Source organism: Thermobia domestica, chromosome 15, assembly GCF_964235325.1.
Source record: "Thermobia domestica chromosome 15, izTheDome1.hap1.1, whole genome shotgun sequence".
NCBI classification, from domain to species: domain Eukaryota; kingdom Metazoa; phylum Arthropoda; class Insecta; order Zygentoma; family Lepismatidae; genus Thermobia; species Thermobia domestica.
This window is the reverse complement of record NC_137468.1, coordinates 113,908,263-115,022,750: the sequence shown is the minus strand read 5'-3', so window position 1 is coordinate 115,022,750 and position 1,114,488 is coordinate 113,908,263. Positions and strand designations below refer to the sequence as shown.

The 1,114,488-nt window shown below is 35.0% G+C and overlaps 1 protein-coding gene across 6 annotated transcripts; it reads right to left on the bottom strand.

Moving 5' to 3' along the window:
* Window positions 1-148,730: 148,730 nt before the first annotated feature.
* On the bottom strand, window positions 148,731-828,128 carry LOC145671208 (zinc finger protein rotund-like). Of its 6 annotated transcripts, none has more exons than XM_081740069.1 (7): window positions 827,624-828,128; window positions 395,130-395,312; window positions 353,704-353,778; window positions 311,234-311,282; window positions 277,522-277,781; window positions 186,914-187,009; window positions 148,731-158,201 (listed from the first exon to the last, which is right to left on the bottom strand). In XM_081740069.1, the coding sequence occupies exons 1-7, from the start codon at window positions 827,645-827,647 to the stop codon at window positions 157,020-157,022; spliced, it is 1,869 nt and encodes a 622-aa protein (XP_081596195.1). In that variant the 5' UTR covers window positions 827,648-828,128; the 3' UTR covers window positions 148,731-157,019. The 6 variants fall into 6 exon arrangements, with proteins under 6 accessions (XP_081596195.1, XP_081596196.1, XP_081596199.1 ...); XM_081740070.1 differs by lacking the exon at window positions 827,624-828,128 and adding an exon at window positions 579,434-579,506; XM_081740073.1 differs by lacking the exon at window positions 827,624-828,128 and adding an exon at window positions 506,235-506,361.
* Between the last annotated feature and the right edge of the window lie 286,360 nt (window positions 828,129-1,114,488).

The window sequence follows — 1,114,488 nt, the reverse complement described above, 5'->3', positions numbered from 1 at the left end:
GTTGAGATTGAGAGCACGAACTTAACCTCCCCCTTCTGATTTCTTGATAGCTTCGTAGGAAGTATTCAATTTTGATAAATTATGATCCATATGTTCTAATCAGGATTTCCTACGATCTGCATTATTTGGAGTTAAGATCAGTCACTAATGAGGGAATGCATTTACTACTCCCCTTCATTTAAAAAAAAAAAATCTTCGAAGTTCTTGAAATATTTTGAAATCAGTAAATGGTAGGCCTCCAATAATAAATAAAAAGAAAATAACTGCTGCTTGTTTTTACAATGCATCACATCCCTAATGGTGAAACAAACGCTAAAATTTCATGAAGTACCCAAGAAATGGCTATAGATTTGGTCAGTTCTAAAAAGCGTTAAAAAAATGTCTTAAATGGTTTCGCAATCGTCGCAATTATATCTTGCAAGATTTGTTCGAACGCAATCAATATATTAAAAATTGTCCAGATGTTCCTTCTGAACAAAAATACATAGGAAAGATAATAGTAAACAAACTCGAAATTGATATTTCCACCAATTGACAGGTTTCATGACTCATACATGCTGAAAAAGTTATTTTTGATTTGTGTCTGTCTGTTCGTTAGCCGTCCATTTTCTCGTTCCTCCATTATGTAAACATGCTAGATGCCAAATTTTAAGACATTCATGAGATTCTACAGTGTGTTTCAGACTTGCAGATATTTTTCAAGAAAATGAGGATAATATTAGTAAAGTGAAAATCTAAACATGATTTACTCGGGAATAACTGTTCTATATATATATATATATATATATATATATATATATATATATATATATATATATATATATATATATAAACTCCATGGTTCTGGATAATCATAATAACATTTAAAACAGTTCCGACCAGAACAAAATGAATTATATTAATAACTATAAGTATTTTGTTACAGTTTCAAGGACCTAACATCCTCTTCATCAGACATTTAGAAAAGAGAGATGACAGCAAATCTCATATCTTCCTCAGCCGTTAGTTAGCATATTCATTTATATAATTTTAATTAACAACAATTACCTATTTCCTATTTTAATTACCTATTTTTGAAAAATCAATGTAAATATTATTAGAATGCAAGGGCTCACGAAATTCACAAATGGTTATAATACTATTTTACCATACATACGTGGGTGTTGTACATACAGTACAGTAATACATCTGTCACCCATTTTTATACTACCAAAGAAAAAATTAAAAAAAATAGTATAATTTTACTGTAACTTGCTGACTCAACTTTGTGCCTACATTCACTTGAGTAAAAATCAAATAAACAGTAAATATGTGTAATTAATAACAACCATAGATTGATTCAATCGATCAATAATTGTTACAAATTCTTTACACAAAACAAATAATGGTGTTTATTGTTGATGACAAGGATGTTATACATAGAGGATCTGCCCATATATATCTTCATCCTATTAAATCGATGAAGCCAAAAAACAACCGAGCATCGGCACGTCTGATTGGCTACTCTCGTTTCTGCCATCGTCTGATTGACTACTTTCGTTTCCGCCATGATTGTTGGCTCAAAACATTGCGATCCTATTGGGCGGAGTGAGCAGAGTAGGGGTGGCGAAACTGTGACGTATGGCTTCAAGATTTTGTAGTAAGGGCAGATCCTCTATTTTAAAAGATCCTTGGTTGATGATATGTTTTAAAGAACTTGCACGTAAATTTGTTGTATTTAGTGTATAAAAGGTGTTCGACAAATGATTGAGCATACATATATAAGTTCACATGAATGTATCTAACTGCATTGTAGTCCTGAGATGATTCCTTGGAGGGATATTGGAGGACAAGAAAGCTTTATGGGCTAAATATCTACCAGATTCAATTGTACACACAAATTTATGGTTATAATGCAGTGTAGGATTCATGGAGAAGACAGGCATGCCGCCCTCAAAAGGCTACCATTATTATTTTCTCTTGCGCTATTAATTCGTTATGGATCACTACAAATACGGTATTTTCCCAATCGTTCAAGTCTATGTGACACATGCCGACAGAGGCTAACCAATATCTGATATACGTAATGCAGACGTATTTGAATTGTGGGTATTTCTGTTCTTAATTCCTTGGGACGGTTGAGATAGTTCCAAAGGAGTTAATATAGGATTCATCCTTTACGTGAACATCTTTACGGTTTTTGCATTAAAAGTTTATCTTTTAACTTTGTGTCACAGGAAAAGATGTAGGGGCAGGAAATACGGGATGCGCAATTTCTTTCATCTTAATTTATAATAATGAAACTTTTTCACAAAAAAAATCTTAACCGACTTCACACACGTAACTTACTTATTTAAAATGTTACAAACAACGGAGACTATTAAAGTCAAAGTAATGTACTATGAAAGAATTCTGAAACTTTGCCATACGACCCCTGTGCTGTTCTGCAACCATAATGACATTAAAGGATGTATGGCTGCCTATAAGCATGTTACTTTGTTCTAATTAATCCAGTACCCGTAAAGTATTTGTAGCTACAATGATTACCATCTGTACCTAAAGAAATTTATGGGGCCATTGAGAACTCTTATATTTATATATTCTTTCAAATAAAGAAAGAATCATCATAATTGGTACGCTTGAGTCGAAGTTACGCGTGAACATGATCATAAAATATATATAACGAGTTCAATTCAGAACTGTTTTTTAAATCGGTTAAAAAAGAAAGAATCTTACCGAAAACCGAATCTTACCGAAGTACTCCTTACCGAAAACCTATCAAATCTGAGACCTGGGTTGAGTAATTGATTTGTACTTACCCCATCTATTAGCATTCTCAGCAGTGGGATTATATAGCAGCACATACATAAGTTTACAGCTTCAGTGTTAACAGATGGCGTAAATACAAATCAATCAATCAATATAAATTGCATAGTAGACCTAATGCCACTAAGTTTATAACTTGGTATACTTTGACGTGAGCCTAGGAGGCGATCCACTTCCCATATCTCAACGACCCTTCTGGATCTGCTAATGCTCCAACAGCGAGTTGTTCAACTACTTTTCTAAATAAGCTGTAACACGCTGTTAAATAATCAAATTTGATGCTACAAATCTTAATGTTATCTAAAATGCTTTGTTTATGCATATACAACGAAAAAAAATAGAAAATCCGAAAAAAAAACCACATCATTAAATATATAAAAGAAGCAACATTAATAATATACATTTTATTAAATGAAAATTTAGCGAAGACCATGGTTGGGAACAACTTCCCAAATGACCTTAGTTCTCAGTTTGTACTAAATACATACTATTGGATTGGATTATTCAAGTTTAACGTTCCTTTTCAGTATCGAGGTTATACGATGAGATACTCTTTGAAATGTAATACGAAACACTGTTCGGATTTGTATTCAAGACAAATATCCCCACCAGAAATCCAACCCGGGATCTCATTCAGATGAAATACGTGATTAGCCGCTTAGTCATAAGGAAGAAACATCAAATACATACTACCACTTAATATCAGTTATATAAAGTACTGTAAATATATGCAATTAGTTAACCCCCACCAAATTTTGGCTTAGTAATGCTTAGCCCCTACTTTTTCCAGCATGATCCCGTAACTGTACCTTATATTAAAAGGAAAAACATATTTTGCGTCCCGATAGTTTTAAACTGAGGATATGGAGATAAAGTTGCAACGAAAAAGCTTAAAAACAGCATATAACATATTTTGTTTATTAATAGGAAATATAGTGAAGTTGTAGAAAGGAAAATGCATTGCCTACCTGTGATGGCCTTAGTGAAATAATATCTCACATATCTTTTCAAATGTTTGTATATTGTTACTTTTTCACATTGGAATAAACTTATCTTAGGGAATAGGATAAGTCTTCTGGCCTGTTTTTACAGAAGTTCGGTTTATCAAAACTTTATACATTTAGTCTCTCCGTGGATCTGCTTATCTGAGAGACAAAAATTCTCAAAAGCTACTTAATGAATCACTATCAATTTTAATCAGGATGCAGGGGATCGAAAACTAGGAATCAAATTTGTTGCGACAGTAATAGAAATCATCCATTTCCGGTTTCCATGTTGATTATTACAGAGCAAAAATGGTACTAAATCGCGAGTAGCGATTTCCTGCAATCGATTAAGTATCCCAAGAATACATACATATTCATTCTTAACTCTCTATTAAAACAGGAAGTGATAGAAACTGCTACAACTTCCAGTATTGATTTAAATAGATCGAAAACGAAAAGAGACAGCGAGAAACGTTTTTCGAGGGAGAATGAATTTACATTCTAATAATAGGTACTTCTTTCTTAGTTCTGTATTCAAACCAAAAGTGGCAGAAGTCAACAGCTTCCGGTTTTAACGTTTATCACTGTAGACTAAAACGCTAAAGAGATAGCGAGAAGCGGTTTCCAGCGATCAACTAAGCGTCCATCCCAAAGTGATACTCCAACTCTACTCTAATCTCTCTACAAAATCGTAAGCGGCAGAAATATACTACCACCTCCAATTTAAATATTAATTGGGAAAATGTCACACAGTACAAACCAAACACTGTCACGTGGTGTATACGTGACACTACTAATTATTTTAACATACTAGTCTGAGTTCACTCTCTCAATTGTCAATTTGCAACAGCTCCTCGAGCTTGACGTATAGGCGTCCTTCATTTGGAACATATTGTTATCAAGTATTTTTGGATACCACATGAGTTATTGGAGTCTCTTTGTATTTGCTTTATTTATACTGTGAACATTCTAAAAACAACCACTAGTTTCATCTCGTTAGCACTTTCTATCTAAATGTCATGTCTTTATAATGCCATTAGGAACAATTTTATCTCATAACAACTCTTTATCGTCCTTCTACAATAAGTCACCTAACTAAATATGTAGATTCTTTTGTGAATCACCCTGTATAAATGCGAGTGTGAAATATTAATATACAGTTTATAGTTGTCAATTGTTCTCTTAGCTTTATTTTATACGACACAAAGAAATTCAATGAAGTATCTTGTAGTCAAAGCCAAGGACACAAAAGATATCGTGAAACAGCGATTTCAAATTTCCATTCTATGCAATATATGTAAATGGCAGAATACGATGGTAACCGTCGTTATGCAACATTTTGTAGAGAATCCTTTTACTTTCATCTGTTCTTTCTAGAATCACTGGAGAAGATTGCGCCACATTTTTCGACATCAATCAAAGGCCACCCGCCTCTTGATGGCCTCAACATACAAAAGAATGCCTCGGTGGCCATCTGTCTAGACAGAAGAAAATTCGTACCAAAAGAGGTTTACGAAGAAGCACATTTTTCATCCTCGACATCTAGCCTCCATACAAGGACGCAGAACACGAATAATAATATAATTTTACACTCTGATCGACAGTTTTAAGATATCGTCTTTTTGTGTCCATTGTATTCGTTTCATTGGCTGCATAATATTGATGAATTAATAATGTCTTAAGCGTATTTGCATGATCTGCACTCTAAGATCTATCATTTAAATTACAGCAAATCATTGGCAAACATGATACTATTATATCGTTATTGAATTCGCATAACGATACAGCAGGCATAGCAGTAGAAACTGACATGGTGTCATTTATATACGAGGACGAGTAAATAAGTAAATCAAAATTTTTCACACGTATTATACTGATCAGGGACGTGAAAATTAAAGATGTATTTTGGAGTTTGCATTCTAGTAGGCAGTTGTTTGATCAGTTGTCACTCTAGTATCAAAAGAATTATTAAGCAAAAATGTGTTACAGTCACCTACCTGCGAAGAACAAAGAAGTGCAGTTCGTTTTTTTTGGGGGGGGGGGGCAAAACAAAACCCCCAGTGTGAAATTCACGGGGAAATTGTGTTCGTATATAGGGTAAACTATATGGTGAACTAACTTATGGATAGTCATATGAACCATAGGGATTTCCCATTGCCAGAGGTCACACATGTAATGTCATGGCCATTTAAGAGACAAGTTGTACTGAACGGCGAACCCATCTTCGAATGTTGTCGAACATCTTTTGGGCCCGATGAACAAAATTCTTGGCCGGTGAAAGTTTCAATTCCGATGACAAAGTCAAATCGGTTGTGCGCAAATGGCTATACTCTCAAAGGAAGAACATTCTTATTAACTTAAACATGATATTTTGAAACTTGTGCCACTATGAAAGAAATGGTTGTGTTGAAAAGAATCATTAGTATGAGCCATAATTTTGAATAGAATATCTTGACGAGTTAACAGTTGCACTTTCTTCTACATAAATTGTTGTTCGTTACTTACTTAACTAAATAATTTCATAAAATTCATTTGCAGTAAGATTTGTTAGCTATACCTGATTTACAAATGCACGAATTTTGAAAAAATACAGAAGTAGTAAATATATATTAAATATTATTATAAAAATAGAGTCAAAGCTGCTATTTATGGATTTAAAAAATCAAATAGTGGTAGTGGTTTAAGTAGGTACTGCAGCTCATATGGTCAAATCCAAAACGCACTCTTCGCTGTAACACGAATTTGAATCAAACTTGTGTTATTTTGTAGAACAATACAAGAAAACCGACCCACAGTGGCGTAGAGAGTATGGCGTCTATCTACCAACTGGCGATCCGGTTCGATTCCTGGCAGAAGCGGAAAATACCTTTCTCGTTCTAACCTCTTTCCAATGCTGCTCAACTGCTTATTTAGGCTCTCAAAAATGAGAGTACCTGGGGAAGCCTGGTCTTAAACGATGGTCGAGACATGGTGCTGACAAAATCGTAGTGTGTGTGTGTCGGAATCTCGTAAGTGTTGGAGCCTTACCTCCACGCAGCTTTCAGACCGCTTTTCGCTTGTTCCTTTATTTTTTTATTATAGGCTATACATAGGAAAAAAGAGAAACAAGAAATTTTATTTTCATTTATATTTTCTAGTGTTGCCCAGAAGAGACGTAACAACAATTCTCGTCTCGTTTACGAGATTACGACAAATGTCTCTAGTCTCGTAAGCATGATTAATTCATCCAAGTTTTAGTTCTCAAACACTGTTTTAGTGTTACGTAACTCATAGTATAAAAACCATAAATTGATTAAGTGATTGTGCGAACATAAAGGAGAACATTTAACAAAGTTTAAAAATACTCAAGTCAATACACAATATGCGCCAATAATAAATACGATTAGTGTCGTTATATCACAGTTTCACAGTCTTCGTAGATCTCACGCGACACGTAGAATTCTGGTAAGTTCACGACAACATTGGGACCCCGGTCATGAATTTTGCACATGAATTTACAAAACGAGAAATTTTTCGAGACGAAACGAGAAAAGCTTTGTCAGAAGTCGAGAAATGTCTTGGAAAATCGAGACGAGACGAGAGTTCTACAAAATTCACGATAACAAGACAAAAAACTTATTTCTCGTCTCGTAAGGAACACTAATAATTTAATTCATGAAGTTAGTTAAAATGAGAGAAGTTAGTGTTTCAGAGGATTCTAGTGTTGCGTACTATGATTATAATTCGTACACAGTAAAAAGTGCTTTGTTAATTCAACTCAATTTTAACACGAGTGAGAGGTTCCAGCGTGACTACCACTATACGATGTTTTTCAACACAGACCTCTCGGTGTTGGCTTTTAACATAAAGTGTGTGTTACGTTTTTAACACATAACTGGTGTTGAGCGGTGTTAAATTGGGATCTATGTAAGTATTTTTCGGTGTTGATTCGACACTATGTCAGGGTCGATAGTGTGGGGAAAAGTGTTGAGTGTTACTTTGTGGTGGTGTTACGCCAACACGAATAAATTAACACAGTGTGTAGTGTGTTAATTATTTTGTGTTATTATTACACCATATCAAGCATCAATATAACACAGTCCCTGTGTTATTTCAACACACAATAATTCAAGGTCAAAGCCATACAAGTAACACCGTTTTTTGTTAATTCAACACCTCCTGTGTTAAAATTCAAGGTCAGGCCACCACACTAACACCGTTTTTGGTGTTAGTTTGACTCCACCTCTGTGTTGCTACGACACCTACTTCGGTGTTGAAATAACTCCGCGTGCGGTGTTGATGTAACCCTTTTTCTGTGCTGGAAAAGCTTCTAGTGTGTATGCTTACGCATACGGTAGTTCGCCATCTTTGAATACTAGCTAGTTAACATGACAACCAATTCATCGCGTAAGGAAATAAGGGAACGAAAAAACTTAACGAAAAGAACTGCAAAGATTAATTGTGCGTGAACATCGTTAATTTCGTCAAGTGTTTCCGAACGCGCCCTTTTCTGAAATGCCCTGTTAAAATGTTAACAGGATGAGGAAGGAAACAAATTCTAATTTTAAAATAAGAATAGTAAACAACAGAACACTTCATTTAGAAAATCTTCATAAATGTTTTTGTCGTCCGCCCCATCATTTACTCTGACCTATATCCTTATAATATGATTGCTTCTTAATCATGTTTCTACTTGTTTTCCGCCATTTTTGAAGCAGTCCCCGGTGTTGACTGGTGACCTCTAGTGTAGTGACACAGTAATATGGTGTTGTTTCTCGCTGTTGACATATCTATGCAGAAACATTATATAAAACAATTGAGAACGCATCTCGAGGTTTACATGTTGAAATTTTGTGAACACCGGGATTTGTTTAAGTATTTCTTTCTACTGCGTTTGTCTGTAGCTTAAGTACATAAGCTTTTATAATTGGCTGCCCAACATATTTGGCAATCACGCAGAAAATAACACCGAAGATTCTGCACTTGTGTAATTCAATACGCAGGCTGTGTGTCATTCAACTACCGGCATTTGACGCACAACTTCAAATGGAGAGTGAGTTATGTCTAACCAACTCTTTGTGTTATATTTTAACACAATCGCATTAACACATAGGCATGTCGTTGAAAAACACAATGATTTTTTACAGTGTAGGCTAAGTCAGTTAATACATGAAAGTGAATGATTATAGAAGAATTGGTGGAATGAGAATAAGAAAGGGAACAGATGAACCGGACGCGATTTTTTTCACCACGAACTGACAAGGACTGGAATCGAACTTAGCATTCCTTGCACCAGAAATGACTACTGTACCTCTGAGTCATCGTGCCACTGTGTTTAAGAAAGATCCGGATCCAGAGACTACCATTCTGTACACCATAAATGATACTACAAAAACTATTGGAGATTATTTCCAAAACTCCTTGTTGATTAAAGCACCAAATTTCAGTAGCTGATTCCCTATTCGAAAAGAAAGGGGAAAAGTTTAACAAATATAAAACGAAAAGCGTGCCATAACGTTGAAGCCGATATTTATAAGAAAGTTATAACTTCGAAACAAATGAACGTAAGTAGTATTTCGGAGATGTGGTCTCACTTTTGTGCCCCTGCGTATCCTCTCTATAAATTTGGTTGGTCCATTTCCTTCTCTTTTGCGGGACAAAGGTAGACCACTTACCTCTAGTGTGTGGAGCCCTGGTTCGATCCCCGGTCAAGTTGATTGGCTTGTGGTGGACAACATCGTGTCCATGGGTTTTTTGGGGGTACTTCCGTTTCCTTCCATTTTCTCATCCTACCAACTGTTCCATCATCATTCACTTGCCTTAAGGTTCCATTGTCTTTCATTGGACATGAGAATCTTCAGACACTTTTCTTAAATTTGGGAAGAGTACATTTGGCCCGTCCTTAAATTTTAAATTTTCAAGAAAATAACGTTTATAACTGTTCTCTAGGGCTCGAATATATACATTTTGTAAATTTTGCTAGTCTAATTTGTGCCCTTTCCTGGATAAAAAAAAATGTCAAAACTAAAATTTGAGATTTTGACGTAACATATCATCTTAACACTTGTGAAACTCAGGAACATCACATAGCTTAGTCATTGATGCAATCGGATTGATTGATACCTGCATCTAATTCGCAATGTCACACTTCGAAAGATTATAGTCTAAGCTCACTCGTGGAAATTTATCTTTGATACAATTTGATTGTTTGATCATTGCCTCTACTTAACTTCAAATTTTGGACTTGTAATCGAAATTTAGGGTATGAAATCGATAAGTAATTATTAAAACCGATTAATATGAAATAACATTTTTTTCATGTTTTCAACCTTAGGGTTTGTAGCCATAATTGAACATTCTCTAAGTTCACTGGTGAAAAGCTATCTTTAGTGAAATCAAATTGGTTGATACTTGCCTCTGGTTCAAAATGTAACACTTTGAACATTAACGTCATTTGTGGAAAATTTATCTTTGGTGTAATTGGATTAGTTTCTCTTAAATTTTGGAAATTGTCGAATTTAAAAATTTTGTATGGTAGTCTAAATTTGGTTGCTCCATTTCGTTTAATTATGAGTTTGAAACCTGATAGGTAATTATTGAAACCATTTGATATACAATAACAATTTCACACCTTGAACCTTAGGATTGTAGTTACGACTCATACAGTGTATAAAGGTCATGAAGGTCATTGGTCTAAAAATTTAGGACTAGAAACTTGATAGGTTATTAGACAATTGATCGATATGCAACAGTAACTATTTCACAATTTGTACTTTAATTGCAACTCATAGCCTAGGATCATTGGTAGAAAGATATTCTTAATGCATCCTGATTGGTTGAACATTTTTAAATCTTTGTTTAAAATTTTTCAAACGTTTTTGGAAAGTTTGTTTAATATTTAGTTTGAAAACGTTTTTCGATCACTGTTTGACATTTTTAAAATTTTAGTTTCAAAATGTTTAAACTCTAGTATTGTACTTACAACTCATTGTCTAAGGTCATTGGTGCAAAGTTATTATTAGTGCAATCTGATTACCTGATTACTTTTAAATCGCTTAAAATTTCTCAAAAGTTTTGTTTAAAATTTTTAGTTTAAAATTTTTTGAACCTAATATTGTAGTTATAGCTCGTTATTTATGGTTATTAGTGAAATGTTATCTTGATGCAATCTGATTGACTGATCACGTTCAAATCTTTGATTAAAATTTTTAAAGAGGTTGCAAAACTTTTCCTTAAAATTTTTCACCCACTGGTTTAAAATTTTAGTTTGAAAATTTTTCTTGTAGCCACGATTCATAGTCTAATGTCATTGGTGGAGAAATTTTAGGACTTGAAACCAGATATGTGAACGGTGTAAGGCAAGAACATGGTAACCAACAAATTTTCAATTGCTGAGTCATGCAGCGCCCGATAAAGAACAGAGAATACCGCTTCGTTTAATCTTGTCTGAGTTCACATTGTGCCCTATGATTGTAATCATATACATTTATGGTAAGCCTCTGTGTAACTTTTTGGAGTGCATAACATGGTAACCAACAGTTAGGATAGCGGGCATGAGGAGCTGTGTACCACTTTCCCATCCAAAAAGAAAAGAATTTGCACATTAGATTTTTCTTACAGCCAATGTAATGAAGGTGATTTATTGTTGAGTGACTCAGGAAGTGAGTATTGTCCCGAAGATGACACAACTGGATCATCGTCGGGAAACAATGAGAAAAGTTGCATTATGTTTTCTGTCGCGAGCTTATTCTGTTTTCATGATTTTGCAGAATTTCATCTGGGTATTTTCTATTCGCTTTTGCATAATTAATTATTGTTTTCGGGTAAGGATTACCATTTTGTGCAATTATGTTGAGTGAATCATGATGTATTTTCAATAATAAGCGGTTAATGTGGGATATGAAGTTTTGCATTGTAGTAGTTGCTGTGAGATATTAATTATTGCATTTTACTAATTTCAGTATACCTCACACATATTTTTTTGTTTTGCTGGACCACAAAGAATCCAGTATGTATTTCAAGCAACACTGTGTGTCTTTTAAATATTTACGAGGATCCGTTGCTGGTACAATAAAAATCCAGGAAAACAATATTTCGCACCAGATAGCTTTCATTAGCACAGTATGTATTCGCAAATATTCTTCCGGAATCCGCACTGTGTTGCTGGGAATTCAAGCTAGATTGTGGCTGGTCCAGCATGATTTTGCAACTTGGGCAAACAAGTGAACATGTGGCTCTTGTACTTATGAATCAGAAAGAACTATTGTTGTTACGTTGCCTGTCGTGTTGTTCTTTTATTTATACTTGTATTATTTTCCTTTTGTGAAGTACAAGGGCCTACATCCCATTTGTCGCATCCTAAGTAACTATAGTTTTCGTTTGATGTAGAAAACAAATCTAATTGTAACAAATACTCAGGGTTGGCGGAATGGAACTAGACTACCGTTAGGGTTAGGTTAGGTTAGAAATGGCTCTCCGGGGCGAAAAATGGAAATAGCGCCAATATGAATATTCTAACATCAAATTGGCATAGGAGAACTTAATGATACAGAGGAGGACCAACACGTCATGGGTAAAAGCAGTATACTCCAAAATTCATTTTTGTGTAAACTTCTGTTTGGATATTGTGAAAACAATTCGTTTTTACATTAGATCTTCTTCTTAAGGTTTTTTCACAAAGCTTGTAATATTTGCAGTAGTTGAATTAAGACTCCACTTGCTCGAGTTTTCTTTATGTCGTTAGGTACATTTCTGTAATAGTCATGTTTTGTATTAAGTCAACAAATATTGTTACCTGATATAAAAAAACAATACAATATGTAAACCGTGACGCAAAGTAAATACAAATGCTTCAGAAAATAATATTTGTATCAATTATGGCTTAAATGTTAAAACATGGTAACCCACACAGCAGCATACAAAATTAGAAATTCGCTATTTTGATTTGATACAATTATTTTAATACTTCATATATAGTCTTATGTGAAAAAAAATCAGCTTTCCGATCTTGAAAATGAATTGTACAGCAGATAATCTCTAATTTCATAAAAATAGTAACATTATTGGTTACCATGATATTGCCTTACACCCTTCATGTAATCTATCCTTGATGTAATTTGATTGGCTGAGCATTTTCAAAAGATTTTTTAATTTCTTATATTTTAATTACTATTTCAGAATTTTTTGTTTGAAAAGGGAACGAGACTGACCACCAATATATATATGCGTTCTAGAGAAGATTTACCAAATTTTGGGTTTTAACAATTCCCAAATTTAAGGGGTGGTCCTATGTACGCCTTCCAAAATTTAAGACGGATATGTAAATGGATCCATGTCCTATGAAAGATAATAAACACCTATACTCAACTATATAACTATATAAGGTGATAAAGCCTCATCAAAGAGAATAAAATAGGACAACAACTTCCCGTTTTATATATATATATATATATATATATATATATATATATATATATAGAAAAAGGAACGAGATAGACTAACCCAACTTATAGATTTACATACGCCGATCCTATATCGGTATGAGGAGAGCAATTTCTACATCAAAAATGAGGAAAATTACTGCAATAAGGAAGAATCGTATTGCAAAAATTTTGTCAATTTTCAAAATTTAAGAAGTGGTCCTATGCACTCCTCCCGAAACTTGAAGGATGAGCCAACGTACCTTTTGCCAAAATTTAGAGGCTAGGGACCAAGGTCACAAAATTGAGACTACAACTCCCAAATACTACATGTAGTATCGATTAAACACTAAATAAAAGAAATCACAAATTGTAACTCTAGAATCACTTTACACGCCAAAATGTGTTATTAAAATTACGACGTAACTTCTAATTCTTAATGTTATGGCTTAAATGAATTATATGATAAGATTTCCTTTATTTGAAATTTGACAACTGTTATTACTTCTTCTTCTTCTTCTTTTGTTTATGTTGATAGTGGGGTCTAACCTTTCGACGTTAGATTTAAGCAGGGCTGTCCCTCGATTTGCGGGATCCGGAGCAAATGTAAATTGCTGGCCAACAATATTTGAGAATTCTATACCCAGTATGAATAAATTATTTTGTGTCAATTTTGATTTTTACATATCAATGATACCGATATACAATAAGGCACATCTGCAAAAGAAAGTATCACAAAATTGCGATTCATCATCTGAATATTTTAAATAAAGTGATAAATTTGCTAGTTTTCCTGAAGAGTCTCTTTCTTCATATGGCGAGGGGTCCCTCGAGCGCGGACTGGATATGAGAAATCAATTTCTTAAAGTTTGGTGTATTATTTGTTCTCAAAAGATTAGTACCAATAGTTGTATCTAATGTGTACTAGTATCTAAATTATACTAATTATAACATTCAATGCTGAAAGCATTCTTTATAATATGATAAGTTTTAGGAGTGATATCTACCACGTAATGAGATAGTTCCCATACATTTACCTACTGCTAAAGTTTATTGTATGTAACGTTTCAAGCAGGAAGAAGAAAGGGATACGTTACCTGTATCTCCCACTTCTGTGTGTATTTTTCTTCTTTCTTAAAGATTTCCATTTGTTCGTTCTTAATCCTTTATTTCTTCCTTTCCCCATGGCGTTTCAAAAGCCTCAATCCTTCTATGTTATCTTCAACCCCTCGCTTTACTAATCCCAACCATTAATTTTCCTAGCATCAGTTACGTGATGGAAATAAGATTTCTCCAAGGTTGATAGCCGGCGGGAATAGAAGAGACAGACAAAGCGATCATTGTAATAAAAAGAAGGTCCTCTCCAAACAAAATAGACGAAGAAAACTCTTTTTCTTTTCTTTTAAAAGTTGGAAGAGGCTTCCGAAAAGGAGTGCAAACAAAAGAAGGTTTTCTGTCAATTTATTCCGTATGACCACTGACCCATTCAATATACGGGAAAATTTTAATGCAGGAACACCGTCCTCTAATGATAATGCAGACCTTTACGAAATAGAAAGGGGGAACTGCATGGTTTTGTATATGAAAATACGTATAAAATAAAACTAAGCCCAGGGTAATGTGTCATGTAACTATACTCCCTGTCTTCAGGAGCCTATGAAGTGCTGCAGACAGACAAATGGATTGCAGGTAAATGATGTGTGGTCAGTACGCCAGCTTCCAGCATCGTTACTTCTGGATGTCTAGCACAGATTCATTACCTCTTAATTCAAATATATTTCTAATTACCTCAAGATACTCGTTCACACCAAAAGTTCTCTGTCTCCACAAGAGGTAATGAAAACGGACCATGGCCAACTAAGTCACGCACGTTAATATTTGTGATATTTATAAACAACCTACCTCAATGCATAAAAACTGACGAGAAATTGCTATATGCTGATGACTAGAGATAGGAATTTTAAGTGTTGCATCTTAATTTCTTAAAATTAAAATATCCAAATTAGCTTGCCTTGCAGAAAAACATTTTTAAAAAACCCTCCTAACTTATAACATTTAGGTTATATAATAGCCCTGACTTCGTTATATTAAAATTATGAAAATATTTCAAATGCCAACTGTTCAAATGATAACACAAGAAATCAAATTTATTTGAACTACTGTATTTTTCGGAGATTTTCTGCACTTAACTTATTATTTTTATAATTAATCTTGTTGATAAACGAACTTACATACATCCACTATGGCTCCCTCTCATCCTATATAAAGAACTAACCAGAAAGAACAAGTTTCTACATGTTTGGCCACAAAAAAAGGAAATGATGCCATACGATACAGACCATAGGAAATAATATCATAAGATACAGACGATTATCCTTAATAACATGTACATATTTCTACATGTTATTGTTAAAAGTTATGTTGTGGTTCCACCTTTTTGCACTTTTTTTAAAAAAAAAATACAAGCACCTTTCTGTATCTTTTCTCAACGTCATCATCTTCTCGCACTTTTTATATATTTATTTATTTGGCTGTCTTGCCGCATATTAATCCTATAATAACTAAATAAGGAATACTGATCATGAGCTAGATTACTTACTTTCGCTTCAGTGTACCTCTGTTATGTGAAAGTTACTGTATATTAAACGGGAAGTAAAGGGAAGTGGTAACATCAAACGAACCAATCATGGCTATCACCAATAGTATTGTTAAGCGCTTTTTATATATACATATTTATTTACTTAGTGACCTGAGATGAATTTTCATTGGAGTAAAAAAATACTGAAATGTTAAATCTTATGTTTTCGGTTTTCAGCAGTGGTGATTTTAAGAGATGGCCCGAATGTAACCCATTTCTTTGATTGGGCTCAACCTGGAATACCAGTATTTCCGAAGTTCTACTTTCATCCCATGTTTCATCGACATGTCCCCCTACACACACACCTAGCGGGAAAATTATCTCAAATTATCACCAGTTTTCGGGCTTGTAAATTTAATTGAAATGTTATTAAATTTGTTTCTCTTACAGTTTTCTGGACTCGTAACTTTAAAAATATAGCGTTCTGGAACTTGTTTGACGTAGATTTTTTAAAACAGGAGTGAATTTTAAGCCCTTGTATATGATATATTTACTTTTGGCTTTGTTTGTATAAATTGAAATTTGCACTTTGCACCAAATTTTTGCACCCAAAATTCTTAGCTCTACTGATGACTTTATTTTTATTTATTTATTTTTTTTAGAAAAATGTATCAAATCAATAAATTTCAACAAGATATAAATGCAGTACTAAAGTAGTGCCAAAATAACTTACTAATGTAAATACATATTAACATAAAAAATCACGATTTTTACGAAATGTAAAAAGCCAGTGCAATTTCAATACAGAATAAACGAGTCTTACCTCTTATGAGTGATTTAGGTGTAATAGACGATAGAAAATTTACATCTAAAACCCATATTGATAATATAATAAATGAAACGAACATACTGTAAATCTTGGATTCAACCGAAGTAGGGATGCGCACGAGACAAGATTTGTGTCTGTGTCATCTCGAAAATGTGCTGTAAAAGTGATGTCTCGACTCGAAAAATCTATATTTCTCTATTGGAAGAGCCGTGTCTCGACTCGAATTTTGTCAGAAAAATCCTGTCTCAACTCGTCTCGTGCGCATCCCTAATTCTAAGAATTAGTAGAGAGTTTAGTAAACCAGCCAATCTTCAAACATTGTATCAACCTAAGGGAAGTAGGGATAATTTGGAACGAGAAAAAGAAGTTTTGACTTGCTCATTTTTCATTGCAGGCCGGTAGCCAGCCGAAAAATGTTGAGGGTACCCGGTAGAAGTTAGGGACGGCCGATCCAACCATATTATAGTTCATTTGTAAGCCGACCGTTAAAATTTTAGGGGGTAGCCCCCCTTGACCCCGTGGATACGGGTCTGGTTTATTGCCTATGTGAGATACTTAAAAGAGCATTTGCTTATCATTTCCTTTTTTCTTTTTTCTTTCAAATGATAGTCGATGATGTTTGATTAGTAATTGTGCTCTAATCTTTTCACAAAATACAAAAAAAAAAAAAAAAAAAAAATTGAAAACAAGGGTAAATTACCATTTACCACCTGTCATGGGAAAATTAGGAATGACCACTCTATTCTGTCTTCAAAGCAATGGTCTTTATGTTGGAGTAAAGAGAAATAAAGAGTATTTTCTTTCTTTCCAACAGTGCTTCTTTCATAAAAACGGGGAAAAAAAGTATCACATTTAATGTAGGGTAAACCGTCCGTTATGTAAAAAGTAGCAAAAAACAGAAAACCAAAGATACAGTACATGTTTAAATACTTAATGTTTATTTACAAATAATCTAAAGCACAGAAATGGCACATCAATTTAGATATATAATTTTTAGTTTTATTGCAAAGTAAATCTTATACAGTGTATGCAAAGTAAATCTTGCATTCCTAGTTTAGAAATAGAAATGAAATGAGAAAAAAAAAAATTCCTCCCTAACGCAAATAAAAACTTAGAAAAATAGTTCTGGATAATAAATGAAATATTTTGAATTCTAGTAGGGTAAAATTACAAATACAAGTAGGCTACGCTTTCCTCTATGTTACGAATTAAAAAGTTCGTAAAAGACTGTTTGTTTAAAGCGAAGTAGGTGCTGCTGTAAGCTCAGTCACTCCATGGATTTGTATGGGCTCCATGCACAAACGATTCATTTTTATACAGTCTTCATCTGTCCTTGCAGGAAAGCGAAATTTGTGACCCAGTCTTTCCAGATATTTCATGTTACACGTTCTTTGTTCTTCGTAGGATCTTTAGGACATGACCAATATATCAGCTTTTATCATAAGTGACTGTAAAATAATTGTTTTCATTTGGATTTTCTGGTCCCAAATGAAACAAGAAAATTACATTTACCTCATTAGATTGGAAATCTAAGTAAATACACATTCAAGTAGGTGATACTTTACCTCTATCACTGAAAGTTCTTGACTGACATTGATCGGACAATAGCCGATCCAGTAGACGAACAAGCTTTACAGCAACCGATAATAGGCTAAGAGTAAAATTTGTTTGAAATATATAATCAGTGAAATTCCCTTTTTCGGAATTTTGGTTATTCATAATGTTGCTATTTCCTCTTAACCCACATTCCTGTTTACCCTGGCAACAGTCCTACTTAACTCTTTACTATGTTCATATTTAACTCATTTTAAAAGAACTCAATTCAAAGCAAAAAAAAAAAAAAAAAATCACCTTCTAAATGGAAATCATTTGGCAGATACTGCTTTCATATGTGAGCAGGGTCGGAACAAGGTGGAGCAAGCGCGGCACGTGCCTCGGGCGCCTGGTTGGAGGGGTGTCTAAAGAGCAACAAGTATATAAATTTTGGTAACCGAATTAAGTGTGTACCTCAGGCAACACAAATTCTAATTGCGGACCTGTATGTTATGCTCCTAATTTAATACTAAGTAAATATAATGATGGGAACACCGTACTCTAGTGGTTAGAGCGTTGGTTTCATGTCCACGTGGTCCCGGGTACGATTCCTGGCCTGTACTTTCCAATTTTCGACGTCCACCCAGCGTCATTAGGCAAACTGAGGAGTCATGTGAAAACAACGAGTGACGGCCATTGAGTCTAGAAAGCTCCTGTTACAAGATACAAAAACTAATACCCTAAAAATGAAAAAAGTCCAAATTTCTAAGGCCCCGTACTTAATTTACAAACAAACGTATATGCCTCTTAGAACTGGAAACTTATTCACTAAACACGAATTTCGAAACTATGACCCTTAAGCAAACAACAATGGCATTTTATTCTTCTATAAAATACTTAATAATAAAATAGCCTGCAGCGAACTTTTTCTAGAGCTTTCAAATAAACGTTTCGAGTAGAAAAGCACGCATAGATGACTACAATTTCATTTGTTGAACAAAAGTAAGATCGAATAGGCTAAGTTGTCACCGACATGGAGGATATGTACAACATCCTTGTATCATACCCTAAAATAAATAAATGAAGTTGTAATGTAGATATTTATGATGACTCCTTTACAAGCTTTAAAAGTGAAATAGTAACTATATTATGTCACGAAAGATGAGCACTGTAGGCCTATAGTATTTGTTGTTCTATTCAGGGGTAAAAATGGATCTGAAAAGGTAGGGGGACGTATGACATCACGCAGTCCCCCGTGCCTATCTTTGCTCATTGTATTTTTTAGGAGGTGGGGGGTGCCAAATATATTTTCTGGAAGTGGGTGGACACTGTCCTCCCGCGTTCCCCCTCACTTTTTATTTCAATAAATAAACATACACAAAACAAAAAAAGTGTAAAACGGTAGCCCTATTTTGAAGAACCAGTATGCGTCATTTTGCAGTAAAAAAAAAAAAAAAAAAAAAAAGTTTCTGCTTCTACTTTGGATTGTGAAAACAAGAAGTGTAGATTAATGCAAGGAATAACACATGATCTCTATCAAAGTAAAATAAATAAATAAATAAAATAGGAAAATGTGTTAACCTCTGTATATAATAAAAAGTCCTGACTGAGTGACTGACCGTCTGACCAACGATCAGGCCAAACTTCAACTCTGGACAGTGCGTAAGATTTGTGACATAAGGTACCACTAAGGAATGAATTTGGGTAATTCGACGAGGAAAGGGGAGGGGAATAGGAGTGACAATTATTGTAAAAATGTCCGTATCTCGGAATCTCTGAAGGTTAAAAACATGAAATTTGGAATATGAACTTCTCATTTAAAATAATTAGATGCATGTTTAAGCATTCGTTGGTGTTTGATCTAGAAGAAAAGAAAAGTGATGAAACGGAAAAGGGGTGGGGTCTTATAATAAGATACTCATAAACTTGGAATTTTTTAATAAAATCAGTTTTATGATAACAAACATTTTGAGATTCTCCCCTTAGTCATAGGGTCTAGAAGTGTGGTAGCACAGATTGCTAGGAATCTTTTTTTTTTTTTTTTTTTTAATTTTTTAAAATGAAACTTGAATGCCTAAGTTCATACAAAAAATATTTCTTTTGTGCCTCTAAAGTATACGGTTGAGATGTTATAATGGGAGTTAACTTGTAATGAAGTGTATAATTTATGTGAAAATTTTAATCTTATGGGTATTTGAAATACATTTTACTTTTATTGCGTTGAAATTATAAGTTTTAAATATTGATGGGTTTATAAGAATTAACGTTAAAAAATTGAAATTGTATATAATTCTATTACACCGTACACTTCTATTTTATTTATATTATTAAAACATGTTAAAATTGAAAGTTTTAAATGTTGAACAACTTCAGGTTTACAGGAACTAATGTAAACATATTTTTATATTGTATATAATTTTATTACATTGTAAATTTGAATTATTTATACAATTTTTTAATTGCTTGGTTATTATAAAAAATGTTTTCACGACGTGTGTGATGTATGTAGTATTAATGCATGTATTATGATGTATAAACCATTATAATGTTTTAAAAATGGATGTACAGAGAGAAAGTGTAAGAGGATTAAATCCATATCGTATACCGGGAATACCCATTCTGAAATAAATTAGACATGAAATTCAATATTTAGAATTGTCACATAAAATTATTAGATACGTGTTTCACCGTCTTTTCATACTTGATCTAGAAAAGAAGAAAAGAGGGTGAAAAAAGGGAGCGGGAAATAATAAGAGTCCGTAGCACAGAGTTCCTGTTCCTGAAAGTTAGAGATATAGCTAAAATAGGGTATTTGCGCATCTCATTGAAAATAAAAAGACACGTGTTTAAACTTTTTTTTTATATTTGATCTAGAAGATGTCCACATCTTGAAGTTTCAGGTTAGAGAAGAAAATTTGGTGTTCGACCCTTTAATAACCAAATGTGTGCTTCATCGTTTTCAGATATTTGTCCTAGAATGAAAGATTGGATTGGATTTGAGTTTAGCACCCCGTTCAACAGATAGGCTATATGAGACGTGTACGAACAGCTTAACGTGAGATCCGAACCACATGAGCTCCCACTGGGAATCAAGCCCCAGACTCCCACGCCAAAGGTGAGTACGCTATCCACATAGATAAGAGGGAGCTCTCGAATAGAGGGGGGAAAAAGGGCGGGGTGCTACCGTAAGATGCCCATACGAGACGTTTGATTCTTTTGCTACACTTCGAGCTCATATGAATTCCATATGAAAGATACAGAAGAAAGAACGAAAAATATTGCCCACAATAACACGTGGCGACATTCGCTAGTCACTATATATAAAAAAGAAATCCTGAGTGAGTAAGATACTGGCTGATCAACGCTCAGGACAAGCCTTAGTTAGAAACTTGAAAGTCGCTCAACGCATACATAGGATTTGTGATGTAAGGTACCATTAAGGAAGATTTTTTTAAAAAATCGACGTTGAAGGAGGGAGGGAGGGAGGTATGGCAATTAATGTATTAAAACGTCTTTATCTCCGAATATCTGAAGGTTAGAGGCATGAAATTAGGTATATAAACTTCTCGTTTAAAACAATTTGACACGTGTTTCAGCGTTTTCTGATACTTGACCAAGAGGAAAGAAAATTGTTAAGAAGGAAAAGAAATGAGGATTATAATTCGTATAATAATAATAACAATCCTACATCTCGAAATCTCTTAAGGTTAGAGACAAGAAAATGTGGTATTTGGTCTTATCATTTAAAATAACACGATAAGTGTTTCATCCGTTGGTATTGTTCTCATATTTGATGTAGAAAATGAGAAAACAGGGTAAGAAGAAACAGATCGGAGATTACAGTTGTTATTATTATAATAAGAGCCTCAAGATTAGAGACGTAAACTTTGGAATTTGGACTTCTCATGTAAAATAATATATGTGTCTCAGTGTTTTTCGATATTTGACCTAGGAGGAAAGAAAATACATTACGATCGGTTTGCCATAGTGTAGTTTCTACAACTCGATTTTGGCATTGTTTACAACGGTATTGTTATTGCACATTTATCTTATTTCATAATCGTGAAAATGAACACAAAATCAACTCGTAAACTTAAGATTGCTAGATGACTAATACAACTATCAAATTCATTACATTTATAAATGGAATAAATACAGACGCCGCCGAGTATGTTATCGGATTACTGCGCTATCGGCTGTTAACATCACAGTTAACTTCGTTCAATTGAATTCAAATAAGTACTTGAGGAAATCATTTGTGTTTAGAAGCCCGTCAAATGCGTTTCCAATTTAATATAACGTACAGTATGTGTATGTATAATATGTAGTCAACATTGAATCTACACATAGGTTCAGTGGCGGATCCAAGGGGGGCTATAGGGGCTAAGCCCCCCCTTGACGCTCAGGTATACACTGGATAAAATTGACTTCAATCCTCCTTTACACTGGATAAAGCGGCAAATTATGATTTAGCCCCTCCCTTGATCATATCCTGGATTCGCCACTGCATAGGCCTATAATCAGGACAACTTATAAGGAGGTAGAGTTATTTCGACAAATGTCAGAAGCCAAGACATTTGAAAGGGAGACGTGATAAAATTTTTCTTTTAATATTTCATACTTTTGCTACGGATTAAACAAAATTAGATCTGAATATATGGATCTAGCATTTTTTTAAATACCGCTTGTTAATAAGAATACAGTTTAGTCCATTGATAATAATTTAGTGACTTTAGATTGTTATTTCGCAATTTTCAAGCCCACAGAGACTATTATATAAAATACAATGGTGGGCGATCCCTTCATAGCCTTTTTGAAACAACATGCAGTGTGCACGAATTGACCCAGTGAAGCCTATAACAGAAAAAACTACCAGAAATAATAAAAGCATTATAAAATACACGAAACCAATGAAGTTTGTCTTACGACGGGATAGCAAAGTTTGTCTTATTTTTGCAAGTTTGAATTGATTTTCTTGATTGTTTAGAGGGAAATTTTAAACTATATAAATGTAAAGAGTTGGATTCTACAGTCAAAAGATAACTAACTTTTTGGAAACTGAAATGAACAACGTGAAAACTCTTAAGGTCGCAATAGATAACAATGAAAGAAGAATATGGTCTAAATACAGTGAACCAAAAAAGAGCTTAAAAAATCTAACCTTCGGGTTGAGGCAGTTTTTTCAGAAACGATAATAAGGAAAAGCAAGTTTTCTTCAATGAACCTGATGTGATTGTGACCGAGCACCCGAAACTGAAGAACTTTTTAAAAATAGTTTTTGGTATAATCGTATACAAGAACACAAGATCATATCTCAGATGATTCTCGGTACAAGAAATGAGAACTTTTTGTGAAATTTTTGGAGCCATTCCCATGAATAAAACTTTGAATGGCAATGATGGAATCAGAAATGAATTACAACCTATTTTGATGATCTGAACGACAATCATGTCAAAGAACAGCAAGTGTGTGCAGCTACTTTTACGAATCTCACCAAGTTGACAGAAAATAAAGGGCCTTCATTTCTTCTTCTGAATGAAATTTATAAATTGAAGTTATAATTTGTGTTTTCTGAATTTTGCATTGCGTTCAGGATTCTCATTATCCTGACTGTTATTTCAGGTAAGGAAGGATTAAGTAAATTAATTAGAAACCGTTTGAGATCAAGAAGCTCAACTTTGAGGTAATTTCTCTTATGATGTCACGAACAAATACATTTTAAAATAGTCCCATCGGTTTTAGCGCCCTAAAATTGGTATAAAAAGCGCAACGCAAGCGCACTTTGCAAGCATATCCAAGCATGTGCCCACTTTTACTATTGTCATAAGTGGCAGTTCAAAGAGACCAATTTGAGGTCATTTCTCTCGTAACCCCATAAAAGGAATCTTTCAGAATAGTTCAGTGTCCTCAAATTAGTATTAAAAAAAACAATTAGAAAGATGCAAGTGTTATAAATGCTTTAGAATATATGTATTGGAACGAGTTAGAATTGGCAGAAGAGCTACATCAAATCAACTTTGTAACGCGTGTACTGTTGTTGCAACTGACATTTTGTAACTTTTTCTATTCTTGCGATAGCTCGCATCTATATAGTTGTTAAGTACGTAAAATTGGTTCTTAAGTCGCATAGTATAGTGGAAAAATAGCACATTATATAACATGGTATAGATATTAAGAACTGCGTTAGAAGAGAATATGAAGTTATGTCAATTTATGAAGCTCTCTTGAAATTATGAATCTTATTAGCTCAATGTTCTTTTTCAGCAGCGAGACTATATGAGATCTCTTTCGTCCCGAAGGTGAGAACAGTTATTCATAGGCAATCAAAAGTAGAGGTGCCTGGCACCCCTTAGCTGTTACATTAGGTACGTGTCAGTCTTCACGATAATGAGATTTGATAAATCAGCAATGAAAATACCGTGGCAAACAATGCCAAAATCAAGTTGTGGTAAACTACACGCCGACAGAAAATATGGAGAGAAAGAAAAAGGCGGTGGGGTTACAATTATTGTACTAAGACTGGCTCGCAACCAGATGTTTCTATTGAGAGGGGTCCAAAGTTCGGGGGATCCAATACTATTTATAAGACACAATGTCTATGTTTATGGTAAGAAATAGTCAAAAATGTTTTTTCTCGTGTGAAGTCGACCCAAGAATAGGTTCTGTCTCATTTTTAATCCTAGAGTTCCCTCGGGGGCGAAGCGGTTGCCGTACATAAATTTGGCGTGGGAGACTTGGGTTCGATTCCCGACGGGAACTCACGAGGTTCGGGTCCCACGTTAAACCATATAGATACATGTCTCATATAGCCTCGCTGCTGAAAGGGATGCCAAACTTAAAATCAAACCAAATCAAGTTATTTCTAATCCCACTATCGTATCCTGAAGTGGCACAATCTATCGTTTCCGGTCCTAATATTGATCGGCTATAGGGCAAGAACCAGTGGCGAATCTAGAAGGTAAAAACTGGGGGATCGGCCAGAACCCAGACTATGATAAGTGTATCATGAGTTTACTATAAACCTTCAAAAAATATAAATAATAGCTTCAATTATTTTTGTCACTCAAAACACTGGAAGGTGGGGCTAGGCCACTAGCATCGAGGCAAGAGCCGCAACTGGCAAGAACTGTAAGAAATAGAGAAAACTGTTACCGATAGTAGTAAAAATTTACAATTTCCGATTGGTCTCTAAAGAGCCAAAACAGTTATAAGACACTGAGACACGGCTTTTTGACATAAATTTAGTGACATCAAAATAGGTTCTATCAACTCTACCTTTATTGAAAATGAAAATGATTGAAATATTCACTGCAACTTCTGATTGCATAGAGCAAAAACGATATGAGATAGAAATAAATTGATTTTTGATAAATAATAATAATAATAATGTTCAAAGAATATATATATATCTAATTTTGCCTTTAGTCCCTCATTTGCTTCTAATGCATACGCAGTATGGTATTCAGTATGCCCTTTTGAATTGATAACGTCAGAAATTTTATAGAATGCAATACAATAGAGATGTCTTAATAGGGAACATGTGAATGATTCCGTTACGTCTTTGATAGAAAAAGAAAATAAGACCATAAAAACTAGTTTGCTGCTATATGAAATACCTGTTATAATTTGTTAATGAAGTCGACAATAATAATAATTTTAAAAAATGTGAAGATGAGTAACACACACACACTTATGCAACTAATAAAATAATTTGTTTTCTGTGTTTTTGCCAATAGCATTAAGAAACCAAGCACGCTGCTCATACAAAAACACTTGTCAAGCCATTGTGTGAAAGAAAGAAATAGAAAAAAAAAAACATCAAACCTGCTTGATCGTTTAGTTGTTTATTTTTACTTTATTTTATTTTTTAAAACTTTTATTTGAGTTTTTATTGCAATAAAACGTAATACAATTCATAAGTATGCTGATGTATTGACGCTAAGGGAGAAATTGTACTACTGTACCAATACGCCTCTAACGGCCAATTCATGAACTAAGTAGTCGTCAATTAAATGGATCTCTGGTAAAGTGCTGGCGCCATGTGGAGATACGCTGTACTATTACGGCCTCTGGTTTGTAAATTCATAATGGTTCGTCCGTAAGGAGCGGGAAATGTAGTCGACAAAAGATACCAAAAAAAGATTCTGTACAAAAAATGAATCGGATTCATGCTGACAAATTATACTTTGAACATAAATATTTATTAAGTTAATAAGTTTCAAGTACTTTCAATTAGGACTTTTACTAAGGAAACCAACATTTACCGTCCGTAGGTAAAATACGTCTTACTTTCCTTGTATTAACAATTGCAGTTATATATATATATATAAAAAAAAAAGTATCAAACAGTAAATCTAGGTAAATGTGATGGCTGGTTTCTATTGCCGATTAAAATTTTATGCAAAAACGAAACGAGTGGAAAAGAGATCATTTCGCTTTAGATAAAGACTACATTACTATTGGAAATCAAATTTAATCTCAGTTTTCTTAAAGTTATGGAAAATGACGCTTAATTCATTTTTGTATAACACAGTACATTTATCTTTGTATATGGAAACGTACACTGATGCAAACATATAAAACATCTGTATAACACATTACGTTTTATAATAAATATCAAACCATGTCATTACTTGCTTATTACTGTACAGTCTTATTTTAAAACAAGTGACCACCGACTTCCCTTTGAAAAGCCCTGTACTCTAAGCTAAATTAGAAGTAAATCAAACAAATGTTGGCTTTCTTAGGCCAATTAAGATCTTCATTTGAATTTTCTGTGTACGGTTGCCAGATTAAGGCTTTTAAAGCAAGGTGGGTGGCCAATATTTTTGACAGGATATTTTTATACATGATAAAATTAATGCATATTAACACAATATAATCATAAATATTCACTTATATTGCTCATATTAATCCTCACTATTTAAGTTGGATGAAAGAACAAAATATACGTACAATTCCATGACACATTACATTTGAATTTTCTTTAACACGTATTTTTTTCCTAACTGTTTAATGTAGAAAGAGTGTGGACAAGTTTAATATAAGCAGCTAGTTTAAAAAAATAATAATAAATGCGGTAACATAATTATCTACTATGTTTATGTAATTCAACTACTACTATGTTAAATGTAGTTCCATTAATTAAATTGTTGTTAATTAGATTTTAGTGAAAATCTATCTTAAAATATGAGTGAAGTATTACTAACTGTCTAACACTATATCCTCGAAGCCCCTAACCGAATACAATGAAGTTCGCCATAGCATAGCCGCTCGCAGTGGAAGGGCAAGAATCCCCCCCCCCCCCCGCCAACTGAATTTGTAAAGGGTGTTCAGTCATGTACTAGTTTGCTTATTCACGTACTTAATATATCGCACCCCCAGAATAATAGTGTCGTAACTCCAAAAATTCGATTTTTGAGATTTTCACATTATTAGGCTTATGCTGTGATGTTTCAACAGTGAAAGAGTGTACAAAGTCATACTCCTAATATAGGGGGAAGGGGAGACGAAACTACAGTTTTACATTAATAGAAATGTTCTATAGAACTCAGTGAAATACTGTCGTAAACCTGTTACGACAGTCTTTTTCCCCATCTAGTTCAAGTTTCAGATTACAATTCCAGAATAATACTGTTGTAAAACACTTTCCTTCCGAAAAGAGATCGGCTTTCGTTTTGTGTTCTTTTATTATTATTACATCAAATAGGCCGATAATTGTTAGAACAAAGCTTTAAGGGTGAAACAGCTTCTTACTTTACCCACTAGAAGCAAAACATTCTTTATAACAAACTGCAGGAGTAATCTAGTCTCATAAACTTACTGTAGTCCTTTGGAGTCGTGCTCCTTATGATACAAGAGCAACGAGAATATTATCATTAGCATTCAAGGCAAAACGTACTGCAGATGATGACGAAGATGTATCAATGGATGAAGAGGTAAGAATTCTTCTGCTAAAACACTGAATATTCAACGCAACTTGATATAGGTGTCATACGTGGAGAGAATGATTATAATTTCTATGTAACTAACAACTCTGATTTTGTTAGGGCCAGGGTGCGAATTACCGGGAGGGATGAGGGGGATTTTCCCCCTCAATCACATTTTGTTCCCCCCCAAAGAAGTCAACTGAAGTATCCCCACCGGGGATGCTCGCTTTCCCCCTCAAGCTATGCTTAGTATAACTCCAAATTTCACTGATTTTTGTTATTTCTTGTAAATTTAATCTTCTAGCTGTATTTCGAAATGATCGATGTAAACTGTTCAGTTTTGGTCATTTCTACTTACCACCTAATTACCCACTATTTTCAACGTTGTTTAGTAGAACTATATTATTATGACTACGGTTGTTACTTGCAACTGTACCTTCATACCCTTCAGTTCGTCATCGTTTGTGAATTTGAATGTACTAATTGCGTATAACAAAGCCACATATAGATTTATAAATGTTCTTAGCAGTTGGCCAAGAAGAAGTAAACAAATAGCTTCTTCTACCATACTTGGCGAAGTTCGAATATGTCATATTCATCCTCTATATTTGTATCGATTATCATCTTATTTTAATTTTTGTTATAACATGTTATTTCATTTTCCAGTGTACTCTTTGTTAGCACATGGTCTTCATTCCCTAGTAGGTTGTGTGTATGCAACTCAAAAGTTGCATTTAATTTGTGATAATTAGCATAGTAATCACTGCTTTTACAGTTTACGGAAATGAACTTTTGAAACTGTACTCAAAATCTGAGATATAGGTATTCTCTCATAAGTATATGTTAACGTACACGCTGAGGGATACGCTCCTAGTGAGCAGACATGTTAATGAAGGTGATTTTTAGGTGAATAAGCGAATAATTCAAGATTTTTTTTTTTTTTTTTTTTTTTTTTTTTTGAGCATTTGTTAATATGGCTGGTTCTCCGTGTCATTGTCCGTGTCTGTATAAGCATTTCAACTGGAGCGGTTTTTATTTTTAAAGTTAACCCTTCATTTTTCCATCTTTTCGCTGTACAATTTGCTGTCCACGCAATTAATGTTGTCTGAAAAACTTCAGTGTAATGTTTTACTTTATTTGAATAACGTAGCCCATAGTGAATCAACTCATCTTCAACCTAACACTAATTTTTAAGTGTTGACTTTCTGTGCCCATCACGGAATCGATATTTGGAGAAAAAAAGTCGTGATGAACACAGCTTTAGCGGGAAGTAGAAGCACAAGCTCGAAATTTGAATTGAGAGATTTTAAATATTTGGCCTTCGATTTGACCTTGATGTGAAAAATCGGGACCAGCAACAATCCATTTCTTATTTGATAGGCTAATATCTAGATTTTCTTTTTTTTTAAAAAAAAAGAAAAAAAAGATATGTCCGGTTTAACTGATAATTTTAGTGGTTTTCACAAGACTGAAGTAGGTTTCTTTTTGCAGCCTGTATGTATTAATGCAAAGTGGAAGCTTTCAATATGAGTGGAAAAATTAACATATGCTTGTGATCATGGCTATCGCTCGAGCCGAATTATTAACTAAATAAACCTTAGAGAGCTACGGGGACAAGAGTGAGTACAACATTAAAACACGTTCAGAAAGGTTTAGTGGGGTGTGTGTATGTCAGACAATATATATATATGCATAGTTATTGTCGGTAGATTTATTAAATTAATAAATCTCTTATTTATTACAGATGTCACACAAACACATTATATATATATATATATATATAATGGGGGGTAAGGCATTTATTGTCTCATTTTGAAATTTGAACCTTCAGACTATGTCCTTTGGCCTAATTTTATCCCCCCCAATATAGATTATCTAATTCGCACACTGGTTAGGGCATTCTGACTGTTTTGACGTATGATGGGTTTTGTCCATTTTAAGGTGAAGTAAGTGTACTCTCCTCAGACGATTGCTAGCTTTACGAATGGCTACTCCACCTACAATCTGCATTAACATTTGTGCAAACTTACAAAGAAACTGGAACAATTGAGACAGAAATGAAATGAAATGAAATGAAATCTTTAGTTTAACATCGCATGGTTATGAAAGCAAAGTGCTAATGGAGACGGATGGAATTACAAGCGAATCATGATTAAAGAAATGATGGAATGAGAAAGTGGGAGGAAACGGTAGAACCCCGAGAAAACTTACGAACACGATGTCGTCCACCACGAACTTACGTAGGGATCGAACTGCGACCTTTTGAACCAGAGGTAAGCGCTCTACCACTGAGCGCCGTACACCCTAATTGGGTCAGAGACTCTGCAAGTACTATTCCTGTTCCAATTGTTCCACAGTTCGTTTGTGAGCTTGTACAGCTGTTAATGTACGGTATATTATAGATGAAGGCTTTATTTCTAAAGCTAGCAATCTTCTGAGAGCGTAATTTTACGTCATCTTAAAATTTGTTAATTTTTTGGGTGTTTTGGCCATTTTAGATACAATGAGGATTTGCCATGTATGGGATATGATCTAGAGCCAAAATTTATAACTAGTTTCTGTACTCATTTTCATTTCGTTAGTGAATTATCCTGGTATAGTGTTTCTTTCAATTGCTTTTTTGTTGTTATTACGGAATGTCTTATAATGTGCATCAACCATTATATTTCTCAACTGTTGGGTAGATTGTGTTAAAAGAACATTTAATCTTCGTGGGGACAGTCCTTTTAGATAGAAATCGAAATGTGCGCCTGGAAGAAACACTTTCCAGTCTTACAATGTAGCATCTATAGTGACACTTAGCAGTCGTTCTCCCTTTTTTCAGCTTTCATCAGCATTAACACCTCTGGGCAGTGATTGTGATGATAGTGATGTTGATAAGACCTGGAAACCTATCCCTGAGGACTCTTCAGAGTGTAGCTTACAAGAGGAAAATGAGAAGACAAGAACATACGCACGCTTGGAGCCAGTTCCAAACAATTATGATACAATCAATGTATCTCCAGGTAAAGTATCCAGCAAGCAATCAAGTAATTTCGAAATCAAAAAGGTGACTGATGAAAGTGTGAACAGAAAGGAGAGCAATATAGAAGTTGTTGCAGAACCAGGAACAAGCAAAGAAGACGGTAATTTCAACTCTGAAGCTAGTGTTACTCAAATTGAGAAACAGCGTACGAGAAAGAGGCAGAAAAATGTTAGCGAGTGGAAAGTGAACGTAAGAAAAAGAAAGAGAAATATGGGACTAAGCTACGTAACACAAACTGGGAAAAACGTTGAAGAACGTAAAGTAAAATTGCCTTGTAGTGACAGATGTCGTCTCAGATGTAATAACAAGATTAACGAAAATGTTCGGATCTCAATTCATAGTGCTTTCTGGAAAATCGGTGATATAAACAGACAGAGCGTGAATTTCTAATTAACAGCATGACTGAGGTTTGCCCTCCTTATCAAAAAAAGAAAGAAGGCAGTTCCAGATCATCAAATTTTGCTTACTATTTAAAGACAGACAATAATACCAAGATACGAGTGTGCAAAACAATGTTTATTAATACTTTGGGTATTAATGAAAGATATGTGTATACCGCTCAGAAGAAGAAAGGGAAATTTGATATTCTGGAAGGGGACCTAAGAGGACATATCAATGACATTCGAGAACATATCAATTCCTTTCCGAAAATAGAATTTCATTACTTGAGAAATCAGATGCAAAGGGAATATCTGGAAGGTAACTTATCTATTTCAGAAATGTACAGACTGTATAAAGAGAAATGTATAAGAGAAGGTAAACCTTTCGCCAAAAAGCACGTTTACGAAACAATTTTCAACACAGAATTTAATCTTAGCTTTTACAAACCGAAGAAAGATCAATGTAATATTTGTGAATCTTGGAAAAATATTCCCGAAGAAGAAAGAACAGCAGACCTGGAAGAAGCATATGCTCAACACCAAAGAAACAAAGAACTATCACGGGAGATGAAAGTTAAGGATACTTCTTCTAATGACAGAGCTGCAGTGTATTGTTTTGATCTTCAATCAGTACTACCAACGCCATGTAGGGACGTGTCACATTTCTATTATGCAAGGAAATTATCAGTTTATAACTTCACTATTTATTGCACTAAAGACAAAAGAGGATTTTGTTACGTGTGGAATGAAACTCTTGGAAAAAGAGAGGCAAATGAGATTGGTAGTTGTTTGTACAGCTTCTTAAAGCTAAATAGTGGACAGGACATAATATTTTACAGTGACAATGTATTGGACAAAATAAAAATAGGCATTTGGCATCCATGTTTCTGTTCGCTGTTGATATACTTGATATTCCTTCAATCACTCACAAATTCCTCACTACAGGCCATACACAGAATGAAGGGGATAGCATGCATTCTTGTATAGAAAAACAGAAGAAGAGAGTTCTTAGAAGTGGTCCAATATACGTTCCTAGTCAATGGGTTTCTGTAATCAAGTTAAGTAAGAAGAGTGGAACCCCCTACTTGGTCAAAGAAATGGATATAGAAGACTTTTATGACCTTAAAGACCTATCGTCTCAAATTGGTAACAATTTCTCTGTGAATGAAGATGGTGAGAAAGTACATTGGCAAGACATTAAAATTCTGAGAGTCGAGAAGGCAGCAAAAAATTGTATTATGTACAAAACTGAATATGATGATCAAAAATACAAACTTATTCGAGTTAGACGTGATCGGCGCGACACAACAAAGTCTCAACCTCAATTACGACTTGCTTACAAAGATGGAGATCTTGCTATATCCCACAGCAAGAAGACAGACTTGTTAACATTGTAAAAAAACAACCTACCTAAACAATACCACAGCTTCTATGAGGGGTTGAAATCTACAGAATGAAAACTAAATCAGTGAAATTCTACAACGATTAGAGAATCACTTTGAAGATTGCTTCATTTAATTACAAAGAAAAATGTGTTTCTCTGTACGAATAAAACTGTCGCAACTCACAAGGCAAGTAAAAATCATCGTGAATACGTAATTTGTAATACACAAATACGCATTTATTTTCTCAAGCTATTTTCAACAAAGTATGTACTAATACATGTGTTTAAATAAAGTTATGGTTTTAAATAGAAACAAAAATATTAAGGATTATTTCAATGTAAAAACTGTTTTTTGCCTCTCCTGTAAAATCAACTTTTTTGAGTTACGACACTAATATTCTGGGGGTGCGATATTTATAGACCCTATTAAATACTCAAGTCCCATATTTTACTTGCTGTAGTTAACACGGGTATGTGTGTAAATGACAGTTGTTTTGTATGGTGTATTATGTGCACGTGTGCATCAAAGTGTGTGTGTATTTGCGACTGGGCTTGTGTTGGTCTCCCCATTGGAAAAATCCTGCGGGCGTCCCTGTACCATCATATTCTTTAAACACCTGTGTTCATTATAGGGCATGATACGTGGAAGGACAGAGGGGACATCTAAATTTGGCCTATATATATACACACAGGATGTTAATGAACCATATTAACAAACTCTAAAAGATTATTCTTCATATTAAACTAAGAAAAAAAAAAGAAGTTCACATGAACCTGTGGGGAAAAATGCATAGTTTTAGTGCTAAACCCGCTCAAAACAGGGGCGTCATTTCAAACCTTGCTTAAGGGGAGCAAGAGCACCGCCGAAATAAGATTTTCACGTTTTGTACTAGTATATAGTAGACAATCGGTTAAAGTGTATGTGTTCCTCAAACTCTTGGGGGAGCAATTGTCTCCTCCTGCTCCCCTAAATGACGCCCCTGGCTCAAAAGCGTGGAAAAGATAAATTTCAACGCGCGTTTTTTCGAAGTCAAAAAACCGTGGAGTGGGGGTCCATTTCAGCGTAAAGGAAGTCACACATACGTCATTCAAAAATGCGTATTTCAGCAATTTGCAAGGTATTCCTCACAGGTCATAATTCCCACATATGTTCAAAACAGAATGCTCAGATATGTCCTGATTTAAAGATGGGGTCCAAAGTAAAGAAATCGTAAGACTTTACGCAGTGAACATATCAAGTGTCGGTGAAAAGTCGGAAGTGTTAGGGATCGCCATGTTCACAGTTTATTCTGTTACGATGTGATGCACTTTTTGAAGCTGATACTTGAGAAACCGTTAAAAGAATACGTCGTAGCACGCGTTATTTCCAATGTGGGGAATTGCGGAGCTGGAGGTTCCTAAAACTTCGGACTTCTCGCCGACGCATTCTATGTTCACTGCTGTCAAGTATTTTGTTTTTTTCCTATTTTGGACCCCCTTTAAGTCAGAGCATATCTGATCATTCTGTTGGGAGCATGTCTATGAATTATCACCTGTGGAGAATATCTTGTGCACCCATTGTAAGCTGCTGCGATACACTAACTGGACTGGCACTCCATGGTTTCTTGTCTTCAAAACAACGAGTATTGAATTTTATCTTTTCCACGCTTTTGGGCAGCTCTAGCTCTAAAACTAAGCTCTTTTCTCCACAGGTTCATATGAAATCTTTTTTCTTATTTTGATGTGAGGAATCATGTCTTAACCCGTCAACACCCAATGTCCCCTACAGGTGACACTAACACACAATCATAGTCTTACGTCTTGCAAGGAAAATCAGAAAAATAAACACACTGCTGAACAAGACCACTTATTTAATATAAAAACACATTTATACGTGACGTTTCGATCTTCTAGCCAAGATCCTCATCAGACGTACACTGTTTTTATATTAAATAAGTGCAGTCTTGTTCAGCAGTGTGTTTATTTTTCTGAACAAGACTGCACCACTTTAAAGGCGTCTTCTTGTTCACCAATCATCCACCAGAGGGTCCTAGTGAACCATAGTAGCACCAGCTACTTACCTATGTATATTGCATCATCATACAAAAAGTTTTGAAGTCGAGGTATTGTCAAGGAAGAAGACGCGTAGGTGACACTGGGCGTTGACGGGTTAAAGTTTGTCAGTATAATTCATTAACAATCTATATAAACAAACAAAAAAAAAAAAAACGCTAAATTTCTGTACCTTCCATACATATCAGTAGAGGGACATTGTTTTACATACTCTGTGATATCACAAGATTAACAGTGTTGCAACTCACGTCAGGTTATTCCCAAATCTGTATGTAAAACGAAAAAATGCAATACCACACTTGTTATGCAATGTTGCAACCAAGAACGCTAAGCGATTTTCGTATTCCTTTGCAGCCTTAAAAAACAAACCGCGAAACTCGATATATATATATATATATATATATATATATATATATATATATATATATATAAATCACATAAGTTGCCAATATTATCAACTGAAAGATTAGTGATGGCGCTGGTAACAGCAAGTACACTTATCCGTATGCTATTTTTTTTTTTTTTTATCTATTACCTTCTAACTCATTCAACAAATCTATGGATACAGATTATACTTTTTCTCCTATTTTTTGATGTGCTTTCTTACATTGTACAGTGTGCGAGCATACACTACAAAGTAACTTCATTCGTGCGAAATAAATAAAACATCTATATATTTTATTCTATGAGAAGATGAAAAATGCTACTTAAGATCTTAATTTTTCTTAAGGATTGACAACACTTGATAAGCTATTGTTTTTCTCCTGCACTTACGGGTTTGCCTTATTTATTAGAAAAACTCGGAGCAGCTGGTAATTTCCTGCTTGTTTGGCCGAAATCTTTAAATAAGAAAAAAATAAATTATCGTATCTTTTGTTCTCTTGGACATAATTTCACGACATTTAACACGATATTAGGGCTCTTTGTTTCAGAGAATACGAATGTATCAATAATTTACATGAATTCAATATGGTTCACGGAGAGAGCGCGACGGAGTGGTGACACTTTCTTGAAACATTTGGTGCAACGATAGAAAATGTGGTATCAAAAATGTTTTTAACCCTTTGGCTTTACGTCAATCATATTGTACTGATTTGGGTTTAACGTCCATTTTCAGCTATATAAGATAGGACTTACTCAAGATTGTATCTGAAGCAAGTAGACCGGAATTCAAACCAGTGATCACTTGCACAGAAAGCATGCATTAACCACTCGACCAAGAATAGGCTCACAAGTTTTGGTTTAACGTCAAAACTCCCATTAATGAAAACTAATTTACGTTGAAGAATATTTCATTTAAACTCTCAAAATCTAACGAGATAGTCTGTTAATCATTTTTTTAAGCCACTGAATTGAAGTTGTTGTAACCCAGAGTTGACAACAAAGTGTCACTAATGGCTGTCACATTTCGTAATAACCCTTCCGTTATATTCACCTACATGCATATGATGCATGACGCCGTATGCTTTTTCTTTTCTGTAAGATTATTGTATGAGTAATGATATCCGTTGCAAGAGCTAGTTAATACAGTCACAAGTAGGTATTCAATTAAATTTCCAGGAGATTAATGACTATTGCGTTATGCCTGATTACGTGCTTTGCCTTGACCTAACGTAATTAAGAGAACTCGAAGGTAGAGATAACGTGTGAATATTAATTAGAGGATATTCTTCATCTAATAAAGTAAATTGCAGTGACTTGTTTTAGATATTTTAACATAAAAATACTCTATTAGAAATGGACGATTTTATCTTTATATTCTCCAATATTTTGTAGCCATGTTATTGATTATAAACAATTATTTTACGGGAAATAATAAAATATTTTAATGGAATATAGAGACTAAGCTATACCATTAGATCATCTGTAATATCTGCATGAGTTACACTATTCAGACACGTAACGGAGAAATTTATTTCGACGGGGATTCGAAGCTCTCGGAAGGTCCAAATTCAACATGAGGATAAATTATACGGGTACAGATAATAAAATTTATAAAATCACCCCGAAAATTAGATTAAATTTACAGAAAAGTGTCCGTTTGTTTTTTCGAGTTTTTCCTGCTTCCTTCCACATTCTCGTTACGCCATTTTTTTAAACCAAATTTTCAAGTGGTTGCTTTATAAACGATCTATCTCTAAATCTGTTTGGTACTGTTCACAAGTTTACAGAATTATTTTAACTCTAAATAATTGATTCTATTAACTACCAAAATATTCCTCCTAAAACACCCTTTATGTACCACAAAATCTCTTAAATGGGTAACCTGTTCAATTCCCTGTGTGGACAAACGGCCGAAAAAGTGTAAAACATTTTCCAGGCCAGCCATCCTGGGTGAGAATTTCCTGTGTTTTTGCTAATTCACATCACGCAAATGCCGGGACGGTATCTAACATACGGGTCCCAGCCCGCTTCCTTCCTTCCCCAATCCTGTCTTCCTTCCCTTTCCTCAGGTAGTATGATCGCTAAGGGACGTCATCCCTCATACGTAACGGGCTAATATGGCCATAGATGCTGGAAGCCCAGAAATCTAATTTATAATCATAAGTAGGTAACCTGGTTTAGAATCCAGCAGATACATTATGTCATAAGTAAGTCATTAGCGTAAGTTGTATAAATTTATTTCTTAGGATTCGAAAGTAACAAATATTTAGATAAGTTTCACTGTAGTTATTTCCAACTTGCTCAGAGCACTTCGGATGGGCTAACGAAGAACTCATTTACACCCCTTCTCTTCCATATATATATCGCCTGTTTATTTCAAGAGTGACATAACTCAAAAATCGCCCTATTGACTTATGAGTAGAAAATGAAAGCTAACCTTGATGTCTATCTCTGGTAAAAATTTCACAGATGTGCTTCTAAAACTGGGCGTTAGAGAGCACTTGTGTCATTCTTGCGCTAAGTCGTTTTCACCGCGTTTCAAAACTTTCAAACGCTTCTCCTGAAAAGTTAGGAATTTTGAGTTATATCACTCTTGTGTGTGTGTGTGTGTGTGTGGCTGTGTTATTATTTAGAGAAAAAATATACACAATGATATACAGGTAGTATTTGTAGTGTTTAGTCTTGTTGAGTACGAGTGGATTTTTCTTCCCCTGCGTTGTTCATAATAGGGTAGCATACTTAAAAGTGCGGCTTTTAAGATTTGTTCTTTCTGGAGAAAGGGGGCGGTAAATGATGGCATTGAACGGGGCGGCAAATTGCCTAGGGCCGGCCCTGCCCTTGATATCTAGTAATGATGAATAGAACTTGTCAAGCTTTTGTAAGGTGTCATATTCTAGAAACTTCAGTATAGAACAAGTTTGAGTGAGTAGATAGGACACTACTGTATCTGACCATATACCATGACACAGACGAATTTATAAATGCAATCAACATAATAGACTCTGTTTTCGTTTTGTTTTCATCTTTGTTTAGAAGAGTTAAGAAGGTAAGTAAAAAAAAAAAAAAAAAAAAGTATACATGAACATGTAGAAGTCAGTCCGACAGTAAAACAAGCAGAAAAAGAGGGAGGAATACTTGTTTAAAATTCAGCTCATTTCAGCGGATGTAAAGAGTCAATCTGACTACTCGTCTTACGCCCAAAAACAACTCCGCTTGCAAATGGAGGAAATAAGTGCTCAATTTATTGGCACTGACACGAAACGAAACAGGTTTTTTGTTCATTCCTTTTCTGCCGAAAACGAAGAGAAGCGAACGGGAGACGAAGGGATGGAAGGAAGAAAGAGGAAAAAGCACATAACAACAACTAAAAGCGGATTAACTTTTGTAGAGAAAACTTTTGCGACAGGTGGGTTTCCGCGTTCATCTTGTTTCTATGGATATAACTTGACTTGTTCGACGAAGAAAAAGAGGAAAATAAAGAAAACTATACATATATGAAACACACACACACACACACACACACATATATATATATATATATATATATATATATATATATATATATATATATATATATATATATATATATATATATATATATATATATATATATATATATGCAGACACATTATAATTCTCGTGAGAAAGTATTTTTCTTTCGCGTTGTCTTTTAAGGATGACTGCTGCTGCAATGGTACAAGTTCTCAAGAGCTTAATGTTCTGGTCAAGTATGTTGTAGCAAGCCCACTTCTCTTGAAACAGATGGTATAGTCTTTTTCTTCCTTAGCGAAACAGTGAGAACTTTTGTACGTGGTTCAAAATTTAGATGATGATGGACATAAGGTATCAAATGTAATTTTTTAAAAGGTACTTTATACCTTTTTCACAAAATTACTAACATATTTGATCTGAAATTTACCGTATGAATGCAATTAGCGATTAGGCTGGGTTTTTGATAACTTTGTGTCTATTTTCCTGATAAATAGAAGTGCCATTTTTTAAAGGCTGTGCTTCCAAACCTTTTTGACTGATGGCACACTTTACTGAACCCCAACGACATCGAAATCAAATTACGATAGTTTCATGCATTGTTGCTGCCGATAGTGAAATTAACTGATACAGTATAATTAAAAATTAATATTAAATCATTATTAAAACCTTCATAATGTAAAAACTTAATCAACAAATTAACAAGAACTTTAGGAGTGATAGAAAAAAATGAATCAAAAGATTGCGATCTTGGCCAAGAATTAGTTTTTGGATCAGGAGCCACAAAATTTTTGAGCGGCCCCTAAATCGAGTTTTCGTATTTTCTACGGAATAAGCACATCATGCTGAGTTAAGTGATAGTTCAGGTTTGGCAATACTAGGACGTAGTTCTCCAGATATAAGACGCACAAGAAAATTTTTGATTGAAATATATTGAATCTTTTGATTAAAAAAATAAAAATAAACAACGACTACGGTAAAAATAATCATCACCCTTTATTCCAAACTCAAACTAAGAAAAAAAAATCGTGAACTGTAAACTAAGAAATAGCCTTCTAGTCGGATGCCTTACTCTTTTATTACTACACCTTCATTGTCTAGATCAAGATCTCCGACTACGCTGCCATTTCAAATTTTCAATACAGGATTATTTTCTTAATTTTCAAATTGAAACAAAGATGATGAATTATCTTCACCGTATTCGTTTTTATCCTAATTTGTTAAGTAAGTTTTAATTAAGTTTTTATATTATGAAGACTATAATAATAAGTTAATATTAATTTTTACTTCTGAACAAAGGATGATGAATTATTTTTGCAATAGTTGCGAGTTTTTCATTTTGCCACATAAATCAAATAATTTTTTCTTAAATTTTTCCTTTTCAGTGTATATATATTCAGTGCACATAATTATAAAAAAAGAAAAAACTAGTAAATTAATAATTCGTTATATACTATGGATGACTATGGATGGTGAATTCCCAATAGTTCCTGTCAATTTTATCGATCTCCTTTTCACTACTTACAATATAGCTACAGGATAGACCATTTATCTTGATTCGCCCTTGTAACTTTTAACACCTTCACTGTGTTCGGCGTATTATTACGCCCACGGTATTATTACAGCGTATTTTCCTGAGTGAAACTCTTTCCGTAGTGTGTAATTTTTTGAGAACTTCTGCGCAAAGCTTACAACATCAGTTTAGTGTATCACGAAACACGTATTAATTCGCTCAATACAGGCAAATTAACTACACTGTGTACGGGAGCGTATTATTACGCCCGACACAAAATAAGCTACAACGACCAGGAGCGTATTATTACGCCGCACACACTGAACAGAGGACCCCAATCAGAAAATTACACAGGGAAAGGGTTAAACAATGAACAAAAAACACTGAAATTTTGTACCATGCAAATATTAGTAGAATACGGGGAGATCGTATGGTATACTCTGTGATACCACAAAGCTAACAGTGTTGTTTACCTAACATAAAGTTGTATTTTTTTTTTTTTCAAATAGCACTACGTCAGGTTATTACATATTTCAAATCTACATGTAAAACGAACACATATAATACCACAACTTGCCAGTGTTGCAAACTGAGCGCGCTACAATATCACAAACATTAAAAAAAATCAAATTTTGGAGGGTTATACAACAGTAATAAAGCAAGTAAGACAAGTGGAATAAAGCACATTGAAAGTATCTTAACTATGATCATATAATGCATTTCAAACAAGTAGTAGTCAAGTTACAAGAAATTGAATATTTGACTTTTTTTCAGAGGACCTTATTTCGAGAAAGTGTTTAGATAAATATCACATTCAATTATGTACAAAAAATAAAATGAAAGCTTTGAGTTTTACGTCCCACGGTTATGGCGGTTAGGCTAAAGGAAACGGTGATGATGAGTAATGAATGAAATAGTAATGAATGAATGAATAGAATAAGCACCAAAGGTGAACGCTCTACCACTGAGCCACCGCGGCCCAATTATGTACAGAGTATCACATTCAATTATGTACATGGTTTCCAATAAATATTGACACCATAATGCCGTTTACAGCAATTTGGTATTTGGTATTTGGTATTTGGTAAATAATTTTTTAGCAGCATTGCAAACTTTAACAGCTATTACCATATCTCTAGACCGGTTAGAAGTACTGTTCGGGCCGATCGCCCTTCCTTGAAGATTTTCTTTAAATAGTTTTCTTTTCTTCCAGCAGAAGGCTCCGGGGTTCGCTTTTGTCAACTCTCGGAATTTCCTTCTTTTCGGAAGGCCAAATGTATGTTTAAAAAGGATTGTTGCTTGTGTGTGTGCGCGTTTCTATGATGTGAGCGTGTGGTCCTCAAGTGTGAGAGAGACGCGACAAGTGTTTGTTCTTTGTGAGTGTTTTTACATCTTTCGAGTGAAAAATTATCTATCTAAAATATAAAGAAACTTGCGAACAATTCAAAATTGAGAATAGCAGACAATAGAGCATATCGTTTTACATATTCAACTTGTATTCTTTCTTTAGCTGTATAATTTTGCTTCTATTATTAATTAAAGCTTTAAAATGACAAACTGTCGTTTGGTGAGAAGCTTATACAAGTACCAAATTAATATAAACGGCATTGTGATCTTCACATCTATTGAAAACCATCTGTGCAATTGGATTAGGTACTTATCTAAGCAGTTTGTCTAAACAAAGGCTTTTAAAAAGGCAAACTTTCAATCCCCTGTAACTTTGTTCGTATTCATTCGAAATCCGTCATATTATGATCACATTATTAGACACTAAAATACTCTGATGTACATTGCCCCATCTGTCTGATTTGCGTTTTAACTGCTGTAGAGACCACCAAAATTTGGATGTTTGTTACACAGTAGCAATCTTTATTTTGCAAAACTGAATAATTAATGTAACATTGTAAATTTTCCTTCAACAAGAAAATTTGAAGTATGTATAAAGATAACCAAGAAGTTCTGTTGCTTTTTGTGGAGATCTGTGTTCAATTAGCCCTCACACCGTAAGCTGAACGCAAATGGAGATAAGACGAAAGTCAGATGTTGGTGTGGCTATATCCAACATACTACCTAGTTGTGGCAGTTCAGTTACACAGTGAAATTAAAAACAGAGTGAACATGGAACTTCCACAGGGACTTCCACAGAGTGTTATAAGGGCGTGTATGTTATAAGAGTTCAAACTGGGGTCAAATGCCGCTGCAGCGGGGCGAAAGATATGCCAGCCTTTGGTAAGGGTGTCTTGTCTATGCGGACACTGCAGTGGTGGTTTAGCAACTTGAAGGACGGTGGCGAAACACTCGAAGACGCACCACGTGTCGGAAAACCAACATATGTACAAAATGAAGATTTTCAGGCAGCAATTAAAGCGAACAGTGGCCAGACATCTGAGGAACTGCGACTAAAATTCAGTCTGAGTGGAGAAACCACTCGACAGCACCTCCATCAACTTGAGAAACACCATAAGTTGGGTCGATGGGTCTCACATGATTCGACTCCCGGCCAGAAGGCAACCGGAGCAGACAACAGTTCTTTGCTGTCTCGTCTGAGGAAGAAGCAATTTCTGGACAGGGTGTTGACATGTGATAAGAAGTGGGTTCTGTACGAAGCTCCACAGCGCCGTCATCGTTGCTTAGCATCCCAGAACCTGTTCGAAAACAGCCGAAACCAGCACTGTAGCAGAAGAAGGTACTCCTGTGTGTTTGGTGGACTGCTCACGGCATCGTGCATCGGGAACTGCTACCAGCTGACAGTGCATCAATGCAACTGTGTATTGTCAACAGTTAAGCCGTGTTCAAGAAAAACTCAAAACTCTGAAGCCAGCATTTCTGAATCGCAAGGGAATCCTCCTGTTACAGGACAAAACTAAGATGACGTGGCTAGGATGACGCGGGACACCATTCTAGGCCTTGGATGGGAAACACTATTGCATCTGCCATACTTCACGAATATTGTACCGTTCGATTATCATCTGTTCCATTTCTTGGATAATCACCTTACATGGACGCCAGTTCAAATCCCTAGTAGAGGTGCAAAATGCATTTGATACCTTCTTCGCTTCACGGCCCCCACGTTCTACCACGATGGAATCTATAGTCTTCCAGAACGTTATCAGAGGGTCGTCGATGCTGATAGGGACTTTTTTTAACTTTCAGCTACGTCTTAGGTGACATATCGATGTTCAAAGATGGTGGATGAAAAAGCGACAGAATTTTCCTGGTTACCTTATAGTTTGTTACCTTGGTTACCTTACTTGATGTAACGCTATTTGAAAAAAATACAACTCTATGTTAAGTTGGAAATACTCTTAACTTTGTGGTATCACAGAGTGTGCGAAACTATGTCCCCATGCCAATGTTTGCATGGTACAAAATTTATTCACAATTATGTAAAGAGTATAATGGGAAACTTCAAAGGCAAAATCAAACAAGAGTGAACGGAAAATCAGTTGTAGATGAGACGAGCGTGGAAAACTTTTAGTGGAATTAGTCGAAGCCAAGAAGGACTATGTTATAAAATGCTTCTTCAAGAAGGCCCATTGAAAGTGGACATAGCGACACCCAATGAAAGAACAAGTAAAATTTACCACATCGTGTCAAATAGAAGACATGTGATTGAAGACCACTGTTCTAAACAGGTTCGATAGGTTCGATAGAGGATGTAAGGAATAAACGACATCTGACTGAAACTCAAATTAGGAAGAAGAAAGTTTGTAGAAGAAGAGGAACGTGTAAAAGGATTTTTTTTTTTTATTATTCATGAGCAGCGTTATGTATTCCAACGGGAACTAAAGAACTCTTTTCTCACATTCGAGGAGGTTATGAACATTTCAGAAGCTAAAATATCACAAAAATTCTGAAGGGTACTGCTACGAAGTTAGCAAGTTTACGGCGAAGGATAATGAGAACACAATCTACTAAGAAACGCACCGTCTGATGAAGAAGAGGAATGAAGATCAATAATAGCAATGCGACATCTAAAATACGTAGAGTATGTTAACTTTGTGACACACATGGAAATTACAACTATCTCGTGAATATATGATTAGTGAGACCCGGACTCGGTTCTCACTATGAGCTCATGAAGTTCAAATTCTATGCCAAAACTTCAACAATATGGAAATTCATCACAGAAGGTATAAGAAAATTTAAAATTAAGCTTGTAAAAAAGAGAAAGAAATGAAGACATGATGTTTAACAACGGAAAGCAGAGCCTAAGTAATGGACAGAAGCAGATGGTAATGTTTAAAAGAAAATTTGATGGCACAGCTATATTTGAATTGAAAGAATAAAGAGATAAATGTAAACGGGGAAATTTAGCCCATATTCGTTTTACTAATGACATTTCATTTTGCAAACAACATTAGAGATTGCTTTGAAGAGCAAGAAAATCGGATTGAAAATAAATATAGAAAAGACGAAAGTGGTATTCAACAATTTCGTAAGAAAATCAACGACTGGATGAAATGTATGGAATTACAAGTAAATCTTTACGTCTGTCTGGAACAGAATATATGCATGAATAGCAAAAGATGGCTAAATAATAAATTAATAGGCGTATTAAGTTAGGTTGATGTGTATTCGGAAGGATTTTCATTCAATGTATTCTGTTTGTTTTGACATGTGGTTCGGAGATGAGAATATTAACAAAATCAGAAATTCATCTTATGCAGACTGCATAAAGAGATTTATGCTAGGAATCACCAGCAAAACGGAATGACATGAATTAGGATAAAAGGTGAGTGACGGATATTATCGTGAAAATAAAGGTATTGCAGGAACATTCGGCCGGACACATTGTAGGAAGATCAGTTGTCAAAAGAATCTTTATGCAAAGAAAGCAAGAAGTGGCCTAGGAAACGTTCCTACATATGGGTGGCGTAGTAAAATTATCAAGAAGCACAGTAGAGTAAATTTGAAAGGAATTGATCGACCTACCTTCAGCAGTAAAATGATAATAGTTGTTAAAAATTTATGTGCATGCACCCAGCTGCATATACGATAACTTTCGTATATACGACTGACTGACTGACTTTGAGTTTTACGTCCCGTTCACCAGCGAGGCTATATGAGACGTGGACCTACTGATTAACGTGGTCGTATATACGAGTACATATTCGATTTTACTAGAATATGGCATATCTTTTTCTTGACCTTTCAATCATCCAAATTGCTTCAGTTTAGGATCAGTCGAGAATGAAGGAGAGAATCTAACTTCCTTCTGTCCTCACTTAGGAAATAGGCATTTATTCCGAAGTTGGAGTTCAGCCTGATTTTTGACCAAAAAAAGAAAAGAAAAAAGCGAAATAACAGCTAAGACAATTTTAAAAATCATCAATTTTTAGTACCACTTTAAAAGGCTATAATAGAGTAGTGTAAGGCGCGAAATAGTTTCCTTCGCTTACCAAATAGTTCCATGTTTATAACCGCGAATATAAAGAAAATAAACAGAACTTTCGTTCTCCTTATATATTATCAAGCGCACAAACGAGCAAATTATCCGTTTCTTCTCAGTATTTTTCCAAATTTTGCTAGAAACGGATGACCAACTTTGGAATTTAACCTAGGAAATATGTTGCACAATAGTTTTCATAAATATTATTCCATTTTGATATAGTATGGTGTACATGTTTTATGAGGCTTTCCCCACAATTCGTACTGCTAGAGGTTGGAATCAATTAGTGAGGAAACAAGAAAAAATATTACGCGAAAATTTTTTAATAGTTCTTCGATTTTTATAAAATAGAGTAAAATTGGTAATGGGTAAAAGAATGAAAATCTCCAATAATAACAATAAAAAAAACCGCTTGCTATAATGCACAGCATCACTAGTAATAGTAATAATAACGGATGGTTGATATTTCATTTATACAGAGTAATGTTCTGTTATATTAGTTTCAATGCACAGTTCTGTTTAATAATATTAAAACACAAGCTAATATGCAAAGGAGACTACTACAGTAGGCTATTGTTTAGAAGACAATGAGAGTACTTATTTAGCAACAATGTTCCATTAGCAATTGTTAAAAAGCAATAATTGTTAATGCATAAGTTTTTTTTTTTTTTTTTTTTTTTGGTGTGTGTGTGTGTGTTCATCTTCACGTCGCAGTTTTTGTTGCCTGTTTGCAGAGCCAGTAAGAACAAAGTAGAATTGTGAATTGAGTTTAGCAACTGCACCGAATCCGAATGTCTTAATTACGCTCCACTAGTTATTATTAACGTAAAAGGTAACAGTACTAACAGAACACATTAGCATAAACAATATGACTTACTTGACTTAAATCTTGTTAGCTCATAGAGAAACTATATTGCCATACCAATGAAAATTTATTTACAGCTTTGCGAAGATTTCACACTTGTTCAATTAATATAGTACTTCTTAAATATAACTCATTTAATTCTTTGGTAACAGAATTATAAGTAATAAAAACTGTCTGCACAAAAACATAAATATAACTGCACTGATATTTAATCTGTATAATTACAATGGAAGATGTACTGAGTTGTACGAGTATGTAGGTGAAACATTAACATATCCATCCAAATAAGTATAGGAAAGTCCAAAGTCAAAACGGTGTTTATGTGGTACGTAGCTTACACCTGAGATTCTGTGCACGAGCCATTTACAAAAGTTTTATAGAATTCAACTGTTTTCTCCTATTTTAGAGCAAAATTTATCTTCAAGGAATCAAAGAACATTATAGTATAGAGGGTAACATTGTGTATAAATAATATAATCATTGTAGTCAGGAAATGAGTTGAATATTAAAGTAGTTTATTCATCTTCCATTTGAAAGTATTAAAGATATGTATAGATTCTCACATTAAGAACAATTTTACTCGAAAACGTAGTTGATATTTAGTATTATCGTCCAAACAAACATTGTTATCTAAACAAAAGTTTACTGAAGCAAAGTTTTTTTTTTTTTTTTTCATATGAGATTGTATCCTAATACTATTAAGCAGAACTGTATATTGAAATTACTGCAATAGAACATAAATTACTATAGAAATTAAATATCAACTATCTATATTCCCGTTCCTAGTATTTTTCCTACCCATAAATTATTCAAATATTCGAGTAAAGCAAGCACAAAATTACTTGCATTAACAAGGATTATTTTATTTAGTATTAAATAATTTTAATGATAAATGATTGTAAACATGTCTGGAGACTACCCAAGTATGATAAGTTGCTTGCATTATATCGAACTTTAACTGAAACACAATCAACAGTAATAGTATTCGTGTATAAGAACCATCAAAACATTATGAACAATATAACAAACAAAGACAAGTTCTTATAATATCCAATTAATAGTTTATTGTTAATAATAAAAGAAGGATCTTCTTTAAAAAGCGTTACATTGACAGCGTACTCTTAAACATGCTTATCAAATGGTGACATATTTAATCTATTAACGCAAATTGTTTTATTAAAATTTTGGAAATATTGTAAGTAACGTATCACGGAAATTCAATATATCTTTCAAATATCTCTAAAGTATCCAACCTATTGCTTACTCTTAAAGAATTAAATAATCTTTGGTTTACAAAGCTATTTCTTTCGTACTTTTATTTTATACTAGCAGATTGTCCGTTCTTCGCACGGAGAGAATACATTTCATTTTGGACATACAGGGCAATAGGGGCTGAATTTGGATTTAAACAGCAGAGCATGAGAAGTGTCACTGTTTGTCTCAGGGAACCCAAAAACTATGTAATCGACACTAATATTGGTCATTTTCGATCATTTTTATGTATCTTCCTCTTATCTCTCCCAAGTTGAGGCATTAAATTTGTATTTAAACGGGATTGGAAGTGTCACTTTTTATCTCAGCGCCCCGAAAACTAAGATTCGGCACTAATATAGGTCATTTTCGATTATTTTTATATATTCCCCCTCCTCCTTCCCAAGTTGAGAGGCTGAATTTGGATTTAAACAGCATCGGAAGTGTCACTGTTCATCTCAGTGACTCCGGAAACTATGAATTCGACGATAATATCGGTTATTTTCGATCATTTTTAAATATCTCCCCCTCCCCTAAGTTGCACCATCAAGGTAAAATGATAGAAACCATCCCAGACCTGAACCTCATGTTGAAAATTTGATCGAGATCAGTCGGATGGTTTAAGAGTTATTAAGTTACAAAGATAATCACTTTCATTTTTATTTTTTAAATATATCTCCCCATCCCCTACATTGTACCGTCAAAGGGAAGTGTACCATCAAGTGTACCGTCAAAATCCATCCCAGGCGCGAAACTCATGCATGTTGGAAATTTGATCGAGATCGGACGGATGCTTCAAGAGTTATGAAGTCAAATAGTCACGTTCAATTTTATATATTAAATTTACAAATTGTTTGTGTGTGATTGCATCACGAGAAAACGGCTGAATCGATTGAAAATGATACTTGTCAAGATTATCAGCTCTACTACCTGTTGCCCTCCTCCGTTAAGTTTGCGAATCCAATAATTCTTCCTTGATTAAGTAGTGTACTTGATTTGATCTGTCTGATTCCGGGCTTGATTCCAAGTAGAAGTTGTTTGAATAGAATACTTTTCTAATAATCTTTTTTAGTCTATAAGCCACAATCTTCCAGCAGTTTGGGCGCCCCTCGTTGGCTTTCCATGCCTTAAATTCGGAATCAGTATGTTCAAGAAGTGGTTCCCAATCTTTTTGACGGACGACACACTTAACTGAACGCCCACGACATTGCGTCACATTTGTTCGATTTTTATTCATAATTGAGCGGCTTGGGGAAACATAATGGTATGTCACATTTTCTAACCTTCGCGTAAACTAGGGAAAGGAGGTTCAACATGTCCATGCAATTCAATACAATGACAATTAAAAAAAAAAAAAAAAAACTCCCCCTGCCATCTGCTAGTACTTTTCCGAAATTAAACTACCTACATACGTACCCTTCTGTGGTTCAATCTCAATCCATTCTGCAGTGGCGCTTACCATTATGTTCGCCCGAGCCGCTCAATTATATAAATTACAATAGTAGTATAAGACTAACTTTCCATCAGTGGCGAAACGTGCCGTAAAAAACTGGGTAGCCGTAAAAAGCGTGCCGTAAATATATATGTAGATATTTGTTTCTTCTATTTTTAGTTCTGATATTTCGTACTGTATAAAGGATGCTGACATACACTAATCACTATTCCAAGTAAGATTATCCCTGATAATTCATAAATATAGTACATTAATGTTTGTGTTTTCAATATTCTTTGCAATATATGTTTATAATTAATGAGAGTTGGTGTATAGTACTTTTTCCAAAGTAAAGATTTCTGAATAGTACCACATTTGCTAGAAAAGGGGGCATTACTTCCCCATATCCTCTTTAGGGATAGTCATGTCTAAATACCTTAGATATGGGCTAAAAGTTTAAAAAAACACGATATAAGTAAAACACCTTGCAACACCTAACCTAATACCTAATACCAGTGCCGTAGCACACTTTTGCGCCCCCCCCCCCCCGCAAAGTATAGAGAAGGGGCCCTAGTTGTAAAGCCGGTAGAAGTAAGATTGAAGTTCTACTTCTTTAAATCTTTATTCGTCGCAAGACTTCGGGGCCCTTTATACGTCGGGGCCCCCCGCACTGCGGGGGTTGCGGGGGCAGCTGCTACGCCACTGCCTAATACCAAATACCTTACCTAATACCTTGCAGTCTTATAAATGAGCCTCATATACCTTGTTCTTCATTTCGGCGAAATTATTAATAGCTCTTTATTTGGATTCAGATATCCTACAAAGCTTCCAAACCAAGTTCTTGATTGTAAGTGTCCGTAATTCAGAAAGAGTGTTCGTAATTTGTCATGCTGTTCGTTAAGTAAGTTTTCACTCTTTCCAGGGCACTCATTGAATGTTTCCCAAAAACTGAAGTTGATGGAATGCTCAATTCCATATTTAGCAGCTTTGTTGTTTCCTGGTATACGCTTTGAAGTTCATTACTGAAAATATATTTCAAGTATTCGGGAAGAGAAATGCGTTCGTTACTATCGGAACATAAGTTGATAAGTTCATTCTTAAGTTCATTTGTTCATTCTAATATGAGCAAAAAGTATTACGAAAGGTGGATATCAAGTCATTGAATTTACTGTATGGAAGAATTTGTTGAAGCATACTAAATTTTCTATAATTTATTAGTTCTACAATGACCAGATTTTTGTATTTTTCAAATCTTCCATCTGCACAATTATTGAGCGAAGAATCTAACATAAATAAAATAGAGTTTGTTTGTGTGTTTATCTGTCTTTGTGTCTGTGTGCGGCCTGGGAATCAGACGAGTGGACCGAGTTACCAAAATTTGGTCACGGGTATCTTGATCTAGGGCCCAGACCAAGACGAAGCGTTTTTTTTTTTTAAATTCGAACCAGGTGGGTCTCAGGGGGGAGTTTACCGGGACATGCAAAAGTACTTGTCACTCTCGCGAAAAACATAAAAATGATAGAATTGCCAATACATCTCAACTTTTCGTTAGGGGGTCTTTTTTTTATTATTCTGATGTTGGAGAGACAGGGACAAAATATATATACCAATGTTCTTCAAGAGTACTTTAAAACAATTTAACATCTTATAGAGGGAGCTCGAAAGATGGTTTAAAATAAAAACAAATAAGAAGAAATAGCGGTCTCTTTCTGTCACTTACAAATACAGCTTAAAATAAACAAGATAGGCAGCCCTGTAAAAGTAGGCAGAACTCAAACGTCTTTTCGCTGGTACTACCAGAGGTGACCACTTTGACCTAACCTCACTCAACCTCACGCTCACAAACTCATTCCGACCTCATGCTCACAAACTCATTTCGACCTTACGCTGACCTCACCGGTGTGACCTCACGCTCACATCACCAGTCAGACCTCACGCTCACTCAACCTCACGCTCACATCACAAGTCTGACCTCACACTCACTCAACCTCACGCTCACATCACAAATCTGACCTCACACTCACATCACCAGTCTGACCTCACGCTCACAACATTATTCTAACCCTACGCTCACTCAGCCTCACGCTCACCTCACTAGTCTGACCTCACACTCACTCAACCTCACGCTCATTTCGTGAGGTTGAGGTCGAGTGAGCGTGAGTTCCGAACTCGTGAGCGCCGATTTCGTGAGTTTGGGCACAGCTCTTCCCGCTAGCCAGATTGGCTAGCACACGCACTTTTGGTGCACAGGGTTGTGGGTAGGACTTGCGATATTTCGATGTATATCGATCGATAGTTTGATATGTCGGGATTTTTCGATGTCGATTTTTCGATAGTTTTCAGTATTTGGATAGTTTTCGATGTTTTCTTGTTTTCTTGTTTTCAATATCATGGTATACCGATACTACTTTCTCAACATAACCAAAACTATTCATATAACACGATGAAAAGACTTTCAATATTTCAATGTTCTCTGTTCCACAGGGTTACTACCTAATACAACCAAATATGACAAACACAAACCGATTTATCAGAATCACGCAAGTGGGATTTACAATATGGCAATATTAGTTCGTACGCCTATACGACTTTTACTTCACACGCGAACTACTAAATGCAAGTGAATTATTGAATTCCGTCTCCTGGAATCGATAGCTGAAATAATTATTTCGAAAAGTTCGTTAATGGAGATGATTTATCCATGAGTAGAAGTAGAAACTAGCCATTTTCGGGTTAACATTGATTACTGTAGAGCAAAGACAATAAAATATAGCGAGACATGGTTTCTTGCAATTGATCCAGCGTCCCAAGAAGACCTTTCAATATACTAAAATCGAAAGTGATATCAATTTACTACAACTTTCAGTCTCAGTATTGATGTACATAGATCAAAAACTATTAAAAAAAAAGTTTTTTTTTTTTTTTTTTTTTTTTTTTTTTTTTTTTTTTTTTTTTTAAGAATCGCTTTAGTTTTCTAACAAAAGTTCTCACATTCACTCTTAACCTTCCATTTAAACTGAAAACGGCAGAAATCAACCACGTCCGGTTCTAACGTTGATCACTATAAGATAAAAACTGTAATAGAGATAAGCGTTTATTTTTTTCAATTAATTAAACATCCCAAGAATACATTTAGTTACTACATATATCTTTAGTGATGAGCAAATGCAAGACTAAGACCAAGACCCTAGTGGTCTTGGTCTTTGATCTTGCACCTTCAGTCTTGGTCTTGCACTGGAATCCTTGGTCTTGGTCTTGGTCTTGCACATCCAGTCTTGGTCTTGGTCTTTGTCTTGCTTGCAAGAGTCTTGCAAGTCTTGGTTTTAAGAAATCTATGCTTTTCATAGGTAAATTTTACACTGGATATAAGGTATAATATATTCTACAATGCGTCAATAGTAACGGAAATACAATGTATGTTTCTAAATGTAATACAATTTATCTTCGTGTAAGTATGGTGATGGTGCACAACATAGGCGGTGTCCATTAAAAAAAATGGTGTCCACGCTTTACTACTTCTAAGATAAATCACAACGTTTCGTAATATTCATATATTTTTTTAACAGATCCAACACTCCACTTGTTCCCAAACTGGGGAGGTTACCCCTGAGACGCATGAAAGGAAATTCAAACGGCACAGATTATTGAAATACCATGAATTGCAAAATTATTTTTACACCGTCAGGTTGCTTTTTCCTTTTCTACCACGATTAGCTAATCTTTGTATTGAACAAACTTCTTTGGGTCGAACAGAAAACGAATTAGGTGTTGCAAATAGCAGCAGTAAGGAAAAAAAGAATTTTAGATATTGTTATGAGCAGGAAGAGGAACTCGTTAAGATGTTGGCTGAGGAGTAACTGTATTATGAGGAACGTGCTAGAGCGTATGGCGGAAGGAAAGAGAGGGAGGGAAAGAAGGAGACTAGTTGAAGGAAGGTATTAAAACTGATAATTGCAACGTCAAGACGAACAGACTAGCTAAGGACTACCGTACATCGAAGCTTTTCAGTTGCAGCAAGTGGTCTGCCAATAATGGCAGAATAGCTATGATGATGATGATATGTTTAGCAATGTTGGCCAAAGAGAGAGAGAGAGAGAGAGAGAGAGAAATTAAAATAATTATTATTATAATCAAACTTCGTAAGATTTTAGAATAATTTGAGTGAAAACTGAAAAGGACTCAACTATCTATGTAAACTCAATTTATATAGTGTCTAAATACTTTTGACCTATAGTAGAAGCACAAAATAACGGTGTCAAACTCCATGTTAATTGAAATAACTATACAAAATCACTCTCACTTGCGAATATGGATTATTCATTGTTGTATAATGTTATGTCGCTTAATCCTCGATGTGCCATATACCTAAGGAGGCTAAAAGTTACATTGATAAACGATTATTCAACGTATAAGCATCCGCCATGAAATCAAACTTGCGGTCACATGCACTGAGTTTTTGCCAAAGTCATGAAAATGTTATTTCGAGTTTCATTTTATGAGTACATATTAAAGATTTCCAACGGACGCTTCAGCCTCGGAGCCAAGGCCATACCCATGCTGTTAGCATCTATGGTGTACGGAACCGCCGGTGTTCAATACTACATTTCTCTTTAGTTTTGGAAGAAGAACACCACTAAATGCTTTAAAATGAAATGAAATATCTAGTTTAACATCCCACGGTTATGCACCAATGCTAAGAGATACGGTAATGATGAGAAATGACTGAAATGGTGAAATGAAGAAAGTAGGAGGAAAAGAAAAAAAAATCCATTCATATGGTGTTTGTCCACCAAAAAGGTTCACATTGCGCAAGATGACACCTGTGTAGCTTGAAAACGATAATAACTACAGAAAACGCGAACAACCGATTCAGAAAACGACATACTGTAGCTATATGCTACAGAGGCAGATTCACTCACAGGATTGCATAAACTACTGGGAACACATTCACTCCAGCGGCATTTTTACTGAAGCCAAGAAATTCAAGTGAAATATATAGTGATTTTTCCCCTTTCTTTCCACATTCTATAAAAAAAAATCAAGTAGTTCCGGTACTTTTGCAAGATTCTTGCGCAAGAGTCTTCTTGATCTTGGTCTTGGTCTCGCATGGGGATTCCTGGTCTTGGTCTTGGTCTTGCATGCAAGATTCTTGCAAAAACTGCAAGACTAAGGCTCTTGCTTTCATCACTACTTATCTTTCCACCGAAATCGGAAATGATAGAAGTACATTATAACTTGCGGATTCAATACGTATTGCAAAAATGGTAAGAACTAGCGAGAAGTAGGCTTTGGAATTTGGTTAGGCATCTAAGAATAGTTGTCATCTCTCGTAACCCTTCAATCTAAATGAAATCTTTGAGTTTAACGTCCCACGGTTACGCCGCTTAGGCCAAAGGAGACGGTGATAATGAAATAATGGATGAAATAGGGAAGGAAACGGGATAACACCGAGAAAACCCACACACACAATGTTTGTCCACCACAAAGTCCACTTGGCGGGGGCTGGGATCGAACCTACGCACCAGAGGTGAACGCTCTACCACTGAGCCACCGCGGCCCCCAAAAAAGTCAAAGTTCAATAATAATAATAATAATAATAATAATAATAATAATAATAATAATAATAATAATAATAATAATACGCTCACCTCACCAGTCTGACCTCACGCTCACATAACCAGTCTGACCTCACCCTCACTTCGTGAGGTTGAGGTCGAGTGAGCGTGAGTTCCGAACTCGTGAGCGCTAGCGCGAGTTTTTGGATTTTAACTTCTCACGTGGCTGATTCTTCTATAGATTGATGAAGTTAAATGGATGCAGCAGAGGAATAATGTTCAAGGTTTCGCGAGACGCTTTGCTTTCTGTCTTTCATATGGAAGCATGTAAAAAATAATAAATAAATAAATAATTTAAAAAAGCTCATAATAAATTATAGGAAATTTTAAGTTTAGAATCATTCAATTACCAAATTTTAAGTTAATAATTTAGGCTTAATGGCCTAATATATATACAATTTTAAAGGGTAGACGCTGTCTATCCTGTCTCCCCTCAAGCCTCGCCACTGCTTTCTATTAAGTAGTGACTATGTAGTGCTAACTGTGAGTATTGTAGCTGCTACTGGAGGCATTAACTGGTATAGTCTGTCTCAAAACTAATTTAAACTAATTATTAAATGCTTCATGATTTTTAAATTTTAAAATTTTGTGATATTTCCTAAACGATTGCGCGACACGTTGAGTTGCAACACATCGGTTGTGAACAACTGCTTTAAAGTATTGCCGCTAGTAACTTTTTACTTTGATATCATATACACATATTAGCTTATTTCTTTATTTCTTCTCTCCGTTATATATATATATATATATATATATATATATATATATATATATATATATTGCGGGGAAGAAATAAAGAAACAGTCTTAATGTGTTTGTGAAGCATGTTTCTACATGGCTTAGAACAAAAATTACCCATAATCATGAAATCGAAAACTACTTTAGAATTTAGAACATTATAATCTTATCAGTGGTCGAATCAAAAATAATTACCACTTACCACTAGCATGCTGTATCCACAGACCAGTCTTAGACATAATAGTAAAACTTACTTTAAAATTGATGTAGCTGACATGACTTTTGGGATCTTAATTTACCAGTAATGTGGCATACCACTTCATTACGGCCTAATTCTACGTTGAGTATTGCCTAATTCGCATGAAAATTAATCTACATATATAAAGACATTATTAGAGATGGATTGTATCCACTTGCACAATTTATCATCGCCACGTTTCATTAACAGTTGTTTTTTCGAGTCAAAACGAATGACGTAAATATAAAGTTAGACTAATTGAAATATGTATATTCTATTTCAAGTGACCATGAAGCAATGACACAGAAAAGAGGATCGAGCGCCACCAGTGACAACGCCAGCTTTAATTTCTTGAAGGGGAGACGGAGAGGCAGACATTTTTGGGGAGAGGATGCAGCTAACTTGCCGAAAATAAGTTTTATATAACTTGACCTAACTACAACACAACATTTTTGGGGGACCGTCGGGGCAGTCCAGAAGAGCGGAGGACCCCACCCCCTTACTTCCCTCTACCGTTGTTACTGAGCATCACTACTGTCCGTTACACATTCACATTTGTCAATACCCAATAAGTTGTTTCGGAACTTTAACAATTACAAAGTAATAGTTCATAGTTCATTAAATCATTACCATAGCCCTCTTTTTCCTCCTCCAAATGTCTACCCTATTGTCACAAATATATTAAGCATTTTCGAAATCGATGTTTATATGTTAGAGACAGTTAATGTCTGAAATAAGGCCCTAATATCGTTGCTACTTCAACGTTCAGGTTACAGCCTTTTTCAATGTATACGGTAGTCTTCTATATTGTATACACTGTTGTACCGAGCTGCAGTAGATGAAATATTAGAGTTCTCATGTAGTAGTCATGAAATCCTGAGTTGATTCCCGTGGCCACCAATCTAAGGTTCTCCAGAGTTTTCTTTACTTTTACAAAGCTAATAACTAAATTGAACCTTTAATTGATAAACCTGGTCGAATTTCTTTCAAAATCAGCATGTTTTGCGGTGGATTCTGGCTTTTATGAACAGTTTTACCTTTTATGTTTATAGGCGAGAAAAGGCGCTTCTTTGCCCATCTTCTTTCTAGGTTGAAATGGCTTCCAGACTACATTCTCTCGTAGCTAAATGGTGAGCTAATTTGTTGATTCGTTTGTGGTTTAACGTCCTTTCAGCACAAAGACTATATGATATGTGGTGTTATACTTTAATATGACATATAAACCACATGAGTTTTCATGGGGAATCAAGCCCTGATCGTCCATACCGAAGTCCTGAGGTACATATGCTAATTATTCAGCTACGAGAAAGCTGTTAGGTTAAATGGTGAATATTCTCGCCCATAATGTGAGACACCTCGATTTAATTACCGGTGACGTTATATGTGGTTTGGATCTCACGTTAAACTAAAGATCCATATTTCACATGTCATTAGTATTAAAATCAGACGGAAACTACGAAAAACAGTGGCCTATGACTTGAAGAGTGACTACAGGTCTCAATCATTGGCGAACTCGTTCGTTCAAATTCCTTTGACTCTCCGAGTTTAAAGATACCATTTTCATTCTAAGAAGTGACAAAAAGTCTACTTTGTTTTTCTTAAAATGAGAAACAATATGTAACTTTCTTCCTTGACTAACACTGACGATATAAACATCAGACTAGATCAATGTTTCTCAAAGTGTGGGTCGCAGGTCGTTTTTTGGTGAGTCGCTGAAAGTTTATCCTTTAAAAAAAAATATTTTAATGCAGAAACATTTGTGAAGTACAGAAAATGAAAATTGCGAGCATTCGTTAATGAGGTGACGAATATATGGTTACTTAGAGCCCTGCCCTCTTATACAGTCACTAGAGAAGCTGGGTTAGTATGGAAAGAGAGTGGGTGAGTCAAAATCTGTCACGAGGTAGGGCATTGCGTCAGGAGTAGTGTTAGCTCTGTGTTACTTTTATATGGAAACACTTTAACTCTCTTTGTACATGCGTACGATTTCATATGATGCAGTTATTTAGAAAGGCATTTACATCATACTTGCTCGATCGTCACCGACTGATATTCTCGTATCGATAGGCCCAGTATGTTAATAAATTTACGTTACAATTTAGTTTGAAAGTGAGATATTTACAATAGACATAAAAGAAACCAACTAAATTTTGATTTATTAAAATTTAAGCATCGAGCTCTACTTTGAAACATTCGTGGTCGCTCGGAATGTTCACAACATCCTCAAATACTGTAAATTGCATGTTAATCACTAATAAGGGTTGTTATTGAACGAACTGAAATTAGAGATATGATTTACAAAATTTAATTGCTTTGAAATACACCACCATTACGTAGAATGTCAATGTGTCTTTGAATAAAAGTAGGTGGGTCACAAAATACTTTTTTGTCATTAATGTGAGTCGCAGCAACAACAAGTTTGAGAACCACTGGACTAGATTGTACAATTTTACCAAACAACAACATAATCCTCTACATTGTCATAAATAACAAATGAAATGATACATGCCTTTTTTTAAAATATTAAATATAGCAAAAAGTTATAAGAGCAAGTGACCTGACAAGAATCAAGACAGGAGGAACATATACGTGCGAAATGATCAGCATTAAAAGCAAAAGGAAATGAGAAAACCACAAAAGAAAGAAAAGCAGTAAAAAAGAGGTTTGGCTGCAAAAGAAACAACAAAACCTAATCACGTGAAAGATAATTGACTACCTAATACCTCTAATGGACGTCAATCATATAAGTATTTCATCTTATCCATGCGTTGAAGAATATCCAGATTGTCACGGTTATATGTACGTTAAGTGCGTGACAAACATGGAGGGATGCGTGACGTGAGTAGCAAATGAGCACATGCTGTCTTTTATCTCTCGTTTGCTCTCTCTGCATTGAAAGCCAAAGAACATATTTTATGGTGGACATCCAAAAAGACAATGCACTATGTGTCGTATAATGGTAAACGTTGCTACCTATTAAGTGTCATCGTTATTTTATTAACAGAAGATAGTGTGGTGTGTTTTAAGAAGAAGATGTATGATAATGTTCTTATGCAGCCCATACTTGAAGAACGAAAAATATCACATCATAATATCCTTTCTTTGAGCATGAGGAAAAAGGATCAAAGAAGAAGTGTTCTAAAGCGATAACATGTGTACGTCTTGTATCTTCATAATGTATGCAGCTCCTAAAAACATTATCTCAAATCACACGGCCAGACAAAAGGAAGTGTACTCATCTTTCAGGTTAACATATATGGAAATATTCCTCCAGTATTGAATTTCAATCAACATGTTGATGTGACTCTCATTAAGTTAACCTAGCTTTGCACTTAGTCAAGATACTCAGATAATAAATCTATCCAGGCAATTTACCCAATTGTGTTAAATGTTCCAGCCCTCCTAATTGAATATAAAGATATTAACTCTAGAAATGCTAAGTGTACAAACAAAAGCGGAGTAAGAGATTATAATTTTTTTTAAAAACTGACTTTGGTAAACTGTACCGCGAAATATCTCTAACAAATTGGGAACCTATCACAGATAGTTTGACTGTGGACGGCTCTATGGATTATTTCTATAATATACACTATTCTATTTTTGACCGGTGCATCCCGAGAAAAAGATCTATATTAAATTATCTTACTTGGTTTTCAAGTGACATAATTATATTAATTAAGAGCAAATCATATCACCATAAGAAATGCGAGCAGGGTTCTCGGGACCCACTTTATCACTACAATCTAACATCATCTTTATCTTTAGATAGCTATCTTTAAATAGCTTCTCATTATGTTAGATCAACAGCAGAAAAATTACTAATCCGTAATTGGAAACCACGCACGCCAAAGCAGAGGCGGATACAAGGGGGAGCAATCGGGGCGATTGCCCCCCAGAAGAGGAAATTTTCTTATTTTATATATATAAATAAAATCTATCCCAAAGTTTGGAACCCTTAAAAGTAGCAGTATGACAACCCACTGCCCCCCCCCCCCAGTAGTCGGTCCTGGATCCGCCCCTGCGCCAAAGATAGTTGTGCTAATGGTGTGAATAAATAGTTTTACACCGTCATGGGCAAGAAAACCCTCAAACTATGCTAGGACAGATCCATCAGCACAGCCACAACTATAGCATGCAATAGACCAGATATCGTCTTAGCAGACAAGAACAAAAATCAATCTTCGTGTGATATTCCAATACCATAGGATAACTTGTAAAAGCAGGAAAGGAAGGATTAGAAATATGTGGAACAAGAAACTGTAACGATGATCCCACTCTATTTTGAACCTTCCATAAAGATTGTACCAAGCACTCTAAAAGTAGAATTGGGAAAACCTAAACCTTGAACGCATGCTAAATTACAAAAGCCAGTGCAATTACCAGCAAGCAGGGCAATAAGAAAGCTCCTCATTACTAGGATAAACACAGTAGAGGAGGTCTTGGCTAGCCCGACCACACCACCACAGGGAACCTGATATGCATAGACATAATAATAATAATAATAATAATAATAATAATAATAATAATAATAATAATAATAATAATAATAATAATAATAATAATAATAATAATAATAATAACAATAACAATAATAATAATAATATAGAAAATGTAGCGGCTTCAAATGTAGATACGCTGGAAATATAAATTAGATAAACAAATCCTATCAATTTTCCGGTACACTGGAATGCGCATAGCACAAACAGTATAATTTGTGTCAGAGCTACTCTATTTTTTGTACTCCTTTATAATTAACCAGTTGATCTATTTTCGAGGACATGAAATAAGAAACTTACATATGTATCAGCTTAAATTACTGTAGATTTTTTTTCGACAGAGAGGAATAATTGATATGCAGTTAGAAAAGATACAGTTAGAAAAGAATTATGCGTCCTCTCTCCTACAAGGTCAGATTGGCTTGGCTTTGGCGCTCTTCTTTGCTGCTAAACTAAAGCAAGAGGCAAATGGAATAACAACAAGAACAGGAAGGTGCTGCCAATGTTGGAAACAAGAAAGTGAAATGGTAATAATAAAAAATAATACACCAGCCTTCAGTAAGTAATGAACATCGATTAGTCAGCCTGTCACAGCTTCGACACTGCAATTATATGGCGCAAATTATGCCAATTTCCTGTTCAGTAAGTTAATTAAAAAAAAAAAAAGCAAGGGATGCTGAAGTATTTAGGAAGCCCTTTCACACAACGAAACTAGAAATATATACAGAGAGAGTATCCACTACTTAATGAATGAAAATAACGTGAAAGGCATATAGTGATGCAAGAGATAACAAACGAAATTAAAAAATAAGTTAAATTGTTAACACCCTCGGGGAAGACGCATTTTTTTTTACATCGTAGGATTATTTAATTTCCATTTTTTTAATCTTTCTCCTCTTCCATACTATGACTATTAGTACGCAAAAGCTACATGAAAGATGGTTTTCTGTCACCGGCCTTATATGAAGATGACAAAATTTCAAATTCATGGACGTTCTGAAAAATTATATACAGTACATGAGATACATAAGACTCTAGTTCAAATATAGTTCGAGTCTGGTTCATTTATACGGGCGGATATCTTTAAACGGTTTTGTAACTTTTGAACTAATTGATTTTAAAAAAAACCGCTGAGATTTTGTACAATGTAAATATCTATACATCTATATACGGAAAATTGTTTAACACACTCTACAATGTTATCATACAGAGCTGACCACGAGACTTTGTATTTGAATAAGCCTTTTCCAAAATCAATGCAAATGAATTGTGCTGCCATCTTTGGAGTTTTCTTAAGCTATACGTTTGTGGGCGTTTATACATATGTTTGTGGCCAATCTTTTCGACAATGAGATCTCGGAAACTATAGGCTCTATAAAGATGATGTTTTCACTGATTGATTGCAAATTTTGTGTAGACTGTCCAGTTCTAATTGAATATTTAAAAACATGGCCAATATTTCTTTATTACATTTTTACGGGTGCACTGGAAGTGTTGAAATTTAAAAAAACTAAAGCATCATATCCTACACATTATACATTCCAACACCACATAATTGTATGCACGGGTTGCATACCTCTTGGCAGTTTGTTTCATGGCCAAATTATAATGAAAAACGAAGGATAGCCATTTCTCCACTCTAACAAGAAGTTGAATCTTTGTTATTTGGAGTGTTTTGCCCAATGAATATTGTTTAGAGTGTTTTGCCCACCATATATAACTGACATTATAATTAGTTGTGTGTGTAATGTATTTGCTTATTACATACTGCATGAAAGAAGAAAGAAAACACTGATCATACATGAATTAAAAACTCCAACTGGAAGTAGACTCAAATCTTGCGAACGATGCGAGATATTGAAAAAGTAATCGACAAAATCTACTTTTTATGGTATCTCTTGCCAATTTTATCAAGACGTCTTTCACTTGTGTCTGTAAAGGGACATGTATAGATGTGAGGAATAACATGGAAATTCATGCTCATATGTGAATGATGCGCTGTGTAGAGAGCGCAGGTTCAGCTAGTCATATATTAAAATCCCTAATTTTATTACTTTTAATCGGGATGACAAGCCAATTGAGCATTGTAGCACCTAATAACATTCCACCGTTAAATAGAAGTAAAATATATACAAATATTTAAGGAAGTAAATAAACAAAACCTTAAAATACATGCTCATAAATATCAACTAAGTAAATTTATGATCAGCGCACGTATACATAACATTTTTATATTCTGTTGAGTTCTTCTACTCTGTCTTTATTGTTTGTTCTTTATTCTTCTTCGTGATTTCTTCTTCTTTCCCAGCAAGTAATATTGACACCCTGTTACCTCTCTAAAATACTTTATGACTTAAACAACATGCAAATTACAAACGTTAAATTGTCCTTATTGCTAAAGCAACAAACAAGTGGAAATTATAATCTTTCAATAATGACCACAAGACGAAATCCTAAAAGAAAAAGACAAATAAGTAGACGGAGGAAGGAAAATAAGAAAACAAAATAGAAAAGCAAGAACTAAAGAATAAAAAATATAAATAAAAAATAAAAGCTGTTTAACAATTGTGTCTGCAAATGATCTTGCTGAAGTTCGATCCATGATACCATCTGTAAGAAATTACCCTGCGATACTTTAAGGTTATTATAGTAAATTACGTGTATTGATTGTTTTAATTATTTATTACTGAAAATATCATTATCATTTATTACTTAACATCCCTCAAGTTTGAACAACTTACTATCAGGGGTAAAAGTGAAGGAGAACGCGGGGGGACGACGTCTCCCCACCTCGAAAAAATATGTACGGCGCTCTCCCAGTTCCTTAAAACATACAATGGGAAAAGATAGGCAGGAGGAACAGCGTGACGTCATGCCGCTACCTATCGTTTAACTACCTTTTCAGATCCACTTTTACCCCCTGCTTACTTCATTATATATCACAAATATAATTTTCAATCTCCAACAAGAAAACTGTGTAATACTATATACAGCCCTGTAGCAATTAATTAATTATGAAAAAATGTACGTAATCCCCAATTACAGTACAATATTGTCAACAAAGCTAAACCAACCTTGTGTATACATCAAGTTGAAATGAGAGTTTTCTTATAAAGATGTACGTATCTGTACAGTCACTATTTTTTGTTTCTAATCAAAATAATGGGAAAACAATAGACAATATCAAAACAGGTCCTTTATAATGATGTAGAACCTCGAAAGTAATATGAAACAAAGTAATTCCTACATTTAAGAGAACTTTGTTTCGTTTTCAATGTCATATTACAGATATTTTTTCTCAGTGGTATAAATAGAGCCTAAATGGTTTCCTTATCTGGCGTCATTATACAAACCCACCCACTTAGCATAGTAAATTAAGAGTGGGTAATATGAAGTATTGGGGAGGAAAAAACGGTCTACTACTTCGAATATAGTACTCGTTGAAGGTTGTTCAAAATACTCTAATGAAGTATAAAGCTGAAGGTGCTGGGTAACATAGGGTTTCCTTGCTATGGTTAGTTTGTATATACAACAGATAAATATAATGTACACCCGCGCTGGTCTAATAGCTAACGCACGCGTTTTTTTGTACATTTGGTCATGTGTTCGATTCCCGGTGGGAAACTTGGAATTGAAACGTGTTACAGTCATAGGCATAACTTAGGGGGGCAAGGGGGCAATTGCCCCCTTCCAATTCCTGAAGCTTATTAGGATAGTCATCCAGTGTCATCTGTGAACTGAGCTGCAGCGAATACAACATCGTTTTGCTTAATTTCATGTTTTTGTTTCACTATATTGAGCTCTTTAGGCCACTAACCAGGCCAAGAGAAGGGAGGGGCAAGGAAGTGAAAAGACAACGACTCTGGCCTGACAAAAGGTACCAGGTTAAACCTCAGTCACTCAGTCAGGATGGCCGGTCGGAACAGAGTTCATGCCCATGCTCCACCTTTCCAATACTGTTTGCTAGGCATACACACTGCCCAGGTCTTAAAGTGGCTTCAGTAAATAGCCGCCTCGCCAGGATGTTTATCCACAGTGATTTGCAAGAACACAGTCAATAATGAAAGTAAATAATCCCTGATCCATGTTCCCGATGTGTTTCGATAAATCATATTAATAGTCGTTTCATAGACCGAACCAAAATATTAATTAAAAATTAATGCACAAAGTTTGTAAAGTGACAAGTGTTGCACACGAACTAAATTCCGACAAGTGTCTGATTTGCCGGTATGCAGTGCCGGCACGTTCCGGGTCACTTTAAGCCCTGACACAGCCTCTTTACTACTAGCTGGGTAATTGTCACTCACTTTCGATGCATGTGATCTGAATTGGTTCACACCTCACTGTATTGCTTTTTTCGTTTTTGGATATTACATGTTCCTTTACGATGGTGATAATAAATAGTAAACTGCAGTGTCAAATTCAGAATTTATTTTCTGTTACATCAGAAATGCTTGTAATCTGAATAAAGACAGGACTTATTCTGAGCATGTTCTTTTTTTTCAGGGGGGGGAGGGTCACAGATCCAGTGTAAAATTGTGATTGAACTATAATTAAAAATAATTTGCTCATGTTCAGAAATGTTCATATACCTTCTCCCTTACTGATGCCGGCTGTTTCTTAGACAATGGACAGTTATTAAAAATGTTGTCTTATCTATGCTGATATTATTATAAAATGTTTGACTGTAAATTGTCTTTAACTGCCCGGCTATTTGAGGCGATCGCAAAGCGTGTTTATTGCTTATGCGTATTCTTGGAATACGCTGACCATGTATTTAAATCTAGATGGCTAATCATAAACGCGAAAGCAATAAAATCGCTGAGAAAACATCGGCTCGAGCGTATTTGGTGCGGGTCCGAACAATAGACCGCCTACTGTTTAAAAGATTTCAAAAGGAAGGGAAAAAAGGAAAGACGTGTTGCCAGGCAAAGGGATTGTAGCAAGAAACAGCTGCTTGGAAGATGGTTTGTGCAGAATATTGGAACTCTGCTATTACACACCTGGACCTGGCAAAAAGACCTGGAAACCCTGACTGGCTCACAGTATGATTTACACATCTGGTGAAAGTAAAATTACTGAATAGCCACTTCGGCCGCGTTCGCTACAGGGGGTAACGCTTTCTCGACTAGCCTTGGTCTTAAGTCTGAAAGAAGTTCTAGAATAACAACGGGAATGGAACTCTGATTTAAACCACATCTGGCAATGTCTTGCAATAAATGTTTTGCTACATCCATCTTAATAAAGGTCAGTGAACTTTGAGCGTGCTGAAGAAAGGGGATGCGGTGTACGTTGATGGTAAAAAGAAGTACAGGTCGATCTGTTGTCTGGGATACAGGGTGTGTTTTATAAGGGTAAACAGAGACATACAGAACTCGGCTCTTTGTCGGAAATCTTGTTCTAAATACAAAAGACATTTTATTGCTTTCCCTGTAAGTCACAAAAATAGCAACATTTGGTATCGTTGTGAAGTGGAAAGGGAGAAATGTACGGTTAAAACAACGAATTTGTTACTAATAGCCACCCTGGCACCCAAACCAAAAATAATATACTTGACTTATTCTGAAGCTTGTGTTTGCAGTGAGCAGTTCGTTTGAAGTGTTTTTCTGTATATATAGCCTTCACGTATGTCGGTGTATAGTGGTTTCATTTTTTATATTTTATCTGTGGTACTTGAACATTTTTTACGTTTCACAGGAAGTAGTTGTGACTAATATGCAGTGCTAAAAAAAATCAAAAAACTTTGTTGGAATATTTTAGTAAGAAGCCGAAACTTAACAATATTGGATATTAATGTGTGGTTCCGAAAAGAATGTGCAACAGGAGTTTAATGCAATAAAAGAAGTGATGTTGATGAAGAAACAAAACTGAATTTAATTAGGAATATGGAAGAGAAGATCAGAATGATAAACATGAAGGAAGATCAAAAGGAGAAAGATTTAGAAAGACTATGGGAACAGCTGAAAGAGAATGGTTACAGTGAAAAGGACAAGAAAAAGAGCAGGAAGAGAAGGAAGAAAAGTGAGAAAGAAGAGGACAAGAAGAAATGTTGGCATAGTATTGAAAGTGCAGGGTTGATATCAGAGAAGATAAGAAGAATTATTAGGAAAAAAATGAAATGAAATCTTTAAGTTTTACGTCCCACGGTTATGCCGGGTAGGCTAAAGGAGACGGTGATGATGAATAATGAATGAAATGGTGGAATGAAGAAAGTGGGAGGAAACGGGAGAACCCCGAGAAAACCCACGCACACGGTGTTTGTCCACCACAAAGTTCACTTAGCGAGGGCTGGGATCGAACCCGGGACCCCAAGCACCAGAGGTGAACGCTCTACCACTGAGCCACCGCGTGCGTCATATTTTAAGCAGATTAATATCCCATTAAAGCACGATATCAGAACTTATCTAGAACTTTTCGTTCTGCATCATTGTGTTCCGCCAAATAATTCTAGGGAAAGGCGTTCATGCTATTGACTAAAACAATTTTTAGCACAGAGGCAAAGGTTTAATTTTAGGTCTCACCTGCAAAAACTGACGTAAAGTTAGGCTGGAAATCTGCCTGACTTGTATTTATATCATTCCCACACTGCAACTATACAATGGTGATCCAAAATCACAGAGGGTTCCTCAAAACTACGGTGTTAAATATTTGGTAAAATCATTGGAAGCAAATATGTGGTTGGTTTCAAAAACTGACAATTTAAAGTCGAACACTACCTGCTCAAGTGGAAATTTGTGATGGATTCTAAGGGAACGAAAAGATCCAGAAAACGTTGTAATACAATATGGTGTGACGAAATTAGGAAGCAGTGTGGAGTAACGTGGAAACGAATTGCCGAAAATAGATACGTGTAAAAAAGAATTGGAGAGACCTTCATCCAGCAGTGGATCGACAAAGATTGAGAATTATACATATATATATATATATATATATATATATATATATATATATATATATATATATATATATATATATATATATTTGGTCTAGGAATTAATTCGTGCGGGTGGACAAGAGATGGCGCAACGAACGGAGCGTCCCACAGTTCCGTGTATCCACACATGTGTTGCAAACCCCTGTCATCGCGTATCGTTCGTAGTATAGGGCAGTGGATTAAAGCGTCAACAACACCAGTTTGTAGTTAAGTGAACATGGCGCAATTTGTGCCTGATAAAGTGTTTTTGCGGGGTGTCCTGCTGCATTACTTTAACATGCAGAAAAGTGCGACTGAAAGTCATCGTATTTTGGTGGAAGTGTATGGTGACCATGCTCTAGCTGAGCGAACGTGTCAGAAGTGGTTTGCACGGTTTAGAAGTGGTGATTTCGGCTTGGCAGACCAAGAGCGAGCTGGACAGCCAAAAAAATTTCAAGACGAAGAATTGACAGCATTGCTCGAGCAGGATTCGTGTCAAACGGAGGAACAACTTGCAGCAGCATTAGGCGTTGATCAAACAACAGTCTCCAAACGCTTGAAAGCCATGGGAATGATTCAAAAGATGTCACATTGGGTTCCACATGAATTGAAAGACAGAGACGTTGAAAGACGAAAAACCATTTGCGAATTGCTGCTTCAACGACAGAGCAGAAAGGGGTTTCTGCATCGAATTATTACGGGTGATGAGAAGTGGATCCATTACGAGAACCCTAAACGAAAAAAGGCCTGGGTGAAACCAGGTGAACCAGGTCCATCACAACCAAAACGAGATATTCACTGTGTAAAGGTTATGCTGTGCATATGGTGGGATATGAAAGGTGTGGTGTACTATGAGCTGCTGCAACCGGGTGAAACTATGAATGGAGAACGTTATCGACGACAATTAATGCGTTTGAAGCAAGCTCTGGCCAGAACACGACCAGAATGGGAGAACAGACATGATAAACTTATTGTTCAACATGATAACGCTCGCCCACATGTCGCAAAACCGGTCAAAACCTATTTAGAAAATGTCGGATGGGAAGTTTTACCCCACCCGCCGTATTCACCAGACGTTGCTCCTTCGGACTATTACTTGTTCGATTGCATGAAGAACGATTTGATTGGACAGCGATTTACTTCTTCAAAAGATATCGAAACATGGGTCTCTGACTGGATCGCTTCCAAGGATGAGGACTTCTTTCGCCACGGAATCCGTACATTGCCTGACAGATGGGCGAAAGTGGTGGCTACCGATGGACAATATTTTTCTTAAGGTATTTATGTATTTTGTGTTTGTACTACAGCTTCAATGTGTGCGTACCAACCGCACGAATTAATTCCTAGACCAAATATATATCTATATATATATCTATATCTATATATCTATATATATATATATATATATATATATATATATATATATATATATATATGTGTGTGTGTGTGTGTGTGTGTGTGTGTGTGTGTGCGTGCCCGAATGTTTTACCCCCCCCCCCCCCCAACCATATTGGCCAAGTTACGCTTATGGTTACAGTGGTTCGGATTCCACCTTCAACTGTAAATTCACGTCTCATATGCCACTGTAGATCTTACTTTAAACAATAAATTCCGTCTTATATAGGTTCAGGTCTAGAATGAGATGATAATTTCAAATCAATCCAATCTAAAAAAAGATTTTTTTTTTTTTTTTTTTTTTTTTGTCTATTATATATAAGAATTTCTTACTGTACAATGCAGCTTTTTCAGCGAATAACTTTAAACTGAGTTGAACTTGTGTCTTCCCAGCACCACAGAATGGTAACGATTCACCGTTGAGAGTAATCTAATAATACAATGTTTTTGATAATTTTCAAAGGAAATGAAACCACTAAAACAATAGGAAAAACAATGTGCTGTACAATAAATAAATAAAGATTTCTAAATATCTAAGTTGTGCTGTATGGTTGCGAAACATAGTCGCTTACTCTGAGGCAAAAACAAGACTGAAGGTGTTTGAGAACAAGATCTTGAGGCGAATATTCAGACAAAAGAGGGACGGAAATGGGGAATGGCGGAAACTTCATAACGAGGAACAACATAATTTATATCGTTTACCAAACATTGTTAGGGTCATTATATCTAGGAGACTCAGGTGGGCAGAGCATGTAGCCAGAGTGGACGAAAGTAGGAATACTTTCAAAGTTTTAACTGGAAATCCAATCGGAAAACGATCAATACGAAGACCTAGTCGCAGATAGGAGGACAACATTAAGATGGCTCTAGCAGAAATAGGAGTACAAAGTAGAAACTGGGTCCAGTTGGTAAGGATAGGAGTCAGTGGTGAATTTGTGTGAACTCGACATTGAACGTCCGGGTTCCATAGGCCATAGAGTTAGTTTTTTAAAGTTTTTTTTTAACATATCTAATCACTGGTATGTTAGTAAATAGTTATTAGTTAGTAAATAGTAAATAGTTAGTATTGTGCCCATTTATTGAATTTGTGGATTGAAAACATTTCGTATGCCGAAAATGTAGTCTTTAATCCGTTCAACATTTCTATTTGCTTGATAGCTTATAGATTTAAGCAAAACGTGTAACTTAGAGCAGGGCGCAAAATTTCAAAGTCAGATGCACTCGCCAATCCAAAAATGATGGTCGCCAGTATCTCTCACGTACAAATTGAAGCAAACCATTTCAACTGAGGGTGGGAAAGGAAAGGTGAATTACAACGTTGTGAAGACTTTACTTTCCACGTCCGTTATGAAGACTTCAAATTCCGTGTTTTCTCTCACTCAGTAAAAATTATTTTCGTGCGAAACAGACACTGCATAGCCCTGTGAGTTTAGGCAGAAACCATTCCTACTGAACACTGGTTTCCAGCTCTAAATTTCTAGTCGCCAATGGCGACCGGAAATTTTGTGCCCTAAATTAGAGTATAAAACCTTGTAGTTTTAGTGTTGAAAGTTGGCAACATTGAGTACAATGAGAGTCTAGAAAGGCAGGAAAAAGAGGAGCGTGAGTAATAAAGTTATCTTCTGCCTAAGGTCTCTATTGCATACGTGTTGTGAATGTGATAATTGTCAGTGTACGAGGGTAGAAAACGAGTGATAGTGAAAAACATAAACCAAGACAAAAGAGAGATGCGCGAGGGAAGAAAAAGAAGATATGAAAAGTGATAATAGGCAGACTACTTGTTACAAAAAAAAAAAAAGTAATAATAAAATAAAATTAAAAGAAAAACTTGTTCATATGTTTATAATAGTTTCGGTCTGTAAGAAAAAAAAATACACCGTAAAGTGAGAAAGAACAGTCAAGTAAAATAAAAACAAGAAAAATAAAACGATCATTTGAAACTAGTCTCGGTAGCTTGTTTCTTATAGATTTATATTTTGATTTGAAATACACGCTTAGGTGGCCACACTGAAAGCATTATCGAGCACTAAAAATATTAATCATTAAATTTGTCTCAACAGAAAAATAAAAATAAAATGGAAAATAGTTTTTAAGATTTGTATTCACAAATAGTAATTGGAATTAATTGCTTTCTTTCTACCTCTTTCTCTCTCTCTTTCTCTCTCTCTCTCTCTCTCTGTGTGTGTGTGTGTGTGTGTGTGCGTGTGCGTGTGTATGCTACTTTAAGACAGAACGTTATTGTGAAGTATCGAAATCAAAAAGATGCCTTAAATGACTTTTTTCATATTTAGAAGTTTCGTTTCTTCATGGAAGCACATTTACATAACCCGTATTGCTGCTGCTTCTGCTACCTGAACTAAATCTATTTTATCTTGTCAATGGCTCCATAGTCATTGCTTGCAGTGCAATATAGAAGACGTACGTAGGTGGCCATTCTTCTTCTAAGGAGACAATTTACATATTACTTGTTCAGTATTTTATTCCAATGATACGATCACAAAATAACTATTTAAAAAGCAAAAATAGCAGTTTTAAGCTGTCCTCCATGTAAGTGGAAACCTGTAAGCAGTGGCGTAGTCAGAAACACATCAACGAGGATGTTAATAATTGCATGTCGAAAAATCACACTACAGTACGTAACTAATCTTATTGAAATATTATGTAGTAAAGTTAAAGACAGGGCTGGGAGGTAAGTTTTCTTGAATATTGCTGAAGATACTTTTTTTTTTCTGTTCAATCATTTAAAAAAAAAAGTGTAAGAACAGGAATCATAAATGGAACATGCTGCATGTAACAAACATAATCCATTTCCATTGTTAAGACGGAGGAAAGTCTTCCCAGGTAAGTCTTCCCTGGTTACGAATTCGAAGATTTCGTTTCATACATTGTACAGCAACAATTTAATTGAACATCTGTGATATTAATATTTACACATAAAATAGTACAAAATGGTGGATGAGTTGGGTATCATTAACCATTTAATTTCGAGATATTGACTTTTATTTAATTTATAACAAATAAGTTAGTTACAAAAGGATTCTCTGAAAACTCTAGTATCTGAAATTGGAAGATTACAATATTAGAGCAGCTGTTATTTTCTTCAGAAGTAGCTATTTATTCACTTACCGAAGTTTTAGCACATGATACTTTTATCTTTATTTCAAAGAATTCAAGATTTCTGCCACTTTATCTATAAACAGTTTTCAGCAGGGATGGAATTGAAGGGGAACGCGAGGGAAACTACGTCTTCTTAGTAAGGTGAAATTTTGCTCAAAGGAAGGGGAAAATACCAGTGGACATTAGAAAAAAATGGGAAACTTGAATGGTTATCTTGATTTTGTTTGTTGTTATATGTTCTACTTCAAACGCTATAGTTTTAGTCGGTCACATCGAAAGTTTGCTTACGTACCCATCTCCCTGAGCTTGTGCGCTAGTGACGTAGCCCGATCAGACTGTATATATTAATGATCGTTCCCTCAGTTTTGGAATTCCATTTCCACCACTGGTTTTCAGAATTGATCAGTTGGTGGCAACTGTGATGTGTTCAGCAGCTTAAGATTTTTGCTCGCCCACCGATGAAGATGTACATGGTTCATTGAAACAGTTTGGTAAGAACGCTTTAGTTTTTTTTTTTCTTTTTTCTTTTTAACATACCACGATGCACAGCTTGGTTATTGCACCTTAAATACTATTGAGGAAAGGAATGGTAATATTAAGGATGTTTTTCGACCACTATTTCTCAAGTACACGACCGAACATAACTATTTCCGTACAAAATTATCTATATCATAACCATTATTATCTCTACAAAATTTTGTCTTTACAATTCAAACCTTCTTGGAGAAAACAGCTCAGGAAATAATACATAAGAGATTCGCTCGCTCAGATTAATAGCCATTGTTGAGCTGTTAGATTGTTAACTCAATTGTATTAACAGAAAATGTAGGAAGAAACATAAAAGAAGAACTACATAGATTATCGAGTGAAATGCACATATCGAAAAAATGCCAACATATTTTGCGTCATAACTTTAATTCTGAAGAAGAAGAGAAAGCAAAACTGTGAAGAGTGCAGGATGATAGATTTACTCTATGTAGGGTTGCCAGCTTTCACTCACGAGTTTCGAGTAACGAAAAATAAATGAATAATATTAATAAAATTGTATAATAATAGTGGCGATTAGATACATGTATTACTGTACTTTCCTAATTTTCATAAAATGTATAACATTACGCTTCACTTTTTTGATTATGCAAGAAAAATGAGGGATTGGATTCTCGCGGTTAGGATTTTCTTCGTTCCAGTGCACGATGACCACAGCCTAATAATGCATTTCCTCTTCACGTACTTATAAGCTCTTCAACTACTATGCATTAACTGGAAGTTCCTAGAATTATCATTTTTGACGTGAAGTCAGCACAACTCCGTTCAACCTTGGACATGTGGTAACCCTATTACCATCACGTTCGGTGTAGGGACAATTAAAAAAAAAAAAAAAAAAAAAAGTGAATCTACTGAAGTATCTGTTTCGATTCCTAAGGGAAAGAGGAACACGAGAAGAAGCAAGATAGGTCTACGATAGATTCTTGTATAACTTACCCGAGTTAACAACAATGTAGGCTGCTAATAACTCGTATAGACATTAAGAAAGTGGTCCACAATCTATGAGAAAGTATTGTACAAACTATATCGGAACACTTTCTAAGTACTGAAGAACTTAAAAGCGCACTACAGATTTAGAAGATTGATTTACGAACTGAACAGGTACAAAATATTTTATAACTTACAAAAGCAGAAAAAACAGGAAAGGAAAATTGGAAAAGGATACAAGGGATACAAGAATACAAACATTCACCACCGCTGTTTACTATGCGTATTGAAAAAGGAATGGAAGATTTTTTGCGCCCAGAATGAGAAACGTATCACAGTAAACAAGGAAGGAAGAAATGGTGACTAAGTGATAGAATATTCTCATTTAGTACGAGGGTTACTGATTCGATCCCAGGCCAAATGAGTTTGTAATCAACAACACTGTGTCCGTGAGTTTTCTAAAAGTTTTTTCCCGTTTTCTTCCACACTTTCCTTCCGACAATTACCTCATAATCATTCATGCATTTTTATCATCCATCTTCGTTAGCCTAAAGGGCACGCCTAACGAACGTTAAATCAAGATTTGTTTTCAAGAAAAATGGGGAGTCATGTACCACGATAAGATTTGCCATCATGACATGAAGAGAAGAACAGATGATGACTTAAGGGAACCGAAAATAAGTTGTAATATGAAATAACAATAAAGATTATTGGTTGGATAGAGATTTAGAGTTCCTTTTAGTGTCGAGGTTATATGAGACGTGGATCTACAGCTTAATGTGGAATCCGAACTACATGAACGGTAAACGAACCCGGCAGTGACGCACGCAAGGAAGGCTTCGAGTTTTAAGTCCCCTTGAGCAAGATGACATGCAAAACTAAACATTTATCATATTGAGATATACAGGGTGTGTCAGTCAAGCCCCTTATCTGAGACGCTCATGTGCTAAATGGGATGTGGTGGACTGACAAAGGTGTGACTTTGATGTTCTACAAACTGGGAAATTCAGTAACAATGCAATACAGTACTAATGAACAACGCGGTTTACCTGTTAAATGTTGTAACTACGTAAGTGCACAATGCGCGTTGTACCGACATTTTCGTATGCTCCCCTCGTGCTCCTGTCCCAGGAAGGGAAGTCATTGCTGGTTGGGTGGCTTCACAACTATAAAACGACAGGCCAAACAACACTAAAAAGAAGAGGTAGCCCAAGAAGTGTTAAAACACTCGATAATCTACGTCTTACGATCTACTCGACTGAGTAGATATAATTGAATAAGACCCTTGGAGAAAAGAAATTTAAAAAAAAAACATTAGAACTAGGATAGCATAAGCGAACTAGAGATTCTGGAAGAAAAGGTCATTGACATCGAAAAAGGGATCGACAATAGAACGGAAACATTCATTAAGGGCTTTATATGAATGTTGGGTTCTATACGGATCAGTAGGATAATCACCTTAAAAAATAAGATGCGTTTGATAAGTTGCTGAAAAAGAATGTTTCGACACATTCTGGCTATGATATATACAGTATGTTTCAACACAACACCGACAACGCTTGGGAAGTGATTCCTGATGCCTACATAAGACAAAAAGTACAGACCAACCTGGGTGCACAAGTGCTTCCTTTCGGAGTTATAGGCTGCCGAAAATAGGAAAAATGAGCTTTAAAGGTACCACTTCCCTCGACTGTTTTCGTAATCACTCGCGATTGCGGTCACTTGAGCTAGCACTCACCTCTCTTGACTGGGCTCGTAATCACTCGGGCTTGCACTCAGACGAGCGGGTCAAGATAGGAATTAGGTTGAGAACCACTTGAACAGACTGTTTACAATTTTTATAGACATCCTTAGGAAAGATGAGTCAGGAACAATTATAGCCGAAGTCCCTTAAGTTTGACAACTCAAATGTCTTTACTGTGTTTCAGGTTACATAATTCACAGGCAATCTTCCTAGTTAAATAGATATAAGGTCAGAAACCGCGCAAGGTCAAAAACAGCGTATGCAAATAAAACGTAGACAAACATCATAGATGAACATTTTGCACTAAGTTCGCTTGCGGTCGAGAACAGTTCTTTCAACTGTTCTCGCGATCACTTACCTCAATTGGTCTCGCACTCACTCGGGTTTGCACACACTTCCCTCAACCGGGCTCGAGCTCTTCCCCAAACTGGACTCGCTCTTATACGGGTTCGCACTCAATTCTCTGGAATGAGTTCGCACTCACTCGGGCTTGCGCTCGGACTCGCGTTCACTTGGTCTTGCGCTCACTAATCCTAAGTGGGCTCGCGTTCACTCGGACTCGCGCTCACTTCTCTCAACTAAGCTCGCGTTCACTCGGGCTCGCGCTCACTTCTCTCGACTGGGCTCACGCTCACTTCTCTCAACTGAGCTCAAACTCACTCGGGCTCGCGATCACTTCATTCAATCGCTCTCGAGCTCGCGATCACTTCCCTCAATTGGACTCGCGATCACTTTCCCAAACTGGGCTTGCGATCACACGAGCTCGCACTCAATTCTCTCGAATGGGCTTGCGCTCACTAATCCTAAGTGGGCTCGCGTTCACTCGGACTCGCACTCACTTCTCTCAACTGATCTCACGTTCACTTGAGCTCGCGAAAACTGTTCGATGGACCGAGGAGTTGGATGGTGGAAGGTGTGCACCGAAGCGAGCGAAATTGTATGCAGATATCATATATATAAAATAAGGCCTTCCGTGTTTTACAAGTGTCCCTATCCGATTTCTTCAAATTTGGTAGATCAACAGTAAGCACAAACAGTATAGCGTATTTTATAGTATTTCAGATGCCTTTAACCCTTACAATGTTTTTTCGAATAAACAAAAACACGTGTCGATTTATTTCCTGTTTGCTGTTGATGTGATACATTTGAAGCAAATCGGATAGGGACATTTGAGAAAGATGAAACGCCTTATTTTACATATATAATATCTACACACAATTATCATTTGCTTCGGTCCACTCCTTTCTGCAATATTACGGTAATATTTCCTTTTTTCGGAGGGGACTTTGGCCCCAACACTGTTTTTCCGCACAAATTAAAACACGTTTCGTTTATTGTTTTGCAAATTGTCCCTACACAAAGTTTCGCTGCAATTCTTCATATCCTTTAGGAACTTCTGACATATACTTATTTGCACTTTTAATATTTTGACCCACAGTTTAGAAGGTCTATGGCCCACCCAACCTTTTTTTTAAAAGGAAAATACGAAATATATAGTTCCTCATTTTACGTCTACAATATCTGTACACAGTTTCATTCACTATGGTTAACTTTTTGCCTTTTGCGGTCATCAACTTTCAAAATTTTTAATGGGAGCTTTTGCTCCCTAAAACAGATTTTTCTCAGAAAATAAATTAGTTTATTTTTTTGCGTATTGTCACTACACAAAGTTTTGTTGGAATTCTTCATGTCCTTTAGGCACTTCTGATATATTGTTATTATCACTTTGATATTTCATTATCAAAGATTTGGAGGGGTCCGTGCCCCACTCAATAGTTTCTTCCAGGAAAATATGAAACACTAATCCCTTTACGTCTACAATTTCTGTGCACAATTTCATTCACTTTGGAGCGCTTTATATTGCCTTTCGGTCGTCAAAATTCAAAATTTTGTGTAGGAGCTTTTGCCCCTAAAATAGTTTTCCTCAGGAAATTGCAATTCTGAGAATCCATTCGTTGCAATTCTTCATGTCTTTTACACACATCTGACATACGGTTATTAGCACTTTTGATATTTCGTGATCAAAGGTTTGGAGGGTCCGTATCCATCTAACCATTTTTTCCAGGAAAATACGAAATCCGTATTCCCTCATTTTACGTCTAAATATCTGTGCACAATTTCGTTCACTTCGGTCCACTTGAATTTGCCTTTCGAACATCAACTTCTAAAATTTTGGGTGGGGACTTTTGCCCCATGAAATCGTTTATCCACAGAAAATTAAAAAACACGTATTCGTTTGTTTTATTTGTAGTATCTACCTGCCAATTTTATCAAAATCGGAGTGTTACAATTGGGAAGTGTTACTTGTTAATATAGTTCTGACTAGTAGGAATCAGCAGTAAGATGAAGTCTATAGTAAAGTTTGAAATACTACAAGTCAGCGCGATCCCGACAAGAGTCGGGTTCAGCGCAGAAGCTAGTATGCTTTGCAAGATTAGTCTTACAACTATTGCCTTAATGTTTGCTTTGGAAAAGGATATGCATTGCGGGCCACCCAATCGCTGCTTTTGTCACAGGTGTTTAAACTATCGAGCCTGACGCTCGTGAGCTCGGCACACGCGCTCAACGGGCTCCGGTTGAATAATTGACCACGAGCCTGTGTGAGCCCGAGCCTCATTAAAGAAGTAAGCGCGAATTCGAATGATCGTGAGCCCAGTCGAGAGAAATGAATACGAGACCGGGTGAGCGCGAGCCCAATTGTAAGGAGTGATCACGAGCCTCAGTGAGCACAAGCTCAGTCAAGTGAAGTGAACGCGAGTCCGAGTGAATGAAAGCCTACTTACGATTATTGAACGCCAGCCCACTCGAGAGAATTGAGTGCGAGCTCGTGTGAGCGCGAGCCTCTTTTGAGGAAGTGATCACGAGCTCGAGCCATATTGATGGAAATGGGCGCAAGCCCTAGTGAGTGTGAGCTCAGTTGAGAGAAGTGAACTTTAACTCGAGTGAGAGTGAGCCGCATTGAGGTAAGTCATGGCGAGACCAGTTGAAAGGAGTGAGCTCGAGCGCGAACGAGCTTAATGCAAAATGTTCATCTATGGTCTATAGCAAAATGTCCTTGGGCTGTTTTCGCTCACGCGGTATTTGAATGCGCTGTTTTTGTCCTTGCGCGGTTTTTGTTTATGTGCTGTTTTTGTCCTTGCGCGGTTTTTGTTTATGCGCTGCTTTTGTCTGCGTGGTATTTGCATGCGCTGTTTTTGTCCTTGTGCGGATTTTGTCCATGCGCTGTTTTTGGGTTCTAAAACTTAAGAGACTTCTGCTGTAATTGTTCCTGATTCATCTTTCCTAAGGATGTCTATTAAAATTGTAAACAGTCTGTGGAATTTTTTCTCAACCTACATATCTTGACCCGTTCGTGTGAGTGCAAATGCGAGTGATTACGAGCCCAGTCAAGAGAGGTGAGTGCGAGCTTAAGTGACCGCGAGTGCGAGTGAGCGCGAGCCCAGTTGAAATAAGTGAGCTCGAACGCGAGAGAGCCTAGTGCAAAATGTTCATCTATGGTTTTTGTGCATGGGCTGTTTTCGCTCACGCGGTATTTGAATGCGCTGTTTGTCCACGCGGTATTTGTGTGCGCTGTTTTTGTCCTTGCGCGGTTTTTGTTCATGCGCTGTTTTGTTCACGCGGTATTTGCATGTGCTGTGTTTGTCCTTGCACATTTTGTCCATACGCTGATTTTGTCCAGGCGCGGTATTTGCATGCGCTGTTTTTGTCAATGCGCTGTTTGTCCACGCTGTATTTATACGCGCTGTTTTCGCTCATTGCTGTTATTGTTTGCGCGGTTTTGACCTAGAACCATTTCAGAATCCGAAGGAACTCATATAACAATTTTTATAGAGGGAATTTGGCTATGGCGTGTAATTTGAAGTACTCACCAACTACCTCTAAAAAATGTTACGGAAGTACCGCAAGATTGTAAAGCTTGGATATATGGATAGGACACATATTAGTTTCTAAGTACGGTAGGTTCCATAGCTTTGGAACTACGTACCTTTAAAGTTCATGTTTCATGTTTTGTTCCCAGGTTGGCCTATATTTTTTGTCTTATCTTAGTGTCCGGAATCACCTCCCAAACGTTGTCGGTATTGTATATGAACCGCTTGGATGCCAAGTGATGTAACTCCAATATGTAAAATTTTCAGGAGAGAAGTTCAATATTTCATGAAAAAATCATATTTATTTTATGGTTGCAAACAAAAACATATGAAAATTATTTTCTAACGCTGATTGTAAATAGCATTCTCTTTATGCGATTTACATGAGATTTTGAAGTTCAAAGTTCCCCTCTCAGAAAATTCAATTTTGGACACATCACTTAGCATCCAAGCTATATAAATGTCAAACTAATTCTTCCATGTTGCGCACCAAAACGTGCTTAAGGAAGGAAGGTTTAGGTTGTGAGTAAATTATATATTTTGGGGTACATTTGTCCTTACATTATTATTATTATAGAAGTATTTTGCATCCTGAAGTATAAAGAATAAATTACTTTTTTACGTATATAAACTTCGCCATTATAACTGAGTTTGAGCCATACATAAGTTTGTGATTTATCCGAATAATCAGCGTATTTCAAACAGAAAGTGAGTTTGGGTCGAGTGCATGTATTTTAAAATTTTGAGTTCGAGTGTGAGTTTAGCTCAATCTGAGTTTGGGTTGAGATGGGTTTGGGTTGGGCTAATGGGTTTGGGTTGAGAGCTCAATCTGAGTTTGGGCTCCTTTCAGACATGAACTTTTGCAATTCTGATGATTGGTATGTCATATTTTACACATAACTACGCTGAGTTTTCATTCGGTTTAGAACTATCACTGTTTACAAAAATAAATAAATTTCATTGGATAGAATTCTAACATAAGATTAATCAAGGAGATCCTAATGAATTTTTTTTCGCTCTTCTCATCCAACATATAACTCCCTGTATATAAAAGAGTCTCACTAGTTGTAAATAAAGGATCAGCACAGCTAGTTTATCTCATTTCCACATCAATAAGGTTTCTGTAATTACTGGTTCTACGTACGTTGTTATATCATCACATAACATGCTCATATTTAAGAGCACAGCTTAACACATTTCTTCAAAATTAAGTCAATCATTAACTATATTATATGTAGTTTATCATATAATATAGCATTAAAAATCTATTAATTGATTATAATTTTGGTTAATTTGGTTTGGATCAATTGGATCTTCTGTTATATTTTAAAAAATATATCCTTGAGTTACATGCCTGACAGTTCGGTTAGTAAATCTTGCTGCACAATTTTTATTATTTTTGCTTTTTCTTATGGAATATTGAGATTTGTATGAAAGAAAAAATATACTACGCACACAAAGGGAAAAGTAGTCATCTCTAAGTTTATAACTGGATAACAGCACATGTTGTCTGAATCTGTTTGGAAGCGACTCCACGAAGTTTTCAGGGTGATAAGAACCCATTAGCCTACAAACAGCTTCCATAGCTCCAGCAAAATACCAGAATATCTATTTGTGCTTTCTGCCGGGTCTTCTAAATAGCCCAACAAATTTTCAATGGATTTAAATCCGGGGACATTAAAGACCAGGTCAGAAGCGAAAGGATACCTAAATGATTATTAAACCATAGATAAACGCCTTAAGCCCAATCAGTATGACATTGTCATCTTGAGACATGAGTGTCCACTGAATATTCATCATAAAAATTGAGAAATGTAGACATTAGTCTAAATAAGCATTGAGCGCAGTAACGTTGCGAAAAAACCGTCATACTAGCACAGAACTTCCTTCATCTTGAACCACACACAGCAGGTGAGTGAAATATTTCATTTGCTTTTGGTGCACCAGACACTTTGCGTCATGAGGATACAGAGAAAAAAACGTGACTCGTCGGACAACATTAAACCTTTCCAAAATGAAATTAAGTCTTTCACTTTAATGCCCCACGAATATGGCCTTTAAGCTACGAGATATAATTGGGGCATAGCAAGACACAAATGACTTGATGTGTGGGTAACAATTTCAGCGTGGCGCTAGGGTCAGCTAGACAGAATATTTTCCATTTTCTATCTAACAAGCAGGTGTTCTCATGTGGTCACCCTACCCTCCCGCTCCAGCCTTTCGCTGTTCCTTTTACCCAAACGTCAAAAATTAGAAGGGCGAAATAACGTTTTGCCTCAGGATCGTCTAACAAAATCTAATTTCATTTAAAAAAAAAAAAACTATTTTCAGGACAAATTTTGAACTTCTATTGATATGCCCTTTAATCAAAGTGACACGATCTCAGCCCAACTTGAGGAAGGAGGGATGTTCTAAAATTAATTTTAACTGATAAGCCTTTCTCCCATGATGCAATCATTAAAAAAAATAGGCAACGTCGCTGTCAGTGTGGCGAAAAAGCATAGAAAACGCCCTGCTTCCGCCGTCCTTAAAACAAAAATTTTCGAGAACGTTAGGACACGTCTCTACATATTTTTAATGAAAAGTTTATATATCGTATTTCAGCGTCCTAACTTGTGGGGCTTGGGAGGCACTTTATTTTTCGCATAAATATTGAACCCCCTATATCTCCTTCAGGGCATATTTTAATCAAAGTAACATAATAAAAGCCCATTTCGAGGTAGGTGTAAGTTATAGGCCTTTTCCAAAGTTCATTTCAAACGTTTCGCATGACGTTCTATATAGGATCACTTCCATTTTTATGTGGTGTATTAAAGGAAAAATATTAAAATACTGCAATACTGAAAAATATAGAAATATTGAAAATAAAAAAATATCGAAATATCGATATATCGGTCACAAAAAAAATTCAATATCAATAATATTGATATTTGAAAACATTGATTGATCGATCGAAATATCGAACAGCCCTATTGATATAAGGAATGGTAGTACAAATCCCATCTCAATTGTTATTTTTCTCTCGGGCTAGGTTTGGCTACTAAAAACGCAATGTTCCGCGAGATATGTAACGAATTTTTATCTTCATTATACATATTACAAACTCTTCTTGAGAAATGAGAAAATAAGACTCGGAAAAGAGAAATAGTGCTTCCAAGTTCATTTTGCTTCAGGACTTACGTATATATATATATATATACACGCAGGACTGGATTTTCTGAGGGGAGGTACACCAATAACTATCAGTACATTTGAATCAAATTTAATTTTTTTAATGCCTTTAGGCATCTGTGATATGTATGAGGAACTGACTTAAACTATTGTGTTTAGCAAAACCGCTTTCTTTTAAGCCCGAAACGGAAACATGACATGAAATTTTAGGAAAGTGTTGCTATTTCCACTGCCAGTTTCTCACTTTAGATACCGTAAAACGGGGCTACTTTGACATTTAGGGTTACTTTGACATAGAGTGGGGCTACTTTGACAGATGAGCAATTTGTGCTTCCTGTGAGAATTGTTGCATATACTTTCATAGATAAAGGCTGATATGGTGTCCACAGTTCGAATTGCCGGAGGGGATGAGGGATTTCTCCCATTGTATTTCTACCCCCTCTCAATATCCTTCCTGTCCCCCAATATATAATATAAGGACTTCTAGATCCGCCACTGTTTATTCCCCCAAAAAATCTGTGCCATTTGTATGTGTGACTATTGAAAGTACAAGGGTGGTAGAGAGTGAATTCAATGTGTCCTGTGCAAAAAATGGGTGTGTGGGTTTTGTAATGGTGGATCAAAAAATCCTCAATATGCTTGTTACGACTGTGATGTTGACGACTTAGGTTTTTTCTTCTATTGTTACATGTAAAGATAACATACTGGTAGATATGTAATTATGTTAAAAGTAAAGTAAAAAAAAAATAAAGTAGAGTAAAAAATAAAGTAACAATGTAAGGTAAAGCACCGTGTATGTTCAAAGTAAAAGATGTTAAAAGTAAAGCTTTAGAAAAACTTGTATAGTGGTGTATAATGATGTACCACAAGAAAATAAAGATTTCGTGCTTATCAAGTATACAGCATACCGTACCTTACACATGTCCAAAACAGTGTTTTATACACTTTACATAAATTCCATGTCAAAATAACTCCATACGCTGAGTAACTTCGGACTTATGCAGCAAATACATAAGATGTCAAAGTAGCCCCACCTCCGGGGCTACTTTGACCGGTATTTCTTAATTTCTTCCCGCCAAAACTTACTTGTAGAGACTTAGGTTTAGTAGTGGATGTGATAGCCTAGATACCTATTGTTATGATGAGAATAGTATCATTCCTTGGTTGCAGAAAGTGTCTCGTGTACACATCTAAACTAGTCCAAAACCTGTCAAAGTAGCCCCGTTTTACGGTAGTGTATATTCAGAACGGAGAGGGGTGCACGTGCTCCGATGCACCCCTCTAAATCCGGCTCTGTATATACGTATGTGTGTTAAATGTTTATTTCTAATTTTATCTTGTTCAAGGGAGGGATAAATCCCTTCTTTGCGTGCTCATATACCGCTGACTTGAAAGTCAGACTTTAAAGGAAAAAAATTCTTTGAAAAACTACATAGAAATGGTGTATAATGTTAAATCAAGTCATAGCAAAGAAATAAATGGTGTGAATCATGTTATAAAAGCATTAAAGAGTAAACCTCTTTATTTACAAGATTACGAAACAAGCTTTAAACAAAAGAAACGGAATGCATTATTATTAATATGCAAACAATAAAGGGTGAGTAAATAGTTCCCATTTTCCCAGTTCGTGCTTCGGATGCTCTCTAATTTGTTGCTCGACAAACTGCTGCTATGTGAAGTAATTACATGGTGCATGAAAGTCGCTGCAGAAAGTAAGAAGGACGTGAAAACGACCACTTCTGTGAGTAAAATAACAATACGTTTCTCTTCGAATTGTTGCATCACATACACAAGCGCCAGACATAAATCACATTATCTTCCGCCTCGATATGAACAAAATATTTAAGCGTGAGAGAAATGGGTCATTAACAAAAGAATAGAAAAGTTAGGTCAAGGTTACTTTTGAGACCTAGCGTCCTTTACAGAGTTAAAAGGCAAGAACTGTCATTATTAACGTTTTAAAAATCCTCCATCTTCTACGTCACATGTGAGTGTCAGGGTGTGAATTTATTATTGATAATCACCAAAAATAATTTTTAAAAGTCGAGATAAAAACGTTTTCAACTGAGCGAAAAGTAAGGTGTCAATTCTTACACAACACATCATTCTGTTGCGTTCCAGCGTTCTTAAAATGTCCCAAAACACTAGTTCATATGAAGGTTTGAGAGGCAGAGTAAACCATCTCGCATATATCCGATTTTGAGATAATACTTCCAATAAGGCACATGTATTACGAGGCGAAAATTACAACCAGAAAACAATGATTAACCGTACGTAAGAGAACTTTAATGTTCTGATTAACCTGTTTTTGTAATGGTGATGATGGATCCACTCTGGCTTTCCATCCTACAGACAATTCTCACAAAAATTTGGACATGAGAACAAAGCATTAAAATGAAGTGTGTGTCAATAGTAAGTAGTCAATCCTTTTCCCTTCGAGAAAATGCACATCCGATCAAAAACGTAAACGTGAAAAATAGAGCCAAGTTTCCATATGTTAATCATTTCGTTGGACCTGAAAAACAATAGGGATCAGAAGTGTTACCAAGTTCAATAAATTCGAGAATCGGAATATGAAATTTGCAACTTCAGTGCTGGGAACAACTTCACAGGCAAAATACTCTCAAGACGATACTGCATGGAACTTGTTTGCAACACAAAAGTTTTAAGTTTCATTTCTCTAATTTTAGAATTTCAATAAAACTTGACATTGTTTCAAATTTCCAGAATTAAACGCTTCTATGTAAATATTATCCCGAACATAGAAGTGTTCGTGTAAAAAATGTCTATCGGAGAGAAATAATTACAAGAAAATGGCAATAAAATTGAGTGATGTTTTCACGGGTTTTCCTAAATCGTATAAGAAAAATAACAAATATTTATCTACCTATACATTAATTTTCTGAATTTGTCATGAGAAAAGTTCATTCCTATATCGATTGAAAGGAAATGAAACTAAGCCTTTAGGTCTCAAAGTTACACGTTCCAGACTAATGGAGACAGATGGCAAATGAAAACGAATGATGATGAAATAATTGGTGTATTATTATGTAAAATACTCATCCTATGTATTGTTCATATTGTAAAATATGCACAAGTTTGATCGGCATTAGTGTCCTCCTTACGCTCACGTATAACCTAATGTTTAGCAAATGTCTTTGATACACATTGCCCCCAAAATTGTCACCTTTTTGGTAAGCTTAAAGCAGAACACACTAATTGACCACGTGAAATTGTTTCTTATCCAAATTTGGACATGGAACTATTTATTAAAGTAATAGAATGAAATACATACATCCATATATCAAAATTGCATGAAAATTTAACCAAAATCATACTCGTATCATACCGAAAGCTTATTGGTGGTTGTTTGAAAATAAATACAACGAATCACTGAATCATTGGCGATAATTTCATTGCTACCAGCATGAAAAATTTTAGCGATAGAATAAAAGAAGATACCTCTATAATCATAGGTCCTACGCGTCATGGAAAAGTCAGTCACTTTTTCTAAAGTGTTTCTGATAATTTAACGTCCCTCCATATAATTTTGCACATCTCTCAAAATTTTCTTAAAATTAGCGATGAACCGTCTAATTCATGATAGGTGGCGACCATAGTTGTCCTACTTCGATTCCAGGTGGTACGAAGTATTTTCCTTATTGATCCGGCACTTAATTGGCGAGTTATTTTAATGTAGATGTCTCCAACTCTGAAACATCCGCAAATGGGTATGCTAACTGCTCATCACCCAAACAAAAAATCGTGTGGCCGGCCAGAATCCTGCGTGAGCTGTAACATTATTATTAAAAATCAACTAACTCTATGGCCTATGGAACCCGGAAGTTCAATGCCGCGTTCACAAAAGCTCTCCACTGACTTCTATCCTTAGCCAACTGGCTCCAGTTTCTACTTTGTATTCCTATTTCTGCAAGATCAGTATTAATATTGTCCTCCCATCTGCGCCTAGGTCTTCCTAATGGTCGTTTTCCGATTGGTCTTCCAGTCAAGACTTTGAAAGCGTTTCTACTTTCTTCCATCCTAGCTACATGACCTGCCCACCTAAGCCTCCTAGACTTGTAACATTATTATCATTATTATTAATTATTATTTCTTACGAAAGTAAATCATTTCACTATCAGAGATTGATCTACTTCAAGACTAACGGAAATAATCAGAAAATTCTTCCAGTCAATTAGCCAGAAAAATAAAAGGAAAAGGATGAGTTGATATTATTACGCGTATTTGATTCTCTGGGCTATCAATGAAATTATAATATAAAAGAACCGCCAAGGGTTTGGTGAAATCTACCAATTCATCACTGACCAATTCCTTTACTGTTCCCTTAACAGAAGGAGACAACGAGAGGGAGAAAACGAGCTCAGTCTCCAGAACACCATTAATCATAAAGCCCCTGTTACTCAGGGAAAACTTCCTAAGGGAATTTAGTGGTCCATAGCAATTCCAAAAGACATTGACCGCTTTGTCAGGAAGACATTGTTTCTTTCTAAGTTCATAGAAAAATACAAAATGAATGTTACAAGACAATGCTTTTCACTGTTTTTACTGTTACTGTTATTATTCTCAAGAGTTAAGGAAGAATCCATAAAGAATAAATTATATATATACTTTTTTTCTTTGGTAACTTACCTGAATGTTAATTTAAAAGTAATTAACTAGTTTCTAAATCTATGTGGAAACAAATTACTGTCTCATTTATAAAAATAATTGTTTATAAAAAGTACTTTATAAAAAGCTCTAAAATGTAGAAAACAATAAAAGCTCTAAAATGTAGAAATCAATAAAAGTTCTAAAAAGTATATAATAATAATAATAATAATAATAATAATAATAATAATAATAATAATAATAATAATAATAATAATAATAATAATAATAATAATAATAATAATAAGCACTAAAAAGCTGAAAATAATTCATTACCATTGTCTCTATAAAAATATTAAAGTCTATGCCAAGCCAAATAAATTAATGTTTCGTGAAATTACTATCCAAATTGATTTTATATTAGGCATTAATTTGTTTGCTTGGTACAGACTTAAATTTTTTAATACAGATAATGATAATGCTTCTTTTCAGTTTTTAAGCGTTTATTATTATTTTCTGCTTCTTAGCGTTTTTATTATTTTCTACTTTTTAGCGCTTTTGTTGAAGTTCAAGTTTTTATTTTCTGCTTTTTGCGTGTTCTTCAAGTTGGTTATTTTACTTTTTAGTTTATTTAACTTCTCCAGTTTTACGTTAGTCGCAATAGTATGATTAGACACAAATTAAAAATAGAATACACTTCGTATAAAATGGATCGTCCTACGATACTACATGACCATACATATAAGTATATAAATCGGTTTACGCGTTATGGAATTATATCTGAACATACACACGGTATTAAAACTATCATGGTCTAACTCCAATGACTTTCATCATATCACAATAAAATTTGTATGGAGTGGATAAAAGTATGGAAACCCTGTGAAATCCATAACTGGTATTAGAGTTTTCCTATAGCGTAGGGTGTAGACGGCACTGTCATGTTTGCCCAATTAAACTACGGTATAGTCTCCTTAACAGGTGGCAAGGTTCATTTCTAGTCAATGCAGTGTTCTCTGCGTTTGCCAGGGAATTATGTCAGTTTTGACGGAATTTCAACGAGACCAAATCATTGGAGCTCGGATGGAGTGTGTAAGTGCCTCGGCAAGGAAGATAGCGGAAGTGTTTGATCTATCTCCAGCCACAGTGTCCAAGATTATGTCGGCATACAGTAAGACTGGAAAAACCACATCGAACAAGCAGAAGCGTGAAAGAAAAAGTATTTTGACTATAAAGAGACCGACGAACATTGTCCAGGGTTGTGATGAAACATAAGTCGGCAGTAGCAAAAGTGGCAGCTGAAGTAAATATCGTACTTTAAAACTCTATCAGAACCAAAACAGTAGCAAGGAACTTTATAAGTAAGGTATTTATGGATGATCCGCCAATCCCAAACATCTCATCACGGAAGCAAATGCTGTGTAGAGGAGAAAGTGGTGCCAAAATTATAAAACTTCTGGCCGAATTTACATCTAAAGAACATCATCCTAAGATTACGATTCAGATTGTTTGTTACCAAATACGAAAACGGCGGGGCTTACGTTATGATATGAGCAGCCTTATCGTGATATTCTGCTAGATCCGCCGTTAACCTTCAAGGTCACGTCACTACCAACGATTATGAGACAATTTTGGTCTACAAGGTCCGTCTCACGATGCAATGTGTTCCCTGATGGTGGTGCTGTGTTTCAAGATGACAATGCCCCTGATCACCCAGTTCATATTGTGCAAGACTGGCTTTCTAAGCACCAGTAGGAAACTGCACACCTGCCGTGGCCTCCCCAATCACCTGATTTCAATACTATTTAATACTTGTGGCCAGTGTTGAAGAGAAATTTTCGAATACGCTATTCACCATCATCATCACTAAAGGAATCTGCACAGGTTTGCACGAAGAATAATAAAAAAAAATCCCTGAAAACTAAACAGTACTTGTATTCATCCACCCCAAGAAAATTGCAAATAGTTCTGCATGACAAAGATCATCTTACACCATTGCATGTGTCGTTACATTGAATTTTGAATTCTATGAGAATGTTGAAACTTATTTTTTCCAATTCACTTGACAATTTATTCATTATATCTCCCCGAGTTGCTCAAATATATTATGCAGAGGGCTGTTATAGCTTTTAAATTTAAGGGAAAATAAATGGTGATGGAAGACTGATAGTTTTTTATGCGTCAAAAATACTTAGAGAAATACAAATAAGACTTAACAAATATAAACTGAGAAAATGAACTACATTAGGTGAAAGGTAAAATAGGGAAAGTAACGAGAAAGGAAGTAAACTTGGGATAGATTAAAGCACAATACCTGTTTGATTACTTTGGTTTTGACGCTTTTCTTTTGTTGACGTGGAGATAGGTGGTGGAGTGTTCTGGTTGGCCAGGTGACTTATAAAGGTGAACAACGGTAAAACTAACATAACTTTAGGGTACCTAACTACACTTTTAACTGAAGTGAGAATTGGTTACGGGACATGCCAACGAATTTTGGCTGTTAAATTGGGCATGAATGGTGTCACCGCAAAACTTGTGCCAAGGATCTTGACTGCTGATCAGAAGGCACAGCGTGTGGCACTTTGCACGGAGCTTTGTCAGACTGCACCTGATGATCCAACCTTCTTGTCACGGGCTATCACCGGCGACGAGAGCTGAAAAGCAAGTTGAAAGGCCGTCAGTTCGACACACTTGAGAGGATTCAAGAAGCATCGCTGGCGGTGCTAAACATTCTCAAAGAACAGGACTTCCAGGATATGTTTGTTGAAGTTTGGCAACAATGTCTAGCGTTGTGCGGCTAACGGGCCTTCCAGTGTGGGCATCGTCTTCGATGTCTGTACGGCGGCCCTGAACCGAGCATGACACTCAAACACGGCTCATGTTGTGTTCCCCAAACACTTGTTGAATCATTGCAAAGGTCTCCGTAGCACTTTTCTCACAGAATTTGATACACACGCGCTGTTCTATTCTCGGATTCATCGTAAAATCGCCACACACAGAGTTATCATGAAAAGCACTGTGGAAACTCAACACATCAACCCAACTGCATGAAACTGTGCACTCTCACTCATTAGATATGCTAGTCTTGCTACCTATCGGTGTAAAGCTCTACTACTACTACTTTCCAGATGGCAGCACCAGTCCCGAAAATTCTGGATAGCACCTCGTATTATAGTAAATTATCCGCATCTCCGAATCTTTGAAGGGTAGAATTATGAAATTTGGTATATGGACTTCCTATTTAAAATAATTAGACACATGTTTCACCATTTCTTGATATTTTCCTTAGAAGAGAAGAAAAAAGTGTGGGGTTAAAATTGTTAAAATAAAACGGACATATCTGGAAATTCATTAAGGTTAGAGATATGAATTCTGGTACTTAGTCTTTTCATTTAAAATAATTAAAGACGTGTTTCAGTGGTTACGAGACGAAAAAATGAAAAAAAAAACAAAGATGGTAGTATCAATTATTGTAATGAAATAGTCATATCTCAAAATCTCTTTCAGGCTCTAATTGAAAGCGTGCTTCATGATTTTTTATGTTTCCCTTAAAAGGGAAGAAAAAGGTGGGAAGAAAAAAAGGTGAGGTTGCAGTTATTATAATAAGATGGCTATGTTTCGGAACTTGTTAAGATTAGAGACATTTTAGGAATATTAAACTTGGTATATAAACTCATTATTCAAGACACGTGGATATATCCCATACGGTACTTCGAGAGTCACAGGTTCAATCCCATACGGTTTCCGGGAATTCCGCTTTTAACGAGAGAAGGGATCAATTTCATTTTCTTTTCTCAACATATAAAAATGACTTCGAGTCTGTCAGTCTTATCATCACACGAAAACGAATGAAATATTAGAAATGAATTTTTGAACATTGTTAGCACTTGGGTCGACATGGATTTTTATCATTTCATTTTGATGGAAATACTATTTTAAGGGGGCAACGATTTCTTGCCTTCGGAAGAACAGAAGCAAAGGCTGAAATATGAGGTGTGAGGCTGTACGCCGAGCAAACGTAGGGGTCTGAGGACGAAGTCACCTGCTAGCCGAAGGCTAGTAATTATATAACAACAATATGCCTACATTTTACATGTTATAATTCGTTTCAAAGCTATTTTCCTTCAGTATGTAAATGATGTAGAGATATTCTGTAACAAATCAAAACCACAGCGAAATAATGTTCACATTAGGGATGACCAATTTCGGAATTTTTACTTCCCGGAATCCGGAAAGTAAAATCGGAAAAATTCTGGATTTCGGAAAAGTTCCGGAATTTAGAAAAATTCCGGAATTCAAAAAACACCCAGATTTTGGAAAATTTCAGGAATTTAGAAAAAATCCGAAATTTTTCCGAAATCCGGAAAGTGAAATTTCAGATTCCGGAAAATTTTCGCCATCCCTAGTTCATATCAACCGTTTCTGCTATGTACTCTCACGCATATTCTTAGTGACTACATTAAATCTTGTAACACGCATTACTGTAACAATAAGATTACATAAATGCTTGGTCCAGAAACTTTGTCCTTTCAATTTTTTGTAATTTCGCTGGTGTAAAAGAATTTCATTATCAAAACTTAATTGTGTTTAAATACAAAAACAACCGTTAACTGAAGCATTCCTAAAATGGAATTGTTAATTTATCTTCACCTTCCTCAAGTAGACATGCTCCAGAAGGCACACAAAGCAGAAAAAAGAGGAAGAAATTAGCTTGTTCAATCAGCTGAATGATTACTTAGCAAAATCACATTCGACTATACAAGGCTTTCTTTGTCAATGTAAGGAGTCCTTGAACACTCCAGATACAAGGTCAATAATTTTGAGGAACGCGTGCATTGTCATCATACTGCACTTCCTACAGAAAATATATTGCCATTCCTCAAGTGAGGCGCCTAGTATCAAAATCCGCTACATCCATTTCGCTTAGTTTCGAGTAATCTCGCAAAACGTGCAGTGAAGCTCCATGTACACGCGTACAAAGTCCATATTTGAACTAGTTTTTTAGTATGAAATATTAAGCTTAAAATTCTGTTTCCATGGAATTCCTTTAGATCAAACATATAACAAGCAATATATAACTCAATTTCGGTTTTAAAAAAATGGCGGCTTTTGATACTAGGCGCCTCAAGTAGTATGCAGTTAGTTACTTTTGTATTTTCATCTATCGAATTGGTGTAATATTAGAAGACTTTTATTAGAAAAACATTATTAAATAAACAGTGCCATTCTTTATTCAATTTTGTTGGATAAAATAAAGTAATTTATATGTCTAGTTTGAATCCTATACATTATATGAATTTTCGTACACTGTTTCATACGAAATGAAATGAAATGAAATCTTTCAGTTTTACGTCCCACGATTATACCGGCTAGGCTAAAGGAGACGGTGATAATGAGAAATGAATGAAATGTTGGAATGAAGAAAGTGGGACGAAACGGAAGAACTCCGAGAAAACCCACGCGCATGATGTTTGTCTACCACAAAGTTCACTTGGCGCAAGCTGGGATCGAACCAGGGACCCCACATATCAGAGGTGAACGATCTACCACTGAGCCACCCCTCAGTTTCATATCAGTAGAGTCTATTAATCTGTCTTGAAGAAATTCTCTTTTAAAACATAGATATGTCACATTAAAAACTATAAACATCTTTAAACAGTCAAAATAATAAATGCCTGAGACTAAAAGGTGTGATATATGTTGAGTTTTTTTTTAAAAATATACTCTCAAAAATATATTATTCAAAATGACACAACAGTTCCTTAACACAACTTAGTCTTTAACAACTATAAGTTACGGTTTTACTACCTTTAATGTACTTAGCACACTGGAGTGCTCGTAGTCCGAATTCGATCATTGGTAAATGCACTATAGTCTCATATATCATCAGCAATGAAAAAGAACGTGAAACTACCGAGTAACCAACACTAATACGTGAAATATTTCATACAGAACACTAATAACTCTAAAATTTAAAAGACAGGCTATATATAGTCTACTATGAAATTAATACCTTCTCCAGATTGTTTTACTAAAGCCCTCTCCGCTAGTATGGTGGCTGGTCTAGCGCGTGTGTCTTAGATCCACGTATTCCCAAGTTCGATTCCTAGTAGGAGAGCACAAAAATTTAACTTCACAATCATTCATTTTCATTAATCATTCGTCTCGTTTAGCTTAAAAAGCATAATCGTTGGATGCTAAACTTTAAAAAAAAAAAAAAAAAAGTTTTCATTTCTTTAGTATTAATGTTCTTTCCTATGAGTTAAACAGTACTGTATAAGCAATACTTTTCTTACCGAAATGGATTATTATTAAAGTATAAGCGCAGATTCGGCCCAGTAGATGAGTATGTTGGATCTACAAAGTTATTTCTCCGTACTACACCCCTACATGCATAGACAGTGGTCGAAGTGAGACAGTATGCGGTGGTGTGCCATACCGCCTCTGGTTTTTCAGTGATGAAGGCATATCATCTCTGGTTTTTCAATGATTAACACTTTCCGGATCCGGGGTTTTTGGACTATTTTTTAGACTTTCAGTCAAGCAGCTACTGCATCGTCACTATTTATCCTAGGATCATGGTTCATACCTCATTCTCTTCAGAATAGAGCTGGCTTTCAAATGGTACCACCTGCATGCTCATACCATATACCAGGAGCGAGAAAAATGATGTCAAAAGGAAAACTTCGGAGGGAAATTTTTTTCCTCGCACTTTGGGCCCCTCTGGAGCGGCCCGGTGTGAACGTAGCCATCTAAAAAAAATCTGGTAAATAGTGCTTGGTATACTGAATGTGTGTGCCAGATTTCAAGTTTCTATCCTGAATACCAAGGGCAGGAGAAATTTTATCAGGAATTCCCACCATGCCCCAAATTACCGTAAAACACCATGATCTCAGGTAAAAAAAATCCTGATGCATCTCTAATTACCCTAGGGTCATGTTTCGCCCATCATTCTCTTCAGAATAGAACTGCCTTTCAGGCGGTACCATTCACTTGTCCCCATATGTATTTAAGGCGGGAAAATCCCGTGAAAGGGATTTTTGGTAAAAATTTCCCTTTTTCAACGTTTAGCCCCTCTGTACCCCCCTGTTTTAACGCAGAAATCTGAAGAAAATCTGGTAAATACTATTCGGTGGACTGAATGTTTTTGCACAACTTCAATCTTCTAGGTGCAAAAATAAGCCCGCAAAAAATAATACCGAAAATGTCCAAAATTCCCCTATACAGAAGTATATTTTGATAAAAATTCCCTGACACTTCCCTAATTACCCTAGGGTCATTTGTCGCACATTATTCTCTTCAGAATAGAAGTGCCTTTTAGATGGTATGACTCAGTGTCTCCATCATGTATCTAAGGCGGGAAAATGAGGAAAAACGGGATTTTTGGGTAAAAATATCCCTTTTTTCAACTTTTAGCCCCTCTGGTTCCCCCCCTGTTTTAACGCAGAAATCTGAAAAAAATCTGGTAAATACTACTTGGTGGGCTGAATGTTTGTGCAAAATTTCAATCTTCTACGTGCAAAAATAAGCCCGCCAAAAATACTTTACATAAACCCCCCAAAAAATATTACACGAAAATATATATTTTAGAATTATGACGTCATCACCTCCTATGTCTCGAAGCAGGAAGGTGTGAAACCATACGTACTGTCTTCTACAATGCCTCTGGACTTGAAAAACAAAAAAAGAAAAAAAAAACGGACGAAAAAGCTCAAATAGGAGAGTTATAACGTAATGTACCATGAAACACCCCGTATGGTACAGATTGTACCATGGGATCCCCAAGGGGTTAAAACATACCGTCACTGGAAAGTAGATGATAAACACCTTTAATAAATCCATCTTTATACATAGTAATTGACGAATAGCTTTGCACCTAAAAAGATTTTATTTCTTATGTGGAAATAATTTCTAAGGTAACAACGCCGACATTTTTGTTATCTTTTTCCTATCTTTTCTTTTAAAAAGAAGTTTCTTCAAAAAAATTACCTAGTTTATGTTTTGATGTGCCATAATGAATTGTTTATTTTTTTATGTATGTGTATGTATCCTCTTCCATGTCGTGTTTTGAGCATGGGCGAATTGAAGGGTTGTCTGCTGTGGAGGCAGACCTTCCGGAGGTTTGGAATATCCCACAGTCGAGTGCAGGCCCGTGCTGGGATACTAATGAGGGCGGTGGACAAGTCTACTGAAAGGGCGCCCATACAAACTGGAATATATATATATATATATATATATATATATATATATATATATATATATATATATATATATATAGCGAGAGAGAGAGAGAGAGAGAGAGACTGAAAGAAAGTATGGGTGCCATTTTATATCAAAATCATCAGCTGTTTTAGTATTAACGTAAATAGCTAATTTGTGGAAACCTCTAATCGAAATCCTGTTTACTAGAGAAAATCTTTTTACTTCCTGTAATGACATTTCCGTCAAATAAAAAGAAGCTAAATATGCCAACAACTTAGTATAGTTCTATGGCCTATGGACACAGAAGGTTCAGTGCCGAGTTTACAAAAGCTCTCCATTGATTTCTGTCCTTAGCCAACTGGATCCAGCTTCTACTTTTTATTCCAATCTCTGCGAGAATCATTTTAATATTGTCATCCCATCTGCGCCTCGGTCTTCCTAATGGTTGTTCTCCTATTTAGATTTCCAGTTAGAACTTCGAAAGCGTTTCCACTTTCTTCCATTCTAGCTACATGACCTGCCCATTTGAGCCTCCTAGACTTGATGACCCTAACAATGTTTGGTGAACCGCATAATTTATGTAGTTCCTCATTATGAAGTTTCCGCCATTCCCGTTCCTCTTGGAGTTCGAATATTGATCTAAGAATCTTGTTTTCAAATACTTTCAGTCTGCGATTTTCCCTCAGAGTGAGTGGTCATTTTTCACAACCAAACAGCACAACAGGCATGATTATCGTTTTATATTTTAAGCTACAAATTCATCAACAGAATTCGCGACAACAAAAGATTTTAACTGAATAATAACACGAAATCCCTGCTTTCAGTTGACATCAAATTTCTTAGTGATTATAGTTTTGGTCTGTTAATAATGATCCTAGATATATAAAGGTATCCATCCACTTTGTCGAGAGTAAATATTATTTGGTATTTTAACGCATCCATAAAATACAGTATTACGATCCCGACAAACTTCCATGCATTTAGTTTTTTCTGCATTTACTTCTATCCCCATATCCCTGCAAGCGTTAATTAAGATTTCTGCATTCCTTCCTATTCTTCTCCTATCATCCACTATTAAATTTACATCATCAGCGTACGCCATAACCTGGTAAATACAATTCAGCTCTAGGACCTGATTGCTGTTTTTGATTTTCCTTATAGTGTTCTCCAGAACCAAGTTAAATAATAATGGCGACAACGCAACTCCTTGTTTTGAGGCCATTCTTGACGTGAAAGCTCGTAGACAAAAGTTTTCCTGCCCGGACTTTACTTTGGGATTCATTTAAACATATCTTAATTAATCTACCTTTATCGGTATTCCAAATTCTGTAAGTATGTACAATGTTTCCCTCCTACCATAGTCTATGCCAGGATATTGTATTCCCGTTTATTTTCAACTGGTCGATAGTTGGTCGATTTTACCTAAATCCGCTCTGATAATCTCCAATTATTTCATTTGTGTATGGAGTCAATATTGCTAATAGAATGTTTAAGAGGAGTTATTGGATGTTGACGGAAGAGAAATGTCTCAATAATTATTATAATCAGTTTTGTTGCTTTTCTTCTGAACTGGGACATGATTGATTATTTTCACTCTTGTGGTAATTCCTCCTTGTTCCAGATAAGGAGAATGAGTTTGTGTATCTTGCTCTATAATTTTTCCCCTCCAGCTAAATTTAAATCAGCCAGAACTTCGTGTACATCCGGAGATGTGTGTTTCTTCAATTCTTATATAGCGATTTCTGTTTCTGTCTGGTTAGGGTCTGGAAATACGATTATGCAGTATTCATTTCACTTTCTCCACGAACATTAGGTTTTGGCTATGTGTTAATTAAATCGTCAAAGAAATCTTTCCATCTATTTAAGATGCTATTCTGATCTATGAGAACTGTTCCGTTGGCTCTCTTTAATATATAAGCACGACGCTAATAGCCTTTCTTAAGTTCGTTGATGCATTTATACATGTCCCGAATGTTTTGGTTTTTACTATTATCTTCAAGCTAATTAATTTTAGCTTTTAAAGCTCGCGTTTCTTTGTTCTAAAAGTTTTGGAAAATTTCCGCCAGATGACAATGAAATTTTATGTGGTTATTTCGTTCGGGTTTTGTAGCCAACGCTGTTTCTTGTGTTTTCTCTTCTCTGCTACTTTAGTGCATTACTGGTTGAACCATGGTTTGTTCCTACGTATTTTTGCGTGCCCCAATACTGTATTTCTTTTGCTGAAATTTTAATGATATCTGTAATCTAAACCAAGTACCTGAACACTAGTGCACTCCGAACCTTCTAAAACCGGGAATCTATTCGACAATTCAACCTGGTTCCCCCCTCACCTGACTCTCCTTTTATTTATTTAAATTAGACCGCTCCGTTTTCAGATATTGAATATTTCCTTTATTCAACGAGTCTATCTCTTATTATCGCTGCTACCAGGTTCTAATCAATATCACAATCAGCTCCTCTAAACGATCGAACATCAGTTGTGCTAGACTGTTTTCTTCTGTATATTAAAACATGATCAGTTTGATTATGTGTTTTTCCATCTGATGAAGTCCAAGTATATTTTTGAATGTCGTGATGTGGGAATTTTGTAATCTTCGATAAGGTTTCTGGATGCTGGAAAGTTCACGAGTTTAATCATTGTCACAACCTTCCTTAGGCAGATTTTTATTCCCTATAATCGATTTGAAAATACCCTCTCGTCCTACCTTCGAATTCAAACCGCCTAACAGAATTTCCATACTGCCGTGAAAATCGTAAATTAGAGACTAGTGTCAATGTAGTATTTCATGAATGCATGAATGCATCGTATGTTTGACTATCCGATCTATCTTGATGTATCACATTGTTTCGTTTCATAGCTACATAACTTCATATTATTTTTGTAAGTGATTTTACTCTTTACCTGTTTCTGCCAATAGCAACTCTACGAATTTATAATATAAAACTGAAATAGAGAAGAATACAATTTTAAAAAATATAATCTGATATTTCTCAGGGCATCTTATGTAAAGGGCGCCTGATATCCTTCACAGGTTCTTTATTAACAGACACTATTTGAATTTATTAAACAAACCTGGTACACAGGATAACTAAAACCACTTATCTATAATGTGATGTTTCGTAGGACGCCTTATGTAAAGGACGCATTGTACCTCTTACGGGTTCTTTACCAACAGTAACTGAATATATTTATCGTACAGAACTGTAGTACACAGAACAGTGAATAAAATCGTTCATCTTTGGTGTGGTTTCGCAAGGGCGCCTAATGTAAAGGGTGCACTGTACCTTTCACGGGTTCTTTACCAATAAAAGTGTAAGAATTTATTACTAAAAACTTGCACCTTTATTTATACTGTGATGTTTCGGAGGGCGCACCGGGACACGTCCCGATGTCCTGGTGGGCCAGCACGGGCCTGGTCGAGTGGGAGGACAAGGAATTTTCCTTCAAGAAATTGTTAATATCCTCATTTTGTTATTGAGCATTTTCGTGTATAATTCTCTATAATACAACATAAAGGGACACTTTTTTATTATTCTTTTTTTTTTCAGAAAGTTGTTGCGGAGAATCAAAGTCTCTTCGTATTCCTCCCAGTTACTACAGAGAAGTTCTCCAATAGTTTTCAGTCATTATGTAAATAAAAATACAATCTTGTAGGCAAAATACCCTCACTGCATTTCAACATTTATATAGCCGGTATGTCGAGTCAAAATCGTAATTAAACATACCGCCTCTGCTTTTCTTCCACTTCGAACACTGTGCATAGATTTAGTGAATATAAATTATGATTTATTAATATCCGATGAAAGTCCTTCACAACTGTTCGTGTTTTTAATTAGATCTATTCTGATTTTGAGTCATTGATTAAACCGTTGTTTTTTATCTACTCCCTTTGTAGTTAAGATATAGACACAGCAAAATATACACTCTCAAAATACAAACAATTGGAAATAATTGTCGGTTGCACATGCATTGTGTACTAAAATCTATCAATGATCTAATCAGGTTCATGATTACATGTATAAATAATCAAATCAAACGAGTTTTGATTTATTACAGTAATCTTCTAAGAATCATACATAAGTCAATGATTCCATGATTAAAGGAATTGGGTATTTGAGTTTAGCGTCCCTTTCACCAGGCCGGTAGCCAGCCCAAAAATGTAGGGGGGGGGGGTTGGCTGAAGTTGAGGGGAGCCCGATTCAACCATATTATAGTTCATCGCCATATTGTAGTTCATTTACAAGCCTAGCGTGAAAATTTTAGGGGGGCAGCAAAATTTTGGGGGGGCGCCCCCCTAGATCCCCTTGGATACGGGCCTGCCTTTCAGCAGCAATGCTGTACTAGACGTGGATCTACAGCTTAATATGAAATCCGAACAACGGACCTCTAGCCAGGAATCGAACCCAGGTCTGCCACGTCAAAGGTGCGTACGTTAACTGCCTAGCCACGAGAACTATGAAGAAAAATTCAATTTGTAAAGTTAAAGAATGATTAAAATCACTCGATTAAACACCATAAATCCAACATCTCATAGGCTCTTTAAAAAGAAAAAGAAGAAGAAACTCACTCTATGTTAACAGTAGCAGGGGCGAGACAAGAAAACTATGTATACACAAAATCAATCGTAACTAAAAGGACTGCAGTTCAATGAAGTTGTACAAGAAAATAGCCTCTTGCTACAGTGACGACGAGTATTTTCATTCTTCATCGACAGGATTTTGTGCGACATTATCCACAAGTTAAGTGAACTGCAACGATGGTAACATTACAGCATACTAAGCTTGTCAGATGAGAAGTACACCTGCTGTCGTGATAACAGAGTAAATTATGCAGGCTGCCAGAATACTTGTTTTCAATCTCATAGTTCTTCCTCTCTTTGCGTGTTTCTCTTTCTCTCTTTGTCTTTCCAGTGGGACTCATACCACTAGATCCTTTGCATTATTCCTTTACTTGCTTACGTACTAGTAAATAGACCTACTACTAGCCTGGGGAACGACAAATTGAGGTGTATACAAGCCAGTGAAGCAACATTTAAAAGAAGAAAATCATCTGTGAGACTGGTAATAGGTCTTCAATCAACGACTTCGAGTTGAGATCACCGGTGACCTCATACATCAAGATCCATCAGGGTTGGATGTTGAATATAAATTATTATGTGAGTTTAAATTTATTTTTCAGATTTTTAAAATATATTTCCTTCGAAAAGATAAAAACAACAACGAATTTCTTTTTGTAATTAATTTATAGTTAATGTTTTGCTAATTACTTAACGACTACATTTTTTAAAGTGTTGCGGAATAAACTTGCAATGTGATCAGCCTTTTCCACTAGTGTTTGCTAGCACTCGCGGGTTTGTTGTACGAGGTCACACGTTTAATTTCCGGTGGAAGAGCTTTGACATTTGAAAGCATTACGATAGATTAGATTCCACTTCAAGCTGTAGGTTTGTCTCATATACCCTCAGTGCTGAAAAGAAACGCTACATTTCAACCAATCAACCAATCGAATTGTGTTGCATCCCCACCTTGAAATTTGAGGCTAAAGCAGTTTGAAATTTGTCATCACTACTATCTAATATGAGATAAATACATATTAAGTTGTTCACGAAATTCTTCTTCCCACTTTTAAGAGAATCCTATAGATGCACTTCTTAGTCTGGAATCATTCTAGCGATATTACATTCTAGATATGTGCATATCAGCTGCTGAGACGCTCATATCTATAATGTAATACTGCAATAGGAATTCCAGAATTAAAAAATGCAGATTTCGTAGTAGTTTCGTAATATATACAAAATAATTATCAGAATCACTTGCATTTATTATAAACTATTCGTAGAAAATTAAGATTTTATTGTACATGATTTAACAATCTTATCCAATCTTCATTACTAAAAAAGGTAGGAGGCTTTCGAAATATGGTTATGGAGAAGAATTGAGGGAATAAGCTAGGTCGAACGGAAAATATCTGAGGAAGTGTTAACGAAATAATAAGGGAGAAAAGACTAATTTTAGATATAATTTTAAAAAATGAAGAGAAAAAGTTGAGACATTAGCTGAAAAGGAATTGTATCATGAGGGACGCGCTAGAATGTACGATGGTAGGAAAAAGCGGGAAGGGGCGAAGGAGGACAATTGATGAACGATATTAAAACATTAAATTGCTGCATGAAGATGAGGAGGTTAGCTGAAGATTGTAGTGCATGGAAACTTCTGTTTGCGGCAAGTGACCTGCCAACAATACTAGATTACCTATAATGATGATGATGCCCAATCTTTATCCTTTAACGTGTATTTTCTTTACTTATAATTAATCGTTAAGACCATTTGTATAAATAAGCTGTTGGTTTATTAGCTCTTATTTACATGAGCTTCCTTTTCCTAATACGGGGGATTTTTTTTTTTCGAAATGGAGTAACGAGCTTGAAAACATATGGATTAAATCGAAGCGCTCGCTAAATGTAAACTATGAGATGATGTAATTCATTGATTCTGAAATTTCAGGAAACAGCAGACAGTTTACAAATCGCAATCCACGGCTTTCACAAAGCCATACAAAGAAAGGAAGAGGATGAAGGAGATTTGTCCAGAAACAATAACTCTTATTAAAGAAGCTTGAAAGTTATGTGTGTGTGTGTGTTTTTTTTTTTTTTTTTCTGGCAGTAAACCTGAGAATTTTGAGTAAGGCAGGGTTCTGATCCCAATTTTCCCCATCGGTCTACCGGTTTGTAACAACTTCACTTCGTTCCTATATATGACAGTTAAGTAGACTTCTTTCCTCTAATAGACTTCCAAAAATTGTCAGTTTAATTCAAACATGACCTCATACCCAGAGTTTGCAGTCATATGATTTGTTTTAATAAGTTACTTTCCATTTCGAAAATGTCTGACCTTCTATTGGTTAACCTGTCTTTTAATATTGTTCCTACATAATATTGTACACATGCACCTTTAAAAAAATATCCCAAACAAAAAGTCCTGATTGCACGTCTACTAAGGCGTTTTATTGCAAACTCTCAATTTTAATTTCACTTAAACTTAATCATAGTCAAAAGAGACACGGTAGCTCAGTGGTAGAGCGTTCACATTTGGTGTATGGTGTCCCTGGTTCGTTGCTAGCCAGTGGCGTAACTAAAGGTTTGGGGGCTCCCTGCAGACAGCGTGGAGTGGGGCCCCTTCTCTATGTCCAACTTCACGGGTCCTTGATGGCTTGAGGGTCCTTGATGGCTTGAGGCTCCCCCGATATGCGGGGTTTGCGGGGCCCTTATTTACGCCCCTGTTCCTAGCTTGTGCAAAGTGAATTATGTGGTGGACAAACATCGTGTGCGTGAGTTTTCTCGGGGTTCTCCCATCTTCTCCCACTTTCTTCATACCACTATTTCATTCATTCTCATCATTACTTTCTCCTTTAACTAATACGGCATAACCGTGGGTCATAAAACTGAAAGATTTCATTTCGTTTCAACCTTACTCCATGCTATGACCACAAGTACTGATCTTGGAAAACTTGAGGGGCTCGTAATCACTCACAAAGATTTCTTTCCTCCCGAACCTGCTTCTTGTGTATCTGACAACGAAACTTCTCTTCCTTTTAAAAAGTTCCCACAAATTATGCCATTTAAAGCAATATATCGAATATAACCAATTTTCATATCTCAGGAATAGTTTGAGGTATCAAATTGATGTAAACGGCGTTGTAACCTTTATGTCTATTGAAAACTATGTATGTAATTGGATGCTGATACTTATCTAAATACTTTTTCGAAATAAAGTACTCAGAAAAAAAGACGATTTTTTAAATTCATTGTAACTTTGTTCAGACTGTCATATTATGACCATAGTATTAACACTAAGATACTTCGAGTGTACATTATCTTATTCGTCTCGCTTGTGTTATTACTGTTCTAGAATCCTCCAAAATGTGGTTGTCTTTCGAAGTTTGAAATGCTTTAGCGTCCTTAATTTGCAACACTGTACAATAAGTGTGATATTGTAAGATTTTGTTTTGCATGCAGATTTAAAATGTGTAATAACCTGGCGTGGTACTATTTGAAAAAGTACAACTTTACGTTGTGTATGTGTTGACAACACTGTTAATCCGGTTGTATTGCAGAGTATGCCAAATCATATCTCCCTACCAATATTTACATGCAGCGTTTTGTATCTATTAGTATAAAAGTTACGAGGGCGTTTCAAAGTAAATGGTCCACCCTGTATATATATGCATACACATGCGCGCGTGTACACACACACAAGTAGATAAATTAACCTAATGCTAACATTAGTGTCTCAATGGAATTTGAAAACACGGTACTAGTGGTATAGATATGTATAAAAATAAAGTTATAAATATTTTTATATAAAAAATTTCCTACTCTGCTTTCCATTTGCCATGGCAATGTTGAGCAGGTTATCTAAAGCTGTCTGTTGAAGAAAGCGGGGGCAGAACTACAAGAAGGCTTCCGTGGTCACTTCAAACTTGCTGACCTTCGTTTCTTAAACAAATCAGGCAAATGTGGTACTGTATAAGTTGACAGGCAACGAACACTATAACAGTGCACACGCTGCATAATCGCCTGATATACTCGCATATTTCTGAAAATCCTCTTTTAAGTGAAATAAGTAAACTCGCAAAATTGTGCCCCAATTTTATGTAAAATGTCTTTTTCTCTCAAAGACAATTTAACAAATCCGGTCACTAACGTAAAGCAAGCTTAGTCATAAATAGAATAAGAAATTTAAGGTAGGCTAAATTAGTGGAACTTGAATATTCGTTTCACTTTTTGGTAATATTTATGAATACTTATGGCAATATTTGATACTTTCTGTTTCGGAAATTCAATGCATACATTAAGACTTGAAAGCTCAGCTAGTTAAGAGAATATTAATTAACAGATTCTCTAAAAGAAGTAGAGTTCAGCCCCGAATGTAAGGAAAATCTCGGATATTTTAAATTGTTATTTTGTGTATAAACTACATATAGTACTTAATTCTCTATTACTTAGCGGTCTAATATTTATTTCGCGATATTAGATTATTATTAGTGAATTTATTTGATTTCTAACCAGCCATATGCAGATTATCGAATTTAATTCTTCTTTCTCAGATGACTCTGTTTCATAATAATAAAAAAGTCTAGAATTAATTCATTTTAATTATATTGCTGTTTGCGAAAAAAAAAAAAAAACAAATAAAAACAAAATGTTTATAAGAATACCATCAAAATCAAATGGAGTGGCTTATTTTATTTTCATGCTTTTAAACGAAAAAATAAAGCATAAAAGTAAAAAGTTATTACTGATTATAGCATAAAAGGGGACATTCGATAGCGCTTCTGTCTACACTAACATCTTCTATTTTCTTAGTTTCTTCCTAATTTAAAAAAGATTCCGTAATACTTCGCAGCAAACACAGGAACAAGAATGTAGGAATATCTCGTTGAAATAATCAAATCGTGACGATCAAAGCATTCACACACGAACTTGATTTGTAATGCCGTCCTTACAAAGCCCGTTCTTATGTAGAACTACTCGACCGAATCTATTTCGCCCTGAGCTACTTTTTCTAAGACACCGTAGAAATCGTCCAGCCGAGAACAACAAGGAGCTTCTTTTCTCAATACAATCTTCCTCAGGACAATCACCACGTACGACTTACGTGGTTGTTGCTGTTTGGTCGTGTCGTCGGCAATTTTCCACGCTTCCTCTGTTTGCAATGGTATAGCAAAAGATAGGCTAACGTCGCCAACTATCTGCAGAAAAAGTGAAAGACAGAAAAAATTTTTTTGACAAATAAGAGAAAAATATTAAATTTTTAAAAAATTCAATTTGAGAATAATCGAAGACGAATTTCAAACTTGAGTTTCTTCTTCCCCCTCTTTAGAAAAATATAGCTAAAATCCAAAAATCAGTCTTTACAATACCACTCCACAAGGTACTACAGTCTGTCCGGTCGCATGGTTTCACTTCTTCAATAATATAGTATTTTTGACTTCTTAAACCGATGTCCATAATATCTCAACTCACCAATTATGTCACAGTACTGAATGAACACTGAAGATTCTGTTACCAAGGAAAATCAAATACAATAAATCATGTTCACCAAAAACAGGTTTGCTAAAATTCAACTACATGAGAGTATAGGGCATTAAAAAAATCGTTTGACATTTTCTAAATGCACTACCATGACATAAGTAAATAGACCTGTAATGAGTATGGCGTAAATGGTAGTATGAGCAGTACAATAAGTACAGTAGACAATATTTAATTTGTCATTCTTGAGGTTCAGCACAGGCCTGAAACCAGCCACAGGGTTTAGGGGGCCATGAATATATTAGGAGGGAGCAAGTCATTAAAAATTCTCTTATAAATATCTAAATTATGATTTTTGCATTAATAATAACATTTTGTATTGAGGTCTGGATGGACGACGGAAAGTTTATGGGGCCAGGTCCCCCTAGTCCTCCCTCTGTTTGCTGACCTGGTTCAGCATATTCTGTAATCAGCTCTGTTGTTTGTTTGTTTATTTCAGTTAGATTCGGTCTTTCTTACCTTTGACCGTCAGGTCGTGCTACTGCGCTGTCCATGTATTTAGTGCGCTCAGTATTTATTGTGACTGTCAGTTTTCATGTTAGTACAGTGCAGGGCCGGCTCGTCTATTGAGACAACCTAGGCGGCTGCATAGGGCGGAAACAGTTAGGGGCGGAATGGCATTTTTTTTTTAACGTGCGGTTTATCAACAAAACGTACGAGGCCAGCGTCCTACATATTTAGGAAGAGGAAGTTAATAAAAATTGGTGTCGCTCAAGAGCGATTACTGCTCATCTATATGGAGCTTTGGAACATCTATCTGGCCATAGTACGTTTCCGTGTTCCACTGTCCATTGTGACTAACGAAGATCTGCTTTATCTGAATATCCAGACACCCGATGCTCGCACAAACGTCACTCACCTAAAGTTTCTATATAAGGTAGTCAATGGAAACTTAAGGTCTGAAGCCCTGCTTCAAGCATTAACCCTTCACATTCCTACCCATGTAGCACCAAATACCTACCTCTTCCACCTTTCCCACCCTAGAATGTCGATTGTTCAAAGGTCCTTCTTTCACAGAGCACCAAGTTTATATAATCAGATAACAACTGGCGTGGACACTTTTTAAGCTACTCAGCTTTTGACAGAATAATTACACAAATTCAAAATAATTTTAAAAAAATGAATTAAGAAACTTTATCTTTGTTTTGTCTTAACCATCTTTTGTTTTATATTTACATTGGACATCGACATGGTTTACATTACAATAAAATTTTAATTTCCTGTTGCCCTGTGATTATATTTTTTAAAAAATCATTCCAAATGCCACAGCAATAAAAATGTTTTAAAAAATTGGCTTATAGATTATTCACTAGTACCATAGCGAGAGGCATTGGGAGTTTTATTTTATTAAATGCTTAAACAAATGGTAACAATGTGATGATATGGTAAAAATATCAGGGGTGACAAGGCTTCATTTGGTTTGGGTTTGAGGGAGAAGGAGATTATGGGGGCGCAGAGATGCTTTTCGCCTAGGGTGTAAAATATCTTAGAGCCGCCCCTGGTACAGTGTTTTCTGTTTTCTAGCAGGTTATATATCATGTCTGTACAATATTACAACTGTATACATACAATATATTGTACTGCAAAATGTTCCCGAAGCAAAACAGGAGTTCTTACGTCAGTAGTGTAGCTAGATTTATTTTCAGGGGGGACCAATGAAGGGCCCAAGAAAATTTTGAGGGGACCATCTCCAATGAATGAAAAATTTGTTCACATTCACACACACACACACACACACACACACACTTCTGCTCTTTTACTGTATATTAAACAAAACGGCTCGATATTATTTAATAATAATAATATCAAATTATTAATTGGATGCTATGTATTTGTTCTATGTCGCCATAATCGATGGAAATTAATTACTTAGTGTACGAAGACTTCTTTCGTCCAACACAAGTGCAATGTTACACTGCAGTGCATGCTATTTGTAAGTAATCATCTTTTATTTTAGTATGACTAACAACGAAGCGAATGAAAATGCCGACTGATTTTGCTTTTTTTTCTGGTTCTTTGTCGAAAACAAAGAAGATAAGCAGATAAGGGACAGAGGTTAAAAGGAATGTTCAGGTAGTGAGGTCAATGCATGCATCTTACAGACTTCGATGAATTAGATTTTACTGTACTACAAACAAAAAGGAGCCTGGAGCCTTTTAATCGGAACGCAGGCTATCGCAAGATACGGTATTCTGCAACTGGTAACTTTGTTATCAAGATATGTTTCGGTAGTAGTTTCGCTTGCGGCCACTATCAACTCACCGTTTGTCGACCTATAGCAGTATTACTCTGTGTGGGGGGTACTAGGGCGGCCAAGATTTTGAGCAAGAGGACCTGGCCCCCATGCCCTCCATTGGCTCCGCCACTGTCTTACGTAAAATACTAGTTTTAATCGTTTGATTTTTTAAAATCTAAAGTGATTTATCTTTGGTAAACCGAAGGAGGACTACAGAAGATGATTGACAAAATAGTTGACACTGAAAAACTGTATGGAATGGAAATTAACATCGAAAAGTCGAAAGTCATGAGAATATCCCGTGGAAATACGCCCTTACGGATCAGAGTAGAACAAAGAAAACTTAAAGAGGTCGATAATTTGAAGTATTTTGACGAGAGACGCTTACTGCACCAAAGAGATCAGGTCAAGAATTGCCACAGCTAAAGAAGCATTCAACAAGAAGAGATCACTCTTAACTAGCAGGCTCAATATTGGACTTAAGAAGAAGTTGGTCAAGTGTTATATATGGAGCATTGGACTGTATGGTTCAGAGACTTGGACATTACGGAAGTTAGAGAAGAAATATTTAGAGAGCTTCGAAATGTGGTGTTGGAGAAAGGTGGAGAAGATAAAATGGACAGAGAGAGCAACAAACGAAGATGTTTTAAACGGATACGAGAGAAGAGGACACTTCTAGCCACCATCCTTCATAGAAAGGTCAATTGGATTGGACACATCTTGCGAAGAAATTGTCTTTTTCACACCGCCATAAAAGGAACATAGCTGATCGACGATTTGAAAGATACGAGAAAATATTGGGAGATAAAAGAGGAAGCTAAAGGCAGCATACTTAATAATAATAATATAATAATTCCCGTTCGGTAACCTGGCAAAATCACTAATCCTTTACGACCGTGGTCCCGAACATGCCAGATTAAACAGTGAGCGTGCTGACTGTAGTACCAGAAGCGCGGGTGTGACTGAGAGAGGCTGACGGAATTTAATCCAGGTCGTATAATTGATCATTGGGAGCAGCGGTGATTTCTCCATGGAACGGACAGAAGAGTATGTTCCTTTTTATTTGTGCATTTACATAACATTTACATTACTCTAAAACCTACACTTTTTAGAGAGTTCATTCGCTGCCTTACTAAAGGCAAGCGCCATATCGTTCAGGTTCAACATTCTATTGTATCAACGATGAGTGGTAAGAGGGATGTTCCGAATAAAAAAGAGCAAACACGGAACATAGCGACAGCGAGGCTGTGCGTTTGAGCGACCAGCGTATTGGACAGTGAAATAGCGCTTCATACAATTTAATTTGTTTATGTGATTTTAATTTACTATGGAATAAAATAACTTGTTCGTCCGTTTGCATAACGTTCTATGTAATATTGCCACTTTTTGATTTAAACCGAAAAGCTTTAGGTTTCCGTGATATAAGATAAAACTGTGCAAATAAGACTACAAAAGAACAGGTGAGTGATAGCTGTTTCAGGTCCACAAATTCGGAAATTTAGTGTTGGACAAAAATGTAACAGCCAGTATATGGTTGACCAAGTGCAATTGTGTCCCTATGATTCACTGAATTTTAAGATAATATGAGGTTATGACAGCTAATTTAAGATAATATGACAGACCTACTCCTGACATTACAGAAGTTAAAACGATAACAAAATCTTACAATAAGAATTTTCAAAATAATCACTATAATTTTATGAAACAGTTAACAGGGTATTCACTAAGTGATAAAATTCCGTATTAGCCATGTTTGTATTATTATTGGAAAAGAGTTTGGAATGTCTCATAATTCAATTGTAAAAACGAGCAGATAAAGAGGACGTTGGGTTAGTACCAGATATTTTCTTTAACAAAGCCGGTATCGGAACTTTGAAGACATGAAGAGAGTAGCGAGACAATAAACAGAAACAACTATAAAGTATTGAACTGCTGAATTTGATTACAAAATATGATTAGGAGGTTCATCGTCTGTGCAATGATTCACCTCAACAACCCCGTAAATTATGAATTCGACATTAATATCGATGATTTTTGATTATTGGTTTGTCACCTAGCCACTCCTCCTAGAAGTGTAAGGAAGGTCTTACCCGCACTAGGAGCGAAACTTGGAGAACACTGAATTGTCACAAATTAACTTAGCGATCCCGGAAACTATGGAATATACACTTTTACATGTCAACATTTTACCTCTCCAGGGTGCTAATGGATGCTCAACTTGAACTTAAGCGGGATCTAGAGTATCACTAAGTAACTCCGAAAACTGTGGATCGAAAATTATGATCAATAATATCGATCGTTCTCGACCATTTTTATATGTCTCATCTCCCACTACCACTAGATGTGCTAGAGGGTCTTACCCCTACTGGGGCCTAAACTTGGACTTAAACGACCGAGACTCCCAGTAATTAACGACTCTGGAAACTATTGATTCAATATTAATATTGGTCGGTTTCTATTATTATTACGTTACCATTTCACTCCCTCGGGTGATTATGGGGGTTGAAATTGGACTTAAACGGCATCTGGAATGTTATAATTCATCTCACCGACCCCAAAAACTATGAATTTGATACTAATGACGGTCGTTTTCTATCATTTTTATATGACGCACTCCCACTCGCACCTAGAAGAGCGAGGTTTTACTATGCCAGGGAGGTCTGCAACTGATGAATCCGAAAACGTTGAATTCGACACTAATATGCCTCTCCCATTCCTCTTAGAAGTGCTAGAGTATTCTTAACCTCACTGGGGCTGAACTTAGACTTAAACGGCATCAGCGCTGCCAGCAATTAACTCATCAATGTTGAAAACTATTGATGTAACAGTAATATCGGTCGTTCTCGATTATTTTTCGGACATATATTGGTCGGTTTCTATGTCATTATTGATTCGATATTAATATTGGTCGGTTTCTATTATTATTATGTTACCACTTCACCCCCTCAGGTGATTATAGAAGTTGAAACTGGACTTAAATGGCATCGAGGTCGTGACGATTCATCTCAGCGACCCCGAAAACTATGAATTTGATACTAATGGCGATCGTTTTAGATCATTTTTATGTCACTCCCTCCCACTCCCACCTAAGTGTGCCAGAAGGTCTTATTATGCCAGAGAGATCTAGAACTGTAAGTAATATGTGTACTAATCTTAGTTAAAACTTGGCATCGGTTATGTCACGGTTCATCTCAGCGATTCCGAAAACTAGGCCATCGTTTTCGATCATTTTTATATGTCACTCCCTCCCACTCCCACCAGGGGGTCTTATTATGCCAAAGAGATCTGGAACTGTAAGTAATATGTGTACTAACTTTAGTTAAAACTGCTCTAGGGGTTCCAGAGTTATGCTGGAATACATACACACATACACAAACACACACACACATACACAAACACACACACACACACTGCATTCTTTGTGATATATTTTTTCTGGCAATGCAGCAAACTATCCAATTCAAAACGTCATTCCGCTGACTGGCGTTTCAATTCTGGCTCACATGTCCTGGACCAAACTTCATCAATGATGACAATTCATCAATGGAAATTACTTTGAAGGACTCTAGATGTCACTAGTATGTGTTTCTCCGCTTTATGCATAATTATAATTGTACGTAATGATTTTTAATATAATTCGAGGTAAAGCACGTATAAAACGAACGGTTCGTTGTACTCATTTTTCTCGTGTTATATCCTGATGAGGATATTTATATTCAATCAACTCCCTACATGTAACATTTACACATGAGCTAACTTTCCATTTGCATATTTCCGAATTTCTCGCTTTGTTCCTATTTTCGTAAAAAGAAAAAATAGTTACCACGAGTTTTGGGGTAACCCTCGTATGTACTCCTCAGAGTTACAGTGTCTACTATAGCGGACGAACCGTATCGCGCAAACGACTGGATAAATTTTCATTCTGATTTCGCAAAAATGTTTTTAGCTTCTATTTGTGTTCTAAATTCCACAACTTTCTAACAAGAAACAAAAAATCGTGATCAAAAGTGTTAAATGACACAGAAGCGCGCTTTTACAATCAGAGAAATAGGAAAGGAAACATTAGAACAAATGAGGAGAGAAAAGAGGTTAGGAAACTAAAATAAGCAAGTGTTGGTAGTGTACGTGTAGTCGTGACTCCAAGAACAGTACGTCTGCAACTGTGCAATGTCACAGATTACGGTACACTTCCCTAACAGCACAAGATGTGCTAGGCATGTGCCATTTAGGTATCCCAGCTACTTTTTAGGTACTTTTTTCATTTTTGGATCACACGATCCAATATATTTCAATCAAAAAATTTTCATGTACGCCTTATATCTGGAGAACTACCTATAGTGTAGCCAAGCCCAAACTATCACTTAACTCAGTATGATGTGCTTATTCTGCAGAAAATACGAAAACTCGATTTAGAGGCCGTTCAAAACTTTTGTGGCCCCTGATCCAAGATCCAATATATTTCAATCAAAAATTTTCTTATATGCCTTATACCTGGAGAACTACATGTAATGTAGCCAAACCCAAATTATCACTTAACTCAGTATCATATGCTTGTTCTGTAGAAAATACGAAAATTCGATTTGGGGGCTGTTCAAAAATGTTGTGGCTCCTGATCCAAAACTAATTATTGATCACAATCTTTTGATGCATTTTTGGATCATTCCCAAAATTATTGGCCAAGATCACAATCTTTTGATCCATTTTTTGGATCATTCCTAAAATTCTTGTTTCATGAATAAAACTACATTCACTGAAACTACCTCAACAGTGTGTAGTAAAGGAGCAGTTCACATCGGCAGTATCTCTACTTTTATATGTATATTAATTAATAGTAGATAGTTTCCACTATAGATATATCTGTATTTAATGTCGTAGGATTTAAGTTCTTTAATTCCTTTGCTTACACCTCGTTTGCAGGCATGTTCAATTATTCGAGAGTTGGCTACGCTTACGAGTTGTAAAGTCTGTTTTTTTTTTTTTTTTTTTTAACACAAATTCACGTACAGCATCGAAATTGTTAAATTTATTGCGTTCTCATTTTCATTTTCACATCAAAATCAGAAAAACGCCTTTCCCCTGTTTATTGTAAATAGAGCGCGATGTTATCGCTTAGATGCTTATTGTGTCATTCCGACGTCATTAATATTTACCGGCTACGGAATGTGTAAACGGTTACCATGTAAGAAGCCACTGCCTACTATGCAGATGTTTGGGCGTTACGAAAGAGCGTCGAAAATGACTGGAAGCATTTGAAATGTGGCTTTCGAGAAGAATAGATAAAATCAACAGTACGAAAAGAAAAAAGAAACAGTGAGGAAGTGATACCAAAAGTTGAAGAAATTAAAGAAATACTGTAAGTAATATAGACGTTTAGTTTGTTCAAATTGACGCGGAAAAGTTGGGTAATGTTCTATTTTTTAAAATAATAGACTTAGAATTAGGTGACTTTTCTTCCGTTAGTTTGAAGTGATACAACTTCAATTTCTACTGGTGTGAATTCGCTCATAAGCCGCACCTGGTTGGGTCATTATTTGGGAAGAAATCGCATCATTAGGAATTTTGTGTAAGGTATGATAGATGATAAGAGGGAAGAGAAGAAGAATATGGGCACAATTGATGGGGGATGTTAGAGAGGGCAATCCTTACACAAAACTAAGAAATCAGCAGCTTAGTACACAAGAGTTCATAATATCGTCGCATGAGAACCAGAGGAACGTAACTCCAAAAATGCGGTTTTCGTTTCGTTCATGTTTGGACGTAATTTTGAAAGCCCATCTTGATGTAAATGGAACGTAACGTCATCTGTTCTCCTTGCCAATCATCTGTTGAAATGTAGTTCAATTACCATCTTATTAAAATCACATCTTTCTAAGAAAATAATGTTTTTGTTCTCTCGCCTGTAAAGCTACAAAAATGGAGTTACGTTCACCTGGTTCTCATGCGACAATATGTGACAGCAAATCAGTAGTGACGTTATAATAATAATAATAATAATAATAATAATAATAATAATAATAATAATAATAATAATAATAATAATAATAATAATAATAATAATAATAATAATAATAATACGATGGAACTTCAAATACATTTTATGGTCATGTTCATGTACAATGTTTATGATCAGTGATCACTTTCCAAGATTGCATGGAAAAAACTATTTTTACAGTTTCAGTTGCTAATTTTACTTTTACAGTTAAAGCATAGGTGGGTTAACGAAGACCGAAAGAAAGGAGTTTGATAACATTGAAAAATAACAACCTGAAGCACACGGAAGACCTATTCTTGTTATGGTAAGTCTTGCATGTCCAATCACTTCATGGGAAAATCATGTAAGTGAACCAAAACACTTGATATACAGAGGTTTATCTGTATTAACAAGGAAACGAAGTTAAGAGTTTGAATCAATAAATTAAAAAAAAAAAACTTTAGAAGATCTTGTTAAAACTTTACTCCAGGCTATCGATTTTCATGTATTTTTCTCTACTATGTGCAATTATAAATAAGCGAATATGTACATAATCTAAATTTTTGAAGTGATGAAACAGGTGATAAATTGTAAAATATATGAATGGTTAGTACAAGTTATATGTGTGAAACACCTGCTATTCTGTATGAAATAAGCTTCTTACCATAAAAACTACCTTCGCTAAAATTCTTATCATTTTAATTTCCTTTACTAGCGTATTTTCCACTCTTCTTCATCTAACCCATATATATATATACGATATCTTGTATCTAACTGGAAGAAAACTCACACACACAGATCAGTCGAGCCGGCTAAGTCAACCGGTCAAGGCCTACTCATATCTGCCAGTTGTATAGATCGGAAAGTTCCTTTCCACGGTACGGGTTTCACTAATAATAGGGACAGTTGACCACTTCGTATACTTGGCCTGTACTATCATGTTTAGGTCAAATACCATCAACTTAATTCTACCCATATACCAATAATCTGTAGTATTGCCTCCAAGTTTGTGCTAAATATTATAATCGTATTGGTATATTATTTTAGGTTAAGGAAATAATTTGGACTTATTTTGTTCTTCCGTAATCAGGCCAAACAGGATATTCTACCTAATCTCTCTCTCTCTTATATATATACCTCTGATCTGTTGTCACATTTGTAAAAACTAACATGACTATTTCCACGAAGCTACTTTAACTAGTATTGCACAGAAACATACCTTACCAAATTTCAGGTGTCAAATTTAATAACATTTTGAAATTCCGAAGTCGACTAGAACGACTGGAACTCAAATTTGTAAATATGAAGTGGTATTTTTTGATACAGAAACATTATGCACACAAGAACACAATGAACGTTCGCTTCAAGAGTATTGTTCTGAGTGTCTCCTTTGCCTAAAAGATTCTATTAGTAAATATAGGGGAAAAGTAAGATTAATATATAAGAAACCACTCTCTCATCCCTTTTTAAAGCTGAGGAACGTATTTTTAAAACATATTTAAAATATACGATAATTATGAATCCTGAATATTCTACTAAATGATGGAATTTTCAACTTATGATACAAACCGGATGTGTTCTATTCAGATCGAAAGTACATTTTAAATGGAATATTGTTAGTTTTGCTTCAATTTGGAATTATGTAAAGAATTATTTTAAAAGTTTTTTTCGATATTTCCCACAATATTTGCCTTGCTCTTACAATAATACGGAAAATGTGTCCTTTATGTAAGTATTCTCTATACAATTTCGATGTCATTTGAAGAGCAAATGGGTCACTTTTGAAAAAGTGTTTGGGACGTAAGTTCCTTATTATTATTTTTTAATTCGCATTTCTAATTTGAATGAAAAATTACCACATTAATATTTTTTAAATTACTTGCGATCTGCTGCGAAAGTAGAAAATTTCGCCACTTAATAAAACTTTTACGATTTATTCATCGTAGTTTTTAATATATATATATATATATATATATATATATATATATATATATATATATATATATATATATCAAGGAGACGGTATAGACAATATTTTTAGTTTCTTGAAAATTGTTCCACACTAGTGATTTATTTTAGTGCCTATTATAGTCACAACTACTTCTTGAATAACGAACAAATATATTATTTTTGTGGTGATTTTCCCAGAAGAATATGGTGCCGTATGTAAGTAAAGACTGAAAGAGTCTGCAATATAAATTACGAGTCGTATCTAGTTTTAAGACACATTTGATTAATTTTACTGAACAGAGCATTTTATTGAGCTTTTTGGTCAAAGATGATATTCAGTATAATAACAGTTATTCGTTTATTGAAATTAACCGTGTAAATAACTATTAATGTAGCTAATAACTGTAATGATTAACAAATAAGATCATTATTTGAAAAAAATGCCTCAAAATTGTTACAAGAAAATACTAAGGGGAGGATATTAAACGTATATAGTAACACGAAGTCTGAGAAGATACTACCTAGGTAAAATGTGAAATTTAACCCAAAACACTGTCACAGTCGCAGCATTTTGAAACTGTAGAAACTCATATAAAAAGATACAGAACATATTTTGTCTGTCAAAGTGTGCTCTTGTACAAGAGGAAAGAGACATAAATGTAGGATGGCATTAATTAAATAAAATCGTAAAGAATACGAATGCAAATGACCAGTATTATAACACATTCCTCTTTAGTTAACAAGTACCTGCATTTTCTTAACTATTATTATGAGTTACAGCCAGTCGAGTTACTAAAGAGTATTTTTAAATAAAATCAATGCCAATCATGTTTAACAGAGTTAAGTTATGACAATGCCCGTGTCAATAACTGTGCTTTTCCGAGTAATATAATTAATAGAGCAACCCACATTATGCTTTATTTTTCGTTTAATTATGCTTTATTTTTTCCAAATTATGCTTTATTATGCTTTATTGTTAATTTCAATCGTTGTTTTACATTAATCGTGTATAATGTATAATATTTACTATACATTAAATATTCTAAATATCTTGATCTATTTATTAATATTTTATGCAACCAGTTTCTTTCATATTTAACGAACTTTCTACTTAATGCACTGTAAAGAGATGCTTTACTCGAGTCAGTTTTTTTATCACTTGTGTGCGCCTTAGAGGTGCATATATACAGAAAGGGACAGTACAAGATGCCACCAAAAATTACAGAAAGTGCTCAAGTTCAAGAGGTGCACATAACAATATAGTGTGGAGTTCTTGTGTACCATTCATTGTTGGCGGAAGTTTTCTTCTTCTTCTCCTTTTTTCTTTTCCCCACGTCAAAAGATTAGACCGAAAATTTGACAGAAATAAAAATAAGCTTTTCATTGTTGAATTGTTATGTTCTCAATGATTTTGTATTGTAAATATTCGTTTTAAAAAATATTAATACAGTATGTTAAACTCGTAGTTAAAGAGATTTTTCCAAGAATTGTGCTATATATTTTAAATTATGCTTTATTTTCTAAAATTATGCTTTTAAAATTAGTTTCTTCTGGACCTTTAGGCAACCACAACCATGTTTAAGGTACCAACCATATGTGTAAACTGCTGTTATGCTTTTTATGCTTTTGGGTTGATCTAATAATAAATAAAATAATGTTGACACAGGACGCAACATTATTGTGACTAGTTTCGCAATATTATCCAGTACATACTACAAATTTTCATTAACGAATTATACATTTCATACGTAGACTTAATTGAGATATCAAACTTATAAAAAGAAATCTTAATTTTCTCAAACAACTATTCGGCATCTCCTAAATATTATTTTTCTTTATTATTTTTAGGAAATTAATAGTCGTTTATATTTAAGAATGAAATAAATCACTCGATTATACCACGCTTCTTTACCTGTTACAAATCCGTACTGTTTATTTATTTTTGTATGTTTTTTCTGTCGGTTGTGTTGTATAGCTTGAGAGTATCCTGAAGGACTTTCCTTCTTTCTTTAAAAAGGAAAGAAAGGAAGAAAAGAAAAGAAAATCGACCGGTCGAACTAGTTTTATAACAACTTCCATTCGTTTGTTTCCTGCCCGAGAGCTGAAAAGAAAACCACTAGCATTTATTTGCTGCACTAAGGAATAAAAAGCACTCTGTATTGTTTAACTGTAACAGAACCAAACTAAAAGATTTAGGTGAGGTAAGATTCATTAAAACTGGCTACCTATTTACTACAGCATTGGAACACAACGAGTTCCAGTAGGTGTGTATAGTACAGAAATCACCATTTTGAAACCCACAAACCTGAGATGCATGTGTTATTTTCTGTTTGTATGTCTTCGCACGTAAATTATCCTCACTGTTTAGTTTACGAATAAAGGAAAATTGACAATTATTAACAATTATTTAATAATGACGAGTGTCATGTCCACAGATTTAATTCACATAGATTTTCAGAAGCTCCTATCTCAAATTTTGACTAAGGTACCAATCAGGGCCATCTCATTGATTTACGAAGCTTGGGGCGGAAGTAAATTACGGGACCAATATAGCACCAATTTTGACTTTCTCATATCTTACTTCCTTACATTAGTAGTGGTAAAATGGCTTATACTTAAAACACAATGATGCGCAATCTCTAAATATTTTGAATTTCAAGAATGAATTAGAAACAGTAAATAGTTTGTTACTTTTCCTGAAGTGCCTATCTCTTGCCTCACTTGCCCACTCACAGGGTGGCTCTGGTACACTTCTCTTCGCAAAAACCTAAACTACCTTCTAGATACTAAGTCAGAATAAATGACCCTAGATCCTTACAAATTCCCTTTAGATCTGGCTCATTTTCTCTGTACTTTTGTCACAGACAAGGGTGGAAATTGAACGATAATATTACAATATGCATATGATAATTTCAAAATAGATTTTTTTAAAATAGCTACGATAAAAGAAATAATGGAAATTTAAAATTACAAATTTGATGTTTATATTTTAAACTAGAACGAATAAAAACGCGAATGAAGTAAGGGCAATATCATAATTACAAATAGATTACAACGATTAACTATCTGCTTTATAAGATTTGTTAATTGCTTCACTGTCAACTCGAGAGTCCCCAAAACATGCCCCTTGTCCAGCTACCTTACTTGGAGTGAAAACTAAGGAGTAATTTATGAAAAACTCATCGAAATCAGTATCGTAAGTGAAAAAAAATTGAAAAATTCTGCTGTTTTCTGGTAACATGTGATTCACCCTACCTCCGTCTTTTGCATAGGAAATTGAAAATAAGTTCTGTGTTCCCAAAAGAACTGGGGATCTCAAAAAAAAAAAAAGAATCATGCCATTGTAAAATTAGCTTATATTAGAATATACTCGAGCATAAAATAAACCAAAACTCGGATAAATTTTAATGCACACAGAGCGACTTTCTTTCTTTTCTGAGCTCTTAAAACTATATTTCGTAGAGAGAGCAAATACTCATAATTTATTTCCTATAAAGTTCTTCAGTAAGTAGCTCTCAAACAAACGCACAAAAACGATGCGAAGAATCTTTAAAATTGTTTATCCATAGGCGTCTCTGGCATGTAAAATTTGAGGGGGACGAGTAGAACAATGAATGTATATAGACCCCAACTAAATTTACGATATAATCGTGAGGTAAATGGCATGAGTTAGCAGGTTTCTACTTCCAACAATACAATTAATCGTGATGTATTCTTCCATCATTGCTAGATCACTTGTTACATATTTAGAAGTTTATGTATGCTATGTTCCTTATTAAACGTCATCTTAATGTAGAAATTACATTATCAATCCTTGTATTTCTTTACCTTACATCATACCTTCTACCACGTCACTCAAAATAAATTATCTCCTCCAACAATGTCGTAACATCTTTTCATTATTATAATTCCTTGTTTCACCCCTATTATTCCTTCTGCCTCTTATTGGTTTATCAATCAGCTAACTTTTTCCATTATGCTCAACACACAAATTTAGGAGAACTAAAATACAATATTTATTTCTCTGTACAATTCAATACTCAATCTTTAGATCTCTTTTGTAACTCTTCATTCAGTAACTCACATAGTGTGCATCTCATCATTACAGCCAGAATCATATTTGCCATTTCTCACGTTGCTTTTATTTATTGTTTACATTTCATACCTTTGTTAATAATACTATCTAAATATTGAAAACTTGCTATTATTCCATTTTCATTGCTCAAACTTCATAAAAAAATCAGAGCCTCAAACATCTTACCCAGAAATGTACGCAAGGAGTGACTCCTGAGGTTCCAGACCCCCAGAAATCACGACTTTTCTGCAAATTTAGTCTAATTATAGGGGTAATCTTAGAAATTTTAATATAATTTATCCTCGTATTGAATTTGGATCTCCGAAAAAAGTTTCTGTGTACGTCCCTGATCCCAGCCATCATTGCTTTAATCTTTTTATTTTACATATAATATTTTCATCTGAAATTATTTTCACAGTGTTTTCTTTATTCTGTAAAATTTCTATTCAGATTTCACAATGCCATCACATTCTTTGAAAATTAATTACGTTAGTTCTTCTAGTTCCTGTCAACTTCACCTGTTCCCTAACCAACTATTTTAGTCTCAAATTATTTTCAGTCTTCCTCCTCCTTTTTTTAAAAAAAAAATCATTTCTGACATAATGTTAAATTTCTATTCAGATTCCACAACAGCAGCTATATCATCTGAAAATCAAATATACTAATCGTTCTACTTCCTATCAAATTAACCTGTTCCATCAAGATTTTTGTGAAGCACATTTTCCAACTTCACTATCCTATACCATTTCTTGTATTCCAACTTTTTTCATTCATATGTCTTTTTTTTAATCTGATTTTTCATTTCTTCCTAAGAGTATTTCAGATTTCCCAGTTCAAAAAGTTAAAATCCTTTCTAAATCAACGAAAACTACATACATTTCCATTCCTTTGTTTGAAAAGCTTTCATCCACTTTATTCGATGGAAAACAGTTGGATTTTTGTATTTCCTCAGCTTTCAAATCATTACTGTTCAAGATCCTAATTTCTTCATCCATATAGTACGAGTTGCCTCCAAAAAGTAATTTTCCCACGCGTCCCAAAGCTCGGAAACCGTATGTTGCGCGAAGCGACTGCTTGCACGTGAGAGAGTATGTTTCTAGCAAGGCACATGCGCCAGCGGAACTTCCCTAGTGCTCTCAGTAGCGTTCTTGCAGTGGCTGAAGATGAAAGTTCCTATTCCAGCTTCCACCACGTATGATGTGCGAGCAGTGATAAAGTTTTTGAATGCACAGCGCATAGTACAAATTGAAATCCATCGGTACCTGTATCGTTGCAAAAATGTCAATGCTGACCTCATGCGACTTGCTTTGTGTTCTAGAGTCAGTTACTTCGGCACCCATCTGGCACACAACCTCTTGAACAAAGGCTGTAACAGTGCTGTAACAGTGGTATGCAATAAGGACCTCTGAGTTATGTTATTGTGAAGCGACGATTCTGCATGATGCGCAATGCCCTGTGAATTCAAAAACTTTATCCCGCACTTCACACGCAGTGGTAGCTAGAATAGGATCGTCTTTTTTGAACCACTGCCACGACGCTACTGAGAGCACTAAGGAAGTTCCACTGGCGCATGCGCAATGCTAGGACCTTACTCTCTCACGTGCATGCAGTCGCTTCGCGCAACATACAGTTTTCTAGCTATGGGACGCGTGGGAAAGTTACTTTCTGGATGAGACTCTTATCTTTCACATTCAAAATCGAATTTTTCTATGTGCGGTGTGAAATTAAGATATTGGTGTTAAAGGATTTCAGATTTTACAAAAACAGTGCATTACTTGATTCGAATGAAATTCATACCACAGGATATGTCTGTAGAAGGCAGGCTGATCTTAGTTTGAAGATCCCAGCTTACCGCCCATCGTAAATGCCAGACTGATTGTAGTGTCTGTAAAGGGCATGATGCTAGTAGTATGAAGGTTTTCGGACAAGACGAGTTAGTTAAGTGTGGACCATTTTCAAAACGACTCCAGCCGACATCTACTGTACAGTTAAGTGTATCCGAGCGTAGCCATGTACTGAGGCAGCCAGAGATTGGATAGTTGTTCTTTGAATTGCCATCCACATGTCATGTCGTTAGCGGTCTATCAGTGTGTGCACGATGGGAAGAAGAGGGTTCCCATAGCTAATGTGCCCTCTTCAGTGTTTTCGCAGAGTCGGAAAGAAATATCATTCGAACTACCCTAGCTGATAGGACGCGATAATCAGTGAAATCACAGACACCATGGTTCCCTTAGCACTACATACAATGAGCACACGAACAGCAAACAATCGATTGTTGGATATTAATCTAACATCCTGAGTTAGTTTCGCACGATTGCTTCTGGCACCTGGTCATCGCCAAGAATGTTTCCTGTGGTATCGGAAGAGATTGCAGTCACATGACGAATGGAGGGTGGTGGACTTCCGCAATAAGAGTAGTTTCTATCTTAAGTATAGAAATTGTTCTTTGCGCATATGTAAATTTGCAAGTGAGAAGGAAAATCCATTCGTTCTATTTCTGGTATTTGATAAGAGAAGAAATTCAATTTCAAGTATTTGATAAGACAGGAAATAAGCTACATATTCCACTTGTCTCTGGTCTTCATTCAGAGAACTATGATCCTGGGGGACCGAGGGGGCCCGGGCCCCCCAAAGCTCATATGGGCCCCCTTATTGTATTTAAGAATATACAATATTTGGCATAATTTGAATGCAATTTGTCGTAAAATTCTCATATATGCCTTCTGCATCTGAATAAGCTCCCCCCAAATTTACAGAGAAATCGGTGCCCTTGACTATGATCAGCATGTCGTGTATTTGTGATGTCAATTCTGTCCTCCGATCTTATCTGGACACTTTATGGGAGCTCATTTTCCAGTAGCATATTACACGTCCCCATACCTCAAGCTGAATTCAACGTGCTATCCTCTATACACCTTCTACTCTATTGTTTAAGTCTCCAGGCCTAAGCCTTATCGAGCACATATGAGACATTGTGGACGGCATATGACCACCAGCCAACTTTGAAAAAAGATTATCTCCCAATAAAGACATAACCAACAGCATGTGACCAGCTATGCGTCCAAACAGTTGTGTAGTCGCTTGGGGTAGTTACATCTTCTATTAACCCTTTCGAGACAGGGTGGCCAAAGTGGCACCAACGGTGGTGCCACTTTCTTAATCCTCTCCTGTGTAAACACTAATTAAGATACCGGGATGATTTTTCTATACCAAATATGGTTGGACAATAGTTTATCTTGGTGATATGTTTTCCTCAGTGTCGAATTTCCATCTCAAATTTGAGCCCAAAATCAAAATTCGAGAATTTTCGAATATTCTTTTTCAGTTTTTTCACTATAACTTCATTTGTTTTGGAGAGATCTACTTAGAACTTGTCAGGTATATATCCCATATGGACACCTAAGTTTTTAGACCAATTTGAACAATCCACAATCAGTGTTGCCAACTAGGGAAATTAAAAGTTTCCTATTTTTCGGTCAAAAAATTTCTAAATTTTCGAAATTTATTTTTATAAATCCATACCTATGTGTACAACGCAATTCAACTTACGCCAGTCGAACATCAAAAAAAATCTGAACAAAAACAAATACAGTTTCAAGAGGACAATTAGAGGGCGCACGAAAAATTCGAATTTAGGTTCTAAACCTTGATAGATTTTTTAACATTTCTGTTTACCATAATCTATTTTTTAAATTACAAGATTCTTTTCTTAGATATGGGCGTGATACTTCTAGGATATATTAGTGTGTACCAAAGTTTATTTTAAGATAGTTTGAGTTTCCAGTAGCAGTGTTTCCGACCATAGAAAATTTTAATTCACTATTTTAGGGAAAATATTCGGAAAAATCCTTTATTCTCCTCTTGTTGGCTACATTTCCATCTTGCTGGCTACATCGGGACAAACGTACCAGTATATGAAATCCTAGTCTTTGCCCTATACAACGCGCCATAAAAAGTTTCAATAGTATAATTAGGGGAAGTACAGTTGACCTTTACAGTAGATCTTGTTCTCTAAGTGAAAAGATAATTATGACTTTTTTTTAAGGTAGAATGAGATATTTTTTAATGATATGCTTAGTTTATTAGATATAGTCATGATACTTCTAGGATATATTAGTGGTGTACCGAACTTTATTTTAAGATAGTTTGAGCTTGTCTGGTAACAGTGTTTCCAGCCACAGAAAATTTTAATTCCAGATTTTAGGTGAAAAATTCTGAAAATATCCCAGTTTTCTCTCTACAATTTCCCTCTTATTGGCCACATTCGAACAAATGTACAAGTATCCGAAAGTCTCGAGTTTGACCAACACAACGCACCATAGAAAATTTCAATAGGACAATTAGGAAAGCTGTAGCACCTGAATAACTCTTGATTTTTGCTTCTGAGGCGGAAAAACTGTAAATATTTCGTTTGTACGACGAGAGAGATGTTTTCCTTTTGCCTTTGTATGGCACCCAAAGACTTCCCGTTTTCACTATGCATTGTCGACACACTACAGAATTTTTAAGGTTCACCATGTGGCAACAGCGGTGCCAGCTCCAAAAAAAATCTTAAAATTCGGTTAGGGTATTTTTTGTGAAATTTCACCCCTACATTTCCGTTCATAATTTCCCTCCTTTTGGCAACACTGTAATCAAACTTACGTCATAAAATTGCCACATCCTTCTTCTTAGAAAAATCTTAACAATATCAATCGAGTAAATCGTTTGTGAGTTATAATTCATTAACTGTAAATCTACGAAACGGCCAAAAATGACCCTGTTTTGAACGGGTTAAGGCGAGTACTATAATATGTTTAGACTGTGCCAAGGATGCCATGTTAGGAATGATACCACGCACTGTCTCCGCCTTTGGGTGATATCCGTGAATTCCTATGGTGTTTTCTTAAATGCGGTTGCGCCAGTGTAGTTCTATAATCCTCATACATTTTATTTGATTTTTTAAAGGAAATGAAGTGCTAACTCTGCATTTTTTTTGTAACGTCCTTCTCTTCATTTATTTGCAAATTCCTTGCTTTTCTTTTTTACTCCTATATTCTTAAGAAACGCAATACACGTATTATCTATCTTTTCATTCTTCATTCCGCTATATATTCTTGAACTTGTCCCTTAGATCGCATTTCTTTGCGATTCTCGTTTACTTCATTTTCTTTTCTAATACCCAAAACATACAGCTTATTATTTCTGTCGTGCAACAAAATCTATTCTTTCCATCATCTTAACCTGCATTTCGTTTTTTAAAGACTCATTCCCATCCTTATATATCTATTTCGTCGTAGTAGTTCTTCGTTGCTATGGCTTTTGACCAGGAGATCAAATTTCAACTGTTATTCTTCAAAATAACTCTGTGATTGGGAGGAGGTACAAATACCCTCCTAGACTTCGACTAACTCGCTGATTGGGGGCACCAAAAATAACTCTCTGCACCGGAGCCCGAAGAGATTTATTACAGTAGGGTGTATGTTATGCAATACTTGAAATGGGTCTATACTCAGGTGTGATATACTCCGACTATTCTTCTTTTATTTAATTTTTATACCGGCACATTTCATAGTGAGATTGTACATGTAAAGTTTCTAATTGGATGGTAAACTTGAAAATTCAGATACAAAATATATAGGCTTTCAGCGACAGCGTTCGACATTTCTCGTTTCGAGCACTCGTTATATAGGGGATGTTTCGAAAGCTTTGGGATTGGTAATCTTTTAAAAAATGGAGAAAAAAGGAGGAATACACCGTTCCTCTTAATTCGAGCACCCTTATTTAGGTGAAAGTATTTTTGTAATGGAGAGATGATCAAAATCGCCAGTTGTTGAGTTTTGAAATCATTTTACTTCAAAACCGAAATTAAATTAAAATTTTTAGAACAGATGTTTGATTTCAGGAACCGAAACAGAAAATCGATATATAGAAAATATCATGAAATGTAAACAGCACTAGTTGCTACTGAATCTTCTTTTCCATTATTAGTAAATGAACATAAAGGATAACACTGCCAAACGTATATAGGTCAAAGCCCATTTTTTCTTTACAGGTATTTAACAAGTAGCAAGTAACGCCAACCTTCACGACTGGCGTGAGTAAACAAATGTAACTCACGAGTTTTGTACTACCTAAAATAGCCTATAATATAGGTATAATTTAGTGATCACTTACTTTCTTACACAATGAAATACTGAATAAATATTCTCAGTACTGAATAAGTAGTATCTTTGATTAACATCTTTATCTTCAAAAATATACATTAGAGATAAAAATAATGATTTTTTAGTTCAATGCTCCACAGTTATGCTCTTTAGGTTGAAGGAGACGGATGACTAATGCAAGGAAATGATTGTCAAATTAATTTTTGAGCTCTCCTACCGGGAATCAAACTCGGGACCACCTACACATTAGAGACAAAAGGAGAAGGATTTATGATTTGATTTAATTTCCTAGATTACGTAGCTGTAATGTATTTATAATTTTCTTACATCCATAGGTGATACATGAAACATGAATATTCTTTGCAATAAAATGTAAATTCTTTACTTAAAAAGGAAAAAAATGGTAGACAAGGTTCAAACTCATGCTAAAGTATCATCACAGAGTTCCGAGACGCTAACTACCAAATTACGAAAGCATGACTGCGAAGGTTCACTATTTGTATGTACCTTACTTTCTTGGTGACTCTGCATCACCCAGTGAGATAGATTTTGACTTTTATCAATTAATCTCTCTCTGTAGTTTATTGCTCTTGTAAAACTATGCATGTTATTCTGTGTCAGAATGAAGAAAAGTTTCCTGCAAGCATAGATCTGAAAGAAGTAAGGTTCTAGGCTTAATTTTTTTTTTTTTTTTTTTTTGACTTACACTCTAGAAGTCGGGGAATTTTTGTGAGTAGAAGTGTACTTTTTAATTTTTATTTTGGTAAAAAGAAAGAAATTTAAAGAACACAATGTGTTTATGTGGTCAATTCCAAAGATTAGCTCAACATATTATCTTTCCCAGTTCAATAAAGATAAATTGAACTACTTTTTTTGAATTTACAATTTTCTGAAACTTTCCCCTGCGAAATTCATATTCTTAAACAGGAAGGTACATTTGAGGAAACTATATTAATTTCAGCTATATCAATGTATAAGAACTTAAGAACATGTCTAAGCTTTCAGCATTCGAAAACCTATTTGCAAGTTCAAAGTGAATTTGAGATTGCTTTTTTTTTCTTTTCTGGGTTAATTCTTAAAGAGTAAATGTAATTTATTGGACGACTAATATATCCTGTATCGGCGTGACTGTGACAAAAGAATGAGCGTGAAGGAAAGGGTGCAGACGTGCAAACTGCTGAGTCACGCTACCTCTGAGCTTTTCTTCCGTGACGCAGTCACGATCCAATGTCCCGGCAGTGTCACGGATTAATGTGGTCACTGTGGATTTACTATTAGAAGTGACATCGAAGCATACAAGGGGTGAATCGCCAACTCACTCTTGCTGCATCTTTGTTTCCTTCGGTTTTATCTTATGCTATTAGTTTCTTCCTCATTCTTCTACGATATCATTAAAATAATAATCTCATAACTTCGATATTGAATACAAGGTATTACTGCTATTATTCATGTGATACATCCTCAGGAATCAACTTTAAGCTTTGATATTTTCACCATTTTGATGGAAATTGAAGAATTTTCATATAGGCCTCACCGTTTGTAGTTTTCAGCTACAATATGTACAATAATCGTCAAACTAAATAGCATATTTCCAGTGATCGAATTGAAAATAAATTATCGTCAACGCTATGTTCTAATAAGAAACTTATATATGAACCAACAAGTAAGTGTTAGGATAGGGAAGGAACTGACAGAGGAAAGTGCAATTAGAAGGGGGGTTTGACAAAGATGCTGTCTCTCACCAACATTACTTAATATCTATTTAGAAGAGATAGTGAAAAAGAGCCTACATGATTAAGATGGCATTTCGGTAGGAGGTAGAATGATTAGATGTACAAGATTTGCAACGATATGGTGCTTGTTGCAGAATCCGAAAAGAAAATCAATAGAATGTTAGAAAACTTGAGGAAGGGCTTTGAAGAATATGGGATGAAAATAAATGTTAGAAAGACAAAAGCCATGGTGATTGGAACTATGCAGTCTGTATCAAATATAAAAGTGGGAGGGGAGAAAAAAGAACAACTTAATAGTTTTCGATATTTGGGTAGTATTTTTAGTAATGACATGAAGTATGAACGTGCAATAAAAGCAAGGTTAGGAATGGCGAAAGAAGCCTTTAAGAAGAAGAAAAGTTTGTTCTGTGGGACCTTGAATAAAGAGTTGAGAAAAAGACTTATAAAATGTTTCGTGTAGAGTGTTTTACTGTATGGGGCGGAAACATGGACATTACGTAGATGAAAAACGACTAGAAGCCTTCGAAATGTGGGTGTGGAGAGGAATAGAAAGAATTGATTGGGTCGAGCGGAAGGCGAATGAGGTGTTAGAAATGGTAAGAGAGAAAAGAACACTTTTAGGTATTATTGAGAAGAAGAAGAGAAACTGGTTGGGACATTGCCTGAGAAGAAACTGTATCATGAAGGACGTGCTCGAGGGTATGGTGGCAAAAAGAGAGGGAGAGGGCAAAGGAGGCTACAATTAATGGACGATATAAAAACAGAAAGATCATACGTGAAGATGAAGAGGTTAGCGGAAGACAGTGGAGCATGGAAGCTTCCTGCGGCAAGTGACCTGCCTATAAGGTCAGAATACCTGTGATGATGATGCTATATTCTAATAAATGCAACATAGACCCGTTTTGGTATTTTTTGAGAAGTTGTTAAAAAGTTTCCGCTTTCATTCTCCCTATTTTATCAAAATGAAAATGCACTCTTTTTATTTATTTTTTCTACGTGTAAACTATATCGTATGTGTGATCAAGCGTTATTGCAGAAATGTCTAAAACAGATGCTTAGCATTACTGATGTGTCTAAGATTACATTTCCATAAATAGGAAAATAACAAACAAATTCACTAAAAACTGGGCCGAACTAGCACAATTCAAACGAGCAAGAAAGAAAAAGATCAAAGGGAAAGAGAGGAGTGATAAATGAATGAGTGCACTTGAGCGTTGCTTGAATATACAAAAGTCAGTCAAAAAGTAACACACAATTTATTGTATCAGCTTGGTAATGGTAAGCACTAGAGAAATGAAATGTTGTAGGTACAAGCCAGTACCGTCTTCTCTGGGTGTGCAAGTCGTGTGTTAACGCCCAACGAGAAATGAAGAAAATAGTATTTTAATTTAATTAAACTGATCTCAGACCTGGGTATTTTTTTAAAATTATTTTTAACGAAACAGAAACAACTGTTAAAGTGCAAAAGAACAGGAGTGCTGTGGGATCTCCAAGGTTTGAGGAGGCACCTCTGCGAGTAAGTCGTTGGCAACGCTTTGGCTTCAATTTCACTGCTTTAGAAGACTCATATTGTGCATGCACTTCGTGTTTCTCACCTCGTACTTTTGTGATCCAAAAAGTTGTTTAGATTAAATTGTTAGAAGAAAATTGCTATTTATAGGTTGGCGTAACTAGGACACTATGAGCTAACGGTCATGATTCCTTACTTCCGAAAATTGCGAGAACTTCCAGGCACAGAGTATATTCAAGAAATCGATGGGTGGGCAAAGTATAGTCACTATTTAATACTTGTATGTGGAATGCAAATGCCACTAAAATAGTTATGCGTAAATTGAGGTAAATTTATAATTATTTTCGATCAGTAAAAAAAATGTGGATGAACCCATCTTTCCTCCCAGGGAGAAGGGGTACCATTTCCCCTATGGGTGTGAGGGTTAATATATTTTTCCTTTCTTGCCAACGTCCTAACATCCACGTCAGGAGACGCCACTGGTACAAGCATTGGTCCCTTATCACCTAACCTACACTTAATTTTTATTTCCTGTTCTTGCAAGTAAGCTAACATGGAAGAGCAACGTGATTCCCTACTACGCTAATGTGTACTAATAGAATTCCTTATTAAATTCTGAATGACTCAGCAACATCGAGACCCGACTTAGTGCCATCGAAGGAGGACTGAAGGCACTCTCTTATCTAAGGTCCTGTATGTTCGGAGGACTGAAGGTTCATTCGCGCAGGAAACAGTTTCGAGATGACGAGTTCATTTGCTCGTGTGGAAAAGTAGTGTAATGACCAACCTCAAGTGTTTTACGAACGTGCATTCGTGTCATGGAAACAAATATAAGCATAGCTACAATGCAGTGAAACAAATGTATATATTGAATGGCATTTTCAAAGTACCAATGCTTCCACTTACAAAATTTTATTTCTCTAGTTCATCAATAAGTTACAATGATTATGCATTACTTTGTGACTGAGTCTTTCTTATTTTAAATTTTTACAGCTGGTGCGGTTTCTGATTGCTAGCTGGTGCATATGTTGGTATAAAACTGATGTGTATATAGTAAAAGTACTCGTGAGAGATCGCGTCTCCTTCATTTCACAGAAAATTATGATCTGGTTTCATATAACTATATTGTAATTATTGCGCTTAACAATATAATTAAATAAACTTGAGCCCTTACAATGTTGACTTTTGAATTTCAACACGAACATTTTCATTTCAATATGATTTTTCCTCGAAACAAATTCCAAATATAACTTTTCCTGATAGATAAGGCATACGTGAAAGAAAGGTAATTTATTATTTTCGAAATTAATGCTAATAATTATTATTTACACAGTAAGAATCCCCATAAAAATGAGCATATATAGGAATGATGAAGGAAAGAACAGGAAAAAACACATAATCAATGAGGTAGATCTTCGACACGAATACAAAGCATATAATAACGAGGAAATTCCTTCCAATTTAATGGCTACCGCCCAATGTTACGGTATAACAATCGGCAAGTTGTAAAAATAACAACTTCGACTCACAGCAGGAGGCCATAGTTCATTTTTCTTCTGGTATAAATAAACTTAAAAACAACATAAATTACTATCAAGGATTCCTTGATTTCTTGACCACATTGGTACTATTTCCCCCTTTGTTCTATTAACTGAATTTCAAATTTTTACTTAATAAAAATACAGTCAAGCATTGTATACATATTCTTACCGTTTTGCAGTCGAAGTTAATGACTTGATAGCTACATGAACGCATACGGAACTTTGTCAATCGCTGTTTCTACATTTTCATCTTCCGTTGCATCAGCTTTTGTTTTCTCTCTTTAATATTAATTTCTTAGATGTCTAATCATTCATACCATATATTAGCTTCTTCAGCTTGTAACTATGCCTTAGTCTACCACGCTTGCAAGGTCTTAAATTTGATTTCGATGATAGTACATAATATCAGGCGTTGACTGAGAATCGGTGAGTAAGAATTTATTTATAACAATGGACAGATAATTCCGTACAAAACGCTAGAAGAACGCTACTTAGAAGGTACGGTAGATCAGTGGTAGAGAGCTAAACTCTTGTGCAAGGGGTCCCTGGTTTGACATCTCAGGACAAGTGAGCTTACTATGGTCAACACTGTGTCCGTGTTTTTCAGATTTTCCGTTATTCAATCTTTCACTTTCACGAAACATCCGTTTTCTTTAACCTACAGGGCATAACTGTGGGATGTAGAATTAGAAATTTCGTTTCATTTCAAGAATGTGGCTTAGAAGAGGTTTACTGATTACACATTACTGAACTAATAAGTATCTCGTCGACTAGAGACAGTTTCCCGCAGGACTTTAAAAGGAGAGTGAACTTACGAAACCCGTAGTCAGAGTGTTTCACTATACCATACTCAACAAACAACATAAACTGTAGTTCGTTGTCTAGGTTATATAAAAACATAAATCTATTAGATTACTCACCACCGTATCTCCGAAACTATTAGGCATATAACATTGAAATTTTGCATAAACATTGTTCTTACATCCTAGACCAGATAAGACAGGATTTTGAAAACCCTGAAGAGGGTTTGATTTTTTGCTCAAGTCTCCGACACTATTAGGCGTAAAATCTTCAAATGTTGGATAATCCATGCAACTAGGAAGAGAATAAGATATAATATAACTCCTAAGGGAAGGAAATGGGGATGAGGCTTTACGCAACTCTCTAGTGAAATCGAACTCAAATCAACAAGTGTTTTGAAACCAGAAAGAAAATATTTTTCACATGTTTTCTATAACTTTGTTCTTCCTTTGCAACGAATGGGTATACTACTAGTACTTTTTAAAACAGTTTTCTCGAGTTTTGAGAGCGGTATTTGTGTCTTTCTGGAAGCTCAATATTGCCTGCTGTACTATTCGTCAAGGTCAGCAGTAAATCAGGCTTACCTTTCTACAAGGTCAATCTCTCGCATCCAGATGAGCACGTCATCGCAGTTCGACATTTTCTGACTTTATCATGCAAGATTATATCGCGCTTTAAAGACTTTACAAAGTTCCTTTCCCTTCATCGCCCATCAATGTTGGCTGGAAGGCCATCTGGTCATCATTGCTATGTAATCACTAAGCACAGTGATGACGTAAAAATCTTCGTAACTATTTTCTCCATTGTGGTTACGTCCAAAGAGAATTACTGTCAATGCTGTGTCTGTCAGATATTATTGAAGAGAATAAATGGATGCTAAAAAGACCAGAGGATTTTTAATGGTATAATTAAACTGTAGTGGTAGCTGCTGCTTGTGATATATATATATATATATATATATATATATATATATATATATATATATATATATATATATATATATATATATATATATATATATATATATGTGTGTGTGTGTGTGTGTGTCTTCACTAAAACTACCTTAAAAGCCTTAAACATACTTTATCTCAATGATTTTTTGATAAATATGAAGGTACGTCACTACATTCATCTCAATAAAGCAACCGAGGAATGATTTTTATTCAATATTAACACTAATGCCAGAAAGCCTCACAAATTTCTGTAGATAAATAAACAGCGAAATTGCAGGAAATTTCAAGATCTACGTTACATTGAGCAAAATTAGAAAATCTTCAAGGATAAATGAAACAATAATATAGGCTTGGTAGGAGTTTTTGAAGTTAGATAAGAGGGTCATAGGAAATTCAGAAGCAAAGAATATAGAATGTTTTATTCAGGTAATGAAAAGGGCAGTCATAATAGTGTGGGAATAATCCTCAGATTTCCACAAGGGGTAAGTAGTTTATTCTTGGGGATGTTTTTCCTTAAGAATATTTTCTCGAAAAATTGTTCAGGTAATTTTGGTCATATTTTATAAATAAATATTTCAATATAATATTAATAACAATATTTCAGTTATTTCTCATGAAAAATCCCAAGTAGTAGTTTAGCCTTGGGGTGAGGATTATTAAAGTTTCTTTTTTTTTTCAAAAATGTTTATTATAATTTTATAAATAAATGTTTCAGTAAAAACTGCAGCATGACGATTTAATTGAAGAAATAAGTGCGAGAAAGTTTAGTGTATTAGTCTGTATCCTTTATTCTCTCTCTTCCAGCATATTCATTATATTTCATATACAGTATATTAATTTTTAACTTTATGGTAATGGCACAAACATGTAAAGGAAATGGAACGTGTATAAGTCTAGGTTGTTTAATAGTCACTAAATTTGAACACAAATAATACTTTGAAATTAACAAGTAAAGAATAAAATTGATTAATATTGCACTGGCCTATTTATGCAATACAGGGTGATAATAATAATAATAATAATAATAATAATAATAATAATAATAATAATAATAATAATAATAATAATAATAATAATAATAATAATAATAATAATAATAATATTGAAGCTACATACTTGCCCATCATCTGATCAATGGTTCCCAGCATAGATTTATTTGGATATTAGACTTATGATTCATTGAAAATTTCGTGAATTTACAAATCACTCAGACAAAGTACGAACCAGTTAAAAAAGTGAACTTTGAAGATTTGGGTACACATTTGCTTCATATAACACAATTTGATAAACTGATTACGAAAAAATATTTCATTTATTATTATTACTATTCTAACTGTGCTCTAAAAACAATAATTTCCACGTTTCGTAGATCACCGTACAAAGTTATGAGTAAAGTGAATCACATAAATCAGCTTTGGAAATTATTGTGTCAGTACAACCGTATTCTAATTGGAATATGTATTATTATTATTATTATTATTATTATTATTATTATTATTAGTAGTAGTAGTAGTAGTAGTAGTAGTAGTAGTAGTAGTAGTAGTATTAAAGATCCGATCGCATGACTTGTAAGATTGCTGCTGCTGATCGATTATGACTTCGTACCCTATTTGCGGCAATAAAAGTGACTTTAAAGAACTATTTACTAATCCAAGGGAACGAATAGCAAGTTTAACAACAATCGTAATGAGCTATGCAGTGGCGTAGCAGCTGCCCCCGCAACCCCCGCAGTGCGGGGGGGCCCCGAGGTATAGGGGGCCCCGAAGTCTTGCGATGAATAAAGATTTAAAGAAGTAGAACTTCAACCTTACTTCTGTTGGCTTTACAACTAGGGCCCCTTCTCTATACTTTGCGGGGGGGCCCGCAAAACTGTGCTACGCCACTGGAGCTATGATATATGCCCACACGTGCAATCGTATTATATCTTAATACCAAAGCAAAATAGCGATATAAATCACTTTCATTATGATACTATTCCGGTTTATTTTTTTAATTGCATGATTTTTAAAAATGAAAGGTCATTCATTGTATTTTTGCTAGGCAATACCAAGCTATGAGTAAATTAGGTTAACAGAACTTCAGTATTTATAGTATACAAATCAATAACGAAGAATTTTAATAACAATAATAATAAATGGATCAAAAAGAAAGAAAAGATTTATTGAATATATTGTCAACAGTCGTTTTGTAAAAGATGACCATGACTCTTCAAAATGGAAGTGGATGCCAGAAGGAGTGAAAGACATTCGAAATGGCTAGAGAAGTAGGCTTCAATGGGTTGAGTTGACCACAAAGGATACGGCTGAATGATTACTGGTAGCCTCGGGTAAGCAGGTAAAAGCATGTTCGTCCTTTGGCCAGTTCCGCCTGGTCAATTCTTATAGTTTTGAGAAACACTGACAATTTCACACGCATTAAAAACAATGAAGCTTGTTCAAAGCATTGTGTATGTACGAGGTAGTATAGAACTTTTATTAAAATGCCAGTAACTTCGTTTAACACCATCTAAAAGGATACTTATTTTACTTATTTATTTACTGAAACAGCTAACAAATTGGTACCGGCAAAATAACTTAGCAAAATACAACTAGGTTTTACTAGATCTAGTAATGGCAAAGAATTTCCTGTAACATGTTATTATTAGTATGTACTATTCCATAATGGAGTGACTTGATTCAAATAATTTTATGTCTTGTTATCATTTGAATCATACGACTTATTTTTTTCTGTAGAGTCATTCAAGTCTTATGAGGATACTTTTTGACTCTAGTGATTAGAATTTGAAAAGTAGATTTAATACATTCCTTGAAGACACATCCTTTTCCACACTGTACGTGCTAGGCCATAAGTAATAGTATTGTGCGGTAAAGATTTGATAATCATGAGTAATACGTATTAATAGCCAGATAGTAGTAAAATTTGATAGATACATGCAAGAATCTTCAAGTGGAAGATTATTCAATGTTGCAAGAATTTTCACTGCCAAAGAAATATTTTGGTAACACGGTACAAACTATACAAGCGTGTTATCATTTATCAAATTTTCATGTGTTATAGCTACACTGTTGCCATACCGGTAGATTCGCATTCAAATCGCATTATTTCAAACTATTTCACATTGACAATGCCTGCACAACAGTAAACTATATAAATTTATTTGTAGATTAATAACATGTTTGTCTTGTTATTGGTTTGGGGACTTCGGATTCTGACCATGCATATCTGAGAACAGAACATCTAAAATAGTGACTCGTCTGTAAAATTGCTCAAGAGTAGAAGTGAGGTCAGTGGTACGGATCCTGTGGGTCAAAACGTTACAGCCGTCAGCAGATCGTGACGGTGTATAAAGAGGGCTGAATTTCAAAGCAACATGTAGCGACATGTGATGTCGTGCCTTCAAAGAAGGACGGACGAGTACCGGTATTTTGATGACACCTGGACACAGTGGTAGACTCAGTATCTCAACCACTGACGTGAATTGTGCTCGTGTGGATGAGTGTATTCTTGTGGACAGAAGAATATTGCGTTCAATATTAGCTGAGCTGGGACTACGATATGGTGTTGTACAGAACATTGTGGTTAATGGTCTTAAGTATAAAAGTGTGCGCAAAGTGGGTGTTGTTGGCACTAGTCAAGAACCATAATACAAGCAGAATGGCGATGTCGCTCAATATTCTGCAGCATCACGCAGTGGAGCGGAACAAGTTTCTTCACCGGGTAACGACTGGTGATGAAACAACATTGCATCTGTTTACTCCATTAAGAAAGTAGACATCCATGGAATTGAAGCATGCATCTTCTCCAGGGAGAAGAAATTCAAAGTAATTCCTTCATCCAAGAAAGTTTTACACATTTTATTTTGGAACTATCAGGTGTACTACTGATTGATTATATTTGAAGTAGAAAGAAACCGTGAATGAAGAAGGGTATTGCGGGATACTTCTGAAGTTGCGGGATGCTATCAGATGAAAACGTACTGCGCTCCTCCGCCGTGGTGTGATTCTTCTGGATGACTATGCGTGACCTTATTTAGCACCTTATTCAGGCTACAGGCTACAAGAACCTGACGCAGATTACTGTGCTGTCAGATTATTTATTAAATATGGACAAAATCAGCTGCGTCGTTTTTGTGGTGTGTGTATGTATGCATGTATTATCTGCTTATTTTTATTATTTTCTAATATTTAAAGATTTTACACTTTAACACCACAAAAATACGCAAGGACGAACATGCTAACAGTACAGAATATTTGAAACATCGTAAATAAATTTGCTTATAATTCAAAGCTTTCAACACTTAGTGTCATTTGAACATTTTCTCAATCAATAACATTTTATATTTAATATATTGGATTTGGTGCGAATGAAATGCCCACTTTGTCATCTGGTGGGAAATTTAACCTCAGCAACGCAACACAGGGATAGACTAAGGTCACGCATCTGAAGTCAAACACTCTGTATACGTCCTCAGAAGGTAGTACTTTGTTGAACAGGGTTGTGCGAAAATGCACCATAAAAAATACAAGTTGATTCTGATTGCTTGATTTTTATTTATGAATTCTAACTCGGACATTCAGCACAGTAAGCAACAAAAAATATTAGCATAGCATTGAGCCCAGAAATACCGAATGAATGCACCTTTCACTGTTGCTTTGTCAAATGTCATTTTGGTTACACAACATTACAAACTGAGTCCCACTGGCACTGACCAACATCATGTTCGGCTGATTTCTTCAGGAATACCGTGGAAGTGGATCATTGGAAAAATGTTCCTGCCCTTACACATGAATTGGGCATACACCATACACTGTCGTTTGGTGACTCCGTACAATCGGTAAAGTAAAAAAAAAAAAAAAAAAAAGTTGGACTCATGAGTTGACACTGACCAACACGAATCGCCGCTGGAGGTGTGCAGTTATCTGAGTGTAAGGAGTACGGGAAAGTTTCTTGAATTAGATTATCTCTTTTGATGAAAAATAGATCTGTCACGACAATAAGCAATTATTTAAATAATAAGGTCATTGGTTGGATCTTTATCAAAGTCCAGAGCGGTTTCCGAAACACTTAAAAGATGTTGCTAGTATGGTGATGAATGATGAGATTGATCCACCAGGTTTTTCTCCGTTACAGCAAAACCGTCCCTGCAAATTGTTACAGTACTGAACTCCATGAAATTCATAGCAACTTTACTCGCAACTACTCAGAAATCTTGAGAAGACATGGTGGTGTCGGGTTCTATGACAATGCACGCGCAAAATGTTACCCAGAGGATGTTGCAGTATTTTCATGAGTTGCAATATAAAACTCTTCCACATCCACCGTATTCGCCTGACGACCAATTGATTTTTGTCTGTTTTCAAATGGCATTACCTCAAACTATTTCACATTCAGAAAGCCTGCACAGAATGTGAATAAAATATGTACTTCTTACACGAAAAAATGTTCTAAACTTTCAAGTTCATATTCATATTCATCAATACTCCAAACATAACAGTGTGCCAGGTAGTATTAGGTTAAAGTATTACGTATGAAATATGGATAATAATTATTGAAGATTGATGGAAGTTTATTTTATATTTAACAACGCTGTTTTATTAGCAGATATCATATTGCATTTCTGTAAGTAAATCAGAATGATACTTATCGTAACTGCTTGTATCAAGATTAATCAGTTATTCTTTGGGATTTTGTCATGATGATCAAGGTATGTATCAGTATTTTTAATTCATTATTATACAGGCATTGAGTAGTAACTTGACGTAGTATCATTTAAAAGCAAAAGGTTCCTGTTTTCTTTGCAACTCGAGCAATGTTGCCAAGTTTCCTCAAGATGTTTTTAGCTACATTTTAAAAATTATTTGTAACGCATTTCGAAAGCTGCTATTTCGATAGCACATGCTTCTATGCATCTTTTTCTCAGTCACAGCTACCAGGACAAGACAGAAAATACATTTTCACTTAGAAAGCTTGAGCTCTGGTACTTCCAATCCTGAAATCAGGGAAAGTTGGAATCAGGTATGCTTACGTTTATCATGACCTCCGTTTTAATTTTACGGATATGCAACATATCTTCCGGCTACATGCCCACGGTACATTCGTACTTAACACAATCTCATCATGGATCAATCTGTGTAGGCGTCCCGTTATTTGTTATGCATTTTTGGTATTTCCTATAGCTGTTGACTCGGGCAAGCCTTGACCTTCGTTTATCGCCTCTTACAATGCAGCACTTAAATACCCAGGAATATCAACAAGAGTTTGGACATTTGCTAGATCAATATTCCGATTATAACGTGTTGTACACAGGGTATTTCAAAACAACACCGACAACGTTTGGGAAGTGATTCCTGACACCAAGATAAGACAAAAAGTATAGACCAACCTGGGTGCACAAATGTTTCCTTTCGGAGTTATAGGCTGCCGAAAACATGAAAAAGTGAACTTTAAAAGCCCATAGCTCCCAAACTACGTGACCTACTGCAGTCGGGTCAAGGCTTCACTTAGGAACTAGTATGTGCCCTATCCAAATATCCAAGTTTCAGAATCCTGCGGTACTTCCACAACAGTTTTTATAGAGGTAGTTGGTGAGTACTTCCAATTAAATGCTCGTAGCCAAACTCTCTGTATAAAAATTGTTGCGGGAGTATTTTGGGATTCTGAAACATTTATTTTTGGGTAGGGCACATATTAGTTCCTAAGTGAAGTCTTGACCCGACTACGGTAGGTCTCATGGCTTTGGAGTTATGAACCGTTAAAGTTCATTTTTTCATGTTTTCGACAACCTATAACTCCGAAAGGAAGCATTTGTGCATTCAAGTTAGTCTATACTTTTTGTGTTATCTTAGTGTCAGGAATCACCTCCCAAACGTTGTCGGTGTTGTTTTGAAACATCCTGTATAGACGATTCTGGAAATGAGAATACTGTTGGCTGTGCCTTTGTCACGAACAACGACAGCTCAAAATTTAATCTGCATCACTTGTGTTCAGTATTTATTGCTGAACTAACACTAGTAAGCTTGTCTTCAACAATTTGGTACATCGTATGCTTATCTGCACTAATTCACAAAAGGTTATTGTAAGTCTGCAGAACGTCTTTACTAAACACGCCCTTCTGCAAGATATTTGTTTGAGATGTCATCAGCTACAGCAACAGGACTGTGCCATTGTTATGCTGTGGATGCCGGAACAAGTCGAAATTCGGGGAAACAAGTATGCTGACACAGCACCAAGAATGAACGCCACATTGGCAAACATTGCATTGGAACACTTATCTTCAATGCTCCGATCTCTGTGCCTAATTCTTTCAACGAATGCAGTCTTACTGGCAAACGGATTGGAACCATACTGACAAAAATAAGCTTTAGTCTGAAATCTCTTTTGCGCAATTCGCAAATATTGTTACGTACTAGTCGCCGAAATGAAGTGATCCTCGCTAGTTTGAGTATCGGACACACTCATCTTACATATTCGTATTTAGTGTGTGCCTTTAACCAGTGTGTCTGTGTGCGTGTGTGTGTCCGCTGAGTATTCTACACATTCTTGTGATATGTCTGAAATACTTAAATGTCATAGAACTGCAAAACTGACTAAGATATATAATATATTAGGGAATAAACCTCTTTTAGTGACTGTATTCTTGCTTTTCTACGTGCTATTAAAATAGTTACAGTTCACTGAGGCTATTCTTTCTGTTTTACCTAATTTCTTTTGTTATTGTTATTTTTTAATTATTTTTCTTTATATGTTTTGAATTTTATTATTAAAACTTTTAGCTTTTTCACGACCTCTATTTTAATTATATATATTCTCTTTCTATGTGTTATCTTATTTCTTTATTATTATTATTATTGATCTTTCTAGTTTCTTTCTTGTTATATGATTTATATGTTGTTATTTATGATTTTGAATAATAGATCAACAACAATTTTGATGGAATAAAAAGAAATGAGGAGATCCTATTAAACACTTGCAGGCACATGGGTTTAGAAGTAAATATACTGACAACTAAATACATGGAAATAAGTTGAGATCGTAATTCTGCAAATTAAGGATGTGTCAATCTATCAAATAATACTTTTGACAAAGCGAATACTTTCAAATAACTAGAATCAATATTGACATACCAAAACCACATCCACGAAGAAATTAAATGTCCATTAAAAGCAGGAAATTTGTGCTATTATTCTTTTTTTTTATTTATTTTATTTTTTATTTATTTATTTTTTTGCGGAGGGAGGTGTGTGTCATCGTGAATTCTGTCGAGGAATGTGAAGCTTCAAGTATTTAAACGATAATCATACTCGTGCTTAATGGTTGAGAAACATGGTCGCTTGCTCTCAAGGAAGAACGCACACTGAAAATATTCGAGAATAAAATCCTGAGACAAATATTCGTACTCAAGAAGAACGGGAATAGGCAAACTTCATAACGAGGAACTACATAATTTGCATAATTTATACCGCTTACCAAATATTGTAAGGGTCGTCAAGTCTAGAAGGCTCAGGTGGGTAGGTCATGTAGCTAGAATGGAAGAAAATAGGAACGCTTTCAAAGTTTTAACTGGAAATCCAATCGGAAAACGACCATTAGGAAAACCTAGGCGCAGATGGGGGAACAATATTAAGATGGATCTCACAGAAATAGGAATAAAAGTAGAAACTAGTTTCAGTTGACTGAGGACAGAAGTCAATGGAGAGCTTTTGTGAACACGGCATTGAATCTTCGCGTTCCTTAGGGCATAGGGTTAGTCAGTTATAATTTTAGTTTATAATTTAATTGTAATGTAATAGATTCTGTTTTAATATAATAAATCCTTTATGTTATTGTATTATTTCATCGAGTTTATGTTTAAAGTTTAGAGAAGTCTGGTGTTTGAACAGTGTATTTATCTTTGGAGTTCTCTTTTAAATAGTTTATGTCAACCATTGACCTTTTCATGACGGGGACAAATAGCCTCGACACTGACGTCCTCATTAAACAATCAATCAGTTAATGACCCTGGAAATGGAACTATTTAAATTTATAAAGTGTAAGATATCCTTCGATTGGTATTGTGTAAATTAGTTTTCTACATTTGGTTTACTTCGGTTTCCTTGTAACATTTCTCAGATTATGTTGACCATTGGCCTTTTCATGACGGGGACAAATAGCCTAGACACTGACGTCCTAATTAGACAATCAATCAATGACACTGGCAACGAATCTATTTAAATTTATAAAGTGTGAGATATCCTTCGATTGGTATTGTGTAAATTAGTTTTCTACATTTTGTTTACTTCGTTTTTCTTGTAATATTTCTCAGAATATGCAGCTTACTTAATTTCAGCAAACAAACCTTACCGTAAATTTTAAGTACATGGAGTTGAATCTCCAACTGGCACTAACCTTTTCTAACCTATCCAAATTATAGTTATTATTTCCTACCTCATATGAATCCAATACCCATGCGGAAAGAAGAAATATGTAACTAGTTTCTAGTTTCTAATGACATATACTCAGTACAACTTGTGACAATAATTTTCGGGTAAAAAAATGTTATTCTGTCAAATAAATGACGTGGGTTGTTCAATAGAATACAAAGTAATAGTTTAATCATCCAAATTTATTTCGTCGCCTTCAACACTGGCCCCATTTCATCCGAAAGTCTTACTTACGCCAACGAATAATACAGCAGTCAAAACACTTCTTACAGATACTTTCTGCTATGGTTTTCAGTGCCTTCTGTGAATTTTGTTCATGACTTCAATGGACTCAAAACGTCTTCCACGAAGTAGTAATTTGATTTGGGAGAAAAAGAAAAATCATACTGGGTCATATCTGATGATATGATACTTGGTCGATGACATTAACCCTTTCCTCTCGAATGCGGCGAGAGCCCCGACATTCGAGATTTTCCTTTCCGCTCGTATGTCGGGGCTACCCCGCACTAATTTTGACGATTTAATTACTCACATGTCAACAGAGCCCCACTTGTATGATTTAGTGGACAACTTCTGCCGTCCTTTGGCCGTCTATTCAACTCCTTACTCGGCTGTTCCTGCCACAGTTTTCAAGAAATGAAAAGCGATATACAAATGTAAACAAACACCAAAGATGGCTGGGTTTCTGAGAGACGAAGATATACAAGATGTTTTGGAAGCTTGAGATGCCGATTTCAGTGATAGTGGTAGTGAATATTTAGGTAATGATAGTTTGAGTGAAGAAAGTAGTGGTGATAAATCGTCCGATTCCAATGAAAATGATGACCAAGTGACATGTGATGTGTTGATAAGAGACAATTGGACTCCCTATGGTAATAATGATGCAGATTTTCCAAAAATACCCTTCACAGAAAATTCCGGGTATAAACCACCAGTTGTTGGAAGGACAACTACAGAAATTGAATTTTTTCAATTATTTTTTAGTGACACTTTGCTTGAGGAAATTACAAATGAAACAATCAGGTATGCTATGTCTAAGATACAAATGCCACTACAAAAAATGTCCATTTGGTCCACTTGGTATGATATGACAGTTCCTGAACTGAAGGCATTTTTGGGTGTAATACTAAATATGGCACTAAATCCTAAACCAAACATACAAGATTACTTTTCAGAGGAATGGTTGGACAGATGTTCATTTTATAAGGGCATTTTCAACCGCGATTTTTTTTTTTTTTTTTTTTAAATTTTTGGATGCTTCACTTGTGCGACAGATGCAACAAGGTGTTCGTGCAAGGGGTTCAATGATAAAAAACATTGTCGAACATATTGACAAGTTTAGTGAATTTTTTTTCGAAGACAAAATGTAAGCATTGATGAAAATACAGTGGGGTTCAAAGCAGGGTTGATATGTTTAAAACAAAATGTTTAAAACAAGTGTTTAAAACATGTTTAAAACGAGGGCTGTTGTTTTATTCAGTTTGTTTTAAACGTTTTAAACAAAATGTTTTAAACGTGTTTTTTTTCGATGGTGGTTGAACATGTTTAAAACAACTAAAATATCAGATTGAGTAAGCTAATTTAATTTTCTATCAAACAACCCATCCTCCGCAGGATTTGTGCATGGAGTAAATTACAAGCAGAGTTATATTCTTATTATAACAGCAATTACTGAACGAAATTCTGCACATCAATGTGCGTATAACTAAACCAACAGAAATTCAAATGAAGTATTTCAACATTTCTTAATTTCCAAGAATAACGGAGGTTAAACACACTATACACTATTCTAAGATCCAAATTCACAAATTCAAAACTTGTGGTATTTTTTGATCACTATCGTTTCCATAATAATGAAGAGTTCTCACATCATAAGCTAGAAGAAATGCTCTGACAAATACAATACAACTCATAGAAAAGAGCAGTGACTAGCCTACAAGGAGCAAATGACATATTTTAACTAAACAGTTTTCAAGATACATCTCTATCTGCAACATGGATAGGTAACAATGATTAGTGCCTATGGCATAACAACACAATTAACTTTTAGACGCCCCGCCAGGGTTTTTAACAAAATGGTAGACTCTCACGTTCGGGGCTCTGGTGACCTACCTAATTATCACAAAGTCATGAGTTATACACCATTGGAAAGATTATAGACCACAAATTCCAATGAGGTAACATTCGTGAAATTCCCGCCGTATTCGTAGTTAAAAAAAAAAAAAACAGACATAAAAAAATTAACAATATGAAAATATTGACTTTGCGGGGCCCTGGCAACCCTTGCAGGCCACCCTACGCTGACAAAATGATGAATGCGTAGGCCACATACTTGTGACAATAATGTAAGAAATGGTAGCCATTGCTGCCATTGCGTAATGAATTCGTTTTATGTAGGAAATATTTTCAAAAAAAAAAAAAAAATATATATATATATATATATATATATATATATATATATATATATATATATATATATGCGCAGAAAACATTCATTGAATTAGACATTCTCTCCCCTCCCCCACTAGTACCACGTCCATATGCAAATCATTTTTGCTGCACACATCATGTGTACGAACAAGAATTATGCTTCTAGACCACTTCAGTGAAATATATCTTGTGTTATATGGGACCGTCCCGAAAATAAATGTAAATTAACCAAATTTGACTCCCTCTTCCTCTATAAACAACAAATACACATACAGGTTACTATCATGTAGGGGACTACCTCATTGCTTCACATACCAATTTTTATGGATGTACCACAAAGGGGGAAGGAATACCCGCCAAAACCTGATGAAAAAAAATTTGATGAAAAATTAAAAAACGAACTTCATCCTCCCTTTCACGGCCGTACATACGTACCCCTTATATACATAAAATGCAACTGAATGAAAGCTTCATCCCTCAAAAATACTTTGGTGCCAAATCATCTTTCTAGCTTAATTATAGGCTGAGCTATTGATGTTTGTTTTAAAAATAAATGTAATTTACGTCAAAAAACTTAAACTCCAAAAATTGGCTAACTTTGCCCCCTCCCTTCTCCCCCCATATAAGCAAGAAGTACAAATACACGATATTACCATGTAGTGGCCTACTTGATTGCTTCACGTAACAATTTTTATGAATCTATCCCCCAAGAGGGGGAACGGCCCCCCAAAAAACTGTTGAAAAAAAACAGAAAAAAACACGATATTTTCCCTCCTCCCATATACATAAAATGCACAACACCAAAGCTGCATTTTACAGGAATAAATTGGTACTAAAACCATCTTCCAGCCTTAATTTGAGGTTTAAGACTGAGCCATTGAGGTTTAAAGCCCTGACATAGCAGTTGCGTCAATGGGCGTTTAAAGATTAAGAATGTAGACGACCAGTAGAACGTAACACAAAGAAACTAAACTACACATTCCGTGAACGGAGATCGGGAAAATCCCGATTTCTTTATCCGGAATTGAACATTTGGGCGGATTGAGATTAGGGAAGTTCCCGAAATTTGATCTAGCGGTTGAATATAGATGGCAAGCAATACGTAAGAGTGTAAAAATGTAATATATATGCGTACTTAGATTATTGTTTTAAACAAAATAAACATTTTAAACATGTTTTTTTTTTTGTTTAAAACAAAGCACTTTGTTTTAAACGTTTAAAACGTTTTAAACAAAAAAAACATGTTTTAAACATAAAAAACGTTCTTTTTGATTTTTTTAAAAAAATCATGTTTTTTTTCAACCCTGGTTCAAAGGGAGAATAGTTTTTAAGCGCAACAACCCACTAAAGACAACCAAATGGGGGCTACGAGTATTTGTATTGGCCGACTCAAGTACTGGGTATATCTCAAAATAAATCCTGCTGTGTCAAAACAAATTCGAGGGGAAAGGGTTAAGTTTTTGGTCAGAAATTTTTCGCACACGGATCTGTGGTGCAAAACTCAAGGATTGTTCTTTTAAAAATCTGTCCTTTTCTGGCGAACGATCTCTTTGAAGTGTCTCATAATGTCCAGATAATTTTGTTTGCTTGTAGACTGTTTGACTTGTGGATTTGGAAGGATCGTCCTGCCTGAACGACGATAGTTTAAATACTTGGATGTATTTCTTCTTTTAGGTTTCGCCTAGTATTCTTAGCTCTATCCTGGAGTTCGTTTGCTGGCTTTCATGTCAACTAATGAGCCCAAGTCATCGAGAAAGGAATGCCATTTCTTTGGTGGAGTGTGCCTTTGGTAAAGATAGTCCAGTAAGAGTGGTAGAGTGTCCCGTCGGCGAATAGTGTCCAATCGAGGATAAATTATGCATTTTTTCGGAGGTGGATGTTGGAAATGTACTGTAAAACTGAGTTACAAATTATTGGGCTGATTTTTTATACAAGCATATGCATATATAACTTAGAATTAATCGTTTTAATAAAAAAAATGATCTACAATTGGCTAAATAGTTGTTGTTGTCTGGTATTATCTCATGAAAGACATTGGTTGGAGTATGTCCAAAACGGTAATGATTTGTGTAGACGTTTGGTAGTAAGTGCATAAAAATAATGTAGAGGATTATGGGCGTGGCGGTTACTTACACTGTTAAAGCAAATGGTGGCGAAGAAGCTTATATAAAAATTATAGATAATGTCTAGAAACAAGCTACTGCAAATAACCAATGCCCGTGGAAAAGACTATAAGGATAGAGAGGGAGGTACGGCAGGATGATACTACTTCGCCAGGCTTTTTCACAAATGAATTTCAGTATATTTTTTGATTTCTGAAGTGGGAGTACGAAGGAATATATATAGTAATATAATGTCATCTGACCTTCCTTAGTTTCGCTGATAACATCGTTCTCTTTGCAAACAACGACAGAGATCTGTAAGATATAGTTTGAAGAGCAAGGAAATCAGATAATTTCGCAAGCAAATTAAGAATTGAAGTTGAAAATTCGAAATTATAAGTTAATACCTAACTTTATTTGAAACAGGAGATATTCATGTCAGGTAACATTAAAGAAGAAATTAACAAACAGCTGGAGCGCATACGGAAGGAAAGCTTCATATTGAAAAATCAAGCACCAGTGGATCTAAAGAGTAAAATGAATGTATTCCGTCTGTTTTGACATACGGGTTAGAGACGTGAACACTAACAAAAATTAAATATTCACCATCTCCAGACTTCAAACCGAAAAATGTGTGCTAGGTATCACCTACAAACATAGGAAAAGAATCATAGAGATTAGAAGTGACGGATATTACCATGAAAATAAAGGTACTAAAGTGGTAATGGGCCAGACATCTCCCAAGAAGAAATCATAATCGATGGAGGAAAGTAGTTCTTAAACTGGATACCAGCAGAGAACAAGAAACTAGGAAACATCTTCGTATAAGATGGTGTGAGAAATCAAGAAACATCACACAGTAACATTGAAAAGAATTGCCCAAGATAGTTAGTTGTGGAGAAAAGAATTGGAAGAACTTCATCCAGTAGTGGACTGACACACACAATGGTTGTGTGTGTCAAAAAGTTGTCTCCTGACCTAGATTTGAGTTCTGAATACTACTAGGTGCTACAATAAGACAAATCCAACAGAATGCACAAGCCTAAATATTTTGCCCTTAAATTATCTAGGCGCCAGACTTGTAACCAGTCGCCATGGTGATCTGGTGACCCGGCTTTCTTAGCCTATATATATATATATATATATATATATATATATATATATATATATATATATATATATATATATATACTTTATTCTGCTTTAGATGTCAAATTTGTTTTCCGGACCTCAAGCCTATATTCATCGTCCAGGTGATCTCCACCCCCCCCCCTTCCCCCACAAACGAACCTTCTGGATCTGCTGAAGAAACAGTTAATAAAAACAGAGTGCTGTGTATCGAATACTGATGATTGACTTTTGGATTAATATATATTAGTGCATCAATTACATATGTCGAAGAAATTTACACAATATATAATAATTTAGCCTCCGTCTATATTAGTAACGTTTTAATTAACAGAATATCATATTACTCGTTCTGTCATTTTGGTGCCATCTGTATATTTCAAATTCTGATGAAGTTCTTTTTGGAACGGTTATTTATTTAAAAAAAAAAAAAGAAAAAAAAGAAACTGGGAACAATGGTAATTAAAATGATAAAATAACAAAATCAAAAGACTATTTACAATTTGTCTACCCTAAACAGCATGATGCATGAATGTTATTATCATCAAATTACGAGACTACTGTTTTTTCTTTCTTTCTTTCTTTATCAACCAACTTGTACAGTAATTAAACAGATTATCTCAACATCATGTAACTGGCACGTGGTATATGATCTGTTGGAAATCTTCGAGCTTCCTGAATGGATTTCTGAAAATTGTTATTCGTTTCACGTGAAACTAACGGGTATTCTCTTTGAAACGTTTTGACAGACCACGTACCGAACTTTTACGAATCTTACATTAATGTTGCTTTTTCAAATACTTAAAAAAAAAAGAAAAAAAAGAAGAAAAAAAACAGCAAGTGACTCCGTATATGTCACCACTCTAAGATTACCCGTGAAGTAATTTTCATGCCCTTTTAGATGTTTCCTTCATTTTAACCCGTTTATACATCAAATTATTTTATATGTATAAAAAATGATTTGGTACTTCTTTCTTCGAATGGCAATTCTAAAATTATTTAATCAGTTGATAATGGTTTATTCTTTATAACTATTCCTTTCTTGTTCTACCAAATATCCCAGTTCCTCCCTAAACATTTTCTATTAGAGCAGAGGTTCTTCGTTAACACTTTCCTAAAAATGCTAAAAAACATATCTTCCAAATGTTATATGGCGCCTTCAATCAAACAAGTAGGAGAGAACACATAAATTTATTGATTACCGATATGGGCTTCCTTCACAACTTCATATGAAATTTACTGTTCTTCCTAGAAATACATAAATAAATTCAGAAAGATTCACTGTGATTTTCTTTCTCTACCGTTACCATTGTTCTTGGATGTGTATTATTCATAATTGAGTTACTAATTGTAACTGTTGCTCGTCCTTGTGCTGAATTTAATGTGTAATTAATATAGCAATAATACGTGTAAATCTTACATCACTTTAATATAGCCTTTGAAAATAATTGAACGCTATATTTGAAAGAACTGGCGACAACGGATTCTCTAGGTTACACCTTCTCTCCTGTCTTTCTTTGTTTTGAAAAAGGACCCCATCATAGTTCGAAATATCAAAATGATGGCTAAAGATTATTTATTTTTGTATTGGTTAATTTTATACCGTTCCGACGCACTATAGAAAATATAGTAAAGATTTATTTCTTACAAGAGACTAACAATTAAGATAGATGAGAATTTAAACAGGATGGGACGAAGGTTAAAAAGAAGAAGAAGAAAAACTTAGGCCATCTAAAATCAATCATAAAAGTGCATATTATACACAATCAATAGATATAATGTTATATTCAATATTTTTAATGAATTTCTAATACATTATGACAATAATGAAACAACATGATACTCTGTTCTCAAATAACATATGAATTTTATTTGAAGCAGGATACTGATATATATTTTTTTACAAGAAAATGTTATGCTTAATTTTTTTTTTATTTATTTTTTAAAATTTCTCATCATTCTAAAATTTCAACCTCTTGCCCTTCTCCCTTCTCGTTTGAAGAACATTAAAAACTATAAATACGTACACAAGAGATGACATCTTGAACAAAGTAGCCATTGACAGATTCATTTAAATATATATATATATATACGGTAAGGTGACATGGAAGAGAGAAACATTGGCTTTGATACTGAGCTACATCACTGTTTTAAGTAAATTCAAACCATTAACACGAAATTTTGAAAGAGTAGGCCATTAAAGTCTCAAATAACACATCTTGTATTACTTCTTTTCATTGTATTAAATATATGATAAAGGAAAACAAATGTGTCCATGCGCATCATACACACATTAATGTAATAAAAAACATAATAAAAAATTGTCATGTAATTGCCTAACTAGAATGATTCTGACGTAAGTACAAATTTGAGATATTGAGGATCATAGAATCGTCTTGAGTCTTTTATGAACTACAGGAGAGGGGATATATATATATATATATATGTATATGTACACATACATATACATATATATGTACAGATACATATATATACACAGACTACTTAAAACACAGATTGAAAGTTTACAAAAATATCACAGCTCCTTTACTTGTCTCTTAGCAACATTCACAAACACAAATACTTATCGTATATAACTCCAGAGTGTTTATAATTTTTATGCAGTGCTTCTTTTACCGTAAATGTTCCGTTGACTTTATTTCTTGTATATTATAAACAGAAAAAATATCTGACTTTTCTACCTTATCGATACCTTTCTTTCATTTATTTATTTTTCGCTACTTTTTACAATATCCTAGTAGAGAATTGGTGGTGCCCAACATTTTTAACATTAATTTTGTAAATTTTTACTTATTCTTAGGTGTTTCTTAAAAGAAAACTCCTCAATACGTTGAATCGCACTTTTTTCTTTCTTTCTTTCTTTTTTTTTTTTTTCGTTTTCGCATACACACCCAAACACACAAAATTATACAATCCTTAGCGTAAGATTGATTCACAAATCACTCTTTTACAGCAGTCATAAAGCCACACACATATATATGTACTAACAAGGACTCTCAAAATATTCTGGTTTCTTTTTTCTTAAATAACCTACATTTGTCTCACTTCTTGTACACGAAGCATAAATACTTTCTGTTTATTGCTTCCAATGCTTCTCACAATTACATTCTCCCTTTTTCCTGTAAGTACAAAGAGATTTCTACATAGCTCAATATTTACATTTGGTAACAGACATCTAAAATTTATTTTTACCTACATTTGAAACCCTCAGAAATAGCACACAATTTATTTTAAAATGCTTCATGCCGTACAAACATTCTTAATATCACAGCTTGTAAGTACCAAAATACTTTCAAACCATTTATTTATTTAAAAAAAAAAAAAAAAAAAATTCAATTACATAGCTGAACATCCAAGCAAGTAAACACATGCATAGTCGTCTCAGTCGAAAACCATATTACATTAATTTAATTAAAAGTAAAAAAATGTTCATTTACAGTCGTGTTATATATATATATATATATATATATATATATATATATATATATATATATACGAAACATTAAGGCCTTTCTATCACATTATATATTAACGAAATAAATTAATTGTACATACCAAACTTTACGATTCAAATTTAGAACTTATTTCCAACGAATCAAGTAAACTTCTAATTACTTAAGTGTACCTAATATAACTTCTATGCCTATGGTGAAAACAATATTCAAAGAAAAGCGAAATCACTATGGAAAGTTTGCTGTGCTTCATCTTTATGATGGGGTAAAAGAACTCTCACATATTCAGAAAAGGACAATATTTGAATCTGATTCGCTAGTTGGCATGTAAACTATATTGTCGCTGCGCTTTTGTGTAAGCGTTTACTTGTTATCTTTTATATAATCGCTTGAAGTGATTTATGATCATTATCACCGATTTGTATTGTTAGTTCATTATTTTATTAGTGATTTTAATTATAAATTTTAGGAGCCAATTAACTATGTCCAGTCTGGATAATTTTGGATATTATTACATCTAGCGTTACAAAGACATTGCTGAAGTCTTCCACGTTAGTTCATGTGTACTTAGCTTGTTTATTTTAAGATGATATGATTTTTATTGCAAGTATGGTACAACTTATTCAGGTTACAAATGAGATTCTGCAAGAGTTAAAAACATTAGGAAGATAAATTTTGAACATTTAAAAAAGTAAAATATAGATTGTTTATTTTCGTATTTTACTTTGAACTGAAACTATATTTGATTTCGTGGAATACACAATATCTTCAAAACGAAAACATAAGCGGTGTTAATAAAAATACCAGAGAAACGTATGTTTACACAAGTTCGAAACCATAACTATTACTGTAAATCCTGTAAATCAAAAATCCATTTGACCGTAATTTCATTTTTTTTTTTTTTAAATCAGAAGCTATAGTTTTATCTTGGACGTTTTTTTCTTTGATTCTTTTTTAGACAGTGCTTGCCACTGTAACTAAATATAGCCTATGGATTTTTTTGTTTAAATTTTAATGAATCACTACACAATAACTAATTTTGTTTTAATCGCTTTATAATCCACTATTTTTAACACATTTTAGCTTCAAGCTATCCTGTGCAAGAATGTCATAACAAACTACTATATACTCTGTATAACGCGTTTTGAAAGGAGCTTTCAAAGAACTATTATGATTTTATTTAAACCAAATTAGTATACCTCTTTCACACAACAAACTTCACATGCATAATAACAGTAATACTATTTTCTTTTCTTTTATTAACGAACACCACCAACTCCTGAACATACAAACCAAATTCTATGGTTTTCATTTTTTCAGTACAGTGTCGCGTATCCGTTGCTTGTGGACAAAGATTAACTATTTAAAACTACATCTGATCCCATAGTCAAAAATAACAATCGGGATTTAATCGAGCTGAAATACTGCATCTGAAATATTTGATAATTTGTTTTATAAACCACTTTCCATATTATTTTAAAAAATAATTTACATTTTCTACACAAACAGCTATTAAACTTGTATTGTCATTACCTCGCCTTCTTTTTCAAATCAGAAAGTCAAATTAAAAAAAAAAAAAATGAAAATTTCAACCTTGTAAAAATTTGAAATTTGGATTGTATCTATTACACACACAAAATAGATCTTAAAGTATTTTCTTGGTAAACTAGGGTATTTCCAACTAAGCCGAAAAGTGTGCCTCTTTACTTCATACATATATTTTCTGATAATATTTTGAGATGAAGCCATCAATTTCAACAAAATTTTCTTGGATGTAAAGAAAGTATCATTCTCTGTAAGTTAAAGAGAAATGATCAATATGTTTTTGACAAAAAACATGTATGTAGTGAAATAAATTTTTGTCATTACCAAAACTCAATGTCAGAAGTAAAGCTAAAGAAAATGATTAACAGCACTTAAAGCTATAGGTTAAATATTTACTTTCCAAATCGAGAATTTTGAAAATAATTTACTTAAGTTTTAGCCACGTTACAAATAATTATTTTCGTATTCTCTTATTGCATCACTAAAGAAACTAAATCAAAGCTATATCTTTTTTGTTTTTTTCTCGTATCTGTATACACAGACAATGAATAACATTTAGTTCTCAATTATTATTAGAGGATTTCTGAAAGAATGAGTGTCAATATTCTTCTTCAACGTGACTATTGTTTTATAGAAATGTGTTTATATTTGATGAAACTTTTCCTTAAAAAATAAAAGAAAAATATGTTTTATAAAAACTTCCTTCAAGACCCACTAACACTACTAAACTTAAAGGCAAAATATTTCATATACACTAAAACAGGCTTTGATACATTATCTTTTCTCAATTTCGTCAATTCATTTCTAAATTAAATTAATTTCTAAGAAAATTTATTTTTCTTGTACCTGTTTTCGAAAAAGTATAATTTATGTTTAAACCTTGTGTTCTCATGACATCCAATTTTAAAATCTACTTAATATTGAAGAACACTGATAATGAATTTTCAATTAGCTTCTAATTAATAGAATTCTGTAATTATTTAAATTCTTTTATTTGTACTAAGTACCACAGGTACGGAACACCTATGAAATCATAGATAAATATGCCCACTTGAATAACGGGTTAATTTTTTCTCTTAATTTATAATAAAAGTTTTCATTTTACTCTTTTATATATATATATATATATATATATATATATATATATATATCGGGCTTTCATCTATTTCACGATACGACAAATATGTTTCTAGATTTCCGAAATACTGTATTGTGGAAAATATGACAAATATGTCAGTTTAGAGTAAACATTCTTAAGTAATTTTATCCATAGAGAAATCAACCTTCGAGGGATATCAATCATAAAGAAAAAGCAACAGATAATGAAATAATATTAGTGTGTACTTAAAAGGAAGGGCTTGAAGGAAGTCTGAAACGAATTTTTATTTTTTATATTTTTCTTTATCCTAGCGAAACAATGAAGTATGAAACAATAAATGACTTTTAAATTACGAACTCACCGAACAGTCTATATAATCGAGTAAACAGACTGTAATCAAAATAAATATACATTTACGAACATTCTTATATTTTGTTGAATAAAACAAAACGAATCAATATAAACATATTAGTCTTTAAATAATAAACTTGTCAGATTCTACATACTCATTATGTGAACAATATGGATAATTCTTATTTTAATATTTAAAAGCTCACAGTAAGAGCTGGAGTTACTTTTACGCTACTTTCACTGTTCTCTATCTATTCTTCTTTTATCCATAAGACATTATCTTCTTTTAGAAGAAAAAAAAGAAAAAAAAGAAAATGATAATCCTTTACATGTTTAAGTAACACTGAGGAATATATATATTACAAAAAATAAACAGCTTAAGTATATATTGTGAATATTAACAATATTTTAAAATATTTTATGTGGTGTGAAAATGACGGACGTGAGGTAATAACAACATACAATACATGTTTACCTAACAGTCAAACATGTAGAAACACCGAGCACAAAAAGGCATAAAATGCGATCGGGTAAAAACATGAGCGAACGTACATACACACAATTTGACTTGAGATGCATTTTTTATTATTATTATTATTTCTGTTTACAACAATACGTTTAAGATTAATAATATTGTAATATGTTTGAGCTTCTTTCATTTGAAATACAAATATAACATCTACAGTAATAATTTATATTATAATTCATTGCTATATTCAGTTAAAAGCAGAAATGAAACGCCAATTAAATGGAAGAATAGAGACTAATTACGAAAACATACTTCACAAGTATATTCATGTCACAAAATAAGAAAAGAAGAATAATTTTCTTGCAGCAACTACTAGTATTTATTTTTATGAAAAAAGAACCAATGGTTTCATTTATAATTTACCTTAACCTTGAAGTACAATATGATTTGTTAATAGTACTGAATCCATTAACCATTGAAGGGCAGTTATTGTCATCTACTTACATATATATATATATATATACCTACATACCTGTATATACTAAAAGAACCAGGTCCACAATAGTTACTGCACACGGAATTTTTGAAAGATAAATTGATGAACACAAGTGGTTAAATGGATTTTTAACATGGTTCTTTCATTATTTACGTGACTTATTAAGTGTACAATTCAGATATTTTCTTTCTTTTTCTTTTTTTCATTATCATTTTTCATTTAAATATATTTCTTTTGAGAAGGAAGGCACAATTTGTATATAAATATATTGCTTATATATATATATATATAATTTTTTCAGTACAAGTTATAGCTATTTATATCACTTGCTACAATTCACATTTAGTTTTTAAAAATTCTTATCACGATGCGTTGTTTTTCTCTATGAAATGTAAAACAACGTTAGCATAAAATTTTATCTTTATCGATTGAAACTAGAAAACAATGTTAATGAGCAAAATTCACTCGTTTCTTGTTGTGTGTACTGACTTCATAAAAATGGTGAAAATTATGGCATGTAAACACTTGGAATAAAAGTAAACAAATAATCGTGACCCATGGATTTTTCGGATAGTCTATATAGCTATTTTGAACCATCATAACCATAGATTTTTTAAGTCTTTTTGAAGATAAAGATTGGAATGACAAATGTATATGAGCAAACACATGGGCTCAGAAAGAGTTATTTGAAGGGAGAAGACATTAACACAAACCGATAAGATGTCCGGCAAAAGTGTATCGGACAATTGGAAATATCAGAACAATATTAATAGTTGTTGTACAACTTACACAACTAACACAAATTGAAGTTTAAAAACAACAAAAAAACCAATTATAGAGAGTAACGTGTTGTTCACCACCTCTCTCCCTCATTCGCACTCAACTTCATTCGTATACAACCACTCAATATACACAAACATACATACATACAGAAACACAGATACTGAAACACACTAATAAATCAACACTCAAACTCACTTATATGCACATACACACACGCTCTTTCTCAGATGCACTCACACATATTTATTTATATATATATATTTATATTTATAAAACGTCCCGAGTTTTTTTATTATTACTAAAAATTTTTCGTAACACTTTTTTTTTAAACGACTCACAGTGGACATAATTGAGAGAGAAACTAGCTTTGGTTTTACACAAAATGGGAGGGTAGGGGAGGGGAAAGAAATATCGCGTCACTGTAACGATTAGGACCGTCAGTACTTATTATCAATAACTGTAGCGACCATTTGTTCTGCTCAAAAAAATAATAATTATATATAGTACAAGGAATTATAATAATTATGCTCTTTTCTATTAATAATAATAATAATAACAACGTCATTTGAGCAGTATATTGGCAGTATGAAAGTCCTATATCACCGATCTACAAAATTCACTGTTGTGCATATTCCACTTCATCTATGCTCTTATGCGACTTGAACTCGTGATTTCCAACTTTTGTTTTGGACAAAAATAACGATTAGAAACAGTGTGGTGAGGTAATAAAATATTGCACTTCAGCAACAAGGTTTGAAATAACGTGCGAGTGACGAAAATGAAAAAGAAAACAAAACTCTCCCTTTTTATTTTATCTCATTCTCTCATTTATCTTCTCTCTCTCTCTCTCTCTCTCTCTCTCTCTATCACCGCGATATATTTTAAATAAGAACAAAGAAAGATGATAAAAACCTACTATGTACAAGTCTTTCCGCCACATACGCTTGTGTATTGTATACTACTTTACTTTCTCTTCTTCGTACTTGGCCACTCGATTAAAATATATTTTGTATCCCAAACAGTTCTCCAACTCGCTGCTGAAGCTGATTCAACATATAACACCAATCTTCCAAGAAATCACACATACAGTATTTAGCGAGCATACGACTCTCTCAGACACAGACAACTTAAGACTAGCCACTCCTTTATAATAATGCTGGTCACCACACTTACCCGTCCATCCACCCACTTAATACATTCACACTACAGAGCACGCATACATATTCAACAAACAGACTATTCTTAAAACTTGCTTAAAAGACACGAAATTGTCACTTTTTTTTCACAATGAGAAATCAACATTAACAACATTGGTCCAGTGAGCGTTGGATGGAACACTTCTTTTAAAAAGAAGTATGCAGCAGGTCTGCACGAGTGCACAATTTAAAACATTTGAGTCAATTTCACTGTTTGTACATTGAGATGTTCTTTAAAAAAAAAATGTTTTTTTTTTCTTTCTTTCTTAAGCGGTGGTTAAAACACAGGTACCAAATAATTTCCATCTTCCTTTGAAACTTATTGAATACTTCTGTACTCTTCTGTTCTTCCGAAAAATAATTTTATTAATATTACTATTATTACCGATGTATCACTAAACTTCCATACGCAGGAGAAAATTGCTAAAACAATATAATTATTTCAATGGACTAGGCATCTTTCATGCCTAAAGTTGATCTTTTAAGTTCATTTTTAGCTATAAACGTCTTGAAGAATTGAGAGAAGGGAAACAAGAGAAATTAACAGCCTGTACACTCAATGTCAACGGTTTTCCTAGATATGAAAACGCAACAAACAAAAACAAGATGTGAGATAGTACAGCACCCATTATTCTCTCCTGCAATTTCTTCACATACTTCCTTCTACAAACACATTATTCCCTACGATGGAAATTAATATCCATAATACGGGAATTGTTATTGGCTTTTCTCCTTCAGTCCCAGAAGGTGCTCACTAGCCATGGAAGGTTGATGTGCATAGTTTCTGATTTGGTGCAAGGAGATGAGCTGATTGGGGAAAGTGTTGGAGGAGGTCTTCATGTCCATTCCTGTTACCTGACTCGGAGTCTTTGGAAACGAGATGGGATCGTACGGTATATAAGGTCTAGAGGAACTGGGCATACTAAGTTGGGCTCCTGTTGTAATGGGCAACATCGTTGCAGATTGAATTGGAGTAAATGCTGATGTTGTTTTCGAGGTTACTATGGCTGATTCGTATGATACTTGAGGAGGTGGTAAGTGAGCACTGTGCCTCAGATCTTCGCCGCCGAGCTGTCGATGATCTACAGATTCTCGTCCAAGAAGACGTCCATGAGTATCTCCCAGCGTTGACTGAAGACATGCTTCTGCCATTCTTTCGTGAGCCATTCCGTCCAAATTGGCGTCCGACACTTTCGGCCAATACGGATGGTCATTTGTACTACCCCCGCCACTATTACCGCTTCCTCCCCCTCCTGCATTACTGCCGGCACTATTACCGCCCCCACCGCTACTGGTGTTTGCAGTGCCGCCACCACCGGTGTTTCCGGAACCACCAGCATTGTTACTGTTAACATTGACTCCAGTGGTTCTAATGCCCAAAGCTGTGATGGGAGGCCTTTTATCAGTCCTTTCTGCATGTTTTTGCATATGTTTTGTGAGGTAAGTCTCTTGGGTATACGACTTCCCACAGTACTGGCAAATATGTGTCTTGAGATGTTTGGATTCCTTGTGTTTCGGAATGTGCTCAAGAAGGGAGGGTTCATCCGAAAAGCACTTGTAACAGGAGTTGCACTTGTACGGTTTGTCCGTTTGATGGCAGCGCGAATGACTCTGAAGATTACTCAGTTGAGAAAACGCCTTGTTGCAACCCGGGTGACGACATTTGTACGGCTTGTCGCCTGTGTGCGTGCGAATATGCTGCTGGAGGTGACTGAGTTGCGTGAACTTTCGTTGGCAAATCTCGCATCGATATGGCTTAATCCCCAAATGGATTCTCGTGTGTTGTGACAAGTAGGAGCTGTTCGCAAAGGCCTTGCTGCACTGTGAACACTTGTATGGCTTCGCCTCACGCATGTGGATCTGTGTATGAAGCTGCAGGTCTGCCTTGGATCCAAAGATCTGCAAAGAGCACAGAAGAGACGGGATCAGTTTCCTTGGTTACCAAAATCTCCCCCACAAGAATAAGCGGGAAGAAGAAAAACTAAAAAGTTAATAATTACTAATTATTATTATTATCATTATTAATATTATTATCATGGTATAGCTATGACACTGCACTTGCCAAGCCATAAAAGACAAGGAACAAGCTACAAGCGCAGTTAACTGTTAATAATAAAAAGAAAAAATTACATTCAATGTTACTACTTTTTTTCGTAAAAAAAAGAGATCAAGATTATATGTTAAAGTTTATTTTTCTTGTATAAAAATACTAAATTTATTTCTCAGTAAAACACCATGTGAAGAAAAATATAGGAACTACTTAGAAACAGCAAAAGAAGAAGCAGTTAAACTACACGAAGAATGCCGTTTAGGAAGAAAATACAACGGCTAGGTTCTTTTTAAATCCCCAGTTTCAATGAAAGAAAGAAAGCAAGAAATGAAAAGAAAAAAGAATTTGGAAAACTAGTTCCTTTATTTTTTGCATTCCTCATCTCTACTGGCTCAAGACCTTACCACAAATTAAAAAAGTAATAACAACAGTACTTTTTTTCCCTCTCCTGTTCTACTTAATTTGTTCAATAGGTTCCAGAAAATATACTGATTCAATTTATAATACAGATTTGGAAACCAAGGCAGGCAAACATGCAGCTACTCTACATACACATTCCACAGAATGTGTATTTTTTTCTATATTCTTGTATACTGTGAACTTTTTTCTTTAGCTTGTAGGTAAGTAACTATCCGAATGTTGTATAACACGGATTGCTGTAGATTCGTATGGCTGGTGATCTTTTTGCTCAATCATTCTCATCTCTTCAATACACTACAAGATAATGCTCCAAGTTGGGAAGTGAAATCACTTTATTAGATTTCTCACATCTCATCATCTAAGCCTTTGTACAAAATTACATGTCATGTGTCGTCTAGCCACGTATATCTACTAAAGGTACAAAAGATTATCGCTTATGCTTCTAATTTAAAAAAATAACCTCTCTTGGGCGCTTTCTGCTCTTCGTATGTTTTAAAATCTCGTTTGTATTATATGAAGTTTAGATACTCATATATATCACACGACTTTCGACTCACTTCACGAAGGCCTTTTTACTCGTAGGAACACTCACACACAAGTTGGTTCATACACACAATCACACATACAAATACATAATACATAGTATCTAAACGCGGAGAATTAGCAGTGGAAGTTGATCATTAATGACTATAATGAAATAATAATGATCTGTTCGCAAATCACTTGTCTCTACTAAATCTAATGAACCTATAGGTGATTTCAGTAGCGAGTCAGAATTTAGGCACAGAATTTCAACTTTATTGTACAATCGTGTACGTTGATTGATAAAGAATTTAGAGTCAATCTTGTTGATTTGTCAGAAGAACATTATAAAGCGAACAACACATAGTAACTGCAGCGAATATAATTATAAAATGTATCAAAGTACAATGCTATGATAACTTTTAGTGGCTTTCATCGTTGCTTGGCCACTCCTTAATATATTTTTAACATTATATTAAATAAATAGTAAAGTTGAGAGAAACTTATACGATTTTCTTCAAAAAAATAATAACAACAGAAAAACTTGTTCGTTTTGTTATGTTTCATAAAAAATATTAATTTTCAACTGTAGTCCAAAATTTAATCAGAATAATTACAATATTTCTTTCAAGTACAAAACAATAAGCTTTCTTAACTAATTTGAAGAGTTGTAGAAGTTTCTTGCGATCAATTGTATATACAAAGCAGTTGAAAAACTAGAAGAAGATGATATTCATATTGTACAAGAAGAAGTTTTCTTTTAAATTAAGTTCTTGCTTCTCTTTTGATTTACTTATGTGAATAGTTATGCTTCAACTGAAACTCGAGTTTAGACCACATAGTTTCTAAACTACATGCTCATATTTTAACTCACTCAATTACGCCTGTTATAACATAAAATTAATACTTTAGGCTAATTCTTGAAAACAGTTGCGTTGGTAATGCACTTTAACTTCAAAAATTTATAGAACTCGGGGTTTGTTGAATATTCATTAAAAAGAGAAATAGTTTCTACGGAAGTTTCTTCAAAACTTAGCTGTACAAGACTTTTTCACCACATTTAAAAATGAGTCCGTAGCGTAAAGAATATAAAGACGTAACAATCTCACGATAGAATCTTTTAAGTAAATCTAGCTAAGTAAATAATGCTTATATTTCGATTAACATCTATGATTGTTTTCACAAAAACAAGATTTAGTTGAAAGTCAGTTAAATACGATAATAGACAAGAAACTTCTGTATTTGTCAGGTTTTGATTTGTGTCGAACTTGATTGCATCTGAAGTTGGCAACTCAACTTGACAAATAGTTAGCAAGTACGGTGTTTTCGTCTTTCTCGTTTATTACCTGACGCACCTGATCTGAATCTAAATTTTACTCTTTTGAGAAAGGTAACATACGACAGAAACTGAACTATCGAAATGTGCAAGTTATTTCGTAACAGATATTGAAAAATTTATGCGGTAATATTTTTCATAAGAGGAAAAAATGGTATGTAATTGTTCTTCTATTAGTTTCTTATATGAATTTTCTTTTAATCAAAATGAAATTTCATACTTTTATATCACTTCCACTGCCAAAACGCCACGTTCACTAAAAAAAAGTTTTGGTAGATTGAACATGTGTTATGTCACTAAAACTATTTAGCTACATCAATACAAACAGTACATAGATACTACTCTAGAAATTAGTGTAAGTTCTACTAAAAGAGAGTCTACAAAAGATTAGAATAGCAAGAAAAGCTCAAGCAAAGCAAATTCCTTAAACCAAAACAAATTTAAGGGTAAAAATACGAAGTTACACACAAAATGTTAATCATATTAATTAGCTTCTAAAATCAAAAGGAGCCAGTAAAGCGTTTCGTACACAAATAACACACAAACACTACATTGAACATGTTACAGTAATAGTAAACAAAAAATAAATTTTAAAAATAAATCTAATTAATAAACAGAGTTACACACAGATTAGCCTTGCCAACTATAACCAATCATAGGCACAATTGAAATTGCCTATCATGCTCAACTTAGGACATTTTTAAAGGAAAAAGTTTCAAATATAATATTGTTTTCTTAGGCACATTAATTTAACACTCTTTATAAAATGCTATACATATCTGATTTTAAAAAAAAAGCGTTTTGTCTATTTTTCTTCACGGCAAATAAATCTATTGATCTTGATTAGAACCTAACTATAATACCATATCGTTCGATCGCCAATAAAAGTATATAGCCAATTCAAATATGTATACTATTTCGCCAATATCGCTGTTTCCAGTGGAATAACGTGAATGTGGTTTCTAATAACCTGAGAAAGTGACAAGTTCTACGTTAAGGGAACTATATTCGAATGATCCATTCTGTCCGATTAAAAAAAAAAAAAAAATAAAATAAAATAAAGATCATCTAGGAGATAAGTATGATAACTTCAATTCAAAAGAACCACCACTGAAATGAAAAATGTATTGTGCATTTCTGCAAGTGAAATTTCACTAAAAGTAACAGTAACTTTTTATTAAACGGAATTCAATTATAGTGTATAATAATGAGCAAGAATAAATTATTTCTCAGTATTTGCAATATCTAACATTATATGATACTTTTTTCCCCATTGTTTATATTTTTCAAACTTAGAAGATGGAAATGTGTATTTAGATAATGCACGCATGTGTCGAGTTTTAAATATATTGTAAGGTACCATCATAAAAATAATTTCTTGATCAGTATTAACTTTTAATTATTATTTCTCTCTATTGGCTTCCACTATATAATTTCTTCCATATATGTCCCTTTATGACCAAGTGGAACATATGTGCTTTCTATGGTTCTGGGATCCATGATAAAAGTATGAAGTCCAAAATAAATAAATCTAAGTCGTGGTTAAAATTACAAATGTATATAAAGAATCCAGTCTCATATAACTACGTGGATCGAAAGGGTTGGTAAACTTCAATAAATAAATTCCTTCTAGGGGACACGGTAGCTCAGTGGGAGAGCGCTCACCTCTGATAAGAATGATCTTTGGTTTGATCCCAGGCCAAGTAATCAAAAACATTTTTTCTGTGGGTTTTCTCGGAGTCCTCTCTTTCCCCAACATTCTCATTCTATTAATTCTTACACTAATTATTCACTTTCACTGATCATCTGATTTCTTTAACCTACAGGGCTTAATCCTGGGACGTTAAAGACTTTTTTTAATTCCTTCTATGTATTCTTTATGATTTTCTTATACTGGTTAATAATATATATATTTCATTTCGAAAACATTCTCTTTGAGAGAATTTCTTTCCAATTATATTCAAATGCACAGATTAATGTAATAAATGATTTATTCTTTCTATATTTACAATTTATTAGCACTCTTCTCTAAACTTTCACTATACTGGTGCAGTTAAAGGTATGACTTCGAAACATCAAAGTATATTACAAAATTTAGCATTCTTGTCTAGTTTCAGTGCATAAATTAATATGAAAGCGAATTTATACTGTAATAAAACAAATTATATTAGAAAGACACCATCTGATCTTCAATCACAACTCTTTCTCTCTCTCTCTCTCTCTATATATATATATATATATATATATATATATATATATATATATACACAATACTTCAATATGCGTTAATTATAAAATAGTTCTTAACATAATAAGCAGTCATTATTTAGAGATGATATCTATATGTCATTTCATTAGTCACTTTTCACGCAAAGATCACCAGAACAAAATAAAATGTCATATGATCCTTTAATTGGCGAAATTCTCTGTAACTAATGCCCATTTTTAATTTCTACGTATGATACGTATGTATGCTAAAATATTGAAGATATTATCTCGAAGAATGTTATTATGAATTGCTAAATATGTGATCTCATTTAGCAACGCCTATATCACCTTGCAAGCACATAGCCTTTCGTGGTTGATTGATCGAGGTGGAGTCGCATAATTTATCGATGATATATTCAAAATATATTTATCGAGGGTTGAGAGAAGTGGTCTTCAATCAACAAATTTTTCTTACGCAATACTTCGTTGTGGACAGAAAACAGCTGGTAACATAACGTTGAGCCACAATCATTCTTCTTTAAAGATGAAGAGAAACCACTCTTTCCCAGCACGAAGCCTCAGTTCCAGTTTCCAGCCTGTCAGCCAGATACAGAATATTATCGATAAAGTTAAACATAATAAATCAATGCTTACTATCCCGATCTTTCATATTTTGTTGAAGATATGATGTCAAGATAAATATGTACAAAGCTTTCCGTTTCGTAGCACAGGTGCTAATACCTTTTTCTTTGGTAAAACTAACTGTTGAGAGCTACACATGTATCAAGTTCTCTCATTTACAACAACAATGGAAAAAGAAAGAATATGCAAGTAAAACGTACGGTTCATAATATCGATGTAACCATATATTTTAAAGGTTCCTTATTTCCTTCCTTTTCTAATAGATTTTATAAAATGTCTATGTGACATGTTTCATTGTCTTAAACAATGAGTCTTGTCTTGGAAAGATATATTACGTGAAAGAAGGTCTAAAATGCAAAAATATTCTTCATATTCAAGTGGACTGTTCATAAGAAATCCTTTACAAATTATTCTTACATTTGTTTCACTTTAACCTATAGAAAATCGAGGAAAAAGAATGAGGCACATCTAACTGAAAATAAATATGAGATTGATTAAGGAAGGATTCTGTTTTCTGTAAAACTGATAAAACACTTTTAAATACAAAACGAAACATCTCTTATTTGGTATGAAATCACTGCAAGTTCAAAGCATGAACACTTCCTTTCTACTACTGGAAATCCCGTTGCCCTGCTTTAGGCAATCAACTTTCAAAAGGACAATAGTAATCACAACTGATACACAACTATGAGAGTTTTAAAAGACAATAAATTCTTTCTTAGCAGGACAATTAATGAAACCGGAAATTTATGTATTAGTGTTTTTTTGCAGAACAAGACAAGAAAAGTTATTATCTTCAGGACTTATATATATATATATAATACCACGAATTCATATGTTTACTTATAATAATTTGTGAATATTTAGATTCTTCTTTCATATTTTACTACCAAATAGTACAAAGTGCAATCAAAGACGAAGAGAAGGCTGATCCAAATGTTTAAAAAAAATAAAAAATATTTAGCCTTACAATGTGTAGTCTACTGTCTGTACACTTCTATTTATCTACAGGAACTACTTGATAAATTGCAATTAACATTAGTATGAAAATGTAGGAACAACTTTAAGTGTGTCTGCCAATTTTGGGCCGAAGTACATAACCAACGTTAACTTTTTATTTTCCAGAATAGCTTCTGAGATTTGTACTAAAACTGAGTGGCCTACCAAGTTTGGGTGAGGCAAGTAAAGGCCAAGGTCCTACCCCGACAAATATCTCAAAACTGACTTTAAAATAGACATGCTAGTAGTAACGAGCCTTAGAGGTCCTGTAAGCCTCTGAGGTGGACTGGTCAAATATAGGAGGAAAATGGACTTAAGAGCGGAAGCCAAGTTTAAAGTAGTAAGTGTTTATTGGTTACTCGTCAAATGACATGCCCAAAGGAAAAGTTTAAAAAAGCATATACTAATCTCAGAAGGATATAGAGTCGTGGGTCTGTATGTAATGAGTATTAAATTGTATCTTCAAAATAATGCATTCATTACAATATTTCATATCATATGTACTTAACGTCAGGTACCTCCATCTTAAATATATTACAAACTAATTTTATCGCTATGAATAACTATCACAAATAATAATAATAATAAAAAGGCTTCCGAGTGGTTGGCACACATTGATTCTGTGCGTGTTGTCCTATGCTTGATTTTCAATGGGATAAGTGAAATTAATATCCCGTATTAAACTATAGATCCACATCATATATTAATAAAATGGGGGTTAAGCTTCAAATTTAGTGTACACTTTGCTCCGACTTCTAGACCACATCGAATGTACAGAAACTCATATTAAATTAACTATCATAATGAACACTTTACGTAAGTCTATGTAAACGTAAGAGTGCCTCGGGACCTAGGCGAAATACTTCTCTTATAATACAAGTGAAATTGTGAAATCCGTTTATGGATTAAATATGAATCATAATATTTTTGTCACAAGTACTAATAATTAGATGTATATTCATTTCCAGTATATATTGTTGAAAAGGGAATGATATAAATATAATGGTAAAGAGGTATACAAACAGATTCGTAAAGTACATGCATATACACACACACAAATGTTGAGGAAAAATTGACAACAGATGGTATAAGTTGATCAATAATGATAGCAATGTGCCAGGCATATGCGCCTCAAGTGGTTTAATTTGGTTAATGAAAATCGCCCGCAGGCAGAGCATTTCATCAATTAGTTTGACGGGAGAGACATGAAGGACTGATTGGTCACTTGAGTTTCATAGCACGTAACGGCACTTGGGTGCACTAACAGAACTAACCTACCCTACCAAACCAGTTGTATGAAATGAGTAAAAGACTAACGTGCGAACTCAACAAAATATTTTCAATACAAACTCGCTGGAGTTAAGGTATATTCTGATTGTAACGTAAATACAGAATATAAATACGAAAACAACTACAAACATAACTTAGAAGAAATCTCGAAAATACTGTTATTATTTATGTAAGCAAACAAATTACAATGTTTTAACAAATTGGTTTCATTTCATATACATCATCGGTGAATCTAGATCCTGGAAGGCCGAGGGCCTCCTCTCAAAGTTATATTTGTCCCCCTGGATATCTTTGGTTGGACATATGTGAACGAAACACTTATACCTGAACGGACACCGTCCCTCCCAATATACCGGAAAGTGATACACAAATTGGCGCCGCTAAGAGCATCATCTCCTGTTATTAAAACGAGACTTAATGCAATTTTGAATTTATTTCATGTTTTAAATTCCCAACCAAAAAGTACACGACCGTAGTCAAATTTAAATAATAATAATAATAATAATAATAATAATAATAATAATAATAATAATAATAATAATAATAATAATAATAATAATAATAATAATAATAATAATAATAATAATAATTCAAAAGTGCAACAATATTAAGATTTTATTCATAAATTTATGTCCAAAAGTGACTCTGGCTTAAGAAATGCGAAGGTTCAACGCCACAGGAAGTTAATCTTTCCACCATCTATTCTTTGCAGAGCCAAGTAAATCCGAATTGTTATAACCCACTTCCTTAAGTTTTCTCTTACTTTATATTATTCCATTATTTCCTTAGTCTATCCAACACTCATTCAGAAATCCAACTACATAAGTTGCATTTTTCAGGTGTTTCTATTATTTTGATAGCAATCTATCTATCTATATGTATCTATCTGTATATCTATACAGCCCCGGATCCAGGATATGATCAAGGGAAGGGCTAAACCATAGTTTGCCGCTTTATCCAGTGTGAAGAAAGTAGGATTGAAGCACATTTTATCCAGCGTATAGCCCTATGGTTCCAAGCATATATATACATATATTTGAAACATAAAAGTCTCGAAGCAGAATGAAAGCGAGTGCATCAGAAAATAGTGAAAAACAATCGCACAAATTAAAGAAAAAAAATACGCCAGAAACTTTCGCTAAATATTTCATCATGTAGACAAATTAAACAGAGAATTTATATATCTATAAAAAAAATATTTCACGGAGAAATTAAATGTCGACTAAAAGCAGGGAATTCGTGTTACTATTCGGTTCAAAATCTCTTGTCGTCACGAATTCTGTCGAGGAATTTGAAGCTTAAAATATACAAAACGATAATCATGCCTATTGTTCAGTATGGCTGCGAAACATGGTCACTTACTCTGAGGGAAGAACATAGACTGAAAGTATTTGAGAACAAGATCCTGAGACGAATATTCGGACCCAAGAGGAACGGGAATGGGGAATGGCGGAAACTTCATAACGAGGAACTACATAATTTATATGGTTTACCCAACATTGTTAGGGTCGTCAAGTCTAGGAGGCTTAGGTGGACGGATCATGTAGCTAGAATGGAAGAAAATAGAAACGCTTTCAAAGTCTTGACTGGAAGACCAATCGGAAAACGACCATTAGGAAGACCTAGGCGCAGATGGGAGGACAATATTAAGATGGATCTCGCAGACATTGGAATACAAAGTAGAAACTGGATGCAGTTAGCTAAGGATATAAGTCAGTGGAGAGAGCTCTTGATTCGCGGCATTGAACCTCCGGGTTCCATAGACCATAGAGTTAGTTAGTTAGTTTAGTTAGTTATAAAAAAATATTAATATATTTATATCTTTAACTCCTTTTCCCCGCATTTTCCTTTTTATTTATTATTCCTTCACTCTCCTGCATTCTTACCGACCCACTTGTCCCATTAGTATAATTTTATTCAACTAAAATTACTGCTTTCGGTCTGGTAACAATGTCACGTGATTCTGAATTTCAGCATGATGCCTATCTGGACGCTTCACTTCTAAATATGTTTCTTTTTTTCTCTATTTTCTTTCTACCTAGCTGACGAAGTTTTGAGTGAAAGTGCTTATAGTATACTTTCATTTCTACTGTTCTTCCTTTCTTCTATTTTCTTCCTACTTCTTCCCTTACCTAGCTGATGAAGTTTTAACGAAAGTGCTGCTTATAGTGTACCTTCATTTCTACATCTGTTCCTTTTTTTCTCTCTTTCTATTTTCTTTCTTTTCCTAGCTGTATTATTTGATGCCCATGGTTTTTAACCTATTGCGTCCCTCCATCTTCAGCATCTCTTCAGTTACCTATGTTTTCCTCGGTGCTCTTTCCATCTTGTCAATGTCGTTATTGAGTGTATCTAGCAGAATCTGCTTAACTTTTTCTCAGTTTTTTTTTCACACTGCCTACTCTATCGTCTATTTCACAGAAATTTTCTTCTATCTCTTCTTTCATATTACTGTCCATACTTCTTAGTCGTTTCTTCTCCTTTTTTCTTGATTTACTATAACCAGGTTGGCACCTCCTCTACTAGGAGATTGCGGTCCGAATCAATGTCCGCTTCTGATAGTGCCTTAACGTCCCGTACACTATTCCTGAAACGTTGCTTGACGAGCATATAATCGATTTGGTAGTGTCTTTATCTTTTGGAGTTTCCACGTGTAAAGCTTTGTTTTTCCTCTTGTTAAACTACGTATTTGTCACCATCAAATAGTGCTGCCTACAGAAGTTGATCATCATCTAGTTCTGTGTCTTTCTTCTGCCTAGTTATGATGATCTCACTATCTTATCCTCAGATCCTTCTCTCACCATACTGTTGAAGTCTTCCATTACTATGACATTAAACTAACCTTTCACTCCTGATGCAATACGTCACTAATCCCGTTATATATTACTTCTACTTCAATGCTATTATGGTTAGTTGTTGGCATATACACTTGTATTACAATATCCACTGGTTTTGCACTTAGTTTTACAAACATCAGGCGATCACTACATCATTCCACCGTCTTTACTTTTGGTTCTCTTATTTTTCATTGCTTTCGCGACACCATTCTCGGACTTAACGCCATCCGAGTAGAATACTGTGTAGTTTACCAATGCTATTTCATCTCTTTCTGACCATCGTACTTTACTTAAACCCACTATGTTCACTTTACCCTTATCCATTTTCATATTCAAATTTTTAGGTTTCCCGCATGTCATAAAGTTCTTATGTACCAAGTTCCTATGGTGAAATGTAAGTAATTATTTTCTTCTTTGATGATTCTTCCCATAGTAGTTCCCACCTGGAGATCCGAAGAGAACTATTTTACCCCGGAAGAACTATCATTATATTTAGTGTCCTCCTTCTATTCTTCGTCCCTCGTAGGAAAAAATAATGTGGTAGTATCCCATTTTTCTTTCCACATGTCCATGCCATACCTTGTGGTTCACCCGCTTTTCAGAACAGTTTCCGCTGCTAAGGACAAGAATGTGCCCTGACTTCTATCCACTCATCCGCCCTCCGAGAAGGCCATTGGCACCTTAATATAGACTGGTAATACTAGCGTCTATCAGGAATCTCTTATAAAAGAGCTTAGTTTTATCCCTCAGGAGTAAACCCCTTGATATTGTACTATCTAAAACTTAATCCATGTCCTTCTTACATACATGTTTTTATTTTGGGTCTCATCTTGGAGAAACTAATTTTTTAGACTCAAAAATTTTTACCCCTTGCCTTCCTGAAAAACAAACAATTTCTTTTACATCTGTCTAGGCATTTAACAAGGAAAATACTTTTAATTTTTAAAAAATGAAATGAAATTATTAATTTGATGCCTCATCCTCCTGTCCTTTAGGCTACAGGAAACGATTTACGAAAGTGAATGATTTATGAAAGAATTAGTGGAATTATCACGTGGATGAAATAGGAGAACCCCGAGAAAACCCAAAAACACAATGTTCACCATAAATTCACGCAACCTGGGATTGAAACCAGGTAATTTCTTGTATCCGAGGTAAGCGCTCTGCCACTGAGACACCTTGTCTTTCCCCATTTCCCACTCTTTTCATTCAGGAGCAAGGTTTAAGAATCTAAAATACTGAGGGAGAGAAAAAAGATATATTTTAATGATTATTTTCGTTGTAAAAAAATGAAAGATAAGTATAAAGTGTACACAGATAAACTACCAAATTTATGCAGAAAAATGAGTGATCACACCAGTATGTAAATGCATTAAATTAACAGAAAGAAAAAGAACTGAATACAGAATAATGAAGCTACACATGTGGCAACATTGCTAGAGAATAGGTTTCAAGTTCAAGGTCTTTTTCCTGATGACGAGAAGCAGAAGCAGTCTGTCAAATGGTTGGGGGAGTCGAGTGAAGCAGATGAGACAGCAGTGGAGTGATTCTCTCTCCCTGGCTGGCTGCCGAATTATTTATTCTTGGAGAGACCATGTTCTTCCGACCCAGCTTTCCTTGCTTCACTTTCCCCTCTTTCCATCAATGGACTTAGTTCAAGTCGCCCATTATGATGGACAATGTTGGTAGAATTTGCCAGCCTTGCATTTATATTTTATTATTCGTTACCTTAGGATAGATTTGGCCTTGCATGATGTTTTACAAAATTGTTGGACATCAGGTAAAAGATCTATTGTCTACTTAAGGACACTACATTACCAGCCAGTTTGGGAAAAGAAAGAAATCTCTCTCAGATGAAACAAATTAGAAATATCATATACTTTGCACCATTCCTTTGATATTAATTTGCAAATTTAAGTCTTTATTTTGCTTCCCACGTTTCTCAATGTTAGTAAACAACTTAAAAACAACAAATAATATAAAATGTAGCAGATAGGGTCGATCTTCAAACAAGAAGAATAAAGTTTAAGAAATATAAAACCGGAAATTAAAATAAAGTAGAAATATCCACATGAAGCAGAATTTTCGGATACGTTGAAACACGTGTTCAGTCCCTTCTAATAACAAGTTTATATACTGAATTTCACACATCCATCTTACGCAAGTTTTCACGTTGAACATTTTCTGAATAAAGAATCAAAAATTTTAATATTATAGAGATTGTTCTGCTTCTTCCCTTCCCCTTCCCCGTTCCTTTAGGAGAGATTTTTTTTTTTTTTTTTTTAACGCTGAAACACGTATTCTGTTACGAGGGGCGTCCAATAAGTTATTTACCTAGACAAAAAGGAATGCAGATAGCCTCACTTCGTAATCACTGTTTTTCGATGTAGCCCCGATGGAGGTCGCCATTTGCGGACAGCAAAGAAATAATAGAGAAAAAAATAGTCTTTGTCATGGCCTGAAAACTACTGGGAAACAGCCTGTTGGACCTCGCTGTCTGACGATAGGTGTCAACGTAGGTGTTTCTTCAGGTCTCGAAAGAAGAAATAGTCACTAGTGAGAAACTTGATAACCAAGCGGTGCTCTAACTTCTGCAAATCCATTGTTCGCCACGTCACACAAACATTCGCTACGCGACGTAACACAAACACTCCTCGCGGACACTGCGTTGCTCCGACTAACCTCAAATTACGCACGTGTCAGGCGTCATTATGCTCCGCCCCTCCCTTCCTGTCTAGGCAGATAACTTATTGGACGCCCCTCGTCTTTTGAATATATATATACTACATAGTACATATAAAATCATATTAAATAATCTTATAATTGTTTTTCCTAAGTCTTTCCTGACTAGCTTAAAATCTGGGTGCGCTGTTCATGACATCGAGGTACTTGTCAGGCACTCGAATTTCTGCACTATATGAAATATATTGAAAACAGACATAGGTCCATGTAAGTAGTATTAGTGAGTAGAAATGCGCAAAACCAGTTTTTTTTTTTTTTTTTTAAATAAAACCTGGAAATTGTTTCACGAAAAACCGAAATTTTATTTTTCTACCGAAACCTGCTTCCCTTTTCTCCAAAAGAGTGTGGGACGTTTATTAAATCCAGTGTAATTTTCACTGAAGATAGTATCTGTTTTTGTTCTTGTAATACTAGTTTTCAAATAAGTTAACGAAGAAGTAAAACTTTTTGATAAAAAACCAAACCAGTTTTAAAACAGAAAACTGTTTTCGATTTAAAAAAGAAACAAAACAGTTTTGAAAACCGAAACCGGTTTAATAGAAAACCAAACCGGTTTGATAGAGACCCGAACCGGGTTTCTGGATTCCATTTTTAAACCAGTTTTTTGTGCCTACCACTATTTGTAAGTACTAAATTGCCTGCTTTCCAAAATTTGTCATTTTTGTCATTGTCGAGTGTATTCTTTCCCTTTGTCAAAGAATGTTTCCAAATCAATTACAACGTCACAAGTTTACGCGAAAAATCTAAACTTGACAAGAACGAATTCTGTCTCAAAAACGCTGACTAGTTTATTGATTAGTATTTTTAACGGAGAAGACAATGGTCAGGTGATAGAGCGCTCACCTATGGTGCGAGTGGTCCCTAGTTCGATCTCAGAACATGTAAGTTCGTGGTGAACAACAGCATGTTCGCGGCTTTTCTCAACTTGTCCTGTTTTCTCCTACGTTTTCATTCCATCAATTTTGTCCTAATCATTCACTTTCAATAATTACTCTCCTATTTAGCCCTAAGGATATAATCATGGGGCGTTAAATTAAAGAGTACCTACATTTGTATTTATAGAAAATAGATACAGTTGGCCGTCAAAGTTTAAATATATAGAAAAACATCCCAGGTCTGAACCTCATCTATGTTGAAAATTTAATCGAGATCGGCCCGGTGGTTCAAGAGTTATGGAGTTATAAACAGAATCACTCTCAATTTTATATATTTGAAGATTAGATTACGGAAAAGAATTTTAATATTATTATTTGATTTCGGCAGTACTTTGAAAAGAAGTGAAAAGTTAGAAAATAGCTGATAAGCACCATTAACACAATATCTATCCAATAACTAACTGTGTAACTTAACACTGGTGTTGCCCATGAAACGATAAATTTCTTGTCTCGTCTCGAAAATGAGACGAGCCGGACATTTTGAAATTGAAGACGAGGCGAGAAACATGAAAACTCTGGTATCGTTTTTGAGACGAGAAATTTCTCGAATCTCGGGGGTGGGTAACAGTAGTCCTTCCAAGTCTTAGATCTGAAACACTGGTTTAGTGTTACATAACTTACAGTATAAAAACTATAGACTGATAAAATCATGGTACGAACATAATGAAGAGCATGTATTAACGTTTAAAGAGGCGAAAGTCATTACACAAGACTTCAGTAATAAACATGGTCTAAATGTTATTATATTACACCCTTCGTGGACCTCTCGTGACGAAAAAGGGTTCTGATAACTTTCATATGAAATTAAGAAAATCTCAGAGCGTATACTTTGTATATAAATTTATAAAACAAGACGTGAAATTAAAAGCTTTCCAAGAATCGAGACGGGACGAGTTGTAAATAATTTACGAGATGATATGATAAAACCTTATTTGTCGTCTCGTGGGCAACAGTACTACCAGATTAGGAGTGTCGCCAACTCAATATAAAAGTTATATTGTTTTTAAATAGCAATTCGTCAGACTTTTACATATTTCAAATCATACCAACGTCGGTTGGTACGATCGAGCAGTCTTGTAAGGCATTAAACTGTTGATTGCAAGATCTACTTGCCTGCTCGGGTTCAAATACCGCTCAGGGCATGGATGTTACGTATTGTCCTTTTAAATACAACTAATTCATTACTATCATTTATTTGTTATTATATTCTTTAGCCAAAAGTACAGTCACGAGACATAAGACTCAAAAATAAATTAATTAAATTACTCAATTGCGTAATACCCGTAGCTTTAACGTTGCAGAAAGAAGCCCTCGACTTCCTCTATATTGTCGATCCAGTTAGGATTGCTGGTACGTACTTCCGTAAGATCTAACTTCACATTTTCTACCTGTTTACCAAAAAGTTTGATTCCTAAAAGCTTTTCAATTACAACTCCATTTACATTATGCGTATTTTCTCCACGTGTCCCGCCCATCTCAAAATATCTCTGTCTTAATTGTGGTCTGTATTTCTCTCTGTCGGTTAGCGACAAATTTTTATGACCATACAGTACAATAAGCATAATTAAGGTTCTGCAGATATTTTCGATGTAATTTCCATGATAATGTAGGGAAGAAAAATCATTTTGTAAAGAGTAATAAAATGGACTTCTTGCTACGAATCTAGATATTTTGTTAATTTTTTTATTATGTATTAGACTTAGTAATTTTAATTTATTCACCTCATCCACACTATTATTGTTGATTATAACAAATTACAAGTCAGTTTTAACTACTGATTCATTTTTAAATCCAACCATGGACTATATGATTTATTTAATTAAAATACACAGAACTTTTATCTTCATGATGAAGAAATTAAAAGTAAAATACATAATTCTGAGTGTTATATGGTTGTGAAACTTGGTCGCTGATGCCCCGAGAAGAAAAGAAGCGGGGTTCTTGAAAACAAACTTTTGAGAAAAGTATTTTACGCAAAGAGATTAACAAGCTTGTGAATTTAGAAAGTTATACAACGCTGAACTTCATATAGCTATAAATCACCGAATATCATATGGAAATAAAGCCGAGAGGTCTAAGATGAGAGGGACACATGACTAGAATGAGTAACGCGTAAGGTTAGTTGGTAAACTTCGGGAAGAGTAAACTTTAGGTAGACCACGAAGAAAGTGGGAAGATAATATGAAGTCAGTGGTTAATAATGAATTGACTTAGCACGAATAAAATTGAAGTTTTACGCGTTTTTCTGTAGCGATGAACTTTTTAGATCTTTAATCCATACAGTTAGTTATTTCTATACATTTACAGTTTAAATTAACCGAACTGGGTTTCCAGTATTGAATTTTGGAATTTTATAGTTACGTCTCACAAAAATTGGCTTTGTACCATTGTGGTTCATTTTAATTTGATAGTGCTAGTATATTACATATTCTTTTATCAAGTTTGAACTTAGATGTGAAAATATTGTCCAGTATTTAATTGCATTATAGTACGAGAAGCAATTAATGATTTTCTTTGTAGTGGGGAGCATAGTAGGTCAGTGGAAGAGTGTTCACCTCTGATGCGAAGGGTCCCTGGTCATGTGAGTTCATTGTGGACAACAACGTGTTTCATGGGTTTCCTCAAAGCTGTCCTGTTCCGCCTCCAATTTTCATTCCACTAATTGTTTCACAATCGTTCACTTTTATTAATTATTCTCCTCTTTTAACCTACAGGACATAATGGTAGGACGTAATACTAAAAGATTTTATTTTTCTTGCCATATTGATAGAGCGTTTCCCCTCATAATATCTCCATTTGGAACCCTACACTAGGAAAGCGCAACTATAAACCAGGCTCAACTACAGGCTCTCAACTCAATATCGAATAGTCTTCAACCGAAAGGATTTAATATACGTAATTACTTCACATATTAAATTTTAACACTCACGAGAGTGATAGAACTAATCAAGACATTAAACGAAAAAGAAGAAGAAGTACAAAAGAAATCTTGCTAAAATAATGCTTCCATTTAGTTATAGCTATCAATTTTATGTCATTAATTTGGTTAGTAACTTTTATTATCTTTATCCTCTGCTACTAATCTCTAACAAACGCTTATATTCTCTATATAATTTCTTTATTTTAAAATATCTGAATCGATGGGCAAATTTGATATAACAAAAGAAAACACGTTTTATTTTAATTTACGGAAAAATGGTTGAACAAACAAAGAAATAGAACAATAGTATCAACTTCTGTTGCATATTGCACACAGTGAATGTCAATATATTGGGGTTTACCACACTTTAATTTCTTGAAACTGGATGATGAGACTAAATATCTCAAAATCTGTTATCATTAGTAATAGTCGTATTTGTATTATCATAGTAATACCTTGGAGCTTGTACTTAATCCTTTCAAGAACTTCATACGAGTTCCAGATCGATCTAATTCCACGAAAATTTTATCCCTTTAAAATAATAGAAATTGGATTAATCCTTTCCTAGGTTCTACGAACTAGAATTTTCAAAATGAATTTTAACAGTAAATAATCTTGGAAATTTGAATAAGAATGTAAATTAATAAAATTAAAAATATAAAAACCTGTATGTTTAAAAAATAACACAAAACAGGCGCAAAAGCATGAAATTAGCAGCGAAAATCTCACTATATAGATGCTTTCACTATAGCTTCCGACAATGAACTGAATGACAAAGTGTACGGATGGCCTGAGCGCTGGGGAAACACGCACAAACACACACGAACAACGTGCTGGGCATTCAGACTCCAAGGTGGCATTCGGATTGCAAAGCATATTTTGCCCGAATTTTTCGTTCGTTCCCAGTTATTCGAGTTCTGGAGCGTTCGGATTCTGAAGGTAATATTGTATTATTTTCTGTTAGGACGACAGCGAAAGACAAACCGGCCTGGAAATCGAGGCGAGATAATGTAGTGAAAATGGTCTGTTCTTGCCCTCAAATCTTGCACGATAGTCTGTGCATTTGCCAACTCTATTGGATTCAAAGCTCGGAATGCTTTGTAGACCACGAATGATAAATAAGCAAATTACAGCAGCATTATTTTTGATTAACTTTCACATATTATATCTACCAATATTTCAGGAGTAAGAAGGGCAATTGCCTTTCCTAACTATTTTATAAGAGAAGAACAATACCCATCTCAACTTTCCTTAGCTAGGATATAATACTACATCTATATAAATGTATTATATAGAATGGATTGATGGATGTATTATATAGAATGTAAAATGGCAATTGAAATTTATCAGAATGGATGATGTGAACTATTCTCTTTACTGAGTTTTCCCAAACCCAAAGTCTAGCTAAAATGCATTCTTGCACCCGAAAATGGTAAATTCACCTCATTTCATAAAATTAGTTAGATCTGTTTCTGAAGTTAAATTTACAATAAAACAACAGATTAGAAACTGTTCATTTTAAATAGTTAATTGTTAGAAGCCCTAGCAATGATTTTGAGCACAGATAACGCTTTGTCTGTATAGAATACACCAGAAGTAATTAATTGTAAACCTCAGGTGTTTCCACTTAGAGTCACCTGCGATTATTCCTATCTCAAGTGTGTATTTATATTATTCTTGCGAGAGGGAATGATTATGACACTTTTCTACTACGAAATCATCAGCATGATCAATGTACATAATTCAACCCATTATAGAGTAGCTTTCCTCCTTAGTCAGAATCGATTCAGAAGCAATTTAACACTGTGTGCCCTGGAGCCAAATAATATTAACTTGAAGAAGATGAACCCAATACGTATATACCGAGTGACTTATATTGTTGCCTAGTAACCGGAACATTTAAGATTATCCTTTTTTACGCTGACTATTAACATTAATTCACAAAATAAACAGTAACAGTAACAGAATTATAATTTCACAGCTCTTCAACAAGATGTCATTTCTTAACTTTACCTAAGCTTAGAACCGAGTTAATTTCGAACTTAATTTCATGCTGGTAAATGCAAATGAAAATTTCACCGAGGTACAGATTATTTAAGACTAGAAAATATTTATGTTATATTAACACGCAGGAAACAACAGAACGTGTTAACAGAACAGTAGCTTAACAGAAGTTGTCTTCAACTCTCTTGTTTCATTCGGAGACGTGTGATCGTAGGTTCGATTATTGGTGAAACTCTAAATATTTAATAATGATTCACCAGCATAAAGAAAAGGAAGGAACTACTTAAAGAAATAAAGAATAATTGAAGCCATGACTTCCATAACCACACAAATCCAGCTAAAAAGATCAATAAAACCTGAATATTTGTTGGAAATGTTAACTTGGATATCAGACCTTTTTCATTTTTACACTTTGCTGAATAACAAATGTCACTAAGTATGAAAAAAAAATCTGATTTCCAAGTTCACATTTCCAACAAATATTCAGTTTTTATTGAGTTTCTCAATATCTTTTCAGCTGGACTTGTGTAGTTATGGAAGTCACGACTTCAATTATGGTCATGAATGAAATCCAGGAATAATGGTGTTTAAAATCAATATCTGTGCATATACGTATTAAGTTGAAGCGGACACAGTATACCACGAACTGCAGAGCCACAGTTTATATTTACTTATATCTTTATTTCTTTTTTTTTTCTTTTCTCTTTTTTAAGTCCTTATACTCTGCTGGTACAATTAGCATAAGAGGTGATAATCAACCACAAAATTTATATTGAAATTCCATGAGTCAATGAGAAATTTTCTAGTAATGAAAAGGTGGCAAGTTAGGCAACAATGAAAGCCAACATAGGAGGGTTTTCCAATCACAGAATACGAATATGATATTAACTTTCACATTTTTAAAAATCACTCACTTAAGGATAGGAAAGGAGAATAGAGAGCTTAAAAAATATTGCCAAAATGAAAGCGGGATCACTGATAATATGCCATAATGTTAGAAGAAAAATTGAAATTTCCAATTTAAGGCTCTACAAAATATATTATTTCAGTTATGGAAAACATGAATGATCTAATGATCTAACGTTAATGAATTATTTCTGTTCCTCTGGCATTTTTTATTTTCATTGACTGCAAGTTTTTCTTCTTTATCAGTCTTAAAGTCGATTATTATAAATTAGCTACTCGAACAGGGTGGCCAGAAGGCAGTGATTAAAAAGCCGGACACATTGACTTAGAAATCCGGACTTTATGAATTTATAAACCTTTTCCACTAGTTTGTAAACTCTTACAGCATAAATACTAAAATAAGCATACACTTTCAGAACAACCGTTTCCACGTCAACGTTGAGTTTTGACGTTGCAAAGCGAACAGCATTATGCAAAATGTGAGCGTAACAATTAGCTGCCACTATGTTTGGATTTATTTCTTTTGATTTTTGGTAGACGATGTTTCGGATTCCGTAGTTTACACTAGCATTATCACCCGTGTACGCAGATACATTCTCTAGATTTAAGCCAGAACCAGTTACCCTGTCTATAATGTTGCAATCGCGGCAAAGGTGTCATGCGAATTTTCATAAAAGTCTAGCAGACAATATTGGATTTCTTTTTCAAAATGAAAATATTGCAAAACTAATGGAATACACAAAATGGTTTTCCTATTAACTTTTCTTACTTTACAACTTACAAAAATGCACTGAGAATAATATGCAAACTCTGAAATGTCTGATACTGGAGCCATCGAGCCATCAGAATAATGGAAACTTAAACATTTATAATAAGACAACTGAAAAGCAGGATGAATAGGCGTCCGGCTCGACTACTAAGCCGGACACGGGACAGGACCTCCAAAAGCTGGACTGTCCGGCTAAAAACAGGACATCTGGGCACCCTATACTCGAAAATCTTTAAGTTTTACGTCCCACGGTTATGCCGGTTAGGCTAAAGGAGACAGTGATGATGAGAGATGAGTGAAATGGTGGAATGAAGAAAGTGGGAAGAAACGGGAGAACCCCGAGAAAACCCACGAGTGTTTGTCCACCACAAAGTCCACACGGCACGAGCTGGGATCGAACCAGGGACCCCAAGCACCGGAGGTGAACGCTCTACCACTGAACCACCCCCCCTACCCTATACTCGAACCTGCAAGAGGTGTGAAGTAGCAAGCAGTAGATAATAAATAATGTTTTCGCGAGTACAGTGATCAATTGTCATAAGACTCGAACAAGCAACACTTTTTGAGTGAATTCCAAACAACGTCACAGAGAGCAGCAAATTGCAGTTTCTTAACTTGTTTCCGGTTTGAAGAAGTAATAAATGTCGTAAAACTTCATGTTAATTAAAGAAAATGATTTTTAAAAGTAGGCCCTAGCTATTACGTTTTATGAAAAATGTTATGTAAATACATTTAACGTGTACTTTTGCGACGATTTTTTTTTCGGTGAAGCCACAAGATAAAAGAAACCACAGATTGAAAACCTTTGGAAACGGCTGGTTTAAAAAAGAATTTAGTTCCAAATCAATCCACTTGGCTATAATACAGACAACGAGGCCTACACACTCCCCCGCTCCCTACTCTCAGTCTGGAGAATCAAGTTTCTCCCTTTACATACAAAATGGTCCCCCTCAATTTTCCCACACTACTGCTGAATCTCCAAGGCCAAAGTGGCTAATTACCCTTCCATCCCATCCACCTACAGGAACTGCGAGACATACATGTGTTTCTTCTGTATCTTCATCCCCATTTCTTCCTCCATTCCAAGCTTAGTAAGTTTTACATTAAAAAATGCTCACACGTTGCCCATGCTTTCTGTTTAGTTAAGCAATGATTTGCTCATTGAAGAATGAAAGTTAGCATATAAACTCATATCGCCGGTATTTCTAGTTTTCTAGATCAGGGTTTAATATAGCTTAATTGAAATAGTTCACCATCATCAACTGCTTCACAAGGAACAAGGTGGCTCAGTGGTACAGCATTCAACTCTGGTGCAAGGGTCCCTTGTTCGATTCAAGGCCATATGAGTTTGAGATAGACAACATCGTGTCAGTGGGTTTTCTCGAGGTTGTTCCATTTCTTCCCCATTCTCATTCTACCACTTCTTTTATAATCCTTCACTTTCATTAATCATCTGTTTTCTTTAGGGTTAAAAGTATAATCTTGGAAGCTTAAAGATTTCGCTGCAACAATTGTCTCACGATACTGAGTTATCACCCAAAGCTTTATATGCTCTCTTTGGTACTCACGACCACATACACAAAAGGTTAACGAGATAATCGTACCATAGCAGTTTTATCGTTAGTTCATTCAATTAAATCAACATATTTTTTGTTTATGTCAGCTAGTGCAACATGGTTGCATTTAAGTACGTTTAATCTTCCTTCTTACTTTTCATAGTAACAAGTAAAAAAAAAAAAAAAATAAAAGTATTATCCGTGTGTACGAAACTGAAGATGATTATTTGTTAAACAATCGAAATATAGCGACGTGGCAGTTTTACCATCTAATCTCAATAACAGAAAACTTTAGATATGACAACAATATCCTAAGATAATGAGAAAATTAAAGTCAACGTTAATAATATAAATACACTAAGAATATGTTAATGAATTATGGTGTAGAATGTAACACCAGCTCAGCTGGTGTGTAGCTGGTATTTCTTTGACACAGCTCAGAGAGAAAATCAATCAGAATTACGGGTACTAGAGACCTGAGGCAAGACTTGTGCTATGAAGGTAGAGATTTTAAGATCATGATCTAATCTAACTATGTAATAATAATCTGAAATTTCTGTCAGTATATGACATTATACATTTGATGGATCTTAAATGTATATAATGATATATCACTAAAAAAAAAAAAAAAAAAAAAAAAAAATTGTGATTTTTACACACTATTTTGTGTTTATTAACACAATACAGAAGAAATAATACCTAATTAGTCTTTCTCTATGAGACAGAAACCAAATTTATTAAATTTAGTGATTGTTATAGCAATCTGTTTTTGTATAAGCTGGACATCCCGATAAGATTATAATATTGCAGGCGAATGAGATAAATAAAATTTGATTTGATGCCGTCTTGTCCACTATACAATTTAGTATGATCTCAATCAAGGACACGATAAAGGTGAATGTCACCCCCCACCCCACCTTCCCATCAATTGTTGTTCTCGCGTTCAGAAACCATACTTCTGACTATTCAGTAACAATAAGTTACATACAATGTACACAACTCATACATGCAAAGTCGATTTTTTTTTCATAAAAATGTTACGTCGGAAATTATACATCCTGTTTGTGTGTGAGTCTTTTGATGCATCAACAAAGAACTCGTGACGCACATGATGTTGCATAACTTTTACTGGCGGAAACCTGACCTTACTTAACAAAGTTACTATTAACTCCCTTAGCAGCTTTCCAAGTCACAAACAACATAATACAGCTAATAATTACATCTTTGGTTGTATAACGTGTTTATAGTATAGTGTAATAAAAAAAATATACAACTTTAGTGATTAATCTATTACTTTTCTTTATATATACAGTAGGCCTACTATCTCTACTTATTTAGAATAAAATAAACTAGTTTATTCATTTTTATAAAGAAGGAAGAACACTAAGTTTAAGTGAATACTTTACAGAAAATTGAAGGAGATATTGACTATCTTATGGAAATTGTAAATTCTGTTATTTCGAGGTAAGACAGATCTTCAGATGTAACTCTTGATTCAATGGCGTAATATTCTCAGAGCAAGACGAGAATAAATGGATTAATTCTATCACTGAAGGTAATCCAAGATGAATTTTAGCACAAGAAAAGTTACGAAATCTGCTTAAACTTTCCAAAGTGATAAAGAGCTTACAATTATATCGAATGTATTAAATTAAATGAGAATTATATCAAATGTATTAAATTAAATGGGTATATACATATATCTATGTAATTCAACACTTATTTAAGCCAAATACCTAAGTTGAAGATGTTCCCTACAATAATCACGAACCATCACTGCTATTCTTAATTCAATTATAAGAACTAACGTCAAATGTGTCCATTTAATGTAACATAACATATCTCTAGAATTCTGATAACGATTATCTTACAAATTTTAAATGAAGAGATTTTAACTGGTTTGAAGCTAACCTTTCATGTGCTTTAAGGGAATATTAACCTATTGGGTTAAATCTATGAACAGATTGAAATCACAGAGCTCATGATTTCCGTAAATTGACCAGTATATCTTTTATTGAAAAAAATAGGTGTAAATAAAATGTGGTTATTTATTATGAAGTATAGGCACACTTAGAAAATCTGCTTAGAGAATTGATTTATCTCCGATCAAAACATGAATTTACCCTTGGTCAACCCTAAGAATATATGTAACATGTGAGTGCTGATCTTTCGCTATCGCTATACCTCATACCTGACAGGTTAGAAGTTCACTATTATATCTTAATTCAGTTACTAAGAAAGCATAAATTTTCTCCCATTATTTTGCGTGCTCTCTTTAAAAAGTGAATCAAGTTGATCTATGGGTTAGCAAACGCAAAACAACATTCAAGTTGATATAAAAGCTTTCTACGTGATAAATAGTAATGCATGTTATTTTTACGAAAAAACTTTACGTAAAATTTTCGTATTTTGCCAAGAAGATAGTAACATCACCTCAAAGCTATTATGCTGTAGCATGCCATTGTGGTATATGGGAAGCTGACAAGGACATTACGTCCACGTCATACTCGTCTCCCTTTTCCTTTTCCTATTCCCCCCATAACTATGTATGCATGAGCTCTACGACAGCACAGAGAACACGTATAGTAATGCATGTTTTTTTACGAAAAAACTTTACATAAAATTTTCGTATTTTGCCAAGAAGATAGTAACATCACCTCAAAGCTATTATGCTGTAGCATGCCATTGTGATATATGGGAAGCTGACAAGGACATTACGTCCACGTCATACTCGTCTCCCTTTTCGTTTTCCTATTCCCCCAATAACTATGTATGCATGAGCTCTACGACAGCACAGAGAACACATGTATGAATACGAATTGATATGGACTTTATAAACAAATTGAGAAGTTTCGGATTCTAAAATTTATAGTTTTTAGGTGTATTTAGAGTACAAAGAAAGTTCTGTAAAATGAAACCAGAAAGAAACCTGCCTCAATTGGCCAGCACTACTGGTTTTGTGGCTCCATGTAGACATGTTGGAATAAGCAGAATAGAACGTGCCTCAGTAAAAGAATAATATGTAAATAGGCTAAAAGAGCAGTTTTCAACATTGTTGAGACGCAAAGAACAGTCCAGAAAAGGAAATTTATAATGGAATATCAAATCACATCTTGATCCAGTTACAGTATTTATTTTTGGTTTACTAAGTATTTTTTTTTTTTCGGGACATACTTTGAGGACTGCGAGTCTATAGTAAAGTAGCAATTTGAATAAAATTTTACAATTAATATCAGACAATATCCCAATTAGCATTATAAAAATACAAACAGATACGTTGAGAAAAGCTTACTTGAGCTTGCACCCAAATTTCAACATATGGCTGAAAGTAAAGAATCAGTAATAATCTACCGATAGTTTCGTTATCTGGCAGATCTTTGTAAAGCTTCCTTCCTTTTCTCTCTGCTCACCAATTTAGCACCAATCTCACCGTCTCAATTTTCTTTTTAAAGTTTAATTTAATGTCCCACGACTATGCATCAAGGTTAAATTAGGCGCTGATGATAATCAACAAAATGATGGAAGAAAATGGTAGAAAACGGAAGAACTCCGAGCAAATCCATGCACAAGATGTTTGTTCACTAAAAAAACTCACTTTGCACGAATTGAGATCGAACCAAGGATTCCTTGCACCAGAGGTGAGCGCTTTAACACAGCCACCGAGGGCCCCGAAAGAATTTTGAATATACATATATATTGAGATCATAAACACTTTACTTTAGTGCAGAAACATCTTGACTAATATCTATGTTTCATTCTACATAAATTACTTTTTACAAAACTATTTATGGGACCCGAATTTTATACACCGTATTTACTCGAATATAAGCGCCTCTTGTCTTCCGAAATGTAGGGCTAAACTTCTGAGGGGTGCTTACAATACGTTTTTGAATACAAATCGCACAATACGTTTTTGAAAAAATGAAGAAATACTGTGAGTTCTTTATTTATTTTTATGGCAAATATCATATTGCATGAAAGTTCAGGTATATTTTTCAGAATGAATACAGGTATTACTGTTGACTCTATTTGGAAAGATATTTCTAACATGTCACTGGTTTTGCCGCCAATGTTGAGCTCTTGGGTTGGTAGCTGCATGAATTTGCTGTGTGATCTTACAGGTGTGCTTGTATTCGCAAAACAAAGGAATTCTCAAAACCGACACAAATGTAATAGAGAGAAAGTTATATTCGAGTAAATGTGGATGTTACTATATTAGTTATGGAATTGACCTAGGCCCCGACATAGAACGATTATTAAAATACGAATGTTGTAACTAGTTCAATATACGGTTATCGAAACTGAAAGCTTTACTACTTCATTATACTTTTCTTGGTATTTGTTTTACATATACGCATGTACTTAGCTTATAAGTGGAATCTGTGACTAAATCCTTTTAACTTTATAAAAATTTGCACTTCAAATATGCCGAAATTTGACTTAGAAATACAACAGATATATTCCTAGTATTCTCAAGCGATTTGATAGACCACATTGTAATTTCCAATATTTCTATTAAGTACAGAATTTGTTTCATTATATTTTTTTCTTAGTTGCTAGTTTAAAGATCGACTCAAAACCTACACTGTAGATGCTATTCTTTTTTTCAATGATTTGGAATGATAGTTTATCCGTTTAAAAACAATAATTGCTTATTATAATAAGAAAGCTAATGTAGCTTTAAATAAATTCTTAAGTTCTCATAGCTATATCACAGAGTATTAGAAAAGTAAGGGAGAATAATACTTTTTTTTTAATTTTACAATTTTGATGGTAATTTAGATTTATTTTAAATCTTGTGACATTCAACGAAACTAAAATCTGCAGCAAATAGTGGATTTCCTCCTTATCACACAATATTTTTAGTTTTATTATTATTAAATAGTTAATTGCACTATTACAGCTACGGACATGCAATATTATTAAAAATATTAATGAATTTATTGGTGGATTGAAGAGTTATGAACTTATTTTCTGAACACTTAGATGCATAACTAAGAGATATTCCTCCAAAGGAATTTAATAGCTCTTAATGGAGTATGTTGACTACATTACGAATAAGTCAGTATAACTAATTATATCCTTTTCGTTTCTCTATTAAACAAAATTTTTGTTTATTATGTTTATGGCACATGATGGTCTAGAAAACAATGTTTATTTGTTTGGAGTTTAACGTCTTTTACAGCATCCAGGATTTTAGGAGACGTAGATACTACATTTTAGTGCAGAATTCAAACTACATGTATTACACCGGGGATCAAACTAGATCTATCACACTAATATACAAAGTGATAGCCATCTAGTGACAAGGGGCCTCTAATTTGAGGAACAGAACCTACAGTAATAGATACAAAATTTTGAAATTCTGCAGGATAAAATGAAATTTTCATCAAAACTTAAAATACTATAATGGATGAAAACTGTAACTTGTACTTAATTCGTCATTAGTAAAGTCTTTCAAGGTAAATAATAATAATAATAATAATAATAATAATAATAATAATAATAATAATAATAATAATAATAATAATAATAATAATAATAATAATAATAATAATAATGGAAATGTTTTTCAAAAATATTACATGCTTTCATCTTTAGAATAATTCTATTTCCACTCCATATAACTAATAATGCTCGTTTTATATACTATTATTACTATTATGTTTATTGTCCATACTTCTGAAAAATAAATTATTTTTGTTTAGTTCTCTTGTGAAATTTGTAAATCAAGTTTTCAATAATATACAACAAGTAATAATTTGATATTAGATCATGAGTCTTTACAACATAAACCTATGCAAAACAACTACACTTAAAACACAACATATAAATATCTTGTCTACAACATCAACCTACTTAATTTCTACTAAAACCTAAAGAACTGTTCGCTGACTGAACCACAAAAATCTGACAAATGAAATATTAATGTTTGACAGTTCATTAAAATTATTAGAATTAGAAAATGTTGAAAGTTTAAAGAATTATTTTATTTAAATGAACTATATTTTCAATCAACATTGACCTCATTAAAGTATAACTACGAAAGAAGAAATGAATTTGAAATCTTCATTAAAAACAAATAACTTAATCTTTTTTAATACCTGAACTATAATTAATAACTTGTAAATGACTACCTATAAATATATTTTTGAATAAAAAAGATTAAAAAAATAGGATAACGTGCACACAAAAGATAACATTATCTAAATATAAGTTTAACATATTTTTAAAAGATCTAAGCCTATGAAAAATATAGCGAAAATTTACATAAGTACATTTTGTTGAAAAATAAAATTGAAAGCGTAATGAAATAATATATTAAAAGATAACAAGTCCATTTTACAAAATGAAAACACAGAATAACTTAATAAATACGATGAATGATGAGGAATAAGATGGAGACTTCGACGATGACCAAACAGCCCAATGATGTGAAATTGGTGTTTTCTGTCTTGCAGATGGGGATTCTCACCTCTGATGTGCCTGTGCTGGGTTCGAATCCTTGCCAGGGAAGCGTGTCTCCGGTGTAGTACTTGGCCCAAGTGGCAGACCTCTTCCGACCGCGAACCTGCCATAAAAGGGGTAACGTGTCAGAATACATCCCGGCCAAAAAATTTTAAAAAGGGGGAAATTGAAAAAAGTAATTATTTACAAAGAACGGAATATTATAGACTCCCACACCAATACTTTACAGAGTGACCGAGAACTAAGTGATCCCGAAGTTCAATACAAATTACAGTGATATGAATAATTGGATTGCACACTTTAATCCTTTCTAGATATCGTAATGAAATGTCTTTTAAATGCTACATATAAAAGGTATGTTATCGAATTATAGAAAAGAAACTGGACAGAATGAATTTTAATACTACTTTGTGCTGATTTTTGAAATATTATATACGATATTAGTAACTAAAGATTTTAATTTCTTGGTTATTGTTAACAGCCCAAATGCTTATAATTGTGTATATATTAACATTGTGGGAAATTGCTTCCAATTCTGGTTAAACTTCCACAAACAATACAGTAAATCGAATAAGAAAATTGCACGCTATTGGATCTCAAATTTAATTTGAAAAGTAAAATCAGATAGTTTTATATTGCAAACTTATACGAAATGCATATAAGTGAGAGTTATATTATTTAGCTCGAAGAAAATTAAGAAAAACCGTTCATAGGTAGCTCAAAATTTAAATGGAATAATAGATGATATTTTGAATGGATAAGATAATAATTCTGTCAATAAAAATGAAGTTCGTATCTACAATTAAAAGACATTTCATTCGTGAATGAACTCATACTAAATTGCACAACTGCACAAACCAAATCATTCCCAAAACACTGTAACTTGTATTAAAATATTCAGGTTCGACTTTACTTTCAAACACTCTGTACAGTATAGAAAAAACTAATTAAAGCAAACAATTAAATTTTAAATTAAGCAAAATCTGAATTTGAGCGGGCACTCCGCTACTAAAGTGAATTTAATATGAAGGAGTCTTTAAACTTAAGTTCGTACATTACTAATGAGTAAAACATTGATAAACAATTAAACAAAGCTGGCAAGGATTACAACAAAACCCAAAGACACAGATTATACAAAACAGATCTTAAAATTATAGTACAAAGAATAAACATATGTCTGAATATTGTAGTTTACACACAAGTTAAAGATCTTGTTGCTCATAATTACTTATATTTTTCAACCTTTAACTATATTGCAATATATTATAACTTTAAACTAATTAGATTTTTAAAAGAACTGCCATACACTATAAATGTCTAATGGACAATAAAAATACATTTTAATAATTAGAAATTAATAAAATTGCATGAAAATATCAAAATGAAGCAGTACTTATACATATATAAATGTGAATATAAATTAAATCAAATGCACAAAGATGGAAGGTTCGATTCGTGATAAGGGCACTTCAATTTTTAGGGTTGTATCTACGACTGTAGGTTCTGTTATTTTATATTTATAAAGAAACGAAAGTAAATCAGTTATATAAACCCGTTTATACTTATAAGCAGTACGTTTCTACTTCTAAAAGTAAAAATAAAACATGTTCGTTCACAATCGTAAAATAAAGTTTGACTACGTTGTGTATTACTTGTTTGTATGGAGTTCGATAAGATAACCGAGCAACAATAATAAAGATATTTTTTGATCTTCTTTGACTCTGAATTAAGCATGAATATTTTAATATAATGTCATTGTTCAACAGTTTTTGAATAAGTTACAAAATAGTCTTTTCAATATACAATGAAAAGAACTTGACGATTCATTCAATATATAGATATCATTAGTCAAATTTTGTTCCAGCTTAGAACTCTTTGTAAAAATAATCAATTAAATAATCAAGATACTTTTCTTTAAGAGAATAAAATAACTCCGAATATTATTAAGTATACTCCAACCGAACAAATAAATAAATAAATAAATAAATAAATAAATGCATAGCACAGTAATCTCCTGTTACCTCTGAGCTTTTTGATTGAATCTAACTTCTTGAATATAAGATATCAAGGAATCGTACGTCAAAGGAATATTAATATTGACGTGTGCAAATGAAGATTCGTTTTTTTTTTTTTTTTTTTTCAATAATTATCGTATACGTAGTAACCCAAATTCTAAGTCTCAATCCATCCCTTCACTCCAGTTCCCTAATTTCCAGTTGTTTTTATATATCCTTATCCTTAATCCAGAAGGAAAAGTATATTGGCCACGCTAGATTTATTTCACTCGTCTAATGATCCTACCTAACTCTGCTAGCAAATCAGACAAATTCGGACAGAATACACACATACGACATTATTTTAAACGAAGAAGACCAATTTTCAACTTAGTGAACGATAAGTCAATAAATTTTCTGTGTGAAATGACTGAATACAAAATGTATTACCAAAAATGTTCATATTGATTGAATTGATTTGACGATTTATCTTAAAATTTGTATTTGCGGATAAGCGTTAGCTACTAATTAGTGTAAAAAGTATTTCAAGGTTTTACTATAGACATAGCCTACTTAAAAGTATTTCCAATGTAATGGCAAGCTACTATTGAAAATAATAACATACCTTGTTTTAAAAGAAATGCTCGTTTCGACTAACAAGTTTGTTGATTATTTACAAAAAAGAAAAAAAAATATTCATTAATGTAATAATCTATGAAATAGATATCGATGCAACACAAAGACAATTTGAAATTAATGTAAATAGCCAAAAGTTTTTGGATGATCGGGTTTGTTAGTCACTTGGTCGCGAAGGGGTACACTAGAATATTTTCACAATATCTCAATGATGATTGACCAAAATCAGATTACATTTACGTGTTTCATAACAACACGACTGAGTACTTTATTGAAGACCTACTACATCGTAGCTTCACAACGTAGAAGATAGTAAAGTTAATCTGTATTTCTAGCTTGAAATTAGGTAAAATACGAAAGAAACAAATATCGCTATACTAACTTGAAATGTTTGTAGCAAAATATGTTTCTTAAATATAATGTCTGGTTGCATATAGAGTTTAGTGCTGCAACATTTACCTTACTTCAACGTTAAAATCTACAGCATGGCACAATGACAACTTCAGAAAAACAAAAGTGAAAAATCTATTTTAGGACCAAACGACAATGGACACTCTTTCAAATGGTGACTCATTCTATACTACCCAATGAATTAAGAAATCTCTAAGTTCCTTACGCAGAAACAAAAGCCCTATTGGATCTTACTCATCACCAAACCACAGTTTAGGCTTGTTATTCACGTCGCTATGATCCATCTTAATATTGCATTGATATTGATTAAAATTTTTCAACTAATTTTGTTTGTGAAATAAAACACACACATACAAATACCGTCAGTTGGAAATTTTCAACTTAAGTTCTTTATGAAATAAAATAAGACAACAAATTTAAGTCATAATTTGACCAAGAAAAAATAAACTGTAACATCTTGATTTGACCGAATATGCATAATGAAAAATACAACGGTTTTTAAAGTCTATTGAAATATACAACTGTTTTCAAGTCTACTAAAACTAAAGTCTTTCAGGAAGTTTTGGCTTCCATAAAATTCAATAGAACAAAGAAGAAGACGACGAAGAAGACAAAATCTGTTATTCTATCAAACTACGTATATTAAAAAAAAAGTACAAATATAAGTTAATAAAGAAAGTGTGTAATATATATATATATAATATATATTACACACTTCCTTTATTAACTTATAAATATATTTAAGTACAGTGACAAAATCTTGTTTACAAGCTTCCTTCAACTAGTTATTCATTCAGAAATCCATTTGCTGCCTTTTTCTTTAAATGCATGTTCATTCATGTCACTACTACTCTTTCCCTGTATTCTTTTTTACCCTATATTATTTGTCAATGAATACCGTGTAAAGCATAGATTGCGGAACCAAACAGGAATTGCGGAAGGAAATAAAAAGTAAAAGTAAAAAAATAAGAAAGAAAAGAAAAGAAAATGCAAGAAGCGTGAAACCCTGTATTACCAGTAGAGAGAAAAAAAATGATAGACAAGTTCTTTTTTTCTTTCGCATCCCACATCAGCCACAGTAATTTTTTCTTTACTACACGATGTGTAAATGCACACAATGTTTACTTATAACGAAAAATGTTAAATACAAAACAAACTTGATTAAAAAATGCACTGTGAATAGCATAATGTGAATGCACTGTGAATTCACTTTTTAATACCTTTCTCAAGAACCTGCCTTCTTGACATGATAGGAAGTCAAGAGTACCTTACCTTAATTGGCGTGTGCGAAGGGATATATCTGCGTAATGAGTAATGAAGTGATAAGTACTTAGTTTTTGTATGTGTGTATTTCTAATTCTAACTCCTAATCTATCCCTTCATTTGAAATTCTACCTTTGCTCGACTGGAATGTGACTCTGATTAGCTACGGTAAGTACGATTAGCCCGTTTCGCTCGCTGGTCTTCATTGTTAGTGTGCGCACTTTTAATGCAGAAGGTCCCAGCTCTAATTTCCAGAGGAGAAACTTAATATTGGTACGCTACGCTCTACGATGGTTCCGTCTTATATAGCCTCGCAGTTGAGAAAGGATTCTAAATTCCAACAAACCGACCAACGGGAAGTAAATTATATAATGCTTACCAACAACCAGAGTGCTAAGACGAATAATAATAATAATAATAATAATAATAATAATAATAATAATAATAATAATAATAATAATAATAATAATAATAATAATAATAATACAGAAACTTGTTTTTTTTAATGCTTTACAAAATAATACTTTTTCTCACTACAATGCTCAATGAGAAAGAAAAGGTACAATTCTTGGAAAACTAATATTTCAAATATTAGTCTCATTGGCTGGCTATATATCATCATAAATACAATTTTCAGTAATTTCTGTGTAATAAGTAAAAAAAATAAAAAAATAAAAAAAATAAAATAATAATAATAATAATAATAATAATAATAATAATAATAATAATAATAATAATAATAATAATAATAATAATAATAATAATAATAATAATAATAATAATAATAATAATAATAATAATAGCAAAGTTTCATATGTGGGGATCATGCAAGTTTTAAACTGTGGAAATCGTGATAAGTGATGTTAAATGAAGCTGTTTGGATTAGATTACGTGTACATTTCCGTTTTTATCAAAGGATAATTAATAATCGTTCTAATATCGAAGGGGACGTTTGCAATATCGAATTCAGAAAATATTCTCGCAAAGTTAACAACTTTATGTTGATTTAAGTACATGTTTTGAATTAAGAAACACATTTTTTACTTCTTTACTTTTTGTTCTTTTTAACCTTATCTTGAGAAGAGACGAAAAATTTTTATTTTTAAAATGATTCATTCCTTTTAAGTATCATTAGAATATTAGTACAAGGTATTATTAATAAAATATTATATTGTAAACTGAGATTTAATCCTTCCCTTGTTCCTTCAAGATAATGAGTAAGCTATTGTCAGAGAAATATATGCACGAACTCGAAATCGAGTTAATAGATACTGGAAGTAATACAAGTATTGCTCTTTCCTGTTAGTTGTGCTTACTCTGATATTGTGAACGTTGTACTCGCATCAATTTATCAATAGTATTATTAGATAAAATAGCTGAGAGCATTCATGAAAAATAACATGAGTGAAACGTAATTACTTAATTAACTTACTTACAATGAATTACTAATTAACGTTAACACTGAATTTCGGTACACTAAAAATAAATGTTATTACTTAAAAATATATAAATTATAAATATTTCAACCTTAACTCCCTTGCCCTTGTTATAATAACTAAAAACATATTTTGCTTTTCATTTTTTTTCTCACGTTACAACAAACGGTATGTCGATCTGCTGATGACCATGAGAATTTCCCTTTCGGTTTGTTGACAATGAGTTTCTTTTGCTATTCCGACAGCTACACGTTACTCCCTTCACGCGCGTGCACACACACACATACACGTGTGGATAGATAGATAGACATAATGTAAATGTGTGTACAATCCAAGAGTCCGTGAGGAATGGTTCTTTTTGCAGGATCTTGCGGCCCAAGGATAAAAGATATTTTGCTTCTCACGGGAATAGTAAGATAGATATAACTAAACATGAATATAAAATGTATATTTATAACTACAATACTCAGGATATATATAGTATTTAGGTTGCAGGAACTACATTATCTTATAGAATTGTTTGAAATTTTACATTTCATATAGATGCATTATATGTAAATTTAAATAGCAAATATATATAGAATATGATCAAGGAAGGGGCTAAACCATACTTTGCCGTTTTATCCCGTGTAAAGCAGAATTGAAGTCCATTTTATCCAGTGTATACCTGAGCGTCAAGGGGGGGGCTATAGTTCCACTGTATATATATATATATATATATATATATATATATATATATATATATATATATATATATATATATATATATATATATATTCGTAAATTTCGTGTAACTTCGTAAATTTCACTTTATGTTCGTTTCTTGAGAACTTTTGAGAACTTCTGTACATAAATATTTCATTATGACATCGCAAGTATTCTGCCATCGCTGGCAGATAACTTGCCGAAAATGGAATTTCATAATGCCCGCATTTCTGCTCTGTAGATATAATCCAATACTCCACACTAAACATCTTTTTGCAGCAGCCACACATAATCACTTCATAGCTACCTTATAATGTAAGAAATGTAGCTAAGCTTTTGCAGTTTTTACACAAGGGCTAAGTTCTAAGCCTCTCCAAGCGACTTGAAGCCCTTTTTCCTATTAGCAACAATATTATAGTTTTAAAATTGAATATTGTATATTTGGAATGATGCACAATTAAAATTTGTTTGCTCTGATTTCTGTAACAAACTTTCTGAATCGAGAATCATAAGATAAATTTGTACTTTTCAACATTTAGCATAATCACGTTAGCATAATCAATATATGAAGAGTAACGATTATCTTACTTGTCATAATGGAAGATGAGAATGATTTCTTCTTTATACTTTTCAATAAGTAATATAAATAGCTCAATCAATTAAAATGAAAATCAATCAAATTCTATATGAAATTTTGAAATAGAGTCAATAATTATAAGCAAGAAATCTAAAAAAGTGATCATGAGTTCACCTATCACTTCTAATATTACCTTCCTCTTTCTTCAAAATTTAATAACTAGTGAGTGATTACAGTACAATTAGCAAAACTGTTTACTTAAAACACATTTTGTTAGTTATACAAACAATTCACAATGTTGGAATCCCCCGCTTCCTACCATCCACCATACGAAAAAAAAAAAAAAAAAGTTAAAGTTAAACAAAGCGTAAAAGATATCTGGAAATCTCCTTTCTTCTCTAGGTATTCTATACCAAAAAACACCGTGATTATATGTTTATTATTATTATTTTTAGATCTATCCGTTTATTGAAGTTTAGCGTTTCTTTTCAGCACCAAAGCTATATAAGACATTGACCCTCAGTGAAGGTGGAATCTACATAATCGTAATGCGTTAAAATTTTAATGCTCTCCCTCCATAAAGCGAATTCCGGAGCACGTGTACCACGGCGTACATGCTAGCCACGAGGCCAGCAGGCAGGGATTATTATATTATCTCAATATAGATTATAGAAACGTGTATCAACTTAGGTGAAATATTCAATTCTCACAATATTTTTATAAACTGATTTGTTTCATGTCATTTTTCCGATTTATTAGTAAACTTTTGTTCATAGCATTAACACAGATATACAAAATTTGTTTTCGTGAACTGAACTCACGTTATTATGACTACAATTAGCATTTTACTTGCTGAGAATGGAGAATATGCTGAACAGAAACGCTACATTTGAACCCCCCTCCACCACACATACTTAATTGTACGATTCAATAAAGTCAATATGAATAATCTATTTTCTTCAAGATGATTCATTTTCATTTAAATACCCTGTGTATGTAAAAGTATTATTTAATGATGATGGACAATGTAAAAATATTTAGAATTACAATTTCGAAATTCATCAATGATTTTGCTCTGTTTCCTTGGTGATGGCTTTTAGGCAAAACCTTACTTGCTTATTCAGATTTACTTGCAAGAGGTTATATTGCTTATTTAAAGTGCGTGGGACAATATCTTAGACATGTATTGTATATTGCCTAACCAAATCTCTTAAGTCAATTTTTGTTTTGCACGTCAAGAATTCCATATTCATTAGTTATTGCACTGTCTGTCTTTTTCATAATATCTTGTTTGAGTATTTTTCAGGTCCTAGTCCACTTACCCTACATGGCTGGGTCAATCACCAAAAGTGTCTAGTGTATGTCCTCTGTGGTATCAAAACACATGTAAAATTGAAAATTAAGGTGCTGGAGTAAAGAGATAATGAATTTGGATTACCGGTAGCTATAGGATGAATTTGTATCCTTGTATACAAGAATTGATTAGTTAAATCTTCTTTATATAGATAGTCACTTACACAATAATATTCCTCCAATGTAAACATTCTGATTTCTTATAATGTGAAGAAGGAATGACAGACTTGAATAAAAAAAAAAGTGCCCATTCACCACGAAGAAGTTTAACGACCAATAAATAACAAGTCCAAAAATATGTCCCTTACTGAAATGTAAAATACAAAGAAAGTGCAAAGTTAATTGATATCAAGCAATAAAAACTTCACAAGAACTCTAATAGCTTAATCTGATTCTGGAAGTATAAGCGATAAATAAATAAATAAATAAATAAATAAAAATTAACAATTAAAATAATTAAACAATAACCAACAACAACCGATAAGACAATCAAATCCTTGAAAACATAATTAAATCTCACTTTCTAAGTGTATTATTTGAAGTAGTTGATAGTTATCAATGACTAATACCTAAGCATATTAACGGAAACTCAGTAACGACTGTTTTCACAAGTCACAGTAAGTTTATTATTTTCTTTTTGCCTTTTTCAAAACCTAGTTTTCTCCTTCACAAAGTTCTTGTATGTCATTTCTCTCAACAAGTTGATTTAGATTTTCGTGACATGACAATCTGACATGTCTCCACCCTGGACAAGAACAATTGAAATTCGTTACATACAGCCTTGTGCACGCTTCAATAGATATAGTCATCTTTCATTGACAGGATATAGCCACAACCAAGAATGCGTAGTGCTATAAGCAATAATAAAATATCTACATCTTACAGTGCTGCATTAGTTATTTGTGCTGCCATATTTGGATATTAAGATCAAGAATGTAATATTACAACATAATTGTTTGAAATTAACAGCACTTTTTCTTCAAGTTATTTTTAAAGAGGGAAAACAAATTAAATTCCTAAGAAAGATTAGAGGAATAAAAAGTGACATGTCTGAACATGCGTCAATCCCGTGCCCGCCCTTCTCATTCAAATTGCTTAAGAAATCATTAACTTCTCTGATGATGAAGCTTTTGAAATCCACTAAAGGGGCCGCGGTGCTCAGTTGTAGAGTGTTCACCTCCAGTGCATGGGGTCTTAGTTCGATCTCAGTTCGCGTCAAGTGAGCTTTGTGGTGGACAAACACCATGTGTGTGGGTTTTCTCGGGGTTCTTCCGTTTACTCCCACTTTCTTCATTCCACCATTTCATTCATTTCTCATTATCACCGTCTCCTTTAGCCTAGCCGGCATAACCGTGGGACGTAAAACTTAAAGATTTGAAATCCATCAATCTCACATTGGAGTATTGCAAAATATTCTTTGAACGATCGAAAGGTATATTTCAAAAATTATTACATTAAAATAATATTCGTTACAATGAGTGAGTGGCTCGGGGGAATACAATGTTAACTGACATTTCTAAATTTCGAGTAAACTGGAAAAGAAAAATCAACACTTTCCTGCAATGCAATGCAATGACACATACCATAAAGCTTCCCCTGCCATCTATAGGTACATTTTCCAAATTAAAATACCTAATAACTAAATTATACCGCAAGTAGTGTTTACCACTGTTTTCCCCCGAGCTGGTCAATTTGTTCATTCAAAGTAATTTTAACAGCAGTACTTGATTTAGCTCCGAAATGTCATATTATTGAGTTTGTTAATTTCTTAGTTTAAAGGTGAAATAACGAAAGTGCAAGGTAACGGGAGAACCCAGAGATATCAAAGCACAGTCCAAGTCAGTCCACCTTAAAGTCCACTTGGTGTGAACTGGGATCGAATCAGAGAGCCTATGCACCAGAGGCGAGCGCTCTACCACTAAGCCACCAAAGTGTCATTATTGAATTGTATTACATATCGTTAGAAAGCTTATGTTTTCCAAGCACGATGTAAAGTTTATATTTCTTGTCTTATCTTGGTGTCAAGAATCACCTCTCAAACGTTGTCGATGTTGTTTTGAAACACCCTGTATATATCCTAAATAATTCCCTCTGGCAACAATGTCAGAGTAAAGCTATGAGCTCCAAGTGAACATACAATGAGCATTTTGTACTAAAAAATGTTATCGAATTCGACTAAATAAGAAGAACGGAAAAAGTTTTCAACTTTACTACTTCTTTATGGAATCGTCAATATGTAGTGTAAGTACTAATTTTTATTTGAATGCTCCGTTCAGCTTCTAATTATCGTGTTATATTTTACTCAGAAACTCGATGAACTCTAATTTAGAAATCAGTATTTTATATTTATTACCTGCTATTTCTAAAAAGATTTTTTTGTTGTGGTACTTTGCTCCAATCTCTTTCCTCTAATCGACGTCTCTTGTTACATTTTCTATATTATGGGATAGATGGAATTGGCTTTTTTTTTTAAATTTAGTTAGTTTCACATTCCACGGTTGTGCACCAAGGGTAAGGGAGACGGAGATGATGAGACAGATGATATTGGTGAAATTAAAGAAGTGGGAGGAAACAGAAGAACCCCGATAAAATCTACGTGCACGGTCTTAATTAGTATACGAATTCATAGTACAGAAAATATATTTGTTGTATTTATATTGGGTACCCCACTAAGTTTTATCAAATTTTGATCCTACGAAAACGATCACCGTGATTATATGTTTATTATTATTATTTTTAGATCTATCCGTTTATTGAAGTTTAGCGTTTCTTTTCAGCACCAAAGCTATATAAGACATTGACCCTCAGTGAAGGTCTGCTGACTGGAATATCAGAAATAGTCCCCAATCAGCAAGCAATGATCCCGATTAGTTTGGATTGGATCAGATTTTGTTTCTGAGGCAATAAACTTTCGAAACTCTTAAGCCAAAGAGTTTATATTTGTTCTTGTTATCGGTAGTTTTCATGCTATTATCTCTGAATCAACTATTCTTGTGAAATCAATGTGTCTTCCCTCATTCATATCGTAGAAATGTTAGATAATATTGCATTCAGGCTATACCCTCTATCCTGTTCCGTACGTAGCGAACGTAAACACTGGAGACTTACAAACTGAAACGAAAGACGGTAATATTGTTAACATTTCAGGAATCATTTTAACTAAATTACTTCTTTTCTTTTTTGTGTCTGTATTATTATTATACGCTTTATATGCGTAACATCCAAGCAATAGATGTTAATTATGAGGAAATAACCTGAACAGAAGAAATTACGGGAAATCTCCTCTGCCTATCAGAACAAAACGGAAGAGATTAAGATTTTGAAGGTAAGGAAACTGAGTACGTGATTATCATACATTAATTTTATCCGAAGATAAAGAACCGTGAAGGACAGCTAAACTTTTCAACATATGGTAATGAGAGTTCGAGGTAAATACAACAAAAAGAAGAGATATTTTACAAGTGTTAATACATTCTAATTCTAGTTATAAAAATGATCATGTTCTACGCAATAATGCTACGAAAAAGGCATGTAAAAGGTACTACACGATATTAAGAAAATAGTCTGGTAATATGTTTGCAGTAATTACCATATATATAAAGAGGTTTTATCACACTATAATCTGCAAACAGCAGAGTCCATTTTGTTTATTACAGTACATGCATGTTCTGTAGGTATAAATAAAATTAAAATTCAGGTAGCTGCACCAAGACTATCACAAAAGATCATCATAAGCGGAATGGTAGTAAATGTATTGACACTCTGATATAGGTTATCTAAAAGTCGCGAATTGTTCAATAAATTAGAAGTGTTATGAGACAAATTCTTGACAGTGACTGTTGAATTTACTTTGTTCTCTTTATATCTTGAAATACTTTCAAGAAATTTTATACGACAAACTGCGAGTTTGAGGACATAATCTAAGTTCGTCGTTGTAATATACAGTGCCGTTTTTCCTGAAGTTGTCGGGTTCGATTCCCGACGGGAGCTCATGTGGTTCGGATTCCACGTTAATCAGTAGGTCCACGTCTCATATAGCCTCGCTGCTGAACGGGACGTTAAACTCAAAATCAACTCAATCAACTCTCCTGAAGTTGTATACAATGCGTTTCTAGACACACTTTTATCTCAAAATAAGCTGAAGGTAAGATCATATTTGCATATATGATTGGTTGATTTGGAGTTTACTTTTTTTTTTTAGCACCGGGGATGCATGAGACAGACCTACAGCTTACTATGGGATTCGAACCATATGAACTATCACCGGAACTCGGAACTCGGGTTCCGGAGGCCGAAGAAAATAAGATAAAGAAAGCGAGTCCTGACTTAGTTTTCTTGGGAATTTATCTAATCTGAACGCTACACTTAATACATGTCTTGTTTTCCCTAACAGATACACTGTCTATAAGAGAATGTTGTCCCCCAGGGTTGAGGTAGAGGATTTAATTTAGACAAGCCAGGTAAATAAAATAATAGGAGTCACTATGTATGATGACAATCCAGAACGCGAGAACTGAAATTTGTCTTGTATTTGCATCTTACTTAAAACGCCTGTTTATTTCAAGAGTGACAAAACTCAACATTCCTAACTTCTCAGGAGAAGCGTTTGAAAGTCTTGAAACACATTGAAAAAGACTTGGCGCAAGAATGACACAACTGCTTTCTAACGCCCAGTTTTGGAAGCACATCTGTGATTTAAAAATATATATATATATATAGAGAGAGAGAGAGATATCAAGATCAGCTTTCATTTTCTGCCCGTAAGCCAATAAGGGCGATTTTAGGGGAACGGGGAGACATGTTCCCAAATTCATATTTTTTCAGTTTTTTTAAATATATATATATATATATATATATCTTCAGATGTTAAGATGGTACAGCGGGGGACACTTCTAAATGGTACAGCCATATGGAGATTTACGGCTAAGGTGTACCATTTAGAAGTGTCCCCCGCTGTACATGTTTATTTTCTGCTCAATATCTTGCTCCAGAAAAGGTTTAAACCCCAAGAACCTTGCACCTAACCAATCCTATCTGCTATAAATAAATAAAACAAACATACTAATATGTTTTATCAAACATACTATAGCTATGGTTCCTTTTTACACATTACTTTCAGCACATGGATTTATTAGATGTGTGCTTCATGAATATACAGTAAACGAAACAGAGACTGGACAAAAATCGTGTTACTTGTGATGATTATCTGTCGTTAGAGGACAGGATTGATTCCAATTTGCGTCTTTATTGTCCATGGGTGTAAAAAGAGCATTGTTATTGCATACAGAAAATTCTGACTTATAAACTGTTACATTTCGAATTTATCAAAAGAAAACGGTTTATTACAATGGAGTTTTGTTTCTTAATGGAGAAATAAATGTCAGAGTTCACTGAATTCTGGAATTATAATTTTCAGCATTTAGACTGAAACGTGCATGCAGTGAAGACCTATGTAGTTGTTATTCACCTATGCATGGGTTGCGTGAGTGAACATTGCATAATAAGCAGACCTGGTAACAACCTGTATAAAACGTACTATATATGGACCTAAAAAATACGTATATTTAACACCTAAGTGACAAATATTCGCCCGTAAGGATCTGTTCTCTAGACAACAGAAAGTCATTCTGAAAATTATTGAATACTTCACCCATCTGTCTGTATAATCTTAAAACTACTTTTAAAAAGGCCAATTACAAGTTGAAATAGCATATGAAATATGTCAAAACATAGGAGTTATAATCTAATTGAGCAAACAAGTTCACTTAGAAAATAAATCAAAAATTAAACTATATGAATATGTAAATAGAGTTTAATTGAGTAAGCAAGTTTAGTTCGTAAATAATCTGCAACATTAAGATAAAGGATTATGTATATGACTCCTGGTAAGAACACATATGGTTTAGGTCTCACTTAAGTCCATAATATCCTGGATGCTGAAAGTGGAAGATTTTTTTTAAAAATAGAAGTTTTGTGTAGAATGTATTGTTTATTCGGATATTCAATGATAACAGATAAAAAGCAGTTGCAGGGAGGCTTTATAATGTACTCAGAAAGTCACGTGCCTTTCCAGTTAATGTGATGAAAAGTAATTAAGGAAAAAAAATGACATTTATTCCTGTATAAGAATGAGGAACAACCGAAGAAAAAAATAGTTATTTTAGTAGGTAGTTTCCAACCCTGATAGAAGACTATGAGAGATTTGGCAACATAAAGTAAGTCACAATGCTAGACTCTTCTGTTCACGTCTTCTGGTTTGACTCTTCCTAGTGATCGCCTGCCTCACAGAGCATCCCTTTAAACGCTTGCTCTTACATACAATGAGGTCACACATTTATCGTGACTGAAAAGAATAATGTTTCGGTCGGAAGGCAGGAGCTCAGGAGAAGAGAAAATAGGATGAAACTAAGCTCTGTAGCTGTGCAGACATACTCAACCAAAGCGAAATGGAATGGTTTAGTTCCGCTTCTCGCATATACACAAAAGAATTACTGTAACAAAAACTAGAAGAATTCACAGTAGAATTTCGAATCATTGTTTGTTTGCAACACTTATATTCGAATTATGAGGGACCACTAAGACTACTTTCATAGTGTACTTTACAATTTCGGAATTTTATAACACCTGATGTATGTTTAAGTAACTTTTTTTTTTCCGCAATGAATGTTCTTGAACTATATTTAAAATTGATTTACCACTGAAACATTACTGTGAAAGCAAACACGCAGAGCCGCAAAGAAATATCTAAGTATTACACTTGTAATTCAAAAGTATAAAATAAGTAGATAATAATTAATTGTCAAATCATGTAAGATAAGTCTAAGGCGGACAACAGTAAAGTTAAACCATGGTAGACTAGCGGAACTTCATGCATCCGCCAGTCTACCATGATTTAACTTTAGTTCGTGGGCTTACTCCGGGTTCTTCCGTTTCCTTATGCGTGCGTAGTTTGCATACAAATCCTTGGCATGGGATACCAGGGTTCGATTCTTGTCAGGAACACATGTGAGTTTGAGTGTACGTTAAACAGTTGGTCTACATGTTGGTGCTGGAAATAAATGATCGAATGAATTACCCATTTAATTTAGAAATGATCGAAATTGAATGGATACTTGTTTCAATACATCGTGAAAATATTATCATGTCTATTTTACACGTAAATAAATAAATATACGATAAATGAAGCTAATTAGTTTTTCACTATTACTTAGTTTTTGTGTGGTATGTAACCGAATGATTTTTACAGAATCGATTTTACAAAGTGCTCATTTCTGGTGCGAGAATCCCTGGTTTGATCCCCGCCCACATAAGTTTGTGATGGGCAATATCGTGTCCGTGGGTTTACTCCGGATTCTTCCGTTTCCTCTTACATTCTCATTCCATTAATTATCCTATAATTCACTTTAATTAACTCATTCGTCTCCTTGAGCCTAAAGGGTAGTACCATGGCACGTACAACTAGAAATTCCATTTCATTCACAGAATCGATTGAGAACATTCAATTGAAAAGACAGGCTGAATATTATTGGCAACATAAATTGTTTTGCACTTCTTGAATAACTTGAATTATTTGCACTGAATAAAAATGTAAAGTAATATATGATTATGCAATGGCATTTTTTCTCTGCAATATTTGTACCTAATATCAGAATTTAAAGAATACTCTCAAATTAAAACAGCACTGGAGATCCCAAAGTCATAGGATGATTTTGCAACGAAGGAAGGGATTGCAAAACCAGTTTCACTGCCATTACCGATGTGACCTCTCCGTTGTAGAACTCTAGAGGCGCCACTGAGCAGTTGATGAACTCAGTTTTATGAGCCCAAAACATAACATAGCTGAGGAAGTGCCAATCAAAAGGATACATGTAGCCAAAAATTTCAAACTGAGATTTCGATTGAATATTAGTTTTCGTTTGCATCTCTACAGAACAATATATACAGTTCCAACCAGAAAAATATCTGTCTCTGTATTTTACTATCTGAAAAGCCAGAAAAATATTTAAAAATCATGGTTGTAGAGGTTTTTTCCATATTGCCAGAAACTATTTCAAGAGAACCTTTACCTTTCAGAAACGCGGCTTCCGATTTCATCATTCTAGAAAAGACTGACTACTTAGATTATAAGAACACAAAAACGTTAATTGACCCCTTCTCGAAAACCAGGATGACCCCAAAAGTTACAAGGAACGAAGTATGTAGGCATCAATGCTTTCGGAATAGAGGGAAAGGACCACATAACTTAAGTATGAGGCTTATAGAAAGCTGACTATGTGGCAATGAGATAGGGTAATGGGATGTGGCATTTGGCTACATCAAATGAAAAGCTCCTGAGCTAGATCTTAATATGCTTGATGTGTATTTAAAAATCACATTAAGATGAACTGGATGGACGCGATTGTTCAGAGGTACTGAGCATCAGAATTACTTTAACACATTTTTAGCTTTATTTTTTGTCATAGTATGGAACTGAAGAACACGTGATTGTCTTCAAATTCTTAAATATGTTATTGTAATATTTCTCGCAGGTAACTATTCTTTAGTAATATGTTTGAAACTATTGTTGAATATTACCTTCATTTTGTGAGAAAATATAGAGGAAAACCAGGCTTCTCAGTATCAGAGGAGTATTGTCTGAGAATTGTAGAACAGAATTATCCTAAACAAAACAAGTTTTCAATGGTTTATTTGTCTATTAAAATATATGGTTAAAAAAAAAAAAAATTTGAGTAACCAATGTCTAAAATAAAATTGTATTGTATTCTTATACTGTCTTCCAGTATGTATGGGGCATAAACATGGACATTATGCAACAATGATGAAAAACGACTGGAAGCTTCCGAAATGTAGATGTGGAGAAGAATGAAGAGAATTGGCTGGGTCGAGCAAAAAAATGAGAAAGTGTTAGAAATAGTAGGTGAGAAAAGAACAATTTTAAACATTATTGAGAAGAGAAGATATATTGGCTGAGAAGGAACTGTATCACGAGGGTCGTGCTAGGTGGTATGCTGGCAGAAAAGAAAGGGAGAGGGAAAAGGAGGCTACATTGATGGACGGTATCAAAACAGAAAAATCGTAGTGAAGTAGTGAAGACGATGTTAACTGAAGACTGTGCTGCATGGAAACTTCTCAGTTGCGGAAAGCGACCTACCAATATTGGAAGAATACCTATGATGATGATGAAGTATTGACCCAGTCTATAACTACAAGAATTATGAGTTTTTTTTTTGGGGGGGGGGGCTTTATAATACATATTTCAGTAAAATGCAGAATAATCCCCACACAATAAGAAACGACTTGGGTGGAATATTTGCCGTTCAGATCTTACTATAGATGTCTGATAACATCGAATTCAAGTATATATAGTGATTTTCCATAATTTTTATATTTGGTTACAGGGTTGAATTGATAACGAGAAATCTGAAGTACCGGTAGTAACTACAGTACAATTTCCAGTGTATTTGCTATCTTTTTTTTTTTCTGGGCTCGCAAATTGAGGAAAAATCGAAGTCTTACAGAAACGCTATTGAAGAAAACTATTGAAGAAATTGCAGAAAAGCAATTAAGTGTGTTAAAATAATAATTGACACATTCAAATTGGTTCCAATTTTCTCTCTTCTTGTATTCAGAATTTGAAGACAAAATCAGAAATTTGACCCAGACACTTACAGATTCCAGCAGTGAGAAATTTCACAAAAGTATTTGGCATGATGAAAGAAAAGAAAAAGCTTTACCTTCGGATCTTGTTCATCTTGGTTATGAGGTGACATTTGAGGTGACCGAAATCCATTTTTGTATCCACAGTCAGTCTGCATAAGATTCATTGAACCCTCAACATTCCTCCTCAGCGCGGATTCTGGGTAATCCAGAATGTTGGCGGAGGAGGGATGATGATAATTGAGGGTAGCGCCCTCCAGGGTGAAATGGAAAATTTAAACACAATCACATAAAACACTATTTTGTGTGTAAAAAGTCAAAATCAATGAACAGAGTGAACAACAGTCAGCGATCAAAATTTACGCACAAACTGCAACTAAATAAAGCACTTCAGAAATATTCACACACAATTCGAAACGGAGCTATATTGTACGTAAATATATTACTTTTCGTACATGTATATATTAAATATCTGGGGCAGTGTAAAACACAAACATGTATAAACAACACTTCCAGCAGCAGGAAACACTAGTGAGATTCTTTCAGCTTTTTGCTCACTTCCATCTCCCACGTTGGTACGATAAAAACTGGGGGTCTCTTTCCAAATAATAAAAAAAAAGTTTCAAGGGGACAGGGGAGGGGGAATTCTTGTATTCCTCAAGCTGCCTGCTAAACTTCTCTACTTTACCGCGCGGGAACTTAGCGGCCAGGATGGGACCAATAAAAACGCCCCTGGTCACGTGAGCTTTGAAGAGAGAGGGAGAGGAAGACGGAAAAAACTTACTAAAGAGACGGAGGGGAGAGGGAATATAGTACGGTTGAGGCGTTGGGTTTAAAAAAAAAAGAAAAAAAGATGGCACGGCAGGGGAAAGGAAAGTAAGGTTTTTGAAGAGTGGGAAGTGTGTCTAGCAGTGCTCTTGGCTCCTGTTCTGTAGCCGCGGCATCAAGTCAGGAAGTATTTTGAAAACTATTCGACTGTCGTTTTTCTCCTTTCCTTTTTTTCTTATTGCTGTTACTGTATTCGTTTTTTTTCTTAATACGTACACGAGACAAGCACGTTCTCATGTTTTCTTCCCTATTCCATCAGTGGTCAATACTTTTTTTTTCTTTTTTTGCTACAATAGTTTAACATAAGAAAACACTCCTATGATATCCTATTTTACCAGGTCGAAATATATAGTATAGCGTTATTACGTGTTTCTTTTATATTTATGAAGGAGGCATAGCTGCACTTTTTTCCCTAATAACAGAATGTTTTACTTAAACTTTCTTCCTTCAGAAAGAAAGGAGAATCTAATCTTCTGAAGTATCAACAACAACTGAGAAAATTAATTTTAGAACTAAGCACAGAATAATAGAGAAGATAGAATAATAATGTCAGTAATACGTCTGACTTTTAAGCTACACATTAATGACAATTCTATAGAATTCGACAATCGGCTTTCTCTTTCCTTTTTTAACTGCTGTTACTGTATTCCTTTCTTTCTTTCTTCCTTCTTAATACACACACGAAAAAAGCAAAAATGTTTTTCTTCTCTATTTCATCAGTGATCAGTATTTTTTCTCTCCCTCTCTTTTTGTCTACAATAGTTTAACATACGAAAATATTCTTATGATATCCTGTCTATTTTACCTGGTCGAAATATGACAATATACTTTGCAAATCATTGAAATTTTACAGCTTCATAATTATGTTCTTTGAACTACAGCAAGCGAATGAGAACAACAGCTGCAAGATATAATAATTAATTGATGGTGTAATAGAGTGAGGGGAAATGTATGATTTAGAAAACATATACGCATACATAACTTGTACAAGATCAAATAGGCCCTATATAGAACCAGGGTTTGAACTCCCGAATTTAAAATCCAGATGTAACTGTATTTTGACTATGAAGGGTTATTCTGAAATACTATTTTGTGTGACTGAATCGAGATTTGTGCATTTAATATATATATATATATATATATATATATATATATATATATATATATATATATATATATATATATATATATATATATATATATATATATATATATATATATATATATATATATATATATATATAACCTCACACGTTGGTATACATTCAAGGAAGTTGCATTAAAGTATAACATGTCATAGGATAAGAAGTAATTGTAAAAAGTTTCTATGGCTTTAGCTTGCTTTTATTTATTTATATTTTGCCTTTGTCACATTTCTGTTGGCTTCAATTAATCACTCGCACCCACACATGTAGATTCGTACAAGATTCTATTGTTAACGTTATCCACTAGGGATAGGTTAGAAAAGTGTTCAGCAAATGAACCATATATCACACTCAGGCAACATTAAGTACAGAAGGAAACTTCGATATTAATTTTCATACAAGAGCACCCTCGTGGTTACCTGATTAGTACATACACCTTTGAGAAGGAAGAAGACCCGTGACAGATTCGTGGGAGTTCATGTGGTTTGGGTTCCACATCAAATTGTAAGTACATGTCTCACATAGTCTCGATGCTAGAAAAGAACGCAAAACTTCAAACCAATGAACATATTAGATGCGATGACACAATGAAATAATCTGCATTTTACATTTATTATATTATTTTAATGAAATCAACCAGTAGATTTCAACATAATAAAGCTTCAAAAATAATATTTGGTGTACCACTGCAGCCACTGATGATTTCAGATAACCCGGGGAGAGGAATCTCCCGGAACCACAACTCAGTTCATGTGCAATGTGATGTTCACAGTACTATTTTCCAAACCTCGTATATTGAGTCTCCCGCAGCGGAAACTTTCCGAAATCCCTATTGGTTCTGCTCGGACTGTATTCAACTATGTTAACAGGAAGAAGTTTGAATATTTCGAAAGTGACTATTTACGAAAGTTTAATCGCCAAAATAGACACATTTTAAAAAAAGACATTTATCAAATGTATTAAAAGCCCGGGTCATAGGCCAATTCATATGGGTAAAGATTTGAAAAAATGGAAAGAGAGGAAAGTTGTTGGAAATGAATGGTTTTGAATTTAAAATGGTGAAATTCTTTCAACCCTACCAGCCTAATGGCAACGTGGCTCATGTTAAATGGAGAAGTAACGTTTTCAATTCAGCTGTCTATATTTGAACAGAACGTAAGGACACACAAAAATGGCACGCTGAACGTGTAAGCTGTTGTATGAGGAACCGGGGCGCGATTTTAAAAAAAAAATCCCATTTTACACTGAAAAGAGCCTATTCCCAACAAATTTCCTCTCTTTCATTTTTTTCGTATCTTTACACATAACGGAGTTGGCCCATGGCCCCGGACTTTTGATACACCCGGTGTATAAAAATCCAATACAAAATTTTCAATTCAATTCTATGTTCACGCGTCTTTCAAAATACGCTTTCCGACAGCACAGACTCATATGTTGTTACAGTGGAAACCCAGCGACAAACTTCCGGTTCCTGGTGCTGTTTCCTTCACAAAAGGCCGCCGCACGCACACTTAAACGTATTTAGAACCTTGAAGGCCACTGGACCACGTCTCCTCTCACCTGAAGAACGCCCACATCAGAATTTGTTGCACTTAATGTACTGTGCTAATGTGGGAAAATTGTAAGAAAATTACATCCTATGCACAAGTTACATTCTAGTGTATTTGCGTGTAGCTATACCAACGTGTGAGCTTTTACACATCAATCTTCATTCAATTACCAAGCAACACTTATAACAAAATCTTTCGCAACCAAAATTTCCTTGCGTAGGTAGTATATTTATGCTTTCGTAAGAATTCTCTAATCTGTCAATACTAACAATATAAATCAGTTTTATTTTCGTAAAAAGAAAAAAGGTGAATTGTGTAATTATTATTATTATTATTATTATTATTATTATTATTATTATTATTATTATTATTATTATTATTATTATTATTATTATTATTATTATTATTATTATTAAGTATTCTGCCTTTTGGCAGGTCATGGAATTAATGAAGATTTTTTCCAATTTTAGATTTGGGCCTGAAAATGTTTCTTCCATGTTTCTCGATCTTCAGCTTCCTCTTTTAACTCCCAATATTTTCTTCTATATTTCAAATCATCGATCAGTCGTGTTCTTCTTATTATTATCCCTTGCTTCCCTTTCATCTTTCCTTCTATGGCGGTGTGAAGAAGACAATTTCTTCGCAAGATGTGTCCAATCCAATTGGCCTTCCTACGAAGGATGGTGGCTAGAAGTGTCCTCTTCTCTCTTATCTGCTTTAAGATATCTTTGTTTGTTGCTCTCTCTGTCCATTTTATCTTCTCCATTTTCCTCCACCACCACTTTCGCAGCTCTCCAAATATTTCTTCTCTAACTTCTGTAATTTCCAAGTCTCTGAATCATACAGTCTAATGTAATTGTGTAATGACATTGGTTATATAGAAGCTGCAGCACGATAAATGTGAATAATTAATTCATAAGTAAATAAGATTTACACTATTATAATATGGGACTGAAAGATTGAAATTTGATTCTTGCAATTAGTAGTTTACGCAGGTATTTATTTCGGGGGTCCAAACTCGATATGAATATTTTATTTAAAAATTCCTAAAATGCCCTTAAAAAATTAGGCTAAATTTACACAAAAGTCGAAATTTCGGGGGGGGGGGGGGGTCCGAACCCACCCTATACGTACGTCCCTGCTTGCAATTCTTGCACTTCTGTTTGTGGGAATTTGTACTCATGTCAGTTTAAACCTGTTTTAATCGATCAATTTCACTGCATCTACTGATGAGCTATTAACTATCACAATTCAGCGAAAATCTGTGTACACTGAATGAAAATACTGTAAATAGTGTAATTGAGTTATTGACATGTTTCACTCGACTTTGTATGGTTATTAAATTTAGAGCTAGTAGATAAAATAAATAAAATAAAAATAATTATATTGTTTTACAAATTAATGAGACATAATTAAATGAAACCACAAAAGTCACAACTATTCGCTATTAATATTCACATTTTCAATAATATTTTTTTGGAGTGCTGCGCTTGTCGTGTGAATTCAATCTCGTCAACAAATAAATTTTACAAAAAGGCAATCGAGAGATATATAATCAGATGAGGTGAACATGCACTTGTCGTTGTTACAGGAGAGAAATGGTAGCAATACTTTCATTGATTGCACGCACCATGCGCGGCATCATTTCTCTAAGTTGAGGTCGCGCTTCTCAAGTGTGGAAGGCCAGCCGGGAGACGCATGTTACTAAAATACTGTATTTTACTGTTTCAGTTCAAAGAGATATTGAAAAATAATTACCTGATCCAGCTCTGCCGGAAATTTATTACATTTACAGAAGCTACGTATGGTAGTAGACAAACAACGGAGGCATGATTTTTGTTTGTTTGTTTTTTGAAGTTTAGCGTCTTTTTTCAGCACGACGCTATATGAGACACAACCTCGGTTTAACTTGCGACAATAATTTCTTCTGCTAAGCGCCACGCAAGACGCGGAAGCTTTCCCACCGTCTTGAACAAGTCCTAGACAATCATTTCTAACGTTCAATGCTTTTCCACTGGAAATTGAACCCGAGATAATGTGCATCAAAGGCTCGTGCGCTACCCACCAGATCAGCGCAGAGGGCTAACGGGGGCATGGAGTCTGCACAATTTACAAAGGAGAACGCCAATACAAAGTTGATGGAATCTAAATATACAGCGAATAACTTTCATTTCAGCCTTGGCTCTACATCACGAAATAGAGTCTACTATACATAGGTAACAGAGCTCAGAATGATAAAATCTAATGCTGCAAGTTTACGTATTGAAAGATATTTCTCGACTGATTTTTTGAGGAGGAGCATGGCCTTCAGTTTGGGCCAATTTATTATTACACGTTGAATGCTTGTAAGTTTACTTAACTTCTTAAGAAAAAAATCCTGATTTTAAAAGAAAATGATTAATAGGAGATAACACATATAATCTAACAATAACTTTTAATGTTTTCCTTTTTACCTGCTAATTGATATCAATATATAAAGAAATATGTTATAACGGTAGAATGTGTAAACAATCTACTCAGTTTCCTCCTTATACTATGCAAAAGTATGTGTATATATATGTGTGTGTGTGTGTGTTATGTGGAACATAAAAGTCTTCACTTCCTCCTGCTGTTTAGGGCCATTTCAGGGGGCAAGCGTCCCTCCTTCATTACCATACACCCCAAATAGGCAGCAGCCATACCTTTTCAGAACTACACCGTGGGAAAACAGCCCTTGCCATTAAACAACTCTTTCCAACAACAGTACCTACCTACATATGCTTCATCTCCCCTCAAACCATCACGAATTTTTTTGAAGTACTAAGGACCCCTACTTTAAAAAAATAAAAAAGCTTCCCATCTTTTTTAAAAATGTAAACTAACAATAGCCACAGTACGTCGAAATGCATAGAAACATTTTTCAAGAGTCCAGATGAGACCATGACGAGACACACACGTTTTAAAGATCGGTAGGATAAGCAAGAGGCGAAATTTAAAATCACGAATCTTCACTGCTCATCTTTTTTCAAATATATACATTTTTTTCATTTCCTTTAAATATTTTTTAAATATTATTTTTTATTTATTTTGCATATTGCTTAAAAAGACTCATTTATGTAATGTAAAGACGTAACAGTTTTGTCTTTCCGTAAGATATTACAATATTATCATCATCTTTTCTAAGAAATTATTTTCTCACTCAAACACGACAATTCATACCAGCGATTTTTACAAATGTTAAAATTATCACAAGTAAGTGACGACAATTACTGCAATATTCAGAAAGAAGTCAGGTACGGACAGGATTTGTATACAGGACACGAGCCCGTATGAAAATACAAAATTATATTTCTATCGAGCGCAAATTTGAGAATTATGGGAGTGTTGTGGTTCTCCCTGGCACGATCTTGATAACAATGATTATACGTAAAATTTAATTCGGTCTGATTATATTGTTATACATACAACAATGATGCACTGTAGGTTGAATGGTAAAGGCTCAGCTTTGATGCGAAGGGTTTGTGGTCAGGTCACGTGAGATTGTGGTGGACAATATCATGTCCGTGGATTTTCCCGGTGTTTTCTTGTTTCCTTCCATATTTTCGTTGCATCAATTCCTTTCATAACGATTCACTTTTCTCAATCATCTGTCTTCGTTAGCTTATCTGAAATATTTCATTTTTAGTAACGCACTGCATCCTGAATTCCGTTCCACATTACCTGACAAGCTATAAGTTATACAAATTTGACGCCCTTCCAATACACACTAGCTGATTCAGAATGACGTTTGGAGGGGCAGGATCGCTCCTGGATGGTTAATATAGACTTGGATGAAGGAGTTTCAGATAAAATCAGAATAAAGTAGTGCCATAAAACGAAAGCCTTTGGGAGAACAGTCGTCAACACTGCCCTCTCCTAGATCTGCCAGAGCCAACACAATACTACACTCCAGTTTTAATTTTCCCGATCTCATTACGCTCTCCGATTTTTCTGCTTGGCGACCTCATACCTTAGTGCTCCCCAACAATATGCATGAAATGTGGGTTATATACCCTCATTTCGAGCTAGGATTTTGAAATCGAATTTTACCAATTTTCTTATATAATGATCTTCCTCCCATTGTTGCCATCCTTTAATTGTTAAAAATAAAAACGGAGCAGTTAGACAATTCCAGTATTACAATGTCATTACTGAATAATTATTACTCTCCAACAGGCCATATTGATGCGCATAGTTAGTGTTGAACACTAGACGAGAAACTTGTCATCTCGAAATCGGTATAAAAGTCTAGATGAAAAATAAATTTTTAAATTGGAGACGATTTTTTTTTTATATAGTTTCGTAGACAACACTAGTTCACCCATTATTTTAGGTTGTACGATTCATACTATAAAAATTATTAATTAATAAAGTGATTTATGAACATAATGAAGAGTATCTATCAACGTTTAAAGATACGCAAGTCATTGCAAAATATCCTCCAATAATAAATATGGTGCAAATATTGTTATATCACACTCTTCGTGGGCCTCTCGCGACTCGGAAGGATTCTGATAACCTCTAAATGAAATTAAGCAAAGAATCAGTTCATAAATTTTGTACATGAATTTACAAAACAAGACTACAAAAATTCGAGACGAAAGAAGAAAAGCTTTCCGATGATCGAGACGAGACGAGATTTTCTTATTTCTCGTCTCGTGAGTAACACTATGTATAGTCTATATTCACTTATTTGACAAGCAACAAACGAAAGCAACCCAGTCAAAACAATTGCAAAAGCCGTTCCCATGCTGAACTTATTTAATACAGGGTAACACCGCCTGTAGATAGGTATGCCATATCAATATGAATCCGCTCGCGCATCAGTAGATCTCGTAGTCCAGGAAAGTACGAGAATGCCTATTAGTGCATTTTAACCTCTTTTCTAAATAGTCCTACTACAAATATTCAATTAGATTTAAATTTGGACTCTGCAGACCATACCAGGCGCGGCACGGTATCTGAATGTTCCTCAAATAACGTAATGGCATTGTCATTCGCACGAACACAGCTTGTAAATTGTCACCTTGAGAAATAGGAGTGTTCTCCACTGAATATTCAATAAGAAAATTTACAGCAAATGGCAACACCTGGTCGCTGAGAATGTCCAAATAAATATACTGCTTCGTCTCGCATTCAATTATATCAATGAGTTCAAGTCAAGGTATGAAAAATGAAATGAAATGAAATCTTTGAGTTTTACGTCCCACGGTTATGCCGGTTAGGCTAAAGGAGACGGTGATGATGAGTAATGAATGAAATGGTGGAATGAAGAAAGTGGGAGGAAACGGGAGAACCCCGAGAAAACCCACGCACACGGTGTTTGTCCACCACAAAGTTCACTTGGCGGGGCTGGGATCGAACCCGGGACCCCAAGCACCAGAGGTGAACGCTCTACCACTGAGCAACCGCGGCCCCTCAAGGTATGAAAAACACGTCTACATAATTACTACAATCTTCCAGGTGAACCACACTTTTCACACACTATGGGTGAAACGCATCATTGGACTTTCCGCGTAGGCCATGCCTTGCGTAATTTGAGTACAGAAAAGCTCTACTTGTCGGATCATACTACAAATTTTCAGTTTACTATAGTGTAGTACCCGTGTTCTTGAAGACGTAAAACTATGCGGCGCAACGATAAGTGACTCTTTCGTTCTACTTGACTCCAAATGTTCATTACATATAATTTACTGATCCACACGTGCAATTTTTATCCACTAGACCATCTTTCTAGGCTACGCCGTAATAATTGACGGTACAACACATCGAGAGACTCAGACTAAAGAAACCCTGCGTACGCTGTTTGAAGTTCATGAAGTTCTACTAAATACTTAATACTCTGTTCTTTATTTTGTATACGTGAAAAGGTAACAAACATTATTAGGAAAGTTTTATATGTATATATAATACATCATAACTTTGGAAATATTTCACAGTATTAATAGAACAAAATCGACCAAAGTATCAAATATGAATATTAATAATATGTGTGTAATTGTTTCGGCAATGTAACATAACCTTCATTAGATGTTATCTTAAGTATTATTAACATATATTTGGTGCTTTGGTCAATTTTAGTCTGTTATTGAATGCAGAATAGTAAAATGCAGAAATGACAACGAAATTCATAAACAATATATGAAAACTATCGCAACTTTACACCTAGGTATGTACTATTCTTTATTGAAATCGAAAGATCTCTGATCTAGTAGGTTAACTTGTTTTGTTTTAATTGTGTTTACTCATTCATGATCCGAAAAAGAAGAGGCTCAGCCATTGTCGCAGCAAGGAGCTCGGGCAGAACTAACCGGAGTACCATATACATATATCGGGACCCGTTGCATAGAAGATAAAATTGTGTCTATCATTCTTGAAGTTTAACTGTATATCTTCAAAATAACTCAGTGAATGGGAAGCCCTAGAAATACCCTCCTGCATCAGGGATCCGAAGAAATTTGTTACCGCACTGCGTCTAGGATCAAATTTTGTTATTGTAGCTGTCAGTTTCAATTCATATGCTTTTTAACACATTTGCCTTCTACGAAAAATTTAACTTGTTCAAGGAAAGATCAGACATGATACAAATTTTACTATCAGACATGTGATGACTTCAAACGACGAATCTCGATATTCGAGGCAGAAATACGTCCAGACCGCGAGTAGAGGCAGTCGGGTCTCTCATGTAAAAGTGTGGGAACATACTAGTGTAATCCGACACCAGGTTCAGAAGACGGGGAAATCGGTACAATACGGTGCAACAAGTGGAAAAAGGTCTAGAGGGAGATAGGCATCTTTCTTCTTTGCAGGAGAGGTATGGGTAAAACAGCTGGCAGACTTGAGTAAAAAAGAAAAAAAGAAAATCACAGACGGATGCTTCTTTCCTCCTATTGGTAGCGAACATGTCGCTCCCCTGCATTTTTTGCTGCAGAGAACATCCATCCACATGTAACATAGGTGCAACTCTTTTATATTATTTAATCATTTTGCACCTAACATTCATTCAGTTACTTTTTTGTGTGTTGTTGCTCTCGTCATTCGATTGATTAATAATAACAATAATAAAAAGTATATATATCCCTTCACGTGGCTAACAACAGGACCTGTTGCATGAGCTAGACCACAGAACAACATCAAAGAGATTTATATATATATATATATATATATATATATATATATATATATATATATATATAAAAAGTTACATAAATGATGACATTTAACACTAAAATATCATAGCTCCAACCAAAAACTGTTGAGAGTTCATATAACCAATAAGCTCAAGCTGGTATTTTGAACTAACATCTGAAATAATAATAATAATCTATATCGAATTAGAGCGCTTCCCATTTATAATTTCTTTAGGTTCGGATAGTTTCTATTAGGTTCGTTTGTAGAACTTTTAGAAGATGGCAGAAAAGACAATGACCAACAGCACCATTTTACGTTTAGCTTGGAGTACAGTATATCTCAAACTCATGGGCAGCAAGGCCAATATGGCGACTTTGACAATGTCTGGTTGACACGTAGTGCTTGGTGTACGTTGCTGTAATACAGAATTCTCGATTTTATGCAACATACTAAGACAATTTGGGAGCAACTGAATTTAAGAAATAGCGAACTCCAGTCTAAAATTCCAGAAACATTGGTAATGGAACCCGACGTGCTAACCACACCGTGTGGCCACCATAACTCTGTGTTGCATGATAATACTTGGGAGTTTTGAATATACATTAGCAAAAATGCCACACAGAGAATCACTTGATATTCCTAATCAAGGATATCTTAATACATTGCATGTTCTTATGTAACGTTTAAGTACATAATTCCTTGACTTTATGAAGAGGATACGTCTCACGCAGTCAAAAATGCATTTGATATTATCTGCTACAAATTAATTTAAGTTCATTTATAATAATCTTCAAGTTCTATATTTTAGATTAGCGTCTAAACTCTAATCAAAATTACGGGAGTTCTATTGTAATCTTAACAAGCATACATTAGGATAACGCATTAAAACCTCGGTATACATGACAAATATCGTTAAGAGCTGAATGAATTCTTAGTTTTAAGGTAAATAGTTTTCAAGGGAGAAGCAAATGCGTGTGTAACATATACGTGTATTCTGCTTTACTGATTCGAAAGTCCAGGGAAGGGCGTATAAATATCTCTTCCTGCCCTTCCTCCTTTTGCATAACCACGATACCACATATACATCTCTCGTAGGCATTATTCGCTGAAAGAACTGTGACGTAAGGTTTGGAAACCGTTAGTTTTGCGGCCATCTATTATCATTAGTTTCCTTATATCTTCATTTAAGTGGAAAATATAATCTACCATACTCCTCAACTAAACTAAAAAAAAGAAAAAGTAATCATTGACATAACAGGCGAAGCGCAAAATTATGAAATACAAGCTACATTGTTTTAACGATGAGATTGAACATAGACGTGAGAAATCATGTATAACCACGGCGATAACAGTACATTTATCCAGATTTTTAGAAGTTATTTCCAAATTAGGAAAAAAATAATCCTTCCCGAAAATTTTATTCATTTGTCTAATTGGTAGTAGACTCCACTCTACTAATAGGGGAAAAGTCAATGAACTTATGGTGAGGCAAACTAGCTGCAGGTACATCCTGTCCACTTCAGTCTTGGCTTTACCTGTTTTCAGGCAAACTTATTATGGTTTACACCTCAGAAGAAAGCTAAGGTGTTCAACAACATTGTTGCCAACTCGGTAGATGAACACTATGGTATGTTCAAGTAATTTATATCATACACTAATTGTATCAAATTTAGGAAACTACAATAAGAACATTAAAAAGAAATGCTTTTTGTGGAATCTGATAGTTTAGCACAGTTGAAATTGGTGCATAAGGAATAATACAGGCTTTGATTCTCATCGGAAGAATAAAAGTTTTCGACATTTTCTTAACCATAAAGAACTTGGAAACCAGTATTTTGTCAACTTAGGAAGTCCTGGCCAGAATTCGTTGGATACGGTGTCTTGGATTTTTGGTGTGTAACCTAATGCTGAACATTATTATCTTCATTACTGCACTACTTATAAATTAATAATGAAAAGTACGGTAGTGAATTAAATTACTAATTTCCGATTGGTTAATGCTGTTTTAAGTTCAAAGTTTGTGGCTGCGTGAACAATATTGAGGTGCACTTTTAGTTTTTCGTTGAAGATCATTATAATCCACATTACTTAAAAAAAAGAAAAAGAAAAAGAAAAAAACTGTATAGTTTGATAAACATAAACATCGAAAAGTTAGCCAAATAGTATCTACAAAATGCTATTAAAGAAACCGTGCTTTTCTTACACAGCGCAATTTATGACTTCATAACTGAGACAAATTCAAATTTCTGCACTATAAGAGTATTGAAAGAAACTATTCATTCATTTAATAAAATTTATGAAGTACTAAACGGTCTACTTCTAAAAATGTTCATATTGTTTACTGTTATTGAACTGTTTGTTAAAAAAATAGAAAGAAAAAGAAAGGACTTTCCTTATTGAGGAAAAAATCTCTATTGATTTTAGCAAATAATTATAAGTACAAACTGGATTCACAACATAGGTCAGTAAGTGTCTGTTTTGAAGTTCAAATTACTGTTTAAGAGGGTTGCTTCATGAAATTTTGTTCTAAAGGGATTTTTCCCCGGAAATTTTACTAAATTGAAATCCCAATTTTGATGCTTCATAACTTGGGAAACAAAAATTTACACAGGAAAATATTTCAAATGCGATTGGCTCACAATATTCAAAGGAAAATGAAATTTCAAATTTTACGCTCCACGGCTATGCCCTGTAGACTAAAAGGAGACTGATGAGATTTTCAAATAATTGGTGGAATGAGCGAATTCATTATTCACTTGCTTTAGCATAGTCTCTTTTAGCCTAATGGGCACAATCGTGGGATGTTAAACTGAAAAATTTCATTTTTGCAACGATAGAATGAGAACACTTTGTCATTTCAAAGATAAAACATTTTAAAGAAAAATAATACCCAGTTATATCTTGATAAATATATCTATATCCAATACTGAATATATTAATATTAATAACAGACTTGATGTTTGTCTTTTTAGTTTTTCCAAACGATTAGCATGCATGCTTTCTGTGCACGTGGTGCGTAGGTTCGATTCTATATGTGCTTCATGTGGTTTGTACTTAACCCTAACAAATAAGCTGTATATCATATAGATCATATCTCATACAGTGATATACTAAAAAGAGAGTGCGGACACTGGTTCACTCGCAACGAGCAGCAGGCTCCAAAACAACCTTTCGGAAGGAGAAAGGTATAGTTCATTAGCAGAACAAGGTTTACAAACGGGAATGTTTTATTGATAGTTTCGCTTGGGATTCTAGGAGCAGAAACTTATCTAATTTCCATCTCTACTCTAACTTCAATGTTGCTTTCAAATCTGTACGTTAATTTTTGATCGATGTAGCATTATTGTGGTCAGAAATACGATGTTTTCACACACCGAAATCATTTCTAATTTTTCTATATTTCTCTTCGCCAGAAGCCATAAAGTTTTCAGAGACCTATAACTTTAGGACAATAAGTTTTTATACATCAGTACTGCTGGAAAGTGCTGACAGAATTAAGCCTTCCAATAGGATAAAATATAAAATATTCATATTTCTCAGAAATGCTCTTACTTTCACTCTTCCGAAAATCAATAGCATTTGATAACGTCGCGCTCGTCAATCTTATGAAAAATGATGCATATTTGAAACCATTGATTAGATCAGCCTCAATTTTTTATTTATCACACCTACATGTTTATAAATAAATTTGTGCAGCAGTTTAGTAAATTGTACTCTTTTGAATTTTCCCATATATCTTGGTATTAGCTACTTAACAACAATGTTCCCTAAGGAGAATTACAACTTAAAAGCATTAATTTTACAAGTTTTCTTGAATAGACTCCAATTTATTGTATAAGGCCTTGAGTGTCGGCCCACGAGGATTGCGTGTTACAATCAAAACCTTAGGGATTAGGCTGGCGGGCAATGAGGGCTGCTAGAGCGATTGCCGGCAAGGAGAGCTGACCAGACGAAACGCGTCCAAAATAAAATGAATACCGTAATCACATCAATATTATGCTCAGAAGAATATGCTGTTGACTGAATATCATATATTTAGATAAACTGAACTCTAGAGAAATTCGGAGAAGAATGAATTAATTATGTGTAAGGAAGAAGTATGGAACAAATGTTTAGGACAGAGAACAATAATGGAAAAATTGAAGAAAGAAAACAAGAGAGATGGAAAAAAGTAACTGGTGAGTATTTTAGTTGAAAGGAAATTGTATTTTTAAAGGATGTTATAGAACGTGTGATGAAAGTAAAAAGAAAAAAAGTATTGACTGAAATTTCTGGTTCTACGTGCACGATTATACATCGAGGCTATGGGAGACTGTGATAACGATCATGGATGAAATGTTGGAATGAAGAGAGAAAGTGGGAAGAAATGGGAGAACCCCTTTTGTCCAGCATTAAGCCCACTTGCGCGAGCTGGGATCGAACCAGGGACCCAATGCACCAAAAGTAATCGCTCTACCACTGAGCCACCGGAGAAGCGCAACTATTGGAATTGATATTCGATAGTAAAGAGAACAATCCTTACGAAGTTGGCGGATAATAAGAAAAGCAACCTGTCAATAACAGAAAAAATACTCATGATGATGCTTATTGTTATTGTTAACCGAGTAATTGTTAATTTGTATTCCGCCAATAAATTTGTCTCATAATTGAAGGGTTGAGTGCCAAAGTAGCCTATGTGCCACGTTCATACTTTCGAGGAAATTAAGTTTTTTAACAACTTAACAAGAAATCACCGCCCTCCGAAGACTGAATGAATCATGTTTCCCTTGGGTAAAGAATAGCATCCAGGGACGGTTTCATGGACCTGTGGATCTAACTGAGGGATTTCTATTTTGGAGCTTAGGCGATTTTGGCACTCAACCCTCCAATTGTAAAGCACTGAAGTTCTATAATATCATTAGCATTTAACGGATGAAATATGTCCAGAGATAAGACATATACCAATCGATGGATCTCATTGAACTCAACAAAACGATGTGGATGAGTCTGAATTCTCATGTGTAGTTTTTGAGAAAATTGAGAAAATCTATTTTTTTTCGTAAGCCTAAAAATTGATACCGTACCACAAACACGCTACTTTATTAGAATGAAACAAACTTACATTGATGAGTACTCTCATCAAGCTTTTCATTACGACATGATCAAGACAACAGCACACAGCATGGTTAATGAGATATAGCCAAAAATTATGATTTACTATTAAACTTTATTATTTTTAGTTTAATTATAATATTGTGCAAAGTTGATACATATATCAATCGATATATTATATCAAGACGAACAAATTGAGATGCTTGGAGATAAGTTCTTCTGCGCAGTTTTCGAGAAAATTGAAAAAGAAAAAAAATATGGTACTAAAAGTACGTTGTTCGTTGTCAATAGTAATTGATAATTTTTATTCTATTGAATAAGATAATTTATGTACTATATATGTGGAGAAAATCACTGTTAAGAGCAAAAAATTAGTGTTTTTTTTTGTCTTCTAATGATGACACAATACTCTTAACAGTAACAACATTCCTAACAGTGACACAATTCTAACAGTGACGCACATACTACTACTGGTAATATTTTCAGAAGAAAATACAGGGTGTTACAAAAATGTGTCCCAATATTTTGGGAACAGATTTCTCACATCGAAATAAGAAAAAAAGTTCATCTGGACCTGTGCCCAAAAGTGGTTAGTTTCGGAGTTATAGGGTGCCGGAAACGTGAAACAAGTGAACTTTAATTGCACACCGATTTTCAGAGAGGTAGGTGAAAAGTGATCAAGTACTCCCAAACAATCACTCGAAAAATGATTGTGCAACTATCGGAGGTTCTGAAAGATGGATATTTGGATAGTTCACATACTAGTTCCTCAGTAATGTCTTGACCCGACTACGATCCGTTCTATAGTAGCGGAACTATGGAATGTCGCTTCTCACGAGATCAGGGAAGTCAAGAATTTTCCTGTCTGGTCAGATGAAAAATGAGTAACCGTTTGAGCTATCCAATTGGTGTTCGCATTGCGACGTTCACCCTGTCGTGATGACAATTCGGGTGCTACTTGAAAGAAAGAAGAATTGAAGTCCTGTCTAGAAGGGAAGCTGATGTGTTGACCACATATCGCCAGAATGATACGAGTGTCACAAGATGAATGGTAGACAATATTCCTTGCTCCTCTAAGGTTTGTTGTACTAGGGATTTATTTTAGATTCCTAATTATGTATGGATACTATCGCCAGTAAACGTTTATATGCATTTAATAAATGCACATCTCTCCTTGGCTCATGACACTCCATAGATTCATCTGACATGTCCACCAAATACGAGGACTATCGAAAAAGTAACAAATGTTTTGAAATAAAAGAAAGAAAGAAAAAAGAAATACACTTGAAAGGTACACTCTTAAGATATTTTTCCACATAATCGCTATGCAAATTAAGGTATTTATTATACTGCGGCACAAGTTTTTCAATACCGTCGCCGTAGAAATCTGCCGCCTGCGATATTAATTTCAACCATTGGCTTAAAGCGGCATGGAGTTCGGCGTCAGTATCAAAGCGTTGTGTGCGAGCCATGTCTTCATCTCTGGGAAGAGGTGGTAGTCGCTCGACGCCAAATCCGGACTGTACGATGGGTGATCGAACATCTCCCATCCAAAACCATCTAAGAGCTCTCGGGTACGCTTGGTCATGTGTGGAGGTGTATTGTCATGAAAATCTCGGCCTTCAGTCTTATTCCATGTCCGTACACTTCACACAGTTGACGATGGATTTCAATTGCCTTGTGATTAAGAAAAAAAAAAAACTAATCACAGAACGCACTTCACAAGACGCGGGATTTTCTATTGCAACGCACATTGTAACACGTCACAGAAAGCACGTAAGAGCATCACAGTCTTCACGCTACCATAGCTGAATGCGTATGCGTATGAGTGTGGCAACGTTCTGACACCAAGATGGCGACTCTAGCCCTGCCCACTGCAGTGATAGGCCCAAACGTTTAGTACTTTCTCGACAGCCCTCGTATATAGCATGCTTTTATGTTTAGTAAATAAAGCTAGTCTTTTATCCCGCCAATCGTAGGTGCGGCTTTGATTCACAAGGATGTTTTTATACACGTTAAATACTTTTTTCTGTTTCTTACTAGTTTCAACTAACTTAATCTCCATCCCCTAAAATTTTAATGACTTGGTTAGTGTTACGATCCCCCTCCTTGTAAACACACTTACTTAATATGATTTTGTTAGAATCTCGAAATGAGTAGACCTATTTAAATGTGATTTATGCACAACTGTGAGAGAAAAAAGAAACTAGTCCTCTAGTTTCTTTTGTGTGTGTGTGTGTGTGTGTACGGGGTACGGGGAGTACAAGAGAACACAAATGTTCAGAGCAGAATTTATTGTCTTTATACTCTAAATACTAGTAATTAACCACTAAAGCGGAAAAGATCTTTCTGCGATTTTCAAGATCGGAATAAACCTTTCGATGAAACTGGTTCTACCGCTCAGACAACCAGATTAACTCGTATGATAGCGGGTTAATTTTCAGAAATTTTAATGGTTTGCCAAGATTTTTCGGGGACTGGGCATGAATCAAAATATGTCACTCAGAGTCCCTGAGCATTTTCTTTTCTTCAATAACTTAGGAGACTGGAGGAGTCGACATTGCAAGAATAGATTGAATCTTCTAGTAACGCAATCGTAAAAATAAATAAATAAAACAAATCCAAGAACGGAAAGCACTCTAATCAAGGAATATTGCAGCAACTTAAAAATTTACTATACTCCTCAATCATTACAGAGATGGCAGCGCTGCTTCTCAGCAATACATTGTCAGTTACAGGCGCTCCAGTTTCGGCGATGCACGCAAAAGGAAGGTGCAGTTTTCCCCTAGTGGTCACGCAAAGTACATATCATAGCATTGAAATACTAGATCCTGTGTTCAAATGCAACAGAAGCATATAAGAAAATTGCTTGGGGTTGTAGCACCTAGTGTTAATTCAAGAAGGAAGAAAACTGGTTTCTAAAGTACCTCTTCTCCGTTTGTAAGCTACACGCCATCTCTTGTACTAAACGGCAAGTATACCTTCAAACTGCCCTTCGTCAAAATCAGATCTTCGCACAAGGTACGTAATTACCAACTCCAGCGTAAAATTGTACATACGTTATTTTATATACATCTTAGTCCCACAGGGAAAATGGAAATGATTTAATGTGAAAACAAGTTGCTGGATATGAATTTTAAAAGGGGAAACAAAAACAAAGACAAATTAGAACGAAATACGAATAATTTGCATCATTGACCTGCACATTCATCTATGAATAAGGGAGTAAGAATATGCCATCTATAATAACAGACCGAAACACTTTCTTACAAGATTCAGAATAGTGGAACATTTTCAGTTGTCTGATGGATGGTACGATACCCCGAAGGGCTTAAACATCGATTTTAAGTTGTAGGACGTGTAGTCAGCACATCTCAATTACTTCTGGTTTCCTTTATTGCAAAAGAAAGAAAAAAACTTCTCAACCCTTGGTACGCGTATTACTGGCAGTACGCGAATCGCTGTTGCTGGTACATACGACATTCGATGCTATTAATAACTAATATGCTTTGGTGACACATCAGTATAAAAGGTTGTGAATCCCTGCTTTACAAGAATCCGCTCATTCTTTCATCTAATTAGCTAATCAGCTGCCCTCATGCCTACTCTTCCTTAATGCTTCTTTCCCATTTATATTCAAGCTTTCTATGTCCCATTCGGATTTAAGATCTCAGGTCTTTGCCCTAGTAGAGCATAACTTCGATTATCCGAACTCCAGTCATGTAGTGCAGTCTCTGGCGTGGGAGACTCGGATTCAATACCTCGCGGAAGTGCGTGTGGTTTGAATACCAGATTAAGCTGTAGGTTCACGTCTCATATACCCTAGCTGCTGAAGGGGAGGCTAAACTCCCATTCAATCGTCCAATCCACTCATGCTCATTGCCAAATACCGGATCGATATCAGAAAATAAAAATAATACCTTAAAAAGATGAAAAAATAAAATAAAGAAAAAAGGAACTTTTTGAAATGTAAATTGTACGCATTTGTTCGTAAACATATAATTTCCTTAAAATCTCTATTTACAGTAGAATCCCTCTCTCCGCCCTCGGCTGATCCGCCATTCCGGTTGATCCGGCCGTGAGGAGACTCGTTCGACTCGTCGGTGACTCACAACGCCCACTGTCGTTTACTGGCGTCGTGACATTGTTGTTTACTTGCTCGCTTTAGTGCTCCGTCATCTCTTGTATCGTTTCTTTCGTTTTGCTTGTTTTTTATACTGTACTGTACAGTTTTTAGTGCTTACTGTTCGTTTGTTTTTACTGTAGAGAATACAGTCATTTTTTAGTTCAGAGATTGTTTATTTTACTGTAAATCCGTTTTTTTAAATTTTCTGATAATCCGATTTTTTTTTTTTTTTTTTTTGCGTTCCGACTATGCCCCCAGTCCCAAAGGTGACGGATTAGAGGGGTTCTATTGTATCTCTGAAATTTATGTTTCAAAGAAATTTCTTGTATTTTAAAAATAGTTTGTAGTAAAAAGATCTTATTTTCAACACACGTTTTTGCTAAATAAGGGCAATTTTAGAGAATTTTTAATCCACAACATAACCTTGTTTTGGTGATTTTCGCAATTTTATTCGGATATCTATACATTCGTATTAAGTTTAGAATACATAAATCCGGGCAGTTAGAGTTTCACTGTATTTAGAATCAAAATACCGAAATTAGTCACTTGGTCAATCTCGAACTTTATTGTTACATTTTCTATCATTTTAGTTCCCACTGCTTTCACGTCTTTAGAATCATTTGTATGTTACTTTTCTGTTACTTCGAGGCATGTCTTACAACTTAAATTTCATGCACTTTCATTTTAACTAGAAGTCTGAAATTTTGTACAGGCACGTATACATGGTGACAAATTATTGGGGTTGTAGCTTATCTATTTACGGTAAATTTAATAACAGTAATTATTTAGAAATAATTATCGAGCGCCTGCTGCTTATATAGCTCAGGCCGCCACGGAAGTTTGGTTGGTTGCAAAGTATTGGGCGCTCTGTTAACTTCATATCAGCAAGTTTCAACATTTTATGAGGAAAAGGGTTATTGCCTTCCACAATGCAATCGAAAATACTGAATAAGGAATAGATATAAAAAGGAAAATAGTAACCGTAACAAAAAAAAAAAAAAAATTAAAAAGAATACTTTTATACAGTGCATTAAAAAGAAGAAAATATATTGTGAGAACGGGAAGTCAATAAGCATTATTGCCTTAGTAACGAAAATTTACAAAACGTGTCAAAAAGGAGAAATTGATACTTATGAAGGGTAAATTGAAGACATGCGACTAAATGTATAGAGTTTGAGCGATCCACTTCTCTAATATTTACAAAAATCTTTAGCCCTCAATCTTAGGAAGAGTACCCAATGCTTTCTGTCTTAGTTCTATTTCTTAATTCCCCCCCCCATATATATATATATATATATATATATATATATATATATATATATATATATATATATATATATATATATATATATACAGTGGCGGATCCAACGGGGTTATAGGGGCCCTGGGCTTCAATCCTGCTTTACACTGGATAAAGCGGTAAACTGTGGTTTAGCCCCTCCCTTTATCATATCCTGGATCCGCCACTGTATATATATATATGCTTTTGTTATTAATAAGGCAACAATTATACTGATTACCTTCACTAAAATACTTTCTCCTTTTTAGCCCATTTTGTAAACGTATTGCTTTTAAAAGTTTTTATTTATTTTTAACGGTTGTTATATCCTAAATTTTTCACTGCTTTACCTCAACCATTCTGTAAGACACTTCCATAAAAGACTGTGGAAAGTACAGAAGCAGGAGAAGCAAATGAAAACATTATTCTATACTTATTACAGAGGACACCATGTTTAGTAGTAAAGTGATTATTTCTGGTATTAGCATATTCTTGGTTCAACTTCAAAAACCATGTGAATTTATTATGGTGAATAACATACTGCCAGTGGGATTAATTGGAGTTATCCCTTGCCTCTCACATTCTCATTCCACCAATTATTTTGTAATTATTCGCTTTCATCATCATCCATCTCCTGTCTCCTAAAGGGCAAACCAACTTAAAGGTTTATTATTTTCATTTTCCTATACTAATTACACAGTTCCTATGTTTATTTTTACAGTAATTAGCCGGAAAATTTGGACGAATTTCAGGAAAGAAATGGATCAAAAATAAATCCTTTATTTTAGAAAAAAAAAGAAGAAGAAGAACTTCCCAGAGCTGAACGATTAAACTTTTCTCAGGAACCAATTGAGTCTTTACAGTTTATACTTCAAAACTCATAAGACATTAAGTTCAAGATTTAATTTCATGAAGATGTTTTACATACCATATTTTCTGTAACGAATTATCATTTGTAAGTAATTAGTCACTTGAATTCTCTCTTTATTTATGATCTTCCAAGCCACATGGACTACCTTAAGTTGATTCACCGTAATAATTAAGACTGAAGTGTAAATTATGTATATTATGTGACTACTTCCTGTACTAATCAAAAAGTTCTTCAACTTTTTAATTACTTTCTCCCATCCATACCGTTTAAATCCTTGCAGACGTATTTGTTCGTAAACTGATCTTCTTCTTCTAACTTTTTTTTTGTATGGTCCGCTGATCCTTGCTTCCAACAAAAACTGGTCACCTACAGTACATAATCACTGGTTCTGCACTCACCGCCATGAAAGTTATAGTGTGATAGGTGCGTTGTTGGATGGTGAGGTTCATCAGTTAAAATAAAAGACCATGACTTTTCCGACAAGCATTCAATTAACTGACTTAATGAAGTATCGCCCTAGACTTGAAACCGGGAGAAGTGTAAGGGAGGGAGGGGAAGAAGTGGAAAGCGCTCTCAGTTCCCAGGCAATCAATTCTCTCAATTAATACTGTCGCGTGGAACCTCCTTTGGAGAGACAAGGACGAGCGGAGCTCCCACCATTAGATACATTTCATGCAAGGAAAAGATGAACATAGAAAAAGAAAGGAAAAATGGATTTATCTCCACTGGAAACCTCTTACCTAACTCCAACTCCAAACACCAATAACGTCAATCCATTACATGTTTTGTTCTCGGTCTATGCTTGAGATTTTTCTTTATAAGACAGGTCTTGTATCAAAATGCAATTTACAAATTGCAACAAAAAGTACGTTTGCTTGGGACTTAAGGTTCCTTTGGAGTTCATCACTGCAATTTATAAGCTGTATCTTATAGAATGGCTACCTTGTATAGACCAAAAGACCGTAACTTGATATATAAAAACGCAGACTTATCTTCCTTTCACTATCTATTAGGTCTCTTTACTATTAAATTTATTAAGGTGTCGAAAGTATACCTGTTATTAGAAATCTCAAGGAAGGATAATAGAACAAAGCATTATTTGTCTACCCTTGTGCGCGCCCATGAAACAAAATTATTTATATGAAACAGTGATCACTGGGTCTAAATTTAATTTTTCAACATCATATTTCAATAACCATAAATCTCATCTGCTACAGAAATTACGTTTGTGTATTTCTGGCATTAAATCCGTACAGATTGTAAGCAGAGCTTTATGATAAATAACTAGTATGTTTTCACCGCTCTCTCTCTCTAAAGAACATGTGTGCTAGTAAAATAATGTGTTAATGTGTAAATATGAGTTGTTTCACCCCCAGACTCTCCCAAGATAAAAGATACCCAAGTGTCGACTCTTGTCTTTCAATATATGCATGTATGTTGTTTCAGATTAAAAGATGAACTCTGGCAAGATGCCACATCAAACTCTCACAGCTGGCCAATCTCTATCAACCACCCTCCCTTCCAAGATAATGTAGTGAGACTCAAGTTGCGCGAAGGGATGCTTGGGATCCCTGCTTTGTCTATCAGACCGCTGCACTTGAACAGCTTACCACGGACGGGGTGAACGTGAAAGGGGTGAATTCATCACTTTCAAAATAGAGAAGACGACAAGGGAAATCGACGCTAGTATTCTCCAACTAGGGCCTGAAACAGAATCCCTCAATCACCAGCCATTTAATGTACAGCAACCAGGGGTTAATATTCCACTTAAATAATTTTAATTGTTTTCATTATAAATGTTGATTTAAAGCTCAACAGGCAGAAGTGTGGTCATAGTTTTCAGCAGTCCGTTGACTCTCAATCAATATTTATAATATGATGAAAAGAAAACATAAGTCCACTGGAAAATTTACGCAAAATATTGTTTTCAATTGCAGATTCGAGACACGTATTAAAGTGCACGCATATATGAATGTTCTTACTGTGCTAATACTAACTACAATGAGCTTAAATGGGAAAGATAAACAAAATAACAAATGAAAATATAGAATAGGTCAAATACTGGTGAATAAGTGGTCCAATAGTATGTAGACTTAACATCACAGCTCAAAGGAAAAAGAAGAAAATATAAAAACAAATTCTAATAAAACGATAAATTTAATTTGGATTGTGCTGTGAAAACAAGCAATGCTAAATCGGCATTGCTTGTTTTTACAGCACAATCATACAATAATTTGTTCACACACATTACGGAAGTTCAGAAGGAACAGGTAACCCTACTCTGCAGAATATCTCTGTGACAAAGTGCTAAAACTGTATTCGCTCGAAAGCAAACTTCAGGTAACTTTAATACAACGCTTATTTCTGTATTATTATTATTATTATTATTATTATTATTATTATTATTATTATTATTATTATTATTATTATTATTATTATTAAGTATTCTGCCTGTCAACAGATCTTGAGACTAATAGGATTTTTTCTCTCCTTAGGCTAGGGTCTGTGCAAATATGATGTGTTATTCCATATGTAATGCAATGTTCTACTAAACACCTTAATATCATCTGACAACTAACCTTAAGGGCCTCAATAGATTGATACTTTACAATCCAGATCAATAATAATAATAATAATAATAATAATAATAATAATAATAATAATAATAATAATAATAATAATAATAATAATAATAATAATAATAATAAACTGATTTCGATTGCACCCTGTTGTATGAAAAAAGTAAAGAGATATGTCTTTCTTACAATTGTACTTTCAATTACTATCAAGAAAATCCATGCAATATATATGATCGACGTTGAAAAACATTAGCTTTAGAATTCCAATTTTCTGCAGGAGATGTTATTAATATGTGTTCGATCCTTATTGTCAAGTTACCCGCCATTTATTATTGGAGAATGAGTGCCAAGTTTGGTGAATAAATAGAAGTTTCGTACACATAAAAATTAGAATTTATGAATAGCACTAATAAATTCAAATTAGTTTTGATTTGCTCTCATTGATAGACTGAACATAGTGAATATAAGTTTATTCATATATATAACGGTGCTATTGTCATCATGTCTATTTATTATTTGAAACTGCATTTTCATATACTCATTTTCCTTTTGATAATTTAACGCCTCACGTTTATGCGCTCCGAGACTAAGGGAGGTGGTCAATGAACGAAATGGTAGAATAAAGAATGTGGGAGGAAACCCATGCACATGGTGTTTGTCCACCACAAAGTATACTTATCGAGCAATTAACCACTAGTGAGCCAAAGATGAACACACTACCACTGAGCCACCGCAGTCTTGATATTCTATTGTATTATGTATCAAAACAGCGTAAGTATAATAATCTCACACCCATATCGTTACATTTTATTCAGCTATAAGTTATTATTTAAGATAGTGTAAATCCTGCCCCCTCCCCCCCAAAAAAGTTGCAAGAATAAATTCTATAGAGTATATATTGAGAAGAGTTGGTAAACAGAATTTTTACTGATTAGTATTGTTAAAATTATTCGAATATTCGTGTACAATTTTCGAACAATTATTCGAATAATGAATTTTGTTCGAATATTTGAAAAATCCATTACTGAAATAATGAATTGTTCGAATTTTAATGGCACTACTTCTGATCATGCAAATTTCAGTTCTGATCATGCAAACTCATAAAATCAATTAGTATTCTATTTTTGGATCAAAAGGTCCAATATATTTTAATTAAATTTTTTCTTGTAGGCCTTATATCTTAAGAATCACATATAGTGTAGCCTAACCCAAACTATCACTTAACTCAGTATAATGTGCTTATTCCGTAGAAAAGACGAAAACTCGAATTAAGGACCGTTCAAAAATTTTGTGGTTCGTGATCCAATTGGCCCAAAAGATTCAATATATTTCAACAAAAATTTTCCTGTAGCCCTTATATCTGGAGAACTACATATAATGTAGCCAAACCCAAACTATCAAGTAATTCAGTATGATGTGTTTATTCCGTAGAAAATACGAAAACTCGATTTAGAGGCCGTTCAAAATTTTTGTGGTCCCTGATTCAATTGGCCCAAAAGATCCATTTTTGATCCCAAAATTTGTATTACATATTATTTATTCATCAATGTATGTTCTGTTTGTATTTTGTTTACAATTTGAACTCCAGGACTAGTTAATAAATGGAAATATGTGAGCTTAAAATAATTTTATTTCTTTGCTATTTTCAGTGCACCATCTTCTTTTTCACTTGCAGACAAAAATGCATTCCATTTCCTCCACTTTTATCTTCTTATTTACGAAATTCTTCATATATACATTTTCAATACTCACAATTATATATAAAAGAAGGAAGAAAGAAGCACTCATTCATAAATGACACCACTCATTTGCATAATTACGTAATGTAATATTTCGATAACAAGAGATATCCCAACTTTCAACCAAAAAAAACTCAAAGTATAAAAAAGATCATGCCTTGAGGTGTGTTTCTTCCCCGTCTCTCCGTGCGTCCATGGAAAGTCGACCTTGAGACCAGGAGCTCACCCTCTGGCTATAAGCATTCTCACCCCACTTCTGTTCCGTTCAACCACTTCTTCCCCTATACACAAACGAATGAAAAAAGCCTCCAGGATAAAAATCAGGCTTTCTTCCCCTCTTATACCTCCTCCTCAGCTTTTTTTTTTCACACGCAAAACCTTTGAGCGCAGGTGCTGTACGTTTTTCTACCAAAAAAGCTGTTTCCGAAATAAAAAAGAAAGGAATTTGAATGATAGTAGCGAGAAGCATCAAGCGCTAAATTTATTCCAAGTTTTTCAAAAAAAAAAAAAAAAAAAAAAAAACCGACGAATGAAAGAAAAAAGGAATAGAAGGGACTTTTCCTTTTAAGGGAAAGAAAAGTAGAGGAGCAATAATACCATTCCGCTAAAAAAAGGTTCTCTTTTAAGTTTTATTTTTCTGAAATGTGGGGTCATTCATACTCTGGTCGACTGACATGGCCAAGAATAAATGCAATAGAGGAAACGTATGTGATTGCATGCATCTTGTCAACTATATTCACAAAATGCTGATTTTCTCTTTTTACTCTTCTTTTTCTAATCTTTTCAAGCATTTACTTTTCAGTAAAGAACATCTTCCAATACAGATGACTGCATTGTAGAGGACAGAAGCTCTCACGACGAATGCACAAGTAATTTAACGTACTTTTTTTCCTCTTGTATAGCCCTATATTTAAAAAATAACGAACTTGGCATTTGGTACACTTTTCTCGATGCACTAACGGTTCACGAAAGAGAAGAGTACTATATAATACATTACAGGGGTATAGGAACTGAAGAATGTTTGATTGTGTAGTGCTAGCCAATAGCAAATCAATATGATTGATTAATATCAATGCATATGCAAACAATAGAAGTAACCGTTTTAGAGAATCATTATCACCTCATATGTATTCTGTCATCATTGGGCACTTACTTGGGACAAACTCAAAAGTTCATATACAGGGTGTTTCAAAATAACATTGACAACGTTCCTAAGGTACTCCCGCAACAATTTTTGTACAGGCAGTTTAGTTACGGGCATATAATCTGAAGTACTCACTAACTACCTCTGTAAAAAATGTTGCGGAAGTACTGCAGGATTCTGAAGCATGTAGTTTTGGATAGAGCATATATTAGTTTCTTAGTAAAGTCTTGACCCGACTACGGTAGGCCCCATAGTTTTGGAGCTATGGACCTTTAAAGTTCATTTTTTCACGTTTTCGGCAGCCTATAACTCTGAAAGGAAGCATTTGTGCACCCAGATTGGTCTATACTTTTTGTCTTAACTTCGTGTCAGGAATCATGTCCCAAACGTTGTCGGCGTTGTTTTGAAACACCCTGTATATTACAATACCGCTTTAAAACGATTGCCCACGAGGCAGAAGCTAACGCTGTCTCGTCTCGAACAGGTGACGTGAAAGTGAAGTACCGGTATCGTATCTTGTCATGTAAATTCTGCGTTATCTCGTCTCGCGGGAAACCCTACTGTCAAACTCGTTGCAAGAACTATTGTCTTTAATACCTGCAATAACTGCAATATTCTTCCTTCTTTTTTACATCTCTTTGCATCTTTTATCAATATATTTCAAAATATAATTTCTTCCAAATTTCTTATTATTTTCAATATTCGAACTAATAAAGAAAGAATTAAAGTTTTAATTCATTTCGCATCTTATTCTACACCAGTGCTTTTACTCCATACTTTTCCAATATTTAAACAACTAATGTTATTCACACAAACACATACCCACATTTCTACTTTGTGATAACATTAAAATAACTCTTCTAAAGTCGGTTTGTAATCTCTTAAACCAATTGCTACCATTAGGTTATATTTAACTATTTCATATTTGGTGAATACTTTCAATAATGAACGGTTTTGATTCTCCCGATTTAGGAATTAGATTTCTGGGCTTCCGGTATCTATAGCTATGTTAGCCCGTCAAGTATGAGGGATGACGTCCTCGCCGATCACACTATCCGAAGAAAGGGTAGGAAGAAAGGATTGGGGAAGGAAGAAAGCGGCCTGGGACTTATATGTTAGGTACCATATTGGCATTTGCCTAGTATGAATGAAGAAAACCCAGGAAAATTTCATTCAGGATGGCTAGTCTGAAAAAGCTTTTACACTTTTTCGACCAAGTGTTCCCAACAGGAATCGAACCCGGACTGCTCGCACCAAAGACGAAAGTGTTAGTGATTACACTACGCGGGACCATGTTTTGTTTCTCCAGGCCCATCCCTTGAAATTACTTAAGTCTTTCTCTTTTTCACTATCCGTCCAACTTTTCTTGATATTTTCTCATTAACTTTTCGTTAAGCACACTTTTTTCCCCTTTTAACACTACATTTCGAATGCTTCCGGTCTTTTTTCATAATCTTCCTTGCTTGTTTGTTTATGTTTAGTGTCTTATACAGTTTAAGGATGAATCCAACCTGTATGGATGATGTATCTTTAAGGATGAATCCAAACCACCTAACGTATTCAACACTCTCTCACCGGAAGTTAAACCAGGGAAGATCAAAATCAAAGACGCTAGCCACTACAACTTACAACAGCGAGGAGGGCTCCCAAACCTCTCTCATAACGTTCATGTTATAATACGATAATCCGAATAAACTACATTTAAGAAAAAATAAATTAAAATACTAGAAAAAAGCTTGTAAATGTATATACAACAGTAATTTCATTAGAAAAGGAACAAAGTAGACCCTATGTAATATTTACACAAATTTCATTTACTACTTTTCACCGAAATTATACTGCTGCATTTTTACAATTGGGGGGACCTGGAGAGTGGATTACGAGATATCTCTTAATACCATACCATAGACTGTTTAAAATAACCATCAACATATGCTAATTTATTAACTGAAACACCATACTAACTTACAACGAACCATTTCTATCAACTGTATTGAGTCCACTGCATCTTGGTGTTTTAGAAGAGCAACGATACATTCTAATTTCGAGGAGACTTATAATGGCTCGGTAACAGAGAGGTTCTGTAGTGTGAAGGAACACAGGTTCGATTTCAGGCCAAGTTTACGTATTCTTGTGGTAGAGCATATCTTATCCTTTTTCCGTGAAGTATCGGTTCCTCATTCAAAACTCACTTGTAAATCACATCTCTTTTAGTTTACAGGCCATAATCGTCAAAAGTTAAACAAAAAGGTTTCTTTTCATTTCATTTTAACAAGACAATAAAAGTTTGATTTTTTTCTAAAAAAAATCTGTTCTTAAGGCACACAATTATCTTTCTTATTTTCTGTGCGCTCAATCTTCAGCCCATAAATGCAAATTCGTGTTTTCAATGATTTTTAAAGCAAATTTTTGCATAGCTAAACAACCGCCTCGTCATTTATCTTCTAGTGCTTCAAATTAACATTTGTTCCACGTATTTTTTTTTAAATCTAAAAACTAATTAGAGACGCATTTCTTTCTTTCTTTTTTAATTTTACCGTTCCAGAACTCGAAAACAAAAGGCCTGCACACTACAATAATTCATATGCGTTACTAAATTCATACCATACAAAATTCTACCATCATGCCAAGTTTGATCCAGATTGGGTGAGTTTGGTTGAATTTGTACAATATAGGGTGTCCTTCAGATGGATTTTTAAAAGAAAAAGTCAAACGAAGGACGAAAATTAATATTTGTTTCTCAAGGACCACACAAAACCGCACGTTTGTCCGTAATTAAAGTCTAAGATAAATTAGAAAAACACTCTTAAAAAAGGAAACCAACTAAAAAATCTAACAAGGGAAAAGACTGGTCACTTAATGAAGCAATTTAAACAGAACGCTAAATATTTGAAACGATTTAGATCAATTACGTTACGTAAGAACCTCGAAATAATTAGCAGCGCGCACTTAGCTACTAGATAATTGCCGTAATGTGTAAAAGGTGCTATATTTGGAGAGCTATTTTTTCCCTTAGCCTTTTCCTATCGGTCAAAAGAGTGTTTCTTGAAAGGATATAAATAAAGTTTGAATGCCTACTGCCTTCACAAAAGTACAGAGATACACAAATACCCAGGCATCCTCTATTTCTTCCGGGTGTCGTAAAGTTTCAATTAAATTGTCCAATATTTTTTTTTTTCTACACAGGACCAATAACGTTTCATTCGTTTCACTTTCAACAAACATTCCCTTTCCGTGAAGTACGCCAATTTTTAAGGTTTATAAACCATAGGCAAAATAAAGCATAAACAAGCGTCTTTTTAGAATGAAAAATCAGTCCACTTCCTCTTTTGGTATTGTTTCTCAGGTTGTCAAACCTTTTCTTTATTCTTCTCCTTTCGCCACGACATATGTTTTTATGTTTTGACAACAGAATAGAGAGCGAAAGGAATCCTTTGAGAAGAGAAAAAATGCTTCCGGGTATGTTTCTGAAGGGTTGTAGGAAGGGTACCTATCTACGTAACATGTTTTTTTTTTTTTTTTTTTTTATCTCAGACTATTTCTATGTGTAATAATTCTTTCGGACAAAAGTGTGTAGATCGCCCCAAAAGGGCTTTTCAAAAAATCAGCAAAAACATGGTTTAAATCTATACAAGAATTTTACGAGGTAGATATTGTATCTTCGACGAACTCCTGATTAGTAACGCACCTGACAAAACTATATCATCGTCAGGGTTTCAAACCCATGTTTTCAACCTGGTTCAAAATGTTAAGTTTTATATTCAACTTCTATGTATGCAATACTGTTAAAAATTCGAACTTTATATTATAATACCCGCGAACAATATATTCTTCGATACTTATTTGAATGTTCGAAAAAAAAAAACAATCATTAGAATAATTGTTCAAATACCTCATTCAAATTGAATGATTTTTCAAGTAAGTGAATAGTTTACAAATGAATATTCAAGTAAATAAAATAGTAAATTTTCGAAAATTATTCAAATAACGAAAATTTTAACAAGTTTAAAGATACAATAGTAGGTATGTAAGTGATTTTCTTGATAATTTCCGGAATAATTGAACCGATTTTGATAAAACTTTCACATAATTGTTCAAAATAATTCTGGTAAATGTTTAGGTGTAACATAATAACTTCGCTCATACTTAGTTTTAAAACTTTGTATAGGATGATAAAGTCGTTTAGAGATTGCATTCCTGAAACATGCAGAGCCAATTAACATTTTTCTTAAATCGGTTATATAACTGAAAGAGTGTTACGCTTAAAACAAGATTTCAAAAGATTTACCGACTTTATTTATTACGTTTGCGTACCAAAAAGACAGAAATACTAGGTAATAGGCTAAACTTATGAGAGATCGCGCAATACAGTAATTCGAACGGGATCTGGATGGGGAAAAGAAAGAGGATGGTGAATAGTAACAGAGAACTGACAAAGTTGCAAATAGAGTCGTCTGTTAGATTAATGTGTCGATAGATGTTCGCTGAGCAGTAGCGTAGCTAGAATTATTTTAAGGAAGGGCAGTGAGTGAGTCACTAAATTTTTGATAGGATCATTCAAACAAAATGAAAATACTTTTCAGCATTATATATATGTATGTGTGTGTGTGTGTGTTTCAGAACGGGTGGATTTCATTCGGCCATAACATCAGTAAAAAATATCCAATTTTAACGTAGTTTGTTGCAAGTAATATAGAAAGGATGAATATGTTATGCACCATCGTTGTGTGGTGTCCGGCCTATACAAATAATGTAGTACTCGGAAAACCGCCAAAATGATGTATATTTTTTTATTATTTTGTTTTTAGAACGGGTGGACTTCATTCAATCATAATATCTGTAAAAATGATCCAATTTTAATATTTTATATTTTCTTCGCCATACCAGGTTGTTTCTGTAGTATCACCGATGTGTGCAATCTACGCTACCCATATGCGCGATTTTCCTGACCCCTGTAATAAAATCTTTCATTCAGTTTAGCGTCTGGTTAAGAAAATTAATAGCGACAGAACTCGATTGGCTGACTACACATCCCACAATATGAAACGCCCATTGCAGTTCAATCGAACTCATAAATGATTCGATATCAGTCGCAGAACACTCACTCTGGGTAGATTACAGGCCGTTTAAGTTAGACGCAGGCAACATCACATGCGTGGTTTCTTTCGGGGTCATTCCGTTCATTCCACCTTCATTTTACCAGTTCTTTCATTTGCATTTGCTATTTGTCTTCTTTGTTGTAAAAGGAAAAACGAAATGAGATCTTTAAGTTTTACGTTCCACTGTTATGCCGGCTACGCTAAAGGAGACAGTGATGATGAGAAATGAATAAAATAGTGGAATGAAGAAAGTAGTAGGAAACGGGAGAACTCCGAGAAAACCCACACATACGGTGTTTGTTTACCACAAAGCTCACTTGGCGCGAGCTGGGATCGAACCAAAGATCCCATACACCAGAGGTGAACGCTCTACCACTGATCCATCGCGGCCCTTTGGTCTAAAAGGCATAACCGTAGAAGGTTCTTAGAGAATTAAAATATTTAATTCAGGCCCATATTTATAGAACGATTTAATAGTTGTGATGGTGGTTAGCTAATACGTACACTGAATTCTGTTACAAAGGAAAGAAATTTATAAAATCAATGGTAAAAGACTAATTAATAACTTCCTAAAAGTTCAGTAAGTTGACAAAGCTAATGAATATAACAAAAATAGATACGGTTCGGTACGCTATTTTCTCTAATTTTCTACGTTATTTCCTTTGTGAGTCGAACGATTTCCTTTTATTCGTATCCAGTATCTCTCGGAGAAGATCAGGGTCCAGAGTTCGAATCCCACGGACGAACATCTTAAAGTATTTTCTACATATTTTCTGTTCTACCCAACGAATGTTCTGACGGAACCTGTAATAGGCCGATTTTCCTCTACCTCTCATTCAAAATTTCCGTTTTTCACTAATTCTGAACTCTTCTGTTTTTAATATAATTCCGAACTCTTGAACTTCATTAATAAAATAATAGAAATTTTGTGCTTCCTAATAAGCGTTGAAAGTGTTCATTATGTAGTTAAATTATTAATTCAAACCCTGGAAGATTGTTAAGATTCGGATTAATCAGTTGAGAACTTTTGCATCTACTTTTATTTATTTATTTAGTTTTAATTAATCCATAGTGATTGATGGGATTCTAATGCCAAAATTACCCATTTAGTTAACTAAATACTTAGTATATGCATGCATATCTTATCTTTATATATACATTATACATAATGTGTGTCTGTATGAGCGTCTAACATGTTCATTGTGCAGGTATACTGCATTTATTTATGTTCTGTATTTTTTTAAACTATCATGCTATTTATTCGTGAGACACAAACGCACTGTATATCGAAGATTCTGGATGAATTGAAATATCATATTTCAAAATCTTGTCGCCATCTATATTCCCGTTCGGAAAACTAAACTACTACATTATAGAATACAAATTTATGTTCTTGCTCGCTGCAAAGGCTCACTATTTTACTGGTAAAAAGTTAATACAGTTGAAGTCACTGATTTGATTTGCACTGTTAGTGCCTTTGTGCAGGTCATTTCGAGTTTATTAGTCAGGGCAAGGGGTCTCTTTTCTTAATTTAAAAAAAAATACCAGAATTACTTATAAGTACAGCGGAAAAAAGAGACGAAATGTAGCATGCGGACACTTTCCCTTTCAGTATTGTGCCCTCACCTAAAGTTCTCGAGATTCCAAAATATGTGGCAAAGGCCACTACAGTTTATAGCCCTCTCCCGTGTTTTTACGACCTGCCTACCTTCTCTAGGCTATCGCCTTACAAACATCCCTCCTCCTATATTTGAAAAGACTGACCTCCGTGGCCACAACTAAGTTGTCGTCTACACAAAAACATGGGGAGTAACCTGAAAGAATGTACAAGGAGAAAAAAGCTATGGTGGATTTCCAGCAGAAAACACTATATCAGGACAATAACTTCAAAACTTCACCTTCCTTAGACTGTAAAGCATCCACATTGTTATTTGTCTGTTCATTTTAAAGTCTTAAAATGAAGGAAATGCCCTTCGAACATAAATTCAAAAGTAATTTGAGCAAATGTAGATGTTATAAATATAAGTAATCTTCATATTCTGAAACAATTTTATGTATAATTCACTTTTGAATACCACATTGCTAAAATTTTAATAAATTCAATGCACTTCATATAAGGCTCAATTGTTTTTAGTGCAGGAATACCCCGATTATCAGGATTCTCGATTTATTGCGTTTTTTTATGTGGTAACTAAATTGCAAGTAGTGCGCTCCAAATTCGAACTATTGCGGCCCCAAGGTCACACAGCCCATACATATGCAACCAAAATTACATTTGGTCCGAGTCCTTACTCTCCAGGTAGAGCTTTTGTAGCGATTCGTATCTATTTGACGAGCAGAACTACGAATGAAATTGAAAGTTCGAGAAAATTGAAAATTCCATCCGTTGCTACGAGTTTTATAGGAAAAATTCTACCAGACAACTCTACATTAAAGTTTGTCCAATAGTTTCACATTATGCTTCCATTAGAAACCAAGCTGGTAATCAAACAATAATGTATTACAACGGTATGCAGAAGTTGTCCTGGAAATAAATATAAATTGGTAAGAATTATTATTGAAGATATGAGAATTCAATGCTGCATCTCAGATCACAAACGGAGATCAGATGAATGAGCGGCAAGAAGAGAAGGGTTCACGAAGGGGACATCAGGTAAACAAGATTGGAAATCACTGTTCTAAATGAACCTCTTATATTTTACTTAACATGTTTAACAGGTTCCTTTCTTTCTTTTTTTAAAAATCTTTTTATATATTATATAAAGGTAATCAAGAAAGTTCTAACATCGATGTGTCACTAAAGAGTGCCTGGAAGATCAAAAATAGTTCCCATCATTATCGACAACCTTCTGCCAACGTTCTGGAAGGTCATGGATTCCATCGCGGTAGAACTTGGTGGGCCATGAAGCGAAGAAGGTGCATTTTGCATCTCTACAAGGGATTTGAACTGACGTCCTCTAAGGTGATTGTCCAAGGAATGGAACAGATGATAATCGGACGGTGCAATGTCCAGGGAGTATGGCGTATGCAACAGTGCTTTACACCCAAGATGTAGAATAGTGTCTCGGGTCATCCTAGTCACTTGGGGCTTAGCGTGGTCCTGTAACAGGAGGACATCTCAATTCAGAAGTGCTGATTCCAGAGTTTTGAGTTTTTCTTGAACACGGCTCAACTGTTGACAGTACACAATTGAGTCGATACTCTGACCACCTGGTAGCAGTTCTCGATGCACGATGGAGGAAGCAGTCCACCAAACACACCGTTAATCTTGTGGTACAGTGCTGGTTTCGGCTGTTTTGGAACCGGTTTATGGGATACTAACCAATGATGACGCACCATGGAGCTTCGTACAGGATCTATTTCTCATCACATGTCAACACCCTGTTCAAAAATGGCTCCTTCCACAGGCGAGATAGCAAAGAAACATAGGTGTCTGCTCGTGTTGCCTTCTGGCCCGGAGTGAAATCATATGGGACCCATCGATCCAACTTGTAGTTGATGGAGGACCTGCCGAATTGTTTCTCCACTCACACTGAATTGGGTCCCAGTTCCTTACATGTATGGCCACTGTTCGCTTCAATTGCTGTCTAAAGATCTTAATTTTGAACATATGTTGGTCTTCCGATACGTGGTACGTCTTCGAGTGTTTCGTCACCGTCCTTAAACTTGTTAAACCATCGCTGCACTGTCTGCGTTGTCACGATACCCTCACCAAAAGCCTGGCATATCTTCTGCCCCACTGCAGTGGCGTTTGACCCCAGTTTGAAGTCGTACAGCATACACGCCCTTATGACGTTCTGCGGAGGTCCCATGTTCACTCTGTCCTTACGCAAGTTCACATTGTAACTGAACTGCCACAACCAGGTAGTATGTTGGACATACCCACACCGACAACTAACCTTCTTCTGATCTTCATTCGCATTCAACTCGCGATCTGAGGGCCAATGGAACACAGACCTCCATAAAAAGCGACAGAACTTTCTTAGTTACCTTTATACATAACATTTAGTTAATAGATTTTAAAGATTCTTGGCAATGACCACCCATTTTACACGCATTATTTATACCGATTATTGGGGTATTATCTCGATTATTGGAGTACATGGCAACAATAACAACGATAATGGAAGTACTACTGTACGTACTTCTACGTAGCCGAATGATAACTCGCTTAGCTTTGGTGTGCGTGGTATCGCGTCCGAATCCCAATGAGGTGTAACATTTTTTTTTCAGCGTCGTGAACTGCTTGCATTTTAAAATAGAGAGTCTCAGAGCAGGGAAGTAGACATATATCGCGAAATATAACAAAAAGACGGAAAGTTTGGAAAATGTATTGTCCTTATTATGCAAGCGAAAAAAATAGTGAAAGAGAGAGAAAGAGAGAGAGAGAGAGCAAACCGTAACTGAAAGTTTCAATTTAGTCTCCCTCTCCAACACACCACCTACGAAAGCCCCAGTGGTGGTCTACATCCAACATTTGCACCTAGATATTCATCACTTAGAAGAACAAACCACATCATTCACATGTCATCATGAATTATGTATAAGCCTGTTTCATATGAAGACAGATAACAGTATTCCCGCCCTTACTCCAAAAAAGGCCTCAATAACCTTTCTCAGTTATCAAAACTCTCCCTTTCATTATCAAAATAAGTGCTACTTCAAGAAAGAATACAATCCCACAACACGTTAACAACATATTGCTTAAATGCAGTTATTTTGAAACTATATAGCTCTGAAACCCTAAAGGCAAATGGACGGTCTAAGACACGCTTTAGGTCATTCATACAAGAAAATATAATGGCGTATGTTTCATTTTGCAGCATACATAATTTCATCCATACATGGGAAAGAATATTGAATCAGCTCGTTCAAAAGAGAAGATTTTCTTTCGACAGATGTTTCTTCCGTCCTTAACCATGTTTTGATTGTTTTACCTTGAATAGTCAGTAATCATATCTATAGATTACATTTAACCTTTCCTTATACAAATGAACTTCTAATTAAGGGCAAGAGAATTGCCTAAGTAAATTATAGAATATACTAGGTCAATATTATTATTATTCCACGATGGAAAGACAATTACATTTCACAACAACAAATTTATTATTTAAATTTTGTTCTTATTAAATAATAGCTTTACTGGACATTTGGTAGTGGAGACTTTATTACCAAGGATATAAGGTTTGGACCTACAACTTAAAGTGGAATTCGAAAAAAAGTATGGTCCTACTGGAAATTAAACCCGGTTTATTTCAGATCCACATTCACTAATGGTTTCTCAAATTTTGTTTTGACATGACAGTCCTGCATGCTAGTCTGTTTGTATGCTGAAAATGACTAAGGTGGCCCACGAGAAAGAAGAGACACAATTTTCCAGAGACGAAACAAGAACTTTTTCAATAGAAACAGATAGAATTTCCGGTGGGACATCATTATCACAACACTTTTTCGAGACGAGAGAGCCACAATTCTTATCTTCTAGCTAAGCCTAAAGATAATACACACATGTATATTACAGTATTCATTTACTTACTTACTTTTCCTCATGCACAAAATGTTTTGTACATATTTAATATATATACAAATTACGATACAAATGTTTATTTAATAGCTTCAGTAACTAACTGATTCATACTAGCTTTGCTATATTCAATAACTTACACTAAAATACAAATGTTGAGCAAAGCAACGTTTTGTGACAGTTTCGGATATCTAACATATCCTTCTTCAGACACTATCGAAAATAAATGAAAATACGTACATATATATAGTCATTGTTATGAGAAATTTTAAAATTCTTTAACAGATATATATTCATTGTTAAGAAAAATATTTAATTTATTTTAACATATATAGTCATTGTTAAGAAAAAATTTTAAATTCTTTTAACAGACATATATAACAGAAACACAGAAAATTCTGAACGCTGATTGGCTGATCAATAAAAAATCAGTCAATCGTAATAGAAGCTGATCAAATTGAAACTAAACACCAAGGTCCTGCCTGGTCTAGTGGAAAACTAAGCTACAAATTAAGACTTTCCAGTAACTTGCCCCTATTGGATGTGTTAAGAATGAAGAAAAAGAAGAAAGAAGAGCAAGAGGAAAGTCGAAAGGAGTTGATGGAAAGAAGAGGAGTGGTTTATAAGATAAGGTGTGGTGATTGTTAAGAGCTGTTATATAGGTGAAACGGGGAAAAAACTAAAAGAACGATTAAAACAACACCAAGATGATGTGAGATTGGAAAGAGAAAGAAATGCCATTTTCAAACATGTAAGGGACACGGGGCACAATATTAATTGGTGCAAGATTGAAGTGTTAGCAAAGGAAGTGTTAGCAAAGGACGTTAATAAGAAAGTGGAAGGAGGCCACGTTCATTGAAAAAGAGGAAAGCTGTATTATGAATTGGAATACAGGACTTAAAATTGACGAGCAGTGGGGCAAGTTATTGGAAAGTCTTCATGTAGCTTATTTTTCCACTGGACCAGGGAAGATCTTGGTGTTTAGTTTCAGTTTGATCATCTTCTATGATGACTGGCTGATTCTTTATTGATCAGCCAATCGGCGTTCAGAATTTTCCGTGTTTCTGTTATATATGTCTGTTAAAAGAATTTATTTTTTTCTTAATACTGACTCTCTCTCTCTCTCTCTACATATATATATATATATATATATATATATATATATATATATATATATATATATATATATATATATATATATATATATATATATATATATATATATATGTGTGTGTGTGTGTGTGTGTGTGTGTTAAAAGAAATTAAATATTTTTTCTTAACAATGAATATATATCTGTTAAAGAATTTTAAAATTTGTCATAACAATGACTTATATGTATGCATTTTCATTTATTTTCGATAGTGTCTGAAGAAGGATATGTTAGATATCCGAAACTGTCACAAAACGTTGCTTTGCTCAGCATTTGTATTTTAGTGTAAGTTAGTAGTCTCAGAAACAAGAGAAAGAAAAGGAATGTGAATCGCACATATTTATTAAGCTTAGTATATTTCACTGTCCACCTCATGTAACCCCGAAATCTACAAACACTGTGGCCATTCGCCAGAAGAAGTATTTCAGTTTTACGTCTCACTCTTATGCCGTGTAGGTTAAAGAAGATAGTGATGATGTGAATGGATGAAATGGTAGAATGAAGGAAGTGGGAAAAAACGGGAGAATCCCGGGAAAACACAAGCACACGGTGTTTGTCCACGACAAAGTCTACTTGGCCCGAGCTGGGATTAACCCAGAGACCCCACGCATCAGAGGTGAACGCTCTATCGCTGAGCCACCGCGGTTCCTATTCGTCAAAAGAAGAACGCACAGTATCAAAGGAAAACTCTACCACTGCTTACACCAGGACAGGTTTTAGGGAAGCAATATAAGGATGTTTATATTGATTCTGTCTCTTATTTGGATTATAGAACATAAAAGGGTTACTGAGGTAAGAGCTACCAGCCAGCCATTCGTCTGATCTAAGTCACGTTTGCGTTGACTTCGGTTTATGCGGTTTTGGTTTGGTGACTTTGGTTGTGAAGAACAACGCACATTGTGCTATTAATAGCACATCATCATGTGTACTACATACTGCCTAGCTGCGGGCGTCACGATAAGAATACAGCACTAGTAAGAGGTCAGATTGCCACAATTTTGTATGGATTGGGTATGTGACATATATAGGCGATCATTTTCAGAGAATCTCGTGAAGTTATATCTCACGTAAGCATTACTAAAGGAGTTTTTCTCTTTTAAGGTTAGTGTAAAGGGACGAGTTTTGGCGATAGATGTCACTACAGTCTTCGTATCTTTCCCATGTATTTTTTACCTTTCACGAAAATTTACAATTTCTCTTACAAATTTCAACCTAGAGACTTCAAATTTTTGGAGAAGGAGCTTCATAGCCTATCAAAGGCAACAATCCGTGTCGATTTTTTATTTAGAATTTACTTAATTATTGGAACAGTTCCATTGTTAAAGATTTGGATATCCATTTTAACAATCTAGCCATTTCAACAATGAAGAAAATTCTAAATAAAAAATCGCACGGATTATTGCCTTCGATAGATTATGAAGTTCCTTTTCTAAAAATTTGAAGTCTGTAGATTGAAATTTGTAAGAGAAATCGCGAATTTTCGTGAAAGCTAAAAATACATGGGAGAGATATGAAGACTGTAGTGCCATCTATCGGCAAAACTTGTCCCTTTAAAGCAACCTTAACTGACACATCTGCAGAAATTACATACAACTTCATTTATAATACACCCTGTTTAAAAAAGAATATAAGTATTACGAAGAATTATTTTGTCCAAACTATCGATCGCTGCGCCTCGGCTCGGCAATTGGAGAAACGAATACATAGTCTAGTTTATATTAATAGCCGCTAGATGTCAGTTGTCTTCTGTTTTGCTTGGTAACCGTCATATGTTTAAAATGGCTACTCCGCAGCAGAAATCATTTTGTGCAATTCCGTGATTACAGTGCAAAGACGTTTCAGGTTGAGGTACCAAATTGATTCTCCGAATGGGTGGAACATTCGCAGATGGTATCGACAGTTTGTAGATACAGAATGTGTATGTAAAGGAAAGAGTCCTGGCCGCCCTCGTGTTCCTGAAGAAAATGTTGCACGAATTCAAACTGCTTTCCAACGTAGTCCTTCAAAATCAACTCGTCGTGCCAGTCAGGAGTTACAAGTGCCGACAACAACAATTTGGAGTGTTTTGAGACGTCGGTTGGTTATTACAAGTTACAGCTGTTACAAGCTCTGCGTCCTGATGACAAACGCAAACGTGTGGCATTTTGTAACGAGATTCTGGATGCTGTTGACAATGATAATACTTTTGCACAACGCATCGTGTTCAGTAATGAAGCGACTTTCCGTCTTAATGGTCAGGTAAACAAACAAAATGTTCGAATTTGGGGCCTACAGGATCCACATGCAGTCATTGAACATGTACGAGATTCGCCCCAAGTCAATGTGTTTTGTGCGATATCCCGATCATCTGTTTACGACTCATTCTTCTTTAATAGAAACACGGTTAACAGTCATCAGTATCTCGCTATATTACAACTTCATTTTTCAACAAGACGGAGCATCCCTTCACTGGAGTCGCCAAGTGCGTGAATATCTGAATGAAATTCTACCGAACCGTTGGATTGGTCATCAAGGAGCTGGCGACTTAGCTGGCCTCCACGGTCACCGGATTTGAACCCTGTGACTTCTTCCTGTGGGGTTTCGTTAAAGACAACATTTATGTACCACCACTCCCATAGAACCTGGAAGAGTTGAAGAACCGGATCTGTACTGCCATAACATCAGTGACGCAGGACATGCTTGCCCGAGTATGGGGGAATTTGAGTATCGATGTGATTTTGTTCGTGTTGCTGATAGAGGACATATTGAACATCTGTAATTTGAACTTTGAACTGTAATTTGAACTTGAGAGGTTCGTAAATATGTGTGTAAAAGTTCATATTCGTATGTCTTAAAGTTTAATAAATGTATGCATTCGAAATACGTATATTCTTTTTGAAACATGTATTATACCAGATGGCATTGATGTACAAACGAAAATACATGTATTTAACACTTTTTTTTTTAATGTGAGAATTATTTTCTTTATTTGCAACAACATTCGTTGCTCGCATAATAATTTGATATGCCTTCACCACTTAGGTACCTTACCGTTAAAGCACTTAGATGATTAACACTCCTTTACCTCTTCAGTACCTCTACCCTTGTCCATCACATCTATTAAAGAGCCTATTATCAAAAAGCCAGGCGGACGTTTTATGCGGTAGTATGATATACTTATGGGAATTAGCATATACCTTATTTGCTTTTCCGACTACAGAAAAGAAGTTCCTTCCTTTTCATTGATCCTTTACGAATTTACCAACGTTGACTATTCAAATCCTGCTAACACCATTGGTTTTGTCTCGTTCTCTTCCTCCCTATCATTCAAATATCCACCTGGAGTATACATGTACTAACGGGCATCATTCTCAAGAGGGGATAGGACAAAATACTTAGAGGGACCCTTATTCCCTACCATCCAACAAACTGGATCTTACGTATGCAAATATCGTTCAAGAAAAAGGACAAACCTTCGTAGAAAAGGTGTTAGTTTAGGGGAGCTGCCATGAAGAATATTTTGGCGTCGTCTTCTTAACAGAACGAAGACACTCGTGAGCTGCTGGGGTCTCTCGGAAATCACCATCGTTTCTCCCATGACAGAACTTGCAGAATAGTCTCCGCGTCTAAATTTCCATATGAAAAAAAAAAAAGTGTGGAAAATAGAAAGAGCTTGTCAGACGATGGGCATTGCCAAAATGATGGATTGCTTCGATCATTTTTTAAAACTTCCTTTTTTTCCTTTCTTCCTCTTTTATTCGTGGCGTTGCCCAATGTTTACCCAAGTTCTGATTTTCTAAGAAAGCATCCTTAATACGTTCCATAATCCTGCTAACAAGAATATATATTATTAATGGTTTCCATTTGTCTCTTTCTTTATCTTCTCTTCAGCTAACGACACTTCTATTTAATTTGTGTATATTATTATTATTATTATTATTATTATTATTATTATTATTATTATTATTATTATTATTATTATTATTATTTAATAGTGGCATTTAAAGTCTAAATTGGGCTAGGAGAACTTAACGGCAACGCGCGCGCAATGGTCAAACTGCAATTCCACTTGCTGCCATTTCTTAATATCAGAAATATAAAAATAACTTTTGATGAGTATAAACAAAAGTGTTTCTTTAGGGTTGAGTAGTTACCGCGTGCTGCTTTAGGTGGTCCTAGAATCGATTCCTGTCAAGACATCTGCCTTGCGTAAAAACTTTCGGACTCGGAGTAATAATAATTCGGATTCTACTTTGACAGTAATTTCCTTCGTGCTGAAAACGGACACTGACCTCTTCTCGATCAAATAATAGACCTTGACATTAAGCTGTGAGAGCATATATTTCTTTTGTGATAGTGAATATTCCTGCTTCTTAAAATATTAACGGCACACTGGACTAGAGTTCCTTTATGAACACCTCAAGGTGATGTTTAACCCCGGAATAGACGAGATACAATATGCCAAAAAATGTAGTTGCACAAAACATTTTAGATCTACGATGTGTACATATAAAAATTTTACTGGTAGTTCTGCAATTATTCAATAATTTAAAGACTCGATTATTACACAAAGTGATCATGGCTATGGTAATATTGTAGCTTTAACGTTTTATGCAAATTGAGAAACAGTTAGTTCTTACTTAAATAAAATCTCTGACATTTTGTAACAATTTGAACGCAGTGAAGCATATTAAATTCCAGTTATATATCTGTTGATTTCTTCATGTTATTAAAGAATTTTGAAACAGATGAAAGGAAAATGATCCACAGTACTGTTGTTGGAAGCGGTTAACATTTCGCAAGAAGCACCGACATTATAGCAAGATGTACGCCCAGTATCTGTGCATGGAGCTTGTCGAATGCCACTGACTTACACAACTAACTCTTGGCGGAATTATTGAAATGCTTAGGTGGATTTGAACATGGTTCCATACTTACAAAACAAGCAGCGCCACAATGATGAAAGAATTGATTTTGGTATCCGTGACAAAAATAAATCTGAAATTCATCAATGCCTATTAATACTTTCCACACAATTGAGCATCAGGCAAGGAACAGACTGTTTTCTATCTACTTGTTTTGTGTGATTATATAAATATGTATATGTCTGGGTTGAACATTTTTCTAGTCTTTTGGATTATTTCATTTTCTCTTTTCTATTTTTCAAACATAACAAATTCTGTGCAGCCTTCTGCGGCTAAAATTTGTTGGAGCGTTGAATTTTATTCTTTATAATTTGTTGGCGCTTCAATTTCCAAAAATATTATTACTGCTCATCTGCCATTGTTAGTAATAAATAATCTCTGCAGTATCAATAACTATTTAATTTTATAAAGTTTGTCAAGACGTTTCTTTCTGAAACGTTCCTGTTCATATACATTCCCACCAAAATAAACTGATTGAACTAATGTAACAATAGCTATTGGGTTAAAAGGTTTTGATCCAACACTACCAAGAACGAAGGTGTTACTTCCGTCCCCTACGCGAATATTGGAATGATTTTATAAAACGAACATGAGTGGTTTCTTCCTCTTTCTTTTTCCTGAAAAGGAGTTACGGAGCCGCAAGTTAAATAATCCACATTTATATTAAGCAAGATTGTTGGGTGTTTCGTAGGGTGACCAGATTTTTTTAAATTCAAAAGAGTATATCCAAAAACCAAATTGACAGTAAGTATAAAGACAAGATGAATTACACTATTTTATCCAATGAGCATGCAAATGAGTTAAATACTTCACCATCATTCATACTTCTGCGACGATCTTGCTTTCTTGAGTAAGTTAATGTCATCCTTTATTGCCAGTCTGAACTTTTCACAGGTCATGCTTACATTGAACTTCACTTTCATCACTTGTTCCAGTGTCGACACTGTGAGTTGACTTTTTTCCTCGCTCCAGTAAGTGTTGAAGAGCCTCTCACAATCAACATTAGTGCCCGGTAAAGTAAACAAGAATTGCAAGAGTGGCACAATCACTTTTAAATTTGACCCAGTCCGCACTAAATCTTTGTACAGTATTTTCCATTTGCCCATCATTGTCTCTCTTTTCTCTCCCCATTGTTCTAGGTGTTCTTTAACACATCTGGGTATTGCACAGTAAGTGTCAAAAATATCATTATCACTGAAATCCAACGAACTGTCTACATGTTTTACCTGCTCATAGAAATATGCAAACGACTCCTGAAATTCTTCATAGGTAACTGTCAAGTAGTAAATATTTCATCTTGTTTACTTCTCCGAAAAAACGTTGTGACCACATCTCTAAGTATGTTATCATTTCAAAGTAAAACCCTCTTGACACTGAGTAGGCATATTCCTCTTTTATATTCCCTTCTTTTACAAATTTCGTAAGTAAATTTCTAGCAGAAAACGGAAAAAAGTTTTGTTCAATTCTATCTTTGTATTTCCTCAGAAGTTCAAAATATTCAACGGAAACTTCAGTCGCTGTTATATCCTCCCTTTCAATTTTTGTAATTGTTTCAGTGAACAAGATTAGCTGAGCATGCAGGGAATACAGCCACAACTCACTTGTTTCGTCTCGAAAGAAATTGACTATAGCTATTGGAGCATTTTCATCACTCAAAAAGTACCCCTTAAGTGGTTCATACTGACGTATAATTTTTTCTACACATGGAAGCAGAGACAAGAATCTCGTCTTTGAGTGATACAAAAGACCCTCATAATGACAGCCAATGAACTCACAAAAGTTTTTTTTCAAATTTTCTGTCCTTACAGTAAAAATACTGAAATGGTTGTATACTTTAAAAACCAAATTCTCAACATCGATCGGTATTACTGTCGAACACGCCACAGAAATTCCAGTGTGAAGGATATGAGCCCCACACCCGATAGGCAAAACATTTTTCTTCAACCTGCACTCTAGTTCACTATGCACGTTTCCTGTTGTTTTATTTTTTATGCTTCCAAAATTTACTGGTGCATTATCAGCTACAAAACCGATGACTTTATTTTCCAAACAAAACTGACGTAATGTACCCATTAATACGTTCGACACAGTTTCCGAGGTTTCATTTGACATGCTATGAATTTTTAGAAAACATGTTTTTACATTAATATCAGTATCTATTTCACAGTACCGCACTAAAACAGGCATGAGTTTGGTTGCTTTACGATTGGAAGCATCACAAGCAACAACAACGAAAGGAGCCTTTTTAACACTATTACTTAAAATATTTTTTGACCACACTCCCACCACATTTGTTAACAAAGCCTCCGTTTTCGTCCTCGCACATGCAAATTTTTTATTCACTGTTGATTTCAAAAGTTTGCTAGTGCAGTCCATGCTTCTAAAAGAGTGGTTATGTTTAACATTATGGTATGACCACACAAGTTCTAGTCGAATTAAATCTAGCTCTTCTGAAGATTCTGTGGTGAAAAAAACTATCCAACTTACCTGCTTCGGAAGTTGATGCGCATTCAGTGTGCGAATTAGATTTTATACGTTGTTGTATATCATATTTACCTTTATTTTTTATAGAGACCTCCTTCTTACATACTATGCGCCATGCTTTGTAAACATCGTTACTGCGGGCCCTTTTAATGCAAGGATAGCTTATTTCAAACGCTTGATTATACTGACATTTTCCTCGCGACATTGTTAATAAAATAAATCCTTCCAATCCTCGAACAATATAATTGATTGAGTGTACGTACGCAGGTTAATTAGAATAATAATCACTGCGGGATTCCCACTACCAAAAACTGACTCACTTTGAAGGGAAAACCAAAACCCCGTGCCATGAACTGTACGAATACCAGATATAAATTCCGAAAATATAAATCATTTCAGGTACTCAATCAATTTAATTAACAATTTAATAATTAAAACATTGAGAGTTTGGATAAATCTATCACTTTAATTTTGCCGTTTTTACTAAAGTTTTAGTACTAACTAATAAAAACAGTTTAGTTATATTATAATTTTTTCTTTTGCAAAAAGAAAATCTGGCAACCCTACAATGCAACGAGGACGAGAAACGCAGCACAGCGCAGCGGGTCTGCAAGTACGAAGTACTAAACAGTGCTGTCATGTCAATGTCCAAGTTTTTACAGGAAAAAATGCGATTTTCAATGGGAAAATGCATTAAACGTTAAATGAAATTGAAAATGCCATAAGAGTATAATTCGATATTTTTGGGAAGAAAAAAGAGTATAGAGTATATGAACCTTAAAAAGAGTATGTCTGGTCACCCTATGTTTCGTAAGGACGAAAAAACATAATAGACACAAAAATCAACCAAAAACAGTAATCCATTTGTAACGGTGTACTTCCATATACATGTTTAAGTTTTATACGAAATTATTTCATAGTACTTTTGTTGATTTTGCAAATATTTACTTTAAATTACAGCATATAAAAGCAACATTTCACTTTTCTATTTAGGTTCAATTCCAAGGATTTATAACATATTAATAGATAGATTTCTTATATTGATAACCTTAGGCTGAGATCACATGTATACGGTCCATTTTAAAATTAAATAGCCCAGGTTGCTTCTGGTCGAACTGGATCATATTCACATGGAATTATCCAGCCGCGGATCCAGAATATGATCAAGGGAGAGGTTAAAACATAGTTTGCCGCTTTATATAGTGAAAAGAAAGTAGGATTGAAGCACATTTTATCCAGTGTATACCTGAACGTCAAAGGGGGAGGGCTATAGCCCCTATAGTCCTCCCCTTGGATCCGCGGCTGGATTTACCCGTAATCCAACTATAATCGTTTTCAACTAAATTAGTGTCCAAGTCAGAAAGAAAGAAAGAAAAATGTATTACTTTAGCTAGGAATTGTGCTAATACTGGAGAAAAGCTAAAAAAAAAAAAAAAAAAAAAAAACTATCAGAAGCAATCGTTAGCATTACAGATAGGCTATATTATAGGCTAAAGTATAAGAATGTTGGCAAATGGATGGAGCGATACAGTAAGAAACAAAATATACTGTATAACTGGAGTGCTGTTTTCATTAAATTTTCACAATTTTCGCTCTTTTTTCCATTTATTAAAAATAAAATTATTACATAAATCGTCAAAAATGGTAATCTTGTAAAAGATTAAAGAGAAAAGTGCTATGAGCTAAAACTGTAACCGTTTTCGAGATGTTTCTCATTGTTAACAGTTGCATTCAAAGATAACTTCCTCAATGAGGTACAACTCAAAAACAGACAATAATACCAGGTAGTAAGTATCGTAACTGAAACCACTAGAACGTTATATAACAAAACTGTATTATTAACTGTAGGCAAGATTTTGAAGAATGTAAAGGAAAATAATGGAGAGAATAGAAAACACTGTTAACTAATAATTGTTGGATTAGTATTGGTGGGTGTGACTCAGTATAATTGGTGGCTGTGTTAATAAAGGAATTTGACTAAACATTTCCGGCTGGTGCACCTGCCAAGGAGAACCTCCATGTATGTATTATTGCCAATTTCTTAAAATACCATGACTTCTGAATATTTTAAAGAAGATAATCTAAGAATGTGTTGTGTAATAAAAATTACATTATTTCTTCGCGATGTGGAAGTGTGTTGGAAACGGAATATAATGAAAACTGTATGGAGGAAGAGAAAGAAGAGAGGGTTTGATTACGAAAGTTGAACGCGTTATTATTTAGTAACACCTGAGCTACAAGTGGAAGCTTTCATACACCAAAAGTCATTTTGAAGGAGAAAAACGAGCCTTTAATAGCTATCTTGAGTGCGATTTGCTTGACATCCGGTCCGTACCTGTACGTGCAGCTTTTTCTTCAACTACTACTGTTGCTGACCTTTCCTTGGAAAAACTTCTTTTGAAATCACTTAGTTAGCTGTTTAATTCTCCTTCTATCCAACCCACCTCTTTCTTCTTTGCAACAACAGCGTGCAGACACGTCAAGTGCTGTTGCTCCTGGTTGGTGAAGAAGAAGAAGAGATGGCGATCCCCTGGGATATCTTGATGAATATAACAAGCCTCATTCCATGCACTGCACTGGAAGCAACCAGCCCTATCATCTCTTCTCGTCATCACAACTTATCCCGTTTTCTCTTCTCCGTCTTTTTGTGGTGTTATTATTACTATCATAATCATTATACGTACTCAACAGCCAAGAAGATCGTTGATTGAGTTGGCGCCGTGATGGCTTTTCTTGTGCAGTTGCGGTTTTATACTCTGAGGTGGTTCTATGTAGTAACACTTGATTGTCAATAGCATTGCCTCTAACACTATTGGTTGGGTGTATTACTCTTGGCTACTGGTCTTTCAGCTCTTTCTATTTATTTTTATTGTAAGGAGTCCAAGTAAGGTCCAAGAAGTCGATGCGAAAGGGGAGACTGAAATGCTTCTGGAAATGAACAGGTATTCTGGAAGGAAACAAATTCCAGACTAAGATACGGAATAAAAAAAAGAAGGAAAGAAAAAAGGCAAAAGGGTATAGGGTGTTGATAAAAGGATGGCCAATGGCTACAGTAGGTTCGTGAACTCCCTCTCCTTTTGTGCTCCTCTATTCTCACTTACATGTCTTTTGAATGCAATGAAGAAAGGAAAACAAAAAGAGAGAAATAGAAATGAGTATGGAAGGAAACGAGTAGTAAAGAAAGAAAACAATATTCATTGCAGGATCCAAATCACGTGAAGGTATTTTTCGTTTTGCGTTTTACGTTCTACACGCAGCTCTTCTCCCAAAAGTCGCTTTAAAAAAATCTTGTCCTTGTTTTCATGTTTTATCCCTGCCTTTTTTGTTCTTGGGAAGAAAATGAAAAGCTTCAGGTACATGTAAGCAAAGAGGGGAACAGATAAAAAGAAGTAACATTTTAATTCTTGTGTGCGTCTTTTGCTCTCTTTGTTTTCTTTAATTCCATTTCTTTTCGCCAGTGGTTTTCGAGCTCTCTTCCTCTTCTCTTTTCATGATTTTCCATAGGAGGCTATTGTGTTGATTATCATTGCTGACTAAGTCAGAGAAGACATGTCTTCAGGAGTCTATACCGAAGATAATTGTACTTAAGCGGTAACCCGTGCATTTGTCTGGAGGCTTCAAAGGAAGTTTGTGCTTGTTTATGAACCGCTACCGTTTCTACAAAAGTGGCGTTAGTTTAGGCTTTTCTTCCTTGCTTTACTCCCTCCTTCCTTTCCTCTTAAATATACCATATAACCCAGTGATTGTTGCCGACAATACCTTAATATGGTGAATTGTACAGAACCTATTTTATGGCAGTTCTGATAGTAAAAATTGAGATTTCTGAACTTGTAACAAAACTAATAATCTATTCTACTTTATTGTGAATTTTACAGTTTTAATTGTAGTATACAGACTGCCGAATAGTTAGCGCTTTGGGTTCGAGTTCTGATACGGACACAGAATTTCGATATTGACTCACTGCCAGGGAAGAATTTAGAGAGTTACATTAAGGGTTGGTGAAGTACGGTCTGGACATAATGAGAACTAAAGAACTTATCATTAAACATCTAAAAAAATCCGTTTGGCGAAAAGATCCTTTCGGGTACGAAACTATGAGTATGTAACATTAAAAAATTAAAAAGGGAGTAGCTAGGTTACATCTGATTTACTTTCATTTTAAAAGGTTGACAGATTATGCCTAGATGTTGTGTATACAAATCTATGTCATTCGAATTTTACGTTTAAAAAAACTCAAACAAAGCTAATTTACTTACATCCGGAAAGCGAGAAAAAAATTTTGAAAGAGATTCTAAAAATTATTTTCATATTGCATATATCAGTATGTCATTAATCCTTTAAGTGTCGATGGAGTGAATATACGTCGTCCGTATTATAGTAGTATGGATGGCGTATTTGCAAGGTCGTACGATAATACACCGATAAATTAAAGGAAGGTATGAAATTCAAGAACAACAACAAAATATAATGAACATGGGGTCGAAAGCGGCACAACTTTATCGTGAGATACGTTTATAGGGATTACTGTATCGCGGCGACCGCTTAGCTACATATATACGTCATTGCATTGGTCAAGTGCAAGTTTTAATGTAATCTCTCCCTGACAGCGATATCTTTCCGTGTTCATGTGATATTCGGCATTTTATCAGCATCTTTGCCGGTTTTTACACATCTCTCGCGGTAAAATGGTGCCGCTTTCGATCCATGTTCATTAGACTTTTTTTATGTTTCATGTCTTTTATCATCTTCAAATTTATCGGCATATTATCGTACCACATTGTACACACTTTGAATCTGGTTCTACTTGATCTGAATATGGATGCCGTATACAAATTCCAAGATTTTTTTCACAATTTTGCTATTAGATTTCGTAGTAGTGTTTTTGTAATGAATACAATGAAAAAATACCAATTTTCTATTTTTAAAATTTTTATTTATATTTTAAAACAAATTTTACAAGACAAAAGAAAGGACTATTCAAGAGCGACTTGTTTCTCAAAATTTCACACTTGAGGGGTTAAAGGGGTTAATTGCTCTATAATAAGACAGTATGTTTATTTATTTATTTATTTATTTTGTTCCATGTACAGCCGCAAATCCATTTTCACACTGGAAGAATTAGCAATGAAATTGAAAAGAATTTTGAAAGTCAATCATGACTTGACTTTAAAGGTGTCGTTCCAACTTTCGTCTATGAGACTGAGGGGGAGAAATGAAAACTCGTGGTAAATGCAGACATTCAGCCAGGGGATTCGAACCGAAACCTCTCGCTTGCATAATGATAATGTAGTTTTTATCTAAGTCCATTCTCAAAGGCTCTCTAGAGTAGTTTACTAATAAACGATTTAAGATTATCCTATCTTTGTCCTTAAGGAGTACAAGAAAAATCGGTTGTAATTGATACACATACAGTTAAACGGAATATAAGAAAGAATGTGACAAACATACAATAGACGCATCGCATATTGAACAGGAAATTTTATGTTCGAGTTTGAGAAGAAAGAAAGGGGAACACCACCATTCAAAAGGAAAGGGAACCCAGCTTTCGCCCACAACTGCCAGTTACATACCAATAGTTCCACAAATTCTCACTAGATGGCGGAAATGTGTCCTTTGAGACGAAGATCGAAGCCTCCGTCACGTTCGTACCAAACACGAGACAAGAAGGTGACGAAGATTATTACTAGTGGGAGCAGCCTAGAGACACAGACGAACAACATAACTCTTACAGTCACGCACATAAACACACACGCTCGCGCATGTAAGAGTTAAAGATTGTTTGTGGATTGAAGCCAAAATGAGCGAACACTATTATTCTTGTTTCTCTCTCTCTCTATTGTCTCATTAATTAGTCAATCTGCTTCAGTTTATCAATCTGAGGAAGAAATACACTCCGCAACATCTGAAGAAGATCGACGCTACTGGAAAGAAGTAACATCCTCCCGGTCTTCCATTTACGCATTATGCCTTCCTCAGGGAACTTGCAATATTCTTCTAGAAAATGAGTATAGGTCAGATGCGATAAAATTAACCTATATTTTTCGAGGAGTTTTATGGGTACAAAACTCAGTTCTTTTCATATATTTTTCTTTCTTTTTGAGGCTGTCAAAGTGTATGATTTACACAATTTTGAATTCGATCATATGCAAGTTGTCACATGCTATTCATGTATACCTCTTGGAAAGTTTCAAACACTGACATATTTCAGATTTAGTAACGGAACTTTGCTTTGCAGTGGTTGATTTGTTAAAGGAATTGATACAATGTAGTGATTTTGGATCGAGGCATTTCTCTTCTGTCAACATCCTATAAAATCCTTTCAAATATTCTATTAGCAAGATTGACCCCCTACGCAGATGAAATTATTGGAGATTATCAGTGCGGATTTAGACGAAATCGATCAACTATCGACCAAATATTTACCATTCGCCAAATACTCGAAAAAAAAAAGTGGGAATACAATACCCCGGTACATCATCTATTTATTGATTTTAGAAAGGCGTACGACTCGGTTAGGAGAGAAACATTATACATCGTTCTTACAGAACTTGGAATACCGAGAAAACTAATTAGGTTAATTAAGATATGTTTAAATGAATCCGAAAGTAAAGTCCGGGTAGGAAAATTTTCGTCCACGAGCTTTCACGTCGAAAATGACCTGAAACAAGGAGATGCGTTGTCGCCATTATTATTTAACTTTATTCTGGAATACACTATAAGGAAAATCAAAGATGGCAACTAGGGTCTAGAGTTGAACGGTATTCACCAGGTTATGGCATATGCTGATGATGTAAATTTAATAGGGGATGATAGGAGAACAACAGAAAGAAATGCAGAGATCTTATTAAACGCTTGCAGGGACATGGGTTTAGAAGTAAATGCAGAGAAAACTAAATACATGGAAGTGCGTCGGGACCGTAATACGGCAAATTGTGGATGCGTTAAAATATTAAATAATACTTTTGATAAAGTGGATAATTTCAAATATCTAGGATCAATATTAACAAACGAAAATCATATTCACGAAGAAATTAAATGTCGACTAAAAGCAGGGAATTCGTGTTACTATTCGGTTGAAAATCTCTTGTCGTCGCGAATTCTGTCGAGAAATTTGAAACTTAAAATATACAAAACGATAATCATGCCTGTTGTTCTGTATGGTTGCGAAACATGGTCGCTTACTCTGAGGGAAGAACATAGACTGAAAGTATTTGAGAACAAGATCCTGAGACGAATATTCGGACCCAAGAGGAACGGGAATCTGGAATGGCAGAAATTTCATAACGAGGAACTACATAATTTATACGGTTTACCCAACATTGTTAGCGTCGTCAAGTCTAGGAGGCTTAGGTGGGCGGGTCATGTAGCTAGAATGAAATAAAGTAGAAACGCTTTCAGAGTCTTGACTGGAAGACCAATCGGAAAACGACCATTAGGAAGACCTAGGCGCAGATGGGAGGACAATATTAAGATGGATCTCGCAGAGATTGGAATACAAAGTAGAAACTGGATGCAGTTAGCTAAGAAGTTAGTCAGTGGAGAGCTTTTGTGAACGCGGCATTGAACCTCCGGGTTCCATAGACCATAGAGTTAATTAGTTAATTGCTAATTGCTTCACAAGGGGCACTAGATCCGCACAAGAGATCTAGAGCGGAAGTAAATTGCGAGGCTAATGATGTAGGTAACAATTCCATATTCAGGAAGAATAATTCAGGAATATTTTGCACCAACTTTGACTTTTTCATACCAATGATAGTAATATCAAACATGAGTTCGCTTCGTGACATTAATCGTAAAAACGTTTTATAAATAATGGTTCATCATCAAATATATTGAGTCGCAAGAATGAGTTAGAAATAATAAACTCGTTAGTCCTCCTGAAGGGTCTAAATCTTTTATTGTATAGTATGGAGCCTAGAGTGACCTGTTCCCAGAGGATAGCCCAGAAGCTTCATTATGTTGAATTAACTCAAAAATACTAACCCTATCTGCGATCGAACTCACACATAGAAACCCATCATTCAGGTACTCGGAATAATTAATAATAATGAATCTAAATAAATTTTAAAGAAGTGTTGAAATAGAACAAGAAAATAATTATTCAATATAACTATCTATTGAAAAATTATTCAATTTCAATCAGAACTGATATTCTACTTTTTTGTTTCTTCTCAGAGTTTCGTTCCAGATTATTTGAAGGTACAACTATTCTGTATTTACACTGTTAAATTTGTTAAGTCAGTAATCTGTTTAAATTGCATATCTGAGAAACAATGTTGGTTGCACGTGTTACTCCGTAAATTAGCAAATTTTATGTTATTGTTTCAGTTATAGATGATCAACTTAGGTTTCAATGTGTAGTTTTAATACAAAAATGTTGCTTTAATATTAATGATTGTAAAGTACATAAATAATAGTAGGGTCTAATAATAACTGAGTATAAGTATCTTGAAATGGGCATTTTGTTAAAATGATTTCATATTCCCGGTTCAGCATTCCTTTGCAAATGAAAATTACTGAAGTACTCCACAATAGCTCAATGATTAACTCATTTTCTCCGAGCATGTAGTTCCCGGAATGATTCACAAAAGGTTAAACATTTTAGTTTACGATACAGAAGTGTGGTACATAATATTAAATAACTAAAACAGCAGGTACAATAAGTATCGATACACGTCCTCACATATAATTACGATCACTTTTTGTGTCTTACCCACATAATAAATACAAATAAACAGAAACTTGTTTCAGTATACCAAATACGATAAGAGACATTAGACATACCACTGAAGTAGTTCCTTGTCACCATCAAGCGGCAAACAATGACTAAGCAGAACACACAGAAGAGCAACACATGAAGAGTTGACAAACGCAGAGAGCAGGAGTTTGTTTATTGTATCTGTTTCCAGGATTATATAGAAAGATTCAGTGTGGGATGTACAGATGTAATGAGGAAAGTTAATCACTTATAGACAAGGGCGCTCATCAGGGGGGCAAGGTGGGGCGCTCGCCCCCCCCCCTAAGAGGAAATTGCACTTAGGAATATCGAAAACCCAATAGAATTTTTACATTAGTTACAGCAAAATTTGAAACTACGGTATATCTGAAACGTTACTTATACTTGCCCCCCCTTGGAAACCACAACATGAGCGCCCTTGCGTATAGAATACAACTTCATTAAAACTGAAGAAGATTTAAAATTTAGCACTTGTGCTCATGTTGTTAGGACTTCTGGAGTTCATGGCTTATAAACTTTACGCAAGAGTAACTCCTATTGAGTCAAGGTTAGTTACTATACGCACTACAAAAACATGCAAATATTACTCTATAACACGGGCCGGATTAAGAGAGAAGCTTACAGGGGCTATAGCCCCGGGTCTCCAGGTGGACAGGGGCCTCCATTCTGATCAAAATCTCAACTGGCTATCTAAAAAGAATCTAGAAAATACAATCATCATCATCATAAAATAAAATATGACCAAAAATATGAAACATATTCCCATAACTTTCCTACTGTGCTTTCACAAAATGTATTAGGAGAAGTCATCGGGGGCCTCATATTTTTTTCTAGCCCCAGGTCTCCAGATGGGTTAGTTCAGCACTGCTATAACATTTCGCATTGCTACAGTACTTTCCTCAATCTGTTTTCGCTTCTCCGACCATGGAAGTTAATCTTCTGAGAAAATACTGGTACGATCGAGAATGGTACAATAATTGCATGTTTCTTGAGTTGATTTTCAGTTTAACATCCCATTCAGCAGCGAGGCTATATGAGACGTGGACCTACTGATTAATGTAGAATTCGAACTACATGTGCTACCTCCGAGAATCGAACTCGAGTCTCTCACGCCAAGGGCTAACCCGCTTAGCCACGAAAGAGTTCTTGCATGTTTCTATAAGCCTTGGTTATATGAAGCTCACACATGGAATGAAGACGTGTCAGGATACTGTAACATTAATCGGAAGATTCCGTGCTAGGATTAAGTAGTAGACTCTACTTATTGAGGATTTTGAAGTTTTTTTCTTCCGTACTACCAAGTGAATGTTGAATGTTAGGATGATACCTTAACATATAGTCATTGCCAGAGTTGCTTCAAAAATTTCCTTCCTACTTTCCATTGCTGTAGTTTTCTTTGTAAAGTGACCGGGAGACTGTATCTGAAACTTCCTCAAATATTCATGTAATTAGTGACATAATATGTGTTAATATTTCAAATACATTAAATAATAAAGTGAATCATTTGACACATTTGAAATTACATATAATGCTTTATAGGTAATCAACACTTATTTAAGTTCACTTCGTTGCCTGAGTTTCTAGAAGGCTTGGAAAAATTGATGCTACCTTGTTACACAGAAACCAGGTATCTCAGGCTCAGGCTCTGTTGTCTCAGGCTCTCTGGCGACAAACTCATAACTTTTAGCAAGCTATAATTCTTTAATTGTAATAATATGACAGGATGATTTGTGACGTGCATCAACGTAGATTTCCGAATAACAAATAACAATAATAATAATAATAATAATAATAATAATAATAATAATAATAATAATAATAATAATAATAATAATAATAATAATAATAATTCGAATATCTAACAGAAAACTCAGTGGTCAGGGACCTTGGCTACTCAGGAACGGCACAAAAGAATACTGCACAAATTCGCGAACAACCCTTCCCTTTGTTTTATTTATAACACGTGCAGCCAATTTTCAGACTCCAGCCTTCCTTCACTGCATACTAGGAAGACGGGAAGTCTGTGAAATGAAGACCACTGTAATCTGACCTTAACTTCATGAACGAAGAAATATGGAGATGTTTGAAATGTACGATGAATGTTAAAATCTGGAATCTCAACCATACCTGAATCTGGAATTTCAACCATACATGAATCCTGAATTTTGAAATGCAGGGGCGTAGAGCCCATGGAAGTTATTTAAGCGCTGCTTCCCCTTAACAAAATACATTAAAAATAATACATAAAAATAATGTCATAATTATTTTCGAGTGATGCAGAATATTAAGAATAATTCATTAATAATAAATTCCTATAAGTAAATCGAAAATCACGTTACACGGCTACTCATATGTAGAAGAGAATCAAAGGAAACACGAATGAAAGTTTCAGGAAAAGCCCTGCGAATGGTAAGGAACATGTGGAGCACGTTTTAATCTTCAAGAGCAGTGACAGAATGGGTCATGGATTATCAGGTCATTTCGGTCATGACTTCAGTCCGAACAATTCGAGTCTGAGTCTCATTTATCAAATCCGGTCTAACTCGGTAATCCTGGCAGATCTGGAGACGCAGACAGATCCGGTGTCCGGAAAGCAGCCGAAGTACTACCTCTGCAAAATTTTATAGTGGATCAAAGATGTTCACTACTCGAGCTCGAATATTCATTTGTTTGATTCCCAGAGTGACATTTCTTAATCAAGATATCATATACCTGTATTTGAATACTTCAGATATAATTTAATGTTTATTCGTTTTGCCACACTGAAAAATAATCACTGGTTTTTGAACATAGATTATAAAAAAAAATGAAAGAGGATATTTACAGGTTCTATCCGATTAAACTTTCATGATATCTCATGACAAAAACATGTAGCTTATCTTTTCAAAGATTCTCAAACATTTATATTTTGATAAACTTTTCGAACACACAGACTCGAACGACATGCGAGAAAGAAAATTCTAGATTTAGTAAGGAGACAGACCTAGACAAAGACAGAGAGAGAAAGAGAGAGAGATTCATGTTTGTTAGAATTACATTAAAAGCAGTGGCGTATTTAGGGGGCTATCGCGCTCAAGCCCCCACCGGAAATAAATTTGTTAGTTTAGGAAGGAAAAAGAAACTTCATTAAAATTTATCGGCACCCAAAAGGAAAAATACAAGTGCTTATTTACGTGTTGTTCATAGCCCCCTCGAAACAAAATCCTAAATACGCCACTGATTAGTAGCCTTATCTCCACATATGTATTTCGATGTTTTGTCGTCTATGGATTATAGTGTGTCTGGCGGGTCATGCGTTTGACTGTTTCTGAGTTTTCCGGGTTATGTGTCACGAACTTCCTTCACATAGTTCAGGAAAATAAGCTATTCGTAAAACTTATCATTAGTTCCAGAGCATAACGTTTCTATAACCTGAAGTTTCTGGAGCCACCGCTCTGTTGTATGTGATGAAAGAATCGGTGTGAAAACAGAGCATTTCATTTCTACACGAATATAGCCTACACTGTAGGGAAAAACTATATTTTCGCTTTAAAAAAAAAAAAAAAAAAAAAAAAAAAAACACTTATTCAGTCAATTAATATTAATAGAAATCAAACACCATAAGCTAACTAATCATTCGCTTTTCAAAAAGTAATGTACACCCAACTATCATACCTCAAGACCAAGCCGGGTTTCATAAACAAACAAAAGAGAGAGAAAGCATTGTGCTACTTCAATTACTTTATTTGGATATTCATAATTTAACACTTTGCTTGATTTCGATTTATTACTATCCTTGATGTTTTCCGTCAGCTCATTTCGTATCTTTGTTGGTCGTGACCTGGCAACCCGAGTTACAAGTGACGAAGAAAAAGCTTAAGCGAGGACCGAGGGAAGGGAAATTGGGAAAGAAACCTAAACAAAGACGTACTGTGTCTTGGTCCTGCTTAGTTCGCAGCTGCTTCGAAATTTCAAGCACAGGCCGCTTCACCCTTTGACTCCAAGTTGCACCACAGACATGCCATTCCCTTCCTATCAACCTCTTCCCCAATATTCTCAAGAAAACCTCAACGAAAGTGTTGCCACCTTCCAATTATATTTTTTTATCAATAACATTAGGGAAAAATACACTTTTGAAGGAAATCGTAAATGTAACTAACTACTGATGGTGATTTCTGAATATTCCATTTTATTTTATGCGATTTTTTTTAGGGGAGAGGATAATGGGATGTATAACACAGTAAGGATAAGAAATAAAACATGGGACAGTAACGGGAAATGGAACAGTGTAAATAATTCTTATATAAAAGAAAGTTAGGTTTCTGCAGTCGTATACTCTAGCAATGGTGTATATGAATGCTTATGGATGTAATTAGTTATAATTAACGTATAATGTTTAGAAAGTAAGAGTGGTCGTAGTTCGTCATATACAGCATATTCTATACGACCTTACATTCTACGATATACGTCAAAAGCGACAGATAAACTTTTCCGTTTACGATTCAATTCAAAATCAACAAATAAATATACTAACGTAGTTTTCTTATCTTCCTTTTTCCCTAAATTTTAGTGACGCGTTAAACTGTGCATAGAATGTTTAGTCGAAATATATAATCGCATTACATACACCGCAACTTCGATTATCGCAAATGATACCTAAAACCGTGTCTTTCATCATCTAATAGCCCATTAAAGTGAATTAGTTAAATCCCTGTTTAAGCTCGCATATTTCACTTGAATACTTCTCCACTTATATTTTCTTGAATTTGTGCTCATTTATTTTAGTGGTATAAATCCCAATATAGAAAATGTGTGTAGAGAGATGTGTTAAATTAATTCGATTTGATCTATTTTGTGTATTAACACACAAATGTACTTTTGAAAGGAAAGCACATAGAAATTTGAAATTGTCGTGTTGTAAATTTACTATCGATGAAGAAACAATATTTTATTTGTTTCACTATGTCATTAATTGGGACAACACAGTGGGGACACTTAGAAATGTATTATTTCTGTGAGACTCTCTGAAAAGCGTTTCAATTTATGAGTGTGACATATACAAGTTGATGTATACAAGAATATATTAGTCCTTTTCGAGCTGTTTCATGAAAAAAATAAAATAAAATAAAAGATGTTGGAGGCTAAACAGCAATCCTGTCCGTATCGAATGACTACATCAAAATTTTGAAAATTTCTGTAATTGGAATCCTATATTTTACATTGAATTGCTGTCCCATTCTTGAACACGTGAGGATAGTAGTTATTCTTCGTTTGAATTGTCATTTATATTATGAATAGTAAAGGAATGTGATTTTTCCCCCTTTCCAAACAGTTTACTGGCATAAATACTTGACAGGGGAATTCATGGTTCCAATCGTGTAGCCGATGATTAGCGTACGCGGTTTCGTGTTCGATTCCCAGTGAGAAAACTGAGTTTTCAGTATTAATCCAGTATCAGGAGATAACGGGAAAACTACTTGAGTTAAGTAGCTTTTAAGAACGGTAAAACGTTCTCAAAATTGAATAAAATTTAGTTTTGAAAATAAGTAATTTTGGTTTTGCCATAACCAACTCCGATCTCCTCTACTACGTTTTTGTTTTGGGTGAGAAAGAACGGTAAACGAGGGGGAATTGCACCTAAGTACTTGGGTGGATGGGTACCCCTACATATAGGAAAAATGAAATGAAATTTTTTGAGTTTTACGTCCCACGATTATGCCGGTTAGGCTAAAGGAGACGGTGATGATGAGAGATGAATGAAATGGCGGAATGAAGAAAGTGGGAGGAAACGGGAGAATCCTGAGAAAACCCACGCACATGGTGTTTGTCCACCACAAAGTTCACTTGGTGGGAGCAGGGTTTGAACCCGAGACCCCGAGCACCAGAGGTGAACGCTCTACCACTGAGCCACCGCCCCCCTACATATAGGGTTCCTTATGAGACAAGATAGAATTTTCATGATGAGATATTGTTCTTCCCATAGAAACAGATAGACTTTCCGAGACGTGACTATATTTATGTCACCTTTCTGAGACGAGACAATATCAATTCTTATCTCGCACGCAACCTTAACTCCTATAGGCTGAAGGAAATAATAAGAAAGTCAGTGTGCTCCATCGGGAATCGACCTCAAGATCACATGGATAGAAAGCAGTGTTCTTAACTGTTCTATTCATTCCGAAATAATTTACCCATATGTGCAAAGTAACTATACTTTTGATAAGTTACTGTAAATACAAATTTGGAAGAATGAAAAATAAAATATATTTGACACAATCCAACTTACGAATGAAATTTATTGTAGTTTATACTTTATATTTTATGTACCGTAATAAAAGACATAGGTTTATTCAACGTTACGTTTCATTCTACAACAAAAGTATGATATACATTTTTTGCAGTAAATTGGTTACTCCAAAACTTTAAAAGCTAATGAGAATTTATTGCTGTTGGTAACACTGCTTAACCCTTTCACACTTTTCTGATATACTAAATAAGAACGAAAGAGGGGGAGAAAAATCGAAAGCTGGAGGTGGAATGGGGGAGAAAGCCGACACAGACGAGCTTCCTGCCAAGATCCGAACGAGGCCGAATGAAGGCGGCAGAAAGCGAACTCAGTTTCTGGAGATCACTTGTTTTCAGCATTTTGGTGAGAGATGTTCTACTGATATTTAACATTATAGGGTGAATACTGTATATTAGAAAATGGGTCAAGATTGATAATTGCAATTACTTCGGTAAATTTCAACCCTGTATTTCGTTTTAATACGTAATTACAAATACAGTATTTTATGTTGAAAGTCCATTTTTGACTTGTTAATATTGAAATAATCAACAAATGTTAATTATACTCATATATTAATTGCAAATTTTCTCTTTAATGCTCCTCGAATTAAAGTTGATATTACAATTCTTATTTCTTCTGATTTTTACTTATTATTTTCACACTCTGTTACTAGCTACTGTCGCTTTTCTTTGTTTCTATAATACACAGTTTAACGTAAAGAAAATTATATTCTGACCAAAGCAAGCACTGATATTAATATAATATATTAAGTTTCGGCAATATATAATTGCCTTTCTTAGGAACATTACTTGATAAGGGCAATGATATCTCGCCGAAACTGTCACATAGACATTAATTTAAGTGCTTCCTTTGGTCAAATTTTGTTTAAGCTAAGCTAGAATGAAGATTATTCAGACATTTTAAGCATTGCAAACACTATTTTAAGAGTCAAAGCAAGTTAATTCTGTTATATTCCTTTTGAATATTATTTATAGTTTTAACTAAATGTAAGGCTTGCGTGATTCTAAGGTTCGCCGTTACAGAAAAAGCCCGAAAATAGGTATCATCCACTAAATCTTCCCAATCAGAAATGCGATAAACCTACCTCCACACTATCTACGTTTTCATTTTTCCCTCCTATTTTTCTTTGAGGCCTATTCTTATCATTCACTATTGTTTTCTGCAGCCGAATGGACATTTGACTCTGATGTCTACCAATCCGGTTACAGTGACGTTCCAACGCTATAATCAGGGAATTTGGTTTAAAAAATGGAATATTTCCGTTTACTGTCTCACGATTATGCACTTTATTATCGAAGTAAGACGATAATTAAGGCAAGTGAATGATGATGGAAGAACTGGTGGAATGAGAAGGTGGAAGGAAACGGGAGTATCTCGAGAAAACCCACGGACACGATGTTGTACACCATAAATTTACTTGGCCGGGGATCGAAGAGATCCCATGCACCAGAGGTAAGCGCTTACCACTGAGCCACCGTGCTTCACGGGAATTCGATTCGGGTGACATGCTGTGTGTTCTTGTGAAACAAAAATCTTACCAACATATCACAGTATTCTTCCTCACCATCATAAATATTCTGTCATTATTTGCAGATCACTTGCCGCAAATGAGAAATTTCCATGCGCCCAGTTTTCAGCTAACCTTTTTGTCTCCATGTACGATTTTCCTTTCTTTGGTACTACCCATTAACTGTAGCTTGCTTCGCCTCTCCCTCTCTTTTTCTAATTGCTAATATTACAGAATTCACCTACAAAAGCAAATTTCTCGCCGGAAGTTTGACAACAGCGCGTCGCGAGCTCGTTGGTTAACACCAAACTGTGAACCACTGTAAAATATAGTGCTTATATCTAAAATAGTAAATATACCTACATGTCACTGCAGCATTCATTCATCTGCTGCCCTCCATTCCCCTGCACCCTCTCCTTGAGCGTGGGACACATTAAATTTACACAGATGACTGACATTCATATTCTCTGAGCAAAATCTGCTTATGAGCAAAATTCGTGATCTTGCATCTAAAGACGTTTTTTCCTTCTTCTTCGTCAACTATATTGGATTAATGCAATGGATAATAAATTATATCTTTCTTCCTTTTCTTTTCTTTTCTTCTTTAACCGTGCCGATAATCTAGTGTTGGGAAAATATGTAATAGGAATGAATCTTTATGGTAAAGTCTCCAGCAAACCATAACCTGTCATGAAACTTAAAGTAATTACGATACACACAGTACGTCGTTTTCAAGTGATGGTGGTACTGAAAAAAATTCCTCTCCCCGTTAGCTATATTGAATTCGTGGAACAAATGGCATTTGTATTACATGTTCCAAAACGCCCCAATAAACCAAAGTCATGTTCTTACGTTCAATGGTTGAAATAAATTAGTGATAACAGTATAATTTCTCCTCTTCCGTCTTGGAGTTGAAATTTAGAAAATATTCGATTTAGTAAAAGTTTGCTCAAAGAGAAAATGTGCCATCTTAGCCTCTATATGAGTGACGATACGAAATCCAAAAGTTTCTACATCTAAATATTTCGTATTTACATAGTGGAGGAAGAACAAGAAGGTATAATCTTCGTTGAAAATGGTAGAGAAAGATACTTTATCTTGACACTAAGCAGGAATGTCGATACGTAATATTTAATGCAATTAACTGGTGGATGGTAGTATGAAAAATCGAACTATACCAAAAAGACAGTCACGATAGAGTATTTGTCAATCAAAAACATTTCTAGCACTTTCAGAGAATTCTGTCAAAGTCAAATTTCTACATCTTAATAGCAGTTTTCAAGATATGACTGCTGCCTATTCAACTGAATCGTTCATTGAATACTTTATTAGACAGTAATCGAATCAAGAAGGTTAAATTACATGTGTTTAACTTCATTTGAGGTTCATCAATAAACATATTTCAGTACAGAAATCACTCGAGTCTATATACTACTTGAGTCTATACATTAAAGTTGAACTACTAATCCGCAGAGCGAAAAATGTAACGTGGACATAGATGAACGGTTGGAGTTCTTGCTTTGCCATCAGAATTTCGTTTGAGGTTCGAATCCTGCGCTCACCCATCCTGACTAGAATTCAGTCTTCTGTCTGACAAACGAAATAATATAGTGGTTACTTTGATACGTAAGCTCATGGCGGCTTCATTCCCATAATTGTTTACTGTGTAAAATGGTTCATATTGATAGTACACGGAGGTTAGTTAAATAGTAAGTAGTAACAGTTACAGTATTAATATTTAATATTAATAGTTCGAAAAAACAAAACAAGATCCTTCGCAATATGAAAACCACATCTCTACAAATCATTAATCTCAATTAAAATATCGTACCCAGTTTTAGTGGCACTTAACTTCAATGAGGAAAACTCATCGTCGTTGCTGGTTTTTAGGAAGTACATCACCACGTATAAACAAAATTAATTGTGATTAACTCATTATGATACTTTGTACTCAACAATGTTGACAGTTGAAAGCTCTTATGTTGAAAAACGTTTAGAAAGTAAATTCTCAGAGAGTACTAAGGTATGAAATGATCGATGTTCCACATGAACGCATGTGTCGTATTACAAGAGTCAATTGCATTTAGAAAACTTTATTTGCATTTACATTTGTCTCTCTTGATGTGACAACTTCTTCCACATTTCTCTCACTTGAAAACTGATAAATGTAACCATTACTTGAAGGACAATTATATTTCCTTAGGCAATATTCTAAAGTACACAAAATATACGTGTGGTTTTCCATATTCTTTTGGTTAAACAACCTTTCTAATTAATATCGATATGATCAAAATATTTACACCTTTTTAAAGGGAGAAATAGGAAACAAGGACGAGTGGGAAAGCTTACCACGAACGACAAACTTTGAAGTATCTCTTTCTTTTCTTTTTTAAATAGAATTCGTTGACTCCTTTTTGACGTGGCCTTTTACAGTTCCTCATCAGTGAATTTTGATCATTTCTAACTTCAAATGTCATGCAACATTGATTCAAAATACGCATTATACATGTACCTCAGATCTCATATAAAAGAAGACAATGAACTTTTACAAATTGAAATCTCACTCTTGAATACTTGGTGCTGGCAAAACTACCATACGCTCAAAACGCCTGCAAATCTTTTGTATGATACTGGACCCACAAATAGTCGAAAGACATCGATAATTTTAACACACAGGGCGGAGAAATTATAGAAATTTGTCACTTCCTTGTTGTCTCTCTCACTTATATATGGACCGCTTGGATACCAAATGATCTAACTCCAAATCTGAAATTTTCCAGGAGAGAAATTTGAAGCATGATACCTCATGAACAATTAATGTTTCTGTTACGTTGGCTACCAAAACCATAGCTATTTACTGATAGTTCGTAGTCTTATAATTTACTGCTTACAAAAATCTTTAAAAAGGTACTCATTTATGAAATTAAATGAAGACATTAATTAATCTCCTCCCCATTTTTGGGACTTTAAAGGGTAACTTAAAATGGATTTGTTTTACCCCATTTCTCACAGTAACAGTACTATAGGAGATCAAATTGCCTCTCAAGTTCCTATGTGAACTTTCTATGACAGAAAAAAAGCATTCCCACAGAACACAATTTCCTATCACAATTGTAATAATGTGCGCTTGAATTATCGAGATGATGTGTATATCAATCAAATAACAGAGATGGTTAGACTATATATTTGTGAATGTCATTCACTTTTCCTTATTTTTTTAAAATGAATTTCTACCCTAACTTCTAAATTCACAGGAAAACACGACATGGGAATAAGATGATGATAACAAGAATAACAGGCACACTCAAATAGCAGTCAATTTGTTATTTATGTAAAAATAAGCATTTAATTATAGTTAGGAATAAGGATCCTATTTGCTTTCATGATGAGAGAAGACGATCTAATTAAGATAAACATATCATATACAACCATCTTATTAATTTTTATTATTTCAAATATTTATTTATAGTTATATTAAGAAAATATTAAGCACAGAATTTGGTAAACAACAAGTAAATTTTGTAGTAAGATTGAACGTCACTTTTTGTGACCAGAAAAGAAAATACATGAATATTTGCTCCAGTTGTTCATTACGAATGGAAATGTGAACTAGGAAGAAGATTTTTAATTTAGTTGCATTTGGTACCGTACGTAGTAGGAAAGCATTATGAAGAGCCGACATGTGAAAAGCATGGAGGGGTCGACGCCCCATCAGCTTGTCAACGATAGTTTAATTGAGTGCAGGCCCGCAGGATGAACCAACCAATCACATGACATTCCCAAGGTCTCTTTTATGTGTCGTGAAGATGTGTATGGGAACTCTTCGGAGAGATTATTTATCTCACATGCATTCGGCTTTACTTGCTTCTTCGCCTGCGCTTCATACTATCCATATGGTTTACGTAAACATTCTGCCACCCAAATTGTTAGCAATAGAACCGCAGCTTATATGCTCTTCTACATGTGTGGATACGTTGTATTGAGAATCATGACAGTATTTCTTTACTAGTGGCATAATCACATTCATATATATAATAAATAACATTTCTTCTGTAAAATTCAGCAAACGAACTTCGATATTTTGCGTATATATATAAAGCCAAAAGAACTTAAATAAGGGCATTGTGTACTACTTGCGCTATATTTATTTCCAGCTCAGTGTTTTAAATGGGGAGGCTGTACTCAATTCTTATTCAAATCTATTCATATGCTCCTTGCTTTGTGAAAATTTGAAATTTGTAATGTACAGAGTAAGCTTTTAAACTAGGGGCAACCTTATAACTTCTAAGGTAATGGAGAGAAAACGCTGACATTTCGTACGAACCAAATAACAACAAGGGGGAAATATTTGACATATTCTGCAATATCAACAGATATCTAAACAACAGACAGTACTGTCAACTCAACATATAGTAATTATTTTTCAAATGGTATTACGTTAGATGATTACAAATTTTAAATCTACATCGGAAACTTACACCACATTTATTATTCAGTGTTGCAAACTCAGGACATGACACTATTACATACATCCAAAGATCGGAAGTATGTACCACACTAACAGCATTACTGAGACGGATAGGGCAATTCACATCCAAAGTAGCTTAACGTTGAATACCATGATCACGATATGACGTCTTTTCAATAAATGGGAACGAAGTTACAAAGGGTTGCAATTTAGATTTTCTTTCGAAAGGTTTTATTTCGAAGAAAGTACTTTAGACAACTATTATACCTAAGTATTTTTATGGTTTGCAATGGACAAACAAGTAATTTTGCTGTTTACGAGCTCCATCGTGGCTAAGCGGTTAGCGTACGCGCCTTTGGCGTGGGAGACCCCGGTTCGATTCCCGGCGCGAGCTCACGTGTTTCGAATTTCACGTTAATTAGTAGGCCCTGTCTCATATAGCCTCGCTGCAGAAAGGGACGTTAAACTCAAAATCAACTCAACTCAGCTCATTTTTTTTTCGTTTGTAACACTTTAATATCTCAAATCGTTCTCTAGATATGATAAACATTAGTAAAGTGGCAGCACTGCTTAAAATGGCGTATTAGTGGAAAATATTTAAAGTAATTTTTGTTTTCTTTAGCTTTTATAATATTACAGTAATAATTTCTGATAGTTGTAATTACAACTAGTTCTCGTAATTACATAATTTCAAGTAGTGTTAAACTTCAGCAGTGCTTACCTATTTCCAGAACGATTTGAGATATAGAAGTGAGGCACACTGCAAAATGATTTGTTTGTCTATTGCAAACCATACAAATACTTAGATATGATACCTTTCTAAATATTATTTGAAATAAAGACTTTTAACTTTTCAATCCCTTGTAACTTCGTTCCCATTTATTAGAAGCATGTCACATCATGATCATGGTATTCAACACTGCGCATTGTCCCATCCGTCTCAGTTGTGCTGTTAGTGTGATAGAGGCTTCCAAAATTTGGATGTGTGAGATGCTGTACTTTGCAGCACTGAATAATAAATGTGGTGTTGTAAGTTTCAGTTTAACATGTAGATTTTAAATATGTAATAATCTGACGTAGTGCCACTTGAGAAAAATATCATAAGACTGTCTCAAGTTTTTTAAAAAAACGCCTGAATACTTTTAAGTTTTAATTTTCTATATAGAAGTGAGTTAATCTTCCAGGATAACTGGAACACCTGGAGGAATTTCATATATTCAAATAAATTCAAATATATATTCAAATATATTCAAATAAATTTTAATCAAGAAAAAATACAGTGAAGGTGAAACAGCTTTATCACTCCTAGAAGTGGGGATGGGAAAGGGTGACACGTAAAACTAATTGAAAACGACCAATATTAGTGTACAATCCATAGTTTTCATAGGTCGCTAAGATGAATAGTGACACTTCCGATACCACTAACGTTCAAATTCAGCCTCTATCGGCATGGGGGTGAAAAGGGGTGAAAAATGAAATATCTAAAATGATGGAGATTAGTGTGGAGTCCATAGTTTTTGAGGTTAAGAAAACGGCTAAATCGTTTGAAGTGCTTTTTGAAACTTAGTACTCATCCCAAACTTTTTAATATCATTTCACTGTGATTAAAGAACGTGTTCTAGAGGATAGGATGTTTCAAAATTTATGCCAAAAGGAGAATATCTTATGGATTTTTATCATTACACTTTTACTGAAATACGTATCCTAAGAGGGAAGGGGATTCAAATATTTTCGCCGTATGAAGAACGGGCATTTCATCAGGAAGAAATTAACCATGAATGATCTCACATAAGATCTGACATACTTACCACTATGAAGGAAGTAGTAGGTCTCGAAGAGAAATAAGCAACGAAAGGATGGTTCGCCAAGAAAATTCTGAAATTAATGGACGAAAGAAGAAAGTGAAAAACATCAGCAACAATGGGACTAAGAAGTAGTATGAAAGAATAAGAAATCAGCTTAATCGAAAAGGCAATTTGCCAAGAAGAAATAAATAAGACACTGGTGTGAAGAAATAGAACTGGGTATGAACACGCGGAAAGGAGAAGTAGCTTATGTCATGATTAAGAGGCACCTCAAACTTTGAAGACCAAAGAGCAATATACTAAAAGAAACAAGATTTGAGACCCCAATCCAGAAAAATGGAATATTTTGAAAACCTTTATGGAAAGGACAAGCATCGTAGGTATTGAAAAATACCTACGGAAATAGATCCATGAAGAGGCTGTTTACCCTATTCCGCGTTCGACAGAACATTACAAAACCTAAAATATAAAATAGCCTAAAGTACAGATGGGATACCAATAGAAGTCGTGCAAAGTAAGTTAAAGTCAAAGTGTGTAAATTAATAGAATTTTGTTAAAGAAAGAGAAAAGAAAAGAAAAGAAAAAATGTTCGGATCAAATAAGTGGGTAAATTTGCATTATAAGAAATGGAGAAATTACACTACTTTCTATGGAGGAAATGGCACAAGGAAAATCACCTAAATGAAGCTCGTGACTGAAATATATCGATCAAATAATACAAGATTTATGAACAACAAAAATGAAAAGTTTGGCCATAGGGAAGTATGGAAAGCTGCTTCAAACCAACAGAAATTTCTAACTCCAAAAGAAACATTTCGAGGTGCATTTCACATCTCTTCATATACTATTTTTTAAAAAATTGTGAACTTATTTTATAAAATTAATTACCTTCGAAATATAAAGTGATATCCAGTCATTTGTCAGAATTATCCAGTCATTTTTGTCTTTAGCAGATATAACCCGCCTTATTGTTTTCATATAATGGTTCTGAGCTTTCTTAAAAATGTTAATTCTTTAGTGCGTACGTCACCTCTTTATTGTTTTCAAAAATTATCTTTCTTTGGATTCCTCCAATGCAATCTTACGAGATTTCGCTCTCATAATATCTTTGATCCAAATGAAAGTAATTCTAATACAGTGTATGTAAAGAACCCATTTTTAATTAAGCACTTTCATTTTCACTTTCAAGTATTATATACCTTTATCTCTAGTGAAATTTTCTAAATAGCCATGTCCAGGAAGACGTTTATGTGATTCGTCAAGAAAGGGCAATTACTACTACTTCAAAAGGGCAGTTTTTACTACTTCAAAATAAACCATATTTACTTACAATTTTAACTTGAATGCTTACGTTAAATTACGTGGCTTTCTCATTACTTATATCTGGAACATTTTGTCGGCCTAGCATAATATTTAATAAAGTCTTACCGATTGAAATTCAAGTTTTAATATTGCGACAACAAGAGTCCAAGTTATAATTTTGCTCAACAACATTCAAGAAGGACATAATTTTGGTAGGGAAAGTGTACCCACATTAATCTAGTTTCAAGGATGCAATTGACTCGTCTTGTTTCGAGAAGCAAAATTTACAGTACATCTGTAATGCATACCCTTCCCCTATAGGTATCTAATTTGCTCCTTTCTGAAATGATGGTCAAAAAGGAACGAGTCTATAAAAAGATGCCTGTAACCAAAAGATGAATAGTTAAGATTTTTTTCTGGTTTCCTCTATAGTTGCGGGATCTAAATTTTTTATACACTTATTTATCTTCTTTGGAGTTCTGTACATTGTTTTTAACTTGTTTCCTTATTCCTTTCGTTTAATGGTTTGAAACTTAATTTCTCTTCAAAATTTGGTACGCTTGTGAAAAGAACTCAATGAAGATAAAAACTGGTAGCACTATAACAGCTATTCGCTGGTTTCTTTTACAGTCCAGTGTTTTCTCCTCTCACTTTGCTACCTAAGTTCATTCTTTCGAAATTAGTACCATTTCACCAATTTGTTCTCGCCGCATATTTCACGTAATACCGCAAGGTATACACTTTTTGCTTTTTACATGTATGAAAATACAAGGTAAGTTCCCTAATAATTAAGAGAGTTGCGAAATAATTGGCGGTCACGAATTATTAAGTAAAAGAAAATGAAATAGATACTAAATTCTTTGTTGAAAACTTTACTGTTTAATGATATTTTTCATCTGTACATATTCAACTGCCATACTTCAGTATAAATATTATTTTTAAAATGTGGCTTTAGAATATTAACCCATTATAGTGAAATAATATGGTAGCTGAGCTGAATGATTAATTTTTATCTGTAGATTGTATCTTCCCAAGTTAGTGGTTAAAGATTTTTCTTAAAATACTAAGGATGATACGAATTCGGGATGAGAAATACACATTAAATTTCAAACTTATGAGTGATTGAAGTGAAATATTTATTTATAATCAAAGTAGCTATAACAGCATGTTGAAGGCAAACATGTTATTTTAATTTTCTGTATAGTTGTTAAATTCGTCACACATGCTTTCTATTGCCATGTACTGCTTCATATGGAAATTACTAGTAAGTATAAGTCAGCTATTGTAGTGGATTTATGTATCCTATACAGACTGTTTGACGATGCATTTATTCTCAAACACTATGTGCGTGTCTCATATATATTGCCATGTTATAGCCTCACATCGAATTGACTTTCGATATTGACAATTGCAACTAATATTGCATAAAATGTTGCAATAAAAAACAAGAAAAGAATACAATGCATAATGAGAATGAAAATAGTGAAAAAATGTTGAATTAAGAAATGATTGTCTAAATTAGATCCGCCATGTACATTAAGTTAGATTTATTACTAACATGGTATTACGTTGACAATTCTCTCTCTCTTGCTTTCTTTACCTCTCTCTCTCTGTTTTTTTAATGTAAGACACAATGTGACACATTGTATCTCAATGATGTGCCCAACATAACAGCTAAGTTACACAGATTTTAAAATTACCAGCAATGCATAAACAAATGAGCAAAACAGCAAGCACAGGTACTTGTAGCCTGCAGCAGCGGAAGAGAAATTAAAAGGGATTGAAAGAACGAAAAAATTGAAATGCGACACTTACCTGAGGACACATCTTGCACTGATATTTCCTTCCGGTACCGTTGGCCGAAGGTTGCTGAGATAAAGTCGGCGGAACGCCAGATGACATCTTAGTAGCGTTTATGGGCTGCGGAACGACAAGCATGCTGGCTGAGGACGTCGCGGTTGTCACCGACGGTGGTGACGAGGAACTACTGCTATTGGACCGCGGAGCGCTACCGTAGAGGGAGGGTGGCATACCCTGATGCCCTGTTTCCATCCGACCCTCCTCCATGCTGCCCCCTGCAACAAAAAGAAAGTCTAATTAGATTCGCATAACTAATTTCTTTTTGTAATTTACCCTAGAACATGTGATTATGATGAAAATATATTACTTTTATTCTTCCTAAAAATTGTAGCCAATTTAAAAGTTTGAACTCAAATTCCTTGGTAAGGAACGCATGAAAATATATTACTTTTATTCTCGATGACTGTGCAAGTGAAAAAATCATCATAATGTAAAAAAGAAACATAATTAGTGAGTTTGTTGGACTACCACTGATTCCTTCACTGAAAAGGCGAGTTTGAGTATCTTACATAGTATATCCAAAGATCTAGCTGGCACATTGTTCAACTGGCCAAAACCATAAAATAAGATTATTGAAACAATATATATATATATACAGATACAGGTAGTGGGCACTGAAACTGAAACACCTGGTAAAAGACCGTAATTGATATTTAAAAAGGTGTTGGGTCGCCAGTACAGCAGCAACGCGAGTTGAGAAGAATTGATAGAGGTCCTGCACCGTTTGCTGAGGAATTTTCAGCGATTCCTCTTGAAGCGCAGTGACAAGTTCAGCACGTGGGCGTGGTGAAAAGAAACGTTTCCTCACTCAATATTCTAAACAAACCCCATACAGGCTCAATAACGTTGAACGGCGATGTGGCCGTGGAAGATTTCGAACCTCACTGTCATACTCATCGAACCACTCTGTGACAAGTTTAGCAGTGTGAATGGAGCAGTTATCATTCTGGAACACTGCGCCAGCGTTCGGGAAGATTGTTCGAACCACAGAGTGTAAATGGTCCTCCAGAATGTTCTTATAGTCCTTGGCAGTGACACAATCATCTAGAACAATTCGGAGGCCCAAAGTCTGCCACGATATTGCACCCTCAAACCATCACGGATCCGACTCCAGGTTTGAGCGTGGGTACCAAGCAGTCTAGGTTATATGCATCAGAGGGGCAACAGATGGGATCTGCTAAACTTGTCCTTACGATTTGCTCTCTTTTGAAGCCAGATATGTCCCCAATTATACCACTTTACACATACGATTTGACGTTCACTGACGAATCTCTTCTACTGGAGTGACTACCAAGGACTCGCATACGTGGCTCATTGCCCAAAGGTACGATATAAACTACCAAATACCTCTAGTGAGGCCTGCGAACATTCTATGCTATTTGCGCAAGTGTTTCAGTCTCAATTACCACTACCTCTATATATAAAAATGGATTTATGTGTGTGAGTGTGTGTTCCACCACAACTCGAATGCCTGGAGCAATTTTAACTAAGCTTGATACACATATTACTTGCACTTGCACTTTGGAAAAGAGTACTGTTGGGGTGAGACTCCCTAGCACACCTAAGGGGAGAGTAAGTGGAGACATAAAAATGATCGGCAATGAGCGATAGTAGTGTCAAATCCATAGTGTTCCGTGTTCATGAACTGATTACTGGTAGTATGTTAGCCTTAAGTCCAAGTTCAGTCTCCAGTGATGACATGACCGCTCATGTACCCCTACGGGAAGGGGGAGTGAGATACATATAAGAGTGATCAAAAACGGTCGATATTAGTGCCGAATCTGGAGTTTTTCGGAGTCGCTGAAATGAATAGGGACACTTCCGATGCCTCTTAAATCCAAATTCAGCCCCCATTAGTACTACTGAGGAAAGGAATAATGATATAAAAAACAATTGAAAGTGATCGTCGAATCAAAAAAAAAAAAAAAAAAAAGTGAGCTTATATTCGAATAAATATGGTATTTACTATTGACGTGTCTCTATATTTACCTAAAACTTCATCTAGTTCTTTACCTTAGAAGAAATGTCAACGTGAAATTATATATTTATAGATAGTGAAATCCCACGAAAGTATCACACCACTTCTTGTGAACACGATATTCATATCTATAAAATATCTCAAACTACAATTATAAAGGTTTGTTATTAGCGGAAGTCTTCCTAGTTCGTTTATATAGCTGAAGGGGAGTTGAAAATTAAAATACTGAACTCCAGTATAATAGAATTTAAAATTTTATTTCTATTTCTTCTCCCACAGTATTTAAAAAATAAAGATAACCTTTATATTTTCCTTAAAATAACACACGGATACACACATATAGATGTATGTTTTACTTATATCACACACACGCACACACATACAAGTTCATCATAAATGTCGATATGCTTTATAGATACATCTTATAATTGTCTCCTATGCTGAAAAAAGTACATCTAAATCTTCACAAGATTAATAAACGTTACCGTATTCTAACTAGCATATACTTTACAAAATTCATAGAAAAATTTCAATATTGAATTTAACCAGTAAAGATGTAAAAATACCCTTGGAGGAAATTAACTACGGATTTCATAGTGCTTGGAGAGATATCAATCAGTAGTTTGTTTTTGTGCAACGAGATGAAATCTGGCGATAGTTTATAAATGAGTTAAGAACAAAAGAAACTGATTTTTATAAGTGCTCTCATATACTTGTAGACGAATCATCATAATCATACTTGTATAACATGTGGTCTCTGGTTTCGATCAGCGACGGTGCCACAAATTTTTGGTGTGATATTGCGAGATCAACTTGAACATACAGATTCTGAATGAATGGTAGTCTAGAAAGCAAGAAAGTAACAACGATAATCAAGAACTAGAGAAGGATCCAAAAATGTTGATTAATTAGCAATGGAAAAATTAAATGAAATGTTCAATCCAAACGAGAGTGTACCAGTGAAGTCACTTCCAAGTGAGTGCTCTGTATCAGCACAGTTTTTTGCCCTTCTTCTCTGTAAGCCACACGAAAAGGAGAAGAAACAGGCACGAAGCCTGGATTAAGGTAAAGTAGTGGTGAAATATAAACTAGAATATCGATAGCGTAGGTGATGGTTTCATAGGCATATCACTCGTGGATTTATAACTATGAGTGCAATGCAAACTATATATACTATACAGTAAAGCCCCGATTATCTGCCAAGTGGCGCGAAAATTTTTTTAACCCTGCTGCAGTCGCGCTCAATTACTTTTCATAAGTAGTCGCTGCGGGCTGACACTCCATATGCAAATAAGTACTGTATGTTCTGAAACAACAAAAAATATATTGCATTGTAAAAATCAATATTTCCAACAATACTGCATGTTTCGAAGTGCAACTCTACTCCGATAAGCAGAAGCTGATTGTTGTAAGGTATGAAAAACGGAAATTGGTAAGAGTTATTTGCGTGGTAGTAAATTAGAGTCACTGTTCACTGCAGAGTGAGTCTTTTAAAGTCTTTTTTCGGGTTGTCCGCGATTTTCACTATCCGTGGTGCCCTTGACACCCAATTCCGCGGATAATCGCGGCTTTACTATATAATGAAGTCCCAAAGAAACTTGCAATCTCATTCAATTCCATTCTCTTACATTATCCCCTCCTCTTCTTTGCTATAGTGTATTTACCTGTTGTTTATCTGACAGTAAAAGCGCACTCCTACCCTATATACCAGTCAGTTGGATATAACTGGTGTACAGAGTTGTAAATCATATCCCTGACGGCAATGAAATACTGGTTACTGGAATGATTTATCAAACTCCTAGTATATTTACTCTATCCGTGTATCCGTCAATCTGCCCAGGAAACAAAACAGCTCGAGAACTACTCGATAAATCACGATGAACTTTGGCCAGCATATAGAAGGTCAAAGTTAGGGATCGAGTTCATCGATGGAGATAATATTCAAGCCGGAAGTGGTAGAAATCAATCATTTCCGGTCTTAAAGTTGATCCCTATAGAATAATAAAAAAAAAAACAGTAACATATAGCGACGTGGTCTTTCATGGGCAAGTGGCGAATACATGTGCTTTCTGTGCACGTAGCCCTGGTTTAATTCCTGTTGACAGTACTTGCCTCAGACACAAACCCAAGTAATGGCACGGATCTCATTTTGTGAATCAAAATGACTTTAAAGTAAATCGTGCCTCATTTACTTTAAAGAGGAAGAGGAAGAGGTTAAATTCCAAATATGCAATAAATCAAGAGAGAAAATACGCGCATAAGGTATTGCTAACTACGAATTCTATAGTCACAATCTGGAATCAATTTTTCGAACTTACACTTTACAGTAGGATACTCTACTGCGATCCAAAGTACTTTCCGGCCTGTATCGTGCATTATTAGTTACCGAACTTCAAGACGATTGCCTAGCGCATCATTCCCAATTTTAATGGAGTACACATAACATTTGCACTTTCCTTTACTTACTCACAAGAGGAAGGAAGAAAGTTCAACAGTTGTTTCTTTATATCTGAAATTCAAGGAAATAGAGCTAGAGTTTTCAAAAAGGGAATAAATACAAACTATTAAAAATAACCTTAGTTGAGATTCTTCAATTGCTCACCGACGAAGTTACTACTAACTCCAAAACAGAATATCTCCCTAAAATGAATAATATCTATATCGCAACAACCAAAATTTTTTAACAAAAGTTTCATATTCTTTTACCTTGAATTTTATCTTTATCTATTAATTTCATCATCACAAAAACCGACATATCTACTAGCTACACCACCAACAATAACGGCAAGATCCTACAAAATGAAGAACAGGAAAGAAAATAACCAGTGGTCGAAGTGAGGCGGTATGCGGTGGTATGCCATACTGTCTCTGGTTTTTCAGTGCTGAAGGCATATCGTCTCTGTTTTTTCAGTGATCAAGACATACCGTCAATGGAGAGTAGATGCCAAATACCTTTATTAAATCCATTTTATACACAGTAATTGACGAATAGCTTTGCACGTAAACAATTTTTATTTCTTAAGTAGAAATAATTTCTAAGTTGACAACACCGACATTTTTGTTATCTTTTTCCTACCTTTTGTTTTTAAATGAGATGTCTTCAAAGAAGTTAATCTAGTTTATATTTTGTTGTGCCATATCGAATTGTTTGTATGTGTGTGTGTGTCGTCTTGTCTTAATTCATATAAATGTCGTGTTTCAAGCATGGGCGAATTTAGGGGTTGTCTGCTGTTGGGACAGATCTTTCGGGGATTTGGAATACCCCTCAGTCGAGTGGGGGTCCGGGAGTTTTCCCGCAGGAAATTTTTAATAATAAAAACTCGACTTTTGAGCATTTTCGTATATAATTCTCTATAATACAACATAAGAGGATATTTTCTATTTTTCTTCAGAAAGTTGTTGGCGAGAAATCAGTCTTTCTATATCCCCTCCCCTGTAACTAAAGATAAACTCCCCAGTGGTTTTCAGTCACCGAAAATAAAAATGCAATATTTCAGGCAACATATCCTCACTGTATTCCAACATTAGGTAGCCGGTATGTGGATTCAATATCGTAATAAAACATACCGCCTCTGCTTTTTTTCCACTTTGAACACTGGAAATAACTAAAGAAACTTACCAACCAAGGAAAAAGAAAGTAAGATACTTCATCACCACCAGTAAAGAAACAAACCACCAGAAACGACAAATAGTTCATCTTTAAGATTTCACGGAGACAGATCTTCCAGTCTGTCGACGTGTGAACTTCCGTTCAGCCAACTGCTCATTACTATTGTTTCATATAATACCATAGAAATACATTGGACAAAATAACTGAACTGATAGACGTCCCTCTCTCTCTTCGAGAAGGGTAAACATTATGAGAAGCAAGCGAGCGAGGGCAGAATTAGTGAAGTTACAAAGCAGAAGGGAGCAACACTGTACCAAACAAAGAAAACCCAATACAATCGATATTTGATAACAGCAAAGCCTATAAATTTATTCTTATATGCAAAAGTCTCTGATTCAGTTATCAATGTTCTACAACCGACAAAGTATGACTAGAAAACAAGAACGGGATAGCTAGGTATCTGTTGGCTTTTGTTATATCTCAGATGAATGATAATCTAATTCTAAGACAGTCAGGACCGTAGTCAATGAAAGTTATAAAGAGAGTAGAGCGTTAACATTTAATTTTCTCTGTCCCAATATAGAAATTATCTTGAAATAAGGAGAAAAATAAACTTTAAAATATAATGTACCTAAGTATGTACAGTGTTTTAAGATTAGCAGAAAGAATTCATTGTTTTTACTTGAATGTTAGTAATCTAAAAGAATCTTGAGAACGAAAGCAACACATATAAAAAAGGCACTATTGAAAGATGAAAAACTTATCCGACTGACAAAAAATTAATAATATGATGCCATATATGATAAGAGAAAGGAATTAAAATAAAAACGAAAGGCAGAATTTAAAAAAAAGAAAAGAAAAACTCTGATGTAAAAGTAAGACCTGTCCAACTTGTGTAACCCCTTCACACCTTATGAGATCATGCATAAAAAGTTGTTCCTTATTCTTACTGATTTATATGCTATTCAATATATTGAAGATTCAGTTACTCATAAATAAGTGTGTGAAAATAATAATAATAATAATAATAATAATAATAATAATAATAATAATAATAATAATAATAATAATAATAATAATAATAATAATAATAATCGAAACATCTTTTAATATTACACAATTTCTTCTCGTTGTGGATAAAAATAATTTCCTAATAAAATTATGTTAGGCAAAGGTAAATTTGCATTTTACGTTGCCAACTTAGGTTTATTACCGTCTTTATATATAGATGTAAACATGATATACTCCCGAATCTTCCGTATAAAATTAGCAACATTATAACCGACATCGTTATTCAGCAGACACGTGCCATTATTTTGTAAAAATGAAATGAAATCTTTGAGTTTTACGTCCCACGATTATGCCGGCTAGGCTAAAGGAGACGGTGATGATGAGAAATGAACGAAATGGTGGAATAAAGAAAGTGGGAGAACCCAGAGGAAACCCACGCACACGGTGTTTGTCCACCACAAAGTTCACTTGGCGCAAACTGGTATCGAACCAGGTACCCCATACACCAGAGGTGAGCGATCTACCACTGAGCCCCCGCCATTCTTTTGTGTATGTGTGTTTTAGGAAAAACAAGATAAATTGATCGTACAATGTGTACACAATGCGGAGACAGCTTTTTATTATAAAAATTATGTAATAGGTACGGTAAGTTGTTCAGAAATATCTCACAAGTATAGCGGGGAAACATCCGCCTGTAAAACCGATTGAAGTAGAAACACGTTTAACAGATCAACAAGTACATTAACTTATTCAAGTGAATCGACGCATATTGAAAGATAACTACTATTGAATTTTCACCTATTTAAACCACTTAAAAATGCACTAATAAGTTTAGGAGACATAAGTTTAGGGGTAGTACAGATTCTCACAGTTTAGAACGAAATGCAAAAATCGATGAATAATTGACTACGTTCTCTCGTTTTTTTTTAATTTTTTTTTTTTTTTTTTTTTTTTTAAAGATGGTGTTGGAAAGCTTCTCAGCAGCTAGCAAAAGTATGTCGAAAAGGTGATTAGATTTTTCACTGAAAATTGATGCAGCTCGATGCTTCTAAACTGAACTGCATTTAAGCTTAATTCGGTTTATTCATTGATTTACCTTTGTACGAATCGTAGACTTCTTTTATTATGAAATCCAATCTTGGGGCGATGGCAAAAGTGTTTAATAGCTGGAGACTACATTAACTAACCAAATATTGTGGTTTTCATTTCTTCAACCTTTGAAAGTGATACATTTGAATTTTACCTACCCGATATGAGCTACATATTCAATAAATTGTAGATGTAATTTTTTACGACAAAAATTAGCTTATATTAGTGTTTAAACGATGTCTTGTTCTTTATATACCTCATAACTGGTGAACTCTGGATTAGTAATGCTTACGCTTGATGATTTACTTGTGATATTCAACTGAATTCCAATACTGATCATTTCAATAGCTTTCATTAAAAAAAAATGTAGTACTTAGCAATGATTATGCTTACATTACTTAAGACACAGATACTGGAAGATAGAACGATAACATGGAACTGAATCCTACTGTTAGATAGAACGATAACATGGAACTGAATCCTACTGTTCGTTAAGCATGTGCTTAATAGCAAGGCAAACATGAACCATTTTTAAAGGAAACAATATCAATAACCCACTGTAAGTATTATATTAATTTAAAGGTTCAACAACTTTGATCAAGGGGGTGAAAATTTGCTAAAGAACACCAGTAAATTGTGTAGATGTATACATAAAAGTACAAACAACTAAACAAGACAAATTTCAAGTTCGGTTTAATTCTAAAACATGATAATAAAGTCATAGCATTTGATGCACTTGAAAGTGCACACAATGAAAATGTTTATTTATTCATGTTTTTCAAGTTTACGTAATAAATTGAGTCTGTGAATTTTCTTTTTACTTCGCACTCAATGGATTACACGGCTTATACCAAATTACAAAGCAGTAGTAAATTTTGAAGGTTAATTATGAAGATTAACAATAAGAATTGAATAAACTTGTAAAATAATATTTTCATTTTGATACTTTGGACATTAAAAAAAAATCTTTTGAATTGCTCATACTTGTATGAAACGAAATTCACATGATACTGTTTGCTTTACAAGGGGGCACGGTGGCTCAGTGGTAGAGCGTTCACCTCCGGTGCTTGGGGTCCCTGGTTCGATCCCAACTCGCGCCGTGTGGACTTTGTGGTGGAAAAACACCGTGCTCGTGGGTTTCCTCGAGGTTCTCCCGTTTCCTCCCACTTTCTTCATTCCATCATTTTATTCATTTCTCATAATCATCGTCTCCTTTAGCCTAACCGACATAACCGTGGGACGTTAAACTTAAAGATTTCATTTCATTTCTTTGCTTTACAAGGAGGCGCGGTGGCTCAGTGGAAGAGCGTTCACCTCTGGTGCTTGGGGTCCCTGGTTCGATCCCAGCTCGCGCCGTGTGGACTTTGTGGTGGACAAACACCCTGTTCGTGGGTTTCCTCGGGGTTCTCCCGTTTCCTCCCACTTTCTTCATTCCATCATTTTATTCATTTCTCATAATCACCGTCTCCTTTAGCCTAACCGGCATAACCGTGGGACGTAAAACTCAAAGATTTCATTTCAGGTAACCAGGATAAGGCAAGAATATTGTACAATTTATTTTATGTTGCGACATGATTAATCTGAGTGCTTTATCTGAGCACATTTAATGGTAGGCTCTATATTTTAATGATTGTATGCAGAACAGCGAGTCATCGGTAATACAATGTCTTCTGCATAGGTAAATGCATATCTCCTGAAAACTATTCTCAATAATAACTTCGGTAAGTATCTTATTATTACTGATCTAATTATATCCGATCGATTTTCAAAGTATACTTACTCTGTACAAAACCGAATGTCATGAAAGGCAATAACAAGGATTCCCATTTCATGTTCCATGTCATGATAAAGCTGGAGGGATGATCTGGTGGTATGACTGGACACTTTGTTCCGTGTAGATGAGCACCTTGTTGTAGGCTCCATATAAATGAGTGATGTCTTTCCAATAGATTGGTGACATGATGGATTATTGAAAGCAGACAGCATTCATCTTCACATTTTTGACCACGTTACGTCCCTCCAACTTCCCTCCGTAACTATATCCGACGACAATCATGATTCCCTAGGGGTGGTTAAGCTAGCTATGTTCCTGGCCAGCATCACGGTGATATTTATAATTAAAGAAGTTCAAATTTTGGTATATCATACATAATTATTTTTAATGCGATTACGTTTCAAACGCTCTGACTGCGTTCATAATCAATGAGTTCAACCGATTTGTGAGTTGTATAATTATTGTCAGTGCTGTAGTCCTAAAATTTTCAGAGACTATACGCTGTTTTGTGAATACGTATGATTGTCATAAAACACATAGAAACCATTTCTTTTATGAACAATGTAAAATGCATATATTAATTCAATTAAAATATAAAAGATACATATAAAAGGTACAGTCTAAAAGCATTTCATGCTATTTTCTTGATGACACTTCTTACTTAAATAATCACTGCCCAAGACTCCCACCAACCATTCACGACACAATTCCTACTGGGTGCGCGTGCTCTTCACTCCTCCGTCCCAGGCCATAGCAAGGTTGGCTTTTTTTTTTTAAAAAAAAAAAAAAAAAGTCCATATCCGAGGTTTATCTTTTTCCTGTGCTCGATGGTAAGTTTTAAATGCCGGGTGATCGGCCCGGTACAACCCTCAACTTGGAGAACCAGTGGCTGGCTGCAGTTCCGAAGAACTGGGCGATGGGGGCGTCACAATCTGACGCCAGGTTATCATTGGGGTCATGACCCAATTAAATAAATATAAACGAAACAAAAGTATAAAGTACTATACACTTTGAAGCAGAAGGTACACTCTAACGACTAAGATTAAGCAGAGGGTATACGGCGTGTACCGCCGTGTACCCTCGATTACAGCCCTGATTATTGTGATATCATTGTTACATTTTATAATTTTAATTTTTAATATGAAACAATCAAATATTGTTATAACTTACAGTTTCATTCAAATTTTGTTTGAAAATGCGTCGGTTATACGAAGGTCCACTTACTGATATAAAAATTTATTAAGAGAAACAATGGAAATAAAGTTACGTGATAGAACATTGAATAGAGGAAGGTTTGAATTTGAGTGATATTTTAATGCAGTAATAATAAAAAGTGGAGAATGAAAGTAATAATTAAGAAAACGGTTATATTATAAATTTGAATGAAACGTAAACTATAATTATATTTGATTGTTTCATATTGAAATATAAAATCTAATAATTATAATTATATCGCAATAATTATACAGTTCTCAAATTAGTTGAAATCTGATGATAAAACATTATTAAATTAAAATATATGAAATATGGATGGAATACCAAAATTTAAATTTTTAAAATAGAAGCCAAGCTATTGATTATCCGATTGTGACTAGTAGTAGAGCTAATGTTTTTTTTTTTTTTTTTTCATCTTTCGCACTATAGTTTTCTATCGGGGCTTGCAGAGTTGGAGTATTTTCACAGGGTCCTCCCAGTTTATTCATCTTACCTGCTGAGTAGGAGACACGAATTCAATCCCCTGGGTGAAGTGCATGTAGTTCTGATTCCATGTTAAAATGTGGATTCACATCTATAGCCTCGAGGCTGGAGAAGGAAGTTAAATCTCAAATCTTACACTTTTGTTTTGAATCGCTGATTATAGATTCAATTACATTGAGACCTGATACATCGGCTAAAAATTCACAGGACCGATTTATTGCACAGTATTTGCACGGCAATATCTTACTTTCTTTCTTTCTCCCTCCCTTCCCTTTAAAATACAGAAGACATAAAATGAGCCGTTCGAAATAAATTTTGCTTCGATTACTATAAAAAAAAACTGCTAAGCATTATTTCGGGTCGCCGTTGGGGGCAAGCCCACTATGAAATTCAGTAGTTAAAAATCATTGGCTTACAGTAGGAAATTTTAGTTTGAACATGTAGATGAGGAGGGGAATTCATTGTTGGTTAAAGGAATAGTTGGTATGATCCCGATTGGGACACTCGGCCGAAAAGGTGTAACAGCTTTTCCAGGCCAACTATCCTAAGTAAGATTTTTCCTGGGTTTTCCCCACTTACATCAGGCAAATGACCCCCAGATCTCTATCTTCTTTCTCAATTCCTTTCTTTCCCCCCTTCCAGGATAGTTTGCTCGCCGAGAAACATCATCCCTTAAACGTGATGGGATTTAAGGCCATAGATGCCTGTAATGCCCATATGTATAAACTCGTTGGCATAAAATATATGTGTGAATATCTAAAACTTATGTGCTTGTGTGTGTATGAATCAAAAATAAATGCAATTTTGGATTCACTTCGTTGAATTATACATTTTTAAATCGACCTACACGAACCTTCTATTAATACTTAGTAGAACTTAAACGAGTAAAACAAGATCGTTTCAAATACTATTAATTTCCCTCATTTCCCACATTCACACCTACACAAACGTCTTAATTTTCTTCACCTTCTCTGCTAGTTATACACCGTATAATAGTATTCACACGAAACACATAAATATTTAATGTTACACTTAATTGTATAGTACAAATCACCATTAGCATAATATAACAGTTCATAATAACAAAACAAAGTGCATCCTTACTATCAACTTTCCTTAGTACTAAGGAAGTTAAGAAAAGAAAAAAAAGGTTCCGACAATTCACACGAATAAGGGTTTTAAAGCGAAGATATCTTCATTATGAAAAATTCCCAACATTAAACAAGTAACCTTGCAATGTAACTCAACTAATTTGATGTAATTTCTACCACGCATATATATACGCCTACACTTGACGCCTACACTGGATAATTTGTGACAAACAACCGAGAAGGTCTAGTAGGATAGCATGTTCAGTGTACAAGGGAATCAAGTCCATTTCGGTCATTTTGGACTTATTTCATGTCTAAGATCTCTATCTGAAGCTTATTTCAAAGCTTAAAAGATTCATGTCCAGATACTGTAAATAATTCTTATAACGTGAAAAATAGTGTTAACTTTTCCACGTACTTAAGCGTATCTTACAAATTATGTCTCTTTTTCTCACAACTTCGTCAGTTGGACTTGATTCTCTTTGGTCTCAATGCCCCATATACATTGATTTGTTTACCTATTTGTCCAAATTTTTGAGGGAAAAATAAGATATGAATAGTGGATTACATATGAGTAGTCCTAATTTATTATCTACATAAGTTTAGGGGACGTACACATGTTACGTAACGCTATTTTTGGCCAATTTTTACCCCCTCCCTCTCCTTGTCACACTTCGTAACGCAAGGCCACATCTTCCTCCTTTGTTACGTAACGCTTTTTGAATTTTGTTATTTCACCAATTTTGTTTATTTTGGTGGTTGTTACAATAAGAAGCAATTTTTAATTGTTGTATTTTTTTATTACCAAATGCTTGTATTCTGAATATGTTTGTAGTGCTTTTCTCCAACAAATCAAATTATTGGACCATGGTAGTACCGTTATAACATTTTAACCCCATACGTTTGTTTAACTAACCAGTCTTAATTCTTCGAAACTGCATAATGTCGTTTTCCCAAGGAGATCGCACCCATCTTTTTAAGTCACCGATGATTGGCAAGAAGGAAATACTGCCGGAAGTTGCAGGTGAAACAGGATCTAAAGAATTGACATAGACCTCTTTTTCCGGGATCCAGGATGCTTCGTGTATTTGAAGTTCGTCAGTGTCAACGATGCAAAGAAGTTCTCTTCCTCGTCGACCACATATTCGAAGTGATTGCACACGTGAAGGAGCAGGAACATACCGTTTGTGAACACGCTTTCAAGTATCTTCTTTGGATTTTGGACTTCAGTTTACTCTCTTTCAAATTCTACTTGTTCTAAAGTAGTGTCAGAATGCGAGTAAACTCGAATTCTGAAGAAATATTAAAATCCGAAAGTCAAAATAATTCAGTACGAGATGAATATCCAATGAATTATGTTTTTAATATCCTATTTGTTTCTGCAAATTGTAGATCGTTCCATCGAAGAAAATATTATTTCACGAAAAAGGGTTTCTTGTGTTTCACATGCGAAACCTCTTAGAAGAATAGAGTGGGTAATGATTCAAATCGAAAGTTTTAAACAATATTCTCAGAAATAGCGATACGACTGGGAATGCGAGGACATTTTCAAGAGTTCGTTATGATCACAAAGAACTAACTCCAGAAAAGTGTGTGCCATAAATGCAGTGCTGCGATAGTCACAAAACGGAATTATATTATATTGTAATACATGCAGGGTTCGTCACTAGTCATGCTGGTGTCTAGTAGCGTCTTCGAATCACTTTTGCATGATTCAATTTATATAAGCTATTTGTTCGCAATTTCCCAAAACAATAGAAATATATATTTATTTATTTATAAAAAGAAAGAAACTGAAAAATATCTGTTTAAAAGATTGCATATAAACCTGAGAATAAGAATTATACTTACATCAAAAAACATGTATTACGTAACGAAGAATGTAAATGCTCTCCTCTCCCTTATCATCTTTCGTAACACATGGTCAAACCCCTCCCCCTTTGGCACGTTACGTAATATATGTACAACCCTATATTCTTTCATTCATTTAGCCGGCATAAACGTGGGACGTAAAACTCAAAAATTTCATTTCATTTCATTTCTTTCACTCATTTGTTTATCCATTAAAGTGTTATTCTACAAACCAATAACGGCATCTTTATACAAAATACTATACTGCCAGGTAATACGATATATGGATTGAATTCAAGGGTTACAACTAAAGCAATTGCTTGGTCAAGGTTCTCTTTGTTCATATTCGATGAGAGCTATAATCCACTAACAAGGGAACCTATCCAAGTGTAACTCTTACTTCGAATCGAGACTATGGCCGTTGGATACCTTGTTCCAAAAGAACATAAAACGAAAAGGGATACATCCTCGATCGCAACCATTGCGGAGATATAAGCGTGAAAAGTTAGAAATTGAGCTCCATACTATACATTACAAAGTCAGATTCCGGGTCAGATTTTTCGGAAACGGTCGGGTAAGGAAGCATAGCGAATACATATCAAATTTGTGTGGGAAGCCTAGCACCTTTTGAATGAAAAATCTGTGTCCCTGGGGCAGTCGCAGGGTCCCAGGCGGGGTCCAACTCAAAATTTGCAAATGGAACCGGGGGTCAAGTAGCATATTGTATGAAAGCTATTGTTAAATATAAGAAGGTAGAACAAATCTCAACTCTCTACGACAACCCTGTGCAAACGGGCAACTGGTCAAAATGTCAATACATACTACATCAGAAAATATATGGCCCGCTTCTAAGTCCGTTAAATTGCGACAATAACAAGACAGAAAAACACATTTAAAAGTGCAAGGTATTGAAGTAAAGCAAATTCCCGCTGTCTCACACAGAGTCGCACAACGGACCTTATCCAAGTATAAGTGTGACTTCGAATGACCAATGGACCATAGAATAACCATGACCATTGGATTTCGTGTCCTAGAAGAGAAAGGATACATTGTCAATCGCAACCGTCGTGAGGGTGAGAAGGTCCAAAGGCAAGGGAATATGCTTCGCGCATCGGGATCCCAAATTCACAGATTGCACCGTGAAATTTCTATCGGGGATTTGCTGAACGAGAAACATGATGGTAAAGACGAAAAGGAGTGACCCTGAAACTGTGAGGCAACTTGGAGAGGAGTGGTGTTGGAGAAAACTGGAATAATGGTGCAAAAATAAAATATATCGGTGGCTGCTTTTGAGAGAGAAACCCTGCGGCAATTTGCTTTACTTCAATACCTTGCACTTTTAAACGTGTTTTTTCTGTTTTGTTATTGTCGCAACTTAACGGATTTAGAAGCGTGGTCATGGATTTTCTGATTGACATTTTGGGGGCCGCGGTGGCTCACTTGTAGAGCGTTCACCTCAGGGGCTTGGGGTCCTGGATTCGATCCCAGCCGCCGCCAAGTGACTTCGTGGTGGACAAACACCGTGTGCGTGGGTTTCCTCAGGGTTCTCCCGTTTCCTCCCACTTTCTTCTTTCCACCATTTCATTCATTACTCATCAACAGTCTCCTTTAGCCTAACCGACATAACTGTGAGACGTAAAACTCATAGATTTCATTTCATTTCATTTTTTGTATTGACATTTTGACCAGTGGCCCGTTTGCACAAGGTTATTGTAGAGAGTTGAGATTTGTTCTACTTTCTTTTATTTAACAATAGCTTTCATACAATATGCTACTTGACACCCGGTTCCATTAGCACTTTTGAGTTGGACCCCGCCTGGGACCCTGCGAGTGCCCCGGGGACACAAATTTTCATTCAAAAGGTGCTAGGCTCCCCACACAAATTTGATATGTATTCGCTGAGTTTCCTTACCCGACCGTTTCCGAAAAATCTGACCCGGAATCTGACTTTGTAACGTATAGTATGGAGCTCAATTTCTAAATTTTCACGCTTATATCTTCGCAACAGTTGCGATCGAGGATGTATCCCTTTTAGTGTTATGTTCCTTTGGGACAAGGTATCCAACGGCCATAGTCTCGATTCGAAGTCAGAGTTACACTTGGATAGGTACCCTCGTAAGACTCCCCTTTCCCTAAAAATTGACCTAAAAAGTAAGTTCTGTACTATTCACAATCTATTTTTCCTTAAACTTATATATATATATATATATATATATATATATATATATATATATATATATATATATATATATATATATACTGCAAAGGTACCATTAAAAATTAAAAATATGTTTTGTTTTCTAGGTGTTAGGAAATTTCCAGACACAGTCTTTGGTGCCTTTTCGAGCTGGTACTACCAGACAGTACCTGTAGATTGGGTTGGAGCTGGAGATGATTCCATATAGCGGCATCACTACGCAGATGCACCAGGGAGGAACAGTGTGGAGTTATTAGATTTTTATGGAGTTAAGGTGTGAAACCCGGTAATATTCATCGGAGAACGAAGACGAAGTATGAGGAAGCCTGCCCGTCACAGTGGCAAGTTTACGACTGGTGCAAGAAATTCACAGAAGATGTCTTCGATGACTGATGCTCACCGTCCGGGTCAGGTTTATTGACTTGTGAGAGAGGAGTTCATAACAGTAGCTGATCGGCTTATTCAGGAAAACGGGCGTGTCACTCTGGATGAAATGGCTTCCTTGGTAAATATGAACATCGGCTCATACAACACATAGTACATGACGAACTCCGCTACAGAAGCCGGAGGTAGGTTTCTCGCCAGCTGACGCAAGCAATGACAGAACGTCGAGTTGACACATGTCAGTACCCTCTGGGGCGTTATGAAGAGGAGGGTGAGGAGTTTCTAGCTTACATTGTGACCGGGATAAAAACTGGGTCCACCAATTTCAACCAGAGACGGAACGTGCAAGCAAAGATTGTCGACATTCATCTTCGCCGAAATCAAAGTTTCACAGCCAGCCTCTGCAAAAAAAAAATCATGTTGACTTTATTCTAGGATAAGAATGGTCCTATTCTGGAATACTACATGCCCCCACATACTACAGTGATTTGTGACACCTACACCGAGCTTCTCAAGGACCATTTGAAGCTGGCAATATGAACAAAGCGAAGGGAATTGCTGAGTGCAGGTGCTTTGTTTCAATTTGTAACGGCCGTTCTCATTCTGCTCGTGCAACCATGAAAACATCGGAGACCTATGCTTCAAGTGCCTCCCAGATCTGCCATACTCCCCAGTTTTGGCACAATCAGATTTCCATATCTTTGGCCCATTAAAGGAGCACACTGAAGGGCAGAAATTCAAGTCTGATAAAAACGCCCAATAGACAGTGCACAAGTTGCTACAGCGTCAATCGAAAAATTTTTCTTACGAAGTATCGAAGCATTTCCTATCCGATGGCGTAAGTGCATTGAACTTGGGGACGGGGATTATGAAGAAAAATAATGTACAAGCAAACATTCTCCTACAGTTTGTGAGGAAAAGTTACTTGCGGTTTTGATTTGACTACTTCTCGTATATCTACAGTACTGTTCTTTCCTGCTATTCCTAATACGATCTCATTTGTTTTTCGTTTGAAGTAAAAATAACGTCCGTTAATTTTGTGCAAGCGGTCAAGTTACAAAGGCAGGCAACTTACTGTAGTAATGATGTTGAGAAGCCTTTCAGAAAAACACATTTGAGCAGAACAAGATGAAGAACAAAATGGCTGGATAAGAGATTCGCAACTGGGAATACGTTAAAAAAAAAAAAAAAAACATTAAATTGGCTTGACAGAATACGCTCCACTACAGCTTTGTATTTTCGAGTTAGACAGTTAATGCCGACTTCAGACAAGGTTTTGCCGAGAAACGTAATTCGAGCGTGACATACAGTACCAATCAAAAGTTTTCGAACACACTGGTTCTTGTGCCAAAATAATAGGTCTACAGTACTCATTCAAATCCGGTATGTTGTAAAGCTTTTGAAAGATAGGCGTAGTGTAAATTGTGCTGTCCATACTATCCGAAGCCTTATGGTATATGTTACTAGACTTAAAATATAATTTTGTTGAGTACGACTTTTTGGATTTTGTATAACACCGAGATTATTAAGAACAGGACCATCTTTTAACAAGGGTTTCGAACTAGACAGGACCTCGAATCTGGTGCAGATGGCGGGTGCACAAACCGTAACGTAAGATAAACCTTATAGCTGCTCTCCATCCACTATCTCCAAGAAAGCTGAGTTTTAACACCACACCACCGGCCCTGGTGATTAATTATTTATGTGTTCTGTGTAATTATACAGGGAAATATCACTGAAATCCTGTTGATTCTAATATCTCTTATTAATAATATCCATTAATAATATTCCAAAACAGAAGTGTTTTATTGTTTATTTGACTTAATTGTTAGGCATGTGAATCTTTTCTCTGTCCTCGCACTTCCACATGCTTTTATATTGGCTATATTTTTTAATATGTAATGCAGATATATCTTCTTTACAAATAAATTCGTTTTAGCAATAATGCATAATGATTTATAATCCACAGAATCCATAAAAATGCGTTGAACTAATCCTAGTGAGGCTAGGAGTTTCTGGTTTCCCATTTATTATATGTGCTAGGTCTTTTCCATCAGCAGGGAGGGGGAAAAAGAAAAAAGATGGGAAAAAAAAGAACAAAAATCCTTACTATTATAAATAGGAACCTGTACTACTGAGGGTTTTTTTTTTTTTTTTTTTGCAATAACATTTTAAGTCTAGTTAACATTCTTCCTTAACTACTATCTAGTGCTACTATTTGAAAGTGGGTAAGCACAATTCGCTATGTTGGTAGTTCAAGTGCCACATATGGGTGCTTCAATGTTCTCGCAGAGGAGCACGTAGCGTCTTCTCTACGCATGGATGAAAATGTTGATTGGGCGTTGCAGAAAAGGATTACAGTTAGTAGGTACAGTTACTGATGTTAGCTTTACTTTTTTTTTTTTATCTGGAAAGTAAAAGAAAGGAACACTATCAACAACAGAAGCAAAAAGCTCTTGAAAAATAGAACAAATGAGCTCTTGGATCAATTCAATAGACCAAAAACTGCTTTTCTCCGTTATGATACAAAAAGAGGGATAAAATAAACTGAATGACTATTTGGAAAATAAACACACTGTATGTGAGAGAGAGGACGGCATTTCTGTATTGCTTTCTGAATCATTGTTGGACGCAGCCCTATCATGGAAACCATAGTTAAAACATCTCCGAGGAAGTAAATGGAGTGGAATTTTTTCTCTACACCTTTTGCCATAACAAATAGCCTGTGTGCTTTTCTAATCATGTTAAAATTTTGTTATGAAGCAGCACGAGCAAGAATATATAAACATAAATAAATGTTCAACAACTTCCTAAGGCCTATGTAAACTTCATATCCACTCTGTTAATTATCTGGCGTATATATAATAAACAGCCTGTTTATCAAAATATGATAAGAAAACAAGGCTTCAGTTTTATTATATTTTCTGAGATAATAATGCGTGCAACATGATAGGCTATTCATTAATACAGGATAAGGAGAACTTTTGCTAGTTTTCCTTTGGGTCTCTGATTGTTTGTTCAGCGCTTTTGTATTTTCAGCGCAAGTACTGAATATTGCATGCAATGGAAAACGTGACTTAGTTGACATATAAGTGAGACCATTGCCTCTGCACTGGGAACAAGCAAATAGTTGAACATTTTTCTACTTAAATTGAAAGCAAAGAGAGAAAAGAAGAAAAGGATCCTTTTGTCAATGAAACTAGAATGGCAGAAATCTTGTTGTAGATTATTATTAATATCATGAAGAGTCCTTCATTGATTCTAGCAAATTTTTGTTACAAGTATACACTGCTTTCGCTGTGTGTGCTTTCTTGTGGCCATCTCATCATGTACTTTCTGTCTCAAATTAATATTTAACAGTTTTGTTTCACGTGCTTTTTTTTTTCCTTCTAAATAACAATTAGAAATTGTTTTCTTTTTCGTAATTTGACTAATTCTAAACCCCAACTTTGGTGGCCCATAATTTGGAACCCACCACGCCATAAGCCTCATGCCTCATGTACGCACTAACCTCGGTAAGGTCTACCATCATGACAAATTTGGTCAACACAGGATAGTGTATTTTTGTTCGAAGTAGTAATTTGAGAATAATTGTGAAAAACTTGACTAAATTCAAACCCAAAACTTTGATGATCCTCTGTGACTTGAGGCCTGTACATCATAACATTTCATATACATAGTAAGCTCGTCAAGGTCTACATCATGCCAAATTTGGACAACATCGGATAATGAATTTTCTTGTCTAAATAGCAACTATAGATTATAATTATCATTATCATTTTGCGATGGTCCTGGGATATTAAAAGACTATTACAGACCAAAACTTCAATTTTCATGTTATTATCTAAGGTCTAGAATCGCACTACTCTCCAATCATTGAGAAGTTACTTCCATGAAGTTTAGATTCTCCAGGCTCTAGCAAGCTTGGCAATTTATTTTTCAATTTTGACATAAAAATTATTGTCTTTTAAACAGTCTTCCCTTCCCTCTTTCATACCTTCTACTACACCTTCCATTGGATTTCTGACATTTTCAAATAATGTCACAACCGTTTTATTTCTCTTTTTAACTATCTCCACCAAACTAATTATGTCCTAAATGCTTGTTAACAGTTGGCCATTGGATTTTCATTTCACCCAGCTAGATTTCTTCGTTCTTCTTCATATTACATTTCGAATGCTCCAGTTTCTTTTTTTTAATCATTCTTCCATAGTGTGCACGTTTCAGCTCAGAGCAGGCAAAACTCCATACGAAAAATTTGATGTCTTTTCGATACGTACATTCATAACTCACAAAACAAACTTTTCTTCTCCCTTAGGTCTTCTTTCACAGCTCTTATCCGTGCTTTGTTCTCATTCAAATCTCAAATGTTTACTAATAATGTTATCTAAGTATGTGAAACTAGTAATCTAATCTATATTCTTCTTCCAATTTTGATAGTGGACTGTTCCTTCCTTCTAATCACTATTGCTTTTGTTTTTAACATTTATTTTAATCCCATATTACCTGGAACATTATGTTCTATAAATTTTAATTCTCCATTTGTTTTACAGTTATTTTGAAAAAGATAAACATCAAACTTTATTACGAATGAATCTTTATATATCCACTGGATAAGTTTCACAGTTGAAGATTGGATCAATCTTTCAAACCCAGCAGGAATAGACAAGAAAATTCAGGGTTATAGTGAGTGGATTCTTTCGTTGATTTTTTTTTTTCGATTTTTATTAGCTCCCGGTGTAAACATACGGGAGCATTATAGTCTCACTCCAGGTATATATATTCGGTGGGCAAATGGCTTATCGTCTAAGAAATAAAGATCGCTACATTTGGTAGCCAGGCTCGGACCGAAAACAAAGACTTTGTTCCACAGTTTTGCACGCCGGGAGCTTTTGAGCTTGGTTCATCTCGGTTTGCTTTTTCCTAATTTCTAGTTTTTATTTTGTTGGAACAAAATAGAATTGTTAAGTAGCAGCTCGTATCTTTGTTTCTCATACCAGTGGTATACATACTAGCTGTAAAAACTGAGATGAAATTCTATCTTAATAAGGAATTTAGCTTTAGTAATACATATATATCTGAGGAATTTGCATTGCACCCTTTCCGTCTTTCATACCTGTAATTGTAATAAAAATCGAACTTTATTATACTGTCATATTAAAGATTGCTTCATTAAAAAAGTTTTTAAAAAATACTGTTGATGTCTGAATATTGACAAAAAAAAAAAAAAAAAACTTTTGAATTCAGAATTTTGAAATCACGAACGTTATATTCAATACTTGTAACCTGTTCGATGAGCGTTTCATATGCATACGCTAATATTTTCATTTTAGTACTCACTAAGCTGGTTCTCAGCTAATGACCGCAGTGAAAGGAAATTGTAATTTTCCTACATAACTTCTTTTTTTAGTTAATTATATAAGAGATCGTGTCATAATATCATACCAAACATTTTTTTTTCCTTGCACGGATGCGCATCTAGCAAATAATTATAAGGAAAACAAGAAAGAACTTGGTTGTCAAGTTTCTGCAGACCGAAACGTTGGGAGGGCAACAGAGGGCATACGGAAAATCAGGAGACGGCAAGGAGAGATGATTGCCTTCCCTAACCTTACCTCAATAATTTTTCCATTGTTTCTTTTATTTCCCCACACTTCACTGCTATTCTCACTGCTTTTTTCAGACACATATTATTATGAAAGTTCAAATTGTCGAACTTCTCGTCACGCTTATCGTACGGCCTTGGAATTGCTAAGGCGCCTTGACAGTGTATGCTACATCAACATTTCGTGACGTCACGCAAAAGTTAGAGAGAGAGAGAGAGAGAGAGAGAGAGAGAGAGAGAGGAGACAGACAGACAGGGAAGGAACAAAGTTAAGGAAAAAAAACAGGAGTGAATGGTAGTCTAACGTACGTAACCAAGCTATAATAAGAAACAAATCACTACATTTTACTACATGTCTGTCCACTCCTCATTCATGTTCTTCTAGGGTTATATCATATTTTCAGAGGAAAAGGGAAAGGGCAGAATTATTTTATATACTTTGATTCAAATAACTTCTCACACTTCTGCGTAAAGTCAATGACGCCGTTGTCTATGATTCTAATATAATTAAAAATTTCATGTTAAAATGATACGGAACACAAGTTTAGACTGAATATGTTTATGGCATAAGAAAGACATCAGAAAGAGGTAGGGGCGCCCGAAAAAAATTTTCTAGGGAGGGGCATCTCCATGGTTGCTGTATCACGTCTGGTATATCTGGTATTTAATATACGTGGTTTGCTATATTACGTATACATTTTTGTGAGCCAGGGGGACGACCCCTGCCTTCCCATCGGACGCCCATGGAAAAAAGGTGTTCACCACTTGAGGATATAAAAAAAATCTAAAATACGGTGTATTTGAAGAAATTATTACACAAGTTACAAATCTCTCGCAGGATTTACCAGTTCTTCTAGTTATAAGGGATTATTTCGGATTGCACACGACAAGCTTTTTATGTATAAGTTAAAACAAGGGAGGGAAGGCAAATTAAGCAATTAGTTTACGTTTTAGTAGCTTACAATAGGAAGGAAGGTAGTTTAAAGAGTTTGTTTACCTTTTGGATTGCTTAGAGTGAACTGCATTGTAATTGGTGGGATTGGTTGAGAATAGCCAATCAGATGTAAGGGATCTCAAAAGCTGTCTTTTATCATTGACATTTTTATTATTTTATTCATAGAGTCTTAGGAAGTCTAAAAAGTAGATAGTTGGCGAAACTGTTACACGTTTAAGTTTTTCAAAATATATCTGTGCTTAGTGTGTGATTAGATTTGAATCAAATTAAATACAGAAAACAGAGCTTTTGAAGAAAGGGGATATTACAACTGGATTTTCAATAATTACATAGGAATATACTTTTCATAGAAATATCCCTGTTGTCTCGTTAAGTTATTTGATATGTTTTATGTCAAATCTAACTCAAAATTAAAATAAGTTTTATTTGCACTCACAGTAGAGGAAAAATATGGTTGACGAACAGTATCACTGGCACGTACATATTTCATACCAAGGTTGTTTGGGCTCTAATAATGCTAGAGGCAAACATATTTTACGAGATGGAATCATATCATCTTCCATCATCTCAACGTAAATGAATCGGTCGCTCATAGGACAGATAACAGTTCCTGTCGCTAATAGGACTGTCGCTTCTGGGACTAATTCCGTCAAAGCTTGAATAAACATTGATCGAGTTGAGCTGAGTTGATTCTGAGTTTAACATCCCTTTCAGCAGCGAAGTTAAATGAAACATTGTTCCAAAAAAGGATCCTTTCAGAGCTATATTTTCATACTCTGAGAACACAGGTAGATTTATTTCAGGTGCCCTAATTTGGAAACTAGGAAGGCCTAAATCAAACAGTTCGACAAATAGAAGATATAAAAGTCTATCTAAATATCAATTTTTTAAAGAACAATACCGTACTTTGAACGTATTATAAAAGATAAGGCCGGTAACTCAACTATCTCTTTGGAACTTTGTGTAGATACGCTACGGTTTCTAAATCTGAACTTTTAAATAGAACGTGCACTAGTTCCTGTACAATTTCTTGAGCTACTTGGTTTCTGGTTTTCAAACTAAGATGCTTCAAAAACTGGTTTCCCGAATTTTTGGTGAAGACAGTGTGGAGACAGAATTTTTCGATCACGTTTCTTAGAACTTCTTACTTACGTTTGGTACAAGAAACTACTTCCTGAGATTTGATTCGAAACTTCCCGAAATTGTTTCTCTCCACTATAGACTACAATATATATGAAATTTAGGTATTAACAAGTTGTAACTCATTATGGTAGGAGGTTCTTGCCAAAGAAAACCTTACATTTCTTTCCGAAACATCATTCGATATGAAAATTATCATATAGAGTGTTCATCATTCGATATGAACACTCGCCAACTAATCTATTAGCAAAGTGGTTAATGTCTTCACGTTGTTCCTTATCATTGAAAAACTTTCTTCTTTTTGTTATAATCATAAAGAGTAAATCTGAACGACAACAAACAGAAGATAATAAAGGTCTAACAATTGCCTCAAACTACTGAACTATATTTATTCTTATAAGATAGGAGTGTTTAGAATAAAAGAAAAGTATATTTAGAAAAAATAGAAACCCGGACTAACAACTGCTCTGATCATAGGAACAAAACTCAGGTTCATTCACACATGAGCGCGCGCACGCGTGCGAGCGGTGTTTATATATATATATATATATATATATATATATATATATATATATATATATATATATATATATATATATATATATGTGTGTGTGTGTGTGTGTGTGTGAAGAGTAAGAAGAGAATACTTTGTCAAACGAACTGCCTTGTAGACATTTGCAGCAGTCATTATGACCGAATTTGAAGCTACTGGCTGTACGCACAGCTACATAAATATTACTGGACGACTGTTCAATGCTCTTATTGTACAGCATGCACAACGCAGAGAAAAAGAAAAATGTACTGTTGTAAAACAAAATGACACAATATTGCAAAGAAAGACAAAAACGTATTTTTAAATACATATATATAAAAAGTAACAATCCTTGTTTTCTTTTTACTTGTTTCCAAGAATGCAGTTGTGTCTTCTGTGTAACTCGTCAGAAGGTACCGGTTTCTCTGTAGCGAATTGGATTCCAGCTTTTTCTATCTTGCTCTCCGTCTCACTGTGAGCAAGGTCACGACAATCTCCTCTATACATACTTGTATACAAGTCATTGCGGGGTTTTCCCCAAGCAAAAATTTTCCCATCCATTTACCACGCCTTTCAGAAGCAAGATACTACCCACGCGTGCTCGAACTGTGCTGTGTGCGTGTACTTACGTACAACCATACATACGTCTGTCTAGTGTAATAAGTTCTTGATGATTCGTGCGTATTAATTACACTGCCCAACATGACTTTTACCTCCGGAAAAATAATAGGTGATTCTGGAAGATTTTGGTGCCTACAAAACGAACTATTTTTGCACATCACGTCACAGTTCTGAGATATCGTACATATAATTTATTGAAATGAAGAACGTAAAGTAAGCCCAGTTAACTGTCAAGAATCGAAGAAGAGTGGAAGTTTAAAATACTTTGCCATAAGGACATTGTGCCTCTCAAAGCTCTCTTATCGCTTTTTTTTTCAAATAGGTAACAATTGTAAGCAGTGTTGCCAACAACGTTAACAATAATGTCACTAAACGTACTGAGAAAAGTCACAAGAAACCTTAATCGTAATGGAAATAATGCTAGTTTATTCGTTGTACGACATTTCAAAAGTTGCTAAATCCCTAGTTTAACAATGGTAAACGAAACAAATCTTTTCTGTAAAATATATAATCAAATTGCTAAATTTCGCGACAAAATCCCTAAATTGGCAACACTAACTGTAAGCCCTTTAGGTTAAAAAAAAATCATTTATTTGGCCATTCGCGCCGCACATTACCATGTATTTTCGTTCTTATAGCCCACTGGTGATTTAAAGTGAGAAAACTTATGCCCCATCGTCTTATCGCGTTCTCCTTCCCTTAAAAGAAAAAAAAAATCTCTGTGTAAGGTGTCAAAATTCAAAGTTGTTGACAAGATCTCTTTAACGTGTTGCAGTGTGTTGTTGACAAGATCTCTTCATACGTGTGGAAGTATGTTTGAAGCATATTGTTTTAGAAATCCAGTGTTGTGCTGTGTATGAAGTTAGTTATTGGTACAAAATGAAACGAATTCATTCACGCCGAACGTGTACTAATCATTCGGGTAATTTTTGTTATGTGTGTGGTAGATTTACACCCAAACTACAAAGGAAGAAAATATATAACATTACAAAACTTGCTTATTCCTTGTACTTTGGTTGTCGAATTGGTGACCAGGACAAGTCATGGACTCCCCATTAGTGCTGCGTAACTTGTACAACAAATCTTAGGTTGTGGTTACATGGGAAACTAAAAGTCTTGCCGTTTGTTGTACTGATGGTGTGGAGGATACCAACAAACCACCTTAATGATTGTTACTTCTGCATGGCCAAGATCTTCGGCATGTCTAGAAAAAATACCTCATCCAGTATCCTCCTCCTGATAATCCTTCGGCCATACGACCTGTGCCTCACAATAACGATTTACCAATATCTGTACCCTCTGACACATGGACAGTGGAAGAAGATGACTGGAATGAACCTGGCGTTTCACCGGAGCCAGTGGCTTCTACGTCAAAAGATCCGGACTATATACCAATACATACTGACAGTGATATACACTTAATAGAGCAGGAAGACTTAAACGATTTAGCACGGGACTTAAATTTGTCGAAAGAAGCATCCATCCACACTTCTACGTTCTAGACTACAGCAATGGAAATTACTTGCTCCTGGTATAAAAATTTCTGAGTTTCGACACAGATTTTGCTATGGAGGAGAATGCGTGTTTCTGTAGAGAGGTTACAACTTTGACTAAAAATGGGTGTTTGATACAATCCAAATGAGTGATTTTTTTTTATAGGTTCCTCAAAATTTAGTTTGAAAGCCGTATTACTTTGCCATCAGTTAGTTCCGTTGTTCCATGCTGTTGGATGTTTAAAAGATAAACGCAAGCGTTTGTAAGGAAGGTAAGAGGCATATTTCGTTACAATATAAGGTATCAATAGTGTAGATATAGCTTGACAAAGGGGGACACTTAATATGAAATCACCACCAAAAGTTTGAAAAAATATTTCCAAGGCCTTTTATAAACATCGTATCTCCGAGAATCTAAAAAGTTTTTCAATTCTTCTCTACGTCATCATTACGTATGATTTAATGCATATCAATTTACACTAGTAAGCTGATTTATAAAGACTGTTTTATGATTTTATTAATTTGTTAAAACCTTATAGGCGTGATCATGTAACAATTTTTTATCGAAGCATTTTAATGTATGTATAATACAGTAAGACCACCATTATCTGACATAGTTTTCGGGTTATTTCTCAGCCGCTATACAACGGATCTGTTTTAAGTTTTGAAGGGCATGACTAGATAGCCCTAGAAACTTACTCTGAAAATTTGCTGTAAATCGGGTGAATAGGGGCAAAGAAATATCCCAAAAACTGTGTTGGATAATCGCGTTATAATGTATATAATGCGAATAATAAATCTGTTCATATCTTTTGAACCAGACGTGACAGGGCATTCTTATGGTGATTTTCAAAATCAGCGTGAGCATTTCCTTAAGAATCACCCAGGCTACTTTGATCGCGGAGCTATAAAAAAAAGTTTTTATTTGTTGAGCAGTGTTATTCTTTACTTCTTGTCATACAGGCCTATAGGATTTTTAAAAAAAGTGGAATCGTAAATATTATTGCAAATGATAATTTTTATTACTTTGATTACAAGTTCATCAACACTGTTTAAAATGTTTAACAATTGCTAATCTATCGATTGTATAAAACATTGGACATTCCTTAAATTAAAGAGTTATCCAATTATTACTGCTGATACTAGAAGACGTTGGTAAAGTGGCCAATTCTCTTAGCGATATAATAAACAATACTTAACCCTACAACCACAATGAGCTTTCATCAGGACTGCATCATCACAACGTGTAGTCATACACGACCCGAATTTGGAGTGTAGTTGTATTAGGTTTGGTTAGGTTAAAGGTTAGATTAGGCAAGGTAAGGTTAGGTTAGTTTAGGCAAGGTTAGATTAGGTAATGTAAGGTTAGATGATGTGAGATTAGTGTGGTGAAGTGAAGTGAGGTTATGTTTGGTTTGGTTATGTTAGGTGAGGTGAGGTTACGTTTGTTAGGTTATATCATCTTATACATCTTAGGTGTATCATCTTAGAATATATATTTTATATTTGTGGATATAATTAGTTTTTTTATTTATTATACAATATAGTGTAGACATAGGCGGAGCTATGGGGGCATAAGGGGGCATTGCCCCCCCAACTTCCGCCAAAATACAAGATGTTATTTATGTATAGTTTTGAGGCATTTTTTTTTTTTTATCATGGTAGGATACAAAGTGAACCATTGAAAGTTACATTATATATTCGAGTCCTAGAGAACATTTGTCAAATTCTATTCTTTGGCAATTCCTAAAATTAAAGATGGGCCGACACATCCCTCCCAAAATTTAAGAGAAGTGCATCAATATTCAATGAAAGAGAAGAGATCCCTGTTATCAATCATATAACCATATGTTGTAGTAGAGTCTTATTAAAGAAGATAAATTATGGCAATAACAGATCACGTGATAACCACATGGTAACACGAATATTTTGGCAATTTTTTACCTATAGAAGGGGACAAGTAGAACCACCAAAATTTACAAAGTTATATACTCGAGTCCTAGAGAACATTTACCAAATTTTGTTTTTGGACAATTCCCAAATTTATGGGATGGTCCAACACACCCCTCCCAAAACTTAAGATTTGGGGAGTTAATGTACGTATGTCCTATGAAAGAGAATGGACCCTTGTACTGAACCATACATCCATATAAGGCAATAGAAACCTCATCAAAGAGAATAAATTAGGCCAAAAACCTCTGAAATTTACATTTTTGGCAATTTTTTTATCCATGAAGAGGAACGAGATGAACAAACTAGACTTAAGGTACATACCTCGGTCCTAAACTACCATATCAATTTTTTGAATTTGGCAATTTCCAAAACTTAAGAGGTTACTCCTATGCACCCCTCGCAAAATTATAGGGTGGCGCAAGGTAATACGTCAAAATTAAGAGGGGGTGGTTCTGTGTACCTGTGGACCATATAGCCACTGCCCCAGGGATCCAGAGACACAAGGTCTCCTCAACAGACGCCCATGCTACTGAAATGTACTCCTCAAGAATGTTTTCGAAAAATACTTACATGTGTCGCCCTCCAAGTTGCTGCCCAATTTTCTCGTATTAACATGTAGAATTATGCGTTTGTAAGATCTATAATTTATTCATTTAATAATAATCGTGACGATAACATATTTTACTAGAAGCAGTAACATGTATTTATCGCCATTAATTGCTATTCTCCGGCGTGGGAGACCCGGGTTCGGTTCCCGGCGGGAGTTCATGTGGTTCGGATTCCACGTTGATCAATAGGTCCACGTCTCATATAGCCTCGCTGCTGAATGGGACGTTAAACTCAACTCAAACAAAAAAATTGCTATTCTCTCGTACAAAATATACAGGGTGTCCGAGAAGTCCTTCCTGATTACAGAAATTGATAACTCAGGCTAGAAATAAGATAGAAATATGGAACTGGTGTTGAATTGTTTACAAACTATAAAAGTTTTGGTCACATCAGTACATTTCCACATGAGCACCCTTGGTAGCACGTAGCACATCTAGGCGATATTCAATTTCCATCCACACATTAGCCAACATCACTGGAGGGATCGATGCAACGACTGTGGTTATTCGTTGCTGCAGGGTTTCAAGATCTGGTACACGTGTTCGGTAGACCTTTTGGCATCTGTAATTCACGTGAGGCCCTGCGCACCGATTTCTTAGGACTTCTCAGAAAAGACTGCCGCACAGCCTCCACCGTGTCTGCTGAGGTTCTTGGTCGACCAGACCTCGGAAGGTCAGCAACCGACCCTGTGTTCTTGAACTTCTCATACCAGGCTTTAATGCTCTTGACATCAGGTGGAGTCCTCCCAAATGCTGTCTGGAACTGTCTCTGCTCCGTGGTTGGTGATCGTGTCTCATGGTACCACAGGACACACTGTGCCTTCTCCTGGTTGGTTGGCATGGCTTCTTGGGCTTCTTACTTACGTACTACAAACCTAAAACAAAAAAAACAAAAAAAAAATTGAGACTTGGTAAAACAGAACAAACCTAACACAGACAAAAACTTTTATAGTTTGTAAACAATTCAACACCAGTTTCATATTTCTATCTTATTTCTAGCCTGAGTTATCAATTTCTGTAATCAGGGAAGGACTTCTCGGACACCCAGGAAATATCCAATACTAAAGAAGAAAGCCAACAATGCTACAATCAGACGGCTACTACGCTGTTCTTTAGTACGTGAGGCTATAAATTCTATTTTCAATGCATATTCAATCTTCATTACGCTACACATCCTGACACCAATAGTAACTCAATGGTGCAACACATATCCAACCGGCAAATGGAAATTCGATTATATATTAGTTTCCCGATTAAGTTTCCTCTAGAATCCCCGTGAATATGGGCTTGATGTCTAACAAATTTAGCAGCTGTTCTTAAACTTCCTGATTTCGAGGATCTCTTTGATATGAAATGCATTTTGCCGGATTCCTAATAATCTCTTTGGTAGGAGAAGAGAAAATATTTTCATACGTTCGACCTATTTACTTTTGCTAATATTATATTATATTAATTGCTAATATAATAAAAATAAAGGTGACGAAAATCGACTGGAAGCCTTCGAAACGTGGGTGTGGAGAAGAATGGAAAGAATTAGTTGGGTCGAACGGAAGACGAATGAGAGAGTGTTAGAAATGGTGGGTGAGAAAAGAACACTTTTAGATATTATTAAGAAGAGGAAGGGAAACTGGTTGGGACATTGCCTAAGAAGAGATTGTATCATGAGGGACGCCCTAGAGGGTATGGTGACGGGAAAGAGAGGGAGGGGGCGAAGGAGACTACAAGGAGACAAAGATCATACGCGAAGACGAAGAGGTTAGCGGAGGACCGTGGAGCATGGAAGCTTCTCAGCTGCGGCAAGTGACCTGCCAATAAAGGCAAAATACCTACGCTGATGAATACAAGAAATTGTTAAAACCAGCTTCTTTAATAACAAAAGTGTTATACTTGCACAACATGATCACCACATTCATATTTTTTTAATGAAGATAAATACATTTTATTTTGATTGAGAGACTCCTTGCGAGGGGTCCACGGACCAGTTTAAGAATCGTTGGCGTAGGCCTATTGGAGTATTCCATCGCTAAAAACTCTTGTCATGTTGGTTGCATATCTTACAGTGCATATTTGCTATCAAATTAAAATTGATATTACATTCTATCCACTGTTAGGAGCTAATGTAAGCAAATGCGTGTATAGTGATGCACATGTTCTGGAATTGTCTAGCTATTAGTGTTAAGCTGATAATGTGCAATTATGAGCCAAGAAAGTAGTTTACACTCTACTGAAAGAAATAAAGCAAAGAAGGAAGAAAAGCGAATATATTATGAAGAAAATGTTCTGTTTAGTGCTTGAAACTAAGCAAAGAAGGAAGAAAAGCGAATATATTATGAAGAAAATGTTCTGTTTAGTGCTTGAAACTAAACATACATAAGAAAAACTAACTTCATTCTAAACCTATTGATGTGCATGCGCTTTGTTTTGTTTCCCTAGCGCCAGTGCTCAAATTAACGAGGTTAATTTGGTGAACACATGAAACACAAACAAACTAGGTAGGCAATCACGTAAGGAGCGGCAAAGAGATGCTTATTGTTTGTTTACATCAGATAAGATTTCTTAGACGGTCAGAGTACAAATATCCTACATTAATATCGCAATACACATTTAAAAGATTTTAAGATATTATATGAGAGAAAATAAGTCTACAGGAAACTTACGGTTTATGGGGGACGGAGTTTTTTTTTAAAGTTAAGTTTATTTACTATGAAACAATGAAATTAGTCGTCCTCTTCATTATCCTGGTAAATCCGAAGTGATTGTATTATTTGTGTGTGTGTATGTATTTTTTTAAACAATTTCCCAGTTATAGTATATTAAGGGCAATTTTAACTGGAATTGTCAACAGTCGATAACAACGGTGAGAAAGAAAATGGAAGGAAATAGGCCAGTGGTCTATATTTAAAGCCACTATCGCGGTACTCGTCTGATGAAACTGAAGTAAACCCTGATAAATTTCCAGTTCAGGTTGGCCAGCCTCAGGATTCAAATCTAGGATATCAAGATTATGAATCAGTAATAAATGCTATGCACTAGCCTACGCCCACCGGTAATATTTTGTGGATTACGTTAAATCAGGTTCTACAGATTTCGTGTTAATTGCTTTAGAAATAAATTACACACATTTTTCGGCAACTTAAAACTTTAAGAGATTTGATTTTAGAACTAGTTCTAGAAGCTTGTCAATGCAATTCGCATATAACCTGTAGTACATAGGTTTCGCATCCCTCGCCTACTTATTAGAAACAAACACAAAAGAACATCATTGGACGAAAGTGGTGTAACTGCATTCGCATTCCTATAACTTAAGAAATTTGAGAAGGGATTCTTAAACCAGTCAAGTTCATTTTCTCAACAAACATAAAAGGCTCATTATGCAAAGCTTACAAGCCACGCAGACGTTAACTGAAGATGAAGATCCATTCCATCTATTCCCACTCTTCGGATTGGTTGACTCTTAAACGGTTTAACCAGGTAAATTATACGGGCCGGAAGAAGCGAGAGAACCATACCCATTCCCCAATGAGGTTAGGGCGCAATATGGAACAAGAGAACAGCTAATTTGTGCCTGAACAACAAAATCCCTATAATAGGATGGCAAAAACAAGCCTCTTTGTGTATCTATATCTATATATACATACAGACATTGTGAGAACTTGTACTCTGACCATCCATTGCTCGTCCCTCCCTGCTTTCCACGGAAAACTGTTTACCCAAGCACTTGAAATCATGACTTTAGTTTTAACACTTAATTCCCTTCCAGTAATTGTTTTCATTAGTAGCAGTAACATCAATTAACGGTAACTGTTTTAAATAGATAAACAACAACATCATAATTATTGTTGAGATATTTCGAACGTGACTAAGTGTAAGCGAGATAAAGCAAATGAAACAACGTACTTGGGAAGGGGAGAGGGAAGTAGTGGACAAAGTAAAAACAAACAAAAGAAGTATTATGGTTCTGAGTTTCACAGGTTTAAATAAAGTGTTTGCTGATCGTGGTCTTGAAATCTGGGACATTACCTTTAAAACGTAACGGTCTGTAATGTTTTCCCAATTTTTCTTAAAATATTGACTTACCTTTTTGAAGCGATTGTGAACTTTGCTGTTCGGAGGAGTTCATTTTTGCCTGTAAGGAAGAAGAAAATAAATTTAAAGTTAATATCAAGTACAGATGGAAAAAAGAGTGTCAACAAATAGTATATTTAAACCAGGAATAAATTACTACTTACAAAGATATAAGATATTTCAAATATTTGAACGAGTTCACTCCAATGTACAAATTTCCGGTAGTAAGTTTCACTCTAAACTATTTGATAAAGAAGGTTGTTAAAGTCATTCAGAAATTAAATATACGAAGAACAAATAAGTGGTTACTCTTAATCATGGAAACCAGCTCGATTTCAGAAATCGTCAACATGATTAATTTTCTTTAAGTTTCATTACTTTGAGTCATGGAATACTATGAATTGTTATTTAAAATAAGTTTTCATTCCTATTTATATCAAGTGTGTTGTTTAGATTACTTTTATTTTTAAAAACATCTCTTCATACCTTTCCAAAGGGAGAAGGAGGAGAGAGGTAACCTTTGAACTTATGAGGAGAGCAAAAGCAAGATTCTACCATTCTGATCGTTATGTACAGTATTTATGTAAGGTTGTATGCTTTTAAATATGCGTATGTGTTTATCTATTTGTTTCATGACAACTTTCGTAAAAATATTATTTTGATTAACTTCGCGTCGTTTTCTTTAAGGCTTCCCAATAAGGACTATGATTTGAATTGAAAACGATCAAGAATAAATGGGTAAAAAGGATAGGTCTGAGTTTACACATATATTCCTATATGTAAAAATAACATTCTTTTCAAAGGTAACTTTCGTTTTAAAAAAGCTCTGATTTTGATAAAAACAATGAGGTGTTTCCTTTGAGGCCTATCGATCACCTAGAAGGTGAAATCAAACACAGACAAGGGAGATAAACCATCCCCAAGTCTAGAAACATGTTTTCTGTTAATTTTCGTAAAAGAAAGCCTAGTTTTGATTAAGCATGTTCCACAGTATTTGAGGTTTACAGATAATCCTTTTATTGCTTAAAATTGAAATTATTAATATAAGGATGAACTCACTCCGAATTTAAAAGAATAAGACATGCTTCTCGTATTCCCTGTGCCCGATTACACTATAGGAAGGCTGTTTTATCATCAGCATGGGATTGGTCAATTACACCGTACTAGAAAAGCCCACATATTTCATTTTTTAAACTTTTTTTATTTTGTTACGAATAATTTCGGATAACGTTGTTACAAATGTTTACTCTATACAGGAAAAACATCGTTACTTTCCTACATGCATTGTCAAATCCATATACATAACTTAACGAAAAAGGAAAAAGAAAAACTCCCTATAGTATGCATGTTAAGAGTATTCCAGAATTTTATGTACAGAGATACTAGTCTTTAACAGTTTGAAAATTGAATTGTGTTTATTTATATGAAATATTAGTAAAGTTCGATAAATGCCTGAAACACATGCAACCCATTATACATTTTACTTATTTGGGTGGTATGATTGCTAGGGTGTAATATATTCACTTTATTTTTTCAATCTTAACTATATAGATATCCCAGTTACAGGCAAACCCGCTTTATGAGATTTCTCTATATCATAATTGGGTTGGAAATCCAAGCGCTGACATGGAGCTGGTGCGATGGCAATTATTAAGTTTAACTGAAAGTTAGAGAAAATTAAATTTCATAAGTTACCGATTCACAGAAATTTCAAAAGTAGGTAATACGAACAGTAAGTAATAGATGCGACACTCATCAAACAGTGAAATAATTTAATATTTAACCCAAAAATACTTACAAAATGTGTATTTTCATGATATACAATAATGTTTAGAATAATACACGAAATTCAGCTAACTTTTACAGGTTATTCACAAAAAATGAAATACAATTATCTATACCGTATTGCAATATTCCCACTTGCAGTATGCGGTATTTACTGCATCTGTGCAGAAACTCAAACTTAAATGGTGGACATTTCGCAAACGGTATCGAACATGGCAAACTTCCCTATACAAAGAGTTCTTTGGTTTTTCCCACGACTTTTTAAATAATGTATCATAATACCTTCCCACGTAAAATTTTCGGGTGAATGTAGCGTAGGGTGCCCTATGGTGCTAGCAGAACCCTTGTTCGATCCGTCCTTTTACACTTTCCTATCTCACTTATTTGTGTCATCCTTTTATCTCCAGTGTGATTTAAAAACACTAAACGTTTTATCTTTAACACACGTATATACAGGATGTTTCAAAACAACACTGACAACGTTTGGGAGATGATACCTGACACCCAGATAAAGTTTTAAAAAATATAGTTTAGAAACGCTTCTTTTCAGCGCTATGGCCAGTCAGTCAAAAAATTGTCGGAAAAATGCAAAAAGAGCCATAACTCGAGAATAAAATGTTGGATTGAAGTTGGGTAAGAGGGAGTACCTATTATTTTTAATCGTAGATTCCATTAATTTCATTCCATTAATTAACTGGATTTGGCGCAGGGGTGTCGCAAGGGTGACCCCCAAAGAAACTGAATAATTCTTGAAAATTTTATTTAAAGTTGAAAGAGGTAAATAAACAATAATCTAGTACACTGTTTTAATGAACAAAAATCATTGTATATCGTTCAAGTTAGAACACTGCTAGAATTTGAAAGAAGCAGAGATACACATGTTTGATTTACTTTGTCTTAATATAGAATAAATTCTCGGAAGAAGAAAATTCTGGATACATCCATTGAGTGTATGACTTATCATTTACAAAAGGAGAGAAAAAAAGAAATACATATGATGCATGGGCATTCGCTGTTTTTGTAAGTGTAATTATTAAAAATGTCTTGTACTTTAAAATAATCTATCATTTTAATCTCCCTCTTCTCATTTTTTAAAAAAGAATGTAGAATTAATATTAAAAGAATATAAGAATGTGTTTACATATCTGAAATAATGAACTATTGAATTTCCTTTTATACATTTTTATCTTCATCTTCATCTATTATCTAATTCTTTTTTGTTTCTTCCTCTGTTACTCTAAGGTACTGGAACCACATATGGACACTGTAGCCAATATGGGCACCTTTTAGTATTTCACAGTGGATGTTTGAAATAGAACCTGAGCAATGTAGAAATTTTCATGGTGTTTAATACTCAAGGAGAATTAAATTGACTCTGAACTCGCAACATTGTGACGAGAGAAGAAGTCGGTATTGTGTTGTGTTGAGAGCGCCTGGGAGGTCCCTCTAATATTTGGTAAGTGCAGATATGCTATATCTCACGGGATTTTTGTTAGATGTAGAACCCATTTTTTTAAAAAATTACACAATAGAAATTAATATGGGCACCTGTCACAATAATAAGGAAATATAATAAGCAGTCATACCAATAAGGAATTTAATGTTTAATGAAAATCAATGCTTAGCTTTCATAATGTTAGTAACTAGTTATATTCATAATGTTGTAACTCATAACATGCTTATAACAGTTATTGTGCTTCTGATACTGTTTGTTCACTTTAATGTCAGTGTTTCTCTTATTACAATAATTTCTCACTCATTAACTGAGTCTTATTTTCACTGAAGTAAATTGTGCCCATATTAGATGACACTGTTCCCAATATGGACACTTTGCAAGGGTCTAGTTTCGAATCTTTCCTTCTCAAATGTGTCAATATTTATAATAATTAAATCCTTCATTAGATAGAGGAAGACTCATGGAGTATTATAAGCTAATTTTGAAACTGATAGCTGAATCCGTTTTTTTCACACGGGCCCAAAATGTCTTAAAGCGCCCATATATGGTTCCAGTGCCTTAGTTGAAATTTGGTAGCGCGTTTCCTTCGCAGTGTTCTTCTACTTTTGAGGTCTTAATACGTTTGCGATGTTCTGAATTTATGAAAATGTTAAAAATTCGTAACAAAGCCAGAGGAAGAACAGAAGAGCGAGCACCTGCACCCGGTAATGACGCCTGTTTCCTAGACATGATGTAGGTCAAATAATATAAAAGTACTTCCGGGATAAAGAATTTGTTCCCCCCAAAACATTTCTGCCTCTCCGTTTGTACCCAAGATATTAAACCTGGCGTCGTCACTATTAAGAATGCTTCAGGGAATTTCTGTATAAAATTATTCAGGAAGTAAAATACGTATCACTGAATGTTTTACAGGTTAAGAAATAGTTAAGGTTACTTAGGGACATTTTGACACGTTAACCCTCGCACAGCCAAGCTTAAAATCATGACATAAACAATGAAGTGGGGGACCTAAGTGACCACATTAGAAATTGTAATTAATTTTGTTCCTTCCTTTTTTCTTTACACAACTCCTCTTACAGTTTCTATATGTCTATTTTGACTTGATAACATACTGGTAAGATATACAAGCAACTCCAAACATTGCTTTCATAAGAAAGTATTAGTAACACATTTTTTGTGTTCCTATCTATACTATATGTCTCACTACATACCTTTTTCGCAATTTATCCCTTTTTCATTAAAATTTTATGCACAGTTGTTACACTTCACAATTGTTACAGTCTTTCTGTGCCTCCCACATATCCATCGCTTAACAGGTTTTACATTTAACCTTTGACTTTGTATCATGCTTTCTGTCGCACATGAAACACCTTCCTCGTTTTACTTCCTTCTGTGTTTTTGTTTCAGTTTCATCATCAGACACATTTTAAGAGTGTTCCAATAAAAGGGATTATCAAAGCCTCAGGAAAGGCATTTCTATGTCTCTTTATATATATATATATATATATATATATATATATATATATATATATATAGAATAGCAGGCTATTTCTATATTACTCCATGTTTCTATATTATATGCAAACAATTCATGATTTGCATTTATCGATCTATCTTCCTATCTATTTATACCTATTTATACGTTCTTCCACCCATACATCCATACATACCCTCTCTATATATCTATATCTATTTTAGCTGACCTGTAGTAAAGTCGGTAGAGCGTCCGACTGGTTATCTAGCGACCTGGGTTCCTTTCCCGGTGAGTGAATAGAAGAAACCTCCAGAAATGAGTACTGGGGGCAATTCTGGGGCCAAGTTAGTACTCATAAAGCAGCTGGAAAAAGCAGTACGCTGACCACGTGCCACCCACAAAAAGCCACGTGGCAGGTCTTAACCCTTTAGGGCTGTTGTTCCATGTGGTTTGGTTTATATATCTATCTACCTGTTTGTATATCTCTGTCGTACAGGTATAATCAGTCAACACTGTTTAGTTATTTTTGTGGGCATAAAGACATACTGCTAATTCTAGTGAAAGGTACCTTCTTGGCATTTATTGTGTGAGACTGAAGACAAGAAGGAAAATCTCAGTAATGATGGCCGATCCTGGAATTCGAACCTTGAACTCCCTGATTATACAACAAGCGCATTCATGCACTTCCTACTGATTATATAGAAACGTCTATATTTTTCTCTTAAAAATTTTTGTAATAACTTAAAAAGTAAACTCATAATAAAAGAATAAAAACCTTACCGTGATAAATTTGGAGTGACTAGCAAGCGGTAAACAACATGTGGAAGAGCTAATTCCTTGCAATGTTCCTTTATGAAAACCTTCTGACGGGAACTATGAAGCTGACTTCAATCACGGTATTTCGTAATGTAAATAATTTATTTTATCAGCAACTTAATAATTCTTCATAAAGATCATTAATATTCATGGGATACCTAGGGTCCCCCACTATAACCAAAAATGAAAACAACATTTTAGGCGACATGAAGGTATACAGTGGGGGACCTTACGCTTATAACAAATAAACCAGGAGCTTCGTGGGAATGACTATCATATGAACATATGCACACTTCGAAAATATTAACATAGCTAAAGAAACAATGTCCTAAGAAAATAACACAAAATGATTTCAAAAAATAATAAGCTAGGGGACCTTAGGTACCCCACTTGGCCGTGTGAGGGTTAAGAAACAACTCGACACTACTCTGAAAGTTACGATATTTTTTTCTGCAAGAGCGATAATACTTGACGACAATCCTTCCTCTAGCTAGGAAACTCAAAATCTTCTCCTTGATTGTAGTATTTCCAAGGTGCAAGAACACATAAATGGACTACTGTGGACATAAATAAAGACTTGCGGGAGAAATCGACACTTACTATAGGCCATGTCGACACTGTATAAACAATGAAATCTTTCACATCTTTGGAAACAGTATCCTTTACAACCACAAAACACAATGAAATACTAGATCTAAGGTGGCAAATACAAGAGCAAGACTGAAATAACGTAAGCTTGTTAATCTTATTTTCCAACATATTGGTTTCATAACTTCACTATCCATACTAATCAATAATGGAAAATTACAATTGAACACAAGCATTTTCGGAATCTATATTGTGAAGAATCAACAGAGGCTGATTTCTTCCAACTGAAACTGACATTCTCATACTCTTGTTTGACAATATTCTGCCAGGGTTTCTGCGAACAAAACTGCCACAAATTAAGTTGATTTTTTTTTCAAACTGCAGAAGAAAGATGCATTAAGGATTGATAATTTTGAGTACTGTATGGTGGGAGACATTTCTGTACCAGCGTTAGAGGCTTTATTTAATACATAAAGATCTTGATCATGTGTACTGATCCCATCTAAAACCAAAGGTACTTTACCATTAGGCTTATACCGGACTAAATGACCCAGAAGCTGAGAGAAACTTGGCTCCTCTTGAAAGTTTGAGTATAGCAAGTTAACAACATGGTTTAGTTTAATCAAATTACTAAAACATTATTTTGCCATATAAGAGGTGTTACTTTAATGTATTTTCCAGAAGCTTCCCTTTTTTTAGTTGTTTTAATTCTGTAAATGTGGTTCAACCAAATTTTAACTTTAACATGAGAAAAACACATTGTAAACAAATTTATGGTGTCACTGCTAAACGTTGATATTCGATGCATAGTATCGATGCATACGACTCAAAAACAGTATCTGATATTGAAATACACAAAGGCATTTGTTAAACGGTAATACAGTATATGACAAAAATGAAATGCACATGTCACGAATATTGTATGAATTCAACCATTAGCTCGAAGTTTTCAATTTAAAAGAGCATAATTTCAATGAATTAATTGGGTCCGCTTTGCTACATTTACGGTATATAAAGTAACTCCCTGAAATCACAATCCACAAAAAGACGTGACTGACAAAATGACGCATGTTTAAATGGATAATGTATAATTAGCGCATCGGATTCCAACCTATTATTTTTAGCTTTTAAAGTTGAAATTCGTTAGCTCTTAAAATTATGAGTTCAACCGGGAATCGATCCAAGGACCACGATAATCACTAGAATATGGGAGCAGTGCATTTGTTTTCTTATTTTTCTCACCTGAACTAGATGTAATTTAAATTTGAAATAATATTGACGTGAAACGTGCGACATGTTGTACTGTATGGAATTCTTAAAATTTTCTTATTTCATAATTGAATAGGTTATTGTTAAAAAGGGATACGGTACATTCTATTTGAAATATGCTGCACATATCTCGGGTTTTAACAACGATCAGTTCAGTTGAGAACCATACATACACATTTCTACATTTTTTCGTTTCTTTGTTATCGTTCAAGAAACAGTAATAATACACAATGCTTAACACACTTCTAATAAGTAAATTATAAGAATTGGTGAGAGATAAAGTCAAAGGAAACGCATGTATGTCTATTACCTCGAGTAAACCTGTATTCACTGTGGTAGTAGACGAATCAGAAAATTTTATTTAAAAAAAATCCAAAATTGGTAAGCACATTGTGCATATATATAAAAGTTTTCCTTAGTAGCAGAGACAACTTGTAAACTTCTTGCTGTAAGCTTGAATTGCAAGTCGGTCAAGCTTGCATCCAATTTGATTGGAAAGCGTGCAAGCATGCCGAAAGCTGGATTCCAGTAATGAAGTTACATGGGGGCAGCCTTGCATTCAGTGTTCCATTCAAGCTTGACGCACGCGTTTTACAAGTCAAGTAAAATCAATAGCCAACGAACGACCAGTGATGCTAGACGCTCTACGAAGGGTCTAAAGCAGTGCTATTCAACCTTTTTTCCTCGCGTACCCCCTAGACACAGTTCGCCTTCCAATTATGAATCCCTGAAGCTCTTTAAAAGAAATTAAATCGAAATAAACTTATGAAACTTAATACGCATGTTCTGTTAATTAAAAAGGAGGGCAAATAGAGACCCAACAAAAGGACAATCAGTGTGCCAATCAAAAGACTATTTACAGGGGATAAAGTGCACGTCAGAAATAAATTAACCTGGGAAATTTCAAAACATATGGGAGACACTCAGTTCTACTGAGGGGGATTTTTTCCTCATCCTCTCTGATAATTCGCACACTGAGGATACTGTTAAAATTCAGAAACTAAAAGTAACTTTAGAACTTACTACATGCATTTTCTCCGGAAATATGCTTATTTTAGGATTACGTACCCCCAGAAAAATCTTCGCGCGTACCCCTGGTTGAGTAGCACTGGTCTAAAGCATCCCTTGCAAGTACAACAAAAGATAGATTGTATGAAAACATGCGTTTCAAGTGCAATTGTAGAAAGCCAAAAGCCAAGCACGCGCCAACTGTCCGAAAGCTTTCTTGCTACTAGGGTTGTCTTCATCCGATGGATAGATTAAGTGACTGTCATGTGATTTCTTTTGCGTGTTCTCTATTTATTTCTTTTGCGTGTTATCAGCAGAAAGTAGATGAAGCCAACTACAGTAAAGCCTCTATTATCCGCGAGTGCCACGAAATAAAAAATTAACCCTGCTGCAGTCGCGCTCAATTAGTTTTCATAAATAGTCACTGCGGACTGACTCTCCGCATGCAAATAAGTACTGTATGTTCCAAAATAATAAATTGCATTTTAAAAACCAATATTTCCAACAATAGTGCACTTTTCGGAGTGCAAATCTACTCTGATAAGCTGAAGCTGATTGTTGTAAGATATGAAAAACGGGAATTGAGAAGAATGAATTGCGTGGTAGTAAATTACATTCATTGTTCACTGCGGGGTGAGAGTACGCGAAAGACCACTGCAGGGTTAATTACGAACCTCAAAATCCAAGCCAATAACCGGAAAATACAATAGGCCTTATAGTGCGAAGGTCGAAAACAATTTGACAGGTACACTTTTTTTTTTTTTTTTTTTTTTTTTTACTGTTCTTCATTTTAGTGATTTAGACGTAGAGCAAAGGCATTTTAAAACTTTTGTGTTTTTTCTACAATAAAACAGTTTTTATGCTGATGTTTTTACGTGTTTTCACCTCGTTTTCAGTCTTTTACCGGGTTGTTTATCCGGAAATTTCGCTATCCGCGGTGCCCTTGGCACTCATTTTCGCGGATAATCGTGGCTTTACTGTATAGAAACCAACCGTCTTCCATCACAATTCTCTCCAACTCTGACTCTTAACGAATCATATTTAGTCTAATACGACAGCATTAGTGTTTCTTAAAATACCCAAATACGCAACACCCTTTTAAAGTTCTTTTTGCTTCCATGAAAGCTAATTGCTACTAAACACCATTTATTGAAATGCTTTTGGAAATAACAGGTACTAGGAACAAGGCGTGGTGTATAATCAGCAACGAAAGGGTTACAGAGAAAGGACACAACCAGAGGAGCTTCTAATGGAATCACGTCTTTCGTCGTGATAACGTTTTTCATGGGCACTGACTTTCAAGTGGACAAATCATCTTTCAACTGCGTTTCCATTCAATAGATCTTTGAAGAGTATTGTAACAATAACAATACTCAAATATACTATTCACGCATCCTAAATCAGTTATTTAGCTACGCTCTACAGACTGAGAAGATGTCATACATAAGAAGAAAAGGTAAACTCTAGGGAGGGGTGAAAACCCTGTTCCTTCCACATTAACTTTCAATGAAAAAATATTCACAAAATTCTAAAATACATTGTCGCAAATGTGAATAATGTGATTTTGAAGCTCTCTATATTCGTAACAATGGACAAGCCAATTTTATGAATATATATATTTCTTATACACTATAGTTAATGAATCGGTTTGGTTGCCATGACAATTAGGTGCAGGGTGATGTCAACATATCGCTTTCATTTCTGCAATTTCTATTTTTTGTTAAAAATGAATCTGCTACCTGCCATTCGAGTAGCAACATCTCACTTGTTTTAGAATGTTGAATTACCACCAAAAATTCACTCTCTGTAAACAAGAACGTGAGACTAATGTGGTCAGTTCAATACGGAGTGATACTTACATGTACTTGGGTCCGCAAGAGATCGAGCACAGGACAACGCATATAGAGCGCAGCGGCGCAAATCTATCTTTAACATTGGGGGTACGGGTAAGACCGTCCCTATAATCTTTTTTTTATTTTTAAAGCGATGTTCAAAATATTTATGAAGTTGAAATGAATATTGTGGAGGATTAGGGGAGCAGAGTTGTCTTGCGGGCAGATTTGAGGATTATTGTGGGAGGATATCAATTTTATCTCACTTTCCTTTGTGGCAATCGGACACAAATCATCACATTTCTCCTAAAAAAAAAAGAAAGAAAAAAATCAAATCAGATAATTGGTGGAATTGTCTCCCCAGTTTCAAGATTGGAGGGGACATGTCCCCCCGGGATTTGTGCCAGTGATAGAAAGCGCCCTTTTTTCTTCCTTAGCTACACGCATAGATATTTTGACACACCCAATAACTAAACTGAATAGCACATTTGTTTGGATTATATTAATTTTGAGGCCTATGGTCATCGAATATATTTAAATATGACGCGTATATATACTAGCTCCAATTCTATTTTGATTGTGTGATTTTTAATTTTTTTTTAAATCCATTTTGAGAAATATTTTACATTGTTTAAGATAGTATATTCTAATTCCATTATACTTCTGTATAATTTATTGGTGAAATATACCTGTAACATGAGTAACACAATTTAAAAGAACGATAATATACGGAAAACATTTGTCTCTTTGAACTCTTGACTAAAGATGATTGTATTTTTTCAGCTTCTTTGGGGGACTGCATTTTAAACGTACGACACATGCCTAATTAGGTTTGGTACTAAAGTACACTTGGACATGTTTTTCTAAGCAGAACCCCTCTCTCTGACTGTTTACGCTGAGCAAACTTGCAAAGCGTTAGCGTGTTGAAGCATCTGGTCTTTTCTTGGTGTACATAACGCGGTGCTTGAGAAACATTCCTATGTTTATTTCACTTTCACATGGCCGTGAAAGGTAAGTAACAGCTGCGAATCTACATGTACTTGACATCTCTCTCTCTTTCTCAGTCATCCAAACACACACAAAAGCAATGTTTGTCTTTTAACTTAGAAGAAACACACACTCGCCTGCTCCAACGCAATAACTTCAAATCGAGATATGGATCTTAAAAGAAAAAAAAAAAGTCTCCAAGAAACCTCACATTAATTAGTCCAGGAGGAAGAAAAAATATTTAATAATGCACACAGCATATTACAAGATAAACATTACAAAAGTATACTAGTCAATATTGTTCCTGCGGTGTAAATTTTGGAATATTGAAATTTCATCATTATTGTCTTAAAATGAATATCGACTACAATATTTATGCAGCATAAAATTATGTTGATATATTCTTCTGTCACATTCTTAGTTCTGAATCATGTTTAGTTTTGAATTATTTTATTGCATGGTGTGGGGACATGTTATATATCGCTTAGTTCATTATCCATCTTAGCACTTCTCTTAACATAATTATCTAACAACAACTAAGTTCTGTCGTGATTTTTAGGGTGAAAATTTTAACTTTAATTCTTTGAAACGTGGACTTTAGGCATTCCATCTACTTTCCACTTTATTACGATATTATTTTAATCTAAAGACATAATCATGGAGAAAGTGCTCGAAAAATAGGAATAAGGAATGGGTTGACGGTAATGCTTCTAACTCCTTCATACTGTCTGTCTCCTCGGCGCTACAGGTCGGGGGTGAGCTTTGTTCTCCTGTACAATCAGCCTGCATTTCTTCTTACCTTGGGCCATCTGCTTTTATCCTCTTATTTCGTCTTTTGGAGATCACACCATTTATCCATATTCTCTTTGGTCTTCCTTCTTTCCGTTTGCAGTACAGTTTTCCTTCATCATGTTCCTTAGCACTGCCCATCTCTCATTCTTTTCATGTGGCCTAACCATATAATTCGTTGGCTTTTAATGTATCTTATTACGTTTTGATTCTTGATGATGTCTTCTAATTCATCGTTGTACCTCTTTCTCCTTACGTTTTAGTGTCCCGCTTAGCTATATTCATATAAATGGACCAGAACCTGCATTCGACTTGAATGCTCAGGCCTGGACAATTCCTAATAACGAGCAACTCTAATAATAATAATAATAATAATAATAATAATAATAATAATATTAATAATAATAATAATAATAATAATAATAATAATAATAATAATAATAATAATAATAATAATAATAATAATAATAATAATAATAATAGCAGTAGTAGTAATAATAATCGTTGGTTGTTACACCCAATATGCAGACAACGATCATATTAAAATTTGATTTTACTTCACGAAAGATTTTAGAAAGATTAACTGGAATCAGTCAAAGGCATTCGACTGCGATCTAAAAACACGAAGATCTCTCTGTTGCGGGTTCGACGCGGTGATCCACGATCACTCAGCTCTTCACTGTTCATTAACTATGAATAAAGTGATAGGTTTGGTGGTAAATTACATGTGATTCTGGTGGATAACATCACGTGTATATCACGTATATATAGATATATAGATATAGATATAGATAGATAGATAGCGCGCGCGAGAGAGAGAGAGAGAATTTCATTCTATTTTAACATAATTCTTTCACCAGTATTTACCTGCATTTAGGAAACAATTTTACTTACAATAAAGTTAGTCCGTAAAATGTTATTTTCTTGTGTAACAAGGCTTTACGATATTTTAATGACGCATAGTTTTGAAAATATGTTCCCTTTTTGTTGAAAATGATCTATTGATCAAACACATGACAGGGTCATATTATTAATAATGAAACTTCAGAAATACTATAGAATATTCAAAATTACTTCCTAATATTCATAATAGGACTTAATATGGCAATAGGTAGAATGTATTGATAAAAAGAAAAAAAAAAAGAAATATATGATTGTCCTAGACAGGAATTTTCAACCAATGGAATATAGAAACGTGTCACGGCGGTTATGCTAGTTATAATGCATAATCAATAAATATATATATTCACTAACTATTTGTTGTCTGAAAAGGAATCTGCATAAAAGTAATGCTGTTGCGTGCACAAAGATACAATGAACGAAAACATAGAAAAGAAAATAGCCAGTTTTCCATGTTTCAACTTTACCTTCTTTCAGTTTCCCGTTTCATTCAAGAGGATAATGGAAAATTATTTTTAGACTTTTAAATCAAGTTCTCTATCGGTGCTGGAGCGCTCACTTCTGGCGCGAGAGGGCCCTGGTTCGATCTCAGGTCAAGTGAGTTTGTGGCGGACAACATTGTGTCCGCAGGTTTTCTCGAGATTCTCTCATTTTCTCCTCCATTTTCATTCCACTAGTTCTTTCACAATCATTTACTTTCATTAATCACCCTTCTCCTTTAGCCTAAAGGGCATAATCGGGATATCTTAAACTAGAAATTTCAATTAATTTCATATTAAGATTATATCTTCCTTTGCATTCATGCATAAAAAGGGAAATCTTACCAAAAATGAATTAATCTGGATTCCTTATACTTTTTACTCATATGAAGACATTAACATGAATATTTATTTATTTATATACAATAGCACAATTATTCGTGTTTAGTTACAGAATTCTGCTTATTTAATTGTTAAATATTTTGTATACGAATAGCAATTTACTTTGTTTAAAGGTATATGGTTAAATAATACTAGTTGTATAAATGTCATGATTGTAGGGGGAAAATGCTAGTTTCTTTATAAACATTTTTCTATTTTGTATTTTCATGATGGTTTCTTTGCCCGTTTAAGTTCCACATAAAGATTTTATCAATTATACTAAAGTTTTGAGAGACAGAGGACTTACGAAAAATACGACTTTTGAAGAGTTCTTCTTTACAAAACCCTTTATAATTTTTTCCTACAAATTCAAGAATTCTGCGGGTTTCGTTTAATAGATGGATCGTTTAAAAGTTATCATAATTTGGTACAAACATTTTACGTATTTCTTGAAAATTGTGTTCGTTTATTTTACAACGTAACCTCCCTTGACTTAGTTCAACGATGTTCTAATCGTGGAAACCAGATTTCTATAAAACTTTCCTCTTTTGATACTTTAAGCTTCTTGTCTCAAGAAAATAGTCGTTTCATAACGAATTCTACCTATGTATTTTTTGGGCTTCTAGAAGAGGTGAAAGTTTGATGGAATCAAATCGGATGAATAATGTGAACGTGGCAGCAGACTATACTACAACTCACTGGTTTTGGTCATTCTTAAGACATCCGTGTGGGAGCAAGGATTGCTGTAATGTAAGAACACTTTCTTCTTTTATACGCTTGACCTTATCCAGTGTTGGCCCAAAAGTTTTGCATAGAATTTACTAAAAGGTGCAGGATAGTAAATGAGAAGGATATCTTTTGTTTGTCCATTTGGCAACAGTTGGAAACAACAGAACCAATTATTCACAAAATATTTTTCATATCATTATGTATTTCCGTTACCTTCATACTTTGCTCCACCAAATATTTTAATGATCCTTTGACGTTCTAAATTCGTTATTTTATAAAATAAACATGCCAGCACTGCAACTGCACAATAGCAATTACTATAACTTCAGTTGTGGTTTAGTGGTTCAGACAATAATTCGAAGTTGTTACATTTAAAGATAGTCCATAGTAATAATATATTTGGTTTTGAACGAGTGGTACCATTTATGAGTTAATCAGAGAACTTATCAAATAGCCCTCATATATTATCAATGTGAATTTCAAATGTAAACTCTGTACCATAATCACTCCCGTATTTTTGTTTACAACATTCTGCATACACGGTCATATTAAATTTTCAGTTTCTTAGATTTCTAACATTTAACGTTTAATGAAAAATGAAATCTTTCAGTTTTACGTCCCACATTTATGGCTAATGGAAACGGTGATGATGAGAAATGAATGAAATGGTGGAATGAAGAAAATGGGAGGAAACAAGATAACTCAGTGGCTCCGAGTTCGTTTCTTGGTAGCGTATTTGAATACAAATAAAAATAGTGGGTCGAACCTCACTTTAAATAGATATTGTGTTCTCTGTTTTACAGACTTGGTGCTGAAAATACGTTCCAATTAATCAACAACCAATGACTTTTCCAATAACGTATTTCTTTCTTCATAAATCCTATTCGTATTTTTACTATTGTGAAAAGCAATGTGTTTGTTCAGTATAAATAAAATATTCTACCCAATCGTATTTCACACCTCTGGTGGTTGGGATCCCGGGTTCGATCCCAGCCCCCGTTAAGTGAACTTTGTGGTGGACAAACACCGTGTGGGGGGGTTTCTTCGGGGTTCTCCTGTTTCCTCCCACTTTCTTCATTCCACCATTTCATTCATTTCTCATCATCACCGTCACCTTTAGCCTTGCCAGCATAACCGTGGAACGTAACACTCAAAGATTTCATTTCATTTCATTTCCAAACGTATTTCAATAGACACACAATATACTATATTATTATGTATGTTATTAAAATGACATCGAAAAACATAATAGTTGTGTTTAAACAAAGCAAATATGATGTAAACAAATTAAGTAATCTACGCAATAACAGTTAGTCAATAGTCATTGCAGCGTCACCAATTATTTAAGTGTCAATGATAATCATGATGACTATACAGCAATGACCCAATCTCCAGAAATGCTTATTCACTCCCACTGTACACTCTCTCACATCCCAGAGTAGTGAATAAAGAAAAAATCTTGTTATTAAATTAACAAAAGTAATGATGCAAATTTAACTCACTTATTTGATGTTTGCATATATTATTCCCCAGGAAAGATATCAATCAAAGAATCAAATAAATGCATTTCTTTTCACTTTAAAGCGTTCTTGTAATTGTACGCAGATGCACTATCATTCAAGTTGATGTTCAATTATACCAAAATAAATAATGAAAAGAAATAAAGATACCACGTGGAGATTGGGTTAATTTCTATACTGGAAATGAAAATTGGAATACTCAAAATAAATCATTCAGGGGATAACTGAATCGAACAAGTAAATCAACGCTCCAGATGCAGGTGCTCTACTGCTTGAACTAGCGTCCTTTCCCACCCTCTCCTAAAACTATAAACAAGACTATTAGAATATCTATTAGAAGACTATTAGACTATAGAGTTTTCATCTTTCATATGCTACCTACGCCAGCTTGCAAGTTTATTGAATTTACTCACAAATATTACGTTATATTAAGTAATAATAAATTTTAAAAAAATACTAACTTGATCCCGCCTAAATTAAGCTCATATATATATATATATAAGGGCGGATCCAGGGGGACTAAGGGCTATAGCCCCCCCCCTTGGCGCTCAGGTTTACACTGGATAAAACGGCAAAATATGGTTTAGCCCCTCCCTTGATCATATCCTGGATCTGCCACTATATATATATATATATATATATATATATATATATATATATATATATATTTGATTGCTGGGCTCAAAACTAAGCACTTGCAAATAGTTATTATTTGAATTGAATTTGGAGGAAATTTTCCTTATTTTCATTTTTTGTTTAAATTTTAAGCAACTGGTCTCGTTCGTTTGTACTTTGCTTTCATTTTCAGCAGTAACTTTATACATTATATTTGCAAAAAGTCAGCGGAGATTCCTCCTGCAGAGAAATATATGCTGTATTATCCTAATATATATGAATGATTGTTCGAAACTCTTCATATTTGACATTTATAATTAAAATTATAACTTGATTTCATTGTACAGAATGCAAAGTAATTCTCGATGTTTAGAAAAGTGCAACTGGGATCTAAGTTTTCTACTTATTGTCGTAGTAAATGAATTTCGTAATTAAGACCTATTAGCTGCAATCAAGCATAATTAATTAATTAAGGCATAAAGTTATAATTTATTACTGTCATCATTATTATGCCAATTTCTCCTTCAGTTACTTTACTCCAATCTTCTCTTTATATTTAAAATATTTGTTGTATGTAATTTGTAGTCATCATTCTTTTGACAGAAATCATTTAATAAATGCATGAATATTTACTTCAAAGATTGTTCAGTATAATGATTAAAAATAGACTATCCCTTTTGTCAAATGCATTTCGCGAAACTTGTGATGGTAAACCCCATCTTCTGACTTTTATTTTAAGTAAGAATTTCATTAGCAACGCGTTGCTGTATAAAGTGTCATGTCTTATGTCTTAAAAGACGCTGTTTGGACGAAGGTCACACGAATCAATCTTATCACGCACAGCCATTTAAGTTTCCAAAGAAATGACTGGACAGCTCGCATAAAACCTTTACTCTCATGTATAATCGTGGGGAAATCGTGATGCTTTGGTTTAAAAGTATATCAATTCAAAATAAAAACAAGTTCAAATGTGCATTTTTGTTGTAAATTATCTACATTCTCCTAACAGCGAGGTTGAGTTCTTTTCCACCAAACTAAGATACTTAAAAAATACGTGTGGTTGGAAAAAATATATGCGAATCTTCAACATGAATGCTATTTTATACAATATTTTGTACATAATCATCCAGAATTATTCCATTTTTCCTTTAAAAAAAAATTCACAATATGTGTATTTACAAAACGCTTAAAGAAAATTGCAGTTTTCTTTTTTCGTTTTTAAAACAACAGAAAAAGTTTGAATAGAACACAACAAAATTGTTAGTGTACTTAGATAATATTGTTTCATCACTACGTAATTAAACTGTCTATTCCGCAAATTATTATTAATCTATTGCATAGAAATAAAATATCCAGACAGGTTAAAGAAGATAATTGATAAGTATAAGCAATTTGTAATGAATGAATTGGCGAAATGAGAAAGCTAAAGGAAACGAGAAAACTTCTACAAAACTCACGGACATGAAGTTGTACGCCACAACTTCAGAATCGATGCCGAGACCTTTCGTGCTAGAGGAAAGTATTCTTCTACTAAGTAACCTTACAGAAAGCAGTATTCTCTGCTTTAGACGATATTGCTCTCAAACACCACACTATCAGAAGCAAATTTTTGGTTATTCGAATAGTTATACGAACAATTATTCGTTATGCTTGTAATATACGTATACATATACAATGAAACCTCTACTAAAGGACAACTCTATAAAGCGGACACCTCCCATAACAAACATATTTTGTAATCCCCAAACACTGCAAGAGGAAAAAACATATTGGCAAACCTCTCTAAAGCGGACACTCTCTAGTACGGACACGGACAGTCTCTTCGGTCTAAGGTATTATTTACCTCCGTATTACGGACACTTTCTCTAGAAATAAGTTTAAAAGTATAGTAAAAATTCATTTTTAGTAATTCGTATATGTGTCACCAATGAAGCAATGTGACATTTAGCTTTCTCAAATGTCTGCTCAGCAACCCAGATGAAGCGTCTCTGTTTAACAACACTCTCATGTCCTTTGCTTGCATCCCACTCCCACCCAAGCTATTTTAGACTCAAAAATGATTGACAGTTGCCCGCTGTTTGGTATGACATGTTATGCTACTGTCCCTTTGGAATCTCTAACCAAGCAGAAGACAAGTTTGGTAAATTTTTGCCCACGGGTACGCATATTGTCTCGAACAAGATACTTCTGGACTGCAATTAACCCACAAATTAAAGCGACATACTGAAAACGTAGTAAGTAGTGATAAGTGTAAAGTGCAGAGAACTATAGCATGTTATTTCAATGTTGTGCCTTGAACATAGAGTATTGGATGGCGGAGGATAATGCAGGTATCGTAACATTTTGGTAATATTCGTAAATACACGATTCATGCAAAAATATTTTCTTTTCTAATTACATATCACCTTGATTACTAATTTACGTAAGAAAATATTGAAACCTCTTTAAGGCGGACACCTCTCTATAGCGGACAATTTTTGATTCCCCGCGGCTGTCCGCTTTAGAGAGGATTTATTGTATATACATATACATATACGTATGTAAATGAAAGTGATTTTTGTGTCTTAATAACTTTTGAACCACCTGACCGATCTCGATCAATTTTCAATATAGATGAGGTTCGGGCCTGGGATGGAGGGGAAGATATAAAGAAATGATCGAAGATGACAAATATTAGGTCGAATCCAAATCTTTCGGTGTTGCTGAGATGAACAGTGACACTTTCAATGTCGTTTAAATCCAAATTCGGCTCCGCAACTTGGGGAAGAGAGGGAGAAGATATTTAAAAAAAATGATCGAAAATGACCGATATTAGTGTCGAATCCATACTTTCCAGGGTCGCTGAGACGGACAGTGACACTTCCGATGCCGCAAAATGACCCCCTTGCGAAGAACGGGCATTCTGCAAATCCTAAATAGTTTTGAAGTTTTAACAGCGCTATTATTAAGTACCAGAAAATACAATATGTAAGGAACAGATAAGACGGAAACCGCTCAGTTATATACATTAAAAGAAGAAGAAGAAAATAGCAACTGAAATACTGTGTTGACTAAGGTACTACTGGAATAGGTTTATTAAGGGCTGGATATCTTGAATACGCAACACCCAATACATGAGACATGGGAACGAGTTCATAATGAAACAAGCTATGTTGTTTGATTAATTACCGGCTGTAGCCATATCGCTGCAGGCTATACTAGTTCAAACAACTGTGTATTTTTCCTTCCTTTTCAGAGAATATCCAATATATATATACACTTTTCAACTTGAATATTTTTCATCAATTTGAGAGCACTGGATGCCATAAGCTACATGTACAGAATTAGTTTACAAAACTATATTCTAACTATAATAAATGGCATGGAATCAGACTTATCACTAGTTAATTTAAAGTAAGGTATAATACAGGATTGTTGCTATTATGGAACCTAAATTTGATGCTGAAAAACCCTAAAAATAACCTCACTTTCAAAAAAAAACATAAAGGTCCATTCATAAGATTTCTTGCTGCAAGACTGGATAAAATGCACTACTTAAGACCGGTCAAATAACCTTTTCTTCTTTTCAGAATAATAATACGCGCTGATAGTAACAGTTTTAACTGTTGGTTGGTGCTTGTTTTAAAATGATTTTGTCCCTGTGTGTTTTGTATGATCCACAAAATGCGTATGAACTGATTTGTTAGCATTTGAAAGTAATTTTTGATAATATTCTTAACCCAAAGTGACTAAATTCTCGGATCCCACGTTGAGTGCGTCACACATAGACTTGATGTTAAACGGAAGGAATGAATTCTAAAACACAAACTAATCTAATTTTTCTGTTATATTACTTCTGTTTTTAAGTAGATCAAAGCTGGAAATCCGAAAACATTCAGATTTAATCAGATGATGAAAACACAAAATGATTGTGAAACGTCATCGGTTTAGAAATAAATCGCATTGAATCAGGTTTTACTACTAGTACAAACACAAAGGTTGTTAGATTTCAACACATCAATTTTAGTCATTTTCCTTGGAAATGCATGTGTTCTATCTACAGTTTAGATACCTTCTTACAGAATGAACATAGCTGAATAGTGCGATTGGCGATACTTTTGTTTTAAGATTAACACTGCTGTTTGGAGTTAATGCCCTTCTATAGAACAAAACATAAGACACGGACCTACAATTCAATGTATTATTCTAATTACGTACTCCCAGTGAGTGATCGAAGATTGAACTCCTACATCAAATATGAAATTCCTAACAATTTTTTCCGAATGTTTTTATTAATTCGATATAAACGTGTACTTCATGTTATTACTTAATATATATATATATATATATCAAATTGTTACCTTTTGGGTACTATAATACAAATGACCGAAGATACTAAAATTAAATATTTCGTATATTGCCTAGTACTTGAGTAATCCACAATAGCAAATCTCTTTATGTTAATTATAAATATATTTTCTAAATTACATGGCACAAAACATTCATCCACGATTCAAAGAAACATAGTTTAATATTGGAGTCTCGCTTAAAATTAATACAAGACGACAACATTAGGAACACTTTATATATATATATATATATATATATATATATATATATATATATATATATATATATATATATATATATATATATATATATATATATATACCGGTATAAATGTTACATAAGAATCTCACTTCAATTTTGTATCATATTGTTGAACACAGAAATATGTTAGAAAACTTTTCGTGTATTTCTTGATGAGAAGCTTCTGAATCAATTTACTTTACTCATAAGAGATAGGGATTTTTATAAGTTTACAGAAGATACACGATAAAACATCAATTCACTGCGACTTTTTCCACTATTTCTAAAAATGGAAACCAAATACACATTTTTTCAACTTTTATATACTTTGCTATTTCACTTAATGAGACTACTTCGCTGTAGATCCAATAATCTTGCTTACATTTATAAACGATAACCCGATCAACAAAAACAAAACCAAAGTAGATCGCTCAGTGGTAGAGCGTTCACCTCTGGTGCTTGGGGTCTCGGGTTCGATCCCAGCCCCCGCCAAGAAAACTTTGTGGTGGACAAACACCGTGTGCGTGGGTTTTCTCGGGGTTCTCCCGTTTCCTCCCACTTTCTTCATTCCACCATTTCATTCATTTCTCATAGTCGCCGTCTCCTTTAGCCTAACCGGCATAAGCGTGGGACGTAAAACTCAAATATTTCATTTTTCCATTGTTTCATGCGGGAAGTACGTATAGATGGAGCACTTATATGGAAAGTATTATACAACATGCGTTTTCAGTTACACGTTTGCTGTACATTAAGTCCAAAAATACAGGACTTACACATGTAACATACGCTTTTACGTACGCAACATACATTTTTTCTCAGTGTAGGCAACCAACATTTCTTTGCTACTGTACAGGCTGCATAGAAGATAGGGAGTGTTATAGAGTTTAAACAGAATACGGATAGCCACAGTTCAAGTCACCATTACCTGTGAAGATATTACCGGATTGACTTCATTAACGAAACAAACCGAGATAATATTTCTAGCTACTCATTGTGAAAAACAGAATTATAAAATTCTCTTTCGTTCAAGAGTTATTGCGTGGAATTACGGACAGAGTACACTACAATCTTAGTCCCACTAGCGAGATTCTAATAAATAAATTTCAAATTTAATATATATATATATATATGAAATAGAAAAGTGTATAAATATTTTTGCACTATTTTTATTCGTACGACACATAGTCCATACTGAAACATTTCTGTTACTTTGAAACCTTCATTCTATCATCATGTACGAAATCATTACATGCATGAATGGAACAATTGATTGATTTACAGAAGATTGAATGACACACACGACTGTAAGTGCTAGAGTAAATTAATTATGAAAAGAAGTTATAAGAAAAATAAATTACAATTCTCTCTAAGTGTGTATGTACTGGTTAGGATAATTTAATGATAAACATGTAGCAAATTAAAGCTTCCGACACAAATACAGTATTATTCAATGTGTAATTTGTAAACAAAAATAAAAACAAAAGTAAATTTAGGAAGACAATTGACTTACTGATGCACGTAAGAATAATACATAGCTACTAACTATGGAAGAAATACACGTTTACAAAAGTAAATGGAAAGAGAAAAGAGAAACAAAAGAAAGGCTGTTGATAAGTAAACGAAGACTTAGTTAACACAGAAAACACGCAAAAGAAATTATCTACGGGAGAAGATACCTCTACTGGGTGATATTTCAGTTAATACGATGACAAAAGATTTAACAATTACTGAACAGGACCAAATATTAGCAGCAGTGAACAGACAAGAATTACATAAAGAAAAGAAATCTTAACAAACTAACGAAAAAGAGAGAAAATTACTACTTATATAGTTGGAAGATAATGTACTTGAAATTAACAGTGTTGTTGTATAATGGAGTCAAAAATAGAAGAATGATCCAATGACAATGAAGTCAGTTAAGCAATGTCACGAAGTGTGAAAACAAGTAAATGGAGAAGAAATTTTACACGTAAAAGAAAAATAAATTAAATAAATTAGTCGAAAATGACGAAGATTCTTACGCACAGAATAGAAGCAATTATAGAAAAATACATTTTAATCAAATAACGAAGTTTGAAAACTAAAGTAAATACATTGTTGAACTGAAAGTATAATACACGAGTTAACATATCAGAATTAGAGCTCTAACGAAAATCTTTCCCAGACGAAGAATGCGTTACAATATAATGTTAAAATGAAGAAACGAAAACAAAAGAAAAGAAAAGAAAGATCTGCTAGAGGTAATAATAAACCTTAACCATCTTTTTGTTGGATGTCAAAGTCCAACAAATATATCAACGTCTCTAATATGCAACTGTATAGTAACACATTTAACATCTTTTTAATGAACGTATTATGTTTGTTGAAGTTTAGCGTCCCTTTTCAGCACCAGGGGTGTGTGTGACATGGATCTACATTTTAAGGTGGAATCTCAACCACCGTAACACCTTCAAAGGTTTTTAATGCTTTCTCGCCAGGAATCAAACCTGGAAAGGTTCACGTGCTAACCACCAAACCAGCGGGGAGGGTTTTTGACATTTTTTTCAATAAAATTAAACGAATTTAGATTTTTAAACAATTTTACCTCAATAAGATTTACATAAAACAAATATGCCCTCCTCGCGGATTAGTTGCTAATGTGTGCATCTTTGATGCTTCAGGTCAAGAGTTCAACTCTCGATGGGAAAACATTAAACTCATTACGGTGTTTTGGATTCTACTTTAAATTGTAGGTACACGTCTCATATAGCCTCGGTACTGAAAAAGAATGCTAAACAACAAACGTCAAAAAAACATTTTAAAAATTATTGATAAACTTTCTTTTTAAGCATAATTTTTCATAATTGTAAGATTTGTTACAATTAATAACACGTAGGTTATACTGTAATTGTACAGCCTATGTAGCGATACTTAACTTTGTGTTATATTTTATTTATTTTTAATTTTAAATCCCATGATTCTGCCCTTTAGGACAAAGGAGACGCACGATGAGGAGTTAAGATAGTAATAAAATAAATAGTGAAGGGACAATCTACAATATCAATGACCTGATTGGGATTCGAATCTGCGACAGACGGGTCTTTCGAAAGGAATTGTATTTTGAGAAACGTGGAATAAGGATTTACAGACCCGACCTTCATTTTTTTTTTTTTTAAGTTCTCTCCTATTAGTCTCAGGATATGCTGTCTTAATAATCGTAGCATTAATAGCACTATTGAACAAGAATTTACTTTCTTTTAAAATCTGCAAATTAGTACATGTATTTGCAAGGTTTATTTTTATAGGACACAACATTTGCTACCCTAGCCATCTGCAAACTTAAATAATTACAAAATAATATATTTTAATAGTTAACGCGTCATAATACTTTTATTTGATTACTTTCGTTTTCTATGCAGTACATAGGGAGAAAACATGCCTTGTAATCTGGGAGGGCCCTTCGTTAATCTGGTAACTTCCAGACCAAACAGGAGACCGTTGAATACACCATGCAGTGAACATAGAGAGTTAGCTGGAAGACTCGTATGTATCCGTGCCTGTAGGGAATAGACTTTCTGATCTGCATGAAGGGTGTGGATACTTCCTGGCGTATAACCTGTACGTACAGTAGGACGCTAGATATAAAAGAGATGTTGGAGTTAGTATTGAACCAGCATTCTCACGCGCGAGAAATTCGCGCTCTACCACGAAGTAACGGCGGCCCACAATTAGATGAGTAAAGAAGCGAGTAGTTATAGGCTAACATGGTACATATCAAGAGACAGACAAAGATCAAGCTCGAAAGATAGGTTTGCAAGTTGTAAAACGCCATTATCCTTCACCCCTCCCCAATAAGTGCTCGTATCTTGCAAACTGCATATGTTTTGTTGTCATCACTGCGCTTGACACCCAAGAAAATCCCCCGATACCAAAAATAAAGCGTCTACGTCAAGAGATGGTTACTTCAAACTTTCTGCAAAATCTGATCAATTTTCAACTTTTAACGATTTCTCCGTTTGCGTAATTGTTTCATATGTAAAAACGAGTCGATTGAGGATTTATCGATATGAAGTCAGAGTAACATCTTGCGACCTTCCCTAGTAACTCTAAGAACACAGTTTAAGGGAATTTGGTGCTGCAACAAGCATTAGTCATGTCTATAACATTTGTCCGAGAATTATGTACGGTAAATAGTTACTCGACAACAGACAAACACCTTGGTGACCTGTGTACCAAGGACAATCTCACGGATAGGTGAAGGGTGTGTTCCAAACTGGTAACAGCGAGAAGGAATGAGTGCAGAAGAAACTATCTATAGGCTACTAACGTCAGGATATTTCACCTGATATCAGAGGTGGGTTTCGTCCAGTACCGGTGTTGTCCACATTTCCTCCCTGCTATTCACGTTTTGGCATTCCCTAGCACAATGGCCGAAGGTTGCAGTGTTGCAAGGATACAGACATTCTCAGTATAAATATACTGTTCGTATGTCCATCATCAACACAACTGCATTCTGGTAGCAGCTCGCATAGATTGCCGTGAGAGGTACACCCCTAACTGATGCTGGATGTGGACAATAAATGATTTATCGCAGTTTATGCGGAAATCCTACGGTGTTTCTATAGACTACGTTTTTTTTTTTTTTTTTTTTGCAATTAGTTTTTTTCTTGTCCTTATGACTCTAGTGTCTATTCTTACCTGTAGCTTCTAGTATAGTGTCTACCTCACCTATGACATGAAGGATTCATTGATCAATTCCATGACATAATGATTCCATGATTTTAAAAAAAAATATGTGGGCATTCCTGGGAGTTCTCTCCCGTCTTCTACTTATTTTCATTGCATGAATTCTTCCATGTACGAGCTATATCGTACATAAAATATTTTTTATAGTAAACATATCAGCAATTCAGTTCTATATTTCATTTTTCATTAAAAATATATATAATGCCTCCCTCTCTTTGAACATTTATGAGAGTGATTTACCGACCTGATGAAGCAGCTCACAAAAAGCCTATTGTTGTAAACATGGTACACGATCCGCTAAGTGATATATGGTCAGCGTATTGGCTCCCAACGCCATTATTTATTGTTTTTTATTTCTGACTTTACCATATCTTAATTTGAATAGCTTCCCAATTACCTCATGACACTAAGTCAATACCACACGTTCTGTACTGGTATCAGAAATCGAACTCAGAATCACGTACATCGCAGAAAAATTCAGCTACACGGGAGCAAAATATTACATTCTGTATTTCTGGTTTTATCCCTTTGTTTCTAATTCTTTAATATTAGTTTTTTTTTTTTTTTTTTAATGAAGCAATTGTGGAAAAATCACGGTGGCGACGTGACGACAGTACCACATCAATAGCATCACCGAGAGAACGGCGCGGCACAAGCACGCGGGTGGGCGGCTGCACGGGGACGTAGCATAGCAGACGTCATTCACAATCCAGCATTCCTCATTGCACAGAGTAACGGACAGTTACCATAGTAACCGACGAAAAAGAGGGATTTCGTTTTTTAGTGGTCTTGCACGGCTGTCTGGGCGAGCAGACTCCCATTCAAGCACGATGCAACACTTCCCGGAAAACTTCCTGTTCAGCTCATTCTTTGCCCCCACCTAACATACGCTCTCCAGACCAAGCTTGTCTGATTCTTATTTTTAGCCAGAAAACAATAAAACACCACAGATGTTTCTAGTATTACTTTAAAAAAACAAGAAACGAGAGCGTTTTGGTTTTAAGGTAAAAACGTGACGTACTACAAAAGTTCTTCGTAACTTGATGCGTCTCAATTCACAGCCTTTGGTTTCGCTCCGTAATACCTTTAGCTTCAAGTTCAGTCGTTAATTTCGAGTTTGGTTGAAATTCAAGTACTTGCATAACTTTTCTTTTTTAATTTAGAACAGATGTGTTTAGCAGATTGTCTTGAACCGAGTTAAACTACACTACTACACTCTGTACTGTATGAGGGCGGAAACGTGGACATTACGTAAAGGTGACGAAAATCGACTGGAAGCCTTCGAAATGTGGGTGTGGAGAAGAATGGAAAGAATTAGTTGGGTCGAGCGGAAAACGAATGAGAGAGTGTTAGAAATGGTGGGTGAGAAAAGAACGCTTTTAGATATTATTAGGAAGAGGAAGAGAAACTGGTTGGGACATTGCCTAAGAAGAGATTGTATCATGAGGGACGTCCTAGAGGGTATGGTGGCGGGAAAGAGAGGGAGGGGGCGAAAGAGACTACAATTAATGGATAATATTAAAACAGAAAGACCATACGCGAAGACGAAAACGTTAGCGGAGGACCGTGGAGCATGGAAGCTTCTCAGCTGCAGCAAGTGACCTGCCAATAAAGGCAGAATACCTATGATGATGATGATTACACTACGCAGATCACACTGTCTGCAGGACGTATCAGTAGTGGCGCTAGGCTCGTAATAGTAGGGGGACAAGAGGGGAGACAAGACAAATTTTGGGGAGGCGAGCCAACCACAATTGCTTTGCTTTGAATATTATTATTATTATTATTAGTCACTGCTTGTACATAGAAAAGTGAGGGGCAGAGTGGGCGAGAAAAAATATTGGGGTGGCGGTCGCCCCTCCTCGCCCCCTGCAGCGCCGCCACTGGGACGTAAAGTTAACTTAACTTTCGTCCTCACTGCGAACAGTTGAAAATAATCGTATTACAAAGTATACCAGCGTCCTTCAAACTTTTTCTTTCCGAGTAAGGACTAACCTTTATTACTCAGAATGTTCTACGAATACAATAATGTTCCCTTCGAAAGTAAATTTATCATTTTTTTTATCAGTACATTTCTAAAGTAGTATCATTTGTTTTTTTTAAAAAAAATATGTAATTGTATTAATTGAAGATAATACATATTACTTTCATTTAATAATTGAAGGTTATCATGAATGTTTCATAGAGTAGATAGGGTAATATAATTCACAAAATGGCAGCCCTGAAACAAAGAAAAAGGTAATTTCCGAACTCCGACACTTTCAACTGTTATATATGTGTGTATTATACAATATTACTTGATTTTTTAAAAATGTCATACTTTTCTGTCTTTTTTAGGAATATTGTTTAATCTATGAGAACAACAAGAGCAGACCTTCGGGATTACTTCTCGCCCGCGAGCCACATTTTGAGAAAATTGAGGTTTTCAATTCTACGATCACTGTCAGATTACATGCCAGAAATAATGAACCATTGCAGTTTCATAGAAACATTAAAGCGTAATCTACTTTATCATTCTCAATCAATTACAATCTTATTCTATCAAATCCATTAAAATCATAATTTCATCACGAAAACCAAAATAGTCCTCTTCTGCTTTTTAATTATTTCAATTTTCTTTCCTACTATACTTCCTTCGACACTTCCTTACTGCTTACGTTGCACTTCGACGCCAGTAAATGCATTATTAGCCTATGTCTATTGAAGAATATCTTGAGTATATTTGGACTGATTAATTAAATAAATACTTATTCATAAAATCGCTTTAATAAATTCGTAATACTCCACTCAAAATATCTTACAAGTAGAATAAACTTTTTATTTCTCGCCAAAGTGAATGACTCAAGAAATATGCTTTCCTTCCTTTGAAATAATTCTTTAGCTATTTCTAGATATGCATCAAAGTAGGGGGCACGGTTACTCAGTTGTAGACCGCTTACCTCTAGAATATTAAAATATTGGCGTAACCTTTAGCGAAGTGTTAACTAGAAACAGTGCTTAACATTCGCATTGTAGTTTTTTTTTTTTTTTTTCAGCCTTGACTTTACGTGTAAACGGCACCTTGAATTTAGAAGTTTAATATTATTTCTCGCTACGAAATAAATTTTATGTATATTGCTTATAAAGTATTTATATACTGCTACCGTTTACACATAATCTACTTCTTGATATACAAATTGTATTTTTTATTCAACATTGAATCAAGAAAATTAAAATGGCTACTTAGAGATGAAAGTTAAAAAAAAAAAAGTAATGTATTGTGAATAAAAATGTAGATTTTGAAAGTCATGTGGTCGTCGTCTCTCATCTGCTGGGCTGTGGATGACCTTCAAAACGACCTCTGTCCCCACCCAAATTGCTTCACCTCTTCCTTCCCTCCAACCAGAATAAATTTCACTAAAGAAGCCAAGAAAAAGGTAAGGAAGAGAAAGGAAATAGTGTAAAGAAAAAAGAAAAGAACGCAGAATAGTGACTTTGTGGTTTGACTACCGTGCGGCGCTGCAGCCAAAGTGAATTATCCCGTAACCAGGACCATCACCCGAGGCTAATCTAGAAACATATTTGCTTCAAACATCATCTACTGTAAAGCTGAAGTATCCTGATATTTATAACTTAATTTCGTGTCCTTATATGGTTTGCACTTCATTGCAGTGTATATTCATTCAAAGCAGTGAAAAAAAAGAAAGAAAAAGAAAAAGAAAGAAAAAGAAAAAGAAAAAGAAAAAAGAACTTTCTAAAAGCACTAATCATTCAGACTGAGTATATTAGTTGCCCTAACAAATATACTAAACTTTATCATATTTATATATAAAAGAAGTCATGACTGACTGATCGAAACCAGGTCAAATCGTTAATCTAGAAACTTCAAATTTGGACAGTGCATAGGATTTGTACGTAAGGTACCACTAAGGAAACATTTTTTTTTGGGGGGGGGGAATTTGACGATTAACGGGTGATTGGGGTGTTTTCTCTTCCTGCCTTTTTCTTTCCTTCTGGGGAAAATGTCAAAAAACGGTGAAACACACATTAACTATTTTAAATGGGAAGTTCATATACCAAATTTTGTAACACTACGAGATTCGGAGATATGGACTACCGGGTGCATCAAAAGTCCGGGGCTATAAACGGCTCCGTTATGAATAGAAATACGAGAAAAATAGGAGAAGAGAAAAAAATTGTTGGAAATAGATGCTTTTCAATTTAAAATGGTGGAATTTTTCCATTCGCATTAGCCATCTAGGCTTCAGACGGTTAAAATGTCCTATGTTAAATGAAAAAGCAACATTTCCAGTTCAGCAGTCTGTTTGAACAGAACGTAAGGACACACAAAATGACGCGTGGGACTTGTATTTCTTATGTGAGGGGAACCTAGACTATCTCAAGTGTGTTTCACAACAATGCTTTATTGTTGGTATGGTGTGGGCCCAAGAGAACAGCCTGTAGAACTAGCAACGTTACTCTTTCATTTACCATAGGGCGCTTTACCAGTGTGATGCCTAGATGGCTGGTGCGATTGGAAAAAATCCACCATTTTAGACTGACAACCATCTATTTCAAACAACTTTTTTTTCTTGTTTCATTTTTTCGTATCTCCACTCATAAAGTAGTTGGTAAATAGCCACTGATTTTTGATACACCCGGTATATAAAAGAAGAGGTCCTCAATCACTGATAGACTGACCAACGCAAAGGTCAAACTACTTAACTTCAAATTTTGACACTGCATACGATTTGTGATGTGATGTCTTTTATTGGGGGATTTAAAAAAAAATCGACAGGGAAAGGGGGAAATATTGGTGGCAATTATTATAGTAAAATTTTCATATCTCCGAATCTCTGAAGGGTAGAGGCATTTAATTTGGTATATCGTCTTCCATTTAAAATAATCAGACATGTGTTACATGATCGTTTTTTTATATTTCCCCTAGAAAGGAAGAAAAAAAGTCGGGAGGAAAAAAGAGTAGGGTTACAATTGCTATAATATAATATCTCGAAATCCTTTAAGGTTAGATATATGAACTTTGATACTGAGATTGGTGCGAGATCGTAGGCTTAGCAAATGCGGAAGTCTGGGAGACAAGTCTACAGCTAGCCAAAAGCTAGTTAGTTTACTATAAAATTTACCCATTATATTTCAGTGAACTAATTTTGACGCTTGGACAAATTTTGAGTTGATACGTATAGTTGATATATCCTTTTGTGTATCCTTTTGGGCAACACTAGTTGAGAGTTAACTTGCCTTTGGTTCAAAACAGTATGTATTAAAAACTAGAAACCAAAGAGCTGGAATGAAGCCATATAATAAGAATTAGGTTTAGGCATGTCATACATAAAAAAGAATAATAAATATGTTTCACTACACAGATGTATATATTCCTTTCATATGAGTCAAAGGGTAGTTACGGGAGGTACCGGGTGTGCCTGGGCATACCCTAATAAAACGGTTTGACTCGTATTTTCTTCAGCTGCTATGCATTCTAAAAGTTCGTTACTTCGATTTTTGATACATTTAAAACCCAATAAAAGAAACACGTAAGAACATTATAGTGAGACGGAAAGACGACAGTAATTACCTAAGTGTACACACATATGAAAAGTTCTGGCTACGCCTATGAATCTAACTCAGTGCAGACGTTTAAAAAAATACCAGAAAGCCAAAAATTAAATAATAAGTCACTAGCTCTTTTGGAAAATGATGATTTGAACGTTAAACTCCCAACTAACCGCAAAAATTTGGCAAAGCTAGTATGATTAAGTATTAATTAAAGCTTTGCTGACACGATAGCGCTCAACTTTCAGAATCCAGAGGCAGAAAGGAAGGGAGCAAAATTGGAAAAGCAGCAGTGGGAAAAATGAAAGGATATTTTCGACATAAATGAATAAATTTTAGAACCCTATAAATAACAGACAAGAACTAGAGGAAGGTTTGTAACCCATCCATCTTACTTCCATTGATAGAAAACCACCGGCTTACTTTTACTTTTGGTATGCGAATTATATATAAAAAACGAATTCCAATCAGAACAGATTGAATGGACCGATTTAACTCACATCTGACTATAACTGCTGAAAATGTTTTGATGTAATTTTTTTCAGAAATAATAAGTAAAACATTAAAAGCATCATCCTCTATTTCGACACTTTTGTGTATCAATTATATCTTGTAAAATCAGTAACAATCACATATTCACATGAATCTTTGGAACTTTATTGAGATTATAGACAATGTAATTTGCTGTTCAGAAAGCTTTAGTAGTCATTTCACTGCTCTCCTGTCTGGGCGCGGCACATATCTTCCAGGCAGCATGCTCCAGTATGCGGAGATGAAAAAGAAAGATCAGGAAAGAGGAGTTTTCCAGAGGCTCGTGCTCCCTTCTCCAGCAAGATGAAAGAACTGGAAGAGGGAGGGAGAGAGAAAGGAAACTGGAGAATGGATGGGTGAGGACTCAAGTGTATATGTATTTGTGCCTGTGTGTACTCTTTTCAAAGTGGCATTGATTAAATGCTCACGCCTCTTCCTTTAAGCTAAGTTGTACTACTACCGTATGTATGCATGTTTGGTGTTCAATTCATCCAACCAATTCTCAAAGAAGGACTGACAATAAACACTTAGAAAGAGAGAGAAACGAGGTAGGTAAATATTAGCTATGTATTTACCACGAACTTGTGCTATACAACTTTATTTTATTGCAGAAACATGAACTTCTTTTAATCAGTTCACGCTTTGAAAAGTGGATCAAAGAAAATATTTATGATGCTACTTCTCAAGACTCATAACTATTGCAATGAAATAATTCTTCACTTGATAAACACGAAATCATCTTAAAAGCAGTTGTAGCGTCTATGTCGAATGATTAAAAAAAAAAAAAAAAAAAAAAAAAGTCACATATATTAACATTTATACTAACCGAAAACGGAAAAAGCACGAAATAGGCTAACTGTTCAATTATATTGACTTTATTTAAAATATTTTTTTAAAAAAAGTGTGGCTATAAATAACTTTCTACAAATGGAAAAGAGCTCTATGTTGATTGTTTTTGAATTCAGCACAAATTGACCTCGCAGGCTGCATCTCGAAGTCGATTAAATAAATATATTATAATTCATAAATGTCACAAACCATCAGAAAATAAACTGAACGCAATAAATTTCACTTGATAATAAATAGAATGGTAAATTGTGGTCAGTTAGAGCAAGTATATCCAAGATTGCCACTATCGAGACCAATAGTGTTCAAGATACGGCGGCACACAGAACTGGAGGCAAGGTGTCATTTGATAACAGAAATATAAGTGTAAACTAAATGTAAGTTTAGACGAAAAGATTCCTGAACATTGAAGAGTTGTCACTAAGAACTATAGACATGGTGTGGCACAACTAAGTGGAGAAGTTAATCAGCATCTGGAAAGACCTGTTTTTAACAATCACAGTCCGATGAGAGCTGATTAACCTCAACATAAGCAGCCGAATTGCGTTTTCGAAACCTCTGATCATGGCCGTTTATAAGTAAGCGCGATGAAAATGATGATAACAAACCATGGACCATCAACTGGTAAAAGAATAATATGGGCCTATTAGTCATATTTCTTCTTGTACCCAACAACACTCCCAGAGATTATGTATGCTCTGGATTGCTTACTCAGTACCTTCAAACAGTCCGGCGTCTCTTTATGGTTGAGCAGAGAAATTTCATATTCCTTGGTCGTATTATTACTCTCAAAGGACGAATCACTGTCGATGATTATGTCGACAATTTAGGTGTAGAGGTTGGTTGGTTGATTTGGAGTCTGACGTTCTTTTCAGAACCGAGGCTGTATAAGAAGCGAATCTACAGCTTAACGTGGAATCCGAACCACATTTGCTTCCACCGGCAATCAAATCCAGGTTTCCCACACCAAAGGTGCACAAGCTAGTGATATAACCACAAACAAGGTCATTATTTGAATAGATGCGCTACATTGTACAGAGGTTGTTCTCTAACAATGATACAGTCTTTCAAGGTAAGAATGCACCAATGAGCATAGACGAAGCTGTTAATGTCTGCTTTGAGCAACATCAAAGTGAACATCTCTCCTAGCCCGCTTGACCTTTCGTCTTGAATATTATGGATTATCTATGATCAGTGGATTATCTATAGAACTGAAGGAAACTTGACGTTGATAAATGACAATGGTGACAGGCAAAAAAGAACATTGATAGTCTTGTCTATTGTTTTACAATATATACTACTACTCGCAGATCCACGACTACGCGTATACTGTTAACACTTTTTATCTCATTTTCCTACTTGATCCCCTCCGTTTCCAGTTGTGCTTCTCTTTGCTTTTCTTACATTGTAAAAGCCCGCTCCTATTTTATAAATTGGTCAGTTGGAAATGACTGTTGCATACGGTGACGAAGAATCAAAATGTACAACCACACAATGGACAAACCTATGGAAGGCCAATAAAAGTAGCGACTTCATATGAAAAGTGGGAAAAGCTAATAGTAGAAGAAGACTATCTTAATAAATTACACGTACAGGAAATCAGGTATTTAACAGTATTTTAGCAATATTACGTTAAATATATATGTAGGGCTACATCAAATTACCATGTTTGATCACTTTTTACATTTAAAGCTACACTGGAAAAATATCTCAATGTTCCAACATTTGGACATTTTTTAGAAACGAATTTTGGTCATTGTTTAAAATGTCAAAAGGTGTCCTGAAGTGTTCTATCAGTGAACAAAAAATGTCTAGATCCTTTCTAACAGTGGTAAGAACTGTCATATGGGTGTTAAAACTGTACCTGAACTTCTGATGTATCCAGTGTATACGGACAAGAAACGATTTTTAACCAGTTAGAATACTTTACACATTACCATTTGCACATTTACAAGTCGTTTCTGTCAATTTAGATAGATCAGAATTTCAAGTACATTTTGAGTAATTTTGTGGCAATTCTTATTAACGACTGTTAGGATACAGTCTAAACAGTTTTCTGTTCACTTATAGAACGTGTCAGAATATTTTTCAAATGTTAAACAAACACCAAAAGTCCTCTCTTTAAAAAATCCTAACACTGATTTATATTTTGCTTTATATAACGTACTACATACGTGCTTCATGTGTGATACGTTTATATGTATCCAAATGATTTCTATATTAGCATATAATTAGTTATTTGGACGTACTGTGAAAGAGCAAAACAATTACCCAGATTCTATTCAAGACCAAGTCCAATCATTACTCTCTTTGGGTGATTATTTGTGACGTATTAGACTTAATATTTTAATTTTTTCGAAACCTCAACATATTTACATTTTGCTTCAAACAGTAAAATTGTTACTCAAACATATTCACCTACTTGTATGTTAATATTTTGTTTTGATAATAATTGGTAATTAAACCAAGTCAGTGGCCAAATTATTAATTTACATGAACACTTACGCATTTTACTTATATAGTATATTTTATAATGGTAATTAAAGTGCGTATCGCCTTGTATGAGTTCATTTTAAATTACTTATATACTTTTTGCAGATATAGTTCTTCCGCACGCAATAAGTTGAACTAATTATTTAATTGTACAACTTTAACGCCACTTAATTATAGTCGGAAGAAATCTGTAAAAAGTAAAAAGGTATTTCTCTTGTTTTGGTTGATGTGTGCGATTACGGGATTGAAAGTGGCAGAGTAGAACAGTGAAATATATATTTTTGTAACTCACAGAAGGGATGAACCATTAAGATAACACGTAATATACATAACCGCAGGTTGATTGAAGAGATAGCTATGAGTAAAACGTGTTACCTAATCTTAATTACTTTGTTGTTCACTGTATAATGTATGATGGTTTAAGTATTAAATCACTTGTACTTTCTCACTGACGTTTTTATTTTTGTATTTGCTTTGACTATTCTCTCATCTTGTAGTGGTCTTACATTTTTAAAACGATATTTTTTATTGTTGTTTCTTTCTGCTGTTTGTATGTACATCCTTGAAATTAATTTTAATTACCCTTTGGTTTTCTTGTTTTGTATGCGCATGTGTTTATTTCATTTTCATTACCTTTTGAACTCCATAATAAAAGTAATACTAAGAAATGAAATGAAATGAAATTTCGAATTTCACACTTTTACGTTCCACGTTTATGTCCTTCAGGCTATAGAAGACAGATGATCCATGGATGTGAATGATTATGAAATAATTAGTAGAGTGGTAATGTGAGGAGGAAATAGGGAAAACCTGCGGAAATTCACAGACACGATGTTGTACGTGCACAACAAACTCAACTGTCCCGTGGTAAAAACAGAAATCCCTCGTACTAGAGATGCACGCTCTACCATTGAGCTACTATGGCCATCTATAAAATGAAACTAAGATCTATTCAAAAGAGTAAACTTTCAAATTTTAAAACAAAACTTTTGAATTAGTTTTATATCTCTGTCAAACTCCTATAAAAATTAGATTAAAATGTCTTTAATTGGAATGAAATTTAATCGGTCTTATAAATATCTGTGCAATGAAATAATTATTACTAGTTGTTGTACAGTGTATGTAAAATCCATACATCCAACTTGCAATCTACCGCTTCTCTTCAGCTCCCCGTTTCCAGTCAATGCACCTTTCCTTACTAAAGATGTCGCTGATGTTTATTCTTACAAAATAGACTTTTGATTCTCATATTTTGTTTGCACACACATAATGTTTTATACAAGTAATTTTGTTTTATTATATTTTTAACGTATTTACATTTGCCTTAGACGCTGGCTAAAACTCTTAGATTATACTCCTATGTTAACATAATTCAAACTGAAGTGAAATATCACTCAGAAAAAACGTATTCTACATTGTAACCCGTATTACTTCAAACCTTCATTCAATGTACTCGGTATCGTGTTATGTGTATTGCCATAACATTTTTGTAAAAATTTGGAAGGTTACAGTTGTGAGTCAGAGAGAAAAATCAAATCTGCCCGTAATTACATACATTGCAGACGTAGAGTAAAGTGAGAAAATGTATCAACACCTTCTTGTATGTATAGGTGAAATTTTGAAATGAAATGAATTTTTTTGATAAACAATGGGAAGAAATAACAAATCAACGAGTTAACTCACAGTATACGATATTCTCTACCGTAACTTTTCATACTCAGGAATCGAATCAAGGACCCTTCGTATCAATTCAGTCACATAATCCAAGATAATTCTTTATATCCTGAAAGATTTTCTCTCTAAAAACATAACAAATCACTGAAAAATGACTAGCCATGACATCATTACCAAATTAACAATGCTATGAGCACGCGGAGTACGCCTTATAAAAAATAACATTATTAATTGATTATTTTAATATCAAAAGTATTTTTTCATGTTACGCTTAATTTTAATAATGATGATGTAACAGTGTCTTTGTCAGTGATTAGTTGTAATTTTATTTTAAAATCTTAAAATGTACGATATGTAAATATACGCAATACGAGTATGACAAAACATTATACGTATATTTGTACATGCAAGCAAATTACTTTATGAACGAAGTTTAAAATATTTTCAGTTTACTCGTGAAAACAATATATATGAAATTAAATCTTTGAGTTTTACGTCCCTCGGCTAGGCTAGGCTAAAGGAAACGGTGATGAGCGAATGAATGAAATGGTGGAATGAAGAAAACTGGAGGAAACGGGAGAACACCGAGGAAACCCACGCAATCGCACGCGATGTTTGTCCTCCAGAAAGTTCACTCGGCATTAGCTGGAGTCAAACCAGGGACTCCATGCACCAGGGGTGAACGCTCTACCTCTGACCCACCGCGCCCCCTATATATATATATATATATATATATATATATATATATATATATATATATATATACAAACGTGGATCCAAGAGGGGCTATAGCCCCCCCTTGACGCTCAAGTACACACTGGATAAAATGGGCTTCAATCCTGCTTTACACTGGATAAAGCATAAAGCTGCAAACTATGGTTTAGCCCCCCTTGATCATATCCTGGATCCACCATATATATATATATATATATATATATATATATATAGTATATACTGCTAAACAGGGAATTTTTAGTTAAGTCAAATATCAATATCAACTTTTTCAGCGTAGTCAGTGTGGTCAGTTATAGGAGCCAAAAATAAGAAAACGACCAAAAGAGACATATCATGATTTAATTCATAAGGTTGTAATTTGCTTGCCTGAACAAATGTACACATTGTTTTGCTATTGTCGTATATATATATATATATATATATATATATATATATATATATATATATATATATATATATATATATATATATATATATATATATTCTGTAATTATATGCAACAGAACAAACAACCGTTTTAACTTTGAGATTGAACTTTAAAACAGAAATTGAGACTGAGAAATCAAGAAGGCTGAACTTCATTTCCGTTTACAGTCATTACAAAAGATACCCACGCAAAAATACTTGCTTAACAACATAAACTTTGTTCACCCGGAAAACAAGGAAAAAGGCAGATATAAATCATTATTATCCTCAGCACCTTGACCAAGTGCATGAATTCTCATGCTCTGACACGTCGTAAAGATACAAAACCGTCAGATCCAACTATGTTCAGATTAATGAAGAAAGTCACGCGAGTAAGTTATAATATTTTAGACGCTTACATCTCTGAAAAGTTATCTACGTAATAATTCAGAAGGATGAAATATTTTTAGAGATCAAAGTAACACTTGCAGTACATTGTACGTTACATGCTACAATAGCTTTGTTGACAATGTTTACGTTAACTACACATTATTTAGACATATCTAAAGTAAGCTGTACACACCGAGTAATTTCTCTCATCTTGGAGAAGATGCTACAGCTTATAAGTTCAGAATTTTCCTTGAAGTATTAGTTTTACTTTTACCACGATTATGTTTTGGAATTTTCATTTTTTATGTTTATATTCTTTTTACGTACGATCACCTTAAAATAAATTTTAAAAGGAAAGAAAAGAAGATAAACATTTACTTTTAGCTTTCAGACACCCTATATCTTCGTCCGTAGGGTAAGATCATGCAGCAGAAGTCAACGACTTTCTTTGAACACGTTCTTTCAAGCCTAAGTCTATGAGTCAGAATACAGAATCTTGGTCCAAGTTTGGTCAAGTTTTTTTCTTTCTTTTGAAACGCATGGATATATGTTCTAAATTTTGTCTCATATCGTAATATTTATCTTTGTCAAATTTATAAGTTTATTCCGGGCAAATAATAACTTACACATAGATTCTACCAATTATGATTATTCAGTTTCTACATAAATGGTATTCCTTATCATTTTTCTTCAGTTTATAATTTTAGCTTTTCCTTATATCCTTCGGAACTTCAGAGGAAAGCATCTGGTTGCTCTACTTCTAATCTACATGTTTAATAGTCTCGCACAGTTTCACTAGGTAAATGAGCTAAAACTAATCCGGCTTAGACATAGACATCTACAGCCAGCAACAAACATAAGAAGACATACTGGTAATAAGATTAAATTTAGATGAAAAGGACACGTATACCGTATATTTTAAACTATTATTCGAATTATTTTACAGAAAGGGATAAAATTTAGGGAAATCGTGCCATGTAACTCTTTGGATTAGTCACGTAAGACTCCGTAAGGTTGTAAGCGAGTTGGCTTTACAGTATTTTGTGTGAGAGTTTTTTTTTCCTTTTTTGATTTAACAAATAAAACTGTTTTGAAAGTGCGGTACAACTGAATTCTTATAACTTTAAACTTATTAAGTTTTCGTAATAATACGTATATTGACTACAATATTATTTTCGTAAATATACGTGAAAGGAGCATTCGTGCAGCATTGGAGAGAACTGACGAAACCATTTAGGCTGCTCACAGAAAATTTACAAACAAAATCTAAGAATTCTATTAGCTGATATAAATCGTATCTTCTGACTGTTTGAGTCTTTAATCTATGCATACAACAACTACCGAAATTTGTTTTGAAAATATTCGGAAATAATGAATATACGAATTATTTTATGTCAAAGTAGTTAGCACAACACATGCAATTTAACTTTAACTAATCTATGAAATAACATCGCTCAAATTATAAGACATCCTTCGTTGTGATTTGAGATTTTGACCCTACGATTGAAAATAGTGGAATCGTAAAACAACAAATCGCTGTTGAAGTGCACCAAACGAAAGTTTGCATAATATTTATTAGATTGTGCGAATGAAATATCTGCCCCAGATGGGTGATTTCCAAAGAACAAAAGAAAAAAAAGACAACTACAATATCTAGTTAATCAATATAGCCACCTTATACAACCACACGTTTTTGGCATCACTCACCCAACAACGATTGGGTTTCGTGGCGAAAGAAATCTGGAGTCTGCGATGCAAAGAGGTCTTGAACCGCATGTAGCACTACCCGATCAAGAGAAGTTTTCCATTTCAAGAAATGATCGAGATGCCAAAAGAGCTGACAGTCAGTGGTAGATGCATCATGGGGGATATGGTAGGTGAGGAAGGCAACTCCTGGAGAGACTATAGTCCTTTGCATGACATACAGTCTAGTAGTATCGTGCACTATAAAGCACTACGTTTGTTGATAATTTCTGAATACTTGCGGATAATTTTGCTTGCATTTCATGGAGTTCAGCACTATAACGATCTGCATTGATGGTTTTACCTTGCTTAAGAAAGACATGATAAGTCACTCCCACCATACACCTACATACCAGCAACAACACCTTCTATGGTTGGAGAGGTGGTTTAGGAAATCTTCCTGGACGTTGATCACGACACAAACACTTTCTTGTTCATTTACAATTGTCAAAGCTGATCCATTTTTCAATTCGATGCAGGAAATTTTTCTAGGTATTTCTTACACTCAAAGTAGTGCACAATTTCAGACAACAATTCTCGTTGGCCAGTGTCAACTCATGTGTCATATGTGCCGATTGCATGAAGCTGCCAAACGACAGTGGCATGGTGACTCCTAAATCATCTGCAATCGCACGAACAATTTTTCCGAGGGTCCGTTTCCACAGTAATGTTGGTTGGTGCCCACTGAACTCATTATGCAGTGCTATGTCACAGGAACGAAATTCGACAAACTAAAGGCAAATGGTGTGTTCATTCACCATTCCTAATCCAAATATACTGTTAATGCTGTTTGCTGCTTTCTGTCAGAATTTTCCAGTTTGAATTTTTAAAGAAAATTCACACTCAATTGTATGTTCTCCATGCTGCACTTTCATACGACTCTATTCAGTAACTCAATGCCTCCTGTCTGCCTGAGTACTCCAGACTATTTGCTGGACGTGTACTGTGTTTGAGATGTTAGACGCGTGACTTTAGTCTATTCCTGTGTTGTGTTGCTGAAGAGAGTATCCCAGCAGACGTTAAGGCAGGCATATCATAAGCATCAACCTAATTTACATTGCTTTTATATATAATAAACCCATTGGTCGTTTTAAAGTTGATTTAATACAGTGTATATGATGTGACACTTTTGACTCGTAAAATGGTACACTTGAAGTTAAACTACATCTAGATAAAACAAATAATACAATGATTTTTTAGTATGAAGTAACAAAAAGAATTAATCAATCAAGTAAAACCCTTGTACTGAATAGAATCGTATTCGTCAGTAACGGTGCAGCAAAGGAAAAGTTAGTTGACACATATCTAATTGTTAAGCATCTTCGATTTTTAAATTAATTTTAGGCAGTTGTAAAATAAGGTTGTGTTTTGGTTCAACTTAATGCTTCAGTAACGTTAGTTTCACCGTAAATTTACCTGAAATTACAGCTACTTTGCTGATAAAAACGGTAAAAAAATATATAGGATTTTCTGTAAACACCAGAGAAATTTGATGATGGAAATATTAATTAAACCTTATAATTTTACAGAATCTGTCAGTGGAGTTACTCGTTCGAGACTAAAATATTGTTCAATGAAATTCCAACAAAATACTCGTTGCTATAGTGTTATAACATCATTCTTAAATTATGTTTAGGCGTACAAACAAGAAAATAATTTACATTTAAATACTGATTAGAAATAGCAATCAGTAATTTTAATATCTATTGACGATATTTTAATAACACCCTAATTTCCTAGTGTACTTTAAGAATCACGTCAAGGAAAAGGAATTGCTAATGTAGGTTTACAATATACACTTTAAAGCTGAAGCTGATGTGATTGTTTTTAATTTATAATACACCTATAGGCAATTTCAAAGATGTATTATACAATAAATTGTCCTTTAACATCGGTTTCAGACAGAAACCACGAAATGTTTTAAGATGCAAGACAGACACAAATACTATGAACGTAACTTTTTTTTAAAAAAGTGATGGAACACACAATAAAACTAAAATACATAGAAACACAGAAACACCACACACAAAAGGACACAGCCACACACCACACAGAAGCAAAGTAAGGAGTGAAACAAATAAAGGAAAGGGAAAACAGTGCAAGATAAAGTGCTGAACAAAAAGCAAGTCCTGCAGCCTGTGGAAAAAGCTAGTGAAATAAAAGTATAACAACCACTTTACAAAATAAACATACCTCGTATCCCTGCTTAGTTACCATCGTCTGCCTAGGCCACGGATAGTCAACGTCTTTGGCGTGAGGGCTGCACTGCTACAAACCAGAATAAAGACGAAAGAAAAATGTCAGAACTAGGCACATGAACAAGAAGACACATTCACACACATACAACCACGCACAAAGACAAGAAACAGAAACAGCAACAACCTGAACTAGATTCGTAAGGTTGATAACGACAAGGATCACGTAACTAGAAATATGATGTTTATTACCAATGTTCGAATAATAGAACCGATATGAGATGACTTTTCGATCAAAGTTTTAACAATGAGTCAGACAGAAATTTTCGGAATTAGTTGTCAGAAACCTAAATTTGAATAAAATTATTCCGATGGAATTGGAAAGGTCGAAATAGGATGTCTGGCCGCGAGACTATCACGGGATATCTCGATTACCCAGCAAAAATGTTGACCATTCACCTATGTTCAACCGCCTTGGTGATTTGTTAAGGCTCTTTAGCAGGAACATACTACACTTGCGACATGCCTAATGAACTATCTTTTTGCTTACTTTCTATGCTCCAAATTAACCTTTAACATGTTATTCCATATATTTTTGATTGTTTTTAATTTATACCAATTGGAGTTGTCTTCTTTTTCAAAACTTTGACTAATCCCAACCCAACTTTAGTAGTTCGTATAAAACTCGGGAACTAAATATCTGCATACTAATATCTCATATACATATCATGTTCGTCAAAATCCAACACCATACTAACGAAGTTAGTCAAAATCGGATGAGTTTCATCGACAGTGCACGACACATACTATCTTATGTGATTGGTTAAAAGAAACGAAGAACAACAACAATAATATGAAGGACGAAAATTGACATTTCGACAACTATGATGTCATAAACTGTACCAATAAGTTTTGGGATTATACGAAACAAGTTTCGACACCATCTACTACTTTATTCAATAGTATTTTGTCAAGCATTGATGGCTTACTCTTGGGTGCTTTTGTGTCATTAACTAGAATATTCTTATATTGAATATACCACTAAGTCTATTAAACGCTTCAAAGTACGAGGCGCATCCAGAAAGTAAGTTCCGATGGACTGTAATATGAAAGACGAAAAGTTTTCTAGCGTGGAGAAATCTTATTAATGCGCGTAACTCCACGGATGTTATAAAATAGAGGATCTGCCCATTCGTATCTTCATCATATGAACTCCATGGAGCCGAAAAACAATCGAGCATCGTCTGAGCCGGCACATCTGATTGGCTACTTTCGTTTCCGCCATGATTGTTGGCTCGAAACATTGCGATCTTAGTGGCGCGGAGTGGGCAGAGTAGGTGTGGCGAAGCTGTGACGTATGGCTTCACGATTTTGTTATATGGTCAGATCCTCTATTTTATAACATCCTTGCGTAACTTGCACTCAGCGGCAGACTATGCGCGCAACCATGTTTATCATATCACTGACTTCACACAACTGCGGTCCAACAAGTTATGGATAGTGTTCCTGCTCCACTTCTCCATAGCCGCATTCTGACCACTCGTGCCATCTTGGAACACTTTCGGAACATATTTTTTGGATGTGCCTCGTATTTCATTGTAATATGTTCTGATTACTTTAAAAGACTTTCGATGGAATTTATGTTCATTTGTTTCACATTATAGCATGCGAACAAATTAAAACAGATCAACTTTGTAAATAATTTAAATTATAACGTTAGCTGCATACTACTAGTTCGTGACAGGAATATAGATACCAAGAATAGAAAAAGGTTCAGAAGATTACAAACTTAATGGGTGACAAATAGACAGCCTAAATAACTGGTTCAAGTCGAACATTGACAACAGTCAAAAAATTTAAAGAAATACCGTAGGTAATGATGCTACATGTACGAAAGGAAATGGAATCCAAGGATTATGTCCTTTAGACTAAAGAGATGGACGATGATGATGAAAGAATAGTGGAATTAAGATTGTATGAAGAAACGAATAAACTTAAAAAAGAAAAAAATACTGAACACAAGCACTTGTCAAGTATGATTCACATGGCTGTGCATAAAACCAGTAACCCTTCACACAATAGGTGAGCACTCTACCACATAATCTTCTGCCTTCTTTGTACACTCATGTCCAAAATTACTGTCACATATCTATAAGTATGTTGTTGTGAGAATATAATTTCATAACGAATTCAATCGGCATTTCTTATAATGTTAATATGTGTATAATCGGCAAAGACATGTATGTGGCAAATTTCATGCCAAAAGAACAGTAAATAAGAATAATAAAACGAAAATAAAAACTTCTTGTCGATTTAGCAACATTATATTTTACTAACTCTAATTTTCGTTTTTATAATTCTTTTCCTATGAAATTTACCACAAATATACCTCTCCCGATTATACACATGGCATCAGTGTTAAAAGTACCCTGCAAAATCGTTATCAAATTATATTCTTACAAGAAGACAGTTACAGATATGCGACAATCACTTTGGACATGAGTGTACATGTTCTAGGACAGTGTGGTTTAAATATTAACAATATGTGGTTTATTGACTGCAACGTGTGAGTGATCAATATACTTCAATATACTTCAAATGACATGAAAATTAAATTACTTTCTAAAATGCTGAGACGTTTGCTTAATTACTAAATTGACAATAAATTGATTTCAAGTTTCAAGTAATTTGTAAATCAGAATCTTACAATTTCAGGAGCTATTAATATTTAATTTAGTGGATGTTAAACTGCAGTACACGGTTCTATACATAAAAATTGTAATATGCTATGCTAATCTCCAGTGAGTGGCATCCACTTCCATATGAATTACAATACAGAACATTGGTAATGTAATTGGCTGCAGAGTATTTTTGCACTCAGACAAAAATAATATGAATTTCCTCTTGTTTTTGTCCTTTGTCCTGCATAAGTGTGACTTGCATGTCAAAGCAAACAACTCGTATGTAATGCAGACTTCGTGCATTCACGACATTCCAGCCACAGTCACGACACGAAAACCCAGCAAGGAGACAAGAGAAAATAGATAATACTGTCGAAGGTTAGTCTGTACAATTGATGGCATTACCAACCCGAATACAGCATATACAGACGTAGTGCGACCGACCTCTATTCAAGCAACCAATCAATAGCAATACTTTCACAATAGACATATGAAAATTCGATTAATCCAAATATTAAATATGTAGAGCAGTTATTAACTCCTAACGTTTTGTATAAGAAGAAGTGCTATATGTATAAACAGTCATAATACTTTAAAGAGAACAAAATACAGTGTATCCCACAATATTTACTCTGACTACATGTAGGCTAAATATTACTGACTTATATTTAAAGCCCCCATGATTAGCTGCTTGATAGAACGTTGAGTAACTCTGATTTTTGTGTATGTATATCTATCTATCTATCTATCTATCTATCTATCTATCTATCTATCTATCTATCTATATATATATATATATATATATATAGAGAGAGAGAGAGAGAGAGAGAGAGAGAAGTCCAGATCCGATATGTCACTAGGAGCGCCACAAGAACATAAAAATGTCGCTCTCTGCACAAGAAAAAGAGATGAAGTTTCCGGAAAAGACAATAGGTATTGTGGCTAGCTAAGACAAAGTCTCAAAACAGTGTTCTACTTCCAATAAAGAGCTATGAACATTTCGAATTAAGGTAAACATCTTGGGGACATACGCTGTATATTCTTATGAAAATCACAAATAAAATATTCAGGAATACAATTTCTTTCTTGAAAAACTTCAGAGTAAGAGAACCGATTAAAATTATGTTTGCTGTAACATATAAAATACACATTCTGTTTATGTTATAAATATCAAATCAAATAGTTGTCTTTATTTCGACGTTACTGAGAAAAATACTTATAAGACAGATTTTAATTTTGCTGTAGACTGTATAATTAATTGGTCCTTTTCCTTTGAGAAGTGATTAATATATTTCAAAATAATGAAACACAAGCGAAAACAGAAAATGTCCCGTTCTGGGAGTGGGAAATGAGAATTGATGTCTTTTTTTAGGCTCATTGTTTGGAGATTAATTCGGTCGAAGGGTCAAAATCATATAATCTTCAACTTAAAGAAAAAAAAGAAAGAAAGAAATTTGTTGATAGCTTTTGTAAAAATTTCCTGATGTATTTTTTTTCTAAAACCAAGTTTCTCAAACTTTTCCTAAGCGGGGACCACTTTTATTAGTCAGAATGTTATTTATCCCGTTATTCAGTTTATTTTATTTAAATTTATTTGTCTTTTGGACTATTGTTCAATCTAAGAAGACCAGAAGGAAAGATCTGGAGGACTACTACCTTTAGGTCCCGGGATCACAATTTGAGAAACTCTGTTCTAAAGTATGTGGAGTTGTTCTTTGTCAGCAATTTCCTCCTGACCACAACATTAGCAAGGCAAGATCAAATTATCAGTGAAAACACTGTTGTAAACTTCAGGATCTCTGAACAAGAGTCAGGATTCCAATGGAGTACGTACAGTTTTGGTCAAAACTTTATGACCACTTCGGATTTGAGTGAACCTCTACAGTTCACCTATTTTGGTGCATTAACTTCGAAGCCGTGTATCACCGGTACTCCTTTCCAAAGCATAAAATTTGATGGTAGTTGGTTGAATCGTGGTCTCTAAGATACTGCAAATTATAAGTCTATTCAAATTTCTTAAAATTGACATAAAAAAGGCATTTTGTAGCAGATAGTACATCATGTAGATAAAGAGTTGGAAGATGAGACAATATTTTGGTGCTATTTGAAAAGAGAACATACTTCAAAATATAATTACTTTTGGGTTTTTAAATGTTAAAATATCAGCAAGCTAGAAAGAAATACGAAACAGTTACAACCTTTTATCCTTTAAAATGTATATTCCTGTATTGTCGCCTATGTGTATACCTTTCAAATAAAACCAAAATAATATCTCATCTTCCAGTTCTTTGTTTGCATTATGCAATATCTATTACAAAATGCACATTTTGGTGTCCATTTTACGAGTTAGACTATAATTAGAGATATAATTTGCAGTATCTCAGACCGCGATCTAACTACCATCAAATTTTGTGTTTTGGACAGGAGTACCTGTGATATATGGCTGCGAAGTTAATGTGCACAAGCAGAAAATCCACAGTAGGGATTCACTCAAATCCGAAGTGGTCTTAAACTTTTGGCTGGTACTGTATTGCAGTTGTGTTTTTGATCACTAAAGCTATAATTATCTAAAGTTGCAGCAGTAAAGTTAAAGATGTTATCTTTGGATCTTTCTTGAGATCTGGATTTCTAGGAAATATAGTTCCGAGGTCTTAAACAGATATTACTTAAAACATAGCATGGTTCAAGAACTGTTCCTATTATTTGAAGTTGAAATCGATCATGGACAAGGGAATGTATTCATCCCTAACTTAAAAGAATACTTCACTAGCTCCTACTCTGCACGGCATCATTAGTTTATGTTAATTCATTGGCTTCTTGATTGTAGACGAGACACATATAATATGAATATGAATGTAAATACTGAGTGATATTTTCATAATATTGGAAAGCAAGCAATATGTTTCATATACTTCTATCTGTACAATGTATACCTAATATTGAATAGTTTTATAGATTCTAATATTGGATAAGCAATCTCAGAACTCGACGGAAAATTAGCAATTGACTCATAATATAGTAAATTATAATACCAAAATGTTTGCAAAAGTATTGATATTATAAACATAATGCAAAATATTGGAAGCATATCAGGGCTTTGAACAAAGAAGAAAATGAAAATTTCTACTTAGCTATTGCCTGAAGGCAGGATTCAAGTTATATTAGTTTGTTAACCAAAAAAAAAAAAAAAAATAAAATAAAATGGGTGCATTACTCGAAAAAAAAAAAATAGACCAGTTGCTTCAAAACATGAAGTGAACTATAGAGTCTGATTATTAAATAGAAGTTTCTTTTGAAGTACTATGAAAGAATTGGATAATATCTAAAAGTACTCTGCAATATGCTGGAAGCTAGTTTTGAGAGTAGAGAAAAGGGGGAAAATAAAAAAGAATCCGGACCTTAAGTAGGTCTAATACAAAAATCGATACAAGATCAAAAATACTGACTGACGAGTCATTTCCTTTCTTCTCTTGCCTTTTCGACCCGTCTTCAAAGAGACTGAAGAAAGTAGTGAAGAGCGACGAGAAAGCTATCTTGCTGCTTCAGTTCATGTTGTAGGTACTTGAAAGAACTAGATGAAGTTATCATACAAAAGATGTTACGACCAAACCACTTGCGGAAACAATTCGCTACGCGTTGTTACTGTAGTAAATTAGTGCTAGTGATCCTGGTAACGTTTACCAAATTCTCATTCTCGTGCAGAAAAAAAAGAGAAAAGAAGCTAATTTAGATTAAGCAAAATCCAATCAATCAATCTGGCAATTGATCCAATATTCCCGTCCAATGTCATAACTTGGAACTTTTCCCAGGAGATCAGTCATTAATATTCTCCCCTCCTATTAAAACATGAAGTTGAGCCCCGTAGAAAAATATGAAATTTGATCCCCCTAGAATTTAAAACTTTAATACTTTTATTGCTTCTAGGGGTTCAAGTTCGCATTTCACTGAAGTAGGGGCCATATTACATTTACGCATTATCTTAAGAAAATATAAAGGGCGTTACAAAAAAAATTCACAATATTTTGGGACTAGAGTCCTCACATTTAAATAAGAAAAAAGTTCTTATTGACCTGTAATCGGATGTGCATAGTTTCGTAGTTACGCCGAAAATATGAAAAAAAAAAGAACCTCAAAGATCCATAATTCCACTACTATACCTATAGGACCGATCGTTTTGTCAAGATATCGAGGAGCCAGTACGTGAACTATCCAAATATCTATCTTTCAGAACTTTCGGTACTGCACAATCATTTTTAGAATGGCTGTTAGGGAGCACTTGATTACTCTTCACCTACCTCTCTAAAATTGGTGTCCAAGTACTAGAGCATCCTTAAAACATTGATATTTGGATAGTTCACATACCAGTTCCTCAGTGATGTCTTCATCCGACTACGATAGGTTTCAAAGCAGTGAAGCTATGGACTTTTAAAATTTACTTGTTTCACGTTTTCGGCACCCTATAACTCTGAAAATATCCACTTTTGAGCACAGGTCCATATAAACTTTTTTCTTATTTTGATGTAAGGACTCTGTTCCCAAAATATTGTAATACATTTTTGTACCAACCTGCATTTTGTTAAGATGATGGGGTAACAGCACCACCACCAACTTAAATTATTTTCATTTTTTTGGAAATGATACGGTGGGCTTATTTCATTCTTTACTAGTTAAACTGAGGGGACTGTATTTGACACAATGTAAAGCCTTAAAAAATATATTTGAGTGTTCTAACAGTAGACATTTTACTGAAATGGGCTCAGATTACATTTTCGTTTCCAGTTTCTTTTCTTTTTTTTCTTTCTTTTTCTTGTGGGGGTATGTACCTATTCCATACCCCTATTTATAGAGAGTGTTTCAAAGCAAAATCGACGACGTTTGGGAGCTGATGCCTGACACTAAGATAAGACAAAAGGTATAGACCAACCTGGGCGCACAAATGTTTCCTTTCGGAATTATAAGCTGCCAAAAATATAAAAAAATGAACTTTGAAGGTTCATAGCTCCAATACTACGGGACCTATCGTAGTCGGGTCAAGACTTCCCTTCGGAATTAGTATTTGCCCTATCCAAATATAAAAGTTTCAGAATCCTAACGTACTCAAGAAGCAATTTTTATAGAGGGAGTTTGGCTACGGGCATATAATTTGAAGTACTCTTGAACTACCTCTATACAAATTGTTATGGAAGTACCTTAGGATTCTGAAACTTGGATATTTGGATAGGGCACATACTAGTTCCTGAGTGAAATCTTGACTCGACTACGGTAGGTACCATAGTTTTGGAACTAAAAAGTTCATGTTTTCATGTTTTCGGCAGCCTATAACACTGAAATGACGGATTTCTGCACCCAGGTTCGTCTATACTTTTTGTCTTATCTTGATGTCAAGAATCACCTCCCAAACGTTGTCAGTGTTGTTTTGAAAGCCCTCTATATTTATGTTTACGAATCGTCGTTTCATATGGAATAAGAAAGTGCTGTCTTGAAGTGGGCTTCCCTCGAACGGCGGGAAACTTAAATAGGAGGGCAGTTACGAGCAAAATATGAAAAACCGATGTTGCCCCGCCCCTTCAAATTACGGCACAGTTCTCGTGTGGTCTATTGATTATCACATGCCATGTGCTACGTGTGGCATCGGGTTCGATTTCCAATGGGAGCACAATTTTGGTGTTGATTCACATATCTTGAGTCAATTAAGCAGTTAAGAATGCGGGAAATAATAGCAATGAAAGCAGACGTTCTGACTACATATTACTTAATTAGAGGCTACCTTGCCGGCTATAACCTTTGTCAATCCGTAACGACAGGAAGTTTAATGTGTATGTTTGTGTATGGTGGAAAAAAAGGAAGAACGAAAGACGAAAGGATAGCTACAAATTCAATATACATGTGATATTGTAAGAACAGAAAAATATACATATGTACATTCATTTGATTACATAATTTAGAAACAAAAAAGTTGACAATCAGTTGATGTTGTGCACACCTTTATGATTAGTGAAACTAACCACTTTTGCTATGCAGGAAAAAAATAATAATAATAAAAAAAACAATTGAAAACTTGCACTGCTAAAGTGTACATAATATTACATATTTCCAAGGACTTGCACCTTAAAACTAGTTTTCTTGCCGTTTCTAATTATCTCTTCACATTATAACATAAATGTGTCGTAATTATACGCTTTACATTACATTAAGCATTAAAGTTGCATGAGTAATTCTAATTCTTTCTTGAAGCTGTAATTACAACGATCGATGAATCTTTTGCAACAGCAACAGTGTATGATGAAAACTCTTTCAGCCGGCCGAATAATTCCCCACCTAATCATTTCTTCTTAAACATTATTTTGCTCCTTATCCGAAACAAAATGCAAAATAAGCAGTTATAGAAGAATTGAATGGAAATAATCACAACACAAAAAATAAAGAAAAAAATAAACTACTCTTTTCACCATTTTAGCAAAACCTATTTTACACTTTAAAATGTATCATTATAAAGTATACACATGGTATATAAAGTGAACCCTAAAAAAGCGAAGATTTGAATTGAAGTCTTTATATTCATAATATCACACATTTTGCTTAACTGTTTAAAACGGTTCTTTGATTTTCCCTTCCTTACAAAATGGTTGATCTCAAGAAAAATAAATATGATAATAAGATTTTAAAAAATCGATTCACTGAGCCTTACAGATAAAAACGGAAGTTAATAAACGATTATTTGGATCCATTCTATAATTACAGTTCTTTACATAATCTGCGCTTCTCTAAGTTGCAATCAGCCGACGCCAGTGACGTGGTGCTATAATCTGGTTTACTTGGAGGTGAGATAGTGTGGTGGGGAAAGGCCTGGTAGAAGTTAGGGGCTGGAACGGCCTATGATGTGAAGGTTAATTTTGTATAATCCGTCAACTCTCGGATTCAAGTTGCGGTTGTGGTTCAAAGGTCACGTTAATAGGAGGTACCGCATTTCATAACTCCTGTTGCATAGGAGGCAAAGCATACTCAAAAAACTCAACTGTAAGCTCCAACCGAAGGTAGACTGAGGAATGCAAACGAACATGGGGAGATAAATCCTAAAGGATGTATTAGGATAGAAGTGAAATTAATGGTTGATTCAGTAATGACACGTTGATCCATTAGACCTACTGGTCCAAAGTAAGGTAAGTGAAGAAAGGGAACAAGAAGATCGTATCTTTCAATTAACTGTGAAAGTATATGTTTGGACTGCACTAACAGTTCATAGGTACAGAGTCAGATGTAAACGGCCTAACTTAACAAGCTATTCTGTTTTAGCGATTAGCCATGTTCTTCCTTCAAGAAGACTACTGTATTCTTCACTCGTTTCTTGTTGATTGGTGATTAACTTACAATAAGTTTAACGACTTATTTTCACTCAACCGAGAAACACCCACTTTCCCTCAACGGCTGTGATTCATTAAAACGTATGCATACATGATGTTAAAGGAAACAGAAAATAACATGACACAAGATTGAAGAAAGACAGAAACGTTGCACGCAAATCTTTGTACATGATGAGAGAGAGAGAGAGAGAGAAAACGATTTCTACAAAAATAAGATAATCAAATTTAATTTTGTCACATAACTATTTCATTTTTTAAAGAACATTTCTTACTCTTTCCTAAAAGTTTATTACTTTAAATATAGCGTTTCTGTGGTTCGTTGCCTTGATGTGAAGTCCTTCGTGAATGCATGCTTTATGCATACATCCGTGCATGTACATAATTACATCAAGCACTGCACCTTTCTTACAACGAAGCTTTGTTTCTAGCTGTTGGTCCTTATCTGAGGTAATTATATTTATTTATACCTTACTGTCTCGAGAATTGGTAAAGGGAAGTTTAAACCCTTACAATTTCTCAGTCTAAACCACTGCTACATAAAACTACTATGTATAAATTTTCAACTGCTATATTAAAATTCGTTCTTACACTTTTCTTAAACGAGGATAGACTGTTGAATTCGGAATTTCTGGAGTCCTCGATGTTTATTAATATTCCGAAAAAGTGTTTCGGATGTCTGTTCGTTTGTTGAGTTGAGTTGAATTTCAGTTTAGCGTCCCTTTCAGCAGCGAGGCTATGTGAGACGTGGACCTACTGATTAACGTGAAATCCGAACCACATGAGCTCCCGCCGGGAATCGAACCCGGGTCTCCCGCGCCAAAGGCTGTCTGTTCGTTTGTGTGTGCAGAAATGAATAGATCGAAACTAAATTTTAACTTAGGATTTTTAAAGAAATCTTTGTATTTTCAAAAGTTCTGTCTTTTTTCTATCTTTCTTTAGGGACTACAGTAGCTCAATGGAAGAGAACTTATCTCTGAGAGACGATGGGTCATATATCACTATCAGCTCATAAAGCTGGTAGGAAATAACAGTGTGTTCGCGGATTTTCTCCTGGTTCTCTCGTTTCCTTCTACTTTGCCATAAAACAAATTATTTCATCAGTCGTTTGTGCTTTTAGCATGGAGGGCATAACTGCAAATTTAGCTGAGAATTATATTTCAGCCTCTATTCTTCCCTTACTCATAAATGCTTAAAATATCTTCCATAAAGCATAGTTTAGTGATGGACGAACACTGAAAGTTGAACATCTTCTGGAAAATAATCTTGATAATGTTTATTATTTCCCATTAGTTGGTTACTTGGATTAGAGTTAGCGTTAGCGGCTCTTTCAGCGAGACTACATGAGATATGGACCTGTAGCTTAACGTGGGATCCAAATTATATAGCTCTCACCGGGTCTCTCGCACTAGAGGCGCGCATACTAACCATATAGCTGCGAGGAGTTCCGCTTCTGATTAGTAATGAGAATGACTGAAGAATATATAATTAATTCGAATCGGGGGAAATTTGGGAAGGCTAATTTGTTATGGAAGAAAAATAAAAAATATTAGTCGAACGATAGAATTAAAGCAATGGAATCACATCTTATGTTTTTTAACGATTGTAGTGCTGCTTTTATTTAGTTGGATTCATTTCATGTCCTATGCCGTTCAACATCTAGTAAAAGTGGAAAATGAAACTGAATAAATATTTGAAAAATTACAATTACCTAATTCAGGGCATTTATTAACCAGAATCCAAATTTATTATTATGTTTGTGTCTCCTCCCCATTAAAGTTGACTCTTATATGATTTTTTCTAAAAATCGAGACAAGTTAGTCTTTTTATTGTACTGAAAACAGTTTCGCTCACTCAATTCAACACAATCTTTTACCATTTCCCTAAATTACTTCTTCCGAACGCCAAACCTATAACTAAAACGATTTCTGGCCGCAAAAATTCACTTGATTGGAAGATAATCTTTAAGCAATCAAAAAGAATTAAACGAAAAGATTGTTAGACTTTTTACACACTTCGCTGCATCTCTTGTTTAACAGGTAAGTATGCTATAATCATCGAACATGTCAATAAAAGCTGGAGATTGTTTGAAACGGTGATCTAATTTCTCAGTTAAGCACAAATCTAACTACACACAGATCTTTACATATCAGTACAAATTACAATATAAAGATATTTGTCTAAAAATTGAAGAGTTTGATGTAATAAGGGCATAAACGAGTCTATGCCCTTTTTGTATCAAACGCATTTGTCGCTTTTGCCATGCTTGTTTAGCCTCCTGGTAACATTTCAATTGAATATCGGAATAAAATGCTGCATATTATACTACATTGTTTTATGTAAAAAAAAAAAAAAGAAAGAAAAAAGAAAAAAGAAAAGAAAAAGAAAAAAAGAAAGAAATAAATAAAGAAAAAGAAACTGCTTAAATTTTCAACATTGTTTTTCTCCAACTGCATGTTTCAGATTTACGCCCTTATTGCATTAAACTCCTCAATTACGTGATATATAAGACTAAAATCACTGACTCGCTCAACCGATTTCCAAACCTATTAGGCGCAGAATCTTGAAATTTTATATAAATGTTTCCCTTAGGTCCTAAGCCGTAAATAAGACGCAGTTTTGTGAAATGCGGCCCCTAAGAGGGGATAATGGGGCTTGAAGATTGTTTGCCGTTCACCAGATTTTCGAAACTATTAGGCCTAAAATCTTGAAATATTGTACAAATGCTCCTCATGGACTTCAAGCTGCAAATGAAATGATCTTTCTTGAAATGAGGCCCTTAAAGGAGATAAGGGGCATGAATGATTTTGTGCCGTTCGACAGATTTCCGAGACTATTAAGCGTAGATCTTTGAAATTTTGTATAAGGATTTTTCTCGCACTCTAGTCTGTGGAAAAGAAAACGTTTTCCGAAGTACGGCTCCTAAGGGCAAACAAGGGGGTTTAAATTATTATTATTATGACATTCGTTAGATATCTAAAACCATTAGATATAGCATCCTGAAATTTTTGTATACATATTTTCTTTACACTCTAGATCAGGGCGTAAAATTTCCGGTCGCCAGGTCGCCGTTGGCGACTAAACGGCGACTAGAAATTTAGAGATGGCGACCAGTGTTCATTGGGAATGGTTTCTGCCTAAACTCACACGGCTGCACAGTTTCTGTTGCTCACGAAAATAATTATCACTGAGTGAGAGAAAACACGGAATGTGAAGTCTTGCTTTGTCAAACCAAAGGGCCGGGGGACCTTTCCTAATTTTGTACGTGAGAGATACTGGCGCCCATTATTTTTGGATTGGCGAGTGCGCCTGACTTTGAAATTTTGCGCCCTGCTCTAGATAAGACATTATTTTGCGAAATCCGGGCCCTAAAAGAGGCAGGTAGGCTAGAATTGTTTCCTATTGTTTTCGAGATCTCCGAAATTATTTGGTATAGAATGTAGAAATCCTGTATAAATGTTCTCTGAAATGAAATCTTTAAGTTTTACGTCCCACGGTTATGCCGGTTAGGCTAAAGGAGACGGTGATGATGAGAGATGAGTGAAATGGTGGAATGAAGAAAGTGGGAGGAAACGGGAGAACACCGAGAAAACCCACGAGCACGATGTTTGTCCATCACAAGGTTCACTTGGCGGGGGCTGGTATCGAACCCGGGACCCCAAGCACCAGAGGTGAACGCTCTACCACTGAGCCACCGTGCCCCCTGGAATGAAATGATATCTTTAAGTTTTACGTTTCACGATTACGCCGGCTAGGATATAGGAGACAGTGATGAGAAATGAATGAAATGATGGAATGAAGAAAGTGGAAGAACCCTGACAAAACCCACACATATGATGTTTGTCCACCACAAAGCTCACTTGGAGCTTAAGCGACGTTTTTCGTGCAATGATCTCTCACGATTTTAAATGCGGTTTAACGCAAAAACAGTGCCATGATCATTTAGAAAAGTGTCTCGAGCACTCTGTCCCTCCACGCGCAACCATTTTTAATCGGTTTGAGGAATTTAAACGCGATCAACAAAGTATGATAGATGAGCCTCGCTCTGGGCGCTCTAGCAGTGCAGTTACGGATGAAAATATCGCAGCAGTCAGAAATTTTGTGAAAGAGTATCGATATGACATGAGGAAATTAAGTCAACTTTGAAGATTGATCAACTGCAGACCAGTCCTTAATAAAATGTTATCTCGGACTTTCCAAGCGTTGCAGTCGCTGGGTCTCACATGTGCTTACGCCTGAGCAAGGATATAACCACATGAAGTAGTGCTGCTATATGTTTAAAAGATTTTCGCAGCGGCAAAGAAAATAGGTTTATAATATCGTCACAGATGACAAAACATGGATTTATAACTATGACTCCCAAACAAAACAACCGTTGGCAGTATGATATTTTCAAATGAAACTCCACCGTCGAAAGTTAAACGAGTACGGAGAGCGAGTAAAGTTATTGTGGCATTTTTTTTCTCTCTAAGACCGGCCGTATGGCAACTAGTATACAGTTAGATGATCGACGTACAGTGACAACCTGTGGTACGTTACTTATTGCCTTCCGACTCTCTTTTAAGCTTGGAGATTTGCCCACCGAAGGCCTCCACTGTCTTACTCTCTTCTTCATCACGACAATGCATAGCCACACACACCAGCAAAACCTTTAGGATTTCTACAGCAAAGGGGAGTCCGTAATCTACTATACCCGGTTTATTCTCCAGATTTAGCTACATGTAACTTTCGCAATACTTTCTAACATATCTCCTCAAAAATCAAGAAAAAGCTTCGATATCTGGAATTTCCAATGCACTATTGTAATTGGTAATTTGTACTACGTTTATTTAATTTGTCTTTCTCCTTCAGTAATACTTTCAATACTCCGAGGCGTACTCCGAGGCGAAAAAGTTTTACATTATTATTACGAATTTCTTTTGAAATGTTCAGCATACAGCAATAAATTTTGTATACTATACAGTATATATATATATATATATATATATATATATATATATATATATATATATATATATATATATATATATATATATATATATATATATATATATATATATATATATATTGACATACACAACATGAATGTCTCATGGAAGAAGACAATTTGGCTAATTATCTACACTGGTAAAGACTGGGGTTGTATTTTAGAAAATTCAGTTTGGGAGATAGAAATTTTGAGTAAAAATTATAGGAAACCGAGAAAATCTTCCGATTTCGGATGTAAGAAAGTGGTTTGACAACATAGCTTCTACAAAATAGGCGCTTTCAAAAATATATATATTTCGAAGATGACGGAAATAGACAAAAATCTGCCTAGAGATTTCAATGGGTTTGAGTGAATCAACAATTTTCGGAAGCAAGAAAGCGATCTGATTCGATCTTGATATAGTGCAAAGTTATTTAAGAGCAATTTATTGAGCATTTGAAAGCGTAATTTCATCGAAATCAAACTTGCATTGACAAATATTTGAAACAGAAAAATGTTGTATATAGCTTTCAAATATTTTCCATAAATCTTATACTTCCGGTGCGAAAGGCGAGCATGTTGCTAGTTATTACTAAATAACAACTGAGTTTCACTTCATGCTAGAAACTACGCTAGAGTTCAAACTATGGGAATTCAATATTGAAACCAGAGGTGGTAGACCTATCAATTCCAGTTTCAATTATACAATGGTAACAGCTGAGATGGAATCTACTTTTGGGATCATATACATATAAATGAAAGTGACTATGTTCGTGACTTCATACCTCTTGAACCATACGACCGATCTCGATCAAACTTGCCAAACAGATGAGATTCGGGCCTGGAATGGTATTTATTATTTCACTTTGACGGTACAACTCAGGGTTGGGGAGGGAAACGAGAAGGGGGCGATATTTAAAATTGACCGAAAGTGACCGATATTAGTGTTGAATCCTTAGTATTCGGGATCGCTGAGATGAACAGTGACAAATTCGATGACGTTTAAATGCAAATTGAGTCCCGCTACTTGGGAGGAGAAGTACATAAAAATGATCGATATTAGTGTCGAATCCATACATTTTAGGGGTCGCTGAGATGAACAGTGACACTTCCGATGTAGTTTTAATCCAAATTCAGCCTCAAACTTGGGGCAGGGGAGGGAGAGATACGTAAAAATGATCGAAAATGACCTATATTAGTGTCAAATTCATAGTTTTCGGGTCGCTGAGATGAACAGTGACACTTCCGATGTAGTTTAAATCCAAATTCAGCCTCAAACTTGGGGCAGGGGAGGGAGAGATACGTAAAAATGATCGAAAATGACCTATATTAGTGTCCAATTCATAGTTTTCGGGTCGCTGAGCCGAACAGTGATACTTCCGATGCCGTTTAAATCCAAATTCAGCCATGTATGTACAAAATGAAACGTATTCTCCCCGTACGAAGAACGGGTATTGTATATATATATCGAGTGGTCTAACCACTTATGTCCATGTTAACCGGGGGGGGGGGGGCTACAGGTAAAGAGGCAAACATAATATGACCTTTAATCTATGTGGTCATGTTTTGACGGTAGGGTTTGCGAAAGATATGACGATGTAGTTACGGCACATGATAAGAAAAGTGTCGTAACAGAAAATTAATATTATTTTTTGGCGTTGTGTAGGGGTAACTAGGAGATGTATGTTCAAACCTGAAGGCTTTCACTTTCTTTTGCTTTCTTTTTAGGATATTGAATCCGTTTTTTTTAAAAAAAATTGTTGGTTATTAGTTTTATTAGTTTTTCTCTATTTATTAGTTTTTCATCTATTTATTAGTTTTTTTTCTCTATGGCGATCAATGTTGAATCCGGAAATGATAATTTCTTCCACTTCCACCTTGAACAGAAGGTTAAGGAAGGAGATGGAACATATTCTTAGGACACTGAAACCATATTAAAAATAAATAAATAAATAAAACTACCTATTACCGTTTTTGCTCTGATACCTGTCGAAAGACGAGTAGATGAAAAGGTAGTTTTATAAGATTTTCCATACTTATGAACAGCACAGTTTTGTAACTCGTAAAAGTAAGACATCAAAATACGTAGGTAACTATAATAACGCCAAATGTGGAGGAAATTTCAGCATTAAATTACTCCAACTGACCACTTCGTTTCAACTAATTGCATTTAAATTGACACAAAAAATATGCGTGTGGCAATTCAAGAAGTATATATAACAGAAGCAGCATTCTGTCATTTATGTAAAATGAAATTACACGCTTAAAACCTTTCTCCTAGGAATATGTTGTTTGTAGAAGATTGACCAATCAAAAGGTTCCTAAGGGTTATTTGTTCCGCTATTCTGTGATTATAAACAAACAATTAAGTGATTTAGGCAAACGAATCAGGTTTGTTTATAAATAAACATTATGTTCCACTCACAATATTTGGATAAAATTAATTAACAAGTCAAATGTTTTTTTTTTTTTTTAGATTGGTTAAAACTGTTAAATAAAACTGCGCTTGAAGCAGTAAAGATTATATGTAGTGGATTCCAGGTAGGAAAAAAGTGTATAAATTTATTCTTCTATATGCGTACTGGTAACAAAAAATAAACAACAATTAAACTTGCTCAATTCATTAAGAAGTTAGATTTACTGTTTTAAAAGTAACTACAAATAAAATGGTTAATTTCTGTTTTTATTACATACAAAAAGAAAGTTACATATTGAGATTTAACCCTGTCTACGACTACCTTCAGGTGAATTTGCATTTTCTAAGATTTTATAAGCCCTGTTTGTTCGAGGACAAATTAAACTATAAATTAACTTAATAGGTTGATGTTCTTGCTCCATTACCGAGAGACTCAGGATTGAAATCCTACAGTCCTCCATTCCGATTGACATTCTTTCTAGGATAGGTATATTTCCTGTTTCATCATCCAAATGAGGGATATATACTTGGCTGACTTACTTCCACTATCTTTCAAACTACTGCCTCTTTTAGACTGTGTCTGAAAGTTCGGTAAATAAATCTTTTTCTTCTCTGTAATTTTGGAACATGAATTTTAAACAGACGCAATTCTGGAAATCTCTATTCATTTACTTCACATTAGAAACATTGACAATTCAGACTGTAATGACATTTTTTATGAAAAGGCGGCTAGAAGCTATAAGACTATTTCAAGGTATCATTCTAGTAAACGAATATTTAAACTCAAGTTAATCCAGAAAAATAACTGCTAGGATGGCCGATCGTAGGATTCAAACTCTAAAACACTTTTCACCCCAAAGTAGAAAACTCCATATTTTCATACGCATATATGTTAAGAACTCTATAATTGCAAATGTTTTCTTTAGAAGTGTCTAATAACATTCATTTTCGGGTATTTTCAGTTCGGACAACGCATCTGAGAGTAAATTGGGAAATTTACCTAGAAGAGTGAGAACAAGAGTCACATGTCTTTTATTTTTTTTTTTAATTATAATTTTCAGGGTATCAACAAAACCATGCAAAATTATCTATTCTTTGTCTGAAGTATCAATATTATAATCATTTATGGAGAATGCATCATGGCTTTGATAAAATGCTCTGAATATATAACTTTCAGATGTGGAATTACTAACCACAGCAGTTTTTCTTTCAGCCCACTCTCGCTCAGCAAGCCTCAGTGTTCAAGAGACTAGGTTACAAATCACTAGCGCAGGGGCGGACTGACAACCATAGGGCCCACCCTGCTGAACTGAAATGAGGGCCCACTGTATAAAAATGTAAAAAATGTACTTGGCATTCTTCATATGTATTACATATAAAAGTCCATCTTCGAACCATAAATAGTATCCGATATATTCATACAAAAGCAAAACATTAATTACAAAAAATCTGAAGTAGGAACATTTTAATAGTAACTCATACAGTGTGCAATTGGCGTTATCATTTTTTATTGTAAACACACACAATACCGGAGTTGGTGCTTTCAGTTATTTATATAGTGCTATTGTTTTTTTATGTAATGAATTTAAACCATTTATTTAAACATATGAGTGTCATGTTTCTAGAAAACCCAAAATATATACATGTGCAATAAGTAAAAACTAATCTCAAGTCAACTTTGAAACACTAAATAATTAAAGCACTGACAGAAGTAATGTAAGTTTCTTTCCTCACAAATCAGTTCTAATATCAAATTGGTTGAAATTTTCTACTGAATTGCATACTGTAACCTAATATAATATAATATTAATATGAATGCCAGAAATGTATCCTAATATTAATATCTTCATTATGCCCCAGTTACACTCATAATTTCAAATATCTACCTAATTCTTTGGAGCTAGATACAAGATCATCAATCACTTTGTCGTAATCAAACGTATAAGATCTTTCTATGTATAAAAGAATAAAGTCTTCCAACAAATCTTGTCCAAGCGGTTAACGCAACCGATTTTTGATCACTTTCATAATCGAGAAAATTCTTTCACATGATACTTGCGTACACGATCGAGTTAGAACATACTTATACGCTTTATACAACGATGGATATAATGAACCATAAAGATTTAATTCGTGAAAGAGGTGCAGTGCACAAACTAGACACACTTTACACTGTCTTGCAGGTTTGCGTTTCCATTCATCTTCCTCCTCACTCTCAGTTTCATTATCTTCCTCTTCTTCATTTTCCTCTTTTTCACTACTATGAGCCTGAGCATATTGCTCGCTGCCATGCTCATTTCTTAAAATATCCTGCTTTTTACATATTGGTGTATTATAGTCCCTATAATGGCGAGCAAATTGGAGCAGTTCCTCTTGAATTTGTTCTCTTTCCACTTTGCAATAATGTGGTAGAGTATTGAGAGCTGAATCAGGTAGTTCTTCTAAAGTACTTATCTCATGGAAACGTGTAGGATCCAGCCATGCAATGTCCTTCATGAGACTGTCATTGCACATATAAAGAGAATGTAATTGCTCAATTGCAGTACTGAAAATAACATTGAAAACGTTTATCTGAAACACTTTTGATGGAGAATCTAAAATTCTTGCCTCATCATGGGAAAGCTCGTCTGCTTGAAGAGTTGCTACTGGTATTATCCTTGCAACGAGAGAAGTTTCAACTGCAACATCGTATCCTGCATCCTTCAATTGTCTTTGCAAGTCCTTTGCAAACTCCATAGCTTTAGTTTCAATAGAACAAAACACGTTCCGTTTTTGCTTTAAGTCAGATTGTAACGTACAAATCATTTTGTAGTCATTAGATAATCCAAACAAGATTTTTGCAATTACTGCAAAGTAGGTATACATAGGTGAAAAAGTTGGCTGAAAACAAAAGCCGCAAGAATGTTTTCAAATTTACACCAGTTCTGAACCAAACACTTGGCTTTAAATGTGACTTCTGCTTGAAAATCACTCATACTTGCAATAGTGAGTAGACATTGAAGCAGCGTCATGAACCTCTTCACATCTTGCAAAGGTGTCGAAAAATCATTAAAGATACTCTTTAGAGCTCGATCTTTACTCCACCACCTTGTCAGATTTATTTTTTGTAATCGGCGAAGTAGATGTCTACCACTTGAGTTTTCTTCATTGTACTTAATCCACATTTGCATTCTTTTATATGAATCGCAGATGAAACTAACTGTCATTTGAAGTAACCTAAGAAAGTCTTTTGCGACTTTGCAACATTCTGTTACCAAATTTAGAACATGCGCGAGACAATGCACATCCTGAACATTCGGATTAAGCTGCACCATCAAAAGAACAGCCTACAATATGCGACGTTGACAGTTTCAGCTTACTAAGTTCATCCTCAATCTGTTTGTAAAGACCCAGTCCAGTAGCTTTCTCGACAGGAATTAGTTTCAGAAGTTTCACTCTTACTTCACCATGGAGCACATACCGAACACACAATGCTAACTGCTCAATAACAGTAATGTCCTGGGTACAGTCAACTTCAACACTAAATGCACCTGCCTGCTTTATTTCGTTAACACTATTAGTTGGAAGAACAACATAGGTTACTAACTTCTTGACAAATGTCTTCGACAGAAAAGTTACTAATGAGCCTCTTCCTTGTGAACTTCCTTCACCACACTTGTCTTGGCGCAATCTTCTGGTTTGACTCTTCATAATCGCCTCTGAAACATGGTTCTTTAAAATATCATCATACTTGCATACCAATAAAACCAATTCTAAGAAATTTCCATGATTAACTTTTTGTTGTTGAAATGAGCGGCTGCTTCTTCGCGCTTCCCTCGAAAAGCTAGTCCTTGTCGTCCAAGAAAAACAACTATATCCAATATACGTTTCAAAATGTTTCTCCACAGTTCAACTTGAGCTTTTCTTCTGTCCATGAGACCTTTATCTACAAGTGTATTTATATCTGCACTTCTAGTGGCCATTACATAAGCTGCGGAAGCATTGATATGTACTTTTGAATTTTCATGAACTGTAAGGTTTTTATAGAAATGTTTCTTAATGATTTTTTGGCCTGTTACATGGTTTTCGCTGTCAATTGCAAAAACCATGCAATAGAAACACAATTTTCTTTCCATACAATTGGAAAACCGCATTCTCTTTTCAGTAGTGTTATCTGAAGTAGTACGATAATATGTTTTCATAGGCTTGAATGGAAGAATCACATCAGGACTTTCCGTGGGTTGAATTGGATGTTGCTTAAGGGAATTGAGTTTCTTTAAAACCGAAGGAGTCTGGAAGGTGGTACAAACTTGGACAAATATGTAACTCCCATGCTATCAGTTTCATTCGACTTTCCTTGACGAAACACGTCTTCAGTATCACTATCCAATAGTTCATCTCCAAACTGATCTTCTGCTAATTCTGACTGAAACTGATCAGGTATTGAATCGTTTGGACGAAATTCTTGGTTCACTTTTTCACAATTTCCGACTTCAGCTGATTTCAATGTATCCATAGGCCTACTGATCCCAATTGAATGCACTAGTGCAGATGTTAAGATAAATAGATGTAATCATTGTCACAGTACATAGATATAAATTCACATTCGAAAAATATTACACCAGTGATGGACGTGAATTTAATTAGGAAGTGACAGCTTCATCTGCTGTTAATATATGACACTTTATATATCGACAAGTTACATTACATATTACATATAGAATCTCCACATGTAAAATGTGTTTAGTGTATATATATATATATATATATATATATATATATATATATATATATATATATATATATATATATATATATATATAGAGTGTCCGAAAATGGCGGACAAAAAGGATACCACCGTCTAAGGGACATCAAAACAAGAAAAGTCCTCTTCAACTTTGGTCAAATCCCACTAGTTTCAGAGATATAAGGCGCCGAAGCCGTGGGAAAAAGAATTTTGACCCCCATAACTCCGCCACTATGAGTGATAGAGTGGATGTTCTTTGTCTCTTGTAACAAGTTGAATAAGGTCTATTCAAAATGCTATATTTCATAATTGTGCACTGACACATAACGGAGATAGGAACGGAAGCGACATATAACCACAAAGGCATATGTGAGCAAATGCCGCCACCATCTACTGTGTTTCTTATATTTAAAAAATTAGTAGTTTAACGTGCTCGTTTTTAACAGCTGATGTATCACAAACCCCGCAATGTTTTAGGGCCTGATTGTCTCATAGACGGAACCTTTTCAAGTCGATAAACGTGAAGAAGATTTGTCCATGAAAGTTTAACTTTACGTCTTTTTTATACAAAACACAAGTTTGCGGGAGTTACCCTGCCATATTTTTGATTCTGGTAGGTTTAATTGAGCACATCTTTTTAAAATTGGTGGAGGGGGCCCACCTGCTTGGGGGGCCCACCCTGCATTTGCAGGGTAGCAGGGTGGGCCAGTCCGCCCCTGACTAGCGTTATTTCAGGTTTTTCTTGATGGGGGCACTATTTTCACCTGTTACTAGTAGAGCAGTAGAGAAGAGCAAAAGGGGGCCTATATGAGCTATAACGCATCTTTTAAATCCAAATTTACACAGGATAAAATTGTATCTGTAGCACTTGATTGAACATTAGAGTGGACAGAATGACAATCGTAGTACGTTTGGCCCTCCATTTGATCAAATCTTACATATAAATGCTGTATTTTATACAGAAGTGTTTTTTTTTGGGGGGGGGAAGGTTGAAACGATTTTTCTAAATCGCTACATAGAACTATCTTAGTGGTTCTTCCATGTACGTTTTCGTCTCATTTTTGATATCATTTCAATGACCAATAGGGTGAGACATTTTAGAAAATTAAGTCTTCATATATTCTAGTAAATATACAATCTCAGTTACGAAATAACGATATTCTTGGTAGATAAGTGGTACGGCAATCACATATGGTGCGTGAGACCCCTTGTTCAATGTCAGCTCCTGCCAACTGGGCTTTGTTGTGGTATGTAGGTCCTCGCGTTTCCCCTCACTTTCGTCATTCCACATTATTATCCATCTCATCCTCACCGTCTCCCTTTCCTCTCGGTGTATAATCGTGGCCTCATGGGCGATAAACTCGTGTGCACATATACTACATAATATGAGCGGCTTTGGTGACCAGAATTGTATGTCACATTTTCTATTTTTCGATTAAACTGGGAAAGAAGGTTAACTATTCCCATGCAATTTAATGCAGTGACACATACCAAACAAGCTTCTCCTGCAATATGCAGGTACATTTCTGAAATTAAACTTACATATTCTTCTGTGGTTTGATTACAACTCATTCCAGCTAATAACTCAATTTCACCGTAAGTGGCGCTTACCAATATGGAGGGTTGATTGCCAGATCAGCCAATGTATCACGTTCATACTTTTGAGAAAACTGGACTTAAAATTCAGATTTCCCGTAAGTTTCAACAGTATAACATGAAATCACCGCCCTCTCCCAGCACTGAATGGGCCATTTTTCGCGATAAGTTAGTATCTCCTTGGAACCAGGACATTATATAGTACATACAGAGACAAGAAGCGACCTATAGAAAGTCAACATACACGATATTATGAAGAAATAAAGAAACACACTGCAACAACGTGGAAATAATTGTCCAAAATATGTAATTGTGCGGAAAAGAATTGGAGCAACATTCATCCAGCACCAAATTCGTATTTATATTTGCGTATACATATACAGAAAGAGAGAGACAGAGAGCTTATTTTTGCATTGTAAAACATAATAGTTGTTCAATAGAATTAAACAACAATTAATTAAAATGTATGCAGTTAAGTACTAATGTATTCTATCTCTTTAATTTGATGTTGAAAGATATCAGTGTTCCCCTTTAAGAAACAGCATCCCTTTCAGGTTTACTGGCCACGTACGTTTTGATTTTTACAGCCTCCGTTTGTACGCAGAAGAGGCGAGGAACAAAACTCACTCATTCTCTTTCCGTATCTCTCTCTCTCTCTCTCTCTCTTTCTCTCTCACCCAAGCACACATCCAACTCTCTTCTTTCCAACATCACCTTCCCCTTTCCCCTTTGAAGCCCGACCGTTACCACCAAGGTCACCAGCGACTGGTGGAATAGGGTCGCGAGAGAAACGAGGTCATTCCGATGAAAATGCCATGCCGTAAAGAAAAGTTTACTAACTGCAATGTTCTCCCTGTGTTGGTGTGTGAGTGGATATACCGTAAATATAGAGAGAGGGTTTGTAAGTCGATTCCAGTTTACGGGTTTTCATTCTGCATCACCATCCATTCTTTTCTGAATCACAAAACATTTGCTTCTCAATGAATTCTGCAAAATGCTCTTGTGTCCCAGTAATATTTACATAGAAATACCATATACAAAGAAAAATGTCTTTGTAACTTGAGGTATAAGTTATGATAAATACTATTTTTAAAAACTGATAAAACAACGTGTAACAGAGAAGTCAAATAATAAGAAAATGTACATTTAGCACACTTAAAAGAAGTAACGTTAAGTATCTAGTTATATTTTTTGGTTAAAAAATAGTGTATATTTGCTTCAAATATGGTTAAGATAATCGTAATCGGTACAAACTTAATATATAGCTATAAAGTTTTAGTTTTAGCATGACGTAAATATATATGGCAAACAGTGCAAAGAGAACAGAATCAACTGAGAGTGGGATTCTCTGATTTAGTAACTATCTTATTGAATTATCAGTCAGTAAATCATGATTTACTTACCATCAAGTGCAAAAGAAGTAGAAATTAAATAATTGGTTATGCAATCAACTGGAGACAACAAATTCAATCAATTTTACAGTTACATATTACATGTTACTTGTAAAAACTATAAATACCTCAAAATTTACATACCGATTCTATTATTATTATTATTTTATATATAGAGAGAAAGATTTTGGAGAAAATGTTTTCTGAATGCATTATACCAAGATTTTCAACGTGTTACAAATTAAAGTCTATCTTCACTCGCAGCCAATCGTGCACAAGAAGTTGAACTATGGTTTTAAAAAATTACCGATATAATTTGAAGAAAATAAAATTTATTTAAAATTCACTCAAAGCGATAAGACTGAACACTGAGTCTTGAGACCAGTGGCGATTCCTCCATGAAACAGACGGAACAATATATTCAATCCTTTTTGTCTCTATAAATGAAGGTTTACATGACTTTAAAACCTGCATTTTCTAGGGAAAAAGATTCATTCACTGTCTTATTGAAGCAAGTGCCATGTCGTCTGCTCTACAAGAGTGTAACGCCGTTAAAGTTAACAAACAATTGCTGTCGGCAGTGGTGAGAGAGATGTTCTAAATGAAACCGAGCAGACACAAATATAAAGAAGAAGCCAGTGAAAGATGTGCGTTTGACCTGTTTCTAGTAGTGTATTGGCCATAGAAGAATTTAGCGCATCATGCAGTTCAATTCGTTTATGTAATTTTAATCTGCTGAGGAATGAAAGACTTTGTTTATCGTTTTGTATAACGTTTGTATGTGATATTACATCACTTTCTTGATTAAAAAGAAAATCTACAGGGTTTAGGTTTCCATATTGCTTGTTAAACCTGTGTAAATAAGACAACAAAGAAACAGATGAGTGGTAGCTGTTCCACTTTCACGAAGTCAAAAATTTTACACAGAAATGAACCAACTAGTGAATGATGGCCCAAGTTGAATTGTGTCCTGGTTCATTGAATTTTATGATAATATAAGGTTATTTTAAATGGTAGGCCTATCCCCCACCTTACAGAATTTAAAACTAAAATCTTACACTAGACATTTTCGAAGTACTCACAATAATTTTATAAAACGGTTAATTAGGCGTTTATTAAGTGATAAATTGGCATATTTATCATGTTTATATGGTTACTGAAAAGACATTTTGAATGTCTCAGAATTCAGCGATATAATTAATTTTTAATGTAAATAGTGGGTGTAGTAAATAGTCCAAAACCAATTCCATCCAACTACTGCGTAAAAACATTTGATTACACAAGAACTGGCAGTCAAGTGAATTATCAACATCGATATGACATAGATAAAGAGAATGAAAACGTAAAAATGAACTGAAAAATACAATGTCTGATTAGTGCCAGTAGTTTTCTTTAGCAAACCAGGGATTGAAACGTAGAAGATATGGAGAGTGCAACGAGTCAATGAGCAAAACAACTATATTGAACTGCTAAGTTTGATTGCAAAATATTATTAGAAAGTTACAAAATATTTGTTAAACGAAACCCAATACCGATCGAGACGTGGTCGTCATCTACATAAAATCTCAATATTCCATAAGATAACCTCAAATTCTGACAGCTCATCAGAGGACTCTATAAATACATCATGACTGAAGTACAAAAGAATCCTTCCTTTACTCTGATACTTGCTTTTCTCGGATCTTTCTATTGATGATTTGGTATATCTTATTAATTATCATCTCCAACCCTGTTTACTTGATTGCTGTACTTACTTGATCCCAGATTGAATTATCTCGGAATGCTAAGCACCATTCTCTCAGCTTAGCAGCCTTTTACAAAAGCTAATGATGATTTTCTCCCGTAATATTAGTATACCTAGATATTAGCCATTCATGACCTGTTTCACATTAATAGCACCACATGTCACTACGTGAAGTACATAGGCGCTACATGCTATAGTACAATACATTATGATAGATTATAACAGACTAGAATTGGAAATTGTAAACGGATACAAAAACATTAGTGTTGTCTGATGACAAATCTTCATATTTGTCAAGTAATGATCTTCGATATTTTTTGAACAATATTGTTTGCAGTTGAAGTACTTCATTTATCATCACAAATTTATTTTTCATCTTAACACATGCCAAAATTTTACTAAACTCAAAATTAAAGGGGATTTTGTTTTATTGCTGTTAATAATAATATAGATATTCTCCAGCTTTTAAGTTGGACTTTTAATGTGCCACTGCATTTTAATTTAGACAGGCATCATTACTATAAACAGGGACGTTTGCAGGATTGTTTCCAAGGGCGGACAAAAAATGACACGCAAGTGCAGTCGCGAAAACCATGCACAACTTTATTAACTACACTAAATGCATTATAGCATTATTGTATTTAATATCTTCAATACATATATATAGTGTATATAGTGTATGAGTAAGTAAATATATGTTTTATCATATATTTCGAAAAATTGTACCCTCTTGAAATTCCAGGGGGAAAGCAATTGCCTTCCCGACCCCCATCACCCTAAGGCGGTCATGTCTATAGAAACAACGTGCCACTGAGTCAAAAGATATGTTCAATGTAGTGATTAAAAAATGCAAGACCAAAACAAAGACCCGGGTGGTCTTGGTCTTGCACACCCAGTCTTGGTCTTGGTTTTGGTCTTGCATGCAAGTCTTGCAAGTCTTGCTTTTAAGAAATCTTGTGATTTTCATAGGTAAATTTTACTCTGGATATAACGGACAATAAATTCTACAACGCGCCAATAGTAACAGAAATACAATGTATGTTTCTAAATGTAATATAGTTTACTTTCGTGTAAATATGATGATAGTGTACAACATAGGCGATGACCTTTATTTTTTTTCAATGGGTGACCACGCTTCCCTACATATAAGATAAATCACAACGTCCCGCAATCTTTTTATATTTTTAACAGATCCAATACTCCACTGGTTCCCAAACTGGAGAGGCTACCCCTGAGACGCATGTAAGAAAATCAAGACAACATACATTACTGAAATACCATGAATAGCAAAATTACTTTTAGACTCTAAAAGCAACATTTTTTTTTCTTTTCAACCACGATTAGTTAATCTTTGTATCGAACAAACTTCCAACTAAACGTTGAAATTTTGTTTTACTGATTCTAATATGTACTATATTGGGCATAAACATGGACATTACATAAAAGAGATTTAAAAAATGGCAGGTTTTCGAAACGTGGGCATGGAGGAAAAAAGAGAGAATTAGATGAGTTGAACGGAAAACGAATGAGAAGGTATTAGAAATATTAGCAGTAGGGGAGAAAGAAGAATTTTAGATGTAATTAAGAGGAGGAAGAGGAACTAGTTGAGACACTGGCTGAGGAGGAACTGTATTATGAGCAACATGCTAGTGTTGGTGGAAGGAAAAAGAGAGAGGAGAGGGGACTGCAGTTGAAGGAAGGTATTAAAACAAAATTGCAACTTCAAGACGAAGAGACTAGTTGAGGACCACCGTACATCGAAGCTTCTCAGTTGCAGCAAGTGACATGCTAATAATAGCAGAAAAGTTATAATGATGGTGTGTTTAGCAATGTTGGTCAAAAACAGAAAGAGAGAAAATTAAAATAATAATGAATATAATCAAAGCTCTTAATATTTTAGAATAATTTGAGTGAAAACTGAAAACGACTCAACTGCATCTGTCTTAAAAATACAAAATAACGGTATCAAACTCTTGAGTTATTTGAAATAACTTTACAAAATCACTCTCACTTGAGAATATGGATTATTTATTGTTGTATATGTTATATCACTTAATCCTCGATGTGTCGTATACCCAAGGAGGCTAAAAAATTATATTGATAAACAAGTATTCAACGTATAAGCATCCGCGCATGAAATCAAGATTGTGGTCACAAGCACTAAGTTTTTTTTCAATGTCATGAAAATGTCATTTAGATATTAATTTTATGAGCACACATTAAAAATTTTCAACCGATGCTTGAGCCTCGGAACCAAGGCCTACTGATGTTCAATATTACATTTCTCTTTAGTTTTGGAAGAAGAACATCACTAATACATTTTGAAATGAAATGAAATATCTAGTTTAACGTTCCACGTGTACGCCGACACTAAGATAGACGATGACGATGATAAATGAATGAAATGGTGGAGTAAAAAAAGTAGAATTAAACGAGAAAACCCCGAGAAAACTCACGCACACGACGTTTGTTCACCAAAAAATTTCCTATGTCGCAAACTGGGATCGAACTAGAGACCCCTTACACCAGAGGTGAACGTTCTACCACTTTTTTTTAAAAAAAAGTTAACTGAATCACCGAACGTGCCTCATTAACTTGCTTATCTTACTAATTTCTACTTATTTTTACTCGCTTTTTACTCATTTAACCCGCTTCACCAGTAAACTAGAACGACAGGGACACGAACACAGAAACATCGTGGACAATTAAAATTCCAAAGGCTCTCCCACCGGGAATCGAACCCGGGGACCGCGTACACCAAAGGCGCACGTGCTAGCCACTAGACCAGCGACCACTGAGGCACCGCGACCATATGTTTCAGTTTACTTTTCGCTTATCCGCTTCCTATGGACACAACAATTCTTCGTATGATTTCCAGATGCAATCATTGGCCGTCGTAAATGAATCAAATGATGACCAAAGTAAGTCAGACACTCAAGTTTTTATACCTTGTAACAATGCATAGAATTATGCTCTCGGTCGTCACGTGAACAACCGATTCAGAAAAACGACATACTGTAGCTATATGCTAAGAGGCAGATCGACTCACACGGATTACATAAACTACTGGGAACACATTCACTCCAGCGGCATTTTTATTGGACATTCAAGACATTCAAGGGAAAGATATAATGATTTCCCCTTCCTTTTTACATTCTTTAAAAAAATCAAGTAGTACAGGTACTTATGCAAGAGTCTTGGTCTTGATCTTGCAGGTATGTCTTGGTCTTGCACCCCTTGGTCTTGGTCTTGCATCGGGATTCCTGGTCTTGGTCTTGCATGCAAGATTCTTGCAAAAACTGCAAGACCAAGACTCTTGTGCTCATCACTAGTTCAATGTAGTATACCAACCACTAACTATTCACATTTGGCTCGAATTGCAGTTTTCATTCGCTAATTCAAGATAATCGCTTCTCAGCATGGTTGTTCAATATTATATTAGTAATATTATATTAGTCACTATTTTAAAATTAGTTTTTGTTTTCATTTACAAAATTGTTAACAAACTAACTAACTAACTAACTAACTCTATGGCCTATGGAACCCGGAGGTTCAGTGCCGCGTTCACAAAAGCTCTCCACTGACTTCTATCCTTAGCTAATTGCATCCAGTTTCTACTTTGTATTCCTATCTCTGCGAGATCCATCTTAATATTGTCCTCCCATCTGCGCCTAGGTCTTCCTAATGGTCGTTTTCCTATGGGTCTACCAGTCAAGACTTTGAAAGCGTTTCTACCTTCTTCCATTCTAGCTACATGACCTGCCCACCTAAGCCTCCTAGACTTGACGACCCTAACAATGTTGGGTAAACCGTATCGAGGTAAACCGTTAACAAACTAATGAGAAAAATAACAAAATTCATACGCGTTACTGTGCCGATTTCCAGGTTTCACTGTAGACAGGATTAAGAAAGAAAGAAAGTCTGTTTTACACAGAAAAACATACCACATGTATAACGATAATATGTATATGTTACTATGGACAATGGTCCGTAACATATGATGTAATTTTCTTTAGACCAGAAAGTTTCATCTGAGTAGATCTCCCTATTTGTTATTTAGTTTGGGCCAGACATGACTATCTAGGCTTTTTACAGTTAATTTAGAACATTAAAACAATGTTATTGTGAAAATATTCGTTTATAAACAAGATATTTTGTAAAAAATAAAAAGTAAATGTTAAAGTATTATCGAAAAATACATAAATTCGAATATTTCGTATTCTGTATTATATCATTTTGAACAGTTAATTAGTGAATTACGTTTAAGTAATTCTTTATTACATCAAAACGAACTTAGGGCTAACAAAGTGTGAATTGAATAGGAATGAAAAATAATGTTATATATGGCATATTTCAGTCCTTAAGGTCAAAGGTATTGATCAAATTATTAAAGCAAATCGCTGCATTAAAAGATGTGCTAGAAAAAGATATTATCTTAATGTTGAAAAGCACGAACTTAATATAACTATTTTATATTCTTGTTAATAATTATCAATTGTACTTAATAATTAATATTCTTCTTTTTGCACAAAAAACAAGTAATATTTTATGTGGTAGCTTCGTATCTCTTTGACAGAATTTAAATTGAAGACAACTAAAGGATGGCAAAGAAAGGCATCTGTAATAAGCCTTACCGTTTCTCTCTTGTTTAATATGTATACAGTGTGTGTGAGTGAGTCTCTCTCCCTCTATGTGTGTGTGTGTGTTTAATCTGTCTGTCAAACGAACAGGGATCTACATCTACCGTCTACTGACAGACTAAGGTTAGGGTTTGTATTACGTGTATATAAAGTACATAAAAGTATCTTGGGAGTGGAGAACCTCCAAACGACAGAGCAGCAGGAAATCTATAATCCGCCTATGATGGAAGTAGATGACCTCCAGAGGTCTTGAGCGGTGGGAAGCCATTTCAAGAAAAGACAAAAGCCTCAAGACACAATTGTGTGTATGTGGAGGGACCTTACTTTAAAGATGAGGAAGTTTGTTTCACTAAACCCCCTCTTTAGTCTTTTCTCCCTCTTGTAAAGCCCCAGACATAACAACACATATGAAAATACACACACATTCTTCTCTCTTCTTTCATTTTTCCATTCTTTTCTCTTCCTCGTCCATCGTTTCATTTAGCCTTTTTCTTAACCCTTTCTTCTTGTTCTTTAAATGCCGCTGAAGAAGTGCAGGAAGAAGGGTAGATGAAGAGAATTCTAACGGCAACACAAACGTTCAGTGCTTCAGTCACCCCAGGGGGTCAGTATGCAAATTTTTCGTGTTTTCAAAGAACAGCAATAAGAGAGTTAGGTATGCAAAACTGTTTCAAAAAGAACAGACGAGCGTTAGAATACATAAGAGCTACCGGTATACTTGTGTGTGCTCTTTCTTAGCCAGTAATCCTACAGGCAAACGTTGTTTGTTCCCAGACGATTTGGCGTCTTTGCGGGAAGATTCGTCCCTTCGTGGTCTCCAGTCAGAAACCCCTTTTTCATTGCCCGGCAGTTAGTTTACGGTTCGCGGTCCGTCAGTGATGATAATATGAAAGAAAAAAGGAGAGGGAAAATAATTAGCCTGATCATCGTGTCTTGGCAGTGATAAATTGACCAAGGGTAATTTTCATGGGATACGGGCAGAAGAGAAATATTCCACTCTTTACTGACGACGAAAACGGAAAATGCCATATACGTATATCCATCTTTGTCGCTTCTGCGCTAGCCGTTCGTCATCTGGCCTTTGGCCACTCAAAAAAGAGGGTGGGTAAATTTGTACGGCAGTAAGAAAGAGGATCCCATATTTACCCCATTTCTTGTTCAGTATACTGTCTTTCTCGCCAATCTATAACACTGAATTTAATGCCAATCTATAACAGGACGCCAGGTGACCTTACCTAACTAAGCAACAACAATAACACCAAAATAAGGAATAAAGCAAGTATGAATCGACAGTAGAGGCGAAAATGCAGCAGAAGATGTTCAACGGACCTAACGTAAAAGGATTTAGTAAGCATGGAGATGCGAAGAGGGCTGGTTTTACAGCAACGAAAGGTGTTGAAAAGAAACAACTTTTTTTCCTTTCTTTTACCCTTTATACACCGAAGCACACATTAACCTAACTTAGAAAGCTTCCTTCTTTTTTACTCTTTTCTTCTGAGGATAATTCGTAATCGCACTGGCATCCTCAGGACGTTAGATGAGACGAATTTTAATTAGGTTCTTGGGGACAGCTGTGAGAAAGCAGCTCTACCACTTGATTTATATCCAGCCAATGAAGTTCCGTAGTGAAAGCAATCAACGGAGGAACATTGCTTCTCTTCCCGTAACCGAATACAACAACGCATATTCTAACAACGTCTGCTATAAAAGTTAAAGAATCTGCAGTAATGCGTATCACCAGCATCAGCATACTACCCATATATAAAAATAAGATTTCATTTAACATGGGGTATCAGGCGCCAGATGAAAATTGAATAACATTAAATACGAGACTATTCTTCTTTTGTTTTATACGACTGGCTTGCAATTATAATATTTTATGAAGTGAAAACCACGTAGAAGTGAATTCAATAGAATAATATTTAGATAAGCATAAAATGGAAACCTGCTCCATATTAGGCCTATATATATATATATATAAATATAAAACGAAACCACACAAAATGAAAAATTATTTCTCTGAGGTCTCTTCTATTCTCAAAAGAACAGATTAAACTATAGAAAAAATATTTTTCACTCTCTAATGTCTCCTCCATTTCTTTAAAAAAGCAAATCTTTATAGAACTGCATTTACAACATAGCTAATCAACCGTCTTATCATTTACCTTCTTATGCCTGAAAAATAAAGTGTAATAATAGTTTTCCACATAGTTTTCTTCTAGAAGGAAATGAAAGAATATTTTCTTAAATTTGACTAAGTTCAAGCCTAAATTTGATGACACATGATTCGTGAACAAAAGACTCGCACACCATAATACTCATACGCGCATTAAATTTATCTAGGTCTGTCACCATGCCAAGTTTGATCCAGATCGCGTAAGTTCGGTTGAACTCGTGTTCTTTTAATTGATTTATCTTTATTTAAAAGATCAAATAAAGGACGAAAAATAATGCTGTGTGTTTGACCCCAGACTATCTGTGTTTCTCAGAGCACAAACAGTTACAGTGTTAATAATACAACTTCAGAAAAAATGAAATAAAATGTTTTAGTTTAACGTCCCACAATTATGCCTTTTAGGCTAAGGGAGATGATTATTAAAGCAAATAAATGGTGACAGAATGAGAAAATGGGAGTATCCCTAGAAAACCCACAAATACTATATTCTCCACCACAAACTTATTTGGCCGGGAATCGAACAGAGATCCCACGCACCAGAGGTTAGCGCTCTACTACTGAGCCACTGTGCAACTTATGGTAACTTCAGAAAGCAACCAAGAATAAGATATGAAAGTCCTGATGTAAATTCCAAATGTCCTGGATCTATTAAATCTAAAATGTTGATAACTCGTGGATCCTAAGTTCTATTTTAAAAGAGTACGACATATTTCACCTTATGTGGAGTCGTTTTGACATATAATTAGCATCATATTAAAAGCCTGACTACTGCAGGAAGCATGTTATTCGAACTCTTTAGTATGGCACTAATCACGAGTCAGGATGACTCTGCATAGGCCCCATTAAGTTTATAATTTAAAATATTACGGCGCACTAATATAAGATCTAACCAAAAACAAATATTACTCACAACTAAAGTAATTAAGAACAATTAAAATATTTTTGAATTTTAACTATCCTAAAATACTTGTGAAATTGGACATTTATTTACGTAAGAATATTCACTATAATATTCTCGCAGCATAGTGATTGAATACCACTGTTTTACGGAAAGAATAACAATTTGCTTAAACGCTTAAATATGTCTCGTATCAATTGCTACTGTAAACGTCAAATATATATTAATGCATCACTTCAAATCATTTTTAGGCTCCGAAATACAATGATATCAAATGTTCCTGCAAGTTACCGAACAATAATTTGTGCCCTTTTGTTTGTGCCGTTTATATTCAGTTTCCGCAAGAATTCTTACTCTCCAAGTCCAAAGGATTTCATATTTTTCATATCTTTATATGTCCAATAGTTTTCAAAACAAAAGTGATATTACTAGAACTTCCCCTCCTTCTTCCGAATGGAATTTTCAGAATTAACGCACCTAAAAGACATCCTGGAAACAAACTGCCTTGTATACCATATTTTATACAAGTTTCAGTAGTTCAGAATAAGCCCTAATAGTAGTAAAAATTCCCTTTCTTGAAATTGAGAAATCTTGAAAATCTGCCTCAAGTCATAATACCAAAAGTTACTGCGATCCAGAAAATAGTTTTTCCCGTAACGATACATTTAAAAAGTTTTTTCTAAAATATTTTGGCAAGATTTTTCTCATCTTACCCTCACTACACAGCTGAATTTTCAATTTTTCAATATGATATAAATAACCCCCTAGTGGTCCATCATGAAAAAAAATCCCAATTTATCCTCATTCGTACGCTACATTGAATTTGTACGATTTTGAATAACATATTCATATGATGTCTACCAAAATTCCCATGTACCAAATTACGTGCTATAACGTCCAGTAGTTTGAAAGTTAAGTCTGTCGGATAAAAAGAAGCAACTCTATTCTTAAAACCCTTACGAATTGCTTTTTAAAAAAACTTACTGACTAGGAAGTACTAGAAGTGGTACGCGGGGATCTGCATGTGTTGTATATCATTGGAAAGGTCACACCGAGTACACTTCACATATGAAATATCTCGCTTGAATGGGGTCTGTAGGAGGCGTGGCAAACATTTGAAAATCAGAACAAGGCACGCTCCAAAATAACAGAAAACGTGGACAAAATACGAAGTTATGATGTAATTGTTTTGAGAGTTGTATACATAGGTTTAAAAGGTAGCTGAATACGAATCTGACATCAAATGTTTACAAATCAAAATGGCGGATTCAACATGGCGAACATAAATTACAAAAAAGAACAAGCTATGGATCTGAAATTGAGTAAATAGAGATATTCGCCGTCGCTATGTATGCATCGAATACCAAAAGTGTAAAATTCAAAATGACGGATCCAATATGGCGGACAAAAAGCATAACACCGCTATGGAACTGAAAGCCGGTAGGTAGAGGTGTTCATGGTCGCAGAATACGAATTCAGTGTTAAAAGTGTAAAATGGATATATTTATGCAATATGATGGATAAAATGTGGCGGACGAAAAGTGAAAAAAAAAAATATGTACAGAACGGAAATATGTTATTCTTACACATGTAGTAGAAAAATACCTACAGTACATAATGGGGCAAGTAGGGACAGGTGATGTTTTACAATAAACAGGGAACATGTTTCGCTATACAATTATGCCAAAATTGAGGCACGGAATAAACGACAGGTCTTGTAGCGCACATGAAAGTTTTATGAAACAAACAAATTACAATCATAGAAAATAATTATTTCACTACCAACTCCCTCCCCTGCCTCCGAAGAGATACGTTGGGATCGGCATGTGTTATATATCGTTGGAAAACTAGCACCGAGTCCACTCTGTAACATCTGTAACATCTCACTTCAATGTCGCCTAGTGGGTACGTTGCGATTATTTGCAGATATCATCTGAAGATCCGAACAATGACAGTGAAAAGTGCGTGTTGGAGTTTGAAGCATCGTTATGCTTCCATAACTGTCTTTCCGGTTTCACACTGTGCCGTGTACTTGTAGGACATATGTATGACAAATATCCACGCTCATGAGTAGTGATGGTACCAACATCGAGATTCGTCTCGGTCTCATCTGAGTCTCGTCTCTAATTCGAGAGCAAGATGTGCTTTTCCAAATCGAGACGAGATCAAGACGGAGTCCAGGCTCGTCTCGATACACATACGTCCATTCTTTACTGTTGCACTTTTCGTCTGTCATATTGGATCCGCCATGTTTGCACTTTTAACATTGGATTCGTACTCCGCGACCATGAAAACCTCTACCTACCCGCTTTCAGTGCAATAGAAATGTTTTGCATATTGTCCGTCATATTGGATAGCCATGTTGAATTTTACACTTTTGGTATCCGATTCATACATAGCGACGTCGAGTATCTCTATATACTCAATATCAGATCCACAGCTTGTTCTTTGTAATTTGTGCCCGCTACGTTGGATCCGTCATTTTGATTTGTAAACATTTGATGTCAGATTCGTATCCAGCTACCTTTTAAACCTATGTATACAACGTCTCAAAACAATTACATCATAACCTCCTATTTTGTCCACGTTTTCTGGTATTTTGGAGCGTGTCTTGTTCTGAGCTTCAAATGTTTGCCACGCCCCCTACAGGCCCCATTCAAGCGAGATATTTCACATGTAAAGTGTACTCCGTGTGACCTTTCCAATGATATATAACACATGCAGATCCCCGCGTACCACTTCTAATACTTCCCTAGGGAGTGAAAATATTTAAGTTAAGAATAATTATTAAATTTCATCTCATTCCATAAAGGAGTTCTGAAAGATACGGTGAGCATTCAGTCAATAGTCAGTGATATTTCGCTTTTATGCATTAAATAGATCAAAAGAATTGAATGCCGCTTTAAATTCAGTTTACATGCTGAAAATGTTCAAAGAAGTTACTACTGTTTCTTCTCTCTCTCTTTGCTTAACCTTAAGTACTATTATAAGTGTTGTTAAAATTCGAATTATTTTATATTCGAATAAAAGTTAACATAGGATTCATTTTTGCATAATTTTGAAATAAAGAATATTCGAATAAATATAACAAAATTACTTTAACAGTTAAGAAATATTCAAATAGTCCGCGTCATACGCAGCTTTGACAGCGAAATACGAAGAATTTTATTAGTAATGAAGTATTTTATTTTCCATACACGTAACATAGTTGTAACTATCTGTTACTCAAGTTTACTTCAAGATACATATACACTTTTTCAGTATATATAAGCAATTGTGAAAGTCTTCTTATGCTTTAAATACTCCTGCAGTACATATTCTACTTACGTAGAAAGTAATAAAATCAATAATACTTACTAGATCTCCCCTTAACATATATTACTTTTAATCCAAAGTGCAAGTTCGACAATTTAGAATATGCTAATATTGTAATTAACCGCTTTCTGCATGAATTTTTTTCTTTTAGTATTGAAAATCCTCATGTGGGAGCTTGAAAAATGAATTAAAACTTGAATTTTCGATTTTTCAATTGATTGCTATGAGAAATAAGTACGTGTCATATATGGTACACTATGCAGTAAGGTAAACTTTCCTTTGCAGGGAATGGATCTTGCCATATATATATCACTTCATGCAGTAATAACTATACTATACTATAGGGCTACTATATCTATACTCTCACTTATTTGAGAAAAGTGCGCATAATGTTTCGCCAAAAAATTATTTTCACTGACAAAAATCCATTGCTTCACAAAAACCACATGTCAACGTTTAACCGCCTAATACAACTCACAAAGAACAAGCCAGATGACACCAAAATCTCTTATTCATACACGTCAATATCTTACACAGCAGACGAAACAGTTATTTGGCGTCTTCGTTAAATCATACACAGGCTACAGTGAAAAAAGGGGATGTGCCATATATGGTACAGCATGCGGTAAGGGGTTAAGTACTTAAGATAGAACAGCACTATAATTTTATAATAGAGATTTATAATACTTGTACACAGATACCACCACACTGTAAATTATATTGCTGTTGTATTCTAAAACTTGTTTTATTAAGCATTTGAAATCACCTATGACCCAAGTTTGCTACCTTACTGAATTGACGGTTCGATAGATACCTATTCTTCCTTTACCGACACAAAACATCCGTTCCCTGCAACTACCTACAGATGTCTGGAGACATGCTGCTTGCACTAGAGATTATCAGAACAGAAGTCAGATGAATGTTTGCTAAACTGGATCGCTGGGAACTCATCTTTTTCATAATCTTAATATATATATATATGTATAGGGTGTCTTCAAAGTCCCCTGACAGGGTTATTATCAGAGCTATAACAAAATGTAAAAGCGGAAACCACTCCAAATATGACATTTTCAATCTAAAGTGAAAGAATTATTTTAAATCGGACGAGCCGTTTGGGCTGTACATTCTTTATGTGCCCAATGTTAAATGAAAATGAAACGTTGCCATTTACCTGGAAACACAAGTGAATTAAGTTACTGACTGTTAATGCTAACGTGTCGATGACCAGCCCGCATTTCAAACCTTGCACCCATTCACTATACTCTTACAAAATTTGTCCACCTTTCGTCCTGTCCTTCCCTCAACCAGCTCCAGGTAAATGGCAACATAGGTGCACTAATTTTGATTATTCTTTCCTTGTAATCTCATGTAAACTTCATACGGATCTAAGGATCTAACGTAGTCTTCCGAGCTAGATATGAGACTCTTTAATGGCTGACAGTGTTCATCATTAATTTTGTGTATGATCACACACAACTTCGACGAAGGTGCATCGGTTTTGATAATTCTTTGTTTGTTTGAAACAGGATTCTTTCTTTGTGATCCCATTAAGCTTCATAACGACAAATGATAGTCTTCGAAGCTACAGAGTGTCTGTAAAGTCGCACAACCTGCATTTTGGAGCGTCAAAAGATTTGAATTATAAGTCCGAATGAAATGAAACTCCCCACTCACTGAAAGTCTGTCCTTGTAGACATTTCAGAGATATAAAGGGTATGGGTTTGATGTTCGTCCTCATGAATGTCAGAAACATATGAAAATGAAGAAAAATTGTTTCACGAAACGTGAAATATCAGGAATTAAGCACAGTTGTGGCTTTTATGCGTACAAATGGGAACTTGGGACAAATAAGACAAATGGGTAGGCTGAGTTCTGAAACAACAACGGCACATTGATACCAAGTACAGGCATCCCAAAGTCGTGATAATGGCGTATCATTAAAAAAAAGTTTTCCAGCATTATGGCGTACTATGGCAATCCTGACGGTACCGGGCGGTTTCAACACGTATGGACATATGGATGGCTACCAACTACCCTAAAGACAGACTGTTACAAAGAAACAACAAAATTGCAAATCATTGAGGAAACGTATAAGCTATCTACGCCTGACCACGACTTCTCGAATGGTTTGAAAGTTTCTTGTTTGTTAGGTGATAACTATATCTTTAAAAAAAATAAATAAAATAAAAAAATCAATCGGTTGAGCCGTTTTCCCATTATTCGATCACAAACAAGAACCTTTTCATTTTCATAATTCGTTGATGTCTAATCCATTTTGTTTTATTTTTTGGTCGATCTTCGTCAACACCTTTTTACTTATTGGACTCGTCTATAAACTGTAAAGTATTTTCTGGTAGTATAAAATGCACTAAAACGATATATTTTACCAACGATTCGGAATATACAACACTAAAAACAAATTGTAAGAAAATGTATGCAAGGAATGATCAGGAAAACGTGTTGGACATTTCTTTGTTCACGTTCCTGCGAGAAAATATACATTTTATTTTATAAATTTGCATTAGATTATGTACTAGCGGAACAGTATAGAGGGTTTGTCCGAAAAAGAAAGCAATTAGGTCCCTATATTATATGTATAATAACTATACAAACGTTTAAAATTCTTCAAAGTATTTCCCTTGCGCGTCCACATACTTTTGCCAGCAGCTTTTCCACGCATTGTACACATCATAGAAGACTTTGAAGGGGACTTCGTTTAAAGCCTTTGCTACGGCAGTTTGGATCACTTCAATAGTTCCAAAGCGGGTTCATTTCAAGGCAGTTTTGATCTCGGGAACAAAATGAAGTCACCGGAATTAGGTGAGAACTGTAGGGGAGTTGAACACAGACAGTGATGTGGTAGGAGCGTTATCGTGATGCAAAATCCAAGCAGCAGCAATCTCCTTTCGAATGCGAGCGACTCTCGGCGAGGCTATTATTCAATTTAGCACAAAACTTGATCGCGTAAAGTTGTTTGGTAGTTTTCTTCATTGTTTGTCGTGACCCAAGCACTAAGAGGAAGTTTACGAAAACAGTTATCTTGATGCTCCCAAAGATCGGAGCTAACTCATCTTGGAAGCGTTGTGAAGCTAAGACTCCCTCCATCTAAACCAATCACTCTGAACGCACTGTCACCAAAGGAGTGGCGGGAAAAGACAAATTGCATTACTTTCCATACAAACCCTAAACATGTATTTTTAATTTGTTGCTTATTACTATTAGCACTATTTTTATTTCACAATAGTTCCCTTTGCATTGATAATTTTATTCTACTTGAATTTAACTGAAGTTAAGCAATTTCAAAATTCTGTCCTAGTTCATTGGGTCAGTGCTTCTTGGACTAGCGAGCATAATGAGTAAAAATTAATTCCTTCACTTAAGTTACTTAATTTATAATACAGAAAATACAGTTGTATAATACAGAAAATAAAATATTACATATATCAGTTTTCTTCTTTTTGTGATTTAATACATAACTCGATTATAAGAATACGAAATTTGTTTCGTTACTTACTTCTACGCCATTCCACATGTAGTGCACGTCATGGTGTGGGTTGTTCATATGTTCTGCCATGACACTCATCCAGTGGACTAAACCCTGCGTAGGGTTTCCCGGATTGCCACTGGGAGGCGTACTTGGGCTGGGTTTGGCAGCATGCGCAGCATCCGGCGAGGGGGACCACACGAACGCAGCTTTCTGAAAGTAAAGAATTAAATTACTGCACGTTGTACTTCAATTAAGAATATTATTGAAATGATATACAGTGTATATAGACCCTATATATATATATATATATATATATATATATATATATATATATATATATATATATATATATATATATATATATATATATATATATATATATATATATATATATTGTCTATAACAGTGATTATCAACTTTTTTGAGCCTCGTGTCCCCTTGGGAGAATGCGATTATCCTTAGCGCTCCTAGTCATCTTAATCTAATCCATCCACGCACAAGGCTGAACATTAAATTGGACGCAGAAGTCTAAGAACCAGAAGACTTCAATTCTCAAAGTAAAAAATCAGCCTTTAAGAACATACAAGAAAGGAAATTTGTTTCTATAATTTGTCATACATTACTCATCTTTCCTTTTACACCCATTCCATCAAATGCCCCCTAGATGTCTATCAACCCTTTTGGTCCCAGCGTTCCCTTTGTAAACGACGATACACCCTGAGGGGAGCTAACACTCATGTTGACAACCACTGATTTATAAGATATTAGAAGATCATTACTATCATTACGAGATAGTTACTGTGCATTTGTAGATACTCATCTAATACGTAATAAAGTTATTTCTAAGCCAATAAGGTATAACGAGAAGGTATAAACTTTCTACGGATCAGCTATATGTTTGGTGAGAATGAGAATCTAAAGCAAAATTCCTCCCAAAAATCAAAGGTACTAATAAATGGCAGTGATGTCCATGTTCATCGTCGTGCTTATTGCCAGGTCCGACTAACTCTACATAGATTCTATTCAAAAACCTGAACATTCACTGCCATAAAAAAGTATAAACTTGTCATTAAATCATATCACGCGACGATCCAAAATAATCTAGTTCTTGTTATCTGCATCATTTACGTCCATTTTTATTCCGATTCTTGGCCTGCTTAAAGATTAAAATAAGATTTACGAGAAAATTTCCAATTCTGGACCTTAGCGTATTAGTATTGTTAAAAGATCAAGTAACTCTATATTCGAATAAAGAATAATTATCTGAATAACAAACTGTCATTCATAAGTAATAAGGAAAAAAAAAGAACTCGATCCTTTCAGTGCTACTTAAATAACGAAAATTAAAATACTTTTAAAAGCATTAGTTGAGATCAAGAAGTATCAAGAGCAGTGTTACCAACGAAATGATAAATAAAGTTTTCTTGTCTCGAATCGTAAATTTTTGTGGAACGTTCGTCTCAATTCTCAAAAAATCTTTTCTTGTTTCAGTTCGAAATCTTTCTCGTCTCGTTTAGTAAATTTATGTACAAAATTTATGCTCTGATTTTCTTCTTAAATTCATCACGGGTTAAGGAGTCAACCTCTACCAAGTGCCAACGGTTTCCATGGAGGGCGGATGAGCGAGTGGAGGTCAGGTCATCTTCTTCTCCTTAGGAGGGGAAACTGTCCTAAAAGGCGGATGAACCACAAGGTGGCCAACGGCACGGAGATATGGAAAGGAAATGGGAATACTATCACATTATCTTTTATATGGTCCTTACTGAGGTAAAAAGTTCCGGGTGAGGACTACTTCGGGAAGAATCATCAGAGGAGAAAATAATAATTTTTATTTCGGCATAGGAACCTGGAACGTACGAACTTTACAACGTACAAGTAAACTTGAAAATTTAGAAATGGAAATGGATAAATGTAAAGTGAGCATAGTGGGCTTGAGTGAAGCAAGATGGTCAGGAAAAGATAAAATAGTATCGGGAAATTACACAATATTCTATTCTGGTGGCGTTAAGACTATAATGGTGTCGCGATATCAATGAAGAACGAAGTAGCAAGAAGTGTAGCCACAGTAAAATGCTTTAGTGACCATTTGATGTTTGTAAAACAAAGTGCAAAATCAGTGGATATTGTGATAATACAAGTGACTATATCAACAACCGACCACAATGACACTAAAGTAGAAATAATATATGACGAGATTAGTAACATATTGCATCAGGAGGGAAGAGGTAAATTCAACACCATAGTAATGGGAGACTTCGAAAAAAATGAAATGAAATCTTTGAGTTTTACGTCCCACGGTTATGCCGGTTAGGCTAAAGGAGACGGTGATGATGAGTGATGAATGAAATGGTGGAATGAAGAAAGTGGGAGGAAACGGGAGAACCCCGAGAAAACCCACGCACACGGTGTTTGTCCACCACAAAGCTCACTTGCCGGGGGCTGGGATCGAACCCGGGACCCCAAGCACCAGAGGTGAACGCTCTACCACTGAGCCACCGTGGCCCCTATGGGAGACATCGACAGCGTAATAGGAGGAGCTGCGAGCAAGATGGTGGGACTATTTGGACTAGGTAGAAGAAGGCACGGGGCCAAATGCTTATCGACTTCTGTAGGCAACACGTATGATCGTATCATACTGACGAATACTGACGTATCATACTGACGAAGAAAATAAAAAGCAAGGAGATACGTGGAAAAGTTCAGGAGATAAGGACACTACCAGATCGATTACATTCTTGTAAAGTAAGGTTTCAGGAATAGCGTACGAGACGTGAAGACACTACCGGGAACGGACATTAATTCAGATTCCAATGTCATAATAAAGGAAATGGAAACCTGGTTAAAGTCAATGAAAGAAAATGGAAGGACATATCGAAAATGGGACTTAGAGCGATTAAGAAGTATGAACAGTGAGTTGAAAGAAGAGACTGAAGAAAAATTCTGTGCAGTGGACGTTGGTAGACAATGTAGAAAATAGTTCGGAAAAGTTAAACAGATTCTAGTCGACGCACTCCACAATTATACTGGCAGGATTGAAAGAGGGTCGAGAAAACCACGGATATTTGTAGCGATGCTTAAGAAGATGGAGGAACGCAGAAGGACGAAAACCACGGACATCAAAGAATATACAAAACTGAATAATGAATTGAGAAGAGAGACGGACAAAGCCAAAGAAAAGTACATGGGACAGATATGTGAAAAAATAATGGAGCTTCCAAAGCGTGTCAGATATAATCTGATGTATCAGAAAGCACAAAAATTGGGAGGGAAATGTAACAAAAATATACACACGTTTGGAATCGAAGATCAATAAGGTCTTACAGTCACTGAACATCACAGAATTCTTAGGATTTGGGAGAAATACATAAAAGAGTTCTATGATCAGAAGAACCACCCCAATGGAAATCGAAGCAGAGAAAGAGGTGGATGATGAAGAAAAAAGACCCAATATATTGAAAAGAAATGAAGTAGTACAAGCCATTAAAGACATGTGAAGGAGGAAGGCTACTGGAGATAACGACATACCAGCAGATTTGCTCAAGGGATTAGGAAACAATGCAATTGAAGTACTGACTTCACATATTAACAAGACCTACCAGAGTGGAAAATGGCTAGAGCATTTTCTTGATGTTACAATGATTCGTTACCCAAGAAAAATCAAGCAAAAAGTGCTTCGATCACAAACCCATTAGCTTTATTTCTCGCAATGGAAAAATTATTGCGCATATACAGAACAGGAGAGTAAGATAGAAGAGATTCGCGTCTGGAAAGTAAGATAGAAGAGATGTTGGAGGAAGATAAATTTGGATTCCGGAAGTAAAGAGGCACCAAAGACGATATTGGGCTGATGAGAATTATACTCGAACGAGTTCTTGACATAAAGAAGGAGTTGTGTTTGTGCTTTATCTACTGGCAAAAAACTTTCAACAGGGTCAATTGGATCAAATTTCTGACAATACTTAAAGAAATCGGGGGTCAACTGGAGAAACCGATGACTTATTCGCAACTCGTACATAGGACAGCGAATGAAGTTGTGCTTGAATGAAGGAGAAACTAATAGTGTGGAGATTGGAAGAAGAATCAGACAAGGATGTAGTATGTCGCCTCAATTCATCAATATTTACAGTGAATGTTTAATGAAGGAAGTATTAATGGGAATTGGAGATTTCAAGATTGGAGGACAGATCATTAACAAGATCAGGTATGCAGATGATACAGTTATTATAGTTATAACCAAAGAAGGACTACAGGAGATAATTGACAAAATAGTTGATACTAGAAAACTATATGGAATGAAAATCAACATCGTAAAATCGAAAATCATGAGAATATCCCGTAGAAACGTGCCCTTACAGGTCAAAGTAGAACAAAGAGAACTTGAACAGTCGATAATTTCAAGTATCTCGGAAGTATATTGATAAAAAAAACGCACACAACACCAATGAGATCAGGTCAAAAATTGTCATAGCTAAAGAAGTATTCAACAAGAAAAGATCATTCTTAACTATCAGGCTTAGTATTGGACTAAGAAAGAAGCTGGCCAAGTGAAGTATTAGACTGTATGAAGTATTAGACTGTATGATTCAGAGATATGGAGATTACGAAAGTTAGAGGAAATATTTTTTTAGAGAGCTTCGAAATGTGGTGTTGGAGGACGATGGAGAAGGTAAAATAGAAACGAAGATGTTTTTAAACGGATAGGAGAGAAGAGGACGCTTTGGCCGGCATCTTTCGTAGGAAAGCCAATTGGATCGGACGCATTTTGCGAACTTGTCTTCTTCATATGGCCATAGAAGGAATGACAGAATAAAAGCAAGGAGTAGGAAGTACAAGAACACAACTGAACGATGGTTTGATAGAAGAAAATATTTCAATAAAAGAGGAGGCTGAAGTTCGAGAAACATGAAAAAAATATTTCCATTCCCAAAATAAAAAAAGGGAACTCATTAGGACCAGGACTGCCAAAAGCTAGAATACTTATTATTAATAATAATAATTTATCAGAATCCTTCAGCATTACGTGAGATTCATGAAAGGTGTAATATACCAACATAATATTGGAGTATATTGTGTATCTATAAACGTTGATTAATGCCCTTCATTGTGTTCGTATAATCGCTTTATCAACTCATAGTTTTTCTATTATGAATAATGTAACACTGAAACAGTGTATGAGATCTAAGACTTGAGTGAACTAATGTTGCCCTCGAGACTAGTGAAATTTTTCGTCGCGTTTCATATACGAATTTAAAAAATGTACTTTTCGTCTCGTGGCGCACACTAATCAAGATATAAAAACAGTTCGCCATCCAAAACTCTTGATCTGCACTTATATCTAATACGTTTTTCAACTAGAAAAGAAAGGGAGGGAGGGAAAGAAAGCAATTCATGTTTCCAAATCTTCATTGCATAACCTACTTTATTTTCAAATCAATATGTGAAATTACTATTTGTCGTCAGACGCTTCGTGTGTCGTATTATTATTAAACTATTCAAACAAGATGACGAAAAAGAGGCAAGGAAAGACAGAGAGAGAAAAATGAGAATGAATTCATGAAACATGGTGTAGAATTGCAAACAAAATTGTGAAGTTTTGAAACATATTAAACATAAAAAAAAGACAACAAAATAATGAAACACCTCGAGAAAATCACTCATTATACACAAAAGCCTTTCTCTTTGCAATCTCTCCTTTCTTTTTATGTTCACTTGCTGTTTCTCTTCACAGGGCTACTTTAACACTGCATTCTCATCTGCAACTAACGTAATTATAGTCTTTTAGAGTAGAAATCATGGTCTAGAGGTTAATCATTTCAACGTGCCTTCCTGGCATTAGAGCAGAGCCTGTGGGTTGTACATGTAGTTTCAAAATGTTGAGTTTCCACTTGCTTTGTATTATGTATCCCAATCAACCTCGCTTGCATCAAGTTCCTTCCTTTGTACAAAAGACTGTAATATTAAAGCTGCCACCCTGTGCACGTAACGTTAAGAAATGAGATTCATATAATTTGATGTTTGATAACCTTGGCCAAGTAGCCCGTCATCTTACGTACTCTATTTATATCTATAGTAATCACCAAGCGCAGTTGCTGTAAGATTCTCGAAGTTAAAAAGAAAGAAAAAATGGTAGAAGAAAAAACAGATTGCTAAGAAAAAAAAAAGCAAAATTAGTGATTATGAAATATTAGAAGCAAAGACATACTGATTTCAAACTCTTTTCTTTGTTGTTTTTTAACGGAATATTCAAAATTTCCAAAATAACAGTTTAACTTCGACAATCGCGAGATTATTTTCTCAACATTACAACATTCAACATGACTGAATCGAACAATAATAAAAATAATATGTTTGGTGAATCTTAACTCGTAATACAAAGGGGCTTCTCTAATTTTAATTAACAACAAGACTTGATTTTGATTTCTAGATCACCTATATACAGGGCCGGATCCAGGATTGTTTGAGGGGGGATGTACCAATAACTACCAAAATAACCAATTACACTGAAACTCTTCAAAATTACATGTAATAATATTCTTTACCCCTAACAACACTGATGCATAGACCGGAGGGAAGTATTTTAAAGACAGTAGCAAGCAGGAAACAGTGTTCTTCTCTCCTCCTGACTTCTGTCTTCTTCCCTACTTGACAAATGCTGTATTGTTTTGTTTGGTGAATCCTTTTCTTTCAACCTTCTGAAAATCGACTCAAACTATTGCTTTTGCAAAACTCTGCTTTCTTTCAAGTCCCAAACGGAAACATGATGGCCGAAAGTTTCAGGAAGTGTTGGTATTTTCACTACTAGCCTCTTATTTTAGATAGATAGCTTATATTTATAATGAAGGGGAGTGCACGTGCACCTTTGCATCCCCTTAAATCCGGCCCTGCCTATACTGACTGAAAGTATTATTGTTGCTCAGTTGCATAAATCTAATGTTGCCAGGATACCTCCACTGAATATTTAAAGTCATTTCGTACCTTTCGAAGAGTGCTTCTGAATATTTATTAACATCTAGATGCTATGATCATTCTAATAAAATTAAAACATAGAATTGGCCACTTAATGCACACATATTTATTACTGCATTGTATGTAGACAATATTTACTTAAATTTCATAAATAAAACATCGAACAAAGTGGAGTGATTTAAGGGAAGAAAATTATTACGTACCAATTAACAAACAGACAATATATGACCGTATATATACATAGCATAATATCTAATTTGTTTTATATGTCAACACTTTCGTTTTAATATTAGCTGTTTGAAGGGAAAACTAAAACAACCAACAAAAAGACAGAGAGAGAGAGAGAGAGAGAGACAGAGAGAATAAGACATGATGTCATAATACAGTTTAGTCTTAAGTGAAATTCTGCCACCTCCCCCATTAAAAAAGCTAGGAAGCTGAATTAATGCCCGCTGTAACCTGCCACTGGGATTGTCTGGGCTTGTTAATGAGTCCCACGGAGTTGAAAACGGGGGAGAGTGATGAGCTCGGAGTGTGGGGTAAAATGTTACAGTGGGGGAAGAGGCGAAAGGGTGTGGCTAGAGTGCTGTGGTGGTAGTAGGGAGGAAATCCCGATCCAGAAACTTTCGCCAGCAACAGGTGGTTCATCACGGAGAGAGTCCAGGAAACATAGAGTATTAAACACACATTCAAGTGTTTGGTTTACTCGCATCGTTTTAGCTTCCGAGATTATTTACAAGTTAATATCTTTAGTACTACACTCAGATTAGTTCTTCCATTCGGAAACACCATGACTTAATACTATAGAAAAGGAACTTTGTTTTATTTTTACATCAATTATCTTTTGGAATTCGTACTTTTTCAAAATGTTTATTGTTTTAAAAATATTTTTGATACATACATATTTAATCTTAGAAACACTAACGAAAGAAACAATTTCTAAAAACAGAAATGATGAAAAACTATTAATAGCTTTTGAAATATAGCTAAATACAGAGACGATTAAAAAACACCAATGAAAAGGCAATGAATAAACGTTAGATGTAAAAGAGAGAGAGAGAGAGAGAGAGAGAATTACGCTTATAATTGAAGAAGGAAAAACCGGTTGGAGCTGTTAAGGGATATCTAAATCTTCAAAAATACAATAGGAGATACAGTAGAAGTAGAAAGAGGACGAGGATAAATAAGATTGAAGATTTGGACTATTTTAGAGGATAACTTTTAATCCAGAATAAAGAAATAAACAGAAAATTATATAGCATCGACGCATCTCAGCTGGTGGAATGTGAACTATCAATGATGGAAAAAATGTAACGCTGATGACGTATTCATATTCATAATTAGTGAAGTATGAAACAGGAATATTATGTGCTGACAAGTAAGAATGTATATATTTCATTTAATGTACAATTATCGACAAAAGACAATAGCAACATATTTTTCATGGAAATTATGAATGAAATATGCTATGTACCTTTATCGATGACTAAGCATCTTTGGGGGCAATGTGGAGTGGCAGAAGTTTCATTGGGGGGTTCTCAGTTGTATGCATTGCTGGCTTCTGCAATACAAGGGACTACTAGTTTTATTTGTGAGAAATTTCTTTATGAGATCACTACCTGCTTTTACTTTTTAGTAAAATAACAAAATTGGCTGTACGCACATTTTGTACATTTCAAGAAAGTTATCCAATTAAGCAACCTGCATGGAATGCTACATTGCAATGCAAGTTGAACTACTTCATTGCATTACAGTAAAAGCAAGATATCTTATTAATGGAAATGTTCTTTCATACAAAAAGACATCTTAATATCATTAGTGCACTATAATCAACCTCAAAATGAAAACTTCAGTTACGCTTACCTGTTACAGAACAGATACTAGCTAAATATTTTAAATTGTATATCTTAGAACCTATTATCGGTTGTTTGTTTTCTTGTAACTAGTTGATGCGGATGTTAACTTGAATTATGTATTGCAATTAAGCAACAGGAGGTCCAATCTAAATATATATATAAAATACACAACAATAACGTCGGGAAGTATTTTAATAAGAAAAAAGCAGATAATGAGATTTCTTCTGGGTTATATACTGTTTGTTGCGGTTGTAGAACATCATCTATTACATATACAGAAGTCACAAGCACTTACTTCAACGTTTGCAACAGTCAATACTAGTCGTGCAACTGCTTTGAAAGAATTATTACTTCTGGCAGGTCATGGAGAGATACAGAGGTGGGGGATCTCCAGGAAGATAACTGGCAAGCAAGAGGAGAAGGGAGTGCACTTGTCACATATATCTTTTCCTGTTTGTTAATCCTTTTTATGCTTTGGCAACGAAAAAATAACATGGGTATCTTCTACAAATGTTGCCATCTTACAAATTTAAATTTTCTTTCTTGATTTTTATCTGCTCTATTTTCTACTGGAAACTTACTTAATGAAAAATAATCACTCTTGCGTAAATGTAAACTACTTGAATGTTCTTTTTTTTGTTTATGAAAAGAACTTGAGTTTCAATGAGAAAACCTCTGGACCAATACAAAAATTATCGCTATAACCAAATAGAGAGAATTTGCACAGAATAGTATTAAATAAGCGTTTCGTTTCCAAGAACAAAATAGCTCTTTCAAATTAATTTGTGTTATGAGAATAAATTCTTTGGATAAGTGTATTTCTTGCATCAGGGATAAAATTATTTAACCCTCATAATTTTGTTTGTGAAAGTTAAGATGCAACAATTGTGCAGTTTCTACGTTTTCTATGCTAACTAGAAATTAATAGTGAATGTAGTTTGAAATTTTTGCGTAAACCTTGACAAAATATTTTACTATTTTGGAAATGTTTCTGTACCAAATTCAGCTTCACATTCTATTTATTATTATAAATCCGAACAGACTAAAGATTTGGGTATAGTGTTTGACAGAAATATGAAATTTAGCTATCATATTAATGATACAGTCCAAAGGACGAGAAGAATAATAGGGTTTATTTTCAGACAATGGTCTGAGCTTAAAAGTGCCAGTTTAGATGTATATTTACACAAGATGCTTGCAAGATCAAGACTAGAATTTTCTGTAGTTATTTGGAATAGTATAGGTATAACATTGGCAAACAAAAGTGAGTCAGTCCAAAAATATTTTATTAGGCTATTATCCCATAAAATGAACAGAGATTACTACTCGCGTAGTTATGAATACTGGAAACAATTTTGGAGATTACAGGCACTAAATGATAGGAGAAAACTTATTGAAAGAGATTTTATTCAGAAAATAGTATACAATAGATATCATAGTGAATATTGCTTGCATAATATAGGTGTAAGGGTACTAATGCATAATACAAGAAATACATCAACATTAGTTCCTTTGAATAAAATCTGAAATTTTAAGAAGAATGACTAATTCTTTTAATTTAGTTTATTATTATCAGTGTAGAAGCATGAATTTTAGAGTCTGACAAATATTATTTGTAGTATTTTTGACAACGTATTTATTTTGAGACTAAAAATATTTTGTATTAATTTGACAAGGAATTATTAATCCGATACATTTTATTTAAATCAATACTATTTTATTTTATCATTATGTTTTATTGTTTCAGTAGGTAGGTTACGCTGTATGCAATATGAGTTTATTTTTATTTGATAACGTGCTATTTTTCGCCGTTAGGCTGTTCATGGCACAGAAATGTTATTATTATTATTATTATTATTATTATTATTATTATTATTATTATTATTATTATTATTATTATTATTATTATATACATTATCGGGACTTCGACATTTAAAAAAATATATATAAATCAAAATATTAGCAAGACGTAATTTCCTTATAATTTGTTTTTTTTTTTTTAAAAAAAAAGTGCAAGCACACTAAAACCCCTCTTATAATCTTTCTATGTCTTGCATAAAATACAATAACAATATATTTTGCGATTTTGTCTCAAGTTACGGCTTGAAAAGCTTTATTACCTTGGTGGCAATGTAATGGATGTGCTGGGTAATTACCCACAGTCACGTTACTAATTAATTTAAAGATTTTAGGTATTTTTACGACCAAACAACTCTAACTAATTATTGTTGATATAATATATTACAGTAATTGCACTTCTTTGTCATACAAAACTACATTATTTTGACCAAGAAAGTTACATAATTCGCTTAACCAAACCGCCAAATGATTATTTTTCACAAACCATACTTCTTGCTTATTTCACGCGGACCATATTTAAAACTAAATTTTGATTTCGTATACAACAAAAATTACATTTTCGATTTAGTATGAGGTTAGAAATAACTAAATAATTCTGAAGATGGGAGAGAATTTGAACAGGAAACATTCTACTTTTAACTATAATATGTAGTACAGATTATTTTTTATTAATGACCAACAAAACAGAAATATTTTTCTATTCAAAATGTTTATATCAGTTGATGACATAATTAATCTATTCATAGTAGAATTCATCAAATTTTATGAATTTTATTAAGTTACCTGAAAATGTGTGAAAGATTTCCTATATGTGGGGACAAGAATGTTTATCAATAGATTATTTTAATCATGTGATAGATATGCTCAAATGCATATCTCTAATGGCACATTATGAAGATTCTTATGCTACTACTATTCAAGTATTAATATATGTAATTGACAATTTTTCACGAAATTAATATAATTCCAAATACAAATTAGTTTTTCTCTAAACGAAGTTGGTTAACACAGTTTAAATATATAGACCTACTGCAGAATATCATAAATTACAATTAAATATTCTCACTGTAAACATTCTGATACATTCAGTATATATTAATGATACCATATATTTTTGATCCTCATTCTCCATATGTACTATTTCAATCAATTCTGAAATAATAATAATAATAATAATAATAATAATAATAATAATAATAATAATAATAATAATAATAATAATAATAATAATAATAGGAAACAAAATGAAACAAGAAAATTAAAATGTATGGTTGTAGTTCAAAACACAAATTAGTGTAACCATGTTTAACTTCTATATGATAAATATTTATAAATTTATCCCTAACCTTTGATAAGAGAATTTCTTGTTAAGATAATTTCTAAACATTACACGTTAATTTCCAAAGAAATTTCATTTTATTACATGAATCTGAACGTGTAATATCATAGTTGGGCATATAGTGTTGGGCACATAGTCGTGCAATACGTAACACACGAGGTGAGACGAAACAGAACTTCCTGGACGAGATTCGAGATGACACAGAGCTCGAAATACATTTCTCCAGACATCATTTTCATGATACGTTTTTGAGACGATGCAACCTCAACTTTTGTCGTGCGTATTCCTAGTTAGGAATAACGCTATCAAAATTTTTCAATTTATTATTACATTCATCAAGAATTTAATGTGGAGTCCGCGACGAGGCTAATTGTTCCCATCACTAGATAAACAGAGGACCTATGAAACTCCTTAGTAAAAGGACATAAGGTAAACATTTAAATTAAATATAAATGTAGAACAACAAATGCTGAAACCATAGGCCAAATAAACAAAAGTTAAAGAAAGGAAAAATGCTATTATAAAACTATAAGTGAGGTAAAAAAAAAAGATAGAAAAGCTCGTTGAAATTTGAGTATTCTTAACCTGAACAATTTTCTTCTAATTACACTCCTGTTTGATTTTTTTTTTTTAATATTCGTTTCCTCGAGTAGTTACTAGAACATTATCCAGTATTGAAATAATTACTCGAAATATTGCTAGAATAATAAAATAATGCATATTCGAAGAATATATTGCTCGAAATTATTCGAAAGTCTGTTACACACCAAATCTTGCGGATTTATTCACCTAAAATGAGTAGGCTATATTTGTTAACTAAAGTTTAGCATCCCGTTTCAGCAGTAACGCTACATACGACGTGGTTCTACAGTTTAAGGTGAAATCAATCCACCGTAATGCGTCCAATCGTTTCCAACGGAGAATCGAACCGGGACCCCGTGCACCAAAAAGGCGCATATTGGCCACCAGACCGGCATAGAGTAGCTTTATCTAAAATTTTTGCAAAGATAACTTCTATGGAGAGGGGAATATTTTGGTGTTGATTCTTTACTGTGATGCAGCTATGAGGTACTAAAACTAAGAGATAGTAGACCACAATAGTCAAAATCAGAAATAATGCCATTAGGAGAGGATACCTAATTAGGCAGTCTAGTTCAGTTTAATGTGTGCTATCTCTTGGCTCTTAGCATTTCGTGGATTATGACGCTAAGGATTTTAGTTTCGTTTAAACAGTAGGTAACAGAAACAACCAAAAAGCGACTTCTAGTTCTTAATACATTTAATGCGTTCAATGCTTTCCTTATATGTGCCAGTTTCAAATATCTTTATTTCATATCCGACTCTATATGTAATGTATTTGCTCACTACGAATTTTCTCTCAACACTTCACGTCAGCACCAAGCTATACAGCATGTTTCTCTGTATATATTATCTTAATAAAGTATTCAAAATTCCGCTTCGATGGCAACACTTGTTCAGAGGTCCGCCTGTTCATCACGATACGTAGTAGTTAATATAGTTTGTAGTACACAGAAGTTAGTTCCCTCTACTGAAGAACGAGAAAGAAGAGGAAAAAATTGCCGGCACGGCATTTAGTGTGAAGGTCAGCGGAACTCAAGAACTTTTTATTACAGACTGCATTTTCGATCGTGAGTCCTGGGTTTAACACGCCGAGGTGTTGGAATCATGATCCAGGTCATTCATTTAAACGCTGCATCCGCCTTATAAGGAGAAAATGACTCCACCTACGAAAATAAATCAAACGAATTTGACCCTTTCAAAACCAGTGATGCGGGATATAATAGAGAAAAAAATCTATTAATTAAGGACAGAGTTTGAAGCTTTTAAACTACCTTCATATTCACCCTGTATTTTTAGATTAACAGTTAAAAAAATGTGTTGTGTTTAAACATGTTCAAAAGAATGATTAGTGTGGATATTACGTTTCTTCTCCATTAATAAAATTCATAAACGCTATACAGTGAAAGAAGCCAACGTTCTATCCGCACTGGAATACAGATTCTTGTAAGATCAACGAAGTCAAACTGTGCTAGATCTGGTCAGAGAGATGAGTGACCGTTCGTACTCACAGATGATGTTGCCATTGCGGTGTACATCTGGAATCGTAAAGACAAATGGAGAGCTACTTGAAAAAAAAAAAAAAAGCATTAACAGCGAGGGGAGCTGATGTGCTGACCATATATCATCCCAAAGTCAATGAATGCCACAAGCCGGCTAATAGACCATAGCTACCTAAAGACTGTTGTGTCAGAAGTTGTGGTTTCATATAAAGAAAGGCATTATTTACTCTTCCAGATAAGAATTAATGTTTATCTCAATACTTACTACATTCAGAATAAAAAAAAGAATCATCGTTGACAATTGTAGTTATAGCCACGAACAACTCATCAGCCGAAAATAAAGTCAATACTAATTTTCCGTTCACTCTTCTTCTTATGTAATATACTAATTACAAGGAGACCCGTCAGTCATCATCGTAATAATAATAATAATAATAATAATAATAATAATAATAATAATAATAATAATAATAATAATAATAATAATAATAATAATAATAATAATAATGGGGAATGGCGGAAGCTTCATAACGAGGAACTACATAGTTTATACGGTTTACCCAACATTGTTAGGGTCGTCAAGTCTAGGAGGTTTAGGTGGGCAGGTCATGTAGAAACGCTTTCAAAGTCTTGACTGGTAGACCCATAGGAAAACGACCATTAGGAAGACCTAGGCGCAGATGGGAGGATAATATTAAGATGGATCTCGCAGAGATAGGAATACAAAGTAGAAAGTGGATCCAATTAGCTAAGGATAGAAGTCAGTGGAGAGCTTTTGTGAACGCGGCACTGAACCTCCGGGTTCCATAGGCCATAGAGTTAGTTAGTTAGTTAGTTAATAATAATAATAATAATAATAATAATAATAATAATAATAATAATAATAATAATAATAATAATAATATAGTTTTAAAATATTTTTTCAAGTTTCAAAAAGGTTATTTCTGACTGGATGTAATGGACATAAATAGTTTATGAAAATGTTCGAAACATTGCCCTTTCATCATTAAAATCTAACCGAACCTACAACTCACGAGCCCTGATTAATGAATACAAAATTACACACACATATATAGAGCCAGAAACAAATAAACGAACAGGCATATTAAAGTGACATTTTCAGAAACACGGAAGTAGTTATTTATATATTTTCATTATGAGAGAAAATTAAACAAAAAAAAAAAAAAAAAAAAAAAAAGCAAATTAAATTGTGTGGTGTACGAAAATATCGTTTCAGCTACAAGGATAAAACGTTATAGAAATTTACTTTCTTCATATTATATTGAAATTTTTTTTTAAATACTTCCCTATTTGTTTATTAAGTTTTGAAGCAACGTAGAGAGCTAATGTTAAATTTTCAAATTCTACAATATTGTTAGCGTTTAACGAAAAAATAATCCAAATATGATAAATATACCAATCGAGAGATATTATTGAGTTGTAGAAAGTGATATATATCAGTATAAAAGCTCATGTATTGTTTTGGAGAAAATCGAGTTCATTTTTTTTTTCGTTTATAAATCTAAATATTGATGCTGTAGAAGAACCACACTTTTCTTGTAAATAATAATTTTAAAAAAATAGTAAAATGTGAAATAGAAGCAAAGAACTCTGAAAGAATTACGGACTCGGTGTTTTCCATTACAAGTTTACATAGTTACAGCAAATGACTGTCTTTATGTAAGTTAAACTGGGCAACCGCCCAGGGCCGCGCACATGAAAGGGTCCCGCGCTTCAGAATAATATTCTTTATTTTTTAAGACATTTATGAACAACAGATTATGCTTCATTCGATAAAATTCTGAAGGTTAGAAAATCCGAATAGTCAAACTGATTACAGTTTTATAAGTAGCCCACCTGCAGGACACCAACATACGCTGCATGAATAAAAATATCGCAATTATTCCCTCCATCTAAATGTCTAATGTATTAGTAAGTTCCATTGCCCATTAATGCATCCTGTATTATTTCTATAGATCAGTACCCATTAGGAAAGTGCCTTGCGAGGTCAACAATACACGCTTTTTAACTTCGAGGAATCTTTGAAGTTCAGCTGCCAAGAGAATTTGGTATACAATTAAAGAAGTATTGTTCCAACTGAGTGGGGGAATTACATCAAAATAATCGCAACTTTATGTACCAAGTAAACGTATTAGTTACTCAATTTTCGTAACCTGCTTATTTGATATCTCAATCGCTGGCTGGCGAAAGTAAGACGAAATTGCGACTGCGAGTTCTATGTCGTAGGAAAGGGGTATTTGGATAATATGATGTTATATTGATTACTATTATCATAGTCATTCCTGATTTTCCCATTTATCTCACAGAACTCCCTACTGGCTACATTGTTGGCGTGGGTATCGGATTCCATCTTAAGCTGTACGTCTACTTTCATACAGCCTTAGTGCTGAAAGGAATGTAAAAGTTCAGACCAATTAACTAACGTATTTACCCTTTAAACAAGAGTCACTAAGTATAGTAAAGAATTAAGTACCCAAAAGAAAAATAATTTCGAATAGACTGATCTTGTCAAAAATGAATTGGAGGGTATAGAGCGATTCAAACATCTCATTATGTTCTGAAAACAATTGTACAGGCAGTGACCCATCATTAATAGATGTCTCTTGAACTCTTCACTACTATAACCAATCTTCGCAACTCTATTCCACGTTACCCCAGCGCTTCTTGATTTCATCACACCACTGTGTATAAGAATGTTTCTTAGGTATCCTCTTGTCTTATATCTAGTCAAGAATTGCTCTTGTCCACCTACCATCATTTCTTCTTGCAGTGCACTGCATCTACCACTGCCACTGCAATGCCTTTTTACTTTCATGACGATATCTGCCACTCTCATAATTTTTTTGAGACATGTGATTATTTCCTTATATTTGCAAGTAGTTCCCAATGCATACCTCTCTAGTTTCACTTTGAGTCTGCGACGATGGATGTCTGACATTGTTAGATTGCTATTGTTTGTTTGTTGAAGTTTAGCGTCCTTTCCCACCACCAAGACTATATGAGACGTGGATAGTTTACCTCAGTGTAAGGTAGAATCTTCTTCCATTGGGAATCCAATTCAGGACCGAAGGTACACACGCTAGCCAACAAAGTCACAAAGAGTGTTGGTTTCATCTCGAAAAAGAGACTGAAACGTGAAACAACTATCGGCCACATCTCCCAGATTGAAATTCAAACAGAAGAACAGCGCCGGAAGAGTATTTTAGAGAGGCTATTTCTTAGCCAGTGGTCAGTTTTTAGCTTCATACAATTTAGCATTCAGAAGTCATCTCGAAAGAAATATTCACATGAATTTACAAAACTCGTGGCAAGAAAAGCAGTTATTTACGAAAAGTTGTTAAAAACTAAGTACTATTCCATTGTTCTTGATTGTATACAAGATGTTGCTTATGTTAGGCAATTCTTTGTAAAATTGCCATTTGTGAATAAATATACCGCTGAAATAGAGAATAATGCTATATTTTCTTGACACTTTTATTTTTGATGCAACTATTATGTCATGCAACTGGCGAAGAGCTCCACAGGGATCTATCGCCCTTGTCTCCGCAAAGATTAGACCACCTATGGTTACAGGGCTCGGATTTCCAAGCCCTAATAAATTATTAGGCTTAGTAGAGACTAAGTTCAATACGTTTTATTACGAAAATTAAAGGAACAAATTATACTGAAATGTTTCTATTAATGTGTCAGGAGTCATTTAGCGATTCAAAGTATGTCAATATATAACAGACAAAGTTCTGAATAGTAATTATTTGTTTCAATTGTATTGAAGCATCGAAATATAGGAATTAGTATAAGTTTAGTAGAAAAGGCAAAATTTTATCATAGAAGGAGGTGTAAATTGTAAAATCTAAAACACCAGTACACGTGTATACTTGAGGTAATATGTTATGTTCTGGCTTGTATCCCTCACCTAGTGGCTAACACGTGCGCTTTGATAGACATGGTCCTGAAATCGATACAATGGGATAACATTAAACGTATTACAGTACTTCTAATTTCACCTGAAACTGTACATTCACGTCTCATATAGCTTTAGTGCTAGAGGGAAACGCTAAACTTCAATAATCAAGTATCCACTTTCAATCTGCGGAAGAGATCACCCGCAAAAAACAATGTTATGGTTTCACTGCAATTATAATAGTGTTTGCTTTCATGTGAACAGAATGCATTTTATGGAAAACAGAAAAATTGATAATGGAAGACGAGATGATTTTCATTTCTTTTGTTTTTCTTTTTCACTTACAATTTGAAGGACTATCCCACAGCATTCGATTAGTTGTACTTGAGATCATGCACAACTTGTCAGAATTTGGAACTTGGATCTTCTGTGTGGGATATGTGAATAATAGCTATTCATAAAGATTTACGTTGAATGCTGTACATGTTTAATGGTTAGAACTCTATTTTACTACGTTTAGTCCAGGACACAGGTTCTGAAGGAGGAACAGAATCTTGGACTAGGAAAATGTGACCGGATCTTACAGTTTTTCACTAATGTACGTGGTATCTTCCCTGCAGACAATAAATGTAGGCAACCCAAAATTCATGTGTGTTGTTTGGGTTGCATAATACATAGGGCCATATTTACGTACGGACCAACATGGACAATCACCCGGGGCGGCAAGTTTTGAGAGCCGGAAGATTTTTCGGACCACTATTTTCATATTCCAGTTCTGGAAATTTAAGAAATTTATTATGCGCGCGCATAGATATGACATGATATTAATATTATCGATTTATTTCTCTTTCTCTCGCTCTACATACATTTTTTTACTCAGATCCAGCATCCCATGTTAGAGGAAAAAGATGTGAAATATCCTACTGAACAACCCTACTGGAGATAAAATAAATATGAAATTCCTTCTCCCAACCAGAAATACTGTGAAGTAGGAGAACGGCCGCTAACACTAACCATTGATATTGTAAGGGCGGTATTTTAATGGCTACGGACGGCAAAACTGGTAAATATGGCCCTGATAACACAAGAAATTTGTCACTATCAAAATAAAATAAAATTTTTTACTTAAGAAAATCCCTTTTACCTTACGAGGCTCAGTATGACTTTTATTGCCCGTCATATAAATCATTTGAATCTCGGTCATGTAGATGGTGTCCTATGAATTCCATACCATACGCTACTTCTTTCAACATTGTTTTAAAAAACAAACGCTAGAATTAAACATATTTTTCACATTTACACGCAAACAAACAAGGCGTACATGTCAAAGAATACATCTAACATTAAACTATCTAACGTTAAATGAAGCCAGTCATTTAATGTCACCTAATGATAACGAAGAACAGTGATAGTGCTAGGAAAGAATATTAGTGTGGCAAGGGAACTGATTTAGAAACAACTGAGCTACCAAACTTAGGATCAATACCGGGGTACGGCAAATTCTTGGAGAAAAGTAATATATCTCACAGCACTACCCTGACGAAATTTTTGTGTTTTGTTTACCCCCCCCCTCCTCCCACGAACATGTTATTATGCATTTCCATATCATGCTCAGTTAAAACAGCACCCACCTGTGGTAATCCTACTTATTACTAAACGCCGGAAATGCATTTGTGAAATGCGACGACGGATAATTTCACACATCGTACAACTCACAAACACTCCAACCGACAAGGATGTTTTGAAAGCTGTAGTGTTACGGAATTTTTACAACTAAAAATACTTGGAATTATCTCAGAAGTGTTCACACTGTGAAGAAATGAGCTCATGAAGGTTTATAATGTTATCCTATTTCAAATTGGAATATTTGTTCTATGAACTTATTAATATTATATCAACGCTGCCTTACATAAAATCAATGCTGCATATAAAATTACAATTACATGTTTGTGATTCTTAATATTCTCTTCTGATACTATGCACATCAAAGGCACGAGTAGAGTTACTATATGGCACTCTTTAAAAAGAAGGACTTTTCTAGATGTAACTAAAATATATTACCCTACAAATTTGTTAATGACATAACAAGAAACAGCATCATCATTTCACATTTCGCTTTTGATAGAGAATGGAAAGTGAGTGGAGATGGAGACAATATTCTCCATCGATACAAGTATATTTTTACGTTTTTCGTTATTTATTACCATACTATTGATTATATATATATATATATATATATATATATATATATATATATATATATGTATGTATGTAGGCTATATCAAACTCAAATAATCGGCCCCTTACTCTCCCCTAAACGACACCTCAGTCGAGAAAATATTATTTATATTATACAACTAAAGTTCTACGACGCCGATCACGGAAATGTTACAAATCTTATAAATTACGAATCTTGAAGTAGATAAACTTGTCTGTACCTCCAAAAAATAGGACATTTCCTCATTTTCCTATTAAAAAAAAAAAAACGCCCGGAGCACTTTTAGCCCCAAAAGGAGGACTTTCAGGTGAAAGAAAACATCTGGTAACCCTAGGTCCATTTCATTACACAGGATTACTTACATATCATAATTAGGATAAAGTTGAATAAATCTCTTATGTTTGGGATAAAATAAATCAGATTTAGCCACAGTGCACGTAATCCTACAATTTTTCTTTCCCCTCGTAGAATGAATGTGTATTATGAATGTAGCTATAAGCCAGATTGAAGATGCCAGGTTCTATACCCACGGGCATCAATTGTTCTTCTGCTGCACTCTACATTCATTATTTCTTTTCATGTTGTGACCGTTGAATGTGGCAAAAAGCTATCTAAACAATGATCACTTTGTACAATCTCCTCCTTCCCGTTTTGTCTTTCTTTCTTGTATTTTGCGAAACGATTTTTTCCCTATTGTCAGCCAAAACCAAACACGATAGCAAGCACGACAGTTATTTGAAATGTTCACCATGTGGCGCCACTGTTCTGCTGCCACCTGTGACCTGCTCTTGTGAAAAAACTTGTTCAACAGGGTCTTAATAGATGTCACTTTAATAGCCACAAGGGACAAAAAGAATGAGAGAAGACACAAAACGGGAAAGACAGATAGATGGTTGAATTTTCACAGTACATTTCGTTTATTCAACAAATATCGCATATCTTCAGGGCTAGCAGACATGAGCAAGGTAAGGCAATTGTCTCTATCCCGACAGTAAAACAATTTCCAAGTTTTGAAATACAGGTTGATAGACTTTGTATGTTAAACTAATTACAATTTATGAACTAAAAATAAAACGAAAATACATAACAAACATTTATTTAAATATAGTATTATGTTTTTGGTATAACAGTATAATTTTTTATACCTTCCTCTTCACAAAATGATTAACGTTATTTGCCTTTGCTGATGGACATCCAACATCGATTTCGAGTGAAAGCTCATGCGGTTCGGTTCTCCAGGTTAAGGCATAACATCAGTGCTCAAAAGGAGCGTTGAACTTCAAAGCAATCAACAACTAAATTAGTATTTTTCGAATCCTAAACATTATTTTAAAATGTTTTTGCTTCTTTCTGTTACTCTAGCTCAAGAACAAAAGCTTAGGCTAATGAGACATTTTAAAAAAATACAAACAATATTCCTCTAAAATTTGAATCCGAACTTTTATCTTATCCGAACTTTTATCTTATCCGAACTTTTGTATTAATCCATATCTGTCAAAAGATGAATAGTTTATATGCTGCTCATCATGCCAATTGACTGGTCCAATAACAATATACACAATCGATTATATAAATATACTATTAAGATTTATCCTGTGATTTTATAATAATGCTTCGGTTTCTATTAAATAAAACAGACCTTGATTAACAAAGTTAACAAATAAATTGATCGGTTTCGCTACTAGCAGTCTTTCTATTGATAAACATGTCCAAATTTTTAGTTACGAAATACAAAATGCAAAGTGATATTTTGATTGCTGGAAATAATGACCATATTATACCACGTATGTATTGAAAATATTTTAATACAGGGTAGCCCAAAAGTAGATATAGACGCCTGCATTGATAAAGTATAACATCCTAGCTTATAGCTTTATTTTCATCGGCTGTGCCGAGCTTAAGATATAAGTAAAAAGACATTAAGAACAAATAATAAAGAAATAAGTCTATCTGATGGATAACAATAAGAAATGATATAAAAAGCAATGAGTTGATCAGTACGGGACTGTATACCTACTTTTGGACCACCCTGTACAATCAAAGTTAAGATTATCATAAAGATGCTTACATTTTTAGCTATTTTTGGTTACTTTTTACGTACGCTAAATTTCCTTAGTAAGCAAACAGAACATGACAACTTTATAGATATGAACTATATTATTATTATTATTATAGCATATATATATATTATAGATCTGTTTTTTACAAGTTGCAAAAATTGTTTCTCAAACAAAGAACTTAAAATCTTTTAAAAGTATTCTTATTTTACTTTCGGGCGACGATAGGAGAGAAGAAAGTACGAAGTATAGTGACAATGAAAGAAACTGAATTGAGTACTTTATCGGATATACACGTTTTATAGCTCCCAGGTACCGAAAAAGTAGTTTTTAAACATATGTTCCTCTGTTCGTCCAGACGTACGTACCCTCAGAGGTCATACCACTCAACATATCCATACCAAATGGGAAGGTTTCCAATTTTCTTCCTTCTCTCTCAAAATTAATGCATTTTACTGGAGGATGGAAGTTAAAAATGCGATTTTCTCGTAAACATCTATAACCACTTTGTTTATTTTTGAAATAAAGAGGCTTACAAAACATTTTATGACGTAGTAGTTAAGTCATTAACTACCTGACGACTCTGAGATTAGCAAGAGATTGTATTATTTATCACTGGAAATCAATTTGCTCAACAATCCAAGTAAACAAAGAACTATGTATGTATATAAACAGGAACATTTTAAATATGCAAGAAGAAGTAAAGAAACATTACATTTTAATTGACGGTTACTGCATTTTACTAGTAGTATCTTACATTAGAAGTGCATTTTATGCTCAACCTGAATGTATGCAATAGACAGAAAGATTTTTATGAAGACTTGGTTTTGAAAAGTTCCCTTTATTATTTTTTTCACACAACTATTGGTGTTTGAAGAACGTAATTTCCATTTTATATCTTTCTTAAGCATACATCTTACTGGTTGAAATGAAATTTATTGTTCAATAATTACAAATTTAATGTTTGCTTCATGTATACGATTTACTAATTACACTTGCATGATGTTTTTCGCTATAAACATAATTATTACATTAACGAAGTTGAGATTTATGATGAATTTTCAGTTATTCATTATGTACTATTATGCAATATGTCTTTTGTTTTATCTTTTTAAGTGGAACAGTTTCTTCTAATAACAATAACTACGCTGCTCACGAAAGTATACAATTTGAAGTTGTTTTTATTAAAACAATTAGATTTACCAGAGGATTCGCGACAATATATATACTGTAATATTACCGAGCAAAAATGTGCACAATATTGATTTGATACATTTATTAATGTTCGAGTTAAAAAATAAATAGTTTTACTCATTTCGTCTTTCATTTGATTATATATACGAATGATGAAACGTGGTATGGTGGTAGAGATTTTGACAAGCTTAATATGCATGTAAAATATAGTGTGCAGACCCTTAACTCTCAAATTATGGACTATCAGAGCTGCGATTTGGACTTACTCAAAATTTCGTAATAAATAAATAAATAAATAAAACAAGTCATCTGATCTTGAACAAACTTGGCACAGTGGCAGATCTGGACAAGCTTAGCAAGCATATGAAATATTGCCGTATACAGACCTTTGGTTCTCGAGGTATGGGCCTCGAATTTGGGGGTTGGATTTAGTAAAATTTTCAGAGGAATCTCTAGTTGTTATTCAGAACAAAAATACATTCAATAAACCTGGTATAAGCATTAATTTGAGATATAAAATATAAATGGTGTATGGTTGAATACCTATGCTGTAAATATGTTTTATTGTAAAGATTTCCTTTTAAAAATGTTTCATAGTTTTACTTAAAAGATTTGCTATGATGGACGATTTTCTTCCACAGTAGAGGAACTCACTACAACTGTCCCTGTCTAGTATACACTATCAAGAGAAGATATAATTGGAGATCCTCAATAGACGGCCGAAGATATCAAACAGGCTACGTTATGATTCAGGACAAGTATCTGAATAACTTAAAGAACGCGCAGACCCTTCCCGGGGCTGATATTTTCTTTTTATCATAACCTTGTGCTGGTAAAAGTTGATATTCAACTGAAAAATGTAACCAAAAGAAAAACAAGCAACAAGAAATTGAATACTGAAAAGCTGAAGAACGAGAAATTAAGAAATCTTTAAGTAGAAAATTTTGAAGAAAAGTAGACAAACGGGGATAGGATAAGTGTAGGTAGTAACAAACGGTGGAAGCATATTAAACTTTGCATACAGCAGGCTGCAACAGAAGTAGTAAGTTACGTGAATACAAAACGGTAAGAAACCATGGTTACAGCAATGTTATACAGAAAATGAGGGAAAGGAGTGTACGCAAACACGTTAATACAGAAGAGGCTAGAAAGCTGTACAGGAAGTTAAACGAGTTAGAAAGGGAAACAGACAGAACAAGGGAAGATTTTTACAAAAGACAATGTGAGAACATAGAAGAATTAGAAAGCGTTGGAAAATATACGCAAATTTGCAAGGAGGTGAAATCTATTGAACTTCAGAGGAAACAAGGGTATTACGATGGCAGTAGAAAATAAGGTAAGGTAATCTATGAGAGGAGTGAAATCTTAATATGATTTAAAAAATATATTCAGGATTTATACTACAACAGGAATAAATTCCGCGGCTTAGATGTTGGAGTAGAACATGGAGTACACGAGGATGATAAAGGGTTTAGTTATATCCCAGATTAGGAACGGAAAGCCAATCAGGATAAATAATATACTAATCGAGTTCAGGGAGACAAGAGCACGAAAGAATTGTTTTGACGCTGTAATGAAACTTATGAAACAGGAGAGTGGACAAAATGTTTCTTAAAGACAATCATGATACAATTAGTTAAGAAGTAAAACCCAGAGAGACGCAAAGAGTATGGAACTAATAGTCTCATATTACATGCAGCAAAAAATTATGCTTCCATACTGATCAGAAGGTTGTATGGAAGAGCAAATAAAGAAGATGAGGAGGAACAGTTTGGGTTTAGGAGAAGTAACAGCACAAGAGATATAATTGGCTTATTACAAGTAATCGATGACAGGTTTATAGAAAAAGGAAAAGTTATGTATGTTGTATTTATTGATCTAGAAAAGGCTTTAGACCGCATGAACTCGGATTTGTAGGGAGCTCTAAAGAAGGTTGCGTTGGAATGGAAAAATCCAAGGTCACGAGGAACTAACTTTCATATGGACCAACAACTAAGTGTTAGAATAGGGGAAGAAATGACAGACGAAAATGCATTGGAAGGGGAGTTCGAAAAAGATTTCTCTCCCCGACGTTATTTAATATCTATCTAGAAGTGATAGTGGAAAAGAGTCTACATAATGAAGATTTCAATTGGAATTTCAATTGCAAGTAGAATGATTAGGTGAATACGGTTTGAAGATGATTTGGTGTTCGCTGCAGAATCTGAAAAGAAAATGTTAGAAAACTTGAGGAAGGGCTGTAAAGAATACGAGATGAAAATAAATGTTAGAAAGCAGCCATGGTAGTTGAAACGAAGTGGTCGGTATCAAATATAGAAGGAGAAGTAGGAGAAAATAGAACAGGTGCCTGGCTAGTATCATTAATGATGATATTTAAAAAAGTGCCAAAGTAGATAGGAAGAAGAATAAGAATGGCGAAAGAAGCGTTAAGGAAAAGAAAATTCTGTTTTGTTGGTCTTTGAATGTAAAGTTGAGAAAAAGACTTACAAAATGCATCGTGGGTATTATTGTACAATATGGGTAGAAACATGGACAATACGTAAAAGAGATTAAAAAAAAACTAGAAGCATTTGAAATGTGAGTGGGGAAAAGAATGGAAAGAATTAGATGGGTAGAGTGAAAATCGATTGAGAGGATGATGGAAATAATGGAGACAAAAGAACAGTTTCAGTTATAACTGAAAAAAGGAAGAGAAAATAGTTGGCACATTGGGTAAAAAGGAACTGTATCCTGAGGGACGTGCTAGAGGGTATGGTGGCAGAAACGCGAAGAAGAGGACGAAGGAAGCTACAGTTGATGGACAGTATCAAAACAGAAAATCGTACGTGATGACGAAGAGATTGGCTGAAGACCGTGGAGCATGGGAGCTACTCAGCTGCAGCAAGTGATCTGACAATAATGGCAGAATACGTATGATGATAATGACAATACATGTATGTCTGTAGGCCTACTTATAGTCCATACGAATTATTAAGTTATGTACAGTTAGAAAGCTAACTACTTCTGTGTTAGTATTTTTACTTACAAAGACTATTAATACGGCACAAACATGTTTATATATATACAGGTGGTCCAAAAATGTGGAAACACCTTAATATGTGCTAAATGAGGCAAACTATATATATATATATAAACAACAATGTAGGTGAGGAAATTTTAATAACAAATTTCCGAGCAAATTAGTTACTTGTCATTTTAATAACAAATTTCTGCGGAAATTGAATTTCACCGTTATTTTCATATGGTCCTAACCAGTGTTTCTTCCAGACATGATTTTGGGGGGAACTGCCCCCCGGAGCTCTGAGAATACCCCCCAGAGGAGACCAAAATAATACGTCTATTAAATAATAATGAATAGGATTGATTGTACCAGCAGTGCTCCTCCGCAATACTAACAAGTAAAGGGTCCAAATGGATGAATCGAGTTGCGGGATGAGACATAGTGCGTCTAATAGAGGATGTGAAAATATGTATATGTGTAGTTATAGCGGCTGAGCGCCATAAGAAACGGAGAGGGAGGGGGCCAAAGTTGGTGGGGAAGGCCTATGCTATGCTATAGAAATACTATCAAATAAAGTGTTGAGTCGTAAAGAGTGGGTATAGAGGAGACACACACACACACACACACACACACACACATATATATATATATATATATATATATATATATATACTGTTTCCCCCCTTTTCCAAGGCAAGAGGGATGTTAAAGAACGTAATGCAAAAGCCTCCCTTTCGAAAATGAATGTGGCTACTTAGTTTAAATTGTTGGAAATCAAAACAACTTTTACGCACAAATATATAATACTACAACACTATATATACAAATTACAAGGGCACTCATTTTCTGGTACGCGAAAGAAGAATTATCATTGGAAGTATAGTATATCAATACTGTATGACATTATAAGCTTACCTACTACAATCAATTCTTCCTAGTGATGGAATATGAAACGTTATATTGGAGAAGGATAATAATTTATTTCAACTAGTACTTGAAATATAAATAACGTTAACTTCATTCACTATGGATTAGCAGGCTAAGTGTTCGTGTCTGGTGAACATTGTCTAAATCTGTAAGAAATGACAGTAAATAAACATATGCCCCATACAGACCAAGCCAGTTTAACCCTATGAGTGGAATGGACTGAAAAAAAAAGACTCAAATTCTGTTAACTTTTGGCACATATAAGGTGATGTGGTCAGTACCATGCTTAAAGTAGCTCCAACTACTCATTTGACACGGAATGGGTATATAGGAAGATTGTTTGTAAAAGTACTAATAATCGCTGACACGTACTTGTCATAAAACTGTTGTTAAATTATGTAAACGAGTAACGTAAGGGAGTATAGTTAATATTAAAATACAAAAAATCGGTCATTGTTATTATTGATTCATAATTTTACAGAAAATCATTATTATATTAATATCAATTGTATTCTCTGTGTAACGATTCATTACAATTTAATGATTATTTTATGTCAATAGATTTGCCAGCTTTCCTTTGTAAATTTACTGAAAATTTTGTAAGAATTAAAATCATAAATATACATTACTTTCTTCCCAGTGAGCCAAGGGAACACATGATATTTTATAAGCTTTGTTAACAGAATGTTGGTGTGAAAACTGCCTCTCATGTTTAAACAAATATAGAGAAAAATATAGAAAGATTCATTAGAAAAGTTTGTAAAGAACGCACTACATGTTTGAATGATATACAAGTAAGAAGTCGTATAAAATTGTCATTTTCTTTTTTCTGCATAACTGAACCATACATATTACAGCATAATTTCCGAACTATTTGAATCCGATATTTAAAGGCTGGTCGTATTATGCAGTTATATATGTGAAATTTCTAAAACAAAATTTTTATAATCTGACCATAATTTAGTAGAATGCCATGGATCTCCCAGATTTTCCAAAATTGTGTAATCTTATAACTTCGTCCTTTTTTTCAAAAGTTATCTTTTCTTGTGGAAAAAAAAACCGACATTCTGTGGAGCATTCAAAATGAGATATTTATTATATTGTTTTGGTCTAATTAATGTGCAAGTGACAATAAATAAATAAATAAATAAACATGTAATAAAAACAACTAAGAGAAAATATGCCAGTACAAAAGTTTTTTTTGTTTGTTTACTGTGATTAGAGCTCGATTCTTACCAGATAAGTTCGATAATCTACAGCAGATGATAAAATAAACTCAACGAACTTCAAAATTCAGGCTCCCGTATATACCAGAAATTTTCGCTTTAAGCCATAAAACATTTACGGCTCTTAATTGAAGAAAATACATATAATTTTCAAATTAAGTACATGTTCATAAACGCACCATCTGATAGATTAATTCAAATCTATTAACAATTTGTTAGTTAAAAAAATAAAGAATTTTACTGAATTTCTTTACTTTTCCATCAAAATGAATTTGCTCTTTTTTTTTATTCTTTTTTACATATACAGAAAAATACTCTCTTTGGTCCTCGAGTTCATAATGTGGAAGAGGAGGGAGGAAAACTGAAAAAAAGTATCATCAGTAGTTAACTTTTAATGACAAATAATCAATACTTCGAACTCATAGTCTTTTCTTTCTTTCCTTTGGTCAAATTTACAACTTGGAGATTAACCAAATAGAAACATGTTGTCGAGTGCTAGAGACTCACTCATACTTGAAACAAATTAATCTAACACGCTGACTGAAAATGTTTTAAAGACAATAAGGACTGCAGAGGGGAGAAATAGAAGAACAATTCAATTTAGATACAATGTGTTGGTTCAAATACAAACCAAAGCACGAAGTACCTCCGGATAGCAGACATTAAATATGAAAAATTCCAATAGGACAAGCATATACTTGGATTACATTTCGATACAATACATTAACCGCCGTGCCCTCTTACAGCCGAATGGTTATACAACGTGTGCTATTTGTACGCATAATTCTTGGTCCAACTTCCAGTGGAGGTCAGTGTCGATTAGTTATTGTAAAATATTTGGAACTGAGAAGCTATTTGAACTAAGAATTTGCGAACGACGATATATCGGTGATGAGACCCAATCGGCTGAGCACACATCACTGAACTGAAAGTTGTCTAGTACGCCCTGGATTTTAGTTTATATATTAAAAACACTCAGAAGATACATTTTTGTCTAATATAATGATAAAAGATTGGGCAGATAATAGGCGTATTGTTAAAAGAGCGATGTAGTTCAAGTGTCATAAGACTAAAATTAAACCACGAAAATTGTATAATTACCAACAGAACATTAAAAAAAAAAAAAAAAAAAGAGGGAATACTTCAGGCGCGCTCAAAGTTGAGGTGGTTCACCTAGATTACAAACAACTCTTAGAATTCCGCATCTACAGAACATATTTTACTAGAGTAATATGGTAAAACACATAAAATAATGAATGTATACACTAAAAAATTTAAAAGATGAACATTAAGGTATCCGTAAAGGACGTAATAGTTCGTAATGTATCAAATAGGTAAACCTGCATTACTTTTGCTGTAAATAAGTGTTGATTGGTTGATTATTTCAGAATGTTCCTTTTTGATCTTATCTAGAGCAACCATCTTGTTGGAACCAACATTTAAAGAACAAAATTACCCTATTTTACACATCAAAATAGTATGCGTAGGCAGAATGTCATCAGGGGGAATTCAAGCACCTAATCTCATATTCTTTCACGAAATGTATAATATTATATATATATATATATATATATATATATATATATATATATATATATATATATATATATATATACAGGGTGGCCCAAAAGTAGGTATACAACTCTGCATTGATTAAGTATAATATTATAGCTTATGGGTTTATTTGCTTCGGCTATTCCGAGCTTAAGGTATAAGTAAAAAGGCTTTAAGAATAAATAATAAAAGAACTGATGGAATTCAATAAGAAATGAAATGAAATATAGTGAGCTGAAAAGCAGTACATAACTTGCTCTCCCAGAATTAATATATATAATAGAACACTATATTCAAATGCTCAAGATATTCAAATGTTTAACCCTTTTAGGATTTTTTGTAACTTTTGTTACCATGACGTAGTATCGTCTTTGACTGCTTATTTAGGTTTTATAACAGGCATTTAAGGCGGTTTTTTTTTTATTAGTCAAGTCAAGGATGGACCAAAGAACACCTCAGATGCGTTTTGGAACCGGATGGTCAACTTGATGGCACGAAATGGAGGCGGAGGGGCGTGACTTTTTTTCATTTTTTTCTTAAGGCACATTTCAAAACTTTTTCACGCCTTTAATTTTCATAATATCAGACTGGAACTTTGCGTACGAATTGTATGTTCCTTTTGGTATTTCCCAAATTTTTCTGGGATCCCTACATAAACCGAGCTCGAGGGCGCAAGTGTTCCGAGGGGGTGATTTTTTCATAAAAAATTCCGGTTTTCCCGATTTTTCCGGTTTAGGTACACGATACGGATACGGGCATGCAGGTAGTACGGTTCAAAAGGGCTACTTATATTGAAGAAAATGGCGTTCGAACCATGGCTGTAGGCCAAATAGTAATGACGCAGTAAACTTTTATTATATATATATATATATATATATATATATATATATATATATATATATATATAGAGAGAGAGAGAGAGAGAGAGAGAGAGAGAGAGAGACTAAATTCAGACTTTCAAATTTTTTTCTGCCCTTTATTTTCAAGATACAAGATTGAAATTTTTCACACGTATTATGTACACTATATCGTATTTTTAGAAAAAAAATTCAAATCCCTACATGAACCCAGGCCCGGGCCAGAGGGGAACAAAAATTTCGATTTAAAAAATATCCCGTTTTTTTTCGATTTTCCCGTTTCTGGTGTGTAATATGGACAAGCGAGTGGTACCATTGGAAAGTATGATTTATCCTGAAAAAAAAAAAAAAAAAAAGCGACGTAGGAACCACGATCCTACGATAAATAGCAAGGAAGAAGAAACTGTTTGAGTGGAAGTCTAAAATTTACCTTAAAAAGTGGATATCCTAAAAGAGTCAATTGCTACGCGTATCTTCTTACGAATCAAAAGTTGACACTTTGCCAGGAAAATTCTGTCTTGCTTCGTCTCATGGGGAATCCTAACTTTCTTCTACACTTACGATTCAAATATTCCACAAGGTTTGGTTTCAGCCGCCGAACTCGCTAAATCTCGACAGCATGTGGATACAATGTAAGGTAAAGTATAGTTCCATACAGCAGTGATTACAAGCGTTAAATTTATTTTCTCATCTAAAAGATAATTTGCACAAGGAATGAATGATTACACGGAAGTAGTCTAATATTAAATATAATTACCTTGTGTTTACAAGCACAAAACTACCTTGGGTAAAACTAAATTTAATTTCACACGTTATCAGTCAGGCGTTAAAACGTGTAGTGTAATTGAATATTTACATATAGTGTAAGTATATATATTTTATTTAGCAAAAACACAGGCAGAAAATAAATGCATGAGCTAAATACTTCTAGAAATTACTGTCTAGCATTTGTATGCATTTGTGAGTGTGTTCTGCAGTTTACACTGTTTCATTTAGGTGGAGGCTTAACACATTAGTTCTTATTTATCCTATGCAGGATTCCAATAAAAGGATTAAATGTTCATCATTCTCACTTCTTGGTTAAGGTAACCAAAATTCGATTTCTGACAGAAAACTAACATTAGGATCCACAAACTTTAAAAGGTAGGGCTACGCCTCTTAAGTACAGTGCTGCAAAGGTAGGTTAAATTTCAAACAAACTATTTCTTAGACTGTAACCTGGATAGCATGTACAGTAAAACCAAAGTTTGCTGCTTCTCTTAATTAGGACACCAAACAATAAAGTCATACCAATATCTTATGGCACACACCTACAAGTTATACATTTTTAATATTGTGCATTCTATGCATACGCCACAGCTACTCTACAAGGTTTAGTTTTAATGTTTATTAAACCATTCTATATACAGCCCCATATCCTATTATTTTGTAGTTTGCCATTTGCTATTTTCTATAGAATCAAAGGTGATCAATTTCTAATGGCGTAGCGTTGTTTACTAACTAGAAGAAATTATAATATTATTTTAATGCATTATTCTAAATATTGTACATTATTCTTAAATCATTAGCATTATTTATACGAGTAATGTTATTCTTAAGGCATTATTCTATTTACTGACGAAAAGAGTGGTTTCCACAGTTTTCATGAACATTATGACCCTGCCGATTTCACTGCACATTTAATCAGTTTCCCTCAATCATTCACCCCCGTACCACTACAGACACTTTCCCATTTGATTTTGTATTCCCAAAGTTGCTTATGTTCAATCTAATTGATCCTCTTAGATGCCTATATACGAGTACCCTAGTGATACTAACCGTTAGTAATGGATGGGATTATCAATGCTCGAGGGTTTAATAAACTTTTTTCAGCGGGACGCAGGCAGCGGGAAAGGGAACTTCAACGAGATGTCAAAAATCTCGTATTTCTTCTTACTTCGCAGATTTCTCGCATTAACTCATTTAAGTCAAAATTATATTAGCACAACCATAATTAAAATATTAATACAGCAATAAGGTTTAAGGAATAAGCAACAGTAATCGTGAATTTATAAACAGGAAGCAGGGGGCGCAGTGGCTCAGTGGTGGAGCGCTCACCTCTGGTACGAGGTCCCTGGTTCGATCCCAGCTGTTGACAAGCTAGTTTTATGTTGGATAAACAATATGTGGCATTCACGTGGCATTATCATCATCACCGTCTCCCTTAATATGCTTCATGACTATGCTTCGGTGCATAATCGTGAAATGTTGAACTAAAAAAAAAAAAAAAAAAAAGTGAACAGGAAGCGGCGCCATGCACAAATGAAGCTGCACAGTTGGAGTAATTACTATTTATTAACAGTATTGTTAATAGAAATTTACTGTATAATGAATTAATGAAATATATCTTCTTACCGATAGATTGTTGTTAAATCTCGAATACCATTGATATCCCTTATTGCGATATTGAAAAAGTTGGCAAAGCTGTGTGTATATGCACTTGATCCGAATGCCACTACATACTAAACATCAATTTTTCTTTTGTTTGAAGAAAATCATTGAAAGAAATAGTAATTCTTTTTTAAAAAATTTGAATTATATACATGTGAAACAATGCTGAAATAGAATGTCTTCCCCTCACGTAATTTATGCAAATATAAACAATCAAAATATTGGAATAAAACGATTGGAGATATAATCAAAGCGGTATTTTATTGGGAAAGAGGACAAGTCTTCCTTTCTCCTACAATTTAGAGTAAAATTATGAAATTTTGTTGCATTCAGTGTTCTGTTTTTCTCCTAGTGGAGGAAGATGAATTCTGAGGAAAACGTTGACTTGTACGAATACAAAATCACTTACGTAATACTACTTTCGTTATCATGTGTAGTTGGGTAAAAAAAAAAAAAAATGAATAAAATAGAATAAAATAACCATTTGCAACTACTGTATTAAAACCAAAAAGATAACTCCCAGACAAATCAGATTTACCTTGAACGAATATTCTTGATGTTAAGCTGATTGAACATTATGGTACTTGAATGTGGAGTAGCTGTTATTTGCTGCTGTTACAATTGTACAGTAACATTTGGTTAATGTATAAGAAGAAATTCTTACAATATAGTTTACGAATGTACGAAGCTGTCAACAGATTAACAGATTTTTTAAAAAAATAAGAAACAAAATAGGACCTATAATACATGCATAAAAAATACATATAAGGTGATCATCAGAAGTATTCATTCTCCCCAAATTTATCATTCTCTGTTTCCCCCCACTCCAAATCTGCTTTATAGACTAGATTTTGTTCAATCTGAGAACTTTTTCTGTTTTAGAAGCATCATTATGGTATAATTAAATTTTGATTGTCATTTTCAATAAAAAGCAAAACTGCCCTCCCCAAAATGGGTGCGACCTGCGAATTAACGCCCGCCTGGAGGCTTTCCTGGCGACCATAGGTTCGACAGCTAAAGGTGGGATACCTTTAAAAATGCAGGACATGCTTATTTTGGAAGAAATTTATAATTTCACAGTTAAGCAGCACTTAAAAATGGAAATGTAAAACAAAACAGTGTTTATTGTACACTTGGAAACATAATAGAGCAGTTAGTTTAAGTTGGGCGTCCCTTTTTAGCACAGAGGACGTGGAACTATAGTTTGAATTTCAAGGCTATTCTACAGGAAATCGTACTCAGGATCCTAAAATGAAGCAGTGTTACATAATGAACGCATTACTATAAAACTTGATTATAGTACTTTATAGTGAAAAAGAAATACTATGTCTCTGTCAAAATACTGTCATTAACTCATTAACTTTGATTTGATTGGTGTTTAACGTCCCGTTCAGCAGCGAGGCTATATATGAGACGTAGACTTACAGCATAACGTAGGATCTGAACCATATGAGCTTCAGTTGGGAATCGAACTCGGGTCTTCCGTGCCTAAAACACGTGCACTAACCATATAGCCTCGAATAAACTCAACTCATTCATTATTAGAATAAATAATTATTGAAAGTGATTTACTTATGTTAGTTATTCCAACTGTACTTGCTTCAAGCCCTTATTACATTCAATAAGCCACGTTTACTAAGTAACACTTCCTGTTAATTGTTACACTTCCTAAAATTAAAACAGGTGAGGAAATACTCTTAATGTTTCTAATATTAAACTTGTACTTGTTTCTCTCACCTATCTACTGTGATGACATAACAATGAAAGCTCTACATTGACATTGCGTGCTGGGAGTGAGAATTAGGCATAGTACTGTGCATGTACTAAGGGATTTTCTAAGTGCTTCTGTCAAGGATAGCAGGCAAGTGACATATCTAGATGAATTTCTGTAGACACTGTAGTACTTCCAGCTGAAAAGTTGATAACCGATTAGTTTTAATAAATCCTTGTGCTGAAGTAAATTATAATGATTATATATGTAATAAAGAATCAGAACAAAATGTCTCTTAAGAAAAAACGGGAAAATATGTTGTGCTCTCAAAACAGGGCAATCCCGATTAATTAGGACGTAAGGTACCTAAATACCTAGGTACTATATGTTATACATTCACATGTGACATCAGAGGGTACAGGAGTATGTGTGTGATCTTGTTGATTTAATCAAAGACCACTAACAAGTTACTTGATGCCATAATGTTCTTGTAGTAATGATTACTGAATATCGTACAGTACCGCGGTGGCTCAGTGGTAGAACGTTCACCGCTGGTGCATGGAGTCCCGGGTTCAAACCCTGCTCCCGCCTTTGTAGTAGACAAACACCGTGTGCGTGGGTTTCCTCGGGGTTCTCCCGTTTCCTCCCACTTCCTTCATTCCACCATTTCACTCACTTCTCATAATCACCGTTTCCTTTAGCCTAGCCGGCACATCCGTGGGACGTGAAAATAAAAAAATCCTACATCAAAAATGAGACAGAAGTTATAAACTAAATTCGTGTTGGATTTCACCATTGACAGTTACAATTAACATATTGTTAATACAGGCATTCAGTGGTAGAGTGTTCAGCTCTAGTGCAAGGAGTCCCTGGTTTGTAACTACATCACGTGAGATTGTGGCACAGAACATTGCATTCGTGGAATCTCCCGTTTCCTCTGATAGTCTCATACTGCCAATTCTTACATAGCTTTTTTCTTTCTTCCGTTTATTATTTGTCTCCTTTTGTTTAAAAGGCACACCTGAGGAACATTAAAGCTTCTCTTTCAGTTCAGTATATCATAAAGAGAACTACATCTCACCATCATCTGTTATCAATGATCAAAACAGAATAACTTATTGAGTTCATTAAGTATTTAGCATTTAATTGGATTGTTAATTGAATTGCCTTACAGATACTTCTAATAATTGTTCGTAAAGAGAGCTAAATTTTATGGACTATGAAGAATTTTATAGTTTCTACAGGTTTGTTCAGCAATTAGTTACTATTCAAACATAAACTTCAAAATAATATGAAGTATCAGGATTCTTTAGATGCATGAAACTAAACTTATACCGATCTCTAGATTGAATTTAAAATATCATGAATTTATGTTTTATTTTTAAAGCTGGGACCCAACCACGCTCAAGTCTTGAATATAAATGAATTTATGTCATATTTTCAAAGCTATATAAGATGGGATGGGATCGAACCAAACTCAAGTTTTGAATCTGAGTATTCGCATATCGCTGTTCCAAAATACTGTGACCATATATATCTTACATACATGGGCGCCCGAAAGAGGAGGGGGCAGGGGGAGCCGAATCTCCCTTGGCTCGCGAAAATGTATACGTAATATAGCAAACCATGTATATTAAATACCAGAAATACCAGACGTGATATAGCAACCATGAAGTGCCCCCCTAGAAAATTTTCTTCGGGCGCCCCTGCTTACATGGATCGCTAACTACTAAAAATTTCAATGCATATCCCATAAAAACAAGTGTGTATAGTTCGTAATAACAGATATAGGATTTATATGTGTAATATTAACAACAACAGAGCATGTTAACTTCTGACACTTCAACCCACAAAAAACTCTCGTGTAGCATAACGGTTAGGGCGCGTATTATTAATATGCGTGGCCCGCTCCTATTCCGGTGAGAGAACAGAATTTTTCGATGCTGATCTAGCATAGCAATTGAACTTATGAAACTACCACAAATATCATCGATCAGAATCGAAGTGCTAACCACACATCAAACAACTAAAAGAACCCGGCCAGCAAGAAATAACCAAATAAAATTTAGAAAGAAAGAAAAAAATTACCTCATCCGAGTTCGAATAGAGTAGATTTCTTGGCACAGGGAACACAGGTGGAGCAGCATTAACGGCCGAAAAATGCATCCTAACGTCGGCCGAACTGAGGAAGTTTTTGTAGAGTCCTGGCAGCAGTTTCGGAGCAGGAGGAGGTGGTGGTGGTGTTCCCGTTGCGTCCTCCAGGTTGACAACAATTTCAATAGGAAAGCAGCACACAGAACACCACCGTCAACATAAACAATAACAAACGAACGAACAATAACAACTAGCAACAAGAACAAGAAAACGATGAAGAATCACACACGTCCTCTTCTTGAGAAGCACAAGTCAATTGCACACGCATTAAGAAAGTTACAAAGAACATTTATTGTTAGTAATAAGGTCTCCGTTGTCAACGAGTGCACTGATTTCTTTTTTCTTTTTGTTTAAATAAGCACCTTTATAGTACGAATGACGTAGGTCAGAAAAGTTTTCGGCCTCTCCTATCCGTGGAGAAAACTTCACCGGTTAAGTATTTATCACAATCATATAGACAAAATTAATATATATCAAGCATTCTAAAAACTGACACTTTTCATTGAAGAAAACACAAAAGACACCAAAAAACACACGTTAAACGAAACACATCCATCATTAGGACACAACTTTTTTCTTCAAAAAGCACGTTTTGATCCTGTTCTTCTCTGTCGAAACGCAGCTTCTTCATTCAATGTGTGTTCCTGTTCATGAGAGCCGATAGCTTTGGCTGTCGCTCACAATAGCGTTTCTATGCACCTGCGTCGGTGCACTTTTGCTGTTTTGTTCGATGCCCGAGAAACACCGATCGGTCAATCCGAGCACACACACATACATACAGACCAAAGTCTCTCGAGTCAGACCAGAGCCAAGTGCATACACAAACGACGCCTGCGCAGCTTTACTTGAACCGATGGCAAAAGAAACCTATAAAAAAAAGTTTATAAGGAGAAAAAAAGAGGAGAAAATAAACTGTCGCTTCTACAGTGCGGCGCGAGTTTTCAAGCAACTCGCGGCAATCGTACAGGTTGTGGCATGTTACAACTCTCTGCCTACTGGATTTACGCTGGGATACTTCCAGACGCTAATGACAATGACTGAAGAGGGAACAGAGAAAAATACACGCACTCTGTTCAGCAAGGCTTCCTTTCTGAAAGACGTTCTTTCAAAGGCTGATGTCTCAACAACATAGCACAGGTTCACAATACACCACAACAATCCCCATGAACCTGCAACTCTTTTGCTAACCTGTAGGATTCTGTATGAAAAAAACTGAATAACCATCCTCCCATCCATTCTTCTCGAAGGAACAAAAGGAGAAGGTACCCGAAGCACCGCCCTATCTGGACGGGACACGAACCCCGTTCGCGAAAACACTAAACGTAACGCCTTCTTACTGGTTGAACACCCGCCCCTCCAAATCAAGAAACTTACACAGACTGCCTTTCAAGAGATCACGTGACAGTAGGGGCAGGTGACGGTAGGACGGCGTTAACCAACCCAACCTCCTTTAGAAAGCCTCTACAGTTCATACAGTTCTTGAAACTTGCTGCTTTACAAAACACCATTCCCCTCAGGTGGGAAAAACAGGCAGCTTTATCCACTGTCAGAAGCACTGTGAAGAGTTGTTCGTTCCCTGCGAATGTCTTCAAGGGAGAGACGGCACGCTACGATACGGCTTCTATTCACGGCTGCTCGAGATCATCGCTCAAGCTACCGAGCTACAAGTTTTTGACTTTCAAAATTCAAAGCAACAAAAATATGGTTAAAAGATTTTTCTCATTCACAACACACGACAACGACTAAATGCATTCCAATTTCGTCGTGATCAATAGGGGCCACCCACGCCAGCGGAAGTATTGCTCTTGGCAGTTTCTCAACTACTAACAAGTTATTTACTCGCTTTAAATAGAAGTTGGATTTGTAAAATCATACAGACGCATAGCATACATTCGAACTGAAGCATAATACATAGAGTTATATTTTATGAAAAACGTAAAACAGCCAAAGTAAAACGAAAGGCATACTACACACACACACACACACACACACACACTGTGTGTGCTTTTTCGTTTGTATATATATACATATTTATGTATAGTAAGTTTTCAATTTCTTGAATTATAAACCAGAAGAACTTAAACCGATATCTGTTACAATAAAAGTAACAGTGAAAAAATCAACTAAGTTAGTGCCATACAATTTGGCTTGTTGCCAATGTTTCTCTCCCTTAACATTGCTCTACTAGCTACTTTCATTATTATTCCATACAGCATGGTGGCTCAGTAGTGGTAGAAGTGTATCTGATTCGACCCCAAATCATGTGAGTTTGTGATGGAGAACATCGTGTTCATGGGGTTTCTCCGGGTTCTCCAGCTTTCTCCCACATTCTCATTCCACTAATTCTTTCATGACCATTCGCTTTCATCCCTCTTATTAGCCTAAAGAACATAACCCTGGAACATTAATTTAAAACTCTCAAACATATTCCATACTGTTTCTTTGTTACATGACATAATAAACATAAGCTTTCAATATACAGGGTGGCCCATTTTAATTCTTCCACGGAAATATCTCGAAAACAGTTGAACATAAATGAGTTGAACAAATACTCAAATAGGAAATACATGGGAAAAATCGAATAGTGAAGTCGCGGTGCCCCCAGGGCCTCTCTTCAAGGGGGCCCAGCGCCCAACTTTAAAATTTTAAATGGAAACATGGGGCGAGTGATACCTGGTTCGATAGATCTTTAAAAACTAAAGAGCGACGTGGCAAAAGATTTTTCATATCGGTCACCGTATTCAAAATGACCACCAAGATATGTTACCTGTATCAGCAAAACGTCCAGTAGCACTAATATGAAAACGGTTGAACATGAATGAATCAAACACAAACTCAAATAGGAAAGCCATGGGGCAAATCGAATAATGTCGCGGTGCCCCCAGGGTCGCCTTTAATGGGGCCCAGGCCGAACTTAGAAATTTTAAACGAAAATATGGGTCAAGTGATACCTCGTTCGATAGATCTTCACACACTAAACAGCGTTGAGGCAAAAGGTTCGAAATAAGATTTTTTCGGCTCATCTCGTTAATTTTAATAGAAGTCTCGTTTCGTCCCGATTTTAGAAAAAAAAAATCTCGTCTCGTTTTGTGTATTTCGGGTACAAAATATATGCCTTGATTTTTGTCTTACTTTTATCTAGAAGTTATCAGAATCGTCCCACGTCACGAGACATTCACGAAGAGTATGACCACATTTAAATTATATTTATAATTGGAGTATATCGTGCATTTTTAAAAGTTGATGAATGTTCTTAATTGTGCTTATAAATCACTCTATCAATTTATATTTTTTGTACTATGAATAAAAAATAACACTATAACGGTGTTATTTTTGTGAACTTTTGTGAACTAGTGTTGTCCATGAGACTCAAGAAATTTTTCGTCTCATGGAAACACTACGTAGGATTTACAAGTAGAAAAGATTGGGAATACATGATTTATTTTTTATAGTAAGATGACCACTTTTAAGATCAAACAAAGATCCCTTCTCAATCAAAGTGATCTCTCCGTCACTAACCCACCGGGTCCCAAGCAGGTCATTGGTATAAGTTAATAGTCTTTAGAATTGATGGTGATCGATTGTATTCTATTGTATTTTTTGTTCTGTTCTTAAGAATTGTATCTACGTCACACGATTCTGCTCTTTAAGCTAAAGGAGACAATGAGAAATGAATTGAATGCTGAAAGGACAATACATAATGTCATCGATACTCTGAGAGGGATTTGAATCCACGATAAACCTGACAGGCTTCAATGCATATGTTTACCCAAAACGCCTACACTTCTTTCAATTAATCCGATAAAATAAAATTGGACACGGGTCTATTATCAAAAATGTCATAATTCTCACCTGGTGATTTACCTAGTTTGCAATATTTTAAAATACGATAGCATTTTCCTAAATTTCTCTTAACTTTGAAGGAGTACTTTTAATGCGGAAAAGATTGTGATAATGAACATATTTGATATGTTTACTTAGTAATCTTAATTTGCATCTCGTCGCAAACAAGATGGTTAACTAACTGTCCTTTCTTCTATCACGGAAGTTCCTTTTTAAATGTTTACATATTGCATCCAATATGCATATGCAGTTAAAGATGGTTTTCATCATACAAATATGAAAAATGTTTTACAGTTAGATATCTTTATCCATGCTCTTCAATTCGAAAATACTTCTAATCAATTATTGCAATTAAAGCTACTTCTTAACGCTTTGGTATTTGATAAATCACTTAAGAAAGAATATTCATGCCCATACATGCAACCACATATTATCATTGATTATTTCATTACTAATCTACAAAAACTCGAAAGCTTCTCAAGCTACAAATATTAAGAAAGTATTAATGAAAGGAACAACTTTCTGCAATTAAAGGAAAGACTTATCCCATAGTGTGAAAAGTTATTGATGATTAATGTGAGAGAAACTTTGGATAACAAAATTAGTCTGTAGCTTATGCGTGGATAAATACTTATCATTCTCGCATTTGGTGCAGGTAGCACGACTTCGATTCGTGGAGTACATTGTTCAGATCTCACATAGCCATGAACCATAACGGTCACTGATGGTCAATATCTCATATATATTGATGCTAAAAGGGGAGGGGAGGTCAACAAAAACAAAGACGAATTTCTAAGCCATTAAAGTTGTTTCGGGAGAGACACAGTGGCTTAGTGATAGAGGCCTTAGGGATTAATTAAGACCATTACTATTCGAAAAAATGAAATGAAATTTTGAGTTTTACGTCCCACGGTTATGCCGGTTAGGCTAAAGGAGACGGTGATGGAGAGATGAATGAAATGGTGGAATGAAGAAAGTGGGAGGAAACGGGAGAACCCCGAGAAAACTCACGCACACGGTGTTTGTCCACCACAAAGTTCACTTGGCGGGAGCACCATTACTATTCGAGTAATTGTTCGAACATTTTCTTACATTATTCTAATAATTATTCAAACTTTATTCTACCAACTAACGAAAGAATTATTCTTTTCAGTTCCGATTTCTCTTTCTTTCTTTCTTCTTTTTTTTTTCAGTGGCAAAGCTTAAGTAGTCTTTAGCCAACACCAACTCTTATAAATGATTCAGTAAAAAACAGCATTTTCAGAAGTAAGCCATTTAGTACTACAAAGTGTTATTAAACAAAAGAACTATACAAGTAACCAAGAAAGTTCTGTCGCTTTTTCACCCACCACCTTCGAACATCGTTATGCCACCTAAGACGTACCTGGAAGATTAAAAATAGCCCCCATCAACATCCACGACCTTCTACCAACGTTCTGGAAGGCCATGGATCACATCGCGCAAGAACTTGGTGGGCCGTGAAGCGAAGAAAGTATCAAGTACATTTTGCACCTCCACTGGGGATTTGAACTGACGTCTTTAGGGTGATTGTCCAAGGAATGGAACAGGTAATAATCAGACGGTGCAATGTCCGGGGAATATGGCGGATGTAATAGTGTTTCACATTCAAGGCATAAAATGATTCCTGGTTATCTTAGTCACGTGGGACTTAGAGTTGTCCTGTAACAGGGGGACCGCTTTGCGATTCAGAAGTGCTGTCTCCACAGTTTTGAGTTTCTCTTGAACACGGCTCAACTGCTGACAGTACGCAGTTCATTTATGCTCTGACCACTTGGTAGCAGTTCCCAAGCATTCGCGATGGCGCGAACAGTCCACCAAACACAGGAGGACTTTCTTCTAGTGCAGTGCTGGTTTCGGCTGTCCTGTAACCGGCACATAGGATGCTAACCAATTATGACGGCGCCGTGGAGCTTCGTAAAGAACACAGTTCTCATCACATGTCAACACCCTGTCCGGAAATGTCTTCTTTCTTAGACGAGATAGCAAAGAAATACAGGTGTCTGCTCGTGTTGTTTACTGGCCCGGAGTCAAATCATGTGGGAACCATCGACTCAACTTGTGCTTCCCAAGTTGATGGAGGAACTGCCGAATGGTTTGTCACTCACACTGAATTGTAGTCCCACTTCCTCACATGTCTAGCCACTATTCGCCTTAATTGCTGCTTGATTTAGTACATGTGTTAGTTTTCCGGCACGTGGTGTGTCTTTGAGCGTTTCGTCACCTTTGTTAAACTTGTTAACCCACTGCTGCACTGTCCGCGTAGCCACGACACCCTCATCAAAGACCTGGCATATCTTCCGCCCTGCAGCAGCGGCGTTGACCCCAGTTTGAACTCGTACAGCATACACGCCCTTATGACGCTCTGTGGAGGTCCTATGTTCACTCTGTCCTTGCGCAAGTTTATGGTGTAACTGAGCTGCCACAACCACGTACGATGTTGGATATACCCACACCAACAACTGACCTTCGTCTTATCTCAATTCGCGTTAAACTCACGGTGTGGGGGCCAATTGAACACAGAGCTCCACATAAAGCGACAGGACTTTCTTGGTTACCTTTATAATAACTACTTCAAATACTTTCAAGCTGTGTGGAAATCTGAGAAGAGAGCAATTTCAACGTTATAATCTCAGATCCAGATTCTGGTCTCTACGACTTGGAAGTACTTATTAATTTATTGAATAGTATTTTGTGGATACTATTTGGTTTACTTTCTTGATTTTAATATCTTTGTTGTTTTTAATTTATGTATTTTAAAGAAAGAAAGAAAAAGAGATGGAGAACATAGTGAAGGCATTTAAGCCTCCACTAATTTGTAAAGTCCATGTTGTTAGGCTATTCTCACCAGTAATCAATGGCATATGACAGCCCCCCACTAATTAAAAGATTTTGTTTCAGGCAACCATAAAATATGTAAATAAATTATTTATAATCAAATGATAGTTGAGACTTCAAAACAAATGGAACGAGTTTTAGAAACGAACGAAAATTTCGTTCGTGTGGAACTATAATTTATAAGCCATTTATTGTCTCATTTAAGTCACCTTGCAATCTCCAATGTCTTTCCATATAGCGTATTATACGTACAGTACAATGGATAATCAAAAAAAAATCTTGTGTTATATCACCGTTATTATTGCTCCTAATATTATAGATGAGCCGGAATATAATCTAAATCATTGTGATCGAGTCATTCACAGAAAATACGTGACAGGCGCAAATTTTCAAACAGCACGATACTAAAGTTTTGTTTTCATATAAATTACTTCACCTTATATTGATGACTTAGAAAAGCAAATGGTTTGACTTGAAATCTGCACATGGAGTGTCATTTCAAGTTTTGTTCGGGGAACGATGGATATTCTTCATCGATATAAGTAGAGTTTTTCATTATCATTATATTGCTGAAATATGCTGCGTAAGTAGTGAAAATATGTATCTGTCGAACTCAAAGGACATATTGTTTCTCTATCTCCTCCCTAAGTAACACCCCTCATTTTAAGTCTTCATTTTCTTACTACATTGTGAAGAAAACACGTATGGGGAGTACGTAAAAACGTGAGTTACATGTGTAATATTCCAAAGACGGCGTGATGCAACATTTAAGCAAAAAAGGGGGAAGTAAGTATGTAGCATATGAATAGCGTACGCTCCGTACTGACTTCCGTAGTAAATATAAGGATTCCATATTGAACAATATGCCACTGTCGGGATGACGGATTTTTCTCAGTGTATGAAAAATCTTGATACTTTGTCTTGCTTTGAATCTTGATCTATCTTCATTATTTGACGGCGAGAACATCACTTAGAATTAACTCAAAGAGAAGAAAAATGCATTTCGATTATGGCACCTGACCAAACCAATGTCAACACAAATAATTCACACGCGAAATCTCCATATAATCTCAGTATTTAAAATCAATACTTTTAGAAGAGTCAACAGGCGTTTGGATGAGTCATTCTGCTCCAAATATTATTACTTTGCATAATATAAAGAAATCATAGTTAGGCATCTGTCGTTTATAACGTAACAATAGTTTCCAAGTATCAGTAATGAAGAGATTGTGCAGTTCTCAATTGGATTGCATTGCATTTTACGAAATTGCATTTGTAGGAAATAAAGGTTACCTGCAAGTACAATTAATTTCGAAAAAATCGACTTATTCGTAGATTCCATACAAATTTAATATACGAAGCAGTAGAAAGAAAAAGATGCATATTCTAGAAAGTGAATAATACGTTAGATCATTTTGGAGCACAATGTTAATCACTTTATCTACAGAAGCCTGTTGGGTATATCGTATGTAAAATGTCTATTCTGCGAAGAAGAATCAACTGGACTAAACAGTCCTTCATCAACATTCTACCAGTGGTATATTGATAAACTCTTAATGATATGAGGCAGAAGTACGAGAAGAAAAAGTTACGTGATGCATTTTTTCAATCCTCCAAAGAATTTTTAGCTCAAAATCACAGCACATCTATACGCTTTCCGGTAAGAAGTACAACATGAACGAAAATCGATTGGAGCTAAGTCTGAGCTCTAGGCCAGATGTGACAGAACTTCTTGACCATTAAAATCCTAACTTCCTGGCGTGTATCTAAACATGCGTCACGGCATATTGTCAAATTAAATGACTCAGTTTATCATTGCTTGGTCTAAATATTCGCTGCCACTTGTCAACGTACATTAACGGCAAAGCAATTATATCTTCCAATTGAAAGGATTCTTTAGGTAGTTTATCAACACATATACAATACAATATTCTAAACAACAGTCTTAACCATTTTGTCTATCTTGTCGAAGTCTAATATCGATCCCTCGTGGTTATTCCATATTACGTAATTTTGCTAAATTATGTTATGTAGATTTAGCAACAATTGGGTTCAATCCAGGAAATTAACGAGGCTGCCTGAATTGAAAACTAAGGTAGTATAGGTGACGAACGATGATGGTTTATTGTGTATGTTAATAGTTGAGTGCTGGTTTCTGGATTGCCATCTACAGAATGGCACAGTTCTAGAATTTCAAATTATGTTACGCATAATAATGAAAAGTTTAATACGAAGAACGGCTATGTCCATTCGCCTGTCTGCTCCTCTTTTTTAAATAAGTATCAGAGCAAAAATGATGAGACATCGAGGAGCATGTTTATGGAATCGATTCAGCGCCTTAAAAATTGATTCAGATTCCAATCTTATATCTCAACTATAACAGGAAGTTGTACGAATCCACACCCCTTTTTTTTTATAATATATATTACCTTGAAGCAAACCCCTGTACCTAGGTATTTAAACCAGAAGACGTAAAAAAAAGAAAAAAAGTGATTTCTGGTTTCTTATCACCATGATGAAAAATCGATAATAGATAGTGAGAAGCAGTTGTTTTTATACAGTATAGCAAGAATAGATTCTATATCTGGTTTTGTTTCTCTATTGCAATTTTAAGTGGCAAAATATACTATCAATTCCTGCTCCAATATTGATCTCCACAGACCGAAAATAGTAATAGAAGAAAAGTTTATCTATATCTATGTATCTATCTTTATATATATATATATGGTTCCAAGAATGGATTTCATCTCAGTTCTTATTCCTCTACTGAAACTAAAACTATAAAGATAACCAAGAAAGTTATGTCGCTTTTTGTAGAGGTTTGTGTTCAATTGGCCCCCTTACCGTGAACTGAATGCGAATGGAGATAAGGTCAGTTGTTGATGTGGGTATATCCAACATATTACCTGGTTGTGGCAGTTCAATTACACTGTAAACTTGTGTAAGGACAGAGTGAACATAAGGCCTCCACAGAGCGTCATAAGGATTTGTATGCTGTATGAGTTCAAACTGGCGTTAGACGCCGATGCAGTGGGGCGGAAAATATGCAAGGCCGTCGAGACTACGCGGACAGTGCAGCGGTGGTTTAACAAGTTTAACAAAGGTGACGAAACACTCGAAGACGCACCACGTGCCGGAATACCAACACACGTACAAAAAGAAGATCTTCAGGCAGCAATTGAGGCAAGCAGTGGCCAGACATGTGAGGAACTGGGACTACAATTCAGTATAAGTGAAGAAACTATTCCGCAGCACCTCCATCAACTTGAGAAGCACTACAAGTTGGGTCGATGGGTCCCATATGATTTGACTCCAGGCCAGAAGGCAACGCGAGCAGACACCTGTGGTTCTTTGCTGTCTCGTCTGAGGAAGGAGCCATTTCTGGACAGGAAGTTGACATGTAATGAGAAGTGAGTCCTTTACGAAGCTCCACGGCGCCGTCATAATTGGTTAGCATCCTATATGCTGGTTACAGAACAACCGAAACCAGCACTGCACCAGAAGAAGGTCGTACGGTGTGTTTTGTGGACTGCTCGCGGTATCGTGCATCTGGAACTGCTACCAGGTGGTCATAGCATCAAAACAACTGTGTACTGTCAGCAGTTGAACCATGTTCAAAAAAAAACTCAAAACTGTGGAGCCAGCACTTCTGGAATCTCAAAGGGGTCCTCCTGTTACAGGACAACGCTAAGCCCCACGTGGATAAGATGACTCGGGACACCATTGTACGCCTTGGATGGGAAACACTATTGCATCCGCCATACTTTCCGGACATTGCAAGGTTCGATTATCACCTGTTTCATTCCTTGGAAATCACTTTAGAGGACATGAGTTCAAATCCCTAGTAGAAATGTAAAACGATCTCCCATGGTTTTGAGTCATTATGTAAATAGAAATGCAATCTTCCAGATAACATACCCTCACTGTATTTCAACTTATAGATAGCCGGTATGTCGAGTCAAAATCGTAATAAAACATACCGCCTCTTCTTTTTTTTTTCATTTTGAACTGCCTAAAACCACAGAAGTAGTTACGTAACATAGGGATAGGATATTTGATTTTACAACTTTAAACATTATTGTAATCAAATTTTATACGAATTTCTGTCACTACTTGAAAACTTTGTCTGCCCTTAGAGACAATTTGTGGGTAACAATGTCCATACATAAATTTGTATACCTTATGACCGTCAAAGCTGGTTATTCAGACTGTAAAATTCATCGCCAGCAACATTTCACACAACCCGCTTTGTTTCCTCCTCTTTCCCTCTGTGTGTGTCTTAGAAAAGTAAGTTTCTACTTCCGTGTGCCATTTGCTCTCATACGCATCCAGTCACTCACTCTTTTCATATTTTACATATATACGTACATACACACACACACACACACACACACACACACATATATATATATATATATATATATATATATATATATATATATATATATATATATATATATATATATATATATACGAGCATTATATGCTCTAGCTCACTCTTCTGGTGAATCTCGAAGTTCACCAAGATCGATATTGCACGCTGAAGAAGTCGTCTCTTTCACGTTTCAAACAGTCCACTTATGCACTCCTAGCAACCTTTGAATGAGTTCCTATTCAAGGACCCTCATGATGCCTAATTGTTTCTGGGTAGCCGAGTTCATTTCTTTTGAGAACAAGGAACAGTTTTGCTGCCTCGAAAAGTTCTGAGAACGAATGAGCAGCCTGGGACTAAGAATCCATTTCTTGCAAATGACGTCATTCTCGAGTACAAAATCTTTGCAACTTTATATATCATTAATAAAGAGCAAAATGAAAACATTAAATTATGTCGATACGTATACTACGTTTATGACTTCACTTGGATTTTCCAAAACAAGAATGTAATCATACCGTACTTAATTTTTGTCTAGACACTGAAATATATTATTACTATTAATAAAAGTAACACAATTCCTAGTTATTCTTAGTGGTAACTCATACGTAATAATGAATAAAACATTCACACAAGTACAGGGGTATTACAAATGATTGGCCCCATTTCATAAATTCACTGTAGCTTTATTATTGGACATATTGTCACAAAACTTTGCAGACGTATTTAAGAACTGAAAAAGTTTTTTTTTTTTTTTTTTGGGTCGCAGGTTCGCTTCTGATTCCTGCCACGAGAACGCAGCAGTGAGCATTTATTCAAGTTGGCGACAGGCGCAGAGAAAGCACATGTTCTGCTCGAGTTTCATCCTCATCAGTCTGACCTAATAGTGCAACGACACTTTCGAATGAAGCTCAACAAAGATTCACCACCTACCAAGTCCATTTCGAAAGGTATGCACAGTTTACAGCTTCCGGATGAGTCTGTAAGGGGAAATCAAGTGATCGACCTACAGTGAATGAAGAAACGGTTGAGCGCGCTTGATCGAGTTTTGCACGAAGTTCACAGAAGTCGACGAATAGAGCAAGCAGAGAGCTGAACATTCTACAACCTAGCGTTTGAAAGATCTTACGGAAACGATTGAAGCAGAAGCCTTACAGCTTGAAATTGCTACAAGCCCTGACGCCTGATGACAAAATCAGACGCTTTAATTTTCGGCACAGTTGCAACAGCCTATGGAAGAAGATAGGTTTAGTGAAAAACTCATTCTTCAGTAATCAAGTAACATTTTTTGTTAACGGCTCAGTGAACAACATAGTGTGCGAATCTGGGGGATAGAGAGTTGCCATGCTGTCATGCAGCACATTAGAAACTCGCCAAAGGTAAATGTGTTTTGTATAGCCCCACGGTTTAAAGTTTATGGACGTTTTTCTTCTGCGAAGAGACCGTGACAGGAAAAGTGTATCTGGTCATGCTGGAAAATTGTCTCATGCCACAGTTGGAAGCCGATAGTGTGGACTTCATCTACTAGCAGCGTGGTGCTCCACCCTGTTGCTGAATTCCTAAACAGGAGATTGAAAAACTGTTGGATTGGTCGTGGTGGGGATGATGATCAGCAATTCCTGTCATAGCCTCCACGTTTTCCGGACCTAACTCCATCGTTATTTTTGTGTGGGGGAAAGATAAAGTGTTTACGCTTCCTCTACCAACAAATTTAACAGAACTGAGAGCTCGTATTAACAATGCTTTCCAACGGATTGATGGAAGCATGCAGCGCGAAGTGTGGGAAGAACTTGATTATCGTCTTGATGTTTGCAGAATTGCTAGGGGGCACTATAAAGCACTTATATTATGTCACTAAAACTTTTTTCCGCAAAGTTTTGTGACAATATATAACTCTTTCTAAGTCACACCCAGACAAGCAAGCGTATATGCGCCCATTGTCAATCATTTGTCCCGGAATAGATCAAACCAAAGTTGGAAATCCTACATGTGAGTATACAGTTGTCATCAGAAGATAATGTTCCCTTGCAACCATCTCTTCTTTACATGTTACATTGTCAATAACTTTGAAAAAATAAACCAATTTAATACAGTTTTCAGTAAGCTACAAAGAATTACATTCTCTCTTCGTTAAAGAAAATTACTGCATGCTCAAATTCCTTAAGGAATTCTGAAGTTACTGACAAGAGAATCTATCCATTTTTGACAATGATTGTATAAAATTATTCTCAAACCAAATTCGATTTTCTCTTATATTTTGTCTTAGATTTCAAATAATAATAACTGTCAGAGTATACAAAAGAGCTGCGGTAGAGTAGTCGGTTAGGTCCCTTGGCTCGCATTCGATACCCGGTGGGAATAGGAAGTTTTTCTCGTACTACCGTCTTTCCAATATAGCTCTGAGGTTCAATAAGCTTTCTTAAACTGTGAACGTGGGACAATCTCGGAAAGTAAAGAAGGCCAAAGATTGATACTGATATTCAATGGCGGCGATTGGACCTAAAAGTGAAAGGGCAAGACATGATCTAAATATTTGTATATCAATGTTAATTTTCCTGGTTGTTTCTAACACTTTGTTTGACGAAAAATTGTCTAACTAATAGAGTACTATCTTTTTCAGTTAAAATACCGTATATTGTATTTCATATTTTATGAAGCAAATTGACAAGAGCAATGCAAGCAGTCTCTTAAACAACGAAAGTGCAAGAAGAGATTTGATTACTTGCTCACGAACATATTAAAATTCTGTCTGGAAAATTCTGTGATCAGATTATTTAATAACAAATTTGCCAAACAAATAAATAGAAAGGATAATATTAATCATCGTAATGAATAATGAGGATTGTTTTTTTTTTTTTTTTTTTAAAAAAAAAGTCATATTCAAAACTGGGGATTAATGAACAACTTATATTTTTAATTCCACATATGCCATTAAATGTATGTTATTACTTTTAGAAAATGAAAGACAGTGAATACTACAAGTATATGCTACGACATTTAAAGAAATACGCAATTGCAGTATTAATTACTTTGAATTGCAATTTAAACGCAATTCCTGTAGCTTTCTTAACTCCACGGGAAAACAAATAACCAATACGTACTCACGCAACGGCAAACATTATAGGGCACCACTTTTTCTATGAATCAGTAATTCATACCAACAGTTTATGTTTCCAATTGAAGCTCTATATATTAGGGGTCACTTTAAAAAAGTGGAGGGGGCAACTATCCCCCTCTTGTCCACCCTAACCGCCGCCTCTGCTGAAACTGACATAATGAATGCTGAAGTCAAAAAACAGTGGAGCCTTTACTTCTACACCAGCACTTAGGCCTTCATGCCTCTTCCGAAAGTGTGATGACCTTTAAGTAGTTAACCTAACCATCCCTAATGAAGTTCTCAAAATCTACATGTAATTCTATCTGAATATGTGATTTTTTTTTTTTAAAGGAAATTTCAAGTGATGATAGCAGACATGAAAACTAGTCTCTTACTATAGAATATAGGTAAATCTGAAACTTTACATACTTTAAAAAATTAAATACAAGTGTTTAATATTCCAATCATAACTTCCGTAATGAGAGTAACTTTTCTTAATTAAACGCGAGTGATTTGTATCGTGAAAAAAATCACGGAAAGAAAAAAATAGCTTCATCTAATAGTAGTCAGCATTGCAAACTTCAAGCCGAAAGCTACTATTAAATAAAAAAAAATCGTGTTTTTTTTTTTTTTTTTTTTTTTTTTTTAAGAGAAACTTTAGCTCGAGGAATGGTCTGTCTACCTAGATTTGTGACCTTTCTTTCCTTCAATGTCCTGCTAGCAAAAGCATATCCCTTGCACCCACAATTGCTTACTCACTCACTCATCGTGATTAGGCAGAGTTGGTTTGAGTCGAAGAATTTCCAGTACTCCAAAACGTGACTTGAAATAGTCACACCTCTTGGCGTCTCTTTTTCTCCTGGATCCAAGCACAGAAGACGTGTTACTTATTTTCCTTCCCTGTTTCTTCTCGTCTTCTTCTTCTTCTCGCATACATCTCTCTATCTTCTTTCCCCCATTTTCTCTTAAAGATGTTAAACATCTTCACGCTTTCTTGTACTGTAGTCAGTTTATGCATTTGAAAAAACTGACTACATTTTTTTTAAGCGTACCGTTAAACGTTTAGAAGCTGTCTAATGATGTCCGGCTATTGACAGGTTTAGAAGACTGCGTATATTTTAAAAGAGTTAAGATAATTATCTGTATGTTGTAAGGAGTAACGATGTCATAATGGGAGACGTTTCTATATTTTCACTTAGTTTCTTTTGTCTATTTTGGTGTTTCCAAAAAATGAGGAAAACAAAAAGAGTAAATATGCTTCATTATTGACAATTATATCTAATTTCTCGTTTTGCTTACCCGAGTTTATGTAATTTTCATTTCACGTATATTTTCTTTCTTTTTAGAACATAGAGAAAACTTCTTTCAATTGTCTTCTTCATTCAGAAGAAAAGCACTCCATTATCACATATACGATAAATTATTAATAGAAATTTTACACGAAGAGAAACCTTGCGTTAGTAATTACTTGATTGTATGTTGCTATTTAAAGTTAATCGCCAATTAAATATACTACTATGATCTTATGAGGGGTAAATAGATTTGTCATTAATGTGTCTTGTTTCTGGTTCGGTTCATGGTGAGTGCACTAAGATTCGGGCACTAAGAAATAACAGCGTTATTACTATTATCAACATTACTCTGTTACTGGCACATTTTGCACCAAGTATTGTCCATGAGACGAGAAATAAGGTTGTTTCGTTTCATCTCAATTTGAGAACAATTATTTACCGTCTCGTCTCGAAATATTTCTCATCTCATTTTGTAAATTTATGTATCTAGGTACAAAATTCATGCCCTGATTTCTGTCTTAATTTCGTCTAGAAGCTATCAGAATTCTTCCGTGTTACGAGAGGTCTCGAAAGGTTCGATACAACAATACTTAATTAATCTTAGTTGCTATTGGAATATATTGAGTACTTTATCAATTCATAGTTTTATAGACCTACTACGAATCATGCAACACTAGAACAGTGTTTTAGATTTAAGACTTGTATGAATTAGTGTTGCTCATGAGACACGAAAAAATTTCTCCTCTCGTCTCGAAAACGAGACGAAAATGGTTGTTTCTCGTTTCGTCTCATAGGTAACACTCTAATAACAAACTGAGATACTTCCACAAACCACCGTTCTCTGGTAATCTCTGCTTTATTGTAAGGTAAGAATTGCCGTTTCAATATGATCCATCAATTCCAATATTCTTCGTTCCCCTATTTTCAGGACTAGATTAACCCATTTGGAGGCCCGGGGCTAGAACAGAATATGTAATTTCTGCTAACTTCGCCTAATACATTCCTATGAAAGTACAGTAGGAAAGTTAAGTGAATACATGTAGTTCTACGACAACCATACCTTGCATTATATGATATTACACCTAATGGAACTTTCCAAATGGATGAAAGAACACAAAGTTACAGTATTATATAAATGTAATAAATAAAAATTAGTACCTCAATAATTTCTTTTCCTAGCTTTCGTTCTAGTGAAATTCTCTGTCACATCCTGGAAGTCAAGAGAACTGGTCACCTCATGTTTAATTGATAAGGCGAGAACGGAAGTGTGTTCCGATTTATTAAGACGGTGAATGTGACGAAGAAATTTGCTTCATATTTTTGGTGATATTTTATGATTTTGACTGTATTTTGCATGATTCTTTTTAGACAGTAGTTGAGATTTTGATCAGAGTGGAGGCCCACGTCCACCTGGAGGCCCAGGTCTACAGCCCCCTAAGCCCTTCCCTTAATCCGGCCCTGCCTATTGTACCTTTTATTATATCTTCTACCATACTCTTAATAAAATAATAGATCCCAAATAGTATTCTGAACAATTTTTTTTCATGTTTACAGTGATTTCATTAGGTTAATTTTGTTTTTTTTCTTTTTCAGAGTAAAGTCTTCTTCCAACTTAAATTTCACGCACTTCCATAATAGCTATATATAGCTCTGAAATTTTACACAGATAACGTAACCACGATTACAATACAATATTTTCATACAATTTGAACTCTAGCTTATCGTTTCACTTAATTACTTAGAAACAGTTATTGAGTGCCTGTTGCTTATACAATCCTATTCTTACAGAAGTTTGGTTGGTTGCGGACGACTAGGCGTTCTTTTGGCACCATATCAACAGTTTCAGGATTTTTCTTTTGTAATAAGAGGAAGGAGACTACTACCTTTCATTACGTTATTAACTGTATAGGAATCCTACGTTATTTTAGGTTACAGATCATCCCAGGAAATGAAGCTCTCGAACCCACTCAGTAATAGTTTATATACGTAACTAAAGGAATATGTAAAGTTGTTTTAAGTTTTCTTAGCCCATCAGCATATATGTACTCTTCATATATGTATCAGATCGATTTATTTCATTTTCTCTACAAGAACCTACAGTATTTCTTGTTAACTACTATGATTTATGAAAACAGACTCAGCTCCTGCCATTGGTACAAAGCTGTTCCCTGATTGGCAAGTATGGCTAAGTACATGCTTTATTTATTTCGGTAGCATGGGAGGTAAAATTACCTTTGATATTCTGACCAGATACTAGTCTGGTACTTAAATTACACTTGATTTGATATTCAAGTGCTGGTGATACTAAGCGGATAGCTCCTCGGACGCATTACCCAATTTTCTAAGCTACTTACGAACTAGTTTTATATACAGGGTGTTTCGAAACAACACTGACAACGTTTGGGAGGCGATTCCTGACACCAAGATAAGACAAAATGTATAGACCAACCTGGGAGCACAAATGCTTCTTTTCGGAGTTATAGGCTGCCGAAAACATGAAAAAATGAACTTTAAAGGTCCATAGTTCCAAAACTATGGGACCTAGTCGGGTCAAGACTTCACTGAGGAACTAATATGTGCTCTACTCAATAATACATGTTTCAGAATCCTAAGGTACTCACGCAACAATTTTTATATAGGGAGTTTGGCTACGGGCATTTAATCTAAAGTACTCACCAACTACCTCTATAAAAATTATTGTGGAAGTGCCGCAGGATTCTAGAACATGGATATTTGGATAGGACACATACTAGTTCCTAAGTGAAGTCTTGACCCGACTACGGTAGGTCCCATAGTTTTAGAGCTATGGATCTTTAAATTTTATTTTTTTCATGTTTTCGATATACTATAACTCAGAAAGTAATTATTTGTGCACCCAGATTGGTCTATACTTTTTGCCTTATCTTGGTGTCAGGTATTATCTCCCAAACGTTGTCGGTGTTGGTTTGAAACTCCCTGTATACGTATCAATACCTAAGACAAATTGTCTAAATAATCACAACTAACAAATAACTAAAAAGAACAACCGTCTGATAATATTTTATTGGATTTTTTAAAACAAACACTACCTTTTGGGTTTGAGGAACTGACTCTTGGGCTTCCTACGGTTAAAACATATTGAATAAGAATTAGATATTTTGGGCACGAGTGATTCACTTCCCAAATATCCATAAAGGTTCCCAGTTCAACCTTAGGAAAAGTGCTAATGCTTTTCTTACAAGGGAAGAGAGGGAGATTGTATATCGAAGTGGAAGATGCCCAATCGAAAGCATCAATGACGCCTATTACGAAACTGTAATAAAAATTTTCCGAATGCATATACTGTGTGAGTTATATGAATATACAGGGTGTCCAGAAAATCTGTTTCCACCCCTAGAAATCGAAAACAATGAGACAGATGCCAAAACAAAAAAAACACGTGTTTGATCATTTTAAAAGTACAACGTATCAAAGCAAAAAGTGTTGTCCCAGGGACACCCGCAGGGTCCCAGTCGGGGTCCAACTCAAAAATTGCAAAAGGCAAGGGGTCAAGTAGCAAAGCGTTGGAAACTTGTTGGGAAATGAAAGAAGACGGAACAAGCCTCGGCTTTCTAAAATTGTCCTGTGCAAAATGACCTCCGTTCAAAATGTCAGCAGAAACGTCATTTAAAGTCTATGGCCACCCCCCAAAAAACTGAAACGTTGAGACAGATGTCAAAACAGGAAAACACGTGTGTCATCATTTCAATAGTGCAATAATTGAAAGTAAAAATATTTCTTCCAGGGTCCTCCACAAGGTCCCTGACGGGGTCCTACTCAAAATTTTCAAATGACAAGGGATTTAAGTAGCACATCGTTTAAAGGTGTTGTTAAGTGAAAGCAGATGGGACAAGCCTGGACGCTCTACGACAACACCGTACAAACATCTTGCGTTTTAGTTCTTCTTTCTGTAGCCGGGTTTTAATTTATTTTCACTTTAAATATTGTACTCAACGGAAAGAAAGAAAATGCCCCTACTGTGATATTGTGCTCTTTGGGCCCAGTAAGGTTTAAATAAATAAAAAAAATATAATAAAATAAAAGCAAATTAAGAAATAAAGAAAGGAAAAGGAAAGACATAACATTTGACATCTTTGAGTATAGAACTGACTAGTTAACATATAATGTACAACCACAAACGTAAATAATTAACGCTTAGAACCATAAGAAATAAAGACTCTTACCTATACTTACTTGTGTTTATGACTGTACAATACTGATACTTATGCTTGTTGTCTGAATTATCCCAGCAGGAACAGTGAATACGTAAAAATGTCTCACAATGACAAGTGCCGATTGCAAAATGGAAAGTGAATGCGCTCGGAGAATTGAAATTATATAATTGACCGATCGTCATTTTACACAGGGTAATTTTAGATAGTCGAGTTGTTCCGTCTTCTTCCGTCTTGTTCCGTCTCCTTTCATTTCCCAACAGCTTTCCAGCGATATGCTACTTCATCTCTCTTGCCACTTGAAAATTTTGAGTAGGACCCTGTCTGGGACCCTATGAAGGACCCTGGGACAAATATTTTTACTTTCAATCATTGTACTTTTGAAATGATGACACACGTGTTTTCCTGTTTTGACGTCTGTCTTACCGTTTCAGTTTTTTTGGGGGGGGAGAAGGGGGTAGCCTTAGACGTTACAATGACGTTTTTGCTGACATTTTGTACGGAGATCAATTTTCTCAGAGTAATTTTTTAAAGAATCGGGACTTTTTCCATCCTCTTTCATTTCCCAACAACTTTCCAACTATATGCTACTTGATCTCCCTTGCCATTTGAAAATTTTGAGTAGGGCCCCTTCTGGAACCTTGTGGAGGACCCTGGGAGAAATATTTTTACTTTCAATCATTGTACTTTTGAAAGGATGGCGCTATTGGATTTTTAATAATGATAACAGCCTTAATGCTACTTACTCTATGTTTTCCACACATGTTTTTCTGTTTTGATATCTGTCTCAACGTTTCAGGTTTTCTGGAGGTGGCCATAGACTTTACAATGACGTTTTTGCTGACATTTTGAACGGGTGTAATTTTGCACAGGGCAATTTTAGAAAGTCGAGACTTGTTCCGTCTTCTTTCATTTCCTAACAGATTTCCAACAATATGCTACTTCACCCCTTACCTTTTGCAATTTTTGATTTGGACCCCGACTGGGACCCTGCGGATGGCCCTGGGACAACACTTTTTGCTTTGATACGTTGTACTTTACGCTACTTTACGCCTTGATACGCTACTTTACTAATAATTTTCCTCTAAATTAAAGTGAAGTTAATGTAATCTAAGTTATGAAGCTTTTTTTTTTTCATTGATCACTCATTTCCCAAATTATTCAATACATGCTATCTCTTACATACATTCACCCTATTCACACCATATGGGCAATTAATAAATATTGCATTTAAGAAAAAATACACAAACTACAATAAGCCAAAATAAATTAGTTTCGATTCACATTTGGAGACTTCGAAACCCAAAGTGACAAACCTACCATTTTCGGTTACTATAGAAGAATATATAGAGATGAAATATATTTTTGGGACATTGGATCCATATCACAATACAATTTCTCTCTATCTATGACTTGTTTCCTCTGTGGAGATCCAATATTGAAACCAGAAAGTATATCTGCCACTTCCTGTTATAACAGAAGCATAAGAGATGGAATAAAATGAAATCGTTCAGTTTTACGTCCTACGGTTATGCCGTATAGGCTAAAGGAGATAGTGATGATGAGAAATGCATAAAGTGGTGGAATGAAGTGGAGCAAACGAGAGAACCCCGAGAAAACTCACGAACATGGTGTTTGTCCACCACAAAGTTTATTTGGCGTAAGTGGGGATCGAACCAGGGGCGCCACGCACCAGAGGTGAACGCTCTACCACTGAGGCACTGCAGCCCTTGAGAGATGGAATGGAATCTAGTTTTGGGTCGCTAAGTTTAAATGTTGTAAGGAAGACACGTAACACTGCGTTCCTAAAAACCAGTTGTGCAGTAAAGCAAAAATAGTTACCCTAAAATCCTTATTCTCGAGTACGTTCCTTTACTAATTTTAATTTTCTTAAAAACCCTTTTTTCCGAAGACATTTTCGGCATTTGAAACCACAACTGTCCCTTAGATGATTCGTTAGATCAAAATTAACTCCAATGAATTAACTTTCGCTTTTATCTTTCAGTTGTATGTAGCATTGGATTGCTATGCAACTAACTAACTCCAAACAAGCGTAAGAACATAATACTCTGTATCACAGAAGAAAAGAACACAGCACTAAATGAACTTAGAGCATAAGCACTATAGTTAAGTTAACAGAAGATTTTCGTACGTACAATTGCATTATGAAATGCAAACTTACCGATGAAAACTACTTTATTATGATGATAACCGTAGGCAGATAATTGACATATGTCAGCGCTGATGAATAAGATATCATGGTTTAGTTAGTCCGTTGACTTGTATTTACACTATTCTTTGCCAACAGCAAGAATTGTATATATATATATATATATATATATATATATACAACGACGAAGTCAACGGTTTCAAAATGAGATCTGAACCATGTAGTTCACACGATGTTCTTCCACCGGGACTTTGTGCACTGAAGTCATGTACTCTAGCCACTGGATTAGAGAAGACAGAAAACTATGTAGCTCAATTTAGTGTTACCTAATCAGAACTAGTGAAGTTTTTTAAACAGAGTTTATAAATAAAATTAAGGGATATCTCAGACTTCTGATAATTGATACAAGGAAGAACTGAGGTTCTTTCTTAAAACTTTAGATTTATCTCCAAACGTTTCACAGTGAATAAAATAAAATAAATTAGAAGAATGAACAAATACGTATCTAAGTAATGCTAATTCCGATCAGGAATATTCATCCACATACTTGATTCGCAGAGTATATCTAATATAGATTTCCACAGGGACCCCTTATGGATTCCGTTTTATTCTTCATACAAACAAAACACTTGTATATTATGTCTGAAACATTAAAAAGTATAAATAAAATCTCTTAAAACTCATCATCTACCTTTATACTATTTTTAAAAAAAAATCATCGGAAAAAAGAGTAAAACTTGAAAAGACAACTGTTGAAAGAAGAGGAGGATATTACTGTCTGTCTACATGAACGATTAATGCTTTCTCTTTCACTCGAACTTGTGGTTGCTGCTATCCCTTGAGGATACACGGAAAAGATTGAGGACGTTGCGACGAACTCTGCTGGATGATATCCAAGTTGACATTGCTTCACCAAACTCATTTCCCATTAGCATGCTAGTTTCCGAGGCACATTTTATTAGCTAGTAGTATGATGACAAAATAGACATTTGAATTAGTTTCAAGAGGTGCATGACACGATACTCAATTCTATCATCAGAAAAGCACTGATAACTGTAAAAGTGAACAATATTGATCCATTCTGCTAAAGTGAAAGAAGCGCGATTCCTCGCATAAGGTCTAAATTAAATATTCACGAATGATATATTACTTTAATAACTAATATCCCTAAACACAAAAGACTCGTGAAATTGTCTGAATTTAAGTATAAGACTTACACAGTAAAGCAAATTGAAAAACAAAGCTACTTTATGTTACATTTGAACTTTAATTCATAGCCGACCCAACTAATATTAATTCGTGTTTCAACTAAACAGTAACTAATCTAATTGAGTTAAGAAACCTGAAGGTCTAACGACGCAGAAATAAAATAACTACCTCAAAGTGATGGAATTCAATCAGATTCAGTTGTTATTACCCTCCATCTCCTACTTCTCCTTGGTATTCGTCAATTTATCCAATCCGTAAGGGTGAGAGGGATATTTATCAGTTTGCTGCTTTATCCAGAGAATAAATACATTTTGGTAAGTGTGATGCAGTTTGTTGGAACAAAGAGGCCAATGAAATCTTTGAGTTTTACGTCCCATAGTTACGCCGTATAGGCTAAAGGAGACGACAATGAGAAATAAATGAAATGGTGGAATGAAAAAGGGATTGATTGATTGATTGATTTTGAGTTTTACGTTCCGTTCAGCAGCGAGGCTATATGAGACGTGGACCTACTGATTAACGTGGAATCCCAACCACATGAGCTCCCGCCGGGAATCGAACCCGGATCTCCCGCGCCAAAGGCGCGTACGCTAACCGCTTAGCCACGGAGGAGCTCGAATGAAAAAGGGAGAGGAAACAGAAAAAACCCGAGGAACACGGTGTTTGCCCTCCACAAAGGACACTTGGAGCGAGCTGGGATCGAACCAGGGACCCCGGAGGTGAACGCTCTACCACTGAGCCATCGCGGCCCCTGGAACAAAGAGGTCAGTCAGACCACATGATCAGGAAATGGAGATAGAGTCTCTACCGAAATTTAAAAGTGATGATCTTCATGTAGAGAGCACAGGAAGAAGACATTCTTATAGCTGAGGGAAAGTTGCTTGCAATTTCGAGGTAGGGTAACTTTGTGTAATTGGGCGGAAAAAGGTTAAATTTTTCACATATATTAAAATACAATTTGACAACAAATATTACAGAAACATAAACTGATATCTTGTTTATAGTCTCATTGAATGTGATTTTGGTTGTTGAGAAAACTAAAAATACTAATCTTACTGCAATTGCCCACTTTTAATGAAATTTATGTGTAACATGGGCAGGCCTTATGGATAAAACGAACAAGTGTCACTCATTGGTAATTAAATTATTATCCATGAGAAACTAAGACCAAAACATTCTAATGGAAGACTACGCGAGTAGAGAGTACTTTATTAATAATCAACAGATATAGGTAAAAATTCTGCACATGTTAAGCTGTGATTGTTTCGAAAAACTAATAAATCACTCGAAAAGATGCGAGTCGTAAGGGGGCACGTGCCAGGGTGCCTTTCCTTCGCTATGGTACTGACAGTGGGAGTACCATCATAAATATTCTGCCTTGAATACTTCCCGCAAGTTTTCTGTTGGCATAGACGGTCAATCATAAGATTATGTGTTGTGGGCTCGATCCTGCTCATTGTACGGTTGTCATGTATTGTCCATTCGCTATTCATTTCATTATTATCACTTATTTCTCACTCATAATCTCTCATAATCTCTTTTTGCATCAAGGGTACAAATACGAATACAAAACTCAAAAATAAATAAATAAACTTGCCGCAAATTTACATTTTTCTATGGAACCCGGTCTTCTGTTAATTTCTTTGTCTCGACGAGTCGTTGTTCGACTCATATTTCAAATGTCTATACCTGAAGTCATCCAACTTGATATAACTTTTTTTTCTAAGTCCTACCCACAAAATGATACTGTCGGTATCAAATTCTCTCCTGTTTTGTCCACATAAATTGTGATGCTATTCTCAGTCTTTCCTTTACTATGGAAAACACAAAAACAAAACATTCATAGGGAAAAAAGAACTCCTGAAACACATTTCACTAAAACTATACAATCAAAGCACATACACCAAAATCTTAATGAAGATACTTCTTTATATATACAAAATTAAATATTATTGTTAAATACATAATAGTGCTTTTCATCCGATAATATGAAGGGAAACAAATGAAATATATACGTTCTCTACATTGCAATAAAAACTTACGGTGTGCTTAAATCTCTCTCTCTCTCTCTATTCCTCTAACACATCCGTCACTCACAGCAAGTCCAATAATTGTCGAGTTAGTTCATCGACTGACAACTGACGCACACGGTGAAATGAAAAACACTATGCAATATTGCCATCTCGTACATGCATTAAATTTTAATTCTACCCCATTGCACGGCAAAAGATATCCCACTTGTTACGGTGAAAATGTGCAATTTTGCCCTAGAAAGAGATTTAATTATGCGAGTTTTCCTTTGAAAATCCTCAACTCAGCCCATAGCAGAAAATGATCTTTGACATGGAAATGTGGAATGAATCAAGAATCACATCGATACTACTAATTTCTAGACTAGAGTATGCTTTGTGTAATTATTCAAAATTTTGAATAGTCTTTCGAGCAAATACGAATGAAATTATCACACAGTTATATGTGTTGAGTTGATTATGAGTTTAACGTCCCGTTCAGCAACGAGTCTATATGAGACGCGCAATCCGAACCACATGTGCTTCCACCGGAAATCTAACCTGGGTCTCGCTCGAATATTAGAAGAAAAACTTATGCGAATAAACTTAATAGCACTATTTGCTACTTCTTACCTCAAGGAACTCTTTGAACGGTTCTACAGTTCTTCATTGAATCGTTAATAGAACCTGAGCTAGAGTATCAAAGCCAAGTGGTGAACATTTAGCCTTTAAGCAAGCGCTAATTAACAACTAATCATTGGAGGCATCATACGAGTATTTTTGAATTAGAATTCCTAGTTATAGGTTATGCCCTAGCAAATCAAAGTCGGTAGCAATGAATGATGATAACTTCTTCATATATGTCCTTTTGAAAGAAAGAACAACTTTTAATACACTTCTCTTTGACGTAGAGCTACTGTACGTAATTCTTGGAAAATTATCAAAAATTCTCCTCATCTCTACTCAAGTTTTCAATAAAAAATCACGCACCGAGAGAATAAGATTGTTTTGCTAACAACAGCAAAACTGCTTACCGTTCATTAATTGGACATGAATGATCATAAACGGCATTCAAAAGCTTTACTTTGGTAGCCGGCGTTCCCTCTCACGAAATCAGAATTTATTTCTGAGAAATTACATTTCTTGCTCTCTCAAACTGTAATGTGCACTGGTGAAGTCAAAAAAGATGCACTTCTGTGTAGCCAAATGTTTAGCAAGTATGGCAAGGAATTTGATTGCAGTGTGTGTGAACACATAATATTCATCGACCCAGCATTATAAAATAGTTCGATTGATACTTAGTAACGAATTCCAATTTAGGAAGCCAGAAACGACGACGAAGGAAGCCAGCTCTTGATGTCACCTCACTGAACTAAAAGAAGTCTGTCCGATCTTTGTCATTCTTGCGCTATAGTGCTAAGTAGATAAGTACTATGAAAAAGTCATTGCACACTACATAGTTTATAATTAATCCAACGCCATTTCCGAGTTATGCATTGATTTGTCAGAAATGTCTTGACCTGTAGAAATTCCTTCCCAAATCTTCAGCAGATGAGTGTACATAATACCGATATAAATATAGTATCACGCCGCTTATTATACGGCATGTACTACGTAAGTGTAATAACAAGTGAACATAGAATTTGAAGAAATATCAAAATTCTTACTTTCTATTCCAAGATACACAAGTTCTGGATTGCATTTCTTTTTTCTACATTTTCATCTCGAATTTCCATAAACAAGCTTCAAAGCGAAAGAATTACAGCAGATTCTGTCAAACCGGCATAATATTGATAAGTAATTTTATGACTTAAAAACGAAGTTTCGTCTCCGCAGAAACACAATACCCCTGATACTATATACTATCCCTGGTCAATTGAATCGAATTATGTACATGTACTTTCCCAAGATCCTTTCATTCTGGTGTGTGAGGTCCTTGGCTCGATCCCAGATCCCGCAATATGGGTTTTGTATGGATAAACACTGCACTTGGATTTTCTCGGAGTTATCTCGTTACCTCCTACTTTCATCATTCCACCATTATCATCCAGTTGATCATCATTGTGTCTCTTACTGTTAGCCTAAGCAAAAAACGTGGGATGTTAAACTAAAAAAAAAAAAAATCCTTTGACATATTGTTTTTCTCAAAGTTCGTTTCGAGAACTCTCTGACTATGTTTCTCTCTTTGCTTTAGTGCCTAACTTTTGCATACAAGCAGTGCAAACACGCATACCAAACCATCTATGTAATTCGACGCGATACTTATTTGAACACTTTTTCGAAACAAAGTCCTTTGAAAAAAGTCAAATTTTCAATTCCTTGTAACTCTGTTTCTACTTGTTCGAAATACGTCATATGATTCGGCATTAAGATACTTCGGATGTGCATTACTACGTCCATATCACTTGCATAATTACTGTAGACCTAGTAGAACCCTTCAAAATGCGGTTGTTTTTTGATGTTTGTGATACTGTAGCGTCCTTAGTTCGCAACACTGTATAACAAGTGAGTAATCGAATGTTTTTTCTTTTATATATAGATTGAAATATGTAATAAGTTGACGTAGTGTCATTTGAAAAAATACAACTTTAAATTGGGTCGGCAACACTGTTAACATTGTGGTATAATAATGTGTGCCAAACAATGTTCCCCGACTATATTTGCATGGTAGTAAGTTTCAGTGTGTTTTGCCCTTCAGTTTAAAAGTTACAAAGGCGTATCAAAATAAATGGTCCTCGCTGTATGCAGTGAGGGCACAAAGTTACTTTCCCGAATATATATACATATATACGGGTGGATCCAGGATATGATCAAGGGAGGGGCTAAACCATATTTTGCCGTTTTATCCGGTGTAAAGCAGGATTGAAGCCCATTTCATCCAGTGTATATCTGAGCGTAAAGGGGGGGCTATAGGCTCTATAGCCCCCTTGGATCCGCCACTGTATATATATATATATATATATATATATATATATATATATATATATATATGGAGGTTGGAGAGACATGGGACCACAATTTCTCTCTTCTTCTCCAAATTCTTAAGTTTGTGCATGATAGAATGGAATTTTGCACAGTTTTCATTTCAAGTCCATCTAATAAGAGAGCATGTAAAAAAAAAAAAAAAAAAAAATCTTCCCCAAAATCTTTTTCTGTGTACCTACGACCGACCATCTTTATCGGTTTTAGCCCTTTGATTCTCATACTATTAATACATATTCTTCAATGGTCATTACTTCGAAAGAGAAAGAAAGTTGGTATTGAAACAAGTAAAGAGAAGAAAAGAAAAACGAAGTTGCATACGCCTCAGTAGGCAGACAATCTGAAGAAGGTTTAGAGAAATTCTCAGAACTTGCATATCAAAAGCTGCCGATCCTGTACTATGGTTAATGTGGAGTTAACACTGGTAAAACCTGTGTAAAAAGAGAACTAAAACACACTTCAAATCAAATCACAGTTTCCAGTCAAGAGTTCTTTTACTTTTGGTTGTCTTTCCTCCTCCCTCAACTCTTTGAGAGAAGCACGGAGACAGCCTGCCAACTTCCTGTGCAAGCGTCAAACTTGGCTAACATCCCAAAAAACAAGTTGGGAAGAAGTGCATACCTCTACATGTATCTTTTTTTGGCTTATGTGCGTGTGTATGTGTAACAGAGAGAAAGAGTAAGACGACCGAGACAAAAAGGGATCTTAAAAAAATCAAAAGTAAGGAGCAATTTTCTACCAACCACGTTCTCACCGTAATGAATGGGCTAATGGCGTACTGCTTCCGGGCATCTAACATCAACTGTCAGCTTCCACTAAGATTAGGTCCAGCATACAAGTAATTGATTTACCTTTTTCTCTTTTTTATTTATTTATTTCTAAATCTTCTATGTGTCTTTCTCGTTTTGCCAGAGGTTGTTCAAAAAAGTTATCAAGAGTATGCCAGCTATAGTTTTAGAACAACCCGTCGCCAACATATGTCAGATACACACTTCTAATTACCCCCAATAAGTCATTTTACACTAAGACATTTTTGTCTTTTGCCATGCAGAATATTGACACGCAATATGAACGAGACTTTGTACTTAGAAAATGAAAATAAAATTCATGGATTAACAAAAGCATCCAACAGATTACGAAATATACTCCAACATTCTTAACTTCTGAAAATCTTTGTTTTACGTCCTACGGTTATGCCGGCTAGACTAAAGGAGACGGCGATGATGGGAAATGAATGAAATGGTGGAATGAAGAAAGTGGGAGGAAACGGAAGAACCCCGGGAAAACCCACGCACACGGTGTTTGTCCACCACAAACCTAACTTGGCTCTTAACTTCTAAACTATAACACAGGCTGAAGTCTTACAAATAATTCTAATACAACAATTTCACTTTCAACTGTAGTAAGTTGCTGTCCAATGTTGTAGCAAACATGGTTAATACGCTTATTGAATTTGATTAAAACGCTGTTCTTGAATATTAGTTTCTCGGATTTCAGGTGTGCTGTCTGAATTTTCAAATCATATAGAAATGTTCTCATCTAAACCTAATTTGAGAGAAAATTACACAATTCCTCACTCATTTATTCCAACCTCTGTAATATTGAAATTATTTTGTTAATACGAAAGCATAAATTATCAAAATGAAAATTTTCATATGGGGTAATAAATCTACGAATAAGGTTTGATACGAGTAGTACAATTTGAATAGATAGTTTGACGGAACCAACAATCAAAGTGCAACTGGAAGTACACTCCAAACCAGTAAATAACAAAAGAAAATATTACTTCCGATCAAAAGGCATGCCACTAATATCATGAAGAAATATAAAGAACACCGAAAATATAAAATACCCTTTAATTTTACTATTTTGAAAGTAGAGTTACCTAAAAATTGATTTTTAAAAAATAGAACAGTATTAACACTATCCAGCCTACTTAATAATCTTATTTTCTGGAAAGCTAATTTAAAGTCTAGGTAAAACTCAAATTGAAGTATTGACTCACAATGTTAAAAACTTATTGAACATTCATCCTCTTTCTGAAAGTTATATACTGTCCTTAGTAAACTTTTGTTCTATGTCTTTGATACATATACTCAGGAAATATAAATATCTTCTAGAAACTATAAATTAATAGTCTATAAATTATTGTTGTTTAGAGTTTAAAGATTCATTTGAGCACCATGACTATACGGCACAATATATATCCCATTGGTAATCATCTATTATCAATATCAATATTAAATTATATCAATAACTGAATATAATATTGTGTCCCAATATGGTATGGTTAGTACGCTTCCATTCGTTGCGCTGGACCCGAGTATGTTTCGCATTGTTAACTTTCGATGTTGACCCATCCAGTGTTTCTTTCGAGTATACTTTCATGGTGGGCCCGGAGCTAGGAAAAAACTGAATTGCGATTGCCCATATATCAAAATGCTGTCCTAGTGTCCACAGCTTCTTCACATTTGATTTTGTTCCATCCGGACAAACTTTTATGAAAACAAGCCTAGACCAAACATCATAAGACAATTAGGAAGCTACAGTACTACAAAATTAAGTGGTATCGAACTCTGGTCTAGAAAGCAAGACAAAACGGTGACGAGAACAGATGTGACAACCGCCAAGTAAAAGCTATCTAGCTGACTGTGGACAGTAAAATCAGGGAAGTGAATTTAATTTTGTATCGTCCCTCTTCAAAACTGATCCTATATGAGATAGAATCTACCTTTAACGTGGAATCCGAACCACTGCTCGATTTTGTACCTAAGGCAAGTATCGCCATCGAGAATCGAACCTAGGAGCTCGTGTTCAGAAGACACGCGTATTGGCCACTCGGATACCAAGGGTCACATTTAAGTATGTGTGATATTACAAATATCAAATATGATACTATATCATTACATCATATTACAATCAATTGTATAATATTAAAGCAAAATATCCATATACATGTGTATATTGTAAACTACAAATCTGAAGGACTACTGAATTGCACTAGCGTAAAGCTTGTCCGAAGAGTATAACCGGATCCAATTTATTTGGGGAACATCACAGTATAATGATGTCAATTGACTTTAAAAATAAATCTTCACCATTGCTTTCTCGCAAGATAATAACATGAGGAGGATTACAATAGAAAGAATGGAAACATGATTTCTTGCTAAGCCCTTCAATTATCAATGTCCCAAAACCCAGACAACTTGTGACGAGTGAGTCGAACGGTATTAAATGCTATAAAATGAAAGTCACGTAGCCTTTAATTTTTTTCACTCATTCCTTACTTTTTTCGAGTTTCCGTGGTTGGTCTCGAAGATTTTTTTAAAATGTATATATTGTACGTACACGTCCAGTAAGAAGTGAACATTCCCACACGAAGGTAAGAGGATATACAAAACAAAAAAGCACGAAAAAGAAATAACGTTTATAGCACAGATTCACAAATTTATGTAGCAACTTTAACGGTAAATGGACTCCACAAATCAAAGAAAGCAGCGTCTTCACTTTCACGGTTCAAAAGTTGTGGGTCTCTTTTACTTCCGCCATACATTTTTTTTTTTAAATGAGTTCAAGATATAAGAAAGGATCTCCAATCAGTATCCCTCAGAAGCTTCACCCTAGATCTAGAGTTTACTGTTGAACGTGCCAATGAAAAACTATCGGTATGTGCCTTCCGTCATTTTAATATTCTTCAGTCATTATCAATCTGCTATTGACCACGTTATGGCTTTCATAATTTAAATCTTTAGAATTATTAGAAATCTTCTTTGTTGCCTATGATACACTGTGATACACTTCAAATATATATAATAGACGAATATACAGAAGAGAAATCTGCAACATATTGTACAAAGATTTCTAAGACGATAGGTATCGAATTAAAAAAAAATCTTGTTGCGCGATATGAACATGTGTGACACCGTCCGAAAGCCCAGTCGACTGCGGTTCGAAAGAGTTATAATTTATATTACTACTGTTTAATTACAGTTGGACTTGAGGAATACAACTAAAAGTTGACTATTTATTTGCACCTAAGATTGTGAAAGTTAATAAGAACTTCTAATGAAAAAGAAACAATATTTCTGGGTTTACTTCCCACAATTATGCTCTGTAGAGTAAAGGATGATGATGATGATGACAGAACTGGTGGAATGATAATGTGAGGCGAAACAGGAGAGCCCTTAGAAAACCCATAGACACAGTGTTGTTCATCACTAACGGCCTTGGATCAAACCAGAGACGTGAGAGCTCTAACACTGAGCACCAGTACCCATCTTAATAAGAACTCTAATTTCGTATCTACAACATAAAGGTATTAGCTGATACAGTAAACTCAGACTTAGGTGTTAAATCTAAAATTATATCTGATTATCAGTTGTGGTGAACATATGTCAAGCAACGATGCCTATGAGTTTCTCGAGATATTCCTGTACTCCTTCACTTTATTGTAGCTTCCGCTCGTCATAAACATAATTTTGCAGTAATATTAACTAATTTACAAGGTATAAATCCCCGTTGTTTGTGCCAAACCAGTGAAATGTAGTTCTTTATAACAGTACATATATTTCTCAGCTAACCGGAAAATTGTAATATTTAATAATAGGCCTATATTTAAAATAATAACACGATCTTCATTTTGAGAATGTCATTTTTTAATTAGAACATCTTAAAAGTTGATAAAAAAAACAAGTATTTTACACAAAAGATTCAAGAATTCAAAACAATATGACTGCATAATTTCCAGTAAAGGAATGCGTATTTGTTTCTTCGTACACATAATTTCAAGTCTGAGAGCTCCAAAAGAAGAATACGAAATGATGGCTGAAAAGAAAACGGATGAAAGAAGAACGAAAAGAAGTGCAAAGACCAAGGGAAGGAGATTCCCAGACGCATAGTTGTGTAAAAGGGTTAGAGTTGTTGGACGGGGCGGGAATACCTTCCGTTTTCTTATCCTTCGAACTCGACGGAAGAGCGGATCCCTCTTATTAAGAACTGGATCTTGACAAACAGCCGATTTCTCTCTCTCTCTCTCTTCTCTTCTTACCTCCTTTGCATCTTGTCTCTTTGCGTGTATTCTAGGTTGTAGGGCTTCCGCGTGCGTTGCATCCTAATCAAGTGGTCCGTTTCCCCATCCCTCTAGCTCTTCTGTTCTTAGGTACCCTTGTTTCATCTCCCCTCGTCTGCGTTCCTCAACCCTTTCTTGCCAGAGGGGTCCTATGTAATACTCACCACCTAACAGTGTTGCCAACGATCTCCAACTTAAATAGGAGTTGCTCAATTTTTAATAAATATTCAATTTATAGTTGAAAAAAAAAAACGCTGGTTAGGCCCAGAGTACATGAAAGATAAACTGACGAGTCTTCCCCGCTTAGGTACACGACAAATTTAATCTTTTCATTTTCTTAGCACCCAACGATCTAATTTCTTAAATATATGATGCCAGAGAATTTTATATGGGAGGAATTTTAATTGATGTATGAAAGTGAACATCTGGGTGATGTGTGGGCTTACAATTAAGTGTATATTTCGTATAGTCTGGGTATGAAAGAAGATGTTAAACTCCAATCAATTATAGTTTAACGTGAGTTCTCATGCGAAATCGAAACCAAATCTCCTAAACTAAAGAACAAGTATTTGCTATTTACCCACTAAAGAGTTCAATATTATAAAGATATTCTTCCAAAAATTGTCCATCTACTGTGAATACGTAACACTTTTCATTTCTTTAAATCAAAATATGAACGAAGAAATGAAATAATAATACTTACTGAACTTAGGAATGTTTAATATAATAAGACACCGAAAAAAAAGTATCCAAAATTTTGACAAAGAAACAGCACAATTCCATAACACGTTTCTGTTCAACTGTAAATTTTGACTTTCGTGTTTATCACACAAAATTTGTGACTCCAGTATGCAGTAAAAATAGTGTTATTGTATGGGTATTATTACAAAAAGATTTTGATCTATTTTGTATTAGGAGTGATAACATTGCATTTAAAGTTTCCGTTATAAATGAATAAGCTGCACTATCGTAACTAACAATTTAAGGACACAAATGAAATTACCGAAATTCCTGAAAATATAGCCTTTTAAGAAAGAATTATTCCTCAATAAACTTTTTATTTGAAAAAATAATTTATTATTATTATTATTATTATTATTATTATTATTATTATTATTATTATTATTATTAATAATAATAATAATAATAATAATAATAATAATAATAATAATAATAATAATAATAATAATAATAATAATAATAATAAATAGACTAAAATCCCTAACTAAAATTTGATTTCGGTGTGTCAACGAGGTTACTTCACATTCAGAAGAAAACATATCAAAAATGTTAATTTAAACGTGCAATGATCATGAAACGTTTAAATTCGTTAAATAAATCTAATTTGCTCGAAATTACTTGGTCCAGAAAATGACCTGGGCAGTGGCGGATCCAAGAAGGGGCTATAGCGCCCCTTTGACACTCAGGTATACACTGGATAAAATGGGCTTCAATCCTGTTTTACACTGGATAAAGCGGTAAACTATGGTTTAGCCCCTCTCTTTATCATATCCTGGATCCGCCACTGGACCTGGGAATACCCCTAAAGATATTTCAATATCAATTAAAAACTGTTTTAAAGTTAATGCAATTATAGCATGTATGTACAAAAGGGATATATTTATTTATTTACCTGTGTAATGAAATGAAGAAATGAGAAAACCACCATAAACGTAGTGGGTGTTCTAATTGGTTTGCTATAATTCCTTATAATCAATCGTTTTCAATACTTTTACAGTTCCATTTTTTTGTTTTACCCCACTAATAATTATTGTACACTTTTTTCAATTTTATGAAAAAACTGTTTTTATTTTTTTTAAATAATGGTTATTACTTTTTGCTAAAAGATGGTTTCACAGTCAATCAGTTCTTGAAATCCATCGTAGTTTGATAATGTGACGCATGGTTCACAATGATCTCCTGGATCTTATACTACACATGCGAACTTCAGAACATTTTTAGTTGGAGAACAGAGTTACAGACTGATAAGTTCCCTTTTACAATTAGGATGCATTAATATAAACAATGCATTATAAATAACAGCTTACCCTAAACACAAAACCATGCTACACCGCTGGTAGTGAGGCTTTCACGCAGTCTAATGGCTAGAGCACTTGCGTTCGATGAGCGTGATAACAAGTTCAATTCCCGTTGGTATTTCAACGCTTCGGATATAAACACAAACGTTGGTTCGGATCTCACTTTATTAGAACTCGTCTGCAATAACTCTGTTGTAGTGTTGAAGACGTAAAGCAGAAAATCACAATTACAACACTTTAGCGATGTATTATCACATTTCAACCCAATAGCTTTCTCATATACACAGACACAAAACCCACTATTGCCTTCAATAATTCATACCAATACTCTATATTGTTTACTGTTTAATGACATAATTTGTTTCCTCTGAAATCTGAGTATGGCGTAGTTTCTTCAATTCTGTTTCAAAACAATGGATAGACTTCTCCGTTCCGCTAAAATCTTACCTACAGTACGTTTCCTTGCTTTTAGGAAAATAATTAAAAGCACTCTTCCCTAAATTTTCTTCAATTCAGCTAATCTTAAACATATTGTAAGTGACGAACAAAAATGGAAAGGTTGAGAGACAGATTGGCAATTCTTACTCCCGTTAAAAAAAAAAAATAAAATAAAAATAAAAATAAAAATAAAAATAAAAATAAAAATAAAAATAAAAAATAAAATAAAATAAAATAAAATAAAATAAAATAAAATAAATAAATAAATAAATAAAAATAAAAAAATAAAAGAAAGAAAAGTTTATCTGTATGGTATCGCGAAAGTTTCACATAAACTTTTCATATCTTAATAGCTACTTCAGGAAAATCAGAGAGAAATGTAATGCTTTGACTAGTGACAGACAGAACATTGTAATAAGATAGATCCTAACTACCTCAACTTAGATCGAGGGCAATGTTGACTTATTTAATTGATAATTGGAAAAATAATTTCAAACAAGAAAATAAGCAGATACGCTAGGAATATAGATAAAATAAAATAAAATAAAATAAAATAAAATAAAATGGGAAATAAGTTTTGTCAAGAATTAAGGTGTTCGGAAAGTAACCTCCGATTGCTTAAAAAACAAAGATCAAAGTAAATAAGAATAATTTATTATAGCTATTTTGCAAGATAGTTTTCATAAACAGTCAAGCACTTATCATATCCTTGCACTAGATTAGAAAATTCACCAGCATAAAAATCTCTCGCCTGTGCTTTGAGCCAGCCTGTGACCGCATCTTTTAGCTCCTCATCATCACCAAAGTGCTAGGATCATATAACACAGTCTTGGAAATTTGTGGAAATTCATCGGAAAGCTCCGATATTGTGAAACGTCGATTTTCAAGAACTTTTCCATCAATTTTCTGAACGAGTTCATCAGTGACCATTGCTACTCCTTTTTTCGTCATGAATGTTTGTCCACTTTTTACGAACAACTCCTTCACTCATCACACTTGGTCCATAGACGGCACAAAGTTCCCGATGGATAGCTGTTTTGTCGAATATTGTTTCCGTAAGAAAACGTACAACAGCTCGCACCTCACATTTGGCGGGGTTTTCTGTTGCAGCACACATTTTGAGACGCTACAAAAGTGAAACTAGTGATCAGACAACCTTCAATCTACCGCGGCTGGATGCAGACTGATCTTGCGTGTATGTCTGTGCAAAATGGTAGCGCTGCCCCACTTCTTCACGCACAGTGACTTTCCGAACACCTTGTATTTTATATTGATTTCTATTGCATCTCTTCGCTTTCTTCAAAGCATTGCAAAAGGGGACCAATGGTAACACTTAAATCTATTGACGGCCTTATAATCCTTACTTAAACGAATGCAACTCATTTCGAAATTAGTATTTGCAATATTTAACTCTAGTATTTTAACTCGGTGTTTTTGAGACATGCAACAGAACAGTTTCATGTAACAGATTCACGTAAGTAATTAGACGAAGAATTGCGCAACAATAAAAAATAACTTCAATGCATTACTTGATGCACTTTAAAGAGTTAAGGTAAATAGGGGGAATATGGGCACCGGGGAATATGGGCAGAAATAAGGTTTCCTCCTCGTAGCACAGCAAGTATAAGACGAAGTTTCTTGTGGCGGGGGTTGGAAGCACTGTTGGGAATCTTGGTTGCGACTGTAAGTTTTATGAAACGTGGAAGCAGAAATTTAAGAGAATATTAATGGTTTGAAGATAACTGATGTGCAATTTTGTTGCCCCATAAAATGCCTGTTGTTATTCTGCACCTATAAAACTTAAGATATTGTCCGGATATATGAAACAATTAAGAAAATTTGGTTACTCATGTGTAGAGTCCAAGGTGTTTCCCTTTGTTCACAAGGCATGGCGCGCGCTGCAGAATCGTGTACGAACAGTGTTGCAAACCTAAATAAAATATAACACGATGGGGTAATATGAGATGAGGCATTCGGGGTAATATGGGTACGTGGATTTACGTAGGGTAAATATGGGTACTTGGGCAATATGGTCAAGAGACAAAAGGTCTCGTGAAAGTGATACGGGGTACGTTTCAAATACAGGGCTCAATAGGTTGAACAGTGGGTAAGCTTCGCAAGTATGAGTCCTGTCCCATTGCCTGAAAAATACTAAATAAAATAATCGAAAACAAACACATTCAAAGTAGGGAAATTTCCTGTTATGCAGTAAAACAAATATATTTCACGTAAATTTTAGGTACAATAAGCAGTTCTAAAGAATTGAAAGCAGACAAAAATCTTCCGATGTTGAAAAAGAGAAGGAAGTCTACAACGACAACGAAAGATAAGACGACGATGAACACCGAAGTTTCTGAGAATAATACTGACTCTCAAGGTTCAGTGTGCCAAGGATGGTTCCATGTTGATCACAATGGAGAAGAGTGTGTCAAGTGTATACAATGTTTGATGTATCATTTTGCGTGTGTTCATTTTGAAACCAAGAATAAGTTTATCTGTCCTCAGTGTCCTTAAGCAGAATTCTTAACTTCATCAGTTCCATGTAATGTTTTTCATTTATAAATTCCTTTTTCGTACTATTGAGTTCCTAATATTGTCTATAAGAGTATGTTTGTCATTACTTTTTGCTCTAATGCTTATTATTGTAGAATTTGTTTACTGTGAGATGGTTAGTTAATGTACTGCTATTGCTCATATACCCTACACTCTAACCCATATTACCCTTAATTTTGGGATAATATGGGTTATTTCACATGTGTCGCAATTATGCGTGTAGTACTAAACAATAAGCGTAAAGTACTAATGTTTGCTAATATTTCTATGGCATAATACACAAGCTTTGTTATTACCGAATGTTGATTCAATTATTTAATAAATTACTGAAATACGGAGCTTTATTTCAGAAACTGCCCATATTCCCCCTATTTACCTTATACCGGAAAATATTTTGCTCTCCTTGCTAGTCTAGCGAGTGTGTTGGCGACTTTGGTGCATGGGTTCAATTCCAAGTGGAACAGCCTTAAAAATTGAACTCGCTACAGTGATTGAAATTCCACTTTAAACTGTAGGCTCGTGTCTCACATGGCCTTGATGCTGGAAAGGAACGCTAAATTTCAACAAACAAAGCCAAACGGAAAATATAGTAAACTGAAAATGTGTAGTAAGATATTTAGGAAAATACCTATAAAGAGTCCAAAATGTACGTCAATTCCGAATGTATGTATTGTATCGATGACAGAATCAATCTAAAATTATATCAATTTTGATTTCATGAGTTAAGTTCGACTATTACTTGTTCCTATATAAGAGATATCGATAAGCAATGGTACGATCCAAGGCAAAGACGGAGTATATTATTTTTATTGTTTAAAAAATTTAAGTGTGTGTTCATGGTTTGTAGAATAGGTAAGGAATGTAGTAATCACCACAAAACATACCACTATTTTTCTGATTCTTGGTGAGCAATGAATTTAACGGTGGGTTGATGACGACAAATCTTTGGATTTCTTAAATCACGAAACTGTGTAGTTCATTTTAAATATCTTCGATTATGAATCTTAATGTCTCTCTTTGTCACCGAACATCGGTTACGAGACGTGTATTTGTAATTTAACATGGGACCCACACCATACAAAATTCCAACTGTGACTCGAATCCTGTTCTTTTGCACTAAAGATAAGAACTTTAAGCATTTATCACGAGGAAGGTCTATTATTTCTTTCTTTCTAGTGACCATAATGTGATTCGGGCATTATTAATAAGCTTAAATTATTGTTAATTGAGCTGAGCGAAGCGAAGCTCTTATACTCGGGTTAGCCGTTTGGTTGTCCGCGAACTCCTCCTAGACCGTTTGGCCGATTTCAACCAAACTTAGCACGCTGATAGAGTATGTCGTGCTGAGTGACAACATAGGTCGAAATCAAAAATCCGATGTACCATCGAGGAATAATCACCGAAAAACGCTTCCTCCTAGACCGTTTGGCCGATCTCAACCAAACTTAGCACGCTGATAGAGTATGCCATGCTGAGTGACAACATAGGTCGAAATCAAAAATCCGATGTACCATCGAGGAATAATCACCGAAAAACGCTTCCTCCTAGACCGTTTGGCCGATCTCAACCAAACTTAGCACGCTGATAGAGTATGTCGTGCTGAGTGAGAACATAGGTCGAAATAAAAAATCCGATGTACCATCGAGGAATAATCACCGAAAAACGCTTGCATAGACTTCATGGGGAAAAAGTTTTCACGCGATTTTTTTGTCAACAATTAAAAATGGCATTTATTATTGCATAATGGCCAGGAATGATTACGTAGTTTAAGCTCGCTCAGCTCATTTCATTGCAATCGGGTACATCCATTGCATTCCCAGTTTAAATATGATGCTTTTTTTGTAATTATAGTACTATATATTGGTAACAAGTGTTAAATTTAAAGGGATTATGAGAGAGACCTTCTGAGTTGTTTCATTTTCCTCACACACTATCCAAAATCAAAATTAACTTCAGGAAAAATTGTTTGAGATGAAGTTGAAAACGATCATTTAAAAGTTCAATAAATACGACACAGTTGAAAACTGCTAATACAGCAATAGCTACAATACTTTATTATTATTATTATTATTATTATTATTATTATTATTATTATTATTATTATTATTATTATTATTATTATTATTATTATTCAAAACAAGAACATGAGATCTATCATTTGTAAAAGAAAATAAACAATCAATCCTGAAAGACTGTAACACACAATTGAGTGTTAACTGAAAGTTCAAACTGTGCATAGCATTTACCAAAGGAAACCATATAATATGAGTTGTAAATTGTAAATGATAACGCAAGAATATCTCAGTATGTACTTCGTATATTATTTGTATAGCTTCGTTGTATTCCTATTTAAGTAGAATTTTTGTGTATGTTATCCAAGGAGAATATATCTATTCCCATGACAATCACTTTTCCACTTGCATCGTTATTCAGTGTATTATGTATATCCAATATATAGTGCAAAGTGGACTTCTGGCTGTTTCTAGCACTAAAAAATCCATTAATTAAAAAAGATCTTAGTTTGATATTATTTATAGTCATTCGACAAGTATAGATTAGATTATCACTAAATTCTATGAAATTAAATATAGTACTTGCAACAGGAATTCATTCTCAGATGCTTTGATTGCACGTGAATAACATCTTCAGACGATTGATTGATAGAAGAAAACCACAAACATATCAAAACTACATGTCTGGAAACAGGTTTTAAGGAACTATAACCAAACCAAACATGAAACGAGACTTGGCTAGAACTTCCAGAAAGAAATATTCAGAACATAGTGTATATTTACATTTAAAAAAAGTGACAAAAGATTGAAACACTGGTCGAGTTACCCCTTTAAGACCAACGATTATTCTTTTTTCTATTCTTCGTCAGTTTGTGCCCTGGAGGTTTTTCGAAAGGGGGAGCTGCTAGCGAGTTGTGTGTGGCCTTGATGGTTAGCCAAGGACAGCCTCTGATACGCTCTGCGTGGACCTCTCTGCTTTCATCTCTATCTTTTGTATGTGTTGTGTACATGTGGGTGAGAGTATGCGTCTGTCTCTGTTGTTCTCCACTGGGTCGGCGGCTTTTGCGACTTGGTGTAGTTAACGTAGTGGATTACGACATAAGAGGAATGGAGGCTCTCCTTTTAGAAAGCAAATTCAATTTTCCAAATTTGTTCAAGTACTTAACAACAAACTTCATAGGAAACTGCTCTTGAGGATTACTCATTTCTCAAGTTTTGCATAAGTTGCTTGGCTTTTCTTCTTTGTTTTCAACGAAATAAACGTTGATTAGTAATCATATTGCATATTTAGTACCAGATTTTTAGCTATAAATATGTTATTCCAAATGAATATAAGTAATTTTACTTTGTCAAAACTAGCTGACAAGATCGACAGGAAAATTAACATTTGTAGAACATAATGTAATGTTTTGTCATAAGAAACTAGCTTAAATACAAGGCATCCCAGTAATGAGGAAGATACATAAAAATTATAAATAGCCTACGTCTCTTTCCTACAGTTCCCTACAAGTATACCCAAACCAATGGTCTGGATTCTAATTCTAAATAGTCTATAGTCTCTTCCCTACAATTACCTAGAGGTTTGCCAAGCCAACGGTCTGGATTCAAATTCTAAAAGTCTACGATCTCTTCGCTACAATTACCTCGAAGTATGCCAAGCAAATGGTCTACATTCTAATTCTAAATACCCTGCAGTTATAGAGAAGATGCCAAGCCAAAGGTATGGATTCTAATTCCAAATAGCCTATGGTCTCTTCCATTCAGCTACCTAGAATTATGGCAATGACAACGATCTGGATTGTAATTCTAAATAGTCTACTCTCTGTTCTCTATAGTTACCTAGAAGTATGCTAAGCCAACAGTCTGGATTATAGTTCTAAACAGACTATGGCCTCTTCCATACAGTTATCCAGGAGTATGCTAAACAAGGTCTGGATTTTAATTCTAAATATCCTACGGTCTCTTCCCTACAGTTACGTAGAAGTATACCAAGCCAATGGTCTAAATTCTAATTCTAAATAGCCTACGCTGTCTTCCCTATAATTACCTAGAGTTATGTCAAGCTAACGGCGTTGATTAGTATAGTGGATAAACATAAAACAAACATTACACTTAGTTTTATATATTACATAGACTAGCCTTAGCTAGCTGGGGATTCCGTCCCAGATCCTCGCGTTTGTTTGGTTTACGGCCTCGTGTCTCCTATGTACCAGCCTTCGTGTCAAGAGTGAATTTTGTGCGTTTGCTCTTAATATTTTCTGAATTTGGCTAGCTGGACGCTTGCCAGCTGACCCCTACGGTCTTGCATTTCTTAAACCCACAATTCTACTGACTTTCAAATTTGTTTTCCTATTCCAATTATCTAAAAGATAAGCTTTTGTATCCCAATAAAACATCCATTAGAATAACATGCGCAATTTCTTCATCCCTCTTTAGACTCCTTAAAAATTAAAAATATTCACTTTTGGCAATTTTGCTGTGGGATTAGCTCAGAAGGCTACAATCTAATCCTACAGAAGTGCCCGAACACTTTGGAGTGTAAATGTTCCATATAAATAACATGGGGAAGGTTTTTCAGTTTCCCATAAAACCACTCTAAAGTTGGAAATTTTTATTTGTCGTGAATTACTTCGGTAACGCTAATGAAAAAGTACATACATACCGATTTCAAGCTTTGATTTCAATTCCAAGTACCTAAAATATGAGATTATAGGTCGAAAAAAGGCCCGCTTAAATAACACGGAGAATGTCTTTATCCCTCTTTAGACCCCCTAAAAATTAAAAATTATTTACTTTTGGTAATTTTCTGTGGGTTAGTTCCTAAAAGCTCAATCATGCCAAATTTCAACTTTCTACGTGAACCGGAAATACTCGTTATTTTATGTCAGTGAGTGAGTTCATGTAGTTTTATATAATATTATCTATTTCCTAGCAGTATTGTAAACAATGTTTACATAGCATACCATTCAATTTATTTCTTCTACATTCTCCAATTAAGATTTTCTTGTGAGATTTACAAATTTTGGGAAAAGGGGAAATTTTACTTGGAATGATAGACGGTAGACAAACAATGGTGATCACATTACTAATGGCTTACAAATTATTCCAAAAAATACTCCTGAGATTACAATCCACAAAGAGTTACGATCAGTCAGACAACTTTTAGTTAGATAGTATGTGGTCAGGACATTCCATCCCCATTATTCGTGCCTTTCTACTCCGAGGTTCGATACCGTTTATTTCGAGTATCTTCCCATCTGTCTTACAAACATTTTTACATCGAAAATTCTACTAGGAATGGAACCCAGGATTATGACGTACTTTCCATCGACTATATGGAGTCACCTGTAATACGGCTGTGAATTAAAAAAAAAAAAAAAATGAAAGTTCGATCGATTTAACACGTATGATGTACAGGCAATACTTTCATACAAAAAATTGACTTTGTGAACCCATATTTACGCATTTTCTTCTCTCGCAATTGCAGAATTAGAAATGCAAGTAATATGCTTTGCTCATTTCTGTCTTTTCTCCTTCTTCCCCCGTTACTGTGCTGTTCGTACATGGAAATAGGGTCATCAAAAGCACGATTTTGCCTTCCTGCTTTGCAAGGCAGCACGTGTGTGCGTGTTCCGTGCATTGAAAGGGAGTCTGGTCCGCGAGACCTGCTCAGCGGTCGATAAGGGACGTCACTGTCGATAACAATTTGACCTTGTGCCTTCGTATCAATAATTGAGTACTCTCTTTTTTTTTTTAAATATAACACTAGGATGCGTTCCACAAGATGAATTTTGCACGGGGAAAAAAATAGGTTACACTTTTTTGTACAACTGTACATACAAAAATATATGATGACTTCCTTTTTTATTTCAAAAAGCGGAGTGTGTTACAAACTGAAAATTTTACATAGATACATAGTAAGATTCTCATTGTTAAAGTATTCAGGATGTAAATGCGAACAGCATGTATCTAAAGATTTGCAGATTGCAGACTGCAGATTGGGAATAAATATTATTGACAACGACATCCATATTAAGATTTACTGAAATCGAAAAACTGTGTAAATAACAGCGAAACAGTTGAGTGAAACAGTCAAGAATTTACAATAAGTTAATTATTATTATTATTATTATTATTATTATTATTATTATTATTATTATTATTATTATTATTATTATTATTATTATTATTATTATTATTATTGAGGATTTGAGAATTCAATGCTTCTTCTGAAATCGCAGAAGATGTCAGACCAACGAGCGGCAAAGAGAAATGGAGCGTGAAGTATTCAGGGTTCACGAAGTGGGGCGCCAATGAATCAAAGTTGGGAACCATTGATTTAGAGGTTTAAGAATGACTTCATCTGTGATATTTTAAAGTACCGTAAACAGATAGAAAAACGAATGTGAATTATAATTAATACTACTTTTTCATATTTACCTTTTTCCCGCATAAGTTAGTACAAAATATTTTTGTTGAATGGTCATTTTGAATTTATTCTTACGTAATAAACATGATGGTCCAGTGGGGATGCACAAGTTAAAATACACTAATCATTTTCGATTTTTGTTTTTAAAAAGTAATTCATAACGAAAGAAATCTATTTCCCATGTAGTACAAAAACGACCTTAAACGTTCAAAGGATACTTGCTCCGGGATATCCAAAAAAGACCCCATTTTCGCATCTGGACATCCTTTCGACAATCTGTGGAAATCTAGATGTCTGTTTATGTCTTGCGGTATATTTCTGGACTCTTTGTCGGCTAATTATTGGCCGAATTTTGGATATCTCTTGTAACCCAAGGAAAATTCGGTTTATATTTCCTGAACTCCCTCATGGCTAAACGGTTATCGTACGCGCCTTTAGCGTGGGAGGCCCGTGTTCGATTCCCAGCGGCAGCTCATGTGGTTCGGATTCCACGTTAATCAGTAAGTCCATGTCTTATATAGCCTCGCTGCTGAAAGAGACGCAAAACTACAATCAAACCAAAATCTGGTTTATATTTCCATTATCTTTAAAGTTTCTAAACTGGAAAAAATAAACCAGTGTTTGGACATTTTTAACCGCTTAACTTAAAACCACGAATTATTACGTTATTTTTGTTTTGCCCTAAAATTATAAACACGAATATATTCGTGCAAAGAAAAAAGATCTAAATATTAATTTAAACGACGAATCCTTACGTTCGCCATACGCAGCTGAGTGTATGGGTGTTCGCTAGATATCGGTAAGATTCATTTAACTATTTTTGGCTAATATTTTGCATTGAAGGCCAATGCTTATTGACGAAATGACTAAATTGAAATAGCATATTTACATTGTACCGAAAAAATTATAAAATTTGGAACGACTTTTGCGAAAAAAATTATAAGTTAAGCGGTTAAGAAACATTTGACCATTATTTAACATGTCCAAAAATGTCGTAAAGTATTCTATCAGAGAACAAAGAGTGTCTAGAATGTATCCTAACATTAACAGTGATAAATAGAAATTTTCCTAATACGAATGTTCAAAATGTACCTGGACATGTGATGTGTGCGATCAGTTTATGAGCATAAAAATGACTTTTAAACACTCTTAGGGGACTTTACATATTTACAAGTTGTTTTTACCTGCATACTCATTGGTTATATTAAAATAACACCATTTAAACACATTTTGTACGGATGTTGAGAGGAAAATTGATAAAATAGTGTTTAAAAAGTGTGCTTTGTGTGTCCAAAAGTGTTCATTCTCTAATAACAGTTATCTAGTATGACTAATTTAAAATACTTTTTCTCGGCAAACAGTTCAAAAACAGAGATGACATACATTTCGCATACTTTGTACATCTGTGACATACTTGAACAACACATAGTATTTGAAAGGGGTGAATATGTGTCATCTGGAGGTGTTCAAAGAGTGTCGGTAATGTGTAACCTGTTCCACTGTATCTACAAGTAGTTACTATATTTTTGCAGTGTAACCCTCTACTAAGGCACACTAATATAACATTTTAGGATATTTTTGGTCATGTTAAACAATGAACAAAAGTTGTTTCTGAAAAATGTCAAATTATGTTCAAACACCAATGTATTTTTTTGCAGTATACTGCGAACCTAGATGTCCTGGAATGTGGGGACGTTCCGTGGACATTATATTATGTGAGTTCCATACTCAGCTACTTCAAATGTACTTCTTATCACCGAAAACATACATTGAAAATGCCTATTTTGGTACTTCAGCCACAAAAATAATAAGTACGCCAGTATTATTATGGGCATGTTTGTAGTTAACTACAGATCACGAAGCAACCGTTGTATGAGAATATGATGATAGTGGGCATGTATAAAAGACATACTTATATCCGACAGTGGCTGCGTAGTCACTAGACCGTCAAATAAGCAAGGTCAGTAACTCTGCGTTTCCCATTACACTGTGTTGTTTATGAAGTCATAAAAAAAAGAGAGAGAGGTAAGTACAAAAAAAATTAAAGGGCATCACAGCTGTAGCAGAATACTTGAGGGCAAAACATAATATGTGCACAGAAAAGATTGGACACAAGTTAATTGCAGTTAGCAAACATTTACTGACACCTGCACTTGGAAACAAGTAATCAATGGGTGCGTTGAGAAAAAATGACAGATCGTATTTCAAAGCCTTCATTGTTGAATTCTAAGCTATATTACTGCATCCTTTATTTGGTAAACTTTATAGTGATGAAGATGTTTCGAAATATAAACACTCTTTAACTTATGAAATGCAATTAGTGTCCAAAGACATGATTTGGCCTTAAATATAATTTGGAAATAGGCAAACACTCCTAAATGTACTCCAAACACAAATGACATATTCCTGAATACATTTTAAATAATTAAGTAACTTTAAGAGTTAAAATGTCCGCAAAACACAATGAAGAAGAGTTAAACTATAGAGTGGTAATAAGCATTCCTGCTTAGTTCTTGTCATACAGAGGTAAATGAATGAATAAGGAAAAGGCGGTAATAGCTGGCCAGATGAAACTGGATGAAACTGGTCAACACATCGTCTCCCAAAGCTATTATTTCTCATTTTTTAAAAAAAATTAGAGCCCGCTTAGTCTTAAGATGTGATGATTCTGAATCAATAGACAAAACTCTGTAGCACCATCGGACAGTGAACCCAGAGAAGGCAATGTGCACCGAAGATTTGTAAACTTACTTAGTGATGGGAACAACAATCGCTTTTGGTTTTTAGCAAAACCGAAATCGGTTTTAGAAAACTTAAACAAACTGTTTTCTATCAAAAATCGATTTCGGTTTTAAATGCAGTTCAATTTTCTAACAAACTTTTGTTTTTATTGATTTGTTTCGAAATGAGTACTTCAAGAACAAAGAAACAATACCAGCTTCGGAAAAAAAAAACATAGGTTCAGTAGAAATCCAAAACTGTTGAAGAAAAGAAAAAAAAAGTTTTGGTGAAGAAACGAACCGTTTTTTGGAAAACAGAAAGGTGGTGCTCACTTCCTTTTGTACACAAATAAGATTGTTATTGTACTAACGGGCAGAAACGATAACTAACAATTGAGAACATTTTGGAGCCAATCGACGTTGGTTAGGGGCTGGCGCATAAAATAGATACTCTAATATCTCACACTTCCAGTACTGCTCAAACGATAATTTTGCGACTCACAATTGAGGCAATTTTGGAAAGTGAAATGAAATCTTTCTTTAACGTCCTATGATTATGCCCGTTAAGCTAAGGGAAACGGGTGATTAAGGCAAGTGAATGATGGAAGAATTGGTCGAATGAAATGTGGAAAGAAACGAGAGTACCCCGAGAAAAGCCACAGTAGAGGTCTGCACGGGCCGAAAGTTTTAACCCGGGCCCGGCCCGACCCGTGAATTTATAATGTGAGGCTCGATCCGAGTCCGAAATATGTTTTAGCATTTAGGTCCGAGCCCGGCTCGAGCTCGTGTAATAATCAAATGAGTCCGAATTACAGAAAATTAGTAATTATTTCAAAATTGTATTTTTATTTACAACAATTAGTTAGTAGTTATGTAGTTGTGCTCTAAAAATTCTCCAAAAATATTGGTCCAATAAATATCGTTGTACATAATATTTACAAAGTTGGGCCCGAAATGGCCCGGGAAATATGATTTATATTTAAAAATTTACAGCCCAAGCCCGCGCAGACTTCTAACCCACGGACACAATGTTGTCAACCACAAACATACTTCGCTGAGATCGAACCATGGCCCCACGCACCACAGGTAAGAACTCTACCACTGAGACACCGAGACCATTTTGGAGCCAATCGTCGTTGGTGGGGGGAGGGGATGGCGCCTAAACTAAATACGCCAATATCTCACATTTCTGGTTGTGCAGAAATGAAAATTTTGCGAGCGCAAATGACGCACTAACGATTAAGATCATTTTGGAGCCAATTGGCGGGATATTTAGACAACTCCCGAAATACCTTAAAATTGCTTTATGCACAAACGTACACATTCGATGCAGAAACGTTTGAGACTATTTTGATGAAATTTGGAGGAGATAGGGGAAGGGAGGCGCGTCTAAACGGACCTGTCGTTTCGAGCCCATAAGACCAACATTGTCACTAGGATGTTGCTAAGGTTGATATCCTTGTATAAGGTAACCAGTAGAAGAGTTATATATAGCAGGTTATGGACACTGCAGGGGCTTTGCTTTAATGTGAATGACAAAACTTACTTCTTACCGGCAAATTTAAAGGTCTGTAGAGTTGCAGTAGGGCGTACTTGGACGTGGCTTTATAAAGGGAAAAAATCAATTTTACGTCATTTATCACTTCTTCAAATTTACCATAAGCTCACCCCAAACATCTACATTAAAATGATACGTTTAAATGTTTGTCTAATACAATTCACTCACTTTGTGAGTCCTCTCGTCCTTCTCTTGTGTCTGTAAAGGGACACTTACTTTACAAATGGAGTAAGGAAGGAGGAAGGAGATTCATGTTCATATTAGAATGATGCGCTATGTAGACAGTGCAGGTTCACTTAGTTTTATTTACTTATTTATTTATTTATATTCATTTTTTTTACTGCTGTCATGAAGTAGTTAGAGCCTATGTTTTTACCAACACTATATTTTTGTTCTTTCCCTTTCGCTTTACCATCATCATTCTATCTATAAATTATATTTTACATTGTCGTCCTTAATAGCTGAGCACACCATTATTTATGCTTTGCATCTCAATGTCCCATATCTTCCTACCAAATACGAGAGTGATTCAGAAAGTAACACCTCCAAGCCCACTGGTGTTTAGGCTATAGAATGTCACTTGTTTCACCTTCATATATATCTTCTCCAGAGTAATGGTCAATCCATGGCATCCAGTGGTGCCGTCCGGTTGAAACAGCGGGCTGTCATTGAATTTCTGACTGTGAAAGGTTTGAGCCCAGGAACATTCATCGCCGGGGACAAGTCGTGGATACATCATTACGACCTTGAAACGAAGAGTCAATTTATGGAGTACCGCTATACGTCTCCATCAAAAAATTCGAAGTTATACCATCTGCTTGCAAAGTTGCAGTTGTTGACATTCTGCCTCATACTGCCTTGTGCCCTGCGGCTTTTGGCTCTTCCTCAAACTTCAGGATCACCTTAAGGTTAGTGTAAAGGGACAAGTTTTGCCGATAGATGTCACTACAGTCTTCCTATCTCTCCCATGTATTTTTTACCTTTTACGAAAATTTACAATTTCTTTTATAAATTTCAACCTAGAAACTCCAAAGTTTTAGAGAAGGAATTTCATAACCTATTAAAGAGAACAATCCGTGCCGATTTTTTATTTAGAATTTTCTTAATTGTTGAAAGAGCTTCATTGTTAAAGATTTGGATATCCATTTCAACAATGAAGAAAATTCTAAATAAAAAATCGGCACGGATTATTGCCTTCGATAAATTATGAAGTTCCTTTTCTTTTGAAGTCTGTAGGTTGAAATTTGTAAGAGAAATCGTGAATTTTGGTGAAAGATAAAAAATACATGGGATAGATACGAAGACTGTAGTGCCATCTATCGGCAAAACTTGTCCCTTTAAACCAACCTTAAGGGCCAATGCTGCAGTTGTGACGCGGAGGTGGAAGCAGCAGTTCGGCTGTGGTGTCGTCAGCAGCCACCACAATTCTTCGCCGACGGCATGAAAAACCTTTTTTCGCGTTCGCGCTAGTGGGTTGCCCATAATGCGGACTATGTTGAAAAATGATGCCAACATTTGTAGCTGACATTGCAAGCTTTCCATTGATACATGTATCGGCGCTATCTGTTAAACACAAATAAAGGTATCACTTTGGAGGCATTACTTTATGAATTACCCTCGTATAATTATTTTGTTTTACTTATTTAATATCTTTAACTTTTCTTGATGAAACATGAAGGTACGTTCTATTCTTCTATCCTAATGCTTTTGCTATTGCTTGTTTCCCCCCCTCCAATTATTTTTTCCACAATGTTATTCTCTCGTCCAATAGTTTCTTCCACTCCCACTCCCAGAGAACTGATAGGGAGATATATTGTATTTCCGAAACAATATTATTACCTTGCTGTGAAATACCGTTGTGCATATTTCCTTTCTTTTGTCGGCTAACTATATATAAAAAAAATGATAGTTTCCACTGCTTTCCATACCATAGTACCATAGCCGTTAAAGTTTATATCATTTCCACCAACTTGGCTAGTGGATGAACTGTTGCTCTCCATAGAAAATTCTTTGCCTTACTCTATTTCAACCAATTTGGCAGGAATGGCACTTTTGGCAGTTATCTACCGCCGACAACGTTCCAAATAACATACTTTATCACGCAATCATAAACACATCTTCACAAAGGCTGTTTTTATCGGGAAGTTATAAGAAAATACAGACTATAAATAATAAATATTTCTCGAATCAAGAAGCAAAAAGTAATACCTATAATCGACAACACTGCTGACTTTGATTATGTCCAAGGTAATTTCACTCAAAAAAAAAAAAAAAAAAGAGAGAGAGAGATGTATATCACGATACTTTAAATGTTTAGAAATGAAAGTTCAAGATATTTCAATTTTTTATATATAATTTTCAGGTTGTGTCCCTTACAAGTCTCGAATTCTTATATGAAGGAGTAGCTGGGCACAATTTCCAATAGTAGAATATCCATCATCATCATTTTTTACTTTGCTAGTCGTTCCAATTTACACTGAAATAGATGCGAAGAAAAATAGTTGGAAGGAAGGGGGGAAAAGAAAGGGAGATGAAAGCGAAAGCACACACACACATTCACATGTACACCTTCAGCAGCAGCAGCAGCAAAAGAGACGAGGCAAAAGAAATAGCAGATAGCAAGCAGGGCCTGCATCCCATGGCTGACAACAAAAACAGCCCTAGCTTCCACGCAGCCCCAAGTCCAATGCTATTTCTCAATATTTTTCTTCGTTCCTCTCCAGGCAGGGAGAGCCACATCTCGATTCCCACGGGATATCGAGGGGAAAGGGAAAGCACTGAGGCAGATGGGAGGAAAGAGGGAGGAAAGACGCAGGAAAGATGGCGCCACGTAAAAAAAACACCGTTCTATTTTTTCATCTCATTCTTCTATTTCCCATTTCTCCTCCTCTACTTTCCTTGCTCCAGGATTTTTCTAGCAAAATCATGTTTCCCCAGAACCTGGAGAGCGCAGGAACATTGGTGTTGTGCTAGTTAGTATTCTACATGTATATAGCATTGTTTCAGGGAACAAAACTTCAGTTATAAAATACACGTACTAAATTGGAAACGATTTGATTTTTTTACAACTACAATATATATATTCAATAATTAAAATTTATTAGTATTACACAATTTAAATACAACAAGCTCCACAACTAATATTCCTTCTTCTTTTCTTCTATAATCGAATACTCAAAATTAGTTAAAAGTTAGAAGTTAATTTAAATATTATTTTACAAATAGTCAAGCAACTGTTTTATTACTTCAATGATGTTGCATGAACATCGGCAAGTGAATTTCCAACTGTCTTATTATATTGGGTCAGCCATGGGTTTCGAAAGATACAAAGATACACAGAAATTCGAACTTGGGAAAACGCACACATTTCTTACCATTAGCTGTATCAAGAGAAGGCGCAAAGAATAGACAATCTATATCTTGCTTTCTTTCTTAATTCATTTGCATTTGACGTATATTTATGTTATATAATTGATGTTAAATTGAAGTGGGCAAATTAGACGATCATTGACGGAAACAATAACAATTTTTGTGAACCTAAACACAATGAATTTAAAATAGAATAACATTCAAAAGAAATAACAGTAATGATCTCATTAGTTCTTCATTTTTACTGGAAATGATTCTGTCACTAATTACGCAACATAATTCCTTTCATCTATAATCAGTTTCCAACCTCAGCAATAGAACTAAAAGTTTTTTTTTCTCGACAATTCTTTGCAACCTGTCTCTTGGCCGAGGGACGCAACTGGAATTTTACAACAGTCATATCCGGATTTTGCACACTATGTGCCATGTAATGGCAACTAACGCAACTACTGACGGACGTAGAACACACCTTCGTCTGACCACAGAATCTTATTCAAGTTGTCTGGCTTCTCTTCCATCCATGCTAGCAAATAATCTAGTTCTATAATTTTCCGAAAATATATGTGGCGGTGATTAACAATCACTTATCGTCTTTTTGTGTGCAGAATAACACACGTTTATTACTACACAGACATATTGGAATCCCCTCAAAAACTCTGGACCCTTCCCAATAAAAATTTCTGAGTGTGTGTCTTTGATAGAGTGTATGTCGCACAAATACATTTTAGAAAATCATTGGCGTATAATTAAGATTAAATTTTTAATTGTATCGGAATTCATTTAGCAACTCAATTTTGTGAGTCTTGTTTCTAATTTAATCTTACGTTTAACTGGAACTTTAACTATACAGTAAACCATGAGTTGATACAGTAAAGATCATCGAAGTCTAGCTTGCATGTTGATTTGTCTCTCCCCCCCCCCCTTTTAGTAAACATTCTACAAATTTGACAAATGATTATGAAAACGCGAATTATAACAAACAAACGCGAATTATAAATTTGCATTGGAAGGAAAACATCGGCTCCTTCTTATACTTCAGTCGGAGAACCACTAGATAATGTACCCAAGTGTATGCTGATACTGTATTATTTAACATTCTGCAAGTGTTGACATTTGCTTGCTGAAAAAAATTAGATACTCATATAGAAATTCGATTATTCTTACGTACAGTAATTATTTCTCCTTATTCTCTCTGTTGTACATAGTATGAACTACGGAAAATTCTACCATTATTATTTTCTTCGTCGCGAAAAAAGGACTTTCTTTCTTGCATTTATGAAAGGAAAAGAAACGAGCAGAAACACGTCGACAGAAATAATACAGGAAATTCCGCCTAGATACTCATTTCTTTCCCCTCTATACACCCTGTAGCTGGATCCTTACATATCTACACACACACACACACGGTGCTAGACTACCAACTCAAGACACAGAAGATTTCCGTTGCTATTGGTAACAACATCCTTATGAAAAAGGCATATTGTCTGCATGCACAGACAAAAAGCAATCGATATATTTCAGCTTGAAAGAACTAAAGAAGAAAATGAAATACATAAGAAAAATGAAAAAGACAAAGCATAGGACACGTGATTTTTAATACAAGAGGACAGACAGTCCTTTTATTGTAATTTACATTAGACTGGCATGTCTTCTTTTCTTTTATTATTCGTTTTCATTTAATGTTTTTTCCAAGACTTCAAGTTGATGGAAAGAAATAAGATGAAGTTTCATGTAAAGTATAAAAAACTAACACTGGTTACATGACAAAATTTCTACTGTAACATGACACGTGTGTACATATCAAATACTTTTCATTTTATGTTGTTACAGAAAATGCAAAACCTCACCCTCCAACTAACATAGGTTTTTCATAGAGTTAGATTATAATGCCACATACAGAAATTGCAAAAGTAATACAGAATCTTCATACAGTTCACAACTTGATCTAACGAGGGGAATAATAAAATAATAAAGGTTTAACTAATTATAATGTGCACGTCAATTCACATGTCCTGATGACAAGATGTGTACTACCAAAGAGTTAAAAGTAATTTTCGATGTTGACTAAGATACGAATACTTAAAAGTACTCTGATGATTAACCTTCCGGAAAACATACTAATGAAGAACATCCATCAGATCGGCAATTACGTCAATTACGTCAAATAAATTATAAATTAATGTACTTCTTAATCATTTAGTTATATATATGAATATATCTGGAAAGTGGACATCATCTTGATAAAACTGAATAATGGCTAATTTGGCATGATCTTGTTACTACACACTTCTGGAAATATGACTTTCCAGGTAAGTTGATACGTAAGGTAGAATCAATTGCTTGGACACCACGCTCGCCTGATCCATTTAATGGAACATTTTGTAGCATAATTTCTATTCTTGAAGTACTCACTGTTTAAATAAGCTCCAAGACAAGATTGCAGAAATAACCGAAGTAAACACTGCGCTGCTACTGAGAAAAAAAATCCAATAAATTCGATAATATGTTTGTAGAATACAGGTATTTAAGTTGATTGTTATAAATATTACTTTAGACACTAGTTATTTGTTTAATGTTCCTTCTCAGCACACAAACATAAGCTACATAATATGTGGACTTGCAGTTTAACGCGAGACCCGAACTTCCAATGCGAATTGAATCCACGTTTTCTGTACACAAACTAGATTTTTTTTCAGTTTAGCTTTGCTATATGAGACGAGAACATACAGTTTAACATGCGATCCAAACTCGATTCCGCCGGGAATCGAACGGACGTCTCCCACGCCAAAGGCAGGAACGCTAGTTGCTTAGCCACGAAGGAGCTCTGTACAAAAGTTAGAACACAAATCATAATACACGAAGCTCTAGATATTAGATTGTCTACAACAGAACCATGGAACATAAAGGAAACTATGTTGTGATGTGTAGCGCTATTGTTATGCGCCTTTTTAAAATTTAATTTGAGGTTACAGAATGCCCATTCTACATCCTTTTTTTCTTAATTGTCATCTTGTGGAAGATAATTTAATTAAATAATTCATATCTCTTTTAGAAACCACTTTGAACTCGATCGGAAGGTTTTATGAACGACAGATGTTTCTCTGTCGTTTCATATCAGTCAGTCTTGTGAAAACGTACTCGCGAGGTCTCCCAATAATTCTTCCCGTTTTATTGATTTTGAGACCAACAGCAAGTTAACCATTAACAGCACATCCACAGAGACGCTACGCTGCCAATGTAGAGCAGAAAGAAGAACTACTACTATAAGAGAAAATATCAGGGGCAAATGAGAGGCTACGAAATTAAATTTATTGCAGGATTGCAGAATGGAAGGTTCATTATCAAGGATTATGGGAGTTTTCTACAAGTTTATTCAATGATAATAAATACTGAGACCAAGACGTTAAGCTAATGGTCGTCAACAATTCTTGTACATGTCACACAATTCTTTAATGTACATTTTCAAAGAACTCAAACATACGAATTAGCAAGCTCAAATTTCTCATTAATTTACATATTTTGTAAACCAATAAATTCTCCACAAATATTTATTGAAGTTCAAATATTTTTTTACTTTGTTTGTACTTCAGTTATTAGCAATATAACGAAGTCTCGAAAGTTTCGCGGTATATCTAGCGAAACTTGAACACTGAGAACCATTGCATTAAGCGCATTTACATGAGATTTCATTCTACAATGCACCTGAAAACACTTTTTACACAAAAACATCATTAGACCCATTCACATACATATGGATCCTTTACTCTAGTGACAGGTTAGTTTGCGTAAAACGAAAGAACGATTATTGAAAACTTTTAATAGAATATGTGATTACACTAAAATCTCCATGTTCATTGAAAATATGAAGGAACTTGATGCAAAACTCACATTTCGCACAGAAGTGGACTTTCCATTCCTAGTATGAAACCTACAAACAAACCTTGCTCTTATCACCGCTAGCAACCATAGGCTACATAAATTCATTTAGTGTCAACATTTAATTAATTTCATCAATGTAAATTTTTACGGTACGAAATTAAAAATATCTGTAAGTCAATTTCGAAACTTGTTTAGAAAATGGGTTTTGTAAATAGATCTTTTATATTCAAACAACTCCTTGCTACGTTCTTCCCCCTTCCTTCTGAATGTTGTCTTGCCCAGCGGAATTCAACTTCCGGAAAATGAGAACCTTGGACTACCCTTTCATGATTCGTGAAAAAACTCTGTAGGTATTTGATTAAAATCACAGTGCTGGTCAAGCCTGTTGTAGATGACACTCCCTGTTCACTCTCTTAATAGCTAAAGATGCATGTTGAATCTTGTAATGCTGAATTCCTGTCTGCACCATTGGGAGACATGGATAAGATATTTGGTGGTAGATCCGGCTGGTTCCACATATCTTCAACTGATTCTTAGCGTCTGCTTCTTGTCAGTTATCAGAAACCTTTTGCAAGTTATCACAACACACCACTCAGGAGAAGTGCAAGAAATTACAGACTAAGAAATTAGAGAGTTTAATAACAGAAAATAATTATCTAAATAAACGTAAGAATCTCATAATAGAATTCGCAGAAGCTGAGAAAGTTTAATTCATTCAAGGAAAATTCCACCACAATGGACATCGCGACACACAAGTCAAAGGATTACATCATGTCAAACAGAAGGTACATCTTTGAAGATTGAAATATTCTGAAGAGATTCAACACAGGAATTAATAATCGAACAGTTTGGTGTAAACTTCACATCTACCTGTAAGAATCAGAAAACTTCTAGAGCGGTAGGAACGTACGTAGAAAGGAAGATTCATCAAGAGCAGCGTAATGTGTTTCAACTAAGGCTGAAAAACTTTTGCCACACTCTAAGAGGACGTGAAATTTTCAGAAACTAACACGGACACAACAGACACTGACGGATACAGCTACGAAAACAGGAAGTATTACAAGAAAGAAGAACGATAATATAATATTCACATTTGATGAAGAAAAGAAGAATACAGTGACAGTGCTATATCTAAAATAGAATATGTGGTATTTAGCAAGGCAATACGAAAATCCATTACAGAAGATACAGGAAAGTTTAACTGATATCTCGTGAGAAAAATTGATTACTACATGGGCCTTATAGGTCCCGGGTTCGATTCTCGAGGGACACTCGGTCGAAAAAGCGTAAAAGGTTTTTCAGGCCAGCCATCATGAATAAAATCTTCTTCATTCACACCGGGATGGTACCTAACATATAGGTCCCAGGCCGTTTCCTTCCTTCCCCAATCCTTTCTTCAATTCCTTTCCTCGCCGAGAGACATCATCCCTCATACACGATGGACTAACATGGCCAAAGATGGCGAAAGCCGACAAATCTAATTCCTATTCCTAATCCTACATGAGCCTTATAAAAGGCAAAGTAGGGCCTAAGCAATGGACTAAGTAGATCGAAGCGAATTTCATGTTAGACGTAAAATGGAAAGAGACAGTTCCAAGGTCAATGTTAGGTGCAGACATAGAGAATTGTATCTTTTGTCCATCCTTTTTCAGTGAGTCTACCGTCAATAGTAATTAATGCTTACCTGGACATAATACAAGACTTCGCTGTGCTACAATCGAAACACCCGAACCTTAAGTCATATTGGATCAGCATGGGGCACCACCTCACTGGTGTCAAAATGTTTGTCAATTTTTGGATGAAAAGTTTCGGTATAGATGGATTGGACGAGACAGTCCAATTCAGTGATCGCCACAATCACCTGACCTTACACCACAGACTTCTTATGAGGTTTTGTAAAGGATTAGGTGTGCCGAACAAAGATTACAGACCTAAACCATTCGCAATGAATTTGAATATGTGATCACGGAGTTCCTGGAGAGAACAAGTACATGGAGGGAAACTGAATACCAACTGGACGTTGTCCGTGTCACTAGGGGTGCACAATGACATGTATGAATGATGTGCATGAGGAAACAAAACTTTATTAGTTATCTTGTCACATGTAGGAAACAATTTGCTATTTTCTAGTATAGTTTTGAAGTTATTAAAATCTAAAGTTGTATATGGACACACAATATATATATATATATATAGCTAAAGTTAATCTGAAGTCTTAGTAGTAATGTCTAGTTATGGCAGTAAGGAAAGCCATAAGTTTATACTGTTATTTGCTATTTGGTATGCATATATGGAAGTCTCAATTGTACGGATCAAGTGATGGTGCTGGGAAAACTTGTATGTATGCCTGCGTTAGTTCTCGAACAAATAAACAGTGGTTCCAAACTATAGCTTAAGTTTTCAAGCCTCTAGATGTGTATGATACTAGTACTTGCAAACTACTACTACAGTATTATTGATTTGAATGTATGCAATAAGCCTGAAAATAATTTCCACTAATTTATTTGGTTACTAGAAAATATCCAACAAATATACACTTGCTAGCCAAAGCATTTTGACAACCCGCTATTTTTTGAACGAAATCGCTGGGTTGACTTTAGAGGTACGAGATAGAGCAATACCGCTCACCAGTCGGTGACAGGAATCTCAGTGAATCAGTAAGTGTGATGCTTGTGCATAGAATGGCGATGGTCGCTGATATATGAGCATCTAGGAACCTTGCGACTAGTTGTGAGCTGCCGTGGTTAGTATCTTCCGAAAGTGGGAAAAGGATGGTAAAAACAGTGCCAAACCACAAGAAGTGGTACGGACTGTTGACTGTCGAGGATGGTGCAACAAGACAGAGCGTAACGTTTGATATAATTTATAGCAGTCTTCAACAAACTTTAACAGTGGACAAATCACGTCTGAGCACAAAGTTCACCATACATTGTTAGATATGGGCCTCTGCAGCCGACTCCAATACGTGTATAAGTGTAAACTGCAAAGCATCGTTGATTACGAGTGGAATGGGCACGTACGGTAATGGTACAACGTTACATGGTCAATGAATCACGATACCGCCATCATTACATTGATGACTGCGTCAGAATGCATCGTTTTCCAAGGGAAAAGCTGCTCGAAATGTGCACAGTAGGAAGACGACATGCTGGTGGTGGTTTCATTACAATTTGGGGAATCTTCACATGGGCACCATGGGCCCGGTAGTACATGTGAAGAGCACCATGGTGGTTCCTAGCTATCAGCAAGTCATTGCTGATCATATACATCCATTCATGTGGGCGATATTTCCAGCTGGAAATGGCATCTTTCAGTTGGACAAAGCTCTTTGTCACAAGGCCAACGTTGTGCTGCAGTGATTCGAGAAGCACAGTAGAGAATTTTAATTGTTATAATAGTCCTCAGACTATCCAATCTTAACCCAATTAAACATCTTTGGGACGTCATTGAACCTCAGAATCGAGCCCATTCCCCCTCAGTGGAATATACAGCAATTTAGTGACTTTTGTGTGCAAATGTTGCGCGCCAAGCCTCCAGCCAAATACCAAGGTCTCATTGCCATCATGCCAAACTGCATTGCTGCTGTCTTGTGAGTTAAAGGTGGACATACCAGATATTAGGTACGTGGTCTAATGTTTAGGATGATCAGTTTAGGATGTTTAGGAAAATAGGCTTTCTATTTTCAAGCTTTCTCTTAAACTCGAGATCGGGAGATTTTAAAATTTAGTACTTTGAACTACAAACAAAACATACTGCTCACCCGACTACAAGTAATTCATATCTATCTATTTCGGTCAGGTAGCTCTCCCAGAATATTTGACAAAATACGACTTTGTAGCATAATTACTAAAAAAAAGATAAAAATAAAAAAATAAGTACATTGTTGTTAAAAACAAAACTTGGATACCCGCCTCTCTTTCAAAAGTTCTGTACTCTTACCGCAGTCAGAATCCAATCAAACAATTGAGGATTTTCTTCGGGTAGCTGGGATATTTATTTAGAGCCAAAGTTTCTGCTTCCTATGTACAGTTAGTAGAATATAATCTTTAAAACAATGTGAGTGGTCAAGACATTTGGAAAAAGAGTCTACATTGGAAATTCATCAGACTATATATAGCGTTATTATATGGAGTATTATTAATAAGCCCTTATATTCGTAGCATCTCTCCTAAACCTATAGGAGAGATGGCACACTTTAACGGATGAAGTAACACATGAGTAAAACTGCTTCTCCTTCCGAATGTCACACGACACGAGCATGTTTGTCGAGTGAGTGAGGAGTACACAGTGAATGACACAGGAAAAGGGACCATAAGCCAGGCCTGATCAGCAAAAGAGTCATTTTCGACAAGTGTTGCTGAAGAACTTAAAGCTACGGGAGAGGGGGAGTTAAGATTGCAGATATGTTATTTAACTCACAAAATGGAATACAAATTTCCACTCCAGAGAATAACAATTAACGTCACATTGTGCAATTCTGCTATCTGGTAATCTACACTTCACGTAGCATTTTCAGTGTGTGGTATCTGTCCGGGAGATACAAAATTTCAAGAACTCGATGGATTACCACAATTTATAGCCAGGATATACAAGGTCAAAAGTTAGGGTCGAGTTCGTTGAGAGAGATGATTAGAAATCCAAACCACTTGGCCCGTTTGTGAGCCTAAACTTGCTCCTGTGCCATCTGCTAGCGACCGGCTGAATTACGTCCAGCTTAGCGGCGAGCACGTGGTCAGCGCGCTGCGACCTCCTGTCCCTAACAAGTGCATCAGGAGCCTTCTAGACCTAGTGGCCGTCACATCTTTTCACGCGACTCCCCAGTTTGCCTCACGACGCTGGCTGAATGCCGAAAATTTGTAAGCACCAGCCAGGAATCGAATCCGGTCCACGCGGATGAGTTCAACGCTCTAACCACCAAACTCCGATGTCCTCTGTAGTGGAGATGATCCGTCCATTTATTTCCAAGATATGAACGATCAAAAACCAATTCTTTGTTTTCTATGGTAGTAAATATGGACATCATCCTTGCCTGCTAGAGTATCCGTAGTATTGTTGAGATTAGTGGGTTAATATAATATTGAGGATTCAAAATATTAAACTGCTTGTGAGATATAACGCTAAAATGAAACTGACTGTCTGCTAAACAAATCTATGAGCGAAGAATGGAGGGTGAACGGAAATGCAAAAATTCAAGCTTCAATTATCATGTCGTGTACAATGTGACAAACCAAATTCTTCACAAAGTGTACACTATGAACTGCTACTTGTTAATATTATAAAAATTACGTAATAATGTAAAGTAGTATCACACATTAACGTTCATACTTCACGCTTACGGATTTTAAAACATTTTATAAATAAAGGACAAAAAACACGCATGGCTGTAAGCTCTAAACATAAATTACAATTAGTAAGTGCACAAGCATTATCACAATTAGTAAGTGTGAAATATTGTCAAAGAAATTACTTTTTATTTTTCTACAAGATTCATGTTCTGTTTTTCTAAGCTCTTTCATTCCTTCTCTAAATCCTTGACTTTTCACTCATTTCGTACTCCATCGTCCTAGCTAAGTTACATTCAGCACAAACTTCCGAAAGCAATTAGTTGCGGGACGCGGTGGAAAGATGTCAGTTTTCTCCGCTTGAGTAACATTCCCCTAACCCTTTCTCCTTCTCATCCGCCAACACCAACTACATCTGCTTTGCAATGCAACATGGCGGCAACAATTAAAAGCAAACCAAAAGATGTGTCATTAATAAAAAACAATATAAAGGAGGATTAGTGCTCTTTTCGTTTTCTACGTACATTATCTCACGAGATTCTTCGTCGAGTTTTCTGCGTTTAATCTGCGAGCTAAGTGATTTCAAACTAAGGTTAATTTTATTTAAATAATCGATTCTTTATACTGTGATTATGTCTATCTTTAATGAATTAGTACGATATTACGTCACAGTCTAAGAGCTCCAAAGAAATATTCAGCTGAAACTGGACTTTATACGCGACGCGATTCGCAAAAGGTAACGATGACGAAACAATTACTAATATCGAAAAATTACATTGTTCTCGTCGTTAACTCGCTTTATTTTTACAATCTCCAACAGAAAATCAGTTAGTTTTTTGGCTATAATTTTAGTCTATCAATAATCAGTTTGTATTATTAAATAAGTGATCCACGTTGACAACACTATAAAATAGTATTTTGCTGAAAGTAACAACATAGTCAGTTCGTTTCAAGAGGGTGTTATGGTAGACAAACACCGTGTGAAGGTTTTCTCGAGATTCTCGTGTTTCCTTCCACTTTCTTCCTTTACCATTTCATCATCATCACTTTCTCCGTTCATAAAATTCCCTCTGAAGTTTAATATACTTCCTTGCACGGTACTGACATTTTTGCAGACCAGTTTAAAAAAATGTGAAGACTGTTCCTTGCACCACTGTTTCGTAGCATTAATCCCCGGATTAAGTAATTGTCTGACGGAGCTAGATCCGGGGAATGAGGATGTTCTAGACACTGGAACCCTAGATCATGCAATGGCAGTTGTGTTTGAAGTGCTCAATAGATAGTGACATTGTCTTGAAGAAACATTTTTTTTTTTAATATTTCGCGGCATTGTTTGTCTTTCACTTTTTGAGTAATGTGGAGTAATACTCTGCATTAAGTGTCCGATTGGGCAGGTAATCTAAGGGCAGGTAATTTATGAGTATGACCATACTTATCCTAGAAGAACGTTGCAAAAACTTTCCCAGTCGACATCTGTGTCTTGAACTTCTTGGAACGAGGGGACCTGAATGCAGTCATTTCATTGACTGTTGTTTTGTTTCAGGATCGTAGTGATACAACCATGTTCCGTCCGTGGTTATTATGCATGACAGAAATTGCTCGACATTCCGGTCAAAATAGGAGATAACTTCCCTTGGTGTTTCATTCTTTCATGCTTTTGATCTGCTGACAAATTTTTAGGAACCATTTTTCTGAGAGCTTGTGGATGCCAAGTCATTGCGAATTGGCATGCATGCCCAAGAAATGCCCATAATCTCTACCACAGGTTTAATTCAGATTTTGCGAATTTCAAGAATAATGTCATGAATTTCATAAACGATTTCGGGGACAGTCACTGCTTTAGGCCTGAAGGTGGAACATCATCTGCTGAAAAATCACCACCATTTAAACTGTGCCACCCACTTCTTCACCACTGCATATGACGGAGGAGAGTTTCACTGATTTCCTCCTGAATTTGATTCGGTGACATTTCTTGGTGGAACAAAAATTTGATGAGTGCTCTGATCTCGATGTTCGTGAAATTCAATAGTTGGTGACACATGATCATTTTACAGGCCTGTCGACAAGTTAAATTGGCGTGGTTTGCATGATCAAGAAAAAGTCCTGACACAATGCCACATTTCTCTGGGAGTCGGCAAAGGATGTCTACCGTACCAAATCACAAATATGAATTGTGTTAGAGAATTGCATTCGGCATGTTAAACCATTATACACCATCCGAATTTCTGCGGCAGTCATCCATGACAGTATCCAGGTGATTATAATTGGTACCTTACCGGAATTTTAAACGTCCATACAGTTTCTACCATTCTACTGTATACACCGATTTTTATTTTATTCTATTTACCACACGTAAATATACAATACAATATACTTTATGAAAGAGGATATAAGAAGTTGAAAGCCTCCAAATTTTGATTTTTTTACTTTTTTACCCATTAAAGGTAACACGCAGCATCAAATTTACTTTGTACAAAAATATGCATTACAGTCCTAGAAAACATGTACCGAATTTTGTTTTAACACAATTCCCAAATTTAAGAGGTATGCCAATGTACCCCTCCCAAAATTTAAAAGGAGTGCATCAATGTACTTAAGTCCTATGAAAAAAATGACCCTGTACTCAACCATATAACCATATCTTGTAGTATAGTTTCATCTAGGAAGATAAATTCCAAATTTTGAATTTCTTGCAATTGCTTACCCATAGATTGGTGTAAAAGTAAAATTACTCAAATTTACAAAGTTATATATTTGCGTCATAGAGAACATTTACTTTTTTTTTGACAATTTCCAAATTTAAGGGGTGGTCTTATGTACTCCTCCCAAAAATTAGAGAAGTACATCAATGTACTCATGCCTTATAAAAGAGAATGGACTCCTATACTCACCCCTATAACCATATAAGATATTAAGACCTTATCGTAGAGGATAAAATAAGTCAAAAGGCACCAGATTTTGAATTTTTGGCAATTTTTTAGCCACAGAAGATAAACAAAACCAGTCAAATTTACAGTGGTATATATATTTTGGTTGCAGGGAACATATACATTTTTTTTTTGACAATTTAAGAGTGAGCCAATGTACCCTTCCCAAAAATTTAGAGAAGCACATCAATGTACCGCGTCTTATAAAAGAGAATGGACTCTTATACGCATTCCTATAGCTAATAAGGGCTTATCAAAGAAGATACAATAGCTAAAAGATTGAATTTTTGGCAATTTTATACCCATGAAACTGGATGATATGGACCTTTAGTTTACAGTAACATATATTTGGGTCCTACAGAACATTCACCAAATTTTATTTCTTGACAATTCCTAAATTTAAGGGGTAGTTTAATGTGCCTTCCTAAAATTTTAGAGGGGCGTGTTAATATACTCATGTCTTATAATAGAAAATTGACATGTATACTCACCCATATAACCATATAACGCGATAAATACTTATCAAAGGGGATAAATTAGGTCAAAAATCTCCTTTTTTTTTTTTTTTTTTTTTTTTGCAATTTTATACCTATGAAAGGGAATGAGATGAACCATCCAAATTTACAATGACATATTTTATGGTCCTAGAGAACATTTAGCAATCATTGTTCTTTGACAGTTACCAAATTTAAAGGGTGGTTCTATGTACTGTACCCCTCCCAAGTTTAAAAGGGGAGGATCAAGGGGAACGTACCCTTGTCTTATGAAAGAGAATAGACTCCTGTACACATCTATATAACCACATAAGGTAATAAATTTGAGGAGGATGGTCCTAGGTACCGATACAGCTCCTGAAATTTAGGGATGCAGGCCAAGGTACCCTGCCAAACTTTAGAAGAGTTGGTCCTATGCACCGTTGGCCATGACCCCTGAGCCAGGAATCCAGGGACACAAAAGTACAATCAACTGACATCCGTAGTACTATGTCCGACACAGACATGAATGAGGCTAGATATTAACCTTGAACTCAACAGAGACATATACTAATCAATACGGATAGTTCGTGTCACATTGTAGGCAGCTGTTGTGCCATAATCCACTACGGAAAGACTTTCAGAATGCACTATATTGAGTATTGGTTACATGTAAATACGAACGCACTTTATAAACGAAAGAGCGTAAACTAGCACTACATACCAAATAGATAACAGTTCACATGAATACATATGATGTGCTGTCAGGTGAATGATTAGGCATGTCAGATCAATTCACACAGTTTGTCAAATATCAGGGAGTTTGCAGTTTAAAACCATGACTTTCTTCACTATTATTTTTTAAACCGAGGACGTTGCGGATGACTCGTTTCGGTGTGTGAAATTATTCGCTGACAGTTTGTATACATCCAGATAGAGTGAGTTTTACGTCCCACGGTTATGCCGGTTAGTCAGATAGAAGCGTTGCGGATGCAAGTCCTCTTACTTTTTAACTCTCTTTGCAGTAGCGACACTATATGAAACGTGGACCTTCAGTTGCACGTGGAATTCGAACCTCATGAGCTTCTAGGATCTGGACCTACTAGGCAAGGCAAGAAGTTAACCAATCAACCAGGAGGTAGTTACCATAAAGAACGTGTCACAGTCTCTCTCTCTTCATGATTTGGGAAAGTTCATTAAAAAAGTTGTAAACTCAAATTAATATAGCTACTTAATGTGAAGAGCAGCTATAACGTTTCAAATGAGGATTGATACACATACATCACTGGAATATGAAAAAAAGTTTAATATGTTCACTGCCATACTCAACAGTTTCCCGTAGGCTCCGTCATGTTTCTTCGAATGCTTATCAGCATATGGAGATATACAACAGCAATCGTATAGATTATCTATGAATATGACCCCATTCCTGATCCCTGATTCAATATGATATATTTTCGGTTTCAACATTTCTCATATAGGAAAATCTATGGAGTTGAGGTGTGTCCATATGGTGCCCATCCCATAATCTCCCTTTCTTCTACTTCAGCGTTGTGGAAACATGCCACTTAACCAGTGGCGTTCAGTTTCTGCATGGAAGTAGGATCATTTGTACCAGACTATGTATATACCATATTTTATGTTAATGAACGATCAGTGAGGCATGGACCAACTTTAAGTGACGCACTACGACCTACTACTAATCCATTCCCACCATCCAATATAGCTATATCTTTTCACTTTTTTAAAAAAGGACAGGCTCTACAAATAAAAATGTGATTATAAAGTTTGTTACTGCCTCTACCGGCAACCTCCAGGTATGGGCCTCTGGGTTGCTGGGATTGAAATGTCCAGCTTATGTCTGGTGGAAGACCATTCTCTGTGACCCAACCAATGAATGAACTGAGGTAACATGTATGATATCACAAGCTCTGTAATTTACATGTGGAGAAAACATGTTTCGATACCCAGTCAGCCAGGAACCAATATATTGTTGATCGGGCCATGTGAAAACACGACTTGAAAGAAAAAAACATATGATGATTTTCTTTTGAGTTTAAACTGGGACATTCTGCACGTAATGTCATGAAAAGCATCAACAGTCCATTTGTGCCAGGAGTGCCACTGAACGCACCATATGCCGTTTTATTTGAGAAATTTCGTGCCTGTGACACAATATTGAAAACTGGGCTCCGCAGCCGCCCTAACAAAATGTTCTGATGATGTCATGAACACTGTGGAAGTAGACTCTCGTAAAAGTGTTCGTGCAATGAATGAGGCTAGATATTAACCTTGAACTCAACAGAGACATATACTAATCAATACGGATAGTTCATGTCACATTGTAGGCAGCTGTTGTGCCATAATCCACTACGGAAAGACTTTCAGAATGCACTATATTGAGTATTGGTTACATGTAAATACGAACGCACTTTATAAACGAAAGAGCGTAAACTAGCACTACATACCAAATAGATAACAGTTCACATGAATACATATGATGTGCTGTCAGGTGAACGATTAGGCATGTCAGACCAATTCACACAGTTTGTCAAATATCAGGGAGTTTGCAGTTTAAAACCATGACTTTCTTCACTATTATTTTTTAAACCGAGGACGTTGCGGATGACTCGTTTCGGTGTGTGAAATTATTCGCTGACAGTTTGTATACATCCAGATAGAAGCGTTGCGGATGCAAGTCCTCTTACTTTTTAACTCTTGCAATTGCAGACAAGTTAGGCATACACCATACTATTATCCTCAGCTGGCGGCATAAAGTTGGACTCATGAATTCCACGTGAATTAAGTTGAAATCAACAAACAAGAATCGCCGTCATAATGTGTGAAGTTCTCTGAGTGAACAGAATAACCGGAAACTTTCTTGCATCGGATTGTCAGTTTTGATGAAAAATGGATCTCTTACGACAACTGTAAACGGTTAGAACACTGGTTTGATCGTGATCAATGTGTAGGACGGTTTCCAAAACCAGAAGAAGGAATTGTTGTTAATATGATGAATTGGTGATCTATGATGGAAGTGGCCCATTGTGTCTGCGTCAAAGCGAAATATTAATGTGGATCGTTATAGTGCTTGAATTCATGAAATTCACCGTAAATTTGACCACAAACATCCAGTAGTATTCAACAGACAAGATGTTCTCATGTCATGAGACACATGTCCCTCAAAGGACATGAGTTGCAGTATCAATCCCTTCCTTATCCACTGTATTGTCGTCACATTTCTCCCACCCACTACTATCTCTTCCCATAGCTCTCTCGTTGTTATATGGTTAGCGTACCCCTCTTTGGCACAGAAGACCTGAGTTTGATTTCTGGTAGGAGCTCATGCAGTTCAGCCAGGTTTCGCTGTACGTCCATGTCTCACAAAACCTCGCTGCTGAAACAGATGCTAAATTGTAATCAACCAACTACTACCTCTTCTGACATGTCGGTCACTTCTTTGCAGAGGAAAATTTTCTGATAACCGATTGATGCAACGTATGGTTCAGAATTTCTTTGCGTCGTGAACCTCACACTTCTTTCGTCATGGAATCCAATCGTAGACTGATAGTGGCAAAGTGTGTATCTAAAGCCGAAGAGTAACTTTGAATAACCAGGTATTGCAGTTTTCATGGAAATGGAGGTTTGAAAATGATACACGTCAATTGGACATTTCAATCACACAATCCAATACGCACGGAGACCCTTCATACATTTCGTATAATACAGGGCATTTCAAAATGAATATCGGGGTTTAAAGGCTTTGTAGTATTTATTACAATTAACTTACAACTACAAATACATCAATGAAAGAACAACTCAAACAATTGTGTATGCACGCATGCGCATGCACTGTTTCCTCTGTCTGTCGTCAGAAAGCATAGCAATGCGTCTGCCGTAGCGACTAGTGAGCACAGAGCTTTCTGTCTCTTACATTTTGCAAAGGCTGAATCTATAGTTACAGTGCAACCGTCTATATGGATAATTTTAAGGAGACGCTTACAACTATCTGCTTATCATTTGCAGTTGCTATAAGCTCTGGGCCTAAATACTACGGTTTACGTGCCACCTTTGCAAATGAAATGTTGCTGCATGACGATGAAGATTTTCTGGATCGTGTCGTCTTCACTGATGAATCGACATTAAGTGGCGATGTGAACACTTATAATGTTCGCATCTGGAGGTCAGCAAATCCCCACGCAATTGTACAGTCGTAACGGGACTCCTCTAAATTGAGTGTGTTTTGTGTCATAGCCTGACGGAAAGTTTATGGGCCTTTCTCGCCTATTGGCTGGATGTGTGCCGTATGACGATTAGTGTTCACATTGAACACTTGTAGCAACAACTATTTGAGTTGCTCTTTCATTTATGTATCATTTATAATTGTACGTTAAATGTAGTAAATACTACAAAGCCTTAAAACCCCGATATTCATTTTGAAACACTTTGTATATTATAACTAATATATTAATGGGTATGTGTTACTGTAAGTACAGATCAGTCTTATCCTTAGACAGTGTAAAGATCATGGTAGATGGGTTCATCTGGGTCATGTATTGCGGTGGGTAGTAATCATGGGTCATATTGTCATATACAGGGTTTGTGCAGTGACCTTGTCATACTTACGATGGAGAAAACGTTAGAGTAACGTTACGCGTTGACATTTTGTGTGAAGCTGAACAAGACGCCAAAGGAATCTTTCGACATTCTGAAGGAATCCTTTGGAGATAACTGCATGTCCTATTCACAGGCAAAGAAGTGGCACAAAGCGTTCTGAGAAGGTCGGAAAAATGTCAAAGACGAGGCCCGTTGCGAACGCCCCTTTACATCGCGAACGGAGGAAAATGTTACATGTGTGCGCGAATTGCTCAACACAGATCGTCTCATTAGTGTTCGTATGATGGTGGAACAGTTAAACCTGCCGTTGTCCACGAGATCGTATCGGAAGAATTGGGCATGCGGAAAATTTGCGCGAACCTTGTGCCGAAAGTCTTGGTCGACGCGCAAAAAGTGAATCGCATGGAAACGTGTCAGGAACTGAAAGAACTTTGAATGGATGATCCCAAATTCCTGGACAACGTAATCACTGGTGATAAGTTATGGATTTTTGAATATGATCCGGAATCCATGAGGCAAAGCTCCGAATGGCACATGCCATCGTCACTGCGCCAGAAGGAAGCTAAAATGAGAAAATCCAAAGTCAAGTGCATGGCCATTGTTTTTTTTTTATGAAAAAGAAATCGTGCATCACGAGTTTGTCCCCGCTGGCCAGACTGTCACTGCTCAATATTACAAGGGAGTGCTTCAGAGACTGAGAGCCAGGGTCACCAGGTCTGAAAGGAACTCCAAGGGTCATGGTCAAGGGCCTTTGCTTTTGTTGTGACGTCCTACCTGACCTGGGTCGGCGTAGCAACGGTTCCCCTCTCACTCTACAGTCCAGACCTATTTCCAGCGGATTTTTGTTCTCTCGATTGAAACGGGTGCTTAAAGGACATCATCTGAGCATTGTGGAGAACATCCAAGCAACCACGACGGTTCTTCTAAAGGACATCCTGACCGAGGACTTTCAAAAGACATATACAGCATGGACATCACGCTGGCAAAATGTATTGATGCGGAAGGTATATACTTTGAGAAATATTAAGATTTTATATGTGTACGTTTAATAAATTGTGAGAGAAAAATCAGGCTCGTTACTTTTCGGACGAACCCTGTATACCACCATCTATTTTCAGGAATCTCAAACTGTGTCGAATAAGAAGATCATAGTTGACTTCATACGTATTATTAGTAATGACTTCGTGGGATGGCGCGGGGGGTAATTTTCCCCAGAGAGCATATACTTCATCGTGCTCAACGTAAGTTACAAGTATTTGGCAGTATTAATCCTCTCCCCCTATGTATTGAAAGTCTCTGGAGTAGAGCTGAAATCGTCATTTTGTGCTATTATAAAAATCCACTAATTTTCGTAAATTTCAGACTTCTGCTATTCGTGTTAATTGAGGCACTTTTCTCTTGGTGATAAGTTCTCACTTTTCTCTTTTGAATGTACACAAGATACAACAATTATTAACATTCAAAATGTCTTAAAAACGTAACATGCATTAAGAATGTGTAATATATGAACATACATAAAGAATCTCCGTTATATAACGGTAAATCGTGTTGTTGACACAATGCTATACTGTATTCCAAGATGAAATTAATACTTAATATCCACCCCTTAGCCCCTCCCTTCTATGCGCCTGGCCCCGTTGGGTAAGTGAAACGCTTAAGCACTCACTCGAATGTATTTTCGTATTAAAAGAGTTAAAACATTTCATATGTTTAATTCACTTTCATATTAGATCAGTGGCGTAGATGCGGCGGTGAGAGGAAGGGAGTTCAAGTGCAAGAAATAATATTGTACACTTTACTTACTAAATTACATTTTTAAAATAAAAACTATGTTTTATTGTTAGCCACCCCGTAGGTAATGACTGCGCTACAGTATTAGACACATAATCATCACAAAAAGTGTATACCACCATACAGTATTCATGCTTTTATATGGAAAATTTGAGAAAACTTAAGCCTGCAGTTTATGAAATTTCAAATTGATCAATTCGTTTTGAAGTTGGTGGCAAGAGACCATGTAAAGCGGATGTATGCACTTTCTATGATATTTCAGGGGGTGGCCCGGGGAGCACCCTGGGGCGTGTCTCCGATCATGCTCAACATGGTTACCATTACGTATTTTCACGTACAATTTTCACTCCCTTCCCCCTAAGGAAATCCTATGAAATCAACCCTGAGTGCACGTTTGTTCACGACCATGTGATGAATGCATACAACTAACGGCCAAAATCTAATTTTGGCATAAAGTAATTAGCTTTACTATATTTGACATCTTGTATTCAACAATAATAATGAAATTGTTCGGATCCAGGTGTGACAAATTAAGACAAATATAAAAACTAAAATAATAATAATATTTAAAAATAGCCTACTGATATAAATAGTATTATTAAATTAAAAAAAAAAAGCTGATACAGCAATTGTCGGGGTTCTTGTTACGTTCCAAAAGTTGACAAGTCAATTTCACTTAACAGGAGTGCGTAGAGTTTGTCCAATTCATTGTGACACGTTAAACATTACAATTTAATGGATCGTTTACATCCAGAATTTCTTCCCAGAAAATCCTGTCCCAGAAGCGAAATCAATATGTGAGGGGCTGCATTGCCCATTGACAATAGCAATCTAATTATTCTTAGTTCGAGGGGGCGATTGGCCAACTCGGGGGAGGGAGACAATACGCGCGAAAGTATGCCATAAAGAAACATTGCTTATATCACGCATAGATCAATAGCTTCCACTGCACATATAAAATGTCATACGTTAATTATCACAAAGGTACTAATATATGAGGTGCTGATAATTTTGATTATTAATAATACCCATCAACCGAACTGCACAAAGAGGAAACACAAGAACATTGTGTAAAAATTGTATTAAGAAAAGAATAAATAAACATTCCTGGAAAGTGTTTTTGAATGATAGCGAAATAAACATGAGCAAGTAAATAAATACTAAAATGATATCATCTGCTCGTAATACACTACATAAATATTTACATCTTTCAGTAGCCCAACCTTAGTACTGTTCTTATGAGTTTAAATACAACTATAATCCCTTATTATTTGCTTTTTCTAAATAAATAATTGCTGAAGCAACTCATATTTTGTATGTGCAAGTTTAAGTATAAAATAATATCATCTATATACACAGATATCTTTCTTTTCTTCTCTCTCTCTCTCTCTAAATATATATATATAATACATCATAAATATATCTTAGTAAAATGTATCCAAAATTAGTTAAACGAATTTTTGACGAACTGAAAAGTAAAGAATCCATATACTACTACATCTACCTCAACACTTTTCCCACCCAGTTATTGATCAAGGCTCCTCCAAAAATAGGAAAATTGAAAGGGCTTCCAGCGACGACAAAAAAAAGTTCCATAAAAACATTTCAGAAAAGACTACTGAACGCTTTCATAAGCTAAACAAATTTGATATAGTTCATTTTACTAATTTCTGGTGGATGTCATATAAATTTAAAAAGCATATATTTGTTTATATTATTGTCACATAATCTCACGTGTGTTGAATATATTTGAGACACTCATATATATATATATATATATATATATATATATATATATATATATATATATATATATATATATATATATATATATATATATATATAATTTAAATTAAAAGACACATTTAGATTTCTATTAGCAAACACTGACATATCTACTTTAAAAGCGCGTTAGTTAATGTAATCATGAGATAGCCTGCAGGTACAATCCCAATCAAGCTTCAGTGGAGACGCACGCAATTTACTTCACCTATTCATAATATGTCACAACAAGTAATATGTTATAACAAGTATTTAATATATCATATTACTAAAAAAAAAAAAAAAACAAGAACACAATATATGGGCGGTGACGCGAATCATTCAAAAGAAGCCCTTCCTTCGCTACACACAATCAGCACAGACATGCTTTCCTTTCGCTTTCGTAGATAACAGGCAAAACAGAAGAAAGGGGTGGGGGCTAACTACACATTAAAAAAACACCAGACTCGACTTTCTGTTGTTTTCTAGTCGCATAAATTTGCGTACGCACACACCTACGCGCGCAGAAATCAACTCAATACGCATCTCTAAATAAACACACTACTTGAGCCGTCTGCACTCGGACAGTCTAGCGCCCTCTGAGTCCAACAGATCGACTACAGCCGCCTTTTTTGCCTCCCGCCATGATGCCTTCTTTTTCTAACACCAAAAACAACACGATAGTAAAAAAATGCACGGCGGAAAATTGAATACGCTTCACGTATCGTTCACTTCCTTGGTCACTGTTTCACTTGGAAATACTACAATCACATTACATGTAAAGTAAACATGTCAAAGTAAAGAGTGAGGGGAGGAGAGCATTCTCCCACAAGATTTACTTACCTTACCGCTCCCGTCATTGCATCGCAGACACCGAGTCAGTCAGACCTCAATGTCTGGGTCGGCCCTGAGTGCCATGAGCGCGCCGAGCTTCCTCTCAGACCCACTAGATCGCACCACGTGCAGCGGCACCACTCCGAAGAAATCGATACGGAGAATTTTTTCACGCACAAAAAATAAAAAAATAAAATCATCTCCCTTCTTAACCTGCCCAGTAGCCAAAAATAAGAAGTGATGTTTTATTTCATACATCTCTTCTACGGGATATTCAGTTATGCATATAGAAAAAAAAATCAATAAATTTCATTTCCGTGACACTTGCTATTCTCGAGCAGTTATGTGAGTTCTACATTTTCAGTTTTTATACACTTGCATTTGAATGTTTGATGTCGAACACATCCTAAAACTCTTATCAATATACCACTTGACTTTCATATAAACTCATTTTCTGAAATCCTTAATTGCATGCTCAAATTTCAATTTCCCACTCTAGTGAAACTAACTCAATGGCTTAAAATTCGGAAGTTCATCTCCACAGAAACAAGAGTTAGGAGTTAGATCCTACCCTGTGCGAAGTCAACCTAGTCAAGTTTATTGATATTCATATCTAAATATTCTTGCTTTATTAAGTTGATTATAATTTGCCTTATTGTCTTCTTTATCTTCTATTATTGTCCTCTGTATTTTTCATTATTTTTCTGAACTTTTCTGTCCGTTCTGTATTTACATGGTAACCGAGCGACAAATTACAAGTAAAAAAAAAAAATCCTAAGATATTTACGCAGGAACACGTGATGCGTTTTTTTGTACTTGTATTTTCTTGGAGGCGAAAAAATGCTGTGGGGAAGGGCACATTCAGTGCAAAGTTGTCTTGTGTTAGTCTACGGACCCACAATTGCTCAGATTCAACTGCAGCGCTTTTAGGACAATAAGGAAATAATATATGTATGTAAAATAGACTACATATCAGTGGAGGCTTGTAGAATAATATATAAACACTAGCTGAAGTGCCCGTTCTTTGCACGGGGAGAATAGTTTCTGGAGAGTATTTAAACCTCTTTCTTTTTTAGGATTCGCGTGGGAAGTGCATTTTGACTTAAACGGCATCAGAAGTGTTATTATTGATCTTAGCTACACCGAAAACTATGAACTAGAAACTAATCCACCCCTCACCATCATTCCGATGGGGAATGAATTTCGACTTAAACGCGAGTGCCATTATTCTCTTTAGCGACTTCGAAAACAAGGGATTGGGGCACTACTATCTTTTGTTTTTTATTTGGATTTGGATTTGGATTTTGTATTTGGATTTTAACATGTCACCTCCATCAAAACTTCTCTCCCCTTGCCGAAAACGTGTTTAAAACTTAAGTTAGGTCAAGGTCATCTATCCATGAACCAAAAATAATCAAAATCGGTATAGCTGTCTGGAAGGAGTTAGCCATCAAGCATCGTTACATTCGTTTATATACTACGAATATATTGATTTGGATTTATAGTTTATATGCATACATTAGCTGAGTTATTATTTTTGTTCAATAAAGCATAAGATGAACGGAAAATATTTGACACAGGTAGCCTACAGTCAGAAAAAATATTATAGGTCGAAGGTATAAGAAATGATAGCTCCAACTTATACTTAATATTGTTAATATTGTCTCGTGGTAACGTTTCTCCTAAGTTACTTTCTGATATTGTTGCCCATGATACTAGATTTTAGGTTGTCTTCTCTCGAAAGGTGCATTGAAAATCCTTTCTCGTATAGAAAAGTATATTAGTTTCTATCAGGAAAGCACTACCTCGTCATGAAAATTCTGTCTTGTCTCGTCTCGTGGGCAATATTACTTCTTGCAACACCAAGACCTAGCTAAATCTCTTTTTCACATGTCAAACCAGTAGATTCATTCTTATCAATCATTACGCAATCATACGAATTAGAGAAAAAGAACTAGGTATTCTTTTATTTTGCTTATGCGTTGCTCCATCTCTTCCGACATCTATTATTTCATGGATTCTAAACGTGATTAATCTATAAGTAATCTATAACGATATGTGATTCTGAAGAAGACATTGCTCAAGGTTTCACTGACATTGCCCAATAGCATGTCAGTACTAATAAATATGCTATACACAATCAATTGAAGTTTTATGTATTTGTGGAATTAGAGATATACATAGATTTACAGAAAGGAATTAATATGAAATATTCATTGGTTATGTTTTAGAAACGACAAGTATGGGAAGAAAGAATTTCATGGAAAACATTTGTAATATATATATATATATATATATATATATATATATATATATATATATATATATATATATATATATATATAAATCTTACAAATGTGAGTGCGTACAGTTTCGGTATTGTTAATGCAAGTTCGACTGTTAAGTAAACTCTGAACCTCCTTTTCTCTAAGAAGTGACATTTTGTAAAACTCCATCTTATTGTCTGGCTAGCATATTGTACATGGGGAATATTTATACAAAATTCAGGATTCTGCTCCTAACTCAGTAGTTTAGTAGATTTGGAGAACGTCTAAAAAATTTTCAACCATCCTTTTTCCTTCCTTATGGATAATATCTTGCAAAACCCTGACCTGTCTCCAGCGTAAGGTACAAGGAAATTACTTCTACAAAATTATGAGATTCTACCTGAGTTATGGAGATCCGAAAACTGTCCTCCTCCCTTAAAGTTTCCATTTCGCAAAATTCCGTATTATACATAGCCTAGGGACAAACAGATTATTCATACAAAACTTCAAAGGTGTATTTCTAATAATTAGAGAAAACTGGTGAACATTGTAAAAAATTTTCAAGCTCCCCTTTCAACCCTTATGAGTCACACTTACACTCAACACCTTCCAAAATAAATGGATCTTTATAGTTTATTTCTGTTCGCAGTTAATATTCTAGACCTCAATGTAACTGGCTAAACTTGAGGCACTATCTAACTTGCATCTAGTATTCTTTTCTGGTATAATAATTGTATTAAAGATCCTGTCACGTGCAGCGTAAATAGCAAGTCTTAAAGTAATCGACTAATGTAATTCAACGATCAAAGTAGAATAAAATACTTTACGAGTTACAACATTACTTTCTAAAGTAACAGTAAAATACTAAAGTTAAATACTAAAAACACGAAAGCAATCTTCATTTTAACAAGAAGGAACTATGTAACTACGAAAGTAGAAAAGGAGTGTTCTATATAGATCTGAATTGTCGACATTACAAATTTTAGGGAAGGAAAACGGGCAGAAACTTTTGAAACGAAACAGAACAGGAAAATTAGAATGGAAAAAAATTAATAAGTATTAGGCTATATGCACCTATGATACTTGAAACTTAAACCTACAGTTAAAGTTGGAATGCGAAATACCACAATGCGTTTAAATTTTATGGCTCTCTTACCGAGAATCGAACTCGCTTTCTCACTCACCATACTATCCACAAAATCAGCGGTGAGGACTAGGAATGGATAGCGATAGAGGAAAATAATTAATAGGAAAATAGAGAAACAAACTGGTTAGGACTTTGTATGAGAGAAAAGTTGTACTTTAATATCATGGAAGGAAAACTAGGGATCGGAAAAGACTACATTTTGTGGACTGTACAGTATTAAAACGGCTGTAGGCAGAATATTGATGATGATACTTAGCATTGCCCACAAGTCGAGATGATACAGGAAATAAAGATTTGTGGTATTAGAGGAAAATGGAGAAAATAAAATGGACAGAGAGAGTAGCAAACGAAGATGTTTTAAAACGGATAGGAGAAAAAGAGAATATTTCTAGCCAGCATCCTTCGTAGGAAGACCAATTAGATTGGACATATCTTGCAAAGAAATTATCTTCTTCATACCGCCATAGAAGGAAAGTTGGAAGGAAAGCGAGGAAGAGGAAAAAGAAGAACATAACTAATCAATGATTTGAAGAATAGAAGAAAATATTGGGAGTTAAAAGAGGAAGTTGAAGATCGAAAAACGTGGAAGAAACATTTCCAAGCTCAAATCTAAAAATAAGAAAGAAAAAGAAAACTCATTAGTCTCAGGTAGGGATGCGCACGAGACAAAATTTGAGGCTGTCTCGTCTCGAAAATGTGCTGTAAAAGTGATGTCTCGACTCGAAAAATGTATATTTCTCTATTGGAAGAGCTGTGACTCGAATCTAATTTTGTCAGGAAAATTCTGTCTCGACTCGTCTCGTGCGCATCCCTAGTCTCAGGACCTGGCGGAAGGCAGAGTATTTAATAATAATATGTTTGTGTAAGTTTTGTCTCGTCTTGATTCCCGAAGAATTCTTTCTCGTCCTGTCTCGATTTCCGAAAAATATTTTCTCGTCTCTTTCTGTAAATGTATGTTCAAATTAATGCCATGATGTTTTTCTTAATTTCTTCTCGAAGTTATCAGATTCCTTCCTCGTCACAAAAAAAAAAAAAAAATCAACAATGACATTTAAACCATGTTTATTATTGGAGGATATATTGTGTAATGACTTACGTACCTTTAAATGTTGATAAATGATCTTCATTATTGTGCATAAACACTTTATCAATTTATAGCATTTATACTACGAATCATGTTACAGCAAAACAATGAGATCTAAGATTTGGGTGAACTAATGTTGCCTACGAGACACATGAAAATCTTCGTCTCTTCTCTTTGTCTTCTCGCGAATTTAAAAACGAGATTTTCGTATCTTTTTCGAGGCAAGACAACAGATTTTCGTATCTTGGGCAGCATTACTTGCGACTTACGGCAGAGTACTAATGATGACGATCATGATAATGAATTTTTCTGTCATATAGATCTGAGAAGTAACCATTAACATCCATCGACCACGCATTATACAAGAGAGTACGATATGTATCTTAAGAAAGAGAAGAATAGACCTATGACCAGGAAGAGAGTTACATGAATAAGGAAGATGAAGTAGTGACAGTATTATTATAAGAATATTCAAACTATTTTTACTCTCTTAAGTCGTATTGACTTGTTTAAAAGCCCATAAAATCTGGAGGTTTTCATTAGAGATTAATTAACTGAAACTCTTGGGTCAGGACTAATACCAACTTTTCTCATCTAGGCAGAACAAGCACTACCAACCACAGGAATATTGATTTACTTGGTAATTTCAACTTTAACTACACATGTACTTGATACGTTTACTTTCATTTTAGTATTAAATATTTTCTTTCTTTCTTTTTCTAATAAATTATTAAAGTGCCTCTTTTTAACTAAGTGGCATACGTTCGCAGTCCCGGGTTTGATATTAGCAACTTTTTTTCAGGTATAAATTCGAGTACTGATCCAAGCCTGAGTTAAGCAGTAAGTATTCATATTCTCTCAGTGCTGAAAAAGGTATGTTAAATTCCAATCAATTAACCGACTAAATGTTAATATTGTATACATTATAATTAGGGAATGAAGAAAAACAGTATATATAAAGTTACCGAACGCTAAATGTAATTGCATTCCAGTTTTCCATTTCTAATGCGGTATATTCTTTGTTATCTTACATTTTAAAATTTAAAAAATGACATTTTATGGATCAAAAGCTTCAATATATTTCAATCAAAAATTTTCTTTACGACTTATATCTGGAGAATACATATATACTAACCGAACCCAAACTATCACTTAACTCAGTATGATATGCTTATTCCTTAGAAAATAAGAAAACTCGATTTAGAGCCTTTCAAAAATTTTGTGGGCCCTGATCCACTTCCAATATATTTCAATAAGAAATTTTCTTGTAGGCCTTATCTGGAAAACTATGTATAGTGTAGCCAAACCCAAATTATCACTTAATTCAGTCTGATGTGCTTGTTCCGTAGAAAACACAAAAACTTGATTTAAGGGCTGTTCAAGAATTTTCTAAACCCTAATAAAAAAAACTAATTATTGGCCAAGGTCCTAACCTTTTGATCCATTTTTTGGATTATTCCTAAAATTCTTGTTAAAATTCAAGTAAACTTGTACTTTCAATTGACACATGGGGACGACAGGTAACATTCAAGACAGTGTCTGTCACCAATGTTATTTCTGATGAATGATTCCAGTTGAAGCCTACTACATAACATAAGATGCTATTTAAGAACGGTAGATTCGCTTCTGACATTGAACAATGTCGAGGACGCTCACATCCAATCACATTATAATGATATTTGAAGACTGTCATCCTAGACCTAACATATCTATGTCTCACTCTGATGGACCATTGAAACACAACAGCACATTTCGTAATCGAATGACTAACCGAGGATGTTATTCACATATCTATCAATCGTATCATTCCAAAAGGAAGCACCAGAAATTGGTTTCTTTGAGCTTCCAGAGTTTTACCAATGTCTTTTGAAAGTGATATTTCTAATGCACCAAACTAATAAAACAAATGGAGACTTCTAACAACGTATAAACGGATAGCATTATAATCACAGTAATGTACAGAAACGCCAAGAATATTTTGTTAATTAGATCAACATGAAAAAAATACAAAGTATTGACCTGAACACATTAGTCTACAACTTCAAACAAAATATGATTTCAAGCTTCTGAGATTTTAATGGAAGAAATTTAAAATACTCAGCATAAAATATTCATATATTTCGAAAATATTTATATACATTGCCCAGATTACATAATGGGAAATTTAACAATTTAAAACTCTTCTTAAGATTTAAGTTCCTGTCTTTATTGCAGCTTTTTCCTACTTTTTTCCTTCTTTCTTTTCTTTTCTTATTATTCCCTATTCAGTATTCTGGTGATATGTTAGGATTGATTTCAATAGGTAGATAGCGGAAGCGTAGTGAAAATGCATTAGTAGCAAATTTTAGGAGTCAACCAAATCGAACCATAACATTATGTATCACTATTAGCTATATTTCCAATATATATCTGACATTGATGATTCACAAAACCATCGTAGGAGAATGATACAGTCCTGTGTAGTATAAAATAAACTTTTCCTTCTTTTAACAAGTATAAAAGACTAAGTTGCGATTATAGCACCAGTGTATTTTTTACGAAACTGTTTTTATACTAAAAATATTGTATTGGTATATTCGCGTTATTATATTGTTGTAGTATAAAAAATAGTCCAATTATAATAGCTTCTGCATTCTTTTTCCATCAGCAACATTATATGGAAATTAACAACCTCCATGGAATTGATTAAGTTGGAACTTTAATGAAAAAAAAATTACATTTTATCGAACATGTTTACGTGATATATGACATAGGGAGTCCAAATTAAAAACCAAATGTAGAACACTGAGCAGATGCAGACAGGAAAATATGTGGTGTGTTGTTAATGGTTATGTCTGAAATCTTCACTTCGGATTCTTCTGTGAACAATACATATGTGTGAAAAAGAGATGTACTATAGTAATATTTTTTTAACCATCTTACCTGCTCACAGATCATTTCAATGAGGAGCTTGTGTTGTCGTCGGCATATATGAAATTTGATAAACACATTTTCAAAAAGAATATTCTTGTTTAAAATTCTTGTTGTAGGTCATGATTTCGATTCCTTTACATCTGACATTTGCGAAATGTTTTTGTTTAGTCTCTCCCATAGTGTAGCTATTTTCAGCGCCAAATGCTGAACTCAAACAAACACTATCTCCTTCCATCTAACGTAAATTGCGTAAGAACAGTGTAATTCGGAGATAAACATTTATTTTCTTCTTTTTTCTATTGATGAGCTGCTGTCAAGCTCGTGTCAAGTCAACAGAAATGCTCAATGACAGGAATTCAACAATAACAAAAAAAGAAAGAAAAAAGAAAATAAAGACAATAAAGAAAGAAAGAACAGGGCAAGACCTCCACAGTGAAAGTTGCTTTTATGGATTCAAAAGGAGGCTACATAGTGCCCACTTACTAACAAGAGAGCCCAAGGACGAAAAAGAAATATAATTTGAATTAAATCATAATAATAAGAGACAATATTACTTTAAATAAAATGTAATATTTTGTTTTATTCTTCAGGAAGTACCGTAATATGAATATAGCTTCTGTATTTGCGCAATACTCATTTGTACTAGCAATGAATAATCATATTTTCAAAAGTTTACACAAAAGTTGAAGAGACAGTAAAATGCAAGCAATGTACACTCATGTCCAAAATGATTGTTGCATATCTATAACTGTCTTCTTGTAAGAATATATTTTGATAATGATTTTGCAGTGTACTTTTAATATTGATACTATGTGTATAATCGGGAAAAGTATATTTGTGGTAAATTTCATAGGAAAAGAATTATAAATGCGAACATTAGAATGAGTAAAACAAAATGTTGCTAAATGGATAAGAAACTTTTATTTTCGTTTTGTTGTTCTTATTTACTGCTCTTTTGACATGAAATTTTCCACATACATGTCTTTTCCGATTATACACATACTAACATTATAAGAAATACCGGACAAATTCGTTATCAAATTATATTTCTACAACAATATATTTATAGACATGCGACAACAATTTTGGACATGAGTGTACTTGTAAATTTGATTTTATGATAAAGTGACAATTTACGTTCAGATCATTTTAATTAATTTATCCTTCAATTTGAATTTGGACTATTGTTATCTTCACAGTTTTTAACATAATATTTTGAAAATAGCAAAAAGATATAATGTTTGTCCTTGGAGCAGCAGAATAGTAAGCACTTTTCTCTTTGATCTGACAAGTCATAAATTCGGTTCCCGCTTTGAACAAAAATAAAATAGTTTCCTAACACCGTAAGAAACTAGGGTATCATTAATAGAACTCCGGTCTCGAGAGCAAGAAATTTAACTATGGGATCTAAATATATTAATAAGAAAACTTGGAATCTGCCCGAATATGTTGTGAGTTGTGGAACCTTGAAGATAGAATCATCTTTGGTATGAAAACAATGTATAAATTTTGCCTTTGATACTCTTGTTCCCATTACTGTAGCGATAGTCCTAATATTTGCACTTTATTTCTGCGTAATTTGCGTACATGCGGGGGCTATGTAATGCATGTTTACCCTTGGTAAGCAATTGCATATGAACGTGAACTATCGTAGCATGAGTTCCTTATTCGTTGCAAATCATAAATTTGGTTTATTTTCTTATATCCTACCAGGCGGATGACTGCTCATAGTTGATAACGGAAGTGGGTGTTAGTTACTATAATTTACCTCCGAGATCTACAAGAAGTATTGCCTATAGACAGGGGTTGAAAGAGCGTAACACTAACACAGATTAGCGCCGAGCATCTTAAAATCATAAATTGATATTGGAGTGTACATTAGCTCAGCCAGAAACATAAGAGCAGACTGCTGTTTTACTTGGGATGTTGATAAACATTGCGTATAATGGAAGCATTCCCCCAGAATAATGATATATGGAACATTTTGGATGTTTTGATTTACCAGTGGAATCAAATTGTACACAACACGTCTGACAAATACTGAAAGAATCGTTTCTCTATTGCAAAAAATGTTGCCATAGTACATTTGGAAACATTGAAGAATCATTGCTGTATATGAGAGCTTACTTCAGTTTCCGTCATTGTTCTCCGTCTTACTGAAATGGGCAATAGCGTTATCCTGGGGAATGCTTCAGTTATCTGCGGGCTGGAAGTTTTTTTTTTTTTTTTTTTTTTTAACAGTACGTTATTGTTTTAGAAAGGCCAAGTAATTACTAATAAGGAGTCATGGGTTCCATTCACTAGTTCAGTTCCTTTCTATCTACACTATGTGATCAAAAGTATAAGGACACCTGGCTGAAAATGTCTTACAAGTTCGTGGTGCCCTCCATCGGAATTCAATATGGTGTTAGCCCACCCTTAGCCTTGATGACAGTTTCCACTCTCGCAGGCGTATTTTCAATCAGGTGCTGGAAGGTTTATTGGGAATGGCAGCCCATTCTTCACGGAGTGCGAAACTGAGGAGAGGTATCGATGTAGGTCGGTGAGGCCTGGCACGAAGTCGGCGTTCCAAAACATTCCAAATGTGTTCTATAGGATTCAAGACAGGACTCTGTGCAGGCCAGTCCATTACAGGGATATTATGGTCGTGTAACCACCCGCCACAGGCCGTACAGTATGAACACGTGCTCGATCGTGTTGAAAGATGCAATCGCCATCCACGAATTGCTCTTCAACAGTGGGAAGCAAAGCAGAAGGTGCTTAAAACATCAATGTAGGCCTGCGCTGTGAGAGTGCCACTCAAAACAACAAGGGGTGCAAGCTCCCTCCAAGAAAAACACGGCCACACCATAACACTACCACCTCCGAATTTTACTGTTGGCACTACACACGCTGACAGATGACGTTCACCGGGCATTCGCCATACCCATACTCTGCCATCGGATTGCCACATTGTGTATCATGATTTGTCACTCCACACAACGTTTTTCCGCTGTTCAATCGTCCAATATTTACGCTCCTTATACCAAGCGAGGCGTCGTTTGGCATTTACCTGCGTGATGTGTGGCTTATGAGCAGTCGCTCGACCATGAAATTCAAGTTTTCTCACCTCACGCCTAATTGTCATAGTACTTGGAGTGGATCCTGATGCACTTTGGAATTCCTGTGTGATGATCTGATGGTCTGCCTATTACACTTTACGACCCTCTTCAACTGTCGTCGGTCTCTGTCACTCAACAGACGAGGTCGGCCTGTACGTTCTTGTGCTGTACGTGTCCCTTCACGATTCTATTTCACTATCACATCAAACACAGTGGACCTAGGGATGTTTAGGAGTGTGGAAATCTCGCGTACAGACTTCTGACACAAGTGACACCCAATCACCTGACCACGTTCGAAGTCCGTTAGTTCCGCGGAGCGCCCCATTCTGCTTTCTCACGATGTCTAATGACTACTGAGGTCGCTGATAATGAGTACCTGGCAGTAGGTGGCAGAACAATGCACCTAATATGAAAAACGTATGTTTTGGGGGGTCCGGATACTTTTGATCACATAGTGTATCTACCTATATCTAATCTATTTATATATCTCTAAAAAATATTGCATATGACCTCAGCATGTGTCTGTTACATTTCGAATAACGAACAATAGTGTCCTCATAATAAACAGCAAACCTCTTAGTTCTTCATTTCGTGCGTTACCCTAATAGATGTCACTACATGCGCTTTCCCTTCTCTGTCCACGGCGACTGCGTGTTATCGTTTGTTTACTCAGCCATTCCGTACTAATGGTTTTCAATTTATGAATAAATCTTTACGACTTTTTAATTTTGATTTAAAAGATGATTTGTTTATCGTGAGATGATGTTGAGATATATGCTATTAATTTGCAATTCGGTTGTTGACTGTGCAGCCAATTTGCCAATTTAAAACTAGTAGTAGCTATTACGATAAACTCTACAGAATTAATGTGCATAATGCTTGTTTATTTCAACCATTCACAGCAATTCTCTCGATATATTTGTTAGAAATACTCGATAATATCTACATGATTAAACAAACTTAAAGAAAAATGCACCCAGTGGCGTAGCACACTTTTGCGGCCCCCCCCAGCAAAGTGTAGAGAAGGGGTCCTAGTTGTAAAGCTGATAGAAGTAAGGTTGAGGTTCTACTTCTTTAAATCGTTATTCATCGCAAGACTTCGCTCCCCCCCGCACTGCGGGGGTTGCGGGGGCAGCTGCTACGCCAATAAAACATTACACCTTCAAAGCTATTACTTCTGCTATTGCCTACTGTTCCTATATTGAATGAGTTCCCATAGCTGTACCTAATGACTTTTCTCCTAATGATTGGTAGCGAAGGAGAAATATAAAAATAATAATAATAATGAGAGAGAAATAAATAGAATAAAACCAAAGCGGTTAATGTTTCTTTTCCTAAATATCTTTCTTCCTATTCAGTTATTCTCTTCTTAACATCAGCTACACAAAATGGAGAGTATATCATCAGTTATCAGTGACACGTTTCTTCCGCAAGTACTCGCAATAATCGAGTACCCGCCTCTTTCTTCTTTGTGAAAGTCGTTCCCTTCAAGAAAATGCAAGAGAGTCGCCTTTCGCTCTCCCGATGGAATTGAGGGAGGAAACTCTATTCTATCCTTGCATCCCCTGCAACCAAAAACGCTCCCTGATGACAACTCAGCAAACAGGGTTGCAACTTAGTCAGTAGTATTTTTTTGTAGACAGACAACGATCGTCGATTCTGTTACAGGAATATGAAAAGGGCAAAAGAAGAAGACTGTGTAATAAAAAGATAAATAACGAATTGTTAAAGAATTAGAAAATATAATTTTATATAACATATTATCATTTTCCTCCTCCACTTATGTAAAATCGCAGTATATCCTAATGACTAGCACATACGTCTTCGGTTTGTGTGGTCTTTGTTTTGACAGCAAAGGAAGCTAAATATTTTAAAACATTAATGTAGTGTCATGAGGACAACTGGAGTGCTATGCCAATAAGAAAATAATGGGCTTGTACCAAAGAAGCTAGAAAAAATATCATTGGAAAATGATAGGCTGATCACAAATCTTCCAATAAAACATACTAAAGAGGAGCTGTTTACCATTATCTATTTGACTTCATAGAGCACCATAGTGCTAGTTAGTAATTACACATCAGTGACCTACCGCTTTGTCAAATCAGAAATAAATTAAATATGATAGTGTTACTGATGTAACTGTTAAACTTAATTTTTGAAAGGAACTTATGAATAAATAAGTACATATATTAAATTATACTAGCTTTGTATGTAATTAGCCCTTTCATTACATGCTAATCTTAAAGATTTGTATAATTGTACTGTTTCTATTGGTCGAAATCACTTCCTTCCAGAATCATTTTCACATGATAAAATTCAATGAAATTTTATTGTATTTCCAGTGGAGTCAGAAAGATAAGATAGATAAATGTTTTTCCTTAATATTTTGAATGGAAATAATTAATCATAGCAGGCGAAATCAAACGTACAGGAGCCCTATATTGTCAATTAAGCAGAGGCGTATGCAACAAGAGGGAGTTATTTGCAAGTTTAACAATAATGGACATATCTCATTTAGGGAAGCCCGGATTTTATTTGAAGGCAGGCTAGCATCCCCTTCCCCCGAGGCTACACTTCTGCATGTAAAATTCATCAGGAAAGATAGTGTGATGAACTTGTCTCCTTCACTTCTAATAAGGATGCGCACGAGCCGAGACATGTCTCGAATCTCGATTTGACTCGACTCTAATTCGAGTCGAGATTCGAGTCGAGACACTTTGTAAAATTCGAGACGAGTCGAGACAAACGTATTTCTCGACTCGAATTTTCGAGTCGAGTCGAGCTCGAGACTGCTCGTAAAAATCTCTACTCCACTCGAAAATCTTTCTATAATTTTTAATATTATTTTGAATTAAGTAGATATTCACTCAGAAACAGCCTTGAAACCAACTCCAGCATTTATTACTTTAGAAGGTACTGAACGCATAAACTTAATAGTTAATCTTTCGAGATCAAGATTTAATTTTCAGCTCAATTCAGTTAATTAAAACTAATAATTAATGTCGTGATATTTGATTGTACTTCAAATATAATTATAATAATAATAATAATAATAATAATAATAATAATAATAATAATAATAATAATAATAATAATAATAATAATAATTTATTATCTAGTTTGTATAAAACTATTGCGATAAAGTGAACTTCATAAATTCTCTGAATAAGCAATTGACAGTCTATACCGGTAGTGATTTAGCATAGTTATAATTATTGTGTTTTCCTTCCCATGAACGCAATGGGGCTATATAACTTCTGGATTATTCACTTCCCCAACTATTTTGAGGCTTTAATGTGTTGCAGTATATCAGGAGTTACAGATAATATATAATGTAACATTTGTTGCTCATCAATGATACGAGACTATTTTACATAGTATGTTACAATAAATAGAATGCTTAGTTGCCAAGAACTAGTACAGATAGGTATCTTTCGCTTCTATAGATAGGTATTTTTTAGAAAGGATTTTTGTAAACACTAAATTATAAAACAATAAACTACATTCAGCAGTGCGTATTTTGTAAGTTGTATATTTTGTATCGACTCGAATTTCGAGAAGTCTTGCCTCGAATTCGATTCGAGTCGAGACAGGCTTAAATCACGACTCGACTCGACTCGTGCGCATCTCTACCTTCGAATACACAAAGTGCTGTATTGTACGCATATATACTGTATATAGGGCTGGATTTAGTGGAGGTGCGTCCGTTCATTTTATATATACACTACGTAAAATTAGATGCTAGCAGTTAAAGTAGCAACACTTTCATGAGGATTCTGTACGATACAAGAATCCATCATATTAAAACTGTCCATGATTAAAGAAATTCCTGATCTAAAGCAATATAGGCCCTACTGAAAATTATTCCGATACAAAGCAGCCGTAGCTCAGTTGGTAAACCGTTGGTTTTGTATTCGGAAAGTCGTAGGTTCATTCCCGATAGCAGACACTGAGCATTTCCAGGGTAATTCCTCATTCATACCACAGATGCCTAAAGGCATTTTAAAAATTTAAAATTTAATTCAAATATACTGGTAGTTATTGATGCACCTCCGTTAGAAAATTCTGGATCTTTATATATTGTGTCAAAGGATTTTTCTTATACTCTTTTCTCATTGTTTGTACAAGCTCCAAATACTTTGAGTTTCAAACGCTCTGATTAATACTAACTATTGTCATAAATAAATAAAATAAAATTAATCAATTAATCATATCTTAGCAACGAATAATAAAGACTTGTGAAGTGTATTGCGAAGTATAAAGAAGTTTTATAGGAATACTGGATACCTTAAACTTAAGTGTACCATCAAATTCTACAACATGTTAGAGAAAATTTGTGAAGTTCTTTGTGTACATTCTATCCAGTAGTTACACATAATGAACCTAAGTTTGCTACGATGCGTTCACCCTAACGTCCACATCATTTGGTCTCCACTGTCCTCAAGACATTTCATTTGTCATTCTCCCTTAGTCAACTGCACACTCCACATGAAACCATCACACGCAGGAAATCACCAGATAGAAGAACGTAATCGATCACAAAGGAGGCAAGGTGAAAAGAGAAGATGTATTCATCTGAAACGATTCTTTTCAACTTAACTATCGTCTACATCTAGTTTCCACACAACTCTGATATATTTTCCCTCTGAGCATACTTGAAGATATATGTTACGTGCTGCTTATGCGTGATCATTGTGTAGCTCTGAATCACATAGATAAATATCGATATAAAGTTGAAGAAATAAAATCCCCTCCTTCATGCTTTCTGTGTTAGAAATTCCGGGTTCATTGATTGGGAATATTAGCCTCGAATACTAGCCTCGAGTAGTGTTGTGTAACATATAATACTTGACAGCAACGTAACATACGTGTCAATAATTACATACTAAAAAATATTTTCTTTGAAATATGGTTTCCATAATATATATGAACAACTCTTGAATGACTGATCGACACCAGATCAAACGCTAAATCTAGAAACTTGAAATTTTAACGGGGCATACGATTTGCGACGTAAGGTATTAATAAGTAAGGATTTTTGGAAATTCGACTAGGAAAAGGGAGAAATAGAGGTGGCAATTATTATATTAAAATTTCCGTATTTCGGAATCTCTGATGGATAGAAATACGAAATTTGGTACAGGAACTTTCCATTTAAAATAATTAGACATGTGCTTTACAGTTCTTTTTAATACATCTCCTAGAAGGGAAGAAAATGGTAAAGTTATAATTGTTATAATAGGGTGGCCATACCTTGAAATCTTTCAAGGTTAGAGACATGAAAATTGGCATTTAGGCTTTTAATTTACAATAGTTAAAGAAATGTTTCAGTGCTTTTCAATGTTTCCCTTAAAATGGAAGATAAAAAGTAGAGTTTACAATTGTTATAAAGTACAATTATGTTATTTACAATTGTCATATTTGGAAATCCCTTCAGAATCGAGACATATTAAGGATATGAAAGTTGGTATATAAAGTCCTTATTCAAAACAAGCGGGCATATGACACAGTGTTTCCGGAAATTCTGCTTTTAACGTGAGTATAGGCCAACTTTTAATGCTTTCTCAATATATAAAAATAACTTCGAGATTGTCAGTTTCATCACGAACAAACGTGAAATGAATTTTTGAACACAGTCAGCAATTGGGATGACATAGGTTTCTATAATTTGACTTCAATTGAAATTCATATTCTAAGGGAGGAAGGTGTTTAAATTTTTTACATACAATAATACCATAAACGTATTCTTATCGTAAGAAGAACGAGAATAAAGACCAAAATATGAGATGCAAGGCCATGGGCTGAGCAAAGGCGGGGGTCTTGGAGCAAGTTCCCAACTATTCGAAGGCTAGTCTCTGTGTATAAAACAAGTCATAAGAGGAGTGACTGACTGACTGATCAAAGCCCAGGTCAAATTACTGAAACTAGAAAATTGAAATTTTGACAGTGTATAGGATTTGTGAAGTAAGGTATCACTAAGGAAGGATTTTTGGAAATTCAACGGAGGAGGGAAATAGGAATGACAATTATTATACTAAAAAGTCCATATCTTAAAATTTCAAGGTATGAGATATGAAATTTGGTATATATACTTATTATTTAAAATAATTAGAACATGTTTCAGCTTTTTTAAAAATATTTTACGTAGAATCGAAGAAAGTGAGTGGAAAGAAAAAAGAGGGAAGGATTATCATTATTATAATAAGATGTGTATATCTCGAAATCTCTTAAGGTTAGAGACATGAAATTTTGTATTTAGATTTATCATATAAATTAATTAGAAATGTGTTTAAGCGTCTTTTGATATTTGAGTTAGAAGGAAAGAAAAGGAGTGGGAAGAAAAATGGAAGAGGGATTACAAGTATTTATTATAATATGATGTCCATATCACGGAATCTCTTCACGTTCGAGAGGTGAAATTTGGTATTTGGGCTTTCATTTTAAATTAATCGTATGTGTATTTCAGCGTTTTTCTATGTTTGTACTAGAAGGAGAATAACAAGGAAAATAACAAGATGTCTATCTATTGGAATCCCCTAAAGTTGGATTAGTAATAGATAACATAACATAACTGTAACACGTATTGAGCATAAACAAAGATATGGTTCTATGGGAGAATTTATCTTCCCCACGGGTCACTCCCTGAAATCATCACTAGTGGTAAGTCGTATATACAGTAGGTATCTTAGGACAATTGGTAGGATTGGATTTTGGCATCTCTGTTAGTGCTGAATCTACAACTTAGTGTGGAATCTGGCGTGAAAGCTAAGATGTCCCACCTAAACTCCAGTCGAGAATTGAGTTCAGGTCTCCTTTGCTGAAGGCATGTAAGTTAACCATGCAGACAAAAGGGAGCATTAGTTACCTTTGGTAATGAAAAACTTAACACCAAGGGGACAGAATTACCGGAATTGTCAGCACTGTAAATGATGAACAAATGGAAAATAATAAAAATGAAGGACGAAATGATAAATTATCCGTTATGTAATGTGAGATACTAACTTGTGATAAAATGTTTTAAATAATTATAATGATACTTCGTAGATTTTTTTCGGGCTTCAGCGTCCATAGCTATTGTGGACGAGAGACTGGGATGCTTCTCCAACTTTTATATATATATATATATATATATATATATATATATATATATATATAGCGAGCTCGCAATGATTTGGGATGGTATGTAATGCGAGCGTACAGTAACAGTTAAAAACATTTAATGGTTAATTGTTTGAGCTATGTGCGTTACACAGTATACTAAGCGGCAGCCGAACTGACAATTGACGTCACACGACGTGCTATTATGAGAAAATTGAATTCAGATGGTGAATATTGCCACAAGTTAACAAGTTCTTGCCATATTTGCATGCCGTCTGAATTGAGCTCACACGTACAGTGTTAGCGTAAGCGGGTTCCTTAAACGTCAATTCGGCTGTCGTTTACAATAGTAGGTACGGAACATTAATGAAATAGTAATATCTGGTAGCTAAACTTGCAAGGACTAACGCTTAATTCACAAATATTCTAGCCACTAAGCTATCAGCGACATCTCGTTTTAATCGAAAAAATCTAATTGCTAACCAACAGTGAGTGTTTCAGCTGAGGCTACTATTCCTATATGACAATTATTCAGAGGTTCAGAATAAAGGAGCAAAATCAAGCTACTGGAACATTGATCTTTAAATTAACTTCCATTTTTTTTTAAGTTATGCAAACCATTAGCACATTTCTGTATTGTCTTGTTGCCTATAACTAACTTTTGCAATGCAAAATTTTAGTATTAAGTAAATTCAGTTTCGAGTAAGTGTTTTTTTTTTTAAAAAAAAAAAAACAATATGATTATTGGAGATACCTTTATGTACAAGCGTTGTCTTCATTGTTCATAACTTGTGGATTATCAATTTTAAATTCTCGACTTAAAATAACAAACAAAACGATAAGTGTCTCGTGAGAGCTCCGTTTAGATCAGTTCAATACTTTACGGAAATCGAAAAGTAAGGCGGAAAAATTACTTCTATTTGGCACTCAATATGTACGTACAGATATATTTTGCTATTTTAAATCAAGGTCGTATAATTTACAGCATTGTATAAACATATTAACCACCACAACATTGCACCGAGAAGTTATTTGCAAGAGAATCAATATATTCTATCTATATAGAACGGAGAATGACCCAGAGATAGAAGACAATACACGTGATTCACGGCGTCCTTCAAAGAAAACAAGGTAACTCCTGAGGATGATTACATAATAGTTGACTTTGTCCGTTTAACGTAGTTTGCACCGAACATTGAACTGTCAAGAACCATTTTCCCAACTTCTAAGGATTATAGTTTTTCTTTCTCTCTTACTTTCTTTTTTATACAAATTTTCCTTGTAAACAGTCGGAAAGCATTACCGGAGATCAAAAATGATTCCTTTTAACTTCAGGGAGCGCGGTGGCTCAGTGGTAGAGCGTTCACCTCCGGTGCTTGGGGTCCCTGGTTCGATCCCAGCTCGCGCCGTGTGGACTTTGTGGTGGACAAACACCGTGCTCGTGGGTTTTCTCGGGGGTTCTCCCGTTTCCTCCCACTTTCTTCATTCCACCATTTCACTCATTTCTCATTATCACCGTCTCCTTTAGCCTAACCGGCATAACCGAGGGACGTTAAACTTAGAGATTTTTCCTTTTAACTTCAGTCGCAGCATTTGAACTTCTACTGTTCAGCACAACAAAATATTCAACAAGATATGTCATTTGACACATGTTGTGTAAAATGAACTTCTTTAAATATATACACTTCTAGAGTTATGCCATATAAACTTAAGAAGGCAGGTTATGAGTATAGGTGAATAATAATGGAAGATTTGATGCAATGACGAAGGTAGTAGAAAATGTGAAATTCCTAAGAAAACTCACATATACCATGTTGCGTACAACAAATTAATATGAACTGGATTAATCCTGAGACTAGCTATATTTAGAGGTCTGCCATTACGGCATTGTTATTCTGACATATATTTGCATTTGTAATCTTGAAACTAGTGATGTTGTAAGAATATTGAAAGGAGGATTCCATTTAGGCCCTCACCAATGAAACAAAACAGTACTGTAATAATATATGACAGAAAATAACCTCCTCTACATTGTGAAAAGCTTTAGCTGAAAGGTACTTTTAAGAAGTTCTAAAATATAGAAATCTACGAAACAAGTCTGAAATCAACAGGAATGACTTACTGCAAAAGAAACTAGAATGATATAAAATTGATAGCGTTCGAGATGTGTAAACAAAGATGATTGAGTTAAGACTAAGATACTGTAAGTACAAAATAAAAATCAAATATACCAATTCATATAGAAGCTAAGTCGAAATAGACGTATGGGACAATTAGGGAGAAGTGAAATGGAAATGCTCGCAAGTGAAAATAGTTATACATAAGATAGACAGAGGCAGATTACAACTATTTGTAAGAACATTTGAACAAAATTAACCCAAAAGTCCATTATAGTTCAGACATAGTTATCTAACTTTGTGCTTTCAACTGAAACCCTTGTCTGACGTTGTCTTCGGTACACTGTTATCACATTCAGTGCAATTTTGTTTCGCGCTTCCGTCTAAGGCCAAACTGGAGGTCTTCCGTTCTTTTCCTTAACCTTCGAAGAGCCTATGACCACATTAATTTTAAAGTGTTGTTTGACCTTGAATAACCCTAGTCTTACCAGTGTATCTGTAACATCGCATAAAATAGCGCAAATATCTCTTCATATGATTACATGAATAATAAACGAAATATACTGTTGTTTAACTATTTTCCAGCATCCCCTCTACTCGGAGTCGGTTCAAGACATTGTCGTATTTGTTTTGTTTTGTCGTATTTAGGAATCAGAGTCAATCAGGATCACGCTATTAAACATAAACCTATCTACCCTTCGTTCTGCAGAATGAGAACTAGAATAAACCTGAACAATATCCTGATTATTGGATATCGTATTGGCATTCACTTCGTTTTGTTTCAGAAAGCCGAATGTTCATCACCACAGAACTCACCATTAAATCGTATTTGTAAAATCTTGCGTTGGTAACTCAATTCACTCTATTGATAGTCTTATGTTACATTAAACATTTTCCACAGAATTTAATTTTTCGAAAATCCTGCAATTTTCTGTGTATAGTGACTAAATTTCAACAACATCCTTACAACGGGAGCAGTAATGCTTTTATCGGATTTTATTTTTAATTTCGTTGAAATTAGTACTGACGATGAAAGATTTTTATGAAACAGTATCGTGCACTTCTAGCTATTATTTATTTTATACTTTAATTTTTAGTTATTATTTATTCACATCTATTGTTAATAATGATTTTCTGTGAATGCGGCTTCAGTTTGTCATTACATGTACATACACTATCGGACGATCTCGTTACGTATCACCAGGAAAATATTCTTGTTCTTGTGTCTTGATCCTGTCTCAAGTTTTGTGAGGAATGTGTTGTCCTACTGAGCATTCGGCACATTCGTGTAGCATGTATATACGAAATACTGAAAGCTCAGTGAGTGCTTAGAATTTTCTTTTTAGTGACTGTATTTTCTTTTATTAAAGTAAATAAAATAGTTAACTGTGCTGTTTTGTTTTATTGTTATTACTATTCTTATAGGTATTCTCTTATTGGTCTGTTATTTATTTTATTTTTCTTTTAGCTTTCACAGGCCCTTTGTTTAAATTTTAACTTAGATGTTTTGTTTTATTCTATACTTTATCGAGTTCATATTAAATTTCTTTATATTATTTTTTATTTTATTTTGGGGAATGTCTTTTAAAGTAGCATGTATTGCTTATTGGTCTTTTCGTGACGGGGACAAATATCTTTGCCAATGATGTCCCCATTAAGCATACCAATCAATCAAAACTGCATCGTCCGCCCTTACAAAGTAGCAACTGTAAAGGATAATTGTATACATATATTAATATTAATTTGTAATAGTTTGAGGGAAGAAGACACCTAATCAGAATTGAATAAGGGATATAATATAGCAAATAAAAGTGTTTAGTTTTTGCTTGGTTATACAAAACGAAAGTTATTTCCTATTCCTATCTTCATGACCATTCGAAAAAAAAAAAAATTCTAAAGAGGGAAAAATTATTCTTGTCAGGGATGAAAATTTTTTCTGCAGGGGAGGATAAATTATTGTTAGTAAAGAAAATCCCTGGCAGCCCCTTGTTAATTAGCACACTTTGTATTTTGTCATATGTATCAAAGAGCTTCTTTCCTATTCGCATTCTTATGAGCTATGTGAGTTCCATTTTGTTTGTTTGATGAGATTTGACGTCGCTTCTTTTAGTACTAAACTATATGAGACGTACATGAAAACCGATCCACCGTAATGTGTTCAAATGCTGTCCCGTCGGGAATCGATTCCGGAGTGCGACCATAAAGGGCGCTCATAATAGTCTCTACATCAGCGAGGAGGGCACTATTTTGGTTTTGTGCATTGCAAAATGAATTATATAACACTAAAGAGAGCACTTCAAATTTCTAGTGGGATACTTTTGTCGGAAACTGTAACGTAAGTGTAGAAATGAAAGTACTGTGTTAGATTAGAAAGAAAGAAAAACTATTGAACATTGTACTGCAAGAGTCAGGGCAAACAACTGGAGGTCGTCTGGAAGGAGCTTTTGTGGTTATTAGATCATATTTACGATTTCTTCATCGTTCAAAAAGTCAAGGTCACTAACAACGATAAAAAACAAAACAAACAGAAAAAGAAAAAGGATCATTATTAACTCCTGATAATAATAATAATAATAATAATAATAATAATAATAATAATAATAATAATAATAATAATAATAATAAACTTACTTAGGATTTTTATGTACGCACTTTTTCCTTTTAGAGCATTATCCTGTTCCTTCCTAAATTAGAAATGAAATGGGAAATGAAAGGAAATATTTTAATTTAACGTCTCACGATTATGGCCTTTAGACTAAGGGAGACGATGATTAAAGAAAGTGAATGATGATGGAAGAATTGGTGAAATGAGAAAGTGGGAGTAAACAGGGATACCCCAAGAAAACCCACAAACACAATATTATCCACCACAAACTTACTTGGCCGGGGATCGAATGGACCATTTATCTTGATACCCCCATGTAACAGTTAAACAAATAAATAGAAAACAATTAAATTCCATACTATGCAAGTATGGAAGGAAAGACGTTGTTTGACGTATTCTGCAATAAAATCAGATTAACAGTGTTGCCTACCCAATATAAAGTTGTATTATTTGAAACGGCACTATGTCAGTTTATTATATATGTTAAATCTACAAGAGGAAAACTTATAATACTACATTTATTATGCAGTATTGGAAAGTAAGGACACTACAAGATCACAAACATAAAAAACAGACAAATTTTGGAGGGTTCTACGACAGTAATAACGCAAGTAATACGGACGGGGTAATGTACTCATAATCCAAAGTACTTCAGGGTCGAATACTACGGTTATCGCATGACGTATTTCAAACAAAGAGGAAGAAAGCTACAAGGAGTTGAGTTAAGATGATTTTGACTTTAGCGTTCCTTTCAACAGCGAGGCTATATGAGACGGGGCCTACTGATTAAAGTGGAATCCGAACATGAGCTCCCACCGGGAATCGAACCCGGGTCTCCCACGCCAAAAGAGCCTATGCTAAACGCTTAGCCACGAAGGAGCTCCAAAGCTACAAGGAATTGAAAATTTGGCTTTTTTTCAAATGACTTTATTTCAAAAAGATGTTTCAATAGATAACATATCCTGTTCCGTAGATGTTTTTAATAGACATAAATATTATAATGCAATTAACAGCAATTTGATATCTGAAACAATCCCGGAGATACAAAAAGTGTGGTTAAATTTGACACATTGCTTAAAATGACGTGTTAGTGGGGATTTTGAAAACACTTGTTGATTTACTTTGATTACCTAACACTACAACAATACTTTCTGGCAGGTGTAATTACAACAATTTCTCGCAATTACAAAATTTTATTGCAAACCTTACCATTATTTGCCATATCTCCAGAACGATTTGAAGGATCGAATTGCTGTAAATAGAACTATGATCATCTTATCTATTGAAAACCATCAATACAATTGGATGAGATACTTATCTAAGCAGTTTTCTAAATAAAGACTTTCGAAAAATATCAAATTTTTAATTCCTTGTATTTAAGTCTTGTAAGGGTTACAATACCACAAAAAAACATTATCGTGAACATGTCAGTGAATCGTGAAAACAGTGAAAACTATTGAACACGCGTATAATGCAAACCAATGTAAATTATAAAGTGGGTAGATCGCTATTATTTGCCCAAATCCAACAACACATGAAGAAGTAGCATCAGTGGTCGAAGTGAGACGGTGTGCATGGTCTCTCAGTGATAAAGACATACCGCCTCTGCTCTTTTTCCACTTCCAACACTGAGTAGCACTCATTGTAACAACACGGTGTATATCTAATATATCTACATAACGCCTTGAACCAGTGTTGCCACAGTCCTAGCTCTGGAGTGGGCTGAAAAATAGTACCAAATTGAAATAAAAATGGTTGAATTCATTATTGTGTACCAGTATAATACATGGCTCTGTAATGCAAAACTAAAAGAGGTAGAGTTCTGGAACACTCTCCCCCTCTTCTAAGATCTCAAATCAAGTAAGTGCTCTTTATTAAAACATCCAAATAGGAGGACTCCGAACAACCATAGAATTAGATGAAACTTTTCTCGCACGTAGGAAGTATAACAAAGGCCGAAAATTAAAACGGAAAACAGTTATCCTCGGTATATATTGTAAGGAAACCAAACGCACCTCTATTTCAAAGTGACTAATAAGCCAAAACGGTGTTATGGCCATATATGAAAAAAATACATAAAACGAGGAGCAAATCAATCATCTCCGAGTTCGTGTGTAAACAGTACGTTATAATAAAATATTAAAATATAAATTATTGCACCGTATTCTCGCTTATTTCACGACCGGAGGAGGATAATTGAATGTAAGAAGAATATAAGATAACTAAACTGACATTTGTAAAAAATGTAAAACCGGTCCAGGATCCTAGAACCTTTCCTGAAAGACATCACAACACATAGTTAATAATTTTAAGTGACAATGGTATCTATTATTTATAACTAGTGCAGCATACATACACAAATAGAAACCATATGACATCACACCTCCAGTGTAGTAAGACACCACGCATACACGTAATACACATACAGTAACAGAAAACATATTACACCACACCTCATGTTCAACAGTATTTTTTAATTCCAACTCACACTTGAGTAACGTGAGATGTAGGAAAAGTCTTACTGACTCTTTTGAAAATGTGTCAAGTATTTGTTAAATGGTGCTGAATTGAGTAGAATTGTACCAACATTTTCACAAAAGGGTCTAAAAATGCCAACGTGGTACCAACGGGCCGTCATTTACGGGGGCCGCGGTGGCTCAGTGGTAGAGCGTTCACCTCTGGTGCTTGGGGTCCCGGGTTCGATCCCAGCCACCGCCAAGTGAACTTTGTGGTGGACAAACACCGTGTGCGTGGGTTTTCTCGGGGTTTTCCCGTTTCCTTCCACTTTCTTCATTCCACCATTTCATTCATCACTCATCATCACCGTCTCCTTTAGCCTAACCGGCATAACCGTGGGACGTAAAACTCAAAGATTTCATTTCATTTTTCTTTCTACGGTTATGTGTGTTTTCACGTTTAAATAAATTGGTAAACTAGATCTTTTTTCATAAAGTTGATGATATAAAATTGTTGTTCAAAGCCTTTGTACTTTAATAGGCCTTCTCTAAAATAAATTAACATGAATTGTGCTTCCATCTTCCGAGTTCTTTTAAACTATATGTTGCGGACGTTGATATGTTTGTGGTCAATCCTTTCGACAATGAGATCTCGGAAGCTACAGACTCTCGAAAGATGACGTTTTCACTGATCGATTGGAAATTTTGCGTAGATTGTCCAGTTCTAATTGAATATTAAAAAAAAAAAAACATGGCCTTTATTTCTGTATTACATTTTTTAGGGTATACTGAAAGCGTTGAAATTAAGAAAACTAAAGCACCATATCCTACGCGTTATACATTCCAACACCACATTGTTGTATATAGGGATTGCATATGTTTCAGGCGTTTGTTTCATGGCCAAATAATAATGAAAAAGGAACGATAACCATTTCTCCAGTCTAACCAGTAAGATGAATCTTTATTTTTGGAGTGTTTTGCCCAATGAACACCGTATATAATTGCCATTATAATTAATGGTGTATGTAATGTATTTGCTTACTACATACTGTATGCAAGAAGAAAGAAAACACTGGTCATGCATAAATTAGAAACTCCAACCGAAAGTAGGCTCAAATCTTGCAAACGGTGCGAGATATTGAGAAAAAAAATAATCGATAAAATCTTCCCTTTATGATACGCCTTGCCGATTTTATTTTCAAGACTTCTTTCACTTGTGTCTGTAAAGGGACATGTACAGATGTTGTGAGGAATGAGAAGGATATTTATGCTCATATGCGAATGATGCGCTGTGCAGAGAGCGGAGGTTCAGCTAGTACTTATATAAAAAGTCAAAGTATTTATAGAGTTTCCGTTCTCTGCTGTAGAGACTATAAAGCAGATAAGCGCAAATGACCACAATCTTATTTTCAAAAAATTCAGAATAGTGAAAGGAGTGACATAATAACTGCATGATATATATTATTACTTCTACAAGAAAAATCTAATTATTTTTAGATTACATTGTCTGCTATTGGAGCTATAACGCAGCGCAGCAGCAGCGCGGAAATAAGTGTAAATGATGCAACACGTACCATACTCTTATTTTCCAAAACTCGATTAATTTTATCTATCTATCTACATATATATATATATATATATATATATATAGATAGATAGATAGATAGATAGAGAGAGAGAGAGAGAGAGAGAGAGAGACAGACAGACAGACAGAATAGTGAATAAGACAAATTGGCAGTTGTCAAAATAGCTGAGGAAAATATGTACCTTTCTTACCTCTTTTTCGACGTATCCTACCACCTTTTCCCTTCCTTTCTCCCTACGTAAACTGCCCAGAAAATCCTGACTCTAATAATAATAATAATAATAATAATAATAATAATAACAATAATAATAATAATAATAATAATAATAATAATAATAATGTTTGTTATCCTATGTTAATACTCACTACTTATTATGTCACAATTAAATGAAATCTTTAATATAATATATGGTCGATAGAACTCACTTATTTTTGTTGACACGTTTTCACTTGATCTCTATAGGTGACTTTGAAATGGTACGAAAGCTTTGTAAAATATTTTCGTGATCGTCCAATTGAAATTTGGTGACCACGATGGCGGCGAGAGGAGATCGAAAAGTATGATTTATTTATGAAGCAGTGGTAGTTGATTGAGTGATTAATTGTATGAAGAGAACTCTCTCCCTTCTGTTTTTCAACAATTGTTTATTTGTTTTTATTGTTCTGTGATTGTAACCTATGGCCATTGAGAGTAATTAATATTAGCCCATATATATATATATATATATATATATATATATATATATATATATATATATATATATGAGAGAGAGAGAGACAGAGTACATACTGTATATATAAACCTCTTCAAACATTTGCAAACACTTTTTTTTAATATTGTACCAATTCGTTCCGTATATTTTGGCAATAATAATATATTTAATAAACATTACTAAATGCTAGTGGCCAGACTGAAGGGTAACTCTGATAAAAGTAAGATTATATTTTCGTTCAGAAAGACTTATTATACAGGATGTCATGAATAAAAAATATACTTTAAAGTTACTGTTAGTATTCATTGAACGTCTGCGCAGCAGGGCTATATGGGATCTAAACCAAATGAGCCTAAAGCCTAACATGGGATCTAAGCCAAATGAGCTCTCACGGGAATCGAACTCGTGTATCCTGAAACCAGGTTTAATAATATAGGAATAATTTCAAAAAAGTAAATTCATTTTATACACTTTTTATTTCGCATTTATCTCATGCGGATTGTGAATGATATTAAACATTCTTGCAAATTGGAAGTATACACTCAAAATACTATTTTCAGGTATTTTACCCTTAAACAGACCGAAAAGTAGTGAAATGTCTTCCCAATTAAATGCGAATTTCAACGTTTTGTCTTTAAAATAGTGACAATTCGTTCACGCACTTGTATTCTTTTTTCACGCAAAGTACTGCACAATTTATTATATAGATTCCTCAGGAAATATCTATCAAAAGTACCTCGAACAAAACGTTGCACTGAAATAATGTCCTGTTCTTTGATCCCTTTTCTTCTCATCCCCTTTTCTTCCTTTTGAGTCAAATCTCAAAAAAACGTTTGAAGATGTTTCTAATTATTTTAAATGACAAGTCCATATAACAAATTTCATGTCTCTAACATTAAGAGATTCTGAAAAATGGACATTTTAAGATAATAATTGCTACTCCTCTTTCCCTCCTTCCCCGTCGAATTTCCAAAAATCCCTAGTAGGATCTTATATCATAAATTCAACGAACTGTCTAAATTTCAAATTTCTAGCTTAAACAGTTTGATCTGGACGTTGATTAGTCAGTCAGTGAATCAGAACTTCTTTTATATATAAAGAATACTTATGTTTATGTACGAAATAATATCTTACTGTGTATTTTATATAATAATGTATGTACAATATTTAAATCACAACAGATTACTGAGTACCAATTACAGATTACAGATTACTGAATATAGGTGGGAAGTTATCTTTTTTATTCTTCAACTATTGTACAAATAAATAAATAAAAATATGTGTAACAAATAGGATTGTTAGAAAATATGTTAGGATTAGTATTAGAAATTAGATTTCTGGGCTGGCGGTATATAAGGCCATTTAGCCCGTCACGTATATGAGGGACGACGTCCCTCAGCGATCACACTATCCGGTGAAAGGGAACAAAGAAAGGATTGGGGAAGGAAAGAAGCGGCCTGGAACCATTATGTTAGTTATCATCCCGGCATTTGCCTGGTGTGAATGAGGGAAACTCAGGATAAACCTCACTCAAGATAGCTGGCCTGAAAAAGCTGTTACACTTTTCGACCAAGTGTCCCCACCGGGAAAGATATGTTACATTGCATTGATGAAAATTAAATGTTTGAGTTTTACGTCCCACAGTTATGCCGGCTAGGCTAAAGGAGACGGTGAGGATGAGAAATGAGTGAAATGGTGGAATGAAGAAAGTGAGAGGAAACGGGAGAACCCAGAGTTAACCCACGCACACCGTGTTTGCTCACCAAAAGTTCACAAAGTTCAAAGTGCAATTTGAAACAGATGCGAATATGCATTCAATTTAAAACATTTCTCAATTATCTTTCGTTGTTGTGGCAATCTTGTATGCGTACTTTACTTGTAGCGGACGAATGTGTGGGAGTACGTAGACATCTATCTGCCAACTGGGGGCTAGGACTAACCCAACCTCTTTAAAATAGGTGTCAGAGGGCACGGGCATTGATCCTGGGAACAACGGGGCCCACGTGCGAAATTTCTTTGGCTGCCCTACGATCTGGATATATTTGCTTGAATATCTAATAACAAAACACACATAGGGCCTACTTGAACACCTCTCTCCCCTCCTTTGCCACACAGTTATACAGAAATCAGTTTCGGTCTGGGCAATCTGAGAATGTAAAGGGGGTTAGAGAATGGTTATATCACCTCTATGAAAGATGAAGTTAATCAAGGTGGAGACTTTATTTCTACACACAACCCTAGAGCCTTTATGGGCTGTCAAGATAGGGGGAAGCGACCTTTACCATGGTTCTACATACGGAATACAGCATCCCATTTTCTTGTCTATATTTACTTTGTGTATACGGTTACGGGTACATGTGTGAGTTAGACGAAGAAAACCTAATACAAATTAGAAGCAACGATTAGAAAAACACTTGTGTGATTAACGAACGGTAACATTCATTAATATTTAATTAACAAACTTCCATTTACTCCGCCTCTTATCTGTGTGATTTTCTTAAGCATGTTGTAACGATTTCCTATTTAGTTACCAAGCCCATCGTTTTTTTATGCTATGCCATACAGTCATTATTTTGTACCATGTCCTTCATACCTGTCCTTCTTAGTATTAAAAAAAGACCCGTAGCAGTGGAACAACTTCATAAATTCTTCATCCACCTTTGTTTCATATCATCTTTTAGAGGTAAATTATGTTTCATTAATTTCATGCTTATAGTAAGATATACTTATATGCTATTCCTAAGTGTATTTTTCTCTATATGGTTTAATGAATCACGAATAAGGTAATTGTGATTCACACTCGTTGCACCAATATTATAACACTTTTGATTAATGGAACATTACGTAATACAAGCAAGATTCAGGAACTCAACTCATCAATTATTTAAGCTACTAATTAAGCAATTCAATTAGACATACACAGCTCTTCTACTACAGTGTTAGCTGACGGAATAGAACGTGACATTATATCGATTTGTAGCAAACTTATATATATATATATATATATATATATATATATATATATATATATATCTTTTCCAGTAAGAAAAATGAAATAATATGTATATTTAACACATTATGTTGTAATAATTCTGCTGGGCCTGAACAATTCATACTGACTCGTGTTTAATTACCTAAAGTAAACCTACTTGTCTTTCGGCATAACTACCAAATTAAATTTTAATAGAAAAAACAAACTAGAAATTACGAAACAAATGCTGGAATTCTTTTCTTTTTCTAAAATTAAAAGCTGAAACGAAATTAACAAATTTGAGAGAAAACTGTGAAGAATAAAAATGAAAATAAAAGAATAGAAAACTGGTGAAGTAAAGAAAAATGTCTGAATATTATAGAAAGTTCAAGAATAATATTACCAAAATCGAAGGTTAGATAGCAGAGCAGGTGGCAAATTTTAGGTAGTTAGATAGTAGTATTATCATTGAAAATTTCAAAGGTAAGAGGGAAATAAGGAGAATCCATATTTTATGAATCAGTGAATAAGAGGTTCCGTAAAAGGTATGTCAAAGGTTTGTTCAGACTATTATAGTGCATGGAGCAGAAACGTGGATAATATTAAAGAATGATGAAAAGTGATCGTTGATGTTTGGAAAATGGATATGGAGAAGAATCGAGAAAATTAGTTTGTGAGATAGAAACCAATAAGTTAGTGTTAAGGAAAGTTCTGAAGAAAAGAGTATATACTCGTAGAAAATAGCTAAAAAGACAGGCTGAAGTCAGTTAGAACTCGAGGAGGATGCGATAGAAAGTACATAAAACAAAAAAGACAGATGGAGATTGAATGCATAGGCATGTTAGAGAGGCCAAAGTCAAAACGAGCATGAGCTCAGAATTGTGTTGTGCTTAAAGCAATATCAGCAAATTAGAACGAGGTCCGAAATAAAATATGAAGTGCATTAAGTGAGGGAAGAAGTACCAAGGGAAGTAGTTAATAAGAAGTACATTAGTTACGGGAAACGAAAAACAATATTTTGCATGACTAGTGGAGAAACAATGAAATTGAAATTCTACGAAACCATAATTCACCTGTGGTAGGGATGAATGTTTAAAGTTGTGTACTAGCATCTAATGAATACCTATTTCCAGGTCCATAAATTAACCAAAAATATCAAGCGGGAACTGGATGGTGACAACATTTCTGGAGAGTGGTTCTTTCAAGACCACGCGTAATGCTTCCAAGTGAGAACAATAGTGAAACTGGGCACAAAAACAATAAGAATCTGAATTGCTATCATTGCAAACATCTGAACACATTTATGACTAGAAAACGTCTGCAGAAGCGTTTTATTGTTGTTGAGTTTCTTCTTCTTCTTCTTCTTCTTCTTTTTTTAACATGGAAGAGATTTCTTTGATAATGTAGGACGTAGTATCTTGGCATAGTTTGAAAATTTGTATTCCTGAAAGGGAAGATCACGTCAAAATAGCATCTTAGCATTCTAGATTATTATCTCCATCCTACGCTCCAGAATTCGTTCTCAATCAAATGATACGTGTTCCATGAAGGCAATTTTTATTTCTTAGAATAATACTCCTTCATGTGTTCTAGTTAGGTAAACACGTACATAAAATGAAACACCTTGTCTCTATATCTTCCGATTTTCAACGTTATTGAATATTCGTGTGTTATTTTGGAGGTCACATAGTGCGTAACTAGATTCCCACTTTTAGCTATTCTTTTTGAACTGAAGACCGCCCTGCACGAGGATTAGATAGAAAAGGCATCGTCACCCGTCCTGTCTTGTCGTCGTGGAAAAAGCGTCGTGAAAGTGGTTTTGTCTCGGAAAGTTTGTCAGTTTCTGTTGGAAGAACTCCTTGCTTTTTCATATCTAGTCATGAAACTTATGTCTCGTCTCCTTTTGTTGGCAATCCTAGATGCATCATGCGATTCCGCTGAAAAATGTGCATGACTTGTATTTGTCCATTTCACGGATGACACAAGCTGTAATTCAGGCCAATTCGCTTCTAATAAGTCGCAGTTTTCATATTATTTTGTTCACAATCTATATTAAAATTGAATAATGTAGTGACAATAAGATACAAATTTTGAGTTCAGAAAGAAAATATCTTACCTTAATTAGGCTATATCTCCAGTCAGGAGACTGTGTTCAATCTACGCATTCCGTACAGCTCAAATTCTTAAATTGATCCAGAACACGATATCTTTACAATAGATGGATATTCATTGACATTCTTTATTATATCTTTACGATAGACGGATATTCTTGATTGTACTGTTGTGATTAAAACTTTGAAACTTCCATATCTTCTTTTTAACCTATTAAGGACTGCTACCAGTCTTTCTTCAAAGGCTAAAATAATGAAAAATCTAAAACACGGATTCAAGTGTATGATTGGATATTGAATGACTTATTTAACAAATTAAAAGCAAATGAGGCTTATAAGCCGCACCTGTCCTCTTCGTCCTGATTTTATGTTTGTATACCACACCCATCAATGTAACTATCATATGTATATTTATATATCACATCTGCGTCTAAAGGGTTAAAATCTCTCTAATTGCTTTCGTCACTATACTTGTTACATAGCTGTGGAAAAATTATATCACTTTTGTTTGTGTTCGATCTGAGATAAAACCTTCTGGAAAACATATTGTATTTTCTTTAATATTTTTCTCGTTTTATGGTAAAAGTGTACAAAGTATTCAAGCTAAATTTGAAATCCATGAAATTATAACCCACGACATACAGTATTTTTTTAGCGTTAAAAATTTTAAAAGGTATAAGGAACCCTTGGTGGGATTTGAATAGGGATTGGAATGTAGCTGATTGCCAGTCACAAACATTACCCCTACTCCCCACCAAACAGTGATAACTTTTCTCTGTTACAAACTAATAATATGCCATGCAGTGTTATTTCATTCAAGCCCTATCGCCGAAATATCACGTCAAAGATCATATTATACTTTTGTTTTCTTTTCACATCCAGCATTACCTCCAACTGAGCAAATGCCAGTTTTAGACCACCCGATATACAGTATATACCGGCTGAGGAAAAACTACGCAATCCTAAAAGCACATTTCAGCAATGGTCAAAATTCAATGGACGTGCAAGAGATTTTTCACAATGTATAAAAAATTCCCCGACATGCTCGGACTTAAAGGTAGGTCCAAAGTAGGCAAAAAAGAAAGCCTTGATAGCAATGAGCACGGAATACGACGGCAGGAAGTCAGCAATGTTATGGACCACCAGCTTCATGGTTCTTCATGTTTGAAATAAAGCGTGGTGCGATGTATTTTCAGGTTTTTAACGGTTCTGGCTCCAAATCTATGCATTTTTCCCTACATGCCAATATATATATTATTTTCATGTGAAAAATAACTTCTTATACGGTGTCAGTTTACCCCTGTATAAATAGTATGCTTTGACAGCACTAAGATCACTATTACGCTTGCAAGCGCACTGGAGGTCAGTGAGCTTGGCCTCTATATGACTGCATCGTATACCTTAAAGACAACAGTGTAATTCACAAAGAAACGCCATTGACTTTACAGTTGGAAAGAAGGGCAGGGTCTCAAGGCATAGTAAAGCACTAAAGAGATTCTAATAAGACAATTGTTTGTGCAGGGAAATGTGAGGAACTCATTCACCACTTTCTTAGCTTCGAGGTGTTCAATTCACAGTGTCTTCACAACAAGAGGTAGAACGCATTTCATAATTGGTGCTAACTGTGATGTGTTAATTTCTGGTAACTGAGAACTTAGCTTCATTGTGGGGCGAGGCAGGAAACGCAAAGCAAATCTGGAGTGCATGGGCTGGATTGTTCGAGACGTAGTCTGTTTATTAACTACATGAAGCGTCTGGGAAGCTGTACAAAAAATAAACAAACTTTGTTCATTGATTAAGATTAGGAAATTTCCCACACTTCTTTCAGTACACAATTGTTTAATTTTGGCTAAACAACTGAGCAAATAACATTAAGTGCATATTTTCAATAATTCAAATGCCGATTATTTACCATGTCTTCTTTTCAAATGTTGGTGATTGAAACTAACACTGACACTACAAAGAAGTAATCAAAAGTAATGTTATGCCAACTTCAATAGCGTCATTTTGGGGGACAGAAAATCGTCAATTAAATTAAGAATTAACATGATTTCCTATTTTGTTATATATTGTGAAAGATAATGATTCAACACATATACACAGAAAGCATTAGATGTTTCTCAAAGAAATTATACAGTACCCCAAGTTTCATTAAAAACGGAAACATTTTATGAAAGTAATGATAGAATAGACATATATACACGAATGTATATTGAGTCGAATAGAATTAGCTCGCTAACTCGCCAAGCCGATTATTGTATCATGTATGTATATATAAAGGAAAATTTGTATTTCGTCTACTCTGCATGATATCAGTACTATTGCTACACAAGTATTATTTCTCGACGAAATCGACGAACTTTGTATACAAACTTCATAACTAATATGAGACGAAAATGTACAGTATATCATGCACATTGTTTAGAAATTTGATTACAGGTGGTGCGAAGTTGTCAACAGAAACAACTACTCTAAAACTCATACTGAAGGTGGAAAATGAAGTGAAATGAAATCTTCACGGTTTCATGAAATGAAATGAATAAGTTTTACGTTCCACTCTTATGCAGGCTAGACTAAATGCGACGGAGATGATGAGAAATGAATGAAATTGTGGAACGAAGAAAGTGGAAGGAAACGGGAAAACCCCAAGAAAACCCACGCACACAGTGTGTGTTCACCACAAACTCACTTGGCGCGAGCTGGAATGGAACCAAGAACCCATACTGAAGATGGATTCTCAATATGGTCAATGAAGAACTCCATATGTTAAACGAAGAACTCCGCATCTTTGGGGAGTACACAAGTACTTTTTAAATTTAGTTATTTACTTGTATAGTTAGTTCTTTTAAGCAATATTACACTCGTATAAAGCACGAGTCTACAGTCCGAATGAAATTTACTATATGATAAGATAACCAGCAATCGAATCCAATCAAATCTCCTCCAGAAAATAGATTTATTAATACAATTTAGTTAGCATTGGTAGTGATATCTTTCTGTCACAAGTAAGATACACTTACTTCTAAATTATACAGTCTGCATCTGAAAGTCTATTCGAAGTATCAAAGTCAGAACAGGTAGATATCGAGTATCGAAAAACTATGGCACTGGTCCGTCTCTAATCTCTACAACTATTAATATAATCGTATGAGTATTCAGTAAACTTAAGAGTTCAGAGAATTCGATGGAAATATGAATTTAAGGTGTTTTTTTCATATTTTAAAATCCAGAATCACAGACTTACAAATCAGCTAATGGCATTATTTCTGCAATATGAGCTAAAACAAATCTTTACCTATTGTGTTAATTTTTCATTTTCTTATAAGAAGAGAGCGAAATTATAATCTTTTCTCTTCATGGTAATTATTATTATTTTACTTTTAGTAATAACTAGCTGAACCTGCGCTCTCTACACAGCGCATCATTCTCATATGAGCATAAATCTCGTTCTCATTCCTCACAACATATGTACATGTCCCTTTACAGACACAAGTGAAAGACGTCTTGATAAAAAAAAAAAAAAAATCGGCAAGGGGTATCATAAAGGGAAGATTTTTTCTATTATTTTTTCTCAATATCTCGCACCGTTTGCAAGATTTGAGCCTACTTCCGGTTGGAGTTTCTAATTCATGTATGACCAGTGTTTTCTTTCTTCTTGCATGCAGTATGTAATAAGCAAATACATCACATATACAATTAATTATAATGTCAGTTATATATGGTGTTCATTGGGCAAAACACTCCAAAAATAAAGATTTATTTAGACTCGAGAAATGGTTATCCTTCCTTTTTCATTATTATTTGGCCATGAAACATACGCCTAAGACATACAACCCCAATATACAACAATGTGGTGTTGGAATGTAAAAAGCGTAGGATATGATGCTTTAGTTTTCTTAATTTCAACGCTTTCAGTGTACCCTAAAAAATGTAATAAAGAAATAACGGCTATGTTTTTTTTTAAATATTCAATTAGAACTGGACAATCTACGCAAAATTTCCAATCGATCAGTGAAAACGTCATCTTTCTAGAGCCTGTAGTTTCCGAGATCTCATTGTCGAAAGGATTGACCACAAACATATAAATATCCTCAACTTATAGTTTAAAAGAACTCGGAAGATGGAAGCACAACTCACATGCATTGATTTCAGAGAAGGCTTATTAAAATACAAAGGCTTTGAACAATAATTTTATATCATAAACTTTATGAAAAAGATATAGTTAATTAATTTAGATTATTTAAAGTTCAAATACTTAAAATGTTTGTCTTTGTTAAACGTGAAATCACACATAACCGTAAATAAAAGATTTTAGAGCTAAAGTTATAGGTTGGAGCTCAGGCGCTTGTAATTACCTCCTCACGTATAATAAAATAAATAAATAAATAAAACTTACGGCGGTTTAATACAGTTCATAAATGTCTCTTTGCCCAACAGAAAATATTTTTTTTTCGCCATAAATATATAAATCTCTTTCCCAAATAGAGGGTGTAGCCCTCGCAATGGGTGCTAGCTACACCATAGCTAGAACAAAAAAAAAAAAAAAATCTTAGCTTGTAATTGCTCTTGTAGCATTTTAATAGATAGATAATAATCAAAGTTCATAAATACTATAAAGCAACGGAATAAAATATTGTCTTTACTAATCTTAAACGCATCTTACGTTGTATATCTTCTTTTCATGACGAAACAACTAAACCATTTGGAATGAATCTTTGAGCACTTTTTCGAGATGCATTTTTATAATTTCGCATAGGTATAACCTACTAGACAGACTAATCGTATAGATTCAGACAATTGACCATCAAAGTATCAATTATATCTCATTGTGGATTTGCATTGGTTTTAATTTTTATAGAATTTTTCCAACCATGTAAAAGACAACAAAGCATTAGAGACGCTCACTCCACTCAAACTTTTCATTGTTGCGTTATCACCCTGTTATTTACAATTCTTTTTCTTTCGTCTTATTTATTAATTTCACTTTAGAGTTTCATCCATTTTTAGTTAGTATTTTAAATCCTTCAGCTGATCCCAGCGGAGCTAGTTGAACGAATCTCGTATACTATAAAACTGTAAGGAGTAGTGTATGTATGCATTCCGAAATTTTTGTTGCTAGGGTTTCAAGCTTTTGGGAGAGGGGTCACTACGTCTATGTAGTATTGAACGGGTATTATTCTACACCCGAAAAGACGATAAGTAATTATAAAATACTTCCACCTATATTTTCAGGAAAAACTGATAGAACTTGCCGTATTTAACCCAAGATAGTGGTGACAGCAAAAAACAAGAATACGGAGTTGATAGTTTCGCAGGCATGCTATTGACGGATCCATGACTACAGTAGTGATGTCAACTGGCTCGACTGTGTTCAACTGAGCCAACAGCTCGAGCTGGCTCGATTAGAATGAGCCATTGGCTTGATTCGGTTCGATTCAGGTGAGCCATCGACTCGAGCGACACGGGTGAGATTAGCCATCGGCTTGGTAGATGTGATATATGAGCAGTCTTTCTGAGCTCGGTTCTGTGGTGAACAACCCGTGAGCCGACTCATTTAAACCAATTGTTCCATTAGAGTCGGCACGTTTCATTCAACACATTCAAATGGATCGAGTTTGGTCGCTAGAGGTTAGATCGGATGTCGCTTTTATGGAAGTGACTGTACAGTCCGGCTTAGTGGGTATTCTTGTATCTGCGCTCTCCTTAAAGAAATCCTTGGTTCGACTGTGCAGAGAACTGTTACGAAACAAAGTTCTTGTAAAGTCAGGTGTAAATTTCCAACCCGATAAATTTCTTGTATAGCTATTTGAAGAATTAATGGATTTAAGCAGTGTTTAGTAGTTCTCGTTGGTTCAGGTTAATAGGGCCATGGTTTTCTTGATACTCCTTTGGTTATGACTCTAGTACTCTAAATCATATCCTTAACTTTAAGAGCTTTCTGAACATACAGAAAACCAACTGAAAAAAAGTAATAAATTTCCTGCTAAAGCTTGTTGAAATCGAAGCAAGCAAGTGATGTCAACCGGCTCGGCTCGAACCCTCGGCTTGATTCGGCTCGGTTCAACTGAGCCAACAGCTCGAGCCTGCTCGGTCGGAATGAGCTATCGATTCGGTTCGGCTCAGCTCAGGTGAGCCATTGGCTTGAGCCGGCTCGGTTGCAATGGGGCATCGGCTCGGTTCGGTTCGGCTGAGGTGAGCCATCGGTTCGAGCCGGCTTGGTTGCGATAAACCATCGGTTCGGTTCGGCTCAGCTCAGGTGAGCCATCGGCTCGGTTGGAGTGAACAATCGGCTTGGCTCGGTTCGGCCCAGCTGAGCCGAGGGCTCGAGATGGCTCGGTTGGGTGAGCTGTTGGTTCAGCTCACTTCTCGGTTGGGCTAGGCGGTGACTGAACCGCGAGCCGAACCGTTGACAATACTAGACTACAGGAACATCGTCAGGACTTGCTATCGTAGCTTATCTTCTCCCCTTCTTTTCTCTGTTCATTTCCCTCTGTATTTCTCAGAATGTGAAGCCCCGCTTCTACGTTATACCTCGGTTAGTTAGGAATTGCTGATATAGGACATAGTCTTTTTGCTTTTTCACAGCACAATCTTTTATAGCGAAATCCGACATACAATAACGTATGGGTTAGTAACACTACAGGAGATGCAAATCTTGTCCACATTCGACCTACTCTCAGAAGTAAAAGGGTTAAGTGCTTATTAACTTGTTTTAAAAGCTGAAAAATTAACTATCATTTACGTACGTTTAGTATCGAGAACCCAGACATTGCTGCTTAATTAGCAAGTGACGACAGTGTGCAATTCAGCTTAGTTTGTTATTTTTGTCTTTAAATGTACTTCCTGTTAATAGTTTTGTTTTCCCAGTATGTATAAAATACTGTACCTAATAAACTGTACCCGAAGTTTGAGTAAATGAATAAGAGTCTAAAGACCTTTACTTAATATGCCATGGGATATCCTGTATATACATTGTAGTGTCTGGAGGGGGTGTGACATTGGATGGGGATGAACAAGGCTTAAAAATTCCAGTCGTCGCGTGTTTTGGTCCATTGCCGTCTTCGCTTCAATTCAATAAGCCGTTTTTCCTCTGCAGCACCCTGCATCCCGCGTGAATTCAGCTGTGCACTTCCAGTTCCGTTTCTTCGGCAATTGTACAGATGAGATCTATTCTTAGAGCAAGATGTCTGACGAAAAGAATCTACTGATGAACATCAGTAACTAACTTTTACATTTTCTTGGTTTCAGTTATGTTCACACACACTTCACACAAAGCAAGTGAGAAAGGGAGAAACTCATTCGCTTACTCAATGAATGATTAGTTTTTGTATATCTGAGGTTCAGGGTTGAAATTTAACAAGTTTCGCATAGTAACAAAACTTTCCAGATTGCGAACTTCATATCTATGGATCTCAGGATATTTATATACAAATTATATTGGAATATTTTCCTTAGAGTTTGTCTTGACAAAGAACTGTCATTACTGTTATTAATTTGAGAACTGAGTTTTCTTCTGAAGAAATTTCAGTTACAATGGCAAATCCTAGATATTTAAGAAATCAGAATATGTTTGATCCATATGGATATCTACGGATCAAACTTTACTTTTACTTTTAGTAATAATAATATTCAAAGTGTGTGAATTCTGTAAAGCAACGAAAGGAAGTATTGTCTTCAGTGTATTATCTTTAACATTTCTTTTTATATATGAACGAAACCGACGTTGTCACCTTTTCATGACAAAACAACTTAATTATTTGAAATGAATTTTTGAGCACTTGGGTCGATATATATATAGATATAGATATAGATATAGATATAGATATATACAGGGTGAGGGATTTCTCAAAGGAATGTAGGGATCTCCTATAACCTGGCAAATAATCTCTATGTTCCTTTGGAGAATCCTTCACACACATCTTGCAGAGGTTTGAAGCATACTTTTTTCAAACATGCAGGTATGACTTCGAGTGTCATGTTCTAAACCGCAGTCTCGTACGTTGCGTTGTTTTTGAATTACAGCCCTCTGAAGTTTATTTTTCCCACGCTTTCGGCACCTTACATCGCCGAAACCATCCTTCACTGACCAACGTTCCAGAGAACTTTAGGTTGTTTCGGTGTCAGAAATCAGCTCCCGAAGTTTGTTCAAATTGTTTCTTACAATCCTATATAAGCGTTTTCTTTAAAGCGGTATTGCATCGCAAAATGAGACGCACTTATGACCATTAATTTATTACCTAAATGAGCTTTTTCTTCAAGGAAACAGTATAACATAATTTTCTACTAAGCTAGTGTATTTGGTAGAGATAATCCACTATTTTGTGGGGTTTTAAATGTGATTTTTGTCTGTTTGAAACTTCTGACACAAGAATACGACAATAACAATATTTAAAAAAATATATTGAAAGCGGATAAATTTAAAAATTTGCAATTTTTGCTTGTCAACCGCGATGCATTCTCAGGTAGTTAAATAGGGCTAGTCCAATCAATCTCTGTTAAAAAGTTATTCTAACACTTAATTGTACAAAATTATAGTCTCAAAAATATATCATTTTATAAATACGAAATATAAAAATATCGAACGAAGAAATTTCGTCTTAGGTGAGTTATGCGATTTGAAAGTAGATACCTTCAAAATCCACTCCTAAGGCTAACTGTCCACAATGTAAAATTTTCGGGTACAACTACAAATAATCAGGCAATGATATACTATGACATCGTTCCTAATTTACGATCCAGTGCAACAGAGTGAATTGGGTTTGCATTTAAATAATAATAACTGGCATTAATATACTGGTAAATCATTGCTTATTTAATATTAGTTATGTTCCTCGTGTTTACAGTAAATTGACATTTAATCTCATCCAACAAATTTAACTTAATTAGCTGTAACTCTTAACTGTATGGTGAAACAAATTCTAGCGGTGGAGTGTGTCTCGTTTGTAGCCAAGTGGCAAATGCGCGTCCTTTCTGTGTGCATGGTTCCGCGTTCGATCCCTATAGGAACTACTTTATTCTAAAGCAGAGTATAATTTCAGATCCCACTTTAAAGAGTACAGATCATATTTAAAGATGAATTATAAAATAAATTTACTTTAAACACTTGTACAATGACAAGATAACATTGCGTTTTATAAAGTTTCACCTGTCATTACAAGAAACAACACTCACTCCATTGTCACATTTTAGTCTATAATTAATTTTGCGTGAGTAGTGTTTGACTCCAATATACAGTTGATGGAGATTTTTACTGAGAAATCTTGTAATACATATATATAAGGTTGTCGGAAAAGTTATGATGTATTTCGGTAAAAGGTGAGAACTGTTGATTTGTGGAAGTAATAGAGTTATTCTCATCCATGCAATTATTATGTAATGAATAGCTTTGAGATGGAGTGTCGTGTGTACTAATATTGCTCTGTTTGGTTTGTTTTTACGAATTTGATAACACCTGGAAGGTAGAAGACTGAAAGTTGCATTTTCGCCATATTTTATATTTTTACCTCAGGAAAAGGAACCACGCGCGATAAGCCTCTGAAAAGTTGCGAAAAGTTGCGCAACAATGTTCTACACGAATATCAGTGCCAATGCTGGTTAACGAAATTCCGTGCTAGTGATTTTGATCTCAACTACGCCCCTCAGTCAGGAAGGTCAACTGAGGTTGAGGACGACCAAATAAAGGTATTGCTTGAATCGAACTATCGTTACATAACACAAGAGAATGCAGAAACAATGACCATCCATCATTCAACTATTCATGATCATCTGAAGAAACTGGGATACATAAGTAAGCTCAATGTGTGGGCTTCTCATGAACTCAAAATAATTCATGTGACGGCACGGATAAACATATGCGACATGCTCATTAAACATGAGGAAAACGATCCTTTTTGAAGAGATTGATAACTAGTGATGAGAAGTGGAGGATCGTATACAATGTGGTGCGTAAATAGTAGTGGTAGCGACGGGGTGATCCGCCTCAAACGAAATCAAAAGCAGATATTCATCAGAGAAAGATTATGTTCTCAGTGTGGTGGAATTTTAAAGGGGTTTTGTTTTTTGAGCTTCTACCTAGGAACTAAACAATCTAGTCCAAAGCAAACTTAAACAGCTGTAATGCAATTGAACAGTTTGAACGAAACCATCATCCAGAAACAGCCGGAACTCATGAATCGTAAAGGGACCGTGTTCCGTCACAACAACGCGAAACTACACACAACTTAGGTCACCCGTCAAAAACTTTTGGAACTTGGATGGAATGTGTTGCCACACTCATCATATTTGTCGTTCTTGCACCATCAGACTTCCACTTGTTTCGCTCTCTTCAAAATCTTTTCGTGGTATAATATTCAATATCAATGAGGCAGTAAATCAGCGCCTTCTTCAGTTTTTCGAGGATAAAGACAGGCCCTCCTACGAACGGGGAATTCTGCAGTTTGCTGAAGGATGGCGCAAGGTTATTGAGCAAGAGGGGCAATATATCATTGGTTGGAATGTATTTTTGTTTCATGAAATACATGTTGCAAAGCATAAACCAAATGCGTCACGACTTTTCCGAAAACCTGATATATATCAACAATCATTTCTATTGGATTTCACTAGTATTCATAGGACATTTTTGACAGTTTGCGCGTTTGTAGATGCGCAACTGAGCGGAAAAATCCAGCTTATTCTCGTACACACGCCCCACACCTGGCATCCGGAATGGGAGGCAATATGTCACATGCCCCACACGGTTCTGCTCTTTATTAAGGGGAATATAACTAATTAGTGCTACTTATATTCATGACGTTATCAATTCGGTCGTCAGACCTTATCTGGACACTTGTGGAAGACCATCTTCTAGGAGGATAACACGTGCCTCCATACCGCTAGGTTATAGTCTGGGGACAAATGGTGTCCCGTGGGATATATTATGAAACAAGTGTGAGAAATGACTCAATCTCTTCGTCTTTATATACAGAATAAGAATTTGCATACTGTCGTTTTCCCAAGGAAATCGAACCCATCCTTTTAGGTCACTGATGACTGGTAAAGAGAAAATACTGCCGAAAAATACAGGTATAACAGGATCTAAATAATTCACATTAACCTCATTTTCCGGGATTCAGGATGCTTCATGTATTTGAAGTTTGCCAGTATCGACAATGCAAAGAAATTCTCTTCCTCGTCGATTACAGATTTGAAGTGACAGCACACTTGGAGGAGCAGGGACATTTCTTGAGAACAAGCTTTCGAGCATTTTCTTTGGACTATGGACTTCAGTTTACCCCCCCTTTTTTTTATTCTTCTTCCCTTAATCAGTATCAGAATCCAAATAAACTCGATTTCACCAGAAATATTCAAATCCAAAAGTTAAAGAAAAAACAGTAGAGATAGGTATCCGAAGAACTAGATTTTCAATATCTTATTTTGCTCCACATCGTGGATCATTCCGTCGTACAAAATATTATTTCACGAAAAAGATTTTTTTCTGTTTTACATGTGAAACCCCTTACAAGAATAGAGTGGGGTAATGATTCAGATCTAAAGTTTTAAATAATATTCTCAGAAATAGCGATACAAATGAGAACGCAAGGGCATTTTCAAGCATAGATTACGATCACTAACAACTAACTCCAAGAAATCGTGTGCCCTTCTATGCAATGCTGCGATAGCCACTAAACGGAGTTTTATTGTATTTGTAATACACAAAATGGTTCGTCACCAGTCATGCTGGTGTCTAGTAGCGTCTTCGAATCCCTTCTGCATGATTCTCGTAATTTCCCGAAACAATATAAATATGTATTTATTTATTTATAAATATAAAAAGAAAAGAACTGAATAAAATTATATGTTGAAATGATTGCATATAAACCTCAGAATAAAAGTAAAAATTACAGCAAAAACATGCGATACGTAACGAGGACGTAAACCCCCTTCTCCCTCCTTGTCACATTTCGTAATGCAAGTCCGAACCCTCTCCTTCCTTTAACGCGTTACGTAATATGTGGACGACCCCTGGTTCTCTATAATACAACATAAGGGGATATTTTTTTCAGAAAGTTGGAGGGGTTCAAAGTCTCTCCATGCACCCCCTCCGCATTACTACAGAGAAGCTCTCCAATGGTTTTCAGTGTGGCCCCGCGTAGCGTAGTCACTAACGCTCTCGCCTTCGATGCGAGCGGTCCCGGGTTCGATTCCCGGTGGGGATACTCGGTCGAAAAATTGTGAAACGCTTTTTCAGGCCAGGCACCCTGAGTGAGGTTTTCCTGGGTTTTCCTCATTCCTAGGGATGCACGCGAGACGAGACGAGACGAGAAATTAAAAAGTCCCTTGGCAAGGTGAATCCGTCGTCTCGTCTCGTCTCGTCTCGCAGCCTCAAATGTTGGTCTCGTCTCGCGTCTCGCATAAAATTTTGAGTCTCATCTTGCGTCTCGCGCGAGACTTTCTCGCATGGTCTCGCAGTCTCGCATATATACTGGGTCAAAATTTTACAATGTGTTATTCTATGGCTGTTAATGAATGATGATACGATATTCTGTCCGAAGGCAGGTATTTGACCTAAAAGTCCCTTGGCAAGGTGAATCCATGGGGTTTGCCATTGCTTGCCATGGGATGAATGTTCATAACATCCTAAGGAGACGGAGCCTAGAGTTCAACATAGTATCCGAACTTGTGTCCCCTCCGCTCCAAATTAAAAGAAAAGTTGTGCTGGAATATGATTGCTGGACCATTAATTTTTGTCAAATTAATAGCATAATTTACAGCAAAACCAGCATAAATTGCTGCTGGATCCAACATTGTTTTCGATCTTAGAGGTCTCCAGCAATATTTGGCTCTTCTAAAATATCGTCGCCACTATCAACATTTACACGTTTTGGTCGTTTCCTTGAAGGGTGATTTTCCATTATAAAGATGATTTTATACCACCAAAAGCACTTGTAGACAAAAAAAGAACTCCTCACAACACAATACGACCTAATTCTTTCGGTTCGTTCGCGCTTGTAGCAATGTTGCATTATCGCATTTTTTCAACTTTCGCTTTTTACTTATATAGTGTTGCCAGATCTAGAAAATAAAATTACTGACAGATATAGGGCCATTCCTACCATCTCCCACCAAACCTATAGAGCCATCCTACCAAACCAGTGTTTGAATTAAACTTCCGAACTAGAGGGGGATGTTTCTGATAAATATATAGAAAGAAAATACTTATTCCATGTAAAAATATCATGTTATTTCTGCGAGCCGGGCCGAGCATAAACTTTGACGAGAGGGATTTCCCCGCCATCCCCCAACATTAATCGCTAGTAGTAATGTGAAAAAGACAGAAACAACAGAAATATCACATTTCGCAGCAATAGGAAGTCTTATTCGCTTTCCAGACCAAAAACAGAAGTTCCTGCATTCATGCCCGCGTGTATGTGTTTGTGTCGCAAAATAAAGTCCTAAATCGATGCTGTAATAAATTTCCAATTTACAAATCTTTTCTTTTTTAATGATGTTTAGAAACTAAAGAAGGCTTTAATTCTGAAAATCAACCTTGAATAACAAGAAATCTCATAAAATGTCTATTGCCCCAATCACTTTTTTGTTCCTGGAGGCATTAACGCTCAACTTAGAAAACTTAATAAATGTAAAATCACTAAGTATACAATTCAATGTAATTCATAAATGTTGCGAGACTGCGAGAAGTCTCGCGAGACTTCTCGTGCGAGACTTAACCGAGTCTCGTCTCGCATAGTTTAGTCTCGTCTCGCATAAAATTTTCACCCTCGTCTCGTGTCTCGTCTCGCAAATGCGAGACGAGACGAGACTTCTCGCGTCTGGCGTGCATCCCTACTCATTCCCACCAGGCAAATGCCGGGATGGTACCTAACTTACAGGTCCTTCCCAATGACATTTCTTCCTTTCCCAATCCTTTCTTCCTTCCATTTCCCCGGTTAGTGTGATCGCCATTATCCCTCAAAGTGACGGAATAACATGGCCATAGATGCCGAAAGCCCAGAAATCTAAGCCTTAAGCCTCCAATGGTTTTCGGTCATTATATAAATAAAAATGCTACCTTTTCGGCAATACCCTCACTGCATTTCAACATTTAGGAGACGGTATGTCAAATCAAAATCGTAATAAAACATAACGCCTCTGTTTTTTTCCACTTCGAACACTGCTTGGGAGGCATTACTTTCTGAATCGCCCTCGAGTTTTGTTTATATTAGTGCTTGCTAAACTAAAGTAATTTTGTAACAAGTATGAAATTTAATTAATTAGTTAAATATTTACTTCCTCAGTCTTACATAATAAGAAACGAAACAACTATTGCATCTTAAAATGTAACAGGATAATTCTACACAGTGACATACTGAGACTAACTGATCTATGTTAAGTAATACATTTCATTGAAGAGCAAACGGAAACCAGAACTGACCACAAAAGTAAACGTTTTTTTATTTTATTTTATTTTATTTTGCGGCTGGCGTTCGAAACATATTAAAGAGGGTATATTCTGCCGTGAGGGAGACATGCAACACCATAGAGACTGAAATACCGGACATCCTTGGTTACTTTTGCCTTTGGTTTGAGCGGTTACCATGGAAAATACAAGAAGCGACGACCAATGTCTATCTGTCTCATACCTTTCTACTTTATTTTTCCCCTTTATTTTTATAAATGACGGAGGAGAACAAAATACATTGCTACTGAAAATACATAACAGTCCCGATCTTTTGCACAAAAAACTCCCATGATCACATATTTTTACAAATGTGTATGTGTCACGCAGAAAAAAAGACAAATCAAAAGAAATTCTTGAGCGATATTGTTTAAATAGGTTATTAGTGGTCATCATATGAATCTCTTGGTTATATGTTTAATTTCATTTTTACCATTCATACATTTCTTTGTATTTTAGAATAAAAATGAACTAATTTGTAAGATAAATAGAGTGCCAATTAATATTCACTGTATGTTATATTTGTTTTAATTCTTTATTTCAAAATTATCACTTACGCGTGTATGTATGTATAGGATGGTCCTTATTGGATGAAAAAGATTCAATATATTTCAATTAAAAATTTTCTTGTAGGCCTTATATCTGGGAACTACGTATAGTGTAGCCAAACTCAAACTATCAGTTAACTCAGTATAATGTGCTTATTCCGCAGAAAATACGAAAACTCGATTTAGAGCCGTTCAAAAATTTTGTCGCCCCGGACCCAAAAACTAATTATTGGCCAAGATCGCAATTTTTCGATCCATTTTTAGTTTTCCTAAAATTCTTGTTTTTCGATTTCTTCCAGTTTTTTGAGTCTCACCGAGCAAACAAAAATAGTCCATGAGAAAATGTAACAATTAAATAATATTAAATGGTGTGCAAAGGTGCCTTGTAACTTTGGAATGGATAGAGAGAGTACCACAATATCTGAAAAGAAGTAACTTTAATTGAGGTCAGGCCGCATCTAAATCTGTATACAGTACCATCATGGCGGACGTCTTGAGGTCCCCCAACTTGGATTCAGATCCAACATTTTTTAATAAGAAGAGAGTCATGTGATATCGATTTGGGGTAACTTTGCACCACAAACATAAATCTGACGTTATTTCCAACTTATCTTTAATCATTTAATAGTTATTATTTTCCATTGTTATCAATCAATAGTTATTATGGATCTCGCAGAGATAGGAATACAAAGTAGAAACTGGATGCAATTAGCTAAGGATAGAAGTCAGTGGAGAGCTTTTGTGAACGCGGCACTGAACCTCCGGGTTCCATAGGCCATAGAGTTAGTTAGTTAGTTAGTTAATAGTTATTATTTTAACAATATCTGTTTATTAATTTACAATGGTGTTTCCAAACTTACAAAGTATCTTTGCCTCCTACTGTATATTGTGAATGCACTCAAAACTTGGGGCACCATTTAATATTATTCAATTGAGCTACTTTTTCTCATGCGTTACATTGGTCTGATATGGAACTATTTTAGACGAGGAACTCAAAACAACTCGGAAGTCGGAATATATGGACCACCTAACATAACATACCGATATGTCACACTGTGATGGAAGAGGTGTTGTTATCTATGTGCATAACGCACGTATATTGAACAAGCCAAGTCTCCTGCTTCATAATACTTCACATACATACTAAACTAGCCCAAGTCTATCATCATGCCAAGTTTGATCAAGATCGGATTAGTTTCTTCTATCTTACATGATATAAATTATCTAATATTAATAAATTTAACGAAAACACCTGGAGTGAAAACACCTCAGATATTTCGGTTGACAACGGTCAGGTAGGGACCGCAGTACCGTCATGTTGGCAGTGGTGTGTTAGGGCTAACTCTGTATTACGTAAGGAACAGTAGAACGACAATGTGCAATGAACTTAACAGACAGTGATAGTGTAAAATAGTAACCTCTTTTATTTCCGAAGAGGGTAAATTGTTGGCGCTCGGTTATATGGTCCGAGCGTGACGAGTATATTGTCTGTGTCACGAGGAACAGTATCCAACCCGACGATGCCTTCAAAACTCATGACAAAACCCCATCAGCAAAGAGGATCAATGGTCGGAAGAAAACCCTCAGAAACAGGTCCTTCAGATCATTAAATGGGATTATCATTCAAAACCATCTTCCGATTGTTATGCAAGTGACGGAGATAATGAAGCAGCATCTTCCACAGTCTTTGTTGACAATCACAGTGCGCCGTGAAAAAATATGGATTTAGATTGCGCGAGAGAAACCGCTGATAAAGAGCAATAACGCTTTAGAGTGACGCCAATCGTGGCGCAAACATGCAACATGGATTGTTGATGACTGGAAATGTGTGATATAATTGGGTAAGTCATCATTTACCTTATTTTAAACCACAGGCCCTATTTATCTATGGCGAACGTCCAAAGAAACGTAATAATCCGCAGTGTCTCTGTCCAACCATGACATATTACGGAGGCTCTGAGATGCTGTAAGCCGCGATATCCTGGTTTACAGTGAGTCCTGTGTTGACGATTAATGGTCGCGCTACTGCCCGCGATTATGCTTTCATTTTCGGATGCTTTTATGCCAGTATATCCTGTAGTCCAAATGTTGTTTCCGGATAATGACGCCATATTCCTGAATGATAATGCGCCCATTTTCACAGCTGGAGCTGTTGCGACGTAGTTTGAGCTCAGGAACATCGGGATGAAGTTGAACATCTCCCGCGGTCTGAAAAATCCCGGACCTCAACATAATTAAAAACTGATGATCCTTTTAGAGATAGGAATTAGGTGTAGATCTCCCTATCTATCTCTCCATTTGCTACCATTCACGAATCTTACGACTTCATGCCATGTCCCATCAGAGTTGAACTGTTGTTGAGGCCAAAATATATAAGATATAAATGAAATGAGGGGCTTAGTGGAAAAGGGGCGTATCCCACAAAATTTGAAAAATCGAGATATCTACAAATTTGGATACAGGGAACTATCTGCTATATTGAGCAGAAATGTTAGGATTCAACTCCATATAGTATGGATCCCATAAGCGTAGGACGAAAATTAAGAAAATTTTGTATCAAAAATGTTAGTGGAAAAATGACGTATCCCCTTTCAGCTGCAACTCGTGAGTGGAAAAATGACGTATCCCGCTTCCATCTATAATATTGTGAGTTTGTGGTGAAATAACAGCATTTGTCATTGGTTATCGGTCTAGAAATCGGCCAAGCGTGACCGCTGATACACATTGCTGTTGAAAGTAATAATGGCCGTTAAGCAGTACGTTGAAAGTAATTCCAATCTGGGAAATTCGCCTGTTAAACCACGAAACGAAGACAAATGGAAGGATAATGAATGTAAGCTTAATTGCAACACAGAGAAGATTTACATTGGTCCCATAGGTAAGGAAGTGCCGGATAAAATACGAAGTGATGTTAGATATTGTAAAACTGAGTGATGTAGATAGGCTATTTGAAGGATATCGATTCTGAAACCAAAGATAATATTTTAATTTCGTTTTACAACATGCAAGATTTCAACACGCAAAATGCCTATCTATTTGGGCTAATGAGGAGGTCAGAATGTAAACGTGTGTACATTAAAGACAGGAAAAATGTGAATGTCTTCGGGTGAGCCAATACTTTTTATTATGTAATTCGTCTGTCATCTGGAATGAAAGTTAATGTATACCAAGCAAGCATTCTGCAATACCTATGGTATCACTGAACGTAGATTGCGTACCGCCCGTGGTGATTAGAGAACACATATGAAAGATATACCTGCGAAACCGTTGCTTTCTTCCAAAGAGGACCGTCCAGGTAAACATCAACACCGCCGCCATGCTATTTCGGAAGAAAAACTAGATATTGTCAGAAATCACTTTAGGTCGTTTCAAAGATATTGTTCTCACTACAGCACAGCTGCAAACCCTGAACGCTCATATATACATGCTGTAGTTTCGGTGCATTCTTTACAACAAATGTACGATTTATATGTAGAACAATGTGAACAAAGGGAAGTCGGTCCAGTGAAATTACATACAGGTACATATCGATATGTGTTCAATAATGAATTTAACATCACATTTAAAATGTCAAGCACCGACACTTGTAAAACTTCTGATTCGTTGCTACACATAGAACCTAGACCACCTGAATATCATATACATATTCATAAAGCCGAAGCAGCCTACCAATCTTTGAGAAATGCAAAATAGGAATGCAAATACATTTACAGCAGCACCATAGTTGCTGCTATGGATCTGAATCAAGCACTTCCAACACCGATGATAAGCACGCGAACTGTTTTCTATTTGCGGCATTTGTGGACATATTCTTTCGGGTTCCATTTCTATCATGATTATTCTGCTGTTATGTGTGTTCTGGTATCTTTTGCTTCTCGTGATAGTGATGAAATTGCAAGCTGTATTCTTCGAGTGATGGTGCACCTACCAGAGATATTCCCAACAGACGTACTAGTGTACCGTGATTCATGCGTTGGACAAAATAAATATTCGCTCATTATTGGACTCTGACTGTATTTGTTAAATATCACCGACCTTCAGACAATAGAACATAGTTTTGGTTCTTGGGAAATGTTCTTGGGAAATGGATATATTCCTCCCCTGCGATGCTGATTTCGGTATCATTGAGAGAACGAACAGGAAAACAATCTGTGTACCCCCCCCCACACACACAAGTCACTCTGATAAAGACAGCGCTAAAAAAAAAAGCCATTTCAAGTCATCGAAATGACAACAGGAGTCATGAAGGTTGTATCAGCGTTGCTGTATGTTCTGATATTTAGCAAGAAAGCAGAAGATGGGAAAGTCTTCAATATGAGAGCAGTGACTGGCATGAAATTTATGAAAGGCAGCCAACTAGTCCAGATGAACTTTACATACTCCACATGTGAGTCTTTGAGTACTCTACGTTTGCAGCGAGGAAGAGGACAACCGCGCTCTCTGCGTTTTCCTGAAGGAAGACCTTTTCAGAAGCCTAAGTATGATAATCTAATGAGCATGTTAAACTACATTCCACCAATCCACCACGAATGTTACAAATCTCTAAAATGAAATAATGGCGACAGGAACTACGTACAGGTAGAGGATATTGACAGTAGCGATCTCGATTGTTAGTGTGAAGTGTCTCTTCACGGACGTGAGTACTGTGCCCTGGGTAATGGTTTATTGTGCAGTATAATGTGTATGATACTCGCCTGCAGTGTTGTGTTAATAGTGTGTACGGTTCTAGCATATTAGGGTGCTGCCGTACAAAGGAAATATTTTTGTTCTCTAAAACATGTTATTTGCGTGGCTACACGAACATGTGTCGATTTCTTTCTCACTGAGTAGAGTACGTAAACGTTATTTGCAGAGACGAACATGGTCTACTCTGTTGTGTTATTCTGTACGTTACATACATATTCGCGTATTGGAACTTTCATTTTGATCCGTTAATATAGAAAGCTCGTATTGGTTTGGCAACCATGATCATGTGCATATCTTATGTTTATTTTTTCTTAAAGATGCATGATGATTTTTTCTGAAACATATCAGACCTTCCTCTAATATATGTGGTTGTAACTATGTACCTTCCTTTCATAGTAAAACTTTTGTCAGTTGCAACGCAAAACCTTCTGTTTCTCGAAAACATTAAAATGTGGGATACGCCCCTTTTCCACTAAGCCCCTCAAATGAAGGACGAGAAAGGTATATCTTGAATTTATGGGAAATAAAAAAGTAATCAGATTAAAACAGAAAGAAATCATATTTAGACCCTACTATTTACTGTAAAGTGTTCAAATCTTTCATTCTTGTCTTTGTTGCTATCATATGGCAAAATGTCCACAACACCACTAGCACAAGTAATAAGCTTATATCATTCATTTTAAAATAATAATAATAATAATAATAATAATAATAATAATAATAATAATAATAATAATAATAATAATAATAATAATAAAATAATAATACAGATTGATCGACTGACGATTAAAATAAAAAAAAAGTTTGATTGGAATGAGATACTTTCCCTCTCTTAAGGAACTCTTTGACCAGTAAGGAAGTTCGTCACTATTCTTGCTACTTCAGCAACAAACTTTCCAATAACGAATGATCACAATTTGTCATTGACAATGAAAATCGCTTACTCAAGCCAAAGATGTACCACAATGAAAAGGTTTGCTATTTATATTCTCGTTTTGTTTACTCTTTCATTTCTAAATATCAAGAAACTTCTCTTGAATTTAAGAGTATTACGACACGAAACGATATTTCTTCTGTAGATATCAGGAAGGGGTTTCCCGTGGCAAAATAACTTTTGTTGTATGTGTTGAGTTCGTTTCGTTTGACAAACGCGTTCAAAGAATTGTGTTTCAGTCAGTAAAGTTATTCCGTTCCACTACATATACTTCTCGGGTGAGAAAAATTCCCTGTTTTGTTAATGAAGTCTGCTGTAACTCCATAGTTAATAGCACTATTATTTAAACTTATAACTAATACATTACTACGTGCACTTCTCTATTATAATTTACATGCTTTATTGCACAATAGACAAACTCGAAAATGCCAGGGGCCGAGGTGGCTCAGTGGTAAAGCGTTCAGCTCTGGAGCATGGGGTTCCTGGTTCGATCCTAGCTCGCACCAAAAGAACTTTGTGGTGGACGAACACCGTGTGCGTGGGTTTCCTCGAGATTCTCTCGTTTCCTTCCACTTTCTTCATTCCACCTCTTCATTCATATATCATCACTGTCTTCTTTAGCCATAAACGTGGGACGTAAAACTCACAGATTCCATGGGGCCGCGGTGGCTCAGTGGTAGAGCGTTCACTTCTGGTGCTTGGGGTCCCGGGTTCGATCCCAGCCCCCGTCAACTGAACTGTGTGATGGACAAACACCGTGTGCGTGGGTTTTCTCGGGGTTCTCCCACTTTCTTCATTCCACCATTTCATTCATTACTCATCACCGTCTCCTTTAGCCTAACCGGCATAACCGTGGGACGTAAAACTCAAAGATTTCATTTTTTTCAAAGATTCCATTTTCGAAAATTCCATTGGTGACCTTTCAGTGTTTTCAAAATTCGTTTATTGTGTTGGTTCTACATTCTTATCTAATCGAAGATAATAAGGCCATGAGCAATACACCGACCACTTTGTAATCGGAAATTGCTGAAACTTTTGTGCAGTAAGAATTATACTCATAACTAAATTCTGCTTCATCCTCAACTTTTATTTTTTAAAAGGAGCAAAAAATGTTTAACAGAAACAAAAATAAGAGAATGGACATGTCAATATCAATGTTATCTTGTCTTTCTTTCGGTGAAAGAAAATACTTCCCTACATTGCAATGTTGAATGTCAATACTGCATTTCAGCTGTTTTACAGATTTCATCTACGACTTACTCTACGAGTGAATACTGCAATTTTGTGGGTAATTTTTAATATACCTTTTCTAGATCTTACTTATTTTTAGATTTGCTTTCCTGTGCTTTTGACAAGTTATAGCATAGTTTGCGATCTATCTTGTTCTTCGTTCGTTCTATTTTGATTAAATAAATCATCTTGCCAAGTTTACTTTACTTTCATATTATCACTTTCAGAAAACAATAAAATTCCTGCTGACGAGAAAATAATAGTAAACACAAGCTGAAATGCCTGTGAAGCGTGCGAGAAAAATATGGTTTAAGGAAAATAATTCAAGGTATGCTTGAACTCCCCCTCCCTTAGGATATGCATTTCCCTTTTAAGATATTTTTGTTGATCAAAGTGAATTTATAGAAATCCAGTTGAAGTCAATTGCTAGCTATATGATCAAGAATCTAATTAATTTCAAATGCTTGAGAAATTTTCTTGTGAAAAGGTAACAGAGAAAGGTAATACAGAAATTTTCCTCTTGAGTCCTTTAGAGGCAGAATTTCAAAAACGAAAATGAAAATGAAATGAAATCTTTAAGTTTTACGTCCCACGCCTATGCCGGTTAGGTTAAAGGAGACGGTGATGATGAGAAATGAATGAAATGGTGGAATGAAGAAAGTGGGAGGAAAAGGGAAAACTCCGAAAAAACCCACGAGCACGGTGTTTATCCACCACAAAGTGTACACGGCGCGAGCTGGGATCGAACCAAATACCTTAGGTGAACGCTCTACCACTGTGCTACCGCCAATTTCAAAAAACGTCTGAAAACTTTAATCTTAATGAGAAGTTTGTATGCATGGTTTCATTTCCTTAACTTCAGAAACTCTTGAGATATTCAATTTTTGGCTTAAATCCTGAACCATTGTAATGAAAGTGACTTGATGAAAACCTAACCCAAGCCAAGGGGTTTGTTCCAATATTAATTTTAGAAGGTTCAGCCGTTTTCCGATAACGAAGTAATATACAAAGTTAATTTATTTTTGATTTAGAATGAAAGATATTATTGAAGCTGCTCTTTTTTCTTTAGAAGGTGGGACATGTCTTCACTTATTTGAATGAGAAATTTACATACCGAATATCATCTCCTTAACTGTAGTATGATAGGATCGTGAAGTACAGTATTTATTACACATTTTACCATTTTATCTTTCCCTGAAGACATGTATTTCAAAGTGACATGATACGAGGGTCGGCTGATAAGTTCTCGGACCGACCCCCTTCCGAATGTACTACCCTGATGTAATTGATGCCATATGAAATACTGATCTTTTATACGTTTAAGTACCAAATTTCACGATTCTACCATGAACGGTTTTTATTTTACAGGTAATTGAATGATCCATGGCGGAGCCAGATGTCAAATTCACCAAAGAGGACTTGCGAGGTGTAATGAAGTTCTTCTTCCTGCAACAGAAGTCACCCAAGGAAATCCATGGTTGCATGCTAGACACATTGGATGGACAGTGCCCTTTATACTCCACTGTGAAGAAATGGTGTGCGAACTTCAAGCGTGGTGAATTTTCAACAGTGTCAGTGTCAACTCCGGAAATATTCATGACCTGATTTTGAGCAACAGACGGATTTCGCTTCAGAAGATAGCTGACAAAGTGCACATATCCAAAGAACGTATTGGGTCAATAATCCATGATCAGTTGGACATGCGCAATCTTTCTCCGAAATGTTTGAATGCGGATCAGAAACGCGAACGTATGGGATCATCGCAGGTGATTTTGCGGCATTTTGCGAACTCAAGGACGATTTTCTGAATCGGCTTGTTACCCAGGTTGAAACGTGGTTGCATTACTTTGATCCGGAAACCAAACAGCAGTCATGCGAGTGGTGCCACTCAGGATCTCCAAGGCCCAAAAAATTCAAAGCACAAAAGCCCGCAGGGAAGGTGCTTGACTTAATATTCTGGAATAAGGATGGTGTTTTGTTCCCAGACTACCTTCCAAAGGGCCAAATCATAAGTGCAGAGTATTACTGCAGTCTGCTGGCTAAGGTAAAGGACGCTATTAAAGAAGAGCGAGGGGTAGAGTTGACACGAGTTGTCTTGTTCTTGCAGGACAATGCTCCCGTCCACAAAGCTGGCAGAACAATGGATTTTCTGAGGGACATAGGGTTTCAGTGCATTAACCACCCACCTTACTCGCCAGATCTTGCCCCTTCTGATTATTATCTGTTTCCAGAACTCAAAACAGCACTGAAAGGACAGAAATTTCACAGTGATGAAGGGGTGATAACAGCTGCGGAACAACTTTTTGCAGACCTTGAGAATTTTTTTTTGGGGGGGAGAGGGGTTGGAGAAGTTGCAGCATCGAAGTGCCAAGTGTGTTGACCTTCGAGGGGACTATGTTGAATAGCCTCACACTTTCATGCCTGCAGCTCAAGTCCTTCTGGGTCGGGCCGAGAACTTATCAGTTCGAGCCAAGTACTAACAATGTTAAATATTTATTTCAAGTGGTTCAGCTGTTTTTCCATTATGATGTAACAGACAATCTCAATTTGATTTTTATACTTTGTATATGTTCAGATAGTTTTCCGTACTCTTTAGACTCTTTCTCATAGATACACATAAAAACACATTTTTTGTAACTCGCAAGAGGGAATAAAGCGTGTTGCAAAAATGTAAATAATTTGACAGAGTGATAACATAAAACTTCCAATCGAATTAACTTTCTTGCCATTATACTAGAAATATTAAACAGAAGAAAACATTTTACGACAATACATTCTTCTCTCCTTGTCTTACTTATTGATACATCGTAGCAACCGTCAGGAATTATAAAAAAGAAACAAGAAACAAAATATAGCAACAAGGGACAAAGGGTGGTAACCCAGGAACTCAGTAAAATATTTCAGCACCGCGATTGCTACTTATGAAGGAAGCGTGTTTCCAAAGATACTTCAAGTTTTCTTTGTATGAGAAGAAATAGAGGAAAAAGATACTTTTTTTTAACGTAATGCTATATTCATTGTTCCTTTCTTCCTTTATATATATGCACCCGACAGTCTGCACTAGATACTTTACTTTCCTCCTCAACATATAGCGCTTGTTAACTTAACTATTTCTCTCCTCCCTCCACTTCGGTCGATAAGCCCTCGTATGGTACCTGCTCTACTCAAAGTTACCATAGTAACCTGGTGCACTTTGTCTGGGAATGTCTGCTAGATTGTGTACATATGCTCTACTGTTAAATGTGGGACGACAGACAGTTTGTATCTTATTTTTTGTACTTCTTTTTTTCAAGTCTTCGTCTGAATACGCTTATAATAATAATAATAATAATAATAATAATAATAATAATAATAATAATAATAATAATAATAATAATAATAATAATAATAATAATAATAATAATAATAATAATAATAATAATAACAATAATAATAATAATAATAATAATAATAACTTTAATAAAATATTACCCTTGGTTGTAATCATTCATGCCGAAGATGGTAAGTCTGATATGATCAGTTGTAGGGAAAAAGAATAATTTTGTTAACGTAAGTACTTTTGCTATTTGCACACATTTTGAATTCCCATGAATTCCATTCTATATCTAGCGGAATAAAATATACTGTTTCAATTGCAAAAAGTAAAATTCAATTTGATTTTTGCTTGTATGCGCGAAATACACTGCTGCACAAAACTTAAGCAACTCGAAGAAAGTGACAGAAAATAAAACGACACGATCACTGCACCAAGCATAATGAATAAACAGACGGTGCGGATGCACAATGCAACACAAGTGACGACGAACAATACAGTTAGGATGTACAGAGTGACCAAAAAGTTCAGCACAACAGCACCTCAACAGGTGAAGCTGGATTGTGCAAGGGCATAGGCACTCAATATGGCGTGTGACCACCACGAACAGCTATACAGGCACAACATCTGGCCTGCATGCTGCAAATCAGAGTGTTGATCAAGTCTTGCGGCAGATGGTGCCACTCCTCGAGGAGAGCTGTTTGCAGGTCAGGGAGAGTGCGTGCTTGTGGACTGCGCTGCGTTATTCGCCGCCCAAGAGCATCCCACACATGCTCGATGGGATCCAAGTCCGTCGAATATGCAGGCCATGCAATACTCGTAATGTCTTCGCTCTCCAGATACTCGGACACAAGATGTGCACGGTGTGGGCGGTCATTGTCATCCATAAACAGGAAGTCTGGGCCAAATGCTCTGTGGAAATTGCGCACATGTATATTGAGAATTTCATCCCGGTACCGTTGTACTGTCAAAGTGCCATGTTGCACAATATGGAAGTCCGTTTTCCCATTCAGCATAATTCCACCCCACACCATAATGGAACCACCGCTATAGGACGGCCGTTCAGCAATGAAGTTTGGATGATAGCGTGTTCCTGGTTCTATCCACACTAAAGTCCGACCAGAATATAACCTCAGGCTGAATCCCGACTCATCGGAGAACATTACACGCGCCCACGGGTGTTCCCCCATGCAACATGTTCCTGACGCCATATGTAACGCGCACGTTTGTGCTCCAGTTTCAATGGCACACACAGCACAGGCCTTCTTGCATATAGTCCTGCTCTATTGAGCCACCGACGAACAGTTTTACGACTCACGCGTTGTCCTGTAACCTGAAACAACTTATTGGCCAGTTGAGGGCATGAAGCTTGACGGTTACGTTTGACAGAAATTGTGAGGAATCGGTCCTCGATGGCCGACGTCTTCTTCGGACGGCCTCCTCCATGATGTCTACTGACTTCACCTCCATTTTGGAAGTGACTCCCCAGCCTTGACACAACTCTTTTGTTCACGTTGAATTCCTGCGCCACTTCCACTTGATATCGGCCCAATTCTAACCGCTCAATTATTCGCCCGCGGTCAAAGTCACTCAAATGTCGTCTACCAGCCATTGCAAGGTGTGCACCTCACACAAGAACCATTAACTCAATGTTTGGAGCCTCGGACACTACTGGGCTGTGGTGTACGCTTTATGGCATAAGTTGTTCACCGCGCTTGCAACGGTGCTTCTTATGCGATAGAGTGGGTGCTCGCCTTGCCTGTGTGTCTCTGTGTATGTGCATGCCACTAACCAGTGTTGAATAGGCCCCACACGTCACTTATACCACGTTCTCTCGGGTTGCTTAAGTTTTGTGGAGCAGTGTATATATTACTTTGTAAGTTATCTTCAAGTTCGTGCAAGCTCTGACAGACAAAAAGAATATTAATTCTTGGACAACGTTATATATAAAAAATCAACCTATGTAATGAGGAACAAAGAAACGTCTTATTCAAATTATATATATTTCATTTGAATAAGACGTTTCTTTCTTCCTCATTACATAGGTTGATTTTTTAAAGGCCCTTCACTAAACTTATTTTTTAAAATTTTAATGAATATCTTCAAGACAAAATATGTAGTGGGCCAGATAGTACATAAAAATGCTAGGATTAGAATTAGGATTTTATGTACAGTTTTCATAGAAAAAAAAAGGAAAATTAAAAAGAGCTAAAAAAAAGTACTATTTCCCACAACTATTTTGACAACTACTCTTTTATCTAATTGATAAAACTATGAACATTTTTGTCATATATGCTTAACAACATAGAGTATCTCTAAGCTGTTAGATGTAAGCGTACTGCTATTTGACGATAGAACGTCTCTGTAGATGCTAAAGCTTCTTTCCACATCTGCAGAGACCAGTAAGGCAAACTTCGTATTCACTCGGAATGGCACGTCTGTAGATGTTGCAAATTTAACAACTTTGGGATTCTTGTGAAGACTAGCCTCAAGCTTTGCTGTAGTAAAATAAGTTAAATGCTGCGGAAATAGATGGCCAATTGTTCTTTTCTAAGCGTCGCTATTCCAAGTTTTTCATGGCAACTGTCACTTATTTGTAAACGAAAATACAAAACAGTTCTGCCTACAATTCAGGGGCGGACTGGCAACCATAGGGCCCACCCTGCTAAACTGAAATGAGGGCCCACTGTATAAAAATGTAAAAAAAAAAATGTACTTGGCATTCTTCATATATAGTACATATAAAAGTCCATCTTCGAACCCATAAATAGTATCCTATATATTCATACAAAAGCAAAACATTAATTACAAAAAATCTGAAGTAGAAACATTTTAATAGTAACTCATGCAGTGTGTAATTGGCATTATCATTTTTTATTGTAAACACACACAATACCGGAATTGGTGCTTTCAGTTATTTATATAGTGCTATTGTTTTCTTATGTAATGAATTTAAACCACTTATTTAAACAAATGAATGCTATGTTTTAGAAAACCCAAAATATATACATGTGCAATAAGTAAAAACTAATCTCAAGTCAACTTTGAAACACTACAACAACCCCCGCAATGTTTTAGGGCCTGATTGTCTCATAGGCGGAACCTTTTCAAGTCGATAAACGTGAAGAAGAATAAGGTCTGTTCATGAAAGTTTAACTTTACGTCTTTTTTTTTTTTTTTTTTTTTTTTTTTTGCAAAACACAAGTTTGCGGGAGTTACCCTGCCATATTTTTGATGCTGGTAGGTTTAGTTGAGCACATCTTTTTAAAATTGGTGGAGGGGGCCCACCTGTTTGGGGGGCCCACCCTGCATTTGCAGGGTAGCAGGGTGGGCCAGTCCGCCCCTGCTACAATTCTTCTCTGGCTAAAGAAACTGGACAGTCCACATGTACTGTTTGAAACCAAAGAAGGTATATTGCCAAAAGTCTCGCACAAGAAATCACACTCAATCCACGACGACCGGTAAATTGGGAATAAAATTTTGCAGAGAAGTAATAAAAGAAAATAAAAGGGGGACTAAGAGCAGATTAGGGAAATAAAGTGGTATGGGTTCAAAAAGAGGGAAAAGTGCTCCAAGTGGAAGGAACATTTGACATATATATGCAGTACTTTCTGGGAACTCATTTCTGCTCCAAAATAGAAGAAAGCACGTGCCCAAGAAACCTAACCCTACTAATAACTGTTTCCAAATATTTTGTTATAGACCAGAAATTTGGATACGTAGCTTACGGTATAATTGCTCGGCACTCGAATTTCTATACTGTCTTATTTTATGTAATAGCATTTTGCTAATTACTATCTCACCCACTTTCTACATTTTAAATATTCTTCATTGTCTTTAACTTATTCACTAAAATTCAAAGTAGTGGGGATGACCTTAGCAAAAGTTTTAATACTCAACTTTCCCCTATAAATATATCAATCGGGAAATTAACTTTGGTTGCTTGTTTGATTAAGTAAAGATTATTTCCTTGTGAGGTATATACAGATAAGTAGGGCTAGAATTTTGGTTCATTTCAGAGTACTTGAAACATTTGTCATAATATTTTAGCTACTGAAATGTAGCTATGGACAATATGGCCAGGAGTTAGATGTTCACATTTTGGGACGGGTTTGTAAACGATAATTTTGTATCTTTTTCAAATGTGTAGGATATTTCTTTTTATACTAGAAATACATTTCGCTTACTTGCTAATAATATACTTTCAACACAATTCTTTTCAATGCCATTCTCTCATTCTCACCACTTTCGTGAAGAGAACAAGGAGCAGACGAGAATTCTAGCGTTGATAAAGGCAGTGGTGGCAGGTAAACAAGAATATCGATAGCACTGAATTTTGAGATATGTTCTAACTTTATGATTGGTTCAAAGTTGGCAGACGATAAGAATTGACAGCAGTGAACACAAAATCCTTTCGCGCGATGTCGGAAGTGTTAAGGATCGTGAACAGCACCGTCTTTCGTACTCGGGAAAAAGCATGCTGCGATGTTTTCTTTCACGTTTGTAAGTGAAGAAAATATAAAATATACCGCGACGAAATACATATCATCACACGTTACTCCAAACACACAAAAAAAAATAGAGCTGCCTGTTCCTAACACTACCGACTTCCATCCGAAGCACTGGATGTCGATTGTTGTCAAGACTTACCTCCTGCCTACTTTGGACCCTCCTTAAAATCAGGGTTTATCAGAAAACTATATTGAGAGTATAGAATTATACCCTTGTACAGAATATCCTGTACACCCATTGAAAATTTATGTAATATGCATTTTTGAATTGTGTCTGTGTGATTTCCTTTACACTGATAAAGACCACCATCCACAGTTTCTGGAATTCGAAAGAGGGCCTGTTGAAATTTAGTTTTCTCGTGATTTTGGGCAACCCTAGCCCTGAAACTATGCACTTTTTGCAGTAGGTCCATAGGAACTTTTTCTCTTAGTTTAATGTCAGGAATCACTTCTTGCAGTTTGTCGGTATAGTTCATTAACACCCTATATATATATAGCCGTGTTGCAAACTTAAGATTTATTTGAGAAGACGAATTGTTCCAGCTTTGATCCATGGGTTACAAAATAATCAAAATCAAGTAATGGTTTTTGACGAAAGTAGTTCCAAAGATTACCATTCTAATCTCAAGTCTGGAAACATATACTTTGACTCAACAGTGTTGTCAGAATCATTTTTTTCAACATTTTGTAAAGAGTATTCTAAAAGGAATAATTTCCAAACTAATCTGTGACATTTTCCACGTCAAAATATTTTAAGCATGAAAATCATAGAATATAATATTAATAAAACAAATCGTTAACGAATCAGGCTAGAGCGAGAGAGTGTGTGTGTGTATGACGTGCAAAATCATTCAAAAGATTATCGCGTACCACTTCCTGCTATGAAATGATGGTTAGTGTACGAAGTTTCCATGAAGCAGACTAGAGTTCGAATCTTACCCACTCTCACTACATTTTTTTTTTTTAAAGTTTTGTTTCTCCATCTGGGAAAAACGTTGTAGAACAGTATATATATACACATTCGAGATATGGTCAAATACTAACATCAAACAAATATTGTCAAAGTAACTACTACTTTCTCATAAAGGTTAACGGTTTTGCTGGAGACTTAATGCTGCAGCCGTGATTCATATATTTGAAACATTGATAGTTCCTAATTAAAAGAGTGCTAGCAAGGTCTGTCCTAACTTTAAGCGCGAAAATATATCGGGTGACAAAATAGTGCTGTCAGAGTATAAAATTATATTTCAGTAATTTTGCAAAGAATTCATATCCGATCGATTCCGGTCAAGAATCAATGCTGGATCACTGTGTCTTTTCAAATTACTCTTAAGTTCAAGTTTGCTGTTCAAGTTTGCAACATTGTTACTTGTTATACACATATTCATCGTTATTTAGTCATTTTTCTTGTGTATTTCAACAATCTACCTGGAATATTCGGACACACCGTAACAATGGAAGCAAAGTAACTAGAGGCTTAATTTCAGATCGTTAATCTTATTACACCCAGAAAAATTACCAACGTATTGATTGGTGTTTGAATTACGGAATATCTTCTCCCATTATTGTGTCAAGGGAAAGTATGAAAGTGTCGTTTTCGTCTTGACATTTGGTGTGTACAGAGGAATGAAGACGTGTGGAATCTATCCATACAGTTATTAGATGTGGTTTTTAATGGAATATCTTCACTTCAGACATAACACCGATTACGTTGTTAAAGTTCCATATATACATAGTGTATCAACGTAAAAGAAAAGTGTAACTTTTCAATTGCTGCTTTATGCATAAAAACTTCCCATTGCGAATTTCTTCATTGTTTGACATCAAAGAATGCATTTCCTGATATTTTTTACACTGTCATTTAAATACTCTAATGTATTGTTCTTATTATGAGAAGATATTTTGCTTTGTACCTTAGAGCTCCTTCGTGGCTAAGCGGTTAACGTATGCGCCTTGGGCGTGGGAGACCCGGGTTCGATTCCCGGTGGGAGCTCATGTGGTTCGGATTCCACGTTAATCAGTAGGTCCACATCTCATATAGCCTCGCTGCTGAACAGGACGTTAAACTCAAAGTCAACTCCGGGGCCGCGGTGACTCAGTGGTAGCCGGTGGATGTAGCCGAGTGGTCTGAGGCGTTAGGCTGATGATCGTGAGGTGAAGCCCATTGGGGGTTCGAGTCCCCCTGAAGAGCAAGGGTGGAATTTTTTAAATTGTCCTCGATGTTTCTGTGTTCGTGTCCCTGTCGTGTCTAGTAGTCCTGAGAAGTGGTTAAAATAGAAAAAAAAAATAGTCAGGAATTTTTAAAAGAAAAAAGTGGTAGAGCGTTCACCTCTGATGCTTGGGATCCCGGGTTCGATCCCAGTCCCCGCCAAGTGAACTTTGTAGTGGACAAACACCGTGTGCGTGGGTTTCCTCGGGGTTCTCCCGTTTCCTCCCACTTTCTTCATTCCACCATTTCATTCATTACCCATCATCATCGTCTCCTTTAGACTCACCGGCATAACCGTGGGACATAAAACTCAAAGATTTCATTTCATTTTCAAAATCAACTCAACAACAACAACTGTTTTGTACCTTGTTCAAAACTTACATATACTTGACACTTTTACTTATTTATTAATGTAGTAAAGTTATTCCTTCAATTTAACATTATTTGTTTAATTTAACATTGACGATATCTCCTAAAGTACCTTCCTTGATTATTATTTTGTTTTATTCGCTATTATTTTCTACTATTTTATACTTGAAATACTTTGACATGAAAAATGTGTTATATTAGTTTGGAAAATTTTCCATTCGGAATATTCTTTACAAAACTGTTCAAAAATAATGATTTATTCTGACAACACTGTTGAGTCAGTGTATATGTTTTGCAACTGAGGTTAGAATAGTCCTCTTTGGAACTAACATCATCGTACTTGGTTTCGTATATTCTGTAATCTTTGGCTGAAAGTAGTAACAATTCTCTTCTCAAATAACTCTTCAAGTTTGCAACACTGCTACGTATTATATATATTTTTTTCTTCACCATTATGTAGTCATCTTATACCTAATAACATGATGTAGTCCTATTTGAAAATGAAAAGATGCATAGCAACACAACATTACTTTCAGAATTAGTTATAATGTCTTTAGGTAGCCTTTATAGTGTGCATAATATTACTAAAACTTCTTATAGATTGCTTAAATACATTTGAAGTTATTGAATTTATCTTAAAAAATTTCTATGGTGTGGTTTCACTTTTCCCAAATTTTTATTATGACATAATTTCACCATTTATGCCCGTTAGCAGCTAAAAGTTTGAAATAAATTACATCTTCGGAGGAGCTATCTAAATCTGTTTTCAGAATATGGAAGAATATGGAAAACCAAGTTTACACTTGGGAAGCATTCCTCGTTAGTTTTCCTAAGTGAATGTATTCATTAGCCATCTACATTTTCAGAATTTATAGTACAGCAAAATCCTAGCTCTATTTGTAAGTTAAACACTTTATTTAAATACAGAAAAGATATTTAGTATTATCAACTAAAACATTAGAATAATGAGTTTTTTTTCTGAAATTTAGTACTTCATCTGGTCTTTGTGGTTGTCTAAAATATTTGAGATATAACATATAGGGAGCTTGGTGACTGAGCAGTGTGAGACCATCGGTTACCTCTAGTGCCAGGGTTCTTTGATTTGATGTCAGTTCATGTAAGCTTATAATATACGACATAATATACGTCCATAGGTTTTCTCTGAGTTCTTCCACTTCTTCCCACATTCTCAATTGTTTCTTATGATATTGAGTAAAAATTGTGGAATGAGAACGTGGGAGGAAACGAAAGCATTTCGAAAAACAACATTGTCACCACAAATTACAATAATCATCCATCTTCTTTATCCTATAGAACATAACCATAGGACATAAAACCAAACATTTCAGTTAAATTAAGTGCATAGAGGAGGTACCGAATTAGTTTTCTTTAGCTTTTTTGGTCATATTTTTTCAATTAGATTATTGAAATGAAGAATTCGATAATTTTTTGAAAAATCGACATCGCTTGAGACATGCGTGCTTGATTCTAGGAAAGACAGATGGATCAGATGGTATTCTTTTCATCTCCTCCTTCCGTCCTTGGCCTTTCTTCCTCATTCTTGCCTCATCTATCTACCCTGTTCACACACACAAAATCGATACAAATTGAAGGGCTAGGAAGAAAAGTCATTACTCAAGACAGTTCCGTTTCTTAGATATTCTCTACCCTCGACAGTCACCAAACCCTCGTTGGAAGATTGCAGGGAAACAGTCATTAGGATCTTCCCCTGCTTAAGATCTCCCACCTCATGGGCGGATGGATGGATTCTCCTTAGTTTTGGCTGCTTTCAAGATCGTAATGTCCTATTCTATCTTCTTCATCTTTTCTTTCGATCGAACAATCCCTGTTATTTCCTCAATAGCATAGGCCTAATATCCTGTCTTCCATTTGATAAAGCAAAGCTATCTACCAACATGTTACCTTATTACATTTTTTCTGTATCTAACTTCAGTTGTATTTTCTTTTAATTCTAACAAAGGGTGAGAATATGGGTTACATTGGTGTTAATTGAGTATATTGGGAGAAAATCATGTATGACTTGGGCTTTACATGATTTTAGAAATAACAATTAGAAATACGCATAGATCGAAGCATATACTTTTTAATAAATCAGCAAGTATAGGAGTAATTTCAATGTTCCATATTTTGATCTTTTATTGTTTCAGTATTTAGCAGCGTTTTCTAATTGAGTACTCATAGGGTTTAAGAGACTTTAGGATGATGATGTTAGGTACATTTTTAATTACCTTCAACGGGAAAATAATATACACATATAGATTCGGATACAACATAAAGTATAATCTCTAAATTAAATACAAAAGCATATATAAATGATGGAATTTGAAGTGCATATTAAATTGATCGTAAAGTCGACTTAACATAACTTGGCAGTGGGAATATCGATTTCGGACTATATACTTTGTAAAGAGAAGTGGTGAATGCACTTTGCATGCAGTGTCTAAATACAGTCACAAGATGAATGCATATAACAAAGTTTTGGTATTATCATATGCGATATTTTTCATTTTGTTATCAATTCAGCATTGCGCTTTTGTGTTACATAATTGTCTATATGTAACACTGACAATGTAAACTTTAATATTAATAAATTAATAACTCAATACTGTCTTAAAACTTCCCATCAACATTCACTATGTTCAAGATTTGGATTTTTGCAGGTTTCGGTTCTCGGATTGTGTAAATAGTTCTCGAAAGTGGTTAAGGTTACGCGAAATGAACGCATAAGCATTTTGCTTCGCAAGGCCAATAAACAGTATGCTTCATAATTACAGCTGTTCTTAGATTACATTAATAGTAGTTGATTATTAACATACGAAGTTTTGCAAGACTTTATATCATGAATCATACATACTTTTACAGCTCTTTGGTGCTTGAGAAGCCATTTTAAAATCGTTTCTATCTGCAATTTCATTAAGAAAGTTTAACATTGATGCAAAACTATCAATACATATATGATGAAATCAAATCACACATTGAAGTATCAGATGCTCTGTTTCCAAGCAGTAACAATGAAAATGTGCCTTCAATGAGAGCACGTTATGCTGACGGACAGACGTTATCGACCATTTTTATGCTCTCGTAAATCACCAAGCTACTGGAATAGAAATAAGGATTGGTATAACTATAGGCTGTGTTACGCGATCTGTATGTATGTATGTGTTCCCTTATCTATAACCTCCATGCGGATAGACGATAGTTGGCAGAGGCCAGTAGGGCGAAACGTTAAAAAGAACATAAAAAAGGCGTAACTAAAATCTCTAGTAGCAAAGGAACGGTAAAAGATATTATCCCTAGACTATTTTCCTCAGCCTTGGACAAGAAACTATATAAACGAACCTAGAGATAGATATTTTTCCGGGAGAAAGTCGCCTAGATTGTTGTCGTGTCGATTTGTTTTGTCTAGCTGTGGCCCCATGAGCTTTACGTCGAGACAGCTAGGGACGTGAGGGTGTGTAGATAGATCTGTGCGTTGCTGAGCTCAACTACAGAGGGTGAGAAAGTAGTAGTGCTTGAGAACTGAAGGGGAAGTATGGTTGGTTGCTAGGTTACCAGACTACTTTTATAGTTTTCTTACGACCGTCTCGTCCGTCTGCTAGTTTTCATCAGTGTGGCCAAAAGAAGAAAAGTTAGAAAGATGAGGAGTTAGAAAAGCAAGACGAGACATAAAAATTTTTGAGAAAGTAATCCGTCACATTTTAACGTCTGTCGCGTTTTGTTACTTTTTTCTCTTCTTTACCTAGATTTTTTATTTGTTTTTACTAAAATAATAAAAAAAGCAAAACTGTCTGGACCAAAAGAGTACTTGGGTTTTGGTCCCTAGAAATAAAACCGATAAGAGTTTTCATTCCCGTATATTACAGAAACGTCTGGAAGAAACTATGGAAGCTGTACTCAAATCCTGTTTTATGAGGGATTTTTAGAATTAGACAAAAAAGAAAAAGTAATAAAAAACCTATGAAAAATAGTTACAGCGAGGAAATACTATTCCTAGTTCGTTGGACATTAAAGCTTAGTTTAATGACACTTGTGCTTTTGTTCGTTTCGAAAAACTAGAAACATTTTCCGAAACACTGGAACGTGAAAAACGAAAAGAAATAAAAGAACTGAAAAGAAAAGGAATAGGTCAAAGTATCATTAACACTTCTGATTTTAAAGGGAAAGGTCACACATATAAATTGTAGCATATAGAAATCATGCACATTAAAGAAAGTATTATTATTGTTTGGAAAAAAAATAAAAGCATTACTACTTTGAATATAGGTGTTTTGAAGAATTTTTAGTAAACATACTACACAGAAAAAAGTTACGGCGATAGAGTACATTTCTAGAAAAGTGACTTAACCCATTAGTGCCCAGAATTCCCCAGTGGTATTTTAACAAGTTTCTTTTCGCCTATTTGGTCTTAATAGTACTCTAAAAGAGAAATTAGAATATTTTTGAAAAATATTTATTTTTTTCTTGTTTTTTAGGCCGGCAACTTAAGTTGCCAAATGGCACATACATATTCAAAAAAGGGAAAATTTTGGAAAGTTACAATTTTGAGGGAGAAAATACACTGAGAAAACAACTATTAAAATCAAGTTAATCCTTCCTTTACAGACCTTCAATCCTTCCTTCTGGAGTCTTTGAAATCAATCCAGTTGAGTCTTTCTCCTCAAAACATATTGTAGCCAAAAACAATGCTAACCTTACGTCAATATATCATACAAAGAAAATGCAACGATCTATGACGAAACAGACTCCAAAGTAACTTCATGGTTAAAACCTGAAACGTTAATCCATGAATTTCTGCGCTATAACGAAAAATTGCCGTGGCAACTTAAGTTGCCAAGGGGCAGTAATGGGTTAAGAAAATTTGCAAGTAATATTCTTCTATTGTAGTTTATTACAACTCGCATTATAAATTGTCAAAATCAGCCATTACTTTCAGTTATTCTAGTAACAATGTGTTATCCAATTCAACATGAACTACAACTTTTTTGAGAGAAAAATTAGTTGCTTCCTATAAGGAAAAAAAGGAAAGTTAGGCAAATAAAATTTATGCTTGATTTATAACACATTGTTCAACTATAGGGCATCAATTGTCCGAGAATAAATTTTAATTTTAAATATAAAGAAAAATATTTCATTATCAAATTCATCCGGGTGTTCATGACAGAACCTAATAACCTATTAAATAATAATTGCATAATCGGAAATATGGAAGTAGAAATATTATTCAACATTGAAACCACAATTAACATTTGTTTTAAACCTTTCATTGTCATTAATAGTTTACTTTTTTAAAGTTGGATTAGATTCGGATATGTTAGTTCGGATAAGAGAAGATTGCGATTTCATGATGAGAGTCTCCAATTAGACATTACTTTAGTACTGGGGATAATGCCTAAATTATAGCTCTCATTAGATATTACCTTAGTTCTGGGGATAATGCCTAAATTATAGCTCTCATTAGATATTACCTTAGTTCTGGGGATAATGCCTAAATTATAGCTCTCATTAGATATTACCTTAGTTCTGGGGATAATGCCTAAATTATAGCTCTCATTAGACATTACCTTAGTTCTGGGGAAAATGCCTAAATTATAGCTCTCATTAGATATTACCTTAGTTATGGGGATAATGCCTAAATTATAGCTCTCATTAGACATTACCTTAGTTCTGGGGTAATGCCTAAATTATAACTCATTAGACATTATCTTAGTTCTGGGGATAATGCCTAAATTATAGCTCTCCCTTATGTTAGTCTAATTTGCAAGTGTAATATGCTACTTTTCTTAAGGAAAAATTGTAACTGTATCCTTTTCATATGAGTTTTCATTTACCCAACACAGCATAGATCTCGTTATTTCGGTCAATCAGGATTAGACTACATCAGTAACATTTGTGAGGAGTGCGCAGTGACTAATTTGGAAAATGGTAATTAAGAAACACTAAATATTTTATGTATTTATGCATTTGATTATTAATTTATTTTTAAGTTGTAAGAGAAGAAAAATAACATTTTTTTTTCAAAAGAAAATCAAGGGAGACCGTATTAATCCAAACCTGTGTTTAATAAGAAAAACGGTTAAATTCATTATTATCCCTGTTAATTGGATTCATATCGAAAAATGAAAAACATCAGTTGTAAATCTAACTCTAGTCTCCTTGACAATACCTACCGAAGTATGTATTATGTTTAAAATTAATTATTAGTTGGCAAGAAAAATATTGAGATTACAATTAAACAATACTATTCTGAACTATGATGTGTAACAAGCTGGTAGTTTAGATTAAGTTAGATTGGGTTCGTATATATTATGTTGGGTATGAATCTTAAGAATAAAACATACTTGTAGACGTCCCAACTGGGTATTATGAAAGCACAGGTAAATAATGTTGACATAGCTATAGCGTCTCCAAATACGTTACAGACATAAATCTTTGCTCCCAATCATATTGGTCGTTCAAAGCACAAGGGAATCAAGTCTAATTATGAAAGTTATAAGGAAAAGAGACATAAAGTTTCTACGGTACACATAAGTAGATGGAAAAGTTATCACTGTTTTTCTACATTAAAAAAGTTATTTACAATGTCAGGACATGAATCATTTAAGCTTTAAAAGAAGTTTCAGACGGAGATCTTAAACATGAAATATCTCCAAAATGACCAAAAAGTGGACTTGATTCCCTTGTGCACTGAACGCGCCATATGCTGGACATATTGAAAGGATCTCCTTAATATCGACATTATTCTATCTTTCACGCCTCTCAGAATGAATACAAGATCGATTATTCAAAAAGAAAATTGCATTAGAGTGCTATTTTGGATTAATTAGTAACTTACCTTCTAAAGAGACATAATATGTTTTGTACTCGATTTTTATTAGTGACTACGCCAGAGTTCCTCAAATGCAATCACTTTTCTCTACACATGGCTCTTACAATAAAGAATAACATTTGTGAATGAATTGAGACAAGACTAAAAGGAAGCTCGACCTCAAAATAACTAAAAAATATGACAATCAAATTGTCAACTATTGCCTATTTTGCTATTTTATGCTGCTATTGTGTAGAAAAACAATAAGCTTTCGTATTGTTAAAAAATCCTACATTGATCCTTTTTTTTTTTTTAAAAAAAAAAAAAAGAAAACTCAAATGAAGAACAATAAAATACAATGATAAGAATAAATGGAACATAAAATTTTCAAACAAAATACAATTAATAAACTTAGGATTCTTTTTTAAATAATTTGAACATTAAATTTTGTAGGTATATGCTCAAGGAACTAACGCAGATTAGTTTAGTACGATAAATAACAGGATGTTGAATTTTAATTTATTCCAGTGTAACTAGGATTCACCTACGCTTGCTTAAATTCAATATTGATCGAAAGATTTTCTCCAATTATCTGGATTGTTAATCTTGTAACTTATTAAAATCCTCAGTATTCATAATGACATAGAAAAATACTATATGAAAAAGAGAATATTTAATTAGTTTTGACGATGTATTATAGCAAATAATTGTCTTTCATTTGTATCATTCAATTAAATAAACAGATTAACAGTAATTATTGTTATTACGTTCAATTTTAGTTTTCGCAATGCATAGTTTTGAGATAGCATTTAGACATTTTACATTATTTTGATTCCACACATTACCAGTAAGTTTGTGAAACTTTTTTGAAAATACAATGATTGGCTAGTTCTAAGTAGCTTGTAATCGAAGGGCACATGTGACAAAGAAAAATGGACATTTTTGAGGGACAAAACTTTTAAAAGAAAGCCTAGTCCATCTGAAACAAATGTTGATGCACAAACGTAGTAACTTGTATTTGCTCATTAACCCTTGACTTACTTAGTATCTTTGGTTTCTCAAAAGCAGATTTTCATTTAAACACCCGTAATTCTTAATGTAATTGCGAGTCACACTAGCACTCAGATGAGCTTTTGTAGTATAGTATACACGTCTGAAATCTTCGTAAAATCTCTATTTCCAGATTTTTCAATTATTCTTTGGCAACACTGACATCAAAGTAGACGATTAAATTATATTATTACTGTACATATCCAGATTATCCTGAAAGTGTGCTGAATTATGTTGGAGAAGCAAAGATAAAATTGTTTGTAAACCTTGCAGCTTTTTCTTTTCTTTTCTGTTATTCGTACGAATATACAGTTTATCAACGAGAAGGAAGGAGAAGGGGGATTTATGATTGACATATTTCGGATGATTTTAGTTTTGAAATCTTTATTTTAAAGTGCTCTTTTTCTGTCGATATTATCTTAGTTCCTGTCTCTAATATATATCAATGATCTGATAAAGCAATATCCTACTAGTTTGCGATCAAGTTGAGTTTTCTCCTCAATTCACGGTTGAATTCTTAGTTTACCTGATCTCTGTACTTGTGGTCTCGGAGTAAATTCTCGATTACGTTACTTGTGCATGGATACAAACCTGAATAGGGATTCGAATTCCATTTCAAAGTGTAGGGCCTGTCTCACATACCCCGCTGCTAAAAGGACGTTGAACTCAAATCAACATTTTTCTCAATCGCCAGCACAATAATTGATCTCCGTTATCAATCGCCAATCCATTAAGTTCCTTCCTATATGCAGTAATATTCATTTTTTTTCTGATGGACGAAGTCTGTCAATATACTAAGTATATGTGAGAATAATTACTTAATTGAATATATAACTTTACAAAATGAAAAGAAAGCCGTATTATTTTAATTAGAAACTAAATGCGACTGTATCATGGCTACTTAGGACATATAATTAACTTCGTACTTACTGTGGGTGTATACATGAGAATACTTGGAGAATAATTGCTTGAACAATGGCGAAGACTATTTACGTTATCTTACCTGAAAAAAAAAAGCAAAACAATAAATTCAATTGGTGAAGTAATGGAAAAATAAGTAATAAATTATTTACTTACAAAAATATATTTCTTAATAGATAGCGAGAGATCTTCATACTCTTTGCTTACTGTATCAATAAGAAAGCTAAACATCTTATTAATATATGGTGTATTTATTGCTGATTTTATACTCAAGAAAGTTGATTCAAAAGGAAAGCACAAAGTTACCGAAATTACTAATTATTTTCTGTTACTACTACTACTAAATAGTAATAATAATAATAATAATAATAATAATAATAATAATAATAATAATAATAATAATAATAATAATAATAATAATAATAATAATAATAATAATAATAATAATGGGAAAAATTATGTAAGTTCAATTGCAAGATGTATAATCGGCACATTGTGTCTCAATGCTAAGAGTATCATAAGCAAGTAATGTTATAATGTAATCTGTATCCAAGAAACACAAATGATTATAGTCCTTACTGTTGTTCACGAGACGAGGCAGAATTTAAGTGTTGAAATACAAGACGAGACAGAACTCTTCTAATAAAAACATATTAAACCTTCAGGATAGCTTTTCAACATGGACCGTTTGGATGTCAAGTAGCCTAACTCTATGAATATATTAACAATGTGACTTTCAAATAAATAAATAAATAAATAAAAACTACCGTATTTTCTCTTTTAACAAAAAAATTAAAAAAAAATAAGAATTTTAAAATTGTACGTGGAAAAAGTATTCGTACAGCTGACATATTCAAGAAAATAACGGTAATAATAACATCACTTATCAATTAATTAATACTTTGTAGGGTTCCTTTAGCAGCTATGATTGTCTGACGTCTTTTGTAAATGGGAACAACTAGATTCGCTGTATTTTTTAGGTGAAATATTGTTTCATTCTTCTAATACAGCATTTTTGAGAACTGCTTTGTTAGAAATAGTCCTCTATCTTATTTTTTGGTCAAAAACTTCCCACAAATGCTCTGTGAAATTGATGTCTGGTCACTACGTGTGCATGTGAACTTGTTTGGGTACATTATTAGTACTCACATCCTAGTATTATGTGTGGTATGTTTTGGATCCTTATCGTGCAAAAATACGAAGTCGTTATTGGGACCCATTTTTGCACTTCTTTGCAGAAGATTGCTATTTAAAATATTGACATAGTTCCTTTGGTTCATCGTTCCTTCTACCAAACACGAATTCCCGACACCAACAGCACTCATTGACCGCCAAACAAGCATAGAACCTGCAGCATGTTTCCCTATTGGACTACGATTGGGATCGATCTCTGTTCTCTTCATACTTCTCACAGTTTTTTCTCCCATTTGACCCAAACAAGTTGTACATAACTCTCGTCGATGAAACCAACTTTCTTTTTAATGTCAAAGTGCTTATTTACGCCCTCCAGAGCGAATTCTAGGAGCTTCTTGTGACTACTATTAGTCGCCTAATTTTGTTTCTTGAAATACGGCTATTATAGCATGCTGTTTTCAACGCATTACTCACTGTAGTTAATGATACATTCACTCCTCGTCTCTACAGATCTTTTGCAATCTGAGGAACACTAATCTTTGGATTAACTTTGATAGTATACTCTATTATGTTCTTGTATCTATTAATTAGTTCTGGGCCACCACTCCAGCATTCTTTTCTAATTGACTTCGTAACGCTGAATCTACCTAAATATCAACTGCACCCTTGAGGGAAGTCATTCCGTGATTTTAGGTATCTCAGACACCGATTTAATCTAATTGTGAACCCTGATAATAATTTTTCTTTCATCCTCCTTTGTGTCTTTTCCTTTTTGCCCCATCTTACCATTTTCTAAATGTTTGTGGTGAACTTAGACAGAGAAGTAGACTGATCCTTCTGTCAGCAACCTTCTCAAGTACGAATGCAAGAGTAATCACACTAACAGTGCTTGGCAGGTATCTTTACTGCGAACAAAACTACGGTGTACGAAAACTTCTTCGGCGGGAGTAAGACGTGAAACCAGCAAACTACACTGAATGGGTGGCGCAATTGCTGAACTAATGGTGCAAGATAGCGTCGATATAGATGTATAGGGTTCATAAATATAATCTCAACTTAATTTACTCGTAAACAGGCATTCATTCTTAAAAATTAGTATCTGTACGAATGCTTTTTCGAGTCACTGTAAATGAGTCGACTGGACTATTGACATAACAGCAGAGATCTTTACGTCCAAAACGTAGTTCTGTTCAAGATGGAGTTGATGATGTTGTATTGTTATTTCAGACGTATAATTACTATCCTGATTATGTCAATTCTGCCGAGAGGGTTTCTCTTAGTTCAGTGTCAGTTCAATGGTAACTGTTATTCCTTGGCAATGAAGGAAAAAAATAACAGATAGATTTCATTATAAATATTCATTCTTCACGAAGGTTTCGGAAAACTAGGTTTCCATCTGTGATTTAGCGCCTTCGGCGAGAGACATTTGATTTCCAACAGAATTCTCGGGGTTCGTATCCCATGTCCACATCTTGTATAGCCTCGGTGCTGAAAAGAACGCTAAATTCCAATACAACAAACAAAAATGTTATTTAATTGCCAACCTATACTATGTAAACACAGCATACCTATTACCTATCTGGCGAGTCACTGTGTTTGTTCTGTGGAATCGCTATTGTTGTGTTTATATGGTGTTATTGGTTGAAGGTGTTGTTGGGATGGGAGTATCAGTGGTTTTCTGCTTTATTTTACAGATTGGCCAGAATATAAAAACAGTGAAAGTTAATATACACAGTTCATGTCTTGGCTTGTTGTGTTATAATACTGTTAAAGTAAACGTTGTGACTTGAAGAGGAAAATGAAAGCAAGAAAGAAAATAGTCATCACAGGAAATAATGTATTCCCAGGGCTTGAAAAATCCACTCGCCATTGGCGAGTACTTTTTTACGTTTGGCGAGTAAAGTCTGATCAATCAAAAACGTATTTTATTCCACACAACAAATAATAATAATAAATGTAATAGTGCAATGCATCATCATTATTATCACCTTGCATGTGGCTGACATTACTTGTAAACAAGGAAATTACTCTGTAACTTTGCCGCATACACAGATAAATCAAACGAGTAATACTTGTATAGACATTTTAGCACGTGCCATATCTAAAACTACAGAAGCAGTTTTTGTGATATGGAATTTGGAAATATTTTCGGGTAAAGAAAGAGTTTGCTTCTTTTGATTCACATAACGCCATTTTCACCCTCCTTACTCGTGTCTTTACTTATGTACCATATCTCAATTCCTCGAAAAAACATATGAAAAAATTACACTTTCTTTGTCCGCAACTCGCATTCTTATCACATGTTTCATTCGCAAACTAGCATTAACATAAGTAATAGCATATAACTGAAGTATAAAAGTAAAGACTTAGTTGTCATACTCTAAAAGTTGAAGCAGTTTAATACAATATCAATTTCCAGTAAGTGTGGCATAACAATTATAGGAGTAATATTAAACTAACCACGAATAAACCAGTAATATTACTTTACTAAGTATTCTTGTCTAAAACATACTGACGTTTTCAAACCTATCAACTACCGTGTAACACGTTCTTTTCTAAGAAGCACATTTGAAATATAAAAGCAAGGTAAGATTTTTTTACTAGGTTCCTCTTTTCTGATTGTGCATACACATTAAAGAGATATGTGTGTATGGAATATAAAATTACTTTCATCCCATAATTCCAGACAACACATATTTCATGGGACATGGGTCAGGTGCAGGTCACATTCAGGTATACTGCGGGAACGAGTCGTTATTTTTATAACGCCACTTTGTAAAGACGGAGAAGGGTTACGACATGTAGTGACGTCAAGTGAAGACAATGGACCAAGATAGAGAAGAAAATGCGTTCTGTCAATCACAGCAAACATCCTCCCTCAATCATACAAGAGTTTACTATGCCGTGGTGTGTCAAAACGTAACAACCTTGACTCTAAACATCTTGCAGATGTGTTGAAACATGTACCTTTCCCCAACGATGACAAGAATCAATTCTGAAAGTATTGATCGTACGTCTAAAGCAATCAAAAGAATATATCCTCTTATTAAAAAAGAGAAAAGTAAAACTCGAAGTATATTTAAATACGAAAAGCAAGCAAATTAATATTAATTGCCAACTAGACATAAATTTGACCTCGAAATTAAACATAGTAAAGCGTATTGTGAGTGCACACACGTACAGTTTTCAGCACAAGAGCTTAACTATGCTATGTGAATTGAGCGTGTCACTTCAAGGAGGGAAACGTTGTATTTTTTAAAAATTAAAATGATGTTTTGTAGCCAATCGCATATCTATACATTCAAAAGACGAATTCATTGCATCAACTGAGAAACAAACTTTACAATCATATGGTTTTGACAAGTATTCAATGGCATTTAAAGAAACAAAATAGTTTGTCCGTCAGAAAGTTTTCTTTTTCAATTACAGTAGGGTTCCGTTAGTTCGATATCGAACAGTCAGGAATGCTCCATACTTCCCCCACAGATATGGATGAGTTTTCTTTTCCATTTTCAATCCAATTTACTGCAGGACTACAAGGTACAGTAATTCTGTATCATTCTGAATTCTTTAAAATGGGGAATTAAAATTTAAGTTTTGGTTATATTTGACTTGAAATGAATTGATCCAATTGTTCCTAGTAAACAATATTTGCTACCCAACATCACGTTCAGTCTATGACTTAGCGCTTAGCGATCGCGGGAGACACTGCTCGATGATCCAGCATTTTCGGTACAGTATCAACCACTCTCCCTATAGCCCGGACCTCGCTCCAAGCGACTTTCACACTTTCCGAACTTGAAGGAGTACATAGGAGGTCGTCGCTTCGCTTCAGACGAGGAGGTGAAACACTTCATGACAAGGCCTATTTTGCTAGCGTCTCTACTTCCATCAAGTAGATATGCATTTCTTCATTAGTGATGAGCAAATGCAAGACCAAGACCAAGACCGGGGTCTTGGTGTTGGTCTTGCACTGGAACCTTTGGTCTTGGTCTTGGTCTTGCACACCCAGTCTTAGTCTTGGTATTGGTCTTGCATGCAAGAGTCTTGCAAGTCTTGCATTTAAGAAATCTCAAGCTTTTCATAGGTAAATTTTCCTATGGATATAAGGGATAATAAATTCTACAATGCGCCAACAGTAAAGGAAATACAATGCATGTTTCTAAATGTAATATAGTTTAACTTTGTGTATCATGATAGTGTACAACATAGGTGATGACCTTTACTTTTTTAATGGGTGCCCACGCTTCACTACTTATAAGATATGCCTAAATCAAAACGCTTCGTAATCTGTTTATATTTTTTAACAGATCCAACACTCCACTGTTCCCAAACTGGGGAGGCTACCCCTGAGACGCATGAAAGAAAATCAAGACGGCACAGATTATTGAAATACCACGGATTGTAAAATTATTTTTACACTCTAAAGGTGTCAGATTTTTCTTTTCAACCACGATTAGCTAATCCTTGTATTAATCAAACTTCCAATTAAATATTGAGATTTTGTTTTACTGATTCCAATATGTACTCTATGGAGCACAAACATTGACACTACGTAAAAGCGATGAAAAAATTACAGGCTTTCGAAACATGGGCATGGAGAAAAAAGGAGAGAATTAGCTGTGTTAAACGGGCAACGAATGAGAAAGTGTTAAAAAAATTAGCAGTAGGAGAAAACAAGAAGAATTTTAGATAATGTTAAGAGGAGAAAGAGGAACTGGTTAGGATATTGGCTGAGGAGGAACTGTATTTTGAGGAACGTGCTGGAGGGTATTGTGGAAGCAAGAGAGGGAGGGAGAGAAGGAGACTAGTTGAAGGAAGGTATTAAAACAGAAAATTGCTACGTCAAGAGGAAGAGACTAGCTGAGGACCACCGAACGTCGAAGTTTCTCAGTTGCAGCAAGTAAAACTATCAAATATTTCAATAATATTGCTTATTTTATAGCAGCGTTTCCCAACCGGTGTGCCGCGGCACATTGGTGTGCCGTGAATGAGCCGCTGGTGTGCCGCGAGGAATCGAAATAAAATTATTAATTTTAGAGGAATCAAATTGTAAAACGTAGGGAAAAATATATATTTGTATTTCACATTACTATGAACCTCTACTATGAATCTATAATTTTAAGTTTCATACCGTGTTACTGTTCTGTACATTTCTAATGTTGAAAAAGTATTTGTTGTCATTGTTATGACCATTATTGCTTATTTGTTGCTGCAGACTATTTCGTAACTTGAAAATTTAAAATATCATTTAATCCTTTCGACAAATTACCTACATTTATGTTTTAAAAGTAAATGAGATTTGTTTGTTCATTCGTTATTTAGTAATCTTCCTTCTCAGTAAAAGGTTGGATACAGTTTTTAAAAAGAAAGCATATTTTTAAAAACTTGAGTCCAATATTTCATTGCAATTGTTTTCTATTTTTAAATTAGAATGAAAAATAAGCATAATGATTTACCACGGGGGAAAACCAGTGTTCGAGCTTTCTTTTCTGTGAGAAGATCAATAATCACAGAAAAATGCCACTGTGTTTTATATTTACAAATAATATCTATAAGTGTGCCGCGAGAATTCTAGTAACACCCGTAATGTGCCGCAAGTTGAAAAAGGTGGGGAAACGCTGTTTTATAGTCTTTTGCTATATATTTATGCACTATTTTGCTATATATATTTTGTTACATAAAAATCCGTAATCCGGATTTTAGTAATAATACTGTACCTTAGCAATGTACCTTAGCATCACTTTGATTATATGATATTTGATAAATATACCGTATTTTATATATTTTATAACTTTTAACACTTCTATGGGTGTAATTCCTGGAATAGTCCCTTGGATTCGAGAACTATAGCAGTGCTTTAAAGAGACTCGAGTCAATAGTCGGAACGCTTAAAGCAAACGAATAAACCCGAAATACTATAACTATAATAATAATAATAATAATAATAATAATAATAATAATAATAATAATAATAATAATAATAATAATAATAATACCTACAGACGAGCCTTGGGTTCAGTGGTTGAGTGTTGACTTGGGATTCTGAGATAGATCTCAATCACCGACTGCTCTTAGACTTTATCCTGGTTTTCCCAGTCATAATAGTTGAATATCGGGATGGTATTTTAAATACCCAAACCTGGCCGCTATTTTGCTCAAGTCTATCAATCAAACGTTTTTTTTCTTTCTGTCTGTCTTAACAAGGTGAGTAGAAGACACTTTTTGCGTCTCTCCATTGCAACCACCACAACATGACAAGAGTCACAAAGAGTTTTGTTTCTTCAGTTGCACAGCAACCCTGCTCGCATATTTTTCATTCGCGGCAAAACACCGCGTAATATAAAAGGGCACACTTCTCACGCTCAAACTGCCGCGAGCGGCGACGGCAAATCGCCGCCTCAATGTGAAAGAACCGTTAGTGTTCAGGACGTAAGTAATATTCTACTTTCATGAAAATAAAATGCTCCAGGATAACCTAATGGTCAAGGTGTATGCTGTGTACATTGGTCTGGTTTTGGCTCCCAGTCAAGGCTTCGAATTTTCAGTGATGAGCCGACATCAGAATGCAATTGGAGAGTATTGAATTTAGACATAGCGAAATCTATCCTAGAAACCCAGAAGAAATATTGATGGAATTTGTTGTGCTTATCACAAACACCACTGGCCAGCATGGTCCTTCAGAGGTTGCAGAATGCCTGATCTCAATAATGAATGAATAGAAAATATTTAATACTTTTGATATAAGCGTGAAACTACCTGTGATGGTTTTGATTTCATTCATCAACTGCACTTCAAGTAGATTTGTTTCGATGGGTATCATAGAGATATTAAAAATATTTTAATTAAATGTTTATGACTGTATTGATTAGGATGTTTTAAAAATTATAAGCTGGATTTCATAACTGAAGCAAGTAGCCTAACAATAATTGTAATAAAAGAAATCGTCGAGTAAAGCAAGTGCATAAACAACTAAATATAATTTCAGTTGTAGTTTTAAAATTCCTATCTAATTATTGCATTTCAAGTTTAATTGGTTAATTTTAATATGACAAGTGCGTTCAAACTAATTTATAAACTTGAATTGATGTGATGTGTCAATCAACAAAACGTTTGAAATATTTGTAACTGAAATGATTTCACATATTTCTCCTGTAGCGCTTGACACAGTGTATTGCTGTTTGAGAATGCAACACAAGAGTGCTTTCGTATGTTACGTAAACCTGATGCTTTGTACTCTAAGAAACCAGTATTTCGATTAGAACAGGCAGGACTGACACAGAAAAGAAACAACCGAAATGTACTACACAATGAATAACCACAACATCTATAACTGACTTCTTGTAAGAATATAATTTGATAATGATTTTGCAGGGTACTTTTAATATTGATACTATGTGTATAATCGGGAAATGTATACAGTATTTATGGTAAATTTCATAGGAAAAGAATTATAAATACGAAAATTAGAATGAGTAAAACAAAATGTTGCTAAATGGACAAGAAAGTTTTATTTTTGTTTTATTGTTCTTATTTACTGCTCCTTTGACATGAAATTTGCCACATACATGTCTTTGCCGATTATACACATGCTAACATTATAAGAAATACCGGGCGAATTCGTTTTCAAATTATATTTCTACAACATGTTTATAGACATGCGAGAATAATTTTGGACATGAGTGTACATAGTAAAACTCAAATCTTGCTGGCAACTCAGCAGCATATCTATGCTGATGATTGAGCAGTGACGAAGAAAGTAGAGTAGCAGCTTATGAACTCATTTCTATTATTTTTTTTCTCTTCTCTTCTTTCTTTTCTAACGCAATTCTCTGCCAAATCCACATGACAATATGGTTTTATAAAGCATCCAAATGAATGATGAGAAATGAATCCTTTTTTATTACCTTCAAACTGGGAATTGTGCGGTCAGGTGAAGTTTAGGTTATACCTATACATCTAAATGGTCCTATTAAACAAAAGACTGTTGCTGTTATAGTTGATTTGGAGTTTAGCGTCTCTTTCAACAGCGAGACTATATGAGACATGAACCTACAGCTTAATATGGGATTTGAACCAAATATGCCTCCACCTGCAGTCGAGCTTGGTTTTCTTCATCCAAGGAGCGGATGCTTTTCTTATACAACGGGTCTCAAGGAGAAATCTCTTACGTGAGGTGAAATTACTACAGTTCAGACTATTGGAAAATTTTTGTATGTTTATGCTATTGAAATCGCGTGAAGTGTGACAAACACTTCTTTTTATGTGTTTGTCATTATCATCCACATATTGTAAATCGATTCAAAAAATATCATGCAATTCAATAAGGTTCTGTGTTACTAATCATGTGCATCATTTTAGTATTAAGAGGATCTGGAGATCATATATATAACTTTAACATAAATTTTCACGTCTTTCCTTCTATGGTGCGTGTCTTGCACGATAAATAGTTAATTTTGTATAGGGAGGGAAAAATGATTTTTTTGAAAATGAATTCTTTCAGTTTTACGTTCCACGAATATTTGGGCTTCGCTAAACGAGACGGTGATGATCAGAAATTAATGGAGTGGTTGAAGTTCACTAGGCGCAAACTGGAATCGAACCGGGGACCCCATGCACCAAAGGTAAACGCTTTACCACTGAGCCACCACGCCCTAATTTTTTTTTTTTTTTTTTTTTGGTCTCAAAGTTTGCTGCCTAGTATCGCCATGCCGAAACATTGGATAAGTATATATTTGGTCCATACTTCAAGGAATAAGTTTCTGTTGTAAGGGATAAATACTGTTGCAAGGGATAAATACCCTAAGCGCCAAGAAACTATTGCTCATTCTCTTACATTACAAAGGAAAACATTGGCATAGGTCAGGAATTTTATTATTGCCGTAATAGACTAATCCATATAAAGTACGTAAAATCATATTTCTTCAGTCGGCTAGCTTATGATAGTCTACCAACACAGAATACCGAAATGTATTGTTCTTCAACTTGATTGTTTCACTAGAGGTCTATTCAGTTAAATCATAATTATATCTATTGCGATTCGGTATCTCAAATTTACATTTCTATGACTGCTGATTCAAACATCTTGATTTCTCTCGATATTTTCTCATCTTGTTTTACTTTACATGTCTTTCATTATGATTATAGTTTATGTATGTTAACTTGACGCCAGTAGTGTCACGAGGAATTAGGAAGTGGCCACGAAATCTATAAGAAAATAACAAATTCCAGTTCTTACATGGGTTTCTGCTACTGTTCTTCTTCTCCGTATTATTATTATTATTATTATTATTATTATTATTATTATTATTATTATTATTATTATTATTATTATTATTATTATTATTATTATTATTATTATTATTATCACTAGTAGTATCCTAACAGCACAAGAAGTGCTAGGCATGTGCCATTTAGGTGTCCCAGCTACTTTTTAGGTACCCGACACTTGGCACATATGATGTTCATGTGCTAAGTATGTACTTCAGCTACCTACAGTTTTAGGTACTTGTTACACCTAATTGATATTTGCAACTATGTACCACAAATATAGCATTTATATACCTGGCTGAGTTTCGCTCTCTAAGAGTCATTTGTTTTATGTCGTCACTTGAGACATATATTTGTCATGTTCTCAGTACGTCCTTTAGGTGCATACTGTTACAGATACCCTAACAGCACGAGATGTGCTAGGTATGCGCCATTTAGGTGTTCTAAATTCATCTCCCACATTTGATGCAATTGTTGCTTCTTTTTCTAAGCGATTGTGTACTGGAAGCAACAAACGCATCAACTTGATTAGATGGCAACTATCGCCAATCATTTGAAAGTGAATATAGAAGAACCGTGAAATAAAGTAAATAGACACTAGTCATTTTCTTATGCGAGCAGATTTTATCTGATCCCAAACGATTATCGTCGAATATACGCGGTTAAAGGAGCATTCTGATTAGTCAAATTCAAAAGACCTCAACAATTTATTCCTCTACAAGCGGCGTTCTCTTCCCCTCCGTAGGGAAGTCGGAAGAGCACGGAGTTAGTAATCCAAAGCTTGGTGGTTCGCGCCAACCCTGGGGTACGTTTTTCTTACTTGTTTAAAGTGTTTTTTAGACTCACCTTAATATACACACTTTACGCATATAGGCGATTTAACATATTTTGGGGGAGTAATTTTATGGTTCATTGACGCTTACGGCATGGGGAACATACCTAGAATATACTAGGCACGAGTGTAGTATATATATGTCAGTCATGTGCCTAGGGGCGGACATAGAATGTGACTGTCACTTGCCATCCATGTGATTTCTCTCTCAGAGATACATAAAACACATACTGGACACATTCCCATGTACCTGAGGGAACATAATAGGCATATCCTTGCTATGTAATTGTGCTGTTAGGGTAGTGGCATAGCTGTTTTTAAAAAATGGCTGCTGTCCATGTGATAAGAATGATCAAGTTACCTTTCATATTTGTTACGTCTATTCTAAGGATCAAACGTTAAAATCTTTCTAATACAAATTTATGTACGTAAATAGCTTTAATTCAAGAAAAGACTATGAAAAGGAATGTACAATTTATACTATTCGTACAATATACCAACACTTCTAATATTAGGAGAAAGGTAAGGTATAGGTCGCTCCTCTTTCGGGACAGGTCTAGAAGGCCCAAGTGCTATGTGTGGAACTAAGGCTCCACACTTTCTTAATTTCGGCATATACAAGGTGTATCAAAAGTACGGGGTCATATGCCAACTTTGTTATAAATAAAGATACGAAAAAACGGAAAGAGAGGAATAGGTGGTTATCAATTTAAAATGGTAGAATTTATACAATCATAACGTAGGCTCTGCTAAATTATAAAGTAATGTTGCCAGTTCAGCACCCTTTTTCTTTGGCCCCTCACTATGCCAAGGATATAACTCTGTTGGGAAACAGATTCTAGGTTCCGTCCGTCATTTTTGCGTCCACTTAAGTTGGTTCAGTTTAGACAACCTACTGAACTCAAAACGTTACTGTATCATTTCACACAGGACACCTTATCAGTATGGAGGCTGGTGACTGGAAATCACCTAATTATAATAACTTACCTTTCTTTCCTTTTCTCGTATCTTTATTCGTAACGGATTTCACCTATGGCCCGAAGTTTTGATTCACACGGTATAGGAAGGAGAAATGATGGAGTACTTAACGTTACGTTCCGGCTCAATTACAATCCAGCCAACATGTCCCCAAATAACCATTTTGTAGGAACTGTGTGAACCCGAATTGGAACGAGAAAAGAAGAAAAAAAAACGCTTTCACCAACTATCAAACCCGGGCAGAAGGTGGCTGCCTTAATCGACTACTTTACTCTGACTCTATACTTCAAACATTACCAACTTAGTAGGGAAAAATCCCATACATAACTTTTCTATAGTCTTTTTTTGTGGGGACTGCTTCATAGCTTTTTGATCGCCTAAGACTTAAAAGTTCCTGGCGACGCCACTGTCTGAACGATTTGATAATTGAAAACAGGTTTTAGAAATATAACCAACTTTTTATCTGTGCATTCATTTTATCCCTTTATTATATGCCCTCAATTTTTACGTTATTGCTAGAGTATAGATATTAAAAGAATTAGTAGAATTTTCATGGAACAAGAATTACTAGTACTACTGAAGTACATGTATTGTACACACAAAACGTAATAACTTCTGTGGGTTTTTTATATAGCCTACGTATGTGACTTTACTAGACATAGTTGACTTTGCCATATAGCGGTGTTCTTTGTGCCAGATCTAGCATGAAGGGAGACAAAAGAGCATTATCTTGTCATACATTGAGTATGTTACTGTTGATGCAAACAAGAACATACCGTAATAACAGACTTGTAAGTACTCTGACACCTGTAACATCAAAACATCCTCGAGAATGAAATGTTTGTTGTTAGATTAAAAACCTTACAAGCAATTGCCTATTATTCATGCTTATAATTTTAATGGTCTGTGACGAGATAATTAAAAGCTGCTTCTTTCCAGCGGTAGAGAACCTTGATGCATTTGTAACGAGCAATAATGATAATTTTATAAGCTAGTAAATATTGCACAGCTGAGAAAATTTGGTCTTCATTTTAAAAAATATATTTATTTTGCTGCATTAAATTAGATATTTAATTGTAGGTCCTGTTATTTAATGATTCGATGCCTACCAATGTAACTATTCATTTATATATCAAAAGACGTGTCTGATATAACCATGGGAACTTTCATATTGCAAGTAAGATTGGGAAGTGGAAACGACACTTCTGACAAAAGTCAAGCAGAATTTAAATTTATTTACGTGTACCATTCTAAGATTAACCTGTTGGACTGAGGAGAAACGTAGGAAGAATCTCATTCAGAATGAGCATCCGCAGGATTCGAATTTAGGATTCCTTACTGCAAACCGAGGGCGCTAACCATTCATTTATTTTCACTAATAGCCCAAGCTAGGAGACGATTGTTAAATTTTTAGTGGAACATAATAGTGAAGAGTCTTTCAATCATATGAAAACGGAATTAGATATTTCAACGGATTTACACGTTTCATGACTAATGAGGGTTTTTGAATATTAGTAAGTTTATTCATTCCTCGATATTTTACACAGGTAGCATAGTTCAATGCAGGCTTTCCCAGCCAATGTGTCGCGAAATTTTAGAATTTAAAAATAAATGTATCATTTAGGTAGCCTATAAGTCTAGGCTTTATACAACATATTTTATTTTTAGCATGAAGCATTTGAAGGGTACAGGGGGAAAACACGCCAAGTCGCATTTCGTAAATTCTTCAGGAGAGCGGTTTTAAAGTATGGACAAAGCGTGTTCTTCCTTATATGGAATTTTTTCAATCATTTAGAAAATGGGATAAAGCTGTTACTTTCGCAGTGTTGTTATACTATTGGTAAGATGCGGCCTTAGTTGTCTGAAGGGACAAATATCTCAAAATAATGAACTGTGCCTGTTTTTTCTTTGTGCCCTTCATTTAATAATAAATCAATTTTGAGACAGACTGTGACAGTCAATGGCAACATCAATGCTCAATTCCACTTGCAGATACTTAGATAATACTACTATACAGAACTTCTAGTATTATACTATTATAATTTATATATTTTTGTATTACTGTAAAAATTTAGAATATAATATCTAATAAGTGAGTAGCAGTGGCGTAACTAAAGGCTTGAGGGACCCACAGACAGCGTAGAGTGGGTCCTCTTCTCTACGTCCCACGCCTGTGATGGCTTGAGCTCCCTAAAATGCGTGGTCTGCGGGGCCCTTATTTACGCCCTTGGTGTGTAGCTATCGTGAGCATTCTATAAGGCGTATCACCAGGCAAGAAATTGGAAACCTGTACCTCAACGCATGAAGATCACATTTTAAACTTTAATTATAAACAAACGTCTTCGGTGCGAGCGGTCCCGGATTAAATTCCTGGTGGGGCACTCGGTCAAAAAGTGTAAAACTCTTTTTCAGGCCAGCCACCCTCAATGAGGTTTTCCTCATTCACACCAGGCAAATGCCAGGACGAAACTTAACTTATAGGTAGTGCTCTCAACGGGTCGGGTCGGGTTGAAGACCGACCCGACCCGACCCGTGATCCGAATTGACTGACCCGACCCGATGACTTGACCCGAACCGTGATCCGACCTCATTGACCTGACCCGACAACCCGACCCGAGCTGACCCGATTGACCCGACCCGAGCTGACCCGACTGACCCGACCCGAATAGCCTGACCCGACAACCCGACCAAAGTTGACCCGACTGACCCGACCTGACATTCCGACCCGTAACCCGACCCGAGCTGACCCGATCCGAGTCGGGTCGGGTCGGATCAACCCGATCCGTTTAGAGCACTATGGTCACGACACTGGGTGAACGCCAAAATGCACTCCCACTGGGAATTAAACCCGGACCACGTGTACCGAAGTTTTACACGTTAACCACTAGCTAGATCAAGCGGTGGATTTGTATATGCATCTTAGTGAATATTTGGCACTTTTGAGGTTTGGTTATTTCTTTTTATAACTGATACCAATGTCCGACGTGGGAGAAGTTTATTTTTTTACTTGCTTTAGTTGTATGTGACGAAGTTTTTATTCAAGGTCAGTGTTCTCATCTGCTTGGACGGCAGGGGGTCTTCTCGGAAGGCAATAGCAAGAGTCTCTTGGAGGAGACAAAAGGAAATCGTTTAACTACAATGATAAGGGTTGAGGAAACAGGAGAACATCTGTGATTTTTTCCAAGCCTTCAACTTTCATTCCAAAATAGGTTCTTATGATTCCGGGACCCGTACCACTTTGATTTTTCTTTCTTGGTAATTAAAACGTATTTTACAGTATATATAGTTGCACGTAAGAAGATACATAATATGAATTTTGTAATTTAAAATTTAAAAATACAGTATGATATTTAATTACAAAGTGCTAATTTTATTTCATCACTTTCAGCCCAACAAATGAAATTCAAGCAATTCGCTCCCTGGGTCTTGGTCATCAATACTGCGTCTTATTCTTTGTCTTGCAGTCAAGTCTTGGTCCTGCATTTCGTAGTTTTGGTGGTCCTTCATGCTATACAAGAGCCAAGAATGCTCGCCTCATCGGTACAAATGAAGACCAAGTGTGATTTTGATTATGGTCTTTCATACTATACGGAAAGCAAGAAAATATGCTCATCGCTACTTGGTGATCACCAAAACAAGGCCAAGAGCAAGATTACTATGCAATTCGTCTTGCATATCCAATCTTTATCTTGTTCTTGTATCGATGTCCTTGGGCTTGGTGAAATAAAATGAAATATTCAGTTTAAGGTCCCTCGATTCTGCACCGAGGCTAAGGGATACAGCCTCCTGAAATGACCATGAGAAATGAATGAAATGGTGGAATGAATAAAGTGGGAGGAAACAGAACCCCGAGAAAACCCACTACACGGCGTTTCTCCACCACAAAGCCTACTTAGCACAAGCTGGGATCGAACCATGGACACCATGCACCAGAGATGAACTCTCTACCACTGAGCCACCGCAGCCCTGCTTGGGCTTGGTCGTCCATATCCAATCTTTCTTTTAGCCTTGCTTAACACGTTAGCTGCCATGTGGGTCCGATTGGACCTACTGGAGTGATCAAGGAAGGACCCACAATTTCTAATTCGTCGAATTGACGTTAGAGTACTTGTATTGTTAAATCCTGTCTCTACTGTTATTGAATTGTAGTGTTTTTATTACACATGCAGGTTTTGGTATTTGATATTGATTATTAACGCCGCTAGGGGCGCTAAATACCAAGTAACAAGCATTTGTTGCTTTTGTAGACCCGATCGGACCTATGTTTTGCTTTTTCAGTGACATGTTAAAAAGTTTAACAATGGATTCATTATTTATTCTAATTTATTTTCACAAGATGTCAGTGTCCCTGTCATTTGCTGAATTTTCAGAAAAGTCTAGATCACTACACTGCTATTACTAATGAGATCGAGTTCTGCGCATATTTCTTCGTTTTTCATTGCACAAAGATATTACTTATTAGCACTAAAAGCAAGATGAATATATCCACACTTCTCACTTCTGCACATGTAGTAATAAACAAATAACTTTCTAACAGAGTTGCCAGTTCAACTGTAATTTATCCCCTTGCCCATAACAAAATATACACACGTAGGTCCGATCGGACCCCCAACTTTTATGCACGCGGATTCACTACCATGCCTTAGATTATGTTTCAATATTAATATTATGTTTAAAAAATATGAACAAAACAAGAATAATGTAAGTACGCTTGGCACTCTACCGGTGAACAACAAAATTCGCCCTTGGCAGCAACGTGTTAAACAACTTCTAGTTTTGTTCTAAATCCAGACTCCATATTGGCGTAGATATTAATATTACAGTCGATTGGTAAAATCAATCTTCCACATTTACAAATTAAAGTACACACAAGTACAAAAATAAGCATTTACCATAAAAACACTAGCTGCAAGTGTTCAAAATAGATTTATGGCTTCTATAAAATCAATTGAAAATTGCTATTTTTAATTAGGCAGCTAGTGAAAAACAACAGCTTTCGACTCCAGCCGAGTTTAAGCTCAACCTAAACTTAGTTGACCAAAGTGAGCTAACCCGACTGACCCGACCCGAGCTTACCCGATTGATCCGACCCGACAACCCGACCCGAGCTGACCCGATTGACCCGACCCGAGCTGACCCGATTGACCCGACCCGAGCTGACCCGACTGACCGACCCGACAACCCGACCCGAGTAGCCTGACTCGACAACCCGACCCGAGTTGACCTGACCCGACCCGACCCGTAACCCGACGCGAGCTGACCCGACCCGACCTGAGGTCCCAGGCCGCTTCCTCCTTCCCCATCCTTTCTTCCTTCCCTTTTCATGGATAGTGTGCTAGCTGAAGGATGTTATTCCTCAAACGTGACGAGCTAAATGGCTATCGATGCCGAACGAACAGAAATCTAAATCCTAAATCCTTTAATTATAAAACAAAAGCTACAGATAATATCTAGTCAATGTATAGCCGAGCCATACATTGACATCGTTATATCCAACAGTTTGACTGTGCAAAAATTAAAAAGAGAGAAGCGAATACAACAGGCGATACTAATTATCCCTTCCAAGCTTTTTAGAAATGTACTTGAATATGTGTTCTCATCGCTGAACTGGAAGAACAAAGAAAGAACAAACACATCGCCTACAGACTACACAACTTTCGTCCTACTTTCTTCATTCTAACATTTCATTCATTCTCGTCACCTGCGCGTCGTTCAGCCTACACAACATAAACGTGGGATGTAAAACTGAAAGATTTCATTTAATTTTTCAAGCGTGTTTTTTTTTTTTTTTTTTTAATATTTCACATACTAGAAAAGCAAACAGGCGGGAAGAGAAAGGATGGGGCTGCAAATGTTATAATAAGATGATCATAGCTCAAAATCCGTTAAGGTTAGAGACATGTTAGGAAGATAAAATAAGGTATTTTAATTTCTTTATTTGATACAAGTAGGCATGAGCAACAACCTTTCCGAGAATTTCGCTTTCAACTGGAGGAGGGGGCAATTCCTGTTGTTTTTTTTCTTTTTTTTATCGATATATAAAAATGACTTCGAAATTGTCTGTCTCATCATCACTGGAGATCGGCTGAACCATTTAAAACGAAATTTTGAACATAGCACTTGGATCAGTATGAGTTATCATTTTACTTTGATTGAAATGTGCATTTTAAGGGGGAAAATAGTTTAAATTTTTCACAAAGAACAATATCATTAACGTGTTCTTTCCGTGCGACGAACGAGTATTTACCCTAGTCAGAAAAGAATACATGCAGCTTTTAAATATTTTATTTCATTCATTGCTGAGAGCACTTAATTTTACACTTCAGAGCATGCTTCCAATAATGAAACTCTCAACTTTTAAAAAAATGTGCTATTCCCTGATTAATGATCTATTTTGTTTTTGAGTACTCTGAATACTGATCTCTTGAATTCGACTACATTATTTTGAAATCTTTAAGTTTTACGTCCTACGCTTATGATGGCTAGGCTAAAGGAGACAGTGAGGATGAGAAATGAATGAAATGGTGGAATGAAGAAAGTGGGAGGAAACAGGAGAACCCCAAAAAAAACACGCCCACGGTGTTTGTCCACCACAGAATTCACTTGGCGCGAGCTGAGATCGAACCAAGGGCTTACATTATTTTGAATATTGGCACTCTATGTAAAATATAATCGAAATAAATAAAGGGAACATGTTGCCATCTGTTGAAGTTAGTCCCTCATTTACACTCATCTTAAGTTCTTTCCAAAGCGAAACTGGAAAACAGGTTAAAGTGATGTTGGATAAAATGTTTATTTCAAATCCAGGATTAGCAAAGATCGATTTGCTGATTGATTTGGGATCTGATGTCCCGTCAATATGAGACGTGGATTTACAGGTTAAGGGTTCTGAACTACATGAGTTTCCACTGGGAATCAAAGCTGAGTCTCCCGCGTCAAAAGTGCGTACGCTAACGATATAGCCATGAGGGAGTTCTAAAAATGGTCGACTCAATCAATCAGTAGTGTCTGTAAGATCAGGAAATCTTTACCAGAAGAACGTCCCTAACTTTCTGTATCGTTATACAATTCTCGTCCAATCAGGCCATTTGATGTTAAGTGATCATTTTAGACCAGAGCCGGCATTAAAAGGGACGGGGCTCAATTGAGAACAAGTATGGTCGAATCTAGATTCCCAGCCAACTTGCAATGTGTTGTTTTGTACTTGACAAGTCAAGATTGTATTGAACTTTAGTATGGGACATCTTAGGAGCGGAGCATAATTGGAAGCAATCGGTCCAGTCGACTTAAGTTCGTCTCTGCTAACAGGCAATTGACGATATTTGACTCAGGTGAACTTTGAAAAATTTCTTAGTGTATTGTCGAAGATAACTTTACACACAGTAAGCATTATGAAAAAGTAAATCTGAAATAAAAACCAGCTGCTTCTTAAGTCGGTATTATTTTATGCAGTGAATGTTTGCTAAATTTTTAGAGTATTTTTATACGAATACTTTCAGTTCTTTAGTTCGTTTAAATCCAGGCCCAAATTATAACGTATGCATGCAAAACAATTCTAAATATTTTTCCAGTTTTAATGTAAGTTTTGAGAACTTCGTTATTTACATTCCTAATTAAAAGTATCCAATTACTATTCACTTCCTTTTTATATTCTGTCCATTTTTCGTTTTATCTTCTAGTAAAATATGCTCTTTTATGTACAAATTAGAGTAGAATACTTTTTAAAAGACAAGAGATAAGTGCATTACTGATGAATGTTACAGAAATAATCATATTACAAATATAAGATTAGCATATGTTTGGTTATAGAATAGGCCTATATCCAGTTTCAGACGTCAACTACACAGACTTTTGAATGTATCTCTTGTGAATACAGTCAACCCATTGTATAAATAATTCTTTAATTGCATTACGTAACATAATTTTCTTCTCGTTTATACTGTTAACTAAACATTTTAGCTTTTAAATTGTTTGAAATTCTTAATTTATTAATCGATTAGTTTCATCAAATTATTCTGTGTGGGAAAGAAAGTTAATTATTGAAACTAGTAATATTGCGATGACTTGTTGAAACTTGAAGTGCACTTGCGACCTATTCATAACTTTTCCAAGTGGCTTCTCGAATATTTCCTACCTGACAAGCATACACCATAAACACATCTAATCACACCAAGATGATGATGAAATAAAATAAAAAGAGTAGAGAAACATTTTCTAAATGGTCACTTATTAACTAGTGGTGATTAACGTGTGAGATACGACAGCTTCTCCAAACAGCCAGAGCACTGTATTCGGAGACCAGACTAAAACATGGTGGCCAAACCACGTCATCTCTGTCAAGACATTTTCTGTGGACACAACGGGTCGCTTTCATCCAAAGGTTTATTTACGTAAAGCCAATCCCAGCAAATGCACTCATGCCTAAGAAGTCATTTATCACACAAACTATGCACTCTTTGGTGTACCACATACGTATGCGACGTTGTTGAAGACTCTGACACGGAGTGCTTGGGAACATAAATATTCAGTTGTGGCTGAGAAATGGTGAGCATAAGCAAAATAAGGAGAAAACATGGAAGGGAAATACTGTTTATGTCACTATTATGGATCGCATAATCCCAAGCTCTATACAAGTGTTAAATCTCTCAGTGTATCTTATACATATTTACATATTTCTATAGGGATAGATTCTTGCAACGTACATACTTTTTTATTTTCTTTATGTTGGTAATATAAAGTTTGTTGCTATGGTTTGACTTGAGCAACAACTGGAAGCGGAAGATTGTCATAGGTTATTTCTTACTTTGTTGTAGCTTATTACTACTAATTTTTCAAGACTAAAATATTAGTATGATGTACATTTTACCATGTACAGTCATGTTCCAAAATATTGCTGTTACCGCTTACTTTTAATAGTATTTTACTGTAATAATAATAATAATAATAATAATAATAATAATAATAATAATAATAATAATAATAATAATAATAATAATAATAATAATAATAATAATAATAATCCATAATATACTGTTGTATTCAATGACCTAAACAATTCATTCTAGTAAAGAATAGAGCAATATTTTTGTTAGAGCTATATAAAATAATATAAAAGAAAATTTATTATTTTTACAGACTTAAACACTAATATATGCTAATTCGCAAAAAGATGTGTGTTGTCAGCTGGTCTGGACAGTTTTTGAGATTTGTGTTTAAAATGCTGAATGTATCTTCCTAAAAGTTATTAAATGTCAAATTTCAATATTAAAATTTAAAGATTGCAAATTTCAATATTAAAAGATTTGTGGGAAACTTAATACTTGTGGTCACTAATGACATGATTTCTATACAGAAAACCATGCTTAAGCTCCCTCGTAGCTATGTGGATAGCGATGAGGAAGTCCGGGTTCGATTCTCGGTGGGAGTTTATGTGGTTCGGATCTTGCGTTAAGTTATAGGTCTCTTATAACGTAGCTGCTGAAAGGAATGCTATCTCAAATCAAATCCAAATCCAGAAAAAATCCTCATTTTTCAAGTGAATATCAAGGGATAAACAGTCGAAAAGTGCAACAGACAATGATTTGTCATTTAATAAATTATTCTCTATCGCTTCTTGCCTTGTTCAAATCGTTATTGAAAGCAGTTGAATAATATTGCAAGTTAATTTTCATGTTGGCATACACATACTCTTCTGTATCCTTCAAATAAGTATTTGTGCTTGTATTAATTTCCATAATTATAAATTTAACAGTAATTCTAGACGAGGCCATACTAAACTGTTTAAATTCTAACATTTTCTGCAAACGTTACACAGTCTTATGGACACAGGTCAGCAGCTTACGTTCTTGCATTGTCGTTGGGTGATAGTGAGAAATAGATTTCCATATAGATTCAACCTCCCATGAACAACTTTTCTCACTGACTTTATTTCTATTGGAACTTGAAGTGATATATCTACAATTTCCGGTTTCCATATTGGATCCTCAAAATTTGGAACACTACTGTAGGTTCACAATGTGAAACAAATCCCACTTGTTTTCGAGAGAAATTACCTTAGTCATTTTCTAGTCCTCCCGGGAATATCTGTCACAAATTAAGCAATTAATGAATAACATTTGAATTCAGCGGCCAGCGTTCTACTGTTTTTCCCTCTGAACTGATTTGGCTGGCTCTCAGACAATTTCTTTAAATATATAGGATGGCTTACTTTTACACTCATGTCCTTTCTTTACTGTTTTCATGCCTTTACTGTGAAATTACTTTCAGTTGTATAGGGTCTATCTATGAATTTTGTTAATAAGTTAACTTTCCAACCATTACACAACAATACCACGTTTTAAGTCATACAAAAAGAATCAGTGAAATAATTGGGATTGCATACATCCTACATATTGATAGTAGAGAACACAATGGTTTTGTGATACAGTACTCAGTTTCTGGTTGCTCGATCTCGGGAAACGTTAGCTATTTCAGTTGCACATCATTGTGAGTTTTCTTGGAGTTTTGCCGTTTCCTTTAGCTTTTTCTATTCCAGCAACTTTTTACACATTATATCACTTATTTTCTTTAATACAGGCCATTCGTGTTGGACGCAAATATTTCATTTTGTATTCATGATTATTATGTCTATATATGAGTGTTAGATGCTACATTTGTCTTCCGTGGTTTGGAAGAAAATGCGAGGCGATTTTCGAGCAAGTTTTCGCTATTGGTACACACACATACATATATTACAAATATACATGAACAGACATTTATAAATTTTATTTAAAACAGTAATTTGACTTTTTCTTTATCTCCATTAGTTTTGTTACAAAACCTACGGCAACATTTTTACAAATTAAAATATTTTTTGCTTTAAAATGTACAATTAAAACTGTAAATTGTTTTTTAAAATCACAACTATTAATAGCCCGTACTGAAGTTAGTGTAGCTATTGCAGTAATCACGTCATATTTCGGAGGAAGTTAAAAACAAGGAGGAGACAAGCGCAATTCTTAGAAACAGCTGGGGAATAAGCACAAATAACTCGTGAAAAATGACTATATAAAAAGACTGAATACTAGAAGGACTACACGATATATATATTTTTTAATACATAAAAAGAAGAAAAATAAGTGAACAGAGATATCACGCACGTTATGTCCCCTTCTCATACTGACCACCATGCAACAAAAGCAGGTGCAGTTACTCCTGAAGTGGCAAATGTTCATCTTGTTTTAGGATTATTATGAAATAAATACTTTTAAAAAATATGAAAGAAAGTAAAAGAACATGCTTCAAAGAAAAAGTAGAGATATAACAGATTGTGTCTTTATTTTTCTGTGTTCATTGGTATTAACTAAGTGTTCAAAGAGCTCCCTTCTGGTTGCGTGGGTAACCTGTGAATCTTGGTTGTATGTGAGAGACCCTAGTTCGACTTACAGTGGAAATAGTGTAATTTCTTGCATTGTATGTTAACTCTTGTAAATCTTTGGTGCTGAGTCCCAGAGCCTAAACACAAGAAATGATTTAAATATTCAAAGATAAATGTCAACGTTTTTTAAAGTTAACATTATTCAGAATATTGTTGTAAGAAATAAGTTACTTTCTTCTTTCCTTTCTTGTTATCAATGAACTTAAAAAGTTCGTTACTGAGTTCTCTATGATTGTGTGTGTGTGTGTCTGTTATTTGCAATTTTTAAATTTTGAGTCCTCCATTCGATAGAGCATCAAAACTATTTCAAAAAAATGATGGAATTTTTCGCGTCACTCTTAGCGTTCCTGAGACATTGTCCAAAAAAGTTCCGATTTCGGGAGATTTAAGGTGCCATATCTCGGGAACCGTAAGTCATAAGGGGATGATATTAGTGTTAATCAATATCTAAGAGGATGGTGAACATTTTGGCACCTAATAAAAACTGGTGGCTACTGCTCAACTGGGTAATTTGCGCATTTTTTTGACTAAAGTGTACAATACCTTTAACCTCATCATTGTTTAATTGACTCTTTTTAAGTATTTTAAAATTACTGTTCAAGACTACAATTTCAGTTATATCTCTTTATTTATAGTATAATTAGTAGGGAATATATATATATATATATATATATATATATATATATATATATATATATATATTAAAGCGCAGGTTGACTTTTAAAAATTCGGCAACCTCCAGAGCCGATGTGCTGGATTTTTAAAAATACTGGATTTTGAATTATTATACATGCTGTGTATATTTAACAAAAAAATAACTACCCTCACAATCCTTTAAAGAAAGAAAATTTAACACTAAATGAAAAGTAAACTAAAATTTATTATTCACCATCTAAATAAAACAGTTCTACTGAATATTAGTTCAACTGATGAGGCTATACGGAAGCATATAAATGATAAAATGAGAACGAATGAGCAGGAATTCCTATTAACTGGTGCAAACAATACCCAACAAGTATTTTCTATAGGGCAACGAAACATAAATGGCGCCTTCAGAAAATAGTGAGCACGAGGTTCATTGATGACGAATCGGAGCTTGAGAGAGTGTTTGATTAAAAATTGGCGAGCCTCATTGAGGATACGAGCCTCAGCCCAAGTTGAAGCCCTATTTCAAAATGGTCATCTCCGCCTTAGGCTGCTCGACCATGCTATCCAGTAATTTCTATTTAAGTTGTTAAGAAGAACAGTTGTTCATTTAATTAATGAAACTTCTTTTATAGCAACAAAAAGAGAAATAGGTTCACGATTTAGTATAGAAAATACAATAAGAGCATTTGAATATTGTTTTGTGTTTAATACAAAGTATTATCTGAGAAATTATGTATTTACTAATACAGAGGAATAAATCCATGTATTGTAATAATTTTACGACTTTGCAATGTAATCAACTGAAAATCATCTGCCTTTCAGCTTTCACACAATATTATGATTGTCAACATCAAATCCAAGCATTAGTTGTTTCCAAACAAGAAATTATATAGTAATTAACATGATTAAAGTCTAATCGGCCTTAACTGGAACTGGCTAGATATTTACAATAGCATATAAAGTCAATCTGACATTGTCAAATCATTCATTAAAAAACAACCATAACACATCATAGAACAATGTATTTTTAGTATACATAGTGCATACGTTTTTGTTTTAAATCATTGATTATAATGTGATCCTATTCCATAAAATAGTCTTATTAGTTTACAATTTCAACAAACGGAATTAACGACTAGACTTTATGAATCATAACATGCTAAGTTTCTTCGCTCCAAATATGGAATTAAACTGAATTTTGCTCCTTCCTGAAGGCACGGGCCATTTTATAATAATGCAAAGGGAAATCACTATTCAAGAAAGTTTATACAAGACCAGGCTTAAGCCGATTGGACCGATTGTTTTGAATCGGGTCTCGCGCTAGAACGCAATCTACTCTCCGTTGTCAAATATACACAAGAATACATTGTAATATACATTATTATTGAAAATACCAATGATTATGTCATCTGGGAAAAGGAGTTTTTCCCAAATTGAAACTAATTCAAAACTTTAGTTGAGATCATAAGTTCAGCAAGAGCATTTGAACAGTATTGCAATTTTGTCACACGAATCAGAAATTAGCTGGAGTTTAAACTCTCAGTCAGTCGAAATTCTAAATACTTTGTAATGAAAGAAAAAGTAAGAAAAATAACTTCAATAAAAAGGAGTAATAATGACTCATTTATGCCCTATGAATGTTACGCGATTTTTAAAAGTGAAAAAAAAATAATTTGTTCCCAACAGCCTATTGAAATTTTCTTTTGTTTCTTTAAAAATTGCAATAAATCATTTTACAGTAACTAAAAAATGGTATTGTAACTATGTACTATTTTCAGAGGTGATAGGTACTTATAGGTTTACATGTAAATAATTTTATATTAAAATGTATCTTATATCTCTATAATCTATTAACTCGCATGAACTTGTTTTGTTTTCCATTTTACTACAAAAATAAAGTGCATAATAAACTTATATATATATATATATATATATATATATATATATATATATATATATATATATATATATATATATATATATACATGGGTTGGACAGAAAAATCTAAAACAGTTGCAAAAGTGTGAAAATCATACCTAGTATGGTGTGGGGCCTCCTTTTGCGTCCAAAACAGATTGGATCCGACGTGGAATGGACGTATACAGCTCGTGAATCGTGGTGTGTGGAATTTTGTACCACTGTTCCTCCAAAACATGCTCCAGTTTCTTAAGGGATGCTGGTAAAGGGTAATAAGACCGAACACGCCTTTCTAACTCAGACCACAATGGCTCAATGATGTTCAGATCTGGTGATTGTGGGACCCAGGGGAGGTGTGATAAGCTCCTGGTTATGCTCCTCAAACCATAATTTCACCGATTTTGCAGTGTGACAGAGTGCCAAATCGTCTTGGTAGATGCCATCACCATCAGGGAACAATATTTGGGCCATGGGTAGAACCTGGTCCCCCAAAATGGCCTCATACGCCTTAGCATTCATCATTCCATGCAGGGCTATGATGGGACCTGCAGAAAACCACGATATCACTTCCCATACTGTAACAGAACCACCCCATGCTTTACAGTTGGGAGCAGACAGTCTGTATCATAGGCCTGCGACGGTGTTCTCCATACGTAAACACGACCGGTTGTTGGAAACAAGGTAAAGGTCGATTCATCGGACCACATTACGTGTTTCCACTACTCATGAGTCCACGCTTTGTGGTCCTTGCACCATTGGATACGCCTCTTCGCATTTACTACTGTGACCAGGGGTTTGGCGATAGCGGCCCTGTCATGAATTTTCATTTTATGAAGTTCCCGTAGCACTGTTTTCGATGAAAGCGGATTCTGTAGGCCGGAATTGAGTTCAGACGTAATTTTCATTGCAGTGGTCTTCCTTTTAGCTGCTACAATCCGTTTTAATGCCCTCCGGTCCCTATCTGACAAGATTGTTTTTCGACCACTGTTGAGCTTTGCAGACGTCGTTTGCCCATGAATTGTGTATGCCCTCGTGACATTGGATACGGTGCCTTTCGGTATCCCCACAATGTTCGCCATTGTTGCCACTGAAGCTCCAACCAGACGGGCACCAACGATCATGCCTCTTTAGAAGTGTGTCAGGTCGCTCATTTCACCGCACCACTTTCACACCACGACACTCATAGGTGAACTCGTTACTGCTGATGGAAGTAGAAGGTCCACATGACACATTGAAAACAACATACGATCGGCAACCGCAACACGTGTTGTACAGTAGAGGGCCAAACTTACGTGTCCTGTATGAAGTGTTTTTAGATTTTTTTGTCTACCCCTGTATATATACAGTGACGGAAATGACGGATCCAGGATATGATCAAGGGAGAAGCTAAACCATAGATTGCAGCTTTATCCAGTGTAAAGCAGGATTAAAGCCCATTTTATCCAGTGTATATCTGAGCGTCAAGGGGTCTATAACCCCTATATATATACAGTGGCGGATCCAGGATATGATTAGGTGACTTCAACTTTCGCCTATTCAAGATTCGCCTAATAATCCCAGGCAATGGAATTTACAGATGTTAACTCAAGAGAAAGTATAGGCGAATCTTGAATTCAAGATTCGCCTTTCCAGATTTGCCGAATGCGAAATTATGTTGGTACTACTGTCAAGAAATTACTTAAAAATTTGTATATATTGTTCATCTCAATTACCTCGAAAACCATGCATTCGACATTGATAGTGATCATTTTCGATAATTTTTATAAATGATCTTCCTCCCTCTCCCCCAAGTTGCGGTACTGAATTTACATTTAAATGGGATCGGAAGCATCACTGTTCACCTTAGGACCCCGAAAACTATGGATTCGACATTAATATTTGGTCATTTTTGATCATTTTTATGTATCTCCCTCTCCCCCAAGTCACGAGGCTAAATTTGGCCGTAAACGGGATCGAAGTGTCAGTATTCAACTCAGCGATCTCGAAAACTATGGATTCGACACTAATATTTGTCACTCCGCAAAGCTACGGGGCTGAATTTGGATTTAAACAGCATCGGAAGTATCACTGTTTATCTCAGCGACCCCAAAAACTATAGATTCCACTCTAATATCGGTCATTTTCGATCATTTTTAAATATCTCTCCCCTCCCCCTCCCCTAAGGTGCACCGTCAAAGTGATATGACAGAAACCATTTCAGGTCCGAACTTCATCTATGTTGAAAATGTGATCGAGATGGGTCAGATGGTTCAAGAGTTATTAACTTTTACTTATTTTTGTACATTCCCCTCCCCAACCTTACGTTCTACCGTCAAAGTGATATAATAAAAACCACCCCAAGTTCAAATCTAATCAATGTTGAAAATTTGATTGAGATCGGTTGGGTGGTTCAAAAGTTAAGTCACAAACTTATTCACATTTAATTTTACTTATATTGATTTTTGTATATCCCCCATTCTCCTCCTCCCCTACGTTTCGCTGTCAAAGTGAAATGACGAAAACGCTTCAAGGCCCAAACCTCATCCATGTTAAAAATTTGATCGAGATCCGTCAGGTGGTTCAATAGCTTAGGAGCCACAAACATAGTCACTTTCAATTTTATAATACAGATTTATTGTTGTAGTATAATGTTATATCTCTCAATCCTCTATGTGCCGTATACCTAAGGAGGAGGCTAAAAGTTACATTGATAAACAATTATTCAAAGTATAAGCATCAGCCCATGAAATCAACTTGCGGTCATATGCACTAAGTTTTTGTCAATGTCATGAAAATGTTATTTCGAAAATTTTCCAACGCATGCTTGAGTCTCGAAGTCAAGGCCACACTTCTGTAGTTGGCATCTATGGTGCACGGAATTACCGATGTTCAATACTGTATTTCTCCTTAGTTTTCGAAGAACACCACCAATATGCTTTGAAATGAAATGACGTCCCACGATTATGCACCAAGGATAAAGGAGACGGTGATGATGAGAAATGACTGAATTGCTGGAATGAAGAAAGTAGGAGGAAACGTAAAAATCCCGATAAAACCCACGCACACTGTTCAAGTAAAAGATGTAATGAGTTTTCCCCTTCTTTCTTACATTCTATAAGAAAATTCAAGTAATACCGGCATTTGTGCAAGACTCTTGCGCAAGAGTCTTGGTCTTGGTCTTGGTCTTGGTCTTGCACCCCTTGGTCTTGATCTTGGTCTTGCATCGGGATTCCTGGTCTGGGTCTTGGTCTAGGTCTTGGTCTTGCATGCAAGATTCTTGCGAAAACTGCAAGACCAAGACTTTTGCGCTCATTACTAGTAAGAAGAAATTTGCAAAGTAAAAGACGCAAGTAGCGAGCGCAAAAAAAAAAAAAAAAAAAAAAAGTAATTTCATGTGTATTTCAAAGTTGTTGCTGAAAGTGGGGAGCATCCGTATGGATTATGCGAACTATGCAAAAAAATCAAAGCAAAGTGTCAATAAAAATGGAAAACAGAACACTTTAGGCCTGAAAGAACATCATTTATCAGTGCATAAGAACGAAGCGCAGAAACTATTTCCATTAAAGCAGCATCAAACTCGAAATACTGCAATCTCTTTAAACCTGATTTGATTATAAATTTTTTTTATTTTTTAAATCTTTTTAGCCAATATTGCTGAACATATCATCATCATCATCATCATATCATCATCTGCCATTATTGCCAGGCCACTTGCTGCAACTATGAAGCTTCGATGTTCGGTGATCCTCAGCTAGTCCCTTCGTCTTACGTAGCAATTTTCTGTTTTAATACCTTCCTTCAACTACAATCTCCTTCGCCACTCCCTCTCTTTCCTTCCACTATACCCTCTAGCACTTCTCTCATAACACAGTTCCTCCTCAGCCAATGTCCCAACCAGTTCCTCTTCCCCCTCTTAATTACATCTAAAATTCTTGTTTTCTCTCCTACTGCTACAACCCCTATTTCTAACACCTTTCCGTTCGTTTTCCGTTCAACCCAGCTAATTCTCTCCTTTTTTCTCTATGCCCACGTTTCGAAAGCCTCTATTTTTTTCATTGCTTTTGCGTAATGTCCATGTTTCTGCCCCATAAAGTACATATTTGGAATCAGTAAAACAGAATCTTAATATTTAATTGGAAGTTTGTTCAATACAAAGAAGAGCTAATTGAGGTTGAAAACAAAAATCTGATGCCTTTAGAGTGTAAAAATAATTTTGCAATTCATGTATTTCAGTAATGTGTGCCGTCTTGATTTTCTTTCATGCGTCTCAGGAGTAGCCTCCCCAGTTTGGGAACCAGTGGAGTATTGGATCTGTTAAAAAAAAAAAAAAGAGAGAGAGATAAATATTATGAAACTTGTGATTTATCTTATAAGTAGTGAGGCGTGGGAAGCCATTGAAAAAATAAATAAATCAATAAATATAAGTCATTGCGTAAGTTGTACACCATCATCATACTTACAGGAAGGTAAACTGTATATTACATTTAGAAACATATATTGTATTTCCGATTACTACTGGTGCATTGTATAATTTATTATCCCTTATATCTAGAATAAAATTTCCCTATGAAAAGCATAAGATTTCTTAAAAGCAAGACTTGCAAGACTCTTGCAAGCAAGACCAAGACCAAGTCCAAGACTGGGTGTGCAAGACCAAGACCAAAACCAGGGTTCCGGTGCAAGACCAAGACCAAGACCAAGACTACCCGGGTCTTGGTCTTGGTCTTGCATTTCCTCATCACTACTTTGTTAAGCAGTTGAAAATCTCCACGTAAAAGTGAATAATTAACCAAATTACGTAAGAAACTAGAAACTACACATACTTAACCTTGTAGAAGAGACAAGATAAATTTTCGGAACAAGATACGAGATTAAGCTCGTAAATAGGAACAGATATACTTTTTGAGACGGGAGATCACTTTCACACCTTTTCTAGACGAGACAGCTTTAAATCTCACCTGTAAGGCAACTAACTAATTCTACCACTATTTATTTATTTTTAAAAAAAATATATATATAAACTCTACCTTTTATGCAATATTAAACTATCATTCGTAAATGGCTATGCCTTTTAAGATGGTACGTTGCAAGCGTATCATGTTTCAAGAATAGATCACGTAACTAAGGGAAATTCACAACACGCGGTGAAGGCGTTTTTGATGTCCTATGAAGAAAGATTGCGTGTTTTGAAGAAGGGGTATTCATCCCCTGAAGGCAAGGAGAGAACTACTTTTGAAAGAAAGGGAGAGTGAAATAAGGAGAGGGGTGCTTATATGGAAGTTACCCCTTTCGCTACCAACAGACCGTGGAGAGAATAAAATGGCCTGGAGGGTTAGGGCAAGCAACACAGAGGACGATTCTCAAGGTCATTTCCAGTTGAGTGTGTGTTATGTGGAAGAAAATTGATATATTTTCCCCTCAAGCAACACAAATATGAGACAGTTAGAGCAATCATAAAATAAAATTTTGTATCTATAGGTTAAAATATTACCAAAACAAAACTTAATTTGGTTGCATAAACACCAACTAAATGGAATTCTTTGTTTTAATTATTGAGAATTAATTCTTGTTCTAAACGAAACAAACGCAAAATACTATTAAATAAATCACAAAATACGAATTTAAAAAAAATGTGTCAAACAGAAGTTTAAGGAACATAATATGTGTAACTTGTATGTGTAATATGAACCAAATATGACAGTCGTAGTACCAAAATGGAGAAAATAGATTTGTTCCATCCACAAGGGAAGTACACGTCACGACGCACAACTCTTCTATCTTTAATGTTGATTATTATTATTATGGAAGTGTTAAGTAGGATCCCCAACCAATTCACGTTTTCCATGCAATAGAAAAAGCTTGTTACGACTGCAGACATTTATTTAAAGACTTCCGGATAAACCAAAAAGTTACTGAACAGCTCAGTTTATACACTCATGCTCCATCTGTTGACAATCAAAGAATTCAAAACTCGGATGCAGAAACTTTATTCAAAGTGAATCGGCAGCATATTTTAATTATTTTGCCTCCTACATTATTGAAAGGATTTCACTTTTCAGTCTTAGTTAGATGAAACCAAATATTTCTTAATTATTAACGAAACAAAATATTAAACAACCAATTACTAATTTAAACAAGTAGCAATGCCACGTGTGCATCACGTGAAGGAGTTTGGTTTATATGATGTGATAAGTTCTCAATATTGAAACTGTAAGTTATAGTTGAGTTCTAGCACTTCCGGTTTTGGTAGACAGATTAGAGTATAGAAGCAGACCATCTCTCGTTATCTGTTTCCGTTTTAACTCTATAGCGATCAATGTTACAGTCGGAAATGTTTAATTGCTGGCATTTCCAGTTTTACGTTGTAGAGAGAGTAGAGTGAAGATGAAGTGTATTTCTGATACGCTTGGGGAAGCGGTGCCTCAGTGGTAGAACGTTCACCTCTGGTGTTTGGGGTCCTGAGTTCGATCACAGCCCGCGTCAAGTGAACTTTGTGGTGGACAAACACTGTCTGCGTGGGTTTTCTCGGGTTCTCCCGTTTCCTCCCACTTTCCTCCCATTCACTCATCATCACCGTCTCCTTTAGTCTAACCGGCATAAACGTGGGACGTAAAACTCAAAGATTTCATTTTATTTTTTCTGAGACGCTTAATTGATCGCAGAAAACTACTCGCTATCTATTACCGTTTCGCTTTATATTGATCAACCGGAAATGGTTGATTTATACCATTTCCAGGTCACCTTCATCAACGAACCCGACTCCTAACTTCCGATCCTCTACATTCTGGGCAAAATTGATAGTTATCCATCAAGTAGTTCTTGTGATTTTTGCCTCCCGGACGAACACATGGACAAAATAAATATAAAAAAGAATTTTGGTGAACCAAACTCCTTAGAAATAAATAAAAGGCGACTGTGGTTTCCAAATGTATTATTTATAGTGTTAAATAAATTGTTTACTCGTTATTATTTTTTAAAATAAAATACAGTAGATATATATTTGGGAACCTCTTGCCAAACCCTTTAACACTGCACAAAACTGAACTCTACACAAAATGTTTCATCAACATTTTAGAGACAGTATATGCATCACTGTTATGTTCGTCACCGTTAGGAGTTCGTATGTCACTATTAGGACTGCATATGTCACCATTAGGAATATGTGTATCACTTTGAGAAGAGCAAAAACAACAATAGATACAATCTAGTGTTTAATAGTGCCTTTTCCTACGTATACAGTATAGCCTACAGGGCAAGTCAAAATGATGGACCCGATATCAGAAATTTGTGCTTTGAAATCTAATAAACATTATGTTATCATGACAAATGGGCTTCGATAGATTAGATTTCAAAGTTTAGTTTCCACTCAGTGTTTCTACTTTCTGCCGCTGAGAGTCAGCAGCGAACATCAAATGAAATGCTAATATTGACCGAAACATTCTACAGAAAGTCTGACAGGAGATAGACGATGCGTGCTCTGTTACGTGAGGTGCTCACATAGAACACTTGTGATATGTTTCAAGACAATTTTCCTTTCTTAGCACATGCATCACATTAACATTGTTTATTAGATTTCATAGAACACATTTCTGAAATTGGGTCCATCATTTTGACTTGCCCGGTATAAATAAATAAATAAAGAATCGTTTCAGCAATATAAATACCAACTAGCGAAGAACGACATATTTTAGCCCTTAAAACAAAGTATCGAAGACTATGCTCTGGAATCTTCCGTTAAGTTTCTCATTTTGTTCAGCTCGATGTTCCTATTTTATCGGTGTATTTATCACCTTTTTATAATATCAAAATTAAAGAAAAATTGAAGTTTAAGAGTTAATAATAATTTTGGACTACATCTCATTATCCAATACGTGTACTGCCAACATTATAGTGTCGTAATGAAAAAGTCGATGAGAAAGTACCTCATCATCGGTTTCATCTTAATAGGGAGTGTGATTATAGTATAGTATCAATTATTAGATTTACGAAACAAAATTTTAAAGAAAAAGTTTTCATCTCTCTGGTCTATTCTTCATACAACCCGTATACATCAGGCCTATAGCTAAGATGAATACAGGTGAAACACTTGTACTCTTTGCTGATTACTCTTTGGTACATTGATTTCAGAAAATCACTAAGGTATAGTTAAGATTATAAAATACTATATGAAGTAAATTTAGATAAACTTGAAAGAATCTTTATACTGATTAACTACACACTAAATGCGAATTTTTAAATACGTTATTATTTTATTTATTTATTTCTTAAAGTTGGTTTCCCTTCACCTGTGGAAGGAAATTCTGGTCTCTTCTTAAACGAAGTAACAACTCTCATCGCAATTTATTTCATGAACTTGAAATGTATAATGCTAGCTGTTGAAAGCAGGAGCTCATACTTTATTTTCAATCTTAAATATGTATTACTTAGGACAATGGTAATTTTAGTTGAACTTTTAGATTATTCAAGGTTATCGAAAAAGAATGCCGGGATTTTGATTAATTACTATGAAAAAACAGTTGAAAGTACTTCAATGGTTTTAGCCTTAAAATGTGTAGAAAATATCAACGTTTTTCTACATACCTTAGTAAATTTCAATGTGTGCTCCGTTTGTTCCTCTGTATACGTCTAATCTGTAGTCAAATTGCAAACGGTTGGATTGGCAGAGAAGCCGCCATTGCATGGCCTCCCCGAAATTCAGATTTTACCCCTTTGGATTACTTTTTCTCGGGTATATCAAAAACATTGTGTATGCAGGAAATATCACGACTTAGTAAATCTTCAGCAGCGCATTTTGCCGCCATCTTGACTGTTATTCTTAATATGCTTCAAGGCGCGTGGATCGAAATTGACTACAGATTAGACGTATGAAGAGGAACAAACGGAGTACACATTGAAAGTTACTAAGGTATGTTGAATAACTTTGATATTTTCTACACATTTTAAGCCTAAAATCATTTAAGTACCTTTAACGATTTTTTCCCAGCATTCTTTTTCGATGACCCTGTACATTTTTTTTATTAATTCATCAGTGATTGGGTTGCTTCAAAGTCTAGATTAACAAGACAGTAGTATAGTTCTTATTCAGTTCATTGTAAAACCAGTAACACTTAAAAGTATGCTGAATCTTGCTTTATGAACCTGATAACTGAACTTGATCAAGAATAAATAATTAATGAAAATCTATACACGGAAACTTCATCAAACATGTTAGATAAATGTGACAAAAGAGCAACATATGCAAGCTCAAGTATTGGTTATAATGCGGTTAAGAAAAGTAAGGAAGGGGGAGGAGAAGAATTATTTACAAGTAATACTTAAAAATTTGAGAGGAGAGACGATCGAATCAAGTAAAAGAGGAAGTAGGTGGCGAAGGGAAGGGTAATTGCTTTTTGAGCAACGTGAAGCAGTCACGCAATGTCGAAGAAAACCAAAAATCGTGACAGAGAGGTAGCTTTAAACGAAAGACTGGGGGAGAAAAGTGGGAAGTGTTTTTTTTTAAAAAAAAAAAAACTTCATTTTTTGTGAATTTGTGCATAGTCGTGTATGATCGCTGATTTGTGTTATTTGGTCGATCAATTTGCTGTTCAAGACATGTGTGTAAAAGCTACCGCTACTACTTTTAACATTTTTTTTTCATTTATAGACTGGCACTGAAGAATACCGAAAAAAAAAAACAAGAATTTACATGTTCCATGTTTAATTCTTATCTATAAATCGATCCAATTGACATAGAAATTAAGAAAGAGCCGGTTTTTTTAAATACTGTTCCGAAAAGAATAGCAAGACTCAGTATCAAATCTTGTGAATAATATATATATATATATATATATATATATATATATATATATATTGTTTTGTATCCACAACAATTTGTATTTACGTGTTAACATGCACAGAATGACAAGACAACAAGGATAAGTAACATCCTTGTTGTGACAGAAGTTGATGTAATCTATTGACAAATGAAACTTGTGTACGTTTGTTAACAACTTCTCTAAACTGTATTTACTTCTGGAACGTTCCAACGTATATAGTTCAAGAGTAGGATTTCTTAACCCGCTTTCTTAATCTACAGGTATCGTGAGCCCCTTGTTTCACATTCTTTTGCCAGCTACCCCATAAGTAATTTCCTATTTGTAACTAACTAACTAATTAACTCTATGGCCTATGGAACCCGGAGGTTCAATACCGCGTTCACAAAAGCTTTCCACTGACTTCTATCCTTAGCAAACTGGATCCAGTTTCTATTTTGTATTCCTATTTCTGCGAGATCCATCTTAATATTGTCCTCCCATCTATGCCTAGGTCTTGCTAATGGTAGTTTTCCGATTGGTCTTCCAGTTAAGACTTTGAAAACATTCCTACTTTCATTCATTCTGGCTACATGACCTGCTCACCTAAGCCTCCTAGATTTGATGACTCTAACAACAATATAAATTATGTTAAACAGAATGTATGTTCGTTAAACAGTATAAATTATGTAGTTCCTCGTTATGAAGTTTCCGGCATTCCCCATTCCCGTTCTTCTTGAGTCCGAATATTCATCTCAGAATATTGTTCTCAAATACTTCGTGCATATTAAGTGCATACTTTAACATATTTAACAGTATAGTTGCATGCATATTTCATAAATTTTAAGTACATAAAAATTTGATGTGTAGTAATGAGAGTCCTCTCTATTGAAATCTGAAATCATTACTAAATGTGAGAGCTAATAAAACATTTCATTTCATTTTATTCAAAACCTATTTAATTTTGAAGGTAAACGAGAAAGTCTAATTGCTTAAAGTATTCGAATTAACATCTTAAATAAAAGGTAAAGACCAGGCACTAAATTTTCTCACGTCAATTAATTAAACTAAATCATGTTATCAATGCAGTTATTAATTGAATATTTTCTTGTGAAGTACTAACAAAATTATAAGGTGTTTTCGGGAAACCTTGTAGGCTTTTCCATAAGAAATTACTTAAGTCACATGGAGGGAAGGGGGGTTCACAGCACAAGGGACTCAAATCCAATTACCAAAGTTGTGATAAAAAGAAACATAAGATTTATACGCTCCGTTTAAATACATAAAAAGTGAACACTGTTTTTAAAATATCTAGATATGAATATTTAAGCACTAAAAGAAGTTTCAGACAGAGATCTTAAACATGAACTATGTAAAAATTGACCAAAAGTGGACTTTAATCCCCTGTGCATTCAGCGAACCATATTTTAGAGTTATTAATGAAATATTTGTTTACAAAATAAAACAAAATCCTACGAGTAGGGTTTTACAAAACTGTCAAGAAACGCTCACCGCCTAGATTAAACTACTCCTTCTGAATATTCTGATAGGAGTGATTTAAGCATAATTATGGAAACATTAACAAAATATTTATTTATGAGACATGAACAAAATCATCAGAGTCGTCTTTGAGAAAGTAGTCAGAAAAGTAAATAATCTGAAGTTGAAGAGTAAACTGTTTTGCAGTTTTTTTCTCGTAAGGAGTGCTTTGCTCAAAATTATAGTTATTAATGAGACATTAATTTATGCAATTTGAACAAAATCGCCTGAGTCGTTTAAAAAAAAAATCTGAGGAAAGCTCCCACAAGAGCAAACCACCTCTTCTTAATTTTCACTAGATTTATGGGATTGTTATTGAAAAATTGAATTTATGAAGAAAAAAAGTCATTAGAGCCAATTTTGAGAAAATTGTATTTTTTTTTTTTTTTAATTTTCATCCTTCATATACTACCCTTATTTTCAAGGGTAGAAAGAAAATTCGAAAAAAAAAAAAACACTGGAAACTCCCATAAAAACCTTAAGTTTAAGATTTAATTGCGATATGTTGAACAGTATGTCTTCTAGGCAAGTGTACATCTGGACGAACGAACGATCACACGACAATGTCGGAAAATCACTTATTCCATACTGGCCATGAAACATGTTAATTGTTGAAATCTTGAATTCTATTTTTTTTTTCACGATTATCATACTTTCTTCTCTTCTTTCATAGCTTCCAAGTAAAAATAATTAGATATAATTCAAAAAATGTATTATTATTATTAAGTATTCTGTCTTTTGGCAGGTCCTGGGACTAATGAGTTTTTTTTTCTTTTCTTAATTTTCAGTTTGGACCTAGAAATGTTTCTTCCATGTTTCTCGATTTTCAGCTTCCTCTTTTAACTCCCAATATTTTCTTCTATTTTTCAAATCGTCGATCATTTGTGTTCTTCTTCCTACTCCGCGCTTTGCTTCTACGAAGGTATGAAGAAGACAATTTCTTCGCAAGATGTGTCGAATTCAATTGGCCTTTCTACGAAGGATGGTGGCTTGATGCGTCCTCTTCTCTCCTCTCCGTTTTAAAATGTCTTTGCTTGTTACTCTTTCTGTACATTTTATCTTCTCTATCTTCTTCCAACACCACATTTCGGAGTTCTCTAAATATTTCTTGTTTAAATTCCGTAATGTCCAAGTTTCTGAACCATAAAGTCCAATACTCGATATGTAGAACTTGACCATATTAAGGCTGCTAGTTAAGAGTCTCAAAAAAAAAAAAAAAAAAAAAAAAAAAAAAAAAATTCTGTAACTTCCATAAATATCTTTTAGTTTTAGTTTTGAAGTATCCAATTATACTTACCTACTAAAGGGAAAAAATATGTAAAATATGGCCTTGCTAGCCTATGAAGTGTTCTAACAGACTATATGCATGTTAGTTGGGCGATGTGTAGTACAGTAGATAGATTAGTTCACTTCCTTATGTTTTTGCTTCGAGATTTTCTTGACTTCAGTTACTATTCAAATAGCTCCCCAAATATCACATTTTTCGATATTGGGTTATCACTGAAAATTCTGTTGTAAGCTGTAATCATAAATATATGAATCCACTCTGAACGGGTCAACTTTCTGCTAAGAGAAGTTTGAGCAAACCGGATGTGGAACATCAAGAGCGACGTGTCTCTATAATGCTGAAAAACAACGACAACCATTTGAACATACGTATCAAACTAGTATAGAGAGAAAATCTAATTCTTCAACGTGATACGAACATTCTTCCAATCAGTTGAGAAGGTAAGTAAAAGCTGTTTTACTTCATTTGTGTTGGTATAGCAGCCTTAATACATTTACATTACTTATATACTTGGATATTTTACTTTTATCATAGTAGACATTAACATCCTGACACTTTGTCACGGCACAAAATACAATCATGATTTTGAAATATCTTAAGAATAAAGTCATCAAAAAGAAATAGATTCTAGTGAGATAGAAAATCATTTTTAAAAATTGTTGTGCTCTAAATTTAAAATTACTACGTGGTTCAGTATGAAGCAAAAGAGAGGGATAGGTGCCACTGCTGGTCTTCTGTAAAGAGCGGACGGATCTATTAGAAGATAAATAAATGCCAAGGAGCATTGTTGTTTTCCCTATCTGTGTGTGAAGAATGTAAAGCTATTGAAGATATTTACCTCGAATGTCATGAAACCGAAAACCACTATGGCTTTGTGTTGGGGAGCGAGAGTCCCTTTTCTAATCTGGGTGATTTCGTTGTGCGTGATGCGGAGTTATATCAAAAGATTAGCAGCAGAAGCGACATTCCACACCAGTGGCAAACATCTATTCTCTTCCTCTCCTTCTGTCAATGCTATTGCTGCCTGCATGCTCTGCCATTAAACGAAGGTAGAGGTCGTAGAAACATCAAAATTTTATATATACACAAAATGGCATTCGATTGTACACGTACTTCACAAAGGACAAAATAACATGGATGTAGGTCTATAACCTACATATACATACCGTACATAATAAATTAATCTAATACAATCTTATGAAGACTAAGAATGTTCAAGATAGTTATCGATGGCTTTCTGCAGAAAGTATGCAAACCATAGAAAAATAGGAATTATTTTAAAATATCATCCCGAAGTACGAGTGTAATTCCAAAAGTGAGGTCTTCGAAGTGCTGGGGACGCAAGGAAAGTGTTCATGTGGCTATTAGTAACTGTTGTTTACTGTTTCCCCCACTCCCAGGGCCGGACTTTCTACTAGTTGGCCCCGGCGGCGAACATATTGTATTGGCCCCTAATTCTCAATCCCCAAAACCACCATTACCTCAACTGCCCACTGTTTTCCCACGATAAAAGCACACTGTAATCTTAGATAAAGCATACTATTCTTTAGTAGCCACGCCGTACATTATACTATAAAGACTATAATATAAAATCAGGGTATATGTTATGTAACAATATTAATGACAATAACATTCATCTCGCCTTGGGATGGCTGAAATCTGTAATTTGTTAATGAAGGACTACGGACAAATTAATTTGAAGTTAGCACTGGCAGTTTCAGTATTTGTAAACAAATGGTACGATAAGCTGCAAAGGAACGCCCACTGAACGTAGCCTGAAATATTTTTCCGGAGGAGATACATCTTCCGAAACAAACAAGTCAACATTTTCTCTTAAGGACATTAATATCAGTAAGCACTTGTGGTCCACAAACTATATCAAGCACCCACATTGGGTGTATTTACGCAAATCGTGTGCACATATAGGCCTACAGGGTGGTCGTAATGGAATAATCTACTATAGTTGCAACGTGATAAAAGATCAGGAAAGAAATCATCAATACTATATCTTGATATTGCTACCAGAAATTGGTGTAATGAATTTTCATTTCGATTTACGTAATTTAATTCCAAATTTATATGGCCTCTCTATTTTTTTTATTTGTCCTCCTTTTGATGTGGCCCCTGTCTGGGCTGCGATCGCCCCCTAGCCATCTGGGCCAGTCCGGGCCTGCTCACTCCCAAACAAATATCTCTCTGGGACACACATGCTTGGTTTGACAGCCATTCATACTGGAGCTCCCACTTGGCGCTACCGCCAAGTGTATCGACTGAAATGGCAATTATGTAGAAAAATTGCTAAATGTACAAGCTGTAAAATTATGTAAACATTATTGAAAATGAACGTTCTTTTATATGTCTAAAAATAGGAGAGCTTGCTTTTGAGATTACCCTTGTAGTTATGATTAATAAATTACTATCCAGGCTGAAACTCCTGGCAACAAGCCAGAGCAAATGCTAATACACTCGATAATATTCTAACAAGCAGATAGTGACGAAAGGAAGAATAACCTACTTATTTCTCTGACTTACAGTGAACTCATTATCTATAATACAAGGTGTCTATAAAATCTGTAACGAGCGGAAGGACTGATGATGTAATATGTAGTCCACATGTATGACACTATTCTTAACATACAGAGTGGCCCAAAAGTAGGTATACATCCCTGCATTGATCAAATATATCATTCTAGCTTATCGGTTTATTTGCTTCGGCTTTCCGAGCTTAAGATATAAGTAAAAAGACATTAACAACAACTAATAAAGAAACTAAGTCTACCTGATGGATAGCAATGAGAAATGATATAAAAAGCAATGAGTTGATCAGTACGGGACTGTATATCTACTTTTGGGCCACTCTGTACTTCCTCAAGTGCTCCACCAAGTTTTTTTCGAATTCTCATCAATATGTGAAGATCCATAATAGCAGTTCCACTCCTTATTCTCTCTTAGAGTTGTCAAACACCGTGCTCGTGGGTTTTCTCGGGGTTCTCCCGTTTCCTCCCACTTTCTTCATTCCACCATTTCATTCATTTCTCATCATCACCGTCTCCTTTAGCCTAACCGGCATAACCGTGGGACGTAAAACAAGATTTCATTTCATTTTTTCTCTTAGAGTTGATTCAGCCCATATTTCAAAATTCTCTATGTACTGTATTGTTGGCAAATATGGTACATTACAATATGTATATGATACAGTGAGCAATATACTATAGTACAGTAGTGGTATGTGTATTTAGGCTTATGCTCTTTAAATGCACCATAATTAATGTATTTCATTGTAATAAATAGAGTTTTAATACATGTTCTACTGTTCCTTTAGGTTACTTCAATTAATCCAGATATTCGTTAATCCGGTCAACTTGTCCCTTCAATTAGTCCGGATTAACGATGGTTTACTGTAATATTCAAATATTGTAAGGAAAATTACTCGAATAATTTTAATAATACTACTAAACCACTGACATAAACCATTGATGAAGGACTTTATTTTCTTCTGGTTCCGTGTTAAAAGTTTGGATGTCTAATAAAGTAGAACACATTTTACTGCGAGTTTTAAAAAAAGAGTTTCTTTTCCGTTTCACTCTGATACGAAGTAGAAATAAAAATGTAAAGTGGTGCCTAGCGAAGAAGAAGGTCATTAGCGATGATACGATAACATTAAGTTCCATTAAAAATTGTGATTGACAGTAATGAAGCATCAGTGGGACCTAATAACATATCATAAAGGAGAGTGTCATTAACAACAGTGATCAGGTGGCCGTCTACATTATAACGACTTCGCTATCTTCGTCTTATGAAGCAGATATATAACATGTCTTTTGGCGAAAATTTACACGGTCAAAGAACTATACTTTGTCCAAAATTAACTTCCATAAAAATGTAATGAATAAAAATTTTACGCAATAATTAACGCGGCAACTGTTTTCTGCTGAAGAATGGTAATCAGGGGAACTGGTTCTCCGTTCTTAAATAGAGAAAACCACTTATGTACTTCTCTTGTGGATTCACATTTCAAAAATATTATTTTAGTTAAACGAACATTCTTTTACAACTTTATTATCCATTCGGAATCACGTATTACATGGAATATGCCCTATAAAGATAAAAGAAAATACGCGCGTGCGTCAAACTTGTACGCATAGAAAAAGTCAGTTCAGGGTTGTCAGGAAATTTTAATATTAGCTTATTTCCTTTATAACAAATAAGAATAGAAATTTAGAACATAAATCTAAAAAATAATTGAGTAATAAAAAATGTTTTTTGTTCTATTCGGGAAAGTTATTACTATAACGAGTTGATGTGTCCAATTTTCAGTGGAGATACAGAGGTTCGGTTGGAACTTGGCTATGTAAGGGACTATTATGAGAGGCAAGAAAAATAAATATAAATGCATGGATTAGTCTCTGAAGTTATCTTTGGACAAAGTTGGAATGTGCATACCTTGAATTAGATTGAATTACTTTGAATATTGCCATTCCCTACAAAACGCATTGGAATGTCAGATGATGCGCACTGTCATCTGTTGGTGATAGTCGAACCATTACACTTACTTTAAACCGGAGAACTCCTGCGTCAAAACGAAGATATAAGAATATCATAGTGGAAAGAAGATTCTCAATTTTCCGGAAGTGACCTGGCAGTGGTGGCAGAGTACTTATTGTGATGTTACTGATTTCCAACTGGATATTATTCTTCCATCTTCTTGGTCGACCCAAAAGTATATCTTTCGCAAAGACTTGGACACAAGAACTGTCTAATGTGTTGTTTGCCTATGAAGCATATTGCCCATTTTAGAAGTTTTAGTAAAATTACCACCCTATCTTCGACATTCGGTGACGTTATATGTTGTGTATTCCCTGTTTAGAGTTCTCAGACGCCTCGGATTCCCCATGACAGTCCCAAATTAACGTAATCTATCTACCTAAAAGTTGTTAAAAACTCCAAATGTCTCGGTTTCCCTCCTCAGCATAAGTTAATATCATTTGTGAGATATTTTTAAAAATCTCGCTTTTATTAGTCATCGCTATTCAACTAATAAGAATAATCTACTCTCTATTACTTTTGGTGAGTATTGACCTATTATTTAATTGTAGTATTTCAGCAAAATGCAAGTTCATAACTATGAATTTACCATAAATTTTCATGGAATGTTCCGTTTCCTTGATCTGAAAATCTGGGAGCTCTCTCCATGTTATACTATATTCCGCACCCAGTTTTTCTAGCCCTATATTTATGTTCCAAATATTTCCTTATAATTAATCTCTTGATACGAATTTCGTAACAGTAGAATCACGGAATTCTTAGTTATTATATAACTTTAATGTGTTTTTAGTATATATTCATTTACTTTGTATTTGCAACAAATACGGAAACTTATTAAAGTCAGAATTTTCCACAAATCTTATAATATACTAGGTTACTCGAGAAGCATACTGTATATGAAAAACAAATCATAGTAATTAATTTTATTCATAAGGGTTATATTAGTGGGGAACATTTATGCTAAGTTACGATAGTATACATGTTAACAGTTTTATGCTACCATATAAAGAAGCAAATGTTATAAAATCTTGAATGTTGTAGACATGCTATACCATTTGATTATGTTTTTGGGAATACTAAGTGTTATTAATTTATTTATTAGTATTATTATTAAACCAATAACATAGCTATTTGGAACATGATTATAGAGCCCTGATGTGGAGGAAAAGTATAACTTTTAAAATTAAATACTGAACATAATTGTGCTATTTACAAATTCTGTTTTACTTCTCTTTATATAAAGTCAACGTAAAATCCAGAAAATAAAGTCAGGGATAAGGGTTTCTCTAAAAATAAGAACATCTAGAGAAATTTAATTTCTTCCAGTATAAATTTGAACATTTCTAGGAATATCTGTCCTCCAAGATCCGCTCTGGATACGGACATGCGTAAACATCAATCGTGTAAATATAATTAAGTTGCATGAACAATATCTTTGACCTATTGATGTCGAAAATAAAATACGAGCAATCTAAAAGCGCCACCCTGGAATTTCACAGCATATCTTATAACAGAACTATAGAATATATGCTAAGATGTGTTAGCGCATATTCTTTCCATAGTTTAGTTATTTAGTACAACCGTTTTAAGTCTATTTCATAGTGTCTATGTAACTTAGAATGAAAAACGAGGAAATTAGAAATCTTTTCGCTGAAAAATTCGAAGAAAAATGTTCAAACGAGGAAAGGATAGGCGCAGGTAGTAACGCACGGTGGGAACATATTAAACGTTGCTTACAGCAGGCTGCAGAAGAAACAGTAGGTTACCGCGAACACAAAACTGCTAAGAAACCATGGGTTACAGAGCAGATGTTGCAGAAAATGAGGGAGAGGAAGATGTGGAAACAGGTTGATACAGAAGAGGGCAGAAAGATGTACAGAAAGTTAAATAATGAATTACGAAGAGAAACAAACAAAGCGAGGGAAGAGTTTTACAAAAGAAAATGCGAGGACATAGAAGAATTAGAAAGAGTTGGGAAATATGAGGAAATGTACAAGGAGGTGAAATCTATGGAATTTCAGAGGAAACAAGGGAGTATCATGATGGCAGTAGAAAATAAGAATGGGAAGGTAGTCAGCGAGAGAAATGAGGTCATAGGAAGGTGGAAAGAATACGTTGAAGACTTATATGAGAGTAGGGATAGACCGTGTAGCCTAAATGTTGAAGTGGAAAATGAAGTAGGCGAGGATGATAAAGGATTTAGTATTCTTCGGGATGAGTTTGAAAAGGCTATATCTGAGATTAGGAATGGAAAGGCAACAGGAATAGATAACATACCAATTGAATTCATTAAAAATATAGGAGACAAGGGAAAGAAAGAATTGTGGCGACTATGCAATGAAATATATGAAACAGGAGAATGGCCAAGAGACTTTCTGAAAACGATCATGATACCGATGGCTAAGAAATCGAACCCAAAGAGATGTGAGGATTATAGAACTATTAGTCTCATATCTCATGCAGCTAAAATTCTGCTCCGAATACTGAACAGAAGGTTATATGGAAGAACAAATAAAGATGTTGAGGAAGAGCAGTTCGGGTTCAGAAGAGGCAAGGGCACAAGAGATGCTATTGGATTATTAAGGGTGATCGGTGAAAGATTTATAGAAAAAGGGAAAGAGGTGTATGTTGTATTTATTGATCTAGAAAAGGCTTTTGACCGCGTGAATTGGGAATTGTTGTTGGGAGTTCTAACAAAGATAGGGTTGGAATGGAAAGATAGAAGACTCATAAGAAACTTATACATGAACCAACAAGTAAGTGTTAGAATAGGGGAAGAACTGACGGAAGAGAGTACAATTGGAAGGGGAGTTCGACAAGGATGCTGCCTCTCGCCAACACTATTTAATGTCTATCTAGAAGAGATAGTAAAAAAGAGCCTACATGATGATGATGGCATTTCGGTAGGAGGTAGAATGATTAGATGCATAAGATTTGCAGACGATATGGCCCTTGTTGCAGAATCTGAAAAGAAAATCAATAAAATGTTAGAAAAAATGAGAAGGGGCTTTGAAGAATATGGGATGAAAATAAATGTTAGGAAGACAAAAGCCATGGTGATTGGAACGAAGGGGTCTGTGTCAAATATAAAAATAGGAGGGGAGAAAATAGAACAAGTGAATAGTTTTCGATACCTGGGTAGTGTTCTTAGTAATGACATGAAATGCGAACGTGAAATAAAAGCAAGGATAGGAATGGCGAAAGAAGCCTTTAAAAGAAAGAAAAGTCTGTTTTGTGAGACCTTGAACAAAGAGTTGAGAAAAAGACTCATAAAATGCTTCGTGTGGAGTGTTGTGCTGTATGGGGCGGAAACGTGGACATTGCGTAAGGGTGACGAAAATCGACTGGAAGCCTTCGAAATGTGGGTGTGGAGAAGAATGGAAAGAGTTAGTTGGGTCGAGCGGAAAACGAATGAGAGAGTGTTAGAAATGGTGGGTGAGAAAAGAACACTTTTAGATATTATTAGGAAGAGGAAGAGAAACTGGTTGGGACATTGCCTAAGAAGAGATTGTATCATGAGGGACGTCCTAGAGGGTATGGTGGCGGGAAAGAGAGGGAGGGGGCGAAGGAGACTACAATTAATGGATGATATTAAAACAGAAAGATCATACGCGAAGACGAAAAGGTTAGCGGAGGATCGTGGAGCATGGAAGCTTCTCAGCTGCGGCAAGTGACCTGCCAATAAAGGCAGAATACCTATGATGATGATGATGATGATGTAACTTAGAATATATTCCATAGGGTCTATGCAATTTTAACCAACAATAAAATGAAGTGGGTATCATTCTTTCATCGTAGTTGGAAGGTTCTTTTTTAAACCCATCGACCAATCATCTTTACTGACGTTTTTTCAGAGTTTCTTCCTCTATTTCCACTAGGCGAATACCAGTGTGATATATTTAAATATAGACTCTAGCCTACTTCCTTTACCATTATGATGTAATTGTTCATCATTGTCATTGATTCCAGAGTAAATTCTATAAGCTATATTTGAAATGAAATGAAGTGAAATCTTTAATTTTAACGACCCACGGTTATGCCGGTTAGGCTAAAGGAGATAGTGAAAATGAGAAATGAGTGAAATGGTGGAATGAAGAAAGTGGGAGGAAACGGGAGAACCCCGAGAAAACCTACGAGTACGGTGTTTGTCCACCACAAAGACCACACGGCGCGAGCTGGGATCGAACCAGGGACCCCAAGCACCGGCGGTGAACGCTCTATCACTGAGCCTTCGCGCCCCCTAAGTTGTATTTGAATGTTGTTAAATAGATAAAAATAAAGTTAAGATATTGTAACGATAATTTTCTCAACAAATATCAAAGTATGGTGCAACAGCTTCTCTGAAATACAGTACAGCTTTGAAACGAGCAACGGGAAACTAGGATCCAATGGATTTGGCTAGAATGTTTCGGGGGTGGTCATTCTTGTGGTTTGTTCCTGTCTGGCAATCGTTTCTACTTTAACGGATTCTTGTTGCACACGTGGCATTTTTGGAAAACCTTTCTTATCCAGTGTAATTTACCTCATTTATATTCTCGACAGAAGACCTACATTATTGTCATTGTAGTACATACCGAAGTGTTATGTAATTCTAAGAATGCAACTCTGATTTTACAGAATTTGGTTTGAATTGTCTTGGTATTCTTTTTAGTAGAATATTTTGAATATTTTTATTTTTATTTTTTCTACAATGTACTATTGCTAATAATATTTAGTAATAGAATTAATAATAATAATAATAATAATAATAATATCTCAATTTATATTTATGTATAGCAAGATTTCTGCATATCATTGTAGTGCAATTTTTATTTTTACTAGTTTTGTTCGTAATGAAACCATAGTTCTTTATCAATGGTTATTTTGTGTTTCTATTTTACATAATTTAACACCTCTTTGTTAGAACATTTATCATCATCATCATCACCACCATAGATATTCTACCATAATTGGCAGGTCACTTGCTGCAACTGAAAAACTTCCATGTTCTATGGTCTTCCGTTAACCCCTTCGTCTTCACGTACGATTTATCTGCTTTGATAGTGTCCACTAATCGTAGTCTCCTTCGCCTTCTCCCTCTCTCTCCTGTCACCATACCCTCTAGCATGTCCCTCATAATACAATGCCTTCTCAGCCAATGTCCCAACCAGTTTCTCTTGCTCTTCTTAACAATATCTAAAATTGTTCTTTTCATCTCCACCATTTCTAATACTCTCTCATTCGTTTTCAGCTCGATCCAGCTAATTCTCTCCATTCTCCTCAACACTCACATTTCGAAAGCTTCCTGTCGTTTTTCATCACTTTTGCGTACTTATCCATGTTTCTGACCCATACAATACAATACTCAACACGAAGCATTTTATGAGTCTTTTTCTCAACTTTTTACTCAAGGTCCCACAAAATAAACTTTTCTTCCCGCTAAAAGCTTCTTTCGCCATTCCTATCCTTGCTTTTATTTCACATCTCCACTTCATATTATTAGTAATAATACTACCCAGGTATCGAAAACTAGTCACCTGTTCTATTTTCTCCCATCCTACTTCTATATTTGGCACCGACCCCTTCGCTAAAATCACCATGGCTTTTGTCTTTGTAACATTTATTTTCATCCCATATTCTTCACAGTCCTTCCCCAATTTTTCTAACATATTATTGATTTTGTCTTCAGATTTCGCAACAAGCGCATATCATCTGCAAACCGTATACACCTAATCATTATTGGCCTATCTCCTACTGAAATGCCATCTTCATTTTGTAGGCTCTTTTTCACGATCTCTTCTAGATAAATGTTAAATAATATAGGCGAGAAGCAGCATCCCTCTCGAACTCCCATTCCAATTGCAGTATCCTCTCTGATATCCTCCCCTATTCTAAGACTTACTTGTTGGTTCATATATAAGTTTCTTCGTAATATTTTAATTTACAAATGTAGTTTATTTGTGTCAGTAGTTCTTGCGCTCCCTCGATATGAAGAGGTTCATGAGGGTATACGTCAATATCATTCTCATCTTAATAGGTGGTGTGGTTTTCATCACCAATATTTAGCTTTACAAAATAAATCGTTTTCTCAGTTTTCTCAAAAACTATGCATGAGTTTTTACATTGATGCATATAGTTTTCTTTTACTAAGTGAGATCTATTCACTGATTTATGTCTGATTAACGGTCCTATTATTATTATTATTATTATTATTATTATTATTATTATTATTATTATTATTATTATTATTATTATTATTATTATTATTATTATTATTATTATTAGACGCAAATATATTGTTCAATTTCATTGGCTTGCGCTTCACATATCCTGTTTACTTTACTGTATTTATTATTGTGATTTTTATAATAAATTTAAGAAAGACCACTATACATTCATTTTCTACTTAATTTAATTTCTTTAAAATCTAAGATGAATTAATGGCATTTTCATTATTTTGCATGAACAAACTCAAATCGGAATACGAGATTTTTCAAGATGTTAGTAACTCTCTGGAAGGAATTCAGCCTGTAAGTTGTGGAACTACTTAATTTGTTGTTCAAATTACTGTTCATATAGTTTTTCTTACACGTTATTTAAAGTTGCTATTTGAACATTTGTTTGAACAATTATTTGCTAACTATTTTGCTTGAATAATGCATATTCAAAGGAATTTACTGAGCAGCTAAAAATATTCCAATAGGGAATTATTTGCAGTTTAATCCATTATTATTTAATGCATTTAACGAAACGTTAATGGAACATACAGATCGTGCTCGAAATAAGCCAGTTTTGAAGCGTGTTAGCTTGAAAAAAATGCGATATGTCATTCAGGAACTAGCACAAGTTCTATCTAAATATTCATGCTCAGAGAAGAAAACTTATATTGAACGTTCTATACTAAACTAATTACTACAGCAAAGTATGTCCTGGCGAGATTCCTACCACTTGAGATTTCATCTCGTAAAGTTTTGTCCACGTGAGATTTTGAACCGCAAGGTTTTGTGCGACGAGGTTTTCGCCACGCTAGATTTTCACCCATTGGATTTTAGAAGACGATATTTCGGCCACTAGATTTTGTCTGATATATCATCTCATATCTACACCAAAGAAGTCAAAAACAAAGTTGAGTAAAAGCAGAAAATCCTTCTAATATAGTCGGCCTTAGGTATATATCCTAAAATGAGTTTTCTTAGACACGGTGAGTCTGACAAACATACTTATTTAGATGGAATCAGCAGAAATGCTTATACACAATTTACGTGTCCTTTTCCCATTAGCATTAGAGCATGTTGATCAATGGAAAGTTTTTCATAGTTTACAGAGAATTGTGATCAGTCTGCATAACGGAAAACTTACTTAAAATTAGTAAATTCACTTCGAAATTACTTAAGGAAGAACATGTACTAATGGAAGAGTATATCCATTTTTCCTGAAGACTGAATAGCTTCTCTAAGCTCCATAGAGCAGTGATCCCCAAAAGGTATGTAGCGAAATTGTATAATTTTAAAAATAATGAAGCATTTAATAACTAAAATTAATTTTGAGACAGGCAATACTAGTCAACGCCTCAAGCGGCAGCAATAACGCTCAGTACAACATACATAGAATTACTGCTTTATAGAAGCTTATAGGCTTACACGATTACCATTTACTTAAATTATTATCAATGAAAACTCAAACAAGTATCGCATGGACTTTCGGCGAAGTGTGTCGTCAGCAGAAAAAAGGTTGGGAACCACTGCCGTAGAGGGCGTTTCATTCGATGTTTCGGTAGCTTACAACTTCGAATGGAGGCGCTTTTGACTAACATTATTAGAAATTTATTTTGCCCCCTGTTAACAAAATCCTGGCTACTGGAACAAACCTGCTATCGATTGATAATCTATATGATCTATGTTTCATCTTTTGGTAGTATTACAACTGAACAAAAATTAAAATTTACGAGGTAATAATAAAAGGTCTTTCCTAGTAAGATAGTGAAATCGGCCCTTGATCCAAATTGGGTCACTATTGACCCAAAAGGTTACCCTTGACCTAAAACTAAATAAAAAAAAAATGTTGACCCCCTACCGTCTTACTTACCAAATTATCGTATCATATATGCTTAAAATTGAATATTTTTTTTAAAATTTTGGTGGGGGAGGTTGAAAAATATCGAAAGTTTCACAGATTGTAGATACTATCTAGATGTGAATGTGCAATTTTTTTTCAAAAACATCTATGCGTATTTTTTTCTTGCATGTTGAAAATTTCAAAAATTGTAGAAAAAATTGGGGGGGGGGACACGTCGCTGATTTTTTGATTTAAAAATTTGTCATACCCTTAGGTACAACATATATTTTTTTCGGAGCCTGAAAATGATGGCAACATTGTCAAAAAGAAATAAAACTGAAAACAAACGTGTTTTTCGCACAGTTTTCTCACTGAGGGCTTCTTCAAACAATACTTTGCCAGATTTCACAATTTTCCTTTCTCTTGCGTCCCTTTCGATTCTGTCGTTCTTTGGCTGCTTCGATTGTGTCCGTTTCGGAATAGAAACAGCAAATATATCTCTGTAACAGTGCTTTCACTGCAAACCGACTCTTACACAACGAAGTTACACCTTACGTCGGCTCCTTGTATCTAACAGTGCTTGCTTCACTGGTCACACACAGTGGTGCTCTCTATCGGTAGCGCTCTCTACCGCGAGCTGTGTAACTTTGTTGTGCAAGAGTCGGTTGAAGTGGAAGCACTGTTACGGAGATATATTTGGTGTTTTTATTCCGAAATGGACACAATCGAAGCAGCCGAAGAACGACAGAAACGGGAGGGACGCAAGAGAAACGAAAATTGTGAACTTTGGCAAAGGATTGTTTGAAGGGGCCTCACCTTGAGGGACCTAAAATGGTGGGAAAACTGTGCGAAAAACACGTTTGTTTTCAGTTTTATTTCTTTTTGACAATGTTGCCATCACTTTCAGGCCCTGAAAAAATATATGTTGTACCTAAGGGTATAACAATTTTTAACCAAAAATTAGCGACGTGCCCCCCCCCCAATTTTTTCTACATTTTTTTGAAATTTTTAATACGGAAAAAATAAAGAAAATACACATCGATGGTTTTGAAAAAAAATACACATTCACATCTAGATAGTATCTACAATCTCTGAAACTTCCGAAAATTTTGGACCACCTCCACCAAAATTTTAAAAAATATTCAATTTTGAGCATGTATGATACGATAACGCGGTAAGGGGAGGGGTCAAATTTTTTTGGAGGTAGTTTTAGGTCAAGGGTAACCTTTGGCGTCAATAGTGACTCAATTTGGATCAAAGGCTGATTTCACTATTTTACTAGGAAAGACTTTTTGTACTATATTTCATTCATCGGCGTCATTTCACATTTTCCTTGGGAGGGGTGGAGGGATTTTCTAAAACGACAAAAGAGTTTAGTTTTTAATTAGTATTAGATTACAATTAATTTATAAAAAAAAAACATGTAATGTTCATACTAAGGAGAGAGGTAATTGTCCTTCTGCTTTCCCTAAAAGACACACGTGATTTCATTAATAATAGTACCATGTACTGACGTCTTGTTAGTTTGTTTTTAACCTTTGTGGTATACCTTTGTGTTTGTTTGATATTAATAGGTGATGTGATTATCATACAGCATTAATTATCAGGTTTACAAAAAAAAAAAAAAAAAAAAAATCGATTGAAAACCATACATGAAGGTTTATGCTCATTCTCATTCATCATTTTATTCAACTCAACAAAATGTATCGATTGATAACATGTCTCACCTTTGGATCTCTTTTATTCTATTATGTGCTAATAATATTGTAAAATTTATTAGTTATTTAATTACCTTGTTAGCAATTTATTCATATTCAAGTTAAGAATCTTGTCACTTTTTTCGTTGTTCCTTTCTTTGATTCTTTTTTTGTTTTACTTTTCAGCTATACGGGTAATATGGCTACGTTGCATTATTCATCGTTTTAAAATGTTATCACATATTCTACCTAATTGCTGTTCTCCAAGATACCTTTCCATTTCACTTCTATACGTGAAAAGGATAAGTAAAATCTGCCAAAGACAGTAAAGAGGATCACGTCTAGAAGTTTCAGTTTCCCCGATAGGTGTCAACCGCTGGAGGATGTTTGCTGCTATCTAACGGTGCGCTGTGTAACTTCTAGCATTCTATAATTATACATCTCTGTTTCAATTAAAGAAAATGGGATAGCAATAGCCACCGTTGTATTCACTGTTACCCGTGATAGTTAAAGGATTGGCTCCGTTAATTAATCTGACTAATGTAATCACTACCTATTGCAATAAAAGAAATCGCTTTCCTTCAAGAGTTATGGAGCCGGTCTCTCGGACGGACGAACGGACGTAGTACAACGAGGGAGGATTAAAATGTAAGGGTACAAGCCGATATTTCTGGAGTTGCATCTGTTATAGAGGAATGAGGAGTGTGCAGTAATTGTAATGCATGAAGTTGGCAACTATGCACAGTATCAGCCACCCGCCACTTACGGCACTAGTTGTAGATAAACACAAATGGCGATTCGTTTGGAAAACTTGTATCGCGAAGAAGTCCTCTCAGTTATTTGAATTCTGTGGGTGAAACATAACCACTACTGGAATTCACGGGCGGAAAACAGCCAAGACTTCTCACTGAGGGTGACATCTTCTTCACTACAACGCGCGCCCGCATACAGCCCAGAAGACTACCACGCTTTTGAAGTAGTTTCGCTGGGACGTCATCAACCACACTCCCTACGGCCCAGACCTCGCTCCAAGCGACTTTCACCTGTTCCTGCACTTGAAGGAGTATCTAGGAGGCCGTCGCTTTGCTTCAGACGAGGAGGTGAAACACTTCGTGACAACGTGGTTGAACGCGCAAGGACAATATTTTTACCAGGTGGTATCTTCAAACTTATCCCACGATGCAACAAGTGCCTCAACTGATATGGAGACTATGTCGAAAAATAATGTAAGGGAAACCGGGGTATTCACGAACACTGAGGTAATGCCGAACAGGCAAGTTTATGCCCGAAAACAGACGATTTTGCTGCATGCTAGCGAAGAGACCTGGAAAAGTGCACATAAATTTGGTGACAGCCAGTTGAGTGGATTGCCAGAAAGAAGATGTTTTGTTGTTTTTGTCGATTCCTTATAACGTTGATTCAACAGCTGGGCAAGGTAAGTTGGCTCTTATCTATCTATGATTGTTACAGATGAGGCTATGTATTCCCCTATATTTGAGCATTAGTTCTTTGTAATCTTACTAGTCTGTATGCAGATATCTGATCCTTCATCATAGGCTGCATTTTTTTCTGTGCGTGATTCACAGACTGTTCTACAATTTTTTTTTAACCTGGTGGCGTCCATTAGCAGTTAGCCAATTTTGTTCAGCCTATTGACTGCATTTGAACAATTAACTAAAAAAAAGATACTGTCCTTGGAAGCAAAACATTAATGCGTATATCTATGATTTCTATAATAAAATAATGTTTTCATTTTAATAAATATTTTACTTAATGCACTGTTATTCCTGAATTTGTTTTATAAGAGTACATTTTGTTTAGCCTCTTACCTATTAGCTTTCATTTGTAATAGTTTCAAAGATGATGAGGTTTGGTCATGTTTGTCATTAACTTCAGTTATATTTGTAATTATAATTCTTATTAAAGATTTAAATACGGTGGTGTAATTTTAATGTATTTTGATGCATTTCGCTTCTTACGTAAAGGAAAGTTTAAAGTAAACAGTATGTTCGGGATTACTCCGACCACTGAGGTAATCCCGAACATTAGTACATTTTTAAAACATCTCACTGATTTGTTGAAAATGTTACTTTTGACTTTGCTCTGCACTTTAGTAAACAGGAAAAACCCCAAGCTTTCTATACTCAAGAAATCTTAATTTTATTTCTAAAAACAAAAGAGTAATTTATAATCAAAGCTTAAGTGTTTGTGAATACCCCGGTCTCCCCTACTATTTATTGGCTGTATTGGTTGTTGAAATAATATATACACATTTCACTGCAGGCTTTGAAACCTTACTTTCTGATCACCCCTTTAATAACATTGCAATTTTATAAGTCCCATTTGCGTGATTCTGATGGATATAGGTTATATTCGAAAGCAAATATTGTTGTGATTCTGGTAAAGAAGATGCAAAACATCTGAAGTTTTCAAAAATATTTGTAAGATCGAGTGTAAACATCGAGTGTAAGACACCAATGGAAAAGTTTATTATTTAAATAAAAAGTTAAGAGTTTCATAGAAGTACCAACACTGAACAAATATAAAAGCAGTTGTTGAAATTCGTTGTCAATGAAAATAATCTTTCACGTGGCAACCCTTAGGAAAGAGTACCAGAAGGAAGGAAGATGATACTAGTTGTAATATGTGTTCAGCTGGTTTGCTTATTAGCTCTGCATTAATACTCAGGGCAAAAGACAATAAATTTGGTGCAGAAACTGATGAAGAGATAAAATGCTTGTACGCGTAAGGAAGAGCCTTTCCCTGGATGAGATTAAGACGTTTTTCCACTGAAAGAATAATAATTTGAAGCAAGATAATATATGCTGACATAGGGAGGCTTCCCTTTAGAACGCCTACAATGTAACGTCGTAAAGTTATCACAAAAAGAAGTCTTTAGGAATTTCTTTTTCTAACAATAATTTCTATGCGTGTTCCGCTCAAGGCTTTTAAATTATATCCTTAGCGTTCAGTTGTTTAGTTTTCGAGCTTCTTCTCTCTAAATATAACTATTCAATAAACAAGTCAAAACTTGCCAATCACATTTGTTAAGTCAGTACTACAGGTCAAATTGCACTACAGGTCAAATTTTATAATATATACAAGGTAAATAATCTTTGTGTAATTAATTGAGCTGAGCGGCCGAAGCTTGTATTCGTTAACCCTAGTGAATGAAGCACTTCGGTTACAGCTTTTTACTCGTGAATGAAAGACTGATACTACACTAATTTCGCACGATGATAATGTACATCGCTCAACACTGAAATTTGCATTGTAGCACATGAAACCACTAGTGAACAACAATTAACCCTCGCGTTTCTAACAGGGGGGGGGGTACTTTGTGCCCACCACAGTATGTTTTTTTGTAATTACTATTGTAATCCTTTCTTTAAAATTGTAAAAAAAAAAAAAATGTTATTACTCAACATGTTTAGCTAATGGTAGTGCAAATTGAACGTTAGTGTGTCTCATAAATTTGCTATTTTAAGTTGGTGGACAAAGTAACCGCCCTGTTGGTAGGAGATATGACTGACATTTAGAAGTATCACTCCTAGATGGTCGAATAATAAATAGCTGTTAATCTTATTCCTGTACTGTTCTCTTCAGTCATTGTAGATTTTTGTGAAAGATTCTAATTTGTTTATTTTTCGAGATATAAACAGATGGGTACAAAACATCCCACAATCTTAACAAATGGGTACAAAATGATCCCCCCTGGTAGTCTGCATTACAAAAGAATACTTGGGTAGTGCGAGGGTTAATTGTTAAAATCTAAAATGACGCTATATGCACAATTGCGTTTATTAATAGTGCGGCCATCTAGCGACAATGGAAAATCCATAGAAGTTTGCCGGTGAACAACTATCTAAATGAAAATGTTAGATGGCAGAAACTATACCAACACCCAGGAGAAAATACTCATTTCTACCGTAGCATGAACTCATCTATCCAATCCACTCAGGAATGTTTAAAAAATAATCTCAAATGATTTTTTCATCAGTTCATCAGTTCAAGTAATTGATGATTCAAATTCGCAACTCAATTTAGCCGACTTCAAATAACGACTAGCAGAAATACATCAGGAGAACACACATTAACGGCATCTACGCTTTGTGCATAATAGTCGTTGTTTAATACTTCTTTTGCAATTTGGATTGCATGTTCAGAAGTTTGAGATTACAAAGACTTACTGTTGGAGATAGTTTTTGATAAATATAATTTATAAAATACGTCACAAAAAATGTAGACTGTGATAAACCATTTTACTTTACACCATTTTACTTTAAAATCAGTCTTTTATGTTAGACCTGAAAACTATTCGTAAACGAAGTAATTTAAAACTATCAGTATACAGTATACTAACAATCTGTCTTTTACAAACATATCCGACACACATGTATATATCTAGATTGAACTGAACAAATGCATGCAAATGTAACAGAAAAGCGAATTATATTGACTATTTTTTTTCATTTTTAATGTTGATGTCCAGCATAGGAGATTTTCACTTGCCTTAAGGGAAGTTACTTAATCATTCTTTTTGCATCGAATGCCTGTTGTCGCGTCTTCATCTTTTACTTAGACTATAATTGGTGCTAAGGCTCCTGCTTTGAATGCCTGAAGCAAAGTTGAATTAACGACACTTCATACTCACACACATATATAATGGAATCTGTAGTATGTAATCGTGTAGATCTCTTTGGCGCTGCTAGCCAAGAAAGGTGAGAACTTCATTACACGTGACGACGTGCTACTATTTATCACCTGACATATGGTTTACAAGTAAGGAAGCCAGATAAAGGCGATATGGTAAAGTAAATGTAATGTTTGTACAAGTAATTCCACTGTAATTTCATAAGGGATGAAAAAATAATAAAAGCGTCACAAGTGGGGATTGATGGTTAAAAGTATTAATGGATATCTTCACCTGTGCTCTCGTGCTGCAATGCTACGGCCATATAGTTCGCCATTAAAATAAACTCACCATAAGTTTTCATGGTGCATTTACTTAATTTACTTTTGCAAAAGAAGTTTATGAAAAAGTGCTAGAAGTCATAAAATCTCCCATATATATAACATATTCTCATTCAAAGGTTGCTTTTTCCCCTTTCTTTACGAACAGTAAATGGTAAAACATCATTTGTCCGAAAATAAATTTATAGACCTAAGCATAAATATTCTGTTTGCTTTTTCCTTTCTTTAAAAGGTGTTAAGATTCTGCTGAACATGCTTGAAATTTGACATGCTACATATATAGTCCACAATTTCTTAGAATATTAATCTATTGAATTAAACTTCCAGTATTTTCATTTGTCTCATGAAAAGGACGAAGTCTAAGGTGAAAGAACATAGGTAGACATACTGATAAGATAATGTTCATTTACTTTGTATCAAACCGTAACTCTACTTGTAAATCCTATTTCTATTAGAATAAAGTGAACATTGTAACTAATACTGTTCAAGTAAGAAGTCATACAATAGAAGTAGTATATTTGATATATACTGAATGTGTAAAACTGTACTTTGAATATATAATTTATAGCCAAGCCTGCATATTAGATAGGTGCGAATGAAATGACTAAAGGTAGAGAGGTGGTTTGGGGTACTTTTCTAGATGTTAATCATATCCAACCACAGTCCTAACCATTTTCGATTGTCGTATGAAATCCACATTTCATCAAAAGTGCAATCCGATGCAGGAAATCTAAGCTAGTCCTTAGACTCAGAGAATTGCCTCCAGACGGCGATTTTTGTAGGTCAGTGTCAATTCATGGCACTCATGAGTCCTACTTTTTCATCTTGCCGATTGCAAGGAACTACCGAACGACTGGTATGGTGTAATCTCCCTATGGCCAGTCCCAAATCCATGATGAGGAAGGGGGAAGGAACTCTGAGTAAGATGTAGAGATTGTTATGGCACTTAAGGGTACAACACCTACACCCATTATTTAAGGTACGAACTTTGAGATAGGTAAAACATTGTCTTTTGCTCTATTAAGATCACCTTTCTTATAGGGGAATGCAACATGGCAGCGAGGTAGAGGTGATGATAAGATTCTCTACTAGGGGAGGTAAGAAGTCAGAAGAGGCTGTCATACTCCTAAATAGGTCAATTACACTTACCATTGGCCCAGGTGTGTGCGTAGTACCTCAGCATAGATATTGAAGACACATCTATCGGAGGACAGTGATTGGTGATTTCTAAATGGGAATATTTGCCTGGTGCAAATGGACTACATTATCCATTAGTACCGGTAATGTACAGTGTACCTCTTCCGTAAAATGAAGAAGGGAGGTATTTAGATAGAAGCCTTCGGGATACCTCTCAAATAAACTTGGATTCGGGAGGTGCTTGATTGAGTTCCTGTACAGTATCTTTGGAGTAAGTTGAACGACATGGAGGTAGGTAGGGCCATTATCCGAGCCTTCTCGGACAATCCTGGGGATTCTGATAGCAGTTGGACTCTGTCGGGCTATGGTTATACCGTGGGATTCGGTAACTTGGGGCTACGTTCTCCAAGACGAAGGTGAGCTTGCCTTTCGACGCTCGAATGCCATCACTGCATATGGTGGTAGACTCCTATTCGTTAGGGGTCCGATAAAACGATAACTTTTTTTTTCGAAGTCCCTTGCAAGTACTCCATATATAAGCATTGGGCCATAAGTGTTAACGCTGATCTAACAAGAAGGTTACCCTCGATAGTGGCCATCAGAGTGCGAGTAGACGCTGTAATCACTCTATGATATGATGCATATCTAACTCATCTGCAATGGTACAAACACTTTCCCAAGGGTCTGCTTCCACGGTGTTCCTTACAAGATATTGGTCGGTACCCATGGGGCTCATTTTGCAGCGCTGTGTCACCGGGATGAAATTTGATAAAGCAATAGTGAACGGTGTGTTCATTCGCCATCCTTACTCCACATGTGCTGCTAAGTTTTTTGGTGCCTGGCTGTCCAGAATGCCCCAGTTTGAATTTAGCAAGAAAAAATACTTGAAATTATGTGTTCGCCACAGTTCGACCATGTGCAACAGCGCACTGCCTCTTGATTGTCTGAGCACCCCAGCCAGTTTGCTGGACGCGCTCTGAGTTTGTCATATTAGACTCTTGACCTTTGTCTATCCTTGTGTTGTGTTGCTGAGGTGAGTTTCCCACCAAACATTAAAGTGGACATTTCATAAACACAAACCAAATACTGCTGAGAATGTTACTTACCTAAATGACTTTTCTGAACGATGTCAATTTGTACACGTATTGAGTTCAATATAAATAAACAATGATCCTTTAAGAGCTTAGATTACCAAGCATTGCGTGATGTGTGGTAGGCACAACAGTTCAATAGGTTATTTCTAGCATTCCTAACCTACTCGTCGCTACTTCCTAGTACAAATAGTATCCAACTTATCTCATAATGCTGAATTAACCAACAACAGGAAAAGGCAATTGCTTCTGTCACTTTCTTATAAAACATTTCGTCGCAGAAAAAAAACAATGAATCTATCTTCTGCCTATCTAATCCAGTCTATTAACTTGTATTCCTAAGAAACACTGGTACTGTAATATTGTTTCATCTTCTCATCGGCTTAACTAAAGTACTTTTTGTCAGAGGACTCCGAACTATTATAGCACTTTCTACATACATGCGTGTATCCTACACAAGCGACGTTTTTGTAGTATCTATGTCATTTAGCTCCCATGTTATTATTTTATAAGATGCATTGTGAAGCTCCAATATAGGGTGCTTTCTTCATTGATGTTCAACCTCCATCCTTCGTTTTTGCTCAATTTTTCACAATCTTAATTTTTAGCAAGGCTAATTGTAAGTCTATATTTTTCTCTTCGAATTAGCTCCTAACTTTAACATCCATACACTAAAACCGACAGAATTATACTTTCGTGGATTTTTCCTTTGATAACTTCAATAAATATTAGATTACCATACGTCCCATTTCGACCTGGACAATCCAAGTTTGAAGGCTCTTGTTCTGACGTACCGTCGGTTTACATTTGATTCCTTTTCCAATCATGACAATATTTTCTTTCCTTTTTGTGTGCCCTATCCTCACTATAGCCATCGCAGTATTCTAAAATATTACTTTTGGTATTACATAATAGCTTCGTCTGTAACATTAATTTATATTACGCATCAATATTGGTAAAGTACGCTAAAGTTACAACATACGTTTATTTGTAATCTTTGATCGAAGATGCGTTACTTTCCCATTATTACTCATACATCCAATAGGAATGAAACAAAAATGGCTCTTTTGTTGGTTAGGTATTTTCTATCGATAGAAGTGACAGTAAATCTGCCACCAGAATGTCCCAGTTTGGAAGCTTACATTCCACCAAATAGGCCAGTCAATAAGGGATTATTTAGGGTCGAATAAGGAAAAAATGGTGAAATCTCTCTTTAAAAATTCATCTGTCTCTGTTTCTTTAAAAATTCATCTGATGTACATTGTCTACAAAACAGGCAGGCTTCTTGAAAATTAAATCTTAGTATACTGACCTAAGGGTTATCGGCGTAGGTAATGAAGTACGTTGTGACAGCAACGCTTTGCTATTTCTTACTTTTGTATAAACTTTTCTACACTTTTCACGAAGTGTAACACTTTTCAGTCCCTTAAGTTGACATTCGTTTCCATCTTTCACTTTAATACTGCAGCCTTCTAATATTTTCAGTCACTTTTCTTTTACTATACATGTAACACCATCACCGAAAAGTATCTCACTGATAAAATATTTTTAAGCTGACATCTTGAACTCAGATGATCTAATAGACTTGATTACTTATCCTTAGTCACACCTCCAATGAATGAAAATATATTAATTTATATTTTATATTAAAAATCACTAAGACAAAGTAGTATCAGAAAATTTTTCGTTAAAGTTCTGCTACAAAGCTATGCTGAAAGAAAAATGCGTAATTGCCAAGCCTATAACATCTAAACCGTGTATCCTAGAGAAAAAATGAAGAGGACATTTCTTGTAGAGAATTTAATGTAGATTACTTTCTGTAATAACATGTTTTGCTCTAAAATGCTTACCATGCAAGATACTTACAAAAAACCATTTTTCCAAGATTACGGCCAAATCCGGGGTGGTAGGGTGGTGCAAAATTAGTATGTTGTTACGGACACTTATATAAAGAAAATAAAATTTGTTCCAGCTTTCCACTATTTTTTTCTTATTCGACCCTTCATTGACTGGCCTAAAAGTGAACCAGTTTGAAATGGGAGAAATATGATAGAATTAATAACAGTTACAAATACATTTTAAACATAAAATCTTTAATGTTCCATAATTATGTTTTTAAAGTCATATTATGCTGAGAATAAATAGTGAGATTGGAAGCACAGACAACAAAGGGAATTGTGTCGAACATACGACTACTTAAAATTCCCTAAAATGTTAGACAAATTAAGTCAATCCACTACATTTTATTTTTGCAGACTTTTTAAAAACATATTTCTAAAATTAAAATATTTTACAAATATTTATTTTTATTCTTAAATTAAATCAAAATCTTAATAGCATATTTCAATCAATTCCTAGCATGTTCTTAGCTTCCAGTGGATTACATATATTCTGTGACATAATTCCATGAAACTTAAACAAATTTAATACAATAATGATTAGATAATTGATATTGTCACAATATAAGAATATTGGTCTCTAAGACAACAATATTACATAATAATACTTTATTTGTGAAGTTAAATTAGTAGATTCCATTTTATTACTATTAAGTGAACTGCAAGTGGATATTTTTTTTTTTTATCATGATTTGAGGTAAGTAATCTATGTTTTCCAGTGATTAACAAAACAGTCTTTACATTTTTTGTTACTTTACAATATAATAGTATTAGCTCTATAAGTTTTAGTGATGGTAAAATTGGTGTGCGCGTTTCATCTACGATATACATAACCACATTATAACGACTTAGTTTAAGCAGTTGTTCCGCCCAAACCTGCGGCACCTGTAGACAATAGGTTAAATGGTCCTTAATTAAAAGCTCTAACTGTTTACACTGAACAATTTATTATTATTATTATTATTATTATTATTATTATTATTATTATTATTATTATTATTATTATTATTATTATTATTATTATTATTATTATTATTAATTTTATCAACCAGCCACTCCCAATTCCACATCATATTCAAGGACTCCATTATACATACAAGTGACAACGCAGTAGTGACATGTGTTACCGTCATGCAGACAAAGGATAACGCAGGTAGCGACATCTATTAGTGTGACCATTTACTATTGCGATTAGCGTGACTCGCAGACTGAGATGTTATTCCCTCTAGTCTAATGGCTAGTGCACACGATTTTAGAACTTCAACGGTACGTTCATGTCTCATATAGCTTTGTTGCTGAAAAGGGACGCTAAACTTCAACAAACAACAATAGATCTGACAGACTTCTTTTATTAGAATATGTTCGGTTTTCATAAGATCCGTGTCTATAAGTATCAAAATCTGTCATCGCAACTTACATATAACAATTCTAGATCAAACAATTTTGTAACTATTATATGCAATATCCTGTTGTAAAATTTTACATTATTCGTAAATTTCGTTGTATATGAAAGTATTCTTCTGAAGACTAGAGAACAACCTGTAGAGTTCGGAAACGCTTTCATTTCTTGTACCGAATATTAAATTTAAACATTGTTTGTTCGTAAATATGTCTATAAAGGACAGAAGGTTTAATAGTACAAAAAATAAAATTTGATCTTGATAATTTTTCATCTAAACTTTCGAGAGCAACTTATCACTCTTACAAGGAAACCGTCCCAACCTCACACGTCCGAATTGGACGAAATTTCGTATAGATACTAATTTGAGGTCAGTGAATAACGTGGGAATAGTCACTCAATTCGCTTTTGCATATTTTACAAAATATACAGGGTGATACAAAACAGAATGCAACATAAGACAACTATGTAATCCGAGTCCGAATTGGACGAAATTTCGTATAGATACTAATTTGAGATCGGTGAATAACGCGGAAATAGTCATTCGATTCGCTTTTGCTTATTTTACGAGATATACAGGGTGATGCAAAACAGAATGCAACATAAGACAACTATGTAATCCGAGCCCGAATTGGACAAAATTTCATATAGATAGTGATTTGGGGTCGGTGAATAACTTGGGGATAGTCATTTGATTCGCTTTTACATATTTTACGAGATATACAGGTTGATGCAAAACAATGCAAGTAAGGCAGCTATGTAATCCGAGTCCGAATTGGACGAAATTTCATATGGATACTAATTTGAGTTCGGTGAATAGCGAGAGAATAGTCATTCGATTCGCTTTTGTGTACTTTACAAGATATACAGGGTGATGCAAAACAGAATTCAACATAAGACAACTACGTAACCCGAGTCCAGCAAGAAATTGTAACCAGGGATATTGATTCTCCGTATATCATCTGTTATGACTTATGACTGTCGGCGGAGATTAAGGTTTCATTTGTGCTTCACGTGATCTGCGTGCACATCTCCAACGACGATTTCGAATGTACTTGCATTAGCCTGTCGTATGAATCTGCTGTTCGTGGGTAAGAGAGAGACTTTCTATATTTGAATCATGTATGCAGAATGACATTCTGACATTCACAGCAAGCGACATTGACAAGTAAGGCGCGGCGTGCCGCAAGCGAACATGTGAGTTGGGCTGTTTCTTTTTTCAAACTTTGTCTATTACTGTTTACAGTCGTCCCAGTTTCCGTTCTAATGTTGACGTTCCAAGGTGCTACTTCAATTGGTAAACGGTGCGATTTCAGGGACATATGTCCTCAAAGACTCGTACTTCTTTCCAAGATCTCAACATTGAACAGTGTTTCTGTTTACGAAATTTCGCCCAAGTCGGACTCAGATTACATAGTTGTCTTACGTTGCATTGTTTTGCATCACCCTGTATATCTCGTGAAGTACGCAAAAGCGAATCGAATAACAATTCCCACGTTATTCACCAACCTCAAACTATTAGACTATCTATACGAAATTTCGTCCAATTCGAACTTGGATTACATAGTTGTCTTATATTGCATTCTGTTTTGCATCACCCTCTATATGTCATAAAGTACACAAAAGCGATTTGAATGACTATTCCCACGTTATACACCGACCTCAGGTTAGTATCTATATGAAATTTTGTCCAATTCGGACTCGGATTACATAGTTGTCTTATGTTGCATTCTGTTTTACATCACCCTGTATATCTCGTAAAATAAGCAAAACCGAATCGAATGACTATTTCCACATTATTCATCGACCTCAAATTAGTGTCTATATGAAATTTCGTTCAATTCGGACGTGCGAGGATGGGACGGTTTCCTTGTCAGCCATATTAGCTCAAATTCTGTTTGTTTGGACAAACACCGTGCTCGTGGATTTTCTCGGAGTTTTCCTGTTTTCTCCCAATTTCTTCATTCCACCATTTCACTCATCTCTCATCATCACCGTCTCCTTTAGCCTACCCGGCATAATCGTGGGACGTAAAACTTAAAGATTTAATTTTTCATTTCAAATTATGTTGAAAGGAATATCTTTACTTTGGTTTCTGAAGTTCGCTGTTAATTATGTACAACTATATTCGAACAATCTCAGCTTTTACTTGTCACTTAAAGATTCCTAAAATTCAATAGTAAAGTTTGATGCTGCAGCAGAACTATTACTTTGTTGCAGACTTCTTAAATTTCTATTATAATCCTTTAACCTCCCGTTGGTGACATTTATTATACTGTACACCGTCGGAGGGTAGCATATGGTAACTAATAACCCCAACGCTCTAAGTACACGTTCTTTTAACATGATTTATCCACCTTAGAAGAAACATATTTCTCAAAGTTAAGATCAGATACGCTCATGATATAAATTATTATATTTATAAGTGATCAATGATCAAAGAAATGTAATAGGGGTTGCCAGTAACCCAAACACTCCCACAGTTCACTAAAGAGAGGTAACTAAGAACACATACACGCTAGTAAACACGATTGTTTCCGAAGTTTACATGATGACGTGAAAATCTAAGAATAGTATTTCTAATATTGTATTAAAGAACAAAATAATCCAAGATGGGGTTGGTACATATCACTCTTGTTACCAACGAAAGGTTATTAGGATTATATTCCATCCATAGAAGCTAGAGTAAAAACATATAATTCATAAATATCAAAGCACACTCCTAGTTTTGCCAAAGAAAATAAAGATTTATGCACAGAGACTGAATGTGCTGAGTATGCATACGCATTCCGCTATCTTAGTCTTTAAAATAATTTAAAGTTGTCTTAAAATGCTAAGAATACTTTCAGAGCACCGATTAAACTTCACTTTTGTCCTGGACATCCATCACTTAGGTATATACAATTATTAGTAGATAAACGGCTATTGCATTTAAAAAAAAATACTAGTAATTGTACGCGGGATAATGAGATCATCGTTTCAATTTAAATATTGCTCGAAAGACTATCCCCATTGAACATCACAATGTTTATCCTTATACGTGCAAAATTAAATTAGAGACTTTACTCATACATTTGATGAGAGACTTTGCAAAAGAATACAATTATTTAGATCATATAAGACTTTGGACTTTCATAAAGTATAGCTGTTTAGTTACTTCTAACATTAATTACATTGTTATTAATCAATTTAGACTCATTCCTAATCTTTAAGAGAGAGTCTTCATTTTCTGCTTGCCCAATTTGGTATTCTGAATATAAATTGCACCCGACAATTCAGTCAAGACGTCTTACGACTTAGTAAAGGCGTAAAAAAATACTTCCCTGATGCAAATACGGAGGGTACAAGATTTCAGAATTGATATTCAGAGGGAGAAAAAAGTTGCTGAAGGTAACGACTTCCTGTATGGCATCTTAAAAATAACAACTCTTTGGATGTTGTTTTTCTCGTACTTCAGATCTTTCAACCCCTCAACCCAGCACACTCACCGATGCATACGCGTCTCGAGTACCCACCTAAGGAAAACGTACGGCCTGCATCTGAACATCGACCCTGTAAATCCGTCGAGACTAGTGCCAACTCGTAACGCATGTTTGCGTTCCCCATTGCGTTGCTTCCCCTAGTTCTTAACACCTACAAAGCACTTTTTTCCTCTCCCTTCTTACGAATGCTGTTTTCAACGTGGTGCTTTCTACCACTTCTGTTTTGTTTTATGTACCGAGGAAAACATACACGGAAAGAATGAAAAGTATGAGAAATATATCCAAAAAGATCATTTTAAAAGTTGAGTAATCACTTGAATATGAAAACAAAATTAATCTATATTAAATTAACTCACAATAATTTTGGTGCTATTACTCAATAAAGGAGCTTTTATCATTGTTTTTGCACAAGGCTCAGGAGGGAAGGGGGGACTCAGAAAAAGATCTAACGTACGTGTTAGGCTGGACTGGAAATGTCAGGAGAGTGTATGCTTCAGAAGTTAAAGGGAATTACCTGTAAGTCCGAAAATTCCACCACAGCGGGGACGCACTTTTTAATTTTTTTTTTCATTCACGAAAATATGGCCTTCTGACAATCTTACTGGTTCTTTATTGTAGAAGATTTAAGTACCTTATTAGGTTCGGAGTAATACTTTGTGGAATACTCAAGCACTTATTAGTTACATTCCATTTTGAAGAAAGTGATGCCAATATTAATTATTTTATTAAACAATCGAAACATATTCATAGATGACCTCTTCGATCATCTTCAACTACCTCATCTTCATTCTCCTGTTTGCTAAAGATTACAAACCCTTCAGAGAAATATCTACATAATAATATTCCATTAATCTTCAAAATGATCTCTCACGACTTGCTTCTTGGTGTCAACCTTAGCATTTGAAGTTAAATTCTAATAAATGTACTTCTCTTACAATTTTCCTCAAGAAAATCATATTAAACAAGTCTACACTATTGGCAATATAATTGTTCAAGATGTACAACCGCATGATGATCTTGGTGTTGCATTCGATGACAAGCTTACTTTCAGTGAACGTATTGCTACGGTTTAAAAAGAAAATGGATGTTAGGAATGTTGTACAGATTTACACAGATTCAAACTTTGATTATTTATTACAAGCTGTTGATTCCTCCTGTAGTGGAATACTGATCGCGTATTTGGTCCATGATTTGTTCCGAACTAGGCGCTGTTCTGAATTCTTTTAACCCATTGTTCTTAACAATTTTCCAGAGCTACGTGGGTCAAGTAATGAAACTGCCATGAGAATACTCGAGGTAGCATCGCACACTATTAATCGTAAAGAAATTTATATTTGTTTCTACATATAAGATAATGGAAAATTAAACTGTCATTCTCTGTTTTTCATACCCAATTGCGAAGTACCCATTCGTATAACACTGAACACAAATGTATTCCGAAACCTAAATCTGCAATAGTCTAAAAGTCGATCGGTACTTACTTCAACAACTTCCACCTACCTCAGATATCTTTGCTTTTGAAAGAAGTTTCTGATTCACATGGTGGAAAATTGAGTTGTAGATACTGAAATGTAAATATTTATTTTTTCTGATATTTTGTTGTTTTTAATATTACTTTACAGGTAATTATTCTTATCTACATGTTTCTTGTTCAATCTGTTTTTCAACTATTCTTATGCTTAAAAGGGGCCGCAGTGGCTCAATGGTAGAGCGTTCACCTCTGGTGCTAGGGGTCTCGGGTTCAAACCCTGCTTCCGCCAAGTGAACTTTGTGGTGGACAAACACCGTGTGCATGGGTTTTCTCGGGGTTCTCCCGTTTCCCCCCACTTTCTTCATTCCACCATTTCATTCATTACTCACCGTCTCCTTTAGCCTAACAGGCATAACTGTGGGACGTAAAACTCAAAAACTTAATTTCATTTTCTTATGCTTAAATGTAAAATTGCCAACTTGCTATATCTAGAATTATACATATAAATAAATAAATAAACCTTATACATTCAGTTCATGGGAATCCTGACCTGTACCGATGTACATTTTGCTTACCTGAAAGCGAATTAACTAATTTAGAATGTAGCATTCTCTGTTTGACTTAGTTCATAGAAGTGTGATTGTTTATAGAACCAATTAACAATGTTAATGCAATATTCACAAAAGTTTCCAGAATAATTCAGGCAAAATTTTACATTTCGTAGAATTTTAAACATTGCTTAACTTCGATCCTTTAGTATATACTAATGAATAGAACATAGGTGTCGGAAAATCGTATATTACATCAAAGTTATAGAAAACATCTATGGACAATCTGGTGTGAACACTATCCGTTGATCTTGCAATAAATCATTCAGTAATCCGAAGTATATATAACTTCGGCCCAGTTCTACGCGAAAATGGGAATATAAGCTTCTTTCAAACAGGGACGCCTCCAGGACTTTTTCCTAAGGTAGTGGTGCAAAGAACCGATTCCAAGGAAGGGGGTGGTAAAAGCCCGATACACAAGCACAGTTGTGAGCCCACACACACACTTTGATGCACGCATGCATGTAACACATATTATAAAACAAAAATTATTTACGCACAAATCCTTATTAACTATAGTAAATAAACTATAGTACAATAGTATTTATTATAAATATATTCAGTACTATAATATGTCAGAGCAAATTAGTTTGTTTGTACATGTATTTTCTAGAACTGAACACCCTTCGAAAATCCAGAGTGGGGGGGAGAACCCGCTGCGGTTGCCATACTTTCAAAGTTTAGTTAACATGACGGAACTTCAGGAAACAAGCAATTATCGATAAAGTTAATCTACTTTTTCTGCCTTAATTCGAAAAATGAAATGTAATAATATTTCTACAAGTCATAACCCGTTAAATGCATTAAATGAAATTCGAAGAAAATCCACTACATGCGTTTGCTTACATTTCTTACAGTTTTAGTTCATAAACAGAAAAAGTCTTAAACTCCAAAATCAATTGACCTTCCTTGTATCACTATTAAACAAAATATGGGCCAAGTTGAAAATATTGTTAGAGTTAACATTGGATTTGATGAGACAGTACTGGGTTTATCCAGTTGATTCAAGATTGAAAGCTAAAGAATGGTGTTGAATATAAATAGTACATTTTTTTACTTCACTTATCTGTTGATTCTTTTTTAACCTTTAATAAAATATGTCCTACAGCTTCCTTTGCTTAGTATAAAAAATGGTGTCAGTGAGTGTTATATTCTACTTATATCTCTTTATGTGTCTTTAACCATTCATTCCTTTTATCTTTTCCTCCCATATGTTTGAAGAGATTCCTATAAAAGTATCGTTTTATTTTCTTATTATTCATGTCAATTCTTAATTTCGAAAGAGAGAATAGGAGAGAAGATTTGAACGGATTTGAACGTTTCGTGGCCCTACATGACGTTTGATGCCGAAAAAATTACTTCTGGATGTTGGTCTTTAAGTACATTCAGCGACAAAAGTTCTTTCCATTTGATGAAATTAGTCCCGTAAATAACTTCAGAATAGAAGGACAATTTGAGTACAGTTTTTAGTAAACTAAAAAGAATGTAATTTTCTACACGTTCCAGCCATATCATTCTTGTACGTTCCTGCCATACTATCGTTATTCCCAAAATAAATACTAATTGGAAAGAATTTTTGTCGCTGACTGTACATACACGCCTAGAAGCCTAATGTAACGTGTCAAACTTTAAAGTTTTTATAAGATTCTACAGTTTTTCTTCCTGTCCTTTCTTCGAATTATCTTCTTAACCCTGCGAAATAAGTGTAGTTTACTGGTGATAAAAATCGAACATTGCGATTTTCTCGAAAAAGGTTCAAACGATTTTATTTTTGTTCAGTAATTCACTATTTTATTAACAGATCTATGATATAGTATAATTCATTTCTCTGGAGAAAATCCGATGCGATTTTGCTCAATTTTCTCAGAAACAACTCAAGGATTTTTTTTTTTTTCATATTTCAGAAATAAATATTTCATTAACAACCCTACAATATGCCACAATAATTTCTTCTTGGAGAAACCCACAAGAGAGTTTATTCTTGAGAATTAGAGTTTTTGTACAATTTTCTCAAAATCTGATCACAGTTTTTGTTCAAATTTCATAATTAAATATCTCATTAAAACTTCAAAAATTATTAATAGTTTCTTAAACGAAACTAAAATCTGTCGAAAGGAAACACTTATTAATAATTATCATTGCGACAATATATGTTCGGTTGTTTCGGCCTTCATCACACAATTGTGGTTACATTATTATCTGACGAGTTCAATTATATGTTTCTGAAACTGTAACACAAATTATTAATAATTAATGCTTTAATCAGTTTTTATTTTTTTATTTAATTTATACATTGTTCCAAAACTAAAATAAAACGTGGAAAGTAAATTTATTTTTTAAAAACGAAGTTTCTCCACGTCTTTTTGTTTGAAAAATTTCAGACATTTTTGAACATTTCGATTTTAATCAACTTTTATTTTTATTTAATTTATACATTGTTCCAAAACTTAAATAAAAAGTAAAGTACAACTTATTTTTAAACAAACAATTTTTCCACTGCTTTTTGTCTGAAGAATTTCGGACATTTTTGAACATTTCGATTTTAATGAGGAAATAACGTATCTTCTACCTTTATATTCTCGTTGTAACACGAGATAGAATTTAATTACTGCATTTTGAAGAAGAAAAATTCTAGAATCATACAAAAATCGATTACTCGATAGGAAAGAAAAAAGAAAAAAATCGCGGACGGAGTAGGTTTTCTAGTTCTAACGATTTTATTAGAGAGTTTTAAAGAATAATTTTACCGACCGAGCAAAATTTAAATAGTGTTAACAATAACTATTCCGAAAATGCAGTAGTTAGATTTTGTGTAAAATTATAATTTATGATTTGTATGTAAACCAAAAGTTCCGTTAGTAATGTTTAGAGAGCTAAAGACACATTTTATGTAGGAGATTACTCGGAACAAGTATATCTGTCATCTGCGTTTATACATAGAACGTATTGAAGCCGTTAAAATTTGAGGGAGAGATGGATAAAAAGCAATACTCAAGTTTCTTATGTCAAACATATTGATAAAATACCCAATAGCAATGGAAGTGACAATTCTTTGAATAATGAAGTATTCCTACTAGAAACTGGCGTTAATATCTTTAATTTTGTAAACTAAACTTATATAAGGCTCTAATGGAATGTATGAAGCTTATAATAATTAGGCAGTGTTTTCCATCAAAAACAAAATGGAAGCGATATTTTATACTAAAACTAAAGTGGTATTATATCTGTTTCTTGGTTTATGATACAATTTTCCTGCTGCCAATTTGAAATTAGACATTACATAAAACAGATATGACAAGATGTATTACTTTCAGGCACAGGATTAGGTGTTTAGGCAACCAGATTGACTTCATGAATTTGTTGGGTTGCATAAGTTACACTTCCTGGCAACAGAAGAAGTGCCAGTTTGAAAAACAATCAGGATAACAAACCACTGAATGATCATAGAACTCACAAATAGTGAGTGTTGTAAAGGCCCTTTTAAATTGTAGAATGCGCAACAGAAACACAAAGATGGTGATTGATTATGATTGTCAGAAAACTCCCGCTTCCCAAAAAGGTGAAAATTCCGAATTTTTACAAGGCAAGATGGATTTTTATTAAGAAAAGTCTCTATCTCAAAAAGGCTGACTTTTTTCCTTCTCTATGGTTATTTCTCGTCAAGAAATGCACAAGAAATAGTTTAGTGTCAGACGTTAGTTTTTATTAATTTTTAATAAAATAATTTGTGTGTCTATGTATGTGTCTGTCCGTGTATCCGTCTGTCTGTCTGTCACCAGGTTTTCGCATAGGAAGGAGTGACTTAGAGCCACTAAATTTGGCAAGTAGATTTAATCGCCTAAGTAACTCTTTTTTCGATTTCGGTACGGGGAGATTACCAAGGGTCAAATGTATGCATGAAGGGAGATGATTAATACATGGGATGCCGGATATTAGTGTCAATTTCATAGTTTTCAGAGTCACTGAGATGAATAGTAACACTCCAAATGCCAATCAAGTATAATTTTAGCCCCATTGTCATGAGGTGTGTTGGGGAGTCGTGAAAAACAACATGTTTAATAGGACCGATATTATTTAGTGTCAAAGCCATAGCATTCGGAATCCCTAAGTTAATTGCTGACGGTGCAACAAAATTTGAGCCCAACTTCATGCAAGAAGGAACATAGTAATCGGTCTGGAATCTGATAAGGCGACACTGAAATGTGTTGCTCTTTGATAATTACCTATTATACTCAAATTAGAAGGGACAATGTCGAGGGGGTTGCTATTTATTATTTATTTATATATTACACTCATATTGACAGCGGCAATACCGAATGCTTCGCTCTTCCTTATTTATTTCATTCATTTCTTCACCTTCAAATATGATGTATTACATAAATTTTATTTTCCCAGTGCGAAGAATGTATTTTATAACTAACGAAATAAATAATAGAAACGTAACATAAATTAATTTATCCAGTGGGAAGAAGGCTTGGAACAGTGACACATACCTTTTACCAAATATGTTCTTGAAAATATTGCTATTACCAATTTGTAATTTGCAAGTGAGTGTTGTGTAATACAATGGCTAGCTAAAGAAGTAATGACAATATTGTTATAATTCGTACGGCTTTATGCACGGAAGAACTCCTGTTGGATTTCTTCAAGGTAATCGTCTCCCATCTCTATCACCTTTCGGCAGATGTGTGGAAGGCATCGTACAATGTTCAGCGCGCCAATCTTTATCGATGTCTCCTACGGACCGCACGAATGATGACTTCTCGTGTGTCGTAGTGCTTCCCGCAAAGATGAAAAATACGTACAGTAGAGTCCCGATTAACCGAGTTTCGATTAACCAAGGTTCCGTATTATCCGAGCTTAATCCAAACAAACAAACAAAAATATATTTTAAAAATTAGTCTGGTTACAGCGCTAAGAAGTCTGCAAGCCTTTGTTTCAACTAAAACAAACAAACAAACAAGTTGGCGTAAAGGTAACGACTCTAGCCCCAACGAATCAGCTGGCGTGATGTTGCGACGTCTGCAATAGAGCGACCAAAAAACAAGGCAGCCGGTAATCAAGCAGATTTTATATAAAAGATTTTTTTAAAGTTTCATATGTGTATGCTAAATAGTACCTTCTTTCTATTGTGTTTTATTTATGTACGTATCAATACTGAACCTGCATTTTCCTGTATTATGGCTAATTCCTTTTGTACGCATGTATGTACTGCACTATACTGTACTCTACTGTACTATATGTCCAATGAAAATAATGATAACAACAAAGACAGTAATAATAAATAATCTAATAAAGAGAAATAATCAATGAACAACAGTAATAAATACTGTAGAAAAGTGTCTACGTATTGTGTCGCTTAAATATAAAACACATATATTAAGTTCTCTATAATATATATAGTTGATAATATATTACATATATACTTTCAAGTGAAAATTTCGCTCCTTCCCGGTCTCATCCAGGGAAAAAAGAATTTTAAAAAAACCCTAACGGTTTCCTTGAATAGAGCTACACAAGTAACAGGAAAAATATAGAGACTATTCAATAACTTGTGAATAAATCTTTGTATTTGCGAAAATTAAACAAAAAAAATAATTATCTTGGTTTTAATTCTTTAATGAGTTCCCTTAAATTCTTTACAATTTTTGTACAATTTTTATACAATATTAATATTCTTGTTCTTATCAAATTATATTCTTCGACCTACTATCTTTTAGGCCGTCAGTTCATTTAGCCGAGCGGCCAATATCCATTCCGGAAGAGGACTCATTCGATCCCCGACCGAAGCAAACCTAGTATTATATTTGTCGCCAGCTTACTCGACTAGACGACTGTTTAAAAATGGGACCTAGTAGAAGACTCACTCGATCTTCTACAGGTTAAAAATGAAATTACTCTTTCAGCTTTAATTCAGCTGTTCCTACTTAAAATTTCTTAAATAATAGAAAAAATCCGCAGCTATTCATCACTCAGATAGCTGGGTTAAAAAAAAATTCAATCAGAAATGTCCCCTCATTTAAGAGACAATCAAAAAATGTTTATCTAAATGCCCCCTCATTCAAGAGACAACCACAATATTCTTAAAAAAAATTCCGCAGCCGACATCATTCAGGCGACTGGGTACTAAAAAGCAAAAAAGAACAGCGCCTCGTCATTCCGAAAGCGGTTCCAAAAAAAAAAAAAACTTTATCTGGTTCGCCGTATAACGACCGCCATCACCTATTAAAAAAATAGCTAAATTTTATCTCTATCAAACCCTCTTCCAGGCTCACTTATCCCGAAAGAAGAGTTATCATTATTAACTTAAAATGAACAGTCTCTATCATTCAAGAGAGCTGCCCAAATAAAATTTAGCAAAATGTTTTAAAAATACCACATCAAAAAATAAAAGGTAGACTCCCTTATAATAGGAATCTAACTAAAAATCCTTAATTCATCCTATCTAAAAATATCCTAATTTCATAAGATTTAAAAAGAAATGATAGGGTATATCTCAGAGCCGACTACTCATTGTGTAATTCCGGTTGAGTGGTAGAAAACTTCATCCCTGCGTCCCTTCACTATTGGAGGCGCAGAGGGGTAAGGATCTCTGGGAGATGTGAGGAAGTTAGTGGTTGAGAAGAGAGTGCCTCCCCCACACAACATGGACCGTATTTATACGATCAGCCTCCCAGCTCACCAAGCATCCAAATGCTTAAAAAAAATCTTTTCCCACGGCTACTTCTTCTAAGGAGAACAGTAACTAAAGCGCAAAATACTGTATGTGAAAAATCTTAAAAAACAACTAAAAAAACCATGACAATTAATAAAATCAATATACTATAATTATTCATGTAAATTATACAAAAATTAATGTGTAGATTTTTAAATCAACACAGTATCCTTCCGTTTAATCGAGTTTTTGCTTATCCAAGTTAGATCCGGTACACATTAGCTCGAATAATAGGGACTCTACTGTAACTTCATTTCTAAACAAGTAGCAGTCTCATGCATACACCATATGAAGTAATTTGGTTTCTTTGTTGTGATATGTTTCAATTATGATTTAAACCAGAAAGCTGATAGTAGATTTACTATCACTTTCAGTTTTAGTAGACAGTTCAGAATGGAGATATTCTTGCGACGCTTTAATGGTTAAAGAAAACCACTTCTCGCTATTTATTGCCGTTTCTAGTCTTTAGTGATTAACGTTAAAACAGGAAATGGTTGGTTTTCTGCTACTTCCGGTTTTAATAAACAGATTAGAGTGGAAATGGAATATATTCTTGGGATGGTCAGTCGATTGAAGAAAAACGCTTCTCGCATATCTGTTACCGTTTTCACTCTCTATCAATGTCAAAACCGAAAGTGGTCGATTTATATTAGTCTGGTTTGAATAGCCAGTTAAGATAGAAGATGGTATCTATTCTTAGAAAGCCAAATTGATCTCATAAAAACGTTTCTTGCTATCTCGTATAATTTCTTCTCTATGTAGACCAATATCAAAACCGGAAGTCGTAGTGGATTTCTACCATTTCCGGTTTCAGTAGAAAATTAAAGACGGAAATGAAATGTATTGTTGAGACGCTTAATTCATAGCAGGAAATCATTTTTCTCTATCTATTACCGTTTTTACTCTATAGCAATCAACGTTAAAACAGAAAGTGGGGTATTTGCTACTACTTCCAGTTTTGATAGATTAGAGGAGAGATTGAATATTTTTGGTCGATTAATTGATTACGGAAAATCGTTTCTCACTATCTTCACCGTTTCTACTCTATAGCAAACAACTTTATAACACGAAGTGATTGATTTCTACCACTTCCGGTTTGAGTAAAAGGTTAAGAGAGAATATGGCGCTTAGTTTTAGAACACTAAACTGATTTCATAAAATCACTTTTCGCTATCTCTTAGAATTTTGCTCTACATAGATCAATATTGAATCCGAAAGTGATAGTGGAATTCTCCTTTTCCGGTTTTAGGAGATGGGGTGTATTCTTGGAACGCGTAACTGATTACAGAAAACAAAATCACTCTATCTATTACCGTTTTGCTCTATAGAGATCAAAATTAAAATCCAGAAGTGATTAATTTAAACCACTTCCGATTTGAATATCGGCTCCAGAAAGATTTCGGTCCCTACTTTTTGACAATCTAAATTGTAACCAAGGTTGCTGATGATTGGTCAAGTAGTTCTTGAGCTTTTCTTGTCTCCCGAACGGACGGACAAATAACGTAAATATATAAAAGAGTTTTGGTAAACCACAGCTCCGTATCCGCGGGGGATTTAGGGGAGCCGGGTCCCCCTAAATTTTTGCTGCCCCCCCTAAAAGTTCCACGGTAGGCTTGTAAATGAACTATAATATAGTGATGAACTATAATATGGTTGGATCGGGCCCCCCCTAACTTCTACCGGCCTCCCCTAGACTACATTTTTGGGCTGGCTACCGGCCTGGTAAACCAAACTCCTTAGAAACAAGATTGCATACACATATGAGCAAGGATCTTATAAAATAGAAGATCTGCCCTTACAACAAAATCTTGAAGCGGTACGTCACAGTTTTGCCACCCCTACTCTGCCCACTCCGCCCAATAAGATCGCAATGTTTTGAGCCAACAATCATGGCGGAAATGAAAGTTGCCAATCAGACGATGGCAAAAGCGAGAGTAGCCAACCAGACTTGCCGATGCTCGGTTGTTTTTTTGCTTCATTAATTTAATAGAATGAAGATACATATAGGCAGATCCTCTATTTTATAACATCCTTGCATATGAGTTATAACCTAAAAAAAGACTGTGGGGGTAAGACGCCTAGTGGGGTGAAAAGAGGTAACATATAAAATAATCGAAAATAACAATATTAATCTTAAATCCTTAGGTTTCGGGTGAATGAGATGAATAATGACACTTTAATTGGTATCCAAATCCAAATTCAGCACCATAGGTGTAGAGTCGGGTTGACAAGGGATGAAAAATGAATTGTCCAAAATCAGTATCGAATCCATAGTTTTCGATATCCATCAATTTCACTAAGCTGATTGGTGATAGTCTCAATTCCATTCAAGCCCAAGTTTAGTCAAGAAGGTGCATGTCAACTGACCCTGGAATTAGATCTATTTGTCGTTATTTATTCTATTTAGTTCCTTATTTTCAAATTTTGTGCATCGGCAGCTCAGTGTAAATGCTTACTTACCTCTGATGATAGAGGTCTCTCATTCGATCCCGGCCACGCCCTAACCTGTGAGTTTGTGGTGGATAACATCGTGTGTGTTTGATTTTTACAGGTTTTTCCGTCTTCTTCCACATTATCATTCCAACAATTACTTCATAATCATGCATTTTCTTTAATTGTTCCTGTTCTTTATCCCAAGGCCATATACGTAGGATGTAGTACTAGAAATCTCATTTTCATAATGTCCTTTATAGCACTGTAATGATCACTTCAAAGGAGTTTTATTGAACTATGAAAAACAAAACATGTTACATGGATACTTACATATAAATGTTTAACGTTATTTCAAATGTCAAATTCGCGACATTTGTTTGAAGCCAACAGGTAACAGTTTAACAAACAATTATATTACCTTACTGCATAGGAGTTGGTAATTTCCATGAATGCAAATGCAAATAACGTGATGTCTTATTTTAAGTTTAATCTGGTTATTCATGGCCCAACCTTAACTGTAATTTACACTTCAAATTAAAGTTGAGGTTTTGAAACGTCCTTCTCTTTTCTTTAGCAAGAATCCAGCTCTACTGTACATAAAAGAGACCAGTAGTCAAGAAAGTGGGGGTCAAAAGTGCAAACCGTTCGCCAATAAATTCTCCGATACGCCACCGACTAACAATTGAGCTGTTCCTTCGTACCTGCTTTCAAAAACAGTCAAAGGTCATAATCGTAAATGTATGCTCGCTCTTCTGTCTTTATGTTATTCCAAATAATCCAAAGTCAACGCGCTTCTTTTCGGGTCAGATGACAACTGTGTATATTAACTGAACGACGATTTGTTTAAAGCTCATAAACAAGTATCATATAACTTAATTCTCTACTACTATGATCCACTTGTCTGGTGTAATAAAGAAATATTTCTGCCTACAGCCAAGAAGATATATATATATATATATATATATATATATATATATATATATATATATATATATATATATATAACGGAAACACCCATGCGCTGCAGCACATAGTATTTGTGAATTGATAATACTGAATATTCGTGCATTGCTACTGTCTTGTGTTAGTGCTGCGTTTGGTAACAATAAATTGTATGTGACTTGGTGCAGTTTGGATTCGTATGTGCAATACGCTTCGATTTTCAAATAGGGTAAATTGTGAGCTCACAGTTATTTGGAACAAATGTATCCAATGCTGTCAGTGTGTTAGGTACTATATCGACACCAACGGCGATCAAACGTGACGGCATATAGAATTCGTAGCAAGACACCACCAGAATGGACAGAAACCAAGCTTATTTGAACAGCATTGACGAACTTTGAAGAAGTTTGTGATAAATAATCGTAGAGCTAATGCGGCAAAAATATTACAGAATTCAATCATCTCCTGGAACTACCTGTTTCTGCAATCACAACCTAGGGTTGCCAACGGGCCGGTTTTTCACTGGCCTGGCCGGAAATATTACCGTTATTTTGATTAAAGCAGGTGACCGGTACAAGCTTCGTACCAGTCCCTTTATGACCGGTTTTCTCAAATTTGTATCTAGTTCCAAACAGTTTAATCTAGTTCGAAGTACAGATTTAAAAAGTAACTTTCATCCTGTAAATCCAAGCCTATCACCTTCCACAATCTACCAGCAATTAATATATTTTGCTCATGTGTTTAGATAATTTTAAAGGAATGACAGGGAAAATTTGAAATTTACTTGTAAGGAATTTTGTAATTTATTGAGAGTAAAAAATGACTTCTTAAAGCAATTTCCTGTAGTTGGAAGTATAAATTTAAAGAATAAATTTCATTTTCAAATCCAAAATTGTCACCTAAAAATTAATATACTTTTGTTCATCTGTTTCGATAATTTTAAAGGAGTGGCATTTACTGGTAAATACAATAAAATGATCAATGCCGATTTCACTTTCTTATTTATAGCACAATGTATCTATTAAGCTTATTAGTAAATGTACTAAGGATATGAAGAATATAGGTGCTAATGCATTTTTGTTCACGATAGTACATTTCCTTTCCATGGTTGGGTCGGAACAGAGATACTTCACACTTAGACCTATATCATAAGGAATTTTGAGGAGGTGCCATTTTTTTTTATTTTTCAGAGTAGGTAACTCTATCACAACCCGACAAAAGCTGCATAATTTGAACATTCGTAATCGTGATACAATTTCAATACCATTTATCGTCAGTCCGGAAGAGATGGTGCTGAGAACAGGAGTGTAACTCAACAAACAATATTTCTCTGTGTTTATTGTAGAATACCAACAAGAGGTAAAAACTGATATATCTCAATGTTTAACAAAATGATTTGTAGAAAAACAAAATATACTTTTCGGTTACAGGATATATGTAATTTAGTCGGTTGGGACTGCTGTCGAATGCTGCTGCTTTCCAGCCTCAATTGAGATACGGTCAATCATAGCCATAAGAAGATCTACAATTTCTTTACATTCGCATCGTATCAAGAAAAAAGTCTGTACCTGGAAGAGTCCGTGAAATAGAGGGATTTGTTTCGTATTAATACATATATATTTTCCAGTTCAAATATCTGTCCATTATTGACCGTGAATGGAGGTTTAACTAGATAGGATAACTGACGCGAATATCGCCATGCCGGCAATATCACCGCTGAAGCGTAAAATTTTAGTTTCAGAAGCTACCAACACTGTTGAAGAGCTGTTTCGTTGTGGGTCTATTTGTTAGTTGCCTACGGATGCTCTGACATGCTTTCGGAAAAATCTCTTTCTATTAGTTTGAGGTGTGGAAAATGACACGCTATATGCTCGGAAGTAACAAACACATCGTTAATTTTCATAGAAGCGTTTTGGTGAGCACTCCCCTGCTTTCTGTGTTTTATTCGCATGTATCTAAAATATATGTTGTCGTTACACAAAACTTTAGTTCATTACAGATGATAAAAGAGTAATGAATAACTAAGATAGAAAAAAAAAAAATACTGTAATCAGACAATGCCACTATCATGCTGTTAGGAATATCACTATCGGTGATGTTGTCTTCATTGCAGCTTAATTAGAAGTTTGCATTTAGTACCCTGTTTCAGTTTGCATGCACTGAGAAATGAGATCCTTCATATTGATTTGAAAGATGTTCCACGATTTAGATTTTTAACAAATGAATTGAATACCCAATATTAATAGTGATAGTTATATTCATGGTAGTTAATTCTAACGCGGAAAATGTAATATAATAAAATTTTGCTGTTTTGTTGATAAATACATAATTATTACTTCGTTTTTTACTCGTTCGTTTATTTCAGTTATTTTTCCCTTAGTTTTTAAGTGTATTGTTTTCATTTTGGCATCTGAAAGTGTCTATTTGTAATAATTTTTAACTTCATGCAAATGTTGGATAGCTCGACATTATTAACAGTCTTTAACGATCTGGTAAGGTTTTAAGGGCTAGAGCTACAGTTAAACTGAGCATCGAACAGTTTGTTTCCCAATCAGATGTCGAACTTAGAAGCGCTTGATCACAAGGCATAGAATATTACGACTCACGGAGAATCTTCTTGCAAGTATTACAGTTCTAATCATTGCCTAGTATGAACGTTACGGTACGAATGTTACGTTGTTTTATTTTTGTTGATTAGTAGTCACTCAAACTACTGTATAATATTTTCCTCCTGTCTAATGATAGGCAATCTTCTGAGTAGCAGTTACAAGCGTGAGTATCTTTCTCTAGTAGCTTGCTTCATGAAATCCTAGCGCAGGGATGTTAACTTAAAATATTAAATAAACAACAAGGACCATTACAAACTGTCAAAAAGAAAGATTCAGCCTCCAAGTATTTGCAGAAAATCTCTTAACAGCAACGCAGTTGTTCTGAAACGGAAATTGCAGGTAGAATGTGAAGTGTCTTCTGAAGTTATATTACAAACTTCAGAGATAATAAGGAAGATGGGATTAAATGCAGATGGACCAATTAGGCAACTTAAAAGAGATGTTCGTCAACCAAAGTAACATGTGAGTGAAAATCAGCGTATCAAAAAAGAAATACTATTATAGACAATATTTTTTGTGATTGTGGAGAGTTTTATTATCAACTATGTGTAAGCACACGCTATTGCCAAATATTAGTTGAAAACCTGGATTTTTTTAAAAATCTTTGTTGTCCGGTCTTAATTCAGAACCTGGATGAAAAGACGAAGACAAAGATTTTTCATTCCATTACCCGGATATTTATCCTGCACTATTATGCAAGGCAACAGAACAAAGTAGTAATGAGGGTTGTATATATATATATATATATATATATATATATATATATATATATATATATATATATATATATATATATATATATATATATAAGGCGTTCTTATAAGTAAATAGGGAGGAACGGGAATAATTTTTGACCTCCCGACTCCCTCCGAGCCGAAAACAGAAAACGGCTTCGTACACGATTAGATCTGGTAAAGATTTAAAAGGAAGTTACAAAAATAATGGCAACATTATAATAATTCGTACTTGGTTTTATACACAGAAAAATGCCTATTGCATTCCTTCGATATCATCACCTCTCTTGTTTATCACCTTCAACTACACTTATGGAAAGCGTCATATACCATCAGCGCGTCAACTTTCGTCGATGTCCCACAGAGTCCTCCATATGAAATGGCCGATGGCTTCTCTTGTGTTGCAGTGATTCCCGAGAAATTGTCCCTTCATTTTGTCGAAAATGTCGTTACGAAATCCCTGAAAATATTGTGCACTACACCCACGTGTCACTTTAATCTTGATTCAGTCACGTTATTTATTTTCTGAAACTTATTGTTATGCCGCTTCCACTTTCTTCCTGTATTGTACGACACTGCTGCTCTTGTGCACAACGTTCTGAACAACGCACTGTATATATGACTCAAGACACTTCATCGCCTCAACTCCTTTTCAGCTACGGAATTCTTGTAGTACTGAGACCCAGTACTCTGACGTGAGTACAGTGGCGGCACTTCTTTTACCCAACCTACATATCAAATTTGGTGGCCCATTTCTATGTGAAAATTTGTCCATAGGTACACACATATATACACAATATTATTTTATATATAAGTGTAGGCAAGATCTTTGTAAATAGGGGGGTTGGACTTTGGGGAGAGAAAATATATGCGAAAATGTTGGCACGTTTCTCGTGGAATGCCTTGCCTGTATGCAACCAACATTACATCCTGCTTGTGCGAGCTTACGTAACAGTAGATGACAAATACTCAGGAAATGGAATGATTGTGGGAAAATTCCTCTCACTTTATCCAGATTCTGAATTAAGACCAAGAAGGTGGGCCCGAACTAAGATTCAGCAAAGACGGGTGCTTACTGTTAGTACTCATATATAAAAGATCGTTATTTAAACAACCACGAAAACTCTACTCTCGTGTTGCAGGTTGCATCCTTTTGAGTCCGTGCGAAAAAGGACACTTCTACTAGTCTGTAATAAATTAATTAGGTTTACACTAAAACGACACGTTAGAGTCCAAATTTGTGAATATATTGTTTTGTTACTTACGTATCTGTGCAAAAATTTAGTGTTTTACGGAAATTATAGAAGTGCGTGAAAGCTAAGTTCTTTCTAGCAAATAAATAAACAGAAAAGTAAGCTAATAAAAGCATTGTAAAACAAAAGAAAAAAGAAAATATTTTGCACGTATATGAATTATATACTCAGTTGCACGCTATTGTTAATTTTTAAAGAGGAGTCGAATTGCTGAAAGAAAATAGTATTGTTCAGAATAAGCGCTAATATCGTAATGTTCTGCCAATACTGAGGTCAATTTTGTAACTTTATTATTATATTTTCAATTCTTATTAAATGTATTTAGATGGAAAAGCGAGCAAATAAGTTTAATACAATTTTTAAATGAATGAACATCGCTGTTCTTTGTGTGGAAAGTACGAAGGTGTTGCAAAACGGAATGTAAACATAACACATTGACGTTTCAATCATTAATGGAAGTTCGACTATACAATTCTACACCATAAAGTTTATTTAGCCATTCAGATGTGTATGAATATAGATATTATATACACTAGGATTGGCAATTAATTGATAGCTTTGTTGACTTTGTGCATCAGAACGAATGAGAACAAACATATGAATGCAACAGAACGTATTTTAGAATAAAATGACTAATTCGTATTTTAAAGCTGGAAGTTTTCTTAAATTCGAAAGCGAGAGTGCGAACTTGAGTAGCAAATTTGAGCATCTGAACAAGTATTAAAGAAAATAAAGTGAATGTAAACTAAATGTAAGCAAATCTAAGTACGTTTTTCTTTACTCATCATCACAGATATGTCACTTCTAGTCTCGTAAATTTTGTAGAAATCGCGTCTCTATTCTTGAGCCATTTTTTCTCATCTCCTCTTGTTTTGTGAATTTATGTACAAAATGTATGCCCTGATTTGTTTCCTACATTTCATCTGGATAATCAGACTCTTTTCGCGTCACGAAAGGTCTATGAAGAGCGTCATATAACATTTAAACCATGATTATAATTGGAATACCTTGTGTAATGACTTTCGTATCATTAAACGTTGCTAAATGCTCTTCATTATATTAGTACCATCACTTTTCCAATTTACAATTGGAGCTCCCTTGTGGTTAAGCGGTTAGCGTACAGGCCTTTGTCGTGAGATACCAGGATTCGTAAGGCGGGAGTTGATGTGTTTCGGATCCCATTTTAAGCTTGTAGGTCCACGTACCATACAGGCTCGCTGCTCAAAGGGACGCTAAAATCAAATCAAATCAAATTTATTGTTTTTATACAATGAATTATTTTTTATACTATGAAAACTAAAACAGTGTTTGAGATCTAAGACTTGGGGAACTAGTGTTGCCCATGAGACCTGAGAAATTCCTTTTCTCGCCTCGAAAACGAGACAAGAATTGTCATGCTTTTCGTCTTGAATTTAAAAGAGTACTTTTCATCTCATGAGCAACACTACTCGTGGATTAAAATCTACTGATTTTCTCGTATTAGCCAACCTCTATAACTCCGTCAATCATTGTACATTTTCCTTTCTTTACATTTCTTCTGCCATACTCCTGTCACGTTATGCACTATAATGGACCGGGTTATGAACTTCGTGACCCATGCCCGGAAGCAGTCAGACCTGTGACCGAACATACTCGGTGACCCGGTATGATCCGGAGACCCTAGAAAAAAATATGTGAACACAACTACTATACTTCGCCGTACATACGAAGAACCTTGCATGTACCAACGTACTGTAATTTCATTCAGCACGATTCTATTTCTTCTCACTATAATTTCCTTTCTTGTTAAGGAGCTTATTAGTAGCTCAATGGTAAATCACTCATCTCTAATGTAACAAATTCTTGATTCGATTCCAAGCTACGTGAATTTCTGATGAACAAGCGTGTATGTGGGTTCCCTTAATGTTCTGTTTCCTCTCATATTCTCATTACACCAATATTTTAATAATCATTCAACTTAATCATCCGTCTCCTTTAACCTAAAGGACGTAACTGTGAAACGTTAAATTAAAGATTTTATTTCAGTTTTATTTCATGTGTGCGTGCGTGTCAAAAGATTACACTGAAAAGATATTGACAGGACAATCGGAATGTTAGTTCGAAGAGTGATAGAGAATAAAAACTATATGTTGTCCTTGTAAGAGATGTCAAGATCTAAACAAACTAGCATCTAAAACTACCCACGAAACTTCTTACGTAGAATATGAGCGATCCCGTTAAGATCGAACAGTGCTGAATTAACATTTGTTGAATACTCTGAACTCAAAACCAATGAATTTCTTTCAGAGTAAGTAACATGAAATTATAAGGCGTGTACAAAAAGTAAATGTCCCTACGCGATAAAAACACGGAAGACACAATGATCTTGAAACATTTATTGCCACAGATACAACACAGGTGACACTACATTTCAGCATATTCACAAACAGAATTCAGACACTTGTCATACCGTATTCCGATGTCGTAAGTCAGCTGCCTAGAAATGGAACCAGTGTATGACAGACGTCCTCAATTGTTCATCATTATCAACATGCTTACCAGACAGAATTTTCTTGAGGTGTAAGAAGACATGAAAATAGCTCGGAGCAAGAGCTGGATTATACGATAGATGGTCAAAAATGTCGCAGTGGAACGACTGCAGAAGATCGGTTGTCGCACGCCATATAACCCAGATGTTTCCATGAGTACTTTGCTGTATCGGTAGCAGTAATAGCAGCAAATGTTTCAAGATCACTTGTCTTCTTTGCGTTTGCTACAATAGGGAAACTTACTTTCTGATCGCGCCTCGTATATTTGAAATGTGAAAAAATATATATTTTCATGACCGTGTATTTCGATGTTTGAGTTACCTCCAACGGATGCTTTTGGAAAGTTTTAGCCCATTGAGACATATGCGTCAGCAAAAATTTTCCAGGTATTAGTAGAAAATACCGAAAAGTTGACGAATCATTTGTTGCCACATTTTGCGCAAGAAGGATTCCATTACTCAAAAGTAGAGACAGGATCGTTGCCACAATTTTCGCAGGAGTGAAGGAAATAAATTAACTCATCATCCCTACGTTCTTTGATTGTAGTGATCATTGCAAGGATAGTTTTGTCCATTGAAAATCTGATAGATGTATCACTAGAAACTTCCAAATTTGGTCTAAGTAATCAACAATTAAAATGTTGAAAAGAACATGGCTGAAATTTATTTTATATGATTGTAAATCTTTAATTTATAAATTCTATAAATTTAGGAGATCTCTCTTGAAATTGATGACAAAATACTTCCATTTTTCAAAATATCAAACATTACACTTCAAAACTACTTTAGAGAAGCAGGCACGTAGCCAAGGGGTGGGTCCGGACCCCTTCCCTTCGGATCCAGAAATGAAAAATATTAAGGAAGGATGAAACAAAAAGAAACGAGAAAAAGATGAATCAGCGTCAAAAATATAAACCTACAGCAAGCGTTTGGTTACTCTTTCTTAGTACCCGGCTATTTGTAGCGATTGCAAAGCGATTTTATTGCTCTTGCGTACGCTTGGAATACGCGGACCATGCAGTTAAATGTGGATGGCTAATCACAAACGCGAAAGCAATAAAAACCGGGAAAACGTCAGCTCGAGCGTATTTGATGCGTTTCGGAACAATAGACCGCCTGCTGTTTAAAAGATGTCAAAAGGAAGGAAAAATGAAAGACGTGTTGCCAGGCAAGGGGATTTTACCAAGAAGCAGCTGCTTTGAAGTTGCTTTGTGCAGAGTACTGGAACTCTGCTATTATAGACCTGGACTTGGCAAAATAGACCTGGAAACCCTGGCTGGCTCACAGTATGATTTATAATTCTGGCAAAAGTAAAGTTACCAAATAATCACCTTGGTCGCGTTCGCTCTAGGGGGTAACGCTTCGAAAACGCATTCCCAAATAACCATAGACTTATGAGGAGCTTTGACTGGAGGAAACGGGGAGCGGTCAAGTTGAAAATTGATATTATTGTAACGAAGCATTCCAAATTCCATCTAGCTTCATGCTAATCCTATGGACTACAAATGACGATAGATAAACCGGTTTGATCAGATAGACTCTCAGGTAGAACTTAAGAAATGCCCAGAATCACCAATAATATGAGCCATTTTGAATTTCGCGGCAACACTCCCGAAATAGATCTCGTTGCTATCCTTGACGGCATTAAACGAAGATAAGAAAAAGAAGAAGAAAGAAGACAAGTAGAACCGAGTTCGAATGACCTTGGAAGACTACATATCTTTTTCAATGCTTTTTTTATATTATTTTACTCAAGATTCCTTCATAATTTTTATTATTAAAATACTTACTAACATATCCTCATTTTATTGTCCTAACAAACCAATATGAGTATGTTGCCAGTAAAATAGTTTAAATTGATTGATCCCCTGATGTGTCCCCAGTATTTCATGTCACACACACCCCCCCCATTACAAAAATCTGGCTAAACGAACGAATATATGTTGCCAGTAAAGTAGTTTAGAATGATTCAGCCCCTGGTGTGATAACCACAGTATTTCGTCACGGACCCCCCCCCCCTATTGCGAAATTCTGGCTACGTGCCTGAGAGAAAGCTTAAAAGAAAGTTTTGGGTGGGAATTAATTAAATACGTATATACAATTGTCTGCATCGGTGAATAAACAAATATATCTTATATATAAAAGAGAACGCACAAATCCTTTGTTCCCTCATCACGCTAATACGGCTGAACCAATTTCTTTCATTTTTGGGGGGTTATTAGGATTTGGACCCTAGATGGTTTTTATCATATCACTTTAATTTTCAATTACCAGTGTCTTGAGATAATTGACCATTCAAGTGTCCATAACGTACAAATCCTTTGTTAGTTCATCATAGGTAAAAATAAACGTATTTATATGCAACCCGCATGACCGTGTCACTCGGCGGGTTAACATAAATGACAGGCGATATAATGTTAACATTTACTGCAATCTACTATGGTTTTTATCATATCACTTGAAAGCTAAAAAGTAAAAATTATCTAAGTAACAAAGTTTATTGCGTTCCGGGGTGACCCCAGCGAAGCGGGGTGAACGCTGCTAGTTCACTATAAACATTAAAAAGGATTGTATTTAAATTAAAACTAAAGTTAGATACCTTAGGAAAATGGCGGAGAATAATAATGTAAACTAAAATTTCGAATTTGGCAATCGATTTGTAGGAATTTATCTAATTTAAATTTAAAATTTGTCTTTTGTAGTATTTAAAATATTTACTTGGTTATTCAGAGAGACCTGAACTACCAGAATTTACCTAACGCCCTTTCACATAAGGCTTGGAAAATCTGTATATATTTCGAATAAATGAATGAACAAGATATCTACAATACAACTTTTAAATGTAATATTTAAATTTAAAGAATAATTTATTGATTTATAAAATTCAATTGAGATTCTGTAAAGACGTAAACATAAAAGTGCAAGAAATATACTTTTTTTTCTGCTGGTAACAAAGGTTCAACCACGAAAGTTAGATTATGCGAGTTTCTAATGGTGTCGACAAATTTTCATTCTTCTGTTTCCTCTTTTTTGAATCCACCAACGTTTTGAAATTGAGTATTTGTTCTGTTCTTATTGAACACAAGTTATGAAGGATGGAACCTACTCTTAACATTTGCTCCAAACCATAGCGGAGAGTTGAAACCGCTGTAGTTGGTATGTGCATAGACCACTGGCGTCTCTGGCATGTAAAATTGGAGGCATCAAAGAAAGTGATTTAAATGGTACTACTTAGCCCAACCTGTTAATTACTGAACAATGTCACCTCCCACCAATTAAAGTGATAATTGATGAAAGACTATAAATGCTCAATTCAATTAGTCTATTCCATGATCATTCATTTAAGTTATCTCCTCCAATTCTTTTATTTTTATACTACAGGACAAATCATGAAACTTGAAGATAAATTTAAAAGACGGTTTGGACGGTCGAGAGGTCTAATGCATTAGACTCGAAACCCGCGGATTCGAATGCCGCTTAGGCCCTTGTTATTTTCCTTTCATCATTTATTTCTTATCGTTTTCTTTGTCATAAATAGCAGGTGCATGGGACATAAAGGCCAAAAATAAAAATTAAAATGTTCTGAATAGTTTTTATCAATTGCACCTCAGGTGATTCCACTCCAGAGGCTGAAGGAGAGTATTAAAATAAATTTGATAATGATACATTCAATGATAAACTGCCAAACAGCTATATCATAGGAAAACTTCAGCTCAAGAAAGACTTTACTATGTGATTACTAGTCTATACTACTTAAAAGCAACTAACATAAATAATGTGTACCTGTATACGTGAATTTGTGCATGGAGCGAAATTAACGTTTATTTCTCCATATTTCATATTCAAAATTAATGCTTGTAATCCGAAAGCTATTACCGTTTGTATCTTAGTTTTCAATCTACTACATTTGATACACATCTTTTGATTTGATACACTGCCCGGAACTGACCGTTATGTATAAACACTTAAAGATTATTAAGACTTTTCTCCACACTTCTGAAAGTGCTTAGATGCCTGCATCGGCAATTAAAAACAAGAGTTTCTGTGTAATTAGGTCGTTAACAGTGTGAAGAACGAGAATTTAGTTTCAAGTGCATGAGATTCCTAAACCCTCCTTCTCTTAAAAACTGTTGTCAATGTTCTAAAAGAATAAAGAGGCTTGGAAGGAAAGAAAAGGTCTTTGAAAATTCCTTTGGATGGCATAACTAATGCACAAAGGCGCCCCTAATGCGAAACAAGGCTCCCTAATATGTTTTAAGACATATTTTATTTGCCAACAACGCATTTCCCATCGCCACCACTACTCAATATAGGGAGAGACATGGCTCTATTTGGTTACGGCAGCAAGAAAATTAAGTTATGGACTAACGCAAAACTTTATCATGCTATTTAACCTTTTGGTACACGTAACACCAGAAAGTTGAAATGGAGCACACATAATGTAGTTTTATGACTTTGACAAGAGCTCTATATTACCGCTCTATTTACTCAAAACTACCGCCGTGTGCTACAATGATATTTACTTAATTCAAGCTTTAGAATAGTCGTATGATTGATTAATTATCCCTTCAGTGTCATGTATTTGAGTGAAAGTTGCAATATAATAGCAGAAAAATAGAAATTATGAAAGTAATTACCCTCTAAAATACTTTAATCAGTCTTATGTTTGAGTTACTATGTTCAATTTGGTAGAAATCCAAGATTAATACATTTCTCCCTTGAAGCGGAATTTGTCTATTAGAACATAAAATAAGTATGAGCATACAGATATAAGATCAGAACTTAGGTTATCTATAGTACATACGTAAAGTATATTAATTTTAATTTTGATGTCCTACTCTTTCCTCAACAGAATTCTTTTTGGTTGTCTTACATAAATAAGGGGTTTGCAAGAGAAGCTAACGGCTTCTACCAGTTTTTTTTTCAAACTCATGTCGCACCACTTTCAGAATTTCACACAGGTAACTAACTTAAATGAGAAAATACCGTAGTCTAATGGTTACAGCATTAGATTCACGTCCGCGTGGTCTCGGGTTCGATTCCCGGTCGGTGCTTCCCAATTTTCGGCGTCCACCCAGCGTCGTGAGGAAGATTGGGGAGTCACTTGAAAACAAGACGTGATGGCCACTAGGTCGAGAAAGCTCCCGATGTAGAGACTCCTGACCATGTGTTCACCGCTGCACTGGACGTAGTTCTACCGGAAGTTATGCCAAGTGGTTTAACTAACTTAAATAAAAATCTGACCAGAGCTATATTTTAATAGTTTGTGTTACTGTTTCGGTTATATACCATTCTTTTCATCAGACAACATTATATTCTGGAACACAAGTCTCAAAATATAGGTCAGTAGTATTCTGATAATAAAAAATCAAGAATAATTGGTAAGGCATCTAGCCGTCAACTAGGCACTAGGCTCAACCAGCCTCTTTAAAATGAGTACCTGCGGCAACGTGGGGAAGATGAGAAGCCAAAGAGCTGACTATGAGAGCCGAAGTCAAGAATCTTTACCCCCATACAGTCCCTGGATTTTGTAATCTATCCTGAAAGAAGATAGATCTTTACTTTAATATTTGATAATTAATTCTTAAAAGTAACCTCAGATTGATAAGAAAAGCAAATTGTATCATTCTGTGAAACAAATTGTCGACGCAGTAATATATCAAATAGCAGAATTGAGTTTCAATTGAAGCGAGCACTACCTCTCGTCCTCTTAAACATTTTACAGTAAATTAATTACATTTTTCAACATTTGTAATTTGTGTCTAATTAGAAAAAAACTTGATATCCAACACTTCAGTGCGGTATAAGGGTAGTAATTTTACCATTGATTATACATAACATATTTACATGATTAATTGTGTTCTTCTAGCCAATACGAAAGTAAGCAGTTGGGCACTGGTATCGAGATATCTACTATTAATAGGTCTCAGTACAAACTAGTCGGTTACATTTTTTCTTCTTAACTATGGATATTAGCAAAAAGTTTCAAGAGTAAATTATATTGAAGAGCCGTAGGTTCAAACAGGATCGTAGGGTCGTAGATATTAACAATTGTCTTCTTTCTCCAAATTATTCAATAGAAATATAGTAGAAATATCTCCTATATACTTCCTATTATATTTTTAGAAGTATAGAGCCATAAATACAATAGAAAGGAAGTAATTATGTTTCAGTTAAATAATATATGATATAACTCAAAAATATCCGCTATCATTTCTGAACATTTCGACAATAATAACTAAAAATCAAAATATTTTCCATAATATTGATCAGACCCTCATATAGGTATATTATTTCGATCTCATGTAACCTCTGTTCCTAAAAGTTATCAGGTTCTGCTTTTGTGGCATTGATACCGTCACCATCAATATTGCTAATTCGATGGGTATGAGTAGTTATTGTACTGCATGCACATAGTGTTGCAAATTAAATGAAGTATTGCTAGCAATAGAATATGTAAGAATTTTTAGAGCATAATATGCGAATGCCCGATTTTTATTATGATGGGAAATATGAACTTTCGAACTGTTGTTTATTCTTTAGGATAACTAGGTAGCTTATATTACTAGCAAACCAACGAGGAAACTGAAGTTAGTTTAGAATTATTGACAATAAGCAACTTTAGCGTGAGAAATTCATTTCTTGGCCACAGTCATTCAAATTAGTTGAAGTTGATGAAAAATAGTAATAGTAAGAATATGAAGCTTTTTCTTCGGTGGGGGGATAAGTGGTCATTCTACTCGCCTTTGGAGGCAGAACCCCGGATTTGATCTTCGGAAGTTTTTTCGAATTTCACGTTCATTTTTAGACCGATATTTCATAAATCCTAGATGTTGAAAGGGAGATGAAAATTTTGCAGAAAAGTTAATAAAAGTGAAAATATTCCTCCTCTTCTTAAAACTGTATTCTTAAAATATTCATCAATAAAATAAAACTATTTATGGCTATTTTCAGTGCATAGAAAGTTTCAAATCTTCATGCTCATAACTTGTGTATGTTACAGAATAAGTTAAAGTAAGAAAGAAAAAAAACTTGGAAAGTAATATGTTTTTCTAGCTATAACACATTTGATTTACAGATTTTATGAAGGTCACTTTTAAGAATATTTTTTCTAGGCAAATATATTAACTAACATCCGTTATTGAAGAGAAAAAAAAAAATGTCTTCACAATATTAGTATAAAGTGCGTGCCAATGATTACAGTATCTTCACTCATGCAAACATGATTTCCTATAAAATGTACCTTTAGAAAATACACAAGCAATAAATAAAAAACGAAATGTTAACACGCAATATAAAACATTTTATGAATGTATTTTAACTCTGTTTTCTGAAAGATCTCATTGGAAATTTGAGGCATTTATTAAAATAAATTGTTTTGAATAATTTATATAGTCGTTTATATTAGAGGAAACAAATAAAAGGAACTGCTTCAATTGCAAAACTTCCTATTCAGTCTCTCGAATACAACTGTCATAATAATATGAAGAATATTAATATAGGTGAATTCCTTTGACGATCGTAAATATCTCTCTACGTTCTATAATAGTTTTGTCTATACTGCGATTGATTCATTGCAGTTTAACGTTCCCCCCTTTTTTATATATATTGCAAGGTATGCAATATTGCAAGATATGCGTTATGAATAATGTCATTTACAAATTAACGTTTAAGAAAATAACAGTCATTAATGATCTTAGGATCAGTTATGATTTCAGGGGCTGTCCCGGTGGAAATATATTCTAGAAGGACCGAAATTCTATATATTCGATCTTCTATATATTCGGTACCACATTAAACTGTAAGCCAACGTCTTTACAGCCTTGGTGCTGAAAATGGGCGGTAAACTTCAATAAACCGCGTACATTAAATTAGTAGTGGAAACGGAAAGAAATTATGTTCAGAAGGCAATGGAAGTTAACATTATCCCTTACATAAAGTTCCTCTGCATTTAATTTCGTTAGGTTATTTGTTTCTTCGGAAATACTTCTCAAACGTAAGTTGATAAAGTTTCCTTTTTCCATATTTATATACTTGAATTGTGATAAATAGGCTATTAATATCGAAAGTACTTTTAATAGCAGACAGCGTAGCACTTCCTTCCGATTTGAGCCAGTGCAAGCTCTCTTGTATTGGGTGCTAGGAACTAGGGTAGAGAGGCGAAAGATCTGAACGGCGCCGTCGCAATCGAGATATCCAATAATCAAAATGCAGGGGACTTTGTACTTAGCGACAACAAGCGGGGAAATGCTGCAACTTCTCTAGCGGCAGACAAGATTGTAGACTGCCGCCACCTCAGTAAGCGCGGAGCCCCGCTGGAGAGACGTGGTGCTTGTTACGGTTTGGTTATTGTATCTTACCGATATCACTTAGTTCCGTGCGTAAATTCATTTATATGTAAGAGCATAATGCTTAATCTTTCATAAAGCATTTTTCTGAAAAAAAAAAAAAAAAATGTAAAAGTGCAGATTGCTTCTTTAAGTTTTATTTTCACGTCTACAGTTGTTTCCCCCCCTAAAAGTTCTTATTTACTATCATATTATAGGTTGGCAGTAAATGGTCTCAATTGTAGGTTGTACACTGAATATTACAATTTTATAATTTGTGGAGTCAAATTCCCTAGTTATGAGTTTCATTCCAATTTCAAAAATTAATTACACAACAGTGTCAACGAAATCGTAAAATTAAATAAATAAATAATAAAAATAAGAAGAAATCTTCACAAAAGTTCGGAACGATTGTTCAGGGAGGATATTTTTCAGTCTTCTTTCTTTTTTAAATCATTTTGATGACTAAATAAATATACTCTGTTTTAGATTTTGCGGAGAGGATGAAGAAGCTTAAGCATTTATTGCAGCCATTTGCGACCCTAAAGGGCCTACCGAGACAGGGTTATCTGTTTTGTTAATCTGTTCCTTGCACTACTTTATGAATTAACCTTAAGAAATCCACCTGAAATATTGAAACATGAAATGCCACCCTCTGGTTTATTGGGTCTACATCTTATTTAAATTACAGCTTATTTTGAACCGTTGAGTTAAGTCAGTATTTTATTACTTTCATGTTCCACTGTCTAAAGTAAAATGTTCATTACAATGTATACCCACCTCAAGGCTAATTACAAGGGCTAATACATGTTACGATTTGGTAATTGTCAATTCCCCTGTGACGGATGAGGCTACTTATGAAAATGTAAAAGGACAATTATCACTACAAACAAGACCGAATCCAGGATTTTCTGAGGGGGGTGTACCAATAACTATCAGTACATTTGAATCAAATTTAATTTTTTTAAATGTCTTTAGGCATCTGTGATGTGTATGAGGAACTGACTTAAACTATAGTGTTTAGCAAAACCGCTTTCTTTTAAGCCCGAAACGGAAACATGACATGAAGTTTTAGAAAAATATTGCTATTTCCACTGCCAGTTTCTCACTTTAGATAGTGTATATTCAGAACGGTGGGGGGTGCACGTGCTCCGGTGCATCCTCCCTAAATCCTACCCTGACTACAAATAATATCAGTATGTCAGCTTGAAGGGCAGTTGAGTGAAAAAGGCTCAACATTGTCGAGTGAAGATAGGGAAAAACAAATGTTATCGACAAGTGGGATTTGTGGTGGACAAACACCCTGTGCGTGTGTTCTTTCGAAGTTCTCTTGTTTCCTTCCTTTTTCTTCATTCTACCCTTATTGTTATCCACCTCATAGCCTTGGTTCACAAGGACGTTAAACTAAGAAAAAAAATGTTATCAAGAAAATACAAAGGATGGGGTTGCATGGCACTGTGAGAGTTAAGCCCCGATAAGCAGTGTAAGTTGGCTAAGACTACTTTTCTGAAAGAAAAAAAGTAATTCTAAATAATTAAATATATTAACTGTAATTATTATTTTTAATAGACGTAATGCCTAAGTTATTCATGTTTAGTTTACAATATAACAGATTGTCTCCATTAACGAAATCGGCCCAGATAATCGGTCTAGCTGAAATAGTAAAACATTCACTTTCGTTCAAGAGATATTGAGTTGATTTTGAAAATAAAATGAAATGAAATCTTTCAATTTAACGTCTCATGATTATGTGTTATAGGCTAAGGCAAACGATGATTAAAGCAAGTGAAAGATAATAGAATAATTGGTGGAATGAAAAAGTGGGAGGAAACGAGAGTACCTGAGAAAAACGAACACGATGTTGTCCACCACAAACTTACTTGGACAGGGATCGAACCAGGGAGCCCTCATACCAGAGGTAAACGCTCTACCACTGAACCACCGTGCTTCCCCCCTGAGTTGATTTTGAGTCTAGCGTCTCTTTCAGCAGCGAGACTACATGAGAGGTGGGCATGCTGATTAAAGTGGAATCCAAACCACATTAGCTCCCGTCGGGAATCGAATCCGGATCTCCCACACCAAATTCGCGTATGCTAACCACTTAGCCACGAATAAGCTCCAATAGTACAATACTATATGTCTCACTGCATGATCCTAATAAATTGACTAAGGATTTCCTGAGATATATACAGGATAAACATACACAACTAATGTCAATTATAGTAAGCAGGACAAAAGCAAATTGAATGACTGGTAAATCACTAAGATAGTTCATTCTATTAGTGAATATGCTATGTTCGTAAATATACCAACATTTTATTTTTTGGCAAAGATTTAGAATGCAACATAATTTGGTAACCAAATTTTCTTATGTATCAGCTAAGGGGAGAAAAATTAGCATTGTTTTTCCAACAAGAATAAGCAAAGAAAGGAAACCACGTATTTTCGAAACGTGTACAGGTAAATATATACAGAAATTATGTTTTTTGTAAGTTTGTGTGGTCATACGTTTATTTACTTCCAATCTTTTGAAATATTATGTACATTTTACAAAACAAGCCCTTGAGAATATACGTAAATATGAGATATGCAGGAAAGAGGTACTATGTAAGTAAACAAACAGTGCAAGCGGCAAATCGAGTGTAGAGTTGGTGGGTGCTCTCAACTTTATAACATCAAGGCAGCAGCAGCAAACACAAGTAATTGCTACTTCGCATGTTGTGCTCGAGTAGACAGACGCTATGTTAACACAGAAATTACGTGTCATTGGACACAACACTGTGGGAATAATTGTGAGTTAGCTAGCACTTCTCTGAGAGGCGTGAACCGTCTGGTAAAGGAAGCAACAGAAGAGAAGAACACAAAGAAAGAACATAAGGACGAATGCTTTCTCCAATATCGAACTTGCCTGAGTGTAATTTGAAACAATATGATAAAAAAAAATAAAGACTCACTATGATTATTTAGTGGCTCGTTCCTTTCGTGCAAACCTTGAAATACAAAAATATGATACACAATATGTAACACGGAAATTAATAAGTCTCGTCTTTGATGCAGGAGAATTTAGTGTAATTTCATAAACAATTACTTTTTATTCGGTTTCCACATTAAACTACTTCGCTTCTCATACAACATCATGCTGAAAAGACGTTCAATTCTAAATAAACATTGGAAATTTTGTATATAAATTCGTTCACGTTATATGCTGACCCCAGACCAGTCCATTTGGTAATAAAATCATTTATCAACATTTTTTTTCTTTTAATTTATGTATGTCGTGCGCTTGTCGTAGTACAATTCCAACTATATTCCATTCTATTCTACACTATTTTACATGCTGGTCATTTATTGGATTGAAAATCACACTTAACATTTTCTCTGTTTTTCCTGGTACGAAAGTCTCTGGTTTTTTCTTATACCATGTGAGTTTGTGATTAAAACAATTTTATCCGTTGTTTTTTATAAGTTTTTTCATCCTCTCCACCATTATCTACATTTCACTACTTTTTCATCATTGCTTTTTAAAAACATATCATCATTAATACTTTAGCGTCAGAAAAAATAGTCACCGCCATGAACTGAAAAATTAAAGCACTCATTGCTTCTGGAACTTTGATCCCTTTAAATACAATCCATAGGTTTTAATTTTGATTCTCCTTTCACCTTTTTTCCCAAATTATTTTCCATGAATTATTATTTTCCAGAGAACTGTTCTAAGGATAGTTCTAAGTTATCTGTGTCATGAATGTGTCTCTTCCCCCCTTCTCTTTATTCTATTAATATACAATATTGTTTTCACCCCATTTTTTTCACGATAGTTCATTGCTTTATCGTTCCACATACAGATAATCCTCTATTCTTCCTATATTCACATCTTGATGACTTCAGGAAACGAACTAAACTTCATGTGCACGGAAAGTAGACGTTACTACATTTTAATTACTTACTTTAGGAGAATTCGTATATCATTTGTACAATTAAACTCAGAAATATATCAGTAGTCAAATATTGTTTATCAATATCATTAATTATCAATAAGTTGCTAATATTGATTTTGTAACTTCCAACTTCCTATAACGTAAAAGCTGTTTTGGTTTGATTGAATATTGAAATTGTGTTTAAAACTTACCTGTTTCATTTGACGAAGAAATATACGTATCTTAAACTTCAAAAATATATACAGGAGTGCATGTTTCACGAATTGCAATTTCGCTCAAAGTAATTACTGTTAATGTTCACATGCATTCTTCATTCCAAGAGGCTTCGTGAAGATGTTTTTGCGGTCAAATTCTTAATAAGCATATTACGATTACATACGTTTGACAATCCGCGTACTGTAATATTATACAGGAGAGCTAATTGCATCAGAACCAGGAAATACTATTTGGGAAGCACAAAATTTAAAACATTTTACTTTCTAAGAAATGTATTATTAGATTTCTTTCTTAAAAAGAAAGTTCAAATAAATTTCTTCTCTGTCTACCGCAGTATATAGTATGTGATTTTGACTTAACACAAACTAGCCTAAAAATCTATTTTCATTAGTGGCAGAAGTCACAACGATTTAGGATGACGTGTTGGATTAGAAAATAATCCAGTGACTCTCAAACCTACGTAAAAAATAAAATGAATCGTTTTATACGGCACATTTAAAAACTTCAAACTTTGCTTTGCTGCAGTTTGTGTCTTGAATGCGGTTGAAATTGAAATAAACAATGATTGATCGTTACTATTATTGGATATTATTATAATATCAATTATTATTATTATTATTTAAACACTTGTATAAACAATAATAATATTCCTCATGTTACGTTACGTGTAGTTTACAGGTATGTCATTGCAACTACAGCAGTGTTTTTGCCAGTGAATCTAGGTAATAGTATGAACAAGCTTAAACTACCGTAGATAGTTTTATCCAATTGCTCCATTCAGGGGAAAGATAATGGTCACTCATGAGCTTGGTATATAGAAAATATCTGTTTGGTCAATAATTAATATGTAGTATACTAATCAAAAAGGGAAACTGTATACATATCGATGGAAAATTTCGCTCACCAAGGGAAAATCTGAAATAATACTCCTGTTTTTCCCTCGTCGAGTAGATGTAAAAGTAAGTATGCATATAAATCACCAAATATTATTTTTAAATATATATAGCTTATATGTTAATATCTCGATATGTGAGGTCAAGGAGTGTTTTTTTTTGGGGGGGGGAGGTACGTTGTAAATGAAGACTAATCAAGGTGCAGAGTTTTTGTCATACCTTTATGCTCGTTACTGGAGTACTCGCCAAGTTTTTTTTTTTTTTTTTAATATATACTTCATCGTAACTTGGATCATTCGAAGAAGTGACACTCATAAGTCAAGGTACCTTTGAAATATGAATTCGGAAATTGATTTAGTCCTCTCAATTAAAAGTTTGGTAGGCTTGATGGAAAATATTTATTTACTTAATCTTGCCTTTTTAAAAATGTATCTTCTGTTTTATATGTATTATCCCTTCGATAGTGATTAATACCCGAAGAATAACCATCACAATATAGTCTGATACTCTTTATTCCTCCAGAGCAGTTTTAGGACAAGTAAGCAGAAAACTAAGTCAACTGTTGAATTGATAAACAAACTCGTAGTTGTTTAACTGAAAGAAATTCACGAGACTTTGTTTGAAGGTAGCAGCCTTTCTCAACCTTTTCATACTACGGCCCCCTTTAGAGTCTATAATACATGTGAAGGACTCCTTGCAATATACGGTTAGTATTTACATTTCTTCCTCATGTTTATATATATATATATATATATATATATATATATATATATATATATATATATATAGGGTTGGATTTAGGGTGGTGCAAAGGTGCACGTGCATCTCCCCTTCGTTGTAAATATACACTCCCTAAAACGAGAAGCTAGCAGTGAAAATAACAACACTTCCGAAAATTAATGCTGCCATGTTTCCGTTTGGACTTAAAAGAAAGCGAAGTTTTGTAAAACCAATAGTTTAAGTCAATTTTCTGAAGGTTGAAGGAAAAGAATTTATCAAGAGCAGACATTTAGCATTTCTAGGGCAATTCCACATTCACACCATAGATGCCTAATTGCATTTAAAAAATTTCAAATGTATCGATAGTTATTGGTGCACCCCCTCAGAAAATCCTGGAACCGGCCATATATATCGGAGTGTTTTTATTTATTTATTTTTGCAGTAGTATAATCATGTTAGAGTAGTATGATGCCTACTCCGTAATTGGGTGGCGCTGTGTTTCAAACCTAGGGCCGGACACCTTGACTAGGATGATGCAATTATATAAATAAATCCAGTACGTAAATAAAACTAAACCACAATAGCCTACCCATCAGATATTAAAAAAAGTACTTTTCTAAAAAAAATAAAACGTATTAACATCAAAAAAGTTAACATGAAAATGCCGTTGGAGTATACGCAACTTCTTGTAGGTCGAATATCACTTCTCACGCAAACTGACTTATTATTAATTCGATCATTTAACTTAATTTCTCACCACTGTGTGTGCTTTTCACTGATTGGCTTGCGGACCCGCTGAGGTCGTCTTGCGGACCCCAGGTTGGGAAAGGATGAGATAGAGATATAGCAAGAAAAAGATAAAACAACTCTTAGCTTGGTGAAGCTTCATAAGAGCATGTGAGAAACGTTAGGAAGATAAAACGGAAGATTTAATGAAGTCGAAATAGTAATTTTTCATTCTTTGTCTAGTGTTGGTGACAAAGCTAGCTCACAGAGCTTCCATGAAAGGTCAACAACTTCCTAAATTCTCTAAAACAGGCATGGCGGGATTTAGCTGCGGGGCAGATGTTTCATAGCCTCTAGCTCTCTGTACTTGTATGTGCCATTGTGCTATGGTCGTTACAACACAATAATAAATTGCTCTTACTCCAATGACGTGAAATAGCTGTAATCGAGTATGTGATATCGCCACCTCTACATATGCATATAAAAGCCACTATGTCACGTGAGTGGTACGACAAGGACACTACTTCGATCCCGGAAGTCACGGGTGGAGTCACCGGAAAACCTCATACATGAGTGGGCGTATCAGAAAGGAGAATGAGTTCCCGCCTCGTGGCCACCCACCGCCTCTATTGCACCAATCGTCTTGATTGCATATGCTAATAATCTCTTTGCTTCCTCCCTACCAATTTCATGCATTTCCGAAGCACAGTTTACAGTCCCCGTCGAAGTTCCAGCAGCATATTTGCATTAACAAACTCTTTAATAGGTTTATCTAAAGAGCGAGCAAAAAGAGGCACAAAATCCGCCTTATTCTTGTACTCACTGAACCATTCAATCTGTAATTCATTATGTGGGATCAATTTGCCTGTTCATTAATTGAATTGACTTCTCTTCCTCTGTCCTCATTTTTCCCTTTTCATTTTTTTAAGCTACAATTGCCTTCTTTTTTGTGTGTGTTTGGACCTCCATCAAGGTCATCTACACTGGAGAGAATCTACATTCGCCTGAAATAATGTTTTTATTTTGCCAATATACAGTATGATGAAGAAAAAAAAGTTATGTTTTTGTTTCCTACAAAGAAAAACACAAATAGAAATGAACACTTTTCTTATCCATTCCTACTCTTTCCTTTTCGTAATGAGCTTTTCTTTAATTGTAGTAATTTGTGCGTGATCTAATATCGTAATTAATTTAGATAAAATTTAGAATCACCGATAGACCCTATACCGTAATATTTAGCTCTTAAACATCACTATTGCAACCTCAATGATTAGATAATCCATATTTTCAAATTTCGATTTTTCTGCCTTCACATTTGAATTTTGAGAAAAAAGCGATCTCTTATTTATAGTTGTCGTTTATTGAAGTATAGTGTCCCTTTTCAGCACTGACACTATATGGCACATGGACCTACGGTTTAAAGTAGTATCTGAGCCACCGAAATGCGTTCAAATTTCAAGGTTCTCCCATAGGAAATCGAACCTGGGACCCTATGTACCAAAGGCGCACGCACGAGCCACTAGGTCACTACTTTTAGCTGTAAGTTTCCATTCCTACATTGTTCCGTTATGGGCAAATCAAAGAGTTAAAAAGAGAAGCTTAAGTATCGAACTCAGAATCATCCAACTACAAAACAACATATGAACTGAATACCATTTATATTTTTATACAGTTTTTACGCGTATTTTTCATATACATAAATTTATTAATTAGGAGAAAATATGTTACTACTTAAATCTATTTTTGAGTACTGTTATATGTAACTACAGGCACATATATTATATTTTATATAAAACGTATTAAGTGATTTAATATAACAATTAAATGTTAAGACCTGACAGGAAATTATTTTATTTTGTTGGAAACCTATACACAAAGAAAACTGGAAATAGGTGCGCAGGAATTTATATATGAGGAGGATCATCTCATAATGAAGAACCTAAATTGTCAAATTGCACATGAATGTTCTAGTAAGAAGAAGTAGAAGACCATTACTTCTCCACAAAATAGTGTGAAGTAGCAGGTGCTAATCTTTCCGCCATCTGATTCCGACTTCAGTCTCGGTTTGCTAACTAACTAACTCTATGGCCTTTAGAACCCGGAGGTTCAATGCCATGTTCACAAAAGCTCTAAACTGACTTCTATCTTTAGCCAATTGGATCCAGTTTCTACTTTGTATTCCTATTTCTGCGAGATCCATCTTAATATTGTCCTATCATCTGCGCCTAGGTCTTCCTAATGGTCGTTTTCCAGTTGGTCTTCCAGTTAAGATTTCGAAAGCGTTTCTACTTTCTTCCATCACGGCTACATGATCTGCCAACCTGAGCATCCTAGTTTTGATGACCCTAACAATGTTGGGTAAACCGTATAAATTATGTAGTTCTTCGTTATGAAGTTTCCGCCATTCCTCATTCCCGTTTCTCTTGGGTTCGAATATTCGTCTGAAGATAACTTAGACAGTTTTATAAGTATATATAATTAGATATAAAAAGTGAACTTATTAAAAGAACTTCAGCTAACGCAAATGCTGTCTCCACAGTGACATCGGTCTTCTATGATCATTAATTAGTATTGATTTTTAGGAACATTAATTTAATAGTAAGCATATGTCTAAGACTTTTAATTTTGTAGCAATATTGCATAAGTCTTAAGATGTTCAGAACTAGAACACTGAAATGTAATAAAATTGCCTGTAAATTATATCTTATTTCAAATGGCGGAAGCAACTATAGATCTAGCTAGCAAATTAAAATAGAGAAGTTTACGAGATAGCATAAAATAGCTTTCCCCTCCAGTCTAGTGCTAGAGCATACACCTTAGGCACACAGTGTAATGGGTTCGATACCCGATTGAAAAGCCTTGAAAAATTTGAACGCTTTGACTCTACCAGAAATTGTAGGTCTACGCCTTATACAGCCTCGGTGTTGAAACCGTCGTATTGATCCAACTAAAAATATAAAATAACGATAATATCAAAAAATAAAATGAAATGAAGTAAAATCTAAGTTTTACGTCCCACAGTTATGCCGGTTAGGCTAAAGAAGACGATAATGATGAAAAATTAACGAAATGGTGGAATGAATAAAGCGGGAGGAAACGGAGAACCCCGAGAAAACCCACGCACACGGTGTTTGCCCATTACAAAGCTCACTTGGCGCGAGCTGGGATCGAAACAAAGACCCCATGTACCAAAGGTTGACGCTCTACCACTGAGCCACGGCGACCTCAATACCAACAAAGAAGGTCGTATTTCCAATAATAAATTGAAAGCTGAGGAAGAATACAAGATAAAAAGATTTTAAAAAATGAAACCATACAAATTTAAAAAGAAGAGACAAAGGCTACCAATAGTAACCTTTATATATATAAAAGGAAGTATAAACGGCGAAACATATGATATGAGTGAATTATTAGTGAACACATTCAGCGCTTCTTAAAGGAACTTGCTTTTTCGTCTCTGTTGCTATTTTTTGTTTGGTATCGGTCTTTGAGGGATTGAAATTAGATACAGCTTGTAAATTCCTTTACAGAGGGAGTTTTTTTGTACAACTATTGGGACATTAACCGAAACAGAAAGTGAAGAAAGGTGAGAGAATACAAGTACAATGAAATTGGAAGATTTTGGGTTTGTTGTGGGTGTGAAGGTGAAAAAGCGGCCATTTCAACAGTATCTTTAACTACATTTTTTTCTAAATTCCAAAGCGGAAAGAGAAGAGCTATGTGTAATTCCTGAAGAAGAAAACATCATAAAATCTCAAGAAGCAAAACTGAAACTAAAACGGTGACAGGTTGAAGAGGTATCAATCTGCTTATTAACCTACCTAATTCTTCCAGAGGGCTATTTTCCTGGAATGCTTGTTCCAACCCATAGTTCTAGCCATTTGCAAAGCTATTTGTAAACACGAATTCGTTTTGGATCTTGTGGTACAAATATCTTTCATTCCAATATAGTCTTCACTTACTTCCGTAACTTTTAAACAATGTGGAGATTTTTTTTGTCTGTCTGTCTTTGTATCTATTATTCTCATATTCTATTCAATAGCTTAACATTCACTGTTTCCTTATGTGGATCATTTTTTGTTGTTGTTGATTCCATAAACGTGTCAAAGAAAACTTACCCACCCCATCTTACACACACACAACAAAACTAAATTCCATTCTATAAGTTTTAAAATAGGGCGAAACGAATTAGAGCGGCATAAACTGAAACTATATAACATATAACTTTATTAACAACGTAGAAATGTTGGACCGAAGATCTTAGAAACATAAAGTTATATTTACCAAATCTTTATTTATGTACGAGAAAATATCAGATAAAAAAAGATTAAAGAATATTTTCCCAACAAATTGATGTTTCATTTGAAGGTAGTTTCCGTAACCTGTTTGGGATACTTTCGAATACTTTTTATGGGCTCATAAAATTTTTGTTGTTTTATACCTTCGCAGCTGCTTTTTCGAATGACAAGATGAAGGAAGCAGTGTTGTTCAAGTAGAGCCTAAACTAAACAGAATGAATATTTTGGAGTCAGTGGAGCCACATCTACGGACATTCCCTAATGAGTATTCTTATAAATGTTTGGACCTTTCTTTTCTTTTTCCAGGAAGAGAACATGGAACCGCCTCATAAAATATATGACCATGCAAACTAACATTGTGTCAGTGATAAAATCATCACAAGAAATTCGAACATGATTTTGAATTTCCTGAATGAGATTCTCTCAAGATTTCCATGAAAACTTTATCGTTACATCCAATTAACAACGACCAATATATTGCTTTTTAAAAAAGCTACTTCTTTATGAGAAGTTTCCTGTGCTAAGGAACTGCACAGTGTGTGGAAGGAATATTAATTATCTGTGTGATCAAGCCATAGCTACATTAGTTCTTGTTGCGGGGTTCCTAATTTTTATTCTCAATCTGTCCCTTCATTTCAGATTTCTATATACCTTTCTGAATCAGAGGAAAAAGGAGCTGATCAACCTACTCTGCCCTATTGGTTTAGTGGCATCATGTAGCTACGATTAGAGCTGTTCCGATAATTGAGTAATCGATAAAAATTCGATAAAATTTCAAAACCGTTTCATCGATAAAGAATTTTAATTTTATCGAATTATCGAACTTTCGAAACTCCCGAAATGTTCGAGACTCTCGAAATGTTCGAGGCTCCCGAAATGTTCGGGACTCTCGAAGTGTTCGAGGCACTCGAAATGTAAGAAACATTAGACAACTTCGAGACACTCGAACTGTTCGAGAGTATCGAATTGTTTGAAAGCAGCAAATACAGAAATATATCAATATGATCGCATTTGTCGAGTCGCTTGAATATTTTGAAAAGTTCGGGATTATCGGAGTGTTCGGAAGAAACAATGTATTCGAGGTTATCATAATATGTATTACATATATGCAGGGTGTTCATTTTAAAACTTCTCTCCTTACCAATGAAGTGAAGGAAAAGTTTTTTTTTTTTCACAGATCTATACAAGGTTTAAGCAGTCTGTCAGAAGAGAGAAAGAGGAAGAGAAAACATGCATCACCCGAATGGAATTGGAATCCAAGACACCATTAGTCTACTAATAGTCACTTTGCCGATTGCTTCAATAACGGGGCAGGCAAAAAAATAATTTTACATATGATTTCGAGGGTTTAATTTAAAATTTTGTATAGAGACAACTAATGATATTGGTAGAGGTAAGGAAATTCGATAAGGCTGAAGACTCATCAAACTTCCGTTTCGAAAATTTACTATCCGGCACTCGAATGCCTTCGAGTATTTGAGATTCTCGTGAAACAAACCTTGAGAATTTTGGGTGTAAAGCTCCCAATTACAGGCCGTCCTGTCTGTCTGTTTGTATGTGGCATCCGACGATAACTTTCGAACGGATTGTCCGATTTTGATGGAACTCATTTTAAAATGTTCTTGTTTGCTTTCACCAGACACCTATTGTTTTGGTTGCCATACGACAAGGGGAATTTTCCCGAATTCAAGTATTTGTTCTTACTTTGAGCGTAGGCATGTAAAAGCTACGATAACTTTCGAATGAATTGTCCGATTTTAAAGGGGATTGGTTTAAATGCATATGTCAAATATCTGTTGCTCTTGGTTACTTTACGATATTTGTTTTTGTACATAAGATGCCGTACGGCTCTGGGGCATTACCAACCTCAGATTCAATGCGTACCTGGGAGGGGGGCATGCGGCCGAAGCGTGGTGCCGACAACACCACATTCATCTGCGACTGAAATCAAGAAAGTTTGGAGTATTAACTCCATACTCCCTATATGCCCTCATGGGATGGTACTATGCACAAGGGAGAACTTTACATATGACAGAACAGAGACTAAAGGAAAATGAAATCTTCCAAGTTTAACGTCTCACGTATATGCCCGTTAGGCTAAGGGTGAAGGATGATTAAGGCGAGTGAATGATGATGGAATAATTGGTGGAATAAGAATGTGGGAGTAAACGGGAGTACGCCAAGAAAACCCATGGACACGATGTTATCCACCACAAACTTACTTGGTCGGGGATCGAACCAAGGAGGGACAAAAGGGATGAAGGGGAAAGGGGAGAAAACATACATGCTCTGACTTACATTTCAATGGCTCTGATTCAATTTCCATATCAAATTAAAATAACTTCCGATCAGTTCTCAAGGAAAAAAAGAAAAACTTTATTTCCTCAAGAGATCTCTCAGCTGTTTCGTATATTGTTGCAAACAGATTTTCAAAGAAAAATGGTCGTGCAGTTAGTTACTTGCTTTGCAGTTGTAGAAAGAAATGTTAGACCCTATATCTCCTGTCGTGCCCTGCATACAATAGACTACTTATCATTGTTTCTTTCTTTTCCGAAACAAGAAGCCCATGTCTTTGAAACCGATTGCGATTACATTGCACTTCGGTTGTAATCAGATTTTTCTATGGGAAACAAGGTTATACTGCTAACTCAAGCTTAAACGGTGCTAGAAAGTGTGTTTAAGTTACTGTAGTGAAAATGTCAGCGAAAAGATCATATGGGATATTTGGATCATTTTGAAACTTGGATATTTGGATAGGGCACATACTAGTTCCTAAATAAAATCTTGACCCTACTAACGTAGATCCTATAGTATTGAAGCTATGGACCTATAAAGCTCATTTATTCATGTTTTCGGCAGCCTATAACTCCAAAAGGAAGCCTTTGTGCAACCAGGTTGGTCTACACTTTTTGTTTTATCTTGGTCTCAGGATAGGGTTGCCATATTTTGAAATTAGAAAAGCGGGGGATTCTAAGCGGGGGATTCTTGATGTGAACTTATGTATTACAAATACTGACGATCCTTCTGACCATTGTTTTGGGTGATTTCTTTGTTAAGTGACACTTCCAATGTACTTTTCTAACAAAACTAAAGTAAAGCAAATTTAGTTTTTGCCTTTAATGGTTTATTAAGGTCAACAAATGTGAGTCTCGAATTGTAAAGTAAGTTTTACAGTAAGATATCTCTAATAAGGATAGCAGTAAGACAAGTTGTTTTCAAAATTAATAATAATAATAATAATAATAATAATAATAATAATAATAATAATAATAATAATAATAATAATAATAATAATAATAATAATAAAGCAAGCGATATATGGCAGATGTTGTTCATACGGTTTTCTCTCTAAGAAATACAAAATAATTTCTAAACTTTTATCGTAAGAAAGCTAAAACATATTTAGGAGTCTTGGTCTATCTCTTATAAAATTTCTAATCATTTTCAAGATTTCTACTTGAAATAATACTAACATACGAAATTACCACAGTTTCACAATATACGAAGTACAGTGTAAATATTTTAAAACAACAACAACAAAAAAACACTAACAATGAATCAGGGGCGGATCCAGGCATCGGAGGCGGATCGGGGCGATCGCCCCCCCCCCCAGAAGAGAAAACTTTCTTATTTTATATATAAATAAACCCATCCATAAAAAGTTTGGAGCTCTTAAAAGTAGCTCTAAGTAGCAGTATTACTACCGACCGCCCACCCCCCAGAAATCCGTCCTGGATCCGCCCCTGTAATGAATCTAATCTAAACTAAGTGCTAAGGATACCGTAGTTCAATTTGCAATCATTTCTGAATATATAAAGACTAGTTGAACATATATATTTCGTAACAACATAGACTTGTTCAGTTGAACTGGACAGAATGTTATCAAAGAAATACGCATCCATGAAATCATACATTAGTATTCATGGGTTGAACCAAAATGTGTGTGATTATGCCAAATTTTTTACATTTTTCATTCTCTTTAACTTTCTTTAAAAAAAATCTCGATTGCATAAAATCTTTTCATAAAATTCTACGCATGATACGCCTTTCATATTGTATAAAACCAGTAGTAATAATTCGACAGTTTCTACGTTCATCTTGTTTCTGTCATCTGTCCACTCGCGATTGAGATTGACACAGAAATGTAGCGGTTTACGTTGAATATAACAACACTGTATCAACAAAGTCGTCTTAGATTTTTCTCCAATCCAAAAAAAGCGGGTGGTTTTTTGTGATTAAGAGATGATTAAGCGGGGGACGAATATAAGACCTGAAAATCTGGTGGTATCCGCTAAGATCAGGTAATATGGCAACCATATGTCAGGAATCGCCTCCCAAATGTTGGCGGTGTTGTTTTGAAACACTCAGTATAAAATAATGCACCACGTTATTCTGAATTGATGCAAAACTCTTACGTTTTTAAAGCCTACATTATTCATCCAAGAAGCACTCTGCCTTCACCCTACGACGCTTCTGGATCCGCTAGTGTGTGGATTCATCATAATGTACAAACCGACTGTATAGAACATGCTACACTGTATGTTCCCTGTCGAGGAAAAAGATTTATTTCCGTTTTTCATCTTAATTAAACTTAGTGATGATTTCAAAGTTTTCCCCGGGTAGGCTTACCATACGTCCTAGATTCGAGCCCGGTCCGGAAAATTGCCTGGGATTAACTAATGCCCGAAATTTTAGGTAAAATGGAAGACTGGAAAATTTCGCTGTGTTTGGTCAAGTGCTTGACTTGCAATTCAGTCTTGTGCTGATATTTATGAAAAACCAATAGCGATAAGGTGTTCTTCCCAAGAATACTTTACTCAGGAAAATAATTAAGACAATAATATAACATTCTATTTAAAGTATAGAAAATGAGCATAAGCATTTTTGGAAATTAAGATTAGACTTTTCTTAACTTCTCAATAAACACACACCATTCTTAAAAATGTCCAGAAATTATGGTAATCCTACTCCGGGGGATTTTGAATACACGGAGGGTGAAAGTAGCAAAAATACTGGTAAGCCACGGTTAACATGATCAGAGATAAGTTTGTGGGGGAATATTCCTCCTGAACAACCACCTGAAATCATCACTGATTTGACTAACATTTATTTTAATGAAAGGTTAAAGGGGGAGTTTGCGCCAAAGCCAGGGGTGTAGCCAGCAGGTTAATGTAGGGGAGGCCCGTCGTTTTTGAGGGGGGCCAAGCCAAAAAAATGTGTTGCGGCTATTGTTTTTGAGTCCGGAACACTAAAACCACTGCTTTTTAAGCTTATTATTATTATTATTATTATTATTATTATTATTATTATTATTATTATTATTATTATTATACTTTTTCTCCATAAATTATATTCCAGATAGTTTTTATTATATTTAACCTAGAACTACTGTCCCGGACCAAATGTTATACCTTTGTGCGTAACTATTTCAGTTTAAGCTTTTGTACACAGAACATATCTACATAAGATTGATTTTCTTTGAAATTGGACTTAATTTCTTTAACATTTCCTAACAAAAATATTTATTTATTATTCGTGAATAAACAAACATGATTATTTTATTAACAGCTATAACTTACTTCCTGTTTTACACCAAGTAGCATTTTAAAAAGGCGAATGAAATCCAAACTGAAAAATTAAATAAAAACTTTGTTTTTCACCAAATTTTCCATATGATAAAAAATGTTTTATAAAACACGAGGTAGAGCATATAAAAATATAATGTACTTACAAATTAATTTAATACCAATGTTTTATGGTAGTATTTATAGTATCTTGTTAGAACGTTTGTCATCAAACTGTCAAATATAAATCGCAGTAAATTGTGTAATCTGCTGTCACAGAAAAAGTATACCATGCTACTTTCCGATCGGTATAAGGAAGAGATACCATCAGCGGCGTGGCGAGCATTACAAGATTGGGGGGGGGGGGATGAAACTTGACATTGCCAAGTTTTGATTTTAAAAAATGCCAAGTCTTACTTTAAAAAATGAAAAGTGTTTCGAAAGTCTTAGTCTCACTTCTACCAACCCTGTGGAAATCTATTACAGCAACCTTATTTTCATATTCGTCCCATTCCATGCCTCGTCTGAGATACGAATACGAACAGCCCTTGTCCCACTTTCGAGTGCAATTTTACACCTCAACTCAGGATCATTATCACCATGCACGATGCACAACTGCTAATTTGACAACTAATGTCTAGGTTAGGCTTCACCCAATCTTCACAAGGACCTCTGAAGCTATAATCTGTTGTAGAAATGAATTAAAAATGTAGAATAAGGTAGGCTACATTTACTGCTTGTGATATAGGGACATATAATTTACATAAACATTCAATTGAGGGGTTCAGTGAGAGACCAGGCTAATACCTCCTTAGCTCATCTAATTCATATTTTAAGGACGTTTGGTAAAACGCCGAATCTTGTTAGATAGGATGCGGAAAAAGGCTCTGGCAGAGAAGTGGGGGAAAACCTGAGGGAATGTCTTTGTAGAATGATTTTCTACCAAAATGAATAATTTATATAGTTAGAGAAGATGCACTATAATACATATTATAATATGAGATTTGATTCTACATTAAATTCATTATTTATTATCGAATTGAAATAGTGAAATTGTGAAAAACAGGGTGCGAAATCCTTGGGGAACAGGGGAATTCCCCCCACTGAATATTTTTGAACAAAATTCCCTCACTAAATCCTTGCTGGGGGAGATAATACACTGAAATAATGTCAGAAGTTTCCAAAGTAATTACCGTAATTCAAATGTAATTAACGTGTATTTCATATTTAATTATTAAATGAACTAGTGATCAGCGGTATACTAGTAATATCTAACTTTGTATAGTTTACTACTTCTGGATGCCCAAATACGTGAACTTCCTATATCGAAACTTTGAAGCATAAACGTGCGCAAAGGTTTTTTTTTTCTTTTTTTCAACTCTTCAGTCCTCGTCTCCTCCCACTTCGATTTCATGATTTCGCACTCTGATGAAATATATTAAATACCGGCAGGAAAAATACTAATATATAACCTCCCTTTTAGGCGCCCCTCCAACCACGCGCCCGGGGCACGTGCCTCGCTTCCTCCCCCATAGTTGCGGCCCTATGAGCTACATAAGTAACATATGCTTTGACTTACAAATGCGGAAGAAGGAAGAACTGCAATTTTTGTTTAATTTTCGAAAGAAGCAATTACGGGATTAAAAATAAGGTAGGAAAGGCAACACATTTGTATGAAAATGAAGTGAAACACACACCGGTCTATGCTTTCACCCAGCAGACGTATTGTTTCGAACCCCAAAATTTGACTTGGCATCTTGCACTTAGGTTCACAGCGGAAGCGACGAAATGACTTGACTCCAGTGCCGTGCCGTAGTAACTCAGCGCCCGGGGGGAGAGTATACGACGGTACCCTCGTACATATGGGTGAGATCGACAGACCAGCCGCGAAGCGCTACCATGCTTGGCGCGAAGCGGTAGAAAATTTTCAAAATTAATCCCTGCTTTCTCTTGATTTTGAGCACTTTTAATTACTTTTTTCCTTGTATTTTATACATGTGTACACACATGCATTTTCCTCCCGAAGTTCGTCTCTCTTTACATCTGCACCCGGGGCGGTCGCCCAACCACAAGGCACGGTACTGCTTGACATCCATTGTAGCTTTTCTCCCCACCGAACAATACCCCCAGAAATCAACTGTGATACCATTCCCAAAACACATTTTGTTCAATTCTCCCTTGTCGAAAAGCCCTGTAAATAGAGTCTTACTGCAAAACAACTTAAATAATCTATTGTTTTCCTCCGTATTAATATGATCACTTTTTGTTTCAAAGGGAAATGTTTATTCACACACAAAGCAGATACGGTTACACAATATATTCACTCTGGTATCAAAATCTACTTCCCTTTGATATTTTACTATTGGGAAAACACTCTTAAATTTGTCAAATTTACATACTATACATAGTAAAAAGTTTATACTAACCAGTCACTGCCTTGTTCTTATTTTATTAATAGGCCTATTAATTCTTATTATTTTCTTGTTAATCTCCACAATCTGCGTGTTGTCTTGTATACGCTCTTCTATCAAATTCTTTTGCGTCCAATACTCTACCTGCAACCGAAACGCTTCTTCTGTCTTTGATTTAATTTTGCACGCCACCTCTATTCAGCTTTTGCCAGTGGTACAATTTCCCGATTTTTCATTAAAGATTCTTCAAAATGTATAGGAATATCAAATGAACAAAAGTGAAGTGTGATAACTTGCAGAGTCGGATTTAGGTTTAGTGGGGCCCTAAACTGTTGAAGGTAATGGGGCCCTTTATGTGTCCCGGTGAACGTAGGCACCCTATATACAGAAATGGATAAACTAATAATATTTTAGGAAGCAGACTAGCAGAAGGGGCACCATTACTTACATCATAGTAGCCTACACAACAGGAAGCACTGTTGCTACGTCCTACGTATATGTAAATTTTATTTTATTGATTGAGTTTCTTGTACATTGGAAATTGATATCCAGTTTCTTTCAGGTTTTCGGGGCCCCTAAAACAGTGGGGCCCTAAGCTATAGCTTGTTTAGCTTATACGTAAATCAGGCACTGATTACTTACAACAAGTAAAGAAGCTTTCAACGAATATATCAATTTATTTCAAGATAGGAAACTACACAAAATTTATGCCAAGTCTATAAAAGAACTGATAATGATTTGCAGCACGAACAAAACGGCATTCTTCAAATTACCAACTAGGTATTTTAATTTGCCAACTTGTTAAGAAATTGGGAACTTTGGGGAGGGAAAGCTTCACTTTTACCCCCTTAACGACGCCCCTGGATACTACACTATTTTTCTATTGGTATGTTAAAATAGTATTTTCCATACTATTTTACCGTAAATTATTAATTATATGTAAACTTTGTTATTTTAAAATGACTGAAGCGAGGTAATCTTACGATGATGTTTTATAAGCTGGTCATTTGGGGGGGCCAAGAACTCATTTGGGGGGGCCAGGCCCCGATAGGCCCCCCCGTGGCTACACCCCTGGCCAAAGCATCATCATATCTGATTGCGGCAATGGGTGAACTAGTGGCCATTAAGAGAGAGCAAACACAACAGAAGATAATACATTTGGCTTTAAAATAAAATTTTATTACATTTTAGCAACACCGTACATGATTAATATGGTTGAGGTGTTGGGCGTATACTATATCGTATTAAGAGTAAATTACCCTATTTGTACGTTTAAGACCGTATGTCTGACAACACTGATACAATAGCTGTCAGCAAATAACAAACAAGAGATAAAATTCAGGAAGAAATTGAACTTCCTGTGTGTGTGTGTGTGTGTGTGTTGGACGAAAAAGCAATCCCTTTCTGTACGCTTTCCTTTCTCCTCACAAATAAAACTTTGCAATAACCTATCAGATGTAAAAAGTTGTTTGACAAGTTTGACTGCAAGAAAGAATCATTGATGAAGTGAAGGAACCGAACTGTCCCCGAAACTTCGAAAATATCGAAATTTCGATAATACCCGAAACTTCGATAATACTAGAACTTTCGATAATGCCCGAAACTTCGATAATACTCGAAATGTCGATAATATCCGAAACTTCGATAATACTCGAAATGTCGGTAATACTCGAAATTTCGATAATACCCGAAACTTCGATAATACTCGAAATTTCGATAATACCCGAAACTTCGATAATACTAGAACTTTCGATAATGCCCGAAACTTCGATAATACTCGAAATGTCGATAATATCCGAACCTTCGATAATACTCGAAATTTCGATAATACCCGAAACTTCGATAATACCCGAAACTTCGAAAATACTCGAAATGTCGATAATACCCGAAACTTCGATAATACTCGAAATTTCGATAATACCCGAAACTTCGATAATACTAGAACTTTCGATAATGCCCGAAACTTCGATAATACTCGAAATGTCGATAATATCCGAACCTTCGATAATACTCGAAATTTCGATAATACCCGAAACTTCGATAATACCCGAAACTTCGAAAATTTCAAATACCGAACGGTTTCGAGTAACCGATGACAACTCGATAAATTTTCACTCCCGAACTTCGATAGGTCCTCAGCCTTACCGAACACCCCTAACTACGACAGGGTAAACGGGCGAGGATGTGCTTTCAGGCAGAATACTTAAGTAATACAAGTAACATTAGAAATAGTTGGTTCAATCACTTAACAATCGATTGCAATATGACATTTAAAAATCTTACTTTTTTCCGTTTAATACAGATTTTTTTCATTAGTATTAACTTTTTTGCCTTACCCCTTCTGTGATTTCAGATACAGCACTGAATTCTCAAATTTGCATTTCTTTCATTATTATTATTAATACACGGACTGACAAGAAAAGTTAAGCACCTGGAATGGGTTCGATGTTGACGTAATTTCGTACGTATATATCATGAACTTCCAAGTTCATGAGTTCCAATAATTTTTGATAGCTAAAACAGTCATCAGAGCGCACTGGTGTTGTCCTCACGAGAACATGTTATCAGGCCCGATATATAAGGAGCATCCTGTGGGTCAGCATGTGGCCGGTTGATCGAATCGTGCAATATCCGGGCATGTAGGGCATTCTGACATGACAGTGGCCTAATGTTGGACTGAATTGGAACGTGTGGAAAACCACAAGTTTCGTCAAGACTTTGGTCTACAAAGTCAAACCACATCAAGAGAAGATCGGGGTATTGTGCCCCATACACATCGTAACCCTTTTGCATTTATGCCTGTCAGCCGGGCGCAAGTAATGGACACCCTACAACACCTTTGGTGATAACATTTGAGGCTGGGTTTGGAGTGGTATAGTATTCGGAAAGCATGGATTGATAACCAGTGGTGTCGCATCATTTTCAGCAATGAATCTCCGTTCGACACCACCTTGAATCAACATCGCCTGCGAGTATGGAGGCCCTAAAAGGAGAGGACACATTCTGTCAAATTTTGGAGAAACACATATGTGTGTTACTTATGGTGTCATGGTATGGGGAAACATCAGGAATAACTTCGTCATCTCTGGTAATAATTCAAAAACTCAGCGTTACAACGGTACGTCATGGACATCCTGCGTCCTTATGATGATGATGATGATGATGATACTTTTTTTTTTTGCTATTCAGTGTAATAATAATAATAACCACTTTCTAGCAAATTTACAATTATTTCCAGGAAGATTTCTGCATCCCACTGTAGTGCAATATTATTACTTAGCATCTTTGCTTTCAATGAAACTATAGATCTTTTTCAATAGCTATTTTGTGTTTGTACAGTATTCAATTTAACGCCTCTTTGCTACAACATTCATAATAAAATATTTGTAAGTAAATTAACTATAAGAAACAGGGTAATTAAGTAGCTTCTGTAAATCTACACACATCAGTTATAAATTGAAGCATTCCACCAAATAATGCTGTATGACACATTTTACTGGACCTTAGAGATAAGATTAATCCTGAACTACAACTCTGTTTCGCTCAGAGATCAGTTTGTCAGCATACCACTGCCATCACTTGGACAATGAATAGTTGAACCTTTCAGCATATATATAATTTGGCGATGTCCAAAAGATTTATGAAGTTGAAAAACAATATTGTGGAGGATCAGGGGGGGGTTGAGTTGTCTTCAATATTGGGAGGCGGGCATATTTGAGGTTTATTTTGCAGGGACATCTATTTCATCTCACTTTGTTTTGTGGTAGTCGGAGATAAATCATCACATTTCTCCCCAAAAAACGCATTTCAAATCGGATTATCGGGGGGTACATCCCCCAGTTCCAAGATTGAAGGGGACATATTACCCTCATTCCCCCAGGATTTGCGCCAGTGATTGTAATGATCATTACAAATGGTGTTATATTCATATTTATATTTGTAAACGCTTTTGTTTCTGTCAATAGCTTGCACCTCCTGGCTTGCACTTCATGTTGTCCCCAGGTTCAGAACCACTGATCTACTGTGATTTGTACCTATTATGAAATTCTACACTGTAATAATCTTCTTAATTCAGATGTTCGTTGGTCTCTTTTCTGAGTCAAATACTATTCTTATAACATTTTTTTGAATTTTTTTCTTCAATTTAGAATCCAATTTTCATATTCATAAGTGCAAAATCTTGTTTATGCAGAATTTTACATTTTGTGCCATAAATACTTAGTTTACTTAAAATTCATTTAAAAAAAAATGTGATAAATTATAAAGGGGTGAAAAGACGACTTTAGTTTGTTGGAAATGTCTAATTTTATGAATACATATTATTTCCTGAATAGATATATATACATGGCCGGATTTAGGGGGAGTGCAAAGATGCACTTGAACCCCACCCCCCTTCGTTGTAAATATACACTATCTAAAATGAGAAGCTAGCGGTGAAAATAGCAACACTTCCCGAAACTTTCCGCCATCATGCTTCCGTTTGGGTTTAAAAGAAAGGAGGGCTTTGCAAAAGCAATAGTTTAAGTTCATTTTGAAAAGGTTAAAGGAAATACGTAGGAAAACAGAAACCAGGAGGAGGGAAGAACATTTTTTTCCCCTGCATTACCCTTGCGACTCTCTTTAAAATACTTTCCTCCGTTCTATGCATCAGTGTTGTCAGGGGTAAAGAATATTGACACATGTCACTTTGAAGAGTTTCAGTGAGATTCGTTATTTTGGTAGTTATTGGTCCACCCCGTCAGACAATCTTGGATACATCCCTATATAGATAGATAGATAGATTACATTTTCTGTTACATAATATGATTGAAGCATTATAAATTGCGATTTCTTTAAATAAATATTTAGCTGCATCAAATATATGATGCAACTGTCACAATAGTAAACATATTTTCAGTTTGTTAATACTTTTTTTTTTTTTTTTTTTTACTATTAGTGAGTCAATTACATGTATATTAACACTTGTCAGAGAAACAAGTCTTCGTCTCGCATGCTTTCATTTTAATGTATGCTTCTTTATCTCATATGCGAGGTGTTATGTAAGTGAGTAAAAGGTGAAAATACAACATTATGTGTATTATACACTAGTTTTTTTTTTCGTATGTGTTTTGTAGTTTTGCAACAGGAGCTCAGTGCCTAAATAGGGGCATTTTTGCAAGGATTATTTGATGAGAAGAGCAATGCAAATTCCTTCTGCTCAGTTGTTACACAAAACTTTCTTCCGTGTGGAAACATGTTTGTGTCTGTGCACCTGTGTATGTGTATGTGTGTGAGGTAATATAATTTTTGGTGATGCCTGTCGTCACTTTATGCGCCGGAAGTAGGCGTACATTCAACATAATGACGTTATGTTGATTGCTACCGAATAATAGAAAAAATAGAAAAATACAGGTTAGAACGAAAAATGAAAAGAGCAAAAAGTAAGTATATATATATAGGAGGTATTCAACTCATATTAAAAGGTAAAAAGATAGAAAAAAACAGAGTATTACAGTATCTTCCCATGCATGTTTTAATGTTGTACATGGTATCACTTGGAATATCTTTTATGTTGCTGCTTTTCCTTCATGCACTGATGCTTTTACGATGTTTCAAGCTAAAAGAAACAGTGACGGGTTTCGAAACTAGGAAGAAATATATATTTCAAATTTAAAAAAATGGGAGTCGTTTTGTTACATCTTGCGGAATTTATTTGATGAAAAGAGGAAAAGGTATTTTGGAAAATGGGTCATAAATAAAGGGTTTATTATTGTTACTTGTCAATACTTTTCGCATCAGAAGTTGGTTTTATGATTTTCTTCTTTCCCGAGTACACTTTAATCAATTCAATCTCGAATTATGGAGCACTCTTCAGGAAATATATATTGTAGTTTTGTAGTTTTAAGTATGTTTTAAAAAAAAAGTACATGTGTCAAACATATTATTACTATTATGATCTCGTGGTTGGAATCATTCAATTAGAATAAAGAAAGTTATTATGTGTATTATAACTTTCCTCGGAGGAGAATAGTGCCTCTTAAAAACACAAGCTCAATCTTTTGAGCCAGTTAGATATATGAAATTTATATTACATTTGCGCTCAATACTTTCATATAAAGCTCTACCTCAACTAAACTTTTCAATAGTTTCTAGAGACATCTACTGGCGAAAATAATAGTGTTTGTGTTTTTGTGCTTTGCGTCCTTATGTAACATTGAGAATATGAATGATGGATCCTACTATTAACATTGACACTGAAACCAATACTAGAGCTCGAATCCAGTGACATTGTCGAATGCACAGACCATCACTATGGAGCACTCTTCAGGAAATATATATATATATTGTAGTTTTAATTATGTTTTTAAAAAAGTACGTGTGCTCTTTAAACTTCAAACATATTATTACTATTATGCTCTTGTGGTTGGAATCATTCAATTAGAATAAAGGAAGTTACTACGTGTATTATAACTTTCCTTGCAGGGAAGTTCATCATGAAAGGAGTAACATGAAAGATCAACCTTCATACTTTAGGTCGTTACCCATCACACATCTCGCCTTCAAGAGCGATGGATTACAGAACCAGGCCACTGCTCCAGTAAAGTACTTTTGTGTTTGTATCGTATATGATACAAGAGAACTAAAGTTTGTCTCTGATTTGACAGTAACTTAACTCTATGCATCATTCTAATATAAGCCAAGTTCCCAAGGAAAGACTACTGTAAATAATAAGGAAACTTCAGAAGCCGCGAGACCCACCACAACAACATTTTGTGATCATTTTAAAAGATCATTCCCAATTTAGAATATTTTTTCTTGTTCACCTCAATCATAGGTTCGTGGGCAACATGGAAATTTAAAAAATTTTCTCTCCTTTGGGAGAGCTGTTTTATATTTTGATAAGGCCTCTTCTTTGTAACTGCATCTAGATAGTCTATCCTTGGTCTTCCTCTTCCTGATTTTCCTTCTGCCTTTCTCTCTATCAGCACGGTGATCCAATCGTAGTACCGAATAAGACGGCCAAGCATGCTGTTTCTTCTTTTTCCTATTATCTTCATGATCTGTCGTCCTTCATATAACATATCCAAAAAGAGCTAGAATTATCTTTTTCTTAACCTCCTTATGGATATTCTGAACGGTTCTCTATTTCAAGTATTTTATACAATTAATCAAAAGCTTTTTAAGTCTTTTTATAATGTATTTTGAAACATTTACAAGTTCATATATTCCAGTTACATGTTAGATTATAGAATTGAGTTTCCACTATTTTCTATAACTTGGCAAATGAGATATGTTTCTGTTTTAGTAATGATCTCGGGACGATAGAACCATCTGTGAGGCTGCTAAAGGTTAACACAAAGATCACCAACGGAACTTCCTGATTGATCGTTGAGTGTAACTTCTTCTTGATAAATTTGGTCATGCTATGATGATGTCACACTTTTAAATTTAAAAAACAACAAGTATGTTTATGATAAATTAAAAAGAAAGAGAAAGAGAGAGAAAGATATTTGTATGTCAATAATACAGCTTTCATTAAGATACAACTAATAATCGGTATCTTCAGACAACTGTAGTGTCATCGCCCATCATTCTGGGAGATGGAGGTAAGTAGTTCAAGTAGTTTCTTCATTGGTAATAACAAAGGTAAAAGATGAAGATCGCTTCCCCATTCCGAACATTATGAGGCCTAAGAGTTAGACAGAAATATGGCTCTAAAGTTAATAGATTTGGCATTGTGATGTAGCCATCATCAGCATGACGCTCGACTTTCTTTCTCCAAGTGTCTGCTGTACAGTGACTTGGTGATCTCTTGAGTCGCATTGAAACAAGAGTAGAGCGAGAAAATAATTCTCCATCAGGCTCGGATTAGATATAGTGTTAGATGAATTTTAAAGATGGTCAACTGTTGATGTAATGAAATAGTTTATAGTTTTAGGTGAGAGGTAATTTCTATGACTCTCATGTAAGTAGTCAGAAAAGTCCCACTTAACTTATTTCAATCCCTTTCAAGCAACTGCCACCAAATAAATCAATGTGAAAATATAGCTTTGAATACAAGAATTTGTATTTGATTGGATTGTTGGTTTAGCGTCCCTTTCAGCACGAAGCTACATGAGATGTGGATCTAGAAGTTAATGTGGGATCTGAACCGCATGAGTTCCCGCCGGGAATCGAACCGCGCCATAGACTCGTACGCTAACCATATAGTCACGGGAAGCTCAGAATTTGAACTTCCGACAAGAATTAGATATTTTGTGCAGTTCATAAAAAAAGTGAATAGTTATGTAAATTTCTGGTACCATTGATATTGGTAGACTTGTGTATAGAAGAAGATAAAAGCAGTTTTCTTTCGACAGCAGTATAGATTGTCTTTATGTTAAGCTTGAGTATTGAACGTGAAACTGAGTTCGTTCTATTCCAAAAACCTGAATGGAATTCCGTCGAAGTTCTAGAAAATGGCAGTTATACATGCAGTGTATAACATTAATACAAAAATCATTAAATAGAATATTATTACATTATAAATGAATAAACTGCACTATATACTAGTAGTACTATCCCAAGTTTCTTTTAAGATTTATTATTAATTTACAATAAATGCCAAAGTTTAAATTACATTCAGGAACAGCTGGATCTACTAATTTTTTGTACGTATCTGGAAGATTGTCAAATTTATGACAAAAGATAAACTTAACAGTTTTTCATTATTTCTTTTATTTTTCATAAGTATTAAGGAAAAGAATTCCCATTGATCTTCAATCATCCATTCAATCACCAACGAGTCAACAATTCAGACAAACTGTCACTCAACAGGTGAACAGTCAAATACATATACGAATTCTTTGGCAGTTAGTTGTTGGCAACTCTGTCTATAGATAACCACAATTTATAAAAAAAATTACCTGATTTTTTGGGGGATACGATTGTATTTTCTTATAGAATAATCACCGACATTTTTGGTAAGGATGCTCTTTCAGAAATTCTCAACCGTTATATGAATTTCATAATACTAGGATTCTTTCTATAAAACCTTGAAATTGTCGCATTATTTTACTTTATATGACTAGTCATTTGCGGTGGAACAAGTTCATTTAAAGCAAGCAATGAGATTGGATGTTAGAACAGAATATTTTTTCAGTAGAAATCTCTAAAAACCATGACGATCGAATTTAAGAATTACTTATTAGTTTCACAATTTCATATTACGAATCCGTTTTGCTATAGTGATAGAATCTGATAGATACGTTGTGTGTGTGTGTGTGTGTGTGTGTGTAAATTGAGAAATTAGACTAGTACTTTCTTGGCATTCTTCATATGGAAAACTGCATTTTTGTCTTTATTTCAGGATGAAAACAGAAGATAACAGGAGCAACACAACTAAAAACTACAAATATACCAGACAAGCAAACTGATGAAATACTGCATATAATCAACTATATTTCAGCAATGGATTTCTAGATGGTAAAAAAAAAAAAAAAAAAAAAAAAACTCCTTCAGCGATTTTTTCCTACCTTCAAGACATCACATTCTTTTATGAAAATTCAATAAATTCCCGATTAATTATCTGGCAATAAGAATGCAGAATTTTACAGTTTCTTTGAATTTTGTCATGATACAATGAAATAAGCATACTAATCAAGTAGATTCTTCGACTTAAAATTAAGACTGAAATAAACTAGTATAAGAAGTGGTCAATAATAATTTTTGAAATATGCCTCACAAACTTGGTAAAATATAACAATTACATATCTGCAATTTCTCCACTGGCCTCATACACCTAGATGAAATGAAAAACCATTGTGATGATCAATATTACAAAAGAAACAATCACGTGAAAATTATGAATCGATTAATAAACCTATCACCTGTTATATACAGATTAATGAAGAAAACTAGGAAATGAATTGCATCGATTTATTTATGTATGAACACACTTTACATCAACCAAGATCTTATCTTTCGCAAAGCACGAAACATTTCCCTCTATACCAGCCAAAGTATTGTGGTTTCTATCAAAATATAAAGTGCATCGAAAAACGAACAAAAAAAAAAAAAAAAAAAAAAAAAAAAAAACCATAAATTAACAGCTAGTTACTTTTAAAATTGTTGCCACATCATGAATGTAGAAAGTCATTACTGAAAGTCAGTGATTCCCAGTTTATTTTTCACTGACGACATACTTTATTGAACGCCCACGACATCGCAACAAACTTAGGCACTGTAGTATTTATTAACTGTCATATATATGAATTTAGGGCCCTCACAGTTGGTTTGAACTTACTAAAGGTTACATGGTTGGTAGTTGTATACAGTCTAAACTCATAACTCTCTTGTGCAGCATAATATTTATTTTGAAATTCTAAAATTTCGCGACATGTCTGCTGGCGCTGCACTAAGCTAACCTTAGAGCTTTGAAATGAAAATAACCCTCTTCAGAATTGTCTACCAACTTTAATACTTTCCTCTTCTATTCTATTTTCTATCTATTATTTCTTTAATTATTTTTAACATTTAAATTACAGCAAAACTATCAATTATTGAGCTCTCTCGCGGCAAAATGGCTAGAGTTCTTGGGATAGGAACAGAAGTCTCGGATTCGATTTTTTGTGAAAGATCATGTGGTTCTTATCCTACGTTACACTGTAGGTCTACCTCATAGATAGTCTTATTGCTAAAAAGAGACGTTAAAACATGTTCGCTGCGTTACGAGTCACCGGTGGCTCGTGCGATATTTCATTTCTGTGCTGTGCCATTTTATGCATTCTATTACCTCTGTTCGTTTGTGGTAAGTCGTTTGTACAGACTTTTAACGAAACACACGGTGACTCGTATAGCACTGAAATCCAAATTCAGTTTTACACTGCGTCAGCGAACGTGTTAAATTCCTGCACAAGCTACCAGTGCCAGTGGCGTGCTTTTGTAATCCAGTTCTTTTGATGGACGAGATTGTGATGGGGTACTACCTACGTCGTGAGATTTGATTTTGCATGACGACTTATGTACTCGACACCCAAAAACTCAACTCACACTCATGTCCAACATCTACCAATACAGAGTGTTTCAGACAAAACGTCCAGCGCTTATAAATCTCAAACGGCTGAAGATAAACAAAGGAAACAAAAAGAGAGATAGGGAAATGACATAGGGCGAATTGAATATATAGATCATTCTGTTTCTACCACAGGGCCTCTTTTCATGGAACACTGTCACTCACAAAATTGAAATGAAAAATTATGCCATTTGATATATGAAACAACTAATGTAAGACCGTGGGGACCAGAAGAAATATTCTAGGTGGAACATTTCTCTGGTTGCTATATTACGTTTGGTAATTTTTACTTATATTAAGAAAATCTTAAGAAATTTAATACATTTTCGTGAGCCAGGGGGGGGGGGACCCCTGGCCTCACTTCGGGCGTCCATGTGTAAGACTCTTCTTTTTTCTTCGTGTGGAGCTCTGTTTATGAAATTGCCACTTCATTAATATGTGATATCTTGCCCATTTGCTGTAAACACATGGTACAGATAAAAGACTGCAAAGCCAAAGCAAATATAATAATAAAATCTGCACGCACATGTATTCAGTGTAAAAGTGAATTTCGCTTAGTGAAATCGAAATCCAAATTTGTATTCACGATCTTTTCGATAATATATCAAATTATATAACTTCCAGGGGCGGCTTTAGGATTTTAATTTTGGGTAGGCCCAGTCCCTAGCTTATGGATACATACACACTGTTGATTTATTAATGACAGTAGGAAATTACTTTTGCAATAGCGGTTGATGCTATTTGTTAAAAAAATTCTACCATTAATATAAGTAGTGGAAAACATATTTACCCTTTATTGTATCTTTTAGCGTTTATATATTTTTCAAAATATTTGTGGAGGTCCGTGCCTAACCGGCCTACCCGCTAAAGCCGTCACTGGGCAAACATCAAGCTCCATTCAATGTGCCCTATGACATTTTCCTATCTCACTTTTTGTTTCATCTTCTTATTTTGCCATTTGTGATTTATAAGGACTGGACGTTTCATCTAACTGTGCAAGAGCCCCATTTCATAAACTGTACAACACACGACTTTTTTTAAAACAAAAGTTGTTTGTTTTTCTATGTTTTTTTACAATGATATTCAAATTACATACTTTATTTTCTTATTCAAAATTATCGAGTAAGTCCTCAGTATCCCATTAAAAGCCGTTCTGTGGGAAGATCAACATTGCCCATTCAAGGCGCCCCATGTAATTTCCCTATCTCACTTTTTGATTCATCTTTTTATATTCAGCCGTTTGTAATTTATAAGCATTGGACTTGTTATCTCATTGTTCTGACTGTGCAAGAACTCATTAAAATGTTGGCCACTTCGTAAACGGTGCTTCACATACACACACACAAAAGATATACAAAAGTTGTTTGTTTCTTCATGGTCATTTTAATGATGTAGCAAATGATATACCTTCCCATTTAAAATTTTCGAGTGCCCCTAATGCCCCATAAAGAGGCCCCTGTGGGAAAAATAGCGTAGTTCATCCAATTCACTCTATAACATTTTCCTATCTCTTTTTTGTTTCATCTTTTTAGCTTCAGCCATTTGCGATTTATAAACGTTGGACGATTTATCTGAAACATCCTATAGACATAAGGATACTCCACTCTTGTTGTATAACGCTCTTGTTAAATGTTTATTTTGGCCTCAGTATCCGTATAATTTATTTTAAAATACCTTCATTTAAGTCTGTTCATTACTGTGAAAACGAGCGTCCATGTTTTTTTTTTTTTCATTAAAAAGTAGCTTATACACCGAGTAGAATAATTAATTACCCGTTATCAGTCTGGTTTTTGGATATTTATACAGAAGAATGTTGGTATTCATTTGAATCAGTTTTCTTAAAAGTTTAGAAATATCAGACTAGTCTTTTGCGCAATATTGACAAACTCTAAGAAATTATGTACATTTTCCAGATTTCAGAATGGTTTCTGATGTTACCAAGGCAGAAGGTTGCCTGGAAGTCGTTATATTTGACTGTTACTTAACCAGTGAAGGTAGTTAAGATTAAGGATATCCCTCTCTTTTGCCATCAAAATAAGAAAAAGTAGAATAACTGGCCTTACAACCGAGACAGTCAGTGGCTACCGCAAAGACATGTGTTACTCTGGCTTTGATTTAATGAGTAATCAAGAAGCAAGGAATGCTGCAACGCAGCTTTTATTGGTAATATAAATGAGAACTAAGAATACGATGAAAAGAAAAAGGGATGAAAGAAAGATTAAGGAAAGAAACAGTAGCAGTAGCCTATGTATTTTTTTTATTATTATTATTGTTGTTGTTTGTAAAGAAAAGTTTTCGGACCAAGTCTGTAGTAAGCGTGGGTGGGAGGAATTGAAAATTCATTACAAAATTTTTCTTCTTCTGTAATTTATTACTTGAGGCGTATAGTTTCTAAATCCGCCATCTCCTTCATAAACGGTTTCGAGAAAAACAGGAAATCTGATAACTCAGAGATTATGTGAGATAAAATTTTCTTTTTATAAATACTTTACTGCTTTCTGGACATTCATTCTAACTACCAAATGACAAAAATCACTCTCATCCCATTTCTCGGTTATTGCAGAAAGCAGTTTGGAGATGGCGGATTTTGAAAACAATTTTTGGAGATGGAGGACTTTGAAACAAAAGTACTTAAGTTTTTTCGAGTTTATTTGCTTCCAAGTCATTACTATTATAATTTCTGATAACTATTTCAGAACAGAACAGTATATGGAGATAAACTAAATCTAAACAACGATATTAACTTATTGGGTGACATTATAATGTGCACAATCAAGGAAAAAAATAAAGCTCTAATCATAGTACGTTAGCTACATTAACGGGTCAAGTTCCGAAGTTCCCAGCCCGTTTAGAAATATCGTCTCCTAACATAACATAAGCTAACTTAACCTCACCTCACTAACCTAATCTAACCCATTGGGACCTAACCTAACCTAACATAGCCTGACATAACAGGATGGGAACTTCGGAATAAATGCCACCTTTACCAACAAGAAAAGGATTGAAAGTGATCTTTACACTGTTTTCAGATATAGTTCTCATCAGAATCATGTTCGAAACACTGGCATTCAGCCTAATCCTCATCTACACTTTCTTCTGTTGACGCAGTCAGTCTCTTTTCAGCATCAACATAAATGGCTAAGTTTGAATTAGCACGTCAATTCTTCCCGAAGTGTTTCGTTAGGAGTTGAACAACATCTTGCAACTTTTTTTCATTAACGTCAATCTTCAATTCATAGCATAGAATAGAATAGAATCGAGATGATGGGGTTTACAAACACACTGCTGAGTGGAGATGGCGGCTTTTGAAGAATACCCTGAACTTTAAAGCAGTAATTGAGGGTGGAGGTGGCGACATTTCAAACAACTCTTTTCACTATCATGTAGGGCATGGAAAGAAATACCGGTAAGTCTAGTTACCTCATTTTTTTAAAAAATTGGAGATGGCGGATTTAGAAACTATACGCCTCACTTCTGTCTGTCCTTTCACGATTACTGGACACACTATCACGAGATGACTCCTACCTATTTATACTTCTTTTTTGTATGGAAGAATCAGACAACACGAGTTCACATGAAGCAGATTGCCAACAAATGCAATAAATCTCCAATTCTTCGCTAACCTAGCAATTTTATCAAAAATAAATAAATAAATGAGTTGTTTAAGCTAAGGAATGATTAAGACAAGTGGATAATGATGGAAGAATTTTTGGAATGAGAATGTGGAAGAAAACAAGAGTAACCGAGAAAACCCACGGACACGATGGTGTCCACCACAATCTTGCTTGAAAATGTAAATATTAAACGTTATAGCTGAAAACAAGGGATTAAGTATTTTAGCTATTCTATTATGTACCTCTCGAACCCGAGACCAGGGTTCAACTCTCAGAAGGAGCTAATATGGTTGAGCTGTGGGCTTACGTCTCATTCAAGCTTACTGCTGATAAGAACTTTAATCTCTAATTAACAAACTTTTATCCTTTTAGTCGTAACATTTGGAAGGTTTTCTTAACAAATATAATACTTCATTTGTTTCATGTTATACATTTTGAAATTGTACCGTGACATCTAACTTTTGTTTGAGTGAATGAAGAAATATTTAAGTTGTTCCTGTTATATTTACAGTGTATAATATAAATTTTTGAGGGGAAAGGTGCTTAACTCAAATTTACCGCAAGTGCCGTTTCATATTACACATATGATAAGTCTCCGCATTAAAAATAGATCTAGGAAAGAACACTAAATCCCAATTATTTAATCAATTATTCAGGCTAACAAAAAAGATTTATAACACAAAGCGTCGTAGAGAAATAAGACTAACATTGAGTGTACATAACTTAGAATTTGGTAATATTAGGTTGTCTAAAAGGAATTGAGCATTTAGACGTCAAAATTGAGAAGGCATTTATTGTCATTTCAAAATAACATTATCAAACCATTTTATTCGCTGACGTTGTGTCATTGTTCTCGCAATATCGTAATCTCGTCGCTATAGAACTTGTTTTCTTTCTGGTAAATAATTGAGAAACGTACTTTTGCTGACTTCGTTTCAAACTAACTTAACACCATTCAGAGAATTATGCAGAGACAGAAACAATTAATAGCCTGGCGGCGCCTATATGAGATATGGGCCCATCACTCAACGTGAGGTTCAAACCTGTTTTAAGCTATGGCACTTTACATTTAAAATTCGTGCAATATTGTTTCTTAATTACATTTAAAAAGAAAAGAGTTGATATAGGATTATTGAAAGCAATATTCTTAGTCTCTGGGTCAGATTAAGGGCACGCAGAACCTTTCTACTAATTCGAACTCTACCTCATATCTGCTTTGTGTAAAGTGCTTTTCTATTTCACACTAAGTTTTTTTTTTTTTTTTTTTTTTTTTTTTTTTTTTTTTACAGTAAGATACGACTGAGTTTGCTGCGAATAAATGGAAATTACATCGATCGTCTATCATCGATTTACTCATGCCCGCCCTCTGTTCCACGTATTTCAACCTCTGCGATATATATACCGGGTGATTCAATAAGAACATACCAGGTCTATATCGCAGCTAATATTGCACGTAGAGCCTTCAAACAAACAATTGAACTACCAAATGATATGTGTAGAATGCAATAAAAATAGTAGCGACATCAGTGGCGTATCGTGAATATCTCCAACGGGGGTCATCTGCAAAATTTGACATAGAAACAGGGGTTGGTTGTGCCTCCATTGAAACAAACGCACAATGGGAGAAACGTCGAGAGGAAACACCCTTGCACCATCTGACATTCACCTAGTAATGCGACCGTGTTGCTGCTAACGAGGAAGAAATATGCCAAGGTGTTTTCAATATACATATTTTTCAGATAAAAGTAATCTGAACATTTCATTCGAGTACGGAATATGTTACTTTCCGCATAGTATTTCAACTAGTTAAACTTTTTGAAGTGCATAAAGACTATTGTAAAGCTTATTGAAACAATTCTGTCGTACTGTTCCACAATCACTCCGTAAGACATCAAACAGTTACTTTCATGTTTCGAGTGTTTGCTTGTAAAAGTTGTACAATTTAAAACTAATTATTTTGTCATTACGTGTTTGACCAAGCTGTTGTCTATTGTTCATTTTTAATTAAGTTGAATATGTTTCGTTCAAATGTAACTTAAATTTATTAATTTTGGGAACAATTTCAAGTCCGGTAATCTCAATAAACTGAAAATCACGTAATGAGCTACTCACTTTCAACCACTAGCTTACACTGTACAATATCAAAGAAAGGTTTATTCAACCAAGCCGTTTAGCGTTTGATTCTCTTGTAACTGGTAAAGCAGAGTAGTCCTTCGTAGTTGGGCAAAACAATTCTAACTGAAATCATGTGCGATTTTCCTAATTACGTATTAGACTTACATTGAATGACACTTCAAGTGACCTATTTGAAACCGAAAGCTGAATGATTTTACTTTTATTGACCACTCGTTAACTATCTTCTGAAACAACTATTTTCAACTGTCCATTGTATGACGTAGGAGTGAGATTTTACGATTAGAACCAGAACAGTGAGAGTAGATTAATCAGAGTATGAAGGAAACGATGTAGTGGAATGAAATAGACGAGTGTTGGTAATATAAGACTAGTCATGGATTCAGGAGTATTGCATGTGCAAAATCATTGACTACGCCTTGTTTGCCTGTAACTACTTTGCTGTTTTCTCTTTGCTCTTTCTGTGTGGTTTACTGAGAATACGAGCAGCAAAAGGTAACGTCATAGGGCACCTAGTTGAAGACGACTGTTTTAAAATATATAAGTTTTAATAGAGGTCGTTAAACTATAGAAACGTTTAGTAAATATATACGTGCAACCCACATGAAATTAGAGACCCAAAGGATCAAGGCAGTGTACTCACATTTATAAAGATATTAAACAAGCTCATCAAATGTTCCATATGTAACCTTTTTCTCAATTTGCATTTGCATTTCACATTAAGCACGAAGATCAATACAGGCACTTAAAATAATAGAACTATGTAAGTTTGTTATATTTTACAAATAAATTGTCAAAATAAGATGCAGTTTCACATAATATAATGTAACTGCCACGTTTGTTTATCAATGGCTCACGTTATAAAATGAACTGACAAATAGTTAATATGAACACAACTTCGTTACACTTTGTATCAATATCAATGAGATTATCTAACTCCTGCCATACGCTTTTCAACATATTCTCATCAGTAGTTTATGTTGTAGAGCTAATGGGATTTTGAAGTTCATGCATATCTTTCGTTAATGGTAGTTTGTAGACATTGACCTGCACATATATACTACCCATAGAGAAAAATAGAATGTTAGGTCCAGTGACCTCACTGACCAGAGTAGAAGATTAATTGCGAATAAAAAATTTCCCTGATGATTTCTTTGTTAAATCATGTTCGAAACTCACACTGCACACTCAAAAATGTCCTACTCACATTCTCATCACTGGCAGGTATTTTACAACTAGTCAGCTTACCAACCAAGATTGTATTATGGTGTACGTAATTGGGTCACATTCGAAATAAACAGAATACAGTATATTCAGAGAATTCAATGGCAAAACCCAGAAACATAACACACATAAGTCTAACATCAAACAGTCATTTTTCATATTTCGTTGTAAAGAAACATCTTGTAGTAACTTAACTGCATACTTACTATCAATTAAAGGTTTCTTGATCATATCACAATATTATTTGTCGGTAAGGTACATCAACTAATCACACTGACATCATCTCAGGTTTCCGCTAATTAACCAACATCTGCTTCCGTTTGTCCCAAACTTAATGCTTATTTTTTCTCCTCCAAGTAGGATTTTTTTTTTCTAAGCTACTACAGCTGCCCTTACACCTCTATCTATTTGTCAAGTTCAATTCCAATATATTTATTCCTGTCATAGTTGCTCTTAAAAAAGAAAAAAAAAAAAACAACTTCGCAAGTCTATCATTTTCTGTATTGAACTCAGTTTATATTTTTAGTTATACCTGCTTCTCTATCTCTGAATTCTTTTTCATTGTATTAATTATTTCTTCTAGCCTCTGAATTATGTTTTATATCTAGAAAACTCAGTTTCCCTCCAGTTTGAGTTCATTTCTTCTATTTTCCCATTAATTATCGTACGTATATTCCACAATGTAAATTCTCTTCTGAGATGTTCCTTCGTTTAATTGTTTTGTCAACATACAAATTTTCTGTACAATTAAGTTAGAAACTATTTTTGAAATTGCAAGTTGTTTGTATTTGTTATCTCATTACCTACGGACGCAGGCACTAATGGCGGCTCTTGACTGTGCAACTTTATTAATGTAGATCTAGCCTCTTCTCTTTCACACACTCACACACACACACACACACACACACACATGCATACGTTCAATAGGAATGCCTGCAGTATTTTCTTTAAGACTTGACAAAGACTAGTCACACAAGTTCAGTCGCTAATTTATATATACATGGATGCACACGTGCAGATATCTTATGTAAAAGCACAATTATTCACTACATTGCATAACTTCACTATCTGTAGTAAACTAACTACATTAACTATAGTTCTGCAGTGTAAACATATATATTATAAACATGTATTTTATTGTAAGTAAGCATATCAATTTTGGTATGCATTTTGAACAACTAAACTCCTTCGAAAATCCAAGGATGGCCAATTGCTCCCCGTGTAGGTGGCAACGCCCTTAACTGTTTGCATTTGTAAAAGTCGAAACATCATTCCACGTCCTACCGCACATATCGAAACACCATCACCATTTGAAAATAGAAGTAGTGTTTGTAGTTTCGTCTGCTATTATAGCAACATGATCATCTTTTATTTTTTCCTTAATAGCATCATGGCATACGATCAACATGCACTGCAATAAACCATTTTTAATATATTTACATGTCCCTTTAAACACAGTTTCCTGGTGTGAGAGACTCGGGTTCGATTTCTGGTAGGAGCTCGTACGTTTTAAGCTCTAGGTCCACATCTTATTAGCCTCAATGCTGAAACAGACGATGAACTCCAATCCAACCAACCAACTATGCAACTTTTAAATAAACACACAACAGACTTCCCCTTTGTACTTCATTATGATCCTATTTTCTATTTCAATTCGTATCTTTAAAATTTCCCTATGTACCCCGCGGTTTTCCTCCGGTGTACCAAGGATAGAAAGGCATGTAAGGGAGCTTTTAATCGGAGACAGAAATATTTATATCAATACACCTGACACAAAGCGTAAACAGTCATACATCATTCTCACAATACCCTCCAATGTATTATGTATAATGAAGTTGTTTTCACAAAGTTAATAGAACATAATGATACAAATGTCAGATGGAAACGCATTATAATACACTGCAGTCTTCACAGCAATACAAAATTTCCCACTCGACGAGAAATTCCCGCCTACACGTGGCAACATTAACTGCAAGAATACAAGATAACGTAACATAAGCTTAAATGCGCATTCGTATAACTTGCTCATTGCTACTAGCTTGTATTGAAATATATAGCCAGCTCCGTTACTCACGTCACCCTCAGGATATTAAATTATGAGAATTAAAATTATATTATTATTATTATTATTATTATTATTATTATTATTATTATTATTATTATTATTATTTGGAGACGGTTGTAAGTCACCTGGAGTTTTTACTGGTCGTTCACAAGTCACGGGATGAGCGAGTCACAGTGTAAAGACGAACGAACAATATTTGCAGTGTCCCGTGTGAAACGTGTTGTGAGTCTTTTGAAGAAACATCACATTTTATGAAAATTATTTTAAAATTTATTCTATATACTTATTAAATAATGATTTATCAAATCAGTGGTTTCCAATCGGTGTGTCGCGAAAATCTCCTAGTGCGTATCGCGAAATTTTAGAATTTTATAAATCACGAAGAATTTTATTAATTCAGTTAAAATCGGTTTTGAGACAGGCTGTACCAGTCAACACCTACAACGGCAGGAGCAATATCAGTACTGTACAGTCAGTACTTTATAGAATCAGCCTATAGGATTACTGTTATAATTTATATTATTATTAATAAGAAAATCAAACAAGTGCGTCGCGATGTCCTAGGAGTTCAGTAAAATGGATCGTCAGTCAAAACGAGCTGTATTAAATTACTGTGGGTGTGCACATGAGAACAAGAGTATAGACAGAAGCCGCTTCTGGCAAATACAATATTTTAAATTTACACAGGTCTGTACGTACGTGATAGTACAGGTGTTGTAGTATTGAATTTGTGTTATAGTTTGTGTTTCAAAATTACATAGAGCAGCATGCTTACTGTCATCAGAGACAACAGTAATGTTAATGTAATTTATACTTCACTAAATAATTTATTTACGCTTCATTTTAATTAATTTCGAACACATCGTACAAATTATTCAAAACAAGAGACATCACTATACGCTCTATCATTTTATTTCAAATTAACACACTCCCATAAACCAGTCTGATGAGCGATTTAAAAAAAAAATAATCAGTAGCTAGGTTATATTAGGTGTGATCTGAACCACATGAACTAGATCGAGAAAACTATAGACTCTCGTTTCTGTCCGGTAAAATTACATTGAAAATGGCAACATATTGCAGTCACCTTTTATCGCTTGTTGACATTCCCCTAACATATCCTGAAAATATATATTCTGAGATGAAAAGATTCTCAGCTAACTTCAGCTAGACTGTGAAGAAGCCTATAGTGCGTCCAGTAAGAGAACGTCTCTGACAGCTCGCAGTGACATCGCCACTACTCGAGTGTCAAAGTCTTTTTCGGTGCAACTCTAGTGGCAATTTAATTAATGGTATAATACAGAGTGATCGTGGTTGGTAACACTGGTATCAAAGTAGGGGCTGCAATGTCCCACCGCATGTGGTAAGAAACGTCAGAGACCATCTCTTGTTGGCCGTGCTATAGTATATAGCAATGTTGGGTATTAATCAATTAAAATTAATTGCAATTAATCAATCAATTGAAAACAATTGGTCTGAAAATAAATTTCAATTGATTCCATTTGCCATTGATTTCAGTTTGTTCTTTGCAATTAATAATCGATTAATAGCGATTGAATTCAATCCTAAGATTTGTAATTAGAATAAGTGAATTGTTAATTGATCATCAGGGAATTATAACTTGTAATTGTTAATTGTTAATCGCAAAGGAGAAATTGAAATGTTTAATTGTTAATGTCAATGAACCAATTACAACTAATAACTGTTAATTTTAATTGCAATTGAAGTCAGCAATTAAAAGTGCACATCAAGAAAATAAGTGTATATTATGTTGTCTACTTGTCGTCTGGATAACGACTATCCCCCTCGCCTCGCCCTAGGGAAACAACTTAGTAACTTTTAACTTAATAGATATTTTGCATGATATAAATATCGACAGGAAGACATTGTTTGACATACTCTGCAATATCATCGAATTAGCAGTATTGCCAACTTCACATAAAATTAAATTTTCAAATTGCGCCAGATTATTACATATTTCAAATTACATGTTAAACGAAAACTAATAATACCACATTATTTATTCCGCGTAACAAACTAAGAGTGGTACAGCATAACAAACAAAAAAAAATTAGAGGCTTGTAGAACAGTAATAAAGCATTTGAGATGAGTGAGGAAATGCATATCCGAATTTCCTTCTCTAAGAAGGTACTTAGAGACTACTTATTTCTCTAAGTGTCGAATACTATATCCACGATATTATGTGTTTCGAACAAATAGGAAGAAAGTTACGAAGAATTGAAAATTTGAACTTTTTCAAGGTTTCATTTTTATTTTTCTTAAGTATTTGGATAAATACCACATCTAACTTCACAGATGGTTTTCAACAGATGTGAAGATCATAAATCCGTTTACAGCAATTTGATATCTCAGATCGTTCCGGAGATATGAAAAACATGGGCATGAAGCTATACAGCTTCAAATGGTATATTTGTGGTTAAATTTTTAGAAATTATTATTGTTTATCTTTGTTTCTATAACATTACAGCGATAGTTTTTTTTTAGTTGAAACTACAAGTTATTACAATTATATAATTTTAAGCGGTGTCTCCAAGTTTTAAGATGTTCATCATATCTCAAGATTCGTTTGAGATATCGAACTGTTATAAATGGCATTATGATCTTTACATTTATTGAAAATCATCTATGTGATTCGATATGACACTTGGGGCCGCGGTGGCTCAGTGGTAGAGGGTTCACCTCTGGTGCTTGGGGTTCCGGGTTCGATCCCAGCCCCCGCCAAGTCAACTTTGTGGTGGACAAACACCGCGTACGTGGGTTTTATCGGGGTTCTCCCGTTTCCTCCCACTTTCTTCATTCCACCATTTCATTCATTTCTCATCTTCACCGTCTCCTTTAGCCTAACCGGCATAACCGTGGGACGTAAAACTCAAAGATTTCATTTTTTTCGATATGACACTTAACGAAGGAGTTTTCGAAATTAAACGTTTTGAAAAAAGTAAAATTTTCAACCCCTTGTACCTTTATTTCTGTTTAGTAGAAGTTCATCGAATCATGGTTATAGTAATCCACACTAATGTCCTTTCGATGTGTATTGCCCTGTCGGTCTCATTTGTACTATTACTGTCATAGAGGTGTCCGAAATTTGTAGCGCCCTTAGTTTGTAACACTAAATAAGTGTGGTGTTGTAAGTTTTCGTTTTAAAAGTCGATCAAATAGTTAATAATCTTATATAGTTCATATTGTGAAAATATAACTTACATTGAATTAGCAACAGTTTTAATTCCAGAATATGCCAAACAATATTTCCCTGGCCATAGTTGCCTGCAAAATTTTAACGTTTTTATTCCATTAGCTTAAAAGTTACAATAGTCCTTCAAGATAAATAGTCCACTCTAATTGTTTTCAGCCATGAAGTTAACATTAATGAACCTTCCTTCCAGTAAGTGAGAAAACTCGGTGCCTATGCTGATTATTCGTTATCCGAAATGCGATTATATTGCAAGTTCGTCAGTATGATCATATACTCCATATCAGTTTTGGGCAAATTTCAATTAACAATTAATCTGTAAGTTTAATTATTAGTTGCAATTAACAATTGAAATAAATATTTGTAAATTGCTGATTGAGCGGTTCGGGTGAACAGAATGGTAGACGCCTATTCTGGTGAAATTGAGTTATTAGGTGGAATGGGTAATAATCGAACCACAGAAGAGTGTATAGGTAGTTTAATTTCGGAAATATACCTGCAAATGGAAGGGGAAGCTTGTTTAGTATGTGTCATTGCATTGAATTACATTGGAATGGTCATCCTTGTTTTCCAATTTATTCGAAAGTTAGAAAATATGACACACCATTAGATATGTTCTTCCGAGCTGCTCAATTACACCTGGCCATTAATCGATGAGAATCAATGAATCAATCAATTCAAAGTAATTGCTACGGAAAGCAATTGCAATTAAACACATTCATTCAATTGCAATTAAATGTAGTTTGCAATTAATTGGTTTACAATCAATTTCTATAACAATTACGTTCAATTGATTCATTCATTGCAATTAATTTTCATTGATAAATATCTAACACTGTAGTTGTGCATATATTGCATCGAACAGCTGTTTTCATATAACAACATAAAAGAATACTCTGACTGTAAAGGAAACAGGATGGGGAGGTACGGGGTTTAGAAAAACAAAAAGCAGATTTAAAAAATGTCGGGGAGTTATATTACCTCTGCTATGGCAGAGGGAGAGCAAAAAATTATAATCAGGAGAGGGAAAGAACTTGTTGATATCGCTGAATCAGAATCAAGTGGCAAAAGTACTGATTGAAAAGAAATGAGAGAAAATGAAATCAAAAGTTATTGTGCTAGTTGGGAAATTAACAATAAGTCGCATGCATTAGAGAGCAAAGTTCACAACGGCCTATGGCTTAAGGAACATGTCACATTTCAGGAATATACAATTGCCATCTGCAAGTGCTATTCCCTTCACTTTTACGCAAACATGTAAGAAACACTGTAAATTTTTATATTTCTATGCGTATACATTATATCAGTTTGCCATTTATTTCCTTCTCATTTGTACAATACGTTATTACCGACTCTAAGACTTTTGTGCCTTTCTGAATAAAACATTCATTTATACGAAACACGTTTATACTCTTTTCTAATTGTCTTATTGGTGTCAGACTTCCATATTAGGTACAATAAACCACTGACAAATTTAAATTAGCAGTATTTCATAATGAAAGATTATTTATAACTATTACTTACACCGCACATTATATGGCAGGACGCATTTCAACCATTCAAAAAGAATTAGCTCGTGAAATTAAATTATTCGCTAATGTTATGAATGTTGGAATTGGTAGTCTCTGTTTTGACAAATAGTTGTTTTGGTATTCACTGATTTAGTCGGCAGTAGCTTATCCGTAAATCATCCGCATGTCAGAGAGATATCGTCTCCCCCTCCTATGAGGATGGAAGATGGAACCATAAACATAATATAATAGTACATGACGATCGCTCTTTCTGGATTTTCGTTTAACATGTAATTTGAAATATGTAATAATCTGGTGCAATTTGAAAATTTAATTTTATGTTAAGTTGGCAATACTGCTAATTTGATGATATTGCAGAGTATGTCAAACAATATCTCCCTGTCGATATTTATATCATGCAAAATATCTATTTATTAAGTTAAAAGTTACTAAGTTGTTTCAAGATAAATGGCCCACCATGTACATACAGGGTGTTTCAAAACAACACCGACAACGTTTGGGAGATAATTCCTGATACCAAGATAAGACCAATGTAAACCAAAAAGTATAAATGCTTCCTTTAGCAGCTATATTCTGCCGAAAACATGAGATAATGAACTTTAAGGTTGGTTTAAAGTCACAAGTTTTGTCGATAGATGTCACTACAGTCATTGTGTCTCTCTCATGTGTTTTTTACCTTTTACGAAAACTCACGATTTCTCTTACAAATTTCAAACTACAGACTTCAAATTTTTATAGAAGGAACTTCATAACCTATCAAAGGCAAGAACACGTGCCGATTTTTTTTATTTAGAATTGTCTTCATTGTTGAAATTGGATGTCCAAATCTTTAAGTACATGTAAGTTATTTTCTAGGGACTGAGTTTCACTGAGCGGGCGCAGTGATCCCCAGTGTTTAGTTACTTGTAGGTACACTTTTTCTTGCTCTATGCAGAGACACCATGGCATACAACGTTATTTATCTAATGCATCCATATACCACACAAAAAATATAAACCACACATGCCACAAACAAGTTATGCAAATCGTAAGCTAGATGAATACATGAGAGATGAACATGCAATAAGGAACTAGGTGAGCTTTGATGAATATTATTTTCTTATGATAATTAACCAGAAGAGTATAAATGAAACACAGGAACTATATTTTTTTTATCACACAAAATTTTAGATTTGTTAGTTCCTTATCTAACATGATTTTGTAACTAACTACTATATTATACGTACAATTTAATTTGACTGATTTTTCTGTCCTTTAGTGTTGAAATTCAAGAATGTTTTGTGTTGAAACAAAATGAATCCTTGCGAAACAACCTGACAGAAGTTGGAAGAGAAAAGTATATCCATAATTTATCGTTCTTAAATTATAATACGCAAACGTACGAGAGAAAAGTAACTTAAATCCTGTATGGTAAGCATGAACAAGGGGGAAAGACCAAGGTTTTGTACCATTGGATTAGGAAGTGACTGGAACTTGACAACACTAATTCAAAAGGCCTTAGTACTGCATGAGAGAGTTCGATGCTGGATCTTAGCGGTATCACCATATCATGTAAAGTAAAGCAAAGAGAGAAATCCTGCGAAATTGGGAAAACCGGAATAAGAGGAATGGACTACTATAGGTGATCAACATCGTGAGTGTAAGATGCCATTCATATACCACGACCAAAAGAATAAGCTTATATAATGATCAAGTGGGACATGTATTTCTATTACGTGTCACTCATTTATAAACTTTGGATATAATTATAAAAGCCACAGAAGATAAATATTAGTTTCAATGTTAGGTTCAACTATTACAGGAATACGTGAGAAGATTATTCTTTGTTTTATATTATGATTGTAGAATTTTAGCTTTTCTATTTATGACAGAATTGATTCATACGACCTATCAGGAATTTTCTTGGTTTACAAGTAGTATGTGCGTCACTGTTAGGAGTATGTGTCACGTTAGAAGACAAACAACGAAAGATAGAATCTACTACTTATCAGTGTATTTTTATAAACATATGCAATACTTAATAAATAACCTGTTCTTGCAGAATTAAAAAATACATATATATTACTGGCAACGAACGATACCCCCTTTTTGCGTCAAAAAATTCGTTTTTCTCGATTCTCTAAAAAAAAGTACGCATGACAATTTACACTCAAGCATGTCAGTTTTTTTTTCTTTTAGCTTGATGCAATTTATAAATTGATATACATATATTAGGGTGAACAGATTTAGTGATTAGAGGAAACAGGACACTCGGAAAATTGACATAATTTGACAACCTATCAAGGTATAGTCATCGCTATGCCTTTATTCATGTCAGTGAGAAAGAAATCTCTAGCATTTTCAAAGATTTAGATTTTATTTATTTAACTTTATTCCTATTCTATTTGGTCTAGGAATTAATTCGTGCGGTTGGTACGCACACATTGAAGCTGTAGTACAAACACAAAATACATAAATACCTTAAGAAAAATATTGTCCATCGCTAGCCACCACTTTCGCCCATCTGTCAGGCAATGTACGGATTCCGTGGCGAAAGAAGTTCTCATCCTTGGAAGCGATCCAGTCAGAGACCCATGTTTCGATATCTTCTGAAGAAGTAAACCGCTGTCCAATCAAATCGTTGTTCATGCAATCGAACAAGTAGCAGTCCGAAGGAGCAACGTCTGGTGAATACGGCGGGTAGGGTAAAACTTCCCATCCGACATTTTCTAAATAGGTTTGGACCGGTGTGGCGCGCACGAAATACCGGGGTCCCAATTTTTACCCCCTCATAAATCATAGTTGTAAAATGTCAAAACATACTGTGTTAAAACAGCAGATGGCTTTTTCAAACGAAGGCTTTTGAGGTACAAGTTTTGTAGTCATACATGGTTGCCAGTGCACGGACTGCAGAGAGGAGTTTGTCCAACGATAGAATATTTCTGTACCCCCAATAAAATAAGGAAAAGGCACGGAGCAATAAAACTACCACACGTCTTGAGCACAAATTTAGGAGAGGAAAAATTGGCACGCGACACATTGAGTGACAGGTAATAAACCAACCGCTCAATGCGGAGAATCGGTCTCTTGAAAAATCTTCTATATTAATCAATACATTTTACTTTTTGTAAAATATTAATACTTTCACAAGATAAATAAAACTGTCACTGTTCATTGGATTAGACATAAACATATATATATATATATATATATATATATATATATATATATATATATATATATATATATATATATATATATATACATATATATATATATATATATATATATATATATATATATATATATATATATATATATATATATATATATATATACAGTGGCGGATCCAGGATATAATCAAGGGAGGGGCTAAACTATAGTTTGCACTTTTATCCAGTGTAAAGCAGGATTGAAGCCCATTTTATACAGTGTACACTTGAGCGTCCACTTTATATATTTTAAAAAAAAATGATCAGTGTTGACAAATTATGTTCCAGACTGCAAATATTATCTTTGTATATATTAAAATTAAGTTACTTGAAATGAAATTTATTAGTTTAATCAGGAATGTCATTTATTTATTTATGCCCCCTAAGTCTGAGGGGTATAATGAAATACTAATGGAAAACGTTCATTAGTAGATAACATTACTCCAGAAATGTTACTCCAGAATATGTTTCAATTAAATTAAATTTCTTTAGTCATTACGCAACACCAAGGTTATGAAGGACGAAACGTGGGCCTTGAACAGCCACCGGCGGGTGTACAGACAATCATATAAGATCAACTTTCTCAGAATAAGTATTTTCCACCACACTGTCTCACTTTCCAGACAGTCGGATTAAAGGATCACGCAACTGTCCTGACATGACCAACTCAAATAATCTAAATTAAAAATATATCGAGTACTTAAGTCTTCCAAACATAAATAAATGAATAACCTACCCATTCTTTCTCAGTTTTATAAGTTTCTGTCGAAGGGGCATATATATCTGATATCTCGCTTATTGTTTAAGAACAGCGAGACAAAACTTTTTCCTATATAAATTTTCTTTTCGTCTTTATCTTTTCAATGATATATCAAATTACATACTTTATCATGTAAGATTTTCGGATAGCCACAGCAATAGGTTACACGGTGACACAAGCAGAGCACTGCATGAAAATATTGTTTTCAAAAAGATTGGAGACATCATCAAAAGGTTCTGTTGTTTTTCCTGCTCGCAATAATTTTTTCTTGAAAATGGTTTGTCCTGGAACAGAGTTGTAGAAATATGTGGTGATGCAGCTCCAGCGATGTTAGCTTCGCAGTCTGGATTTATAAAGCTGGCAAAGAACAAAAATTCTACAGTTATGGGTTTGCACTACTTAATTCACACACCTTAATTAATGCCTTAGTAAAAAAAAAAAAAAAATTCAGAAAACCTGAAGCAGGCATTACCACTGGCTATTAAAGTTGTTAATTTTGTCAAGTCAAGTGCTCTGAATGCTCGCCTTTTTGAGATTTTGTGCTGTATCCATATTGAAGTTCGTTGATTAAGGAGTTTAAATACCACTTTTCATATCCCTCATATGTCTCAAATTTTCCGGTATTTCGAGATAGGGCCATCTTATTATAACAGTTGCAAACCAATCCCTTTTTCCTCCCACCTTTCTCTTCCCCTTCTAAGGAAATCCAGAAAATGCAGAAACAATTATTTAGAAACAATTTTAAATGAAAAGTCTAAATAAATTAAATTATGTCTCTAAGCTTTAGGAATTTCGAGATATGGTTATCTTATTTTAACAATTTCAGCATCCACCAATTTTCTTACCGGCTTTTTCACTTTTTGCTTTTCTCTTCCCTTCTAAGGGAAATATCTAAAAACGCTGAAACACATCTTTAATAACTTTAAATGAAAAGTCTAAATACCAAATTTCATGTATCTAATCTTAAAGGATTTTGAGATATTTTCATTTTGTTATAACAATTGTAACCCCATTCCTTCCCCTTCTTCCATTCTAGGGAAAATACCAAAAACCGACGAAACACGTGTATAATTATTTTAAATGGCAAGTTTATATACCAAATTTTATGTCTGTCTCTGCCTTCAGAGATATGGAAATTTTAATATAATTATTGCCAGCACCCTTTTCTTCCTTCCATATCGATTTTCTAAAAATCTCTCCTTAATGATATCCCACATTACAAATCCCATGCACTGTAAAAAATTTAAAGTTTCCAGGTTAAGAAATTTGACCTTTGAGTTGTTCAGTCATGTAGGCCTTACTGTGTCCAGTGGTGGGTCGATGTGTCCGAGGTTCGATCTCAGCTCTTGGCAAGTGAGTTTAGTGACTGACAAGTTGTGTGCGCGAGTTTTCTCGGTATTCTGTTACCTTCGGCTTTCTTTATTCAATCATTATCATCAATAGAGCCCGGATTTCCATACATAAACAAACCCCAAAATATTCATGCAAACATGCACGAAATATACAGTATAAAAATATGCAATAAAATATGCATTTAAAAATTTAACATATGCACTGAAATATACACTAAGAAAATAAAATATCAGGTTCTTACAAAAATATCTTATCTTAACGATCTGTGTTGCAATGAACTATCTTCCTTAAGTTTTTTTTTTTTTTTTTTTCTGTCAACTCTGTGTTTATCAGTAAGAAACGTTTTGTAGATCGAAAAGTTTCTTTCTACATCAGTAGAAGTCACTCGTGCATGTGAAATACATGAAAGTCTTCCTGTGTTACATTCTCTTCCCATTCCATGTTTTCACCATTAAGTACATTTGTAATGGCACAGATTGTTTTGTACCCGGATTTTTTTTTTTTTTTTTTTTTTTGCCAAATACTTTGCAAAGTTTATCTGACGCTATATTGGCAAGGCCATGAATTGTTTCACTGGACAAACTCTGCGATAATTCGCCCAACAAGGAGAGTGAATGCTGCAAAGCCTTCTTACAGGATTCCAACTGTCTGACAACTTCAGGTATTGCCCAGAAGTGGTTATGTATGTACTTAATTTTGTTCTCAATGCCACTTGTAGAGAAACATTTTTGAGATACATAAATAGCGGCTGCATCATCGGGACTTAGTGAGTCTACGGCTGTCTTCATTGATTTTTAAGATATCTGTATAATACTGCACAGCTTGGAGCCACGAGCTCTTCACTGGATGAGAAGGTACTGGAACATTTGTCGCAACTTCGCGAAAAATACGTAAGCGCGATAGAGCTTTCACAATGATTTATTTACATTTAATACTAGCGCGTCTACTGCTAGATATTAGCATTTGGTTGTTTCAGTTACGCAACACTTTCTGCTATTATTCTGTACAACATTTTGTTCTACACTGCGTTTACAAACGGAGTCAGTTCACTTTAAATATAGCCTACTTTCACGTGATATACTCTCAAATATGCTAGTAAGCAGCAATAAAATTCAGGAATATGCAGTATTCTGCAAAGTTTACAAAATATGCATACACATCGAAATTCACTCAAAATATGCACTTACATGCACCATTACATGCATCTCAAACGAGTTGGTGAGTTGATTTTAGTTTAGCGTCCCTTTCAGCAGCGAGGCTATATGAGACGTGGACCTACTGATTAACGTGGAATCCGAACCACCTGAGCTCCCGCCGGGAATCGAACCCGGGTCTCCCACGCCAAAGGCGCGAACGCTAACCGCTTAGCCACGGAGGAGCTGCATCTCAAACGAATTCTTGCAAGTCCGTCGGAAGGAAGAAAACATTTTCCATACGTTCTTGCATGTCACTATAAACATGCATTTCGCATATAAATCCGGGCTGTAATCATCAACGTCTTCCTTAACCTCAGTGCATAATCATGGGACGCAAAACTAATAATAATAATGATAATAATAATAATAATAATAATAATAATAATAATAATAATAATAATAATAATAATATTAATAATAATAATAATAATAATAATAATAATAATAATAATAATAATAATAATAAGGATCCCATTATAGTTTTATAACCAATATTACACACCTGATTCATGACAATAAATTTACTCTTCTAGTCAACTCTAGAACTTGGTACCGTACTTCAGTGATTATGCATGTATCATTCAATTTTAAAATACTTTTGAGTGTACCGTTTGTTCCGCTAGTCCGTGGAATATTTAATAACAATATTTAAATACTGATTCTCACATAGGGTACTTTATTATTATTATTATTATTATTATTTGCTTTTTTACTACCTACATGAATTACTTTTCTCTGTCTATCTATACTAATACAATAAAATATCGTTTATGTGAGTCTGTTTGTCTCTCATCGGCTTTCCGCAGAGAAAGACGTGACCTAGAGCTATCAAATTTGGTAGGTTACTAGATCTAATTCTATATGAAGCACTTTCTTTTTTATTTCGCCACTGAAGACATTATAGAGGACTCGAAATTTATGCATAAAGGGAGATTAATAATTCCCGGGAAGCCGGATATTAGTGTCTAATTCATAGTTTTCGGTGTCACTTAGACGAATAATAACACTCCCGAAGCCGTTCAAGTTATATTCTCTACCCATTATCATCGAGGGGGACGGAGAGAAAAACAGTACATCCAAAATCACCGATATTAGTATCGAATTTGCAAGCTGATTGGTGTTAGTCATGATGACATTGAAGCCCAAGTTTAGGCAGAAAGGGGCATGTCAGTTAGCCCAGGAATAGACAGATACAACCAGGCGCGGACCAAGGCAAAATTTTCATCCGGGCAAACTGACTTTCTGTCACTTTCTCCAAGTTCTAACATATATTTTACATTTTATTCGAGTGATTTTAATATTTTAAACCCATTGTTCAAAGAGAAACATTAATATTCAAATACATGACATATGTAGATATACTTAGTACTTAAAAAATGAATATGGTATCAGATATATTGTGTTTTTATTATTATTATTATTATTATTATTATTATTATTATTATTATTATTATTATTATTATTATTATTATTATTATTATTATTATTTATGTATCGATATCTAACAACAAAAACAATATCGAACACCATTTATTGAATACTACTAATGCTGACATGATTAGTGCTATATAATCAATTGTTTTGTTATCAATAACATCAGTAGTAGTATTCAATACCACCCACTACCATAAATCCCACTATGTAACAATCTATTCTAATAACGTGAAATACCAATAAAGACACTTTACATATGTTGAATGTCTTTTACGCACAGCAATATAAACCACCCTTTTTAAGTAGGTCCTAGTAGTTGAAGTCCATAGCATTCATAAAACATATCTCATGAATTTGTACAAAAGCTGAACAATCTTACAAGACTAAAGCTTAATAACAGGTTTTATTAAGTATTAGAAATCCTCTGACTTTGATAAGTAAGTAGATCATATCAATGTCAATTTATGGAACTTTATGAGAAAGAGCGTCCATGTCTTTTTCTTCCATAAAAACAGTACCTTAAAATCTTGAATAATTTACTCAAATTAGTTTCCAAATTTTGCAACATTTAGCCTCAGGCGTGATAATTAATAGTGTAACAAAATTTAGAAACTCAATAAAAAGTTAAACTTTACTATTACTGAAAATTAACAACAAATTAAACAACTTTAAATATATTTGTTTTCAGCACTCACAACAATTAAAATATAATTTTCCAAGTCTTTTTTGTCTGCAAAATACCGGTACCTAACAATGACATCTGTGTCAATGTCTTGAAGAATGTCGAACTCAATCGGCATCATGGCGATCCCCACGAGGCGCTCCTGGCACATGGTAGATCTCAAATAATTTTTAATTAATTTTAATTTTGAGAATTTCCTTTCGCCTGAAGCCACGCTGACAAGATAAGGGGGCGGCCCCCCAAACCCCCCTGGATACGGGCCTGCTGGTTACTCCTTAAGTATTTTAATACTTCAAAGCAAGGCTGACATTTTCTTTGTAACTCTGGGAGGGTGGGGGGCATTAAGATGTGTTTGGTTGCAAATAAGGGTCTAAGAAGGCATATATAAGGATTTTAAGACAAATTAAATTCAAATTATGCAAAATATTGTATATTCATAAAAAATATAACAATAAAAAATATTCAAAAAATACATGGGGGGCCACATAAGCATTGGAAGGCCCGGGCCCCCACGTTCTCCAGGATCGGCGACCTTGCTTCAAGTTTTTTTTTTTTTTTTTTTTTTTCATTTTCACCTGGTAGTAGGAGGAGTAAAACAAATAGTTCCTGTTGAAGTTGGAAACCCTCAATATCACAATGCTCTAGGTCAGCAAATTTCTTCATCAGGGTATTCTAGTCTTCCTTTTTGATCCTGTATAAAAACCCAAATAGGTCATGTTGTTGGGTCGAAATGAATGATTTTGCAAGAACTGTGTGTGCATAGCGATACAATAACATTTCCTAGACACTACTTTCAACAAAGGCCGACAGTTAGGTGCGGCGGCATCGTATCTAAGAAAACAAAAATAAGTGGTGCCTGTTAACCCTCCACTACCACTTTAAATGAGTAGCACATATAAACTCCAATAACATTCATTGCCTGGGAAAAGTTTACAAAGAAAATGGGCCGCTATAAACAATATTAAATCCCTCTCCACCCTCTCTTGTACATGCCATGTCTCCATTTGTCGATACAGTCCCCTACTAATATGAAACTCTCTTCTTCCATGGTGGAATGGAAAAAGATTATCTAATTGACGCTAGTTTACAACAATAAAAAAAAAAAAAAAATCAGTAGAGAACACAGTTATAAAATTTGCTTTTTGAGACTCGTTTTGGCACCCCCTGACTGTGGCGCCTCGGGTAGTTGCCCGGGTTGCCTGGCCCTTGGTACGCTCCTGGGTACAACGCCAAGGGAACTACTCTTCCTTCTTTATTCACTTAACATATTTCTTTACTTTCAAATCTATCTTTCTATATTGTATAAATAAAAATGAAAATGACAATGTTGTGACTTATTAACTCTTCAACAATAAGACTGATCTCGATCAAATTTTCAACATAAATGAGGTCTGGGATGATTTTCATAATTTCATTTTGATGGTGCAATTTGGGGAGGGGGAAATGTGTAAAAATGAGCGATATTAGTGCCGAATCCATAGTTTTCGGGGTCGGTGAGATCAACAGTGACACTTCGATGCCGTTTCAGTCCCTATTAGTACTTCTAAGAGAAGATGGTACCATATAAAAATAATTGAAAATGACCAATATTAGTGTTAAATTCATATTTTTTGCGGTCCCTAAGTTGATTGGGGACAGTTTTGACGCTTTTTATGTCCAACATGAAACGCATTTTCCCCGTGCGAAGAACGGATATTTAAGGTAATATGTATAAGTTCAATGGCTCATTCACTGAGTCATTCATAAACAAATCTCTCTGTGATTAGACGAACTTTGAAATTATTTATGAATGTTCTCCTTCTAGTCTATATTGTAGATAAGACAGGTTTTTCTTTCTTTTTTTTTTATGTCTCCTAAAGCTAAGAACGAGGGGAGAGCTTCAATGATTTTTGCCCTCGACAAATCTCCGAAACTACTAACCGTACAACCTTAAAATCTTTTGTTTTCATCGCACCCTAAGCTGTAGACTATACAGATATTTTCGAAATGCAACTTCCTATGTAAGGGAGGGAAGATTGTTTTCTTGTCGTTCAGTACAATTTTGAGAGTAGAACTATTACATTTTGAGTAAATATTTTTCTTTCCCTACTGCAGATTTTTTAATTGTGACTTCCTAAAAAGATGGGAAAAAGGGCTTTCTTCTTTCCGTTCTCCAGATCTTTAACCCTATTAAGTATAAAACCTTGAACAATTTGCTTATGCATTTTCAATTCACACCAAGTGATTTTGCGAAATTTGAGCTTCAAGGAGAGACTGAGGCTTAAACTTATTGCCTTTCTCTTGGTCTTTGAACTTTTTCATAAATATTCTTGATTCACTCAGGCTCTAGATGACACGGGATTTTTGAAATGGTACCACTAAGAAAAACAAATAAGAAAAAAAAAACATGATGTAATTTTTTTCATTTTGGATTTCCTAAAACATTAGGTGCCTGATCTTGAAAACTTTTCATTTCTACCTTCTGAATTAGACACGGTTTTACGAAATGAGATCCTCGGTCTGAGGAAACGGTCTGTATCTCTTCCTTCTCGTTCCCCAAATCTCCGAAATAGGTGTACATAATCATAATTTTGTATAGATATTAGGGTATAAATTTATGGGTAAAACTTTTTAAAAAAATGAATCATGTAAGAAGGTGGAAATGGGGTTAGAGGTTTTCCCGCACTAGAAAGTTGAAATTTTGTGAATATATAATAAACTGTATACTTTAAGACAGAATTTGAAAATGAAATCTTTAAGTTTTACGTCCCACGGTTATGCCGGTTAGGCTAAAGGAGACAGTGATGATGAGAGATGAGTGAAATAGTGGAATGAATAAAGTGGGAGGAAACGGGAGAACCCCTAGAAAACCCACGAGCACGGAAGACAGAATTTGAGTAATAACTCCAAGGACACGAGTTAGAATCAAAAGATTTCGCATTATTAGTAATTTGCTAATTTCTTTTGAATGAAATACATTGAAACTTTTCAGTTTAACGTCCCACGATTATTCCCTTTAGGCTAAGGGAGACGACGATTAAGGCAAGTGAATGATGATGGAAGAATTGGTGGAATGAGAATTGAGAGGAAGTGGGAGTATCCTGATAAAAATCACGGACACAATGTTGTCCACCATAAATTTATGTGGCCGGGGATCGAACCAGGGATTCCACATACCAGAGGTAAGCGTATCTATACCACTGAGCCACCTTCCTCTCCCTAACTTCTTTTGAAACTAGCTATATTTTGGCATGCAGAATATTAGTATATTTTGCGAGAGATCGACTTGGTCAAGTTTGGGAACTGAGAAAAGACATTTAAAGGTGCTTTACGGAAAATTAATTTCGATGAATATGAGATTTAGTAACAATTTCCGTTGACACTGAAAATCTAGTGATTTCCGGTGCAAGAAATTGATTCACCTCAGTCTCAACTCTGATAAAATACATTTAAAAAAAATAGATTTTGGGATTATGCGTATCGCCTAAAAATTTTGACTAATGATTTACGTAGATTTTGGTGAATCCGCCATTTTTTGCTGCTAAGAACGGTCTGATCCAGCCTTAACGTTGCGAAAAGTTATTTAGGAGCTGTTGCGTGAAGTTTTACGTAATTCCAGGGAAATCAAAATTCTATTAAATGAAGAAAATTTGCACATATATGAAATATTTTTTTATAAACCTATTTTTTTCCGTGCGAAGAACGGACATTCTCCTAGTAATTTATTAAATTACTTGCTTGATTTGTCGAAAGAAGATGTTTACTTTAAGATTAAAATTGAGTAAGACATCATGAAAAAATAAATATTTCCTGTGTTGAGATATATGCCTGAAATTATATGAACTTGAAAGCATAAGTCACCATTGCTATTATTTTTCTGTGACAATGAACTTTCTGCCCTCTTAAGACACAAGGTTATTTACTTTGATTCATGTTGTATGTTATTTGAAGCTTATATCTTGTACTATACTTGATTTTGATTGGAAATGATGTGTGTTATTTGATAGGAAGTCTGATAACATTTTATATTAAAACAGAGAACTTGTTTTTATGCCAGTTTCAGTATGTCTAGACGTGATTGACATTATAGTTTGTTGTCTTGAAAATAAAGAAAAGCGCCTTTATTTCTCCGAGACGAACATACTGCTTATTTCACAGATATTCATACAACAGATGAGTACCTGGTTGATCATTTTTACACTACACAGCATGTGACTTGGTCCCTTGAGGATCTTCGGCCTTCTTGTTCCTAATCCGCTAGAACAAGACCTCGTGAGAAACGCAAGTAGACAACTCACCTAGTACTATACATCCTTTGTATCTAACAAGCATAAGCTACGTATATTCCTAAAGTAATATATCTTGTCCACCGCCTCCTACCTCCGATCCGCTCCCACTAGGTGGATCGAGGAGGCAGTGATTTTGATATTACCACTTTGCCTTGCGCCTTACGCCGCATGGGACACTTTTTCATTGAGGAACAATGTTTCAAAGAACAAGTGCTTCGTGAAATAAAGCTGACTCATATTGAGAAGAGAGGAACTGGAAGATAAGAAAGGTTGCCTTTCCTACAAGACGCAGCTTGAAGAATACGAATCTATAAATACCACATCCACAAAATATCGTGTTCATCTGAAAGAAACCATAATACTCTTTCCCACGGTACCAGATCCATAGCCGGCTACTATTTGAAGTAGTGTGGAGAGAGCGTGAGAGAAATATAGGAAAATGGGCCAGTGCATACCAATCTACAATTATGTGCGGTCAATATACCATGAAACAATATAAACATTCGTTCTTAGAATGTTAGGCGAAAACACAAAATAAGAATAACATATGATGAAAATCTATTAAGCAGAAAAGTGGTGAAACGAAGTATTCAGTCTCTTATACAGTATTTTACACTACAATAATGATATACAGTACAGTACAATGATAATAGCCACGATCGGAAGAGAAATGATTATGATCGATCATATAATTGAGGAATAATCCTCGAAACAATGCTGTAATTAATCAGAAGAAAATATTCCTCAAAATGAATATATTTTTATTCTTTTCTGAATAGAGAAATAGTGATAAACGTTCACACTTGCAATGGTACCTAAGGCATGCCCAATCGGACAAATTTTACATGTTGACTAAGTTTATCCCTGGGATATTTATAATATTCCTCAAATTCATAATTTGAAATTGAAATGCTAAATCGTATTCCTCTGTGTGTCTTTTTCAAACAATTCCTCGTCTTCATCCCATACAAAGTTTATATGCATTCCTTGTACCGCATTGATTCCCTCATAAAACTCCTGGTCATCCTTGAGAATATTCGACTGTTGCCTTTTATTTCCATTAAGCAATATTGTACTGGAATGTACGATTTTAGTGTATTGCTCTTATGCCAATTTGTTTCATTTTCGTGCATTTGCACATTATATTTCTTATTCTTTTCCTTGCTTTGCTCTGCTCTGAATTTCTGGATTTCCTGTACTCCCCTTCAATAACGTGTATTCTGTCTCTCCTGTTCCTCTGTTGTCGAAGCCTTTTCGGCATATTCTTTTCTTTACCTACACACTCGTTAATGATGACACTCAAATATACTGTACAAGAACTGAATAATAGAAGCGATGCTGGATTTGGTTCCCAGTCAAGGGCGCCGATCCTGGGAGGGTGGGGGGAACCCAAAGCTCATGTGACCCCTGTATTTTTATGAATATGTATTTTATATGTATTTTCTCTTGTTATATGTATTGTTATATGCACTTTTTTATGAATGGGCCCCCCAAAGTTACAGAGAAATCGGCGCCCTTGTTCCCAGTAGGGCTTGCCTGAGATACAGACTTCAAAAGCAATTTGGATTCCATTTTAAATAGTATGTCGCGTAACGTATAGCCTCTGTGTTGAAAATAATATTAAGCTCCAATCAATACATCTTTTTTTAATTGCATATATTAATTATTTTAGATTTTTATGTAATGATTATTTATGATGTTTGCTTGTCTCTCTTCCTATCGCTGTTTGAAATTCATTCAAGATGTAGTATTATTTTTCAGCTTCTCAAAATCCCATGGCCAATATAAATTATGAATTTTTCGATTATCACGTCAAATGTAACTGACATTTCATTAGTACTATGTTATCATTTCAATTAACTTTGGAGAACCTTTGATTACTCTTACTTCAATCATACAATTTCTTCCAAGACAGCATTTCCCAAACTATGTTTGACGGCTACCCCTTCGTGAATCCTATATACTTCACGTCTCTCCTCTTTCCTGCCGCTCATTGATCTGACCCTTTTTGCGATTTCAGATACTGCATTGAATTATTGAATCTTCCATAATAATAATAATAATAATAATAATAATAATAATAATAATAATAATAATAAGAAGAAGAAGAAGAAGAAGAAGAAGAATCTATAAATTACATTTATTTCCAGCAAGACTTCTACAAACGCTTCTATGTTACAACATTCGTAATGTTTGTAACCAGGTGAAATGCCTTTAGGCTTAAAAAGACGGTGATGAGAATGAATAAAATGATTCAATGAAGAAAGTGGGAGCAAACGGGAGAACTCCGAGAACATCCATTCACATGGTGTTTATTTATCATAAAACTCAATTGATACCAGCTGGGATCGAACCAGAGACCCGGTGCAGAAGAGGTGAACGATCTACCGATAATCAACCACGGCTGCAAACCCATCTATAAAAGTGTAGTGATAATTACCAACTTTATTTTTTACATATGTTTTAAACCCACCATCTTCCTTATGATGTACCCTTTAATAAAAGCTAGATGATAAAAAGCACCTTAAAGTAGGTGGGCAGAATCTGAATCACATGTGATCCAATCGGGAATTGAACCCTTTTATCTTATGCCGCAGTCACATTTGCAGATCATATCCACGAGGTATCATCAATTGACGTGAAGTTCCGCAATTCTATTCGAGAACGGAAGTTACTGAGCTTCCATTAGAGTTCCAAGCCTTGAACATACCCTATATGAATTGACAATTGACTATTATCTTTTGTTGGTATTATTTAATTATTTATTTCAATTAAAACGTTTAATACATGTTTGTCTGTGGCTTCGTATGTTTGTTTTTACAGTATCATTTTAGAGGTAAACAAATTTAAAATGTAGTTCAAAAATATTAATTCGTTTTCTGCATGCTTACAAAAAGTAAACAAAATTAGGCCTAAACATACATCAAAACGTAACTTTCCGAAATTATAAAATTAATAAAGGAATTATTTTATTTTTTCTCTTCAAAATAATGTATATATGAGCGTTGTAAAGAAAACATTATTGCTTCGAAAATCTGCGGAGTATTTTCGCCCTTGAAACAAAGTTAGTTATTCCTTTTTTGGAAGTAGCACAAACCACTCCTTTTCACGTGTTACGTGTGTTACCTCTTTTCGTGTGTTACCTCCTTTCAATGTAATACGTGTTAGCACAGAGTTGAGGGGCTGGACGAAATTTCCTCTTCTCTCGCCCGCAAGACGTATGTAACTATAAAAAACAAGTTTTTTTTTTTTAAGTTACATTAAAAGTGTCATTACATTGTTCACAAGGGCAAGCATTTGAAGGGCTGTTCTGTGAGGGAGGCGAACGCTTGACAGATACAAGCCAGAATACTTGACAAGCGTCGTGACTTCTCTACGGTGCTAAATCTCTCTTGAACATTAATGAAGGTAGTAGATTCCATATTAAAATAACTAACATTTTTTTTTCCGTCGTTCCTATAAAGGAAGAATGTCAATAATATTTTTCCTTAAATGTTTTTTTTTTTCGTATTAATTCACTTGTTGTCTATATTATAGAGTGCAGACAACAAATGGAAATTAGCACAAAAATATTAAAAAGACATTTTCAACAACAAAACTCCCGAAGATGAAGTTATTCTATTCTATTATTCTATTCTATTGCATGACAGCTTGTAACTTATCCCGATGAGGCCTTCTCTATTTATGGTCCTTTAACAAAACTACTAGGTATTTCATTGTTCGTATTTGAAAATTTGGCGTGCCAAAAATTTACAGATACAGTATTATGGATAAAACTGTGCATACTAATCAATAGTTAATTAAAGAAACAAGAGCAATGACCTACAAATTGTTTGTACGATACAAGCGTTAGGCGATTCCAACATTTTAAAACAAGATTTACACAAAGAATCTGATAACATTCTAGTATGATTTGGATTCCACATGCTTGCTATACATGGACTTGCGCAATACCCTTTTTACTTATGATGTTCAACAAGAATTTTAAAAAATAGTGTTCATACAAGTCGCCTTTAGTTCGAGATCCAAATCATGTTAATTTGTGATGAAAGAGAGCATATTTCCTTCCCTCTGAATTCTCTCCTACTGTTTTCATTCTGTTAATTATTTAATTATCATTTACTTTCACTTCAAGTCAAGCTCCTTAGTATACAAGGACAACTGCAAAACATGCAAGTTTTCATTTTATCTTAGACCAGACGCAGTTGTTACTTTTCGAACTTTCTTAACTTTCCAACTCCCGTATCGTTGAAGCATTAAAGACACTAGTGAAAAAACGTGTATCAGTACATGAGTGGTCGAGTTGCAAAACTCATTAACTGCACCAGAAACAGAACAAGGAGAAATAATGAAAACACCATGTCAAACCCATAATTTTAAACTTCTTCTGGGAGGACAAGCATTAATATTTGGGCTCCTAGAAAAAAAATATGAAGCAATAACCTCTATTAAAATTTGAAATATGAAATTTGGGCCCCTCCTTTAAAACCGTAATTTACATTTTTATTACTTCTAGGGCCTCAGTTAGCGTTTTACTGAAGCAGGGGCTAGATTACAGTTATGCTTCATCTTAGGACATTTGCATCTGATATTTATTTAACTTACTGCCAAAGTTGTGTATTAATAGAATTGTACTTTGTTTGTCTAATGCAGTGCTTCTCAAGTTTGTTACTTGGCGTCCCATTCATAAATCTCGCATACTTCAATCACCCCCATTCCTCACCCTTTTTGCTCGTTGACCATAAGTAGTTTTTGGTTCACCCCTTCTGCGATTTCTCAAATCTTCGATAATAATACTAATACTACTACTACTACTACTACTACTACTACTACTACTACTACTACTACTACTAATAATAATAATAATAATAATAATAATATAACTTTTACATTTAAAAAAAAAGTCTCCATAAATATCTATACAGTTTTTGCATTTTTGAAAACCACGAGTCAAATATTTTTAAACATTAGTTTTGTGGAATGTCAGAAATCTCATTACTATAACTTTACTCTGCGATAGCCTCTTCAATTGTTTAAAAACTGCTTTCTAGAAGCTTTTTCTTGTGTTTTGGGCACTGCCAAATCACACGTAGCTAAATCTGGAGATAGCCGGGTACGGTAAAATATGGACACCCATTTTCTGTAGAAATTCTAAACTTTTCGCTGCTATGTATGGCCGTCCATTGTCGTATTAATAAAGAAAGCGAGACAGTGAAGACTTTCTGTGAGTAGATCTCCAAGCTTCAAAGACACTCGGAAGGTAATAAGTAACGTACCACTCTGTTGTCACTGTAGGTCGATCATGTAACTGTATAGTTTCTATATGGACAGTCTTAGATAAAAGAAATGCCCATAACTTTACCCACGGTGCGTCATTGTTTCAATTTCGAAGGTGGAGTTACATTTCTTTTTGCAATAAAAGATTGGAAATTCGACTTTTCCTTGGTTCCGTATTATCAAGAGTTAATTTTCAATTGGAAAGTTTTATTTTACGTATGTCGTTTTCTGAGTTCTATTATAATTGTTGAGATAATTTTCTTTAATCTTCACTCCGAAAGACGGCTAATAGTTTTATACACTCAACAGATTTTACTAACGCGCGCACGTTATATAATATATGTAGGTTTACAAGAAGTATTCGAATATCCTTCCCTTTAGAATATTTACTTCAATGAAAGTTTAATAAAAATATGCAGAAAATACTCTACTTTTGACATAAATTTTGAAAAACCCTAACCTCACAAAATACTCCTTTAATCAAATTGATATGAATAAAACACCCTGCTTGTGAATACTACCTACCTTTCAAAAGGCATTAAAAACGGAACAGACGTTTTCCTGACCTCGAAAATTACGAATTAGACAAAAATTAAGTATTTTTTTAATATTTTATTTTTCACCCCCTCCCTCTGTAATTCTCTGCTGATGGGATGAACTTGGGCTTAAACGTCCTTGGGAGCGTCACTATTCATTTCAGCGACCCAGAAAACTATGGATAGCATACTAATATCAGGTTTTGTGCATTATTTTTACATGCCATTCCACCAAACTCTCATCCATTGAAGTATCTTACTTACTTCCACAGTTTTATCTTTTTTAATTATTTCTTTTAATATTGAAATTCATATGAAAGTTTCGTTAAAATAGCTCCAGAAGTTCGCTGGAATATAAATTCATACACGTACATCAAAATATTTATAGTTGTGCGACCAACGCCTTCAGTGCTGCCCTTGTAAATTCTCAATGCAGCTGACATGCCGTTTATGCCTAAACTTCTGTTTAAATGCCATTGCTATTGTAATCTAATAGCTTGACGATTACAAACTGTAGATTCGACACTAATCTAAATCATTTCAGACATTTCATTTTTCAATCTTGTCAACTCCATACCTGTGCGGGCTGAGTTTGGAGTTTAACGCTATCAGGGCACGAAGGCTCAGTGGTCGATTGTTCACCTCTGGTGCGACAGGTCCCTGGTTCGATCCCAGCTCTCACTAAATGGGCTTTGGGGTGGAAAACACCATGTTCGTGGGATTTCTTGGGGTTATTCGGTTTTCTCCCACTTTATTCATTCCATCATTGTATTAATTTCTTATCATCACTGTCTCCTTTAGCCTACCCGGCATAACCGTAGGACGTAAAACTGAAATATTTCATTTCATTTTTTAACAGTATCAGGATTGTAATTGTTAATCTCTGCGACATCAATAACTATGGATTCTACACTAATATTGATCGTTTTTGATTAATTTCACATGTCAATTCCTTCCCACCACCCCAGAGGTACTAATGGGCAGAGATGCCGTCAGTCAATGAAATCTTGACCCACGACCCACTGACCCACCACCCATCGTGACCCACGACCCACCATGACTCACTCTGACCCATCACCCACTATGGCACACACCGACGCACCACCAATCATAAACCACTCACTCACTGTGACCGACTCTGACCCACCAAAACCCATCGTTATCAAGTCTGACACATGATCCATGGCCTCTAAAGTGTTTACACTTGTAATAAAACCAGGCTGTGAAATTCTGACTAATCAGAGTTTGTATTTCTATGATCAATCGCTCAAGCACCACTCTGTTAGAATATCGGTGGATTTGACCTTTTTGATATAAAATGGTAGTGTTTGCCATGGTCTAAATTAAATTTCAATTAAATTATCATGGTATTAAATTAACATTTCCTTGTTGAATTATTGATACCTCTCAATGGAAAAAGGATGAAATTTGAGTCTGAAATCAAGGTAAGTACACTAACGTAAAGGGGAAAAAAGTGTAAAATTTTCCATATAGTTATGCGTACAGTCCAAACTTAAAATTTCCGTGTAATCAAGCTCACAGTACAAATTTTATGTCTATTTTTCTCATAACTTTATGGGTTGATTGCCCCCTGTGGTCTAAGCGCTCCATATAATAAACATAAGATTCAACAATTATAAGAAGCAATGGATATATGAAGCGAAGCACTATTTTTTGTTTCTCAATTCATTAATAATTGTTTCTGAATTTGTTCTCAACTAATATCGATCGTTTTCGATTATTTTTACAAACCAACCCACTATCCTTTTTCCGTATACAGAAAGACCCCCCCCATAAAGGAGAATTTTAAAAAATGCTAGGATACGCTCTGTTTATTTTCAATAAATAGTTAATATACTGAATTTCAGCTCCGTAAGTAAAAAAGCTTGCGAGATACTCAATTTTTTGTCACAAATATTCGGATTTCCACTACCGCCTTAGGATGTGTATTATAATGAAAGGGATATGATAACATCCCAGTGTGGATTACGGCGTAACTATATACCAAAAGTCATTTCATTTGACTTTGCAATTTGGCCATGCTAATCAGGCACAAACAGTTACATTTAATTTTTGTATAATAATTTATATATTACAGTGATTCTAAAATGTATTTTTCCCAGCTTCTCTGAAAACTCACACGCTGTGTGTCTCGAAAGCCAAGTAGTAAAGTCCTATTGCTATTATTTCAATTACAAATATCAGTATCGAAAAGCGCCTGAAATTCTTTTTCCACTTAGGTATACTCATCTCACAAAGGGCGTATGCGAAACGTGACAGCTAGATATTTATAAATATTGGTACCCTGACTAATCGTGGATCGCTAATCATCGTTGTGATAATCACTCTGTGCGGAAATGCCTTGTTTACCCGCTGTGTATAATACATATACCAAGCAGTGACTGGGTGAGGCTGTTCCGAGTTATGCCCTAAAAACGCCGGAAAAGCGCAGAAAATGAAAAATGTATGCAGGTAACCTGATAGCTACTTTAGGGAGACACGCGACCAATAATACATCAATAATGTCACGTAAACAGTGTTGCCATCTCAACAGAAACTTATTGCTTTTAAAATAGAACGTAGATATATCATTTAATAGCATTAAAACAATTGGCATAAAACGGGAAAGAAAATAAGCCTCCTATTGTCAAAATAATATTCCAGATTTTTGCTAGCACAACGCCTAATTTCACATTAATTGCACAAATATAGCTTTCTCCGTATGTCCCTGCTAACGATATTTATTATAAATGTCTAAAGTAATTGTTGAATGGGGGCTGTAGCTCAATATCAGTCACTGGCACATGCAAGGAGCATCGAATTTTAATTTTGCATTATTTCTGATCAATCTGACACACACTGGATTTTCCAAAATAAAATTTGAAATTTTTATAAAGATCCAATAACTTATGCCCCCCTAAGGCGGTACATTACCAAAATAATATTCCAGATTTGGTAAACGCATAACTTTCGTTCGGGACACGGAATCGTTCCTCCTTTACACCTCTTAGAGATATTCAATAAACGAACTGACATTATACTCTTCGTAAAAGCAGATTCTGCACTTTCACAACAAACTCGTATGCGTAACAACGAGCAGAAATGTTTAATGTCACATAACATGTCCATGTTCTTTTCATACGTAAAATTGCTCACACCGAATGGGGCACGGTGGCTCAGCGCTTGTCTCTAATGTGTGAGGTCCCTGCTTCAATCCGCAAGCAAGTGAGTTCATGTTTTTTCCTGTTTCGTCCTATCATTTCTCATCATCGTCGTCTCCCTTAGCCTCGAGGGGGCGTTAAATTCAACATTTCCTAAACTAGCACCAAGAATCGAATACGTAAGCATATGTAACACGATTTAGTTGACGTTATCTTTTCAACATATGATTGTAAGTCAATGCAGAAAGAAGCTTTATAAATCTTTCCAACAGTTTTATTTAATCCACAAACGAATACAATATAAATTATTATTGTTAACCAAGTCCGGGATCGCCCCTCCCCCTCTTTTATGCGTCTCAAATAAATGTATGCTTTCCTGGACACACTCTTTGACAATTGAATATCATGGTTCGAGTCCCATAAGTTCCATGAATGAAAACTAAACCTTAACCAAAATAAAGTATTCCTCCCAAAGTTTTCGAGTTAAGTTGATTTTGAGTTTAACGTCCCGTTCAGCAGCGAGGATAGAACCTACTAATTAACGTGAAATCCAAACCGCATGAGCTCCTTCCGGGAATCGAACCCTGGTCTCCCACGTTAAAGGCGCATACGCTAACCGGTTAGCCACGGAGGAACTCCAAAGTTTTCGAGTTTCATATTAATACTAATACTAATTTATACTATTACTGGGATCTACTAATTCATAATGTAATAGATCATCAAGAAAGAGATCAAACCTTGTTTTAGTAATTTTATACCCATAAAAGGGACAGAAAAAAGCCATCATAATATCCAAGCTAAAAATCCCAGTTCAGTGATGTCAAACGAACATATTAGCTCGAACCAAATACCTCTAATTCAATCATACCAGTAGGGGTGCGGTGGCTCAGTGGTAGAGCGTTCACCTTTGCTGTTTGTGGTCCCTGGTTGAAACCCCGCGAAAGTAGTTTTGTGGTGGGCAACATTATGCTCGGGATATTTCATTTTTCTCCCACCAATTCATTCATTTCTCATCGTCACCGTTTCCTTTAGCCTAACCGGCATAATCGTGGGACGTAAAACTAAAGATTTCATTCGCACCAGTGTTAGTCCATCTCATCAAAGGGATAACAATCTCCAAATTTTATGCCATAAAAGGGAACGAAAAATAAAAAGCATTCGTAAACCTGTACTATTTCATAACGTAATGAATCATCAAGACCAAATTTTTAGTAATTTTAAAGAATCATCATAACATCTGATCCAAAACTCCCAATTCAATGACGTCATAGCAGGGCCAAGGTACCTATGACTCATTCGCACCAGCGTGCTTGGCCCTGAATAAGCATAAGCAAAATTTCAATAGGTGACGCAATCCCAGGCCAAATCATCCCTGATTCATTCACTATGGTCCATGAGGCCCTAAATTGGATAATCAAGAGTGGGATCAGGTGGGACCCTTACTACTTTGTTAGCGTAGGTTCCTTTGGCGAGGAAGACTCGTGTTCTTAGTGGAAGCCCATATGATCCATATTCTACGTTAGCTGTATGTCTGCGTCCCATACAGCCTCTGGTTGAAAGGGACACTGAACTCCAAATCAGCCAACCTACTGAATAGCTAAAAAAATGTCGGGAAAACATTTATCATCGGAGTAACCACGTCGTCATCAACTCGGACATGATCCACGGCCTCTTCTCTACTGACTAAAGTGTTTACACTTGTAATAAAACCAGGTTGTGAAATTATCACTAATCGGAGTTTGAACTTCTACGGTCAATCGCTCAAGCACCGTTCTGTTACAATAACGGTGGACCTGACCTTTATGATATAAAAGGGTAAAGTGTTTGTCATGGGCCAAATTACGATAAATTATCATGGTATAATTATTGCCTCGTTGAATTGTCAAAAGGATACAATTTGAAAGTCCCAAATCAAGGTAAGTAGACTAACGTAAAGGAAGAAAAAAGTATACAATTTTTCATACAATTAAACGTACAGTCTGAACTTAAAATTTTCGTGTAATGAAGCTTACAATACAAATATTATGCCTACTTTTCTCACAACTTCATGGGTTAATTGCCCTGTGCTCTACATAAGCGCTCCATATAATAAATATAAGCTTCAACAATTATTATAGTAGAAAGCAATGGATATATGAAGCGAAGCACTGAATATTTTCTTTCTCAATTAATAATTGTTTCTCAACTAATATCGATCGTTTTCGATTATTTTTACAAACCAAACTACTATCAATTTTTCATATATAGAATATTCCGCCCCCACTCATAAAGGAGAATTTTTAAAAATGCTAGGACACGTTCTGTTCATTTTCAATAAAGAGTTAACACACTGAATTTCAGCTCCGTAAGTTTAAGGACTTACGAGATACTTAAGGATGGGCACGAGTCGAGCTATAACTCAACTCGATTTGAGTTTCGAGTCGAGTCAAATTCAATTTTCTTGAGTCGAGTCACTGTTTTGAGGTCGAGTTTCGAGTCGAGTCGAGTTTGATAAAATGGCTTGCTCGTTCAGCTCGTTTTAACTCGTTTTGAAATCATCGCCAGATTAGCCTGGAAAACGAAAGCCATGAGGAATGTAAACAGTAATGCGGAATACTTTTTATGTTGTTCACGACAGGGACGCACCTCGTCTCGTACTTTTAGTGCATCTTGTGGGGAACTTTTAGTGCGTCTCGTCCCATCTCGATAACGAGGCAATAGATTTTAATAACGAGACTGCCTCAAATGCCATGACCACCAATATAAGTATGTAGTTCTTACCATCAAGGCTGAGACCTGCATGGTCTAATGTTTGAGCCCAAACAGAAGCTCAATCCGGGTAGTGACGTCAACCGACTCGGCTCGGTTCAACTGAGCGAGCTGCTCGTTCCGGCTCGATTGTGATTAGCCATCGGCTCGGTAGGGACAAGCCATCGACTGAGCCAATGGTTCGAGCCAGCTAGGTTGGGATGAGCCACCGACTCGGCTCTAGCTAGCTCCGTTGAAACGAGTCCATCGGCTTGGTTCGACTCAGGTCAAATGAGTCGATGGCTCGAATTGGCTCGGTTGGGTGAGCAATCAGCTTGGTTTGGTTCGGCTTGGGTGAGCCATCGGTTCGAGCCTACTCATTTAGGTGAGCTGTTGGCTCAGGTCACTTCTCGGTTCGGCTCGATATGAATGAGCTGTGAGCCGAGCCGTTCGAGCTGTTGACAACCATAAACCCAGGCCGAGCATTATTGAACATCTTTGGCCGGCGCCGTATAACTATTAACAACTTTTCGCTCGAGTCCGAATACTTATTCCTCCGGAACTCAAACCCAGAACCTCGTGACCGATATTTTTGCCTCCTGAAGACTTTTCGAAGACCGAGATCTACAGTCAACTAGTTTTCATTATTCAGATACAAACCGCCTACCTTTCATGGTTATACACGGTATTGTTCTAGGAGTAGCATAATTGATAATTATTTTGTCTCTGTAGGATAGTTGAAAAGAGTACTTGGAACAACACACAGGGTTTAGCTCGAATTGGCTCATTTTGACTCGACTCGACTCGAAACGGCCCAAATTCGAATCGAGTTGCACGAAATTTTCGAGTCGAGCTGGAAAATGTCTGTTTCGAGTCGAGTCGAGTTTCAAAGAAAACTCTCCCGTGCCCATCCGTAGCAGATATTCATTTTTTTTTTTTGCGCAAAAAATCGGATTCCCACTACCCCCTTAGGATATGTTTTATAATAAAAGTTATGTGATACCATCCCAGTTTGGATTAAGACCTAAGCCAAAACTCATTTCATTTGACTTTTCAATTTGGCCGTGATGGTTAAGCACACATAAGTACATTCAAATTTTTATTATAATAATTTATATATTACAGTAATTCAAAAATTATTATTTCCAGTATTTAGCTCCTCTAAAAGCTCACACGCTGATTCTCAAAAGCCAAGTAGTAGTATAAGTCCTATTGCTTTTATTACGATTACAAATATCAATATCCAAAAATGCCTGAAGTTCTTTTTTCACTTAAATATACTCATCTCAAGTAAGTAAACAGAAACATAGGAAAAAGGAAAGGAAATGAAAGCCATGCAAGTAAAACGTAGACAAATTCACCAGTATTCAGAAGATGCTGTCTATAATGCAGAGAGTCGGTGGATCAGAGTGAGCCATGGTGAGTGGTGGGTTGCAGTGGGTCATGATGGGTGGTGGGTTTCAGTAGGTCACATGCTGTTGACCCACGATCCAATGGCCCACTCCATCTCTAGTATGAAACACTGTGACCTTGAACAATTACTATTATCAATATTAGGATTAATTGCATTTTATTTTCACTCACAAAGTTTTTATTTAAATCCCTATCTTCCGCACCAATTTATAAAATTCCGTCCATATGTCCCTACGGTTACCAGAAATGTCTAAATATTTCTAAGTTAAAGAAAGATACATATCCCTACAGTAGACAACACTTATATTCACTGTAGTTAGTTACCATACAGTGAGCCAGCTAAACTAACTTTTGGCAACCAATTAGTGATCAGCGCGCTGTTGTCAAACCTGCGATGAGTGTTTCAGAGGATGAGTGTTTTGTAATGATGAGGCACTCACTAAGATTATTTAATACGTTATAACAATACATAAATACGCGACATTAATTATAAAATTATCTTAGCATGCGTGTTATTGATAATCGTATTAATTGTTATTACGGGTAAAAGCGGATCTGAAAAGGTAGGGGTATGGTAGGTAGAGGCATGAGGTCGCGCCGTCTCCTTGCCTATCTTTGCCCATGGTAATTTTTAGGAACTGGAGGGACGCCGTACATATTTTTTCGAGGTCGGAGGACGGTATCTCCCCGCGTTCCCCCTCACTTTTACCCTTAATTATTATAAATAAATATTAATAATGTAAGTATATTCTATTTGGTTCGGATGTTCATGTATTCACCATCTAGTTCATAATCTTTCAGAGTTTAATAACATTGTTTTACTATTACAAGAAGTTCCTTATATATATATATATATATATATATATATATATATATATATATATATATATATATATATATATATATATATATATATATATATATATATATATATATATATATATATATATATATATTTACATCAGCTAATGCTTCTGGCAACAAATACTATTCGAAGCTTTCTTGCACCCACTGGAAAACGTGAAGTATATTAATATTTATTTGCATATATTGTTATTGTAGACTGTTCCCATAATGCCCACCGACTTCGATTTTACAAAATATGAGAAATAAATTTCACTTTTTATTTAGTGGTCAATTTGAAGGCATTTTGTTATACTACCATTAAGAAACCCATATACATCATATTACGAATCAATCATTATGGAACAATCTTATGTGTGACACGCAGCAGTGGTACCAATCTTTGAAAGTTTCATTTACAACTTTTTTCTTTTTTCTTTTTTAACTGATTTTGTGAGTAATGGTGCATTCAGTATAAAGGTACAACAAGATATTCTCTTTCTCTCTCTCTGTCCCTGTGTGTGTGTGTGTGTGTGTGTGTGTGTGTGTGTGTTTTAGAGCAAGAGCCCAGACACGTTTATTTAACCCAACGAGGCCAAAAGGTTTGAAAGTCGATTCTAATGTGAAAAAGTCTCAAGAATTCGAAAATGTAACTCTTACAACTGTAAACCAGTCATGATATGCGCTACAGGGTGTTTAAGAAGTAAAAGTGTAACAATTGTAAGATTTCACCTCATATAATATAAAAAATAATAACTTCCTTATCGTTCAAGATAGAAACTTCTTTCTTGCTTTATTTCCGAGAATACACTCCAGATGTCAATCTCAATAGTAAAAACGTTTTTTATATGGCCGCCATTTTAAAATATGGCGCCTGAAAACGGAAAAAAGACATTACTGAACTACAATTCTTGTGTTTCAGGACTAATAACTAGGAAACAACTACGTTTTCAAAAACAACTTGAAGTAAATGTAATTAAGCATTTTAAGAGCTTGCAAATGACACCTATATCATTGCTATATCTTTAAAAATAATTGAGCTAATTAATTTTATGTAGTGTTATGTGTATTTGTTTTTAACTTAAATGTGAAAAGTTTTAGGAGATTTATAGCAAGAGTCCATACACATTTATTTAACCTAAGGAGGCCAAAAGGTTTGAAAATCGAATATAATGTGAAAACGTCTTAGGAATTCAAAAATGTTACTCTTACAACTGTAAGCCAGCCATAATTCGCGATACAGGGTGTTTAAAAAAAATTAAAAAAATAAAAAATGACGCTCTAAGAACATTTATTTACGCAAACTGTTACTTGAAACTGTAAAAGTAATTCCTAATGGAGTCATGTTTCAAAATGCTAATAACATTATTTTTACACAATATTTAACTTTTTGTGTTATACAGGGTGGTTCCAAAGATGCCTCGTAAAAAAGTAGTACTGTACTTTAGTGAACTAAGAAATCTTATGTATACTCCCACAATGCGAACATTATTTTTAAGATGCATCAAATTTCAAACCTTGTGGCTCATGTGGATAAAACTAATTTGTTTAGGGTACAGTTTACTTATCGCAATCATTTGTACAACGAGGTATTAAGAAGAATTTTCATTTTTTTCATTTCAGGTTCTGACGTCAAGTTTGTACAATGAATGAAAATCCTTCACAAACTCTCTCCTGTGTGATTCATATTCATGGACAGGTTACAACTGAACCTATTACTCGATTTGACGAGAGGACGTGGATTAAGGTTAAAGAAGCAGCAAATCGTAGACATAAGTGTTTCAGAACAACGAAATATGCAAATGTGATAAAATCGTTATTGGTCGCTAGTGAGGCAAGTGATGTTTGTGGTTACCATCTTTCATGCTACAAAAACTTCACTGCAGTCGGAAAAGAAAAGAAATGTTACTAAGGAAGAGTAACCTTCAACATCAAATAATTTACGTTCTCAAGGTCTTGACATCCAAACTTCAAGTACGGGAGTTTTTAAACAGGTTTGTGTGTTTTGCAAAACAGTACAGAAAAGAAGCAAGGGCAAACTCGAGCTACTGGGAATCTTTGGGGATTTTAATGCCGAAAAACTCATTAAAGCAGCCATTGAAGTGTTGCAAGATAACGTTCTAGACACACAACTAACACATTTTGATTTTGTAACCAAAGAAGTACGGTATCATCATAGTTGAAGAAAACAGTATTTAAGCAAAGCAGAGAGAGTAGTAACAAAGCAATCTCCAAGTGTACCAACCTAAGGAACATTTTCAAGACGAGTTCATGAAAAAGCCTTTCTTCAGTTGTCTGAATACGCATAAAGTGAACTTATAGATGGAAAACGAGCAGAATTTCTCACATCCCTTCGTTATATGTTATTTTTTGCTGCAGAAGAAGCATCTGACATCGAAAACTATACAACTCAAAAGCTTGAATGTAAATTACTGAATCGATTCAAAGATATATTATCATCAACAAAACTATCAAACAAATATGGAAACATGTTATATCCAATCTATTTAGAGAAAGAAGAAGCCATAAAGCAAGCTCTTGGTGATGCAGATTCGTCAAAGTGGAAAGTAATGGAAGCAGCAAGAATACTTTGTACTGAAATCCTTAACTTGAGGTCATCAGGATGCGATCTAACATCACCAGTAACTGCAGAGTCTATAGCAGAAGGTACAGCTAAACCTCCAGAAATTCTACTCCAATTCTTCAGAATATTGTATACTGGAAGAGCGACTGGAACTGAGGAGTGTGAACATCTAGAGAGATTTGTACAATCATCTTCTGCAGATGCCCTATTTGCAACTACCAGAGGTCATATTAAGCCATCTAAGCATCTATGTCTAGGATTGGGTCTTAAAAGTATGACTGGAAGCAGGAAGATCATTGATATGTTAAACAGATTTGGTCATTGTGTTAGCTATCACATCGTCGAATCCTTGGAAACTGAAATGGGGTTCGCCATATCTCAAAAAAATTCTCTACTGCCAGATGGTCTTCAAGCAGAAAACAATCTATCCACCTATTTAGCATGGGATAATTTTGATGAGAATTCTGAGACACTCTCTGGAAAAGGAACATTACATGATACAACAGGGATTTGCTATCAAAATATTTCAGTCAAACCTGAAGAATCGGAACATACTAGTAGAGAGCACCGACAAAAGATAAACCCGACTCAGGAGAATATATACAGCAGAAGAAAGAGATCTCGAGCCTTACAGGAAGAAGCCTAAAATAACTGCATTAAATTATACAACAAAAAGCATGATTGAGTCAATTATGTTTCAACTTCTGTATAAGAAGGAAGCTCTTTGGATGATGTTATTTGATTGTGTTTCAACAACACCTATGTGGATAGGTTGGAATTCCAGTTACTCTAGAGACAATCTTCCTAGACAGGCAATTGGATATATGGAAAATATAACGGAACCTCCAACCAGATTAGATGTGGTTGCAGAAACTTTGAAGATAGCCCAGAAAGTTGCCAATGAATATGGTCAAGAATATGCTGTTGTCACATACGACCTCGCTATTGCTAAACCAGCAATGCAAATTCAGGCTCAAGAAAAACCTTTGTACGACAACATATTCATATGCTTCGGTGCATTCCATATTTCAATGACTTTCTTTGCATGCCTTGGATATATAATTGATGAATCTGGATTACCGGCTTTGATGACTTCCGTTGATATTCTTGCCCACGGTTCTCTGAAAGGTTTCATAAACGGAAAGCACTTTATCCGTTGTAAACGTTTGCATGCCATCATAATGTTTACGATGTGGAAACTGCACTTCAGTTTGTACAAAGCAATGAGGCTGCTGCCAGCTCAGTTAGACACCAACTGATCCAGCTATCCTCATATCCCAGTGAGGAATCCATTACCAATATTTTTGAGTCTGAGACAATGAGTAGTTTCCTTGACAAATACGAGGAATACACTGCTAAAACAAGATCTGGTGAACATGGTGAAACAGCACAGTTCTGGTTTATGTCTATTGATCTAGTTCAAGACACATGTTACGAGTTTTCTTCCAACAATGGAGTAGTAACTAACATCATTAAGCCAACACTGTTGCGTCAACATGAAGAGGCTGATACAAGGCTTATTTGGCATGCAGTGTATGTATGCAAAGAACTACAGAAACCCAATATAATTGTGCGCTCGTCAGACACAGATGTTTGTATCCTGCTGTTGTTTCATCAAAAACATGTTGAAGGTTATATTTGGTTAGATGCGGGAAACAGCAGTAACAACACGAGAAGGTAAATAGATATCAGTTCATTGCCAACATACTTGGATCTGATCTTTGTAATGCTCTTCCATCATTCCATGCTTTTACAGGATGCGACTATACTGCATCTTTTATGAGAAAAGGTAAAATTCTGCCCATGCGCATACTGGAAGCTTCAAATTGTTTTAAGCAAATTTTCGCCACTCTAGGAAATTCGCAGGACATCAGTGATGACGTTATAGGAAATTTAGAACATTTTGTATGCTCCATGTATTCATTACCTAACAAGTAAACCTTACGTTTGGGTGAATCGAGTTGCTGACTGAGACACATATGAGGAAGTAGTACTAAATGTGGTCAGTATTTCAGTGAAGTTTTAGGTGCGAAGCTCCAGGGGTTTAGGAGATACAGCTACCAGAACATCACATGGAAGTACAGAATAGTCTTCATACAGTTGGAGGTAAAAGCTCTGTAAGACCTCTTGTAACGACAAAAGGTGAATAACAAATATATGGGTACATATTAGGACTAGGGGCAAGTCATATAGTAAGGGTATACCTGACGGCGGCCATCTTGAAATCCGCCATTTTGAATTAAGATTAAGTTTTTAAAATAGGAATAGGGTCATGTGATACATGATTTAAGGCGCAAATTTAATCAGAAGAACAATGGTGACGTTAATTTTGATTTACGCGCAATTGCTAAAAAGTTACAGGGAAATTAAATATTGTTGTTGCATATGTATTAGTCCTTTACCCCACCTTGTAAATTTTGTGTTAATGATAATAATTAAATAAAAAGCAGATGGATAAATATTTGGTCTATGATAAGAGTTGCCTTGATGTCGGCCATGTTCAAATCCGCCATTTTGAATCAGACAAAACAGTTTTGTATCAAATTTTAAACAAAACGCATAACAGTGACACCTTATTAATAGCAAATTTTACCATAAATCCAACGGTATAACCATTTTTGCTTTATCATTAACCAGCATTTGTTATCGCATAAACAAGTTGCTAATTTAAGGAAAAATGACCAAAGTGGAATTGAGTCATAATTGAACTTGGGTCTTTCTTCCACAAAAGTTCTCAATTAGTACAATCAATATGTAGTTCAGAAAAGAGTGCCTGACTTGCACAAATGCTCTGCTCACAGTGAGCACACCTGACAAAAGCAATCGAGTTACACTTGACACATTTGTCGTTAACAATTCCGTCAAAGCAGTAGTCGTAAGGAGCGATCCATTAGTTTTGTGCTGGTTAATGATAAAGCAAAAATGGTTATACCGTTGGATTTATGGTAAAATTTGCTATTAATAAGGTGTCACTGTTATGCGTTTTGTTTAAAACTTGATACAAAACTGTTTTGTCTGATTCAAAATGGCGGATTTGAACATGGCCGACATCAAGGCAACTCTTATCATAGACCTAATATTTATCCATCTGCTTTTTATTTAATTATTATCATTAACACAAAATTTACAAGGTGGGGTAAAGGACTAATACATATGCAGCAACAATATTTAATTTCCCTGTAACTTTTTAGCAATTGCGCGTAAATCAAAATTAACGTCACCATTGTTCTTCTGATTAAATTTGCGCCTTAAATCATGTATCGCATGACCCTATTCCTATTTTAAAAACTTAATCTTAATTCAAAATGGCGGATTTCAAGATGGCCGCCGTCAGGTATACCCTTACTATATGACTTGCCCCTAGTCCTAATATGTACCCATATATTTGTTATTCACCTTTTGTCGTTACAAGAGGTCTTACAGAGCTTTTACCTCCAACTGTATGAAGACTATTCTGTACTTCCATGTGATGTTCTGGTAGCTGTATCTCCTAAACCCCTGGAGCTTCGCACCTAAAACTTCACTGAAATACTAACCACATTTAGTACTACTTTCTCATATGTGTCTCAGTCAGCAACTCGATTCACCCAAACGTAAGGTTTACTTGTAAGTGTACTTCTGTTAACAAAGCACAATTGATTTATTTGTAAGAAAGTATGGTCCTGACAAAGGTAAAAACCCTCTTAGTAACATAAAAGGAGTTGATAAGAGTTCTATTCCACCATCACTACCAGTCTTAATGCAAAAAATAAAAAGAGCAAATTATGTTGCAAGTTTATGGAAAAATGCCAACATCCAGAACCCTGTTCTCTTTAGGCCTGAAGACAACGGTTGATGTATAATTGAAGGAAATTATGAATTTGTGTGGTTTGAGGGCGAACAAATTCCTCAAAACATACTACACCAGTTTTCAGCAGAACATGATGATTGAGACTATGATACAAACGAAGAAGTTCAGAGTGGATCTTCCAGTGAGGAAGATACTAAAAGTGAAAGTGATGAAAATTAAGAAAAAAAAATACAAGCCTGTCAATTGCTTTAACACATGTCTGTCAACAGTTTCAATATGTATACTCTTGTATTATTCTACAGTTAATTTCAGTATTTATCAGAATTTGTTTTAAAATGGTTAGTTTCGAACCACCCTGTATAACACAAAAAGTTAAATATTGTGTAAAAATAATATTATTAGCATTTTGAAACATGACTCTATTAGGAATTACTTTTACAGTTTCAAGTAACAGTTTGCGTAAATAAATGTTCTTAGAGCGTCATTTTTTAAATATTTATTAACTTTTTAAACACCCTGTATCGCGAATTATGGCTGGCTTACAGTTGTAAGAGTAACATTTTTGAATTCCTAAGACGTTTTCACATTATATTCGATTTTCAAAACCTTTTGGCCTCCTTAGGTTAAATAAATGTGTATGGACTCTTGCTATAAATCTCCTAAAACTTTTCACATTTAAGTTAAAAACAAATACACATAACACTACATAAAATTAATTAGCTCAATTATTTTTAAAGATATAGCAATGATATAGGTGTCATTTGCAAGCTCTTAAAATGCTTAATTACATTTACTTCAAGTTGTTTTCGAAAACGTAGTTGTTTCCTAGTTATTAGTCCTGAAACACAAGAATTGTAGTTCAGTAATGTCTTTTTTCCGTTTTCAGGCGCCATATTTTAAAATGGCGGCCATATAAAAAACGTTTTTACTATTGGGATTAAGATCTGGAGTGTATTCTCGGAAATAAAGCAAGAAAGAAGTTTCTATCTTGAACGATAAGGAAGTTATTATTTTTTATATTATATGAGGTGAAATCTTAGAATTGTAACACTTTTACTTCTTAAACACCCTGTAGCGCGTATCATGACTGGTTCACAGTTGTAAGAGTTACATTTTCGAATTCTTGAGACTTTTTCACATTAGAATCGACTTTCAAACCTTTTGGCCTCGTTGGGTTAAATAAATGTGTCTGGGCTCTTGGACTATTTGTTTCTAGTTTCCGGCGTAAGCGTGTGGATACTACCAGGTATACTTTCGTGTGTACAAATGCTAGTGTGTGTGTGTGTGGCGCGGGTATATGAACTATTAATTGGGATCGCGTAGTGGAACTTATCAATATTAGTACGTACATACAAACGGCTGTTACTTCACACGATAACTTTGGACGAATGCGAATTTTTAAATTCTGCTTTTTGCAATAAATAAGTAGAGTGATTCCTCTCGAGGGAGTTCCCCTAAATGGTAGCCCCTACCATGTCCAATTAAATCACAAATTGCCACAATCATTTGTACATTGTTTGTACAGAAATGTACAGGCCAAATTTTCGTTTGTACACTATTAGGGGCGCCGCCAGAACGAAAACAAATTGGGGCTGTTTAACTGGTACCCTTCCCACCAACATGTTCTATTCAATCACTAATTATCGCAATCGTTTGTACTTCGTTTGTACAGAAATGTGCACCCGAAATTTTCGTTTGTACATAATTAAGGGCGCCGCCAGAACAGAAAAAATGGGGGCTGTCTAAGTTGTAGCCCCCCCCCCAAACCAATTCAATCACAAGTTGTCGCATTCGTTTGTGCATCGTTTGTACAGAAATGTGCAGGCGAAATGTTTGTTTGAACAAACTTAGGGGCGTCGCCAGAACGAAAACAAAGTGGGGAGCTGTCTGAGTGGTAGCTCCCCCCACGATGTCCAATTGAATCACAAAGTATCGCAATCGTTTGTACATTGTTTGTACAGAAATGTGAAGGCCAAATTTTCGTTTGTACACTATTAGGGGCGACGCCAGAACGAAAACAAATTTTGGGCTGTCTAGCTGGTAGCCCCCCCCCCCACCATATCCTATTCAATCACAAATTATAGCAATCGTTTGTACTTCGTTTGTACAGAAACGTGCAGGCGAAATTTTTGTTTGTACACAATTAGGGGCGCCGCCAGAACAGAAAAAAATGGGGGCTGTCTAAGCGGTAGCCCCCCCCCCCACCATGTCCAATTGAATCATAAATTGTCGCAATTGTTTGTACTTCATTTGTACAGAAATGTGCAGGCGAAATGTATGTTCGCACGCAATTAGGGGCGCCGCCAGAACGAAAAAAATTGGGGGCTGTCTAAGTGGTAGCCCCCGACCATGTCCTATTCAATCACAAATTGTCGCAATCGTTTGTACTTCGTTTGTACAGAAATGTGCACGCGAAATTTTCGTTTGTACATAATTAAGGGCGCCGCCAGAACAGAAAAAAATGGGGGCTGTCTAAGTGGTAGCCCCCCCACCATGTCCAATTCAGTCACAAGTTGTCGCATTCGTTTGTGCATCGTTTGTACAGAAATGTGCAGGCGAAATGTTTGTTTGAACAAACTTAGGGGCGCCGCCAGAACGAAAACAAAGTGGGGGCTGTCTAAGTAGTAGCCCCCCCATCATGTCCAATTGAATCACAAATTGTCACAATCGTTTGTACTTCGTTTGTACAGAAATGTGCAGGCAAAATGTATGTTCGTACACAATTAGGGGCGCCGCTAGAACGAAAACAAAGTGGGGGACTGTCTAACTGGTAGCCCCCCACCAACATGTTCTATTCTATCACAAATTATCGCAATCGTTTCTACTTCGTGTGTACAGAAATGTGCAGGCAAAAGTTTCGTTTGTACACAATTAGGGGCGCCGACAGAACAGAAAAAAGGGGACTGTCTAAGTGGTAGCCCCCCCACCATGTCCAATACAATCGCAAATTATCGCAATCGTTTGTACTTCGTTTGTACAGAAACGGGTAGGCGAAATGTTTGTTTGTTCACAATTAGGGGCGCCGCCAGAACGAAAACTAAGTGGGGTGCTTTCTAAGTAATACCTCCCCACCATGTCCAATTGAATCACAAATTGTCGGAATCGTTTGTACTTCGTTTGTACAGAAACGAGCAGGCGAAATGTTTGTTTGTACACAATTAGGGGCGCCGCCAGAACGAAAACTAAGTGGGGCTGTCTAAGTGGTAGCCCCCGACCATGTCCAATTCAATCACAAATTGTCGCAATCGTTTGTACGTCGTTTTTACAGAAATGTTCAGGCAAAATTTTCGTTTGTACACAATTAGGGGCGCCGCCAGAACGAAAACAAACTGGGGGCTCTCTAACTGGTAGCTTCCCACCAACATGTCCAATTGAATCACAAATTTTCGTAATCGTTTGTACATCGTTTGTACAGAAATATGCATGCGTAATTTTCGTTTGTACACAATTAATGGCGACGCCAGAACGAAAACAAAGTGGGGCTGTCTAAATGGTAGCCCCCACCATATCCAATTCAATCACAAATTATATCAATCGCTTGTACATCATTTGCACAGAAATGTGCAGGCGAAATTTTCGTTTTACTCTATTAGGGGCGCCGCCAGAACGAAAACAATGTGAGGGTTTGTATAAATGGTAGAAGCATTAAAAAAATGTGTCACATTTATGGAGTATTTTTCTAACAGGACTTTGTTCACACTATTGTGTGGTTTGGTTTGTTCACACTATCGTGTGATTCACTATATTGATCTTATCCTAACGATGATGGAATTAAATGTTTTTTTTTTTTGTTTTTTTTTTATATTTATATTTATACTTACAATCATTATTGCTGAGTTAGTTTTTCACTCCTCGGCTCTTATTATTAAACTTATTCATTATTTCTTACGTGAACTGAATCCTTATGAGAAAAATGTATTTTTTTCTTTCTATCTTGCGCAGAAACCGTTATTCTCATCTCGTACAGGAAATTGATAAGTGGAAGATATAACAAATCCACAAAATAGACTGTTAAAGGGAAAATTATAACACAGTATTTTGTTTTATATGATCATCTTCATTAAACTCATTTTGCAGAAACTATAGAATGCATGGTGAAGTATTTTGGTGCATTCAGCATTCTGATTTACGAGTAGAGTTGCTAACTGGCCGGTATTTGCTGTAATTTTGATTAAGGCCGGTGACCGGTACAAACTTCTTATTAGACCCCTTCTGACCGGTATTTTGGAATCTGCAATCCAGAATATAACATTGAACATCGAAATTTTTCAACAGTGCCTTTACAAACACAAATTTCAGTTGTATTATACATTATCGATATTTTTTTAACGTATGGCAGTTTCTTTTTTATTTATTTAACATAACAAATTTGATAACACTTATATTTTATTGTAAAAGAATTTTATTCATTTATTGAGAGTAGAAAATGACTTTTTAAAGCAATTTCCTTTGTTTGAAGTGAAGTTTATAGAATAAATTTCATTTTATGAATCAACTATTGTTACATAAAGATTAATATCCAGTATTATTCATCTGTTTCGATAATTTTAAACAAGTGGCAATTGCTGGTAAATATAATAGCGATCAATACAGTCTTCAGTTTCTCATTTGTACAGAGAATTTTGAGGGTGTGCCGGTAATTTTGTTTTCCTGAGTTGGCAACCTATTTACGAGGTTTTGTTTCAACTCTGCTACGTAGTGGCTCCGTACTGACGCTCCGCATGCAAATAAGTATGTAAGGCTACCATACGCCCCGGTTTCTTAAAATTTGTCCCGGTGTGCAGAAATTTTCCTTCTTGTCCTGCTTTTTTCTTTATTATTATTATTAATTACATATCAAAATTTCTGAAAAGATAATAAAATCGACTTATTCCTTTTGCTTTCAATTCCGACAATACTATAGGAACAATTTCATTGTAATCTTTATTATTATTGCAATCGCTGCTTCCCCGGATATAACATTCAATGTTTAAATCCTCCTAAGTAGCACTCTTATCACTAAAAGTAAGAATGTATACCCCGAGGTGGCAACAAATTCTTGTGACGTTGCAGACCAGCCCCGAAAACACATTTTTTTTCTGCTTCAGAAAAACAATTATGCAAATTGCTTTCTTTTAGTTCGCATTTTAGGTTAACAACAATAAATTAGCCTATTGAAATTTTGAAACAACTTCATAAATGTGGATATTTTTCTTTATAGACATGTAGAGCATGTAAAGGTGGTATGCGTAATAATATTGAAAATATAATTTTTGCCTAAATATTGTATGTTCACTGATTGCGTTTATATTGTATAACAGCTTCTAGCTTCTATAATAATTTTTAGCACTGTTGATTAAGTATGGACAGTGGCGTATTTACGATTTTGTTTCGGGAGGGGCTTTGCTAACTTCCGGGGGTGCTTTGCCTGAAAATACGAAAATTCTGCAAGATATTTCATATACTTTACTATAGTAAGTAAGATTTCGGTGGGGGGCTTGAGCCCGGAAGCCCTCCCCCTAAATACGCCACTGAGTATGGACTATATGAATACATTATTTTAAGTTGTATACCTAGTGCGATACTGTAGTAAAATTCGAAAGATAAAATTAATACAAAATGCAATATTTATTACTAATTTGTAAGATGTCCCGTTTTTCAAAAAGTATGGTAGCCTTAAAGTATGCTAAACCATACAAAATAAATTGTACTGTAAATAGTACCCCTCTGATAGTGCTCTCAAACGGGTCGGGTTACGGGTCGGGTTGTCGGGTCGGGTCAGTCGGGTTAGCTCGTGTCGGGTCACTCGGGTCGCGTCGTCACATTCTTCACTTATTTTCTATACGGAATACTATAAGGAGCTTTGTTGTGGAATTCAATTCGAAGTTGGTGAATGAATGATAAATGTGACTAATTGAAGGTGAAATAGTAATAAAATTTTAATTTTACCCTATATTAACTAATTGGTATTGTAATTGTAATTAATATTACTACTGACTTTTTTCCTTTCTGCGTTTCTATGTCAAGTTAAATGTCACATTAAGTGAAATTGAAAGGAAATATCTAGTTAACGTCCCACGTTATGCACCAACGCTAAGAGAGACAGTGATGATGAGAAATAATTGAAGTGGTTGAATGAAGAAAGTGGGAGGAAATGGGAGAACACCGAGAAAACCCATGCACATGGGGTTTGTCCACCAGAAAACTTACTTGGTACGAGCTGGAATCAATACCCATGGACCTTCGGATCAAACATCTGCCTTTGGGCAGGACACATTATTATTATTATTATTATTATTATTATTATTATTATTATTATTATTATTATTATTATTATTATTATAACTTTAAGAGTGCCCAAGAAAGTTCCGCCGCCTTTTCACCAACACCTTCGAACATTGGTATGTAACCTAAGACGTACCTGGAATATCAAAAATCGTCTCCATCTGCCTCGACGACCTTCTGAAAACGTTCTGGAAGGCCATGGATTCCATCGCAGTCGAACTTGGTGGGACGTGAAGTGAAGAAGATATCAAGTGCATATTGAACCTCTACTAGCTGTTTGAATTGGCGTTCTCTAAGGTGATTGTCCAAGGAATGGAACAGGTGGTAATCGGACGGTACAATGTCCGTGGAGTATGGCGGATCCAATAGTGTTTTCCATCCAAGGCGTAGAATGATGTACTGGGTCATTTTAGCCACGTGGGGCTTAGCGTTGCCTTGTAACAAGAGGACCCCTTTGCGATTCAGAACTGCTGGATCCAGACAGTACACAGTGACAGTACACAGTTGCATTGATGATCTGACCAGCTGGTAGCAGTTCCCGATGGACGATACCTCGAGCAGTCCACAAAATGCACAGGAGAACCTTATTCTGGCGTGGTGCTGGCTTGGGCTGTTTTTGAACCGGTTCATGGGATGCTAACCAACAATGACGGCGCCGTGGAGCTTCGTACAGGACCCACTTCCCATCACATGTCAACACCCTGTTCAGAAATTGCTCCTTCCTCAGACGAGACACCAAAGAAACACAGGTGTCTGCTCGCGTTGCTTTCTGGCTCCAAGTCAAATCATGTAGGACCTATCAACCCAACTTGCAGTGCTTCCCAAGTTGATGGTGGTGGTGCAGAATGGTTTCTCCACTTACACTGAAAGGTAGTACCAGTTCCTCACATGTCTGTCTTCGCCTCAATTGCTGCCCGAAGATCTTTATTTTGAACATATGTTTGTCTTCCGGCACGTGGTGCGTCTTCGAGTGTTTCGTCACCGTCCTTAAACCGTCATACCACTGCACTCTCCGCGTAGTCACGACACCCTCACCAAAGGCCTGTCATATCTTCCGCTCCACGGAGCAGCAATTTGAACTCGTACAGCAAACAAGCCCTTATGACGCTCTGTGAAGGCCCCATGTTCACTCAGTCCTTACGCACGTTCACGGTGCATCTGAACAGCCACAACCAAGTAGTATGTTGGATATACTCACTAGTGTTGCTCACGAGACCTGGTTTGGGGCATTCTCGTTTCGAAAATGTGTCGTGAAGGTAGTCTCGTCTGGAAAAGTGCATATGTTTCTATTGAAAGAGCTCTGTCTCATCTCGTACCCTTTCATGAAAATTCTGTCTCGTCTCGTCTCGTCTCGTCCAACAACTGACCTTCACCTTATATGCATTCGCATTCAACTCACGGTGTGAGGGCCAATTGAACACAGACCTCCACAAAGAGACAGAACTTTCTTGGTCACCTTCAGATTATTATTATTATTATTGCTGGAGTAGTGATTTGACTTTCTCCGCAATAAAATACTTGCTAATTTTATATAACGTTGCAAATATCTTCTAGATAAATTAATCAAGAAAAAATAAAAGGTAATTCCCTACAGAATGATATTTCAGTGCAATTAGTTCCTTATGATTCTATCAGACAGCAACGCTGTTTTTAAATAGAAAAATCGGAATGTTAACGTGATGAAATTGTTGTTTGTTACACAGCAAAAAATATTAAAAGAAGTTCTATATACATTCCTTACTAGAAAATAATGTTGTCTTCAGAACTTTTATTCTTTTAGCCTTCAGAACTTGTCTTCAGAACTCAGTCAAATTTTATTTTGACTTTTGAACTTGATTGCCTAAATTTTAACCTTGGAAATTTGGATGTGGAGTAAAATAAAGAAGGTTAGCAGGGTAGAGAGGAAAACGAATAAGGAAATGCTGAAAAAATGCAAGAGACGAGAGCAATATTAGACGATATAAGGAAGCGAAAAATGGACGGATCACAAGTTTTGATCTTGCTAAGGGATTGCATTCTGAGGGATGTAGTAAAGGGGGTGATATCAGGAGAGCGAGAGTGTGTAAGAAGGTTGGAATTGATAGATTGTAATAAGGAGGGTGGTACTTTATGTTGGGTTGCGAGGCAGATATTAGCGGGAAATCGCAAAAATGGAAGCTTCTTACCTAATTCACGGAAACTGGCCTGTTTATTAATGGGAGAACACTGAGGAGGAGGAGGAGGATAATTATACTACAAGTAAAAAAAGCCGAAACAATGATTTATGCATAAGAATTGGTCAGCATTTTTTTTTTCTGGTGGCAGTTTTGTAAAGTTCTAGCTCTCTCAAACTGGTTAGATTGTAAGTTCAAGTCACTCGGGTCGGTTGTCGGGTTAAGTCACCTCGGGTTGGTTCACTCGGGTCACTTTGGGTCGGGCCAATCGGGTCATCTCGGGTCGGGTTGTCGGGTCGGGTCAGTCAATTTGGGTCACGGGTGGGGTCGGGTCGGTCTTCAACACATATAATTTCCACGAAAATTACAATATACCACGGTTTATACCTCATTGGACTTCCAATAAAACGTTTTCAATGATGTGTACACCATGTCACCATTTTTGTATGAGGGAATGTCTAGAGGGATTTTGTGGGAATTTGATGGAGTGTAGATTCCTGTGTGTGTGTGTGTGTGTGTGTGTGTGTGTGTGTGTGTGTGTGTGTGTGTGTGTGTGTGTGTGTGTGATACCTTACAGGATACAAGATGTCGAGGAAGTGTGTAAATAAACCGGACAATTTCTGTTATGTATGTGGGGAGCTGATATTTAAATCACAACGTCGATGTTTTACTCCACTTGTGAGGAAGTGTTATCAGTTATATTTTGGTTGCTGTGTAGGAGACCAGGATAAGAACTGGGTTCCTCACTACATTTGTTGTACTTGCGTGAAACGTCTGACTGGGTGGGCAAATGGTGGACGAAACATGAACTTCGCAGTACCGATGATCTGGAGGGAACCAAAAGATCATTCTTCAGACTGCTACTTTTGTATGACACAGATAAAAGAAATAAGCAATAAATCTAACCACATAGTACAGTACCCTAATTTGCATCAGCAATTAGGCCAGTTCCACACAGTGCAGAATTACCTGTACCGGTACCTCCTCCTCATCTTACGGTAAATGAGGATTTCGTACTTGAGGCAACTATTGAAGTTCCAAATGAAGATGATGATCCTACTTATGTATAGTGTTGTAAAAAAACGGTTTTTTTTCTGTGAAGTTTTTTTTTCAATAAAAAACATCGTTCTTTTTCATGTTTTTTTTTTCAAATGTCTGTTTTTTTTCTGGCAACTATTATTTATTGATTTATGTTGAAGATTCTTGAAATAATCAATAGAACTTGAGTCGAAGCCCTCGTAACTTACAAATCGTTTGTTTCTTTGTACCTATACGAGCAAAATCGTGTGATTATTCCTTTCCGATCCAGGTCAGTTTTGGCGTTTTCCTACATTTTCAGTTAGTGACTTATTGCTCAAAATCCATTTACCCGATTGATATGGTTAAGACCTTGTTTTTTTGAAAAGGAATGTGGCTATTATTTGGTGTAAGTTACATTGCAGTGTTGCCAGTGGGTGGGAAATTCCTGAGTGAAATGTAGAGGTGAAAATTTACAAAAAAAATCCCTAACCGAATTTCAAGATTTTTGTATCTAGCACCACTGTTTTAATATGGGTCCATGTCACCTAAAAAAAATATTTGTTGTGTTCACAAGGAACAGTGAAAACCTGAAATCGCTGACTTCCATTCAAACAGAGAAAGAAAAAATTCTCTTTTCCATACACATGAAATTTTGACACTTTTTACGCCTCAGAAGCAAAAATCAACAGATATGCCCGAGCTACAGCTTCTCTAATTATCCTATTGAAATTTTTTATGGTGCGTTCTGTAGGCTAAAGAGAAGGCTTTCAGGTAGTGGTACACTGGTTCCAACGTAGCGAGCTAGAGGGAAATGATAGAGAGGAAAAGGGAAATTGCCAAATTTTTCACCTAAAATCGGGAATTAATTGTTTTGGCTGGAAACAATGCCATCAAACAGACGTAAACTATCTGAAAGTAAACCTTGGTACCCCAAGAATATATCCTACAAGTATCATGGCGATATCTAACAAAGTAAGCATGAAATAAAAAAAAAAATCCCATTCTACCGCAGAAATTCACAATTTTCTTACCATTTACAGAACATGGTTTATTATAAGCCTCAACTATACTCCCCCTAATTATTCTACCGAACCTTTTTATGGTGCGCAGTGAAGCTAAGGACGAGGCTTTCAGACAGTGGTACGTTTGTTCGAATGTAGCCATTAAGAGGGAAATAATAGAGACAAAAAGGAATTTTTCTTAAATTTCCCCATAAAATCGAAAATTAAAATTTTCTGTAGCTGGCAACAGTGCTAGCAGACACACACAAACTATCTTAAAATAAGCTTTGGTATCCCTCTAATATATCTTACAAGTATTGTGACGATATCGAATAAAGTAAGCAGGTCATTAAAAATATTTCATTCTACCTAAAAAAATCACAGTTATCTTTCCACTTAGAGAACAAGATCTACTGCAAACCTCAACTGTACTTCCCCTAACTACCCTATTGAAACTTTCTATAGTGCGTTGTGAAGAGCAAAGACAAGACTTTTAGGTACTGGTACGTTTGTTCCGATGTAGCTAACAAGAGGGAAATAATAGACAAAACACGTAATTTTCCCAAAATTTTCCACTAAAATCTGGAATTAAAATTTTCTGTAGCTGGCAACACTGCTACCAGACAGACGAAAACTACCTTAAAATAAACACTGGTACATTATTAATATATCCTACAAGTATCATGGCGATATTTAAGAAACAAAGCTTCTAATTACCAAAAATATATTTCGATAAACAGAAAAGTAGGGTAAAATGAAGAGTTAGAACCTAAATTTAAATTTTTCGTGCGCCCCCTAATTACCCCACTGTAACGATATGTACCCGTGATTGTTCAGTAAGAACAAATGTTCGACTGGCGTAAGTTGACTTGCACTGGGACTTATAGATACGGATTTATAACAAACATTTCGAATTGTTTGCCCAAATTTTGCACAGGTCTGTTCAATTGATGTAAACAATTAGGTATCCATCCGACTTATCTACCTGATAAGTCTTAAGGTCTCTCTGCAACGAATAAAGCTACAGATAAGAAGTAATAAAGAAAATTCGAAATTCAAAAATTCTCGAATTTTTGACTGGGGTGAAATTTGAGAAGGAAATTCAACACAGAAGAAAAAGAAACTAATATGATAAACTATGGTCCAACCATATTTGGCAAAAAAAAATCTTGATATTTTAATTAGTGTCCATACTGGAGCGGGTAAAAATGGGACACACCCGTATGTGGCACTTTGGCCACCTGGATCTGAAAGAGTTATTGTAGATTTGATTAAATTTTTTTGACTAGTAACTCGTGTTGTAGTAGTTATAGTATTGACTAATAATAATATCGTTGTTGTAAACAATCATTTTATAAGGAAAATTTTCTCTCCTTTTTACATCTTAGTTCCAATACTGTTGCTGAGAAATGTAGGGTGTTTCAAAATGAATATCGGGGCTTTAAGTCTTCGTAGCACTTATTACATTTTATGTACAATTATAAACAATACATCAAATAAAAGAACACCTAAACAGTTTTTGCTACAAGTGTTCGATATGAGCTTCATTCGTCATACGGCACACATCGAGTCGATAGGTGAGAAAGGCCCGTCAACTTTCCGCCACATGGCTCGAAACATTCAATTCACACAGACGGTTGCACTCTAACTAGAGATTCAGTCTTTGCAAAATTAAAACACAAAAAGCTTTCTGGTCTCTAGTCTCCATCTTTGCTACTTGCTCTTTCTAACGGCAGACAGAGAAAACAATGCATGTGCATGCGTGCGTACAAAATTGTTTGAGTTGCTCTTTCATTTGATAATACTTATAATTGTAGGTTAATTGTAATAGATACTACAAAGTTTCAAAACCCTAATATTCATTTTGAAACACCCTGCATTACTTCAAATTATGTCATCCTATATTCATGTTTTGTATGTACACTCATGTCCAAAATGATTGTCGCATGTCTATAAATATGTTGTTGTAGGAATATAATCTGATAACGAATCTGTCTGGTATTTCTTATAATGTTAGTATGTGTATAATCGGCAAAGATATATATGTGGCAATTTCATGTCAAAAGAGCAGTAAATAAGAACAATAAAACGAAAATAAAACTTTCTTGTCCATTTAGGAACATTTTGTTTTACTCATTATTTTCGTATTTATAATTCTTTTCATATAAAATTTACCACAACTATACATTTCCCGTTTATACACATAGTATCAGTATTAAAAGTACCCTGCAAAATCATTATCAAATTATATTCTTACAAGAAGACAGTTATAAATATGCGACAATTATTTTGAACATGAGTGTACATATCATCAGGGTCGGCCCTAGGTAATTTGTCGCCCGTGCAATGACGTAATTTTTCCCCTCTTTCTCCAGAAAGAACAAATCTTAAAAGTCACGATTTTAAGTATGCTACTAGGGTGCAGCGTTTTACCACTTTTTTCTCGGAACGAAATGTAATACCTGGCAAAAGTGACCAATCCACATAGACATTTCAGGTATAGATTTGTTTTCAAATCAGATAATATTTTCTGTGAGAACTATTGCCTCAAAGTTTCAAAATTTACCTGAAAATTACAAAAAATACCAAAATTGTTCATTAATTTTAGTTATGTTAAAGTAAAAATATTTTTGGTTAAATACATCTCAGTTGCTATGAAAACTGATATTCAAGTATGAAAATGCCAGTTATATGCCCTTGGGGGGAACAGGGGTGCCTCCTCTGGGGTCAGAAAAAGGGGCAAATTCAGTACAGTTAAGAGGTTGTGTAGCTCCTCGCTTACCTGGCAATATAGCCTGGCCAAGTGACCCAGAGCCCACCATGTCGAGGTGGCTGCACCTAGGGCTCCTCCGCTAGGCCTATCCAATCGACCAACCATATTGGGCCGCATGAATTGATCCGATTAGTCACTGTCAGGAAAAATTGTCACAAATTAGGAATTTGATTGAAGTTTAGACGCAGTTTGCCTAGAAAGTAAGGGTGACCTGACTATTCCACCTCTAGCATTCCTGGCACATACTCGGGAGGCTTCTTCAGTGACTAATATCACTATCCGTTCTACTGCTACCGTGTGGCACGGATAGACGGTGAAGCACCATTCTGGCACAGTGTTGTTAGGAAGTGAAAGTTTGACCATGAGCTGTTTTTTTGGTACCGTCCATAGAACTTACTGGTAGTACAGTTATTGAAACTTCAGTGCTTTCCCAGAAGATGATTGCAGTGTAATCGTTTGCCTCAAAATTCAGTCTGGGAATGATGTTATATCTAATGGAGTTATGGAGATTCCCTGCTTCGTCTTTTTGAGCACTAAAAATCTTATGTAATGCATCTTGTCGGACAGAAAGTCGACCATCAGTCATCGTGGCGAGAAGAAATTTGCTGGGAGTGCAAAGAATGCATTCGTCTAAATGGATGAACAGATTACAGCCTGGTATTCTCTTGGTAAGTATCTAGACCTATGAATGGTCTCAAAGACGTGATAGGACCATCAGCAACGAAAGACTATGTTCTGATGCGGTATTGCATAACCATACAGACTCTGAGTATGAATGTCGCAATTTCTATTAATTTCTTGGTAGATTTTTTTGTTGCAATATACAATGTTAAAATTCTGTTTGCACTAGTCAAACAGCTAGCTTTGTTTAGTTTGCCAGGGATCATAGAAACAAGCTCTTACTCGCATACTCCGGAGTCAATGGCTTGAGATATCTGGAACAAGCATCTCAGGTCTTTACTGAGTTTTCTGTGCTCTTCTGGACTATGATGAGGTAACTCACAGTTTATTGGTTTGAATAACAACACTGAAAACTTTTCACAGTTAGATAGTTTTGAAACTATGGGACCTGTTAAAAATAGGGGCTTGAATAAGCGCCGTGAATATGCGTGAAGAGAGATCGGAACAGCAGTTCATTAAAATGCAAGAGACAAATAACCCATTGCATAGGTTTTCCTGTTAGTTCCTCTAATCTTCGAAGAACAACTCCATTCTTACCAGTGTTAGTGTATGTTCCATCACACCCAAGAACCTCAACTTTATCAAAGCCAACTCTGAGTTGGTTCATGATGTATTCGAAAATAACTGTGGTCTCGTCATGTGCAGAGCCAGAGGATGATGTCACGTGACAAATGTATTGAGAGTTAGGTTCAGCCACAAGTGATGTGCTCTTCTCTAACGATGCCTGTGTATATTTTAGTGTCATCCCTTCGATCATCAAATTTTTGGGAAGTTATAATTCCAGTCTATGAAGCTGCCTTAAGCACAGTTGTTATATGTGCCGCAGCCCTCTCGCTTACATTGTATCTCTGCGCAATCATAACAGTTTCAGTCAAATCTACGAAAGTCGTTCCGAAAGTAATGTCTCCTTTTTTATGTAAACTAATGGAGATACATAACTAACAGCAATACAGCTAAACAGAGCAATATTTCAGCTACAGACTCATTTTCCCACATAGTTCCCACCATTTGTTATGCACTTTTGCCAACGATGAACCAGTGCCTGCATGTCGCGCTTGTAAAAATCGGCATTCTCTGGGTTGTCTTTTGAATTCCGGCTCGAAGTGATAACACCACGTACCATATCCAGTGACGATGCTATCCAAAAAATTGTCACGTTCATCTTCATATTGGTCCAGAAGGTCCCGAAAGAAAAGACAAGGACGAAAAAAGCTGTAGAAACGCTTAATTGTACTGAATTTACCCTCTTTTCCGGTCCCAGAAGAGGCACCCCTATCCCCCCAAGCGCATATAACTGGAATTTTGAGACTGGAATGTCAGTTTTCGTAGCATATGGCATGTATAAACCCAAAAATATGTTCACTTTAACATAACTAAAAAATGAACAATTTTGGTATTTTTTGCAATTTTCAGGTAAATTTTGAAACTTTGAGGCAATAGTTCTCACAAAAGATATTATCTGATTTTGAAAAAAAATCTATACCTGAAATGTCCATGTGGATTGGCCACTTTTGCCAGGTATTACATTTCCTTCCGAAGAAAAAGTGGCAAAACGACCCACCCTAGTATGCTACTCCAGCTTGAACAACGAAGGGGAGGGAAACTTCACTCGCACTCAGAAAAGCTTAAATACTTACTACAATCTCGTTGTGTCTATTTTTTTTTCTTTAAATAATAATCTATTATGTTAATGAAAGGCAAAGTAAACACACTTTGAAAGGAAAGATGATAATCCTTTTTATAGAATTTAATATCGAGTTTCAATCTCAACATATCAGTTTGCAATTCAAGTACAACTAGCTATTTTATCTTTATTTTTTGATTTGCCATCTACATCTGTTATTTTTTAAAAGCTGTTTCCACCTTCAATGATAACAATCTTATTTGCGACAAAGAAAAGAGAAGCTTTCATATCAGAACTCTGATAACTAACCAAAGGGGACAGGCGTTCGAGAATTGTGTTCTTGTATTTGACAACAATCAAGCAATTTGTTCTGGGATTTATTTTACCATTTGCTTTAGCACTGACCATGTGACTTAAACTTATGCGACCTAAACATAATTTATGAATGTAGTATTCAAATAGAAGGTCAGCTTAGTAAATTTAACTACCATGATCATGAAATCTGTTTCCAACAAGAAATATTTATTTTAAATGAAATATTTATGACAGATATTGCAGCCCCGTGCAAATGCACGCGTTGCACATATGGTAGAGCCGGCAATGCATACTATATATCTAGTCGACAAATAATTTATATATGATATTTAGAAAAATATTAGTAGGCAAATTAGTATTAGTTTTTACCGTCAGACAAGTTATTTGCATAGGCCTACTTTCACGAAAAAACAAATTTTCATTTATACTTTTATTTCTTGGTTGATATTGGTGAAACACTACAGAAACCCGAATTATTAGTAGGTACGCTACTCATATAAATTGTAAAATATTTATACCGTATCAGTATCTAGTGTTTAATTTATGTTGCATTTTATGGTAATTATACCTACATAAAAATACTTCAGACTTAAATGGTGTAAGATACATTACAAATGACTATTTGAAAAAAAAACGAAATTTAGAAAAAAAACGAGAGCCAATGTTTTTTTCTAAAAAAAACGTACATTTCTGAAAAAATACGAACGGTTTTTTTTCTATTTACAACACTACTTATGTAGGAAGCACATCTACATTGGATTCCCATCTGATAACTCCGGGTGAACTAAATGACCTCATACTGGATTTAAAACTCTCCAATACACAGACAGAACTTCTTGATTCTAAACTTAAGGCTGGAATCTACTCCATCGTGACACTAAAGTGTGTATTTTTCGAAACCTTCATACAGAGTTTCAAAACTACTATTCTCAAGAAAATGATTTAGTGTATTGTAATAATGTCTGTGCTGTGATGGATAGACTTGGACATGCACATATAAGTACAGAGTGGAGATTGCTTATTGACTCTTTGAAAACTAGTTTTAAGGCTGTCCTTTTGCACAATAGCAACAAATTTCCTTCAGTGCCTTTGGCTTATGCAACTAATATGAAGGAAACCTATGAAAACATCGAAATAGTGTTAGAAAAAAATCAGTATGAGAAATACAAGTGGACCGTTTGCTGTGATTTACAAGTCATTTCTTTGTTAATGGGTTTGCAGCTTGGTTATACGAAATATTGTTGTTTCCTCTGCGAATGGGACAGCAGGAACAAAGCGGAACATTACATCAAGAAGGAATGGCCAACGCATGTATTAACTCCTGGACAGAAGAATGCTGTTTATTCCTCACTGGTGAGCCCTGATTAGATAATTCTACCTCCTCTTCACATAAAGTTGGGGCTCTTCAAAAACTTTGTTAGGACAATGGACAAAAGTAATGCAGGATCTTGTTACCTCAAGGAAAAAATTCCTCGGGTTAGTGACGCTAGGGATTTTTGTAGACCCCCAAATAAGATGTTTGATTCGTGACCAAAAATTTGAGGATCTCTTAACTCTGGTTGAGAAAGCAGCTTGGTGTCCATTTAAATGTTTAACAGAGATTTTTTTAGGAAACAAGAAAGCCCCAAATTACCGTGAAATTGTGAGTGATTTCCGGCAATCATTCAATGAAATGGGTTGCAACATGTCCCTTAAAGTTCACTTTCTAGACTCCCACCTGCATTTCTTTCCTGAAAAGCTTGGTGCTGTTAGTGATGAGTATGGGGAACATTTTCATCAGGACATTTCCTCCATGGAGAAGAGGTACCAGTGACAGTGTAGTTCAAAAATGCTAGCTGATTACTGTTGGACACTTAAGAGATGTTCCAGAAACCAAACACAGAAGAAAGTCGACAACTAAAACATATTAGTTGAGGTAAGTAAGTGTCCATTTATTAAGAAGATACCACTCACTTCTTTTGTATTATTTATTAAGTAGATATAAAATGGTGACACGGTGTATACATCATTGAAAATATGTTTTATTTCAAATCCAATAAGATATAAACCGTGCTTATATTGTAATTTTCGTGGAAGTTATATGTGATTTTATCTGCACTAATGAATATTGTAAAATGAACAGTACACATAGCATATTTTTTATATAAATATGTTTATTTCTCTAGATAGAATAATGCTATTCTTATGAAACTTAGAGGGCTTACTAAGTATAAATCAGGCTAACATACAATATAATTTGTGCGTTTATATACCTAAGGTACCCAAGCTACAAGTATGAAAATGGTTTTAAAAAAAGAAAAAAAGAAAAAGAACAGAAATTTGAGGGGAAATTTTCCGAAAACACCTCTGTCACGGGAAAACTGAGGGTGATGGAGAAAAACTGATTGCAGATTCGAATTCTACGTGAAAAGTTCTATTAGAATCAGACATTTTCTTCCGTGTGCCAGAGAAAAAGAATTTTTTTTCAACTAGTGCAATAGGAACCATTTTCAAACTCATCAACCGTTATCCAAACCGGTTAATGTTGATCGCAGATATTAAAAATACTCACATCCGTATATTATTTAATACAAACGAAAATTTTACCTGCACATTTCTGCACAAACGATGTATAAACGATCGCGACAATTTGTGGTTCAATCGAACACAACTGGTGGGGCTAGCACTTAGACAACTCCCCTTTTTTTTCGTTCTGTCCGCGCATCTGATAGCTTAGAAAACAATTTCGCCTGCGCATTACTGCTCAAACGATGTGCAAACAATTGAGATGATTTTCTTTTGAATGGGACGTAGGGGGTGCTACCAATTAGGTAGCCTATACTTTGTTATCGTTTTGGCGCGCCCGCAATTGTGTACAAACGAAAATTTCGCCTGCAAATTTCTGTACAAAACCGTAACAAACAAGTGCGACAGTTTGTGGTTGAATTCGACATGGTGGGAGGCCTATCAATAAGGAGCCCATAGTTTGTTATCGTTTTGGCGGGGCCACATTTATGTGCAAACGAAAATTTCAGCTGCACATTTATGTACAAAGGCGTACAAACAAGTGCGACAGTTTGTGGTTGAATTGAACACGGTGGGAGGGCTAACATTTAGACAGCCCCCCACTTTGTTTTCGTTCTGGCGGCGCCCCTAATTGTGTACAAACGAAAATCTCGCCTGCACATTTCTTTATAACTATATTCAAACGATTGCGACAATTTGTGATTCAATTGCACATGGTGGGAGCGCTACCATTTAGACAGACCCCCCCCCCTTTGTTTTCGTTCTGAGGTCGCCCCTAATTGTGTACAAACGAAAATTTTGCCTGCATATTTCTGTACAAACGATGTACAAACGATTGCGACAATTTGTAATTGAATTGAACATGGTGATTGGGCTATCACTTAGAAAGCCGCCCACTTTGTTTTCGCCCTGGCGGCGCCCCTAATTATGTACAAACGAAAATTTTGCATGCATATTTCTGTACAAACGATGTAGAAACGATTGCGACAATTTGTGACTGAATTGGACATGGTGGGGGGCTATCACTTAAACAGCCCCCACTTTGTTTTCGTTCTGGCGGCGCCCTTAATTATGTACAAACAATAATTTAGCCTGCACATTTCTGTACAAACGATATAGAAACGATTGTGACAATTTGTGATTGAATTGGACATGGTGGGGGGCTACCACTTAGACAGCCCCCCCTTTGTTTTCGTTCTGAGCTCGCCCCTAATTGTATACAAACGAAAATTTTGCCTGCATATTTCTGTACAAACGATTGCGACAATTTGTAATTGAATTGAACATGATGATTGTGCTATCACTTAGAAAGCCCCCCACTTTGTTTTCGCCCTGGCGGCGCCCCTAATAGTGTACAATCGAAAATGTGGCCTGCACATTTCTGTACAAACAATGTACAAACGATTGCGATACTTTGTGATTCAATTGGACATCGTGTGGGGAGCTACCACTCAGACAGCTCCCCACTTTGTTTTCGTTCTGGCGGCGCCCCTAAGTTTGTTCAAACAAACATTTCGCCTGCACATTTCTGTACAAACGATGCACAAACGAATGCGACAACTTGTGATTGAATTGGACATGGTGGGGGGCTACCACTTAGACAGCCCCCATTTTTTTCTGTTCTGGCGGCGCCCTTAATTATGTACAAACGAAAATTTCGCGTGCACATTTCTGTACAAACGAAGTACAAACTATTGCGACAATTTGTGATTGAATAGGACATGGTCGGGGGCTACCACTTAGACAGCCCCCAATTTTTTCGTTCTGGCGGCGCCCCTAATTGCGTGCGAACATACATTTCGCCTGCACATTTCTGTACAAACGAAGTAAAAACTATTGCGACAATTTGTGATTGAATAGGACATGGTCGGGGGCTACCACTTAGACAGCCCCCATTTTTTCTGTTCTGGCGGCGCCCCTAATTGTGTACAAACGAAAATTTCGCCTGCACATTTCTGTACAAACGAAGTACACACGATTGCGACAATTTGTGATTCAACTGGACATGGTGGGAGGGGCTACCATTTGGACAGCCCCCACTTTGGTTTCGTTCTGACGGCGCCCCTGATTGTGTACAAACGAAAATTTCGCCTTCACATTTCTGTAGAAACGATGTACAAATGATTGCGACAATTTGTGCTTGAATAGGACTTGTTGGTGGGGGGCTACCATTTAGACAGCCCCCACTTTGTTTTCGTTCTGACGACGCCCCTAATTGTGTACAAACGAAAATTTCGCCTTCACATTTCTGTAGAAACGATGTACAAATGATTGCGACAATTTGTGCTTGAATAGGGCATGTTGTTGGGGGGCTACCATTTAGACAGCCCCCACTTTGTTTTCGTTCTGACGGCGCCCTTAATTGTGTACAAACGAAAATTTCGCCTGCACATTTCTGTGCAAACGATTGAGACCATTTCCGATTGAGTCTGATAAGGGGGGGGGGGCTGTCTAAATGGACGTCTCCTTTACACCTCTACTGTAATTAAATTCTTCCTCGAGAAAATCTGTAATCAACACTGTCAGTAGCTACGTCCTCGACTAATATACCTTAACAAGTACAGCTTTATTTTCGTATATTTTTCAACAGTTAACCAATTTAAAACTATCGCAAACAAGAATATGTAGTCAACTTCTTAAATACTTCGCTCGCCGAAACCCGTTCAGCGCGTGCAACAAGCAAAAACAACATGTTTGGCGTCTCACAAATGGAAAAGGGGGAAAAAAGAGAAGGAAAAGCAGCACGGCAGTGCCTTATCGCAGTCAGAGCTGACAACATAGTTTCGGTCGTCACTAACGCGAATAGACCTACTAGCGGTGTACAAGAGTTATACAGTTACAATATACGTCGTGCCACAGTAGCGCTACAGGCGGAATGTGCACGAACTACAAATGAATATGTTCCCTTACAAGCATCAGTCACTGTTGCACCCTCTTTACATTCTACACATCCTTTTTTCTCCCACTTTTTGACCTTGACAAGCAGAAGTACCAGGCTTTCCGAGTTCACAACCATAAACTGTTTGTGTACAGAGTACGTTTTCAGTTCTTCGAATGACTGTGCGCGCGAAGAACAAGGGTGATGATCGGGCTACCGTATACGGAAGTCAGTAACACCCGGTTGCAATAATAAATGTAAAATACAAATATAGAGCCTTGACAATGCCGTGAGGATGAATATATATATATATATATATATATATATATATATATATATATATACCCACCTAAAGTTTCCTCTTTGGACTCACAAAAATTTGCTCACCACTGTGCTAGGATATAGGATATATATTTTCACTGAAATGTGTTATTAATTATGAAAACACGAAATAAATTCTTCAATATCCTGCTATTTTGAATACTCAAATATATATACAGTGGAGTCTCGTTAATTCGAACTTGGATAATTCGAAATATTGGATAATTCGAACATAAGTCCATTCCCCTTGAAAACTGTATTGAAAACAATAGTAAAAAATCGTGAATAAATCGAACTTTTGAACCTATGTTTTGGATAATTCGAAGTAAATACAGTTGAAAATTTTTAATGTTGGACAGATGTAAACAGAGAAATACAGTTTTAACGTGTTTTCAGTTATCCAGATGCATCCATAGGGAAGAGTAATACAAAAGATAAATAGAAAATCTATGTAATGATAAAGATGAAGGTGTGTTGGGGAAGAAGAAGTAAAGATAGAGAACGTGCGCCAATCTCATTTTGTTTCAGAATTGGTTGAAAATTTATTGATAAAGTCAACCAAATGTTATTAATATAGTGTTCCACGCAATACATGAAATTCAAGATTTATTGACCGTACAAAAATAATCAAATTTAAGCAAATGAGGTTTACGACTTCTTAAAAGTGAGAACAGAATATTCAAATTGTTACTGATGTTTAATTGTTTGGGCTATTCAATGTATGCTGTAGTGTTGCAAATATATTTTCCATTGTACACGTAGTTTGAAGTATGTGGAGTCAATGTCGTTTGTTAGTTTGCGGTATTCGATCACGCAAATAATAAGCTGCTTTAAAGATAAAATCTACTCCATATGAATATGTTTTTGATGCACAGTACTTTGGTTTGTTTGTTGTTATATAGATGAAAATGAATGTTGTTGGATAATTCGAATTTTGGATAATTCGAAGTTTTTTCGTGTCCCCTTGGACTTCGAATTAAAAAGAGTCCACTGTATATATATATATATATATATATATATATATATATATATATATATATATATATATATATATATATATATATATATATATATATATATATATATATAAAGCAGTTCGTACATTGTCAGAGCCGTAGCTAAAGAGGGGGGCAAGAAGAGCGGTCGCACCGGGCGCTGATAGTAAGGGGCGACGAACAAGCAAGAAAGAAAAAGCGCTGGAAATGAGTAAATGACGAGTCATTCCAAAAACTTATTGGTGTTCTATTAAATCAATATGTTTATCAGTTTGCAAAAAAATAGATTAAATTTTTTTTTACTCGCTCCGCTTGCAATTCGAACATTTCAATAAGAGTGATTGCAAGTTTTAACTTATTACTTAAAAAATGTATTGTATATGATTTTTTAATAACGATGTGATATACAAGGTAGGGTGTAATAATATCTTATAGTGTACGGAGGAGCGTTTTCAAAATCGGAAACGGTCCAAGTTTGAAATACGTGTTCGGCATTGCGATGCTGATGAATTTGCTTAGTTAATCATAATTTTTTACTCAATCAGATTAACCACGATGGTGAGAATGAAGATATGAAAATGAGAGTAGCGAAGAGACATGCAAGTTGCTGTTTGCGCAGGAACATTAACCAGTTGAGAATGCTCGAAGAGTATTGCCAGAACTAACTTAGAACGAATTATTTTTTTTTCGAAATTTATATGAAATTTAATAATTAATTTATTTTTTTTAAATTCGATAGATAATACACTTACATATTTGGAACCTGCGTATTAGGGGATCTATTGAATTAGCTATATAGAGCTGTCACATTTTTATCACCGTATATATACTGAAAATGCAGATATAACCAGTGGCCATCGGTTATTATTTGGTACCAAAATGTTCACCATTCTCTTAGGTATTGATCAACACCAATATCATCTCACTATCACTTAAGGTTCCCGAGATATGGCTCCTTAAATCTACCGAAATCGGAACTTCTTCCAAAATCTTGTAACGGTAAGAGTGACGCAAAAAATGTCATCACTTCTTTCAGGTAGTTTTTGATGCTCTATGGAATGGACGACTCAAAATTGAAAAAAAAATGCAGATATCAGACACACAGACATATATAATTCAGTAACCAACTATTTAAATTCGTTGAAAATGAAGGTAAACAAGGGGAATAATAACATTTTTGAAGTTGAAGCAGTTGTAGAATAGGAGCTTAAGGGTCATAACTAAACCCAGCGAATTTCGTCTTTTTCAAAGACGGATCACTATCAGTGATTTTTTTTCATTCCATTGACATATGAAATGCTTCCAATTTGAAGGAATTTGTTATAATTTCTCCATCAACTACTTGTATCGCCAGGATATTTCTTCTCTGCATACCTATCTATCTAGTTGTGTATTGTTTTAATTATGTGGATACATAACACTCTCTCTCTCTCTCTCTCTCTCTCTCTCTCTCTATATATATATATATATATATATATATATATATATATATATATATATATATAATATGTATGTGCGTTAGTGTATACCAGACTAGAAATAACTCCCTCGTGTGTATAGCATACGCGCCTTTGGGGTGGGAGGCCCAGGTTCGATTCTCAGCGGGAATTCATGTGGTCCGGATCCCACGTTAAGCTGTACATCCACTTCTCATACAGCCTTGTTGCTGAACGGGACACTAAACTCAGATATCTAATCCAACCCAATAAAACGAGAATCAGATAGCCTATTATACTTATTTCAAAGTGAAATAGTGTTATGATTTCCATTGGTTATTCCTTGCAATTTGCAGTCACTTCGAATAAGCATACAGGTAATTTTATGAACTACAACTTGGGAAAATATGTGTATCTATTTTAACTAATTGGTTCATTATCCAATCATTTGTCTCTTTTTCTTATAAGCATTACTAAAATATTTATTTAAAACAATGCAGGCAGAGAAACAAAGAAAAATTAATAAACAGTACGATAAATAGAGTAATAAATAATAACTATTCTTGTATAATAACTGACTTTTTAAAGTCGGATTTTTTTTAAGTAACTCTCGGTAAAAGAAATGTTTTAAAAAATAACACGCCTTGAAAATGAAACAAAACAAATATATATTTACAATAATATTATGGAAAATTTCCTAGTTTAAAATCAGACAAAATTAACATGAAACGCAAGAAGAAATAGACATAATAGCTTCAATGAATCTGTAAGTATTGCAGCAGGTAAGAAATATGACAATTATTTGAGCTGACTTTCATAATTCTCTTCGTTGGCTTTTGCTCCTCGTAACTTACGTTACTCATTACAAACGGATACACAAAAGTTTCTCAAAGAAGTGTTACTCCACGTGGAGTTGATGAGAGTTTGACATTAGACACTGGAATCGTATTGGCTAAAAAGGTCGAAGAATTTAGGGGTGTGGCTGTGAATCGAATAAAGAGCTTTGTTTATGTCTTTTGACGCCAACTAGAGACCCGATGACCACGTGAGCAGGTAGGGAGAACTAAACTTCCTTATCCTTTCCTCCTGCTTTATTGTCAATCTTCGGTTTTCTTTAAAACTGGTATTCATAGACGGCACCTGTTGGTGAAAGTCATCTCCTTTTAGAAGAAAGAGCTGCTACATGTGTTTGTCAAAATAATTTATTGGGGGGTAATCTTTGTGTATAAGCACTACTTGAACTCGCTGAATGATCACCCTGTCCCTTACTCATACCTTTATATTACTGGCAACCCTGAAACCAACTTAAAAGACGGTATCCTTTTGGTAATATATCTGGTTCCGCAAGAAGGAAAGAATAAAAGCGGATGTCAATATGATTTATTGGGGGGTAGTTTTTGGCTGCTCATCTTGTACCCCCCGGTAATGCATGGGCAGCTTCAACTGTGGGCAGCACACCGGTTTTGCAACATGTGGGCGAGCGTTATCATGTTGAACAATAAGTTTATCATGTCTGTTCTCCCATTCTGGTCGTGTTCTGGCCAGAGCTTGCTTCAAACGCATTGATTGTCGTCGATAACGTTCTCCATTCATAGTTTCACCCGGTTGCAGCAGCTCATAGTACACCACACCTTTCATATCCCACCATATGCACAGCATAACCTTTGCACAGTGAATATCTCGTTTTGGTTGTGATGGACCTGGTTCACCTGGTTTCACCCAGGCCTTTTTTCGTTTAGGGTTCTCGTAATGGATCCACTTCTCATCACCCGTAATAATTCGATGCAGAAACCCCTTTCTGCTCTGTCGTTGAAGCAGCAATTCGCAAATGGTTTTTCGTCTTTCAACGTCTCTGTCTTTCAATTCATGTGGAACCCAATGTGACATCTTTTGAATCATTCCCATGGATTTCAAGCGTTTGGAGACTGTTGTTTGATCAACGCCTAATGCTGCTGCAAGTTGTTCCTGCGTTTGACACGAATCCTGCTCGAGCAATGCTGTCAATTCTTCGTCTTGAAATGTTTTTGGCTGTCCAGCTCGCTCTTGGTCTGCCAAGCCGAAATCACCACTTCTAAACCGTGCAAACCACTTCTGACACGTTCGCTCAGCTAGAGCATGGTCACCATACACTTCCACCAAAATACGATGACTTTCAGTCGCACTTTTCTGCATGTTAAAGTAATGCAGCAGGACACCCCGGAAAAACACTTTATCAGGCACAAATTGCGCCATGTTCACTTAACTACAAACTGGTGTTGTTGACGCTTTAATCCACTGCCCTATACTACGAACGATACGCGATGACAGGGGTTTGCAACACATGTGTGGATACACGGAACTGTGGGACGCTCCGTTCGTTGCGCCATCTCTTGTCCACCCGCACGAATTAATTCCTAGACCAAATAATTTTTACACTACTGTTTAACCTTTAACAGAAGCCAGATTAGGGCTATCGAGAGTTAGAGTGGTATATGATGTTTGACTGACCATAGTATTTGTAATTCTGGACAAAGAGTTGCGACATGACAACACTGTGTAGCCTGAAAGTGGGGATAATGGTCACTGGGCTATGGGCTTAGAACCATTAGTATAGGCCAGACAGGATGGCGGAACGGTTGTATCTGGAACAGCGTGTGCGCTGTATTTGTATTCTGCAACAAACACTTACGCGTCAGCTCGATCTCCCGATTTGACACCACCTAACTTTTTCTTATGTAATGTTTTAAAGGACAAAGTGTATCAAAATCACATACACAATTGAGCCAAACTATGAGAAGCTATCACAGAAGGGTTCCACAGGATACCAGTACGGGACTGCCATGTTGCTTCTAACAACATTACTCTTCGTCTCCAGGTATATATCGATTTGGATGGTGCATTGGTGAACCGTGCCATGAAGAATAGAGATTAAAATTCTTATAAGGAAAAGTATGAGAGTAGTGTGTTTATATTCTAGTTATGTTGCTAGTTTCTTTACGACAGTCTTTGAAACATCATATACTTAATTATGAGCCACGTTATATTTTTTGATCGCTGGATTTCTGGTTTCTTTACTTCAAAAAACTGTTGAAGTCCATACTAGAATAACGTTTAAAATGGTACTTTGACACTATGTAACTACGAGGCAGAAATGGGACTTTTATTATTTCTTTTAAAGGGATATTTTTTTTTCGTTTGCATTTTCTGTTTGACTATAGAATTGTCGGAAGATTATATATATTGTATATGTAAAATCTTCCGACAATTCTATAGTGAAACGTAACGGTTTAATAGTTAATAAGAATTTTGTGCTATATCTTATTAACTATACTGTATACTGTCAATTTGCTAGTGTCATAATGAAATACTTGATGAAGATATACTTCACCTTCAGTTTTTCAACTTAATAAGTATCGTGCTTATCAATTTTTAGCTTTACAAATAAATTATTTTCTCCCTTTACTTATAAACTAAGCGTGAGGATGTATATCACCCATATCATTTTCTTGATCTCATTGAGGGGTCGCGGTGGCCCAGTGGTGGGATGAGAGCGTTACGGTATAGTTTAGTGCATAGTGTATTTCTTACTAACCATACAACATGGGAAATCGGTCTTCGACCTGATGCTCAATGTATCCGATATAGACAAACAAGCTGATACACTCACCCATCTTTTGCAAACCTTCCCATACACCCAGCATCCGTGGCGTAGCTATACACACATTATAGCACGTGTATTTCGTGTTGATACACTGTTTATCAATAGTGAGCCGTTTATTCTTTTGCCTGACTTTAAATGATTTTCACGTCCTAAACATAATACTATAGTGTGGTTAACTATTCACACAGCGACTATACTACTTACCGAAAATGAGCTGGTGACACAAGCAATGTTCAATTTTAGACTACAGTGCTCTTTTGAAACAATGCCTTCATATCTAAGCTTGCGTCATTTTGCTCACCACCCGACTGCTGTTTACTAACATTTTTTGGTGTGTGTGCGTGTGTGTGTATATGCATGTGCATATGTGTGTATACTTCATGTGATTGATTTTCAACTGTATTGCAATGGCATCTTTTGTATTTTCTGATTACTCTTCTGTTCGTATTATATACGTATTATATATACATATGTTATGTAATTTCTTGCAATAAAACTGATTGTATAATAAAAAAAGTGGTAGAGTGTTCACCTCTGGTGCATGGAGTCCCTGGTTCGATCTCCGCTCACGCCAAGTGAAATTTGTGGTGGACAAACACCGCGTGCGTTGGTTCTCCCACTTCCTTCATTCCACTATTTCATTAATTTCTCATCATCGTGTCCCTTTAGCCTACACGATATAATCGTAAGACATAAAACTGAAAGATTTCATGTCATTTTTTTCTTGATCTCATTGAGATCCATCGATTAGTAAGTGTTATTTTTTGATTTTTTAAAAATTCGTAATACGTTAATAATATTTTCTAATTTGGTGAAAGCATAGAGGCTTAATGTTTTATATGGGACCCACATTTCATGTTTTTCTCTAATTAAACACCTATTAAAAACGGCAATGTACAGTCAAGTAGTTTAATACTTGTGTTAGTTTAATAAGGTTGACAAATTGTTTCAAGTATGAAGTCATAATTTCGAAATGTGTTTTCTATGTAAACTAGAATTGCCTTTTCATGCTCTTTCAATATTAATTAACAACTTGGTACGGTAAAAACAACACAATCCAATAATCAATCAAATAATAAAACAATAACTCTATTTATTTGCGTATTATTTGATACTTTGTACTTTATTTAAAGATCGCTCCAGATTCAAACAACGGAAGAAATGCAAACATAGTAGAATCAGGAATTAAATGTGAGAGCACGGAGGAAAGTTGGCAATCCTGCTTGGTAGTGTTCGTGTGATTACGCAAAGCATGGACAATAATAGCAGGTTTGTTTAATATTTGGACCACCATGTGTATGCTAATGTTGGAGTGAGTATGTTCTTCCAGACTCTTTTTTTTTTTTTTTTTTTTAACGCACATGCTTTTTTCCCAACATGCCGAGTACAGAAATTGCCAACTTGCCGTACGGCAAAAATTTCAGGGAGAAGTGCATACGTATATAAACATACGTGTTATTCAGAGAATACTCTTTTACTTTTCGGTCTTCTACATTGAATGGATTTAAGCTTACCTTTCTACCCTCTCTCTCAGTTTCCAACATCCTGTCTAGATTTCCATAAGAGCAGATGTTTTTTTTACGATTAACATTACCCTTCTTTTTGACTATTAGAGGAATGTGCACTTTACGTGCAAGTGGAAGGGTAGAAAATCGTCCAACATGTAGCGTAAAAAATAGATTTGAAACATTGATGCAGTTAAGATAAACAAACGTCGTATTTGACAATGACTTGAAATACAGAGTAAGAAGCTGATAAGTTAATTGCAAAACAAGTAAATATACAGACAGTTAAAAAATGATCACCCACCTTATTTTGAAAGATAATAAAATTCTTACAATCATATGCAGGATTATTCAGTATTTGGGCAATCAAATAAAATTCATATTTGTTTGGTATACATTCACTTATGGATGAGAGTATGCAGGGCCGGATTTAGGGGGGTGAAAAGGAGCACGTGCATCCTCCCTTCGTTGTAAATATATACTACCTAAAGTGAGAAGCTACCAGCGAAAGTAACACTCTTCAAAAATATTTGCTGTCATCTTTCCATTTGGGCTTAAAAGAAAGCAAAGTTTTACAAAATCAATAGTTCAAAGTTGAAGGGAAAAATTCACCGAGAACAGACACTTAGCATTTCCAGGGCAATTCCTCATTTACACCATACATGACCAAAGGTGTTTAAAACAAAATTAAATGCAATTCAAATGTACTGGCGGTTATTGGTGCACCCCTGGTCAGAAAATCCTGGACCTGGCCCTGAGAGTATGCATTTTTATAAATAGGCAGGTTGTCAGATCTTTCAGAACACGACAGTACATAGAAGAAATAAAATCCATTGCATTTTCGCCACCTTAGATTGCATTTTTGTTAGCAACCGGAAAGTTTTGGTTCGAACCCCCTAGTCAGTTACTAAATTATGACTGTAGGATTTCTAGTGTTTTCTGTACTCCCACTAGCTAATTGTCAGAGTAATTAGTGTCACTCATTGTCTTCATCTTTTGACTAGTTCATCCCACTTTTTAATTTACTTTTCTTAATAACTCAATAGCAACATTCACTGAAAATTTTCGAAAGTAGAGCATTTAGTACTTGCAAAATGTAATTAAATGCTTATTCTCAAAACTTTTCATATACACTACACTAACGTAAGTGAAGAGATAACCAAAAGTAGTCTGTGACCATAGCTACGTACCAGTGCATAGAAGGAATCATTTGTGATTTTGGAGTTATTTTTTGATGATGTCTTGTTTGTTACCATGTAAAGTTTCAAACCTAAGTTGCATCATATCCAGCAAGGCATCGATGATTTGTTGTGATAGGTGATACATTCGTCAGATAGTACCTAAAATAACTGTTGTTTGTTTGTGGATCTATGTGGCCGTTTGTGCAATTTTAGCTGTAGGCGATGTCAAACACTTTCTACAAGGCTCAGGTTGGGAACTTTTTGGCTACGTCAGAATTATAAGCCCATTTTGCTCTTCCAGGTAGGAATAAGCTTTTCTCTATGAAGTAATTTCCCATGATTCATAAATTGGATGGCGTTTCGCGATAGTTTATGTGTTACAAAGCAAGTAACAAATCATGTTGCAACATCCCGATGTATTTTACAGCATTAATATACCTATTGCCATTTTTTTTTTTTTTTAACTACGACTATGTACACCATGACAGCCAACTAGCAGCATGGTTGAATTGTAGTGAACTGTCGATCCCTGTCCGAGAATTGGCAAAATTTGCTTTAATCAGAGAATGCAATATGGTTCCGAAAGTCTTATGGCTTGTTGCATAATTCTGTGGCCCAATTTGGTCTCCTTGTCGTTGGTTGGATTGGAGTTTAGCGTCTCTTTCTGCGTTATATGATAAGTGGATCTATAGTTTGAGGTGGAATCCAATCGATCGTAATGAAGTTTAAACTTCAAGCCTCTCCCATCGGAAATCGAACTTCGGACTCCGTACACCAAAGGTGCGCACGCTATCTGCTAGCCCAATGGGGAGGACTTGTCTAAGGCTTTTTTGTGAATTTGTAAGCAACAGTGACTTCTTTTTGGCAGCATGTTAGTACAATTCCTCAGTATGTAAATACCGTTCTACAGTTATTATTTTGTCAACCTTGGCTGCGATGTCACTAACAGTATTAGAGATGCCGGGAGCCTTGCACTCTTGACAACCGCATTTTTCAGGAATGGTGTTAGTTCCGGTCGAGTCGATATTGAGTCAATGTATGTTTTTCCGCCCCGCTTGAACTGCACTATAATCTTGTTAAAAGTTATAATGATACACGTGATACAGCACTGATAGTGTGCTGATTGTTACCACACTCTCAGTTTCCAATTATGCTACCTCGACTAAACTCTTGAAGCTCCGGCAGCAACATGCAAGGTCCCTGGTGCCACTTGTTGTACTGGATACTCACAGTACCCCTTGTCATACTCATCAGCCGTTCCTATTTCTTCGATTTCACGAAACCATTTTGTCTTGCAGATGTCTAATTACATCAGGTAGTGTAGTATAGAAATTTACTCTGACATTATAATGTTATAAACTGCGCATAAAGATTCCCTGAAATAGTTAGTAGTTTATCTAATATCTCTTGTAGATTTGGATATTCTTTGTTGTCTTAGGTTATTCTCTAAAATAACAGAAGTGAAGTGGAGAGTGTACGAAAATGTTCTAATACTGCTGTTGTATGTGGAATACTGGAAGTATATAAATAAAAAGGATGAAAAGGAGAGCAAGTATATCAATATCAAAAGAAATACTTCTGCTACGGAGACTCCTTGGCTAATACCAGCTCATGTAAATTTGTGGTAGACAATATTGTGTTTGATAACCTTGCAATTAGAAGTGGAGTTCGACAAGGATTTAATATCTATCTGGAAGAGATAGTGAAAAAAAGCCTACAAAATGAAGATGGCATTTCAGTAGGAAGTAGAATGATTAGGTGTATACGGTTTGCAGATAATATGGTGCTTGTTGCGAAATCTGAACAGAAAATCAATAAGATATGAGAAACTTTGAAGGACTGTGAAGAATGTAGGATGAAAATAAATGTGAAAAAGACAAAAGCATGGTGATTGGAACGAAGCGGTCGGTGTCAAATATAGAAGTAGAAGGGGAGAAAATAGAACAGGTGTCTAGTTTTCGATAACTGGCTAGTATTATAAATGATGATATAAAGTGTGAAGGTGAAATAAAAGGAAGGATAGGAATGGCGAAAGAAGCCTTTAAGAGGAAGATAAGATTATTTTGTAGGACTTTGAATAAGAAATTGGGAAAAAAGACTCATAAAATGCTTCGTGTGGAGTATTGTACTGTATAGGTCAGAAATATGGACATTACGCAAAAATGATGAAAAACGACTGAAAGATTTCTAAATGTGGGCGTGGAGGAGAATGGAGAGAATTAGTTTGGTCGAGCGGAAAACAAATGAGAAAGTGTTAAAATGCTGGGGGATGAAAGAACAATTTTAGATATTATTAAGAAGACGGAGAGAGAACTGGTTGGGATATTGACTAAGAAGGAACTGTATAATGAGGGACATGCTGGAGGGTATGGTGGCTGGAAAGAGAGGGAGGAGAGAAGGAGACTACAATTAATGGACAATATCAAAACAGAAAAATCGTATGTGAAAACGAAGAAGTTACAGGAAGACAGCTGAGCTTGGAAGCTTCTGTGCTACGGCAAGTGACCTGCCAATAATGGGAGAATACCTATGATGATCTTACTCCACAAATTCTTTCATTATCAAGGGTATAAAGAAAGATCGTTAACTAAAGTATTAGTTATTTTTTTCGCTTATACGAAAACAATCTTTAAATAATCACTCTTTGTACACTAGCTGCATGTGCCATTTGGAAGGATGATACAATAGGATCTTCATCACTCTATGATTTGGATTATTGATGCAAGCTTCAGCGATTTATATTACTCGACAGGAACCGCATCTGTGTGTTAGTAAGTATGTTTCATTTTAACTTCCTAAAAATTTATGCGATTTTATTGAAATTTGGTGTGGGCTATCTTTGACATCTAGGAAAGTCCCTTGTTTTAAGCTGTATTCGGTCTGAAATAAGGAAATAATTTAATCTTCTCTTCCAACTTTGTACTACAAAATGTGACAAAATAATTCAAATGTAACTTCCTTTAAGATTGTATATAATGTATTATTTTATTTCGGCTTCTTAATCATTCTCATTGGTTGGGTTTGAAATATGAGGCTTGGTATACAAGCAAAATCTTGCTACCGAAGAAGTATCTCCGTCCAAAATCTCGCGTTGCCACAACCTCACCAATATTTCGTTAACAAAGTTTTCGGAAAACGCCCATTATAATTTTGTTCATTGTTTCGTAAATAAATGTTCATATAATAACTGCAGCATGATATGTTTCAATTTTAAGATATGAGAAATGTAAAGTTTAGCGCAGTGACCTGTACCTTTTATCTTTTTACTTAAGAACTATTACTACTACTTGAGGTTGAAATCAATTAGAAGAAATAGAGTAAATTCACTTCTACTTTCACATTAAAAAGTCATAAAAATTATTGAATGGAGTTTATTTGAGGAGTTTCAATGAAGTTTTGTGCTTGTAGTTGAAATGAATCAGACAAAAGGATGATTTTCACATCTTAAAAATGCATTTATCGAAAACTTTCCTAAAAGTTAGCTGATTCTGAAGAAACTTGACATATTGTCTAAAATCACTCAGGGGAAGGGCTTAATTCATACCTACCTTTTAAAAACAATTTCTATTTCTATATATCTACTGTTTACTATTTCTATCTTTAAAACAATACCTGAGCTTCATAATATATGACATGTGCTTTGTTTGAATCCTTCCAATGGGCTACTCTTCCGGGTTGAAATCGATCAAGAAAACGTGAACTTCGTAAAACTTTTTCTATTCACATGAAACATGAACTGTGTTCCCTTTGTTGCTTAAGAGTTGAATCCTTATCGGTCAAGAATTAGGGATGAATTTTCCCAATTTAAGAAAAACATCCTTGGCTTGCTTTTACTGTGAACTGTGTCTTTCTGTTCTGCTTAACACGTCAGTACACGCCCTCCAATTGTAACATGAGGACACGCCATGACGGCAATTTGCTCATGCAAGTTTTGAGAGTTAATTTCAGTATTTGTACATTTTTATTGAGAATGAAAAATTTATTCTATGAAATTTTGGCCTCTTAGCTTATTATAGATACTTTCAGTACCTAAAAAAGATTAACGTAAAGATTTTGACAAAATATTTGTTATGTTTTCACAGTTTTTGAATTTTCTAGTACTACACGAGAACACGCCATGTTAGCATTTTGCTGCACTCGTTGATTTATAAAGTAACGCCAGAACACGCGCTGTGAGCAAATTGCCGCATTAGGTATTTGAGCTATAGGAAATTTTCTCCGTGATACTGACACACGTTTTATTATTACAAATACAAAAAATGTACAAAAACATCATTGATGTACTAGAACAGTGATGTTATGAAACTAGTCCAGTGAAATTTAGAACGTATATTTACATGTCACCTTCTCCGTCCTCATCGTTTGCAGCTGGTCCTTGGCCACGCTCGATGCAGTTTGTACATGATGGTCTTATGTTCCTTGCATTTCGGAGTGTTGCAGTTGACGGATAAGACGGTAGTTTTCCTGTTCTTTCTACGAGAGCAGATACCGCAAACTCTATTGTGACCTCGCTGATCAGGTGCTGCTTGAGGTTCTTGTCCAATTGGCTGAAAGTGGAATATTTCAACTAGCCGGTCCTTTATTGACCTTGCGATTGGATAGTTTGCAGCTATTCTTCTTTGCCCATGATCCAAAATAAGCTGTCGGCCAAGTGATTTCAAGAAGTCTTTTCTTGCAGGCTTGTTGAAATCAATATCTCCCATGTTGTTAGCTTTCCAAATAACAAACGAATTTATTCCACCAACTTTCAACTCAAAGAAAAACATGGTTAGTGGCCAGCGATGTGATACACTCGAGACGCTGCACTGACATACACCACATTTGTTTTTGTTGTAGAAGGTAATTGATGGTTTGCATGCATCACCTGTACTTTCACCAATCTCATCGTCGTCGTGCCATGCGGAAAGTAATACAATATACTTGTTTTATTTTATTTATTTATTTTTTTTTTTGCAGCTTTGTACGATACTAGTGCCACCTGTTGTTCTACTCTTCAAACAATACGCTTAAAAATGAGCAAACAGCCCTTAAAATACAAAACAACACTAGAACACGCCCGTTAGCATCCTGCTCACAACAATCTCTACTAGAGATGCAAAAAAGCCGGCTTTTTTGAATCGATGGTTTTTTTCACATAAAAAGCCGGCTTTTTTGGGAAAAAAACGAGAATTTTGGAAATTTTGGCTTTTTTCAACTTCATGAATTTTCTATCTAAATAGCTTTCTTATAGTATATTCTATAGTTAGATAAGAATTTCATGACCTGAATGTGATATTTCGCTCTGAAATTCACCATCAAGATGGATGGAGCACATGTTTTACGAATTAAAGCTAACATGAAGAATGTAGTATTTGAGGGTAATTTTAGAGGCTATTATTTTTAACTTTATTTTAACTTTTGAGTTATCGACATTTTTTTTCTTCTTTAGTTTGTCATCCGTGTTTCATTTCTAAGAGCTTTTAGTAATACTCTAGCTTCTAGCGCAAAAGCTAAACTTGCCCGTTTTCCTATTTATCCGTCAAAGCGTACGTTTTTCAATATATCCGTCAAACCGTACTTCCACATATCTGTTATACTGTAGCTGTGAAGTGATTTAGCAATAATTTTCCGGACACAACCTTGAATACCAATTTATACAAATAATCAGTAGCGGATTTAGAAAAGTACTTTAGGAGGGGTTTTTCTGATTGTTTCGTTTCCTAAAAAAGTCCTAATTTTATTTGGGAAGTGCTTGAAGTTTATGAGTACAGGCATAACTAATATTTCGTTTCGTTTATATGTTTAGCAATAATCTTCCGGATACAACTTTAAAAATCATTTTATACTGAGAATCAGTGGCGGATTTAGAAAAGTATTTTGGGAAGGGTTTCTTACTAATGTTTAGTTTTTTTAAACATTCGTAATTTTTATTTGACGGGAGCTTAAAGTTTATGAGTAAAGGCATAAATAATAGATATTTCGTTTGTTGCAGACATTCCGTAACTTTGGGGAACGGGCTTCAGTCCGAAAGACCGCCCCCCTAACCTTCGCAAAACCGTCACTGCTGGTAATTAGTAATAATAACTATTTAAAATTAATAAGAAAGGAAGTCGGCCAACTCACAGTATACGCACTATTTCTACATTCACAGATGGAACAAAGAAAAGCTTTGTCAGAATGGTCGAATGCTGGTTGAATCCCGGACTTCCCGATAGAAGCTCAAAAGCTAATCACTCAGTCATGTTTGTTGTGCAGTTGTATTTAGCTTAACTTAAATATATTCCGTAGTATTTTTTTTTGGGGGGGGAGGGGGGAGTTCCGTAATGATATGTTGAATCCCTCTTGTTAAAAATTCAGAAAACTTGAGGATTGGGTAAACTGTGATGGTGGTTCTATAAAACTTAACTGTAGAATTTCAAGAATATACAGAACCAAAAGCTCTAGATGTGCAGCCTTTAAGTGTATCATATAAATCTAAGTATTTCTCTTACGTTTTATTTTAATTTTATTTTGTTTCAAAAAGAGGGTATGGAATATTTTGAAGTAAAAATACTACATACTATTTTGCTAGTTATTTGTGTTCTTTAAAAAGAAGTGTTTACTTTTAGGGTGGTTGGTTTACATCAACTTTTTTTTTAATAACTGGTTTAAACCACAAAAATAAAAATGAATGAAAAATACGAATCGTGTGAACTTCATGGTGACGTTTCCAGATATCAAACCACCTGCAATAGTTTTATTTCCCTTTCACCTTTTAATCAAGGTGTCCCATGTTCAATTCTCGGTCGACACACAAACCTTCTTTCATGCGTAACCCAAGTAGCGGTTCGGATGTCAGTTTAAGCGAAAGTCTTCTCCTTGATAACCTCGGTATTTCGTAAGGATGTTAAGCCTAAATATACGAAACAAACCAAATTGTATATTTCTGCATGCCTAAATGCGTGTTGTTTTATAAAGAAGCCAATATTGCTTAAATATATTGATAGAAATTGGCAAAATTTATCGATTGCCTACGTAGCTTCCAACATTAGCTTGGATTGGACTTTCAATTATATCTACGTACCGGTACTAAATTTGTAATTTAATACCTCAGTTTTAGCGTACTGATTATGGTACGTTGACCTTTAAATTTTACATGCAAAGCAATAACAGGATTTTCCCGTTATTGTCTTACATTTCAAGTAATGACGGGATTTTCCCAATGGCTAGGGCGGGAGATTCTCAACTTAAGAAATTTACTGACCGCACTTCTTTAAGCTTATGGGAGCTCTTCCGGCATAACCCCGCTGTTGCATAATAACATCAAGGCGAAACAAACTTATTTCTGTGAATATGTAATATAAATACATAAAGCAAAAAATCTAAGTCAAAAAAGCCTGGTTTAAACCAAAAAAGCCTAGTTTAAACATCCCCCAAAAAACGGGTTTTTGGCATTTTCAAAAACAACCACGGTTCTTGCCAACTCTGCTTACTTTTGTATATAGGAGGTTAAAAATTTCTTATTATATACATTGGTTAATCCTGTGGAATTCATAATGCAAAGAATGTTGAAGAAAAATTGTTTGAAATATTTTTTCGAAATTCACAGTTTATTTTCGATGTTTTATATTATTATCAGCATCAACCACTAATTAAATGATTTTTTGTGTTATAGAGAAGCGATACAAAGTCTGTTTTATCAATTTAAAGCAGTATTTTGAAAAAAGCCCAAAATTTCCCAAGCAAAAAAGCAAAGCAGAAAAAAAAAGCCGAGTTTTTTCCCAAAAAAGCCGGTTTTTTTCCGAGCCCTTGCATCTCTAATCTCTACGTGGTTACACGCGCCGTTAGCAATTTGCTCACGGTGACCAATACACACTCTTTCACTCCCGAACCATGTGCGTGACTGGCAAAACCGGTCAGGGCCAGGTGGAGGTGGGGTGTGTAGGGGATAACTCGGTCCCGTCGCCCCTATTGTCTTAGAATAAGGAAAGTGCAGGTGTTTTTGCAAAACTGCGGCAATTTGCCGCGGGTGCGTGTAACGACGAGTTAATAACCCTCCAACACTTTGTAACGCATTTTGATTTAATCCTATATTTAGTCAGAATAGGAATTCTTGTTCTGCATAATTCCTGCTCTGCCTAATCCACGCAAAAAGGGATATTTAGATTTAAGGGAAATTTAATACTGATTATTTTCCCGACAACTGCAGTTGACGTCAGGACCTGTTGATTTTCTTATATCATTTCAGCTTTTCTGAAATTAAATTAGCAATCATAGATTACCATTATTTTACTACGAGTATATCTACTTGAAATATGTTGGCCGTCTACAGCTTCAGCGAGGAAATCTGGAGCTAACTGAACAGTAACATAGTTAAAGACATATAACTCCTCTGCGAAAACGTGGATTCTTATGACATGGAAAATTCTTTAAAATAATAATAGGAAATATATATATATATATATAAAAAGACTTTTGATAGTAAATTGGAACAAGAAGACCTAACAGATTAGGTTGCATATTATATAAGCAATTATGGACAACCATTCTTTTACTGTATGGTTAAATTACCTATCTCTGTCGGTAGCCTAAATAACAATTATCACTATAGGCACAGTAAGGTGCTGTATATAAAAACTCTTCAGTTTTGTGAATTTAAGTGTTACAATATGTAGTATTTTAGCAATGGTAAAAAGAATTATCCATGTAAAAGATGTAAACAAATGCTTGTTTGTGATTGGCCAAAATTAGAAAGCGTAAACTAATGCTTATCCATGTTTGGTGGAATACCTGTTCACGATATTTAAATGGAACTTGTAGAAATATTTGCATTTTTTTTTTATCTCGAATTACCTCGAATAAACAGTGTTTGTTCCATGAAAGCAAGTAGGTCTAATTTCTAAAACAAAGTATGTAGATTAGAGTCCTTGCAAAGTAGATTACAGTTGGGTCAATTGAATCTGATTTCCTATGTAGACGCCGGAGCTTACTGTGTACATTTATAACAATGAAGGTCGTGTGTGGGTTTAGTATGTGCGGATAATAAGTAGGATTTATAAAGTTTCGAAGTTTTGTTCTTTCGAATTGACTATATATATATATTGTTATTGAAGAGCAAAATTTGTTTTTCTAAAGTTTCCTTTGCAGATACTTGGAAGTATTTATCTCTAATAAATTGTGTAATCATTTTACTCAACGTAATTGTAGTGTTTTGGTGTTTTGCTTTTTACATTATACCGGACACTTTCACTACATTTCTTATACTAAAAATGGTTTTTAAGGGTATTTGGTCACGAAACAATTCGTTCCATTCGCATGTTCAATCTAACTAACTAACCCTCACTCGTGCCTTAAAGGTTTATTTAAAGAGTTCTGGAATGATTATTGAAAATCAAGGGCAAATAGATACTAATAAATTTCCCTCAAATTAAAATATCCCTTTTGTGTGAATTAGGCAGAACAGGAATTCCTGTTCTGTCTAAAGATAAGATTAGATAAAAATTGTGTTACAAAGTGCTGGAAGGTCATTAGGCAGAACAGGAAGGAACCACTGTGGACGGCACCACTAGCATTGTCTGACGAAAGAGGGTTTCCATATTATTCAGATTTTCGATGGATAACAATCAGTTAATGAATTCCTCTCTTTTCCAGGATATTCACTTTCGCATTTTTCCTTGGGGGCCACGGTGGCTCAGTGGTAGAGCGTTCACCTCTGGTGCTTGGGGTCCCGGGTTCAATCTCAGCCCCCGCCAAGTGAACTTTGTGGTGGACAAACACCGTGTGCGTGGGTTTTCTCGGGATTCTCCCGTTTCCTCCCACTTTCTTCATTCCACCATTTCATTCATTACTCATCATCACCGTTTCCTTTAGCCTAACCGGCATAACCGTGGGACGTAAAACTCAAAGATTTCATTTTTCGCATTTTTCGTTTTTAAGTACTCTTTGTATATTTATCATACTCATTTTTAAGAGATGTGAGACATGAGCACAATATTACGCTCAGTGGTTAACCACCAATTCGAAGTGAATTGTATTAAATTCATGAGTATATGACACTATTTGTATTTTCTTATGTTAATTAATTTAAACCAGACAAAATCTTACGATCAAAATGTAAATTTAATGCAATCATAACACTGCTGATCCTGATCTAAGTTTAGTTTTGACACATTTAAGAACTTTTCTAGAGCCTTTTTATTACTGTAATTTAATTGTATATGTGTATGTTATTTGGTAAAAATATCAATTCTCTGGGGGGACCTATTATTTATTATAATTGGTTACTATTGCATCTCATGTTGTTACATATTGCATTACTGCGTTCCTTTTGCCTTTCAGTGATTGATATTTCTTTCAGTAGTAGCGACATCTATTAGTCTTTTAAAAATTCATCTACTTCATAATTTAACTAATTTTTAAAAAATACAATTTTGTACTTCAGAATTAATAGTAAATTCTGCAGTCTTTCTTATTGTCAAGGTTTATAATAATAATAATAATAATAATAATAATAATAATAATAATAATAATAATAATAATAATAATAATAATAATTATTATTATTATTATTATTATTATTATTATTATTATTATTATTACTATTATTATTATTATTATTATTATTATTATTATTATTATTATTATTATTATTATCTGACCATGGTCCATGGAATTGTTGGAAATGTACTCTTTTTTTACTTGTTTTTTTTTTAACTTTTGCATTCTAGTGACCCTATTCTTATATTCTCTAGTGACCTAATTCGATACGGAAATCACTGAATAGTGAAAATACGTTAACATGAAAAATATACATGTGAAGTCATCTGATCTCTATGCAGTTTCTTGTTCGGAAATATATTATTAATAAAACTTAACTAGCTAATAGTGGCCGGAAGATATTATCAATAGTTATTAGTAATTGATTTTTTTACAAATAATAATAATAACAACAACAATAATAATGCTATCTTGATAAGACCTTGTGAATTGTGCACAATGCTTTTTGTAACATTTTAATAATAAAAATGTCATCAGTTTACTTCCGCTAGTTCATTTCGATGTCCGTTACTTCCGCTGGTATTCAAGTTTGTGTAACAACAGATATAATACTCGTAAATAACATCAAAATTAGTACATCTTGCATGTGCTTTCAACAACAGCAGCACTCTCAGCGTTGTGAGTCATACCATGATTCACTGCTTTTTCTTTCTTCCTTTTCCTGTCTAACCCTTAACATCTTTCAATGTGTAATTTTTTTAAGTCACAAAGTCTTGTCCAAGAAACAAGAACATGCATTCGTTTTAATCTCACTAAAGGACAATATCACTGTTACTGTTGCTTGTGTAGAAAAAGAATTCTTGATCATTTTCCTCTATATTAACGAAACATTGATCTAATAACGTAGTCAAATAATATACAGACATATATTAAATGGCGGCAACTAATACTGCTTCACTGTTACCTAAAGCAGTCTTTCCCGATTGATGGTCCGCGAACCCCTGGGTGGAACAAATTTGCGGGATCCGTGGCATTATTTACATCTCATAATTTCTAAAAGGTGTAAATAATACCATGGACCCCCCCCCCCGCTGTATGTATGCTCTGTACATTTAAAACAGAAATGAGTTTGTAATTTAATTGCTGTAAATATTGCTACCTACTTGTCAACTTCTCTATTACTACTACGCAGGTTAAAATAAAATAAAATAAAATAAAGGTGTGAGATCCGTACCTAGCTTTAAAAATGAAAAAGAAGGGTCCCCTATTGTGAAGTAATTAGGGGCCACTGGTCTAGAATAAAGATATTTGTTTCTCTTCTACACCGAAACGGGTGTTAAGTTCTATATATTTCAATTTTCAACAAGCTTAAAAAGTTCGTTACTGAATTCCCTGTGTGTGTGTGTGTGTGTGTGTGTGTGTGTGTGTGTGTGTGTGTGTGTGTGTGTGTGTGTGTGTGTGTGTTATTTGAGAATTTTTTCCATTTTGAGCCCTCCATTCGATAGAACATCAAAAACTATCTAAAAGAAGTGGAATTTTTCGCGTCACTCTTACCCTTTCTAAGATATTGACTGAGAGATTTAAGAAGCCATAGATATCTCGGGAACCGTAAGTCATAGAGAGGTCATATTGGTGTTGATCAATACCTAAGAGGATAGTGAACATTCTAATACCAAACAGTAACCGGTGGGCACTGTCCAACTGGCCACCGTTCCCCAGATGTTGGCCAAAATAAGTTCGGATTTCGGGAGATTTAAGGAGCCATATCTCGGAAACTGTAAGTCGTAGAGAGATGATATTTTGTAATTTTTTCAATTCTGAGCCCTCCATTTTGAGCGTGTCACCGTAAAACAACATATCGTAGAACGTTTTAACATAACTCTTAAACAAATCATGTGGAAAAAAATCAGTACTCAAAGAAATTATAAATGGAAGACATACATATATATTACAAGAATTGTTTAATGAGCATAATAATAAAGTACATAGAACAATTGGTATAAAGCCTGGAGAAGTTAATAAGAAAAATTAATTCTTTTTAAGTTCGTTTTGGAAATGCTCTTGGAGCATTCTCAACTAATCTATTTTGTTTATAAAATTGTGAAAGTGAGAAATTGTTGAACTATTTGAAACAATTTTTGTTTTTAAACAGTTAACACTTGAGTCGACTTGGCTTCTTATTACACTTTGATTGGAATGTGTATTGTGAGGGGAAAAGGAGTTTTAAAGTTTCATAAAGAACAGCGACTGCACCATTTGAAATTTCCCACACAGCGGAGTATTTCCCACAAGCCTATCTATCCCATAAGAGGAACGGTTATTTCAGCTAGTATTTCTTAATATAAGATAATATAGCACTTCCTAGAGTGATGACTAATATTTACGGTGGTTTCAGAGACCGCGTAGAACGTCTAGATTTCTGTACCAGAAAATATTGAGTAAATTTTCAGTTTCTTTTTCCCTATCCTATTTGTTTAACGTCTCTGAGTGTTGGTGACTGCCTATCGTTTGTTTGCTGAGCTCACAGTATTTGGTGTTTTATTTCACTATTAATTATTATGAGTTCAGCATTATCTTAGTGGCATATGGCTAAATCGTACTTTATTAATTCAGAATTTTAAGGAGAATATTTCTAAATTATTTCTGGATTTTTTTGTAAGCGAATGTGTAACGCACTTTGAAATACTTAAATTCCTGATGACTACAAACTCTTTACAAGATAATAAATAAATAACTTTAGCAAGGGAATAATAAAATACTTCTTTTTCCATATGAATGTTGTTAAAGTTGTTATTACTTCTTTTTCAGAAACTCGTACAAAGAAATAAAATACTGAAGAAGCGAGATTCATAAGAACTAAATCAAACCTAGAGCTACGTTATAGTTATATGGTTATCGTACCAATGGGAGACTCAGGTTCGATCATTGGTGGGAGTTAATATGATTCGGATTCAACGTTACGCGGTATGTCCAGGCCTCATATACCATGTCTTATAAGCTGAAAGGGGCACTAAACTCCCAATCAATCAAATGAAACACAGAAATTACAGAGCGACATATAGTAAGGATTCTCCGCCATGGTGGTCATTTCAGCATAAATATTTATGGAAACGAAAACAATACTACATATCAAAGAATGGAAGACCAACATCTTAAAAGACATTGAGCAAGACCAGAAGAATTTCCATCGTACTGCATCTGTTCAACTTCAACTGTCGAGTCCACTCACAAAGTTTCCCACACGAATCTCGACTTACACAAAGTTCAGTTCATGCAATTTATCCAAATAATTAACCTCAACGAAGGGACTTCGCACAGATTTGAATTTAAAAAAAAAAATCAGTTTTACGAGCATGTGCTTTGTGAATGAGATAATCTTTCATGCATTTGGAAAGCTTAACAAGCATAATGCAATAATTTGGAGATGTCTTCGCGTCACTTGGTAAATGGAAGTGACAACCAAAGGCAAGCAAACTGATTTATTTTTGATTTGCTCATGGAATACGTTGCGCCACAACCGTTAAAATGATGAGCCACATGTTATCTTGTAACATGACACATTGGTAGACACATCTTCCCGATTTTTTAAAATGAAAAATTTCCAGATTGAGGATAAGAAGATGTAGCATTCCCTCCAGTTACTTAACATTATATCCTGATTAACATTATTAACTCATTATTTACATACAAACGTATCGTGTACCACACCAAAATAAGGAACATCATATCCTGATGAAGTTACGTTAAGAAGGACAACGACAGAAATCGATCAGATAGATATCATTCGCGTAACGAATGGAGCTAATATAAACTCATTAGTGATTAGTAAAAATCTAATATCCACAATATCTAATAAGCCATAACAATCTAATATCCACAAAAGGATGAATCATGTGTATCACTGTGGTGTTTAATGAAAATATGATTCTGCAGTTCAGTATATAACGTTCTCTATTATAACCTGACGTTCCGTGTTAAATTCATTGTCACACATGTTGCTTTTATTTGACAGGTAGAAGCAATATATTATACATTATAGTTAGAATATGCGTAGGAGACCCGGGTTCAATTCCCCGTGGTAGTTGATGGGGTTCGCATCTCACGTTAAGCTGTAGATCTACATATCGTATAGTTTCAGTGCTGAAAGGTACACTAAATCCGAACCCAACTAACGTTATAGTTATAATAACATCGTCTCAACGAACTCTGTCTTTTAGGGAAGATCTTCGGTTGGATGCGTGTCTTAATTAAATGAAAAATATTTTAATGAATAATAATTATATGTCAAATTATTATTATTATTAAATAACTTCGGAAGAACCTGCTGCCCTGTTCAGAGAGCAAATATGATTAAATCACTTGTCAAATATGTCCTTGTAAAACAGATAAACTGTTAAAGAAGTACCATCATAGTAGACATGAATTATTTCAATATTACAAGTGAAAATTAAATTTATTTTCTGGTTTCGGAGGTGATTTCAAATAGGTTTCTCAGAAACTTAATCCTCCTTTAAAAAGACCTGATGGCCAGTGATTGTACATAACTAAATAATAATTTTTTGTAGTAGACGACGTCATTTTGAATAAAACTTAATTTATCTTAGATTGGTGTAACTGTAGTCGTGTTTCTTTCAGCACTGAGGCTATATGAGACATGGACCTACAGCTGGGACTGGAACCACATGAGCTTCCACTGGGAATCGAACTCGGGTCTTCCACTCAAAAGATGCGTGGTCTAACCATGTAATTTCTTGTAGTAGACAACGTCATTTTGAATTGTCAGGGCCCCAGACATATGACATATAAAATATTCAATGCTTTGCCCAATCACATAAAAATGAAGAAAAACTTAAATAAATTCAAACAAACTTAAAAACGTATCTAATAGAGAATGAATTTTATAGTGTTAAAGAATATCTAGAAATATATGTATAACAATGTAAAATATTTTATCTATGTGTATAATCACTTCTGTAAATCATTTTATGTTTGTTTTATAATCTCACATCAATAATATGTACATGTGAACTGAGCCCTCCAAATACCATGTATTGGTTAGATGGAATAAATAAATAAATAATTGATAAAAAATAAAACTTCATTTATCTTGGATTGGTTTGATTGTAGTTGTGTTTCTTTCAGCACTGAGGCTATATGAGATATGGACCTACTGCTAGGACTGGAACCACATGAGCTTCCGCTTGGAATCGAACTCTGGTCTTCCGCTCGAAAGATGTGTGCTCTAACCATATAGCCATGAGGGAACTCTTCATTGATCTCGGAAAATAATTGCTTAGTCAGTTATATTTTGGTAATATCTTGTTGACATCTTTCCTTAATTCATTTTTTCCTTTGTATGTACTTCGGCATTGATTTTTGTTATTACCTCAAGGTTATTTTGTCCGACACAGTTTCGAAAATACAAATAACTTGATTTAAACAGTTCAAACTTGATTTAACGAACAATTCAAAGTGTACAAAATAAAGGATGCATTCATGTGGGTCCTACGAGTTAGTTCGTAGCTTTAGCAACTACTTTCGTACTCTTTCTCTCTCTCTCTCGTGCTCTCTTCCCCTTTTTTCGAATTAACATGGCGCCTCGGTGTCCAAATGACTTCTGACTGGCAAAACTGAACGTTCACATTTGGAACTGACGGAAGAAGAGAGAAAGAGAAGGAAACGGCGGCGAAGAACGAAAAGGAAAAGGGAAAAGAGAAGTTAAGGAAGATGGAGTGCGGGAAATTGCCCACTCTATCATTTTTCAAACTTGTTTCGAAAATGACATTCTTATTTAATATGTTTCTCAATCAAGTATGTGAAGTGAAGCACTGCTGGAGACTTAAGAAGCGCAGTGACATAATAATAATAACAATTCACTGCTACAAGCTATTCCTTAAGAGAAACACTTTTGTTGTTGTTGTTGTTGTAATGTAAAATGACTTGACTTGACTTAGTTATTTTAAAGATATATCTATAGCTTGTGACTTTCAAGCTACAGAACTAACTTCTGCTTATTGCTGTGATTTACATAAAAATCTCCAGTTTTGGGGAAAATTTTAAAAACAGAATTTTCTTCAAACAAGTTATCTTCTATTGAAAGAACACAACGTACGTAGATTAATAATGACAACTAGCACATTTCGGATTCAAATTCCGCGATCAATTGTTGTCTTTGAGATTTCCTATGTTTGAAAGTTTCTCATCGATTCAATCGAACAATGGCTGGATGATGCCTGATATATGTAGTATCTACTGTATGTCATTTACTGTAGCGTACTGTAGCGTAGCGTTTACTGGGACATATAAAAGTAGTAGAAAATGACCGATATTTGTGTCGAATTCATAGTTTTCGCGGTCGCTGAGATCGATGGTGAAACTCCGATCGCATTAACGTCCAAATTCACCCCATTCGGCTGCGGGCCGAGGATCACTGACGGGAAGAGGGGAGAGATGATACCGAGAAATGTAAAAATAATCCAAACTGACCGATATTAGTGTCAAATCCATAGCTTTCGCGGTCGTTGAGATCAATGGTGAAACTCCGATCGCATTAACGTCCAAATTCACCCCATTCGGCTGCGGGCCGGGGATCACTGACGGGAAGGGGGCAGAGATGATACCGAGAAATGTAAAAATAATCCAAACTGACCGATATTAGTGTCAAATCCATAGTTTTCGCGGTCGTTGAGATCCAACACTTCCATTAGCGATGACTTTCAAATTCAGCCACCATTGTATAAGGGCCGAACTCACCTGCAAAAAGGGTTAACAAGATGTGTAAAAATAATCCAAAATGACCGATATTAATGTCAAATCCATAGTTTTCGCGATTGCTGAGACGAATGGTGATACTCCCGCAGGCGTTGACTTCCAAATACAGCCCCCATGTGAAGAATGGGTATTTCAGCTAGCGGCATATAAAATATACAGTAAAACCTGTCAACTTGCCCACCTCTGTAAGTTGGCTACCTGTATATCTTGGAAGTTGGCCGCATTGAGGCAATGTTTATCCTATGTTGATAATGATAAATTTACCTGCGTATCTTGGCCACGCGAATACGTTTTGTTATTTTTCTTAACTCTTTTGTATTCCCGTATGAGAGCCAAATGTTCTGTATTTGTTACTGGAGACAGAGAAGCATAGATTTCCACGATTTGTTCTTGGAGGCCAATAGCCAGAACACTATCCTGACAAAGGGGTGGTACAGGAATTCAGGAAATGGTTGTACGTATTTGTTTACCCTGTCTGTTTTGGTAAAACCATTAGATATATCGGCTCCTTTCATCAGTGGGGAGCTTTAGTAATTCCGGAAAATTCTCAAGGTTAAAGCTAACCATCTGAATTGTCATTTATTGGCACCTGACTGCTTATCGAAAAGTAGCGGAGGTTTTGAGATATGAATTCCCTTAAGATTTTCTCAAAACATCTTTCATTCCAAGGGAAACACTTGTAGCTCATTAACAAGAAGTAGTTACTACAAAACTAGAATGTGCAAATGTGAAAAAAAGACATACGTCTAGAATTGTCACTGCGAAAAAAAAAATCATATAAACTGCATATAAATTATTGAATTTATAATTTTGCTTTTCTTGTTTTCAATTTGAATAACTCAGTGTCCTATAATACCAATTTCAATAAACTGCGTACATATGTTTCGATTTTATGGTTGTTTGTGTGGTTGTGTTTTCCATCCGAATAATTCATGTACCAGACTAGTTTTCAGAGAGGAAAAAGTACATATATGAAATATACTGTAGTATTTTTTCTAGTACTGTGTATTGTTACGATTTCTCTATATACGTTATTTAAAAGTAGCTGTCGTGGTATTGCTTATTAAAATTTTACAATCAAGTAATACTAGAAATCTTATTCTAAAAATATACACTAATCATACTTATTTTCTGTAAGTTGGCCACCTGTCTAAGTTGGCCACTTTTCAATGTAACCGATGGTTGCCAACATAGACAGGTTTCACTGTATATCCTAAAATTATTGATAAATTTATAAGAGCAATAACTGTATCGAGCAATCAGAAAATTCACAAAAATCTGCAAATGTGATTTGATTTAGAATTAAAGTTGTCATTGCCGCATATATTCTACAATCACTGAGAATTTCTGGTAATCTTACTATGCGGTTATGCTCAATATATAAACGAGAGATAGGAAATTCCATAGCCGGTCATGTAGTGTGGTATCGCATATGTTATCTGTATAATATATTCGAAACAAACTATACAATTTTCAAAATTAGTTGACAAAAATAAAAGAAACACCTAATATTTATGTGATAATGACAGAGAGGAAAATATTTATCTTTCTTATGTAAGATCATAAATGTAAGTAAAAGTGGAGAAATAAATAGTGGTGGGCAAGTAAACAGGGTAAAGTAATATAGAAATAAAAGGAAACAAAATCCTCGTGTTCTTACGGAAACATTTTGGTCTTCTTATCTCTTGGAATCATATCAAATGAACCTACTAAGTGAGACCAGAAGTACTTGTCTGGAAACGTGTTGCCAAATAGGGCAACTGCTAAAATGGACAACTCTGACAAGTTCCCTGACATGCTATCTCCTATCGTTGCCGCCTTCGAAAACAGTCACCACAATGCAAAACACGTTGCGAAAGTTGGCACAAGCAATGTAATTGTTGCCATACATACAAACTGATGTACGAGTCTGTCTACGAGCGTTGGGTAAGGTCCTTCGTTAACGTCTAACGAGATAAACGGAGAACAGTAACAAAGAAATTACTAAACTAAAGCTATAAAGTGAGTAAACATAATTGAACAAGGGCTAATGTTATCAAGGCAAGAATACGGTAGCTCCATTACTTTAAATCACGTTCTTTTCTCAGAGAAAATAATTCATGCAGTTGAAACACTTTGAGGACAACTAAAGTCATTGCTCTCGACGTAATTGAGTAGGAGCTACTGAAAGAGAAAACCTGTATTTCTGTAACCCTAAACTTTTCCAATTCGTAGAGAATGGATATTTCTAGTTATTTCATTTACAACACACTTCTGAACATTGCTTAATCAAATTAGTTTACCTTTTCGTAAAGTTCTTTGAAGAGATCAACAAACTTTTGCAGATTGCTGCAAAAACATTAGCTGCAAGACGTCTAAGAAAGTTTCAGTCAAATGTAATTTCAATGAGGAGGACGCAAATTAACATAAATCCAGTAAAACACACTTCTGAACAGTCTTACATATTTTTTTCTGTGGTGGTCCCCTTATAAGGCGATGCCGTTGCTTTAAACTGATCCTTGATATGCTCCAATAATGAGCAGTAAAACCCTTCTAAAAAGGGGTAATCTGGAACTTCCATTAGTGTGATGAGCCAAGATCTATATACAGTTAGGAGTCTACCGGTATCTCCAGTGTCAGCTTCGGAGCGCTTTAAGAGTAATTCACATCCTTCTTTTGTTGCCAGGTCCCAACATTGCAAGATACTGAATCCCTCGGTATGACCACAACCCGACAGTCCAACATATGATTTGGGAAACCCTGGAAACCAGGAGCTACTGCAATCTCATCCTGCTTACTTCAAATTACGACTGAGGTACCACGTGCACTGCCGGAATCAATAACTCGTGCATCCACCCATTCGGGTGTGTGATAAACTTTTCCCTTTCAAGTAGGATATTCTTCCCTAATACAACCTGCCTCTACAGAAAGAGCAAGGTTTGAGCAGAGAAAGGTTTAATAGTGTTCCTTATGAGCTAAGGAATCTTCCAGTAGAGGTTCGAACATTTGTTGCACACGGAATTATTTAAGGAGAGAGTATATCTATAATCAAACACAATATGAACAGAAATTATTTCGTAGCTAAATATCCAACTAACCACAATATGGCCTTAGGAACTACAAGATTCAATAGCCCAGAGACCAGGGACCACTTGTAGGTTTTGTTTGAATCTAATCAAATGAATATTAATGTCTACTTTTCCATAAGATTTTGACTTTCATTGTCACCTCTGTTTACGCAAAGTGACTTTTCCTGTATTTTCTCGACGCTTACTCCATGTGCTTCACGTGTATTTCTCAAGTCATTGAGGTCCCCTACTCATTTCAGAAGTCTCAACCCAAAATTCGTTTCATAAGGGTAAGTAATAAGTCTTGCAATAAACTGGTGAACAATACACCTCCATTTATTACAGTACAATGGAAGTAGGTTAACATTCAAAGTATACCCACTTGATGGAATATCTACAGGCTCCGTCCTCAGCCAGTTTCTCGATTCCACATCTTGTTTTCAGAGGGAAAGAAATCAGATACTATTGTTTCCATTTCCTGCTGGTTGATAAAGCATAGTGGTTTCAGGAAGTGGTTCATGGACAGAAACAGGTGATAATCTGAAGGGGCAAGGTCAAGACTATGATGCTGGGTGGGGTATCAGTTCGATGCAATCAAGTTCCTACATTTATGCTGAGTTTTACGAACCAAGTGTGGTTTTGCGTTTTCTTGTTGTAGCAGGGTGCCGTTTCGGTTTATTAATGCAGGATATTTTTGGCGTAGTGCAGCCTTTATCCGCTCCAATTGTCTGAATAAAGATCGATATTGATGGCACGGCCGTCTAGAACGAACTCTGAGTGAATTATTTCCTCACAGAGCATCCGTTATGCTCGAAACATCCCTGGTTGATGAACGGTTCTGGAAGTTGGAGTTTATATATTCGGACTTCGGAAAAGCACCCACTTTTCGTCGCATGTGAAAATTCCAGGAAACGTATATCACGCGTACTCTACAGCAGTTGGCACTTATACACACTCCTCGGGCCTGAGCTCTGGGTGGCACAATGCGGCAGCTTCTGATGGTTTTCCCGGGTTCATGAAAGTAACCTACTACAGTAGACTAGGACATCCCAAGTTAATTTTACAATCATCTATACTGGTGAATGGGTTTTCGTCCTCAATGGTGTGTTGTATGATTTCAGAATCTGTTAGCCTAGAACGGCTGAATCTTTACAAACTGTACAAAATCTCTAAAACCAACAGGTTATGTGCTGTATTCTCACTTTTCACCTGACAATTTTTTGAGCTGCTATCGTAGCTTTATGCTGGAATTCGAATTCACATAATACGTTGTTGAGCACTCATCACCACAGCTACTGACAACTGACTGAAGGTACTGACAGAGTAGCGATCTCCTTGGTAAATATAGGGCTGTGCGATATGTCGATATATCGGTAATCGATATCGCAAAAATATCGAAGTCGATATATCGATATCGTCGATATTCGATATCGATATTGTCGATATCGATATATCTATTCAATATCGATATCAGAAAAATATCGAATGTCGATATTGAAATTTCGATATCGCACAGCCCTAGGTAAATAGCCCGCTTTCCATGCTGCGTCTTGAGCAAGATTAACCTTACACTTACGGTCAATCATGACGTATACACGCGCCTGTTCTTTGGGTTTAGGAAATATTGCAGAATTTATGGCTTAACCTTGTACATTGGGCGACGAATGTTTTTTTGTGGAATTTGGCGTTATGTAACTTTTCCACTCATCTGTTTGATACTAGTCACTGAGCCATTGGTCAGCTAATGGCCTAATCCATATACATTTGCTTTTTCTTTTCTTTCTTTTTTGATATTATTCAAATGTAAATAAAGTAAGCCAAAACAACTTCCATTACGCTATTTTCTGAAGGTAGATATCCTAAAAAATAAAAAAAATTCTGAAAGGATGCTCCACTTCACTAATGTACTTCACAATACACGGTAGAAGAAGATACAAAACTGTACTTCTATATGAGGGGCAAGGTGGCTCATGGTTGAACGCTCACCTCTGGTGTAAGATTCCTGGTTCGATACCAGACTATGAGAGTTCGAAATGTACAATACCGTATCCATGGGTTCTCGCTATCCTTCCACGTTCTTATTCCACTAATTATTTCATAATTACTTACTTTCATAATCATAAGCTTCCCTTTAGACTAAAAGACATAATCGTGGGATATTAAAATGTTATTTTTATAGCCACCCATATAATTAAAATAATATAAGCTGGTATATTCAGCTTTCTAATGCAGAAACTAAAATAGCTGTTTATCTTTGATCTTATCTTCTATAAATAAGTTGGTCCAGAAGATTTTTTCTGTCTCTATTGTGTGAACAACGCATAATGATGAGCTAGAAGTGTTTGTTGAATGGTATATAACACAGTTATTTACATTTAGTTTCTAACACATCTAAAAGCTTTCTTTTTCTCAAATGACAACTGTTAAAGAAAATGAATATTCTAATATCTAATGTATCTCATAAAGCTGCTTGAAAGATAATTAAAAAAAATAGTACATTTTACGCACTTATTGACATGAGTAACATTATAAACGCACTTACCAAACATGCAATTAATAGCTTCCATTTTTCTTTGTTCATTGAGTTCCTTTCAGTTTCATTTAAGAGTTTCTTTTTTAATATATATATATGCAATCAGATACAACGCATAAAAAACAAAGCTATTGGTAGCTACTTTTGTGAATCACACACGCACAATAGGCACATACATCGTGCGTGTTTCTTAAAATTCTGTGCGTGCATATCTCGACAAGATTCCTGCCATTGTAAACTACAGTCTTTTCCTCCTGTTGAGGTCGAAGGTCAAACAGAGTTATGTTAATAGAAACATTTCTTGATTTTTCGTCTCTCAACCATGTCCCTCTTCGAGAATAGTAATAAAAAAATAACAATAATGAAATTACTAACTTGAGGCCATTAGCAAATGGTCGACAACCACTGAGCTTGCTACCAAACCTGAGCCCTGCAATTATATTTTTCTATTTTTCCCTTTTTTTTCTTCTTCTTCTTAAATTTATGCCTCCCCTACTCAAATGGCTCTTTTTCTATGTTAATCTAGTAAGCTTTTCCTCTCATCATAATTTCGGTCTTGCATGAACAACTAAGCTGCTCGAGGAGTTTTTTTTCTTCTTTTTGTTAATTCTTGTTGCCTTCACAATTGAGCAGAACAAAATCTCACACTCCACCCACCGTTTAAGTTACACCATACAGAGTAACAATTAAAATGAGTACAAAACCAAAGAAACAAGACAAAAAACATAAAAAAAATAAATAAAAATGACTTACACATGCAAAAGCAGGAAAGAAAAAGAATAGAATAAATGGAAGTCGCATTAATGTTATATAACACACTATTTGCCAATATATATATATATATATATATATATATATATATATATATATATATATATATATATACAAAGAGACTAATAAGATGCAGATAGGCCCTATTTACGCAAGAACCAAAGAGTTCTTGCCCTGTTAGTGAGTTTTGTATTCTACATATACACTATACCAGGGGTTTCTCAACCTGGAGGCCGCGACCCCTAAGGGAGTGGCGAAGATAAACGGAAGAGATAAATATAATTAGAATCTAATACTGGAAATATTTTAAATATTATTTTGAATTTTGTTCTGAAGTAGGCATATTTTTATCTTTATACATACTGTTAAGAACAACAAAAATTAGATCTACTAAACAGTTCCAACAAGTGCGGAATTGTTTAAAAATCAATTTAAATGAAAGAGGTACGATATGAAACTAATGAGAACTGCATATTGAAATACCAGAAAATACAAATGCAACAAAACCTGCATATTGAAATACAATTAAAATTGAAAGCTAATGAGATACCTGAGGTGTGATCTCACTAGTGCGGCAATGTCTGGTTCAATCTTGGTGACGCACATTATCAAGTCATTTAAAATACTCAATAACTTTTTAAACAACTGTCCAAGTTAAAAAAAAAATTAGAAATCACTTTATTTTTTATCATATGACCCAAAATTAAGGGAATTATGAAGTTTTAAGATTTTCAAACGGCCTCCATTTTGAAACAGTATGATGGATTTTATATTTGTAATATAAATGAAATGACTAACTTTGGTTTTAATCCATTCGCTTTCAGGGAAGTTATATACTGTATCCATTATATACAATAAATGGATTCTACTATTACAGAAATAGATGGATATCGTGAGATCTCCACAATAGGTAAAAATATCAGAAATTATAAGGGGGTCGCTGGCAAGAGGATGTGATAAAATGGCGGTTGTGATAGGAATTAGGTTGAGAACCACTGGACTATACATATCGTGGTCTTTTGTCAGTTTCTTGTGTTCTTTTTGCTAACATAACTGAATACGAACGAATAAGGTTGAAAACTTATCTTAGGCCCAGGGTGTAAAATACATAACTACGGGCTTGAATCCGATATTCGTTTATCCTGTAGAGTAAAAATACTTATTTATTTTTGTTTATATACGTAAAAATATAAATTTTTAGCAAGATTCTTTGCTTCTTTTAAATACATAGATTTTGCCCTAGGCCTGTCTTGTCAAATTAGGGGGCCAGGGGCAAAAGAAAATTGAGGGACTAATTAAGTACAAATAGGTTAGGTGGGAATTCCAAATCCAACATAAATAAATTATTTTCCATCAATTTTGACTTTTCCTTCAGTTGTAATAATATCCCAGCATTATACGACATGATAGTATTCACTCGTAAAAATACTTTACAAAATGATAGGATCGAGCCGGGATCGATTCCCCGTCTGAGAGCATTGAAATTAGAACACATTACGATGGTTCTGATTCCACATTACACTGTAAATCCAAGTTTTATATAGCCTTAGCGCTGAAAAAGACACTAAACTACAACAACAACGTTATGGTTCATCATTTCTAAATATTTTGAATTCTGTGATTTAAAAGTAATAATTTTGTAATTTTAACTGAACGAACTATTCCCTCTTATGTGCGGAGGGGGTGGAGGCGGAGTAGGTTCGAGCTTTAGGCCTAGTGAGACCGCCCCCAGGAGAGAGCTGATTATATAACATGAATATTTAGTTGGTTGATAGAAGTTAGCATGAAATGTGTATCCACTACTGAAAGTGGGATTCAAGTATCAATCCGGGGATTTAAGTCTAGGGCTAAGTATACGGTAAGATATTATAACAAATCATTGGCGCCATTTAATCACAGTCGAACGCAAGGCAAAACATAACAATCATTAGTTAATATAGGAGGCAAAGTTGCTCAGTGGTAGAGCGTTCACCTGTGGTGCGTGGGGTCCCTGGTTCGATCGTAGCTAGCGCCAAGTGGGTTTTGTGGAGGATAAACACCATGTTTGTGGTTTTCTCGGGATTCTCTCGTTTCGTCCTACTTTACTCGTTCCATCATTGCATTCATTTCTCTTCATCACTGTCTCCTTTAGCCTTGCCGGCATAACCATGGGACGTAAAACTGAAAGATTTCATTTTATTAATTAATACTTATAAGCTTTTTTCATTAACGGTATAATGCTACAGTGAATTTTAACAAACATCTAATAGCACTTTTGTTGAAATTTTATTATATATCCTAGCCTATTTAATTCACTGCATAAATTAAACATTCTACTCTACTTTCAAATTTTAAATATCTGTCAAAGTATTATTTGGCTTTTGTGTGTCTTAGCCATATAGTCAACTCAAAACAACTAATCAATTCACAATGATAATGCGAGCTCTTCATATCTATTTTATTTATTAAAACTCAGACAAATCCTGCGTGGCTAATTTGAACTGAAATAATTAACAAATCAAACAACCACAATGAAAAAAAATCGCCCTGAGGACCTACGATTTAAAGGTGACATCTCAGTATTCGTCTGGCTGAAATGAGAAAAACCCTTAAAAATCTTAGAATAGAATCGAACACGGAAACTCCGATTGCGAAGGAAGAACACTCACTACCAGGCTACGCACGGATCTCGATTATAGGAATTATTGCACATTTCTTTTTCTGTGGAAAACTTCAGTAAATTTGTGGTCCCGCGTGACGTAGTCGCTAACGCTCTCACCTTTGGTGCGAGCGGTCCCGGGTTCGATTCCCGGTGGAGGGACACAGTCGAAAAAGTGTAACAGCTTTTTCAGGACAGCCATCTTGAATGAGGTTTTTGCTGGGTTACCCTCATTCACACCATACCCGCAAATGGCGGGATGTACCTAACATAATGTTCCCAGGCAGCTTCCTTCTTTCCCTTTCATCGGATAGTGTGCTCGCTGAGAGACGTCATCCCACATATACGAACGGGCTAAATGGCCATAGATGCCGACAGCCCAGAAATCTAATTTCTATAACTAATCCTTCAGTAAATTTAAGGACTGTACATTTAAGTTAACATTGTTTCAGTGTGATACGAGATAAACGTATATTTGTCTCAGGTACTTATATTAAAGTAAAGTAATTAGAAAAATAAATATAAATATTTAATTTTGACCGCTATGATAATTGAGATCTATTTAAAGTGGATTTCTTTAAAGACATGGAGAATAGCTGCACATACACAATGAAGGTTTGATTAGTCTTAAATTTTGCGATACTTTGTATTATGTCTCTCATATTTTTGAGTAGAAAGATAAATATTTGATATATAACCTAAAATTTGAATTTGCTATATATATACGGGATGACTGAAAAGTTCTCGGCCTACCCATGAAATACTTATCCTAGCCAAATATCCTTTTAGCAACTAATAATTTGTAGCTTTGCTAGCTTACATACCAAATTTCACATTAGCATTTTTTTTTGTTTGTTTGTTTGTTTCAGGTATTGAAGATTGAAGTTAACAAGGTGACCACATTTTAAAAAATGGATAAAGTGAGCAAACGTGCGGTCATCTAGTATCTGCTGCAAGAGGGCATGAGTACACAGGAGGGTCACAATGACCTGACGCAAACATTAGGGAAGGATGCCCCTTTCTATTCTACTGTTAAAAAGTGGGTGGCGGAATTCAAGCGGGGCAACATCTCTGTCTAAGATGCCCTTCGCAGTGGAAGACCAGCCACGACCAGTGCTGGGAAAAACTTCACAGCAATTTAAGATATCATCATGACAGACCGGCGTGTACATTGCTTAGAAAGTGAGCGTATCTCAAAAATGCGTTGCATACATAATAAGAGATGTACTGGACATACACAAGGTTTCATGCCGAGGTTTCCAAAAATGTTGACAAAAGAAAACAAACGACAGAGATACGTCATTTCTACCGAAAACTCGACCTCTTTTTTTTTTTTTTTTAAAAAAAAAAGAAAAATATCTTATTTCTCTAACGTTTTGTGACAATGGACGAAGCATGGGTTCACTACTTTCAGCCAGAGTCCAAGGTTCAATCGAAACAGTGGAAACACCCCTCTTCCCGCACCCCCAGGAAGTTAAAATCAGTTCCATCAGCTGGAAGAGTAATGGTCTCTGTTTTTTGGGATTCGCGGGGCATTATCCTGGCAGAGTACCTCAAGAAAGGTGAAACAATGAACGGAGCATATTATGCTTTTCAACTGAAGCGTTTGAGGGATGCAATTAAATTGAAACCAGGAACATTGACAAAACATGTCCTCTTTCATCAGGACAATGCACCCGCGCATACATCCACTATTGCGATATCTGCTATTGAATCCATGCTTCAAGCTGGTTCGACATCCGCCTTATTCCCCCAATTTGGCTCCCTCAGACTCTCATCTTTCCATAACTTTAAAAAACATTTAGTGGGTACCCACCTTACATCAAATGATGACGTAATGGCTGCTGTGGAGAGTTCTATTATTATTATTATTATTATTATTATTATTATTATTATTATTATTATTATTATTATTATTATTATTATTATTATTATTATTATTATTATTACATGCAGGAAGAAACCTTCTACAAAGAGAGTATAATGGCCTTGCAGCACCGGTAGAGGAAGTATGTGGCCCTAAGAGGGAAATATATCGTAAAATAACCATAAACATTTGGGCTACTGACAATCTTTATTGGGTAGGCCGAGAACTTTTCAGTCATACCAGGTATATATGTACATATTAAAACGTTGCGTGGTACTAGGGTAGAATTGCATCAGATCAATGCCAGACAGAGAGCCTTGCGAATCGCATTTGTTCTGAAATAGTTGTCTATTGCAGCTGAGATTTACATAGAAACTCAATAATATATAACTTTTAGGAACCTGCTCAACTCACATTTACTCACGGGTTCTTCTACTCCAACTTGAAAAAAGACGAAGAGGATGAGGAAAAGAAAAAAAAAACTTTCTTCCTAACATTTAAAACTCTCTTATTTTTATGATATACAGGGTGGCCCAAAAGTAGGTATACAGACCAGTACCGATCAAGTATAACATTTTAATTTATTAAGATAATGAATTTATTTGCTTTGGTTTGTTCTGAGCTTAAGGTATAAGTGAAAATAAATTAAGAACAGATAAGGATGAAACTAATGTAAAAAGTTCTTGCGTTACAACCTAATATACAGGGTGAAAGATATCAACACCGAAAAGCTTTGGGAGGTGATTCCTTATATGAAATGAAAGAAAAAAATTCTAATAAACATGGGTCGAAAAAGTCTCCTTTCAGAGTTATGAATCGCCGAAAATTCGAAAAATCTCGTTTCAAAACGCCCTGGCTTAGAAACTAAAGGACCTATCCCAAGCGGTTTAAGGAATTACACAGGAACTAGTATGCGCTTTATCTAAATATACATGTTTCACCATCCTCCGTCGTCGGCGAAACGAACTGTAAAAAGGAAGTTGAGGTATAGGGATAATTCTTTAATTTACTTTAATTACTAATGTTGCGTTCATTTCGCTGGTACCGGTGAATTCTTTTCCTGTTCCTGTGTTAGCAATAACTACTTTGAAACTATAGTAGATTTTGTAGAAAAGAAACATAATTAAAAATTTATGAATAAACTAAAAATTCATTACACATAACACATTTATTGACGTTGCTAAAATGCGAGGAGGAGAACGTGTAAAACAATACCCATAAGTTTTTTTCTGTTATTATTTCAATAGTTTTGATACGATATAACAGTGACGAGAGAAGAAATTCAGTAAATAATGATGTTAAACTAACATCATTTCCAAAATAGCTATTAATTTCGTAAAGTGAACTCTCTGAAGCTCAGGATAAAATGTTTCTTAAACGGAAAACGAGATTCAGGCAAGATCTTAGGCCAAAACAAAAATGGTTTCGTATCTATTTCTTGGATTTTATTACTTTTCTCCCTGTCAACAGAATTTAAGCAACCCGCAAAACACATATATCAAGATGTATAACTTCCGGGTATTTGATAAGGTGGTTAGGCAACCAAGAGAACACGGGATGTGGAGATTGCAAAACGTACACTTGTTGGCAATAACTGAATGTCAGTTTGAAAATCAATCACCATAGCTAACCCCCGACGGACTGTAAGTCTCACAAGTATTGGACTTTGTAAACGCGCTTTCTTCATTGCAGTGAAACAAAAATGGTACTTGAACGAGAAAATAGAAAAATCAAAAAAGCGAATTTTTTTCAGTTATGAGAAAAAAAATTCTATCTCAAAAAAGCTATGCTACATGTACTAAATTTGTGAATAACCTGATCATAATTTTGCTTAATGCCAATCAGTATACTGGGCATTGCCTAAGTTACAATGCTGAAGTACGGTGCATAATGGTGCATTGCCAAGTAACAATTTCCAAGTCGTGTGTGCTGGTATTACAAAGCAAGAGTTGCTACGTCCAATTCTGTCATCTGCTTCCATTTCTTCATTAAGTATGCTCCATCTTCATTAAAAATGTTATTTTAGGCTGTCTTGTTGAAAATGTGTCGTAAAAGTGATGTATCATCTCGAAAAAATGTTTCTATTGGAAGAACTCTCTCGAATTTTGTCACGAAAATTCTGTCTTGTCTCATGCGCAACTCTTTAAGTGTAATTTTATTACAGATTTTATTATTTTATGTTAATTTATACTATTGACTAATTAAAATTGATGAGTTGTTTTGAAGAATTGCAATATATGTCAAGGTATCTGAAGAAAATTCATTTTTTTTTTTTTTTGAGTCGATTACTTAACAGACAGACGTCTTTGAAATAAATGTCTCTGATTTCGCTGCCTGTAAGATCATCACAGAAGGCGAAAACTTTATCCTGTTACGAAATTGGTACAAATTCCTCTTGATGGATGTACTTTAATCACTTCATATCAATATTACAAGTGTGTGGCTGAAAGTCTGACCTTCTTGATGATTATTAGTAAACACGCGCGAATTCTATTTCTAGCTGTTAGTAAAATATAAAGAGTCAGGGAGAAAACTCTTTTACATATAAGTGTATATGTGTATTTAAAACAAAACAAAGAATCAATAATGAGGTTAAGGTTGATGTGGAAATCACGAGTTCTGAGTGTACAGGAAATCTGTCTAGTTCATTTGAGTGACATTGAAACATCGATGTAGCAAAACAATGATCTTGCGAAAAGACAAAATTATTATCTGGAATGTATGACTCATGTAATTTAAAAAGTAGGCGTTTCAGATAAATTTAATGATTTGAGCTTCTACCTGTACTGAGGAAGTAGACGTGATTAACAGACACTTACATAATTAACAATTTACTATTGTAAATTATTTGCTGTGTTCATTGTATCGACAGTAAGATTACATTTTACAATTCATGTAATTTAAAAAGTAGGCGTTTCAGATAAATTTAATGATTTGAGCTTCTACTTGCACTGAGGAAGTGGACGTAATTAATTGATATTTACATAGTTAACAATTTACTATCGTAAATTCTTTGCTCTGTTAATTATATCAACGGTAAGATTTTACAATGCTGTTGAAGAAAGCCATATTAGAGAATGGTGAAGGTTCTGGCTTTCTTGCAGTAGAAGAAAGTATTTTCATTTCTTGTCTTAGACTTATATTATGGAAAGTTTAGTTTCATTAAGGAGTTTCAAGTTAACATGTTCGTTGTGCAATAGTTTGTGCAGAATTGAACGTAATTGGTCCGTAATTGATATGAAGATATTTAATGATAGCATATTTTATAATCTTGCTAAAAGACAAAATTATGATTTGGGACTATGAATCACGTAATTTATAAAGTAGGCTTTTCAGATAAATTTGATGATTTGAGCTTGCATCTGTACTGAGGAAGTAGACATGATTAATCAACATAAAACTTCATTTTGGCTTCGTTCGAGTTCTTGACATTGTTCATTAGTGTGTGGATATTTTTAACGCACGAATTCGTAGTTTAGAAATCCTTTCCTACCCTATTAATAAACCCTAGAACTTAAGGCTTTCTCTGTGTGTTTGGCATGGTGTATGAGTGTAGTTGATAGCCAAAAATCAATACTATATAATACTTGCATTGTTTCCAAACTAAATATGGCGCTTTTCCGTTTATTTTATTATGAATAAATATAAATTAATTTTTGATCTATATCTTGTGAAGATGATCTATTTACATTTTCTTTAAACGTTCACGCCAAATTTATTTACTTGAATCTTTTCTTTTTAATTACAGTAGAGCGTCGATTATCCGAAGTAATTGGGGGACATGGGTGTTCGGAAAACTGGTTTGTTCGGATAATCGAACTGTACATGTTTATTTGCCAAAAAGAAGTAATGTACAGTAAATTTATTCATAAAAACAGGCATCTCTTTAAGTATTACAAAGTAACGTACAAAGGCAACTTTAGTAGGAATATATAGTATGTGGTACATGGCGCAGCTGTTGCTGTGAACAGCTTTGATACTGCCGCTACTTCTACAGCCAGTGCCAAACCGACAGAAGTGTGCTGATTGTTGAAACACAGCGACTGGCGGCTTGGCCGGTCAGCAGCGCCTTATGAAGGCCCCATTAGAAGCAATGTTCCGCCAGCGGTGGCTCAGTGCGGCGACTACTGTGGGAAACTTGTTTTGGGAGTGAGGGGGATGATGGACGGTAGGGTGGGAGAGTAACAGGTGCGAGCGAGTACACAGTTCGGTTGACCGAGGTTCGGATAATCGACGCTCTACTGTATTTAAATCTTCCTGCAGAACCTTATTTCTATAGTTGCCTAGAAATTAACTCAGTTACGATATTTACTAGAGGCTTTGCTAAAATAATAATAATTATTTAGTTTAACTTCGTAGATCATACTCGGAGACTAAGGAAAACAGTGATGATGACGATGGTGATTATAATTAACGAAACGGTAGAGTGCAGAAAGTGGGAAGAAATGGAATAAACCGGGAAAACTCCACACACGATGTTTGTCTACCACAAAGTCTACTTGAGGTGAGCTAGTATCGAACCATGGATTCCATACACCGGTTATAAGCGCTATACCACTGATCAACCACGGCTCCCTATTATTTTTATTTTACTTTACTTTTAGGTAATTACAAAAATAAACCAACGGTTAAATGTAATTTGACTAGCTCTTAATACGTAAATTATAGGTGTATTTATCGGGTATTTTTATTACAAGATACAAATATTCGTGTAACCACTTGTTGTTCGCATTGAAATGTAGAGATAGACAAAATGTGATCTGATTGCTCACTGTTTTGTTGAGGGTTATCCGAGATATAAATTGACTTTAATACTCATATTTAACATTGCTCGGTATAGATCGAATCAAAAATTTATCTGAAACGCCTACTCATAGTACATGAATCATGCATTTAAAGTTATAGTTTAGTTTTTGATGCTATGCCAAAAATGTTATCTCATTGTCACAAAAGCCAACCCAGTGAGATTTTTTATTATTACCTCACTATGATACACTAGTAACGTAAGTTTTGCTTTTTTTATCTGCACGTATTTCGATAATCTAACACAGAAAGAGGATGACTTGATTCATAATTATGCAATAATTCTTGTTTGGTGGACTCTGTGTCTGTGAGCATACTTGTTTAGTATTTTTTTTATATGCATAGAGATTTATAAACTTCTTGTAGTATCTTTTTTCTTTTTGTTTACTTGTTTCTTCTCTCTCTCTCTCTTTTTTTTTTTTTTTTTTTTTTTGTTTTCAAAAATAGGTTATACTTAATCTATGATGCTTCTTCTTAGTATAACCATGGATCTTTCTGTACATGTACAGATACTTACCAATTTCATGGAAACATCTAAAGCTGGAAACACGTCATATGTCGGAGTTGGCAACTGTTATATGGCGACCATTGCGAAGGGTTGTTGGTGATGTGTTATGGCAAACTCCGTATTACACGAGGAGCAGTAGAACGTCAGTGTTCAGTAAACTGAGATGACGGTGATAGGTAAAATGGACGATCTCTTTGATTTTGAAAGAGGCAAATTGTTGGCGCTCGGTTAAGTGCTGCGAGAATAACGAAAGTGGGAAGCGGGGTGGGTGTGACGCGAGAGGCTCATCCCGATTGGCCAAAAGAAACAGTGATCGGAAGAAAACAGTGACAGATCCTGCCAAGCATGGATTGTCACTCAAAAGCGTGGTGTGACTATGGTATTTAAAAAAAAAGGCTTAGCTCACAAATCTCTGCCACAATTCTAATTCTTCGTTGGCGTCAATCGCGACAGAGATTCGTGACCTAGCTATACAGGTGACGGAGGAATTCAAGCAGTACCTTCCACAGCCTATGTCGAAAAATCATAGTCAGACATGCGTTACCTGATGTGGACATACGTGGTAGTGTTACACAGTGGCGTATTTTGTGGGCTACCGGGCCTACAGACGGTAGCTATAGAATATTACAAAATACAGTTATTATAATATAAAATAAATTATATTGATAATTTTACACTTTAGTATCTTCTTTCAATGATACAAGTTTTTGAGAACTGTATGTATTTAGAAAGGTCCACTAAAATCTTCGTATGCAATCTACCTCGCTAAATTAAGAGGTTTTCGATATGAAACGCAGCAGAAACCACTCTCTAGCTACTGTATACAACAAGAATCGTGTCAGCACATTTCCCTTCGCTCCACCTTCGCCCACAGCGTACGAACGGGCGAAGAGAAATCGGTTTCTTGGGCGTGAGCGAAGAGTAAAGGGAAATTATACGAGTAATCATAAGGCATTTTGGGGATCTCTGAGAATTCTCTCGGACACCTTAAGCCTCGTTCTGTAGCAGTTTGCGTCAACGCAACGAAAATTTTGTGTTTTATAGTATTTTTCAATAGTTGGCATACCTGTTATAAATACTTGTTTCATTATTTGCGTTTCGTTGCCAAGGCTCTTACAGACTGAGGCTCTTTCGTTGGCTAATCAAATATTTCAGCATTCTTAATTACTCGGACAGCTTCCATTTACTCTGGTGAGTAGGGTTACCACCTATTCAAGCAAAATATAGGGTCTTCAAGGAACAAATGAAGGTAGAAATGTACGGTCCCTTTTTCCATAATACTAATAAGATAATATAAGTCTTGCTAGTGAAGATAAAATCATATCTATCTACTTGATAAAAAGGAAAGTGTGTTGTAAAGCTTTCTTCTTATTTTGAAGATTGTATAATAACGTGAAACTAAACTCAATAATAATAATAATAATAATAATAATAATAATAATAATAATAATAATAATAATAATAATAATAATAATAATAATAATAATAATGTACAGGTGTTATAAAGGTTAGTGGTAGCCCAAGTGATCAAACCAGTATACGCTACTGGTGTTACACGGGCGAAACCGTTGATAAGGGATCGTAACACTTTAGCGCGACACCGATTGGTAGTTGGTACAACCAACACGCAACATGGTTATATTGCAAACGTGTGATTTGGTCGGATGAGACTTGATTCACCTTATTTCAAACTTTAATTCAAATTCTTTTTAGTGAAATATAACGGCGGATCTATGATACTGTGGGCTGCAATATCCTGATTTTCAGCCTTTCCTGTGCTGACACTTACTGTTGCGTCACTGTCCGAGATTATGACTCTATTTTAGGGTAACATGTGCATCCTGTGGTCCCGATGTGATTTCCGGGTAATTACTTCATATTCCAGGACGATAATGTACCTATTCACACAGCTGGAGCTTTTACCACGTAGTTTATGCTGAAGAATATCGGGACTAAGTTGAATATCTCCCCTTGTCTTTTCAATCGGACCTGAACAGAATTGAACATATGTGATCCGTTTTGGAGACTAGAATCCGGCGCAGACTTCAGCTTCCATCCTCTCTCTCAAAGAACTAAGTGATTCACCGTATTCGGAATGGTGTAATATTCCACTTGCTACAATGCGAGATCTCTATCACTCCATTCCACGTTGCATCAACTGTTCTGAGGGAGAAAGGTGGTCCAACGACGTATCAATCTAATAAGTTTCACTTTTTTCAGGTGTTCCCATTAAATTGATAAGTATCTCTATACTTGACATTATGTAATATTATTATGATGTTGCACACTTGGCAGTTTTTTTAAAAAAAGTCAAAATATGTTTATAGTTAAAACTAATTAGAAGTTATTTTGACGCATCATTACTAATTTTGCATTAGGAAATAGGTCTACCACAACTTACCGATTATTTATAGTCTATGTATTCCAGAGGAATTACTTACTTGGAGTTACTTTTTACAACTATCAGCAGAAATTACTTCTCTTCTTCAAAGGTCACTTACCTAAACAAAAGGAGAATAATCGAGTTAGTACAGTGTGTTGAACTATTATTATTGTTTTTAATAAAGATTCTTATGATCTTTTGTAGATTTTAGTTTCAACTTGGACAGTGTTCGAAGTGGAAAAAAAAAAAACAGAGGCTATATGTTTTATTACGATTTTGACTTGACATACCGACTACCTAAATGTTGAAATGCAGTGAGGGTATGTTGCCTAAAAAAATGAAAATGAATTTATTGAGTTTTACGTCCCACGGTTATGCCGGTTAGGCTAAAGGAGACGGTGATGATGAGGAATGAGTGAAACGGTGGAATGAAGAAAGTGGGAGGAAACGGGGGAACCCGGAGAAAACCCACGCACACGGCGTTTGTCCACCACAAAGTTTATTTGGCGGGGGCTGGGATCGAACCCGGGACCCCAAGCACCATATGTTGCCTAAAAGATTGCATTTCTATTTACATAATGACTGAAAATCATTGAGAGCTTCTATGTAGTAACGCGGAAGGTGATGGAGAGGCTATGACCCCCTTCAACTTTCTGAGGAAAAAAAAATCCCCTTATGCTGTATTATAGAGAATTATACACAGAAATGCTCAAAAACCGAATGAGGATATTAATAATTTCCTGTGGGAAAACTCCTGGTCCCCCACTCGACTGTGGGGTACTCCAAACACCTGTGACAGCAGATAACCCCTAAACCCACCCATGCTCAAAACACGACATTCATATGCATTAAGGCAAGAAGACACACACATACACAACAAAGAAAAAAAATCAATATGGCACATCAAAATATAAACTAGGTGAACTTCTTTGCAGACACCTACCTTAAGAACATAAGGTAGGTATAAAGGTAAGAAAACTGACGGTGTTGTCAACTTAGAAGCTATTTCTACATAAGAAATTTTTTAAAAAAAGTGCAAAGCTATTCGTCAATTACTGTGTATAAAAATGGATTTATTAAAGTTATCTATATTTAGCATCTACTTCCCAGTGACGGTATGTTTTAATCATTGAAAGACCAGAGACGGTATGCCTTCATCACTGAAAAACCAGAGGCGGTATGGCATACCACCGCATATAATCTCACTTCGACCACTGAACTTGGATTTTTCTTAAAATAAATATCAATAGTAACGTGTAAATACGAAAATGTAATAACTCACACAAAGAGAACTTGTATAATTAAATGGATTGGAATGCAACATTCCTTTCAGTACTGAGACTATTTGACTATTTGTAAAATGGACCTACACCTTCTTCAGGGAGTAAGATCCGGGTCTCTCACGCCAAAATTGCGTAAGCAAACCATATAACTCGAGGAAATTCATAAATTGAACTGTTAGTAGAACAGCTCTTAGCTCAGTGGCGGCAATGAATTGTTATGCCCGGTGTTGCAGAAGGAAAAAAAATCGGAGACAGAATGTATTAACTGGACTCATTAGCTTACTAACGTAATTGTGACTCAAACATAAAATAGGATAAGAAAATAAAATACAATTTTGCAAAGAAAAAAAAAAGTTAAATTGAACATATTTTATTCACGGTTTCTCTGGAAGGAAGAATCGAGACTGGGTAAACATATCTCGTGCATGAACTAAAACTGGCTTTACTTTGTAAATTATAAAAACATATACTTTTCTCGTTTCTCTATTTCATTCAGTGCTGTGACTTTCCTTTTCTTTGTTTCTTTTTTTTATTTATTCTTTCTTTGTAGTCCTTGGTCCTTATATTATCAATTTAATCTCTTATAACGTTAAGATTCCTTTCAAAGGTTGTGGTGAAGAAAGATAAATTTCTCTCTCTTGAATCTGCTTGAATATATTTCCACAAGTGACATGATTTTCTTGAAGGAAGATTCGTAATTAGGAAAGCATTTTAGTGGTTATGATATAATTCTCAATATTGGCTTATCAATATTCGGTTTTCAAATAACTTAATGAAGCCAAACCTAACATAAGTGGATAATTAATTCATAAACGCTAGTCTAATACATGTTTTTCTTTTTGTTTTATAACTCTGAGGTCATTAAAAAATACTTCTTTATATTGGTTAGGCATCAGCACAGTTACATGCTCCTCTCTTTAAAATATGAATATGTTAAGTGAATTCCATTTGCTGATTTATAGTCAGGGCCGCAACTTGTGGGAGGCAGGAGGCAACTGCCCCCCAGGGACGCTCCTTACCGTTGTACGGGGGGCCCACTTTAAGACAAAATTTTCTTACTCCATATACGATACAAACATGAAATTATAAATGAAGCATAAAACAGGTTCGCTACATTACATAAACAAAACAGCACACTAAAGGTAAATAAAACAAAAAATGAATCATGGGACAATTTCAGTAAAAAATGTTTACTATTAGGAGTCCTAAAAACAATATTTATTCGTATGGCTTTAAGATTCCTCAATATTGTCCCCTTAATTAATTCGTCGTGTATGGAACGGGCCCAAGGGTATAACTAACGGTCTCTCAGACCTTGGCGTGAGAGAGAGCCCACAGAGCCCGTAAAGAGTAAGATAAAGATGGAAAGAGGGTCCGAAAGAATTAAAAAAAAAAACACTTTTTCTAGGGGCCCAAATACGCGTATTAATTCTCCCCCCGAAAAAATCTAAGTTACGGGGCTGTTTATAGTGGTATGTATGTATTTCACAAATTTAGCTAGTGCGAAAGCCTCTTTCATTCAGGAAACGCTGCTACGTTGCACGAGCATTGCAACGACCAAGAGAAAGCAAATTTAGCATTCGCTCCAGAAGACCGTGCTGCAGAATCTGGTCGTTGTAAGCTCACTGTAACGCAATATAAATTAGTGACTATGCAATGGATTGTTTTCTCGTTTTTCAAGAGTTGAATGTGTTTTACAATATTATAGAGGTCCAAAAGTATGTTAGTTAATACCTATAGGAACACATGATCATTATAACGTAAAAGTACACATACGGTCATTTTGGTTCCTGGAATTAGAACTTCTATGCCAAAACTATGCTTAAACTAGTTTATTATCAAAATCATTATGGAAGAAATTTTAAGTTGGAAAATTGAAATACCATCTTTTTTCCAAAAACACTGTAGTTCATTGATATACATATTGAGTATGCTCTTCTTGATTTGACCAAATTGAAAGATTTGCTTCCTTATTTAGCAATTCTATACTAAGAATGAAGTTCAACTTTTGGTCAAGTTACTATAAAGGTGAATTTTAGAACTCATCCATTCCTTCAATAACTTTAACAACAAATGACATCGATATAAGAGTACCAAAATAGTAAGGAAGTGTGGTCGGGAAGAGGGTTTTAGAAACAGTACCCTATGTCATAGCTATACAAAAGTCAATAACCAATAATCTCAATAAAAATAAAGGAAAGATGTAATAAAGAGAAGTAAGTACCTTCGTAAGTACATAATCACAATTTAACATTTATAAAATATGCACAACACATGATTAATATTACCTATATGTACGTTTGTGCTTAGTTTTGTCCAAATTAATGTATCAACAAAAATCACCGCATTACTCTACACATAATAGTTCATATCATTTTATAAAATAAACTTAGTAAATTTTGGGTAGCTACTTTTAGCCATTCCCTTGGAATTGATCAACTCTAGCCACATTAGTTAATAGAGAAATTTAAAACTACAATGTTATTAGTTAAAGAGAGAACATAATTTTATATATATACAGGGTGTCCCAAACGTCCCCTGACATAGGGTAACTCTGTTATTATCAGAGTTACAACCAAAAGTAATAGGGGAAACCGTTTCCAAATATGAAGTTTTCAATCCAAAGTGAAGGAAGTTTTAAAATCGGACAAGCCGATTCGGTTGTACACGCTTTATGTGCCCAATGTTAAGTGAAATGCAACGTTGAAAGATTTTGTAAATGTGCATAAGTGGATAATGTTGGATTGCAAGGTGGATAAATTTTGTAAGAGTATTGTGAATGGGGACATGTTTGAAATGGACCCCATCAGGAAGTCGCGGTCGGAAAGAGAGATTGCCGCCGTCGACGGTGACGGGCCGCCGGAGGCAGCCGGCACCCGTCCGCTGCGGCACGACGATCTACTTCTTCAAAGTTGCCGAACTTTGCCGAGGCGGGAAGCGGTCGAAAATCGTAAAATAAAATGCCTTTTGCCGAATGTTGCCGACCGTCAGAATCAGCAAAACAGTCGGAAAGGCCTCTTTCCGACTCATTATGCCGGCCTTTTTTCGACGGCAGCGCCGACACATTTACTGCGTCTTTACAGTTGTTTGCCGAATGCTCGGTAAAACAAATTTCCGACGGCAGCGCCGGGGCATTTAATGCGCATTTTCGGCTGTTTGCCGACTGCTCGGCAAGGCAACTATTCGTCCCGGTCGAAAATCGTTCGGAAAGACGCCGGTGCCCGGCTCCGGCAACCCGACCGCGGCATCTGGTCGGCATGGACAAATTGTCCGACTATAGGCGGCAGGATCCTGATGGGGGGTGGCCATCTACACGTTAGCGTAAAAGACAGTAACTTCATTCACTTATGTTATGGTTCCAGGTAAGTGGCAACGTTGCATTTTCATTTAGCATTGGGCACATAAAAATTGTACAATCCAAACGACTCGTCCGATTAAAAAAAAAATCACTGTAGATTGAAATATCATATTTGGAGACGATTTCCCCGCTTACATTTTGTTCTAACTCTGAGAATATCAAAGTTATCCTGTCAGGGGACTTTTGAGACACCCTGTATATGATTGCTTCTTGTTGGACGAACAACTCAAGAAGAATACAAACTGTTTATTTCTTTTTATATAGATAATTTTTGTAGCGTTATCCTCTGAATATTTTCTGTAGATAATTTTGCTTATTTTATTGTCTCTTAATTGGAGTCCTCTCTTAACTTTTTATGCGTATTAGATTTGGAGTCGTTTGATTTGTGAGTAGGAATCTTTTGAGATAAATGTTAGAAGCATAAAGAATTTGGCTCCGCTCTTGAAAATATTTTATATGAATGTGCCAGAATACAAGATACACGTATATGGAATAGACCAAATATGTGAGTGTGCCTGCATATGTGTGAAAAAGGGAAGATAGAGTGTAATATACAAGTGTTAATGTCATATTTTCCCCTTCTTACCCTTTTTATCCTTCACCGACAGAGGGAGTGTTTTTCCCTCACATCGTCATCTCTTTTACTACCACTGTGTTGCCACATTTCTTCCCTCATGTCCGCCCTCGGCGCCTATGCGAGGGGGTTATAAATACAACCTTCTGGAGCGGCGAAAGGTCACCCACCAAGAACTGAACAAAACTGGGGGAAGATTCCGACATTAAACTTCACACATTATACACACTACCACAAAAGAGACGCTTATACGATCTCATGACATGGCAATCAAACTGATGCAAAAATATTTAATTACACAATACGAACATATTTTTTTTTTTAAATGTGGTATTTTAAAATTCCGATTAAATAATAATCCATAATTTGAATTAGGAGACGAGGATCATACCAGAGTACCTATTCCTTTAGTTTTGTTCTGATTGTTAGTATTGGCGTTACTAAAAACTTCTATAACTATCTAGCATATTATAATTTTTGGGGAGACAGGTGGCTCAGTGGTAGATAGCTCATCTCCGATGCTAGGAGTCCTTGGTTTGATTCCAGGCCATGTGAATTTATGATGGACAATATCATGCACGGGAGTTTTCTCGAGGTTCTTTCGTTTCCTTTCAGATTCCAGTCGCGTAGACAGAAACTCATCAAGGGAACTTATATATATATATAGACCTATATATAACTGGGAAAATCCTGCGCGACATGTCGCCATTAGTGAATTTTATTAATATACAGAGAAAAGAACGTATGTGGCGTACATAAAAACCAGGTTAAATGCGTAAACCCTGTAGTTTTTGACCTGAAAGTACGATTAACACCTTGCAGCAAACGTATAATTGAAAACGTATGTTTTATAATACTGTCCGTATGTGTTCCATCTATATGTACTTTCCGTATGATTGTATATAGGTGATAAGGATCTCGTACACAGATGAATGTATATAACATTAGCTGACGTACACATATGTAAGATACGGACGACTTAAATGTTAGACATCCTGCAGCTGCATGATGTAACATCTAAACGGGAACAAAGAAGTACGTATGTAGCATATGATTAATGTATATTCTGTGCAGATTTCCGTAGTAAACATGTGAATTCCGTATATTTGTACAATATACCGCTGTCTAGATAACGAATTTTTCTCAATGTACATTTGCATGGCTACCAAACTCTCTGGGCTGACTACTGGATTCACGCCTGAAATTTCGTATTCTGTCCATCAAAGAATTAAATATGTAGAGATCATTATTACGTATACTGGCCTGAATAGGTCAGAAATATTGTGCTTGAAGCTAATAACTGACCTCATAGATAGCCGAATCAACACTCTGTCGCCTAAAGCTCAGAACTCTTCCCCTCAAAGAAAATGTAGTTCTTGTGTTGTAAATGATAATGATCAAATTGTCGTCGACAATGGATTGAGCGCTCAGTCACGGCTACACAAAATTGCATTGTAGAATGCACGTATAACGACATGATCACTCGAAATGGGAAAAGCGTAGCCCTATTCTAATACGTAATACAGAAACACCTATACAAGACATTTCTATAATAAAATAAATCAATTTATTCTGTAATATCTAAGGTTGGAGATGATCAAGTATATGGCTCTAGGAACTAGCAGGCGCTCATTCGGACCTGACTAATATCATCGGCAGTGATGAGACACATATGTATGACCAGAATAATATTCATATCAGTTTACTTCAGCAACAGGATATTGAAAAACTGATGACATTTTCTAACAAAAAAAATGGAAGTACTATACCTCTTTTCATTACACTCCCTAAAGATCTATGGCTGGTTGAATGACGATCGTTCAACTGATTGATGTGTGGTCAGCCCATCACCTCCCAGGCATCAATATTTCTGGCTTTCTAGAGCGAAAGTTATTACCTCTTAATTCAGATAGCTCCCCAATTACCTCATCATGCTAATTCAATACCGGATAATTTTAGTGCTCCACCGGGAGTAACGAAACCGAAGTTGCGCACGTTAACAATTTGGCTAAGCAGAAACTCAGTATAGGTCTACGTATATTTTTAATTTAAACGTCCATTTTCTTGTTTAATGGTTTCTATTCGCAACTGCAGTTGATAAATTTTGATACATATGCCACAGAGAAAAATATTGTAAAGATAAAGAATGTTACATATAACTAATACATTGAAATCTTACGGATGGTTAAATATTTGGACTTCTGGGAAGTAAGTTTTTTGAATTTATTTTAACATGACAATGTAATGCTTTCTTTGGTGATAAATTATAACGAAGGGAACATAGTAGGTGAACCGAATTCAGGAACTCCCAAGACGTAAAGCTGTGGAACACAACCTCTGTTGCCCAGCCTTACCTTTATTGCTTAGACAATGGGTTATTTGCTTATCAAATTTTGTTCAGATACGGAAAGTATTTACCGAGAAATAAAGTACCTCATGAAGACTGAATCGAGCTCAACCTAGCTAACTCTGTTCGAGCTCTGCCATAAAATATAGCGATATTTATTTCTTAGACAATGGGCTACTTGTCCAACAAATTTCCTTCACATCCGGCCACAAGCCACTAAGAAATAAAGTAGGTCTACCAATATGAGCCAAGCCTAGCCGAATTCCATGGTCGAACTTAGTCACCAAGTACAACGATCTCTATTGCTTAAACGATGGACTACTTGCTCACCAAATTTAGTTTAGACCCGGCCAGTAGTTATTGAGAACTACAATCTAGAATGAAACTCACATATGGTAACACCGGGAGCTATATATAATATATATAATAGCATAATGAATTACTTCCCAAAATACTTTTTAAGACATTTATTGTGTGAAGTGTTGTTTATAACAAAATCTTGATTACCTGAGAACTATTATGGATTAACCGTGCAAATAAAACATATAATTCCGAGTTACTACGTAATGTATGCTTGACATGCGGAACTTTATTTTATTTTATTTATTTGTTCAAGTGTGCCAATGAATAAAATTATGAACTTTAAATAACTTTTCATTAACTAGTGTTTATACCATTTTTTCCTTTTTAGGTATTTCTAAAGCACTGTTCTAACTCGAACATTTATTATTGTAAAAACTGTAAATTACATATTACCCAAGTTTTTTTTATTATATGTGCCGACTCATCCGATAATTAGTACGGACAATCTGCAAATCGTTAAGCGTGTCAGATAAATTTTACTACCGAAATATTAACAACTAGGTACTCATTAATTACAAACTTTGATTGATCTTATTTATTATTCACAGAATTTTTCAGTGCATCAATTGTTTTCTTGAACGAATACGACATACAAATAATTGAATTCAGCAATCAGCAAAAAGTTTTGAAAAATTGTGTTCGCAGAACAAAACGAAAAGGGTTTCACCCCATTTCTAATGCTGAAAATTCTATTTTCTATTGTTTACAATGAGAAAACGAGCGCCAAATGCTTTTCCAATGTTAAGTCCATGGGCATCTCGTTTTTCGATGATTATTTCTCAATAGTTTGTCCGATCGGTACATGCAACTCGTAACGACATTCAGCGCGCTCTCTCGAATCACCATGTCAAATTTGGTGAAGAACGGTTCAGGCATATTGAAGATCCAGTTTTTCGGCGATTATTCCTCAATGGTATTTCCAATCGGTACATGCTACCCCTTATGACATTCAGCGCGCGCTCTCAAATCACCATGTCAAATTTGGCGAGGAACGGTTCAGGCATCTTGAAGATCCAGTTTTTCGGTGATTATTCCTCAATGGTATTTCCGATCGGAACATGCTACCCCTTATGACATTCAGCGCGCGCTCTCAAATCACCATGTCAAATTTGGTGAAGAACGGTTCAGGCTTCTCGAAGATCCAGTTTTTCGGTGATTATTCCTCAATGGTATTTCTGATCGGGGCATGCAACCCCTTATGACATTCAGCGCGCTCTCGAATCACCATTGTCAAATTTGGTGAAGAACAGTTTAAGCATCTTGGAGGAATATCGGAATAAACGAACGTCTAAGTAGCGTAAATAGAGGCTTCGCTCGATACAATGGAAGAAGTACGTCTGTAAGGAAGGACGTCTGTCAGGATCTATATAGACTGTATTAAAAATGCCCTTCTCCTGGTGGGACTGAAGACTGGCATCGTAGTTCGAATAAGGGATCATCGATTGCTAGTGATAATGTTAACCTTTGTCTACCCGTAATGGTCAACTCCCTTGCTTGTTTTAACAACACATAACTACCATAGTTGTTTATATTGTTTTAAAGACAGATTTAACGAGAAAAAAAGAGGAACCAACAAATTTAATGAGAAAAAAGAGTAAACATTAATATGTTTTTAACACAATATAACGTACTGCAGGCGCGCCAGAAGCCTTTTATAAATGTTAGCATCGCTTTCTATAGCAGTTATTTATACATAGTTTTCTAAACAAAAGTTAACCAACTATGGCCGATTAACTGGTTTCTTAATTGAGTGATGTGTGGTCAGCACTTGACACATCTTGACGTTACCTCAGATAGGATTACGTCATAACTCAAGTACCTTATGATGATGGTCAACATCGCAAATTATGTACCTAATTCGGAATCAAATCCAAGTTAATGCACACAAACTATTCGCCAACCGATATTTATGAAATATATATCGCCAACCGATATATATTTAACTTCTTATGAAATGAAATAAGTTCTCAATTTTGTAAGAATACTATGTGAATACTAAAATTGTAAGTATACTTACTGTCTACTGCCCTGAACCTGGTTGCTGCTATCAGCGTATTTTCGTAGTAGTCATGCGCGTGTATTTTTACTCTCAGTAGTAGCAAAATTGTTGACCTCATGACTTTGAGATAAATAACTTGATAAGAATCTAAGCCTGTTTTATAAGTTAAATTCAGGGCTACATGATATTTCTAAAAAATACACGTAAAATTTTATATTCATATATTTAGTAGAGTGTATGATAATAATAGAAACAGTAATAATAATGATAATACCTTTTATTTAAATTATTCGGAACTGATACTCTCCACTTAATTTCGAAGTGGTTGTATGATTTTTAATTAAGTATAAATTAAACTAAAATTTAAATTTTAAATTAAAAGTAAAATTCAAGCCAATTTTTAACAAAAGTGTTGATATCGAAAACTTCTTTATGGTCAGTTTAACTTCAATTGTTATTATTTTAATATCAGACGTACATGTATTCCTGTATTAACATAATTTGTAACTTAGCAGTGTTGTTTCAACAACACATTCGGTAATGTTTCTTAGTAATTTTCTAAGAAATCATATGGTGTGGTTAGAATTTTTTTTTTCAGTTTTACTGTGTTTGTTTCCTGTCAGCTTTCTACAGTTTAACTCAATATAAATCCATGCAAATTGAATTTTTCACTCACCTCTGAATAAGTATTTCTTTTTTAACACTGAAATCTTATGTACCAAAGAGTCGTATTTGTGATCATCATACCTGTTGAATTCCACTGTCTAGCATAGTTATATGTTGCGATTGATGAGGATAATTAGTATGGCTGGTGTGATGAGTTTTTCTCTCTTTTTCTCCATCCTCTTCCAAATCGGTTCTTTGTTGACATTCTATCCCGATTGACGATGCCGTGATGACCTTGAGTTCTTCTGCTTTTGAAACACGTTAATTAAATTTTGTTTGGCTGTTGTGTTCTGATATTTTTATCACTCACTTATATTACGATGATATGATTGTAAAAACAACAATTTCTGACTATATCTGTACTATAATAATATGCACCTCTTTGAAGATTTGTTTATTATTTTTTTAAATGGTGTAAATAAATACGGATAGAGTCTATCAAAGACATAAGACGAATAGCGGAAATAGTAAAACAGTGTTGCTAGACGTGAAGATATAAACACCCGATACTTTGGAAAACTACACAAAAAAAAAAGTCTATTATAACACGTTAACACTGCTTGCTCATTACGTGTTCGCGCGAAATATACACACAAAAAAGCAAACTGCGTCCAAGTCACACATGTAACATGTGAATTTGGAGAGACGCATGCGCGGGAAATGCACACAAATATCACCCCAGCATCTTTTCCTACACAGGGGAAATACCACGCGTTTCAACAATATTTTGCCTTTGCCTGAATCCCTGTAAGCAACAAACATTGTGTTGCATGCAGCATCACGGATGTAAGGACAGGGTGCAAGTTCACGGAACTGTATTAGGAAGTTCAAGGTTAGAACTACAACAGAAACATCAAAACAAACTCGTGATTTGTAACAAGTTTGAAGTAATAACTTATTGATTAAAAAAAAAAAAAAAAAGACAAGTAAGAATTGAATTTATGCCAAAAAGTATTAAATTTATAGTAAATTTTATCACCTTAGCAGCTGGTTATTTAGTTTGCGTTATCTACAATTTTTCACAAGACATACGTTACAAGTAGTATGTGCATCACTATGAAGAGAATAATAATCCACACAATCTGCTATTAAACGGTTCATATTTTTTATACAGTACCTATGTAAATAAAGAGAAAATCAACAAGATGTTAGAAAACTTAAGGAAAGGCTGTAAAGAATATGGTATGAAAATAAATGTGTCGAAGACAAAAGCCATGGTGATTGGAACGAAGCGGTCGGTATCAAATATATAAGTAAGAGGGGAGAAAATAGAATAATGTTTCTAGTTTTCGACTATTTTATTAGTAGTATTAATAGAGCTGATATGAACTGTAAAAGTAAAATAAAAGCAAGGATAGGAATGGGAAAAAAAAATCTTTAGTAGGGAACTATTTTGTGGGACCTTGAATAGGGATTTGAGAAAAAGATTCATAAAATGTTTCGTGTGGAGTATTGTGCTGTATGGGTCAGAAACATTGACATTACGAAAAAATGATGAAATGTAGGTGTGGAGAAGAATGGAGAGGATTAGCTGGATCGAGTGTAAAACGAATGAGAGTGTTAGAAATGGTGGGGGAGAAAAGAACAATTTTAGATAATATTAATAAGAAGATGAAGAGAAACTGGTTGGAACATTGGCTAAGGAAGAAGTGTATAATGACGAACGTGCTAGAGGGTATTGTGGCTGGAAAGAGAGGAGGGGGGCGAAGGAGGCTACAATAAATTGACGATATCAAAACAGAAAAATTGCACGTGAAGACGAAAAGGTTAGAGGAAGACCGTGAAGCACTCAGTTGCGGCAAGTGATCTGCCAATAATGACGTAATATCGATGATGATGATGTAAATTAATAATAAAGGGAGCTATTTCAACACAAAAAAACTATAAACTGCATCAGATTGGCAACGAACAACATACTTTTTTAATCCGTAAAAATTAGTTTCTTTCGATTGTTTCTCGAAAACTAAGCATGAGTGTAGTAATTTTGTTCATTTTGACGTGATCTATCTATTGATATCTCGTATCTTTTATCTGGAGACAACTTCGTAGTTAAACTAAAATTAAAATTTAAGAGTTGGTCATAATTTCTGGTTATATGTCATTAATCATGTTGCACAGAGCATGCTGCTCTCTTACTAGTGTCATGATGAAATTTGACTAATATAAATATATTTCAGGAGCACTTTCATCTTATTAGATGGCATGATTATCGTACATAGTTAAGACTTAGTTAAGATTTATTTTTTAAAAAGCTTGTTTTTTTTCGATTTTTTCGAGAACTACGTATGAAAATTTACAATTACGCATATCACTGTAAGGGATTTTGAGATATGGCTATCTAGTTATGACAATTGCAACTTCCATCTTTTTTCATTCTTACCTTATTCTTCCCTTCTATAGGAAATATTAAAAAAAAAAAATCACTTCAACATGTCTTAAATTATTTTAAATGGAAAATCTAAATACTAAACTTCGTGTCTCTAATCACAGATTTCGAGATATGGTCATTTTGTTATAACAATTGCAACCCCACTCTGTTTTCTTTCCCATGTTTTTTTCTTTTCTATGGGAAATATTGAAAAACGCTTAAGCATGTCTTTAGTTATTTTAAGTGAAAAGAATGCATATCAAAGTTCATGTCTCTAACCTTAACAGATTCCTAGATATTGACATTTTAATATAATAATTGCTACCTCCATTTCCTCCCTTCCAAACAAAATTTTCAAAAGTTCTCCCTTAGTAGTACCTTGCGTAACAAATCCTAAGTACTGTCCAGGCTTTGATCAGTCAGCCAGTCAGGACTTTTATATATCTCGGTGGAGAAAAGGGGTGGCAAATGTCCAAATCTCTGAATCTCTGATAATTAGAGACATGAAACTTGGCACATGGAATTCTTATGGAAAATAACAAGTGTTTTCCCATTGTTTGATATTTTTCCTACAAGGGAATTAAAAGGGGCGAAGTTACAATTGAATAGGTTGATGCAGAAAGGGCGTAAGTAACAAAAACATAGTTTTGAGAAAACTAAAAATAACCGTTTAGCTCGAATGCGGTGAGAATAAAAGCCCTGAGTTTTTGTTATTAGTCAGGTTTGTCAAGAGCTAATAAATAATAGGAAACTTGTTGTTTATACTGCAAAGTTTTGAGTAATCCCTGAAAAAAATCCGGAACATACGCCCTTTCTGCATCAAATGCACAAAATGGCTATAAACTGAAGAAAATTCAACACATGTATTCAGAATTAAGTAGAGATTTTTAGTATCAAGTAGGTCCAAGGGAGGGGGGCTCCTCGAACCCACTATATAAACCCTTGTACATAATTTTTGCAGGCAGGAGTTCTTTCTGGAGGGCCAGCATTATTGTGCAAAATAATTTGCTTTTTGAAACAAATATTGCCCAGTTCTGTTAAGTAAAGTTAATTCAGGTTAGTTCAGGTTGGCGTAGTTTGTGTTAGATTAGTTTAGGTTAGATAAATTTGGTCATTGTCTTTCACCCTTTATACCGATATTCCCGATATAAATTGGAGTCGATGAACCCAGTACTGCAAAATCATGTTTAACTTGCAAGTTATTAAACACAAATGCACATTAGTGATATGTATTTATCAAAGAGTTATCGATAGAAAATAAATAAAATTTTTATCAAAATATCGGTATAAAGGTTGAAACGTGTTCTTGAAAGACAATGACCAAATGTATCTAACCTAAACTAATCTAACATAACCTACGCTAACCTAAACTAACCTGAGTAACCGTACTTACCAAATTGGCAATTTACATAAAGTAAATTATTTTGCAAAATAATGCTTCTCATCAAGTTTTATCACGTGTTTTATAATTAAATACACATGTGCGGGTTCGATGAGCTCCCCATGGACTTCCTAGGTTAATAAAATACAACATAATACCTAGGTAGTGAACACTTTACTGTGTGCGTTAGTAGAAAAGTAAACAATGAAAATCAGCGCATTTTTCTGGGCTTAGTCATCAAAGTAACCCTCTTCAATATCTTCCGCACTTGTCGATGGCCACGCAGCAATCTGGTCATAGAATTCTTCGTATCCTGCCAGGTATTGATGAAGTTTCTTCAAATCGTCGAGTTTATTCTCATTTATCGGACATTGACCACTTGAGTATGCCGGAGTTGAAGGAAGGGTTCGATCTTCTTCATTATACTTCGCTAGACTGAAGGTATGTCGAACGAGATCGTTGTTAATGTACTGCCATACCACTACTTTTCCTGGGATGTCTGATCAGTATTCAAACTTTCTGTAGTCTGATGCCTTAAACTGAATATTGTCATCCTTTGACACTCCTCTTCCGGATGTCTCGACAGATATGCAGCTCTTTTTATACTTGCTAGGCCACCAGTGCTTGAAGTCAAGAATCTCTTTAGTAGACACTTGTTTTACTCCCATCTTTCCCTGCGTACTTGACAAAAGAATAAGCTCAGCGTACTGTTCCGGCGTGTAAATTCTATCGCAATGACGGATGGTCCATTTTATGAGGCCGAAGTCTCTGTCGCAGGGCAGAAAAGAATGGCCGCGAACAGGAAAGTAGTGAATAATGTTCTCAAATCTCCCAGTCCCTACAAGATTGCACAAAAATTGAATGATGGTATGGTTTCCCACCACAGTAATCGCTGAACAGTCTCAGTTTGGTAACTGTGTTAGGTAGCGCAGAGATGTAATATAGCAAGAAACTGCAAACTTCATTAAGAGTTTTCTTTCCCTCGCTCTCATGGTAGACGTACATTTTTGTATGATTTGATTTGAGATCATAGATACCAAAGACAGCTGTCTTAGAAGAAAAAAAATACCTACACTGAGATGTTTGGAAGGGGCAGGTTTTGCATGTAATCGAATGCGAGTACTGCAGTTGTTTCATCTGTCGTGGCTTTGGCATGCTCCATTGCGGTGTAAAACTTTTTAGCCCTTCAGTTGTGGACGATTTTCTCGGCTGTGGCAACGCGTTTTGCGTTATCATTAAGGTGTTTATTCCGAAGTTTACTCGGAAGTTGTTCGCATTCGCAGCAAACATCTACCTGTGGCCTCCCAAATCCGAGATTAAAATTTTCCAAGAATTACTGCCTGTAAAAATAATATGACACCATGTTTTTTTCTATCCCCATCTCTGGGTTTTTGCGATATTCAGGATGTAACTGGATGAAAAGATCATACATCTTTCGGACGTTCAGTCGGGCATCAAGATATTGCGTTTCGATATTGGAGTAATGTCTTTCTTTCATAGGGAATGACGATATATGATTATGAATTTCACCGGGTATGGCATTTCCACTTCGGTTTTTGCCACGCTGATCCACAGGAGCCACACCCTCGGTAAGGAGAGAACAGAGTCGTCTTACTCTTTTTTCGGTAATGTAAATAGCCAGAAATGCCTTCTGGCAGATTTTGGTTCTAATACCATTGCAGCTTGCGCCTCTCCTTTGCAGAGCCCGATGACGTTGATGGTCCTTCAGCATTATCTTCCGGCTCATCACCGTGATTAGGATTCGGAACTTGTTTTTTCTTCCTTCTATTAGCCACAGCCTGGGCTTCAATATGTCCTTGCAGGAACGTATATTGGGCATTTTTACCCGGGAATGAATGAAAATAGTCCACCATGGACCGCAAATTTTCCGCCGAAAATGTGGGGAAAAAAATCAGACTTACATTTACATTTTTCTCCAGTTTTTTTGATGCAATAACCTTTCCAGAATAGTTGGTGTACTCTTCTCCTTTCAGCCTGCTTCTTTTAATGACATTTCTTCGGTAATTTTCGGTATTTACAACGCTTTTTTTTTTTTTTTTTTTGCTTTGGCGCACATTCGGCTTCGGCTTCTGACATCTTGACACAGTATACAAATCATGCGGATTGGAACAGTGAAATGTAACAGCTAATAGTGTTGCCAGGTTATTATAGTTTGCACGTTCATTACACGTTCCTTTAATATTAATAAAAGCAAAATAGATCTTTGCAACTCTTGCGGATGATCGCCTTGATTTGATGCAGAAAGGACGTAAAGTTAGACCATATGCTCTTTCTGCATCAAACTGAAAAACCAAGACCTATATTCTACTATAAGGAGACAAGATACCACCGCCCTTTCTGCACCAAAAGATGTATCGACTTCATACGAGTAGGCTTTAGTATAAAAATCATATTCGCCATTTTCACGACATACGCCCTTTCTGCATCAACCTATTCAATTGTTATAATTGGCTGGCCATATCTCAGAATTCGTTAAGGTTACAGACATATCATATCAAAATTTCAAAATTTGATATTTAGACTTTTCATTTAAAATAATTAAAGACGTGTTTCAGAGTTTTATGATGTTCTCCTTAGAAAGACAGAAAAGGTTGAAAGGTAAAGGGTGAGGGTTGCAATTGTTAAAATAAGATGGCCGTATCTCAAAATCCCTTAGAAGAAGAGACATGTTAATTAAGGACATGCTTTAGCGCTTTTAATATATTCTATAGAAGGAATAAAAAACCGGGAAGGAAAATAGGTGAGGGTTGCAATTGTTATAATAAGATGGCCTTATCTCGAAATCCTTCAATCTGGTATTAGACAGTGTTATAAGGCAATTGGATATAAAGCAGATGGGGTTTAGTTTTCAAAATGTCCGTATTCCTCTACTCGCATATCCCGATGACGCATTGCTAGTTGCTAATTCGCAGCGTGAACTTGCGGAGATGTTACAACTCGTATGTGAGTTTTTAGACAAACTTGATGGGAAAATTGCTGTGGATAAATGTTTGTCATTTGGTATTAAGCCACATAGAAAATCGTGGATTATTGATGGTTGTAACCTTAAGTTGGGCAATAGTTATATAAGGAATTTAGAAGTAGACGAAGCTTTCGAGTATATTGGCTGCAAATACACTTTATGTAATGGTATACAGAACAAATATCATTTAGACGAATTAAGTAGAATACTGAGTGTGGTAGATAAACTTTCTTTAAAGACACGCCAGAAAATTTATTTGATTCAAACATATTTGCTCCCAAAGTTTTTTTTACGTCTGGATTGCAAGTTTTAGCGAGCCTTCATTTTTGAACTCTGTTGATGACTTAATTAGAATTTTTTTTAACAAAAATTGGTTGCATTTGGTAAACAACTGTAGACAGTGTATTTTATTCAAAGAAAAGAGACGGTGGACTAGGGTTCCCCAATATTCACAATATTATATTGCTCGCCCAGGTCAAGTTTATTTATACATTAAGATCCCTGGAAAATGATAACTTTTTGATTGAGATGGTAAAGGTATCGAATTTAAATAAAATTGAAGATAAGATTATAAAGAAACTAGATATCGAAAGGACCATACAATTTAGTAGTGTTAAATCAAATGAAGTCAAAGTTAAAGATAAATGTTTTGAAATATGGAAGGGGAAGCAAAGTCAAGGGAAAAGTATTCAGTATTTTCATAATGACCCTATCTCTAATTCTTTCCTTTTTGACAATGAGGTTCTTCCGGATAACCGGTTTATAGACGCACTGAAGATGCGTGCAAACACTTATGGCGTTAGGGTAGCTCTGGCTAGAGCTCAGCCAAATTTAAATGTTGAATGTAGAATTTGCAAGGAACCGATTGAGTCTATGGCTCATGTTTTGGGAAAATGTATTCAACATGCTAATCGCCGTATATTTAGACACAATCAAGTGGTTAATATCCTGGAGAAGCATTGTCAGATTAAGGGGCTTAGAACTGGCAAAGAGTTAGAATTCGACACCAGTAAGGGTAAACTGAAACCGGATCTCGTAGTTGAAAATCTCACTCATAGATATATCATTGATGTTACTATTCGATTTGAAGAAGGTAATATGGAAGAGACAGCTTTATTAGAGAAAATTACTAAATATGAAGTTTTAAAGGAAAATTTAATGATAACAAGAAATTCAAGGTAATACCGGTGATTATTGGTTCCAGGGGAGCAATTAGTAAAAGTGCTAAAAATTTTTTTAAAGAATTTAATGTGCCTAATTTTATTGTCAAGCGTATTGCTGTACTAGCTCTGAAATCAAGTATTGAAATTCTAAATGCGCATTTAGATTATACTAACTAGTTTTATTAGTTTACAAACAAGGATGATTTAGAAACTTTTAATGTAGTGTTGAGACGATTGTTTATATATAACAGAATCAAAGGCTTTTAATGAGTTTAGGTATTTTAATAATTGGTTTCTTGTATATTATATTTATTTATTACATTTTTATACTGGAAATATTGGTTGGATAATTTTATTATGTTACTTGTTGTTATAATGGTGCTGTTGCTGTATATAAATGTTTGGAAAAATTTATTACAATTTTAGATAGTTCTTTTTTTATTGTTATTATTTATGCTTTATCTTTCATAACTTGGTCTGTGGTGTACTTGATAATGTTTTTAGCTTTTGACTTGTCTGTTTGGGTATTATTGGATTATTAAAACTTTGTATTTTATTGAGGGTTACACAACTATGAGTATTAAAAGGTTGTATGATATGTGTTGTAATAGAAGTAACAGTCAGAACGAAGGTAGTAAGAGAGAGAAGGGGAACTGAATAGAGTTATACATACACCTATTACTATACAAATTTCTGTTACGAAGTACTATAGCATTTTACTATTGTTTTTGTATATATAATGTGTGTTAGTTTAAATGAATGTATTGGTTTTTAAAACTGAATAAAGATAAGAGGGGGGTCAAAGTGGTTCCTAAGATGCTTAAATTTTTACCATCTCTAAGAATACCCCTTTGGGCCTTTATATTAGAAATGTGTTAGGGGATATGAGAGTTGCGAGAACGTAGGACGAGTAAATGTGGAATTTTGGGGCGAAGTTATCAGCTAGCCTAAGATAGTAGAAATAATTGTTTGGAAATTCATATTTTCTATCAAGTGGTGAACTTGCTAAACGCGTCCTTTTTCTATGGAACAAGCGGTAGTCAAGAAGAATATACGAACACACATATTCTACGGGGTTTTATTTCAAATTTAACCCTTTAGCGCGCAGCTTCGCATATATGCAAAGTTTACTTTGAAATTGTATTGTACCATGTAGTTTCTAATTCGGACATAGAAAAACAGCTTTGCGTATCAGCTAAGATATCTTTTCACTAATGAAGTTCTAAATTTCCCGCTAGATGTCATAGTAAGCCAGCGTTGGACTCTTGTCTTACTTGCTGCACGCGTAGTTACGCCATATTGTCATTTTTGAGCTATTTTTTCTCGTTTAGGTGGACATATTTTGAACTGTTGATTTTTTCTGTGTTAGGCAGAAGTGTAGTGAATGCAAAAGTGCAAGTACACTGACATTCGTCGCGTTTTATTGGTTCTATCTGGTTTTAGTGGACTTTGCAGATGTCAACGAACAACTTTGCATAGACCCTATATGCAAACACCATAAAATATACCATAGACCACATATTATTTGCATTAATGTTTTTTTTAATTCGTGTTTCCTATACCGAAACCACTCCAAATTTTAAAAAAGTCAGTCTGATCGGAAAAAATGGTGCATTAAAGGGTTAAATATTTCTAAAACGGTTAAATTCATGACACGTTCATTTAGTTTTATATATCAAAACAGTGGCATACAAAGAAATTCACCAAAGGGGTTCAAGCTTCAAAAATTCATATCATCTCGGGATTTTTTATATACACATCTTAGTATGTAAATCTTTAACTTTTCATATCTTGTTCAAGGGATGAAGTTAAACGCTGAACGATTCCCTTGCTTACACCACTGTACCGGAAAAACCTAAATTCACGAACGTATTCGGTCACCTCTGGTATAATTGGTTTATCATCGGGTGTAAAGCAAACTACTTCAAAATAACAGACAAATACAGTAACATCTATAGCAGAACTTTTTTATTTATACTAGTAGTATTACTACAGATTAAGTATGTTACATATTACGATGTTAGCGTAATTACGTACTTTTGAAGATCATATCCTACACATATTATTACTGCTTATTAATATGCTTAGTATCAGAGAAGAGAAATAAATTGGAAGTATACAATGGAAGATATTTCTTCTAGGAATTAATTGTTTGGTGCATTTATCATACTAATAAGATTAACTATTACTTCAAATAATAAAATAAAACTATGAAACCAACATTAAAATTCAATATTTTTATTGGAGAAATATTTATTTAGGACAAACTTATTTTCCGGCATGACTTTTTTTTAACTGAGAAAGTCTATCAGGAGTAACCACATTTCCTTCAATTAAAAAGTGACAAATAAATAAATATGAATAATCTATCAAAGGTACAAGACTACCTGCAATAGTGTAAAATAGCATTACAAGATAGAGAGTTCGTAACATCTGGTGCTTCATTAAAATTACACCAAAATATTAACATATTAAAACTGCAAAAACGTTATATAAAATTACGTACTTTCAACTGAGAGTGGAGAATTATCTTTCGAAATCGATTAGTTACTAAAAACACTGACATAAGCGAAAGCACAGTTTCAATACAGTATTGTACAGTACGAATATGAAGTCCGTTGCCGATTTTGCATTCCCAAAATTTATAAGAAAGTCAGAATTGCTTTGGGTGCTCCTGAAGGCTCCATTAGCTCAAACGAAAGAATAATTCATTAATGTATTTTACATTATTTCTTTCTGCTCCGGAATATTTTCCAAAGCAAAATCATAGTGAAAAACCGCAAAAAAAAAAAAAAAAAAAAAAAAGGTTGCTTTTCGTCTGTAATACTTTACAGGATGAAATTTTAATATTAGTTTAAAGTACGTTTTCTTCTACTTCCTAAAAGATAGTTCTTCAAATAAACTTCTTTAAGTTTGAAAAGCTCAAATAAGACATCAGCAATTTGTCAAACTATTTTTAACGATGTTGCAATTCATTAGTAATTTGACATTTTTTGTGGCAAAATATCTTCTCAAACATTCTCGTTTCTTTAAGATTTACTATTACGATCTTAGAGTTATTTATGTGTTACATAAGCTTTATGATTGTACGTAGTATTCTAGTTATTTTGTAATTTACTAGTAACACATTTGTGCTAGCTATTTATTAATCTCCCCTTGAGCGTTATGCAACTTTGAACATATGTGAAAGGTTTATGAACAAAAACACAAGGAAAAAAGTAGTTTATTTGTCATTTCTCTAGTCTCTAGAGGAGGAAGACAGCGTGATTTTGCAGTTATCCACCCAACAGTAATTCTGAAATTATGACGCTGTCATAGGAAGTCAATTGAAATTTTATTCAGCCCACATATCATCTTGATCTGCTGGAGGGAAGGGATGGAACTTGTGTGCATTCAAACAGCTTGTCAATTCTTACAATCGGCACATGACATTCAAGAGAAGAAAATTATGTTCATAGATGAAACTAATATATGTATATACATACATACACAGATATATCTATAGCCTATATATAAACTCATCATATGGGAAGAAGGAGTTTGTTACTCCTGGAATCTGACTTACTCTTCTATATAATATAATTCACTCTTACTAGTCTTCACACGCACCTGCATGTTGATATAAAAATTTATTGCTCTACAAATTAGCAACAACTTCTGAATGTTAACACCTCCGCAGAGTGGGTAGATATAAATACTACAACGAACGCAGTGGCAAAGCTACCTTTATAAATCGACGAACACTTTTGTCTGTTCTGAAACTTTTCCCGAAGTGCTCTTGGTGTTCTGCAGACCTTGCCATGGTGGCCTCTTCACTAAACATATTCAAGTATCTGCCTACAAATCGCACTTGCAATGTATTTGCTCTTCTATCTCCCGTTCCAATAGTTTTCTTTTTCTACGTACTGGTAAGTGGAGAGAATATAAATTAAACAGATGAATTCTGTTAATCGGAAGTTTTGTATTGTGTGATATTCTTATTTGAATTTTTAATATGATTTTAGTTTATCCCCTGATACCTTTTTTTTTTTAAATCTTGGTGTCCTGACTCATACAGTAATGTAATGTGGAGCAAGAACGGCATCAACGAACATATACAATATGGTTCCAAATGATTGCACTTAAAATATGTACCTTATGTATTAGCTATTCTCGGGTTTTTCATAAAATGTTACTTAATTTAAATTAACTTTTTTCTCGCATCCCCGGTATCTACACTGTGCATTATTTTAATACTTCTAGTATTCTGGAAGATCACGACTAGGCAATGTCAATAACTTTTTCCTAAAACTCCATTATTACAGATTTCTAAGAGCTTAAAGGAAAACATTGAGCAGTGACTTCCTAATTTTCCTCAGTCGGAAACCTATATGCCTAATATAACGAAGGGGTGTCACTTGAATTTCGAATGATGGAAATTGATGTGTTAACCACACCCAATCCAAATAAGAAACATTTGTGGAAGTCTTGGTTCTGTAAATGTTTAGCACTGTGAAGTTATAGAAAAAGATTGGTAAGTGTACTCAGTTATGACATTTTAGTTGAAGATAAAGGACAGTCGAAATAATACGAAAATGTTAATAAGATATTTTTTATTATGCAAGGCACTTTGAAACAAATTTATTAATCGAATCATTTGGTTATAAAATATTATAGATAATTGATATACAATGGCGATACCTGAACACAGTAACTGCGCAAAGACATTATATCTCAATGAATACTGTCATATGAGAATATCGATACGTAGAATCTTAACCTAACACACTAACATTAATTAATATTATCTATGTATAGCAAAGCTAGAGCCCGGAAGAGGAGATGATGGTAGATTTCACTTCGCTTCTTCTTTCCATCATGTAGGGGTAAAACACACTTCTTTTTTCTTAAGCAGAAAACCTAATAGCCAATATAAAACTAAAATATTATACATATTAATGACCAGAAAAGTTTGTCAGAAAGAACCAGATGATAAGTTTCTGCCTCTTGAAACTTCCTTTTTGGGCGATTGTTTGTATATCTTTCTATTTACATTAAATTGATGAAATAGTTGCATCCTCTCTTGATTATTTAAAGTCCTTCCTAAATTGAACATTTTCATAGGAGCTATCCCTATATTCGTTTTCATCTACAGTAAATGTACTTTTTCCAATCAAGTTCATTATTAATAATATTTTCTCACGAACAATATCAGTAAAGAATAAGTAGAAATGAATTCTATTTTAGAAAGCATGAGCATCGAAAATTATTCTTTTAAAGGTTCTAATCAAATTGTAAGTACATAAGATATGTAGTCATCAGTAAATGTATATACTCCAACCCAAAAATGGTTTCTCAATATTTTTGGGGCAAATGAATCGATTTCAATGTGGATTTCGTCAAAATAATTTTATTTTCAAATTAATTAATACATTCAGATGTTAAAACCAAAACAACACTATGGAGTAGAGTTTCGTACGAGAAAAAGTTTAAACTACCTAGTCTTGAAAAAGGGCAAAGTGATGTCTCGTCTCGAAAAATACATTAGTTTACAGTATAACGGAAGAGACCTGTCTTTTTCTCGTCTCGTGGGTAATCCTACTATGGGGTGCGCGTGCTGGTTTACACATGACTGAACATCAGTGCTCGGCACTCATAACCAAAACTATACGTTGTGTATTTACATTTTGCTGTTTCTTCAGCAGATAATAATAGTTTATCTATCTTTCATCTTTCTTAAAATGATATAAAAGGCTTACAGTACATAAGCATTGCTTTGTTTCTCCTTTGAATACCTATACTTACAGTAACAAAATGCGTTATATTAAGGAACATGGAAACAGGTGGTAATTAAGATGCAGAAGAAATATCATTTATGAAGTCCATTACCCTCAACGGTGATCGAAGTGTGACCACGCTTCTAGAACAAAAGAAGTATTCAGATTTCAAGGTTTGTTACTGCAAAAGAATGCGTTCAGTTTATACTGACAACGGAAACATTACACGTCTTTTCTTTTCCATTTATTTGCAATAAAAGTGTGGACCCAGCCCGTGAGATCACAATAATTAAACAGGATCAATTATCCTATCTCCTCATGTGCAAATGCAAATTACACGTAATGACGACATACTGTTTACTCTATGTGCTTCTCCTTTTTATACAACTTGGAGTCTTGGCTCGTCCTCTACTTTGCGACTGCATGGATCCAGTCAGTGTTGCAATCTCTTTTTATTTGTTCTTAACTTTTGGGAAGAACACCTTTCAGTTCCAAGATACGCTGCGCTATGTGAAGCCGCGTTGTTCAAAGTCTACTTACAGTGGATTTAAATTGAATTGGTTTATCACTAGAATTTAGGACAATAAGCAAGTTTTAAAATTGTAATTGAAAAATGAAATTATTCAGTATTACGTTAAACGGTTATGCCTGGTGGGCTAAACGATATGGATAATTAACGAACATAAACGATAATGAAAGAAATTGATGGAATGAGAATGTGGGAGTAAATGAGAGAATCCTGAGAAAACTAAATGAGAGAATGAGTTGCTCCCTACAAACTCCAATGGCTTGGGATTAAACCAGGAACCACCAGAGCAGTGTTGAATCCAGACATTTTCACCCGGGGGAATGTGAACTCCTCGGGGGAAGAGGAGTTTGGGTGAGTAATTTCTACATTTTACGATTGAAATTTTGAGTTTCTAGGGTGGGAATGAATTTTCTTCGGTGGATTCCTCCCCGGGGTATCCCCGAATTCATCCCCGCACCAGAGGTGAGCGCTCTTTCACTGAGCCACCAGTGCTAGCATTCTTCAATTGTATTTAATATCATCATATCATTAGCCAATACTCGACTTGACGTTATACAATAGTCCCATATATACAAGTATCTCACACATGCATATGTGATATCTACTGCTTTTATTTGGTTATTTAAAAAAAAATGAGTTGGTAAACCTATTGCCAATTCATAAATGTGTGTAATAGTAATGCAAGCAATGGCATAACAAATCTTTTGGAACCCGATACAGGATGATGTATCTCCCCTTTTTCCAACCCCAGCCATTGAATTATGAATTATACTCCCGTATAACGATCTTCCAGATAAACTTAAAAATTGCTGTAGTGAGTATATATTTAAGAAACAGGTGACACAGCATTACTGGAAGCAGTTTATAGCTCATTGTAAATTGTAACAGTTGAAACTTGATCCCCGTGCCGGAAGCCATAGTAACTGGACCCCTTATTGATCAACTCCAAAAGGTGATTCCTCACATCAAAATTAGAAAAAAAGAGTTAATGTGGGCACGTGGGGAAAAGTGCATAGTTTCAAAGCTAGGGCTGTCCATAATCATTCAAAAGCTATATTGTTAACACGCGCTGGTTCGAATTCGTAAAGGAAGCCATAGATACGTAATCCAAAAATGCATATTTCATCCATGAGCAATGACTATGCAGGGATTCTCTACAGGGTATAATTCTCAGACATACTTTCAACAAAATTTTCAGATATGCTCTGATTTTAAGGTGGGTCCCAAGTATGCAAAAGATAAACCTTGACAACAGTGGACACAGAATGCTTCGGCGGGAAATCGGAAGTGTTAGGAACAACCAGCTCCACGGTTAATTGTGTTCGGAATAACGGTGGCTGCGATGTATTTTGTCATGGTACATTTCACGTTTCTTTACGTATGAGTGTGAAACAAAACATCACAGTACGCGTTATTCCGAACACTAACCATAGTACTGGCGGTCTCTAACACATCCAACTTCCACTGAAGCATTTCGTGTTCGCTGCTATCAAGGCTTATCTTTTACTTACTTTAGACCCACCTTAAAGTCAGAGCATATCTGAAAATTCTGTTAAGAGCATGTCTGGAAATAATTCCATGCAGAGATTTGACTGCAAGTTGATGAAATATGTATTTTTGGATTGCGCATGTATGACTTGCTTTACTCTGATATGGATCGCCACTCTATGATTTCTAGAATTCTAAATAGCGCATGTTGAAATTTAGCTTTTCCACGATTTTGGACAGTCCTAGCTCTGAAACTATGCACTTTTCCCCACACGTCCATATAAACTTTTTCTACAACTTGAATGTGAGGAATAACCTCTTACAATTTGTTGGAATAGTTTAATTATATCATGTACCCAGTTATTTATCCTCTACTGTTATATAAGCCCGCACAACTAAGACATAATGTGAGTTTCCTACAGGCAAGGCGCTCTTAGAAACCACGAGAAATGTACATCCATTTCCATGCACACCCAAATCCGACCTCCGAGAGTCGGAAGTAGTAAAAAGGGTATCGTATGCTATTAAATCTGGTGAAGATAATCCGTTTACAGCCTAGATTACTCGATGTTGCATCGTTTGGCCTAATCCTCTTTGTCTACCCAATTACCTGACATTTTTATAACAGATAAAAGATAAAATTTATGTCCGCCATTTTAGGCGAAATAAAGATACTCGTTTGGCCTAATCCACGTTTTGCCTAAAATGGCTTACTATAAAAAAATCGTTGAGATAAAACTAGAGGGAAATTTTTCGAAAAAAAAAAATATTCCTACTATGTGAAGAACTGAGAAATACAAATCAGTTTTCCCATTATTAATTTGTAATAGGATTATTTGCTTTCGGAAAAATGTTTCGACAATTGTACAGTTACTTTTCCGTTCCATTTTGAGAATATTAATGTCCTCACAGAGTGTATAGTGGCTATATTTGACATGAGAGAAAAACAACAAGTTACACCTGTTATTAATTTTGTTTAAAGTTGAGTGCTGTTCAAAAGTAACTTTTAGTTTGCAGTTTGTTTCCAAATATCTGATATTGTCAAACGGTACTGCTAATCGGTATGTTAAAGGAAATCTAGTTCGTATGTTTCTTTTTATGATGAAAAGTTATTTTATTGTAGGTTTTGCTGATCTTTCAGAAGATTTCATTCCAGTGTCAATGTTTTTTCTTTGAAACTGTTAATATATTATAAGGGATCCTATTGTGATTCTATTATAATTATAATTCGTATGAAATTTGTAAATATTTCGAGCTAGATCTGACAAAAGATCCCTAAATTTGTTCATAACTTAACAATGGACAACTGTGATCGAAATGAGTGATTTATAACAATTCGCTCTGCTGACAAATTGCTCTTTGGATAATTCCACAATCCAAACATCTCAATGTGTTCATAACGAAGAAAGAAGAAAAATATATTTCAATTCTTGTTATTACTTTTGAAATTACAACTTTTGAGTTGAATTTCCACTCGTTTCACATACTACCTGGAATGTCCATAGCATAAGTCTCTGAGATGTACAATGAGATTGAAATCCGGGCTTCTCGGTGGTTCTTTCAACAGGAAGAAGTGGAATGCTCCTCCAAACAGATAGTGACTAACCGGGCTCTGTTACGACCGGGTTGTCCTGCTGGTACACTCCATTTCCACTTGTATGACAGAAATAAATGAAGACATAGTTGACTCTGGAGATCTTCGTACTTCGATGCAATAGAGAGCATAGTACATGTACCAAAGGCCCAAAACATTGCTTACAGAAATACACTCCAAATCAACATGGAGTCTCCATTATCTGGTACACTTCCTACCTGACATGATTTCGTTGGGCTGGCACCAAATTACAGATCACTATCGGCGTGATGAGATTGAAATCAAGACTCATCGCACCATGCTACTCGTTTCTATGGTCCAGTCACGGCATTCTGTTGCCAGTGTAAGACATTAACCGCAGTGACGTATAATGAAAATGGTAACCTCGTGTTTTATCGGATTCTGAAGTCCATACGATGAAGCGAACGTTGTATACTAAATATCCGGCTGAACTCCTTATTCAGTTGGGTGGCCGTCTAGGCTAAGGTTTACTGGTGTTCGGTGCAGTGAGCAAAGTTGTGAAAACATTTATAACTTGTTCTCTTACATGTGAGTTTCTTTTTACATTGTTAAATTACTGTAGATTTCCAAATTATGCAGATTCAATGTTGAAACCGGAAATATATTTATAACTTCCGGCAACAATAGATTGATAATGTGAGACATGCAACCTGTTTATCGCAAGCTGAATTCTAATCAAAAACGATTTCTCGTTATCTCTTACGATTTTAAATATTTAGGAATCAATATTGAAACCGTAAGTTGTACTAGTTCTTACTACTTCTTGCTTCAATAGAAGAATGAAGCTGAGATGAAATCTATTCTTAAGATTTGGAATCCATACCATAAATCGTTTGGATCGATAGAGAACGTGTCATATATATATATATATATATATATATATATATATATATATATATATATATATATTCGTATATATACATGGTCATAGTAAATACATAAAGGAGTTTTGATAATCCTAACTCCTCGAAAATAGTTAATATAATATTCATCTATCTATTTTGCATTTCTTAATTCTTCATATCTAGGGAATTTTCTCTTATAATTTCCCTCTACTTGAATTTCCACGATTTTTTCTTATTGCCCGCCATTTTAGGCGTAACGAGGATTAGACCAAAAGAGAATCCTTTTTCGCCTAAAATGGCGGACACAAATCTTATCATTTATATGTCATGAGTGTCAGATAATTGGTTAGGCGAAACGAAGATTAGGCCAAACGTGGCAATACGAGATTACTCCTTTTCATGCGAGAAGCTGATGAAACACACATTATTATTATTATTATTATTATTATTATTATTATTATTATTATTATTATTATTATTATTACAGATATACATTCACGCGTGCTATAATTAATAAAAATATGTTTTGCTTAAGATATTCATAGATTCATTTGTATTTTGGCATTTAGATTATCCAGAGATACGAGATAAAGTTCAGTAAGAAAATATTTGTTTTCATCTTAATTATAAAATTTTCTGACTACGGTGATATTTTGAATCATGCAGTTAGAAACTCACTCGAAGGACGCTACCTAACATCCGCTAGTAACAGTTGCAATTCACAGCAATTACGCAAATTAACAAGGTAGGTCAGTCGGTAATATTATTATTATCATCCTTTTATACTCTTTTCTATGTAAGAGAAACAATTGGCTTTTCAATTTCTTTCCTCCCGCGTCCCTCTTCTGACTCCTCCCATCACTCTCATTGTTCTCTGTTTAAGATGTATTTTTATAGCTTCATGAAACACCATGCTTCTCATACATCTAAATCACAATTTTTAATGAACCACTATATATCTTCTCTGGTTGCTACTGTAACAAAACGTTACTCTCTGTACACGAAATTCATGCTTCGAAACAATAAAACATCGTTATGTGCTGCATGAATATTCATTAAAAAATTCTTGTAAAAGCCTGAAGCAGTCGGGAAATTATACTTTGATATTACTTCTATATACATGTGTATACTAATTAATACCAATTCTGTTACTATGTGATTAATTTGTTAATAATTGACTTTCGGATACAAGTAAAACAAGCTAGTAGGATGGCAAATGCAAGACCTGTCTGTCGTGGGTTCGAATCCCGCTTAGAGCGTGGGTCTCACTTATTGTCTTTCCATTCACTTATTTATCATCGTCTTCTTTAGTTTAAAGGACAGAACTATGAAACAAATTTAAAAATAAAATAATATAGCTAATATAGTGGTTGCTGGATTTAAATGTCTGAAAGTAATCAAATCAAATAATTTATTGACCCTTCTAAATTTAGGCTTTAGAAGGATCAATAATAAATAAAGGTAAATTATAGACTTTCAGTCAAGCAGCTACAGCATCATTTCTATTTACCCTAGGATAACGGTTTGTACCTCATTCTCTTTACAATAGAACAGCCTTTGAAACGATATCATTCACATTTCCCTACCATGTCCCTGAGGCGGGAAATTTTGACAAAAATCGGAATTTTTCTGAATGTTCTTTCAAATTTTGAGCACCTCTGGACCCGCGGTGTTAACTCACAGACCGCAAAATCAACTGAATAATAAAATACAAAGAGATGTATTAAACGCGTGTACAAAATTTCAAGCTTCTATCTTGAATAGTAAGGGAGGACATTTACTACTGAGCCAATGTTCCAGATTACCCCAAAAGATCCAGTTGTGATATACAAATTTCCTGAGACATCCTTATTTACCCTAAGATCATGTTTTGTACCTAATTCTCTTCAGAATAGAACGGTACGATTTACATGTTTCCATCCTGTATCTGAGGTGGGAAAATCACGAAAGATGGGATTTGTTGTTAAAAAATATCCTTCGTTTTACCTTTTGTTCCCCTTGACCCACTGGGTTAACGCAGAGATCTGAAAAACTCTGAAAAATACTAAAGGGGTGCAAAATTTCAATCTTCTAGGTGCAAAAGTAAGCCGGCCAAAAATTAATAAAAACAGGCATAACAAGATAATATATTTTTTTTAAAGATATGACGTTATCGTTCCCTATGTCTCGACGCAGAAAGGCGTGAAACCATACGTAACGTGTTCTACAATGCCTTCAGGTTTGATAAAAACAAACAAAAAATGTAGAAAACTTTATTGGTACTTTTTAAATAGAGTAATGAAGACACTACCCTATCACCTAAAAATAAATGATAAAATTAAAAGGGTTAACGAGATTCAGGGACAGTTGAAAACATTATTATTATTGATGTGCAGTGGTGTATTTAGGGGGGTGGCTATCGGGCTCAAGCCGCCCGAAATAAATTTGTTATATACACAACTCCATTAAAATTTGTCGGCACACAAGAGGAAAATTATAAGTGCTTATTCACGTCTTATGCATAGACCCTTCCCCCGAAACAAAATCCTAAATACGCCATTGTTGATGTGTGAAAACATAATACGTATACTTTTATATTTAACACTCCTAGACAAGATAACGTATTTTCTATAACAAGGTAACACTAAAACACGAAAAGAAGTTACTATTGTGGTAACTATGCTAATATATATAAGCTGACTTGATAGGCTCATTTTAGATATATCATCGTTGTAGTAACCAATAGGCGTATCACAAACTTTGCGATTTTCAGTGAACACTGTCACCTTATACGATTATACGAGACGTACCGTTCTCTCTACCTTCCCATCAACTCGATGTTTCAGGAATGGTACTTCTGTCGTCTATGATTCTTATAGTGGTTGATAGATCTCGTAAAATCAGATAAAGTACCACTGTTAATGTTAAAACGCAAATTTTGAGGCACACCTATTGGTTCATTCAGTGATTATATAGGCCTAGATCCTTTTTAAAACATTTTTTCTCGTAGAAAATTGATAAACAAATTTAAATTTACATGGCAATTTACGTTTTGTAGGCCTATATCTTTTCTTGCATACAAAATAGGTAATGCTACTACTAGTACGTACTTGATTGTTTTAGTGCACACAAAGTAATAAACAGTTTAAAATAGTTTACCAAGAACTCCTTTATATATTTACTCTATCTATCCGTGTGTCCGTCTTGATGACACAAAATCACAAGAAGTATTTGGTGTATCATCTTCTATTGTGGCCAGGACAGAGAGTTGAAGGTTAAAAATCGAGTTCGTTGATGGGTGTGATCCATTAGTTGATCTAAAGATAAGAATCAAAATCGATTTCGTATATGTTCCAATGGGAGTAATTATGGATATCATCTTTGCTTGATAGACTGCCCGTAATGCTGTTGAGATTAACATGTTAGCATAATGCTCAGGGTGTGATATACTAATCTATTACGTGGAATAAACTAAATTACTTTCTAATCGGCAAATCTAAAGACTTAAATATGTTCTGTTCTCAAACGTTCATTTATATTAAAGTATATGTACTAAATATAATTTGAGGCTAAATGCGGTTTCAGTTCAGATTTGGTAAAATTTAGCTTATTAAAGAGTTTGGACTACTAAAAGCCAAACCAAACTTTTTCACGTGGTTTACACCGTGACAGGCTACTTTCTACATATCACAAACAAGTATGATAATGAAAACAAAGTAGAAGAAATGACATGGCAATTACAGGTTTAAAAATTAGTAACTTTCTCATTTTACAGATTACCTAAGATAGTGTTGGTTTTACATGTGTCCATAAAGAGATTTTCATTAAGTGGAATGAACTGAGAATCAGAATTACCTAGGCTGCGAAGTGAACCTTCATTTTCATGACAAATACAAAATTGCTTAATTTCAGACAAATATTCCTTGCAGTCAAATGCTACAAGGGACAAGTTTTTTTTTTTGTTGTTGTTGTTGTTTTTTCATTTTCTTCAACGTTCTAAATTTTAAACTACTCTTCTTTCTCAATTTCGATAAAAAAAAGAAGAGTACTTAGATTATTATTATTATTATTATTATTATTATTATTATTATTATTATTATTATTATTATTATTATTATTATTATTATTATTATTATTATTATTATTATTATTATTATTAATAAAAGTGAATGTTACGAAATAACTGTATGGTCATTTGTGAATCCCTTACAAGATAGAAGGAAAAAAAGAATAATAGTGACACCTCGTGTTTTTGCCAGTATTCTAGTTTCAAAAAATAAAGTGCATTGAGGTGCTTTACTTCTACGTGCTTTTAAAAATGGTTTTCGTCTTCAATTCTCCCGTCAGTCTCTAGCAATGTGATATCTAGTCTGAAATAAATTGATTTGTATTATTGAGAATCTAGAAAACACCTAAAGGGAAATAGATTTTCGAGGAGACGTTTAACACCAACATTTAAACTATGTTACATATGATCGAAAGAGAATGGTTTTGTCATTAAGAACAGAGAATGACGCACCTGTACTGTTTTTAGTCGCAAACATTACTCACTTTTGGAAATAAAATATTATCATGGATGTATTCCATTTTCCTTATCATTTTTAAAATTTGTATTTTATGTAGTGTGTGTGGAGGGGGGAGGGTGCATAACAATTAATTTGTTTTTAAATAAAAGGTTAAGATGATTTTATATAAGAGAAGACATTTCATATACGCTTCTTGAACAATGTTTACCAGATTTTGAACCTCGATTATTTTATATGAATAGTCCATATCTTTTTAAAGACTTTTGTAAATACTAGGAAATTGTAAACGTTCATGATTTATATTTCTATTCTAAGACATGTATTTATATATTTTGTATATATAAAGGCAGAATTGTGTTCTTTTTTTATATCTAAATTCATGTTTAAAGAAATAATCGGAGATAAGAGAGGGATACAGTTAATATAGATTAAGAATTTCGATTTAACATGGATTATAAACACTTTTCACTATACATCTCAGGACTGTGAACTTATTAATGGCTCAATAGTTATATGTAAACGACAAATAAGTTAATGTTGTTGCACTAATGGAAACATCTGAATTATTACCTGTAATTTGTAATTTATTATAATTGTAATCGAGAATCTGTAATCATACCAATTATTAATACAATAAATTATGACTGTAGTATGGCCATGAAACTTTCAGCGCTAAAGTTGAAATAAAGCACCTGTCGTTTACATTGAACTATTCTACCATTAAAAATTAAAAAAAAAAAAACTTTCTAAAGATATACAGGGTAGTCCAAAAGTGTGAAAACATTCTGCAAAATATAACCAAAGTAACAATGTAGGTGGGGAACAGTGATGGGGAAAGTGTTCGAGGACACACCACAAAGACGTCCGCCATCTTGAATTTCACTCAATTATGTTAAATGTAAAAAAGGCATATACTGTTATTTTAATAGCGTTTTTGTATAAATTGAATAACAATGTTATTTTTGCTCTAGCACTTACTATTACAAAATTATGACTGTTTCTTTGTGTATATCGTTACAGGTGACTTACTAGTTGAATATAGCCTTGATGCATACAGAGTGCATTGAGATTGTTCCGATCTCTGGAGAACAAAGAACCAAGGTGCTTACAAACGATTTTAACCGCTGCCTTCGGAAAAGACTCCCATCAGCAATGATACTGTGTTCAAAATGGTGAAGATTTGTTTTAACGAATCTGTGGCTGATCGAACCCAAAACTGGTAGACCACGCATGGCGACAGACGAGGCAACAATTGTGGCAGTGCTGGTGTCATTCCGTAAAAGTCCCAAGAGAAGCAGGTGTAGTGTAGCCTGTAAAAGTAGTGTAGTCGCACTTCAATCATGCGCATTATTTCAGCTGATAAGTTGCATTCTTTTAAGGGGCAATTTCACATCATCTTACAGAAGAGGATTCAGATCGTCATATGGGATACTCAATGGCCCACAAAGCAGCTACGACAAAACCCCACATTCGCCTCTGACATATTGTTCATTGATGAGGTAAACTCTTACGTATCTTTCAAGATTAACAAACAAAACGTGTGGTACTGGTCGGATAGTAATCTGCATTGGTTTGACGCATCCGCATTTATTCCTGATAAAGTGATGGTGTGGTGTGCCGTGGCGTATGGGTACTAGCAATGTAGTTCTATTATTCATTGACGAGACCCAAACGGCGATGGGTTATTGGTGCAAGTTAGAAGATGACATCTTGTCATCACTGGTATCGAAAGATGGGACATTCCCTAAGTTTTTTTTTTTTAAAGTACGATGGAGCCCCATTCCATTGCAGTACCTGTATCCGTGAATACCTATATAGCAGTGTCCTAATGTGTGAATTGGTCGGCGAGGTGTTGTAGAATGGCTAATTCGTATCCCTAATTTAACTGCTTTGGACTCCTCCCTTGGGGTCATGTGAATTCTGCTGTATTTGCGGTAAAAATCAAAGATGTTTAGCATTTCAAGGAAGGAATTTAATAACAGGTGTTAAAATATTACAGCCGACACTTCGTGCAAAGTTTTGTTTGAATGGGAACTCAGATTAGGTATGACAATCGACCAGAATGAAGAAAACATTCAACACATTCTTCAACAATGAGTGCTCCTTGTCCTATGACTAACCTCTTTTGTTGAGGACACAACAAAGAAACTGACATAACTTCGCAATGATTAACACTAGAGTAAAAATATGAGTGTCATTCAATTCTACTAAAATTTCTATTAAAGTAACATATCATATGCTACGGTTTTCTTTTAAGATAAATGTGTAAAATCCAACTGAAAGTATCTGAAAACAAGATCTTGAGACGATTGTACCCAAGAGGAATGGGAATGGGAATTAGTGGAAACTTCATAACGAGGAAATACTAATTTATACTGTTTACCAAACATTGTTAAAGGGTATAGTAAAACGGTGTAGTAAACATTGTTAAACGGTATCATCAATTCTAGGAGACTCAGGTGGGCAGTTTATGTAGCCAGAAGGGAAGAAAGTAGGAATGTATTCAAGTCTTATCTAGAAGTCAAATCGGAAAACGACCACTAGGAAGACTAGGAGCAGATGGGAGGACAACATTAAGATGAGTCTCGCAGAAACAGTAGTACAAAGTAGAAACTGGGTCTAGTTGGCTAAGAATAGAAGTCAGTGGAGAGCTTTTGTCAACGCGGCATTGAACCTTCGGACTCCATAGGTCATAGAGTTAGTTAGTTCGTTTAGTGTAAAAATTAAGATAGTGGACGTCATTGTGGTATGCCCCAATCTCTATTCCCAATATACGTTGTTACTTTGCTTGTATTTTGTAACATTTATAACTTATTATAGTATTCTCACATTTTTGAATCACCCTGTGTAATGAAAAGTGTTTATGGTCCACACTGCTTGTACCTTCTCTTGGTCCTTTTAAATCCTAAACTATAAAGAATTATTATGATGTCGCACCTGAAGTGAGTGAAAATTTTAAGTAATTTTCTTTTGGTAACTCAGGAGATGACACATTATTCGTTACCATTAAGGAAACTAGACGGAAATATTTCTATATTACCAAGAGAGTTAGGTACATTCACCTCTTTACTATTAACATCATAGAAGGATATACTGTATATACTTTTCAGTTCGTGGTGTAACTAATGAAAAGGCATGTCCATTTCTTCTGTAGGTACTCTGTACTTTGGAAGGAAGTGCTTTTACCTTCCAGGAGTGGAAGACAGAAACAACCTCGTAGGTAAATTGCAGGCGATTAAAAAGCAGCTTCTACTGGCGAAGGAGTTAGCTCTACTCTGCATGCTATTTTGCGCCATCAACAAACGACACGACCCCCGACTGTGATGAGTTCTTCGGACGCTGCAGGAGACGTCACGTGATCAAACAACCGTGGTAGAGGGAAGAAAATCAAGCTGTAGTGCATTAGAAACTTCCACATACACAAAAATATGAATTTAACAGTAGAACAATACATTACACAATCCTATATACTCAAAAGAAAGTGCATAAGTATTGCAGGTTGCAATATAAAAAAAAACTTCTAAAGAATAAACTTATGCGACTGATTCCTCATTCAATTCCCGGTGTGACATCTACCTCGAATACAAACGTAAGTAGTCGTTCGGAAAGTACTTTGAACAGTACACCTCGTCTCCTTTAGTCTCGGTGCTGAAAAGGATGTTAAATTCCAATCAACTAACTAACCATCCTACGAAACAACACAGACTCTTGTTTTGAAAATACCTTTGTGTTTCTTAGTCAAAATCGGACCCACGTAAAAGATATAAAAACGATTAAATGCGGTTTTATTCACATCGCTACGACTCACTAGGAACTTGGTCGTGCTGTAAGTGTAGTTATAACAAATAAGAAAACTAAGAAACAGCAAAGTAGGATAATTATGAGAAACATGTGCTGTGTGCACAATACCAGCTATTTTACGTTTGATTATTGTGCTACATGTGTGCAAAAATTGGTCTGTAACGTCCAGTAGAAAGCATAGGTTGGCACTTTGCGAAACCAAAAGCTTGATATTTACCAAAACAATTAATGGTAAAGTTGCATACACGAAACTCCACTTAAGGCAAATAACAAATCAAGACGCCTGAAGATGATGAGGCCCATCGCTTTGATGAAAAATACTCACGGGGCGCATACTGTATTGATTAGAAAGCTTTCGAAGAAACGCCTTTACAGTGGAAGGGAGGATTGAAAGATTATATAAAGGGACGGATATAGGCAGACCTCATTAGGCTGAATAGAAAAAGGAGTGGGATCAATTCTTGACTATCTGCAGGTTTTCAAATGGGATGGGCGCGAGAAATCGAGACAAGACTTACCATATTTCTTGCGGGACGAGATTTCTTTGGGATCTAATTTTATGTGGAAAATTTCCTCACACTATAGTTTATCCAGTTATTTAAAATTTCTCAAGCGATTATTCGAATTTATTCTTAAATGCTTTGTTGTTTTTGCTTACTATAAATTATTTCTCGAGATATATTCCCTTCATCTGTTTAAAGCTTTACTTCCACATGATCTTTTCATTCCAGTAATGGGACTGGTCATGAACTTCTCATTCGTAATCTAACAGACCCAGTAACTTGGAGAGACCCGTGACCTATGTCATCTTACGCCAAAATGTCATCTTACACTCGGAGATTCTCGAGTCTGCTAACGTAATTTTAACTAGCATGACTCTCTTTTCACTAAATCTATAATTTTCTTGTTGTGTGCTTGTATGTGTGTTAAAGCACTACATTGAAAAATAACTGCATGGAATATCAGAATATAAACGCGTGAAAATCACGGAAAATAAGAGCTACATGCTTCTCTTATGAAGGATAACCAAAGTCGAAGCAAGTGAACCTTAAAAACTAAAACTGTCCATAGAACATGAGCGATCCGCTAAGCCTAAACAGTGTTCTTGTATGATTTGTGTTCAGAACAAATAATATTTTTAAAAAAATGGAATACGAAGACAAATAAACATGAAATTATATAAAGTAATTTTAAAATTCAACTTTCGTAAAATTCAAGTTATATAAAGGAACGCACTACTTAGATAAGTCGGGGGTTTACTGTTTTAAATTCACATTTATTATTCTCAAGCAAATTTAGTTTGATTTCTTGACAGTAAATAATGTTGTAGAATTACCTTTAATAATTAAATACTAAGAATTTCTTAAGAAGAATTACCAAAAAAACTATTTAATACAGATGGAGGTTCACGCCACATAAACGTGCACAGATTTTTCGGATTAGGGGGTGATTAAGGCGTTATAGTTAGATCGTTCCGGAAAAATGTTTTCCAATGAGAGGTTTGTAGCCAAAATGTTATTTGCCTCATGTTTCTTCTTGCATATGTTAATTTTGGAGCTTCAAACGGGTATTAGTTTCTGAATAAACATACAGAAAAATAATTCTTTCTGCATTCTAATCATATTAAACAAAGAAAAAGTGTACTTACCGATAATTTCTTGATACCAATAAGTCTAGATGAGTCTTTAAAGTAGAAATTTGGCCCTATGTCAACAGTATTCTATTCTATTCATCTCCCTCGTGGGAAATTTTATAATTAAAAGTCACAGCACTAAGGCCAAGTTGACTGCTTCACTAGAATTGTTTAAATCTTTTTGTTGTTATTATAATTGTAATAAATGGCCCGTTCCAAAATGGACGAATTGGCCTGTTTCAAATAGTTCTGTTTCCACACTAGTTTGTGAATTAAAAAGGAAGGCAGAAGCGTAGAACATACAAAAAATTATGTAAAACACTATAAAAATTGAAATACACTATGTTATGTCCAAAATTGAAATTGTTGTTAATAATTAAATTGAAATAATTGAAGAGCATGACGCTCTATTGTGTAGAACATTCTACGCCATCTTGCCAACCCTATGTCAACAGTAGTTATAATCTTTAGTGTAATCATATCCGTAGCTATAGATACAATATTATTTATTTCTCCATTGTTGCTAATCATATTCAACAATGTTCTTTCATTAATTCCATTTAAGATAACTATTTTAAATTCGTTCTACATTATTGATTTATCATTTATTCCTTGCAATTAGTTCATCAACATGCTTTAATTAAACACCTAACTTTAGACTATGATAATTTTCATTTAATTCCTTCATTTATAAGTTTTCTGCATAGACTAAGTTTTTCTGTACAGCAAATATCAAATATAGATCTCTGTATTAATTAAAACTACAGTAATTAAAAATAGGTAATTTTGCTAGTGTTGCTAATTTAGCCATCTTGGGCTAAATCTAGACACTTTCATATGGTAATAAACCAATAAAAATTTAGTTTAGTTATTAGTTAAAATTTGATCCAATTTTGCGTTCATGGTTACCAATTTTCCAGTCTTTTCTTTGAATACGGTTCCAATCAAAACGGCTCTAAACTCATAAATAAAAAACAAATAAAAAAATATGATTTGCTATTTTGCTAATCTTACTTACATTACCACATTACTATCTATCTCGCCTATCTGTGTTGGTATTCTGGCAAATCCATCTTTGCAATCAACTTTCAATGGCTATTTAATTCGAGAGTTAGTATTTTAAGTATATCTTAGAAGTGGACTATGTACTTTTAGTGTCGAATACTAGATTACTAATGCCACCAATTCACAGCCAAAATACGCATGGATTGGAGACGAAGAAACTAATTCAAGAAATGTATAGCACTTCTCGTCAATAATGATGCAAATATAGTGTACTAAAAATATTTTAAGTCTATATAAAAACGAAAATATGCTTTTAGAATGTCAGGAAGAGTATTACATATTATCTTTTAGATCTATAGTAAAACTATTAAATGTTTTGCTTACTTTTTTCTTGTTACATTCTTTTAGATATAAATGTTTATATAGCAGCAGAAAAGTTCAACCATTTTAAACCAGGTTATTTAACTTTCTTTTATTTTCGCTCATAGTCACTACTTCCTAGGTAGGCTGAATTAATTTTACTTCAAGGGCGTAGCGGGATCATGGGTGAAGGACAGAGAACAAGGGAAGATGTTTCCTACAGTCATATTTAACATGAGGATCAAAACGGAATCAGCCAATAGCCATATCATCTTTCACTTATGGCTTTCAAAATAAATACTGAAACATACATTTGGCATATTATTAACTGAAAAACAATTTATCTTTACCACATTTAGAGAATCCGATGTAATTACTTATTGAGAACATTTCGTTTCAACTTTATATGCTAATACCCTGGGATTGAAACAGTCGACATTAATTGAGATTTCATATGGCAATTCGAGTGATGAAATGTTTATATATTATTAAGAGTTTTAAATTTCCTCTGTTCGCAGGACAATTTGAAATAGTTTCTAGTGTTAAGGAAAAGGAGCGCTGTTATGGTTGTCCCTGGTACCCAGGGTCAGAATCCTGGTGCATGGGGAGATTTATGCTACTTAATATTTTTGAAATAAAATTCCTCTACTAATAACTTATTGGAGGGATGAATAAAGTGACACTATTGTCAGAAATTTGCAAATTAATTACAGTAATTTATGTGTAATTAACATGTTTTTCGTGTGTAATTAACGGATATTGTTGCCCTTGAGACAAGACGAAACTGGAAATAAAGTTTTCTCCTCTCCTCTCGTAAATTTTTGCAAAAATCTCATCTCGTGTTGATTCTCGAAAAAAAAAAAGTTGTTTTTCCTCCCGTATGGAAATTTTTGTCGTCTCAATATGTAAATTTTGGTACAGAATTTATGGCCTGATTTTGTTCTTAAATTCATCTAAAAGTTATCAGAATCCTTCCCAATACGAGAAATCCACGAAGGGTGTAAAACAACAACATTTAATGCATATTTATTACTGGTGTATAGGCGTAATAACCTACATATTTTTAAACGGTGGTACAATCATTTTAGCAATTTATAGTTTTCTATCTGTGAATCATATAACACTAAAGGAGTGCTTGAGATCAAAGACTTGAGTGAAGTAGTACTGCTCATGAAACTCGAGCAAATTCTTGTCTCGCTTTTAAAAATGTACTTCTCGTCTCGTTTCCGAGATGATCCGAGAAATTTCTCGTCTCATGGGCAACACCAGAATTAGCACTATCCTTAAATCCATATGGTTTAATAATTGTGGATGTTCAAGTATGTAAAGGCTCTCTATATCGTAGTAGTAGTATTAATAGTAGTAGTAGTAGTAGTTGAAGTAATAGTATTTTATATTCCTGTGCTTCTACTTGATCCAATGCTTTACCTATGACAATTTCGCCTAGGTAGATTTGAAATGTTTAGTGTATACTCCATAGTGTAAAGAAAATCTGTATAAACAAAAATGAAAGTGACTATCTTTGTGACTTAATAACTCTTGAATCACCCAACTCATCTCGATCAAATTTTCAACATAGTTGAGGTTCGGACCTGGAATGTTTTTTATCACTTCATTTTGACAGTGCAACTTATGGGAAAAGGAGGGACTGGTATCTTTGGCATGTAAAATTTGGAGGGGACATCAAGGAAAGTTATTTAAATGGTACTACCAACCTGTATGGAGTTCGAATCCATTTGTTATCTTTCTGCTTACTTTCACGGACTCCTTGAGGTATATCAAGAACTCTGTTATAATCGTGGACACGATGCAATCTACCACAAATTCGCATAGCCTAAAATCAATCTGGGGGCCCTTCAAACGAGAGATTTGCATCATACCACATAGCTATCGTGCCCCAATATACAGCCACCAGCAAAAGTATTTCCCCATAAGTGTTCCAATTCCAATATTTTGGGTCCAGATAATTTGCAATTGCGAGAATGCCTGGACAGATGCAACTCAACTTAAACGTAACTTCTCTCGGCACTGACAGCAGTTGGTAGCCCTGAGCAACGTGTTTATGCAGGTAAAATCGTAAAGTAGGTGACTAACAAAACAACTCTCTATTCTGAGGCAAATCTCTATGGTTCAGAACGTTTTGTCAAATGAACACCATATATTATTCTCAATATTGTTGTGTATGTAATGTATTATTTCGTTATATACTGTATGTCCAGAGAACTGCATGACCATGCATGAATACTGACAATACATGAATCAGAAAATACTTAAAAGTAGATGAAAATATCAAATCTAGAACAACTGCTGGAAATAAGTTTCCAAATGATTGCCTCCATTGACAGACCTTCTCCAATTCCCCTCATTCCAACATCTTTTTCTTTCTGGAGAGGAGACCTTTCTTGTCATTGAATTTCTATTCGGCGGACCCGGGTTTAAATCTCGGCCAGGTTCAAACTTTTTCAAATGTTTCAATATCAACTTCGATGCATACTCAGTGTCCTCCTACTTGTACTCTTACTAATTTTACTTGCATAAAGACCTGACTCACAAGGGAACATCTTATATTAATAGTAGCGTTGCCCAATCAAACAATGTGCAATCGATAGAGGAGTGAAGAAAAGTGAGAAATCCAAAGTTTTACGGGCCGACACCCAGAAACACAGGAGATACAGAGGAAAGAAGAATCTAGAATCAAGCGAAAATAGCAATGAAAAAGATACACTGACACTGAAAGAACTTCAAAATAATTAAAGTAATCAAATTACATTTACATAACAGTATAGTAAATAAACATTGTACCCACAAATATGCTCAATAATATATGTAATGCAGTGTTGCCAACTGAGCACAAATTAAGTTTTGTTAAATGGCACGGAACACAAATTATAACATGTAGAAAATCTAATTATGAGTAGAACCATACGTAAATCATGGTGTACAGCGTTGCCAATATTTGAAGATAGGCCTATATGAATTCCTACATGAATCTCGGATGTAGAGGAGTATATACAGTACTAACACACTGCTTTATCAACAGCAACACTGAAAAATTGACTACCAATAATGTGTGAAGTGGTACAATATTACGCACATCAGAAAAATGAGCCTGCTAGTCAATCCAAGAGCATGCATCGTTTCAGTTTTGTGTGTTGTGTTTGATACTATTCTGATTTTCCACTTGGGCAAACTTGCTTCGACACTGTGCTTCGTCCCTTATTTTCCTACATCAGTGATTATATTCTTGTTTGTGATATCATATTTTGGTTTTAACTAGTTTGAATCGTGTACCGTATGTTCTTTTCTACATCTGAGATTCATATAGGAATTCATATAGGCCTATCTTCAAACGTTGGCAGCACTGTACATCATGACTTCACAGGTATGATTCTACTCATAATTAGATTTTCTACATGTTATAATTTGTGTTCCGTACCATTTAACAAAACTTCATTTTGTGCTCAGTTGGCAACACTGCACTACGTATATTATTGAGCCTGTCTGTGGGTACAATGTTTGTTAACTATACTGTTGTGTAAATGTCGTTTTGATTCCTTTAATCATTTTGAAGTTCTTTCTGTGCCAGTGTATCTTTTGCATTGCTATCTTCACATGATTTTAGATTCTTCTTTCCTCTGTGTCTCCTGAGTTTCTTTGTGTCGGCCCGTAAAACTTTGGATTTCTCACTTTTCTTCACTCCTTTATCGATTGTACATTGTTTGATTGGGCAACGCTACTATCAATATAAGAGGTTCCCTTGTCAGTGCTACCAACTGCTGTCAGTGCCGAGAAAAGTTACGTGTAAATTGAGTTGCATCTGTCCAGGCATTCTCACAACTGCAAATTATCTGGACCCCAAGTAATGGAATTAGAACATTCAGGGTTGGAGATACTTTTGCTGGTGGCTGTACCTAAGTATTTAAAATACAATATATGCTAGTAAATAATGAATAAGTTATGTTTTTTTCTGAATATTGTGCAGTGATATCTTTAAAAGGAAAATAAACGGCACTTCACGAAATATGTTTTATGTTAGACTTGATTCTAAATTCGGTAGCATTACCATCCTTTATGATCTTAACAAGTGAAAAAGAGAGAGAAAAGCATCAAAGGTAATAAAAATGCGAAGATTCAACAGGAAGAAGGGCGCGTCACAGGTCGCCATGCTTCGTTTCTGTTTCCGAAAGGTAATTTTTAGACGTAAAAGCAGAACTAAATATCTTCTTCTAAAACTGAATGATATAATTTGTTACACAATTCAGAGTTCAGCAGTACAAGCACATTTACCTACATAAATAAAATAATAGATTTATCAGCTGACAGCAAAATTTCAGAGCTAACATTTTTCTATCAGTTTAATGACTAATAACCTTAGGGTTTGAGTATTTTATTTCACCAGAAAAGCTTACCGAGCTTTTAAAATTTATCATTTTATGAATACTGTAAATCGTATTAGTTAACAACTGAAACTCGAATAATTAATAAATAAAATGAATTTAAATTCGTTTTTTTTTTAATTGTTTGAAAGCGCATATAATTTCCTTACAGAGTGATACACTGCAGGAGTTTTAACTTTTTTGAATAATAACACACATTTTTCAAAACTATTCCTGAACTTCTGTAAGATGGACAATTAGAATACTGAACAAACACTAAAAATGCACGTAAATACGCCAAAGTTATAAAAATAAATAAATAAATAAAATAACAAAAAGCGAGAACTGCACTTATATACAAAAATTGGTAAAAAATGCAAAAAATGCAATAATAAAGGCATTTTAAGTCATTCGATTTTTAATAAAACAAAATTATACCGTAATGAGCAATGTTTCTATTCATCGGAGAAAAAAATGTAAAATATTCGAAATCCTAACTCTACTAATCACTAGTACGGTGGGTATCTGATTTAATCCACAGAAGAATTACGTACACAGATAAGATGGTGTTAGTATAATAATAATAATAATAATAATAATAATAATAATAATAATAATAATAATAATAAATAATAATAAATGTGAGTGTAGTGAAGCTTGTACTATTCGACTCAATCGGCATTTCTCCATCTCTCCGTCCATCTGTTCCATGATAACTCTCGGAACTCTCCGATTTTAATGGAAATTAGTATATCCCCTCATTCCAACTTGTAGAAATAACCCTATTGAGTTTGCAGCCCATCCAGTATAGTGGAGTAAAATGAAGTGAAACTAGAACTCATGGTGTAAATTTGAACATGAATATGCAAGACAGTTTCCCAACATTTATCATGTAAAAATTAACCGATTTCAATGATACTTGGTATAGGTTATGCTTTCCTTCATCGTGCAGAAATAGCTCTATTCTCTGGATTCCAAATTCATCAAAAATTAAAGGGGTAAAATGGGGTACAACTCAATCATATTGTAGTTTGAACAAGACAATTTTCTAATATGAACCATGTAAAAATATTCGATCGTAACAAAATATAGTATACCTCTATATACTTTCTTTATGGCATTCTTTTTATCCCCAGCGTGGGGTCAGAGTTTGCCAAGAAGGAAAGGGTGAATTAAAAATTGTACCACAATAATTTTCGTTCAAAAATTTTTGATTCTTAGATAACATGTAGAATATTTTCTTTGAGGTTTCCGAATCGTCTCCTCTGTATAAAGTTAAAATCAGTAGAGAATAAAAGAGTAGAAAAGCAGTTCCACGATAACTTTCGATAAAACTAATCCGATTTTGAGACAAAATTATGTATATTTTCCTTGACTCTTTCCCGTAACCCCCAATGATTAACACTAAAACCAGCCAAGCATGAGCGCTGAATTTAGCCCCATAATTTGGGATGGATTACTCCTCCATGACATCTTTCGTAAAAATGTGAGATCTTCATGCAATAGGCTCATGTTTTTTGTAAATACGATCATTCCCACTACTTGGATTTAAAATCAATCGAGAACGAGAGAGTGACCTTATAACAAATTTCCCCTAGTACTCTGGTTAAAAAAAAAAATGTTCTATGACAACTTTCGTTAAAATTATACGATATTTACAAATGTGGTGTATGTGATTATTGAGGTTTTCTTATAATCCCCACTGCATGGAATATAAGTCTGTCAAACATGAGGAATCACTTAACTCTGCCCCATGATTTTTTTAAAGAAGTTTTAAGAAAATTTTCGATTAAAAATTCTATTTTGGTCGACTACGGCAAAATATTGTCTGAGCATTTCAAATCGTCTCAATTGCTTGGATTTAAAATGAAAAATGAAATCTTTAAGGTTTACGTCCCAGGGTTATGCCGGTTAGGCTAAAAGCAGACGGTGATGATGTGAGACGAGTGAAATGGTGGAATGAACAAAGTGGGAGGAAACGGGAGAACCCCGAGAAAACCCACGAGCACGGTGTTTGTCCACCACAAAGTCCACACGGCGCAAGCTGGGATCGAACCAGGGAGCCACCGCGCCCCCTAAGGATTTAAAATGAGTCAATATTGAGGGAGTGTATTTTTCCAGAGTTTATATTAGACTTATATATTTTCAGAGAAAGTTTATTACAATACCTGAGCTTTTTAAAAATCTGTGTTTTGTTTGAGATTAGGTAATTTTCAAACATTGTTGCCAATAATGAATATTCCAAGTTCCAAGACGTTCTTTATTGCATTTTACGTAGTATTTATAGTTTATGAAACAAAAGAGTTTCATAAATTTTAGTCAACTGGGATACAGATTAAAATTAGATCAGATATATATATATATCGGGTGTTGCAAAATAAGTGTTACAACTCTTGGGAGGTGAATCCTGCCACTGAGACAAGAAAAAAGTTCTCTTGAACTTTCGGCTATCGGACATAGTTTCAGATCTACAAGGTGCCGAAAGCGTGGGAAAATGACTTTCGGACGCCAATAGTTCGGAAACTATCCAACGTAAAGAGAGCGGGTAAAAAATTCACTGAAGAAGTCATACCTGCTGTATTGAATTTTGCATGTTTCACAATCCTACCATGCACGCGCAAGGGATTCCCCAAAGGAACGTAGGGAGTCCCGAATAATCTGCTAAATGAAAGTTGGTCTAAATGGATATGAATGGATGGGGTTTCTACCAGGTAACAATAATTCGTTTGTATTAAGTCGATATCTGGAACAAATACAAAATGGCGGACACTTTCATGCTCGTTGTGTGTGGTTGCATAATCGCCAGGTACGGATGCTGACCAACAGTGAAATCCTGAGTATTACGTGTAGCGAATTTGTACTCAAATACTCTAGAAAGGCATCTGGAGTGTCGGTAGAGCACAACAGATGGAGCAGGGTGATTCATATGTGTGGAAACACGTAACGAAAATGCCCAGAAATGCACTCACTCAGTAAACGTGAGTTCAAAGCGTCGGAAATGTAAGGATTAGCGTCAAGAACATGAAAGTCAATTCACCAAAAATTTTCCCTCAAACCGACGCAATATGATGTGAACGGTTGCATACCAATAAGGATGCCACAACTGAGGCCAAGTTGAAATTGTGCAAGGGGACTCACTAAGAAACTGGATAAACTAAATGAATGTCTCTAGTGGGATCACATGATCGATATTGAAATGCGGACAATTTGTGTGTTGATATCGATATGTAACTACTGGAGAAATGTCACACGTGCTGCTGGGACACCGCCCACGTGGGAAAAATAGGAAAATAACTACTCGGGTCTTGAATCTGAGGCCGTGTGCTCCCAGTAGGATTGGAAACTGCGACCACGCGAGCGAAAGCGAATGCTCTAGCCCTGAGGCTCGAGGGAGCCTGACTTTATCTGTATACATTTCTTTCAGGAGTACCCACTTTGTTTGGCAAGCGCTCTTATACAGCCCCCCAAAATGCTTGTGTGTTACATTTTGTTACTCCTACTGCACAGTTGTAAACAATCAGAGATTTAAGACGTTTCTTCCTATTTCTCATGTCGTTTTATTTTCTATATGTATGGTGTTCCAGCTAAGTGTTACATGTGCCAAATTGGTTCATTTTCGTCTTTGTCTTGGCATGTGTACTGTGTGTAAAATGCATATTTCTGGAGGTATTTTGATATCGAGTACGTCATATATTCCAGAAGACGTGAGACATGATACAAGTTTGTTATTTGCACGCTCTATCACAATTTGAACCATGTATTAAGAGATTTCTTTTCATATGTGTCGACTGTGGGACAATGTCCCAAACAAAGTGGGACATTGATACAATCGTGTTCTAGTTACGTTCTACCAAAAAGTGCACCAGATGTAATAGCAGAATGTACAACGTTATTTTCCTAGTTTTCGCATGCGAGACGGTGTCCTAGCAGTAGTGGGACATGTTAGAATTCGTCCAATAGCTACACGTCGATATCAACACACACATTGGCCACATTTCAATATCGATCATGCGATCCCACTACAGACATTCATTTAGTTTACCCAGTTTTTTAGTGAGTCCCCTTGCACAATTTCAACTTGGCCTCAGTTGTTGTATCCTTATTGGTATGCAACCGTGCACATCATATTGCGTCGGTTTGAGGGAATATTATTGGTGAATTGGTTTTCATGTTCTTGACGCTAATCCTTACATTTCCGACGCTTTGAACTCACGTTTACTGAGTATAAGTGCATTTCTGGGCATTTTTCGTTACGTGTTGCACACATGTGAATCACCCTGCTTCATCTGTTGTGCTCTATCGACACTCCAGATGTCTTTCTAGAGCATCTGAGTACAAATTCGCTACACTTAATACTCAGAACTTCACTGTTGGCCAGCATCCGTACCTGGCGATTATGCAACCGCACACAACGAGCATGAAGGTGTCCACCATTTTGTATTTGTTACAGATATCGACCTAATACAAACGAATTATTGTTATCTAGTAGATACCCTATCAATTCATGTCCATTTAGACCAACTTTCATTTATTAGATTATTCGGGACTCCCTACGTTCCTTTGGGGAATTCCTTGCGCGTGCATGGTGGGATTGTGAAACATGCAAAATTCAATACAGCAGGTATGACTTCTTCAGTGATTTGTTTACCCGCCTTCTTTACGTTGGATAGTTTCCGAACTATTGGCGTCCGAAAGTTATTTTCCCACGCTTTCGGCACCTTGTAGATCTGAAACTATGTCCGATAGCCGAAAGTTCAAGAGAACTTTTTTTCTTGTCTCAGTGGCAGGATTCACCTCCCAAGAGTTGTAACACTTATTTTGCAACACCCGATATAGGGTGTCCAAGTTTGGGATAATAGAACTTTTGAATCTGAAGTGATACACAAATAATGGTTATACCAAAATGAAGCACTTTTCATGCATATATTTTTAAATTAGGAAACAACGATTGTAGTACACTAGGAACAACACAGTGTTGCCAAATGTAACCGAAGGTGTAAATATTTTTTTTTTTTTTGCAAAACATGTAAATTGACTCATACGTATGGATGTTCTGTCGTTAATTTTCAGTTTGTTTAGTTGGAGTAGCTTGGAAACTATGGAGCAGAAAAACGAATTTTTCATTTCCACCGATAACTAATCGGATGAGGGCTCTGTAGGGGGGAACTAGCGAAATAGTAGTTTTCATAAATTAACATTCTGAATTGGCAACGCTGCTGATGTTTCAGTGCATCAAAAGATGTGTTAAGGGTCTGTCTACAGCAGCGTTTCCCAACCGGTGTACCTCGGCACACTGGTGTGCCGTGAATGGGCCGCTGGTGTGCCGCGAGGAATCGAAACAAAATTATTAAATTTATAGCAATCAAAAATGAAATGAAATCTTTAAGTTTTACGTCCCACGGTTATGCCGGTTAGGCTAAAGGAGACGGTGATGATGAGAGATGAGTTAAATGGTGGAATGAAGAAAGTGGGAGGAAACGGGAGAACCCCGAGAAAACCCACGAGCACGGTGTTTGTCCACCACAAAGTTCACTTGGCGGAGGCTGGGATCGAACCCGGGACCCCAAGCACCAGAGGTGAACGCTCTACCACTGAGCCACCGCGCCCCCTTATAGCAATCAAATTGCAAAACATAGGGAAAAATGTATATTTGTATTTCACATTACTGTGAAACTAAGTTTCATTGCGGGTTACTATTCTGTACATTTCTAATGTTGAAAAAAGTATTTGTTATAATTGTTATGACCATTATTGCTTCTTTATTGTTGCAGACTATTTCGTAACTTGAAAATTTAAAATATCATTCAATCCTTTCGACAAATTACCTACATTTGTGTTTTAAAAAGTAAATGAAATTTGTTTGTTCGTTCGTTATTTAGTTATCTTCCTTCTTAGTAAAAAGTTGGATACAGTTTTTAAAAAGAAAGCGTGTTTTTAAAAACATGAGTCCAATATTTCATTGCGATTGTTTTCTATTTTTAAATTAGAATGAAAAATAAACATAATGATTTACCACGGAGAAAAACAGTGATAGAGCTTTCTTCTCTGAGAGATCAATGATCAGAGAAAAAAATACCACTGTGTTTCATATTTACAAATAGCAATATCTATAAGTGTGCCGCGAGAATCCAAGTAATACCCGTAGTGTGCCGCAAGTTGAAAAAGGTTGAGAAACGCTGGTCTACAGTATACAATTCCTAAAAACAATGACAAACAAACTTTGAAATTATAATGATAAAATTTTTGCTTACATGCACCCGGCAACACTGTTATTCATTTTTGGGGGCAAGAGTTATACAAGCACAATTCTAGAACTAATCAAGACCTGGAAACAAACATTCGCAGTGCCATTGAGAATATTAACACTTCGTAAAGTTGCTGCCAACCTGGTGGAACGTGTGAACCAGTGTTTGAATCAAAACAGGGGATAGTCCCAGCATCCGCTGTAGAGCTGGTAACTCATTTCTGATAGTAGTAGTGTTGCCGGGTGCATGTAAGTAAACGTTTAATCATGATAACTTCAAAGTTTGTTTTTAATTGTTTTCAGGAATTGCATAATGTAGACAGATCCTTAACATACCTTTTGATGCACTGAAACATCAGGAAAGTTGTCAATTCAGAGTGTTAATTTATGAAAACTATGATTTCCCTAGTTCCCCCTTACAGAGGACTCACCCGAGTAGTTATCGGTGGAAATTAAAAATTCGTTTTTCTGCTTCATAGTTTCCAAGCTACTCCAATTAAACAAACTGAAAATTAACGACAGAAAATCCATACGTATAAATTATGAGTCAACTTACATTTTTTGCAAAAAAGAAAAAAAAAGCCACCTTCGGTTACATCTGGCAACACTGTGTGGTTCCTAATGTTCTTCAATCGTTACTTTTTAGTTTAAAAATATATGCATGAACAGGGCTTCATTTTGGTATAACCATTATTCGTGTATCACTTCAGGTTCAAAAGTTCTACTATCCCAAACTCCGGGTTTCATTGTATATTGGGCACCCTATATATATACAGGGTGTTTCAGATAAAACGTCCAGTGCTTATAAATCCGAAACGGCTGAGAATAAAAAGATGAAACAAAAACTGAGATAGGAAAATGTCATAGGGCACATCACATGGTGTTGTGGTGACCCCCAGGGCCCTCCTTCAAGGGGGTCCAGGGGCCAACTTCAAATTTTTAAATAGGAACATGTATTGAATCATACCTCATTCAATAGTACTTGAAAAACGAAACAACTTTTGTAGGAAACAATTTTCGATTTGGTCCACCGTTTTTAAATGGCCGTAAAAAGTGGGCCCTATAGATAAAACGTCCAGTGCTTATAAATCCGAAATGGCTGAGAATAAAAGGATAAAACAAAAACTGAGATAGGAAAATGTCATAGGGCACATCACATGGTGTTGTGGTGGAGATCCCCAGGGCCCTCTTTCAAGGGGGCCCAGGGGCCAACTCCAAATTTTCAAATGGGAACACGTATTGAATAATACCTCATTCAATAGTATTTGAAAAACGAAACAACTTTTGTAGGAAACAATTTTCGATTTGGGGCACCGTTTTCAAAATGGCCGCAAAAAGTGGGTCCTGTATCAGATAAAACGTCCAGTGCTTATAAATCCGAAATGGCTGAGAATAAAAGGATAAAACAAAAACTGAGATAGAAAAATGTCATAGGGCACATCACATGGTGTTGTTGTGGAGATCCCCAGTGCCCTCTTTCAAGGGGGCAAAGGGGCCAACTCCAAATTTTCAAATGGAAACACGTATTGAATCATACCTCATTCAATAGTACTTAAAAAACGAACAACTTTTGTAGGAAACAATTTTCGATTTGGGCCACCGTTTTCAAAATGGCCGCAAAAAGTGGGTCCTGTATCAGATAAAACGTCCAGTGCTTATAGGCCTAAATCAGAAACGGCTGAGAATAGAGAGATGAAACAAAAACTGAGATAGAAACGATGATAAAGCATATCAAGTAGTGTTGTTGTGGTGACCCTCAGGAAACTCCTTGAAGGGGGCCCAGGTGCCAATTTCAAACTGATACAGGACTTTTTGCGGCCATTTTGAAAACGGTGCCCCAAATCGAAAATTGTTTCATACAAAAGTTGTTTCGTATTTCAAGGAAGTATTGAATGAGGTATGATTCAATACATGTTCCCATTTGAAAATTTGAAGTTGGCCCCTGGGGCCCCTTGAAGGGGGGCCCTGTGGGTCACCACGACAACACCATGTGATGCACCTTATGACCTTTTCTTATCTCAGTTTTTGTTTCATCTTTTTATTCTCAGCCATTTCGGATTTATAAGCACTGGACGTTTTATCTGATATAGGACCCACTTTTTGCGGCCATTTAAAAACGGTGGCCCAAATCGAAAATTGTTTCCTACAAAAGTTGTTTCGTTTTTCAAGTACTATTGAATGAGGTATGATTTAATACATGTTCCTATTGGAAAATTTGGAGTTGGCCCCTGGGCCCCCTTGAAGGAGGGCCCTGGGGGTCACCACAACAACACCATGTGATGTGCCCTATGACATTTTCCTATCTCAGTTTTTGTTTCATCTCTTTATTCTCAGCCGTTTCGGATTTATAAGCATTGGACGTTTTATCTGAAACTCTCTCTCTCTCTCTCTCTCTCTCTCTCTCTCTATATATATATATATATATATATATATATATATATATATATATATATATATATATATATATATATGTGTGTGTGTGTGTGTGTGTGTGTGTGTGTGCTTTATGTTAAGGGCATGTATAAATAAAATCTTTGATTGGTGTCAAGTCTATAGTTTAAATTCAAGGACAATAATTTATGGAGTTATGTGTCTTGGATATATTTTCAGCTTTTATTAAGGTGTTCCACTTTTCAAACGGCTTTGGTGTCAAGACCTAGGTTAAATATTTCTCGCACATGCCAAGAGGGATTGTAGTGTTTCTTGCAGAGGTATTTTGGGGGTAGGGGTCCACAGAGATAAGAAAAATTAACTTGCAATTACATACATATTACTCTTAGCAAATAGTGTCCCAGTTCTCCCTCCTCACATTTTGATTTCTATTCCCTCTTCTCCCTTTTCCCGGACATTTTCTGAAAGAAAAAAAAACTACGTACAAGTGCTTTCATTCAGTCATAAAGATGGTAAGATCTTGGCTTTTCTCTGATTATGGCTCTTAGTTAACTTCAAAGAAATTAGATAAAACATAGTAAGATTTAGAGAAATGAGATAAAAATATTTCCTTGTTATATGCAACTTTACCCTTGGTTTGGTTCAACAAATTGCTTAACATGAATTTCAGTATTCCAAGAAAAACTGAAAATGTAAAGAGATCGATACAATGAATGAACTAATCACGTAGTAAAGAAATTTTTATTATTTTTTAAAGAAAAGATTTTTTCAATCGAAACGTGAAAATGTAATTCAAGAGTCTACTTTTGAACCTCACAGATTAGTTTACACTCCCTGAAATTAGCCTTATAGAAGGTAAATTGTTGCACGGTTGTCCCTACATCTGAAAAACACACAGGGTGACAATCTTGTGCTATTAACAGAACGCGTGGAATTAAGGGAGAAGAGAGAAAAGGTTGTGATGGGGGAATCTCAATGTCCGTCATTTCCTTGGAAATCTTTGCCGTTAGTAATTTCACACCTCATTAACTCTGGGAACTGTCTTATTCGAGGAAAATAAAAAAAGATAGAGGAAATCAGGGTTGGATTTTTCTACGATGGAAATACTCGTGCAATAGTACCACTAACTAAAACTGCTGTAATTCTTATTTAGTGAATAAGATGCGATATATGTAAGTTTCTCAATATCTACATAATATCATACTTACTTAGACGATTTTTGAGAGGGAAAATTAACTCTGTATACTATCGTAAGTTACACTCTGGCTAATCTAACCATTTCTTGCACAGCGCTTAAAATTTAATATTATTGACAGCGCTTAAAATTTCAGAATTTTTACATGTCTTTATCTACGTTATACTGCAAATACAATTTAATACATACTAGCATATATTACCGGCTTCGGTGGGTTGAAATGAAAATTTAAATGCACAACTCCGTATCTCATGTGTTAGTACCCGTGAAATATGCTGTTTTCGTTTTCAATAGCATCGATTTATGCGGCATCGGAAAGATTATTGATCATCTCGGCTACCCCAAAAACCATGGATTCTTCAATAATATTGGTAATTTTCGATCATTTTATTATCTCCCCCTGTCCTAAGTTGCGGGGCTGAATTTTGTTTTAAACGGCATCGGAAGTGTTACCGGTCATCTCAGCGACGCCCGAAACTATGTATTCGACACTAATATGGGTTATTTTTGATCTGTTTTATATATTTTCCTTCCACCCTCTCCCAAGATGGGGGCTGAATTTGGATTTAAACAGCATCAGAAGTGTCACTGTTCATCTCGGCGACCCCAAGAACTATAGATTTAACACTAACATCAGTCATTTTCGATCATTATATATATACCCCTCCCCATGTTGCGGGCTATGGCATCGGAAGTATCACCGTTTATCTCAGCGACTTCAAAAAACGTGGATTCAGCACAAATATCGGTCATTTTCGATCATTTTTAAATACCTCTTCTTCCCCCTCCCCCAAGTTCCGGGGTTGAATTTGAATTTTAACGGGATCGAAAGTATCACTGTTCATCTAAGGGACCCCTGAAAACTATAAATTCGACACTGATAGTTGCTATTTTCGATCATTTTTATATCTCTTTTTCTCCCCCTGCCCCAGTGGCGTGGCTGATTTTGGATTTAAACCGGATCGGAAATGTCACTGTTCATCTGAACGATCCCGAAAACTACGGATTAGACACTAATATTGGTCATTTTCGATCATTATTATATATAGCTCCCTCTCCTCCATGCTGCGGCACACGGCATCAGAATTGTCACTGTTAATCTCAGCTACTCCTAAAACTATGGATTCGACACTAATATTAGTCATTTTCGATCATTTTTAAATATTTATCCTCCTCCCCTACGCTGTACCCTCTCCCCAATTATCAGGGCTGAACTTGGATTGAAACAGCATAAGAAGTGTCACTGTTTCTCTCATCGACCCTGAAAACTATGGATTCAACACTGATATCGGTCATTTTTGATCATTTTTAAATTTCCCTGCCCCTCCCCTTCCCCTACGTTGCATCGTCAAAGTGAATAGCCTAAAATAATCCCTGCCCCTAAACTCATATATGTTGAAAATGTGATTGAGATCGATCGGGTTGTTCAAGAGTGATGAAGTCACAAAGATAGTTATTTTTATTTTTTTTTTTACATATATCTCCCCCTACCCTAAATTGGTTCGTCAAAATGAAACGATAAAAAAACACCCAAGGCCCGACTCTCATATGTGTTGAAAATTTGTTCGAGATTGGTTGGGTGGTTCAAAAGTTATTAGGTTTTATTAGTTTTTATATATACGTCCCCCTCCCTCCCCGTCCCCTAGGGTCTACCGTTAAAGTAAAATTACAAAAATGTTTCCAGATCTGAACCTCATGTATCTTGAAAATTTGATTGAGATCGGCCGGATAGTTCAAGAGTTATTAAGTTACAAAACTAGTCACACTTTCAGTCTTATATAAATTGATTTGTATATATATCTCCCCCCATTCTCCTCCTCTACGTTGCTCCGTCAAGTTGCTCCGTCAAATGTAAATCATAAAAACGATCCTAGGCCTGAACCTTATCTATGTTGAAAATTTGATCAAGATTGGTCGAATGGTTCAGGAGTTATTAAGTTTTATTTATTTTATATTTCCCCTCCCCCTCGCCCCTCCTCAGTTCTACCATCAAAGTGAATAGCCTAAAACCAGCCCAGCCTCGAACCTCATCCATCTGACAAATTTGATCGAAATCGGTCGGGCGGTTCAGGAGATTTAGAGTCACAAACATAGTGATTTTCAATTTTATATATATAGATTAGCACAACACATATTTAATCACGAGCATCATATAAGTTACAGTAACAAACAAGTGAGTTTCGTTTTACAGTGTGAATTTACCGTAGGCTTCTTAATTATTGGAATATAATATTTAATACACGAACTTGAAATAGTAAATCTATAACTACTAGTTTAATAGATAAATAAGATCAAGGATATAACTTGTTTCTAATGCTGAAATCGTATCCAAAACCCATTATTTGCTATATCTTATTGTTTTTGTTCTATGACAATAAATGTTGAAACCGGAAACAAAATCTGAACCACTTCCAGATTCAAAAGGGGATTAAATGAAGAGATAGAACGTATTCTTGGGAAGCTGAATCAAGTGCCAAAAATGCATCTGGATATCTCTTACCGTTTTTGCTCCACGCAAATCAATATTAAAACGGAAGTAGTACTATCCTTCAACCACTTCCGGTTTCGGTAGAATGTGCATAGTGCGATTATATGAACCCTTGAAACCTTGAATCGAATGCAGAAAATAGCTTGTCGGTATCTATTACCATTTTTATTCTCTGAGGACAATGTTGAAACTGAAGGTTGTTAACTATAACCACTTCTGAATTTGATAGAGGGTTAAGGAAAGAAATAGAACCTACTTTCGGAAAGCTGAATCAATTGCAAAAACTGCATCTCGATATATCTTAACGTTTTTGCATAGTAGTAAATTTCAGCCGCTTTCATCCAGTTTTGGTAGAGTGATGAGAATTATCATAATATCTTTTGAGACACTGAATCGATTGCAGAAAACCGCTTGTTGCTATCTGTTACCATTTGTGTTCTATGGCGATAAGTATTGAAACAAGAAATAATTAATCATTTACGGATTTAATAAAGGGTTAATGAAGAAGATGGAATCTATTCTTAGAGCAATAAATCGATTGCAAAGTTAGCATCTTGATATCTTTTATCGTTTCGCTATGGAAATCAGTAGTGAAACCGGAAGTAACATTAATTTTGAAACATTTCTGTTTTCGGTAGAGTGTTTGGGATAATTATGGTATTACCTTGAGATGCTGAATCTTTTGCAAGAAACCAATTCTCGCTACCTCTTGCAGTTTTCGTTCTATGGAGGTAAATGTTGAAATCGAAAATGACTAACTATAACCACATTCGATTTGAATAGATGATTAATAGAAGAGATTGAACCTTTTTTTCGGGAAGCTTAATCAATTGCAAAAAATCTCACCGTTGTTACTCTATGGAAAATAGTATTGAAACCGGAAGTAGTAGTAAATTTCAATCACTGTTGGGTAGAGAGTGGGGGTTGTGACGACTGACGATATGGTTTTTGAGACACTGAATCGATTGCAGAAAACAGCTTGCTGCTATCTATTGCCATTTTTGTTCTACGACGATAAACTGTGACACCGAAAATGACCAATTTGAACCACTGAATATAGAGTTAACGGAAAAAATAGAACCTATTCTTGGGACGCTGAATCGATTGCAAGAAACCACATCTCGATAACTCCTACTGTTTTTACTATAATTGTGGACAGACGTTCTATAAAACTTCCGATACTTCAGCATAAGTCTTAAAATTAAATATGGCAGATGGAGTATACAAGATTTTGAATACTTTATCCAAATGGGCGATAGAAACGTATCAGGGGTGTTTTAGCATGTGTACTGTCCAATTTGATTTTCTTACATTTTGCCGTCATAAACAGTAGCACGTCCTATGTTGTACTTAGCAGCAGCGATGACCTTCTGAAAAGATTTTTTTTTTTAACTCGTCGAAGATGTCCAATTTCTTAGACCTAGCGGTATATGTTTCCTTTTGGATACAAACACTGAACTCACCAAAGCAAGATAATCTCTTTTTTATGCCTTAAAATTAAAACTGCAGGAATTTAAAATTTCACTCGTTGTTGGCGTGGAACCATATCCCTGTGTCAGTGATAGTACTGTATTTCCTTTGGTCTACATTGATGCTGATTTTGTTTACGTTCTTTGTCATCAGTGAAAATAAGATCTACAGTTTAAAGTGGGATTCGGACCACTGTAATCCACTTGATACTCTTCACCAGGAATCGAATCTGGGACCTCGTGCATCAAAGGAATGTCACTAGACCAGCAAGGAGAGCTTACATTAACATTGGTCCATAAATATTTATTTTACAGTGAGGTCTTACAAAGCGTAGGTTACATTTGTAAATCCTGTAGTTTTGGACTTAACGTACGGCAAACTCCGTATAAGTGTTCTGAATAAACGTACTTTCCGTACTAACGGAAGACCTGTATATATACTGTCAGGATCTCACATACAAATGGACAAATATAACATATAGCTGACGTATATAACATACGTATACATATGTAATACACGGAAGACCTGTTAGATGTCAGACATCCTGCGACAGCATGATGTAACATTTAAGGGCATTGCGTATGTAGCATATACACTGTAAAATATTTCTCCTTAAATTTACTGACAGATTACCGTCAACTCTCGCTGCCATCTGATTACCCTAAATTTTACGGACCACCGTTTTTTCATAAAAACGGCAGACCGTATATTTAGAAGCAAAATAATATTGACCGTGTTTTGAAACAAATTTGGTACCGCATATTTTACGGTAATTTACCGTAAAATTTAGGGATCGCGTTTTTAAAAAAAAGCACAGGTGTGTTATTACCGTACAAGATTTACGGTAATTATCACACCGATTCCCTATCTAGAGGTCCTTTCCGGTCCAGCGTGCCCTCTTGCTATATCCAGTAAGAATTCTTGCTGGGCAATATACATTGACGCAAGTTTCATCGAATTGCTGGAAACTGTATCAGTACACACACTAGCTAGCAATAATTTTTCCTGGATGGATGCAACTAGAGTGCACGCTGGTCCACTGGTGTTAAAGACTAGGGCTACTTAACTAAGGAAAACACAAAAGTGAACGAAAGAAGCGTTACACCTACCAAGTTGAAATTAATTCATAGTTTGTAATATTGAACCCTTGTTCTGATATCACCTTGAACATACATTGCTTTTTCTTTTCAAAATTACCAATTTTGTCATGTATTGAACAAAACACCAGAAGAGGATTCGATATTACATACATACAAAAAAAAAAAAAAAAAAAAAAAACTACTTCTTGAATTTTATAGCTGAGTTTTCGCACGCTTTGAAAATGTAGTTGGAACAAACATCCATGTCATTTTATTCTGTTGCAGTGTTAAGACTAGCTTTATCGCATGTATTTTCGCTATGAGTACCAGTAGACTAATAAACCTCAAATATTCTAATCAGCGATTCATTCGATTAGTCGCATTAATACGGTTTCAGATAACCAAGCAGGCACCCGAAAACATAGCTTAGAATGGCCAGAACCATGACTAAACAAGTGTAAAACCATATGACTTCTCACAACACTGCCTACAGTATCCAGTATCCGCTATCCCAAATTAATAAATACGTGTTTGCATAATTATGTAACGGTGACATCGAAAAAAAAAAAAAAAAGTCACCAAACTTCCAGAGTATCGAACTTTTGCATATTTATTAAACGCTCAAATGTATTAACAAGACACCAGAACAGATTATAGGTACTCAGAATAAAATTAAAGATAAAAACATTTACAGAAATATTTTTCAAATCTAGCAATTCATTTATCCAGAAAAAATAATGACAGCATGGACGCCCGATGAAAATTTTCTAGGGGACTCATCTCCCTGGTTACTATATACCCTATGACATTTGATATTTTTTTTATTTGTATTAAGAAATTTAATACGTTTTCATTGGCTAGGGGAGCAACCCCCTGCCCCTCCTTCGGGCACACATGAGTGACAATATACTTTTATTTCTGTAACATGAAAAATTCCAGTTGATGCAACACAATTTATGTAATGCTGTAATAAGTACGGTAAACTACGAAGCACTTTTCCTATTTTTTTTTTAAAGTATTTCAACATTGTGATTCTAACTGTAGCTTCTCCACCACTCGTAGTTGTCTACATTATCATAAGACTTTAGTTTATACATCCAGCAGCTTCTTGGTTTCGAATCGTTGCACTTTGAAGCGATCTGCTTGCCACGATAGCCAACTCAAGTTTTGTTTGTCACCGAACAAAGTTCAAATATTAACATGGTGCTTTCCCATACATTACCTTGCTTAATGTTGAATTTCCGGGATATCTTCATCACTAATACTGTATATACACTATCACACCAGAAAACCACACACTAAATAAACAAACAAAAGAAAGAAACAAAGCATAGCACATCCGAACCTACGCGCCATCAATCCTCGCTGCGAACATGTGCTTTTTCTCTCCAATGCGCATGCCCGACACAAGCATCTGACAGGAAAACGGTCTCCTACCATTATTTTAGAAAAACGGTAAACCGTATATTTTTCATGGTAGGAGGCACTTATTTTCACGGTTATTGGTTACAGTGTAGATAACGTATGCTCTGTAGTGATTTCTGTAGTAAAAATAAGGATTCCGTATATTTGTACAATATACTGCTGTCCGGATAACGGATTTTTCTCAGTGTAGTTTCAAAAAATATGCACTTCGTTTTGGGTTATTTAACTTCTCTCCCTTTAGATTATTTAACTCTCAAAGATTGTATAGGCGTATTTATAAGATTTCTTTAGAAAGAAAACTCTTCCTTTTTCTCTTGGATCCACACCTGTTACCAAGTTAATTCGAGAATATGATAGCATTTTAATGATTGAATTCGTACTAAAATTATTTTGTGGAAGTTGAATAATACTTTCCAACCTCGTTTCTGACAGTATAAAATAAAACTGTGAAGAATTAAGCGTAGAAAAACTCCTTTCTTCCTTCTTCACAATGGGAAAAGTCCAGTAACTGTATTAAAATGTTGTCACAAATACTCTTATGATACTGATTATATAGAATGTACATTTGGTGTTAGTTCTAGTGTGATTCTTCGTTCAATCAATTGAAAAATTCTTGGTTCAGTCCTAATCCATGAAAGTTTCTTATGGACAATCATGGGATTATAAATTCCTTGTTTCCTTCTTCCTTCTTATTTCACCAATTTATTGATCGTTATTCATTATTATTTATAAACCATTTTCTTTCACGCACAAGGTACAATCATAAAAGATTAAAACAAATTTAGGTATTACTGAAATTTTTAGACAACATGGAGGATATTTGGTTAAAGCACACCCCGATGAGTGTAGATCCTAACATAGTTTACTCCCATCCCTATGAATCCCATGTTTAAATGAAACCTAATTCCAGATAACTTTTATCCTGCTGATTTAGTTTTTACCCAAAACATAGCTCAACTGACCAAAATATAAGAAGGTTGCCAGTATAGTCGCTCATTAAAAAGTTAAGCTCCTTTTGTAGAGTATGTCGGCATAATCAACCATCATCAATCCATTGCTAGATGGTCTCTTCAAGAACTCTTCTGTACAGCCGTATATTTTGTACAATTCTTTTTCATGTTACCCCTCAGTGCTTTTTGATTTCGTCACATCATCTTACGTGAGGACGTTTCTTAGATATCTTCTTATTCTTTGGCATTCTATCAAAAATTGCTTTTGTCCATCTTTTATCATTTCTCTTTGCAATATGTCCACCCTACCGACATTTCAATAGCTCTATTTTCATGATAATGTCCGTTACTCCAGTCATCTTTCTAATCCATGTTATTATTTTCCTGAATGTGTGGGTGATTCCTAGCATACCACCTATCATGTTTCATTAGGTGTCTGCAGACAGTGAATGACGTTTTTGATTCATTAATACTCTATTTTGCTTATTCATAACTCTATTCTTAACATATTCTCATCAAATTTTGGTATATTCTCTTATCGAATTCTAATCTAACTTAAACTTCTTTAGAGCTTCCATGTGGCTTATGGTTAGTATACGCTCCTTCAGTTTGAGACCCGAATTCAATTTCCAGTGGGAGAACATGTAGTTCGGATTTCACGTAAAACTGTGTTTTCGTCCCATGTACCCTCGGTGCTGAACGGGATACTAAACTCAGATTCAACCTAAGCTTCTTTAAAGCTTCTACTTTGAGCCTTATTCTATGCAATTCTAGCTAAAATAAAAGGGACATATGAGTAATATACTTTTAACAAAATGATTCTGTGTCCATTCTACTGTTAGACATAACGTCCTCTCATCCTGTATCGTCGTCACTAATGCCAAATCTATATGCTCTTTACACAATACCTGTATTGCGTGATCTTGAAGGGGCACGATGACCCAATGGTAAGACGCTCATTTGTAGTGCGAGAGGTCCCTGGCTCGACCCCAGACCATGTGAGTTTATGGTAGATAACACCATGATTGGTTTTAATGTGGTTCTCACGTTTCCTCCCACATTCTCAGTCCACCAATGTTTTCATAATTCTTTATCTTCATTATCGATCTGTCTCCTTTAGCTTAAACGGCATAACGTGGAAAATTTTGAATAAAATATATAGCTTCATTTAATTTGCAATACCTAGAAGGATCCCATTCTGTTTTATAATCTTATTAACAGTATTCATTGGGAACGTACCTGAAACAACGTACGTTAGAGCAAGTATCTTAAACATTTTCTAACTTAAAAGTGTTACACAGAATTTGTAGAAATATAGTTAATCAGGAAAATTGTAGCTATATTTCCAACGCTGAAAGAAGCAGACGAATTAAGAAAACAAAAGAACGTAAAGAGAATTAAGAAAAAAATCGAAATGAACAGTGCTTCATTTAACGGTTGCGGACAGGGCTTATTGGAGAGTTAAAGACAAAACTGGTGTCGAACTGCCTTTCTGAAAGTCACCGAAGCGTTGCTGATTTTCCTAGTGATCGAGGGAGGCGAAAGCACGTAATCCTATTGGACAACAATGTTCTTCACATGAGAAAATTAATGACGGTGCATGTCCTAACACATCCTTCAACACTCACAAACGTTTTTCCAATGTCACATACAAGCCAAATAAATGAAAAAAAAATAGACGAGGGATTGAATGAGAAATGGGTCAGTTTTACATCTGTGTTGTAGGCTTGCATATCCGAGGTAAGCCAAAAGATTAAAATCGCATTTTACAGCGGAAAAAAAGGATAATTGCAAACAAGCGCTTTCACCAGACATAAAAAAAGAAGAAAAAACAGGGTAACTGAAATATATCAGTTTAAATGTGCCAAGAATTTGCAAATGCTTCACATGTGGAGAATAATCAAAAACTAAAGTTTTAGATAAACTTTAAAGACAAGCTTTATCTTTTTGTTTTCTAATACACCTGCAAAATAATAAACAAGTAAGGTTATTGTATTTTGAAATAAACATAAATTAATGAAATTCTGCAAATAATATTGGCAACGAGACAAGAAGGACTTTTTAAAAATCAAAAGAAGACGAAACGAGAAACATAAGAATTCTTTTCTCATTTTTAAGTCAAACGAAAAATTTGACAAGTCTCGTGGACAACACTAGCTCATCCAAGTCTTAGATCTCAAGCACTGTTCTATTATTCTATGATTCATAGTATTTTTTTTAAAAAAAAAACAACATAAATTGATAAAGTAGACCTAATTGTACGAACATAATGAAGAGCATTTATCAAGGTTCAAAGATAAGCAATAATAAATACGCGCTGAGTGTCGTAAATGGTTGCATGTCCAGATCGAACGTACCATTGAGGAATAATCACCAAAAACGGGATATCCATATACTTAACCTTGGAAAAGCATTTGTTACGCAAATTCTCACTGTAAACAATGGGGAAAATTTCAGTATTAGAAATAGGGTGAAGCCCTTTTACGTTTTGTTCTGCGAACACAAGTTTTCAAAGCTGATATGCCAAATTCAACTATTTGCATGCGTTCACGAAAACAATTAATGCACTAAAAAATTCTATGAATAATCAATGAAGGTCGATCAGTTGGCTCCAAATTACCAATTAATGCATAGGCCCTACATAGTTAAAACATATAAAGTTGGTTACCGTATAATTGAAGACTACAGGGAAGAAAGGCTAAAGTTCGACTTTTCTTCATTCTGAGAAAATTGAACTTTAAACTTTAAAACAATAGCCTATACAGTAAGAAAGGCACTATTTGTCTATAGAAAAAAAAAATATTAAGATGAGATTCATCTCCTCAAGGTGTATACACTGACATCCATAATTCAATTTCAACAACAACAACAACAAAAGACATTTTGTCTTTCTTTCATGTAGTCTTAAATTGTTGGTGGAATAACTTTTCGGTTCTCAATAACCCCAACCCCGTTACTTTTAATTTTCTAGACTAGAATCGCTATTTTGAAATTTTAGAAGTTCTGCAAGCATCTCACGACGTTCGTTCACGATTTTTGAGCGTCTAGCGGAAATCGAACCCAAGACCATGTACGCTAACCATTCACCTTTAATTCGTTATTATTATAATTAAATTTTTGTTATTACTAGTTTTCTGCGGAAGAGTTTTCGGCTCGTTGTTAAAATCGTGCTCAATCGAAAACTATTTGTTTACATTTTATTAATTAATTAATTTTTGGTTTGCCTATCAACCACTAGAAACTTCATACCACAATTATATAATTATTCAAGGACTTTACTAAACAGGCAAGTGATTGCACAGGTTACGACATCTATTAGAAAAACGATTTATTATTAGGGTCAGCATAACCTGAGACGTTTATCGTTTACTACTACTATTATTTTATATGTGTATATAAATCCTTTTAGTATCATGCTTGTTTTTGATGTACATTAGTCCGTCTTCAACTTTAGATACAAGTTCAATTTCTAGCACAAAATAATAACGTATTACGTAGCAACCGAACTGACGTCTGGCATAAACCAATGAGCTCCCTATGTGTTAATGCCAAACACCCTGTAAGAAGTGAAATAAAATGAAATTTATAGTTTGATATTTGACAGTTGTACCCTTTAGGGTAAATGAGACGAGGGTTAAAAAAAGTGAATGATTGTAAAAAAAATGAGGGGAATGAGAATATGGGAGGATCGTACCAGGAATCTATCGTATCAGTGGTGAGCACTGTATCTCTGAGCCATCGTCCTCCCTTCGGTATGATATTGCTTTGAGTGGACGAACGTTGTGACATGTTTCTGCCTTACTAAGAACATAACATGTTGGCAAAATCGAATTCTAACATCACAACTTTGAAAACGTTGCTGTAAGTAGTTTTGTCAATGTAAGACAAGTCCAAGAACGTACGCCAATGCAGCTGCCGCACATAATAACTTTTATAAACTCAGTTCCATGAAATATTTGCACCTAAATTATTTATATTGTTTGTTGTTTTAATGTCAAATAGTGTATTTATATTGTTTATATAGATAAATTGTTCCTACTCATTATCTTTTGTTTAAGTTCGCGACTTCAGTAAACATGGGTGTCCGCAAGGTTTTTCGCAGGATAAGGCAAAGTTTGAAGCCTTTGTCTTATTTTCATTTTCATTCTTTCAAATTATTTATATACTTTTGGAATTTAAGGCTAAGCTCGGAAAAGGGAAAGGACGTGGAAGGAGTTGTTGAGTTGAGTTGATTTTAGTTTAGCGTCCCTTTCAGCAGCGAGGCTATATGAGACGTGGACCTACTGATTAACGTGGAATCCGAACCACATGAGCTCCCGCCGGGAATCGAACCCGGGTCTCCCACGCCAAGGACGTGGAAGGAGTATGATATGTATGGTACTCTTCCGGTATTCAAGGTGTAGTTTAACCAAAAAGGCAAATACTTTTGTATTTTACTGAGACGTAAAACATTTGAGAATGGTTCATTTGAATTAAACAAAGGTTCCGTTACCCCCTTCCCTTGAAGACGCCCATGTGTATAAACAAAGTGAAGTATTTGAGATCGTGAACGAAAGGTGGCCTACTTTGTAGTACTGTACAGTACCGTTTATGTAAAGTGTCAAAATAGCTCTGAAAGTTGGGGAAAAATTCAGTTGGTAACTTCTTTTTTGTAGGTTGGCTGTACTGTATTACGTCAGTAGAACAGTAGAATAACTGTCAAAAGTTTCCTCTAGGTCAATTGACTTTCCAAGTAAAATTACAAAATACTGAATAAAAAACCTACATTTTCACCAATATAATTCCTCAACCTGACGTACTAATGAAAACCAAAATTAAACATGCAGTGAATCAAAAATGCACTATATTAAATAATGTCATTTCTTCAGTTTTATACGTAAATGACTACTAACTATACAAGTATTATTATTAGGGACCGGATTTTAAGGTGCAAAAATGTAGTAGGAAGAAGGAAATAAAAGGTGCTGAAAAATCATTCAAAAAGGTGCAAAGAAGGTGCTAATAGGATATCTTTATTAAGTGCTATAATATACAGTTATGTGAAAATTCTTTATTCATTACACCAGCAAATATTGTTAAAAAAATTGGCTTTAAACATTTGACGTAAATTGCAAAATTGTTTTATTTATTCTCATAAACTTGTACAACATTCAACATTCTTGTAATTAAATTGTGGTTAAAACCAACACGGGAATTAAAAAAAAAAACAAAGAAAACACTAATTTAGCAATATTCTGGCTTGAGAAACCGTTCCATACAACTGGGTTTTCAGAAATCGTTATACTTGATTATGCACAACATTTCTATGGTTTCGAATGTTAATTTCTGTCGCTTGGAGTTTAGGTGATCCTTAAACATTGCTTGACATCAATGGAAACCAGTGGGGCATATCTTGTAAGCACATGGACAGAAGTTCAGTTGACGTTGCAAAGGTTTCTATGTCCGGATTGTTTAGCAAATTCAGTTCAAATTTGTTCTAGCAAATCCGTCAAGATTGTGTCTAAATTTATGGAATATTATGTGCAAACCGGATTGAAAATAAAAAATTGTTCTGTCCAACTTTAAAAAAAGAATAGAAAAAAACGGACAATAAAGGTGCTGTAGGCTAAAATAAGTTAAAAGGTGAAATGTTATTATCTTAGCGAAAAAGTGCAACATTCACGAAAAAGTTGCAACAAAGTGCGTTCATTTCAGTTTGTTTTATGCCCGAAAATACATATTTAGAACTTCGGTTGTTTAACAACTACATTTTTACAAAAGGTGCTACACCTTAAAATCTGCTCTCTAATTATTACAAAGATTGAAATAACTTAGCGAACTGTAACTAGTAAACTTAAATTTGTATCTGTCAGCTAAAGCTTGTCATACACTAAACTTACTTAGGTAATACCTTCGAAAGACTATGGCCAGCCAAAGAGCTTTTGTAATTGGGGTGGGGTAGGGTGATGTATGACCAACGTATGGTTCCCACCACAGTTATTTTTGCCTTACTAAGTACATTCAAGTCTAAAACCATTAATAGCAAATGCTTATCTTGAAATACGAAACATCATATCCCAGTTCTTCTCTCTCTCTCTCTCTTTTTTTTTTTTTTTTTTTTAAGTTTAACATCTCACGATTATACACCGAGGCTAAGGGAGAAGGTGATATTGATGGAATGGAGATAGTGAAGAAAACGGGAGAAACCGGAAAAATCTTACGCACATAGCGTTTATCCACCACATAGCTCACTTGGCGCAGACTGAGATCGACCCGGGAACCCCACGTAACAGAAATGAACGCTCAGTGGTACCGCGGCCCCTTCAACATTCTTAATTGTGTTAGCTAGCCAATTGCTATCATCATTGTCTCACCGAAAATTCCTCGAATACGGGACTATAAACACAAAATCATAAGAACTAACAATTCGCATACGTGGTACGGGTTTAAAATCAAAATCGTACGGAATTTACAATATGTCCTGATTTAAAAAAAAAAAAAAAAATCTATACAATTTCTATCGTCCATAAATCTTACTCAATAGTTAGAAATACATATAATTATAAATGTAAATCAATGTTTACATTATAATCGAAATTCTGAGGTTGTAATTAAAAGAAATATAGAACTAGGAAGGAAAGGCTTAATGAGCTTCCACCTAAAACCAAAGCCACATAATGTATTCTGATGCTTAAGTAGGTCATAAACCATACTAAATAATTAATTAAAAAGAACTTCAATGATAGCAGTGTGGAACTAATTTGCTCTTATAAAGTTGTTTTTGGGATTTTTCTCTTGATAAACTCAGGAAAACAGAAACAAATTTCTACTCCTGATATTTCTGGCTTTGATATAATTTTATATGTATCTTTGTATAATTTTCTTCCTCCTTTTTAGCACTCTTGGCTTTGAATAAGAAAATGGTGGCAATAGTTTAGAGGCGAATTCAGGCTTGTGTAATAAAATTCGTAGCGGTTGAGCTGTGACTCTGATTAAGCAATTAGTGCTACACCCTGCTGCGGGCGCACAGGTGGAGAAGCAACGCCTCACGAAGGGAGCTGGCGTAGTTTATACATTACTCTTTTGATCTTCATTAAAAGCATTGCAGCTATTTTATTAGGTGATGTCATAATGCCGAATGCAAAGTAAACTTTACTTTTCACTTTACCTTTTCTAAGTACTAGTCTTCTCATTCCAATTAGAAAATAGTGAATAAAATACAGAATATCAGAAAGATTTATAGAGCTTTCTCGTGGATACGTTATTAGCTTGCGCACGTTAGGACTGAGACTCGAGTTCGATTTCCGATAGGACCTCATGTAGGTTGGATCCCACGTTAAGCATTAAGAGATTGACATGCTAAAAATAATTCATAATTTACCACTTTTCGTTTGGTTGCTTTTGATAAGCGAAAGGAAATAATGAAATGCAACTTCCCACAATCACAAATAATATTATCCTATAACAGTAAATATGAACCTTAAAAATTTTCAGTGTTGCCATCCATAGAAATTAAGTGTTGCCAGAATAACATTTTCCCTAAAATCTAAGTTAAGACAGCGACTACAGGAACGAGCTCAACAGCATTTATTTACTTATCATGTTATTTTGGAATCCTGTGAACTACTTTTTAAATAACATTACAATTTAATTTTAATAGCTGTATATTAAAACAATTTTGTTTATCTTAAACTAAATCGCAGTTGATTTCGTTCTTCTAGTCGCAGCCTTAATGGGAGAATGTAATTTTGGGATAATGTTATTTGGTAATGATCTTGCATCGTTTGGCCTAATCCTCGTTTCGCCTAACCAATTATTTGACACTTTTATGACAGATAAAAGATAAGCTTTATGTCCGCCATTTTAGGCGAAATAAGGATACTCGTTTGGCCTAATCCTCGTTTTACCTAAAATGGTGGACTATAAAAAAATCGTGGAGATAAAACCTGAGGGAAATTTTCCGGGGAAAAAATTCCCTACTATGTGAAGAACTGAGAAATACAAATTAGTTTTCCTATAACTAATTTGTAATAGGACTATTTGCTTTCGGAAACATGTTTCGACAATTGTACAGTTATTTTTCCGTTCCATTTTGAGAATATTAATGCCCTCACAGAGTGTATAGGGGCTATATTTGAGATGAGAGAAAAACAACAAGTTACACCTGTTATAAATTTTGTTTAAAGGTGAGTGCTGTTCAAAGGTAACTTTTAGTTTGAAGTTTGTTTCCAAATATCTGATATTGTCAAGGAAATATAGTTTGTGTGTTTCTTCTTATGTAGGTGCAAAAGTTATTTTATTGTAGGTTTTGCTGATCTTTCAGAGGATTTCATTCCAGTTTCAACGCTTTTTTTGAAACTGTTAATGCATTACAAGGGATCCTATTGTGATTTTATTGTAATTACAATTCGAATGAAATTTGTAACTATTTCGAGCTAGATCTGACAAAAGATCCCTAAATTTGCTCATAACTTAACAATGGACAACTGTGATCGAAATGAGTGATTTGTGACAAATCGCTCTGCTGACAAATTGCTCTTTGGATAATTCCACAATTCAAACATCTCAATATGTTACTGACAAAGAAAGAAGGAAAATATATTTCATTTCTTATTATTACTTTTGAAATTACAACTTTTGAGTCTAATTTCCACTCGTTTCACATACTACCGGGAATATCCATAGCATAAGTCTCTGAGATGCACAATGAGATTGAAATCCGGGCTTCTCGGTGATTGTTTCAGCAGGAAGAAGTTGAATGCTCCTCCAAACAGATGGTGGCCAACCGGGATCTGTTACGATATAGTTGATTCTGGTGAACTTCGTACTTCGACACAATACGGGTGAATAGTAGGTACCAAAGATCCAAAACATTGCTTACAGAAAGACACTATAAATCAACATGGTCTCCGTTATCTTGTACAATTCCAACCTGACATGATTTCGTTGGGCAGAATCAAACCCGGTTAATTCCATATTTCAAACAATTTGAGGTTTCGTACTGTATAGGATTAGTTTAGTAATCTGAATATTTATTGCAACTCTTCGTAAATCATTCGAAATTTTATTTGGCAGAATTTTGAAGTGTGTGCTTTCCTTTTTTAAATTTTTGGACTGAAAATTGAAAAAAAAAATGAAAATGAAATCTTTAGTTTTACGTCCCACAGTTATGCCGGTTAGGCTAAAGGAGACGGTGATGATGAGAAATGAATGAAATGGAGGAATGAAGAAAGTGGGAGGAAACGGGAGAACCCCGATAAAACCCACGAGCACGGTGTTTGTCCACCACAAAGTCCACACGGCGCGAGTTGGGATCGAATCAGGGACCCCAAGCACTGGAGGTGAACGCTCTAATACTGAGTCACCGCGCACCCTGGACTGAAAATGGAAACACTATATGTCTTAACCTAACTGTTCGTGAAACTTTTCTGTGCTTATTTGCTTTTCTTTAATACTTACTAGACAAATACACTCAAAATCGAAAGAAAACGATACTCTAGGCAGCGATGATCATAATTTTGTTATCAAACAACACCAAAATTGTCTAGAAAACGTACAAGACACATGAAAAACTGGAAACGAAATGTAGCCTAAAAGGCAAGGTGAGTGGCCTATCCTATGCATAAAAGTCGTTTGTTTTGTATTTCAGGGTAATTCTTTACTTTGAACAGAACATTGTTGGATTAGGTTCTTCTCTAAACAGTCTCTTCAGCTTCAGCAGAGCCTCTTTCTTAAAATGTCTCGTGTCAATTATCATTCAAAATTATAACATGCTTCTAGTACATGTTAAAAAAAAATGCCACTTATTTACCATTTCTGATTTTCTTTCTGCCACTGTTTTGCTCAAACTCAACATTTGCACATTTTGTTTTGCTATATTTCATATTCATATATTGGGATAATTGACAAATTAATATTCACCCTATGTTAGTCCATAAAAGGCTACAAACTCTTCCAAAATATAGTCATTCAGTTTAGAAATGTATACGGATAGGTATAATTAACTCCGTTTGTAGTTACGAAGGGTTTGACGATTGAAAGCAGCTCAAAGCTCACGTTTTACAAAGAGTTTTTTTGAGGAATAGAAAACTGAGAAAATGGTGATGCACCAGAGGACGGCGACGATATGGATTTCCATTTAGTAGATGATGATGGAGAGGAGGTTACATAACTCAATTTTTTGCACATTTGGATCCATTGTTTTCAATTTAGAACAAAATTAATGTAGCATTTATGTATCCATATTCATTTGTGCCAATCTTGTGCAATGTATAGTTGATAATACATCCCCCCTTCCCCAATATTTTAGTAGGCATAATACTGATTTCTGACTCTGACTCCCTTTCTTTTTGATAGGTTTTGTATCTTGAGCCTCAACAAAAATGACCGCTCATCCAGATGCAAAAGCTGTTATTTCCATTTACATACGCAAAACCTGTTAAATCCAAACTATTTTCTTCAATAACGCAATTCACAGACTAGTGTGATTATACAGCATTCGACAGACCAACACTCACATTATTCTTAATTGTTTAATGTTCTCTAGTTTCTAATGTTATTTTACAATTATGACGTGTTTAAACAGTTTTTCTCGATTTGTCACAAATTTTAAAATGTGAATTTAACGGGTTTTGCTATTCGCTTACTCATATATATTCGTATATATCCATGGTCCTAGTAAATACATAAAGGAGTTTTGGTAATCCTATCTCCTCGAAAATAGTTAATATAATATTAATCTATATATTTTGCATTTCTTAATTCTTTATATACAAGGGAATTTTCTCTTATATAATTTCCCTCTAGTTGAATTTCCACGGTTTTTTCTTATTGTTCGCCATTTTAGGCGTAACGAGGATTAGGCCAAACGAGGATCCTTTTTTCGCCTAAAATGGCGGACACAAATCTTATCATTTATCTATCATAAAAGTGTCAGATAATTGGTTAGGCGAAACGAGGATTAGGCCAAACGTGGCGACACGTTTGGTAATACTGTAATTTCTATGAATGGCAACACTGACAATTATTCAGGCTCATTTTCTGTTGTAGAATAACATTATCTATATGATTGTGATATGTTTCATATCATTATCTCCTTTCATCTATGAAAAACAAGCAAAAGAAAAAATGGTAAATTTTGCATTGTTTTTACGCAGCGTTCGGTATTAAAAAGAAAATATAAACCCCAAATTAACTACGTCGAAGTTTGAAAACATACTATATGTTTTGTATTTTTTTGGCAATCGAAACGCGGGAGGCAGAGCTTTGATATTTGCAATAGAATAAAAAAGTTACATTATTAATTGAGAAGATCATGAATGTTTTTAAATGCTATTTCTTTACCAAACACTCGAAAGAGAACGGTTAAAGTTCTCAATTCGTATTGTGAGGTTCTAGGTTTGAATCGTTTCATACTGACTATGGCTTCTTCAGTATTTCTCTACAGTCCCACCAGACAAATATGATTGTTTAATTTCTCAAATACAAACTAAATAATAGCAGACCAATAAAACGAAACATAGTAATAATAATTATTATTTTTTTAAGTATTAGGAAAAATTTCGTTGTGATTGATATCTCTAGCTTATTCTTCTTCTAAATCTCTTTTCCAGTCCGCTATTCGAATCGCTGTCCGCAACCTGTTTATATCTTGTGTCATTTTCACTATGACACCACACTACACCACATCGTTCTTCACAATATCTCCATCTTTTCTCTGGTCGGAGCAGAAGTTCTCTATTGTGGGAGAAATTCATCCTTCGTTAAGCTTTGTTACAAGCAAAATTTTATTAAAATTCTTTTACGAGAATTTCACTAATAAGTCCAAGTTCTAAATGTAATGACTCATAACTCAGGATCCAAAAGCATAATCTACCATCATGCCAAATTTAGTCAAGTTTGGACGAGTTTAATCGATAGTGTAGGGAAATCGGTGGTCCATAGCTCAGAAACCAAAAGCCTGCGCATCGTAATCTTTCATATGCTTATGTAGCAGGTCAGGGTCAAATACCATCGGATAAGTGCAGAATTTGTAATAAGGTGTAAAGTGTCCTTCATTTCTCAGGGAAAAATCAGTGATGAACGAATTCTCATAATCTGAACTACTTTGTTGAATTATTATTATTATTATTATTATTATTATTATTATTATTATTATTATTATTATTATTATTATTATTATTATTATTATTATTGGAGGCTTATTAAAACAGGTTTAATTCACAACTTACATTTTGTAATTATGGAATTAGATAGTATCAACACTATTTATCATAATGCAAGAATACCTTGATTATCACGATATTTGATTTATTGCGATTTGCAATTTGGTACGAAAATTCCAATTGTCGAGCTCAAAATTGGATTATCGCGGGCGCGAGATGTAAAACCATAATTACATGTAGTTTGAGTCTCAACTCTCTAGGTAGTGCTTTGTTTTTATCCGACGGAGCGTGCTCACCTCTCACCAGCAATTGTTCTGTCCTCCTCTGTCTAAAGTATATGTAAATATTCTTCCTTATGTATATAAATATAGATTAAACAATAATCTAGTTTTTCTAAATGAATCTTCATTTTTAATTTTACACGATTAACACATTTCTTTTTTACATCATATGTAAATATATTTGAAAAATCCTTGGCAATAATCACTCATTTTACACTATTATTTATCGGGATTATTGCTGTACTTTTTGCGCCAACAATAATCGCGATAATCAAGTTATTTCTGCAGTTTATTTATTTCTGTCTACTTCGTTAACACACTTTAGACGAAATTATAAACTAGCGATTAATTTTCATTGCTGGCAACACTGTTCACAGAATCTCATTAGCAAAGAAATTAAATAATAACCAATTACTCTTTCATCTTTCGAGGCTAATTTTGTTCGATCGATTGAAAAATATTTTCTCTCGAAGGGAGAACATAATCTTTTGGATGGCAAGAGGAAATTAGGCGTTTCTTGTAATTGAGTGACGTTAGAGTATTGATAAGTCAAACGAGTGAAAAGAATTTAAATCGCCATATTACATTCCATTAAGCAGAAGGACGCTGGAAAAAGAATCAAGTTTGAAAAAAAGGACGAAGATCTTCTGAGGAAACAATAAGAAGATATTGGAATTCAGGGTTTTGAAAGGGAGCCGCCACCCTTCATTGAAGAAGTGATTAACGGTATTTTCTTCCAAGCTACTCTTGCTCTTTTTCATAGGGCTGCACTGTTTAAAGTACATGTACTTAAGCCACTTAAAAAGCTCTTGGCAAAGGCGAGGAAAGTAGCAAACAACATTTTGAGAGATTTTACACAGAAAATAATAATAAGCTCTATAAGTAATGAACAAGAGTAGCAGGAAGCAAAGCTAATTTATTTTTCTAAGTTTCATACAAAAAAAGAGCTAAAAAAAACATTAAAGAAATAACAAAGTGCAATTAAGACGTTTCTGTCTCTAGTAATCCGATTCTGATGCTACTGAGGGATATAACTGAGGGATGCTACTGTTTCTTGTCCAAAATTAATACAAAATAGAACATATTTTAAATATGTTATTTAATATCCTCTATTATGTCTCTTTCCTTTTAGGCTATATTATTATTATTATTATTATTATTATTATTATTATTATTATTATTATTATTATTATTATTATTATTATTGTTATTATTATTATTATTATTATTATTAGTAGTAGTAGTAGTAATAGTAGTAGTAGTAGTAGTAGTAGTAGTAGTAGTAGTAGTATTACAGTTTCAAACTATGCATAAGCATCGGCAGTCTTGTACACTTACCAGCCAAAAACATTATGATTACCAGCTACTTTTTGAACGGAATAGTTAGGCTGACCTAAGAGGTACGAAACACAGCAGCACCTTTCCCAGACTAATAGGGATCTTACTGGATCAGTCAGTATGGTGCTTGTTCGTAGAATGGGGAAGATCGGCTACATAATATTAGAGTTTGAGAGGATCCAGATTATGATGTCCAGACTATTGGGAACTATGACTCAACTTGTCGAGTCTTGGCAAGCTTCGGGGTTAGTGACTTCTAAAGGTGGAAAAGAGACGATGAAACCAGAACCAAGCGATATAGCGTGGGTGGCTACATGACGCTCCTCATTAAAGATGTCTGGCATCCTAAAGTGTCGAGGTTGGAACAACAGGACAATATTCACAGTGGTCAAAGACAGAGAGACAGTGGACAGAGGACGTGAGCGCACAGATCACCGTACACTGTTAAATATGGTCCTCCGCAGCCGACGTCCCATACGTGTACCAATGTTAACCGCACGGCACTGTCAATTACGATTGAAATGGATCCGTGCCCATTGTCAGTGGACCGCCGAGCTACAGCACAATACTGCATGGTCCGATGAATCATAATACTGCCTTCATCACAACGGTGGCGGAGTTAGAATCCACCATCTACTTGGGAAATATCTGGAGACATGCACAGCAGGAAGACTATAGGTTGGTGATGGCTTCATTATAGTATGGGAAACCTTAACATGATCATCCATAGATACAATAGTGTTTGAGGGACCGTTACGGCTTCTAGCTAGCCATTGCTGATCATGTACGCCCACTGATGCCTGCATCTTTCAGCAGAGTAACGCTTCTTATCACAAAACCATGATTTTATGCAGTGCTTCGAGGAGTTTCAATCGCGGTGAATTTCAATTGCTGCAATGGTCCCTACATTCGCCCGATTCTTAACTCAATTGAACATCTTTGGAATGTCTTTGAACGTCCGATCCGAGGTCATCGACCTTCTCCGTGGAATTTACAAACATTAAGTGACTTGTGTGTGCGGATATGGTGCAACCTGCCTGCACCCATCCATCAAGGTCTCATTGCTTTCATGTCACACAGCATTGCTGCTGTCCTATGAGCCAAATGTGGACATATCAGTAATTAGATAGACGGTCATAATGTTTTGGCTGGTCGCTGCAGATCGGCTGTCCAGTCAACTGTCTATGTATCGAGGGGTATCATAACGAAAACGGCTAGTGATATAGAGAACTAACTTTTTCATTCCAACTATTCTAACTGGATATGGTAGAAATTTACCATTTTCAATTTCAACATTGCACAAAATTGATAATTAGAAGAAATTTTTCGATGTGAATTCAGTCCCAAGAATAGATTCTATCTGCACTGTTATCTCTATTACAAGCAGAACTGTACAAATCTACTATTACTTCCGGTTTCAATATTGATTTTCATAGAGCAAGAGATAGTGGACAATCATTTTCTGATATGGATTTAGCGTCTCTTGAATATATTAATCTCCACACTTATGCCTCTACTCAAACCAAAAAGTGATAGGAACACATCATTTTCGGTTTTTACATTGGATAAAATATAGCAACATCTGTTATAGAGCGTAAGAAGCATGTAAAAAGAAAAAGAAATACGGAGTCAGATTTCTAAAAACACGTTCTATCTGCGCTCTTGTTTCTTTACTCAAACCAGAAGCATGAGAAATCTATCACTTCTGGTTCTTCAATGTTAATTTTCATTGAGCGAAAATGGGAAGAGATAACTGGAAATGACTTTGTGATATGGATTCAGCATTCCAAGAATACGTTTTACGTGCATATATGTAGGTATGTTTTAGCATCTGGAGCAGTTTTCCAAACTTGGAACACATATGACTTATAATCTGAAAGTAAATAGGCAGACATTACAATCACTAGGAAAGTTGCGAAGAAACTGACATGTGAAAATAATTAAAAACATCCGATAAGGGCAATGGTGCTAGTCAGCCGGTTCGCACCGGTTAGCCAGACCAGTTGTTAAAATATTTTCAGTTCGCAGAACTGTTTGTTATACCCAGATATGTCAGTAAATTTTACCCTTTTATACCCAAGATCAGTAAATTTTAGCTTAAGTATCTTTGCTTTTAGAACTCCTTAGGACAAGGTATAAGCGTTTATTTTTTTAATCTCAAATGCTCAGAAGCCAAGAATGAGAACTAGGATCACATGAGTGTAGTGGTAACGATTATTTATATTTGAACATATCGTTATCAACAATTGTTGACCCATTCTTGAATTAAGATCTTTTCAATACCTTTTGACAAGCATCTATCTTGGATAAGTTCTTTCCAAGATATTAGCAGTGCTACCTAATTTCGTCACACCACCTTGTATTCAGATGTTGTGTAGGTCTCTACTGGTCACTTGTGGTATTCAGTAAAAAGAAATTGCTTTTCTCTACCTTCTATGTTCTTTTTCCTAAGAGAGTTATATCTATCTACTCTCTTTCTTTCTCTCTCTCTCTCTCTCTCTCTCTCTTTCTCTCAATATAGGCCTATATATGTAGGAAGAGTGGGTAAAGCAGCTACCCTAAGGAATTTTAATTTTTTTTTAGTCCTATAGGAACATGCTTGCAAGTAGGTACAAGTTTTGTAGTGTACTTCCGTCCTTAAGTTTTAGGATACATTTAAATGAACCTGTTTTGAAGAAGCTTTACGGAGTAATTATTGATAATTTCAAGTCATACAAAATGTCCATTCCCCACAATGTCTGTTGCTTATGGGATATCATTCGCGGCGCCATGATACGGTGTGAGAATATATGGACTACAATTGACTTGTTAATTTAATGGTTAAAGTGCATTTTTATATCCAAAGGTCATCTATTAAGAGTCCACCTAATCTGAAAGACTGGCAGAAACTGTTATTATAGTAGGTTACCTGTAGTCGTAAAAAAGTTAGCTAGTACTGAATGTAGAGAATTCAAATAGAAGCTACCTAAACCCTATCTTTCAAAATAGTCAAATACGTTTGTTTCTTAACAGAACAAAACAGCTTAATAACTTTTATATTATTTCGACCAAGAATATATATTAAGAATTCCTTAAGTCAATATGAGCGTACCTAGCATTGCAAGTATATAATAGGTGAACAGCTGTTTCAATATTCAAATATTAAGAGTACTTTATTACATAATTTAGCAATATTTGGATCAATTGGAAGCATCGGGCAAAGTAGCCACATGCACAATGAGATGGTCAATTTACCCGCCTCTGCTTCTGACCACTTTGCCTGATTGCACGCCATACTTTTTTCACTATGAACAACAAAACTTAAACAGTACTAAATAATAGAAAAAATATTAAGAAGCACTACACTTGAAATTAATAGCACAAGAATTACACTTGAAGCATAAAAATATTATATAGACATCAAGTTCTATATCGTTGGAAGAAAATCATTGTTAAACTAATACTTGCTCTTATATCAACAATAGATGGAAACACCTTTATCTTCATACAAACAGAGCAACAACTGCATCTGGCCTCTTTCTCGTCTAGAACTACAGTGGCAACTAGAACAACTGATTGGGCCTACTTGCGATAGATGTCTGCTATATACAGGCGAGAAAAGTGTGGACGAACACTTTACCCGCCCTGGTCACTTTATACTCCCTCCCTACACACACACACACACACACACACACACACACACACATATATATATATATATATATATATATATATATATATATATATATATATATATATATAGAGAGAGAGAGAGAGAGAGAGAGAGAAATAACAAACCGGTTGTTAAAAAATTAGAATACTACCACTGGATAAGGGTTCGATTACATATATTTCAGGGTCCATGAAATGAATAGTAACACTTCCGGTGCTATACTGTGAGGGTAAGACAACCCTTTTAACCCTAGCGGTGAGCGGAGGTGACATGGAAAAATTGTCGAAAAATTACACAGTTTTCGACATAGTTTCCGGGGTTACTAAGATGAATAGTGACACTCCAGATATCGTTTAAGCTGACTTGATTTTAGTTTAGCGTCCCTTTCAGCAGCGAGGCTATATGAGACGTGGACCTACTGATTAACGTGGAATCCGAACCACATGAGCTCCCGCCGGGAATCGAACCCGGGTCTCCCACGCCAAAGGCGCGTACGCTAACCGCTTAGCCACGGAGGAGCTCAGATATCGTTTAAGTCTAAATTTATCTGCTATTGCCATGGAGATGAATGATAGGGGGTAGAGAATGGTTCGCATGTAAAAATAATCCAATACAATCAATAATAATGTCCAATCCATAGTTATTGTGGTCGCTGAGACGAATGGTGACACTGCAGAAGCAGCTTGAGTCCTAATTTAGCTTCAATGACATGAGTATGAGAAGGGGTGAGGGATGGAGATGTGATTTTATTGATTTTTTTCATTACGCTTCCACTTAAATTCGTATCCTAAGGGAGAAAGAGAGATCAAATTATTTCCAAAACCCTATTCTCTCCGTGCGAAGAACAAGCATTCAGCTAGTATAGTATAAAAACTCATGCGTATTTTTAAGAAAATCGTCATTTAAAAAAAAAAAAGTTAAAAATCAATGTTGCAGAAGAATCACTTGTGCTATTAAGGCGAAACTGACACTGAAGTAAACCTTCATCAACCTCTTCATTATGACACTAGCAAGACGACAGTACATTCTTTGGTTAACGAGATATAGCGTAATATTATCATTAACTCATATATCATTTATCTATATAGGATAAATGAAAGTCGCCATGTTTGTGACTTCGTACCGTTTGAACCACTCGACCGATCTCGATCAAATTTTCAACGTAGATGAGGTTTGAGTCTGGGATGGTTTTTATCATTTCAGTTTGACGGTGCAACGTAGTGGAGGGAGAGGTGAGGAGATATATAAAAATAAATAAAACTTAATAACTCTTAAACCACGAGACCGACTCTCGATCAAACTTGCCACATAGATAAAGCTCGGGCTTGAAATGATTTTTAACATTTCACTTTGACGGTGCAACTTAGAGGAGGGGAGGGGGAGATATTGAAAAATATATACAACTGAAAGTGAATACCTTTGTGACTTAATAACTCGTGAACCATCCTACCAATCTCGATCAAATTTTCAACATAGATGAGGCTCGAATTTGAGATGGTTCTTATCATTACATTTTGGTGCTGCAACTTAAGGCAGGGGTAGGGGGAGATATTTAAAAATGATCAAAAATGACCGACATTAGTGTCGAAACCATAGTTTTCGGGGACGCTGAGATGAACAGTGACACTTACGATGCTATTTAAATCCAAATTCAGTCCGCAACTTGGGGAGAAGGAAGGGATATATTTTAAAAAAATATCGAAAATGATCGATATTAGTGCCGAATCCATAGTTTTGGGGTCGCTGAGATGAACAGTGACACTTCCGATGCCGTTTAACAGCAAAATGACATGTTTCGGGATAAACTCTCATGCGTAGGTTTCGAGAAAATGGAGGAAACACATGTTTTATGGCGCTAAAAGGTATGTTGGTTCTTAGCTAATCTGATGTAGTTGATAGTATTAGTTCTGTCGGATAATTTATGTACTGTATAAGAAAAATATGAACCTATTTTAAATAGTATAATGTTAAATAGTATAATGTGCTTATTGTTGTTTGAAGGTTAACAATTAGTGTTTAAGTCCAGTTAAACAGTAAGAATAAAGACGATAAATGAGTTTAAGTACATAATATCAGGATCAGACAAATCAAATACAATAAGTGTACAAATAAGTCGTAAATCATAGGATTTCTAAAACTTGGTTCCTAAACTGACATTCTTTGTTTGTAAATATATCCAGACACACATTCTCTTTAATTATTGCATTGTAAGCAGCACTAGTTCTCCAAGTAGGTGACATATAAAGTATATTTGTCCTTGCTTTCCGACAAAAGAATATGCTATTGTTTTTTGCACGCTTTCTGAGGGACGAGGCTTGAATAAATAGATTTTATAACAGCGCTGGACAGTCGATTTTTTAATGCAGGAGGCTAAAAAGAAATCTTAAGTCAGTTAATGTTCTTCTTTGTTCTAACGTCATGAATTTTAAATTATCAATAAGATTGGTATAGTGCTCAAATTTTGGATACAGACCGCTCTTTTTGTAGGTAAAATATCTTAAGTATTTATTTTGTGTAAATAATTGTCCAACCTTCCGGCATTCAGTTTTTACGTATGGATTTCAGATAACTGACGCGTATTCTAATTTAGCCCTAACATACGAAAAGTAAAGAGACTTCAATGTCGTATTATTTCTAAGCTCATTACTCATTCGGATTATGAATCCGAAGTTCCTGTAGGTTTCATTAGTTATTGTTTCTACATGTTGATTGAAGGTTAACCTATGATCAAATATTACTCCCAAATCTTTCACCAAGTTTGATTTGTTTAAGTTTGCCCCACCAATGGAATACGAATATTTGCAAGAAAATTAATCCCTACTGAATATCACAGACGCACATTTATCTACATTCATATGAAGTTTGTTTACTTTACACCAATTCATTACATTATTTAAGTCTTGATATAATATATGACATTCTTCTCGTGTTTTAATTTTTGCATATATTTTGAGATCGTCTGCAAACAATGTTTTTTCTGAAGGGGGCGCGGTGGCTCAGTGGTAGAGCGTTCACCTCTGGTGCTTGGGGTCCCGGGTTCGATCCCAGCAACCGCCAAGTGAACTTTGTGATGGACAAACACCGTGCTCGTGGGTTTTCTCGGGGTTCTCCCGTTTCCTCCCACTTTCTTCATTCCACCATTTCACTCATCTCTCATCATCACCGTCTCCTTTAGCCTAACCGGCATAACAGTGGGACGTAAATCTCAGAGATTTCATTTCATTTCAATGTTTCTTCTGAGTTTGTAATACAACACGAAAGATCATTGATAAAAAGAGAAGAGGCCATAAGTTCGATTCCTGCGGAACTCTGAAATCATGTCTATATTTTTAAAGAAAGAAATTCTTTATAAAGAACGGACTGTTTACGGTTATGCAAGTAAGAGGAGAAGAAATTGACCATAGCAGGACTAAAGTTAAATGAAGCTAATTTATGTAGTAAAACATCTTGTACAGTGTCAAAAGCTTTACTGAAATCAGTGTATATAAACATATACTTGACCATTTTTGTCCTTAGAAAAAGCTATAAAGTCTGTAATAATACCTTAATTTGTAACTGTCGATCTTCGTTGTAAGAATCCATGTTGATGTACCAAGATTACAGAGCGCACGCGGTTTTTATTGCAAGATTAAATATTACACTTTGAAGGTATTTAAATTTTAATTTATTATTATTATTATTATTATTATTATTATTATTATTATTATTATTATTATTATTATTATTATTATTATTATTATTATTATTACTATTATTATTATTATCTTGAAAAACCCTGAACATTGTACTTTTCTTTTATTTCTAAAATTAAAATGACTCTGAAACATAAAACGTAATCCCGAAGCATTGCTGGCTACAAATGTTAATGGCCCACCAAATTGCTTCCAGCAGGACGATGTGTTGTTAGCGCATCAACTCCATGTTGCTATTATTTTCTCTCTTTCTAGATAGGGACTCCAAATGTTTTATTTCAAATAGCACCTCAAGTTTCTCAGGGTGCAGGATCAACGATGAAAGTTCCTTGTCCAAACTAGGAATTGAACCCCACAACATGTGTACAACAGACAATGAACACCACTATGATGTTTTAATATAGAATGTGTCATAAATCGAAATTAAGCTGGCCTGGAAATGTATTAGAAATTGCAGGATGATCCCAAAAGTTGAACAGAACATCTCAGTAACTCATCACAGTAATTCTATTTTACGGAAACAAATATCTAGTTGAAATAGTTCTGAGATAATCTAGTTCTGTTTTTGTTACGTATTGAAAAGTTCTTCCACATCATTAACTAACTGAATGTTATCAACAGTGACGCTCTTTCCTTTAGGCTCTTCAAGTCTTCTGATTGTCACCATCTTTTAAGTTAAACCAACATGTTAGAAAAAATGAGTTAACTACCCTGGGATATTTGTAACGTCACGCAAGCTAGAGATGCTGTTGCTGGACCAACAGAAGATTCCTTTATCTCTGGTTGTCCAGCACTTAGGAAGGCTCTGTCCTTCCGCTCTGCCTCTCCCACGGTCTATAATTCCCTATCCTCATCGGCTACAGCTGTTATCAGAAGACGCCTTCCTTCTACAAAGAATGTTTCACTCCCGCATCCTATTCCCTTGCCTGTAAGCAGATATCAGGGCTCTATGCTTGGGGAAAACTGAATGTATAGTTAACAACCCCAACCACCCTCTTGAAAGCAAAAGGAAGAAGTTGTGAAGGGCCAAAGGGGTTGGGCGATGATAGATTAGGGGGAGCATGAATTATTGACCACAGAGGCGGCAACATTGCCTTTTCGGAGACAGGACTGTTCCTGAGTCTCTTAAACTAATGTTAAAAGCAATGTGTTTGTTGGCATATAACCAAGGCTACTTTATAGCTTTGAAAACTGTTCCTACGATTTTCTCTTCTTTTTTCTCTTTCTTCGTCTGCAAGAAGACAAAATTCAATGATGAAAGCAGTTTACTTCACTGAGAAAAGTTGTGGGAAGATTTCATTGTTTGTATACAATAACAGGGTCTAAAGTGTTAAAAGTATCACTTCAATATGATGTATCATGTAACAAATAGAATAAAGAATATTTTATATTTTAGCTTTGAGAAAACTAAAAGAAATCCATCAAGCGTGTGATCTAACTCGAGAAGGAAGTTCAACAAGAAATATACCATATCCACAATTAATACATACATTAATAAATTAAGTAAGTATAAATTATTATCAGTCCCTAATATCAAAATTTGGACAGTCACTGTGTCGTAGTAAGTAGAATCTATGTACCAATTGGACGACCTGAGTTCGATCCCCGTTACTGACAGGAAAGATCTACTCTCATTCCAGTTCTGCTCAAGGTTTCAGCGCATCTCTCTCCTCCCTGTAAAGTGAATACCTAAAATAACTTCGGGATTTAAAGTAGCTGGAGCGTTGTGCGTGTATGTATGTAGGCCTACCTAATTCTAGAAAGTGTGAAGCATTATCTATACCAATCGTTCGTGCGAAACATTATCTTTATATTTTATGACCAATTCCTTTCTACAATGAGATCTCGGAAACAACAAGCTCTAGAAACGTGCCGTTTTCATTGGTCAATTCCAAATTTTGTCTAGATTTGCCAGTTATCATTCAAAACTAAAAAAATTAAAAGAAGTGTACCGTTATGAACCCTTAAGGTGAACATTGCCGCTATGGCGTTGCTAAGGTAAACAAATACTGAGGAGGAACATTACGTTTTTGAAAACGATAGTTTTCCCCATTTTAAATCGTCAAAAGATCCCGCACATTCTTTACAAAAATTGGATTTCGGTGAAATTGCTTGAAACCGTGACATGTTGTAGATATTGTGTTCCTGAGAAAAAGTCTCAATGGGCACAACCACCAATCACTGACCGTTTGGCCACTTTAAGGCCACTTTTTTGAAAGCAGCCGAAGACAGTGATTCTGGGTTTCGGTGAAAATGACTGAAATCATGATGTGTTGTAGAAATTGTGATCCTGAGAAAAATCTTAATGGGCACAACCACAAATCACTAACCTTTTGGTCACTACAGGACCACATTTTCTAAAACAGCGAGTATAATGATGTTCTGGATTTCGGTGAAAGTGAATGAAACTGTGATATGTTGTAGATTTTTCATCGTGAGAAGAAGTCTTAAGGGCACAATTACCAATTATTGATCATTTTGCCACCACAGGTCCAGATTTTTGAAAACAGCCGGGTATAACGATATTTTGGATTTTAGTGGAAATGAATGAAACTGTAGTAGTCCTAGGTGTCGTGATCCTGAGAAAAATTGTTAATCTCTGGCTACCGAGAAACGGTAGGTTAGTTGGTAGTGAATTTGTTTGCATTCGGGAGGTTCGGCCAGGGCCGGTCATCCTGTCTAGCGTTTTCCAGGACTATCCTTTGTCTCGCAAGATGAACATTGGGATGATATTTATGCTTAAATTGTGATCATCACTACTCTCCCCCTCCCTTTTCCGGGTTGTAGAATAGGATGAGAAGATCTAAAACCGTTTCAGGGTTTCACACAATGCCACCAAAATCTCAGAATATCGTTATCTTCTGCTGTTTTAAAAAATATAGCCCCGTAGTGGCCAAATGGTCAGTGATTGGTGGTTTTGCCCGTTGAGACTTTTTCTCACAGTATTTACAATATTTACAACATATTACGGTGTCAAGCAATTCCACCGAAATCCAGAATGTAACTAAATTCGGCTGCTTTCAAAAAAGTGGGCCTGTAGTGGCCAAACAGTCAGTGATAGGGGTTTGTGCCCATTGAGACTTTTTCTCAGGATCACGATATGTACAGCACCGCGGTTTCAACCAATTTTACCGAAATTCAGAATACCGTTACCTTCTACTGTTTTCAAAAAAGTGGCTCTGTAGTGGTCAAACGGTCAGTGATTGGTGGTTGTACCCATTGAGACTTTCTATCAGGATCACAATATCTACAACATATCACGGTTTCAGACAATTCCACCGAAATCTAATTTCCATAAGCATTGTGCGCGGTCCTTTAGCCATTCGTGGTAAACATGGCTTTAGGAATAATCGATTCTACTTCTAATCACAACAAAATATGCGAATTTCTCGAAAACATATTGTTAAATACGAAAAATCGATGTGTCCTGGTACACTTTCGTAGTCACTTAAGCGCTATTTAAGCAAATTTTTATATTTTTGTTTCAGAAAAAAGTATCAGTGGTAAAGTTTCACCAAGGATATTGAATTTGCTTACAACGAAAACATATTCGATATCTTTCTTAGTTTTGGAAATATTTACTTTGAATCGCAAGCAAGCGTCGAGAGCAGGAAGATAAATGATACCAGTGTGCTTTTATTCACAAAATAGCAATACAAAGAATATTTTTACAATTTTATAATTGAAAATTCTTGCATCTATAGGAATGAACTCCCTTTGTGTGTCCTTCTGCCCTTCGTTTGTGTCTGCAAAGGGATATGCACAAATATAGTAAGGAAAACAGGGAGGGAGATTCATGCTCATATTAGAATGATGCGCTGTATATACACAGAGTAGGTTCAGCTAGTCTATGCCAAAATTTTACGTGTTCTTAACATCTTTCTAAAACATTAATACTTACAAGAAATCATTAACTGAAAGTTAATTTTAACTTATTACACCGTATATCTAATTAATTACAGTGTGTACTAGCTAGCATCATAATTAAAGAATCAGTGGAGGTATATTTAAGTATCAGTTTCGCTTTAATAAGTAGCATTTTATTGAACCTGTTATTGTTAGCAACGAAAAACATGTAAATCGAGAGCTTTTTTGGCTTCAAAACAAGTAACCTCTTCTGGCTAATTGGTTAGCGAACTTGACTTTGATTCAAGAAATTCGAATTCGATTCCATGTGGAATTGAGATTCGGATGTCATTTTTCATTGAATCAATGAACCCCCAAATAAACTTCAGCGAGTTCCTTTTTATCACGTGTTTAACATTAACAAATAAGCATTTTGTTATCCTTCATAATCTCGGTGTTCCATAAGGACGCAAAACACTCAAAAACTAAACTTCTTCACCATTCATTCTTCTAGATAGATATCGAAAAAAAATGGTGAGTCAAGAGGTTGTCAAACTTCTATTCCATTTGTTTTTTACAATGACATATCTCACCCAATTCTAGTTCATTACCCGTTGGATCATGTGAACTTAAATTTCTTGTGAATGTTCGATCTGCCGATACTAAACTAATGTCCTTTACTATTACCATCAAATTTAAAAATTCATTACCTAATCGAAATAAATAAATAATACCTGCATATTCTGGCTTTCTTCTTTAGAACAATAAATTAAATAAGTAAGTGTTTCAGAAACTTATCTCAGAAATACTACAGAATAAAAAAATAAAATATTATTTTAAGGAGTTTTGCTTAACATTTTATGCGCTTCCAAGTCTTGACCTACGCTTCTTTTTATGGAACGGAGTAATTTGTAAGAAGTGAAACGTGAACGATACTTCATCTCTTGGAGGCGTCTGCTAAAGAACAAACATTATGTTTTTTTTTCTTTTTAATGATGTAGCGTATGAAAATTCAAGAATTACGTCCTTCATATTCTTTCCTTTGAATTCTAATAGATAAAAAAAGATAATCCACTTATTTTTTTCAATTGACATATTCTGCGTCATCCCAATTTGTCTAGCTTCTCTCAACGAACAATGTGTCACGCTGTATCTGTAGGAATATGGCAGAAAACATTGTCGACATACTAATGACCGCAACATCTCGACAAATAGAGGTTCACATATATGACAAAAGACAGCGGGGAAGAGAGAAGAAGGGGATATTAATACGTAGAAAAAAAATAACATCGTTTTGTCCTAGTAGGGGGCCCTCCTCTCATAAATTGCATCCTTGTTGCCGTTTATCTTTCTCCGACTCAACAAACCGCTTTCCTCCTTTCGAAACAGTGTTGCCAATTTATCTTCCAGAATATAGCCTTTCAAGAAAAAAAAAATCCTCACCTATTCAACTCCCAGAACGAGAAGTTTTTTTTCTTAATGATCAAAGATTTTTTTAAAAAAAGAAATGTTATGTTTACATGTTACCAAATTTACACTGTCACAATGTGTATCTAGTAACTTATTTATCGTATGAATCATGTAATGTGTAGGTGTCATACAGACAAGATTCTAGAGTCACACCACGCTGTTTCGAATATTTTACTTAGAACGCGAAGAAATCATCTCAGTGTTCCTTAAAATTTCTTCTTCTTTTTTTTAAGCATTATTTTCAGCAAAATTAATTTTCTGCCTTCACGCATTTTTCTTTTTCTTTTGGCGTTTGAGATTATTACAAAGAGAAATGTATTTGTGGAGGTGATGTTACCAAAGAGCATAATCGTGTAATAAAAATAGTAATAATGATGTTTGTAATATTAAAGGATAATCCTATAAGGGTTAATAATAAGTTATTATTATTATTATTGTAAGTATTATGTAGACTTGAGATCACCGACAGATTTAATTAGTAACTATCTATTGTAAGTTATGTAAATCATAGTATTTAATATTAGCAGAAGTGCCTGGCTTCGCACTGGAAGAATAATGTTTATACACAATATTTGAAAACAAAACCTTGAGTAGAATGAATAACGACAGAAACGTGTTAGGCGTTGTCGCAGTTAATTTCCGGGCCAGCCACGCTCTTAGTTAAACTTGAGCTTAAATGTTATCAGGAGTGTCATCAATCAGTTTAGTGACCTCGAAAACTATGAATTCGCTAATCTTGGTCATTTTGGACATTTTATTTTACACCTCTTCTCACCCTATGAGCTTGGCCTTAGACGGCATCGAGAGTGTTACTATTCATCTCGCACTCCCGAAAACTATAAATTCAGGGCCGGATTCAGAATTTTCTGGCGGGAGGTGCCCCAATAACTACCAGTACATTTGAAATTTTTAAAAATGCCTGTAGGCATCTGTAGTGTGAATGTGGAATTGCCCTGGAAATGCTAATGTCTGCTCTTGGTGAATCCTTTTCTTTCAGCCTTCAGAAAATTCATTTAAGCTTTTGGTTTTTCAAAACTTCGCTTCCTTTTAAACCCAAACGGAAACATTACAGCATAAATTTTCTCAAGTGTTGTTATTTTCACTGCTAGTTCATCGTTTTAGGTAGTGTATATTTACAACGAAGGGGGTGCACGTGCACCTTTGCACCCCCTAAATCCGGCCCTGTATAAATTTGACAGTAATATCGATCGTTTTCGATAATTTTTACATGTCCGCCCTTCATACCTATTTATGGTTATCATAATATCATACTCTCTCAGTATTATTTTTTAGATTATACGTCATATGTGTATGTCAACTTGTGTTTAAAAATGAGTTTACATACAGAGTTTCATCTTCTTAAGATTAGGAGTTCGTGATATATTCTATTTTGTAGCATAAATTTTAAACCACTCCTTTCTTTTCGCATCCCCTTCTCCCTCTTAGGGTATGCAAATAAAAATTCTAAATAGCCAACCTTCTCTTCCATACTTCGGCTTCTTTAATACAGTTTCTTAGAAATATGACGTGCCAATGGTGCGGATTTGTATACCAGACAAACCACACAGACAAACATTTTTATATATTAGAATTAGGCACATTTCAGCCCACTAATGTAATAATAAACATTAAAAACATTTATTTGTCTCAGAATTTTACGAGCATATACACATATTTTAACTCTAGTGTCAGCTACGTAATCAGGGTGATAATAATAATACAGTATCAGTCCAATTATCTGAACTAATGAATTCTGGATGCAATCTGGATATACAGATGTAAGGATAATTTAGATTATGATGCAAAAATATTATGTTGTGAAATAAAAAATTCTATAAAATAATTTTTGTTTAATAATAGAAAAATGTCTACTATTTAACACAACTTGTTTTTCATTTAAAAATTCAGTTACAATTTCTAAACTACAAGGAAATTCTTCGAATATAAAACTAGAGCAGTGATTTCCATTCTTATTTACATGGTGCCTCTTTTGTAAACCCTGTACGCTTTACGCCCCCCTCCTTTCAGCTCGTTAGTTATACGTGCGTTTTATCTGACCTTTTCTGCGATTTCAGATGTAGCATTAATTTTCAAATGTTCACTAATAACAATAATAACAATACACGGATTGACAAAAAAGTTAAGTACCACGAAAGAGTGGTCGAATGTCGAAGTAATATCTTACACGTGCATAACATCGGCGAGTATGTAAACGATTGAAATTTCAATTATCTGTGACGACTATGACGTTCACCAGAGTGCATTAGTGTTTAGAGATCGTATTATCAAACTTGAGTGGTGTGCTCAGTGTTAGATGGTTATAGAGAATGATGCGTGATCGTATTAAACAACATTACCAGCATTTGGTAGATTTTGAAAGAGGCTTAATTGTGAGTTTGCATGTAGTTGGTTGGTCAAATCGTGCAATATCCAGGCATGTGGGTATTCGTATGTGACAGTGGCCTGATGTTGAATTGAATGAGAACTCGTGAATGAAACCACACATCGTCAAGGTTGCAGTCGACTAAGCCTGACCACACCAAGAAAGGATCTGCGTATTTTGCCCCAATTGTAACACCATCACATCTGCACCTGCCATCCGGGCACAAGAAATGGACTCACTACAACACCCTGTGTCATCACGCACCATTGTAGGACCGAAGACTACTGAATCACTGTCCCATACGTAGGTTGCCGCTAACACCGCTACACATATGGCTGCGTTTTGAGTGGTACCGTACCCAGGAAGCGTAAATTGCTTACCATGTGCGTCGCATCATTTTCAGGATAAATCACGTTTCGACATCACTCCAATGACAATCGTCTGCGAGCATGGTTGCGCCGAGGGTAGAGGAAACGTTATCCCAATGTTTTGGAGAGACGATGTTACTTCTTGCATCATAGTATAAGGTACAACTTAAGGTCACCTCTGGTAGTGTTTCAGGGAACTCTGACGGCACAGTGGTAGTCACACATTCAAACACTCAATCTCATATCCTTTCAGAAGTGTGGTTTTTGTATGCACATCTTAATACAGTTTGGTCAATGGGGAAGAGGCTGTTAAAATCTGAAATTACCCTTGCTTACGCCACTGACTTTAACACCTCTTTGTTATAATACTTGTAATACCGTATTTGCAGTTAAATAACCGTAAGAAACAACGTAATTAACCATGCACTCTTGGCTCCTTGTAAATCAGTAATAAATTGTTTAAATATCCTTTTTATATTTTGTCAATACTTCCAACGACAACGACAACCTTTCCCATAAAAAAGTCAATGCTAGTGATAAAAAAAACTTTAAAACGAAGAGTTACAGCTAACGTAGAAAGAGAGTACTATCTAGCGTTTAGTAGTTAAGCACAGCTATTGCGCTTAAATGTCTTATGCTTTATGAATATGCCACGATGCAGTTGGTTAGCATATATGCAACCTTCTAAGCAGTATCGTTTTGTAGTTTCAGATTTCAAATGAACAAGAAATAAACACCGTTCTTATGTCCTTGGCACTGCTATTATCATTTACAGCTCCTTGTAAAGCTTTTATCGCCTCATTAAACATCCCTATGACTTTGTTTCTTCTAGATCAGGAGCGTTCAATATTTTACCACCGGCTAGCCTTCTAAAGATTTGTAAGCGGTTTTGCTAGTTGCAGCTCTCTATTTGGTCTATTTTCAAGAATGACATCTAATTAAAGATCGCAATTTAAGTAAAAATTATTATACTAGTGCAGCCTTGTAAATATATGTTATTCCTGACATTCTGTGTTAAATCTTAATTAAAATATACATGTCTTGTTTAGAATACTAAAACTAAGATATACTGCAAAATGATTTTAAAATGTTCAATGTTAAGTTTTGCAATTATTGAAGGATGGAGAAACCGGTCTATTTCCAGCAGACACCAGATGAAAAACTATTTTTAAAAAAGTCAATATTTTAACATTAAAACAAAGAAGGAATATCTATAATTTAGTATTTTTTTTACATAAAATTAAAAAAAAATAATCATTTCATTGAAGCAAAATCCAATATGTTATATGTTCATTTACAGTATTACTATATTCTAATAAAGCATTAGCAGCACAAAGACTAAAACTGACATTCTATGGTGTTACAATAATATGGAACCAAGATATCCAGAAATTAATATACTTGAGATTAGTGAAAATGTTTTCAAGAAAATTGCGTGTAGTGTGACTAATTCTACAATATTGTAATGTCTATTGGTAGAGTCAATAACAGTCTGAGATTAGTCCTTCACCAATTTTATTATAAAATAATCCTTTATAGAATAACTACAAAGTTTCTTTGTAAAGATACAAAATAAGTGTTTCAGTATTAGTTCTCAGCACATCTAAAGTGGCTGCGGTTGATGAAGGTTGGAACTAGGTATGTACGGGTAACCCTTTTGTCCAATGCAGCCTCCAAGGTTTTATAAATAAATCTTTACAACTATAAGGAGACGGTTTATAGCGATCCTCCTTTGCCCAAAGCAGTCCCTGGAAGTGAGTTGTGACTAGGAATCTCTTTCGCCCAATGCAGCTACCGGAGATTATGTAAAGTAGTAAAGCTCCTTTGCCCAATGCGACTTCAGGGGCGGGTGTTGTAGGTTAAGTTATCAGTGGTCAATTGACAATTTGGTCCTCTCCTGGTCTTCTTTTATAGGTGATTTCTGGGCAATTCATCCATCTTCGGATTCTGTCGCGTCGATTTGGTGTCTTCCTGTTTTCTTCCGTATCATCCGCTTTATAAACAATAGTACGTATTTTAAGGTGTGGGTTCTTACAATATTGCCAATGTTTAACGAAAAAAATGTCCAAAGTTCAGGCGTATACTATTGATAGATCTCATTGAGATGAACAAAATTGAATCGCTGATTTGAGAAACATCATAAGTCAGCCATATGACAAAAATGAGTTTACATGCAGCTTTGTTTCTTGAACGATAGCTACATTGTTGAGTTATGATATGTTAGAAATCGAGCTGCAACAAGTGTCCCTGAGTTGAGAAACGTCACAAATCATTGACTTACCACATTATTGACATTACTGACTTATGATGTTTCTCAAATCAGCGATTCAATTATATGAGTCAGTATAAAAGCTCATGTGTAGTTTTCGGGAAAATCGAGAAAACAAATTATTTTGAAAACATAAAAATTGATGCTCAACGAAAATCACTCCAATTATTTAGGTGAGTCTGACACTGAAGTATATACCCTTATGAAGTTCTTCATTATAACACTAACAACACGACAGTATGTAGCATAGTTAATGAGATACAGGTCAAAACTATGATTAACTCTTAAACGTTATTTTCTTTTAACTAGAACGTTGTCCAAAGATAAGTCAGTTGACAACCAATACTATCAAGCTTAACAAAATGACATGCATAAGGATAAAATGTAGTTTCTGAGAAAATCGAGAAAAACGAATTGTTCTATAATAAATGTTCCATATATATGCTCTGTTAGGTATCAAATCGTGTCTTCTCCTTATATTGATACAGACGTTCTTGACAATGACACACATACTCGTAACAGTTACGAACATACTATTAAAATGCTATAATATCTTGCAACAGTTGGTTATGTTATTATAATTCCCCTTTCACCAATATTCATGTTCTTTTTCTAAAACTAGAAACTATGGATAAAAATTTTCATAATGTAAGTAATTTAATTTTCTTAATTTGACGAGAGACGCTTACTGCACCAAAGAGATCAGGTCAAGAATTTTCATAGCCAAAGAAGCTTTCAACAACACTCTTAACTAGCAGGCTTAATATTGGATTAAGGAAAAAGTTGGTCAAGTGCTATATATGGAGTATTGGACTGTATGATTCAGAGACTTGAACACTACGAAAGTTAGGTAAGAAATATTCAGAGAGCTTCAAAATATTATGTTTGAGGAAGATGGAGAACATAAATGGACAGGCAGAATAACAAGCGAAGATGTTTTAAAACGGATAGGAGAGAAGACGTTTTTAGCCAGCATTTTTAGTAGGAAAGCCAATTGGTTTGGACACATCTTGCGAAGAAATTGCGTTCTCATATCGCTATAGGAAGAAAATGGAAGGAAAGCGAGGAATAGGAAAACGAAAAACATAACTGATCAATGATTTGAAAAATAGAAGAAAATATTAGGAGTTAAAAGAGGACACTGAAGATCGAGAAACATTGAAGAAATATTTCCTGGCCCAACCCTAAAATTACAAATAAAAAAAAGACTCCTGTTAGGACAGGCAGTATACTTGATAATAATAATAATGTATGTAATTAGAATTCCATAACATGAACTACTTAGATGAGATCAAAACTACATACTGTACAGTAGTTTAGATGCAATGGATATACATTAAAAATGTGACAAAAAGCAATAAATTATTAGAACCATCTGTAGAGTAACACAACTGAAAATAAATAAATAAATAAACTTACTTATAGCGTGGAATATAGAATCTTTAAATGACATTAACAAGAAAGAATAACATATCATCTGGGAGTAGTGTCCCAGACGGAAAGCTTCTATAATGGAACGGACCATTACAAATGAAATATTCAGATTTTGTTTGTTCTAATAACTGATCACAAAAATTACTACCGTTTTGTGTAAAAGTAAGATCACTAGGTAAGTTAATGATGGTTTCTGAGAAGCAAGTGTATTTGCTGAAAAATGACAAAATAGAGCTTCCGACACCTAACAATTTAATACGTTTAAAAACAAAGAAAAAAATGCTGTATTCATGAAACCATCCTAAAGTAATTACTGGACATTCAACAACACTATTAGCATTTAACGTAAAGCAAATGTAAAGATGAAACATATAACAATTTGTACAATTCGTTTAGCTGAACGAAATTACAAGAGTGAGCGTAAATGCTCATGTGCAGTTTTCGAGACAATTGATAAAAACAAGTTTTTCTTTTATAAACTTAAATATGTATGTTTATGCTGTACGATAATTACGCCACCTATTGAGATGAAAGTGATCTTGAAATAAACATTAAACATGCATTTTATTATAGCACTAGCAAGATACGGGATGGTTAATGAGATATAGCCCAAAATTATGATCAAATCTTAAACTTTATTCTATTCACCGTAACTAAAATATTGACCAAAGCTTATACATAAATCAATAGACCACATAGAGATGAGTAAAATGGCATACTTCAAAGTGAATTCGCATGAGTATAGTTTTTGAGCAAATCGAGGGAAAACAATTTCTATGACATTAAAAAAATACATCTTTCGTTCTCAATCTGATGCAGTTGATAGTTTTTATTCTACTGGAACAGTTTTGTTATTAACTAGCAGAATGCCCATTCTTCGCACGGGAAGAATGCATTTCATTTTGGACATAAAGGGCACCAAAACTGCCACCCATCACTTTAGGGACCCCAAAAATCTATGAATTCGACACAAATATCGGGCATTTTCGATTATTTTTACATGTCATCATCTTCACTTAGGAGTTCTAATGGGGGCTGAACTTGGATTTAAACGGCATCGGAACTGTCACTGTTCGTCTCAGTAACACCGAAAACTATGGATTCGACACTAATATTTGTCATTTTCGATCGTATATATATATATATATATATATATATATATATATATATATATATATATGTATAAACCATTCCGGGCTCGAACCTCATCCAAGTTATATTGAAAATTCGACCGAAATCCATCGAATGTTTGAAGAGTTGTTAAGTCACAAACATAGTCACTTTCATTTTTATTTACGTAGAAGATAGGTAATTTATGTACTGTATAAGAAAAATATGAATTATTTAGTAGCAGATTGTACACATTGTTCTTTGGTTCCTCCTAACAGTGAGCAACATACTACTTGTAATATTACATAAACCGCGAAAACCAATGTTCTCATGAAAATTGAATCCAATATTACATGGTTCTTTGTATTGTATCATTACAAAATGATTACTCAAGGTTGTAAATGGTTACAATATTCGTGTTGAAATAAACCGAATGAATTACACATATTATTACAGTTGACTCTATTATTTATTTGTAATGGAAAATTATTTTGGTTTATCTTAAAGTTGTTCAGCTGTTGTGTAAAGCTCAGTATCGTGAAAATCTGAATAACGGACTCCAGTGCGACATGATTGTTTATCTGTAAATACAGAGACACTCGCAGCGCCGTAACTTAGATTTTTTTTTCTGGAGGAGCAAGCATTAATACGCGTATTTGGGCCCCCTAGAAAAGTTGTTTTGCTAATTCTTGGGCCCCTATTACCATCTTTCTCTTACTCTTTATGGCCCCCCGGAGCCTCTGTGCACTCCCGCAAGGTAAAGTCTGCGGAACCGTTAGTTGCGCCCCTAAGACCGATTCATACAAGACAAATTAATTAAGGGGACAATATTGACAAAGCTCAAAGCCATACAAATAAATATTATTTTTAGGACCCCTAATAGTAGACTTTTTTTTTTTACTGAAATGGGCCCAAGACTCCTTTTTTTAATTTACCTTTTGTGTGCTGTTTTGTTTGTGTGATGTAGTGATGCTTTATTTATAATTTCATGTTCGTATCGTTTATGGAGTAAGAAAATTTTGTCTTAAAATGAGCCCCCCTCGAACGGTGGGGAGCTTCCCTGGGGAGCAGTTGCCCCCCTGCCCCCCACAAGTTATGGTCCTGGGCACTCGTTACAGAAAGGTTACAAAACGTCTGATTATTCACAGCTCATGTGCTAATTCTATACATTATATAGTAAACTGGCCGAAATACCAGTTATTCGAACGGAAAGAATGGGTTTTTGGAAAATTATTTAAATCCTTTTCCCTACTTTGGAAATGTATTTCATGAAAGCGTGATGATAAAAAAAATCGTAATGTCACACCTTCACCCTTACATCCATCACTCCTTTCTATCCCCATGTCGATGGGGATAAACTTGGATTTAAACAGTATCGGATGTGTTACTATTCATCTCAGCGTTCACAAAAAAATTTGGATCGGGCACTGATATTGGTCGTTCTAGATTATTTTTACACGTCAACCACTTTCTACTCCTACCTCTCCCACTCATTACGATGGGGAATTATTTTGAACTTGGCATCGTGAGCGTCACTATTGATCTCAGCGACCTCGAGAACTATAGTTTCGACACAAATATTGGTCGTTACGGACAATTTTTGCATGTCATTCCTCCCACTCTCTAGAGGTGATAGGAGAATCTTATTCCTACAGTACGCTATCGAAAGTGTCACTATTTATTTCAAAGACCCCGAAAACCATAGACTCGACACAAATATCAGTCGTTTTTGATTCTTTTTACATGTCACGCCCTTCGCATCCCCTTCACACTCCCTATCTTATACCACAATATTTGTTTCCAGATTGTAAATCATTTGTGTACCACGTTTGAGGCTTCAGGTGATCTAAGGTTATGCTGGAACATACACATATACATATATATTTTTTTGTGTTTACTATAGTATAAAATGCTCCCTTGCTCTCTCCTTAGAACAAACATTTTCAAAAACGCCAGGACACGTGTTGGTTTATTTTTAATGAGGAGTGTATATACCGAATTTCATGTTCTTAGCTTAAAACGTTCGTGAAATATTAAATTTTTTACATAAATTATGACCCCCACTCACTTTAGTATAAAGGTAACCAATAAAGCTCTGTCACTTTTTGTGGAGGTCTGTGTTCCATTGACCCTCACACCGTGAGTTGAATGCGAATGGAGATAAAGCGAAGGTCAGTGTTAGTGTTGGTGTGGGTATGTCCAACATACTACATGGTTGTGGCAGTTCAGTTACACTGTGAACTTGCGTAAGGACAGAAAGAACATGAGGCCTCTACAGAGCGTCATAATGGCGTGTATGCTGTACGAGTTCAACCTGGGGTCAAAGTGGGGCGGAAGATATGCCAGGTCTTTTGTGAGGATATGTTCACTGCGCGGACAGTGCAGCGGTGGTTTAACAAGTTTAAGAATGGTGACGAAACACTCGAAGACACACCACATGCCGGAAGACCAACACATGAACAAAATGAAGATCTTCAGGCAACAATTGAGGCGAACAGTGGCCAGACATGTGAGAAACTGGGACTACAATTCAGTGTAAGTTGAGAAACCATTCGGCAGCACTTCCATCAACTTGTGGAGCACTACAAGTTGGGTCGAAGAGTCCCACATGATTTGACTCCGGGCCAGAAGGCAACGCGAGCAGGCACCTACGTTTCTTTGCTGTCTCGTCTGAGGAAGAAACTATTTCTGGACAGGAAGTTGACATATGATGAGAAGTGGGTCCATGTGGAGTACGGAGCTCCACTTTGCCGTCATCTTTAGTTAGCATTCATGAACCGGTTTCAAAACAACCGAAACTAGCACTGCACCAGAAGAAAATCTCCTGAAAGCTTGGTGGACTCTTCACGGTATCTTGCATCGGGAACTGCTACCAGCTGGTCAGAGCATCAATGCAACTATGTACTGTCAGCAGTTGAGCCGTGTTTAAGAAAAACTCGAGTCCTTCTGTTACAGGGCAACGCTAAGCCCCACGTGGCTAGGATGACCCGGGACACCATTGTACCCCTTGGATGGGAAACACTATTGCATCGTCCGATTATCACCTGTTCCATTCCTTGGACAGTCACCTTAGAGGACGCCAGTTCAAATCCTAGTAGAAGTGCAAAATGCACTTGATACCTTCTTCGCTTCACGGCCCACCAAGTGTTACCGCGATGGAATCCATGACCTTCCAGAAAATTGGCAGAAGGTCGTCGATGCTGATGGAGACTATTTTTGATCTCTTAGGTGACATATTAACGTTCGAAGGTGGTGGGTGAAAAAGCGACAGAACTTTCTTGGTTACCTTTATATATATATATATATATATATATATATATATATATATATATATATATATATATATATATATATATATATATATATATATATATATACGTTTTCGATGACAAACAAGATCATTTCGTTTTTATACAATAGATTAGTGATCAACAAACCGTAAATCGCGAGCTAGTGGTACCTCACGGTAGAGACCTGCACGGGCTGGGCTTGGGCGGGCCGACTCTGCTATTTCTTTGGGCCGGGCCGGGCCGGGCTTGGGCGGGCCGACACTGTTATTTCTTTGGGCCGGGCCGGGCTTGGGCTGGCCGACACTGATTTCTCTTCAGGTCGGGCCGGGCTGGGGCCGATCAATTGCAATTCTTTAATAATTATTGATTTTCGTTAAACGATAATTGGAATAAAGCCAAACGTTGAAGAAGTGTGTCCGTGAAAAATGTTACAAAGAATGCACTAGCTATTTACAGTTTGTGTTGCTTAGCGGCTCCACTTTCACTATAGAGGATTGCAGGCATTATGCGGTAAATTGAGCTCCGACCTTGACCTTCACTGAACTCAAAATATAACAAGAAGGGGTGGGAATTTTTTGCCTGTCGCTAAACAATGTTGCCATCTTCACTTTATGCTAAAAATCAATTAAGTGAGATTTTTGTTACAGGAAAGGGAGTTTTTGTTCTCTCAATGACAGGCAAAGTTCTAGGAGGCAATGGTACCATTTGGGAAGCAAGCGTCAGGTTGTGAACCAGAGTTTAGAAAATGTTTCTGAGGGTTAGGTCAAATTTAGTACTAAATTTTGAGAAAGATTGGAGCTAGAGCTAATTTTTAAAAAAAATTATCGGGCCGGGGTCGGGCCAAAAATTTCTAAAATTTATCGGGCCCGGGCCGGGCTTGGGCCAAGAATTTTAAAAAACTTATCGGGCCGGGCCGGGCTCGGGCCGAAAATCTCCAAAACTTTTCGGGCCCGGGCTGGGCCGGGCCTAGCTACGTTCGGGTTGGATTGGGCTCGGGTAAAGAAGTTCGGCCCGTGCAGGTCTCTACCTCACGGGGACATTTTCGGTAGATCACGTTAAGGCTGCGTTCTAACCTTGATTCCTCCACTGAGCTGACGTTAACGACAGAGGGTGCTGACGACAACTGCTTGTTTCTTACGCGCAACTGCCATTGGCAGCCTCATCTCACAGTTGATTGTATACGCGTGGGGTTGTGCACATTATGTTCTTCATGTGCATTATATATTAGACATTTGCTAACTTGGATAGTTTGATATCATATTTACTAGAAATGTATGTTTATAGGCAATAAAGAAATGTAAGATTTTTAAAGAAAAAATCGTAGTTCTTTTTGTTGGTAGCTCACAAGTGAGATTTAAAAATGGTAAGGTAACTCAGAAGCTTCATAAGTTTGGTGACCTCTGTAATAGAGGATACATTAGTTATAAAAGTAAATATGATAATGTGGAAATTACTTATTGTTCTAGTTGCTACGGAAATGAAGGGGAAATTGCCTGTAAAGAAACAAAACTATCACTAGAGGATATGTTTATATGGGCTTATACTGGAAAATATAATGATTATATGATAATTTTCTCCTCGAGTAGAAGTGATACGTTGCTAGAAATCCCTTAATTCACTTAATGACTGTATGACGAGTAAAATTACCTCAAAAAGAACATACAACGTTTTATCATTATATACTGAAAATGAAAATGTAGACAGAAGTCTCCAACTATGAAGGACAAAGAGTCTACAACATTCGCCTGCCAGAGCTCCCTCGTGGCTAAGCGGTTAGCGTACACGCCTTTGGCATGGGAGATCCGGGTTCGATTCCACGTTAATCAGTAGGTCCACGTCTCATATAGCCTCGCTGCTGAGAGGGACGCTAAACTAAAATCAACTCAATATTTGTCTGCCGTGTAACCTTGCAGACAGTACTTTCTGATCGAAATTTGCTTTTAACTTCAGGATCCTTTGAAAGGTTCAATTGAAGATTTATTTTCAACACGTATTATTGAAGCAAAATTACAGAAAAGACTTTCTGTGCTAAATGACTGAGTTGAGAATAATTCCTGTCCGTTATGAACACGTTACTGAAATATTGGAATCAAAGAAGTCTGTCCATATCCGTAAAAGACTCCTATTATAATATTTTTCTACATATTTTTGCCGGAGCAAAAATGTTTGTCTTTATTATAGAAGTGTTCGCTATTGAAAGATGTTCGTTAAGAGATGTTTGATTGTAGTACACTTCAGAGTCCCGCGGGCACTAGAAGATCAGTTTTCGGGCTAGATTTGATCTGTGAATAATGGATTGCGCAAACCCTGTTCTAGACCTAACTCTCGACTACAAATACTCGTATGTATTGGTTTTCTATAATCCTTCTTGCGAATCGTATGTGTAAATCATCTTTTGGTATTAAGATTTGAGCTCTGAACAAGGATTGTATTACACGAATATTTGTACAAATATACCACTGGTATTCCCAATATTACTTTAGCTGAAGAAATAACACATTGTAGCATGCATAATTGAAACACGAAAAGGCATCAATCAAACAAACAACCGTTTACGTTTTTATTTTGAGTGAATATTTAGTGCATTTCCATGTTTCTTTTTCTTTTTTATAGTGATGATATTGTATGTTATTTTCGTTTAACATATGAGAGGTCCAGTGCACAAAACAATTAAGTTCAATTTTGGTCACTTTGGATATATTTTATCTTTAAGATCCCTATCAGAAGATCCTTTCAAAGCTTAAAAGCTTTATGCCCATACATTGCATAACTCTAAAAACGTAAATCACAATGTGAATTTTTCCATGTTCTTAAGCATGCTGTACGAACTTTGTCTCATTAGTCACAAATTTGGCAACTGAATTTGATTCTCTTGTACTCTAAACATCCTATATATAAACACAATAACTTTATAAAAATGTATTTCGTATGTACTACTAATAATAGCAATGCAAATAAACACCGAATATCAAATATATCAAATGAACATAACTACATTTACATAGTTGACATATAATTTCACTGCACATTTTATTGTGATGTGACACGTTACTGGAGCAACATTATATATAACTAATAATAATAATATGTAATATAATTTTACCTCTTATATGCTGAGAGTAAAATATATTACAAAACAGAAAGAAAAAGACGACCGAACGGATAAATGGAGAGAATTACATAACATGGAAATTGTCTTGGTCATAAAATCTTGCTATCCACCAAGCTTTTTGAAATTTCTTATATTCTTATCAATGAATTTGTAAATCGATCAAATACGTATATCTTCACCCAATGCATGACTACTTGGTGTTCATTTGTTGCCAATGGGTTCCGAAGACTATGGAACTTGTATTTAAAAAATATAATCAAAGAGAGAATTGAAATATTTGTTTAAGTTTCTGAAAATGGAAACTTTGAAAATCAAATTGAGCGTAGGTAAATAAGGCAGGGAAATATATTTACACGAAATAAAGGGAAACATATTGGTCTATGCTTTCTTTATCTAGCAGATATTTCTTTGGAACAGAAAAGGTGAGTTCTAGATCCTTGCATTTAGGTTGAGAGCGGAAGTGATGAAATCATTTGATTCATCCATCCATTGTGATGTTTATTTCAGTCAAAAGTAATAAAATGCCCGGTTAGTACATTTAACCTTTGAAACGAAAGTGAGTGACCAGATCTTTTTAAGCAAGATCATACATGTACCATCAAGTATAGTACAGACACTCTGATCTAAGATGAATGAGAAAATCGTGTGCTACACGAGAAAGCTGATGAAAAAGGCTTTCCATAGGCTGTAAAAATAGGATGAAAAAATGTAACATAGGCCTTAGGAAAGGGGTAACAAATCTGACTAAATAAAATCCAATGGAGAGCTTCTATTTCTGCCGCGATGAATCTTCAGTTCTTGTCATAAAGTTGTAAGTTTTATGAATGTTTACATAAATACAAAGTGGTGAGAAAATTTCAATGTGAGAAATCCCACATCTAACAACCAACAACATAAAAGATGCTCAAGAAGCAACTTGAAGATTGGCGGTATTTCTCCTTTGAATACCAATTTGTCTTCTCCAAACATACCATTACTTGAAACTTTAGTGAAGAGTCGCCGAAAAATTCTTGATGCTCGAAAATTGTCGATAACTTGACAATCATCGGAAGAAGCCCTATCAAGTGAAAGTATACATGAAACTTATGTATACAAAGGATTAACAAAGGTAAAGTAGCCAGGTGCTTTAAGCGGTTGCCGTCGAATGAACACCGTAATAGGGACAATCACCTAACTGTTAAGTAGAAAATACTTTTTTTTTTAAGAGGCCGTTTATAGAAAGTAAACCATAACTCTATTTGCTCTCAAGAGATGTCGCTAATAGTCACAGTGACTTTATGTTTGACTTGTTAATAGCAATGTCAACATCTGGATCATGAAGGGTTTCCTCTTGAGTACAAAAAATCGATGATTTTTTTTTTAACTTTCCCCCGAGAATGTTTACAAAGAAAAACAACGAGTGATGCTCAGTATACTGTTGAGCAAAACAATACACTTTTCGTTGTCATTATTTTTCGCGATTTTTATCACATATAATAACACCCTCAGCGCATTTAACAACTGTTGACTAGCCAAGCTTTGAAAATGACAAGTCATAAGTTAACTTGTGCATTTTAATAGTCTTACGTTACAATTGCAACTATGCTACTACTATGTAAAATAGCGGTCATATAGATGGCATAATTAGCGCTATCATTGAAGAAGGTAAAACAAAAAATCTATGCGACTCCTCAGTTCCATAGCAAACATCTACATTCTCTTTCAGTATATTTGTAGGATACTTCAAACATGTATTAACTTAACTACATATTGGCTGTCATCCAACAAGAGTTCGGAGAAGCAATTCCTTTCGTCTTTAAATTATATATATATAAACACAGTAGTTCTTTTTTATTATTATTTTACTTGTACACTCTTGTTATGTAAAAGATGAAATTCCAAAAACTGAGATGGTATTCTTAAAGCATGTTAAGTACTTTCGCAAATGTGTATATAAAATATCTTTTAAATACATTACACTGAACTTTTTTTTTTTTTTTTTTTTTTTTGTAGCTACACTATGGAGGTGATCGAGCACAAATGCGTCAAGTATCGTGATCCACTCCAAGATGATGTAACTCAGAGAAAGAAAAAGGAAGAAAAGGAAGAGGCAGGAAGGACATTAGTCACTACTGCAGCACTGATAGGTTTTATTGCTCGTTTTGAACTATAAAACTGTTTGTTGCCCTCTTTACAATTGAATCGAGTTCTTTTTTTTTTTTTTTTAATATATTTGGCTTTTTAGATATATGAGCATTTTGCTATTATATTATGTATAATGGATAAGCTCACGAGATATAAACCCTTAAGTTAGTGTCGAATTGATGCCACTTTTCTTGATTGAAAAATAAAAGATTCATGAACATCGAAGAAAACATAAGCTTTATTTCAAAATCGGATATCGTTTTACAAAAGTTGTTGTAGACCAGATAGCAATACATCAATTTTACCGAACTTCCAATTTGGGATTAAATTCATCTCTTATACTTGCATGTATTTGATCCCCAAACAATAAGATAAATGTGTATTGTTCAAAGAAAACTCTCCCATTGCCTGGCCTAAATTGCAGAATGGTGACTAAGTTACTATGGAACAGATAGATATATACAAATGGATTTTTATGTGTAGAAGGGAAAAAAGTAACTTCAATTGTATCAGAGAAGTATTGTAACTTGTAGGATTTATTGTCAATGAATGTTATGCAAGCGAAGGCATTAATTATGAGGTTAAATTCGTTCAGTCAAGAACCTTCTTAATATTCTATTCAGCAATTAGAAAACAAATACTTTTAAAACAGCCAAATAAGCTGGATAATGGTGAAAAGTTTAGAGGTTTGGAAGAAAACTTGATGTTTCCTTAAGAAAATAACTTCCCTATATTTGTCAGTGCCGGAAATAATAAAAATAAGCCCAGACGTTTGTTGAATGTTTTTAATATTCATTTTATTTTGGAATTATTTTATTCGAATTCTCAAAAAAAAAAAAAAAATTCTTAGGTCTCCACCGTTCGGTATTTGAGTTTCTTGACGTAAGGGAAGAGTTGTATTTATGCTTCATCGACTGGCAAAAGCTTTTGGTAGGTCAATTGGACCAAACCTCTGAAAATGTTTAAAGAAATCGGGGTCAGCTGGAGAGACAGACGACACATTCACAACCTGTACATAGGACAACGGTGAAGTTGCTCTTGAATTTAGGGGAAATTAATAGTGTGGGGATTGAAAAAGAAGTAAGACAAGGATGTAGTATGTCACCTCAGTTATTCAACAATTACAGTGATCGTTTAGTGAATGCTTAGTAATCGTTAGTAAGGTCAGGTATGCGGTTGACGTGGTTATGATAGCTAGAACCGACGAAATATTACAAATTATGGATAAAATAGTGAAATTGGTAAACAATATAGAATGGAAATCAACAATATAGTTGAAAAATTGAAAGGCACAAGAATATCCCGTGGAAACACGCCCTTACAGGCCAGAGTAGAACAAGGAGAACTTCAAAAGGTCGATCATTTAAAAAAGCTGGGAAGTCTTCAGAAAGAGACACTTGCAGTACCAAAGAGATCAGGTCAAGAATTGCCGTACCCAAAGAAGCATTCAACAAGAAAATATCACTCTTAATTAGCAGGCTAAGAAATTGGAATAAGGAAGAAACTGGTAAAGTGCTACATAGAGAGTATTAGACTGTATGGTTCGGATACTTGGACATTACAGAAGTTCAAGAATAATTATTTAGAGAGCTTTAACATAAGGTGCTGGAGGAAATAAAGAAGATAAAATGGACGGAGAGAGTAATAAACGAAAATATGTTTTAAAACGAGTAGGGAAGATGATGTTTTTAGGCAGTAAACTTAGTAGGAAGACTAATTGGATTGGGTATATCTTTCTAAGAAATTGTCTTCTTCATACTCCCATAGAAGGAAAGATGGAAGGAAAGGAAGGAGTAGGAAGATGAAGAACACAACTGATCGATGATTTGAAAAAAATAAAAGAAGAAGCTGAAGATATATTTCCAGGCCCAAACCTAAAAAAAAATATCAGTGTCAGGATCTGCTAACAGACAGTATATTTTAATAATAATAATAATAATAATAATAATAATAATAATAATAATAATAATAATAATAATAATAATAATAATAATAATTCAAATTTTCACAAATGGTTTCAATTATGTGGGTAAACCACAGCCATATATAAAACATAAAAATAAATTGTGTCGTATGGCGGCATTATTCTAATCTGTTCCTTTCATTGTGAAATGAAAATAAGTCCCAAATGCGTTTTCGTTCTAATGTCTATAGTCCAATGTGTCAAGTGATTAAAGTATATTTTACCGGAAATCTGGATAGTTTTCTTGGAGATTTTAATTTACAGAATACGAATTTACTTCAACACATACCTTGCAATTTTAACTGAACTATTTTGATGTAAATATATATATGTGTGTGTGTGTGTGTGTGTGTGTGTTCATGCTTCTTCATAAAGTGTTTGTATGCAAAGTATACATGTGTAATTTCAGATACAAGCAGATCCAAATTGTCTTGAGTTGTGCTAAAACTTGTTGTAAATAAATAAAATGTAATACTAAAGTATTCTTAGGATGAATAACGCTGGAATACATGGTAATGAAATGAACGATTTAAAAATTTACGAAAATTTGATCAAGTGGGAGCAAACGGAAATACTACGAGAAATCCAACAAAGGTTGCATTTCGTTCCTCCTTATCTCTATGCAAGTAGATTTTTGTTTATATCCATTTGCTGAGAGAGTTACGGACTATGATTTTCAACTAATATTTTAAAATAATATTCAAATAATCACCAAACTTTTCAGGAGAGCAATAAAACCCTTCTGCTTTTACCTCATCTTATATGCGATAAGAGGTTTTAAGAAGTTATTTTTTCACGTTTTTTTTTTTTATTTTTTTTTTAAGGTTTTCGTTTACGAGCTTTTGCACACACGTAGATTCGGATGTGGAGAATTGAATGTAACATGTAACCAAAATCTAAAATTCCATAAAAAGTGGTGGAGATACGAGGCTTTGCACTTTCGCCGTCGATGTTCTAAATTGTTTGATCTGATGCTTTTAATATTCCTTTGTTTAGATATGCATTTTACATACAAAGTAATACTATCTAAGATACCCGATAGAAATATAGTTTGTAAAATCAACATTTCATATACTCACACATTCTAATCGAAATACCAAATCAAGTTTTAGATTATTTATTTATTAGAATGTGTATGTTAAATATTGTTCAGTAACTTGTGATATGTGTCCTAATTTCCCTCTCTGTTCAGTTCTAAATGGCAGTTTGTAGTTTTGAGTGTTTAATTAAAACAAATAAACAATCGAGTGTATCACAGAAATCAGATATGATCTTGAAGTGTGAGATCCATTTAACAAAAAACTGAAAGTACTATTATTAAAAGTATATTGAGAGTATCACAAAACTAATGTTTATATCTTTGAATGTTTGTCGGAACACATCTATACTCCAACAACAATAAACAACAAGGACTTTCATTGGCATTGATGCTCTTGTAGGAAATAATTCTGGTTTTGAACATGAGTTGTTATGCAACTAGAAAGCTTGTGAGTTGAACTTTTGCCCTGAGATGTAGAGAGGCGCAATTTGTATGAGCAGAGACAGTTACCTCATTATCTGGTGGCAGAGAAACAGGTCTGAAAGACAAATGTATTGGGTGGGAGGGAATGTATACATAAGGGCAGCGACTAGTGCTGAATATTAACCTCACCGTAAAATTTCACATACATTACTCAGGCCAAAAGATTGCACATTAAAAATTACAAACTTATCCAGTCCTTCATTCTCCCTATATCTCTCTCCTTTTATAGCTTACATGGAAAACGTACGTATATTTTTAAAGGTTTTAATTTATTAATTCACGTCCGCACAGACTTTAGAATTTTGACTGAGCAATTTTTCATGCCATGCCAATTCGCGTCGCTCGGCTTCTCATCATTTCAGTTTAATATTACAGCTTTAAGTAAGCATGTTTTAATGTTTAAAAATTCAGTTGTATATGTTAACTTGTAAATAGGCTTCCTACCTCCGTATCAGACATTGAAAAATTTATCGCCAAGTTATTTAAATTATTTTAGAGGTTGTAAGAAGAAGTCACTATTAATACAGGTCAGTATACTATATGATGTATAATCATTTCTCGTTTCTTTTTTAATATATACGTGTATTTAATTCTTGAACACGTCTGAATTTATTTTTATTTGCTGAGTCGGTTCTACACATGAAGTGCTTTGTATAGGAGTATATGTTTAAGTTTGTATGATATACTTTGTACTATTCATCTCTAAATGTGTCAGAACAAATGAGTAGATAAAAATAAAGGAGTCATAAACGTTTGGCCTTTGTTGCGGTAGCTTGTTTTCTTTCAGGTAAAACAAAACAACGCATCATGAGTGGCTTAACGTCAGGATTTACAATGCAAGATTTTTCAGTCTTATCACATCAAATCATTGTTTTATTTTTAATTTGAAATTCTCTGTCTATGTAAACCCTACTCTTCGGAAAGTGGCTGAGATTACAAGAGTGGTGTAAATTACTCTTTGTTTTGTTTTTTTCTTTATAAACACTTTCTTTTATGGAACCTTCTTACCTTCTACGACACCATAATTATATATTAAAGTGATTTTCTTGATAGGGACACAAGAGCGTGTATCAACGGTTAGCTTCCAATTCTTCTCCAAAATCTACTTTCTATTCCAAGTATTACATAATTCCTGAACTGATACTGATAGTTGGGATGTCTTGCCAACCTCGATTCTGGAGTCAAGCTCAATAGCATTATTCAAAAGAGCTGTTTATAATTTATTGTTATCGAAGCAAGGAAAGATATGCGCACTGAGGCAGAAAAGATAATAGTGCACCTTGTCAATAAATTTATAAAAGTATACAAATGCATTGCGAGAGTGCATTATTTATATACTGATATGAAATACTTAAGGACGAAAGTAAGATTCACCTATTGTGTCACTCTCAGGTAGTATAGACCTATTGTGTCACTCTCAAGTGGTATTCACCCTTTGGTGAAACTTGAACAATACATGTAAAGTAATGTTACGGCATAATACAGGGAATGACAGAAAGAAACACGTGATTAGAACAAAAATGGCACTTTTGTACACTGAAACCACTTGGGCTGATGATGCCTTCCTGACATTACGGAAGGAGTGAAATGGCCTGGCGATGGATGCTCTGCAACGTGCTCCCATACTGCTCACAAAATTGTTAATGAGTTGTGTTGAGATTTGGAGTTCCATTACTCCACTAGCGCTATTGACAACTGCTGGATGGTCTTTGATGCACTTAGACATGCCTTAAGACGTTTCCACATTGCATCCCAAACGTGTTCGATGGGATTCAAGTCGAGAGAACGGGTAGGTCAGTACATTCGCCAAATATTGTCTTGTTCCGAGAGCTCCGTCACTTGCGCTGTTTTCGATACGGTCGCGCATTATCATTCATAAAGAAGTTGGAGTCAACTGCACCTTTGAAATGACACACTTGGAGGAGGAGTAGAGAATCACAATAATGTTGACGGGTGAGCGTATTGCGTTAAAAATTTACGAGATCGATTTGTTCATGCAACATTATGCTTCCCCACACAATAACACTGAACCGCCAAAATTATCATGTTCGACATTGTTACTGGGTTCGTTGGGTGTTCCCACCTCTCGTCAGATGAGTGAACATCCAAATCATCTGTTTTCATTAGAGGCTGAATATTTTCTCATTAGAGAAGAGAATGTGACTCCATTTCTCCTCGGTCCAGTCCTGATGTTCTTGGCACCACTACAAACAGTGGTTGACCGCCTCCAACCTTAGCACAGCATTGTTTGTGGTTCGAAATGCTCCTCATGTACGTAAAACAATGCAGTGGGCAATACCAAACTACTGGGCCACACTCGTCATACTTCGTTCTTTTTTCAATTTCACCATGATTCTTCCCCTGTCAAATCATCCAAATGTTGTCTCTGGGTCATGTGATACCATCACAATGCACCTTAATAGCTCTGTGACTGACACAAGGTAATTATGTCGTATCTTTCATCCAATTACTTCGTGTTGGGGAAGCAAACCCTTTCGTCGCTACGGTCACGCTGACGTCACGCCATGCAATGTTTTGCTCCCTGTGTACGTGTGGGAGACCTCTAAGACGATGCTACTATGCTGCTGGGCGTTTGTTCATTTCCATCGACTACACAAGTTTGTATATATATATACCGGTATATTTATATAGTGAGAGAGAGAGTCCCAAAAGTAATGGTAAAAAATGAAACCACAGATTCTTGACACAAAACAAGAAAAAAGTTTGTATGACCTATAGCCCGGAAGTGAACAGGGGCGGAGCTAGACAGCTTCGAGTGTGGGGGGAAAAGAACTTCACACCTGCCAACTGAATAATAATAGGAGCTAGGAAGGGGGTTCATAAATACATAAAGATAATCTTGACATGTTAAACGCATGTTACATAACTGCACCAGAGATTCTCTATACGTAATTTAGGGATTCACAAATGTCTGTACCGCAGGGATATTGATACGATGCAGTAAGGATGGAAACTATTCAGAAAAAAGATGTTATCCGTGGCACGATTGCACGTACATGTACAATGGTAGTCAAAACAAGGACCACTTAGCATGGTTGCATAATATCAGGAGACAATGGAAAGTGGTATACCAGATAGAGGCTAGAAATAGGAACAAGTATAACTAGTCGTGCAATGTAATGAAATAGTAGGCAGACTACACAACGACGCACTTTATTTGTAACGTAGTATGTTACACAGAGTAGTACTACAAACTACTAGGTCATACGTGCTAACAAAACACGCACCTACAGAAGATGTTCAAAGTGCTGTCCTCCCCCGTATGTGCAACGTGCTAATTGTGAGTGTCGGATGCATTCCATCACTCCCAGTGTGTTCCGTAACTGTTCACATACATCTTCAATGCGGTTTTATAGGTCGGCAAGTTTTTTTCAACAAGTGTGAAGTTCCTTTTCCGCCACACTCGAAGCTATCTAGCTCCGTCCCTGTGTATTTTTGTGCGTGGATGTATGTATCTTAGGTGTGGATTGGGGTAAAGGGGAAAAAATTCATTGAATTTAAAAATGTCTGGCCAATCAATGGTTACCAAATTTACTTTTAAATAATGTATAGAAATTATGGGCAACAAATCAGCAAACAATAATTTAAAGAAAGTCTATCTTCATATATATAAGGTTCATATGTTTAGATACTTCCCCTATCTAGAAACCTTTCAATATTTCTGGTATCAAGAAGGAAGTTTCCACCTTTATCCTGTACTTATCCTTTTTGAGTCCATTCATCCTTCTATGTAAGTCTAATATTCTCATTTTTACTACTTTACTGTGTTTTTGCTTATACTTACTTCTGAAGATAGGATAATCTTTAGAGTTATAATTATCGATAATCCATGTTCATTGACTTTGGATTTTGAACCTGTTGCAATCTCGTTCTTTGTCTTTTGTTACTTCATCCTTTTACATTCCTAATCAAACCACGGTTTACGTTTCCTACCCTAATATGTCCCATGCTTTTCTCTTATGTTTTTCAAATAATATCATGGATGCTATGTCACACTTTATCAACATTTCTCTTGATTTTCATCGTCAACGTTATTCTTGTTATAGACTGTCCCATACAGAACTTCAAGTTTATTATTGTATCTTTTTTTTTTTTTAATTAACATTTGGGATATTAGTCATTCGACATAAAATTTTCTAGTGTTTTTAACTTCTGAATTCCTTTATAACCGAAAGCCTTTGTCATATATTTGTAATTATGAGATTATTATTTGCTTATCTTTTTGAATCAAGCAGCACCAAACACGATTATACATCCATATTAAACTTGGTAGAATAACTAAGTATATTTCTTGACTCTGATGACGCAAGTTAGACTTGTAATTAAGTCAATACTCCTTTATACTTTTCTCGTAATTATATTTATCCTTCATGCCGATGGTATATACATATATCTTCATTACAATCAAATAAACAGTAGACTGTAGACGCTACTAATTTCTTAATTACTTTGTTGGGCAGTAAAAGTTAAAACAGAAAATACACCTGCTACGTAGCGTCAGCTTTAAATGCACTTACAAATGTAGTGGTCTTCTCAACTATAAATGCATACATATAAAAATATTGAGGTTATTGTTTTAACTTAATGTGTCCCTTATGAACTAAATGAAAATGGGTTTTGATATTTTGTCCAAACATCCTATGTGTAGGTTTATGAAATCAAGCACAATGATATTAATATTGTTAACATCAATGAAAACGTAGAATCACGTACGTGACTCTTTAATTATGTGAGCCAGACATTAAGTGTTTTAGCTTTTTGATTGCTTTTTAGATAGAAACTGGGTAGCTATCAAAACATAGCTATGATGATAATAAGAAAAAACAATAACAAAAATGTTAATATCCTAATTCAAACATTCTTCGAGCAAAAACCATTCCCGAAAAGGCGCAGCTCCATCGTGACGGAAACACTCTTAAACCGAAAGTCAATATTCATGTTTGTGGAAACAGCAAACTCTATTAACCATCGTTGTCATCTTAAAGCACGTACTCAAAATCTTATTAAAACATTATGTCCATAACGCAATAGGGCTAACATCAACAGAAACGTTTGACCGAAGTTGTGAGAAGACATCGTATGTTGTTTCTTGCTTTGGACATTATTTCTTCTTGTTTTCTCTCAGCAACCTAAAAAAAAATGAACATTGTACACACACGCATCGGCAACGCACTAGCACTTACAAAGTTTGGTTAAGACTTTATTAATCTCCTGCTTCTCCCACGTTGTTCTTGAACCATTTTTTTTTAAAGCATAAAAGTCTTCAGCGAAGGGAAACTCTTCGGAAGAGATTTAGTTTGGCGTGTCTTTCAAGTTCGCCAGGCAGATTACTTTGGTTACATACCGTAAGCACCTCCAACTACTTTTGGGGAGGTGCGTATGTTAATTTTGTTCAGAAATCACGGTCCGCCTTTCGCTGTTTCACCTTCTCGTACGATACTAAAGTGTGTTTAACTTCCAAAATCTAACTGACAATGAAGTGTTAATCAATTCATTCTTAGCTAAACCTTTATTTATTCGAAGTTTAAAGAGCGTTTTTAACATTAAATCACTATAAAATATGAAGTTACTGTTTAACGTACTACTTCGAGTATCTTGCACATGGTCACAATTAGCGAAATCGCCAAAAATTATTTTGTTCTTTATGAAATGTAGGACCTTTGGTATAAGTTTTAAGTCCATTGTGTGAGTATTGTGATTGTAAGAGCAATAAGATGAATTTGTGAGTAAAAAAGTAAATTTAATCGTCGTCATTTGATTAGTCTCTTGATTTAACAATGACTTCCAAGACTTCCTATCCACAGATATTAAGATATTTATCGAAGTGTCAGTAGAATAAGAAGTATTCTTCTATGATCAGAAATAGTGCATCATATAGTAATTGATATTGTGACTGAATGAAGAATTATTTACCATGTCCCACAACACCTCCTAAATTGTGTTACCTTCCGCTACTAGAACAGTCAAAGCAGACACTAAGAACTCAGTTTCTTTTTCTTGAAGGATAGAGATATGAAATTTTGTGTATGGACTTCCTATGTAAAATGATTAGATACATGTTTAAAGGTTTTTAGATATTTTTCCCTGAAGGGAAGAAAAAAGCAGGTAGAAAAAAAAGAGTAAGGTTACATTTGTTAATAATATGACCATATTAACACCTTTCATTTAAAATATTGGTCTAGGAATTAATTCGTGCGGTTGGTACGCACACATTGAAGCTGTAGTACAAACACAAAATACATAAATACCTTAAGAAAAATATTGTCCATCGCTAGCCACCACTTTCGCCCATCTGTCAGGCAATGTACGGATTCCGTGGCGAAAGAAGTCCTCATCCTTGGAAGCGATCCAGTCAGAGACCCATGTTTCGATATCTTCTGAAGAAGTAAACCGCTGTCCAATCAAATCGTTGTTCATGCAATCGAACAAGTAGTAGTTCGAAGGAGCAACGTCTGGTGAATACGGCGGGTGGGGTAAAACTTCCCATCCGACATTTTCTAAATAGGTTTTGACCGGTTTTGCGACATGTGGGCGAGCGTTATCATGTTGAACAATAAGTTTATCATGTCTGTTCTCCCATTCTGGTCGTGTTCTGGCCAGAGCTTGCTTCAAACGCATTAATTGTCGTCGATAACGTTCTCCATTCATAGTTTCACCCGGTTGCAGCAGCTCATAGTACACCACACCTTTCATATCCCACCATATGCACTCGTCTTTCAACGTCTCTGTCTTTCAATTCATGTGGAACCCAATGTGACATCTTTTGAATCATTCCCATGGCTTTCAAGCGTTTGGAGACTGTTGTTTGATCAACGCCTAATGCTGCTGCAAGTTGTTCCTGCGTTTGACACGAATCCTGCTCGAGCAATGCTGTCAATTCTTCGTCTTGAAATTTTTTTGGCTGTCCAGCTCGCTCTTGGTCTGCCAAGCCGAAATCACCACTTCTAAACCGTGCAAACCACTTCTGACACGTTCGCTCAGCTAGAGCATGGTCACCATACACTTCCACCAAAATACGATGACTTTCAGTCGCACTTTTCTGCATGTTAAAGTAATGCAGCAGGACACCCCGCAAAAACACTTTATCAGGCACAAATTGCGCCATGTTCACTTAACTACAAACTGGTGTTGTTGACGCTTTAATCCACTGCCCTATACTACGAACGATACGCGATGACAGGGGTTTGCAACACATGTGTAGATACACGGAACTGTGGGACGCTCCGTTCGTTGTGCCATCTCTTGTCCACCCGCACGAATTAATTCCTAGACCAAAAATAATTAAAGACTTGTTTAAGCGTTTTTAGATATTTCCCTATAAGAAAAGAAAAAAAGAGTGAGTATTGCGATGGTTAAAATAAGATGGCCATATCTCAAACCTTAAGGTTAGAGACATGAAAATTGGTATTTTGGCTTTTAATTTAAAATAAGTAATACGTGTCACAGCGTTGTATTGTTAGGTTATAATTACAAAAATAACAAAAACAACCTTTTTATATTTTAACCATATCATGTATGTGCTAAGATGATTCTATTTAAAAAGTTTCAAAAGTTTCATATTTGTAACTTACGAGCAATGACACAATTTGTAACAAAGCTTAAAACTGTATATTTCCGTACATAAAAAATAATAATTACAAAAATACTAAAAGCACCCTCTTTATTTTTTAACCATACCATGTAAGTGTTAAGATGAATGTACAAAAAAGTTTTAAAAGTTTCATAGTTGTAACTTTTGAGCAATGGCACAATTTGTTAAAAACCCTAAAAATTGTTTTTTATGCCCATTAATGTTTGACAGTGTAGCCTTTTGCAAGGTTACTTAAGATCTACTGAAAGAGCAGAATTTAAGCTTTCATTTGACACCTGGATGAGCCCAATAACTTCAAAAACAAGGAAGTTATAGTAATTTAGATCCATGATGCTGAGTGTCAAAAAGTGAAAGTGAAGCAAAATTCACATTTTTTAAAAATTTCTCCCCGGCCCATTTCTCATTCAAAAAATCGGAAAAAAATTAATTTAGCATAATTTCATTGGTATTTATGTATGAAAAATTTTTGAAGAGAATCTGAGACATTGAAGCACGATCATGTTTTAAAATTAGGTAATTTGACATGGAATGGCCCATATATATATATATATATATATATATATATATATATATATATATATATATATATATATATAAGCTCTATCCAGAAAGTTCGTTGAAAGTTCTGTCTATATTTCGAATGGATTCTTGCCCCTAAAACAGCAATTAACTTCAAAGTAATCGCTGTTGATGGTAATGCACTTCTGGGAACGGCTTTATAAGTACTAGAAACTTCTGGCGCACTTGTCTTTAGGGATGGCCTTCAGCTGGGTCGTAACATTACGTTGGATGTCCGAAATGTCCGGAAACCTCTTGAAAAACAAAAGGAACAATTTGAGGAACAAGAAAAAGTCCGGAGAAGACAGGTCTGGGAAGTAGGGTGGGTGATTGAATGAAACAATTCCCCTGTTGGCCAAGAACTCTACTCTAGAAAAATAGTGTATGGCCGGACATTGTCATGGAGCAGGATCCAGTCGCCTTGCTTGGTGTATTGGGAGCTTACTCGCTTGATTCGTTGCAGCAGACTTTTCAATATTTTCACGTACGTAGCGACATTTAACGTGGTACCCTCAGGGAGAAGTTCTTTATGGATGAGACCCTTAGAGTCGAAGAACGCAGCGACCCTGAATCCCGCCACTCCATACTTTAACGACTTGCCTGGGTTGTACCTTAGTACAGGGTCTCATCGCCCATAACGAAGGTTTTCAGGATATTTGGATCTCAATTCGCTATATCGATAAGGCCTCCACAGGCGTCAAGCCAAAGTTACATTTGATCTGGCGTCAAAGTCTAGGACACGAGTCGGGAGTAAAGCTTGCGTTTACCCAAATCCTGCGTCACTATTAGGTAGGCTGTCTCACTACAAATTTCCACTTCCTCCGGTATCATTCACGCTATCATACTGCGGGCCATAGTTTCTTCAATTTCTGTACTTTGTCCAAGGTCTATGCAGTTGCAGGCAGAATAGTTCGAGGGGGCGTTATATATGGTGTCCCGCCCTTCTCTGAAACGTTTAAACCACTCATAAATACTCAGATGACAGCACATTCTTTGTAAATTGCTGTTATCATTTTATGATTCTTTTTCGCTGATTTTCTAAGTTTAAAACAGAACAGCATCGTCATTCGCTTCCTCATTTTGGTATATATTTTTACTTTCGACTGCACTCACTACACTTCCATTCAACAATATGCAGCTTACACACGATAAGCAACTTGTAGCGCCACCATATAGGAACTTATTCAGATGTCTTAACGTGTCCGGCGCGGGATGCGGCGGTGGCACACACTTACACTCTTATTATCGTGAGCAGTGACATCATTTACCGAACCTCCTGGATAGAGGTTGTATATCAAGCTTTTACATTACAGTCTATAATAGATTTTGCTTCAAGATATATTTCTTTTCTGATAGTAGGCCACTTTTCAATAGAACCGAAGATGACCTACATAGACAGATTCCACTGTACTGTGAATGATATACTTACAAGGGACCATTCCGATTTGGTAAATTCAATTGCTGAAGACCACTTTTAGCGGTGGATTCAGCACCAAAAGAAACAGAGGAAAAGAGGGTGTTTAGTGACAGACCGTATACAGGATGGGAGATAAATGAGGGCAAGGTGCGAAGATAGAACGTAAAAAATGTCTAGAAATGCCATGTTAATTATAAAACGAGTAGAGGGATTGAGGCCAAATGTTGGATATGAAGAATGCATGTAGAGCTCCACTGAATACGCTTAATGTAAATCATAGGGGATATCTGAAAAGCAGCCATGTTGAAATTAGCGCAAGAAGAATATAGAGGCAAGAGTTCATGTGACATAAGGCTCTTGACCCACACCGTTTAGTAAAATCAATAGTGGCCACTACAATATACCACCCGATACCGATCCACCTAATATTCGTTCATATACTGGTAAAATTGTAAATATGACCAAGGACAACTTGAAAGAGCTTATGACTGAGGATTTTTGGCAGTCTACAGAGAAGACAAAAATGCTGCTCCTCTTTGATCCATGTAAAGCCAATAAGGATAAAGAGTTGATGCAGAAACCGGACAATGTTGAACTTACCCTACTCCTTATCCCTGATGGTTGCACGTCACTCATACAAACGTTGTATGTGTTCTTCTTCTGCCCGTTTAAGAATTTCGTAAAATAAAACAGACACTGCTTTTCTGTCACCTGACTTCAAAATATCACAACGAGACAACTTCATTAACCTGAAATCACTTACCCATTTCCAGTTTACAGTACTAATGTTCCAAGTTATGATTATATATGCTTTCTACAAAACTGAATATTTGCAAATAGCACCTGGCACATTCATGACACCTGTCACTACTGCTTTAATTTCAATACCGGCCACAGCTGTGACGAGCCCAATTGTCCATCGTTATCGTTTCTCAAATATGCCCACTGTTGTCTCCATTTTTGTATCAACCACGCAATCATTTTTAAGGTTCATAACAGTTACAATTAAACAGAAGTCTCAAACTGTTTTGACAACTCTTAATTTCAATAGACGGCGTGCGTTGAGCCATGTATCACATGACACCTTGCCCGTATATTCTTCTTGCGCTAATTCCAACATGGCGGTTTTTCAGATGTCCCCTATGATTCACATTAAGCCTATTAAGTGGAGCTCTATGTGCATTTCTCACATCCAACATTTGACCTCAATCCCTCTACTTGTTTCACAATTAACATGACATTTCTAGACATTATTTTACGATTTATCTTCGCACTTTGCCCTTTTTATCTCTCACTCTGTATACGGTCTGTCACTAAACGCCCTCTATTTCTGCTGAATTTAGTGCTAGCAACCACTTTCAGCAATTGAATTCACCAAGTTGGAATGGTTCCTTATTAGAACGTAGTACTTTCTATTCATCCAAACAACCTTCAAATAGTGTTTAGGCTATGTGTTATTTAAAAGGAAAAAAGGAATGTTTGTACTAAAAAAAAAAAAAACTTAAAAATAACGCGTTTTTATGAGAAACAACTTCGTTTTTTTTTTTTTTTTTTTTTTTTGTCACTCTACTAAGTGTGTTTGTATCACTGTAAGGAGAAGATACGCGATCTGATATTAATAACAGAATATTTTCTTTTTCTTTCTTTTTTTCATTTCTTTCTTGATTTTTTCTTTCTTTTTCTTTTCTTTTTCTTTCTTTTTCTTTTATTTTTTTTGCATATACACTACGTAAATGTAGCTATAAAGAATCTGTTCCACCAGAACTACTAATTACTGGCAACGAACGACATACATTTTTAGAGGCATAAACATTCATTTTTGTCAAGTAAATTAAACATGCCATTTTGTTAAACTTGTTATCAGTTGACATATGTATAAATCTTTAGACAATAGTTTAGTTAAATAGGAATTAAAACTTAAGAGATAATCATATTTTTTAGCTACATCTCAATTACCATACTACATACTCTAATCCTCTTATAGTCGAAATGAAATCTTTGGGTTGTACGTCCCACAGTTATGCTGGCTAGGCTAAAGGAGAAGGTGATGATGAGAAATTAAAGAAATGGTGGAATGAAGAAAGTGGGAGGAATCGGGAGAACACCGAGAAAACCCACGCACACTGTCTACCACAAAGCTCGCTTGGCGCTAGCTGGGATCGAACAAAGGACCCCAGGCAATAGAGATGAACGCTCTACAACTGAGCGATCGCGGCCCTGCCTCTGGATATTTGTTTCCCCGTTAAACGCTAGTAAAATTGTAGAATTTTACATGGTTGATATTATTAATTTTAATTGAACCATTGCCATTTTAACATCATCTTATCCCACGTGTTGTAAATTATCATTTCTTTTTTTCCTTTTATTTTTTGAATTGAAAAATTTAACTATTCTTCTAGTATAATTAGTATGTGTCTTTGGTGCGCATTATCCAAGTTCGGTTCCTTGTAGAAGTACAATTTTCAGTGTTGTTACAGAATTGTGATCCAACTTGGGGGCTACCTGAATTAAAAAGTAGTGAACTCCCAGAATAACAGAAATAATTGTAGTCACACTGACTTTGGGGCAATTGAATGTATAATTTGGTCAATCATAGTCCTTCATGACCTGTAGTCTAAGGAAAATTTTTGGATCAAACGATCTAATATATTTCAGGCAAAAAAATGAAGGCCTTATATTGTAGTCAACTAAAAACTAATGCAGTCAACTAAAAACTATCACTTAACATAGTATGATGTGCTTATTCCGTAAAAAATATGAAAACTCGATTAAGGGGCCATTCAAAAATTTTGTAGCACCTGGTTCAAAAATGCATCAACAGATCCAATATATTTCAATCAAAAAATTTTCTTATACGCCTTATACCTGGAGAACTACATATAGTTTAGCCAAACCCAAACTATCACTTAACTTAGTATGATGTGCTTATCCGTAAAAAGTACGAAAACTCGATTTAGAGGTCGTTCAAAAATTTTGTAGCACCTGAACCAAAAATGCATCAACAAATCCAACATATTTCAATCAAAAATTTTCTTGTAGGCCTTATATCTGAAGAACTACATATAGTGTAGCCAAACAAAAACTATCACTTAAGTATGATGTGCATATTCCGTAAAAAATAAGAAAACTCGATTTAGGGGCTGTTCAGAAACTTTGTAGCACCTGATCCAAAGATGCATCAAAAGATCCAATATATTTCAATCAAAAATTTTCTTGTACGAATTATATCTGGAGAAATGCGTACAATGTAGCCAAACCCAAACTATCACTTAACTCAGTATGATGAGTTTATTCCGTAAAAAATAAGAAAACGATTTAGGGGCCGTTCAAAAATTTTGTACGCCCTGATCCAAAAATGCATCAAAAGATCCAGTATATTTCAATCAAAAATTTTCTTGTACACCTTACATTTGGAGAACTATATAGTGTAGCCAAACCCAAATAATCACTTAACTCAGTATGATGAGTTTATTCCGTAAAAAGTACGAAAACTGAATTTAGGGGCCGTCCAAATATTTTGTGGCCCCTGATCCAAAACTAATTATTGGCCAAGATCGCAATCTTTTTATGCATTTTTTGGATCATTTCTAAAATTCTTAGCCAAGATCGCTGTCTTTTGATTCATTTTTTTAATAATTCTTAAAATTATTGTTACTAATTACAATAAGAAGCAATTAGATTTTGTAGCCTGTTGACTAGAGCTCTCAGCTTTAATGCATTTGATCGTAGGTTGAAATCATGTTGGAATTCAACTCCTCGAATATAAGTCCAAATAATAATTCAGATCCCATGATGTATTAAAATTTTACCACACCACTGTAGAACTAAATTTTAACAAACATACCTTTAGAGGATTTCCAAGCTTGCGCCTAATTATAGTCCATAATAAAGAAAGTAGCAAAGTAAACAAACAATTATGATTCCAAATTTCCCTTCTTTTACTTCAATAACAGTTCGCTGAAAGGGGTAACCATGACAAAACCAACCATTGTTGGTGCAACAATAAGAATGAATACTTTTCTCGTTCTTTATACTCCTTTTTTTAAAACCTAAATTTCTAAAGCTGGCTTACAATAAGAGGAATGTGTCTTGATTATGATCGCTGCCTCCCACGAGAATCTCTTTAACAAAAATGGATACTATTACGTGATTTCTTTGAAGTTTTGTCATTGTTATTTAGTCCTTTTAAAGATCTTTGTTCTCTCTTTCTCCTTTTAAGTACTATACGAATAGCTTACACTTTGGAAAATTGGGGAGTTGAACAACAGTGACAAAAACTTTAGAAAGAATTGCGTGACGAGGAAACTTAAAAAATAGAAGAGAAAACAGAGATAAATTCAACAGTGTTGCAACATTCTATAAATATTATGCTAAATCACCATTGATGGGGTAAAAGGATTCAAACATTGAAACAACTCTTCTTCGGTCATTAAGCAACACGATTTTCATGGAATGAGTCGCGGTAACTCAGTGGTAGAACGTTCACCTCTGATGCATGGGATCTTTGGTTCGATCCCAGCTGAATTTTGTGTGTGGATTTTTTCGGGGTTCTCTCGTTACCTCCCACGTTATTCGTTCCACCATTTCCTTAATTTCTTATCATCACCGTTTCCTTCAGCCTAGCCGGTATAACTGTGGGACTAAAACAACGATTTCATTTCTTTCTATCTTTTTCTTTTCTTTTTTCTGTCTTTCTTTTTATTTTATTTTATTTCATTATTATTTTTTTTTTTTTGATGAAGTTTCCAATCAATATGTTTTTGGAGAAGATAACAATTTTATGTATTAACGTATAGATGAATGAAGCATGACTGCCACTATTTCCGGTTTCTAGTCTTGAAGTTACGCGTTTTTTTTTTTTTTTTACAACTTCTAGAGTATTTTCCATTGTGATCTAGTGACACTTTAGATCTACGGTCTGGCAATATTTTTAAGTACTACGAGTTGGTATATATACTCTAAATCGAGTCGTCGTGTTGTATGTAGTCATAAAAGACTATTACTAATAGTTGGTGTGTTTCAGTTGGCTACAATGCGTAGAAGATCGTGCACGTTTAATGATGAGCTGAACAACGAAAATTTTATTGTGTATATGGCTTGTTAAGTTGAGAACTTATAACAAGAATTTTTTATAAAATCTTAGTATCAACAATGGCCCGGTTTGGAGCTTCAGAAATTTGGCAAGTCTACGTATAGCAATAAGTCTACATCTTGATATTGATTCCACACCGTAAAAACACATACACTGTAAATAAGTGTGTGTATGTGAATTGTGTGATGTTCTAGTTCAGTAGATCTCAACCTTTTCGAGCCTAGTGCCAACTTAGGTGAATACGATTGCCCCGAGTTCCCCCGTTTTAACTCTATCCACCCACTCATCAGGTTGAACACGAAACTTGGGCGAAGTAGCTAAGAACCAGAAAAATGCTTCAATTTTTAAAATCAGCCTTAAAAAGTTTACATTATTACTTGAAAAAAAGCGTAAACTTTTGATTTGTAAAATGCCTAATGACTTTTGTCCAAATAACAAGAATAAAGTCTAAGAGGCCATGACTTCTGAAACACTCCTTAAATAGTCTAATTTCTTCCAATCGCCTCCTTTTGTTCCAACGCCCACATTGACAACCATTGGTCTAGTAGTAATTTATTCAATATACTGTATTCCTTCAACTGATTGGCACTGACAGGGACGTACTCATGAATTTAGTTTGAGGGGGTTCAAATTCTGTATCAGGATAAATTATATTAAAATTGATAAAATTACTCCTAAAATTAGACTAAATTTGCAAAATAGTTGGGATTTCGGGCACTACGGACACAAGAACCCAACCCCTACGTACGTCTCTGGTCACAAGAACAGCTTGTGGTTGAAACTTCTGATTTTGAAAGTTACGTTTATTTAATTATTATGTTGTAAGGTTCTTCTGAACTATTATCGAGTAGTTATACAATTTAGGGCTATAAAATAATGATTTTTGCTTTAAACGCCTGTTTCATTATCCGATGAGGGCATGGTACCGCGGTGATCGGTTAATCAAGAGTCTGTGGAAGAAGCAGTCGCACCTTCTTAGGGATGCGCACGAGCCGAGATTTAAGCCTGCCTCGACTCGTCTCAAGAAAATGTTGCCTCGACTCATGTCTCGACTCGAAAATATGTTTCTGGCTCGACTCGACTCGAATTCGAGACGAGACTAAATTTACGAGTTAAAATATACGCACACATCAGCCAGAACATTATGACTACCTACCTAATTGTCAGTATATCCACATTTGGCACGGATAACAACGGCGACGCGTCTTGACATGAACGCAGTGATCCTTGGTAGGTCGCTGGAGAGAATTGGCGCCACATGTGCACACACAGGTCACATAATTTCCGAAAATTCCGAGGAGGGGCGCTCTGACATCACGTTCAATCGTATCCCAGATGTGTTCGATTGGGTTCAGATCCGGCGAGTTTGGGGGGCCAGGACATCACTTGGAACTCGCCACTATGTTCCCCGAACCACACTCCATCACACTCCTGGCTTTAGTGCTACAGCTAGTGATTTTGAGGCCTAAAATACCGGAAAATTTTGGTTTCCGTCCGGAAAACTAAAAACACTGTTTTTCATAGATCTTCCTTCTTTTTCGGCGTGGATTACTGAAAGACCACTGTTGCCAAACAACAGAAGTTTTTCCATGTCAAAGGGATTTGATACATCTCTGTTTTAAAGGCAATTTCAGTGGCCATGTTTCCGTCACGACATTAATTATTAGTTTTGATTAACTGAATTGAGCTGAAAATTAAATCTTGATCTCGAAACATTAAGTTCATGCGTTCTTACCTTTCTAAACTAATAAATGCTGGAATTGGTTTCAAGGCTGTTCCTGATTAAATATTTCTTTAAAATAATATTCAAAATTATAGAAAGATCTTCGAGATATTCGAGTCGAGTCGAGATTTTCATGAGCAGTTTCGATTTGAAGATTCGAGTCGAGAAATACGTCTGTCTCGACTCGTCTCGAATTTTACAAAGTGTATCTCGACTCATGCGCATCCCTAGTTGTTCTCGATTTTCTTTAAAACGCCTATTTCGGTTGAATTAGTATAGTTAATAGCTAATGCCTATAATAATATATGTATGTGTGGATTGTGGGTATTCTACCTAACTTTAGGTTCTATACCATTTTCTTAGCAGGAGCCAATAGAGCAGGGATAGGGTGCAGCTGCTTAGTCCTGAGTTTTGACGATATATTATAACTCGGAAATTAGGGAGTTGTTATGAAGGGATATATTTAATAATTGGACATAAGAATACTACAAATACAAGAATTGAGTAAAAATGGTTACATTTTTTATCCATTTAATCATTTGTACAGTCTACGGATAAGAGAAAACAATTATTTTATATTCAATACTGAAAAAAGTGAACATTATTTGCGGTAGGAATCTCTAAAACTAAGGGATTCATAGATATGGGCATTTTAGTGAACCACCCGCCCCTTTTCTTTCTTTTTAGGTCAACTATTAAAATTAAAAAACTGGAACATGTGTTTAACTATTTTAAATGAAAAATTTAAATGCCAAATTTTACGTCTCTAACCTTAAGAGAGTCACAACCTCTATTTCATTCCCCTTTCAAATCAAGTTTCCAATAATAAGTTATGTACATGGCTCGAAACCTTTTAGTTTAGAAACATAAGGTTGGAATTAACAATAGGTGAACACATGTTTTAGTGTTTACAGATAGTTGACCTAGATAAATGAATTACACTCACCTTTTATTCTTTCCTTATTAGAAAAGAATTTAAAAAGAAATACGTGTTAACTTGTTTTAAATGGAAATTCTACATACCAAATTTCAGTTCTTTAAACATAGGGATTCCAAGATATGGACATATTATAATAATTGCAATGCCCGTTCTCCTCCTCCCCCTTCCTTATTGAATTTCCAAAAGTCTTTCCTTACTGATATCTTACGTCACAAATCTTAAGTACTGTTAAATTTTAAGTTCTAACGCAGGCACGTTTGTCCAAGCATTGAACACTCAGTCAGTCTGGACTTATTTTATATATACACAGATGTCCATATACTATAAAGGTAATGAAGAAAATTCTGTAGCTTTTTGTGGTTCTGTGTTCCATTGGTTTTCACACGGTGAGTTGAATGCGAATGGAGATAAGGCGAAGGTCAGTTGTTGGTGTGCGTATATCCAACATACTACCTGCTTATGGCAGTTCAATTACACTGTGAACTTGCGTAAGGACAGAAAGAACATGAGGCCTCTACAGAGCGTCATAATGGCGTGTATGCTGTACGAGTTCCAACTGGGGTCAAAGTGGGGCGGAAGATATGCCAGGTCTTTTGTGAGGGTGTCGTGATTACGCGGACAGTGCAGCGCTGGTTTAACAAGTTTAAGAATAGTGACGAAACACTCGAAGACACACCACATGCCGGAAGACCAACAAATGAACAAAATGAAGATCTTTAGGCAACAATTGAGGCGAACAGTGGCCAGACATGTGAGGAAATGGGACTACAATTCAGTGTGAGAGGAGAAACCATTCGGCAGCACCACCATCAACTTGGGGAACACTACAAGTTGGGTCGATGAGTCCCACATGATTTGACTCCGGGACAAAAGGCAACGCGAGCAGACACCTGTGATTCTTTGCTGTCTCGTCTGAGGAAGGAGTCATTTCTGGACAGGATGTTGACATGTGATGAGAAGTGGATCCTGTATGAAGCTCCACGGTGCCGTCATCGTTGGTTAGCATCCTATGAATCAGTTCCAAAACAACCGAAACAAGCACTTCACTAGAAGAAGGTCCTCCTTTATTTTTGGTGGACTGTTCGCGGCATCGTGCATCGGAAACTACTACCAACTGGTTAGAACATGAATGCAATGTGTAGTGCCAATAGTTGAGCCGTGTTCAAGAAAAACTCAAAACTCTGGAGCCAGCACTTCTGAATCGCAAAGGAGTACTTCTGTTGCAGGACAACGCTAATCGCCACGTGGCTAGGATGACTCAGCCCTTGTACGCCTTGGGTGTGAAATACTATTCCATCCGCCATACTCTCCGGACATTGCGACGTCCGATTATCACCTGTTCCATTCCTTGGACAATCATCTTAGAGGACGTCAGTTCAAATCCCTAGTAGAGGTGTAAAATACACTTGACACCTTCTTCGCTTCACAGCCCACCAAGTTCTACCGTGATGGAATCTATGGCCTTCCAGAACGTTGGCAGAAGATCGTTGATGCTGATGGGGACTATCTTTTAGTCTTCCAGGTACGTCGTAGGTGACATATCGATGTTAGAAGGTGGTGGGTAAAAAAGCGACAGAACTTTGTTGGTTATCTTTATAAATATACTATTTTCTTTCGTTGGTGACTGTACACGTCAATTAATATTCATCTAATATAAGGATATCTGATTAAGCAGCCAGATTGTTAATGGAAGAACTTACAATATTGCGTATGATAACGAGAGAAACTATAAGTAGTAACGTTCATTAATGTTTTAGACTTATTCAAGGGACATATAAACTAAATTTCCTGGTATTACAGTCTACGAATGAGTGCGAGTATGCCTAGCATTTATTTGGGTGATACATGGACATCACGAAAGCTCGCGTTGGACTTATTTCTGACTTTCTAGGCTGGATTTCTATACCTTTCCATTCAACAAGCTCTTTCATTATGTAGTCCAGATCACTTTTGACCTATTTCTGTTAACCGAATATAAGAAAAGTCCATATGAAAACAAATACGAAAACAATGATGAAACAATAGAACCTCTATGGCTCAGAGATACAGAATCTTAATAAACTGAACAATTGGAGTAGTTGAAGAGATTAAGTGGGAAAATATCCCTACATACATGTAGGTAATTCACACATCCTATTTGGGGTTGCAGATTTTGGTACAATAGCCAGTAAGAGTGTATAGTTTTCTCAATAATAATCTGCACTCCAAGTGACTACATGGTTAGCATCTTCGCAGCGTGAAGCCTGGGTTCGATTTCCGGTGCGGTTCAGGTTCGGATCCCATAAGCTGTAGGTCCACGTCTCATATAGCCTCTAATCGAACCAGCCAATTCCTTAAATCTTATGGTTTTCAGACGGGTCACTGACAAACGTTCTTTGTTAAATTACAAGAATATGTAATAAGAATAATATCGTGTAATTAAAATACTAAAGATCGATATTAAAGAAACAATCAATAACATTAACCTATTTATCCCCATATTAACCATAGTCCTCTTTTTATGCATCACAATGATTTAACACTGAGAGTATAACAGTAAATTTGCTAACGGTACTTTTTTTATAGTAATTTTACGGGAATATTTTATAGCATCTAGGATTGAAAAAAAAAAATATGCTTCCAAAGCTTGCATAATATATTTTCAATACAGAAGTTTAAAAACAAGTTTACTTTCAAATAAAGCAAAATGAATGAATAAATAAATAAATAAATAAATAAATAAATAAATAAATAAATAAATAAATAAAAAATAAATAAATAAAAATAAAAATAAAAATAAAAAATAAAAAAATCAAGCTGGAAACGACTAGAGCAAAATTTGCAAGTTTAATACTAAAACTATACCGAATCACTGCCAAATATATCCTATGGTATTGTTTCAAATGCCATTGTTAGGAGAAGTCAGGATATCTACTAGACTTCCGATTTCACTATTAGTTGAGAAAATATCACACCATTAGTAAATTTCTGACTTACTGACTGATCAACGCCCAGGCCAAACTGCTTACAACAAAAACTTCAAATTGTGTCACACAGAATGTGTGACGTTGGAAGGATTTTGGGAGATTCGACGGAGAAAAGAAGAAAATAGGGGTGACAATTATTATATTAAAATTTCCATATTTGGGAATCTCTGAGGTTTACACACAGGAAATTTAGTATGTGAACTGCTCATTTAAAACAATTAGATATGTGCTTCAGTTTTTTTTTCATATTTGGTCTAGGAAAGAAGAAAAGAGAATGGGTGGGACAGAGATTGCAATTATTATAATGAGTGTTCATAGCTCGGAATTTCTTAAGGTTAGGGACTAGTGTTGCTCACGAGACTCGATTTGAAAAGAAGTCAAAATGCTTTCTTGTCTCAAAAAGTGTATCTTTTTCTATCGGAGATCTCTTTTTCGTCTCGTATTTCATAAAGAAAATCTTGTATCTTCTCAGTCGTGGGCAACACTATTAAAACATTATATTTCGTGTAACGGTGTCATCCAGATTCACCTTCGACGATCAGCTGAAGGATATGAAAATAGAATTGCAAGTGACATCTATAAGCACAATATGACGGTGAAAACAGGAGGGAAAATTTGTACATTGTGGTTAGGTATAATAAAATAAAGTCAAAAGTGATTAGGTTAAATCTTTCATTTCAATATACCTAGGTACAGCGAGCAGTTTAAAATTATATGAAAGGACAAAAATCGGTGGAATTTGACAATATACTCAAACTTTTTTTTTTATTACTAAACATGGTTTGGGGTGAACAAACATCCCCTCCAGGTATGCTACAGTTAGTTTCATAGAGAGATCAAAATGTGATTGAAGGGGAAAATCCCCTCATCATCTCTATAATTCGCACTTTACACATACACACACGATTTCCAGTTTTCTATCATTTTTTTGTTATAGAGTTTGTTTCTAACTTTGATTTGATATAATGCAACGAACTCATTAAATTTAAACTTAGTTTGTTATAGTTGTGGTTTCTCGATATTTAGATTTCAAGTCAAAATTTGTTCTCGTTCATGAAGTTTTGAAGACAAAAATATGTTTGTATGAATCCCGAACTTTTGTTGCAATTACGTAGTTAGTCGTTGTAAAACAACTTTCTCTTAATGACAAAACTTTCAAGACCATTACCTGATTCTAACAGAAAAGAATGGCAATGTCTTCTTGAAATATGGAGAAAAATTAATGTTTACACGACTTTAAAGAAGAAAACAAATTAGTTATTTCAACGAAGTGAAGATGGAAACACTAAAGGAAAACATCAAAGACCAGACAAAAGTTTTGGCTCCCAATGGGCATTGTAACAATTGTTATTCTATGTTGTTGGTGTTGGGCCACACCTACCTACTATTTACTTGTGTTGACATTTGTTAAAATATAAAGGAAAACTGTTGGCAATTAGGTGCAATAGCTTGAAGAGCTCTTTCACATCATGGCTTACGTACCACTTCTCAGAAGAGATTGAATACTCTATTCATTTGCTTATGAAATAATGGACGTACAAACCAAACTAACACCTACCCTGCTGCTGGAAAACGGAACCCAAATTTTGACATATTGTATAGATAGATGAGTTCAGCAGATTCTTTCATTTCTTTCTTTGTTGCTAATATGTAAAAGCTGCGCCTAAAATACAATAAAATAATAATAATAAACTCAGATTCTTTTGCCAACGATCATAATTCATTATATTCGGAACCGTTAATTTCAATCCCTATTTTAAACGAATTACAGCCTCATGAGGGGACTGACTAATCTTACAACCAGTGATTTTTTTTCACCATTTCTTTGTGCTTTATAGGGACCGGATATCTTTAACTTATTAAAGAGCTTCAAATGAAGATTTTAAAACATAGATATGTGCTATATGATACAATTCAATTCGCATTTTCCTATTCATAACCTTTCTAATTTTAACGATTATTGTTACCCTGTGTCATGGCCATTCTATGATTGTTATTTAGCTTGAAATGGCAACATATCTGGAAACGAAAATGAAATGTTATATTCCACCGATGTAATCTTCGCCTGTCTAACACGTTTCTAGATATTTGGCTAACGTTGAATACCGTTGAGAGTTTCCGTTTAGAAGAGTGTTTCAAGAGATTGTCCTAAAGCATAAACAATGGTGCGAATATCACGGAAACGTTCCCTCCAAAGTGATTCTTTTATTTTTGGGAACAAATTAAAATCACATGGACTCATATCCGGGAAATATGGCGTGTGCTCCAGTCTCTCTGAACACCTCCATTGTCGTAAGAGTTTGTAACGCATGGGTAGTATGACATGCCAGTAATGTAGCGTGAAGTTTCGAAATGGGAGGCTGAAATTAGACGCGTTGTGCCCAATCCCCTTGTGATCACTGCCAATAGCATGAAACCTTTCAGTTGATTGTTGTATGAATATATGAGTGCAAAGTGAACTGAAGTTAGTAACCATTTCTCTGCACTTCTAGTTAACAATACTCTTGTACGGTACCACTAGACTGGAAATGTCTTACTTGCTCTAGAAACGAGGAAGATGAAGTGGATCGCTTATTGTGTTTCAACTTTCTCCTCTATTGTGAGACGGGTGAAATATGTCTCGTTCTTAATGAGATCGTCCATTAAGTTTCGTGATACTCCTGTAGTAGATCTACATGTCACCTCACTAACACACCTACATCCACGCATATCACACAAAACTGACAAACTGCACTGTATTACCACTTCAAAGAAACAAGTTAAAACGGATATAGACCTATATTTAAGTATAATTTGTCCAAATCATACACAAAAATTCAGCCACTTCACCCACAATATCATACATCATCGTACTAACACAAAACAGTAGTGCTGCAACGCACTATCAATTGCGCTATTATATGTTTATTTTTTTTTGAAAATAGCTATTTTATATGGAAATATATATAAAAATACGCCTCACATGTGGCCTTATTCGGTATTGGTCCTTGCCAAACTTGCTGAATGCGACGTAAAAAAAAATACAAGCAATTATATCTGCTATGCCGATAACCGCAAACTAAAATTAAAATTCTACTAATTTTCTATTTCTTGACAAGACCGCGTCTCTTGCTTTGTCTTCCCGAACACCCGAAAGGCTAGCCTTGTCTAGCTTCGTCAGCATTCGTCCACTTTCGTTGCATCGTGTTGAATTTGTGGTATTGCTTAAATAGTTTTCGTCTGCTGAGAGAGATGGGTGAGTTGCTGTTGCCGCCCACTCTACCTGATTCCATGACAAGCTCTCTAGGCTAGGGGAAACTAGCCTAAAATGAGATGTTTCAGGTGCTCTACTTCAAAATCTATTTTTACTCCTTGATGTTTAAACAGTGCATTATAAAATAAATCAATTTTAATACAATTCATTGTACCAGTGTCAAAAAACATTATTTGATATTAATGTATGAACAATTGCATAGGATGAGCCTTGTAGCCTTAATAGGCCCTACGTCCCTGATGACATCTAAGCTGAATTGGTCCAAGCTACAGGAGATGTGGTCGTTTAGGTCGCAATGCTGGCGCAAATGGTGACAGGTACAAGGCTTAGTACCCAGCACTTACTATAGCCTTTAATGGAAACTGATGTGAAAAGGTAATGCCTTTATGGCTATAGGAAATTATCATCATGACCTTAATGTTTGCTGGCTTTTTCGATCGTGGGAACGCCGGATGAAACCATTCACTGGGCTGATGTTTTAATTCTGGTTCATAGGTTCTCCCTATTTTTCATCAATCGAATAATGTGGTATACAAAATCAACACATTATTGCAGCGTTTCCCAACCTTTTTCAACTTGCGGCACACTATAGGTGTAAGTTGAATTCTCGCGGCACACCCATATATATATATATATATATATATATATAATTATTATTATTATTATTTATAAATATAAAATACCGTGGTATTTTTATGTGATTACTGATCTCCTTACAGAGAAGAAAGCTCGATCACTGATTTCCCCCGTGGTAAATCATTATGCTTATTTTTCATTTTAATTATAAAATAGAAAACAATTGCAATGAAATATAGGACTCGGGTTTTTAAAAATACACTTTCTCTTTCGAAAACTGCATCTAACCTTTAACGAAAAGGGAAGATCACCAAATAACGAACAAATAAACAATCTCCTATACTTTTAAAACACAAATGTAGGTAATTTGTATGCATATTTGTTTTGTTGAATTTATTGAATGATATGTTAAAATTTCAAGTTGCGAAATAGTCTGCAACAGTAAAGAAGCAATAATTGTCATGACAATGATAAATACGTTTTCCAACATTAAAAATGTACAGAAAAGTAACACAGTATGAAACTTAAAATTGTAGATTTACAGTAGAGGTTCATAGTAATGTGAAATACAAATATACATTTTCCCCTATGTCTTGCAATTTGATTCCTATAGAATTAATAATTTGTTTCGATTTCCTCGCGGCACACCAGCGGCCCATTCGCGGCACACCAGCGGCCCATTCGCGGCACACCAGTGTGCCGCGGCACACCGGTTGGGAAACGCTGCATTATTGTGTGTAATGTTCAAAGTGTAAGTATGCACGTTCTCATCAGTGTCACTTTTACACATCCTTCAGGACATTCTTAGCTACAATCTTAGATGCTGGGGTCGTGTGTTAAGATGTGGTATACTAACGGAAATGAAATACTCAGCTCATAAGCCAGATCACTACACTCCATCGCTGATCATTTTCGAGCAACGTTTACCTTGCTTCCACTTGATGTTGGTCCGTAGACGTTCAAGTATTGCTCCATTTTATTTATTTATTTATTTATTTATTTATTTATTTATTTATTTATTTTTTGGTCTGGTGGTTGATCCTTTGTGAATCTGATGTGAATTTTGACCTAGCGTTACCTGAAATTTGATTGAAACATGCTGTTCTGCAGCGGTAAGCATTCTTTATGGTGATATGTCACACGCATTTTACTTTAACAACGTCCACTGAGCACACATATAATACAAACACAAGTACGTCGACACAACTGCTACACTGTCCAGGAACACACTACGTTCGTCATTTGTCTCTCGCACAAACAATAATTGAATCATAACAGTGTTGACATGTCAATCTAAATGTCGAGTATAACTTGATTTCCGGTCCATTTACATAGGTTTTATTGTATTTAGTTTCAAGCAGATGGACCCACTGTAGTTTGATATACTGTAAATGTCCCGCTGTAAGTATAGGACTCAAATATCCTAGGGGAGTTTCCACTGTATGAACATGACCAAAAACCCACATGAATACTTTATACACTCCGGTTTATATTGACCAGCACCGGTTGTGATAGTTATATGATCTATCTAATTATTTAAACACTTCGCGACACCACCGCGTAGCAGTTTTTGAATTATTCCGTTTTTACTTGAAGTTTTGCTCGAAATTTTAAAATATGAATTGCACTGTTCAATCCAAATTTAGCATCAAAACTCAAAAATGTCCTTATGAAATAAATTTTTCATGGAGTACTGCGTGTTTAATATTTGTGATAAATTATATTCAGTGTCATCTAAATTTTAAAAACTCCGTGAAATCAAGAATATCACAATGACAATGAGACCAACAAATAAATAAATTCTAATTCGAAGGGATATTACACAAAAATACTTCAACTTCTTACGAGGGTACTTTCAAAAGTTGCCTACCTGACACTGGAAAATTGCACCACTGATAATAAACAGTTGATTGCATATAGTGCCATCTATGAAAGAAATAGTGTATCAGTTTCAACTGTCTGGCTGCGTCAGTTTGTTGGAGACAATAATTTGAATCAGTCACGGTGCTTTGACTTTGCATCATACTGCATGACAATGCTCCAGGGCACATGGTTGTTGTTTTTCCCAGGTTTCAGTGCTAAATTTGGGCTGAAAGGTAGATGCTGAATCTCCTCCAAGTAACATGACGACAGCAACAGTGTGGATTGGCGTATTGCAATGCAGTATATGAGAATAATGCACAATGACTGTTTTGAATGACTGTCTCCAGCGAACTAACACAGCTAGACAGTTGAAACAGATACAGCACTTTTTCCGTAGATGCATTTCTACAGATGACACTTAGTTTTTATTTTCTAATCTTCGAAAGAACACTATTAAAAATATTGGAAACACAAATATATATATATCGTGTGTTTCAAAAGAACACCGACAACGTTTGGGAGATTATTCCTGACACAAATATAAGACGAAAAGTAAAGACCAACCTGGATGCACAAATTCTTCCTTTCGGAGTTATAGGCTGCCGAAAACATGAAAAAAATGAACTTTAATGGTCCATAGCTCCAATACTATGGGACCTACCGTAGTCGGATCAAGACTTTATTTAGAAACTAGTATATGCCTTATCCAAATATCTATGTTTCAAAATCCTGCGGTACTTCCGCAACAATTTTTATATTAGTAGTTGATGAATACTTGAAATTATATGCCCGTAGTCAAACTGTGTCCATAAAGATTGTTGCGTGCACGTAATAGTTCCTAAGCGAAGTCTTGACCCGACTTCGGTAGGTCCCATAGTTTTAGAGCTATGAATCTTTAAAGTTCATTTTTTCATGTTTTCGGCAGCCTATAACTCCGAAAGGAAGTATTTGTGCACCCAGGTTGGTCTACACTTTTCGTCTTATCTTTGTGTCAGGAATCATCTCCCAAACGTTGTCGGTGATGTTTTGAAACACCCTATATCTATCTATCTATCTATCTATCTATCTATCTATCTATCTATCTATCTATCTATCTATCTATATATATATATATATATATATATATATATATATATATATATATATATATATATATATATATATATATATATATATATATATATATATATATATATATAGATAGATAGATAGATAGATAGATATCGGGTGTTCTAAAATGGTGACCACGGAGTACAGAGCTCCATTCTACTAGTCACAACAATTGTACCTATGTATACCTTTGATTTTCATGTCTGGAGATGCGAATTGCACTATGTGGCAACGTCGCAGATAAAGAACTAGAGAGTAGATACTAATCCATCAAATAATTACATAAATTCTTGCCAGATGGCAGGTACAGTCAGCAGATGTTGACACTAGCACCACTTGTTAGCGTTAACAATCGGTGTAACTCTAATGGATTTGTAGAGCAATGCTAATGGTTCCAAGTTAATATGCAATGTTGCTACATAGTAAAACTTTGATTCCCTATAGCAGCTGATTCCCTATAGCATTATATAGCATTTTCGCTTTATTTTAACCTACAGAATAGCGCTCTGTTGCACCAGTATATACTAGAGTTTATGCACGGGCACCAGGGTTTTGGCTTCCAATATTGCTTAAGACACCAGGATCTGGATATTTTTGTTTAGAACTTTGGATCTGACAGCAAAGCACACACATACCTGAATATGCCCCTTCAAAGCTCTACAGAAATCGATACCACTGAGCTTGTATATAGACCTCATTTCTATACTGAAATTTCTGTGGCTTGATTTCTTGGAACATATTAGCTTAGTTCTTGTTTAGAGTCAGTTTTCTAGTATTTTTTTAAGGAATCAGAAATTATATTTTCTTCAAACAATAAAAATAATAATAAACAATTGTGAATCCATCAATTGATTTTGTCAATAATAGATTTGTCCTATCTAACATACCAAATTAAGTATAATTAGGTATGTAAAGTCTAACATACCTAATTTTCAATTATTTTCATGAGCTGTAGAAAAAAAAAAACCTTTTATTCTATTTTATAAATAAAAAAATGAATCACATACTGAAAACTGATTCTCTACTGCCGCATTTCTTCTCAAGGTAGGCTGGTTCTTAATATGCTGAGCTGCATCGTGTTCTTTCCTACCTCAATATACAAAATAACAACGTCAAATCAAACGCTCTGACGTACTGTAGAGTTTTTTCTCTTGTTTTCTGTTTAAAGTGAAGCATTAGACATGAGCAGTAGAAGTCACTGATTGATTGTTAGCTTAGTTGGTGGTATAGATGTTACTTTCAACGAGGGAGTCAAGAGGCTTTCTTTAAGACTTTAGAAGACACAAAGTAATGACCAAATTATATTGTGCTATAAGTTATCATTTTTAAAAGATGTTTTTCTTCTCTGTTGAATCATAAAAAAAAGTCATGTTTATAAAAACAGAGCAGCAAGCAGAGGATCTCGCAAGCAAAATGCATGACGCTTGAAGAGCACGAAATGCATGACCTCTTCCTAAAACGTGACCTTCTTGACTTTAGAGTGACTACCAATGAAACTCCTGCATAACAGCTTCTGCAAAAACGAGAGATTAACAAGTGTTCTCGAACGACCTTACTGAATGAAGACGAGGAAAGCCCCTCGGGGGAAGGAAATCACACAACTAAAAAATAGTGAATAAGGAGAAAAAAGATAAGAGAAAGAAGAAGAATATAGAATGTAGCAGAGCAGATAGCTAATAATGGTGGTCCAATCGATCATTGTGTCCTTTCTTTCTAAACACCAATACTCGGTGCCTGCTTACTTGGCTCAAAATTAAACACGCGTAATTTCTTTCAAGGAGCGTGTGACCAAGATCATCTACAATTTATGAATATTCGTAATCGGGTAATAATGAGGTGTAAAATCAATGGCTGTTTTGATTTATGATTGCTGCTTACAAAGAATAAAAATGTATGCAGATGTTGGAATAACTTTCCATTAGATACAGAACCTTTGCTTGAAGATTCCCTAAGTTTGTGTGTGTGAGAGAGTGTGTGTCATTTGTTATTCTGTTACTATTTGGAAGGAGTTGTAAATTAATAACCTACATTGTTTCAAATACAAGTTGTTCAAAATAACTCAATTTAATATAAGCTAATATAGGCTTAACTTTGAACAGACTTGTTAACGAGAAAAAAAATATTACAAACATTGAATGATATTCTTCAATGGATTGTTTCATACGTTTTGTGACGTCATTGGTGCCTCTTCGTGCCCAACTGTCCAACGAACATGACATTCAGACACTCACCGGTAGAAGTATTAAACCCAAAACAAAGTCTGAAGAAGTAGTTCCGATGTTACTATCTATGCAGAATCACCTGTTTTATATACCCTTGAACCTGAAAAGGCTCAGAAAGTAATAAAAAAATTAAAATAAAAAAAATAAAATAAAATAAAAAAATGACATCTTGATCTAATAAAATTTTAATTCTCTGACCGAAATCTAACAAAACTTATTTGACCTTGGCTCTTTTTGTTGCGCTAATGTTTTAACTTGGGCTCTTTTGAAGAGTCTATTTTGACCGGGGATGTTATTTCCTAAGACCATTCTCACTCAATCCTATTTGTCAATGAAGATTTCTGTCTACTAGTATTGATACGGACCTTGTCGCCATTTTGTTTCGCCTTCGGTTCTTACGTCACGGATCTTTTCATAACTAGACCTTCCTGACGCATGTTTGTTCTGGCTCTCGTCTATTTTTTAGGTAACTTGAACCGAATACGGAGCTTTGTTCCGAGCTTTGTAAAATCGAGTTTTATTTGATGTTATGGGTGTCTGGTAAGTTAAATCGCTTTTCACATTCTAAAATGGCATGTTTAACTTAGTTAATGAAACCATTACTCCTTTCCACACAGACACCACTTTCATGTGTCGAATGTGAATGGGGCGTTGTATGCTACGGAGATATTTATAGCTATGTTCACTACCAGAAAAGAAAACCCTTTGATTTGATCGAAATGGGGTAGCCGGACAAAGAGATTGTTTTAAGAAAGCAGCGGTTATTCCAGAAATCGAAATTAGCGGATACTATAGTGATTGAAACGGAAACATTAGTCTCAGGCGTGGTCAAAGTAACTTTAAAGGCGACAATAAGAACATTAAAAGCAACGGGAAACTACCACACTAGTTGGCCGACAAAAGAAACATAAAATTCCCTATACGGATCTACGGAAGGTGTGTCTCGAGAAAGGCTATTGGACCATAGAGTGTCAATGTGGGAAAAAAATATATCAAATATTTTGTGAGGATTATTATACTCTACGTAACCGACACTAAGCAAAAGTGAGGAAAAACGTCTAAGTGTTTTCAAAATATGATTTTGGAGAATGGAGAAAATTAGTTTGTTCGAACGAAAAATCAATTAAAAATTGTTGAGAATATTAGAGTAGAAGATATTAGATGTAAGAAAAGAGGGAGAATAAGTTGTTTACGAAATGGGATGATAAGGAAACATATATTGATAACTTAGTTCAAGATACAATGGAAGTAAAAAGAAAACGAGACGAAAGAGGCTATGATTGATTGACAGTATCAAATTGGAAGTAACTATGGCAAGACGAAGAGGTCAGTTGAGGATTGTGTGTAAAACATGGAAGCTTCTCAATTTGGAGTAAGTGACCTGCCACTAATGACATAATATCAATGGATAATTATCTAAAGTTCTTCGAAGTTCAAACCTGCAGCTTTTTAATTTTTCCCTAAAAACCAAAGAGTCATTAGACCAGTTTTCAAGATAAAACTTAGCACAATGCTTTAGATTAATTGACTGATACCTCTGTAATTTAGTTTTCATTTAATTCAATTGTTAAATAGAATAAAACCATGAATTAATACGACAATTATTTTTAGATCGAATTCTCACATTATGAGTAGCAAACACGAGTACGCCAGGGTGCGAGTATTTTCTTCATGAGCTTCATGTGAGTAGTTTTGTTCATATTCCATATTGTATAGATAGATAGAAAGTACGTGTCTGATACAAATATATCCGGTTATCATTAAATTCAGGTTCTTAAACTGGTCTCTTATCTCTTAATTGTAATAAATTTCTCCCTAATATGCTAGCGGTGTCCAACTGTCACTAGATGTCCAATTTTCTTTCTTTCTTTTTTTTTTCTTTTTTTTTTTTTTAACCTTTTCCTGAGTATAGCAAGCCATGTGCCGTTGACATTAAAAATAACAGAAACCTCCGAGATCTTTCTTTGCAGGTGTTTGAATTAAAGGAGAAAAAATAAAAATGACTGCCACAAGAAACAGAAACATACAATTCCCTCACACTCTGTTACTTAGTGGTAGCTTGTTAAAAAACCACGCAGTTCCTCCCAAATTTAATCTTTCATCAGAATAATGTATCGAAAGGACAACACTGAAAGCCAACTCCCTGGTACGGCCTTGAAAGACCTTAATTTTAAACTCCTTTCTCCTATTCTCCTCTTCTTTAGATATGCAAGGAAGATAATCAAAAATATGCACCTGTTTCAAAATATTATGTCCTCAGGAACTTATTTTCAGTTATTGGAAAAATATGTGGTTGGGAATTAACGATTAGAGTAGGCGACTGGAAAATACGTCATAAAATATTTGTAAGCTGTAATCGTCTATATGAATCAAGATCGCACTGTTATGGTTCGTCAGTTTGTATCTTTAAAGGATCAAAATGTCTCTAGTAAAAACTTAGTACTAGGAATAGTCAGTATAGTAAGACGCGGTATAGGAGAATTCGATGCACAAACATCTTTGAATACGGTAGATTCGATATGATCAAACATTAGATAAGGATTAGTAATAGATGTAGTGAAATAGAAAGCCAACAATAGAGTGCTAGTTGTTAATTACATATCACCCAACTAACAAATGGTCTTGCTATTCAAGGCTTTCCGTGGATTGTAAAGCCTTGCATTTGTTTATTAATGATTAGCAGTGCCGGACTGGCCACGTTGGCTACTTGGCGATCAACAAGAACCCCAGGGGCCTCGCAGGGATTACGAGGCGCAGGATCTGTAGGGCTCGGTGGAATTTTCGCGATCGCGAAAATTCGATAAATTAAAAATTGTTAAAACTAGACTAAGATTTATGATAAATCAAAATCATTTGTTTCCTTTACTTTTTATGTTTACAGAAAAAAAATATATTCCAGAATGTAAACAAAGAAAAAGTATTGATTTGATTGCCTCTTCAAGTAAAGAACTGCGTAGAAAAATGTGTCAAAGTAAATGAAGTAATTTCCCGATTACGTTTGATTCTTTCAGTATTATTGTAACAATTTTTTGCAATCTGTTTTGTACTACATATTTATTCGATAAAGAAAATATGATTTTGTCACTTATTATGTTTTCAAACTGACGTGTTAAGTTTATATACAGGGTGGCCCAAAAGTAGGTATACAGTCCCGTACTGATCAACTCATTGCTTTTTATATAATTTCTTATTGTTATCCATCAGGTAGACTTAATTTCTTTATTATTTGTTTTTAAAGCCTTTTTACTAATATCTTAAGCTCAGAACAGCGAAAGCAAATAAACTCATAAGATAGATCAATGGAGGGGTGTATACCTACTTTTGGGCCACCCTGGGTACATGGGGTTTTTAAGGACACGCGTCAAGAGCCCTCAGCTTAGCCAGTCCGATACTGGTGATTAGTATATATATATATATATATATATATATATATATATATATATATATATATATATATATATATATAATTTGTACGGTTAAAGGAAAGATGTCTTATGAAAGTAAATAGTGGGCTTTTAATAAATTATAGTATTATATTAATGTTAAATTGATTTTACTACCTAGAAATTATTAATACAATTTATTTGAATACTTCACCATAAATTCTGAAAAGAGAATAACAGTATAAATTAAGTTATCTCTTCCGAAATTTAAAAAATTGTAGACGTAAGCGCGAGTTGGTATCTTCGTGGTTTCTCCTCCGGCACATCCCACCATCATTTTTTTCTCCTCTTCCTCCGAGGCTTCCGCACCATCCAAGAACTCTGCCAACGTGAGTGATGAATGAAGTAAGTCCCTACTTGATGAAGCTTCGTCTATTCTTCTCCATTCAACATACACACACACACACATACACAACAAACATATTCACGTAAGACACACACACACACAGCCGCAAAGAAACCGAGAGAAAATCTTTCTGCTTGGATCTGCAAGTGAGAGGTTCAGAACATAGGAGACACTGTTTGGGCGGGGAAATAAAATGGGAAATGTTCGATTTTTCACTACCAAGATCATTATGTTGTTATTAGCAACGTCATCATAGGAATGTTTCTAAATTTTTAACTTCCATACATTACACGTTTTCCTAATGAAGGCTATTAATTTCCATAAGGAATTCTAATTATTAATGCCATTACTCTTGAGTCTTGCAGTAGAGTTTGTAGTCAGATATTCTGAAAATTCTAGAGCTTGGTTTTAAAATAAACATCATGCTCAGGAGAATTGTATAGCTATATATAAGAATTTTCTTTCAAGCTAATGTTGAAACATACATAGATACAGTTGGAAAATAATACATCAGTGTTTTTTTTTTTTTTTTTTTTTTTTTTTTTAAGAAACGACCTTTGGCCATTATTCAATTTGTCCAAAATTGTCCTGAAGTGATCTATCACTTAACAAAGGATCTCTAGAATAAATACTGTGGCTAATAAGAACTGTTTTAAGAGTTTTCAAAATATACCTGAACTTCTGGTGTGTCAATGAGTATAGGATAGAAACGACCTGTAAATGTATTATTAGTAATATTAGTAATATAAAAGGCCCATAATACTGTTTTAAAGCCCATATACTCATTTGAAACATCAGAAGGTCAGGTCATTTTGAGCACTCTTAGGGCAGTTCTTATTAATTAATCACAAGATCCATTCTAGACATTTTTTGTTCAGTGATACAACACTTCAGGACATTTTTGGGTCGTTGTCCAAACACTGATGTATTTTTTGCAGTTTTATCTGTACACATTCCAACATTCGCTTGAAAGAAAATATTTTCATTTTTTGTGCACGATGTTTATTTTAAAACCAAGCTCTAGAATTTTCAGAATATTTAACAACTGGAAGGGATTTAAAAAAAGACATTAAAAACGATATCTATATAACGCAATCGTTAAATCGAAACTAGAATTCGTTGCCGAAATCTGGAGCCGTGCAAGTAAAAACTATAGCCGCAAAATAGAAATGATACAAACAAAATTCGCAAGGTACTTAGTTTTCGAGGAAACAGACATATATCCTAAATTTGAAACATATCAATGTTTAATTAGACAACTGAACATTGTATCCCTCGACAGCAGAAGAAAAGTTCAGTTACTCTGCCTTCTATATAAAATTTTAAACATGAAAATTCAAGTGTCGCAATTACTTGAACTTTTGAAATTTAAAGTTCCCAACGTTAGAAGATATCCAAAGGCTGGCTTATTTCACTGTAGAACATTAAGAACAAATATGATGAGCTCAACTATTTGGAGCATTTGCGACCTTTACAACAAACTTTGTGTAGTTGTTCCAAGTATAGATATATTCAGAATGTCCTTCACTAAATTTTAAAAAAAAGTAGTAAATTCTTTAAATGCCAGAATCGATGATTAACCACTCACTAAAATTATCACTTGTCTGTTTCTGTTTTTGTGAATACTGTAAATGGGTATCTTTACGTGTAGCATTCATTTCTCTAAATAAATAAACTACGATCTCATACAGCAAGACTCAAGAGTAATGGCATTAATATTTAGGGCAGTTGCTATTTACCACAGAATCCGTTCTAGACAGTTTTTGTTCACTGATAGAATACTTCAGGACATCTTTGAACACGTTAAATAGTTAAAGTAGCTTCTAAAATTATCAAAATCATGTTCAAACCCTGATTTATTTTTTGCAGTGTATGTGGCGAAAACGCATTTAAGAAAATCCAATAGAAAGTTGAAGATATGGGCAAATTTGGTATACGAGATGAAGGTGATAGCAAGTGATATTAATTCCAGCTTGGTGCCCGTGAGTACAGTGCATCTTAGCATATGTAAACAATTTCGAGCAGCCAGATAATCGGTCATACAGATACTGAATGTTTGTCTGCTCTGTCTCTATCCCTTTCTCCTTGCAGATCTTTGCGTAGCTAAAGGACAAGCGTCTGGGTGGAGGTCAGAGCAGTATTTCCATGTCCCACATGCGTTCCATAGGACTTATCGCAGACACGAAATCCTAGCAAGCCAGGGTAGAAGGCGTATACCGAAAAGAGGACGTGCGTTATCCTGCTGGAAAGTGGGATCCTGCAAAGTGTCTGAGTCAGTGATCTGATTGCGTCGGCGTTAACATTCCTGTCATTTAGATTCGGAATTCTGTCAAGATAGTTTCCAGTACATCGCAAGCGGCAGTCGGTGTCATTTTCTCTATGGGAAGATTCTGCCCCTAAGAGTGTACACTACGATAAATCATTGCTATGTCAGGACCCAGACAGCGGCAATCCCTATGAATGATTACCCGCATTGTCGTAGCCCCACTATACGATTATGTTAGAGATCACTTCACTGCACAATAATAATTCACTGGTGTCATCGTTGCGTATACTGTTATCTCCACACAATTAATCAATACTGTTGTTCGTCTACCAAATGATTTTAATTTGTGCTTGTAAATTTGAAAGCACGTTTTCCTTTGACATATCTGTTACATGGCATTAGCTAGAGAACATAGTGCTTCAGTGGTTGAGCACTCATTTCTGGTGTGAAGGTTCCTGGTTGAATCCCAGTTCATGTGAGTTTGTGGTGGACCGTAGGTTCTCTGCAGTTTTTTCCGTTTCCTCCCACGCTCTCATTCTACCAGTTATGGTTTAGCATTAAGGGTTTAAGTAATGCGTATTTTATTATTATTATTATTATTATTATTATTATTATTATTATTATTATTATTATTATTATTATTATTATTATTATTATTATACATTTGGCTAAATACAGGATTCATTCAAAAAACCGACGGAACACTGTATCGTAGTTTTGTATATAAAATTAATTATAATAGAATGTGCCACTACGAACTAGCATGAAATATGACTTAATATACTCGATTCGATCAAATGAACATACGCGCGTGAAAAGACTTGAATGGTTAGAATAATTGCTAAATTTTTATTTTAGGCTGACAGAATAGTGATGCTGGGTTGATGTTAAAAAATAAGATTAAATTACAGATATTTTTATAGAGGAAAACTACCTATTTCTGTTCTCCATGTCACATGTAGTTTGTTTCCTTGTTTTGTATTTTACGTCCATAGTTACATGAGACATGGATTTATACTTCAACGTGTAGTTCGAATCATATTAGTTCCCATTGAGATCAAAGCCATGCCTCCTGCACCGAAGGTAAAAATTTACCATTTTATTACAAGGGAGACCATATTTCCGGCAACCTAGTTTCCATACATAGAAACATTCTTTGTCCTTAACATTCCCATCCAAAATTGTGTTTTCACCTTTAAAAAATGAATGAAATTAATTTTTGGAAAGTTTTATTACATAACACCTACTTTCTTTTCTTTTTGCTATGAATGATTCATTCGAACTTTAAGCAATTAATTTTTGAATTAATTTTAACTACAAAAGTAACTTTTTTGTGTAATAATTTTGAAGTGTAGTCTCATACACTTTTGTTACTGTATTAATCAGTAATGTCCGGATTTGTATGTAATTACATATTTTTTCCTTCATATATAGGTTCGTCAAATCCTTAAATGTTTGTGATTCAAACCTGTAGGGTGTTTCAACTCAAGTTTCATATTACATATTTTTACATATTTTGACCAATATTACATATTTCTATGGTTTCTACATTTTTTTCTTTTTACATAAAACTGCCTTAAAATTGTGCGTTTACTGAAATTTTAATTAAAAAAAACTGTCCAAGTGTGCAAGGCTTGCATTTAGATTCAATTTTGTCATGTCTATCTTTACGTTTCTTTACCGAAAGAGAACTCTTGATACAATTGCATCAAGATACTTCAATGAGTGAGTTTTTCAAAGACTTGTGCCAAGCAATGATAGCAGCAAACATTTCTTAACAAAGTTCAAGTGCCAAAATACCGTGCTTTTCTGGATAAGTACTGCGGGCATCGGATTCCTGACGAATCCACTCTTCGAAAGTGTTGTCTCGAAGTTTGTTATAGGGAAGCTATAGATACCATTAGGGCAGAAATAGGTAGTTCATATATATTTGGATTCCTGTGGACGAAACAACAGACGTTTTGGGACGGTATGTAGCAAATTTAGTGATTGGAAAGTTAAGTGTAGATGCTTTATCTAAATCCTATCTTATTGCGAGTAAATTGCTGGAACGCACAAATCATTCCACGATTGTTCGCTTTGTAAACGATGGTCTTAAAGTGTTGTGGCCGGGAGGAGTTCAGGAAGGAAAAGTCTTTGTTCTCTATACAGACAGTGCAGCGTACATGTTAAAAGCGGCTAGAGCATTTACAGTTTTTTACCCTCACTTAATTAATTTCACCTGTATGGCCCATGCGCTTCAGCGTGTTGCTGAAGAGGTGAGAGACAACTTTTGCGAAGTAAATCAATTAGTTTATTTCATGAAAAAATGTTTGTTAAGGCGCCACAACGTGTTCAAGTTTACAGAGATCAACTGCCAGACGTGCCACTTCGTCCGGAGCCTGTGCGGTGAGATACTTGGATACAGGCAGTACATTTCTACGATGAACATTTAAAAAAAAAAATAATAATCCTGTTGTTCATTCATTTCCATCGGAGTCTGCTGTGTCAATTGGCATTGCTCAGAAACTGTTTAATGACTCAAAAGTAGCGTGTGATATCGCATACATAGACAGCAATTTTGGTTGGCTACTTACAAGCATTAAAAAGCTAGAGACTGTTGGGCAGCCTCTTCCGGAATCCATGGAAATCATAGAGGATGCAAACTCCTGCAAGGTGTGTGTGGAGATGTAGGAGAAAAAGTTCGAAAGACACTAAATGCAGTGCTGGAAAGAAACACGGGTTACGACAGCCTATTGGCAGTGTGTGAGATTCTCAGTGGTGAAACAAGAACTTCCCTGAAGACATTTCCCCCAACTACATCCCCCTGTTGAAATACGCTCCTGTTATCTCATGTGATGTGGGGAGATCATTCTCTGCATACAAGAATATTTTATCCGGTCGCCGACAAAATTTTACTTCTGATCATTTGGAAATGTACCTTGTAACCCATTGTGCAACAACAGACAGTTGAACTGTAGGCACATCTTTTGTAAGTACTTTATTTCAAATTAAAAATGTTCATTAGTGGAAATATTCTTCAATCTTAGTTCAGCTGGTATTGTTTAAAAGATATAGGACTGCTTTTCCCTGCATGAAATAAATATATATAAAACAATACATTTTGTCTTAAGTTGCTTTTAGTATTTAAATTTTTATATTGCGTATAATTAATTTCAAGATTGGGCTGTGGTGACGGATGCGCATTTAGTGCAAAAGGTTCTAGATTTGAACCGGGACCACACCACACCACATGAGTTTTCTGACGTACAAATGTCGTATGCATTGCTTTTCTCGGGGCTTTCCTGTTTCTCTCTATCCGATTCACATCTTCCTTCATTCGCATTTGATTTTTATTATCCTGCAATCAGTCACGTCAGTGACGTATGGCTGTCTCAGCTCTTCAAGCATTTCACTTCATTGGGGGATTTGCATTAAGCAGGATAAAGTGTAGTAGATTTTTCTTTATATTTTCATAATTCGTTTAAATATTGTATACTCATACGCGTGTTAATATTACGTTTTCATAAATATGTAACATATGTAATATTACATATTCTTATATAATATTATATATTTCTTACATTTTAAAGCGATTTTTGTTACATATTAATGTACATATTTAGGGGGTTGATATTACATACAAATCCGGACCCTATTAATCAGTTACTTGATTTTAAAATTATTTTTTGTAGTTATTCAAACAAAATTTCAAAAACGCAATATTAAAATGAAATAATCCTTCAAAATATTATTAGTTATGTACGTTATACACGAATGTGAATTTATTTTCCGAATACTGCGAAACTACGAGTCTATAACTGAAGTAAATGATATTATCAGAGTATTAATTGGATATAAGGCTACGATGAAAGATAGTACCAATACATGGACAGCAAATTAAAGCAGAAAATAATGGAATATGTTGTCATTAACGAATTGATAAATGACTACTTAGGACGTAACATAACGACAACTTTACCTGGAAAGGCGGGTTTTGCCGAGAGCCCTGAACAGGATGTCGAATACCCTGAGGGAACTTTTCTTCGCAAAGAACTGTGGAAGACGAACGAGAGAGGAAAAGGAGAATTTCATGCAGGTATGCCGCCTCAACACCTAACATTTTCCCCAACCGCGATCTTTGGCTCGGTTCACTGGTCTTCTCCTCAATCTTTGTGACCCTGAGGAGTCATCCTAAGGCAATATGAGCAGAGCCACCATGGTTTCAAGGTACGTTCACCTCACCTATGCAGGGACCAAAAAGTTATGGTTGGATGGTTCTTTAACAAATAAGGTAAATCGGTTCACATTTGTAGTTGTACTCGAAAGTTATGGAGAAAGAACGTCATCTCCAAAGTCGTGGACTAGTTTTCTTATCTTTTGCTTTTATTTGTTTCGCTTGAAAGAGGAGAGTTTGGGTTTATTTTTTAAAAGACTTTTCGTCGATGAAGTTAGTTTCCCCAAACCGTCCACTTTGAAGTCATTACAAGGCCCATCTACAACAGGCTATACGAAAAATGAAGAAATAAGATAAGCAGTCTTTTGTTTCTATCGTTTATTTTCCTTGTAACATCCAGAGCCTCTAATTAAAGGCTTTGTCCAGTTTTGTCGTGTACATCTCTGACGGATGTAAATAGCGTCTGGAAGTGATTTACGCTTCTCTAATGGGCTAGTGCGATCAACTTAGTTTGTCGGTAATGTGTTTCAGTCTCCTCTTTTTATTTTCTCTCTTTCTTATTTCTAGCTCTGTCTTATTATTTTACTTCCTTTTTTCTTATGTCACTTTTGTGTGTAATCCAAGTATTAACCAATGAAACATTTGCAAATACCATAAAACATTTGCTTTTATGGACATCTTTGTTCCCCTAGGACTGTAGCGGTAGAAAGAAACTGGAAATAAGCAGAAGAGATAACTACTAAACTCACATAAAAAATACCCCTCCTCCTCATTCTGTCTCTATGTCTCTGACGGTTAGCTCATACCCCTTCATTTAAAAAAAAAAAAAAGTTTTGAATGTACCTCCGACCTCGGTCAAGAATAATGACTTCTTGACTCAGATGGCGCCAAACTAGCAAATGCTGTCTTGAAGAAGATGCTAACGTCGTTTGGTACGATCTCTCATTAGTGAGCTTTATGAGGTCTTGCTGGAGAACTCACCCAACAAATAATAATAATAACAACAACAGTAGTTGCTTTCATTCCAACACAAGGAAGTTCTATTCAGAAACCCCTTTTGGAGACTGTATAGTTCCAGGAAAATGGATTTAGTTGTTCCCAAGCATACACAAAAAAGAAGGGCTTTAAAATATGTATGTACATACACACAAAATATAATGAAGTAAGTACTATGTAATTTATGAAGTTCTCTTTCTTTATAAAGATCCCAAGGGAAAGAGCTAGAACTACGTATATGCTACTTTTTCCATTTATTCATTTTTTATATACAGCATTTCGATTTCAGGATAAGAAACCACGAGCTCTCCAATACTAATTATGTAATTTGTTACTTCTTGAAAATAATAAATATACTCAGATTTATACAATAATAGCTGTGGAAAAGCACTTAATAAAAATTAAAGTATAATAAATAAGTTGATAGTAAAATGAAGATTCAACTAATGTCATGACTCTTTTAGAATTTATTTCCTTTCCTAGGTCTATTTTTTTAGTTCTTTTAGAGAGAAACATTTGAGATTTTTATTCAGAATCGACTTATGTCAACAAAGCAATCATATACCCAAGTAAACAAAAATAAAAGAAAATAATAATAAACCTCTATTCCAACAAAATTAGCTTATTTCTTTGAACTTTAAGTTTTGACGAATAGAATTTTCTAGATTAAGTTTAGTAAATCCTGAATAATACTAGATATTCTATGGGATACAGTAATTGAATTTCGAAAGTTAAAATTAACTTAGTGTCAATGAACTTTCATTTTATATCTATAGAAAATAAAACAATTGGAATTCGTAGGAATATCTTATATGTAATATAGGCTATATGCAAAATTGGAATATTGTTGGATTTGAGAATCTACTAACCTTCTTAAGTAGAAAGTGAATAGGACTACAGAATGAGTCGTGTAACTCAAAGTAAAATTTCATTCATTGGAACCAGAAAATTCTATGATATACAACAAAGTAACACTAAATATTGACAATATGAATGGTAGTGGTTGATTTGGAGTTTAACGTCCTTATCAATATCGAGGCTATATCAGACGTGGACCTACACTTAACATGGAATTCCAACAACATGATCTCCCAACGGAAGTCGAACTCTGGTTTTCCGAGTCAAAAGCACATACGTTAACCATGTAGTCACTGTGGAGCTTTGCAATATTAATGCACAGGGAAATTTCTTTAATAGATTCATGTATACAAATCATTACAATAATTAGAATGAATAAATGAAGCACGTTGGTTAGGTGTAATATTGTTGGTTATTTTACTCGCATGTAAAATAAATTTCTTGGTCAACTCGTAAGATATTTGAGAAGACATGAAATTTTGAATAGTAGTACAAGTTGAATTCCAGGCAGTGTTTCGAACGCTACATTCAAAAATGGCGACTAGACTATGAGTTTGTGGCGAACAACATCGTGTCCGCGAGATTTTGCAGGATTCTCTCATTTTCTCCAACATTTTCATTCCACCATTTTTCCCACAATAATCTACTTTTATTAATCATCCGTCACCTTCAACCTAAAAGGTGTAGCCACGTGGCGTTGAATGAGAGATTTCATTAAAATTCCTTCTGAATAACAAGAATCTGTTTACTCTTACGACTTTTTTAAAAAATATCTTCATTTGTCCAGAAAAAGTTCTTTAGGCAAAACGAAAAAGAAGTCACAATCTTCTTTTGCCATAAGTCAATTTAACTTCCATTGTTAAGTATTTTTTGCCATGAATTCAACGATCTGAATGCTAAGTTTACAGTTTTGAGATTACGCTAAGTAAAATAAATAATGAATGCATTTAGTTTTAATTCCATTTCTTCATTTTATTCTCTCGGGAGAAGCTTGAAATAAATAGTTTTATTTTATTTGAGTCATTGCTAAATGTTCAAGAAAATGAAGTGTCATTTAAAATACATACATACATACATACATATACGTACGGAAGTAAAGTATTGTAAAATATAACAAGTTGCGAATTTCCTCTGTTACTACACTGAAGTGCTACTCACAACGAAACATTTTTTAAAAATATTGTTTACCTTGTTGGCTGAATCTTCATTAGTTTTAAAATATGTCATGGAACAGTCAATGCATCGTAAGTTCCATTAATATTTTTTTTTTATTATCTTTAGATTCTTATAATCTCTATATTTGCGAAACAATTCACAATCTTCTCCAGAGGATTTCCCCTTTTATTTCCTTGATGTTACTCATCTGTATCCAAGAAGCTGAACATACTATCTAGTTAATACGAATATAAGTGTCTTTTATATGATGTATTGCTGTATGAAGTGCTGGTTAGAAAAACGTTAATTTAATTTTGACAATGATATTTATTATTTCAAAAAATGTGTAGGCACAGGGAAAAATTTTAAAACTTATGTAGTCCTCAACAAAACTTCTCTCTCTTTAACTAAACATCCATTATTAAATATTTTGACGTGAATTCAATGATTTGTGTTCTAAGTTTAAAGTTTTCAGATTACCCTGCGTATGAAGGTAGAATAAATATTGAATGCTTTTAGTTTTAGTCCTATTTTATTATTATTATTATTATTATTATTATTATTATTATTATTATTATTATTATTATTATTATTATTATTATTATTATCATTATTATTATTATTATTATTATTATTATTATTATTATTATTATACCCAATTAAGAGGTATTTTCCCTTTTAGTGCAACACTTTTTATAAAAGCACTGTTTCAATAGTTTCTTTTGCTGTTATTCCTACATTATTGACTTTATTCGTGTTCTATAATCAATTCTTTACTCCTAATTGTCTTAACTTGAAAATTCTAGGCAAACATGATTTCAATGTGTGAACATAGACGTTTTATTTCATAAGAACATTTTACAAGGCTTACAACATTTCATTCATTTATTTTTACAAAAGGATATTTATTTATTTATTTATTTATCCACCTCCATATCTGTGCGCAAACGTTGGCTTCAATGGGTAAAAGAACACTTGTAGAAGACAATATTTCTTAACTTCACTGTTGTAGGCACCATATACAAGATCTCGAACCAGCACTAAACTACTTTTCCATCTATTGAAGTATAATCCCCTTGTAATAGCCATACCGGATTTACGTATAAGCTAAACAAGCTATAGCTTAGGTAAACACTGATTGTAAATGTAATTTCCAAATAACAAGAAAAAGTAAATAAGAGAAAACGCACATACAACAATAGTGTTTTGTATTTTTATGTACTGGGCTTAGGGCTCTATTTCTCAGCCCCACTTGTAATGACGCCCCTGTTATCCAGCCTCGTTTATAATGGAGCCCCGTTTCCCAGTCCTGCTTGTAATGGGTCCTTGTTTCCATTTAGACATCCATTAGGTACCATAAATTATCATATTATAGCATATATTCGAACCTAAAAAAACGTCGACATTTTGTCGCTGAAAAAGAAAGTTTGTTGTATAAGGGGCCCCTAAAGCTTGACGTATTAAAGGGCGCCGTTCAATAGCTTAGGGCCCCATCAAACCTAAATCCGGCACTGGTCATAGCTTAATTAATTTTGGAGTAAAACGATAGCCTACAGTAAAAATTACATAAGAACGTTGTTCTGTCGTCTAGTTTACGCGTCTATATGCAATCCCGAGCTTTGGTTATCATGGAAGTGAATTAAATTTAAGCAGCAAGATTTGACTTTAAAGTCAAACAAACAGAAAAGTAACCTGATAAAATATTAAGGAGTGTATTGACTTAGAATGCAATGGATGTAACTTGGATATATCAATCGTGGATATCAAGTAGCTAGCTAAAGTGTATACATCTTTAATATGACCTGTCAATAACTTCGAAAAGAATGGAACAATAAGAGTACAGTTTCCTTTGACGCACATAGAAATTTATTATTTGTCACTAAAATAATTACTCAAATTAATCAATTCACTCAGAATGTTTGCAAATGATTTCTATCACCATATTAATACATTTTAAACAGAAATTATACATTTTAAACAGAAATTATTTCATTACCTATGTTCATTACGATACAACACACACAGAGTAGTTTCTTTCATTACCGATCTATCCTAATTTCTTTTTTCAATTCTTAGAGGTATTAATGAATGCTGCTGTTGAACTTCCTGTACTGAATACTGAAAATTCATGCTGTGTTAGCTTACTTGTACATATTAATATTTATTAAATACAATAAGCGTAGCTTTACTGCTACACATAATTACTGTATCGTTGATTAATCCTCTGGTAAAATCGAAAGTTGTTAAAGTCTATCACTTCTGGTTTTAATATTTGAATTTCCATAGAGCAAAATTGGCAAGAGATAGCGAGAAATTGCATTTTGATATGAATTTAGTACCCCAAGAGTAGGTTCCAGTTTTCCCCTTATCCGTCTATTGAAATCGGGACTGATATCTCAGTCACTTGTGCTTAGGATATTGGATCTCCATAATTTGGAAATCTCCTATAATTTCACAATGTGACAGGAAACTTAATTATTTAAAATATTGCATCATATTTCTCTATTGCAGAGGACGCCGTAATCGTTTGAAACGATAAATGTCTGTTTAGTTTTGTTCCATAATCTTTCAAATCGTTCAATTTTCTAGTTTATTATTAATGTCTGTCTATTGTACGTGAGTAACACCTAAAGAGTAAGTTCCTCCTCAATACATCATTCTTAATAGTGAGGTTGAGATTAATTAGTATCGACCACGATATAATGTGAAATTAATAAGCTAGATGTGATGTATTATAATATTAACAGAAGAGGTGAAGTCAGATTCAGGTTATGCAAGGTTGGAGAGAAATCTCATCTCTTGATGATACAAAATCATGAGACGTATCATTTCCGTTGGTAATGAAGGAGAAATTCTCAATTTATCTTTCACTGTTTGGTGAATACGATTATAGAATTTTATACATAAAATCATAAAAAATATTCACTGTCTTCAAATTTATTTTTTTGTTAAATTTATGTTCCTCTATAGTGATTACAGGATGATATTATGCTAATGTTAAAAACAAAATTTAATCTTTAAGCTAAACTATCAAAATATCTTGTTTTATATACCAATTTGATAGAAGGGATTCGATCCCAGCTCGCGCCAAGTGAACTTTGTGGCGGACAAACACCGTGTGCGTGGGTTTCCTCGGAGTATTCCCGTTTCTTCCCACTTTCTTCATCCCACCATTTCATTCATTCTTATCACCACCGTCTCCTTTAGCCTAGCCAGCATAACTATGGGATCGTAAAACTTAAAGGTTTAATTTTATTTCATTTTGATAGAGGTGGATGAACCCCTGAGATATACCTGGACGAGAGAAGAACGAGAAAGTAAATCTCGTCTTCACTGGAGATCAAAGTCAAGCCGTCTGTTTGGTATTTACGCGTCTTAATACCAACATTGCTATTAGCTCCCGGCGTAGGCACATGGGATCTCAGTTTTACTCCAGGTGTACGTATGAGGTGTTTGTTTGTGTGTATGGTACTTTATTCCTCGGTAACTACTCGCCGGATCTAAATCAATTTAATAAGCAAGTAGCTCATTGTCTAAGGAATAAGGATCGTTATATTTGGTTGCCGAGCTCTGCCAAGGACAGGTTTGGCACCGCCTGTAAGTGGTACTTTATTTCTCGGTGACTACTGGCTCGATCTGAACAAATTTGATCAAGTAGCCCATAATCTATGGGTCTTCCACAGCTTCTGAGCTTGGTTCCCGTCAGTGTTCCGCTTGACTATAAAAGTGTTCATAAAAGTTATCAGATTTTCCAAATTGTGTTCAATTAATTTTGTTCAAGGAATTATCTAACATCTATGGCCTATTTAATCTGCAGTTTCAATATTGCACACAGAAAACCTCTTCATTGACTTCTGTTCTTAGCCAAGTGGATCCAATTTTAACTTTGTATTCCTGTTTCTGCGAGATAAATCTTAATATTGTCTTCCCACTTGTGCCTAGAATTTCCTAACGATCTTTTCCACAGGATTTTCAGTTTAAATTTTGATTGCGCTCTACTTTCTTCCATTCTGGCTACATGACCTGCCCACACAATGTTGCGTAAACCGTCTAATTTATGTAGTTTCTCATTATGAAGCTTCCACCACTTCGAATTCCTGTCCATCTTGGATCCGAATATTCGCCACAGGATTTTATTTTCAGATACTTTCAGCGTACGTTGTTCCCTCAAATTAAGGACCAATTTTCTCAACCTGCAGCACAATATGCATAATTATCGTTTTATATCCAGCACACTGTTGTGCTTATGTAAGAATTATAATCTATAATTAAATAAAATTAGTCTCGTGTTTCATAAAGCGAGTCGAATGCAAGAAAAGAATAAATTTCTTAAACTATTTACTAGATATTAACACAATACTCACACTCTTGATTATTACAAATTTCCAATTATCATCTTCAGTTTTTCATCTTACCTGCAAAAGAAAAGAACACAATTATATTTTAACAGTTTATATAACATTAAATATTAGAACGGACCTCCCTCGTGGCTGAGCGGTTAGCGTAAGCGCCTTTTGCGTGGAAGACCCGGGTTCAATTCCCGATGAGAGCTCATGTGGTTCGGATTCCACTTTAAGCCGTAGGTCCACGTCTCATATAGCTTCATTGCTGAAAGAGACGCTAGACTCAAAATTAAATCAATATATTTGAACAAATTATTATCAATATAGTACATGACTATATTTTAAATAGTAATTTTACTCAAATTCATAAATAAGCAACTAGTTACCAATTCAGCTTAATACATAGTTTTATGATTTATAAAGGTAACCAAGAAAGTTCTGTTGCTTTTTGTGAAGGTCTGTGTTCAATTGACCCCTCACACCGCGAGTTGAATGTGAATGGAGATAAGGAGAAGGTCTGTTGGTATGGGTATATCCAACATACTACCTGGTTATGGCAGTTCAGTCACACCGTGAACTTGCGTAAGGACATAGAGAACATGCGACCTCCACAGAGCGTGATAAGGACGTGCATGCTGTACGAGTTCAAACTGGGGCAGCGGGGCGGAAGATATATCAGGAATTTGGTGAGGGTGAGGGTGAGACAGTGCAGCGGTGGTTTAACAAGTTTAACAAGAGACTTAACACTCAAAGACGCACCACGTTCCGGAAGACCAACATATGAACAAAATGAATATCATCAGACAGCAATTGAGGCGAACGGTAGCCAGACATGTGAGGAACTGGGACTACAATTTAATGTGAGTGAAGAAACCATTCGGCACTACCTCCATCAACTTGGGAAGCACTGCAAGTTGGATCAATGGCTCCCACATGATTTGACTCCGGGCCAGAAGGCAACGCGAGCAGACACCTGTGATTCTTTGCTGTCTCGTCTGAGGAAGGATCCATTTCTGGACAGGGTGTTGACATATGATCCGAAGTGGGTCCTGTATGAAGCTCCACGGTGCTGATATTATTGGTCAGAATCGTATGAACCGGTTCCAAAATAGCCGAAACCAGCACTGTACCAGAAGAAGATCCTCCTCTGAGTTTGGTGGACTGCTCGCGGCATGATGCATCGGGAACTGCTACCAGCTTGTCAGAGCATCAATCCAACTGTGTACTGTCAGCAGTTGAACCGTGTTCAAGAAAAACTCAAAACTCTGAAGCCAGCATTTCTGAATCGCAAAACGGTCCTCAAGTTACAGGACAACGCTAACCCTCACGGGGTAGGATGACCCGGGACACCATTCTACGTCTTGGATGAGAAACACTATAGCTTCCGCCATACTCCCAGGACATTGCACCGTCTGAATATCACCTGTTCCATTCCTTGCACAATCACCTTAGAGGACGGGAGTTAAAATCCTAGTAGAGGTGCAAAATGCACTTGATACCTTCTTCGCTTCGCTGACCACCAAGTTCTACCGCGATGGAATCCGTGGCCTTCCAGAACGTTGGCAGAAGGTAGCCGATGCTGATGGAGACTATTTTTGATCTTCCAGGTACGTCTTAGGAGACATATCGATGTTCGAAGGTGGCGGGTGAAAAAGCGACAGAATTTTCTTGGTTACCTTTATATAATTTAAAGTGGCTTTCATGTTTCATGATGAAAAAGGGTTCCATAATTAATTTAGCACCTCTTTGAACTGACAAAAGTCAATTAGACCTCTTGTTAGTTTTGTTGACTTTGCTAATGCTGAATATGCTCCCGTATGTTTCAACGAGTTCAGTACATAAAGTAGTATTACATGCAAAAAATTATTGCAACACAATATATATTGTATCTTTTAAATTACAAAGAAGATTATAATATGAAGAAAATGATGTATGCAAAGAATTGTATTTCAAATTAATAATCATATTGGATAACATGGGCTATGGGTGCATTTTTCTTCTCATAGATTGGAAGAAAATAATGGTTTATTGTCTGGTTATACAGTAGTATCTGTATATACAGGGTGTCTCTAAACAACACAGACAACTTTTGGGAGATGATTCCTGGCATCAAGATAAAGCAAAAAGGATAGACCAACCTAGGTGCACAAATGCTTCCTTTCGAAGTTACAGGCTGCCGAGCTACAAAACTATAGCACCTACCGTAGGGCGGGTCTAGACTTCACTTAGGAACTAACCTATGCGCTATCCAAAAATTCATATTTCAGAATCCTAAGGTACTCACGCAACATTTTTTTACAGAGAAAGTTTGGCTAGGGGCATATAAGTTGAAGTACACACCAACTAGTTCTATAAAAATTGTTCCGGAAGTATCGCAGGATTTTCCAAAGTGCACCATGGGCGAACAGGTAGTAATCGAAAGTGACAAGGTCAGGACTATATGTCGGGTATGGCATCAGTTTGATATAATAAAGTTCCTAAACTGTTTTAGATTCTTCGAGTCGAATGTGGTTTTGCCTTAAGGCACGCTTTTGGTTTACGAACCCATCATATTTTTTCATAACTCAACTCCACTCCAACTTCTATCGTTCGGAATAAAGGCCGTCACTGAAGATACGACGGCTAGGACTTAGCTCGAAGTGAATTAACTCTCGTAGTACCACCACCCATGAAGCATGACGTTATGCTCGGAACGATCTTATTTGACGACAGTTCTGGAAGCCAGCTTTTGCTCAACTACTGTTCTTGCACATTTGTATTTCGAAAAACCACCCACTCTTCATCATATGTGTCAATCTCTTTCGCGGCCTCCGCATTAAATAGTCCACTTGCCACTCTACCTCTTGGGCCAGTTTGACCTTGTCCTTACGATCGATCACGGCGTATACAAGTGTTTGGGCTGCGGAGCTATTACAAGACTTACGACTCATCCTTGTATACAGAGATGAAGTAGGTGAAGTAAGCCAAGTTTTGTTAGTGGTCAGTGGGTCAACAGGACGTGACACACTGCGATCCACCACCCACTGTGACGCACTCAGGGCCACTGACCCATTCTAACATACCGACCCACTCTGCTCAGTGCATTGCAGACAGCGACGAACAGTGATGAATTTGTCTATGTTTTACTTTCAAGGCGTCTAATTTTCTTACTTTTTTTTTTATTTGTTTCTATTTACTTATCTGAGGTGAGTATACCTAAGTGAAAAAAGAACTTTAGACACTTTTGGATATTGATATTTGTAATTGTAATAATAGCAATAGGAACTGCTACTTGGCTTTTGAGACACAGTCAGTGAGTTTTTAGAGGAGCTAACTGCTGAGAAAAAAATATTATAATCACCTGTATTATATGAATTATTACATAAAACGTTGAATGTAGCTATGTGTGCGTGATCATCACAGCCAAATTGCGAAGTCAAATGATATGACTTTAGGTATATAGTTAGGCCCCAAGTCCAACTGGTATGTTATCATATCGTTTTCATTATAATACGTATCCTAGGAGAAGAATGGGGGATCCGAATTTTTGCGAAAAATTGAGTACTTCACGAGCCGTTCAACTTGGGGAGCTGAAATTCAGTATATAAACTCTATTAAAAATAAAAGGAATGTGTCCTAGCATATTTTAAAAAAATTCTTTTATGTCAGAAAGGGCACTTTCTATATTAGGGAAATCGTTAGTAGCTTGATTTGTAAAAAAATAATCGAAAACGATCGATGTTAATCGAGGAACAAATTTAAAAAAACAATTATTAATTGAGGTAGAAAATTTACAGTGCGTTGCATTTTATATCCACTGCTTTCTATTACAATAATTGCGGAAGCTTGTGTTTATTATATGGAGCATTCAAAGCATAAGGCAATCAAGCCGTAAAGTTGTGAGCAAAATAGACAAAATTTGTACATTAAGCTTAATTTCATGGAAATTTTAAATTTGTACGGTATGCTTAATTATCTGGAAAATTTTGCATCTTTTTCCTTTACGTTGGTCTACTTTACCTTGATTTGAGACGTTCAAATTTTATCCTATTTTCCACTGTAAAGCATCTGTAATTCAACAAGGAAATAATTATATATGATAATAAAATTCAAATTCTTCGTAATTTGGCCCATGACAAACGATGTGTCATCTTATATCGTAAAGGCCAGTATTGCAACAAAGCTGTACTTGAGCGATTGACCGTAGAAATTCAAACTCCGACTAGTGATAATATCACAGTCTTGTTTTATTACGAGTACAATACCCTTCAGTCTGAGACGAAGGTGTGGCTCATGGATCAGAGTTCGGTTTTGGTAGGTCGAAGTTGGTCACAGTGGGTTTTGGTGGGTCGGAGTGGGTCACAGTGTGTCAGAGTGGTTCATGGTGCGTGGTGGATAATTGTGGGTCGTGGGTCAGAGTGGGTCACGTTAGGTCGTGGGTCATGATGTGTGGTGGGTCAAGTTTTCACAGACCCAAGCCATCTCGGGCTACAACTGTAACTTTTGTCCTTGAGAATACAATTATTCAACAAATGCAAAGCTACAACAGTAACTTTGACCTTGAGAATCTAGTTCTTCAACGAATGCAAAGCTACAACCATAACGTTTGAACTTGAAAATCCAATTCTTCAACGAATGCAAAGCTATAACCCTCGCGTTTGACTTTAAAAATCTAACTCTTCAACAAATACAAAACTGTAACCGTAACTTTGACCTTGATAATCAAATTGTTCAACGACTGCAAACCTACAACGATAACGTTTAACCTTGGAAGTCAAATTCTTCAACAAATGCAAAGCTAGAACTGGTACTTTTGACCTTGAGAATACAATTCTTCAACGAATGTAAAGCTCAACCATAACGTTTGACCTTGAGAATACACTTCTTCAATAAATGGAAAGATTCAACCGTAACTTTGACCTTGAGAATGCAATTCTTCAACGAATGCAAAGCTCAACCATAACGTTTGACCCATGGTGGAAAGACTACAAGGTGGTTGCATGCGCATGTCGCCTGGAGCGCTGTCGTGGCTGTGACGTCATCTGGTTTGCAAGAGACAACGAAGCGGCGCGGCTTTAAATGACCACAAGTGGAAATTCTTTGTTACTTTGTTCTTTCAAATGATATCAAGAATGCCTAACTGTGCAGTGTACGGCTGTAGTAATTATTACAGAAAAATTAAGGGAACTAATATAAAATACTTTAGATTTCCTCAAAAAGAGAGGGGGAATGTCTCCACAAATGGATTTTAGCTTGCAGGCGACAGGACAAAATAAACCTAAAATATGGTAAGTTTTACATAAAAGTAATAAACAAATGCAATGTTAAATAAAATTATAAAAAAGCGATTTCATCATGTAGTTTCTTTTTAGTATTAATAGTATGTAATAATAGTATATAGAGCTACAGTAGCTTGTGTTGATTCTGCATACAAAAATCCAAAAGAACGATTTAAAAAGACGAACTTTGGGGCAACACCCGGATTCGAAATCATGAGGGAGGGGAGCCGACAGAGGTGATCATTTCTATCATCATTTCCTTCTACATAAGATACTGGGATAAAATTTTCCCCACAAAGGCAAGCATGTAACTCGAGAAGGGAGGCACGATGATCTAGGAGGCTTACCCCCCTCGAGTTACGCAAATGGAGAGCATTGAACGCGTTAAAGTAGTTCAGGTCCCATTTCATTCTGGAGGTCTGCCTTCTCTGTAGCCTCGGTGCTAAAACGGTACGTTGCACTTCAAATTAACTAACGAATGGAAGGTTCGTAATAACGATTAACGGTTACAAAGATATATAACAATGTATTAGATCAAGAGAATAAAGTATCCACCTACCATGTCAGGGCGACATTGTCGGGACATTTTTACACTCAGATTTTGAAATTTTTATTCATTTGAATCATAACTTTGGATAATTTACTTTGGATACATACTTAGGGGTTCCCTCCAGAATTACAAAATTAAGAATGACTGCAGTAAATTTTAAAATATGGTAGATTCTCAACCAATCAAGGAAGCACGGTGGCTCAGTGGCAGAAGGCTCACCTCTGGTGCAAGGGGTATTGGTCCGCTTCTCGGTCAAGTGAGTTTCTGGTGGACAACATCGTGTCCGTTAGTTTCTCGGGGTACTCCCGCATTCTCATTCCACCAAATTCCACATAATCATTCATTTGCATTTATCTTTTGTCTCCTTTAGTCCACGGGACAGAAAAGAGAAAACATCAAGAAATTTTTTAAAAAATGTAATCTTATGGTTTATATGTTTTCTAGTCTAGCTGTTACACCCCTACATCGTCTTCACCTACGCCTAGTACTTTGTATCTTGTTTGAAATAGTCATGTTGCAATTTCTTTGTTTGAGGTGCTTTGTATATACATATTTATTTCTATATATTTTTAGAACACAATAGTATATGTAACGTTTTATTTCGTATATATGTTTAATAATACAGTTTGTTATGGCGTAAATTTTGACACCAATATTCAGAGAACTGTCAGTTTCACCAAACCTTTTATTCAGATACAAATTCTATAAATAAGCGATCAGCGATTTCAAATAAGATGTTTCTTTTTTTATAAATCAAAAATAAAAACGATGTTTAAAATATTAAATACGTGTGTCCCTGCTCAATAACATTTTTAACCTCCCCTAGGATTCTGACGAAACTTACATGGGAGCAACCTCTTAAAAAAAAAAAAAAAAAAAAAAAAAAAACTGTCCAAGCATAAGGAAAATATACGTACTTGCCTTTCTTTTTACGAAAACCATGAATTCTCCCTTGAGATATTCTCAAAATTTATATGGGGTCATCAGTAAAGAATTCTCTTTCAAGCAAAATAATAATAATAGTAAACCAAAACCGATCAATGTGTTAAGAAACTATACTAGAGCATACATAAATATATAATAATAAAATGCATTAACGACACATTGTGTTATAGATTATTCAGGCCTATACATACTCGAGTGTATTACTTCAGATGTTTAAAAAAGAGAAGAAAGAAAGAAAGAGAAAAGAAAAGAAAGAAAAAGCAGAAAATGTAGTGAGTAATATTGGCTTGTTCAAGCTTCAAAGTTGTTTAATATGAACTGATATTCCTGTTTCTTTTGCTATTGTAAATATCTTCCTTTGAATTCACTTAGCCTAAGCATTGATTACATTACGTTTATATAATTATTGTTTGTACTAAAATTTAAAAGATCACCATAAATAGAAGAGAAGTTTGCGTGTAAGATACCAGCGAGCAAGCGCTTGTTAAAAGTTCATCTGACTCTCGCTGGCCATGTCTGACAATGAGACCAAGATGACGTCATGCGCCAGAGTGACAAGAATGTAGCACTGCATTGCATCCACCTTGTAGTCTTTCCACCATGGTTTGACCTTGAGAATACAATTCTTCAACAAATAGAAAGATTCAATCGTAACTTTGACCTTGAGAATCCATTCTTCAACGAATACAAACCTAGAACTGTAACGTTTAACCTTGGAAATTCAATTCTTCAACAAATGCAAAGCTAGAACTGGTACTTTTGACCTTGAGAATACTATTCTTCAACGAATGCAATGCGCAATCACAAAGTTTGACCTTGAGAATACAATTCTTCAACAAATGGAAAGATTCAACCGTAACTTTGACCTTGAGAATGCAATTCTTCAACGAATGTAAAGCTCAACCATAACGTTTGACCTTGAGAATACAATTCTTCAACAAATGGAAAGATTCAACCGTAACTTTGACCTTGAGAATGCAATTCTTCAACGAATGTAAAGCTCAACCATAACGTTTGACCTTGAGAATACAATTCTTCAACAAATGGAAAGATTCAACCGTAACTTTGACCTTGAGAATGCAATTCTTCAACGAATGCAAAGCTTAACCATAACGTTTGACCTTGAGAATACAATTCTTCAACAAATAGAAAGATTCAATCGTAACTTTGACCTTGAGAATACAATTCTTCAACGAATACAAACCTACAACCGTAACGTTTAACCTTGGAAATTCAATTCTTTAACAAATGCAAAGCTAGAACTGGTACATTTGACCTTGAAAATCCAATTCTTCAACGAATGCAGAGCTCAACCATAACGTTTGACCTTGAGAATACAATTCTTCAACAAATAGAAGATTTAATCGTAACTTTGACCTTGAGAATCCATTCTTCAACGAATACAAACCTAGAACTGTAACTTTTAACCTTGGAAATTCAATTCTTCAACAAATGCAAAGCTAGAACTGGTACTTTTGACCTTGAGAATACTATTCTTCAAGGAATGCAATGCGCAGTCACAAAGTTTGACCTTGAGAATACAATTCTTCAAGAAATGGAAAGATTCAACCGTAACTTTGACCTTGAGAATCTAATTCTTCAAGGAGTACAAAACGCAACCATAAAGTTTGACCTTGAGAACACAATTTTTCAACAAATGGAAAACTTCAACCGTAACTTTGACCTTGAGAATCCAATTCTTCAAGGAGTACAAAGCGCAACCATAAAGTTTGACCTTGAGGATACAATTCTTGAACAAATGGAAAGATTCAACCGTAACTTTGACCTTAAGGATCCAATTCTTCAACAAATGCAAAGATGCAATACTGTATAACGTTTGACCTTGAGAATACAATTCTTGAACAAGTGGAAAACTTCAACCGTAACTTTGACCCACTCTGACCCACCGACCCACTACGATCCATCGACCCACTCTGCTCAATGCATTGTAGACAGCGTCTTCTGAATACTGGTGAATTTCTCTACGTTTTTCTATTTTTCTTCCTTTTTCATTTGTTTCTATTTACTTACCTGAGATGAGTATACCTAAGTGAAAAAGGAACTTCATGCACTTTTGGATATTGATATCTGTATTGTAATAATAGCAATAGGACCTATTACTTGACTTTCGAGACACAGACTGTGAGATTTTAGAGGAGTTAATTACTAGAAAAAACATATATATGAATCACTTGTAATTGAATGTAGCTGTGTGTGTGTGATCATCACGGCCAAATTGCAGAGTCAAATGAAATGATTTTTCATATGTAGTTAGGGCTCAATCCTAACTAGTATGTTATCATATCGTTTTCATTATAATACATTTCTTAAGGGAGAAATGAGGGGTCCGAATTTTTGCCAAAAATTGAGCATCTCACGAGCCGTTCAGCTTAGGGACCTGAAATTCATATAAACATAACATGTCCTAGCATTTGTAAATCTCTTTTTGGGGGGGGAAGGGACACTTTCTATGCAAGGGAAATTGGTAGTGAGTTGATTTGTGAAAATAATTGAAAACGATCGATGTTAGTGGAGAAACAAATTGAGAAAAAATTATTAATTGAGAAACAGAAACTACAGTGTTTCGCATTTTACATCTACGGCTTTTTGTTATAATAATTCCTGAAGCTTGTGTTTATTATATGGAGTGTTCAGAGCTCAAGGCTATCAAGCCATAAAGTTGTGAGAAGAATGGACATAAAATTTGTGTAAGCATAGATTTAGGAAATTTTAAGTTTGTAGGATATGCTTAATTATATGGAAAATTTTACACTTTTTGTCCTTATGGTCTACTTTACCTTGATTTGAGACTCAAATTTCATTGAAATTCGTCGTAATTTGGGCCATGACAAACACTATACCATCTTATATCGTAAAGGTCAGATCCTCGGTATTGCAATAGGGTGGTATTTGAGCGATGGACAGTAATACTCAAACTCCGATTAGTGATAATTTCACAGTCATATTTCATTACAAGTGTAATATTCTTCAGTCAGTAGAGAGGAGAGCGTGAATCATGGGTCAGAGTTGATGACGTTGGCTTTGGTGGGTAGAATTGGATAACAGTGGGTCAGAGTGATTCATGGTGGGTCAGAGTGGGTCATGTTAGGTCGTGTTTCATGATGGGTGGTGGGTCAGTAAGTCGTAGGTCAAATTTTCAATGACTCACGCCATCTCTGCTTGTATATAGGCCAGCGTCGAACAACTGTGTTCGAACGGGACCGTATGGTTGGCCAACGGGATGACGGCTTTTCTTATCGCGAAACTTATACACGTGCAGTAGCATGTAGCCAAGATGGTTTTCATTTAAAATATCACAATGGGTAGTTCACTCTTAAAAGTGAGTTTTATCGGATGATTTTCTCAAAAATGACTCAGGCAATTTTGTTCGTATTTCGTAAACAAATGTTTTAGTAATAACTTAACATAATATGATTCATTTTAAGAAGTGAGTACGTGAAAGTTTAGTGCAGTAGCTCGTACCTTTTATTTCGAATTATTTGTTCCAGATCAGATTTCAAGCTTTAATTACCAATCACAGTTTTGTATGAGCCTACTTCAGAGATCTATCAATATGATAAATAAAGATACAGAAGAACTCTGTCAGAATCACTTAGAATGGAAATCTTGTGTCACAGGTATCTTTAATTTATCAAATAGAAAATTGAAAATTGCGCCTTAGGATGTCTAGGTATTTGTATTAGAATATTTATGATAATTAAAATAAAACAATTATAATCAACATTTTTATTTTCTCGTCGTAATAGTTATCTCATGACAAGTACAGGAAAATCTCATCTGTTCATTGATGAGTCAGGATTTAATCTTTCCGTCATTAGTAATCAAGTTCCCGTGATTACGCGCAGATTCACGTACTTGTTGACCTTGTGTATACGATGTTACGTTAATAATAACAGAAGAAAATAAAGGAAAAAAATAAAATCAATAGAAAACAAACTAAATAACGTTATTTAATATTAGGGAATGCATCAGACATAATGAATTGCGAACATATATAAGAGTCGACATTACGTTTCCACAAACTACTGTAACATTCGTGTTTTACTTACTTAATAGATAACTACCTCTATTTTTTGAAGAAAAAGGAAAAACAAAAATATTTGAAACGTGGGAAAAATGCCTCAGACATTGTGTATGACCTCCTCTCTCCCAAATCCTTGTAGTTGAACCTTCTAGTTCAATGCACCAACCAACCATCCGCCTACCTGGGACTTCAAACAAGCCTTGAGAAGATCCAGCTCTTTGGTTCTTAATAGAGAGGATTGTCACTGTCACAAGGATTAGAATTATGCATGAGTAACTCAAACCGGTTATCGAGCAATCCCCCTGATGAAGGAGAAATGTTTTAGTATCTTAATTCTGTGCGTTAACTTTAAGCGACATACTCTCTTTCCTTTCCCAATATTTCAACTTCATTTTATTTTTCGTTTAAACTAAATAACAATGAAACCAGAATCTTTTGTCTAGCCAAAAATCCACATTTCGTTTCAGGTTTACGACAACATTGTCATTAAACTTGCTAAAGTGTAGGAGGAAGTAATGACCCCCTTTCTTCAACGAAGTGGAAGAGGTTGGCATATTACAATTACCCATATTAGGACTTTGTAACAGAAACAACAGCATTTATATATCCTCATCATAATATATATATATGTACTATCAACTAAAAGTCAGTGGACACAGAATAGAAGGATTATTTTTTTAAGAATTTGCGCAAATGATTTTAAAAAGGGTTTAACATTTTCAACAAGATAAATACATAAAAACATAATTCCACTTTTATTAACATATTATTATTATTATTATTATTATTATTATTATTATTATTATTATTATTATTATTATTATTATTATTATTATTATTATTATTATTATTATTAATAATAATAATAATAATAATAATAATAATAATAATAATAATAATAATAATAATAATAATAATAATATTATTATTGATAGTAGTAGAAAGTACATATTCCCCATTTTATTGAAAATATGTAAAGGAACTCTACTACTTTTTTTTTCTGAAATGAAGACCAAAATAGTGTTGCAATGAATAATTAAATCCGAATAATAAAATCTAACAAATGCTGATGATCAACTTTATTACATTAAGTCTCACCATAGAATGGGGAATCTAATAATTGAATTTGCTCCCCTTTCCTTTAAAAGGAGAAAATTAATATATTAGGGTGAAATTATTACGACCCACGTTTTGTGGTCGGCAAGTGCGAACGGCAACTGAGCTGCAGTTAAAACCTAAATGACGTGTTCGTTAATCAATTACATGCATTTAATTCGTGAATGCCAATTATTTTTCTGTGACTTTGGTAGTTTTCATTTTGAAAAACGCAAAATATGGACATTAGTGAGGACGGTTTAGTACATCTGTTAAATCTGAAATTGTGAATTTCTTCTTCTTCCTATTTTTCTCCCTTGTTCATGTATTTTTGTTCAAACGTTCTACCACGGCTTATTCCTTGGTCATGTAGGTAGATTTCAGTACAGTTATTTTTCCTTTTAAACTTTCTATTACTTTTACTGTTTTAAAGTTTTATCTCTTATTCTTTTATTTTATTTTTCTTTGCGTACCCTAAGCTACCAAATCTAAGTATGAATAAAGTTTCTTAGTTACGAACTTCAGTCAAAGCGATATTATGTTATTTTTATTTTTTTTTTATCCGAAACTGGTATTTGAAAGTAATAAAGATTTTAAAAAGTAGTTTTGTATCTATTGAATAGTTATTAAAATAATTTTCTCTTTGGGTAATGAACATATCAGCAAATACTAATCAAATAGGAAGGGGAGAGAAAGACCGACAAAAAAGCGATTCTCCACCGTTTGTATAGAACAATAAGGTAAGAAATACAAATTAGATAGGCGCTTGCACACATTCTCATACATGTATACAGCCATATATGTAGATTCCAGGCGCACTTACACTTTATTTTGCCGTAGTGATACCTTGGGAGAATCTAGCGAAGATATTCATAGTCTGTAGTATACTTTTCGTTGATATTCGATAGCAATTTGAAGTTAAGAAAAACGAACTTCATTTTAATGTTCAATGCAACTGCACCAAAGGCTACTAGAGATGAATGAGAAATAGAAATAAGAGGTAAAAAGATAAAAATAATAGGACAAAGTGTTGACAGCAAACGAATACATTCTCCTAAGAAACGCACATATACAAGATAGGTTTCGCTACCACACTCAATGGCATGACCAGGAATTGAACGCGCAACGTAGCAAGTCAGAGGTGAGTATTCGTCCGACTAAGCTCCTGTCGCCCCTAGAGTAGTTACGGTTTTCAAAGGGTTGTATAAGTTAATGATTGAGCAAAATATTAGATGATAACACTTTTTTTTCGCTGATGAATTAATCTCATGCTCGTAGTTTTTCGAAATTTTAATTTAACAATATTCGTATTATTATTGTAATAAATAAATAAAATAAATAATAACTCCCTGTATTACCAAGGATGCTCCTTTGCATGCTAGAGAAGGCGTAACTTTGTATATCCCAGTCATGAAAAAAATCATTTCTAAAAAAATGCCGACAATGTCTGCATTACTTCTGTTGTCCTTGTCTCTCGTCCCAGAATATTCTTTATATTATCTTATTACATTATATTCTTTTGTCTTATCTTGGTGTCAGGGATCACCTCCCAAACGTCGTATGTGTTATTTTGAAACATCCTATATATATAAGACAAGACAAGATAAAAAGATAAGATAACACAAGATAATACAAGATAAGACAAAAAAATATATACCATCCTGGGTGCACAAATGCTTCCTTTCGGAGTTATAGGCTGCCGAAAACATGAAAAAAATGAACTTTAAGGGTCCAAAGTCCCAAAACTATGAGACCTATTATAGTTGGGTGAAGACTTCACTGAGAAACTCATATGTGCGTTATGCAAAATTATGTGTTTCAGAATCCTAAGATACTCATGCAACATTTTTTATAGAGGGAGTTTGGCTACGGACATACAGTTTGAAGCACTCATCAACTACCTCTATAAAAATTGTTGTGGAAGTACTGCAGGATTCTGAAGCTTGGATATTTGAATAGGGCACATACTAGTTCCTAAGTAAAGTCTTGACCTGACGATGGTAGGTCCCATAATATTGGATGCATGGACCGTTAAATTTCATTTTTTCATGTTTTGAGCGGCCTATAACTCCAAAAGGAAGCATTTGTGCACCCAGGTTGGTCTATACTTTCTGTCTTACCTTGATGTCCCGTCCCCACCTCCCAAACCTTGTCAGAGTTGTTTTGAAACACCTTGTACATATATATAAAGTATGGGCTCCAAAAATGATATGATATAAGAAACATGAAAGTTTACTGCTATAGAAACAAAAACTGATTGATTATATTCTGCACAAAACCATTCATGATTGTATCACTGATCCTCTATCTTCTTGATGTACCCTAATACCTCTCTTTCATAGGCTTCGAATTAAAATTCCATGCACTTCGTACATCTTTCCCATGCAAACAATGTATTACTATTACGTTAGATGGTTAATTTCTACTATTCGTATGACATTCATTTCACCATTTGACCATTTGATTATTTATTTTTTAATAGATTCTATTTAATATGAACAAAATTTTCGCCTTGTTATGATAGAAGTGCATTAATTAATATGTCGCGACAACATCTATATACAATACATTTACGTGACTGTCGAAAATTTTGAAATGTAACGATTTATTAATTTCAAACAGTAGCTTATCTCTTGCCTCATTAAAAATGTATCTTTTAATTTTTTCTCCTGGTTTCTGTTGTATCATGTCGACCACCATTTGTGGGCTTCAGACTTTTTTTTTTTTTTTTAAAGAGCCTAATCGCAGCAACAGCAGAAAACGACATACTATTTTTTTTTTTTTTTTTTTTTTTGTCCCCTTCTGGAACCTCGGGAGAGAGTTTTGTCGTATCTTAATACTACGACTGAGCCCCAGAGTTAAAACCCCGTGACATGCTGTCGCTAGCCGAATCCATTTCATACTTAATGAGAGGAATTACGGTAATCAAATTCGTCGTCCCTTTTCTCTACCCTTTGCTATACTTTCTCCCCCCAGTGAAGACCCCCCAAATCTTCCCCTGCGATCACTTGCTGCTACATATCCCCTTCGGCCCTTTTTTCCAAAACACTTCTTTCTGTCGTGTTCGTTTGCAGACACATTAGAAGTGAGCGAGGGGAGAAGCAAAAAACAAAAGGAAAAGAAAAGATAATTGTAACGATGGCGAAAACAAAATACAGGTCTCACAGATAATGAAATTATCCGTTCTTTTCCTCCCCTTTACACGGTCTTCGATCCTGGACGGGTTGTGCATGTACAGAACAGCAAAACAGAGATAGAGTAGAAAGTAAATTTTTTTTATTTGTTTCGAAAAGAAGACAAGTAAAAAGAAGGCTGAAGTGTAAAAATTTAATCCCAGAGCTTTTTCTTTGTATTCCCCTTCCTCAGAACTCTACTAATATAATTCATATCTCCTCGGAATAAAGTGTAATATAAAGTGTAAAAAAAAAAAAAAAAAAAAAAAAAAAAGATTTATGCAATTCTAGTAAATAGTTCTTCCATTTTTGTTAACAGATCAATATATTAATTGAATGAATTGATAGTATTTTATTTTCGCCTTACTTGCTGAAAATTTATTGATTTATGGTAGCATTTCAGTTAACATCATTAGGCCAGTTTTACATCAAAGCTCTTATGCAAGTATATATCCCGTATAAAATGCTATTGTTGTAAAATTTACCATGATATCTGACACCTTCCATTCTGCACCAGTTTTCTTTTAACAGTGGTGTTGTTATATAGTAACTTTCAAGATCTGAATTCGTGTTGTCTTGCATTTTCTTGTTTATTTTGGGGTTAAACGTACTTTTTAAATATCGCGGATATATTGTACGTTCAGTGCATAAAGGAATCAAGACCATTTTGGTCATTTTGAACTAGAGATGCAAAAAAGCCGGCTTTTTTGAATCGATGGTTTTTTGCACATAAAAAGCCGGCTTTTTTGGAAAAAAAACGAGAATTTTGGAAATTTTGGCTTTTTTTCATTTTCATGATTTTTCTGTTTAAATAGCTTTATTATAGTATACTCTAAAGTTAAATAAGATTCCATGACCTGAATGCCATATTTCGCTCTGGAAATCACCATCATGATCAATGGAGCACATGGTTTATGAATTAAAGTAAACATAAAGTACGTAGTATTTGAGGGCAATTTTAGAAGCTATTTAACTTGATTTTAACTTCTGAATTATCGACATATTTTCTTCTCTAGATCATTTGGTTTTAGTCATGTGTGTTTCACTTCTTAGAGTTTAGTACTCTAGCTTCTAGCACATAATTAAACTTATGTTTTTCAATATATCCATCATAGCGTACGTTTTCAATATATCTGCCACAGCGTACTTCCACATTTCCGTTATACTGTAGCTGTGCAATGATTTAACAATAATCTTCCAGACACAACCTTGAATACCATTTGATAGAAATAATCAGTATCGGATTTAGAAAAATATTTGGAGGGTTTTTTTCTGAATAATGTTTGGTTTTTCTAACTCTTATTTACAAATTTCTATCTTTTATTTAGGAGGAGCTTAAGTTTATGAGTATAGGCAAAACAAATATTTCGTTTCGTTTTGTATATTCAGCTATAATCTTCCAGATACAACCTTGAAGACCATTTTATACTGATAATCAGTATCGGATTTAGAAAAGTATTTTCGGAGGGGCTTTTCTTATTAATGCTTAGTTTTTCTAAAAATTCCTAATTTTTTATTTGAGGACAGGTTGAAGTTTATGAGTAAAGGCAAAACAAATATTTAGTTTGTTTTAGAAATTCCGTAGTTTTGGAGTAGAGGCTTCAATCCGGAAGCCATCCCCACCCTAACCCTCTTCGCAAATCCATCACTGCTGGTAATTAATACTAACAAAGATTTAAAAACGATTAGAAAGTAAGTCGGCCAGGACTCACAGTACACGCACTATCTTTACATTCACAGATGGAATTAAGAAAAACTTTTGTCAAAATGGTCGAATACGGGGTTGAATCCCGGACTTCACGATAGAAGCGCGAAAGCTAACCACTCACTCATGTTTGTTGTGTAGTTGTGCTTAACTTAAATGTATTCTCTCTCTCTCTTTCTCTATGGCCACAAAGCTCTCCATTGACTTCTGTCCTTATCCAATTCAATCCAGTTTCTACTCTGTATTCCTATTTCTGCTAGATCCATCTTAATATTGTTCTCCTAGATTTTCCTAATGGATGTTTCCCGATTGGGTTTCCAGTTAAAACTTTGAAAGCGTTCCTACTTTCTTTCATTCTGGCTACATGACCTGCTCACCTGAGCCTCCTAGACTTGATGGCTCTAACGATGTTTGGCAAACCGTATAAATTATGTGGTTCCTCCTTATGAAGTTTTCGCCATTCTCGTTCCTCTTGGGTCCAAATATTCGTCTCAGAATTTTATTCTCAAATAATTTCAGTCTGCGTTCTTCCCTCAGCATAAGCGACCATGTTTCATAACCATAAAGCATAACAGGCATGATTATCTTTTTATATATTTTAAGCTTTAAATTCCTTGACAGAATTCGCGACGACAAAATATTTTGAACTGAATAATAACAAGAATTTCCTGATTTTAGTCGACATTTAATTTCTTTGTGGATATAATTTTGGTCTGGTAATACTGATCTAAGATATTTGAAAGTATCCACTGTGTCGAAAGTATTAATTGAATTTTAACTCATTCATAATTAGCCGTAACTTCCTTGTGAACTTCATTGTATGTAGATTTCTCTGCATTTACTCATGTCCCTGCAAGCGTTTAATAAGGCCTCTGCATTTCTTTCGATCGTTCTATCAGATTTACCTAATCAGCATACACCATAACCTGGTGAATACCATTCAACTCTAGGCCCTGGTTCTATCTTTGATTTTTCTTATAGCGTACTCCGGAACAAAGCTGAATAATAACGGCGATAACGCATATCCTTGTTTCAGGCCAATCTCGACGTGGAAGCTCGCATTTTTCTACTCGGACTTTACTCTGGAATTCATTTAAACACTTAATAAATCTAGCTTTTTCAGTATTCCAAATTCTGTAAGAATGTTGTACAATGTTCCCCTCCTTACCGAGTTGTAAGCCTTTCTAAAATCAATAAACAGTTGATGTACTGGGTAATATATGCCCATTTCTTTTGGAGTATTTGTCGAATGGTAAATATCTGGTCGATTTCGACTAAATTCACACTGATAATCTCCAATAATTTCATCTGCATATGGGGTCAATCTTATTAATAGAATGTTAAGAGAAATGCCTCGATAATTATTACAATCAATTCTGTCGTCTTTCTTGTGAATTGGAACAGTGATTGATTCTTCCACTCTTTTTAAATAAATTCCACAGTTTTTCTTTTTTGTAAAAAAAAAAAAAAAAAAGTTTCGTAATTATATGTTAAATTTTCTTGTTAAAAATTTAGAAACCTTCAGCATTGGGTAAACCATGATGGTGGTTATATATTCTACAGCCTATGAAACCATACGCTCAGATGAACCGTCTATTACGTATATGATCCATGAACAGAAAATTCGATACTTTCCCGATTCTGAACAAGCTTAACTAGCAGTCAGTGCATTACAGAATTTGGGAGCTTTACCGATTTTGCAGATCCGAAGCACCTGATAAGTGGCAACAGATTATTATGTATGTGATCAATCAGTGAAAAATTTGTTCGAAATATTCATACAATGTATATGAAAATTAAAGCTTAACCGAAAATTTCAAGAATGTACAGAACCACCCGAAACGAAGCTCTTGATGTGAAGATTTCTCTCCTGTTTTTCTTTACTTTGCTTCAAAAAGAGATGTGTGATATTTTGAAGTAAAAATACTACATACAATTTTGCTAGTTATTTGTGTATCATTTTTTAAAGTACTTATTGTATATAAGAGGTTAAAATATTATTACATATATTGGTTAATCCTTTAGAACTCATAATGTAAATATGTTAAGAATTTTAAAAAATCTTTTTGAAATTCATGGTTTATTTTCGAGGTTTCATATTATTATCTGCATCAGCCACTATTTAAATGAGTTCTTTTTGTTGTAGAGAAGCGAAACAAAGTCTGCTTTATCAATTTAAAGCAAAATTTTCAAAAAAGCCCAAAATTTCCCAAGCAAAAAAGCGAAGCAGAAAAAACCGAGTTTTTTTCCAAAAAAGCCGGTTTTTTTCCGAGCCCTTGCATCTCTATTTTGAACATATACGGCGTTTCATGCTTAAGAGTCTTCATCCCGGCGAAATTAAAATACTGCTAATTTTACAGTAATTATGTGATATCTTCAAATAGATAAAAGATAATCGAAATGTGGAACAAGAACGCCCTAGACAATATTATTTTACATAAGAAACCGTTATCACGACTCACTTATCTGCTTTCGATTTCGAGCCATTTTGAAAATCGGCATTTATTTTCGCGTTTCTAAACAGCTGAAAACGGAAAGCCACTAGGTGACTTGTGATAACAGTACCTCACGCAAAATAATATTGTCTAGGGCGCTCTTGTTCCACATTTCAATTATCTTTTATCTATTTGAAAATATCACATAATTACTGTAAAATTAGCGATATTTTAATTTCGCCGGGATGAAGACTCTTAAGATCTGTATCTGAAGTTTCTTTCAGAGCTTAAAAGATTCATGTCCACATATTATACACAGGTAAATATTCTTACAATATAGAAAACAGTGTTAGCTTTTCCATTAACTTAATGGTCACAAATGGGATAAGAATGTATCATAACTTCATACCAAAAAAAAAAAAAAAAAAGGTCGAAAACAAGTTCACGAACGCAAAAATTAGTAACATCTCACTAAGTTTCTAAGCAATTTTTCGAAGCTACATTTCCATCAAAGATCAAAATATCTGTTAATTAATATGTCTATTAAATAACTTTAAAATTTCAATATTGTAATTGTTACATATATACACACAATAGTCCAGTTCAGTTATCTATCTTTTTTTCCCTTTAAAATCAATTAGAACAAAACGTAATGTGGTTCTTATCTATATTCTTATGTAGAACTTCGCGGTTGTAACAGAAACGAACTGAGTCTAAAAGAGATTAAACTACTATCACCATGTTCTGTTTCTCTCGGAGTGCGTGCAGACACTTCGTATAACTTGGCAAGTATATGAAGTTAACGTGTTTGTTTCTTCTCCTCTCACTTCTCTTGGGATGGTTACATCTTCCTCGTGCCTTGCCAACAGTTCCATATACACAATTTCCTCGAAAAACTGCGGGAGGCAAAAATAGAAGACATGTACGTTAAGTGAATGGATTTTCTTCCCTTCTCTTTCTTTCGTGCAGACTCTCCTCCGTTGACCAAACTCAGTTGAGCGAACTGCTCATTCGTCTTCTTCAGACGTCTTTTGCGCGAAATCCGGGACAAAAGTGGCGCTGGTCCTCTGCCAACAAACATCCCCAGCTGTCAGAACACGGGACCATCGTCAGCAGAAAGTCCAAAGGAACCTGACAGCCATGCCCCTACCATGAGCAGAAGGAAGGAAGGAAGAAGAACCCAGAAGAAAGAAAGAAAACGAATTGCGAAAGCAGAAACAAAAGGAAAAGACATACACGACTTGCAGCTGATTTAATGAGTTGTGCAGATGAAGTTTAGCGTCTCGCCTTCTGCGTCTGAAATGTTCCATAGCTTCCGAATGATATATACTGTTATATCATATAGCATGGAAAGGTTTGGTGCTACGTATCTACGAAACACTTCCACAAATAAATTTCTAATGTCGTCTTAAAAAAAAAAAAAAAAAAAAAATACGAAAAGGAATGCTATATTTCTGTATAGATTCAAAATTGTGCTTATATTTCTTTATAAGAAATGGGAAGTTTGGGATGTTATTGCCTTTCTCCATTACTATATTCTGATTATCTTTTATTCTTCTGATCTCTTTCGTATGCTGTTAGTTGAAAGGCAAACACTATACATTGAAATCTCAACTTTCGAAAGAAGTACCTATGAAAGGCTGCGAAAGTAGTGTAAGGGATTTTCAACTAAGAAAAAAATCAACGCTATTCACAAAATTAGGTATTATTGCCATAATCCTTCTGTTCAGCATTAGTCCTTCCGACACTCTAAGGAATAAATCTGGCTTTTTATCAGAGTAATTTTATATAATTGAGGTGTGTATTTTTTTTTTTTTTTTTTTTTTTGTGGAATGAAGACTTAATTAACCTTCTTGTATAGTACTAATTTTCAAACTTTTTTTTCACTCCACATCAATTTCTAAGATCCTGAATAACATAGGAAAGAAACTACTTTCTCTATTCTTGCTCTACTGCTTAGCGGTCGAATCTGTTCTGGTTGTGTTAAAATAAATAGGCTGGAAACTTGCTTCGGGCAAAACACTCTAAGAAATATTATACATTTTTTCGAAGCTTTTCACACACATTTTCGAATGATAAAAAAATAATATATTTTAAATGTGCACACTAAATATTGTTTTGTGAATAAATGCTTTCTGTTCCCATGGCTCCAATTGAGGATCCTCTCTTATCGAATCTCACTTTAAACAGTAGGTCCCGTCTTATGTAGTTTCGATCCTGAAAAGGGACGGTAAATTTAAATCTAACTTAGTGATGAGCAAATGCAAGACCAAGACCAGGGTGGTCTTGGTCTTAGTCTTGCACATCCAGTCTTGGTCTTGGTCTTGGTATTGCACTGGAACACTTGGTCTTTGTCTTGGTCTTGCACTGGGACCCTTGGTCTTGGTCTTGGTCTTGCTTGCAAGAGTCTTGCAAGTCTTGCTTTTAAGAAATCTTATGCTTGTCATAGATAAATTTTACTCTGAATATAAGGGATAATAAATTCTACAATGCGCCAATAGTAACGGAAATACAATATATGTTTCTAACCTCTACGGCCCCCCAGTACTCATTTGAGTACATTCATTTTAATATTACGTAAATATATGTTGTTTCATTTCAGTCACACCCTTATACGTTTTGCTTCTCAAGTACTCATTCCAGAACAAATTTAGTGCACCCTGGGTCCATCAGATAGAAGCATTGAGCATACAGTGTTAGATTCAGAAGTATGGCTGCAGCAGGAGAGAAAGGGATTGAAAGTTTTGACAAAAAACGTAAGTATATTATTTGATTTACCTTCGGTATAGTAAATAAATTATTTTCTTGTAGTTTAATATAAACTTCTTGATATAAAAACATTACTCGTGATTTGGACGCTCTGTCTATTTCAGAACTTAGTAAAAATTATCATGTACTCAGATGAGTACTTCGGGTCTTGTGTATACATATTATTCCCCTGTACTCATTTGAGTACTTTACATATTGCTAGATATTTTTTATCTTTCAAAAGCTATTTTAAGTTTTGTTTTCTTTTAATTGCATTTAGAAATAAATGTGCTCCATTTTGTAGATAACTTATCTCATGTTTCCGAATCACCAGACAAAATTTGGAAAGTGAAGCCAATAGTTGATGAGATTCAACACGGTTGTAATCTGCTGCCACAAACAAACATCCGTTGCTATCGACAAGCAAATTATACTTTTTTCAGGACAGAAAATATTCAAGGTTTGAAGCAGTATGTTCCTTCTAAGCCCAATCCTTGGAGATTAAAAAAATTGCTCTAGCAGCGTGTGATGGTTTGGTTTTAAATTTTTTGAAATATCAAGGTAAAGATACATTTCCTGAAGAGTTAATGAAAGTGTATGAAGTAAGAGGAGCTGTTGTAAAAAATTAGTTGAACCAATGGATTCTGTAAAATTTGTTTATACTGACAAGTTCTTTACTAGTGTGTCCACTGCTGCAAAAGTGTTGGAGGCAAATGCATATTATACTGGTACAGTAATGCGAAATAGAACAGGAAGAGCATTTAAAAATCTGAAGAGTGATAAGGAAATGGTAAGAGGCAAAGTGATGTCGTATGTAGAAGTGATGGTAAAATAGTTATAGTTAAATGGAAGAACAATAAGAGTCTTCTCTTGTTATCTACGGCGTTTGGTAGTTTACCACAAGATCAAGTCCTAAGATACAGCAAAGAAGATAAGTATCATGTTTGGGTTCCTAGGCCTTCTATAGTAAAACATTATAATGAGAAAATGGGGGTGTAGATTTGCAAGATAGATTGATTTTGTACTAAGGCTAAGAAATGGACTGTAAGAGTATACACTCATTTCTTGGATTTTGCTGTTGTATTTTGAATAAAATAAATTGTAAGCTTGCAGGTACACCAAAAAAGATGATTTTGATCTGTTAAGAATTTAGATCAGACATTGCTAATTCTCTATTAGCGTCTGACCCAGAAAACGTGACAGTCCCAAAGTTGACAAGCCAAGTAACAATAACAGTAAGGTGATTTCTGTGAAAAAAACAGAACAAAATGTTATGCATATGCCTCAATATCATGTAAGGTATGATTCAGTAAATCACTGGCCAGATCATGTCCCTGGTAAATCACAATATTGATGTAGGTTTGAAAAATGCAGAGAAAGAACAAGGATTAAATGCACAAACTGCAAAGCTTTCTTTTGCTTGCAAAATAGAAGTTTACTTTCTTGCGTTCCACACCAAGTAAATCCATTCACCGGGTTTGCAAGGTTATATGTTATGGAAACAACAGTACATGCTAGATAGTATTACACATGGCAAATGTAAAGTTATTCTCGAGATGTAAAATGCATGATTGTTCTAATGAAACATTGAATGTACATGATTATGTTAGCAGCTTATCTTATAAGGTACTGAAGGTAAAAATATACAACTAGTACATTTTCTTTATTTCTCATTTTGTTAAGATACATCACAAAATTATAGCATAATTTGTTGTAAAGACTGCAACAATATTTTTGCCATTAACCTTTGATTTTTCACTAAACAATTGAAAAGCCCTTTATGGTATGCAGTGAATTCAACTAAACTCTCATAAGTAATTATACTCATACTGAATGAATCACGAATGATGTTTAAATAAATAATTTTGCTTCAAAACAAAACAACTAAATCTTTATTGATACCTGACTTCTAATACTTGCTTCGTTTCTAGCAAAAACATCCTTTATTTATTTTTATATTTACAATAAATATATGTAGTATGCCCCTAAAGTACTCAAATGAGCACATGCCTTCCCTCTGCCCCTATGGTACATTTTAATATGAAATTGCTGAAATACACTGAAATACATATAACTAACTAGAAAATATTCAGAAATAATTTTTTGGTGCAGTAAAAAAATTCGGGACCGTAGAGGCTAAATGTAATATAGTTTTACCTTCGTGTAAGTATGATGATAATGTCATCATAAACGATTACCTTTATTTTTTTAGTGGGTGCCCACTTTTCACTACTTATAAGATAAACCGCAATGTTTCGTGATTTTTTTTATATTTTAACAGATCCAATAGACCACTGGTTCCCAAACTGGGGATGCTACCCCTGAGACGCATCAAAGAAAATCAAGACGGCACAGATTCAATATGATGAATTGCATAATTATTTTTACACTCTAAAGGCGTCAGATTTCTTTTTCTTTCTTTTTTTTTGTTTGTTTTCAACCACGTTTACGCAATCTTTGCAACGAACAAACTTCTAATTAAATATTGAAATTTTGTTTTACTGATTTTAATATGTACTCTATGGGGCAGAAATATGGATATTACGCAAAAGCGATGAAAAAATTTGAGGCTTTCGATACGTGGACATGGAGAAAAAGAAGAGAATTAGCTGAATAGAGCGGAAAAAGAATGAGTTTTAGAAATAGTAGCAGAAGAGGGAAAAGAAACATTTTATATGTAATTAAGAGGAGGAAGAAGAACAGGTTGGGACATTGGCTGAAGATGAAATGTATGATAATGGACATTCTAGAGGGCATGGTGGAAGGAAAGAAAGGGAGAGGACGAAGGAGACTGTAGTTGAAGGAACTTATTAAAACAAAAAAATGCTATGTCAAGACGAAGAGACTAGCTGAGGACCACCGTACATCGAAGCTTCTCAGTTGCAGCAACTGACCTGCCAATAATGGCAGAATAGCTATGATGATTATGATGATGATACGTTTAGCAATATGGGCCAAACAAGAGAAAGAAAAATTAAAATAATAATGATTATAATCAAACCTCTTGATATTTAAGAATAATTTGAGTTAGAAGTGAAAACGACTCAACTGTCTTTGTCTTTTATGTAAACTCAATTTACATAAATACTTTTGACCTATATTAGAAATAGAAAATAACGGCATCAAACTCCAAATTATTTGAAATAACTGCACAAAATCACTCTCACTTATGAATATGGATTATTTATTGTAGTATATTGTTATATCGCTCAATCCTCGATGTGCCGTATACCTAGAACAATATCACTAATATGTTTTGAAATGAAATGAAATGAAATATCTAGTTTAACGTCCCACAGTAATGCACCGAGGCTAAGGGAGACGGTGATGATGAAAAATGAATAAAATGGTGGAATGAAGAAAGTAGGAGGAAACAGGAAAACCCCGAGAAAAACCGACGCACACGGTGTTTGTCCGCCAAAAATGCTTACACGGAGCAAGATGACACCTGTGTGGTTTGAAAACGAGTAATAACTACAGAAAAAGCGAACCGATTCAGGAAACACATACTGTAGCTATATGCTACAGGGGCAGATCGACTCACACGGATTGCATAAACTACTGGCAACACATCCACTCCAGCGGCATTTTTACTGAAGCCAAGAACTTGAAGCGAAAGATGTAATGATTTCCCCCTTCCTTTTTACATTCTATAAAAAATTCAAGTAGTACCGGTACTTGTGCGAGACTCTTGCGCAAGAGTATTGGTCTTGCACCCTTGGTCTTGGTCTTAGTCTTGCATCGGGATTCCTGGTGTTGGTTTTGCATACAAGACTCTTGCACTCATCACTAATCTAACTAATGAATAGTATTATTTCAGTGACCACGAAAAACCGAGTTTTTCACTGAACACTTTTTTTTAACACATATAATTGTATTAAAATTCTCACGACATTTCGAAAAGTATTAACTAACGTTGCCTTTTAGTGGATAATACTTTACGTCAAGGTTTTCCAATCTTTGTGATGTCTCGGACCCGTTATATCAACTGTTAATTCTCTGCGGCCTCCTATGAAATGAAAAACCATTTAAAAAAAAGTTTTCATAGCATAAAAATGAAATGATAAATTACAATTTTACAACACTAAATGTATCATTTATGACTGTAACACTGGTATAAATGAAGTTTTTATTTATTTTTTAATATGATCATACCAAACGCTTTCCTAATGTGATAGGCGATGCATCTTTCAGCCTAGATTAATAATTTTCTTTTTCTTCTTATCTCTTGGTATTCTATTTTTTTCAATAAATTGAAACCTAGGTAATGCGCATTATAAATACACCAGGTTGTGAGCAAGATGATAAGATAAAGTTCAGTGAAAATAAAATATCTCGCGGATCCCCTTTCAATTTCTCGTGGTCCACATAGGTCCGTAGACCTCAGATTGGGAAACGCTGCTTTATGTAATAGAAACGCTTGCTTGTCTAAGTTATTTACGCTTTTCGCTATGTACATGTATTTGGATTAGTTCTTGGCTTCATTTTAATCAATTAACGCATATTGGTAGATTAATTATTTAATCCGATCTATGTTTCAGTTCGAATGAAATGGATTATTCGTTATGTTTTTTTGTAGAACTGTGGTCATAACGAACGGCAGTTACTAACCAAGGTTCTCCGAAACGTTCTTTTGTACCAAAATATAACGAGCATTAAAAAAAAAGAAAAGAAAAGAAAAAAGAAAACTTTAAAAGGGAAGTGGAAGCTGATACAGTAAATGGAATTTTGAAGTTCTTGTCTTCATTGGAGCCTATGCTCTATTGTGGAATCCGTGAATGTGCTCACACAAAGAGTGTGAATACTTTTACGTAGTTGTTGTAGTGATAACGAATAAGGGTGAAGTTAACAAACTGAAAATATGCTATTATAGTGATCGCGAGGACTCGCGAAGTCTGGGCTCCACACCAATCATAGAACTGCTTGCTTCACTTGTGATGTATCGGAAAAATTCGGCACGATTCGTGGTGTTGCCTTCCGAACACACATTTGAGAAAAATGTGAAGCAACTGAAGTGTATCAACAATGCTGCCAAACTTAGAAGACGTGGCGAACGAGCTACAGACAACAGCACTTAAAGAGTCTCAACAAGAACACTAGCAATTATTGTAATTAAATGGTAACCATAATAGTAGTAAAATATAAACAACGACAATGGCATTAACAAAAAGAAACTTAGCGGCAATCCGACAACATTGTGCTTTCAGGAGATGTTCTCGATAAAGCGCGAGAGGAGACTTGCAAAATTTCATAGATGGGGGCTGACGACCAGGACACACCCTCGCGTTCTATTGGGTGGTCAAATCGGTAGATCTCAGTCAAGCTTCACGACTCCGTACGATTACTAGTTTTGCAAAAAAAAAAAAAAAAATCTTCCCACATTTTTCTTCCACCAATTCTTCCATCATCATTCACTTGCCTTAATCACCGTCTTCCTTAGCCTAAAGGGTAGAATCGTATGACATTAAACTAAAAGATTTCGTTTCATTTTCATTTCTAAAACTTTTATTGAAGTAAGTAAATTCGAGAAGATTAAAATTACAACCGTTTTAAGAGCATAATATTGACAGTTTTTGACAATATGAATGCAGAAGTTGAACGCTAGCACGGCAGAGTTGTACAAAAGGTTTTAAGAATAATATTGGAAGTGAGATAAAAGCTACAGGCCATAGCACTCAATAAGCATGTCATGCTGAAGTATTGTGGAAACTTTTATTTATTCAATATGAACGAAATTATAATGAGTGCTTTCAGAAAACTTGGTTAGAAAAAAAATCATCTCCAAGAGTAATAAGTTAACCCTCGTCGATTTTTTCATGATAAATTACTCATATCGTATCGTAGAGTTGTTAATGAAATTTTATTTTATGAAATAAGAACAAATTGCCTGACAGTCGTTTCTGAGAAAATAGTCCGAAACGTACGGATCTCCTAGAATACACTGCCCCTTTCTGGATTTTCCCAGGGAAAAGTAATTTATACCAGACAGTAAGATTATTATTGAAATATTTGATTTATGAAAGAACATCGTTAGTCATTTTCAAGAAAATTCCAACCTTCTATTTACACCCTGCGTCACTCTACTCTTATGTTTGGGGATATTCAAGAAGTTGAAGAAACCCCTCTGGAGATTCAAATTTTGCCCAGATACATTGAACGGTATGGCAATAAACATACAAGGGACAAATGGACAAATAGATGGACAAACATTACAAGAATCACTTTTTCAGTATGTAGGAAACAAGAGATATGTAAAGCCGTTGGAAAATCGAGTTCGATGCTTTTCAAGATCAGCATACTTATTTCTGTCCTATCGTTTCTTGAAAGTATAAAGATAAATAAGCCATTCAATAGGAAAAAGTAAACCACAATAAAATTTATGAATACTTTAGCGAATATCATACGAAATATTACAAGGAGTACGGTGAATCAATGACAAGATATTTTCTGTGGTGATAAGGCTTTCTAATTAGAACCAATGCATGAGGGCTTGTTAAAAGTTACACGTGCTCGCGTGTATGTCCCACTGTTATCACTCGACCATTTTCCATCATAATTAACTTCACCTTTCTTCTTTAGCTTAAAAGGCATAAGCGCAAGTATTTAAAAATGTGTTTTAATCTTATGTTCACACTCAAATCATTTCGAAATGCATATCCATAACAGTTTTATTAATTGAATAATAGCTTGCAATAAGATTACGACACTTATTTTATTGCTCGTTTCGGGAATTATACAAACATTTTCGAAGTTTTTTTTTAATGTTATTCTGTCGTAAATATATAATTTTTTTATTATTATAGATATAATTGAAATTATTAAATTACCACTTATTTCAACTTATTTGTCTAGGATTTATACATACAAATTCGCATATGCTATTCTGATTTTAGATATAACTTGCCAACTCTACATGAACAAGAACTATTTCATATTTTTTTCTTTTTCTTCTAACAAGTTACTTCCTAAGACTAATATCATAAATGTCTTTATTATATCATGTTTGTTATATCATGAAATATATTTAAAACATCTTAAAACATGAAATTAATTTTTATATTTAAAATCTTTTAATGTTCATTTAATGTTATTTTAAATAGATTGCACTGTTTGTTGAGATAATAGTAAGAACTAATTAGTGAAAAGCTATTACCTTGACAAAGTGTATAACTATGAGAAAAGATTGTAATTATGCATAGTTGAGGCTAAAAATAGCAAATAGGTTGTTATTGATATATTTAAACTGAAAGTTTGTTAGTGTCTTTTGTGCTAAATGTTGAGTAATGTTTGAAACTCAAGCTTTTAAACTACCTTCCTAATAGTGACTAAATACACCCTTTTCAAAAAATGCGTCTTGCTATTCTCTTTTTCATAAGTACGTTTTTACATATCATCAGTGCCTCAAATTTAGAAACTTCCACAAGTTTAGAAACTGTATACATCTATTTTATGAAAAAGAACGGACTATTCTTTAAAAAATGCGTCAATTGAAATAATTTTTGTGTAAAACTCATTTATAAACTGCATTCTACGTGCGCTAAAATTCGTATTTACTTCGGTCCTTTTTCGAAAATTTTAGGGTTTAACTAAAGATAACTTTGCTTGAGCTTTGCAAAAGCTGAATCCGGTTTAATTGGAAGTCCCAACGAAACAGTTTATTGCATTACCAACTCGTGAGAGCTTTCGACAACTTAAAGTAACAACAAACTCAAAGCACAAAATTTTGATTGAAGACATACTTTGAAATCTGGGCAATCCTTCCCAAGTAATCATAAGAGTTTAAAACGTATGATTTCTCCATTTCTTATCACATACTTGAATAAATATTAGTATATTTATCAAATGACATTTATTTGGATCAAAATGTCATTTAATTTTAAAAATCAAACTTTTCGAGTTAAGTAAATAAAATCGTGAATATTAATTGAACATTTTCCAGTTGAACATGTTAAAAACAATCTTCTCTTCAAGTTAACAGAATTATTAGCCTTTATTGATGATTCGTTTCAAATGATAGGTAGTTTGTAAAATTACGTCGTTGGTATTACCTTCGCTTGGGAAGAACAAAAATATTATTTAATTTCCTATTCGTCTAACGAATATCATACATAAAATTACCATATCGGAAATCTTCCCTTCTCACTCGTTTTCAAGTGAAACGAGGCTTTAAACTGAAGAAAATGTGATGCAAGACCCTCTTACATCATTCAACTCTGCCAGCGACATTACGAATATTAAGCTTAATCACGACGGGAAATAATGAACAAGAAAAAAATAATCATATACGTATATCCTCTTTTACATAAAAAAAAAGAGAGACAGGAAACAACATCTGCCGTAACATACAGTGTTGATACAACACTGAAGCACAACTAGAGTCACTACATACTCTGAAATCACAAATTATCGTGTTGATGTATTCTTAATGACACCTTGAAACAGCATCTCCTCAATTGACGCCAGTGCATATAAACCTACCCTTTGCTTACAAACTTGTGTCATCTGCGCTCTGACTCATTGCACGCATCTCACAAATTTCACTGTCATTCTGCAGAGATGAAGAAAATTTTCCAAATTGATGCAGGCACTGTTAAGCGTCTTTTTACCCTGATGAAGGAGGAAAAACATTACAAAAAACAACACGTCTAATAAATCATCATTTGTATCATGTTAGAGTTTTTTCTTTTCTGCTTGTTTTTAGAAACATCAAGTTTTTCATAAAAGAAAGCAATGGAACGCCACCAACAGGTATTGGAAACAACTGTCTTGGTGTAACAAACAATAGTGCTTCCCACAGTTATCCGTCGAATGACAATGTCTTTACCATTACTCCTAATGGGATAACAGATTTACCTGTCTCTAAGAATATTTGTATTCATGGAGCTTATTATGTGAACACTTTTTTTCTTTTGCTATTAGCCAGTGAGTTTTAAAGAAAATTCTAGTCTTTCTTCCGTAGAAATCTAAAGAGATTCACAAGTAGCTTTTAAATTATAAATTTTCCCTAATTGACATGTACACTATACTAGGCATGTAATACCTTAAATCTTCCCTTTCAAAAATTTTATACGCATGGAATATATCCGCTTCTCCTTACTGATCTAGTAGCTAGCACGCATGTGTGTATTTCGTGAACCAGATGTCGGGTTTGAAGGACTCGTTGGAAAGGCATTAGTGGTTCAAATCTCACTTTATTTAGGTAGACTGTAGGTCTCATCCTATACAGTCTCGTTGCTCACAAAGAACGTAAATACGAAACAATAAAGCAACCATCTACTTCATTGTACTATTATTTTGTTAAATTACAACGAACTACTATTACGATTATATTGTCATTGAATCGCTATTAAATTACAACCTATCTTGTAAATGTACAAAAATATATTACAATGCATACAAGTTGTAACAAAATGAGGATACATCTTAACAATATAATTTAATATACCGAGCTAAACAAGATGTATTAGTAGACAAGATTTGGGAAAATGCTTTAGTTAGAAGGCATGTTAAAATAAGAATCTCACGAGTACAACGATGATTAAATGTCAAAATGGAGAAATCAAATTATATCTGTAAGGTTTGTTTAGAATAACACTAAAAAGATATTTCCCATGCATGAGATTCTGTAAAACTAAATGAGTGAAAAAAAAAGTATCTTGTTCAAAGTTGTTCAAAGTTTTTGTTAGTTAATATTAATGAATGGTTTTATCTTTTAATGGTAATTTTTTGAAGATACCTTCAACGAATCTTCTCCGTTCCACAGTTACAAGTGGAATATTCGTAATTGTTAGGAGTATGTGTATCACTATTAGAAAAAAATCAAAGAACAAGATACATCTCGTATATGTATGCCTATATACATACAAGATACAGGAGGATGTATCTAGTATGTACGAGATGCATGCATATTATGTATATATAATAAACAATCTGTTCCTGTAGAATTTTTCAGTTTAACGTCTCACGATAAGGCCCTTTAGGCTAAGGAGACGATAATTAAGGCAAGTGAATGATGATGACAGAATTGGTGGAATGAGAAAGTGAAGAAACGGGAGTACACCGAGAATACCCACGGACACGATTTTGTCCACCAAAAACTTCCTTGACAGAGATCGAACCAGGAACCCTACGCACCAGAAGTAAGCGCTATATCACTGAGCCAACGTGCCCTCCAACTCTTGTAGAATAAAAAAACATGACAATGAATATTTTTAGCGTCATAGAAATCCAATTTTGTCGACTTTCTCGAAAACTATGCGTTAAGAATTTATTCTCAGATATGTGTTTTATTCATCTGGGTCTCATCTATTGAAGTCCCATCTTTGAACAATATTATAGTAAAAGAAATATTGTTCAAACAAACGTATTTAATACATCCGCTACTTCTTAATGACCTAGTTACTAGCACGTGTGTACTTTGTGCACCAAATCCCGGGTTCGAAGATCTCGTTGGAAAGGCGTTTGTGGTTTAAATTCCACTTTATTTAGGTAGATTATAGGTCTCATCCTATATATAATTTCAGCATCATAAAGTTTAATCATAATTTTGAACTATATCTCACTAAGCTTTGCAATGTCTAGGGTTAAATATCCTCTCTTACCTGGACATGTCCTCTTTTTTTCGTGCTAAAAATGGTTCGATCGGGTTTTAAGAACTTGAGGGAAATGTTCTCTTTCAGGAATTGGGGGGGGGGGGGAGGGAGAAAATTGCTTCAAGATTCGTAATTTTCTTACATATAAAGTTAAATGTATGTTTCTCTGCCACACAAACCTATATTTTGTAGAACCATTTTACATAAAATTAGTATCTACTTTAAACTGAGCTTTTATCATTCACTTTGATTAAAATGCATCTCCTAAGGGGAGAGAGAGAGGTTCAAAATTTATGCTAAAAATAGAGTCAGAAGCCCTTAAAATTAAAGACATGAAACTGGGTATATAAATTTGAAAGTGTCCTCTTTCTTAGAGTATGTAATATGGTAGGTCTAGTGCTCCAATGAAAAGCTTAATGAGAATATAATTACTTCAGTATCATTTCCATCTTAAATCATAATATGGTTATCGTACGTTGTCATTTTTCAGGTTTACAAAAAATAATCACTTTTCTCGATTTGCTAAAAAATTATGCATGAGGACTTACACTCACCTGTATAATTTTGTTTAGCTGAATGAGATCTATGGATTTGTAAGTCTCATCTTCGAAGTTTATTTTTTTGCTATGTCTATTGTAGAATTTATTGTAATAAAAAATTAACTTCTATAGGGATTATGAAGTTTGTATCTACATATGTCAAATGAGGAATTGTTAGTTTAGTTTGTTGAAACGCTTTTAAATTATTTAATATAATAAACTACGTAATTATACTTTTACTTGCAATCTTATTAAGAGTTACTGATATTTCGTTAATATCTTTGCAGTACACAAGTCGATTAATGCATTTTTTAAATGAACTTTTAATTGTTTAGTTATAGCAACATTGTTACACAAAAATAGTTGCACTAATTTAGAGAGATTATAAAACCCACCATAAAGCTTTTAGGTAGTATGTAGCTTCGTAAAACATATATATTAACATTCTTTGCAAGATCATATATTATCATAATGACAATTCATGTCTAAATTTGGAGACCTCCTCAGGCATGGAAAAACACGTACATACAAGTATTTTATTTTTAAAATATTTCATTTTTGTTTTTCATTACGTTTTAAAAGCGGCTCAGAACGCTAAAAGCGGGTACACTACACTTTCAGTAGCAGCTGACAGAGAACTCATTTCCTACAGATTCTTTTGAACTGTCTGGTAAATAAACTTTAGGAATTCGATTTTCTAGTATCGTCTTTGAACTCCTAGTATCACATTCAAACAATTTCGTAGTCACGAATATACATAGCAAAAAATATAACTCAACAAAAATAAAATATAATATATATTAATTAAAATAAAATATATATTAAAACAACTCAACTTGTTTTCCCAGGTTAAGTGTTGTTTCAATACCAAGGCAGGCACGAGCTGGCCCATTGGGACATTGAGACATGTCCCGGTGCGCCCTCCGAAACATCACAGTATAAACAGAGGTACAAGATTTTAATAAATTCTTACAGTTTTATTGGTAAAGAACCCGTGAAAGATACATTAGGTGAACTTGCGAAACCACATAAAAGATGAACAATTTTATTTATTTTTCTCTATACCACAGTTCTGTACAATAAACACATACAGTTACTGTTAAAAAAAAAAAAAAAAAAAACAAGTGAAGGGTACATAAGTTGCCCTGCGAAATATCACATCATAGATATTTTTTAAAAATTTTATTCTCCTGTGTACCAGTTGTGTATGCAAATTCATAGAGCTGTCATTGGCAGAGAACAGGTAAAGAGTACAATCACTTAAAGAAAGCAGTTAGTGCACACGCCTTTGGCGTGGGGAACCCGGGTTCGATTCCCGGCGGGAGCTCATGGACTTCGGATTCCAAGTTAATCAATAGGTCCTGTCTCATATAGCCTCGCTGCTGAAAGGGATATTTCATTTCATTTCAAAGCATTTTAGTGGTGTTCTTTTTTCAAAACTAAAGACAAATGTAGTAACATCGGTAATTCTGTACACCATAGGTGCCGAGTATGACCTTGGCTCCGAGGCTCAAGCATCCGTTGCAAATTTTTAATGTGTACTCATAAAATTAATATCGAAATAACATTTTCATGGCATCGACAAAAACTTAGTGCATGTGACCGCAAGTTTGATTTCATGGGCGGATGCTTATATTTTGAATAATTGTTTATCAATATAACTTTTAGCCTCCTTAGGTATACGGCACGTCGAGGATTGAGCGATACAACATTATACAACAATAAATAATCCATATTCACAAGTGAGAGTGATTTTGTACAGTTATTTCAAATAACTTGGGGTTTGATAACGTTATTTTGTATTTCTAACATAAGTCAAAAGTATTTATATAAATTGAGTTTACATAAAAGACATAAACAGTTGAGTCGTTTTCAGTTTTCGCTCAAATTATTCTAAAATATTAAGAGGTTTGATAATAATAATTATTATTATAATTTTTCTATCTCTTTTTTGGCCAATATTGCTAAACATATCATCATCATCATAGCTATTTTGCCATTATTGGCAGGTTAGCTGCTGCAACTGAGAAGCTTCGATGTATAGTGGTCCTCAGATAGTCTCTTCGTCTTGACGTAGCAATTTTGTTTTAATACCTTCCTTCAACTAGTCTTCTTCGCTCCCTCCCTCTCTTTCCTTCCACCATCCCTCCAGCACGTTCCTCATAATACAGTTCCTCGTCAGTCAATATTCCAACTAGTTCCTCTTCCTCCTTTTAAAATTTAAAATTCTTCTACTTTCCCCTACTGTTACTATTTCTAACACCTTCTCATTTGTTTTCTGTTGAACCCAGCTAATTCTCTCCTTCTTTCTCCATGCCCACGTTTCGAAAGCCTGGAATTTTTTTCATCGCTTTTGCGTAATGTCCATGTTTCTGCCCTTCCCCCTTAGAGCACATATTGGAATCAGTAAAACAAAATCTCAATATTTAATAGGAAGTTTGTTCAATACAAAGATTAGCTAATCGTGGTTGAAAAGAAAAAAGAAATGTGACGTCTTTAGAGTGTAAAATTAACTTTGCAATTGGGAACCAGTGGTGTATTGGATCTGTTAAAATATAAAAAATTACGAAACGTTGCGGTTTATCTTATAAGTAGAGAAAAGTGGCACCCACTAAAAAAATAAAGGTCATCGTTTATGTTGACATTATCATCATACTTACACGAAGGTAAAACTATATTATATTTAGAAACATACATTGTATTTCCGTTACTATTGGCGCATTGTAGAATTTATTATCCCTTATATTCAGAGTAAAATTTACCTATGACAAGCATAAGATTTCTTGAAAGCAAGACTTGCAAGACTCTTATGAAAGCAAGACAAAGACCAAGGCCAAGACTGGGTGTGCAAGACCAAGAAAAAGATCAAGACCAAGACCAAGGATTCCAGTGCAAGACCAAGAAAAAGATCAAGACCAAGACCAAGGATTCCAGTGCAAGACCAAGACCAAGACCAAGGCCAAGACCACCCGGGTCTTGGTCTTGGTTTTGCGTTTGCTCATCACTACAGATGATATTACTATTCTTGCAGACTCGGAGAAAGAAATGAATGAAAAACTTCAAGTACTAGAAGCTATCTTGAATACACTTAAACTTAAAATAAACGAGGAAGAGTTAAAACCATGAAAATATGTAGGGAGTGTGCGGTAGAAAGCGATCCTATAAGAATTGAAAGAGATATAATAGAAGTGGATCAATTTTGTTATATTGGCAGCATTATCATTGATAAAACTAGATGTACGAGAAGTGAAGAAAAGAATTGTGATGGCAAAATTGGTTTTCTAAAATAAAGAATTTCTTATTATGAATAGAAAATTGAAGCATCGAACAAGAAAATAGTTTATAAAAGGAAATGAAACATGGACATTGAGAAAGCAAGAATGACGGCATTTAGAAGTTGCTGAAATGTGGTTTAGAAAGAAACTGAATTGAGTCAGTTGGACAGAGAAGAGCAACATGACTATGCTGATATGCGTGGACGAAAGCAGAAATGTATTGGACATGACAGGGAAGAGAATTCCTAAGATGATTGGACATCGGTCGCAACCGGTTCATAACAAATATTATGGAAGGAAAAAGAAATTGGGAAGTGTAAGGGAGGACCAAGAATTTCATTCGTCAAGAACGTGTGTAGTAAAGTCCTCTGCATATTATACATGAAAAAGTAGCAGGTGAAAGACATCTATGGTTGCAGTGGCAAGATAATTATACTCTTAATGATGATTATGAAGGCACAATTTCTGTTCTTTTGTCATAACAAAACTAAAACTTCCTACTATAATTATAAATGAACCTCTTTTCTGCCTGTTCATAATTTCTTATAATTTCTAGTTACTTTCCTTTATTTATTCATGCTCTTGTAAACGAATTGTAGGTGAATATATTTGTATTGCCATGATGTATTGTTACCAATATAATTCATATTTTGCAAAATTTTATTGAAAACTCAGAGAATGAAAATGCGACTGGATAGAAGCCCAGATCTCCAGCCCCTCCGTACCAATGTACTAATCACTACGCCATTGAGACCTGTCTCTGACAAGTCAAATTTTGCCGTTCCTAATGTCGTGCTCCAACCTCTAGACTACATGGACTGTAATGCAGACCGAGGTTCGATTTCTGAATCATTCGTACTTATCACTGTTTTTTTTTTTAAATTCGAAATTTCACCTATCTCTAGAGGACATTGTGTAAAGCAGTATCGGTTGATTTCCTTAGTTCCGTGATTTTTCTAGTTAAATACGCAACTATGGTCTAGAGCAGTGGTTCTCGACCTAATTCCTATTACAACAGGCCCGTATCCAGGGGAGTCTAGGGGGCCGCTCCCTAAATTTTTGCGGCCTCCCCTAAAATTTTCACGGTAGACTTGCAAATGAACTACAATAGGTTGGATCGACCCCCCTAACTTCAGCCGTGCCCCCTATTTTTGGGCTGGCTACCGGCCTGTATTACAACACCATTTTATCACATCCTCTTGCCAGCGACTCCCTTATAATTTCTGGTTTGTAATTAGCTTGTGTGGGATTTTTAATGTGCCTATTGTGAAGGTCTCACGATATCCATCTCTTTCTGTAATAGCAGAATCCATTTCTTGTATATAGTGCATACAGTAACTTCCCTATAAGCGAATGGACTAAAACTAAATTTGGTCAGTTCATTCATATTACACACATCGAACCCGATCCTTCATACTGTTTCAAAATAGAGGCCGTCTGAAAATTTTAAAACTTCATAATTCTATTAATTTTGGGTAATATGATAAAAAGTAAAGCGATTTCTAATTTTAGTTAAAACCCTTGAATAGTCGTTAGAAAAGTTATTGAGTATTTTAAATGACTTGAAAATGTTCGTCAACCGGACCGGTTCGTCAAAATTCAACCGAACTAGTGAAATCACACCATGCTCAGATATCTCATTAGCTTTCAATTGAAATTGAATTTTACTATGCAGATTTTGTTGCATTTGTATTTTTCTGGTATTTCAATATGCAGTACTTATTAGTTTCATATCGTGCCTTTTTCATTTTGATTTTTAAACAACTATGCACCTGTTAAAATGCTTAGTAGACTTATTTTTCTCAACAGCATGTTTAAAATAAAAATATGTCTATCAGAGCAAAATTCAAAATAATATTTAAAAAGATTTTCCGGTATTAGATTCTAAGTATATTTATCTCTTCCGTTTATCTTCGCGCCCCCATGAAACCCGCTCCTTAGGAGTGGCGTGGCGACCCCCTGGTTGAGAAACCCTGGTCTAGATGATTCACCCTGCGAATTTTCTGAAAACATAAAATAAAGAGAGCAATGAAAACTTGATATAATATTTGCACAGTTGACAACACTGAAACTAATGTAGTAGCGTCTAAACTCAGTTGGAGACGCATGCGCTAAGGACCAGTTTGATGTATGTGCTTGGCTTATGGGCGCCAGTACTTCCTTCGGAACTCGAAGCAGCTCCTTTTCTACAGTAGCACTTTACTGTCAATGTCCTTCCTTGTCCGAAGGTAATTATTTATTGGCCATTCGGTCCCTTTGATCTTTTCTAGTGTATGCTTCGTTGTTATTTCTCCTTATATTCTACCTGCTTTCGTGGTACTTGGCAATATCTAACATTTCAAGATGTGTAAAAGAAGTCTTAAAGACTGGCTACTGAATTTCGCTCTTTTAAAACCTGATCCCTTTATCACATTTGAGGAACACGAAATAAAATGTAACCTTCAACCCTATTTGTGACAGAATAAATAGTGAAAGAAGATTTTTCTTTCTTGCTTCTCTTACTTTACGTTGTCTTTTTATTTTTCTGTCTTTTTTGTAAAACTTGTTTTTGTTTTCTTCTTTACTTCAATATAAGTGAAGAAGCAAGTCAAAGAGATCCTCACCGGCGTTGGGTGACCGTCTTAATGGAGAATTGGACCCTCTAATCAGAATTAATTGAGACCGGATGTGCTTGAGATATGCAAAAGAGACAACTTAAAGTTTCGAATTTCCTTGTTATAAACTGTTACACCATATTTTTCCCAATCGTCTTCCATTTATCATGCTGTCCGTGGGAACATCAATAAATCAAATAAATACATATATTACAAGCAATAAAAAAGATTTTTAAAAAAGCAGAAGTGGAAAAAATAGAAAGAAAAAGACAACTAAAATTAGTCATAAAAACAGTGTCAAGAAGAATTTATTGTTGATGATACACTAAATCAGCTTTGTATTTAAGATTGGATTTTATATATATATACCTAGGTATGTGGATAATTGTCGTGGAGTCGGTGAGGATAGAGATCTCAAAAGTAATTAATATAAGTAGTTTTAACAAGTAATTCAATTGAAACATGGTTTTACAATAACAGAGATCACATTCAAAAGCAGTTCAGCATAGTAAAGAAACATCACAAAAGAGAGAGAGAGAGGGGGAAATGAATAAGTGCATGTTAATAAAGTAAACTAATTTTGAGTGTATAAGTTTCGTAAGTGCTAATTTTAGTTCAAAACAACAACAACAAAAAGTTTATATGAAGTTATCTGAAATTGACAAATTGCATTTTGTTAGTTGGTTCCTTTTTCACTTTTTTTTTTAAATCGTGTATTTAACTTTATGAAATATCATGTAATTCATAGTAATTAGCAGTTGTTTGTTGGCAAAATAAAATGTTCGATATATTTACAGGTGTTTTCAGTGTGGACAAATTTCTGGATATGTTCAGTGCAATTTAATTGTTTGAATACTTCGTTTCAAAGAAATATCAAAAATTGAGAACAGAAAGTGATTCTTCTTTTTTAAATTTTATTTTAAAGAGCAATGGGATCAGCTATTCATCTCCAAAGTGCTCTCCTCCTTCTACATAATATTCTCCTATATATATTATATATAACATCCTCCTATATAATATTCTCATTTTCTACTTTCACTTTTAACTAGAAAAACAAATTACTGAATAAAGCAACGTTTATTTTAAAACAGTAACTGTGTGAAGTTTTGCCCATTAACTGAACATATTGGCTTCATCAGACGGTGTAGCGAAACTGTCTTACAGTTATTATTTTAAAATAAATGTTGCTTTATTCAGTAATTTGTTGTTCTAGTTGAAGTTATTTAAGACAGCAAAGCTAATATGAGCCAGTTAGTAATTTAATTTTTGTTTACCAACCATTTTCCAACCATGGCTCTTAATTCGACGGAACTTTACTAACTAGGCATGATTCCATACTGGGACCAAGAACCTGTTGAAAACCAATATATATCGTCTGAAAGCTCTTGCCACAGGAAATACAAAAACGTTCTCAAATCACGGGCAAGCCCGCAACCTAACCCTGTAAGGAGCCAGTTTGTTCGTGTTTGTGTTCTATGTAAGGCATATTGGACTGAAGTAAAAATGATTGTTACACGACGCATCACACGTAAGCGCCTGAGCCCATCATATTCCTTTTTGGCTCATTCCTAGAAAGTGACTCGCGAAAGGGTTTGATAATATCACTTTGCACCCAGACGTACCCATTTGGTCAGTATTGCCAACGAATTGTAAATACAATGTTGCAGATAGTTTCTCTGCCACTGGATGTATTTCCATGAAATGTGGCATAAACATCATTCGCCTGTTCGATGAGACGCTTATACACCAAGCTCGGCAGAAACATCACACAACATTATAGCAAATATACATTGAATGTGACCGTCTTCCAACCATTCTCGGTTCTAGTGTTGCCCACCAAGTGTAATCATCATAATGCTGAAAATGGCGTGTGTGCCATTGAACAAATATATAACAAATGTGAATGAAGCAGCATTGGACAACGGAAAACATAGTGTCAGTGTCCCCGCCTCCCAAACACCCCAATGTGGTAATGTTGCCAACCAATTCGAACATTCAAGATTTTCGCATGAAGTCAGTAACATTGGCGGATATAATTAGATTGTGACTAGGTTTGTAGTATGTTAGTGTGAACCCATAAGTACACATGTTGTCAGTGTCTCCAACCATTTTAAAATACATTTACTCGAAAGGTTGCCTGACCATTGCGTGCATACAGAGGAAACTTGACATAAATATCATTCGACGCAACAGCAAACATACTGTGGTTGTTACCATTTCCCAAGCACTTCAGTCAGTCAGTATTGCCAACGTTTTCAAAATGGAAGTTCGTAAAATAGTAGTATACTAGCTTGGTAGTATCTCTAAGTAAACCGCTTGTCAAGTAAACCTCTTAGTGGTGAGTCAGATGCTGATGTGGACAAGGAGGAGGCATTCACTGTCTCGCAAGAGCAGGAGCTACAGTCACTGCCAAGGATATTCAGCGCATGGAACGGCAATTGAACCGGGATTCGAAGAACCTCAAGTTGAGCCCTCTTCGCGTATCTGTAAAATCTTTTATTCTGTCTGAACATGCTCTTCTCAAACTTGGGATATATGCACGGAATCCAGCAACCAATCTTGGGATTGCTGGATTTATAGTTTCTCAGCAGTGGATTTTCCAAATCAAGAAGGAATTAAATTTGAGGTCACAGAAAATCACAAAATTAGTAACAGTGACTAGTCGTGTGAAGCAGAATGATCGGCCAGTGGAAGCGGATGGTTTCGCTCGAGATGTACGGGGAACCATTCACGACAAGAAGTATACACTGGAAAAGGTTATCAACGTTGATGAGAGTGGACTTAACTATCAAATGACTGCGCCATGAACTTTGACTCCACCACGAGTACCGAAAGACGTGTACTGCCAGATCCGACGAAACACTTGTTCACATTCCAACAGGCAGTAAGTGCTGCAGATATATAAAAATACCACCAAGCTAATATACTGTTATTTGATGAACTTCTACAGTATTTTGAAACCGTTAACAATACTAACTGACTGAGGTGCATGGGGAATGGTAACAACCACAGTATGTTTGCTGTTGCGTCGAATGATGTTTATGTCAAGTTTTGTCTCTATGCATGCAATGGTCAGGCAACCTTTCGAGTAAATGTATTTTAAAATGGTTTGAGACACCTACAACATGTGTGCTCGTGGGTTCACACTAACATACTACATGGGTCACAATCTAATTATGTCCGCCAATGCTACTGACTTCATGCGAAAATCTTGAATGTTCGAATTGGTTGGCAACACTGCCACACTGGGGTGATTGGGAGACGGCGACACTGACACTATGTTTTCCGTTGTTCAATGCTGCTTCATTCATATTTGTTATAGTACATTTGTCACGCCATTTTCAACATTATGATGTTTATACTTGGTTGGCAAGACTGGAAACCTAGAATGATTGGGAGATGATCACACTCAACACATTTTTGCTATAGTGTCGTGTGATGTTTCTGCCAAACTGTTTTACAAATACTTATTATTTAAAAAAAAAAAACTTTTATGGCAACACTGAAAGGCTGAGGTCTTTGGAAGACCAATACATCCACAGTATATTTTCTCTAGTGACGAATAATGTTTGTGTCACTTTTCATAGATATACATCCAATGGTACAAAACCATCCACCACATTGTATTTACAAATCGTTGGCAGCACTGACCAAATGGGTACGTCTGGTTGAAAAGTGATAGTATCAAACCCTTTCCCGAGTCACGTTCTAGGAATGAGCCAAAAAGGAACATGATGGGCTCAGGCGCTTCAATCATTTTTACTTCTGTCCAATATGCCATACATAGGGGCACAAACACACACACACACACACACACACACACAAATCCCCTTACAGGGTTAGGTTGCGGGTTTGCCCGTGATTTGAAAACGGTTTCGTACTTCTCATGGCATGAGCTTTCAGACGATATTTTTTATATAGGTTTTCCCCAGGTTCTTGGTCCCGGTATGGTATCATCCCTAGTAAGAGATTTTCGATTTAACACATACACATGAATAATAATCGAAGTGAAATAATATAAATGTTAGATACAACATACGCCAAAAAAATAATAAAGAAAAAGAAAAAAGAAAACAAAGAAAGAACGAACACAAAAGAAAAAAGTGAAAACAAAAAAAGGAGATAAAACTAATTTCTACAATAGCGCATAATGGAAAAAATGTCCTAAGATGAAACATATGTCAGATGATAAATCCTACTGAGCCAAAAATTATATGAGTGAGCGTAACACAAGTTGTTTTCGAGAAGCTCGAGGAAAGAGAAAGCATTTTTTGTAACCTAAAAATTGACACTGTACGATAACCCCTTCACCTATTAATATGAAGTTTGCGTACAACCCTTCCATTAATGTTAGAATAATGAAAATAGTGATTGGAATGAATAAAAGAAATCAGATATTTAAGAAACAATTAAGCCTATGTTAAATAAAAATAATCTTATGTAAAGTTACATGGTAGAATCAAAATGTTTGTACTTACTTTTCTAAGTAAAACAGGTGAGAAGAATAGGCAAGAGGTTCTCAATGAATATATTCATTTTACGTTACACAAGTGATGAAAATTTTAAGGTAAGACCAGGCTTAAAATACTTTGAAAACTATCACGAGACAAATTTCGTGTTACTATTTGGTATTTAAGTGAAATCGTGTGGAATTTTTATGTAGTTGCCAATGAATGACCATTCACTATGATTATTGTTATTTATTTTTTTCTATAACAATAGAAACATATTAATTTGTATTTAATTATTGTTTATAAAACATTTTTCTAACGAGGCAAAGTAAAGATCATCTCCCTAAATTTGTATTCCTCAAATACAACTTCGGGAGTCAATTAATCTTATTCTACAGCGACAGAAGTAGTCATTGAATAAATCTTGTGTACAACTCACAGATGATTGGGAAAATATATTGTCAGGTATTAAATATAATGCAGAGTAAACAAATTAATATCGATTGGATGAATTCAGTTAATGCATACAAAATAAGCACTAAGCATTCTGAAAGAAGTTTACCGTTGAAATATTAATGATCTACGTGAGAAAACCATTTCCCTTTATCTCTCACTGTTATTGGTATATGAAGATAAGTACTGAAACCGGAAGTAGTAGTACATTTCTACAACTTCCGGTTTCATAACAGACATAACAGCGCAGATTGAGGTATACGACGCTGAATCCACATTAATAAACAACTTCGTTCTTACTGGTTTCGTTCTATGTTGCTCAACGTTAAAACCAGGAATGTAGCCTTTTCTATCACTTTCAGTTTGAACAAATGGTTAAGAAAGGAAGAACCTATTCTTGGGACACTAAAACCATACCAAAATATTGCTTCTGTATTTTAGCGTTTTGGCTCGATATCTGTCGACAGATAGACAGGCGGACATAGCTGTTCTACACTATATTATCAATAGCCAAATTTTAACAGCGTAGTTTCGTAGTCTTAAATTGATTTGAAAGAAACAAGTAATAACAATGTTGACGGATTGAATTGACACAAGATAGGATTCACTTTGAATTGTTTCCTTCGGGATTGAGCATTCAAGTGCCTTCAGCCAGAGATCTTCAGGAATTCTGGCACCTCCTTGAAAGGAAGTAAAATATTAGTTGGTAAAATATTTAAAAAAAAAAATTCTCGCTGATATGCATTATAAAGAAGTTGGTGAAAAGTACCTCGTAAGTTACAATGAAGATCTCTTTTTAATATGCAGTATGCAAAATGTAAAGAAAGGTTATATCTTAAAACATTCTTTTAATACCGTGATTACTGCATACAAATGAAATGGATGCTTTTGTATTTTACTTTGGATTAGACCACATAATATAGTGAATTTGCATGCATGTAACGCAGCTTCACGTTAATCGCTTTTCGAAGTTAAAAGAAAACAGGAAATTCAACATTTAATGCCAAAGATTGGTTTAAGAAGAGGGTGATCATTGTGTGTGTGTGTGTGTGTTTGTGTGAATACTTGACTACTACAAAGTTCAATTTCTATCAAGCATTTGTTCTAATATATAAAAATAAGTGTCATGCTTCGTTAACAATTAGGAGAAATATTACTATTGCTAGGATGGTGAAAATCTTGTTTTCCCTGGGTGGTTAGGACATTTAAGTCTCCTATACAATTTATTGTCCTTCACTAATGTTTCCATCTCGATACGTGCTAGATAAGTATTTCACAGTCTGATTCTTTAAATATTTAAAATTAAGTCATAGTATTTCATACCATTATACACCATAGGGAATGGAATTATTTTTGAGCTAAACAGTGATTTTTTTTTTATGTCAAGCGTATGTATAGAAATTAATCCACAATTGAATTGAAACGTACTTATTTCTTCGGCAACATTTGAAACTCAAAAGATGGAAAAGGAGGGGCTTTCCAAAAACTAGGAAATACTATTATTAGATTTCCAAACTATATTATGCGTAAGTGTCAGATGTCTTACAAAAGGGCTTTGTCCGTCCATCTAACGACAGGCATCAGAGCAAAAACGGTAAGAGATATCGAGATGCGGTTTTCTGCAATTGATTCAACGTCCCAATGATAAGTTCCATCTCCTTCGTTAACTCTCTATTCAAACCAGAAGTGGTTCAATATAGTCATTTCCGCTTTCAAAGTTGTTAATCGCCATAGAACAAAAACGGTAGCAAATAGCGACAAGTGGTTTCTAGCAAACGCTTCACCATTTCAAGGCGGGTTACATGCGTTCGATCCAAACTGCGTACGACCGAAACTGAAACCGGCGAAGGATCCAAAATAGGTAAGGTCATATGATCGAACAATAAAAAAAAAATATTTTATAATCACAGAATATTAAGTAATAATATTTTTTTGAAGTTATATAGAAAAAAATCGCCGTAGGATCAAAACTGTATACGACCGAAACTGCGTAGTGTCAAAACTGTGTAGGAACAAAACTGCATAGGATCCAAACTGCGTAGGATTCACACTGCGTAGGATCCAATCTGTATAGGATCCACACTGCGTAGGATCCAAAGTGTGTAGGGTCCAAACTGCGTACGATACAAACTGCATAGAAACGAAACTGACAAATAAAATAGTGACAAATATAATTAAATAATCATACAGGGGCGTACCCAGGAAGTTTTTCTTTGGGGACTATGACTTATTCAGGAGGACCGGAAAAGCTAACCGAAAGTCTTGTCAGCAAAGACGTCGTTAAGGGGAGAAAGAGAGAGCCCCTCCAAAGTCACCAACTTCTGATCAAGTTGGCAAATGCCTTGTTCACAAGATTGTCATTACGTTCAATTGACTGACTTAGCTTAATATTTTCTCCGTTACCTAGTTGTTGTGAATTGTCACTTCTTTTATAAATTTTGCAGGTGACACAATTGAAGGTTTATGTAACTAGTCTAGGCTTTTGCAAGGTGGGTCTCCGTCCTAAATTTACCAACTTCTGAACAAACTGGAAAATTAAAATACCTTATTGGCAATATTTACTTAGAAGAATGCCACTACGTTCAACTGACTTACTTGGTTTAACATTTTCTCCGTTACCTAGTTGCTGTGAATTGTCACTTCTTTTATAGATTTTGCAGGTGTCACAATTGAAGGTTTATGTAACTAGTCTAGGCTTTTGTTAGGTTGGGCTCCGTCCTAAATTTACCAACTTCTGAACAAACTGGAAAATTAAAATACCTTATTGGCAATATTTACTTAGAAGAATGCCGCTACTGACTTACTTGGTTTAACATTTTCTTAGTTATCTAGTTGCTGTGAATTATGACTTCTTTTATGTACTTGGCAGTTGGCACAGTTGAAGGTTCATGTAATTAGTCCAGGTTTTTCCTAGGTGGGGCTTCGTCCCAAAGTTACTAACTTCTAAGTTGGAAAATAAAAATGCGTTGTTGTCAATATTTACTTAAAAGACTGCTGTTACTTTCAATTAACTTACTTTTCTTAGCATTTTCTTACTTAGCCAGTAGCTGTGATTTTCAATTTCTTTATGAACTTGGCAGTTGGGACAGTTGAATGTTTATGTAATTAGTGTAGTTTTAAGTAGGTGGGAATTCATCGCCAGATACAAAATTTCCTCATCCTACGGCCTCGCACCTCATAAACCTACAAACATACCAAACTTTCTAGTTTTTATTCCGATTTCAATTACAGTACCTAAAATATGAAATTTTATACATCCAAAAAGTCTATTTAAATTACACATTTTTGACTCTTTAAAGCTGTTGAAAATGGAAAATATTCACTTTTGGGAATTTTCTATATAGTTCCTGGAGGCTACAAAATTTGCCAAATTTAATCGTTGTAGTCCTACTGGAAGTGCCTAATCATTTCTGGGTGTAAAAAATGTTCCATAAATACCTTGGAATGCTTTAAATTGAAATAACATGGAATGATTTTCAGTTCCCCATAAAGTACAACTAGTTTTAAACTGTTATTTTATTTATTTATTTATTGTAAATTTCATAGACAACCCTATCCAAACCCTACAATACCAAATTTTAATTGTTTTTTAAATTCCAATTTGTGGCCCCTGTGGCGTAGTCGCTAACAGTCGCGCCGAAGGCAAGAGCGGTGCCGTTTTCGATTCCCAGTAGGGCCACTAGATCGAAAAGGTGTACAGTCTTTTCAGGCAAGCTATCCTGAGTGAAGTTTTTCCTGGGTTTTCCTTACTCACATCAAGGAAATGCCGGGATGGTACCTCACATATAGGCCCCACGCCGTTTCCTTCCCCTCCTCATTCCTTTCTTCCCTTTCCCTCCCCGGATGCTGTGCTCGCCGAGAGACGTCATTCATCAAACGTGACGGGCTTAAGGCTGTCGATGCCGTTAACGCCATAAAATTGTATAAATATATAATATATAAAACTATATGAACTGACAGAAAATAACGCATACTTCTAGTTAACGTGGAAACTTCAAATTTGGCATGTTTGTTCTATTCCGGAAATGACTTACAGAAAAAGCGCCGAAAGTAAATATTTTAGTTTTTAGGAGGTCTAATGGGAAGGAGAAAATTTTCTCCATGTTATTCTTATGGATGTTTTTTTGGACATAAAATCTTATGTTTTAGGTACCTAGAATTGGAATTAAAAGTTCAAAGTCGGTATCCTTGTACGTTTCCGATAACATCATAGGTGTAAATCACCAAAAATTAAAAATTCCAAATTTATTGAGGTTTTATGGGCAACTGAAAAATTGTAGCGTTCCGGTACTAACCCACAAGAAAATTCCGAAAAGTGAATATTTTGTGTTTTTAGGGATCTAATGGGAAGGAGAAAATGTTCCCCATGTTATTCTTAAGGGAGATGTTTTGGCTACCAAATTATTGGGCATTTCGAGTAGGGGCCCAATGGTCAGCTTTCGTATGACTGTAGCATTCCGGGTCTAACCCAGACGAAAATTCTGAAAAGTGAATATTTTCAGTTTTTAGGAGGTCTAATCGGGAGGAGAAAATTTTTTCTATGTTATTCTTAGGGGAGATTTTCTCGACCTAAAATCTTATGTACCTAGAATTGGAATTGAAACTTAAAAATTGGTATCCTTGTACGTTTCCGATAGCATTATCTAAGTAAATAACAATAAATAAATAAATAAATAAAATAAAAAATTAAAAAATCCAACTTTATTGAGGTTTTATGGACAACTGAAAAAGTGTTCCCATGTTGTTTAAATGGGACATGATTTGGTCCCGAAAATTATTGGGGACTTCGGGTAGAGCCCCAATGGTCAGTTTTGGCATGATTGTAGCAAACCGAAGCTCAATTTAAAAATAGATTTGTCCAGTGTGGAAGATATAACTTGCGATACTGAATTAATTTTAGTAAGTAACTTCCAAAAGCACTTCGAGCAAAGTTATTATATAGTATGTAATGTTCGTCAAGTGTGTTTTGAAACATTTTAACCCTTTTAGGATTTCCACTTCTCGAGGTAAATTTTAGACTTTCACTCAAACAGCTACTACTTCCTTACTATTTATCGTAGGATCATGGTTCATTCCTCGTTTTAACACGGGAAAATCGAAAAAAAGGGAGATTTTTCGAAAAAAAAAAAATCGAAATTGTTGTGCTTTTCTGGCCCAGGCCTGGGTTCACGTAGGGATCTGATTTTTTAATATAAAAAAGTACATTGTTATGTACATAATACGTGTGCAAAATTTCATTCTTGTATCTTGAAAAATGAGGTCGAGAGAAATTTTTGAAAGTCCTGATTCAAACGCCATTTTCTTCAGTATAACAAGACTTTTCCAACAGTACTACTCACATGTCCGTATCGTATAGTTGAACCGAAAAAGTCGGGAACAAGAATTTTAGGAATGATCCAAAAATGGATCAAAAGATTGCGATCTTGGCCAAGCGTTTTAGGAATGATCCAAAAAAATGCATCAAAAGATTTAAATCTTGGCCAATAATTAGTGTTTGGATCAGAGGCCACAAAATTTTTGATCGGCCCCTAAATCGAGTTTTCGTTTTTTTTTTTTTTTCTATACGGAACATGCCACCATACTTTGTTAAGTGACAGTTTGAGTTTGGCTACATTGTATGTAGTTCTCCAGATATAAGGAGTACAACAAAATGTTTGATTGAATGAAATATGTTGGATTTTTTGGATCAGGGGCTACAAATTTTTGAACGGTCCCTAAATCGAGTTTTCGTATTTTTGCGGAATAAGCATATCATACTGAGTTAAGTGATGGTTTGAGCTTGACTTGTATGACATAAGACACAAGAAAATATTGATTGAATGAAATATATTAGACTTTTTTGATTAGGGGTCAGAAATTTTTTTTTGGAACGGAACACAAATCGAGTTTTAATCTTTTTATGGAATAAGCACAAAATACTGTGTTAAGTGATAGTTTGGGTTTGGATACATTATATGTAGTTCTCTATATACAGGGTGTCCAGTATACAATGCAACCCGGGGTTTGGAATAGTAGAAATTTTGAACGGGAAGCGATCCACAAATAATGGTTATACCAAAATGAAGCATTGTTCATGCATATATTGTTAAACTAAAAAGCAACGATTGAAGTACCCTAGGAACCACACAGTGTTGCCAGATGTAACCGAAGGTGTAAATCAATTTTTTTACAAGTCACGTAAATTGACTCATAACTCATGCATATGGATGTTCTGTCGTTAATTTTCAGTTTGTATAGTTGGAGTAGCTTAGAAACTATGGAATGGAGAAAAGAATTTTTCATTTCCACTGATAACTAATCGGATGAGGCCTCTGTAAGGGGTTACTAGGGAAAACGTTGTGTTCATAAATTAACATTCTGAATTGGCAACCGTGCTGATGTTTCAGTGCATCAAAAGGCGTGTTAAGGATCTGTCTACATTATGCAATTCCTGAAAACAATGAAAAAGAAACTTTGAAATTATCATGATAAAACTTTTACTTACATGCACCCGGCAACACTGCTATTCATTGAATTAAAACGGGAGCACCTCCAGAATCTGTGGCAGAACTGGCAATTCAGTTCGTGATGAATAGCAATGTTAATAATAATAATAATAATAATAATAATAATAATAATAATAATAATAATAATAATAATAATAATAAATATCTTACAACCACCATGAGTAGAAAAGATTTAGAGCAATTCTTGGCTAAAAAGCTAGGCTTCGAGAAAGTAATAAACAGCTTAGTTGAAGTCAGAGCAAGAAGAAAGAAAATTTAAGGTAACAATGTATAATTTTGGAAATAAATTCTGTATATTTTGCACCTAAATTTTATTTTGTGTAGCGTGTTTCTGATATACGCAGCTTTAAACATAATTAAGTTATTATAGCATTTGTAAGGACGTCAATTTCAGTTATAGGAAAAAGAAGAGGAAAGCTACCATAATAGTTTACCATAGACCTGAATGCCTCTAGTTTAGGGTGACCAACCGTCCCGTAAAAACGGGATTGCCCCGTTTTTTCACTACCATTCCCGAAAAATTTTCCCGGGAAGCCAAAATGTCCCGTATTTACGTACATTAAATACAAGAAAGCTTTCCAATCTAAAATTTCTTAATTTATATTATTATTTTCTAATTACATAGCTTAGAAAATACTAATATTATTATTTTCTAAGCTATGTGATTATATTGGAATATGTTTAATTACTGAACAATGTCATTACGACGTTTGCGATATTGTATGTGGTGGCTGCACTGTTTTCCGTCCTAGGCCTCCCCCTCCAAGACTCCCACTCCGCAGACGACAGTGCAAGGGGCTGAAAGTCTTATGAAAAACAAACTCTTTTTACTCTGTTTCGGGCGGTGGAAGACTGAGGCGCTGTCACCAACACAGTACAGTGTTTCCATGATTTGACTAAGATGTAACATACTGTCATTTACGAAAGGGGAACAAAGGTATAGAAGTATAAAAGCGAAAATAAAAAGAAAACTAGCTGTAAGTGAAATAATGTTTAAAAGTAAGAAAAAGCAAATATTGATGAATGTTTTATATATATTTTAGTACTATTTTCAAAATTTCATTTTTTGTTAGTTGCTGATAGTTACTTGTTATTTAATTAATTTCACAACCTTATCAATAGGTTTTAAAATAAAAAAGTGTAAATTTGCCCTTTTTTGTGAGAGATACAGAGAGAGAGAGAGAGAGAGAGAGAGGGGGGGGGGAGAACGGAGAGGCAAAAATATATATTTTAGGGGAGTAATCTATCCAAATGTAAAAAATTATCCCATTTTTTCTAGTAGATTTGGTCACCCTACTCTAGTTACACCTCTGACCTAATTGAATTAGGGGTCGAAATCCTTTCAGATAGGATGGATGACCCGAATGATCCTTCTGTCCAGACGTTCCCCAGTACGTCACGATAGCACTAGGAAGACACAACCTTCTGTACACAATCAAATGGTCACTGACAGGACATTGGATTATCGACTACATTTCTCATGTTCATTCTTCAAATTACTAGCAACATGTTCTTTATAGACACAAACAATTTCTTGGGTACGAATTTCGATCGAATGGAACGATGCATTCGATGTATTCTTACAGGCATTTACACTAGTTATTCACATTATATTTCATTCTTTCGTCAACCCTCTCGCTTACATTACCATTCATATGTCTGTTTTCATATACATTTTTCTTATGTATGATGTTCAGCATAGGTCAGCGTTAAAAATATTATTTTGTTTTCTCTTTTTTGCTGATATTTCCTGCGTAAAATGCTAATCTGTTTCAGTACGGTGGTGTCACAGCTTAGCAGATTCAAGCGACGGATCAACCCTCTCACTCCGAACAGTAATCAATGGATTCAGCACCTGGTGCTCTAAGTGGAATCTTACAATCAACGCAACTAAACTCAAGCTGTAGTACCGCATTTTCACGTAAACCTTCCAAAGTGTGCCGAAATCTCTCGCTTCTACTAGCTGATGATATCGCAATATATCCTACCAAAGCAGACACATACTAAAACCTTTTAGACTAGCATTTACCATGGAAAGAAGTTCAATATTGCCAAATGAAAGTTTATAATCAATATTATTTTTTAAACAGAAGCAACCTGAAAAAACTTATTGTTCTTAATATTTACAAAGGTTTCATAGGTCAGTACTAGCATAAGATATAATATACGTACTTGTCTGGATTTTCTCCCCTATTCTTGAATACAACCCTAAGGCATTCCGAGCAAATCTCACCTTTGAACGGTACAGCTATGTCTTAAAATCATACTTATTTTATTCTCATCCTGTTCTGTCCACACTACTAACATTCGCTCTTACCACCACGAGAATTATTTGCGTACCCATCTACTTAATATATTCCCATCATATACTGACTCCCTTTTTAAATAACAATTTCTTCAACCCTCTTATTTAAAGTTATTATTAAAGAATTTATGGTAAAAATATAATGTATCGTATAAAGTCTAGACTCATATGGTTTCTAGATGGCATAAAATTTACTTCCAAGTTCACAAATTTCGCGATAGCCCTACTCGGCTGCGCGATACGAGGTTGGGAAAACCTGTTTGAAGAAACTTCAGGTTCAACACCACAGAAACAAATCAGCCATTGGACAGTGTCTTGTATGAAGGCAAAACCAGTTATCATCTCCCTGAAATAATGTTTTATATATACATTCTCTCTTTTATTTATTAGTCACCCCAAAGATCTTTTCCCTTAGGTTTTATGCTTAAGACTCCTTGCACAATATTCATATTATTTGTGCATGCAACGCATCTCGACCATATTAAGCTTTTCTACTTTTAGGCATAGGGCCAATTGAACCAACTTCTGTATGATACTCAGGGAACTGAAGTTCAGCTTTAAGCAGCTTCTTAATTTTACCCGTCGTTCGTCTCTTCCCTTATTTTTTTGCTTTTGAACATTCTTTAGTTTCTTTCTTCTCTGCGCTCCACCAATCAATTATCATATTGATACCATACGATAGGCAAAATTATGCTTGTATAAATTTTCAACGAACTTGAAAAGTTCGTTACTGAACTCTATTTCTCTGTGTGTGTCTGTCTGTTATTCGTGATTTTTCAATTTTGAGCTCTCCATTCGATAGTGCATCAAAAACTATCTAAAAAGAAGTTATGGAATTTTTCGCGTCACTCTTACTGTTCTCTGGATATTGGCCATAAAAGTCCCGATTTCGGGAGATTTAAGGAGCCATATCTCGGGAACCGTAAGTCATAGAGAGATGATATTACTATTAGCAAACTCAGATGAGATAATTATTCTAGCTATCTATTGCAAAATAATAATAATCATAATTCGCTTCCGTTCAAGAGTTACCGTGTGAGTAACGGACGGACCACCATACTAATAACACAAGTTTCACTGCGTGATCCTAATAAATCATCCAGACGTTACTATGGATCCATTTTAATATACTGGGTACCAACGTGTGTGATATAAGTAAATAATTTAATAATACACTAGTCAGTAAGTTCCTCTTTATGCTGTGTAAAACAATGGAAATAGGAGTACGTGTATCGAGGTAAAGAAACTCACCTGTTGTTTGATAGGGAGGGGGAACAATGAGATGACAGATTTCTTGAGTACTCCTAACGAGGAGGCAAATGACTAAGGGAGGGGCGGAGCTAACTAGGTTTGTAATTAAGGCGTAATGTTGAATAATGCACGGCCATGCAAATCAAGAGTGGCCCAGACAATGTGGTGAATATTAACAAGGCACACTCGGCAGGGAACTTAAATGTTTCGTTTCGAAGTGGAGACTGGACATCGTGAGAGTGGGCGTGGGACAATTCAAAGGAGGGACAGGAAGGAAGGAAAGTGACTGAGAAGAAGACAATTAACCGTTATGTTATTGGGAAATCATTTCAATTGTCCTATTTGTAAATTTTAGTTGTACATATCATACACAAAGAGACATAAGTTCTGTCTTGCTCTGGTAATTCTTCAATCTATCCAAAAGTTTCAAATTTATTTTTCCACCCAGTATCAATATTATATTTTAAAATTTGATAGCGAATTAAATAGCTAGTTGATTTCATCACTACATATTTCGTTTATCGTTTTCCAACATTGTTAAAACCGTAATAAAATACACCAGTAACACTGATAACCTCATCTTCAGTTCCATTGTTTGATTCAGAAATGTACTGTTTGTTCGAAATTACGCGAAAAGAAAATTCACCGTAAGGTCTACGAACATTTTAGCGAAAAAAATCTTTTAAAGGTGAGTAGCTACCCCTGCAGAATTATTTTCATTTTGAGTTTGACTGTAGCTATTACCATGAATAAAGACCTAAAGGTTGTCAGCGCCAATTGTTCTAATTCATAAAAGCATTGGCCATATTTGTGAACATCATTACTTTCAGATTTAAACTAAATCAATCATTTCAGAATAGACGAATTTTACTAATTGAAGTAACATCAGAACAGTAGGCCTACTCATAAAAGTTGTTATTCAACCATGCCATCGGTTATCTAGATACAACAACCGGATCACTTCTTTCAATTATACATTTTCGAACTCAGGCCCGTATCCAGGGGATCTAGGGGGCCGCCCCCCCTAAATTTTTACTGCTCCCCTAAAATTTTTACGGTACGCTTCCAAATGAACTATAACATGGTGATGAACTATAATATGGTTGGGTCGGCCCCTCCTAACTTCTACCGCCATTCTACAGTTTTGGACTGACTACCGACCTGTACGAACTTCAGCAGAACGATTTTCCCCTACTCAGATATTAACCATTATGGTGAAGTTACCTGCCTTTGGGGGATCGACACGGCATACGACTGAAAATTCAGTTCAGGAACCTATTTTGGTCCTACACCTTGTCGGTCCTGCGCTTGTAATCATCCCCTGCATTCATCTTTGGTGCTTGTCCACTACTCGCAACTTAAAATTATATGTATAATTTCCGACAAAAATGTATTTGGCCCCGTATATAAAATTCCATAACCGTTGCTCAACCATTACCATTTTAGAAATTTTTTATAACAAGGTGCATTGCGCTTTCTTCTGTTTTTGATTTCACTTAATTACCACAGGAAATTGAACACAAGAGACTACGCACCAAAGGGTTCTTAATGCAAAACCAGTGAAAGTTCATGGAATTTACATTGTTTATAAAGGGAGATCTAGGTAAAAGAACGATTGGAAATTTACGGTCTAGACCTCGTATATGACAATTAATTTTTATTATTTTAGCATTAAAAACTCATAATGAGGTGCACCCAAATGTTGAATTAAGTTTATTATTTTCAGTTTGGTTACGTTTTAAATTTTTATTTGTATTTTCAGATCTGCATAAATATGATTTTTTAATTATTACTATCATTCTTTGTAAAAGAGTTTTTCTTTAATTATATGAATTGCAACAAATGAAACATTGTAAAATAAAGGCTTTTTTTCTTGTATGTAGATACGTGGGTTCGTCCATTCTTTTTTAAATATCCTCCATTGCATGATATCATTATTTCCTTTTTATGATTCTAAGGTCGTAAATTTCACACACATTGGGTCCCCACCTACTTGAGCATATAAATACACTCACACAAGAGATACACTTAGCTCCAGTTAAGTGTATATGTAATGTGTTTTTCTGTATACAATCTGGAACACATCACTAGCTCCTCGATTAAGCTGTCCTGAGCACTGCTTTTCGTTCGTTCAGGGGCCAGGTGCAGAACGCGACAGGTACTTAAAACCATAATTCTTGTACGTATTTATGAAGATAAAATATATGATATGTATAAGTGGTACAATATATTAAGGAGATCATATGTGAGGACAAATCTAATTAAAAAGCTGCCTTGATCAAGTATTTGGTCCAACGGAAAAGAAGAGAAATACAAGCTAAAGCAGAAGGAGATTATATTAATTGCTTGTTCTGTCAAAAGGATGAAAAATAGAGGTTTAAGTGTACATTCTGCAGAACGTGTTAGTTCTGGGAAAAATTCTTTCTAGTTTCCATAATCTGAATACAATAAAATGTTTTAAATAGAAAAAGAAATTATCATAAGGCTGTATTCATTTGCAGTGAATAACGAGTCAAGAAAATAGCTTCCCCAAGGGATTGACAATATCGATGCACAAATTGTAAAGTAGCCAGAAAAAAGAAAATAGTACGCATCAAACATATGTTCTTTAGTTCCCAAATTAGGAGCGAATGGAGCAACTTGAATACTTTTTGAATCAGTAGTAGTAAACAAATAATTACGTTCTTACTACGTCAAACGAAACTTTACTGTAATCGATCCATTCATTCCTAAGTTATGATCATACCAACATTGTGGGGTGGGTATATTGTTTTAATCTTGACTCTACAATATAAATTCGAATTAAAGAAGTTCAACAAAACTATCTTTTTACTATAATAAAGGGAATCGAATGAATGGGTTTCAGATGAATTTCCTGAGTTTTGCGTCTTTATGCAACACCGAGATTATAAAGGACGGGGTCTGTTATTAACGTGGACTCCGTACCACGGCCGAGGCTTGAATCTGGTGCAGTTGGTGGGTGCACAGACCATCATTCAAGATAAATCTTCCTCACCACATTATCTCACTATCCAAAAGAAGTAGATTACAGGACAATGCCACCCGCCTTGTCTAAAAAAAAAATTTGTTTATCAAAAGAGAAACAAAACCATAATAGTAAAATGTTATACAAATTGAATAAATTATGTACACTCATGTCCAAAATTATTGTCGCATGTCTATATAATTTGTAGGAATATAATTTGATAACGAATTCGCCCGGTACTTCTTATAATGTTAGTACGTGTATAATCGGCAAAGACATGTATCTGGAAAACTTCATGACAAAAGAGCAATAAATAAGAATAACAAAACGAAAAAAAGTCTTGTGCATTTAGCAACATTTTATTTTACTCATTCTAATTTTCGTATTTATAATGCTTTTCCTATGAAATTTACCACAAATATACATTTTCCAATTATACACATAGTACCAGTATTAAAATTACCCTACAAAATCATTATCAAATTATATTCTTACAAGAAGACAGTTACTGATATGCGACAATCATTTTGGACATGAGTGCACATATTTGAGCGTAAGCAATTTAAAGACATACAACTTTTTTTTTTGTGTTACGCCCATCCACAGTTTTTCACTATACTTATAAATGCTGCCAATTATAGAGAATAATTAGATTAATCTAATACCTCATGCCGCATTCCACACATGACTTAATCAGAACATCTTGTCAATTATTTCTTCTGTTCATATCTTCACATGAAATACAGATTACGAAAAATTGAACTATTACATCAGAACAATGAAGAATGAAGCATGTCTCATGATTTCCGCACTGTTGGTTCCAGCCACCTGTAACTATGTATTATAGCAATCTACCATGATGGACTGCAAACTTTTACACGCCACGCACTTTTACCACACTCCACGCTCTTTATATATCAGCATTTTATTTAAGAGGCATCTCATTGGAGTTTGCAACTCAAAGTCAGAGAAATGCAGTGGAAACTAAAAATTGGATCGTAAAATGCGACACATCTATGATCATAATTTATTACCGAAATGAGCTACTTTTACAACAGAAGACGGTCAGTATATCATTCTCTTTTCCTCATGACAGAACGATTCACTATCGACTTTACATACATTAATAACGAATGTCCCTCCAAGACTCCAAACTGACAGTAGACAGCGAAGAGACCATACACACTTCGCATTTTATTTCGTCCGAAAAGAGAACGCCTAAATGGGCTTTCGAGCTGCAAGATTCGATCTTACTTTTCGGAAACTGGATCACTAGCACAAACACGGGACTATTTCTATAATCCTTCGATTTTTTAAAAGTTATTTCATATCATTAACCTAGAGATATACGGTATGTATATTCTGTTTGCTACGCTTTCCCGTTCTGCATTGAAATGACGAAAAAAAAAATAGTTCGGTTTTCTTTAATTTATAAAATGAACTATAAATAAATCCGAGTAGCATTTGCCTACAATATGAGTTAGAGAATGAATATGTGATATTTATTATTATTATTATTATTATTATTATTATTATTATTATTATTATTATTATTATTATTATTATTATTAATATTAATATAATTGTCATTACTTTGGTTGTTGTCTACTTTGCTTTTCATAATCATATTGTACTTGTTTGTGGTATTCAGTTTGTTTACTTTTTAATTTTTCATGACTATGTACTGCAACGGAATATACAATAATAATAATAATAATTTTCCTTTGCTGGAGAAAAGACGATACAAAACTAATAAGTTAGTATGCATATTTAAATTTGTTTAGCAGTTTATTTAAGAAAAAAAATTGTACCACAGGTCTAAAAATTAGTTACACAAAAGTAAGCATTAATTGTGAAAAACTATATTTGTAACATTAATGTATTATACCTCCTGAATATAGTATATATTCTAGTTTATTGTCGCACGTCAATTGTTTCCAGTAATTAGTTACAGGTGCCGGCACTGGAGGAACGAATGTTTGTTTATTTCCCTAGTATTGCACCAGTCATCATTGAGTCGCATTCGGGTGCAGAGCTTGCGCATTGTTGCTTGTGGTTTCACGAATCCCGATCACCTATAACTGTGCAACGAAACTTCAGGACACGTTACCACAAAAAGCCACCACAATCAAAGACTGTCATTGTATGGTGCAATCGTTTTATCGATGTAGGTTTTGTAGCGCACAGGACGGGCGAGGGAGGAAGTGAAGGTAGGCCTGCGGTTTCTGAAGAGACTGTCGAATAACGGAGACTCAGAATTTTTCGTAGTCCATGTAAATAAATAGGCGTACCAGCTTAGAATCGAGCGTTTCTAGATCTACAGTATGGAAAATATTGCTGAAGCGACTGAAGCTTAAACCACCGTACAAATTGCAATTTTTGCAAACTTTGACTGTCAAAGACTAAGTGACAAAGAAGTTCGAGCGAATTGTATTTGAATAAGTGTAAAAATGAACATAACTGTGTTCAGTGACGAGGCCACATTCTACACCAGCAGTAAGATTAAGATCTATAGACATAATGTTCGGATATAAGGTGAGGAAAATCCTCATGAGGTGATCGAACATGAACGGGACTTACAAAAGGCAAATATGTTTTGTACCGAAAGCATGATGAATAAACCGTACGTCTCTTTCTTTTTGCTGAGCCCACTGTCACAGACATATCATACCTGGATATGCTGGAGAACTATCTAATGATATAATTGCGTAAATATATGGGTGTTGATTTCATTTTCCAAGATGCAGCACCTCCAAATATTTATTATGAAAATACCGCCTGCTCTATTCGTGATGTACCGACTTAGATTGGTCATGACGGAATGATTCCGTGACCTCCTGTTCGCCTGATTTTACCCCATGGATCTCTGTATCTGAGATTACATTAAAGAACATGTGTTTGTTCCCCCTCTTCCAAGCAACATCGAAGAACTGCAGATCCGAATAATGCAGACAGCTGCCACCATCAATGCCGACATGCTTCAGACAATTTGGCAGGAAATCGAGTACCGCCGAGACATTTGCCGTGTAATGAAAGGATCACATATAGAACAGTTTTGAAGGAAAGTTGTAAAGATAAACTGTATTCATGGAGATATAAATTTTACTGTTACATAATTTCTTCAAGCTGTTATATAAGCTTGAAAGTAAACATCGCAGCATGCGTTTTCCCGAGTACGAGAGACCATGCTGCTGCTGATCCTCAACACTTCTGACATTGCGCCAAACGATTCCGTGTTCACTGCTATCAAGGTTTATTGTTTGCTTACTTTGAACCAATCATAAAGTCAGAGAATACCTCAAAATTTGGTTGATGGCATGTCTGGGAATTTCATCCTACAGGCAATACTCAGTACACCAATTAAACATTAATGAAATATGAATTTTTGGATTGCGTATGGATGACTTCTTTACGCTGATGACAACCATCCACAGTCTTTCGAATTCGAAATAGGGCCTCTTGAAATTTGGCTTTTTCGCGATTTTGGACAGCCCTAGCTCAGAAACAATGCACTTTTCGCCATAGGTCCACCTGAACTTTTTCTCTTATTTTGATGTAAGGAATCACCTCTTACAGTTTGTCGGTATAGTTCATTAACACCCTATATATATGGGGGAATGTATGTGTGTGTGTGTGCTAAAACAAAATGATGTGACATTTAATGTTAAAAATATTTATACTGCTGTTCCTTCGCATAGATGATCAATTAAGAACAAAGGAATGTAGTTAGGTACATTTAATGGCCACATACTTCAATGCATGAAGAAGACAATGTCTTCGTCACTTCACATAAGTTCGTTTAATCTATAATAAACATTAATATATATAGCAAAAATAGAGACCACGTGAAAATGTTGTCACATTCCGTAAAGAAGGAAGAAATGATTAGTAATGGGAATAAACTAAGTATATCCATAAACATTAAAAAAGAAGCTGTCACTTAACGGAACAATGTATAAGGAGGAAAGTTAGTATTTTTTTATTCTGTTAGTACCAGTTTCTTAGTAACTGATGTGTGAGATAGTTTTAAAAGCTTGAAAATAGGATGGGCGGACCGGAAGGTATCAGCAAAAGCGTCATCTCACGAACTCAATTAATATTTTAATGAAAAGATCATTGACCACAATAGTTCGATAATAAAAGACGGAAGAGAAGCCAGTCTGTGTGGTGTTGGGTTGGAAAATAACCACAATCAATGTGTGAATGATAATCGCTTTTGTATTCTTCATTAACAATACATAGGCTCACTCTCGAGCAAAAGAGTAGGTCATAGCTTCTTAAAAATACATCAAAGGACAATTTAATTTATTCAATTATTTTTTTTTTTTACCAAAAGTAGGTAGGCAGAAAAAACAAGAAACAGTCTTCGGGCAAGAAACAAATTTATCATGTTAAGACTTTAAGAGGAAATTACACTTGTTCGGTTCTGTTTAAAATTCATATTGCAAACAACGTTGTAATTAACACATTACAAGTTTGTTTGTATTGGAAGCGCATATATTTGTTATCTCGTTTTCCTTCCTTACCTCTATAGAGAGAGGAGCAAGAAACAGGATCGAGTTTATGCTATTAATATATTATAAGGAGATTTAACATCTCCTTTTAGTCCCTTACAGTGTTTTGGTTATACGTTATTTAACAGAGTTAATATTCCGTTACCGAACGCTTTTTAATCAGTAATTCCGATTTTGTTTTATAGTGGACAAGAACAATGAAGTGGATATTTTAGTTTTTATTTTTCTTTTACTAAATATATGGAAGCACTTGGCAAGAAGGGATCGAATATTAATCTTCTGAATATAAAAAAATCTCGCAGTGCTTTCTCATGAAAATCTTTAGATCTCACCTCTAAATATGTTTTTTGCGAAGTTCCTTTAGAAGATTTTTTTTTCTAAATTGCCCCTAAAAGTCTTCCAAGTCTGAACTTAGTTAAATCATTTTCTGACATTTAAAAATGATTGATGCATCTACTTGTGCTACCATGAAAATTTTTGGAACCTTTTTCTATGTAAAGTTTACAAACAAACAGGAATTGCTAGTTAACCACAGATTTTATTTGATTTGATAGTTTAACCCAGAAACAAATCTTCTACAAACTTAAAGTAGGTGCCAAGATAAGATAAGATTTGATGCCATCGTTAGGGAAAACTGATTGGTTTATATCCAATCGATTTGCAAGGCTGCTGTCACCTGTGCATTTGTGCAGAATCATGAAACCGGGTCGTAATTGGCGTGATAGTGAAATGCAGTCTTTTGGTAGAACCGTTACGGAAAAGGTTACGTCATGGCGCTTTTCCAAATATATTTCTCATATAGTCAAACAGTAAAACAGGTCGGGTAATGTTTAACTATCGGGGTGATCACAGACACCTAAAGGTATTGTGGCCAGGCAAATACAAATAGCGCCTATGCTGAAATATTCACCAACAAAATGGGCCCTTTCAAAGTTACCACCGATTGTGTCATCTGAAGTGTTTTGTGAAATTCGTAGCCAGGGAGGTCAGGAAAATCCACCACCTCAACGTGACATGGTTCAGAGATTGTGACCAACATCAATAAAGTCAATCGTCGCCGTATGGGCTAGCAGTACGTACATAAGGGCCGGGTTCGTAACCTCCTCCCGCAACACGTTGCTGAACATAAAACAAACTGTGCAAACAGTACAAAAGATACTTGCTGAGTCAAACTGAAAGACGATTGTTACATTGGATGAGACTTACACTTATCTCAAGCATAATGTAATATTCGGGCAATTCTGACATCATGACAATTCTGCCAACTGGTATCGAGTTTCGATGCCAGTCTAAAGAAAGTTTCCCGCAGTAAATCATTGTTGTTACTGGATACTAACACGAGGAGAAGTTAGAGTTATGTACGGTAAGGAATAATGTAAAAATGAATGCTGCCTACTACCAGGAATCCAATCTGTCGCAAAGACATCTCTCGTTGATACGGAGCAAACAAGAACTAGATGCAGAATCTATTTGAGTTTAGCGTCCATTTCAACAGAGAGGCTATGTGGAACGTGGATTTACAGCTTAACGTGGGATTCGAACCACATTAAACCCTACCTGAATCAAAGTAGAATCTTCTGCGCCAAAGGCGCGTACGCTATCCATATAACCACAAGAGAGTTCATGAACCAGATACGTATTCAGATTGAGAAAGCCATACGCTTGATCATTCCTCCAGTCTTATCACAACATTGAGCGGGAAACAAAAATTTATGTTATTTTATTTTAAGACGTTCCTATAAAAACTACATGCCAGCTCAATGGATTTATAGATATTGTATTTAGACTTTTAAAATGACGCGACATCTACAACATCGCTCTTGCTGGCCTATGATGGCCATGCGCAGAGGGGGATGTGACGGAATTTTTATACCTGTGTTGCAACGTTGTTTGTTGCAGTGAAAATAGCTGCGTCGAGGGGCAATCTACAACGCTGGGGAACCGACAGAATACGGCTTTCAATAGGGTAAGTATATTTTGCAAAACGGTCAGATATAAACCAATCAACCTTTGCTCGATCCAGTCAAGTTTAACTCAGTGTTACTCAGGGAAACATATTCGACGGCTGAAAAAGGAAGAACCGTGTTCATATGACGGTGTCTTCCCACTTTGCCTAATTCCCATTTCGCCTTACACTTTATCAGCTTCACACATCAAAATCACATCTGCTACTTTAGGTGAAATACGAATTCACATTTGGCCTAATTCCCATTACGCCTACGATCTTATCAGGAAGGAAATACCCCTATATACAAGATCTGACAGTGTTTCCAAACTTATAGATAAATAAGTGGCAAACTTACATACAAAAGCTACAGTTATTTCAAATAAATTTAACATAAAATATTTCAAGTATACAAAAATAACTTACATTAAAGAAATTACTACAACCAGTAGAAGAAATTACTGTGAAACTACTATAACAACTTGCTGGCTATTCCACGGAATGACTATGTACTGGCTCCTTCATAGGTATTGTATTGTATATCAGATCAGACATCGACGTTACTTCCTGAATTGTTCTTTTTTCGATTTTTTTGGCTTATGCATGTTAACTATATTACAACATAATGTAGTAGTTATACTAAATAAATTAAATATCCTTTGAATTTTAAATTTTTATCCCGTGGGCTTTTATTCGTAATTCGTTATAACTAGATTCTGCATTGACCTAAGTTGCAGGGATCATGAAACGTACCTTCGATTTTGTTTTCTTAAGCATTACAAGACTTCATTCACATCTACATTTGTTAATAGTTTGTGTAATTAATTGAACAAGCATATTAAATCATGAGTACTTTAAGGATAAACATCCACGGCCTTCTTGTGATATGTTAGGCTTTTTGTCATATATTTTATATTTTAAACCATTGGGTTATCTGTTTGGGTTGCAGCCGATGAACAAACCCTGAAATCAATACCAGTGAATAAAAAAAAAGAAAAAAATGAATAAAATAATAACTAGAAAAATCTATATTGTATGTATTTTGTTCAAATAAATAAATTCAGAATTAACGTATTGTTTTGATATCAATTGATTCTCAGTAATAAGAAATGATCAGTCACGACCACTAGCCAATCACTAGCCACAATTTATTTAACTTTTGGAATGTGAACAAAAGGTAATCAGTGATCGGCCATGATATACATACAGAAGTATAAATAAATTGGTTTCTTATTCAAACAAGATACAGTATACAACATTAAGAAACTGTCAATTTCGTTAAGTATGGGAACACTGTCAGATCTTCTATATAGGGATATTTCCTTCCTGATAAGATCGTTAGGCGTAATGGGAATTAGGTCAAATGGGAATTGCTATTTCATCCAAAATGGCGGATGTGATTTTTATTTATAATTGACTGCTGATAACATGTTAGGCAAAATGGGAATTAGGCCGAATGACGAGTAAATCCATATGACCACTGCAAAGGAAATCAAGAAAATATGACAATCAGAGCAGAAAGGAAACAAAATAAAATTCTAAAGGAGACGTCATTACAAAAGCATACAACATTAAGAAAAAACTTTCTTTTGTATTTCTTCGATGCTTGTGTGTTCAAGTTTATGTGAGATGAAATCTGCTGCTTAAATTGGGATCCAAATCACTATTCTGACAGCTATCCGCGACAAGCATCCACACTGAGAATTGAAGCTGCGCCCACGCGCATAGAAAACACACTCATTAGCCAGCTGGCCACGAACGATTGCACTTTATTCTTATGTAACATTAAATAAGAAACGAAGAGAGAATAATATAGCATATAAATTGTCGAAATCTTGTATATTAGTATGTTTTAATTCGAAACTAACAGCAACCAGTGGCGTACGCCGAAGATGAGAAGTTTCGAGATTTTAACTCCCGTGTTGAACAATAGATATGGAAAAATATCTCCGGCCAAGTAAGTTTGTGGTGGAAAACATCATGTCCGTGGGTTTCCTTTCACATTCTCATTCCACCGATTCTTAAATTGTCATTCACTTGCTTTAACCATCCGTCTCCCTTAACCTAAAAGGCATAATCGTGAGACGTTAAACTGTAAGATTTCATTTCCTTTATGAAAAAAATCCTGGAACGTTATGAATTTGAGAGCTTGAACCTCTCTCCCTTAAGGAAATTTTGCATATGCTACTGACGACAATTATTCGTTTTACCCAAGTACAGTGGCAGCTATAATGTACTACCTATCTAATATACTAATTGTTGTATACATCTTCGGGAAGCTGTATGAAGCTATCTTACCTTAACTTGTAGCGGTAAAATTTCAATTTTTACTGTTGCAACTTTCCTTAAGAGTCGCCACTGCTCAAGTATTCAATTGCAGGAGATAGAAGTAGATATTTTGGTCCTACAGTGTTATGCATAATTCTGATAAAGCGACAATTTTATCCTCATTGTTATTTAGAATATATGACAATTGCGACCTACTACATTTGTGATTATATGAAAACCATGGACCACCACTTTTTATATTTTTTTAAAGAGTTCTTTGAAAATATGAGCTCTGACAGTTGCCAATACTTTCTTAATTATCTTAAAAGTTTATATGAAAGTTAAGATTAATATTTGATATTGAAGCTAAACCGTAGCCAAATACTGTTAAAAATTACTTACATAAAGGTAATATTACTAGATGATATTTATTGTATGTTGCGGTCATGAAGTCGGATGACTACATTTTGAAGAAGCCATCAACCAATGGCCAATAGGGTTATCAAATGGTTTGCAATGCTTTCGAGAGCTGAAGTAAGCAATTTACACTAGTTTATGGTTTCGAGAACACCAAGAACGAAACGAATTTATTTTCAGTATGAATCGCTAGAAGGAAAGCTGGTTATTCACCAACTATGAAGCTCCTGCTAACGGAAAGTTACAAGAACACTTATTGAATTATTTTAATTATTTTATACAACACTGACTGAAGAATGAAGATATTCCTGTGGATAAATTTACCTGCTATCAGCAGAGACACAGTACTAACAGTGCGGTAGAAGGATAAAATAATAAAATAAATTAATCGTTTGGTAGTTCCCTTCTAAAGTTCAAGACTTGATTTCCTACCTCAAGTAGGAAGCAGAAAGAATGAACATGAGTATATGAGGATGGAACTTATCCTAAATGAGATCAATAGAAAGAAATTATACATATCTAGGTATTATATATATGTACAAGAGACAGATGAGAGAACTGACACAATTATCCAGATGTAAGAAGTTACTGTTGATTTCAAAAATTGCCTAAGAATTTTGACTCATGCTCAGAATTTGGATATATGCACGTTGACAATGTCTAATGATACTGATACCTTATTGCTCATTATATGGTTGTATAATTACAGTGCTAGATAAAAAAAAATAATTTAGAAAAATACCATTAAGCGAAAATCACCACTGATTTCGAACATTCTCGAAGAATTGCTCATTAGGACGAGGTTTCAACTATTTTTCCACTCTGAAGTTTAGAAAAAGTAAGAGAGAAATCAGTACTTATTTAGGTCTATTAATTTTGCTATGTTTCTATGATAATAATACTTTACGTATGACATCTTAATATTTGGACATTTTCAGTTGATCGTAGCTATCACCGGAGTCTTCAGTTCAAAATAGAATACTTTCTTATTAATCACAATTCTAAAGTGACGATTGTATGGATACTATATAGTCCACTACAGTTTTACATCGCTTGGATCAGTACCTACGATCCTTCACACCAGACGTGAAAGCTATAATACTGCAGCACGATGTCTTTCTCAATTTGACGTTAAAGCGGACGTTTAAAATAACAATAGTGTACAATATACACGTAGAGAATAACATGTCTATGACTTTTACATATAGATTCTTCTAGTGTTTGAGAAGCTTGCCCTATCTTCCTAAGACATGCAATCTAACATGCAACATATTCTGATAGTGTGCGTGATTGTGTTTGATTGTGGGCTACTCGCGTTCTGACTTGTAGGAACAACTAAAAGGAAGAGACGCCTCATTACACTTTCAAATGGTTGTAGCTGAAGGGAATTCCTATATATCTTACCTTTGTTAGATTGAAAAAAAAGTGTTATAGAAAAAAGAATTGAATTGATAATTGCAAATGATCAGGCCAGCCGCGGGGTTACAAATAAAAAACAAAAAAAAAAAAAAAAGAACCAATGAGTATAACGAGCAGATTAGTTGTTTATGATACCTTGTGCAAGGTGTCAAAAAATTCACTTTATGTCTTAAATTTTCTCCTCCACTTGTGACATTAAAATTCTTCATAAGTATATTGCATATTCCTCAAGCGACAACCTAATATATGAGATTGGATTAGTACGAATCTATAAAGAGAAGAAGAGGATAAGACGAGCTGAAAAGACATCTATAAGATTGGGCGAAAGAAGAGGGAGGCAATGAAATCTCTCATCATTCGCTGAAAGAAATAAAAAAATAAATTGAGTCACAAAAAAACATTAGCGAGGTCTTTCAATAAACAGACGAAATACAATCAGAACGGCAAAATGATATTGATATTTTCTTAATGCTCTCTTTTTCAAATAGAAACGTATCCAACTATTGAATAATCTGTTCCGTAACTATGTATGTAACATTCATTCTCTATTCAACGAAAAATTGCAAGTCTTCCTATGAATATCTTAGGAATCCAACTTCTACGTTGTGCATAATACTTAGTTATGATAGTTTATAACACGAAATTGTTGTTCTCATCCTCTTTCGGCGGATTCTTGTAGTCCATAATAAGGACTATATAGAATTTTTCTGATGAACAACACGTTAAGCTGCAGCATCTAACATAACATCATACTATACAGGTAAAGTAAAATTATAAAATTATATTAAACTTATCATCACACTGAAAATCTTGCATAAATAATATAGTTTGAGTACTAGTCAACTTAGCAGTTTCTCAACTTTATTATTATTATTATTATTATTATTATTATTATTATTATTATTATTATTATTATTATTATTATTAAAGTGTTCCGCCTTTCGGCAGGTCCTGGGACTAACGAGCATTTTTTCTAATTTTTTTATTTTTAGATTTGGTCCTGGAAATGTTTCTTCCAGTTTTGTCGATCTTCGGTTTCCTCTTTTAACTCCCAATATTTTCTCCTATCTTTCAAAACATCGATCAGCCGTGTTCTTCTTCTTCCTATTCCTCGCTTCCCTTCCATCTTTCCTTCTATAGCGGTGTGAAGAAGACAATTTCTTCACAAGATGTGTCCAATCCAATTGGTCTTTCTACGAAGGATGTGGCTAGAAGTGTCCTATTCTCTCCTATCCGTATTTCGCAACTTACGTTTGTGATTTTGTTTTCACGCTACTTATATAACACGCTGTATTGTGTTATTACTTATATACATACAGTGCAGGTCGTAGTCTGAAAACACTAAACAATCAGTCCTTTCGCTCGTGTACATGTTTTACATTTATGCAATCTACGTAGGGAAGTTCATTTCAATTCTGAAATTTAGAATTTTAAAAAATATAATTTAAGATTTGAAATTTCTTAATTTTTCGGGCATTTTTGACTTTCTACTTAAATTAATGCATGTATCAATTAACAATGAGGTTAGAGGTCAGAGAATCTCCTCACGTAAGAAATCATGTAGCAATTAAGAAGTTTTGTGAATAAACAGAATATAAAATTAGTATTACACAGAATTTCTGAACTTCATGATATCAAAGTCTTAGGAACATTTTTAAAATTAGGGTTGTTATTCCTAAATATTCCGGAATCGTAATATTACCAATACTCCTACAGATCAAATTTAACTTTTAATGGTATATATTGCAAAAGTGGAACATTAGCATGTGTGAAGGACTTTCTCATGACCATATGTTAGCATTCTTATTTTCGCTGTGGTAGATCAGAACTCAATTTTTGGTGAGAACATGTGATTCAGGTGCCATGCAAAATTGTATGTTCACGTCTCATGCAATTTTAGTACTAACAAGGGACGTTAACTCTAAATTAACAAATATCAGTGCCAGTATGAAGACAATAATATATTCATATACCATCTAGAACACTCATATTTTGCTTTGCTAGTCATTGTTGAAAACAGTAAATAAAAATTAGTTGAAATGAAACATCAAATTGAAAGTGTTACAGTATCTATAACTATCGATAATGTGTCATCTCTTAGCACATTATCACTTTCTATCGATCTCTCTTTTTCTCGGTATATATATTGGAATTGTGTAAGGCTCTATTTAGGCGCGTAGAGTATCAAATAATAATAATAATAATAATAATAATAATAATAATAATAATAATAATAATAATAATAACTCATAGTCTTTCAAATTCAAGTGTTTATACATTTTTTCTTTCGGAGACATAGAATGTACATCGTTTTGCTTCATTGCGAGCATTCTTTCCAAGGACGTTTTGTGTGATTCAATATAGCTATACCGTATCTAATTGAATAGGTAATTCAAATTTTCAGTTGCAATGAAATTCTTTTGTTAGGACAATTATTTAATTCTGTAGAAATCAAATGAATCAAGTTGCCATCTTCAGGTGTGCGGAAGCTTGTCATATTATGATCACTGGTATGACATATGGAGTAAGGAAACCAAAAACGTCTGTAATTCATGTTAAATTCAGCCCTTCGTAAATCTTGGAAAGGTTACCATTGGTAGATGTTAAAATTAAGCGGAATTTATATAGATGTACATAAGTTTAAAATTCAAAACTCTATTTAGTAACAGGATTTCCATCGGTACAGGTGTGCAATCTTCCACTGAATAGCAAATTTCTCTACTTTGAAATCTAGTCCTGTCGTCTATTCTTATTGTAAATCGACGACGAATATAATTTAGTATTAAGTTTTAATATAAATTTAAAACAATTATGTTGATACTCATCATATGCAAGAATCTCTCAATGTAACAGGTTTTCACGTTCATTATTTTTATTAAAACAAACAAAAAATTGGGTGGGAATCATCATGTATATGTGTGAAAAACAGGTGTGTATACACAGCAAAACATGTGTTTTACATTCTTTTACATAAACGTGAGTGAGTATATTTCCTATGATGTCTGTGGATTACTTCAAAGCCATGCCACGTGATAAAAGACGGAATAAGAAACAGAAAGAAAAACGTCCATATGCACACGAAAATAAGAAGGTGCTGACTCCTATGTTGGCAGCTGTCAAAAAAAGGTTTCGAAATTTTTAGAAGCAACACTGCCACACATTAATGAATGCTGTTACAAAAACAAATGTTTTTTTTTTGTAGAAAAACCGTAAGTGAATCCATATGTTAAAAAGTAGATTAGTCGTTAGTTTCTGCATAAATGACTGTACAAAGTGGTTGTTAACATCTGCGAAATACCTTTCGTAAATCTAATTATCTTTTGATGAAAAACTAAAAACATTGATACATCTAATTAATTAAAAAAGGAAAAGTCGCAAGTTTTTGATTATTGTGGAAATGACAATTTCAATTGGACACATTTTCATGTACAATGATTTGGAGTGCAGGTTTGTCTTGTAATGAAAAAGTTTTCGTCAATCTTAAACAATATTTTATTTAAATTTACTTGCCGAATACTAAATAACTAAATATCATGATTCGAAGTCTATAGTTAAGCTTGGTCAAATCAAGTTTGATATTATAGAATTAGACAACTTGAATTTGATCTTACTTCATCTATATACATATCTAATTGTATTTCGATTACTTTTGTTCTATAATATCACCCAACTATATACTGTATACTGTACACACCATGTACTGTATACTATATGAACAATTAACTTTTAGTAGAATTGATTCTGCGCCCTGATACACATGTATATTATCTTCTTTCCTTGTAACACATAAACAGAGTGACTTCTAAAAGATCTACTTATGGACTTTATCTCAGCAATAAATACACAAGATTTTCCAGTGAAACTAAAGCGAATCACCGATAAATGTATTGAGAAGCCTGACGTTTTAGAAGGTTTCTGATGTGATACATGTTGACTCCTAAATGTTGAATGTATTTTGAACACTGTGTTCCAAAACATTGTGGGAAATTATAAATCAGCTGGGATAAAATCAAATTGGTATGTAATTGTTGATGGTAGGCCTATATGGTCTTTGGTGGCAAACGTTGAGTTATATATTATTTTATTATCCTGTAGTGGTAAATGTATGTAATTTAGTACTAATCATCCTTTAGTGGTAAATGTATGTGATTTAATACTAATTTGAGAAAGATATATTTTGTAGATGAAAGATTTTCAGGAAAGGTACAATTGGTAAATGAACTTATGGAAGTCCTATTAATGGCTTTGGCTATTTGAGGAAAAACTTTGGGGAAGTTCTTTTAATGTTTTTTTCTTTCTTTTGCTCCGAAACTAAGGGAGACAGTGGTGACAGTGAATGAAATGGTGCAATAAAGGAAGTGAGAGAAAGCGGGTGAATCCCGAGAATACGCACACATATAGTGTTGTGCAGTACAAAGCCCACGTGGCGTGAGCTGGGGTCGAATCAGAAACTACACACACTAGAAATGATCTCTCTAGTACTGAGTTACCGCCTACCAAAATTTTTCTTCAACGTTAGGTGTCAGTTCTGAAAGCCAGGCGCCGTAATAATACACATCCATTTGAGGAAATACTGAAACATGTGTTTAATTATTTGAAATTAAAAGTCTAAATATCAAATTTCATTTTTCTAACCTTAAGGGATTATGGACATATTATTATAATACGAGGGCTATCCAGAAAGTAGATTACGTTTTCGTCTGTGTCCGCTAGGGGCGGGGCTAGCGCGGCCATCTTGGGGTCAGAGCGTTGCGCAGCTCAGTCGGCATCTAGCCGTGCTAGTGAGAGGTTCGTGCTGTGCTCCGTTAAGATACTGTGACGGTTTGAAATGTCTGCGTTAATTGAAAATCCCGCGAGCTGCGAGGTGCGTGCAGTAATAAGGTTTCTGACAGCAAAAAACTGTAAACCGATAGAAATCTATCGGCAGCTGTGTGAAGTGTATGGGGACAACATTATCACTGAAGGTGGAGTGCGACAGTGGGTCATATGATTTAAAAATGGCCGAACCAATGTTCACGACGAAGATCGAAGTGGGAGACCCAGCAAAGTGACTGCCGAACTTGTCGAAAAAGTCGATGTTAAAGTCCGTGAAAATCGAAAGTTCACAATAACGGAACTTTCTTTGAGTTTTCCACAAATTTCGCGAAGTTTGTTGCACGAAATCATCAGCGAAAAGCTTGGTTACCACAAGTTTTGTGCAAGATGGATTCCAAAAATCTTGACAGAGGACCACAAAAATCAGCGAATGGCTGCAGCGTTGCACTTTTTGGACGCCTACAATAAGGATGGTGACTCTTTACTCGATCGCATCGTTACTGGTGACGAAACATGGGTGAAACACGTGAACTGTGAAACGAAATTGCAATCAATGCAGTGGGGGCACACAGGTTCTCCCCAAAAACCCAAGAAATGCATGCAAACAATGTCGGCAAGGAAGATGATGGCGACTGTTTTTTGGGACAGAAAAGGTGTGATTTTGGTGGACTTCCTGGAAAGAGGCACTACAATAAACGCTCAAAGGTATTGCCAAACTCTGCAAAACCTCAGAAGAGCAATTCAAAACAAGCGCAGAGGAATGTTGAGCTCTAAGATCTTGTTGATTCACGACAACGCCCGGCCCCACACGGCAAATGTCACGCGTGAAGTTCTTGAATCTTTTCAGTGGGAGTTGTTTCCTCATCCGCCGTACAGTCCCGACCTGGCACCGAGCGACTTCCACCTATTCCCAGCAATGAAGAAGTGGCTGGCTATTTAGCGTTTTGATGACGACGAACAGCTGCAAGAAGAGGTAACGAAGTGGTTGAAGTCGCAGGCGGCCGAATTTTTCGACGAAGGAATTTCCAAGCTCGTACATCGCTACGATAAACGCCTTAATTTGAATGGTGACTATGTCGAAAAGTAGTATTTGTGTGTGGCTTTCATCTGTATATAATAAAATTTGTTTCCTATACTTTGTTGATTTTTTATTCCAAAACGTAATCTACTTTCTGGATAGCCCTCGTAATTGCAATACTCACAACTTTTTTCTTTTAACATTTTTCCTTTCTTTTAGGTAAAACATGTGTATTGAAAAAATGCTGAAATACGTGTTAAATTATTTTAAATATAGAGTTTAAATACCAAATTCATGTAGCCAGAATGGAAGAAAGCAGGAACACTTTCAAATTTTTTACTGGAAATCCAATCGAAAAGTGTCCATTAGGAAGACAATTAGGCACAGATGGGAGGACAATATTAAGATGGATCTCGAAGAAATAGAAGTACAGAGTAGAAACTGGATCTAGCTGGCTAAGGACAGAAGTCAATGGAGAGCGTTTGTGAATGCAGCATTACACCTCGGGTTCCATTGACCATACAGTTAGTTACTGAAATACCAAATTTCATGTTCCTAACTTTAATGAATTCCGAGATATGGATACCTTATTATAATAGTTGCAACTGTTCTCTCTCCTCCCCTATTTCCATGTCTATTTCCAAAACTTCTTCCTTAGTAGTAGCTTACGTCACAGATGCTACCTTCTATGCAAATTTCTAGTTTAAGCAGTTTGACCTAGGCGTTGATCAATCAGTTAGACCTCTTTTATACGAGAGCTTTCTCGTGGCTAAGGGGTTAGTTTATGTGCCTTTGGCGTGGGAGACTCGGGTTCTATTACCGGCGGGAGCTCATGTGGTTCAGATCCCAGTTGGGCTGTAGGTCTACGTATCATATAACCTCACTGCTGAAAGGGAAGCTGAGCTCAAAATCAAATCGATTTCTTTTGTACGATATAAAGAAATTTTTGTCTGTACATGCACACTTGATATTTGTTACTTTTATTTGTTATTTAAGAAAATGTATAAGCAAACCTACTTCCATTTCGTTAATATATGTAATAATAACAGCCGCGTTAGAGCAAAACCTTCATTATTATTCAGTATTAAAGTATTAAAATTTCAGTATTAAAATTCGCATTTATATGGAAGTTAAAGGTCTTCAGTAGATCGCTCTCAAACCTTTCATTATTGTTTTGTAACTTAGTGAATAACAAATACTATAAAACTTTGGAAAATAAATTAATTAAAGTTTACAAAATACTATTGAATTAATTAACTGGTGATTTATTATTATTAGTATTATTTTATTATTATTATTAATTTATCAAACACAGTAGACAGTAATATCTAAATTTTAGTCAAGGGTGAAGATGAAAATTTGATCAGAATCAGGTTAACAACTCTTCTATAACTAACGTGATATTAATCCAATATTTACACTATTTCTTAATATTATGCAATATTTACATAAGTTTTCCATTCATCATAATATAATTTTACTTATATCCTTCACCAACACATTGAGGAATATTTAAGTATCAGGTTTTAAATCAATCATACCATACTTTTAGTGACCGATATAAATCTTATGTAGAAAAAGAATTTCATTTGGACAGTAATGAGATAATACTGAGGCATTACAAACTCGTTAGTATTTCATTTCTAACACACACACACACACACACACACACACACACACACACACACACACATATATATATATATATATATATATATATATATATACAGGGTGCTAATGAACTATACCGACAAACTGTAAGAGGTGATTCCTCACATCAAAAGAAGAGAAAAAGTTCATATGGACCTATGGCGAAAGTGCATAGTTTCAGACCAGGGCTGTCCAAATTCGCGGAAAAGCTAAATTTCAACACGCCCTATTTCGAATTCCAGAAACTGTGAATAGTTGTCCTTTTCAGCGTAAAGGAAGCCATGCATACACAATACAAAAGTGTATATTTCATCAATTTTCAATAGGTGTACAGGGTATTCTCTACAGGGTGTAATTCTCAGATATGCTCTCAATAGAGCTTTCAGATATACCCTGTTTTCAAGGGGGATCCAAAGTAGGCAAGAGGTAAGCCTTGACAATAATGGATATCTAGTGCTTCGGAGGGAAGTCAGAAATGTTAAGAATCGGCAGCTGCAGTGGTTTTTGTGTTCAAAATAACATGTGATGCGATGTATTTCATCATGGTATATTTCACGTTTTCTTCACTATAAGCGTGAAAGGAAACAGCGCAGCATGCGTTTTTCCGAGTACGAGAGACCGTGCTGCTGACCATCCTCAACATTTCCGACATTGCGCCAAAGGATTCCGTGTTCATTGCTATCAAGACTTATCGTTTGCCTACTTTGGCCTAATCATGAAGTCAGAGCATACCTCAAAATTCGGTTGATGGCATGTCTGGGAATTTCACCCTGCAGGGAATACCCAGTACACCAATTAAACATTAATGAAATATGCATTTTTGGATTGCGTATGCGTGACTTCCTTTACGTTGATAAGGACCACCATCCACAGTTTCTCTCAAATTCAAAATAGGGCCTCTTGAAATTTACCTTTTCGCGATTTTGGACAGCCTAGCTCAGAAACTATGCACTTCTCTCCATAGGTCCATATGAACTTTTTTTTCTTATTTTGATGTGAGGAGTCACCTCTTACAGTTTGTCGGTATAGTTCATTAACACCCTATATATATATATATATATATATATATATATATATATATATATATATATATATATATATATATATATATATATATATATGAATTGAAGTTAAGAATATAGTTCGCGTAGCAGGTGATAATTCATTTTAGATACATTTTAAACACATGTCTTATCTGCACATAGAGTACGCATTGTGTATATGTATTTACTCACAGACGAGCTCGTATGAAACATCGCAAATAAAGTGAAAAAATAAATGTTCGTGCTAACTGACATTGGAAACTGGAAACGAAGGAAAAAATAGCGGAATGATGTGTTTCGTGTTAACAACTTGCAGTAGCTTGTAAAGTTAACATTCGATATACCCTGAAGTTTCTTCTTTTTTTACTCGTTTTGTTTTATTTAACACCTACCTTTATGATATTCTTTCTGTGTTTCTATGCTTTGCTAACTTTTTCAACCTGCTACGAGTAAAAAATAAACGTGTATATATATATATAGTATGCACTTCTTTTTTTTCCTGAAGAAAACTATTTTTTGTTCATGAGTGCTATAGGCACCTGCTAGAATGTTTCCTCGAACAAGTAATTGCTGTAAGTACGTATATTATCCTAATCCCAGTATTTCTCATAGTGGTTCAGCACCTGCTATTCAATCCTGAAATTATTGTTAAAAACCTTTCAATGTGATGGTCGTTTATTACTCATACCACCAAGCAACAAATACATATATGTTCAGTATGATATATTGATTAATTGATTTTTATCTATATAATTAATGAAGTGATATAGAATTATGTATAATGATGTGAAATAACAATTAAACAGAATAATTATAGTTGTTCTGTCTAAATAAGTTCGATCGATCTAAAATTGCATTAGAAATATGTATATTCTGAACTTCTGAGTAGTGTTGTCCAAGAGGCGACAAATTTCTCATATCAATATTGTTCTCATCTTAAAATCGAGACGAGAAGTATATTTTTAAATTCAAGGCGAGACTAGAAATTTCATGAGTCTTATGAGTAATATTAGTTAAACCAAGCTTTAGATCTCAAACGCTGTTTTAGTGTTACATGACTCATAGTATAAAAACTAGAAAATATAAATTGATAAAGTGATTGCACAGACATGTGAAGAGCATTTATTAACGTTTAAAAGATAGATAAGTCATCACACAATAGACCTCACTAATAATATGATTTAATTGCTGTAATATCATATCCTTCACGAATCTCTTATGACGCGGAAAGGGAAAGATAACTTCTATATAGATGAAGTTAAAAACAAAATCAGGGCACAAATTTTGTACACAAATTTGTAAAATGATAGGAGAAATGTTTTGAGAGAGACGAGACTAGAAAAATTCTTCAAGAATCAAAGCAAGACGAGAAACCTTATTTCTCGTTTCGTTTCGTGGGCGTTACTACTTCCAAGTAATTGTAATATCCTTATGGTATATCTAACAGCAAGTATAAAAGAACATTTTGTAACTGATGACTTCACTCTTATGTTCAATTTCAGCAATCTAATGTCTACATGATGTGTTTCGTAATTTGTGTAAAGAACAAAATCATGAGAGTGCGAATTCGCACTCTAATCGCTGATGCACCCTTAAAATCCAACAATTTAGTTATTTAGAGTTAACTTGAAGACTGAAGACAATATATACCTAAAATATAGCTTTAAATGAAAGAAGAAAAGAGCTCCATTGTGGCTATATGGTTAACTTACATCTTCGAAGCAGAAGAATCGGGTTCGATGCCCAGCAAGAGCTCATAAGTTATATAACCTTCTGCTGAAAAGGACGCTAAACTTTCATCCAGCTAACAAACCAAAAGTAGAAAATTAAACTTGTTTCTTGTATCATAATTTTATTATAATTAGGATAAGTCAATCCATAATTTTAATAATAATAGCAAGAAGCAAGAAATGTTTCGTATGGAGTAATGTACTGTACGAAGTACAAATGTAAATATAAGGTAAAGCTGTTTAAACATGTAAAACAAGAAGCCTTCGAATTATGAAGTACAGAGGGCAATGAATAATCGACACATGAAACCTGAAAACATTGACGATGTATTAGTATAGCTAAAAGAGGACAAAAAAGGACATTACTGGACATTATAAAACTTATCTCAAGAATTAGTTAGGACATCGTTTGGAAAGAAACTCAATTTTGAAAAATGTGATGGCAGACATGGTAGAGTGAAATACAGATAGGATAAAAATATTGTTGAAATTCTAATTCCACATATAGATTTGGCATAACTCTTTTCTTACATCCAGTATCGTATATATAATATCTAAAAATGGTTGATACTTCTTCCTTAAAAGAACAATAGCGAAAAACGGATCTTATAAATGTTACAGAGTTCAAATTAAGTGAGATAATAAACTTTTACGTACTTAATGAAAGAAAATATATATACATAACTTTTTTTCACATATTTCGCAAATGTGGCAATTTCAAGGTTGATTAACAGATTTTTATTCCATAAGTCTTTATATAAGTTGCCCACGAGACGAGGTAAGAAAGAAGTTTGTGACGAGATGCGAGGCGGCTCTTTCAATAGAAATACATACACGTTGTGAAATTAGATACTATTTTCACTTTTTTTTTTTTTTTTTTTTTTTGAAGAAGAAGAGACAGACATAACTTTTGTCTTGTACGCAACTCAAGTTCCACAGATAACTACAAGAAACCCAAACTTGGAGTATTTGCTTCCAGCTACACCATTGGTTAAGGGCAGAGCTAAGTTTATCACTTGATATATGGACCATTTAGGTGCCAAGAGACCTAACTCCAAAACTAAAATATTACAAGATTGAAATTTGAAATTCAAATTTCATGAAAAGTTCATATTTCTGTTATGTTGACAATCAAAACCAAAACTATGAAGTTTATAGTTTTATAATTTACTGTTTACAAAAATCTTTTTCAAAAAGCATCCATCTATGAAAGAATTAGTCCATGATCCATTTTTGAGAGTTAGGTAATTTGGCATCCAAGTAGTAAATATTTAAAGACGCATTTTTGCGAACAGTCGAATAGTTAGGTTTAGGTTTCGACTCCGGTAAGAACACAAGGTTGTCGATGTTCATTGGTGAGGCAATTGGACCATGAAACATATTATGGTTCATAATATAAAAAAGTCTAGAAGACAAATAATAACATTGAAAAAATCCGTTGAGCACATATCATCCAGTTGAACATGCGTCACTTGGCCCAACTGTACCCTGTAACGTCAGGAAGTGAAAATACAAATTAATGTATTTTGATGTTTTGTTTGAACATGATTAAGTATAAATCTTAATTTTATTCAAATTAATGAATTACTTTTAGAGCCACAGTACGTATATATACTACCTAAATATACTGTATATGCAGTGAAGGAATGATAAAACTGAATTCAAGTTTTGCCGGTACTAAATGTTTTCGAAACAGAGGAAAAAGTGTTGTAACAACCAAAACAAGATCAAACACAAACAAACACTTATGGGTGTACTCTCCTTTACGGAGGATGTATCATTCTGCAAGTCACCGAAAGAGACAAATAAAACTGCTACAACAACGTTAACTTTCTTCCAAAGGAGTTTATATCACTTCGAGAGGATGATGGGCGGGGGGAGGGGATACTCAACCACCCACTGATCCGCGTGTCTCTTCATCTTGTGTATCAGAGAGAAGAGTAGTGTCCCATTTTCGAGGTGTTGTCTGACGGCAGGAGGAGTGAGAGAATACGTTTTTGAGAAACAAGCTATGTTGATGTGCAAAGGGTCATTAGTGGTAGACACTCAGCGCCAACAACAACAGCTGTGGAGAAGGGATCATTACAGGATCTTGTAAGTCGCCCAAAAGAAACATGGGAACAGACAATAAGGGTGAGCAACGACACAAAAAGAAAGAAGCAACCAGACAACGAAACATTGTCTGCTGCAATTGTAAATGTGCTTTCATTTTTGATAAGTAGCTACACCAGATATCTCAAAGTTAAAACTTTCGTCATATCGGAGAGTTTAGATGCTGTAAGAATGACAAATGATGAAGAGATGATAATATTACTTCATTATTATAAGAGTCATTTTCTCACTGGGGTATCTAATAATTCAAGTTGTTTTCTTGCAATGACAAACAAACTCTTGTAGTGGTAAGAGTTTAACTATCTCTAATGCTGATTGCAACATTTCAATGTCATTTCCTACATGTATGTTAATTTATCAATGTGTCAATGTGTCAAATCATTTCGTAATCGGTTAAAAAAATACATTGAATTATTTATGGGAACTTCCAAATTTTCTATTTAAGAAGTTGAATTATTTTATGTAGACTAAGAAAGCCATAGTTTCCGATTCGATTCCCGCTCACCATTGCTTCCCATGAGAGAGTAACAGTAAGAGAATATTTTCGTACACTTCATATTCTGCTGGACAGAAGAGTGGTCATCCCGGGTGCTTTTTGCGTTCGTAGTTCCATGATCCTCCTTGATGAGATAATGTGTTTCGAATTCAAGGGTTAAGTGTAAGTCAAACTCTTCTGTAGCTTTGATGCTGAAAACGGACAATAAACTTTAAAGGAACAGTATGATTTTTCCGCATGTATTACAAAGAAAGTAGAACTACTACGATCACTACAAAAGGTCAAATATGTCAATTGTACGATCAAAAGTTACGTGCAGACATGTCATAGAAATGATCAACCAGTTTCTAATTCCTAAGTCCTACATTCTTATTATTTAACATGATATCGAAAATGAAATTGTTAGTTGGTTCATTCGATCATGTTTGTTATAGCTTATTACGTTAGAAAAGCAAATCAATATTTATAACGACTTCGTTTACATACGAGAATCATGACCAATTGTGTAACTATCACTTTGTGGAGCTTATGTCTGTTTGTACATTTTATATTTGTAAAGGAAATTTTATATTTAAAAAAAAACTAAATAAACCAATACAAAACATAAAATACATATAATATATTTTAAAGTTTCAATACTTAAGAAATGATTAATATAAAATAGTAAGTGCGTCCAAGAAATTTCTTATTGTTACACACTACATCTGTAACATTTTTAACAAATCCTATTGTCGTCGTCGATAGCTTCAAAATTTCTACTGTAAACTGACATCATATCTTGTGACATAACAATTATCATTTTGTACTATTTGCCGGTATTGATCAGATGAAGAATGGAGTTATACTTGTTGAAAGTTCCAAATTCTCCGAAAGAAGGAAGACGAAATGATCTATTGAAACTGAACGAAGTTTTCAAAAAAGTAAGACACATTCAGAAGTAAGTTTAAATGTTAAATATGCGTCGATTTCTTTCTTTCGTTGGTAATACTCATTGGACACGTATTGTTTAACGGTAAGAAACTTGTTTCAAACATCGGATATTTTAGAGTACAGCATTTACATTGGCTAAGTACTAGGAAGTTACAATTTTGATATCTTGATATTTTGATATCTTGATTTTTTGTTGTAGGCTGATTTTGAAAAGTATAGTGTAAAATGTGCATATACAGTATACAATTACAAATAGCAGCGAGGCTCTATAGGATGAGACCTACAGTTTTAAGTGGAATCGGAACCACAGTAATATGCTCGATGCTCTCCTTCTAGGAATAGCACTTGGGGCCTCATATACCAAAGATACGTACTGTAGCCACTAAACTACAGACGAGGAAAAAGTATAACAGGCCGAATGTCATTAAAATTGGATAATGATTAAAATTGGATTGTATTACTACTTTTTACGAGCGGGAACTACCGTAATCGAAACTTTACAACTGAACTTTTTGTCTAAAAAATATTTATCTTTGTTGAAAAAAAAAGGAAAAAACAATGACTTCATCGAAACTAAGAAAAACTAACGCTCTGCAGAGCTAGAGTGTCGAGACGTCTACCTAAGTATGGGCCAAGTTTACAATTCGCTACCAAACTTACTTCTTGATTTTCTTTTCTAGACTAAAGATAATTTTAGAAATGAAAGATTCCAAGTGGAAAACTGTGGCAATTGTTATAGGAATTGGAGTAATTTAACACCAGGTCACCAATTTTATTTCCTTAATAAAATACTTATTTTACTGAACCAACCATAATTTAGGAAAACTAACGTAAAGTATCGATAAACTAACAATGTCAAGTAGATAAGTGTAAAATTATTTACAAAAACAGTATTTACAAAAGGAGTACATTAGTATATACCTCGAGGTATTGACACTAAAGTATATAAATTGCATTGAATAATATGTTGTACTAGTATTATAATTAAAAAGCAAACAAGATAATTTTGTGTGATAATGAAAATTATGCAGTTAGCGACACTCAATAAGTAGAACAAACATTAATAGTACTTAATACAAATTGTCAACAATTTTAGGAACCAGCAATTAACAAAGAATATGAGGTTCAGATTTATAAAATTGTATACAGTGGACTAATCTCATAGTTTGCGGGCAAATTTATTTATCCAATAAAAAAAGTATATGTCTGCGAAACTAACTATAGTTTTAGTAAAACTAACATAAACCAACAATAAACTAACGATATGAACGGGCTAACTTCACAATTGGCTGGAAAATTTATTTGTGAAACTGACGATAGTTTTAGCAAAACTAACGTAAACTAACGATGCGAACTGGAGATTTATGAATATTGTTTATGGGTGAGCTAATTTCACACTTGGCGGGAAACTTTATTTCTGTAATAAAACATGTATTTTTGCGAAACGAACAATATTTTAGTAAAACTAACTATATGAGGTGAAAAATTATGAAAATTGTTTATGGGTTCGCTAACTTTAGACTTGGCGGGAAACTTTATTTCTCGAACAAAAAATGTATTTTTGCGAGACTAACGATAATTTAGCAGAACTAACATAAACTAACGATATAGTGTGGAGATTTATGAAAATTATACATGGCCGGATTAACTTCACACTTAGCGGGAAACTATTTTTGTAACGAAACGTGTGTTTTGGCGAAGCGAAGGATAGTTTTAACAAAACTAACATAAACTAACGAAACGTTGTGGAGATTTATGACGAACCATGCACTTATTATTTATGAATATGAGGCGGATAAAGATTATATTCGTTTGTTGATAAGGAACCGTGGATTTGAACTGCAGCGATGATACATAGCTTATTGGAATCTAGCAAAACAATAGTTTTTGTTTTGGTTATCTGACAACTTAAAAGGGACGACATATACGATGGCAACCTTTTAGAGCAGAGATTCTCAACCTTTTACACTGGCGTACCACCAAAGCATTACGTCATAAGTCTTACATACCACCAACAGCGGCTTGCGTACCACCAGTGGTGCGCGTACTGTAGGTTGGGAAACATTGTTTTAGAGTGTAGAAGCAGGGGTGTCATTTCAGACTTCGCTTGACGGGGGCAAGAGTACCACCGACATAAGATTTTTACCTTTTGTACTAGAATATTAGTAGACAATCGATTAAAGTATATGCATTCCTCAAACTCTTGGGGTGGAGGCAATTGCCCTCTCCCTAAATGACGCCTCTGTGTAGAACAACAAGCTTTCATTGTGAACGAACACATATAAAAGTAAATCATTCATAATCATGCAGAGAAAGAAAGAATGATCTACTCAGATGTTTGAAAATTACGGCACTCGCACAAACAGATATAGGAACCTTGTGGCTCCTACAAAGCGGACGCACAGTTCATACGGCAAGAATACTCTTGGTCCTCTTGCATTTTCATTTCTCTGGCGAGTCTAATTTCGCTAAAGGAAGGAAATAATTCTTTGCCAGCTGGCTCTCCTGTTCTTACATCCCCCGATTTTCACTTGTGGGATTTTCTAAGGGAGAAAATAGTGCAAAGCTAACCACCATCTATTAAAGAACTGAAGATGTTAATCACTAATGTCGTCAACGACATTACCGTTGAGAGACTTGTACGGCAACCATCAGGAATGCTACCCTCAGGATGCAAGTGTGCTTTTAGAAAGGCATAGTTCTTTTGAGCACATTTTTCGTATTATTATTATTATTATTATTATTATTATTATTATTATTATTATTATTATTATTATTATTATTATTATTATTATTATTATTATTATTATAATTATAAAAAGTAATAAAAATATTTGCTGAACTCATCGAGTATCGTTTCTGTAGATGTTTACTGTACAAAATTATTAAAGTTTATAACGATCCTCTGGAATTCATATTTCAATTGATACTAAAAGGGGTCGCAGTGGCTCAGTGGTAGATCGCTTACCTCTGATGCCTGGGGCTACTGGTTCAATCCTTGGTCAAGTAAGCTTATGGTGGACATCTTGTCCATCGGTTTTCTTGGGGTACTCCTGTTTCCTAACACATTCTTATTCCATCATCATTCACTTGCTTTAGCCGTCGTCTCCTTTGGTCTAAAGAGCACAGTCGTGCGACATTAAACTGAAATATTTCATTTCCTTTTATTTTGATACTAAAACTTCCAGGTTTACAGCTGAGGAAAGATTATAGACGGCCAGAGGACTTTTAATTGGGTTGATGTATGGTCAGAAAATCGGCTTCTATTGACGTTATTTCTAGTCTTTAGACTCTCTCTATCAAGTAGATCTATTTTTGGGGGGGTTAGGTGGGCGGGGATCTTAATACTGTATCAAAATGCTGCCTTCACGTGGATTCGAATATGGAACCATGTACCAAAGGCCGTTTGAATAAACAGGAGCGCTTACTACATCTTAATTAAGCTAATATTAACACTGTTTCCTACAGCATCCGAAACAAAAGCTTACAGTGGTGTTTTGCGGTACTATTGTTTCGAATTAAATGAGATTCATAAATTATGTATTTTTTTTTAATGTTTTTCATTGTAAATGAAGTTCTGTGTTGTTTTTCTTCTTGCGTAACAAAGTAAAAGATAATTTCTTTAATTGTTCTTCTTATATTTGGTGAAGACATACGTATAATATATGTATATAGGGCCATTTTAAGTACCTCCTCTGTCTGCAATTTCAGTAGCTCTAAAGTCGTCTGGATAAATGTATGAATGTGAGGAGAGGAGAAGAGAGACTCACTGGATAGACCTGGTCCTTATCATACGATCGGAAATCCTCCGCCTGTAAAATTACAACATGCTCGAAATCTTGCGTGTCCAAAACAGGTTTTGCTCAACTATAACATCTCTCACATTTTTTTTCTTTTTAACATAAAAAACAAAACTAGAAAAAGAAAAAAAGATTTGATGCTTTTCCTTTCAATCCATTCTTTTGTCTAATCTGGTATTATATTTCTTTCTTTGTTTTATTTCTTTTAGAACGTTTTCTGAAATCACGGCATAGTGTAAAGAGTATTTTTCAAGAACGGCATAACCCGAAATCAGGTGAAGAATAATCATCAGTACTTCTATTCTCTTGCTCTCTGTCTCTTTGAGGTTGGGAGGGAGGGTGAGGGAGTTTCATGTACACGCAACGAATTAAACAAAAGATGAAGAAGCCAAAGGAAAGCTATTTTTTTTAAGAAAAGAAGAGGAAAAAGAAGGACGGAGTGAGTAGAGAAAACCAAGATTACTAAACTGCTCTTTCAAGTAGCTTCTGGCTACTTGATCAGGTGGCTCTTGTGTGGAGTTGAAAGCCTGCCCCGTCCCTTCACCAGTATTCAACAAGAATTTATGTAGTGCATATAATGACGGAGCATGGAGCTTCCATTCTTACACGCTAGGGGGCATTGTAAGTTCAATCGCGATCATGATAGGGTCTCTTTTACTCTCTCTCCTACCTTACGTCTAAGTTATTTGGTCCCATTACCCCCGCTACGATACGTTGCTGTTACTCTTGCTGAATGCAGTCCGCTATCAAGTTGGCAGGCACACACAACACAAAAAAGAAAAATATCTAAGTAAAATAAAATAAATAAATAAATACGAAGATTAAAGAAACAAAAGCTAATCGCTGTCGGCAAGACACGAAAATGAGGGATATAAAATTAGCAAAAGTTCAATTTGTAGCTTAATGTTCTAACCACTAATAAGTAGACGGGTGAAATATATGATCAACTTAAATTTATTTCTTTTATCAGTGAATTTACATGATGTCTTAAATAGTAAGTGAATGTAGGTACTATCACACTTCTTTTAATCTTCTCTTTCCCTGCATATATATATATATATAGATATATATATTCTAATAATATTTAGCATTATTCTAATACTCAGTAATACTTAACAGTACAGCTTTCAAAACCGTGAAGGACTCGACCACAAAAAAGAAAGAAAGAAAAGAAACGTATATTCATCAACGTAATTCCACTTAGAGCTGTGAAGCCGTTTTGCACCGAAAAAATGGAAAGTCTGTCGGTCGGGTCTTATTGAATGTACCCTTCCAATATTCACCTGGTAAAGGAATAACACGGAAAACGTGAGCTGGACAGAACCTCTTTATTCAATAAAAAGCACTTACTATTCCTCAATGTCCGTTCGACATTTTGGCCTTTATTAACCTATTAAATAACAATAAAATTATTTCGTTATGCTTGATTGGGCATAAGCATCTGTAACTGATTTAATTGAATGAAAAATGCAATACTAAAAGAACTACAGCTTTACATTCTGATCTTCTAAAGCTATACACTTTTTAACCTGTCATAAGAAATAACAATAGGGGAAATCGGTGTATTTCCGAACACTGGGGTAATACCTAAGTTTACGCGCAAGGAAGCTTGTTAGAGAACAGACAATTTTGCTGCACGCTAGGGAAAATGCCTAGAAAAGTGTAGCATAAATTTGGTGACAGTCAATTGAGTGGATTGCCAGGAAGAAGACGTTTTGTTGTTTTTCGTCGATTCATTTATAAAGTTGATTCAACAATCTGGGCAAGATAAGTTGGCTCTTATCTTATCTATATTGTTACAGATAAGGCTATATATTCCCCTATATGTGAGCATTAATTCTTTGTAATCTTACTAACCTGTATGCAATCAACAATTAGTTTCAACTATAACAGTAAAATGGCGTCTCATAAGGAAATGTCAGACAGAATGTTTGCCATTATCCCAGAGAGTTCGGGATCACCCCATGGCGTGAAATAAATTATCAAAAATGTTTAAATAGTTCTGGGAAATATATCATGTCTTGGTAATAAGCGTCATTAGTTTTGTTAATTAGTATCGTTTGCTATATTTATTATTTGATATATGTATTAGTTATGTTTGTAATTATAATTGTTATTAAAGATTTAAATACTACATTAATGTATATTTTTAATGTAGTTTAATGCATTTCACTTCTTTCGCAAAGGAAAATTTAAAGTAAACAGTATGTTCGGGATTACTCCGACCACTGAGGCAATCCGGTACATAGGTACATTTTTAAAAACTCTCACCGATTTGTTGAAAAATGCTACTTTTGACTTTCCTCTGCACTTTAGTAAAATAGGAAGTTTTCTATAAACAAGAAATCTTAATTGTATTTGCAAAAACAAAAGAGATATTTATAATCAAAGCTTAAGTGTTCGCGAATACTCCGGTCTCCCTTATATTTTGAGATGTATAAGCTTTGTGGGCAGACTGGACATATATATATATATATATATATATATATATATATATATATATATATATATATATATATATATATATATAGTTAAAACTATATATATATAGTTTTAGTTTAACGTACAATGAAATCTTTCAGTTTAACGTCCCACAATCATGCCTCTTAGGCTATGAGAGATGATGATTAAAGCAAGTGAATGATGATAGAAGAATTAGTGGAATGAGAAAGTAGAAGGAAACGGGAGTACCCCGAGAAAACCCATGAGCACGATGTTGTCCACACAAACGTACGTGGCCAAAGATCGAACCAGAAACCCCACTAGTTTAACATCCCACCATTATGCCGTTTAAGCTAAAAAAAAAAGACAGATGATTATTTAAAGTGAATAGTTGTGAAATTAATTGTTTGTGCTCTCGGAAATTGAACATGGGACCATGTGTACCAAAGATATACGCGCTAGCCTCTAGATCAACAGTAGGTCTTTTTCTGCTTCGAGATATCATTTGATAATAATATTTGGAATGATTTCAATCAATAGGAATTACCGTGAACTGGAAACTATTGAATTTTATGCTGAAAATACCCTGAATATATGAATTTCTCTTTTGTGAGTGGTAGGAATATATTACGAAGTAGGAAAAAATAATGAACCACGATTGCAAGCACTAAATATTTCTGCTATTACCAGTGTTCATTTGATTTGATTTGATTTTTTTTATCCATTCTGTACACCATATTGCATATATGTTTGACTATGGAGTCTCTCTTATTTAAGTTCTTCTTATTTAAGTTTGAGTCTCTCTTGAATGCAACGAAAATTTTAAATCGGAGAAGTTGTTGATAACAAAATGAAGGAACCGATTGAGCATAACAAGAATATGTAAACTTCTGTACATAGTAAGATTCCTTCACTGTCACAAAATATTTCCTAGATTATATGGTATTACTGGAGGTCTCTGGCTCTATCGCAGCCCTCGTCAAATGAGCTTTGTCCTAGACGAACATTGTGTACGTGATTTTTCTCTGTTTCCTCACACTTTCTTCATTCCACCATTTCATTCATTCTCACCATCTTCTTTAGTCTGCACGATATATTTAACTATGGGATGAAAAGCTGAAAGATTTGATTTCATAGAAGTTACTTATACGGTAATGAAAAATATTGATGAGAGATAATTTCAAATTACTTAACTGGATGGAATGGGAAGAAATATGATATAATAAATATTAGGTCTAGTTTTGTGCATCGTTGGTTGTATTTATATTTCATTTTTATTAGACGTATCTCCTGGTATTCTGTGTTGGAATCTACTAATTTCATGATTGATAGTATGGCAATCAGGGGCACCCGAAGAAAATTTTCTAAAGGGGCCCATCTCTGTTGTTGTTATATTACGTCTGGTATTTGATTTATTGTATTGCATATGCTTTTTCTGAGCCAGGGAGGGGGCATTCTACCCCCATGCGGGCGCCCATGATGGCAATGCCAGAAAAAAGAACATCTTGCTTGAAAAAGAGCCGATAATGGACAGTTTTTAAGGCAGTGAACATTCTTAAAAACTGTTACTGAATTCATTGGCAACGCTTGTTGCAAAAAGGGATTGTAAATCTCTCTCTTTCTTTCAGTTTTTTAAATGCTCTTTTTTTTAAGAGATGTATCAATAGTGGTTTGCGCTTAAGAGCAAAGGTTTATTTTTACGGAAACACTACTTAAAAAATGCTTTAGTCTTAAAAAACATCCGGTTACACGACCGTGCAACATATAGTACCAGCTGCCCTTAATATATATATATATATATATATATATATATATATATATATAGAGAGAGAGAGAGAGAGAGAGAGATGATGTGTGTGTGTGTGTTATTAGAGAAAGACAAATGAAAATTTTCAGTTTAACGTTCCACGTTTATGCTATTTATCCTAAGGGAGATTGATGATTAAGGCAAGTGAATGATGATGAAATAATTGGTAAAATGATAATGTGAGAGGAAACAGGAGTATCCCGTCGGGTATAGACACCTGTTACGAATTAGAAGTGAACTCCAATGTTAAGACATATAAAATGATTGGCATCATGAATATCGTGTTGGTGTTTCTCAAAAAGATGAGTTCGTTTGTAAAAAGTGTTGAGAGTGAACTTACATATGGAGTCAATTGATGCTTTGTAGCTGACATTGCAAGAAGTTTCTACTATAAATACAAACTTGAAGAAAAAAGAATATAAGACCAATTTATCTACTTTCCAGACCAGGGAGTGTTTATTGCACAGCAATCTATCACAATGTATGCACTCTACCATTTATAAAACCATGCAGAGTGAAAATGGGCAATTTTTGGGATTTTACTTTCCTCTACGCAGGGGCGGATCCCGGGGAGGGGGCGATCATGGTGATCCCCCCAGAAGAGGAAAATTTCTTATTTTATATATAAATAAAACCCATCCCAGAATTTGGAGCTCTTAAAAGTAGCTCTAAGTAGCAGTATTACAACCCACCGCCCCCCCAGAAGTCCGTTCTAGATTCGCCCCTGCCTCTACATTTTCTGAACAAGCACAGAGATTGCCTTCCATTACATACAAAATAAGCTATATTTTACTCCTGAGAAAAGTATAGAGTATTAACAGAATGAACATAATATCCGTATCAAAACAATTCCCAATAGACACTACCTATCAAGAAACAATTATAATTGAAATATGCTCACTTCGCCCCCAATGACGCAAAATTGTATATCTGTGATTATTTTTGTTAAAGCACTGTGAGTGAAACACTGCTTTCTCGACTTAAATGAAAAAGATTTTTTTTTTTTTAACAAAACTATGTGATGAGCAATTACGTACACAGAATTTCACCAAGTGGGAAGTTTAAGCACTGAACTCCAAATCTTTTCAGGAAACTCGCGATTTTTGTATACCTATCTTGACATGGTAAATGTTTGTTTCTCTGTAATATCTTTTTAAAAGAATAAGGAAAGAAAACCCTTTACGACACACTGGTGATGAGTATAAGTTTTACCAATCGTAAAAATTTAATCCTTTTCTGACTATCGGGACTTTTAAGTCTCTTTTTTTTCTGTTTTTGCTCATGCATTATTTCTCCTGCGTGCGTTATAATGTCGAGGACTATCTGTCTGACGGGGCTCCTGAGTCCCCTTTCCCCTCGGCATTGTTGAGCAACAATATAAGCAAAATTTATTTTTATAGTCTAATGTACCCTCAATTTACTATAAGTTACTATCACATCTAATTATAGTAAGAAAAATATAATTCAGTCGGAAAAAGGTTATCTTCAATTTTGCAAAATTAAACTAGATAGGTTAAGTAAATTATTTCCTAGAAAGTCGCCTCTTCAACCATTTTGTTTTTTCTGCAAGGGATCGGTGCGTCGCCTTGTGCAGTTCACAAGAGCACGTGAATCTCCAAATATCATGGGCTGTTTGTTACTCCTTAAATGTTTAATAATATTTAGAATATTATTATATTGTCGTTTCGTTTCTACTTTTCGCTTGCGTATATGCATTCCATCATCACACCATGTTCACAACAAAGCTACGAGCGTGATAAGACTGCTCTGTGTATAGTAAAGAAGGGAAATTCAGGCAGCTGAGCGGAGGAACTGAGGTCCTCTGACGTTCAAATGAAGATTTGAACGAGCAGCGTTGACAGCTATTGTTGACTAATTTTCAGTAATGTGGCGCTTTAAACAGATTCAAAGAATGAACTTTCGCAATTTAAAATAGAAGAATATAGTAGTATATAACTCATGCTTTCAATGTTATCTACATTTTTTATCTCAATTTCTTGTAATGAAAAAAAAAAAAAAACTAATGGAACAAACCAACTTGGAAATGGGAGGTTTATAAACCTTCACTAGTTCTTAAATTAACGCAAAACATAATTAAATTTTAATTTATTAACGCAGAACAAAATTAAATTTTAACTTATTAACGCAGAACAAAATTAAATTTTAATTTATTTTCAAGATTTCTTTTTAAATACGTATAATCTCTGATTTTTCTTTAGGCTGCGGTTTTCCTACCTAAGTAAACTGATTGTCTGTAAGAAAAGCGAATAACTTATCAAAACGTACTGTACTTGGTAACATTGCTACAATGGTAAAACCTTACTTTAGGTATTGAGAGATTTTGAGTTTAACGTCCCTTTCAGCAGCGAGATACGACGTGGGCCTACTGATTAACGAAGAATCGGAACCACATGAGTTCCTTCCTATTTTATAGAGGATTCTATTGAGTATTTGCAAACTACTGTATAGCTTCTAGTACACTGGTGGATTGTGAAAGTTTAGAAAGAAGTTTGAACACAATCAACGAAAGTTAACTATCATCTGGAAATGAAAACTAAACTGTGTCGAAATTTCAAAGTTGGTTTAAAGCAATAAATTGCTGCCAGATTATAAAATAAAAATATCATTGCTTTGCTTTTCTCGCGTCTTATATGAAATGAATTAGCAGTGGATGAATTTGTGATATATTTGATTGAAAAAATAGAGAAGTATGAGAACTGTAATAAACACACTAAAACTATGCTGAATTCAACAAGTGTGAGTACCAGGGGCGCACCTATAAGGAGAATCTACCTGGTTTGGATCCTCCTCAAAACTTCTTAACTCGACATGCTTTCATAATAAAACTATAATTGTTTAGTAAAGAAATGACTTATGTAGCCTAAAAATTTGATGTTAATTGGGAAGACACATGAATTTGTAACTATATGAGAGAGCTATCCCTGTTTCCAGATGAGAACTATGAAGATTCGAACCCTTCTTCATAGATTTCTCTCGATTGCGGGGTGAGCTTATAATTTACGACCCAATTGAAAGTGAATTGATGTAATGATTGGAGGAGTAATGAAGTGGATTACTTAGGATTCACTGATCACTAAAGTAGATAATAGATATTTGTTAAGGGAGTCGTAATTAGCATGGTAGCTAATGGATTTGCAACCAATACAGCTATAAGCATAATTAGGGTTGACTATAAGACGAGAGTTGAAACTGTTTCGTCTCGTGAAAGAGGTTTCTCGTTTCAGATGGCATATCTGTTTGGATTAACATAGCTTTGTCTTATATCGTATCTAGTCACGAAAATTATTTCATTCCTTGTCTCTTGATCAACTCTAAGCTTAAGAAAGGAAGCAAATAATTTGGAAATAATGACGAAGCTACAATAGTGATTCAATAGAAAAGCCACAGTTACCTATGATAGCTTATGACAGCCCGGAAACTAGCACACTATTTGTATTGTAGTTTTGTTAAATAAAATAAACCCCGTAAGTTAATCCAAAGGAGTGCACATCAAACAAGTAAAATATCTAATGTACTTTAATAATAGATATGAAATCAGAATATTATTATGACTTGTTAATTTTAATAATTACAAATAAAGAAATGAAAACTGAGATTGAAATTGTATCATTAGGAAAGAGAATGAGAAAGGGAGAGAGAAGAAGCAGGGCAGTGCAGTGATGTCGATATTCTTCTGTTTCTCTTTCATTATGCATTAAAGCTGTTCCCCACACAAATCGTATATTCTCGGTTTGCTTGCGTATTTTTCCAACTAAAAATCTCGGTTGAGTTGAGTGAATATGTACGTAGGCAGGCAGGTTACCTTTTCATTGAAATACAATTGCTCGTTTTTACTCTTTGAGGCGAGTGAAACAGGAAAGGGAGGGGCAACCGAACTAAAATTTTGTTTTCTCGGAATGGGCAAACCAGTCTCCGCATAGAAGTTACGAAGGAATATGGAATAATTTTGATGTTTATCTTGCATCTCCATCTAAATTTATACATAATTTTTGGATGCATGCTCTTGGTACTGTTCCTCTTCTTCCCACTCTATTTCGGTTTGTTCTTCTCTCATTCTTCTTTTTTTTCGTTCCTCTTATTTTCCAAATGTGCTTGCATTCCGTCAACTGTTAATTCTCTGGATGATTTTTGTTTTAAAAATGAAAGAAAGTGGATAGTTAACGAGCCATGAATGGGGAAAGCCCTTTGGATTCAGCCGAGCTTGAAAATTATCGGCAAAAGTTGAAAAGCGCAAAATTAACGCGTCAAATATATTTCCGACACGATAGAATTTCATCATCTACAATAAGAAAATAACAGAATTAAAATGATGAAATGAATCAGTTATTTATTTTTTTAAAATTTCGCCGGTGTAAGTAAATGACTTTATTTCGAGACTGAACTCTATCATAATATTTGCTCTAATTCATAGTAATTTGAATTTGAGATAAACCCGTCCATGAAACATGTAATTTTAATGATTTTCAAGCATTTCACCTTCTGTTGTTAGAACTATTAGTTTCTTAGTAGTAATCAATCTACTATAAAGGTAACCAAGAAAGTTCTTTCGCTTTTTCACCCAACAACTTCGAACATCGACATGTCACCTAAGACATACCTGGAAGATCAAAAATAGTCCCCATCAGCATCGGCGACCTTCTGCCAACGTTCTGGAAGGTCTTGGGTTCCATCGCGGTAGAATTTGGTGGACCGTGAGCGAAGAAGGTATCAAGTGCATTTTGCACCTCTACTAGGGATTTGAACTGGAGTCCTCTAAGGTGATTGTCTAAGGAACGGAACAGGTGATAATCGGACGGTGCCTTCTGGCCCGGAGTCAAATCATGTGGGACTTGTAGTGCTTCCCAAGTCGATGGAGGTGTTGCCGAATGGTTTCTCCACTCACACTGAGAATTGTATTCCCAATTCCTCACATGTCTGGCCCCAGTTCGCCTCAATTGCTGCCTGAAGATCTTTATTTTGTACATGTGTTGGTCTTCGGAAACGTGGTGCGTCTTCGAGTGTTTCATCACCGTCCTTAAACTTGTTAAACAACCGCTGCACTGCCGGCGTAGTCACGACACCCTCACCAAGGGCCTGGCATATCTTCCACAATGCTACAGCGGAGTTTGACCCCAGTTTGAACTAGTACATCATACACGCCCTTATGACGCAGTGGAGGTCTCATGTTCACTCTGCCCTTACGCACGTTTACGGTGAAACTGAACTAACACAACCAGGTAATATGTTGGATATACCTACACCAAAATCTGACCTTCACCTTATCTCCATTCGCATTCAACTCACGGTATGAAGGCCAATTGAACACAAACCTCTCCAAAAAGCGAATAACATTTTTAGTTACCTTTATAGTTGCAAGTCCATACCTTGAGTTCATTAAATAACGTTCTGGTGCTTGTAAGGTCATTAGTGCAGGAGTTAAGAGACAATTTGTAGACAGACTTTTTTGTCACTTATACGGGTTTTCGATGGTTTTGGGCCTAATTTTGAGATTCCAACTGACACCAACTCCAAATTTCAGTAATACAACTCTCAAAACCTTGAGGAAGCTTGACAACTAGGGGCAAAGGGGCTAAATTCGTATATACTACACAGCAAGAAATGATGATAGTAAAACAACTCAATTTTAACACAGGCCAATAGGTCCAGTATGACTACCGTTTTAGTTTGTTATTTGAAAACTGATGTTATATTAGCACACGCCTGGTTTTACGATTTGACCCAGAGACAACGTTGGGCGGTGATAAAATCACACCGCAGCAGTGTTACAGAACTAGATGATTGAACAGAGTAAATTTTATCACAAAATTCATACGCTCACTAAACCATTTACGCGAAAAATGACACAAAATATAATACGTTGTTCGTTACTTGTTATAAATGTCAAACCTGCCGTGTAAAGCTTTGCTCATAGCTAAAAATAAAAGTAATGCAAATTCTTAATGTCAGTTATTTATACATTTAAGATACCAGTACAAGGCACTGTGCACGATCCTTGCTAAATCCTTGTTCCTAGAAAAACGAAAGGATTGACTGATAGTGACGAATAATTCAACTATCAATATTCATACCTTGCTGGCAAGAGTTCGCCATGCAAACTGGGGTGTTATTAACAACATAGCACTGTGTTATTAAAAGAAAAAAAACGGCGTTGTTTCTATTTGTGCATCTGTTCGTTCTATCACCTAGTTCACACTGAGTAATACCTGCTCTGTGTCAAACTACATTGTAACACAGTAGTAACATTGGGTCTGTGTTAGCTGCAATACCGGGCAATCTACTCTTGGGACGCTGAATCGAGTATAAAAACAGTTTCTCAATATTATTTATTAAGCCTAAAACTACAAACCACATAAGGACCCTACTAACATTGGCTTCTATCGGTCGATCAGTTTTATTAACGTATTCGGCAAAACATTGGAACGAATTTTGGTTAAGCGACTCCATTTTTATCTACTTTTCATTTTGATCTTCTTTAAATGCAAGTGTGCTTTAGACCATTCTTTAGCATTACCAAAAAATGTTAAAACAAATCAAGGTATCTTACGTACCATTCTAAAAAATACCTGCCTTCTGTCCTAATTCCATTTTACACTGAGCCCGTATTCGATAGCAGCAGAGACTTCTCCTGAAATTACTTCGTATTCTATCATTATCATACGTTTAACTTATCGCCAATTTTTGCCGCAACCGATCAGTCTTCATTCGAATTAATCAGTCATAATGTCACCACTTCATACTTAGAGCAGGAGTTCCGCAGGGCTCTGTTCTATGACCCCTACTTTATATCTCATGTATTGCTAATGCGCCACATTCAGAGCACTAATACATGCTCTTCAGTTTGCTGACGATAAGCGTATCTTGCTTAACGTGCCTCTGTGGATCGAATCAACACAACTTTGCAGCCAGTAATCGATAAACTTGTCAGTTGGTGTCTCAAATAGAAAGTTAAATCTATCTAAAACTCAAGTGACCTTCTTTGCACTCAAACGCAAAAAATACTGCCCAACATGCATCCTGAACGTTTACATCACACATTTCTAGATTTACTTTTGCCGTTGCAAAATAGTGTGGAAGTACCTTGGCGTTCTTTCGGCAACATCTCTCTTGGAACGCCCATCTCTCCAATTTACAAGCTAATATTCGACCTAGGATTATTTTCAGTTTTTGCGTAGTTTAAAAATTATTTATTAACTGAAATCTTAATACCAAGCTCTTCTTCAAACGTACAAAGTTGTTGTTAACTCTGCTTTTAGACATGGACATGTCACCTGGTTATCAGCTCCACAGAAATTTTATAAGAGATTACAAATCCTGGAATGCCTTGTTTATTCATTACCACCGCTCAAGAAGTCTACCGCCACACCAATATCTCATTCTCTTACTGCATCTTCTCTACCGAATCTCATTCTCTCTACATTCTTTGTTCTTGTTACATTTACCTCCGCATAAAAGATGCTTATCCGATTCTTCACGAACTCTTCGAACAGATACTACCTAGGTAGCATTACACAATTACGCATATTCACTTTGGACCATCTTCTAGCTACTCACGAACGTGATCAGACCAAAGCTCTTTATAATCCTCGTTATTTGTCCCCATCCATGTATGTATTGATCGCCATCCATGTATGTATTTGTCGCCATCCACTTGATCTCATTACTGTACACTTTCGTTTAAACTAACAAAAACCCGCTAAAATCTGCTTTGAGTAACCACAGAGCAGAAGATTAACACCCTTGTAGAATTTAGTATTTATCTACTTGTCTGCTGTTACTTGCACTTCACTCCTTTCTTGTCATAAAAATATGTATTGATTAGAACAATAAATTTAGAAATCTTGTACTCCGTTTCCAATAAACCTAATTCTACCAAAATGGATGTCACTGATGCAAGAGAAGACGTTGCTTTATGCGACCCAGCCATTTCCAGATAGGAATGAAATTGTGCTTTTGAAGAAATCATGCTAAAACTTACAGCACAACTGTATCTATATCATACGCTGTATTTACAGATGGCTGTGGTAGTTTTGCTAAATCCTTGTTCCTAGCAAACGAAAGGATTGACTGATAGTGACGAATAATTCAACTATCAATATTCATACCTTGCTGGCAAGAGTTCGCCATGCAAACTGGGGTGTTATTAACAACATAGCACTGTGTTATTAAAAGAAAAAAAACGGCGTTGTTTCTATTTGTGCATCTGTTCGTTCTATCACCTAGTTCACACTGAGTAATACCTGCTCTGTGTCAAACTACATTGTAACACAGTAGTAACATTGGGTCTATGTTAGCTGCAATACCGGGCAATCTACTCTTGAGACGCTGAATCGAGTATAAAAACAGTTTCTCAATATTATTTATTGTTTTTGCTCTATGGAAATCAGTATTGAAATCCGAAGTGTTAGTAAATTTCAACCATTTCCAATTTCGGTAGATTATTACTGGTTGTGATGAAACTCTCTTGAGACGCTGAATTGATTGCAGAAAACTGGGTATCTTTGCCTATTACAGTTTTTGTCTTATGACGATAAACGTTGAAACCGGAAATTCTTAATTTGAACCACTTCCAGTTCAAAATAGAGGGTTAACGGAGGACATGAAATCTATCTTTGAACCCTGAATCGATTTCAAAAACCGCTTCTAGATATCTTTTATCGTGTTTGTTTTACTCTGATATCTGTCGATAGACAGATATAGGATAAATGGACGGACGGACATAGCTGTTTTATAAGACTACCATAAATTCAGTAAAGCATAATTTGAAAGTCTAATAATAATTTCTTTCAGTGACAGTGGATAAGATGTGAGCAATGATTTTATTATCAGATTATTTTATTATGCATTAATCGTATTATGAATTTCCCTAATGTATCAAGATTGATTTATTAGGAATTCTAATCTTTGACGACGTCCCTCACGTAGAAACTACAAACTAAAATCATTAATAAAATCAAGAGGAATCGGTCATTTAAACACCTTACTATTCAGCATTAACCATTTTTTCGTTGATTTAGAGTTCAGCATCCTTTTCAGCACCGAGGCTATATGAGACGTGGACCAACAGTTTAATGTGTGATCTGAAACACATGAGTTACCACCGGGAATCGAATCCAGGTCTCGCACCGAAGACGTATACGCCAACCATATAGCGACGGAGCTCTAGTTCATCGCTTGTAATCGCGCATGGAACTCACAATTAGGATACTTACTCTCTTGTTTGAGATTCTCTCGCTGTCTTTCTTTCAATTTATTTTTATTTTTTTTATCACGTGATTTATATTTAGTTTTTGAATTAGGATATACACAAAGCGGCAGTTAGGAAATTAATCTGACCCAGTGAAATAAATGAATAAGAAGTGGAATCAACTTATCTTGGTTTATTCAAAGTAGGAATTTTCTTTGTCCATACATATAGCTTTGCACGACCCAATAAGTCATAAAACGACTTCTACAAGTCCAGGATCGTAGAACTGTTCAATGTCCTTATTACTGCTTTATGGATGGTGGAAAAATCTCAACAAGTAACCCTTCAGTGGTGCCTTTAATTTACGAAAAAGAAAATAATCACAGGAGTTCAGGTTTGGCGAGTTTGCGAATATGATAAATGGGCCGAAAACTCAAGAACAATCACTCACAACTCTGCTTCTCCGTTAAGGAATGGAATACGAAATGTAAACATAGCTTCCATTATTATTTTTTCGAACAGTCTGTTTAGTCACTCTCGTGAGATTTAATCTTACCCTGAGACTTGCATTTGGGTCATTCAAAATGATATCCTGAACTTTGTGAATCATCTTAGTTGTTCTGGTAGACCTGCTTGAACCTGGGCGCTCGTTACCTTCCATAGACTGCCAGCACTAGAATTCTTACGCCATTCAAAAAAATGACAATGAGAATAGCAATTCTTCTCCTAGATCTGTTTCAACATCTCATTTTCTTTTTCCGTTGGAGTTTTCTCTAAGCACGCACAGAACTTGATATTCACTCTTTGTTCCATTGTTGAAACGGTGTTGTATCACAACGTAGTCTATACCTAGGTATACTCAGCCGCTTCACGAGCCATACTAGCGACTGGACGAACTAAAGATTTCGCACATGTTCCTAAAATACACCATTGTCAAAACTCTCCGTGCCAAAATTATTTTCACAGAGAAAAATCAGTTTTGCTTCCTACAGCATGGTAAAATCCCAGTGAATCCAGGGATTTCATTTTTTTAAAATCTTCCGTGTAGGAAACTGAAAGAAAATCACCATACATGCTTTTCTTCTAATACCAGTGTAGAAAGATTAGCCTGAATAATTTTAATAAGTGATTATTTTATTATGATAGACCATAGTCATATTATAAATGTAATTCCAGGTGGATTGATTAATTTCGAGACCATAATTTTCATGTTTCCCGAGTACCATTCAGGCAAATGAAAACTATCATATTAGTTTTTATTTTGTTTACACAATTTTTTAAATGAGTGAGTAATTATATATGTTTTATAGCCCTAGATGATTGAAAAAACCGAGATTACAGTTTTTTCTGTTTCTTTTTATTATGTCTCCCGAATAGAAGGTAGCACATTAAACCATCTACATTTTACGATTTTTTTCAGTGGCAATGAAAAGTTTTTAGAATTTGATTAAGAGCCAAACTAAGGTTTTTGTTCTTCGTCCAATAACAGTTAAGATTAATTGAAAACATTTGAAGCATGTACAATCCTTTGGCTTCTGCCTCGAGATTCAATTCATTAATTTTCAGGATCTCTTCTCCCAAAATCGAGACCTAGCTAAACCCTTTCTCTCGCTCAATACAGTGCAATCCCACTTTCATGAAAATTGTTACATAAAATTCTGAGCGTCCTCCAGAAACAGATTTTCCCATGTCTCTTTTTAAATGCTTAATCTCAAAGTCAAGACCGGAGCTTCCTCGTGGCTACGTGGATAGAGTACGCGCCTTTGGTGTGGGATATTCTGGTTAAATTCTCGGCGGGAGCTCATGTGGTTCGCATCCCACGTTAAGCTGTAAGTCCATAGAGCCTCGCTGTTGAAAGGGAAGCAAAGGCTCAAATCGAACCAAACCAAATTGAAGTCAAAACCTATTTAAATTCTTGTATTGTATCACAAATGGTAGATTTGGCCTATTTCAGATATACAACATTTACGTTATGCAATTTTCACACTCTTGCTCAAAGTTTTATTCTGTCGATTGGCTTTGGGAAGTAAGTCTAGCTAGTAAGTGTATATGTATCATTTTGGCTAGTCTTATTGTGTCAAATAGATGATTTTACATGCAGTATGTGCGTTACTGTTAGGTCACTGTGCGTGACCTGCGTCATTCTTAGATGTCACTGTCACTGGTACTGTTAAGAGAAATCAAACAATAATAGATACAATCAGCTCCATCAGATTGGCAACGAAGGTATATTTTCTAATGCCGTTTCGATTCTCTCGAAACTTTTGCATGAGACTTTACGATCAAGCATACCATTTTGCTCAGCTCGATATGATCTATTGATTTATGTATGTCTTACCTTTAGACCAGAGAGTAAAATTTCAGTCAGACGCACTCGCCAATCCAAAAGTGATGGTCGCCAGTATCTCTCACGTACAAATTATGAGAGGTCCCCCCCCACACACGGCCTTTGATTTGACAAAGAAAGATATTACATTAGGGCATAACATTTCAACCCAGACAGATTCAGGATAATCAATTTTGAATTGGACAATTCATATACATGTTAAAAAAAGTATATTACCTTAAAACTTCATGTTTGTATAACGCTCTCTGTCTCTGCACTGAAGTACTAATTGTCGATTGCAGTTTTCAGATGAAAGTCCTTAATTGAAGGGCCATTGACGGAAATTGTCAGCAAATCATCCACTGTGTCAGTCTTCAGTGAATTCCTGTAGGCAGTCTTAACTGTCTTGAGACTGCTGAAACCTCTCTCATACGAAACAGTACTCACAAGTAAAGTGCACAAAATGTGAGAATTGGAAGTAAATGTGGGAATCTCGTAATGAAGTTTTCAGTGTCTGATTCAACGTCAATGAAGAAAACAAAAATTTATATTCTGCTTAATCTGCTAAGACAAGGTCCATTTTTTCACTGTATAAATCTGGTTGTAAGTACTTAAAAAGTACTTTCAATGTCCTCTATAAAGACTTCACATTCCGTGTTTTCTCTCCCTCAATGACGATTATTTTCATGCGAAACAGGAACTACGCAACCCTGTGAGTTTAGGCAGAAACCATTCCTTCTGAACACTGATCGCCAGCTCTAAATTTCTAGTCGCCAGTGGATACCTGGCTCCCGGTAATTTTAGGCCCTGCTTTAGACAATACGTATTATAATGGAAATTAAAGTTTAATAGTTAATTACAATTTTCGCACGCTCTTGCTCAAGACATATATCGTTAACTATTCTGTATACTGTCATCTTGCTAATGCCATAATGAAAAGCTTCATTAGGGTATACTTCAATATCATCTTCATGTCAATAGATACCGTAGTTATAGTACTAAATCAATGTTGAGGTTTACACAACAATTAATTTTCTCCCGATCTCAAAAACTAGGCTCGAGGATTACACTTATCTATATAATTTTGTTCAGTGCAATGAGGACTGTGGATTGGTATATAGCACGTTTAGTGCACAACGTAACCAAACGCATATTTAGTCATTTTAGATATATTTCATCTTTAAGATCTGTTAGATCTCTGTCAGAAGCTGATTTCAGATCTTCAAAGATTCATGTTCAGATATTGCAAATAACTCTTATAATGTAAACATCAGTGTTTACTTTTTCACCTTCTTATGTGTTCCCTACAAACTTCATGTCTCTTTCTCAACTTTGTCCATGTGATTTGATTTTCTCGTGCTCTGAATGCCCCATATGCCTCATCAGTGGTGCCCACCCCCCCTTATGTCCATGACGCACCCCCCGCAATTGTCTATCCATAGGTGTTCTTCCATGAAAAAAAATCTTTTCGATTAATTTTACACCTCCTCAAACATATTTATATGGATTTTTACCCCCCCCAAATATTTCAATGACGCAGTTTGCGTCATAGCCCCCCCCTTGTGGGCACTCCATCTTAGAACTTTCTTTTCATTAAACGCTAATAATTGTAGGATTATAATAGACTCCATTTATGTGCAGAGTATGTATGAATTGACTGTGCCCTAGACCCTTTTTTTGACGATATCTTGCAAGTAGAAAAAAGTATTTTCCTTGTATACTGACAATGAGATACTGGGATTCTTATTGAAAACTTAGAGGATAACAGGCCACCTTTTCGTAAGTGCAAGCCTGAGTTCGATTCACTATGGGCGTTACCTCGGATACAAGCCGAGTAATGGTGCGGATCTCATTTTAAATAAGGGGATGAATGGAGAGTAAGGGACTCAGTAGTTAAAAGGAATATTAAACTTCAATCAACCAATGTTATTTTGGGTTAGTAGAAGTTAAGGGGAATTCTGGAATTACATTCTGTGTTGGTAAATCTTAAATTACAATCATGAGGATCATAAACATTTTTGAAATTAAATATTTCGATTACGGAAATATTAGCGGTAATTGAATGAAGACAAAAATTAATTAATGTTAAAAACATTAGTCTATAGCAAAAGCAAAATCAGAGGAACTAAAAGAAAAAAGGACATAATTTTAAAATTGAGTTGGAATCATATTCAACTTGATAATTACAAGCAATTAATTTTCAGTATTAATGGAGTAACTGTATTTCTCATCAGAAAAAAAAATATTGCATTGTTCACAAAACCCTTCCTCCTCATTCATCCACCTGTTTCGAATACGATTTTCTCATGAAGCAATAGCATACAAAATGACGTTTCATACTTCTTGTTTTCCTAGTTTTTACATCATATGTTATTTTTTCTAAATTTAGAAGAGTTAAAAATATTTTATTTTCAATACTATTAGTATGCAAAAAGAAAAAAGAGCTCAATTTCCACATAACTGAGAAGAGTAAACAATTAATGAATGTAAATACTTTTTAAAAAAACTGTTAAAATGATTATGATCATTATTATTACAAAAATAATTGTTTAGCATTCTTATTAATTGCAAAGGCAGTTATAGGTTTTAAAAAATACAAGATGGTTTTCTAGCACTTTCTATTTTCGAAGATCATTAAAACACAAAAGCAAAAGGGCATAAGATAACTTATTTTCTACTAATAATTCACACAACATAATAAATAAAATATGATATACGTATAAATACATTGGCATGTAGATAAACAGTTAATAAATATCTAGATCCATTTTCTGTACTAAATATGCTCATAAAAATTGTCCCTGGTAGAGGTTAATTATTACTCTGTGATTGCTGTTCTGGCAAGAAATATCTATTACAGAGTGAATTAACCAAAGATGCCCACCGGGAAAAGTTGCCTAAGGCGTTATAAATTTGCAGTGATGATGCTCTAATAATAGATGAATATAATAATTGTATGGCAATTAACGGAGACTCAAAGTGAGATGAGTGTGTATATATATACACACACATGTACTCATTTCATTTAGGACTTCTGTTAATTGTCATACAATGGTTGTATTCACACATACATAAACCATATGTATATACATACATACCTACTATATTCGTCTATATCGGAACGTGAATAGAATACGAAAATTTCAAATTTATACGCAAAACTTTATCCGAAAATGATTTTTTTTGGTCTGAAATGAACATTTTTTTAAATGTGAAATAAGTGTTATGTACGAAAGTTAGTTTGTATCAATTAAAGTAGATGGAATTTCAATTAGTCCTCACCAAAGAATGTTTGGACGTATATAAACAAAAATTTATAACTGACATCGTCGGATAGAATTTTAAGAAGTTCTGAGTTTTGTTTGAGAAAGATACTTGATAGAATACATCATTCGCATGTTCAGAGACTTCAATGAACATGTTTATAATTCACTGTTCGAATTTTGCTACTTAACACTGTATACCGTATTTAACATAAAATAAACGTCTGGCTTTTACAATACAATGGAATATTAAGGAATATTCATGCTGAAAGCTCGCCTTTGCAAAAACAAGACGTAGGCCTAGTTTTCAAGTGGAAGATATGCAACTAACTAACAATGAGATGCATTCATTTCCAAACTACCCGTGACCATCAGGTAGATGCTGGTTGAACTATTTCAATGTGGCTTAACAGAAACCTACTAAGTTCGTATAATTATTTGTTACTTGGGAAGTCTCTCTTTGAGGTTAACTTTCCGTAGAAGACGAAACATTTTCATACACTCTAAAATTTTAGTGGAAGTGTCCCTCTTGTATTGGGGCCTCGTTTTATCAATATTTTGTGTCATTTTCCTACTGCATAAAATATTCAAAATGAGAATGAATTCGTATCATACATACTCAAAATTGAATATTTTAAAATTTTGGTGGGGGTGGTCGAAAAATTTTGAAAGTTTCACAGATTGTAGATATTATCTAGGTGTAAATGTGTTACTTTTTTCGAAACCATTTTCTTTATTTTTTCGAGTGTTGAAAATTTCAAAAAATTGCAGATTTTTTGGGGGGAGGGGGGCACGTCGCTGAACTTTTGGTTAAAAAGTTTGTTATGCCCTTAGGTCCAACATATATTTTTTCGGGGCCTGAAAGTGATGACAACATTGTCAAAAAGAAATAAAACTGAAAACAAACGTGTTTTTCGCACTGTTTTCCCACCATTTTAGGACCCTCAAGGTGAGGGCCCCTTCAAACAATCATTTGACGAAGTTCACAATTTTCATTTCTCTTGCGTTCCTTCCGCCTCTGTCGTTCTTCGACTGCTTCGATTGTCTCCATTTCGGAAAAGAAACGCCAAATATATCTCCGTAACAGTGCTTCCACTTCAATCGACTCTTGCAGAACAAAGAATGCACAGCTCGCGGTAGAGAGCGCTACCGATAGAAAGCGCAACTGTGTGTGGTCAATGTATCAACCACTGACAGATACGACGAGGAGCCGACGCGAAGTGTGTGTATTTCGTTGTGCAAGAGTCGGTTGCAATGGAAGCACTGTTACAGAGATATATTTGGTGTTTCTATTCCGAAACGGACACAATCAAAGCAGCCGAAGAACGACAGAATCGGAAAGGACGCAAGAGAAATGAAAATTGTGAACTTTGGCAAAGGATTGTTTGAAGAGGCCCTCAGTGAGAAAGCTGTGCGAAAAACACGTTTGTTTTCAGTTTCATTTTTTGTTGACAATGTTGCCAACACTTTCAGGCCCCGAAAAAGTATATATAATGTACCTAAGGGTACATCAATTTTTTTAAGCAAAAAATCAGCGACTGTTCCCCTCAATTTTTTTTCTACAATTTTTTGAAATTTTCAACACGCAAAAAACTAAAGAAAATACCCATCGATGATTTTGAAAAGAATGCACATTTACATTTAGATACTATCTACAATCTGCGAAACTTTCAAAAATTTTCGAGCACCCCCACCAAAATTAAAAAAAATATTCAATTTTGAGCATGTATGATACGATAATTCGGTAAGGTGAGGGGGTAGGGGGTCAAAACTTTTTTGAAGTAGTTTTAGGTCAAGGGTAAGCTTTTGGGTCAATAGCAACCCAATTTGGATCAAGGGCCGATTTCACTATCTTACTAGGAAAGACCTTTATATTACTGTTAAAGTGCCTGTGTCTGTTAAGGTTAAAGTATCTACCCAAATTATTTTGTTTGTGATTCGTACATTTTTATCTTTGGAATTAATCCAGCTTTAAAGTGACACTACATACGTGCCTCTCAAATTAAAATTTCAGGATAATAAAGAAATCTTGAAAAAAAATCAGGAAAATTCCCGACTTTTTTGGAGAGGGAGGGATCTCTCAATGCTGATACCTATTCAAAAAGACTTATCTAAAACTATATTTTTGCCACGTTTCTCTCAAGTACGGTTAGTGGGTATGAAGATAGAAAATTTTTTCGACGCTTTGAAAAATAAAGAAATTTTAAAAATAGATTGTTCTCTTTGTATCCTAATTACAGAAATTTCACGGTTCGTGTCTTTAGAATGCATTAGACGTCCGAATGATATACAGCTGATTCATCATCATCATCATAGGTATTCTGTCGTTATTGGCAGGTCACTTGCTGTAACTGAGAAGCTTCAGTGCTCAACGGTCTTCAGCTAACCTCTTCGCCTTAACATACGATTTTTCTGTTTTGATATTGTCCATCAATTATAGCCTCCTTCACTCCCTTCCTCTCCTTCCTGCCACCATACCCTCTGGCACGTTCCTCATCATAAATTCCTTCTTAGCCAATGTCCTAACTACTTCTCTTTCTCTTCTCAATAATATAGAAGATATTACTTTCAAAACAACCATTTCTAACACCCTTATATTCTTTTTCTGCTCAGCCCAATTAATTTTCTCCATTCTTCTGTACACCCACATTTTGAAAGCTTCTATTTGTTTTTCATCACTTTTGCTTAATGTCCATGTTTCTGACCCATATAATATAATACTTCACGCGAAGCATCATATTAATCTTTTTCACAACTATTTATTCAAGGTCTCACAAAACAGACGTTTCTTCCTCCTTAAGGATTCTTTCGCCATTTCTATACTTGCTTTAATTTCACTTTCGCACTTCATATCTTCACTAATAATACTACACAGGTATCAAAAACTAGTTACCTGTCCTATTTTCTCTACTTCTATTTCTATATTTGATACTGACCGCTTGGTTTCAATCTCCATGGCTTTTGTCTTTCGAACATTTCTTCTCATCCCACATTCTTCACAAACCTTCTTCAAATTTTCTACCATCTTATTGGTATTATTTTCTGATTTCGTAATAAGCGCCATATCATCTGGAAACTGTATAAATCTAATTATTCTACCTCCCACCGAAATGCCGTCTTCATTATGTAGGCTCTTTTTTTTACTATCTGTTTTGATAGATATTAAATAATGTTGACGAGAGACAGCATCCTTGTCAAACTTCTCTTGCAATTGCACACTCGTGTCATTTCCTATCCTATTCTAATACTTATTTGTTTGTTCATATAAAAGTTTCTTATAAGTCTTCGATCTTTCCATTCCAATCTAATCTTCTTTAGAACTCCTAACAACAACTCCTATTTCACACGTCAAAGGCCTCTTCTAGATCAATAAATACAGCATATACCTCTTTTCCTATTCTTAAATAAATTTTTCACTGATTATCATTAAGAACTGATGGCTAAGAAATCGAAGCCAAAGAGATGTGAGAATTATAGAACTATTAGTCTCATATCTCATGCAGCTAAAATTTTGCTCTGAATACTGAACAGAAAGTCATATGGAAGAACAAATGAAGAAGTTGAGGAGGAGCAGTTCAAGTTCAGAAGAAGTAAAGTCACAAGAGATGCTATTGGATTATTAAGGGCGATCGGTGAAAGATTTATAGAAAAAGGGAAAGAGTTGTATGTTGTATTTACTGATCTAGAAAAGACTTTTGACCGCGTGAATTGGAAATTGTTGGGAGTTCTAAAGAAGATAGGGTTGGAATGGAAAGATCGAAGACTCATAAGAAACTTATACATGGACCAACAAGTAAGTGTTAGGAGAGGGGAAGAACTGATGGAAGAGAGTGCAACTGGAAGGAAGTTCGATAAGGATGCTGCCTCTCGCCAACACTATTTAATGTCTATCTAGAAAAGACAGTGAAAAAGAGCCTAGATGATGATGATGGCATTTCGATAAGAGGTAGAATGATTAGATGCACAAGGTTTGCAGACAACATGGCGCTTGTTGCAGAATCTGAATAGGAAATCATTAAAATGTTAGAAAACCTGAGGATGCGGTTTGAAGAATATGGGATGTAAATAAATGTTAGAAAGACAAAAGCCATGGTGATTGGAACAAAGAGGTCTGTGTCAAATATAAAAGTGTGAGGGGAGAAAATAGAACAAATAAATAGCTTTCGATATTTGGGTAGTATTCTTAGTAATGGCATGAAGTGCGAACGTGAAATAAAAGCAAGGATAGGAATGACGAAAGAAGCCTTGAGGAGGAAGAAAAGTCTGCTTTGTGGGACCTTGAATAAAGAGTTGAGAAAAAGACTTATAAAATGGTTTGTGTGGAATGTTGTACTGTATGGGGCGGAAACGTGGACGTTACCTAAAAGTGATGAAAAACGACTGGAAGCCTTCAAAATGTGAGTGTGGAGAAGAATGGAAAGAATTAGTTGGGTCGAGCGGAAAACGAATGAAAGGGTGTTAGAAATGGTAAGAGAGAAAAGAACACTTTTAGATATTATTAAGAAGAGGAAGAGAAACTGGTTGGGACATTGCCTAAGAAGAAATTGTATTATGAGAAACGTACTAGAGGGTATGATGGCGGGAAAGAGGGGGGAGAAGAAGACTACAATTAATGGATTATATAAATACAGAAAGATCATACGTGAAGACGAAGAGGTTAGCGGAGGACTGTGGAGCATGGAAGCTTCTCAGCTGCGGTAAGTGACCTGCAAGTGAGGGTAGAATCCTATGATGATGATGATGATGATGATCTTTAATAATCCAATTGCATCTCTTGTGTCCTTACCTCTCCTAAACCCAAACTGTTCCTCCTCAACTTTTTCATTTGTTCTTCCATACAACCTTCTGCTCAATATTAGAACCAACAGTTTTACTGCATGCGATATGAGACTAATAGTTCTATAATCCTCACATTTTTCTAAGTTCAATTTCTTAGCCATCGATATTACGATCGTCTTCAGGAAATCTTTGGCCACTCTACTGTTTCATATATTTCATCGTAGATTCGGAACAATTTTTTGTTGTCCTTGTCTTCCATATTCTTAATGAATTCGATTGGTATCTTATCTATCCCGGTTGCCTTTCCATTCCTAATCTCGGATATAGCTTTTTCAAACTCATCTCAAAGAATATTAACCCTTTATCATCTTCGCGTACTTAATTTTCTACCTCAAAATTTAGGTCACCTGCTCTATCCTTATTCTTGAATGTCCTCAACATATGCTTTCCATCTTCCTAAAACTTCACTTCTCTCGCTGACTACATCCCTATCCTTATTTTCTACTGTCATTGTATTACTCTTTGTTTCCTTTAAAGTTCCATAGACTTCACCATTTTGTACATTTCCCGATTCTTTCTAATTCTTCTGCCTTCGCCACACGACAGCTGATTCACGATCCATAAATTCCGAAGATATTTTGGAAAATTTCCTAGCTTTTCTGAGGAATCTTATATATAAAAGAGAACGTACAAATCCTTTGTTCCCTCATCACGCTAATACGGCTGAACCAATTTCTTTCATTTTTGGGGGGTTATTAGGATTTGGACCCTAGATGGTTTTTATCATATCACTTTAATTTTTAATTACCAGTGTCTTGAGATAATTGACCATTCAAGTGTCCATAACGTACAAATCCTTTGTTAGTTCATCATAGGTAAAAATAAACGTATTTATATGCAACCCGCATGACCGTGTCACTCGGCGGGTTAACATAAATGACAGGCGATAAAGCGAAAAAGTAAAAATTATCTAAGTAACAAAGTTTATTGCGTTCCGGGGTGACCGCAGCGAAGCGGGGTGAACGCTGCTAGTTATAAATATAAAATTTGGATGATGCTGTAGGGGAGTAAGAGTCAGACACTTGCACAAAGGGTACACCGAAAAGTTATAGATGTCCTTGTTATGTGTCATGTTCCTGAAATATATTTCACTGAATATTTTATGTATAACATAATGAGTACGTGTAAAATGTATGATCCTTCGAATGGAAAATATGCGTTAGCTGGGATGAATAAAGTTGTAGTTTTAAAGGTCTATAAGAAGTATACATATCGGTGTATAGACCATGAAGACATTGAGAGTATGCTTTAGAGATAAATTCTTCAGAATGTGTAAAACAATAATCCTCACTGGATTTGCTTATCACTAGACATCGGATCTTTAGGTAAAAACCTATTCTTTTCCTTAGCTCAGAATGAAAAATAAAGTGGTATATGAAGGTTTTATGAGAAATTAAAGCACTAACACCAACTTTTATTTGGCCTAAAAATGCCTATTTGAACGTTAAATCCTATTTTTGCCTATTTTGCGTAAACATTTGAAAATTTTCAAAAGGTTAAACACGAGAAAATTTAGTGGAAGGTGCTTGTAGCGTTCGTGCTTCCAAATAGTTCATGAATGATTCTTCTATCCCTAATGATATGGCATATATCCGCTTGCACTACACATTTCTTCTTCGGGTTATTGCAGAATCAGAGGCCTCATACCACTTTCTAAGAAAATTAAACTTATTCAAGAAGTGAAGCAAAAAGTCGTGGAGTTGAAGAGAAAGTGAAGGTAAAACTTGAAAGTGCATTGGGAAAGAATTAGGACTCAAGAGTTTGTGTGCAGCAGCATATATTTTGGCTGGGAAACAAAATGAATACAAATGCGAAATATCAATCGAACATGTACCCAAGTTGAAGTTTGCCCCATCACGTCAGTTGATGTTGAACGTTCATTCTCTGCGTACAAGCACATCCTCACCAACAAGAACGAACGCCACCGTTTCCCCATAGAAAACCTTGAAAAAGTGCTTGTTATTTACTGTGAGGCTCATTACGGCTTATGTGGTGCAGAAGTGTGAAGGTGTGTTTTGTACTGAAGATTATCTACAAACATATATTTAATAGTTTTATTGAGAATTATTAATTTCAGCAATATTTCAATATTGAGCAGGTTAAAACGTAAGGTAATAGGATGTGTGTGCGTGAATTTCTGTATCTTAAAGTTTGTATTTAGATCTTAATGCTTACTCCATTCAAAAATGAGTATCTTTTTTAAGAACCTATTTTTCCATTTTTAATGCCTAATTTAGTATTTTTGGCACCTATTTTAGGCTTCTAAAACATACTTTTTTAGAACCTAAAAATCCGATGTCTACTTATCACACCTACTAATCCTGGATTGTGTTCCATCACCAAGAGAAAATAAAATTATGAGAACATGTTTGAGTTCAGTAGGACCATCTTGAACATTTACTTGAATTCTGCACAGGTGTTGCAGTAATGTGTCTAATGAGCAAATTCTTTTTTGTGGTAAGAAAAAAAAAAAAAAACAGCGACGTGCGTGTTCGAGTAAATCAATGACTGGCGGTTAGTCTAAATGGCCCGTAGCAATTATCCTTCGCGTGAACGCGATTTCGTCCGACTGTGTACGCTTCAAATAGCAGACTACAATAAAATTTTAAGAATGCTTTCCTCTGCTGCCTTGTTCAATCTCTTTTGAAATATGTGCATGGGAATACACATACACAGAAACAAACACACCAATTGGACTGCACTTAGATTCCAAATACTTTCATTGCTTTTTTGATGAAGCTTGCATATGCATTTGTTTTACTCATGGCATCTTCATTCAAGAATGCATTTGAATACAATGTAGTAAAATGATTTCCAATAGTTATTATTCGTAATTATAAGTTCTAGGTAACCTAAACTTGTTCTTTTATTAATTTATAAAGAAAAGGGCTTCTAATACTAGGCGCTCGTGGAACGAGGATGGCGAGGTCACTACGATAGATTCAAACTCCATTAAAATCATAGCAGCAGGTATGACTGTAGTTTTAAAAAATCACATTTTCAAAAATGAAACACGTAAAAATTATAGATAGTCAAGCAACTAATTCACAAGTTGTATTACAGAGCAAGACCTGGAGTACCTGTCCCTCAACTAAGTGAGCTATTATAGAAACATCTATGACAATATAACGCAATAGATTGTGGGATATAGTTGTATCCTCTTCGCAACTATTTTAGCTACTTGTCGCGTAATACCTTTCTCACTAAATGATAACCAGATGTATCAGTATTGTTTCCAAATGACACAAATTTGTAGTAGTACGATATAACTTTTAGCCGTTATCGTGATGCTTTTATATTCCTTAGTGAATGTATATATTAATATTTATTAACCTGAAAATATCCGTTGCCTTTATGTTATTGTAAACCATTATTAATATTTGGCACTAAGTAAAAAAGCTTTTCAAGCACAAATAGTGATCTCCAAAATAATAATAATAATAATAATAATTTTCCTACTCTTCAATGTGACTGATGAGTGTTTGTATTTTGTACAGGTAAGTGTATGTCATCTGCTTACACACCTCCTTTTTAAGGTTACTGTAACGTATAGGTCTCTTTCTATAAATTTCAGAAAATTTTTCAATAATTGAAGACTTTGGGGCAAAAACCCGTCAAGTCCAAAAAGTGAAAGTGTAAATGAGATAGCTTCACAATGGTTTCTCGTCATCCGGTTTTCTTCAAACTTGGTACACTAGACCGAAAATAAATTGACACGTATTTTTTTCTTTCTTTCGGAAAATAGGTTAAGGGGGCAAAGAGTCCCTTTTCAAAAAAGGGTTCTCGTGTTTAAAAGGGCCACTTTAAAGAAACGAAACTCTGCAAAGATGATGCAAAGATGACTTCAAAATAGGAAATACGGGTTTTGTAGCTTTTGCGAGAAAAGGGTTGCAGGTGCAATGCCTTATTCGAAATGACAAAGGGCCCCGCACAATCCTTACGGAAATTGGATTTCAATGGTATTGCTTCAAACCGTGATATGTTGTAGATATGGTGTTCCTAAAAAAAAAGTCTCAACGGGCACAACCACAATTCACTGACCGTTTGGCCACTACAGGGGCACATTTTTGAAAATAGCCGAAGATAACGACACTCTGGATTTCGGTAAAAATGACTGAAACGTTGATATGTTGTAGATATTGTGAGCCTGAGAAAAAGTCTTAATGGGCGTAACCACCAACCACTGATTCTTTGGCCACTACAGGGCCACATTTTTGAAAACAGCAGAAGGTAACGTTATTCTGGATTTCGGTAGAATTGCATGAAACTATGATATGTTGTAGAAACTGTGATCCTGAGAAAAAGTCTCAATTTGTACAACTACCCATCACTGACCGTTTGGCCACTGCAGGGCCACGTTTTTAATTTTTTTAAGTGCTAAAGGTAATGGTATTCCGAATTTCGGTGGAATTGCTTGAAACCGTAATATGTTGTAGATATTGTAATCCTTGAAAAAATCTCAACAGGCGCAGGCACCAATCAACGACCGTTTGGCCACTACAGGGACACTTTAGAAAAAGGAACAGAAGATAACGGTATTCTTTATTATGGTGGAATTGCTTGAAATCGTAATATGTAGATATTGTAATCCTGAGAAAAAGTCTCATGGTCACAACCACCAATTAGTGACCATTTGGCAACTACGGAGCCACAATTGTTTTATAACAGCAGAAGCTAAGGATACTCTGGAATTTTGGTAGAATTGTATGAAACCCTGAAAATTCATATCCCACAACCCGGAAAGGGATGAGGAGAGTAACGGCGAATATCATTTAAGCATAGTCCATATTCACATGCTCATCTCACGCGATAAAACAAAGCCCTAGACAATTTTTCTCAGGATCACAACATCTACAACATATCACACTTTCATTCTACACACTATCATATCACACTATCACACTTACACCGAGATCAAAAAATCGTTAAACTCGGCTGTTTTTTTTTTAAATAGACCTGTAGTGGCCAAACAGGGTTGCCAACTGGCCGGTTTTTGACCGGCCTGGCCGGAAATATTGCTGTTATTTTGATTAAAGCCGGTGATTGGTACAAACTTCTTACCAACCCCTTTATGACTGTTTTTTTCTTCTCAAATTTGTATCTAGTTCGAAGTATAGATTTAAAAAGTAACTTTCATTCTGTAAATTCAAAACTGTCACCTTTCCCCATCTATAAATGATTAATATACTGTATTTTGTTCATGTGTTTAGATAATTTTAAAGAAGACAGGGAGTGTATCAGGGAAATATTGAAATTTGCTTGAATTTGAATTTTATATATTTATTAAGAAAAAGGGTTTCTTAAAGCAATTTCCTGTAGTTGAAGTATAAGTTTAAAGAATAAATTCAATTTCCAAATGCAAAATTGTCACGTAAAAATTAATATACTTTTGTTCATCCGTTTCAATGACTTTAAAGAAGTGGTAGTTACTGTTAAATACAACAAAATGATCAATGCGATTTCAGTTTCTCATTTATAGCATAATATATCTATTAAGCTTATTAGTGACTGTACTAAGGATATGCAGAATACAGGTGTTAGTGCACTTTTGTTCGCGATAGTAAATTTCCTTCCCACGAATGGATCCGAACAGAGATATTTCACACTCAGACCTATGCCATAGGGAATTTTGAGGGGGAGCTTTTTATTATTATTATTATTATTATTATTATTATTATTATTATTATTATTTTCCAGAGTTGGCAGTCCTATGGCCAAACGATCATAATATGATGGTTGTGTCCATGGAGGCTTTTTCTCAGGATAACAATATCTAAAATTTCACAGTTTCAGTCATTTTCACCGAAATACAAAACATCACTATCTTTGGTTGCTTTCAAAAAATGGCCTCGTAGTGGCCAAACGGTCAGTGAATGGTAGTTGTGTCCATTAAGACTTTTCCTCAAGGTCACAATATTTACAACATATCACGGTTTCAAGCAATTCCACCGAAATCCAGAATATCGTTAGCTACTGTTTGCAAAAATGCGACACTGTAGTGGCCAAACGGTCAGTGATTGGTGGTTGTGCCTTTTATCAGGATCACAAGATCTACAACATATCACAGTTTCAGTCATTTTAATCGAAAGCCATAATATCAGTATCTTCGGCTGCTTTCAGAAAAGTGGTCTCGTAGTGGCCAAACGATCTGTGATTGGTGGTTATGCTCATTAACACTTTTTCTCAGGATCACATTTACAACATATCACAGTTTCAGTCATTTTTACGGAAATGCAGAACATCACTATCTTCGGCTGCCTTCAAAAACTGGACTCGTAGTGGCCAAACGTCAGTGATTTGTGGTTGTGCCCGTTGATACTTTTTCTTAGGAACATCATATCTACAACATATCACGGTTTGAAGCAATTCCATTTAAATCCAACTTCCGTAAGGATTGTGCCGAGTAATTTGTCATTTCGAAGGGGGCCATTGCCCCCTGCAACCTGTTTCTCGTAAAAGCGACAAAACCCGTATTTCCTATTTTGAAATCATTTTTGCATCGGCAGAGTTTTGTTTCTTTAAACTGACCCTTTTAATCAAGAGGACCTATTTTTTAAAAGGGGCCCTTTGACCCCTTAACCTATTTTCCGAAAAAAAAAAACAAAAAAAAAAAAAAATACCTGTCGATTTATTTTCGGTCTACTATATACGTGCCAAGTTTGAAGAAAACCGGATGACGAGAAACCCTTGTGAAGCTATCTCCTTTATACTTTCACTGTCTGGATTTGACGGGATTTGCCCCGAAGTCTTCAATTTGACCTTTTAACCTTGAGAGTTTCCCTAGATTGCTGGTTTGAATCTTGGTATTGACCTATGGTACCTATATACCAAATTTGAGCCTCCTAGCTGTTATAGGTAAAACGTTATCTTGTTTAAAGAGAAACGTATTTCACCCCATTTGCGCGAATTTGTATAGCACGTACCTCGCCATATAAACATTCTGAAATATGGAATTCTTACTTGTAGTCTACTCAAAGGTTTTATATATATATATATATATATATATATATATATATATATATATATAAAGTTCATTCAACGAACCTTCTGATCCTGATGTAAACATTGTAGAATGGTATTACTCCGCCAGCCATCGGATGATTGGCTATCGGTCACCGCTTCTTTCGAGAAGCACGTGCTTATACCCTGCGTTTTGCATATTTCGCGCACGCAGCCATATTGTAAACTGTGATTAGCGCATAAGGTGGGCCAAACCCAGTTTCTACGCATGCGTATTCTCTTTTATTGCATTAATTCAATTTAGTTCTTAGATAGAGTGTTGTTTCTGTTATTTCACTGTAAGTAAATTGTATTTCTGGTAATGAGCCTTATAAGCAACAAAAACATTGAAAAACAGCTTACTTAACAATGGACTATTTTCTTCTGCCGCATGGATGCGGCAAGGCTCTTTAACCAATAAAATGAAACAATCACCACGTGTATTTGTTTACATGAGGTACTGAACGTTCCTTGAATGAACTTTATATATATATATATATATATATATATATATATATATATATATATATATATATATAAGAATCATTATAATCGGATAATTGGCCTAGAGCTATGTATTTTTTATTTTGTTTGTGCTTTTTCTCATCCAAATTCAATACTATATTATTTGGTTCTTTCCATGAGAGTGAGATATTTGTTTAATTTTGTAAGAAGTATATGTGTACTGCGTATATCCCACCCACATGTTTAAGTAAGACTACTATGATCAAGATAGCTACGAAGTTTCGATACGGGATTCTTGTCGGAATGTAATTGTATTTAGTACGCATAACTTTTATTCTTTTATTCATACTGGAAATTGATAATACATACATAATAAAAAAAATTAAAAACAATATTACTTGTCTTCAACAAAAGCGCTAAAATGCAGAAAATGATAAAATCACTAAATGCAGAGAATAATTCATTACTATTATCTGTAACAATTTTTGAAACCTGTGCCAAGCCGAACAAACTAATGTCTCATAAAATTACCATTCAAACTAATTTTATATTATGAATTATTTTGTTTGGCTTGGCATAGGCTTCAAAATCTTTCATAGGTAGTAGTAATTATTTTCTGCTTTTTATCGCTTTTGGTGAAATCGGCTAATATTGTTTTTAAAAAGTTTTCTGTTTTTCTAGTGCATTTTCGAAATCATTTATTTTTCATTTAAATTTGTTTAATTTTTCCACTTTTTTGTTATCCTTAGTAGTTTAGTTAGATACTTAAACTGAAGGTAGGACACTAACTTAATATAAAATAAGTCAGTCTACTGTCATCAGATCCTAAGAAAATTTATATGAAACCTGCAAGAAGATGTGCTCTGTAAAATTTTAAAAAATCAAAATCGTTACAACTATGTTGAAGTTATGTATGAACATGTACTCAATGAAGTCACTTAATTACGATATTAACACGGTCAATCGTTAAATAGTTTCATGACTTAGCTACAAAGACTATGATTACATTCTGATAAAATTCAATAGGGCCACTTTCCTGGAACTGAGAAGTTTCAATATGTCAAGGTTTTCCATTAACCTTTTCATCTTCACGTACGATTTTTCTGTTTTGGTAACGTCCATCAATTATAGCCTCGCTTGCCACTCTCCTTTCTTTCTTGCCACCATACCCTCTAGCACGTCCTTCATGATTAGCTCCTTCTTAGCCAATGTCCCAACCATTTCTGTACCTCTTCTCAATAATATCTAAAACTATTCTTTTCTCCCCTAATACCTTCTCATTCGTTTTCCGCTCGTCCCAAACTAATTTTCTCCATTCTGCTTCACACTCACATTTCGAAAGCCTCTAATTGTTTTCAATCACTTTCACGTAATGTCCATGTTTCTGCCCCACACAATACAATACTCCACACGAAGTATTTTATGAGGCTTTTTCTCAACATTTTATTCAAGGTCCCACAAAATAGACTTTCGTTCCTCCTAAAGGCATCTTTTACCATTCCTATTCTTGCTTTTGTTCATGTTCACACTTCATATCATCACTGATAATACTATCCAGGTATGGAAAACTAGTTACCTGTTCTATTTTCTCCCCTCATACTTCTATATTTGATACCGACCTCTTCGTTCCAATCACCATGGCTTTTGTCTTGCGAACATTAATTTTAATTCTAGTTTCTTCACAATCCTTCCTCAAGTTTTCTATCTTATTGTTTTTCTTTTCTGATTCCATCCCAAGTGCTATATCATCTGCAAACCGTATACATCTAATTACTCTACCTACTACCGAAATGCTTTCTTGATCTTGTATGTTCTTTTCCACCCATGTCGGTCTTGCCTTCCAACTACACTCTCGTCTGTCATTTTTCACTTATTCTTTGTTCAGATATAAGTTTCTTATGAGCGTTCGATCCTTCATTCCAACCTAATCTTCTTTAGAACTCCCAACAACAATTCCCAATCAAGCGGTCAAAAGCCTTTTCTACAATAAATACAGCATACATCTCCATCCCTTTTTTCCATAAATCTTTCACTGATCACCATTAATAATCCAATTGAATCTCTTGTACCCTTACCTCTCCTGAACCCGAACTGTTTTTCCTAACCTTTTTAATTTGTTCTTTTATAATAATAGAGAGATATGAGACCAATAGTTCTTTAATTCTCACACCTTTCGAATATTTCAATTAAGAGACATTAATACTATTGTGAACAATTACTAAAATATAAATATCAATTCCATCATCGATGTGAACAATTTATTAATGCAATGTAGTTTATTGCAAATATGTTGGATATAGTTATGATGAATTTCATATCGGCACATCTACCTCGCAAGAGGTTGAAAATAAATAAATATAATAAATGCAGGAACGAAATCAGTGCAGAAGATGTGTAGTGCAAAGAACTTGGAAAACGCAAAATCCAAAGGAGAAAATGCACGAGATTTAGTCAAACTGTTCTAAAATGAATGACTGGTGCAGCTGAATGAAGGATGGGATTTCTGGTTCATTTTTCTTTATGAGGTTGGTTATCCGCTCTTGTATCTTTTGATTTATCGGAACAGTTTCTGAACACCAGGTAGCTGGTTTATTGCAGTCTTATATGGAATTGGTCAACGTATGTCGATTTCCCAAATTGGAACCAATACCAATTCCTCAAAGTGCAAGATCCAAATAATGGTCACTTTATTCACCAGTTCATTCTTCCTTAGGCTTTTTCTTCTGTGGTTATTTAAAGAATAATGGGTTTGCTATTCCATCGAATGATCTCAGATTTACACACCTACATCTTCAGCAAGATTGCTACTCTTGCAATAAATATGTGGAAGAAATTGAAATGAAATTGAATAATTTTAGATATTACTTATGTTACCAATGGTGGCCATATAGAAACACGTAGGTATATACTGAAGAAACATTGTGAGTTGTGTACTTCATTGCTTGCATGGGTGCTGATTCTGAGAGGCCGAGGAGGCTCAGTTTCCCCAAAGTTTTCTTGAGTAACCAGAATCTGGATATGTTTACTTGAATCTATGCTTGATTATAACACACTGAAGCACATATCTGGACGTCTTCTCCCTCATAAAAAAAGCAGAAATCGTCGCCAATGGTTGCTTAGCTATAGTTTTACTTCCCTATCATTTACAATTTCTGTTCCGCGATCGGGCAAAATACAGTGAATGGGACACCCTATACTTTGAATTTATTCTGTGGAATGAGCGTTATATGTTTCAAAATCAGTCTTCAAAAACAAAAATAATCAAATTAAATCTTCAGTTTAAGCAATATCCCATGCTTCTGTCTATTAGGCAAAAGAAAACGGATACTTAGGATTACGTACATCAAAGGCACGCGCACTTACCAATAAGCTACACATTAAAGTAGACAATCAATAGATAGATCTTTCCTAGCAAATATTTAAATCAACTATCTATTGACTAAAAAGAGGAAATATATTTTATTGAAGTTGTCCTTGAAGTATTGTTGAATGCACACAGAAGGAGATGTGTGTCAAAGAAAAATTCAAAACATTAGTATGCATCACATGAAGCTGATTACTGAATATTTTAATTTTTACACATGTTTACATGTCACTAAAGTCAAAAGTGGTCTGTATGTGGGAGTAGGGTAATATTCCACTAAACCACTTCTGGTGGCTAAATAAGTGTTTAGACTTTTTTTTTTAAAAAAAGAAAGAAACGGTCATTGTTTAACAAGTCCAAAAATGTCTTAAAATATTGTATCAGTGAACAAAAAACGTCTAGATGTATTTCTAATAGTGGTTAATAGAAACTGTCTTAGTGTGTTCCATATATACCTGAACTCTTGATGTGTCCAATGAGCATAGGAGAAAAATGACATGTAAATGTGTAAAGTATCCTAACGCTATTTAAAAGTTGTTTTTGTGCCTGGATACTCATTGTACGTATCAGATGTTCAGGTACATATTGAACATTTCTATGACAGTTCCTATTAATCAGTGTTAGAAGATATTCAAGACATTTTTTATTAACTGACAGAACACTTCAGAACATTTTTTGGACATATTAAATTGTGACCATAAGTCCTTTTTAAAATTATGTTTAAACCATGTTTAAACAATGATTTGTTGCATTGTAGTTCCAATAATTTTTCATACAACACTAAACGTGACAAATGTAAATTATTTTTAACCGACTTTGTAGGGAGGATGTTTTCAATTCGACCCGTCTGTATCTCTGTGTGTGTGTGTATGTGTGTACAATATGTTTATGTGTTTTGTCTACGTCTATGTTCACCTATGTTCACGCATTTATTCAACGTAGATGCACCGATTAAAATGTTTTTATCTTCTTCTTTTCAACGAGTATTCTTTCTTTGTGGTCCCATGTAAATTCATAAGGACCTAACAATATTCTTCGGAGCTAGACCATGAAATTCCTCAATAACTGACAGTGTTCATATCATAATTTTGTATATGATTACACATAACTTCTACACAAATGCACCGATTTTGATAATTCTTCTTTCATTTGAAAGAATATTAATTCCTTGTGGCTCCAGATAAACTTCATATGTACCTAACAATCATCTTTAGGTTTAGACCATGAAACTCTCCAATGGCTGACAGTGTTAATATTGTAATTAACCGATTTGACTGTGTGCAAGTTCCATATATCTTCAATATAGATGTATCAATTTTGATTATTCTTTTTTAGTTTCAAAGAATTTACATTTATCTCAGGTTCCAACATATTTTTTATCAGGATCTGATTACAGTGTTTGGTGTTAGACCATGAAACTCCCCAACATATGATAGTGTTAATATCGTGTTAATGTTCACATATAGTTTCGTAACGCGTAGACCAATTAATATATATGGTCATGCATGGTTTGTAGGCTGATCTACTTTATAGGAAGTTAGTACTCTATTTTTGGTTTAAATATCTAACTAAATTACTGAAGTAACGAAAAATTGGAAGAATTAAATCAATTTAAAAGAAAAATAACCGACCTCAAAAGACACTAAAAATCATAAAATAATATATATATATATATATATATATATATATATATATATATATATATATATATATATATATATATATATATTAAAAAAATCAATATTAAGGGACTTCAAAATAGGTGCTAAAAAAGAGAAAATTATAAAAGTGCTAAAAAGCAGATAATAATAATAATAAAGATCTCAAAAGCAGAAAACAATTCATTACTATTATCTATGGGTCTATAAAAAAAAAAAAGTCAAAGTCTGTGCCAAACAAAACAAATTAATGAACCTTTGACGAGTTTTCATAGGCAATAGTAATTATTTATTTTTTGCTTTTAAGCGCTTTATTATTATTATTATTATTTCTGCTTTTAAACGTTTTGTTATTATTATTTTACGCTTTTTAGCGCTATCTTTTATTTATTTAAATTTTGTGTTCCGATTGAGAACGAGAAAGGAACATATTACCAATTCATGATATCTCTTACCCAAGCACAAAGAATGTCACCTAATTTTGTCTCTTGTATATTTTCTTTAATTGATTACCAATCTTTTAATATATGTATTCTATTGTAGGAAAAATTCCTGCTGTTGGCATATACTCTGTCTTTTCTTGGAAGTGATTCTTCTCGATTGGATGAAACCTAAGCAGTAAGCACTTCTTTCGGCTTAGTAACTTCCATTCTATATTCTGTGGTTACCTTATATTCTTTGATTATTTGTTTCCCTTGATAAGCCCATAATGTTTTATATTTCTCTATTGAACATTTCATTTTTATGTTTGTTAAGGACATTTTAGTGATCTTCAAAAGATTTCTCAGTTAATTTTCCGTGCTGACGTACAGTTTAATATCAACAATGTACATTAGGTGTGTAATTTTTTTATTTTATTCATTTATTTTGATTGCTGCTGCATCCATACTTCGTGTTGTCCAGAAATTCAGATAATGAGTTGAATCCTGAAGAGAACAGGAGTTTATTACTGCGTATATTATTAAGTGTTCTTCACACGCTTGTGAGTGTTTTCTGAAGCCTTATTATTAGAGCAACCCACATTATGCTTTATTTTTGTTTAATTATGCTTTATGTTTTCCCAATTATGCTTTATTATGCTTTATTGTTATTTTCAATCATTGTCTTACATTAATCGTGTATAATTTATAATATTTACTATACATTAAATATTCTAAATATCTTGATATATCTATTAATATTTTATGCAACCAGTTTCTTTCATATTTAATGAACTTTCTACTTTATTCACTGTAAAGAGATATGCTTTACTCGAGTCAGTTTTTTAATCACTTGTGTGCGCTCTAGAGGTGCATATATACAGAAAGGGAAAGCAAAAGATGCCACCAAAAAGTACAGAAAGTGCTCAACAGGTACACATAACAATATAGTGTGGAGTTCTTGTGTACTATTCATTGTTCGCGGAACGGTTTCTCCTTTTCCTTTTTTGTTTTCTCCACATTAGAGGATTACACCGAAAAGTTTACAGAAATTAAAATAAGGTTTTCATTGTTGCATTGTTATGTTCTCAGTGATTTTGCATTGTAAATATTGATTTTAAAAAATATTAACACAGTATGTTAAACTTGGAGTTAAGCACATTTCTCCTAGAATTTTGCTATACATTTTAAATTATGCTTTATGCTTTATTTTCTAAAATTATGCTTTATTATGCTCTTAAAATTATTTTTTTCTGGACCCTTAGACAACCAGGACCATATTCAAGATACCAACCGTATGTGTACATTGCTGTTATGCTTTTTATGCTTTTGGGTTGACCTACTTATTATTATTATTATTATTATTATTATTATTATTATTATTATTATTATTATTATTATTATTATTATTATTATTATTATTATTATTATTGGAGATATGAAGATCCAATGCTGTATAAGAAATTGCAGAAATAGTCAGACAAAAAACACATATGATCAATGAGGGGAAAGGAGGGAAGTGTGAAGTATGCAGTGCTTACAAAAGGGTTACAAATGAACAATTTGTAAACTATTAGTCTACAGCAACACGTTTTTTTTTAATTTTACAAGTTCTTTTGATTTCTTTGATAATTGATGAAAATTGAATGATTTTTCTCAATTACGATGAAAAACTAAATTCTCAATTTGACAGTGAAATCAATATTTCGAAAGACTTGATAATTAACGGCAACGTCGACGATTTAAATCAGGATACATTAATTGGTAGTAATTCCAATTACAGAAATAAACAATTCTAACACCAAACAATGATTATGTGTAAGATATAAATGTTCAAATAATGAAAAACTTGACAGAGAAGGGAGAATTTATAAAAGCACAGATACGTTACTATAAGTTTGCCGTTCCTCTATTATACCCCACAGAACTTCTGAATTCATCTAATATCAGTGGAATTTCGCTCCATGCCTTTAAGCTTAAAATTGGTCTCTAATTATGTTACTGAGAAACATTAACCTGGAACAAGGACTATGTAATAGCACAAGAGTAATTTGTCGTAACCTTTCATCACATGTAATCGACTCCGAGATTTGAACCAGCACACAGGGACTAGAACGTGTGTTCCTTCCAAGATTCACTCTAATCCCATCTAATTCCTAATTACCGTTTTACTTTAAAAGATAACAGTTTCTAGTGCAACCAGTGTTGTATGACAATTAGCCGATCACAAGGATAAACACTTCATCGTGTGGGTATTTACTTAAAACATTCAGTTTTCACACGCGGCCAGTTGTACGTCACACACCGTCTAGGAATATATCAAGAAAGAACTTCAAGATACTCATCGAGACCCAAAGGAAACAAAAATTAGTCATTGAAGATATTTTTCAAAAGTAATTTTCCCATGAATCTTTATTTAGTTCGAAAATATCAGTTTTAAGTTTTCAGATTGTAAGGTTTTATTTTGTAAATGAAAGTTTAATAACTCGTACTTTTAAATATGCTTGCATATATTATTTTATTTAACTTTGTAAATGAGTAAATGATACTGTGTAAGTATTCTGACACGGTTTAAAAGTTGTTTCTGTCCCCGCATACTCATTGGACACATCAGGTACATTTTGAATATTTTTAAGTAGTTCCTATTAAGTAGCTAATGAAAAACTTTAGGAGACATTCCAAACATTGTTTGTTCACTGATACAACACTTTTGGATATGTTAAACAATGACCAAATGTAGTTTCTTAAATAATAATAATAATAATAATAATAATAATAATAATAATAATAATAATAATAATAATAATAATAATAATAATAATAATAATAATAACAACAACAACAACAACAATCATCTAAATCATGGACAAACACTAATATATTTTTTGCAGTGTTATTGTTCAATGAATAAATGTATCGTTGTGATTTGCATAACAAGCTTTCTGAATTGATAGTAGTTTGGTTAATTCATAAAAATCTCAACATTGTGTCTTTAGATAAACGTAGGATCTAATATAAGTACTATTAATACTACTACTACTACTGCTACTATTGTGAACTCCCTCGTTAATATATGGTTAGTATACACGTCTTTTGTCGCAGATCAGAGTTTGATTCCTGATGAGCGTTCATGTGGTTCGGATACCACATTAAGCTGTAGATTCACGTCTCATATAGCTTCACTGTCTTAAGGGACGCTGAACTCAAATCAAAAACTACTCCTACTAATTTACTACTACTATTACTATATTATTATTATTATTATTATTATTATTAATAATAATAATAATAATAATAATAATAATAATAATAATAATAATAATAATATAACAAGGAATTTGACAGAAATTCGAGTGAAAATTATATGATAATAAACGATATTTCAAAGACGTTATTTGATAATATATACTTTCTGAATACTAGATGTCGAGTATTGCATAATACTCGTACTACGAAAAAAATGATTTGAGAATAAGGCACATATTCTGTTGTCTAAGTTGATGTATATTCTTGGGAACATTTAAGAGTCTAGTTACATAAATAAGATGTGGTCTGAATTAGTTTTATAGAATAGGGGATCTGGAAAGATGTGGATATCTTCCAGATAATGCAATCTCGTCACCTAGATATTGGTGAAAGCTATCAGGCTAAGATTAAATCCAAATATTGAATAAAGCGGATCAAGAGGATAATGTGTGTAGCCAGTTTGTGTACGAATAGAACATTGCTTTATTCTTTTCTTTCTTTCTTTCTTTTTTGTATTATTCTGTATGTAACTTTTCCAATAATCCATTAGCTTGTTCATAATGAAATAACACTAGACAGCTATGAAGCCCAAACGTTGAAATTGTTCTTCGTTCTTGTTATTTTATAAAGTATGAAAAAGTTAATTCAAAGAAATCTCTTGTAAGTCAAGATTTCAAATCTGAATGAATTCCTCCAATCTTCATAACATTCCATTGGCGACTTTAGAGGAGAGGGGAATAGGTTCGAGTTCCCTCGCTCTTGTCACTTATACATTAGTAACCAATTCTACAGTTGCCTAGGTCAACAATGTGACGTTTTTCAATTGCAGTCTGTGAAACAACTCTTGTTTTTGTCTGAAACTTAGACAGAACTCTTGCGAATTAGGAGCTCTTCTATTAATTTAAAAGATATGCGTCTGTGTCGGTTATTAACTTGCTTTATCAAAGGCATTAGAATCAGTCATGGGAACTATGAAGAATGGCAGAAAATTGAGTTTGACACTCAAATAATTAATTATATAGTTGAGTTTCTAGCTTCTTTGTATAATAAATTATGTGTTCTTATTAATTACAGAAATAATATAGAAATAAATAACTAATGTGTAGTGAAGCATTAATCAAAGGCAATTATTGAAGAAAAAAAAACATATTTCAAACTATAGAAATCTTGTATGAAGTAAGAAAACTTTTGCATTCATTAGTCAGTAGTTCATTATTTGGTGATTTAGTTTTGAGTAAGCTGAATACCTGTTATATATAACGGAACTCAATCACATACTACCTCCAAACTACGGCTAGCATTAATTAGAAATCAAGGAAGAAATTTCTGTAGAGGAGAACATAATCATGGATACAAATTCATGAGTGTATATATAGAAAACATATATACGCGGTTATCATAATAATGGTGGCACCTGGAGTTGGAAACAGGTGAGATGTATGGGTTGGCAATGATCAGGCGGCGACCGCAACATGGCCGTTGGTGTATTAGGGTAATATCTTACTACGTGAAGAGCAGTAGAATGGAAGTGTACAGAAAACTTAGCAGATAGTGATAAGGAAGAATATCTCCAATATTCAAAGAGGGCGAATTGTTGGCGCTCCGTTGCGTGGAAGAGTGACGAAAGCGGCAAGTATATTGGGTGTGTTAGGCGGGACAGCGCCCAAAGTGATGACGGCTACAAAACTCACGACAAAATCACATCGCGTAGAGGAACAGTGGTCAGAAAAATCCCTCAGTCACTGGTCCCGTCGAGAATTAAAGCAGATTGTCACTCAGAACCGTCATTCGACTGCAATGCGAGTGAGAGGAATTCAAGTGTCAATTCCCACACAGCCTGTGTTCACAATCAGAGTCAACCGTAAATAACATGACATGGATACATGAGGTCGGGTTGGGCGGGCGAAGCTTCTGATATTCTTTAGCTTGGGTTTAGCACAACGCCAATAATACTGCAAACATGCAACATGGACCGCTGATGACCGAAAAGGTCTGAAATGGTCGGATGAATCATTATTCACTTAATTTCAAAATACGGATTGTGTGGCGGACTCTCAAAGAAGCACTGTCTCGTCATAACCATGAAATATTGTGGGCGTTTTGTGATGATTTGGCTCGCAGTAGGTTTGCTGCTGACACTTATCGTCACATCACTGCCCGTGATTGTGTTGTCACTTTAGGGGATCATATGCATCCTGTGATTCAGATGTTTCAGAATAATGACACAATATTTCAGGATGATAATGGGCTCATTTATACAGTTGGAGCTCTTGCGGCGTGGTTAAAGGAGCATAGAAATGAAGTTGAACACCTCTTTTGAAACACACAATCACCAGACCTGAACCTAACTGAAAATCTGTAGAACGTTGTGGAGAAATAAATCCGGTGCAGATTTTCGAATTCCTTCAAGGAACCTGCATTGTACGCGGAATAATGTAATATTTGGACAGGGAGCTAGCACATGAAAAATCGTTTCACAAGGTACAAATTGTTTACCACCACATCTGGTGCGGGTCGGCTGGAAACGTAAGAAAAACTTCGTTAAGTTTTCCTTGTACCTTATGATGTAATTTTAGCCTTTTTTTTAAAAAAAAAAATCTTGTATTAAGGGAATCTGGCCCCCCATTTTTTTTTACTAACGAAGTGTTTTGGTGATAGGTACATGGAAAGAAACTAGATGGCAAAATAAATTTTCTTGTATTTTATGATGTAAATTTTGGCTTTTTTTCGAATTTTGAATCTTGTTTTATGGGGCTAAAGCCCCCGAAAATATTGTCTTACGGACCAGTTTTTAGTTTTGCGCATCCTTCCGCACCAAACCCCGTTAAGTTTTCCCTTATACCATATTACGTAATTTTTAGCATTTTTTTTTTAATATTGTCTTAAGGGGATTTGGCCCCAATTATTTTGTCTTACGAAGTGTTTTGGTGATCGGTATATGAAAAGGAACAAAATGGCGAAAGAAATTTTCTTGTACCTTATGACGTAAATTTTGTCCCTTTTTCGAATTTTGTCTTATGGGGCTAAAGCCCCTGAAAATCTTGTTTTATGGACCAGTTTTTAGTTTTGGCCATCCTTCCGCATCAAACCCCGTTGAGTTTTTTCTTGCACCTTATGACGTAAATTTTGCCCTTTTTCAAAATTTCGGGGGCTGACTGTAGCCAAAAGCCCCGGTTTGGCGCGCAAGACAAAATTTTTCTTACGTTTCAGACCAACCCGCACCAGATGTGGGGATGAAACAATTTGTACCTTATGACGTGATTTTTCATGTGCTAGCTCCCTGTCCAATTCAACTTGCTACCATTCATGGTTTCTTTGACAACATTCCTTGTCACGTGAAGTGCATCACTCAGTTTTGAGAGAGGATGGGGTTGGAAATTTGCACCTGGCTCTACATATAGCACTGTCACCCAAATATGCAGAAATCCACATTTACATCTAATTAACAAACACCTCTTTCATCGTCATATATCTTTGTACTCACTAAGCCCTGTATACACATATTGGAAAAAACAAACTCATTTGGGAAGAACCCAAACAACATTTCTATGTTCTCAAATAATAACGACAACAAAATTTTTCATAAAACCAAATCCCTATTTCCTCAATTTTCTTAAATAAGCTACAATCTACTTGGAATATTTTGCAATTTTTAAAGGTAAAACAAAACAAAAAAAAAAAAAAAATGTCTAAAGTATATACGTATAAGAACAAAAGTATTGTACAGGAAAATATAAAAGCGTAAACAAGTCAATAGGTAAACGCTCAGACGGTATCAAATAATACAAAAGTTGGAGCTGAATATTTGTTGTTACTGTAATACAATTAACTGTAAAATGATTTCTTTTGAAACAAAGAAAATTAAATCAACTAAAATGAAATACAACACTCTTCCTAATTATGAGCTATCATATTTTGTTACAGATGTTTATGAAATTGAACTTAGATATAAAAACCAGCGAAAAAAGTTTCTTAATTCAGCTTTTTTAAATCCTGAAATAAGAAGATAAAAATCTATGAAATCTTTTAAGTGGCCTCGTTAACCAAGAAGACCAAAGCTTTAACCTAGAGACCTCATAAAATATCTCTTGTCGGGGGTAAAATAAAAAATAGAAACAAAAAGCAAAAAAGCTGAATTTTAAGCAGCATTTTTTCTCCCTAAGTTAAAGTTAAAGGGCAAAAGATATGATAGCGAAAGTTTTTTACTGTCCCCATGATTTAAACAGTTTTGTAAGGAGGAGCAAAAAAGGGGTTCATATCAAGCAGAAAATATGGGACGTTTTTTTCTTCTGGAAACGAAAGGTCAGTCTTGTGATATTTGCTCAAATCTGTTTCTTTTCCATTTTTCTTTGCTTTTTTTAAATGTAGATGAACAGACATTCACCCCACACAAGCTAAAAAAAAATATTCACAAGATAAGAACTTGCATCACAGTTTTGAGGCATTTTACGAATACGTTTTCATCGCATTGAATACTAGATCTTGTTTATAAATTATTGTTAAGAAGCTGCGTATTTTTATTCTTGTAACAAAGAAAACTGAAGTTATGCAAATAGCTGCATTTTTTCACTGTTAAATTGTAATTTTTGACTTGGATTCGTTTCCAAATTTAATTTTACAATTTAAACAATACGAAAAATGGCGTCGAACATAATTTTAAATATGTTTAAACAACATTAAAGTATGCATTCAACGTACTTTTCTGGAAGATATCAATAGAAAAAATTTATATAGTAACTAGAATTGAATTCGTATTTATTTGAATTATGGTTTCCGTTCGTGGCCGAGTGATCAAAGCCTGTACGATCTGTGTGCAAGGTCTCTGGTTCGATTTCTGATCAGGATAGTTGTCTGAATAAAAACCTAAGTGGTTCGGATCCCACTTTGAACAATAGGCCTTGTCTCATAGAGCCTCACTGCTGAAAAAGGATGTTAAATTTCAACCAACCAAATCAAATTAATATTTGAATTTTGGGTTATTGCATCAAATCTTTAACCTTTGGGTTCTGAACTCGAAAGGGGAAGAGAATTTCTTAAAACCCAAGACAAATTTGTTATTATATTGTGATGAAATTATTTTAATCAATTCTATTATTTTAGTTATGCATTTATTAGGATCATACAGTGAGACTTGAAAGGTTTTGTTGTTAGTACGTCCATCCATCAGTTACTCCACAGGATAGCTTTTGGACGAATGTGAATTTTATATTTCTGTTTCTTCAACAGATAATTAGTGTGATGATCTCGACAGAGATCATTAACGGAATCAATCCTTTAACATCTTATTGGATAACTTTAACTAACGGTAGCATTCTATAGCCCATATCCCATGCATGTAAGCGAATTGTCTTATTTTGTTTTTGCAGCAGATTGAAGAATGATAATTTCAGCCGAGTTTGTTAATGAAAGTAATCGGTTAACATCATAATGAGTGACGGCGATTTTGACGGTATTCCACATCCCACACATATAAACGAATTTTTGCAATTTGTTTTTTGCAATATATATCTAGAGTGATTCTCTCGAAAGAATTCGTTAACCTACTCAATCCGTTAACGTCTTAACGAATGACGATGACTTTAACGGTGGCTATCAATATCCCATACATGGAAATATTTCGTATGATCCTTTCTACTGTATTTACTAGAGTTTATTACTTTTACTTATACAGTAAATTAAAAAAGGCAATAAAGAAACATAGATCGGCTCATGTAAAATAATTTCATCTGTTACAGGACTTGCGAATAAGCGGAATCCTTCTTTTAAAACTGAAAGTTGGTTTATATCGTAAACTATTTCCTCAACTATAGTTAAAATGAACAAATAGTCCAAAATATTTTTACATTTGATTAAGAGAAATCCATTATTGAATGTGAGTTTTTCTAACCGTCCTTATCATCAACTATCATGAGTCGGACATTTGTGATCTAAAAACACCTTAAAACTAAAAATAAAGAATATATTTCAAACTTAAATTGTACAAAATTTATAAAGCTTCGTGCAACAATTTTTGGGAAAGGTACATATACTATCACAGAAAAAGGTGATACATTACACATTAATTATTGTTTAAAAAAAAAATACAGAAATGGTAAATTGCACTGAAGCTTTTGTGTGACCATTTCTATTTTGTAAATGACTCAGTTTCTCTTAAGTTCTCTCACCGTGAATGAAGATCAATTTTTAATGTGTAACATAAAATATTTTGCGAAAAAATTGAGTCCTATTTTTCCACTATTATTATTATTATTATGCCACGAACACTTTCAAGGCTAAAATGCAGTACTTTATTAAATATATTATTGATACATTTTGAGTAAGCTAAAATGAATATTTAATGTATGTGGTATTTCGACATATAAAGAGATCTATTATAATTCTTGTCATATTATTAATACAGAATATTTTCTAGTCTCAAATAAAATTATGTTACTTTTATAGCCTCAAAAATTTAGACAACATAAGTAGTATTAGAAATTGTTAGAGTTCAAAATAAATAACATTCCTTACTTGTTGGAAGTTTTAAACTTTATTGGTTTCATTTTTAGTTAAAATAATTGATGTATTTCTTTAAGTTTTAGTTTTTGAATGCAATGGAATCATCCTTGTTTGATTTTTTCTTAATATGAAAAAACTTTTATATCTATTATGTAGGCAGTGTTCACTATAACATAATGTCAAATACTTTGTGACTCAAATTTTTTTCGATAAATTTCCTTTTATTAGTGAATGCATGTAACCTCAAGAACTATTTTCAATGTTCGTAACTATGAGAATTATAACCTTTATTCACTTTACAACATAATATATTAACGAAATATTTCTTCACATGCAGAAATTTGTTTATCAACATTATGAAAACGTACTACAATATTTCGAACAACTGAACCGAATTTTAATCTGAATGTTGCGAGAATTTTATATAAAAACTTAAGTTTTTAATATCAAACCATTGTTTGAGTATAACACCTATAGTTGCATTAATTTCTTACACTATATCATTGATATGGTTACCAAGTTTCATATGATTCTGAAAAGTATTATCTTGGATTCTTTGATTTTCTGAAATATAACTCCAATAATTATATATATGCTAATATAATATGTACATTTTATTAGGATATGACGTACATGTTTTATATATGTATACATACAAAGTAAACTCCTGACTATCCGCGATCTTCCTTTTCTTTTCCTTCTTTTTTGTAACGATAAATAACGGCATAAAAAGAAAATCTACTTTCATCACTTTTATGATAAATTGTTGTTAAGAAAAACTTCAATCACAAATAAAGAAGTTTTAACACGAAAAATAAAAAAAAAGTGTTAAATACCAACGAGCTTGTTAAGTAAAGAAAAACTTCTGTTTACTAAGTCATAATTATATGCGTATTGTAAATAAAAAAAAATGTTCCAAAACATTTACGTGCTGATTCTTTCCTTGTTTGGCTATATGGCGGATTATCCGCGGAATTCGTTTATTTGCGGTTGTCGAGTCACGCTCAGTTCTGCAGGCAATCGGGCGAGTTTACTATATATAGTCCTAATATATAACATGTTAGTGTAGTACTTATGTAAGTTATTTTCGCACATATTCTTGCAGTATTTATTTTTTGTAGTAGATAACTATAATATTTATTATATAATATACTAAAGAGCTTTTTTATCATCAGAATATATATAATCGTCTAAAATGTATTGAGTATTTTACGCACATGATGGCGTTAGTATTCCAAATTCCCAGGTATGTGAGTCGTAGCGAGTCAAGCCTAACGCATTTGACAACTGACAGCTGAAGTTAGTAGATGTGAAAAAAAAAGTAGAGTTCTTATATCCAGATGTAAAGTATTGCACTGTGAAGATGAGTGAACTTTATGCAAAACTGTCTACATTTTACAGTTTTATTTCTATAAGGTCCCAAATTATGCGCTGAAGAAACAAGTATTGTTTCTATGAGCAATATATGTTATCAAGAGCAACAACCAAAAGATTTTTCAGTTGCTTTCTTTCTTGAAATGCCGATTTTCAAGATCCTCCCTGCAGAGAAGGACCAATCACAGTAAAAATTGATTGTGTTTTGGCAAAATTCGAACAACACTGGGCGTCTGGGTATCATATGATCTGACTCGATCCTGAGAGTCTCTACAGAAATCGATGGAAAGTACATAACCTACTACTACAATGTGTAGAAAGGACCATATTCGAAGCGAGGAGCTCCATAGTTTGTGTCAAAAATCCACACTGATGCCCAGGAAGGTTAGGGTGTGTTTTTGGTGAAACTGGAAGGTCATCGCACAATATTAGCTAGACTGATCGATTAACCTGGACTTGTATTGTTAACAATTAGGGCGACTGCTCCTAGCAATTCAAAAGAAACGGCCGTAATCGTTCAGCAAAAAAGGTGTCGTATACCATGCTGTTAACGCCACGTTGCATGCCTTTAGCGATCCGTCAGAAATTGAGAGAACTTGGCTGCGAAGTTTGAATGCACACATCGTATAGCTGAATCTGGCACCGTCATATTATAATTTGTGTCGATCTCTGCAGAACTTCCTGAATGGTGTTAAATAAGTATCAAAAGAGGCTTGCGAAAGCCACGTGTCACAATTTTTGGACCAGAAACCACAGAAGTTCTATAACGACAGAATTATGGTGCTAACAGAAAAAAAGCAGAACGTCATTGAACAAAATGGTATATATATACGGTTTCATAATGTTATTTTCAAATAACAACAAATATCTTCTTAATTTTGAGCTCGAAAGGCTCCAATACTTTTTAGACAAGTTGATAATAAAATCTTTGACTGTTTCACAGGTAGCTTATTCGTAAACAATGAAAACAGAAGGAGATTTTTTAGCTTTACCATTCCATTTATACTCATAATCTTGAATAGAATTACATTACCATGTTTACTTTGTATTTTCTTTTTTTCAAAATAATAATAATACTAATAACATAAATGAAAATTTGCAAAAGGCGTTCGAAGATGATAAACGTTGCTTTTATTCATTTTCGCCAAAAATAGAAATCTTTCGACTGAATAACTCAAAGATTTACTTTAATCTCGGTTTCACTATGCTTAACCTATTGGTATTGTCTGTATTAACAATCCTAACAATCTAATTAACTGATAGAACCATAAAGGATAAGAAAAGAACGTGTTTCCATGACAATAATTAAATTTCTAGTTGTGTGTTTCTTGAACAAATTACATGAACAAACCGAGAACAGAGGAATCGTAACTTGTAACAAGTAGAATATGCAAAATGTAACATTAATTAACAATTTCATGCAGCTGTCTTCTGATCAGATTTAGAGTCACTTCAAATAAAACTCGTTCTGACCTTTTTGCGAACTCGTTTTTGAATTGTTAAAAAAATATATATAATAAGTGAAAACGAAGCAGAAGTTTGAAGTTGAGGAAACCAAGCGTCGAAGTACTTACAAAGTACTATTGGTGTAAGTTTCGGCCCCATAAACAGGACAATTTTCTCAGATACAAACATGATATAAGAAAAGGTGAACACTAAATTTTGTATTTTTTTAAAGCTCTACAGCGCGGGATATCATCTCTGGTTAAGACGACTTAATATAGAGAAGAGTCTAAATGCAAATTCGGAAAATACGGAAAGACACGTATTAAAGTGACGTAATATAGATCCAGCAAAAATGATAGTTTATTTTTTCTAATGTACGAGGTTTTGGAATTTGATTGCCGCTAAGATACTATCGGAAGCACCATAATGCTCCAGAACCCAGTTTAAACTGTATATTTGTTCCTATATAGCCTTGCAGCTGACAGATGACTTAAATCTAAATCATTCAGTTAATCAAGAAAAGTGGTGAGAAGTACAATGAAGAACCTCAACATAAATTTAGAAAAAGTGGTTGCGAGTATATTGAGGAGATTTAACCTAAGTTAAGAAATATTCGTTTATATTATGTTTAATAATACAGAATTCACGTCTACATTTTTCTCAATGTATGAAACAGATATATCAACGTTTTCCTAAACCTAGATATGAATGGACGAAATATATGAAGTTTTGAAAACAATACTAAAGAAGCATGTATTTTAACAGAATTAACTGGAATATGGTAATCTATAACAGCGAAAGAAATGCTTATTTCAAAGACAATATTTAAAAAGAATAACTAAACTTATTTTGTTGAAAGTGGTAAGCATTAACAAAAGTGAGTTTGGAGTAGTAATGTTTGATTTCTTGCTTGTTATAGCTTAACGTCCCCTTTGAGCACCGAGGCTATACGAGACGTGGACTTACAGTTTAACATCTTAACTGCTACGTGAATTATACTTAACTCACGTATATAGATATACATAAAGTGACAGGAAGGAAAGCTAAAGTGAGTCTGAATTATTTATATTACGTACATATGAGAGATAAATCTTCTTCTTAACAGTTGTTATTCATGTTCCATTTTTGAAAAGGCGAAGAGAAAGAGAAAAAAAGAGAATAAACAATTTTGCTAAATAGTAATGATTGCCAACATATGGCAATTTTCCGATTTACAAATACTATTTAACAAAGCTACCATTCTGTAGATACATTTCGTTAGTTTATTCAGAAACATAACTCTAAGTACACAGCGAAGTGATAGAGAGAACTCAACAATGGAGATCAGACGAAAAACATTGAATATGCGTAATAAGGTTTTTTACTATGTTGACATCCTACAATAAGTTTTCATGAAAACATCAACAATAAAAAGTAGAAAATAATCCAGTGTTACCATGCTACCGACTTTAAAATAGAAGACATTTTTAAAAAATGTTCCATAAAGAACGCGACTTCTGGAATACCCTCCTTTTCTGTTCTAATAAGCTGGCAGCATTGAACGTTACACGATTTTCATCTCTTGACCTTGTGGTTTGTAGTCACGGACCGCCGAATAGCACATGATCGTCATCTGTTTTCTGTAAGGGTAGAAATTCACAACATTCACCAAATCTGTAATAAGTTTTCACTATGACAACACGCTCTTACGTCGTGAAGCGCTCCGTTCCTACCCGTACAGAAAACAGATAACGATCATGAGCTATTTGGCGCTTCGTGACAACTAACCACAAATACAACAGATGAAAATTGTGAAACGTTCAGTGCTGCCAACTTGCTAGAACAAAAATGGCGGCCATTTAAAAAATTGCGTTCTTTGTGGAATACCCTATAGATTTCACAAGAAATATTTAAATAGCCTACTTGAGAATATATTATTGCCATAGGGGGAAAATACAACTAAACTTTGCAATATCAATTACGGAAATATCAGTCCAGCATTTCATTTGAACATCTAATGAATAATTCTTAATTAAAATTTATGTCAGTAATATTTCTTCATCTCTGATTTAACCTCTGCTTTATCAAGAATTAAAATATACCACTTTCTACCAAAGTGAATAAATAAGTTACACTATTATTTCTCAGGAAACATAAGTTAAATGTAGCTTCCTGTCACAGTGTGTCCTGTTTCCTGGTACTGTTTTTAATTAACGACAGATATAAAATCATTACTGTAGCACACAAGGGAAATGGAAACTTGAAGCATTTTCTAGTTACTTAACTTATTTCCTCACTTTTGATATTTATTTTAGTTGTTTTCAGAAGACCCACACTTTACAACGTAATTCTCAACTCTATAATTCGTAATATGTCAACAATATATCGCAATTGTCCAAAAATAATCCTTAATATACCAACAAGGAGCGTATTTCTTGATACAAATTAAACAATTTATATTAATAAACATACTAAGAAATTCGAACTTTATTTCAATAACCAACATATAGAAGGAGACCAAGTTCTCTCTTTTTAAACAATGCGAATCTTGAAGTTGAAGCAGTTGTGTGTTATACCCCCTTTCTAAAAAGGACATTTTCCCATTTTCCAGTCGATTTTTAGAGCCAGGGAAAGAGGACATAAATGGGAAAAAGAACATATATTAGATATAAAATGTCATTAAATAAATTCATAGACAATGGACCATCGGTTTGCAAACTGCTTCGTTTGTGAAAAAAGTGGTTTGTGAACTATTTTCCCCTTGACTTGCGAACAATATTTCGGGGTGCAGACGCATACATGCGCGTATACCAACAATTCAATACGCTCAGCAGTGCTTATGTGCGTTTACCATATGAAGTGTCTGTCAGAGTGCTTGAGACTTATGTTTAGTTCTTTTTTTCCCACTTTTCTTTACTCTCATACTGTTTTAGTGATACTTACTGTCTTTAAAAAGGATAATATTTATAAAGGATTATTTTCATGCTATATTTGTTTCTTTGATTAGAACAGATTACTTGGATTCACATTAATTTCAATGAGAAAAATAATTTCGGCTTACGAACATTTCTATTCACGAATAGCGTTACGGAACTGGTTAAGTTCATAACCCTACAATCCACTGTATTATGTCATTTCCTGTATCATTGAAAGTTATGATGACCGGGCATTCATAAGAAAGGTATTGAAAACAACATCATTTTGTAGACATCAAATAACTTGCTATCCAAACCAGTATATTGTTTATTGTTATTGCATTATTTTCAAACATTTGGAAAAAAGTGGGTAGCATAACATGAATTGGAGAAAAAATTGTGGGTAGTTAACGTTAGGAGACTTGCCATAACTTTAAAAAGTTATGGGAAGCCCTTCTAATAAAAATAAGTATGTAACAACACAAATATCTTCAAATGCCTTTAGCATATCTAAAAGAATAAATAAAAAAAAGAGAACAAGCACGTAATATTGATGAATAATCTTGCACACAGTGTACATGCTTCAATATGAACATAATGGAATTTTTCTAATATTCAATGTGGAAATACGTACATTGTCTGTTATAAACAAAGAAATAAACACATTTAAGATATTTACAAGATTTTGCCCAAAAATCTGAAAAAACAGGACACATTAGCTCAATATGGAGGGCTCATCAATGATGCGAAGGGTTTCTCTTTCGACGCCTATCTATATGAATTTTTATGGATAACATTGTGTTAGTCAATCTTGTTGGATTCTGTATTTTTCTCTCACTTATTTAATGCCATCAATTTTTGCACCAATTACTAATATTAATCATTCGGCTACGCTGTAATAATTAAACTAGCTATCATTTTTACTTTATTTATCAAAAGGGAAGTTATGAAGTATCTAAGCTGGAATTTTAAGGAAAAACAACGATTATAAACTAGTATATTTGGATTCGTTCTGATCGTAATAACTTCTAAAACTGGTTAGTGATTGCCAACTAGTACTTCCATCATCCAATCAGAATGTTAAATATTCATCACGCGTAGCACGGAAGACTGATCTATTTCCTGAACCTTTCTAATGCATTTCTACGAGAAGCTTGTCAATCTATATAAAGCATTTAGATCTATCAGTGAAATATTGAAAAATGTATATTTATTTAATTTAAAGTGAAACAAATTTCCAATATTTAATACATAACAAATTTTAATTAGTTCAATGTCATTGGTTATTTATCTGTGGTAGAATCCATAGGAGAAGAAACTGTCTTTGAAGACTAGTCAGCTTCAAAGTTAGCATGCTTTCATTATGTGAACGTGAGTTCGAATTTGATACGAGTGGGAGCAATTGCGGCTTAGTAATTTATACTAAGGATTTATCTTTCCAACTTTGTTATTACCAAAATAAGATTTTTATGTAATGTTATAAGGTATTTAAAAACAAACACATCATTACTGTGAATGAATAATACTTTGATATAACCTCAATGATGGAAGGAACATTAAATTTTCTAAAATATCCAATCAAAAGATGACTAGTTCTAAATTTGTGTCATTTGGGTTTTTGCTAAACGAGACCAGCGTTCGAATCCCATGGTAGTTACAAAATGTATATCAAAACTAACACCAAAGACAAATTTACAATTATTGATGGACAGGGCTATATAAAATTCTTACCTAATATAAAATAAATGTAAATGAAATAAAATTAAAATAGTAGGAAAACAGATATGTTCTTGTTCTTTTGTCAAAAAGTTAGAAGTTTGAACTATTTAGCCATTAATCTTAACCGCGAATTTGATCCTTTTTCTTAGTCTCATTAGACGAATACAGGAATGGTTTCTTGAATGGACCTGGCTAACTTCCTTTCGACTTCTCATGGTTAAAATTTCTAATATAACACGACTTCATACAGAAATATTGAATTTAGTAAATACAGTTGAAAGAAATTCTCCTATTCTGGACAGGAAAATGTGGACTACGGGCTTGTGAAAGTAAGCCTCGATACTTGCAGAACTACGGTATATAGTGTGCGATGTGATAAGCAACACACTCCCACTGCCTTACTCCTAGGTATCAATTTGCCAGAGGCTGAGTGATCTCTCAGCCCGTCTTTGGGTGTGGTAGAACGAAAGAATAAGTCCGATCTTTATCGAAAATCGAACTCGGGCTATCCAGTTACTCATAACGCCTTAAACACTACGTCACCGTAGCTGTGCTATATTGCACTAAATACAGTTATTAGGTTGTGTTAAAAATTCTTCAAATAAATACAATGGTAATTGATAGTACAGTATATAGCATATGCATATTGGTGTCTGGTGCTTTGTGCATTGGTATTTGTAAGACACGTGGCCAAAATATTCAGAGTACATTTCTGTTTTAACTTTTAATTTGCTTTTATTCTTGATGGTAATTACTTCCTTTTCCTGTGAACGACGGATCACTCACAAAGAGAAAGTTTGTGTTCATATCTTTCACGACGAATAGTTAAGAAAAAAGAAACAGACAAGCGGGATATTAAACAGTCAATAACGTTAATGAGCAATTTAGGGAGTAACTGACCACAACTAAACAAAATATACACATAAAAAACCAGGACCGGCAGGTGTTTTTTTACTTTATACATTTTTTTAATTCTATTTATTTCATTAGATGGAGACTGCCTAGAACCAGATTCCGTCCACGACTCAACAAGAAAAAGAAACATTTTTTGTAGTCTTTGTGCGCTTGTGACCTGAAGGAAGGCCGTTCTTGTTCTTAGAATAGACAACTAACAAGTATCTTTCATTGATCCATTTCACACTACAAAAAACAAAAGTTAAAAATAGTAATTTTCTGCTAGCATTTCTTAAGGCTGTGTTCAGTTTAAAAGTGTATTATTTTGTAAAATAGATAAATGAATAAATGAAAAATAAAAACGATATTAAAATGTCAAGACCGAACTATTTAATACATGAGTATCATGTTATTATTGACACATATAAACACACATACAAAATATCAATCGAATCCGTGGCAATCGGAATAAATAGTACGTGTAAAGGGATAATTAACAAGAATTTTCAAATCTATTAATTGAATTTTATATGATATAAAACTATGTGTATTAAACATCTTAAGAAAAAAATGAAGGTTTATTTAGCAAAACAATATTATTTTTTAATTACAGTTACCGAACTGTTTTACTCGGATATCGATCATATTTTCGGATTCGAAAAATGGGGCAGGCGGGACATTATGAAAATGGAAGGATGTCTTCGTTTTCAGGATACACAGCTCATTCAACTCCAAGGTTCGTAATGAATAAATTAATATATGTTCAATCAGAAGCATGTCCAATTGTTAGTGAGAAAGAATAAAACTTAATAATGTTTCCATAATCGGTATTGTAAAAGTATAGTTATATAAACTATATTTTCTGACTAAGCCATTGTCGAGTAATAAAACTCTTTTCATTACATCTAAAAACGTCCCCCTTTTTTTTAAAAAAAAAGAAAAAAGTCTGTTCATATGACAATCCTCTCTTTAATCTCTATTTATATATAAAGTAAAATAACTACCCACATGGTGACGCCGTTAACACTATAAGAGTCCTAAAAGTGAAACTTTCTAACATTATTATTTGGAGAATGTTAACTAAATGTAATCGTGGTTGCATAGGTAGTATGCTACACCTCGTGACCTTGATAATTCAAAATTGGGTAGCATTAATAGGAATTTTGGTACCAAATTATAATCTGCAGTAAATCGAGAATCGTGATCGGCGAAATCGCGATAATCGAGCTATTCCTAAATTTACTGCATGCTATATTCTAAAGTAGTCAGCGTTTTCTAGAATTTTCTCGTTGTGAAGTACAATAGCAAAGTGTCCTTTTTGTCTCTCTTCAATAAAGTTCAATGCAGTATAGAGAAGGATATTTTGCCCAATTAGTGCTGTTTTGTTTGTTGGTTGATTTAGAGTACAGTGTGCTGTCTAGCATCAAGGCTATACATGGACCATGGACTATATTCGAGACGTGAACCTGCAGCTTAATATGGGATCCGAACCATATGAGCTCCCACAGGGAACCGAACCTGGGTCTCCCGTGCCGAAGACCTGTATTCTAATACTAGCTGTTCGGTGTGTCCTAAGGTGTCCTTTCCTCATGTCATCCAGATACGTTGTTCTTGGTCTTCCATATTTAGGTCTGCCTTCAACTTTCTTCAATCTGAGTGACGAACTAAGGAGACAATTTCTTCTTCCCTCCAAAATATGAGTTCATTTCGGGTTTTGTTTGATTTTTTGAAAATAAGTCTCTGTTACATTACTTATTTGTGTATGTCTTAGTTTGATATGCATAACTTTCTCCAGTATCATATCTTGAGTACCTCCAACTTCCTTAATTTTGTTTTCGAAATGACTAAGTCTTTGTATATTGAGTTACACTCCAACAAAACACTTAATGATAAGTTCTTCTTATTTTTGTCAATACGTTCTTCGAAGTCAGTAGTTTCTTCCTGACTGATTTGTCTGTGCAATCTTATCATTACAACTTTAATTCCTAAGAATATTGTGCTAGTCAAATAATTAATATTTTTTTCTCGAGGAATTCAACCATAAATAATTGTGATGTCACAAAACTTTAGTGTTGCATTGCTCAGAAGCAAGGAATATAAAAACTTTGACTATTTCCCATTAATATAACATTTTGTAAATTTTAAAATGTTGTTGCAAAATTTTAATATTATACCTACTTACGTATTTTTTTTTTAAAAAAAAAGAATGTTGCAATTAATTAATTGTTCATTTATACTTTTAAAAGAAGTATAACCAAATAACAATATTAAAGTTTAGAGACCACAGCTGTTTAGTAGTTCTTAAAGTGTTGTTTAAAAGACAACCTTAAAGACCCTTACTTTAGTAAGAAGTGGTCTTTAAAGTATATTTGTTAATGTAGTGTAATGTCTATTACGTTACTGGGCTAGTTAGGAGTTTAGTATCCGTTTTCAGCACCAAGGATTCAAACCACACGAATTCTCACTGAGAACTCAAAGCGAATCCCTAGCACTGAATAACGATTTAGGTGTTACGAAGACATAACTAACATAATTAAATATTATTATTCTATTGACTCATGCCTTACAAGAAGAGAAGCTACATTAGTCACTTCTTTCTCTTAGCTATAAGAAGAAATTGTATTATTTCAGTGTAACAACAATACTAAATATTGCAATTTTATTGAATACAAGTACCACTATTAACTATGTGCCTTGAGTAACTTGAACGTTCATCGCCTCAGAAACAAAACCTGGCCATTAACACGTTGGCCGCCATGTGCATAATTCTGATGCACAAATAGTGTGGTCCAAAATACCCCCAAAATTTGGCTTGGCGGCTAACGTTTAAACGTTCTCTTGTGTTAAGCCAAAACCAGTCTGGGTTCTTATTGCCCATTTACCTAAGATCCTACTTTACATTATTACCATCCCATTTTACGTTTCGTCTACCAGCACGTTCTCAGGTTTCTTCACTCTCCCCAAGATGAGATGTTTCGGTTTTATTGTATAACATTCGGAGAAATCTGCAATTATTTTACAGGTCCAAGAGACTTTCTACTTTCGATTATGCAGTTCCGTGTTTAGTACTACAAATAAGGCTT

Bases quoted from the DNA above. Each gene is read 5' to 3' on its own strand.
- LOC145671208 (XM_081740068.1), bottom strand. From the start codon at position 432,467: ATGCATTTTTCGGCCGTTAATGCTGCTCCACCTGTGTTCCCTGTGCCA. The intron at 311,283-353,703 runs GTATGTTTATTT...TCTTCCTTACAG, and splicing joins TAACTAAGCAGGGATACGAG to GCAAAAATGAACTCCTCCGA. The intron at 158,202-186,913 runs GTGAGAATCCCC...TGCTCTTTGCAG, and splicing joins CCAGCACAGGCACATCAGAG to ATCTTTGGATCCAAGGCAGA.